Source organism: Ovis canadensis, chromosome 10 (genome assembly GCF_042477335.2).
Source record: "Ovis canadensis isolate MfBH-ARS-UI-01 breed Bighorn chromosome 10, ARS-UI_OviCan_v2, whole genome shotgun sequence".
Lineage (NCBI taxonomy): Eukaryota > Metazoa > Chordata > Mammalia > Artiodactyla > Bovidae > Ovis > Ovis canadensis.
The window spans coordinates 16,430,954-17,584,386 of NC_091254.1; the positions used below are offsets into that span (position 1 = coordinate 16,430,954).

Here is a 1,153,433-nt window from a genome sequence, read left to right on the forward strand (position 1 = left end):
GTATACATTTTTACTGGAGAAGGCAATGGCACCCCACTCCAGTACTCTTGCCTGGAAAATTCCATGGACGGGGGAGCCTGGTAGGCTCCAGTCCATGGGGTCGCTAAGAGTCGGACATGACTGAAGTGACTTAGCAGCAGCAGCAGCATACATTTTTACATATAACACACATGTCATTTTTATTGATTTTGTAAAAAGATTTTGCTATATAAAATTTAAAATTTTTTATTCAAATATATCTCATTTTTCCATAAATTAAAATTTTCCTATCTATAAATTATACATAGAGTATGCTAGATTTTTTTTTGAAAGATAGTTGCTTTACAATATTGTGTTGGTTTCCGCCATACAGCAACATGAATCAGCCACAGGCGTACCTATGTCCCCTCCCTCCTGAACCCCACTCCCACCCTCTAGGTTGTTGCAGAGTACCGGGCTGAACTCCTTGTGTCACACAGCAAATTCCCCCTCTCTGTTTTGCATATGGTAATACATATGTTTCCGGGCTGTGCTCCCAATCTGTCCCACCCTTTGCTTCCCCCACTGTGTCCACATGTCTGTTATCTATGCCTGTTTTGTGTAAGGATGCTTTTTTTCAAATTTTACAGCTATAATTTTAATTCATGTGAAGTTTACTTTCTGGCTAGAAGAGGTTCCAATTAGACTTTTACTGTATGCCTAGTCAGTTTTACCAAAAAATTTATTAAATAATCCATCATTTTCCTGCTTTTGTAAACAAATTAAAGAAATTTAATGAATTGTCATATGTAAGTGGATTTGTCTCTGAAGGCTATTCTGTTCTACAGACCCACTTGCCTCTTCCTATACCAACAGCTTATGGATGTGCTGATGCATGCTCTAGCTGCTTAGTAACAAAAGCTGTGACCCCATCCGAATAGCTTTTCATTTCTACTTTTATTGGCTATTTAAACTACAATGTACAAAGAGATCAAGATGAATAAGAAAAAGACACATCAATTTTTTAATTGACCAAAAAATGTTATTTACCAAAAGAAAAAAGCAAATTCAAATGACCAACAAACATAAAACTCTCCACTATTCAGTAACAATCTATTAAATTAACAGTGGCTTCCCTGGTGGCTCAGACAGTAAAGAATCCGCCTGCAGTGCCAGAGACATGGGTTTGACCCCTGGGTTGAGAAGATTCCCTGGAGAAGAGAATGGCTACCCACTCCAGTACTCTGGCCTAGAGAATCCCATGAACAGTGGAGCCTAGTGGGCTACAGTCCATGGGGTTGCAAAGAGTCAAGCACGACTGAAGTGGCTTAGCACACACAAATTAACAATAAGATATATAACATTACCCTATCTAACTGGCAAACATTTGAGAGTTCGAATTTCTATTTCCAGTGAGAATGCAAGTAAAAGAATACTTACCTTAATGACAAGGGAGTGAAATTTGCATTGTTGCTGTATAGACCTAACAGAAGAAGAAGATATTGAGAAGAAGTGGCAAGAATACACAAAAGAACTATACAAAAAAGATTTTAATGACCCAAATAACCATGATGGTGTCATCACTTACCTAGAGCCAGACATCCTGGAGTGTGAAGTCAAGTAGGACTTAGGAAGCATCACTACAAACAAAGCTAATGTAGGTGATGGAATTCCAGCTGAACTAGTTCAAATTCTAAAAGATGATGCTTTGAAAGTGCTGCACTCGATATGCCAGCAAATTTGGAAAACTCAGCAGTGGTCTAAGGACTGGAAAATATCAGTTTTCACTCCAATCCCAAAGAAAGGCAAGGCCAAAGAATGCTCAAACTACCACAAGATTGCACTTATCTCACATGCTAGTTAATAATGTTCAATATTCTCCAAGCTAGGCTTTGACAGTACATGAACTGAGAACTTCCAGATGTTCAAGCTGGATTTAGAAAAGGCAGAGGAACCAGAGATCAAATTGCCAACATCTAATGGATCATAGAAAAAGCAAGAGAATTCCAGGAAGACATCTACTTCTGCTTCATTGATTATTCTAAAGCCTTGACTGTGTGGATCACAAGAAACTGTGGAAAATTCTTTAAGAGATGTGAATACCAGACCACCTTACCTGCTTCCTGAGAAATCTGTATCCAGATCAAGAAGCAACAGTTAGACCTGGACATGGAACAACAGACTGGTTCCAAATTGGGAATCAGTATATTGTCACCCTGCTTATTCAACTTATATGCAAAGTATATCATGCGAAATGCCAGGCTGGATGAAGCACAAGCTGGAATCAAGATGTTGGGAGAAATATCAATAACCTCAGATATGCAGATGACACCACCCTCAAGGCAGAAAGTGAAGAAGAACTGAAGAGCCTCTTAATGAAAGCGAAAGAAGAGAGTGAAAAAACTGCCTTAAAACAACATTTAAAAAATGATGATCATGGCATCTGGTCTCATAACTTCGTGGCAAATAGATAGAGAAACAATGAAAACAGTGACAGGCTTTATTTTCTTGGGCTCCAAAATCACTGAAGATGGTGACTGCAGCCACGACATTAAAAGATGCTTGCTCCTTGGAAGAAAAGCGATGACCAACCTATACAGCATGTTAAAAGACAGAGATATTACTTTGCCAACAAAGGTCCGTATAGCCAAAGCAATGGCTTTTCCAGTAGTCGTGTATGGATGTGAGAGTTGGACCATAAAGAAAGCTAAGCACCGAAGAATTGATGCTTTTGAACTGTGGTGTTGGAGAAGACTCTTGAGAAGTCCCTTGGACTACAAGGAGATCAAACCAGTCCAACCTAAAGGAAATCAGCCCTGAATATTCATTGGAAGGACTGATGCTGGCGCTGAAGCTCCAATACTTTGGCCACCTGATTCAAAGAACTGACTCATTGGAAAAATGAGTCATAGATCACACCTAGGTGTTCCACTCCTGGGAATTTGTACCATAGAAATAAACAACACTTAAGAATATTCATTTGTCTCAGCCACTGAGACATACCTGACTCTTTGCAATCCTAGGGACTGCAGCCCACCAGGCTCCTCTGTCCATGGGTATTCCTGACACGAATATTGGAGTGGGTTGCCATTTCCTCCTCTGGGGGATCTTCCCAATCCAGATATCAAATTCACGTTTTCCATGTCTACTGCATTGCAGGTGAATTGTGTATTGCTGAGCCACTGGGGATAAACAGTACCTAAGAATATTGCTATAGAATGTTTATTGCAGCAACGATCATTGTGGCACAAAGCTAAAAACATTTTTCATGCCCATTAGTAAAAGTATATTCAAGCAATCATAGTACATGTATATTATGAAATCTTCAACTGTTTAAAAGGTGTCTCATAACTATACTAAATGAGCAAGAAGAGGAAAATGCAGTAAAGTGTTGGTAACATGATCTCAATTTTGTAAAATAACTAACGAGCGAAAAAACTATGAGTATCATCTCTTTGCATGTAGAGGAAGATCATAAAAAATGACTGAGTCAACTGAACCCTTGCACACTGATTTAATAATCAGTAGAGAAAACTATGATTGTTCTGAAACCCTTCACACATTTAGTCAATACTTTAGTTCTCTTAGTGTCAATTACACATATACATGCTACATATATGTGTTAAGTTGCTTCAGTAGTGTCCAGCTCTGTGTGACACTACAGACTATAGCCCATCAGGCTCCTCTGTCCATGAGATTCTCCAGGCAAGAATACTGGTGTGGATTGCCATGCCCTCCTCCAGGGGATCTTTCCAGCCCAGGGACTGAACGCGTGTCTCTTAAGTCTCTTATACTGGCAGGCGGGTTCTTTACCACTAGGGCCACCTGGAAAGCCCCAATCACATAGAATTAGGTATAAAAGTATAGAGAAATTATCAAATGTAAAATGATATATTTAGTACACTTTAAGTTCAAATGTTAGGATCATTAAGAATTAAATGATTTTATTTCACTATAAAAAACCTGTTAAACTTACCAAGGATGATTGGAAGAGTACTACCTTCTCCACTGGGTAACTCACTATAATGGACTAAGTCTCTTTTCTATGCCTTGGCAAACATTGCTCTCCTTCTCTGTGTTTGGCCAAGCCATGCTTCTGGGCCAGTCTCAGCTCCCAGCCAGGGTGTGATCGCTGGCCGTGGCAGTGAAAGCCCAGGATCCTAACGGCTAGGCCACCAGGGACTCCTGTCATTCTTCTTTTAAAGACTGATTCAGCTTCTGATGTTTTATCCTTTTAATATTGCAAAATATCTCTAGAAATGCCTTAATGTGAAGTTTTCTTCTATTTGCGTCACTTCCTCGGGGACTCCATTCTCCCATCACAATCACTTTCTTTACTGATGTGGGTAAGTTCACCGTCACTCGGTCCCTCTGGCTGAGTAGCTGGAGTCTCTGAAAGGGCAGTAGTGTCAGCATCCCCATGGCCAGTATTTTTACGTTCAGTTGGAGTTTCACTTCAGCATTATGACTTTCCATTTTTTCTTGCACTTTCATCTCTGTTGTTTATTTTCCTTTTTGATTATTCATTTTGCAAAATGTTACATAGTTTTACCACTGGGAGACAAGGAAACAATATACTACACGCTTTGCTGTCAACACACTGAATAAAAAATAGGCAGTGATCAGTCACTAACAGATTTCGAAAACAGTGTCATGATTGGTCACGATCATAATGTATATTTGTTACTCACAAGGTGACTTGTAGACTAACAAGTTGGCAGTGAAGTTTATACTTTATACGTGCATTCACAGTTAATATATTGCGGCAACTGAAATTCAAACCACGTTCTTTTTTTTTTTCTTTTTTCTTTTTTTTTAATTTTAATTTTTTTTTAGTTTTTTAGTTTTTAAATTTTAAAATCTTTAATTCTTACATGCATTCCCAAACATGAACCCCCCTCCCACCTCCCTCCCCATAACATCTTTCTGGGTCATCCCCATGCACCATGACCCAGAAACCACGTTCTTAGAAGACTGGTGTTACTTAACTGAGCTGCAGTCAGAAAAATCTGTTTACGAAGTAATTGCACAAAGTGAAGATTTGCTATAGATTTACTCATTTTAACCATTTTAAGTATGTGGTTCAGTAATGTTAAGTATGTCCACATTGTTGTACAATAGATCTCCATAAATTTTTCATCTTGCAAAACTGAAACTCTTCATCCATTGAGCAATGTGTATGTTTCACATTATTATAAAATCATGTCATTGTTCTTATTCAGTCGCTCGGTCGTGTCTGACTCTTTGCAACCTCATGGACTGCAGCACGCCAGGCTTCCCTGTCTTTAACTATCTCCCAGCGTTTACTCAAGCTCATGTTCACTGAATCGATGATGCCATCCAACCATCTCATCCTCTGTCACACCCTTCTCCTCTTGCCTTCAACCTTTCCTAGCATGAGGATCTTTTCCAATGAGTTGGCTCTTTGGATCAGGTGGCCAAACTATTGGAGCTTGAGTTTCAGCATCAGTCTTTCCAATGCAGATTCAGGGTTGATTTCCTTTAGGATAGACTGGTTTGGTATCCTTGTTGTCCAAGGAACTCTCAAGAGTCTTCTCTAGCACCACATGAAAAACATCAAAAGGTTTAATTGGCTGTTTAATAGGCAGGAAAGCTATGACAAACCTAGACAGTGTGTCAAAAAGTAAAGATATCTCTTTGCCAACAAAGGTCTGCATAGTCAAGTCTATGGTCTTTCCAGTAGTCATGTATGGATGTGACAGTTGGACCATAAAGATGGCAGAGCACTGAAGAGTTGATGTTTTCAAACTGTGGTGCTGGAGAAGACTCCTGAGAGTCCCTTGGACAGAAAGGAGATCAAACCAGTCAAACCCAAAGGGAATCAGCCCTGAATATTCATTGCAAGGACTGATCCTGAAGCTGAAGCTACAATACTTTGGCCAACTGATGTGAAGAGGCAACTCATAGGAAAAGACCCTGATGCTAGGAAAGCTTGAAGGCAGAAGGAGAAGAGAGCGACAAAGGGTGAGATAGATGGAGGGCATCACCAATTTAGTGGACACGAACTTGGGCAAACTCCAGGAGATGGTGAGGAACAGGGAAGCCTGGCATGCTGCAGCAGTCCATAGGGTTGTGAAGAGTCTGACACAACTTGGTGACTGAACAACAGCAACAAACATTTTTGAAATGGGAAATAAATGTGTTTCTGAATTAAGAGAGGGAAAATTAGACAAAGAAAGAAAGAAAAAGCTGCACTAAGATAAAACATATACTGTATTATCACATTTATGTATTTATGATAAATGTGTGCAAATATTTGTGTACATATGTAAATAAAAATAAAGGTAACATTAAACAGAAATAAAAGTTCAATTAGCAAACTTTGAGAGGAAAAGATAGCAGAAGAGGTAGGGGTAAGCTAATTTTCTCATCTTTCATAATATAGTCAGTTGATACTGTTGAGTACTAATAAACTGAGAAAACAGGACATAAGCATAATATTCAGTATTACACAAGTAATAACCAAAATAACTTGAAATAAAAACAGCTAAATGTAGTTATCTCTGCTAAATAGTACTAGGAGTAAAGAATGGGAGGTTTTTGCTTTGTGTTTTATAATCTTGCATAAATTGGATTTTTTATTACCATATTTATTTTATTTTTATAACTTGAAAAATGGTAAACTTAGTACATATTCTCTGGGTGCTTACAATCAAGTTTCACACCACATAAGAATTAAAGTACTACATAGGGCAGTAATCATTCTACAGCATAATTATCTGTTTTGAAATATGCATATAATATAATCATTTTTCCTTAAGAAGTGAAGTTTAGTAGTAGCATTAATGAGGAGAGAGGAGGCCTGCACTAAAACTCCTGTGATCATTATGCAGACGGTAATGTCTAACACCGTAAAATACTAAGATGAATGAAGGTAAGTAACAGGACAGCAGTAAGACCATTAACCTAAAATTTGAAACCAATTTAAATATTCTATGGTCAGCTCTACTATATAATGAAAAACCATGTCAGTTTCCTTCTTCAGTGAATCAAGGCACTGTAGCATTCCTATTAGGCAGGCACAATAGAAAAATGGATCTGGATCTAGAACGTTTTCTAAAGCGTGTTTGATGTGGAGTAATTTTAGAGGTCATTCATTTCCTTTAAAACTAGTAACATCTAAATTATGGCTTTAAAACTGATTGTGGGCAAATTTCTGACTTCCAGAGAATGTGTGAATATGCATAATTATGGCAGGGCAGAGTGACTGAATTGCCAGAATTTATAAGTAAAAATGATAACCTTTTATAGATGTTAAATACCTTGGAGAGCATGATAGTGTGATAGCTGTGTTTGCTCTTCTGCTGCTTTTCTTAGAAGAGTGTGTTGGTATTTTTGGATAAAACTAAAGGAAGGTGTGGACTTTCTATTTGCACATAATGTAAAGCTGTGGTTGGTAACAGGCATTCTTCTCTCTAAGTTTTGGTATTGAAAGATAGCATATTAATGGGAGAAATTAGATTTTGTTTTTCAGGAGGAGCAGAAGATTCAATTACACTTTCTCAACACAAATTTTCAGAATGGATCATGTAAAGAGACAGAAAGAATGAAATAAATTAGCAAGCCACATGTAAGAAAATATCTGTTGTTCAGTCTTACACATGGCATTTAAGGCAAGTAGACTATTTGCTTGATCCCAGCTATCTCCAAATCCATATGAAAATTCCTCTTGCAGCTATCTCCAGGACTTTTACAAAAGCATTGACTCCTCAGAGTTTAAGAGAGAGAGACAAAGAGAGGGTAAAATAGATTAGTCATTTATTTAACATTAGCATGATTTCTTCATGAAAACGTACAGAGGAGATTCCATGAATCAGTGTATACAAAATCTCTGTATTTTCAATTTATGTGCTTTATTTTGTAACCACCCACTCAAACCTACTAATCACCTACCATGATTAAAATTTCTTTTTACTTCTCAATTTAGTCCTCAAGATATAGTCCATATTAACGAAACTAAAGCTATGAAAAGAACTGAGTAATTGAACAGATAACTTTCAAAATGTTTAGCGTTTAAGATGACTGGCAATTCACATTAGTGATTGGGCAATTCTCCTTGTTGCTCTGCGTAACAAAAGCAAAATGTTGATTCTATCTTTGTGCTTTTTTTAAAAAATAAATTCTGTCTGCAATAAATTCCCAATTCAGCTCTCCATAAAAATTAAACTTAATTCCTTTCTCTCTGAGAGTATGAAGAGCCTCTTTCTACTCTTCAATAAACTTTCAATAATGCATGGGCCAAGGCACAGTCAGTAAACCCACATATAGAAGAAAGGAAACTCTAGAATATAGTTCAAAAGTTGAATGAGAAAAGCAAAGAAATGAAATAGTCTGGATACCTGAATAGGTAATGGCAGGTAGGGAATGTATAAAAAGGATTCTTAGGATTGTTAGGGAAGTTACACTTGGTAAATGTTTAAAATTCCCTCTTGTTATCTCTGAATCTTCAGAAGAGCCTTGTCTATCATGGCAGACTGCCCATCGACACAGGGGAATTGAGAGAGGTCAAATCCTTACAGATAATGTGCATTGGCTCTGCTTATGAAAACCTGCCCTGGAGAAGAGCCCTGGTCTTCACACTGTAAACACGTTTCCTGTCATTGTCTGTCCATTGGTCCTCTCAGTCATTTCATGTGTGAGTTTTGCAGAAAAGGGTTAGGGACCGCAAGACTCACTGTGCTGTGTATCTTTTATATAAAAATCCAAAAACTGTACCATAATCCCAACTTAATGATGACATTTTTTATACCCTTGAATGCACACTAGCATTAGAGAATGTAAAGGAAACTAATCCTTATTGAATGTTCATATTGTAATATTATTCATCTCATTTAATCTTTATACTGTGGATCAGAAAGTTTAAAAAAAAAAAAAGAAAGAAAGTTTAAAAAACTGCAAACAATAAAGATGACAAGCCAAGTCCCATGGGTTTTGTGTGGATATCTCAATTTTGCCTGGTAAGGACACTGTTCCACCTCACCTTGTTTGGTACAAGCGTCCCAGTCTCCTTTCAGGAATCCCACAGCAATTCCTCGTGATTTGAATGCACCTGCCCCCTCATTCTCTCACTTGTGTGACTTTTCCTCTGCCCCATTGCATCCCCTCAACAAACCTAGGCATTTCACTCAGGTGTGCTCAGTCAGAGCCCTCCCTAAACTTTATTCGCTTGAATTAGTGAAGACCAGCTAAACCATTTCAGCAGGAGAGAAAAGTGGGCGTGAGAGATGTCAGGGAGAAAGAGAGGAAGGGCCCAGCCGACTTGACCTAGCACGCTGTTCTCACGGCCGGGCAACGTGCACGCCACACAGGACTGTGAGCTCGGACGGGCCTCACACAGAAAGCTCAATGCTCTGCTGTAGCCATCTTGAATGTCTTATTAAATTTTAAACAAGGCATCTTGTTTTTTCATGATGCAAATTATATAACCAATCCCAAACTCTGGGTCCAGCTTCTGAGATCTAGTTCTTTTTATTGTTACATTTTTCTGTTATTTAAAAAGACATGCCCTTTTCTGCTTAAGCTCTTTCGAGTTGAGAATTTGTGACTTGCAATGGAAACACTTGTGACAAGCATATCTTCAAACCTGCACTTTCTATCAGTCTTCAGTCTTCAGGTGAAAACACCAACCCTTGATCATATGGAAGGATAAGTTATTCACTTATGAATGATTTATGCCACAGTTTTAACACTAAATGCTGTTTTCCTGCCATCTGTCATGCTTTCAGCCAACTTCACAACATTAGTTAGATCGTCCATGGAATGAAAACTAATGTTAACAACTCCGAAAAATATGTATGTTGCATTTAAATAAAATGTAAATACTTAAAATAAAATATAAATTAAAAAAAGCATATATGATACCTATATAGCAGGCAGCAAATGCATGCCAGGGAAAATTAAAATATATACACACTTTAGAGTGATTTTCAGTTTATAAAATGTTTATATATACAACATATTGCTATAAGCAGCACTAAAATCTGTTTAGAAAGTTCAGTTCAGTTCAGTCGTTCACTCGTGTCCGACTCTTTGTGACCCCATGAACTGCAGCATGCCAGGCCTCCCTGTCCATCACCAACTCCCGGAGTTTACTCAAACTCATGTCCATTGAGTCAGTGATGCCATCCAACCACCTCATCCTCTGTCGTCCCCTTCTCCTGCCTTCAGTTTTTCCCAGCATCAGGGTCTTTTCCAATGAGTCAGTTCTTCACATCAGGTGGCCAAAGTATCGGAGTTTCAGCTTCAGCATCAGTCCTTCCAATGAATATTCAGGACCGATTTCCATTAGAATGGACTGGTTGGATCTCCTTGCAGTCGAAGGGACTCTCAAGAGTCTTCTCCAATACCACAGTTCAAAAGCATCAGTTCTTTGGCACTCAGCTTTCTTTAGAAAGTTAGGTTAAACTAAATGTAGTACTGAATTTCAAAAAGCATTTGAGCAAATTTATTAAGGACAGAGGTTACTAAAAGTATCAATAAATAGATTAAGACTGAACACCAAGGTTTAACAAAGGTTTGGTGGAGGGCTAACATGTGTTTTCATAGCCCTGTGGTTTTAGCTGTCAAAAATACAAGAATTAGGAAAGAAAATCTGGGCCTGTGTGTCCTGGGTGTCCATCCCCCTGAAGACTTTAACAGGGCCTCATGTATCCGGCTGTCTGTTCAGCCTCCTCCTGAATGCTCATTTCTTCCTTGGCCAGACTAGTTTGTCCTTGGTCAGCACCACTTTTCAGGAAACGGGTGAAGTGCAGCTCTTCCTTGTCATGGTGTAAATGAAGAGAGGATGTTTTATTTTGTTTACAACAGCTCACTGCCTCCTGGTAGTAAGAAATGAAAATTAGGTTTAGGGAATCACATAACTGAGAGAGGTGAAAATAGAGTTAGACCGATGGCAGGACCTTAAAATGAATTCAGGATTTAGTAACCATCTGAAAGACAACAACAGATGGTAAGTTTAGAGGTGTACAAATATAATGGGAAGAGGTCAGATGAATTTCGATAGCAATCGCAGGAGAATTGCGTGATTGTTTTCAGGAATAAAGAAGAGAAGAGAAACCATATGGTGAGATAGTAATTAGGCTCCAGCATTTGCCTTTAAGAAAAGAAAACTCTTGGAAACTTATTTATGAAGATGTAACCTGAGGTCAAGGAAAGGATTTATTGGAAAATAGAAGAAAGAGAGATGACATTAGGGTCTAAATTGCAGATTCTTGAAAAGATTTTACAGTAAAATTGAAACTAGAAAGATGAAAAAAGGAAAAATAGTCATTTAAACAACACAGAACTATGAATCAGGCTTCCTAATGATAGAAAGAGTAGAATAGTACTGAGAAATTGAAGAGAGATCCCAAGGAAATTATTTATAAAACTAACCCAAACCATTTGACACTGAAGATTCAGTTCAGTCGCTCAGTCGTGTCCGACTCTTTGCGACCCCATGAATCGCAGCACGCCAGGCCTCCCTGTTCATCACCATCTCCCGGAGTTCACTCAGACTCATGTCCATCGAGTCCTTGATGCCATCCAGCCATCTCATCCTTGGTCGTCCCTTTCTCCTACTGCCCCCAATCCCTCCCAGCATCAGAGTCTTTTCCAATGAGTCAACACTTCGCATGAGGTGGCCAAAGTACTGGAGTTTCAGCTTTAGCATCATTCCCTCCAAAGAAATCCCAGGGCTGATCTCCTTCAGAATGGACTGGTTGTATCTCCTTGCAGTCCAAGGGACTCTCAAGAGTCTTCTCCAACACCACAGGTCAAAAGCATCAATTCTTCAGCGCTCAGCCTTCTTCACAGTCCAACTCTCACATCCATACATGACCACAGGAAAAACCATGGCCTTAACTAGACGGATCTTAGTTGGCAAAGTAATGTCCCTGCTTTTGAATATGCTATCTAGGTTCTTCCAAGGAGTAAGCGTCTTTTAATTTCATGGCTGCAGTCATCATCTGCAGTGATTTTGGAGCCCCCAAAATAAAGTCTGACACAGTTTCCACTGTTTCCCCATCTATTTCCCAGGAAGTGATGGGACCAGATGCCATGATCTTCGTTTTCTTAGTGTTGAGCTTTAAGCCAACTTTTTCACTCTCCTCTTTCACTTTCATCAAGAGGCTTTTTAGTTCCTCTTCACTTTCTGCCATAAGGGTGGTATCATCTGCATATCTGAGGTTATTGATATATCTCCCGGCAATCTTGATTCCAGCTTGTGTTTCTTCCAGTCCAGTGTTTCTCATGATGACACTGAAGATAAACTTAGTGAATTCTCTGCTTATTAAAATGCAGATCTCTTCTTCATGTCCAGGAGGAAAAGCAAAGACAATGCAGAGAGAAGTCTCCACGAGTGTGGTGACCACCTAAACATATTAAGAGCTTGCTAAACTCCTTGCTAAAATCATTCCATTCTCCAGGTTAAGTCAAGCTTTCTCTTAAGTCAACAAAAGGTATATATTCCATGACTTCAGGGAGATAGTCTGAATGCTTTTTGGCTGCCTATTCTCCAGTCAAGGCAACCTGCAGGCCACATTGGTTTATGGCAGTTTCTGCTTGGCAGGTTTCCCCTCTTCTTCTTGAGAGAGATCAGAGAGTTGAGATAGCTGGAGGAGCTGCATTTTAAACCCGATTTTAAAGTAGGCAATCGATAACCTTTCAGAGCGCTCGATGGCCCCAGTCTGTAGGGTGCACTGGGTGGGAGGTCTGTTCAGCCTTGCAGGGGAACAGGGCCTGAGGCAGGGCAGTGGTGTGGAGAGAATGGATTTGAGGTGTACTGAGGATTGACAGGATTCAGAGGCTGAATGTGAAAGGGTGCAGGTTTCTGCTTAGGTAACTGGGTCGGCCATGTTGCTGTGTGCTGAGGTGACTGAGCGAGAGGCAGATAGAAAGATGTTGATCTCACCTTTGTGTGTGTTCGATTTAGGTATCTGCGGGATGATCTATTTTTTTTCTCCTCTCCAGTTCTGACTGCCAGCCTTCTGATGAATATTTTTCTTGACAAAGATTAATGTACTCTTGATGTCAAAGTTATCAGTCCTTTAACCTAGGAAAAAACCCAATAGCTTTAACTAGTCTGATTCTCAGAGGGGCAAACATTCTTCCTTTTCATACTTTGGGCTGGCGCTCGCTGTTCACCTTGTACCACCTTGACGTGGGTATAAGTTGTCAAAGGCAAGAAATGTCAAAAATAACTCTCAGGATTTCTGCCTGGACTGCTGAAGAACTATGGTGGTACTGGCAAACATAAGCAATTGGGATGGAGATTGTGAGAGGTTCAGTTTTGTTAAATGTTTAAATTGGGAAAATACTAGACTTGTGATATCATAAAATGTCAGCCTGAATGGGACTTTTAAGGAGAAGGAAAAATAACACTGAATATCTGCTGTGTACCTAGCACTTTGCTGGAACACTTTTGTATGTGTGCATGTGTGCTAAGTCAGTTCAGTAATGTCTGACCCTTTGCGACCCTATGGACTGGAGACATCCAGGCTCCTCTGTCCATGGAGACTACAGGCAAGAATCCTGGAATGGATTGCCATGCCTTCCTCCAGGGAATCTGGAGGGATCACCGTCTCTTATGTTTTCTGCATTGGCAGGCTGGACTTACCACTAACACCACCAGGGAAGCCCAGAACTCTTTCATATGTGTTACTTCAATTAATCTTGAAAATATGCCTGTAAATTATTTCTCCTGTTTTGTAAATGGAAATAGAGATTCTCAGAGGATGAGTAAGTAGCTCAAGTCACCCAGTTAGTTATACAATGAATTTTGTACAGCATTTAGAGGATGACAAGTGAGCTGATATCACTGCTGGTATCTCATGCCTGGTGGCTCAGATGGTAAAGATTTGCCTGCAATACAGGATACCCAAGTTCCATCCCTGGGTTGGGAAGATCCCCTGGAGAAGGAAACAATTATACATTCCAGTATTCTGGCCTGGAGAATTCCATGGATAGAGGAGCCTGTTTGTTGCAAAGAGTCAGACAGGACTGAGCAACTTTCACCTTTTTAAAATCTCATGCCAAAAGTATGAAAGCTGGTTCTTAGGTGGCAAAAAAAGTTCTTTTTTTTATGTATAAAGCAGTGATAAATAAATGCAATAGATAGTGTATCCAAACTATTAAAAATTTACAAGGGGGCAATTAGGAGAAACATCTACAAAGACTCTTTAAGGGTGTGATAGTATAAAAAACAAAATTGAGAAAAGCTGATTTAGATCGCATGTTATTTAATAATTTTTTTTTACTCTATTTTTCCAAATCCTTTTTGGTTTCACATGAAACCTAGTGTTGAAGAATTTCATGTGCTATAAGTAAAAGCAGTGTTAAATATCCCTTGGAAGAGGGCCCAGAATCATTCCATTTCCTTTTCCCTCCCTGTCTGTAGTGGCCTTGGAAGGACTGATATGAAAGATTAGAGCTCTGAGCATCTTAGCTGGAATATCTGAAGAACAATTTAACCTCTTAATTTTGCAGATAAGAAAACTGATACATTCTTGTATCATAGAATCATGAACTCCTCTAGTCATTTTGTTACTTGAAAGCCATGTAAAAAGTGGAACTGAACCAGATTTTCTACCTTGAGGCATACTACAGGATGAGATGTTATACCCAGCAAAGGTCAGGGAAATACTGTTTAGAGAGACATCGCGAGAAATAAGCAAGTAGAGATGTTTGAGAGGATACTCATCACAAGAAAAAGAATTTTTTCGTAACTATATAAGGTGACATGTGTTAAGTAGAATTATTGTGGAATCATTTCAAAATATGTACAAGTTATTCCCTGGCAGCCAGTGGTTAGGACTCTATATTCTCATTGCCAGGGGCCCAGGCTCAATCCTTGTTTGGAGAATTATGATCCCACAAGCCGAGAGGCACAACCGAGAAAAAAAAATTTTTTTTTAAAATATATATATATACACGCACACATATGAATATCAGTTCAGTTGCTCAGCCATGTCCAGCTCTTTGTGACTCCATGGACTGCAGCATGCCAGGCCTCCCTGCCCATCATCAACTCCCAGAGTTTACTCAAACTCTTGTCCATTGAGTCAATGATGCCATCCAACCAACTCATCTTCTGTCATCCCCTTCTCCTTCTGCCTTCAATCTTTCCCAGCATCAAGGTCTTTTCTAAGGAGTCAGTTATTTGCATCAGGTGGCCAAAGTATTGGAGCTTCAGATTCAGCATCAGTTCTTTCAATGAATATTCAGGATTGATTTCCTTTAGGGTTGACTGATTTGATCTCCTTGCAGTCTAAGGGACTCTCAAGAGCTTTCTCCAACACCACAGTTCAAAGACATTATTTCTTCAGCACTCAGCTTTCTTTATGGTCCAACGCTCATATCCATATGTGACTACTGGAAAAACCATAGCTTTGACTATACCGACCTTTGTTGGCAAAGTAACGTCACTGCTTTTCAATATGCTGTCTAGGTTGGTCATAGCTTTCCTCCAAGGAGTAAGCGTCTTTTAATTTCATGGCTGCAGTTACCATCTGCAGTGATTTTAGAGCCCCCCAAAATAAAATCAGCCACTGTTTCCATTGTTTCCCCATCTATTTGCCATGAAGTGATGGGACCAAATGCCATGGTCTTCATTATTTGAATGTTGAGTTTTGATCAGCTTTTTCACTCTCCTCTTTCACCTACATCAAGAGGCTCTTCAGTTCCTCTTCATTTTCTGCCATAAGGTTGGTGTCATCCCCATATATGAAGTTATTGATATTTCTCCCGGCAATCTTGATTCCAACTTGTGCTTCATCCAGTCTGGCACTTCACATAGTGTACTCTGCATAGAAGTTAAATAAGCATGGTGACAATATACAGCCCTGACCTACTACTTTCCTAATTTGGAACCACGTTTTGTTCTAACTGTTGCTTCTTGACCTGCATACAGATTGCTCAGGAGGCAGGTAAGATGGTCTGGTATTCCCATCTCTTTCAGAATTTTCCACAGTTTCTTGTGATCCACACAGTCAAAGGCTTTGACGTAGTCAATGAAGCAGAAGTAGCTGTTTTTCTGGAACTCTCTTGCGTTTTCTATGTCCACTGGATGTTGTCAATTTGATCTCTGGTTCCTCTGCCTTTTCTAAAACCAGCTTGAACATCTGGAAGTTCTCAGTTTGCATACTGTGGAAGCCTAGCTTGGAGAATTCTGAGCATTACCTTTGTAGCATGTGAGATGAGTGTAATTGTGCCATAGTTTAAACATTTTTTGGCATTGCCTTTCTTTGAGATGGGAATAAAAACTGACCTTTTCCAGTCCTGTGGCCACTGCTGAGTTTTCCTAATTTGCTAACATACTGAGTGCAGCACTTTCACAGCATCATCTTTTAGGATTTGAAATAGTTTAACTGGAATTCTATCACCTACACTAGCCTTGTTCGTAGTGATGCTTCCTAAGGCCCACTTGACTTCGCATCCCAGGATGTCTGGCTCTAGGTGAGTGATCACACCATGGTGGTTATCTGGGTCATTAAGATATTTTTTCAATAGTTCTTCTGTGTATTCTTGCCATCTCTTCTTAATATCTCCTGCTTCTGTTAGATCCATACCATTTCTATCCTGTTTTGTGCCCATCTTTGCATGAAATGTTCCCTTGATATCTAATTCTCTTGAAGAGATCTCTAGTCTTTCCCATTCTATTGTTATTCTCTATTTCTTGGCATCCATCACTTAGGAAGGCTTTCTTATCTCTCCTTGCTATTCTTTGGAGCTCTGCATCCAGATGGATGTATCTTTTCTTTCTCCTTTGCTTTTTGCTTCTCTTCTTTTCTCAGCTATTTGTAAGGCCTCTCCAGACAACCACTTTGCCCTTTTCCATTTCTTTTTCTTGGGGATGGATTTGATCATCAACTCCTGTACAATGTTATGAACCTCTGTCCATAGTTCTTCAAGCACACTCTCTATCAGATCTAATCCCTTGAATCTATTTGTCACTTCCACTGTATAATCATAAGAGATTTGATTTAGGTCATGCCTGAATGGCCTAGTGGTTTTTCCTACTTTCTTCAATTTAAGTCTGAATTTTGCGATTAGGGGTTCATGGTCTGAGCCACAGTCAGCCCTAGTTCTTGTTTTTGCTGACTGTATAGAGCTTCTCCATCTTCGACTGCAAAGAATATAATCAATCTGATTTCAGTATTGACCATCTGGTCATGTCCATGAGGGTCTTCTCTCGTGTTGTTGGAAGAGGTTGTTTGCTATGACACGTATGTTCTCTTGGCAAAACTCTGTTAGCCTTGGCCTGCTTCATTTTGTACTCCTAGGCCAAACTTGCCTGTTACTCCAGGTATCTCTTGACTTCCTAGGGAATTCCAGTTCCCTATGATGAAAAGGACATCTTTTTCGGTGTTAGTTTAAGAAGGTTTTGTAGGTCATCATAGAACCATTCAACTTCGGCTTCTTCAGCATTACTGGTTGGGGCATAGACTGGGATTGTTGTGATATTGAGTGGTTTGCCTTGGAAATGAACAGAGATCATTCTGTCAATTTTGAGATTGAACCCAAGAACTGCATTTCAGACTCTTCTGTTGGCTACGATGGCTACTCCATTTCTTCTAAGGGATTCTTGCCCACAGAAGTAGATATAATGGTCATCTGAACTAAATTCGCCCATTCTGATCTCTTTTGTTTCACTGATTCCTAAAATATTGACATTCACTCTTGCCATCTCCTGTTTGACCACTTCCAATTTGCCTTGATTCATGGACCTAACATTCTAGGTTCCTGTGCAATATTGTTCTTTACAGCATCGGACTTTACTTCCCTCAAAGGTCACATCAACAACTGGGCATTGTTTTTGCTTTGACTCCATCTCTTCATTCTTTCTGGAGTTATTTCTCCACTTATCTCTAATAGCATATTGGGCATCTACCAACCTGAGGAGTTCATCTTTCAGTGTCCTATCTTTTTGTCTTTTCATACTGTTCATGGTTGGCCCTACATGGCATGGCTCTTAGTTTTATTGAGTTAGACAAAGCTGTGATACAAGTGATCAGTTTGGCTAGTTTTCTGTAATTTTGATTTCCATTCTGTCTGCCCTCTGGTAGATAAGGTCATATATACCTATATGTGTACAAATATAAAATCATTTTGTTGTATACCTAAAAGTAATACAATGTTACATGTCAACTAAAAAAAAGAATGATACTTTATTAATGGCAGCAAATGGAGAGGCGATCAAGGACTGAGATCTGACATAAAATTATGATCACATGTGGCTGCAGGTTCAGAGTAATGTGCAGCCAGAGCCTGATTTCATTGGAAATTGTAAATATTTCAGACATGCAGGCAAAAAACCTAAGGATGCTAACTTTGCTAAGCATCGCAACTAATTATACAATATGCTTTCATGACAAGATAGAGACATCAATAGGTTAGTCACAGCAAATTAACAAAATCATTTTCAGTCTATTGTATTAGGATGAGCTCAGCTAAAGAATTAGAGGCAATGCAAATAATACATACAAAAGAATGCCTTTAGAAGAGACCCCAGTAAAGAAAGGCTTTATTAGATTTACATTAATTTTATAGAATGCCCAGGATACAACAATTCATCTAAGATTTAAAATAAGAGAAACATATATGGTGATGAGAAAGAGACATTAATGAAAGTAAAAGAATATATGAAAATCTCTGTAGGGTACCATGGAATTCTAGCTAATTTTGCATGTATTTTTAGCTTTGAGTGATATAGTTACTATTTGTTATTATTAGACTAATTATTATCCAAGTGACTCAACAAATTATATCTATGTGTTAGTAATATGAAGGTAAACTGCAATCTTATCATAGTCTTAATGATTTCTTAATTTCTTTTTGCTATTTATTTCAAATCTTGAGAGTGTGATCTGGTAGTAACATTTAACACTTTCAACTGAACCTTGAAAGTGTTAGTCCCTCAGTCGTGTCCAGCTCTTCGCGAACTTGTGGACTGTGGCCCGCCAGGCTCCTCTGTTCATAGAATTCTCCAGACAAGAATACTGGAGTGGGTTGCCATTCCTTTCTCCAAGGCATCTTCCCAACCCACGGATTGAACACGGGTGTCCTGCATTGAAGGCAGAGTCTTTACTGTCTGAGCCACCAGGGAAACTCCAACTGAAACTTAGCTAAGTGTTAATATTAGTATTAATGTAAGTTAGTTAATATTTAAGGAATGCTCCTGTTTCCTTTTAAACAGCTCTATCATCTACAAACTTGGGCAGATTATTTTCCTAATAACAACATCACAGGAAACTATTAAGCATGACATTAAACTATGCTAATTACATTCCCTATGAAAAATTTCTATTTGAACTTACAGCATAAGACCCTGGAGAAAACTTAGCAGAGCACAAATTACTCAAATATGTTTTAAGAAGAATAGCATACCTTATAATAATTTTGCTTTTCATACCTTAAATCAACTGTGCTTCACAATGATTCATTATGGTAGCACGATCTTCTTGACCTTGTTAAATAGATTATTTTTTTAATGTTAAAGCCTCTGTGATTGTATAATATAGCAAAGGGAAGAGCTTGGTTCTATCACGAACATTTGTTCAAAGTTAATATTTTCTTCTTACTAGAATATTGCTCTCATTGAGGAAAAAGAAATAACCTGATAAAACTAATTGTGATACACCAAGGGGGAAAAGAATTTATCAGGAGTCAGAAAACAGTTTTCTATAAAGGGCCAGACAGCAAGCATTTTAGGTTTTTCAGGCCAGTGTATCTGTCCCAAGTATGCTACAGCTACAGAGCAAAAGCAGCTATAGACAATACATAAAAGAACAGGCAAAGCTCTATTGCAATTACATTTTCTTTACAAAAAATAAGCAGCATATAAAAATTACAGTGAGGTGCCTCTTGACACACACTAGCATGGCTAAATTTAAAAAGTCAGGGAAAAAATTTTTTTTTGGCAAGGATGTGCAGAAATTGGAACCATCTCTGCTAATGGGAATGGATGATGGTGCAGCCACTTTGGAAAGGTCTGACATTTCCTTTAAACAGTTAGCATATGAGCCAGCAATACCCCTCCTGTGCATGTATCCAAGAGAAAGAGACACTTAAAGCCACACAAAAACTCGTGCATGAATATTTATAGTAGCATTATTCATAATAGTGAAAAGAAAGAAAAAAATCCAAATGACCATTAATTGATGAGTGGATAAACAAAATATGTTATGTGCTATATCCATACAATGAAATATTGTGTTGGCCAAAACCTTCCCTTGGTTTTCTAAGTAAAAAGACATTTTACACTTTCACCAAAAATTTTATTGAACAATATACTCATCATTTTGTTCCACTATCTTCTGCCATTTTTCAGGCAATTTCATAATTCCATCTTCCCCAAACTTTTTTTTCCCCAAAATTTTTTATCTTTTTGAGCAAAGAATTCTTCCAGGTGCCTTTTATAGTCTTCCAGGGAATTAAAATTTTTTCCATTAAAAGAATTTTGTGAAGACCAAAATAAATGGAAATCTGAAGTTCCACTGTCTGGTGAATATGGCAGATGAACCAGAAATTCCCAGGAAAGCTGTCACAGTTTTTGGCTGGTCATCAAAGAAACATGTGGGCTTGTTTTACCCTGATGGAAGATTATGAGTTTTCAGTCAATGAGATAGTTTTCGTCGAGTGATACTTTCAGCTGGTCTAACTGGGAGCAATACTTGTTAGAATTAATCGTCTGGTTTTCTCAAAGGAGCTCATAAGAGAGGACTCCCTTCCAATCCCACCATATATACAAAAGTCACCTTCTTTGGATGAAGACCAGCCTTTGGTATGGTTGGTGGCGGTTCATTTCACTTTTCATTGCTTGTCACTATGTGTTATAAAAATGGAATATTTTCATTATGTTTTAATAGAGAATCACATGAGGAATTGTGATCAAGAATGTGTTTTTTGCTTAACTTATGTGGAACCCAAATACTAAAGTGATTATAAATAACATAATCAAGCTGGTGTAAATGATTTTCAACACTTGATTTGGATATCTTGAGTATGTTGGTTATCTCCTGTGTGGTATAGCATTGATTGTTCTCAATTAATGTCTCGATTTGATTGTTATCAATTTTAATTGGTCTACCCAACTGTGGAGCATCATCCAGTGAGAAATCTCCAGCATGAAACTTTGCAAACCACTTTTGACATGTTGGATCAGTAATAGCACTTTCTCGATACATTGCACAATTTTTGTGTGTGTGTTTTGGCTATGTTTCTACCTTTCTTGAAATAATAAAGCACAATACGCTGACAATGTTGATTGCTTTCCTCCATTTTCACTGTTAAAATGGCTATACAAAAATTCACCAATTTTAATGTTTGTTTGATATTTTTAAATGCACACTGAGAAGACAGCTGTCACAACATAATCTAAAAAATTGTTTCTAATGAAGTTAAAGACAACTAAGCGCTGCTACAGCCATTTTATGGAATAAACCGAATGAACATTTCGGCCAACCCATTGTTACTCAGTCCTTCAGGGATTCTTGGCAATGTTTGGGGAAAACTAGTAGTAAAAGTCAGGAATGCTACTATGCATCCTACATTGTATAGGATGGTCCCTCCCATAACATCCAGCTCCAGAAGTTAATAGTGCTGAGCTGAGAAACCCTGTATAGACTCATGCATGATATATCAGTGATAATTCTGTGAATGTGATTTGACTTTTCTAACCTAACATTCTATTGTAAAACAGCAGCGATTTTAACCAAGACAGACAAATGTGGAAAGCGTGGTAGAAGCCATGCCTCATATCCAGTCCTGGAGGCAGTGCTGCTTTATCTTGCCATCAAGGATTTGGAAGGAAAGTGCAAAGTCATTGTTAATGGCCAGACAATTATTTGAATACCCTGTCATTAAGCACAAAATGCTACAGAATTTATGGATAGTTGAGGCATTCCTCCACTGGAGTCAGGTGTTAAAGCAATGGTGAAAATGGTAATATTAAATTTCACTAGGTTTGAGTTAGTGACTGTGGTTTAAGTGTTAGCTGCTCACTCATATCTGTGATCCCATGGATCTCGCCAGGGTCCTCTGTCCATGGAATTCTCCAGGCAAGAATACTGGAGTGGTTGCCATTTCTTAATGGTTTGTGTTTTAATACACTGACCACTTGGAAAGAATTCCTGGCAAAGAGTAGAATTTGTAATTTAACTGAAAGAGGAAAATGTAATGATTTTCCTTGTTTGCTCTGTACTAATTTAAGGGAGAGAATGCATGTGAGAGGAGAGAATAGAAAAAAGTGGGAAGGCAGGTGGAGAAGGATATATGTTTGATTACTCAAAAAAAAATTAACATCATCCTAAAAGGGAATTAATTACTTCACTTTTCCTTACATGAACTTAAGGAAAAATGAAATAATTACTTTAATTATTTTAATTAATAATTACTTTAATTAAAATGAACTTACTTCCTTACATGTTAGCTCAATGCCAACAAATTAAAATTTTCTGAAGAAATTGAGAGTTAAGGGAGCTATCTAAACTTCCTTTATTTCTGTCAGTTTATATAGTTTGTTAAAGATTTGATATTAAAAAAACACTTATTTTCACACCAAAAAACCCCTTAATATGAAACATTTCCAATAAACAGAAAATTACCAAAAAATAGACACAAATATTCCCACTTACTGAGATTAAATATGTGTTACCATTCTGCTAGATTTGCTGTGGATCTTTCCCTTTTTTTAAAGCTGTAATTCTCATAATATTTTAATTCTGTTCTGAAATTGGTCTACAAACATCTCTACATAACACCAAAGTCAGTGATTCAATAAATAAGAGGAATGTGCTGATTGCTTTGCCAGAAAAATAAGCCTTATACATTTATATCTATTTATGATATTTGTGGAATCAATTTCCCAAGGCTCATGAAACTAAAGTGTGTGCACGGCACATACACACACACCACCATATTAAAATCAAATGGATTTATAGTATCAAACTAAATATTATGTAAAATTTATAGCCAGATACACAAAATATGAATTTGACTCATGACTACACTGTGGATCATGGGTACCATACCTCATAAGTATGAGTTCCAGTTAAGAAGAGGGAAATAAGTGCTTGGGTGGATTTTAAGTGAGCACTAGTCACCACCACCATCACAAGAAATTAATTTAATTACAGTATGCAAAGATTTAACATACATGTGGATATTAAATTGACCCTACAATAAAACTTTAATATCTGCAAAAAGACATTTGAATGTATGGTTTATAAAACCACTAGCTGCCACAGATTTTCAATAGATGGTGTGAAGGACAATCAGGTTTTTATACCACCATCAGGGAAATGGTCTTGGTGTGCCTCCTATGTATCAAGGAATAGCAGAGCGCAGAGTTCAATATGCTGGACAAGGTTTGTTTATTCCAGGGTCTTTTCCTTTTAATAGATAAAAACATTTACAGAAACTTTAGCAATAACATTTCAGCTTAGTTCCTTCCATATTCTTCCTTTCTTCTTTGGAACTAGATGACATCATTGTGTTTATTTCCCTCATGTTTTTGCAGTGTTATCACACATACACATTACATTTATATATATTATGCCATATATAAATATACAGAGACACTTAATTTCTCTATTTCTACTGCATAACAAGCCTCTCTGTATTTTATTCTCTCCCTGACTGCAGGATATTTAAATGCTTTACCCTTTTTAGTTCTTACAAATGTTCAGGAAATATATTTGCACAACATCTTTGAGCTTCTCCAGGGAGACATGAGACATGGAATTGCTGGGTCATAAGTACATGCACCTTTACCATTTCCAAGTTGCTGTCTAAACTGGCTTAACCAGTTTTGCACTCTTATCATCTATGCAGAAATCCCTACACATAGGTGAAAACTTGGTGACATGTAACTTTGTCATTTTGCCAGTCTGATGAGGGTAAAATGGTATCTCATAGAATTGTCATTAAAAAAAATATCAACTGGAAATGATCCATCCCTTCCCTCAGCTTTTCACGACTTGCTTATATAATCATTAAGAGTGAACCCTCATAAGGATTGCATTACTAATTGTTTGGACGTTTAGACTGAACAGAAATGATAAAGCCAAGAAACACATTCCTAGATTCCAGTCTTCTCCAGTCTTCTCTTTTTGCTTCATTCAACTTTGTTCCAGTCTTGGGCATGGAGGCTGGCACAAGGTAGCACTTCCAAAACTGCTGACTCGGGAGTTTATCATATACTTCTTGTTGGGGCATCAGAATGACGGGCAGTGCATGCTGTTGTGGTGTTTAAGTAATAAACATATATAAAATGTACTTTAAAAATGTGAAGTTTATTAACAGACAAAGATATTTTCATAGGTGCATTGTAATCACAAAGAATTTCCATGAGAAAAATGTAAAGGTGCTTTATATAAAGCTTGAAAATTAATTATAATAATAGTTCCTGCTTATTTATATTCAGTACCTTCTCTATGTCCAGGACCTGAGGTGGGCCTTGGTGTTTTTGGAAGCTGGCCTGACATTCACAGATAGGCCTTATTGTTCTTCTCATTGACATAACCAGTCTTACAGAATAAGGTTGGTGGGAAGTCACTACTAAACTTTCTGAGACTATCAGTGACTGTCCTCCTTTGTCAGTTATGGCTTTAGCCTCATTCTTTAGCCTGCCATCCAACCAGATAAGATTTACTAAGTTATCCAATCTTCAAACAGTCCCCAATCCCTGACAGCACTGAAATTCAGAGTAACCCTTCTCCTTCTGCTTCTGAAGAGTCTTCCAAAATCACCTAACCAAAGTTGAAATCCTATCAGGCCTTTCTAGCACCTCTTACTGAGAAACTCCATCCCAAAGTGCATGTTCTCATTCTTTATGAGTAATAAAACTCCACTGGTTCAACTACATGCGTTCCTCCTTCCTGGTAGTCTTTGGCGGGAGGGGCTTTCACAGACATTTCTAAGAACTTTACATATGCTATCTCATTTAAGCCTGACAATTCTGATTGTTAGGTATTGTTATTACCCCCTTCTGCATTTGAAAAAGCAAAAGAAAGAAATTTTAACATCACCTTCAACATCACATAGCTAGTAAACAACAGGAGTAAAATGCGCATATGGGTCCAATGATCACCCATAGGTAGGAACTGCTGCTGCTAAGTCCCCTCAGTCGTGTCCAACTCTGTGCGACCCCATAGACGGCAGCCCACCAGGCTCCCTCATCCCTGGGATTCTCCAGGCAAGAACACTGGAGTGGGTTGCCATTTCCTTCTCCAGTGCATGAAAGTGAAAAGTGAAAGTGAAGTCATATCATGTGTAGGTAGACCAAAAATAAGATCTAAAGATGGGGGTGGAAATGCAATATTACAAATGCTGCATTTCTATAGAAAGACTTGCCCAACAGAATCATATACAGCTTACATAACAAGGTGTGGTTCTAGCTACAGTAGGTTTTGCCTTTCCAGATCATGCCTGGGTAGTTTTTCACCACTGCTTCTGCCATGGAGAGAGGTTAAATGCTTTTTGAGGGCAGATTTGTGCTTGAAATCCATGTCACAACAGTGGCATTTGTATGGCCGATCCCCACTGTGTATATTCAAATGGTCCTGAAGTGTGCTTTTCGCAGTAAATGTCTTCAGGCACACAGTACACTGAAAGGCCCGTATGCCCATGTGCCCTCGAATGTGCCTGTTGAGATTTTTCTTTTGTGTAAATGTTTTCCCACACTGTAAGCACAAGAACAGTTTATGCATCTTAAGGCGGCACAGATAGTTCTCAACATGAAGAAACCCTCGAGGGCACCGGGGGCACTGGTGCCTCAGGGGAAAAGCATCCTCTAGATTCTGAATCTCATTCACTGGACTATGACTTCATACTTGCAGTTCTCCTGACCTTTCTGTTCTCCTGAACTTTCCCCTAAAGATTAGGTACTTTCTGAGTATAGAGACTGGGACAGAAGCTTTGTACAAATAAATAAGCATAATAACAAATACAAATAAAACAAATAAACTTAAACAATCCTCCCTCCCCTGCCCAACTGTAGTATGAAGACTTTACTTGAACAAGGCCCATTTTCTCAACCTCTGTGCTAGCCCACATCCCATCCAGCTAGGACATCACAGAGCAACCGTGTGCTAATCAGCAGGTTCCCATTGGCTATCTATTTTACACAAGGTAGTGTATATATGTCAGTCCTCACCTCCCAGTTTGTCCCACCCTTCTCTTCCCCACAGTCTCCACGTGTCTGTTCTCTCGCTCTATGTCTCTATTCCCGTTATGGAAATAGTTTCATCTGTACCACTTCTCTGGATGAGGCACAAGCTGGACTCAAGATTGCAGGGAAGAAATATCAATAACCTCAGAAATGCAGATGACGGGCTTCCCTGGTAGCTCAGATGGTAAAGTGTCTGCCTCCAATGCGGGAGACCTAGGTTCGATCCTGGGTTGGGAAGATACCCTGGAGAAGGAAATGGCAACCCACTCCAGTACTCTCGCCTGGAAAATTCCATGGATGGTGGAGCCTGGTAGGCGACAGTCCATGGGATCGCAAAGAGTTGGAGATGACTGAGCAATTTCACTCATGCAGGTGACACCACCCTTATGGCAGAAAGTGAAGAAGAACTAAAGAATCTTTTGATGAAAGTAAAAGAAGAGAGTGAAAAATTTGGCTTAAAGCTCAACATTCAGAAAACTAAGATCTATGGCATCCGGTCCATCACTTCATGGCAAATAGATGGGGAAACAGTGGTAACAGGGGTTGACTTTACTTTTGGGGGCTACAAAATCCGTGCAGATGGTGACTGCAGCCATGAAATTAAAAGACGCATACTCCTTGGAAGGAAAGTTATGTCCAACCTAGACGGCATATTAAAAAACAGAGACATTACTTTGCCAACAAAGGTCCGTCTAGTCAAGGCTATGGTTTTTCCAGTAGTCACGTATGGATGGGAGAGTTGGACTGTAAAGCTGAGCACCAAAGAATTGATGCTTTTGAACTGTGGTGCTGGAGAAGACCCTTGAGAGCCCCTTGGACAGCAAGGAGATCCAACCAGTCCATCCTAAAGGAGAGCAGTCCTGAGTGTTCATTGGAAGGACTGATGTTGAAGCTGAAACTCCAATATTTTGGCCACCTAATGCGAAGAGCTGACTCATTTGAAAAGACCCTGATGCTGGGAAAGATTGAAGGCAGGAGAAGGGGATGAGAGAGGATGAGATGGTTGGATGGCATCAAAGACTCAACGGACATGAGTTTGGGTAAACTCTGGGAGTTGCTGATGGACAGGGAGGCCTGGTGTGCTGCGGTCTATGGATCACGAAGAGTTGGACATGACTGAGTGACTGTAGTGATGGACAGGGAGGCCTGGCTTGCTGCAATTCATGGGGTCGCAAAGAATCGGACACGACTGAGCGACTGAATTGAATTGGAGTGACTGAAGTGAATTGAACTGTACCATTTTTCTAGATTCCACTTATATGTATTAATATTCAATGTTTGTTTTTCTCTTCCTGACTTACATCATTCTGTTTAAGAGAAGAGAGAAGCCGCTCAGTCATGTCCGACTCTTTGCGACCCCATGGACTGTAGCCCACCAGGCTTCTCAGTCCACGGGATTTTCCAGGCATGAATACTGAAGTGGGTTGCCATTTCCTTCTCCAGGGGATCTTCCCCACCCAGGGATCGAACCCGGGTCTCCCGCATTGTAGGCAGACGCTTTACCGTCCAAGCTACCAGGGAAGCCTGGTACATCACTCTGTTTGACAGACTAAATCCATCCACATTCCTACGAATAACCCAATTTCATTCCTTTTTAAGGCTAATATCCCATTGTACATATATACTACATTTTCTTCATTCATTCATCAGTAGATGGACATCTAGGTTGTTCCGATGTTCTGACTATGACTCCTCTAAGCCTTGCCCCTGCCTGGAACGTCTTTTTGCTGAAAGTCACGCCACTCTTTTCTGTCCTAAGAAAGTCTCTGCATCCTTCCTTTCTTCTTTCCAAATCCTCTCCTTCAGATTTAATATTTTTTTTATTCTCAAGAAGTTTTAAATTAACTGCTCTAACATTTATGTTATTTCATCTGTGTAAGGATTTGTGAAGCACATTATTAGACTGTGAGCTCCTCCAGGAAGCGCTGTTTGGTTTTTGGTGGCTGCCTCTGCCACCCTTGAGCGGCCTCCCAGCTCTCAGCAGGTGCTCAGTCTGTGGAGAAAGCGTCCTCCGGGGCGTCCTGGCGCTGCGGTCCTCTCCTGCTTAGCGGCACTTCAAGTACAGATCCCAGAGGAACTACTTTTCCCAGTGGTCGTCACACCGGGGCCTCCCGAGACGTGCGGAAACGCCGAGCAGATGATTTCGCATCCAAGTTCTGCTTAAGTGGCTGAGCTGGGCGGGTCCCGCCTGCCTCCCAGGTCAGCCGGAACCCATTCTCCAAATTCCGAACACACCCAGACTAGTCACTTCCCGGTACGCTTCCCACATTTCCAAAGCCGGCCGCACCCAGTGCCCTTCAACTTGGGCCGCCTGGGCCCCCAGTGGCTCAAGCGGCGCAGAGAACCGCGGAGTCGCCAATCACGCTTCTTCTTGCCCGGATGGGGCGGTGCCCAGGGCGCGTCACTCCGAGCGCAGCTCCGGATTGGCTGGGCCCGAACTCGACGGCGGCCCCGGATTGGCTGGGCCCGGGTGCTCGTCGGCGGCGGGACTTTTCGGATGTGTCGCCGGCGGCCGGGAGGTAGCGGTTGAACTGATCCGGGCAGGCGCTGTCGGCGGGACTGGGGACGCGCGCGCCGCGGACTCCGGGCTCCCGCCCGTGGCTTGCAGAGCTGCGGCCTTCTCCTCCCTCGCCTTCCCGGGGCCGCGGAAGCATGGACCAGCACCGGCCGCGGCTGCGTGCCCTGGCGCAGCGCTCGGCCGTCGGGGCCGCCTACCCCGCCTCCTCCCCGGGCCACAGCCGCCGGGACAGCGAGGCGTCGCGCAGGAAGGGCCTGCAGCGCCCTCCGCCGACCCGCGGCCCCGCGGCGCCTGCGGAGAAGCGCCCCAAGTTTGTAAGTTGGGCCTTGGTCCGGGCGGGCTGCGACCCGGTCATGGGTCCCTCGGTTTTCCTCAGCTCCGGCCTGGCCGACAGCGTGGGCGGGTTCCCTGGGCGGAGCGGTGAGCTACGCTTTGTTCTAGATCGTCAGAGTTGCCGTCTCCTCACGGGTTATGACGGCAGGCCCAGTTCTATTTGGATCCTTTGACAAACACCTGATCACTGCCCCAACTTCCTAAGGCTGTCGTGAGAAGCAGCTTCAAACGTATAAGTCGTGATGTCTCTCGTGCACTTTGCATTTTTAAGTTAAACGTTTCCTTTTTCCCATAGCATCTGAGAGTATGAGATATATCGAAGTGATCTCTAGGTGATAGGATTGCTTTTTCTGCTTCATATTTTAATTCCCAAGAAGTTTTTAAAAGTAGATTCAGTTCAGTTCAGTCGCTCAGTCGTGTCCGACTCTTTGCGACCCCGTAAATTGCAGCACGCCAGGCCTCCCTGTCCATCACCAACTCCCGGAGTTCACTCAGACTCAGGTCCATCGAGTCGGTGATGCCATCCAACCATCTCATCCTCTGTCTTCCCCTTTTCCTCCTGCCCCCAGTCCCTCCCAGCATCAGAGTCTTTTCCAATGAGTCAACTCTTTGTAACTTTACAAATTGAAACGGCTTGTTTTAAAACTTGGCGGGTCATGAAGTCACCGCTAAAGAATGTTTTGTTTAGTTTGGAAAGAAGTCTGAGTATTTGAAACCTGCTATTCCAGTTGCTTCTCTTATTCACGTTAGCGCCTTGTAAATCTTTGTATTGGCACTAACTAGTGAAAGAACAGACACAGAAGATTTTGTTGTCTGTAAGTAAATCACAAGCAAATTACATAGAGGGTTGATACATTTGGAGTGAGACAGAACTGAAAATTTAATACCCCTCCATTTTACTTAGGAATACGGAAAGACATTTTAGTCATAGGCGAAATTTTAGAGTACAGGTTGTTCCTTCTGTAAACAAATGAAAGTTGTTAGAAATATGAGTCAAGATACACAAATTAAGGGATGAAGGCTTGTGGAAGAGGAGTGAGTAGCTACATATAACAGTCAAAATTGATCCATGAAGAAAAGAGCAGAGCCTGAGATGTATCAGAATACTGAAAATGAAGGACAACATGGATTAATGATGCAAAATTAAGTATCAAGATGACCATTAGTTCAGTTCAGTTCAGTTGCTCAGTTGTGTCCGACTCTTTGCGACCCCATGAATCGCAGCAAGCCAGGCCTCCTTGTCCATCACCAACTCCCGGAGTTCACTCAGACTCACGTCCATCGAGTCAGTGATGCCATCCAGCCATCTCATCCTCTGTCGTCCCCTTCTCCTCCTGCCCCCAATCCCTCCCAGCATCAGAGTCTTTTCCAATGAGTCAGCTCTTCGCATGAGGTGGCCAAAGTATAGCCATAGGAATGGTGAAATTTTACAAAGGGGATCAACTATGTTGTTGATTGTTATCTTGACAGGGCTGAGGAATAAATAAGATAGAGTTAGATTGGCAGTAAAAGATTCTACCCCATATGGGAAGAATCCACTGGGCAATGACTTTTCTTCTTTTCACTTTCTGAGTTAATGTCATCATTCCAGTTTGTCTCTGACTCCTGTGCTCCAGAATATATAAGGTGTAATTTTCTGTGACTCCTTCCAGCAAGGATATCATGAAAATAGAACCTAAAATAATACTTATTAATAGATTTAGTTTCCTTGAAGGATATATCAGGTGATGTGAATTCTAGGTTCTGTGCTGTTTCTCACTTCTTAGATATGTTGTAAAGATGAAAAAATGTCTAAAAGACACACTTTTAAGCCCTCAGTCTAATAAATACATTTAAAATACTATGTGTGTTTTTAGATTGGTTGAAGTCTGATTTAAATCATGACTTTAATTTAGAAGTAATTTGGATTCTTTATAGTCTCATAAATTAATTTAGATTCTTGCTTACATGATAATTTCTTGGTATTTTCCATTTCACTAATTCTGTCATCAGCTGTGTCTAATCTATTTAACTTATTCTGAATATTTGAGTTATCAATTATCTTTTATTTCTATAAGGTCCATTTGCTTTCTTTTTCAAATCTGCCTCGTTACTGTATTCTTTATATTGCTGTTTCTTATTCCTTTGTTCCTTTAGACACTGCTTACTTTACTCTTTTTCTTCTATATTTGGCATTTATGGTATGTGCACCTTTGGACTGTGTACACTGACTTGCACCCGTGGTAGAGTGGTCTCTCCCTCTGTGCTTGTTAAATTTTGTATTGAAAATTTCAGTGCTTAATCTTAACCTGTCTTCTAGGAGGCCTGACTTGGAAGAGTTTTCTTTGGGCGTGATCTGAGTCTATTTCTACCAGGAGCCTGAAAGTGCTATCTCTCTGTTGGATTGGACTCTTAGAGGGCCTGGAGTTCCAGGGTCAACTCTAACTCTCTAGCCTAGGCTCAGTATCCCAGTATCAAGGTTACCTTCTGAACAGGCGTTCCCAGCCCCGCCTGCTTCTCCTGTTCTCAGTCCCACTTCAGTGACACTTGCTAATCAGTTGGAGGGTGATTTTGGACACCACCCCTTCCTCATGAGATCTCAGCAGTGCCCCAAATAGTGATTGTTCTGTCGTTCAGTCTGCTGTACTGCTGGATCTCAAGTCCATTTTTGGCTTTCTCTTGATTTGGAATGAAATGATGCTAGCTAGTCTGAAGCTCTCCAGGTCACATAGTCATTAGGTCACCTGGTTGCTTTTGACTGTAACAAGTCATGCAGGTTGGTGATAATGTGCGTGACTGGTGTTTGCAAGCCACAGAGCTGCAGGCTTGTGTGGAACTGCGGGTAAACTGGCCACTAGCTCCTTAGTGTAAGAAGGTGGGAGCTCTGTTCCCCACTGAATTTCTGTTGTACTTTGAACCTAGATAAAGCAGACGAATCCTTGTTTTTTGCTACTTGTATAGTTGTGGGCCTCTAGTTAGTTTTGAATTGTGTATAAACGTCTGTAGCATAGACTTTCTCCCCATAGATATGTGTAAATAGTAGAGATTTGTCTGTTGTAAATGTAGGATAGTTTGGCTGCACAATAAATCACTTCCTTTGGGCTGCTTGTGAACTCACCCACTTGGTTTCAGCAGGGGATGTGGCAAGCAGCTTGTGTGTGTGTGTGTGTGTGTGTGTGTGTGTGTGTGTGAGAAGGTCCTGGGGATAGTTACCAGGGACAGGGTGCCACCAGTGGAGGCTGGAAGGACAAGGCAGGAGCCTGGGTGAAGACTTCATGAAGGTGAAGAGAATCCAGTAGGATCATTAAACTGGTACTTGCCCTACCTCACACTATTCGTACCTGAACCCAAGTTCTATTACCGTTCTAGAACAAGACAAAACGGTTTCCTACCCTTATGGCAGAAAGTAAAGAGGAACTAAAAAGCCTCTTGATGAAAGTGAAAGAGGAGAGTGAAAAAGTTGGCTTAAAGCTCAACATTCAGAAAACGACGATCATGGCGTCCAGTCCCATTACCTCATGGGAAATAGATGGGGAAACGGTGGAAACAGTGTCAGACTTTATTTTTTTGGGCTCCAGAATCACTGCAGATGGTGACTGCAGCCATGAAATTAAAAGACGCTTACTCCTTGGAAGAAAAGTTATGACCAACCTAGATAGCATATTCAAAAGCAGAGACATTACTTTGCCAACAAAGGTCCGTTTAGTCAAGGCTATGGTTTTTCCAGTGGTCATGTATGGATGTGAGAGTTGGACTGTGAAGAAAACTGAGCGCTGAAGAATTGATGCTTTTGAACTGTGGTGTTGGAGAAGACTCCTGAGAGTCCCTTGGACTGCAAGGAGATCCAACCAGTCCATTCTGAAGGAGATCAGCCCTGGGATTTCTTTGGAAGGAATGATGCTGAAGCTGAAACTCCAGTACTTTGGCCACCTCATGTGAAGAGTTGACTCATTGGAAAAGAGTCTGATGCTGGGAGGGATTGGAGGCAGGAGAAGGGGACGACAGAGGATGAGATGGCTGGATGGCATCACGGACTTGATGGACGTGAGTCTGAGTGAACTCCGGGAGTTGGCGATGGACAGGGAGGCCTGGTGTGCTGTGATTCATGGGGTCGCAAAGAGCTGGACACGACTGAGCGACTGAGCTGAACTGAACTCATTGTGAAAATTCTTCAGTGACACTGGGCGTTTAATTCTTACCTCCCACTACTAGAAATGCACAGTAGAGACGGGGACGCCCCCAGATCCAGATGGCTTCAGGCAGTCTCCATCTCTAGTATGTGGGTCCGTCCTTTGAAAGGGAGCCTGTAAATTCTGTGATCCAAGCTGGCAAAGTAGCTCAGTTTTTTCAGTTAGGATATCCTCTAAGAGTTCTCACAGACTTCAGTGTAAATTTCACATCTCATCTTACGGTTTCCATTTATAGATTGTTATTATATTATCTAGTTCTGTCATTACAGTATCCTCAGTTTTGATATGAGAGGTTTTTCACCAGATCCATTAACATCTGTATGTCTACTGTGGTTGATCATTGTTAGTAATAACAGTTAACTTTAATGAGCCAAGCACTGTTTTAGGTGTGTCATGGATTTCAGCTCCTGTAATCTGTTTAACAACCCAATGAGGTAGGTACTATGAATTAGCCTTGTTTGCTAGAGGGGGAAACTGAGGTACAGAGGTTAGACTGCCTCTGGTAGCATTGTTGCCTGGGGGTGAGGCTGGCTCCAGAGGACACATCCTGAGTCCCTGTCCTGTGTTATTCTCCCATGCTAGTGGGAGTTTTACTCATTTACTGCTGCGTTTTTCAGAGAAGGCAATGGCAGCCCACTCCAGTACTCTTGCCTGGCAAATCCCATGGATGGAGGAGCCTGGTGGGCTGCAGTCCATGGGGTTGCTAGGAGTCGGACACGACTGAGCGACTTCACTTTCACTTTTCACTTTCATGCATTGGAGAAGGAAATGGCAAGCCACTCCAGTGTTCTTGCCTGGAGAATCCCAGGGACGGAGGAGCCTGATGGGCTGCCATCTGTGGGGTCGCACAGAGTCGGACACGACTGAAGCGACTTAGCAGCAGCAGTAGCAGCTGAGTTTTTCATTCAGGAACCATTAACACTAGTTAGTAATGTCTTTAAGCAATATAGATTTAGTGATTTCCTGATTGTAAGCATGTTGTGAGGTGGGAAGAGGTGTTAGGTTGGAGGACTTTTGCTATTGTACTGGGAACTTGAGAACTGAAATTGGGGTGGGCTTGGTGAGAATCCTGTCTGCTCACCTCATTTCCTTGGGCTTCTTTGGAGGTAGCAGTGGTTGGCTGAATAATGACCCCCCCACCCCCCGCCCCCGCAAAGATTCAGCTCAATTCTGTCCTTCAGTTGTATTCAACTCTTTGTGACCCCATCGACTGCAGCACGCCAGGCCTCCCTGTCCATCACCAACTCCCAGAGCTTACTCAAACTCATGTGCATCGAGTCAGTGATGCCATCCAACTGTCTCATCCTCTGTCGTCCCCTTCTCTTCCTGCCTTGAGTCCCAGCATGGTCCTTTCCAGTGAGTCAGCTCTTCACATCAGGTGGCCAAAGTATTGGAGCTTCAGCTTTAGCATCAGTCCTTCCAATGAATATTCAGGACTGATTTCCTTTAGGATGGACTGGTTTGAGCTCCTCTGTCCAAGGGACTCTCAAGGGTCTTTTCCAACACCACAGTTCAAAAGCATCACATCTTAATTTCTGGAGCCTGGTTACCTTATGACAAAAAAGGACATTGCAGGCATAATTAAGTTGAAAAAATGGAGATATTATTCTGGGTCATCTGGGTGGACCCTACATGCAAGCACACTTACTTAGGAGAGGAGGTAGAGGGAGATTTGACTACAGAGAGGAAGAAGTGAGGTGACTGCAAGGGAGATGCAGTGGCACACTACAGAATGCTGCAGCGTCAGAGGCTGGGAGAGGCGGGGCTGTTCCCACAGAGCTTCGGGGATCAGCCCTCCTGACACCTTGATTTTAGCCCGGTTGAAAACATTTCTGTTGTTTTAAGCCATCAGGTTGTGGTATTAATAACTTGTTACTGCCGCCACAGGAAACTATCAGCAGGTATAGTTATGAGGATGACCACGCTGAAAGTTTTGGTTTCACAACTTGTAAGTGTATGTTTCATGAGAACCATCAGATCATTTAAATCTCTTCCTGTGGTATTGTTTAGTTTAGATTTGTGGTCTGAGTGAAAAGAAGATAACCACAGTTTGGTTTCCTAGAAAGACTAGAACCTTCATTCATCTAGCTGTGCTGTATCTTTCTCATAAAGCGACTCTGATAATGATACAGGCGATTTCTGTGTGCTTGTTTTGAATTAATTTCTTCATTGAGTCCTCAGAAAAGTGATGGTTTCAGTTGTCCTAGATTTGCACTATCAAGAATTGGAGATTGTGTTCTTAGCTGAAGGCTTTACGTATCTGAATTTTATTCATATCAAAACTCCACCTAACCCAGCAGGCACAGAAACCTATTTAAAGTAAAATCAGTTTATTCAGCTCAGTCTTCTAAGTAGAGTTGTCTTTCGGTATCCATGGGGGATTGGCTCCAGGACCCTCCTTGGATGCTAAAATCCATGGATGCTCAAGTCCCCTACATAACCTATGCACAGTGTGTTAGTCACTTAGTTGTGTCTGACTCTTTGAGACCCCATGGATTATCCTGTGGCAAATTCAAGTTTTGGTTTTTGGAACTTTCTGAAGCTTTTTTTTCCCAAATATTTTTGATCTGTGGTTGGTTGACTGCTTGGATTCAGAACCTGCAGATAACAGAAGTTGAATGTAAATTGCTCTGAATCATCTCAGACTTTCTTTTCTTTCTATCCTTCTAATAGAAAAAAATAAGTTTACTTTCGTTTGTCAATATGACTAATTAAAAGAAACAAAATATATCCAGTGGTTTTGGGGGAGTATATTAGCTGCTGAAAACATATGATAGATGGTACATACACTTCTGGATCATGTGGCTCTTTGTGAGTAAGGAGGGGTGGGAGCAGGGATGATTGTTTTAGATTTAGAGAAAGGCTTAATTGCTTTTTTCAAAGACTCATGTCTTTAATTATGAAGCAGGCAAACTGACATACATTTATTGCACCGTGAAACCTTGCATCTCATCTAGTCTGTCTTGCAGCAATTGCTTCTGAACAGATGTTACCTGAAACACCTTTGTGCAGTTGGTAGAATGCTAAAATTTGTCATGCTTTTATTATTGTTGTCTTAAATTAACTCTGCTTTATAGCATAACTTTATTGCTGTGTCCTAGAATCTTTATATATTTATTGCCTTATAAATTGGATTTAAAATTGGCTTTTTATATGGAATGTAAATTAACATGTGTATAACTTGTTTATGCTTACGGAATAATACAAGGCAAAACTGCTTTGTGTAACACTAATGCAGTTGTCTTTAACTCAGCACATAGTATACTGTCTCTAAACTTGGAATGAAATGAATGCTACAGAATATGCTTACCATCACACTCTGCTTGTTTATCCCAGAAACTAATTTGACTTTTAGATCTATAAAATATAGATTAAGCATAACCTTTTACTTCATGGCATATTAAGGATCAAAGCATGAGCTTTCTTTGAACAGGATCTACAAAGGTAACTCTCTCTCACCCTGTGGTAGCAGCAGGGTGGCATTGAAACACCTTAGCGCTGAGAGTAATTTTCGCAAATAGCAAATCACATAATGATTATTAACTTAGGGGAGAATTTAAGAGTTTCAGTGAGTTAAGTTTTGATGCTGGAATATTCAGAGTACTGTCTAATGAAAACTACTTGGAAATGCTTGCCGTAGATTTTGTTCCTCAAATGATCCACTGCCATCCTTTCTCACAAATTTTCTGTAGAAGAGACATTATGAATACTATTTCAGGGCAGTGACTTGGATCCCTTTTAGGGCTTGGGTTCCAGCTGAGTCACTTATTAGCTGTGTGAACTCAGGTGAGTTGTTTCACCTCACCCTGTGCCCGTTTCCTCATGTGTAAAAGGAAGCTGTTGGGAAGATTAGAAATTAAATGTGATGGGTTGATAACGGTCCCTGTAACAGCGTTTAGCCTCTATCTAAATATTTACCATTTATAGTTTTGTTGTTGTCATCATTGGTAGTAATAGTAGTAGTGATAGTACACTTTTTATGTAGGCTTTAGGGCATTGGGAACATTACAGTGCATATTTGAATAACTTTCTTATATTGGGAAATCTTAATTGGGCCATACTTTTTCTCATGATGAGATGGAAGCATTCTTTTCCCTAGTTTTACCCTGACATGTCAGCTGACATGCACAGTGGTGGAGGCTTCTGATTCTTATGACTAAAAGGTCAGAGCAAGTTTCTGAATCCTTGGGAGGGGAATGTTTTTATTTGTAAAATGAGTTTCATGCAACTATGAAACTTGAGTACCAATGAAACTTACAAAAAGGAACTTGCAAAGGAAACAACCTCAAATTTAGGAAAAAAATTCTTGTGACACTCCATTGTGAATTGAATGGTAGTAAAAATAAATGTTACTTATATATGTATACATAAAAAGTTAAGTATAAATCTTTATGCTTTTGGCTCTTTTACAAAACAGATTTACGTATAAAATCCAAAACAAAACTATAAAAAACCAATAAAGTTTAAATTGGTAAGACTGATTTAATGTAATTGATGATTTTTGTTGAAATTGCATCCTCATTATTAGATTTAATAGTGGAAAGATATGTGTGTGGTTTGCCGCGTTCCTTTTGTCACCTTGGCTCTTGGGGCAGAAGTGGGATTCCAGAGCTGAGGAGGCTCAGCACAGACCAGTACATCCAAGGGTCCAGCCCTGCGTGCTGGGTGGAGTCCTGTCACCGAACACCTCCGTCCTTCTCATGAGGCCTGGACTTGAGGCTCTGAAGTGAACAGCCTCACTGGCTCTTCTGGCTGAAGTAGTGAACTCTTGTAATGTGTTTATGATAAAAAAAGAGCCGTATGTAATTTTTTTTAAGTAAATTATATGAAACTGTTGAAAAAGAGCAGAAAGAATTGGAGCCAAGGCCACCAGTCCCTGTATTCATTTTCTCTTGAAATGTAACTTTCTGTAGCTGTAGGTTTATTGCTCCTTGAATAGTGTCATTTTCAAATTGTACCAGCCTCTTGGAGCTGAATCTTTGCTAAGTGCAGGAGTTGGTGAAGCCTGTGCGATATGCGGCCTGTGTTGCTTGGCCTGCTGACACCATGGTGGTGGTGCGCATAAACGCAGGCGTGTTCACCAAAAGTGCCTGAGGGAATGTGGTGTAGAGAGGGCCTCCCTGATGGCTCAGCTGGCAAAGAATCCGCCTGCAATGCGGGAGACTTGGGTTCAGCCCTGGGCTGGGAAGATCCCCTGGAGAAGGGAACAGCTACCCATTCCAGTATTCTGGCCTGGAGAATCCCATGGACTGTAGCAGCTTTCACTTTCCGATTGTCCAGGACGTGCTTGGTGGTGATGGTTTAGTCACTAAGTTGTGTCCGACTCTTGTGACCCCGTGGACTGTAGCCCGCCAGACTCCTCTGTCCCTGGGATCTCCTAGATGAGAATATTGGAGTGGGTTGCCATTTCCTTCTCCACCAGAATGTGCTTGCTTTATTTCTAATGTTTAATATAATCTTGAAAAAATAGAAAGTTTTAAAATTCTGATAGAATTGGAGAGTCTGTAGAAGGGCCCTGCAGACCTCAGTTTGAGGAACTTGGAGATGACTTAAGAAGTTAGGAGAGGTCCCCAAACAAGCAAAGGATTTGTCCCTTTCTTTAGTGTTTCATTTTGTGATGAACTAAAACTTCATGGGAAATAGATGGGGAAAGAGTAGAAACAGTGTCAGACTTTATTTTTTTGGGCTCCAAAATCACTGCAGATGGTGACGGCAGCCATGAAATTAAAAGACACTTACTCGTTGGAAGAAAAGTTATGACCAACCTAGATAGTATATTCAAAAGCAGAGACATTACTTTGCCGACTAAGGTCCGTCTAGTCAAGGCTATGTGGTCATGTATGGATGTGAGAGTTGGACTGTGAAGAAGGCTGAGCGGATATGACTGAGTGACTGAACTGAACTGAACTGAAATGTGATTAGTAAGTATTTACCAGTAGCAGACTAGAAGTGATTAGTATTTATCAGTTCAGTTCAGTTCAGTCGCTCAGTCGTGTCCCACTCTTTGCGACCCCATGAATTGCAGCACGCCAGGCCTCCGTGTCCATCACCAACTCCCGGAGTTCACTCAGACTCACGTCCATTGAGTCCGTGATGCCATCCAGCCATCTCATCCTCGGTCGTCCCCTTCTCCTCCTGCCTCCAATCCCTCCCAGCATCAGATTTTTTTCCAATGAGTCAACTCTTCACATGAGGTGGCCAAAGTACTGGAGTTTCAGCTTCAGCATCATTCCTTCCAAAGAAATCTCAGGGTTGATCTCCTTCAGAATGGACTGGTTGGATCTCCTTGCAGTCCGAGGGACTCTCAAGAGTCTTCTCCAACACCACAGTTCAAAAGCATCAATTCTTCAGCGCTCAGCCTTCTTCACAGTCCTACTCTCACATCCATACCTGACCACAGGAAAAACCATAGCCTTGACTAGACGGACCTTAGTCGGCAAAGTAATGTCTCTGCTTTTGAATATGCTGTCTAGGTTGGTCATAACTTTTCTTCCAAGGAGTAAGCGTCTTTTAATTTCATGGCTGCAGTCACCACCTGCAGTGATTCTGGAGCCCCCCAAAATAAAGTCTGATACTGTTTCCCCATCTATTTGCCATGAAGTGATGGGACCAGATGCCATGATCTTTGTTTTCTGAATGTTGAGCTTTAGGCCAACTTTTCCGCTCTCCTCTTTCACTTTCGTCAAGATTGCAACCCCATGGACTGTAGCCTATCAGGCTCTTCAGTTCATGGAATTTTCCAGGCAAGAGTACTGGAGTGGGTTGCCATTTCCTTCTCCAAGGATTGTATATAATGTGCTTCAAAACAGTCTACCTGTAAATGGTTTTCTGAGGGTCAGCATTTCCCTTGCAGTCTTTAAAAAATACACTTTATCTTACAAAAGTGGTACAGAACACCATGTACTGCTCACCAGTAAGCTTCAGAAGTGAAACATCATAAATCCTACTGAAATGTTCATTTCTTCCCCTTCTGTCTGTATCTCCTTATTATCTTTGCTTTTCATTTCTTTGAAATAAGGGCTTATGTGATTTAAACTTTTTTTCCATTTTAATTTTTTTTGGTGAGGGGGTTTCCAATTTATATATATCTCTTTTTCCCTAAAAATAGACCCATGAATGGAATTAGTACCCAATAACTTTCTAATCTCTCCACCATTGAGCATCATAGCCCATCTTAAATACCTGAAAAGGAAGAGGCGCTATGATTTAATGTATGAAACATCTCCTCAGGGCATCCTGTGTGCTAAGGGCCTTGGGATATTCCCAGGTAGCTGTGGTCTGTGTCAGACCTTCAAGGAAAAGATAGTAAGTAACCTGTCCAAAATTCATCAAAGAAATTATTGCTAATTCTAAGCCATTATAGATGTTGAAAAGTATATGCTTTTTTTGGAGATGAGGTGTAGAATTTCTTAAAACTCGCAGGAAGATATTGATATGTGGATTGATCTAATTGTAAGATACATAATGTTACCTTTATTTTTCCAATTTATTGTGAGGTATCTTTCCAGGATGTGGGGGACTTTTTCGTGTGGTCACTGCATTTTGCTGAGGCAGGCTGTTTATTTGGGTGTCATAAAAATGAAACTTTGTTAACATTCAGTTTTTAACCAGGATTTGCAAATTGGTGACATTAATTATGGATTGTACTCTGGTATTAAACTGTTGCTGTTTACCAAAACTTTGGATGGAATGCAATTCAAGTGACAATTATAATTTATTTCTAATGAAAAATTTGACAGCCTGAGAAATGAACATGAAAAATAGAATGCACATAATCTGTATTCAGAAATCCAATGTGACGGTTTCATTTCTTTATAAAGAGTGAGAGTTTCCATTAAAAGTATGTTTTCACTGCACTCACCTCTCTTCTGAGGGTATTGTTTTGCTCTTACTGATATCTCGAGCTTGTTTTCAGTTGCTATGTGCATATGTTTGTAAGCTTTTGGAAGTCATTTTCTCTCTTAGTGCTGCCTGATACAGGCTTAAGCTTACAATGTGAACACTTGGTTAATTGAAAATCTATGCAAAACTGTTCTTGTAATCTTATACCGCCTGATTCACTAATCTATTCATGATTAATTTACATTTAAGTGTTATCGATATACCTTTAATGTCTATTTTCTTTTCTCTAAAAGATTGCAGTGGGGGTGGGTGAGGGCATGTAAGTGTGTGCTTAGTTGCTCGATTGTGTCTGACAATCCTGGTGGGATTATAGCCCACCAGGCCCCTCTGTCCATGGGATTTTCCGGGCAAGAGTTCTAGAGCGGATTGCCATTTCCTACATGAGAGGATCTTCTTGACCAGGGATCGAATCCATGTCCCCTTTGCAGGTGGATTCTTTACAACTGACACCACCTGGGAGGGCATGCAGAGACTACTTGAAACAGATCTGGGTCATTGGAGGACCGAGCCTGCTGACTCAGGTTCTCCAGGGGCCTGTGTTAGAGAGGCTTGGGTTAGAGAGACTTGGGTGAATTAGCTTCTGTGCCTCGGTTAACTTGTCTGTAAAATGGAGTAGATAGTCATAGTATTGTGAGGATTAGTCGAGGTGATGCATGTTATTATGATAGCTTGAGCACAAAACTAGCAGTTAATACATGACAGCTGTTATTACAGCTCTTTCTGGAATTGCCATGGGATTAGGGCCCAATAAACTAGTTGAAAGTTAAAAATATCCTAAGTCAAAAGTGCATGGACTATGCTTAACCTGCTGAGCATCATAGCTTAGCTTAGGCTACTTCGTGCTTGGAACATTACGTTGGCTTATAGTCAAGCAAACTCATCTAGCAGAAAGCCTGTTCTGTGATGAAGTGTTGAATGTATCTTGTCACAGATTGAACACTGTTCTGAAGGTGGTAGACAGGCTGGTCGTCTGGTCCGGAGTGGTTGCGCCCCCCGTGACCATGTGGGTGACGGGGCTGCAGCCGTCTGCCTGCCCAGCATTGGGAGAGGACCCTGCACCTGTCGCTAGCCTAGGAAGGGCCAGAATTTAACATCTGGAGTACAGTGTGTAGTGAGTAAGTATAGGTTTTGCATCATTGTAAAGTCACCCCTTTCTAGGTGGGAGACTGTAGTTGTATTATTTTGAGTCTTTCCCAGACCCCAGAGTGGGGGAGATTTCCGCCTCTGCAGTGTCGGACATCCTGAAGGGCAGGTGACCAGATCTCAGTTACTGACGGCGTCTTGACCTTTCTCCGCTGCTCACCTCCCTCCACCCTTCTTCTCCCGTTCCTGGTGTCCAGGGACCCGACCTCAATTCCAGTGGGGACACGTAAAGAGCTTGGTCCCTGGATGCATTCCGCTCCTTTCTGTTCTATCAAGACCTTCATCTTCTGCCCTTGCCGCTCTTTCTTTCTCTGTCAGCCTCCTGCTTGACGGCATTTGCTCCACACCCTACAGAAGTAACCCAGGACTCTTTTTGAACTAGGATGCCTTCACATTCCTTGCCTCTTCAAACCTGATATAACATGGAGTATCAATAAATAAAAGAGCACTGGCCTCCATGTCCACTTGCTTCCTGTCTCCAGGCCTGGAGCGACCTGACAGGCTTCTCAGTGACGGACCCATGCTCTGTGGCCTGGGGGAGACCCCGCCAGCCCTGCAGACTGCAGCCTTAGACATCGGGACTCTGTGGAACTACTGATTGGCAGGGCCTTCAGCCTGTCGGTCACAGTCATCATCACTGGCACCGCTCTCTGGTGGACTGCACTCCTTTAATTGCTTACTACAGTGCTTTGAAGCAGGACTCTCACGACTCTGGTGTTACGCTTGATGGGACGGAGGCCAGGAGAGTGGTGTGGGCCATCCCGAGGCGTGGCCGGGGGCGGAGCCTGTGGGGGGCGCGCAGCCAGGCGGGCCAGGGCCCGGGCTTTGAGCCAGCTTTCTGGCTGCTGCTGTTGCTTAGTTGCCCAGTTGTGTCTGATTCTTTTTCGACCCCATGGATTGAGGTTTTTCCAGGCAAGAATACTGGTGTGGGTTGCCATTTCCTTTCTCCAGGGGATCTTCCTGACCCAGGGATTGAACCCACATCTCCTGCCTATGTCTCCTGCATTGCAAGCCTGTATCAGCGGGATTTGACTGCTGAGCCACTGGAAGGCCCCACTTTCTGGTTATATCCTTTTTTACTTCTCTCAGTGTTTATGCTGAGACTATATTCACTCTTTTTACCTTCTCTATGGGTCTGATTCCTTTTTGTTGTTAACAGTTTTTTAAATTGAAAAAGTAATATATGAACCTCTTAAAAAGCCCAACAGTGTAAGAGTTCAGAGTGAAATTCACTGACTCCGTTACATCCCAGTTGAAATTTTCCCCACACGGAAACAGTGATGACTTTCATCATTTTCACTTGGATGCTTTACTGATACTCTGTGTGTGTGCGTAGCTCCCACTTGGAGCTGCCCTGGCACAGCATTCGCTGAAACTGCCTTAGAGAATGTTTCTCCTGCCTCTCCACACTCAGCCTTGACACCTTCTTCAGAGAGAAGATAAAGGCCATATTGCTTGAACCGGCTTAATTTCCTGCTGTTGCACCAACAATCTGTATCTGCAACTCTTTCTCCTTTCTCTTCCAGTATCTGTAGAAGTGTCAGGTTAACCCTTTTGCCCCTGATCTTGATCCAGTTCCATTGCAAGAGGTTGTTGCACTCTTCACAGGTCCCGTCTGATTGAAATGCTCAGGTATCTTCTACCCTGAAAGAAAAAGCAGGAGCAAAACCAAACACCCTCCCTCTCCCAACTTTCCCGTGACCAGACACCTCTCTATACCGTGCTCTGTTTCCTTCCCTTATAGCCAGATTCTGTGAATTCGTTGTTTTCATTTATTCTGTAAATGTTTGAAGGGCACAGTTGGGTACAGTTTGGTCCCTGACTTCAGGAGGCTTGCGCTCAGTCTGGCATGGAGATGGTGGGCAGTATTACCAGGGAGCCCATGTTGTGTCGTGTTTAAGAACTCATACTCTGAAGTTAACCTGGGTTTAAGTCCTGGCTCTGAAGTTGGTAGTTCTGTGACCTTGGGAAATTACTTTTGTTACTGTTGTTTATTTATTCATCTATGAGGTGGGAACAGTAGGACCTGTATTATAGTTAGACATGATGTTTCAAGTTATATTGAGGGTTAACACATAAGTATTAAACAGCTCTCAGTTCATTGGTCCTGTCATGATGGCATTAGCCAAGGGTAGAGAGCGCTCGTAAAGGGGGCATTCAGACACCTCCCACAGGCTTCTCAACTTGTGCTTCTGTCTTTCCACTAAAATTTGGCAGGTCAGCAACTGCCAACCCAGTGGCTGGTCTTCATCTTCAGTTCAGTTCAGTTCAGTTGCTCAGTAGTGTTTGACCCTTTGCGACCCCATGGACTCCAGCACGTTAGGCCTCCCTGTCCTTCACCAACTCGCAGAGTCTACCCCAACTCATGTCCATGGAGTCAGTGATGCCATCCAACCATCTCATCCTCTGTCGTCCCCTTCTCCTGCCTTCAATCTTTCCCAGCATCAGGGTCTTTACAAATGAGTCAGTTCCTTGCATCAGGTGGCCAAAGTATTGGAGCTTCATCTTATTAGACTTCAGAGTATGAGCACTGACCCATCATTTCTTCAAATCTTTGCTCTAGCATGTTCTTCTCTTCTAATGTTTGCTTATCTATCTTCCTACCCTCTTGGTGTTCCAAGTACTCTCTCTCTGATCTTTTACTCTTTTTGACTTGAGATTTCCTTCCAGCATGGATTCATTCATTTCACTAGCTACCTAGTGATACGGGAGGCTACCTGTGTCAGTGCTGTTCAGTACAGCTTTTGGTGATGGTGGAGCTTTCTGTTCTGCTGTGTCCAGTTTAATATTCACTAGTCATATGTGGCTAATGCTATTAGAGGGCTGATTTTTAATTTGATTTAGTTGGAATTAACTTTTGAAATAGCCATATGTGACTAATGGCTAATGCCATACTTTGACCCACATTCAGGGACTGCCTGTGGCCTCAGAGTCTTTATTTGTAGGTCAGACTGCCTTCCAGTGATGTGACAGTTTGTTCCTACTGGATAACTTGCACATCTTGTTCAGGCAGAGATGATACACTTTCACAGCCTCTGAAGCTGCTCTCAGCGATGGGTTTTTGAGTGAAATGCCATCAATGATAACTGAAACAGGCTTGGGATCACATCTGTTAGAATGGCTGTCATCAAGGAAAGAGAGAGCAAGTGTTGGTGAGGATGGGGAAGAAAGGGAACCCTTGCGCACTGTTGCAGGGAATGTAAGCTGGTTCAGCCTCTAAGGAAAACAGTATGGAGGTTTTTCAGAAGTTAAAAATAGGACTATTATATGACTCATCAATCCCAGCTGTGGGTATATATCTAAAATACATGAAAACTGAACCTCCAAAAGGTACCTGTGATGCTTGCCTGGTGGTCTAGATTGGTCAAGAATCTGCTTGCCAATGCAGGGGACATGGAGTCAGTCCCTGACCTGGGAAGGTTCTACATGCTGCGGAACAGCTGAGCCCGGGGCCACAACTACTGCACCCTTGCTCTCAAGCTTGCGAACTACAGCTAATAAACCTGTGTGCCTAGAACCCAGGCTCCCCAAGAGAAGCCCATTGGAGTGAGAAATCCATGCGCTGCAACTAGAGAGTAGCCCCCACTTGCCTCAATTAGTGAAAAACCCGCATGGAGCAACAAAACCTAGCGCAGCCAAAAAAAAACCTATCTGGATTCCTATGCTTATTGCAGCATTATTTACAGGAGCCAAGATCTGGAAGCAACCTCAGTGCCCATCCACGGGTGAACGGATAAAGAAGATATGGTACGCACTGAATATATACAGTGGAATTAAATTCATCCGGTAGAAAGACATGCTGCTGTTTGTGACAACATGGTTGGACCTTGAGGGCATTATGCTAAGTGAGAAAAGCCTGAGGGAGAAAGACAAATGCTGTATGATATTACCTATATGTAGAATCTGAAAAACAGAGTAGGGGAATGTGTTAAAGGAGATCAACTTTGGAGAGATGAATTAAAGGATATAAACTTATAATTAGAAGATAGGTTCTGGAAATCTAATGTACAGCACGGTGATTATAGTCAACAATGGTGTATCATAAAATCAGAGTTGCTCAGAGATTAGATCTTAATGTTCTCAGCATTAAAAAGATGATAATTATGTGATGTGATAAAAGTGTTAGCTAAAGCTACTGTGGCAGTCATATTGCAAAATATAAATGTATCAGTCAACAGGTTGTATACCTTAAAGTTACACAATATTATATGTAATGGTCCCATCACTTCATGGGAAATAGATGGGGAAACAGTGGAAATAGTGTCAGACTTTATTTTTGGGGGCTCCAGAATCACTGCAGATGGTGACTGCAGCCATGAAATTAAAAGACGCTTACTCCTTGGAAGCAAAGTTATGACCAACCTAGATAGCATATTCAAAAGCAGAGACATTACTTTGCCAACAAAGGTCTGTCTAGTCAAGGCTATGGTTTTTCCTGTGGTCATGGATGGATGTGAGAGTTGGACTGTGAAGAAAGCTGAGCATCAAAGAATTGATGCTTTTGAACTGTGGTGTTGGAGAAGACTTGAGAGTCCCTTGGACTGCAAGGAGATCCAACCAATCCATTCTGAAGGCGATCAGCCCTGGGATTTCTTTGGAGGGAATGATGCTGAAGCTGAAACTCCAGTACTTTGGCTACCTCATGCAAAGAGTTGACTCATTGGAAAAGACTCTGATGCTGGGAGGGATTGGGGGCTGGAGGAGAAGGGGACGACAGAAGATGAGATGGCTGGACGGCATCACGGACTCGATGGACGTGAGTCTGAGTGAACTCCGGGAGTTGGTGATGGACAGGGAGGCCTGGCGTGCTGAGATTCATGGGATCGCAGAGTCAGACACAACTGAGCGACTGAACTGAACTGGATATAAAAAAAAGCAGGTACAGTAGATTTATCTTCATATCCTCACAGGAGCGACAGTAATCAGTCATTTGCTCTAGGTTATTATGATCACTGGGGGACTTCCGTGCCTGTGGCTGTCAGCTGGTGACTCCCCCATAACCCTTGCTGACTTGTTAGTGTGCTTGAATGGTGCGGTAATCAATATAAAACTATGTGCTTTCAGAAGTCCTTTACAAATATACTTGGGTTATTACTAGAGAGTCGTTACTAAAGTCTCCTTGGCTTTGTTGGAGGATTGCCAATGCAGTTTAGGCTGCAATTGCTTGATCTTACAGCTTGACTATAGAAGTTGTGTTCAAAACCCAAATTGTGACATAGAATGTTATGTGTTGGAATGTGGCTGTGTCATAATGTAACACAGTGTACATTTGATACAGTATTGGAGTGCTCTGTATCTAATCTCATTCATGAATTTCTGTCTCCAAATATCCCAAATTTCTTTGGATAAGAAGTGCAATGAAGAATATTAAGGTGAGGAACCCATGTGTTTGAGCACGTGTAGCACTGGAAGGATAGTTACTTATATTATTTTTTGAATAGTGGAAAAGGGAAATAAGTGACCTAGGTTATTTATTTTTTCCTCTGAAACCTATTGAATTGTAAACTCCTTTGAGGGCAGATGCTATGTTTTATAGGTATTTATATACCAGACCGGACATGATGTCTTTCTAGCTTGCGTTCATGCTGAGTCACTTCAGTCATGTCCGACTGTTTGCGACCCTGTGGACCATGGCCCGCCAGGCTCCTCTGTCCACGGGATTCTCCAGGCAAGAGTACTGGAGAGGCCGCCGCGTCCTCCTTCAGGAGGTCTTCTGAGCCTGCATCTCTTAGATCTCCAGCTTTGGCAGGCAGGTTCTTCACCACTAGCACTATGTGGGAAGCCCCTTGCTATCTTAGATGCTCAGTGGTGACATCTTGCTTGGCTAGCATTTCTAAAAGAAGTGTCAAGTGTAACCACATTTTATATATAGTACTGGACTGTATGTAAGAGCTGGAATTGTGCTCTTTTTCTCCCTTCTTGAGACGTCAAATTTGTAAATAGGCAATAATCTTTTTGACTCATTTTAAGTAACAAACCAATTTAGAAGTAGTAATAAAAAGTAGTAATCAAATTATGCAAGAAAACTTAGTGGTGATTTAAAATGTTATTTTAAAAAGTTGAAACTTATCAATAATTTAAAAGAAATTTTCTTTACTTAGACTTGTGTGTGTATGTATTTTAATGATATTTTGAAATGTGGATATTTTTGTGGCTTACGTTTAGTCTTATTTGGAAGCACATGGTACATAAGACATGTACTAAACTGTAAATTCTATGAATAACAAAAATATTTATTACATTTCTATTTTCACTTAAGCAGCTTTAAAAAATAAAAGGGAAACTCCCTAGCAAAACATATATTTTTGCATATATATGTTATAAACATAAAATTGAGTCAATTTTCAGAAATTACAATCCTCCCAGCTTCTTATATTCACTCACCTCAACTTTCAAGATAAAACTTTTTAGTCAGTATTATGACACTTAATAACTGTCCAGTTGGAATTATGCTTGTCTTTCTTGCTAAGATTTTATCTTCAATTTCTTTGCCTCATAAACAACTCAGAAACTGCTTTATTTCTGTGGGTCTTCCTCCCTAGTTTTGGGACGGCGAAGACTGAGGGAAGGGAAAGGGAGAGCTCTGAGCCTGGGTTTGGGTCTCATTGACCAAGACTCCGTTCTCAGACTGGCCACTCTGGTAGATCACTCTTGTGACAGTTTCCTGATCAGTGAGATGGGGATTCGCTGGTGGCTCAGTGGTGAAAGAATCTGCCTGCAATGCAGCAGACACAGGTTCGATCCCTTGATTGGGAAGATCCTATGGGGTAGGAAATGGCAACCCACTCCAATTTTCTTGCCTGGGAAATCCCATGGACAGAGGAGCCTGGCGGGCTACAGTCCATGGGGTCGCAAAGAATCAGACACCTTAAACCAAGGTGAGATAATGGCTAATTTGTAAGATTGTTGGGTGTGTTAGTAGTTACAGTAAGGCTCAGTAAGTGTTGCTAGGAATGGTGATGTGCGGTAGGCTTTATCATATGGCCTTCATTTTGCAGTCTTGGTTTCTGTCTCAGTGAAGGCCTCTTTTCGGCTTAAAGGCACATACACGATCTAGTTTAGGCTTAGAAAGAGCAATTGTAAAGAGGCACGGGCCTGTCCCTGGGATCAAGAACAGCTAGTTTAGCTGTTCCTCTCTTGGACTGGAGCTGAGAGCTGAAAGCTGGCAGCTTCCCTTTGCTGGGATCACGCTGTCCCCTGTTGCCTCCTAAGAGGCATCTGCTCCACTCTTGTGTGTCTGCATTGTGTTGCTTCTACTGCTTTGGTTTTCACACAGCTAATCCCAGAGGCTCACAGTCCTAGGTGTATGTGACGCTCTCAGTCCTGATTTTCATATCTGAATCCCAAGTCTGGATTTCTGGGAGAGTGAGGGTTTGATTGGCTTTGCTTGAGCTCTGCTTACTCAGCTGTGGCAGGGCTGGCTTTCAAAGAACAGGAGGACTGCCAGTCCCCCCTCTGATACAGAGAAAGGGTTGCGTGCTTGAGACATATAAACCACCAGATGCCTGCTTTAGCTGCACCTGTGGGACTTTGCAGATTCCTTGATGCTAGGCACCGAAAGACAGTTCGTAATAGTTTGCCCACTTTAGTGGTTTCTAGCAATGGTTATTTACTAGAGTCACCAGGAGGAGCTCAAGTACTTATGACAGGCCCTATCTTTGGGTATTTTGATTCAGTTACTTTGGGGTATTACTCAGGCATTTGTATTAGGCAAAGAAAACAAAAACTCTAAACCATTAGCTTAATATCGTCCCCGCACTGTGATATAAAGATAAGGGAAACAAGTTTCCTGACATATTTAAGAAAAGAGAAAAAAGATATACACATGATCTGCCAGATAGTGATTGTAAATGAAAGAGCCATGGACGACAAGGTGGAGCCACCAGTTCTTGACGATACTGACGGTTCACCGCCCCCCCTCCCCCCCCCCCCGTAAATGTGCATGTGCATTACCCACTCAGTCTGTTTGCTTCCCTCACATCTTATTCTCCCCTGAAGCTGTCAGTGTCCTGAGGCCCAGGCAGCAGGCTGCCTTTAGGGATGGTGCTGAGAAACTGCTGCTGATTGGAATTCTCAGCCCCAAAGAAAAATGACAGCATGTGAGAGACGCTGGCAGCTGAAAGGAGGGTGGTTTAATACCATTAACACTCAGCTAAACCTAAGAAACCTGTATGCAGGTCAAGAAGCAACAGTTAGAACCAGACATGGAACAGTGGACTGGTGCCACATTGGGAAAGGAGTGTGTCAAGGCTGTGTATTGTCACCCTGCTTATTTAACTTCTATGCAGAGGACATCATGAGAAATGCTGGACTGGAAGAAACACAAGCTGGAATCAAGATTGCCGGGAGAAATATCAATAACCTCAGATATGCAGATGACACCACCCTTATGGCAGAAAGCAAAGAGGAACTGAAGAGCCTCTTGAGGAGGGTGAAAAAACTGGCTTAAAACTCAACATTCAGAAGATGAAGATCATGGCATCCGGTCCCATCACTTCATGGCAAATAGATGGGGAAACAATGGAAGCAGTGACAGATTTTATTTTCCTGGGCTCCAAAATCACTGCGATGGTGACTGCACTCATGAAATTAAAAGACACTTGCTCCTTGGAAGAAAAGCTATGACCAACCTAGACAGCATGTTAAAAAGCAGAGACATCACTTTGCCAACAGACGTCCATCTAGTCAAAGCTATGGTTTTTCCATAGTCATGTATGGATGTGAGAGTTGGACTATAAAGAAAGCTGAGCATCAAAGAATTGATGCTTTTGAACTGTGGTGTTGGAGAAGACTCCTGAGAGTTCCTTGGACTGCAAGGAGATCCAACTAGTCCGTCCTAAAGGAAATCAGTCCTGAATATTCATTGGAAGGACTGATGCTGATGTTGAAGGTCCAGTCCTTGCCCACCTGATGTGAAGAGCTGATTCGTTGGAAAGGAGGAGAAAGGGACGACAGAGGATGAGGTGGTTGGATGTCTTCATCGACTCAGTGGACGTGAGTCTGAGCTAGCTGCAGGAAGTGGTGAAGGCCAGGGAAGCCTGGCATGCTGCAGTCCATGGGTCACAAGTAGGTGGATACACCTGAGGCACTGAACAACAACAGAAGCAGAGTTGCTGATAAAGTGGAGTCAACTGTCACTTACTGTTTATGTTGATACTTTTAGCATGTTGTGATACTTACGCATTTGTAACTGTTGCATTAGGAGAATGAAGGCCCTTATCCTCTAGATGACCTGGTTGGGATCTGCCACTCTTCCTCTTCTCCGATTTGATTCCTGTCACTGCAGCTGCGCTGGCTCTCTCCTTTGAACTCTAGATGGGCTGTCTCCTAATCGCCTTTGTTCCAGCTGCTCTTTTATCTGAAGTACTTTCCCCGCTTGTCTACATAGCTACCTCCTTAGTCCACTTCCAGTCTGCTCAGATGCTGCTTTCTCAGTCAGTCTTATGCTCACTCCAGTTCTTCCTTTTAAGACTGCATCCTACAAACCTTCCCACTCTACTTTCCGGGCCTGCCTTCCTTTGAAGAACTTTTCATTTTTAGCAGAGCTCTCATCACCTTTTAACATCTTCTGTAGCTTACTGTGTTTGTTGTCTGTTTCCCCAGTGGAAGGTGAGCTTCTCTAGGACAGAAATCTTTGTTTTACTGATGGATTTCTTGCCAGTAACGTAGTAATATTTAATAAATATTTGTTGATTGAATGAATGTTTTAGGAATCTCATTCTGTGAGGGTAAATTTTGCCCTACCACTTTTCCCTAAATCATGGCTAAAACTTATTTCTGCTTTAGTTTTAGATCATTATTAAATATTTGCATGTTAATTAGCAAGTATTTACGCAAATTTAATTAGTATATAATTAGCAAATATAATTAGCATACAGTAGAGACACTGCCTTTTCTCCCTGTCAGCGTTAAGCACTTCTGTTATGGTGCTTGTCCCACTGTCTTGCATTTGGTTATTCACTCACTGATCCTTTGGTTGTAAACTTGTAAGGGCAGGGATTGGGTCCTCTTTATATTTACTGTAGTGTCTTGGACATGTTGGGAGCCTAATTGTATTGTGTAGTAGCAAAAAAAAAAGGATTACGGGACTAGATTGAAAAATCATGTCTTATTTCTTATACTTTGTTATCTTGTCTTTATTTGCATTAAGAAGTTATCAAGTGAGTGGTATTTACCTTAGCTTTCTCAAGATGGCATGGGATCATTTACATTTACAATAAGGAACAAAGATAGATTTCTTTTATTTCTGACATTAATAAGTGTCATAAAGTAGAAAAATAAAGCTAAGTCAATATATTATTGTTGCCACAGAAATTGAATTTATGTCAAAAGGATTTGTGCTTGTGATGTAGTGATTCGTATATTTTTCTTGAAATTAAGTCTCTAGCAGGTGACAGCATCAATAATTCACAAAACCAAGGAGCCTTTTGAGATAGGTTAATTTATATACGTGGATTAGAAAACAAATGAATAATGTGCTTAATGTATTCTGACATATTTGAAAATATGCACCAAGAAACTCAGCCTATTAAAAAGGCTGTTCACAGTATTTATTAGATTTTTATCCTTCTTTTGCTGTCTCATACATAACGTTTTTATTCAAAAAGGAACTAATCTATATTTTCTGCTTGGTGTGAGAAGTATTATCCATAGTATTTAAAAACCTTTTCTCATTAAAAAATAAATATGCTCATTCTAGACAACTGAGGAAATACAGAAAAAAATATAAAAATAAAAAAGTGCCAAATCCCACAATTCAGATAGATAAAATTAACAGTGGTTCCTGTCTGATTTTTTCCCATAAGTGTATATATTAACAAAGTTAGAATTATATTGCAAATGCAATTTTACTTCAACTTTGTTTCATGTAACATTACATTATAAGCATTTTCCCTATGGCAGAACTGTAATCTATTTACTCTTTCCCATATTCTGAGTTTTAGGTTGATTGCAATTCTGGTTATCTAAATAACACTGTAGTGATATATATATATATGTTTGTATGTAAGAATACTTGATTGTATTTCTTATTCTCTCTGTAGATTCTAGAAATAGAATTACTAGGTTAAAGAATAACTACTAGTAGAATTCTTAGTTTGAACATTGGATTTATTTGACCAAAATTGTTCTCTAAGGTTTAACCAAATTTATTTTCTTTATGGTGATGCTAGAAGTAAACAAATAAAATCCTTCTCAAATAATAGATGCACTGATGCTTGGTACATATGAGCCTCAGGAATATCCAGTCTAAGTTTGTGTCTTGTGCGTGACATCTAAGAGATGAGGCAGGCTCAGAAATAACCTAGTAGTTGGATAAGCTTCAGGCTGATCTTGGAATCTCTGGGACCATTTAAAATCTTCCTACAGCCAATACCCAGCCTTCTTCAGGTGATGTAAAAGGTTTTTGGTTCTCATGACCTGGAACACGACCTACTTGTAAAGGGGCTCAGGGGTTTGAATTGTCTTTTCCTGGACCCATTAGAGAAGAGTTTCTGATCGGGTAGTTTAGGTGAAAGAAATTGGAACAGCTGAAGAGAATATCTTAAAATAGATATGAAACCTGTGTTCCTAGGATTAGTCATTAGGTTTTCCCTTTGAAGGAAGAGGAACACTAGAATTCTGCTAGAATAAAACATAACTTGTAAGGTGTTCAGCCCCTGTGATGTGTAGTCCAGGTGAGAGTGCCAAGCAGCGATTTGAGAATTGCTTTTTCTGGAGAGGTAGTTGTTTTCTCGCAGTTATGTGGCAGACTTTTGATCCTTTTGAAAACCTTGTGCCCTCTTAGAAATGAATCTTTTCTTTTCACATGTGTAAATGGTTGAATGATGCCTCCTCCTGAAAGATGGTCTTTTACAAAGAAGAAGTTATGGAGAAGGCAGGTCTGGCTTCCTAGAGGGTAGGAGTGCTGAAGCCATAGATAATGGACAGTAGACAGGTGTTTATTGTCCTGAAATAGGCAGAATTACAGTTTGGAGTAAAGGAACAGATGCAGGTGTGGGTGAGCTTTTTCTGCTTCTCACCTGTTCTAACATCGCCTCGCTCACTTTCTTCTACCTCGAACTACAAAAGTGGCCACATGAACAGTGAGGTGACTGAAAAATGCTTCACTTTGTAGTACCATAGCGCCAGCTCTGCTCTTGTCCTCAGGGCTGGGGAAGTTTCAGTGTTATTTTTGAACCCTGCTGAGATATTGGAGCCCTTGAAGAACGATATTTTCTAGGTGTATCTTGTGGTTCCTGGGAGATGACCCTTAGGTTTATCCACAGGTGTCTAGTGTCACAGTTGCTAGTGGTAGCGTTTTGCATTTTTATACTCTATAATTAGCATTGATATCAAAATAAAGACAGGTGTGTGTGTGGACCAGAAATGTTACTAGGTTAAAATACATATTCATTACTGCTTTAGTGGAAGGGAATGATCTGGACTTTAAAAAAAAATTTTGAGCAGATTGTGATTAAGAGAGGGTTGAGTCGGGCCCTTTGCCCTCAAGGTGTAACTTTGTTGGGTTGGTCAGAACCTGTCACCCATTTTATCAAGCAAATAGTGTCATGTTGTGGTTTGATGTAATAAACAATCTTTGATTCTTAGGTACTAAATATATGCTTATGAGACTGAATTCTTACCTTAGAAAGAGATTAAGCATTTGAATAAACAATGCAATTGGCAATTAATCCTGCACCCAGAGATTGTTCAGTTTTCTTAAATCAGTGCTAATGGGTGCCTTCAGGGACTGTCCCCAACTACTGACTCCCTGTCTCTCACTTCTCTGAAATCATTTGCTGCTTCTCTGCACCCTTCTGTTCATTTGTTTTAAATGGGCCATGGGACAGGTGTTGGTCTGCATGCCGCCCTGGGGATGTTTAATGCAGATGGTGGTGGAGTGGGGTCCTGGGCTCACTGCAGCAGTGTTCTCTTGGGTCCCAAAGTGTGCAGGATCCCAGGCCCCACCCTAGACCTGTGGTACCAGGACCTTCACCTGCGAGGCCTGTCACCTGCTTTTACAAAGCAAGTCTTGGTGTGTTTCTTGTGCACACTAACAAGCTGAAAACCAGCTGGTCTTGGATGGTCAAGTTTATCAGAATTGGGTCTGAGTCACTTGTGTTTGAAGACTTCAGTCTTACAGTTTTCCTCTTGTTGGTAATTTCTCGTAAGGAGCCAAGTAAGCTGTATAAACTTAATAGAACTGATTGCGACAGCTTGTTTCCACGCTCTGACTCTGCTGACAGTGATCCGAGCCTGCTAGCTTGATGCCTGGTGGGCCTTCATGTGTCTGAGGACATCAGTAGACAGATCCCTTGCTCCCTGCTAACCCACAAGTGCCAACCAATGAAAGAAAATGTAAAATTTGCTAAGAGGCTTGAGCTGCAGTTTAGAATCTTTTTCTTATTGCGTACGAACCTCAGAGGTTTGTATGTTGCTTTGTATCATATCATGTATTTGGTCTTTGTTACTTGTTAACTAAGTTGGTAGAAGGACTGTTCTTCATACCTCTTGATATTGACAGCGTTTTGCACAGTACTCTGAAAGCTGTGGATCTGGTTTTTGACAGCATGTGCTGTCTTCAATAAGGTTTTGATGCCTTGCTTAAATGGGAATATAGAAGCCTGTGTTCTGTGTTTCTGTGTCCGCCCCCCACCCCCCCACCGCTCCAGCTTTTTGATTCTTACGTTCTTTTGAAGAAAAATATTTAAAGACTTGTTCTCTCTTTCAATTTCAGAGTGATCCTGTTGACTATTCATCCTAGGAGCTGTCGTTAGTAGAAGGCCTGTCTATATGCAGAGCTGCTTGCTTTTTAGGGAGAAATAGAATTAGCAATTTGAGATGCATCAGCCCGCAGGAAGGTGGGTGAGGTTTGGCTGGGGAAGAGACCCCCAGTGTGCAAGTACTGCACCTTAACCAGTTACCGGTGGTCCTGGTTTCAGAGTTATTTGTATTTTGACATTATCACCACTTTTGTTTTTATCCCATGGTTATAAAGCATTGACACTTATAGAATCATAGGCCAGATAATAGAACTAAAGGTCATAAAGCCACATCTAGGTGTAAATGCTTTAATAGGTCTAACATTCTGTACTTTTAACTTTATTCCCCCACTCCCGCAGACACAACCCTAATGTTGCTATCAGGTTGTTATTTTTAAAAGTGTTCCTATTCGGTTTCATTTACTAGTGGTTTTATGTTTCTGTTTCCTTTCTGATGTGGATGTCAGCAAATTCTGCTCGTAAACTGAATTGATGGGGCCATTCCTGTTTTTGCCATCAGACAACGTAGTCAGGGCATGCTGATAGCTATGAAACAGAAATACTTCTTCATTTCTAAAAGTGTCTTGGTTAACCAGACATTTAAACAGTATTTTATGTACTAGTATAAGAGCAATAATATAATAAAGTTTATTTTTTTAAATTAAGGATGTCACCCTTGTAGTTTTGTATCTACAGAAGCAAGGCCAGAACTCCGCAGTTATCTGAGGCTTTTATGTCATTCTGTCCCCCTTCTCTCTCAACTTTTTTAGAAGTCTGTAATCTAAACAGGTAGGACTTTGACATAACCTAAATTTTATAATAAACTTGAATTAATAATTGATTTTCAGAGATCCTACAAAAGATGCCACTTGATCTAACCTATACATTTTTTCACTAAATATTTAGTATTTCTCCTCCTCCACCCCTTATCATGTTTGAAATGGACTGTGATTAGACAATTAAGTTTTTAGGAGAAATTACTCAGAGTTTTTAGAGCTAGCTTGTCTTTGGTGGTTTGTTTCAGATTGCATGTTGGCTGAACAAATAGCTATATAATCTCTGTTTGCTGTAAGCTGAATCTTGAAGTAGAGCTTATTCTGTCTTTACTGTTTTGATGTAGCAACCAACACTTTCAGATGCGTTTTCTTTAAGTCAGCATCTCTCGTCCTGTCATGGGCCCTGGAACTTGCTGCCGTCATGCCTACTGGCTTCTCCTGCTGGAGGGAGAACGGATAGATCAGTGTGTTCCAGGAGAGACGGAATCGTGAACCTGACCTGAACTTCTTGCTCGTCTCTCAGGCTGTTAAACTTCCCCTTCCCATGCTTTGACTTTTCTTACTTTTCTATGTAAACCTTATAATTCTGTTGTAATACATCACATGTTCTTTTTTGTGAAAGATTGTCTGTAATAGTTTGTAATTGGACTTATAGGCATGCTTGTATAGTTTTTGAAGAACAGGCCAAGCATTTTACAAATTAATTGAGTTGCTAGACCCTCAATGAAATAGTTTAACGACATTAAAAAAACTATTACCAAAAAATGAATCCTTACGTGTCTTGTTTCTATTCAAGAGTGACTGTTTTTCTGAAAGTTAGGAGTCCAACTCTAGTTTAAAAGGCTGTCCTATTTTTAGGTCTTTGAAGGTAGATGAAAATATTCCTCTTGTTTATTTACATGTTCTGAATTTTACATCGTGTAACCTATATTCTTTACATTTTCTGTATAATACTTTATCTTCTGTGCAGTTCTTAGTTCATAAATCTTGCATAGGTCATAGTCTCGTTTCTCTTAAAATTGTTAGTGTGCTTCCGTTGGTTTTTCTCTCTGCTTCCACGTCACTTTTCGGCATTTTCCTCAGACAGCTTGCACTGGCATTGGGGGTTGATAGTTTGTGTCAGTGACAGTCTTTCACTGTCTTGAGACATACTCCCCCAGATAGGGCTTCAGCGTGATGCTTTTCATTAGCTTCCTTTTCAAGCCTTAGGCCGCTTAGAATGCTGTTGTATCAGAAGTTGGCGCTATTCTTTTTTTCTTCTCAGATGAACTTGAAATGATCCATTTCAGGTGTGATGTGAGTTGCGATTGGGCTGATACTTCTAGTTGGAGAATGAGAGAGCTGTATGTTTAGCCAAGGGCTTCCCAGGTGGCGCTAGTTGTAAAGAACTCTGCTGCCAATGCAGGAGACATAAAAGACATGGGTTGGATTCCTCCTGCGGGAAGATCCCCTGCAGGAGATCATAGCAGCCCACTCCAGCGTCCTTGCCTGGAGAATCTAATGCACAGAGGAGCCCGCCGGGCTGTGGTCCATAGCATCACAAAGAGTCGGACATGACTGAAGCTACTGATGACACACACACGTGGTTAACCAAGTGCTGTTGGCTGGAAGCCTCTGATGGCGGGAGGGCACACATACAGCTGGCAGTTAGAGGAGGGGACCCCACACAAGCTTGCCTCTGCTCCTTTCTATGCAAACTCAGGAGCCGGGTGGACCTAAGTTTAATTCTAGTCCTGGTCTCTGGGCCAAGACTGTGGCCTCTTTGCGCCTCAGGGCTACTCCCGCTTGCACGGGCCCCTGTGCGTGCTTGTTAATTTCAATGCTGAAGTTGTAGTGACTGACTAAATTCTGCAGCCCAGGCTTCAACATTACTCTTTCATTAATCCAGTATTACTGCTAGTTTGCTCCTAGTTGAGAATATGTGGTCTGCTGATCCGGCAGTTCAGTCTGGAGCCTAGTGGTGTGCTCACCTGTCCGGCTGTGTTCTTGCTGGTGTACACTCAGCTCATGCTGGGCCCCTTCCATCCCCGTTTCTCCTGCTCTATGAGAAAGAGCATCTCTGAAAGGGAGAAGAGTCTAGGGTAGTGATTTATGCTGTACAGATTTTCAGTCTGAATTGTCATTGAGAATAGATTCATGAGCATAACAGTGAATTCTGCTATGTACAAGTGTGAATGATAAATTTCATTCTGTCAATAAATGTTGAATTTACCTACGTGCCACTTATACCATTAGATGATGAAGTGTTAGTTGCTCAGTCGTGTCCGACTCTTTGCTACCCCATGGACTGTAACTGACAGGGCTCCTCTGTCCATGGGATTTTCCAGGCGAGAATGCTAGAGTGGGTTGCCATTTCCAGCTCCAGGATTAGTTGTTCACTGCTAACCTGTGTCCTTTGATACTAATCATAGACCTCACCTCATTTCCTCTCTAGGAAATGTGCTCGGTCCTTTCTCTACCATTTTAAAGGTCTAACAATACAATGAATGATAAGGAGAAGTGGAAACTGACTTCAGCTACTTGAGTACAAATCTTCCCCAACTCCAGAATTTATAAAAACTTAGATTGTTTTTCCCCTAAATGCTTAATTTTACTCTTGAACTCTACTTTGCAGGAAACCAATTTATTCACTTTCTAAAGTGGCCCAGTGTTTGTCTAGCAAGGAAATCAGCAAAAGGGTTCTCAAAGAAGTAGCAATGAAATTGAAAAGTGTCTGCTGTCACCACTGGTGATAAATCAAACTGATGTTAAAGATGCAAATAGTCATTCCAGTACTCTTGTCTCTGTTATTGGAATTGTTTAAGTTAATTAAGCCAGCAGAGCACTTCATTATCTATTATACTGCATGCTAATGGCAGATTTAAAGTTTCACTTTTATCATTTGAAAAATTTTCTGAAAATCTTATCTAAATTCCTATATCCATTGCCATCTAAGTCTGTATACTTAATGGTAACTAATACTGTTATTTGGGAGAATATATTTATTGTACCACAGTGAGGTTTCTTTCTAGTTGGTGAGGTTTACAAAGCCAAGAAATTTTACGAGACTATCACATTCAAGGTAACTTTTGTCCATCTTTTTGAGAAAGTGATTAAAACAATATATAATACATTTTTATTAGACTGTCAGGAATTTAATTATATTCAACTTAACATTGTAGAATTTTAAATGTACTCTATTAACTAAAATTAAAAAAAGCTATTATAAATTACTGATATGATTGATTTCTTTCATTTGCAGCATTTAAATATCAGGACACTGACGGATGATATGGTAAGATGATCCTTGAGGTTTCCTTTGTTATAAATCTTAACTAACCCTCTTATGTTGATGGTGTGCTGCACTAACACCTTTAAGATTACTACAAACTGCATGTTTTGGAAAGGAACTCTTTATGGTGCTAAAGTAAAGGTTGAACTGGTGAAATATATTATATTGTTGCTTTTGAAAAGTAAAAGGGACTAGTCAATTTGTTCATTTAAAATTTTTGTTTAATCACAAGTTGTTAGTCAACTTGGAATCATTCAAATCAGTTCTCCTTCTTTGGGGATGAATTGCACACTTCAGAAAGAGGTACAAACAATAGCTAAAGACATGTCAGCTTTTCAAAAATACGTAGTTACTAATTAAAGTAAACCAGACTAAACTATCACTGATATATTCTTAAAGTTTTGTTTAAAAACGAGAGAACTAGATATGCCTTACCCTATATTCTGTATGCTGAAAATAATAAGCGTTCTTATAAGTACTTAAAACTTTATAGCACCATTATAGATTTTTATATACTCAAATTTTTATATATTCAAATAAATTTTACATTCAAAAAATAAATATATGTACCTAGAATACAGTGAGCACTCAAAAACTGTTCAGCATCTCTATATCCAAAGTACCATCTTAGGCATGTGGTTCAGGGGGCATACAAAGATGAATGAGACATAGATCTGGACATGCACAATTTAAAAAACTGAATTAGAATTCTACATTTTACTTCTCTGGGTAGAATCTAAGGAAAGGATATTTATATAAGCTTCTCTGGATAACATTGTTTTTATAGGATAATATTCAGAAATGGTGGTAATATTGAGCAGTAATGCAGATCTTGGGTATAACTTCCCACCCTGCAAGGTGGGTGATGTCTGTATTTAGTGCTGAGCGCAGTGGGGCTCAGGCAACTGAAGTAGGTGGCTTGCCCACATGTGCACGGCTGGCAGTGGAGTAGCTGTGGCTGAAGTCCTGTTCCTGCTTGCTCCAAACCCACACACTTGCTGTGCTGACTTAGCTTTCAGATGATTTCTTAAAGGCCAACAGTAAAACCATGTGCGATTATTATGTTTGATCTTGTATGAGAATTTACAGTGGTATTTTTGTAAAGCCTCCTTGAGATATAATTCATATAGCATGTAGTTCACCTATTTAAAATGGACAGTTGGTGGTTTTTTAGTATTAATATATTTGCAGAACTGTAAAACCATCACCACAATCAATTTTAGAACATTTTCATCACCTAAAAAGAAACCTCATACCTATAAACAGTCACTCCCAATTTATTGCCAACTCACCAGGCCCCAGGCAATGGCCAGTCTATTTTCTGTCTGTAGATTTGCCTTTTCGGGACATTGCATATGAATGGAATCGGTTGCTCTTTCGTGACTGAGTTCTTTCACTTGACATCACGTTTTCAAGGTGCGTCCATGTCGTGGCCTGTGTCATTGCTTCCTTCTGTTGCTGAGTGCCTTCTGTGTGATGATATTCTTGTGGCTTATTCATATTTTGTGGGCACTCTATGTTTGTTTCCCTCTTTTCATTCAGATCCCGCCCTTATCTTTGTTTTGTTACTCTTTTTTTTTCGCTTTGCCACCCCTCAGTCTCTACCCCACGTTCTAGAATCAGGGTCATGCTATAGAGTGGCTGCAGCCTACTGCGCTGGAAGCCTGTGTGCTTTGATTTTCTGTTAGTTAATGGGCACCTCCTCAGGGAAGACTTTGTCCCTCCTGCCTCTTTTCCTCACCTTTCTCCTTCTTGTCCCTTGGCTTTGTAAGGTCAGAACTTTTGGGCTCTACCATACCCTGTGCATATTTTTGTCAAAGCAGTCTATGATTTGTGATCCATCTTTCTCACTAGTTTAAATCTTTTGAAGACTGAGACAGTATGATGTTATTAATACTTCCAGACAAGTTGTCTGGCACATGTTAAGCATTTTCATCAGTTTGTTGAACAAACGAAAGAGTGAGTCTCGGTTTTGCTAACCTGATATTGAGTTTGTCTTGCATCTGGTCCTGGCTTAGTCCTGGCAGGCTTTCCAGAGATGGATCTTGGCTTTCCACAGGGTGGAGCAGCTTTGACAAGGACCTGCTCTCAGCCTTTCCGACCACCTGCCTGGGTCACTGACTGTGCCTGCCTTTACCTTAGATGGTTCCATGGTCCCCTTCTCTCCCAGGGGAGGCTCGAGCAGGCAGGCTAGTCCAGGCAGCTGGCCCAGGGTTGTGGAGGCCAGAGAATAAGCGTGGCTGTCTTGAGCAGGAGAGCCCCGAGTCAGCCCCTTCTCGGGCACTGCTGACTGCCGCCCTGTGGAAAGAGCAGTGGACGCGGAATCAGAAGTCTCCCGTTGGAAGACAGAACTTCACCGCTTCTCCACTCTGTGACCGCGGCAGGTCACTTAGCTGGTTCACTTGCACATAAAGCAGGACTAATTTTATGCCTTTCCTGCTCTCCTCTTAGGATTTTGGTGAGTCTCATCGAAGCTCAAGTGTGTTGAGCTGCTGCATTCTGTTCTGTCCCTATTCACGCGCTTTAGAAGATACTGCCCGGTGTGGACAGAGGGGTGGTGTGACTGACTCATTTGCAGTTGAGTCTTACAGGGGGTGTATGTGTCAGATCGTGTAGAGATTTGAGGAGAGAAAGGAAAGCTGGATACTCTGAGGGCTCTTTAAACTATTTCTGATGAGTTGCAGCACATGGAAGCATTTGCCACTGATGTTTGATGTGTGCTAGCAATGTGTTTTCTAATCAAGCTTTCCCACCACTGCAACTTGTGCTGCCTGTATGCCTTTAATACAGAACTTCCTGACGTGAATAGACTTTTTTGGGGCAGGGCTTGGGAGAAGGCATATAGGAATGATGTCTGCTGTAGTCATGTGTTTGAATAACAATATTTTAAAACCATTAATCGAGAAATCCTGGGAAACATTAATGTTAGAAACTCATCTTAGGTTGCTTTTTGTTAAAGGCCTGCAAAAGTACTTCACATTTCAAAGTAATTTCTTAAATTACTGTCAGAATTAAATTTCATAGGACACTGTTGGATTAAGAGAACGGAGTGTTACTGTAGCCTTGAGGTCCATAGGCACAATTGACATACTTTAAACAGTGTTTGTTCTATGAATATCTGGGCATCTACTGTGTGTAAAATGCTGTTCAAGGTGCTAGGGTAATATAAAGGTGAAAAAAGTAATTTAGCTTACAACACTCTTTTGTTTATACCTGGGTTGAAAAGAAAGGTCTCCTTGTAGAGACTAAAAGGTTGGGAGGACAGTGAGGGGCCAAGTGTGAAAGGTAAGCTGGATGAAATTGAATGTGCATGTCACCATGCTAACTTTTCCATCAAAGTGTCCCTTGGGTGTTTTTGTGGGGTAGGGGTTATTTTTGACCTGCTTTTTTCTCCCTTGTCCTTCAGAACCATTTGTCTAAAGTGCAGTCCTCCTGCTGATCTTCCTCTCTCCTTTTATCTCGCTATAGCCAGCATTACTATTGTAATCCCTTGTGTGGCCTGCAGCAATGGTTTTCAAGCTTCTTTGACTAGGATCCACAGTAAGAAATACACTTTAGTTTGTAGCCCAGCACACAAACACAGATTCTCTCTGTTGAAACAAAAGTTTCTAAGAACCTATATTTAATGTTTCTAAGCATAATGGTTAAAACAGATCAAACCAGCCCATCCTAAAGGAAATCAACCCCAAACATTCATTGGAAGGACTGACGCTGAAGCTGAAGCTTCAGTACTTTAGCCACCTGATGTGAAGAGCCGACTCTTTGTAAAAGACCCTGATGCTGGGAAAGATTGAAGGCAAGAGGAGAAGGGGACAACAGGGGATGAGAAGGTTAGACAGTATCACTGGCTCAATAGACATGAATTTGAGCAAACTCCAGGAGATGGTGAAGGACAGGGAAGCCTGCATGCTGCAGTCCATGGGGTTGCAAAAAGTCAGACATGACTTAGCGACGGAACAACAACAACAAAGCCTAATGAACTCTGATCTTTTTCTTTCCCTTCCTTTCTACTCCTTTTACTCCTGTCCATCCCATGAAAAAAAAGAAAGGTGATCCAGTCCACTAAGTGGACTTCATAACACCAAATAGTCTACAGTTATGACTAGCAAAACAGACATGTCCAGTACTGCAGCCAGAGGAAGTCCCGAGCTCTCTGTGAGCGTCTGCTCAGTCCACATGGGCACATGTTGGCGAGCAGGGTGAGTGTGCCCGCCCTCCACGTACCAGCTGTGCGACTTTGAGTGCGTCGCAGGGCTTTTGAGCCTTGGTATCCTTGTGGGATTTTTTAAGAGCTAAATTAGGTAATATATATTCAGTCAGTCCAGTTCAGTCGGTCAGTCGTGTCTGACTCTCTGCGACCCCATGAATCGCAGCACGCCAGGCCTCCCTGTCCATCACCAACTTCCGGAGTTCACTCAGACTCACGTCCATCGAGTCGGTGATGCCATCCAGCCATCTCATCCTCTGTCATCCCCTTCTCCTCCTGCCCCCAATCCCTCCCAGCATCAGAGTCTTTTCCAGTGAGTCAACTCTTCGCATGAGGTGGCATGGAGTTTCAGCTTTAGCATCATTCCTTCCAAAGAAATCCCAGGGTTGATCTCCTTCAGAATGGATTGGTTGGATCTCCTTGCAGTCCAAGGGACTCTCAAGAGTCTTCTCCAACATCACAGTTCAAACGCATCAATTCTTCGGCACTCAGCCTTCTTCACAGTCCGACTCTCACATCCACACATGACCATAGGAAAAACCATAGCCTTGACTAGACGGACCTTAGTCGGCAAAGTAATGTCTCTGCTTTTGAATATGCTGTCTAGGTTGGTCACAACTTTTCTTCCAAGGAGTAAGCATATATGAGTAATTAGTAATAAGTACTTAAAAAAAATGAGATATGATTCCATATAATATAATGCATTAATTTTAAAAGTGCAGTATGCATTTTGGCAAACTGTACGATCATGCATTTACTATAGTTATGACAAAAAAACATTGCCATCACGTCTGTGTTCCCTCTGAGTCCCTCTGTGTCCCTTGCAGTCAGTTCTCTTCACCCTTCCTGGCTCTTGGAAAAAACTAATCAGTATTTTGAGCTATCCAGTAGTTCAGTCTTGAAATTCATTTAAATGACATCACATTGCATCGTGCCATTGTGTCTGGCTTCTTTTACTTAACATAATGCTTTTGAGATTCACCTAACGTTTGTCAGAAATTTGGGTTTATCAGAAATTTGCTCTTTTTATTACTGAATGGTGTTCCCTTGTTCCGTAATACTAAAGTTGGCTTATATATTCAACAGTGTGGGTTGTTAGCAGTTTTTGGCTATTATGAAAAACTGCTATGAACATTTGAATTCAGTTTTTTTTTTTTGAGACATATGCTTTCTTTTTGGAGGGTGAATTATGTGGTTTAACTCTGTAAGATACTGACACATTATTTCCTCTAGTGACTAATGATGATGGACATTTTTCATGTGGTTATTTGCCATTCCTTTCTTGTTTATGATGAAATGTCTGTTACTAAATACAGGACTATTGAAATTTTCTATTTCTTCTTGAGTTAGACCTGATAGTTTATCTTTCAGGGAATTTTTTTCATGTTATTTATGTTGTTGAATTATGAATTATTTGTGATATTTCCTTGTCTTTTTAATGTAGGATCTATATTTATTTCCTCTTTTTCCAATTCTGATATTGGTGATTTGTCTTCTGTTTTTTACCTGATTAGTGTGCCTAGAAGTTTATCAATTTTATTGATTATTTCAGAGAACTGGCTTTTGGTCTCACTAATTTTCTTTATTGTTCTTTTATTTTCATTTATTTTATCTTTATATTTCTATACTTTTGCTTTATTCTCTTAACGGCTTCTTTGGGTGGAAGCTTAAATAATTTATTTGAGAACTTTTGTTTTCTAATGAGAATTTTATGCTGTAAATTTGCTTCTGAGAACTACTTTCGCTGGTAATCTTGTGAATATTTAAAGTAGTTTTAAGTTTCGTGTTGATTTCTTTTCCCCATTGATTATTTAGATGTATCTTGTTTAATTTTCGAATATTTGAGGATTTCCCTGGTATCTTTATGTTGCTGATTTGTAATTTAAGTCCCTGGTAACCAGTGATTTCATGCTTTGTGTGATTTCAGTCTTTTTCGATTCGAGCCTTGCTTTCTCCCCCAGAATGTGGGCTGTCTTGGTGGACAGTCCATGTGTATTCTGTTTTTGTTAGGATCGGTCTGTAAGTAGTAAATACGTCAAGGTGGTTGATAGTTTTGTTCACATCTTCTATATTCTGAGTTTCTGTTGCTTTTTTCTAACAATTATTGAAGAGTGTTGAAGTCTCCAACTATAATTTTGGATTCTTAAATTTTTCTTCTTAGTTCTTTCAAGTTTTGCTTCCTGTTTTATGAAGCTCTGCAATTAAGTGCGTATACATTTTGTATTGTTTTAATTTATCATTATGAAATGATCCTTTTTATCCTCAGTAATATTTATTACTTTTTAGTCTTTGGGCATTTAATGGATTTCTCTGCTCTGCCTGATACAGTTATCTCCTTCTCTTTTGAAGAACAGAGACTGTTGGCTTCTGTGGCCCGCACTTTATGGGTTTCTTACCCCTCGGACTTTTCCTCCTCTGTCTGCTGTGTGTGCGTCTCCTCTGCCTTTAACCTTACACATCTTGTAGACTGTTGTCATCTCTCAGCCTGCTCTCCTGCAGCCACTCTTCTTTTCTTTGTCTCTGGTGCTTGGCTTGGGTGGTCACCTCTGTGTGTACGTATCTGTCTGTGAGTTTTCCTCAAGCTGAGGCATCCATGCGTTGGCCTATTGATTACCTTCAGATGGATGTCTCATTTTTATGTGAAACTCTTTGTGTCCCAAAATAAATTTGTCGCTTCCCTCTTAAGCATATTTCTGTTCCTGTATTTTCATAGAAGGTAACTTCACCCTTCTAATGTTTTGTTGGGACTCTCACAACTTTCTGTTGCTTCCTAAACAGCCAGCTTTTTGGGGTATTTCCCTGGTGGTACAGTGGTTAAGACTCTGCACTTTACCTGCAGAGCGCATGGGTTTGATCCCTGATTCAGGGAACTAAGATCCATCATGTGGGGAAAAAAAAAAATCTGACTTAAAAAAAAAAGGCAGCTTCTTGCACAGCAACCAGAATGACCTATCTAAATTGCATGCCTGGCAATGCTTTGCCCTGTTCGTCGCTGCGTAGTTGCACCTTTACCTATAGGTCAAGCCTAAAGCTTTTTGCCCTGGCACGTAGGCCTCCATGGTAGGACCCTGCTTCTCTAACTTGATACACATCTTTCAGTCAGCAAGCAGGAGCCAAGTAAGTTGCTGGAGAATTTACTCAGAGAATGTGGAAACACAGCTGCTGCTTGGAGAAAGGTGTGTTAAGTGATAATGAGGACTGTTTATTAGCTGTGTGCCAAGTAGCATTCCAAATATTAGCTTTATAAACAAATTTAGTTTCCACAACAAGCCTCTGAGTAGGCCTTGTTACTATTCCATTTTTCAAAGATGAAGAAACTGAGGCAAGAGAGAGTACTAGTTACTTGTGTAAAGTCATGTGAAGCAGCCAGGAAAACTGATAGACTGGCCCCAGGGAGCATGATCTTTGCCACGTGACTTACACTGCCACTTAAGCTCTGTCCCTGTCTCGGCTGAGAGTACCAGTGTAAAAACCAGTGTAAAACCTGGAAGTGTTTCCTTATTTTCTGCTTTTCTCCTACAGTCATTGGAATGAGTCTTCTGACCTTGAAACTGACCAGGAAAAGTTGTATCCTAGCCATTGATCTTAATCCTGAGAAATTATACTTGTAAAGACATATTGTATTTAAGGAGTTTTCTGTGATAAGAAATGAACTGTTTTGAGTATTTCTAGTAAGTAAACAAAACTGGAAAAGTTGTCTCAAAGGAGTAGTGATGTGTGTGACTTAGAGTTAGCAACAGGTAAAGGATATGTTTTCTTAATTGCAAAGAACATAGAAAAGCTTCTGTCTGGAAACCACAAATCTCGCAGCAGTGGCAGCTTGCCCCCAGGTGTAGGTGTAGGCTTTCTAGGTGCCCCTCCCAGGTCCTCCTGGAAGGGACTCCAGATTGCCTGGAGTTTCATGGCATGGGCGTGCATGCTGAGGGATCTGTGAGAAGCACCCTCTGGGCTCCGTGGGCCTGCAGACCCGCTCGGTGTACCTGACTCCGCTGCGTTCCCGGGTGTTCTTCCCTCTGCTGCTGGGGCACTGCAGGCGAATGTGCCTGCCCGGCCTCTGATTTGTCTACCTGCATGCTGTGCCTGTACCTACCTGGATTTGCGGTGTCTTGTGGAATATATATAAATTAGACATCACACTTATGAAAGAAAATAAAATGATTTGATTATCTGAATTTGTGCCTAACTCCCAAGTCTGGTCATGGAACGTAAATCATTAACTTTTTTTTTAAGTTCAATGGAAAAGAATAATTTAAAATAATTTTATCATATGGGCCTAGTAAGATTTAAAGCTTTCTGTACTGTAATTTAAGTTTATTCTCCATTTTTATTAATTTATTTTTCCTTTTAAAGTTAAAACCAATGATAAAGCAAAACGTATCATAATATATTCCACAGCTTTCCTGCAAAACCATATATTCAAAATACTCTGTGGAAAGTTAGTATACCAGGAACTTACCCAGAGGTGCAGTGGTTAAGAATCCTCCTGCCAGTGCAGTGGAGTGGGTTTGAGCCCTCGTCTGGGAGGATTCCAGGTGCCAGGGGCAGCCGGCCGTGGGCCCCGAGCGCTGCAGCCTGCGGACCTCGAGCCTGCGCTCTGCAGGAAGGGAAGTCCCCGCACTGAGAGGCCTGCACGCAGCAGCGAAGGCCCAGCGCAGCCAAGAATCAACCAGTAAGGGAATAAAGGAGGTATACCAGCGGGACAACTGAATCTACCTGAAAATAAGTCGTAAAAAACTTCAGCTGTTCACTCAGTTTGGTGGGACTTTCAGAGCACATTAATATGAGTTAATTAGCACTTCCTGTACTTAGATTTTCAGTAGTAACACTTCAGTGCTATCTTGGATTTTTAAATATTTATGGGCTGGTTTAGAGAGCTCCTCCTCAAATCAGTGGGAATTTGGAAATAAGATCAAGAGTTCTCAAGAGTTGAGTATGCTAAGATGCAGTAGAGTATGCAGACCTGTTTATTCATCCTTTTATCCGTTCATTCATGGAGCCTTTATTGAGGCCGTGGTACTGTTACAGACATGGCAGAGATGAATAATCTGTCTCTGCCCTCTGGGAACACTGAGGAAAAAAACTTGGGCACAAAACCAGTATACAGTTGAAGTGGGCTGGAATGGTGAATGGTAAGGAAGTGGGCTGGAATGGTGAATGGTAAGGTCAACTTTGGTCTTGGAGAAAACTTCATAGAAAGGTGACTTTTCAGCTGAGTTTCAAAGGACAGGTTGGAATATAGACTGGCAGGAGTGGTAGTAATTTTTTTCTTCTTTCTAATGATTTTACTCCTGGATATCAGTGGAATGGATTACAGTGCCTGTCTCAGATTGGCAAGTAGAAAGCAATTGTTGATAATTTCAGGTAATTTTTGGGTACTATTCGTCTAGGTCTTGAAAATAATGTGACATTTATAGAACTAATTTATATTTCCTTTCAAGCATATAGTAGTATAATATTGGAGTATATGTAATTAGAAACTGTACTTTAAGTGAAGTGAAGTGAAGTCGCTCAGTCATGTCCGACTCTTTGTGACCCCATAGACTGTAGCCTACCAGGCTCCTCTGTCCATGAGATTTTCCAGGCAATAGTACTGGAGTGGATTACCATTTCCTTCTTCAGGGGATCTTCCCAACACAGGGCTCAAACCCGGGTCTCCCACATTGTAGACAGACGCTTTACCATCTGAGCCACCAGGGAAGTCCGATATAGTCTTAAGTGCCAGACTAAAATAACCTGTACTGTATCTTGATAGTGGCGATGAGAGTTAATTCTGAAACCCCAGAGGTTTAATTAGTAGGAGAGTACTTTAAGTAGATGTGGACAAATATAACTTTGAGATATTTTGAATATTCAGTTCAACTCAGATCAGTCGCTCACTCGTGTCCAACTCTTTGCGACCCCATGGACTGCAGCACACCAGGCCTCTCTGTCCATCACCAACTCCAGGAATTTACTCAAAACTCATGTCCATTGAGTCAATAATGCCATCCAACCATCTCATCCTCTGTTGTCCCCTTCTCCTCTTGCCTTCAGTCTTTCTCATCATCAGGGTCTTTTAAAATGAGTCAATTCTTCACATCAGGTGGCCAAAATGTTCGAGCTTCAGGTTCAGCATAAGTATTTCCAATGAATATTCAGGACTGATTCCCTTTAGAATGGACTGGTTGGATCTCCTTGCTCTCCAACGGACTCTCAAGAGTCTTATCCAACACCAAAGTTCAAAAGCATGAATTCTTCGGCAGAAAGCTTTCTTTATAGTCCAACTCTCACATCCATACATGACTACTGGAGAAACCATAGCTTTGACTAGACAGACCTTTGTTGGCAAAGTAATGTCTCTGCTTTGTAATATGCTGTCTAGGTTGTTATAACTTTTCTTGCAAGAAGCAAGTGTCTTTGAATGTCATGGCTGCAGTCACCATCTGCAGTGACTTTGGAGCCCAAGAAAATAAGGTCTGTCACTGTTCCATTGTTTCCTTATCTATTTGCCATGAAGGGATGGGACCAGATGCCATGCTGTTTCTTTTTTGAATGTTGAGTTTTAAGCCAGTTTTTTCACTCTCCTCTTTCCCCTTCATAAAAAGGCTCTTTAGTTCCTCTTTGCTTTCTGCAATAAGGGTGGTGTCATCTGTATATCCGGAGAAGGCGGTGGCACCCCACTCCAGTACTCTTGCCTGGAAAATCCCATGAACGGAGGAGCCTGGTGGGCTGCAGTCCATGGGGTCGCTAAGAGTCGGACACGACTGAGTGACTTCACTTTCACTTTTCACCTTCATGCATTGGAGAAGGAAATGGCAACCCACTCCAGTGTTCTTGCCTGGAGAATCCCAGGGACGGGGGAGCCTGGTGGGCTGCTGTCTCTGGGGTCGCACAGAGTCGGACATGACTGAAGCGACTTAGCAGCAGCATCTGTATATCTGAGGTTATTAATATTTCTCCCGACAGTCTTGATTCCAGCTTGTGCTTCCTCCAGTCCAGCATTTCTTATGATGTACTCTGCATATAAGTTAAATAAGCAGGGTGACAATATATAGCCTTGATGTACTCCTTTCCCAATTTGGAACAAGTTTGTTGTTCCATGTCCAGTTCTAACTTGCTTCTTGACCTGCATGCACATTTCTCAGCAGGCAGGCAGGTGCTCTGGTATTCCCATCTCTTTCAGAATTTTCCACAGTTTATTATGATCCACACAGTCAAAGGCTTTGGCATAGTCAATAAAGCAGAAATAGATGTTTTTCTGGAACTCTCTTGGTTTTTTGATAATGCAGCAGATGTTGGCAATTTGATCTCTGGTTCGTCTGCCTTTTCTAAATCCAGCTTGAATATCTGGAAGTTCATGGTCACGTACTGTTGAAGCCTGGCTTGGATAATTTTGAGCATTGCTTTGTTGGTGTGTGAGATGAATGCAGTTGTGCGGTAGTTTGAGCATTCTTTGGCATTGCCTTTCTTTGAGATTGGAATGAAAACTGATGTTTTCCAGCCCTGTGGCCACTGCTGAGTTTTCCAAATTTGCTGGCATATTGAGTGCAGCACTTTCACAGCATCATCTTTTAGGATTTGAAATAGCTCAACTGAAATTCCATCACCTCCACTAGCTTTATTCGTAGTGATGCTTCCTAAGGCCCACCTGACTTCGTATTCCAGGATGTGTGGCTCTAGGTGAGTGATCACACGATCGTAGTTATCTGGGTCATGACGGCCTTTTTTGTATAATTCTGTGTATTCTTGTCACCTCTTCTTAATATCTTCTGCTTCTGTTAGGTTCATACCATTTCTGTCCTGTATTGTGCCGATCTTTGCATGAAATTTTCCCTTGGTATCTCTGATTTTCTTGAAGAGATCTCTAGTCTTTCCCATTCTGTTGTTTTCCTCTGTTTCTTTGCATTGATCTCTGAGGAAGGCTTTCTTATCTTTCCTTGCTATTGTTGGAACTCTGCATTCAGATGAATATATTTTTCCTTTTCTCCCTTGCCTTACTCTACTCTTTTCCCAGCTATTTGTAAGGCCTCATCAGACAACCATTTTGCCTTTTTCCATTTCTTTCTCTTTGGGATGGTCTTGATCACTGCCTCCTGTACAGTGTCACAAATCTCTGTCCATAGTTCTTCAGGCACTCTATCGGATCTAATCTTTTGAATCTATTTGTCACTTCCACTGTATAATCATAAGTGATTTGGTTTAGATCATACCTGAATGGTCTAGTGGTTTTCCCTACTTTCTTCAGTTTGAACCTGAATTTGGCAATAAGCAGTTCATGATCTGAGCCATAGTCAGCTCCTGATCTTATTTCTGCTGACTGTATTGAGGTTCTTTATCTTTGGCTGCAGATAATTTAATCAATCTGATTCCTGATCTTATTTCTGCTGACTGTATTGAGGTTCTTTATCTTTGGCTGCAGAGAATATAATCAATCTGATTTCGGCATTGACCATCTGGTGATGTCCATGTGTAGAGTCTTCTCTTGTGTTGTTGGAGGAGGGTGTTTGCTATGACCAGTGCGTTCTCTTGGCAGATCTCTTATTAGCCTTTGCCCTGTTTCATTCTGTCTCCAAGGCCAAATTTGCCTGTTACTCCAGGTATTTCCTGACTTCCTACTTTTGCATTCCAGACCCCTATAATGAAAGGACATCTTCTTTGTGTGTTAGTTCTAGAAGGTCTTGTAGGTCTTCATAGAACCATTCAACTTCAGCTTCTTCAGCATTATTGGTCAGGGCATAGACTTGGATTACCATCATATTGAATGGTTTCCCTTGGAAACGAACAGAGATCATTCTGTCATTTTTGAGATTGCATCCAATTATTGCATTTTGGACTCTTTTGTTGACTATGATGGCTCCTCCATTTCTTCTAAGGGATTCTGCCCACAGTAGTAGGTATAATGGTTATCTGAGTTAAATTCACCCTTTCCAGTCGATTTTAGTCTGTTGATTCCTAAAATGTTGATGTTGTCTTGTTTGACCACTTCTAATTTGCCTTGATTCATGGACCTAACATTGCAGGTTCCTATGCAGTATTGCTTTTTACAGCATCAGACTTTACTTCCATCACTGGTCACATCCACAACTGGGTGTTGCTTATGCTTTGACTTCATTCTTTTTGGAGTTATTTCTCCACTGATCTCCAGTAGCATATTGGGCAGCTACCGACCTGGGGAGTTCCTCTTTCAGTGTCCTATCTTTTTGCCTTAGAGTGGGACACAGACTGTATAATGGGGAAGCACTAGGTGTATGGGCAGCTAATCCAGTCTTGAGGTGTCAGAATGGCTACTACATGAGACGTTGTGCAAATTGAAGCCTGAATTGAAATTATCCAGATAAATGGTTAGGTTCTAGGCACAAGAAACAGCTTGCGCATGTGTAGAAGTTTCTAGGTTATTCATTACGTCTAGATTATATAGTCTAATGGTGGTGGAGTCGTGAAGAGATTTTCTCAGGAGGAAGTAAGATTAAGGTTAAAGTGGACCTTTGAGCCATAGTAAGATATTTGAGTGTCATCCTCTGAGCAGTGGCATTACAGATGCTGAGAGGCGTGAAGTACAGGAGTGAGGGAGATGATTTGGTCTTGATTTCAGTAAGATCTGTGCAGAGATTAGTTTGGGGAGTGGTAGGGACAGGGGCCAGTGAAGACACTGGAGCAAGTTAGGAGGCTGTACCAATTGTCCAGGTGGCCTGAAGTAGGGCAGTAGTGGTAGGGGCAGAGGGCAGAGGCAAGATGAATTAGGTCTGTTTGGTTTGATTTATGTTTTCTAGTTAATTTTCATTAAAGTTGTTATAGTTCAAATCACTTGTCTGCTGACTGGAGACAACCTCAGAAGTCCACATCTTCAGTATGCATGTGTATGCTTCTCTCCCAATCCAGGTCCATGTATTTTTCTAATCTGACAGTATCTCCCAACTTCTAAAGCCTTCAAAAACCCTCCTACTTTGCCCTTTGGAACTCAAAGTCTGTCATCTTTGAATGTTTGCTTTCCTTGTTGCAGTACTTGAAACCTAGGGGTTATTTGAAGACTTTATTTTCCTGGTAGCTTTTTCCTTCAAAGGCTTCCAGCTCTTCTTGAGCATTTCTATTGCATTTCTCCATGTTAGTCTCAACTGTGGGTCATCTCGTCCCTCCCATTGATTCATTGCAGGCATTAGAACTTAAGTTCCTTTCTTTTACACCACTATTTCTGTTATTATTCCATTCGTACCTACCAGGGACACTTACTCTGGGGTCTGTGGTCCCCCAAGGGGTCTGTGGTAGAATTCATGGTATAATTGAACTTAATGGGAAAAGGATTAAATCTTTTAAATTAAGCTTTAAGTAAAATTTAGTATTTAAAAAAATCATACACATAAACAAAACAAAAAAACAAATGACCAGCTAAACAAAAGAACAGTAGGTTTGGGCCTGTGACTTTGTCACAGATAAGGAAAGCCTCTTTGCTATGTGGGCATCTCCACTGGATACTCTGCATATGGCACTTGGCTGTGGAATACATATTGCATTTTCAGTTCAGTTCAGTTGCTCAGTCTTGTCTGACTCTTTGAACCCCATGGACTGCAGCACGCCAGGCTTCCCTGTCCATCACCAACTCCCTGAGTTTGTTCAAACTCATCGTTGAGTCGGTGATGCCGTCCAACCATCTCATCCTCTGTTGTCCCCCTCTGCTCCTGCCTTCAGTCTTTCCCAGCATCAGGGTCCTTTACAGTGAGTTGACTCTTTGCATCAGGTGGTCAAAGTATTGGAGCTTCAGCTTCAGCATCAGTCCTTCCAATGAATATTCAGGACTGATTTCCTTTAGGATGGACTGTTTGTATCTCCTTGCAGTCCAAGGGACTCTCAAGAGTCTTCTCCAACACCACAGTTCAAAAGCATCAATTCTTCAGTGCTCAGCCTTCCTTATGGTCCAACTCTCAAATCTGTACATGACTACTGGGAAAACTATAGCTTTGACTAGACGGACTTTTGTTGGCCAAGTAACGTCTCTGCTTTTGAATATGCTACCTAGTTTTGTCATGGCTTTTCTTCCAAGAAGCAAGTTTCTTTTAATTTCATGGCATAACTTATTTTCAAGCAATTTAAAGGAATTTCAAGATTATAACTGTTAAGTGTATTTCTCTCTTAATGATATTAAAATACTGTATAAAATCTAAATGTGAACAAATCATTGTAAGTAAGTAATTTTGGGGAGGCGGTGATACATTTTCATCTTTTCAAAGGATCCTCTGGTTAAAAAACTTTTCATAAATTTCAGTAATACAATTTAAGAGTGGGAAATGACCATTTGTAGTATTTAGGAGTATTGAAGGTAGGGTATAGTAGTTGGTAGGTTGGTGGGAATTGTTACCACGTGATAAGATTGTTCCTATGACTGAGATGCTTAGCTTATCCATTTGAAACAGTGAATGGCCAGTTTTCCTCCCCAGGAAGATGTCTCTTTGTGACAGAGATGTCATAGCATTTTAGTAAAGATCATGGGACTCTTCAGCTGTTCACATGCACTATCTCCTGTAATTCTGATTTAGCCTCACCTGGTTTCCTTTGCATCCCTTTCCAAAGACTCTTTTGAGGTTCTTTCTCCACCCCAGAATTAATCACTTGTCTCTATCTGTTGCTAATTTACTTGAGGGCATTTACTGTATTTTTTACCTTTATTTGTAATTTGTTACTGTATTTTCTTTTCCCCCAAGTGGTAATCTGTGGGTTGGCACTATATTTTCTATGTTTTATCATCCAATAATTGCTTAGTCATACCTTCAGGTACTAATTGACTGCCAGCTACTGTTTTGTAGGCTAAACACACAAAGATGCCCGTCCGTTACCTGCTGCTGTGTAAGAAATTGAGCCAGATCAGCAAACATTTACGATGCCACACTGTTTCTGTTTCCTGACCTCCCACTCTTGCACTCCAGCCCCTGTAATGGAAAGGACATCTTTTTGGGTGTTAGTTCTGAAAGGTCTTGTAGGTCTTCATAGAACTGTTCAACTTCAGCTTCTTCAGTGTTACTGGTTGGGGCATAGACTTGGATTATTACCATTGATATTGAATGATTTGCCTTGGAAACGAACAGAGATCATCCTGTCGTTTTTGAGACTGCATCCAAGTACTGCATTTTGGACTCTCTTGTTGACCATGATGGCTACTCCATTTCTTCTGAGGGATTCCTGCCCGCAGTAGTAGATATAATGGTCATCTGAGTGAAATTCACCCATTCCAGTCCATTTTAGTTCACTGATTCCTAGAATGTCGATGTTCACTCTTGCCATCTCTTGTTTGACCACTTCCAATTTGCCTTGATTCATGGACCTGACATTCCAGGTTCCTTTGCAATATTGCTCTTTACAGCATCGGACCTTGCTTCTATCACCAGTCACATCCACAGCTGGGTATTGTTTTTGCTTTGGTTCCGTCCCTTCATTCTTTTTGGAGTTATTTCTCCACTCCAGTAGCATATTGGGCACCTACTGACCTAGGGAGTTCCTCTTTCAGTTGAAGTATTTCAAATCCTGAAAGATGATGTTGTGAAAGTGCTGCACTCAATATGCCAGCAAATTTGGAAAACTCAGCAGTGGCCACAGGACTGGAAAAGGTCAGTTTTCATTCCAATCCCAAAGAAAGGCAATGCCAAAGAATACTCAAACTACCACACAATTGCACTCATCTCACATGCTAGTAAAGTAATGCTCAAAATTCTCCAAGCCAGGCTTCAGCAATACGTGAACTGTGAACTTCCTGATGTTCAAGCTGGTTTTAGAAAAGGCAGAGGAACCAGAGATCAAATTGCCAACATGCGCTGGATCATGGGAAAAGCAAGAGGGTTCCAGAAAAACATCTATTTCTGCTTTATTGACTATGCCAAAGCCTTTGACTGTGTGGATCACCAGAAACTGTGGAAGATTCTGAAAGAGATGGGAATACCAGACCAGCAGACCTGCCTCTTGAGAAACCCATATGCAGGTCAGGAAGCAACAGTTAGAACTGGACATGGAACAACAGACTGGTTTCAAATAGGAAAAGGAGTGCGTCAAGGCTGTATATTGTCACCCTGCTTATTTAACTTCTCTGCAGAGTACATCATGAGAAATGCTGGGCTGAAGAAGCACAAGCTGGAATCAAGATTGCCAGGAGAAATATCAATAACCTCAGATATGCAGATGACACCACCCTTATGGCAGAAAGTGAAGAGGAACTAAGAAGCCTTTTGATGAAAGTGAAAGAGGAGAGTGAAAAAGTTGGCTTAAAGCTCAACATTCAGAAAACGAAGATCATGGCATCCGGTCCCATTACTTCATGGAAAATGGACGGGGAAACAGTGGAAACAGTGTCAGACTTTATTTTTGGGGGCTCCAAAATCACTGCAGATGGTGACTGCAGCCATGAAATTAAAAGACACTTACTCCTTGGAAGAAAAGTTGCGACCAACCTGGATAGCATATTCAAAAGCAGAGACATTACTTTGCCGACTAAGGTCCGTCTGTGGTTTTTCCAGCAGTCATGTATGGATGTGAGAGTCGGACTGTGAAGAAGGCTGAGTGCCGAAGAATTGATGCTTTTGAACTGTGATGTTGGAGAAGACTCTTGAGAGTCCCTTGGACTGCAAGGAGGTCCAATCAGTCCATTCTGAAGGAGATCAGCCCTGGGATTTCTTTGGAAGGAATGATGCTAAAGCTGAAAATCCAGTACTTTGGCCACCTCATGTGAAGAGTTGACAAATTGGAAAAGAGTCTGATGCTGGGAGGGATTGGGGGCAGGAGGAGAAGGGGACGACAGAGGATGAGATGGCTGGATGGCATCACTGACTCGATGGACGTGAGTCTGAGTGAACTCCGGGAGATGGTGATGGACAGGGAGGCCTGGTGTGCTCCGATTCATGGGGTTGCAAAGAGTGGGACACGACTGAGTGACTGAACTGAACTGAACTGTTTCTGTGGGTCAGGCGTTTGAAAGTTGCTTGGCTGGGTGGTTGTGGCTTGTTGTCTCATGAGGTTGCAGTGAAGACGTTGGCCAAAGGTCTCATCAGCTGATCATTTGACTGGGGCTTCTGGGATGGCTCACAGACGTGGCTGTTGGCAGGATGCCTCCCTGCTTCTTTAGCTTTGTTAGCTCAGTTCTTTGCCCCGTGGGCCTTCCCCTAGGTCTTCTTGAGTGTCCTTGTGATCTGGCAGCAGGCATATCATAGAGTGAGTCATCCAAGAAAGAGCAAGACAGAAGCTGGAATGTCTTTTGTGAGTTAGTCTTGGAAATGACACTCCAGTATTTTCATAGTGTGCTGTTGCTTACACAAGTCAGGGGATCCCTGAGGGCTGTCCTTGAGAATGGCCAGCACAACTAAGACAGCTGAAGATTTGTCTAGGGTGGCACTTACATTTTAGTGGGAGAGAGGCAGAGTTAACAATTACAGAAGAAAATGACAGGCTTTCTTAAGTCATACTCAGCACAGATGAAGGAAATTAACCATGTGCTGTGACAGACGGGAACGTGAGTGGGCTCATATTCTACTTAAGATGGAGTGGTCCACCTTTTAACCTGACGCTGAGAGGTGAGAGGTACTTTTATTTCTATTAACAGCTCACTGCCATATTAATTAAGCATGGCGTCCCTCCTTCAGATAGCTTTATCATGGCATTCTCTTCAGTCTTCTATGAGTTTAACCAGTTCTTCAACAAAGATGCTGTTGTGGAAATTTGAGGGATTTGCTTAGGGTAACCCAGCAAGTGAGGGGCTGGGCAGGATTCAGAAGTCAGACTCTGGAGTTCTATTTTTAGAACTAAAAATTATTTTTAGTAATAAAGCTAATTAAAAAGCCAGGTTATTTTAGCTGTTAGGTTTTTTCCTCATCTTAAAGGTAGTGCAAGATTGCAATTGATAATTTTGAGTGGTTTTTTTTTTTTTTTGATTTCAGGTATGTGTTCAAATAGAATTAATTCAATAATTAAAATGAACCTTTATTTGTTTAATGATTCTCCTGGATTGCATGAAAATATCTTCTCCCTTCTGGATTCTAAGAGTGTGTGTTTATGATCACACATAGTTTTTCTATCTTTTCATGTTTTAAAATGACTAATAATTACACATCTTCCTTTTGTTTAAAATGTAAAAATATCACTCCTCTGTTAGTATTGAAAAACATTGTAACAGTAAAAAGTGTGTTTTCACTCTTCAGTTCAGTCAGTCGTGTCCAACTCTTTGCGACCCCATGAATTGCACCCCGGCCTCCCTGTCCATCACCAACTCCCGGAGTTTACTCAAACTCACATCCATTGCGTCAGTGATGCCATCCGGCCATCTCATCCTCTGTCGTCCCCTTCTCCTCCTGCCCCCAATCCCTCCCAGCATGAGAGCCTTTTCCAGTGAGTCAACTCTTTGCATGAGGTGGCCATAGTACTGGAGTTTCAGCTTTAGCATCATTCAGTCCAAAAAAATCCCCGGGTTGATCTCCTTCAGAATGGACTGGTTGTATCTCCTTGCAGTCCAAGGGACTCTCAAGAGTCTTCTGCAACACACAGTTCAAAAGCATCAATTCTTCGGCACTCAGCCTTCTTCACAGTCCGACTCTCACATCCATACATGACCACAGGAAAAGCATAGCCTTGACTAGATGGACCTTAGTCGGCAAAGTAATGTCCCTGCTTTTGAATATGCTATCCAGGTTGGTCGCAACTTTTCTTCCAAGGAGTAAGTGTCTTTTAATTTCATGGCTGCAGTCACCATCTGCAGTGATTTTGGAGCCCCCCAAAATAAAGTCTGACACTGTTTCCACTGTTTCCCCGTCCATTTTCCATGAAGTAATGGGACCGGATGCCATGATCTTCGTTTTCTGAATGTTGAGCTTTAAGCCAACTTTTTCACTCTCCTCTTTCACTTTCATCAAGAGTCTTTTTAGTTCCTCTTCACTTTCTGCCATAAGGGTGGTGTCATCTGCATATCTGAGGTTATTGATTTATCTCCCGGCAATCTTGATTCCAGCTTGTTCTTCCTCCATGCCAGCATTTCTCATGATGTCCTCTGCACATAAGTTAAATAAGCAGGGTGACAATATACAGACTTGACGTCCTCCTTTTCCTGTTTCGAACCAGTCTGTTGTTCCATGTCCAGTTCTAACTGTTGCTTCCTGACCTGCATATGGGTTTCTCAAGAGGCAGGGCAGATGTTTTGGTATTCCCACCTCTTTCAGAATTTTCCACAGTTTATTGTGATCCACACAGTCAAAGGCTTTGGCATAGTCAATAAAGCAGAAATAGATGTTTTTCTGGAACTGTCTTGCTTTTTCCATGTCTTATAAAATAGCTAAATATCCAATAGTTTTTAGAGCCTGTTTCTAGTTAATTTTTTAAACTGTCATTACTGATTATCACTGTTAGATAATACTCAGTATGGTGCTCATTTAACTTCCCCTGAAGATAAGTGATACTAATTTATGAAATCCTGTACACCCCAGACACAGCTGAAGTCATATTAATGAAATGTGTGTACAACCTCCAAATAGCTTTATAATGGGATTCCCTCTGTCTCCTGTATATTTAACCAGCTGTTCAACAAAGGCAAACTGTATACTTTGCATACTTGGGTTGTGTTTCTATCTCAACTTTAAGAGAATTTCACATGAAATTAAGAGTACCCATCCAAGTGCACCTTGTAAAATACATACAGTTGCAGTCAAATTGCCAAAGGTAAACAACAAGCGATGAACACAGCATGATGGTGATTTCTGTCATGTTTTTATATACAAAACTGTTTTAAAAGTTTGCTTTTATGTTCTCTTGTGCCTTGCTTTAAGCAAATTGTGTGTGTAACTCTGTGAAAGATGAATTAGGAGTGATTTCCCCCCCCTATTTATGAGTAAAGTCATAGAATCATCTCTTTAAAGAAAGATAAAACTTCCTTAGAACATTTACACTGATTTGGTAATAATGTTCACTCTGTATCTGGCTTTGTATGTGTGCTCAAAATGTTTGGAATCTACTTGTAGTGCTTGATAGAGCATTATATACCTGAAAATGTTTTCAGTTTAACCCTGAGGTCTTCAACAAATTCAGTTTACTCTTTGTTCTAGTATAGGAGGAAGGGTTGCATTTATTTTTGTCCTATGGTTCCTTCCTTATTTTGTCTTTCAATCCTCTCTGATCTAGGAAAATAAAAGCATTGAAACTACGAAACACTGTTTTGTTTTTTTTTTTGCATTTTTATAGATTTAGCAGTTAGAAGAGGGATGTGCTAATTTTCCCTATCTTGTCATTAGCTCGGTAGGCTAGAGAAGAGATCTGGTGCACATTTGTTTCAATAGTTGGATAAAAGCCAACCCTCGCCTAGAATTTAGGTGCTAAGCATATGGTGGAGATGTGATAATTCTGTATTATTATTTTACAAATTGTAGTATTATTTATTGATACAAATGCAGTTCTGTGTCTAAAATCATAATGCATTGAGTTTTAAAATTTTCTTTGTGCTATTTTGTAGTCTAAATTTGTTGTTCATTCGTGTCTGACTCTTTGTGACCCCATGGACTGCAGCATGCCAGTCCTCGCCGTCTGTCACCAACTCCCAGAGCTTGCTCAAACTCATGTCCATTGAGTCGATGATGCCATCCAACCATTTCATCCTCTGTTGTCCCCTTCTCCTCCTGCCTTCAATCTTTCCCAGCATCAGGGTCTTTTTCAATGAATTGGCTCTTCACCTCAGTGGCCAAAGTAATGGAGCCTCAGCTTCAGTCCTTCCAATGAATATTCATGGTTGATTTCCTTTCGTATTGACTAGTTTGATCTCCTTGCTATTAAAGGGAATCTCAAGAGTCTTCTCCAGCACCACAATTTGAAAGCATCAGTTCTTCTGATGCTTCTTTAGGGTCAGCCTTCCTTAGGGTCCAACTCTCACATCCATACATGACTACTGCAAAAACCATAGTTTTGTCTATATGGACCTTTGTTGGCAAAGTGACATCTCTGCTTTTTAATATGCTGTCTAGGTTTGTAATAGCTTTTCTTCCAAGGAGCAAGTGTCTTTTCATTTCATGGCTGCAGTCACTGTCCACAGTGATTTTGGAGCACAAGAAGATAAAGTCTGTCACTGTAGTCTAAATAGCATGACATTTTTATGTATGAAAGTGTTTTGGAGCTTGTTTTTTGTTATTTAAACAAGTAGTTTCCTCATTGAAGAATTAAACAAATGCATTCAACCTGATGCTTCATTTCAGTCTCTTAGTACAGTGTATGGATTGAAGGGGCTCAATTAATAATTAGTTATTGTTATTTTTACGACTTTTAGAGATTTTTATTTTAAAGCATTTTGATTTTTGGTGAAAAATAAGATTTTGATTTCTTCTACCACTGTTGCGTCTGCCTACAATGTGGGAGACCTGGGTTCGATCTATGGGTTGGGAAGATCTCCTGGAGAAGGAAATGGCAACCCACTCCAGTACTCTTGCCTGGAAAATCCTATGGAAAGAGGAGCCTGGTAGGCTACCGTCCATGGGGTCACAAAGAGTCGGACACGACTGAGTGACTTCACTCACTCACTCACTCACTCACTCACCACTGTTAGAAGCTAAGTATTCACAAATTAGCTTGTGAATTGCTTAAGCTTACTCTTCCCATTTATTGACATGTTTACATTTATAATATTGATGTTGCATTAATAGTGTTTTGCTTAATTTTGCTTCCTTGTAAGTATAGCATATTAATGAACTTTGTGTGTCTGTGTGTGTGTGTGTGTGTGTGGTGTGAAGAGGAGTCAGTATAGTTTCTACACCCAAGGGTTGATGTTACATGTATAGACTCAATGGCAATGAAGTAGTGATTCAAAAGACTGAGGAACCAGCCCAATTTCTTAACTGTTCGATGTCCCTAGTTTTTTAAAACAAGTATCAAGAATTGAAGTAATGATATCCATAGAAATATAACTTGTGGACGTATATTCATGTGAAATAATTTCATGTTTCTGAGGTGTTTCACAGCAGGGAGGTTTTATGTTGGTGACTTAGCTGCCCTTTTTCTTTTGCTATATTGTATATACTTATTACATTTTCTACATAGCCGTATAATTACCTGTTTATATGCTTGTCTCCTCCACTTGATTGTTATTTAAGTTATTTACATTCACATAGCTGATTTATTTTTGTATCACTGACTTGCTCTTTATTTCTTTTTGTGTATTTGGTATTCCATTTCCATCAATTCTGCTTGAAAAACCTCTTTTGACACTTTTTGTAGTCGAGGTCTGCTGTAAACAGATTCTCTCAGCTTTTGCTTGTCTGGAAATGTCTTTATTTTGCTTCTGTTTATGAAAAGTGGTTTTACTTGACATTGAATTCTAGGATGAGGGTATTTTCCTTTCAGTTCCTCAAGGATACCATTCGGTTGTCTTTTGTTGGCATTGTTTCTGGTGAAAAATTTGTATCATTTTTGTTTAGTATTTAATGTCTTCTTTTCTTTGGGTGTATTTTTATGGTTTGCCCTTTAATTTTAATTTTCAGTAGTTTGACTGTGAGGGTCCTACCTATGGGTGGTGTTTGCTTGTTTTGTATTTTTTCTGGGGATTGCTGAGCTTCTTAGATCTGTGAATGGATAGATGTATATGTCTGTATCTGTATTTATAATACTCTTTTCTCTTCTGCTGGGGACCCAAGCTACACTTGTGTTACAACATTTCATATTGTATCATGAATATTGGTTACTCTATTTTGTTTGTTTGTTTCAGTTTGAAAATTTTCTATTGATCTGTGTTTAGGTTCACCAGTTCTTTTCTCAGCAGTGTTCAGGTTCTTTTTAAGCCCGTCTAATGAATTCATTTCTGATACACTTTTCATTCTAATAGATTAAGAAAATAGTGTCCATGATTTGCTACTGAAATTCCCCATTGCATGGTCATAATTCCATTATACCCTTTAGCATTATTTTTATGAATCTTCTTTTAAATAGTCTGTTTAGTAATTCTGCCCTCTAGGCTGTCTCTCAGTCACTTGTTTTGACTGTGGGCCACATTTCTTGCTTCTTTGTGTCTTGTAACATTTGATTGTATAGGACATTTTATTTAATTACAGTAGAAATTAAATAATATTTGCTCCCAAGAGTGGGCATGCTCTTCTTTCAGACTCTTGAAATGGGGGCTGTGTCTCTGATCACTAGTTGAGCTGGGTTTGGTCTTCTGCTACTAGAGTTTTATTCAGCTTGTCTGTGGCCTCAAATCCTTTGCGGACTTGGGATCTGAGTGCTAATGAGATTCTGGCAATTTGCTTTTTGGTGTTAACACTTGAACTTTGGCTTTGGAAACCATGGAATATCTCTTTCTGCTTTGAAGTCTTGATGCCCATTTTTAGGATTTCTATAGTGTTCTTTTTTTGTTTTCAGTTCCGTTGCTGGCTCTCTTTCTTCAGAGACTTGGTATCCTGCCCCCAGCCTTCAGATAGCAGCTGGCGTGTGTGCTCTGAAGGTCTAGGTTTCTCTCAGGTCTCCTGGCTGGTCCAGAGGCTTTGGCAGGCAGCTGCTTTGCACTGGGAGAGGCCTCTCCTGCCTCGGAGCATCCCCATGTTTGGCTTTCCTGCTCTAACCCTGGCCACAGGCGTCTACCCCATGCAGTGTGTGAAGACTTGAGGGAAAGAGTTGGTTGGAGGGTGCAGACTCACTCTGTGGCTGGGACTTCATGACCCAGGACCTGGAAGTCTAATCTCTCATGCCAGCGCTCATGTGGCTGTCAATAGTTTGTTAAAAAACTTGGGCTGATTTTTCTTTACCTTTACTGAACTTATTCTTCTTCTTCAGCTCCTGTCAAGGATAAGAGCAGTCTGTTTCCTCCCAGTATTTAGTCAGTACCCGTGCATTGGAGAAGGAAATGGCAACCCACTCCAGTGTTCTTGCCTGGAGAATCCCAGGGACGGCGGAGCCTGGTGGGCTGCTGTCTATGGGGTCGCACAGAGTCGGACACGACTGAAGCGACGCAGCAGCAGCAGCAGCAGGTTTCCTTGTGTCCTCAGCTTCCTGAGATCAGCTTCCTGATGGGTTGAAAACAACAGCGAGAAGAATTCTGTCGGGTGTCTGGCTTCTTTTGGTTGTTAGGATGAGAGCAGTGGTGGTGTGGACTACTCTGTAATCCAACAGCCAGAAGCTGTTGTGTTGTTAGTACTTTAACATTTAGTCTGTGTTAGATGGGCCATGTGTGAGTATATATATCACATGGTATTTTTCCTTAGGATTATCTTCAAAGTGAATTTAAAGGCCTGTTTTGAAAGACAAATCTTGTTATCTTTGCATAATATTTTTTGAAGGCTTCCCTTGTGGCTCAGCTGGCAAAGAATCTTCCTACAATGTGTGAGATCTGGGTTCAGTCCCTTGGTTGGGAAGATCTGCTGGAGGAGGGCATGGCAACCCACTTGGACATTCTTGCTTGGAGAATCTCCACGGATAGAGGAGCCTGGCTTGCTGCAGTCCCTGGGGGTTGCAAAGAGTTGGACATGACTTAGCAACTAAGCAAAGAACATTATTATTTGCAAAAAATCCTATTTCTTTAGTGAAGTGAATAATCAATACCGTGACTTACTGTCTTTTTAAATAGAGAAGTTAAGTGTTATATTTCTTCAATGGGCCCTAGTAGCTCTATTCAGTAGAACCTCTGTCATGATAGATGTGTTCTTTATATGTTTTGACCAATATGGGAGCCACTAGACTCTTGTGGTTCGTGAACACTTGGTATGTGACTAGGGCAGCAAAGGAACTGAGTTTTAAAATTTAATTTACATTTAGATAACCGCACGTAGTTAATGGCTACCACAGTGAGTAGTACAGGTTTATGTACTACACATATATATGGTGAAAACAGTAGCTTAATGTGTGCACAGTTATGCTGAACAGTTCCAGAATCATAGTGTTTGTAAAGTACCCTTCTTTCCCTTTTTGATGACTACCACTTGAAACGCTGTGTGTGTCTGGATTCTCTGTGAGGAATAGAACTTGATAAATTCACGCTATTTTCAATGAATGAACAATTAGCTTTGTAAACTAATCTATGCATTTTCAAATATCCATGAACTATCTGTTGATACAATTGTAGAAGAAATCTCATTGCAATAAAAATCCAGTTTTATTTCTTGAGGCTTCAGTCTACTCTGTGGTGGTGGTGGTGGTGTAGTTGCTACCAGGCTCCTCTTTCCATGGGATTCTCCAAGCAAGGATACTAGAGTGGGTTGCCATTTCCTTCTCCAAGTCTACTCTGTAGTTATTCATAAAGTTCAAATACAGGCTAATCTGAATCAAGAGAAATGTGATGTCTCTCAGGCCAAGCTATGGAGATGTAAGTAAAATTCAGTTCTCTAAGTGCCTAAATCACATCTTTCCATCCCCTCCCAGTCCGAGTGTTGTATGTGCTATGAGAAGGACTCAGGAGGAGGGGCTCGAGGGTGAACTCTGAGTACCACTGTGATTGCCAGCCACCAAGTTAGCTGGGCTTCCCTCGTGGCTCAGGCGGTAAAGAGTTCATTTGCAGTGCAGGAGACCAGGGTTCGACTCCTGGGTTGGGAGGATCCCCTGGAGCAGGGCATGGCAACCCACTCCAGTGTTCTTGCCTGGAGAACCCCATGGACAGGGGGGCCTGGCGGGCTACAGTCCATGGGGTTGTAAGAGTCAGACATGACTTAGTGACTAAACCACCAAATTAGCTAAATTACCTTTGTAAAAATGCTTAATTTGTTAATCTGTAGCAAGGTCATTTATCATTACAATCTTCATTCTATAATCTTAAGATTGGAAGGAATCTTTTGAGTTTTTCTCTCTCTTCTGCCTTCAGACAGGATAGTTATGAAGACTCTTCACTTATTTTTATATTTATTATTTCTTTTAATCATAAAATTCACGTGCTAAATTGAATGCCTCTTGATGAAATCACAATGATGATATAACGGACCCTGTTTTTTCATTTTGGGAATTAAGTAAGTGTTGTTGAGAAGGGAATACTTACATGTGTGCTTTTTATTTTATCTTTCTTCATAGATGGATAGATTTGCCAGCATAAGAATTCCAGGGAGCAAAAAAGAGAGGCCTCCACTTTCCAACCTGAGGACTGCATTTTCAAACAATGATTGTTCTTCAGAAATGAATGAAAACATTCCAAAACCACTGTCAGAGAAGGAAATCTTAGAGCTTTTTGAAAAGATGATGGTAAGAATTTTGATTCATTATGAAGTGTTTGATGTAAAAGCCTTAGCTTTGGCTTATGTTCATGGAACTAAACATGTATGAAACTTAGGTTCCATAGGTGATTTCTGATGTCATTAAGATAGCTAGCACAAGGCATAGAGAGTTTTAGGATTACAAAAATAAGAATCTGAAGAAAAGTGTCATACCAGTTGTTTTACACAGAAGTACATAAAAACATAAACCCTCTAAATTATCAAGTGGTATACTTTTATCTTAAATAGATTATCTAAGTGATATGTCTGGTTCGGTTGCATTTGAGAATGACAGTCACAGTGCTTTGCTGTGTGTGTTGTTAAGTGTGCTGATTTTTGGACCTTGTTTGAGCTCTTAGTTCCCACAGTAACCATGTTTGCATAGTCCTGCAACAGTTAAGTCTGCAGACACTTGAACTCACTTGCTTTGGGGTGTGCCTTTGTAACTCTTCTATAACCACGAGTTAATATAATTTCAGTCTAGAACAAAGAGAATGTAACCTTTTTTTTTTTTTTTGCTAGCCTTTGCATCTGTTTATGAGACTTGTGTAAGGCAGATTTCTTCAAGACTGCCTTTGAGGACTCAAGATAGTAAACTGCCCTCTTATCCATGCATCGTGTGTTTGAATCAGGACCTAAATTGTCTGAGATTCTGGAATGGTACTGTTTCGGTTCACCTTGTTAAGACAGTTTTCTCCCTTGTATTATAGTTGCTGGTGTCATCTGAGTAAGTAGAGCAAGTAGGCCAGCGATAGACATTTGCGAAGGCATACCACAAGCTGTTAAAGTATAACATCGGAAGTACAGAACATAGTTGATGATTTTCTGTTCTGAATATGATGACTTTAGAAGTATTTTCCTGTTAGTCTTACCCTTCTCCTAGCTGAGAGTATTCAGTTCAGTTCAGTCGCTCAGTCGTGTCCGACTCTTTGCGACCCCATGAATCGCAGCACGCCAGGCCTCCGTGTCCATCACCAACTCCCGGAGTTCACTCAGACTCAGGTCCATCGAGTCAGTGATGCCATCCAGCAATCTCATCCTCTGTCGTCCCCTTCTCCTCCTGCCCCCAATCCCTCCCAGCATCAGAGTCTTTTCCAGTGAGTCAGCTCTTCTCATGAGGTGGCCAAAGTACTGTAGTTTCAGCTTTAGCATCATTCCTTCCAAAGAAATCCCAGGGTTGATCTCCTTCAGAATGGACTGGTTGTATCTCCTTGCAGTCCAAGGGACTCTCAAGAGTCTTCTCCAACACCACAGTTCAGAAGCATCAATTCTTCAGTGCTCAGCCTTCTTCACAGTCCAACTCTCACATCCATACATGACCACAGGAAAAACCATAGCCTTGGCTAGATGGTTTTATTTATATGAACAGAGCAGATGGATATTGGCATCTTTGAAGTGTTTACATGTTTAATAACTGGACCAGATCACTTTTTAAATCTTACACAGGTCTCCTTGTTGGCAGAAGATCTTTTGCAGTCAAACTCACTTTATTCAGCAGAAGTAAAGTGAATTTTTGCTTTCTAAGGACTGCCAATTTGCTAATGAGTGAGTTTGTCACAACTAAAGGCTGTAAAAGAAATAAGCACTGGGTTCTTCTTTTCCTTTCTGATACCTTGACCATATGACAATACATTGCAGGGAGAACTTGAAGATTCTGAAGCTGAGAAGGGCCTTTCTCCTCCTTTAAACGTGGACTCAACTGGTGTTTCTCAGGCTTGTCAAGCGGAGTACCGCATCTCTGACACATTTAAAGCTATTTCTAGGTCTGGGGAGAAGGCTAGATTTAGGTTGGGATTTATTTTTGGCTTTGCCTATCTGTACCATTTTTATTAATAAAAATCCTTCAGAAGAAGCAACGTTGAATACTCTCCCATTTTTGTTTTTTTGGCATTTGTCAAAATGAGGTTTCATTTAAAACTTGTGTCTAGATTCTTTGTCTTGGCATCGTACAGTTTAAAAAACTTATGTTCTCAGAGGTACTTAGATGATTTTTTTTTGCATGAAGTAAAAACTTTGTTTTGAAGAACACCTCTTTTTCCTCCTCACGATGGTCCTTTGAGAGACAGTGTGCTGACTTGATTGCTTAATGAGTGCGAAGTACAGTGTCATCCTTCAACATTCGTACTTATTTCACCTTTATTTAGAAAATGATTTAGTTGGTCTCTAGGTAACAGTTTTAGTGCACTTTTAAAAAGTAATGATGAGTTTTTAGTTCTGCTACTTCTTAAGGGCTCCCCCCCCGCCCCCCCCCACCGTTTTCATCCAGTGAAAGGAGAATTTTGACCTGAAAGCTCATTTTGGTTTCTCTGTGGATCTTAGATACATGGAATAGTTGCATGAGCATCGCTATATACACAACTTTGATTTCTGGATGTCAGATTTCAGTGGTTGCTCTTGAACTCACAGTGGGTCTGTGTAGCTGGCTTTTTGACCAAGATGAACGTGGCAGGTATAGATTGAAAGTGACCTGTTGTTCCAGCCAGTGCCTCTTTCAACCAGCCCTTTCAACTTATTCCTGCCTGCTGCCAGATAGCTTTCACCACAGGCCCCAGAGGTTTCCATTTGCTTTCAAGATAACGAAACCCTAGTTTAATTTAAATAAGTTAACTTTTACCCGGAGAAAGCCTCTCCCTTGCCCGTTCAGGGCTGCTCTGCTCAGAGCCTGCCGTGCTCTTGGTGGGGCTGTGGGGGGCCCTGCTCCGTTCCTGTCCTGTGTTTCTCCTCCCCCTGCTCTTCCAGTCTGTCTCCTGCAGGGTGAGCTTGGAGGTGAAGGGGGGAGAGCAAGGATACTCTGCCGGCCGGGGGTGTTTATGGTCTGGCCCTGGTGTCATGGAGTGTCGTGTTGGTGTTTTACTCCTGCTTGTAGCTTATTGCCCCAGGTTTGATGGCTTGAAACCACATCAGTGTATCAGCGCCTTGTAGTTCTGTAGGCTGAAGCCCAGGATGACTCAGCTGATTCCTCTAGGGTGACAAAGCTTAAGTCAGTGTTGGATGGGTGGACTCTTCTTCAGAGGCTTTGGGGGAATACTCCTCCTTCCAAGTTCATGTTGCTGACAAAATGCAGTGCCCAGGTGTTGTAGGTCTGAGATCCCAGCTTCCTCGCCGACTGCCATCTGGGGTTGCCTTAGCCTTGAGAGGCCCCTTTCCTCTCCTTCACATGGGCCCTCACGTCTCAGACACGTCAAATCCATCTCATGCTTAGAATTTCTCTGAATTCCCCTTCTGTGGCATCTCTTGCCTTCATGGGGAGAAAGTTCTCTGCTTTTAAGGGTTTGTGAATTAGATTGGGCTCACCCAGAAAATCTGAAATACTTCCACTGATTTAAAGTTTGTAACCTTAAGTACATTGAAAAAGCCCCTTTGTCGTGTGATTTAACATATTTACAGAAGCCAGGGTTTAGGGCATGGATACCTTTGGGGGGTCATTTTGCCTGTCACAGGTATTGTTGTCGTTTAGTGACTAAGTCGTGTCTGACTTTTGCAACCCCAAGGACTGTAGCCCACCAGGCTGCTGTCTCCATGGGATTTCTCAGGCACGGATACTGGAGTGGGTCGCCATTTCCTTCTCCAGGGGATCTTCCTGACCCAGGGATCGAACCTATGTGTCCTGCCTTGACAGGCAGATTCTTTCCCACTGAGCCACCTGGGAAGCCCCTGCTAGCAGCATGAGAGATTACAGACGCGATTACAGATGCCTTTCTCCTGGCGATCTGCGTGGCTCTCCGGCTCGCAGTGTTGCCTGTCATTCCCTCGCCACTGGTGGTGTCTCATTTGAACGTCAGAGGAGCCTTCTCCCCCGGCCTCCCACAAGCCTGTTCCTCTTGTGGGTCCCCTTGGGGTGCAGTGCCTCTGAGCCGGCCAGGCCCGCTCCTCTCCAGGATCCATATCCTCCGTGGGAAGCTAGAGTGTGCTGTGCCCCAGCCCCTGTCTTGTTCCATTCAGAGCCTGGCCTCCACAAAGCATAGCTGACGCTGGCGCTTTCTGCCCACAGCTTTTCCTTTGGGGATTGTTTTGTTGCAGATGTGTGCCCCCCTAGCTGCAGGTGGCTGCCCAGCCGTCAGGCCCTGCTTGCACCATGTCACACTGCATCGCTGGCCTCTTGTGTTTCTCGTTTCCTTTGGGTGTCAGGACACTTTCTTCTTCTCCTGAGTTTCCTCCTCTAGCCAGTTCATACTGGTTTGCTTTCCATGTTTCTTCCTCTGTCTCCTTTTATCTCCTCTGAGTGTTGCCTCTGTCCCTTTTGTTTCGTCTTTCTCTACCTTGGTTCACTGTACACTTCTTCTGGGGAATTGGAGCCTTTTCATATTGTAGAATATATTCTGACACTCTGCTGTGTCTTTTACAAGGAGCAGCTATAATTGAGCTCATTAAAAGATGTTAAACCTCAATTCATTTTCTTATTTTTTCCCAGTGTTATTGAGTTACAGTTGACATTTAATATTGTGTAAACTTAAAGTACACAATGTGATGATTTGATAGATGTATATTTTTTAAAATGATTGCCACAATAAGGTCAGTTAACACATCCATCACCTCACATAATTGTCATTTTTTTCCCCTGTGGTGAGAGCGTTAAGATTTACTCTCTTCAGATCTTTCAAGTGTGATTTTTTTTTTAAAATTAGAGTTACCTTACTGTTCACTACATCCTAAGATTTGATTCATTTTATAACTGTAAATTTGTACCCACTGACCATCTCTCCACCCTTCAGCCCCTGGCAGCCACCAGTCAATGCTGTTTCTATGAGTTTGGTATTTTTAGATAATACATTTCAGTGATAGCATACACATTTGTCTTTCTCTGCCTGATTTATTTCACTTGGCATAGTGTTCACAGGGCCCATCTGTGTTGCCACAGGTGGCAAGATTTCCTTTTCAATGGCTGAATAGTACTCCATTACACTCCGTCCACCGCCCCCCCACCCACACCCACACCAGTTTCTTTATCCATTTATTTCTCAACAGATATTTGTTTCTTTATATTGGTTATTGTAAGTAATGCTGCATTGAATAGGGGCATGAAGATGTCTTTTCAAGTAAGTGTTTTTACTTTCTTCAGATAAATACCCAGAAGTGGAATTGTTGGATCATATACTTCTATTTTTAATTTTTTGAGGAACATCCATACTACTTTCCATAGTGATTGTAACAATTTTCATTCCACCAGGAGTGCATTTTTTTTTCACATTCTCCCTAGCACTTCATACTTCTTTTTGACACCGTTCTATGTGAAGTGATATATCATTGTGATTCTGATTTGCATTTCCCTAATAATTAGTGATGTTGTGACTCTTTTCATGTACCTGTTGGCCATTTGTTTAACTTTTTTTGAAAAAATTGTTTTAGTTCTTTGCAATTTTAATCAGATAATATTTCTTTGCTTTTGAGTTGTATGAGTTCTTTATGTACTTTGGATAGTAACCTCTTATCAGATATGTAGCTTGCAAATATTTTCTCCATTTCACAAGTTGCTTTTTAATTTTGTTGAGTTTTAAAATTTTGTTTTGCTGTGCAGAAGTATTTAATTCGATAAAATCCTTCATGTTTATTTTTGTTTTTGTAGCTTGTGCTTTTGGTATCATGTTCAAAAAGCTCATTGCCAAAACCAACATGGAAAAGCTTTTCCTTTATGTTTTCTTCCAGGAGTTTTAGAGTTTTAGGTCTTACATTTAAGTCTTTAATACATTTTGAGTTAATTTTTGTGAGTGGTATAAGGTGGGGTCCAGTTTTTTCTTTTCTTTCTTTTTTATTTGCATGTGATTATCCAGTTTTTCCTGCTTTATTAAGGAGACTATTTCTCCCCATTGAGTATAGTTGGCTCCCATTTCAAATATTAGTCAATCATATAGCATAGGTTTATTTCTGTACTCTTGATTCTGTTCTGTTGTTCTCTGGGTTTGTGCTATATTGTTGTAATTACTGTAACTTTGTAATATAGTTCAAAATTGAGATGTGTAATGTCTCCAACTTGTTCTTTTTCAAGATTGTTTTGGTTATTCATAGTCTTTGGTGGTTCTTTTTTTCTATAAAGAATGCCATTGGAATCTTGACAGCATTGCATTGAATATATAGATGGCTGTGAACAAGATGGACATTTTAATTATGCTAATTCTTCCAACCCATGAACACAGGATATTTTTCCACTTATTTGTGTTTTTTGTAGTTTTCTTCATCAATTAGTTTGCTTCATCAATGACTAAAAATGATCAGTGTCCAGATCTTTTGCTCCTGAGAACTTGTGTGTAAGTCCCTTGTGTAATTTTATCCTTTATTTATTATTTTGATATGTCTCTATGCTAGATTAAATCCATGCAACATTATTCAGCTGGTTTATCATCTCAAATAACTACCTGTTGAATTAAATATATCTTTCTAACTTTTAAGATGTCTAAGATTTGATATTTCTTTTCACCTTCAATTCTATGTTTTGGTGGTGGTTAACTTTATCAAATTTTGGTTTGCTGGATAACTTAAAAATGTTAAAATAATGAATAGGAAGAGAAGTTTCCTCTATTCATACCTTTCTTGTCTTTTCACTTCCACTGCATGTTGAGAGAACGAAAGCTGCAAGGTTGTCTGTCAAGCTGCGATCATCAGCAGGCGCTGAACGAGTGCCAGTGATGACAGAGTTACTTTGAAAAAAATTATTTAAATTCTGGACTTCCTGTCATCACTTGTAAGCATGGAAGAAATGGTCTAATAAAATTGCACAGAGTACTTAAGTATGAATAATAATGCTCTAATCTTTTCTTGGGAATATGTTTACCAGGCTCTGTTGTAATGTAGGAGAGAGTGCATTTATCGATTGCCATTAGCATTGCCTCTTCAGCGTGTGTTTGAAGTGTCCATTGTCATTAAGAGCTTAGATGACCTGCTATTTAATACATATTTTAGCTTTAGTGTGAGGAAACAGATAATACTAAAGTACAGATAATACTAAAGCCATTCAAAATTTAATTTTGAAACAATTTTCAGATGTATTATAGAGTTGAATCTATTTTTGTTCAGTGGCGTTTTTAAATAGGGTATTTGAGGTACACAGAAAACAGTAGAACCTACATAATTAATTGAAATACTTTGTGTGCTTTTTTAATCCCAGCGTCCTTTTTGAGGTATACAAAAAAGAACAGAACGCATGTAATTAATTGAAATCCTGGTGTACTCCTTTCAGTTCCATCTTTTTGTGTTGTTAACCAAAATTTTAGAGAAACAGAGACCTGACTGAATAAAGATTGGGGTTTGTTAGGACTGTAGCCCAGGAGATATAGATTCAAGGAGCACTTGAGTTGTGTTCCTTTGGACTACAAATTGGGAGAGGCTTAGTAAGGCAAAAAGCCCTGCAAGGTTAGTAGAACTGGAATTGGAAAGAAGTAAGGGTGCTTGTTGAGTAGGGATCGGCTGGGGTCTGAAATGATTCCACAGTTGTGAAGGGGACAGACTTTGAACCTGTTAACCCAGTCCAAGCTGGTACTTGCTTCTTGCTTCTCAGTAAGTGGAGAGACAAGCTGTTGGGGCAGGGAATAATGACCTTCTTCAGAAAGCCAGCAGGTCTAGAAGATGGTGGACTAGGGCCCCAGAGAACCGTCCTGTTTGCGTTAGAGTTCAGGTTGCTTTTATACTGAAAGAGGTGGAGGTTGTTGCAGACTTCCTGGTGCAGAGATTCTTTGTTCTTGCTGTTGTCCACATGGTTCCTGTAAATCTTCAACAAGACAAATGTTATTTCTGCTCCTCACCATTTTTTCTCTATATGAATGAAAATGTTATACATTTAAGGATTAAATATTTAATCCCTCTGTCCATGGAACTCTCCAGGCAAGAATACTGGAGTGAGAAGCAATTCCCTTCTTCAGGGAATCTTCCCAACACAGGGACTGGACCCAGGTCTCCTGCATTGCAGGCAGACTGTTTACCAGCTGAGCCACAAGGAAAGCCCAATAAGTAAAGTGTTACACATTTAAGGGTTAAACCTGGGATGCAGAGCCTTAAGAATAGGCTACCAGGTATATTTCAGGCCATAGGCAACATCTTTTTTTACAAAGGTACAGAGCCAGCATGACTAAGCAAGGCAACAGAGCACAAAGGTTAGAGCTAAAGGAATCGATCCAGGATGCAGTCAGGTTTGTTCTTTGTTAGAAAACTACAAGGGTGCAGCTAGCAGATACTGTTTTGAAGTGGTTTGTTGTGTTCTTGAGTTTGTTAAAGTTGAGAGAAAATTCACATTCTCAGTGATACAGGAATGTGTCTAAAACCACATCTATAATAGTCTAGCTCCATTTGGATGCCTGAACCATAGTTACTCCATTTTGATTTTTAAATAGTCTTAAATATATCATCAGTATATTTTTCAAGAAATCCTTCTCTATACTGACATCATAGGTCTGTTCTTACTATATTCCTAAAATCTGATATGAGAAAGTATTTTTCCTACATAGTAACTAGTTTTTCTATTATATTAATAGCATTATTAATATAATAAATATTATATTGAATAGGCATTCTTGTCCATCATTTGTAATATTTCCACTGTTTGTTTCTGAGGTCTGATTTTGTTCATTGTTCTATTTGTGTAGCTCTGCAGTTATATCCATTGTCTTAATTACTTTATGTAATAAGCCTTGATATCTAGGACTTCCTTCCTCTCTTTAAAATTATCCTGACTGTTCTTGGCCGCTTTGTGATTTTGTATTAATTTTAAAATCAGTTAGATTTTATTATAAATCCTGTTGGGATCTTGATTGGAATTGTAATAAATTATTGATTTAGATAGAATAAATACCTTTGTGATATTAAATTTTCCTGTGAACATTGGATATATTATAGCTATCTATTTATTTAGATATTTTTCTGTTCCTAAACTGTAACATTTATAATTTTCCCTTAGAGGTTGTGTGTATCTTTTATATGATTTATACCTTGGTTTGTTTCTAAAATATAACTAATATTTTTAAAAACTTAAAATTTTTAGTAAGATTATTAATTTGCATGTTGCCTTTTACATTCAGTAATCTTACTGAATTCTCAGTTTTTATTATTTCTAGAGTTCCTCATATTTTTCTATGTATATAATCAGGATATCTGTGGCTAACTTTTACATCTTTTTCTGTTCTTATTCCTTTTCTGTTCTTTTTCCTTTCGTTGCAGTGAGTAAAAAACTGCAGAAAAGAGTTAATATGTTTTTTTTTCCCCCTGTTCCTAAAGTATTTAGTAAAGAATTTTGTTTTTCTTCATTTTCCATTTCAGGTAGTTGAATAAAGTTGGCCAGCCCTTCACTAGAATCTTCTTCCAATAGGGTAGACACATGGCTCTGCTAATTTTTATCCTTTAAATTGAGTATATCATCCATTGCTGATCAAATGAATGACTGTTTTTATTCATTATTTCATTAGATCAGTTTTCCAATATTTTCATAAGAACTGTATTTTAATGGGCTTTTGTTCCCTTTATGCTTTCAGAGTATACTGCATGAATTGTTGCATGAGCTGCTTTGTTTCTTCTGCTCTGGTGACTACTATGTCTAAGCAAGAAAAGATAAGTACATATAGAGTTAAATAGTGAAGTATCTTTGTGTTCTTAGCTTTGTAGTCAGTTCAGATATCTTTGAAATGTAAGGTCCAGAGGAAGAAAGAAGAGCTCAGGTGAACTAATGAAATTGAATTGATACTTTTCGGTACGGTTGCTGGGAGCAGAGTTCATCTCACTGTCCGTATTCATTGTTGTCACTCTTTGGGCACATGCTAAAGATAATTTTTTCTTTTTTAATCTTTTCTTTTCCTTTTTCATAGTTGGTGTTAAGGATTTATGCTTAGCTGTTTCTTCAGTCAGACGAATGAATGAATCCCTGTTGTGTTTGATGTGTAAGTGGTGTCGAAAGGGCCACCAGGAGTCTGAAGGAACAGAAGCCAAGGAGGGCTCCTTTGTGTTAGTTCCCTAAGTGCTTATTGGCTGCTGTAGATTCCTACTAGCACTTTGTTGATTTCAAGCATTAGCAGTTTTTACAAATCTACTTTTTCTGTATTGTGGGTTTTTTAAAATTTCTTAAAAAATATAAAAGTATATTTTGGGTTGGCGAGATAAACTGAGAGAGGTTCTATGGTAATGCTTTGTTCTGATCTATTAGTTGTCACCTTTCTCCCTCTCCTTTAGGTAGAAATTGAAAAATTCGGGTAAAGGTTGTTTAAAAGCAATCCAAATAATAATCCAGATAGGAGGAGGAGGAGAAAGAGAGGGTGGAAGTGTAAGGCGATTGTCAAGTTGATTCATGGGCTGTGTTTGTCAGGGGGGTGATGTCAGTGCCACGTTGTTTCTTCTAGATCCAGATAAATGAGAAAATAAATGATTTAGGGGCATTGGATTTTGCCTGGTGGGAGTTTGTTGACCCAGTCAAATGATTCGAAAGGGAGTTTTGAAAGGATGAAGGTTATGCTAATGTTGAAGATTCTGCTTTCGATAATTAGGAACTGTGCAAGTAGAGCCTTTTCCAATGGTGAAGGTCTTTTTTTTTTTTTTTTAGTCTGATTTTCTTCTCTAGGGAAGTCGGCCTTTGTGTTTTGTCAGATGACCATTTTATTATCCTTTATGTAATTTATGAAGAATTGGCCATTTGTGGAGAGCAAATAAGTGAGTTAAACCCCTTTTATAAGTAGCACTGTTCTTTTCTGCTGGACTGTGTAACAGCTGTGATTGTAGGTGCTTACGCATAAGCTTAAACAGTTCCAACCAGTTTATTCCAAAATAAATTAGAGGTGAGCAGCTTGCTGTGTGTTACTCTCATTTCTTGTCTGTTCTGCTGAAATTTATAGTATGTGAAAAAATGATACTTAAGTTTCTTGTGTGTTTGTTTAGTCTCTGATACTGGCTTTAGGTTAAATGGAAATTCGGTTTCGAGTGGAGATAGTGTGAACTCTTTGTGCAAGCTCCTGTTAGAATATTTGGTTGAGTAAGAATTTTATGTGTTCACTGTCAACCTCTGGATAAGTGCTGTTTTCTGGCTGCAGTCTTGTTACTGAGCTAGCCATCTGATTTCCTGTTAATTTTAATTGGATTGAGTAAGGACATTGAGAATAGAATAGTGAATCTAACCCCACTATTGGTGAAACCAAAAAACTGACTCTTCATAATCATAGTTTTGTATAAAAATGAGAGGATTATTATAAAGGTTTATATAAGAACATGAGCTTCCCTGGTGGCTCAGATGGTAAAGAGTCTGCCTACAATGCTGGAGACCCGGGTTTGATCCCTGAGTTGGGAAGATCTCCCGGAGAAGGAAATGTAACCCACTCCAATATTCTTGCCTGAAGAATCCCATGGACAGAGGAGCCTGGAAGGCTGTGGTCCATGGGGTTGCAAAGAGTTGGACATGACTGAGCAACTAACACTTATATAAGAACATAGTAAACATGATGGACAAAGAAAGAAAAGCTGTTTTATAGCTTTAGCACATTTATGGGCATCTTGAATATAAAGTAGTAATATGAAGTTAATTCCAAGTTCCAGGGTTTTGGTTGTACCTATCTTTTACAGGTTTCTGGATTTTACTTAGGCTTAATCTAAGAATGTAGTTTATTAAATTGCAGAGCTATGTGAGATTCAGTTAGTACACAGTAACTGAATTGTACTGTTTGAGAATATGTGATTACCTGGAATGAGATCGTGAAGCCTTCGATTTTGCATTTGGCACTACACCATTCCTGGTGGTAAGAACACAGCTCAGTAGGGCTAAGCATCAGTAAGACCTTTGACACTGTGTGATGGGGAAGCTGAATTCCAGTGAGGGGAAGCATAGAATCACACTTTTAGAAGAAATATGGGTAAAATTGTGCTTATAGTATGTTTGTTGAGCTCTGAGGTCTCAGGAGAAGTAATTAGGGGATCATTGTGGACTTCTTAAAATGCTTAACCAATTTGTGGCTGTACTGGAAAAAAATTTAGCAAAACTGCTACCAAGAACAATTATTTTGTCTTTAACCCATGGAACAAAGATTGAACACTATTGAAATCAGATGATAACTGTTGACTTAGTAAGAATGCTTGATTTTGGTACTGCTCTGCTTTCAGGTTTTACATTTTAATATTTTGCTTATTCATCCATATGGACGTTTTGATCCACTGGTGTACTGTTCTTCTAGCACCTGTTTTATAACTCCAGTCATGCTTCTGCTTGTCTGTAGTGTTTTTCCACTCTGGGTGAATTTCCTTGCACCTGACCATCTTCAACTTGCTGCTTGTATATTCGCTTAATTCTCCAAATAGTCAATCATTTTAAATTTAGTTTGACTCTCCATGGCATTAACTATCCCACTCAACTTGATGTATGTAAATTTAATGAGCATGCTGTCCTGTAAAATCTACATTCATGAATGAAAATCGTCTGATGTTTGTAGTTCAGTTGAAAAAGTGTCCACACTCTGTGTGCAATTCTCTGCTTGATTACTCCTCGGTGCTCACTAGTTGCACGTATGGGCGTGAGTACTAAGATTACATCTTTCTCTCTTTCTCAGTTTTGCCGGAGAAAATGTGGAAGGTGTATATTTTGTGTCAGTGTCTCATCAGCCTAGGATGGAGTCAAGGCATGTGAAGATAGTAGCAGACTTGGATTATCCTGGTTTGTGGGAACTTCCAGCCCCATCTACATAGGAAGAGATTTCTGAAGCATCTTAAAAGCTGCTGGCTTGACTCCATGTCTTTGACCTGGCTTCCAGGTGAGGGCCGCAGCTTCCCATTTGGTGTTCTTGCACAGGGTAGGAAAATGTGTGCCCCGTCTTTCCTCTAAGAGGGTGCAGCACCGCACAGTCACCCCGTTTGGTCTCGGCGGTGTCTCAGCCTCATTCCATCTCAAGCAGGGGCTGCTCTGCAGGGCTCAGCCACACGCAGGCTGATCTAGGTCAGTGGCTGCGTGTGGTTCTGCTCGTGCTCCCTGAAGACATGACGTACTTTTAGCTTGGCCAGTGCCGGCACCACCGCCTGGAGACCCTGCCTCTGGAGCTGGACCTGGTTTCCATCACTGTTTTAGTCTCGGACTCTGATTATTGTCTCTGGCTGCAGCTCCATCTCCCAGAAAACTACCTGTGTTTCATGTTTGTCCCAAAAGAAGTTTAGCAAATTCTATTTGGGAGTTTTTCTGATATCTCATTTGATGGATATCTAAAGAGTATATGCATTGTGAATGACATAGCAAGTGTAGAAAAAAAATCTTTTAAAAATTATCTGTGATGGAGGAAAAAGAAAGGCATATATAAAGGAGAACTAGGGTCGAGGGGAAGCTTCTTTGTTTAATTTTTAATCCGTTAAGGATTATCATCTTTATATAATGAGACCCAACAAGCTAGAAGAATTTAGTGAAATGGGGTGGAAGCAAGGTAATTGATGTGCAGTGCCCTTTGAGGAGGGGAGAGGAAAGAAGATCCAGAGCATACATGAGTGGGATTATCTTTGGATCGGTACAGGAGTTGGTACAGGAGAATGAGTGTGCAAATAAATTGGTAATAGAACAAACAGGAAATTGATGGTGTGTTCTTTTTCCTGGAGAAGATTAAATGTGTTTACTGAAAATGATAGGTAGACATGATGGTTTCATAGCTCCTGGCGAATGGCCAGTTTGAAATAAGTACTTTAGAGAATGTGAGGAAAGATTTCATGTGACTTCTCATCAATGTTAGAGGAACAGGTGGATCACAGAGTTAGCCTGGTTGGGAGATAATGGAGTGGGTATTAACACTGAGGTTTCGCTGAGGTCGAGAAATAGGTGGCTTGGAAATGGGAGAAGTGAAAAGATGGAAGATTGTGATCAGAGAGGAGGATCTTGGAGATGATGGTGATACTCGAGGTAGGACCATTTTTAGATAAAAGGCCCCGGTGTGGTCGTGAAGACCACGGGTGAGGAAAGTGGAAATGAGCGTTGCTGGTTGTGGGGAAGCCAGGAGGGGTGTCACAGCATGGGCAGTAGGGGGAATCCGCTCCCAAGGGTGTGAGATGGCCTTAGGCCCAAAGGAAGGGGGCTGCAGATAGTAGAGATACATAATATGGAGATAGGAATGGAGGCACAAAGCTGTGCTGCAAGGCTTACGGTCACCTTACAGAACTTCCTTCCGTCTCACTTCTCTAATCAGTAAAGAAGAGACAGTACATACCCCAAAGGCTTATTCCTGAGCATTAACAAATAGTGCTTCTGAGTGTTGTAGCACAGTGCCTGGCTTGAATTTAACCATTGTTTAAGATTAGAAACGTGGTCCTTGTGAAAAGATGTAGCAAGGGATGCTAGGAGAGTGAGTTAGAAGGGTGGTTCATAGAACACCTTTGGAATGGGTATGGGAGGACATGTGAACAACTTGAACTTTGTGTTTTGGAAAGTTCCAAAAGATACCTGACCTTTAGGTTTCTAATGGACTTCTGTTAACGTGTGTCTGATTCAGATTTGTCAATAGTTGTTTCTTTACTTCCCTCTCCTCTATCAAGTTTGTGTGTATTTACTGTAACCAAATACACTACAAATATACTCCTTTTATTTAATGGACTTAAAAAAAATTGCTATATATATTTTTTGTTTGTTTTTAGCCTTACTGTGCAGCTTGTGGGATCTTAGTTCCCTGACCAGGTGTTGAACCCCAGCCCTTGGCAGTGAGAGTGCACAGTCCTAACCCCTGGATTGCCAGGGAATTCCCCCCAAATTACTGTATTTAAAAAAAAAGTGGGATGTTCCATTTTTCTTGTTCTTTTCAAATTATTTTATATAGCAGAATTTTTATGAGTATTTTAATTTAGTTTTTAAGAAATTTATTTTGAAATAATCTTAAAAGAGTTGCAAAAATGGTATGGAGGATTCTTTTATACCCTTCACCCAACTTCCTCGAATGCCAACGTCTTATATAACTTTAGTGCAATTATTAATACTAAGAAGTTAATTAGTTTCTAATTAATTAGTTTCTAACCAACCATCATTGGTTAGTTTCTAACCAACCATCATTGGTTCTTACTAAACCACAGACTTGATTCAGATGTTGGCAGTTTTCCCACTGAAGTGCTTTTCCTTTTCTGAGAGCCAGCCCAGCATCCCATCTTGTGTTTGGTTTGCCGTGTGTTTTTCATCTCCTCGTCAGTGGTACTTCTTCATCTCTGATGATCTTGACACTTTCCAGCAATCCTGCTTATTTTGTATCATGCCCCTCAATATTTTTTCCTTCAGTATTTTTTCCCTGTATTTTTGAAATCTGTCCCTGGTGCTAGTCAGACTCACATAGTGAAATAGCACAGTGATTCAATTTAGGTGTAGTTTTTAATTAGAAAGTAATTAACTAGAGGAAAATTACTTTTTGATGCTGCAACTCCCCATTTCCCCAGGCAAAAGATTGTATTTAAACATGTATATGAAGGTAGTGCTAATTTATAATGTATGTTACTAAGGCATTAATAGAACTTTAGCAACAAAACTGATAATTACTCTTTAGACTGATCAAAACTGAAGTTTTGATGATGACTACTCAAAAAATATTTTTGAATGAGATATATTCTGTTAAATAGCCAACTGATAAGGTTTTTCCAATTAAGGAAATAGATATTTATCTTATATCCATTTGAATACTCATTCAAAGTATTCCCCAGACCTTGTACATCATTTGTTCATTATTTTATTTATTATAGGTATTTAATGAATTATATATCAATGTTTGCATATATGGAAATAAACTGGTTTTTAGGGCTTTTATAAAATCCATAACTACGGTGTCCTTCTGTGTCCATACAATATATAGACGTATTGACCTATGTTTGAATGGAAGAATTGGTAAACATGCAGAAGTTTATGTTGCTTGTGTCAGCCATACATGAAGGCCTCAGTATTATTCAGTTCTGCTTAGAAAGTAACCTTGTTATAACATTAAGTACGTTGTACTCAAATGGTGTCCTGGACGCGGTTGCTGCCCCTCTAAGACCCCCTTAGCATGGCTGGTACAGGCACATGCGAGTGTGCATGTTGACTCCTGGTGGCTCACAGCTGCCATCTTAATCCAGAGCTGTGGCTTCAGGGAGCTGTGTTCCTGCAGACTGTGGCTGACTGACTTGGGTGGTGTCAAGATTGTCTCTCCATCTAGGGGCTACTACTATCCACTGCATTGCAGGCTCAAGTGAGAATCCAGATGCAGCTGCTTTTTAATGTATATATAATTTAATTTATTTATGGCACTTCTGGGTTTCTTCCTTTAAGTCCGTATATACAACTTTTGTGTATAAGCTCATGTCATCTTGAAAAGGCATTTTACGAAAGAAAGCAGTAGCCTTTTCTTTCTTACAAGTCTCTGTCTTACAGTTTTGTTTTGATTTCAGTCACAGTAATGGGCTTTCTGTTTTTTAATTTTCTATATCTATTAAGTATTTTAATTTGCAGGTTAAAGAGGCTGGATCATGTTTGGCCATTAGATGGAAACTAAAAAACATAGTGAATCATTTAAAGCACATGTTCCTATGTACCCACTCCCACCTTTTATAACAATTGTTCCTTTACTTCCTCGCTACTTTTCCTTAAATTTTTTAAATAGATCATATAAGCTGTCTTCATTCATAATTAAAAAATCAATTTATTACCTTACTGTACTATGTAATAAAACAGTATGTGTGTGTGTGTTCAGTTGTGTCCAACTCTGTGATCCCCATGAACTGTAGCCTACCAGGCTCCTCTGGCCATGGAATTTTCCATGGAGTATTGGAATGGCGGGTTGCCGTTTCCTTCTCCAGGGGATCTTCCTGACCAGGGTATCAAACCTGCGTCTCCTGTGTATCCTGCATGAGTAGGAGGGTTCTTTAGTAGCTGAGCTACCGAGGAATAATATAAACAATTGGCCATAGACTACTCAAAAAGATACAATAAAGTCACATCCTGGAATCTTTGCCTTATGCCACTGTGAATACAACAGCTACCATGTAGGTTGATATAGGTATTGTTCTGTTCTGTTGATTCAGATACCACAAGCAGTATTGTTCTGGGATATCTGAATTTCAGAAATGAAGCACAAATGATGGTGCAGCTTAAAACGAAAACTGGAACTATAATTTACACAGTAGTTGGATTTTTGGAAAATGTAATATATATTAAAGATACATAATATAAAGTATTAAATATATAACAACTTACCTATTAATTCCATTGTATGTCTATTCCAGGCAAGAGTACTGGAGTGGGTTGCCATTTCCTTCTCCAGAGGATCTTCCCGACCCAGGGATCAAACCCGGGTCTCCTGCATTGTAGGCAGATGGTTTACCGTCTGAGCCACCAGGGAAGCCTGAATTAGAGTCTAGGCTTAGATAATTGTGATTTTCCCTGTCTCTTTGTGCATCTCTCAGTGGGATGCAGGATAATTCCTTGTGCAGGACTAGTCCGTATGTTGCAGAATGTCTAGCATACCTTTCCCTTGTAAATGCTGGTAGCATCACCTCAGTCACCATGACAACTGAAATGCCCTGAGACATTTCCAAAATGCTTCCTAAGTAGTGTTAAGGCCTGTTGAAAAATCACTGGCTTAGAGAGGAAAAAAGAAAATAAATAATTATTCACGTAATAGGATGTTTCTAACCTGAACAGCCAAGAGTGACATTACTAATTACTGCCTTTTATTGGAATTTCAAATGCAACAACTTCTAAGATCTTAAATTTTATATCAAGGTGAAATGAAGGGAATTTTGACTTTTAAGTGCTTCAAAGGTTTGGTAGCCAAAACCTGAGTCAGCTAAAGGCATAAACTGTAGCGTCTGAATTGTAGCACCCTTATAAAGCTTAGAAAAAAATTTAGCTTTCAGCCTCCGTAGGTGATCCAAAGCCCTGATTTTTTATGGGCCCAGTTCTGAGTGGATATGGAGTTTATATACATTTAGATGTCTTAGCATTGCACACAAATGACCCAAGGCTAAGATCAGAAGGAAGTCCATTTGAACTGCTCTCTCCTTCAGCCACTTTTCTCTTTACCTCAGCCTCCCTTCCTTTTGTCAGAATAACCTTTTTCTTAAGCAGCTTAATTGATAGATTCTGATTGCATTACATATCTTTATCTGGATATTCTTGACTTGTATTTTTTAGTCACAGTTAGACCTATAGCTGGATCTAGGTTATATAAACCCTTATTTTGAATGGTGCTGTTAAGAAATGTAAGGTTTTTAGGTGGTACCTCTTTTCATGAGAGCAACTTTTATGTGATTTAGAATATTCAAAATTAATTAATGTATGTTTTTGATAGGGATAGGTTTCCTGGATAGCTCAAATAGTAAATAAATAATCTGCCAGCAATGTGGGAGACCTGGGTTTGATCCCTGAGTCGGGAAGATCCTTTGGAGAAGGGAATGGCAACCCACTGCAGTATTCTTTCTTGGAGAATTCCATGGACAGAGGAGCCTGGTAGGCTACAGTCCATAGGGTTGCAGAGCTAGACACAACTGAGCACTTAACACTTCATTTCTTTGCTGGGTAAAGAAGTGACAATTTAAACTGTAGAATACTTTGCCTTTTGTTGGGATCAGTATTAGGTATTTGGTATATGCTTGCAGCTTATCAGAATCTGAAAAGGGATTGGCTTATTTACTTTTTACTTTTTATGACATGTGAAATAGTGCTTTCAGAATGGTGCAAGATGGCTTTCGGTGCAACTGTTGTAAAAAAAGCTTATATATTTTTATATAATATTTCACAAATATATATAAATTGTGACTCCTAATATATTTATGGAAGGCAGAAATCTTCAGCTATCTAATTATCTATGATGATGTCAGTGTAATTTTACTAACCTGTTGTGAAATTTAAAAGTTTTTCTGGTAAGTATTTTACCTGCTCAAATGATCTAAAATACTCTTCTCTGTATTGCTAAATTTCTTTCTTTCTTTTTTCCTCCAGGCAGAGCTACATGGAAATCATTCCAAAACAGTTACTGCTGCTTTAGTCACAAATTATTGATTTTCTGTTCATTGTGTATGTAGAATTGCTGCTCTACTTAGAGTCTAAAACAAGGCTTTTTAATTGTGTTTTCCAGGAAGATATGAATTTAAACGAAGATAAAAAGGCACCATTGCGGGAAAAGGACTTAAGTATCAAAAAAGAAATGGTGATGCAGTACATTAATGCTGCTTCCAAGACAGTAAGTAAAGCTGTCGAGTTGAGAAATACTGCTGAAACATGTCGTAGTGCAGCGAACAGTACGTGTGTCTAACGGAGCACCTAAGTTTGCGGGCAACTAATCAGAGAGCTTTTGAATGTATAATTAAAGGTGCAAGTATTAAAGTGAGTTTGTTTAATTCATAAGTATTTCTTACCTTACAGCTTTTAAACTTTTATTTTTTAGCCATTCACAGTGTTAAGAAACAGTGTGGTTGCTTGGTCTGCTCACTTTAGGTCATCTCTCCTTGTTAGTGAATTAAGATGGGTATTGATTTCTCATGTCACTTATAAATTAGGATAATATTTGTATTTTAGAAGAGTGAGACTGATTTGACTCTACCTACCTAACTCAGAATGCATAATCGTGGCTTAGAGGCATATGTTTAATGTGAGTTTCCCTGTGGATAAAATTAGCATGTAACAAATTGTAAATGTAGACACTGAGAGGAGCATTACATCTCCACATGGCTGCTGCTTTTCTAGGGAAGCATGAAGTATGTGGGTGGAAGTAATGACTAAATGTCTGAGAAACACGACTGGCACATAGAATTTATTTCATGGAATAACAAATGAGCTTGACCAGTCATAGAACTGTGACTGAATGGATTGGATGAAAAATAAACAGTGGAAGCTAACGAGGAAGCAAGGCTCAGTAAAAAGACAATAGAGAATGCTTTTGGCTGAACATAAAATAGAACTGGGCTGGAGAAAAATAACTAAACACACTGTTGTTTTCACGGGATACTTTAACCTAAGGCCAGTTTACAAGAATGTGAGTTATTTATACTGTGGCTCCATTTATCTACTTAGGCCAGTCAGTGACTCAGGTATTTCTTTTGGAAGAAAGACTCAAGTGATGTTTAATTTTTAAGCATGTCTCGTTTTTTGGCAGACTGATGTTCAGATGTGGAATTCACTGAGTACTGTGTTGTTCCCAGCTCTCTTTCTGTAGATGGGCCCTTCATCCTGCCACTGAGATGTGCATTGCTTTTGTTCCGTGATGATACTCAGCCGTCACAAATTAGCAGTGGGGCTTTAGACTGACTGTGTTTTAGACTGACTATTTATCTTCTGTTTGATCTTGGACATCTAATTTTGTTTTTCTGATCCTCAGTCTCCTTCTACATAAGATGGAGATAATACTAACTTCACCATAGGCTTGTTGTTAGAATTAACTGTGATTAGAACATAACAGATTTTTAACTGGTGGTTGCCTCTTGTGGCAGCAGAGGTTGTAGTAGCAGTTGTTTACTTTTTATTTTTCTTTGTGATTTATTATTCTTACTGTTGAAATCATTATACTACAAAACACAATTAAAAATACAAGTAAATGTACCTTAGTGAGATACAAGTTTCCTATTAGTCTGCATTTATAAGACATTCACTAATCATGTTTATGAAGTGTCTGTATGGAAGGCACTACTTAAAGCCCTAGTGATTGAGCACCAGAATAGTGTGTCATTGTGTTGCGTGAAGCAACATGGGACACACGTGACAAACACAAGCGCGTCATGGGAGGTGAAATGTGACGTGGGGGGAAGGCAGGGGAAGTGGGGATGGTGTAACGGGCCTCTATAGAGTCATCGGGGCAGAGTCTCCTGTTAGAGAATTTTAAATCCAACAAGCATGAATCCACTTAATATAATTACAGGAGATAATACATTAGTTAGAACTGGTTTAGACAACCTTGGCATAGTAGTGCAGTTTAATTCTGGAATTTCAGATAAACTTTTTAATAGAACAGAATATTTTGAACTTCTACACAGTGGATCTGTTTCAGTTCACATTCACTGATTTTAAACTTTAATCCCCTAATTATTTTGGACTCCGGTTGGAATTTATTTACCAGAATTAGATAATTAGATTATCAGAATTGAAATAGATTAACTGTCTGAAGCATAATTAAAGCTTTTAGTTGGTGTGTGAAGGGTCATGACTCTCCTAGAAGGGTTCTGAATAATTTGGCAAATGGTTAACATTGTAGAGAGTTCAAGCTGACCAGTCATCTACTTTTGCTATGGAAGTAAAAACACATTCATTAACTCTAGGATGTGGACTTTGTTATGCCAGTATATTTAGGTTAATGAGTACTGAAAAAATTTCTCTGAGAAAGGCAATGAGTTCATAGATAGGTTGTTCTAGGGAGAATGTGGGAAGTTTGTGTCAGATGTTACCATTTTAGCCTTAGAATTTGCTTTGAGATTCCCTTTTGTGGGTAAGCATTAATATTCTCTTTTGGAAGATAGTATATTGATGCCTACTGTTGATGATTTGATAATGCTTTAGCAATTTTAACCCTTAAATTAGCCCTGAAGTAGATCAGCTTGACTTTAAAATAGGGGGGGAAAAACACTAAAAAAGCCATCAATCAAACTAGATTGTTTTCAAGATCTTACAAGTTTCAGTTTAAGTGGCTGAATACTACAACTGAATTTCTTCAGTTAGGAAATATTATTAAAATGTACCAAGCAAATATCATATTTAGAAGCTAAAAATACAATACGCTCATGTTTCTAACTTCCTAGGGCCTTTTGGCCCGTGCAGTCTCATGGCTGGGTCTGGCGGGGCTTCTAAGAACGTTCTCCCTAGACCAGAGCGGGCAGGCTGCCTTCCCTGCTGCTGGTCATGGTTGGGCGGGAGCTGCTGCTCTGGCTCGGTGCCGGCCTGTGCCAGACTCTGCTGTGATGTGAGGTGGTGTCTGTTCTTATTTAAGCTGCCTGGAGCTGGGTTTTGCTTTGCTGCTGTAAACATCCTATAGGCCATCCAGGTGTCCTTTTGTGTATGTGGGCTATCTCTTTAATTTCCTCTGGAAATTTCTCTTTCTATCCAAGTCAGTTCAGTTCAGTTCATTTGCTTAGTCGTGTCCGACTCTGCAACCCCATGAATCGCAGCACGCCAGGCCTCCCTGTCCATCACCGTCTCCTGGAGTTGACTCAAACTCACATCCGTCAAGTTGGTGATGCCATCCAGCCATCTCATCCTCTGTCGTCCCCTTCTCCTCCTGCCCCCAATCCCTCCCAGCATCAGAGTCTTTTCCAATGAGTCAGCTCTTTGCATGAGGTGGCCAAAGTACTGTAGTTTCAGCTGTAGCATCATTCCTTCCAAAGAACACCCAGGACTGATCTCCTTTCTATCCAAAGAAGAATCTAAAAGATCTTTGGAGTCACTGCAAGGCTTGGTGGCCATTTCTTGGTAAATGACTTGCCTTAGATGCTTGGTAGCAAGTTTATTGGAGAATGCATGCATGCCTTGCCTGGAAAATTCCATGGACAGAGGAGCCTGATGGGCTACAGTCCATCAGTCTCAAAGAGTAATTAAAATAAATAAATTTATATTAAAAAAACGTGTTGGACACGACTGAGCTCACATCACTTGCCATTTCCTATTCCATGGAGTCTTCCTGACCTGGGGATCAAACTGGCATCTCCTGTTTGTTTGTCTTCTGTGTTGCAGATGGATTTCTTAGTGCTGAGCCGCTGGGGAAGCCCAGCCTGTTGCAGCGGATTAGTAAAAATCTCTTTCCCATCTGTTGAGAAGAAAGAACTTGCTGTTCCACTTTTAGGCTTTTTCAGGGTAATTTGCGGAGAAGGCAGTGGCACCCCACTCCAGTACTCTTGCCTGGAAAATCCCATGGGTGGAGGAGCCTGGTGGGCTGCAGTCCATGCGGTCCCTAAGAGTTGGACACGACTGAGCGACTTCACTTTCACTTTTCACGAAACTTCATGCACTGGAGAAGGAAATGGCAACCCACTCCAGTGTTTTTGTCTGGAGGATCCCAGGGACGGAGGAGCCTGGTGGGCTGCCGTCTATGGGGTTGCACAGAGTCAGACACGACTGAAGTGACTTAGTAGCAGCAGCAGCAGGAGAAAAGGGCTGGGGCAGAGGGGTGTCTGGTGTGGGGATGAGGCAGGAATTGAGGGGATCCGGAGAGAAGGGACAGGGCAGAGGGGCGTCTGGTGCCCTGGGGACATGGGGTTTCGGGGGAGAGAGGGAGAGACATTTCAAGAGTTTGGAAAGACATTGTGTTTTACCCTATATAGTGAAACACCTTTATTATGTCTTTAAGAACCACTGTGTCTCTAAGAAGGACCATTCATCTTCTTTTTCTTTTTCCCTAATTTATTTTTATATACTGAGATGACGACACTGTCTAGGCAAGTTCGCTTCTATACAGACTACAACCAGACAGCTGTCAGCATATAGTCTTTTTTGGTTGTAGATATAATGCTTTAAAAATCTTTCTTCAAAATGTATACTTCTAGTCCCTGAGGATTGTGCTAGCTTGGAATCAAAAGTTTTTATAGGCTCCCCAGCCCGGGCCTCCCTCTCCTGCCCTCCCATCTGTGTGTCTTTGGAATCTGTCCCTGCTACAGGGAACAAGCTCATTGTAGGTGGGCTTCATGAAATGAAAAGACCCAACCTCACATTCCTAAGGTGCCTAAAGAAAGCGTCCATTCTTCATTCCCTGTTTGTGTCTTGATTTTTCCTATTTGATTTCTTTATCCAAGGAATGAAGCATAAACCCTCTTTTATAAATGTGCCTGGAAGTTTACTAGCTTCCTTTGACTTTGTTTTTAGTTTTTTTCTTTCCTAGGTTATCAGGTCGAGTGGAATCAAGTGGCTTCAAGTGTTCCTCTGTTAGAGAAGTTTGGATGGCATTTAACTTTACTCTTTGAATTCTTTCTTAAATATTATTTCTTCTTTAGTCTTCTTTAATAAGAAATATAAATGGCAACTATTAAGAACATGATTTTAAAAGGTACATAGACGACTCTTAAAATTTTTTCAAAAAGTGTGATGAAATGACTGAGTGTACATTGAGTTCTTAAATGTAGGGTTATAGACTTTCATATATGTGTGTGTATGTATATAGGTGAGTATATGTAGTGTTCAAAAGTCTCTTTGAAAGGTATTATCACTTGTTATAGCTCAGTAGGATGTGATATTCTCAAACTCGGAGGACGTGGTTTTCTGCATTATCAGCGTTCTAGGCATATTTTGATCAGATCAGGAAAGAACTGCCTTGAGGAAATATTAGTTGTATGCTCATTTGTATGTGTGCTTTTTCTCTTAGACTTGATTTGTTAATATTTAATATCAGTGAGGGTATTTTCATACCTTTTAGTATGCATTTTATTTTTTAGAGCTCAGTTTCATATGTTAATTTTGGAAACATTGTCAGATATAGATCAATCAACTTGTTGTCTCTTTTATTTCCTCACTTTTTGTCATTGTTGTTGTTTAAATGTAGAAACTTAGATGAATCATAATTAGTTACACATTCTTGGTAGAGTTAGCATGGACTTTTCTGGCTTACATTTCAGGTTTGGAGTTTGATCAAAGCACCCCTGCAACATAAAAGCTTGGTTAAGTGTGTGCTGGTACTTGGTGTTGGACACTTATCATCACTGCTCTTGGGATACTCTGCCTGTTTGTCTCCAGATCTTGGTTGCTGAAGAGAGCAAATTTCAGAGCCTCAGAGCAATGGACCAATTTCTTGTTGAGAGTATTTCCTAATCTATCTGGCATTTTCATTTTCATTTGTGCCTTTATAGGGCAGGTTTTATTTATGTACAACTAGAATTATCTTCCAACAGCTCAGATTCATCCAGCTTTCTTATGAGTTGTTCTGAGCAGCACCAGTGGTATATTGTATTCTCTGTTGTTACTGTATTGTGTTTTTGTTTAGGCAGGAGATGAATATGAAGGTGACGGTGATCTTTTCTTTTTTAATAGGAAGAAATTATATTGGATTCAAACTAGAATTGTATATTTTTGGTTTTTTAAAAATCGTACTGTTAGTTAAGACATTTTTTTCTTTTATTATAGGACTTTTAAAAAGATTCAGCGGATACAGAAGCACTGTCATTTATTAGTAAAATTGACTAGAATTTTAGAGCCGGACAGGGTCAGTGGTGCTTTTACCAGTTGTGCCATTAGAGGTCATCTGAGATTGTTTTCATCTTGCTTATTGAGTTGTTGTTCGATCTATGATATTTTGCTGTGTTTGTGATTACTTTTTAGATTTTATGAATATAATTAATCTTATGTCCGATAACTGCAAAAGGAGTGAAAACTTTGCAAGTGCCAGAAAGAAGAGGCCTGTGATAATGATGTAGATGAAAGGGAAGAGCAGGTATCTGTATGGAATGGACTTTCTGAAAGCAGGAACGGTTCTAAAGAATAAGTGAAAAATTGAGAAAAATGCTGTGTATGTACGATTGTTTTTCAGTGAATGAGAGGGAAAAGTATGTCAGTGGAAATAACAAACAATCTATAATAAAGAATAGAACAGAATTTTATTTGAGGAGCTGCTACTGCTGCTGCTGCTAAGTCACTTCAGTCATGTCCGACTCTGTGTGACCCCATAGACGGCAGCCCACCAGGCTCCCCCATCCCTGGGATTCTCCAGGCAACACTGGAGTGGGTCGCCATTTCCTTCTCCAGTGCATGAAAGTGAAAAGTGGAAGTGAAGTCGCTCAGTCATGTCTGACTTTTAGTGACCCCATGGACTGCAGCCCACCAGGCTCCTCCATCCATGGGATTTTCCAGGCAAGAGTACTGGAGTGGGGTGTCATTGCCTTCTCTGATTTGAGGAGTAGTGGTGCTCAACCTTGATATCCATTAGAGTCATTTGGGGAGCTTTAAAAATCTTGATGTCTGGGTTCTGTCATTTTCAATCAAGTCAGGTGGGACCTAGGGACCAGTGTTTAGTAATGCTCTCCTGGTGATTCCAGAGTACAGTCGAGGGTGAGAACTACTGGACTGGACAGGGTGAACCTTGTCACTAGGTGTCTTCATGTAACCTTAGTTCAGCCAAAGACTAGAGGTTAATAGGATTGAAAGGCTGAGCATGGTGAACATTTACTCATGAAGCTGTTATTAAGCAGCTGTGGGTTGTGGGCTATTTTGCCTGTGTATAAGTGAAAATGAATGTTCAAAGGCATGCTGTAACTACAAAGAAATTCTCTGACACTTGGGCTATTGTGAAAAATCATCAAAGTAGGGGAAGGTTATCTACTATAACAGATGGAAAAACTTGGTCTTTTTTTGGAAAAAGATGCCCAGCAAGGAGGGAGAGGGTGTACCTGGTTTTCAAGTTTCAGTGGTGGCAATAAATTTAAACTCCTCTTAATTTTGGTTTGTATTATTACTTAATAGACATACTTTCAGTTCTTACTTACTCCCAAAGAGAGTAAATCCTATCCGTGCTTAAAACTCCATAGTGGGTTGGCCATCTTGTGTACAGAAGGCATTCCTTCCCAATTTTGTGCTTCCCTGATACACTACCATTTCCTCACTGGTACAGTATTCTGTCCTTGGGATTCTGTGAGGTATGAAATTGTCCAAAAGTAAATTTAGACAAACTTTTTGTCTGCATGCATGTGTGCTAAGTTGCTTCAGTTGTGTCTGACTCTTTGCGACCCCCTGGTCTATAGACTGCCAGGCTCCTCTGTCCATGGGATTCTCCAGGCAGGAATACTGGAGTGGGTTGCCATTTCCTCTTCCAGGGGATCTTCCTCACCCAGGGGTCGAATCCACATCTCTTATGCCTCCTGTATTGGCAGGCAGGTTCCTTACCACTAGAGCTGCCAGGGAAGGTTTTGCCTACTGCTAGTATATAATTACTGTGAAACTAGTCTTTTTGTTTTTTTTGGTAGCCTTTGGGAAAGCTGTTATTGCATTGATCAGTGAGTTAAAAATCATTTTGCTGTTTTTGTTAAGGATGGTTTTGTTATTCTCTTTCATATGGTAGAGATTTTTTAATTTACTCAGGTGGTCTTTTACTTATATTAGGTCTGAAATTATCTTAGAGCATTTCAACATTTTGCGAATGAAGTATGTGAGAACCTCCAAATAGTAACTAGGACTAGAAACTAGGGTTTCTGATTTTCTAAACCTTATTATTGTAAAGTAAAACAGTTATAGAAAACACTGATAAATATGTAGCTTAATGATTTATAAGAATATCGCAATATCAATAAACAGAACCTTGGCAACCATCTTAGAAACTCCATCATATACCCTGTCAAACTTTGCTTTTTTATCCTTAAATCACTACCTTGACTTTTATGAGAATTACTTCCTTGATTTTCTTTAATTTTATCACTGAAAATTGTATTACCAGACACCATTTGTTGTTGCTTATGTTTTGATATTTGAAATATCTTTAACAGTGTTTTAATATTCAAGTTCCTTTCCATCCCTTTATTTTATCTAAGGCAGTCTGGATTTTACTGATTGCATCCTCGTGGTGACATTAATGTTTCTCTTTCTCTTTCCTTTTTATTTCTTGCAAAATGGCAGCTAGTTCAGAGGCTAGATCAGGCTCAGGTTTGATCCCTTTGGTAGGATCATAGAAGTATGTTCTGTATCAGAGGTTACTTCATATACAGTTTATGGTTCTGTAATTTTGATTTCATTTATTAGTTGGAATATATTTATAAAGAGGCATTTTCTCTCAAATACTGATTACTGTGTGATATAGGAAACTTAGGATAAATCCTTGATTCTTTTTGCCAGCTTTCAAGAAACTGAATTGGTTCCCTATCATCCTATAAAAAAGGTGATCCTTTGTTTTTAGTATCATTATTAATGAAGCTCAAATTGTCCTGTCTTCAACCAGTGGGATCTTGTCCAGCTGGCCTCTAGTCATTTTGGAGTGACCCTCCTGTTTTACATAGTTTTATTTCTATCTGGTAAGATAAGATGACCTGCACTCCCCTCTTTTCCCACACCAGACCTGGAATCGGTCATTTCTTTTGGTGGGAAATAATTCTTCAAGAACAGTCTGGTTGTCAAGGATACTTATTGCTAGTGGGTTAATTACGGTTTGTAGGCCTTTTCAGTGGAGAGACAGTAGAGGAAAAAAATATATGTGAATGTGTTTAAAAGTTTTTTCTTTTACATTTGCTGTCCACATCTCCAGCTGTTTTTGTTGTTATATTATATTTACATGGATCATATAGCCATTACATTTTATAATCTTTTAGCATTTACTATTAGATTGGTACAAAAGTAATAGCAGTTTTGGATCCTGAATTTTAAATCATTATAACTAGGCTCAAACACATCTCTATTAATCAAAATAGGAACCATTACAATCAACACATTTTTTGCCAAAAAAGAATAAGTGTCTAGTCCTAGCAAAAAATATCCATGCTTTGGAATTCAGTGACCTCCTGGAAAGCATTTTCTGCTTCTGCTGCTTGTGGAAGCATTTTCCCTGCAAACAGTTGTTGCGATGCTTGGCGAAGAGGTGGCCGATGGGCGAGAGGGGTCAGGGGAGCGCAGTGGACGAGCAGAGCCTCAGGAGCCGGTGCGCCGGTTGGCTGTGCCACGTGCTGTCGCACGCTGTCGCGGGAGAGAGCTGGGCCCTCTCTGGTGGCCAGTGTTGGCTGCGGGCGTTGCGGTTTTCAGTGCGTCTTTTTGATTTGCTGAGCATACTGCTCAGGTGTGATCATTTCACTGGGATTCAGAAAGCTGTAGTGGATCAGACGGGCAGCGGACCACCAAACAGTGACCATGACCTTTTCTTGGTCAAATGTGGCTTTGGGAAGTGCTTTGGAGCTCCTTCTCAGTCCAGCCACTGAGCTGGTTGTCTCTGGTTATCGTATAAAATCCACCTTTTGTTGCATGTCACAATCTGCTTGAGAAATGTTTTGTTGTTATTGCATAGAATAAGAGAACATGACACTTCAGAACGACAGTTTTATTTTTTTATGTTTTGATATTTGGTCAGCTCATGAGAAATCCACTTACAAGCTTTTTCACCTCTCAGTTGGCTTCAAAGGCCGAATGACCATTGGTCAGCACTGAGTTCTTTGACAACTTCTTCTGTGACTGTAGAGGATCAACCTCAGTGATTGCTCTCGGTTGTTGTCAAACTCCAGTGGCGGACTACTCTGCCCCTCATCGTCAAGGCTATCGTCTCCTTCGCAAAGCTTCTTGAACGCCCCCTGCAATGTACATGCATTAGTAATTTCTAGGCCAGATGTGTTGTTGATGTTGTGAGTTGTCTCTGCTGTTTTATGACCCATTTTGAAATCGAATAAGAAAATTGCTGAATTTACTTTTCCTGACCCAGGGATCGAACTTGGATCTCCCACATTGTAGATAGATGCTTTACCGTCTGAGCCACCAGGGAAGTCATATAATATCCATAGTCTAAAATAAATATGTGAAGAAGAACTAAAGAGCCTCTTGATGAAAGTGAAAGAGGAGAGTGAAAAAGTTGGCTTAAAGCTCAGCATTCAGAAAACTAAGATCATGACATCTGGTCTCATCATTCCATGGCAAATAGATGGGGAAACAGTGGAAACAGTGGCTGACTTTATTTTTCTAGGCTCCAAAATCACTGCAGATGGTGATTTAAAATTTAATTTTAAAATTAAAAGTTATGACCAACCTAGACAGCATATTAAAAAGCAGAGACATTACTTTGCCAACAAAGCTCCATCTACTCAAACCTATGGTTTTTTCAGTAGTCATGTATGGATGTGAGAGTTGGACTGTGAAGAAGACTGAGCGCCGAAGAATTGATGTTTTTGAACTATGGTGTTGGAGAAGACTCTTGAGAGTCCCTTGGACTGCAAGGAGATCCAACCAGTCCATCCTGAAGGAAATCAGTCCTGAATATTCCTTGGAAGGACTGATGCTGAAGCTGAAACTCCAATACTGTGGCCACCTGACGTGAAGAGCTGACTCATTTGAAAAGACCCTGGTGCTGGGAAAGATTGAAGGCAGGAGGAGAAGGGGACAACAGAGATGAGATGGTTAGATGCATCACCAACTTGATGGACATGAGTTTGAGCAAGCTCCAGCATCTGGTGATGGTCAGGGAAGCGCCTGGCATGCTGCAGTCCATGGAATTGCAAAGAGTTGGACACGACTGAGTGACTGAACTGAACTGAAAATAAATATAACCTATGTAGCAAATAATATTAGTCATTAGCAAAAAACATAGAGTGAGAAATGTACATTAAAATGATGTATACCTACATTTATTTAAGAATGTATTCTAATATCAAATGACAAAGTTCAGCAATGCAAAACCACACTTACTTTTGCATCAGCCTAATAATTCTGCTTTAGGTGTTTGTCTCATTATTTTTGACATATATATACATTAATCTCTCTCAGTTCATTTTGAAACGGTGAGTCGCAGTTTGCCGTGTTTCCGGTTGTGTTTTGTTGTCAGTAGGGTTGCTCAGCCCTGTGCTGGTCTCCCTCTCAGCACTCTCTGCACAGCGGGGATCCTGGAGGGAACCCTGACCGCAGTGCTGGGACAGTGTCCTCATGGGACACCGGCGGCTCCAGGGTCTGCAGGTCTTCCTGCCTCTGACCTGCACCCAGAGCTGGGGTGGGCCACACCCCTCCTGGTTCCAGCTGCTGTTCTCACACTGTTTAAGAATAGCTCTGGGCTGTTTCTGTTATGTTTTCACATCTTCAGATGTCTTGTTGCTTTCTCTGCTTCTTTACATCAGACCTCGATGCTGTGCAGATTTTGTGACTGTTAAGTGGTTTCTTTCCAAATGATTGGATTTTGAGGGTCATGGAGATACCTTATTGATCAGTGTTGTTAGGTTTTGCTATTTAGTTGTTTTGTTTGTTTTTCTGTGGAGATCCAAAAACTGTACTGTTGCTGTCACCTGCCCAGATCCTCTAGTCTTCTGATTTTGAGTCTTGTGTTCTTTTCCTTATTTTAGGTCAGTTTATGTCTTTGGTTAAAAGCCGTTTCTGAATTGTTAGTATTCTTCCTCTTGCTTGCCCCACCCAGTCTTGACTTTCAGGGGAGAAAATGATATATTAATGCATGACATTTTCCTCTCACTAGGTTTTGCTGCTTATTTCATTCATAAACTGTCATCAAACCTTTTAATGGTCCATGACCTTCAAGTATAATTAAATAAAGCGCTAGCTTAATTTCTATATTATTCTTAATTTCTGTATTATGTTTGTGCAGTGCTATATTGGCTCAGAGGTTAAAGCATCTGCCTGCAATGCGGGAGACCTGGGTTTGATCCCTGGGTTGGGAAGATCCCCTGGAGGATGAAATGGTAACCCACTCCAGTATTCTTGCCTGGAGAATCCCATGGACGGAGGAGCCTGGTGGGCTACAGTCCACGGGGTCACAAAGAGTTGGACACGACTGACCAAGCGACTTAACTATCATGTAATATAATTTAAATAAGTTATGCAGAATGCATTGTGATTTATATCCCATTGATCATTGGGAAATTCAGACTGCCCTTCAATACTCTACCCCACCCTGGAAAAACAGGTCTCATCTGCTTGTGTGTGTCTATAAATTAGTGAGTGTGTTAAATCTATCTCAGCATGAAATCGCTTCAAGTGCTGAAAGACTATCTTAAAGAATTTAAATTGATTGCAGATGTTGGTGCAATTAAGCAGGCCTGATGAGCTCAGAATCATGTTTCTCAGACTTGAATATGAATACATTTTAAAAATTATAGGGATGTACTCCATGTAAATGGAGTTCATAGGCATCTGAGAGTTTCTGTCACCTTGTGCTTTAAGATGGTTCAGCACTGTAAAAAGTGATGTGTGACCCCTTATACGTATACCTGTATTACTTAAATGAAACTGTGTTACTCATCTTAAGTATGTGGTTCTGTGTATCTCTAACCAACTAGAATTGACTTTGAATGAATATTTTCCCTCGTTATTTAATTTGCCTACTAATTAGTCTCCTTTTTTGCCTATAATTTATTTGAAAATTAGTCTGTAGATAGAGCCCAGTGTCTTGTGGGATCTTAGTTGCTGAACCAAACCAGGGATTGAACTCGCACCCTTGAGTCCTAACCACTGAACTGCCAGGGAATTCCCTCTCCATTAATTGCTTTGGCTTTAAACTGCTGAGATGTAAAAGAAAATTTTCTATTTATTATTTTAAAATATGACATACTGACTTGCAAATTAGAAAGTGAGTTCTGAATGACTGAATGACTGTCTTAACAAGATCAGAGTGTACAGTGTGCTCATTTTCAATGTATTTCAGATTGATTTGTGCACATTAAGTAATTAAACTCATCAGTTTTTGCAACACATTGTAAAATGTTACGGACATTAGGACTTTATTATGTATACTGTACTAAAATAAATTACAAAAATGGTGAGTAATTATATTTAGAAAATTTTTAAATACTAAGAAAGTTACTGAAATAGTATAGTAATACTGGTGTTTTGAGATAGGACCGAAGAATACATTATACTTTTTCTGGATGGTGTGGATTAAAGCTATGTTCTATAATATTTTATAAAAGCTTATTTTACTCATCACAGAGTGTACTTTGTCTTCAGAGGTTGAGAATTACTTTGTTACGTCTAGCTTTGTGATTCCAGAATGTTCATTATACCTCTTAAAGACTTAGTTTACTGAGCAATAAAATTTAGGAGTGTTTGTATGAGAATGATGGGATGAGACATAGGGCAATGATTAAAGTCTCATGTTATCTTTATTTTAAGTCTCTTGCTAAGTCATCTTACTGAAGTTTACAGTAAAGTATAAAATGGGACTGGGTGAATGCTGTAGATGAAGCATTCTTAAATCTGATTATACTGGAATAAAGAATACAAATTATTAAAACTGGTCATCGTTAAAAATACATAGTCTTTTTTCTACTTAGAAGATAAAATTATATATTCACCTGCTCGTACTGAATCTAGAGCCAGGCCCTTTGCTTTGAGTAGGAGTTGCTCCTGCTTTTTTCCACATAAAGCGTGAAGCATCATCCATGATCACCACTTGCGTATTTTAATTCAACCAAGAATTTATACTTGTAAAAACAGTCTATGGTCAGCTTTACAAGATTTGTATGATTTTTATGGTGAGATCTTTTCAGTTATCTTGATCATACCTAATTTAAAATTAAGTTTTTTCAAAAGCAGGTCACCCTAATCTTGATTTTTCTAAGCATTAATCTGTCACAGAAGCAACCATTTTCATTTTCATATATTATTACATTAACAAGAACAAGATTATCATACTTCATAAACAGTCTGGGGTTTATTTTAAAAAATCAGCTCTTGGTATTTACAGATTTCGATTCCTAGGAGTATGGCCTCCAGCACACTTTGGGCTTTGATCACTCTGTTACATAGTTTAGTGGAGAGCCGGGTGCTGGATGTCTGTCTGTAGCACGTTAAAGAAGTCACACTCTGGTGAACTTTATTTCTTTCTTTCCTTTCTCCAATGGGGTCAGAAAAGCCAGAAGATGCTGGCTCTTGCATCTGAGAAGCCCTGAGGTATGCTGGCTTCAGGGAGGCCTGGATCTGGGTTCCCAAGTGACATAAGGACTCTGTCTTTGGTATCTCTTAGTACTGTTTTGCCGTGTCTTGTCTTTATTCGTGTAGGTTCTTTCCATGCTGCATCTAGATGGTTTACAGAAGCTTCTGCCTTAGTTTCTGTATTTTAGGTTAGCAGACTCAAAGTTTTTGATCGTGTACCCTATCAAATAAAAGAAAAACAACTGGTCATGTGTGCTTTGCTGTGCACTGTGCTCAGTCTCTCAGTTGTGTCTGACTCTTTGTGGTCCTGTGGACTGTAGCCTTTAGGCTCCTCTGTCAATGGGACTCTCCAGGCGAGAGTACTGGGAAGAAGAAAAGCGTTAGCTGCTCAATCGTGTCTGACTCTTTGTGACCCCCCGGACTGCAGCCTGCCTCTGTCCATGGGATTTCTTAGGCATGAAGCGTGAGTTGGTTGCCATTTCCTTTTCCCATGCATGCATGCTAAGTCACTTCAGTCATGCCCAACCCTGTGTGACCCTATGGACAGCAGTCCACCAGGCTGCTCTGTCCATGGGATTCTCTAGGCAAGAATACTGGAGTGGGTTGCCATTCCCTTCTCCAGGGAATCTTCCCAACCCAGGGACTGAACCCGTGTCTCTTGCATCTCTGTATACCACTGAGCCACATGGGAAGCTCTTACGCTAATAAGCCAATGAGTGAATGAGTGAAAGTTGCTCAGTCGTGTCCGACTCTTGGTGACCCCATGGACGATACAGTCCATGGAATTCTCCAGGCCAGAATACTGGAGTGGATAGCCTTTCCCTTCTCCAGGGGATCTTCCCAACCCAGGGATTGAACTCAAGTCACTTTGCAGGCGAATTCTTTACCAGCTGAGCCACCAGGGAAGCCCAGTAAGCCAATAAATGCTTATTATAAACATATCCATTAGATTAATACTTCATATATAAATTAATATATTAATGTTTTATCTGTAATATATAAATGAATTGAGGATATTAAGATATAAAGCAAAGTACTAATAATTCATTAGACAATTTTTTTTGTCTTATTCACAAATCCTTTTTTTTTTTTGTAGTTTTTAATCACACTTTAGGTATGCTAGATTCATGACAAACAGATAAATATCCCTTTTTCCTCTACTCATATATTTTTATACAACCTACAAATTACTGATGACTTGTTATTTTCAAGAACTATACAGTTTTCTGGGCTTGATACCTTTTTAAAAGTAAATTTTTAACTTATTTTTTATTAGTTTTCTTCTAAAAATTGTACTTTAACCCTCAATTTTAAATCCGCTTTTAACATTAATTGCCCATTATTTTTATCTTCTTAGGACAGAATCTATCATACCTATTCAGGAATGTTCTGGGAGCACACACAAGCATGCTGTGCGTGCTTTGTCCATGGGGGAAAATTTTGTTCCTTGAAATTGCTGTTGACTTCCATCTTGTCCACCTCAGCCCTTTCTGGTTCCTCTGTTTTTGTACCAGTAATTAGCTCCCATCCTCCACTTCAGTTCAGTCCAGTCGCTCAGTTGTGTCCGACTCTTTGATCTAATTTGTGCTGTTTTGACCTCAGCACTGCTACTCTCCTTGCCAGTTTAGTTAGTGCTTGAGCTTCCCAGGTGGCTTGGTGGTAGTCTTTCTGCCAATGCAGGCGATGCAGGAGAAATGAGTTTGATCCCTGGATTGGGAAGACCTCCTCGAGGAGGAAATGGCCACCCACTCCAGTATTCTTGCCTGGGAAGTCCCATGGCAGAGGAGCCTGGTGGGCTTTAGTCCATGCGGCCCCAGAGCGTTGGACATGACTGAGCACAGGATTGAATGAGCTGTCTCTTTGCCCATTTGGTTAGTGCTTGAGGGTCCTGAGGAGATACATGTACCCAGGCTCTGCCTTTGTGTGTAGTGCCTGGAGGAAAAAGAAAGACATGCATCAAGGTCATGCGTCATCTGGACAACATAGATTCCTTTGTGCCAGTATTATCTTTGTGAACTTACGACTGTCTACATGTGACAGATTTTGAAGCCTCACAAACTTGGATGGTCAACATTCTAAGATGTATGTATGTATTTTGTGGGCAGGTATACAATCTAAGCTAATGTATTAAAATCCAAATATCATTTTAACACTACATAATCAAAAATACTATTATTGAGGAGAAAATTCTTGTATTGTCTTCTCTGTTTGTCGGCTGGTGTATATCAAATGCCACATGACAGGAACTTGCTTACATGGTTTGTTGATGATTCACTATGAAGATACTGGGGTGTGTGCCCATAGCATCATGTGCTTTCCCTATCTTAACTGTCGTCATACTTCATGTATGAATTACATTAATTGAGTTAATGAGAAGTTAATGAGTTAATTCCTTGAGTTAATTGAGAAGCTCCATGTGGACAGAAAATACCTGATGCAGCAGAAACTAGATTGTTGGCGCCCCTTTTATAGGGGAGTCTCCGTGGAACTCTGAAGAAGTTTGGGTCTCTGGATATGTGTGCAAGTAGCCCCACAGACTGCCTCCGCATATAGCATATACTCCCTACTGTTAGAGTACCCCCGAATTCCTGAGGTCATACTTTATACTGTAATTAAAATCAATTCATTTTATCTTGAGGTTATACTTGATCTTGGTGCACATGTGTAAACTCTTGGGTCATTTTAATAGGAGCCTTATTATGTTATATTTTGATTTTTACTAATTCATTATCTGAAGTCAATTGTAATTTAAGTGATGAGGGCATTGTAACAGTTGGCAAAATGCACCTCCCTTGAGGTTCACTTCTTAACTCCTTCTAGAGGAGGATGTGAGAGGAGCTGTTGTCCTCAGTTACTCTTTCACTAAGTAGTTTTATTTTTATAGCTTGTGATCTTTATGCATTTCTCCCTGTCATTTAAAATAAATTTTCTTAGGACGTGAAGGCTGTTTAAATAATCAAAATGATTAGAAATTCTAAGATCAACTTATTTTGTAATCAAGTAATATTCTAGTGTCATTCATTTATTCAGATACTCAAATTTTAAATTATTAAAACCAAAGATACATCCTACAAAGATAAGAGTATTACTTAATGAGGTGGTCTTCAACCAGTGTGGAATAATTTCTTAACTATTCTATTGCTTTTGTCAGTTCTTCCTTACTGAGAAAGGAATATGATTTTTCGATAACTTTTCGCATTAAAAGTTCTGTAGAGGTATGTTTTCTTATGAGATATCCGAATTCAAATATCATCTTAATATAAAATTAAAAATAAATAAATGGCTGTAATTATTTAATTTTGTATAAAGCTTTAATGTGACTAATGGGGAAGGCACTGAATAGAGGTACTAAAACTGTAACAATTTTAACAATTTTTTTCTTATTTCAAAAATACTTCCATTGTTACAGAAAGTTTAGAAAATATGACATCATAAAGAAGGAAAGAAAATCTATCAACCCAAGATACAGTCTAAAAAAAGAAGAAAAGAATCTAAAGAGGAATTATTATAACAATAAAACTAAGGTTTCGATAGCAGAAATATTAAATATGACATTTCCTTCTCTGTCAGCAATTAGGTAGAAGTCCAACGGCTAAGGATAGCAAATGGGCTAAAGATTCAGTTCAGTTCAGTTCAGTCCCTCAGTTGTGTCTGACTCTTTGCCACCCCATGAACGGCAGTAAGCCAGGCCTCCCTGCCCATCACCAACTCCTGGAGTCCACCCAAACTCATGTCCATTGAGTCCTTCCGGACTGTAATGCTGAAGCTGAAACTCCAATACTGTGGCCACCTCATGCGAAGAACTAACTCATTGGAAAATATCCTGATGCTGGGAAAGATTGAAGGTGAGAGGAGAAGGGGATGACAGAGGATGAGATGGTTGGATGGCATCACTGACTCAACGGACATGAGTCTGAGTAAACTCCGGGAGTTGGTGATGGTCAGGGAGGCCTAGCGTGCTGCTGTTCATGGGGTTGCAAAGAGTCGGACACGGCTGACAGAGCGACTGAACTGAACTGAATCCTTAGCCCACTTGCTATCCTTAGCCTTTGGACTTCTGCCTTAGAAGATACCGGAACAGTGTGGCCTTGAAAAGAGACTGTGAAATGGGTTGTGAATGAGCTAACATTAGCTCAATATTTTAAGGTAACAATAGCTTACAAATATGTAAAAAATAGAAAATTGAAAGGCTTTCTCTGGAGGTACAGGTGTCAGCTATGGCATTATCTCTAGCACCTTTTGAGGGAATGAGAACCAGATGAATAGACGCTCGAGAGAACCACTCAGGAGCTGACTGTATTCTTTTCAATTTAAGGACATAGGGATTGGAAACTGACTCTGTCTGTGAATGATAGTTCTGAGGAAAGCGGCTCTGTGAGCTGCTTTGGTGTCAGAGCAAGGAGACATGATCAGACCTGGTGTTGGAACAACTTGGACTTGTATCAGAACAGTGACTGGATATGGCCTCTCAGAAGGGAGCTGACTTTGAGTTGTCCTGGAAGAATTTTGTCCAAGGGGCCCACCTGCACATGCAGTGACCCCACAGAAAAGGCCTGTGTGGGCTGGACTGCCAGGTCTCAGTGAGGGAGTCTCTGAGTCACCCACATTTGCAGCATCTGCCTGTCAGCCACGGCAGAGGACGGTGTGCTAGTGACACCTGATTATAGTAGTTTCCATGCCTTAACTTTCTTTCCTCCCTGCTCTCTTTAGTCCCAAAGGTGTTGGAGGGAACCCGGTGAGTAGGGATGATGGAATTGAAAGACAAGGTGGGAAAACAGTGAAGCTTCACAGCCGTGTTCAACATTATAGATTTCCTAGTCTGAGTGAGGCCACGCTGAAGAGTGGGAGGAACTAAGTTAGCGAAGCTTGAGGTTTCAATATTAGGCCTATCTGTTCAGTAAGGAAAATGCAGCCTTGCTAGGCTGGATACGTTACATGAAGTATAGAGTATTATTCATGGGTGATATGACTAAAAATAATCTTGGAGTGAGAGTGTTCTTAAGCAAGTTTAAATCCAGAAAATGTAAAGGAAAAGGTGGGTACATTTGAAAAAAATACTTTTATTTGGCTGCTTTGGGTCTCAGTTGCAGCTCTTGAGATCTTCGTTGCATCATGTGGGATCTTTGGTTCGGATGCGCGAACTCTCCAGTTGTGGTGCATGGGCTCAGGAGATACCACGTGCAGGCTAACCTGTTTTGTGGCATGTGGGATCTTAGTTCCCCTGCTGCTGCTAAGTCGCTTCAGTCGTGTCCGACTCTGTGCGACCCCATAGACGGCAGCCCACCAGGCTCCCCGTCCCTGGGATCCTCCAGGCAAGAACACTGGAGGGGGTTGCCATTTCCTTCTCCATTAGTTCCCCTACCAGGGATCAAACTCAAGCCTACTGCATTTCAAGGTGGATTCTTAACCACTGGGCCACCAGGGAAGTCTGTATATTTGTTAATGTAACAACTTAAGGTTTCTGTATGGGCAGTGACAGGGAGGGGGAGGGAGTAAACCAAGTTAGAAGAAATTTAAAAAATGGAAGAAATAGTTGCTGCATGTTACTAATGTGTAAAGAACACCAACAAATCATTAGGAAAAAGATGAATAACCCAATAGGAAATTCTTTACTTAATATGAGTAAGCAATTTACCTATGAAAAATACAAATGGCAAACAGCCACTTGAAAAGATGTTCAATCTCAATATGTAAATTAAAATAGATATAGAGAGCATTTTTCATCTGTCAAAATAGAAAAGCTAAAAGGGTGCCGACAGTACGTGTTTGGTGAGGGTGTAGGAATATAAAGTAGTGCAGCCTTTTTGGAGTCCAATTTGGCAGTATTTATCAAAATAAAAAACTTGCATAGCTTGCTTATCTAACAATCCCACTACTTTAAATCTATTTTTATCACAATACCTTGAAGATAAAAGATTTATGTATGAGATTGTTCCTTGTAGTACTGGTAAAATAGCAAAGGAATTTAAAATAACTAAAGTATCCATCAGTGGAGAAATGGTTAAGTAGTTTACAGCACATTCATGCTGTGATCAATAATACAGCTATTAAAATGAATGAATTTATGATTTAGAAAGTTAGCTGATACAGAAAATGATAGGAAGCCTGTGTATAGCATAAACCAAATTTTGTTTAAAGAAAGTTGTTTTGTGAAGACATACGTATATATGTGAATGAGTTGGTGCTTATATATATTTATCCATTTTAAGGAAAACTATTGATGTATTCTAATCAAACTAGTTAAAAGCACTTGCAGATGTCTGTCATTTGGAGCTAGAATTGGAGAAATTGAGGCAAGAATTTAAATTTTTGTCTCATCTTTAAATAAAAAGTCCTGGGATTATGTATGACCTACTTTTTGATATTTTTGTGTATTTCTCAAGATGTAAAGGGTTTTTTTTTTTTTTTTTTTTTTTTTAAATTTGACAAAGTGCAAAGAGGATGATGTGGGGCAAAGAGCAGGATGGTCACCAACCAGATTACATCAGACTTTTGCGTGCGGCTAGGTGCCTGCTTCTTTATTTCAGGCTTACTGCAACCAGTCTTGCTTCTACCACATGCAAGAAACTCTGGGAAGCGAATGTAGACAAGGTCTCAGGTATGTCCAGGAGTTCAGTTTGGTAGAGACAGCATGTGTCAGCAGATGGAATCGGTACAGTGGGATCTGTGGGCCCTAAGTGGGTAGTAAGGTGCTGGATTGTTGCCTGCAGCTATGTTGAAGATGCCTCGTGTTCTTTCTTGGGGGGTGTCATGGGGAGACCCTGGACTCTCCCCAGTCTCCTGGCTGGTGCCCTAAGCAGGTCAGTGGGTCACTCCTACTGCAGCTTCCTTTATCCAAGTTTTCAGTGTTGGTACCAGAAACTGTCTTTTTAGAATAATGTTTTCTTAGCAGAATCAAAATCTGATGTTGTTGCTAATATAAAATACCATTTTTGTCTTGTTTACCAAGTCATTTTGCCATAGTGCAGATGGCCTGATAACACGGACCACATTTCAATTAGGAAAATAAAAACAAATCAGCAGAGTTAATAGTATGCTGTTTGCAAAGCTTTTAAATACAACTTGGAATAGCACGCAAATTCATTTACATTTTTGTAGTAAATTGGCATTCATTTAATAATCACTTTTATTTACTAGAACTTAAGTTTTGGAAACATCTGGATAAATCTATGGCTAATTTAAATGTTTAGTTTGTGATCCTTGCCAAATAGTGTTTATTAAGCGTTTACCTATGCATGACAATGCTGGATGATGTAAAAACCATAATAAATGAAAAATATAGGAAACCTTGGAGACTTGACTCATAAGAGTTGTATTACCACATTAAAAATGTATGAAAAGAATTATTTATATTTGAAGTATTTCATGTGATTATTTTTCTGTTTGCCTTAGAATTTATTTAGTAATACCGTAATTGATTTTTTTTCAATATGGAAAATTAGGGCACTAGATCTGATAACATCTAAATTACTTTTCATTTTTGAAAATTCTTTGTTTCCTTCCTTTACCAGGAAATGCTTCTCATGTATTATTCCCTGCTTTCAAAAACTTGATGTTTTTATCTTAATATATTTTCAAAAAGTAATGTATATCATTGCAGACAACATATTGCAGATAACATAGAAACCGAAAAGAAAAAAAAAATAGCCGTCCACAATTTCTTCACCAGAGATAACTGTTTTTAAACATTTTTGGTTACTTTTATTCAGTATGGAAAATGAGGCTGAAACTATCAGCTCAAGAGGTAGTATCAAATACTGTGTGTTATTATTGCGTGTATGGTGTCTGGCATATATGTTAGGTAAAGCATCTAGTAATACTAATGAAAGGAACATTATTTTTACAGTTTCAGCCTTATTTCTGGTGTGGTTTTTTTTTTCTTTTAGTAGTGTCCTCATTATGTTCTAACTCTTCTTATTCTGATACTTATTAGAGACCGTTAGTAACTGTAACCTTATAGTAAGTAGTATAAGATACTCTTTGTAAAAAGTACATTTGTCATGTAAATGTATTTTGATATTATCCAAGCTAAGATGGTAAAGAATCTGCCTGCTATGCGGAGACCTGAGTTTGATCCGTGGGTTGGGAAGATCCCCTGGAGAAGGGAACAGCTAGCTACCCACTCCAGTATTCTGGCCTGGAGGATTCCATGGATTGTATAGTCTATGGGGTCGCAAAGATTCGGACACGACTGAGTGACTTTCACAATGCTCCATTTCAAACAAAACTTTAGTGTTTGTATATATAAAAATTCAGTCTGATCAAATACTTGTCTTTGGAGAGTAGCAAGGAGTATATTTTTTTTCCGTGAAATTCATGAAGTCGGTCACAGTATGTCAGAAATTGGTCATGGCATGCTGGAGCTTAGTTTTCATGTTCACTGGTATAAGGACATGATTGAAAACTTTTTTTTTTTTTAACATGTCTATCATTTTTTTTTAGTGTGAAATAATAAATTTATTATTTTTTCTTTTTTCTTTTTTTTTTTACTTTACTTTACAATACTGTATTGGTTTTGCCATACATCAACATGAATCCATCACGGGTGTACACGTGTTTCCAATCCTGAACCCCTTCTCTCACCTCCCTCCCCATACCATCTCTCTGGGTCATCCCAGTGCACCAGCCCCAAGCATCCTGTATCCTGCATCGAACCTAGACTGGCAATTCGTTTCTTATATGATATTATGCATGTTTCAATGCCATTCTCACAAATCATCCCACCTTCTCTCTCTCCCACAGAGTCCAAAAGACTGTTCTATACATCTGAAAACTTCTTAATGAAGTTAACTTAGCAAGAACAGGGAAATGATGGAGCCATTTTGGAAAACCTCTGTTAAAGGAATAGAGGGGGAGAACACCAATAAAAAATTCTGAGGTGGTACTGCAGCTTTCTCTTCAACTGAAGATACGATACAGAGAGCTTGAGAAGAATTAAATGGTATAGTCTAGGGAGAGGAGGGCTCAGGTGGGAAAAAAAAAAAGTGTTTTGCCTCAGAAGATTGGCAGAGGGGCGCTGAGAAGAGACATGGATTAGGAGTTTCCTGTTGGTCATTTGTAAGATAAACTCTGGGAGAGGGCTGGTGAGGGCACAGGTAGTCACATCTGTGAGGGCTTAAGAAGTGAGTATATTGAGGCAGGAGGGACAGTGAATACACAGCGTGCTTGTCAGTCTTTAGTGGTGATAGAAAGAAAGAGATGAATTGGTAACCTGAGGGGAAGCGAATAATCGAGAGGGGTTTGAGTGAGGGTGTGTCTGGTTGAAAGGTTTGTAGAAATGGAATCACTGTACAGAGAAAGGGAAGTAGGGGCTAGGATTAGACTGACTGTTTAATGGTAAAAGGCATAAAAATAAAGGAGCACCCATGTTTCTCTCTGTAGGGAGTCTTGTAAAGATGGAAGAAACTGGTCTCCTTGATGGAAGATGAAAGATAACTGTTCACTGTTCTGAATGTTTGTTCTAACAGTCGGGCAAAGGTAGGGATAGAACTGAGCTGATGGGTGTTAATAAACCGGTGGTGAAGGAATGGAATATGAGTAAAAACATATGAAAATTCTCTGGAAAGCCCATTTGAGGTTGGAAGATACGAACAAATATTAATGAAAATTCTCTTTAGGGTGATAAGAAGCGTTTTGTGAAAATACAGTCTTATGTAGCTCCCTCCCCACTCCCCCATCATGTCTCGGGAGAGCCTGTGGTTAACGCCCCTGTGGTCAACTCTAGCCGTGTCGACCGAAGCCTGGAAGGGTATACAGTAGAGACTCGCGTGGCCTGTCCTGATGGGGACAAGTAGGAAGCACAGAAAAAGACGGGGATAAATTGGAACTGTGATGTCATCTTCTGTTTAACTGCGAACAGACCAGGGCAGTCTAGATCGGACAAACAGCACCAGTTTAAGTGACTCGGGGATTAAGGCCAGGCTGAGGAGCAGGTGAATAGCAGGTCAGGTAAGGAGCTAGAATATATTCTAGCAGTAGTGGTAGTTTGTCGCTCAGTCGTGTCCGACTCTTTGCGACACCGTGGACTGTAGCCTACCAGGCTTCTTCCTCCATGGGATTCTCCAGGCAAGAGTATTGGAGTGGGTTGCCATTTCCTCCTCCAGGGGATCTTCCCGATCCAGGAATTGAACCCAGGTCTCCTGCGTTGCAGGCAGACGCTTTAACCTCTGAGCCACTAGGAAATCATCCAAAGAAAGAAGCAACATGTGGATTTGAGAACTTCATGTTAAGCCTGTGCTTCCTTGGAGTCAGGAAGTCAAGAGATGCACAGAAGCAGTGTAACAGATGAGGTTGGTATCACGTGACTGGCCCTCTGGGTGTGGTTAGATGATGCGGTGTGTGTGTGGGGAATGAGGTGTGGGACTAAAGAGGAGTGTTGCTCCTGGACCGACTCATGGGCGTTGTTGGGAGTGAGTGTTGGGAACCTTCTTCGGGATCGCTTCGTGTGAGTGCTGCACACAGCGTGCAGTGCTTCCCTGAGCCCGCTGCCACCTTCATACAGACTTCTAAAGCTCCGGGAAGGCATTGTGGCAGCCTGTCGGGTTGGGTAAATCCAGGATGAGCTTTAGTAAAACTTCCTAGAGAGGCGTTCTGGGGGCTGTTTTTGCCCGATTCAGAGCTCCTGTCCCTCCCGAGTCAGAGCTCCTTTTGCTCCCCTGGATGCTGAGCCTGTGGGTCTGAATCCGCATTCCTTTCCTGTCAGCATGAGAGGAGCTCAGCACCAGGTTTTGGGGCAGAAAATGTTGCCAGAAATTTTGCCTTCTGTGGTTGTTATCAAATGGTTATTATGTAGATGAACTCGTCTTCTCTAATTGTTAAGAAAAAGAATGGTAGAATTATATATACAGAAACAAAGCCTTCAGGAATCTGGGTTTTAAAATGTAAAATTGTAAGTACTTTCTAAAATTAAGGATTAGCTATCATATCCATAACTTTCTAGCCCAGTATCTGGAAGTGAAGCTTACCTCACTTATGGTATAAAAAGATAGAAAATTCAAAGCATAAAAATTCTGTGAAATTGTATGCTGAGAAAAAGACACATTTGTCAAATGGAAACTCTTAAGTGTATTATTACCATCATTCTTAGGGGTAATTTAAATAATACTGTCAATTATATTTAAATTTCAAAAGCTTTAGCTATTGTGCATTAAGAAATAATTAGATTCATTTTTCTGAAACCATGTAGTGATATTTTCTCTGTATAAACACGTGGAGACTTAGAAACATTGACATGGGTAGTGAGAATAGGAAATGACTTGTACAGTACCGGTTTTCTAGTACTAGCATCAAAGCCGTAGTGTATCAGACTTAGCATTCATGTGGGAAAGAGGATTGCATACTAACCAAATCTCTTCTAGTTGTCAGTTATAGAAGCCCAACTTAAACTAACTTGAGCAATAAAGGCAGTTTATTGATTCTTCCCTGGAAGAGAAGGGTGTGGCTAGGATGAAGAGCTTATACAAAGACCGTTTCTCCCCTCGTCCCTTGGCCTCTGAACACTGATGTCTTCTGACTACAGATCAGCTTCTTCCAGAACGGGAAACCTTGAAACTGTAGGAGCAAACATCAGGACTTCCTGGAGGTACAGTGGACAAGAAGCCACCTGCCGACGCAGGGACACGGGTGCTGTGTGCCTTTTGTGCAGCACGTGGGCGTCTCCAGTGGCGGCACGCTGGAGCTCCAGTGGTGGTGCACGGGCTCCTGAGTACTTGGGCTCACTAGTATGGTGTCTGGGTTCAGTTGCTCCGCAGCATGTTGGGGTCTTAGCTCTCCGACCAGGGATCGAACATGTGTCCCTTACTTTGGAAGGTGGAATCTTAGCAACTGCACTGCCAGGGAAGTCCCTTACAATCTAATTTAAAAGAAGGGAATATATGCTTATTATAACAAATCAGATAAGGTATGTTTCAAGCATATTTCAGTTTTTACAGCTTCATCCACTCCATTAACACTGTAAATATTTTACACTGAGGAAACCAGAGATCAGAGTGGGATTTAATTCTGATGCAAAGATCTTGTTTCTTCCTCTCTGCTATTTATTTTGTCCCATGTTTAGCTGTGAATATGCTAGCTGTCCCATATTTAGCTCCCCCTCCCACTCAGTCGTGTCTGACTCTTTGCGACGTGGAATTCTCCAGGCCAGAATACTGGAGTGGGTAGCCTTTCCCTTCTCTAAGGGATCGAACCCAGGTCTCTCACATTGCAGGCAGATTTTTTACCAGCTGAGCCACAAGGGAAGCCCAAGAATACTGGAGTGGGTAGCCTATCCCTTCTCCAGGGGATCTTCCCGACCCAGGAATCGAACCGGGGGTCTGCTGCATTGCAGGCAGATTCTTTACCAACTGAGCTATCAGGGAAGCCCTGTAGTGTCATAAGAAGAATAATCTGAGAAATAGATTAGCTTTTATGCTATTGTATGTTTTTGAGCTTTTTACTAATGTAAACAGATTAGATCTGTAGGGTACCTTGTATATGTGAAGAGGCAGGGTGGTTTTCTTCTATAAATCAAGGAAAAGAAAGAAACAAAGGAAGACGGGCTTTCAGTATAAATGTTAACAGTGACACTTGAAAGTACTACTCAGAATTGTGGAGGCAAATAATTGTGCAATTAGCTGGAGGGATAGAAAAACAAATTGCCTCTTTTTAAAGGCTGGAACAGCTGGTGGTTTTGACACCCCCCCCCCCCCCATCATTTTTTGGTAAATTCCCAATGAAGTTTTGTTGTGTTTTTCTTTCTACATAAACATAATCAACACAATAAAGAAGAAAATGAACCAATGACTAAGAGCATCAGCACATTTTTTTCTTCAGATGTGCCAAATAGATCTTTATCCTTCACTGAACCATCAAATAGAGTCTGGCAAATTAGAATATCCATGTTTATTTAATCAACTCTCTCCACCCTGACTTTGGACGCCCCCTCCCCAATTCCAAAAAATATACTGAGGGTGCTGAATAAAAAGAAGTGTGCTTATTTGACAGTGTAACTTTTTAGCAAGAAAATATACAAAATTTTATATAAAATACTTTACATGCCATGTTTTAAAATGTAAATTAAACATTTAAAAGGAATTCAATTTGCATGTACCTATCTAACCTTAGAAATAACAGAGAGCGTCAAAACTAGTAACTGGAGAAGGAAACGCAGCCCACTCCAGGGTTCTTGCCTGGAGAGTCCCAGGGACGGGGGAGCCTGGCGGGCTGCCGTCTGTGGGGTCGCACAGAGTCGGACACGACTGAAGCGACGTAGTAGTGGTGGTGGTGGTGGTGGTGGTGGTGGTGGTGGTGGTGGTGGTGGCGGTGGTGGTGGTGGTGGTGGTGGTGAATTTGGAAATGGCGTTTTAGCACTTTACATGCATTGAGTCCGCCTATCTTTAGTGTGTGTTGGGCAAACTAAGTCAGAATAAACACACCCACATGACCACGGCTTCGCTGGGGACTCGGCAACACCGGCAGCCCCAGTGTCCCGGTCCCTGCCCACCCTCCTCCTCAGAGAATTCCTCCCCTGACATCTCACACTGCAGGTTTTTTTTCTGTTTTATAAGTGTTTTTAAAAAGCTCATTGTGGTGGTATGCAGTTCATCGTGTTAGCCATCTTCAAGCATCCAGCTCACTGGCGTTTAGTGTCTTTGCAGTGTTGCGCACCCATCGCCAGCATCTAGCTCTAGGGCATTTCCATTAACACCAGGAGAGGCTGCGTGCCCTGTCAGCAGCCACTCCCCGCCCGCTGCTTCCTGTGTGTTTGACCAGGAGAAGCCTCTTCAAAACTGGTTCCTCCGTCCTTCAGCACACCCCCTTCCTTCTTTGAGCACTTCGTCACTCTCCAGCATGAAGTCTTGCAGGGTCATCTTGTGCTGTCCTAGCCTGTCCTTTTTGTGGAGAATGCAATTTAAAAATCATGAGTGCTAGGTCTTCTAATAGGAGGTCTTAAACTTCTATGCCCTGTAGACAGTTAGGACGTAAATATGTATATGTACGTGTGTGTTCACAGACATATATATATGCTGTGCATGAAGGTATATGACACATTTATATACATGTGTGCATATTTGGATATTACACATGTATATGTATAATGAATACATATAAAATATATGTATATCCATATGTGAAAATCACATGTATACAGACACCCATCTTAAATAAACTTTTTACCCACCTTACCATCTTTGCATGTATTTCTTTTCCTATCTTTGTCTATTTATCCATTCTGATGCACCCCTCTCTCTCCCAAAACCACACCTTCAAATTTTATATTCTAGCTTATTTTTCTGACGTTATTGATCACTTAAAATGCAATTAGGTTTATTTGATTTGAGTTAATCTTAAGATTGTCTTTCCATTGTTCTTAATTATTTTTTCTTTCTGAGTAGATGAAACATCAACATAGTTCTAAAAATCTGAATTATACAAAAAGGTATATGCAGAGAATTGTCACTTGCTGTCCTTTCTCTTAGGTGTCCTATTCTCTCATCTTCTCTACTAGGATCCTTGTGTGTGTGGTGCTGTAGTTCATGCAGTGTGTTCGTGGGTTGTGGCTCACCGTGGTTTATTCAGTAACTATCCTCTGGCCTTTGGAAGAAGCAACTGACTGTTAACTGCTATCGTAGTCCCCTTTTGAGGCTTAAAAGCTAAAGAACACCTCAATTCTAATCATGGTAAGCAGGTGGAAATGTTATTATGCATTCAACGGTTGGAGCAACACTTCTTAAGTAAAAATAGTCTAAATATTCAAATGGACCAGCAAAGGAAAGCTTTCTTCTGAATGGAAGGGTAATTGATGCTAGTTAGGTATAGGTGGATAATACAAGAAACATAGCATGTTGAATGTCTTTTATAATTTGTTCAAGGTAATATCCTAGTGACTAAAATTAATGTGGGATCAATCTTTTTTTTTCCTTTGTAAAGATACTTTACAAACAATGGGAGACGAACAGCAGATTTTCTGTATTTTATCATGTTTCTTTGTAAAATGTACTTGGTGGTAATTCTAAACTTTTAACATATGCTATTTTTACTGTACGCTAAGGCAGCTTCTAAAGTTATAGGAAGAATTCTTGGCACATAATGGTGTTCTTCAAATGCTTATAAAAAAAAAATAACCTTAACTCTTTATGAGAGCTCTGTGCTAAACTTAGTTTTGTTAGTGAATGCTCCTTTCTGTAGTGCTTTTCATCACTCATTGTTTCTACTGCGAGTTTGCATAATATCGTCTCTGAATAGCAGATTTTATTGGCAATGGAGATCTATTGGGGTTGTAAATGTTCTGAAACAAGTAATTCATACTGCAGTGACAGCTTAGTATTTCTTTTGATAAGTAACATAAGAGATGCTAGAAATCATTTGAAAAATGGCAGGAAATTGTCCCAGTGCGTTTTAATAGCAATATCCATGATAGTAATTTAGGTTATAATTACCCCCTTGGCACCAACTGTGCTTACCCCTTTTTGTACAGTGCTGACTCTGCTGTTTTTTAAAAATGTTGTCATTATCAATGCAAACTATTTCTTTAAATAGTCTTCACATTTTTTATCATTTTATTTATCTTCTCAAGTCCCATCACCTGAATAAGTATCAAGAATTTGGAAATTGGCAATGCTAGTGAAATGAGACAGTTAATTTAATAGTTACTGACATACATAGACAAGCATAGAGACATACACACTCTTGCAAGAGTACACACCCTCTCTTTACTCTGCGAGCTTAGGTGTTTTGACTATTTTGGCTTTATATTGATGCAATTTTTCTATTTTCTGCATTTAACCTGCTGAAAATTACAAAGTGAATGTCATGGAGAATGGTCCTGCGTCGAGTAACTTTTTATACAAAAAGCACTTAAAATTCCAATCTATTTTTGCAGTCCCCCAATATTTTAAGTTTGTAATCTCTAGAGGCTGTACTTTGGATCTTCATGTTAAAAAATGCTGATTTTTCTTGATGGATTTATGTGTAATTACAAAACGAACAAATTGCCTGCAGTTGGGGGTGCTGCATGGTGAATTTTGGTATAGAGTACCTACTTTCTGAGAGGAATTAGTTCCGATTTAAGCAGAGTGATATTTTACAGTGACTGGAGTAATGTGTTAAGAATGTAGTTTCTGACCTCTGTGATATCTCAGATAATGTGGGCAGAGTTTTGCTTAAAGCAACTACCATGTTTCAGACACTTTGTGTGTATGTGTATGCTCAGTTGTGATCCACTCTTTGTGACCCCATGGACTGTGGCCCACCAGGCTCCTCTGTGCATGGAATTTTCCAGGCAAGAATCCTGGAGAGGGTTGCCATTTTCTACTGCAATTAGACACTCTACTAGGGACTAAAAGGCCATTTTCTCACCTACATGGGCATTATGCTGTGTTGGCTTCCTGTAGAGCATGAGGATTTTCTAGATTTAGCTTTTTACTTTTATTATTTTAAAAGTCAGATCATCATTTTGTGGTGGATTCTCCCTGGTTGTACAGAAATAATTCAGTTAATTGAAAAAGGAAAGTCAGTTCTTGGTACTTTTCACTAGTACCTTGGAAATATAACATTTTTAATTTGTCATAGAAATGGTATTCCAAATGACTGCTAATAAACAAATGAGACAGAATAGTGAAAAAACATATGCTGATAAATCTTACAGCTGAACTGAGATGAAATGCAGGCATTGAGGCAGGTACAAATGAACCTGTTCTAAGACAGGTCAAAGGGAATAGTTGCTGTTTTCTTTAAAATTAAATAGCAAAAGAAAGAATGTTAATTTTAGAAAAATAGAAATGGTAAGGGAAATAAGTATTGAAAATATATTTCTTTTTGTGCCTTAGAATACTTTTAGTAAAAAAATATGACAAGAATAATGTATGTACTTTTCTGTCTATCCTGCATATGGTATTTCAGAATAAAATTTACTAAGGGATTAAAAAAGATTTTAAAACTCTGTTGGATAAATATCCTTCTAATTTTTGTGATGTCAGGCAGACATCCTTATCTCACTAATGTGTTTCGATACCACAGGGGATAAAGCTTTCTAAGTATTTTCATCTTCATGGCTAATGGACTTAGAAATATGCAGGCATGAGTTATCCTTCTCCCTCCCTGGCTGCCTGCTTCCTTTGAAGTTATGTGAAATGAAAGAAACACAAGATGGGCCATGTGTAAAAGGCACAGTTCTGATTATTCATGTAACATAGTATTTTCTCCCTTTAATTCCTTTTTTTTGTACGTGTATTCTGATAGTAATATAATAAAAGGGGAGAAGTAGTGCTGAAAACTAATCTTTTGTTTATCTTTATTTCCTCTGTATTTATTTTTAAAGTTTTCTATTTTTTAAATTATTAAAGTATGATAACACATTTATAGAAGACTTGGGAAATACAGAGCAAAGTTAAATATAGTTCCACTCTATATTGATATTATTTTTTAAGTAGATAAATTAAGATTTATCTTAATTGGATAAATTTAGATTTATCTTACTTGGATAAATTAAGATAATTGGAGTTGGAGTTGGAGTTTCAATATCAAGCTCTCAAAAATTACTAGAATGAATAGACAGAAAGGTAGATGGGTATAGTAGATCCAAAAAACACTATGGACCAATTTGACATAATTAAGATTTATACAATTTTCACACAACAGCATGATACAGATTCTGTTCAACTTCCCAGAGACCATAAACCGGGAGATACTGGAGCATATCCAGGGACATAAAACAAGGTGAAAAATTTTATGATCTGAAGGTATTGAAATCGTACAGAGTCCTCTTATCACTGTGGAATTATATAAGAAATAAATATCACAAGATAAAATAACCCACATATTTTCAAGTGCAATGTGACATTTACCAAGAGAGACGTTTGACTTAGTGATTGAAGGCCTCAATAAAGTTAAAAGACTGATAAAGCATGGAGGGTACTTGCAGAGCAGAAAGCATTCCATGAGAAATTAATATCAAGATGAGGAATTAATATCAAAGATACTAAAAAAACCCATGTATTGGAAATTAAGTGTTTACTTTTAAATGATGGATGTATCTAAGAAGCCATAAGAAGGAAAATTACAAAATATTTGTAACAGAATAAAAATGAAAAGGGAATTTATCAGAATATGTTGCATGCAGCTGAAGCTACTCAATGCAACTAAATACAATGTGGAATCGTGAATAAGGTATGAAAACAAAAATAATGGACACTAGCATAAATTTTGTGAAATTTGAACAAAATATTTGCTTTAGTTGGTAATACTACATCACATATTAATTTTCTAGTTTTTATTTTGTTTGAATACATGGTGTTTCTTAATAGTCTCAGAATTGGATTCAAAGTTTCAAGCCTCATTCAAAATAAAAAAATAACTAATAAGCTTTCTAGACTTTTAGCAGTAATACTGGTTGCCAGGGTAAATGGAACTGAATCAAAGTTTTGATTAAATATAAATTAGAAATCTAGCATTCTCTTCATACTTAGTCAAACAACTGGGACCAAAATGTCATAGATTTTTCATAAAATTTGTAAGTTTCTAAACTATATTTTATTATACATGCTGTATATATGTATGTATGTATATATATACATAGGCTTCCCAGGTGTCTCAGTGGTAAAGAATCTGCCTGTCAAGCAGGAGACATAAGAGTCATGGGTTTGATCCCTAGGTTGGAAAGATCCCCTGGAGTAAGAAATGGCAACCTGTTCCAGTATTCCTGCCTCAAAAACTCCATGGACAGAGGAGACTGGCAGGCCACGTTTCCATGGGGTTGCAAAGTGTTGGACACAACTGAGCACACAGGTTCACTAGTGTCATATGTAGAGCTTTGGAGGAAAAAACAATACCTGGGCACTTATATTTTTCAGAAATTTCCGAGATAATTCTAATGTACATCTGAATTCTAATGTGCATCTGATTATAGGTTTTTCTATTAAAAGGTAATTTTAGTGATAGAGAGTTCTGTTATTTTCTGTTGATCAATCATGATACAGTGATAATAAAAGAAATAGTAGTTATATAATCACTTTGTAAAGATATTTCAGTTTTCACAATCAACAGCCAGACAAAAAATAAAAGATAATTACAATTGCAAGCCATAATGGAAACATGATTAACCTAATATAAAATAGTTGCATACTATTTGAGGGATTAAACAGAGTGATGTGGTAAATGAAAGTGCATACATCATATGTTTTCATCCACCCAGCCAGTCTATGTCCTTTGTTTGGTTCATTTAATCCATTCACATTGAAGGTAATTATTGATATGTATGATCCTATTACCATTTTCTTGTTTTGGATTTATTTTTTCTAGGTCTTTTTCTTCTCTTGCATTTCCTCCCTAAAAAAGTTCCTTTAGCATTTGTTGCAAAGTTGGTTTGGGGGTGCTTAATTCTCTTTAATTTTGCTTGTCTGGAAAGCTTTTGCTTTGTCAAATTTGAATGAGAATCTGGCTGGTTGTAGGTTGTTTCCTTTCATTACTTTAAATATATCATGCCATTGCCTTCTGACTCTTAGAGTTTCTGTTTAGAAGTTAATTGATAACCTTAGGAAAGATCCCTTGTATGTTATTTTTCATTTTTCTCTTTTTGCTTTAAATATTCTATCTTTGATTAATTTTTGTGAGTTTGATTACTGTGTATCTTGGTGTGTTTCTTCTTTGGTTTATCCTGCCTGGGACTCTCTGTGATTCCTGGACTTGGTTGAGTGTTTCTTTTTCCATATTTGAGAAGTTTAAAGCTACTAGCTCTTCAGATATTTTCTTGGGTCCTTTGCTTCTTCTCCTTTTGGTACCCCTATAATCAAACATTGGTGCATTTAATGTCCTAGAGGTCTCCTAGGCTGTCTTCTCCTTTTTTATTCAATTATTTTTTTCTTTATTTGGTTTTGCAGCAGTGATTTCCGCCATTCTTTCTTCCAGGTCATTTGTCTTTTATTTTGCCTCAGTTATTCTGGTTTTGATTCCTTATAGTGTATGGTTCATTTCTGTTTGTTTGTTTTTTAGTTCTGGGTCTTTAGTAAGCATTTCTTGGATCTTTTTCCATTCTTTTTCTGACATCTTGGATCAGCTTCACTATCGTTATTCTGAATTCTTTTTCTGAAAGTTGCCCTATCTCCACCTTATTTAGTTGTTTTCTTGGGGTTTTATTTTATCCCTTCATCTGGGATATAATCCTCTGCATTTTCATTTTAATTAACTTTCTGTGATGTGGATTTTCCTTCTGGTTGAAGAAAGATTGTCGTTCTAGTTTCTTCTGTCTGCCCTCTAGTGGATGAGGCTAAGTGGATGGAAGGGACTAGCAGTGGAAAAAATTGAGTCTTGCTCTGGTGGGCAGGGCCATTAGTTAGTTAGCTCAGTTGCTCAGTTGTGTCCGACTCTTTGCGACCCCATGAATCACAGCACTCCATGTCTCCCTGTCCATCACCAGCTCCTGGAGTTTACCCAAACTCATGTATATAGAGTTGGTGATGCCATCCTGCCATCTCATCCTCGTCGTCCCCTTCTTCTCCAGCCCCCAATCCCTCCCAGCATCAGGGTCTTTTCCAGGGAGTCAACTCTTCGCATTAGGTAGCCAAAGTATTGGAGTTTCAGCTTCAGAATCAGTCCTACCAATGAACACCCAGGACTGATATCCTTTAGGATGGACTGGTTAGATCTCCTTGCAGTCCAAGGGAATTTTAAGAGTCTTCTCCAACACCACAGTTCAAAAGCATCAATTCTTCGGCGCTCAGCTTTCTTCACAGTCCAACTCTCACATCCATACATGACCACTGGAAAAACCATAGCCTTGACTGGATGGACCTTAGTTGGCAAAGTAATGTCTCTGCTTTTCAGTATGGAATCTAGGTTGGTCATAGCTTTCTTTCCAAGGAGTAAGTGTCTTTTAATTTCATGGCTGCAATCACCATCTGCAGTGATTTTGGAGCCCCGAAAAATAAAGTTAGCCACTGTTTCCCCATCTATTTCCCATGAAGTGATGGAACCAGATGCCATGATCTTAGTTCTCTGACTGTTGAGCTTTAAGCCAACTCTTTCACTCTCCTCTTTCACTTTCATCAGAAGGCTTTTTAGTTCCTCTTCACTTTCTGCCATAAGGGTAGTGTCATCTGCATATCTGAGGTTATTGATATTTCTCCTGGCAATCTTGATTCGAGCTTGTGCTTCTTCCAGCCCAGCCTTTCTTATGATGTACTCTGCATATAAGACTCTACACATGGACATCACCAGATGGTCAACACCAAAATCAGATTGATTATATTCTTTGCAGCCAAAGATGGAAAAGCTCTATACAGTCAGCAAAAACAAGACCAGGAGCTGACTGTGGCTCAGATCATGAACTCCTTATTGCCAAATCAGACTTAAATTGAAGAAAGTAGGGAAAACTACTAGACCATTCAGGTATGACCTAAATCAGATTCCTTATGATTATACAGTGGAAGTGAGAAATAGATTTAAGGGACTAGATCTGATAGACAGAGTGCCTGATGAACTATTGACAGAGATTCGTGACATTGTACAGGAGACAGGGATCAAGAGCATCCCCATGGAAAAGAAATGCAAAAAAGCAAAATGGCTGTCTGAGGAGGCCTTACAAATAGTTGTGAAAAGAAGAGAAATGAAAAGCAAAGGAGAAAAGGAAAGATATAAGCATCTGAATGCAGAGTTCCAAAAAATAGTGAGGAGAGATAAGAAAGACTTCCTCAGAGATCGAGGCAAAGAGATAGAGGAAAATAACAGAAGGGGAAAGATTAGAGATCTCTTCAAGAAAATTAGAGATACCAAGGGAACATTTCATGCAAAGATGGGCTCAATAAAGGACAGAAATGGTATGGACCTAACAGAAGCAGAACATATTAAGAAGAGGTGGCAAGAAAATACAGAAGAACTGTACAAAAAAGATCTTCACCACCCAGATAATCACGATGGTGTAATCTCTCACCTAGAGCCAGACATCCTGGAATGTGAAGTCAAGTGGGCCTTAGAAAGCATCACTACGAACAAAGCTAGTGGAGGTGATGGAATTCCAGTTGAGCTATTTCAAATCCTGAAAGATGATGCTGTGAAAGTGCTGCACTCAATATGTCAGCCAACTTGGAAAACAGAGCAGTGGCCACAGGACTGGAAAAGGTCAGTTTTCATTCCAATCCCAGAGAAAGGCAACAGCAAAGAATGCTCAAACTACTGCACAATTGCACTGATCTCACATGCTAGTAAAGTAATGCTCAAAATTCTCCAAGCCAGGCTTCAGCAATACTTGAACTGTGAACTTCCAGATGTTCAAGCTGGTTTTAGAAAAGGCAGAGGAACCAGAGATCAAATTGCCAACATTCGCTGGATCTTTGAAAAATCATGAGAGTTTAAGGAAAACATCTATTTCTGCTTTATTGACCATGCCAAAGCCTTTGACTGTGTGGATCACAATAAACTGTGGAAAATTCTGAAAGAGATGGGAATACCAGACCACGTGACCTGCCTCTTGAGAAATCTGTATGCAGGTCAGGAAGCAACAGTTAGAACTGGACATGGAACAACAGACTGGTTCCAAATAGGAAAAGGAGTATGTCAGGGCTGTATATTGTCACCCTGCTTATTTAACTTCTATGCAGAGTACACCATGAGAAACGCTGGGCAGGGCCATGGCTTATGCCAATTGTCTGCTGATGGGTGGGGCTGCATCTGTTCCAGACAGTTGTTTGACCTGAGGATTACCAGCCTTGGCGTCTACAGGCTCTATTGTAGATGCATGCCAAGGGGCATCTCCCAGGATTGCTGCTGCCAGTGCCCTGTCTGCGCTGTGAAGCCACTGCCTACCCATGCCTCCACAGGTGACCTCCAACACTGGCATGTAGTTTTGGTTCAGTCTCCTGTGGGCTCACTGCTGCATTCCCCTGGGTCCTGGTATACACACGATTTTCTTTGTGCCCTCCAAGAATGGAGTCTCTCTTCCTCAGATCCCCTGGGGCCTCCTAGTCTCTTTCCTGGACCCCAGGCTGGAATGTCTGACGTGGGCCTCAGAACCTTGACATCAGTGCGACTGCTTCGTTGATACTGTTGTTCCCCAGTCTGTGGGTTGCCCACTTGGCAAGTATGGGATATCGTTTTATTGCGCTTGCGCCCCTCCTCCTGTCTTAATTGCGGCTTCTCCTTTTGGATGTGGCCTCTTTTTTGGATGGGTTCCAGAGTCCTCTTTCTGATGGTTGTTGAACAGCTAGTTGTGATTTTGGTGCTGTCAAAGGAGGAGGTGCGCAGGTTCTTCTACTCTGCCATCTTGAACCAATCTCCTATTTCCTATTTAAATTGAAATATTCCTGTCAAACTAAGCATTCATTCGTAAGAGTGTTTTTTTGTGTGTGATTTACCTGCTTGTCTATTCTTTTTATCCTTAGTCTCTGTATGGCTTCCATTTAACAACCTCATTCATTCACTGAACACTAGGTACTTTTCAAGGCACTGGTGACGCAGTATTGAATTCAGTTCCATGAGGCAGATGCTGCCCTAATACCTGTGTTCTAGTGGGGGAGATGGCAGCACACAGAGGTTGTGATGTTGCTAGAAGTCTTGCCCCCCGAGCTCATTGCTTTTCCTCCTTCTCCACCGCTGTCATCATCCTTCCTGCGCTGATCGTTCTGAAGATGGTCAGTTTTACATCCCATGGTGTCCGTTCCTTGACTTTATCACTTCCCAAAATCTTTGTTTTTCCACCCAATGTCAACCTCCCATTACCTTGGATAGTAAAATACCACCTCTAAATATGGTTCCAAACTTCCTTTCCTGAGCATTATCTACCCTCATACTTACTTAATAGTCCCACTTTAAGAATTCTGTCACCCTTTAAGAACTGGACTTCCTTGGTTGCTCAGTGGAAAAGAACCTGCTTGCCAATGCAGGAGATATGGGTTCAATCCCTGGGTCAGGAAGATTCACTGGCAAAAGAAATGGCAACCCGCTTCAATATTCTTGCCAGGGAAATCCTTAGGACACGACTTAGCAACTAAACAATAACAACAATAATCTACGGACTCTATAGTCTTTTCATGTCGATCACCTTCTCATTTTCTTCGTGTTCTTATCTTTTTGACCTTAGATGCACAGTCCTTTGTTCTCTTCCATACATATTCAGTGCATTTGCCTCTCTGTTCACATACACTCTGCCGTTGGTTAATGGAAGTACCTGCTTGCGCTGTGCTTTCATATCAGCCTAGCATACATCTCAGTTCAGTTCAGTCGCTCAGTCGTGTCCAGCTCTTTGCCACCCCACAGACGGCAGCACGCCAGGCCTCCCTGTCCATTGCCAACTCCCAGAGTTTACTTAAACTCATGTCCATTGAGTCGGTGATACCATCCAACCATCTTATTCTCTGTTGACCCCTTCTCCTCCTGCCTTCAATCTTTCCCAGCATCAGGGTCTTTTCAAATGAGTCAGTTCTTCACATCATGTGGCCAAATTATTGGAGTTTCAGCTTCAACATCAGCCCTTCCAGTGAACACCCAGGACTGATCTCCTTTAGGATGGACTGGTTGGATCTACTTGCAGTCCACGGGACTCTCAAGGGTCTTCTCCAATACCGCAGTTCAAAAGCATCAATTCTTTGGTGCAAAGATGTCTTTTTAGTCCAACTCTCACATCCATATATGACTGCTGGAAAAACCATAGCTTTGACTAGATGGACCTTTGTTGGCAAAGTAACGTATCTGCTTTTTAATATGCTGTCTAAATTGGTCATGACTTTTCTTCCAATGAACAAGCGTCTTTAAATCTCATGGCTGCAGTCAGCATCTGCAGTGATTTTGGAGCCCTCCAAAATAAAGTCTGTCACTGTTTCCACTGTTTCCTCATCTATTTGCCATGAAGTGATGGGACCAGATGCCATGATCTTAGTTTTCTGAAGGTTGAGTTTTAGGCCAACTTTTTCACTCTCCTCTTTCACTGTCATCAAGAGGCTCTTTAGTTCTTCACTTTCTGCCATAAGGATGGTGTCATCTGCATATCTGAAGTTATTGATATTTCTCCCGGCAGTCTTGATTCCAGCTTGTGAACTTCACCCAGTCCAGCGTTTCTCATGATGTACTTACTCTGCACAGGAGTTAAATAAGCAGAGTGACAATATACAGCCTTGACGTACTCCTTTCCAGATTTGGAGCCTGTTTGTTGATCCATGTCCAGCTCTAACTGTTGCTTCTTGATGTGCATACAGATTTCTCAAGAGGCAGGTCAGATGGTCTGGTATTCCCATCTCTTTAAGAATTTTCCAGAATTTGTTGTGGTCCACAGAGTTAAAGACTTTGGCATAGTCGGTAAAGGAGAAGTAGATGTTTTTCTGGAATGCTCTTGCTTTTTCAGTGATCCAGCGGATGTTGGCAATTTGATGTCTAGTTCCTCTGCCTTTTCTAAAACCAGCTTGTACATCTGGAAGTTCACAGTTCACATACTGTTGAATCCTGGATTGGAGAATTTTGAGCATTACTTTACTAGTGTGGGATGAGTGCAATTGTGCAGTAGTTTGAGCATTCTTTGCTGTTGCCTTTCTCTGGGATTGGAATGAAAACTGACCTTTTCCAGTCCTGTAGCCACTGCTGAGTTTTCCAAATTTGCTAGCATATTGAGTGCAGCACTTTCACAGCATCGTCTTTTAGGATTTGAAATAGCTCCACTGGAATTCCATCACCGCCACTAGCTTTGTTCGTAGTGATGCTTTCTAAGGTCCACTTGACTTTACATTCCAGGATGTCTGGCTCTAGGTGAGAGATTACACCATCATGATTATCTGGGTCATAAAGATCTTTTTTTGTATAGTTATTCTGTGTATTCTTCTCTCCCTTTCTTAATATGTTCTGCTTCTGTTAGGTCCATACCATTTCAGTCCTTTACTGTGCCTATCTTTGCATGAAATATTCCCTTGGTACCTCTAATTTTCTTGAAGAGATCTCTAGTCTTTCCCCTTCTGTTGTTTTCCTCTATTTCTTTGCATTGATTGCTGAGGAGGGCTTTCTTGTCTCTCTCTGCTGTTCTTTGCAACTGGGCGTTCAAATGTGATCACATGGACCACAACCTTGTCTAACTCAATGAAACTATGAGCCATGCCATATAGAACCACCCCAGATGGATGGGTCGTGGTGGAGAGTTCTGACAAAATGTGGTCCAGTGGAGAAGGGAGTGGCAAACCACTTCAGTACTCTTGCCTTGAGAACCGCATGAACAGTATGAAAAGGCAAAAAGATAGGACAGTGAAAGATGAGCTTCCCAGGTCGGCAGGTGCTCAATATGCTACTTGAGAAGAGTGGAGAAATAACTCCAGAAAGAATGAAGGGATGGAGCCAAAGCAAAAAAAACACCCAGTTGCGGATGTGACCAGTGACAGAAGTAAAGTCTGATGCTACAAAGAGCAATATTACATAGAAACCTGAAATTTTAGGTTCATGAATCCAGGAAAATTCGAAGTGCTCAAACAGGAGATGGCAAGACTGAACATTGACATTTTAGGGATCAGTGAACTAACATGGAGTGGAATGGGTGAATTTATCTCAGATGACCATTATATCTACTGCTGTGGGCAAGAATATCTTAGAACAAATGGAGTAGTCATCATAGTCACCAAAAGAGTCCGAAATGCAGTACTTGGATGCAATCTCAAAAACCTCAGAATGATCTCTGTGTGTTTCCAAGGCAAGCCATTCAGTATCTCAGTAATCCAAGTCTATGTCCCGACCAGTGATGCTGAAGAAGCTGAAGTTGAATGGTACTATGAAGACTTCAAGACCTTTTAGAAATAACACCCCAAAAAGATGCCCTTTTCATTATAGGGGACTGGAATGCAAAAGTAGGAAGTCAGGAGATACCTGGGGTAACAGATAAATTTGGCCTTGGAGTTTAGAATGAAGCAGGGCAAAGGCTAATGGAGTTTTGCCAAGGGAACACACTGGTCATAGGAAACACCTTCTTCCAACAACACGAGAGAAGAGTCTGCACATGGATATCACCAGATGGTCAATACCAAAATCAGACTGAGTATGTTCTTTGCAGCCAAAGATGGAGAAGTTCTATATAGTTATCAAAAGCAAGACCCAGAGCCTACAGTGGCTCAGATCATAAACTCCTTATTGCCAAATTCAGACTTAAATTGAAGAAAGTATGGAAAACCATTAGACCATTCTGATATGACCTAAACCACATCCCTTTTGGAGAAGGCAATGGCACCCCACTCCAGTACTCTTGCCTGGAAAGTCCCATGGACAGAGGAGCCTGGTAGGCTGCAGTCCATGGGGTCGCTAGGAGTCGGACATGACTGAGCAACCTCACTTTCACTTTTCACTTTCATGCACTGGAGAAGGAAATGGCAACCCACTCCAGTGTTCTTGCCTGGAGAATCCCAGGGACGGGGGAGCCTGGTGGGCTGCCGTCTATGGTGTCGCACAGAGTTAGACAGGACTGAAGCGATCTAGCAGCAGTAGCAAATCCCTTAGGATTATACAGTGGAAGTGACAAATAGATTCAAAGGATTAGATAGACTGAGTGCCTAAAGAGCTTTGGACAGAGGTTTGTGATATTGTACAGGAAGCAGTGATCAAGACAATCTCAAAGAAAAAGAAATACAAAAAGGCAAAATGGTTGTCTGAGTAGGCCTTACAAATAGCTGGGAATAGAAGAGAACCAAAAAGCAAAGGAGAAAAGGAACGATGTACCCATTTGAAGCATGCGTCTGGAAGGAAGCATGCACCCACACTGGCTGGTATCTTCTGAATGACCACAGATGACAGAGGGAGCCTTTAACAGGTGTTCTACCACATGGCCCTTGTCAGTGTCCTGTTTCTGAAAATGGTCTCTTATCTTCTCTCATACCTGCAGCTCTGCACCCTGACTTTTAGCTGATTGTATTGCTGCTTCTGTCACTGAGACCGTCGATGTAATCAGAATAGAACTGCCCTACCTTCCTTCCTAATCACCAGATCTGACAATCTACCTGAATTTGTTCCCTTTGGCTCTGCTTTTGCTCTTTTTAGAGTGCAGTTTCCTTGCTACTGCGTAAGGTCAATCCTTCCCCTTGTAGGTAGGTCACATCTCGAAAAACCTTCTTAAGGATTTTTGGTTGTTATTATTTACTTTTTTGTCTTCCTGTATCTGTATTTATCCTTTGCATCTATCAGTTTCTTCCTGTCTCCTTGCGTTATTCCCATCAGTATGCAGACGGGATGTGGTTTTCCCCTCATCCCCAATATCATGCCACAGGGGTTCCTTTCTAGCTACTTTTCCTGCTTCTTTGCTCTCGTTTACAGAATCTTCTCAGAAAAGTTGCCCATTCTTCTTGCTTTCTCCCTTGAACTTCTGATCTGGCTTATCTCGAGTCCACCACTGAACCTGCTCTTATCAAGGTCATATTAATCAGTAGTTGGTGACACCATTCACTTAGTTGTTGACATCTATAGCTTTCTCATCATCTGTGTGTTTTCATTCTTTCACACCTCCCCCCTCCCATTCAGCCTGTCTGTAATTCTAATCTGATCCTCCTTCATACTGAGCAAATCTATGCCTTCCATAATTGGCACTGTATACTAGGCTGCTTCCAACTCTTGACCAGAGGATGTAAAAAACAGATTCTAATTCATTTCCTTGTTTCATGTTTTGCCTCTGTGTTGCCACACAGTAGCTAGAATAATCTTCTAAAAATGTTTATTACGTCTCACAATTTCTATTCTTGGTCCTCTCAAATGTTATTCAGAATAAAACCTAAAGTCTCTACCATGGTTTATACGACTGTCTGGGACCAGGAATCTTTCTTAAAGGGCCAGATCGGAGACAGTTCAGGCTTGTGTGTTAGGTATGGTCTCAGTTGCTTCTGCTGCTGCTCTTCTTCTTCTGTCTGATCTTCCTCTTCTGTATTACAAGCTTTTAGAAATGTGAAAACCATTCTTCATTGAAATATGAAAACATGTGGCTGTGGGCTGTGGTTTGTCAATCCTGTGCCTGTTTTATCTGTCCCTGTCATCTATAACTCTTTGTGTAACTCTTTGCCACCATGGCTGGGGTTCAGATGGGTTTCCTTGCTGTCCTTCGGATATGCCAGGTTCCCTCCTGCCTTAGTGCTTTATATTTGCTCTTCTGTTTGCTTGAAAGACCCTTCTCCCAGAATGCCCATGCTCCTTTTCTTTCTTCATTTTGCTCTCTTCTCAGATTTTCTTTTCTTCCTCTTTAAAAAAAATTTTTATTTATTTATTTGGCTGCACTGAATCTCAGCTGTGGCACTTTGGATTTTTGTTGCACCGTAAGGTTTCTCTTGTTGCGGCATACAGGTTTCGTTGCTCTGTGGCTCGTGGAATCTTAGTTCCCTGACCAGGGATTGAATCTGCGTCCCCTGAGTTGCAAGGTAGACTCTCAAGCACCGGACCACCAGGGGAGTCCCTAGCTATTATTTTCTTAGACAGAAAAAAATGTCATTTGCTCAGACCTATGATTCTTAAATGGGGCTTCCCTAGTGGCTAAGACGGTAAAGCGTCTGTCTGCAACGCAGGAGACCCGGGTGCGATCCCTGGCTTGGGAAGATCCTCTGGAGAAGGAAATGGCAGCCCACTCCAGTATTCATGCCTGGAAAATGCCATGGACCGTGGAGCCTGGTAGGTTACGGTCCATGGGGTCGCATAGAGTCGGATACGACTGAGCGATTTCACTTTTTCTTTTCACTTTCATGATTCTTAAATAGCTGCTTCCTCTATTAGTGATTCTTTTTCTTCTGTCTTCCTCATTTAGGTAGGTAGCACTACATTTTGGCTCATGCCTAATGTCTAGGAGTCACTGTTGACTTTTATTTCACCACTGTATCCACATGATACAAACAATGTCTGATACGTAGTAGGTACTCAGTATATCGTTTAAGTAATGGTAGTTAAGGTAGTTTTTAAAAAGATTTATTTGGCTTTATTCATTGATTCAGCATCCCATCTAATAAATAGAAAAGCACTCCGAGAAACTGTACAAAATGGAAGGTGTTAGAGAAGGAAGGAGTGATGTGTAGGGAAGTTTTCAGCAAAAGAAAGAACTTTTCCAGTCCCAGTCATCTCTTCTTTTCAGGGGAAAGGGGACAGAAAGGGGTCTTCTGTGCAGATTGCCTCTCTAGTGCTTATCAGGAAATTTCATATTTGCCTGTTTATAGGTCGCATCCCTGGAAAGATTGAAACTGCAATCAAGTCTCGGTTTGCTGTTCTGGGGGCAAAGACTCCATTTTGGGTCTGTCTCTTCTCCTGTTTTTTTTTTTTTTTTAAAACTAGCAATGGTTTATATTCTGGGGGTATCAACGCTTCTGAGTATCAGAAGGGCCATCTTACACTTTCTTGATAGTCCTAAAACTTCACATTGATGTCCATTAGAAAAAAAAAGCACCTTTTCTTCAAAGATACTAAAATATAGGGGAAAGTGCTCATGCTAGATTTGATGAAATAGGATCCATGCTATATTACCTTAGACGTAAGGCTCAATTCCTGCTCTTTAAAATGGAAACAATGCAGTCTACCACAAGACTTATGAGGTGTAAGAAATAATGTCTACAAACTGCCTGGTATTGAGAGGGTAACAGGCAGGAAGGCCAGGGGTCTCCAAGGGGAGGAAATAGCCTGCAAGTGTCAGATATTTTTCTCTCTCTTAAGTGGCAGGAGGAAACAAACTAGCGATATTTTTTCCTTCTCTGTACAAATTTAAAAGGAGGTTTCTCTTAAAATTGTGTGTTGTCATAATGATACCTGGTTTCACCTGAAGTTAACCAATGCCTTTTTCTTATGGAAATGTTTATCTTAGGCTATGCTAATATATTATGCATTTACCCCAAACTCTGTCTTCAAGTCGGTTCTGCCTTTTGGCTCAGAACCTACTTGATAAACCAGTATGCTATACTCTGATATTGTTCCTCTAATCTATGTAAATAACACTATTTGTATGGTGCTCTGCCCTTCTTCAAGAGTCAAATTAATCCTTTTATGGCCCAAGATGAACCATTTGGAGCCAAGATTATCCCAAAATACATCCTATGGGTGATGGGCCTGGTGCCATTCTAAGTTTTGAGACATTCCTTTCTTTCATTAACAGACTGCTGGTGACTATATAACACCCAGCTAAAGACTAGCAGGGGGGGTACTCTTTCTGCCCCCTTCTGATGCCTATGTCAGAAGCTTTCTCGATCTCCTTTATACTTTAATAAAACTTTGTTACACAAAAGCTCTGAGTGATCAAGTGTCGTCTCTGGCCCCGGATTGAATTCTTCTCCTCCGGGGGCCAAGAATCCCAGTGTCGTAATTCAACAACAACCTTTCAGTATAATACTGGTGTATTATATATAATACTGGTGTATCACTCGGGGTCCAGCCAGGCAAAGAAGAACCTAAGTATGTAAAGCACAGAATTTAATGCTGGGCATTGGCAACACCGTGACAGGGGTGATGAAAGGACTGGGAAACCCAAGAGAGGACAGTGAGACAACCTAGAGGTTAGCAGAAACAAGGAGCTGCCCACACTCCTAATCTGGAGGGACAGATGGAAGAGGTGACATTAAGGGAGCCTGGGGGAGCACCATCCTCTGGGAGCTGGAACCATGCAGCATATCCTGTAGGAGCTGGGGCCGCAGGGGAGCCTGTGTGCTTCTGGAGACATGCCAGAGCCCACACAGGACAGGGAAAGAGAAAGCACCCGGCTTTTCCCTCCCTCCTACCTCCAGTCACCTGCCTTTGACTCCCGTTGGCCAAACCCACACCTGAAGGCAGATGCTCTGGAAGCCTGGGAAGCTGCGTCGTGCAGGGACAGGACAGAGCACAGCAGAGGGCAGGGACGGGATCTACAAAGGGGAGAGCAGCCGTTCCACAGAGTTAGGGTGAACGGGCGTGTGTGTGCGTCCTAGTTGCAGTCGTGTCCGAGTCTTTGCAACCCCTTGGACTGCAGCCCACCAGGCTCCTCTGTCCGTTGGCTTCTCCAGGCAGGAATACTGCAGTGGGCTGCTGTTTCCTTCTTGGTAAAACAGGTTTGGTAAAACGTTTATTCTGATCTGATACAGTGGCATTCTGAGATAGATTTCCAACCTCAGGCATGTTCTCCTCTGAAATCTCATGAGGGCTTCTACGCAGACAGATGCCTTTCTGCGTCACTGAGCTCACAGCTTGGCCAGAGTGGAGTTGCAGCGTGGCAGAGTCAGGACGACCAGATTCTGCTCTGGGGCTCTCCAGGGCTTCTGAGTGAGCTTTGTGGAGGGCTACAGTCTCTGGACTCACGCTTGAAAAATGGAAATTGCGGCTCTCAGGCGGTTTTTCTCTCGCCCACAACACACTCCACTTGGCTCTTCATCTTTGCAACCCCTTGTCTAGAAGTCTCTACAGTGTTTTTGAAAGAAAGGAGGGAATAGTCTAAGAAAATAGATGACGTATCTAAGGTCACAGAATTGGCAAATCGTAAGGAATTAAGTCTCCACTCTTCCCACGCCAAGACCGCTGGTTCTTTTTGTGCCTGGGGCATCTTCTGGTCGAGGAAGGCTTGTGCAGAGAAAGGCAGGAGTGACACCCACTGAAACCCTGTGGCACCTGGTGGTGTGCTGCGGGCAGTGTCACGCAGTGTGCTGACTGGCGTGTCAGCGGAAGGTGGCCTGCCGGGCTCGGCTGGCGTCGGACGCACCCGCCCCGGGGAGCTCAGGGTCGTCTCCTGCTGGCTGGTGACTGGCGCCTTGGTGCCTGGGGGCAGTTGGAAGCCCCTAAAGTTAGTGTAGTACAGAGTGGTGAGTGTTTTGAAAAAGAAATCCATAGATAGAGGCAAGGACTCAGTTTGCGTGGCTTAGAGAAGCCCGGCCCTGGTAGGGTGGTTTCGGCGAGGTCCGACTGATGCCGGGGGAGCCCGAGCAGGCGCGCAGTGTGCTGTCGAGGTGAGCACACTGAGGCAGGGAGTGCCTGACGCGGCGTGGAGGCCGGCGGGCAGCGCAGGGTTCCGACTGGGCAGACCGGATGTGCTTCAAATAGAGCATTCTCTTTTGCCAGGAAGTTTATTCTCTCTTGCCCGGCGTCTGTTGGAAAAGCCTGTTACTGCTGCGCCTCAGACGCTGTGAGCCCTCGTTCTCTACGCATGCGCACTGGCGATGGTGAACAGCTCTGCTTTCTTGCCTTCAGTCACAGCGGCCCCAGAGGAAACACTGACAGGTTGCTCTTGGTCCTTCCTATAAACGGAACCATACGCTGTGCTCTGTTTTTTGTTTGTTTGACTTCTTTAACTCAGCATAGCTTTTGGATTCATCTATCCTGTTGCATTATGTAGTGAACTTTTTTTTTTACTGTTTTATAGTGTTCCAGTGTATGGGCTTCCCAGGTGGCTCTGTGGGTAGAAAATCTGCCTCAGTGCAGGAGACGCAGGAGATGCGGGTTCAGTCCCGGAGTCAAGCAGATTCCCTGGAGGAGGGCATACCCACTCCAGTATTCTTGCCTGGAGAATCTCATGCACAGAGGACCCGGGTGGGATACAGTCCATGGGGCCGCAGAGTCCGGCACGACTGGGCATGCATGCACACACTCCACTTGTGTGGCTGTACAACACCTTGCTGATGAATATTTGCATTGTTCCCAGTCTTTGGCTTTTATGAATAAAGCTGTTCTGAATGTCATAGCGATTGTTTTCCCCTCCTGCTTAACACCTCAACGTCCACTTGCTGAGTCAGTATGTATTTAACTTTAAAAGAAATCCCTGTTTTGTAAAGTGCCGGTGCCATTTCATGTGCCCACTAGTTGTGTGGAAGGATTCCGGGTGCTTCACACCCTCACCGTTCTAGGATGGCTGTAGGATTATTTTGTTTCTGGTTTTGTTTTGCAGTTCCCTGATTACAAATGATCCTGAATACCATTTCCTGTGCTTATTGTCTATTCATATATCTTCTCTTGTGAAGTCTTTTATTCATGTCTTTAATTGGACTGTTTTTCTTATTACTATTGAGTTGTAGGAGTTTATTAAACGGTCTGAATAGAAATCTTTTATGAGATATATTTATATTAGGAGATGGAGTCTCCTGTGGACCCTAGGTATTCCTGTATATTCTTTCTGGTTATGCCAGCAGTGCAAGGCTTGAGGATTGTTTATCCAGATCATTTTTCAGGATTGTGTTTACAGTGAATCAACCTTAGAGATCACCTTAGAGAGGACTTCCCTTGTGGTTCATCTGGTAAAGAATCCGCCTGCAATGTGGGAGACCTGGGTGTGATCTCTGGGTTGGGAAGATCCCCTGGAGAAGGGAAAGTCTACCCACTTCAGTATTCTGGCCTGGAGAATTCCATGAACTGTATAATCCATGGGGTCTCAAAGAGTCATGAGCAACTTTCACTTTCACAACCTTAGAGATGAAGTTTTATCTCTGTGGATAATTAATGGGCTTATTACTGTTCACTATAAAAGTGGTGATTACCCTAAGCTCAGGGTTCTTCTCTTGTGATATCCCTTGCATGTGTAGACATCCATCATTAAGAATCGCTGCATCATCCGTTTGGGACTTTCGTTTGGGTTGGGGAACCAACATGTGTAATAGACTCCTTTTGTCTCTAACTCAGGAGTCTTATGGAGAAGGCAGTGGCACCCCACTCCAGTATTCTTGCCTGGAAAATCCCATGGATGGAGGGGCCTGGTAGGCTGCAGTCCATGGGGTCTCTAAGACTTGTACACGACTGACCAACTTCACTTTCGCTTTTGACTTTCATGCACTGGAGAAGGAAATGGCAACCCACTCCAGTGTTCTTGCCTGGAGAATCCCAGGGACGGCGGAGCCTGGTGGGCTGCTGTCTGTGGGGCCACACAGAGTCGGACACGACTAAAGTGACGTAGCAGCAGCAACAGCAGGTATTAAGTTTTCTCTCAGTACTCATGAAGCAGTAACAGGCTAATTTAGCTTGTATATAGAGTAGCATATTAGACTCTGCATAGTTCTTGACACGTATTGCAGTGTTTTCTCAATCTGTGGCTTATCTTTAATTTTAATGAAACTGTGTTAATAAAAGAGTCTTTTGAGAAGTGGAAGATTTACATTTTGATGAAATCCAATTTTAGAGTTAGTGCCTTTTGTATGCTAAGGAATCTTTGCTTTCCCCAAGATAGTGAAGGTTTTCAATATGTTTTCTTGTAGACATTTTATAATTTTAGCTTTTTAAGGCTCACATTCTTTCATATGGATGTTCGGTTATTCTAGCACCAATTATTGAAAAGATTGTTAATACCCGATTGAATTACATTGAGATCTTTGTTGAGAATCATTCATTACGTAGATTCAAGTATATTTCTATACTTCATTCTGTTCCATTAATGTTCTGTTAATTCTGCTTTGATTACTGTAGCATTTCAGTAAATCTTGAAATCAGATGAAATAAGTCCCCAACTTTATTTTTTTTGGAAATTATTCTGTTGTAGGTTCCCTGCATTTCCATATTAATTTTAGAAATTGCTTCTCAATTTCTTCAAAAAAGCTTGCTGGGATGTTGATGGTTATTATATTGACTTTGTAGATTATTTTTCAAAAGGTGTTTTTCTTAATGGATTTCTGGAGATTGAGTCATCTGATCCATGAACATGGTATAACATTTTCATTTATTTAGGTCATCTTGTCTCCACAGTGTTATAGTTTTTAATGTACAGATAGTTCCCTTCTTCTGTTAAACTTTTTCTTAATGATTTTGTATTTTTTGATGCTATTAGAAATGGTTTATTTAAAAGTTTGTTTTCCAATTGCTGATAGTATTTAGAAATAAGAATTATTTTTCTATGTTGAATTTTGTTCTGTGACCATGGTAAATTCCTGTAGGTAATCATCTTGTTTGCTTATAGACAGATTTACTTCTTCTTTCTAATCTGCGTGTGTGCTGCTGTTATTATTGACCTTGCTATATTCCTGAATAGAATGATGAGAGCCAACATTCCTTATCATATTCCCAATTTTAGGGGCAGCCAGCATGTTGATTTGGCTAACAGGAAATTATAGTAGCTGGAAGACTTTATGAATGGAGACATTCTCTTCATTGAGTGCCCTATTCTGTGTCTCTAAAGCAAATTAAAGCATTGTTACGGTTTTTGGATTCCTGCACTCATCTCTCTAGGAACTTTGTTGTGAGGATCCCATAGAATGTGAGTTCAGCTAGCTCTCATTTCATGGATTGGCATCATTTGGTTCAATTTAATTTACTTATAACTGTAGCCAGAGGGAGGGAGAGTAGAAATTCTAATGTTTTTATAAGTCTTTATATTTTATATATTTTATAGCAGAAGTCTAATATAATATTGAAAGGTTACACGTTTAAATATATCAGAATAAGCACATAATTTACATATATTAAGTAGCTCTCAGAAGAAACTGTTTTAAAATACCTTTATATCACTTTTAATCCAAAGTACTTATTGCTTGTTATTTTTATATTTTAGAAGTATTTTCTTCAAATACTGGGGTTTACCCAAATATTGTTGAAGGAAACAATTCATCTATTCAGTCTTGGTTTATTTTGATTCTACCAAAGTTGTAATTCTTTTCAATAATAAATTCAGAAATGACTACAAACCTCTATTGATATATATTTGGATAAAATTATTGGCCTGGCAGCCTACATCAGAAACTTGAAAAAATTTACGATACAATCAAACTAAATGCTCATTAATAATGGTGTAAATTAGGTAAGTAGTAGTATGTTAATCATGGAAGAAGGCATGGCAATCCACTCCAGTATTCTTGCCTGGAGAATTCCCATGGACAGAGGAGCCTGGCAGATGACAGTCCATGGGGTCACAGAGTCGGATGCAACTGAGCAACTAAGCATAGCACACAGCACAGTGTGTTAATAATAGTCTGTATTCAGAAAGAAAATAATTTTCTTTGGGAATTAAGTATTAATACTGGAATATGTTCTTTAAATATTAGTAATTGATAAAATATCATATATTTTTATAAGTAAAATATGTATGTTTAAGTATAAAAGTTTATATGTTATATATAATATAGGAGAAAAAATACTTAAGACATAGAAATATCAAACTAATAGTTGTTTTTAGACACTTTTTCTTTGTTTTTCTGTTTCCAAATTTTCTGTGTTGAACAAGAAGCAGATTCGTAATTTAAAGCAAAGAGATGGATAAATGATATACTGGTCCAAGTTGAATATATTCTCTTTTTAATGAGAGATAGCATAGTCACTAATTCAAAAATCTGACATTTTCAGTTTTCTCACCATTTCATTTTTCCTTTCATTTTTATTTTATCATTTTGTTCTTTGAGATTTTGCCCTGAAATTTTCTTTAGTAAATTAGGACTTGCTGACTATGAAAATCAACCCACTCCAGTGTTCTTGCCTGGAGAATCCCAGGGACGGGGGAGCCTGGTGGGCTGCCGTCTATGGGGTCACACAGAGTCGGACATGACTGACGCGACCTAGCAGCAGCAGCAGCAGCAGCAGCAAGCTCCAGACAATGGCACCCCACTCCAGTACTCTTGCCTGGAAACTCCCATGGACGGAGGAGCCTGGTAGGCTGCAGTCCGTGGGGTTGCTAAGAGTTGGACTCGACTGAGTGACTTCACTTTCACTCTTCACTTTCATGCATTGGAGAAGGAAATGGCAACCCACTCCAGTGTTCTTGCCTGGAGAATCCCAGGGACGGTGGAGCCCAATGGGCTGCTGACTGTGGGGTCGCACAGAGTCGAACACGACTGAAGCGACCTAGCAGCAGCAGACTATGAAAATCACCTGTTTCCCAGGGCTAATTTGTTTTGCTTTATGGGAATGTTTCCTTGTGTAACAGTGTAGCAAAAAAATGAAAAAGAAATGGGAAAAATACATCTAATTTCCCACCATCCCAACGAATCTACTTTTGGACATGTATAGATCCTTTCCTTCCCCTTGGATTTATAATCTGTAATTTAAATAGAATTCTGAAGTTTATTGTTAGTTGGACATCCTCATCTTTAGACGTCCATATGTTTGATGGACATTCTCATGTGGTCCATCTGGACCATACACGTACGTGTTCAACAGGTCTTTCTACTTCTGATGCTTCTGATCTCAGAGTGGAAGTCCAAGTTCTTTGGTGGCCTGTAAGGCCTACAGTCCTCTCCATCACAGCTCTCTTTCCAGACTTCTACAAGGTTCAAGCTCGCACATCTTCAGACTTTGATTCTAATGTTCAAGTTTGAGTCCTTCAGAGTCTTCTCTGGGAGACTTCGTTGACCATCTTGTTTGAAATTCACCCCACTTCCTGTGCTGCGTATTCCTCCTATTGCTTTTTTTTTCCTCTATAGCACTTAACACTATCTACTGTTGGATGTATTTTAATTACTTTTCAGTTATTGTCTGTCTTTCTTTACCCTTCCCTGTGGAGAGTAAAGTTCTGTGCAGGTAGCGATTTTTGTCTCTTGTTCACTGGTGTTTTTTCAGCACTTAGGACATTGACTGGCACTTACTAGGGAATTAGCGTGTGTTGAATAATGAGTGAACACCAGCTCTTCTCATCGGTGTTTCATACTGCTGCTAGTGTGATAAGCTGTTTGTGTAGTGGTACTCCACTGCTCTAGGACCTGGCCTGTCATTTTCAACTGTATGTGCTTTCGTATATTTTTTGGGGGTATGCTCATGTGTTATATTTTTGTCTGAAAGGTATTCTTGACTAAGTTTTTGCCTCCTTAACTCTTCTTTACCTTTCCCTTGGCTTCTTCCCTTTTCTCTCTGCCAAGTTGGCTCTTCTTCTTTGAGCCTTTGGTGTCACGTTAGAGAAATTAGGAGCTTCTCTTGTGGCTCAGATGCTTGCAATGCGGGAGATCCAGGTTTGATTCCTGGGTCAGGAAGATTCCCCTGGAGAAGGGAATGGCTACTCACTCCAGTGTTCTTGCCTGGAGAGTTCCATGGACAGAGGAGACTGGTGGGAGGAGTCCATGGGGTTGCACAGAGTTAGACATGAATTAGTGCTGGAGGAATTAGACTGCACTGAAAAGTACTGTTTTTTTTTTCGCTTGGGATTCTCCTTCCAGACTTAGGTATTGATAATCTCTGTGTCTGTAATGCCTTGAGCTAGGTGCTTAATGATTTACAACTTTTTCTGTATTGCTTAGAATATTTATTTTAATGGAATTATTCTTATATTGAGGTTTCGTTTTATTTTGCATGTTCCTAAAACCTAATCCATGGATACCATAGATTATGAATTTATAGATTAATGGGCAGAAGTAAGGAAATCATTCTCTCAAAATAATAATACTGTGAGTAACTGTGTATTGCTGTTAATGTGAAAGGTGCAGTTAATGCAGTTGTAACTATTTTAATAATCTTCACACAGCATGAATTCAGTTTTTTTTACTTATTTTTCAGGGAAGTCTTAAGAGTAATCGACAGATCTCACCTCAGGAATTTATCTATGAACTGAAGATGGGGTCTGCGGATGAGAGACTCTTCACGTACCTGGAGTCCCTCCGCGTGTCTTTGACAAGTAATCCTGTGAGGTAATTCGTCTATCTGAACATGAGGGCATGTACTGAATTAAACAGATGCCATGATTTGTCACTTTTATACTTCATGGTGCCTGTGAATAAATAGCTGATCTGCCTCAACAACTTCTCAGGGTAACAATTGAATACATAATATTTATATTCATGTGGAAATACAGTCTCTATACTTTTTGTGTTTATTACTGAGAAATATATAGCTTGTGGACTTTTAAAAAAATTATGCCTTTTTTCCCTTAGAATTTTAAAAAACTTAAGCTATTTTTCAAAAGAGAATTAATCATGATCAGAAACTATTGATTTAACGTGGTTGAGTTTCACACTGAATTTTGGCATTGTATATATACTGGCTCATTTCTGTTTGACATAGCAAGAAATGCCAATAATTTTTTTTTGTTTATTGAAAGGGGTATCTTTATAGGAGTCCATAGGTTAGTGTTGTCAGGTTTAGCAAATAGAAATATAGGATGCCTAGCAAAATCTGGATTTTAGACATAGTTACAGTAAGAAATTATTTGTTATATTTTTCAGAAATCCAGATTTCACTAGGTGCCCTGTATCTAGCCATACTACAGTAGGTGCCTTGATAAACCAATTTTTAGACTTTTTAGCCCAGCATAGTCTTGAAAAATTTTAAATAGGGGTTGTTATAAAATGAGCAGTCATAGAATTTCTAAGCTGTAAGAGTCTAAGGTAGGTTAGTTTTGATTTCTTACTTGTATAATAAATGAATGCTTATTTCTATGTAAATATATATGTAAAATGTATTCTAGCTTTCTCTCTATATGCACATACATGCATACATGTACGTGTGTATAAAATGTAGATAAAGGGTCAGAGGGCCTGAATGACAAACTATGGCCGGAGGTTAATGATACGTAAAAGAATTCTTTTGATATTCTGATATTCTGGATATTTCTTAATTTTGGCTACAGTAAGATAAAAATCCTCGACAGTATAATTTTTAAGATAAAAAGACCCTACCTGCTGAGAGACATGAGAGTGAGGTTTAACTAAGGAGTATGAAGAGTGAGCAAAGAATCTCTGTTATTTCAACTTTATTTTTATTTTTCCATATTTTACCATGTTAGTCTGTTCTCTAGGGTGTAAGGAGAAGGAAATGGCAACCCACTCCAGTACTCCTGCCTGGAGAATCCTGTGGACAGAGGAGCCTGGTGGGCTACTGTCCATGGGGTCGCACAGGGTTGGACATGATTGAAGTGACTTAGCGTGCATGCATGCATTGGAGAAGGAAATGGCGACCCTCTCCAGTGTTCCTGCCTGGAGAATCCTGTGGACAGAGGAGCCTGGTGGGCTACTGTCCATGGGGTCGCACAGGGTTGGACATGATTGAAGTGACTTAGCGTGCATGCATACATTGGAGAGGGAAATGGCGACCCTCTCCAGTGTTCCTGCCTGGAGAATCCTGTGGACAGAGGAGCCTGGTGGGCTACTGTCCATGGGGTCGCACAGGGTTGGACATGATTGAAGTGACTTAGCGTGCATGCATGCATTGGAGAAGGAAATGGCGACCCTCTCCAGTGTTCCTGCCTGGAGAATCCCAGGGACGGGGGAGCCTGGTGGGCTACTGTCCATGGGGTCGCACAGGGTTGGACATGATTGAAGTGACTTAGCGTGCATGCATACATTGGAGAGGGAAATGGCGACCCTCTCCAGTGTTCCTGCCTGGAGAATCCTGTGGACAGAGGAGCCTGGTGGGCTACTGTCCATGGGGTCGCACAGGGTTGGACATGATTGAAGTGACTTAGCGTGCATGCATGCATTGGAGAAGGAAATGGCGACCCTCTCCAGTGTTCCTGCCTGGAGAATCCTGTGGACAGAGGAGCCTGGTGGGCTACTGTCCATGGGGTCGCACAGGGTTGGACATGATTGAAGTGACTTAGCGTGCATGCATGCATTGGAGAGGGAAATGGCGACCCTCTCCAGTGTTCCTGCCTGGAGAATCCCAGGGACGGGGGAGCCTGGTGGGCTACTGTCCATGGGGTCGCACAGGGTTGGACATGATTGAAGTGACTTAGCGTGCATGCATGCATTGGAGAGGGAAATGGCGACCCTCTCCAGTGTTCCTGCCTGGAGAATCGTGTGGACAGAGGAGCCTGGTGGGCTACTGTCCATGGGGTCGCACAGGGTTGGACATGATTGAAGTGACTTAGCGTGCATGCATGCATTGGAGAAGGAAATGGCGACCCTCTCCAGTGTTCCTGCCTGGAGAATCCTGTGGACAGAGGAGCCTGGTGGGCTACTGTCCATGGGGTCGCACAGGGTTGGACATGATTGAAGTGACTTAGCGTGCATGCATGCATTGGAGAGGGAAATGGCGACCCTCTCCAGTGTTCCTGCCTGGAGAATCCCAGGGACGGGGGAGCCTGGTGGGCTACTGTCCATGGGGTCGCACAGGGTTGGACATGATTGAAGTGACTTAGCGTGCATGCATACATTGGAGAGGGAAATGGCGACCCTCTCCAGTGTTCCTGCCTGGAGAATCCTGTGGACAGAGGAGCCTGGTGGGCTACTGTCCATGGGGTCGCACAGGGTTGGACATGATTGAAGTGACTTAGCGTGCATGCATGCATTGGAGAGGGAAATGGCGACCCTCTCCAGTGTTCCTGCCTGGAGAATCCTGTGGACAGAGGAGCCTGGTGGGCTACTGTCCATGGGGTCGCACAGGGTTGGACATGATTGAAGTGACTTAGCGTGCATGCATGCATTGGAGAGGGAAATGGCGACCCTCTCCAGTGTTCCTGCCTGGAGAATCCCAGGGACGGGGGAGCCTGAGGGTCTGCCCTCTATGGGTTCAGAGAGGGTCGGACACGACTGAAGCAGCTTAGCAACAGCAGCAGCTAGGGTGTAAATTAGTGGTGGGCGTGAGACCAGGGACTTCATATGTCTTAACATTTATTTGACAAGTGTAGTCATATATGAAGAGTTCTGGTTTCCAGTTTAATCTGTACTGTTAAATGTTTTCATTTAGAAAATGTTGATGAGCACCTGCTGTTTTCCAAGTACCATCTTAGATGTGTGGCTTGAATAAACAGCAGAGTAGGTCCAGGCCCTGTTCTTGTGGAGTTTAAATGTAGGAAGAGGGTATGTTGGGGTCAACTGAGGAGCTGTACTCATTTTCAGTTTACCTGGCAGCCTCCTGACACTGGAGATAATCATGGAATTTCGATGTGATTAGAAGTAGACTCTGCCATTACCTCATCTTCTTATTTTGAGTATTTGAACATGTTAGTGAAAAAAGCTGTGAGAGGACTGTCTGTGAATTCAAGCATATTACAATGGATTTAGTACTTCCTGTGATTCTTGAATCTTGTTTCAAAAATAAAAGTTTGTGGGATTATTTCCTCAAGAGTGGCGAGTTCTAGAATATATTATCAGGAAGTCACAAATATTTGTTTCCTATGAAATAGTATTTTTGACTGGAAGGAATAGAAAACCATATTATTAGGGAAATGTTTCTGAAATCATCGTGCCTCATGTAGAAGGAATCTGAGCTCCTCAGGAACATTTCTGTGCCCAGTGCTCCAATGACAGGAGAAACTGAGCTGAACATGTGACTGTGAATCTATTTCTCTGATCACATCTTTGGACTTCACAGTTAGTTATGATGCCGTTAGCCGATAAAGTCAATTTTTCATATTTTCTTTTTAATATATTATGTGATTAAATTTCAAGAGAGAAGGAATTCTAACTTTTTGTAAGCTTTTGAGATTATTATTAGATCTGTAGTATTACTGAGAAAATCAGAGTTAAATTTTTTAATGTTTGGGAATACAGTTGAAAAGTAAAGTAAGCAAGTGAACTGATAAATGATGGTTTTGGAGCAAGATTTATTTAAATCAAAAATCAAGGAAAAATTAGGGGCAAACCCCCCACCCCACTCTGGCGCCCCATCCCTGATATATGCAGTATTTTAGAGCCATTCATCAACCTCTGAAACTCTGCCTCCTGATTATGAAACATGGTTATCCTTTGACTATCTGGATAGGGAATTATGTGTAAACTAGTATTTTAAATACCAAATTATTTGCTTTGTTTTATGAAGAGTTGATTTGAAGATCACATAGTTCTCTTCTGTTTGAAGTTTTATTCATTATTCAATATTCTTAAGGACAATTTTGTGCTTAAAGACATAGTTCCTTTGTAACGTTTTAGTGGATGTCCACTAAAAGATGAGTCAACAACTACACTTTCAAATATATGGATGTAAAAAGTAGATACTAGTATTATGAGTGATATGCGTTTTAGTCTTTACTCATCTTTGCAAGTAGCAAATTATAGAATGCATCTTCATGTGTGCAGTTTGTTCTGGCTATCAAGAAAAAGATTTCTGTCTCAGGAACAGTAGTCTTCTTTGATCTTTTTGTTTTGTGATTTTTAGGCATTAGTTTCTTTTATTCACAGTTAACATGTACATTTTGAAGTTTACTGTTACTATTCTACAAGATACCATTTGGTTAGAAGATTTGTAACAAGATTTTGGAACTAGATTTGATTAAGTTAATAACTGAAACTTTGAGAAAATCACTTTAGGAAATTTTTTCATAAGATTTAAATTGGTAGCTCAGCTGGTAAAGAATCTGCCGGCAATGCTGGAGACCTGGGTTTGATCCCTGGGTTGGGAAGATCCCCTGGAGGAGGGCATGGCAACCCACTCCAGTGTTCTTGCCTGGAGAATCCCATGGACAGAGGAGCCTGGCAGGCTGCAGTCCATGGGGTTGCAGAGTCAGATGACTAAGTGAGTAAGTGCGTGTTCACTGGAAAGCAGGTAAGCAGTCTGTGTGTGTCATTATTCCATTTAATCAGTGTGTTTGGAATGTAGGTTTTCTGCATTTCTGGGCTTGAAAACACAAAACTGGTGGGAGAACTTTTGGAATTGCTGAATGTTTTGTGCCGTGCACTGCGTGTGTGAGAACAGAGATGGAAGAGCTTGTGGCGAGTGATGAGATTACTGTATTCCTTCTTGTCAGCCTGATCTGAAGAAAAGAAGTCAGGACCCAAATTTGAAGTTACTGATAGCTTGACTTATTATAAAAATTATTTGTATAAAATGTTTGACATTAGAAAGGCTACAGTGACACAAATACCCATGTTTACTGCTGAGGCTACTGATGAGGCTAATTTACAGAATGTTGCCTATGGCTTTGAAGCTTCGATGCCCCCCTCCTCAATTCAGATCTCTTGAATTTTGGATTTATCATTTCTTTCTTTGCATTATAGATAAACATATATGTATCTGTGATATTCTTCTTGGTTTTTATATCTTTTGAGTATTACTTAAATGGCATCATCTTCTGTATTCTCCTTGAGGACTTTCATTTTCCTCTCAGTTTTTATGTATTTATAGATGTTGTGTACAGCTACTCACATTTCATAACAAGCATTTTTCTTACCATTTTCTTATATTTTAAATGCTATCAGTTCAGTTCAGTTGCTCTGTCGTGTCTGACTCTTTGTGATCCCATGGACCGCAGCACAACAGGCCTCCCTGTCCATTGACAACTCCCAGAGTCTACCCAAACCCACGTTCATTGAGTTGGTGATGCCATCCAATCATCTCATCCTCGGTCGTCCCCTTCTCCTCCCACCTTCATCTTTTCCACCTTCAGGGCCTTTTCCAATGACTCAATTCTTCCCATCAGGTGGCCAAAGTATTGGAGTTTCAGTCCTTCCTATGAACACCAGGACTGATCTCCTTTAGGATGAACTGGTTGGATCTCCTTGCAGTCCAAAGGACTCTCAAGAGTCTTCCCAACACCGCAGTTCAAAAGCATCAGTTCTTTGGCACTCAGCTTTCTTTATAGTACAACTCTCACATCCATACATGACTACTGGAAAAATCATAGCTTTGATTAGATGGACCTTTGTTGGCAAAGTAATATCTCTACTTTTTAATACGCTGTCTAGGTTGGTCATAAGTTTTCTTCCAAGGAGCAAGCATCTTTTATTTCATGGCTGCAGTCAGCATCTGCATTGATTTTGGAGCCTCCCCAAATAAAGTCTGTTACAGTTTCCAGTATTTCCCCATTTATTTGCCATGAAGTGACTGGACCAGATGCCATGACCTTCATTTTCTGAGTGTTGAGCTTTAAGGCAACTTTTTCACTCTCCTCTTTCACTTTCACCAAGAGGCTCTCTAGTTCTTCTTCACTTTCTGCCATAAGGGTGGTGTCGTCTGCATATCTGAGGTTATTGATGCTTTTCTCCCGGCAGTCTTGATTCCAGCTTGTGCTTCATCCAGCCCGGTTTTTCTCATGATATACTCTGCATATAAATTAAATACGCAGGATGACAATATGCAGCCTTGACAATACTTTCCGGGTTTGGAACCAGTCTGTTGTTCCATGTCCAGTTCTAACTGTTGGTTCTTTACCTGCATGCAGATTTCTGAGGAGGCAGATCAGGTGGTCTGGTATTCCCATCTCTTGAAGAATTTTCTACAGTTTGTTGTGATCCACGCAATCAAAGGCATTGGTATAGTCAGTAAAGCAGAAGTAGATGTTTTTCTGGAACTGTCTTGCTTTTTTGATGATCCAGTGGATGTTGGCAATTTCATCTTTGATTCGTCTGCCTTTTCTAAATCCAGCTTGAACATCTGGAAGTTCATGGTTCACGTATTGTTGAAGCCTGGCTTGGAGAATTTTGAACATTACTTTACGAGTGTGAGATGAGTGCAATTGTGCAGTAGTCTGAACATTCTTTGCCATGCCTTTCTTTGAGATTGGAATGAATACTGACCTTTCCCAGTCCTGTGGCCATTGCTGAATTTTCCTAATTTGCTGGCATATTGAGTGCAGCACTTTCACAGCATCATCTTTTAGGATTTGAAATAGCTCAACTGGAATTTCATATCCACTAGCTTTGTTTGTAGTGATGCTTCCTAAGGCCCCCTTGACTTCTCATTCCAGGCTTTCCGGCTCTAGGTGAGTGTTCACAACATCGTGATTATCTGGGTTGTAAAGATCTTTTTTGCATAGTTCTTCTGTGTATTCTTGCCACCTCTTTTTAATATCTTTTGCTTCTGTTAGGTCCATACCATTTCTGTCCTTTATTGAGCCCATCTTTGCATGAAAAGTTTCCTTGGTATCTCTAATTTCCTTGAAGAGATCTCTAGTCTTCCCCATTCCATTGTTTTCCTCTGTTTCTTTCACTGATAGCTGAGGAAGGCTTTCTTATCTCTCCTTGCTGTTCTTTGGAACTCTGATTTCAAATGGGTATAATCTTTCCTTTACTATTCCTATTTAAAGCATTCCTTTAAATAGTAGAAGAATGCTTCTTTTAAAAAAAATCTTGTCTGATAATCCTGTGTTTACTTTGTAATCCATACCCGTTTAGAAATGTATTGGAATTTATGTGCCGTTCCCCTTCAGAATTTCAGCTTGTGCTGCTTTTTCCATGGTCCTCTTCTTCCTCCTTCCGTTCATTCTTCCTTTATTCTTTTCTGTGTTTTTTTCCTTGTTCTTGCTCAGATTCTTTTGATAGATTTAAAATTTCTCCTTTTATTTTTCCTCTTTTACTAATTTGGAAGACATTCTCTTTGATCTTAAATAGAAGAGAAATTTAACATCCACATACTTAGAAAGGAAACTGCTTGCATGTAATTATAAGGAACAGAAGAAAACAATATCTTTTCTTCTAAACCAAAAGTACATTAACACCAATCATCTTCTCTTGATTTGTTTGCTAGTTCTGTGTGATGTTTTAATTTTTTCTTTTTTTGGTATTGTAAATTAGCTGTCTTTACTACTGAGATGCTTCCCAGGTGACACTCCTGCCTGTCAATGCGGGAGACACGGGTTCGATCCCTGCTTCTGGAACATCCCCTGGATGAGGGCATGGCAGCCCACTCCAGTATTCTTGCCTGGAGAATCCTACAGGCAGAGGAGCCTAGTGGGCTACAGTCCCAGGGGTCCCACAGAGTTGTGCACAACTGAAGAGACGTAGCATGCACACATGCACCACTAATATATGCTGCAGATATTTATATGTGTTTATATACACATACTTATAATTTGTTTTTGGTTCATCATTCATTTTTTTCTAACTTTATTTTTGTTTCAAATATATCATTGTACTTCCCTAGTGAGAGTACTTCAGTAGTAAAGCTTTCTTTTGTTTGAAAGTGAATTTGTTTGCCTTTACCTTTTTGAACTTTATTGCCTTTTTCCTAAGGGCATGAAATTATTTGATCTTTTCTTAGTCAATTGAAGATATTGATACCATTTTTCTTCTTCATTACATTGCTTTTTCGAGAGGCAGGTTCTTTCTCTAAAACTTGTTCTGTTCTAGGTAATCTGCCTTTTCTCTCTGGTTTTATTATGTCCTTTTTTGGATGTTCTCCAGTTTGTTCTGTGTCAAGGTGCATTTTTTTCTTCTTTATTTTTACTAGGGATTTATTTGGGTTTCCTGAGTATGAATGGTGTTTTTAATAAATTCTTTGAAAATATCAGCCCTTGACTCTTTGAATATTGACTCCCTCCCCATTTTGTATGTTTTCTACGTTCTTACTCCATAGTGTTATTTCCTCGCCTCTTTGAAGTTTTGTTTGTTTGTTTCTCTGTACTGTTAATATATTCTAGTTTCCTAATTATTTTCTTTTCCATTGTCTAATCTGCTGTTTAATTTGTATGTTGTATATTAAATTTCCACTGCGTTATAATTTCATCCCTAGATGCTTGCTCCTTGGAAGAAAAGCTATGACCAACCTAGACAGTGTATTAAAAAGCAGAGACATTACTTTGCCAACAAAGGTCCATCTAGTCAAAGCTATGGTTTTTCCAGTAGTCATCTATGAATGTGAGAGTTAGACTGTAAAGAAAGCTGAGCACCAAAGAATTGATGCTTTTGAACTGTGGTGTTGGAGAAGACTCTTGAGAGTCCCTTGGACTGCCAGGAGATCCAACCAGTCCATCTAAAGGAAGTTAGTACTGAATATTCATTGGAAGGACTGATACTAAAGCTAAAATGCCCAATACTTTGGCCACCTGGTGCGAATAACTGACTCATTGGAAAAGACCCTGATGCTGGGAAAGATTGAAGGAGGGTGGAGAAAGCGATGACAGAGGATGAGATAGATGGTTGGATGGCCTCTCCGACTCAATGGACATGAGTTTGAGTAAGCTCCAGGCATTGGTGATGGACAGGGAGGCCTGGCATACTGTAGTCCACGGGGTCACAAAGAATCGAACATGACTGAGCAGCTGAACTGAACTGAAAACTGTATCTTTATTCATAATTTTTGCTTTGTTACGTTTGTCCCATTTATTATTTTTCTAAATATATTACATATTTTATATTCTTTGACTGTAATTTCAGCAAATAAAGGTTTCCTAGGCCTACTCCTGGAGGGTTTTTTTTTTTTTTTTCCTGCTTTACTTGTTTCTTGTTTGTGTGTTTTTAATTTTAGAATGTGTCCTCCTATTCCTTGGAGCTTTTTCTTTGAGATTTATTTTGAAGGTATTTTGAATTAATCTAAATGATTAGTCTAATTAAATTTTTGTTTTTCTAATACTGAGTGCATAGGGACTGAGGGCTGCCTTAAAATAAGTTGATTTCTTTTTCCCTGCACATGCATATGCAAGGTTGGGTTACGAATTATCGGAAGACATTTGCCTTGATGTCCCCCTTTACTGGATTGTTTATTGCTCGTCTCCTTCCTACTGAAGGTGTGGCCTTCTGAGAGCCTTGTCTCAGGCTTGATGGTGGCTCGAGGCTGTAATTCTTGTCTCATTTGCTCTGCTCAGCTCCCACAAAGGAGATGTTGCATTTCCAGGGCTTTATGTTGGCCTCAGAGCAAATGAAGTCTGAGGCAGGCTTTCCTATCAAAATTTTTTTCATTCTCTCAGGTCCTGCATTTATTTCACCCCTTTTTTAGTATTTTTCTTTTGTTTGGCCTTTCAAGATCTTTCTTTATGACTCATCCCTAAATCCCACAAAATAGAGACCTTTTACCATTTATTCAATTTCCTATAATGCAGCTGCTGTCCTCTTTGACGCATGCAAAATACTGGGTTCTACGGCGATACGAATTACACCTTGTTTTTACTTTTGTGTTCTGAACTACATAAAAAAAATAGATACAGAAATAGAGCAAAGAACAAAATCAGCTGTACTGCTGGAAAATAGAGTGAAAAACAAAACTGGGACTTGAAGTGAAATGTATTTCTTAACTTCTTTCCACTGAGTCACTTACCATGTTGCTGTAGCTAGAAGGACCAGAAAGCTGCCGGCCAGAGTCCTATGCGTGTGTGCTCTGTCTACTTCATCAGTTTGATAAATCAGTTCTTCTTGGGGAATATTCTAATAAGGAGATGGAAGGAGTGGCCAGAAGTAACCTTTGATGTTGTTTTCTGGGAGATATAGAGGAAGACCTTTCCCTTTGTAGAAGTGAGGGAGGGCGGATAATATTCTTATGAATAACATGTTTTCATTGTCATGATGTTTCAGAATTTTAAGTAAGGCAGGAAATATAAAGTTTCTTAAGAGAAAACGAGACTTAGAAAAATCAGCAATATGTACAGATTTACAGTGATAGTCGCAGTGATAATTTCTGAAATGGGCAAGAGAACTAAATGTTTTCTTTGGAGATGTACATTCTTGTAGTCTCCCTGTCTTCCCTTTTCCTGCTGTTTCTCTCTTTCTCCTCCATAGTGATGTCAGGAAGATATGCAATGCAGATGACTCTGTTTTCTTTCCTATGCTGTTCACTACAGTAGCTATCTTATGACTATTTAATTAATTAAAATTTAATGGAAAAAGGCAACATTTCAAGTGCTCAAGAGGCACATGTGGCTAATGATTCCCATGTTGGACAACACATATGTACTGCTTCTGTTGTATTTTCGTAAATAGTGCTGCTTAAATGCTTTGGTTTTTCTGAGTAGCTATATATATACATAAACATATCAAACATTTCTTTGATATGTTTATTACATGGTTGCTATGTTCTCAAAGTTATGTTCAGGACTGTGAGAATACGTAAGGAATTAAAGTCTGAAAGATTAAAGGGTATTTTTTAAAACCTCCAAGGATGAATGAATATTCATGTTAAGAGAATCAAAGAGTGATATAAGGCAGCGGTCTTCAACGTTTTCGGCACCAGGGACTAGTCATGGAGGACAGTTTTTCCACGGATGGAGGGAAGGCAGTGGTTTGGGGATGATTCAGGTGCATTACATGTGTTGTGCAGTTTATTTCTGTTATTGTTATATTGTGATATGTGGTGAGAAGATTAAACAGCTCACTGTAATACAGAGTCAGTGGGAGCTCTGAGCTCAGGGCGAGCCCTGGGGACTGGCTGTAAAGACAGGCGAAGCTTTGCTGGCTCTCCCACTGCTTACCTTCTGCTGGTTCTGGCCTGACCTAAGGGGCTGCCTACGCAGGGACTGCTGCCTTAGCAGTATATATGGCTAAGGGAGTGGGCTTCATAGCAATGTCCAGAACCAGAAAGGAAGGGAGAGGCTGGGGTGACAGGCTGTGCAGTAGCTGTGGTCCATGGTAGCTTTACTGGGGCTGCCTGTAGTCAGGATGAGGGAGTCACCAGTACGGCACATCCTAGAAGTCATGGAAACATCCTCTTTGGTAGGTTGAACATATTAGTGGGGTGTATGTTTCTTTTAAACAGAATTTTCCACATAGATGGGCCTACTTTTACCTCTTAGAAGCAATTTTTCCAGGTTGCTTTCCAATAAGAAGTCAAAGTGAAAGGTAGGGTGTTACTATTCTTCTTTACCTCTTTGGGTACTGCCATATATGTTAGGATATGCCTTTTATTATTTATGTGTAAATTATCATTCAGGATTCATAACTTTTATGATAATAGTGCTTATTAAAGAAATATTTGTTGAAAATGACCTCTAATTTTAGGCCATTTTGCTGTTCTTTCTGAAGTGCTTGAAATGAATGAAATATTAATGAAAAATGCCTGGAAGAAATAGCTATTAATGTTTTCAGGTGCATACTAACTTGATATATTTGAAGGGCAAGCTATTTCTTCGCAGTGCATTCACAGCCCCTCCAAAGCTTGTGTCATTTTTCTGAGAGCATCTGTGGAAGACTGAGTGTTCCCCCGTGGTTGGGAGACTTTCTCCTTTGTATATTGTCATTCATACTGTAGCTTGATTTTGCCTTATTGATATATTAAAATGTATTATAATTATTTGGCTGTGAAGTTAACTTTGCCTGTACTTAAAGCTTTGACTTTGAAGGCAAGGTTAACAATAAAAGTAGAATACGTTGAAAATAAGTAATTGCTTTTAACAGAGAAATACATATTTTCTGCACAAGGTGAATAGAGCATATATAGCTCAATTTATACATGAGCTGAAAAGTCCTAGAATTATAAAGTGCTGTCAATGTATTTTAAAATATGTCTCCCAGTCTTTTTAAAATAAAATATAAATTGCTATTTGAATTGCCAAGATTAATTTTAAAAATCCTATTCAAATATAAAGTCAGTTACAGTATAACGTAGGGTCTCAAATTTTGCTTTTAATATAGAGTAGTTTGATATTTAGGCATAAAAGGAATAATATATGAATGAAAACTAATTATTTGTAAAAATCAGGTTACTGTTTAAAAGACTACAAAAAATAGTTTTATGCCATAACAATTTGGGAAAAATACTACTCTTAATCTGAAACAATTTCTCATATATCTAGAGACAAAATATAAGAAAATTATTTCTTTCCAATGATAACTGTCTGTATTTTCAGAGAATGTAAACCTTCTGTGCTCAAATCTGTAACAGCTATCAGTATGATGTTATTTAGTGAATACTTTGACTTCCCTGGTGGCTCGGACAGTAAAGCGTCTGTCTGTAATGCGGGAGACCTGTGTTCGATCCCTGGGTCGGAAAGATTCACTGGAGGAGGAAATGGCAATCCACTCCAGTACTATTGCCTAGAAAATCCCATGGACAGATGAGCCTGATAAGTTACAGTCCATGGGGTCGCAAAGAGTTGGACACGGCTGAGCGACTTTGCTTTCACTTTCACTTTGGTTTCTTTGGTAAAGATAAATATTTTCAGTGGAAAATTATTGTACTGCAGGCACTAAAGCTTCTAGTTACTTAGTATCCTACATACAAGAAAATTAAATAGTTTAGTTCTGAGACTAATTTTTTGGCCTTGTTACTATGTGTTAAAATATATTGCTGTGTGCATTAGGTAAAGGATTTAAAATATGATGATCCTTGTGTTGGTATTCCCTGACATATCTGTACATAAAGAAATAGGTAATTGTACATAAAGAAAGGCAAGAGAAAGAAGTTTCAATTTTCATGATTCAGGAAACCATATAGAGTAAACTCAGTTTTATATTGCTACAGATTTCTAGTTCTTTTATTACAAGGGGTAATGTACATCAGAAAGAAAGGTATACTTTTCATATGTTAAACATCTTTTTTGTGTTAAAATTTATAAAAGAAAATTATAAAATCATAAAAATTTATAATTACAAAAGAAAAATATTTTGTATATTAAAATTTAGAAAAGAAACATTGAATTTTGATTAATTTAAATTTAAATATTCACTTGTTACTTGTGGCTACCCTGTTGGACAGCACTCTTGTAGAGATCAGAAGCTCATATAATTTTACTGTTGCACTTATTTTGAGCCTTTGCACTCTTACGTGTAGATATGGCTGCTCCCTTTATCATGCTGTGAAATTCTGAGGTGGGGGGTAAACTGTTCCACTGTTGTAGAGCCTTAATATAGGGCTCAGAAGAGAAGATCAGAGGCAGGTTAAATAAACTTGCATAGGAACAAGAGACTAGGGAAATTCAAGCGTGAAATGAAGTGACATGCTCAGCCTGGCTTGCTTATTCTTCAGTATCGAGGGCAGGTATTTGCGTATTTCTGTGGACCTTCCTGTTACAAAGCTAGAAAAGATGCAGGCGCTTCTCCTGGTTCTCACACTGTTGAGAGTCCGTCTGGAGAGAAATGTCTTAACAAACATTAAAGAGTAAATGGTACCATCAGGTATGATCTCAGTAAGTTCTTAAGTATGTGGTATGGATAACATGCCCCTAGAGCACAGCAGAGGGTGTATTAATCTACCTGGGTGAGGTCCCACAGTACCAAGAGGCGTACTGGGGAGGGACGTAGAGAATAGAAGTTAATGAAACAAAAGATGTCATCAGTCCAGAAAAAGTAAGGGACCCAACAGTGAAGCTTTTAGGTAGAAGCTGGTCAGACTGTAGTCTTTCTGAGATGGTGAAGTTTGAGAGACCAGAAGGACAAGGAACTGGGTGAGAGGACTTAGGCTTTGCCGCTGGGTCTGGGGGGTGTCTGGGCGGCAGAGACCCTGCGGTGGAAAAACAGAGACCGGTGGTGGGGCTGCTGGAGGGGTGGGCATGGGCAGGTCCGGAAGGCCTTCATGTCACAGGAGGGAAGGTGGGTTTTTACTGTCAGTTAGCCGGAGGCTCTTAAGGAGTTTTAAACAGGAAATGGAGATTCCTGTTTAGAAACCTCGCTCCTGATGCTGTGGCGAGAACAGATCCTAGATGGGAGGGTGGACAGGGAGAGCAGAGGGAGGGTGTTGTGTCCCCGCGGGGACTGAGGAGGCTGGGTGAGGACTGCAGTCGTGGGCCCGGATTGGGGGCATTCTGCAGGTAAGTGAAGGAGAGACCGCAGGACACGTTGGTGGATTGGATGCAGGCTGGAAATGAAAAGGAGGACTCCGGAAGGACGCTGCGAGTTTTGAACCTGAGCAAAGAGGTTGATAGTAGTTCTGTTAACAAATGTTGACTGAAAAAAATGATAAAACCTCAAAGTTGAGAATTACATTTTATTCAGCAGACTTACTGAGGTCTTAAGTCCAGGAGACAGCCTGACAAACTGAGGGAGTGTTCTGAAGAGGTAAGCGAGCTGCCAGGATATATAAGTGTTTGCGAATAAACTCTAGGTAGTTGGCATGTTAAAAAAGTTACTGCTTGTTAAAGGAAAACCAGATATCTCTTGTTAATGAATTTGAGATAGCAGGTGAAGAGTTGAATACATGAATCTGCAGCTCACTGGAGAAATGTGGAGTGAAGATAGATACTATGGTTTATATGTGGATTGTACATAAAACTTTGAAAATGGCAGAAATCCAGGGTTGGGGTGTGTGTGTGTGCATGCGTGTTCATCCATTGTGTATCCAACTCTTGCATACAAGAGTTTCTGGAAGAAGCTCTGAGGAACTCAGCAGTTCCGTGTGGCCCGGAAGGGGAGGGGATGCCCGGAAAGAAACTGAGCTCTGGCTGGTAGGGAGGAGGAGGACCCAGGAGATTGGTTTCTTGAACCTAAGAGAGGAGAGTGTTTCAAAAAGAAGGAAGTGGCAGACTACACTGGACACCGCTGAGATGGGGTGAGGCAGTACTGTGGTGATTGCCAATGGGAAGGCTGTTGGTTACCTTTGAGAAAAGCAATTTTGTAGAGTCTGCATGGCAGACGTCAAATTGAAGTGAGATGGAGCGAATGGATGAAAATGTACATGCTACACTTGTATGCAGGTCAGGAAGCAACAGTTAGAATTGGACATTGAACAACAGACTGGTTCCAGATAGGAAGAGGAGTACATCAAGACTGTATATTGTCACCCTGCTTATTTAACTTATATGCATCATGAGGAATGCTGGGCTGGAGGAAGCACAAGCTGGAATCAAGATTGTCGGGAGAAATATCAATAATCTCAGGTTATTGGGTAAACTCTGGGAGTTGGTGATGGACAGGGAGGCCTGGCGTGCTGCAGCTTATGGGCTCGCAAAGAGTCAGACACGACTGAGTGACTGAACTGAACTGAACACTTGTGATGCAATCATTTGAAACCTCTGCTATAAAAGAAAGGGGAAAAATGGACAGTAATAGGAAGTGTCTAAGGTCATGGGAATGAAACCCTTTGAGCCAGTGCCATGCTATTCTACCGTGTTTCAGTCGTGCCTGACTCTGTGACCCTATTGATTGTAGCCTGCCAGGAGCCTCTGTCTCTGGGATTCTTGAGGCAAAAATACTGGAGTATGTTGCAACGCCCTCCTCTAAGGGATCTTCCCGACCCAGGGATCCAACCTGTGTCTCATTATGTCTCCTGCATTGGCAGGTGGGCTCTTTACTACTGGTGCCACCTGGGAAGCCCTTTAAGCCAATTGCTGTTCAGTCCCCAGGTTGTGTCCAACTCTTTGCAACCCTGTGGACTGCAGCACGACAGGCCTCCCTGTCCATCATCATCTCCTGGAATTTGCTCAACCTCATGGCCATTGAGTCGGTGATGCCATCCAACCATCTCATCTGTCATTCCCTTCGCCTCCTGCCTTCAACCTTTCTCAGCATCAGGGTCTTTTCCAATGAGTTGACTCTTCATATTAGGTGGCCAGAATATTGGAGCTTCAGCCTTAGCATCGGTCCTTCCAATCAATATTCAGGACTGATCTCCTTAAGGATTGACTGGTTTGATCTCCTTGCAGTCCAAGGGACTCTCAGGAGTCTTCTCCAACACCACAGTTCAAAAGCATCAGTTCTTCAGTGCTCAGATTTCTTTATGGTCCAACTGTCACATCTGAACATGACTACTGAAAAAACCATAGCTTTGACTGTACGGACCTTTGTTAGCAAAGTGATGTCTCTCCTTTTTAATATGCTGTCTAGGTTTGTCATACCAGTCTTTAAGGAACAAGCATATTTTAATTTCATGGCTGCAGGCACTGTGTGCAGTGATTTTGCAGCCCAAGAAAATAAAGTCTGTCACCGTTTCCATTTTTTCCTCCTCTATTTGCCATGAAGTAATGGGACTAGATGCCATGATCTCCATGATCATGAAGATGCCATGATCTCCTCTTTCACCTTTATCAAGAAGCTCTTTAGCTCTTCGCTTTCTGCCATTAGGGTGATATCATCTGCATGTCTGAGATTGTTGATACTTCTGACAATCTTGATTCCAGCTTATGGTTCATCTAGCCCAGCCTTTTGCATGATGTACTCTGCATATTAGTTAAATAAGCAGCATAACAATATACAGCCTTGTCATATTCCTTTTCCGGTTTTGAACCAGTATGTTGTTCCTTGTCTGGTTCTAACTGTTGCTTCTTTGAGCCAATGGAGAGACTTAAATTAGCCAAACAAGAAGGATGCTGCTGGGAGGGATTGGGGGCAGGAGAATAAGGGGATGACAGAAGAAGAGATGGCTGGATGGCATCACCGACTCGATGCGCATGAGTTTGGGTGAACTCCGGGAGCTGGCGATGGACAGGGAGGCCTGCCTGGCGTGCTGTGATTCATGGGGTCGCAAACAGTTGGACACGACTGAGCGACTGAACTGAACTGAAACAAGAAGGAAACTTGAATTGATCCTTGAAAGATGAGATCATTCCATTTGTTACAGAAGAGGCAATTTTGTAGAGGGGCGCCTTGTGAGTGAAGCTAGGAATGACCTTGATAGAATCAAGGGCAGATTATGAACTTAAGTTTATGAATTGATCTGATCTACTTTCAGTTTTCACTTTCATGCCTTGAAGAAGGAAATGGCAACCCACTCCAGTGTTCTTGCCTGGAGAATCCCAGGGACGGGGGAGCCTGGTGGGCTGCTGTCTCTGGGGTTGCACAGAGTTGGACACAGCTAAAGCGACTTAGCAGCAGCAGCAGTGGAGGAGTATTGAGCAGTAGTGGCAAGTATTTAGAATGGGAGCAAATAATGGAAGGTCTGAAATGTGCTAACAGTTTTTCTTTCCGTGTATGTTGGCTGTCAAATTAGTTTGTACCTAAAATGAGTAATTTAGTTAATGCTTTCCTAAAGAAAAATACATTTGATACTAAGAAATTTATTTACTAATACTTAAACTATCTGATAGTTTTAAACTATTTCATTTTCTGCAGTCTGTTTCTTTTAATGGTTGACAAGTTTTAAATGGAGCACATAGTGGTATGTGTGTATATGTTCAGTCGCTCAGTCATGTCCAACTCTTTGTGACCCCCTGAGCTGTAGCCCACCAGGTTATTCTGTCCATAGAATTTTCCAGGGAAGAATATTAGAGTGGGTTGTCATTTCCTACTCCAAGGCATCTTCCTGATCCAGGGATGGAAGTGTCATTTGACACTGAGTCTTTTGTGTCTCCTGCATTAGCAGGCGAATTCTTTACCACTGCACCACCTGGGAAGCTCACCCAATGGTATGCTAAGTCGCTTCACTCTGTGCAACCCCATAGACAGCAGCCCACCAGGCTCCCCCTTCCCTGGGATTCTCCAGGCAAGAACACTGGAGTGGGTTGCCATTTCCTTCTCCAAGGCATGAAAGTGAAAAGTGAAAGTGAAGACACCCAATGGTATATATTATTTTAAATCCATAGTTTTCTTACTGTGGTTTCATCTAAAGATAAAGAACTCACGTTTCTTGTATAAGGTGGTTCATTTTTTCATCATTGCAGTTCATCTGCTTTTCTTTTATTTGTAATACTTTCTTTCAGCATTTTATCCCTTTTAGTATATTGTAGCTAAAAAGTAACTATGAGAATGGGTTATTCACTTTGTTTCTTCATTATCTCATCTAATACTAGAGGGGCGTGAATAGTTTTAAGTTCATAATTTCTTTAAAAGTTAATTCCTAGAAAATATACATGTTAATCATATGTATTTTGAAGTTTGGTATTTTTACAGTCAGAGCATTATTTACTTCGTGAATTCCCTGTCTGCCTGTATAATTTAGTGTAAATTTTGCGGATAGACTATTGAATGGGATGTGGGTGTGTTTGTTTTGCCCTACTGGGCATGTTAATTGCCTTGTACTCTCCCCTAGAGCTCTTCATCTTAAGTGTTAATATTTAGTCACCTTGCTAAGAGTAGGTGAGAATGAAAGCTTAAAATAAGCTATAATTATATTCAGCATTGGTGATATAGTGCTCTGACAGGAATATAAATTGGATCTGGATATTATACGTATTAAAACTGACCTTCTAAGTTTAAGATCTGAAATTTGTTAGTTTGTCACATGTGGCCAGTAATATATTTTTTCCTCTTTCAACAACTTCTCATATTGATTTTTAGCAAAATAATTTTGTATTTCCCTAGGCGTTAGTGGAAAATTATTATTTTCGGTAAGTAAGACATAGTGTCTTACAGCAAAAACTATACATTCTTGCCTGGAAAATAAACAATACACGAAAGCAAAACGAAAGAGAAATGAACAGCACCAGCTGCGTGCAGAGACACTGTACCTGCTGGGTGGGAGTGGGGTGTGTGAGGAAGCGCCGTCATCTACTGCCGTGGGGCTCACTTAAAAGTGTTGGTAAAGCAGGGAACCCTAAACTGAATGATTCATGTATACCCTTAGTGGGTTTTTTTGATTCACAACATCAGCCTTCATTTTGCTCCTGGACACGAGGCATGGAGCCCAGAGCTCTTCTCGGGGGACACGGGCTGTCTGCCCGAGCCACAGCTGTGTCATCGTCCTCGTGGCGGTGTTCTCTGTGGAGCAGAAGTGTGCGGGCTCTGCAGAGCAACCTGAGTATACAGTCCTTACTCTCAAAGAAAACGTCTGTTTGATCTCTCCCAGTAAGTTCACACTTGTTTCTACACCTACTTCTATGGCACTTTTTAAATGTCATCTTTTAAGAAGTGTATCCAAAGCATTAGACTTAGTTTTCATAGAAACGGCAACTCTTCCCAATGATTTGTTGTCTGTGCAATTTAGATTATATACGAAGTGCAACTTGCAAAAATGGGTTTGGAAACAAATCCAGCTGATTCTTAGTGGGAGCAGAAGTGTGTGGATGTATGAGACAGTAAAACACTTGCCTGGAATGTTCATTTTGCCATGGATCTTAGCCTGTATGTCAGGCATAAAAAGGAAGCCAGTAGGTAAACAAGTGAGCTGATTAGGTAGGAGATAATTAAGAATGTATTTGTGTGGCTCTATATACATGACACATTTCCAATATGTGAATAAGAACGTGTACTTTTGAAAAAAAAAGGTAGAAAATATATTACCATATGGTAAAATACCATATTACCATATCTACTTTTTAAACTTCACCTATGTTAGCATATTTCCATCGCAAGTTTGTAGGCATAAAAGTTTCTTTGATTAAGGATTTTTTCCTGGCCCCTGCCATGTTAAGTAGTTATCTTACCTGCTTCTTTATCCTTTTTTTTTTACGTTTGTCCTAATGCTTATTTTAATTGTTTTGTTTGCATCTTCTTATTTTTCCTTCAAATTTCTGCCATCAAATCTTTATACCCTATTATGTTTATTTTGTCTACTCTTATCACCCTTTTTCTTTTTTAATTCTTCTCTTTTCTGTTACATTTATTTATAAACTGGTCTTAAATTGAGCTTTTCAGTGGTTCTTTTCCGTTTTTATTTGAGCTCACTTCAGCAGTTGATCCCTGCCTCTCATCTATTTTCTCTTTCCACATGATTTATATTTTTTAAAAATATATTTTTTTGAAGTATAGTTGATTTACAATGTTGTGTTAGTTTCTGGTGTGTTCCTTAGGATTTGTTAGGTCATCTTCACTGCCTTTTCTCAGGTGCCTTGGTTGAGAGTTTCTTTGTATTCTCACATGTTAACTGTAGATGCTTCAGACTTGTGTTTCTAAGAAGACAGAGTAGATACACTTTTACCTATTCCTCCCACTCGGCACAACTAAAAGAATAAGGCACTGTATGTGAAATAAATCCCTAGTGACATATAGGCTAGGAATCTTGGGATCTAAGAGATAACATGGAGGTGAGCTCTCTGGATTTTCTTTTTCCTCTTCTACCCCAACTTTGAACCTAACGAAGTCAGCAAGCTAGAAACACCAATAAGCACAGACAGAATTCCGATAAAAGGCTGCTGTTCACTCTTAAGCCAAAGGGCCATGAAAAGGCAGCCGGCAAGATAGAAAGCTATGACAGTAACTGGTGCAGGCCTGCTGAGGACTGCAGAGGACAGCCCTTGCCCCACCCACCCCTACGTCAGAGCCTGCTAGAGCCCTGGACTCAGAGCCCCAGGCCGCAGGAACGTGGAGCTCGTCTATCCCCACTGTGCGGGTGCCATAGGATGTCACAGAGAGTCAGAACTTGCTCCACAGTCCAGTGGTCACAAGCTCGCTCTCCTTTCCACCTCCCGTGTTGGTGCCAGTGGAAGTTCTGTGCAGAGCGTGAAGAGGCAGTCCTGTCTTTCCCTGCCTGAGAGGTGCCATAGAAGGCAGGTGGGGAACCCATGCTCCCACCTGGTCAAGCACCTCTCCCCTGAGTGGAGGCTGGGCGCGGAGCCTGGTCTCAGTTCCCACCTGACAGTTCGTGTGCCACCTCTCCGTCCTCTACTGGAGCAGGGTCACAGGGAGCCAGCCTGGAAACAAGAGGATTAAATAGGTCAAAGTCTCCTAGCTTGGTACCCAAGATTCTCAGATTCAGTATAAAATCGTCATCCCAAGAAGTAAGATCTCAGAATGAATGAAAAAACACAGTCGGTAGATACCAGCACTGAGATGACATAAATACTAGAATTATCTGACAAGGATTTTTAAAGTAGCCATCATAAAACTATTCTAGTGAGCAATTATACACATGCTGAAACAGACGAAAAAATCGGAAGTCTCAGCAAAGAAATAGAAACTTTATTCTTCTTTGAAGATCCAAATGGAAATTGTGTTAGTGAAAAATACATGATTGAAATTAAAGAAAAAATAGTTTACTGGAGGGGGCTCAATAGCAAAATTTAGGGTTGAGAGGAAAGAATTGGCGAACTGCAGTGTAGAATATTTAAAAATTACCTAATCTGAATAATAAAGAGAAAAATAAATAAATAAATGAAAAGAACAGAGCCTTAGGGGCCTATGGTACTATTACCAAAGGTCTAACTTTTCTGTCTTCACAGTCCTGGAAGGATTTGAGAAAGAGAGCAGGATAAAAAAATTGCTTGAAGAAACAGTGACTGTTTACTTCTCAAATTTGGCAAAAGACATCAACTTAAAGATTAAAGAAATTGAATGAGCCAGAAGTGGGATAAACCCAGAGAAATTCACACTAAGACACATCATAGTGAAATTTCTGAAAACTAAGGGCAGAGAAAAAAGTCTTGAAAGCAGCAAGACATTACACTTTAGTTATGGGAAAAAACAATTTCAGTGACTTTGGATTTCTCATTAAACTGTGAAGGCCAAAAACAAGTGGTGAAAGTTTTCATGTGAAGAAAGGAAATAACAATCAGCTCAGAATCTTACATGCTGTGAAAATATCCTTCAGTAGTGAATACTGGAATATGTTCTTTAAATATTACTAACTGATAAATATCATATATTTTTATAAGTAAAGTATGTATGTTTAAGTATGAAAGTTTATATGTTATATATAATGTAGGAAAAAAATACTTAAGACATAGAAATATCGAACTAATAGTTGTTTTTAGACACTTTTTCTTTGTTTTTCTGTTTTCCAAATTTTCTGTGTTGAACAAGAAGCAGATTTGTAATTTAAAGCAAAGAGATGGATAAATGATATACTGGTCCAAGTTGAATATATTCTTTTAATGAGAGATAGCATAGTCACTAATTCAAAAATCTGACATTTTCAGTTTTCTCACCATTTCATTTTTCCTTTCATTTTTATTTTATCATTTTTTTCTTTGAGATTTTGCCCTGAAATTTTCTTTAGTAAATTAGGACTTGCTGACTATGAAAATCAACCCACTCCAGTGTTCTTGCCTGGAGAATCCCAGGGACGGGGGAGCCTGGTGGGCTGCCATCTATGGGGTCGCACAGAGTCGGACACGATTGACGCGACTTAGCAGCAGCAGCAGCAGCAGTAAGCTCCAGGCAGTGGCATCCCACTCCAGTACTCTTGCCTGGAAACTCCCATGGACGGAGGAGCCTGATAGGCTGCAGTCCATGGGGTCACTAAGAGTCGACTCGACTGAGCGACTTCACTTTTGCTCTTCACTTTCATGCATTGGAGAAGGAAATGGCAACCCACTCCAGTGTTCTTGCCTGGAGAATCCCAGGGACGATGGAGCCCAATGGGCTGCGTCTGTGGGGTCACACAGATTCGGACACGACTGAAGCGACCTAGCAGCAGCAGCAGCAGTGAAGGGAAAATCAAGACATACTCAAAGGGAAGAAAACCAAGAGAATCTTTAGCCAGCAAACTTACCCTAAGAAAATGAGCAAAGGATGTTTTCTACCTAGAAAGGAAAAACTAGAAGAAGGAACCTTGGGATATTAGGTAGAAAAAAAAGAAAACTGTAAGTAAACGGAACAGTCAATACAATGTACTTTCCTTCCCTTGATGTTTATAAACTTGATGGTAGAAGCCAAATTTATAACACTGTCTGATGCCATTCTAAATCTGTGAGGAAGAAATACTTAAAAACAATGATTCTATAATGGGAAAAGTAAAGGGAGGTTTGCTAGGGCTGTCAGAACAAAGTGCTGCAGATGGGGTGGCTTAAACAACAAATTTATTTTCTCACAGTTCTGGAGGCTGAAAGCCAACAGGGTTGGTTTCCCCTAAGGCCCCTTTCCTTGTCCTGTGGATGTCTGCTGTCTTACCGTGTCTGCACTTGGCCTTTCCTCTGCATCCTTGGTGTCTCCTCCTCTTAGAAGGACACTAGGCATTCTGGATTAGGGCCCTCCCCTTATGACCTTGTTTAATTACTCCTTAAAAGGCTGTATCTCCAAATGGAATCACATTGTGGTTTTGGGCTTCAGTGTATGAGTTTTAAGGGACACTTTTCCATCTGTGGTGGGCTTCCCTGGTGGCTTAGAGGTTAAAGCATCTGCCTGCAATGTGGGCCTGCAATCTCCCCTGGGTCGGGAAGATCCCCTGGAGAAGGAAATGGCAACCCACTCCAGTATTCCTGCCTGGAGAATCCCATGGAGGGTGGAGTCTGGTAGGCTACAGTCCATGGGGTCGCAAAGAGTCAGACACGACTGAGCGACTTCACTTTCACTTTTCCATCCGTAACAGGAGGTAAGATTTCTATAATTCATTCAAACTTGTGAAATGATGACACCAAGAAAAAATGTGATTACATTATGACATAACATCTAGAGCAATCACATAAAAGGACAATACAAAGAGATATACATAAAGACACAGTAGGTAAATCAAAATGGAATGTAAAACACATGCAAATAAACTGTGGGAAAGCAGGAAAAGGAAGATAAAATGAACAAACAAAAGCCAAAAACTGGTAGAATGAAGCACTAACATATCAACAATTATAGTATATGTAAATGGTTATATGCTAATTAAAGGAGACTTGCAGAATTGATTAAAAATATCACTAGTTATATATTTTCTATCAGAAATTTACTTTGAATATATTTATATAGGCAAATGGAAAGTAAAAGTATATTATACACATATGTAAATATTAATGAAAAAACACTTGTGGCTATTTTAATATAATTTAGACCTCAGGGTGAAGAAATAAAAGAGATTGATTGTGTATAATGAGTCATACCACCACAAGCACAATCCTAAACATGTATGTGTCAAATCACAGATGTGTAAAACACAAGAAGCAAGAAATAAAAGGAAGAACTGAAAGGAAAAATGGATAAGTCCACAATTAGATTTGGAGACTTCACAACTCAGTTAGCAATTGATACAACGCATGAACAGAAAATCACTAAGGGTATATAAGAAACTCAACACCACCATCAAGCCAAAGTATATATTTATAGGAGACTCCATCCAATGGTAGCAGAATTTCTTTTTATAATCACGGGACATATACCAAGACAGACCATGTCTTCTACAGAGCAAACCTCATCACATTTAAAAAAAGTGAAATCATATCAAATGTGTTTTCTCACCAAAATGGACTCAAATAAGGAAGATAACAGGAAGATCTCTGAACATCTGGAAAGTAAACAACAATAGCAAGTAACACACTTCCATATAGTTCTTGGGTCAAAGAAGATGTCTTAAAGGAAATTAAAAATATATACCAAACTTAATGAAAAAGAGAATTGTCGTTGTTGTTTGGTTGCTAAGTTGTGTCCAACTCTTTGTGACCCAGTGGACTGTAGCTTGCCAGGCTCCTCTGTCCTTCACTATCTCCCAGAGTTTGCTCCAATTTGTGCCCATTCAGTCAGCGATGTCATCTAGCCATCTCATCCTCTGTTGCCCCTTTCTCCTTTTGCGTTCAGTCCCAGCATCAGGGTCTTTTCCAGTGAGTTGGCTGTTGGCATCAGGTGGCCAAAATATTGGAACTTCAGCTTCAGCAGGAGTCTTTCCAATGAACATTCAGGGTTGATTTCCTTTAGAATGGACTGGTTTGATCTTGTAGTCCAGGGGACTCTCAAGGATCTTCTCCAGAACTATAATTTGAAATCATTGGATTCTTTGTCACTTTAGCCTTCTTTGTGATCCAGTTTTTATATCTGTACATGACTTCTGGAAAAACCATAGCTTTGACTAAACAGACCTTTGTCAGCAAGGTGATATCTCTGCTTTTTAATACACTATGTTTGTCATGTGGGCTTTCAAGGTGCCTCAGTGGTAAAGAATCTGCCTGCCAGTGCAGGAGATGCAGGAGACGTGAATTTGATCTCTGGGTTGGAAAGATCCCCTGGAGAGGGAAATAGCAACCCACTCTAGTATTCTTGCCTAAAAAACCCCATGGACTGGAGCCTGACGGGCTACGGTCCATTGCGTCACAGAGTCGGACATGACTGAGCGACTGAGTATGCATAGAGCTAGGTTTGTTATATCTTCCCTTCTGAGGAGCAAGCATCTTTTAAATTTTGCATCCTCAGTGATTCTGGAGCCCAAGAAGATAAAATCTGACACTATTTCCACTTTTACCCTTCTCTTCACCAGGAAGTGATGAGGGCAGGTGCCATAATCTTAGTTTTTTGAATGTTGAGTTTTAAACCAGCTTTTTCATTCTCTTCTTTTACCTTCATCAAGAGGCTCTTTAATTCCTCTTCAATTTCTGCTATTAGAGTGGTGTTATCTGCATACAACGTGAAAATGCAACATTAAAAATTTTGTGGGACACATCTGAAGTAGTACTGAGACAGAAATTTATAGCACTGAACACATACATTAGAAACAAGGAGAAGCCTCAAATTGGTAATTTTAGTTAACACCTTAAGAATAAAAAAAAACCAACAAAGTGAAAATTCCCTGGTGGTGCAGTGGTTAGGAAGCTGCTGAGAGTGCGAGTTCAATGCCTAGTTGGGGAAGTAAAATCCCACAAACTTTGCCGCAAGGCCAAATAAATAAAGGAGCACATAAGCTCAAAGTAAGCAGAAGGAGGGAAATAATAAATAGTAGAAATCAATTAAATTGAAAACAGAAAAGCAATAGAGTAAGTCAGTGAAACAAGGAGCTAGGTTTTTTGGAGAGATTGATAAAATTGACAAACCTTTATTACTATTAATGAGGGAAGAAAGAGAAGACACAAATTATTGATATCAGCAGTGAAGCAGAGTATCACTACAGACCCTACATCAAGAGGGTAATAGGGGAATGCTGCAAACAACTGTAAACACACAAATTTGACTAGCTAAGATGAAAAAGATGGATTCTTTGAAAAGCACGAAGTACTACAGCATACCCAAGATGAGACAGAAAATCTGAATAGTCTTCTATTAAGGAAATTGAATTACTAATTTAAAATTCCTTGAAAGAGCAAGTACAGATGATTTCACTAGAGAATTCTACCAAACATTTGAAGAAAATAGTATTATTTCTAGTCTCTTGCAGAAAATACAAGAGCAGGAAACAGTTTGTAATTTGTTTTATAAAATTTGCACAGATAGCAAAAAGAAAAACACAATAAGACAAAACAAAAAGAAACCCCCTACTTTTACATAGCAGTGTCCATCATGAGTAGAGACACACAAATCCTTTTTGTAATATACTATATAAAGTTAGAGAAAAAGAGTCACATGATCATATCAATCAGTGCTGACAAAAGCATTTGACAAAACTCAACACCTATTTCATGATAAAAACTCTCAGGAAAATAAGAACAGATGTTATAGATTGGATTGTGTTTCCCAGAAAGATGTGTTTAAATGCTAATTGACACCTTAGAATGTGACTTTATTGCAGATGTAGTCCTTTATTAGCTTCCCTGGTAGCTAAGTCAGTAAAGAATCTGCCTGCAATGCAGGAGATGTGGGTTTGATCCCTGAGTTGGGAGGATCTCCTGGAGAAGGAAATGGCCACCCATTTCAGTGTTCTTTCCTGTGAAATCCCACAGACAGAGGAGTCTGGTCGGCTCCAGTCCATGGGGTCACAAAGAGTTAGACATGACTGAGCGACTAGCACTTTGACTTTTTAATCCCATATAAGTGGTGTCCTTATAAGAAAGAAAGAGACACAGAGAACACAAGTGTGATGACAGAAGTATGGACCTAGATTAACAGTCACACCAGAAGCTAAGAGGACCAGGAAGAATTCTCTCCATAGCCTCATGGGGAGTCTGATTCTGCTCTGACAGTTTAATTTTGAGCATCCATCCTCCAGAACTATGAGAATAATTTGTTATTTTAAGTCACCCACCGTGTGACACTTTGTTATAGCAATCCTAGGAAACTAGTGCACAGGGGTACTTTAACTTGATAACATGAGTCTACAAAAAAGTCTTAGAGCTATCAATACTATTGTATTTAATGGTGAAAAATTGAATGATTTTCCCTTCTGATTTCATGCAAAGTAGGGACATTCCCTCTTATACTCTTAATCAACTAGAAGTTCTAGCCAGAGCAGTGAGGCCACAGATGAAATAGAATACATATGGATCAGAAAGGAAGAAATAAAATTGTCCATTTTTGGAGATAACATTATTTACACAAAGTTCAAGAAATATCTTGAACTGAGTTCAGCAAGATTACAGTATTCAAGATAAAAATCAGTGTTTTTTGCAAGAGGAAAAGTTTTAGAGCTCGGCTGTACAACTGTGGGTATACAGTTGATAGTAGTGTACTATACACTTAAATATTCTGAGAGTTGTTCAGTCACTCAGTTGTGTCCACCTCTTTTCGACCCCATGGACTTCAGGCCTCCAGGCTTCCCTGTCCTTCACCATCTTCTGAAGTTTGCTCAAACTCATGTCCATTGAGTCAGTGATGCTATCAAACTATCTCATCCTCTGTTGCCCCCTTCTCCTCCTGCCTTCAATCTTTCCCCAAATCAGGGATCTTTTCCAATGAGTCAGCTCTTCATGTCAGGTGACCAAATTATTGGAGCTTTAGCTTCAGCATCAGTCCTTCCAATGAATATTCAGGACTGATTCCCTTTACGATTGACTGCTTTGATCTCCGTGCAGTCCAAGGGACTCTCAAGAGTCTTCTCCAACACCACATTTCAAAAGCATCAATCTTTAGTGCTCAGCTTCCTTTATGGTTCAACTCTCTGATCCATATGTGACTACTGGAAAGACCTTCGCTGTGACTGTGTGAAGCTTTGTAAGCAAAGTAATGTGTCTGCTTTTTAATACAATGTCTACGTATGACATAGCTTTTTTTTCAAGGAGTAATTTTTTTTTTATAATTTCATGACTGTAGTTACCATACGTGGTGATTTTGGAGCCCAAGAAAAGAAAAAGTCTTTCACTGTTTCCCCATCTATTTGCCATGAAGTGATGGGATCAGATAGATGCCTTGATCTTATTTTTTGAATGTTGAGTATTAAGCTAGCTTTTTCACTCTCCTCTTTTCCTCTCCTCCTTTTTCACTCCACCTCAAAAAAAAAAAAAAACCCACAAAAAACTCTATTGTAAATTTAACAAATTATGTATAGGATTTATATGCTGAAAACTACAAATTTATGATGAAGAAAATCGAAGAAGGTCTAAATAAATGAAGAGATATCCTGTGTTCAAGAATGAGAAGACCCAGCCCTATTTGCTTGATTTTTGGGTTATTAGCAGAATTCAGTTCCCACAGTCCTGGGACTGGCATCCATGTTTCCTTGCTAGCTGTCAGTTTATACTTATCTCAATCTTTTAGATTCCACCAGCATTCCTTGGTGCATAGCCCCTTCCTCCATCTTTATAGCCTCTGAAGGCAGGTTGAGTCCATCTCAAGCTGTGAATCTCTTTTTCCGTATCATCTCTCTAACCCAGCTGGGGAAGGGTCTCAGCTTCTGGATAATCTAGTTTCTCTATTTTAAAGTCATACGATAGTAATCATAACTGTAATTAACTTTCCATTTCCTGTGCAAGGCAGTGCCTTCCTAGCTTCTGGTGTTAGGACGTGACCGTCTTAGTGGGACGGGAGTGAGGTTACTCCGCCTGCCACGTGTGCACCCTGTGGTGGCTGCCTCCCTTGTAGCGGTCTGTCAGTGCCCGTGGCATTGCTCAGTCATTCCTTCATGTGCCTGGTCAGCACCAAAATCTGGTGATGTGCAAGTCTCTTACATAAAGTAGTGTTTGCATATAATCTATATGCGTTCTCCTGTATACCTTAAATCATCTCTAGATTACTTACAATACACAATACAATGTAAATTAGGCTAGGCAAATTGGTGTTAATACAACAGAAAGGCTATGTAAATAGTTGCTGGTATGTGGCAGGTTCATCCTTTGCCTTTTGGAACTTTTTGGAATTTTTGTTTTTTCAAATGTTCTCGTTCTGCAATATGTTGAACTGGTGGATATCAAGTGCTGACTGTATATGGGTTTTACACAAGGTCCTTCTTACGTGTTTCTTACAAGGTCCTGATCCAGCCACTTGTGCTCGGCATAGGCCTTGCCTTTCGTATTTAATGGTTTTGGATGTGTTCCCTCTGGCTTAGTGACTTCTGTTTCTTTCTGTCACTGATTCTGTTAAGACTCAAGGCAGACATCAGCCTGTTTGGCCCCTGGAGAGGTCGATGCTGCTGCACCTTCAGTTCCTTTGTTGCCATGATTATAGTGCTACTTATATTATGGGAATAATTTTGCTTGACATTTGTTTTAGCCAGTAGTCTGTGAATTTTCTCAAGGGCAGAGAGCATGTTTTTTTCAGCTTTGTATTTCTCATTCATCTAGTCCCATCACTTCATGGCAAATAGATGTGGAAACAGTGGAAACAGTGTCAGACTTTAGGTTTTTGGGCTCCAAAATCACTGCAGACGGTGATTGCATTAAAAGACCCTTACTCTTTGGAAGGAAGTTTATGACCAATATGACCAACCTAGACAGCATATTAAAAAGCAGAGACTTCAGTTTGTCCACAGAGATCTGTCTAGTCAAGGCTATGGTTTTTACAGTGGTCAAGTACAGATGTGAGAGTTGGACTTCAAAGAAAGCTAAGCGCTGAAGAATTGATGCTTTTGAACTGTGGTATTGGAGAAGACCTTTTGAGTCCCTTGGACTGCAAGGAGGTCCAACCAGTCCATCCTAGGGGAGATCAGTCCTGGGTGTTCATTGGAAGGACTGATGTTGAAGCTGAAACTCTGGCCACCTGATGCGAAGAGTTGACTCATTGGAAAAGACCCTGATGCTAGGAAAGATTGAGGGCAGGAGGAGAAGGAGACGATACAGGACGAGATGGTTGGATGGCATCATGGACTCAATGGATGTGGGTTTGGGTGGACTCTGGGAGTTGGTGATGGACAGGGAGGTGCTGGGATCCAGCCCCGGTGGATCCAGGGTAATTTGAAGCGGGCCTGGCATGGCGAAGAAAAACTTATTTATTTAGAAATATAAAAGAAAGATTAGGAAAGAATAGTGTAGTAGGAAAATTTAGTGGGGAAAAGAGGCTGAATAACTTGGTTTATGTGGAGAACTAATAAAATCTCAGGACAAGAGATTTGCACCATCTATGTTAGGCCACCGGCGTCCATTTGAATAGCGGAGATTGCCCCGCCTTGGGCTCCCTCTCTCATGGATCTTAGAAGCCGGGGCAAGTAAGTAAACATGGTGAGCCTCTACGCCCCAGATGGGAATTCAGCCAGAAAATAGAGTAAGAAAAGAATACACGGGGGAAACCAGTCTTTCCAATGACTGGCCCATCCTCTTTTGTCTGGAAAGGCCTTATATACTTTTGATTGTACATAGGGATCAATGGATAATACAAAATTATGCAGCATCAGAAGCCCTGACTCTTATCGAGACCAGGCTTTCTCTCTGTATACCTAGTTGTATATACAAGTTTTAGGTGATTTACATCATCTTCTGGCCTGAAGGCCAATTAACATTTTACGGCCCTTTTCTGATAAGGGTTTGTCAACCAGAAGACTTATTTGCCTTAAAAGTGTTGTTCTTCCCAAAATCTGGGAAAGCACTAAATAAAGAAAAAAAGCACTAAATAAAGTTACATTCTTACATAGCAAGGATACAACATTTTATAACGAGTAAAAGGAGTACAGTGATTTATAACAAAGAGAAAAGTAATTAACTCAAAAGTCTAGTGTTGCTAACATCAGAACTACTATATTCCTATTTCTGCATCCCAATTACATTGATTAATATCCTCCCAGGTGCCTAAAAGATAAAGGATATGGAGGCCTGGTGGCAAACATTAACTCAACAAACTCTTCACCAAACTAATTCTTAACTCTAAAAGGCTGTATATCTTTAAGATGTTTTGAGCTTCGTGCCTCTCACAGTTGGGGGCTGTAAACAATGAGCTGTAAAGCAAACGGGTCAGATCAGATAAGTTAGAAAGCATTCAAAGGGGTTTCAAGCCAATACTTTTTTTTTTATATGCAGGAGACTGTTAACTGGAGCTCTGAATTAACTCTTTCGGGGATAGCCCCCGTTATGTCAGAAGAGTATAGTGTAGCAGACAGTAAACAGACAGATTTTGGTTTTGGGGTAGATGCTCAGACAGAGGACCCCTTGAGACCTGACTCGCCTTGCCCGTCAGGCCTCTCCGCATGACCTTGTCATGGGTGGGATCTCCTGTGCTGGCTCCCGGCAGGGAGGCCTGGTGTGCTGGAGTCCATGGGGTCGCAAAGAGTCGGACACGACTGAGCGACTGAACTGAACTGAGTGCAGTGTCAAGCACGCAGTGAGCCCCTACTAACAGCTGACTGACTTGATTAACGAACAGTTGTTTTAGTAGTGGCGAAACATCAACCTTCGAGCAGCAGTCAAGTCCTAAAGTGTGATGTAGGACAGGGACTCAGGTTCCTCATCCTTGGTTCAGGATGGACAACAACTAGTTCTGGGGTCCGGATTGATGTTTCTGTCACGAAGGCTGAGACAGGTTCAGTGATGCTGCATGGAGTGTGTCATCACTTGGTGCCTTTTTCTACATGTGTGAAGTTAAGGACAGGAGCCTGGGCATTGGCAGACCTAGATGCTGTTTCAAGCGACCTTAGCTTCTCTTACAGTGTCCTGTTACTTATACAGTTGCCCCTTGAACAGGATAGATTTGAACCACACGAGTCCACTTACAAGTGGATTTTTTTCCATTGTGAATACTATTATACTGCACAATCTGAGGTTGCTTGAATTTGCAGATATGGAGGAACCCCAGATATGGATATAGAGAGCTGACTGTAGTCATACACTGATTTTTGACTAAGTGGGGGGTCAATGACCTTAAGCTGTGTTGTTCAAGGATCAACTCTGTATAAAAGTGGGAGGTTCTTCAGCTTCGTTCTAAAACCATTTGAGTGCTTAGTCTGTGCCAGATGATTTAAACACAGATAAGAAAATGGTCCCTGTCTGGTAGGTTTATTCCACCTCTGACAATCCGTGATATGTTTGTCTTTTTCTTCTTTAGAGCACGCTTGGAAAGAGAGGTAATAACTTTTGTCTGTAGGAAACAGATAGTGCTTTCCTTTGGCCAGGAAGTAAATTTGAGACCCGATTACCATTTTTGCTTTTTGAGGTGACTGTATTTGTTTCATAAAGCCAAAAATACACCAGAAAGCACTTTGCACTTTTGATGTCATCCTCTCTCTGGAAGCAGTAACAGTTTCAAAGCCTAAGCTTCTTTGAACATTTAAAGGTGGTTTGAACATTTAATCCAAGACCAGCTGCTCCTCTCCCTCCTCTTTTTTTTTTTCTTCTTGTTAGTATTTCACCTCTTTTTTTTCTTCTGCATTGAGACCCTTTTAGGAAGTGCTAAATGGTAATACACTTAGAATTCTTGAAGCAATTAAAAGAGAAGAGTTTGGTATTTCCTGTCATATAATTTTAAGAAGTAGCTTTTGTGTTAAATTAGTGCTTAGCATGTTGCTTTTTGCTGTTTTAAAGCAATTTTTTTTTCCATTACAAATGTCATACTAATCTCTGTCATTTCTATTCATGAATAAAAGACACTTGCACAGAGCTTCTTCGTCCATGAGTGCAAGTTTTAGTTAAACCACATGGTGCCCTATGACACTGTGCTGACAGGCACAGAATATAGAGCACAGATTTTGTTTCCTGAAGATTGATCGTTTATAGATCAGTTGATAATTTTTTTCCCAGGTTGCTTCTTACATTGATGATGAGAAATTTTTCACTTCTGTAGAAAGCTATGGATTTTAATAAACCTCTGTCAGGACTGCAGACCTACCTACTCGATATCACTTTCTTATCTTGAACATCTTTTCCAGGATAGATAGGAAGTGATATTTGGCCCTATTCTTAAAAATAACATCGCTGAAAATTGTAGGGGTGAGGGCAAAGCTTTTGGGACGATGAGTTTGTGAATGATAACTTCTTAATACAATAAGAAGTTCTTATTGTAAGAACTTGCAAATTTTTAAGAAAAACAAGAAACCTTTTTATGCATTTATTTTGTTTTAAACCATTACATATTCAGTAATTGCATTCACCGGCTTTCATTTTATGTTTAAATATTAGTGCTTCTTTTGTTATCAAGAATCTTTGCTTGCACTCCCTGCATCCTGTCTGACTTGCCTTGTTTTTGATATGTTTTACAAAATGTAAAGTGTAGTCTGGCTTTCAGAAGGCTGTTGCCAGCCTCCCTGATTTTATTGTCATTGATAAATTAATTCCCACCATGAGTTAAAGGCTTATCATGTAAAGTAACAGGGTATAGTGCTTCTTTATATTCAGCTTTTATAGAGAATTAGTTCATGCATAATACTTTGGCCACCTGATTCGAGGAACCAACACATTTGAAAAGACCCTGATGGTGGGAAAGATTGAAGGTGGGAGGAGAAGGGGATGACAGAGGATGAGATGGTTGGATGGCATCACTGATGCAGTGGGCATGAGTTTGAGCAAACTCCGGGAGCTGCAGTCCATGGGGTCGCAAAGAGCTGGACACGACTGAGTGACTGAACTGAACTGAATATGCATGAGTGGGTGTAATTTTTACTGTAATGACTCATATTCTGCTTTGTAGAAGACAGTTATTTAGTTTGTCCAGAAATAGTTGATTTGAGAACTTCTGTGGATCCCAGTATTCTATAATGATATAGTTGTTATATTAGTAATGATACATTTTTGAAATAGCTCTGTTCTATTAATATTATTTATTAGTCAGACTTGATTTACCTGGATTGATATGCTTCCTAAATTTTATAGTGGGCTCCAACATGAACATACTGTGTGCATGCGTGTTTGTGTGCTAAGTCGCTTCATTTGTGTCCGACTCTGTGTGACCTTACGGACTATAGCCCTCAGGCTTCTCTGTCCATGGGATTTTCTAGGCAAGCATGCTGGAGTGGGTTGCCATACCCTCCTCCAGAGGATCTTCCTGACTCAGGGATCAAACCCGTGTCTCTTACATCTCCTGCATTGGCAGCTGGGTTCTTTACCGCTGGCAGCACGTGGGAATTATGTACAATAGTATCTTATTTTTCCATTAGTATAATTTTAAAGTATTTGTATATTTTGCTATAAGGCATATTAGGAATAGTAAGTTTATTTTCCATGATGATTGAAAGTGATAGCAGTATGAATGATCTTAAAAAATTTATATTAGCTTTAGAATATTTTTTATGGGTATACTTTTGAAAACGGAGATTGTTGAAACTTCACCAAGTTTTACTGTGAAGTACTAAGTCAGGAGGGCCTGATGAGCGGAGTCTGTCCACATATCTTAGTGCCAGCTCTCAAAAAACCCTCTAATTACTTCTTGTGTGTTTGATTTCAAGCTTCCCTGCTACAAGTGAAATTAGAAAAGTACAGAATAGGATGTCATCAAGGAGTTAAGTGGGATGTTATAGGTGTTTGCATGAAATGTGAAAGTAGATTTGAAAGGACTATAGGTAATTTGTTAAGTGCATTCTTGAATTATTCTTATGGATAAGAGATGAGTAAAATAGTTTGAGAAGAGTCTGTCAATCTAAATGGCAGATCTTTTTTGGGTGGTGATTAAAATCAAACTGGTTTTAGAAAAGGCAGAGGAACCAGAGATCAAATTGCCAACATCTGCTGGATCATTGAAAAAGCAAGAGAGTTCCAGAAAAACATCTTATTTCTGCATTATTGACCATGCCAAAGCCTTTGACTATGTCGATCACAACAAACTGTGGAAAATTCTGAAAGAGATGGGAATACCAGACTACCTTACCTGCCTCCTGTGAAAACTGTATGCAGGTCAAGAAGCAGCAGTTAGAACCAGGCATGGAACAGTAGACTGGGTCCACATAGGGAAAGGAATACATCAAGGCTGTATATTGTCACCTTGATTATTTAATTTCTATGCAGAGTACATCATGAGAAACGCTGGGCTGGATGAAGCACAAGATGGAACCGGGATTGCCGGGAGAAATATCAGTAACCTCAGGTATGCAGATGACACCACCCTTATGGTAGAAAGTGAAGATCTAAAGAGCCTCTTGGTGAAAGTGAAAGAGGAGAGTGAAAAAGTTGACTTAAAGCTCAACATTCAGAAAACTAAGATTATGGCATGCGGTTCCATCACTTCATGGCAAATAGATGTGGAAACAGTGTCAGACTTTATTTTTTGGGCTCCAAAATCTCTGCAGATGGTGACTGCAGCCATGAAATAAAAATATGCTTACTCCTTGGAAGGAAAGTTCTGACCAACCAAGATAGCATATTAAAAAGCAGAGACATTACTTTGCCAACAAAGGTCCGTCTAGTCAAGGCTATGGTTTTTCCAGTGGTCATGTATGGATGTGAGAGTTGGACTATAAAGAAATCTGAGCACCGAAGAATTGATGCTTTTGAACTGTGGTGTTGGAGAAGACTCTTGAGAGTCCCTTGGACTGCAAGGAGATCCAACCAGTCCATCTGAAAGGAGATCAGTTCTGAGTGTTCTTTGGAAGGACTGATGCTGAAGCTGAACTTCCAATACTTTGGCCACCTAATGCGAAGAGCTGACTCATTGGAAACACCCTGATGCTGGGAAATATTGAGGGCAGGAGGAGAAGGGGATGGCAGAGGATGAGATGGTTCGATGGCATCACCGACTCAATGGACATGAGCTGGGGTAAACTCTGGGAGATGGTGATGGACAGGGAGGCCTGGCATGCTGCAGTCCATGGGGTCACAAAGAGTTGGACCCCACTGAGTAACTGAACTGAACTAATATCAGAAACTAAATATTTGTAGGTGATTAAGTTATGTTCACCTTAATGTTGTATATGCAAATGAAGAAAATGGAATTTTTAAAGTAATATTTTTATTTTTCATGCAAATATGTTGGTGTTTATTCTTACTTTCTAAGGAATGTACTATTTTGTGTTAAGTAAGATATAATGGCATTATATCTTGGTATGTGACTTAAATTTTTTTATTCTTAATAACATCCTGCTTCTGATTATGATTATTAACATTCCATTTTTCGAAGACTACTGCCCCACACATGCATAAAATCAGACATACGAACATTTATGCAAGCACATATATTCAAAGAAATATAAATATATTTCATATTATATCTTTTTCTTTCCCCTACTGTTTAGAAGATAAATTGTTACCATTATTTTATTTATTGTGCTAGGTTTTCCAGATCACTGCTGATTTTCCTATGGTACTTTTACTATAGTAGGTGTGAGCTGTTGTCTGTTGGCAGAGTTATCCTAGTTACATACATGTTGTTCTTTAGTTGCTAAGAGAAGGTGAAAGTGAAGTCGCTCATTCCTGTCAGACTCTTTGCAACCCCATGGACCATAGGCTCCTCTGTCCAAGGGATTTTCTAGACCAGAATACTGTAGTAGGTGGCCATTTCGTTCTCCAGGGAATCCTCCTGACCCAGGGATCAAACCCACATCTCCTGCATTACCAAGTGGATTCTTTACCACTGAGCCACCAGTGGAAATCCCAATTACATACATACTTATTATATTAATGGGTTTACAGAATGGAGGTGGTTGTGTCAAGATGGAAATACTTATTTGAAAATAACGATAAAGCTTTTAAAAAAAATGCAGTTGAAGTTGGAAATTTTGAGAAATTGTTAACATGTATAAGGATGTATTTTAGTGATTTGGAAAATTCTCATAGAACATGCTTTTTACAGTATTTTGACTACTTTTTTCAGTAGTCTTTATCTTTATGTAGACCAGAGTTCTCTCTCTTCAAATATTGCTACCTTGCCCAGTGTCTGCTTTTCAGAAAAGTCCAGACTGGGGCTTGCCCAGTGGTGAGCTAGTGAATGTTTAACCGCCAGCTCTCTGGTTGAGGTGGTGCTCTGACCAGCAGCGTCAGCTGCTTCTGTCGTGTCAGTACTTCCAACATGGCAGGTTTAAACTGCTCATGTGATGTCAATGGACATGGGGCATGGACGTGCTGGGCATACGAAGCTCTCACAAAGCCAGATGCAGGCTGGGCTCCGCCTCCCACTGGCTGTCCCACCATTGCTGCTGCTTTCACAACTGAGGTTGTGAATCATGAATACCTTTATATACAGTGTTATTCTTTTGTTGTATTTATGACTAGATTATCACAAGTGCAGAATATTTGTGAGTATATATCATTATCATGATAAAACTCAAATACTGACTTAATATATGACTGTTGGTTTTTCTGTTTTTCAGTTGGGTGGAAAGCTTTGGACGTGAGGGGCTTGGATTATTACTGGACATCTTGGAAAAGCTGATTAGTGGCAAAATGTAAGTATTGCTAATCATTATTTCCAGTTAAGCTACATTTGCATGTCCAATGATGACTCCAACACTGATATCTTTCATGCAGACAAGAAACAATTGTGAAGAAGAATCAGCACAAAGTCATACAGTGTCTGAAGGCCTTGATGAATACCCAGGTATGCACATAGGTAGCTGTATTGTTCTTTATTAGTTCTTACAGAAATTCTTATGAAGTAGTTATGTAATACAGAATTTACACCAAAGTGATGTACTGCTTTGGTAAGGTGTTCAGTATATAATGGAAAACTATTGAATTGTGTTGTTCTGGTTTTGTGTCAAATGAACTGTGTATCAACAGGAGATACTTGGGGATGAATAGACCCTCTTCTGCTGCTTCATTCTTCGTACACAGATTAATTCTCTTTTCCCCCTGTCCTTCCCCCCTACCTCAGTACCTCGCTCTCTGTCTGCGTTTTGGTTCTCCTTTCTTCTTCCCTTCCTTCTTTTGTAATTTTCAAAAGTTTAGCATGAATCAGCTTGGAAGTCATACATGATTATTAAATATGATCTTCAGTAATACTTATTACCAAAGAATTAAGTTGGAAAAACTTAGTTTTTATAGTCTAGGAATTTAAATCTTTAATGAAATTAATGTGAACCGATATGAACAGATCCCAGAGGTGGAGCAATGATAATGCAAATGCAGCAAATGCTTGAACAGTGCATGTTTGAACTTCGCTGATCCACATACATGAGGATTTTTAAAATAAATACATATTTGTACTGTAAGAGTATTTTCTCCTCCTTATGGTTTTTTTCAGTAACATTTTCTTTTCTCTGCCTTATTTTAAAAATATAGTATATAATGCATTTGACATATAAAATATGTTAATTGACTGTTTATGTTATTGGTAAGGAGTCAAGAGTAAGCTAAGTAAATAAGCTTTTGGGGAATCAAATATTATACTCAGATTTTTGACTGCCTGAGGAGTTGGTGCCCGTAGTCCCTGTGATGTGCAAGAGTCAGCTGTAATATTGAAACCAAATATAATATGGCGAATCTGCAGTTTGAATATTTAAGGAGCATACATTAGAAGAGAGAAATGGTTTTGCCCTGTACTGAAGTTCGGTTTCTCTAACAGTGTTTCCATTCTTTCGTACTGTTAATTGCAGAAGTTAGCTCTGTTCCAGGATGTGTCTCTAGCTCTAACATATAAATACATCTACCTCCTGATCATGTGCAAAAATGATAGGTGTTTTCATTCATTAGACAGTGGGAGAGGAAATTTTACCTATGGTAGATGATGATGTGTGTTTTATAGCAAAACTGTATACTTCTGATAATTTTTAAAAATTCATTTAAAAAATAAATCCTTAGAGAACTTCATACTTAACTACTTGTTTTTTTTTTTTTAAATTTTAGTTTTTTATTTTTTAAATTTTAAAATCTTTAATTCTTACATGCATTCTCAAACATGAACCCCCCTCCCACCTCCCTCCCCATAACAACTTTCTGGGTCATCCCCATGCACCAGCCCCAAGCATGCTGCATCCTGCGTCAGACATAGACTGGCGATTCAATTCACATGATAGTATACATGTTAGAACTACTTGTTAAATTATTAACATTTACTTTTCTATTGATTAAATGCAGCAAATAGTTATATTTTCTAATTATTTATCTTACTGGACTATTTATGAATTTTTCATCATTTTCTGAAGCCTAAATTTCTGTTTTTAGCCAATGAAATATTTTTAACCTCCATGCTTTCTCTTATCAGATATAATTTCAGGGAAAATTTCTGTTATATAAATCACAACCCGTTTCTATATGGGACTTATTGTTCTGTGAGAGTTTGATTTTAGATATATTATGTAGCTTTTGTAGAATATGTGTTAAGAGTGAATGAGTAAAGGAATCAAACTATTAATAAGGAGTTTCCCAACTGAGTTTGTAATACTTGCTGTGGTGGCAGTGGGGGTGGGGAGTGGGACCTCCTAAAGTAGAAGTATGAATTGGGAATTTCAGTGGTGAAGGCTGAGTAGAAAAAACTCAGGAATGTTTTTTAAAAACCAAAGGAGTATTTGAATCATAATTTGAATTTGAGAAGAATGTCATGGTTAAAGTGAGGGGTTGTATAGGAGATAATATTCTTACTTGGTTTGAACTTGAATTTGAAACATAAAGTTTACTCTCAAAATCATCCCATTTATATTAATATCATGTGTTGTCTTGCTGATGACAAAATATCATTCTGATCAGAATACATATATTCCTGCAGTAGTTTCTACATGGTATCAGCCCAAATCACCCTTCAGCTTCTGCCCATTTATGAACCAAGTGTTACTGTCTAGGCCTGCACTGTGGAATGCCGTTATCACGTGTGGCTCCTGAGCCCTTGAGATGTGACCACTCTGAACTGATATGTGCTCTGAGTGTGGAATACACTTTGGAGTTTGAATACTTAAGAGAAAAGAAAAAGTGAAAATAGCTCATCAGTAAATGTTTTGTCCTGATTACGTGTTGAAATGATGACCTTTTGGATGTATTGAAACGCTTCTATGAAAATGAGGGTTACTTTTCGCTGGGCATTTTACGTAGTGCCTGGGGTTCACACTGTAATCCTCTGGGACAGTGCACTGTGGTCCTGTACCGGGTCCTGTACCAGGACCACAGAGCAGATTTAACTTTGGTCAACACATGATATTAATATAAACGGGATGATTTTGAATGTAAACAATGTTTGTTTGCTACTGCTAGGCTGTCACATCCTACTGGAAGATATGGAGTTATGTTAATGACTCAGTATTTTGATTTAAAGATGTATGCCTCTCTTAGGGCCCACTTACAATCTGTGGGAGATAAGTGTCACATAACAGAGGATGAATGAAAGCAATACAACAGTACTGTTAATTCACCATACATCCCAGAGGATCCTTTTAAAGAGTGAGGAATTAGTTGAATAGAATTACTCTAAAAAGGACCTTAATCCCAGTTAAACTCAAGATTAGCATTAGATATCAATATCAAAGTTAAATCTGCTCCTGGTTAAATCTGCTCCAGGAGCACTAGAGCTGCTCCTCCCAGCCTTCCTTCCCCCAGGAGAGTTCCTCCTGTGCATTTTGTGTGTGCCTGTTGGGGAATCTCAGTATTCCTCACTGCTTTTCCCTTTCTCTAGTTGCTGAAAATTACCTGTGAGCAGTCATCTGTATTTGATTGATTTTCTTAGTTTTTAATGTAAAGGGATTTTTTAATGTAAAGTTTTTAATGTAAAGTTTACATTAAAATGTAAACTTTAATGTAAAGTTTTTAATGTAATGTAATGTAGTTGTATGAATTTTTTTAGAATGTTATACATTATTTATGTTTTCTCACTTTACTACATGTACAAGTATAGTTTCTTATAAACATTCTTTTAATAACTGCATTTTCTTCAAGGCAGTATTATTTTTTAACTAACCACTAAAATTTAACCCTTTTTTCCCATAATGTTGTAGTATGGCTTGGAAAGAATTATGAGTGAAGAGAGGAGTCTTTCTTTGCTCGCCAGAGCCATTGATCCTGAGCAGCCTGGCATGATGATGGATGTGGTTAAGCTCCTTTCTGCAGTGTGCATTGTAGGGGAGGAAAGCATGTAAGTCTCAACTTGTTTCTCTCATTACACAGTAATTTAATACAGTTTGATTCAATAATGTTTTCATTATTCTATTTTAGTCTAGAATTTATTTTAAATAAATGAAGTATACTTAAGTAGCTTATTCAGATTCATATTGGCTGAACAGAAATGAAAATTTTTCTTCTCTTAATTGATATAGTAGTTATGGACTGACATGTTTCTATGAAAAATGGATTTCTTTATTATTTTTAAACAGTTTTGAACTCAGACCTTCAGTAAACAGTCTAAATGAAGACTTTGAAAAATATACAGATTGGTTCTGTTTCTTATGATGTTTTTCAGATAGAAGTATAAGTGAATAATTGATACTATAATGGTCGAGGGTAGAATGTGTTGACCATAAAGTGTATCGTAAAGTTTGAACTTTAAAGACATTATCTACAATTTCTAAAGCTGTAGCTAAAAAGCCATTACATGTATTGAAAGATAAACCTTTTGTCTTTTTAAGAAAGATTAGTGTTCTTATTACAAGAGAGCATTTAAAAATTACTTAAAATGCCTTTTATATATGGTAAAGATATTCAAACTGAACAATTAACAGAGCAAACAGAAACAGCTTTCCCATCTCTAAGTGTGGGCAGTGCCCTGTGAGTGAAACCCCCAGCACGCATTGGAGACTTGTCCATGTGGGTCCTGTGGGTCCGCTGACTGAAGCCCCGCTCAGCTGGACTTCCCTGGGGAGGCAGCAGGCACCACTTGGCCGGCGCCCCTCCCTGGATGAGGCCGAGTCTGCTGCAGTCCCAGCTGCAAAGCCACGAGTGCAGCTTTAGCACTTTCCCATTTTAAGAAGGCCACCCAAGGATGAATTTAATGTAGAAGCATGGCATGCCTCCTCTGCCCCCCTCGCCTCTCTTTCCCTCTGCCCCCTACGTCTTCTTCTTCTTCCCCCTCCTCCCCGGTGTCCTGTGCCTTCTCTTTTCCCTTTCTCCTTCCCTTCTTGTCCTTCTCTTCCTTTATCCTCTTTCTCCTTTTCCTCCTTCCTCTTCTACTATTTTTCCTTCACTTCCATATTACTTATATTATTTCTTGATTTCAGATAGATTATTTAAATGATGTTAAGAACTGTTAGGACTAAACTGTCTATGTCCACAAACTGAGATTTTACAGTATACCGGGTACTGTTAGCATAAGTATTCTTTAAAGAAATAGCAAGTATATTTCTTACATAACCATCATTCTTTATATTTGACTGTAGTTACTTACTACTGTATGTGTTTGGCCACCAGAACTTCATTTACGTACGCTCAAGGCACAGTACGGTTGTAGTGGTTAAAAGCAGTCTGGACCCACATCCTTGCTCTAGCACTGTACCATTTAGTAGATATGAGACCTTAGACAAATTGTTTAACCCTTCTCTGCTTCAGTTTCCTAACTTACAGTATAGATTAGCAATAATACCTACTTTGGGGAAAGTACCTGATATGTAGTAAGCACTATATAAATGTTTGATAAATAAATATAGGGTTATTATGAGGAATAAATGAATATGTAACATGGTTTGGGCTTGAAATGTGCTATGTAATCACTAAGACACTTTTAAATGTTACCGCTTGTCTAGAAGTAGTGACTGGAGCGTAGTAGGTTAAGCTACTAATTTTGAGTTACTTGGGTTATTTGCTATTTGCAGTTTAATTTGTAATTTTCCAATAGCCTTGAAGAAGTCTTAGAAGCTTTAACATCAGCTGGAGAAGAAAGAAGAATTGACAGATTTTCTTCTATTGTGGAAGGTCTTCGGCAAAATTCAGTTCAGTTGCAAGTAGGTTTCATGTTTATCATTCATATGTTTTGTAAATGTTTACTGACTGATATTTAATAATAACATGTGAAGCTGTTCAGATCAGTTCAGTTCAGTCACTCAGTCGTGTCCGACTCTTTGTGATCCCATGAATCACAGCACTCCAGACCTCCCTGTCCATCACCAACTCTCAGAGTTCACTCAGACTCATGTCCATCAAGTTGGTGATGCCATCCAGCCATCTCATCCTCTCTTGTCCCCTTCTCCTCCTGCCCTCAATCCCTCCCAGCATCAGGGTCTTTTCCAGTGAGTCGACTCTTCGTATGAGGTGGCCAAAGTATTAGAGATTCAGCTTCAGCATCAGTCCTCCTATCTGAAAAATTGAGAGTTTTCATGAGTAAAGAGACCGAAGTATACATAGAGATTTTCAAATATTTTATTTTAAGTGCTCCCAAAACATCATGTTAGATTGAAACATTATAGTATCCAAGTTACCTACTTAATATTCATTTAATTTCTCTCTTTCTTGACACAATAATTTTATTGCTATAATTTTTGTTTTAGCCATTGCTAACCAAACATGGGTATCTTTAAGGAATTATTGTAGCCTGATTTCTATCTTCAAATTTTTAAAAATCTAATTGGTGTGGTTGGGACCTGGCTATAGAGAACTTTTAAAGATCCTCAGATGATTCTAATGTATAGTAAAATTTGGAAACTGAGGTTGCCAGTAGATATGAAGTAAGTCTGTTTTACACTTAGTAGACATTATAGTTTCAAATTTTATTTTAAAACTGTATACCTTAGCCATTTAATTTTTCTCAACTTGGTAGGAATAGAAGAGCCAGATCTTAGTGTTAAATTAATAAAAATGGGCATGGTATTTGATGACAAATCAGAAAATGTTCAGTTAGTTCAATCGCATGGTTGTGTCTGACTCTTGCCAGCACGCCAGGTTTCCCTGTCCATCACCAACTCACTGAGCTTGCTCAAACTCATGTCCGTCGAGTTGGTGATGCCATCCAACGATCTCATCCTCTGTTGCCTCCTTTTCTTCCAATATTCAACCTTTCCCAGCATCAGGGTTTTTTCAAATGAGTCAGCTCTTCATATCAGGTGGCCAAAGGATTGGAGCTTCAGCTTCAGCATCAGTCCTTCCAATGAATATTCAGGACTGATTTCCTTTTGGATGGACTGGTTGGATCTCTTTGCAGTCCAAGGGACTCTCAAGAGTCTTCTCCAACACCACAGTTCAAAAGCATCAATTCTCTTGTTCTCAGCTTTCTTTATGGTCCAACTCTTGCATCCATACATGACTACTGGAAAAACCTTAGCTTTGACTAGATAAACCTTTGTTGGCAAAGTAATGTCTCTGCTTTTTAATATGCTAACTAGGTTGGTCATAGCTTTTCTTCCAGGGAGCAAACGTCTTTTGATTTCATGACTACAGTCACCATTGGCAGTCACTTTGGAGCTCAGGAAAGTAAAGTCTGTCATTATTTCCATTGTTCCCCATGTATTTACAATGAAGTGATGCAGTCAGATGCCATGATCTTCCTTTTTTGAATGTTGAGTCTTAAGCCAGCCTTTTCACTCTCCTCTTTCACTTTCATCAAGAGGTTCTTTAGTTCTCTTCACTTTGTGCCATAAATATGGTGTCATCTGTGTATCTGAGGTTATTGATATTTCTCCCAGCAGTCTTGATTCTAGCTTGTGCTTCATCCAGCCCAGCATTTCGCATGATATGCTCTGTATAGAAGTTAAATAAGTGGGGTGACAGTACACAGCCTTAATGTACTCCTTTCCCAATTTGAAACCACTTTGTTGTTCCATGTCTGGTTCTAACTGTTGCTTCTTGACCTGCATACAGATTTCTCAGGAGGCAGGTCAGGTGGTCTGCTGTTCCCATCTCATTAAGAATTTTCTGCGGTTTTTAGTGATCCACACAGTCAAAAGCTTGGTGGAGTTAATAAAGCAGAATTAGATGTTTTTCTGTAACTGTTGCTTTTTCTGTGATCCAATGGATGTTTTTCAATTTGGTCTCTGGTTTCTCTGCCTTTTCTAAATCCAGCTTGAACATCTGGAAGTTCTCAGTTCATGTACTGTTGACGCCTTGCTTGGAGAATTTTGAGCATTACTTTGCTAGTGTGTGAGATGAGTGCAATCATGTGGTAGTTTGAACATATTTTGGCATTTCCTTTCTTTGGAATTTGAACAAAAACTGACCTTTTCCAGTCCTATGGTCACTGCTGAATTTTCTAAATTTGCTGACATACTGAATGCAGCACTTTCACAGCATCATCGTTTAGGATTTGAACTGACTCGACTGGAGTTCATCACCTCCATGAGCTTTGTTTGTAGTGATGCTTCCTAAGGCCCACTTGACTTCACATTCTAGGATGTCTGGCTCTAGGTGAGTAATCACACCATCGTGGTTTTTTTTTTTTGTATAGTTCCTCAGGGTATTCTTGCCATCTCTTTTTAATATCTTCTGCTTCTATTGATTGCTGCTGCAGCTGCTGCTGCTATGTCGCTTCAGTCGTGTCCAACTCTATGCGACCCCATAGATGCCAGCCCACCAGGCTCCCTTGTCCCTGGGATTCTCCAAGCAAGATCACTGGAGTAGGTTGCCATTTCCTTCTCCAATACATGAAAATGAAAAGTGAAATTGAAGTCTCTCAGTCGTGTCTGACTCTTAGCGACCCCATGGACTGCAGCCCACCAGGCTCCTCCATCCATGGGATTTTCCAGGCGAGAGTACTAAGTCCATACTATTTCTGTCCTTTATTGAGCCCATCTTTCCGTGAAATATTCCCCTGGTGTCTCTAATTTTTTTGAGGAGATCTCGTCTTTCCCATTCTGCTGTTTCCTCTGTTTTGCCGAACTGGCCACTGAGGAAGACTTTCTTCTCTCTCCTTGCTGTTCTCTGGAACTCTGCATTCAGACGGGCATACCTTCCCTTTCTCCTTTGCCTTCCTCTTCTCTTCTTTTCTCAGCTATCTGTAAGACCTCCTCAGACAACCATTTCTCCTCTTTGTATTTCTTTTTCATGGGGATGGTCTTAATCACTGCCTCCTAGATAATGTCATGAACCTCCGTCTATAGTTTTTCACTGTCTATTAGATCTAATCCCTTGAATCTATTTGTCACTTCCACTGTATAATTTAAGGGCTTTCATTTAGGTCACTCCTGAATGGTCTCATGCTTTTCCCTACTTTCTTCAATTTCAGTCTGAATTTGGTAATAAGGAATTCATGATCTGAGCCACAGGCAGCTCCTAGTCTTATTTTTGTTGACTGTGTAGAGCTTCTCCATCTTTGGCTGCAAAGAATATAATCAGTCTGACTTAGGTATTGACCATCTGGTGATGTTCATGTGTAGAGTCTTCTCTTGTGTGTTGTTGCAAGGTGTTTGGTATGACCAGTGCCTTCTCTTGGCAAAACTGGTATTCTTTGTTCTGTTTCATTTTGTACTCCAAGGCCAGAAAATGTTAGGTATTGCCTAATTAATGACTTTTTATAACCTTTCTGAGGATGGTGTTTGTGAATCTCCTTCTGATGGCAGCATTTGGTATTGGCAGTGATGAGCCCTCTGTGATTGGTGTCTCGGGCAGTAGGCAGCTTTGAAGGTCTGAATCCTGTGTTGGCACTCTTGCATGAGTCCAGTCCCTGGAGCTTCTTGAAATGAGCCCATCCTTCCTCAGGTGGGAGTGAAGGCTGGGCTGTATGTCTGCTGCTGACTTCAGCCCTGATCCTTCAGTTGCCTGTGGGCTGGCGCCTGTTCATTCGTACATCTTTACCCTTTTTCCCCCTTCCCTTCTTTCTTATTGGCCCCGGATTTCTTGTTCACCGCAGTTCTAATGAGGAGTGAACCTGAAGGAACCTGTGTAGAGAAAAGCTGAGTGATCACTTTATCTGAATTTTCCTCTAAGACTCTTGTACCTTTAACCTGTATAGTATTTGTGCAGATCCCAGTGGGTTATAAGATTAATTTTGGCAATTTCTGTAGCGTATTAGAAATTATTTCTAATTTAAAAAAAATCTCAGTATAAAATATGATAGTTATATGTAAAGTTTAAGTAAACATTTTTTTGTTCTAATACATGCTTTTCATATTTAATGACACATATGTACAGGAATGATGAAATGAATAGAATTTTGAATCAGCCAGACTTGAATCTGAATCCAGCTTTTCACATCCTAGCTATGTGAGATTCTAGAACACTTCCTCAATCTTTTCTATACCTCAGTTTTCTCAGTTTCATGATGGTAATAATCTCAGTACCTAGCTCATTGTTGATGCAAGGATTACATAGGATATGAACTCAAATGCTTAGTACACTGCTTGGTTCATTAACAGAAGCATTCCCTAAATGCTGGCTTTAAAATGTATTTCAGTAAATTGGAAAGACAAAGTCAGTGGAGACTAAATGTGATCTTCATTTTTTCAGGAAACATTACGAGTGCTGATATTAAAATTGGTACTTACTATGCAACATTTAATGAAAACTTATTAACAAAAATTTATATTCACACATGAACGCATGCACCAATTTTTATAGTGATTTTATTTATAATAGCCCCACACAGTGAACAACCCCGATGTCCCTCAACAGGTGGATGGCTACACTGTGGTACACCTGTACTTAGAATACCCTTCGACATTAGAAAGGATACAGCTTGCACGGATCTTCAGAGAATTATCCAGATGGAAAAATGCTAGTCCTAAAAGGTTAGACACTGTGTGATTCCATTCTTGGAATCAAATGGAATGTGATTCCATTCTTGGAATCAGACTAAATTATGGAGAACAGTTCTCTAAGAACAATTTACTGCTTTACTGGTTTTCAAAAGTTTGTCATGGGGTCTGGAAAAGTGTTGGACATGTCTATAAATTATAGCAGGAAGGAATGTTGTGTGATTAAAGCTGTTGAGTATCTTAATTCTGCACATGGTTACAGAAATCTGTACATGTGATGAAATCGTGTAGAACTGTACATGCATCCACAGTTGAGCATAAAGCTGGTAAAATCTGAAAAATCACTGTGGATAGTAGCAATTTCAGCTTCTTGGTTTCAGTACTATACTGATGCAAGTTGTTACCAATGAAAGGAATTGGGTGAGGAGTACTGAGGACTAATCTGTATTTTTTCCCCCAAACTTCCCAAGAACCTGTAATTCAGTTCAGTTCAGTCTCTCAGTCGTGTCCGACTCTTTGCGATCCCATGAATCGCAGCACACCAGGGCTCCCTGTCCATCACCAACTCCCAGAGTTCGCTCAGACTCAACGTCCATCGAGTCCGTAATGCTATCCAGCCATCTCATCCTCTGTCGTCCCCTTCTCCTCCTGCCCCCAATCCCTCCCAGCATCAGAGTCTTTTCCAGTGAGTCAACTCTTCGCATGAGGTGGCCATAGTACTGGAGTTTCAGCTTTAGCATCATTCCTTCCAAAGAAATCCCAGGGCTGATCTCCTTCAGAATGGACTGGTTGGATCTCTTGCAGTCCAAGGGACTCTCAAGAGTCTTCTCCAACATCACAGTTCAAAAGCATCAATTCTACAGCGCTCAGCCTTCTTCACAGTCCAACTCTCACATCCATACATGACCACAGGAAAAACCATAGCCTTGACCAGACGGACCTTAGTCGGCAAGGTTATGTCTCTGCTTTTGAATATGCTATCTAGGTTGGTCATAACTTTTCTTCCAAGGAGTAAGCGTCTTTTAATGTCATGGCTGCAGTCACCATCTGCGGTGAGTTTGGAGCCCCAAAAAACAAAGTCTGATGCTGTTTCCACTGTTTCCCCATGTATTTCCCATGAAGTGATGGGACCGGATGCCATGATCTTCGTTTCCTGAATGTTGAGCTTTAAGCCGGCTGTTTCACTCTCCTCTTTCACTTTCATCAAGAGGCTTTTGCATTTCTCTTCACTTTCTACCATAAGGGTGGTGGTCATCTGCATATCTGAGGTTATTGATATTTCTCCTGGCAATCTTGATTCCAGCTTGTGTTTCTTTCAGTCCAGCGTTTCGCATGATGTACTCTGAATATAAGTTAAATAAGCAGGGTGACAATATACAGCCTTGACGTCCTGGTTTTCCTATTTGGAACCAGTCTGTCGTTCCATGTCCAGATCTAACTGTTGCTTCCTGACCTGCTTACAGATTTCTCAAGAAGCAGGTCAGGTGGTGTGGTATTCCCATCTCTTTCAGAATTTTCCACAGTTTATTATGATCCACACAGTCAAAGGCTTAGGCATGGTCAAGAAAGCAGAAATAGATGTTTTTCTGGAACTCTCTTGCTTTTTTCCAAGATCCAGCGGATGTTGCTAATTTGATCTCTGGTTCCTCTGCCTTTTCTAAAACCAGCTTCACCATCAGGAAGTTCACGCTTCACATATTGCTGAAGCCTGACTTGGAGAATTTTGAGCATTACTTTACTAGCGTGTGAGATGAGTGCAATTGTGCAGTAGTTTGAGCATTCTTTGGCATTGCCTTTCTTTGAGATTGGAATGAAAACTGACCTTTTCCAGTCCTGTGGCCACTGCTCAGTTTTCCATATTTGCTAGCATGTTGAGTGCAGCACTTTCACAGCATCGTATTTCAGGATTTGAAACAGCTCAGCTGGAATTCCATCACCTCCACTAGCTTTGTTCGTAGTGATGCTTTCTACGGCCCTCTTGTACTTCACATTCCAGGATGTCTGGCTCTAGGTGAGTGATCACACCATCGTGATTATCTTGTTCATGAAGATCTTTTTTGTACAGTTCTTCTGTGTATTCTTGCCACCTCTTCCTAATATCTTCTGCTTCTGTTAGGTGCATACCATTTCTGTCTTTTATCGAGCCCATCTTTGCATGAAATGTTCTCTTGGCATCTCTAACTTTCTTGAAAGATCTCTAGTCTTTACCATTCTATTTTTTTCATCGATTTCTTTGCATTGATCGCAGAAGAAGGTTTTCTTATATCTTGCTCTTCTTTGGAACTCTGCATTCAGATGCTTATATCTTTCCCTTTCTCCTTTGCCTTTCACTTCTCTTCTTTTCTCGGCTATTTGTAAGACCTGCCTAGAGAGCTGTTTTGCTTTTTTGCATTTCTTTTCCATGGGGATGGTCTTGATCCCTGTCTCCTGTACAGTGTCATGAACCTCAGTCCATAGTTCATCAGGCACTCTACCTATCAGATCTAGTCGCTTAAATCTATTTCTCACTTCCGCTGTATAATCATAAGGGATTTGATTTAGGTTATACCTGAATGGTCTAGTGGTTTTCCCTACTTTTTTCAATTTAAGTCTGAATTTGGCAATAAGGAGTTGATGATCTGGGCACAGTCAGCTATCGGTCTTATTTTTGCTGACTGTGTAGAGCTTCTCCACCTTTGGCTGCAGAGAATATAATCAATCTGATTTTGGTGTTGACCATCTGGTGATGTCCATGTGTAGAGTCTTCTCTTGTGGTGTTGGAAGAGGGTGTTTGCTATGACCAGTGCATTCTCTTGGCAAAACTCTATTCGCCTTTGCCCTGCTTCATTCTGTACTCGAAGGCTAAATTTGCATGTTACTCCAGGTTTTTCTTCAGAGGAGGCAATGGCACCCCACTCTAGTACTCTTGTCTGGAAAATCCCATGGACAGAGGATCCTGGTAGGCTGCGGTCCATGGGGTCGCGAAGAGTCGGATACGACTAAGTGACTTCCCTTTCACTTTTCACTTTCATGCATTGGCGAAGGAAATGGCAACCCACTCCAGTGTTTTTGCCTGGAGAATCCCAGGGACGGGGGAGCCTGGTGGGCTGCCGTCTATGGGGTCACACAGAGTCGGACATGACTGAAGCGACTTAGCAGCAGCAGCAGCAGCCAGGTGTTTGTTGACTTCCTACTTTTGCGTTTCACACCTTATATTCTTATATCAGAAAAGAAAGTATAAGTGTAAATATGCAGTTAAATGTACATTACTTTCTTTTCTCAAGTGTGACATACAGAGGTTTTCATCTTCCAAGATAGTAATTCTCTCTGGTTAATTTAAGCTTGAAACGGAGCTGAGTTCCTTACAGAATTTCTAGTAGGGTGGGGCCCGTGTGTGGATATATGTAGCAGTAGTAATGCAGAAGAGGAAAGAGCAAACTACATCCAGGAATGTCCCAAGAGAAACAGCACTCATAATCCCTGCTTTGGGCAGCACTAGAGGGCTCTGCCACCTTGCTGGGAGAGCTTTAGCCAGACCCCACACCTTCCGTCACAGAGTCCAGCCTTCCTTTGTGTGATTAGCCTCTTGTGGTCCCTGGGTCTTCCAGAGAGGTGGGTTGGAATAAGGTGGATGGGCCAATCTCTAGTGTCTGTCGTAGTTTGATATTCATTTCTCTCCTCTAGTTAATTTTTCTATGTGTGTTTTCTCTCTTCTCTTGTTGTTCAGACTTGTGTCTTTGGGCACAAGCCTGATGGAATTGCCGTATATTTATGGAATGGAATGGAATGGAATCAAAGTTGGGAATCCTGGAGTGTTTTTGGGTGGCTGTTTCACTTTTCCTCTGCACTTGTGTCCTCAGTGACCGCATGCTGCACCTTCCCTTCCTACGGTGTCTTCCTGATCCAGCCTTCTTGGTCTTGTGGCTGGGAGGGTCAAGAGCACAAAGGATCTGTGATTTCTTGCCACTCCTAGCCTACTGTGTTTGTCTGCCACCCTTGTAGGGGTGCTGCTGTCCAAAGACACGGACTCCTAGGTCTAAAACAAAGGACTCCCTTTACCCACAGCCATAGCAGTAGCTCGAGTTTCAGCTTTGTTAGCCCCAGATTCCAAGTAGAGGGGTCACGTTAGAGCAAAGACACTCTGGGCAGCAGTTACTCTGACCAATACAGGCTGTGATGAGATTTGTTTAGTTTGTCTTCTTGAGTATTCATTGAAGGCTGCTGGTCAGCAGTGCTTCAAGCAGCAGGTTGAGGCTGCTCTGCACTTCTGACCTCAGCCCTGCCTCTCAGATCACGGATCTTGCCAGCCAGACACATCCAGTAAACCACCAGAGTCCATGTTAGGACTCCAGGAAGCTTTCTTTGTTTCTTCTGTTGCAGTTTCACTGCACCTTAGGTTTGAATGATTGCACAAACTTTGTTCAGCAAGGTGGACATCGGGGCAACTCTTTCATCTATGACAGCCCTGATGGTGAGTGGAAGCTGATGAGTACCTTCTGGGGCTGACACCGTGTCACTAACTACTCCAGGCAAAGCCAGGGACATGTTTCTCAGGGCCTGTTCCTTTAGTGTCTCATCGTAGGGGTCAGTCTGCTGGTGCACGTATGTCCTTTCTCTCCAGGAAACTTTGCTGAGGAACCAGAGTTGCCTCAGGGTAGAGAGATGACCACAGCTATCTAAGGCTGTATGTGTACAGGTCCTGATTCCTCAAACAGCTAAACACCTCTTATGTGTGCCTCTGAGGTGCATGTCAGTGTTTTGGACAGAGAGGCAAATTAATGCCTCGTTTCCCCGTTAGATGCATAGTCTTGAAGGTGCACTGGGTGCTCCTGGGTGGAACATATTGCCTGTAGTTCTCGGGATCCCCCAGTTGGGATCTCTGTCAGTTGGGAAGCTGCTGGGTGATAGTGCTCTCAGTGAGGCCTCCCAGCTGGCTGGTCAGGAGCATTGAGTGCAGTCTTTGTTTTTGAAGGGGCTGTGTGATGGCTTGGCAGAGACGGCAGGTGAGTCACAGGAGAGGAATTTTCAGCTTGGGGAGCACAGATCTTTCAGAATGGGCTTGGGTCTGCATGCCCTTTGGCTCTGGAGGGTGGACAGTCTCTGCTTTCCAAGGTGGTTTGTTGTAAAGACAACCTGGTAAAGGTCTTGCAGAAGAAAGGCGGTCTCCACCTCTACCTGCAGTGCTTTCCAGACCCCTGAGAGCCCCACGCAGCGTTTCCTGGTGGCAGCGAGCAGAGCGCTGCCCCTCCGCCCGTCTCCTGCGTGGCTTCTTTTCCCTTAATCTGATGCTCTTGGTGGTGTTTCTGTACACTCGCTGTGCCTTGATGTCACGTGAATGGAACAAAGCCTTCACTAATTTTGGTTCGTGTGACAGTACACTAACTGCTGTTTAAAGGGAAGCATGTTTTCTAAAGTTTCTCATCAGAGAGGAGGAGAACGAGCCCCATCGGAGAGCAGACGTGAGCGAGGGCATGTGGGGCCGCATGGCTCAGAGCGGCAAAGTTCTGGTTCTCTGGCCTTCGGTGTGCTGATGCCAACCTGTAGCAGCTTTAGTTTTTGAGTTTGATCAGAGTATATTTGAATATAAACATACTTTAAATATGGGCTTCCCTGGTAGCTCAGATGGTGAAGAATCCGCCTGCAGTGCAAGGGATCGGATTCGATCCCTGGGTCAGGATGATCCCCTGGAGAAGGGAATGGCGACTCACTCTACTCTGCTTGCTTGGAGAATTCCATGGACAGAGGAGCCTGGCGGGCTCAAAGAGTCAGATACAACTGAGCAACTAACACACGCACTGGTGCATACATACTTTAAATAAATTTAAATCCTTAATTGCCTCCAGGTTTCTCAAAATTTGACTTAGTATTCTTAGATACTCACAGTTAGCTGGATCTTTGCTGTATTTCTTTGGACCACTCTTATTTTTGACTGTTTGTTTATTCATTTGGCTGTTTTGGGTGTTGGTTGTGGCTCGTGGATCTGTGCTCTGTTGTGGGGTCCTTTGACACAGCACAGGGACTCTCTAGTCTGGCGCTTGGGCTCTGGAGTGTGCAGGCTCCGTACTCGTGGCACATGGCATCCTAGTTCCCTGGCCAGGATTTGAACCCATGTCCTCTGCATTGCAAGGCTGGTTCTTAACCATTAGGCCACCAGGGAAGTCTGGACCACATATTTTTTACTAATAACCCAAATCTTATAATTTCTCTTCACCCATTATTGAAGCACATAGCCATTATTCTACTTCTTTCTCTGTTTTTAATTGTGGTAAAATATACATAACATTAAATAAGATAATTTGAAAATAATACTCTTGATGCAACTTGCCTTGTGGAACCAAGACTGTTCATCTGGGTTCCTTGAGTAGCAAGGGGTTTGATGTGCAAGGGACTAGAGGAAATGCCTCCAAGGGGAATCTGGAGAGGGAGCTGAGAGAAGCTGGAGGGTGTCAAACTCAGTGTTGACCTGAGAGCAGGTGAAGGAGAGACAGCAGGAAGAAGGTTGGGGGGAAGTGTCTGAGGGCACTGTGCTGTCCCAGGAGGACTTAGCAAGGTGGTTGGGGGAATCCTCCAGCCAACGTCCTGGGGATCCCAGGATCGGGCGCATTTCAGCGTTCTTGCTGTGATCAGATGTTGGCTGGTGGAGCCCATGGGAAGTGCGGCTCCGTCATACCTGTTGTGATGGGTGTCGCAGGGCTGCAGCCGGAGCTGTTGGTCGTTTATACTCACTGCAGTCAGAGATTAAAAGTGCATGTTCATGGCTGCTATAAAGACAGAGGTTTCTTAACTTAAAAAAAAAGGGGGGGGGAAGCTTCTTCAGTCTCTATGGATTTCATTGAGTTCAATTACAGAATAGGTCTTTGCAAATTTGATTGGATCACATTTTTCCATTATACTAAAAAAAAAAAAGATTTTCTTTTTTTTAATGTAAAAAGTTGAGGGGCTTCCCTGGTGATCCAGTGTTGGAGACGCCATGCTTCCAGTGCAGGGAGCGCAGGTTCAGTCCGCAGTCAGGAGACTAAGACCCCACAGGCTGCACAGTATAGCCAGCCCCCGGAAACATGCTTACCTGTTGGATAACTGGTTTCGGTTCACTAAAGTTTTAGAACTAAAGCAGGAAAACTGACCTTCAGTTCAGCTATCACTGTGCTTTGAAATATGTTCAGTTCAGTTCAGTTGTATCCGACTCTTTGCGACCCCATGAATCGCAGCACGCCAGGCCTCCCTGTCCATCACCAACTCCCGGAGTTCACTCAAACTCATGTCCATCGAGTCGGTGATGCCATCCAGCCATCTCATCTTCTGTCGTCCCCTTCTCCTCCTGCCCCCAATCCCTCCCAGCATCAGAGTCTTTTCCAATGAGTCAACTCTTTGCATGAGGTGGCCATAGTACTGGAGTTTCAGCTTTAGCATCAGTCCTTCCAATGAACACCCAGGAGTGATCCTTAGAATGGACTGGTTGGATCTCCTTGCAATCCAAGGGACTCTCAAGAGTCTTCTCCAGCACCACAGTTCAAAAGCATCAATTCTTCGGCGCTCAGCTTTCTTCACGGTCCAACTCTCACATCCATACATGACCACTGGAAAAACCATAGCGTTGACTAGACGCACCTTTGTTGGCAAAGTAATGCCTCTACTTTTCAATATGCTCTCTAGGTTGGTCATAACTTTGCTTCCAAGGAGTAAGCGTCTTTTAATTTCCTGGCTGCAGTCACCATCTGCAGTGATTTTGGAGCCAAAAAAATAAAAGTCTGACACTGTTTCCAGTTTCCCCATGTATTTCCCATCAAGTGATGGGACTAGATGCCATGATCTTAGTTTTCTGAATGTTGAACTTTAAGCCAACCTTTTCACTCTCTTCTTTCACTTTCATCAAGAGGCTTTTTAGTTCCTGTTTGCTTTCTGCCATAAGGGTGGTTCATCTGCATATCTGAGGTTATTAATATTTCTTCTGGTGCTGGGCAATAATAGAAAAATATGACATTGAAGAAAATGTTACAATGCCTGTTTGAATTTAGCCAAATTTATTAGCGTCTGTTTATTTCCCTTATGGTTAAGACTCTTAAGGCTGTTAGGCTCAAAATGTACCCGAGTTTAATTTTGCCCATGACCAAACAAAGGTTATTCTTTTTATAATGAATGTCATATAACTTCCTATAACTTGATTGACTGTTTCTTTTGCTTCAAGTATCTCCTACCTCCTCAAAAAAGTAAATGTTAAGTAAAGTTACTTAACATCAAGTAAGTCATTCTCACGTTTATTGAAGGCCCAAATGAAGACTACAGGGTATAATTGGATATTTTATTTTTTAAGACCACTGTTGGGGCCTTCCAAAAGGATGCAGAGATCAAATTATTTTAATTCCTCTCTGTTTTCGATTACTACATTTATTGAGGCTTGCAACAGTATGGTTACTGTATCTGTATGAATCAAAAGATTAATATATTAAATGAACAAGTAAATAATATGCCATTAAGCTAATAAACATTAAAGAAGCAAGAGTAAAATAATATTCTAATGTAAACTCATATTATCATTTGGAGTACACACCTCAGTATAGTAAACTAGTGGTTAACATTTTTATCCTAGAGTACTTTGCCAATTTTCTGAATCTATGTAATGCATTTTTTTACTTATGCTTTAAGAGACCACCAGAAAGATAAAGGTAACTCATGACTCAAGGTAACTGCAAAGTTTCATAATTAACCAGTCAGTTAATTATTCAGTTAAGATTGCTGTGCACGGTTCTGCTAGATATTAGAGCAATAAAGATGCATGAAATGCACTCCTTAGGATCTTAAGAAACTTATACTCAGGAATTCAGAGCTTGCTAATATTTCATATGAATATTGTGATACTAGAATCTCAGCAAAATGGAAGAACACAGAAAGAATTCATGGATATCTCAGGACAGTGTCACAATAAATCTTTAAAAATCCTGGTTCTATCTTGAATTCAACTGTTCATAATGATATAAATTAGAGCCTGTCTATCCTGTAATTTATTTGCCTGAATTTGTGTGAGATATTTGCAGTTACTGCAAGCTCTGACTTGTTGTCTTACTGTGTCTATCATTTATAGAAATTTTATTAGAAATATAAGTAAAGTATAGGACTTTACATTTGCTGACATAATTCACCCTTTTCTGTGTTTGTCTTCATAATGTAGTAGTCAGGTTTAGTTTGTATTCTGGATTAACACGTGAGATTTAAAAATTCCTGGGTATTTCTTTTGTTGCACTGGAGGCAAGATATTTGTCTATAAGCATCATTTACTCATTTTAACCTGATAAATGTGGAATTTGATTGTGCAAAGAGAGCAGATGATTTCTGCTGTGGAGCTAAGAAGATGAATAGCTGTATAACCTGTTTCTTCCAGGCCCAGATAGCAGGTATTCACAGATTCTGATAGAATTTTTACTTAACGTACTTTACGGTTGCTGGTTTGCAGTCTGCATTCAGCTTGTGAAGCTGATAGGTGTTCAGTGTAGTATAGCCATCATTTTAACATATGAAAACATCTCCTCATATTCAGGATGAACCTATTGCCCAATTGTGAGCTTTCTAAAGAATACTTTCTTTTGCTGTTTGTTGGATGCCTTTTCAGTTCTTTTGGCATAATCTTGGAGAAAGCATCTGTGTTGTTGGCCTTGGCAAAACTTGGACAAGCCTGTGGTTGGTCTTAATCATCACAGCTCTTAGTGTGCCTGGAATTTTGTGCTCAAACTTGTTAGTCGAAAAAGGGTTGGAAACTGAAAGTTGAAGATACATAAAATATTGATGTTTTTCTCCTTTTGTTTTGTACATAGTGATAAATAGCATTATATTAAATTATGTGGTAGGGGAAATTTAGGTAATATGTATTTACATATGAAGAAACCATTTTCAAGGGTGGAAAACTACTTTGCTGATTAAGTGATGTTAATTCCTGCGTGTGTCTTTGTCTTGCTGTTTAACTTCTTTCTACTTCTAATGATTTTCCTTTGATCATTTGCCTTGTTGTAAGATTGCCTTTGACAAGCTCTATCCCTCTTATTGAATATCTTTGCGATTTTTGCTTACAGTTTATTTGTCCCCCTTTCTAGTTTATGTCATTGCTGACACTTTTCCCACTATTTGTGATTACGGTTGTGGCTACTTATTTTCCTCATCCTTGGCTGTGTGGGGTTTGCTGGTCTCAGTTTTTGTAGTGCATTTTCAGTTTGTTGCTGCTCTTGAGGAAATCCTCAGCCATCCTGAATTCTAGCTGGCAGGCCTGTGCACATGTATGCAGACATGTCTTTATAGCTAGAAGTTGTGTTAAAAGTAGCTTTTCTCATGTAAGGTTCCTTTTTGATAATTGGAGCAAGAGTAACAAGTTTATAGCATTTACTTTTTAAATCATTAAAATGGAGTCCATGATCTAACACCTAAAGATGTCTTACTTAGAAGCCTCGTTTGAACCGAAGGTCAATAAGCAGTGTTTCTAAAATGTTATAAAGTGTTTTTAAACATGCGTTTGTAGTAAGGAGGAGAGTATTTTAGGGTCAGTTTAATTGTATGCTTTCATGTACTGGTTGTTGATGGAACATGAGAGAGTTTTCCATGTGGAAGAGCAGTTCTGTCCTTCTGTAGAAACTGCTCTTTAAGTCACCAGTTTGCCAAATGCAGTGGTAATGATCTTATTAGACAGTTGATCACTCTCTCTGTTGACACACTTTCCTCCCATACTTTTCAGACTTCTCTTTGTTTGTTTTCTACCATATTATAGCTTTCTACTTTTCTTTAACTCATTTCCCCAACCTGCAAATCAAAACCTAAAGTTGAAATTGATGAAACTGAAATGTTCCAGTCAGTTCTTGGACCTCTTCTCTCTCTCTTCTCTTCTCTTCTCTTGATGATCATCTGAGATTTGGTTTTTACCTGCAATTGCTATGGTAATCTCTTTCTTGAACTAGGGTCGCCTATATCCAATTTCCTTTTCTACTTCTTTGGATGAGGATCAATAATAGATATTTTCAACTTAACATCTCTAAAACTGAACTCCTGATCTTTCTTCCCAAACCTGTTTCCTCTGTTTATCCTTATTTATTTTCCATCTTAATAAATGACTGTCAGCTTTTAAATTGCCCTGGTCGGAAATCATGGAGTCAGTCTTGCCTCCTCCCTTTCTTTAGTAGTGATTTCTGTCTTCTTCTTTTTGTAGTTGTGTCCCCAGTACCAGCAAGTCCTTAGTAGACATCACTAACAGGCTTGGAAGTAATGAAATGCATAACCTAATTAACAGAGTGGGTCTGATGCCCAAAGATAGAGCCTTTATTTAACTTAGGATGCTCCCAGGGGGAAGGCAGAAACTCCTGTTTTCTTACCCTCTTCAGTTATCAGTTCTGGGGTGAGGTAGCTTTTGTCTGCCTTTGAAACTGTTAGCATAGCATACTTAATGCAAATTAATGGAGACCATATATGCTATGTTATTGGAACATCAAGCAGAGCATGATGATTAATTCCTTATGATGAATATCACAATTTCATTATTTCCTGGAGTTTCTGTTAATATCCTAGCATTCAGTAACTAATTTTTTAAATGAATGTATGATTCTTAATGTACATTTCATTTTTAAAAGCAGAATTTTTTCTAGTCTCCTGTGCAATTTGTTTCTCTCCTTGCATTTCATGTGTCTGTTAATACTCCCACCTCCTATCTTGTTGAGAAACAAAGGTGGGAGAACTTGTAAATTCTTCTCTTTGGTCTCAACCACATGTTCACCCAGCCATCACATGTTTTAGAAAGGTGGTTCAAGACCTCCTCATTGCTCACTGAGGTTGCCACTATGATAGCTTTATTTCCCTGCCATGCTGTGTGGCATGTGGGATCTTAGTTCCATGACCAGGGATTAAACCTGTGGCCCTTGTATTGGAAGCTCTATGTCTTAACCATTGGACCACTAGGGGAAACCTAAGATCACTTCTTTACTTAATGTGTTACCTCTGTTATTTCCTCTCCTCTGCATGAAATCCTTTATGATTCTCCCTATTTCCAGCTGAACCAGCACTCTCTGATTTGGCCTGGGAGGCTGTGCTTCATCTGTCTGGCCTCGTCTTTAATGAGTCCTTCCCCTGCACTCCCACTTCCTACCTTTACAGACTGCTCAGAAAATCTGAATTCCTTGTGATTCAACAGAAGGGCCCAGGGCTTTGAATATGTTAACTCTTAATATTTGAACACCTTGGTCTCTTCATCTGGCTGCCTGTCTTCCGATTAATCCTTGAGAGTCAGTTCTGTTCCTCAGCTGTCCTTGTTTTTATTAGTCTCCATATGCTTATATAGTATATTCTCATATATCTGTTAGAGTGAATTTTTGTTATTGTACCTACTTATCTTCACTAGGGTAGACAACATGTGCCGTTTTACCTTTGAGTTCCTGAGCCTTTTCTGCTGTCTATAGAAATTGATTTATATGCTGGTATGCTGTATCAGTGTGAAATCATGTGGTAAAACAGGTCCAAATATCTCAATATATGTGTTAAAAACCTAGAAGGAACTCTTTGATCTTTACCTTGATTATAGAGTTTTTCATCTGTAAGAAAATAAATCAATACATTTCACTGCATGTAGACATATATTTACAGGATATAAATTAATCAAAAAGTGGGTATGGGTCGTGATAATGGTAAGTTACCATTAGAATTGGGAAGGGATCTTAATGAATTAAATTCATTACTTCAGTTTGTCAGTTTCCTATTTTTCGTTTTATGGGAAATTGCCTTTAAAATGCTTCCTGGAAGCAATTTGGATGATCCTTTCCCTTTCTTTCTCCTCAATTTTGTGCTAATATTGTTCTGTACATATTGACTTTCCATTTAGGTGATATTTGCTGCTAATTTTTAGGTTGTTTATTTTTGCTGCTTTCTTTGAGTTGTCTATAATTTGCATCTTTTCTGGAAACCTGGTGACTAATGCTAATTTAATTTCTCTGTACGTAGAGAAACATGATTCGTATGCCGTTTGAGATCTTTTATAATGCTGAAAAAAAATTTGTGGGTACTGGGTAATGACTGGCAAGGAAGTGCAAAGAAAGCCTTTTAAACTTGACTTTTTGACGTGAACTGTTTACAGCTGAGTGAACATGTACTGAAAGGTAGACTCTGTTTTAAGTTTTTCTTTTCTTTTTTTTCTAAATATGTTTTGCTTTTCCCTCTCTTTCAGGTTTTGACAGTAGAGGCATGCTCGCCAGATTTTAGTGTTTAGATATCAAATAGAACAATTACAATATATTTCAACCAGCTGGAACTCAGACCCCTGTTGGTGTTTTAATCCCAAAATGGCATCTTAAATTCATATAAACCTTGCCTTAAGGGATGGAGAAAGGACAATTTAGAGAACAGCATGAGGTTAAACATATTGATCAGTAGGCTAGTCTTTCTTGTTGGCTTTTGGTAGAATGCAGGCTTAGAAAAATAACCATCAACAACAACGAAGAATTCTTTGCTTCCCTAGAAACAACCTCTTTTGTTTTCATTATATAGATTTTTGATAATGAAAGATACAATTCAGCCAGTGATTTAAAACAAAACAAAACAAAACAAAACAAAAACGATATCCAAGTTGAAAGTTGGAGTTCCAGGGTAAAAGTTGAGAAAATATGATTTTTTAATTTTTAGCTCAGTTGGCCATGTTAATTCTTTATGTCTTCTTAATAAACATAACATACAGTAGGTCTGAAATTTTGTCAAAGTGCAGAGACCAGTGCCTGGTCAGTTAAGTAAGTAAGTAAGTGTTAGTCACTCAGTCGTGCCTGACTCTTTGCGACCCCATGGACTGCAGCCCACCAGGCTCCTCTGTCCATAAGATTTTCCAGGCAAGGATATTGGAGTGGGTTGCCATTTCCTTCTCCAGGGGATCTTCCCAACCCAGGGATCAAACCAGTAATTAGCCTTGCAATGTTCATAATACAGTTTTTGGTTATAGCAACCCCATTAACTAAATTTATGCCTTAGTTAATTCTTATTGACTTAAAGTCTTTGGGTTTCTCTTGATGAATCGGAAGTTATTTTGTTATCCTAGTTTAGGTAAGTGTTATCTAAGGATATTTATAGTTTTTCAACTAATGTGTGTTCAGTTTATGTCTTGTGTGCATGGAATGATATTTTTGGACAAGAACTTAACTTTTGGTTGGAGTGAATTAAAAACTCCTCTGAAGATATATTTCTTGTATAATTTATAATTGACTAAAGTATTTTACATTCAAATTATCGTTTTAATAGACTCACCTGTGAAGGAAGATATTTGATAATACTTGGAACACAGCCTTGATGTCTCAGTGCTATTACTCCTTTTTAAATGTCTGATCCAAGTCTAAGTCTTGCTGTGTAATTTATTATAGGTAGCGTGTATGCAGCTCATCAATGCCCTTGTTACATCTCCTGATGACTTGGACTTCAGGCTTCACATCAGAAATGAATTTATGCGTTGTGGATTGAAAGAGATATTGCCAGTAAGTGCCCTGCAGTCTCCTTATTAATATTTAAATTAGAGAAGTACTTGAGTAGGGGGAAATTTAGATAAATTACTTTCAAGAATAATTTATCTATGGGAAAAAGGCTTGAGTATAAAATCTATTTTTAAAATACAGATGATAAGTTTTGACTATTAGTTAACACTTTAAGTCTTTGAATGCTATAAATCAAGTTGAGTGGTTCATTTATTGTTTATATTTTTCATTAATTTTTTGCATTATTAAAACCAAACATTTCCTCATAATTTCTATTTAATATCTGTAGAATTTAAAACATATTAAGAATGATGGCTTGGATATCCAACTTAAAGTCTTTGATGAGCATAAGGAAGAAGATTTGATGGAGTTCTCCCATCGCCTCAAAGATATTAGAGCTGAATTTGAATATCCTTTTGTGTGATGTCCAATCAAATATGTATTAATTACTAATAATTACTGCTAAATCTTAAACAGTCAGCCCCTAACCCTAAAATATTAAACTTCTGAAGCCGTTTCTAGGTAAACACTATAAAATCAAAACTTTATTGAATCAGAGGGATGTTTGTGTAAACCTCCTTATTAGTTTATATGTGTTTTCATGAAAACATGCTTATATAAATGAATGTGGCACCTTAAATCTGGATACTGTAGGCCTCTTAATGTGTACCTGTGCAGTCTGTTCTTTCTGTTTGGAGTCCCCCGCCCAGTGCTTTCCTGCCTTGGGAGGAGGCCCCTTAGCCTGCTGGTTATTTCTGCCCTGTACCTTGCGTGTATTTTCTTATGGGCCTTTGCTGGCTCTGTGCATCTGCAGATGTTTGTTTTTGTCCAGAAATGAGCCACATCTCTGTCTTCCACGGGGGAGCGCCATGGTAGGTAATGCCTGGCACCAGCGCTCTTGGTCACGGCTGCCCCAGAACCCAGTGCAGCCTTCATGACCAGCTCTCCGCCACTTTCTGCCAGAGCGTCTTGGCTCAAGAGAGTAAGATTGGTTAGAGTCGACTGTGGAGGAGAAGCCAGAAAGTATCAGGTGAAGTTGTCATTTGCACAGTTTCCCTCTACTCTCATACCTAACTACATGCATTTTATGCTTAGTCTGTACGATACCTATTTCAGAGTAAGACAGTAATCTTTGGAGGCCTTACAGAGCAGATTCTGTGTCACATTACTGCAGTTATTTGGTGTAGAGGATAAATAAATCCACATATTCCTTAATCAATTTACTGAAGCGAATGATCTTTACAACATGGTGTGGAACACAGTTAAGGAAACCAGAGCAGAGGGATATTTCATTTCAATTCTGCAGCATCTTTTGCTGATTCGAAATGATTATTTTATAAGGTAAGAGGAAACTATACTCTAATATTTTCTTTCACTAATAAAATTATATTGTGAAATTCACCAGCTGTTTGATTTGAGCATGAACATATTTTTAAGATTTCTTTCTTTAATAGTATTAATTCATAGTATACAGTGTTTCCTTTGGGTATATATTTAGATAGATGATGGTATAAAATGATACTACTATTACTTTTTAAGCTCTAGCAGATTCTTGGTTACAACTTTTCATCTGAATAAAAATAAGAACTAGCAACAAATTTACTTATCACTAATTTATTGCATGATGTATAATATTTTCTGGTTAGTCCTTAGGCAGTAGGAATGGTGTTGATAAGTTTCTTTTCATAAGTTATAAAAAAGATACTAAAACATCAATTTTATTAGTGTTTAAGTAGCTAGAAAGTTCCTTAATAGTACAGTTATGTTTAATGTTGCTAATGTATCAGAAAGCTAGACCAATAACTTTGAAGTCATTTTATTATACCTTAGACATCTTGAGCTCAACAGATTTTTAAAGAAATTAACTGTTATCCATATCTGCATGTAGTTATATGGGTTTCCCAGGTGGTTCAGTGGTAAAGAATCCACCTGTCAATGCAGGAGACTCAAGAGATGTAGGTTTGATCCATGGTTTGATCCTGGCATAGAAAATGGCAACCCACTCCAGTATCTTGCTTGAAAAACTCCATGGTCAGAGGAGCTTAGCAGGCTACATACATGCCCATGGGGTCACAAACAGTCAGACACGACTGAGTGACTGAGCACCACCATCTGTGGTTATATACGGATAGTAGCACTGAAGCTGCTCTATTGTTAAGAAGATTGAAATGGTAACATGAGTGAAACTCCTAGCCAGATATGGTGTATGCTCAATAAATATTCTCTATGCCCTCTTTCCTTTTTTATTACTGTTTTAAGAAGGAAGCTAAGATCTTTTGAGTATGAAGCCATTTTGGCCACCTTTAACTTTGCTGAAATTTTTTTCTCAAATACTGTGGATAGTATGTCTTTTCTTACTCTGACTTCAAGTAGGAGTTGTTAGTTTCATTCAGGCTGTGTCGTCTGGGTGATGTCAGAGGGAGTAATTTAGGTTTTTGATGTACCTAACAAGTGAACAGAAATCTAAACATGGTAAAACTTTAGGTTGAGATGAGTATGACCACCTGCCCCACCTCATTCCTTTGTGAAACTGGCAAATCCAAAGATCTTCTAAAATATGAGTCAGGAACCTGTTTGAGGCTTCATTTGCTTCTTTCTCATATTTTATTAAAATAAGACAGTTTATTGAACCACTTTATAAATGCTAGATAAAAAATACTAATACTTGATTAAATAAAATTTTTGAGAATCATGCTGCTGCTAAGTCGCTTCAGTCGTGTCCGACTCTGTGCGACCCCATAGATGGCAGCCTACCAGGCTCCCCTGTCCCTGGGATTCTCCAGGCAAGAATACTGGAGTGGGTTGCCATTTCCTTCTCCAAAGCATGCATACATGCTAAGTCGCTTCAGTTATGTCTGATACTGGAGTGGGTTGCCATTTCCTTCTCCAATGCATGCTATGTTGCTTCAGTTGTGTCCAACTCTGTGCGACCCCATGGACAGCATGGAATTCTCTAGGCAAGAGTACTGGAGTGGGTTGCCATTTCTTAGGTACCCTAATTGTAGCATTGTACTCTTCTGAGAATTTAAAAGTAAACTTGAAACTTTTACTCATTCTAAAGTAATCCCATCCTTTTCTTGATCTCTGTATTTTCCAAGAATTTAAGACTGTTCGTTGCTTTTGAAGGTTTGAATGTGTCTAATAGTGTAGAAATGGTGGCTTAGTGGTAAAGAATCTGCCAGCAATGCAGGAGCCTCAGAAATCGTGGGTTTGATCCCTGGGTTGGGAAGATCCCTTGGAGGAGGGTTTGGCAACCCACCTCAATGTTCTTGGCTGGAGAATTCCATGGATGGGAGCCTGGCAGGCTACAGTCCACAGGGTCACAAAGAGTTGGACAACCCCTGAAGCGGCTTAGTGCACGTGCATAGTGCTGCAAAGGAGGTTATTTCTTACTTTGGATCCTAGTCCCTTACATCTGTGCTCCAGGGGACATGTGGTTTTTAAACCTCAGAACAGATTATAAAGCACAGCTCTTGTTGGGCATGCTCAGGCAAGCCTATCACTTTAGTAGAATCAACTTTCTAGAGAAATAGTACATTATAGTGTTACTGAAAATACAAGTCTGTGTGCCTGACTCACAGTGAGACCAAACAACACTAGGACATTGGCGTTTGGAACAGAGAAAAGTTTACTGCAGAGCCAGGCAAGAAGATGGGTAGCTCATGCTTTAAAAATCCCAAATTCCCCCAAAGCTTTCAACAAAGCCCTTTTACAGGAAAGGTGGAGAGGGGAGTGGTTAGTTGGTACAGACTTCCTGGTGTGAAATCCTTGTTCTTGAAGTCAGGTCACACTCAGGTGACGATGTTCCTGTAAATCTCTACCAAACAAATGTTATTCTCTGTCCTGACAACAAACACCAAGTCCCAGGGCATAGCTCTCATCCTCCAAAGCCCAGGTCCTGGCCAAGAGGAGGCCCACCTCGGTTGGCGGCTCCCTCAGGGCCAGGTACCCAGACTCTGTTTAGCCGTCATCACTGAGGAGCCCGGCGCCCAGGACCCAACTGGCCCACTGTTCCTCAGGCCCCCAAAAGGGGGCAGGAGGCAGGGCCCACAGCCTGCGGCCCAGCCGGACGGCCACCGCTCTCCGCTCACGGAGACCGAGGTTGCAGAGTGGTTCGCCAGTGCCTCAAGGCCCCGGCTCATGGGTGGCCATGGGGGAGGCTCCGGAGCCTCCGTGACGCACCTCCGGCCTCCTCCCTGGGTGCCCAGCTCACCCGCTGGTCCCAGGCCAGGGAACGCGCCGGAGGGCCCCTGGTGGAGGGCAGGGTCTGCTCTTCCCTGACTCCCCTCATGGCCGTGCCCCACTCTTGGTTGACCACCCCACCCCCCACCCACCGTGGCTTCCTGACAGGTGGTCGCCTGTGGGTGGGCCCACTGTAGCACCGACCAATGACTGAGTGGTATCTGTTGCCAGGTAACGGGCCCAGTAGTGTTGCCCAGCAACGGCTCCATGCTAAGGGCTGCCCTCGCTGTGCTCTGTTACAGTAGCATTATCAAAGTGATATTAGTGAGCCATAGAAGTTCCCCTCCTTTGCTCAGTTTTTCAGTATCACCTTTGAAGTTTGATAATCATCTGTGTTCCCTTCTTCCTTAGCTCTTTCAGCCTAAGGCCCTTGGTATTCATTCCAGATGTGGTTGCTATGAAGGCAGAGTTCTTCCTGTGACTGTTTAGTAAAGATAGCATTGGTTCTTTCCCATGGACCAAAATTCTCACTTATTTATTACTGTTTGCTGTTGTTTATTCTTCTTTTAAAAATTATTTTATAATTAAAGGATAATTGCTTTACAGAATTTTGTTTTCCATTAAACCTCAACAAGAATCAGCCATAGATGTACATATACCCCCTCCCTTTTGAATCTCCCTCCCCATCCCACCCCCTAGGTTGTTTATTCTTATAGTGGGAATATATTTATTACAGGATAGAGTCAGCATTATGGTCATTTACATAATAGTTTTGCTATATATTCTTTAAAATATTTTTTGTTATTTACCTTTTCGTTCACATACAGTAAATTTTACTTTGTGTTGTGCAGTCCTATGTACCTTGTTGTTTTGGGTTTACCTCTTCAGTATTTTTGGTTTTGCTATCTCAAATGGACCTGGATTTTACCTTTCAGAGGTCTTCAGTTTTCTGGACATTTTCATGTGAACATTTACAATTAACATTGATAATTAATAAAATTTTTAAAGCTTTTTATAAGTTATTTTTCATTGTAGACCGTAAAATATTCTCACTTAAAAGAATTCAATCTATGAATTTAAATTTTTGCTCACTTTTGCTTTTGGGACAAAAAGAAATTTTACAGAAATGGAACTCGGTTGGAAAATATACAGCAAAGGCCCCATGAAAAATCAAATGCAGCAAGATAATTGGAAGGTGAATAGAAGATCAAATTCAATTCTGTAGCAAATTATTGATGGCTTATTGTGTGCAAAATAGCGTGTGAGTTGAATGTGCATGGAGATAATTTCTGATTTTGGTAAAAAAACTGCAGAGAAAGTGAAGGTGACTTCAAAATATTCTCCAACAAAAATGACATTTTTTTTAGTGAAGTAATGACATTTATATTTATTCCTTAATTAGGTTGTTTACATATTCCTCTGACATATTCACTACCTTACTGATATCTCACATGGAGATTATTTTCTAGATTTACGTTTATGGAATCCATAAGTATATTGTTCTTTACTTGTGTTGCCTTGCTGTAAGAGTTTCTGCATTAGTTTTCATCTGCATTATAAATGAGTTCATAATTTAGAATGCTGGAACTGAGAAAGCATTTAATGAAATTATGGTTTTAAAAAAATGACACAAAATAACTTGTGTTAAGAAATGTTTTATTTAAACAACATCAAGATGACATTAAATAAGAGTAAAAAGGGGACAGAATGTGTCATCTCAATTTTTAACTGTAATAGAAATATGTGCAATTTATAGATTAATACCTCAAGTGTAAATGTGGTTATTATAGCTAAGTTATTATAGCTAAGCTAAGAGATTATTTCTTTGAAAGAAGTTGAGAAAATTGAGGAAAGCAATGATAATGCCTTCTTGCCTTGATCTGTACCTAAGAATACTCTATTGAATACTGTTAAACACTATGACAGTTAATGAACATTTTCTTCTTTGCTAATGTTGAACTGTAGTTTATTTTATTCAGTGTGCTGCTGCTAAGTCGCTTTAGTCGTGTCTGACTCTGTGCGACCCCATAGACGGCAGCCCACCAGGCTCCTCTGTCCCTGGGATTCTCCAGGCAAGAATACTGGAATGGGTTGCCATTTCCTTCTCCAATACATGAAAGTGAAAGTGAAGTCGCTCAGTTGTGTCCGACTGCTAGGGACCCCATGGACTGCAGCCTACCAGGCTCCTCCATCCATGGGATCTTCCAGGCAAGAGTACTGGAGTGGGTTGCAGTTGCCTTCTCCTTATTCAGTGTAATGAATGGTTTATTGGGTGTAAGTAAGTAGGTCCAGAGTAGCAGGTCATAGCTTATAGGGATGGAAAGCTGATAGTGAGAAGGAAGTGGAGAGGAAAAGCTGTGCAAAATATCATTGAGAAGAAGTAAGTCTTCCTGGGCGGTTGGGATGGAGGCCTGTGCCCCCTGCCCCTGCCCATAACTGTAGGTTGGTTTTATTTGTAGAATCTTCTGGATACTTTTTTGCATTTGTTGGCTTGAGTTGTTTCAAAGGATGTTCTTTAATTTGTTACTCATACAGGTGGACTGAACTTATTGTATTGTCATTACAAATGAAGCCTGCTTGAGGATTTTAATTAAATTTAAACTTTGGAGAAAAATTGTTAAACTGAATTTTTTTAGCTTTCTTTTAAGTAAAAAATATTCTTTTGATACTGTTTATAATTCACAGTATCCCCCAAATTGTAAAAACAGTGAACTTTATGGTTTTAAGAACCTTCCAGATAATTTTTTATAAAATATGTCTTCTGATTTGTAAAATAAAATGAGTTAATGGTAATCCTTTTAGTACAGTATAGTGATAGGCTGATGGTCTCTGCAGAGGACTGTGTTTAAGCATGTATCAGTATCACTTCATTTGAATATTCTCTTTTTCACTGCCTACTAATTAAGTCAAGGTTCTGACTTGCATAAGAAAATGATGTCTAATGCACACTGTATTTATAACTAAAAGATTATTAAAACATTAATGTGGTAAAATAATCAGAAGGAAAGTGACGTTTGTATTTACTCTCACCCCCGTGCTAAGTCTGTCATATCAACTGTTAAAACTGTGCAGTAGTGTATTATTGAACTGGAAATCAAGCTACTGAATGAAATAGCTTTGTTTTGATGTGAAGTTACACTGATAAATTGAGTGTACCTTTATTCTTTTCCTTGGTTCTAGGCAACAGTACTTCAAATTAATTGATGAGTGTGTATCTCAGATTGTACTGCATAGAGATGGGATGGATCCAGACTTCACATATCGAAAAAGACTAGATTTAGATTTAAGTCAGTTTGTTGGTGAGTGTGTCTCTGTTATTTAAATGGAAATATTTTCTGTCCCTTACCCATGGCTTAGTGCTAGAGTGTTGTTTCTTGCAGTGTGGACTCTGGAGGGTCCTGGATACCCTTTCAGAAGGTCCTCCTAGTCAAATCTATTTTCACAATAGTACTGAAACATTATTTGCCTTTTTCACTGTCTTGATATTTGCAGAACAATATTGAGAAAACTGCTGGCACGCTGTTGTGAATCAAGGCAGTGGCACCAACCTCCAGCAGCCCTGGGGTTCTTTGGTAAAACAAAAGAAATGAAATGGAACTGCTATGATTTACTCAAGAATGTCCTTGATAAAGAAGTAAAAAATAATAATTTTATTAGACATTTACCTTTGTGTATACTGTGTGAATATATTCTGTGTGAAAATATTCAAAATTCAATATATTGTATGTGTGAGTCACTTGTGCTGCAAACCAGAGTCCACAAGGAAGTACTTGAGTAATTGTCTGAGTTGCCAGCTGAGATGCCTGCCTTTTTTTTTATCCTTGAAAAAAGTGATTGTTATACAAGTTATGGCTATTTAGATGTGAGTGTTTGGCACACACTTTCCTAAAAATGAGATGAAGATGATAGACTGTGTTACCAATGATAAATTCCAAGCATTTACGTAAAAATTTGAGTTTGGAAAACTTGTATTTGCTACTGTCAGCTTGACAGCTTTGCAGTGCTAAATTTTTTTCTGATGAGATTAGTGGTGATATTACCCTATATGATTATTTTGACATTGTATGATGAGATGTATCACCATTTGAAGGATCTGTATGACTCTGTAAACCACTCTTTCCCAGATGATCAGGGCTTGATGTGTCTAAATGATTTAAAAGTAACAGAGTGCAAAACAGTCTTTGAAATGATATGTGATTCCACATGGTAACTAATGTTTAAGAAGTTGCCATATGTCAAATCTTGATTTAATATTCAGAGGATTATTTGCGTGAAGTTGTTTTTCCTCATAAAATATTTGAGTTCAGGAAGAAGTGTGGGATGTATAGAGTGAGAGAGTGGTAGATGATACTAATGGCACCGATAAAGCAAATGTTTGTCTCTCTCCCTAAGAGAGAGGAAATTAGAAGTTCCTGGGGGTAGGAGGGACATAGAAATAAAGGAAAATATTCTCCAAATAGGTAGCAGACTAAAGTATGGAATGATTTTGAATAGTGTCTGAAGAGAAAGTTTTTTCTACCTGGACATTAGGAATATTTTTCTTGAGTAGGTGAGAGGTTTTGACATTGAATTCTTGAGAAGGAAATAAAATCTTTGAATACTTCTTGGCTATATAAGTGAAATTAGTTATATAGTTAAACAAATTTATTGTTTATTGATTATAAATGTTTCAAATAAACTTCCAGACACAATACCGAAGACTTAAATATAGAAGAGAGTGTCACTGTGTTAACATGCTTAGATGGGAGACAGATGTTGGAAAGTGCAGGGCACAGATAACATATTAAGGTGGGATTCAAGACATGCTGTCTGTGCAACAGGAATCAGAGGATTAAGTATTAATTTAGTGCTACAGAGCCAGCCAAACGAACAAAAAGTTATAGAGAATTGGGATTATACAGGAAAGGGTTTTCTTAGGAAGTTGTCCATAATGCCCTACATAGTTAAATCAAGAAGTAATTGTGTACACACTGTATTTAGAGTTAAGAAGCTAATCACCAAAGTAATCTAATATAGAAAGAGCTGAGTGGTCCCACTTAGGTAGCGGGACTAGTTTTGGATGTAGTGATTTGGTTGATTTTTGCTTCTCGTAAGTTGTTTTGTGGTATGTTTTATTAAACAATGTTCATTATTACTTTCATTAAAAAAGAAGGGATATAGTACATCATGAGGCATCCATATGAATTACTTCTCCTGTGACGTATTCTGTCAGGTGGATTCCTGTCAGAGCTTTTTAATCTATTATTAGTGGATATATAAGTTATTTGCAGTTTTTTGCTAACAGTATTTTAATGAATATTAAAAGCAAAGTCCTAGAAATAGAATTACTGGGTGAAAGAAAGTATTTAAGTTTTTGTACATATTGCATAGTTTCTTATTAGCAAAGTTCCTTAATTATACTTCCAACTGCTTTTAGGAGAGTTGGCTTCCCCATGCTATCTCCAGTACTTGGCATTGCTTATTTCTAATTAAATATTTTAATATTTTTCATATTATTAGGAAAATTCAATTATCTGTTCTTATGACTTATCAATTTTTAGATTTTTATTCCTAATTTTATGCTTATTGCTATTGTACATTTTCCCCATTTGTATTGGCTATCATCTTCTCCTTTTCCTTCAAAATGTGAACTGAGGATAGCAACCTTTGGGTATTATATGTACAGTTGAACTCTCTTCCTTTTGCTGAACAAAAGGTTAAAATTGTAGTTGGGTTTATCTTTCCTCTTATATTTTATGACCTTGGTATCATGCTTAGAAAATCATTCTCCATTCCAACATTATATATTGCTCCATTTTGTTTATTACTGACATTATTTCTAATTTTTCTCTGTGATTTTTTTTCTTTGTTAACTTTTAAAGTAACAGTGAATTTAAGAAAAATGTTGTCATTGCAATTTTAGATATTTGCATAGATGAAGCAAAACTAGAAGGGTTTGAAGAGAAAGCATCAGAACTTAACAAGAAAGTAAGTAGTTTGACTAACTTTGCAAGACTACAGGGGGCCTCCTGCAGCTATATTTCTGCCTCAGGGACTCTGTGTTCTTCCAATATCCTTATTTCCTTTGGGTGTTTGCACAAATGCCATCCTCTGAGGACTTCCTGTTTAAACATTTAAACTCCTTACTCCCAACTCTGACCCTCCCTATGCTTCTGTCCTTGTTTTTCTACTGTTTTTATCACCATTTGACATGCTACATCATTTATGTATCTGTGTGAGTATATGCAAATGTCTTGTCTGTTTCTCCCTCTGTAATAAAATTTATGAAGGATTTTTGTTAGCTTTATTCACTATCGTGGCACCTAAAACAATTCCTAGACTGAAAACTAAACATATTTTTGAATGAGTGAATAAATAAATGATTGACAGTATGTAGAATCAGAATTTTAAGGCTGGAGTATTTCTCAAGGCCTCAGATAATTTAGGGCCATAAGATTGAAATTATATCTAAAAAGTCTAAGGGAAAGTTTAACTTGGTTTTGGTTTCGATTAAAGTTGCTTCATAAGACTGAGCGGAACCATGTAAAGTTGTCTTCTTCGTAGGTCATCAGTATTGAATGTCAGCAGTTGCATGTCCAGCCATGCCTCACTTTTCTTTAAGTTACTGTATTATGCTTTTGTCTCTACTTAGTGGGTACTTATTACACTTGTTCTCTGATCTTAAAATTTTATTATCTTTCATTGTTGGATTCTTCACATTTTAAGTAGTTTACTCTGATTTGAATTCTTAGGGCTGATTCCTTTCGTTGGAGGAATCATGGTAGTAACTGCTACCACTACCTCAATGAACATTTCACTCAAGAAACATTTAGACTGAGTTAGGTACCATGCCAGTGAGTCTACATTTTTGATGTGTCAAGCCCTAAATGTACCTTAAGAGAACTGTACATTTTTAATAGACTTTTTAGAAGCTCTTAGGGCTTCTCTAATAGCTCAGTTGGTAAAGAATCCGCCTGCAATGCAGGAGAGGCCAGTTCAGTTCCTGGGTCAGGAAGATCCACTGAAGAAGGGATAAGCTACCCACTCCAGTATTCTTGGGCTTCCCTTGTGGCTCAGCTGGTAAAGAATCTGCCTACATTGTGTGAAACCTGAGTTCCATCCCTGGGTTGGGAAGATCTCCTGGAGAAGCAAAAGGCTACCCACTCCAGTATTCTGGCCTAGAGAATTCCATGGACTGTATAGTCCACGGGATTGCAAAGAGTTGTACATGACTAACCGACTTCAACTTTCACATGGAGAACTTTGTAAGTGCCCTGTCTAAAAAGTCCTATGTTTCGCCAAATACTTAGAGAATATTATCTCCCAGGCCTTTGGCTGCAGGCTCAGATTGCAGCTGAGGATATTAACATTGTCATTTTTGCAAAGTGACTTAGTTAATAGAGGAAACAAAGTAATAGATACTTTAAATTACGTGTCATAAGTGTTCTAGTTGATAGATGTTTGTGTTGTATGGTGACCTCTCACCCACTGGCTCTGTATTCCAAGCTCAGTAAATAATACTTCCACTCACTGTAGGAAAGGAGTAGCACGCTTCCAAGTTACTTGGTTTGAATGAATCTCAGATAGTTTAAATTGGCTTTTATAATCTTTTTTTTGTTGTTTTGTTTACAGTATTTGAATATGATAACTTTCTCAAAACACTGTTTTAAAATTGTAAGCTTTCAATGTAAATAGAAGAAAGACCTTGTTCAAGGTTAGTTGTCTCCTTTTAGTCAGCAGTTATGTGTCTTAGGTATATTCAGAAAATATTGTTCACGCCATAAAAGATTTCTATTGCCATACCATTTTGTATGTGTCAGCAAGAATTTTTTTCTGATAGCTTTATAAGGACACATGTAAATACTTTGCTTTAGGCAGGAAGCTATCATGATTGCTAGATACATTCTTTATTTTAATGCATAAATTTGAAAAATGAAGACTAGAAATGTCAGAAAGTACATAGAGAGTATTGAGTTATCAACCTTCCTGTATAGATTCACTTACTTGAGGAATGAAATTAAGTAGAGCCTCAACCTTAACTGTGTTTCTTGACATTTTTGCATGTAATTTTGTAAGCGTAAGATTGCTCTACTGACTCCTTTTGGAGAGGAAGCCTATCATTTCAGTTTTTGTAAAGTGCGTCTTTAATGGAGATTCATTTTATCCTCAAGGCTACTGTGATTTGACTATGGATATTAAAAAATGCTAAAGCAAAGTTTATATTTCATCTGATCCTTTTATAGGGGAGGATGTAGAAATTTATCTCTCTTGTAAGTAATACAGATACTCTCAGTATGGTAAAGTTAATTTAGTAAGCTTTCTTTGAGTGTAGTAACTATGATACTGGTTGTTTTGATAGTTTTATTTTTGTTCCTATAAATAATTCTTTTTCCTTCTGTATCTTATTCTAAGACAGGACAGTGTACATAATGATGTTATGAGAAAGGTTTCTTCATTCTTAGTCTTAAGAATTTAGTTTCCTATTTCTTGCTAAGCAGCAGTAAACATTGACCGAGCAGTCATAAAGAGGAGAATAGAGAAAATGACCTCATAGAGATTTTTGAGACTGGGAGATTGAGGACCTTTGTGATATTGACATGGTTATTCAACATAAAAAGGAAAGTTTGACAGGAATTGGCTGATGATTTCACTCAACAAATGAGTTTAATTTCTAAATATAAAGCTTTTGGAAAGGTGATGAATAAAGCAGAAAGAGCCTCATTATTAGTGAGCTTCCAGGTTGGTGATCATTACTGAGGTGTATGATAGTACATTTTGGTAGTTTTATAATACAAGATGATAACTGTTTTAGGAAAACCCTGTATGGTGTGTAAGTCTGTGGGAAGGATCTCAGGTGGCCAGGGACCACTTGCCCTGGGAAGTGATGGCTAATGTGAGCCCTGATGGACAGTGGGAGGCAGCAAGGCGACTGTCCGAGGAGGAGGCACAAGTACATTTATTTTCAGTTTCTTATATCAAGCTTAGCATCTTCAAAAACAAATTCTTCATTCTTGTCTCTAAAAATGTCATTCCCTCAAATTATAATCCTTTTTTTGCCAGCTTGCAAAGCAACAGAACAGCATAGTTATCCTGGTTATAGTCCCTTCGCTCATTTCCTCTGTTCAGTCAGATGCTAATTTTTGATTCTGTTTATATATATATATATATATATATTCTGCCCCCTCTTTTCTTTCCCTGTTTTCTTGTCCTGTTTTCTGACGTGCTCCAGCAGGGCTTGCATCCTTGCTTGGATAGTGCCTTGTTTCTGTGACTCTAGTCTATCTTCAGTTCATTGTCCGTGCTGCTGCTGGTTGGGTTTTCCAAAGTGCAAATCTGATTACTTTGCTTTTCTGTGATAAATACTCTAAAAATTGTCTGTAGTTATTAGGGAAAAGAAAAAAGCTTTTTGGTTTATGGTAAACTTCCTTTCCATAGTTTCGCTCTGGTGTATCTCTAGCTTCATCCTCTGCAGTTTGTTCTCAGACCACATTTTGTGGCCCTTACAAGGGATGGCTTGTCATTCATGTATGCACTGTACTAGTCACTCTATCTGAAATGCAAGCTACGCTTCTCAGCTAATGACTCAAGTTCTTCAAACCTTAGATCAAGCATCATTGCTCCAAGAATGACACACGTGCCTCCTGTCCTTTCTCTATTGTGAGTAATTTTCATAGATTTTGGATGGTTAGTTTGTTTTGATTTTGCCACCGGACACTATGCTTACTAAACACAATGATCATATTCTTTTAAACTCTGTACCCCTAGTCCCTGCCACTCTGAGAAACACATCATAGTCATGCTGTTAGATATTTGTTGAATAAAGGAAAGAGGTAGAATGGGACCAGATATCAGGTGGTTCTGGTATTAGGTTAGGTATTAGGTTAATAATAGGGTTTTAAAATGACGCCACTAAAGATTTAAGACAAAAGGAGTCACGATATATGAGCTATCTTTTGGATGGAACAGCAGTATTAAAAACACAAAGTTTGTAGAGAGAAAGACAATATTGGTTTTGAAAATACTGGAATGTTTCCTTCCTCTTGAAAAACCTCCCTTAAATTTGAAATACATTTATAGACTGGTCTGCAGTCTGGGATGCAGTTGTGAATCCAGAGCTGGTGATGGGGACTTGGAAGCCACCAGTGTATGGAGACCCTACTCCTAAGCCAAAGCCTAACCCTCATTTGACTGTGTTTTAAAGTCTCAAGGCTACATTTGTGAGCTGTTTGTATTTTTTAGTGATTACTTTTTTCTTTTTTAAAAGGCAGTTAAATACATGTTCTTGATCATGAGACAGAACTTATGTTCATCTCTGCTAGTAGAGGGATTTTAGTGAAGATGATGGCCAGGTGAAACTATTTTGAGTTCAGGATGGTGACTTGTGATAAGTGGCTGTATCAATTAGAAGACTCATTGGATTTACCAAATTTTATCATTTGCCTTCTTCCTTCAAAGTGTTACACTAAGGTCTTTGAAAGATTAATTTATCATTAACTTTCCAAAGATTAATGATGAAGAAGATGGAGTTTATTCTCTTAAACTTTTGTTGAAGGTTAGAACCTATATTGGATCCTTAAGTTTCTGATGTTATTTTACAAAAAAAGGAAATAATTGATGCATTTACAAAGTGGAGTTATTTATTAGTAAAAATATTGAAATGGAATTCTTCTAAATCATGTTGATAAACTTGGGACATTTCAAGTATAAGTTTTCACAGGTAAGGGTCAGGGAATTCAGGTACAGTGCCTTGCTCTCCATTATTTTACACAAAGTTGCAATGATATTTTGGGACTCTTGAGAAAAATGCCAGCGTTCTGGATAACTGTAAGCCCAATTTGTTCTGATGAGAGGAGAAGGTCACAGATTTCATTTTTGGCTTTGTCTGCTCCTTTGCAAATGAATGATTTTGGTGGGACCTTGAGGGACCTAGAGAAAAGCTGTGGTGACTTAGCAGAAACCTACCACCACTCCTTTCAGAAAAGTTACGTGCCACTAACAGAGCATTAGAGTCAATTTTTTTTTAATTAATTAATTAATTTTTTTATTTTTTAAATTTTAAAATCTTTAATTCTTACATGCGTTCCCAAACATGACCCCCCCTCCCACCTCCCTCCCCACAAATTTCTTTATGAAGAATAGTGCTTTTTATTTTCAGGTTTCTCTGTGTCTTGTATGTTTTTCTTTTTTTTTCCCAGTTTGAAAAGGAGTTTACCGACCACCAAGAAACTCAGGCTCAATTGCAGAAAAAAGAGGCAGAGATTAATGAGCTTCAAGCAGAGTTACAAGCTTTTAAATCACAGGTAAAATACTATCTACCTGGAGTGAATTTGGGTATTGAAAACTCACAGGGTAACAAAGGTTGTATCACGTCTTCACAGCATCAAAATGTTGAAACTTTAATTTTTCTCATATGTTTTCATATTTTTGTTTATATATATTTCTATTCTGCTGTGTTTAAATTTTTAAAATTATTTTGCCTCCGTTTTTTAAATTTGCATTTTTCAAAATGTCTAATCTCTTCCTTGTGTTTCATTTGGGTTTTGTTCCTGATGTCATGTGTTTGCTGGGTAATTAAGCACTAAGGGTAAGAAAGTCTTTTATTATTAGATTTGTCATTCATCACTGATCTTTATCCCACTACAGAAAATTATTGCTCAAGCTATTTATTTTTCAAAACCTTCAGCCTATGGGTACCTTGCAGTGAAAGATAAACTCTAGCTGAATGAGAACATTTTCTGATAATTTTTCAATTTCCAAAAGTAAACAGATTTAAAACACAACAAAAAAGGGAGCAAATCTGGATTATGAAGTAGATAGCTCACATATACTGTCTGCACACAAAACAGTTAGGTAGAAAGAAATACATTATCTACATGTTTTACATGGCTGAAAGTAAGGAAGTAGAATATTCAGAGCTAAATTCCTTCATGTAGATTTACATGCAAGATGATGAGCAGTAAGTATAGTTTTGCTATCTTCCTTTCATCCTAATTTATGGTTATGTTGAAATAATGTTAGGCATACTTTTTCCTATGTTATTTGCAATTTTCTTCTCTTTTTTACTTAGTGTATAGTTTTGTTGCAGAGTCTGTCTGAAGATACTCTAGGAATTATATGTTAGTGTTCAATTTTGGGGGAAAAAATAGAATCTATCTATAAGAAAATTCTCAGTGATCATCTTTCTCTAGTGCTGCAAGAGAAGGTACCACAATTTGTTGAAAGTTTTCATCTTTCTTATGTGGTTCCCTCTCCCTCATATTAAATAAACATTTGGTTGTGTTTTCTATATTTCAGATTGAGCTTTAGACACTGAAATATTCATGACAATTTTTTCCTGGTCCAGGCTAGTATAAATTTAGACTTTTCTTTCTTTTAATTTTTCCCAATTGAAGCATTTCTTGTAAATCTATGCTAGAAAATTTTAGTTTATAGAAAACATATTCACTGCGTTTGGATATGTTATTGCTGCATATGATTTTATATAAAACGGGAATATATTTACATTTTGAAACATTAAATCAAGCAGTCTCCTGTGTTGTTTTAGATTGTGTACAGTGATAACCTCTGTTTATGTCTTATCAAAAGAAAGCCTGTTATTAGAGACTTGACATTGACCACATACTCAGTTTTGAAGAACAGTTGACAAATCCTTTCTTTGGATTAGTTTATATTTCTCATGGAATATTTGCATTTGTCTTAATATACTTCTCTTTGATCAAAGCTGTGCTGATTATAAAGGTTATGAATAAAATGTGTTCTGTTATCCATGATTTCATTCCTTGTGTCACTTAACAGACAAGCACTGTTAGACGCTGAGGACAGACTGGGGGCAAGGTGATCATAGTGTCTGGCCTCATCAGTGACATACTCAAGTTAATCACACTCATCAAAGTCTAGAGCAGAAATTCAACTATACCTTTAAGACATTAATTGTTAACTATAAATGTCTATTGAATGTGAGTACGATGTACATACATCCTTGACGTTCAAAGGGCTGTGGTATCCATTATCACAGCAACCCAGCCCAACACTAAAGTGATTCTTTCTTTATACATAATGTTTTTGATAAGGCATGTTTTTTGATTGTGGTCTCAATTTCTCTTAAATACTTTTTCTTTTTGCTGATTTTGGATGTTGATTTCAAGTCTTTGTACATAATCTATTTTCCATAATTTTACCATAAAACTTTTAAATGATTTATTAATACTTATATAGCTATATGGCTTAGAGTTGAAGTTAGTTTCAGGAAATCATCATCACAAAAGTTATTTATCAACTCCTGTCACCTTCATGGTAGTAAAAATGCATCTCTTTTTATGAAGCAACAGAAGCATAAGGATAGAAGTGCCTCGTAACCAGGTCGTGTCTTGCTTTTGCAGGTCTTACTAAGAATCTTAGTTAATTTTTCCTCAAGGTCAAAGGTGTGATGTGGCAATATTATTTCGCTCTCTTTTTCTGGATCTTATTTATTTTATTTTATTTTATTTTTACTAACTTAAAAGATGGTGTCCCAGAGAATTCTGTATATAAACCTTCATGCTCCGTCCTCTGGGTGAACTTACCTGCACAAATGGCTTCTTCAGCTGTCCTGTTGAGACTGCTAACTTGCAGATCTTTTAGACCGGGGTCACTATTCGCCTCCTGGACATCTCCACCCACATGACCATAATTACCTTAAAATGGGGAGTAATATTTCTGACAGTTACATTTTTATGAAAACAAAAGCTATAATAATACTCTTAAACTGGGGAAAATTTTTTGTGGAAATTTTGTTTGTAGGTTAAACCACATGGCATTACTGAAATTCAGTTGTTTTTGGTATAAAACAAAATTTTGAGAAACGTATGCTTGAACCTGCCTTGTAGAGAGCTCTTTGTCATGGTTCTTATTATTTTTCCCCTGTAGTTTGGTGCCTTGCCGTCTGGTTTGCCTCCTTCAGATGGAAACGGAACTGGCCCTCCAGCCCTGCCTCCGCCGCCGCCGCCCCCGCCGCCACCGCCCCCGCCGCTCCCGGGGCTGCCCTTACCCCTTGGTGGCGGGCCTCTGCCCCCGCCCCCTCCGCTGGGACTTCTCAGTGGACAGACCGCTCCACCTGCACAGATGCTGCCTTTTGGGTTAAAACCAAAGAAAGAATTTAAACTGGAAACCAGCATGAGAAGATTAAATTGGTTAAAGGTATAACAGAAACAAGTAGAGAAATAATACTATTTCTTAGATTAAAGCTTAAATTTGTATTTACTGGTATATAGTTTCCAATGGGAACCGTATTCAAAATGGTATTAAATAAACGGGAATTCTTTTAAGGAAAGTGTTGAGTTTAAAGCCCTTTAATGGCAGCCCACTCCAGTATTCTTGCCTGGAGAATCCCATGAACTGAGGAGCCTGGTGGGCTATAGTCGATGGGGTCTCGAAGAGTTGGACACGACTGAGAGACTTCACTTTCACTTTCACTTTCACTTTCAAGCCCTTTACTGTTGCCTAAAGCTTTCTAGTTTATAAATTGGGTAGGAGTCTATGATAATTATACTGGGATTTGGTTTATAATCAAATGCATACATAACATTTAAATTAAATACATACATAATTTTATATTATGATTATACTGTGTATTTTTAAATGTTTTAAAAAAGTACAGAAAAGTTAGTATTCTTAGGAACTTTTTTATGTTGGTAGTTATTGCAAAAATTATTGCTTGCTGTCGGAGGTGGATATTTAGTTGAGACACAGGAATTCTGAATCCTGCAGAAAGATGGTTTCACAAGTCACATAAACTGAGCATTGCTAAAGATTAGGAGAAGTATAACTGAGGAAGAACTAACTTCATTGCATTCAGCTTCAGTCCCCAACTATTTGAGAGTGGAACCTTTTTTTTTTTTCCTTTTCCCTAATAACACCTTAACTTTCTGCAGAACTTATATTGCATTGAACAGACTTTGTAAAAAATCTTACGGCAGTTACTCCATAAATATCTGCTGGAAGCTCTGGGGTACTGGGTGTGTAGATGGTGACTGGGTGGGGGACAGATGATACACTCAACCATTTGTGAATCTGTCTTCTCTCTGACTGCAGATCAGACCTCAGGAAATGACTGAAGACTGTTTCTGGGTAAAAGCAAATGAAAATAAGTATGAAAGTGTGGATTTGCTTTGTAAACTTGAGAATATATTTTGTTGCCAGCCAAAACGTAAGTTTAATATCTTAGTTATTTGTTACTTTTAGTATTTTAATATTGCAAATCTTTAGATGCTTTCAATAGTATTATTTGTATCCCAGAAATGATGTTTTTACAGTACTAATGAATAAATGAAGTTAGTTTTTTTTATGTAGAGTATCACCTGAGCAGTTTTTTAAATGCAAATGATTAATACCAGAGTTAAAAAATTTCTACACGATACATTCTTTGAAGATGTTCTAAGTTAGACTTTCATAAAGGAGGATATTTTCACAGAAAGTTTTGATATGAAAATTCCCTCTAGTCAATGAGAAATAGAAAAACAAAATCAAAATGTGAGTCTTCCTCTAGTCATAATTTTCTCACTCTTTAATGTTGCAGTGACTACCATGTAATTAATTAGTATGACTCACATGGGTTAGAAATGATCAGATTTATAGATTATTTTGAAAGGTAGCTTGAAATAGAGTCTGTGAGTAGATTATATCATCTTTTCATTATGAACAATGAAATCCATTTTTAAGACCTACCCAAAGATAGCTTTTACCTATGCACTGTGAATTTTCTCTTTTTAACAATTATATTTAGGAATTACTCTTGTCTGAAATTTGATTTTGACATGGGCCTACCGTTTATGTTTCAGGGTTGATACTCACATACACTGTTTATTTCATTTTCAGTAACACATTTTAGATTTGTCGTACAAACCACTTACATCAGGCATTGTCTTTTAATTTTCAGAAAGGAGCCTTTTAGCAGACTTATGCCACTTATATCCCTGGGCCCATCAAACAGAGAGGTGGTAGGGAGAGATTGCATTGGACAGAGCTGGGAATGCTCAGTGTAGACTAAAGAGCTGGCTTCTTAAACTGCCTACTGCATGCTGGGTACCATGCCAGAGGCTTTATGTACCTGATTTAACTTGATCGTCACAGCAACCAAGGGATGCTGGCAGATACCAAAAACATCATTTGCATTCCTTTTAAATGTGTTCTAAAATATAAATTAGAAACTGTTTCTAAAAAATAATAGAAGTTAGAAACTCTAACAGGTAATTGTGAATTAGATTTCTAGAATTTGTTTTAATTCCAAAGTCTTTATCATATATTTTGGAACACCATTTTTCCTGACTAAAATAGTAAAAATAATATATTTTCATCTTTGAAAACCAGGGGAATTTCTTAGTAAGCTAACCCTAGTAAAACTTGTGAAGTAAGCAGATCTTAATTTTACCTTTTGATTATGGAGAATCAAAATTTTCTTTGGAAAAGATTAGTGCACTCTTCAGGCAATCAAGGAAAATATATGGCAGTTAAAATGTGTATTTGCATGTAAAACACTTCAGAATTTCAGATTTCATAATCTGGAATTGATTAGTTTTCCCTTTGCTTTTCTTGTAGGTGGAAAGGGTGATATCTAAAAGCTGTTTAAGTAATACTGCCATCCAGCTACTTTTTTTTTTCCTCTCTGTACTCTGATTACTTTCTTAATTAATGAGGCTCAAAAGGGAAACTTGTTAGCATGCCTTCAATTTAGCTGTAGTGTTAGCCTGAAATGAAATAATTGGACCTTTAAAAAATTCTTAAGTCATCTAACTTTAGCCTTATGATTTAAGGTTGAAAAAAAATAGACATTAGCTCAATCTAATACCAGTTGTAAAGGTTAAGGTGAGGAAATGATGATCCTTTTCTGAATATTCCATATTTCACTATCTTTCTGACTCTGTGTGTATCCCCAGTGCCCCAAATCTCTCTTCAGTTTGACTTAGAGGCTGGCAGAGGTCTATGACATCTTTTCTTTCAACTCAAATGCAGCTTCCTCTTTTCTGTGACACTATATAATATTTCCACAATCATTGGAAAAATGAGGAAGCCTACGGTCATAACGCTGGGGAATGCCAACATCTTACAATGCCAACAGGCGGCAAGCTGTGAGGGCAACTGTTTTTTTGGTCGGGATTTTAAACAATAACTCCTAGAAAGCATTAGTTGAGGAGCCTTAAATGTGCTTTTTGGCCTGATTAGTATTTTATTAGAAAAGGTCATTTGTTATTGCTTTCAGAAGGACAGGACTTTGTGTAAATATAGGAAAAATCAGAAAGGAAGGCAAGACGAAAGTGCCTGTAAAACTTAGACAAGACACAGGGGTGTTGGATAGGTTGCTCCTTGTTCCTTTATTCATGGCCTGGCTGCAACTTTTGCCTATTTCCCATGATGCCAAAGTTTTCTTTGAATCAGTTTTGTCATTTCTGCAGAATTCAGAATGGAAATGAAGTTGCTCTCCCCTCTCTAGCAGGCAGGGGGAGATAGAGGCATGGACATGGGTTGATTGTCGTTGTTGGCTTGCATCACAGTTTGGCAGGAAGGACACAGGATTTAGATTACTGAAAAATTACAGGTTTTTAGAGAAAAGGTGTATTTTTTTTTTTAATTGTAATACCTCCATAGACTAAGAACCAAGGCTCTTTCTCTGATTACAAAGGTGAATGTTCTGTTCCAGGCATTTTAAATGGTAGGCACCAATCTTTGTGCATTTGAAATTAGCAGAAAGGAAAAAGAAAAAAAAAACAAAAACAGAACTGAAGCCATTAATTTAAAAAGAACCTCGGAATTCTCTTTCATATTCTTTATTTTTTTTGTTACCAAGTATGGTTCTTTGTCTTATAATGCTTTCGGTTTATGAGGGATTTAGGTTAAGATAATTGGGTTTCAGAGGTCTCATACCCAGAAAAGGAAGAGGAACTAATCTTTCCTATTGAGCACCTGTGGTATACCAGCCCTGAACTGGGTCATCTTCATGTGATTTTGTTTAATTTTTACTGCATCTCTTCTGGGAGAAGGCAATGGCACCCACTCCAGTATTCTTGCCTGGCAAATCCTATGGATGAAGGAGCCTGGTAGGCTGCAGTCCATGGGGTCGCTAAGAGTCGGACACGACTGAGCAACTTCACTTTGACTTTTCACTTTCATGCATTGGAGAAGGAAATGGCAACCCACTCCAGTGTTCTTGCCTGGAGAGTCCCACGGACGGGGGAGCCTGGTGGGCTGCTGTCTGTGGGGTCGCACAGAGTGGGACACTACTGAAGTGACTAGCAGCAGCAGCAGCAGCATCTCTTGTTAGGTTTTTCTCTTGGTCTGCTGATTGAAACAATTGTAACTCCACACAGTACCACCCTGCCCCATCAACTCACAGATGGAGCAAGATGTTCTTGAGAGAGTTGAGCCTTTCCTCTTAACTCATGTTGCTCTTTATTATTTTTCTTACCTTTTTTTCCAGTTAGATTTTACTTATTTTGCTTTTTAAACTAATCTCCTTTTTATGACTTTTATAACACTGCTTCAATGGGAACATGTCTTGTATCATAAGGAGTACAGAAACTCCTTAGTCATTTCCTATGAAATCAACATTTTTTTCTGATTGTTATATCATTTTCTTTTTTATACTTCATTTCCCTAATAAGTATCTCACTTTGGTTTCCTTGCTTCTCTCCATCCTAAACTTTTGAGATGAATCTTAGTTTTCCATTGTTTAGATTCTTTTGAAAATAACATGTTGGCATTTTTCCTAATCATATATTTTTTCCCTCATCTGCCTCATTAATTTCTCCTGCTTTTTCTCTGTCCTGTTTATCTACAGTTGTTCACGTCAAGTATTTACAGGGGGCATATTGTATGTGAAGACTTGTGTTTGGCACTGGGGACACTGTGGTGAGGAGGTGGACATGGCCCTAGAATCACATTACCTTATGGCCTTGATGATGTGCAGTCAGGTTCGCAGGTGAAGTCTAATAACCAGGAGTGAGATAAGCAGTGCTCATCTTGATTATAGAAAAGCCTGCCATGTTTTACTGTTTCAGGCTTCTGTTAAGACTTAACAAGGTTATAAAGCAGCATTGTTTATATATCTCTCAGAAATTTAATCACAATATTCATATACTGAACATTTGGTATCATCAAAATAATGCTAATGACCTGTGTATTTTTTACCAGATTGGAAGCATCTGTTGGTTAATTTTTACAGGCTGTTGGCAAATGGATTAACGTATACTAACAGGTTATTGGTGTTGGATTTATCAAGTAAAATTAATATTAATTACGTTCATCATTCACAAACTGTTAATAGGGATTAAAGGGCTTTCTGAAAGTATATGAATAGTCTAATTCGCTTAGACTGATTAATTATGAAAATGTGATTCCACAATTGTTAGATTTCTGAAGTAATCACGTTTTATAACAGGTGTATCATATTTGCCAGGTAGAGTCAATAAACTGGTTTATAAATAATTTCTCAACTGAACAGTTATGGCATATGGAAACAGTTAATGGATTATGTACTTAAAAACAAATCAAGCTTAGATTTCTGACATCATAGTTCAGTGGACAAACCATGGATTTTCCCAGTGACTTGGCTGTGTTCAGGATGTGTCTTTGTGTTTGAAACACAATTTATTACTCTGTACAGACCAAAGTGTATAAAAATCCTGAACTACCTCCGAAGCCTACATTAAGATGAACAATATAATTTGTAACAGAGAAATATGGCTCTTGACGGCATGTTAATATAGAAATGATGCCAAAATGAACGTATCTTCAACATCTTGCAGATTTCTGAGAAGACATTTGACAAATACTAATTTAGGAAAATTGGGGAGGAAGTTTGTGGAGAATTAAATATTTTTCTAGGGATCTATTTTGGTTTTTATCTGTGACTGAATATGAAAAAACTTTAAGGAAATTATGAGGTAGGTCAGAAATGTCATGCTTGTTTCACCATTAGGGAGTATCTCATTGTTACCAATTGTATTCTCTGTTGTATTGCAAAAGAGACCAGAATTTATTCTGAAAGCTTTAGTGAGGTAAAACCTAGAGAGAGAGGGTAAAGAAAGGGGTTGTTTAGGTCAGAGCCACAGGCAACGTTCAGGTCCACAGAATGCGTCAGTCCCATGCTTAGTTACCCAGCATACCTTTGGCATGTCGTGATAGAAGCTTTGAAAGTTCCTGTAAGTAGTCGTGTTTCTTATATACTGTGGTGACGCTGTAAACAGAAAGGAAGGAGGCTTGGATTTGCTTATATCGTATTGGGGAGTGTGTGCCCATAAACGCGGACTTTCCCCCTTTCCTTTTTTGTCTTTTTTGTTTCTTCTTCCATCAGAGAAAGGAATGGTATCAGGGCATTGGATTCCACTAGAGTCATTTGACTAGTAGCAGATTGGGCAATGCCGTCTCCTGTTTTACAAGTAATTCAACTTGGTATTTTATTTCTGGTAGCAGTTTTCCGTGGTGCACCTGTAGCTATCAAACCTTAACAAAATTGTAAATTTGTTACATTCTGTCCTCATCTGTTAGATTTTTTCTCTTAGGATTTCTCTTCCATTTCCTGCATCCTCTGCCTTCTTCCTCATTTACGCTGGCGTCTCTTCTTACCCTCTGATTGCTCAATGTACACTTTGCAGTTGCCATGTCTGCAGTATGTTCTATTACTCAGGATTCCCACATAATTAGTGCCCAGCGTTATTCTCCAGAAAATAAAAATGAGGCTCTTCCTTCTGAGTGTGTTATTTTAATCTAAAGCAATATTTTGTAAATCTGGCCATTCACCACTTCCCCTCTTCTCTGCTCTTTCCTGCCCCTCCTCACCCCCGGGTCCGCCTTCACACACACCACTTGCCAGGCTTGGAAGACCGAGAATCATGTGGAGTTAGCGCTGTACCCGATCCATCTCTGGAGCACAGGCAGGGAGTGGTCTCATGGTAGGAGTCATAGGAGATGGGTGCTCCTTGCTGAATTCCACGCTATAGGAATTTGATAAGAAACTAGTAAGTTTATTTGTAAGAGGAAACAAAGAAAACTTCTCATGAAGATAACTTTATTATATTTGTATAACCTTGAATTTCCTGAGTTAGATTTGGGTTATATATTCGTGTGTTTAGTTAAGCTGGGTGTTCCCGCTGCCCCCCTTCAAGGTTAGGTCATTTGGGCATATACTTTCAAACTTTGATCATATTCTATGTATAGAAGAAGCTTTCATGAATGTCATGGCATTTGAGGAGAATGCCAGTTTAGAGACCTTTGTTTATCACAGGTCTGACTTGTCCAAGTGCGTGTCTGTGCCTTAAAAGAGTGGATATTTCAAAGTTAGACACGCTATATCCCAGGAGTTTTTAACTTGGAGTCTAAGAACTTTGATGAGAAAACTGAAAGTGACATCGTTACTTTCACTAACCTCTAATCGATATTTAGTTTTCCCTTCAGTTATGAATATACACAATAAACAGAGCAGTAGCTATGCCATTTCTATCTGTAAGGTTCATGTGTACTTTGCATCTTGCGTGGGTGCATTCACTCTGTCACGTCTGACTCTTTGTGACCCCATGGATTGTAGCCCGCGAGACTCCACTGTCCATGGGATTCTCCTGAGAAGAATACTGCAGTGGGTAGCCATTTCCTCCTCCAGGGCATATTCCTAATCCAGATATCGAACCTATGTTTCCTGCACCTCCTGCATTGCAGGCAAATTCTCTGCTGCCAAGCCATCAGGGGAAGCCCGTGTACTTTTATATCACATGAGAATTGTTTCAGGCATGTTGAAATATTGAAACTCATCACTACTTCAACATTAACGTATAAATTTTTATACTTTCAGCTAGACTTTGTTACTTAAGACGTGAATAAAAAAACTTATTTTGTCAGTTGGGTCCTCCTGGAAACAAATGCTGAGATGTTGAAGTGCAGGAGGGATTTTTAAGAGTTAAGCCTTGGGTAATGGGTGTGAAGGGTAAAAGATGGTGCGAGCAGGACTGGGCAGGAGGAACCAGGAGTGTCCTGCAAATCTGAGAAGTTCTCAGCCCTGGAGACCAGGATGCATGTTGGCGGAGGTTCCAGGTTGGAGCCTGCTGGCTGGCCTGGGCACTCCTGCCACACTCGGGCTGTGGCCGGGGCTCCAGCTGTGGAGGGGCCGAGAGGGCTCGTGGCTCGTGGCTCGTAGCCTGTCAGCTCAGGGTGCTCTTTCTGTAGCCGACTGGAAAGTTCTTTTCTGAAGGGAGATCTGAGCCTCCCGTCTCCATGGTTGTCAGATGTGTATGTGACTGGTACACAAACTGACCCTCAGTGTGTTTCAATAACAGAATGTGAGAACAGCTTACTCCCTTTGAACTGGTATGTACTTTTTATGCATTTAAAATCAAGGGAAGGGGTCTGCCTCTCTGGTCGCAGTACGGGTCCAGGCCCACAGACGTTGCAGGCCCTGCTGTATAGGTGAGACTGAGGTCAGGGGCCTGCCCTCACCTGCCGCCTCTTCACATGTACGTGGCTTTTGGGCTTGCTTGTTTCATAATTGAAGGGCCCAGTGTGTTATTTGTAATGAGATATTTCGTCCAACTTAGAATAATTTTTTATGATGGTTCCAAAATCTGGACATCCATTTGTTAAGTAATGCATTTGTTAATAAAAACATATATCAAATGTGGAACACATATAAAACTTACTCCCTAATTAGACAGTAAGAAAGCAACAATATTAATAATGTGTCCTTTTTAAAAGTAATATTTACTTCATTATGCCATTTTATTTGCTCCCCAAAGCAATCCTGTGAAGCACCCCAGGCAAATGTTCTATACATTTTATCTTTAAGAAAAAGTTGTGCTCTACAAGTGAAGTTCAGCTGAAAGGAGCTGCCACTCTGAATGGAATACAGATCTGAGTGTAAAGTCATTGCTCCTTCCTCTATGCCATGCTGCTTCTCTGATTAAAAGAAATCCTATTATGTTTTATTTAAAGTGCTCTTCTTTGATTTAAAATAATTTTCCTCTCATCTCCTGCCACCTTACCACTGCCCCACAGCAGTTCATCCTCATCCCACGATTTATATTAAAGGCTTTAAAAACCTGCCGTTTTTTATTAAGACCATCTTTCATCATTCGGTACCTCTTTTCACTTCTATAAGTATTTGAGCTGTAAATACTAACATCACGCTGTGGAGTGTGTGCAGGAAGTTCAGCTACAAGTGTGTGACCCCAGCCATTACAGCTGTAGGTCTTTTCCTCTCTAAAATACAGGAGATACGATCCAGCTCACAAGGTTATTGTGAGGATTGTATAATGAATATTTTAGGACATCTTTTGCAATGCCCAGTTCATTGTAGTTGCTCAAGAAATATTAGCTGAACTTAAATTCTGAGAACGCAGGCTCATCTTTACTTGCCTTGTTTTGTGTATCATCTCTGAATCTTCCACAATAGTAGCAAGTTAAATGATCTCCCTCCATCTTGACCTCACTTTCAAATGAAGCTTTCTAAACTGCTCTGTTAATGGATCTCTGGTAGTAGTCACTTACGAAGACTTCTAGAATACTGGTCGGTGTATCTTGTTTCTTTCATTTCTGTGTACATCTTCACTGCCAAATACTTTATTAAGATTCTGTGGAGAAGGAGCTGTTGAATCAATGTAAAGACCTATATTTCCCTATTTTTAAAAAATTTTTCTGTGTTTTTTTCTTTCAGTTTTTGAGTGATTAATGGAGCTGGTGCCCAACAATGTATAATTTTAATAACTGAAAATTTTAACTTTGGTTTTCTTGGTGTGATTCTGTTTTAGATTATTGAGCTGATGAGAATGATCTTGGAAAGCTCATTCAGTTCTTTATAAAACCTTACTGGATCTTGTTAATAATTCAGTGTGCTTGATGGTTATTTATAGTTTCAGCCTAATGAGGGTGATATGAATGGCTTAATGTCTCTGTGGAACTGGGATGCATTAAGGTCCCAGTCCCCAGCCTTGTTGGCATCAGGGACCAATTTTGTGGAAAACAGTTTTTCTGTGGACCAGGGGCTGGGGGGGTGGTTTTGGGATGATCCAAGCGCATTAGATTTATTGTGCACTTTATTTCTGATCTAATGCCACCACTGATCTGACAGGAGGTACTCGTCTAGAGCCCGGAAGTTGGAGACCCCTCTTTAAGGCAAAAGGAGCCTTTAGTTGATAGGCAAATCAGAGTGCCAAGTAGAGCTTATGGCCTAAATCCCCGCTGGGTTTTCAGGAAAGATGAGAACTGTTCATTTTCTTAATTTCATAGAGCACTAGCAGAAGATTCAGAGAAGTGATAATTTCTCAAGAACTGGCTCCTCTTTTTCTTCTCCAGCTCTGTGATGTAAGCTAAAGAAATTATTTAGGCCAATTGTATAGCACTGTCTTTTATACATGTCATTTAGCCTAACTCTTATTTCCTAAACAGGTGACGAATTGAAGAAATACATAAAGAAATGTTTTTAGAGTGTAATTGAAAATGGCTACTGTATTTCTTCTCCAATAGCCTGTCTAGTAATAATAGGGGAGGCAAAACTCTTAAAAGTGTTTCTCTCAGAATGATTTACAGCCTGGAAACGTGAGATTGGCAGATGAACTTGGAAATTTACATGCTGCATTAGTGTGTGTAGATTAGTCTTTTCTGATAAATCCAGAAAAGAAAGTTTGCCTGCAGGAAATAGTACTCAGTTAAAAGTGATTTAAAAAAGAAGCGTGGTGGTTTGTCCCAGGGTTGGTGAATTCAGTGACATTAGATTAACTTCTCCTCTGTCTCCTGTCTTTCACGCCAGTTTCAGCATAGCCCAGCTGGCAAAGGGGGAGGGAATCATTATGCTCGTGCTCACAGATCGGGCTCTGTATTAGTTTTTTATTGATGCTCTAACAAATTTCTCCAAATTTAGTAGGTTAAGCCATGTAAATTTACTGTCTTATGGTTCTGTAGGTTAGAGTCCTGTGTGGGTCTCATTGGGCTAAAATCAAGGGCTGCATTCTGGAGGCTCTTCAGAGGCTTCCCACATTCTTCAGTTTGTGGCTTCCTCTTCAGTTCCTCAAAGCCAGTAGCAGTGAGCTGAGCCTCCCTCACCTGATATCCTTTAGTACATATTTCTCAGACTCTGACCTAAATCAGGAAAGTTTCTTTAAAGACTTGTGATTAAATTGGGCCCATCTGGATAATCAGGGAGACTCTCCTAATCTTAAGGTTTTTAACCTTAACCACATCATCAAAGCTCTCTTTTCTTTGTAAGATGACGTATAAAACAGGCTCCAAGAATTATGATTTGGAAATCTTTGACAGAGAAGAACAGGGCTTAGGATACCATAAAATTACAACATTTCACAAGATACTTGACCCTGTTAATTCTGCTCATTAAAATTATATGTCTCTTTTTAGCCCTGCATTCCCTTAATAGGAATGCTATTTTTGGGTCCAGGGGCATTTTGACTTGTTTAAATCATTTGTTCTGTTCACTAAATATTTATTGAGCTGTGGATCTTTACTAATCACACCAACATGTTTTTGTTACCATAGCTAAGTGCCTTTCCAAAGCCTTAGGCAAAATCGTCATATCATGTCTAAGAGCCAGGCATTATTTTTCCTCTTCTTTATTTAAATATAATATATTTAATTAATGTGCAACAGGTACTATAGCCTACTGTGTATTTTCCAGTTTGTAATATATACAATTTCATTTTTTTCTAAGATATTAATAAATTCTGCATATATATATTTACTTACTTTTTTCCCAAGTCAGAAATACCCTTCAGAAAGCTGCGGTAAAGAGCCACTGGTATCTACAAACAAATTGGTTCTCGACTTTCAGTTGCTATCATTTAATTATTATTATTTAATTATTTTCTAATTTAGAAAAAGAAATGTTATATTGTTTAACTTATAAACTTTTGTTGGGAGATAACTATTTCTGTATGCCTTGTTGAAAAACTTAATTCTCTCACCTTGAAGTTTAGTTATATTTTAAAGTACAGTTTGTTTTATGACATTTCACAACATATTTTTATCTGTAGAATATTTATACAATGCTCAAACCTAATATGCATCTACAAATGATATGAACATATAAATGATTATAATTGCATATTTCACTGGATAATTTAAAATATAATATATTAAAAAAGTTTGTTTTAATTGGGAAAATTTCATCACTGAGGGAAATCACATTTATCAAAAGATCTAATACAGCTACATTTCACACAGAATAAGCAATTTATTTTAATTTAATTGTTGTCTCTTAGTTACTTGCCAGTGTCGTCTTCTGTCATCATATTGCCTGAGACTCATTCCTCCTGAAGTAGGGCTCTTCTCCCTTCTTTAATCTTCTTTTCTTTTTCAGTTAGAGAGCCAGTTATTTTTCAGGGTTTCACAGGTCTCAGTGGGAGAGTTTGCATCCTTGGTCCCGTTACTGTTAAGATTCAGTCCAGAAGAGTTGAAATAGCCAGTGGGATCATTGTGTTTGTTTTTCAATAAAGGACATTTGTTTTTAGGGCTTTTGTGTTTTTCTATTTAAAAATCATTCATTTTTTGAATGCTTTTTAACTTTTCCTGAGTTTTATTTAGCTTCGCTTAAAACCTTATCTAGCCATAAAAAAGTGAATGTGAACTTTTAAAACTGGCCACTCATTTGTATTTCCATTAAGCTTGAGCAGATTTAGCAGTGCTTTCAATACCAATAGGAAGGAAAATAGCAGTTTGTGTCAGCTTCAGTGTGGTAACAGTACTTTTGCAATAGATTTACCATATATGCCTGTATATGTATATATACATACGTGTGTATATATCTGAAAGTATATTGTTTCATAGACTGGTCAGTCCAAAAATGACTAATCAGTGGATTACTGTTTTTGTTTTTTTGAACCGTCTTTTTTCCTCAGCTAGATCGTTGAGTGCAGATTAGGCAGTGGATATGATGGTCCCAAGCCCACTTTGGTACCTCTGAGGTGTGCTTTTACCAGAAGAGCTATTTTCGTGCATGTGTTCATGATGAATAGGCATAACCTACAACCTCAATAAATCACAATTTCTCATTATTCTTCATTATACTAGGATTGTAAGAAGGGCACACAGCTGCTAGAATCCAAAAGGAGTGAGAGAAAGCAGCTGACTTACAAGGAAAGGGGAAATAGGTGCTCGCTCAGCTCCTGAGTGGGCCCAGGCCTTCCATCGTAAGAGTCAGGCCTTTGTCTGTTCATGTGAGAGGCTTAGGTCCTGAGCAGTTAGAAATCTAAGTCTCCAGGTTGCATCATTAGAAAGGCGTTGAAAGTCAGGGGTTCATTTCTTCTTGACTTCATGCCTGGAGCTCGTGCCTCTCTCTCCTGGTGAGACTCTGAAGGCAAGGCGAGGGAGGAAGGCTAGGGAGCACGCTGGGGGCCTGGCTGGCAGTCCCTGCACACAGTGACCCGAGACATGCTCCCTAACCGCAGTGCGGCATAAGGGCACCTCTGATTCAGACCTGTCAGCCTTAGAAGCCGTGATAGCCATTTCATTCATTAGTCACCTTCTTACAGTGTTTTTCTTTCTTTCTTTTTTTTTTTCTTAATATTGTTTTCTCATAGTCTTTCTATTCTCAAGACAGTAATGTAATCTATCTTCAGATTTATCATCTCTAGAGATATCACCGGAGAAGGCAATGGCAGCCCACTCCAGTACTCTTGCCTGGCAAATCCCATGGACGGAGGAGCCTGGTAGGCTGCGGTCCATGGGGTCACTAGGAGTCAGACACGACTGAGCGACTTTACTTTCACTTTTCATGCACTGGAGAAGGAAATGGCAACCCACTCCAGTGTTCTTGCCTGGAGAATCCCAGGGATGGGGGAGCCTGGTGGGCTGCCGTCTGTGGGGTCGCACAGAGTCAGACATGACTGAAGAGACTTAGCAGCAGCAGAGATATCACATTAATCATCTCCCATGTGTGTACACATTCTAGGGGATTCAAAGAAAACGGCCTTCCCTGTCTCACATTTGTAGCTTTCTGCATTCAGGTTCAAACTATGTTTCTAGCTGTATACTTCTCGCTTTTTTTCTGCTCAGCACACCACACTCCAGTACGTTTGATCTACTTTTCCGTTAAATTTGGCTGTGCGTTTCATTGCCCCTCTCTGGGTCCTCATCACTTACTCTGAACTTTTTAATTTGCAGTCCCTATCCATTCTTTGCCTTCTAGGAAAATTCCCCATGGGAGCTGCTGCCACCTTCTTGCCAGCATTTCATTGACAGGTTGGCACTGGAGAGCCCTCCTGGCCTCCTCCGTGCAGCTGCTGCGCCTGCCATCACGAGGGCTAGCCAGTCCTCTCTACTCAGAGGGCACCAGAGCTCTGGAGGCCTCACTCCTGCCCCCCCGCTTTCTCACTCCCTCTGCTCCCACCTTCGTCTCAGTTCTTCCACTTCAGCCACTGCACAGCCTCTGGGGCACACCTCAGACATGCCAGGGGCACTCCTCAGACATGCCAGGGGCACTCCTGCATGGGCTCTTTCCTACTTGGAACACTCTTATTTCAGGTGACTGCTTGGGTCAGCCCCCACCGCCTCCATGTCTTGACTCAAGTGTCACCTTCTCAGTGAGTTTCTTATGCTTACCTCTCAGTTTAGTAATGTCAGCCTGTGTGTTCCTCTGTGACCTCCTCAATCCAATTCTCCCCACCTTATTTTTCAGTTTTTTTTTCACTCATCACCTTTTAACATCTTATTTATTACTTATTTATGAGGTATATATTTATCATTTTCTCTCTCTGCCCTCACTGGAAGTTAAAATCCTTTAGGAGAGCGATCTTTGTTTCATTTACTAATGTGTCCTGAGCACCTAGGAGACGTGCCTGGCACCTGTTCAGTTGCTAAGTTGTGTCTGACTCTGTGACCCCAAGAACTACAGCATGCCAGGCTCTCCTGTCCTTCACTGTCTCCTGAAACTCTCTCAAGTTCATGTCCACTGAGTCGGTGGTGCTATCTAATCATCTCATCCTCTGCCACTTGGCACCTAGTGGGCACCAAATTAATTTTGGCTGAAATGAATGGCTTTTCATTCCTTTAAAGAAAACGTATAATAATTTCAACTTCCTCAAGTTCAAATTGTCTCTTTAAATTTTAAACAAATAGGAATTTTGGGTCAGTAGATTTCTAAGTTATGTCTGACTCTTGCAACCCTGTGGACTATAGCCTGCCAGGCTCCTCTGTTCATGGGATTCTCCAGGCAGGAACATTGGAGTGTGTTGCCATTTCCTTCTCCAGGGGATCTTCCCGACCCAGGTCGAATCGAACCCAGGGATCGATCCAGGTCTTCTGCATTGCAGGCAGATTCTTTACTGAGTGAACCATGGGGAATTTTGCAAAGAGTAGAGTTGGTTAAATGATCTAGATTCTAATTAACTCTACCACTGATGACTTTAGCTCTGCTGAGTGATAGACTATTTTGTAAATCACGTAAAAAATTAAGAGACTAGAAGGTGGTTGAAAGAGTGGTATAAGTTCAGGATCTAAATGCTAAAATGCTTCACATTTTTTCCTGTTTTACCTGCAAGAATGTATATGAGAAGAAGGAAAGAGTTTAGGTAGATTCTGTTATTGTTGGATGAACCTTGATTCGAATCAACAGCCCCAAGAAGAACTGTTAGCAAACAGATTGTAACAATTCATTTATTTTTTCATTTATTTTTCCTGAAAATTGCTCCTTTGTTGCATGTTGATTTTTTAGTTGTTGTTAATTGGGGTACAATTCACATCATGTGAAATAAATCATTTTAAAGTATGCATTTCAGCGGCATTTAGTACTTTTACAGTGTTGTGCAACCACTGCCTCTGTCTAGTTACAAATGATTTCCGTCGGGTCAACGTAAAACCCTGTCTCATTCAGCAGTTTCTCCCCATTGTCTCTTCCCCTTCATCCTGGCAACCATCCTGGCAAACTCCAGGAGATAAGGGAAGGACAGGGAAGGAAGTCTGTTTTCTGTGTCTAAATTGATCTTAGTTGGATGTTTCATTTAAATGGGGTTATGCAGTGTGTGACTTTTTTTAATCTGCCGTCCTCCAGCATGATAGTTTTGAGGATCATCCACATTGTAGGGTGTATCAATATTACATTCCTTTTGTTGTTGTTTACTTGCTAAGTTGTATCTTTCTCTTTTGTGACCCCTGGAGCTGTAGCCCACCAGGCTCCTCTGTCGGTGGGATTTCCCTGGCAGGAATACTGGAGTGGATTGCTATTTCCTTCTCCAGGGGATCTTCCCAACTCAGGATCGAACTAGTGTCTCCTGAATTGGCAGGTGGATTCTTTACCACTGAGCCATCAAGGAAGCCCAAAACGTTGGGTTTCCACCCCTGGGTGGGCTCAAACCAGCAGCCTTTTTTTTTTTCCCAGATTTTATTTTATTTATTTATTTTTTTACTTTACAGTGTTGTATTGGTTTTGTTTAACGGCCAGATGCACTAACCGACTGCACCGCTGAGACAAATAGATTTCTTTTAGTGGCTTAATAATATCCTCCTGTGTGGGTTACGCCTGCATTGCAGTTCCTTCCTTGGAAGGAAAGCTGTGGCAAACCTAGACAGCCTGTTAAAAAGCAGAGACATCACTTTGCCAACTAAAGTCCATATAGTTAAAGCTATGGTTTTTCCAGTAGTTATTTATGGATAAAGAAGGTGGAGCGCTGAAGAATTGATGGCTTTGAATTGTGTGTTGGAGAAGACTCTTGAGAGCGCCCTGGTCCTCAAAGAGATCTAACCAGACAATCTTAAAGGAAATCAGCCCTGAATGTGCATTGGAAGGACTCATGCTGAAGCTGAAGCTCCAATACTTTGGCCACTCTATGTGAAGAGCTAACTCATTGGAAAAGAGCCTGATGCTGGGAAAGATTGAGTGTAGGAGGAGAAGGGGCTGAGAGTGAGAGGATGGGATGGTTGAATAGCATCACTGACTCCACAAATGTGAGTTTGAGCAAACTCCAGGAGATAAGTGAAGGACAGGGAAGGAAGCCTGATGCGCTGCAGGCCATGGGGTTGTGAAGAGTCAGACACGATTTAGCAACTAAACGGCAAAAACGTGTTATGATTTGTTTACCTGTTCTTTGCTTGGTTTGTGCTATTTCCTCCTTTTGGCTATTGTGAATAGTACTACTATGAACATTTGTGTACATATATTTGAGCATAGGTTTTTGGCTCATTTTGGCATTTTTGAGGAACATCCAACTGCTTTCCAAAGCAGCTGAATTGCTTTACATTCACACCAATAATGTACATGGGTTCCAGTTTATCCATATCCTTCCAATATTTATTTTCATTTTTTATTGATAAGTATTGATTTTGAGCTGTAAAAATATTAAAAGTTTACTGAAAACTGTCCTTTTATAAAGATTCAGGCACAGAAAAGAAAATCAAGTATGTTAACTTCTTTTCTTATAGAGGCTAATGAAAGCTTTAATTACATAGAGAAACCTCAGGATACAAATAAAATTTAGTTATAACAAATTTATTGAGTGAAATATAGTATAAGATTCGAATGGTTATAAGCTTGAGATTTTACATGAAAGATAAATGTTTTGTGGATTATTTTGTATTATAACAATGAAGTAGTACATGTGTGTTAATACATAGCAAAATATTACTTATGTTTTTATTAAAACTGTACAATTACTCTTGACTATTTAAACTACTAATGTTTATTCATTATAAAACAACTTAGTTAGGGAAAATTAGAAGTGAATGGAAGAAAAGTATACCATCCTAAATACCACTACCCTTGAATTAATAAGACGACTTGAGTATATATCCTTTTATCCTTTTAATATTTGTATATGTAGTATAATTTTTTGTTACTTTCACACATGGTTTCTCTGCTAAGTAGCTTTTATCATATCTTGATTGACCATATTACCTCAAATCATTATATCACAACTATTGGACATTTTAAAATCTATTGATTTACACTGGGGTAATTAGAAAAAACTTTATAAAGGAGGTAGCTTCACCTTACTGGCCCTGTATGTAATTCATTTTTTGGCTTTAGTGTCCTTTTCTTAGAGAAATGCTTTCTATGACTTTCCAAATTAGATTTGTAATTCAATCCCATATTGCTCATCATTTTTCATTCATAACACTAGCTTATGATTCAAACAAAATCTGTATCTTTTTTTTCTAATATTCACTTTTTGTATTTGATTTTAATCTTTACATGTAGGGCAGAATTATGTCCTCTCCCCTCTGTTTTCCCTTTACTCAAGCCAGTGTCTTATATTAATTGAGCTTAATAAGCCAGTTGGATGGGTGAGCAAATGAATACAGGGGCAGTGGAGCTGAGACTGTGAACATGTTTGCTGGGTATATTTGGCAAATATGTGGGCTTGGCGGTTCGTGTGGTGATGGAGTGAACTTTAGTCTCTGGAGATGGGGAGATGGATGGGACAGTGTCACCGGAAGATGAATGTAGAGAAAGTTGTGTTTGTATTAGAGAGGTCTTTATGTGCAAATTTAAGGATTTAAATTTTGGTCTGCTTCTTGTTTATATATGTTAATAATTTAAAATATTAAATATATTAAATTCTGTCACAAAGGTTGGAATGTTTTGAATAGAAGTATAGCATGATATAATCTATGCTTTAGCATGAAAATTTAGTCTCGTGCTGGTCTGTGTCATAGTAGAAAGTCCATAGGCTGGGATATTAGTTAAGACACTAATATAATTAGTGGGGGATTAGTGATGAAGTTCTGAATCTATAATACTTCCATGGGAATGCACAGACATGGGAGAGATTTGTGGATTATAGTAAACCATGTTTAGGTAAATTATTAGCTGATGGACTCTTGAAAGAATTGCAGAGCCATGAGGTGATTTAGGTTTATACCATGAAGTAGGTTGATGTTCATAGATTTATAGGCTGAAGACAAACACGTTTTTATCCAGTTGGCTTGGGATGCTATTCTGGATCTCCAGCAAAGTATGGGAAAGCTTTTCTGTAAAAGGCAAGAATAATTGTTTTAGTCTTTATGGGCTGTATAGCAACTGTCATGGTTATGCAGCTGTGCTATTATAGTACAAAAGTAGCCACAGACTCTGTGTTTACTAGTAGTCATGGGTCTCTTCCAGTTAGTTCTTTGTGTACAAAACAGGTGGCAGATAGGCCTTAGCCCATGGGGCTGTAGTTTGCTGACCCCTGGGTTACGTTACTGAGGTTTTATTTCAGATTGTATCATTAATGCTTGCTGCTGCCGCTGCTGCTAAGTCGCTTCAGTCGTGTCCGACTCTCTGCGAACCCATAGACGGCAGCCTACCAGGCTCCCCCGTCCCTGGGATTCTCCAGGCAAGAGCACTGGAGTGGGTTGCCATTTCCTTCTCCCATGCATGAAAGTGAAAAGTGAAACTGAAGTCGCTCAGTTGTGTCCTACTCTTAGCGACCCCATGGTCTGCAGCCCACCAGGCTCCTCCGTCCATGGGATTCTCCAGGCAAGAGTACTGGAGTGGGGTGCCATTGCCTTCCCTGCATTAATGCATAGTGGATCCTAGTGGAGGTTATATGATATACTTCAGCGGTGATCACTAACTGGAAATAGGGGTAGCGAAATGGACATTGTATTTAAATGTCAATTAAATCCACCTCCCAGATATTTGTAATTAAATGTCAAATAAGTAAGACAGAGAAACAATATGATAGGAACTACCTTAAGTAGTTTGATCAGAAAATCTGAGCTGGGTGGTGAGAGAAATAAAGATTGATTGGGTGTCAGCAGGAAACTGCGTAGAAGTACAGGTGTAGAGATTTTATAGTGTTTTTTCTTTTTTGTTTGTGTCATGCATCTTGCAGGATCTTAGTTCCCTGATCACAGATCAAACGTGTGCCCCCTGCAGTGCACGCATGGAGTCCTAACCACTGGACTGCCAGGGGTGTCCTGAGAGTATGAATGTTAAGAGCAAGTTTCCTAAACATGAGAAGAGTAGAAAACTGTGGAATTTTAAGTACTGCATCTTGGAATAATAACCTTACAGAGATAGTTCTTATTCTAACAATTGTGCGACCAGAATGTTAGAATGAAATAAAGGGAACAGAAGCAAGATTCTAAGGTAGAAGTTAACAGTGAAAAGCTTCAGTTTTGGAATCAGATTGCCCGGTTGGAAGGAATTCCGTCTCCCAGATTTTTCTTGACTTTGGATAAATTTTCACAATATTTTTCAGATTAACTTCAATTTTCTTGTTTGAAAAAGAGTTAATAGCTACTGAAAGGATTATTATGAGATTGTGTCTATTGAATGCCTAGCATGAAACCTGATTCACATTACTTCAAAAATGGCAACATTTTTATCATTATCATATTAATTTCATTTTATTTGTATTGCATCATAGCAAAGAAGTAGAATAGCTGTCGAAGCTTTAATGACTGGGAATTGGACTGGATATTCCAATGGCATTCTCTTCTATGTCAAAGAGTCCTTTTTTATTAATATTGTTCCAAGTTTCTTCAGTGATAACCAGTTTATTTCTCTGACTTTCCATTTTTAAAGCATAGGATTTAGTCCCACTCTTTTGAATAATTACAATCTTATGAGATTTATTATAAAAAATGTTATTAGAATGATATGAAACTGTCACTTTCTCTTGGTAGTCTTTAAATTAGCTCATAGGTTTAAATTATATCTGATGTTGCTGCTAAGTTGCTTCAGTCGTGTCCGACTCTGTGCAACCCCATAGACGGCAGCCCACCAGGCTCCCCCGTCCCTGGGATTCTCCAGGCAAGAACACTGGAGTGGGTTGCCATTTCCTTCTCCAGTGTCTGATGTTACTGCATCAGAATTATTGCTTCTATTGATGAAGTGGCGCAGTAACTGGGGTCGATGCTTGCCATCAGTTTATTTCAAAACCGTAAAGTGTTAAAGGAATCAGGGAGTGAACTATGCAGAGTTAAAGCTAGAGTTGCTGTTTTTGCTAATGACATTTTCTTAACTTTTTTTGAAAACTGTTGAACATGAGCATATGAGTCTTTATACTAATTGTAATGCATTACTGAACCCCATAATCTATGAGAGTGTTCACCTCTGCACTCTGCCTGTCCAGCTGTTGTCTTGAACAGTTATCAGCAAGTTATTATTCCGGTATGAGCTGTGTCATGCTCGAAAGTGGGATAAAAAAAATGTTAATGAGTGTGTATGAATGTTGGTTGATGAAGGTTAAGTGGTTGCAGATACGCTCTCTGCATTCTTTCCTGTGAATGATCAGACTGCGGCAGTGGGTTCTGATGAGGGATTACAAACAAATGGTGCTGATTGACAGTTTTTGATTGAACATTAAAATGGTATCTAAAGGCAGATTCTGTGTTTCAGCTGAACAATAGACACAATGTTGTTGACCCCCAGTGCAGCACCACACTTGAGCATCAGTTTTGTTTTACAGTTTTCATTTGTTTCTATTGTATGAGATTTTCACATTCTCTCATTTTATATTACACATTATTTGGAAGATGTGCCTGGTAGTAGTGGTGTTATTTAAAAATTTTTTTAAAATATGTCTATTCGGAGAAGGTGATGGCACCCCACTCTAGCACTCTTGCCTGGAAAATCCCATGGACTGAGGATGCTGGTAGGCTGCAGTCCATGGGGTCGCAAAGAGTCAGACACGACTGAGCAACTTCACTTTCACTTTTCACTTTCATGCATTGGAGAAGGACATGGCAACCCACTCCAGTGTTCTTGCCTGGAGAATCCCAGGGACAGGGGAGCCTGGTGGGCTGCCGTCTTCGGGGTCGTACGGAGTCGGAGACGACTGAAGCGACTTAGCAGCAGCAGCATTAGGTACTTAAGTTTTTTAGACTGACAGCTGCAATTTTAAGTATGATCAAATTATTGTTTCCAGTAGCTGTTCATGTTGATAAGCATGGGCCAGTATTCATCAGCAACATTTTCTTTCTCTTGGTGTCAGTTTGCACGTATTTTGAAATGATGACTGAAATCATTTTTAGCATTTGTTATTTGTATGCTACTTGAAATTAGCTGTGTATATATTCCCTAGGAATCTTTTGAGTTGATTTTTGTGAACATTGCATTTCACATGCTGTATATTGACCAAAAACTTTAAATACAGCCTTTTTTTTTTTTTTTAAAGAAATGACTGCATGGAACAGTATTAAGTAGTGTTGATAAGGCTTTCTTATTTTCTTCATAATTAATAAACCAGAACTTGGTTTTCAGCTTTTATGTTTTGTAAAGTGTAAAACGTTACACAGATATTTGTTTTTAGCCTTTTTAGTTGAAAGGACAATCCATAAGGATCACAGTGCTTTGCATCTTATAACAGAAATAGAAAAAGTGGGAATGTTTGTTAAATGAACATTAAATTATAAAGTTAGTAGGGTCTATCATTTTATCATTTGATAGGTGAAAATTTGATAGCTAAGCAGAGTTGACTTATACTGTTTGCCAGTTGAACCATCGTTGGATGCATTTGGGTCATTTGTTGACCATTGAGAAATGTTTTCTTTCCTTTTTATGTGCTTTATAGAGACAATACCCTGTAATTCATTGTCTATTTAATATAAGAGTTTTTAATAATAACCCATAGTGTTAGTCTTAATTTTCATATAGACATATTTTAATGTGTGAAGCTGGCTTTTAAAAATTTATAGTTTAAATTTTTTTCAGTAAAATTAATTCATGATTATTATAGAAAATACTTAGGCATGCACCCTGAGTTCTGAAGGAAATAGGACTGGAACACCCACCCACACCTTTGGCAGTGGTTCCCACATCTATTCTGTAGATCGATCCTCCTCTGAAGAAGAGGGCCTTATCTCCTAGCCCAGCAGCTTTGTGCTTAAGGACTATTTCTCCTCAGAGCTCTGTAATCCCTATTGTATTAAGTGCTTAAGTTTTCATGCTCCTGTGGCTTTTTTTCTGTCAGTGAGTGAAATTGGATATACAAATCATACTCCCTCAAGGCTAGCTACTTCTTAATACTATGCCTAGGATTGCAGTTATCTGCCATCAGCAAGCAGAGGCTCTGGTTTTGGTTATTGAATAAATCACGGCAAATCATGGAACTTAGCTGACCAGCCAGTCAGCCAAACAACAAATAATATCGGATGCCTACCCTATGAAAGGTAGTGTCCTATGTCCTGGGATGTGGTGCTGAGCAAGACAGATATAAATTCTGCTTTGACGTAATATATTTTCAAATGGAGAAGATAGAAAATGAATAGGTAGATAAGGAAAAATAACCGTGGTGTTGGAATGTGCTCTGAAAGTAATGAGCAAGTTGTGATGGTGCTGGGTTGGAGAGGATGGTCATGGAAAGGCTCTGAGATCGTGACGTTTAAAGGGAGACTTAAAGAAGCAGAAATGTGCCTGCCAAGGGATCGAGGTGCAGGGTCTCCAGGCAAAGGAAGCTGCATGTTCAAAACGGCTCAGGTTGGAAAGAGTCTGGTACCCAGGATCTGTCAAGTTCAGTATGGCTTGAGTGTATTATATGACGGGGAGAATGGCAGAAGATGAAGTTTGAAGCCTTCTCTGGAAAATCTGAGCCGTTCTGAAGGATGGCTGTGCTTTTGAAAGCAGGGCAGAAGCATGAGACTAACCCTGGAGAAGGAATGGCGGGGGCAGAGGAAGAGCTGATGCTGTTGAGCTGCCGGCTCCCTTCTGCTCCCTTAGGGCGTCGGAAGACAGGTGACGGCGATGATGCTGGTGATGCTGGCACTGATGGCCAGGTGAGGGGGTGGGTGGTTACAGAGCCAGGCTGTGGCTGGCTTCCAGCCTGGAAAGATTGATGCCAAGGGAAAATTCTTTTTAAAGAACTTGCTTCTCTAAAAAAAGAGGTAAAATAGTCTATAGCCCCTTTAGTTCTAACACGCAGAAAAGCTTTTTTGAAATAAATTAGTTCTTTTACTCAACTATGCATTAAGAAATGAATATATTTGAATAAATAAATAATCAAAAATCCCACTCAATCCAAATCATGGGTGTCCATCATTTAATTCAGCTTCCCTTTAAGGGTTGGTTTCTCTCCTGTCTGAGATTCACAGTGAATTCATGGGTGATGATTATTCGTAAGTTAAACCCTCTTGTTCTCAGCTGTCTTAAGTGGAATAAGATGAAATGATTGAAGCTCTTGCCCTTTGGATTTGGTTTTTACTCAGCTTTCCTTCTACATTCTATAGAAAACTTAGTGAGAACTATTATTTTACTATAATGTGTGTATATACAAATATATATATATTTATACATATACAGGAAGTGACTTTTCATGGAGATGAGAGAAACAGAATGCATTCGAGTCTTGTCTTGTCTGTCCATCTTTTAAGGCCCACGACTGTGATACCCTTTACTCTGTGAAGATTTCCCTTAACAGTCTAGCCATATGTTATTTTTGTTTGTTTGTTTTGCTCCTGTGAAGCTTCGTGCATCTTTTTTCTTGATAGACCTCATTTCCTTTAGTCATTCACAATCTTACTCATTTTTTAATAAACTCTTATACCAGGCTTTTTATTGGACATGTATCAAATGGTGCTTACTTCTTTAAAACTTTTCACTTGATATAAATGATTATATCATTCTATATTTTATCTCTGTGCATCTTACTGCTATAACTCTAAAATTCTTTAAGGAGAAGGACTGTTTTACTTTCTGTGTCCTGTGGATAGCCTCAGTGCCTTCTGAGTGAGTGAGTGAGTCAGATTTTCTTTATAGTGACAAAGGTGTCCTTGGGAAGCTGCACACTGACGTCTGTCACAGGTCTCATTGTTGGCACTGCTCTAACCAGGCTCTCTTCCCTGGGTGTCCTCCTGCAGGAAGTGGAGGGTGGTAACGGTGAGAATGGCCTGGGATCAAGCTGGATTCCAGTCCTGAATCTGCCATTAGTAGTTGTTGGCCTTGAAGAGGTCAGTCCTCCTAACCATAGTTATATATCAAAAAACCAGAGTTCATTTTAGTTTAACATTTATAAATTACCAAAATAAATTTTTAAAATAATCTGTTTTTAAATAAAATAAAATCAGATTATAATTTTATCTAGAACTAGAACTGTGCTAATAGTGGTAAACGGGTTTTAATAGATCAAACGGGTTTTAATAGATCAAACGGGTTTTTTTTTCCCCTCGTAAGGGAATAGATGATCACTTGGCACAATTAAAAGTAGGCACAACAGATCTTACATATGTATAAGGATGTTCATCGTAATGAGAGTTTCGATAGCAGAAGTCTACAAACAACTTAGATACTCACCAATAAGGAAAACAGTTAAAGTAGGATATTGCTGAATTACCATACCTAGGAGTATACTGTGAAGCTGTTAAAAAGAATGTGGTCAATCCATAAATATCAATATGAAAAAATATTAAGGGTTTATTGCTTTGTGATATAAGTGAAATATAAAATATGTGGTAAAATCTAATTCAGTTAAAAAGGAAAAAAGAATTCTAAAGTATAATTTGTATGTATGTGTGTATATCTGTCTGTGTTTATACTTAGACACATTGTATATGTAGCCTGTTTAGAAGACAACCAGTGGCAGTTTTTTGTTACTAGTTATTATCATCACCAGTACTAGTTTTCTTTGGGGAATATTTGTAGTAACATGCAGTAAGGTAAAGCAACCTTCACTTTTTGTACTTCTATACTGTTTGAATTGCCCTATAGTGAATTTTTAAAATTTGTTTTTCCTAGAGAATAATTCCAGAATAAATGGGCAGTTAGCTGGAATAGTATGTTTAGTTTTTCTTTCTTTCTTTCTTTCTTCTTTTTATTTTTAGTTCTTATATATTTTATATGTGTGTTGTTTAACTGGAAAGTAAAAAAGTGACTTATCTACTCAACATAAATAAATCTCCCCAAGTGTAACAAGATATATAGGTCATTTGTTTTATTTTTAAACAGGAATCACCTTAGCTTTCTGAAGTGAAAGAAATTTTTGTCAAGTGTATAACATAAGCAAGGTTCCATTAATTCAGTAAAATGCATTCAGAAAGCAATATATTTGATAGTTTATTATTCCAAATGGTGCCAGTGATCAAAAGGGACACCCCTTGGTAATAGAGGGGATCTGCGTAATGGTTGTTCCTGAAGAATGTTTGCTCGAGTGTGAGGACAGCCGTAACTGATGAAGTGAAGAGTTGCATGTGTCTTTCTCAGGCTGGGCTTCCCTGATGGCTCAGAGGGTAAAGCCTCTGCCTGCAATGCGGGAGACCTGGGTTTGATCCCTGGGTCAGGAAGATGCCCTGGAGAAGGAAATGGCACTCCACTCCAGTACTCTTGCCTGAAAAATTGCATGGACTGAGGAGCCTGGTAGGCTACAGTCCACAGGGTCACAAAGAGTCGGACACGACTGAGCGAATTCACTTCACTTCATTTCACTTCTCAGGCTTGGAAGGAGCAGCTTGTGAAAAGCTGTGAAAGAATTCTGTATATTCAAGTAAACTAGGAGGACCATGTATTGGGATAAGATTTTAAATTTGATAATTTTGAAGCCCAGTATTGTATTTCCCTGGTGATGGTACTTCCCTGGTGGCTCAGATGGTAAAGCATCTGCCTACAATGCAAAAGACCTGGGTTCAGTCCCTGGATCGGGAAGATCTCCTGGAGAAGGCAATGGCACCCCACTCCAGTGTTCTTGCCTGGAAAATCCCATGGATGGAGGAGCCTGGTAGGCTGCAGTGCATGGGGTCACAAAGAGTCAGACACAACTGAGCAACTTCACTTTCTTTCGCTTTCACATTGTATTGTCGCTCAGTGGTAAAGAATCTGCCTGCAGAGCAGGAAACCCAGGTTCGATCCCGGCAGGAAAATCCCCTGGAAAAGGATAGCAACCCAGTCCAGTATTCTTGCCTGGGAAATCCTATGGATAGAGGAGCCTGATGGGTCACAGAGAGCTGGACACAGCTGAGTGACTGAAGAACCACAACACAATACGACTTTGTGCTTCCCTTATATTCTGCATCTTTCTTTTCAACTGCTGATAGTAGGATCTTGTCCTTAGTTTTACGCAGTTAAAGGAAAATTCTATAAATGCATTAAATTTTTTTCTGAGTACTCAGTTCTTGCAATTGAACCACATAGCTTTTAAGACTTTTGTCTCACTGTCAGTATTAACAGTAATCTAATTTTATACTTAGAGTTGAGGGATGGCCTCCTATTCTAAGTGTTATCTTTCCCCCCAGAGGAAATAAATGCTATTGATCCTGAAACGACAAGTCTCTGGGAAAAATCTCAGGAAAGAAAGAAATTAATCTTCAGTAATCATCTCCAATTATTATCGGACTGTACTTTCTCTGCAGAGTAGAATGACTCTCTGCCTTTAATTCTGTTTAATTACCATAACATTTGCAGTTTCTACTGATGGGCAGACTAGATAGGCTTGAAGTGGCCAGGACACTAAAATTTCCCGAGTGGAATAAGCACAAGATCAGGAGTCCAGAAGCCTGATGTGCACTCACCAGATTCTTGACCTCCTCTGCCTTAGTTTTTGTTATAAATTGAGATTTTTTATTATATGCTTTTTTACTATCCATTTTAATTGGGAGAAAAAGGGTTTGAAACCTTCAGAAATTCAAGTAATCATTTGATATATGGATTTGATGTTTTGAGCATGAAGTTAAGTTGTCTTAAGAATAGAAATACGATTTATTTAAACATTTTAAAGATTAGGAATTTTGACATGCACCAGAGAGTCACAATTAATTGGTGTTCCTAGGTGTCAAAAGTGTTGTTCTGTTTAGTATTTCATTTCCTGTTCTTCATTGGCTTGCTGGTATATGTCTTTTGATCAGTAACTTTTACTGTCTGACATTTTCATGAAGCATTTAAACTGGAAATAGTTTTTAATTAGTAAGGTTAGATAGTTTATAGTAAGTGATATTTCAGTTCCTGTAAAGATTCTTCTCAACTAAGATGTTAATGCTTCTCTTCTGAAGTGTTAGGTGGCCCAACATAATTGTGAAGTAATTGAGTTTATAGTGAGATTCTCTAATAGATTTAAGCCACTGCATTCCCATTAATGAAAGGTTTCTTCCCTTCCCCTTCACAGAATGGTTCTGTTAAATACTTTCTTCTTTTTTTTCGTTTTAATAACGCATTTGGTTAGTCTGCTAAAGGTAAGATGTTTTTTGGGAGGCAGGCTGGAAGACAAATTCTAAGAAATTTTTGTTGGACATTGGCGATTATAAAGCATAAGGGATTCCGAATTCAGTTTTGACTCAGCTCTCCTTTTTCCTTGATATGATATACCTTGATATGATAGGGACGCACAGCACAGAAGGATGAGACCATTTTTTATAGTGACTTCTGTCTGAGTGCATGAACAGGACTGTGAGTCTCAGGTAGTGACCTGAGGCTGAGGACCCACGCAGCAGCTGTCTAGATGGAGCAGTGACCAGGCAAATGAGAGGGTCAACGCCAGCGCCAGGAAGTGCCTGACCCTCCTACCTGCTGTCGACTCTTTAGCAAGGGAGGGGTTTAAAAGTGAAAAGATTGCAGTCTAGGCCTCCTCTCTTAGAGCGGAAGGATAGAAGATAGGAAGGAGAGCCTTTAGATGTCCTCTTGTATAAAAAGCTACCCTTGCTTTTTTACCTATTATTTCTGATTACAAAGTAATTGATAACAGGCTACTGTATTTTTAGATATCTGAGAGCTAGGTTGGGACATTGAAGAAAATAGAAATGTATTAGGTACTTAAAACACCCAAGAATTAAGTTCCTTGCCCAATTAGGAGAGAGAATCCAGGGTGGGGCTGAGAGGGGAAGGACTGTTTGGTAGCAGTGTTTCTGTGTCAACTGGGAGGAGTTAAGCCATTGTGCCTGAGGGGCACCGTGCAGGCAGCAGAGGGGTTACACCATCACACCTGTGGGGCACTGTGCAGGCAGGAGAGGGGTTACACCTCACACCTGTGGGGCACTGTGCAGGCAGGAGAGGGGTTACACCATCACACCTGTGGGGCACTGTGCAGGCAGGAGAGGGGTTACACCTCACACCTGTGGGGCACTGTGCAGGCAGGAGAGGGGTTACACCGTCACACCTGTGGGGCACTGTGCAGGCAGGAGAGGGGTTACACCGTCACACCTGTGGGGCACTGTGCAGGCAGGAGAGGGGTACACCTCACACCTGTGGGACACTGTGCAGGCAGGAGAGGGGTACACCTCACACCTGTGGGACACTGTGCAGGCAGGAGACGGGTACACCTCACACCTGTGGGACACTGTGCAGGCAGGAGAGGGGTACACCTCACACCTGTGGGACACTGTGCAGGCAGGAGAGGGGTACACCTCACACCTGTGGGACACTGTGCAGGCAGGAGAGGAGTTACACCGTCACACCTGTGGGGCACTGTGCAGGCAGGAGAGGAGTTACACCGTCACACCTGTGGGGCACTGTGCAGGCAGGAGAGGGGTACACCTCACACGTGGGACACTCTGCAGGCAGGAGAGGGGTACACCTCACACATGTGGGACACTCTGCAGGCAGGAGAGGGGTTATACCATCACACCTGTGGGGCACTGTGCAGGCAGGAGAGGGGTTACACCATCACACCTGTGGGGCACTGTGCAGGGAGGAGAGGGGTTACACCGTCACACCTGTGGGGCACTGTGCCGGCAGGAGAGGGGTTACACCATCACACCTGTGGGACACTCTGCAGGCAGGAGAGGGGTTATACCGTCACACCTGTGGGACACTGTGCAGGCAGGAGAGGTATTACACCTCACACCTGTGGGACACTGTGCAGGGAGGAGAGGGGTTACACCGTCACACCTGTGGGGCACTGTGCAGGCAGGAGAGGGGTTACACCGTCGCACCTGTTTGGCACTGTGCAGGCTGGAGCGCCGTCGTGACCTCACCAGTTCTTAGGAAACAGGGAGGAATAATCTGTGTTATAAGTAGTCTCATCCTGGTCCGGTTCAAGAGTTTTGAAATCACTTAGATTTCTGTCTCTTCATTCAAATAGCAAAAAAAATGTTTTGACTGTAATCATTCTTACATACATCTTCAAATCAAGAAGTGGTCAAATTAACATCATTTTAATAAAAAACAAACAATGATTTGAAATCCAGCCTAACTATTTTTTCCTATTTTAAAGAATTGTGTTTAATTTACATAACAGAATTTTAGAATGAAAATATTTCAGAGTGTATAGTCTGTGGCATTAAACACATCACATTGTTTCATGGCCGTTACTGCCATCCAGCTTATAGAGCTTTTTCATCTTCTCCATCTGACACTCTGTACCCTTTAAGCGCTAACCCCCCCGCCCCCACCCTCCCATTTTCTTGTCTCTCTCAAGTAGAAATCTTGTTTTGAAACATTTCTGCATCCACAGTATAGTGTGTCCCTTCCTAGTGCTCTGTTAAGAACTTCCCTCTAGTGGGACGGCGTGTGTGGGATGGCGTGTGTGGGACGTTCGAGCCGCATCTAGGGCAGTGACGTGTATGTACGTGCACTAGACTTTTACATGGCTGTGTTGGATCTACACAGTATGTGATCAAGCTTGAAGGGGCAATATCATAGATATACAACTATCTAAAGCCCAGATTAAAAAAAGTCCAAAGCTCAGGTAGTTACGGGAAAGCAATTGGCACATAATAGTTGATTCTAGAAAACAGAGAGGACAAATAATGGAGCTCCGTTTAGGTAGGGCAACTGGATCCCAGTATGATCTAGAACCTTGGCAGCACCCTGGAACATAGGGGAATAAAGATGCAGTAACTGAGAAATCAAGGAAATAACTTGAATTTTCAACTGAGCTATCAGAGATGAGTACATACGATCAGGACAGCATAATTACTTATCAGAGAGGCTTTGTGCAATTAAGGTTGCATTGAACTGAATCAACATCCAGGCATTGTCTCCTTCTCTTCTTCCCCATAACAGGCTCCCGTGTATGCACACGTACACAGACACACACGCATGCACATTTTTTTCATCAGGGATGACACCTATACCCCTTTCCTAGGGCAATGCCAAGTCCATAGTTGGAGACAAGTCCAAGGTTTTTATGATAGCGTACCAGAGCTTCATTTTTCTAACACTGAAATGTGAAATTCATGTTGATGCTCTATACTCTGATTAGTTTTTTGCAAAAATGCAAGATTCTAAAGAGTGTAAGCATGCTGTTACTGAATAGAATTATGTTCATTGTAAAATTCTGCTTCTTAAACCTGAAATTCTGTCTCAGTATTTTGTAGTAATCACTTTTATGTTTGATCACATTTCTACTGAGTTTTGTAGTCTTGCAGGCCATTTTGATGAAACTCTGTGTCATGTTTTTTTCTGCACACTGATAGATCAGGGATGACCTGCTCCCTATTTAATATGGCATTGCTTGTTATCTTTAGTTAATATAATTTATTGTTACTTTTTCTATTCCCAGGTTGCTTAGCATTGTGTATACAAATAGTAATAAGTTGGCTGATTAAGTCTCTACATTCTACACCATGCTAGATATCCAGAATTATCTCTGTCCTCATTTGGATTTAATCCTTCTTTTAAATTAGGAATGCACACTAAGTTCTCATTCTTTTCATAATAGGTTTTTTTTTTCCCTTCAGTAGATTGTCTTCTTATACATTAGCATGTCAAGCATTAATTTTTAGTCTTTGCTAAAAGTCTTTGTAATTTTTTTAGCAGAGGTATATTTTTACTTTCTAATATCATCAGAGGATATATGGGGGTATCTTGTACTGGCAAAAACAATAGTTAGAAAAAATAGTTTTTTATGAATACATGTAATGATCCATGACTGGGGAATAACAAAATTCAGAAGGAATTCAGAGGGGTAAGGACTGGAAAGATTCCTTGTAGGGGGAGGTTTTGAGGGTACAATTTAGGGATGTTTTTATGAGAAGTCGTGATGGAGCCAAGAAAAATTGTGTGAGGATAAACTTCAGTTGTCTTGTAGCTGAGCATTTAACTTTTTCATGATTCCTTTTATTTTTTTTCCCTCATAACGTATGGTTTATTCAGTAAGAAGCCATCTCAATTTGTAATTAATTTAATTAAAACAGTTAGCATTAAGACATAACCTGATACATAGGCTTACTGTCTTGAAAGTGAAAGTTGCTCAATTGTGTCCGACTCTTCGCTACCCCATGGACTATACAGTCCATGGAATTCTCCAGGCCAGAATACTAGAGTGGGTAACCTTTCCCTTCTCCAAGGGGTCTTCCCAACCCAGGGGTCGAACCCAGGTCTCCCACATTGCAGGCAGATTCTTTACCAGTTGAGCTACAAAGGAAGCCCAAGAATATTGGAGTGGGTAGCCTATCCCTTCTTCAGCGGATCTTCCTGACCCAGGAATCAAACCAGGGTCTCCTGCATTGCAGATGGATTCTTTTACCAACTGAGCTATGAGGGAGGAGGGTTATTTTTCTCCCTAGCACAGCTTATTTCATTTAAAAAAGCTGTTGAATGTGTGATTTAGAAGGGCTTGATATGTTATTTGGTTTGAACTCTTGTTTTTCTGCTAAATTTTTGGTCATGAAGGGGTGTTGACAACAAGGGAACCTGCAGGAGGTGGTTCTTTTAGTTTGCAATGGCAATACTTTTCAGATGAGCAAAATAGCTCATTTCTGTGATTGCAGAGGTCCTCAGGATCAAGCACTTCTGTAACAGTTATTTTGAAAAGTTTGTATTTTCATATAGGAAAAAGAGATGGGGAAGACAAGTGCTTTTAGTTAAGTGGGTAGAAATCATTATTATTTTGGAGTATAGGCGTTAAATTCCTTACAAAGTGTATTCCCAATGCCTTAATAATCCTTTTGTACATAGTTTTAAAAAAAGTCTAGCTATGACTCTAGTTAAAGGCTTGATAAATAGTGAAATCTTTCTCCGTATCCATATAGGACTTGAGTTGCAAAGAGAAGTCCTTCAAGAAAATTTGTTTTATGCCCTTGTCTTCTAATCATATAAAGAGAAATGCATTTACTTGTTATACTTTTCATGGTTGCTGTTGTTGAATCATTCATTCTATAAGGTTTTATTTAGTGCTTTAGCTACTCTCTTATATATTATATAGTTCTTAAGCCTTGAATTACCAGATAGACAGCTTTTTGCTAGTAAAATGCTCTTATTAGTTATGGCAGTCATATATTAATATTTGAACAGAAAAATAACCTGTTTCTCCCCTATTTATTTTCTTTGTATTTAGGTACATAGCCATATATCTTTGTGTCTAGAAATATTAAAACTGAGTTTGACAGATCAGGTGTGACTGAAGCTATTTATACAGTTATAGTTTTCAGTACCAAAAGTGTTTACTTTGATATTTTGCCAAGGGGATATTGCCAATGAAAAAAATAACTAATTTATTCCAGGTTTTCACTTTTTTCTATGTATTCTGTATCTTCTGCCTCTGAGCTGCCTAAGTCTTCTTTGAAACCATATCGTCTTCTCACAGTCGCCAATGTTAGTAACTTTTAGAAATCTGCTTTCTTTTCTCAGCCTTTCATCTGTTGTCAGTTTATACCCCTGAGTCTCGCTGATCCATTCCGTTCACCCCTTTTGGCTAAATAACTGCGCCCACCCCAAAGGGAGCCGCCATGTGAGAGCAGTGTTGAGTGAACTCTTGATTCTCCCTTTGGAACTATATAGTTTTTCCCATAGCCCTAAATCCTGCTCGTTGTTTCAAGAGACCAAGCATTTCTCCTCCTTCCCTGGTCCACTTCCACTGCATGTCTCCATCGCCTGAAACCGTGAAGCCTGGGGTCCCCTTCCCGGGCTCGGCCGGTTGCAGACTGTTCTCCTGCTGCAGGTCCCCTGCCCCAGAGCTGATCTGGGCCTGTGGTGTGGGACCAGGGTTCTTGTCTGGGGTCTGGTGACAACTGAGGCCTTTCTGTGACCTCAGGCAAGTAACTCATATTTTCTGTACATGACACAGAAAAACCTGGGCTTGATACATGTTTCCTCATTGATAGAGTGAGATGGTTAAACTTCATATTCAAGAGCCTATAAATGTGGACGCTGTAAATTTTTGATAGTTTATTGGACTCTTAGAACGCCAGTAGTTAGAGAAGCTGGAAAGATAAGCAACCACAGTTATGCAGATGATGTCTAGTTTATAGCTGTCTGCCCCCACCTTCCACCCCTCCCTAAGGCTGTGGTCGGCTTCAGTGGTTATATACTTTATGTTCACTTTATTTCTGTAGTTGAGATGATTCTTGGCTTCTCTCAGTGTCACCGAGAATGGTTATTCAATCGGGTGCACTTCCTTTTATCCTCTGACGGCTAGTGTTATGATAATCTAATGAACAAAAAAATGGTAATTTAGACATAAAATGTAAACTTTAATAGCAATTGTACTAAATGAAAACTAGAAAAAAATTAAAATGCTTGGTTAAGATACAATAACCAGAAAGCACTAACGAACAAAAATTTCTATATATATAGAGAGAGAGAATAAAAAATTATTAGTAGCATTTAGTGTTTAAAATATTCAATTATGGAAGTAGAAAACTGTTACATTTTGTGCCTCTACTAGCTACTTACACATTTATAGCTGCATCTTCTAGAATTTTTTGCAGTCCTTAAATTATACCTTAAATAAATGAACCTTAAAATTTATGTGGAATCTTACTCCACATAAAGAAAAAGGTCACATTTTTAATCAATCTGATTAGAACGTAATGTAAAATGAACTAGAATAAATTGTATAACCATGTACTGTGGAACTGTGATTTTTAACGGAAAATGTAGTATGAAAGAAGAGATTTTGAAAGGAGATTCTTCATATAATTTTGCAGCTATTTTTGAAACTTTGAAAATAGAAAAAGAATAAAGAGAAAATGTAATTAAAAAAGACTTTTTCAGTTCATGGCTCTCGGCAATAAAGAAAGCTTTGTCGTCTTTGACTTAATTCTGACGTAAACCCTTATGAAAGGTGGAGTAGGTCGTGTTAGTGTTAGTGATCAGAACCATTCGTCAACAGGATTAATATTCTTGGAAAAATTCAGCCTTACTCCACATCTCTAGGAAGTGAGATCAAACACAGACTTTGAATGGCAAAAAAGCGACATCACAAGTAGAGATGGCACTAATAATCTGACGTCCTGACTCATACTTGAGGAAAGCCAGTCTTTTAGTGAAAGGGTGTTGGTCCTGGCTTCAGAAGGCGCGCTGGCAGTGGGTAGGGAGCGTCTAAAGGGGTTCTCCTCTGGGCTCCTGAGCTGTGGTCAGGCACTCTGTTTCTTGCCCCTCTTTTCTCTGTCACTGCAGGGGTTAAGGGATGGTTTCGGGAAGGTAACGATTATTTCCCTTCATTCTCACAAGTCCTTAGAGGGACGGTGCCCATAGGGCAGGGATGTAAGCCACAGTGGGCTTCTTGTCTGGCCCTTGGGGGCCAGGTTTCAGAGTGTGGCACTGGGATCCCAAGCTCGAGTTCCCTGCAGAGCCCTGCACTCTCCTGGCTGGTATTCCACAGAGGTGCCATCAGCATGGGTAACTGGATTTTGTGAAAAATTTCATTCTTGCTAAGAGCCTCCATTATTATTTGTCTTTGTGTGTTAGTCGCTCAGTCGTGCCTGACTCTTTATGATCCCATGTTTCTCTTTATTGCATCCTTATTGTTGGCAACATGTATATCCTGCTTTATCAGTGACATTAGCATAAACATTTTCACTGGTTTTACTCTCATTTGTGGCAGTTCATGATATGGCGGTGTGTTTTTGTCCCCCCCCCCACCCCCCCCCGCCCCCGACAGCAGTACTAATCATTATTTCTCAGCATGAAAGGCTTTAACCAAATCAGTCTGTTTGGATAATAGACTTGATTATCTGGTTCCATAACTATGTAACCGTGTTTCTATCTTTTTTTTTTAATCCTGTTTTTTTTTCTTCTGAATTTCTTTTTAGTTTAGAAACTCTTTCTTCCTGTCTCTTTACTCTATTTCCATTCCATCTTTCCCCAGCCGTTCTTTGACTATCTGGTAGCAGAGAAGAGAGGAGAAAGCCATTGTGTCCCTTGCATGGCATATGCTGATACATTAAACTCCACAAGAGTCTAATTTATCATTTTTATTGAAAAAAAAAAAACCCAACAATTGAAGTTACTTCGGTTTCTGATTTGCAGGTTGAATTAGTGCAGATTGCTAGATAAACTTTTTTTAATGTGACATCTAACATATTTTGCAACTAGTAGAAAGGTTGAGTCAAAGTGTAGTGACCTTCATTCTTTCGTTAGATCTGTTGCTTAAAGATACTTAGCTCAAGCATTATTTTTCTCATAATGATGATGATGGTGATGACAGTAGTCACAGAGGTAGTATTACTCTTATGTAAGTTATATAAGCAAGTGCATCAGGAAGTGTTCAGTGTGATGCCTAGCAGATATTCAGTGAATATTATTTAAAATTTAAGATTATTTGACTTTTTTCTTCATGTAGACCAGAAGATATTTCAGAACGTGATAGGTTACTGCTGTTGAGAAATAAATTGATTTTTCAAAATGTAGAGACAAGCCTTTTAGTTGAGGATCAAGGTAGGAAGATAAAATGTATACGTTTTCTAAAATGTAAAGGATTATCATGGGTTCAGGTTAAGGAAAGGCACTCCACTAATAAAATTTTTGCCATCCTTCATCTGAAAATTTTAACCAATACAGAAAGACAAGGAAAAGACTTCTATACTAGGAATAAGGAGATGAATGTGCTGTTTATTTGCTGATAACCTGGATAACCTTTGACAACCAGTGAAATAATTACTAGGACTGATGCATTTTATCTGTTGACATTGGGAAGTACTCCTCAGACTGCATGTTTACAACTGGACTGGGTCAAAAGTGTTCCTCATTTGTTGCTCAGTTAAGTAAACAACAGCATCATCTGCCTGATTGCTTAAACCTGAGGGTCCCCTCCTTTTCCATTAGTCTGCAGATACACAGGTACATGTGCATATACATACAACAGAGCTATACTGACGCCCTGCTCTGTTCCAGGCTTGGGGCTAAGTATACACTGGTGAGCAAAGTAACTGCCTCTAACAGCTTACTTTCTCACGTGGGGAGAGAGACAATATCAAATTCACGGTATGTGGGAGTAAGGGCTTCAGAGGCGAAACCGGGCAGAGCGCTGGTGATGGGGCGCACAGGGTGGGAATGGCGTGCTGGCCTGTGCTGCTGGGGTTTAACAGGAGTCTTCTGCTCTGTGTGCTGAAGAGACTGCAGCTGGTCAGACTTGGAAGTGGGGAGTCTAGTCAGAAAGCAGTTGTGATACAGGTGAGAAACGATAGTAGCCGCAAGCAGTGGCGGGTGTGTAATAGCCAGGGATCCAGTAAGGGGTGCTTATTTTAGTCAATATTTTGAGTTAGAATTGACTGGATTCACTCCTGGCCTAGATGTAGTTAGGGATTAGTGAAAAGAAGGGTGACTTTAAGCTTTGTGACTTGAGCAGTCGCAATAAGAGCATTCCCATTTCTCACGGATTGCTGCCACTCCCCTCTGTCCGGCCTGTCTGCTGTTACTCTGTGCAACTCTTTCAGTTCACCTTCGGTGGGCTGTTTTTTCTAAACTGCAGTTCTTTTGATGTCTCTTTCGTACTTAAGACTTCAGTGGCTTCACATTGCTCTAAGAAGAAAAGCCAGAATTCTTCAGTCAGTCAGTTCAGTTGCTCAGTTGTGTCCGACACTTTGTGACCCCACGGACTGCAGCACTCCAGGCCTCCCTGTCCATTGCCAACTCCTGGAGTCCACCCAAACTCATGTCCATTGAGTCAGTGATGCCTTCCAACCATCTCATGCTCTGTCGTCCCCTTCTCCTCTTGAATTCAATATTTCCCAGCATCAGAGTCTTTTCAAATGAGTCAGCTCTTTGCATCAGGTGGCCAAAGTATTGGAGTTTCAACATCAGTCCTTCCAGTGAACAACCACGACTGATCTCTTTTAAGATTGACTGGTTGAATCTCCTTGCAGTCCAAGGGATTCTCAAGAGTCTTCTCCAACACCACAGTTCAAAAGCATCAATTCTTCTGTGCTTAGCTTTCTTTATAGTCCAACTCTCACATCCATATATGACTACTGGAAAAATAGTAGCTTTGACTATACGGACCTGTGTTGACAAAGTAATGCTTAAAAGGCCTCACATATTCTGGTGCCATTTATTTCCACCCAATATTCTTTGTTCTTATTATCTTACTTGTTTCTGTGCCCTCACAGAACCTGAAACACTATCCTTCCGTAATCTGTGTCCTTCCTTCTCCCACTCCAAACATTTCTCACTTGCCTAACTCCTTTTCTCTTTCTAGCTTTTGCTTAGAGAGCATTCATTCCATAGAGACTACCCCTTACAAGTATGAGTTAATCTTTAGTCTCCTGTGTTGCCTGCCCAAACACTGTAGATATATCTATGTATGTACTTTAATTGGATTGGTTCTTAAATTTTTTGAGGCCAAGACATGTCCATTTTGTCTAGCATGTTCTTTTTTAGTTGGTGTTTAATAGATACTTATTTGAATGAAAGAATAAGTAACTAAAGTGAATGACTATACAACATCCATGCAAAATTCAACAAAATTTCTATATTCTACCAGTAACTAGTAACAAAGTATAGTGGGGAAAGGTTGAGTTAATCAGTATGTCCAGAGACCTAGGAGTGTAATACTTAGGGCACCTAACATTAACAAGAAATATGCAGGATGCCTATGCAGAATGCTGTGTTAAGTTAAAAAATTATAGACAGATGTCATGTTCATGATTAGGAAGTTTGGAAATTGTCAACATATCAAATTTACCTGAATCTGTTCACGAATGCCTTACAGTTCAAGTATAATTCAAATGGATTTTATTTTTAGAACTTTGGACTTGCTCTTAGGTTCATGTGAAAAAAGTGAAGAATGTTTAACGAAAAAGAAAAATAATTTGAACAGCCAATTAGTAAGATATATCATAAATCCTACAGTGCTGAAGGTGGAATGATAGTAGCTCAAGAGTAGTATATGGAACTGTGGAGCAGAATTAAATGTCCAGGAAAGCAAATATAGAATAAAAGTGCAACGTAAAATCAGTTGAGAAAGATGGTTGATTATTCATAAAATGATAGAGATAATTAGTTAATAAAAATTTTGAAAAATATAAAATTTGATCCCTTTTTTACACTATGTACTCAAACATGTAATTATAATGCTTTTCTGATATACAAAAAATTTAATTATAATGTGCTATCTTATATATGAAGATTGTTTAATCTTCAACATTAGTGATTTATTTATACATATCTAGCTAAACGATTTGCTCCGTTCTTTGTTTTCGATATCCTGATTTTGTCTAGATGAATGACTTTCGTCAGAAATGCTGTCCATGTGTACAAAGGAGAGGAACCAGGACAGGATCACTTTACTGGTTACAGCTGTTAACCTTAACTGTCATGTACTGTGCTGTAATCACAATCCATATATTGTTCATTAGGATGTATTTATTCTCTTATTTTTTAGCAAGGACAGAGAACTTAAATGCATTTGCTGATTTTTAAAAGCTCAGATAAAGTAGGCTGAATATTAAAATTTGAGTATTTTTCAAGTATTTGGAAAACAAATTATAAACATTCTACTGTCCAGTTTTATATGTCTTTTTAAACAAATAAGGTATATCAAAAATAAAACTGCGGGGTGTTTGTTTAGCACTTTAGAGCTAACTCCTTAACCTATGCCAAGTGTCAGCACATTTATTTTTATGATCGTGTCCTGTACATTGTTGAGATGAACTCACCGTGCTTATTCTTCACCTGATGGCTTTGGTTTCCATAGTGAACAACAACTTTGTTTTTGTTTTTTCTGTTAGACTTTTAAATATTTACTCTTAGTTGTTTTTTAGGGAAAGAGCTGCCAGACTCTATATGAAATAGTTTGGGTCTTGGGATATCTACTATTCTATCGTTTTTGTAACTGATTTAAACTATTTATGTCTTTTTAAAGATTATTTTATGGCAAAGTTTATATCTTCTCTTTTGACAGTTCAGTGCCTAACATGGATCTATCCTTGGTTTTACAGAGAAAAGAGAAGAGGAAGATTTTGAAGAGAAGAAAGCTATTAAGAAACGAATTAAGGAACTTAAATTTCTAGATTCTAAAACTGCCCAGAACCTTTGTAAGTATATTTCAATATAATTAAATTAGCAAAACACACCACTGAACACACTGGTTCCTTTAAATTATGTCATTTTCTTTTTGACTCTTTTTTCATTTTACGTTAATTTTATTATCATCACTTATAATAGATTCAGAGATAACTTTGCTTTCCTTTAACTCATAATTCCTGAAGGAATTATAAGTTAAATTCTTCAAAAGATTAATGCATATTAGAAAATAAAGCATGGAAAGGGATTTAAAATAAAAATATATTTCCCATTACTGAAAATAGACCTACCCTTTAAAGTCTTCCTTTAAGTATAACAATAAAGAATTATGGAATTTAGGTGATGAGATCATATTTTGAAAAAAAAATTGGTAGTGGATTATTTCTTTTATACCTCAGAATTTCTGTTATTTGTGATACTTGATCAGACACAAAGGAGTTTGGAATATTAATGGGAATAAGGATGTTGATTAAAATGAATTCTGTTATCCCATCTGAGCAGTTCAAAGCCTTTCCTCAAAAGTACTTCCTGGAAATGTTTTAGATTTAATTACTGTTACAGGAGCTAAATACTTAGTATTGAATTGTCTTCCTGGCTGAATTCCTGTGGGAGAAGAGGGCAAATGGGTTTGCTTCTGACTCATTTCAGCTGCATCTTAAATGTGTCAAAGAGTTCTGTTTGGAACTGAGATAATGTGATCTGGATATATTGCTTTCTGATGCTACAAGATGGATAAAATGTGGATAATCTAGAGGCATAAAGAGCTAACGTAGTCTGCCGTTCAGTTATTAAATGCCTCAGGTGAGCTTTTCACAATCACTTGGAGAAAACAGTCCTTGGTGAGAGGATGAGCCTCCATGCTGTTGATGCAGGAGGGAGTTAGTTAGAGCAGTATCCAGAGAAGGCAGGGTTGACACTCCTTTGTGAAAGCTCTGGAAGCCTCTTCTTATCCTGCTGACTTTTGGCAGAGAGCTGTCTCTTTTCTGCAGTGTACACCTAACAGGATGTAAGCTTGATAAGACCCTATGGATAATGTGAAGAAACTAGTGTTCTGGCCAAAGCAGTGTTTTCGTTTCTGGGCACCCGCGGATTGCGCATAGCTGCCGCTTTGCAGTGGAGCCCTGTGGCTCGGTTGGGCCCAGGAAGGTGCCAGCAGGGATGCAGTGTGGAGGCCTTACCTGCTGTGGGAGCAGCTCCAGGGCACTCTGCCTGCACTCAGAGCATTGTCCTCCCAACGTGAAAACTGTAAGGCAGGGAGCCTGTCTTCCTGGTGTCTGCTGAACATGTAGTCTGAAGTGGAAAGGTGTTGGGGCCAGGAGGTTAGACCAGTGAAATTTTGGTATTTGTTATTTCAGGAAACTTCCCTCTTAAAGGAAGGGGAAAGCATTAGTAACTTGAATAATGTCAAAAAGTTCTGTACTCTGATTTGAAGAGTGAAAATGTCTTGAAAAATGTTAATGGCTTCCATTACAAGTTGTCTTGTTTGGGGTCCTAAAGAAATATTATCTTGAGTATGATTCTTTTTAGGTGGATTAGCTATGGTAAGATAGCCTAAATAGCCATCTCAAAGTTGAATGATTGGTCTTTTGAGCTGTGTTCTTTAGTATTAGTTATGTATTACACAAATGTACTAAACAGGATTTCAGGTTTTAGTGTAGTAATTGATGTGCTGGTTCAGGATGTGCCTGTTTAGCCTTTACTGCAGTCTCTCCTCGGAGAAGGCAGTGGCACCCCACTCCAGTACTCTTGCCTGGCAAATCCCATGGACGGAGGAGCCTGGTAGTCTGCAGTCCATGGGGTCGCTAGGAGTCGGACATGACTGAGCAACTTCACTTTCACTTTTCACTTTTATGCACTGGAGAAGGAAATGGCAGCCCACTCCAGTGTTCTTGCCTGGAGAATCCCAGCGATGGGGGAGCCTGGTGGGCTGCCATCTATGGGGTCGCACAGAGTCAGACACAACTGAAGCAACTTAGCAGCAGCAGTAGTCTCTCCTTGTCGGTAGTTGTGTTGACAGTGTATGTAGGTTGTTGGTAGCATGGCATTTGAGTGACTTGAAAAAGATTGCTGATTTTGAAAATGGCTGTTTAGAGAAAACAAAGATGGATACTGTTTGTCTGGGTTGCTGTAGCTGAGCATATGAATCCATTCATTTAATTATTAGATACATTTTAAAGTATAAGATCAAAAGGTCAGAATTTATACCAGGTCATCATATTATGATGAAATCCATCTCGGATCATTCTTACCCTCTCTGAGTGTAGCAAGTGTTATGATTTAAGCTTTAAGAGGCTTTAGCAGCCTATAATCTTGACTATAATTACAGTCTGATTCACAGCTGGTTTTTGCCTATGAAATTCAGTCTTCTGAGATACTGAATTCTGAGAAGAGTCATATGATGGTGACAAGACTCTGTCTTATCACTTAGAAGCCTAAGGTACTTCCTCTTAAATTCCTCTTAACTGAAACATTTCACAGAGTTTTGAGGAAGGATCTAAAATCTATTGATTTATTTACCTATGTATTTAAAAATGGGTTGTGTGTATTAGTTGCTCAGTTACGTCCGACTCTTTGGGACCCCATGGACTTCAGTCTGCCAGGCTCCTCTGTCAATGAATTGTCCAGGCAAGAATACTGGAGTAAGTATATTTTGAGTTTCTGAAGTTTGTTTGAGTCTGGGTTCAGGGTAAAAGAATTCTAGCCATTCTAGGATGAAGAGATGGCTTGGGAGTTTTACAAGGTTCTTATGCTTTACTAGATTTTTTTTTGGAGTGGATATTAGACCTATAAAGAGGGGAAACCTGGAACCTAGAAATTACTATAAAGGTTTAAATATTTATAAGTTCCCTTGCAGAAAACCTGTGTGACTGGTCTAGTATCTGCACATTCTACACTCCTTTCAGTTCAGTTCCGTTCAGTTGCTCAGTCGTGTCCATCCAACTCTTTGCGACCCCATGAATTGCAGCACTCCAGGCCTCCCTGTCCATCACCAACTCCTGGAGTTCACTCAGACTCGCATCCATCGAGTCAGTGATGCCATCCAGCCATCTCATCTTCGGTTGTCCCCTTCTCCTACCTCCAATCCCTCCCAGCATCAGAGTCTTTTCCAATGAGTCAGCTCTTTGCATGAGGTGGCCAAAGTACTGGAGTTTCAGCTTCAGCATCATTCCTTCCAAAGAAATCCCAGGGCTGATCTCCTTCAGAATGGACTGGTTGGATCTCCTTGCAGTCCAAGGGACTCTCAAGAGTCTTCTCCAACGCCACAGTTGAAAAGCATTAATTCTTCAGCGCTCAGCCTTCATCACAGTCCAACTCTCACATCCATACATGACCACTGGAAAAACCACAGCCTTGACTAGACTACACTCCTTTACTGCACTCAAAACTTCCAACTGGGATCAATATAATCACATTTTAAGGGATAAGATGCATGTTAGTAAAAATATTCAGTTTAATGTGTCTTTTGGAGGCTTTAAATAAGCATCTTATGTTATTCTCAATAACTTTTAAATACAGTGTTTTAAAGATCTGTGCTTCTCTTTTGATTTGTGTGTTATGCATTAGTCTACTTTCAACTCTTCTGTAATTTACTTACCCTTCAGTTCACTTCAGTTCAGTCGCTCAGTTGTGTCCGACTCTTTGCGACCCCATGAACTGCAACAGGGCAGGCCTCCCTGTTCATCACCGACTACTGCAGTTTACCCAAACTCATGTCCATTCTACCATACTTGCCCTTAGTTATGGCAGATGTTTTCCCAAAAGGTTATTCATAAGCAAAACACCCTCCACATTTCAGTCTTTATAAATATATGTTATTTTAATCATGGAATAATACCTGAAAGTAGTGGATGGGTTACAAATATAGAAGAAAGTTGAATAAGTTATATCTATCTGCAAAGTTGATTTTTCTGTTCAAATTTAATTTTATATCATATATTATTTTTAAACATGTATTATTAGTTATAAATAGCATAGGTAACTAATGTTGCTTATATTTATATGATTAGATAACTGTGTAAGTGAGATCATAGAGGTGTTTCATCTGCAAAGTTAGGGCATTTCCAGGGCTGCTGTCACTACTGAAACCAGTGGCAAGTTTAGGGGTCCCCAGGAAAGCTGGTTTTAGAAAAGGCAGAGGAACCAGAGATCAAATTGCCAACATCCTCTGGATCATGGAAAAAGCAAGAGAGTTCCAGAAAGACATCTATTTCTGCTTTTTGACTATGCCAAAGCCTTTGACTGTGTGGATCACAATAAACTGTGGAAAATTCTTCAAGAGGTGGGAATACCAAACCACCTGACCTGCCTCTTGTGAAATCTGTATGCAGGTGAGGAAGCAACAGTTAGAACTGGACATGGAACAACAGACTGGTTCCAAATAGGAAAAGGAGTGCATCAAGGCTGTATATTGTCACCCTTCTTATTTAACTTCTATGCAGAGTACATCATGAGAAACGCTGGGCTGGACGAAACAGAAGCTGGAATCAAGATTGCCGGGAGAAATCTCAATAACCTCAGATATGCAGATGACACCACCCTTATGGCAGAAACTGAAGAGGAGCTAAAAAGCCTCTTGAAAGTGGAAGAGGGGAGTGAAAAAGTTGACTTAAAGCTCAACATTCAGAAAACGAAGATCATGGCATCTGGTCCTATCACTTCATGGGAAATAGATGGGGAAACAGTGGAAACAGTGTCAGACTTTATTTTGGGGGGCTCTAAAATCACTGCAAATGGTGACTGCAGCCATGAAATTAAAAGACGCTTACTCCTTGGAAGGAAAGCTATGATCAACCTAGATAGCATATTCAAAAGCAGAGACATTACTTTGCCAACAAAGGTCCGTCTAGTCAAGGCTATGGTTTTTCCAGTAGTCATGTATGGATGTGAGAGTTGGACTGTGAAGAAGACTGAGTGCTGAAGAGCTGATGCTTTTGAACTGTGGTGTTGGAGAAGACTCTTGAGAGTCCCTTGGACTGCAAGGAGATCCAACCAGTCCATTTTGAAGGAGATCAGCCCTGGGATTTCTTTGGAAGGAATGATGTTAAAGCTGAAACTCCAGTACTTTGGCCACCTCATGCGAAGAGTTGACTCATTGGAAAAGACTGTGATGCTGGGAGGGATTGGGGGCAGGAGGAGAAAGGGACAACCGAGGATGAGATGGCTGGATGGCATCACTGACTCGATGGACATGAATCTGAGTGAACTCTGGGAGTTGGTGATGGACAGGGAGGCCTGGCGTGCTGCGATTCATGGGGTCGCAAAGAGTTGGACACAACTGAGCGACTGAACTGAGCTGAAGGACCACTCTTAAGGTTGATGATTTGTTTGAAGGACTCATAGAATTGACTGACAGCTGTTTCATGGTTATTACAACAAAATGATACAGGTTGTAATTGGCAAAGGGAAAAGGCCCGTGGGGCAGAGTCCAGGAGAGTTGTAAGCATGGCATTGCAGTTGTCCTCTCCCAGTGGTGACAAGGACAGCAGTGCCTTCTCCCAGCAGTGATGGGGGACACTTCTGACAGGTTATTGCCATCAGAGACCCAAGCCTTGGTATTTAGTTTACACTGGGTCTTGATATAGCTGGTCACCCGTATGTTTGACCTTAATTTCCAAACTCTCCACAGTTCAGGCTAATACATTGTGGCCCAATTCTCCTAGTAAACAAAGACAGTCTTATTATGTAGGACATTCCAAGGGCTTACAGAGTACCTCATAGAAACCAGTCCTCACTTGGGGAATCTTAATCGTTTACCACACAGTAAGAATCTGCCTGCAGGAGACTTGGGTTCGATCCCTGGTTTGGGAAGATCCCCTGGAGAAGGGAATGGCAACCCACTCCAGTATTCTGGCCTGGAGAATTCCATGGACAGAGGGGCAGGGTAGGCTACAGTTCATGAGGTTGCAAAGCGTTGGACATGACTGAGTTACTAACACTGTCATTACTACTATGGCTGCTTTGTAGATGCAATAGTAGAGTTGAGTAGTTTTAACAGATTGTATAGGCTCATAAAACCTAAAACATTTACCAGTGTGGCCATTTATAGAAAAAGTTTGGTAACCTCTGCTTTGAGTATAGCACTTCCTGGAGTGGTAAAAAATTTGCTTGCGAATACGGAAGACATGGGTTTGATCCCTGGGTTGGGAAGATCCCCTGGAGAAGGAAATGGCCAACCAGTCTTGCCTGGGAAATCTCATGGGCACAGGAGCCTGGCAGGTTGTAGTCTGCTGGAGTTCAGCTCCAGCAGCCAGGGATTCAACCTGAAGGGATGGGCGGTGTGGGCGAGAGAATCTGAGGCAGCCTCTCAGTTTCCTTGGACTGCCTGTTTATTTTCAGGCTTATGATCTCTTTTATAGTTTTACAGAGGCATTAGATCGCAGGTCTGATATTTTTCCCCATTGACCCAGGTTTATTTTTCTCCAAGAATCACTGTTGCCCCTCAAAAGGAGCTCCTTCCTCAGCAGTTCTCTTATCTACTTTTTCTCATGGGTCCTTGTGAATACACTGTAACTTATGTTAATGTCTGGGCTGCATACCACGTTCCTCAGTTTATTTCTTGTCTTTCTAAGTCCTGTTTGCCCCTCGTATCCTAAGTTCACTATTTCTTAGAAAGGGCTTCTAGCTAATAATATCTCTAACGTCCCTAATTTTTATAAGCTATAGTATAATATTGTAACATTACAGCAATCCTTAAATCTTTAGCTTCTAGCTATTTTAATTATTCCTAAGCCCCGGGTTCAATCCCTGGGTCGGGAAGATCCTCTGGAGAAGGAAATGGCATCCCACTCCAGTACTCTTGCCTGGATAATTCCATCGATGGAGGAGCGTGGTGGGCTACAGTCCATGGGGTCGCAAAGAGTTGGACACGACTGAACGACTTCACTTTCACTTTCAAGTCTTAAATTCAGCAAACTCCTTTGCCATAAACACTTTTCTCACAAATAGACTTCAGATAGGAATCCCTCCCATGGTCTTAAGCTGTGGCCTCTGTGCTCACCCTGGAACACTCTTTTGTAAAAGTTAAATGTCAGTGATTAACTTTATGGATTATTCTTTGAGCACAGCTGCAGAAGGCTTTATGCCTTCTCCTGCTCCTCTGAAAAACAATAAGCACCTTAATACTCTCTTCCGTCAACTCAGCTGAGGAAAGGAAAACAAAAGTCAGAATCACAAAGCCTAACTCCTTCATTCCGGATCTGTGCCTATGGAACAAAGGGAGGGGGTTTAGGGCCATGCCTCTATTTTGTCAGTAAGGCCTAACGCGGCTCCAGACAATAGTCTGTGGGATATGACCTAGCAACTGAACTATATAAGTATACTATAAGTATATAGCGGTTCTGCATTTGTACCAGTTTTTTCTTCCAGTATCAGAGCTTTTGAGTGTTCCTACTCTACCACCTCTCTAATACTTAGAGTACAAGAAGCTAGTGTAGCTTTAAAGAAAAAAAATACTGTGATTAGGACTTGTTTAGCTTCCTTGTTCTGATTATTTGTCTCTCTAAAATTTTGGAAAGTGACATTTTCTCTTTAAATATGCTTCTTTCCTGGGGTGTGTGTGTGTGTGTGTGTGTGTGTGTGTGTGTGTGTGTGTGTTCCTTTCAGAACTCCAAGACAACATTTTTAGGTGTCCTTAATCATATTCCGTGTCTCTTAACTTAGTATTTTTCCATCTCTTGTCTTTGTGGTTTGGAGAGCATCTCTGCTTCAGTTCAGTCGCTCAGTTGTGTCCGCCTCTTTGCGACCCCATGAATCGCAGCACGCCAGGCCTCCCTGTCCATCACCAACTCCCAGAGTTCTCTCAGACTCAAGTCCATCGAGTATTATATTTTTGTGCTATCTAGTGTCTACTGATGGATTATCCTTTAGTAATTCCAGAAATCTCTTTTGCAGTATCATTTAGCCCATTTGTTCCTTCTTGTTCTTGCATTATTGAAGATTATACATATTATTATTTCTAGCAGCATATCCCACATTTACAGTTGAGTTCAATATGTGTGAATAAAGCTAATGATAAGAACACAAATGATGTTCTTATTATTCATCTCTAGTTGATCCATGGTATCCTCAGGAATATAGTCTTACTCCAAGAAAGAAGGATCATGTTTTCTCAATCTCATGAAAAATAGTGTTTTTGTATGAAAATACCTACAAATAAAATGTTACAAGTTTGGTATATAAAAGTAGCGGGTAGTGGTAATGAGGTCTGAGTGTGTTCAAGAAGTAACATCTGTCACTGGAGAGAAGAAACAATAGTAGCAGAATAAGGCTGAACCAGTAAAACATTAAATCTAATGCTCTGAAGATATTCTTATACACTTCAGTAACTTTTGAGAAGATCGTTGGGTTTGAACATTAGATTTATGAAGTATGAGTGTGTTAGTTGATCAGTTGTGTCCAGTTCTTTCTGACCCCATGGACTGTAACCCACCAGGCTCCTCTGTCCATGGAATTAGTGGATGTATATGGATGTGGATAGTGGAAGAATACTGGAGTGGTTAGCTGCTGGTATTCTTGCCTGGAGAATTCTATGGACAGAGGAGCCAGATCCCTTCTCCAGAAGATCTTTCCCACCCAGAGATCAAACCCAGGTCTCCTGCATTGCAATCAGATTATCATCTGAGCCACAGGGAAGCCCATGTAAGGTATAAAAAATGTAAATAATGTTGAATTCTCAGTAATAGCATTTTATCCCTTCTAGTCCATTTGGATATTTTCCATTAAAATTTGTGTTTTAATATTGCATATTTAAGCTTTAGTTGCATGCAGAATGTAATTCTCTGGCATATTGTCTGAACATGAGGGTGCTCTTATGACTTATAAAAGTGTTGTGCACTGCTTAGCAGTTTTTTTTTTGTTTAAATTTTGTTTTTAATTAGAGGATGATTGCTTTACAATATCATGATTGTTTCTGCCCTACGTCAGCATGAATCAGCCATAGGTGTACATCTGTCCCCTCCCTCCTGAACCTCCCTCTGCCTCCCTCCCACCCTACCCCTCTAGGTTCTCATGGAGCACTGACTTTGGGCTCCCTGAGTCATATAGGAGATTCCCGCTAGCTATTTATTATATCTGAAAATGTGTGTTTCAGTGTGACTCTCTCAAATCGTCTCACCCTCTCCTTCCCCCGCTGTGTGCAAAAGTCTGTCCTTTATGTCTGCATCTCCTTTGTTTCCCTGAAAATAGGATCATCAGTACCAGCTTTCTAGATTCCATAGATATGCATTAACGTATGATATTTGTCATTCTCTGTCTGACTTACTTCACTCTGTAAAATAGGCTATAGGTTCAGCCACCTAATTAGAACTGACTCAAGTGCATTTCTTTTTATAGCTGAGGAATATTTCATTGTGCATATGTACCACAGCTTCTTCATACATTCATCTGTCAGTGGACGTGCAAGTTGCTTCCATGTCCTGCTATTGTAAATAGTGCTGTGGTGAACATTGGGCTACATGTGTCTTTTTCCATTATGGTTTCCTGAGGGTATATGCCCAGTAGTGGGGTTGCTGGGTCATATGTTAAGCAATTTTCTGGAAAAAAAAATTTTTTTTAACTATTTACTAAGGGCAGAAGATACTATGTAGACTAATAACACACACGTCTAGATAAATATTATATATACATATTGGGGTTTTATGGTTCTTTTCATTACAATATGATACCTCTATAGTGTACTAAGCCATTTCAGTTTTTAAAAAATCATATCAAAATTGGCACCATTCCTATATTAGGCTAATAACTAAGCATTAAAAATCATCCTCAGAACCAACATAATAATATAGAATTGTTGTTTAAATGTAGTTCTAAAACTGAGGAAGAGTAATAAATGTGTTACTGAAAGATTACTCCACAGTAATTATATTGAGTATTTAAAATTTCTCTTTTTATGAATCATTTTTTATTTTATATATAAAAGTACATCTCAGATTCTTTTCTTACATCTGTAAAGCAGTTATCCTTCAATTAAAAATAAATAAATTTATACATCTGTGTCTCTTTTGCTGTCTTGCATACAGGGGAAATTTATATTAAAAAAAGAAAAATGAATAAATTTATAAAATATTCTTTTCTTACCTTCTTTACTATGGCTCTTTTTTTTCCCTCCTCTTAGCAATCTTCCTGAGCTCTTTCCGGGTGCCATACGAGGAAATCAAAATGATGATATTGGAAGTGGATGAAACACAGTTGGCAGAGTCTATGATTCAGGTAAACAAACAGAGAGCTTAAATTCCTATATTTCATTGCAGGCTTCTCATTAAGCAGAAATCTGTAAGTGAAGCAAAATTATTAAACCAAATCATTCAACTGGAAAATCTTCGCTGCATAATTACTTTTAGCATAACTTCTGCGTTGCCAGGAGATAGAGCTTTGCATGTTCTCTTAACTGCAAACTAAATATAATGCTATCAAATGATTACATTTCAGTTATTTTAAATGACTGTTTCTGAAAGGCAGATTGTTTACTTTTACATGTATGTTTATTTTTTTTTACAGTTAAGTCTAATAATATGCTAATTTAAATTTATTTGTATGATCCTTGTAGAATATGATTTTCTTGGGCTTGTATGTCTTATAAAGTTGTATTTTTGTTTGGTAAAGAAGATTGAGAGAGTTTTCTCTTTATTTAGAGTTACCGTTACTAACAACCCTTACTTGAGTCATTTGTGTTTCCATGAATACTAGAAATTGTTTGCGTAGTATTCTGAGTCATTCAGAAGGCTGGAACTTCTTGGTTTTTTCTGTCCTGTCTTCTAAATGTGGTGTGAATATATAATCCCATCAGTGACTTGTGCTAAGTCTCAGACTCTTTAAACTACCTAACTCAACAACCTTTCTTCAAGCGTGTTTTTCCTCCAGCAGCTTCTCATAGTTTTGTCTTTATTCCTTTTGATTGTGAATGTGCTTTGTTCCTGGGAGTAGATTTCCAAGTTCTTTCACTAAAATGTTTCTGCTTAATGCATATGTAGTTTTTATAATGCATTTGTAAATATTATAAATATATAAATATTTATATTTAGACAGTAACTTTTAACTTGATTATATGAATATTTTGCATGATCATGTCTTTTGTTGTTTGAGTGGAAAAAAGTTTGGATTTTAAAATTCATATCTGAAGAACATTCAGTTCCACATAATTTATTAACATATTACTTCTCTATTACTGTTTTAACAATTTACCACAAATTTAGTGGCTTACTATAAAACAAATACATTGCCTTTTTGTAGAGCAGAAGTCTGGTGTGGCCTTATTGTGCCGGAGTCCAGGTGTTAGCCACCTTGCATCCCTCTCTGGAGGCTTCCAGCTGTTTCCGTTTTCCAGCCCCTTGTGACTGCCCGCATTCCTTGGCTGGTGGACACGCTCCTTCAGTTTCTCAGCCAGTGGCTTTGAAGCTCTGTTCCTCTGTTCACAGAAACCTTGTAGAGGTGTCCTCTGTTCACATCTTCCTCCTACTATTGTGTTCTCCCTCTTCCACGTTTTAAGACCTTTGTGATTCCATTGGGCACATCCAGATAATCCAGGATAATCTCTCAGGTTTAGGGTCAGCGATAGCAACTTAATTCCATTTTAAACTCTGATTCCCTTTGTTGTGTAAGTTAATATTTAATAAGTTCTGGGAATTAAATGTAGAGCTCTTATTGGGGTTGGATCATCATTCTGCTTACCACACTTGCTAAATATAAAACAAATCTTAAGAATTGAAAATCTGAAAATTTACTTTGGACATATGCATTCATTAAAAAATAAGAATTTCATGCTGTTTGAAGTCTTATTTTTAATTTTAAAAATACCTTCTAATTGTAAAGTGAAGAACTTGCCTATTTTGAACAGAGCATAGAAAAAGCAGTACTTTGTTAATAATCATTAATTACTTGAGCACGTATTTTATAGTGCTTACCATATGACGGAATGGTGTTAGGCTCACTCAGGTATAGGCTTGATCAGACACAAACTTTACCTTTGTGGAGTTTATAGTGTGGCAAGGGAGATGGCATGTGTGTGTGTGTGTGTGTGTGTAATTTATATATATGATTATAATACAAGGTAAACCTGGCTGTATTGAGATTGTTAGCCCTAGATAGTGTATGAGTGTGTGTGTGTGTGTGTGTGTGAGTCTCTCAGTCATGTCCAGCTCTGTGACCCCATGAACTGTAGCCTGCCAGGCTCTCCAGGCAAGAATACGGAGTGGGTTGCCGTTTTCTTCTCCAGGGGATTTTCCCGACCCAGGGATCGAACTCAGGTCTCCTGCATTGCAGGCAGATTCTTTATTGTCTGAGCCAACAGGGAAGCCTAAATGTGTGCGTAAAGATCCTTAAAGGTTGAATTAGTTCAGTTCAGTTCAGTCACTCAGTCATGTCTGACTCTTTGTGACCCCAGGGACTGCAGCATGCCAGGCCTCCCTGTCCATCACCAACTCATGTCCATTGAGTCGGTGATGTCATCCAACTATCTCATTCTCTCTCCTCCCCTTCTCTTCCTGCCCTCAGTCTTTCCCAGCATCAGGGTCTTTTCAAATGCGTCAGCTCTTCACATCAGGTGGCCAAAGTATTGGAGTCTCAGCTTCAGCATCAGTCCTTCCAGTGAATATGGCATGTATATAGGCAAAGGGATCCTGTGAGAGAAAAGCTGTGTGGGGCAACTTTGAAGACTTTATTTTGAGAGGAACTTGGGATGGGAAATAACAAAGGAATGTTGGGCCTGTAATTTTACAAATCTAATAGTTTTATTACTTTAGAAGACAAAAATAATGAAGTGAAAAAGTAATGAATTTGTGATGAAAGATTAAAATTTAAGTATATATTAACTAAAAATATTCAAGGTGATTTTATGGTTATCTAAATAGATGCTGAAGAAATTCAGTGTAATAAATGGGTCAGCTGATTAAAAGATACTGAGTCTTTTATTAATAATCAAGTCTTCTGGTCTTAGGCAGTTTTACTGAGAAAACTTCTATTTATAAGGGAAAATCATATTCCTTTATTGTTTTTATTCAGTTTGGTAGTATTAATGTCTAATTTTTTTTTTAGAGATAATCTTAAATTGCCACTTTTTTGTTTGTTTTTGGCCAGTCAATCAAGTTTTTGTCCAAAGGTACACAGTGAGTGAGAAACTTGTTCTTTGATCTAACTCTTTGATATATAACATTCTCTAACATCATTTTTTAACTAATAACACCATTGGGGATTTTTTCCCTTAAATATATATATTTTCATTAAATATACTTCCTAAAATATATATATTTAAGCCTCGCATGATATAGGCTTAATTATAATTTGAATTTGACTTTGGGCTTGTACAGAGTTTACTTATGCTGTAATTTGGAATTGTGAGCATCAACCACTCTTTTTGTTAATTTTAATGTCAGTATACTAATTTGCTATAATACTATTATTATCAATCATATTTTGATACAGAGGATCTACATAGACTTTGTCAAAGGGATGGTTTAATCATACAAGTTCTAACAAGGAAGCATAATTGTGTGTATTCCCTTTCTGAGCTGCAGATGATTGAGGCAAAGGCCATGGCAGCCATGGCACCTGTGTTCTCTCTGTATTCGTTTATCTGCAAGGTTCATCGTTCTGTGTCTTCAGTGCCTTTTCAAGTTTTCTTTCACATCAGAAAACTTACGTTGTCTTGTTTTAGAGATATCTTTATTATTAAAACTGTAATCATACTGGTTAAATCTTGCAAGTGCTATCATTAAAATTCCCTTGATTTCTTTTCTATTCTTTCTCTTGCCTGTTAGAAGAATATGATCTCTTTTATCCCCCTGAGTGAAGTGCTAAAATATGTTTGGCTTTGCCTGAAAACTTCTGACATTTAATTCCCAGTAGCTAAAACGTAATTGATCACATTTATCCAGGTGAGAAAGCTTTCTTTGGTATAGGTTGAATTCTCCTTTCTCAATTATATAGCTAATCAAATAAACATTGAGTAGTGCTTGATTTGAATATGTAATAATCCTGGATAGAGAAGAGGAAAATTAGTTGCTTTCAAGATACAGAGACTAAAGCTTAAGGCTTAGTATTTGGGAAGTTAACTAGAAATAAAACAGAAGATTAACTCAATCAGTGATTTCCTTGTCACAGTTTATTAATAAATTTTCCTAGAATTTAAGAAGGACATTAATGAAGATATTTTCCTTTGGTTTTAATTCTAGAACTTAATAAAGCATCTTCCCGATCAAGAACAGTTGACTTCACTATCTCAGTACCAGAGTGAATACAGCAACTTGTGTGAGCCCGAGCAGTTCGCTGTTGTGGTGAGTGCCCTGCCAGCTCTCTTTGGAGGGGATGTCTGTACTGTGCACGGAGAAAAGAGAATGCAAGGCTTTCACATCGTTAATAGTCATGAACATTTGATGTCCACCTTGCTTTTTTTTCTTAATCTGAGGATATTTGTGAAAAATTATCTTGATTTTAAAATATATGTTGAAATTCTAACCATAAATGAAGTCCAGGGAGTTCTTTCAAAAGCACAAACATGATTTTTTATCTTCTCTATTTAATGTGAAAATGTAAAATGAAACCTGCACTCGTGTGACCAGAGGGGATTGTGTTTTATTCTGGACCTGTGTGTTCCAACATATCGCAAGAGTAGCTTCACTTTCTCATTCTACTCAATCACTTCAGTTCCTCTCATGTTTTAGACTCTAAAATTAGAAATACAGTTTCTTTTTGGCAATGAGGATGAAAAAATGAATGCATTTTAGAAAATCTTCAAGACACCTTGATAATCATCTTTTTCTAGCCTCCTATTTTAGAGACGTTGGGATCTAAAGAGATGAAAAAAGACTTTTCAATGTTATATGTTAGCTCTGTTGCAACTTGAATTTAAGATTTTTATCAAGTTTTCTCTTCTGCTGCTCTTACCTTCTACCATTAAATTATCATGTTGACGTTGGATACCTCAGCCATCATGATGATGTTTAAAGTACTATTTCATTTTTTTTAATATATAAGATTTTTTCCCCTAGAGTCTTCAGCTATATTACTACCAACCTCCAGGGACGTTGTAATATTATATTTCTATAATTCTGAAAGCTTGGGTTGGATTACTAAAGGACTATGTTTGCATACTATTATTTGGCATGTTATTGGCACTTGGTTTTAAACTTCTTGTCTCTTCATAAATCCAATCTACTCAGCCCTCTGTGCAGTGACTTTCCTGCCCCCAAAGTTCACATACTCAGAAAGAAAAAAAGACAAGTTTTTCCTCTTAATAGCCCTGTAATTTTTATTATAAAACTTTTAAACATTATTTTTAGAAAAATGCTATTTTTTTTTTAACGTGAGTCTCTCCAGAGAGCTCTTTAATCCTCTTGTCTCCCTCTCTCTTTTTCTTTATTTTCTTGTTTATTTTCTGTCACCTGATCAGTCTTTGTCTTGATCCCTGTGTGACACAGTATCTTCCATATGAGATAAGGAAGAATTTGCGTTACATTTTTAACCACAAGCTGCTTAGATTTTTGATGTTTGTCCATCTTTTTTGACTCCTGAATGAAAATCATAGCATGTAAAATTACAATTTTGAAATACTCCTATCCATGTTAAGTATGAAACACAAACTTATCTGAAAATATCTACTTACCACGAAACTCTTTATGTTGCATATCATCACAGAGATTTAAAACTATTTTCATGTTTTTCCTGCTGATTGTCACAGAAGAGTGACTCTTAACTTGCAGATGTTTTAGGTTTATTTAAAGAGCCAGAGTATGCCTGCCTTTGAAAAATGAGGGTTCACATCAAAGAGGCATGATTTACAAGTACTGTACTCAGAGGGGTCAGAAAGTTAAAATAAGTATATTCCCAGATACCAGGGCTTTAGACATGGTAAGTTTGATTTTAAGACACATGTCAATGTGAACTTGACCTTGACTCTACACATTCCATGCTGATCGTACCTGACTACAAATGGAATATAAAGAGAACAAGAGTGATACTGTTGAAAACCATCTGCTATTATCTGTTGATTATGAACATTTCTGAAAATATTGTTTCAAGTTCTGGTTTGTGTTACACTAACACCTTAGAATATATTTGTTTTAATGAAGAAAGTTGAAAGACAGTTGAAGAAAAATGTGAAGTTTTATATGAAGTTTTTTGGGGAAGGGGGTAGCAAATAGTAATATTCTTCACTTCATCTTTTTTTCCATTCCAGTTTTTCACCATTTTCAATCTGGCTCTCTACTTCTAAAACTCCCACGCATTGCCCAAAAGACAGGAAAACTTGCCTAAAGTTCTAAACAGTTGAGAGTTACCCCCAAAATGATGAACCATATGTGATGCCTGACGTTTTCTATTCTTTCTAATTTAAAAACTCAGTGAGTTCACATATTCTTTAAAGAGTGATGCCCTATCAGTTTATCAACATTATGTAAATGATACCATAATTTGTTGGTTTAAAGAAATTGATTATAATTACCATGTGTATACTTGTGTATATATTGAAGATAGGCTGTTAACTAGAGGTAAACTAAACTGCAGATTCCTACAAGTCTTTGCTCTTGTAGAAAAACCTTTACTTATTGACTAAACCTATGTTTAAAGTGCTAATCATTTTTGGCTGAAAAATCTTCAGAGTCACAAACAAGGAAGAGTCAGAGGTGGTCATTCCACCCCAAATAGAATCGAAACTTGCCTTTTTACTTGTTTTCACCGTAGATAGACTGGTGTTAACTGTTTCATCTTCAGGTTCTGTGTACTGATACTGTCATTTCTAGCATTGTTTTCATTTTTATATAAATCAGTTAAAACCCTCCAGTTATTTTCGTTGCCAGTTTACATTTTTCTTTTATCCAATTATATAAATTCATTAATTTCATTCATGTGAATTACAGATGTATTCTATTTAAATAAAACTCAAATTTGATACAGTGGACAAAGTCACTAAGGTTGTTTGCATTATATAATCTGCTTTAAGTCCACACAAGAATTACGTAAAACAGCAAACAAACAAAATCCAGCTTACCTGGACATCAGTATTTGTCTCCATTATTTCTGTTTCATAGAAAGGTGGTTTGTGAAAGTAACACGTCCAAACTCCTCATAATCAATGTCAATAAGGCCACATAGAGAGACTTCTTGGCTGTCCAGTTGTTAAGACTCCAGCCGTCCAATGCAGGGGGCGTGGATTTGATCCCTTGGGGCTTCCCTGGTGGCTCAGAGGTTAGAGCGTCTGCCTCCAATGCAGGAGACCCGGGTTTGATCCCTGTGTTGGGAAGATCCTCTGGAGACAGAAATGGTAACCCACTCCAATATTCTTGTCTGGAGAATCCCATGGACGGAGAAGCCTGGTAGGCTACAGTCCACGGGGTCGCAAAGAGCTGGACACGACTGAGTGACTTCACCTTCAGGTAACTAAGGTCCTACATGTTATGTGTTGTGTCACAAAATACCAAATAGAATATGTAAAACACAACATCTAAATTAGAAGTATGTTCTACTTTTGTCATATATTACTTACATACAAGTATCTGGATCATGGAAAAAGCAAGAAAGTTCTAGAAAAACATCTATTTCTGCTTTGTTGACTATGCCAAAGCCTTTGACCATGTGGATCACAATAAACTGTGGAAAATTCTGAAAGAGATGGGAATACCAGACCACCTGACCTGCCTCTTGAGAAACCTGTATGCAGGTCAGGAAGCAACAGTTAGAACTCGACATGGAGCAACAGACTGATTGCAAATAGGAAAAGGAGGACGTCAAAGCTGTATATTGTCACCCTGCTGATTTAACTTATATGCAGAGTACATCATGAGAAACGCTGGACTGGAAGAAGCACAAGCTGGAATCAAGATTGCCAGGAGAAATATTAATCACCTCAGATATGCAGATGATACCACCCTTATGGCAAAAAGTGAAGAAGAACTAAAAAGCCTCTCGATGAAAATAAAAGAGGAGTGTGAAAAAGTTGGCTTAAAGCTCAACATTCAGAAAACGAAGATCATGGCATCTACTCATCAAAGGCTGGTTTCTGTTGAAAGAACCTGATTTTAGTTGTATGACTATTTTTTTATATTTGCAGTCATCTTTTGATCAATAAGCCATTAGGTAAAATCACTGTGCTCACAGTGGTACAGTTGGTTAACTGTGTGAGAAGTAAGATATGTAAATATTCAATGGGATCACAAGATTTAGCTGAAGCTTAGAAAGAGGCCTAAAATTTGCATTTGAAAGTTGGTATACTAGAATTTCTTTGATTAAAAATTCTAAGCTTTTGAATATTTGTCTCTACATTATTTAGTTCTGTTAAGCTGCCACTTCTTCAAAGGAATTGCAGTGTTTACAGGAAGTTGAGTTGAACAAATGTTTTGTTTGTGTGCTGTATTTTGATCTGCCACCATTTGGTGTCACTGCAGGGCAGGGCTTTTAAACTTTGTGCAGTAGAGACTCTTTTATTTTTAACCAAAACATGTTGTAAGAAGTTCATGCAAATTTCCTTCCATTAAAAATGCCTCATTTTAAAATACACCTAAATATTCTTGTTATAAAACATTTAAATAATGTATAAAAATATTGAATACAATGTAGAAGTTTCCTTGTATCTCACTACCCTCTGCATTCCATATAAATGATCTTTTTAAATGTTTTGCTGGCTTTCCAGTCCTGTTTCTTTGTATTTACAAATGTATGCATATTCATTTGCACATTGTTCTAAAACTTCACTGTGAAATATGTTTTAGAGATTTTGTTTTTATGATGTGATATTTTGAAATTCCTATATGGTATTTCATGCTGTGCTCAGTCATGTCTGACTCTTTGTAGCCTCATGGACTATAGCCTGCCAGCCTGTTCTTTCCATGAAATTTTCCAGGCAGGAATACTGGAGCAGGTTGCCATTTCCTACTTCAGGGGGCCTTCCTGACCCAAGGATTGAACCCTTGTCTCCTAAGTCTCCTGCATTGGTTGGCGGATTCTTTACCACTGTGCCACCTACTGATATTTTGACTTTTTCCATAACTATTTCCTCAATGAAGGATGGTTAGTTTTTGTTTTCCCCCAGGTTTAAAAAAAAAAATTCGGCATACCTGATTTGCGTATGTGTTTGGAGGGAGTGTTTTATAGAGGTTATGTGCATGAACTCTGGGTTAAAATCCTACATTAACCTTACAAGCTTTGTGATCTTGGGTAGTTGTTCATTTTCCTGTACCTCACTTTCCTTATTTGTGAAACTTACATTAGTTTCCTGTTGCTGCTGTAACAAAGTACCCCAGACTTAGTGGCTTGAAACGAAATAAATTTATTGTCTTAGAATCCTGGAGGTCAGGAGTCTGGAATGGGTCGTTAATATTGTGTTCTTCTGAGAGCTCTGGGAAGGGTTTCCTCCTGGCCCTCCCCGCGTTGGCGGCTGCCAACACGCCTGGCTTACGGTCTGCCATCACGCTCACTTCTCCTTTTGTCATCGGGTCATGCCGCCTTCCCTGGCGCTCTCCTCCACCCTCAGAAGGACCTTCGGTTTCTACTCGCTAATCTAGAATAATCAAGCATCTAAACTGAATCAAATCCACAATCTCCCTTCTGCCCTGTAAGTTAACATATTCAGAAGTTTTGGGGATTAGTCTGTGACCCTATTTGGGGAAATCACGATTCTGCCAGCCACAGGTGAGTGGTCCTGTCTGCCTCCACTGCATTCTTTTGAGTATTAAATAGATGCAGTGACTCATTGGAAAAGACTCTGATGCTGGGAGAGATTGGGGGCAGGAGGAGAAGGGGACAACAGAGGATGAGATGGCTGGATGACATCACCGACTCGATGGCCGTGAGTCTGAGTGAACTCCAGGAGTTGGTGATGGACAGGGAGGCCTGGCGTGCTGCAGTTCATGGGGTTGCAAGGAGTCGGACACGACTGAGCGACTGAACTGAACTGATAACGTGTAAATCAGCTTGTAATCCAAACTCTTCTAAGGCTTAGCTTTTGTGATTAATATTATTGTTTCTTTGTAAAAGTCGCAGAATTTGAATTCCTAGGTGAAAACTTCTGTTATTCTTGGTCATTCCTGTCAAGTTAACCTTCTAGAAATTATCTCAATTTATATTTTTATGAACAATATACATGAGGATTTTTTTTCTTGCACCATCACTAGTACTTAATATGACCTTTTTTATTCCACTTGTGATTTTTTTTCACTTTATATTTCTAGGCTACTGAATGAGATTGATGCAATTTATTATTTATTCATTGGTTATTTATATTTCTTCCTGGGTTTACTTTCTTACTATATTATCTTTCTTTCCTTATAGCTTGTAGACGCTCCCTATATAACCTATGTGTTATTCCTTTGTAAATATTTACAGATTTTCTTATTGCCTCTCACTTGTCTTTCCATGTTTATTTATGATGTCTTCTGTATCCTACATTTTTGAAGTTTGATTATGAAAATGAAGAGTTGTGTTCCTCACTCAAGGAGTGTTCTGTGTTTTAGGACAAGCTCAGTCCTTTGTACATAATTCAGTTCAGTCGCTCAGTTGTGTTTGACTCTTTGCTACCCCAGGAATCCCAGCACGCCAGGCCTCCCTATCCATCACCAACTCCTGTCATTACCCCAGACTCGTGTGCATCGAGTTGGTGATGCCATCCAGCCATCTCTTCCTCTGTCGTCCCCTTCTCTTCCTGCCCCCAATCCCTCCCAGCATCAGAGTCTTTTCCAATGAGTCAACTCTTCGCATGAGGTGGCCAAAGTATTGGAGTTTCAGCCTTAGCATCATTCCCTCCAAAGAAATCCCAGGGCTGATCTCCTTTAGAATGGACTGGTTGGATCTCCTTGCAGTCCAAGGGACTCTCAAGAGTCTTTTCCAACACCACAGTTCAAAACCATCAATTTTTCAGCTCTCAGCTATCTTTACAGTCCAACTCTCACATCCATACATGACCACTGGAAAAACCATAGCCTTGACTAGACGGACCTTTGTTGGCAAAGTAATATCTCTGCTTTTTAATATGCTGTCTAGGTTGGTCATAACTTTCCTTCCAAGGAGTAAGCGTCTTTTAATTTCATGGCTGCAATCACCATCTGCAGTGATTTTGGAGCCCCCCAAAATAAAGTCTGACACTGTTTCCCCATCTATTTGCCATGAAGTGATGGGAACAGACGCCATGATCTTAGTTTTCTGAATGTTGAGCTTTAAGCCAACTTTTCACTCTCCGCTTTCACTTTCATCAAGAGGCTTTCTAGTTCCTCTTCACTTTCTGCCATAAGGACGATGTCATCTGCATATCTGAGGTGATTGATAATTCTCCCAGCAATCTTGATTCCAGCTTGTGCTTCTTCCAGCCCAGTGTTTCTCATAATGTACTCTGCATATAAGTTAAATAAGCCAAGTGACAATATACAGCCTTGATGTATTCCTTTTCCTATTTGGAACCAGTGTGGTGTTCTACCTCCAGTTCTAACTGTTGCTTCCTCACCTGCATACAGGTTTCTGAAGAGGCAGGTCAGGTGATCTGGTACTTCCATCTCTTTCAGAATTTTCCACAGCTTATTGTGATCCACACGGTCAAAGGCTTTGGCATAGTCAAGAAAGCAGAAATAGATGCTTTTCTGAAACTCTCTTGCTTTTTCGATGATTCAGTGGATGTTGGCAATTTGATCTTGGTTCGTCTGCCTTTTCTAAAACGAGCTCGAACATCTGGAGTTTCACAGTTCACATATTGCCGAAGCGTAGCTTGGAGAATTTTGATCGTCACTTTACTAGTGTGTGAGATGAGTACAATTGTGTGGTAGTTTGAGCATTCTTTGGCATTGCCTTTCTTTGAGATTGGAATGAAAACTGATGTTTTCCAGCCCTGTGGCCACTGCTCAGTTTTCCAAATTTGCTGGCATATTGAGTGCAGCACTGTCACAGCATCATCTTCCAGGATTTGAAATAGCTCAATTGGAATCCTATCGCATTAGCTTTGTTCGTAGTGATTCTTTCTAAGGCCCACTTGACTTCACATTCCAGGATGTCTGGCTCTAGATGAGTGATCACACCATCGTGATTATCTGGGTCGTGAAGAACGTCTTCTGTCTGTTCTTGCCACCTCTTCTTAATATCTTCTGCTTCTGTTAGGTCCATACCATTGCTGTCCTTTATCGAGCCCATCTTTGCGTGAAATGTTCCCTTGGTATCTCTGATTTTATTAACAAGATCTCTAGTCTTTCCCATTCTGTTGTTTTCTTCTATTTCTTTGCATTGATTGCTGAGAAAGGCTTTCTTATCTCTTCTTGCTATTCTTTAGAACCCTCCATTCAAATGAAAATATCTTTCCTTTTCTCTTTTGCTTTTCGCTTGTCTTCTTTTCACAGCTATTGTTAAGGCCTCCTCAGATAGCCATTTTGCTTTTTTGCATTTCTTTTTTTGGGGGATGGTCTTGATTCGTGTCTCCTGTACAGTGTCATGAACCTCCATCCATAGTTCATCAGGCACTCTGATTATCAGATCTAGTCCCTTAAATCTATTTCTCACTTCCACTGCTTAATCATAAGGGATTTTTTTAGGTCATACCTCAGTGGTCTAGTGGTTGTATAGGTACGTGGAAATAGCAGTTGATTAAGTCTTTCCTTGGATGATGTGGAACATCCTGTAAAGTTGTAGAATGAGTGAAATGCCACTTCCTATCCCTCACTGACTCCCTAAGCTACTTCACTTGCTTTCTATAACTTTTACAGGGATGTCTAAAATTCTTAAAATAGTATCCCTTAAAAACAAACTAACAAAAAATCTTCATTGACGTATAATTAGTACACAGTAAAATGCATATATTTAAAACTTGTAGAATTCGATTCATTTTGATAAGTACACTTATGAAACCATCGCCATAATCAAGATAATGAACATGCTCATCAGCCCTGAGTGCTTCCTCAGACATCTCCATGAGCCTCGCCTTCCTGCCCGCTCAGGCGCCAGCCTTAGGTCTTTGAGGAGCAGCCACAGCCGCTCCTCCTGCTTCTTGTCTCGCCTGTTCTGTGCTTCATCTCCCAGACCACTTGCCGTGTTCTCAGGGCCCATGCCCAGACCTGTCCACAGCCTGCTGCCCCTCTTCTCTGCTTTGGGAAATGCTCTCTGGAATTTTTTCTCTAGCACTCTGTTATTCCTTGCATAATTCAGGATTCTTCCTCTTTGTTTTCATAATGCCGGGTACTTATCTCTAGATGGTTGTTATTTCCCTGAAGTATAAGTATGTCACAGATTTCATTTATGCTTGGGGATTTTTGACAGGCAGAAATACACCATGCTCATCTTTATATTCCTGATCCATGGTCTATCTTGCACTACGTGGTGGCTACACCATTCAGGCTAAGTGAATATGTGAAAAACGAAAGAGATAAACAGAAAGCAGGGAAAATATATATAGCAAGAATAGTAAAATAAAAATGAAGTTAAGAATTGTTTTTGATATTTTACATTTTAATTTATTTTCTGACTATAAAAATTTGTAATACTTTGAAATTATCAATAATTATTAGAAAACAGGTTCACAGAAAAACTGGGGGCAAGTTATAGAGATTTTCTGTATGCACATGCATTGCCTCCCTCTTTATCAATATCTTTCACTAGAGTGATACATTTATGATACTTCATGAACCTACACAAACACATCATAATTGCTCAATGTCCATCGATCACCTTAGGGTTCATTCTTGGTGTTGTACGTTCAGTGGATTAGGACAAATATATATCAGTCCTGGGTGTTCATTGGAAGGACTGATGCTGAGGCTGAAACTCCAATACTTTGGCCACCTCATGTGAAAGGTTGACTCATTGGAAAAGACACTGATGCTGGGAGGGATTGGGGGCAGGAGGAGACGTGGATGACAGAGAATGAGATGGCTGAATGGCATGACTGACTCAGTGCACATGAGTTTGGGTGAACTCCAGGAGTTGGTGATGGGCAGGGAGGCCTGGTGTGCTGCCATTCATGGGTTCGCAAAGAGTCGAACTCGAGTGAGTGACTGAACTGAACTGAACTGATAATGACATATATCCATCATTATGGTACTATACAGATAGTTGTTTTGAAAAATCACATTTTGCAATGAAAATGTTGTGTACTTTTGAGATGGTGATTTTAATTTTTGTTAAAATGAGTCTCTGGCCAATTATTTCTTTGGTAAGAATGGGTTAATTTAAAAGTATGCCAAGTAGCCAACAATTTTGAGCATAAAAGTCTCAATCTGTACTTGTATTCAAAACAGAATATAACCACCCTGTTTGACTCTGCCGCCTACTTTGTACACTTGTCACTTTGTGGACTCAGTCACTCTGTAGACTTATTCTGCTTTTCTCCTGGCGCCGCACCTATGTTGGACTTTTCTTGATCCTTCTTTAACTCATGAGGCCGTGCTGTTTAAGTCTGTGAACACTCGGGTACCTGCCCTATACAGTGCTGCCCTTGGTACTCAAAAGAAATTGAATGTTTTAAAAGGTATGAGGAAATTCTGATTTGGTGTAAGAATCATGGCTTATTGAAACGACTTAAGAAGAGACTGACCAGAATTGGTGTGGAACCTGAAAGAATATGTCCACTGATTCATCGCTTTCCCAGACTTAAAATATCCACCTCTCTTTCATTCAAGTGTTGATTATTTGGAGTGCTTTGCAAATGTCCAAATTCAAAATTGTTCATGTTTCACAGATTTATCAGTTTGTTCTTTTAATTATCCGTTTGGCTTCTTGTAATTACTATTTCCTTTTCTCCTTAGTAATTCTTCTTCAGTCTTGTCTGCCAGTGATAGATCTCTCCAGTCTCTCCTCCTGGATAACAGGAACTCTGTTTGTCTTCAGTTGCTGTCTTTGTCCCGGGCCCTTCACATTTCAGTGTGCTCTAGACAGCACTTTGGCAACCTCATGTGCAAATCTTTCACCATCCAGGAGGATATTTGTTTAGAATAATAAAACTGTCATAACTCTGTGCATCGCTATTTAGGTCTTAACGTTCTGCTTCTCTTAAGATCGTAAACATTCAGCTGTTGTTCACTTGTTCTTGTCCCTTTGCTTTTCAACCTTCTTGACATGTTTCTGCCAGGACCCAGTACTTAATATAGGCTCCCTAGCACAGATGGCTCTTCTTCCACCTAGTTTAAGGCTTATTAATTTAGCTTGCTTTCAGTTGTCATTGGTCTGTAGCCTGAAATTCTTCAGACATGTCATACTGCTGTCATTTTCCTTATAATCTGATTTCTGCTTTTCATCTCAGTCAGTGGTCCAACTCAAAATGATCACGACACCGTTTGACTTTTTATTGAAACTTATAGAAATTTTGCAGGTTTAAGTAGTTAAACATCATTTGTCAGGTAAGAGAAAAAATTTCTGTTTCACCCATCCTAGTATTGTCTCTGAAGATTTTTTTCTCTCACAGGTTTCTTTTTAATTCTGCCTACATATGACATGGTAGAGGTATATGTTGACAAAACTCTTAAAAGGCCATTTACACCTTTTCTTTACATGTTTCTTTACATGGTTTTTGGTAGTATAAAATAATATATAACAGATTTATTGATTTAGGCAAATATACTGAAATTCACAGAAAATTAGAGACTTTTTCTATGTTTCAACTTAACATGGCTTCACTGTTGGTAGGTTGAGTATATTTAAGAACATTTCTGATATTACTTTGAGTTCTCATTTATGTGATTCTGAGAAAGTGGCTCCATGTCCACTAGCCTTTTGGTTTACATGTGTCTGAATTACCAGACTTGTATGGATGAATTTAGACCTTGAGATTATATTGGTAATGAAACCACTATCTCATGTGTTTCATTTCAGTACCTGTCCTCTTGGTTCAGCAGTGATTCACTCATTTGTACACTTATTTGCAAATATTTATTGGACGCCTCCTGTGTGCTTGGCCTTGTTCTGGATTCTGAGTTTGCTGCAGGGAACACATCTCTTACTCCTCGTTGGTCTTACATTTGTAGTCGCATGTAGTGACAATAGATACAGAAATGAAAGCGCAGACTCAGGTGACCCTCAGTACTCTGCAGCACGTGGTGGTAAGAGGTGGGTACGTGTGTGTGATCAAATGCCTGGGGACAGCCTCTCCCCTCTGAGCAAGCACCGGAGTGACTGGCTTGGGGGACCGCTCACAGACAGAGGCCACAGAGTGCTGGGCTTTGGGGACAGTGGGGTTTGGCGCAGGGAAGCCTGGCTGGTGCAGAGCGAGTGGAGGGGCGAGCAGCAGGAGTGGGGGAGAGGGAGGCCCCAGGACCGCGCCGGCAGGGTGTGGGGCCTGCGGCCGTCATGCTAGGAAGTCACTGGAGATCTTTACACGGAGAAGTGAAGTTGTCTGGTCTGTGCTTTAGGTTTAGGTCAGGTTGATTATTCTGGCAGCTGTGTGAGGAACAGGTGGTGGGGTAGGAGCATAAATCGAAGCCAGTGGCCAGTTAACATGCTATAACAATGATGAAGGTGAGAAAGTGTTGTGGCTTGAGGGCAGTGTCCATGGTACGAAGGGCCATATAACATTTCAAAATTAGGGAAGCTAGGGTATCTGATAGGTTGTATTTAGGGAATGAGAAGAGTCCAGGATGACCCCAAGGTGCTTGCCCTGTACAATTAGATAGATAGGAGATCCTATTTCCAGAGAATAGGAAAAGACTCGAGAGAGAAGCAGACTCAGGGAGGGAAGATCACTCAAAACATCTGTGGACGTGTGAGTGGACCTGTGCAGAAAGCAGTTGGGATGTAAGCTGGAAGTCAGGGCTGAAGGCATAAATTTGGGGGCTGGTCACATACTTGTGGGATTTAAAGCTCTGGCACTAGATGAGATCACCCAAGGCGTGAATCAGAAATGTAACACAGGAGGCCATGAGGGCACAGCAAAATATGCAAACCTGACTGTTTATCTCAGTCTTCTCCCTGGGGAGGGACTCACCATTTGCAAGGGTTTATTTGCTTTTGCTGCTGGTTACCACCTCTCTGAGGAAAATTGCAATCCCTGGTCTAGGGAATTGTATAAGGTGATTTTTTGATATGACACTATTGCAGTTTGTTTCAGAAGCAAAGCATGAGACAGGGCGAGAGAGCTGTTTGGCATTTGTGGGATATAATTCATCAGGGACTTTTGGAAAGAAGGTGGTGGTCATGAGGACAGTGGTCATGGAATATGTATCTGTGAAAAGAAAGAAAAAACTACTTTTGCCTGCAGATCTTGCTCTCATGAAGGAAAATGGAATGATTTCTAATATATCATAGTGAAAAATGTGTAGTGCCTATATTATGAACTAAGATAATGTTAAAATGCCAGAAGTGTGCAGACATATTCTGTGATACAGTAACTCTCGTTTATTCAAGGGATTGAATTCATTTAGTTCAAATCTACATCAAAATAGTAATATCAAATCCTGCCATTAATGGGAAAAATCACTCATGTACTACCAATTGTGTTCTCTGTAGAGTGGGAGGATAAGTGGAATTGAACTCTGAGTGAATTCTCTTATGAGCATTCGTTACCCATATTTCCCTGAAATTAGTAGAATGCCAGCTATGTTAAATAACTCTCCAATTCTTTAATTTATGAAAGCTAATAAAAACACAGCATGATCAGAACAATATGCTATTTCATTGAGTTGCTAACTCTCGTGAGTTTCTCAAAAAGTTTGAATTTTCAACTGTGATGTATGTTGGTCTAACCACTTTTTCATGTGTTAGCAAAAGGTACATTGTATTGTTTATGTTCTATCTTACAGGCATGTCAAAATGTAAAATGTTGTGAAATAATTTGATAATACTAAGAAGTGATATCTATGGCAACTCATCTTCACTGCAGTCTGTTCTTAACATAACAGCTATTGACATAAGGAAATCGCAACCCACTCTAGTGTTCTTGTCTGGGAAATGCCGTGGACAGAGGAGCTGGTGGGCCACAGGCCGCGGGGTCGCAGAGAGTCAGGCACGACTGAGCACACCTCTGCAGGCAGTGACATAAGGTGGAGAACGCTTTGTCTCTCCCTGTAACCTGACACTGGCTTCCACCTTGGAGGAGGAACCTAAGTCTTTGCTATAGGTGACAAGTTTCTGCATATGTGACAGGGCCCTGATGTTTTGTGCCTCATTTTCTATCACTCTCCTCTGGCTAACTCAGCTTTAACCACGTGGCCTCCATACTGTCCTGTTGACTGTATGGTCTCCTTGGACTTATTTTCTATATATGTCCAAATGGCTTGCTGCCTCATATCCTTTTGATATTTCTTCCTCAGTCAACTTTTGGAGGTCTTCTCTGAGCACCGTGTTTGAAATTGTAGGCCCAGTTGCTCATATCACTTCTGTTTCTTTTCTCTGCTTTGTGTTTCTCCCAAGCACTCATTACCTTCTCATTTACTATATGGTATTCCTTCCATTAACCTGTCTATTAGTTTATCATAAGAATGGTCGTGGTCACAACATGAGTCCTTCTCTTAGACATATGTTAGTGAATTTCTAGTGTCTTGAACAATATCTGGCATGTAATAAGCATAATAGATACCTGATAGATGCATAAATAACTTTCCCTAATGGCAACCCACTCCAGTGTTCTTGCCTTGAGAATCCCAGGGACAGGGGAGCCTGGTGGGCTTCTGTCTATGGGGTAACACAGAGTTGGACACGACTGAGGCGACTTAGCAGTAGCATGATGCTTGATAGTTAATTTAAATACTGAAAAACTACAACCATTTAATGCTTATCTTACTGAGGCTTGAATGCAGCATGTTCCTAACACTGAAACATAAATCTGAGCTAAAACAACTTCATCTTGGTATTTGAGATTCCTGCAAATATCCTTCATTGCATTTCTAGTCTAATTAGACAGACCTGGGTTCGAATTCTTAGTTTACCATTTACTAGCTTTGAAATATTGGGTAAGTTTATTAATACCCCTCGGTTTAATTCTCTTTATAAAATGTGCGTGAATTTAGGGCCTATCTCTCTAGATTGTAGTGATTAAAGGAGAGCATGAGTGTTTGGAGTCAATAATGAATGGTGAGTGCTCAATTCTGTTAGCTGCTGTTATCCTCATTATAAGTTTATTTTGAATGTTTTTCTTTTCATCTGTAATGATCCAGTTCAGGACCTACTTTCTTTAAAGCTGGTTTCTACTTTACATTTAGAATTTTCTCTCTCACCCTGTTATTTTCTAGCATGTTTTATGTTTGTGCTTTTGCCGCATCACTGTCTTAAGAGTACTCTGTTAGGGTATGCACAGCGACATAGTTTCAGGTCCAGCACGCGCCCTTCGTCTCTCGTCTTGTGTGCGCTTGGCCTGTGATCAGCACCTCACCCTAATCGGCTGAGTGTGCTCTCTCGCTCTCTCCTCTCCCTCCCTGGTGCTGCCTTTCTGATGCCACCTTGGCTCTTTTCTACCTCTTCTTACACTGCAGTGAGTATCTTGCTCAGAGTCTTCCCTCTGCTCTCTTCTCATACCTTACTCTTTCTCAAGGGTTTTATTCACTTCACAATTGTTTTCTAACAACTCTTGACTATTCTTTTTAGAGCTCCCAGTCTTTTTGTACTTTAACTTTTAAACATGCACAATTTAATGTCACAAAGTGGCCAAGGGCATTGGTTAGGAGTATAGCATGAAGGCCAGTACTGACTCATGAGCCGTCTCAGCTCTGATCAGCTGTCATGACTTCCGTGTCTCATGGTAAGTTATGGTGCTGGAGCATTTATATTCTGTTCATGGGAACAGTTTTCAAGGGAACAATTGAGATTACTGAGAAACTGATTAGGGTGAGCATCTCATATTAGTTGCATGTGTTGGAGCCAGAAATATGAGCTAAAAGCTTTCTATCTCTAGCTCTCTGACTAGGTATATCCAACTGAGGATCTTAACCTTAGGAATCTCCTGAAATTAAAGTCATCCAGTTGCATACAATAATAGCTTCATAGTTATTATAGAGAGTGTGCTCAAGAACAAATAATACTCCAAATTCATTTTGACCGCCTCAGATATTATAAAGCAGCAGGTTAGCCTCTGCTGTAAATCGTGTCATGCAGTAGGAAAGCTGGAGGAGATTAAAACTGTACTCTACATTAGTTTAGTTTGATAGCTTTTTTTATATAGCATCTGAGACTTGTTAACACTTAGAAGATGAGAGTGTGGATAATAGGAACAAAGATGGAGATTAATTTTGGAGTTTCAGGTCAATGACATATGTATTGTATCGAATCAGCAACTATGGGACACTCAGGTAAGTGCATGACAGTTACAGTACTTGAATTTGAAAGTGCAGGTTATAGTTGCTCACTCGTGTCTGACTCCTTGCAACCCATGGATTATAGCCCACCAGGCTTTTCTGTCCATGGAATTCTCCAGGCAAGAATACTGGAGTGGGTAGCCATTCCCTTCTCCAGGAGATCTTCCCAATCTACAGACAGAACGCAGGTCTCCCACATTGTAGGCAGATTCTTGACCATCTGAGCCACCAGGCAAGTGAGGTACAGTTCACAAGGTATATTTATATACGTGTATCTGATGCATCTATCCTTCTGAGACAACAGTCCGTTAGGCTTCTAAGAACTGAAACTCATTTAGAATATGTGATTTAACCAAGAAATCCCACACCTCACAAACAGAAGAGAAGGATTCAAACTCAAGATATCTGACTCCACATTTCTATATCGTATATTGTTTCTACTTCTTTGCTTCTAGATACAAGACTCTTGATCTATTGGCACAGTCTTATATGTATACAAGAGGTAGGAAAAGGCAAATGAATGCAAAGGGAAAGTTTTTCAAGGTAGTCTTTAGCCTGCATTGCAGTTTTGCTTGAACTAGTCCCGCTTCTGCTTTTCTTTGCAGAAACTAAAAGCTAACCATTTTTTTCTTTAGAAACTCAGAGTCCATATGGGAAGGAAATATATGTTCTTCTTCCTTAAGGAGCTGGCATGTCAACTACCTTGTCTGGCTTATTACTCTCTGACTATTCTCTTTGCGTGAGAAGACTTCCCCTCATTTTCTGTCCCCGGGTTGACAGGGAACTGGTGCTTTGAGGCCCAGAGTAAGAGCCTTTGGAAACTCCTTTAGATGCTCAGAATCTAAATTGCTTACATTTTACTCAACCTAGTTTGCGCTGTGGCTCCTAGCATGGAGTGTTTGTGGTGAAGTTTCAGTCCTTTGGTTCTTTATAGTACTTGTCTGGTTAAAAAATTTTTTTGTTGCTGTTTATTTGTTCTTTTCCTTCTTTGCTTATATTTTTATTTTGTTATTGAATTGTATGTTTCATTAGACATCCTTATCTTCCACACCAGGCTTGGCTTTTTTGAAAGGATAAATGCAATTGTTTTCTTTTCTCTAACATTGGGTCAAGTTTCCTGTCCTGCAACTCAGCTACTATCCATTATTAGTGCTATTTTTCATTCTTTACCAAGAATGCCAATTTTATATCCAAGGTGACATATTTATTTAAGGACTGATAGGGAACAAAGTAGTTTTTCTTCTCTTTAGTGAAAAGCTAACATTAACTTTCTTACACCAGTATCACTAGTGCCAAATCATTTCACTTTTATATTTGTCCTAATTCCCATCTGCTAGAAAAATCTAATTCTCTGTGTGTATGACTTCCATTATTGATCACCATTGGCTGACATTAAAGTTACTATTCAATTTAGTCTCAATTTTAGTGTGTTTGCATTCTCATGGTTTGTGGTTTCATTTGAAACTGACTGGACTAGGATTCTGTTGCTGTTTTGTTCATTGGGGTCACATTGTTTGTTTCTTCCCGTAGAAAGCTGTGTGGCAGCACTGAAATTTTGTGCTGTGGGCAAGTAGAGTCTTCAGCCCTGTTCTCTCAGTGTTTCTTTTGTAAGTAGCTCCCCACGGAACTGCTAGCCACAATGCAGCACCCGGTCGTTCTGATCAGTTGAATGCCAGTGTACTCTGAGAGCATTCAAGGTTCTACTGGCTTTGTATTATGAGTTTCCGTGACACTGTCTTTATTTATGCTTTTCCTAATTTCTGAGCCAGAATTTTTTGAGGCATTCTATATTTTGAACGTAATTAAGAGGAAGCTAGTTTGGCTAGCTTCATGACAGGCCTTTCCTTTATTGCTTAGTTGTCTGTTTGCTATTCTGTTCTCATTCTATTAGTCTACACTTTTTTTTTTTTTTTGGCCTCGTTTTACTTTTCTTCTTAGCCTTTAATTTCTTGGTGGATTTTTATAACCTCCTCTGGAACTATCTGTATTCCTATCTACTGTTGATTTTAGTAATTACCTCTCTTGCCAGTTGAAGACTACTCCCCCAACCAACTTTAACCACCCTAAAGTTCAGGTTTCTACCTACTTTTTCCTAATCATGGGTCTTAACTATAGCCTAATCTTTAATTAGATATGCCCCTTGTCTAAACCCTGCCTTTAGCCTTCCCTGTGTCTTGGTGCACCTTAGTGAGAACCATGCAGTTCTCCCGTGCTGCCGGAAAGCACATCACAGACTTGGCCCTCTGGGATCTGCAGACAAAGCGATAGACATACTTTATTACTGAAGGGCGGAGGAGTTGCCTGAAAAAGGTATCACAGCGGTTTAATTTGAATGCTCCCAAAACACACCCACCAAATCAATGGCTTGAGCTGAAACATGATCCCAAACCCTGAATGAATTTAAGAAACGCCATTGATTTATTTTTAGAAGCCCTTGAATGAATTTTATTTGTCCTAATGTAAAAACAGAATAAAAACTGCAAACAATCAATACTAAGAAACGCAGCAAGGTGTTATTTTTAATGGGTTTCTGTTTGGAATAAATGCAGAAACACCTTTGCCATTAATATTCTGGCATTAGAAAAAGAGCAAAAGTTTGTAAAATGGCATAGGAAAAATAGTTAAAGAAATCAGCCATTTAAGAGTATTTTAGGGAGAGTTATTAGTTTAAAATATGACTTAGCAAATGTTATAGGAAAAGGCCCTCAATATTACTCTTTTCAAAAAACAAAATCTGGCCAGTTTTTTTAAAGAAAAATTGTGCATGGTTTACTTTTCACCCGTCTGTTCTGGCATGTGTCTGATGATAGCAGAATCACTTGGATCTGAGGTAGCCGGTGTGCATACTCAGTAGTGTTTTCCACATGCTGTCCTAGTTCAGTACTATTGCCACTGTAGTGATGGACACCAGTTTCGGCCAACATGGCATAGTACTCTGTTTCAGATTTCCTCAAGGCTGGCCTTTGTCTGGTCATTTTCAGAGGCTACTTGTACCCCAGCATGTACTTTCCACTTTTCATAACCAGTTGGAGCCTAGATTTGATTGACTCCAGTGACTTTTTCATCTTTTTTGTGGCTACCATCTTCCTGCCTTAGGTGTGGGATGCCCCAAACTAAGAACAGCCATCAAGATAGCCGGGGAGTGAGAAACTTCTTTTATTACTTCTGAATAAACTAATCTATAGCACAGTTTCTTCTGTGTCACTTTCTCTTACCCCGACTACCCTGACCCTGCCTCCCTGAAGTGCACGCCAAACTTTAGTGTCTCTCAGTGAGGTCAGCTTCTGGAGGTAGCAATGAAAGGGTCAGCTGGCTACCATTACATCCAAGAGTCTGAGTTCTGTTTATTGATATCCAGCTCCAATTTGCCATTTTACTCTATGACCTTTACCTGGACCTCTGATTAATCTTGAATGTGTAATAAGTTAACCAATTGTGAATTTATAGGATTTAGATAAAGTGGCTCTTGAATGTTAGCATCTTGAGTATGATGTTTCAAAGACTTCTCAGAATCCCTCTTTTGTTAAGTGAAATTCTGAAAGTCAGGCTTACCTAAGATTGCCATACCTAAGGTGCTTTATGCACTGGTCATAGCAACCCTCTTCCAACAACAGAAGAGAAGACTCTACACATGGACATCACCACTGAAATCAGATTGATTATATTCTTTGCAGCCAAAGATGGAGAAGCTCTTTACCGTCAACAAAAACAAGACCGGGAGCTGACTGTGGCTCAGATCATGAACTCCTTATTGCCAAATTCAGACTTAAATTGAGAAAGTAGGGAAAAGCACTAGACCGTTCAGGTATGACCTAAATCAAATCCCTTATGATTATACAGTGGAAGTGACAAAGAGATTCAAATGATTAGATCTGAGAGAGTGCCTAAAGAACTACAGATGGAGTTTCTTGACATTCTACAGGAGGCAGTGATCAAGGCTATCCCCAAGGAAAAGAAATGCAAAACTGCAGAAAAGAAAAAGAAAGTGAAGTCATGTCCAACTCTTTGCAACCCCATGGACTGTAGCCTAGCTGGCTCCTCCATCCATTCACAGGATTTCCCAGGCAAGAGTACTGGAGTGGATTGCCAATTCCTTCTCCAGGGTATCTTTCCGGCCCAGAAATCGAACCTGGGTCTCCCACATTGTAGGCAGACACTTTTACATCTGCACTACCAGGGAAGTCCAAGAAGGCAAAATGGTTGTCAAATGAGGCTTTAGAAATAGCTGTGAATAGAAGAGACGTGAAAGGCAAAAGAGAAAAGGAAAGATATACCCATTTGAATGCAGAGTTCCAAAGAACAGCAAAGAGACATAAGAAAGCCTTCCTCAGCAATCAATGCAAAGAAATAGAGGAAAATAACAGAATGGAAAAGACTAGAGAACGCTTCAAGAAAATTAGAGATACAAAGGGAACATTTCATGCAAAGATGGGCACAATCAAGGCCAGAAATGGTATGGACCTAACAGAAGCAGAAGATATTAAGAGGTGGCAAGAATACACAGAAGAACTGCACAAAAAAGATCTTCACAACCCAGATATTCACAGTGGTGTGATCACTTGCATAGAACCAGACATCCTGGAATGTGAAGTCAAGTGGGCCTTAGGAAGCATCACTATGAACAAAGCTAGTGGAGGTGATGGAACTCCAGTTGAGCTATTTCAGATCCTGAAAGATGATGCCTTGAAAGTGCTGCACTCAATATGCCAGCAAATTTCGAAAACTCAGCAGTGGCCACAGGCCTGGAAAAGGTCAGTTTTCATTCCAATCCCAAAGAAAGGCAAGGCCAAAGAATACTCAAAGTACCGCACAATTGCACTCACCTCACACACTAGTAAAATAATGCTCAAAATACTCCAAGCCAGGCTTCAACAGCACGTGAACTGTGAGCTTCCGATGTTTAAGCAGGATTTAGAAAAGGCGGACAAACCAGAGATCAAATTGCCAACATCAGTTGGACCATCAAAAAAGCAAGAGAGTTTCAGATAAACATCTACAACTGCTTTTGACTATGCCAAAGCCTCTGACTGTGTCAGTTCAGTTCAGTATTCAGTCGTGTCCGACTCTTTGTAACCCCATGAATTGCAGCACACCATGCCTCCCTGTCCATCACCAACTCCCGGAGTTCACTGAAACTCAGGTCCATCAAATCGGTGATGCCATCCAGCCATCTCATCCTCTGTCATCCCCGTCTCCACTTGCCCCCAATCCCTCCTAGCATCAGAGTATTTTCCAATGAGTCATCTCTTCGCATGAGGTGGCCAAAGTACCAGAGTTTCAGCTTTAGCAACAGTCCTTCCAAAGAACACCCAGGACTGATCTCCTTTAGAATGGACTGGTTGGATCTCCTTATAGTCCAAAGGACTTTCAAGAGTCTTCTCCATCACCACAGTTCAAAAGCATCAATTCTTTGGCGCTCAGCTTTCTTCACAGTCCAACTCTCACATTCATACCTGATCACTGGAAAAACCATAGCCTTGACAGACCTTTGTTGGCAAAGTAATGTCTCTGCTTTTGAATATGCTGTGTAAGTTGTTCATAACTTTCCTCCCAAGGAGTAAGCATCTTTTCATTTCATGGCTGCAACCACCATCTGTGGACCACAACTAACTCTGGAAAATTCTTCAAGAGATGGGTATACCAGATCTTCTGACCTGCCTCCTGAGAAATCTGTATGCAGGTCAGAAATCAACAGTTAGAACCGAACATGGAACAGCAGACTGGCTCCAGATTGGGAAAGGTGTACGTCAAGGCTGTCTGTTGTCACCCTGTTTATTTAACTTACATGTAGATTACATCTTGAGAAATGGCTGTGCTGGATGAAACACAAGCTGGCATCAAGATTGCCGGGAGAAATATCAATAACCTCAGATATGCAGATGACATCACCCTTATGGCAGAAAGTGGAGAAGAACTAAAGAGCCTCTTGATGAAAGTAAAAGAGGAGAGTGATTCAGTTCAGTTCAGTGGCTCACTTGTGTCCTCCTCTTTGCGACCCCATGAATTTCAGCATGCCAGGCCTCCCTGTCCATTACCAACTCCCAGAGTTCACTCAAACTCATGTCCATCGAGTTGGTGATGCCATCCAGCCATCTCATCCTTTGTGGTCCCCTTCTCCTCCTGCCCCCAATCCCTCCCAGCGTCAAATTCTTTTCCAATGGGTCATCTCTTTGCATGAGGTGGCCAAAGTACTGGAATTTCAGCTTTAGCATCAGTCCTTCCAAAGAACACCCAGGATTGATCTCCTTTAGGATGGACTGGTTGGATCTCCTTGCAGTCTAAGCGACTCTCAAGAGTCTTCTCCAACAGCTCAGTTTGAAAGCATCAATTCTTCGGTGCTCAGCTGTCTTCACAGTCCAACTCTTTCCATACATGACCACTGGAAAAGCCATAGCCTTGACTAGATGGACATTTGTTGGCAAAGTAATGTCTCTGCTTTTCAATATGCTCTCTAGGTTGGTCGTAACTTTCATTCCAATGAGTATGCATCTTTTAATTTCATGGCTGCAGTCACCATCTGCAGTGATTTTGGAGCCCCCAAAAATAAAGTCTGACACTGTTTCCACTGAATGTTTTTTCTGAATGTTGAGCTTTAAGCCAACTTTTTCACTTTCCTCTTTTACTTTCATCAAGAGGCTTTTTAGTTCTTCTTCACTTTTCTGCCATAAGGGTGGTGTCACCTGCATATCTGAGGTTTTTGATATTTCTCCCGGCAATCTTGATTCCAGCTTGTGCTTCTTCCAGTCCAGCGTTTCTCATGATGTACTTGGTTTAAAACTCAATGTTAAGAAAAGTAAGATCATGGCATCTGGCCCCATCACTTCACAGCAAATAAATGGGGAAACAGTGGAAACAGTGGCTGACTTTATTTTGGGGGGCTCCAAAATTAGTGCAGATGGTGACTGTGGCCATGAAATTAAAAGACGCTTACTCCTTGGAAGAAGAGTTATGACCAACCTAGGCAGCATATTAGAAAGCAAAGGTATTACTTCACCAACAAAGGTCCATCTAGTCAAGGCTGTGGTTTTTCCAGTGGTCATGTATGGATGTGAGAGTTGGACTATAAAGAAAGCTGAGTGCCGAAGAGTGATGCTTTTGCACTGTGGTTTTGTAGGAGACTCTTGAGAGTCCCTTGGACTACAAGGAGATCCAGCCAGTCCATTCTAAAGGAGATCAGTCCTGGGTGTTCATTGGAAGGACTGATGTTGAAGCTGAAACTCCATTAATTTGGCCACCTGATGCGAAGAACTGACTCATTTGAAAAGACCCTGATGCTGAGAAAGATTGAGGACAGGAAGAAAAGTGGACGGCAGAGGATGAGGTGGTTGAATGACATCACCGACTCAATGGACATGAGTTTGAGTAAACTCCAGGAGTTGGTGATGGACAGGGAGGCCTGGCATGCTACAGTCCATGGGGTCACAAAGAGTCAGACACAACTGAGTGACTCAACTCGACTGTGAATGAATGACAATAGCAAGACAAATGTAAAGAGGAATAAATTGTGGGTATTCATTTTCAAATAATGTGCTTGAGATACAAGAAACTCTCAATGGTGATAATGCTGGGTCAGCCTGTCACAACTGTATATATTCTTGTATTTTCCGTTTGTTGATAACCTGTTGTGTTTAAGGTCCTATATCACATGTGGAACATTCTGTCCTTCTGCACATAGCAGCTAGAGATCTTTTAGTACAAAAATAAATGTGATTATGTCACTTCTGAGCTTAAAGTACTCTGTCTGAAATTTACCTTGTTACTCAATGAAGTCATTTTTTGTCCTTTTCCTTTTAACCTGTTGTTGTTATAGGCAGCATATTGGTTGAATATTGCATTTTTGTTTCAAGTCTAGTGTAATGATTTTGCCTTTTTAAGTGGAGTGGTCATTTTCTTTTAATGTGGTTGTTAATCTAGTGGGATTTGAATCTCACATCTTGTTATTTATTTTCTATTTTCCTCATCTATTCTTTGGTATTATTTTAGTGTTGAATTGAGTATTTTAATGACTTTATCTTTCTGTTGGTTGGTTTGTTACTATGTTTTATTTGTGGTTGCATTAGGGTTGCAGAATATATTTTTAAATTCCTTCAAATGGTACGATATCAGTCAGTGTGTGTTCTGAGGCCTCACTCTAATTTACTCCCGCTGGCGGCTTTGTGCATTGGTTGTCGCACATCTTGCCTTGGGTTATGTTTAAAACTCTTAACATGTTGTGACTTTTGCTTTCAACAAAGTGGTTGTCTTTTTTATCTACACACTCCAGTATTACTCTCTCTTGTGTAAATGTTGACTTCCATCTGGAGTCTTCTTTCTTCCACATGAAAACTGCCATAACATTTATTCTAGCGCTAATGAATTCTTTCAGTTTTTCTATGTATGTGGAAGTCTTTTCTACCTCATTTTGAAGTATTTCCATCAGTATGGAATTCCAAGTTGATTATTTTTCCTTTCATAGTTTTAAACATGTTACTACACTGTCTTCTTGTTTGTATTATTGGGGCAGGAAATTTGCCATCACTCATAACTGTTTCTCTGTACATGTTTCTCTTTTTCTCTGGTTGTTTTGAAGATTTCTCCTTCGCTTGATTAATTTGATTGCGATGTAGTTTCGGTATATAGTTTTCTTCACGTTTTTGTCCTTGGGTTTCACTGAATTGGATCTGTGGATACTGGGTTTGTAGTTCCCTTTAAAGTTGACATATTTTTAGCCATTGTGTTTGTCAGATATCTTTTCTATATCTCCTCTCCTCTATTTCTGAAACTTACGTTGCATATATATTATATTATTACATGCATGTCAGGCTTCTCAAAGTTGTTCACAGCTCACTGATGCCCTTTTTATTTTCTTCCATCTTTTTTCATTTTGGACATGCATTTCAGTTCACTAATCTTTTCTTTTATGCTATTTGATGTTTTTCCTTTTCAGTCAGCTCAGATAGCAATGCTTTCTATTGTCGAAATTCAGTGCAAGTAGTTTTAAAAAAACATCTTTCATGTCTCTGCTTAAAATCCTTAATCTTTTCTCAGCCTTGTTAAGCATTTGAATTATGGTAACTTTAAACTTTCCTGTCTCATTCAGTATTCCATGAATTGTGAGTTTTTCCCTTTGCCTCCTGAGAGCAGGTACTATCCTCATCTTTATCTGAGAGCTGGGTGCGGTTCCCAACAGTGCTTCTGACTGATTCTTTCCTCGGTCTTCAGTAGTTTCCCACATGATGTGTCTACTACAGTTAAAGACGTAAGTGGAACCTCTTGAGAACACTGGAGCTTTCTGTCTGCGTTACCGTTTCCTGTCTGGTACTCTGTCCTGAGAACTCAGCTGCGTTGGCGTCCCCAGCTCTTACCTCTGTCTCGGTCATGACACCTCCTGGCTCCCCCCGGGCTCCTTTTCAGACAGTAATCTGGAGCAGTCGTGGAATGCACCTGTTTCCCCTTTCTCGGTCATTGTCAGTGTCTGAAAGCTGTTGCCTCTCGGTGTGGGGGCAAAGGGAGATAAATGTAGTCCGTGTTTTTCCACTTTTGGCCAGAAAGGGAATTTCTCTCTGATTGTTCTAATGATTTCTAAATCCATTTCAATTTGTAAAATAGTCTAGTATATGTTTTTTAGCCAATGCAGGAGACCTGGGTTCCATCACTGGGTTGGGAAGATCCTCTGGAGAAAGGACTGGTACCCACTCCAGTGTTCTTGCCTGGATCCCACCGTCAGAGGATCCTTGCAGGCTCGAGGTTCATGGGGTTGTGAAGAGTCAGACACAACTGAGTGACTTTCAGATATCACCACTCCCTTCTTTGTCCACTGGTTTCAGCTGCTTTCATTTTCTGTTCCCTGCTCAGGTTTGCTGTACGCCTGCCGCTCGCTCTGCCTCGGCCCAGATACCCCTTCCCTGTGGCAGGACTCATCATCCTGATGCCTCCCACCATTCTCTGTGTTATCTTGCATATTCATGAGCAATCATCCTTACCTAAAATGATCTTACCGATTTATATTATTGTTTCTCCTTTTCTCTCCCTTTCTTTATCTGTTTACTTTAGTACATCCATTTGGACCGGGTCCCTGTCATCTTATATTCAATGTGATTCTTTGGCACATGATGTATATGCAGTAAATAATTCGATATATAAATGAATGAGTAGTTTTATCTGTCTCTCATATAACTCCAGAAGTAGTCATTAACATTTCATTGCTGAGGCAGCTTGTACATCCATCTAGTAACTAGTGCAGCTCAGCTGTGAACCATACTTTTATGATGCTGAAGGACAGCCTCCCTTTTTTTATGATAGCAGTCACTCTTGTGTGTTTTGCTGTGGGTTCCCCCTGTACTTGAAGTTGCTTTTAGTCCTGGTTTCTGTATGCTTCATCACTGGAGCAAATTTATTTTTAATATTTAAAGATTGACTTGAGTTAATGATAAATACAAATTACTTAGTATGTTTATGGAGGAGCTTAAATTATTGAGCTGTTGAATTTAAAATTAATTTTGGGAAATTTTGTCAAGTTGCTACTTTTTCTACTTTGGTATTTTAAATCTTCTAAATAGACAACTAAAAAGTGGGGCATTTGAGTCCATAATAAGAATTATGGTTGTTGTTTTGGTATAGAAACACGATTGTTTCATGTTAGACCATCTATATAGTATTGAAATTTTATGGCACAATCCACTTAATGTGTTTTGTTTGCAAAAACAAAAGAAAACATCATTATAGTCACATACTAATTACTAGCCATGAATCATTCATTTGAAAGAAAGTCTAAAGGATTTTGTAGTTATAAGCAAAAAGGTCTTTTATGAGTGCTCACTTTGCAGACAGCGTTGTTTTAAGGTTGATTTTTAGATTTGAGTATTATCTAGTGCCTGAGAATCATTTCCTGTATTCTGCAAATCTCATTATATAGGTCTGGATACAGTCTTCTAAGACGGTTTTGGAAACATAGTAGAAAATGGGAGACTGAACTTATTTAACTAAGTTAGTATAGAGTTAGGCAATTTTATTGTGCTGGTGGCTTAAGGTGTAATTACTATAGATATTGACTTGTTTATTTTTTATCTTATTCTTGAAGCCATCTGGAAAGTTTTATAAACATACATTTTTAGAAAAGTTGAGTGAATACTATAACCAATATTCTGTATTTAATGGCTGTCCCCTTTAACACATAGGTGAACATTTGATGAAAATAGATTGTATCCATACTATTTATATAGTCTTAAATCACCTTCATATAAATAACATTATATAAGAAAGTATTGTAACTTTACATTTGAAAAGCTGATGGACATCACCTTAGCTAAATGTTATGTGTTATATTATTATAGGTACATATATTTTTTCCTTTAATATACATATATATGAAGAGGAAGAGAGAAAATATGATGAAGCAAATGATACAAAATGGAAACATTTGGTTACTTTAGATAAAGAGTTTTTTGTATTTTTGAAACTAAACTTGTAATAAAAGCATTTTAAAATTCCATTTGCAGTAATAAAACCATAAAATACTTAGGAACAAATTTTTAAAAATTTGTGGGGGTCTCCCTGGAGCCTGGGCTGTGCATATGCGGAGCTAGATTTGCCATATGGCACCTGCTGCACAGCGAGAGTAGAACAGACGTACTAGGGGTCCATCATTCCTGGGAGTCATTGGAGTTCTGGCCCTGCCAGAGTAGAGATAACTCTCACTAAAATACTTGGCATTCACTCAAACAACCAGTAAGGTTGTAACTCAGGAAACATGACCAACATCCTAAAGGAGTACCTACACTTCAGTTCAGTTCAGTTCAGCTCAGTCCCGTCCCTCAGTCGTGTCCGACTCTTTGCAATCCCAAGATCCCAGCACGCCAGGCCTCCCTGTCCATCACCAACCTCTGGAGTTCACTCAGATTCACGTTCATCGAGTCAGTGATGCCATCCAGCCATCTCATCCTCTGTGGTCCCCTTCTCCTCCTGCCCCCAAACCCTCCCAGCATCAAAGTCTTTTCCAATGAGTCTACTCTTCACATGAGGTGGCCAAATTATTGGAGTTTCAGCTTTAGCATCAGTCCTTCCAAAGAAATCCCAGGGTTGATCTCCTTCAGAATGGACTGGTTGGATCTCCTTGAAGTCCAAGGGACTCTCAAGACTCTTCTCCAACACCACAGTTCAAAAGCATCAATTCTTCGGCGCTCTGCTTTCTTCACAGTCCAACTCTCACATCCATACATGACTACTGGAAAAACCATAGCCTTGACTAGACAGACCTTAGTCGGCAAAGTAATATCTCTGCTTTTGAATATACTATCTAGGTTGGTCATAACTTTTCTTCCAAGGAGTAAGCGTCTTTTAATTTCATGGCTGCAGTCACCATCTGCAGTGATTTTGGAGCTCCCAAAAATAAAGTCTGACACTCTTTCCCCATCTATAGCCCATGAAGTGATGAGACTGGATGCCATGATCTTAGTTTTCTGAATGTTGAGCTTGAAGCCAACTTTTTCACTCTCCTCTTTCACTTTCATCAAAAGGCTTCTTAGTTCCTCTTCACTTTCTGCCATAAGGGTGGTGTCATCTGCATATCTGAGGTTATTGATATTTCTCCTGGCAGTCTTGATTCCAGCTCGTGTTTCTTCTAGTCCAGCGTTTCTCGTGATGTACTCTGCATATTAGTTAAATAAGCAGGATGACAATATATAGCCTTGACGTCCTCCTTTTCCTATTTGGAGCCAGTCTGTTGTTCCATGTCCAGTTCTAACTGTTGCTTCATGACCTGCATATAGGTTTCTCAAGAGGCAGGTCAGGTGGTCTGGTATTCCCATCTCAGAATTTTCCACAGTTTATTGTGATCCACACAGTCAAAGCAGAAATAGATGTTTTTGTGGAACCCTCTTGCTTTTTCTGTGATCCAGCGGATGTTGGCAATTTGGTCTCTGGTTCCTCTGCCTTTTCTAAAACCAGCTTGAACATCAGGGAGTTCACAGTTCACGTATTGCTGAAGCCTGGCTTGGGGAATTTTGAGCATTAGTTTACTAGCATGTGAGATGAGCGCAATTGTGGGGTAGTTTGAGCATTCTTTGACATTGCCTTTCTTTGAGATTGGAATGAAAACTGACCTTTTCCAGTCCTGTGGCCACTGCTGAGTTTTCCAAATTTGCTGGCACTGACCCTAAAAAAATTAAGTCTACAGTCTTTTCTGGGAAGAATAAGTCCTAACATGTTAGAGGGGCCAGGGAAACGGCTCCTGCTTTCCACAGAATGTGAGACTAAGCTTGTAAAGACTATAAATAAGCCTATGGAGAAACTTAAAGGTGATTACCCAATGATTAATTTGCCTGCTACATCAAGAAGGAACATTCTTCAAAGTAGTAGTATACCACAGGAGTTATTATGGCATTTTATAATTTAATTAAGAAGTTGTGGCTCAGCTAGTAAAGAATCTGCCTGCAATGCAGGAGACCCAGTTTGATTCCTGGGTCAGGAAGATCCGCTGGAGAAGGGAAAGACTACCCACTCGAGTATTCTTGGGCTTCCCTTGTGGCTCGGCTGGTAAAGAATCTGCCTGCAATGCAGGAGACTTGGGTTCGATTCCTCAGTTGGGAAGATCCCCTGGAGAAGGGAAAGGCTACCCACTCCAGTATTCTAGCCTAGAGAATTCCATGGACTGTATAGTCCATGAGGTTGCAAAGAGTGGGCTAGTACTCAGCGACTTTCACTTTCAGTTTCAAAGTTAATAAAGTAGAATGTATAGTCAAAGGAAAAAGCAGTCAAATCAACAAGAGGGGCCAGATTTTAGATTTCAAATGTAAAGACTTTAATGTGGATATCATAAATATGTTTAACAAACTAAAGGAATTTATCTTTGAGAATTAAAGGAAAGCAAAACTGAAAAGTTCAGTAACTGAATTAAAATATTCAATATGTAGGTTAAGTATAACCTACAATCTAAACACCTGTAATTGTAATCCCATCCGGACAAAAGAGTGAAATTCTGGCTGGCAAAACATTTGAAGAAATAAAGGCAAAGAAATGTCAAATTGAGTGGAAAAAATAAACTTATGGTTCAAGAATGTTAGTAAACCACATTCAGGATAAATATAAAGAAAAAGACACTTTGGCACATTTTAGTCAAACTGCTTAAAGACAAAGGTGAGAAAGTAATTTGAGGCTGAAGGAAACATATGAGAAAATAAGGAGATGGATATAGCTGATTTTCTAGAAATAATCTAAAGCAGAAGTCAACAAACAGAATGGTATATTTAAAATGCTGAAATAAACTCTATAAACTCAAAATTCTCTATTTAGTAGATACCCCTCCAAAATAGGGTAAAGTGAATACACTTTTAATTATATGAAAGCAGAGAGTTTGTGCCCGTCACAGCTGTCCTACCAGAAAAGCTAAACTTGTCTTGCAGGCCAAGTGAAAGTGATACTAGATGAAAACTGGTACCCACAAAAAGGAATCAATACCATGTGAAATAATAAAGGAACTGTGCTTTTTTTATTCTCATAATTTATTGAACAGAAACCTAATAATTAAAAAATGACATTGCGAGGTAGTGTTTATATGTATATAGAAGCAAAAGATGTGATGGTAGTTGCACAGATGATTGGGTAGGATGAATGGAATTGCACTATTGTAACGTTATGACACACATGAAATGAATCAGAGTGTGCGGTGTGACTGAAATGCTAGAGGGGGGAGTCAGGAAATGAAAACCATAAAAAAGCATAATATTGAGTTACCAGTCACTCTGAATAGACTACATAAAGATGCATAGTGCTCGTCGTAGAGGAACCAGGAAAAATCAGAAGGAAAAAAATGGAGTACTAAAAATTGCTTGATAAACACAAAAGCAGGAAAGGAGAACAGAGATGTAAAGGGCAGAAAGGACAAACACAAAACACATAATAAGCAGTAAGAAAAGTAGCATAGCTATGTATATTTCAGAGAATGCATATTTCAAGACAAATCATCTTTTAAGAGATAGTGGCATTACACAAGGATACAGGAGTAATTTACAAGAAACAATCATCTTAAATATGTATGTACCTAATAAAGAGCATTAAAATTCATGAAACAAAACCTGTAGAATTAAATGGAGAAATAGATAGCTTCCCAGTCATAATGAGATTTTAATGCCCCTCTTTCATTTAATTCTTGTAAAAGTATATCAAAAAAGAAGACAGTAAATATTTGAAAAAGCAAGACTGTTCTATCAACCAGATTGTTCCATCAACCAGATTGTTCCAATTGGTATTTATAGAAAATTTCCCATATAACTGCAAAATATACATTCTTTTCAAATACACATGGAACATTCACCAAGGTAGAGCATATGGAAACATAAAATAAATCTCAGTAATTTCCCAAAGATTGAAATCTTGTAAGAGTATGCTTTCTGCCTAAATTGAAATTAAATTGGATAAAAACAGTAATAGAACATCTCTCACTGTTTGAAAATTGGATAACATAATATTAAATTGTTTGTGGGTCAAAGAGAAATTATTTTGAAATTCATGAAAATGAAAGCACTGAAAAAATTAAACTAAATTCTCTAATTTCAATCAGTAATCAAAGAAGGGAAACCATTACAGAAAGTAATCTACTACAGACCCATATCATATATAAACATACATGAAAAAATTGCCAGTAAGATATTTCTGTATCAAGTAGTGCATAAAAAGAGTGTATTTTTACCAATTTGTACAAGGTTGGTTTAACATTTGAAAATTAATTATTGCAGTTGACCATGTTACAAAACAATAAGAAAAATCATACAAATATCTAGATACAAAATAAAAGCATTTGATAGAATTCTATCTTGTTTATGATATATAAGAACTCCTAGCAAGGAAAAATAGAAAACTTTTTCAACCTGATAAAAGGACATCTGTGGAAAACATGGGACTGTCCTCATGCTTAGTTGTGAAAGATTAAATTCTTTGTCATTTATAATTTGGAAACCAGACAAGGAAATCTATTCATATCACTTTTCTTCATTATAATATATATTCTAACTTGTGTAATAAGAAAATGAGATAAAAGGCCTGTATGTTGGAAATGATGTAAGTGAACTTATTATCTATGTGAATATATAAGGAATCTATAGGAAACTTAGAAGGTCACAAAATAGTAACTATATGAAAATCAGTTGTATTTTTTTATTTAAGCAATGATATATTGGAAAACAAATTAAAAATAGTACTATTTACAGTAGCATCAAAAATGTAAAGTACGTAAGGATGCATTTCACTGAACATGTGCAAATTTTCTATACTACAGCTACCAAGTTATTGCTGAGAGAGAGTTATTGCTGAGAGAACTTACAGAAGTTGTAAATAAATGGTGATATATATACCATGCTAGAGTGGAAGACTAAATTTGTTAAGATTACATTTTCCCCTCATGATCTATAGATTTCGTAATACATACAGTCTCAGTCAGTCCCAGCAGGTCTTACAATAGTAACTGATAAGATTTTACAAAAATTCATGTCATGTAAAGGACTTGGAATGGACAAAATCAATTTTGAAAAAGGCAAATTTTTCTGACCTAGAGTACTGATTTTTCATCGAGACAATAATGTTTTCGCTTAAGACTATATAGACTTTCTTCTTAAAAGTTTAGAGTTTAAAGACTCGCAAAGATACCATCAGTTGATTTTCAACAAAGACTTGAAGGCTAGTGAGTAGAGAAAGGAGCTTCCTTGTACCAAATGATGCTGCGAACAGCCCTTCATCATACCATGTGTGCGTGCTGAGTCTCCTCAGTCGTGACCGACTCTGCAACCCTGTGGACTGTAGCCACCAGGCTCCTCTTTCCATGGCATTCCCCAGGCATGAAGACTGGAGTGGGTTGCCATGCCCTCCTCCAGGGGATCTTGGTGGCCCAGAGCTTGAACCTGCGTCTCTTAACATTTCCTGCGTTAGAAGGAAATGGCAGCCTACTCCAGTATTCTTGCCTGGAGAATCCCATGGACAGAGGAGCCTGGCGGGGCTACGGTCCATGGGGTTGCAAGAGTCGGACGTGACTTAGCGACTAAACCACCACCGGTGCCACCTGGGAAGCCCTCATCATACCATACAGACTAGTTAATGAAGGGTCGGGTACAGACCTATACATGAAAAGATAAAAGCTTCCAGAATAAAGCCTAACATTGGCAAACGAGGCATAAGTGGTATAAACCACTTTGTAAAAAGGTTGATAATTTTTGTTCCGTTAAGTATACATTTACACTCTCCCTTTTAGATATTTAATAGAATTGAGGACTCAGACAAGAGTTTTCATAGTATCCTGTGTGAGTGTCCCTGGGCTGCCACAGCAGAGGTCCACAGTCTCAGTGGCTTGAAACAACAGTGATTTTTTCTGTCACACTCCTGGAGACCTTTGGTCCCGCATGACCCTCTTGGCAGGGTTGGTGCCTTTTGGAGACCTGAGGAAGCATCTGTATTCTGCCTCTCTCCTAGCACCTGGTAGCCTTTGGTATTTCTTGACTTGGAACAACATGTCATTTGCTCCTTCTTCCCATTCTTCACGTTTCCTTCTCCTGTGTGTGTCTTTCTCTCTCCTTTCCCTTAAAATGGCACGGCATTAGATTCAGGGGTCACCCTAAATCCTGCATGATCTCACCTGGAGGTCTTTAATACTCAATCATACTATGTGCATGCAAATCTCGAAGTCATTTTATTGCGTGAAAGAAATCAGATACAAAAAGTGTTTACTGAAAGTTTCATTTATATAAATTTCAAGAACAGCCAAAACTTAGTTCTAGTGATAGCAATGAAAACATTGGTTTTCTGTGTTAGCATGCGGATTGTCTGGAAGCAGACGTGAATGAATTTAAGACACCAGAATGGTTCCGGGTGTTATGCCAGCTTTTTAATTCATCAGATATGAAACTTATGTGTGAAGAGGGTTTTGCTAAGACTGCCAAATTAAATAAGAAGCCTCTCGCTCTCTAACTTCACAACTTGCAGATCCTGAGTTCTGCAGAACTCGTTTGGACCTGCTGTGAAATCCTTAGTGGTCCAGAATTGATAAGCATTTGTACAAAAAGAGAAAGTATATCTGATGTCTGTAGCAATTTTCTATTTCTTGACAAGCTGAAGGAATATACATTCTATCCTTTTAATATTTTTTGTATAATTCTTGGCTTTATCTTGCTCCTATGGCAAAATGTAAAAAAATAATGCCATGTGTACTTTGCTGTTGTATAGTTTAAAAAATAACTTTAGCTTATGAGTTTTATTATCATAAGGGCACATTTATTTAAAAGAACAATCTTGATAGTCTGAGCACTATCCAGGAATAAGACACTTGAATAGCTATGTTTTTGATGCCTTTCCTGAAGTGCAATGAACTTTTTTTTTTTTTTTAATTCTAAGGATTCTGGAGATCATGAAAATATTGGCCAGCTAAAACAGTGAAAGGAAGATATTTTTTCGTACAGTTTGCTTGGGAAAATCAAGTTCCAAACCCTTTCTGAAGGGCCTTAGTCCGTTAGACCTCCTCCTCAGATGGCACTTCCTCCCATCCCTGTGTCGCTTTTTATAATCTTCACAAAGATCCACTTGTTTTCTTCACCTTCTCCTTCTCACACGTCTTACAGGGAGTGGAGGAATGAGCTAGTATGAAACTGTGAGTGGCAAGTGCAGTGCTAGGGGACAATAAAAGTGGACCTGGAAACATTTAGGGCAATTGGGTACACCCAGAAGGAAAGAACGGAATGTGAAGAGCAGAAGGCGGGGTGCACAACAGGGCCACTCGTCTCCACAGTGCTTTATCTAATAACTGCTATGGGGAAATTAAAGTCTGTTCTTGTCCGTAGGAAAATATGAGAGAAGTAGTTTGAGTATCAGATGGCTTTTAAGTTGCAGTTGTTAATTTTCATGTTATGATGCTTTGAGTGTCTTGCACACTTAGTTGGCAGCAAGTTAGCTCTAGACTCATGCCCTCTGGCCCTGTGAACTTGCAGGAGTCATTTAACTTTCCAGAAACACTGTCCCATTATTCCTTATAATTATGTATTTAGAAAGTATCTAAAGTAAAGGTTTAAAGCAGTATTGATAAGTTAATTCAGACTCAAGCTAGTAGCTTTTCAGTCAGCAGGTTACTTATGTTAGAAAGTTAAATGAATGATTAATTAGTCTTACAGCAACTTTAGGGTTAGGTTAATTAGTCTTACAACAACTTTAGGGAAGAATAATAAAGATACGGAGTGTGTTCTCAAACTTCTTTTGAGATGCGCCTGCACAAGGCTGCAGGCAAGAAGTGGGGGAAAACCCAACAAGTTTTGAAAAAGTTTGCTCCTGAAATACCATGTTTGTAAAAGAAACTGAGTAAAGAGGACCAGATATGGTGTTAAATGTAGTTGGTGTAAAAATGTCAAATAGATTCTATTTTCCTCCCTCGTGAAATAATAGATAAAATTATACGTGAAAAACATAACCATAATGAGATTATGGGAGATTATATTTCCTGGAAGGCTTTTCCTCCTTTTTGCCCTTTAAGACAGATGGCAAGAATTCGATGACACAAGGGCAGCAACCACGACTTCTGTGCCGCTCGCAGCACTGAGTGGGCACCCAGTCAATGCTTGTTGGTTCATTGATTTTCTAAAGGTCTTTTCGTCTTACTTTGTACCTGCTCCAACCATGCAAATGTTGCCAGTGAACAAAATCTTGAAATAAAAATCACCCTTTGTGTTCTGGATATTGCTTTCGATTTTGTCCAGTCTCTGTTCTTAGGTGTTTTCATTCTGGCATGTGACATCTATGGTCATGTGATGGTTGCCAGAGGACTACTCCCTGCCTTCAAAAAATAGTAGTAAAATCAAAATATTTTTACTTTCTCTTTTATGCCTTTAGTTTGATATCCAGAGTATAACTCAGTGTTATCAGATTTTGGTGCTGTGAGTTTACATTGCTAAGACCCTGTAGTAATATATGTAAACGATACCTCTGGAAAAAATGAATTCTAATTTGTTCTAACCTTCTAATTATTTGCTATCTTATAGTTAAGTTTTGTAATAGTCTTTCCTTTTTTTCTTTTTTAATGACTTTCTGTTAGCTTTGAGAATATTTTTTGAGCATCATAGCTCTCCATTTCTTCATCCAGTCTAGTCTTTGGCAGATAAGTCAGAGTTCTAAATGTTTTGAGCAAGAAAACCAGAGTGCAGATGTCCAGTTTGAAGGGCTGGAGAAACCTTCAGGATTTAAAAAAAAAATTTTTTTTTTTTTAATTTTTAAGCTTTTTCCTTTGATCCCATCTGAAGAAATAGACTTTGATTTGACCAATAAGAAAAATAACTGCTGTTATCTTTATAGATCACAAGATTTAGGTCTTAGAACATGAGGTTTCACTGAGGTCTTTTCTTTCTTTTAAATAAAAGGGAAAGCCATTTGGTCTGGGGCATCAGTATAGGCTGAATGGTAGACTATAAACAGGCTCGAGTTCTGGTGATTTCTCAAGTTCCTTTCCAATATGGTAATTTTGTTCACTAAAATGCATTTGTTTATTTTCAGTCAAAATACTAACTTTTCAAATTTGGGAGAAAAAAACAATATGAAAAAGACATCTAATTATAAAAAGTGTTAAAAGATCTGTTTACATTATCCTTCCTGACTTTGCTTTGTCAGGACTTTCCATAAACTCATAGCACTTTTTCCTGCATTACATCACAGATTTTATTTTTTCGAGGAACCTGTCCCTAGTGCCAGGTAGACTCATTACTCATATAAATCTAGGTTATATTATTCTAGGAAAATTAATTACTTTATACTGGATTCATATGGTGAGCTTGTCAGCAGGAAAGCTTTAACATACTTTGGGTTGGTTTAATATAGGCTTTTAGGTAGTCTTTTTTCTATTTGCACATGAGGTAGTGTATTAATACATGTTAAAATTAATATATTTTGCAATAATAATGTTTTACATCAGGTACTAGAGAATTCATTCCTTGTTTATTGTTGTTTTGTTCAGTCTCTAAGTCATGTCCAACTCTTTGCAACCCTATAAACAGCAGCTCAGTAATTGCATCTAACCATCTCTCATCCTCTGTCATCCTCTTTTTCTCACGCCCTCAATCTTTCCCACCTCAGGGTCTTTTGCAGTGAGTCAGTTCTTCATATAAGGTGGCCAAAGTATTGGAGCTTCAGCATCAAGAGTCTTCTGCAACACCACAGTTCAAAAGCATCAATTCTTCAGACCTCAGCTTTCTTTATAGTCCAGCTCTTACATCCGTACATGAATACTGGAGAAACCATAGCTTTGACTGGATGGACCTTTGTTGACAAAGTGATGTCTCTGCTTTTTAATACGTTTTCTAGGTTGATCATAGCTTTTCCTCCAAGGAGCAAGTGTTTTTAATTCCATGGTTCTTGTTTATGGCAAAGTACCAAATACCTGACTTCATAATCATTAATGAGGGCATGGGCTGAAAGCAGAGATGGCTGTGGGTCCATAATACACCTTCTGAATGGCTATAACCATATTTGTGCATGTGACTGCTCCCTTGTATGACTTACTGATCTGAAGACTAAATTAAAAGTAATAGAGTATCATACAGAATGGTCCAGTACAATATAGTTATGTACAAATAGTAAATTTGTAATATTTAAATAAGGATACAAATTCCAGGTAAGTCAGTCCATTTGGAAACATTGTATAACAAATGAAATGACTTTATGAGAAGTAATCACAGCTAATATCTACTTTCTGTGCTAAGGCATACAACGTCCAAACAATGATTTGTGCCCACTAAGAATGAGTATCCCAAGAAGGCCTCACTTTGTCTTTCTAAAATTTATTTTTATAACTAGAGTCATTCTATAAAATAATTAGTAATGTTTCCTGTACTTTAAAAAATTGTCCCTTTTGAGCTTACAGTTTCTATGCTTTCTTCTAGGAGAGAATATTTTCTCTAGATGGGAACTTGAAGACATTGCTTGGATTCAAGGAATTTTAAGACATTCCTTACAGTACTTTGTAGAGGGACTTCTTAATAACTGTATTAGTTTAGGTTTAAGAATCTTGATTGTATACGCGTAAGCATTTAACAGGTCAAGTGGTTGGGAGAATACTATATGTACATTAGATATTTAAATTATTTGCTGAGAAAGTATTTAGTAACTCTGAGAGTTCAGTTCATCTGAAGATACTCTCTCAGAGGTATCTCCTGAGAACTCTGTTGCTCCGGTTTTATTAGATGACTTAGCTGGGTTGTCTTTCTGTGTTATTAAGGTGGTATCTGTAGTGTCCTGTTGGAGTCTAATAAGTTCAGGCTTTTGTATGGCATATTTTATTTTAAATAACAGTCATTATATTATGAACAGATAGCTTTCTGTCTCCTTAATGAAATCCTATAAGCTTCAATAACAGTCATTATATTATGAGCAGATAGCTTTCTGCCTCCTTAATGAAGGCCTATAAGCTTCACGTGACATTGTTTTTTGTGTTTTTTTTTAGCTTTTCCTTTAGGGTCTGTGACAGACATAACTCTTTCCTATTTTAATCTTATCATATTCTGTCACTGCTTTTTCCCTGACCTTGCCTCACAATACTGATGTTTATGATTGTTATTGAAGTTCTCTGGTTTTGGTAGTGCTGCCCCATCGATCTGCTTTGTCTCAAATTTCTAATGTTTGGTCAAAGAATTCACATGTAACTTAAACAATGTACATCCCAAGTCCTCTGGCTCCTCCCGTCGTGTGTTGCTTGGATATGGTTTGGGGGTAGATTGAAGGCCGGAGCTTGCTGGTCCTCTAGCCACTTGTTCTTTGTGATGCTCTCAGCCCCTCTCAAACCCAGGACAGGATCCCTCTCTGCGCGCTTCCCAGCTCTAACTGCCCCGAGCCCGGCGCGGTGTCACTCTGCAGCCCTGTGTTTCTGAAGGAAGTCAGTTTAGCACAAATTGGGACCTATTTCCTCTCCCTTGCTCTAACTCACACTGTTAGTCAGCAGGGTTCTTGCGGACAACAGTTGCTCTTTGAAGAAAACAAACCCTCTTTAGACCTGTCTGAATCTGTTAAATATGACCCAGCATTTTCAGTATTGAACAAAAGTTAAAGCAGTGCTATGTACGAATGCTCTGTAGTTTGTTGTATCTGTATCCTGTTACCTTTTACAAATTGTTTTTTTTAAAAATTCTATTTACTTTATTACTCAGTTAAATTTTGTCACTTAACTGAAGATTTCTTTTCAACGAGTATTTAAATTGTTAATTTTTTCTTTGAGGGATGACTGGATTCTTCACAAAAACATGCAGGGTTTTTCTCTCTTCCTGCTATCAGTTTTAGGGGACATATTGCTTCTTCCGTACTGTCATACCAATAAATCATCCCAGATTACTTGCAGCCACACAGTACTAAAGTATATCATGCATTTTAAAGGAAATCTGCTATTTTCTCTTCAATCAGATGAGCAATGTGAAGAGACTGCGGCCACGGCTCAGTGCCATTCTCTTTAAGCTTCAGTTTGAAGAGCAGGTGAACAACATCAGACCTGACATCATGGCTGTCAGTGCCGCCTGCGACGAGATCAGGAAGAGCAGGGGCTTCGGCAAGTTGCTGGAACTGGTGTTGCTAATGGGAAACTACATGAATGCCGGCTCCCGGAATGCACAAACCTTCGGATTTAACCTTAGCTCTCTCTGTAAAGTGAGTTTGTTATTTGTTTTTCCAATTTATTTCTTAATTGGAGGAAAATTGCTTTACAGTGTGGTATTGGTTTCTGCCATACAACAGCGCAAATCAGCCATAATTATACATATATCACCTCCCTCCGAACACTTATTCTTAAATGTCAGCCCCGACTGCATTCTTTATTCTTTAATTTGATGTGCTCATTGTCAATAACTTAAACTGAACCATCAACCCAAACCCACGGTGAACTGAGCTAGTTTACTCAACCTCTGAACTAAATCCAAATATTAATTGTCTCTGATCTGCAAATTCAAATGAAAGATTTTTGTTTAATAGCAAAATTGTGTTGTAAATCTGTGGTTTCTCAAACTGATGAAATGGAACATCAAAATATTATTTAAGCCTAATATTCATTCAATATAAATACCTGCATATGACAGTATATATATTGAGAATTGCTTGTGATTCCCACTAAAATTTTTACCTTTGGCTATTTAAATGTTTCTTTGCATTTTTCTTTTTTGAAAACTGACTAAAGGGAAATAAAATTGAGACTGCTTTATATAAAAGGAAAGTCATATTAGGAATAAGCATAACTCAGAAGTCATTAATGATTTTGAAATATCTCTATTTAAATATAATGTTGGAGGAGATGAAAATTTAGTACGTTTAGAGGGGTTTTTTTCCCCTTCAGTTTTTTCTGTAGGTTAAATTTTCTTACAGCAAATCCATTCAGAGTTTTATATAGCAGAGCTCTAAGAAGCGGGCCATAGTAATAGTGCTTTATTGATCTGCTTACAACAAATTCTTCTCAGTTACACAGCACAAGAAAAGCTTTCTCTTGTTCTTGACCTGGTCACATCTACACTCCCTGATTAAGGAATTTGGTTGTTGTTATTGCCAGTTTGATGGGGAGGCGGGAAACACGCTCGGCTTTAGCTGTGGGTTACCGAATGGTTAGTCTCCTGGTGCTTTCCTGGCTTTTCTTGCACAGTTCCCCTGGCTTATGCCTTTTAGTAGCAGTGCCTTGCGAACTTTTCTCCTTTCCCATATGCATCTTTTCACTCTTCTCTCCTTGTTTTCTTAGCCTGCTATGTTCAGTGAAGATCCCTAGCAAGTATTAAGATGGGATTCATAAGACATGTATTAAAGACTGCACATTTATAGAGTGCTTACTTACTCTTGTGTAAAACGCTTGTCCTCATCATCTCACTTTATTTATATGATTAATATTTACCTGGGATACATGGGATTCCTATTTTTCATATGTAAGCCATTAAGCATGCTTAAATATTTCAGTGGACCTCTATACTAAAGTTATGGCAGCAGAGTTGAGAGAGAACGGCTAGCTGGACTAAGGGAGGGCAGTTACTCAGAGAGGAGCAGGAATTTGAGCTGGATCTAGAAGGATGAGTGGATGTTCTCTGAGAGGAAAAAGCATTCTAAAAAAGCATCGACAGTTCGTGTAAAAGGTTATATCATGGCATGTGTGAGTATACCAAGCGATCAGTTATTGTTGAAGGGGCTTCACTGGTAGCTCAGATGGTAAAGAATCTGCCTGCAATGCGGGAGATTTGGGGTCGATCCCTGGATCAGGAAGATCCCCTGAAGGGCGAAATGGCAACCCACTCCAGTATACTTGCCTGGAGAATTCCATGAACAGAGGACCTTGGTGGACTACAATCCATGGGGTTGCTAAGACTCAGACATGACTGAGTGACTCACACTTTCCCTTTTGGATGGAGGAAGAGTGGAGAAAATAGAAATGAAATAGTAAGTTGGTCTCGATGGTGAAGAGCTTAGGTGTCATGCCTTATGGTAAAGGCGTTATGAAGGCGTGTTAGTTCTGTAGAACTAGTGATGTTATCGTCTGTTTTTCAGGAAGATAAATAGCAACAGTATGGAAGAAAGGCAAGCTGCACCTTCTAGTACTGTCACCATTAGCCGTATATGACTTTTCAGATTTCAATCAATTACTATTTAAGTAAACTTAAAAATTTTTAATTCCTCAATCACACTTAGCATGTTTCGAGTGAGTCAGTGTCCATACATGCAGACAGCGTTAAGTATAGCATGTTTCCATTACTGTTCTATTGGACAGCCTTGGGTTAGGGGGTTATAGTGGGGAGAGACACAGTGATTGGCTGACCTGTGTCACATAACCTAGGAGGGCACCAGGGGAAATGGGAGCTGAGAGGATAGCTGGGGATGGAAGAGGAAGAAGGGAGGGGTCAAAGATAATTCCCTGCTACTGACATGTTTGAAGCTGTTGCTCAAAGGAGAAATGAGTTCAGGCTGATTTTGGTGTTTCCTATCTCTAGTTTCTAGAGTAGGCAGTGGTGACCCACTCCTGTATTCCTGGCTGGGAGATCCCATGGAGAGAGGAGCCTGGTGGGCTACAGTCCTTGGGGTTGCGAAAGTCAGATACGAGTCAGTGACTAAATCACAAACAACAGTGTCTGTTACCTCAGTGTCTTAAAAGGCATCTGCTTGAAGCTGCCTTCTTTGTATCTTTTGCATATCTTTGAGGGTCCACTATGAAATGGTCACTGTGCTCTGAGATGATGGAGGTCTGACTAAGGAAGTTGCAAAGGCGTAGAGGGGTGGAGGGCAGTGTCCACGTTCAAGGAACATCTAGGAATTGGGAGGCCGTGGTGACTATGAGTTTGGAGGCTGAAGGGCAAGGAGGCAAGCAAGACTGCCAGTTCAAGCTTCCCCTGAGAAGAAAGGAAGAAAAATAGGGCCGGGGGTGAGATGGCAGAGAAGTTTAAGTCCACATGTGGAAACTACTGGAGTTTGCTTCAAACTGCGGAGCATCTGTTCTGGCTTCAGATTGTATCTCAGAACAATGACCAGCTCACAAGAAGCTGACCACATGCCTTCCCTCATGCCTTCCTTCAAAGAGACGTGGAGACAAGAGGTTAGGTCTGATTAATGAAGAGGAAGTGCCTCATTTGGTACTTGGTCCGTAGGAAATGCTGAATAAATAGCTGTTGAATGGGTAGCAGTGCACGAAGCAGTGCACTCAGTGTTGTGTAAAGACAGTGTTATTATGTAGTTGAAAACAGATATCCTCTCATATTGATACACAGTTGCTGATGCATAATGATTTAAAACCCTTTGCAAATACAGTGCCTGCTGCTAATATTTTACTATAGTCAAGCTATAAACCTGTTAATCTGTCTCCAGATAATAGGGTTGACTGTATTTTCAGTCAGCGTTACTGGATATTTTGATCTTCCCTGTTAGGAGCCTTCTGTTGTACAAGAAACAAAATAAATACTACAGCTTCATATTTTTTATTAGCCTACATGTCAAGTTGAAAGCATATATTGAACAAGATGATATCTCATCATGTTTGTTATCAGAAGTAGCAGCTTGATCTTTGACAATTGTGATTGAATTTTCACACTGAGCATGAAGCATTTGCTTTGATGATAAGCCCCATACAAGGAATTCCATATTTATTTGACAGTAGAAAGACAGGGTAATATTTTAATCTGTTCAAACATGCTGGGTAATTATATGCCATTTAATATTCTATATCCAAAATCTTTACTTTTAAGTGTGCTTTATAAATTTAGCTTAAGTGTGTGGAAAGTTAAATTGTTAACTTTGCATTGTTTAGAGATAAATACATGAATAGTGAATTCTATATGCATTGTAATTTGGTTTTAGGGACTATATTATCTTTGTTTATATCTGTGATTGAGATGGCTATAGTAAACTATATTATGATTTATATTATGATAAACTGTTATAATAAAACTATAACATCACTGACTCAATGGACGTGAGTTTGAGCAATCTCTAGGAGATGGTAATGGACAGGGAAGCCTGCAGTGCTGCAGTTCATGGGTCACAAAGAGTTGGACACAACTGAGCAACTGAACTGAGCTATAATAAAGGAGTTCAGAACGAAAAGATTTTACTTTATTTTACCCAAAGATTTGATAAGGTCTGTGATAAATATAAAAGTAAAATTTGAGACATTAAGTAACCATAGACTAGAATGTATTAAGATGTCAGCATAAATTAAAGTAGATGGTAGGCTTGAGGCTTTCTAATGGAAAAAGTGAAGTGCAGAACACAGTCATGAGGCTTTGTGAACTAAATATTTTAATTTCTCTTATTAGCCAAGGCTGCACATCATGCGAAATTTTGCCTGCATGTCATTATAAATGGAAAATAGGATGCTGAGCAGTGTTCTTTTAAATAGCAAATAAAAAAGAATCAGTGTCATGAAGATCTTTCTTTTAGAACCATCTTCCTCCCCATCAGCCACCCCCTTCTCTTGCAGATATGCACTCAGAGTCTGTTAGGGGGTAACACGCTGAGAGAACCCTCATAGTAAGATGTTGCTGCTGCTATTTAGTTACAAAGTCCTGTTCAACTCTTTGAGACCCCATGGACTATAGCCTGGCATGCTCCTCTGTCCATGGAATTTCCGAAGCAAGAGTACCGCAGGTCCCAAATAAAATATAATAATCTCAAACTGCTTATTATCCAAATTTATCTAAAGTTTAGTAATATCTTTGGAGGATTTTACAAATGACAAGCACTCTCTCCATTCTTCTAGGTAGTCTGTTGTTTATCCTTTTAAAAAGCCAAGCCATCAGAAAGCAAAGCACTTACACCATTTTCCTTAAACTAGGGATGGCATTACTATAACTGAAAAGTACAGGTGTATCATTTGATAATAAGTAGTTTGAGATTACATTCTTTTATCTGGACGTGCTCTTGACTAAATGCAAATTTGTATCCTTAGAAATCTAATCAGCAATCAGTTAGGTGCTTGTCTGACCAAAAGGCCCACCTAGAAAAATGTATATGTTGTTGGTGCTAAAATTAGTAATTTTAGAGAACCTGTGTGGAGCCAGGTTAAGTCAGTATTCTAGAAAAAGGGGGTTGACTCAACCATCAAACTCTACACCATATTAAATATATGAGATGATTTTAACTTGTTTTTGGAAAGATATTGTCAATTCAGAAACAATGATTATAACATGTTTGTATATATTACTGGTGTCTGCTAAAATGTGTGATTTCTAAATAACGAATCATCCCAATCAGTACAATTGAATGGTGGAGCTATTGTTCTTGGTAGCTAAAATGACTGCCTGTACTGGGATAGTAAATATAAGTTTTGGAAGAGTTTACCAATTATAATAAGTTATATCAGCTTATGCAGTGTTAGTTGGAGGGGAGGGATTGCAGAAAAACGTCACTGTTGATTTGTCTATAAATTTATCCATATTATCACTTATAGGAAATTTCCTATTGTCAGTGGCAGTAGAATGTTCAGTTAATTCATTTCAAAGGTGAAGTTATCAAAGCATATGTAGTAATGGGACTGTTGGTACTGGGTGTTAGATAGTAAATGTAATGGTGGCAGGCCAGTTTGAATTTTGTCTGTTATCTTTTCAAGTGCATGAAATTATTTGGTCTGTTTGTTTCTTTTATAAGCATAGGCTAACCAAAAGTCAGATAAATTCACCAAAGCTGTGATGGGGAGAATTTTTAAAGAAATGTGTTTAGTCTCCTCATTCTTTGGTGCCTTTGCCAGCTGTCCTGCGTGATCTCTTGAAGCTGTATGCAGCTCTCCTTCAGGGCTTCAGTTCTCACCCCACAGTGCCCTTTACAAGTAGCAATGTTTCAGCCTCACATCGGATCAGGTACTTCAGCAGGTGTGGATGCAAACCCTGATGAGTGGCATCTTCAAAAAGATCCCACAGGTGATCTTTAATGTTCAGACTGAACTGAGAATCATTTTATCTGTCTTCTGTCCGACTTACTTACCCCAGAATGAACAATCCCTTCTAGGTAGCCTGGAACCAACCAACCAACACGCAAAAGCTAAACCTAACCAATATGAGAGCAAAACAAAAATGTAACAACTCTACTTCCTCACTTAAGGATAAGTGGTGAAAATATTCCCCCAAACTGCTGCTTTTCTTGGTTGCCGTGCTGAACACTGTTCTGAAAGTGAAGAAAATGAGTGAAAGGAGTATGAAGCTCAGTGACACGGTGGAACTGAAATAAGTTGATGGTCAGTGTCCGGAGTTATTTTTTAGGACTTGATCTTAGAAAGCAGAGTTTCAATTATTATGAAGAGCAGGAAGCAGATCCCTCTACCTGTCACATGTGGTTTATATTCTGCAAGCTTGTCACAGTCACACAGGTTACCACTTGTGATCTTTCTTTGTGAAATCTTGATTCTTGTATATATCACCTTTTCCTTTACTATCTGAAATTATTTTTAAGAAAGACCTTTGTCAAACAAATCCATTGTTCCAGTGGCATTTGGTTTTTCAGAAGGATTTTAGAAGAATTTTTATTTGCTATCAGATTGGAAAGCCACCCCAGTAAGTTCTGGCACCCTTTGAAAATAAAGCAGTTTCTGGCCAAAGACTTGAAGATAACAAATGCCACACGTCCAACCAATTAAGTCTGTGAAAAATCTGACTTCCAGAGCAGTGTGAAATTCCTTAGACTGCTTAACTCTATCGGACTCACTCATTAACATATTTAATCTATAGCATTTTCTAAGAAATAATTAATTTTAGCCTTACTAAATAGTGTTTCTGATAAATTATTCATATTACCTTTGTTTTCTCAGTTGCCTTTAAAATTAGAATTAACCCTTTATTAGAATTATAAAACCCAGGTGGTTTTGTCCATGGAGAGTCAATGTGCTGCTCCTGTGCTGTCCTCTCACCGCTCTCAAAACCAGAATTCCTGTTCTGTCAAACTCCCTGTCCCTGAAGCTGACAGCCTCAGATTCCTCCACTGTGCTTAGAGATAAAAAAAAAAAAAAAGACAAAAGAAAAGATCTTAATGGCCCAGATAATCACCATGGTGTGATCACTCAGCTAGAGCCAAACATTCTGGAATGCGAAGTCAAGTGGGCCTTGGGAAGCATCACTGTGAACAAAGCTAGTGGAGGTGATGGAATTCCAGTTGAGCTATTTCAGATCCTAAAAGATGATGCTGTGAAAGTGCTGCACTCAGTATGCCAGCAAATTTGGAAAACTCAGCAGTGGCCACAGGACTGGAAAATGGCAGTTTTCATTCATATGCCAAAGAAAGGCAATGCCAAAGAATGCTCAAAGTACCACACAATTGCACTCACCTCACACGCGAGTAAAATAATGCTCAAAATACTCCAAGCCAGGTTTCAACAGCACGTGAACCGTGAACTTCCAGATGTTCAACCTGGTTAGAAAAGGCAGAGAAACCAGAGATCAAATTGCCAGCATCTGTTGGATCATTGAAAAAGTTCCAAAAAAAATATCTGCTTCTGTTTTATTGACTATTCCAAAGCCTTTGACTGTGTGGATCACAGTAAACTGTGGAAAATTCTTCAAGAGGTGGAAACACCAGACCACCTGACCTGCCACTTGTGAAATCTGTATGCAAGTCAGGAAGCAATAGTTAGAACTGGACATGGGACAACAGACTGGTTCCAGATAGGAAAAGGAGTACGTCAAGACTGTATATTGTCACCCTGCTTATTTAACTTATATGCAGAGTACATCATGAGAAACACTGGGCTGGAGGAAGCACAACTGGAGTCAAGATTGCCAGGAGAAATATGAATAACCTCAGATATGCAGATGACACTAATGACAGAAAGTGAAGGACTAAAGAGCCTCTTGATGAGGGTAAAAGAGAAAAGTGAAAATGCTGGCATTCAGAAAACTTAAGATCATGGCATCCAGTCCCATCACTTCATGGTAAAAAGATACGGAAAAAGTGGAAACAGTGATAGGCTTTATTTCCAAAAAATGAAAATTAAAGAAATAAATCTGAAAGAAAGTATTCTCTTAACCCAGGAGAAGACATGGATAAATGTATAATATTAATAAAGGAACTAAATCCAAAAAGCCTACTACTCTTATCCCCAACTCTGACATTCTGGAAAAGACAAAATTATGGAGATAGTAAAAAGGTCAGCAGTTCGTAGGGGCTTTGTGGGAGGGGAAAGAAGGAAGGGATGAATAGGTGGGGACAGGAAATTTTTTAGGCTGATGAAGCTATTCCCTGTGACTCTGTAATGGTAGATATATGACATTATGCATTTGGCAAAACCCATACAACTTTAACAGACAGTGAACTCCAAAATAAAGTTTCGTTCATTCTTAATAATAATGTATCAATAATACCAGTATTGGTACGTGCAATTTAACAAATGTATCACACTATTGGAAAATGTTATTGATAAAGGAATTTGTATGTGTGGAGGAGAGAGTATATGGAAAATCTGTATGTTTTGCTCAATTTGTCTTAAAGCTGAAACTGCTATAAAATATAAAGTCTGTTAATTAAATTAATCATGATAAAACCCATTTAAAATTAATGTATTTAATCTATTTATGTTAACTAAAGTACACAAATCTGTTTAGAATCACTTGGGGAATAGGGGATAGTGTAAATAGAATATCGAACAATATGATAGTCCAACAAGATAAAATTTTACTAAAATGCAAAAATGGTTTTCATGCTCACTAAAATCCAATAGAAATATGTTTAAAACAGAATTAAGAGATAGTGTGTCTGTGAGAGTATGGCAAAAATTTAGTTTAATTATAGAAGTTGACATTATTGAAAGCATTCTCTTCCTTATTTAAAGTTTTCATTCTTGTCATTTAAAAATGAAAACCAACCATTGGGGTAAGTTATTTTTATATGTGAATGCCCATAAATTTATCTAATAACTATTTAACCTAATATAGTTTATCACTACCTATCTTTAAAACCATTATGAAAGTTTTGTTACATGTGTTAATGGTTGTGGCAGTGGCATAGATGATGCAAAGCATCTTGTTTATGTTAAGATTTTAAATTTCCATTTATTTTAGAGAGATACACAGTATTTTTGAAAAGTGTAATGAACACAGTGATTGTTTTTTAAATATGTATTTAAACATATTAGGGAATAGTTCATTCTATAATTGTAGTTGGTTTCCCTACTAATTTAGTACCTGGACATTAACTTTTTGAACTTCATATCTGAGCAATTATGATATACTCATTTCTTTGCAAAAAAGCAAAATGGCTGTCTGGGGAGGCCTTACAAATAGCTGTGAAAAGAAGAGAAGTGGAAAGCAAAGCAGAAAAGGAAAGATGCAAGCATCTGAATGCAGAGTTCCAAAGAATAGCAAGAAGAGATAAGAAAGCCTTTCTCAGCAATCAGTGCAAAGAAATAGAGGGAAACAATAGAATGGGAAAGACTAGAGATCTCTTAAAGAAAATTAAAGATACCAAGGGAATATTTCATTGAAAGATGGGATCGGTAAAGGCCAGAAATGGTATGGACCTAACAGAAGCAGAAAATCTTAAGAAGAGGTGGCAAGAATACACAGAAGAACTGTACCAAAAAAATCTTCAAGACCAAGATAATCACAATGGTGTGATCACTCACCTAGAGCCAAATATCCTGGAATGTGAAGTCAAGTGGGCCTTGGAAAGCATCACTACGAACAAAGCTAGTGGAGGTGATGGAATTCCAGTTGAGCTAGTTCAAATCTTGAAAGATGATGCTGTGAAAGTGCTGCACTCAATATGCCAGCAAATTTGGAAAGCTCAGCAGTGGCCACAGGACTGGAAAAGGTCAGTTTTCATTCCAATCCCAAAGAAAGGCAATGCCAAAGAATGCTCAAACTACCACAGAATTGCACTCATCTCACATGCTAGTAAAGTAATGCTCAAAATTCTTCAAGCCAGGCAGTAACGTGGACCGTGAACTTCCAGATGTTGAAGCTGGTTTTAGAAAAGGCAGAGGAACCAGAGATCAAATTGCCAACATGCGCTGGATCATCAAAAAGGCAAGAGAGTTCCAGAAAAACATCTATTTCTGCTTTATTGACTATGCCAAAGCCTTTGACTGTGTGGATCACAAGACACTGGGGAAAATTCTTCAAGAGGTGGGAATACCAGACCACCTGACCTGCCTCTTGAGAAATCTGTATGCAGGTCAGGAAGCAACAGTTAGAACTGGACATGGAACAACAGACTGGTTCCAAATAGGAAAAAGAGGACGTCAAAGCTGTATATTGTCACCCTGCTTATTTAACTTATATGCAGAGTACATCATGAGAAACGTTGGGCTGGAAGAAGCACAAGCTGAAATCAAGATTGCCGGGAGAAATATCAATAACCTCAGATGTGCAGATGACAACACCCTTATGGAAGAAAGTGAAGAGGAGCTAAAAAGCCTCTTGATGAAAGTGAAAGAGGAGAGTGAACAAGTCGGCTTAAAGCTCAACATTCAGAAAACGAAGATCATGGCATCCGGTCCCAGCACTTCATGGTAAATAGATGGGAAAACAGTAGAAACAGTGTCGGACTTTATTTTTTTGGGCTCCAAAATCACTGCAGATGGTGACTGCAGCCATGAAATTAAAAGACACTTACTCCTTGGAAGAAAAGTTATGACCAACCTAGATAACATATTCAAAAGCAGAGAGATTACTTTGCCAACAAAGGTCCGTCTAGTCAAGGCTATGGTTTTTCCAGTCGTCATGTATGGATGTGAGAGTTGGACTGTGAAGAAGGCTGAGCCAAAGAACTGTGGTGTTGGAGAAGAGTCTTGAGAGTCCCTTGGACTTCAAGGAGATCCAACCAGTCCATTCTGATGGAGATCAGCCTTGGGATTTCTTTCGAAGGAATGATGCTGAAGCTGAAACTCCAGTACTTTGGCCACCTCATGCGAAGAGTTGACTCATTGGAAAAGACTCTGATGCTGGGAGGGATTGGGGGCAGGAGAAGGGGACGACCGAGGATGAGATGGCTGGATGGCATCACTGACTCCATGGATGTGAGTCTGAGTGAACTCTGGGAGTTGGTGATGGACAGGGAGGCCTAGTGTGCTGCGATTCATGGTGTTGCAAAGAGTCGGACACGACTGAGCAACTGAACTGAACTGATATATTCATTGGCAGTTCATATTCAGATATCCATTTACATGTGTGTACATGTAAATTACGTATAGAGGTGTTGTTTCAAAGATATACTAAGGACTTCGTTCTCCAGGTGATTTAATATGGAATATGATGTTAGTAAATATACTTGGCTAGATCTCTCAAAGGTGAAACTTCATAGATTCATTCAAACATTTTTGTATCATATTTTGTCAGCACTGATCCTATTAGCAATATGGAAAGGCTTTGAGCTTTCCTGGCTGCTCAGATGGTAAAGAATCTGCCTGCAATGCAGGATGCACTAGTTGAAACCCTGAGTTGGAAAGATCCCATGGAGACGGGAATGGCACCCACTCCAGTAATTTTGCCTGGTGAGTTCCATGGACAGAGGAGCCTGGTAGGGTAAAATCCATATGGTCTTAAAAAGTTAGACATGTCTGAGTGACTAACAGTTTCACTTTTTTCACTTTTGCATTTGAGGTAAAGTTCAGGTACCATTTTTTTAAATTTTATAGATAAATCAGTAGAAAGAATGCCATGTTTTCAGAACTAGAAGAGATTACAAGGTAGAGGTATAGATGCTTTCCAGGCTAGAATTAACATGTTATAGAGTTTCAGTATTTTAAGTTGCATTCATTAGCGTTCTTTTATTGTCTTACTATTTTTAACCACTGTGTTTTTGAGAATCTTGATTCTTTTTGATACATTGTGTGTGTGTGTGTGTGTGTGTGTGTGTGCGCGCGTGCGCGTGCGTGCTTAGTCGCTGATTTGTGTTCAACTCTTCGCAACCCTGTGGACTGTAATCTAGATTAAATATTTTGTAGAGGAGCTGTAGTTTATAGTGGCTAAAAGCTTTGGATTCACATAGAAGTGGGTTCAAATAAATCTTGGCTCTATCGCATATTAGCTGTGTGTTCTGGGATGTGCTGTGTGATCTTTCCCGTCTCTCTTGCTCTCTTTACAATGAGTATAACACCCGCTGCTTCCTCATAGGGATGTTGTGTGTTGTAAGCACTTAACTCGTGTTACAGCATTTGGCTAGTCCTGTCTCCTAGTAAGTGCCACACAAACAAGAGTGGCTGCTGTTGTCCTCGGTGTTCATATTATTCACAAGGTAGGGTCTTCTAGAATGTTTGCGGAGTGATTACAGACCCTCATAATTTTTTCATTTTCTTGGTGTTCAGCATTGTCTACAACATCTAAAGGGTAAGTGCCATCTTGATAATGTAATTAGAGTACAGGAACACATATAATGAGAAACAGTTCCAAATCTGACACTATTCTTAAGATAAAAGTTTCATTATTTGGAGTATAAGGGGTTGTAGTTCTTTGTATTCTGAAAATTACCAAGAAGATGCTTAGTTTTAATTTTGGGTATTTTCTTCCTTGTGACTAAAACAATGAAATGTTCTTTAAATGTCATCCAAATATGTGCTAATACCTTAAAAATATTCCAAAACCTTGCATTGTAGCTACAAAGGCGTTCTATCGCAGCTGACAACCAGGCCATGATTTATTACAGGATCTCCTTTTAACATTATTTTGTTTGGAATGAACAGAGCAGTTGAAGAAACTCCATCCATCTTTTTGTTTATTTGACATCTACAGCACATTAAATGTACCTTTAGGAAGCAATATATAAACAAGAAATTCTCCTTAAAGTAATGATTACTCATCAGTAAGATAATTTCTTGACAGTGATACCAAAGGAATCCTGTCAAGCAATGTTAGTGACAGTTTAAATAAAGCATATTTCTTAAACTTAAGAATAACATTTTAAAGCAAATATTTTAGCTTTATTTTCCTTCCGAGGGAAAGACTATGTTCAAGTTGTATTTTTCTCTTTAACAAAATTAGCATCATCTCTCAAGCTTTCCTTGTTCTAGCTCAATTGCTGATTATGTATGATGGATAATTAGTAGAAATAGAGTGTGCCCTTTTTGTTTTTAATGTTTATCAAAAGGTAAAAGAAAATTGATTACGTAAGTGAAGACTGTGATAAATGTATTCTGTGGTGCTTTCATACGTTTTCACGTGCTCTCTTGAAGGATATTTTTGCTTTTTGATTTCTTTTTTTTTTCTTTAAGTGATTTGGGGGAAGGAAGGAAGGGAATAGAGTAATTGAGACAGTAAGAATACCTTCTCAGCATTGTGGAGCTTTTCCTGAGAATGTTAGGACCTGAATGAAGAATCTCTGTCCTGGAATTTAGAGCAACTAGTAGTTTAAGTTCATGCATTAGTTACAAAGTGTCACTCTCTGTGTTTCTTAACTTCTTACCTTTTATTAGATATATTTTCAAATCTATTTTGGAATTTGAGCTTTTTTTAAAAAGTCTCTTAATTGTTAAATATAGATTTTGGAGTAATGGGAGACTCATTTATTATTCAGTGAGTATATTTTCAAATGATTCATGGTGACCTGTATGTGAGTTGCTAACCTGCTGATGTCAACAATACAACCAGGATAGAACCCTCCTCCCTCAGTTAGTGTGTTGTCTTTATGATTGTCTCTAAATATTTGAATCTCTGTTTAACATTTATTATCATCATTAACATTTATTAAATTTGTAGATGCCATAACCTATAGTATGTACCAGAATTCTAATTCTGAAATCTTATCATTCTGTGGAAAGATGAAAATAATCCGGTTGCTTATTGTTGGATCATAGACATTTCTTGATATATTTCAGCCCTCAAAATAGCTGGCCATTTAGTCGTATCACAGATAGAGCTAGAAAGCTCTTTGCAGGTGCTTGTTTTAATCAGCATTCCACACAGACCATGTGTCTGGATTCACATGAATGGAGCATGAGGCAGGCAGTACACTGGTGATAGTCAGGAGCTGGCAGTTCATAGAAAGGAGTGCTCTCCTGCCATTGCTGTAAAGAGGGGCGTAGGGAAATAGAAGAATTCAGTACTGTTGTTGTTGTTCAGTTGCTAAGTTGTGTTCGACTCTTTGTGACCCCATCACATGCCAGGCTTCTCTGTCCATCGCTATCTCCCTGAGTATGCTCAAACTCTTGTCCATCAAGTTGGTGGTGCCATCCAACCACCTCATCCTCTGTTTTCCCCTTCTCCTCCTGCCTTCAATCTTTCCCAGCATCATGGTCTTTTCCAACGAGTTAGCTCTTCACACCAGGTGGCCAGAGTATTGGAGCTTCAGCTTCAGCATCAGTCCTTCCGATGAATATTCAGGACGGATTTCCTATAGGACTGACTATTTTAATCTCCTTGCTGTCCAAGGGATCTCAAGAGTCTTCTCCAACACACAGTTTAAAAGCATCAATTTTTTGGCACTCAGCTTTGTTTATGGTCTAACTCTCACATCTGTACATGACTACTGGAAAAACCATAGCTTTGACTATACGGACCTTTGTTAGCAAAGGTATTAAAAATGTCTTTGCTTTTTAATACTCTGTCTAGGATTGTCATAGCTATTCTTCCAAGGAGCAGGCATCTTTTAATTTCATGGCTGCAATCACTGTCCGCATTTAATTTCAATTCCAAGAAAATGAAATCTGACACCGTTTCCACATTTTTCCCGTCTGTTTGCCATGAAGTAATAGAACCAGATGCCATAATCTTATTTTTTTGAATATTCAGTTTTAAGTAAGCATTTTCACCTTCATTCTCCTGGCAAACATGATTCCAACATGTGATTCATCCAGCCCAGCCATTCACATGATGTAGTCTCTGTAGAAGTTAAACAAGCAGGGTGACATACAGCCTTGACTTAATCCTTTTCCAATTTTAAACCAGTCCATTGTTCCATGTCTGGTTCTAACAGTTGCTTCTTGTTCTGCATACAGGATCCTCAGGAGGCAGGTAAGGTGGTCTAGTATTCCCATTTCTTAAGCATATTCTACGGTTGTGATCCACACAGTCAAAGGCTTTAGCATAGTCGATGAAGCAGTAGTAGATTTTTTTTGTATTTCCTTCCTTTTTCGATGATCCAGCATATGTTGGTACTCTGATCTCTGATTCCTCTGCCTTTTTTAAATCCAGCTTGTACATCGGGAAGTTGTCCGTTCATGTCTTCTGAAGCCTAGCTTGAAGTATTTTGAACATAATCTTGCTGGCATGAAATGAGTGCAATTGCATGGTAGTTTGAGCATTCTTTGGCATTGCCTTTCTTTGGGATTGGAATGAAAACTGACCTTTTCCTGTCTTGTGGCCACTGCTGAGTTTTCAAAATTTGCTGGCATAACAAGTGCATCACTTTCACAGCATCATCTTTTAGGGTTTGCAATAGCTCAACTGAAATCCCATCACCTCCACTAGCTTTTGTTTGTAATAACTTTTCCTAAGGCCCACTTGAGTTCACACTCCAGGATGTCTGATCCAGGTGAGTGACCACATCACTGTGGTTAACTGGGTCATTAAGAGCTGTTTCGTACAGTTCTTCTCTGTTTTCTTGCCACCTTTTCTAATCTCCCCTGCTTCTGTTAGGTCCTTGCCATTTTTGTCCTTTATTGTGCCTGTCTTTGTATAAAATGTTCCCTTAGTATCTCTCATTTCCTTAAAGAGATCTCTAGTTTTTCCCATTCTTTTGTTTCTGTCTATTTCTTTGCACTCTTCACTTAAGAAGGTTTTCTTATCTGTCCTTGCTGTTCTCTGGAAATCTGCATTCAGATGGTTATATCTTTTTCTTTCTTTCTTTCCTTTTCACTTCTCTTCTTTTCTCAGTCATTTGTAAGGCCTCTTTGCCTTCTTCTATTTCTTTTTCTTGGGGATGGTTTTGGTCATCACCTCCTGTACAATGCTAGGAACCTCCATCCGTAGTTCTTTAGGCACTCTCTAATAGATCTAATCCCTTGAATCTATTTGTCACTTCCACTGTGTAGTCATAAGGGATTTGATTTAGGTCATACCTAAATGGTTCAGTGGTTTTCCCCACTTTCTTCAATTTAAGTGTGAATTTGGCAATAAGGAGTTCATGATCTGAGCCACAGTCAGCTCCCAGTCTTGTTTCTGCTGACTGTATAGAGGTTCTCCATCTTTGACTGCAAAGAATATAATCAGTCTGATTTCGGTGTTGACCATCTGGTGATGTTCATGTGTAGACATCTTGTGTTGTTGGAAGAGGGTGTTTGCTATGACCAGTGCATTCTCTTGGCAAAACTGTTAGCTTTTGCCCTGCTTCATTCTGCATTCCAAGGCCAAATTTGCCTGTTACTCCAGGTGTTTCTTGACTTCCTACGTTTGCATTCCCATCCCCTAGAGTCCCTTGGACTGCAAGGAGATCCAACCAGTCCATTCTGAAGGAGATCAGCCCTGGGATTTCTTTGGAAGGAATGATGCTAAAGCTGAAACTCCAGTACTTTGGCCACCTCATGCGAAGAGTTGACTCATTGGAGAAGACTTTGATGCTGGGAGGGATTGGGGGCAGGAGGAGAAGGGGACAACCGAGGATGAGATGGCTGGATGGCATCACTGACTCGATGGACGTGACTCTGAGTGAACTCCGGGAGTTGGTGATGGACAGGGAGGCCTGGCGTGCTGTGATTCATGGGGTCGCAAAGAGTCGGACACAGCTGAGCGACTGAACTGAACTGAATGAGGATAAAGACACTTGTTTTTCTGTGTTAATTCTAGGAGGTCTTTAGGTCATCATAGAATCATTCAGCTTTAGCTTCTTCAGCTTTAAAGGTTGGGAAGAAACTTGATTTACTGTGATACTTAATGGTTTGTCTTGGAACCAAACTGAGGTCATCTAGTCATTTTTGAGATTGCACCCAAGTACTGCATTTTGGACTTGTTTTTTTGGCTGTGAGGGCTGCTCCATTTCTTCTAAGGGATTATTGCCCACAGTTGTTGATGTAATGATCATCTGATTTAAATTCTTCCATTCCTGTCCATTTTAGTTCACTGATTCCTAAAATATCAGTGTTCACTGTTGCCATCTGTTTCACGACATCCAATTTACCTTGTTTCATGGACCTAACTTTCCAGGGTCCTGTGCACTGTTGTTCTTAACAGCATCAGACTTTAGTTTTACCACCAGATACAACCCCAGTAGGGCGTCATTTCCACTTGGGCTCAATCTCCTCATTCTTTCTATAGGTATTTATCCACTCCAAAGAATACTGGGCACCTATCGACCTCGGGAGTTCATCTGTCAGTGTCCTATGTTTTTGCCTTTTCATACTGTTAATGGGGTTCTCCATTTTCCATGGTTTTCCATTCTCTTCTCCAGTGGACCACGTTTTATCAGAACTCTCCATCAGAACTCTCCACTTCTCCAGTGAACCAAAAACAAAAAGAAATGATAGTTGTTTATGCTGACTCTTTGTTGTGCTGGGGAAAACTGTTGTTATTTGTGAGAGTTTGATACTTTTACTCTAGCCTTATCCATTAAAACTAATATTATGTATGAAATTGTAGAGGTGAAAGGTAACTTTTATAAATTATATTAATATTCTCAGTTTATAAGAAAGTTGAGACTGAAAGATTCTGACTCAAGCATGTAAAAATAACTTCTGAACTGAGATTGCAAATAGGTTTCTTTGTATTTTTTAAGACAGATTTTACAATATCTATTAACTCTTATATCCACTATAATGTATATTTAATATTTTTGAAGTGGAAGATAAATTTAGAATTTCCTTTTCCTTTCCAGTTCGATATTCTCATTTTGAGGTCTAATATCTTGTGTGCATCTGATTTCTAATATCTTGCCCAAGGCAACGTAACTAGTTAAAGGCCAGTTTTAGTGTTATCTTTTAGCAGGTCATTCACACATGTTAGTGGCCATCGGTCTGGTTAGTGATCAGAGTCAGTTTTTGAGGAACAGTATTTCAAAACAGGTGGATGTTGTCTTTTATATGCCTTTTAAAAGGCATCATGTAGTAGACTCTGTTCGTATCCGTTAGTTTTTTAAATGCCAGGAACCATTCTTTTGGTTTGCACGTTTGGTTTGCAGAGGCCTGTGTAGCGTTTGAACCTATCGTAGGAGTAATCATGCGAAAACCGTGTGAAGATCACATCTGTGTTTGAGTAGCTCTGTATTTCCAGGGACACGATAGTTTTTGCATCAGTATATTGTGCATGTTTGTGTTTGTGATGTCCCAGAATATCTGTTTCTGCCACAATTGGATAGTAACGTTCATTTGATATTTTTCTGATAGTGATATAATATTTATTGACATAGAGTTTGAAAAAATACATATGGATATATGTATATATCTGTGTGTGTATGTATACTTATATACGTATATTATTGTTGTTCAGTCACTCCATTGTGTTCAGCTCTTTGAGACCCTGTGGACTACAGCACACCTGCCTTCCCTGTCCTTCACTCTCTCCTGGAATTTGCTCAAACTCATGTCCATCGGGGGCTTCCCTGGGCACTCAGATTGTAACGAATCCTCCTCCAGTGCAGGAGACTCGGGTTCAATCCTGGATTGGGAAGATCCCCTGGAGAAGGGAATGGCAAGCTGTTTCAGTGTTCTTGCCTGGAGAATTCCATGGACAGAGGAGCCTGGTGGGCTATAGTCCATGGGGTCACAAAGAATTTCACACAACTAAGTGACTAACACTTTCACTTTCATGTCCGTTGAGACAATGATGCCACCCAATGCCAGGCTTCCCTGCCCATCACCAACTCCCAGAGTTTGCTCAAGCTCATGTTATCGAGTCAGTGATGCCATCCATCCATCTTATCCTCTGTTGTCCCCTTCTCCTCCCGCCTTCAACCTTTACCAGCATCAGGGTCTTTTCTAGTGAGTCAGCTCTTCGCATCAGGTGGCCAAAGTACTGGAGTTTCAGCTTCAGCATCAGTCCTTCCAGTGAATATTGAGGACTGATTTCCTTTAGGGCTGACTGGTTTGGTCTCCTTGCAGTCCAAGGGACTCTCAAGACAATACCACAGTTCAAAAGCATCAATTCTTCGGTGCTCAGCTTTCTTTATAGTCCAACTCTCACATCCATACATGACTACTGGAAAAACCATAGATTTAATATATATTAAAGTAGGAAATTATTGAAAGGGAAGCAAGTAAGTAGGACTGTGCAGTTACATATAGCAGGAATCTCACCAGCTCTAAATTAAATCCTGATTTTTTTCCTGCCATGTATTTATCTGATTTCGTTCATTACTCATTCGTAGGGAACACTACCAGGTTGTGTATTTGCTTCTTTACTCTCGGTACCCCGTGCCCTCACCACTGACAAAACCCAAGCTGACCGCTGTTTATACCTGGTTTGTAGCCTGGTCCCTTTGGTGTAGGGTCAATCCATCCTGGTCGTCTCTTCGAGTCCCTGTTCTCCTTTCTTTTATTTTTATACTTATTTGTGTTTCTTTAGCTTTGGAGACCAAGAGCTCACAAACTGGTACTCCTAGAATAGTTCAGTCCTGTAAATTCTAACTAAGTATTCTCTACAGTTTATCTCCCTCAAGGGATAAAAAGTTGGTTCTTAGGGAGCAAAATTGTCTTTCCTGTCTTACATTCTTTTTGTGTAAAGCCTAGATGTCCATGGAGTACAGAAGCAGATATACAGTGTATGTATAATTTTTAAATTTCATATTTACAAATGATTAGGAAAAACATGCCCGAAAATCTTAGTCAGCTATAATGAAAAATAGGTTAAGAAATGAAATATAATGAAAGATTGTGCTACACTTACATACATCTCCATCATTTCCCAACGTCTGCACTTAGATGTTACTCAGAAGCTTCAAGCTCCCTTGTCCCAAACCGAAGCAGTCCTTTCCCTCTGCCCTGCCCAGGCCTTTCTCCTCGCCCTCCCTGTTCAGCTTCGGTGAATGGCCTCACGTGCGGGTCCGTGCCCACCTTGTCCCCTTATCTCATGCCAAAGGCGTTACCGCAGTGCAGTCTGTTTTCTTTCACTGCCTGGATTATTACTGCAGCTTTAAAAATCATTCTTCGTGCTCTGTGCTTACCCTTGCTCTAATCTTTTATCCACATTGTGCTAGAAGGATCTTTCTAAAATGTACGCCTGATTATCTCTCATCTACTTAAAAACCTCCCAGGTCTTAGGGATCAGAATTCTTTATCCACAGAATGGTGCCTTTCTTAATTTTCTGGCTTTTTCCTTCTCAGACTTCTTTCTACTCTCTCTACTTCCGTCTCCTCCCAACATACACTTTAATTCTGGAGTCACTTAGACTCCTCTCAAGTGCCGCTTTCTTCCTCATCTTCCATCTTATTCAAATGCTCTGATTCTGTGCCTTTGAGGTTTTGGCTTTGCTTCTGTGCCTCATGCCACTAACTGTCTGCTGCTGTTCAGTTTAGGTACCCTGTCGTCCTAGGCGCACTGTGTGATTATTTTTACCATACTCTTCATCACATTGGAAGAAATACATATTTTCCTTTTTTTTACACTAAACGGCTTCCTGAGGAATGACTTGTTTGTTGTTCCATCTCCAACTCCTGTAGTATCTAGCAGGCATTCTATAAATATGTGCCAAATGAAAAGATGAACAAGTGTGTGAGGCTGCTCTAAGTGCTAATATTATATAGATTGTTAGGTTGTCCTGTTTTCCTGAGCATTTTACCATATATTTTCCCCCGATGAAATATTGCATACTAGATTGAATTAAGCTTGTTCCTTCTTTACGGGAGATATTAATGATTTAGACCAAAGAACAATATATGATAAGTAGCTTTTCAAGTGTTTAAACATTGGCTTTCAAAAACAGCATTAACTAGTTTTAGAACTGATTTATTTCTTATCTATAAAAAAACAGGATTAACATTATTTAAATAAAAAGACTATCAAAATATTTTTGATTCTCTATATTTTTTTCTCCCTCTCATTCTGTTTAGCTAAAGGACACAAAATCAGCAGATCAGAAAACAACACTTCTTCATTTTCTTGTGGAAATATGTGAAGAAAAGCATCCTGATATCCTGAATTTTGTGGATGATTTGGGACATTTGGACAAAGCTAGCAAAGGTTTGTGCTTTTATAGAAAATATTTTCATATTCTGGGTCTTAAGTTGGTATAGAAAATAATGCCTTTGATTTGAACATACTTGCCTCTGTCACAATGTTTTCATACTGAATGCATCATTTTAAAATTAGAAAGTTACAGGACATTTACTTTATAAATTGTCATTTCTGCAGCTGTGAGTTTAGTTTGCTTGGGTAATGAGACCCTCTGTTCAGAAGCTGGGAGCTCGTGAACACTTGCAGCCCAGCTCTCCTGCGCCCTGCCCTGTGGCCTGCATGGGTGTCACTCCTAGACACCTGGGATGAGTGTGAATCTGAGCCAAGCACCTGTAGGCAGCGTCCCCTTGGCCTGAATTCTGAATCTCCATCTGAGTATGCTTCCTTTGCTCCTGCAGGTACCAAGCTGCCAGAGATTCCAGTCACTCCTCCCTAAAGCCCCAGGTTCTAACCTCCTTATCCCCACTGTGGATTTATGTCTGGTTATAGAAAGGTTCAGAGAAAGAATAGGCCTTATTGATATTTCTATTTGCCTTGAATATGACTTAGGCAATTTTTTGATCATCTGAAGAATCTAGGTTGTATATCAAATCGGTTCTGTGGGAAAAAACTTGACTCCAAAACTGAATTTATGAGTGCACATGTGTATGAATATATACAAATGTATGGATATATAGTTTGGATGGTACTTCATTTGGACTGGGAGAATATCTGTATTCTTTATGTGTAGGCCACTGGTTATTTATCAACTTAAAGAAGAATACTTTTTTCCTGCATTATAGTGAATATTTCTTTTAAAAATCACTTGTTTCACTTTATACTCCTATGAAACTATTTCTTCTATAAAGTGGGGTTTGTAGCACTTATTTTGCAGAGAGGCATGTGACTGCATGAGAAATTCTTTCACATGTTTTCCTGAGATATATATTTCTTTCAAGTATATATCTTGTACAGCTGTTGCAGAAAAAAACAGTTGGAAACAATTAATCTGTTTTTTTAAGACATAAAGTAAATTTTTAAACTTTTCTCTCTTGTAGTCTAATGTTCTAATGACATTGGATTATTCCTTAGTTTGCACTTGTGCTTCCATAAAATGTTCTTGGCATAAGAAGATAATGTCTGTATGTCTAAGTGTAAATGTTTTAAGGGAATTTAAGAAGGGAAAATACTCCAAATAATTTTCTCATAATAATCAATGTGAGATTGAGCAAAAGGGCACAAAGAAGAAAAGAAAAAACATTAAAATTGACTCACTGATACTCAAAATAGCTTTTCAGTGATTAAGTTCATTAATTCAAGGATGATAATATTCTTAAAAAGAATTTTCTGAAATTTTGGAATAAAATTTGAGTATACAGGATGAAAAAGAATTGAAAGTGGGTTTTCTTGATGAACGTTAAGCTTGATAAGTAACAGAGGAAAAAGTGTTACCAAGTGCCTTGAAGTATGGAGGAATTTCTTTTTCTGTGGAAAAGATGGTTGAGTAGTTATTATAACAGCTTATACCAGCATTAGGTCTTTAAAAAGAATTAAATCAGTGTGGGCCTTTTCTGATAATAACAGCTTGGATTTCTGATCACTTCACCATCTTTTCTACTAGTTCTAAAACTGAACAGTCAGCTGAAATATGCTTCTCTTTCAGATCTCCTTTTTTGAAAATAAAGTTTTTACTTACATCTTTATTGGGGTTGTGCTGGGTCTCCTTCGCTGCGCCTAGGCTTTCTCTAGTTGTGGCAGGCTGGGACTGCTCCTGGTCTCAGTGTGCGGGCCTCTCCCTGAGGTGCCTTCTCGTGATGTGGAACACAGGCTCTAGGTGTGCAGGCTGCATTGCCCCTGAGGCACGTGGAACTTTCCCAGAACAGATTCGAGCCTGTGTCCCCTGCATTGACAGGCTGATGCTTATCCGCTGTGCCACTGTGTGAGTTCTCAGATGTATTTTTTACAGTAAACTTATTTTCTAACAGTTTTTGCCATGAATTAAGCTTTCAAAATATCATTTATCTATTTTGACTTATTTGACTGTGGTAAAAATCCAGTATAAATATTATATTTTGCTTTTGAAAAATGTTTAACTTTCATAAGGGCTTGCTTGCAGAGTTGTAACTTGGTAATGAGATTCTTCTGCTTTCTCTTTCGGTGTTTCTGTGGGGGCATTTTGGCCCTTGGAGGATTTAGTTTCCATCTGTTAAAGTAGAGGCATGCATATGTGTATGGGTCAGCAGATACCGTGAACGAGTTTCATGGGGAGCAGCCGACTTCATATTTGAAATAGAAAAGCCATCACTGAGAAAATTTTTTTATAGTGTAGGTGATTGTTGCGCCTAATTTCTTTTTGTGATTGTATTACCTTATTAATGGATGATATTTTAGAGGAACAAATATAATGTTTTAGATGAAATGAGTCTATGTTTTTTTTTGAAAGTTTTCATGCTCTTGTATTTTATATCATCATTTGAAAGTTTCCAGATTTGAAGTCTCCTCAATGAGCTATCACATGAATTAAAAAGTATCTTTGTTTTTGAGACACAACAAATCCTGGCCATTAGGTACTCCTGGATCAGCAGGGAGAACTTTCATTACAACTAATGAGCTTACCCGTATGACAATTTTCAAGAATCTACTTCATTAGGGCTGCTTCTCTGCTAAAAGATAATGGCTTACAGCTTTTCTGTTGTATTTCAGTGAAAATATTTTGGGTCATTATTGTATTTCTGTATACCATTGTAATATTTCTTTCCTTTATGGATTTCTAAGGGTTGGATACATTTTCCCCTGGTCTAAACAGTTGAAATTAATGAACTCTAATCCATGATGGTGTTACTGATTATTTCACAATAATTTCATCATTAAATTGGAATGATATTTTACTAATGATTAGAAAATATGACCAAACTTTGGGGATTTTGAAATGTATTAAAATAATACCAAGGTAAATTTACAATTTCACCTTGTTGAACCCATGTCCTTTTAGGGTATTATAGCTCTTCCCTGGTGGCTCAGGTGGTAAAGAATCTGCCTGCAATGCAGGAGACCTGGGTTTGATCCCTGGGTAGGAAGATCCTCTGGAGAAGGGAATGACAACCCACTCTAATACCAACTGGAGCATTCCATGGACAGAGGAGCCTGGCGGGCTACAGTCCCTGGGGTCATAGAGTCAGACATGACTGAGCAGCTAACACTACTGTTATTACTAGTATTGCTAATACAGGTCTTCCAGATATTTCCATTCTTCCCTAGATAGTTAACCTGGAATTCTCGAGATGCCACGCTAATGTGTTTTGGAACTCACTTATTCATTCGACAAGCACGTGCTGTGTGACTACTGTGTCAGGAACTGTGGACTATCTTGCTTCTGGTCCAAGGTGTGGTTCTGTCTTGGTGTAGCTCCAGTTACCTTACTCTCATCTGACTTCTGTCCCAACTGACTCCTCCCTTTTCTCCTCACATATTTGACTTCTTCTATACACCTTTTCAGCAGTGCTGTTATTACTGGTCTGATATTGAGTCCTTCCCTTTTTTTCTCCCTGTAGCTTCTCCTTAGGTGATCTCTTTAGTCCCCAAGGGCTTAAATAGAATCATTAAATTAATGACTTACACATTTTTTTCTAGACTTCCTTCTAAGCTCCACACTTGTATATCCAGCAGCTTACTTTTCAGTCTCCAGCTATGTTGCAGTGTATAGATCACCCTTTACTATAAATGTGGCTCTTGATTACGCCTCCCTTACTGTCTCCTCTCCAAATTTGATTTACTTGAAAAAATCCTTCTTGGCCCACTTTCTTCTGATTTCCTTTTTCTCATTTCCGTGACTCTTTGCAGCCCTTAGCACCTCAGCTGAGAATGCGTGGTAGTTTCCGTGGGGAGTGGCTGCTGTGCTGGAAAGGCCTCTCACTCTCTCCTGTGTTAGGAACCTTACAGGAAATGTCCTTTCCCTTTGTTGCTTCTTCCTGGTGCTTGCTGAGAGCCTCACCTAAGTGTCTGTGTATTCCAGTCTGTGTTTACGGGTAAATTTTTAGATTTTCCAGAAAGTCTTAGACCACTGTTTAAGGACTACTACTCTGTGTTCAACACTATTCCTGGAACTGCTGAGAAAGGAAGTAGCTTCCAGAGAGAGGGTAATACTCAGTGTGTTTTCAAAGTGGGTTTAATGATTGCCCATTTCTTTTTTTTTTTTTTTAACTTTTTCCATTTCTACATTTTCAGCTTTCACGAGCATTATTTGATGCTTTATATTTGAGTTTTTGTTTGCTCCATTTTATAGACCTCTCTGCTTTTAAGGCTGTTTGTTTGCTTTTAGCTAGTAATTCCTTGGTCTGACCCAAATATATGTCAGTCAAATACATCTCCTGGTTTTCAATTCCTCATGACTTTCCAACATTTTATGATAAATGCCTTACTAAATACCGAATGTTTGTCTTTTATTCACCTACTGTGAGCATTTAGAGCGCTTAATTTCCAGGTGGCTGCCACCTGGAAATGCACAGTATATGAAAATTTCCAATTCATCTGCTATAACAAGCAGAAAGCATTTTCAAAGTCTTCCATTAACCTCTTTATGCTATAGACTTCCAAAAATGACAATTAAAAATGTATTAGCAAGTTGGATATATATTTTAGATATTCAGTATTTGTTATTATTTCAGCTTCATTTTATATTTTAAGTATATATTGTAAATATATAAAAATATTTATTGTGCAACAAAAGTAACAACACAGCTAACATAATTTTTGGAACCATTGTGTCATGAAGACTAATGTTGGTGTCTCATAGTTTTGCAGGATAATTATTTTGGTATTTCAGATCAACTGTAAAATACTAGAGTTTTATGAATATGCACATTAGTGTGTATGCCCACCAATACAATGAAATAATGTGACAGGACACATTAGTGGGGGTGGGGTGGCATTTATAATATGATTTAGTTAAAAGAAAAAACCATATAGGATATTGCTTTAACTGAATTGTCGATGAAGAGCACAAAATACATTGTTATGGGCTGAATTCTGTCACCATATGTTGAAGCCCTTCATATGTTGAACCTCTTCATATGTTGAACCTAGTACCTCAGAATGTGACTGTATATGGAGATAGGGCCCTTAAACTGGTGATTAAGTTAAAATGGGACCCTCAGGGTGGGTGCTAATACAGTCTGACTTGTGTCCTTATAAGAAAAGGCAATTTGAATACACAGAGGAGACATCATGGCTGAGCATACAAAGACCAGCCCTGTGAGTGCACGAGAGAGAGTACGAGCCAAGGAGAGGTGCTTCAGGAGAAATCAAGCTTACAAATTAATATAATAACTTGCTTAGTTTCTTGGCATTAAAATGGCCTGTTTTGTGTTCTTGTTTAGTTGCTAAGTTGTGTCCGACTCTTTTGTGACCCCATGGACTGTAGCCCGCCAGGCTTCTCTGTACATGGGATTTCCCAAACAAGAATACTGGAATGGGTTGCCATTTCCTTCTCCAAGGGATCTTTCTGATCCAAGGACTGAACCTGCGTCCCCTGCTTGGTAGGTGGATTCTTTACCACTAAGTCCCTAGGAAACCCAGAGTGGCCTATGCTGCATGATCTTTGACTTTATCAGATAACTTGAAGAAACAATTATAGGCCTACAGTGTTGGGTGTTCACTAGTAATCAGTTCAGGAATAGCAGAGCATCTTATACAGACGGTGAATTATCACGTGATTTTAAATAATTATTATAAATATGCATCAATTCTTTCTTGAATAGGCATGACACATAAATTAGTATATGTATGAGGAAATATTGAGGCATTCTAAATAAATATATTCCTGAGTGTTTACATTTAATTTTCAGAGTGTGTTCTTACATATCCTGGATTTTATTTTAGAATGCATTCCTTTACATTGAGCTAAATTTACAAGTTTCAGTTTTGTTTCATCATGTCTTGTGTTCACTACATCTGCATATATGTCTTTACCACTCTCTCTGTTTTGCTACTATATAATAGTTGAATTTTTCTTGTAAGCAAGTAGCCAACAAAGACTAGTTGAACCCTGAATTATCTATTGACACTTTTCCAAAATTGAGATATGAAAGATGGCTTTACCCTTTTTTTTATTAGCATGTGGAAATAGTGAAAATATTATTCTGCATATAGATGGAGAGTAAGAGGCTATGTCAAAAAGCTAGTCTGTGACTCCTGTTTAGTTATGTCTCAATGATCTATTTTGACCATCTCTAGCCATCTAATATGTATAGTCAGGAATTGTAAAATAATTTTAATATTACTACAAACTAAAAATGATGAAAAATAAATTTATTTTAAAGAGGCACTTCACATGTAGGTTTGCATATACTTACTAAAAGAACCATTTATGTAAAATTTTACATTCAACAAGTTAATACTTTTTTTTTTAGTTTTTTATTTTTTAAATTTTAAAATCTTTAATTCTTACAGGCGTTCCCAAACATGAACCCCCCTCCCACCTCCCTCCCCATAACATCTCTCTGGGTCATCACCGTGCACCAGCCCCAAGCATGCTGTATCCTGCGACAGACATAGACTGGCGATTCAATTCTTACATGATAGTATACATGTTAGAATGCCATTCTCCCAAATCATCCCACCCTCTCCCTCTCCCTCTGAGTCCAAAAGTCCGTTATACACATCTGTGTCTTTTTTCCTGTCTTGCATACAGGGTCGTCATTGCCATCTTCCTAAATTCCATATATATGTGTTAGTATACTGTATTGGTGTTTTTCTTTCTGGCTTAAGTTAATACTTTTAACATAAAAGGGTATGATGAAATACAACTGAACCATTCACAAGGTAATTGCAACATTTATGAAAAATATTTATAGTGCACTGGGAATATGGTGTACTGCTTAAACCAATAGGTTTAAGTTGTTTGGTGAGCAGCATTTTACTTAAATCTTGCCTGTTTATTTCCACGGACTATCTATGTAAATCTGGCATCAAAAGTTGAAATTGGCAACTTGCAGGTGAGGTTGTAAATATTACACTCTTTTATAGTACAAATGTAAACCGTTTTGGAAGGCAGCAGAAAGGAATATAGAAAGACTATGGCTAAAATCTCTACAAGGATTAAGGACTCTGTAGACTGACATTGAAATACACTGGCATGAAGGAACTACTTGCAGTTAAAGATTGCTTTCTGAGATATGGAGCCGGGAACATTTCCTGAATTGGCTGCTGCTTGGGCTGATAGATGATGATGAAGGAGAAAACTGCATCAGGAAGACCTCTATATCTTTTTGGAGGTTAGTGGACTGAAAGTGGCATCAATACAGTGTTAATCTTTTTGAGAAACTAACAGTTTACAGTGTTTGCAGACTTTTGTCCTCCTGCAGATTTGCAATAGCTACTTGAACAGTTCTGTCAGCATCACCTAAGAGCCAGAGCTAGCATCAAGTAACAGGACAGGGGCAACAGGGACAAGCCAAGGTCTTGGAGCTTTCTTAGGCTTCTGGGTGGAAAGCAGTATTTACTGCACTTCTGTTTTGCAACATGAAGTGGGAAATTACAAACTAGGTAGATAAAACTCCAGGGTGTTCTGAAGGATAGATTAAATATGACAAATCTATGTACTATAAAGACACCTATGCAGTGGATGGAGCAAATACAGTTATGGCTGGCTGCTGAATTTCATTACTCACAAGGTTGACATGTAACCAACTGGGTGAAGAGTCGTGGAGCTGAAAAGATGCTGAAGGTAGAGCTGCTAACTGCTTCCCAGAACCAGACTGTTAATACAGCTTGCAGAGTCTTGAATTAGTAGTTGTATTAGTTTCCTAGGGCTGCCATGAGCTATCACTACACTCCAGGTTGCTTTAAACAGCATAAATTTAGTACCTAGCTGTTTAGGAATACAGAAATACAGGTGTTGGAAGGATTGGGTTCTTCTGGAGCCTCTGGGGAGGAGCCATCCAGTGCCTCTCTCTCAGCTGCTGGTGGCTGCTGGCAAGTCTTGCGTTGCTCTGCCCTCCGTTTTCATGGTGCTTTCTTCTCTGTGCCCCTGTATTCTCACTTCTCACTACAAAGACACCAGTCATTTGATTTAGGTCCTACCCAAGATCCAAGATGATTTCATCTTGAGATCTTTAATTCTTTACAAAGATCCTGTTGGAAAATAAGTCACATTCTGTTCTGGGCAGATGTGGAGTTTGGGAGACACTACTCAACCGAATCCTGCCGTCCTTGCCATCACTCCCACAAGGGCATGGAGGTAGCACCATCATCTCTGAGTATTATAAAATGACACTAAAATTAATTATAAAAACTAATTATAAAATAAGGGTAACTACACTGTTAGGTTTATATATGGTACACATTTATATTAAGTTGTGAAATGTTTGGGCATTTAAGGGTTATTGTTGATGAGCTTGTGAAGCAATTAAAACTGAAATTTATTAACATGCCTCTGAGTTTAAAGAGGTTTTATTGACAGGTAGTGATGATTGCAATAGTTCTAATAAATGACTTCAGTGAGTGAAATAAAACCATGATCAGTTCAGTTCAGTCACTCAGTTGTGTCCGACTTTTTGCGACCCCATGAATCACAGCACTCCAGGCCTCCCTGTCTATCACCAACTCCTGAAGTTCACTCAAACTCATGTCTATCAAGTTGGAGATGCCATTCAGCCATCTCACCCTCTGTCGTCCCCTTCTCCTCCTGCCCCCAATCCCTCCCAGCATCAGAGTGTTTTCCAATGAGTCAACTCTTCGCATGAGGTGGCCAAATTACTGGAGTTTCAGCTTTAGTATCATTCCTTCCAAAGAAATCCCAGGGCTGATCTCCTTCAGAATGGACTGGTTGGATCTCCTTGCAGTCCAAGGGACTCTCAAGAGTCTTCTCCAACACCATAGTTCTTCAGTTCTTCAGCACTCAGCTTTCTCCACAATCCAACTCTCACATCCATACATGACCACAGGAAAAACCATAGCCTTGACTAGATGGACCTTTGTTGGCAAAATAATGTCTCTGCTTTTTAATATGCTGTCTAAGTTGATCATAACTTTCCTTCCAAGGAGTAAGCATCTTTTAACTTCATGGCTGCAGTCACCATCTGCAGTGATTTTGGAACCCCAAAAAATAAAGTCTGACACTCTTTCCCCATCTGTTTCCTATGAAGTGATGGAACCAGATGCCATGATCTTCATTTTCTGAATGTTGAGCTTTAAGCCAACTTTTTCACTCTCCTCTTTCACTTTCATCAAGAGGCTTTTGAGTTCCTCTTCACTTTCTGCCATAAGGGTGGTTGTCATCTGCATATCTGAGGCTATTGATATTTCTCCTGGCAATCTTGATTCCAGCTTGTGCTTCTTCCACCCCAGCGTTTCTCATGATGTACTCTGCATGTAAGTTAAATAAGCAGGGTGACAATATACAGCCTTGACATACTCCTTTTCCTATGTGGAACCAGTCTGTTGATCCATATCTAGTTCTAACTGTTGCTTCCTGACCTGCATACAGATTTCTCAAGAGGCAGGTCAGGTGGTCTGGTATTCCCATCTCTTTCAGAATAGTTCTGCCTTATATTAAGGGAGAGGCTGTTGTTACCATCATAGACTCTGAGACTAGACAGCTGGGGTGTAAACTCCCAACTGCCCATTTCTCATCCTCTCTGGGCCCTGTTTTCTTACGTCTGAACGGGGATGATACTAGTATTTAATTTAGAGCTTTGATGTGAGGACTCCATAGGTTTCTGTGTGTAAATATTTATAAAATTATATATAGCACCTAGTAAGCAGTGTGTAAATATTCTCTGCATTTGTAGTAGTAGTTGTTGCTGTTGCTTTTCAGTGATTATTTCTTATTTACACACATCTTCCGATGCTGTTATTAATGATGCAGGTAAACATGGATCTCTGTGACTAATGTATTATTAATTTTAATATATATTCTCAAAAATTGTTTGAACGGATTCCAGCTGCATCTTGCCTGAAATGTATGCAAGTGTTAGCATACAGGACCAAGAATTTTGTAGATTTATGTTGTTGAAAGACTTTTGTCCTTTTCTAAAAATTATGGAATAACATACATAAAAGAATTTGCACAAATCATAAATGTATAGCCCAGTGCATTTTCACCAGTTGGATACATCAGCATAGGGAGTGGAATTTGGAAAATGGATTCTCTTTACCCTCTGTGCTGCAGCCTGACACTAGAGTTTTGTTTCGTATTTCGAAGTTTGATAGAAGGTTTCTTTTGAAAAAAAAAAAAAAAGGTTTCTACCACTAAATAGCCTTTGAAACCAGGTAGTCTCCAGCAGGTCTTCAACGATTTATAGTTCTTTTTTTCTGCAGGTATTTGCATGTTATGTGAAATCAAGTTTATTAGCCCAGGATTATTCAGAAATGCCATATGGAAATATGAACTAATACTGATCATAAATGATAGAAATAATAGAAACATTCAAAAATATTTTATTCCGCTTTATAGGAAAACCTGAAGAAAATGTCTTCTTAGATAACCTTCCGCTCTCTTCTCAGAAGCAGAGATTTAGAATTGATCAGTTGTAGACCCTTGTGGCATGTAAATGTCTGTCACCATGATGGCAGCTTCTCAGCAGCTGTCTATCAAACTACATATTCTCCGGAAAAAAGAAATAGTGTTCATTAATAGTTTTTGATGTGTTTTGAAAGGATTCTTTTCAAAATGTTTATTAAATTCTCACTGCCTAGGAAACACTGTCCTAGGCACTTGTACTAATAAGGATTAGACTAACAGAAAACAATCAACCAAACAGAAAAGAATAAGTCTTAGACTGACTTTGAGTGACAGAAAAAATGGTGACAGCGGCTCATATATGATGCATTCATTCAGTCCGTATTTGATGAGTTGCTTTTTGAATATATCTTCTGTCTCCGGTGCCATTTGGGGTACTGGATAGAGTTGTGGTGGTGGTGGTTTAGCTGCTAAGTCATGTTCCCCTCCTCTGTGACCCCATGGACTATAGCCCACCAGGCTCCGCTGTCCATGGGATCTTGCAGACAGGAACACTGAGTGCACTGCCGTCTCCTTCTCCAGGGGATCTTCCCGACCCAGGGACTGAACCCACGGCTCCTGCATTGGCTGGCGAATTCTTTACCGTAAGCCAGCAGGGAAGCCCACTGGATAGAGTACATGAACACAAAAGAAGTCTCTGGTCTCTTGAAATTTATATGTTCCAGAGAAAAGTCAGTGTATATCATGTTGGGTGGTTAGCTGTGGAATTCTAGGCCAGGTACTTTTTTTTTTTGCAATTTAAGTTAAGAGATCAGAGAAGACCTTTGCATGAAAACGTGACAAAGTGTGAGGAGGTAACACAAGGTCTGTGAGAGAAGCAAGTAACAAGAGGGGCGCACAGGCACCTGAGCCGTAGGTACAGATGTGACCTGGGATTGAGGGTGGAGAAGTGTGTAACAGGAGATATGATCAGAGAGGTGACATCCCATGGGACTCGCTGGTCGTTGTAAGGACTTTGATTTTGCTCTGAGATGGGGAGCCATCGGAAGGGTTCTGAGCAAAAGAGTGACAGCTGACTTGCATTTTTAAAGGATTGCTTTGGCTGCTCTGTTGGGGAAAATGGAGAGCAGTGCCAGAAGCAGTGAAACCACTTGATGCTGTAATAAGAATCCCAGGGAGAAAGAATGTTGGCTGGGACCAGGAAGAGGTAGCTTGGAGGTGAGAGGGTTTAAGCAAAGCATCTACATTGAAGGTAGAACCAACTGAATTTATTCTGGGACTGGATGTGTGGGGTATGCGGGAAAGAGGGGAGTCATAACACCAATCATTTACTGAGATGCAGGAGCATCGTCCAGGAGGAAGATAAGTTCCAGTTTGAAAATGTGAGTTTAAGATGCCTATTAAACATTAAGGAAAGATATTCAACCCTCAGTTGGAGTTCAAGGCAAAGATCTAAGCAGCACAAAAATAATTGTCATGTTTCAAGTTCAGAGATACACAGTCCAGGACTTGTCAGCCTGCATGGTCTCCTGTAGCCATACATGAAAACTCATTGCACAATTTGCGAATCAGTCTATTCTTAATATTTACCATGTGTGTGTGTGTTTAGTCAGTCATGTCCAACTCTGCGACCCCATAAAGTAGCCTGCCAGGCTCCTCTGTCCATGGAATTCTCCACGCAAGAATACTGAAGTGGGTTGCATTCCCTTCTCCATGAGATCTTCTGGAACCAGGGATGGAACCCAGGTCTCCTGCACTGCACATGGGTTCTTTACCATCTGAACCTCCCTCCCACACACACGTGCACAAAATCATTATCTTGAGGGAACGTTTTGAATAGTGTTACAAACCTCTCTATTATTGGTCTGTTTTGTATAGTACTTACCATAGTCTTGAACATCTTATTAGTAGAAAGGAGTTGTCAGCTTCTTTTAGGTAATATGGTTTTCCATTAGATAGACTTCTCCCATCAGTACTGCTTTCTCTTCTAACAGTCTTGTGTTAGAGGAGGGCAGTCTGGTTGTGGAGGGCAGGGCTGCTGCTCTTGCCCTGACGTGGGTGACGTGGCTCTGCAGGGCCGACCAGAGCCCGCCACTGCTGTGCCCCTCCTCTCCTCTGCCTGCCTTCTCTTTCTCTGCCTTTCCTTCCTCTAGACTCCACCGCAGAGAGAGGTGATTCCCTTGCAGTGTGATGTGTAGAAAAATGTAACCAAAAAAACCCCTCATTGTCTGAACAGATCTTCCTTGACTTTTGATGATGTTACACTCAGATAAACCCTCACAAGTTGAAGCTAAGTTGAAAACTCATTGAATACATATGCCTAACCAAAGATTACAGCTTACCTTAGCCTAACTTAAACATGTTCAGAACACTCGTATTCACCTCTAGTTGGGCAAAATCATCTAACACTAAGCCTAATTTATAAGAAGGTGTTGAATATCTCATACTGTGTATGGATTACTGTCCTGCAAGTGAAAACCAGAGTAGTTCTGTGGGTACAGATCGTAAGTATATTAATTCTTCACCCACATGGGCTGACTGGGAGCTGCTGCAGCTTGCTCTCCATCATCATGAGAGCATGTCCCACGCATTGCTAGCCCAGAGAAAGAGCAACATTCAAGGTCTAAAGTATGGTTTCTGTTGAAAGCATATAGCTTTCCCCACCATCATAAAGTTGAAAAATCCTAAGTGGAACATAAGCAAATTAATACCTAATGCAAATTATAATGTATTATTATATGGGATCCCCTCAAGAATCAGACAGAGTGATAGACAGGGAAGCCTGGCGTGCTGCAGTCCATGGGGTCACAAGGACTCAGACAGGACTGAGCAACTGAACAAGAACAACAATAAGAATCAGAACAGGGCTTCGCAGGTGGCCCAATGGTAAAGAATCCACTTGCCAAGGCAGGAGACGCCAGAGATGCACATTTGCTCCCTGGCACAAGAAGATCTCCTGGGAGAGGAAATGACAGCCCACTCCAGTATTCTTGCCTGGAAAATCCCATGGACAGAGCAGCCTGGCAGACAACAATCCATGGGGTCCCACAGAGTTGGACAGGACTGAGTGACTGAGCATGCTCCCGTGCATGCAGTAATCAAGACAATGAAGGAAAAACTGAGCAGGAGGCAAGCTGAGGATCATCTGCCAGTCGTGTAGCATGGCTTCTTTTAATTTACACGCTTGCCTGTTATGAACCAGTCTGCAATTTATTTTGAGTTTGTGCTGTTTTACCATCTTATCTTAGTTTTATGCTTTTCTGTCAACATAATGCATTTTATAATGATACTCTAGAACTTAGATTTTGTCTTCAGCCTACTTAATATTAAAGATTTTGTTAATGCTACTGAGGTTTTTGTCCATCATGTCCATCCAGTGTATTATTTTTGATGTGTGTTTTGTGAAATACTCTTAAAGCTTTATTATTACAGTTGTCTAGGAAAAATCATTATGTTTGGAGCTTTAAATGCTATAGGCTTTAGTTTCTCTGATAGAACAATTGTGTCTCGAATAGGAAGGGTAATTTAGTTTGCATGTTTACGTTGTTTTTTGGTAATATGTTGCTTTTAAAGCATTCTTCAAAGACATCAACTCCTCTGTAATGTATCATGGTATGTAAGAATGACTGACATTTCTTAGTAAACTTGTTATGAAATAAGGACCAATACCTCCAGGAGATATTCATAGATGATTATTATTTAATTACAGAGATTACATAAATGTATGCAATTTCTCCATTTTTATTTGAAATCTTAATGTGGTAAATCATAGAGGATGCATATTACAGAGAACCTATATACATGATTTTTGTATCATTTCTGAATCTAAATATTTATAGTTGTGATTTTAACTTTTATTCAGAGCTTTTCTAACACCTCTAGTGTATAATTATCATAATGACTAGCCACTTGGAGAAAAGTCTGTGTCTTAGCTTTTAAAGTTTTAGATATTTAACCTGTTATATTTTCCCTTTTTAATGTTTTAACCTTTTGAGAGGTTAAACCCAAAATCCATTCTTTCAACAAATATTTGAGTATCTGCCCTGTGTTATGTAAACCAATGTACAAAGATGCATAAAATATAGGTCTCTGCTCGGGAATCCCTGGGCAGTTAGGAGAGGAAGACACATGCTAAAAGTAATGGCTGTCATCCTTGCAAAGATAGAGATGCTAGGCAGGACAGGTGGGAGGGCGCGTCACCAGGACCAGATTGCCGTTTTGGCCTCTTACTGTGAAAGAATGAACAGGAGTGACTTGGGTGGAGTGGGCAAAGCAGATAGACACACTGTTTCCGGGATCAGGTAGGAATAGATGAAAGGGATTGGGTGGAATCAAACTAAGAGTTGACTGCGGAGTGAAGTGAGGCAGGTTAGGAAATAGGACCGCGCTGTCAATGGAACTCTGATGTTGTTGTGTAAGGAGTTTCTTGTCTGGTTTTTAAGCAGAGGTAAGGTATCTTTCAGAGAGGGCAATGGCACCCCACTCTAGTACTCTTGCCTGGGAAATCCTGTGGACGGAGGAGCCTGGTAGGCTGCGGTCCATGGAGTCGCTAAGAGTCGGAAACGACTGAGCAACTTCCCTCTCACTTTTCACTTTCATGCGTTGGAGAAGGAAATGGCAACCCACTCCAGTGTTTTTGCCTGGAGAATCCCAGGGACGGGGGAGCCTGGTGGGCTGCCATCTATGGGGTCACACTGAGTCGGACACGACTGAAGTGACTTAGCAGCAGCAACAGAGTATCTTTAAATTAATGTTTGTCTGAAAACGTCCATGTACAGTTTTGATATGGCTCTGAGAGAAACAGTAGGAGACCAGAGGTCAAAAAAGAGATTAGTGTTCCAGATCCCTTGAGTGGTGTTCAACTTAGCAAGGAAGGAGGTTTCATTTGTCAGGTACCATGTGAGGGATGTCACGATCCTTTGGATCTGAGGGTTCAAGAGAGGAAGGGTCAAGACTTAGCAGGTTTCCAGCACAGGAGACAGCATTATGGTTTTACTGCCCACAGTCATTTGGAGATTGAAGATGGGTGGTTGGCTGGGGGGAGAAGCACACAGTGTCTGAGGTGACTGAGGGATATCCCATCTGATTGAAAACTAAGTATAATGTAGAAGTTGAAAGTGCCTTAAAAATATCTAGTCAACTGTGTTTTATGTTGACTGTATTTTGTTACTTCTAAATAATGAAAAGGAAGAAAAAGATAAGACTAACTCATTGGTCAAGAAATGTGACATAGTTGAAAGATAAAATTCATACACGTCACATACAGAGATACCAGTAAATTAACACTTTCAAGGAGTGCAATTTAAAATTCTCTGTTCCAGCTGGGACTTCTAATAGCAAAAATTATCGTCACTGACCTCAAAGAACTTGAGACATGTTCAAGTTAATCTATGTGGTTACTCACATAGATCTTTGGACATAGTTTACTGTCTTTGTATATATAATTACTGAAGAGCACCGAGGACATTCTTAGATGCTCTTTAGTTTATACATCAGACGGCCCCGTGCATTCAATTGTATTTTATTCACATAGAACTTGAATGCACCTTTCTTTCTTCTGACTGTGGTTTCGTCTTTATTTAAAAACCAGCAGAGAAAAGTTGATCAAATACGGTTAAATTGTCTTAACTATAATGCACAAATAATGTAATCAGGTAGAGCTGATGAAGCTTAGGTAATGGCTTAATGGGGTTTCTATCTGTTCAGTAGTCACAGAACCATTTTGTGAGACACCTTTTTTTTCCTTATGATGCCAACCTTAGATGTTTGAATATGCCCCAGAGTTTCCTAACATTCCAAACATTTTACTCTTATAATTAGCAACTTTTCTTTCTACAGCACTTTTCCTGGCAATGATGATAGTTGTGGTGATTTTTTGTTTGTTTGTTTCCTTTGATTTTAGTATTGATTCAGTCTTTAAGGCATTCACTGAGTCTTACTGAGTTCTCCGAATAAGATTAACATCTCATAATCCATTTTATTTTTTAAAAAATTCTTCATCCTATATTATAGTAGTTGATCTTTATGAAATATCAGTAAGATAAAAGTATGAGGTGAGATTCTTCGTATTTTACTCATGCGGCGATAGAACATTGTCCTTGACCCAGCTGGCTGCCGATGAGTTGGGAAGGGCTCCCAGGATTCCCTGAGAAGCCTTTGCCTGAAGCCCTTCTCCCACCCACTGAGGAACACACGCTCCCTGGGACGGCTCTGTCTCCGTCATGAGCCGCCAGCCCCTGCTGAGTGCAGGCACGGCTGCCACGCAGCTCTGAGGACAGCTTGTGGATCAGAAGCGCGCCCCTCTCAGCCTCCCTGCAGGCACTGGGGTCCTGCCTGCTGACCAGACACACACTGCCATGTCCATGGGACAGAGGAAAAACTATGCATTTGACTTTTGTCCTGGTTCCTAACATCCTTGTTACATGATGAGTGTCTTTGTATGCCAACGAGATGACTCAGGGCAAATGGGAGCAGGGCCACGTTGCGGAACTTCAGGATGGGGGCACTGGCTGACAGAAGTACCAACCAGGAGGTTAGAGGGACACACGTTTCAGCCCTCCCTCTCGCCTCCGGGTCAGTCAGGAGAGCCCACGATTGGGTTGATCGCAGCTGTGTCGTGAGGCTTTGCGGAAATGAAGAGGCACAGAGGCCTTGTGTTACAGTGAACACGTGGGTGCTCTGGGAGGCCGTGCGTGCACTGTGCCTAGAGAACGTGGGGCCTCGTGCAGCCCTCCTTCCGTGTTCTTGCCCTGGGCATGTCTTCCATTTGGCTGTTCCTGAGTTCGATCCTTCACAATAAAACCTGTAGTAGCAAGTACAGTACTTCCGCAAGTCCTATGAGGCATCCCAGTAAATTACAGAAAATAAATGGGGTGGGGGGAGTGCATGAGAACCCTTGAATTAATCGTTGGTTAGAAGTACAGGTGATCCCCGTAACTTGCCCTCTCAAGTGAGGGCAGTCTTCATGGGACCGAGTCCTTAAACATGTGGGTTCTGGGCTAACTCCAGGAAATGAGTGTCAGTGAACTGGGAGACACCGGTGGTTATTGGAGAAGTGGATGGTGTTGGAATGCTGTATTAGATATCAGAAAAAATTAAATAATCCACTTATGTTCCTTCCCAGTGTTTGCCTTGTGCTGTTTGTTACATGGGAGTTCCTCAGACTTACTTGTCTTTTCTCTAGATATCTATCTGCCAGATTTGATGTGTGTCTGTGTGTAGTAAAATCTGATCAGTGATTTAATCATAATATTTTAAGTATGTGATTTTGTTCAATAGTGTATTAATACATTTAATTTAAATGTTAATTAAAAATATAGTTTATTTGTCTTCCAACCATCCATCTATCCACAGAATACTTAAGTGTACTCCCCTGGGTCTAGCTGTATGTGGATTACTTGTGACTTTGACTAGGCACGAGTGTATACAAAAGACCACTTTATTATTTAATAAACAGCGTTTACTTGTTCTCAGAGCACCAGTAAAGAAAGTTTGAAATTTGTTTCCCATGGTACTCAAAGAACCCCTGATATCTTTTCATTCCTGATATAGGTGACCTTGGACAAGAGAGCAGAGTTTTCCCATCTTTTCTTTGTACATTTTTCCCCTCTCAAAAGACCATCATTTTGAAAAGTGCTCAAATTATGTTGAAATAGATTTAATTTTAAAAACTTCCTCTTTCTTTGCCATCTTTTTCTTAATTGACTGATTATTTTATATTGTTTATGGAGGTCAAGGACTTTGATTTTCAACAAAAGACACTTCTTATATGTGTTTTGTGTATGTGAGCTTTACCAAAATTTTCCTGTTTTAAAAAAATCTTTTATTTTCTTCATTTCTGGATTTAAAAATTAAAAGGTTTTTAAAACTTTAAGTGAAATTCACCTTTCCTTTATTTTCGTGGATTTTTCATTATTATTGTAAGGTTTTTCATGTGTTTTGTTTCTAGAATATTTTACTGTTTTGTATTATAATTTCGTCCTTTTAAGGCATGTAATATTCTCTCTTTTAGTTTCTGTAGAAACCCTGGAAAAGAACTTGAAGCAGATGGGAAGGCAACTTCAACAGCTTGAGAAAGATTTGAAAATCTTTCCCCCTTCTGAAGACTTGCATGATAAGTTTGTGACAAAGATGTCCATATCCTTTGATGTCTAAATAACTTTAAATTACTAGTCAATTAGGAATACAATTTACTTAACCTTTTAAGTGTACTTGCATAACCAGAAATCACTCTATAATGCCCAACTATAGAACATTTATCCTTTACCTTCTTGCAAGAAAATTTACCAAGGGTTTTGCCTATAGTGAATAATACAGAGATTTATTCTGTTAATTTCATTCCTTTCTTTCCTTTTTATTAATCTAATACATTCTCATTTTCCTTCCATATGCCCTATTTCCTTCTGATGTTCATGTAAATTGAAAGGATAGGAAGATTCAATTTGAGGAAGTTTGAATTTAATATCATGTTGTGATATAGATACTTTTGAAATGGACCAATACTTTTGAAGCAGATGAAGACTTTATAAACTGGTATGACTGTCAGCTTAATTTCAAAAATGAATTTTTGCATATCAAAACTTAACTCATATTTGAGACACTTTAAAATTTCTTTTAGAAATACTACACTGTTCCAAAAAGCAAAACTGAATTATCACAGTCTTACTGGTATAGGTATTTCCCTGACCCAAATTAAATTGACTAATACATGTGTGTATGTATGTATGTAGATATGCATATATATTTATATATATAAACTAATAGCATTAGGATTGTCCTGCTTAATTTAAGATCCTTTGAATTTCATTATTTTGGTTTCACTAACTTTGTCAGTGGGAAGTGAAAGTCGCTCAGTCATGTCCAACTCTTTGCTACCCACCCCACGGATTATACACTGGAGTATGCAGCCTTTCCCTTCTCCAGGGGATCTTCCCAACCCAGGAATCGAACCTAGGTCTCCCACATTGCAGGCAGATTCTTTACCACTTGAGCCACAAGTGAAGCCCAAGAATACTGGAGTGGGTAGCCTATCCATTCTCCAGGGCATCTTCCCGACCCAGGAATCAAACCAGGGTCTCCTGCATTGCAGGTGGATTCTTTACCAACTGAGCTATCGGAAGCCTCACTTTGTCAGTGATCTCATCTTTAATGAGTAATTGAAGTAATAAATTTTTTTTTAAATTTACAGAAACTAATGTTGAGTTGCTCTCCAAACCATTCTGTGAAATTAGAGATTTATATCTTTTGCCTTATAATAAAATATTACAACTGTACATCTTTAAAATCCCATATGAGCTTCAGAATTCCATATGAAAGGATAACCCACTTCTAAACAAGCACTTATAAGTAGATATTCCTAATATTTTATTTTAAACTGAGATACTTAAAATAACTACTTTTCCTCTTTTCATTTCTTCTTCCCTGAGATTATCACAAAATTATTACTTGGCTTGTCATAGACTTTATTGTACTATATACTTTCAGCTTACTTGTGAATTAGTTCAGTTTTAGCTTTCTGCACCATCTCTTTTGGGAAATATCATAAAAAGTCACTCCAGCAATAATCAATTCAGGGTAATGCGTTTGTTTCCTTTCATATGTTTCCTATCCACACAGTTTTCTTCTTTCATTAGGCAGGATGTCTTTATCACTACATTTGAGAAGGTTGTGTTTTGAAAACTGAAGATGAAGTCTGTGTTCATCCAAGGTGTTTGCCACACCTTCTCCTTTGGCAAAGTACGGTTAAGCCTAAACATGTTATTGTAGAATTACATGTGGCATCATTCTTAACTCCCCCACCCACCATTTTATCATGTCACAATATTCATATATGACAATATTGTGATCATTAAGAACTGTTCATTGAGGCACTTTTTATTGTTCCGTATAGATAGAAAGCATTTTTGAAAAGGTTTTATTTGCATATAATTTATATAGAAAGCATTTTTGAAAAGGTTTTACTTGCATACAGTTTCCAGTAATACATTGTGCATGTACTAATTATGAATCTCAGTTATCTGGAACATAGGACCTGAAATAAATTCTTGAGATTAGAATAAGGTTAGTAGAATCCTGCTCAGCAGACAATTCAGGACGTATCCATATTTGTGTTCATATGACACAGAAGCTGAATGATGTTGGCTTATTGAAAGGTATGCAGCTCATAAAAAGCAGCCAGCAGGAAATCAGAAACAGGAAGGATGAAGCTTTGTTGGAAACAATTTTTCATCCTGAGTACAATTATACTCCATGGACAAGAAAGCTCCTATATCCTGTCGCAAAATATCACAACCTAGATGCCTCTAATGAACTGATTAGCATTCATGTATCTCTTGGAAGTCAGATATATGAACAGTTGGTGCACTTTGCTATTGACAAAGTTTATAATCATAAATATTCTTTGCTGAGATTAGATTGTACTCGGTTGCTTTTCATCTTAGACATACCAGTTTCTAAGTAATTAAATTCATTCATTGCAAAGCTTTGTTTACTTTAATTAGAACTGACAACAAGTCAGATTTTGAATATTAAATACATTTATACACATTTTATTAAAATGGCAAATTGTGAGCTTCTTACATCTAAGAAAATGGAAGAATTTGAGGACTAAATGCACAGTAAATAAACCTATGTTTAACTAAAGTTGAGGTTATTAACACTGGCAGTTTGTTTATTTTTAAGTATTAGTGCTTATTAGTTGAAAGACATATCAAATGTTTGGTTCATCGGTCAATTCTGAAAGAATATGTGTGTTATCAAAGTTATTAATGGTTCATTTATGCAAATAGATATTTAGATTAAACAATCATGATTTGCTGAACTATTAAATAATTTGTTAATTGTTTTATATTATAGTGATACAATTTTGTTGTAATTTCATGAAATTTCTTGAGTAGCACTCAATTATAGTATATTGTATTTTTATTCTAGCAGTACTTGTTTTCTTTACATGCACATCTTAATATCAAAAAATACAAAATTATATTCTTTAAAAGGCATACACAGTTATTTCATTATCACATTGACTTTTTAGTAATAATTACCCTACTTTTCGATTGCTAAGTCTGGTGAGAAGTGTAATTAGAGTAATTTCACTGTAAGTATTTGCCTGAAAAATTTGTTCCGTGATTTGTGGTAGGATCAACCAATATTGTTATATAATCAATATGAAGTATTATATGTAAGGTGTACATACTTCTTAAATTCTTTGTCCATGAGAAACTGGGAAAATGCCAGGATTAGTGTCATGCGATGCTTGTTCCTTTCTTTTGACCTTTACATTCTGGAATTTATCTTATTTTAAGGAAAAATAACAAATAGATCCTAGCACATCACCCTCAGAATTCTCCTTACACAGACCTTTGCATTTCTCTTTTCTCTGTGTCCCACTGTCTCCCAAGCCTCGTAGAAATATCATTTTGCTTAATATTTTTGTATTTGCCATAGAACTTACATGACAAGTTATTTGTCACTTTTTCATTTTTTTATTTAAATTTCTTCTTTGTAATCACACTTTGTTTTCACATTTTCTTTTTTGCTGTCCCACTGTATAACAATAGTTTGGACACTCCAGAAATTACTAGGTAGATGCTAAACTGTCCCAATAAATTCCTTGAGAGGAAAACTTGCATATTACTTATATCTATATTTCACAGTGCATAAAGCACAGAATTTTTCTGGTAAAGCAACTTAGTACATTTTAATTTAATTGAAGTGTGATTAGGAAGTAAAATGGAAGAGTGGAATGAGTGAAATGTAAACTTGCATAATACATGGTCCATTTGCAAGAGTGGGAAGTTAGGTAATTGAGTGATTTGTAAGAGCAGATTTTTCTCTTAAATTAGTCTTCTTTCCTCCTTTTTTCCCCCCTGCTTTCTCTCACTTGTTTTCCATTTAACACATTCTCAACAAACTTTAAAGACTTGGGTTAAAATATCCTTCTCTTCATCCTCTGTACAGCCTCATATCTACAGTGATCTCTTCCTTCGCAGAGGTCTTGCTACATTCACCATGTTGGGCTTGACAGGCATGCCTCGGTCACTATCACTTTCTAAGCCAGGAGTTCCCTCACTGCCTTGCATAAGTTAGGCTCTGTCACTCTGTTCAACATCATGCACAAGTGTTTGTTTTTATCACCCTTATTACTGTCTGAATATCTCATTCATCTATTTACTATCTGTCACCACTCTCTAGAATGCATGTTTCATGGAAATGGGGACTTTGCCTACCTTTTTAGCCAGGGTTTTCCATTGTGTCTAGAAGAGACGTTCTCAGTGGGGCTCGATGAGTACTTGTAGATCAGCTGACTGCCTGGCCGTCTGGGTCCCGGGTCATTGAGAAGATCTGTTGGGTGTTAGATGTTTAGCACCAGTTGAAGCTGATCCTTGTGAGGTGATTAATGGAAGTAAAAGGTATCTTAGGTGGGGAGGTACAATAATATGCTAATAAAGGTAGAGTCTATTTGTGCCGTATTGCTTGGCAATGAACAGAACTTGTTTAAATCCCAAATCTCAGTCTGACTACTCAGTTGGCCAAAACTAAACATATGTTGTTCAATGTGTATGAACACAGATCTGGTTCTCTTGTACCTTTCAAATGGGAAAATTCCACTGGGTCAAGTAGAAGTTCATCAGAATATTGCCTTAGTCTTGATAAAGGAAAAGAAAATAGATTTCACAAAAGTATCATATAGTTGGATATATATTAATATTTCTGTAATGAATTTTATCAAACTTTTGTTGAATAACTTGCCTTTCTCTAAAGCTCTTTATAAATATAGGACTTGTGCTGGGGAAAAAATAAAGCCTTGTTACTGCTACAGTTATGGGCATTAATTTCTAACTGGAGTTCAACAATTGGCATGAGAACACCTGTTGTTTGCTTTTTCTTTCGGATGATGATGATTTTTTTTTTTTAATCTGAAGGTTCTGCTATCTCTTAATGAGGTAGTACCTATCACTAGCCTCATTAAAGTAGCCCTTTATTCCATTCTATCAGATAGTCATTTATACTTCTGAGAATTTATTTGGCTATTTCCAATATCATTGCAATTCAGTCACAATCTTAGCATTTTTTTGTCAGTAATTCCACTATTTAAAGTTGCACTTCATTTCCTTTGGGAGCAAATTGTCATATAGATAACAATGATAAGAATATTTAAAACTCTAGCTGTTGGAACAAGACCATGTAATTTCCATGGTTTTGGCTCTTGATCCTCTTTCATATCACATCATTTAATGGAATTTTGCTATTTTTATTAAGTATGTCCAGGCATATTTCTGATATTTTATTAACTCTTGATTCTTACCTAAAAATCTAAGAAGTGTTATTGAATAATAGGGCTTTATTTTAACTTATTCACCAAGCTGATTCCTGTAAATGGGCATATTCCTAGGTATTAGAAAAAAATTCTTAGTGTTTGTGGAGTACCTGTTATTACCTATGGCTGATTCATGTTGGTGTATGGCTGAAACCAACTCAATATTATAAAGCAGTTATACTACAATTAAAAATAAATAAAAAAAACAAAAACCTGAAAGCCTTGTAAGTCATGATGAGGCAAAATAGGAGTACCTGTAGAACATACAATTAGGAATACCCACCATGTAGCACAACCTGTTGTCCAGGGTAACTACTTTTTAGGAACTCTGTTAGCTCATAACATTGCATCCAAACTGTATGTGTCTGTGTGTGAATGCATGTATGCACAATTTTATGAAGAGAGTTCCATGATTTAGATCAGGCTTTTAAAAAAATTTATTTTGTAATTGGAGGAAAATTGCTTTACAATGTTGCATTGATTTCTTCCATACAACTTCGAATTAGTCATATGTATATATATATATATATATATATATATCCTCTCACATCAGACTTTTGAGACTTCTTATCTTTCCTACGACAATTTAAGAGTGATGACAGTAGAGTGAAATTAGTCATTGGCACCAATACAGTTGCAAGTGATTTTACTTAATACAACATCTAGAGAAAGGGCAGACAGTCACAGGTGATTAGCCCCCCAAATGTGGCAAGTTGCTCAGTCGTGTCTGACTCTTTGCGACCCCATGGACTGTAGCCCACCAGCCTCCTCCGTCCATTGGATTTTCCAGGCAAGAATACTGGAATGGGTTGCCATTTCCTTCTTCAGAGGATCTTCCTGACCCAGGGATTGAACCAGGTCTCCTGCATTGCAGGCAGACGCTTTACTATCTGAGCCACCAGGGAAGCAAGAACAAAGCACTACTAGGGGACTGAACTAGAAGGACAAACGAAGAACTTCGTTGCACAGAGTACAGTGGACTGCAAGTGCTGTGTATTCGGTGGAAAGTGGAACAAATAATCACTCTTAGTTGCAGAGATTAGACAAGGGAGCTTCATGGAAGAGGAAGAATTGAACTAAGCTTGGAATGATAGGTTTGGACAAGCAAAGGCAGAAAATGATTTCTCTTTTAGACAAGAGTTAAGGTGGCTCAGATGGTAAAGCATCTGCCTACAATGTGGGAGACTCGGGTTCAGTCCCTGGGTCAGGGAAGATCTCCTGGAGAAGGAAATGGCAACCCACTCCAGTATTCTTACCTGGAAAATCCCATGGATGGAAGAGCCTGGCAGGCTACAGTCCATGCGGTCACAAAGAGTCGGAGACGACTGAGTGACTTCACTTCACTAAGGCTATATAAATGATCCATGTGGATATAGTCTCTATTTTGGACATAAATTTTAGTTCATAGATTGAATAAATGAACCAACATTGATTTCTGAACTTGGTAGGTAAATAAAGGGATGCTTACTGCACATTAAAAATGAATCAGCAAAAGTTCCATGTAATGATAATTTCTGAATGCATTTGAAATGTGATTTCTATTTACATAAATTCACTTCACCTATTAGCATTTCACAAATGTGGTTGTTTCACAAGATGGTATATGAAGATACATGTATGTATTATTATAATTGCTTATGATTTTGTGATTTTAATATACAAAATCTTTTGTTCACCCAAGGATTAAAAATGATACTAGATATAAATGCATTGACTGCTAGTCCTGTTTTGATCTAGATTTTTAGAAAGTATAAGGAGACATTTGAATATTATTGAAACTACTGAACTATAATTTTAAATCATATTATGAGATCTGATAAGATAGGCAAATTAGAAGAAAAATATCCTTGAACCCAATCGTAGAAGCAAAATGTTAAATATTTAAATATTTAACTTTTCTGATTGTTTTACCACTGATAATTATGAATCACAGTGAATATTTCATCACTGTACAGTATGGATTGAATTGTAAGAATGGTTAACTATTAGAGCTAGTTTTGGCATTTTGGAGATGTGTAATAATGGCTAACAATTAAAACATATTACTTAAGGATTTTTTTTCCCTAAACCATTTCTTTGTAAGTTTCAGAGTACCTTAACTATAATATACAGCTTTGTTATCAGTGCAAAAGAACAATATGAGAAACTTTCAAAATTACATGAAAACATGGACAAGTTATACCAGAATATAATGGTGTACTATGCCGTCGACGTCAAGAAGGTGTCCGTAGAAGACTTCTTGACTGATTTGAATAACTTCAGAACCATGTTTATGGTATGTTAAAAATCTTAATTTGTTTTTTAAAAGTATATCTATATTACTTCATTTACTGTTTAGTAATTTATTCTACTCCTGTCGTCTGTAATAAAACTTACACGTTTTCAGATATAGAAAGTTAGCTTTAAAATTTTTAGATTTTTAAATCTATTGAAAAATGTGTGTTTTGTTCTTTTTTGGGCCTTCCCAACATTAAGTTGTAATCAGAAATTTTGATTGAAAAAGTGACAAATTCTGAAGTTTTTCATAAAGACTCCCCTCCTGGCTGATTACAAAGCACTTTTGTAATAAGTTTTTGGCTTTGAATTTGTTTCTTTATGCTTAAGATCAATTTTTATTTTTGTGGTATAATTTCACCAAATTCTGTAGAGTTTTTATGAAGCTTTTTTTCCCTTTTCTTTCATAATGCATTGTACAATAAGCTACCTGTGATTTGCCTTTGAATGGATTTTACGTTCCTAGGGTTTCCTTTAGATGCTTTAATAGGGAGGTCAGGTCTCTGATGTGGAATCCTTTCATTTAGGCATTAAAAAGATCTTTTGAAAAGTATTAGCTGATCAAATGGGGGAAAAAACCCACACACATATTAAAGTGAGGAAGCATTGTTGTCTCCCTAGGGAAACCGGTGATACATTTTCATTTCTACAATGAAAAATTACATTGTTCGTAATAGATGGGTGAGTCACTTTTGTGTTTCAGCAAATGTTTATGGGGATTAAAAACTTTTGAAGTATAAAGAAAAAAAAGGTTGAATTTAAAGAAAGTTGAATTTATTTTTAATTTCAGGAAAGCTTTATTGCTGAATTTATTGGACTTAGTTTTAATCATCTGGTTATGACTAGATAGCCTTTCAATAAAAAGTCAATATTTTAAATGAAAATTGGTTCACAAGTCTAGTTTACTTCCTCCATAAATTCACAGTGTTTTTCAAAATTATTTTTTCACTAGCAGGAAAAACTTTGACTATTGGATATACTTATGTGCCTATATGTGTGATATACTGCATAATATGCTACTTTAATTTTTATGTTTTATGAGTCAACATGGTTTAGTAGAAATAGTGAAGGCTTTGCAGTTTGAGAGAACAGCATTTGGATTCCACACCAGTTAGATGACTATAAATACTTTTAACATTTTTGAGCCTCAGTTTCCATATTTGTAAAAGAAAATGTTCATTCTTTTCTCATGGTAGTATTTAAGTACTAAATGAGATAAGTATTAAGTATCACAGCTTTTGGTACATGGTAGTTGCTTAATAAATTATTATGCCATGACGGGTTAACTCAGTAAACTTGAGGTAGTCAAACCCTGCACATTTCAAAGAAATTGCTGGTCCTTGACTGCCTCTGGGGAACAACTGTAAACTCTTGGAATATCCTGCCCAATAAAGCAGTTTTTGTATACCCAGGACCTTGGGCCAAGCTAGATAGTTATGCAAAAAATGTGATTTATTGTGAACACTTGTTTTTGTTCACCTGGGGCCTTGGGCCACACTGTGTTGGCTCATCCTCTGTGTGGTGTTGAAGACTGAGGGGCCAAGGTCGTTCATGCTGGAGGTCTACGTTCTGGTCTGCATGACTGACCTCCTCAATAACTCTTGGTATCAAGGCTTGGTTGAACTTCCTTTCTTGCCAGTACATCATATCACATGTGTTGTGACATGTCCTTGCTGGAATAATGAAACTCTACTGGGAGAAGACAACTGTGATTTCAGTCTGTCTTTTCCCTGTAAGAAGCTGTGACAGCGAGTATAACAAAGTTTCTGAGTTCTGTGGCTCCCTCCAACAAATTATCAAACGTGAGGGTGGTCTTGAGGATCCATGACACAATTATGCATAAAATTATAAAATAATAATACCCATCAGATACTGAATATTTTCTGTGAACAAGATAGTTTTCCAAATGCCTTACATGTATCAGCCAGTCTTCATGATAACTCTGCATCCTTTTGCTGTCTCTATTCCCCACTTGAGCAAATGAAGAAAGAGACCAAGTCTGTATTGTATGGTTTTGAATCACATCTAATTCCACATCTGCCTTAGATCTGGTAGGATTTCTGTGAGTTACTTAGCATCCTTACTTAGTAGGTGGTAGGCAGAGGGAAAAGAGTTTGAGTGGAGAAAGGTTCAAGGTGGAGGGTGATAAGGTGAGAGCTATACTTTGTTTCAGAGTTCACATGGCTCCTGGAAGTAGCTGCTACCATTCACTTCCTACATACACAGACATGCACACACGCACTCATATTCACATTGTACTAAATTGAAATCGTTAGAGCTAAGTATAAAACACTTTATTTGAATAAATAATCTGGAGAGGGAATTTTCTTTAGAGTAACCATAAGCATAAAGAAGACTATAAGGGAAGTACAATTTTGCAGGCAAATTTTTTCTTCCTTTTTTTATGATTAGAGTCCTTGAATTTTAGACATTGTGTCATTTTTTTTTTTAATTGGGAGAAAAGTGCTGTACAGTAGACATTTAGAAAGACCACAGTGTCAAGACTGATAGAAACTACTATTAGGCATTACTGATAGATAAATGTCTGCTTGTCAGTGTCTTCTGATCTCTTAGGTTGCTGTTAAATTCCATATGATTCAACTTCAGAAACTATGCTAATTTCAGGAGTTAGTATGAAATACTAGGGATAGATGTAGAACTTTCATATGTTGAAGGTTGTTCTGGAAAATCACATTAATACAATAGACATCTAAGCTGCTTCCATTTCCTAGCTGTTGTAAAAAGTGCTGCAGCGAACACTGGGGTATTGAAGTGCACGTGTCTCCTGCAGGTGTGGTTTTCTCAGAGTATATGCCCAGTAGTGGAATTGCTGGGTCATACGGTAGTGGGGTTGCTGGGTCATAGTCCTTGTTTTTTTAAGGAATATACATACTGTTCTCCACAGTGGCTGTATAAATTTACATTCTCACCAACAGTGCAAGAGGGTTCCCTTTTCTCCATATCCTCTCCAGCATTTATTCATAGATTTTTTAAATGATGGTGATTCTGACTAGTGTGAGGTGATACCTCATTGTAACTTTAATTTGCATTTCTCTAATAATAAGCAATGTTTAGCATCATTTCTTGTGTTTTTTGGCAATATGTCTTTGGAGAGATGTCTGTTTAGGTCTTCTGCCCATTTTTTATCGGGTTGTTTGTTTTTCTGGTATTGAGCTCCTTGTGTATTAACGGATGTGTGTAGACTCTAGAAAGATGGCTCTGATGAGTTCAGGGCGGCAGTGGAGACACAGACACAGAGAACAGCCTTGTGGACCCAGTGGGAGAAGGAGCGGGCTGGCCGAATTCAGAGAGGGGCATGGAGACACGCACACTGCCATATGTAAAATAAAGGCCCAGTGGGAATTTGCTGTGTGGCACGGAGAGCTCAGCCCAGTGCTTGGTGGCGACCAGAGCGGTGGGCTGGCGTGGGAGGTGGGAGGGGGGTTCGGGAGGGAAGGGACATATGTATACCCGTGGCTGATTCATGTTGATATATGGCAGAAACGAGTACAATATTAGGAAGGAAATATCTTGCAATATAAAATTTTTTTAAAATACACTAGGCAAAGATACATATTTTCTCTTTAAGTTACTATTAAGATATGTTTGCACTGTTAAAATGCTTAATATGTTAAAATATGTTCACATTGTTACATCATTCACAGGCATTCATGACCCCGGTCATGAATGAGCAGGAAATTCTCCTAAAGTGGAGATCTGTCTTGAATTGCGCATAAGAAGTTGGAGCAGTAATTCTACACCTGCCCTCCTCTACAGCAGCTTTCCGTGGAGTGTTTGCTCTGGAGTTCAGGCCACTCTGCTTATTTTTCCCAGTGCCTGGTGCACTCCCTCCATATTTTGCCTGGCTGATTTATTGTCCTCACCCTTCTGATCTCTGCTTAGACTTTTCTTCATCTAGTATCAGATGCCCCCAACTACAGTGGGTAACATTCTCTCATAGCTAACATATCTACTGTCAGTCAAGTGCCAGGTACTATTCTATCATTTAATCCTTATAACAACAAACTGATGTGGTATGTGTACTGTGATTATTCCCATTTTACAGATGAGGAAACTGAGGCTTAAGAGAGATAATGACTTACCCATTGTTACACAGCTAACAAGTGACTGAATGGAGAAGCTAGTCCAGGGAGTCTCCCTGCTGTTACTAGGATCTCCCATCTAATGTGTATAGGAAGAGCTGTTCAGCTTCTTTTCTTTCGCCTTCCCTCTGTCCTTCCCTTCTTCTCGCCCTTGCCTCTTCTTTCCTACCTTCCTCTCTGAGGCCCTTTTTGCATTAGTTAACAAAGGAACGTCTGTTCTCCTCTGCTCCCCAAGCCCCGTTGAATAACAGGGAAGCTTTCATGATCTTGTGGCTTCCTCTGAGAAATAGCTGTTAACTGTGACAGCAGTTTTGCCCCAATCTTTTCTAGTTGGAGATTCTCAACTAGGAATCAATTTATTATTGTTATTTTAGCAATTTGTTGTGGGTGGTGTGCTCATTGGGAATAGTATCTGTTTAGAACTATTGATCAGCTACCAAGAAGTAGGGAGTAAGCTTCCATTGTAATGTTTTAGCTTTATTTTTCTTAATATCTTCAGCCAGATACAATTGCCACTGATGGAGTTCCTAGGACCCTGTACTAGGTGCTCTTCATGTGTCACCACACTTATCTTCACAGCATTTTAGTGAGGTACAGAATGTTACCTGGAGGAAACTGTGGGCTGGAGGATAACAGTCCATGCCTTAGCAGAGCTGCTTCAGAATTGCCATGCACAGGATTAGATGGAGGGCTGCCTTATTCCACAGCATGTATTTTTCTCATTTTTAATACCATTTCTAAGTACTTGCTCGTCAGAGTTTGTAAGAAAAGTCAAAATGTAATTTTTAAGGGTGTTTTTGATAACTTACTAGAGGGAATCATCACAAAGCATTCTTCATTTCCTCACCCCTTCATAGAATAACTTCCTGTTTACATTGACGAGTGCATGATAGAAAAATGTGTGCAGATCTGGTACTGTTTCAAAGCATGAAATGTTCACTTTTAAAATTAAAGGCCTATTAATGCAAACCCTTGTGGTGAGGTGAGGGTTAAGGGGAGGGGTAGAGAGTCAGTACCTCTCTGTAATGGATTTTTATTTCCTGTAGGACTGATGTGGGGAATAAAGTTCAAATTGGAGGCACTCACTGCAGGCTGAGGGAATTGGTGGCCCACCAGGCATGAGACTTCACCAAAATTTGTGCCTTCATTCACGTACTGTTTCATAACAATGATTGCTTTCCACTTCAGTCTGGTTTCAAACTCATTGTTATATGCGATTACCAGTGGACCTGTTATGAATAGGGTAAAACGCTTCTCCAGGAAGAACTGATGAATTTTAGTCAGATCTGAAAAGAACCCTCTTGTCCGTCTTTATTTTATCCAACAGCTGTAGGATGCTTGTGTTTGTTGTTAGAAGTTAAGACTAATCTTAGTTTCTCTCATTGGTCACTGTGACTTTGAAGAATATGTTTGTCTTGGTCCCACTTCCCACTCATCTTCACATTACAGAATTTTGTTCAAACTGCTTTTATATCCTTAGGCTCAAATTACATGGTTTGTTCTTCAACACTCTCATCTCTTATCCTGATAATGCTTAGGTTCTTTATCATTGAAAGGTCTTTTGCTACTTTCTTTCTTTAACCAGAATTAGTAGCACATTGAAACAACACTCTTAACTCCTTGAGCAAATTTCACCTAACACCTCATTTATATTGCTAAACATTGCATCTTTGAGAGATAACATCTAAGTGCTTTTACTTCTTAGAATTCCTATATTTGTCTTCTTATAAGTAACATGTTTCTAAAAATTTTATTTTGAAGAATATATCATTTTTCTGTTTTGATTAGACATAGCTAACTATGTAGATATTCCCCAACAAACATTCCCTTCCATCAGGAAACTTCCACAAGCCTCTTATCCTTGTCCATCAGACAACAGACAGAAAGAAACCCACACTTAAGGAAAACTAACCAAACTGATCACATGAACCACAGCCTTGTCTAACTCAGTGATATGAGCCATGCCGTGTAGGGCCACCCAAGATGGATGGGTCATGGTGGAGAGTTCTGACAAAATGTGGTCCTCTAGAGAAGGGAATGCAAACCACTTCAGCATTCTTGCCTTGAGAACCCCATGAACATTATGAAAAGGCAAAAAGATAGGCCCCTGAAAGATGAACCCCCCAGGTCGGTAGGTGCCCAATATGCTATTGCAGAAGAGGGGAGAAATAGGTACAGAAAGAATGAAGAGATGGAGCCAAACCGAAAACAATGCGCAGTTGTGGTGATGGAAGTAAAATCCAATGCTGTAAGAACAATATTGCACAGGAACCTGGAGTGTTAGGTCCACGAATCAGGGCAAATTGGAAGTGGTCAAACAGGATATGGCAAGAGTGAACATCGACATTTTAGGAATCAGAACTATAATGGACCAGAATGGTGAATAGAATTCAGGCGACCATTATATCTACTATTGTAGGTGATGAATCCCTTAGAAGAAATGGAGTAGCCCTCATAGTGGACAAAAGAGTCTGAAATGCAGTACTTGGGTACAATCTCAAAAATGACAGAATCTTCTCTATATCTGAGGCAAACCATTCAATACACAGTAATCCAAGTTTATGCACCAACCACTAATGCCAAAGAAGCTGAAGTCGAAAGGTTTTATGATGACCTCCAGAAATAACACCAAAAAAGATGTCCTTTTCATCATAGGGGACAGGAATGCAAACTTAGAAGTCAAGAGACACCTGGAGTAACAGGCAATTTTGGCCTTGGAGTACAGAATGAAGTACTAACAGAAATTTGCAAAGACAACACACTGGTCATAGTGAACACACTCTTCCAACAACCCAAGAGACGACTCTACATGTGGACATCATCAGATGGGCAATACTGAATTCAGATTGATTATATTTTTCTCATCAGAAAATGGAGAAGCTCTATATAATCAGCATAAACAAGAACAGGAGCTGACTGTGGCTCAGATCATGAACTCCTTATTGAAAAATTCAGACTTAAATTGAGAAAGTAGGGAAAAACACTAGTCCATTCAGATATGACCTAATCAAATCCCTTATGATTATACAGTGGAAATGACAAATAGATTCAAGGGATTAGATCTGATAGACAGAGCGCCTGAAGAACTACAGACGGTGGTTTGTGACATTGTATAGGAGGTGATGATTAAAACCATCCCCAAGAATAAAGAAATGCAAAAAGGCAAAATGGTTGTCTGAGGAGGCCTAACAAATAAATACCTGAGAAAGGAAGAGGAGCTGATGGCAAAGGAGAAAACGAAAGATATACCCATCTGAATGCAGAATTCCAAAGAATAGCAAAGTGGAGATATGAAAGTCTTCCTCAGTGATCAGTGCAAAAAATTAGAGGACAACAGTGGAATGGGAAGGTCTAGAGATCTATTCAAGAAAATTAGAGATACTGAGGGAACATTTCATGCAAAGATGAGCACCGTAAAGGACAGAAATGGTATGGACCTAACAGAAGCAAAAGATAGTAAGAGGAGGTGGCAAGAATACACAGAAGAACTATACAAAAAAGATCTTCATGACCCAGATAACCACGATGGTGTGATCACTCAGCTAGAGCCAGACATCTGAGTGTTAAGTTAAGTGGGCCTTAGGAAGCATCGCTACAAACAAAACTAGTGGAGGTGATGGAATTCCAGCTGAGCTATTTCAAATCCTAAAAGATGATGGCAAGAAAGTGCTGCACTGAATATGCCAACAAATTTGGAAACGTCAGCAGTGGCCACACTGGAAAAGGAAAGTTTTCATCCCAATCTCAAGGAAAGGCAATGCCAAAGAATGTTCAAACTACCTTACAATTGTGCTCATCTAACATACTACTGGAAGAAACACAAGCTGGAATCAAGATTGCCAGAAGAAATATCAATAACCTCAGATATGGAGATGACACCACCCTTATGGCAGAAAGTGAAGAGGAACTCAAAAGCCTCTTGATGAAAGTGAAAGAGGAAAGCGAAAAAGTTGGCTTAAAGCTCAACATTCAGAAAACAAAGATCACGGCAAGTGGAAACAGTGTCAGACTTTATTTTTTGGGGCTCCAAAATCAGATGGTGATTGCAGCCATGAAATTAAAAGACGCTTACTCCTTGGAAGAAAAGTTATGACCAACCTAGATAGCATATTCAAAAGTAGAGGCATTACTTTGCCAACTAAGGTCCGTTTAGTCAAGGCTATGGTTTTTCCTGTGGTCACGTATGGATGTGAGTGTTGGACTGTGAAGAAAGCTGAGCACCGAAGAACTGATGCTTTTGAACTGCTGTGTTGGAGAAGACTCTTGAGAGTCCCTTGGACTGCAAGGAGATCCAACCAGTCCATTCTGAAGGAGATCAGCCCTGAGATTTCTTTGGAAGGAATGAGGCTAAAGCTGTAACTCCAGTACTTTGGCCACCTCATGCGAAGAGTTGACTCATTGGAAAAAACTCTGATGCTGGGAGGGATTGCGGGCAGGAGGAGAAGGGGACGACCGAGGATGAGATGGCTGGATGGCATCACGGACTCAATGGACGTGAGTGCAAGCGAACTCCGGGAGATGGTGACGGACAGGGAGGCCTGGCATGCTGCAATTCATGGGGTCGCAAAGAGTTGGACACGACTGAGCGGCTGAACTGAACTGAACTGAACTGAACTGAACGTACTAACAAAGTAATGCTGAAAATTTTCCAAGTTAGGCTTCAACAGTACATGAACTGAGAACTTCTAGATATTCAAGCTCAATTTAGGAAAGGCAGAGGAAGCAGAGATCAAATTGCCAACATGCGTGTATTATAGAAAAAGCAAGAGAATTCCAGGAAGACATCTTCTTTATAGACTGTGCTAAAGCCTTTGACTGTGTGGATCACAACAAGCTGTGGAAAATTCTTCACGTGATGGGACTACTAGACCACCTTACCTGCTTCCTGAGAAATCTGTATGGTTGAGAACAAACAGTTAGAACCAGATATGAACATACTGCTTCCAAATTGGAAAAGGATTATGCCGAGAATGTATATGGTCACCCTGCTTATTTAACTTATGTGCAGAGTACATCATGAGAAATGCTGGGCTGGAAGAAGCACAAGCTGGAATCAAGATTGCTAGGAGAAATATCAATAACCTCAGATATGGAGATGACACCACCCTTATGGCAGAAAGTGAAGAGAAACTAGAGAGCCTCTTGATGAAATTGAAAGAGGAGAATGAAAAGCTGGCTTAAAACTCAGCATTCAGAAAACTAAGATCATGGCATCAAGTCCCATCCCTTCTTGGCTAATAGATGGGGAAACAATGGAAACAGTGACAGACTTTATTTTCTTGGTCTCCAAAATCACTGCAGATCCTGACTGCAACCATTAAATTAAAGGACACTTGCTCCTTGGAAGAAAAGCTATGACAAACCTAGGCAGCCTGTTAAATAGCAGAGACATTACGTTGCCAACAAAGGTAAGTCAAGTCAAAGCTATGGTTTTTCCAGTAGTCATGTACGGATGTGAGAATTGGACCATAAAGAAAGCTGAGCACCAAAGAATTGACAGTTTTGAACTCTGGTGTTGCAGAAGACACTTGAGATCCTTTGGACTGCAAGGAGATCCATCCAGTCCATCCTAAAGGAAATCAGTCCTGAATATTCATTGGAAGGACTGATGCTGAAGTTGAATCTCTAATACTTTGACCACCTGATGCAAAGAACTGACTCATTTGAAAAGACCCTGATCCTGGGAAAGATTGAGGACAGGAGGAGAAGGGGACAGAGGATGAGATGGTTGTATAGCATTATTGATATGCTGGACATGTGTCTTAGTAAGCTCTGGGATTTGGTGATGGACAGGGAGGCCTGGCGTGCAGCGTCCATGGGGTCACAAAGAGTTGGACATGACTGAGTGACTGAACTCAGCTGAACTATGTAGACCTTTTATGTTTACCATATTATATATTCATGTATAGAACTGATGTGCTTACACTTAAAGAAGCCAGACTTTTTGGTTCATGTAACTTTTATCCTGGTCACATGCACATTGTCTTTTGGGATGTTGATGTACTGGGAGAAATCACTAGGCATCCTGCTTTATAAATAAGTTCAAAGACCATATATATCTGGACACCTCAGTTTAGGGTTAGGGTTTTGAGGTCAACAGAAAGCAATCCCTGCCTTTTTAAAGGGATTACTTTTGGATACACAAAAGTTGGAGGAGCATTGTCGTTTTCTTGTGTGTGTGTGCTTTGGGTTTCGATATATGTGCTGAACATTGCAATTATTATTTTCTAGCCCATAAAGTCCAGTTTGTTACTCCCTAAAGTTTGTTTCTCACATATATACCTCCCATCTGAATTATGTGTGATTACAATCAAGGAAAAGAATTCCCTTTGGTTTCTTCCCATTTTAACTGATTGCTGAATTCTCCCTGTGATAAGCCTCAGCTTTTGTTTGTTTTCAATAGTGATGTTTTGCTCTCCTTGTCACTACTGGGGAGACAGCAGGGAGACACTCCTGGCTGAGAGTGCAGGCTCTGTCTTTGAAGTGCCTTGGGTGATGTGTCTTTGGCAGGTTACTTAACTTACTGAGCCCCAGCTCCCTGTTAATAACAGCTTGCGTTTCTTAGAGATTTTACAGTTTGAAGATCAGATGACATAATATTCGTTTACCCTCAAAATAAGTGAGTTCTCTGTGGAGAATACAAGTAATTTTCAACTTTTCCATTTCATTATAGTAAGATTTATAGTTTAAATAGTTTTATCTCTTTTATGCTTCCTTATACAATACTTTGAAATAAATAGCTACCTATTTTCAATCAATAGCTCTGTCTTTAAATTATGTCTACAATTTTATAAAAGTTATGTTTCATCTAGTTAAAAGTTTTATCTTTTATGTTGTTTGCAGACTTTAAGTTGAACTTTGTTTCATGTGATTGAAAGATGACTGTGTAGTAAGCAAATATAAAATCAGTTGTAATTCATTTTGTCCTGCTGCTTTTGTTGATTAAATACAACCTATCTTTCCAGTAAATACTAAAACTAGTGATTTGCTGAACAAAAATGAAATTATCCAGTGAGAAGATATTTAGTAAAATTTTTGTATATAGGACAGCTAGCACAAATCTCGTTTGCCAAGTCATTTAAATTACCCAGAATTGATTTTTGTCAACTCTGAATATCATTTCTGATGATTACTGTATAGACCAATTAGGTGACCAGCAGGAACTCCAAGGGCACTAAGCATCTTCTATGTGTTCCTGAAATCTTGAAGATGGGCTTACTGTAGTTTATCAGAGAGAAGAAAATCATGTAAAGTTCCTGGGATTGGTTGTTGAGCCAGCTTATATATTTCTAATAGGGAGTGTCTTCTATCCTGATTTTGGTGGGGATACAATTTGAAAATTACCTTCACTGGAACTATTGTTATTCCGAGATCATACTTAGAAGTATAAAGCTCCAAACCTAGAACAAAATAAATATTCTATTGGATCTTCTTTTATTCTTATCCTTTAGTATCTGTTTATTTAAAGAATTACATCGGTTCCAGGTGCTGAATATTTGGGTTTGCAACTTGAAAATGAATTCTCTTAGGTTCTTCTAATCTTTTTTCTCGATTACACCTAGATGAATTAGCTTAACTTTTCTCTTTACCTAAAAGATTTCTCCTTACTTTGCATTGCTCAGTGGGATAATAAATGCATTTGACTGACAGATTCTGTATGAATAAATTACTGGTGATTTGTATTAATGTATCTCTTACATTTTAAATATTTGTTTACTGAAATAATATCTCACAAAGTAAAGACTAGATAGTTTTTTAAAATAATGTAACCACATTTATTTAAGAATGTATTCTAATATCAAACAGCAAAGTACAAGAATGTAAAAGTGAAATTGCTTTTGCACCAACCTAATATTTCATATTGGGGTATAGCCGATTAAGAATGTTATTGTAGTTTCAGGTGAAGAGTGAAGGATCTCAGTCATGCATGTACGTGAATCCATTTTCCCACCAGTCCCCCTCCCATCCAGGCTGGCAATAACACTGAATAGAGTTCCATGTGCTATATAATAGGTCCTTGTTGTTTATCCATTATGAATGTAGCAATGTGTACATGACCTTCCCAGACCTCTTAACTCTCCCTTTCCCCTGACAACCATAAGTTCGTATTCTACATCTGTGTGTCTCTGTTTTGTAAGTAAGTTGATTTATATCATTCCTGATTCTACATATAAGGGATGTCATATGATATTTCTCCTCCTTCTGACTTACTTTGTGCCACAGTCTAGGTCCATCCATGTTTCTGTAAATGGCATTATTTCCTTCTTTTTAAGGGCTGAGTAATATTCCTTTTTATATATGTACTGCATCTTCTTTATCTAGAAAGACTAGATTATTTTAAAACATTAATAAACATGGCAATTGATAATGGAGAAAAAAGAACTCAACTAAATAGCTGATACATCATAATAAGTATATTAACTCACATAATTGAAAAGATAGCACTTAACTAGCATACCACAAATGAAAGTGAATAAAATGGCATATTCTTTGTACATTAAGTATACTGGTCTTCCATGTTCTGAGCAAAGAGACAGAAAGAGGGGAAAAAAAAAAAAAACACCTGACTTAAGGCTACTTTTTATGTTAGGTTTAAACATTACCAGGTTTACATGAAAGTTGCTGGGTTTTGACTGGATGATTTCCCTGAAGAACTGATTAGCAATAGTTAAAAAAAAGGGGGGGGGGCTGTCCTGTCAACAGGCCTGTCTCTAAGCACTCTTCCTCATGGTTGCTGTCTTGTATCTAGTCATGCCTTTATTTAGCCTTATGATTGGGATATAAAAAGAATGTATTTACTGTATATCACTTCCAAATACAAGGGAAGAAAACATATTTAATGGAAAAATCAAGTTCTACTTTGGGAAAATCTTAATTATGAACATTTCATACTTTATTTATTAAATACATTGTTGAATAGCTTGAAAAATCTTATTTATTTGAAAATTTTAGAAAGTGCTTGAAGGAATTGCAAACAAACTCATAGCACTATTATGAAAGGTTAGTAACATTAAGTCCCTAATGAGTTAATATGTAATTTGGTAAAGAGCAACTTGAAGCTAAAACTGTTTAATCATAAGTACCTGTGCATCCTTTGGGACATTCTCAAAGGATAGTTTTCTGTTTTCATAAGTTTCACAGGTCTTGGAGAGTTCAGCTAATAACACCTTGTCGTGAATGATAAGGTGATGAAATTTTGGTGCCAGGATATCATGCTTCACAGTTCTCATTAATAGCATTTTTAAATTGGATTTGGTAATACCAGAGGACATAACTTGATTAATTTTTACTGTCATTCTAGATCCCTTTCTAAAGCATGTACCTTGTAATTATTGCAAATAGAGGTTTCTAAGAATAAACTTGTTTTTCATGAAGTAGTTACAATCTATTTAGTTAAAAAATAATTTTGATGGAAAGCTGATACATAGATCACATACCTTTTATATCCTTAGAGGCTTTTTTGACTGGTATTAATTATCTAATTTTTTTTCTTTCATGTTCCATATAATTAGGAGTACAAGAATGCATTTCTAAGGTAGTCGTGAAGAATTTCTAGGAAGCAGTCATGCCATAAAGCTGAGCATTGCCTCTTTTTAAGGTTAAGTAAGTCCTAACAAGCATTTAGTGGGAATGTGCTGGACTCTTCTATGATTTACTTTGAGAAAATTAGCCTATGTCTTCATAGTCCTAATACCCATCTCTCTGAAAAGCATGTAGATTTAAATTCACTTTGTCTTAACTCATTTCAGGGATTTGATACAAAATTGACCACTTAGGCAAGAAGAAAAGATTTTTGTGTTTAGTAAAAACTGTACCAAGAAATTCCTGGCTTACATAGCTTAACTATCCATTAATGTTAAATACAACTCTAGACAAGGAGATATTTATAACTTTTTTATATAATAAAATTGCCATGAATTTTCTGTTATAGAAATATATAAGAAATTATCTTGTGTTGAGGTGGGCAGATTAAACTATTTAAATAGGAAACAACCAAATAGAGAAGTAAAATCAGAAAGTCAGGATCTGTGCAAGTCTTCTTGTGTACTCCAAAGTTCATATTTTAGTACAGTTGTATCTTGTAAGTAAGACAGATGTTTCTCAACTAAAGGCCTATTTGGAATATACACTATTCCCTAGGCTTTTTGAGGAGAGGCTGACAGGCACATTGATTTTTAAAAATTTGCACAGGAAACTCAAACCGGAGCTCTGTGACAACCTAGAGGGGTGGACTGAGGTGAGAAGTGGGAGGGAGGTTCAAAACGGAGGGCATATATGTATACCTATGGCTGATTATGTTGATGTAAGGTAGAAACCAACACAATATTGTAAAGCAATTACTCTCCAACTAAAAATAAATTTCAAAAATTTTACTTTGAGGAGAAAATAAAGCAATTATTAATTGTATCATTGGGCAATGTTTTAAGTTAATTTATCAAAAATACCAAATTTCAAGTGAGGACTTTTTTGGGAAAGCACAGAAAACAACTCTTCCAGGAAAAAAAAAACCATAAAGTATATTAAAAACAATATTAGTGTCTGTATGTGTGTATGCTGGGCACTTCTATAAGCCATTTATCTGTATTAATTCATTTAATTATTATAGTATCCCCATAAAGTATACTTGTAAGTACAATTCATATATATAAGAATTAAATCTTTAGCGGTAAATAGTTAGACTTGAGGTCAGGAATACATCTAACTTCCATGTTTAATTCAACTCTTTATTTTCCCTGCCAAGTAATCCTGTGTTGTATGAATGCTTTAATGGTGCTTCCTATCAACTCCATGTCCAATCATATTCCAACATCTCTGGATGGAAGGAATTTATAATTCTCATAAGATCTGTGAAAACTGGCATTAGCCCACTTTCTTGATAGAGACATATAAATGATATAAGCTTGAAAGTGGCTCTTCCTTGATTTGTTGCTGGATAAATAATTGTGTATTTGAGGTATTTGGTTAATGATATAGTAATAATGAAAAATTTATAAGTTTGTAATAATATAATATTATTAATAATAGTAGGAATAGGCACTAATATTTATATAAGGGCTACTGTGTCAGGCACTTCTGTGAGCCATTTTCTTGTATTAATTTATGTAATTCTTACAATATCCCCATAAAGTAAGTATTATTTTGCCCATTTTACCAAAGAGGAAACTGAGATACAAGTCACACAGCTATTTAGTGCCAGGCGGAGTTTAAAACAAAGACAGTATGACTGAAGATTTCTTCCTTCTAACCAGTATGCTCTCTATAGTATACAGTAATAAGCTCAGATTTTTAAAAATAATTTCTGAAAGCAGTGAAATGTCATACTTACTGTATTTTTAAAGACATTGATTCCATTCAGCAAACTCCTCTGAGTGCCTGCCTAGGACTCATTTTATATGGGTATGCAGTGTTAAGCTTTTCAAAGTATGCTAATAGGGATTCTTAAAGGTTCATCTCACCACAGTTCAACAAAGCATTCTAAACCATGGCTGTATTGTGTGAAAGTAAGGGAAGTCTCTGAGAGTAAAAATAATTAAGGAGAAAAGAGTGGTGCTGAAACTTAATATGTTGAGCATAGATACACAAAAGGGAAAAGCCAAGATTAAGACCAGGGCTAAATGCAGGGTAAGTACACCAAATAAGAAATATACACAAAGACCAGGACAAAAGGAAATTAAACTTATACATGTTACAAATGATACCTGATTATTTATAGAAGTAAATTAAAAGGTCTGTGCAGGAGGCAGTTATAATTTAGATCCTCAAGATTCTCACAAATTAAATTCAATCAAATAAGAACACTTAATCACAATCAACAAACACACAGAGAAACAAGGGGCTGTATGGTGAAATGATCCTGTAAGAACCCTGAGACTCTACATATTGAATTGTAATTTGTGAAATGTTAAAGGAAATAGCAGATGAAATTAAAGAGAGAAACTGAAGATTAACAAAGATGACCAAGTAGGTTTGCAAAAGAACCAAATATAATTTAAGAAAATGTAAGCATGATGGTTGAAATTAAACATGCATTAAACAGCAGACACACGTTTCACACACTATCAAGTTTATGCTCAAAATCCTTCAACCTAGGCTTCAGTAGTACATGAGATGAGAAGTTCAACATGTACAAGCTGGATTTAGAAAAGGCAGAGGAACCAAAGATCAAATTGCAAACATAAGGTGGATCCTAGAAAAAGCAAGAGAGTTCCAGAAAAACATCTACTTCTGCTTCACTGACTACACTGAAGCCTTTGACTGTGTGGATCACCACAAACTGGAAAATTCTTAAAGTGATGGGAACACCAGACCACCTTAGCTGCCTTTTGAGAAATCTGTATGCCGAATTCTCAAGAAATGACAGTTAGAACCAGACATGGTGTTCCTAATCGGGAAAGGAGTACGTCAAAGCTATATATTGTCACCCTGCTTATTTAACTTATATGCAGAGTACATCATGAGAAATGCCGGGCTGGAAGAAGCACAGGCTGAAATCAAGATTGCAGGGAGAAATATCAATAACCTCAGATATGCAGATGACACCACCCTTATGGCAGAAAGTAAATAGGAACTGAAGAGCCTCTTGATGAAGGTGAAATAGGAGAGTGAAAAAGTTGGCTTAAAACTCAACGTTCACAAAACGAAGATCAAGGCATCCGGTCCCATCACTTCATGGCAAATAGATGGGGAAACAATGAAAACTGTGGCAAACGTTCTTTCTTGGGCTCCAAAATCACTGTGGATGATGACTACAGTCACTGTCCACCTGAATATTCATTGGAAGTCAACCTGAATATTCATTAGCAATCAACCCTTAAAATTCTCTGGAAGAACTGATGCTGAAGCTGAAGCTCCAATAGTTTGGCCACCTGATACCAAGAGCTGGCTCAATGGAAAAGACCCTGGTGGTGGGAAAGATTGAGGGAAAGAGGAGGGGTCAACAGAGGATGAGATGATTGGATGGCATCACCGACTCAATGGACATGAGTTTGAGCAATGTCCAAGAAATAGTGAAGGTCAGAGAAGCCTGGTGGGCTGAAGTCCATGGGGTTGCAGAGTCCGACACGACTGAGTGACTGAACTACAACGCCAAAACCGCAAACTATACTCTGCTGAAGAAAGATGCTGAGTTAGACACTAGCTCTAAGGAAATTGTCCAGAATGCAGTCCGGGGAGAGACTAAGACTAGAAATGTAAAGAAACATGGAAGACAGGGTGTAGAAGGCCTTCATCCTGTGCTATGAAGCGTCTCAAATAGATGCTCAAAGTAACGAACGAAAGACAGCGTTCAAAATGATGGCTGTGGGTTTTCCAGATCAAATAGCTGCAGAATAGGAAGCATAACCTATACCAAGCCAGATTAATAAAATGAAATTCACTTCAAGAAAATATTGTAGTGAAGCTTTAGAATAGTAAAATACAAGATCTTAAATGCAGACAGAAAGAAAAGACATGATCGGTGTGCATCAACAATTAAATGCAAATAACTTTCTGTTAGCAAAAATGGAAACAAATAGACACTGAGGTATTTTCAAATGTTAAGAAAAAAAAGTTCTTTTAAAATGGGATATTCAGCATAAGCTCTTTATAGAATAAGGACAAAATTAAACCAATTACAGACTAACTAATAATAAAGGTGTTTCCTGTGAGTAGCCCTTTGTTAAAAGACTTTCTAGAGGAGAGTTTGGCAGACTTCTTGATGATCAGACAGTAAATACATGCAAGTCATAGAGTCTCTGTTGCAACTACTCAGCTCTGCTGTAGCTTGCAAAAACAGCCATGGGCAGTAGATAAACAAATGCGTGCAACTATGTTCCAAGAAGACTGTATTCATAAAAATATGTAACTGATCCAAGCATTGTAGTTTGCTCACCCCTGCTCTGAAGGAGACATTTCAAGAAACAGAGTTTTCTTTTTAAGGAAAAAATTGAGAGACAAGAGGGCATACCTACTATGAAACTAAATGTTTAGCAGTAAAGTATACAGTAAGACAATGTGTAGTTCCTTTGCAGAGAATCGGATAGAGCTTAACTACTGGACAATTTGTTAAGTAAATTGAAAGAGATGTTGTTTGGAGTTCAGATATTTATATTCTCTGTATTGTTCAAAGAGGAAAAGGGGAGGTCAGAATATCAATTAACTTGAAACTTTGTTAATTTGTGTAATAAAATTACAAGTATAGCCAGTAAAAAATAGTGTAAGCCCCAAACTGGAAGAGGAGAAATGGATTAAGAAAGATATATGAAGTAAAACAAACACAGAAAAATGTCTAAAAGGAGCATAGATGAAGGAGGACAAATAGAAGGAATAGTGTAAGATCTGAAAAACATGAAATAGACCTAAGGGAATATTACTTCATGACGATAAAAAGCTTACTTCACCAGAATGATACAGTTCAAAAACTTGCATGTGCATTATAACATAATACCAAGGCAGATATGTAAAATATGATACACTATAGGAATAAGTTGACAGATATAGCATTATGTTGGACAGCAACAAAATTCTCTGACTTACAGTTGCTGCTGGTGGTGCTTAGTTGCTTCAGTCGTGTCTGACTCTGTGTGACCCCATAGACTTACAGATGAGTCAAGCATAAACATTACTAAAGACATAGGAGCTTCAAACAATTCAATTGTACATGTATATGGAACCCCACCCAGCAGTTAAAGAACACATATTCTTCTCAATCACAGGTGGATCTTCTATCAAGTTGGTCATATACTAGAGATCTGAAATGTGTGCATGCTGAGTCATTTTAATTGGATCTGACTGTCTCTGACCCTATGGACTGCAGACAGTCAGGCTCCTCTGTACATGGTATTCTCCAGCAAGAATACTGGAGTGGGTTACCATTTCCTTATCAAAGAGATTTGAAATAAATTTTAATAAATTTCTAAATTTCAGCTTTATTCATTGACCACAATAATATGAAATGTGAAATAAAATTTAAAAGGGTGATGTTTTAAAGCCACTTAGAAAAAAATCTAAAAACATACTAAGTAGCTCATGTATCAAGGAAGAAATCATAGGAAAAAATAGACCAGAACAGTACTTAAATCAGAATTTGTAGAGCATGTTGTGCCCAAGTCTCGAAATCTCCCAATGACCACCAGGGAGCTAATATCCGATGCAAAAGCAAGAGAGTTTTTATTACCAAGCTCGAGCTGGGGCTCCCACGGATATCGACTAGGGAAGAGCCCTGAGCTCTAGGGTTACATTGCTTATATAGGGTATTGTCGCACAAAAAATTTGAAAAACGGGAGTCTCCGGGTCTGATTGGTCACCTTCTGGTGAAGGGTTGGGTGTTGAGTTCTGATTGGTTCTCCTTTCCCGGGCTTGATTAGAATTTCCCAGGGCTGGCCAAAGGTTCTGATTGGTTCGCAGGTGGTGGGGTGAAGTCAGGAGATTTCTGAAGGCTCTTTTCCCGGAACCTTACAAAATAGAGTAGCTTTGATTCTTCTGAGCACAGAAATATTGATGTAAAGAAATTTATATGCTAGTCTGTGTATTAAATGGAGAGAGTCACGTGAAAACTTACATTCAGTTCAGTTCAGTTGCTCAGTCATGTCCAACTCTTTGCAACACCATGAATCGCAGCACGCCAGGCCTCCCTGTCCATCACCAGCTCCCGGAGTTCACCCAAACTCATGTGCATCGAGTCAGTGATGCCATCCAGCCATCTAGTCCTCTGTCGTCCCCTTATCCTCTGCTCCCAATCCCTCCTAGCATCAGGGTCTTTTCCAGTGAGTCAGCTCTTCACATCAGGTGGCCAAAGTATTGGAGTTTCAGACTCAGCAAAACTTACATTAGCATATGTAAAATAGATAGCCAATGGGAATTTGCTGTGTGTCTCAGGAAACTCAAACAGGGGCTCTGTGTCAACCTAGAGGAGAGGGGTGGGGAGGGAAATGGGAGGGAGATTCAGAAGGGAGAGAATATATGTATACCTATGGCTGATTCATGTTGAGGTTTGACAGAAAACAACATTATTCTGTAAACAATTATCCTTCAGTTAAAAAATAAGTAAATCAAAAAAAAATCAGAAAGGCAAAGTTAATAAACTAAGCATCTGACTTGAGAAATTTATAAACAATTATACAACCCAGAAAATAAAAGAAGGAAATAAAGGGAGAAAAATGACTTTAGAGAATTTTTAAAAACCAAAATATGGTTATTTTGGAAAGACAAGTTAAACTTCTGAAGAGATTGATTGAAGAAAAAAAAAAGTATTGAGAATATAAGAAAGAATATAATTCTAAATGTAAAAGATACTAAAAAGAGAAAGCATAATTTAAGAAATTTGCTGGCCAGAATGGGAAAGATTGATGAGATAAGTTCGTAAGGAAAAGATTTCGTATTGAAACTGACTTTAGAGGAAATAGAAAGCTTGAATAGGTCTGTCAGTTCAGTTCAGTCGCTCAGTTGTGTCCGACTCTTTGCAACCCCATGAACCGCACCATGCCAGGCCTCCCTGTCCATCACCAACTCCCAGTGTCCACCCAAACCCGTGTCCATCGAGTTGGTGATGCCATCCAACCATCTCATCCTCTGTCATCCCCTTCTCCTCCTGCCCTCAGTCTTTCCCAGCATTCAGGTCTTTTCCAATGAGTCAGATCTTCATACCAGGTGGCCAACGTATAGGAGTTTCAGCTTCAGCATCAGTCCTTCCAGTGAACACCTAGGACTGGTCTCCTTTAGGATGGACTGGTTGGATCTCCTGGCAGTCCAAGGGACTCTCAAGAGTCTTCTCTTAAATAATTTTAATTTAATGACTTTTCAAATCTGCCAAAAAATTAAATACTTGGCCTGGAAAATTTTATAGATGAGGTTTCTCAATTTTTAAATGATTATTCTAAACTAATAGAGTGTTAAAAAAATTATGACAAAATGTTCAAAAGAATACATTCTCCATGTCCAAGTTGAGTTTATCTCAGAAATGGAAGTGTGTGTTGTTAGAATATTCACATCACTACATTAATAGTTTCAATACATCAAGAAAACACTTAATAAAATCCAGCCCTGATTTTTCAGTTTTTAAAACAAAGGAAATAATCTAGTTGAAACCTCTATCCCACAATGTGAAATGAAGGATTCTCTTCACCTAATAATGGAAATTTTAACTCTTAGCTAATACAGTACAGTACTCAAGAATGAAAAATATAAAAACTGGAAAAGAAGAAGCTAATTACTTCTTATGTTATCTATGAATAGTTCAAAAACGAACCTACAGGAAAATTGTTAAAAATAAGAGACTTATCAATGAAATATATGGAATGAACTACATTTTATACATTGGTTACAAAATATTAGAAATTATGTTTTTTTAGAAAGACATCACTTATATTGGATAATGGAATAAAGATGGCAACAAAGAGAAGACACAGATAACAAAAGATGCCCAAGACCTGAATGGTGTAAATTCTAAGTTTTTGTCAGTAGACTTTAAAGAGACAGTAGCTCAGTTGGTAAAGGGAAACCGTGGTTTGATTCCTGTACTGGGAAGATCTGCTGGGGAAGGGATAGGCTACCCACTCCAGTATTCTTGGGCTTCCTTTGTAGCTCAGCTGGTAAAGAATCTGCCTGCATTGCGGGAGACCTGGGTTTGATTCCTGGTTGAGAAGCTCCTGTGGAGAAGCGAAAGGCTACCCACTCCAGTATTCTGGCCTGGAGAATTCCATGGGCTGTATAGTCCGTGGGGTCACAAAGAATCAGACATGACTCAGTGACTTTCACCTTCACTTTCTTAAAAGACAAAAGTGAATGGAGAGCCATATCATGTTCATAAGTAGAGAGATTAAATACTAATATAAAGATACCAATTCTATATTAACTATAGAATCAGTAGTTCTGTTCAGAATCGTAATAGGCATTTTAATAAGTCTGTTTTGAACTATAGATGACAAAGCAAAGGCCTGAGAATAGTGAAGTCATTTCTAAAGAAGAAGAAGAAGAAATCTTTTTTTATCTGTATCTTCTCTTTGTTATCATTTATTGTTCCATTGTAAATGCTTTCTTTATGAAAAATTACAATTTCCAATATTTTGTAACTAGTGTACAAAATGCAGTTCATTCTACATATTCCATTGATAAAGTCTCTTATTTTTAATAATTTTCCTGTAGATTCCTTTTTTAATTATTCATAGATAACATAAGAAGTAATTGGCTTCTTCTTTTCCAGTTTTTATATTTTTCATTCTTGAGTACTGTACTATATTAGCTAAGAGTTAAATTTCCATTATTTGGTGAAGAGGGCTCACCTTAAGACACTATAATAATTAAAACAAAATGGTTGGCACTACTGGTAAAGAACCCTCCAGCCTTTGTAGGAGACATAAGAGACGTGGGTTTGATTCTGGGTCAGCAAGATCCCATGGGGGAGGGCTTGGAAACCCACTCTAGTATTTATGCCTGGAGAATCCCATGCTCAGGGGAGCCTGGTAGGCTACAGTCCTCAGGGTCGCAAAAAGTTGGACATACTGAAGCAACTTAGCACGCACACATGCATGGTATTGGTGCAGACATGGATACAGTGATCAAATGGACTGAAACAGCTCCAAAACATCAACACTTAAAATCCAGATGAGTCGCTTTGTAAGTCAGTGATGGAAAGGATAGGCTATTTGTGAAATTGTTATGGGTCAACTCATTTTACTATCATGTGAATTGAATCGCCAGTCTATGTCTGACGCAGGATGCAGCATGCTTGGGGCTGGTGCATGGGGATGACCCAGAAAGATGTTCTGGGGAGGGAGGTGGGAGGGGGGTTCATGTTTGGGAATGCATGTAAGAATTAAAGATTTTAAAATTTAAAAAATAAAAAACTAAAAATTAAAAAAAAAAAAAAGAAAAAGTTAAATTGGAATCATACCTCATTTTACTCACAAATGTATTCACAAATGTTGATCCCAGTTAAATAACATAGGTGCTGAAATATGAACAACATCATTTAAGAATTTGAGGAGAAAGCATGGAAGAATATTGTTGACTTTCATGTACGGAAGGATTTCCTAAATAATGTATTAAAGGTATGAACAATGAAGGAAAAGAGGTTTTTGGCTACTGTGTAAATTTGAGAACTTCTGTTTACAAAAAGGCAATGTAAATAATGCACAATGATATGTAAAAACCAGGATATTACATGCTGGATATTTATGCTTTAAAAAGCATAAAGTTAACAAAAAATAGCATCCAGAATATTTAAAGAGCTGTAAATCATTAAGAAAATGATAATGTAATGAAACAGTGGATAAGAGATATGAAGAGGCATTTCATTAGAATAGGAAATGCAAATATTTTGTAAATGGGTGAGAAAATGCTTGAATTAGTAACCATAGGTACACAGGTTAAAAACATGATGTAATACTATTGTATACCTGCTGTATAGACAAAACACTGATAACAGTATTAGTGAGTATGTTAGCTATGTTGATGTGTTGATGGCGGAAGTGTACATTGGCTCAGTCACTGGGAAAGCATTTTGACCTCATTTAGTAGAAAAACGAAAGATGAACCTCTTGTTTTGTTCATCAGTTGTGCTCCTAGCCTAGAAAGCAGTGAATTTCAAACTATTTTGTCCTCACACACAGTGGAACCTAAAACTTTATATTTATGTGTTTTTAGAACTGAGACAAACAATACTTAACCTCAGTCCTTCTGTTCTAAAATGTTATGTTCTATGATGGAGTGTGCTCTTTCACTTAAAGAGTATCTGTCAGCAGTTTCTAAACAAATCTAAGACTCAATGAGACCTGCCATTTACAACAAAAAAAGAAAGCTCATATGTATATACACAGGGAAATGTACAAGAATGTTTGTAACTGCATGATTCAGCATAGCTCAAGAATTGGAAACAACCCAAATCCCACTGACAGGAGAGTAAACAATAATACCCAATTTAATTTTATAAACAGTGACAAGGAAGCATAATTTATATATAAACATATGGATGAATCTTAAAAATACAATGTTGAGTGAAGAAAACAAATCATTGTAGTTTACAATAAAGGATACGGCAAATATCAAAAAAACTAAAAAAAAAAAAAAATTATAGTAGGCACATAGTATAGAGGATTACAGTGCCAGACTTCTAAGTTTTACGTTCCTACACATCCGGTTAATTTTACTGGCTTTGGGTTATTTTGGTTTCTCTGCGGGAAAGTATGTTGTATATTGCTGTAATGTATGTTTAAACTAGTTGTGACAAAGTTCATTTTATTGCATTTAGTTATGTAGAAAGCATATATTATAGGAAAACAACTGTGAACTGGTGTGTTTTATTTTCTTCCAGAGCACACACACATGCACCTGTATGTGTGCGTACATGCACGTGTGTGTGTATAGTCTCCTCAGTCATGTCCAGCTCTTTGTGACCCCATGGGCTGTAGCTCGCCAGGCTCCTTTGTCCATGGGATTCTCCAGGCGAGAATACTAGAGTGGATTGCCATGCCCTCCTCCAAGAGATCTGTTTGTTAACATATATGTATATATGCATGCATCATTAGTATACCTGTATATTTTATTACTGTATTTTTATAGATACTTTAGAGTCTTTTGTTATTATTAAAAGCACAATGGCCTTAGGAACGGAGGTAGGTTATTGGTTATGCCTTTGCCATGAATAGTCCAGATGTGTCTGAAGGTTGAAAGCCCTCTGTGTGATCTTTCAGACAAAAGCACGCACCAGGTTGTGTCTGCAAGTTCTGCAGGCACGCAGGATTTCTTTTGGTATTACATAGATGACAGTTGGGGGCAGTGCACTTTACTTGCCAACTGACTATGTAGTAAACCAGGTAAAGCATAGGATGATTTAAAGAAATTGATAGCTAACTATCTTCATGTATTTGCATGTGTGTGCTCAATCCCTCACTCATGTCCAACTGTGCGACCCCATTGACTGGGTCACTTCCCATTGGAGTGGGTTGACATTTCCTACTCTAGGGATCTTCCCGACCCAGGGATCAAACCCACCTTTCTTGTGTCTCCTGCATTGCCAGGCAGATTCTTTACCTCTGTACCACCTGAGAAGCTCTTACCTTCATATATGACTCACCCTCAACTTCCTTTCTGGCTTCAAATTTTGGAATTGAAGAAACTAATAGGCAATTATATCTAGAATAATGTGGGTTTAGAACTAACTTTTCTGTTTTAGGCTACTTTTACTTCTCAAAATTTAGCGTGAAAAAACCCCCTAAATTACCACTTGAACTGTGATAGTATTTTCAGACTAGATACCTATTTCTGTGCTGTCTGTTGGTATTTTTCCAGCTAAAATTCTTCTAATGTCAGAATAAGATATTTTTAAATGAAATAGTCTTTTAAATGGAAATTGATAGTGCATTTTCCATAGAAGAATATAGCTTTAAGAACTCCTTCAGACCTTATTTCTCAAGGTAAACATTAATTCTATAGATCTGAGAAGTAATTTTGACTTTTTATTACCCAAAGGAGTACTAAAAAGGCGTGACAGTTATATCTAGTAATAGGTTACCTATTTGATATTCTTATTGAAATGCATCTAGTCATTAAAGTAGAAAATTCACATCTGGAAATTGTATACTTTAATAAGTTTCAAAAATAAAAGCTACATGATATTTTTACCTATTATCTGTTCCTCTTACTCCTCGCTCAAACAAGAAACAAGTTTGATCCCCATGTATTTGCCTGTCCTTTTCTCTACCACTGTTCAGTGTTCCTTCCCCATCTTCCATATACCTGCATGGGTGCACACACACACACAGGCATACACACTTGCCTTTAAGAGCCCACTTATTTTCTACTTTGGGGTTGCCTTCTCCTTTCCTAGTCTACGCTGGTCTTTATAGCAGCTGTCGTCCTCTACCTGGGGCTTAACGTATGCTACATCAACATGAAGGCGCATAGCAGAGAAAACATAAACTGTAACCAGCTTTCAGGTATTGCATCTGCCTCTTAGTGCTTTCATTGTAGTGGACAAGAACAGAATTATTCAGAGCTAGAATAGAGGATGCAGATTCCATTTTGAGGAAACAATTAACTGCATATTAAAATATTTATTTTTGGAGCTAGAATTTCATAGCTTACCAATATCATTTAATGTTAATATATGTCATGATCTGTGAAGTTTCTGAGAATTTACCAAAGTTTCTTGATTTCCATAATTTCATGAATGTTGGTAGAAGGCAAAAAGACCATGGGTCAGAAACAAAGAATAGTTTATTATAGCAAAAATAGTAGCCAAAGTAACCAGATTTGTGGATTTCTGAGCTCAGAATTCCCACAAGGCAATGTGAAAAAGGCTGGGTTTAATACCTGCACTCACAGTGCTTTGTATTACTGGAGGGAAATCCTGAATTTAGAAAACCCAATCTTCTTTCAGAATTAAGACTATTTGACCGTTGCCCCAGTTTATCATTCTGGACAGGAAACAAATCCATTTGCTTCAGAGGGAAACACTGCCTCTATTTTCTAAGACTGTTCATATCTTTGAAAAGGTAGTTTGGAACAAAAATGCTTCATTAAGCTTGCATTTTACTTAGTTTTACTCTCTTACTTGAAAATCTTTTGTTGTTTCCTAGTTCACTTGAAGGAAACTCTAACTCCTCATCTTGTTCTTGAATATCCTAAATGATCGGGTCCCTGCATACCTCCTGACTTCATTTAACACCACCGTACTGGCCTCTTCTCTTGCCAGCCCACCAAAAGCCTTTGCATTTGGCTCTCCCTAGATCATTACCTAGATAGCTCCTTGACTTTGAGCTTGAATTAAGACCAAGTGGGAAACCTTATCTGACCAAATAAGATGAAATAACTCTCCAGGAATTCTATCACATCCCTCCTTTTCTTGTAGTACTATACTTGTTAGAGATTTTAATTGTTTATAATCTGTCTTTGCCTCCAGACCCAACCTATCACACAGAATGTAAACTTGTTTTAGATCTTTTAATATGTATCTCAAGTCTTTAACACAGTACCACTTACTGTTAGGGCTTCCCAGGTAAACGGTGGTCAAGAATCTGCTCAACCTCTGGGTCAGGAAGATCCCCTGGAGGAGGACACGACAACCCACTCCAGTATTCTTGCCTAGAAAATCCCATAGACAGAGGAGCCTAGAGGGCTACCGTCTAGGGGCTTGGAAAGAGTTGGACACACCAGGAGACTAAGCATGCTCGCGTGTATGCATCTACAGCTCAGTCTCTCAGTAAACGTTCTTCGCATGGATGAGTTAATACTCCCTCTATTCTATTCTTTTTGTTTCTCCTTTTTTCCCTTGCAGTTTCCCTTTTAGTTGTTTTGATCAATAGTACCAAACTTTATTATCTGACTTCTAATGAAGGACTTGCCCCATCTATTGGGTTTAAAAAAATATATAGTCAAGAAGATTAAACCCTCGCCAAAAATAACATGGCACATACTTGTTTAATTATACACTTTTCTGCTTAATTCTATTAGTGATAAACTAGCAGTTCAGTTCAGTTCAGTTCAGTCACTCATTCGTGTCCGACTCTTTGCAACTCCACGAATCGCAGCACACCAGGCCTCCCTGTCCATCACCAACTCCCGGAGTTCACTCAGACTCACGTCCATCGAGTCCGTGATGCCATCCAGCCATCTCATCCTCTGTCGTCCCCTTCTCCTCCTGCCCCCAATCCCTCCCAGCATCAAAGTCATTTCCAATGGGTCTACTCTTCCCATGAGGTGGCCAAAGTACTGGAGTTTCAGCTTTAGCCTCATTCCTTCCAAAGAAATCCCAGGGCTGATCTCCTTCAGAATGGACTGGTTGGATCTCCTTGCAGTCCAAGGGGCTCTCAAGAGTCTTCTCCAACACCACAGTTCAAACTAGCAATTATATAACCTCTTTGGCTTCATCGGTGCTGAGAATAGTCTCCACAGGAGATTGTAATGTGATGACATGCTGTTTGTTGGCACTTTGAAAACTTCATGTTTACCTGCTGATTCCTACAAATGCCACAGGAATGGCATTTCTTGATTTGCATAAAGCTTATAAAAAGTACAAAAATAACTAGTCTCATATCTATTGAGATCTTGTGTTTCACTTATCATTATTGGTTTTGATGAACAGTCAGAGGCCCTGACTTTGAAATGCCATGTATTTCTTTAGTCATCCTTCTGATACTTCTATCTGTATGAAAGAAATTGTGAAACATAGATTATCATATAAAGTAGCCATTACAGTATTTCTGCTTTTTATCATTGTTTCATAAGTTATTTTTCTTGTACTCAGTGGTTTATTTACTAAAGGAGGTATGGGAGAGTAATACATTTGCTAGGCACTCTTTTGGAAGTACATATAGGAAAACAGTTTTGATTTGTAAATTAAGTCCTTTTTTTATTTTTAGTTTCTGTCTTCCTTCTCTTAGTTGATTTCACTAAGATGCAGGTGCTTTAAACGTAACAGTTGTATTTTTAGATACATAATACTTTTAAGGAGGATTCATGTGCAAATCTTTTAAAAGACTGTGTTACTAATTAAAGAAGTAACCATTACCTAAAAAGATATTTAACTGCAGTTTTACAGGTGAATAATTTTACATTTTCTTTGTTTAATCATTGTGGTTAAAATTGATCATTTTCCAAAATTTGGTTATAACAGCAAGCAATGAAGGAGAATGTCAAAAAAAGAGAAGAAGAGGAAAAAGAAAAACGTGCCAAGATAGCCAAAGAATTGGCAGAGAAGGAAAGATTTGAACGCCAACAAAAGAAAAAGCGCTTATTAGAGATGAAGACTGGTGAGTACTATCAAATTTGCTATTTATATTGTATACCAAGATTAATCGGCAGTTTAATATCCTTCTGTGAAAAAGGAAGACGTCTTCACTTATTTCTGTTTTTAAACAGTAGAGCAATTCTTTCTTTTACGGGTTTTCCCCACTTCAGATTAATAACAAGTAGTGTTTTCATTCTGACATTGGTCATGGGTGGTTTTGCTGTAGTTCTATTATATGAGCATTTCTTTGGCTACTACTTAAATAACCAGTCTGCAATAATTTATTTCAGTGAATAAATTAACAGCTATAGGAAACTGAGAAATTCTACAGGACAGGTAACCTATTTTCTTTAACAAAATACTCTTAAAGAAGGGGGGAAAAATGATGGAGAGGACACTTATTGATTAAGAGACGTATCAACCAGCTGTTATAAATGGAACTCATGTATACTGCAGTCCAAACAAATGTAGAAAAACGTAGTCTGAAAAATCTGAATGCTTTAGTTTTTTCTTGTAGACATTATTACAACATTGTTGTGAATATGTTTTAAAGTGTCTTTTAGAGACTCATGGTGAAGTTTTATAGAGGAAAAGATGTAATGTCTTGGATTTCAGTCAAAATAGCCTTGCATGACGAATAGGCATGTGTACAGATGACACAAGAATGACTACAAATAGTACTTAGTGAAGTTGAGCGATGGGTACTTGGAGGGTAGGCTATGTTCACGATACCATTTTCTCTACTTTGAAATTTTTAAATTCTCTATTTTGAAATTTTCTTTAATAAAAAGTTCTTAGAAAAAATTGAAAAGAAAAAGTACAAAAATTATTGTTTTGCAGAAACATATATGTGTATTTTCTAAATTTAAAACGTACCACTAACTTAGAAGCAAAAGAGGTAAAATATAGTTATATTTTTGCCCCCTCTAAATCCTGGTTCTTCCACCTCCAAGCCACCAAAGACTGTAGAAGACTAATTAAAATCTATCAGCCTCTCTGCTAAATTACCATAGTTTACAGCTTAGGGCTGCAAACTCACCTGAAGTTTCTCTGAGGGTAAAAACCAAGATGCTTTTTTTGCCTTCTTCACTTCTATTTTTACAGACATATTTTATCTTTAATAAAGCAAGCTGAGTACCTTGATGTATTGCACAAGTTTTACCCAGGGGTTAAAAAATCATCCAGGCACAATTTCTTATTTATAAGAGTACACTTGAAATCCATAAAGTGTTCACAGAAATATCTTAAAGTGTTAACACAATGTAGATCAGGACAATTAAGCATTGATTTTTAAAAGATGCTTCTGGAAACCTTTTAAAATAATATATTACTGTCTAGTTTACCAGACATTCAGGTGTTTGAACATTATTAGTTCATTGAGTTTTGGTAAACAAGTCATCTGGATGGATTGCTTGATGGCAGATTGACTGTGTATTGTTGGGGATTTTACCTAAGGGTCTGTCATACAAAGCCTCTTAGCAATCAACCTGGAAGGTTGAAACCTGACAGGAAGCAAAAGTTTTAATGAACCTTCGTATCCAATGTAACCTTAATAATATTTTCATTTAATTTTCTTTTTCTTCTGGAGGAAGCTTCCATTTTTAAAGATAACTATGTTTATTTTATTTTTCAATTTGAAAGTAATATTTTCCTGTTGTAGAAGACAAATGGCTGGCCATTCCCTTCTCCAGGGGATCTTCCTGACCCAGGGATTGAACCTGGGTCTCCTGAATTGCAGGTGGACTCTTTACTTTATGAGCCACCAGAGAAGCCCTAAGTTTATTTTATTTTCCAATTTGAAAATAGTAATTTCATGTTATAGAAGACACCTAAAAAGTATTTTAATCAAAAGACCATAATCCAAGGAATCGCTGTTAATATCTTGACCCATTTTTCTTTAAATTTTTAAAGCTTCTGTCTTTTAACAGTAGTTACATGACTCTAGCCAACAGACAGTTTAGTGTCTCACATTACTTCCTGAATTTCCAGAATGTTTCATTTTATGTAAATTATGATTTTTAATTTGTAATTTTTAATATCTGTTATTGCATCCATTGAAAGTATCATGTCTAATTTAACTTGCAGTTAATTTTGCATTCATTAGTATGAGGTCATAGAGAAATATTTATTTTCAACTTTTCTGTGTGATAGTTATTTGGGCATACCTAATGCATAAGTGGACTTTCCTGGTGGCTGACGGTAAAGCGTCTGCCTACAATGCGGGAGACCTGGGTTCAATCCCTGGGTCGTGAAGATCTCCTGGAGAAGGAAATGGCAACCCACTCCAATATTCTTGCGTGGAAAATCCCATGGATGGAGGAGCCTGATAGGCTGCAGTCCATGGGGTCGCAAAGAGGCTGACACGACTGAGCGACTTCACTCACTCACTCAATGCATAAGTAATTGAAAAGTGTTTGTAATTATTAGAATATGAAAGAAAAAAGGTTAAATAGTTTTAAGATTCTTGGTGCATGCTACCAAACTGATTTCCAGAAATATTTTTCTACTTTCACCAACTTTTACTATTTAGTTTATGAATGTGCCTTGGTTTGATATTTCTCATTTTGTAAGGTTTTTGTTAACTTAATAGGTTAAAAAGTTGTATTTTATTATCTTAACTTGCATTTCTGTGAGTACTACTGAAACTGGACTTTTTTCCAAATGTCTGCGGAGCATTTGCATTTCTTCCTTTGTGTGTGGCATTGTCTTATTTTTCTCATAGATTTATGTATTCATTATGTATCAATATTTACATTAAAATTTTTTTTACTTTTTTAAAATAACATAACCATGTATTACTGTATCAAGTGGCAAAGCTCAACAATGCAAAATCAAAATTACTTTTGCACCAACCTGATAATTTTACATACGGTAATGCATATGTTTCAGTGCTACTCTTCTCAATTCTTCCAAACCTCTCTTTTCCCCTCTGTGTCCAGAAGTCTCTGTCTTCGTCTCCACATGCCTTGCACATAGGTTCATCAGTACCATCTTTCTAGATTCCATATATAAATTGCTTCCTTTTTGTGTAATATTTTATTGTAATCTTTGCTTTTGTGACTTTTTTACTATCGTATCTAAGTTTAGAAAATCATTCCTTTGATAATTTCTTATTCCGCTTCAATTTTTTTTTAGTTTAAGTTATTTGTAATACTATTTTCTCCATTTATTTGTAATTCTGTCTTAGTTATTCATATATTTGACACGTAGTTTTTAATATGCTAGAATCTGTTTCTGAGTTCCGTCAAAACTGTGCTATTTTAACCATCATTTATGTCCAATAGTTTGTTTATATTGTGTTAAGGTTGTTACTTTTCTGTTGTTAATTATTAAGATAAAATTGAATATTTTTGATTTTAAAATAAATTTAAGAAAAGTTTTCTGTTGCATCCTTTGACCTACTAGATTATTTTATAGAACATTTTCCATACTATCCTTTCCCCAACATGGTCTGAAAAGTTTTATCATGGATGAGTCTCAAATAAATGTAAGGCTCTCACTTGATAGAGATTTCCAAAACCGTTAGATGCTGAGGTCCCTTTGTGCCATACACTCCGTCATTTTCCAGGAGAGTATTCTTCAAAGAATATTCTGGCTGACATTGACTTATATAAACTATTAAATAAATACTTTAGTGCATCTTAAAAAATATTATATTATGTGTGACTATTTTAAAAGGTTTAATCAAAGCCTTTTGATAAAAGACGATACAACTTTTGGTACAGCAGAAAGCTTTGATGTTCTTTTGAAAACATTTGAAAATTTTGTAACTCAAGTTTTAATTTTTTTCTTATAGGCTATAGCATTTTAAAGAATCTAGAATTGAGGGCTATATCCCAAATTTTATGGTACATAAACATATAATTTTCTCACCAAAGTAAAAGACCTCTTCTGAAATCCCAGTAAATAGTGATTATTCTGAATGGTCTTTAATTTTCCTTTAAACATACCATGATTATTAGCATAGAAAAACTAGGTATTCAGTCTCAATATTATTGTAGCTATTATAACCAAGTAAGTCATATAAGTATCAAATATATTATTACTGATATGTTGATACCTTTCTTTATATTCAAAAATAGTATAAATATGAAGTAACCTTTTTCTTTCCATATTAGGTACAGAACATACTTTTTGTCACTGGGTATTATATTGTTATGAAAAATGTAAGTGCTGAGGTCTTCCATTATTATTTTATTGTTATAGAAAAAATTAATAGCTATGCCACTTTTGTTTCTTTTATTCAGCCACAGTTTTTTACCCCCCTCAGCGTGCTAGAATTGCAGTGATAAATAAGGACAAATAAGATTACTGTTGTAATGAAGTTTAAAATTCTAATATGAGGGTCATTATCTTATCTTATTATCTTATATTTGTAATTATTTTATACATCTTATACATAACCATCTGTATAATATAATTTCAGATTATAGAAAGTTATGTGAAGTAAAGTAAGACGAGATAATGAGATGGAAATGGAGACTGGCTGGGTTGGTTAGTGCACGTGATGAATTTTGGTCCTCAGAACTCAGAAAGGAGAATATTAAGATAGCAGACTTACTAATTTAAAGTATTGGTTACAAAACTCCTTATAAACTGTTAGGATAACTAGGCTCGTGTGATTTACTATCCTATATATGCTAATATTGTGAACTTTTTAAACATCTTATTGTGAAGATAGCTAAATTTTCATGTATTTCTTTCTGGGTGTTATTATTTTCATGTAGAACATACTGTTACTGTAATCTTTATAGAAGTTATCAGCCTGACTTTCCTTTTCTCTAAAGAAAATAGAAGGGCACATTGTCTAATTCACAGTTGTGCTTTGTCACCTCTGGATCGGGGACTGTTTGTTTTGTCTGTTTTTGTGTGTAGAACACATACTCCTGAATGAAACAGGGGAGAAAAGTCTTCAACCCTGCCCTGCCCTAAACACACAGGGAGCTTCCTTCCATCTATTTTTATGACTGTAGTATTTTCATCATGCAAATAAGAACTATATTTTCACAGATGTACAAATGCTTGCATCACCACCTGAGGTAGTGGAGTAAATTTAATTCCTGCTCTTTCTTATCCATTGTAAATCACTACTTGCCCATGGCAAGAGAGCAAACAACTATTTGAAAGTCTACTATTTATTATCACTATCATTTCCGAATGTTATTTTTGTTAGTAGAATGAAAATAAACACTGAATAGTGGGCTAAGTTTTACTGAGAAGAAAAGTGCAGCATTAAAAACCCGTTAGAGCAGCAAGACTAAGCAGCACCCCATCTCGTGTTATCATGTGATGGGATTAAAAGGCCATTTGTCTCATTTTCGTTCTGTTTGGAAATGATGAGCCTGGAGGTCTCTTAAATAATCACATGTGCAGTTGTTATTTCTGTTGAATGGTTTGATATTACATAAAACAAACAACTGCATTTTCAAGATGTCTTTAATTGGCTGAATTTTGAATACATTTTCTAAGGTTGATGTTTAAATTTGAGTTATTTTAATTTGCAAGATAGTGAAAGTATTAAATATCTGATGTAGAAATTTGTAAGTATAGACACTAAAATTTATTTAAAGTGCATAGCTATCCTTATATGTGATCATTTCTAGTGAGACGAATAGTGAATTTGTGTGATTATGTATGACTTTTTCAAAACTGCACTTCAGTTTCTTAATCATGGAAAAGAATAGGGTGTTTGATAATAGAATTCAAGTATTATGCTTTAAGACTTCCCAAGTATGTAAGTTGATTCACTTAATTTTTAAATTGCACATCAAAAGGGTCTTGAAATGGACCCAGTGTTATATAATTATGTTTTGTGGAGGAAGTAAATAAGAGCTTATTTAATGGAGCAATAAAAACTATATGAGCAGCTTCTATATTTTAGTCTTTAGGTTTGCAGTTTGTTTATTATTTATTAGACTTAAATGTCTCATTTGGTACAACTTCAGTCTATTAAATAAAGAGATAATTAGCTTTTAGAAATCTGTTGTTTACCCACATGGCCAAAACTGCTCCTTTGTTTTCTATTTTGCAATTTAGAATAACTAAGCAATTAGGCCTCCATTTTAGAGGAAATGCATATTACAGAAATACTGCTTGAGAATGTCTCTGCCAGTCTCAACAGAGATGCAGTTAATGTGTGTACTTGCTTTTACGAAGGATTGACGTTTACCCTTTCCTTTACATATATACAAAACTTAGATTATTTTCCATAATTGCATATAGCCTAGTTTTATAGACTTTCTCTTCTCTAGAGCTTTCAGTTTTGTAGCATCTTCTGACTGTTGATGATGCTTAAGAGACTAATTTATTTCTCTGTTTAGAAGAATATAATAAATTTGCATTGCTTTTTTTCTTACCTTCAGATTTTATGAAATAATAATAATGATACTAGTAATAAAAGCAATAACACCCAATATTACTGGTATTATTACTACTACCACCACCATTTTATAGATCACATATTGTTTTCCAGGCTCTGAGTATGTTTATTACTGCATGTAATAGTTGCAATGATCTTAGGAGACTATTTTTATCAGAGTCAATTAATTCCTTTTGTACATAGTCACAGATTTAGCAAGCCAATACTCATGTTTTCTGACCACGGTTCATATTTCTATTTTTATTTCTTAAAATTTTTTAAATTGGCATATAGTTGATTTACAGTACTGTATTATTTCAAGTTTATAGCTTTAGATTATTTTCTATTATAGGTTATTACCTTTTAAGAGATGCAGATTCGATCCTGGGGTCAGGAAGATTCCCTGGAGGAGAAAATGGCAACCCTCTCCAGTATTTGGCTGGAGAATCCCACAAAGAGTCAGACAAAGAGTCTGACTCTCACAAAGAGTCAGACATGACTGACGTGACTCAGCATGCACACATAGGTTATTACAGGATATTGAATATAGTTCCTTGTGCTATACAGTAAATCCTTATTGTTTATTTTATATATAGTGGTAATTTATCCCTCCCCTCCTCCTGTCCTCTTTGGTAATGATGTTTGCTTTCTATGTGTGTGAGTCTGTTTCTGTTTTGTAAATCAGGAGATTTGTATTATTTCTTTAGATTTCACATATAAGGAATATCATATAGTACTTGTCTCTCTCTGTCTGACTTACTTCATTTAGTATGATGTAAGGTTGATAACCCGAAGGTTGTGTTTTTTTTTATTCCTTTACTGGTGACGACTTAACCATTATAGAGAAAAATGGGACCAAAACAACCTTAGTAACTGGTGACAGGCACTGGACTATACCTATGTGGAGAATTGTCCTCTCTGAAAACCTTTGAGAGGCACTACTATCTCTTCAGTAGTACCATGCCGGTGGTTTTCCCTTTGTCCTCAGAAGTTCTGAGAGGACTGCCAAATTAGGAGTGCTTCCCTGATGCTTCTTTGATTCTTCTGCTCGTTCAAAGATTTGGAGGAGGGATTTTTCAGTGGTCTGGATAGGTCTGAGCCCATAGCTCAGTAGCTCTGAAGGGAGCAAAAATGTCACCAGGATTTTCACTGCTTGACCCAGGTTGGAGGTTAGGAACCCAGGGACTCACTGTGTAGTGTTTTTGAAAGGGCACAGACACCTTAGTGTGCTTTACTAGAGCTCAAGTGCCCTGAAACACCCACCCCCAGCTCTACCATGTGACCTTTTTTTTCCGGAGTGTATTGAGACTGAGACCCCATGAAATAGAATCAGGGGTTGTCTGGTGGGAGACTTTTCCTAGAGTCTCACCAGTACAATACAGGTTTTCATTTGTGTGCAGGAGTCTCTCACTGGAAAGCACAGCTTCAATTGTGGAAACTCACTCAGAGAGCGGCTTTTGTGTGCCTGACAGATGTCTTCTCTATGTGGCTGTGCAGTGCTCACGCACCATTTTGTCTCCTTGAAAAAGGCCTAGAAAAGAGAAATTAGGAGAGGAGGCTTGCAAACTCTCTAGCACAATCTACCTTGAAACCTTGATTCTTTTTTTTTGTTTTTAACTTTAAATGTGTCCTTCTTTGTTAAACATCATTATGGTACATCTTCACACTAATTGGTTTATGGCTCATCTAATATTAAAAATCATTTGCATTGCCCTTCTGAGAATTATATAATATTCAGTTCAGTTCAATCACTCAGTCAATAATTTTGATCTTATTACAGTGTGAAGATAATATAACTTTAATAACATCAGCTACGTTTATTGTATGTAGTTGAGGACTCAACACAGTAGCATCATCCTTATATATAATCTTGAGTACTCCTTAGATAACTGTCTCCCTAATCAGTAGTTATTAATACAGTGTGCACTTTCCAAACAGTGCATTATTGTCACCATGAGCCCTTCCATGTCAGGTGGCCAGTTCTGAGTTGAATTATTATTTGTATTTGATGGAACGTTGTTACCCTTAATTTCAGAGATAGATGTTGAATATTGTCTTGTTTTCAGGCATGATCACAAATCTCTCTGTTTTTTAAAAAACTTATCTCATTTCTGTAGTCTAATGATTCTCTTTAAACGTTACATAAATCTTTTTTAGCATTTACCCTGAGAAACAGAGGCCTCCATAAACCTTCAGTTGTTTTAGATCCAGAGGATATAGACTTTTGAACCCGGCTGTTACTTTATCCAATCTATTATACTATACTCTTTATACATACATATACACACATATCAGGGATGATATGAATTTCACCTTTTTTCAACTATTATATATATATAGATAGATAGATATATAAATGTGTATGAAAGTGAAAGGGAAGTTGCTCAGTAGTGTCCGACTCTTTGTGACCCATGGACTGTAGCCCACCAAGCTCCTCTGTCCATGGGATTCTCCAGGCAAGAATACTGGAGTGAGTTGCCATTTCCTTCTCCAGGGGATCGTCCCAACCCAGGGATCGAACCCAGGTCTCCCACATTGCAGGCAGACGCTTTAACCTCTGCACCACCAGGGAAGCCCTTATAAATGTGTATATATACATATATACACATAAATACATATATATAAATGTGTGTGTGTATATATATATTTGTGCAAGGCAGCCAATCAGAGAAAATTGCAACCAACACAGAACTGTTTAGGTCATTTGAACAGTTAAATATATCTACAACCCCTTTTACAACTCAAAAATGTATGGTGCTCTGAAAATCAGAAATTTTTGTGTCCAAACTGATTTGATGCCAAACCTGACTTGAATTGATAGGCGGCTCCATCAAATGTGAATACTCGCGTTGCAGAAATAAAAAGATTTTTAATTAGAGGATGCAGCTCTAAGTTGCTCCGGGTTTGTTGTGATTTTACAGTGTGTACACCTTTTGACCTTTCCACAATCTGCAAAACTTCAGTTCTGAAAAAGCTGACTGCAGAGCTTACAGATGAGAGACTGTCGCCTTGAACTTCTCAGTGACTGTCCTCCTCTGTGTTGAACTGGTTATACCATCCACTCCACCTCTGGCCTAGTCATGACTACTTCTCTGAGTTTATGTAGATGTTCTCTCTGCCATCAGTACTTTCTTCCTAATTCTTAACTGACTGAATCTTACAAAATGTGATTTAACAATTCTTGCATTCTCCGAAAAGTCTTCTCTGAATATTTGCCCTTGATTGTAGACAGTCTCTTTTTTATAAACTGTTATAGTCTTACCATATTAATTATGTATGGAATGTTTGGTTATGGTCATTTTATTTGCTTTAGTCTTATGCTTCTAGTAAGTTGTGCATTTTTCAAGAACATGGCCTTACACATTCTTTTTTTTATAGGACCTGTGTGCACATAGTAAATACCCAGAAAGACACTTAGAAGATTTGCCAAAAAATTGATACATAGCTGGTTGAAAGACATTTGTTTCCTTTTGTGTTCAGTTGAGCATATTGTTATTTACATGGAAAGTAAAAATGTGGATCAAGCTACAGCTCTTGAGCCAAGTCATCCTGCACTTATTTTTATAAATAATATTTGTTGGAAGATAGCCACACTCTTACCTTTACATATCATCTATGGCTGCCTCTGTAGTACAAGTATGGTACTAAGTAAGTAAGTGAGACACGGACTGTTTGTCTCGTATTTGCTATCTGGTTTTTTGAGAAAAAGTCTCCCAACTCCTGATATATGTCAGTAATCTATAGATATTATTCTTTCAGTTTGGTAACACAGAGTTTAAAAGAAAACTGTTCTATTAACTGTTTTAAAAAATCTTCCTGTGGCCAAAGCGTACATTTGCAGAGTGGCTGATCTGCGTTGCAAACAGAGGATCTGGTGGTTAAATCAGTGAAGAATATTGATACACATCTCCAGCAGCAGCTTACCTGACTTTTAGATTCTGTTCATCTGGAATGGAGAGCTGTGCAGTTGAACTTTTGACATGCCAGCGAGAGCCGGGACCGACAGTTGGTCCCAGTCCAGCCAGCACGGCCATTGTCCTCCTACCCTTTCATCCGCGCTTTGTCCGCAGCGTTGCTGTGCTGTTGTTAGTATGTTAGTATTTTGAGATGAAAATATCAGTGTGTCAGAAGGGCGTGGGGGAGCCAGGCGTTTATTTCTTTATTAATAGGCCGTCTCTCTTCTTTTCCGATTTTTGGTCATTTTGACATTAAATCCCTAAAGTCGAAGGAAATTCATTCAGTGGTGTTGAACTTGGTCAAGAAAGTTGCTCCAAGTCTGAAGTGAATATCTTGCTGAGTAAAAAGAAACTAAGTAGTGCTTGGCTTTGGATGATGGCTAAGTATACCCTTAGGCAGACTGGGAAAATTAACCAGAGAAATTGAATATTTATGTGTTACTTGAAAAAGGTATAAATAGGCATTAGTGCTTAGATGAAATTAGACATTATTTTATAATAGGATTTTAAAATATTGTTTCCTGGATAGCTTCCTTCCTGAGATAGCCAATGTTCTTCAAGAAAATTAGAAGCAGCGTAATATTAATGAAGTTAACACTGAGGACAGCCTTTACACAGGCGAGGATGCCCTAAGGCAGGAAGAATTTGACAGACTGCTGTAATACAGAAAATAGATGACTGATTGTTTTTGGAACAAGCAATTCTTGAGAGACATTGCCAGCTAGAGTGAATTATGTCACCATCGAACTTTCACCAGTAATTATCATTAATGGGTGAAAGTGACAGTAATTTTAGTTTAATAGAATCCTTTGAATGTTCATTTTTAAACTATTAGTGGTATTCGTGAAGGAACTCTTGCAAAGCAGAAACATTTCTGTCAAAATTAGTGTTGAGTTAGAGGCTCCATCACCAGCCTTCAGGAGACTTGTGTAAAGTATCATTGCAGGAGGAGCCTGCAGTGCCCTCCAAAACCATTCCCTCTCCACTGCTTTGACTTCCCATTAGTTCCAAGCTTCCCAATATGCAGCATTTCCTCCTTTTAGCTCAACTGCAGAATATTCTTCAAATGTCATAAAGTCAAGAAGATTGGTGAACAAAAGGGATTCTTTATTTAAAAGTCAAGAATTAAGAAAAAGTCAGGTTTTCTATTGCACTTAAGATGTATAATTATTGATTGAATTGAAATTATGATCACTTGTTTCCAATAGATATTCTTCATCCTAATTAGATTATGTTTTCACAGGTAAATAAAAGTACTTACTTTTCTTTTTCTTTGCCCTCCATTATTTATTTTAATATGGAACAATGTTGAGCTCTCAAAAAAGCATAGTAATTTTTCATAGTACTCAGTCACTATTTCTTCACTGCATGGAGTATTTTTATTAGATTGAGGTTAAATCAGTAAGTAAATAAATCTCTTACGTGTTTTCATAGTTGCTCCTGCTACCACTCTGCTGTGTCTGTATCTGTTATCCTCTGATTTCAGCTTTGGTAGATGAAAGTGTGTCACTTGTGATCATGGGGAGCACCTTTGATCCTTGCAGAAAGGCCCTACTGTTTGCTCACCTTCCCCACAGATTGCAGCCTTTGGAGAACTTTTCCATGGGATGCTCAAGGAACTTGGTCCAAGGAAACCTGAGGTCTGGGTTTACTGTGTTCTAACTGATTCTTCTATTTCAGCACTTTGCTGTGCCCAATGTTGCAATCTGAGACAGTGATGTTTCCTAAATCATGGGGGTATCTGCTGAGATTCAACATAGAATGGCCTCATGGTACATTTAGAGTCACAGTGGAGAATTTATGAACTGTCTGTTCTGTGCCTGGAAAGTTAGAAGAGCTCAAATGATAGAAAGCTTTGTTCAGAACTGCTGCACTCACATCATGGGAGAAAACTTGGGAAGGAGGGTTGGTTTTCCAGTTTTCCTCCTCCCCAAGAGGAAATTTCCATTTTATGTTTTACACCGTCCTCTTCCTAAAGCAGTGCACCTTGATGGGCTAGAAATAGAATACAAACTCATTGCCATCTACCGACTCTAAAAAGGGAACACCAAGAAGAGAAGGGAGATGTGTCCGCAACAGTGTTTAGCATTGTTAGAATCAGAGCAGTTCTTCCATAGAGGCCTGGGGTGGGGGGTCAATGTGCCTCAGTTTCCTCCCTAACAATAGAATTTTTATAATATCTGAAAACTGAGGGGACTTCCCTGGTGGCTCAGACAGTAAAGAATCCACCTGCAATGCAGGAAACGTGGGTTCGATCCCTGGGTCAGGAAGATCCCCTGGAGAAGGAAATGGCAGTACTCTTGCCTGGAGAATCCCTTGGACAGAGGAGCCTGGTGGGCTACAGTCCATGGGGTCGCAAGAGTCGGATACGACTGAGTGACTGACACACACAGCTTAGCTAAGGGAGGCTTGTGTGTATTTGTGTGTGATTGCTCTTACCCTGCTTCAATTAGAGGGTGGCTAACTATGAAAATAAAAATCATAAGTTTCAAGAATTTGGTGTACTCTCCCTAAAAACTTATCAGAGCCCTCTTTGGAGTAAAAAGTTTCTCTCATTTCATTAGTTAGATGATATGTATCTTCTATAGAATATGAAAAAAGAAGAAAATGACACAAAACATTTACTATAATTATTTTGAATGACACTTCAATTAATGTTCTGATTTAGCTGCTTTATACGTGAAAATTAAACATACTTAAATTTCTTGAGAAATTTACAAACTAAAATTCTCTCATACAAAAATAGTCACATTTAAAAAAAAAACAAACCTTTCAAAATGAGTTTCTGTTTTAATACAGTATCTTTCCATAGCAGGTGTTCAGTAAGCACTTTTAAAATATTAATGTAATTCATGTCTGTGGGACAAAAATCCCTCAATTGTACACATTCTATTTAAGTAGACTCACTTCAAAATCACTGCAGATGGTGACTGCAGCCATGAAATTAAAGGATGCTTGCTCCTTGGAAGGAAAGCTATGACCAACACAGACAGCATATGAAAAAGCAGAGACATTACTTTGCCAACAAAGGTTTGTCTAGTCAAAGCTATGATTTTTCCAGTAGTCATGTATGGATGTAAGAGTTGGACTATAAAGAGAGCTGAGCACCAAAGAATTGATGCTTTTGAACTATGGTGTTGGAGAAGACTCTTGAAAGTCCCTTGGACTGCAAGGAGATCCAGCCAGTCCATCCTAAAGGAGATCAGTCCTGAATATTCATTGGAAGGACTGATGTTGAAGCTGAAGCTCCAGTCCTTTGCCCACCTGATGCGAAGAGCTGACTCACTGGGAAAGACCCTGATGCTGGGAAAGATTGAGGGCAGGAGGAGAAGGGGACGACAGAGGATGAGAAGATTGGATGGCATCACCGGCTCAATGGAGCTGAGTTTGGGTAAACTCTGGGAGGACAGGTAAACTCCCTGGATGGACAGGGAGGCCTGGCGTGCTGCAGTCCATGGGGTCTCAAAGAGTCAGACACGACTGAGTGACTGAACTGACTGACTGACTTAAAGGTAAACTGACCTAATCCCATTACAAGATGTGACATCTGTCAAGTTTGTTGCTCCTGTAGCACTGACATCAAATAGGTATTTCAGTCAAAAGAACAAATTCAAGTCTGCAAAGATACAATATTTCTATAAATACAGTTTAATTTCTAACCTTGAACCACCAGCCTGCCTGTTGGTAAAGAACTTAGGTAATTCTCTGTGTGTTTTAACTCAGTAATTCTAGTGTAGAATCCAGTTATTGATGTTTGAAATTCCCTGCCAAGCTCTCTCCCCAAAGGAACTCCAAGCTTGAAAGTCAGCTTGGGGTATACTCCTAAGGTTGTGTATTCTTCTTGACTGAGTTCTGTCTGGACACCAAACACCCTCCCTGCTTAGATATAATTTCTTCTGCCTGCTTTTGGTAAAAATGATGTCTGTTTTGCTCTTAAATCATGACCCATGAGATCTGATGGGTTGCTCTTAGATACCTCCTTTGCTCCCTGACGTTTGTTCTTGTTCAGTTGCTAAGTCGTGGCTGACTCTTTGTGACCCCATGAATTGCAACACACCAGGTTTCTCTGTCCTTCAGTATCTCCCGGAGTTTGCTCAAACTAATGTCTGTTGATTTGATGGTGTCATTCAACCATCTCATTCTCTGTCAATCCCTTCTCCTCCTGCCCTCAGTCTTTCCCAACATCAGTTTGCTCAAACTAATGTCTGTTGATTTGATGGTGTCATTCAACCATCTCATTCTCTGTCAATCCCTTCTCCTCCTGCCCTCAGTCTTTCCCAACATCAGTGTCTTTTCCAGTGCGCTGACTCTTCTCATCAGGTGGCGCGAGTATGGGAGCTTCAGCTTCAACATCAGTCCTTCCAGTGGATATTTAGGGTTGATTTCCTTTAAGATTGAATGGTTTGTTCTCCTTGCAGTCCAAGAGACTCTCAAGAGTCTTCTCCAACACCACGGTTCAAAAGCATCAGTTCTCCAGCACTCAGCCTTCTTTATGGTCCAACTCTCACATCCTTAAGTAACTAGTGGAAAAACCATAGCTTTGACTAGACGGACCTTTGTTTGTTAAGTGATGTTTCTGATTTTTATCTTGCTGTCTAGGTTTGTGATGTTCAGACGTGTATCTGAATTCTTTGATGGGGCTTTCCAGCCTGCTTGTCTCCCCAGCCAGGGCCCAGGGGGGTTCATTGCTCCTCCCGCAGCTCTCAGGTCCTGGGGTGTTCTGCAGCCCGCTTGCTCCCGGGCTAGCTCTCGGCACCCAGTGCACGTGCCCGATGCTTCCTGGATCTGCTTGTTGCACACAGGCGCTCCCACTCTTTATTCCACTCTCCATGACTCCATGGGAGATTCTGCATGTGGTCCCACTTCCTCTGGAAAGAGGGGCAGTGTGCCGGGGTCCCACCCTGTGTGGACTCTCTGTGTTCTCTAGTCTCCCAGCAGATGGGGGTTTTTCTGTCAGTAGCCCAGGTATGTCGTGTGTGTTCTCTCCTATGTGGGGAGCTCCTGTATCTGAATGGTCCTTTACACTTCCACTTTATGGAAGAAGGGAGGGCTGGCATCTGAGCAGCTGTGCTGACGCCTCTGCTATTCCGTAGAATTCTAGAATCCTGAAGTAGGTGGATAACTGAATGAACACATACTGATGTAAGTCAGGGCTTCCATGCCTGGGAATCTACTGGCCTGAGTGAGTTAAGACACAGAGGCATGAAATCCATATTTTCATAGCAAAAACCAAAGTAGCAGGTCTAGTGTGAGTGTTTAGTAGAGCTGTAATAAAAGAGGAAGCTAAATTGCAAGATGGAAGAGTGTGCTGCTGTGTTTTTGGATTTTTCCTTCATCCTGTAGGCACACTTCAAGGGCGTTGTGCAGATCAGTGGTAGCGCCTTCTTTTTAGAGAGATGGTTCTGATAGCAAAAAGGCAGATCAATTAGAAAATGAGGGGCGGTAGGGGTCAGACAAGACTGAGCAACTTCCCTTTCACTTTTCACTTTCATGCGTTGGAGAAGGAAATGGCAACCCACTCCAGTGTTCTTGCCTGGAGAATCCGAGGGACGGGGGAGCCTAGTGGGCTGCCTTCTATGGGGTCACACAGAGTTGGACATGACTGAAGCGACTTAGCAGCAGCAGCAGAAAGACTGAGAGAAATTAGACTTGCAATTTTGCAATAGTTAAATTGCAAACGCCTGAACTAGGATGCACCCAAAACAGGAAGACTGGATGGATTGGAAAGGCAGTTAGAGGTAGTAGCAATAGGCTTTCGTTCCTGATTGGGTTTTCAAAACCTGGAGAAACTTTCATGACAGGGTGGGTGGTGTCTATATAGCTTTAGGACACATTGAGTTTGCATCTCTAATTTCAAGCCTTTTTATTTGGATGGGAATTGAGCTTCCCAGGTGGTGCTAGTGGTCAAGGGTCAAGATATACAAGAGACAAGTTCCCATCCTTGGGTCAGGAAGAACCCTGGAGGAGGAGATGGCAACCCAACTCATTATTCTTTCCTGGAGAATCTCGTGGACAGAGGAGCCTGGTGGGCCACACCCGATGGTGTTGCAAAGAGTCGGATATGACTGACTGAGCAGGCACGCTGAGGCCTGAACGGACCTGGCATAAGGTTATGGCACAACAACTGCACATAAATGTTAGCTTCTTTCTTAGAGAAAGGAAATAAATTTCTTGGTTAACACAGACAGTTTAGTTGTGTTAGGCATTTTAGTAAGTACAGTAACCAAGACCACTTAAGAGCAAATCCTGTTAGCTCATGAGAATATCAGTTCAGGGCAACTCCCCACTGGAGTCTGACCGAGGCTTGGGACATGGGTCAAGTAACACAGACTACGTGTCCCGTCATCCTCTTTGAAGGGAACTGGGTCACTCCTCCTCCTTCCACCTTAGCTGATATCAGCTCAGATATTCAGTGCCAAGGCTCTGGGATTCTCAGTGCAGAAATTTGTTTTCATATTTATTTATCTGGCATATATGATGTGATTTAGCATTTTGTGATTTTTTTAAGCATTAATCACAGCTTATCTAGCAGAGCAAAAGACAGCCCTAAGGTTTCTGTGTGATTTACTCTTGTGTTTTTAAATTTCTGACCAAAAAATACACAAATTGGCATTGGAGTGCCTTCCTTCTTTAATAGAATTATTAGATTATTACTGTCATGGTGAAAATGTTGCCTTCATTTAACAGATACTCACGGAATGTCATGGCACTGTAAAATGAGCAAACATCCCTGCCCTTGTGGGCTTATATCCTGGCAGAGAAGACAGTGTTTAAGATGAATTTACTGTAGTGTTAGAAGTCAGTAAGTTCTGAAGAGAATAAAATAAAGCAGGGTCATGGGGATAGGAAGTATGGAAAGGAGTGATATGTTTTTAACTTGCCCAGGTTCACCCTGTTGCCAACTGTGAGCATCATGCTGTAGTGCTGAGAGCCCCAGCCTAGGGGTCCGCATGACCAGGTTTCCAACCCCAGCTCTACCGGCATGACAGTGAGCAGATCAGTTAGCTTCCCAGAACAAAGTCATCTCATCCATAAAGCAAGGTTTCCTTTGACTCTGAAATCTGATTGATATTCTATAAATTAATTTTTAAGTAAAATATGTGCTGTGTTAGAGCACAAACAATCAAATGTGTTTAGCTCTCCAGCTCATTTTGTAACATTGTCCTTTATTAAAATACAAAGTCTATTATGATAAAACTCTCTTTGCATTTGGCAGTGACTAGCAGTGTCTCCCCATGTGCAGTGTGTTGTTTTGTTTTTCTTTCCATTTGGCTGTAGGACAAATGTGAAAGTTAACTTGTTTAAAATGTTTTCCCGATGCTTTGATTGGTGAAAGAAAGATACAAGTTTAGAAAAAGTTACTGATAAGAGGAACTTGGGGAAATATGTATGTATGCAGATGTGTATGTGTGTGTATGAACAGATCTTTTCAGTAATGAATTGTCTCATGCCAATTACTAGTCTGCTTCTATATTAACTTAATTTTCTGAATGGAACATGTTTAGTTTGTATATAGAACAGAAATATAAATGCCATTGATTATAGAATTGGTTGACCCTTTCACAGATTGACAACTTCTTATTTTCCCTGACAAATACTCAGTCAGCACTTCAGTCTGTTAAGAGTAGAGCTCATTAACATGCAAAAACTAGCAGCCTGATCTAGTTATAATGTATCTTTAATGTCTGACTTATGCAGGGTAGTGTGGGTCCTTAGTCTTGTAATAATATGTAGAGTGGCCTCCCATGAGCAACAAGGTTCTGAGATCAATATAACCTGGATAAAACCTTTATCCATAACAACTGTCATTAGGAATGACTAGCATTTCGCTAATTAGCCCACCATTTACAACCCATAAGCTTCTCACAGATGGTGGATGTTTATAAACACCCACAGATGTGTGCACAGCTGACTCCCAGTTATCCGCAGGAGTAGGGGACATAGATAATTTAGATTTGCTTACAATACAAACCCCTCATTTTAGCTACTTTCAAGCTCCTTTCTCTTTGGACTTTTTACCACAGCTGTTAATGAAGTAGCAAATTAACTAATCTAATTTCAACTTCTCCTCTTATTGATGCATATACCCCCTGGTGAAAGCACTAATATGTACAAATATGGTCATGAGATGGCTGGCAAGAGGATGAAAACGGGGAGCTCAGGCTTAGACGAGTACGTGCAGTCATGGCAAATCATTTCTACATGTTGGTAGCTGTGTGTCTAGGAAGAGGTTTCAGTTTGTGAAAGCACAGCAGGCCTCCCATGTCAACAGTGTTATACCTAGCTCCCAGGAATAGAAGAGAATATCTTTTTAAATTTGAGAAAAAGGAAAGGACATCATTTTCCTCTCCCATCAGGCAGTCTGATGCTGTGTTAATTGTTTCTTTTCCGATAACTCTTTCTGTAATTTGATCTCAAGTTTTCATTGTAACATTAGCCTGTTTACTGTCTGATGCTGAATGAAGATGAAGAGGTGTCAGTGTGATAACCTGAGCACATGAAGTTATTTACTTCCTTTATTTTGTTCAGCCTGTAGAGTCTTCCTTTAGGCTGACCTTCCTTTGCCTCATCTTCCTTGGTGGCTCAGACAACAAAGTGTCTGCCTACAATTCAGGAGACCTGAGTTCAATCCCTGGGTTGGGAAGATCTCCTGGAGAAGGAAATGGCAACCCACTCCAGTGTTCTTGCCTGGAAAATCCCATGGACGGAAGAGCCTGGTAGCCTGCAGTCCATGGGGTCGCAAAGAGTCGGACACCGCTGAGCAACTTCACTTTGACTTTCGAAGAGTCTTAGATTTGGCTCTTCTCTTCTAGGTTTTTAATCTGAAACTTCCATCCTCCTCTGTGCCTGCCGTGCTGTGCCACGCCAAGGCACTTCAGTCATGTCCGACTCTGTGACTCTGTAACCCTGTGGAGTGTAGCCTGCCAGGCTCCTCTGTCCATGGGATTTTCAGGCAAAAATACTGGAGTGGGTTGCCTTGCCCTCCTCCAGGGATTCTTCCAGATGCAGAGATCGACAGGAGTCTCTTAAGTCTCCTGCATTGGCAGGCGGGTTCTTTACTACTAGCACCACCTGAGAAATCCTCTCCTTTGTGCACTGGGCTGTATTTCACTTGTCCCAGAAAGTTTAAAGGCATTGTTTAAGTGTGCCCAGAGCCAGGAGTCGTGTGGAGATAGTTGATATCCACAGATCATTTATTTACAGAATAAGATATGAAGGGCAAACATTTTGCTTCTTAATGACCTGCAGAATGTGTACCATTTCTTTAGGCTGAGGCATTCATAAGTTAGTATCAGTTGTTTCCCAGAGTTTCCTTACTTGAGAAACAGTGCTTTATCTTACTGAAGAGTAAAATTAATCATTCCATAACAGCATGTTATAAATATCCAAAAATGTTTAAAGAAGAAATTTTATAATAGATTAAATGGTGGTCAAAATTATAAATGATAGCATATGAATTGTGGAAGAATATAGAAGAGTAAAGAACTGTTGCACCACTAGCTGTATCCAACAGATCTGTAACTCTTCACATAAAGGATGCTGGAGTGCCGGGGTCCAGCCCCGGTGGATCCAGGGTGATTCGAAGCGGGGACGGCGTGGCGAGGAAAAACTTATTTATTTAGAAATATAAAGAGAGATTAGGAAGAAATAGTGTAGTAGGAAAATTTAGTGGAGGAAAGATGCTGAATAACTTGGTTTACGTGGAAAACTAATAAAACCTCAAGACAAGAGGTTTGCACCATCTACGTTAGGCCACCAGCGCCCGTTTGAATAGTGGAGGGTGCCCCACCTTGGGCTCCCTCTCTTGTGGGTCTTAGAAGCCAGGACAAGTAAGTAGACATGGCGAACCTCCACGCCCCAGATGGGAATTCAGCCAGAAAATAGAGTAAAGAAGACACGGAGGAACCAGTCTTTCCAATGACTGGACCATCCTTTATTGTTCGTAAAGGCTTTTTATACCTTTTTTTGTACATAGAGATTAATGGATAGTATAAAATTATGCCGTGTCAGCAGCCCTAACTCTTATCGAAACCAGGCTTTCTCTCTGCATACCTAGTTGTATACACAAGTCTTAGGTGATTTACATCATCTTCTGGCCAGAAGGCCAATTAACATTTTACGGCCCTTTTCTGATAAGGGTTTGTCAACCAGAAGACTTATTTGCCTTAATAGTGTTGTTCTTCCCGAAGTCTGGTGCCACTCTCAGAAAGCACTAAATAAAGTTACATTCTTACATAGCAAGGACACAGCAATTTATAACAAAGAAAAGGAGTACAGTGATTTATAACAAAGAGAAAAGTAGTTAACTCAAAAGTCTAGTGTTGCTAACATCAAAACTATTACATTCCTTTTTCTATATCCCAATTACATTGATTAATATCCTTCAGGTGTCTAAAAGATAAAGAATATCTGGCAGCAACAGAGGCCTGGCAGCAGTCATTGACTCAACAGTGAAACCCGTCACCAATATAATTTTTAGCTTTTTAGAAAAGGCTCTGTGTCTTTAAGATGTTTTAAGCTTCGTGCCTCTCGTGGCTGGGGGGCTGTAAACAATTCACAAGTTGTAAAAGTCCGGCCAGACAGGTCAGGTAAGTTAGAAAGCTATCAGAAGGGTTTAAACTGAGACATTCTTTTTAAATGCGGGAGACTGTTAACTGGAACCCTAAGTTAATTCCTTTTAGAGGCAGAAGAGTAGAAAGCACAGTGCAGTAAGGCAGGCAGACTCTGGTTTTGGAGGGTAGATGTTCAGGAAAACCCAGGGGGAACCCCTGAAGCCAGATCACGCCTTTGCGTATGTCTGGCTTCCTTCCTTATGACCTTTGCCACGGGCGGGATTCCTCACGCTGGCTCCCGGCACTGTAGTTTTGTTGTTCTTTCATTGAAAGAGTTTGTAAGTGCTGATTGGGCTTCCCTGGTGCCTCAGATGGTAAAGAATCTGCCTGCAATGCGGGAGACCTGGGTTTGATCCCTGGGTAGGGAAGATCCCCTGGAGGAGTGCATGGCAAGCATTCCAGGAGAATCCCATGGACAGAGGAGCCTGTAGGGCTATGGTCTGTGGGGTCTCAAAGAGTCAGATACAGCTGAGTGACTAAGCACAACACACAACAACAACAGGTCCTATAAGACTCTTACTGGATATTTCCCCAGTATGAACAGTGACTGGGAACTGTGTGCTTTGTGACAGATCCTTTTATGTATCCTTCAATAGTTGCCATCTGACTTTAACAGGTAGTGCTGTTCTCTGAGGTAAGGAATACCAGGAGGAGATGAAATATGGAGGAAATCAGGATGAAGTATCTTTGGGACACCTGAGTTTCCATGTCTGAATGATTGCCTGTGGTCTGCGGTAGCCAGCTCCTCCCAGTTTGCCTTAGGCTTTCCCATCCCTGTATTCCAGGAAACCCCTTCATCTTCGGTCAGTGTAGTCAGAGCTCAGGAGTAGAAGTTGTGCTGGTGGTGGAAACTTTAGAGTTCTTAGTTTGCAGAACTATAGCAGTTAATAAAATGCTGATGGCGCACGTGAAGGATGGTGTAAATGTGGACAGAGGAGGAGGAGGCGGGAAGAGTTTTGGAAGCAGTCGCCATGGAGGAGGGAAGGGAATGAAGAAATCCTCGTATCATGAAGCCCAAGGGGAGAGACTGTTTCAGAAAACGGTTAGTCAGTATTGTCAAATGCTGCCCAGATACCATAGAGTAAACTGACTGACAGTGTCCTATTGACATCAGCTCGAGGGACAGGGAAGAGGGCTGATGAATGAGTATGGGCGACTGAGATCTAAGTAGGGTAGTCACCAGGGGGTTCAGGATCAACAGCACGAAGGATGTGCTGCATTTGTTTAAATGTAGATCGGGGGGAATGAGAAGGGAAAGGAGGCGGGGAAAGACTGATCCTCAAACAGAGCAAGATCCTGAGGGCAGTGGGACAGAGTGAAGAGAATGTGATGTTGGTATAGGCAGAGGAAATTGTCTTAGGCGCGACGACCTCTGCTAATGTGATGGGTGAGAAGGCGGAAGAGCTGGACCCAGTGCAGATACATTTGTAGATTTGATGGTAGGAGATTAAGGGTTTTTTAGTCAAGTTATTGCATTTTATATCTGATATAGAGCAAGCCCTGTGCTGAGGAAGGGTAGCTGGATGAAGGGCTTGAAAGAAGCATTGAAACAACCCGTATAGGGAGTGGGGGTGAGAGCCTCCGGGTGAACGTAGATGGAGTGCTGGATGGCACGAAGAATGCAGTTGAGATTGGCACCTGTGATTAGGCACCAGCCCTGATTTTGCAGTACTGTTTCTCACCACAGTTACTCAGCAGCTAGTGTGTAGTGCCAAGGAGATAGAATTTTCAGTTCATTTAAGTTTTACTAGGAGTCTGCAAAAACACCTTCCAGGAGGAGGAAAGTAAAATAATGGCTTGTGAACCATGGTCAAAGTGATGAACCTCAGATAGGCAAGGAGATGACAGTGGGTCCAGGGCAGTGAACATATTCCTGGAGAGATGACAGGATGCGGAGAGGAGCGGGAGGGAGATGAACAAAGGGAGGGAAAAGAAGGACAGATGGCTTATATGAATTCAGATTAATAAAAGTAAAAGAGTTGTGGGTGGTAGCAAGGCTCAGATTATGGCTATGAGAGTGGGTAACGCAGGATTGATAACCTGAAGATGCAGAAGGTCAAGGAACTGATTTGCTGTTGGACTGGTAGCTCATACGGAGCTGAATTCATACAGGATGATGGCAAGACCTGGCTAGAAGAAGGCTGAGTCACATGACAAAGTCGATGGTAAAGACTTATGAGAGGATGAGCAACATCTCCTAGAACGGGGCAGGGAGACCATCTCTCCAGTTTAATAGTAGTGGTCAATGGAGTCTTCATTGAAGACATCAAGGTAGTAGAGAGTTGCTTATGTTAATAAATATTGGAAGAAGGAGGGGACAGAAAGGACTTGCCTCTTAGATGTGGTGACTGTGAATGATAGTGATAGTGGTGTGACTGGCCTCAACATTTTAATCTAACTGTAGCCATTGTCCAATAGGTGGCTTGTAGGAGGGATCAGGAGGCCACTGCAGACTGGCCTGATTCTGGTATTTCTGGATACTCCTGGTCCTCGGAGAAGGAAGATGTCTCTGCTCTTTTCCTATGAGGAAGTAGTCATCAGTGGCTTGTATCTCATTCATCACCTGGTTCTGGAGAAAGGCATCTGGCTTCCAGTGAATTTGGGGAAACCGAATCTGTGATTGATTGATGAGTTCCCAGCTAGAAAAGCCAGTTTCTTTCTGCCTTGAGGCATTTCCTGAAACAACTCCAAGTACAGCTCAGCAAAGCTGAGAATCTGAGTACTTTTCAGTTATCACACAACACAGAGACAGAGTATCAAGAGGCTCACAGTGTCGGAGGGTTGGAGGGTTACAATGCAGGGGGGCAGGAAAAGTCAGTGTAATGGAAAGCATGTCAGCTTTAGGGTCAAAAGACAGTGGTTCAGACCTCTCCTTTGCTGCCTGCCTGTTACAGTGCTTTTGGTGCATTGCTCATCTCCTAGAGCTTCAGGTTCCCTGGCTTTAAAATGCATCTGGTAATAGCTGCCCTACAGGGCTGGAGTGAGACTTAAAGCAGAGAATCTAGGTAAAATGCTCCACACAGATCCTAGTACATGGGGACTCAGTGATGGCTCCTCATATACCTAGCTCACAGTTTATGTTCATTTTGATATGCATTCTTTCTTTTCTAAGTAAAGTTGTTCTCAAACTTATGTAATACCAGTTTTTATCTGGGGGCTTCTGTATTCCTTTGTCAGCTTTTTGTAGTCAGGGCAGAGTCTTCCTTTGTTCTCTTGAGAGTTGAGCACAGTTTTGCCTCCAGTCTCTTTGCAGTTGTTAATGAGTTCATCAAAAGTTCATCGTCTCCCATTTTCATTTCTTCTCTGTGCTACTTGCTTTCTCAAAGCGTATGTCAGTTCCTTTTCCTCCTCACTTTCCACTCATTCAGACTGGCCTTATTGTCTTTGCTAGCTTCTTTTCTTTCAAAAATATGTTGCTGTCACCCTGATTAAGATTTTAAAATATCTTTAGTTTGTAATATTAATGCCACAATTCCCACATCTGGTTGAAGAAGAAATACTCATGCAGAATAAATCTGTATTTGTCATTTGAAATGTACTGAAAAAATAAAGAATACTTAGTACTTTGAAACACAAATTCATACTTGAAATGAACCTAGAACTTAAATCTAGTAAAAAATTACTTTATGTTGGCAAGATTCGCAGAAGTGAGGTGGCATTTAACTAGGAGTTTTCTTGGCACACAAAAGATTAATACACAAATTTTCACTGTTTACGTGCTATCTATAGAGATGTGTGTTTTAAAGTACAAGTAAAACCATCTTCAGAAATGTAAGTGCAAATACAAGTACAGATTGTTTTTGTTGTTTAGTCGCTATGTCTTGCCCAACTCTCTGCAGCCCCATAGACTGTAGCCCACTCGGCTCCTCTCTCCATGGATTTCCTGGGGAAGAATGCTACAGTGGGTTGCCATATCCTTCTCCAGGGAATCGTCCCAACCCATGGATCGAACCCACATCACCTGCATTGGAAGGCGGACTGTTCACCATTTAGCTACTCGGGAAGTACAGATACCAAAGAAGAGTCGCTGAAGTGACCGCTGAGCCGCAGTGGCTATATCTCTGACCTACTGCCTCTGTAGTAAACAGTTTCATACCACTTGGCTTTCTTTCTTGGAGCGTTCTTCATTTAGATAGTCAGGATTATGTGTAGAAATTGCCCTTAGACTGGAAGTCCCGTGACAACAGGGCAGAGGCTGGTTGCAGTGCCTGCCCCATATTCCTTAGTGCATATTTGTACGATTCAGTTGAACTACAGACTTTATAGTTTTATATTTCCAACTCTTTCTTGGACAAACCAGTTTGACTCAAAATCAGTTCATCGAAAATCTATCGTATCACGTTCCACATAAAACCTGGTTTTTATGTTCTCACTGTGGGTTAATGATACCACCGTTTGCCTCATCACCCAGGCTTGACATATTCACACTGTGCCAGCTTTAATCATAGTGAAGTCCAACTTTGATTCTTTCACACCTGTCAGCAGCCCTCCGTGGCAGCTCTCCAGCTTGAGTCCGGCTCCCCTCAACCCCTCTCGGCACCATATGCTGCTGTCGGAGCCTGCTGACTGCTGGGTCCCTCTGGGCCCTGGTCACTGGCTCAGCCACTGCTGGTGAAGAGGGGCCCCCACAGCCTCGAGCCCATTTGTCCCAGCTTCTTCTGAAGGAAAATTCCTGTGAAATCACTTCTGTTCCCTAGCTTAGTCTCCCCTGGATTCTTGGTATTGAATTAAGCATTTTTATTTCCTCTATCTGAAGTCATTTCATTCTTTGTTCCAAAACTGTGGGAGGAACAAAACCATTGAAAAGTCTTCTTCCAAATTTTCTAATATACAAAAATATTTTAAAAAAACAAGTTTAAAACATATGCTAATATGTTTTCAATAGGAAGTAAGCAATTGCACGGCCGGACTTATTTCCCAGAGTACAATGAAGCTCTTGTGGGTGAGCTTCTACTTAGAATATTGATGTTCTGCCATGTAATTAACCTTTTTCTCTCTGGGTTACTTTGTGATTATAGGGTCATGGGTGTTCATTGTGTGTGAGAGTCTCATCTTGTTAAATGTCATCATCATTTCACATCGACATATGTATTTCAATAGACACATTATTTTCCCGTGACTTTCTGTGCTTTTTGCATCTGAAGGCCTCTATTCAGCACCCTTAACCCTATATAACAGACAAGGACATCTTTGTCAACGTTATTTTGTCAGGGAGTCAATACTGATTTTAAATCTTGTTTTCTTTAGTAACTGTTAGAATAGGTCACCATGAACAAGCTAATCAGAGTGGGTCACTTGTGGAGTAATTGCTAAGCAGAAAGTCAGGAAACACAAAGTCTGCTTTGTAAGTAATAGTTGTGAGTGATCATGGAAAGGTCTACTCAGTGTCTTCACTGATTAATAAGTGATTGGCTTTTTCCAGTTACTATGTTTTGGATTTTGTCTATATCAACAATTTAAATATGCTTCATTATTTTTTCTTGTCTCAGCATGCTTTGGTGTAGGAATGTCATAGTTTACTAAGTTTGTCTCCTGTAAATTGACATTTGTTTTCAGTCTCTTTTTATTATTTATAAACAACATTGTAGTGAACATCCGTGTGTACATATGAGTTAAGATAATTTTCTTAGGAAGAAATTATTTCATCAAGTGGTATGTGCAATTTATTTCTGCTACGGATTGCCAAATTGCATTGCAGAGAGCTTGCATTAGTTCTGTATTTCCCCTAACAATGTGTGGAATGATCTGTTTTCGAATCTTCACCATTATCCTCAGTTGTTGTTATTGCCATGCCCATAGGTGAGCAATGGTCTCATACTGACATACCTGCTGCTGCTGCTAAGTCGCTTCAGTCGTGTCCGACTCTGTGCGACCCCATAGACGGCAGCCCACCAGGCTCCCCGGTCCCTGGGACTCTCCAGGCAAGAACACTGGATTGGGTTGCCATTTCCTTCTCCAGTGAATGAAAGTGAAAAGTGAAAGTGAAGTTGCTCAGTCGTGCCCGACTCCTAGCGACCCCATGGACTGCAGCCCACCAGGCTTCTCCATCCATGGGATTTTCCAGGCAAGAGTACTGGAGTGGGGTGCCATTGCCTTCACTATCAAATTACCAATGGCATTTTTTCACAGAACTAGAACAAAAAATTTCCTTCTAACTTGTAATAGGAAATACATTTAATTTAACATATGCAAATAATGAAGAATAGTGAATAAAACCAGAAATACTAAAGTATTGGGTTTTAAAATATAAAATTCCACTTCTCATCGTTGAGCCATTCATATAATTACAGTATAAGAGAAAACTGTTCTAGTTATTGTATTCCTTAAATTCCAATGAAAATTGACCTTTTAATTCTTCTGAGTGAAATAAATTTTCAGTTTCACATCTAGATTAAGACACATTTGGGAGATACGTAGTTTTCAGGGCATTAGCATACTGTGTCCCCCTTTGTTTGGCAAAATAATAATACTGATAATTGTGATAATAGTTAATATTTTATACACTGAACAACAGCAAAATACATATAATAATAGCAAAGCTATTTTTTCCTACTGTGCTGTTGTCTTGGGGTCGTTAAGTCATGTCTTTGTGACCGCATGAACTGCAGCATGCCAGGCTTCCCTGTCCATCACTATCTCCTGCAGTTTGCTTAAACACATGTCCATTGAGTCGGTGATGCCATCCAACCATCATCCTCAGTCGCCCTCTTCTCCTGCCCCCAAGCCTTACCAGTATGAGTGTCTTTTCCAATAAGTTGGTGTTTAACATAAGGTGACCAGAGTATTGGAGCTTCAGCTTCAGCATTAATCCTTCCAATGAATATTCAGGGTTGATTTCCTTTAAGATAACTGGTTTGATCTCCTTGCTGACCATGGAACTCTTTTGAGTCTTGTACAGTAAAACTATTCCATACCCCACCCTCCCAAAAAGACACATTTAAAGACATCATTTTGAGTTATTCCTGTCTTTTTGCTATCTGGATTAAGTCATATTTTGAGCTTTGTTCTAGAAGCCTAAAGACTGAATTTGGTGACCAAGTAAAGCAAGTACAACCTGATTCCCAGACAGTCTTAACTAGCAGCATGACAATAAATTCATGTAATTTTGTTGGATCCACTGTCTTGTGTTTCTTTTAAAAAGAGTTAAGTGTAACTCTGAGCCTCTGAATTTTGGACTTTAGTTCCACACTTTGAACACTTCTTTGCAGAAACTGATCTTTTCTACCCTATCCTATGCCAAACTCTAGGCGGTTAATATATTTCTTATTATTCAGTTCAGTTCAGTTCCGTCGCTCAGTCGTGTCTGACTCTTAGCGACCCATGAATCGCAGCACACCTGGCCTCCCTGTCCATCACCAACTCCCGGAGCTCACTCAGACTCACGTCCATCGAGTCCGTGATGCCATCCAGCCATCTCATCCTCTGTCGTCCCCTTCTCCTCCTGCCCCCAATCCCTCCCAGCATCACAGTCTTTTCCAATGAGTCAACTATTCGCATGAGGTGGCCAAAGTACTGGAGTTTCAGCATTAGCATCATTCCTTCCAAAGAAATCTCAGGGCTGATCTTCAGAATGGACTGGTTGGATCTCCTTGCAGTCCAAGGGACTCTCAAGAGTCTTCTCCAACACCACAGTTCAAAAGCAGCAATTCTTCGACTCTCAGTTTTCTTCACAGTCCAACTCTCACATCCATACATGACCAATGGAAAAACCATAGCCTTGACTAGATGGACCTAAGTCGGCAAAGTAATGTCTCTGCTTTTGAATATGCTATCTAGGTTGGTCATAACTTTTCTTCCGAGAAGTAAGTGTCTTTTAATTTCATGGCTGCAGTCACCATCTGCAGTGATTTTGGAGCCCCCCAAAATAAAGTCTGACACTGTTTCCACTGTTTCCCCATCTATTTCCCATGAAGTGATGGGACCGGATGCCTTGATCTTTGTTTTCTGAATGTTGAGCTTTAAGCCAACTTTTTCACTGTCCACTTTAACTTTCATCAAGAGGCTTTTTAGTTCCTCTTCACTTTCTGCCATAAGGGTGGTGTCATCTGCATATCTGAGGTTATTGATATTTCTCCTGGCAATCTTGATTCCAGCTTGTGCTTCTTCCAGTCCAGCGTTTCTCATGATGTACTCTGCATGTAAGTTAAATAAGCAGGGTGACAATATACAGCCTTGACGTCCTCCTTTTCCTATTTGGAACCAGTCTGTTGTTCCATGTCCAGTTCTAACTGTTGCTTCTGGACCTGCATATAGGTTTCTCAAGAGGCAGGTCAGCTGGTCTGGTGTTCCCATCTCTTTCAGAATTTTCCACAGTTCATTGTGATCCACACAGTCAAAGGCCTAGGCATAGTCAATAAAGCAGAAATAGATGTTTTTCTGTAACTTTCTTGCTTTTTCCATGATCCAGCAGATGTTGGCAATTTGATCTCTGGTTTCTCTGCCTTTTCTAAAACCAGCTTGAACAACCATGGTTCACGTATTGCTGAAGCCTGGCTTGGAGAATTTTGAGCATTACTTTACTAGCATGTGAGATAAGTGCAATTGTGCAGTAGTTTGAGCATTCTTTAGCATTGCCTTTCTTTGGGATTGGAATGAAAACTGACCTTTTCCAGGCCTGTGGCCACTGCTGAGTTTTCCAAATTTGGTGGCATATTGAGTGCAGCACTTTGACAGCATCATCTTTCAGGATTTGAAAGAGCTCCACTGGAATTCCATCACCTCCACAAGCTTTGTTCGTAGTGATGCTTTCTAAGGCCCACTTGACTTCACATTCCAGGATGTTGACTCTAGACAGGTGATCACACCATCGTGATTATCTTGGTCATGAAGATCTTTTTTGTATAGTTCTTCTGTGTATTCTTGCCACCTCTTCTTAATATCTTCTGTTTCTATTAGGTCCAGACCATTTCTGTCCTTTATCGAGCCCATCTTTGCATGTAATGTTCCTTTGGTATCTCTAATTTCTTCAAGAGATCTCTAGTCTTTCCCATTCTGTTCTTTTCCTCTATTTCTTTGCATTGATCGCTGAGGAAGGCTTTCTTATCTCTTCTTTCTGTTATTTGGAACTCTGCATTCAGATGCTTGTATCTTTCCTTTTCTCCTTTGCTTTTGGCTTCTCTTTTCACAGCTATTTGTAAGGCCTCCTCAGACAGCCATTTTGCTTTTTTGCATTTCTTTTACATGGGGATGGTCTTGATCTCTGTCTCCTGTTCAGTGTCACGAACCTCTGTCCATAGTTCATCAGGCACTCTGTCTATCAGATCTAGTCCCTCAAATCTATTTCTCACTTCTACTGTATAATCATAAGGGATTTGATTTAGGTCATACTTGAGTGATCTAGTGGTTTTCCCTACTTTTTTCAATTTAAGTCTGAATTTGGTAATAAGGAGTTCATGATCTGAGCCACAGTCAGCTCCTAGTCTTGTTTTTGTTGACTGTATAGAGCTTTTCCATCTTTGGCTGCAAAGAATAGAATCAGTCTGATTTCGGTGTTGACCGTCTGGTGATGTCCATATGTAGCATCCTCTCTTGTGTTGTTGGAAGAGGGTGTTTGCTATGACCAGTGCATTTTCTTGGCAAAACTCTACTAGTCTTTGCCCTGCTTCCTTCCGCATTCCAAGGCCAAGTTTGCCTGTTACTCCAGGTGTTCCTTGACTTCCTACCATTCCAGTATCCCTATAATGAAAAGGGCATCTTTTTTATGTGTTAGTTCTAAAAGATCTTGTAGGTCTTCATAGAACCATTCAACTTCAGCTTCTGCAGCATTACTGGTTGGGGGCATAGACTTGGATTGCCATGATATTGAATGGTTTGCCTTGGAAACGAACAGAGATCATTCTGTCGTTTTTGAGATTGCATCCAGGTACTGCATTTCAGAGTCTTGTTGACCATGATGGCTACTCCATTTCTTCTAAGGGATTCCTGCCTGCAGTAGTAGATATAATGGTCATCTGAGTTAAATTATTACTGAAGTCATATCATATGTGGTGAGACTTAAAGAACGTTTCCTAGATATGGTGGGAGCACTGGAAGCGCATTCAAAGTGAACACAATGGAAAATGTTCACAAGTTGCAAACAGTTGTGAAGTGTTCACGTTACGTACTAGTTGCATATTAGCTTGCCTTCTGGCTTCACCCTCAGCTCTCTCTTCTCATATCTACACCCCCTTCCTGATAGAGCTCATGCTCTGTCGTCATACCAGTGATGACCGCGGCAAAGATTACCTGTTACATTCTTACGATGTGCCAGGACCTCTGTGGAGTGTTGCACATGATTTAGCCTCTTTAATCCTCGCAATAATCTTATGGAATAGGTGCTATTATTAGTCACACATTAAAGTTGAGGAAAAAAAGAATAGGGGTCAGTAGGGTGAAGTACTTTGCCCAGTCACACCAGTTTTCTAATTGGAAAGCCAGAATTTAAATTCAAGTTGTCTAAATTCAAAACTTGTATTCACTACCATTTCGCTATGCTTATGTATTGTTCTATATCTTTGAGTATGACCGGTATGTTTCTACAGTCCAAGCTATTATTAATAGTGTAACCAATTCTTCTGCCCCGACTTTTAAACCTGTAAGCTTTCTAGATACTATTAATCACCTGTAGTTGGATATCTCATGATCATCTCAACATATACAAACTGAATTCTTCTCTTGGCTCAGGCGCATTGTACCATGAAGCAAAAATAATTCAGTACTTCGTGAATAATACCAACTCATATCCAATTGGCTGAATCAGAAACTTGCATATTAGCCTCAACTTCACTTTGTAATACACACATCCACAAAAACCAGGGTTTTTCTGTTCTTTGTCCTTTTTCTTTTCCTTTTTGAACACTTTTGCTCTTTATCTGGTTCCTGCAATCACTTTTTGCCTGGATTTAAGTCACGAAAGGCAGGGGAACCAGAGATCAATTTGCCAGTGTCCGTTGGATCATCAAAAAAGCAAGAGAGTTCCAGAAAACCATCTATTTCTGCTTTATTGACTACGCCAAAGCCTTTGACTGTGGATCATAGCAAACTGTGGAAAATTCTTAAAGAGATGGGAATACCAGACCGCTTTACCTGCTTCCTGGGGAAACTGTATGCAGGTCAGGAAGCAACAGTTATAACTGGACATGGAACAACAGACTGGTTCCAAATAGGGAAAGGAGTACATCAAGGCTGTATACTGTCACCCTGCTTATTTAACTTATATGCAGAGTATATCATGCGAAATGCCAGGCTGGATGAAGCACAAGCTGGAATCAAGTTTGCCGGGAGAAATATAAAAATACCTCAGATATGCAGATGACACCACCCTTATGGCAGAAAGTGAAGAACTAAAGAGCCTCTTAATGAAAGTGAAAGAGGAAAGGTTAAAAGCTGGCTTAAACTCAGTATTCAGGAAACCAAGATCATGGCATTCAGTCCCATTACTTCAGGGAAAACAGATAGGGAAAAATGGAAACTGTGACAGACTTTATTTTGGGGGGCTCCAAAATCACTGCAGATGGTAACTGCAGCCATGAAAATAAAGATGCTTGCTCCTTTGAAGAAAAGCTATGTCCAACCTAGACAGCATATTAAAAAGAGAGACATTACTTTGCCATCAAATGTCCGTCTAGTCAAAGCTACGGTTTTTCTAGTAGTCATGTATGGATATGAGAGTTAGACCATAAAGAGAGCTGAGCACAGAATTGATGCTTTTGAACTGTGGTGTTGGAGAAGACTCTTGAGAGTCCCTTGGATTGCAAGATCCAACCAGTCCATCCTAAAGGAGATCAGTCCTGAATATTCATTGGAAGGACTAATGCTAAAGCTGAAACTCCAATACTTTGACCACCTAATGCAAATAACTGACTCATTGGAAAAGACCCTGATGCTGGGCAAGATTGGAGGCAGGAGAAGGGGATGACAGAGATGAGATGGTTCGATGGCATCACCGACTATTGGACATGGGTTTGAGCAGCTCCGGGAGTTGGTGATGGAGAGGGATGCCTGGTGTACTGCAGTCCATGGGTTCACAAAGAGTCAGACATGACTGAACTAAAGTTACGAAAGCTACCTTCTCTTTATTTTCCTTGCTCTTTGTCTTATCTCTTCTCAGAGTGATCTTTTTAAAATAAAATTTTGACCTTGTTAGTTCTTCATTTAGAACAAGTTAATGGCTCCCTTAAAGACAAACCTCAAACTCCACAGTCTGGCGTGTTCAGTGCTTCGTGAATTGGCCCCTACCTCAGCATCACCTCTCAGCATCCTTACTGGTACCCTGCCCTCCATTCCTGCAGACATGGGAGCTCTCCCCTGTGTTTCACGTCTCCTGTACACCTGTCCTGGGCCTTCTGCAGGGCCTGCCCTCTGGTAAATGACTTCCTTAAGTCTTAGGTCTCCAGGATGCCTTCTATCAACATTGTTTCTTCTCTCTTTGCCCTCTGCCAGAGGTCCTTCCTTGGTGAGATCTCCATTGCCTTACTCTCCATTGTGTATTAGACCTTTTGTTAGCTGTCTTCTTTCCCTTGTTATAGGAAACCACATTTAGATCAAGAAGCAGCCTCTTTGTCTTCTCTTTCTCCTTTTTGGTTTTCTCGTCCTGTTGGGAATTTTTTAGATTTGTCATACTTATCACTGTGGACTTGTAGTCTGCCTGGCTCCTCTATCCATGGGAAATTCCTAGGCAAGAAAACTGGAGTGGGTTGCTATTTCCTTCTCCAGATCTTCCTGGCCCAGGGATCAAACTTGAGTCTCCTGCATTGCAGGCAGACTTTACCGTCTGAGCCACAAGGGGATCCACGATGTGATTTCTACAGATTTTTAAATGGAATACAGTATGCTTAGAGCACGGTAAATGATCCTCCCCTTCACCCTCTCAACTCCCACTTCCCAGAGGTAACCGCTTTTAATTCTTAGGTCCCTCTTTTTTTTCTGATATTTGCCTCTTCTTTCTTTCTAGTAATATACTTAGGCTGTCATTTGTCAGCTTTTCGTTTTAGACGATGAGTTCGTAAGTGGCAAAAAGTTAGTTCCTTTGTGCCCTCTCCGCACTTCCACTGTCCTCATCACACCCTTTCTCCTTTACCTCCGCTGTCGTCACGTTGTAACTGTTTCATACTTGATGGTCAGGGAAGAGCCAGTGAATGCAGGGAACACAGAAGACCTGGGTTTGATCCCTGAGATTGGAAAGATCCCCTGGAGAAGGGGATACTCCAGTATTCTTGCCTGAAGGATGCCATGGACAGAGGACCCTGGCAGGCTACAGTCCAAAGGATCGTGAAGAGTCGGACACAACTGAGCTTGCAGACATACATACATAATAGTGCAATCATGTCAATACTCCTCACCCCTCTAGTTAGTATTCCATGATTGCTTCCTGTAGGACAGCAGTATTATTTCTGGGTTTATACTAGTAATTAACAAAAATTGCTTGGTATTTGTGTATACCTATCACTGTTCTCTTCAACTTTCTGACAGGTCTGTGAAATAAGAAAGAATATTTTTGAAAATGGCCCACCCCAGCAGACTTGCTTTCGGTTTCTTGGCCCCCTTTCTCTCCTGTGGCCTAGTTCTCTACTTTGTGATCTCCTGAACGAATCTCCTCTCTGCCTGTCCCCACACCCTCTTGAGTCTTCTTTAGAAGCATCTCATCCCTAACTCTCCCTTCTGTTTCCCTTGAAGCCAAGTAACTTTTAAAAACACAATTTTCAAATTAAGCAAGGTGATATGTTATTCAGACAAAGCACAGCCCTGACTATTGCAGTTAGTCTATTTATTTAAAAGTGTTTTCACAGCAGGAGAGAGGCTATAAATATTTTGAATATCAATTGACTTGTAGTTAAAGAAATTGAATTCTAGTCTATAATAAAAATGGCTAATTTTAATTTCTCTGGTTTGTATTACAATAATGTAAACATGAGTCTTTTAAATACTTCTTCTGAGTCTGGAAGATCCCTTAAGAAGGAAATGGCAATCCACCTCAGTATTCTTGCCTGAGATATCCCAGGGACAGAGGAGCCTGGCAGGCTATAGTCAGTGGGGTCACAAAGAGTTGGACACCACTGAACAGCTAAACAACAGCGACAAAATCCTTTATTATACCTGACTTCTGTTTTTATTTTTAACTCTTGCCTTTGTATCTGCCTTTCTTCTATCAGATGTGTTGTTCCCTCCCCAGTCCCTGCCATGGCCCACTCATGTTGTTCAACAGGTTCTAATTCACTGGGAAAACTTATGTATCCATTATAACCATCCATACTGAGCTCACTTTTCTGCTTCTGGAGACCTGAAAACACCTCTTGTTAATTCTTGGGACCTAGATGTCTTGACTGCCTAGTAATATTCTGACACATCATAGCCCTCAGTAAACGTGTGAAGTGAAAATCTCAAATGCATTTTTAGCATTTGGAAAAACATCTTTATTTTGTGTCTCCATCTTCAGTTCAGTTCAGTTCAGTCGCTCAGTCGTGTCTGACTCTGCGACCCCATGAATTGCAGCACGCCAGGCCTCCGTGTCCATCACCAACTCCCGGAGTTCACTCAAACTCACGTCCATTGAATCAGTGATGCCATCCAGCCATCTCATCCCCTGTCGTCCCCTTCTCCTCCTGCCCCCAGTCCCTCTGCCAGCATCACAGTCTTTTCCAATGAGTCAACTCTTCGCATGAGGTGGCCAAAGTACTGGAGTTTCAGCATTAGCATCATTCCTTCCAAAGGACACCCGAGGCTGATCTCCTTCAGAATGGACAAGTAGATTCTTAAAATAATCCAATGGGTAAGTCTCCATCTTACCCAATGGATTATTTTAAGAATCTACTTTTATATCTGATCTGAACTTCCCTTAGAAATGATGTTATTCAAAGGCATAATCAAATATGCTATAAAAGTTATTTAATTTATAATGTATCTGAAACAATGCTGAGAACATAATTGAATATTATATAGACTTCCTATAGTGTACCATGGAGTTCATTTATGAGTTTATTTCCATACATTTTTGTATCACTTAGCAATTTACCAAGTGCTTTCATTTATATGATCTCATTTGATCGTCTCCTGAACCATGGACATGTATTTTCACTATTATGCATGTCAGGAATGATTACGTAGCCAGTTGACAGCTCAGACTAGAATGCAAGTCTTCTTACTCTGATGCTATGTAATTTGCACTATAGGAGTGCGGAAAGGAAGCCAAGCAAAACTGTTAACACTGCGGAATAACTCCAGGGACAGAAGTTCCAGGTAGAGACTGATGGATGAGAGAGAATGTTTGTGGAGAATCACAGGTAGTTGCCTTTAGTGGAGGTATAGGTTGTGATGTTGGAAATCAGAGATATGATTTAAAGAGCAATTGGTGTCAGTGTCAGGACCAAGTGAACGAGTTGGGACTTTATCTTGTGGGAAGTGAGTGGTTTTGAAAATTTGTGACTAGGGGATCATAATTCTGCTTCAGTGCTGTATGGAATGAATTGAATTAGGGAGAAACTAGAAGCAGTATCATTTCAGGCAACACATACAGTATTTCAGGTGAAAAATAATTCAGTTCTGAACCACCGACATTAAGTTTAGTCAGAAAAGGAAACAGTGGATCTCTTCCTGGGATACTGGCATGTGCTGAACGGACATGTGAGGCCAGGGGAAGGAGGGAGCCAGTCAGCACTGCTGACACTGATGATGGGGGTGTGCTCCCACTCACCACCCCCATCACAACTTCTGTTCTTCTGTGTGGGGACTCCTTCTGGCTGACCACACCACTGCTTCATTTGCTGATTGAGTCAACATACGCTGATAAACACCTTCTTTGCTAAATGTTAAATGAAAGCCATAATCCTTGCCCGCAGTGAACTCATAGTCTCGTGGTATAAACGATCACATAAATAATATTATAGAGGATTTATTGATATATGTACCTCAAGCCATTATGACACAGAAAGGCACCCAGTTCAGCATATATAGGTCAGGAAAGGATATTTAGTTGTCTGTCTGGAAGGAGAAGAAGATAGCTTGGAGAAGAAAGCGGGAAGGATGTTCTGTGTAGATAGAACAGCATGATCAAAGGCATGAAATTGAGGACGTGAAACTGTAGGTAGGTGTTTAGTGAGCCTGACCATGTCAGCATCTGTCTCCTAAGAACAATGGCATTATCCTACCTGACCATAATATAATTATCACACTCAAATGACTAACACTGGTATAATAATTTAATACCCAACACATTATATTTTATTTTTTTAATTTAAATTGATTTTAATTAGAGGCTAATTAATTTATAGTATTGTATTGGTTTTGCCATACATCAACATGCATCCGCCACGGGTGTACATGTGTTCCCCATCCTGAACCGCCCTCCCTCCTCCCTTCCCATACCACCCCTCTGGGTCATCCCAGTGCAACAGCCCCAAGCATCCTGTGTCCTGCATCGAACCTAGACTGGCGATTCATTTCTTATATGCTATTATACACGTTTCAATGCCATTCTCCCAACTCATCCCACCCTCTCCCTCTCCCACAGAGTCCAAAAGACTGTTCTATACAACTGTGTCTCTTTTGCTGTCTCGCTTACAGGGTTATCGTTAGCATCTTTCTAAATGCCATATATATGCATTAGTATACTGTATTGGTGTTTTTCTCTCTGGCTTACTTCGCTCTGTATAATAGGCTCCAGTTTCATCCACCTCATTAGAACTGATTCAAATGTATTCTTTTTCATGGGTTATCCCAATAATGTCATCTGTGGTTTTTTTGCAGCATAAGAGCTAATCAGAAATTGTGTGTTGCATTTAGTTGTCATGTCTCTTTAATCTCCTCTAACATAAAATGCTGTTTTCCTAACCTTTTCTTCTCTTTTTTTCTTTCTTGGTCAATATTGGTGACTTGTTAAGAACCTAGACTAGTTGTTTCACAAAATATTGTTTCCTTACATTTAGATTCAGATTAAAATATTTCTGCACAGGTTATATTGTGTCCATTTCAGTGCATGTCCTCAGGAGACAGTTGTTGTCCATGTTCCCCACTACTGATGACGTCAAATTTGATTATTTGGATAAGGTGTTATGTGAGATTTCTCCATGCCGTGTTGCTGCAAACCTCACATACAATATTTTTTGTAGCCATTGATGATTTCTGCCTAATTAATTCTTACTGTGTGAGTTGTAATATGATGAATTTTCTTTTTTCAATACAGCTTTTTCTTCCCCTTTTTAAATAAAATTTAAAATGTTTAGTGTCAGTCTGGATTCATGATTCTTTTTTTCCAGTGTATAATAATGCATTCTCATCATGACCTATGCAGTGTTCAGACTGTCCTAAATTTGGCTAAGGCTAGTCTTCCTTCCCTATTAGCGAAGGCTTCCCTGTGAGCTCAGATGGTAAAGAATCTGCCTGCGGTACAGAAGACCTGGGTTTGATCCCTGGGTTGGGAAGATCTACTGGAGAAGGGAATGGCAGCCCACTCCAGTATTCTTGCCTGGAGAATTCCATGGACAGACCATGAAGTCGTGAAGAGCTGGACACAACTGAGCGACTCACGTTTTCACATTCACTTCCATTCTTCAGTCTGACCCCCCCCCCCACCCCCATCTGTCTTTGAGCGCTTTCTTATTTTCTGGCACAAACATTTTCCGTATGCTTTCCTGACTCATTTCTTTCTTCCTTCTACTCAGCCCTAGAATCAGCTGTTTTTCTAAGTATTCCAGTTCCTACTAGTAAGTAATAGTATTTAGAAGCTAAGATTTGAGGGCCAGGTGTTCTCATTGCTCCTATGGTGCCATTACTTCTCGGCTCTTGGGGACCACAAAGCTAGAAAAAGTACTTTTCTCAAAGCTTGAGCTTCTCTGCTACCAGCATTTCTCTAATCCAGCACTTCGTGGTGGTTCTTCTCCTCCCACTCACTATCTGCATTTCCCAGCAAGCGTTCCATGTTCTGCATCAACATGGCTACCTATCTGCTCAGGCTCATAGTGCTCGTGTGATCGCTTCACAGTCACTTCATCAATACTGCTGTCAACAGCAAACTTACTATGGAAAGTTCAAGGTTTCCTTTTACTAATGAGATATATTCACAACTAATATCACACTGATGATAATATCACACTAATGAGATATATATTTAGCTTTACCTGCAGTTCTTTTTAGGAAAAATGTACTTGAGTTTGAGTGTAAATTTCCAAGATTGCTAGATACTAATTAAAATATCTGAAATATTTAATGTATTTTAATTAAAATAGCCATCAAGCCACTTTAGAACTAAATTTACATGTAAGTTAACAACCTCCAAACACTGTATCGCTCACCCACCTTTTTTCACGTTACACCTATGAGGTTCAGTACTTTTCTAAAAATGAAACAGAACCAGATTGCAAATGGCCGATACATATTTATATATCTGTTCATAAACCATAAATGAGTATGTTATTTGTACTGTACTGCATTCACTTGTCATATGTTCCCTAGAATAGGATTGCATTTCCAAAAAGGAAAAAATCCAGAGGAAAATAGTTATGTAGTATTTTAGACATGACTGTATACCAGTCACACAACTTCATAGAGAAGGCCTGAAAATAACTACTCTCTCAGGGACCAAGAAAAAAATCTTTGGCATTTCCATAGATTTAGTTTGAAGCAGTAGTTTCTTTGAACCTTTTTTTTTTTTTTTAACAGCTTCCTTTAAAAAACATTTAGCATGGGCATATAACTATAGATTATTACAAAATAACTGAATACAGAGAGCTCGCTCTATATCCAGAATCTCATCAATTATATGTAGAATGTCAGTTTAAACTAATCATAATGTGTTTCTATCCTTCAGATTTCCGAGCCTCTTTTGGTTTATCTTTCATTAAAAAGGCAAACTTTTTATACTTTCTGTAAAAGTTGGCGTTGATTGTTCTGTGTCACTGAAAGTTTGGGGACAATTATCCTCTGATATGAAGAATCAGCTGTTGGGAGCATGTTCACAGAAGTTGGCCTGGAAATACAATTTTGTACAATAAATTTAGACAGCAGAATCTCTATAACAACAGAAACATTGTCCCACAGCTGGTCGATTTTAGAATAGGAGCTCTGATGCCTTGAAAATAACCCATTTCTACAAGGGAAATGTGATTTATGATAACCCGAGACACAGTTATGACTAGACCCACATTCCATTTAAAGTTATTGTGCCACCAGACTATAAAATCAGTGCTCTAAAGTGAATCAGTGGAATTTGGTTCTCTTTAGTGGACAGTGGCAGAGGCACTAATGAGACAGATTACATTAAAAGACATTTGATTTCTGGGGGAGTTAAAGTCCTTTCACATTTTGAAATTGCTGTCTTAGTCCTGGCATCTGATCTTCTTCCCCCTACCATACCATCACCAGTTCCTGCGCATGCTTTGACATTGCTATGGTAACCCAGAGGGATGATGGAATTCCCGGCTTCTCTTTTCACAGAGGGTGATGAGACAGGAGTGATGGATAGTCTGCTGGAGGCCTTGCAGTCGGGGGCTGCCTTCCGCGACCGAAGGAAAAGGACACCGAAGCCAAAAGGTGAACATTATGCTTCTTTCATGTTGCTTTCTAGGGAACTGTAACAAAGAACAACACTCTCCTTTTTTATAATTCTTTTAAAGTCGTGTGTCAAGAATGTAGTGCTGTGGGCAACAACTCTTCAGGAGTTTTATAAGTTCGCTTAATCCTTCCTTTGCAATGACAAGTGTCAGAGAGAGAGGCGTTCCAGTTGGCCAGTGTCACTAGCATATTAACAAATCAATGTGCTGAACCTGGGAAAGCCTGATTAGTGTGACAGGTCTCATCTAAGGGGCCATATGTACCTTATCCCAGTGGAGTTCACAGTAGCATAATTAAATGAGAAGTAAAAGTCATAACATTATTGCTTCAAGTATATCAGGGTATTGAAGCACTGCTTCACTTCCAGAAATGCTTAACCTTGGAAAAATGTCTAATATTGTTATACTTCCTGAAGTAAACAGAGCTCTATATTAAGTTTCTTTTATATATATGTATTTTTAACAGATATTCGGCAGAGTCTCAGTCCAGCATCTCAGAGGCCTATTCTGAAAGTTTGTAACCATGGTAATAAACCATATTCATAAATTGCACATTCTTCTTATCTACTTTTATGCTGTTGATCTGTGATTTTAGTAGGCTGCTGTTATGTTCTTGAGTTTCAGTGTGACTAAAATAGTAAAAATGTGTGGATGTACATATTTGCAATGAGATTGTACACTCGTGTTTTTCCATCCCTCCATTAATGCCTTGAGGTAGTGTCAAAGATTCTCCTTTCAGGTCTCAGGTACATATTTTGCTTTTATTATTATTATTTGAGGTTACCTCAGACATTTATAATCATTGTTGTCCAATGTCTCCTTTCAAAAACATTGTTTCCTCCTAATCCTATTTTGAGCAGTGTATTTGCTGTACATTAAGATACAGTTTGAAATATTGAATTGTTACCTTTTTTACTCTACAACATTTGCCAGTACACTGTGAAACGCTGTGACTAACTCTGTGGCCAAATCTTTAACACAGATGAGCTTCATGTGGTATTACTGTGGAAGGATGTGCTAAGAAAGGTGAGCTGCCTTCGTCTCCGATGTTTATCTGAGACTGGCTCCTTTCATACTTCCCCAGCTGGCTCCTGAACCCCCGGCTCATGGAGCCCTCTTTCTGTCTTCAAGACGCAATTTTGTGTGTATTGGGCTTTGTTTACTTTGGTTTCCTTTCTCTCACTGTTGTGTATTATGGTTTCTGCTTCCCTTTCCTAGTCAAAATCAAGTTCATCCATCCTGATTGACATTTATCCAGTGAGGTGTTAACAGAGTCTACTAGATTTATAAATGAAAAGATACTTGACAGACTTTATTTGAGTTGTTTTGCATACAGATGAGTTAACATTCTAGAAGTATTAATGTGTGACTGAATAGAGAAACTTATGTCAGATTTCTAGAATAACCTAAACAGAATATGAGGTAAATAGAAAGGGCATGAATGTAATGATCTTTTAAGAGCTGTGTAGATGCTTACTGATCAAGATGAAGTGTGCGTAACAGATGTTCAGTAAATGAAAGAAAAGGTAGAAAAATGCACACCAAAATTTCAAATAGACCTTTTGACTTTTTTCAACAGTTTGTTTTTATTGTTTTGCTTTCATCTATTCTAGAAATAGGAAGAAAAAATTGTACTAAGAAAAATTCACTGTGGATAATTAATTCCTAGCTTTGGGTAATTATTTACTAAATATTGGCAAAAAGTGTAGAGGGTAGAGAAACTCAGAGAGGCTGAGAACTTTAAGAGTACAGAGCTAGTTAGTAACACAACTGTAACATTAGTGTTGATTCCCACCTTGTTTCTTACTTAATTGCATATGTGTACTTAGATTTTTAAATTACTATTATTAATGCAGTATGTCAAGTAACTAAGCCCCCATTGTAAGTCATACCCAGTCATGGTATGATATGATTATAATGGCATACAGATACCCTTGCTGTGATTAAGTATTCTGGCTGCTATGAAGGGGAAAACTTTTTAAGATAAATTTGTATACTGGCCTTGAGAAGAACAGTTCTTTTGTGACTATAATGTTAGTAATGTGTCCAGGCTGCAACGGTTCGTCTATAATTATGAATTGTGATATTTTTGGTCCAGAAGAAAAAAGCAGGTAAGCATTGCACTTCTATTTCTATCAAGGCTGATATACTATCCTAAGTCTAAGGTTTTGTGATAATTAAGCAAGTAAATTATATAGCAATTCAAAGGAGATATATCTTAAAGATCAAATTCTCTGTTCCAATATAAATGTGATGGTTTAAGGTATTTTAAAAGCTTGTTTTCATTGATATTTATGTTTTCCCTTTATGTTTCTCACCAAGTAAAAAAAAATTCAAATGACCAGACTGACTTTTAAAGAGACATGTGTAATGGCAGATTTATTAGACTAGACCTTGAAAAATGCAGAATTTGGTTAAGAACATTGCAACAAGGATCATAAGTGTTTTTTGAAAAGATAACATTTTAGAATTCATTTTTAAGTCTGTGTTGAAAAATTACTTTATTTTCACTAAAAATATTAACCTTACAACTGAACTATGTGATTGAAATGTAATGTAAACCCCTTTTGATTTTTGATTTACTTTCATGTACTTGGAGAAGGAAATGGCAACCCACTCAGTATTCTTGCCTCGAAAATCCCATGGACAGAGGAGCTTGGCAGGCTATAGTCCACAGGGGTTGCAAAGAGTTGGACAAGACTAAAGCAACTTCACTTCATGCACTTAAAACTAACAACTGACATTTGTATTTTCTAAAAATATACAGTAGTTGATATCTTATTTTTCAGAGATCTATGAGATTTTCTATAATATTTTAAATTTGTTTGCATCGTAATAGTAATAATAGTATTAATAGGCTAATTTTTACTACATTACTTTGCTTATTGAGTTATTTGAGTTAGAAGCCAGGCAGTATGTAGAAATGCTTTATATATATCCTTTTTAACATTCTTAATAATCCTATCAGATAGTCATTGTTTTTATCTCTGTTTTCTAGTAAAACATAACCAAAGATTGAACAGGTCTCATAGTTTGCCTCTGGTCCTGTGGCCAAGTTTCAGACACAGGTCTGCCTGACTTCCAAGTCCAGCTTCTTCATCTCTGTGCTATGTCGCATCTGAACACAGCAGCTTGAATCGCTTTTTTTTCCTCTTCTCATCATCCTGATGAGCCACGTGTGTCCCTGTTCTTTCTCTTGTGACATAAGTTCATGCTGTTGAGATACACTCTCACACGCACTCAGGCGTTTGCTGGCCTGTGGTCTGTCTCCTCCCTCGTTCCCAGGTAGAACCACTAGATAGCACTCTTTTATCTGAGTCTTGGATCTCAAGAATAAACCACCTTCTGGAATTAGGACCATCGTTTATTTCTTTTAATAAACTCTGTATTAAAATATCTATATTAATTTAATAAACTTATACTGTTAGATCATGAAAATTTTAGATTATAAATATAGACTTTGTGTGTGTGTGTGTGTAGACTAGAAAGAGGGGGATTCATCTTTTTATTTCAGAATGAGAAAATCCTGATAATGTATCCTTTGAGACCTTGGAGCTAAAGTTTCATAGGATCTATTTTGGCAAAAGATGACCTGAAGCACTCTAACTCCTATAAACCTCACAAACAGAGAAATGGTACACACTGAATAATCCAGCCCTTGTGCTGTGCTAAACCTCTACTCAGAATATTTTGGTTAAAACCTGTAACTGTTTTATCTTTTGCTTTGTCTGTTAAGACCTAGTAAGAAACTGTGTGTGGTGTTTTTGTTTGTTAAGCCTTCACTTACTCAGTTGTTTGGCAAAATGTATTAAGCATTGCTGGACAGTTTAGATGCAGAGATGCCATCTAAGAATCCACCATCCAGTCAGGAGACAGCTGAGTCACAGTTCTCGTGTGTCTGGTTAATGCCAAGACAGCAGTAATGCACAGAGCGTTTGGAATACCGTAAAGACCAATCCAGACTTTGAGACAGTTCAGATTTGGCCTCTAGAGGGACCTGAAATCAAAGTTGAGTTTTGAAGGATAAACAGAAATGAGGCGAAACCCTGATGGCAAGAGTGAGGGAAAAAGCAGAAGCAGCACGTGTGCTCCCTCCCAGCCCGCGCCCTGAAAGGCTGTGCGCCCTGCAGTGCTCCTGCCTCCCTTCGCCGACTCTCCTCCCCTCGCTGTGGCCACCAGTCTGCGCTCCCGCCCCACAGGTAGGCTCACTGGCCCCATTCTTCTAGATTCCATATACATGTGCTAATAGACAGCATTTGTTCTCTCTTTCTGACTGTCTTCACTCTATGTAACAGGCTCCAGGTTCAACCCATGGACAGAGCAGTCTGGCAGTCTACAGTCCATGGGGTCGCAAAGAGTCAGACCTAGCTGAGCACACACAGGTCCATCCACCTCACTGGAGCAGACTCAAATTCATTCCTTTTTATGGCTGACTAATATTCCATTACCATATGTAGAATAGATAGCTAACTGGAAGTCACTGCATAACACAGCAGGCTCAAGCTAGCAGGGTGGAATGGGTGGGGGATAGAAGGAGTTGGAAGAGGGAGTGGACATGTGTGCTTAGGGCCAGTTCACATTGTTACATGGTAGAAACCAATACAACACTATAAAGCAAGTATCCTCCAATTAAAAATAAACTGAAAAAAAAAAACCCAAAAACTATTTGCTCTTATTAGTACCTGTATGCTCTTGCTAGCACCCCGCTTTTTCCTGTTTTGCACCATGCATTTCCCTTAAAGAGTTTCTTATTCAGTGTCTGCCTCGTCACTCCTCAGTCCCTCTGTGCAGAAAAGGAGGGTCTCTGCCTTGTTAACTGAACTTGTTAACCCCAGTTCTTCTCTGGGTTCATGCCTGACACATGGATGTTTTTAGTAAGAATGTGTTGAATGAATATAGACATGTCTATGCTTAGACTTGAATAGAACAATTAATGTACATTGAGCAAAATCACATCTGTGGTTGTTACCCAAATATGTAGGCCTTAGTATGTCATTTGCTAAAGCACCAGCTGTGACCAGGTAACTCCTTCTCATCTTCTCCCTAGAATATTATCTGTCATCAGAAGGAGATATTTGATCATCATAGGTTTGAAGATTATTTCATCAGATGTGAAGGGTGAGGTTCAATCTTGATTAGATTATTCACTCCTTAGCAGTGTGGAGTAACTTATTAAATTGATTTCTTTCCCTTGCTTAATCAAGCAAAGTTTAACAACAGTAAATAAATGAAAGCATCTACTAATAAGTACAGGGCATTGTCTCATTTCTTTACTCAACACAGTGCATTTGAAACCTAAAGATTTTCTATAGTTGATAGAAAATAGTAACTCAAAATAATCAAAATATTTATTAATGCATTTTAATAAAATCATACCATATTTAGGTATTAGTGAATAAACTGACCTGGTTGGAAATAAAGGTTTAGATAGGGAAGAAGTGTATTGAGAGTCTGATGCCAGGCCAAGAACTTGGACTCTTGAGGCTTCTGAGCAGGAAAATGACAAGTCTGAGCAATTTGTATGACGCATGTTAGAAGAAAGAATGGAAAGGACCTAGTAGCCACTTTGAAATTTCCATAGATTGGCTTCAAGAAATGGGGAGAGTCAGAGAGGTTATCAGGGTGTGAGGAGAGAAGCCAGGTCTAGAGCTCTGTGTTGAGATCATCACAGAGGAGCGCATAAGCAGATGAGTTATCTGCGGGAAATCCTCTAGCCTAGAGAAGACAAGGACTGAGCCTTAGGGATGGACACAGGCAGTGATGGAAGCAGATAACGAATGAAAAGGAAGGTCGCGTGATAGAGGAACCTTCATTGTAGGTTGAAAGAAGACTTTCAAGGATGCGGTTTACCCCATTTTTTTTCTTTAGTCGTTTCTGTGGTATTACAACTGAGGGACCAGTGTTTTTCAGGGTACAGTAATTTCTAACTCTCTTCAGGGACTTCTTTTCCTCTGTAGACTCTAAAACGTTTGTGACAAAGGTTTCACAAACAGGAATTGTTCAACCACGTCTTATGGAGCATCTGCTAGCAGTTTGATTGCATCTCATTAGATGGTTCTCTTTTCATTAAGTGGTACTGTGGAATTTTTTTTTTTCAGTTAAATGGATATAGAGTAATCAGAAAGAATTCTATAAACTATATGCAATTAAAATCCCTAATGATAAAACTATTTAACTGTGACAAAATAAGATAAAACATAATCAAAATTTTAGGCAAACAAGTATTACACATTTTTAGTGAACATCCATAACCTAAACAAAATCTTGCTATATTATCTTTACACTAAATCAATTCTTAATAGCCTTAATTTGGATTTGATTATCTATTTTACTCTTCCACTTATATATGGAGCTTTGAGAGATTTTTATAGAAATAAGATTGTATTGCCTCCAGGCACAGCTGCTCTGCCACTCTAAGATTGGAAGTCAGAATTAAATGTGAAGCTAGTCAGATATCTTTGAATTAGCATATTTCTCACAAAATAACTCTACAGGTTTGTTGTCAATGTATTAAATCTTCACACACAACCATCCCCCCTCCCTACTGCACTCAGCCTTCAGTCCCTTTATTTCTTGACCTACCTTTTCCATGAGCAGCAAGAATTTGTCTTAAGGCAGAATTATGAAATTTGTAAGATTTTCAGTGGTGTCTACTGAGCACAAGCTGCCTTCAGGCTTTTCTGAAAACAGGGAGGACAATACCCAACCAGTCTCTGTCTAGAAAACCTTATCTATCAAAGTAGAATATAGGCTACCATTTTCATTAAACAAAATAATAATAATATCCTATTTTAAAGTAGAAAAGCATAATGAATAATATGGCTTATTTTCTTGAGATTATTTTTTGTTCTCTTTCTGATGAATGTGTGCCTGTCTAAGGATGGGAACTATTAAAATACTAATTGTTTTTGACACCCTTACACTTGGGCTTTCAAGCGGAATTAAATACTACCTGTAACTGTCAAAAGACTTAAATATTTTTAAGGAGACTTTTCTAGGCCAGGAATGTAAAACAGTTTGGGTGATTTTACATTTTAAAAGGACATTTAAGTAAGAAATAACAAATGCCTTTCATTTAATGAGCATTCACAGTTCTTTGCTGAAGGCTGAGACTAAATTGAGTGAAAAGGAGATAAAGAACCATTATATGAAGAAAGGGCTATCCTTGACTTCCCTGAAATAGTTGTTATGATTAATATGTCTCTGTTTGTGTTACTCAATGCACTGTAATTGTTACTTTTAAATGTTTTTGGTCCATTCTAAATCTATCCTTTTCTTAAAGCATAGGGTCAGAATCTGGATTTATAAGGAAGGAGTCAGTAGATGGACTTTAGAAACTCCTTGAACTCTATTTTTGTTCTAGATTTTGTGCTGGGGCTTTTTTCCGCCCCACCCCCTGCTAAAAGGATCTGTTGGTTTTATCAAATTCCCCAAAGAATAAAAAATAATTTTTTTCTTGTTTGATTATTGGTTTGTTACAAATTTTCTGTTTCTACACATTATATTTTTATCCATATATGCAAGATGCATTTTCCACATTTGTGACTGCATCGGTAAGAGTCTCGTGACGTTTACTGTAATTTTTTTGTCATTTGAAAACTAATCTTTAATAGACAGTCACAAATGTGGGGAACATATCAAATGGTTGATGAGTCTGTAATTCTAGTGACAAATAAGCTGTTTAGGATAAGCAGTTAAGGTCCACTGAACCAGTGCCACTGTGGAGGTTTACTCAGGATGCAGGGAGCGGACAACATCACATGTATCCAGGACGGTCATTAGTCGTGCTGGACCTCCCGGGCAGGAAGATATGCAAGACTCGCTAGACTCTGCAGCTGAGACGGAACATTCTCTGAAGGGCCAAGAGACAGAGCGGTAAGCAAAGCCACAGGCCTGAGAACGGCCAGGTCCGTCAAGGACGGAGGCCCACTGGGCACAGAGCGGACCCAAGGGCGCAGACAACACCGTTCACCTCTGACAGAATGTTTGTGGTAGAACAGTAGAAACTGGAGCAGACAGTGCTGAGTGCAGGCGTCATGGGGGCTGTCCCTTCTAAAAGCCTGGGTAGGAAAGAATGAAACAGAAGGGAAATAGCTGGAACTAAAACAGGTTGTAGTTCAATGAGAGGGTCGTGACTCTTTGTCTTTTGTGTGGCATTGGCTTCAGCGTCCATTCTGAAGGGAAGGCATTCTGGTGGGGAAAGATGCGTGTTTGCTGGGGCGGTAGTGAGCGTGAGGTTCCTGGGGTGGGATGCAAGCAGAGGGTTGAGCACCTGGATGGTGAAAAGGAAGGGTATGTGGAGAGAAGTAGACACGAATATTGATTCAGGAGCTTGGGGGTCCCACCTAATGACATCCTTTTTCTCTGAGAACTAGAATGCAAGGGCTTCTCCTGCAAGTGGCAGGCTGTGTGGGGAAGGGGGGACAAGGGCAGCAGAGAACGGCACGTCTCCTAGATGGATTGTGAAACGTTACTGCTTGGGGAGATGCAGGAAAATGTTTGCATCATTGGTCCAGCTGAAAAGAGAGAATATTACTTGTGTATAAGTAACTGTCTGTAAAACCTGAGGGAAAGAAAAGTAGCCCAGGTGCTCCCCAGGTCCCATGACAAAGGGCAGTTGGTTCTCCAGTTTCCTGAAAACTCTAAAGTTGATCTCCAAGTGTAACCATAGGGATCAGTTTGGCAGTGGGCCAGCTGAGTGAGCTTCAGAGCACTAGCCAGGGAGAGTCATCCTGGTTTTGAGAGGATAAGGTGTTCCATGTAGTAGTTACAACAGTGTAGCAGTTAACTGATTAAGTTGAGGAAACTCTGTACCACATATGTTTCAGCATGGTTTGGGTGTCCTGTTACCGTGTGAGGAAGGCATTCTGTCAGGGATGGCAGTGACCTCATGCTGCTGGTTTTCCTCCAGGCAGGTGCCAGCTACATCATGTGTCTGAGGTCTTTTCCTACTAAACAGCACTTGGTGCTTAACTTCACTGTTTCTAAGGGACTACTAGATTTGTTTTTTTATTTTATTTTACTTGCACTCATTAAAAATAAAGGTCAGTTTGGAGTAGTCACAGATAGAAACCACTTTCCAAGTGTTGTCAGTATCAGAAATAAACGTTTTGCCAAATGCCTGTCAGGCATAGTAGTTACTTAAAGCAATAGCTGTTTGTACTCACTGACTGTCTGTAAAAGTAGTCATATTTTTAAATCCCGTTTCTAAAAGCCTTGGGTGATCTGGCCGAACAGTCTGACCTTGAAAACAGCGTGGAATCAGGCATGGCTTCAGGGGCAGTTAGGCCTTGCTGTGACTTCTTGATCTAACGAAAGGAGACCCTGGAAGCTTATTTAGCCTTTGGATTTACTTTTCCTCAGCTGTAAAAAAAAAAAAAGAAATTACACTATGTGCTTCTTAGACTGTTTAGAACATTAAGTGAAAACATGTGAAAGGACTCTACTAAAATACCTGTGTGGCATGCTAAGTTGCTTCAGTCATGTCCAACTTTTTCCAACCCCATGGACTGTAGCCCACCAGGCTCCTCCGTCCATGGGATTCTCTAGGCAAGAATGCTGGAGTGGGTTGCCATGCCCTTCTCCAGGGAATCTTCCTGACTGGGATCGAAACCTCACCTCTTTCATCTCCTGCGTTGGCAGGCAAGTTTCTTTCTTTACCACTATTGCCACCTGGGAAGCCAAAGTACCTATAATTGAATAGATATTCCATAAGTTCAGTATTTGTTAGTTCCTCTGCAAGTTTTCTCCTTTTCTGCCTACCCTGAAGGATGCATTTGTCCGTAGAAAGTTACTATAAATTCCTGTGCAAAGTGGTAGTAGTATGCAAAATGGGTGTACTAATTAGAGAGACTGAAATTAATTCTTTCACATATGATAGTTCCTGTACTGTACTTAAGATGTTATTAATTGGTATGAACTAGTTTCGAAGAGAAAAAGAAAAAAGAAAGTCTATAGAGACTTTGGTTTTAAAATAATAAAGGTGTTTTTACCTCCTTTTCCCCTTGTGTGTTAACCGCAAAGCCACAAGGAGGAAAAGCAGCAAAAACCAGCATCAAATTGTGTGAAGTCAAGACATGGTCAGCCTGGAACAGCAAGATGTGAAGACAGGAAAGAGGCTGCTGTGGGAGGAGGGAGCTGGGATCCAGGGGCTTGGCGGTTTCCAAGCAGATTCTCCAAACTGAGGGCCTGGGAGTGCTCTATGGGGATCCTGGAGGTGGGTGTCCAAACTCAAGGTGTGGGCAGGGCGGGTTCCTCCTGCAGGCTCTGAGGGAGGCCCCGTCCCCCCATCTCGCTTCTGGAGGTGGCTGTCCTCCAGGTTCCTCGGCTTGCACCGCATCACGCTCGTCCCAAACTCTGTCTGCACGTAGCCCCACAGTGTGCCTCTGTGTCTTCACGTGCCCTTGTTTTTGGCCGTACCACATGGCATACAGAATCTTAGTTCCCCAACCAGGGATCAGACCCATGCCCCTTGCAGTGGAAGCTCAGAGTCTTAACCGCTGGACCACCAGGGAAGGGCCTTATGTGACCCTCTTATATGGACTTGAATCTTTTGGTTAGGGCTCTCCACCTTAACCTGGAGAAGGGCATGGCAACCTGCTCCAGTGTTCTCGCCTGGAGACTCCCGTGGACAGAGGAGACTGGTGGGCTACAGTCCATGGAGTCACAAAGAGCTGGACACGGCTGAAGTGACTGCGAGCACACACCCCCCACCTTAACTTGATTACATCTACAAAAGCCCTATTTCCAAATCAGGTGCCATTCATAGACACCAGGTGTTAGGGCTTCGACATGAGTCTCAGGTGGTACAGTTCAGCCCGCAACAGGGACCCCAGTGAGAAGCACTGACATGCCCTCACAGGAGCACCCAACGGCTCAGCAGCTGCGGGTGCCTGGAGGTGCCAACAGGAGGGGCGGGGCGTCCAGCAGGAAGCGGGGTGCTGGGGGGTGGGGCAGCCCCACGCAGGCAGCACATGCCACGGCCAGACCTGCGACCCCCTGGCTGCACTGCATCTCTTCCTCCCCGAGCAGGTAAGAGTACAGATGGCGTCCGGAAAACTCGGGCGGAGACTCTAGAGCTGGGGTGCCTCTGCCTGGGGTCAGAGGCAAGATAGTGCACTGAAGACAGGAGTTACCTGAACACAGAGGCGAGGACGTCAGTGGGACAGTCCTATTCGGACCCAGCCACCACTCAATGTGAGCCAGCTCATGCTCCAGGCACAGGACAGAGCGTTCTCCTGGGGACAGCGACAGTCTAGAGAGAAGGCTTTCAGATACTGGTATTTTGGGCCCTCTTCCCTCAAAAACTGTTAGCTTATTACAGGAGTACTCCACAGAGAAGCCCACTGGTTAACAAACCTACTCACACAAGTTTTTTCTCTGAACTATTCATTGGGGTCAAGGATTCATTAGCTGACACTTGAGGAAAACATTCAACCTAAAACAACAAGGGAAAACAAACCAGAGGAGCTCTTAGTGAACAGAGAAAATGTGGAGGAAAGCACCATAATTAAAAGTTGCAAAGATGTCAGATATTTCAGTGATATGTCATATTTATAATATATGCAGTATATATATAAAAGGATTAGAAACGAATCTGTTGGATGAAAAATATGGTAGCAGAAAAAAATAGTACGATATTTGGAAAAGCATAAACAGAGTTAGTTATAGGGAAGATAAAGGGGGAAATGTAGAATTTACAGATAAGGGACAGAATTTACAAATAATATGGTATATCTGACTTTATAATTTTTGTTATATTAATATTTGTGTAATTGCATATAACTGTGTACAGTTGTATAATTGTATTGCAAAGCTTTGAGGACAAGTATGGAAAGTGATAGGCACTTGGAAAATGAGTCAGTTATTCTAGAAAAAAATGATATACAGTTGACCCTTAAACACCATGGGTTTGAACTACATGGATTCACATCTATGTGCAATTTTTAAATAGTAAACATTATAATACTACACCATCTGTTGGTTGAGTCCATGGATGTGGAACCACAGTTGGCAGGAACCTCATGTATGGAGGAACCTCACATATGACTATAAATCATATGTAGATTTTCAAATGCTCAGAGGTCTTATCCCCTAACCCCATATTGTACAAGGGTCAAGTGTATAATCATGATACTCTACTTGAATTTAACATGGCCTAATATGCTATTTTATACTCATAATAGTAATAAACACTCTGGTAGACAGTCCCTTGGACTGCAAGGAGATCCAACCAGTCCATTCTGAAGGAGATCAGCCCTGGGATTTGTTTGGAAGGAATGATGCTAAAGCTGAAGCTCCAGTACTTTGGCCACCTCATGAGAAGGGTTGACTCATTGGAAAAAAGTCTGATGCTGGGAGGGATTGGGGGCAGGAGGAGAAGGGGACGACCGAGGATGGGATGGCTGGATGGCATCACTGACTCGATGGACCTGAGTCTGAGTGAACTCCGGGAGATGGTGATGGACAGGGAGGCCTGGCGTCCTGCGATACATGGGGTCGCAGAGAGTCGGACACGACTGAGCGACTGAACTGGACTGAAGAATAACCAGAAGCGCAAAGTTCTCCTTACATTCATTGGTTATCCGTCTCTCTTACTAAAATACACTGATTTTTTTATTTTTCATTTTCATTTTCTCTCTTCTAATACTATGTGTAAAAGGGCTTCTCTCCCTTCTACTTCTCAGCTTTTCATTTTTATGTGATCCAGAGACTGAAGTGCTCTTCGCTGTGTGTTCTTTCAGAGTGATGAGTCAGTGATGGTGGTACTTCTAGCTCGGGGTAGTGACTGTGCTTCTCCATGTAAGTCAGGCCATCTTCCTGCTCCTTTTGTGTCCTGTAGACAACATTGGCCAGTGATTTTGCAGCATGCATCTGACTATTTTTGTCCTTTGCAATTCTTGATGTGAGAGAAAATGATCAAAATGCATAAGAGAAAATCAGGTACCACTGTACTTTGTGTGTGTGTCGGGGCGGAGTCGGGGGGAGGGGTGGGGGTTGGCTTTTAGAACAAAGTAGCCTTCCAGTGCTACATAATCTTTAGTCACTGAATCCTCAGAAAGCAAGGGAATGGGATGAGATTTGCATTTGGAATTCATACTAGTTACTATTATTGACTGTAAATAAGTTGTCTTAATACATTATACTGGCTTCATGAAAGCCAAGGATGCATTAGTGTAGCTAGAAGAACTGTTTGTGTTTTGGAGGGGAATGGTGGTATGACTACTTGTTATGTAGTCTAGGTAAGGAGATAAATATTTTTCTACTTGAAAAGCATCTATAAATTTATTTAAGAAAGCATTGGCATGCATTAAGAAAGCTACAGGTCCCATCGATTCCCAAGTAAATTAGAAATTATTAGTGTTAGCCATGATGTAAGTTATTGTAATATGACAGCATTTGGCTTAAGCAGTTTCACCATTTATTAGCTCTGATACTAGAATAAATGATAATGATCATTAAGTGCTATGTACATTATCATTTAACTAATCATGCTTGCAGTCTCCTTCTATTAGTCAAACCTCTTTGGGTTAATTAGTCAGAGGAGCTGCCTAATCCCGATTTCTAGAGGAATAATGAAATAAAGGAACACTGAAGTATGCTAAAGAAAGTTAGTGCATCACCATTTACCTTATCTATTGGCTTCATTTACCCCCAGTCAATCCATTATAGTAGCGTCAAGGTTAAAAGATTCTGGCAATTTTTTTTATTTTGAAATATGATTGGGCCTATTAAATTATATGCATATATTTTTTCCATTAAAGCACATATGCAGCAGAAAAGTGCTAATATTGTATGCAAATAAAAACAAAATTCTTATTTACCGATATATCCATATTGAAAGATAAACCAGTAGACACTGTTTAGATTGAGCATTTAAAATGTTAGTAACATTTTATACTTTGATTCTGACAAGTTAATAACTCAAGATGTGTAGAATATCAAGGCTACAAATATAAGATACAACCAGGAGACTTTTATTATTAGTCCTTTTATTCTTCTTATTAATATAGTTAGGCTAAGGGGTCCTTAAGCTGATGTTTGATAAACTATGAGCAGAGTTTTATTTAATCCAAAGTGTATTTTATCATTGGATGGAAAGTGTAATTTCATCCCATTTTCTTAGTCTTTCTCGTGTCTCAGAGGAGGAGAAAAAAGAGAAAAGGGTCTTTTAAAATTCATGGTGACCTGTCATGAGGCAACTTCTCAAATGATGATGATCATCTATTTTTGAACGTGCAGGCAGTCAGTGAAGGGCATGGTGCGTGAAGAGGTAACCAGTAGAGTCTCCAGGCAGAGAAAACACCTCCTCCTGAGAGCGCCCCTGGGTCCACACCGCACTTGCACCATTGGCAGTATTGTCCTTTCTAATACGTCTCAGGCTTCTCATCATGTCCTAAATACTGCTCTCCCTGTTTGCTACTCACTTGCTGGAAACTGGACAAAGCCTGTTACTCTCCACTCTACTGATATTAACCTCTTACCTCTTTGTTCACTGATCCACATTTCCTTTGCTCACCTAAATACAAAAAGACATGATCTGCTCAGGGTGAGAGAGACATACATGCAGTAACAGAATGAAGCAGACAGAGTCAGTAACTGGGTACTATGTTGTAGAAACTTGGGATTTTCCTAGAAAGTAACACTGTCTTCCACATATTCTTTTATTTTAAAGCCAGAATAGGAGAAGGTTTGGAAGGTGCTGCTTTTCAGCATTTGTGGTGAGTTCTCCTGCCCTGCTGCTAAGCCCTTGCTGTGGTGGTCTCTGTACTCCTGCGTCCGGCCTGTCTCTTTTGAGAAGTGTGATTTGTTTGTTTCCATGTTGTAGACCCACAGGGTCATTCATGTGTTCCTCTTCTAGACAGATCTGTAGTCCTATCTAGAATCTCTTTGTAGAGATCTTCTTTAACTCTGTCAATGTCCTCTTTCAAGAAATACCATCTACTATTTCTACATTCTTTTTTTAAATAAAATTATTTTTATTATTTAAAACTTTTTTAACAATTTTATTGGAGTAGTGTTGGTTTACCATGTTGTGTTGGTTTCAGATGTACAGTAAAGTGATTCAGTTATTATTTCTGGGTCTTTTGGCTAAGATCAAGTGTAGTATCTGATCTTACATCAAAATCAGGCGTTAAAGACTGTAAATATACAGATTGTTGCTTCAGCAAAACCTCTCTCAGTGTCACTGAGGTACTTGGCACTGTGCATTGCACTGCACTGGAAAGTATTATTTTGTTTTATTTAAACCTTTCTTATTCTCTTACACTTCTAGATGGTGGTAGGCTTCCCTGCTGGCTTACAATGGTAAAGAATCTGCCTGCAATGCAGGAGACCTGCCTGGGTCAGGAAGATCCCCTGGAGGGCATGGCAACCCACTCCAGTATTCTTGCCTGGAGAATCCCATGGACAGAGGAGCCTGGTTTTACAGGCCATGGGGTTGCAAAGAGCTGGATATGACTGAGCGACTAACACTTGCAGCTTTCTTGGTGATGGTGTGGTTGGTAGTGGTGGTGGTGGTTTAGTTGTGTCTGACTCTTGCAACCCCATGGACTGTAGCCCTGAAGGGGCTTTGTATCAGGGATACTTTGTATCCATATTGTTGTATGTGGTTATAATTTGTTTACTCTAATGATTATTTAGTATTCCACCCTGAATATATGAATGTTAGTTCTTTTGTTGGTAGATATTTATATTGTTTCTAGAATTGGGGTATTATACATAGTACTGCTAAGAACATCCTTGTAGATGTCTTCTGCTTCTGGATCTGTCAGAAATATATGAAGGCGTGTAGTTCACTGAATAAGCCTATGTTCAGCTTTGGTGAATACTGCCCAACAAATTTCCAAAATGATTGTACCAGTTTATACTTTCATCAACAGTGTATGAGAATTCATTTCAATAATTCTGGTTGAATTGAGATATCTCATTGTGGTTTCATATTGCATTTCCCTCATGAGTAACATAAATACTATTCCATGTTCCTTTGGCTTTTTACATAATATTTTTCACATAATATCTCATTGTGTGAAGCGCCTGAGTCTTTTGCATATTTTTCTATTGGCTTGTAGGTGTTTTTCATATTGAGAATAAATAGATTTTGATACAGCTTAGAACTCCATCATAACACTTACGTCAAACTGCCCATTAAAGGCAAGACTATGTTACTTTACAGTAATATAATATTCCACGTCATTCAAATCTTTGAGTGAGAGACCTTATATGACAGGTCTGATCAGTGTATGTTAAAAAAGCAGCATCTTGCCAAGTGTATAAACTGTTGCTATAAAACATTGTCCTCAACTTGTAACTCACAAACCTGTATCAGAGGTGAACTCTCAAAGTAACAAACTTACAATGCACTTAGATTTAATTTTATAAAATTTGAGTAACTTTTTTTATAAAATACTTTTAATAGTCTATTACCAAAGAAAAAACTCAGTGCAATGCACATGATTCTATTATTGATGAGTTAGAACCAGATTAACAGAAAAAATGTATAGATTTCTTCTAGAACAGTATTTTCATTTATTTGTCACAAAAAGGTATATCTTGCAAGGTCAAATTTCAGCATATTAATTAAGATCATTTTAAGTTAATAAACTTAATATTAACTAAAAGCTACTTTTTTTTCACATTGTTTATTTTCAATTGAAAGATAATTGCTTTTCAGTATTGTGTTGGTTTCTGCCAAGCATCGGTATGAATCAGCCGTAGGTGTACCTATGTATACTCTTACTTTTTAAATGATGATTCTAACCTTTCAGTTCAGTCGCTCAGTTGTGTCCAGCTCTTTGCGACCCCATGAACTGCAGCATGCCAGGCCTCCCTGTCCATCACCAACTCCCGGAGTTTACTCAAACCCATGTCCATTGAGTCAGTGATGCCATCCAACCATCTCATCCTCTATCTTCCCCTTCTCTTCCCACCCTCAATCTTTCCCAGCATCAGGGTCTTTTCCAGTGAGTCAGTTCTTCACATCAGGTGGTCAAAGTATTGGAATTTCAGCTTCAGCATCAGTCCTTCCAGTGAACACCCAGGACTGATTTCCTGTAGGATGGACTGATTGGAACTCCTAGCACTCCAAAGGACTCTCAAGAATCTTTTCCAGCATCACAGTTCAAAAGCATCAGTTCCTCAGTGCTCGGCTTTCTTTATAGTCCAACTCTCACATCCATACATGACTACTGGACAAACCACAGCTTTGACTAGACGGACTTTTGTTGGCAAAAATCTCTCTGCTTTTTAATATGCTCTCTAGGTTGGTGATAACTTTCCTTCCAAGGAGCAAGCGTCTTTTAATTTCATGGCTGCAGTCACCATCTGCAGTGATTTTGGAGCCCAGAAAAATAAAGCCAGCCACTGTTCTACTGTTTCCCTATCTTTTGCCATGAAGTGATGGGACCAGATGTCATGATCTTAGTTTTCTGAATGTTGAGCTTTAAGCCAACCTTTTCACTCTCCTCTTTCACTTTCATCAAGAGGCTCTTCAGTTCTTCCTTGCTTTCTGCCATAAGTGTGGTGTCATCTGCATATCTGAGGTTATTGATATTTCTCCTGGCAATCTTGACTCCAGCTTGTGCTTCATCCAGCCTAGTATTTCTCATGAGGTACTCTGCATATAAGTTAAATAAGCAGGGTGACAATATACAACTTTGACATACTCCTTTTCCAATTTGGAACCAGTCTGTTGTTCCATGTCCAGTTCTAACTGTTGCTTCTTGATTTGCATACAGATTTCTCAGGAGGCAGGTCAGGTGATCTGGTATTCCCATCTCTTTCCGAATTTTCCACAGTTTGTTGTGATCCACACAGTCAAAGGCTTTGGCATAGTCAGTAAAGCAGAAATAGATGGTTTTCTCTTGCTTTTTCGATGATCCAGCGGATGTTAACAACTTGATCTCTGGTTCCTCTGCCTTTTCTAAATTCACGGAAGGGGAAAAAACTATGTAGTTCACTAAATATGCATTGCTAAATTCATCATTTACCCTGCCTCCTTATTTATGAAATGTCATATTGGACTACCCCCAGAGTTGAGCAGCTTCTTTAGAGCTTCGCCTTTAACAAAATTCTGATCATTATAGTAAACATCAGTTTATTCAGGATAAGTTAATAGACATTAACAACTTTAAGACTTTGTTATACATATTGCCACAGTGATATGGGATGGATGAAGGGATTATATGAATATATACTCCTACCAGCATCTAGTGACTTGTCCACTCTTCAAACCCTCACCAGCACTAGATGCATTTAAAATTTTTTCAACAGTTAGATAAAATGCTGTCTCATTATTTTGCGTATTTAATTAGCAGTGAAATTGTTTCTTCCTTTTTCTTATTATTTGAGAAAATATGAGGGACAGGGAGATCAGAAACAGTGGGAAGGAGAGAAACCTTCTCAGTATTTCTTATCAAACCATGTTATCCATTAAGGAAAAACTATAAAATTTAATGCTATCTCTCCTGTCTTATTTTCTCAACTAGGAGCAGTTATTATTACTGTTTATTTGTGATGATTTTTCAATGCTGCTAGTGCTAGAGTAGGTTTTATTTTTACATTTTGGTTATTAATAACAATACATATAACCAACTCCTGTTTTATTGGAGCAATGAGGTAGAGATAGACAGATGGAAATCACAGACAGACCTAAACCCCAGTGGCAATGACTGGTGAAGGGAAAGCTAGGATCTCAGGTAGACTCATACATCCTTCCCTCGGGGATTTGGGTTATTAGGCAGCAGCTAATAGATCTGTGTAGATTCTTGTGACTAATCTGGGTCTACTTGATATCAGCAGAGCCTGCTGAAAGGTAAAGAAACTGAGCCAACCAGCAAACTTTTCCTCTGGACAACTTTGGCCACAATTTTAACAGAGTATTTTTCACTGAGTTTATCACATGAATCCATTTAATAAAAGATATTTCAATAATGAAGGCAATTCTGAATATGATTACTTTGCTAAAACATTAATTTTTTAATTTATAATTTATATACTTTACTTCTAGGAAGACTTTGAGATGACTTAGAAAAGAAAGCACAGAGCAATCCTGTAATTATAACAGAAAACAGATGCTGTAAGAAAAGAGATGCAAGTTGGCCTCTTAGCTTAGAGCTATAATTCTTAACTTCAGAATCCATCAGAAACCCTCGAGGGGCTTATCCAAACCCAGGTTGCTAGCTCCACCACAGAGTTATGAATTCAGGTTTGTGGTAGGCATGAGAATTTGCATTTCTCATAAATCTCCAGAGGCTGCTCATCCAAGGAACCATACTTGGAGAAACACAGATCTTAAGCTGTTTTTTGTTTCTTGAATCTTTGGAACCATCACTGATTAATATTTGATTTTTTAATTAAATAGTTTCTCTTTATAGGTCATTATCTGATCACACATAGTAGCTGTGTTATTATTTTCATCAATTTCTTCATATAAATATAAAAGATATGATTGGTTATAATTTCTGGTTATTCTGAACCTTGGCCACATTAAACACACCTAGAGAGTTTTTAAATGAAACCAATATGGAAGCTTATCTCCACAGATTCTGATTTAATTAGTCCCTGATGGAGCCTGGAACAATAGTTTTGAAACCTTTCCTAGTGGTTCCAGTGCTCATCCAGGGTTGTGATACATAGATGGAAGAATAGTCTGTATTGCCCACAGATAGTCAGGTGGTTTCCTCTGTGCCTTGCCCCCTGCCCCCCATCAATGTGCCCAGCTACTCACTCTCATTTTTATCTGTGTGGTATGCTTTTGGTTCTTAAATATGCTGTTTTGTTCTTCTCTTCATTGAAGTTCATCTGTTTTTGATGAACTATTACTCTAATCTATCAAGGTCATTTTAAATTGTTTCTTTCTTCTAAAGTGTTTAACTCCTGCCCAAATAAGTATCATCTGCAAGTTTAATGAGCAGATTTTCTGTTTCCTAATTGAGACTGTGCTCATTAAGTTTTAATGTTTTAAAATTTCATTGCAAACTATTCCTAGCATGCATGTGAGGCTACCTTGCCTTTGCCGTGGCCATGCACATTTTCTTCATTAGCAGTGAACATTTATCTAGTGCTGAAATGTTGTGTGTTATCGAATCAAGTTCATGGCTTGTAAATAGTTGAAAGTAAGTGCTGAGTCTGCCTCTTGCGTGGTTTTAAGTCTGCGGGGAATATGTATGTAGCATGAGCTGCGTGAACAGCACAGGACGCACAAGCATATTAGCGCAAAAGTTGTGCACTGTCTCTAATCCATTGGTCAGTGGATGTCGGACACTCACTGTGGCTGCACAGAACAGAGATTAAGAGTGCCAGCTGCCTTTAACTGGCTGTGTAACCTTGAGCAAGTTACTTGCTCCTTGTTCCTCAGTTTTCTCATCTATGAAATGTGATTTTGATAGTTCTTACCTTGATTTGTTGTAAAAATTTGTATCAGATGGTGCATGAAGGATTCTCAACAAAGCCTAATAGAGAGCAACAGTTCAAATAAATAGTAATCATTAAGTCAATTAATTGGGCAATTGAAAGTAGAAGATATTTAAGATTTGGTTTGACAAGACTGATCATTAATAATTGACACTAAGATGCCTGGGACCCTCCCTACTCTGGAACTTCTCATTTGTTCAAGTTTAAGCATGTTTTTCTATAAGCAGATAGTTTAGATTTTCATTCGCAGTATGCCATGTTTAATATGAAAAGTGTTCTACGCAGTTAATTGTAACTACTGAGTGGCAGAGCCAGGATTCAAACTCAGGACTTCTGTCTGCAAGATGCTAATTGCTGAATGGTAGCGACAGAGAGAAGAGATCGCCCCAGACATGAGGGGTAAGGTGAGTGAGAATCTTTTTAGAAAGAATAATATTCCATAAAGAATAAAGAAGCCAATATTTGACCATGTACTATGTGTTAAACATTCTTGAGTGCATTGTTTACACTGTCCCATTCAAAGTCTCAAAAATGTTAAGTAATCCTTGCCCCAAATCATAAAGCTGATAAATGGCAGAGCTAGGAATTCAACCCAGATCTGTTGGCAGCAAACTCCATTCTCTAAGTGACTTCAATAAACTGCCTGTCCTTGAATGGAGTCAGATTGCTTTTTCTGGAGTAGAAGATGCACTCAGAAATGATTTAGAGTGCAGACAGATAAGGTGCAGACAGAGGTGCTGTCTACTTCCTGTTTTGTGACAGAGTAAATTGGAAAAAGCAACTGACGGATTTTCTCTTGAGGTTCAGTTCAGTTCAGTTCAGTCGCTCAGTCGTGTCCAACTCTTTGCAACCCCATGGACTGCAGCACACCAGACCTCCCTGTCCATCACTAACTCCCGGAGTCTACCCAAACTCATGTCCATTGAGTCAATGAGACCATCCAGCCATCTCATCCTCTGTCGTCCACTTCTCCTCCCGCCTTCAACTTTTACCAGCATCAGGGTCTTTTCAAATGAGTCAGCTGTTCGCATCTGGTGGCCAACGTATTGGAGTTTCAGCTTCAGCATCAGTCCTTCCAGTGAATATTCAGGACTGATTTCCTTTAGGATGGACTGGTTGGATCTCCTTGCAGTCTAAGGAATTTCAAGAGACTTCTCCAACAACACAGTTCAAAAGCATCAGTTCTTTGGCGCTCAGCTTTGTTTATTGTCCACCTCTCACATCCATACATGACTACTGGAAAAAAACCATAGCCTTAACTAGATGGACCTTTGTTGTCTAAAAAGTAATGTCTCTGCTTTTTAATATCCTTTCTAGGTTGGTCATAACTTTTCTACCAAGGAGTAAGCGTCTTTTAATTTCATGGCTGCAGTCACCATCTGCAATGATTTTGGAGCCCCCAAAAATAAAGTCTGACACTGTTTCCACTGTTTTCCCATCTATGTCCCATGAAGTGATGGGACTAGATACCATGATCTTCGTTTTCTGAACGTTTTCTGAATGTAAGCCAGCTTTTTCACTCTCCTCTTTTACTTTCATCAAGAGGCTCTTTAGTTCTTCTTTGCTTTCTGCCTTAAGTGTGGTGTCATTTGCACGTCTGAGGTTATTGATATTTCTCCCAGCAATCTTGATTCCAGCTTGTGCTTCTTCCAGCCCAGCGTTTCTCATGATGTACTCTGCATACAAGTTAAATAAGCAGGGTGACAATATACAGCCTTGATGCACTCATTTTCCTATTTGGAACCAGTCTGTTGTTCCATGTCCAGTTCTAACTGTTGGTTCCTGACCTGCATGCAGATTTCTCAAGAGGCAGGTCAGGTGGTCTGGTATTCCCATCTCTTTCAGAATTTTCCACAGTTGATTGTGATCCACGCAGCGGTTTAGGCATAGTCAGTGAAGTAGCAGTAGATGTTTTTCTGGATCTCTCTTGCTTTTTCAGTGATCCAGTGGATGTTGGCAATTTGATCTCTGGTTCCTCTGCCTTTTCTAAAACCAGCTTGAACATCTGGAAGTTCACGGTTTACGTATTGCTGAAGCCTGGCTTGGAGAATTTTGAACATTATTTTACTAGCCTGTGCAATAAGTGCAATTGTGGGGTAGTTTGAGCATTCTTTGGCATTGCCTTTCTTGGGGTTGGAATGAAAACTGACCTTTTCCAATCCTGTGGCCACTGTTGAGTTTTCCAAATTTGCTGGCATATTGAGTGCAACACTTTCACAGCATCATCCTTTAGGACTGAAATAGCTCAACTGGAATTCCGTCACTTCCACTAGCTTTGTTCATAGTGATTCTTCCTAAGGCCCACTTGACTTCACATTCCAGGATATCTAGCTCTAGGTGAGTGATCACACCATCGTGGTTATCTGGGTCATGAAGATCTTTTTTTTATATTTCTCCTGTGTATTCTTGCCACCTTTTCTTAATATCTTCTGGTTCTGTTTGGTCCATACTGTTTTTGTCCTTTACTGTGCCCATCTTTGCATGAAATGTTCACTTGGTATCACTAGTTTTCTTGAAGCAATCTCTAGTCTTTCCTATTGTAATGTTAGTTTCTATTTCTTTGCATTGATCACTGAGGAAGGCTTTTGTATCTCTCCTTGCTATTCTTTGGACCTCTGCATTCAGATGGGTGTATCTTTTCTCCTTTGCTTTAGCTTCTTTTCCTTTCTTAGCTATTTGTAATGCCTCCTCAGAAAACCATTTTTCTTTTTCGCATTTCTTTTTCTTAGGGATGGTCTTGATCAATGCCTCCAGTACAGTGTCATGAACCTCCATCCATAGTTTTCAGGCACTCTGTCTATCAGATCTCATCCCTTGAATCTTATTTGTCACTTCCACTGTATAATTGTAAGGGATTTAATTTAGGTCATTCCTGAATGGTCTATCTTTTTGCCTTTTCATACTGTTCATGGGGTTCTTAAGTCAAGAATACTGAAGTGGTTTGCCATTCCCTTCTCCAGTGGACCACATTTTGTCAGAACTCTGCACATGGAGTCACAAAGAGTTACTAAACTGAACTCAGCTGAAGTGAATGGAACTGAGTGGTCTATTGGTTTTCTCCACTTTCTTCAATTTCAGTCTGAATTTGGCAATAAGGAGTTCATGATCGAAGCCACAGTCAGCTCCCGATCTTGTTTTTACTGACTATTTACAGCTTCTCCATCTTTGGCTGCAAAGAATACAATCAGTCTGATTTGATATTGACCATCTGGTGCTGTCTGTGTATAGAGTCATCTCTTGTGTTGTTGGAAGAGGGTGTTTTCTATGACCAGTGCGTTCTCTTCACAGAACTCTTTATTAGCCTTTCCTGTTTCGTTCTGTACTCCAAGGCCAGATTTGCCTGTTACTCCAGGTGTTTCTTGACTTCCTACTTTTGCATTCTAGTCCATTGTGAAGATAAGGACATCTTTTGGGGGACTTAGTTCTAGAAGGTCTTGTCGGTCTTCATAGAACCGTTCAACTTAAGCTTCTTTGTCCTTAGTGTTTGGGGCATAGACTTGGGTTACCGTGATATTGAATGATTTGCTTTGAAAAGTAACGCAGATCATTCTGTGGTTTTTGAGACTGCACCCAGGTACTGCATTTTGGCCTCTTTTGTTGACTATGAGGGCTGCTCCATTTCTTCTAAGGGATTCTTGCCCACAGTAGTAGATATAATGGTCATCTGAGTTAAATTCACCCATTCCAGTCCATTTTAGTTCACTGATTCGTAATATGTCAATGGTCACTCTTGCCATCTCCTGTTTGATCACTTCCAATTTGCCTTGATTCATGGACCTAAAGTAGAAGGCAATGGCACCCCACTCTACTCTTGCCTGGAAAATCCCATGGACGGAGGAGCCTGATAGGCTGCAGTCCATGGGGTAGGGAAGAGTCAGACACGACTGAGTGACTTCACTTTCACTTTTCACTTTCGTGCATTGGAGAAGGAAATGGCAACCCACTCCAGTGTTCTTGCCTGGAGAATCCCAGGGACAGGGGAGCCTGGTGGGCTGCCGTCAATGGGGTCACACAGAGTCAGACATGACTGAAGCAACTTAACAGCAGCAGCAGCACGGCCCTAACATTCCAGGTTCCTATGCAATTTGTTCTTACAGCATCGGACTTTACTTCCACCACCTTTTATATCCACAACTGCACGTTGTTTCTGCTTTGGCTCTGTCTCTTCATTCTTTCTGGAGTTATTTCTCTACTCTTCTCCAGCAGCATATTGGGCACCTGTCCACCTTGGGAGTTCATCTTTCAGTGTCATATCATTTTGCATTTTTATACTGTTCATAGGGTTCTCAAGGCAAGAGTACTGAAGTGTTTTGCCATTCCTTTCTCCAGGGGACCACATTTTGTCAGAACTCGCCACCATATCCAGTCCATTTTGGGTGGCCGTGGCTTATAGTTTCATTGAGTTAGATAAGGCTGTGATCGGTTGGTCAGTTTGATTAGTTTTCTGTGATTGTGGTTTTCTTTTTCTTTGCCCTTGATGGAGAAGGATATGGAAGCTTCCTGATGGGAGTGACTGACTAAGAGAGAAACTGGGTCTTGTTCTGGTGGGCGGGGCCATGCTCAGTAAATTTTTAATCCAATTTCCTGTTGGCAGAGAAGGCTGTGGTCTCTCCCTGTTCTTTGACCTGAGACCAAACTATGGTGGGTGTAAGGAAGATAATGGGGACCTCCTTCAAAAGGTCTTGTGTGTGCGCTGTTGTATTTAGTGCCCCGACCGTGCAGCAGGCCACTGTCAACCCATACCTCCTCTGAAGACTCCTGGACACTCACAGGAAATCTGGATCAGTCTTCTGTGCGGTCTTTGCACAGAAGTGCAGTCTCCTGGTCCTGGCGCGTAAATCATGGTCCTTTACAGTTAGGTTGGACTAAATTAGAGTGAAATTAGATCCACATTCAAGGTCAGGAGGGGTGGCCATGAGGAGATAACCCTCGTCCAAGATAAGGAGCAGTGGCTACCGTTTGCTGGAACAGCTGTGAAGAGACACCCCACGTCCAAGGTAAGAGAAACCCAAGTAAGACAGTAGGTGTTGCGAGAGGGAATCAGATGGCAGACACACTGAAACAATAATCACAGAAAGTTAGGCAATCTGATCACACGGACCACAGCCTTGTCTAACTTGGTGAAACTAAGCCATGCCATATGGGACCACCCAAAACAGTTGGGTCATGGTGGAGAGGTCTGATAGAATGTGGTCCAGGAGAGAAGGGAATGGCAAACCACGTCAGTATTCTTGCCTTGAGAACCCCATGAACAGTATGAAAAGGCAAAATGATAGGATACTGAGAGAAGAACTCCCCAGGTCGATAGATGCCCAATATGCTACTGGGGATCAGTGGAGAAATAACTCTAGAAAGAATGAGGGGATGGAGCCAAAGCAGAAACAGTGCTCAATTATGGATGTGGCTGGTGATAGAAGCAAGGTCCAATGCTGTAAAGAGCAATATTGCATAGGAACCTGGAATGTCAGGTCCATGAATCAAGGCGAATTAGAAGTGAACAAACAGGAAATGGCAAGAGTGAACGTCAACATTCTAGGAATCAGTGAACTAAAATGGACTGGAATGGGGGAATTTAACTCAGATGACCATTATATCTACTACTGCGGGCGGGAATCCCTTAGAAGAAATGGAGTAGCCATCATGGTCAACAAAATGCAGTATTTGGATTCAATCTCAAAAACAGCAGAATGATCTCTGTTTGTTTCCAAGGCAAACGATTCAGTATCACGGTAATTCAAGCCTCTGCCCCAACCAGTAATGCTGAAGAACCTGAAGTTGAACGTTTCTGTGAAGACATACAAGACCTTTTAGAACTAACACCCAAAAAAAATGTCCTTTTCATTATAGGGGACTGGAATGAAAAAGTAGGAAGTCAAGAATCACCTGGGGTAACAGGCAAATTTGGCCTTGGAATACGGAATGAAGTAGTGCAAAGGCTAATAGAGTTTTGCCAAGAGAACGCACTGGTCATAGCAAACACCCTCTTCCAACAACACAAGACTCTATACATGGACATCACCAGATGGTCAACACCAAAATCAGATTGATTATATTCTTTGCAGCCAAACATGGAGAAGCTCTATACAGTCAGCAAAAACAAGACCAAGAGCTGATTGTGGCTCAGATCATGAACTCCTTATTGCCAAATTTAGACTTAAATTGAAGAGAGTAAGAGAAACCAATAGACGATTCTGATATGATCTAAATCAAATCCCTTATGATTATACAGTGGAAGTAAGAAACAGATTTAAGGGACTAGATCTGATAGACCGAGTGCCTGATGAACTATGGGTGGAGGTTCGTGACACTGTAGAGGAGACAGGGATCAAGACCATCCCCATGGAAAAGAAATGCAAGAAAGCAAAATGACTGTCTGGGGAGGCCTTACAAATAGCTGTGAAAAGAAGAGAAGCAAAAAGCAAAGGACAAAAGGAAAGATATAAGCATCTGAATGCAGAGTTCCAAAGAATGGCAAGAAGAGATAAGAAAGCCTTCTTCAGTGATCAATGCAAAGAAGCAGAGGAAAAGAACAGAATGGGAAAGACTAGAGATCGCTTCAAGAAAATTAGAGATACCAAGGGAACATTTCATGCAACGATGGGCTTGATAAAAATGGTATGGACCTAACAGAAGCAGAAGATATTAAGAAGAGGTGGCAAAAATACACAGGAGAACTGTACAAAAAAGAGCTTCATGACCCAGATAATCAGGATGGTGTGATCACTCACCTAGAGCCAGACATCCTAGAATGTGAATGCAAGTGGGCCTTAAGAAGCATCACTACGATCAAGCTAGTGGAGGTGATGGAATTCCAGTTGAGCTAATTCAGAATCTGAAAGATGATACTGCAAAAGTGCTGCACTCAATATGCCAGCAAATTTGGAAAACTCAGCAGTGGCCACAGGACTGGAAAAGTTGTTTGATTCCAATCCCAAAGAAAGGCAATGCCAAAGAATGCTCAAACTACCGCACAATTGCACTCATTGCACACAGTAGTAAAGTAATGCTCAAAATTCTCCAAGCCAGGCAATAACGTGAACTGTGAACTTCCAGATGTTCAAGCTGGTTTTAGAAAAGGCAGAGGAACCAGAGATCAAATTGCCAACATCCGCTGGATCATCGAAAAAGCAAGACAATTCCAGAAAACCATCTATTTCTGCTTTATTGACTATGCCAAAGCCTTTGATTGTGTGGATCACAATAAACTGTGGAAAATTCTGAAAGAGATGGGCATACCAGACGACCTGACCTGCCTCTCTGAGAAACCTGTATGCATGTCAGGAGGAAACAGTTAGAACCGGACATGGAACAACAGACCGGTTCCAAATAGGATAAGGAGTACTTCAAGGCTGTATATTGTCACCCTGCTTATTTACCTTATGTGCAGAGTACATCACGAGAAACGCTGGACTGGAAGAAACACAAGCTGAAATCATTTCACCGCGAGAAATACCAATAACCTCAGATATGCAGATGACACCACCCTTATGGCAGAAAGTGAAGAGGAACTAAAAAGCCTCTTGATGAAAGTGAAAGAGGAGAGTGAAAAAGTTGGCTTAAAGCTCAACATTCAGAAAACGAAGATCATGGCATCCGGTCCCATCATTTCATGGGAAATAGATGGGGAAACAGTGGAAACAGTGTCGGACTTTATATTTTTGGGCTCCAAAACCACTGCCGATGGTGACTGCAGCCATGAAATTAAAAGACGCATACTCCTTGGAAGAAAAGTTATGACCAGCCTAGATAGCGTTTTCAAAAGTAGAGACATTACTTTGCCGACTAAGGTCCATTTAGTCAAGGCTGTGATTTTTCCTGTGGTTATGTATGGATGTGAGAGTTGGACTGTGAAGAAGGCCGAGCGCCGAAGAATTGATGCTTTTGAACTGTGATGTTGGAGAAGACTCTTGAGAGTCCCTTGGACTGCAAGGAGATCCATCCAGTACATTCTGAAGGAGATCAGCCCTGGGATTTCTTTGAAAGGAATGATGCTAAAGCTGAAACTTCAGTACTTTGGCCACCTCATGCAAAGAGTTGACTCATTGGAAAAGAGTCTAATGCTGGGAGGGATTGGGGGCACGAGGAGAAGGGGATGACAGAGGATGAGATGGCTGGATGGCATCACTGACTTGATGGACGTGAGTCTGAGTGAAGTCCGGGAGTTAGTGATGGACAGGGAGGCCTGGCATGCTGCAATTCATGGGGTCGCAAAGAGTCGGACACAACTGAGCGACTGAACTGAACTGAACTGAAGTTAGAGTGAGTCAGATTTATTTATCTGTATATATAAACAATTTTTTTAACTCTAAGATTATTTGTTTTTGTTCTTGACCTGGTTTGGTTGTCCTTAACTGAAAATATACGTAATACAATAGTAATACAATACAATCTGAATTAGCATTTGATGCTAATACAATTATTTTTTCCAGACAATAAAATATTCTTACTTTTCATACTTACTGCTAACGCGAATAACAGCTTCTTACTACTAATAATGGCTTCCGTGTTGGTTCAGACAGGAAAGAATCGGTTCACAGTGTGGGAGATCTAGGTTCAATCCCTGGATTTTCAAGATCCCCTGGAGTAGGGAATTGTGATCCACTCTAGTATTCTTGCCTGGAGAATCCCAGGGACAGAAGCTACAGTCCATAGTGTCACCAACACTTTCACTTTCACTACTAATAAAGTCTTTACTTTTAAAATGCTTTATAAAATGAAAATAAATGTGTGCTTTAGTAAAAGGATATAATTTCTAATCAGATTGTTTATTATGTAAGTGTTCAGACATCTTATACCAAAACCCATAACCAGTGTGCTCAGTGAGAGTTCATTTCTCTCTCTTTACACCAACTTCACCACATCCCCAGATAGTAATTCAAGCACTCTGACTAAGTTGGACATCATTATGCTTGTTGTACATACCGCTGACTTTGTTTTCAGTCAGACCTCTTCCGCTTTAGAATCTGTGCTTACCGTTGTTGTGTGGGGAAAACCCTGAAGTTTTAGAGCTGCTGAATTGCTGTGGACAGTCGCATAGCACGACACGCTTGCGGTGAAGAGAATGCTATAGGATAGACTTGGTTTTGAATTTCAGCTTTACTGCTTGTATGCTGGCAGTTACTGAGTCTCTTTGCTCCTTGGTTTCATCTAATGCCAGTGAGCCGAACTTATACCCACCTTATAGGATGACTGTGAAAACTGAATTTAGCAAGCCATGCACAACACTGTGTAGTCATTAAAAGTTAACTGTTATTATTGATGATAATAGTTGGTTCCATGCTGACAAAAGTGTTGGTTGAGAAGGGGAAGTATTTGAGTTTTGAAAATTTTAGCAAAGATGAAAAGAAGATCATCCTCTGCCAAATTCTAGCAACTGGGCCTCGCTGTCCCATGCTGCCTGCACATCCTGCCCTTCCTGGCTCGTTAAGTGCTCTTGGATCAGATCTGCAGAGTGGTTTACGTGACTGTGAGTGGCGCTGATCCAATTATGTAGCTCGCCTGTAGAGCAATTTAGTGGTAGCCAAGGTAGCTTATTTCTGTGTCATTTAGATTAATTTTTCCATTTAACTTGTGTTACTACGAAACCCATTGTGAGATATTTCCAGTTTTCTGCTTTCAAAATTTACTTTTAAAAGCAGTGATAAATAGGCTCCTGTTTGATTTTAAATGGTTTTCTATAACTACACAGTTTTAGCTCCACATAAAAATTGCTTAGATGTTGTTGCTCCTTCCTCCATAAAATTGCAAACACCTAGGGCTTGGTTGAATATCCGGTTGTAAGCAAGCTCAATGTTAATTTTTCAAAGGTTGTATATATTTCTGACATAGCAATTTATTGAGGAAAAAATGGGTTTGTATATTGTTGGAGCAATATAAGTAACAGCTGCCCCTTAAAATAAGAAATAGAAAAACCAAGTTAAGAGAAATCTAATGTGATCACTAATTATTTTACCAGAGTTTTAAAAGAATGTATCAATAATGGGTTTTTGTTTCAGGCTATTTGCATCCAGAACCTTGGCTTCCAAAATTAAGAAATCAGCTCTTATTAATTAAACTTACATATGACGGCAGAGATCTTTGTGCTGTGAAGCAAGAGCCTGATCTCTGGCTGTTTGGATCTGTACTTGGTGTAATGTGGTGCACTGTTCTCAGCCAAAGCCCTGTGTTGTCTGGGCAACTCCCGTTGCCATGGCAATGAAATTCTTTTGCGGGAGCAGGGCGAATGCTAATTGTAGCCATTTGTTGTTCCTTCTGTCGATCCCTTAACTAGCACAGTTGTAGAGCAGCCAGAGATTCTGGGTGAACAGCATGGAGTGCCCCCAAAAGCATTACTGCTGAAGGCAACCGGCTGCTCTGCTTAAGAAATCACTGGAGCAGCCGCGGTTCAGGAAGTGCCGCTGTGTGGGCAGAAGCACAGTGTGGCTCCGGCCTGACAACTGTTGAGCTAGGCCTGGGAGGGAAAGAGAAGGCTGCTTGAAACCTGTTGAGAAGGTGCTGATGACATGGAGATTAATTTGACACCAATCCCTCCGAGGTAGGTAGGCATATCATAACAACTGTTTATCCAGGCTAAAGGCAGTACTGGAATGCCCAGAGGCTGTGGGAGACAGATCAGTGGTTCTTCCTTTCATTTCCATCCAAAACTGCATTACTGTGGCCTAAGGTAAAATAATTCATTTGGTTGGAACCAACCAATTGTAATTCACATAGGTATTAGATTCAGTTAATGTTGGTAACTCCCCACTCTCTTTATAATCCCTTATTTTTAGAGACTCATGATTTAGCTGCCAGAAATGAGTTGAAACTGAAAATCATCTCAACATAAATGAGAACAGACTGCTTTTGAAAAATAAATGACCAAGTAATATCTACCAATTATGTGGTCTATCATGCTACTTTAATTCAAGAAAATACTATTAACCTAGCTCATAATTCATTGGAAAGTCTAATTGCTATAGGTACTTGGGTAAGAAAAAAAATATTATAATGGTAAGAGAAAACATGTGAGGCACAATTACACTTAGTTCAGTTCAGTTCAGTCACTCAGTTGTGGCCGACTCTTTGTGACCCCATGAATTGCAGCACGTCAGGCCTCCCTGTCCATCACCAACTCCCAGAGTTCACTCAGACTCACGTCCATCGAGTCTGTGATGCCATCCAGCCATCTCATCCTCGGTCGTCCCCTTCTCCTCCTGCCCCCAATCCCTCCCAGCGTCAGAATCTTTTCCAAACAATTATACTATTATAGTACATTTTCCCTCTAGAAGTGTACTGACCCATAAAGATTGGTCAAGTTCATGAGACTTTAAAAACTAGCTTCTGTGTAAGCATAGTAATAAATTTCAAGGTAGTTTTTATAAGGTATAAATTTAATGTATCTGCCTCTTAATATATGTGCCTCTATATTAATAGACTGAAGGTACATCCTGGCTGAAATGTCCTTAAAATGTAGAGGAACTGATATCATAGACTTGTTATACAAAACTATACCTCATCATAGTTTTTTTGTTTGTATTGAGATGGTGAGATTAGCTATAAGGATAGTGCATCATAACCACAGATTCTTGTTTTTACTGGGGAGTAGGGAAAGAAGTCTTTCAAGTCAACATGGTTTTTTTTTTCCTGAAAGAACTGCATGTATATTTAATATTTTTATTGCTTGTCTTGCTCTTTACAGGGAGGCAACTGCCAGAATATCATTCAGTGTACTGAAAGAAATAGGTTTCTGATGATAGTGATCATAAGTCATTTGTGTGCTTCAACACTAAACAAATTAGTCCCATTCCATTGTTTAAAATAGATATTCAGCCCATAAATTCCAAGGAGAGAAGATTTGAAATTTGTTGATATTTTCTAAGATACACAGTTTTCTTTTCATAATTTTTAACTAAGAGAAGAAAATATCTGTAAACTATATAATAAACACTATTTTGGGGTATTATCTATATCTTACATGTGAATTTCATATGCAAGATATTATAGATATTCCTTAATAAACTTTTTTGGAGTTAAAGATTATTTTTACTCAATCTTCAACATTAAAATATTTGGTTGTACTTCTAAAACACTACGTTCTCAGTATAATAAATGAAAATAAGAGCTTATTTATTTATTAATGCCTTTAATTCCTCAGCCTACAAAAATCAAATTATTGTTAAATTTACCACCAAGCATGGCTTCTGCTGCTGCTGCTGCTGCTGCTAAGTCGCTTCAGTCGTGCCTGACTCTGTGCGACCCCATAGACGGCAGCCTACCAGGCTCCCCGTCCCTGGGATTCTCCAGGCAAGAACACTGAAGTGGGTTGCCATTGCCTTCTCCAACGTGTGAAAGTGAAGTCGCTCACGCATGTCCGACTCTTCGTGACCCCATGGACTGCAACCTATCAGGCTCCTCCATCCATAGGATTTTCCAGGGAAGAGTACTGGAGTGGGTTGCCATTGCCTTCTCCGAGCATGGCTTCTGCCACCCTTAAATGATTAGGTCTCCCATAGAGTTCCAAGAATGATTGAAGTCTAACCTTATCACCAGCCTGCACAGAGAGAATTTTTGTCAACACACCACTTAGCAGTGGACTGGATGATAACTGGCCGGATAGATTTCCATCATGGTCAGTCCTCAGTAGCCCTCTGGAGAAATCAGAGTAGACCATCCATCCTCAGTCAGCCAAGGTTCTTTTCCTTCATAGCTAGAGATGAAAAGACTAAAATCTGATTATGGGATGAGGAATGCTCTCATATCAAGAAATGTTCTGAAAGCACATCATAGAAATTAAGCCTCATCCAAAAAGCCAGCTCTTTGAGGTACCTACAACTTTCTTCCAGGGGCAGAAATAGACTATTGCTGCTTGTGTCCAGAGCCGGCCACTGTGGAAACCCACAGCCCAGCATGTCCTGTTGGTGATCTGTAGGACTTTGCTCTGAATGATGTAACATGCCAGCACCTGGCTCACTTGGGCCAAACAAACTGAAACATCCCCAAACAACTTCCAGGGAAGGTGACAGCCTACAGGCATTTAGAATCAGGTTGCTTGGTAGGAGTGAGTCTTACAACAAGCTCCGTCTGGGAAGCAGGAGTTGACTGGGGAAGAAGGAGTCTGGGGCCCAAGCTGCTTCTCCTGCCTCAGTGTGGTGTGGGTGATGGGATACTCTCTTCCTGACATGATGGATCATTCACCTCCGAGACAGTTGTCCTCTCAAGAAGAGAGCGCCTCCTGGGGCATGTGTCAGGAAACCTAAGAGATGCATATGAGCATGCCACATTAGGTGCCATCAGCAATGAAGGCGGGGCCTGATGGCTTAGAAGAACCACTCTGGTGGGAAAATGAGGGAGTAAGCGACCTAAATTTTAAAATTCTTTTTTAGCCCCCGTTCAAACACTCTCTCCTTGCCCTCCTTTTAAGTCAAGGAAGCTTGAAGAAGCTTATGTCCCACTGTGATTCTCCGTAAAAGATTGATGAGCCATTCTCGCAATGCATAGATGGAGGAAGCCTCCCTTAAAAATCTGACTGTAAAATCTGTACCTCATATGGCTGTTTATTAGAAGATTCAGGCCTCATGATCTGTGCCACAGTCAAGCCCTTCCTAAGTGCATACACCTCACTGATAGTCCTGAATAACAGTGGTGATTTTTTTTTCATGTAATGGTAGTTGGTAACATGGGTCACCTTGGCAACCTGTTGGATATTTTCTAGTAGTTTTGTGGTTTGCAGTTTAGTTCATTTTTACAGTTATTTCTCAGTTATTTTTAGTCAACCATGTCTTATTCATAGTTTAGCCTTCTTTTTCATTGTGCCCAGCATTAAACAATTTGCTCCTAAGAAAACTAGTTAAGAATTAATGTTTATAACTGGATGATAGTTCAGGTTTTTAATTTTTAAAACTTCGATTCATTTTTCTCCTTGTCATTACATGAAAATGATTAGTCAAAGGCCAGAAACTATCAATCTCTAAATTATAAATTATACATAATCTGAAACTCTATTGGTAATTCCAAACCTTCTTGCTGTGTGTCAGAAACACTGGGAAGCCTCATTCCAGAACTAGTGAAGTAGAGCTTCTGGGGGTAGGTTCTCAGGAACTGTTTTTAAACAGAGTTCTAAGGTGATTAGTGTGTCCCTAAGATATCCCTAGTTGGAGAAAGAACATTTTGGAAACAGTGATCTGAGGGTGATATTCCTCACTTTTTGATGTCTGGTTTCAATGTGAAAACAAGGTTCTAGGAATACAACTAACTGGCTCATATTTTTATTTTTTGTTCTTTTTTGATGTTTCTTTTTCTCTAAAATGAAAGTATTTCAAATATTTGACTATGAAAGATATGTACAATAAAAATGATGTTAAATATATAGTGGTTAAAAAAAAAACAATAAGTAGTGGTGGTGGTGGTTTAGCCATTAAGTTCTGTCCAACTCTTTGCGACCCCATCGACTGTAGCCCACCAGACTCCTCTGTCTATGGGATTTCCCAGGTAAGAATACTGGAGTGGGTTGCCGTTTCCTTCTCAAGCAGATCTTCCCCACCTAGAGACTGAACCTGGGTCTCCTGCATTGCAGGAGGATTCTTAATGTAAGTCTTATTAACTAGAAATAAAATTTAAGCAATATATAGAACATGGACACAATTGCTGGTTTTAAGGTGTAAAATGTTGTTATAAAAGAACACCCCAGAGTGCAAAAAAAATAATTGGGACTGCATGAACCAGTAGATTGGAAAGATTCATTTTTAATCCATATCCTTCCAGACTATTTACTTAGACTAGCTTAAAACATACTTTCAGCATTAGCGAAATTGCCAAACAAACAGAGCAGACATAATTGGCTGAAATTTAATCAGAAAATTTCTTTGTTAAAAAAATAATTTTTAGGAAGCCCTGAAGTGTGCATTGGCTGTATGCATTCATTTTCCGTCAGTTTGCTGGTGACAGTTCACCTAGAGCCGAGAAGGACAACTCTAGGTCTAGCCTCCGGTTCTCCGGCTTATAAGTCACTGTCTCAACAAAGTCTGGGCTGCTGGGACATGGAATTACAATGAGTGACAACCTAACCTATGTTTATGTGTAGGTGCAACCTCAGTTTGCCTTATAATGTTACACACGCTTAGGAACTGGTAGCCACTGGCTTGCAGGTATTTCTCAGTTGAGCAAGAACTGTCTGTTGCACACACTAGTGTCATCGAAAAAAGAAAAGGAAACAGGCAGCAAATAAGAGAAGAGTTTATTTGGAGTCTTAAAAATTATTATTTGGGAGATAACAGATTCGGGGAAGAGAAAGAGTGGAATTTATAAAACAAAACCATGAGGCTGTATTCTGACACAAGAAACGAAGTGTTTATCCTTGAAGAATGTCTGTCCCAAGTTGATTTTGGTAAGAGTTTGGTAAGTATTTTCACTTTCTGGCTGATGTTCTGAGTGCCTTAGTTGGGACGATACACCGTCAAAAGGTCAGGTTCCATCCAGGCTGGGACATGTGTGAGTTGCACTTCCTCAGTGGCCCTGGCCTCTGTCTTAGAGAGCTCATTTAGCAGCACCAGCCCCATGCTGAGTTTCCTGCCACGCCAGCCATTAGTGAGTCTGTTTCTTCTCTTTTCCCACTCAAATTTTAAGAGAACCTTAAATTTAAGAGAACACCCTTGAGCCGCTTATCTGAAATACCTTTTCCAAGTTCTCCCCTAGTATTGGAAGGATCACTCTTCAGATATAGCAGAAAAATTCCTAAAACCTTTGGCATTCTGTTTTTAAAAATAGCTAATCCTTGGGTTAAACAGTAATCACACTTGAGATGGCACTGGCCCTGCCATGTTGGGTTTTGGTCCTGTCTGCCTTCTGTTTCACTTGCTTTTTTGATTCTCTTGCTTCGTTCTTGTTAAACATACTGACAAACCTCAGGCTGTGTGTTAAAACCAGAGGAAAAGGAAAGACAAAAAAGTACCTTAAGTTTTAAAATACTTCCTTCCAGGCAGGCTAAAGTTGTCAGGTCTTATGAAAGCAACTACAGCAAGAACGCTTTCTGGAATAAAAAGGCCCAAGTTTTATAAGTTGTCCTTAGACTGACTCTCCGTCCCGAAGTAAAGTGCTTTAGTGGCTCCACATCTCGTCCCCGAGTCTTCTCCCTCGTCAGGCAGGTTTCAAAGCTCCCTTTGATGTCAGCTTCCAGGCCCACATTCCATCCCGCTCCTGGTCAAAGGAAAAGTCCCTGCGGCTCTGGGCTGCTGTAGTGCATTCTGCCCCTCTCCCACCTGGCAAGCTTACTGTCATTCCTCCTGGAATGTGAACTCCTGGATGGCGGAGGTCATTGTCTCCATCTCCCACTCCCTGATACCGAGTAGAGTGCCCAGCAGATGTGTGTATTAAGTGGTCCTGGTGGTGGTGGTCCGTTGCTAGTTTATGTATGACTGTTCGCGACCCCATGGGCTGCAGCATGCAGGCCTTCCCTGACCTGCACTCTCCCAGAGTTTGCTTAGATTCATATCCACTGAGTTGGTGATCTGTCTAACCTTAGTGGTGGTTATTATTTCTGCCTATAATGTTGCTACTGGATCCAAGCTTGCTCTACATGCTGCACAAGGAGTTGAGGCAAGGAGGAGACTTTCACTGGGGAGCCAGCTGACTGAGAAGTTGGCAGTCTAGTGCCTCAAAATAACCATCTTATCAGGGTCTGGATGCCAGGTTCCTTTATAGATCAGAGAGAAAGAAGCAATGAGGAACTAAAATTTAAAGGCAGAATAGAGAGGGAGAGGCAGTGGGGAAGTTAAGTAAAAGGATCTTCAGTCTTGCAAAACATCTCCAAGGGAATGTCCAGCCTTTGGAAGTGGTGTGTTAATCTATTCTCTTCAGAGGTGGGGCGATGACACCCCACTCCAGTACTCTTGCCTGGAAAATCCCATGGACGGAGGAGCCTGGTAGGCTGCAGTCCATGGGGTTGCGAAGAGTTGAACACAACTGAGCGACTTTACTTTCGCTTTTCACTTCCATGCATTGGAGAAGGAAATGGCAACTCACTCCAGTGTTCTTGCCTGGAGAATCCCAGGGACAGGGAGCCTGGTGGGCTGCCGTCTCTGGGATTACACAGAGTCAGACATGACTGAAGCAACTTAGCAGCAGCAGGGACATATTATCTTTCTATGAGCTTATTGAAGGCACTTTAGTTTATAGTCAAGCAGAGGGCAGGGTCCTCAAGGCAAGCCAGTAAGTATGATTATAATAACAAGAGCAAGGAAAAGCAAGTTAAACAAAAATTCCAACATGGAGTCAGAATTGACTTCTTCCCTGCAACAGTCTCATTTGTCTCTAGATCATATTTTTTCAGGTAACTGACTGGTATCACAATCCAAATATTGGATATTACATCTTCATGTGGTATCACACTTTTAATCATCTTTAAAACTTAGGTTTTATTTTTACTTGCTACAGTCTTTTTTAATTTTACATACTGCAGAAGACTCTTGAGTTTTTGTGCATGACTGATGCACACATCATGAGTTCAGTGTTCTCGAAATGAACTTGCCATATAACCAACATCTATATGGTTTTTCAATGATTAGAAGCTTTCCAGGAATAATAAAGAATTTATCTTTGTATGTGGGATTCCCTTGTGGCTCAAAGGGTAAAGAGTCTGCCCACAATGCAGGAGACCTCACCTCGATCCCTGGGTTGGGAAGTTCCCATGGAGAAGAAAATGCAACCCACTCCAGTATTCTTGCCTGGAAAATCCCATGGACTGAGGAGCCTGGTGGACTACAGTCCATGGGGTCGCAAAGAGTTGGACACGACTGATCTTAATATGAAGTTAGTGTTGGAAATGATTTGCCACCAGTTTACTTGATTCTGTGTGTATGTATGTGTGTGTGTGTGTTTAGACAAGGAAGTGACAGTGATGCCTGTGGCAAGTAGACTTTTTCCCTCTATTAAAAGTGCTTTTTAAATTCTCCTTTTTGCATTCCCTTGGCAATTTCAAAGGAAATTGAATTTAAATATGCTTTTCTAGCAGCATTTAAATGTATGTAAATGGATTGTAAATAAAAACTTTAAAGGAAATGAAGATGATATACAAATATCCTATTAATTCCCCAAGCATCCCTATATGCCTCTGAAAAGGGCAGTTGTCTTAGAATCATAAGGCTGGAAGAGACCCTTCAGTGGATCTATGAGTAGCCTTACAGAGAGATAACTGGCCGCTTTCTCTTTAAAATGCTCAGCATAGGAAACTCCACACTCTCTCTGGAGAGCCCTCAGTGCGGGCTCTCGCAGGGACCTGTGAGGGATGAGATGAAGACAGAGCATGCCCTCCCTGGAGGCCTCGCTCAGCACCCCAGCCCCAGCCAGACGCAGGCCTCGGGAGCCACTCCCTGCCCCCCCCCCAACCCTCTCACCCCCCACCCCCCACCCCCGCCCTTATCACCGTCCCCACGACGGAAGCCCCTGCCGTGCCCTGAGCACCACCACAGGCCATGGTCCTGAGTAGAGTTCTCCCCGCTCCGAGAGGCTGCCACAGCTGGCCTTCCCTCTCAGTGCCACTGCCTTCCCTTCCCTTCCCTTCCTGCTCCTAGACAGTTGGTTTTATTACATCAGCGGGGTTCCCTTCACTCTTCCTTCCAGGTTTCCTCCCATCCACTTCACTCCTATGTGCTGCTGCTGCTGCTGCTGCTGCTGCTGCTGAGTCGCACCAGTCATGTCCGACTCTGTGCGACCCCATAGACAGCAGCCCACCAGGCTCCCCGTCCCTGGGATCCTCCAGGCAAGAACACTGGAGGGGGTTGCCATTTCCTTCTCCATTAGTTCCCCTACCAGGGATCAAACTCAAGCCTACTGCATTTCAAGGTGGATTGTTAACCACTGGGCCACCAGGGAAGTCCGTACATTTGTTACTGTAACAGCTTAAGGTTTCTGTGCCCTGTCCGCAGACTCTACCATTGGCTATGCTTAAACCATTTGCCGTTCCCAGTATGGCCCAAACTTTTCAACTTGTTTAATTCCTTCGTCTTCTAGGAATGGTGTTTCTCTGGTGTTCTCTGGTATTTCACATTCAAATTTTTATTAAGATTAAAAATGTGAACTCCCACTCTGAGAACTCTTACCCTTAAGGTCTATCATCTCCAGTTCTGAGGAGTCTTGTCATCATGTGTGAATGGTGAACTATCACAGCTGCTTCAATTAAACATAAAATGTGATGAAGTAGAGTATAAAACATGACCTAGTATAGAGTAGGCATGTCTTGATCTGTTCTTTTTCCCTTTTTTTCCTCTCCTTTTAGTAGCACCTGTATTCAGATCACATGCTGGTTGTAAGAAATAGAAACTTGAAGTGGTCCATTTTCAAGAGAAAAACTGAGTGGAAAATTACTAACAGCTAAACATGCAAACAGGCCCTGGGATTTCTTTGGAAGGAATGATGCTGAAGCTGAAACTCCAGTACTTTGGCCACCTCATGCAAAGAGTTGACTCATTGGAAAAGACTCTGATGCTGGGAGGGATTGGGGGCAGGAGGAGAAGGGGACGACAGAGGATGAGATGGCTGGATGGCATCACTGACTTGATGGACGTGAGTCTGAGTGAACTCCGGGAGTTGGTGATGGACAGGGAGGCCTGGCGTGCTGCGATTCATGGGGTTGCAAAGAGTCGGACACAACTGAGCGACTGAACTGAACTGAAAACATGCAAACATGATAAAGTTGAGAACTAAACTCTTTAAATAAAGTTAGGGATGGGGGAGGGATATCAGACTGGATCCTAAAGAAGATAGGGCCCCACCCATTGCCTGGGCCCTGGCTCTAAAGTTGTCTAAAGGCTTGCAGACTTGACAGTTAATGCACCTGGAGGCTTTCTAAGCAAGCATAATGTTAGCAGATGGGATAAACAGCAAGAAAATCTTTGTTAAGAAATGTAGATATAAGTTGGGAAGGGAGAAAGAAGGATACCCTGTAAGGAAATAATGAAACTTAGGTGACGTCCGGGAAGATTGTACACCCCATCAGTTCAGCTCAGTCGCTCAGTCATGTCCGACTCTTTGCCACCCCATGGACTGCAGCACACCAGGCCTCCCTGTCCTTCACCAACTCCCGGAGTGTACTCAAACTCATGTGCATAAAGTCAGTGATGCCATCCAGCCATCTCCTCCTTTGTTGTCCCCTTCTCCCCCTGACATCAGTCTTTCCCAGCGTCAGGGTCTTTTCAAAGAAGTCAGCTCGTCACATCAGGTGGCCAAAGTATTGGAGCTTCAGCTTCAGCATCAGTCCTTTCAATGAATATTCAGGACTGATTTCCTTTAGGATTGACTGATTGGATCTCGTTGCAGTCCAAAGAACTTCTCCAAAGAGAAGTTCTCCAACTCTTCTCCAAACTCTTCTCCAAAGAGTCTTCTCCAACACCACAATTCAAAAGCATCGATTCTTTGGCGCTCAGATTCCTTTATAATCCAACTCTCACATCCATACACGATTACTGGAAAAACCATAGCTTTGACTAGACGAACCTTTGTTGGGAAAGTAATGTCTCTGCTTTTCAATATGCTGTCTAGGTTGGTCATAACTTTACTTCCAAAGAGCAAATGTCTTTTAAATTTCATGGCTGCAGTCACCATCTGCAGTTATTTTGGAGCCCAGGAAAATAGTGTCAGCCACTGTTTCCACTGTTTCCCCATCTATTTCCCATGAAATGGTGGGACCAGATGCCATGATCTGAGTTTTCTGAATGTTGAGCTTTAAGCCAGTGTTTTCACTCTCCTCTTTCACTGTCATCAAGAGGCTCCTCTTCGCTTTCTGCCATAAGGGTGGTGTCATCTGCATATCTGAGGTTATTGATATTTCTCCCAGCAATCTTGATTCCATCTTGTGCTTCATCCAACCCAACATTTTGCATGATGTACTCTGCATATAATAAGCAAGGTGACAATATACAGCCTTGATGTACTCCCTTCCCGATTTGGAACTAGTCTGTTGTTCCATGTCCAGTTCTAACTTGCTTCCTGACCTGCATACAGATTTCCCAATAGGCAGGTCAGGTATTCCCATCTCTTTCAGAATTTTCCACAGTTTGTTGTGATCCACACAATCAGAGGCTTTGGCGTAGTCAATAAAACAAAAGTAGATGTTTTTATGGTATTTTCTTTCTTTTTTGATGATCCAACGGCTATTGGCAGTTTGATCTCTTGTTCTTCTGCCTTTTCTGAATCCAGCTCGTACATCTGGAAGTTTCCAGTTCACGTACAGTTGAAGCCTGGCTTGGAGAATTTTGAGCATTACTTTGCTAGCATGCGAGATGAGTGCAGTTGTGCGGTAGTTTGAGCATTCTTTGGCACTGCTTTTCTTTGAGAGTGGAATGAAAACTGACCTTTTCCAGACATGTGTCCACTGCTCAGTTTCCCAGTACAGCCCGTAGTACTCAGCCAATTAGGAACTGGTGAGAAGGGACCTGCGTGTTAGGGAATAATTTGCTTGTTGTAACTGCTGTGGGTGTGCCTGCCCACCAACACCTGATCTTCAAGACTGACATTAAATGTCTCGCTTTCGCTATGCTTCATGTCTCCAAATCCATTCCATGGCTTTGAACATGTGATTGGGTTCTCCCACTGGTCTTTTTAGATTACTACTCATTTGTGGATTGCTGGAAATACTGTGGGAATGGATTGCAATGTGTAGGTGGTGACAGTGAGTTCTTGTAATTTCAAGCTGAGATGCAAATTTCTTCAAATATTCTCTTATTGCCTTAGGTCATCTTTTGTTTGTCAGTGTCCAGGTCGTTGTGGCTCGTAGAGATGCTTCTTATGTCCCAGGCTCTTTGTATCAGAGCCTAGTGTTGTCACTGCCTTGCCTGGAGCCGACCAGCTTGGCTGGGAGAGTGCTATGTGTTACCGTTGTTTCTCCTTCACGCCCACACTCTGTACTATGCTGTAGTTTCTGACTTGTCTCTACCTTGCCCCAGCCATTTCTTCATTTGGCTATTAAATCAAATGCTGTTCAGGACTCTGAAACCTAAACCTAGAGAATTTGTGTTTGGTGAAAATCCGCAGGGTTGTGTGTCAGCAGTAACCATCCTCCAATTTGTTGTTTCACAGACAAGCCTTTTAGCGCATTATGATTCTTCCCGTTTTGTCATTGAAAATTGAGGAGTTTTTTACATTGTCATTTAACCTTGTTCTGCTTTAAGTTTAAATACATATGTGTTGTTTCATTTTTGAACTTTTTACTGAAATGTTACATACGTGCAGAAAAAGGTGCAAATCGTACGAGTAAATAGCTCAATATATTTTCTCAAGACAAACATACCCTGTAACTCCACTTGCTCCAAGGAACAGAGCAACACCAGTACCCCCAGGATCGCCATTGCTAGTCCCCCAGTCCTTGCCTCCGCTGCCCTACCGCCGCTTCTCAAGGATAACCATTCTGTGCTTCTAAGACCGCTGGGTACTGCTTCTTGTTTTTGAACATCACGTAAATAGAGTATCACAGTCAGTTCTCTTCGGAATTTGCCTTCTTTCCCTCAACATGTGTGTTAGAGTCAATTGTGATATTACACGGAGCAACTGTTTCCTAATTCTTATTGCTAATATTCCATTATTTGATTAGCCTATAATTTGTCCATTCTGCTGTTGAAGTACCTTTGCTTGGCTTCCAGCTTGGAGCTGTTCTGAATAGTGCTACTATGAACATCCTCAAACATACATTTTGATGCACAGATGTGGGCATTCCTATCAAGTAAGCACCTAGGAGTAGAGTTGCTAGATGACAGTGTATGCTAATGTTTACCTTTTGCAAATACTACCAGTAGATTTTTCAAAGAAAATTTACCAATTTATCCTCAGTCAGCAGTGATTAAATTACAATTGCTTCACATGCTCAACAATGTTTGGTATTGCCAGTTTTTTAAGTTCTTTTTAATTTTAACCATTCTGTTGGTGTGCACTGGTATTACATTGGGGCTTTAACTTATATTTCCTTTAATTTGTAACCTCTTTTATGAAGTGCTTGATTAAGTCCTTATCCAATATTCTGCTAAGTTGTCTCTTTCCTGTTAGTTTGAGGACTTCTGTATATACTCTGGACCCAGGTCCTCTGGTGGATATATGTAAAGCAGCTGTCTTCTTCCACTCTGTAGCTTGCCTTTTCACTTTTTCAGTGATTTTTTTTATTTATAAAACAAAAAGATCTTTTAATGTAGTCCAGTTAATTGAGCTTTTCTTTATGGTTAACACCTTTAGTGTCTTGGTTAAGAAATCTTTGCTTTCCTCAACATCATAAATATGTTCTTATTTTCTTCTAAAAGCTTTTTTAAAAATAAAGGACTCTATATGTAATGCTACTGTTCAGAATATGAATTCTTTAATTTTTCTTTTATTCTTTTTATTTATATCTCTTTTATATCTTTATCTTGTATTTTTCATTCTTTATCATATGTATATTCATATACTTTACTGTGATAAAATATATGTGATGCAAAATTTATCATTTAACCATTTTTAAGTGTACAGTTCTGTGGCATTAAATACACTCATATTATTATGCAACTATCCCCACTCTAAATCTTCAGAACTATTCAGTCTTCCCTAACTCAAATGTGTACTCAGGAAACACTAGCTCCATGTCTTATTTATATATTTTATACAATAATATTTTTAATACTTTCCACTTTTCTTTAACAATGTTAGTACCAGACCTCTGTACAAAAAGATATTGTAAGTTCTTAATCCCAAATTTTTCCAAATCCTAATTCATAACTTTAAAGTGCACTGTCAAAAAAGAGCAAAGCTTAAATATTTTGAAAATTTTTTTGTTGTTCATTTTTTTAAAATTTGTGTTACATGATTTTGATTTAGCATTATTGAAATTACATTAAGGAGGCTGAAAAGTATTCTTATGTCAATTTAAGGCAATGCTCCTGACAAAAAATCAATTAAGAAACTGTGAATAATTTCCACAGACTTCTTTTTGTATTTATAGATCATGTTACATTGAATAATATTCAAATAGGTCAACGTTTGAAATGTAAAAGATTTTATTTTCTAGGCTTTTACTTTAGGCATATTAACTATATTTGAACTGAGCTATAGATTTTATTCTTACATGATATCTTTATCAGTCTACCTAATTATTTTTAACCCATTTAAGATTATGTAAATAATGTAGTAATACAGAGTAGAATATATTGCTACACTCTTTTTGCAACCCTTTCTCTTGTGGCCAGCAGTCTTTACAGTTCTCTTATACTAACAGTGCCTTCCATTGGTATTCTTTCTAAACTACACTCACATCTCAAATATTAAATTTATAGTATTATGTAAAATGAGAAACTCAAATAACTAGTACAACAGCATAAGGAGTATTGGAACTTTTTTCTATTCCTTTATATTTACTGACATTTTCTCTTTGTGTTTTTGTCTTCCATGCATGAACTCCTAAAATATCCCTGTAATGGGAAGAAATTCAAAGGAAAAATAACCTTCCCTGTGTCTTCTATCCATCCCTTTCTTTTAAATAGCACCTGCTTGATCTTAAGTTTTTCTTCAAGATAATCATATGTGTCTTACCAGGGATGGCGGCTGGTTAAACTAAAAATGACCTGTTAATGACAAGAGTGGGCCACAGGAAATACCTGCCCCCTGGTTTCCCTGTAATTCCCTGTCACCACTTCACCTCACCCCAGTGTGCTTACCATCCCCATTGGCCTTGGGTGTGGATACTTAGCACTCTCCCTCTGCTCACCAGCGCTGAGAAAATGCCCTCCACGCTTCCAGGCTGTACCTTCTCAATTCATCTTCCTGCTCTGCCACCCCCTGCTCCTCACCCCCTTACTGTAGTGTAGAGTATGAGGGAGGAATAAGTATAGTGTTTCCCTAATATAGATCAGATGGATCTAAGTTACCTAAAAAAGGCAGACAAGTTATCTAATTCAAAGTTGTTAAAAGTTTCTTGAACCTTTACATACAACTTGATGAAGTTTTTCTCAAGATACCAAAGCTAGAATTTAACTTGCTCTTACTTTCTTCCATGGTATTTTTATTTCCTTCTTAGATGTTCATTGTTTGCTAATTTTGTAGTTTCTAGAAGGCCTCAGTCCATGGTGTTAGACGTAGCATGTGGGAAATCCCAGTACACAGGCTAATTAAATGTCATTAGTACTATCTTTGTAATTAATATTAGAAGATAGCATTTACTGAGAGTTCTCTGTGTGGCAGGTACTGTGTACTTAGCTTAACTCTTATAATGATGCTCTGAAGCAAGTCAGACTTTTCTATTTCCACAGTAGAGAGAGGTGAAGTCATTAACATATGATCTCAAATGTAGAGTATGGTAAGGAGTGATTGGAACTTGGATATTTCTGACTCCGAAATAGTTATGTCTTGAGATCTGTCTTTAATTGTTCTTAGACAAGAGGGTATTTTCCCAAGATACAAGGGAAGAATCTTAAGAAATGATTCTGCAACCTACCCTTGAAGAGGTAGGTGAGAAGGGTGCAGACACAGTATCCCCGTGAATGGTGCATGTCTGTTAAACCTTCCTGATTGACATGCAAGTATGTACACCTTCTGTATTTTCCAGTGCCTTCAGTTGCATTTTCGTAGTGCTTAAATTAACAGTAGTCAGTGTAGCACTGTGGTAAGAGGATATGCATCGTGATAAGCAGACCAGGGTTCAAATAGCTGGTTTGATATCTACTTAATGTTTACTCTTTATATACCTCTTCTTTACAGTCCATAAAGTAAATGTATTTTGTAGATTGCTGTAGGTATCTTAATTAATTGCTTTAGAACTTAATTGTTTTGTGTCAAGAGTTTTCACAGACTGCCTGATGTGGAATAATACTTAGCAGACATGACGAATCATAGATTGTGTTATATTTCTAATGTTACTCGTACTGGTGGTATTGTCATCAGTTCTCTGAACAACACTGTGAGCCACACGTGTTCATATTAGTATTCCCAGTTAACAGATGAGAAAATGCATACTCAGAGTAGTTAACTGACTATCTCACATGGCTACATACAGAATAAAGAATTTCTGATTCTTGCATCTAATGTGGGGCTTCCCAGGTGGCACTACTGGTAAAGAACCCGCCTGCCAATCTAGTTTAGACATAAAAGACACTGGTTTAATCCCTGGGTCGGGAAGATTCCCTGGAGAAGGGAATGGCAGTCCATTCCAGTATTCTTGCCTGGAGAATCCCATGGACAGAGGAGCCTGGTGGACTATAGCCCATAGGGTTGCACAGGGTCAGACACGACTGAGGCGACGTCTAATGTGGGTTTTCTGCTACACCTTGTAGCTTCCAGTAGTGCAATATTAGGATGTCAGATGCATTCAAGATTCAAATTATAGATCAGTAGATAGAATGTCAGGTTTCCCTGGTAGCACAGCTGGTAAAGCATCCACCTGCAGTACAAGAGACCCCAGTGCTGTTCCTCTGTCGGGAAGATCCCCTGAAGAAGGGATAGGCTACCCACTCCAGTATTCTTGGGCTTCCGTGGGGGCTCAGACGGTAAAGAATCCACCTGCAGTGCGGGAGACCTGGGTCCAGTCCTCGGGTTGGGAAGATGCCCTGGAGGAGGGCATGCAACCCACTCCAGTATTCTTGCCTGGAGAATCCCATGGAGAGAAGCCTGGCAGGCTGTAGTCCATAGGGTTGCAAAGAGTTGAACACAACTGAGTGACTAAGCACAGTACAGATGAAATGTCATTAGTTTAGTTTCATGCAGCACATTATTCTAGAGGATCACCTTAATAAAATGGAGATTCAAAACTTCAGGTCCCTTTGCTAATCCCTCTACTAACTGTTGTCAGTTTTGATACTTTGGACATAAACATGAGGGATAAATCCTTACAGCATAGTCAAAAGAAACATAAAGTAAGGAGAGAATTTAAACTTCATCCCTGAAATGTTCTTAATATGTGAAACTGAAATACTTCATTGCTGTTTAACCAACACACACACACACACATAGACACACACAAAAACAGCTTCCAAAACTGGGAAAGCCGTTGGTTGTAATCCCAGTCAAGTTTCTGTGAACAGATGATATATTTGTGAAAATATTTCAGAATAAAGGAGAGAAAAGTAATAATGTTTCAGGGGTCAATGACTGCCTTAAATTTAGGAAGAGACATTCAGGTCAATCTGTCACTGTTTTTGGAAAAGAGGCAGAACTGATTCGATTTATAGAATTCCCTTATGGGCGCTACAATATGCTGTTATATGAAGGAGTACGTTTTTCAGAGTGGTGCCACTTACAACTATCCTCATGGATTAGTGGAATTACAGGTTTTAATTGTATAATGTTGAGGAATATAGTCTCTTGTGCATATTTTCTCCTTGGTAGTCTTAGTATCTGACAGTCCAGCGAATGTCTTCCAGTTGGAGGCTTCCTAACAGGGCGTTCCCTTTCCAGCGGAAGGAGAGGAAGCGCTTCGGCGGAAGCCTGACCGGTGTTCAGCCGTAGGTACTGCTCAGCACGCCGGCGTCTTCGGGTCTGGCCAGCGCTTGGAGCACAGTCACTCTGGGAGAGTTCTGCTGAGCCCTCCCAACTTCAGCAGCCACTTCAGGTGCTGAGATAGTGTTCATCAGCCCCTACTGGTGTGGTCCGCACCCATTCTCAGGCCGTCTTCTTACCGAAGGTCTTTATTGGCCAACAACCATTGTTATCAGGGATACCAGCTGTGGTCAGGGAATTCTATAAAGCAGGTAATCTCACATTTTAAATAAAGAAGATAGGTATCATACATTTCTGAGGCTTGGCAACTAAATGTCAGGTGCTTGAAGGTGACGATTTGTGTATAAGGGAGGGGAGTGAAAATAATATTTAATGAGTAACTACGAAATGTCCACTGAAAATTCAGCCTTTTCTTGAATAGGTTAATTAATTGCAAACTCTAATCAACCTTTTTGAGGTAAGTCCATTTTTATAGGTGAGAAAAAGGCAAACTAAGAGAGTAACTTGCATCGTACATGGAGTTATTAGTAGCTGAACTGAGATTTAAATCAGGCTGTGTGCATACACGTATGCTGGGGCTTAGAGCTGGTGGAACTTACTGCCTTCCTCACTGCAGCGCTCTCTACATCCACAGCTTCCTCAGCCTCCTTGGTTGGTTTCTGTCTTGTTTACCTGACGGTGTTTTATTCGTTTTTCTATATCTAATGCTTTGTTTAGCATAAAACACATAACAGGTTTTTACTAAGTGGTAAGGAAATGATAAATGAACACAGAAAAAATATAGGCATTGAAATCAAGTTGAACTAACTTCGAGTTCAATTTGACATGCCCCCTGTGTCCTTGTTTATAAAGTGAAATCAACATGTCTACCCTTGGTGTTTGAGGAGGCAGTGATATCACACATGTAAAGGCCCTGTCTTTGCTGCATGTGAAATAGGTCCTTAATATTTCTTCCCTTTCTCCTCTCCCCTTAAAGAAATGCTTTGTGTTATTATGAATGATCTTTGTTTTATTTTTATTGTGTAAGAGTCCTGTAAGAATTATTCATTCTCACTTAGTTTTCTACCTAATGTGATCCCAAATGTATCCAGATTTTATATTAAGTATTTTTTGATGTTGAAAATTGCATAGTGAGGTGCTACCAATTCTCAAAGTGTTCTCCAAATTCTGCAAATTTAATCAGATCTGTTTTCTTTTCCTTTAAATGATTCAGTGTTATTTAATTCCACAAAATATTTAAAGTGTACTGGCCTTAGTTCATAAGTAATAACTTGTACAGAAAAAATTATATTTTCATATCTGTGAAATATAATCTTTATATTTAGTTAATATTCAATGCTTGTTGACTAATGCTTGCTTATTATATTTAAATGTTTAATTCATTTTGTAATGATAGTGCAAAATAGTAAAAAAAAATGTCTCAGGGAAATTTTGTTAAACTATTTCTTAAATAATCAATTAAAAACATGATATCAGATCTGAAGTAATCTAAAAGGAAATGTCATTTTTCTCTATTATGTCTAAAATCATAGAATTTGAATATAAAATTTCCGCTTTCAAAGTTTTAGCGGTATTTTAGTCATTCACTTTAAAAATCAAAGAATAGGAACATTGTGTGGTATTAAATTATGAGGTTGCTAGCATGTACTATTAGACATTTTAAGAAATAAATTTTGGCATTAATCTACCTTAATAGTTATATTTTTTTTAATTTGAAAAGAAAATGAGGCCAGGTGGACTAAAGAGAGTCTCCAGCACCTTTCTATGTGGTGGAATTGCTATTGATTTATGACAAATGCCAGTACGAGCAGGCCGGGACTGGTTTGTTGCTGTCAGATGAGAACTGAAAGCAGACAGGTTTGGTTATCAATCGCTGGTCGTCAGTGTCAGACAGCAATGGCTGTTATAATTGATTTGATTGCTCCGAATGACTTGAGCTTTAGTGGCCAGAGCCGATTGTGGCAACTGAGCCATGCAAGACATTGACATAAAGAGGAGGTGACGTGAGCCCTCAGAGGCAAAGTCAGATGATTTAGAGGGGCAAATTTACCTACCGATTCAATAACTCATAAGCTCTAACTTTTGATATTAAATGATGTTGATGAGCAAAAAAGACTAGTTTTTAAGTTAGACTTTATGGTGCTTTTTGTTGGATTATAATCGCCTTTTATGTTTTCCTTTTTACCCCCCATGACTCTGTTATCTATAAATTATACTTATTATATTTGCTTTAATGCAGAACATCATGTATTGTATGTCATTCCCATACTAAGCCATTTGATGGGAATGTGAGTTTTACTGGGGAGCAAAGAAAAGGAAACCTATGGACCAGATATCTACCTTAGTATATGACCTTGATTCCTGATTTTGGAGAATATGAATACATTGAGTTTCCTAGAATGAAGCACCTTCAAACTAAACACAGTAGAAGGCTTGAATTACTGACTATATCTGCCTCATCATCTAAATAAAAGCATTTCATTAGGTGTATAAGTATTAGTCAGTTGAGCAAACACACAGGCGTGTGTATATGTGTGTGTTTTATGTGTGTGTGTGTTGACAACCTGCTTTCTCTGCCATAGTTTTCTCACATGCATGGATTCTGATTTGGACCAGATGTGGAAAATGTTTCCTCTCAACAGCCTGTTGACTGGTAGTCGCTTCCCGAAGCATTGCATAGGGAAAGGCTCAATTGGAAAAAACATCGTGCTCATCTAGTGATGTCTGTGTTCAATGCTGATTATGACACCTGATGAAAATGATACCTTTTGCACTCCTATTTGCTGACTTTAAGTAGGTGTGTGTGCATGTATGTGCAGTGTGCATGCGGGCATACTCAGTCACGTCAGTCGTGTCCGACTCTCTCTGACCTTATGAACTGTAGCCCACCAGGCTCCTCCGTCCTTGGCATTCTCAAGGGGAAAATGCACATTTGTTTGGGGTTTTCTCTTCCTAAGCAAATATTAATATATATCAGAAATTTAAGACATCACAGATATTGCAGTCACAGAAGACTTGAATATACCTAAACCCTGGTATCTTGGATATCATTCTTCAAATTATATCTGTAATGAATTCATCAATGGTGATAGTTCATCCAGAAATCTTTTAGGGTATTTTATTTTTTAACTTAGAATAAGATGATAGAACACACTAGTTAGAGGCTTCCCAGGTGGCTCCGTGGTAAAGAGGCTGCCTGCCAGTGCAGGAGATGCAGGACATACAGATTCAATCCCTGGGTCGGGAAGATTCCCTGGAGGCGGAAATGGCAACCTACTCCAGTATTCTTCCCTTGAGAATTCCATGGACAGAGGAGCCTGGTGGGCTACAGTGCACAGGGTCACAGAGTGTCGGACACGACTGAAGTGACTGAATATGCCCGCATACACATTGCACATACATGCACACACATTGCACATACATGCACACACACCTACTTAAAGTCAGAAAATAGTAAGTTCAGTTTTTACCTTTACTTCATTGTGATGTAGTCTATTTTCTTTTCTAATCTACTGTATTTCATTAAAAATAAAATAATATAATAACAGGCCTGATGGGTAGAGACCTGATATTTTAGAAAATACTGTTCTGAACTTATTCTCTCAGTTTATTTATTAAGACACTAAAGCCAAAACTGAGAGGTACCCTTTGTGAAAACAGAAAAAAAAATATTAATAATAAATTAATGCAAACCTCACAGTCTCCTATTAAGATGTGAGCGAAACTGAGCTCCTGGCTGTCGCAGAACTTATAGACTGAAATGTAAATACAACTGTATATATTAATATCATTAACAACCAAACTTTTAACCTTATAACAAATAGAATTACAAATAAATATTTGGATTATACTAATGGGAAGAATATGAATAGACTAAAAAAACCTTATAAACAAAATGGTATTTGAGCTAAATTTTGAAGGAGTAGACAAAGATAAATTTGTTTTTCTCCAGAAAAGGACTGTTTAGGGAACGTATTTTAATAGCATTCTATACAGATAAAGAAAACATGACAGGTCAAATTTTACAGAACAGTGAGGCTCAAGGTTGGAGATTGTTAATTCACTGTTTGGTTCTGAATTACTCTAATATCCTACAAAAATTCAGTATAGTTTAGCACAATGATCAGGTCTCACAATAATAAGCTTTAAATATTTTCAGGGACGTAGACACCAGGGTTCTGGCAGATGATCAGTAAAGACACTCTAGATGTTAAAAGTCTTCAAATTCAAATAAAACCAGCAGAAAATAAGCTAGAAATCTTTCTAAATTTGAGTACAGGCATTTTCACTTCAGCTGTGAAAATCCAAGCAACCTGACTTTTTGGTTCTTCTGGCTGTTTTCCTGTTTTAAGAAAAAATAATTATACTGAACTATAGATAACAAGCAGCCTTATATGATCTTCAAATATGGCAATTATGTCTTTTACGGTGATTTACTAGCTCATTCTGTTTCTAAGCTTTTTAACTGTGGTGATCAGTATAATTACAGAGCTGCCTATATCGTGTGAAGTTGCAATTTGCAGGTCAGAAATGTTATGCAGAAGTAGGTATGGTGGCTGTCTAATTAGATTGCTTAATATTTATCAAAATGGCACTCATTTTTGTTATTGTGCTTTGCTTGTCTCAGCATTCCAAGTGTTCCTTTTTAATATAATTACATGATTGCATTTTCTTTTGAATTTTATGAAACATTAATCATAGTTAAAAACTTTAGCTTGAAATGTGATTCGCTGTTGGACAGAATCTAGAGTTTCTTCATCAGTGTTTTGGAGTTGAAGCTGAGAATTCACTCAATAGAAAGATGTTCATTGTGCAGCTCCTGTAACACCTGTCAGAGATTCTGGGACTCTAGCTGGTTTTACTATTGACGGACCTTACGAAGTTTACCTTCTCTTCCAACAGCATTCTGCATTCATGGGACTTTTAGAGTCAACACCTTGTCAGGAAATCTGGTGCTTGTTTTCTTTACCTCGAGAATGTTTTGGTCACAAGTGGTTCCAACTTATTCCACCAAGTGCTTTAGTTTGCCTTCTGAATATCATGATTAGTGAGGTCATCCAGAGTGACCCCATGGACTATCGCACACCAGGCTCCCTGTCCATAGAATTCTCCAGGCAGGAATACTGGAGTGGGTAGCTGTTCCCTTCTCCAGGGGATCTTTCCCACCCAGGGTTGGAACCTAGATCTCCATTGCAGGCAGATTCTTTACTATCTGAGCCACCAGCAAAGTCCTATATCTCTTTATACAGATAGAGAAAAATTCATCTACATAAGTGTATTGACTTTTTTTCCTAAGTAGCACCGCTTCTCTATGGAACAAGGATCAAATCCAGTTTCTAAATCATTCATACAGGAAATTAAAGATGACCCCAACACCCCACCTCAGACACATGGGCTTTTGTTGTCAGTGCAGTTGTGGCTGGTCCTCGCTTTGACAGCAATGTTCTGAAGAGAGTGTGTTGTATTATTCTTGATCAGGGGCAGAATTTAGAATCTCTGGTGATGACCACCAAAAGTCAGGCCACTCGACTGTGTAGGTGATTCTGACTGAGTCTTGTCCCTTCTATAACAATTGATGTTTTCTAATTAAGAGCATTAAATTTATCATTTCAACAAAGTGTGTACAACCTACTAATGATGATCTCAAATGAAAAAACTGTGCATCCATACAAATTGAGATCATACTCCATCCTTGGGATATAGTTGCGATGATATTGAAGACACAAGTCAACGATAACCATCACCACAACAGACTTCCTTTTCTTTTAAATTAGTAAAAAATTAAATATCTTATGATATTCACCTGTTTTTATATTACTGCATGTCCTATAATATATTAAGGTTAAGTCATTTACAATAAAATTATGGATTTTTTTAGAAATAGATAAGCTAATTATAAAATTCAAATGGAAAAACAAAGAAGCAAAAACTAGAAAAACCATTTTAAAAAGAAAGAGAACCTGGCTAGTGGGGTTCTAGCCTTACCAGATGTGTTATAGCACAAAGCAACAAACAGAAAACTTGGACAATGTATTTCAACTCACGAAAAACTAATTTCTCTATTTTCTTTTTAATGCTGAAATTGTCAGACTTGTTGTCCAGTAAGAACCCTCTTCAAGTTTCTTACCCCAGACTTTCCTTAATGTGTCCCTACATTTTGGCAACAAGATGCTCCAGGCTCATTTTGACTATTCACTTTCCCTGCTGCAGAATTTGGAATCAGTTACTCTCCACAGCACTCAATTTCTTTAACAGAAAAGGCTGTTAGAAACCAAAATGTGGGCATTATGGCTGCATATCAGTTTATGCACAGTTGGCCCTCCATATTCACAGATTCAACCAAATTTCAGAAAGAAAATATTTTAAAAATTCCAGAAACTTGAATTTGCAGCACACTGGCATTTATTTATATAGTGTTTACATTGTATTTACAACTGCTTACATAGCATTTACATTGGTTAGGCGTTTTAAGCAATCTAGAGATGAATTAAAATAAATATAAGGAGGGTGTTGGAGGGTGTTCTCGGATTACATAAATGTTATGCAAATACTATGCCATTTTATTAGGTTGGTACAAAAGTAATTGTGGTTTCAGACCGTGAATTTTAAATCATTACAACTAGGCGCAAATACATCTTTATTAATCAAAATAGGAACCAAATGTTTGATTGATTCCAATAGGAATCAGTATATTTTTGCCAATGAGAAATGTTTGTTTATTCCTATGGTGTAAAAGTCTGTGCTTTAGGATTCCATGAACTCTTGGAAAGCATTTTCTGCCTCCTAGTTATGGAAACATTTTCCATATAAAAAGTTGTTGAGATGTTTGAAGAAACAGTAGTCAGTTGGCAAGAGGTCAGATGAGGCAAAACTTCACGTCCAATCTTGTTGCCAAAATGTAGGGACACACCAACAAAAGTCCAGGGTAGTGCTAAAAGGACATAGGCACAGACTTTATGAGGCAAAACTTCATATCCCAATTCATTCAGCTTTTGAAGTGTTGGTTGTACAATCTGCAGTCGGGTTTTGTAGTGAAGAATTGGGCCCTTTCTGTTGACCAGTGCCAGCCGCAGGCATTGCAGTTTTCGATCCATCTCATCAATTTGCTGAGCATACTTCTCAGATGTAATGATTTCACTGGGATTCCGAATGGTATAGTGGCTCAGACAGGGAGCAGACCACCAAACAGTGATCATGACCTTCTTTTGGTAGAGTTTGGCTTGAGAAGTGCTCTGGAGCTTCTTCTCAGTCCAGCGACTGAGCTGGTCATTACTGGTTGTCATGTAAAATCCACTTTTCATCGCATTTCGAGAAATGGTTCCTTGTTATTGAGTAGAATAAGAGAAAACAACACTTCAAAAAGAATGTTTTTGACTTTGAGTCAGCTCCAGAGGCACCCACTTATCAAGCTTTTTCACTTTTCCAATTTGATTTGAATGCTGGATGACCATAGAATCATCGACATTGAGTTCTTTGGCACCTTCTCGTGTAGTTCAGTGACTCTCTCAGTTGGTCATTGTCAGCTTCTGATGGCCAGCCACTGTCCTTCTCATCTTCAAGACTCTCAGTCTCATTTGCAAAACTTGAATCACCACTGTGCAGTAAGTTCATTCGCAGTTCCTGGGCCAAATGCATTGTTGATGTTGCAAATTGTCTCTGTTGTTTTACGACCCATTTTGAACTCAAATAAGAAAATTTCTCAAATTTGCTTTTTGTCTAACCTCATTTCCATAGTCTAAATATAAAATAAACAGCAATTAGTAAGTAATTAGCAAAGACATAAATCAAGAAATGCTCATTAAATTATGAACAACATAACATTTATTCAAAAATGCATTCCAATATCAAATGGCAAAGTTCAACAATGCAAGACTGCAATTACTTTTGCAGCAACCTAATATATGAGATGGGTATCCATGGATTTTGGTATCCTTATGATTCCTGGAGCCAATCCCCCATGGATACTAAGGGATGATTGTATATGTTGGTAGGCTGGCTGTATAAGGCCGTAACTAGGCCACTTTAATAATAGACCAGACAAGAAATTCCTTTTTTAAGTTCCAAAATTCATGATGGTATATTTCCTCTACATCACATCTTCCTAATAATAAAAATAGCAGCCAAGATTTATGTAGCTCCTACTATAGCTTAGAACTGCATGATGTTGTTGCCTCCACTGCCTCCTTCTGTGTAGCTAGGCAGTGTTTTGCCCTTACATGTAAGTAACTCATTCCATCATCACAAAAGTCCCGTAAAACATAGGTATTTATGTGTGAATGTGTGTGTGCGTGTCTAAAAGAGGAACTTCACAGAAAGTTGCTAAATAACTTGCTCAAGGTTAAACAACTAGTAAATGTCCCCTGTGGGATTCAGACCCATGCATTTGTGCATATCCTTTGTTTGAGAGAAATGGATGAGTGAGGATAAATACACCTATGGGACAGGATTTCCAAATTCCAGTTTATTTCAGGCAGACATTTGGGAAAGAGGTGACTGTGTATCAGCCCAGACAAGTTAGAATAGTCCTCTTCTCCGAATATCAAATAATAGTTTACTCTGTTTTATGTGACCTAAAGGATATAAGGCCTAAGTATTATCCCAGTCTCCTAAACAACACCCAGTGCTCCTAAGGATCTGATCACCTAGCTGTTGCCAGAGGGAAAGTAACACCCCTTTGTTCCTTCAGGTCACACTGACCTTGCAGGACGTCCACGGAGACTGGCTTTGTTTTTGGAGAGGCTTCTCAGAATTAATTCACTGCCTCCACTGAGAAGCATAGTAAGCAGTAAAACACTTCCTGTGAAAAAGAGACCCTCTTTGAAAATTTTCAGTCTTTTTATAGAAAAGATAGTTTGTATGAGATACCTTTATCAACTAAGTACATTTTATTATCATCATTGATTTCTAGCCTCTAATCTTTAATACATTCACTGAGAGCTGTTAGCCAGCAGTCATACATTATCATTTTTAATGTGTTTATATTTACTTATTTGTGCCTAAGGCTAATTTTTAAAATTATATTATCATCATTATTATCAAATATCTAGTGAGGATAGTTAACTATCAGTTAGAAACTGAAATCCTAAGACAGGAAGAGTCCAAAAGATCAACCCTCTCACGAGTGCGGGGCTGTAAGATCAGCCATCTGTAGAGTGTGCCTCTGGATCTGTCAGTGGAACAGGAAGAAATGCTGAAGGGGTTGAGGATTCCTTGGCTGGTTAACTGGACCAGGAGGCTCAGTTATCTCATGAGGCCTACAGGTACCTCATGATACCAGGATCTGTGCCCAGCAAGGGAAAGGTCCGAGAAATGAGAGCCCTTCACTTCCTAGGGCTGATGGCTACCCTCTCCTGAGGTGTTAATGTTTAGGTTAGCTAGTTGTATCTGTGAACAGCATATTCAAACAAATTCAGAATTGATTCATTGATTCCTGTCTTACTGTCCGTGCTTGCTGGAGAAAACATCAGTTACATATAAAGAATTACATATGTAAATACATATGGAGGTTGACACACATACACACATATAAAATATTATCCATATTGGGGTAGAAATAACTGGTTTTGTACAAAGCTCTTTCTGTCAATTTGGTTATATGAAATAACATATGCAAACCTATGTATTTAATTCTTGCACTTCTAAACTGAAGTTCTCAAATACGTGATAGAACGGACCTTACAGTCTGTCAAATATGGCAGCTATGTTTTCAAAACAAGTACTTCCTCCCCAAGTTAATAGTCAGGTTTGAGTTTTAATAAGTGATTGTAAATTTTTAGCAGAGAAAAGGCATTGGTCAACAAAGTGTATGGTGATACTTTCTTTTCCATCTCTTACCTTTGTAATGAGGCGTTTTCTTAAGTCATTTTCTGCCGTTTAAAATGATAGTGTTCGTGCTCTAACAATAATTGTAGAGGTTTGAATTATTATAAACCTTGAATATCAATTCCTCCCCTTCCGTGACAGTTCTACCGCTAGGGAAGTCAGGCTTGCAAGGTCTAATTACTGCAGCGTTTTGATATCCCCAGCCACAATATTGGCAGGAATTTAAGCCATGGTAGAATTCATCGGTGACACCGTTGTAACTAAAAAGCACAGAATCTGTTTTCAAGCTTGTTCAGGATGGAAAAAAAGTATCAGATGATGTCAAATAGTCTTGCTGTAAGTTCAGAAGTGCCTTGGACGATTCTAATATGAAATGCTAATTATTTGCAATAGGATGTAAATAAGATGGCACCAAGTCTTATTTGCAGTGACTAATGAAAGCTGTTGTACTGTAATCAGTGACAGACAGAGCAACAGGGCACTTCATTAGGAAAACCGTAGTTGACAAGCAGTTAATGCATGCCAGTCTGAACCTTTCCTCTTGCTTCTATTTGCTTCTATTATTTCTTCTCGTTTATAATAATAAGTCCCATATGGAAAGCGTATAACAAGGATGAGATAAACTAGCAGCTAGATTTTGCCAAGCTAGACCAAATATCTGCAGGCTGGGAGTCCCCTTTAGCTTTTCTTTGCCTGTGAGAAACAGCCGCCGTATTAGGCTGATGGAACCTACAGCGGTTTTCTAGTCAGCAAATTGCTAGTGTGAGGATTTTCCATGTTAGCTCTCCAGACTTGAGCAGACCTTGACTATGCTACGGATTGTTTTGTTTTCTAGATATGTATTACATTTCAAAGTTTAACCACATTTTCACTTCTCATACTTTGGCAGCAGGACACTTAACAAATAAAAATGAAAATTGCTTGATATACTGCTCTCTTCTCTGTGCTATCCAGTACACCCCTTAGTATATAAAGAAAAGTTGAAACTCTGGAATAGTTTTTCTGCCCTGGGTTGTATTTTCATCACAGCAACAGTAGTATAGAATACTCTTTCAATACTTGTATAGCCAAGTTTCTAACATATAACTATTTAGAAAAAAAGTTATGTTTTATTCCCCACACTTGGAAAAATTAGGAAGGTGACTACTTTTCTGTGTCATTTTTGGACCTAATTCTTTCACTGATTCTCCATGACTACCATAAAGGAAAGCCAGCTCATTGGTCAGCATTTTATGGTCCCTCTCTTTTTTTAAAAGATTTTAAGGTCCATGGGGTCACGAAGAGTCAGACACGACTGAGCGACTTCACTTTCACTTTTCACTTTCATGCATTGGAGAAGGAAATGGCAACCCTGTCCAGTGTTGTTGCCTGGAGAATCCCAGGGACAGGGGAGCCTGGTGGGCTGCCGTCTATGGGGTCACACAGAGTCGGACACGACTGAAGCGACTTAGCAGTAGCAGTAGCAAGGTACCTTTTCTATTTAAAGTGTGAAGAAGTAACTGAAAAGTCAGTACTGTGATTTATTTCTGAGCTTCCTGACAGCCACATGTAAGAAAGGAAGCAGAGTCAGCTCTAGACTACCAAAACTTGAGCTGAATTCTCTGGGCAAGAGCATGTTTGAATCTAAGTTCAAGGAAACAAAACCCGGGAAATTCCAAGAGTCCAAGGCAAGTTGAGAGTTTAATTTACTCTGTATTCCCCTTTAGTTAAAATGCCATGAATTAGCCATACTGAGCTCTTTCCTTCCATCTGAAAGTGTCTTAAATCCTTTAAACAATCTTGAGCTCCTAAGCTGGTATAAAATAAGAAGTGCTAGTGCATGCGAGGGGTTTTCCCCCTGTTTTGTCCAGGATTGACAGATAAAACACAGATGGTCAGTTAAATTTAAATTCTAGTAAACAATGAATCCTTTTTTTAATATCAGTAGGTCCTATAAATACTTTAAAAATATAAATATACCCCTTATATTGTATGAGACATACTAACAATAAAAATATTATTCATGGTTTATCTGAAACAATTGTTAATCTGAAATTCAAATTCTTGCTTTGGTAAGTTTGGCAACCCTACCCACAACCTGCAAGTAAGCCTCACAAACCATAATAAGGGATTGTTCCTTCATCACCAGAACTTTCTTTTTTTCATTTTTATTGATGTACAGTTGATTTACAGTGTTGTATTACCTTCCAGTACACAGCAAAGTGACTCAGTTATACATGTACATGTATCTACTCCTTTTAGATTCTTTTGTCATATAGGCCATTACAGACTACTGAGTAGAATTCCTTGTGCTATATAGTAAACATCCTTGTTTTCCTTTTTTTTTTAACTTTGGTTGAGACATTGATGGCCATTAATAGAAAGACCATTGTTTTCTAACAAAGAGAGGCTTAAAAAGGATCTTTAGATCCTACATGGTAACCAAACCAAAAAGGAAACATTTATCAAGAGACCTAGTTATCTCAAGTGAGCTATGACAGAACACAGACTTACGTACATACCTACAGTATGGTTAAATTAAGTTTCCAGGTATTAATAAAATTGCCAGAGAGATTGTGTCTTCTGGGAAGTCGGATGGCTGCATGGCAGGACTGGATGTGGCATTATCTTAGCACTCCTTTACATCCAGGAACTAGTGGAAATCTGCAGTTTCCAGAACACACTCCTGGAAAGAAGGGTCTCACTGTATATACTGTTCTGTTTTCCTTGGGGTTTTACATTCTGGATGTTATTCTGGAAGTTCTTACACTAACAATCTGAACACTTCGCATCAAGGGACTGTTTAAGCATTGGCCTCTCCTTATCCTTGAACACATGTCATTGTCACTAAGAACGCACCTTCATTCTGAGTGCGAAGAACAGAGTAGCATCCATTAGTCCCTGAATATTATGTTGGAGTGGCCCTTTCACCATAGACTTTAAACTCTGCCTTGCTCTTTCTCTGCACACAAACTGGAAGTCCATTTCTTGGAAGGGGTATTTATGTGCTGGCATGTGTTTAGAAGGTTCAGCTGCAGAAACCAGAATCCAGTATAAGCAGAAAAGTATTTATAATGGCATATTAAATGCATTGCAGTATCATTGGGAGAAATGAAGAGACCATCTAGATTGAGATTTCTGAATAACATCAAAACCAGACCACAGGCCACCAATGCAGTCACTCCCTCCTCTGTGAGACGAAACTGCCTGCAGAGCTGGGGAGCTGCTGCTCTGGAACCTCACTGCCATTCCTGACAGGAAGTCCCCATGATCTGGAAGCCCTCATAGTCTCTCAGCTTCAGAACTGTCCAGTGCCCCTGTGGTCTATGCCAGCATAGCAGACACCTGATTTCATGCCTTTCAGCACCCACCAAGCTAGTGACCAGATCCTTGGAACTCACCAATGTGTCCAAAGTCACATTTGTGAGCAAAATTAGCAAAACTGTGGCCTCTACTTTACTTCCACCTTCCTAACCTTGAGCAGTTCAGAGACTGGCCAGACCAAATCACATCCAAGCTGGATGTGATTTTTGAAATGGTTCTTAGTTTTCCAGCCAGGAAGGCAATGTAGTAGGTGGTTAAAATGGATGTTGAGTGTCAGTTCTCCATAACCAGGATACACAGCCTTGTTTACAAGTAATCGTCATATCTTAGTAATTAATCTGCCTCCTACAGAAGGGAAAAATCAATAAAGGCCATGTTACAAGGCTCTCAGATGCTTTTTAGAAAATGTTTCTGAGGACCTTCTGTAACTTACATCATTAGTATTTTCACCTCTGAGGTAATATACAATTCTTGAACAGTGACAGTTTTTTTTTCCTCCCTCTGGCCTTAAATTCCTAAGGGCTTTGAACACTAAGGGCTTTGAACACTGACTCTCCAACAGGGATAATGAGATGTCTTACAGACAATGTTTTGACCACAGTTCTATATCAAATGTAAAACCTTCTTTATGTGATTGTATCTTTATTCAGAAACATTTGCCTTGCTTTTGTTGTCAAGTGAAATCTGACTCCTGGAAGGACAGCAGCTGCCAGTGCCTTTCTAGCGGTTACTTTGATGGTGCTCAGAAACTGTTTTTCAGAACTAATCTGCCTTGACTGATGTTGCTTTGGTTCCTCCAGACACAAGCAGGTAGCCTGATGGGGCTGGCATTCCTTCCCTTTTCACCTACCGTTACGGCCGGGTTGATGGCAGTGGGCATACTCAGACCCTCCCAGAGGTTCTTCTGTTTATAGCACAGTCTTCTTTTCTCTGTCTTTGCCATTATTTTTCAAATGGACCCAAAGTGAAAAGGCAGTGGTGAGAGGCAAATAGGATAGAATTAGTGATGGTCTAGAAACACTTAGGGCTGTTTTTCCCTCAGGATTTTTATTTTGTAGGAAATAGACAAACCCACATCATTGATTTACTTCATTCTTACACAGTCATGGATATGTTGACAAATAACTTTAAAGAACCATGAGTTTACAGTTTGAGTACTAAAGTATGGTTCCTCCTTTTATATAACTTGAGGAACCATTGTTGTATGAAAATCACAGAACAGCAAATACAATAAAGTCATCTTTATCAAAATAATATTTATTACCAAGACATGAAAAATGAAACTGACAAAGTAAGTTATACATTCCTATCAATCTTTTGCAAATTTCGTGTATTTATTCAGTAAAAAGGCCTTACTTACAAATTCTATTTGAGCTTTTCTAATTGGTTGTAATTGTTATCCATCCTTTTGGGAAAAAGGTGATTTTTAAAAAGTAGAACCAAAAAAGAGGTATCATAGTATAAATGTAAAATAGAAATCAAAATTCTCAACTTATATAGATGGTTAAAGAGTTACTTATGGAATTTTTCAGTATGAAAATTCAGCCAAGTATACAGTTAGTAAGTTGCATTCTTTTCGATTGCTTTAATAGGATAAAAATTATGGGAATTAAAGCTAAGTTCCTACAATACTTCTTTAATAGCAACCCTATTCCCCACCCCACGTAAATTCTTCTTAAATTTTCACTTGGGTTTGTTACATATGCTAGTCTGTCAATGAAGATGAATTATTGGGGCAGATAAATAAATGGCCTTACAATATTTGCTTACTAGCTTAAATAACTGTCTATAACTGTATTCTGCTAAGCTTTGAAAATTCTAGTCATTTTCCTCTCTGTTTGCCTAAAGTCTTCCTCATACATTCAGTTTTATAGCTAACAGGCACATACAGAGAAGAGTACTTGCAGTGGTGATGTGTTTCATGGTGTTTCGTTCATCCAGCCAGCATTTTTGAGCAACCACATGTAGAACGTTTGGTCCAAAAGTGGCACAGTGTTACCTGACCTGATTGTACTTCCATGTTTCACAGAAGAAACTACTGACGTTTATATCACATTTTCCACTTTTATTAAATAAGTTATTTCCAGGGTTTTATGAAAAAAATATTTTTTCAAATAATAAGCCAAAATGGTTTCATTAAATGTTAATAGTGTCTAATATTTCAGACATAATATTTTATTAATTTTTAGACTCTATGTTTTAACTTAATTTTGACTAAGTAAATCATTCCCATGGTTCGAATTGAGAATCTCTAAAGAAAATACAGTGAGCAGTCCCTCTCCTGCTTGTCCCTTCAACCAGGCAGTTTCCCCCTTCCCAGCAAAAATGCATATTGGTTAAGATTAGATTCAAGTGCATGTAAGAAAAGACTCAAATATCATTGACTTAAATACTTCACTTAGAGATGTTTAAAGGTCTGACGCTTATACTGAAGTTCCACAGTGTCATCAGGGACTTGGACTCCTGTCTTTATTGTTTGCAGTTGTATAACTTTAACCGTCAGTGGTTAGCTCTCATCCACATTGACTGTAGATTTTTGAAGGTGGTGACAAGACCATTGGTAACCAACGTATAGAGTTTGTTTGGTGAGCCTTCATCTTCTTTCCGTCTTCTGGAGGACCGCACGGGGTCCAGGACGGGACATCACTGCCCCTTTGGCTCAGCTTTGTTGAGCCCGGTGTCTCTGCTTGTCTGGAGTGCCCGCCTCCTTCACAGGCACGTGCGTCTGGAATCCCAGTCCATGCATGTGCTTGTGAATGTTGATGCTGTGCTCTCCGGCCACCCTTCATTCATGGCAGGCCTTCTCACCGTTCTGCTTTGCAGGGGCCATTCTTCCAGGTCCAGGTTGGAAGAAATGTGGGTGAGGAATTGGCTCCAGCGGTCTTTGTGCTTACCGTCTTTATCCTTTAGCTTCTAGTCTCAAGGCTGCTTCTTCGTCCAGTCTGGCTCCTGGAGTGCTAGCTGTCATTTCTGTTACTCCAGGGAGGAGAGAGAGCTCAGTAAGAGCGGAAGTTCCTAGCTCTTTATAGAGCTTTCCCCAACATCAAGAATAGGAGATGCAGAGAAAAGTGCGGATTACAGGGGACTCCTGTGAAAGAAATGCCTGTCGTGGATAGGGCATGAGCAGCTGGTGAGAAAGTGTGCCCTGGGTGGACATCAGCAGGGGCAGCAGCAGCCAGAGGCAGGCTTCGCTGACAGTATTTCACCTTTTTGTTCAGGAGCAACCTCTGTTTTTTTCTTTTTTTTTGGCAAGAACATTTAAGGTTTGCTTTCTTAGCAGATTGTAGTTATACAGTATAGTTTTGTCAACTGTAGTCACCCTATTATACATTAGATCCTCTGACCTTACTCATTTTATTACTGAAAGTTTGCCCCCTTTTACCTTTCCCTGTTTCCCCTACCATACCTCCCACTACTGGAATCACTTTTCTAATCTCTGTTTCTGAGTTTCATTTTTGTTTTTTTCTTTTTTGGATCCACAGAGAAGTGACTCCATGCAGTACCTTCTGTCTAGTTTATTCTGCTTAGCATAATGCCCTCCAGATTCGTCCATGATGTCAGGATGAAATGGAAGGACTTGCTTATTTTTAAGACTGAATAATACTACATTAGATATTGTATACACATATATGTATGTGTGTGTGTATATACACACACACACGCCACATTTTCTTTATCCATTCATTCACTGATGGACACTTAGGGTATTTCCATACCTTGGCTCTTATGAATAACCCTGTAATGAACATAAGAGTACAAATATCTCCTTGAGATAATAGTTTCATTTCCTTTCTAATCTTTCTGAAAATTAAAAACCAGCTCAAAGGGTTACTGTCGTGGCTTATAGCCTACCAAAAGTATTTCACAAATAATTACTTTTTTTAAGAAAGATACTACTTTTTCCCACCTTTTTCAACATTTCACTATCAAAAATTCTCAGTTACACATACTGTATAGTACATGCATTAGTGGAAGAGTTTGTTTTAAAGAGATATTATTAGCAGATAGTACCATCTGACTTTTGGAAACTTGCTTATGGTGATCTCCTTCCTTCCTGGTATCATTTTAACAGGCTTGTCACATTAAGCTAATCCCATTCAGTAGCTATGAATAGGATTAGATGGTGTGTTTTATTTAGGCGAGGAACACTCTGGTGTTTATAATTTATAGTGTTTTTTCCTTGAATAAAACACTAATGTTTTTGAAAATTTGGATGATTTGTCAAGTGCTAGACAGATTTGATTTTGAGCTGTTCAAAGGTAGGCTTTAGAACAAGAGGAATTTAGCTGTGTAATTACAAGACTTACCACAGTACCTTCTCTAAAGGTTTAGGATCTTATTAGAGTGGTTTATGTTCAGTGTTATTCTTTTTAAAGGGAGGAAAGTTGAGTGTGAGTTTTTCCTCACCACAGGTGACATAGTGTCAGGAAGGCAGCCAGCAGCATAACCTTGACCTTGAAGCCTGTTTCCTCACTGTAACACTGAAATAGTAACTCCAACCATAAAACATTGTTTTGAGTCTAAAAATGAATATATAAAGGGCCTGGGGCTGGCATTTTTCTTTCTTTCTGCTGGTAAATTTCCCTGTTGTGGTTTAGTGATCTCTGTAGCGATGATTAGAGATAAAAAGTTCAGTATGATTAGTGACATATAGGATTGCCCATTTTAATAATTGTCTTTTTTTTAAACATTTGGAATTCAGAGGCTAGCACTTTGGAAGATATATCCTCCTATACGTGATTCTCTTGGTTGCTGTAAACTCAGTGATAGTAATTTTGAGGTGGGTTATGGCTGTAGAGAAAAGTCACCAATGTTTCTGTTGCATGGGTAACTGGAAGCGTAATGTAGTCGTTACAGGTCTTCCTTGTTTATCTTGGCCATTCTGGATGTTCTGTGATGCGTGTGGGCTTTCTCTGGTTGGGGGGCGCTGTGAGCACATGGGCTTAGTGGCTGTGACGCACAGGCTCACGGGCTTAGTTGCCCCGTGGCATATGGGATCTTCCCTGACCAGGGACTAGATCCATGGCCTCTGCGTTTGCAGGAATCCATAAACCTGAACCACCAGGGACATCCCTCGTTATGGGCTTTGTAGGGATTCTTCTATAAATACCGTCTTTTCAGTATATAATGGTCATTCATTACCTAATAGTAAATACATAGCCAAAAAGTAAGACTTCTCCCGAAGCCTTGGCTGGATCAGAAACATTGGGCTCTTAGATGACAGATTAATGCAGAACTTGGAACTAGACGAAGCAACAGAGACCACAAGTTCTATCCCAGTGGAACACTGGATGGCACTGAAGGTGGCTGGCCGACAGACGGCTCCCTCTGGACAGACTGTCAAGTAAGCCCCTGAGAAGCACTTACAGATGCTCTAAGTGCTTACAGCTTATATCAATGCATATAGATTAAAAACTGACATTTTAAAAATTGTACCATATTTTATGCATTTTTAACATTTTAATGATCGTAAGAGTTTTTAATTGTTTCACAAACTCAGAATAGTTCTAAGTATTTTTTTTCTTAAATTATCCCAGCCCTTGTTGGTGTTTTGAATATATTTGATCTGTGTTTCTGGGTGCATTTTGTGAGAGTACTCCAGTGTGCAAATTTTTAAATTTAATTAGAATTTTTTTTTTTATTTTACCTTATTTTACTTTACAATACTGTATTGGTTTTGCCATACATCAGCATGAATCCGCCACGGGTATACATGAGTTCCCAATCCTGACTCCCACCTCCCTCCCCATACCATCTCTCTGGGTCATCCCAGTGCACCAAGCCCCAAGGATCCTGTATATCCTGCATCGAACCTAGACTGGTGATTCGTTTCTTACATGATATTATACATGTTTCAATGCCATTCTCCCAAATCATCCCACCCTCGCCCTCTCCCACAGAGTCCAAAAGTCTGTTCTATACATCTGTGTCTCTTTCAGGGTTATCGTTACCATCTTTCTAAATTCCATATATATATGTGTTAGTATACTGTATTAGTGTTTTTCTTTCTGGCTTACTTCACTCTGTATAATTGGCTCCAGTTTCATCATCTCATTAGAACTGATTCAAATGTATTCTTTTTAATGGCTGAGTAATACTCCATTGTGTATGTGTACCACAGCTTTCTTATCCATTCCTCTGCTGATGGACATCTAGGTTGCTTCCATGTCCTGGGTATTATAAACAGGGCTGCGATGAACATTGGGGTACACTTGTCTCTTTCAATTCTGGTTTCCTTGGTGTGTATGCCCAGCAGTGGGATTGCTGGGTCATAAGGCAGTTCTATTTCCAGTTTTTTAAGGAATCTCCACACTGTTCTCCATAGTGGCTGTAATAGTTTGCATTCCCACCATCAGTGTAAGAGGGTTCCCTTTTCTCCACACCCTCTCCAGCATTTATTGCTTGTAGACTTCTGGATCGCAGCCATTCTGACTAGTGTGAAATGGTACCTCATTGTGGTCTTGATTTGCATTTCTCTGATCATGAGTGATGTTGAGCATCTTTTCATGTGTTTGTTAGCCATCCGTATGTCTTCTTTGGAGAAATGTCTATTTAGTTCTTTGGCCCATTTTTTCATTGGGTCATTTATTTTTCTGGAATTGAGCTGCAGAAGTTGCTTGTATATTTTTGAGATTAGTTGTTTGTCAGTTGCTTCATTTGCTATTATTTTCTCCCATTCAGAAGGCTGTCTTTTCACCTTACTTACAGTTTCCTTTGTAATAGACACCCATGTCACTGTAGTTACAATCATCACAAAGGAGAGATGAGATAATAATTTGAGTCAAGTATCCCCCGTTGGGCTTCCCTGGTAGCTCAGCTGGTAAAAAATCTGCCTGCAATGCAGGAGACCCCAGTTTGATTCCTGGGGCGGGAAGATGCCCTGGAGAAGGGATAGGCTACGCACTCCAGTATTCTTGGTCTTTCCTAGTGGCTCAGATGATAAAGAATCTGCTTGCAATGTGGGATACCTGGGTTCGATCCCTGGGTTCGGAAGATCCTCTGGAGGAGGGCATGGCAGCCCACTCCAGTATTCTGCCCTGGAGAATCTCCATGGACAGAGGAGCCTGGTGGGCTACAGTCCAAGGGGTTCCAAAGAGTTGGACACGACTGAGCGACTAAGCACAGCACAGTACATCCCACTGGTGGTTAGATCGTTCATTTCTTTAAAACAAAGTTCAATGAGTGAATGTATTTTATGATGATTCTGTTTTTTTATGTGTTTAGGAACGAATAGAGGGAATGTAACTTCCAAGATCAGGCTTCAAATTTCGCATCAGCCACTTATAGTGAAACCTTCTTTGAGTTGTTTAAGCTGTCTTATGTTCAGTATCATATTTATAAAATGGAGATAATAATATCTGCTTCAAAAGGTCTCTATGAGTACTTGAAGCTATTCAGATATCAAGAGTTTGGTATGCATGTTGCCAGGGAAAGAGCACTTGCCCTTGAGAGGAACCTGTATTTTTGTTGTTGACATCATTTTCATTATCATCAGTTTTAAATTAACGTTTCTTGGATGTCCAAGTCCAGCATTATTCCCTTGAATTTAAGAAAAGTGGAATCATGAATATTCATGCATTTCAATATAAAAATTTTCATCAAGAGAATAATATGGCTCTAGCCATTGTAACCCACTGCTTGTGGGTTATCTGTTGAATTACATATCTGTGCATTGAGATTTTAAAACTAATTGATATTAATATGGCTGGTCTACTTTACAGTATAGGTTTTAAACACTCTCATCTTTTTGCAAAGGGTAATCTTTAGAGGTGCTCAGTGGTGTCATTATCTTCATGCACACTTTAAAAAATGCTTACATGGAAGCAAGCACTATATATGCTCACTTATGGTATCTTATTTACTTTTTACAGTAAGTGTGCAGGTGAAGATTATCATTCTCATATTAGATAAAGAAAACATCAGTCTTAGAGAGTCTATAGGATTTGTTCAAAGTAATACCTGGTCTTGTATCACCAGGTCACTCTTAATTCCATTAAACTGCCACTATTTTTCTCAAAGTGCTGTGCTGTGCTGTGCTGTGCTGTGTTTAGTCACTCAGTCATGTCCAACTCCTTGAGACCCCATGGACTGTAGCTCACCAGGCTCCTCTGTCCATGGGATTCTCCAGACAAGAATTCTAGAGTAGGTTGCCATGCCCTTCTCCAGGGGATCTTCCCAACCAAAGGGATCGAACCCAGGTCTCCTGCATTGCTTTGCCATCTCAGCCACCAAGGAAGCCCAAAAGTGCTATAATTGGGACAATCTATGGGAACTTCCTCTCCTCTGTTAACTAGGGACAGATTTTGTCTCAATCTAAAGAACATTCTCACAGATGGGACGGTACAATGAAAGGCTGACTCCCTTAGGATGGGCCGACCTCTTTCCCAGTTTTAAGATTCAAGCGCAGGCAGAAATGTTGTTTGCCAGGAATGCTATGAAAAGTTCAGGTCTCTGTGAGCAACTGGGTTTGTATCTAGTGAAGGTCTCCCCGAGTCGCAAGACCATGCCCTCTGGTGACCCATGTCCTCACCCCTCTAATCAGACACCGCGTCACAGAGGCTTTATCAGTGCTGTCACAGAGCTTCAGACCCTCACAAAGGTACTGCTAGAGGACAGGTGCGTTAAACCAATATTTGATTGCCTGCCTTGTGTTGGGAACTTTGCTAAGCAGATAATTTGTGACGTCTTCTGGAGGTGAATTCTGAATAATATTTTGAGGACAGATAAGTTGATGTGTGCTCATTAACATCTTGGAGAAGGGCATGGCAACCCACTCCAGTATTCTTGCCTGGAGAATCCCATGGACAGAGGAGCTTGCAGGTTACAGTCCATGGGGTCGCAAGAGTCAGACACGACTTAGCGACTAAACCACCACCACCATTAACATCTAGATAATAGTTGGTTATATGATAAGCAGTAACAACTAATGGATGCATGAAAGGAAAGAAGACAACCATACGCCTCGTATAGATAGATAAGTGGGGAAATAGGACCTGCTTCTGGCACATAAACATCTCAAGTTATAAGAAGTTTTGGTTAAAAGAAAATTATTTCATGCTGCCCCTCCTCATTTGTCTCCCTGATTTCTTACTGTACTTAAAATGGGGAGGTTCTTTTTTATTTTTGGATGGGTAGAATACCAGAAACACTTTTAGTATAGAATTAAACTGTATATTGTATGCTAGAAAATGGGATTACATGCTCTGCATACACCAGCCAGCTCCCTGAGAGCCCTCGTCAGCCATCCCATGAAGCTAAGAAAGCTTAGATTTTTTGATACTTAAGGTAATAAATACACCTTCTGTTTAAGTCACTTTAATAAGTAATGTGTCTCTTGAAGTTGGAGCATCCTGATTTGGATGGGCTGAGAGAAGGAGCCCTGTGAAGGTGAAGTTGGGGATATGACATCTTATTAAAGAAAGGGACAGGAGAAAAGGTAAAGATATAAATACAGAGGTTTAAGATTTTGACATCTTTCTTTTAAGTAAAACTTATTTTTAGTTTAACTTTTGTAAAGGCTTCAACAGTGTCATCAAGGATTTGGACTTCTTTGCTCTCCATGGCTATTTTCTCTTGGGCTCATCAATTCACGCTTGCAAGGTACTGACATCATAGCCGCACACACCCACATCCAATGACAGATGGGTCTAGGGAACAGCTCTCTTCTTTTGAGTCTCTGCTTTCAGGAAGGAAGGCTCTTTGCCAGCAGTTTCGCTGCCTTCTCTGCCAGGACTAAACGATGGCCAGTGGGGAGGCTGTCTCTGCCACTGAAGAGCCCTCACCCATAGCCTTCTAGCCACTGCCCGGTGCCCTCCCTTCTTCACGTCTTTACGCTCTTTATTCCATCCCCTGCGGCAGAATGTTTCAACGGAGATTTGATCAGGTCATTCTACACTTAGTGATTGTTGGTGGCTCCCCTTTAGACACTGAAAGGAGTCACTTACTCCCTGCCCTCCCCATCCCAGATCAGCCTGAACAGCACGTACATGACGCCAGTCCTGCATGGAGTCGGGCTGGGTCTTGGTCCTACTGGTGAACACTTTAAGATCATACACTGAGTGTGTTTTTAGATTTCTGAAAGCAGGGACCTTCAGGATACAGCAGATGATGTATTGTGTGAAGATAGTCATCAGTATTTGTTAAGCAAATGTTTATGGTATGCTTCTTATGGGTCAGACACTGTACTTGGAGTATAGAATTGAACAAAACAAACACTGTAATGTTGTCGAGGAGCCTGTGATCTAGGAATAAGGGCATTAAATTGACCAAGTATTTGTAAGTCAGTGTGACAAACGTTAGAAAGGTAGACAGTGGCAGAAGACTTACTAACAGAAGGACAAACCCTACTCTGAACGTGAGCTTCCCCGAAGAAGGTGTTCAAATGAGAGCTGGGCGGGTCCTTGCCAGGTGCAGACGGTGAGGACGGAGGCCAGGCATGTGGAGAAGAGATGGAGGCTGACCGACATGTCGGGACCCAGACAGGAGATGGTAGAGGGGTGAACCAGAATTGAAGCAGAGAGGACAGAAAGAGAGCGTGGCACACGGGAACCGTATGTGGGGAAGGAACCTGTGACGTGAGCACATGGATTCAACTGTTGTTCCCTGAGCAACGGAGCAGGGCTTGGTTAGAGAAGAAAGAAAGACTGAGAGAGCGTGGTGCCAGCGACCGCCTCAGTCAGCCCCTTGCTGTTGCCGGACAGAATGCTGTTCCCACGGCACAGCCCGAGGTGCCAGGCCCTCCAGGCGCTGTGTCCAGGCCTCTCCCTCCAGGTGTTCCGTGGGCAGTACGCGCAGACAGAACACCTCTGACCTGTGCGGCTTATGTTCGCACTGGCTGTCTCCACTACGCCTGTGCCGTCTCCCTTTGCGCTGGCCCTCGAGTTCAGTGTTCTGTACTCTGTGTGTCTCATTGTCCCACAGAGAAGTTTACAGGATGAGCCAGATACTCAGCAAGTCTACAGTATCCTATAGGTCAGAGTCTCCTGCCAGTCGTCCAGGAACCCACCACCACTGCTTTATGACCCAAAATGTGGTGACTTGTGTTTATCTCCTTATGCAACAGTTATTTTTTTAGCATTAGATTCATGCCAGTGATACCGTGGGCCATGGAAAGAACTTGTGTTTTGCAGTTATTAAAATGTAAAATATTCACCACATATACAAACATAGGCCAAAAACTATTCTAACGATCTCTGTGCTTTGACTTCCCTATTTCTAATACATTTCATGAGTTGTCCTGAGGATTCCATGGCATAAGTCAAGGGCTTAGTAATCATGAGAAGTAATATATGGGTAAGGGCGATGTCGTGAGCACAGGAAAGGAAGTCTTTGCGGCTGTGGGCAGTGTGGTGCGGAGAGAGGGAAGAGCGGACTGTGGGTCATGAGGTGAGGCGTGTTGGTGGTTGACCATGGCAACAAAGCTGCCCTTGGCTGCTTTCCTCAGAAGGGCTGTGGGTAAGAAGACACTCGAAGCTTCAAGGACTGTCCAGTACAAAGGAGTTCTCAAATTTAGTTGGGCTCTATTGTTAAGAAGCAAATCACTGTGCTCACTTAAACTTGGACCTTGGAGAGTGTATTTTATGAGTTCAACCCTGAATTACTTTCACAGTTCAAGAACACTGACAAAGTGACTTAAAAGTGTACAATTATCTAACTATTGCAGAAAGTCAGTTTGGGGGTGGAAAGTCTATATTAAAATGGAAAGAACAGTGCTCACTTGCATGTACTTTAAAGAGCATGTTAAAGCCCCGCTTCTTGGCTAGGGTACCTTATAGTTGTTCAATTACATCCTCTGAGCGTTTTGTCTTTTTGACAGAGCAAACTGATTTCAAAGTAGAGCTTTGTTCTCTGTAACTGTGTTGCTTAAAAACTTTCAGGCAAAATTCAGAGCTCAGTGTGAATACTCTCTTTAATTATTTTTGTTAATTTGTTCTTTTGAGTAGTTTTTGTGGAGGAAAAATTTCTCCAAAAAAAAAAAGATGTAGTAAACAAGTTTAAGAAATTAAATATAGTGATAATAATAACTAACATTTATTAAGTTCTTAGTTTATAGATCAGGCACTCTGCTAAGATGCATTATCTCATTTAGTAATCACTATTGCAAGATGAGAGCCAGCCTTCTCTTCATTTTTCAGATAAAGAAACTAAAACTTAGACTGTCCCACACTCACACAACTCAGAAGAGAAAGAGCCAGCATTCATGTCCCGTGTTTCTGGCCATGTTGTTAGTTGAACAGGTTCTTTATTATTCCTTTATCCTTGTTTCTTTAGCAATATTTGGATAAGGATTGAGTTCAAATTCAGTGAAAGTTGAATCCCATACTTTTTTGAGCATAGAATCATCATCTTATTAATATATCCCTAATCTACTTCCTTGTAAATTCCATGCCTTTTTCCAGTTGCAGTTTTGATTACCATGTATTATGTCATTTTTTAACTAACTTTAAATGTAGCGAGTACATTTGAAATATAACAATAATGAGTTTTTTGAAATCTATAAAAATGTTTGAAGATACTGTAATTTTCTAAGCCCAAATTTTCTACCTTAACTGTCATCCATCTGCTATTTTTCAAAAAGACCAACTTAATAAGAGTAAATATGTTAAAACCAACGTTTCTATAAAATTACAGGCTCACTCTGAAATAAAAGTTATTCGTTAAAAATATGAAAAACACAGAAGGGATGTTCTCATTCAGATGCCTTGGGTTTGACAGAGGAGGCAAAAATACACAGTAGAGAAAAGACAGTCTCTTCAACAAGTGGTGCTGGCAGAACTGCTCAGCTATGTGTATAAGAATGAAACTAGAACACTCTCTGACACTGTTCACAAAAATAAACTCAGAAGGGATTAAAGACCTAAATGTAAGACCAGAAACTATAAAACTCTTAGAGGAAAACATAGGCAGAACACTCTCTGACATAAATCACAGCAAGATCCTCTACGACCCACATTTAGAGAAATAAAAATAAAAACAAAAATAATTGGGACCTAATTAAACTTAAAATCTTTTTCACAGTGAAGGAAACGATAAGCAAGGTGAAAAGACAAGCCTCAGAATGGGAGAAAACAATAGCAAATGAAACAACTAACAAAGAATTAATCTCCAAAATATACAAGCAGCTAACACAGCTCAATACCTGAAAAATAAAAACCCAGTCAAAAAGTGGGCAGAAGAACTAAACAGAGACTTCTTCTCTGTCCAGAGAAGACAGAGAGATGGCTAATAAACACATGAAAAGATGCTCAACATCAGTCATTATTAGAGAAATGCAAATCAGAACCACAATGAGGTATCATCTCACACTGGTCAGAATGACCATCATCAAAAAGTCTGCAAACAATAAATGCTGGAGAGAGTGTGAAGGAAAGGAAACCCTCTTACACTGTTGGTGGGAATGCAAACTGATGAAACCACTATGGAGAACAGTGTGGCGATTGCTTAAAAAAGCTAGGAATAAAACTACAATCCCACTACTGGGCATATGCCCTGAGGAACCCAAAATTGAAAAAGACACATGTAACGCAGTGTTCACTGCAGCACTGTTCACGATAGCTAGAACATGGAAACAACCTAGATGTCAGATGAATGGATAAGGAAGCTGTGGTACGTGTGCACAACGGAATATTACTCAGCCATAAAAAGGAATGCGTTTGAGTCAGTTCTAATGAGGTGGGTGAACCTAGAGACTATTATACAGTGAAGTAACTCAGAAAGAGAAAGACAAATATCATATAATAACGCATATATATGGAATCTAGAAAGATGGTATTGACAATCCTACATGCAGGGCAGCAAACGAGACACAGATATAAAGAACAGACTTAGACTCAGTGGGAAAAGAAAAGGGTGAGAGAGCAGCACTGAAACATACACATCACTGTATGTAAAATAGATAGCCAGTGTGAGTTTGATGTATGACTCAGCACCCAAAGCCCGTTCTCTGTGACACCCTGGAGGAATGGGGTGGGGAGGCTGGTGAGGGGGGGGGATGGAGGGGACACATGTATGCCTGGCAAACACCATCACAGTCAGTTCAGCCCCTCACTCGTGTCGGGCTCTTTGTGACCCCATGGACTGCAGCACGCCAGGCTTCCCTGTCCATCACCAACTCCTGGAGTTTACTCAAACTCATGTCCATCGAGTCAGTGATGCCATCCAACCATCTCGTCCTCTGTCGTCCCCTTCTCCTCCAACCTGCTGTCTCTCCCAGCATCAGGGTCTTTTCCAGTGAGTCAGTTCTTCATATCAGGTGGCCAAAGTATTGGAGTTTCAGCTTCAGCATCAGTCCTTCCAATGAATATTCAGGACTTATATATGTCTCAACATAGTTATCTGTAGTTTATGGAAAGAGGTGATTTATTCATTTTTGTAGCCATCATACTTACTAGTTAAGAAAATCATACATGTCAAAATAGATTTTTCAAAACAATGAACTTAGTTTTTGACTGTCCAAAATAAATAGAGTCCACCCTTTTTTTTTAAGTTCAGAAGACAGACAGTATATGGGGTGGGGGATATTATAAAAGCAATACAGCTTTAAAATATTCAGAAAATGCATTCCAGATATAGGTTAGGCTTGTGGGGTACAAACTCAGGAATTCTCAATATGCACATGGCACTTAAATAGACTGAGTGGCTGACCTCGAAAATAAGTGTGGGCAGAAAGGTAATGCTCAGGGCCTGAGCCCTGGGACTTGCTGTGATAACACTTAAGGGCTCAGGACAGTGAGGAGACACACAGAACACTGAGAGGAAGACCAAGCAGTCTGATATCCTGGAAGCCAAGGAAGGCGATCCCAGGTCGAGTGAATAACACCAAGGCTCACTACCACGGAGGGAGTCAAGTTTGGTGAGAACCGAGACAGGACCGTTGGTTTTTTTCATTGTGGAGGAGGCTCTGCAAATGGTAGGACAAATACCTGATTGGAACAGGTTCAAAAGGGAATAAGAGGAATTAGAAACTGAGATTATAGATAATTCTTTCAAGGAAATTTGATATAAAAGGAAGGAGAAAAATGAATTGGTAGTTTGAGGAAAAATTGAGGTCCAGGAAAGGGTATTTGTTTGTTTTAAGATGAAAAAGCATTTGTTTGCTAAAGAGAAGAACCCAGGGACATGGGGAGAAGTTGACGCTGTAAGAAGACGGTGAGTGGGCCCCTGGAATCTTGTCCTTGAATGAGAGGCTGTGTGGTCTGGGTCAGAAGACGGGGAGGCCCCCTTCTCGCTGGACTGGGTCATGGTGGAGACGGGAGGGAAGGCAGGGTGTGGCGGGGAGGGAAGCAGGGGAAGGATGGCACAGTGAAGGGAGTTTGTAGTTCTTGCCTCACCAGTTTGTAAGTCATCTTCATTTCTTCTCTTCTAGTATAAGAATTTTATGGGAAGCTTTTTCTGTATTGTGCAGTTTATTTAAACTACTTTCACAGAAATATTCAACCTTGGTATGAAATATATCTTCTGCTCTTGTAACTTATAAACTGTGAGAGATTTAAACTTTCTATAAATACCAGATTTTCTCCTTCAGTCCCTTTGATTCCAATTACCTTTAATATGTTCACCCAATTTTAACCTTCTCAAACCTTATTCAGCAGTTTTCTTCCTGATATGTTGTAACTGTGAGAAAGTCCATTTTATTTCTCTTGAGTTTTCACAGTTAACTTGAGAAAGCCCTGTTTTCCAGATATTTGACTGGTTTCTAAATTACTTAATGAGGTGCCAACGTACTACATTTAATGTACCAAGTAATGATTACTGATTGCTGGTCAATCCATATTCTAATTGCGTTTCTCCTCAAGGTATTGCTCTCTTGGGGGAAATTGTCAGCTGTTCAATGTTTTGAGACCAGAAACATTTTAAAATGCATTAAAACCTACACTCAAAGCTTGGTAGAAACACATTCAGCTGGCTCTACTGCTGCTGCTGCTGCTGCTAAGTCGCTTCAGTCATGTCCAACTCTGTGCGACCCCATAGACGGAAGCCCACCAGAATCCCCCGTCCCTGGGATTCTCCAGGCAAGAACGCTGGAGTGGGTTGCCATTTCCTTCTCCAATGCATGAAAGTGAAAAGTGAAAGTGAATTCACTCAGTCGTGTCTGACTCTTCGCGACCCCATGGACTGCAGCCCACCAGGCTCCTCCATCCATGGGATTTTCCAGGCAACAGTACTGGGGTGGGGTGCCATTGCAGTGGGTTCTAATCACTTTTTTCATGTAATGAATATGATTTCACTTTGTGTTACAGTCTGTTTTCTCAGACAGATGGATATAACCATTTTCTGAAATTATTTCCACAATAACTGCTAATAATAAATTCATAATTACTTCCTTCATTTATATGTATGTGTCAATTCTACTCAGTCAAAATATTCCCATAGAAAATATGTTATTAATATAAAATATTAACATTTTTGTTGGTAGTTTCAGTTTGAGGAAAGCAATATAATTCTCTTACTGTCCAAAAGTGCTCATATAACTAAATTATCCATAACATCTAAGAAAGACTAATAGAAGACGGAGAAGGAAGAGAGGTTATCTCTCGGGGGCCACTCTGTTTACTGGTGTTAGTTAACAGAGATCTTTCACAGCTAAAGCTTGTTTTAAGAATTCTTGTTTAAGAATCTAGATAACAAAAGAAATAACCTCTTAAAGTGATAATGTGTGGCTTTGGCCAGCTTTGAGTGTCTCTTCACTTGAGGTCTTCTCTTACTTTACAGATTAAAATATCAGAACATTCTTCAGAGTATATTAAGAAAATATATTGATGTAACTTAGGCACCATTATTTGCAGCCAGCTTTCAGTTCCACAGTTTGTATTCTACTCATGTTCTTAATGACTCTCATTTCTTCTTCTCTGATCTAGTAACTCCTCAACTGAAGCCAAGAAGAGGTGGCTTCATTTCTTTACTGTTGTTTTTTTCATTTTATGTATGATTAAGTTTAAGTTTTAAGGTGACTAAGAATTATAATATATAAGAACTGCATACATACATGTGTCTTAAGTGATAACAGCAATATCAACAGTGAGGACGCTATAAACAGTGTGGACACTGTTGAGTTCCGTGAAACACAGACTAGAATTGCTGGAGACCTGCCTAGTGACATCAGCACAGAAAGTGTCACATTCTAAGCCTAGAAATAGGGGCCTTGTTTGGGTTTTTTGTGGGATGTTTTGTTTGTTTTTCTCAATTCCTTTTTTAGTTGAAATAAAGTTGATATACAATATCATGTTAGTTTCAGGTGTACTATGTAGTGATTTGACATTTGCATACATTGCGAAATGATCACCATGATAAATCTAGTAAAGACTTCGTGAAATCTGAGTAATTTCATCTGCCATAACATTCCATGTACTTCCATGTACTCTTCTTCCATGTATTCTTAATTCTCACCTTCCAGTGCACATTGTATAATTTGAAAATTATATGGTTAACTATAGGACTAAAATAATGAAATTCTGAAATACTTACTTCAGCCATATTTCACTCTTAGTAATTTTCCAGTTTCTTGAAATTGTCTTCAGAGCCAATTTACAAACCCCACAAGAAATCCCTTTTACCTTATAGTCTTCCCTCATTTATCAGAAATTTTATGAGTTGCCTTTTTTATCAAACCTCCCTCCAAAGGGATTCTGTTGTGTTGTTTTTTTTTTCTAAAGCCATATCTACTTTCCAGGGGAAACTTTTCCAGCCACCATTGAAAACAAAGATGCTGCAGGCCCTGAAAGAAATTATAGAAAAATGACAGATTGTTCTGACCAGAATCTGAGGGCCATCAGGGATTGAGAATATGAGTTTTCACAGAAACTTTTGAAGGGCTGGTTGTTAATTAGGGTCCTTATAGTTTTAAAAATTCATTGTTGCTCTCTTGTCATGCCAAGAAAGGACTTTTTTTATTTTATAATAAAAATTTTTTGCCAGTCTCTGTCTTTGGTGTACAAAATGTGCTGTTTTATTTTTTTTAATTGAAGTATAATTGATGTACAATATTATATTAGTTCCAGATGTACATACAGCATAATGACTCAGCATTTGTACATACATTGTGAAATGGTCGCCACAATAAGTCTAGTTGCTCTCTGTGCTGTGTTCATTTTTGAATGCACAACCCTGTTTGGCACATAATAAGGACCCACTAAGTGGTGGCAGAATTTTTAAGTATTTCTTGGAAGGACAAATTGTTTTTATTTAAGAATAATTATTATTCAGAATAATAACTATTATTATTATCTTACCAATACACTGATCACACATTCATCCTTGTATTCTTCCCACCTTTTTTGAGAACTGAAGGTGCAGGTGTAAAACAATAGACAAAACTCAACTTCTCTTGGAGGATACATTCTATAGAAGAGAGAAGATGATAAGCTAAATGAATAAAATACCTAGTGTGTTAGATGGTGAAGTGTGCTACGAAAAAAACAATATAGCAAACTTTTGCTTCCGGGTGAGGGTGGAGCTGGCGGCCGGTCATCATCTCTGCCGGAGAAAATAGAATGCCGCAAAAACATACAGATCATCCAAGAGACAGAGAAGCAGTGAGTTCAGAGGAACAAGCCCTGGGGAGGAGCTGGCTTCTCACTAATGCCTGCTCCTGTGCCATGAGACCTGTGCTGCTGAGGCTCAGGGCTGGGCCTCACAGGGGCCCCAGGAAGAGGGTGGCTGCTTCAGAGGAGCAGAACCAGCCACACTCCGACAGTCGTGTACGGCTGGGCTGGCAGAAACGAGCCTGGTGGGGCCTCAACACAGAGTCAGTTTCCCTCTGTGACGCTTACTACTATATCCCGAAGGTGTGGGAAGTCAGGAATGGCAGTAGACTCAAAGTCTAAGCAGAAAATGTCTTTTTGAGGAAATCACAGCCTGTCAGGCAAGCATTTAGAAACTCTTGAGGGCAATGCCCTAGGAATTGGGGCAAATTAGAGTAGACTGAGTCTTACTAAAACAATAGCTTGGACTGGGGTCAGCTCAGTCCCTGATTGAGTGAATCCTAAGATAGTCACTCACTCCCCCTTTCTAGGAGATGGGAGTATGAACCCTCAGGGAGAACCATTACCCGGGCACAAGTATATACAGGAGTTTGAGCAAACTCCAGGAGACAAAGGACAGGGAAGCCTGGTGTGCTGCAGTCCATGGGGTAGCAAAGACTGAGTCCTTGAACAACAAATAAGTATATACTTAATGTCTAGATTGCAATAAAACATTTCCATGTATGTCAAGAGATAGGACATATGAACACACATACACAAGAGATATATACACAGATGATCCAGACATCAAACTTGATAGATGTTAGACAAGGATTTAAATGAGATTGAAATATTCAATCTTAATAAATATTCAATAAAAAATAAAATAGATAAGAAGTAAGAGTGTTTTACTAGAGAATGCAGTTCAGTTCAGTTGCTCAGTCATGTCTGACTGTTTGCAACCCCATGGACTGCAGCACACCAGGCCTCCCTGTCCATCACCAACTCGTGGAGTTTACTCAAACTCATGTCCATCGAGTCGGTGATGCTATCCAACCATCTCGTCCTCTGTCGTCCCCTTCTCCTGCTTTCAGTCTTTCCCAACATCAGGGTCTTTTCAAATGATTAAGTTATGCGCATCAGGTCGCCAAAATATTCGAATTTCAGCTTCAGCATCAGTCCTTCCAATGAATATTCAGGATTGCTTTCCTTTAGGATAGACTGCTTGGCTTTCTTTGCTGTCCAAGGGACTCTCAAGAGTCTTCTCCAGCACCACAGTTCAAAAGCATCAATTCTTCGGTGCTCAGCTTTCTTCACAGTCCAACTCTCACATCCATACATGACCACTGGAAAAACCATAGCCTTGACTAGATGGACCTTTGTTGACAAAGTAATGTCTCTGCTTTTGAATATGCTATCTAGTTTGGTCATAACTTTTCTTCCAAGGAGTAAGCATCTTTTAATTTTCATGGCTGCAGTCACCGTCTACAGTGATTTTGGAGCCCACAAAAATTAAGTCTGACACTGTTTCCACTGTTTCCCCATCTGTTTCCCATGAAGTGATGGGACCAGATGCCATGATCTTCGTTTTCTCAGTGTTGAGCTTTAAGCCAACTTTTTCACTCTACTCTTTCACTTTCATCAAGAGGCTTTTTAGTTCCTCCTCACTTTCTGCCATCAGTTCAGTTCGGTCGCTCAGTCGTGTCCGACTCTTTGCAACTCCGTGAATTGAAGCACGCCAGGCCTCCCTGTCCATCACCGTCTCAGACTCACGTCCAGCAAGTCAGTGATGCCGTCCAGCCATCTCATCCTCTATCATCCCCTTCTCCTCCTGCCCTCAATCCCTCCCAGCATCAGAGTCTTTTCCAATGAGTCAGCTCTTCGCATGAGGTGGCCAAAGTACTAGAGTTTCAGTTTTAGCATCATTCCTTCCAAAGAAATCCCAGGGCTGATCTCCTTCAGGATGGACTGGTTGGATCTCCTTGTAGTCCAAGGGACTCTCAATAGTCTTCTCCAACACCACAGTTCAAAAGCATCAATTCTTCGGCTCTCAGCCTTCTTCACAGTCCAACTCTCACATCCATACATGACCACTGGAAAACCTTGACTAGATGGACTTTTTTGGCAAAGTAATATCTCTGCTTTTTAGTATGCTGTCTAGATTGATCATAACTTTTCTTCCAAGGAGCAAGCATCTTTTAATTTCATGGCTGCAGTCACCATCTGTAGTGAAAAGTAAATAGAAATTCTAGAGTTGAAAAATACAAAATATGAAAACAAATTGATGGGTAAAATGATGGTTAAAATGTCAGTATAGGTAAAACCCAATTGGTGAACTTCCTAGTGACCTGAAAGACAGGTCATTGGGAAATATCCAATCAGAAACACAGAGGGGGGAAAGAGAAAAAAATGTAATGAACATGAGACACCCAAATATGTTCACTAGCACTGACCAAAAGACGTAGATGGTAGGATACATATGTAACTGAAAGAGTTGAAATTAATTTAACTATATATTTTATTTGACCCATTATTAAATAAAATATTATTTCAACATGTAATAACATGAAAATGTTCTTATGGATACTTTGCTTTCCTTTACTCATGCAAAGTATGTTTTACACTTGGCCGCATCTCAGCCTAGACTCTCCATGTGGCTGTGGCTGCCATCTTGGCAGGTCAGGTCTACGTGTATGTGGTTGGGACCCCAGAAGGAAGAGAGAAAGTAGTTAGAAGGAATATTTTTTAGAAGATTAGGTAGGAAAGGGAATGAATACAGCTAAGTATTGGTAGCTGGAACATGAGGAAGTGTATGACGTTAAAGGAAGAAATGAGAGAAGCCCTCTCTAAGGGCAATATTGAGGGATAGACATGGAGATGAAGGTATAGGTGGCTTTGGCTTTGGAGGAGACAAGAAGATTGAAGGCATTGTCCGGAGGTAGTAATATGCTGGCATTTTAAAAAAACATCAAGGGAGGGTAGTATGTGATGGAGGGATTAACATAGAAATGAGATTAGGTCAGAGAAGCAAAGGGGAGCCAGATCACATAAAGCCTTGATAGACTTCTTAAAGTTTATTTAGAGATAAAGAATACCTAGGCATACCTCATTTTATTAGGCTCCAAATACTCTTCGGTGGCTTTAACCCGATTGAAAGTTTGTGGCAACCGTGCATAGAACAAATCTCTGGGCACCGTTTTTTCAGTAGTATTTGCTCATGTCGTGTCTCTGTGTCACATTTTGCTAATTTTCTCAGTATTTCATACTCTTCATTATTATTATATTTGTTATGGTGATCTGTGATCTTTGATGTTACTGCCACTCGCTGAAGGCTCAGATGATGGTTTCTTAGCAATGAAGTATTTTTAATTTAAAGTGTGTACATTTTTAAGACATAATGCTGCAGAAACTTAATAGACTACAGGATAGTATAAACATAATTTTTATATGCACTGAGAAACCAAAAAATTTGTGTGACAGCCTTTATTGCTTCACTGCAGTAGTCTGGAAGTAAACCCATACTATTTCCGACACATGCCTTTATCTCTGCCTTTTCATGTTCTGTTTATTCTCTTCATATTATTGAACTACAACAAACAATGCCAGTTATTTCTCCACCAAAAATGAGTTTGTTCAGAATCAATAAGAATTGTAATTCAGGGTTTGCAACTATGGCAAGCTAGGTGCAAGTTCCCACACAGGAGGGAGAGAAGACTCTTCCAAAGTGGGGAAGGGAAGCCGAGAGGGCTGTAGTAAGTGAAGATTTTACAGGAGGAACTGGGAGTTTGAAGTAACAGTGGCTTTTCATTGGCTCATTTATTATCTGAGTCCTTGCCAGGCAGGAAACGTGGTCTTCTCTCTCTGGCTGTGCTGGGTCTCTGCTGTGACATGCAGATTCTTCACTGCTGCGCTGGCATTCTCTGGTTCTGGCCAGCAAGCACAGCTCTGATTGCAGAGCACCAGCTCTGGGTACTCAGGCTCAGTACTTGTGGTTCACAGGCTCAGTTGCACTATGGCCTTTGGGAGCTTAGTTCCTGGACCAGGGATCAAATCCATGTGCCCTGCGCTGTCAAGCAGATTCTTAACCACTGGCTGCAGCGTGCGCATGTGCTCTCCTATCCAGCTCTTGGCAACCCTTTGGGCTGTAGCCCACTCTGCTGTCCATGGGACTTTTCAGGCAAGAATACTGGAATGGGTTGCCATATCCTCCTCTCGGGGATCTTCCCAACCCAGGGATCGAAGCTGCATCCCCTGTGTCTCCTGCTTTGCAGCAGGTTCTTTACCTGCTGAGCTATCAGGGAAACCCTGTTAACGTCTGGACTACCAGGGACGTTCCAGGAAAGGTAGTCTGTCTTCTTCCTATTGAGCGCTGATATTGTTATGGTGTGAGAGCTCCCCCTTTGGCCTCCCAACTCTAGTTTTATTGAGGCTTCTCTTTATTCATTTTTACTGTATTAAGAGTGGGGATCTTAAAGCTTAAAAATTGGCTTTGGTTTTTCTTCTGTTGTTAATTGAAAGAATACTTCCTAAGACTGACTGATTAGAAAGTTCATGCAGTGCCATCAGAAGTGCGCCCCTAAGCATGCAGTATGAAGAGTCTGGGCAGCTGTGTGTTTGTTTGGAGACTGACTTTCAGAAGTCCCTTTCCCCTAGTCTCTGGGATACGATCACATGTTGTTATCTAGTCACTAATTCGTGTCTGACTCTTTGTGACCCCATGAACTGCAGCCCATCAGACTTCTCTGTTCATGGAATTTCCCTGGCAAGAATACTGGAGTGGGCTGCCATTCTCCAGGAGATTTTCCTGACCTAAGGATTGAATTAATGTCTCCTGCTTGATTGGCAAATCCCTTACCACTGAGCCACCTGGGAAGCCCTCTATTAGCATACTTTTTTTCTTTTTTTAAAAAAATGACAACTTTTCCACACTGTGAATGTAATACATTACCAAGAAAATCAATAGTTATTCACTTTCAAATTTCTTATTTTTTTTCTATTTTAAAGATTTAAAATAGCCACATTCAATTAGTTAAGCATGCATTTTTAAAATTGTAAATAGCTTATTTTTCAGTATATTGTGTATTAGGGGACAGGAAGATCATCTGGTTAAAAAGATAAGGCATTTCTTCACCTGAGAAATGAAGATATTAAAGAATGCATGAGTATTGCATATTGTCTTACTACTCAAAAATGTTTAAAAATGTAATTCCTATAGTCAAGATAGAAAAATAAATACGGAAATTCACTTGCTGAAGTTGAAAGAGAGGACTAATTATGGTGAAGGAACAGACAAAAGAGACAAAAGGCTAGGGCTCTTCAGGGATTGGTATTAGCTCTAGGCTTACTTAACACTTTTACAAATAATCTGGAGAAAGGCAATACTTGGCCAAATATCAGAGGTTTTAGAGAACGCAGAACTTTGCAGTAGGAAAGAGTCAGTATGCTGGTGAGGGTCCTTAGGGAGACTCAGGCAGCTCTGTGCATGGGTATGGAGGTCAGTGTGGTTGAGTGTTGAGATGGGCAAATGCAGCAACCCAGGGCTGGTCAGAGGTGTGTGTGTGTGTGTGTGTGTGTGTGTGTGTGTGTGTGTGTGTGTGTGTGTGTGTGTGTGTCTTTAAAGCAGTGACTGTTTTCCTTTTTGAAGAGTACTCTGAAAATCTGATTAAAGTTACAAACTGTTTCCTAAGGAAAAAGTTCATAATCCTCATAACAAGAAGTTATATTTCAAGATGGTGGTCTTGAACTAGCTTAAAAGTCCAAAATAATTTTCCTTAATCTATTTATTCAATTAGGGAACAAATATTTACTGAACTTCAGTTATAATCTTGGCCCTACATAAAATACTGGAAAGACAAACTTGGTATCTAACCTTGAGTAAGTTACAATTTGGGCAGGAGATAGATCACCAAGCATTTGTGCTATAATGTGATAACTGTTCCCACCCCCTTGCTAAAGTGCTGTGAGAGTGCCTCAAGAGGCATCTAATTCATATTTGAGGGGTGAAATGGGGATTTCAGAGATGGCTATGAGGGGCATGTAATTGACATCCAGTGGTTCAGTTCAGTCGCTCAGTCATTTCTGACTCTGTGACCCCGTGAATCACAGCACGCCAGGCCTCCCTGGCATTTGAGTTCACTCAAACTCACGTCCATCGAGTTGGTGATGCCATCCAGCCATCTCATCCTCTGTCATCCCCTTCTCCTCCTGCCCCCAATCCCTCCCAGCATCACAGTCTTTCCCAATGAGTCAACTCTTTGCATGAGGTGGCCAAAGTACTGGAGTTTCAGCTTTAACATCATTCCTTCCAAAGAACACCGAGGGCTGATCTCCTTTAGAATGTACTGGATGGATCTCCTTGCAGTCCAAGGGACTCTCAAGAATCTTCTCCAACACTACAGTTCAAAAGCATCAATTCTTTGGCGCTCAGCTTTCTTCACAGTCCAACTCTCACATCCATACATGACTACTGGAAAAACCATAGCCTTGACTAGACGGACCTTTGTTGGCAAAGTAATGTCTCTGCTTTTCAATGTGCTATCTAGGTTGGTCATAACTTTTTTTCCAAGGAGTAAGCGTCTTTTAATTTCATGGCTGCAGTCACCATCTGAAGTGATTTTGGAGCCCCCCAAAAATAAAATCTGACACTGTTTCCACTGTTTCCCCATCTATTTGCCTGGAAGTGATGGGACCAGATGCCATGATCTTCGTTTTCTGAATGTTGAGTTATAAGCCAACTTTCTCACTCTCTTCTTTCACTTTCATCAAGAGGCTTTCTAGTTCCTCTTCACTTTCTGCCATAAGGGTGGTGTCATCTGCATATCTAAGGTTATTGATATTTCTCCCGGCAATCTTGATTCCAGCTTGTGCTTCTTCCAGCCCGGTGTTTCTCATGATATCTTCTGCATATAAGTTAAATAAGCAGGGTGACGTACTCCTTTTCCTATTTGGAACCAGTCTGTGGTTCCACGTCCAGTTCTAACTGTTGCTTCCTGACCTGCATACAGATTTCTCAAGAGGCAGGTCAGGTGGTCTGGTATTCCCATCTCTTTTAGAATTTTCCACAATTTATTGTGATCCACACAGTCAAAGGCTTAGGCACAGTCAATAAAGCAGAAATAGATGTTTTTCTGGAACTCTCTTGCTTTTTCCATGATCTAGTGGATGTTGGCAATTTGATCTCTGGTTCCTCTGCCTTTTCTAAAACCATCTTGAACATCTGGAAGTTCACGGTTCACATACTGCTGAAGCCTGGCTCAGAGAATTTTGAGCATTACTTTACTAGCGTTGGAGATGGGTGCAATTATGCGGTAGTTTGAGAATTCTTTGGCATTGCCTTTCTTTGGGATTGGAATGAAAACTGACCTTTTCCAGTCCTGTGGCCACTGCTGAGTTTTCCAAATTTGCTGGCATGTTGAGTGCAGCACTTTCACAGCATCATCTTTCAAGACTTGAAATAGCGCCACTGGAATTCCATCATCTCCACTAGCTTTGTTCATAGTGATGCTTTCTAAGGCCCACTTGACTTCACATTCCAGGATGCCTGGCTCTAGATGAGTGATCACACCATTGTGATTATCTGGTTCGTGAAGATCTTTTTTGTACAGTTACCTTCAAAATTTCACCCGAAAAAGTCTAGAAAGATATATTTATTATAGCTATATTGCAAACATATATATCTGTAGGTCTGATATACCTCATAATAGGTACAGTGGAATAAAGCAAGTAATATGAACAGAAGAACAAGAGCACTTTTTAAGTGTGTGATATTTTGGACTAGAAGGTAGAACTAACTGATAGTCAATGTAATGTTGACAAAGATTTACTCACCAAATCCCTCAATACTAGAATAAAAGAGATTGTCCTTGAAACTTGACCTGGGTAACTTCATTTACTAAGTCAATAAACTTCAGAACTCATTATCCTAAAGATGATGCTAGAAGCAAATATTAATGGAAATTAAGATTTTAGAAAGAGTACCAAAATAATCTATTTCACGTTTAAGGCTCCCAGGTGGCACTAGTGGTAAAGAATCCACCTGGACTGCAAGAGATACGCATTCCATCCCTGGGTCAGGAGGATCCCTGGAGGAGGAAATGGCAACCCACTCTAGTATTCTTGCTTGAAAAATTCCATGGACAGAGGAGTCTGGTGGGCTACAATTCATGGGTTTGCAAAGAGTCAGGCACAACTCAGTGACTGAGCATAGCACTGCCAAGGGTAGCCAGTCTTTATTAGCTGGGGCTTCCCAGGTGGCACTAGTGGTAAAGAACCCACTTGCCGATGCAGGAGACATAAGAGACTTGGGTTTGATCCCTGGGTCGGGAAGATTCCCTGGAGGCAGGCATGGCAACCCACTCCAGTGTTCTTGTCTAGAGAATCCCATGGACAGGGGAGTCTGACAGGCTACAGTCCATAGGGTCTCAAAGAATAGGACATGACTGAAGCGACTTAGCACACACGCACAATGATGACTTAACTGTCATAGCAAACAAATCCTGGAATTTCACTGACTTAATGCAGTACAGGTTAATTTCTCTCCCACATGAGGTCCAGGGTAGGTTAGAAGACCCCTTTCCGTCACGTATCTACACCCTCTAGAAGACTACAGTCTCTGCTGAAGGGAAGGAGACACTTTGGCTAACTGCCTTATCCTTAATGTGACACACATCACTTCAGCTCAGTCAGAGACCATAACTGGTCACATGGCCCCAACGTAATCGCAGAGCAGCCCAGGGAGTACAGGAAGGTACCTGAAATACTTGGTGAGCGCTGTCTCTGCTGCACCTTTCAGTACTACATTCTTTGCGGACAAGTGTCAGCAAAACCATCTGGTGGCCTAAAAAAGGAACTTGTGTGTGCACCCCTGCACGCATGCACATGCCTCCCTGTTTTCCAGGGTTTGCCAAGACAAGAAACTCCCACCAGAGAAATCAAGCTCTATCTGAGCGATTGCTGGATAAAAGGGGAGCAGACGGTTTGTTGTACAGAAATGTGCTGTTAGAATTCCTGTTCCCGGCTCTCTGTCCTTCCCCAGGATAGAACTAGGGTGATGGGCTGAGTAGCACACTGTTGGTACTGCTAACAAAATGGGAAGGTAAGGAGGAAGAAGAGCAGGTGTTTCTCCCAGAGAGAAGTCTGCATTTAGACATGAGGGATTTGAAGAAAGAAAAGATGGCATCCTACACACATAGAAACTGGGGTCTGCAGATCAGAGAAGTGCTTAGCATAGAAGTGTCAAGTTTGGAGCCAGAAGCCTACAGTTGAAGCCGTGGACACAGAAGAAAGTGCCAGCAATTAAGGATGACATGGAGAGGGAGTGAGGCTGGAGCTCAAGATCACAGGGTAGAAGTGAAGGAGCTATATGGCTGTAGGGGCAGCAAGGATATCCAGAGAGCTTTGGAAGGAAAAGGAAGACAGAGAATAGGTCTTTCCACGCAGTTTGGAGATGAGAAAACCCAGGTGTGGGTCAGACTGGGCACTCCTTATCTGAAAACCTTCCGGTGGGATAAGGGACCCACAAGGCCGAGTCGTCTACCTGCTTGTGTTTCTGACCTTGTTTCTGCTGCTTTTGCCTTGGCTGGCTTGTCAGCTGCCCCAGCCTCTCTGCTACTCCTAGAACACCCTCGTCTGCGCCTGTTGTTGCTTTTGCCTGAAACTTTGTTCCTTCCAAAATATATGCTTGTTGGCCCTGTTTTCCTGCCAATCACTGCTCCGTTTTCTCCTGACCCAAGAGGCTCACTCTGACCATCCTTTGTAAAGTGGTGACTCCAGCCCTCAGTGTGTTTACTCTGCCCTTTTTCTCCGCTACGCTGACCACCCTCTGACGTATGATGTCTTTACTTGTTTTATTTGTCTCTTGTGACTCTCCCCTGCCTCACCCCCAGACCACAGGCTCATGAGGGCAGGAACGTTTTCAGTTTTTCTGTTTGCTCTTTCTAGAAAAAAGCCTGATTGATAATGGGGGTTCAGTAACTGTTGAATAAATGAATGGATAGAAAAATGGCCGTTTGTGGTCACCTATATTCTACTTTTTCCTTTTTTTATTAAAATACAGTTGAGTTCTCTAGTATTGTTAGTTGCATGTGTACAACACAGTCATTCAGTTGTATGTGTGTGTATATATGTATATATAATTTTTCAGATTATTTTCCTTTATAGGTTATGTAAGATATTAAATATAGTTCCATGTGCCATACAGTGAATCTTTGTTGCTTATCCATTTTGTGTATAGTAGTTTGGATCTGTTAATCCCAAATTCCTAATTTAGCCTTCTCCCCTACCTTCCCCTCTGGTAACCATAAACTTATTTTCTATGTCTGTGTCTGTTTCTATATTATATAGATTTGTTTGTATTATTTTTTAGATTTCACATATAAGTGATATCATGTAATATTTGTCTTTATTACATGTATATTTCATTTTTAATGAGAATATTTTAACACCCCCAAGAAAAGGACATATGGTAATTCTCAATTTATATAAATTTAGCTTCAGGAGGCATTATTTTTGTCATTCTGTGTCAGTGAACACTTGGGAGCACTGTTGGGGACCGCTTCACCACGCCATCTGAATTCTCTTAGATCTGGTAGTCCTTGCTGGGTATTATTTTGTGTTGTTCATAGGAAATAAATTGCTTCAAGCTGATTTAAGGAAATAAGAATATTTGCTTACTTCCTATTTTTAAAGGAAACAGAAACATAGCTTATTGTGCTTCTTTTTATCAAAATATACAATTACAGTACTTTTTATGCACCATTTTGACATCACTTGTTTTTCACATATTCATTCCATAATGTTTTTAAAGCAGATTTTTAAGATGAATATTTGCTGGTGCTTTGTTATCTTTAGTATCATTAAATTTAATTTCACAGTCAAGTTGCTTCAATAACTGCTAAGTTCTAAATTTCTGATTTCCAGATGTAGCACGTTTTCATAGAAGGTTCATTGTTAGTATTTTTGGTTTTTTCTCCTTTTTTTTATTAGTTGTTTTGAGGAAGTAAAACAGTTTTGTATTCCTTCATTAGAAAGACATCATTTTAAGTTATTTTAAGTCTTTGAAAAGACCACTTTACCACAGGGAATTGGAGCAGTGGACGGGAAAAGGCTTTAAAACCCGTATTAAGCTCAGAATGAAATTGTAATCAGACAACCAATTATTCAATTTTCTTAACGATGCACTTTCTAAATGTCAATGCAGTAACTTGTAGAGAGAAAAATAGTAAGAGTTTAAAATGTATTAATACCTATTAAAAGGAAGACAGGCCCCTGTTTCAGTACTCATAAAATAAGCATGCTTCAGTTTATGCATGTTTGGGCAAAGGTATTTTATTGAACTTTCCTAAGTGTTTAATTCTTACCAACACATAACAGAATTTTTCTTTCTTTGACCACCAGTACTTAAAATATTAGTTAAAAAAAAGCCAGGAGCATTATTTATTTCTAAATAAAATTTTATATAGAAGCAACCATTTTACAAGCACAATTAACATCTGACAGTGAAAGCCTAATCATTCATTATTCCTAACCCCTTTCTTTAAATATCAAAAGATTAGTGTAATCAACAAATGGCTAGGTGATTTAAAGTTGTTTTTAAATACCGTGAACACTTGTCGTTGCTTTTATCAAAAGGTAATCTTTCTTCATAGCTTGTATGGAAGTGGAACTTCAGATCCCAGATAGTTCCAGTGGTGAGCCTGAAACAGGAGTCTCAGTCACTGACGGGAGGAGTGATTCTTAGGTCTGTCACGTGATACAGTACGTGTCTGTCTCAGCCAAAGGGGCAATACAGCTCCTGGTAGCTGTAATGATTAATGCGCATTCACACATTGCCTGTTTGTGGTGATATTTAAATAAACACTGTAATGCATATATAAACACACACATAATTATAGATATTGGTACATGAATCTCAATTCCTTCTTTGAAAAGCATTTCTGCCCTCTTGCTTGTTACTGTCAAAATGTAGATTACTTTGAGGATATATTACTAATAATATTTCATATTGATGTGTCTAAATTTTTACAGCTATCACTGGGTTATGTAACCCTCAATATACCACATACTAGTCAAAGTAAATGATTCAGAAATTTAGACTTAAGATAATCCAGATCTCTTGGGATGTAATTCCTTAATGTATTTGAAATACAGTTCAAGTTTTATTTTACAAGTAACTAGGATAGAATTACAAGCCCATACATCTTAATGAATACATCTCAACTAATAAAATGAGAAGATTGTTTGGTTTCTTCATTAAGGGTTTGCATAAAATCAGGAGCCTGCTCATCACATACAAATAGAGAAAACATAAAGCACTGTAGAAAATTCAGTTTAGCATTACAGAGATTGCTGCGGCCCAACAGCTCTTTATCTGTGCTAGTGTATGGAGGCACCCCTAGCAGGGCGTCAATTTTCACAGCCATTTGGTAGATTAGAAAGCAATTGTAAACAGTGTAAAACCCACATTAACTCTTGTCAACATCTTGCTTTTTTTTACTCAGTTATGGATTTGTTTGAAATAACAGTGAGATCTAAAGTGACTGCATCTACATCACAGATTGTATTATAAATATGAATGAACCCATTGTAGCAGGATGTGTAGCACAGCATGGCAGGCGTTTGTCCTTCCTGACATGGGAACAGGTTTATGACATCAGGGAACATGGCGCTGTCTCTAAGAAATGACTCCACATGCTCTCAAATGGTAATCATGTCAACTGACAGGTTTTCAGAGCACCCCAAACTTTATATTCTAATATTACACCATTGATAACCGTCTGTTGTTTAATGTTTAAAAATCAGTCCATCTGATATGAAATCCAATGAGCTATTTCTGAAAAGTGACTATTAATTAAATAATGTGCCATTTTGATTTTAGTAGATTATCTTGATTGATCTCTGGCTAAAAGCCTAAGGTCAAGTAACTATTTCATCTAAACAAGCACTGGTGAATGGGACTGGGTACAGCTAACACAGAATTTCTTTTGAATGAAAGAGAAAAGTTGCCACACCCTTACCTTTCAAGCTTCAGTAAGGAGGATTTATTTAGTTAGCTGCTGCTTTCTTCCATTTGAAAGATGTGATAGTGTACCTCAGTCTCTGAATTTTATTTTGGTTCTAAAGATAACCACTCTGAGAGGTTTTGGTGGTGGAACAAGGAATTGTTTCAAGTCATTTTTTTTCTTACTGTTAGATTAGAAGAAAGTGTACCAGTGCATATCTTTTTAATTGCTTGATTCAGCTTGAATTGCCATTCTCTTTTTAGATAAGGGTCATTTTATCCTACTACTTAATGTCCTTTTGTTAGCATACTCTTACTTTTGTAAAAGTTTAGTGCTAACTTCTTAGTAAGTACATCTTTTAGTCTTCAGAAAGAGTAAATGCACGTTTTAGTATCAGAACCTTGAATCCAACTGGGTTTTGACAGTTCACTTAATAGAAGATCCTGTTCACCTGATTGCTGACCTCTCTTTGTTAGGAGCTTTGCTGTCCACTTTTCTGACGCTTAGGAGGACGGGCAGTGGGCACTGATAGAGCTACTTGTTTCATGACTTTCACATGAGAAGTACCATATTTAATGCTTTACATACCTTCTGTTATCTCATTTAACAATTCTCCTTTTAACTGGTAAATATTTGAAGTGCAAATTATTTGAACATATTGAACAGTGGTTATTTCCAAATACATAGTTTATTTGCAAATACAAGTCCCAAGAGATAATAAAAGGTTAATATTACTCCCCCTGACCTTTTTCATCCTAACTCTAGCCATCACCTGAGTTCTAGAGCCAAGAAAGATGAGGAAAGTCCCACTGTGCTCAACTCTAAGGGAGAGACATCCATGCTCGCGTCAAGTAAATATCAGCACCCAGCAGTATTTACTGCCAACCCCCTTTTCCTGGCTACATTATGTGTGTGTGCATACTCAGACATGTCCAACTCTCGTGACCCCATGGATTGTACCCCACCAGGCTCATCTGTCCATGGGATTTTCCAGGCAAGCATATTGGAGTGGGTTGTCCTTTCCTACTCCAGGGGATCTTCCCAACCCAGGGATAGAACCCATGGCTCTTGCATCTCCTGCATTGGCAGCCAGGTTCTTTACCACTGTGCCACCTGGGAGGCTACGTTATAGCTACAGCAATCCTGTTCTTCAAGTTGAGACATAAGGCACGATGAAGCCTAACTAGAAACCTACAAAATATATTCATTAGAAGCTGTGGCAGTGATTCAACGTTAGAAAGATGATCAGTATGTTCATTTTTACCAACTGTAGCACTTTATGATGCTTATGGAAATATTCTTGGTAAATTATTCAATCAAATAAATTTTACATGAAGGTTTTACTAACAAGTCTAAAAAATTATTTTCAACGAAATTCAGTCAGACAGATGGATTTTGTTCTCCAGGTGGTTGCGTATTTTTTTGCTTGATAACCTATTTGGCAGCACTCTTTTGAACCTGTGAATATTTATATTTCAGGGCCCTCTCAATAATTAAGAAATCCTCATTCAGTACCAGATGTTTCAGATGACTAAACAACTTTGTTTTATTCTATAACTGTATTTTTTTATTCTCTTTTTTTGTTTTTGTTTTTAATAACATTTCCCTAAGAATTGGGAACAAAGCAAGTATATACTAAAGTCTTCTGTTCACCTAGAAGCTATGTTAAGGCTAATTTCCTTTATTAAGTAGAAATGTGGCATCCCAAGAGCATTATTTATTGTAACAATCTGGTATTTTAGAAGCTATCAAAATTAGTTGGTTTATAATGTTTTCAGGTCTTAGGTTGTTAAAGTACCCAACTAAGAAACAAATTTAACCTTAGAAACTATGAAAATATGCTTTCTTCCAATGAATTATATAACTTGTTGATTTAGCGCTCTACATTTTTCAGTTAGGAATTGTGCTACAAATGAAAAATGACATGTCTTCCTTTCTAGTAAGCTAGACCAAAATAAAAATGTACTGACCTCATAATCTTATTCCTGGAGTAAAAACTCTGACCCAAGAAGAGATTCTTAATTCTTACAGCAAATAAATCTTCAGTGTCCTCTAGAGGTGGGTAGTCATGCACAATTCTCTGAGCATTTTTCCAGTCTCTGATTTTGTTTTACTTTGATTAGATCTAGTCAAAGACTTATTTTTCTTAGTATTATTGAGGTTGATTATTGGTTATTAATTTCAAGGCCAGGAAATTTAGCAATGTCTCAGCTCATATCATGGTAGGCAAATAGAAGGTGGAGTATTTCGCAACTGTGGTTTATAGATAGCACCACGAGAATAATTCAGAATCACTAAAATAAAACTTATTTGAACAATCACATTTTTCAGGATATTGCTAAAAGGATTTTTCTTTGTGGTGAATTTAGAATGTTGTATGCTGAAAAGATTATCATTTCATGTTCTATTTCAGAAAGTATTTCATTGAAAATTTACTTTTGGCCTTTTAAAAACGAGGATTATAAATATCCTTTAAATCAGATAAAAGAAGTCTGTGAGTCTGTTTTGTAAATAAGTTCATTTGTATCATTTTTTAGGTCCCACATATAAGCGATACCATACATTTGTCCGTCTCTGACTTACCTCACTCAGCATGATGATCTCTAGGTCTGTGCGTATTGCTGCAAATGGCACTGTGTCCTTCTTTTTTATGACTGAGTGGCATTCCACTGTACATATGTACCACGTCGTCTTTATCCGTTCCTCCCAAAGTGGGTCTTTAGGTAGCTTCCATGTCTTGGCTATTGTAAATAGTGCTGCAGTGAACATAGGGGTGCACATATCTTTGCAAATTATGGTTTTCTCTAGATATATGCCCAGGAGTGGGATTCTTGAGTCTCAGATTTCAAAAACAAACTTTGGTTACCAAAGGGTAAGAGTTTGGGGCAGGGATAAATTAAGTATGGGAATTAACATATACACACTATTAATATATATAAAATAGATAATCAATAAGGACCTACTGTATAGCACAGGGAATTGTACTCAATAGTCTATAATAACTTATGGGGGGGGGATCTGAAAAAGAATGGATGTATGTATAACTGAATCGCTTTGCTGCACACGTGAAACTGACACAGCATTGTAAATCAGCTATAGTCCACTCAGTTCAGTTCAGTCACTGAGTCGTGTCCGACTCTTTGCAGCCCTGTGAACGGTGGCACACCAGGCCTCCCTGTCCATCACCAACTCCCAGAGTTCACCCAAACCCATGTCCCTTGAGTCAGTGACCAACCATCTCATCCTCTGTCGTCCCCTTCTCCTCCTGCCCTCAATCTTTCCCAGCATCAAAATCTTTTCCAGTGAGTCAGCCCTTCACATCAGGTGGCCAAAGTGTTGGAGGTTCAGCTTCAACAGCAGTCCTTCCAATGAACACCCAGGACTGATCTCCTTTAGGATGGACTGGGTGGATCTCCTTGCAGTCCAAGGGACTCTCAAGAGTCTTCTCCAACACCACAGTTCAAAAGCATCAGTTCTACGCTCAGCTTTCTTTATAGTCCAACTCTCACATCTGTACATGACCACTGGGAAAATCATAGCCTTGACTAGACGGACCTTTGTTGACAAAGTGATGTCTGTGCTTTTGAATATGCTGTCTAGGTTGGTCATAACTTTCCTTCCAAGGAGTAAGCATCTTTTAATTTTGTGCATGAGGTACTCAAATTTGTCATATAATTTTGTAACAATTTCCTTTGTCTTTTTATTTAAGAAACACTATATAGTTTTCACTATTTTGTAGGTATCACATACTTTTTGAATTTTGCATGAACTTTGTTACTTTTCTCTAAAATTGGGAAGTATGCTATTTTTGCTCTGCAATTTGTTTTCATGTTAGATTGCAGTACTAAGATACTAAATATTATATGATGCTACTTAAAGATTATCAAAAGAGCTCTTGCTTTCAATTGTTGTTACAACTGGGAGAGAAGCCTTTGCGCTGATAACTCTCTTCATTCTTTGAACTCAGGGCATATACTATAAAAGCTGGGTTCAGGTAGGTTATCCATTTTAAATATAGTAGTATAGACTAACAAGGACCTACAGTATAGCACAGGGAATTTTGCTCTATATTAAGTAACAAATTGGGAAAAGAACTTGAAAAAGAAGAGATATATGTATATATATTACTAAATCACTTTACTGTACACCTAAAATTTATGCAACATTTTTAATCATCTATACTCCAATATAAAATAAAAAGTTAAAACTGAGTTTTATGACAAGGACCATCAGAGAGATGCACATCTCGGCAGGTCACACTCCCGCTTAATATCTGTCAGTGGCCCCCAGTGGCTCTTAGATCCCAGGCCTCTCCAGGTCTCAGCTGAGTGACTGAATCACTTGCCTTAGGTCACGCACTCTCACCACAGGAGTCTTCCACACGCAGGCTTTATGCAGAGTTTTCTGCCTGGAATGATGTTCTCCCATTAAACCTGCATCACTAAGTCTTTAATTATCTTTCTGGTCTCAAATACTATTTTCTCACTGAAGCATTCCTATAACTGCCTTGTCTCTGAAACTTAAGTCAGGTCCCCTGTTACCCTTCATAATTGCATCCTTTACTTTTCCTTCATTGCATTTACAAGTTATAATTACATATTTGTTGGATTATTTGTTTAATGCCTGCCTCTCCCAACAGAACATAAGCTCTATGATTAAAGAAAGAGTTGGAGTCAGAGGAAAGACTTTATTATATTCAGTATTTCACACTTTTGACAGGTAAATTCGAACAAAATAATTCCCAAGGAGCAACACAGAGCCCACCAACCATAAAATCCAGGAGAGGCTCTTTGTGTCACAGAGGAGGTGCATAGACTGATTTTCAGCGGCCTCATAGAAGAGGGGCGCTGGTGGTGGGTGGTTTTTATGTGGAAAGTGTGTGCACTAACTATTCATTTGGGACATGTCTCTTGACCACTCTGAGCTTGTTTCCTGTGAAAGAAGACCTGAAGTTCTGTGGTTATAATATTGTCAGCCTCAAACAGAAAAGAGTGAGACTTGGGCTCTAACTTCTTTGTTTTCCAGAAAGTGCGTTATAGTTGGGAACCATGTTGAGGATTCCAGACAGTCAAGAGAATAGTGCTTCTTGTTTTGGAGGGATGGGGTGCAATATAGAAGGGCTGGAGAAGGGACACAATTAGAAACTGATAATCTCTTTGGCTCCAAATTTACCATGTTATCAATATTTGTTATTTACACCCCTTTTTAGCATCCCACTCCTAAACCTCAGCCCTCCTTTTGCTCACCAAAATTTTATTGATAAATTCTCAGAATTCAGGAAAATAGCTATGAAAACTGACATTCTTTTCTTGGGGGAGGGGAACCACTTTTCTCAAAGCTGTAAGGAATCTGAACCAAGTAAGATAGGAAAAACATAAAATTTAATTCCATTTTTATTTAACAAAAGCATAGAACAGAATACTAACAACTACAGCTGGGGTATCCTATATTCTGAATTTTATGTGTGGATTTTTAAAACCCTTTTTGACTTGCCTTAGGCTGAATGAAGTCCTAATGAGTGCACTGCATAAGCTTCACGCTGAAGGGTCAGGATTATTTTTAACTAGTGCTTATAATGGATCAGTGGACTGTGTCCTTTTGTTTATATTACACATGAAAGAAGCATAGTTTACTTAGTCCTAAACACTCTCCTTCAGCCATCTGCAAATGGATATGTACTTGAATATTAAAAAATTCCTGGTAAACGTAAAATGTGCTTGAGCAGAAACACTTTCCTTTTTGTCTCCTTTCCATTTCTCTAGCTTTGCTTCCTCTCTTTTAGGTTATTAGTTCTACGTGCATTAACTAAAATTGATCTGTGTGTACACTGAAGTATCAGATGAACTTTTATTTTTAATTTCCTGAAGCATGTATTTACAGTGAAATGGTTTCTTATAGTGAAAAAAGTCATAATTTTGCTAATGTAAAAGCACATTAGTTTAACAGAAGTAAGCATAAGAAAATTATTAAGATATGCCAACTTTTATTTTACATGCTGATCCTTTATCATATTTCCTAAAACACTATATATCATTAGGCAAGCTCTTATCATCTTTGATTTCATATAATTTAGCAAAATATTGGTGAAGGTTAACAATGCAACACACAGAGTTAAAAACAATACTAATGAAATGAGATAAGGAGGCAGAAATCTCCATTCTCTGTGCAGGGCAGGAATCTTTGTAACCTTTTGGATCTAGTCATCCTCTTTCCTTTGGAAAAGTCAAGAAGATAAGATAGTCCAAGAGGCCCCAAGATGGACCAACTTTGCTTATATGCTAATTCTGATCCTTTTTGGGGTTGGGGTGGGGTAGAGTTCACTTTTGCTGAAGAAGTTTTTTCTCTTTTGCTGTTGAAGTATATTGAAGTATAGTTGATGGACATGAACGTGGGCAAACTTCGGGAGATGGTGAGGGACAGGGAGGCCTGGCGTGCTGCAGTCCATGGGGTCGCAAAGTGTCAGACATGACTGAGTGACTGAGCAACAACAGCAGCAACACAGTTGATTTACAATGTTGTGTTAACTTCTGTGTACAACAAAGTGATTCATTATGCAGATACATAATCTTCTTTTTCAGATTATTTTCCCTTACAGGTTATTATAAAATATCAAGTATAGTTCCCTGAGCTTCTTTCTTATTCCCTGCATGCCTTAAGTACATATTATAGTCTGCATTTCACAGGTTATCATATTTTTTTTTCCTCTTGGTATCAAGAAAAAGATCTTGTTGGTCATCTATTTTATATATAATATGCATATTTTAATCCTGAACTCCTAATTTATCCCTTTCACCCCTCCCCACTTTGGTAACCATGAATTTGTTTTCTATGTCTGTGGGTCTGTTTCAGTTTTGTATATAAGTTCATTTGTATCATTTTTCTTAGAATCCATATTATAAGTGATATCATATGTCTGTCTTTCTGTCTGGCTTACTTCACTCAGTATGATCATCTCTAGGTTCATCTATGTTGCCTCAAATGGCATTGTTTCATTCTTTATTATGCTGAGTAATGTTCCATTCTATAAATGTACAATCTTCAAAATAGGAAAAATTTCCAAGCAATGCAGCCGACAAGGGACTGATCTCCAGAATATGCAAACAGCTCGCACAATACAATATCGAGAAAAAAAAAACCTCTCTCCCTTTTTTTCTTGATGAGTTTTGACAATGTTGATTATCTTTTCGAAGAACTAGTTTTTACTTTCATTGATCTTTTCTATTGATTTCTTCATTTTTTTTTTCATGTATTTCTGCTCTGATCTTTCTGATCTCTTTCCTTCTTTGGGATTGTTTGTTTGGTTGTTTATTTGTGATTTTTCTTGGTTTCCTGAGGTAAGATTCTATTACTGTCAACTTCCCTCTTAGAACTGCTTTTGCTGCATTGCACCAGTGTAGGAGACATAAGAGACTTGGGTTCAATCCCTGAGTTGGGAAGATTCCCTGGAGAAGGAAATGGCAACCCACTTCGATATTCTTGGCCTGGAGAATCACATGGAGAGAGGAGTTCATAGGGTTGCAAAGATTCAGACACAACTGAAGCTACTTAGCACACATGGGTTTCGGATCCTTACGCTTTCATTGTCATTTGTCTCTAATATTTTTTTATTTCCTCTTTGATTTCTTTGATGATCCATTAGCTGTTTAATAGCATATTGTCTAGGCTGCATGTGTTTGTGTTGTTGACAGCTTTTGTGGTTTTTTTCCTTGTAGTTGATTTCTAGTCTCAGAGCTTTGTGGTGGGAAAAGATGTTTGATATGATTTCAGTTTTCTTAAATTTACCAAGGTTCACCTTGTGGTACAGCGTGTGATCAGTCCTGGAGAATGTCCCATGTGCACTTGAGAAGAATGTGTATTCTGCTGCCTTTGGATGGAGTGTTCTGTAAATATCAATTAATTTCATCTGGTCTAATGGTTCATTTAAAGCCTTAGTTGCCTTATGGACTTTCTATCTGGACGATCTGTCCATTGGTATAAGTGGGGTTTAAAGTCGCCCAACATTATTTTGTTACTGTCAAGTTCTCCTTTTATGGCTCTTAGTATTTGCCTTGTATATTAAAGTGTTCCTATGTGTGCATATATATTTACAACTGTTATATCTTCTTCTTAGATTGATCCCTTATTTATTATATGCTATCTTTATTTGTCTCTTATAAGAGTCTCTGCTTTAAACTCTATATTTTGTCTTCTATGTTATTGCTACTCCATATTTCTTTTGATTTCCATTTGCTTAGAATACATTTTTCCATCCCCTCACTTTCTGTCTGTATGTATCCCTAGATCTGAAGTAGATCTCTTATAGACAACATATATATGAGTCTTGTTTTTGTATCCATTCAGCCAGTCTGTGTCTTTTGGTTGGAACCTTAATCTACTTATATTTAAGTAATGACCGAAATATTTGTTCTTAGTGCCATTTTTTAAATTGTTTTGGATTTGTTTTCATAGGTCTTTTTCCCTCTCTTCCACTTTTGTTCTCTTCTCTTGTGATTTGATAACTAACTTTAGTGTTGTGTTTTTCCTTTTCCTTTTTTATGTGCATACCTGTTTTAGATTTTTGGTTTACAGTTACCATAAGATTTTGATATAGCAGTCTATATATAAACAAGATTGGTTAAGTTGCTGTCTTTTAATTTCAAATACACTTCCAATATCCTGCATTTGTGTTCTCCTCTTCTTATAATTGCTGTTTTGATATCATGTTTGCGTGGAGATGATTTCCTACCTTTACTGTATGTTTGGGCCTCCCCAGTGGTTCAGTGGTTAAAAAAAAAAAAAAAAAGAAAATCTGCCTGCAACGCAAGAGACACAGGAGACACGGGCTTAATCCCTGGGTTGGGAAGATCCTGTGAAGAGGGCATGGCAACCCACTGCAGTGTTCTTGCCCAGGGAATCCCATGGACAGAGGAGCCTGGTGTGCTACAGTCCATGGTTTTGCAGAGAACTGGACAAGACTGAAGCAACTGAGCTCACACTGTGTATTTACCTTTATCGCTGAGCTTTTCCATTTATAATTTTCTTGTTTCTAGTTGTGGCCTTTTCTTTACTGCTTAGAGAAGTTCCTTTAGCTTTTGTTGCAAAGATTTTTCAACATCTGCAAATCAATCAACCACATCAACAAACTAAAGAATAAAACTATATCGTCATCTCAATAGATGCAGAAAAAGCTTTTGACAAAATTCAACCTCCATTTATGATTAAAAAAAGAAAAACTTTCCAGAAAGTAGGCAGAGAGGGAACATACCTCCATGTAGTAATGCCAGATATGACAGACCTACAGCTAGTATCAGACTCAGTGGTGAAAAGATGAAAGTGTTTCCTCTGAGGTCAGGAACAAGGCAAGGATTCCAATCTCGTCACTTTTATTCAGCATAAGTTTGAAAGTCCTAGCTACAGCAATCATAGAAGAAAAAGAAGTAAAAGGAATGCAGTTGGAAGAGAAGAAGTAAAACTGTCACTGTGGGACTTCTCTGGTGGTCCAGTGGTTAAGAATCTGCCTTCCAATGCAGGAGACATGGGTTTGATTCCTGGTCCTGGAAGATCCCATATGTCGCGGGACAGCTAAGCCGATGTGCCACAACGACTGAGCCTGAGTGCCATAGCTATTGAAACCCACATGCCTAAAGCCCACACACCATGCTCTGCAACAAGAGAAACCACCACAGTGAGAATCCTGCTGCCACAGCAGAGAGTCACCCCCAGTCTCTGCAGCTGGAGAAAGCCTGCACACAGCAATGAAGTCCCAGTGCAGCCAAAACTAAGTAAATAAGATGTAGATGACATGATGCTGTACATAGAAACTCCTAACCATGCTATCAGAAAGCTACTAGAACTTAACAATGAATTTGGTAAAGTTGTGGGATACAAAATTAATACCCATAAATCTGTTGCATTTCTATACACTAACAATGAAAAATCAGAAAGAGAAATTAAGGAGACAATCCCCTTTACCATCACATCATAAAGAGTAAAATACATCAGAGTAAACCTACCTAAGAAGACAAAAAACCTGTATTGTAAGATGCTAAAAGAACTCAAAGGTGATGCAAAGAGGTGAAAAGATACACCATGTTCTCGGATTAGAAGAATCACTATTTTCAAAATGGCTATACTAGCAAGGCAATCTACAGATTCAATACAATCCCTTTTGAATTACCAATGACATTTTTCACAGGACCAGAAGAAGATATCCTAAAATGTGTATGGAACACAAAAGACCGACCACAAATAACCAAAGAAATCTTGAGAAAGAAAAATGGAGCTGGAGGAATTAGATTCCTTGACTTCAAACTATACTACAAAGCTACAGTCATCCAAACAGTGTGGTACTGGCACAAAAACAAATATAATTCAATGGAACAGGAGAGAAAGCCCATAAATACATCCATGTACCTCTACTCAATCTACAACAAAGAAGGCAAGACTAAACAATGAAGGTAAGACAGTCTATTCAATAACTGGTGCTGGAAAAACTGGACAGCTACCTGTAAGGAAAAATGAAATTAGAACATTCTTCAATACCATACACAAAAATAAACTCAGAATAGATTAAATATCTAAATGTAAGCCCGAATACTGTAAAACTCTTAGAAGAAAAGATGGGCAGAACACTCTCTGACATAAATCACAGCAATATGTTTTTCAAGCCATCTACTAGAGTAATGGGAATAAAAACAAAAATAGACAGGACCTAGTCAAACTTACAAGCTTTTCCACAGCAAAGAAAACCATAAACAAAAAGACAGCTCACAGACTTGGAGAAAATATTTGCAAATGATGCAGAATTAGTCTCCCAAATTTACAAATAACTCATGCAACTCAATATAAAAGACACACACACACACAATCAGAAAATAGAATACCTAAATAGACATTTCTCCAGAGAAGACATACAGATGGTCAAGAGGCACATGAAAAGAATGCCACTCAATATTGCTAATTATTAGAGAAATGCAAATCAAAATTGCAATGAGATATTGCTTCGCACCAGTCAGAATGGCCATCATCAGAAAATCTACAAACAATAAATGCTGGAGAGGAAGTGGAGAAAAGGGAATCCTCCTACACTGTAATGTAAATTGGTACAGCCACTATGGAGAACAGCGGTATGGAAGTTCCTTACAAAACTAAAACTAGAGCTACTATAGGATCCAGCAGTCCTCCTCCTCGGAGAAGGTGCTGGCACCCCACTCCAGTACTCTTGCCTGGAAAATCCCATGGACAGAGGAGCCTGGTAGGCTACAGTCCATGGGGTCGCTAGGAGTCGGACACGACTGAGCAACTTCACTTTCATTTTTCACTTTCATGCATTGGAGAAGGCAATGGCAACCCACTCCAGTCTTCTTGCCTGAAGAATCCCAGGGACAAGGGAGCCTGGTGGGCTGCCGTCTATGGGGTCGCACAGAGTCAGACACGACTGAAGCGACTTACCAGTCCTCCTCCTGAGTGCCTTGAGAGCCTCAAGGTTTAGGACCTTCTTTTTTGCCTTTGCACTCCCAGCCCCCGCACCATGACTGGTAAGTGTATAGTAGGCAATCTGTTACCTTTCTTCAATGCATGAATTAAGTAACCAATTGTATGAAATGTTGAGGTACAGTCTTCTACTTTGAAACCAGTTGTATTCCCAAAGTTAATTTTTAAATCAGCTGTTTTGAAACTGGCAAAGCAATTCCCCCAGAAACAATGTTACAAATGTTACAAATGATGGGTACCTTCCCAGGCTAGCCCTCAAGAGTCTGTTTAACCCATAATATAGCTGAAACACCATGCAGTTGTAATGAAAAATAGCAGAAAGCAACACTGGTACAAATGTGCCATATTTTCATTACAGTAAGTAAATAAATTCCTCTTCTACGTAGAATTGCAATACAGGGGAAATTGTATCAATGGGCAAATGTAATGTGTCCCAGCAACAAGAACTGCATGTAGGCCAAGCTTCTTTCACTAACTTGCTTAATAAGTCGTTTGGCCCAAGTTTCTACATCTGTGTCCTCCAAACTTGGTATTTCTTGCCTGCTCCCTGAAGAAAGAGCAGAGTATAAGTACACATTGAAACATACAGGGAGAACACTGCAATGTGTATCATGGAATAAAGTACCTACAGACAAATGAAATTAAACTGAATTATAAACATTTAATGGAGTAAGATCTAGGGTTTAAACCTCATTTGGCCTGCCCCCAAAGCTGGGAGCTGTTTAACCATCATGTTACCCTCCTTTCATAATGGGTTCTAGGACCCGTGAGTCAATCTTCCTGGGCCTTAGTTTTCTCTTGGGCAAAATGCCATTGGAGTTGATGACGTTCCAGTTCTCAATGTCCATACTTAATACTGTCTGGAAAGAGTGGTTACTTTGGTGGGATTAAAAATGTCCTGGAGGCTAATAAATATGGTCTGAGTTTCTTCAGTTTTCTCTTCTGTGACAAGTTTGCTCCAAGCCTCACTTGCAGAAGAAAATTGCAACCCTCTCCACTACTCTTGCCTGGAGAATCCCATGGACAGAGGAGCCTGGTGGGCTACAGTCTGTGGGGCCACAAAGCATTGGACGTGACTAAGCAACTCACACAAGCCCCACTTGCGTACTTTATATCCTCACTGCTTTATACAGTTGTCTCCTTAGTCTGCTGAGCATGCCTACCTTAAAATCAACACGTTCCGCAACTTCGGCTATCAAAATCCACATAGGAGTGAACGTCTGTCACATGGCCGTCTCCACCCAAACTTACAGAAGAGCTCTCTTCTCGTTCCTTCCCCGGGATTCTGTTCCTTCCTAGGAAGAGGGAAGTTTCTCCATTGATTCTGGAGCACCAGATAGTGTGCTGCTAGCTGTCTGATCTGCCTTCTCCTCTATCAGCAGCCATCTGTGATGACTGCTCCATTGTTTTTTATTTTAGTGCAACCCCTTTTAGCGCCTTCGTCTGTTTTTACCATGCCACCTGTGCTTCCTGCTTCCCCAGCTCATTCATTCCCTCCTTGTGTGGGTGCCAGAGGGGACAGAGTGCGATGGGTCAGCGGGGTCTGCTGTCCTCCAGACAAGATGCTGGAGGCTCACCCGCTTCTCTCCGACCGGCTGAATGCCTCTTTCCTCCGTCTAGTCAAACCCTCTTAATTGGCTGCCCTGTATTTAAACTTCCTAGAATATTTGTGTCCTTTGAAGAGACTTTGCTGGAACAAAAGAAATAACTTGTTAAATTCTTGAAATCTTTAACTTTACGGAACAAGAGATTCAAGTTTGTCTCTCACACAATCATTGCTTTCCTTCGGTGCCTGAGAGTCAACTAATCTGTAACCTCTTCTAGGGAGACAGCTGTTATTGGGTTAGGCACATTAGAAGAATGTTTTCTGTGTGTCTTCCCTGACACAATTTTATGTTAAAAAAGTTAGTATTCGATGACCCATGTTATGCTGTCTTGATTGTCTTCATATGTTCATCTACATGAGTGTCACTTGTCCTGAACCTTAAGATCTACTAGATGGGACCTTTGTAATAATTTTTAGTAGATTTCCCCTTAAGAGGGATACCCTGCAAATTGTTTCTGAAGTGTCTTAGTCCCGTTATTACTGCAAAGCTCAACTGAGTCCCTGCCAGTGTGAAGCCTGCCTTCACTTAAACTGTCTTCAGGAAGACCTCACTCCTCTGAAATCCTAGAGCATTTGTTGTGTGCACAACTCATCTGGTACTTCCCTAAGACTAAAAAGTGAGCCAGATAAGCACTTCTTTTGTCCATGATCCCTTTCAGACCAGCAACAGTACCTCCAACTTCTTGGTGGTATATAACTCTATAGCTCATACACATAGGTGCACAAAAAAGATTCATTAATTCATTATTCAATTACATATTGGCTTATTTGTGAAGCCGAAATTTTCAGACCAGCAACAGTACCTCCAACTTCTTGGTGGTCTATAACTCTATAGCTCATACACATAGGTGCACAAAAAAGATTCATTAACTCATTATTCAATTACATATTGGCTTATTTGTGAAGCCGAAATTTTCAGTGGATCCATATTTTGACCTTTTCAGTTATTAGTGCTTTTTTGGTCTGTTTTCAACTACTCAGTTGCATTTTTACCGTCAATAGGTTATGTCTATAAATAGAGGTCTAGAGACATTTCTAATGTATTTAGGAAGAAGTTCAGCTTTTGAAAATGCAGATGAATGTTGTAGTAGTGATTAACTGAAGCAAACTTATTTTTAAGCAGTTTATCTGGCTGAGGGAAAAAACAACAATAGAGGCATCCCTTGTGACTAGAGTTGCAATGACTTCCTTCAAAAATAGTCATTTTAAAGTATTTTGTTTCCTTTTCCCTTAATCTCTCATATTATGAATAATATTTAGATGAACTCCCAAAGCAACTGGGGAAAGAAAATCTTTGCTGTTGATTTTGGATAAAATATGAGACATTTACTTTTGTGAATTTTAATCTCAGAAGATTTGAACACAGTGTTTTGTCCTCTGGGCTTCTGGGTCATTCAAAGATTTAAATTTAAATCTTTGGTTTTAACCACTAGAAAGACCACTGAAACACCTAAATATGACAGTTTTAGTTAATCATATCTATAGAAGCTCATTAGCCTTTTAATTATCACTTTAGTAACGCCCAGATGGGTAATGTCTATCTTTCTATAGGCATTTTATAGAAGAATCATCCTAATGTTACACTGCATTGTAGTTCATTATTTCTGTGAGGTTTTAGTTTTACTTGTATTTGCTTAGCAACCAAGTTAATTGTTCAAAAATTATTATTCTAATTAATTATGCTGAATCCCTTAGATACATCATTTCAAAGCACTGAGATGTCAGATTTTGTCCTTTTCATAAAAAGAGTTAAAACTCTACTTATATTTTTGACCTTATAAAATTCTTTCTCCAAATTTCAAAACCTTATTATCTCAAAGTACATTAACAGATCTGAAAATTCATGTGTTCTTTTAAAATATATACTTGTTGACATATATTAGATGAAAAGTTTCATCAGCTGTAATTTCCTTTTAAATTTTTTTTTTTAATCCAAACTAAGTTACTTCTCTCTGGTTTAAATATGTTGGCTGGTTTTTAGACTTGGATGAATTTCACTATAAAATTTCTGTTCGATGTGACTTGAGTACCCAGGAGCTGTCAGGATGGCTCAGTGATTTAACGTTGGTGTCCTGCAGCTTTGACTGTAATCAGCAGATGCTGTGGTATTACCATAAATGTTTCCCCAACTGCTTCTGTCAAAAAGAGAAAATTCTTCCTGCCCTGAGTCTGCTGCTTCTGATTAAATTCAGTTTGCCTTCTTTTGCATAATTAATGTCCCATGATGATCTCTAACCTTTTGTTTTTAATATTGCCTTTTGGTCTAGACTCTCTTTATGCAGAGGCTCCACTAAGAGCAGACAAAGAGAAAGGGATGCTGCTTTTACATGAACCCCCAGCGCCCGCATGGCTCTGAAGTTGCTTCCGTTTTATAGACCATCACTTGTCAAAGATCATGAAAGGTTCTGGTCTTTGCTGTGTTTTCCATTGTTGTGCCATGCTCTGTTCTACTTCTGAAAGCTGTTTCTGCAATGCTTTGGTGCACATGGTTTTGCCTGAGGGTGTGTGATGGGATCTGCTTTAGAATGTGCTCACCTGGGTGTATTAATTGTGATAAACCTCTGGCACCAACCAGGCAAAAGCCTTCCTGGTCTACAAAACTTTCTGTACCTCTAGCCCAAAGTTTATCAGACACTGTATTTGGCGCAACAAAGGAAATGTCTACAAAATATGTTAAAAGTGAACACCCTGTTTTGTCAATGAAAGCATTCTTTACATTATTTCAATGGGAAAAAAAGATCCTTGAATTTATTAAATATCAGCAACTTTTCTCTGAAGAGCCCAAAGTCCTTCATCATTTTCCTGTTTATTCTGTTAGAACCTGTGAGGACGCCTACTGGCAACCACCTGTGACTCTTTCTTTTTCAAGTAGAACATCGGTGTAACTAGACAGTGTTAGGTAAAGACCAGGACACCAAAAAAGTGTCTAACAGGCTTTTTAATGGCGAAGCGCTACCGGGCGGGGTTCCCGGACCTGAACAAGGCAGGTCAAGGATGTCCACGCGGGGACCGTGTTGGGGGTGGCTTTTATACGTTCGTTGCGAGGGATAGTCAGGCTAGATGGACCGGGGTTCCGATAGGTCACCAGGCCGAGGCATCGCGGGCTGACAGGTCCTTCTACGTGGCTGGGGTGGGGCGGCTTCAGCTGGTTTGTGCTGTCTTTGGTCCCCGGGATCTGGGAGGCGCCTTCTGTTAGGGACTTCCCCCGCCGGCCGGGGAGAGGAGGGGCGGCCCATCAAGGCCCCCGGTCCGGCCTTACCGACAGCCTTTGTGATGTTGTTCTTACCGTACAAGATAAGCAGCATACACAGCATCTCCAAGGCGCTAAATCCAACCAGCAGCAACGGGCAGATTTACAGCTTAGAAATGCTCTGTCGTCGTAGCATCTGAAGTGAGGCTCCTGCCTGTTCCTTCGTTTCAGAAGAAAGGGTGAAAGGCTGAGCATCACATTTTCTGTGGTTTATCTACTACTTTCTCCTATAGGAGATTCTACTAACAAATATCTATCAAATTATTTTTTGTGTAATTTTATTTTCTTCATTGTATTGAAGGACTTTAGAATGGAAAAGGATCTTAGAAAAGTGTTCCTCTTGTGAATGACAAAGCTGTCTAGGTGACAGAAAGCCACAGGTAGTGGCACATTTTATTTGGGGATTTTCAGTTCTAAGTTACTGAAATGTTAACTTTGAATAGAGATTTTCATTCATCTCAGATTAAAGCAAATAAAAGAGAAACAAGGTAATTTCAGAATAAATGTATCAGACCCCACATATATTCCCCATAAAAGCCAAAGTTATGATCAGCAAAACTTTGCCTTTTTCTCCCTCAGACTCTTTTTCTACAAAGGCTTTAAGCTCATAGCTGCTTTGCTGTCCTGCAGCTCCACTGTTCTTTTTCCTACACAAACACGAGCAGCACCGCTTTGCCATCTCTCTTCATAGTAGCCAGCCACATCTACAGTACAGGGCACCCCCTTCAGCAGATCGGCTCGTCTGTAACCCCGAAGACAGTGGCAGGGCGCCGCGTGACGCCTGGGGACTTGCGTGTTCATGCTGCCTCTGCCTTTCCTCGCTGGGCCACGGAGCAACCCACTCACCGTCTGGGCTCAATCTCCTTGTTGATAAATGGAAATAAACAGTAACCACCTCACAGGGGGATTAAATGAATGCCATGTGTGCTAATGTGTCCACACACCTGCTTCTTTGAGACCTGTGTTCGATAGCCAAGGAGAATCAGGAAGACACTTGGAAAAGGCAAGAATACAAGAACAAGAGTGCTTGTATTTAATTAGTGGTTTCAATGGTTCTTCTTAGCCTATTTCCTCATTCTTAGTTTATTCATGAACATAATGTATTAGTTACTACTCAAAAAAAAAAAAGCCATAGATATGTCTCTTTCAGGACAGTTGAAGGAAGTCACTAAGAAAAACACCAACATTTTACAAAAATGTGAAATATTTCTCTGGCTCTAAGGAAGAAAAATCTCCTTTCTATCCCAAGCGTGTCTCCCCCACACCACTTTAAAAAAAAAAGCTTTTCATAATTTCTTAATGACTAGAAGCCCTGAGATCCTTAAATTTGATTCTTAAATGTATTGCTGTTATCATGCTTTAAGAAGATTATTTTAAATGACAAAGAGCTATAATTCATAAGTAGTATTGCTGCCATTCTCATCAGATATAGTCAAAATTTGGATATCCACCCACCTATTCCCAGAGTTAACACATAAATATGCATGACTGGATTTATCACTTTAACCATGAATTTAATGATACTACATGTAAGCATAAGCCAGTTCACTGATGAAATAGGTTATACTGAAAATATTAGAAGTGAGTTTGTGTTTTTTACATTGATACGGCTCAGCTTTTACTCAGAGTTGCATGACCTCAGGAGTACATGTTACCAATCTTCCTGCTGTAACCGTCAGAGAAGAGGGTGAGTCGCATCAAGATTTGTGGTGAGTGGACCCCAAGAATGTCATACAATGTGGTGGTCTCGCCTCATCTGAGAGCTTTCGTACCGGTTTTTGTCATAAACATCCTGTGTAGGTTTGGCTTATTTAATCTTTACAAGTAAAAAAAGAAAGGTGCTGAAATAGAGATGTAGAGAATCATTCTCGGGCATAAAAAGTGAATGAGAGTGCGAAGAAGAATCCCTTACAGGTTTTCTTTTTGCTGTGCTGTGCTCAGTGCGACCCCGTGGACTGTAGCCTGTCAGGCTCCTCTGTCCGTGGAATTCTCCAGGCAAGAATACTGGACTGGGTTGCCATGCCCTCCTCCAGGATATTTTCCTGAACCGGGGATTGAACGTGTGTCTCTTGCATCTCCTGTGTTGGCAGGTGGATTCTTTAACCACTAACGCCACCTGGGAGGCCCTTTTAGATGTAAACTAACCCCAGACGTGTAATTCCCTGGTGGCTCAGTCAGTAAAGGATCCCCTGCAATGCAAGAGACTGCCTGCAGCACAGGAGAGATCAAGCAAGATATGTCTTTCCTGGGTTTGAAGACCCCCTGCAGGAGGACGTGGTAACCCATTCCAGTACTCTTGCGTGGAGAACCCCATGGACAGAGGAGCCTATAGGGTGCAGTCCACGGGGTCTCAGTAGTCGGGCACAACTGAGCGACTTCACCACCACCACCCACAGCCCCGTAAGAGAGCGCCCTCTGACCCAGCTCACCACAGGCATGGAGTTTGCAGCTAACCAAATGAGCCAGGGAAATTGCTGATGGTTCTCTTTCATGTAACTCTAAAGAAACAAATCAGTGAGCCTACAGCTTGCTAAATGGAAAGGTTGTTCTGTGGCAGTAAGCTCAGCTAAAACCAAATCTGTAGAGGTGGCAGCAGAGGGAGTAAAGCTAACCTTGCCCCCAACGCAAGGGGCTTTAATCCGCCTGGGGCAATCGTCACAGCCTCTCTAGGGGGGAGACACAGTTGCAGAGCCAGGAGCATTGTCCTGGTCTAACAGGGAGTGGCCGACCTCAGGGCCTTGGTTTTCTTGTGTAACGGGGCTATCGGCAGCAGCTTCCCAGAGAATGGCGTGGGGCAGTCACTGAAGCCGCCCCCTCGTCGTGTCCAGCACACAGAGGCACAGTGCATGGTAGCAGCAGCAGCGTCACCATTTGACTGAGACCCAGTGAGAGATGTCTGGTAGAACGCAGTGGAGAACGCATACACTAATAGTCAGTTACCCAAATCCATCATACACGAGGAAAAGAGGATGGCCGGGGTGCTTCCTGGGGAGTGGCCTCCGTGCTGGAACACTGTGACCTGATTCCACACTGACCGCACAGTGGAGACCAGAACCAGTCTCTCAAGAGAGGCCTGGCTGGGGCAGTGGATCCAGGTCGCTCTGCTCCCTGTTAACACAGCCTTGCCCACAAGGAGACTAACAGGGCTTTAACTGCAGGGAAGAACAGTGGAGGCAGCGCCATTCTCATCTGCATCTGGAGCCAGAGTGCCTGGGACTCAGAAATTCTGACCAAATCCATCTCCTTTTTCTTCATGTGTTGCTCCTCAGATCCTGCCCAGTTCACCCACTAGGAGCTCTCCCCAAATTGATCGGCTCCTTTCCTGCATTCCCATGTAGCCTCTTTTTTCTCTCCCATCTCCTGCCCTTCCATCCATCCCCCAAATGGCCTCATTCATTGGCTCTCCTTAGAAGAGGTTCCCTAACCAGGGTCTGTTACCTTCTGCTCGTGTTCCCTTCATTTGTCATCTGCCAAGAGGGACATCCCCTCCCCTCCACTCTAAGCTTTCTCTTCTGAAGTCTAACACATCCACAGGACTTAGGTGTTTGTGTGTATTATTTAAGAGGCACAGATCCTAATTTTTCTGAAAGACATCATAACAGATACCAAATTCAATAATGTATTTAAAAAATGAGAGGCATAATTGACAGCTCAGAACACTTTTTAAGCAGTTCTTGCTATTTCTCCTTGTTATATATATATATATATATATATATATATATATATATATGCACACATATATAGATGATAGGGAAATATAGATATATATAGGTAAATATAGATATATCAAGGTGGTTAGGTTGTAGGCTTCCTGAAGGCAGGAGATGTGTCTGCTCATTGCTGCTGTGCTCCTGACACCTAGCATAATGCGCCCACTGTTCATACTTTTGGACTCAATGAATGAACACGTATTGTCCCTCTTGGATCCTACAGCATGCCAGAAATTGATGGAACATAGCCTCTGCCCCCTTGAGCGTAATGCTCACGCAGTACAACGTGCTGCACGCAGAGCACTGCTCTCAACACCACGAGGGGTGAGAAAAGCACAGGTCCTGCTCCCAGTAGTGTATGGCTTCGCCACTCGATTCTCGTTTAGTTGTCAAAATTGCTAGCTTTACAGGCTTCCCTGGTGGCTCAGAGGTTAAAGTCTCTGCCTGCAATGCGAGAGACCTGGGTTCGATCCCTGGGTCGGGAACATCCCCTGGAGAAGGAAATGGCAACCCACTCCAGTATTCTTGCCTGGAGAATCCCATGGACAGAGGAGCCTGGTGGGCTACAGTCCACGGAGTTGCAAAGAGTCGGACACGACTGAGCGACTTCACTTTCACTTTCTTTCACTTTCACATACTTCCTAACATATTAGTGAATCGGGGCCATAAATTTTTCTTCTATGAATAACTAGTTTTATTGCAATTTTAAATATAGGCAGTACTTCATACTACACAAGCAAAAATCCTGGAAAAATATATTCCTGATTCTAACTAGAGAGCCCAATATATTTTTAAATTATTTGTCAGAGATAATATCTGTAAAAGTGAAGTGTCTCATAGTTCCTTTTGGTTCCTTCTGCTAATACAGGAATACTATCTGCTTCTCCTTCAGCATTTATAGCTTTTTTTTTTTCCCCAGTTAGATAACAGTGCTATAGTTTGAAGCCTGGAGCTGAATCAGGTTCCAATTGTGCATGAATTTGAGCTCTACCCTCAGGTTTCTTAACCCTCAGATTTCTTAATCTCTCAACTCATCCCTTCCTCCTCTGTGAAATGGAGAGAATCATCTCACTCCATTAGACTGTATGATGACTCATGTAAAACACCTCATGCAGACGGGCACTTAATAAATGCTCAAACACATTCAGTTCAGTCAGTTTAGTTCAGTTGCTCAGTCGTGTCCGACTCTTTGCAACCCCATGCACTGCAGCACACCAGACCTCCCTGTCCATCACCAGCTCCCAGAGTTTACCCAAATTCATGTCCATTGAGTCAGTGACACCATCCAGCCGTCTCCTTCTCCTCCTGCCCTCAATCTTTCCCAGCATCAGGGTCTTTTCCAAAGAGTCAGCTCTTCGTATGAGGTGGCCAAAGTATCGGACTTTCAGCTTCACCATCAGTCCTTCCAATGAACACCCAGGACTGATCTCCTTTAGGATGGACTGGTTGGATCTCCTTGCAGTCCAAGGGACTCTCAAGAGCCTTCTCCAACACCACAGTTCAAAAGCATCAATTCTTCAGTGCTGACTTTCTTTATAGTATCAACTCTCACATCCATACATGACCACTGGAAAAACCATAGCCTTGACCAGACCAACTTTTGTTGGCAAAGTAATGTCTCTGCTTTTTAATATGCTATCTAAGTTGGTCATAACTTTCCTTCCAAGGACCAAGCATCTTTTAATTTCATGGCTGCAGTCACCATCTGCAGTGATTTTTGGAGCCCCCCAAAATAAAGTCAGCCACTGTTTCCACTGTTTCCCCATCTATTTGCCATGAAGTAATGGGACTGGATGCCATGATCTTAGTTTTCTGAATGTTCATCTTTAAGCCAACTTTTTCACTCTCCTCTTTCACTTTCATCAAGAGACTTTTGAGTTCTTCTTAGCTTTCTGCTATAAGGATGGTGTCATCTGCATATCTGAGGTTATTGATATTTCTCCCGGCAATCTTGATTCCAGCTTGTCCTTCCTCCAGTCCAGCATTTCTCATGATGTACTCTGCATATAAGTTAAATAAGCAGGGTGACAATATATAGCCTTGACGTACTCCTTTTCCAATTTGGAACCAGTCTGTTGTTCCATGTCCAGTTCTAACTGTTGCTTCTTGATCTGCATACAGATTTCTCAAAACTGCAGGTCAGGTGGTCTGGTATTCCCATCTCTTTCAGAATTTTCCACAGTTCATTGTGATTCATACAATCAAAGGCTTTGGCATAGTTAATAAAACAGAACTAGATGTTTTTCTGGAAGTCTCTCGATTTTTGGATGATCCAGCGGATGTTGGCAATTTGATCTCTGGTTCCTCTGCCTTTTCTAAAACCAGCTTGAACATGAGGAAGTTCACGGTTCATGTATTGCTGAAGCCTGGCTTGGAGAATTTTGAGCATTACTTTACTAGTGTGTGAGATGAGTGCAATTGTGCGGTAGTTTGAGCATTCTTTGGCATTGCCTTTCTTTGGGATTGGAATGAAAACTGACCTTTTCCAGTCTTGTGGCCACTGCTGAGTTTTCCAAATTTGCTGGCCTTTGAGTGCAGCACTTTCTCAGCATCATCTTCCGGGATATGAAATAGCTCGACCGGAATTCCATCACCTCCACTTTCGTTCATAGTAATGCTTCCTAAGGCCCACTTGACTTCACATTCCAAGATCTCTGGCTCTAGGTGAGTGATCACACCATCGTGATTATCTGGGTTGTGAAGACCTTTTCTGGACAGTTCTTCTGTATTCTTGCCACCTCTTCTTAATATCTTCAGCTTCTGTTAGGTCCCTACCATTTCTGCTTCCCTGGTAGCTCAGTCAGTAAAGAATTTGCCTGCAGTGCAGGAGACCCGGGTTCGATCCCTGGGTTGGGAAGATCCCCTGGAGAAGGAAATGGCAACCCACTCCAGTATCCTTGCCTGGAAAATCTCACGGACAGAGGAACCTGGTGGATTGCAGTCCATGGGGTCGCAAAGAGTCGGACACGACTGAGTGACTAACACACACACCATTTCTGTCCTTTATTGAGCCCATCTTTGCATGAACTGTTTCCTTGGTATCAAACACATTAGTATTGTTTTTATTAGTAGTCTTTTATTCAACAAAAGCTGAAGTTGGGAGGAAAACATACAGTTGCACTAAGTCCCCTACCTACGAACGTTTCCCATGAGGAAAGTGCATCTGTAAGTCCAATTTGTTAGTCCAACAAAGCTAACCTAGGTGTACTCCTAGCACAATTGGCTATGTACTATTGTATTATAATAATTTACACAAATAATACAGAAAAAACAAATGCAAAAAGTAAAATAATTAAAATCTAACAGTATAGTACCTTGAAAAGTATAGTAGTACAGCAAATGCAGCAGCTGGCATATGGGACTGGCATCCAGTGGACAGGAAAGGAGTTACTGATGCAGGAGGGAGGGGCTGGGGACGGGAGAGCTAAGGACTGAGAGATGAGGGGCAGGGGCCGGGCTGCCGTGGCAGTCACGCCTGACGCTGACGGCACATGCGTTCACCGCTTTGCAAGTTTGCAACTTGTTCACGTTTAGGGGACTTACTGTATTCTATTAATTGTAATTTTATTCATTATAATCAGATGATGATAAAGTGACTGTATTTTGTTAGAACTAAATCTGAATTTCATGTTTGCAATTTGTGTTGTAGTTGAAATTTTTGTTGTTTTTTAACCAAGTATTCTTGGTTTGATGGATAGTAAATAAAGCTCATTGGACAAATGAGGAATGACGTACCTCCTCATTATAATTAGACATTCTGAAGGTTACAGCAAGCTTCCAGCACTGATTACTTCTTTCCTCGGATAAGATGTAAGATGATATGGCTTGCCTATTCCAGAAGAAAACAGACACAAGATATTACATTAGAGAAATAAAATCATTGGTTTTGGAAAGGCCCTGAATATTAGGATCACCAAATGGATTTGGTAGAACTGCAGAACACAGAACTTCTTTGATCTACTGCAGAAAAGGCTTTTTTATGTTACACAAGTCCATTACTTGAAATGATCTTTTCCCTCTTCCAATCAAGTGAGAGCCTGCATGGAAAGCTGCTACCATTACCAAATCTAAGGTCATCAGAAATAGAATAGTTAATTAGTAAACATATTACTACTGTATTGTAACAGTTATAAAAGAATGTATTACATTCCATATTTTTTAAGTCACTAAAAATAAATTATTTGAGGTGCTCTCAGTTCAGTTCAGTTCAGTCGCTCAGTCGTGTCTGACTCTTTGCAACACCATGAATTGCAGCACGCCAGGCCTCCCTGTCTATCACCAATTCCCGGAGTTCACTCACACTCACGTCCATTGAGTCAGTGATGGCATCCAGCCATCTATTCCTCTGTCGTCCCCTTCTCCTCCTGTTCCCAGTCCCTCCCAGCATCAGAGTCTTTTCCAATGAGTCAATTCTTCGCATGAGGTGGCCAAAGTACTGGAGTTTCAGCTTTAGCATCATTCCCTCCAAAGAAATCCCAGGGCTGATCTCCTTCAGAATGGACTGGTTGGATCTCCTTGCAGTCCAAGGGACTCTCAAGAATCTTCTCCAACACCACAGTTCAAAAGCATCAATTCTTCGGCACTCAGCCTTCTTCACAGTCCAACTCTCACATCCATACATGACTACTGGAAAAACCATAGCCTTGACTAGACGGACCTTAGTCGGCAAAGTAATGTCTCTGCTTTTGAATTGTGCCCATTTAATAATTAGTGACAGATGTGACTGTCTGACCTCTAGTGGCAATAGCTCATTGCTGCATATTAGTTGATGTGTTAAAACAAAAAACTGACTGTGAGTGAAATCTCAGCTCTTACGAGTTCTCCAAGTGTAAGATTAGCTTCCCTGAACTTCTGCTGTCTGATTTGAGTGTGCTGCCTCACAGAACAGAGTCCAGAACCAGCTTTGTGGACCTCTCAGTTCAGGCGCCTGAAATGTGTCCACAGATGCTACACTAAGGCTAGTAGCCAGCGCTTTTAACAGACGTTCTGAAGTTCATAGCAAGCTTCTCGCATTGATGTTTAGCAGTATTTTATAGGCTTGCATGAAATAGTTTTAAAGTCGGTATCTATTAAATATCTACATGAATGTGTGTTTCATAACGTGTAGATGTTGCATGTTTGTGTGAATGTCTTCTGCTTCAAATTGAACAGCATTACCATTCCTCATATACTGCATCATGAGTTAAGGATGCTGCTTGTAAACTGGAAACCGATTGGAATTGACCAACAGTTTGAAAATACTAAACCACTATACTGAATAGACTTATATACTCCATTTAGTTTGGTTCCCCAAACTGAAAAAGACTAGGAAAATTTACATTATCTTCCCTGGTGGCTCAGATGGTAAAGAATCTTCCTGTAATGCAGACCTGGGTTCGATCCCTGATTCAGGAAGATCCCCTGGAGGAGGGCATGACAGCCCACTCCAGTATTCTTGCCTGGAAAATTCCATGTACAGAGGAGCCTGGCAGACTACAGTCCATGGGGTTGCAAAGAGTCAGACACAGCTGAGCCACTAATACTAAGGCTGAATAATTCAAAAAAGAACATTCTGCCATGTGATATTAACATGCTTTCCTTTGTCTTTAACATAAACCATTCTGGAATATTTATTTAACTTTTTCTTTTCATACTTGGTATCTCAACTAACTCAGTCCTTTCATCTCAATAGCTTAATGAACTATAAATTGCTGGGTATATGGCTAATGTGGGTCTCCAGTAATTTTTTAAAAATTTCAGGTACCATGTGGATTATAAAGTTCTGCATATTTTAAGATTTCTTCTGTGATAACACTTGTAGCTCTTTTAGGAGAATATACAAGAAATGGGACAGCCAACAATTGCCCCGTCTTGTCCTGTGACCACTTTCCTGCAGTCAGCACCTTCTTTAGCTTACCAAGAGTACTGCACCATAATATCTTATTTTTTTTTTTCTGCCTGCTCTGTGATACATTTCTCCTGCCTTGTGTTTTGTGTTACCATGGAGACAAGAGATGCTCCAAAGCCCTGGGAAGATGGGTAGACGCAGGTCTTTGAGGAAGCTGTCCCTGCTGGCTAGAGAAGCCTGAGGCAGGAATCTAGCAGTAAATGGAAAGAGGGAATTACGTGGTCAGACCTGACTGTGTGTCCAGAGCATCTTAGAAAGCACAGGCCCAGCTGATGCTGCATTCAGAATGAGTTGTTTACATAAACCAATTTTTCCGAGATCTCGATGCAGCCTGGGCTTTCATAGGAACCAAGCTTAGATTTTTATTGCGAGAAAATAACTGAAGTGACATTGACTTATGTTTCCTCATTAAAAGGGAGCAGCTTCTAAGAAAGATCCTCTTTGCCTGACTTATTTTGCCGATCAAAAATTTCACCTTTAAAATGAAGATCGATATTCTTTGACTCAGCTAAAGCTATCAGAAGTCAGATTGCAGGCTGAGCACAAGGGACTCTACAACCAGCACCCAAATCATTGATCCAAATATGCTAGTTCTAAAAATAAGTAGTTTTTACCCTAAATTGTCCTGTACGCCTTCCATATTTTAGAAACAGAATTTAAAGCCTTTAAACATTTCTGTTTCCTACCATATTATTTTAACTCATACTTGTTAATATTTTTCTTTAGAAGAAATCTGCTAAAAGATTTCAAAATAACATATTTTTTCATGCCTTTTCCTTCAGATATGTGCATGGGAATTACTGCTGAAAGCAGCCTCTTTTTCAATAGATAAGATCCATACTAGGGGTGTTTCCTGGATTTTTGTCAGGTATTTCGTAGCCTAAGCAGGGAAGGAATTCAAAGGACTTGAGACACCATCAACATATCTTCCTAGATTACTGGTCCAAGGGCATAGTATGCAGAATTGTACTTTGGAGGAAGAAGGCCAGTGAGCTATAAATCTGTAAAAAGAATATGGTTGAATAAGATCCTCCTACTTAGCTCAGACAACAGCAGGAGGCAGTCATATAATAGTCTGAGCTGCTCTCTAAGGTAATGGCTGTGACTCATGCCAAAATCTTTTTTACTCATGTTCTAGAAATACAGGAAACCAAAATCTTAGTTGTTTCCGATTTTGTAATGAAACTTGGTACCATCAATCGAGTACAAGGTAATGCTGCTGGGCTATGAATATAACAATCAAAAAAGGCAGGTCTATCAGCTTTAACAGGTGCCTCTGCACCTTGGCCCAGTGTAACTCTTGTTCCAATTTGAAGAGGAGAATGGCAAGAAATAAAGGTCAATCTCATTTTGGAAAGGAGGAGAGTCACATTTAATATGTTAGATCCTTCTAATTTTCACTGATTTACTAAAACGTCTACAGAACTGCAAAGTAAAAGTAAAAGAATCTGAATGGTAACTTGTTCTCCCTATGCCTTGGTGGCTGGATAAACATATGTCAAAACAGAGACAGTGGAAACAATAGGTATGTTATTATAGCATTCAGGTTCACAATTACACTTTGAATCTTTAGTCAGTGCCTATTTTACCGTTCACAGAAGTTACATAAATTCAAATTACCTGGGAATGTACAACTGTGGCTTCCTTTCCTTATAAAACAAAATCACAAAGAAATGCTAAATTTTGGGACATTACATTCTTTCACTTGGATGTTTTAATGTAGCTAAAAAAAATAATAATGTTTGAAAAGCATTTTCCTTCTGTAGTAACTGATTCCTTTAATACTTTATCTTTCACTTATGGACCTAATCTCAATAAGGTATGTATTTGGGGATTTTTTTTCCCTCAGTTTTAGGGTTCTATTTTTATCTGCAATTTATTTCCCTATATAATTCAGACAGCACATATTTACCTGATATCTAATTATTATTGTCATACAATCTGTGATAATAGAACAAAACTAAGATTTCCAATCTGAGTTACATAGGGAAATAACTTGCTGATTTAAATGCATCCCTGATACTGAGGAGGAAAATTCCAAACTGCATATCCATACAAAGCTGGGGCTTGTGATCTTGATTTTATAACTTTTACTTTAGCCCTTTGAACTGTACATCCCCCTATATGGTGACATAATAAATTTAGAAGTATTTTTAGCAAATATGGGGAAATGGACAACATTAATTTCTACTAGGATATCAATTAGAACTTTTAACTAAAGCTTAAAAATTATTTTGGTATAATCCCTAAATTTTATTAATACTAATTATTAGCTTTCTAATAGTATATATTTTTCTGGGCTCCAAAATCACTGCAGATGGTGATTGCAGCCATGAAATTAAAAGACACTTACTCCTTGGAAGGAAAGTTATGACCAACCTAGATAGCATATTGAAAAGCAGAGATGTTACTTTGCCAACAAAGGTCCATCTAGTCAAGGCTATGGTTTTTCCAGTGGTCATGTATGGATGTGAGAGTTGGACTATGAAGAAAGCTGAGCGCCGAAGAATTGATGCTTTTGAACTGTGGTGTTAGAGAAGACTCTTGAGAGTCCCTTGGACTGCAAGGAGATCCAACCAGTCCATCCTAAAGGAGATCAGCCTTGGGTATTCATTGGAAGGACTGATGTTGGATCTGAAACTCCAATATTTTGGCCACCTGATGCGAAGAGCTGACTCATTGGAAAGACCCTGATGCTGGGAAAGATTGAGGGCAGGAGGAAAAGGGGACAACAGAGGATGAAATGGCTGGATGGCATCACCGACTCCATGGACATGAATTTGGGTAAACTCCGGGAGCTGGTGATGGACAGGGAGGCCTGATGTGCTGTGGTTCATGGGCTCACAAAGAGACATGACTGAGTGACTGAACTGAACTGAATAGTACAAAATCCATCTGAGATGGTTACTCATCACTGGAGTTTCTTTTCTTTTTTTTAATATATATTTGTTTTTTGGTTTTTTTTTTTTTTGAGATTATTGTTGGTAGCCTTTTATTTTTTTTTTAAGATAAAATATTTTAGTTTTTTATTTTTTAAAATTTTAAAATCTTTAATTCTTACATGCATTCCCAAACATGAACCCCCCTCCCACCTCCCTCCGCATAACATCTTCCTGGGTCATCCCCATGCACCAGCCCCAAGCATGCTGCATCCTGCGTCAGACATAGACTGGCGATTCAATTCACATGATAGTATACATGTTAGAATGTCATTCTCCCAAATCATCCCACCCTCTCCCTCTCCCTCTGAGTCCAAAAGTCCGTTATACACATCTGTGTCTCTTTCCCTGTCTTGCATACAGGGTCGTCATTGCCATCTTCCTAAATTCCATATATATGTGTTAGTATACTGTATTGGTGTTTTTCTTTCTGGCTTACTTCACTCTGTATAATCGGCTCCAGTTTCATCCATCTCATCAGAACTGATTCAAATGAATTCTTTTTAACGGCTGAGTAATACTCCATTGTGTATATGTACCACAGCTTTCTTATCCATTCATCTGCTGATGGACATCTAGGTTGTTTCCATGTCCTGGCTATTATAAACAGTGCTGCGATGAACATTGGGGTACATGTGTCTCTTTCAATTCTGGTTTCCTCGGTGTGTATGCCCAGAAGTGGGATTGCTGGGTCATAAGGTAGTTCTATTTGCAATTTTTTAAGGAATCTCCACACTGTTCTCCATAGTGGCTGTACTAGTTTGCATTCCCACCAACAGTGTAGGAGGGTTCCCTTTTCTCCACACCCTCTCCAGCATTTATTGCTTGCAGATTTTTGGATGGCAGCCATTCTGACTGGTGTGAAGTGGTACCTCATTGTGGTTTTGATTTGCATTTCTCTAATAATGAGTGATGTTGAGCATCTTTTCATGTGTTTGTTAGCCATCCGTATGTCTTCTTTGGAGAAATGTCTATTTAGTTCTTTGGCTCATTTTTTGATTGGGTCGTTTATTTTTCTGGAGTTGAGCTGCATAAGTTGCTTGTATATTTTTGAGATTAGTTGTTTGTCAGTTGCTTCATTTGCTATTATTTTCTCCCATTCAGAAGGCTGTCTTTTCACCTTGCTTATATTTTCCTTTGTTGTGCAGAAGCTTTTAATTTTAATTAGATCCCATTTGTTTATATTTGCTTTTATTTCCAGAATTCTGGGAGGTGGATCATAGAGGATCCTGCTGTGATTTATGTCTGAGAGTGTTTTGCCTATGTTCTCCTCTAGGAGTTTTATAGTTTCTTGTCTTACATTTAGATCTTTAATCCATTTTGAGTTTATTTTTGTGTGTGGTGTTAGAAAGTGATCTAGTTTCATTCTTTTACAAGTGGTTGACCAGTTTTCCCATGACCAAGTGGGCTTTATCCCAGGGATGCAAGGATTCTTCAATATCCGCAAATCAATCAATATAATTCACCACATTAACAAATTGAAAAATAAAAACCATATGATTATCTCAATAGATGCAGAGAAGGCCTTTGACAAAATTCAACATCCATTTATGATAAAAACTCTCCAGAAAGCAGGAATAGAAGGAACATATCTCAACATAATAAAAGCTATCTATGACAAACCCACAGCAAACATTATCCTCAATGGTGAAAAATTGAAAGCATTTCCCCTAAAGTCAGGAACAAGACAAGGGTGTCCACTTTCACCGCTACTATTCAACATAGTTCTGGAAGTTTTGGCCACAGCAATCAGAGCAGAAAAAGAAATAAAAGGAATCCAAATTGGAAAAGAAGAAGTAAAACTCTCACTGTTTGCAGATGACATGATCCTCTACATGGAAAACCCTAAAGACTCCACCAGAAAATTACTAGAGCTAATCAATGAATATAGTAAAGTTGCAGGATATAAAATCAACACACAGAAATCCCTTGCATTCCTATACACGAATAATGAGAAAGTAGAAAAAGAAATTAAGGAAACAATTCCATTCACCATTGCAACGAAAAGAATAAAATACTTAGGAATATATCTACCTAAAGAAACTAAAGACCTATATATAGAAAACTATAAAACACTGATGAAAGAAATCAAAGAGGACACTAATAGATGGAGAAATATACCATGTTCATGGATTGGAAGAATCAATATAGTGAAAATGAGTATACTACCCAAAGCAATTTACAAATTCAATGCAATCCCTATCAAGCTACCAGCCACATTTTTCACAGAACTAGAACAAATAATTTCAAGATTTGTATGGAAATACAAAAAACCTCGAATAGCCAAAGCAATCTTGAGAAAGAAGAATGGAACTGGAGGAATCAACTTGCCTGACTTCAGGCTCTACTACAAAGCCACAGTCATCAAGACAGTATGGTACTGGCACAAAGACAGACATATAGATCAATGGAACAAAATAGAAAGCCCAGAGATAAATCCACACACATATGGACACCTTATCTTTGACAAAGGAGGCAAGAATATACAATGGAGTAAAGACAATCTCTTTAACAAGTGGTGCTGGGAAAACTGGTCAACCACTTGTAAAAGAATGAAACTAGATCACTTTCTATATATTTGTTTTAATTGGAGGCTGATTACTTTACAGTGTTGTATTGGTTTTGCCATACGTCGACATGAATCTGCCACGAGTGTACTCGTGTTGCCCATCCTGAGCCCGCTTCCCACCTCCCTCCCCATCCCATCCCTCTGGGTCATGCCAGTGCACCAGCCCTGAGCATCGTGTATCATGCATCGAACCTGGACCAGGGATTCGTTTCACATATGATAACATACATGTTTCAATGCCATTCTCCCAAATCATCCCACCTCGCCCTCTCCCACAGAGTCCAAACGACTGTTCTATGCATCTGTGTCTCTTTTGCTGTCTCGCATACAGGGTTATCGTTGCCATCTTTCTAAATTCCATATATATGCGTTAGTATACTGTATTGGTGTTTTTCTTTCTGGCTTACTTCACTCTGTATAATCGGCTCCAGTTTAATCGGCTCCAGTTTCATCACCTCATTAGAACTGATTCAAATGTATTCTTTCTAATGGCTGAGTAATACTCCATTGTGTATATGTACCACAGCTTTCTTATCCATTCATCTCTGATGGACATCTAGGTTGTTTCCATGTCCTGGCTATTACAAACAGTGCTGCAGTGAACATTGAAGTACATGTGTCTCTTTCAATTCTGGTTTCCTTGGTGTGTATGCCCAGCAGTGGGATTGCTGGGTCATATAGCAGTTCTATTTCCAGTTGTTTAAAGAATCTCCACACTGAGGAATCTCCACACTGTTCTCCATGGTGGCTGTACTAGTTTCCATTCCCACCAACATCACTAGAGTTTTCTATAAAGATACCTGATTGAAAAATCTTACAGGTATTAGCACTGGTAGCAACCCCAGGTTCTAGACCTGTGCTGTCAGGACAGTAGCCAGTAGCTGTGTGTGGCTCTTGAGCTCTAAGACTGTGACTAGTCTGAATTAAGATGTACTTCCATTAGGGTCTGTGAATTTTGAGTGAAGGAAGGAAGTTTTGGCTGTGCATATGTATTTGAGACATGTATAAATAGATAGAAAATAAAAGTGAGAATAGCTACTGAATAGAAGAACTATGAGCATAGAACCACTGGTCATTTCAACATTTAATAATTAGAAAAAGACAACAGCTAATTCCAATTCAATAGCAAACTAAGACATGTTTTATTTAACTTAAATTAATTTGAGCTTTGCCAGTCTTCCATGTAACTAGTTTTGGCTCAAGAGCTATGGTACATTTAGCCTTCTCCAAATTGAGAGACTATTTCCCTTTTTCTCAAATGCTACAAAGAAGCCTGGAAACATTCACACTGGTAGCAAAAAAAGATACCCTTTCTCTATTGAATAGAACACTATTTTCAGTTATTTATTCATTAAATTATCTATCTGAAAATATGTATTTATTTTTACAAAAAATATATATTTAATTTGTATTTGTACTTATACAGTACAAATTTATAACATATAGAACAGAATTCTGAATTAACTCTATCTTTGAATTATTACATGTATGTGTGTATATCATGTCCAACTCTGTGACCCCATGGACTGTAGCCCGCCAGGCTCCTCTGTCCATGGGATTCTCCAGGCAAGAATACTGGAGTGGGTTGCCATGCCCTTCTCCAGGGGATCTTCCCAACCCAGGGATCAAACCCAGGTCTCATGCATTGCAGGCAGATTCTTTACCATCCGAGCCACCAGGAAAGCCCTAAAATATGTATATTATAATTTAAATTGTGGACTTAGAATGTGGAGGTGATGGAATTCCAGCTGAGCTATTTCAAATCCTGAAAGATGATGCTGTGAAAGTGCTGCACTCAGTATGCCAGCAAATTTGGAAAACTCAGCAATGGCCACAGGACTGGAAATGGTCAGTTTTCGTTCCAGTCCCAAAGAAAGGCAATGCAGAGAATGCTCAAACTACTGCATAATTGTACTCCTCTCACATGCTAGTAAAGTAATGCTCAAAATTCTCCAAGCCAGGCTTCAGCAGTACATGAACCATGAACTTCCAGGTGTTCAAGATGGTTTTAGAAAATGCAGAGGAACCAGAGATCAAATTTCCAACATCTGCTGGATCATGGAAAAGGCAAGAGAGTTCCAGAAGAACATCTATTTCTGCTTTATTGACTATGCCAAAGCCTTTGACTGTGTGGATCACAATAAACTGTGGAAAATTCTGAAAGAGATGGAAATACCAGACCACCTGACCTGCCTCCTGAGAAATTTGTATGCAGGACAGGAAGCAACAGTTAGAACTGGACATGGAACAACAGACTGGTTCCAAATAGGAAAAGGAGAACGTCAAGGCTGTATATTGTCACCCTGCTTATTTAACTTATATGCAGAGGACATCATGAGAAACACTGGACTGGAAGAAGCACAAGCTGGAATCAAGATTGCTGGGAGAAATATCAATAACCTCAGATATGCAGATGACACCACCCTTATGGCAGAAAGTGAAGAAGAACTAAAAAGCCTCTTGATGAAAGTGAAAGAGGAGAGTGAAAAAGTTGGCTTAAAGCTCAACATTCAGAAAATGAAGATCATGGCATCCGGTCCCATCACTTCATGGCAAATAGATGGGGAAACAGTGGCTGACTTTATTTTTGGGGGCTCCAAAATCACTGCAGATGGTGATTGCAGCCATGAAATTAAAAGACGCTTACTCCTTGAAAGAAAAGTTATGACCAACCTAGATAGCATATTCAAAAGCAGAGACATTACTTTGCCAACAAAGGTCTGTCTAGTCAAGGCTATGGTTTTTCCAGTGGTCATGTATGAACGTGAGAGTTGGACTGTGAAGAAGGCTGAGCGCCGAAGAATTGATGCTTTTCAACTGTGGTGTTGAAGAAGACTCTTGAGAGTCCCTTGGACTGTAAGGAGATCCAACTAGTCCATTCTGAAGGAGATCAGCCCTGGGATTTCTTTGGAAGGAATGATGCTAAAGCTGAAACTCCAGTACTTTGGCCATCTCATGAGAAGAATTGACTCATTGGAAAAAACTCTGATGCTGGGAGGGATTGGGGGCAGAAGGAGACGCGGATGACAGAGGATGAGATGGCTGGATGGCATCATTGACTCGATGGATGTGAGTCTGAATGAACTCCAGGAGTTGGTGATGGACACAGAGGCTGCGTGCTGCAATTCATGGGGTCGCAAAAAGTGGGACACGACTGAGCGACTGAACTGAACTGAAATGTAACATTGATTATAAAATACAGAAATTATTTTGCAGTGTGAAAATATACATACAAAAGGCTTCCCGAAGGCTCATGTGTTACTAATCCATTGTGTGCTTGTGTACTGCCATCCTTAACATGGAACCTCCTCCTCTGGTTCTAAAACAGCTACTGTGCCTCTCACACTAAGTCTTTGTGGAGGAGAAATGAAGAAGATTTTTTTCTTTTAAGGAGATGGATGGGAATTCAACCTGTTGCTTTCTTTTACTTTCACTGGCCCCGTCTAGTCTCTGGTCATATGGGGCTTCAAAGAATAACAGGAAATATAATCTGCACCTGTAGTAATGAATGTAAGGGGAATTACCAGTTTTCTGTATCAGCCTGCAAAACATTAGATATAAATATAAGAAAGCCTTGTTGTCCTTATATGTGAATAAAATATATGGAAAAAAGATGTACTATAACTATAAAATACATATTGGATTTTGAAGACTTAGTACAAAGGAAAAATTAAGGATTTCGCTAGTATGTTTTTTATTTTGCTTACATGTTGAAATGATAATAGTTGACTGGTTAAGTGAACTGCCTTGTTCAGACTACTTACACCTGGTCTCCTTTCCCAGTTTTTAGGGTGACCACTGGAGTGTTAAGTAGCATATGTAGCTCGCTTTCATGATGCTTGTTGTATCTCCATTGGACAGTGCCATTCTAGACTCTAAGCTAGGTCCTCAGGAGGCCAGAAAGCACAAACGTGTACATTAAATAAAATTTGACATGTCGTCAGTTTCTCAGAGTGTTATTCTGAAGTGTTTTCTTTGGGAAGGATTAATATGAAGTAAGGTGATGAAATTATGGCATGCTTAGGTTTTGTCACTCAAGAAATAATGTTTTAAACACCTGTTATAAAGCAGGCACTATTCTAAGAACTATTTTATTTATTCTTTGTGAATGAAACAAAGATTGTTGCCTTTGTGGAGCTTACATTCTAGCAGTTAGATCAGAATTAGATGATATGAGTTTGTTTTTCTTGCTCCTTGAACATACTGCTTTTGTTTCAATATGGCTAGTGAATGTGACTCTGTGTGGTAACAGGCTGGGGAAACCTAAAGAAACATTTTCATATATATAAAGTCATACCTAAAATTATTTCATTTAAAATCATCTTCATTACAAATGTATTGCAGGACTGAATTCTCCAATGAATAAATACAGAGAGTTTTAAGCAGATTTTTATTAGGCTGAAAATCAACTTCAAGTTTATAAGGTTATATTTAAAAAGATTCTCTGAGCATCAATTTTAGTGTGTTTTGGTACTGTTGCACTAGTTGGATTTGTTTTTTCTGCAGAATTTTGGACTACTAACTGAATATGGTTTTACATGTTCATAATAGAAATGACAGGACCCTGAATGTCTCAAGGCCTGAGCACCAAGCATGGTGGATAAGTACTTAGCAGGTTAACTGAGTTAACTTAACAATTACTTTAGCTCATGATCTCTGGAAGAATAGTTGAATAAATTGTGGATGTTTGGCTTGGCAAAGATTTGGGGATTGTGATATCTGCCTTTAAATAGTGGAAGAACTAGTGAATGGAAGAGGAATTAGACTCTCTTTTTTAAAAATATAAATTTATTTATTTTAATAGGAGGCTAATTACTTCATAATATTGTATTGGTTTTGCCATACATCGACATGAATCTGCCGCAGGTGTACATGTATTCCCCATCCTGAACCCCCCTCCAACATCCCTCCCCATCCCATCCCTCTGGGTCATCCTAGTGGACCAGTCCTGAGCACCCTGTCTCATGCATCGAACCTGGACTGGTGATTAGTTTCACATATGATAACATACATGTTTCAATGCCATTCTCCCAAATCATCCCACCCTCACCCTCTCCCACAGAGTCCAAAAGACTGTTCTATACACCTGTGTCTCTTTTGCTATCTCGCATACAGGATCCATGGGGTTGCAAAGAGTCGGACATGACTGAGTGACTGAACTGAACTGAACTGATACAGGGTTATTGTTACCATCTTTCTAAATTCCATATATATGCATTAGTATACTGTATTGGTATTTTTCTTTCTGACTTACTTCACTCTGTATAATAGGCTCCAGTTTCATCCACCTCATTAGAACTGATTCAAATGCATTCTTTTTAATGGCTGAGTAATACTCCATTGTGTATATGTACCACAGCTTTCTTATCCATTCTTCTGCTGATGGACATCTAGGTTGCTTCCATGTCCTGGCTATTACAAACAGTGCTGCGATGAACATTGGAGTACACATGTCTCTTTCAATTCTGGTTTCCGCGGTATGTATGCCCAGCGTGGGATTGCTGGGTCATATGGCAGTTTTATTTCCAGTTTTTTAAGGAATCTCCCCACTGTTCTCCATAGTGGCTGTACTAGTTTGCATTCCCACCAACAGTGTAGGAGGGTTCCCTTTTCTCCACACCCTCTCCAGCATTTATTGCTTGTAGACTTTTAGATCGCAGCCATTCTGACTGGCGTGAAATGGTACCTCGTGGTTTTGATTTGCATTTCTCTGATAATGAGTGATGTTGAGCATCTTTTCATCTGTTTGTTAGCCATCTGTATGTCTTCTTCGAGAAACATCTGTTTAGTTCTTTGGCCCACTTTTTGATTGGGTCGTTTATTTTTCTGGAATTGAGCTGTAAGAGTTGCTTGTATATTTTTGAGACTCTCTTAATATGACCCTAGTGGGAAAAATCAGTAGGGCTAGTGACTAAGATCTTAGGGGAACAAACACTAGATAAATATGTTAAAATATTTAATTATTAGAGGAATATATTGCCTTGTGAGATGGTGAGACTATGACTAGAGGTCTTCAGATTTAGACTGTACAACCATTGGATGGGATTCTGAGTAAAGGGAATTCAGGCTTTGGATAGATGGTTCTGGCAACTCACTAAGGGTCTTTCCAAACCTGAGGTTACATGCCTCGATATTATATGATTCTATGAAAGTGAAATGGAGTTGAAATAGCATACCTTACTCATTTAGGAAAAAAAAATCTGTGCGTTTGCAGTATCTAGTAAATGTTGACTTAGGAAATATACAAAATAAAAATACATAAGCACACTATAAGATACCACTTAGAAATGGCCTAAGGAAAATATTTAGTTCCTATATTATTCATCTGGTTATTTTCCAGTACCACTTCCTGGTCATTAGCACGGAGTTTGGGCTTCTCCTCAAATCTTAAGTGTAAAGTCCTCTTTCCCTTTCACAATATGTCTTTTGCCATAGCCTCATCCTCTGCTCCCAGAGCTGTGGGGGAGTAAGATGTGAATTATGTTTGCTGGAGGCAAGTATAGAAGTCTCTGTGACCTTGAGGTTCATGGCCTTATCTAAACCTAATTTCCTCATTTATTAAATGTTAGTGAAAGTGTTAGTCGCTCAGTCATGTCTGATTCTTTCCAACCCCGTGGACTGTAGCCCACCAGGCTCCTCGGTCCATAGTATTTTTCCAGGCAAGAACACTGGCGTGGGTAACCAATCCCTACTCCAGGGGATCATCCCAATCCAGGGATCAAACCCAGGTCTCCCACATTGCAGGCAGATTCTTTACCATCTGAGTGACCAGAGAAGTTGTTAATACTTTTATCTTAGAGTTGTTGAAAACATTTTTAAATAACACGTAAAGAGTTTAACATATATTATGTATCCACTAACTGTAATATCAAGCTATATATCTGTGTAATTTGTCTGCCTTCTTCCTCATAAACTGCCAGACCAACCCATGAATTTATATACTATCTGGTATCCATCTGGCAATTGCATACTTTAAAAACCATTTACTTAATGGCTGCTAAGCCACACACTGGTGACCACTAGTGCCTGGTAGCTTGAGACAGCTGTCAGTGACAGATAGCAATACTAGTAAACAGACGCTTTGGTTGGTTTTGGTATATAAAAGTTATGAGGAAGTTGCTTTGCACGTGAAAGTTTGAATTGAAAATGTGTTTTGTGATTGTGCAGAATAGCAGTGCTGTCTTTAAATTTTTATTCAAAGGACAGTGAAATAGACCAAGACTGAATTATTGTTATTATTGTTCAGTTGATCAGTCATGTCAGATTCCTTGAGACCCCAAGGACTGCAGCCCACCAGGCTTCCCTGTTCTTCAGCATCTCTCAGGGCTTGCCCAAACTCATGTCCATTGATGAGTTGATGATGCTATCCAACCATCTTATCCTCTGTCATCCCCTTCTCCTCCTGCCTTCAGTCTTGCCCAGCATCAGGGTCTTTTCCAGTGAGTCCGTTCTTCCCATCAGGTGGACACAGTACTGGAGCTTCAGCTTGAGTATCAGTCCTTCCAATGAATAGTCAGGACAGATTTCCTTGAGGATTGACTGGCTGGATCTCCTTGCTGTCCAAGGGACTCTCAAGAGTCTACTCCAACACCACAGCTCAAAAGCATCAATTCTTTGGCATTGAGCCGCCTTTGTGGTCCAGCTCTCAATCCATACATGACTACTGGAAAAAAAACATAGCTTTAACTAGATGGACCTTCATCGGCAAAGTAACATCTCTGCTTTTTAATATGCTGTCTAGGTTGGTCATCACTTTTCTTCCAAGGAGCAAGCATCTTTTAATTTCATGGCTGCAGTCACCATCTGCAGTGATTTTGGAGCCCCCCAAAATTAAGTCTGTCACTGTTTCCACTATTTCCCCATCTATTTGCCATGACGTGATGGGACCAGATGCCATGACCTTCATATTTTGAATGTTGAGCTTTAAGCCTCTTTCACCTTCATCAAAAGGCTGTTAGTTCTTCTTCACTTTCTGCCATAAAGGTGGTGTCATTTGCATATCTGAGGTTATTGATATTTCTCCCAGCAATCTTGATTCCAGCCTTGTGCTTTATCCACCCTGGCATTTCTCATGATGTGCTCTGCATATCAATTAAATAAGCAGGGTGACAGTATACAGCCTTGATGTACTCCTTTCCCAATTCGGAACCAGTCAGTTGTTCTGTGTCCAGTCCTAGCTGTTACTTTTTGCCCCACATACAGGTTTCTTAGGAAGCAGGGAAGGTGGTATGTTATTCCCATCTCTTGAAGAATTTTGCACAGTTTCTTGTGGTCCACATAGTCAAAGGCTTTAGCTTAGTCAATGAAGCAGATGTTTTTCTGGAACTCTCTTGCTTTTTCAATGATTTAGCCGATGTTGATAATTCGATCTTGGGTTCCTCTGCCTTTTCTAAATCCAACTAGAACATCTGGAAGTTCTCGGTTCATGTACTGTTGAAGCCTCACGTGGAAAATTTTGAACATTACTTTCCTAGCATGTGAACTGAGCGCAATTGTATGATAGTTTGAACGTTCTTCGGCATTGCCCTTCTTTGGAATTGGAATGAAAACTGACCTTTTCCAGTCCTGTGGCCACTGCTGAGTTTTCCAAATTTGCTGACATGTTAAGTGCAGCACTTTCACGGCATCATCTTTCAGGATTGGAAATAGCTCAACTGGAATCCCATCACCTCCACTAGCTTTGTTTATAGATATGCTTCCTAAGGCCCAGGATGTCTGGCTCTAGGTGACTGACTGATTACACCATCATGGTTATCTGGGTCATTAAGATCTTTTTTGTAGAGTTCTTCTGTGTATTCTTGCCACCTCTTCTTAATATCTTCTGCTTCTGTTAGGTCGATACAGTTTCTGTCCTTTATTGTGCCCATCTTTGCATGAAATGTTCCTTTGGTAGCTCTATCTGGAAGAGATCTCTAGTCTTTCCCATTCTACTGTTTTCTTCTATTTCTTTGCATTGATCACTTAGGAAGGCTTTCTTTTCTCTCTGTGCTATTCTTTGGAATTCTACATTCAGATGGATGTATCTTGCCTTTTCTCCTTTGCCTTTAGCTTCTTTTCTTTTCTCAGCCTTTTGTAAGGCCTCCTCAGATAACCATTTTGCCTTTTTGCATCTCTCTTTTCTTGAGGATGGTTTTTATCACAACTTCTTGTACAATGTTACTAACCTCCATCCATATTTCTTCAGGAACTCTGTCTGTCAAATCTAATCCCTTGAATCTATTTGTCACTTCCAGTATATAATCATAAGGAATTTGATTTAGGTCATACCTGAATGGTCTAGAGGTTTTCCCTACTTTCTTCAATTTCAGTCTGAATTTTGCACCAAGGAGTTCATGATCTGAGCCACAGTCAGCTCCCGGTCTTGTTTTTGCTGACTGTATAGAGCTTCTCCATCTTCGACTGCAAAGAACATAAACGGTTTGATTTTGGCATTGTCCATCTGCTGATGTCCATGTGTAGAGTCGTCTCTTCTGTTATTGAAAGAGAATGTTTGCTATGACCAGTGAATAGAAGTGTATATATCTAGTTAATGGAAAAATCCTAATTTAATTTTGTTATCTCCTTTATTCAGAAATGGCTTTTATCTGTCACCTCTGCTTTCTTTTGTTTAAATTGGGGGAGTAATCTTTTTTGTCATTTTTGTTTCTACTTAATTGGTTTCTATAAGAATTTCTTGACACTCCTAAAAGATTTTTAGGTATATACAGAATGCCCTTTTGATCTTTTCTTTTATCATTTTTTATATGTTTTCAATACAAAAAGTAAAATAAACAGCAAAATGAAGCAAAGAAAAGACAATTATTTATAGCACCAGTAAATCAATAGTAAGGAAAACCACAGGGGTAAAGGCTGCGGGTGGCCAGCAGTAACTTCAGTTATTGCATAGATTAAAAACATATATTTGTCACACACTTTACTATCATGTAGGCCCAGTAGTGCTTTAAAATTATATTTATGGGCCATTTTTTCTCCTGCCAAAGAAATGGTATTACTGGGTAAACCAAACAGCTACTTAGTAGGTCAAAGTAATAGTTAAGAGCAAAAGGTAAACAACTGTAAGGAGAGATCAAATTTCAGGAAGACTGAAGAGATGCAGTCAATTTAGGACACCAGAGTTCTATATTCTTCCTCCTGTCAAACTGCCACAGGCTCACCATTGACCAGAAAAGGCAGGAGCTCAATTTCATATTTCATCTGAGAGTTGGCACTTCTAAGAACCCAGTGCCCATTAGAACCACAATGTGATGGAGGATCAATACTGACTTAAAGGAAATAATGCCTCTTTCTGAACCATAACTGATATTTCCTGTAGCAGAGAGGGTTTTCCCCAAGGGCTGGCAGCCAGAGCCTCACTCTTGCCTTCTTACCTCAGGAAGCATAACAGCTGTTGGCTGAAAGGCTTTCTCATTTAGATGCCAGGTTGCATACGTTTATATTTTCTTTTTTCTCAGCGACTTTCCCAGTTCTTGTGTCTTTTCTGTTCCTCAAGAAATGATGCAAAAGTTAACTCAGGATGGTGGGTTGGGCATGGTTTTTTGTTTCTAGCTTTCTTTGTCATCCAAATCTGTATTCTGCCAAGGTCATGTTGGATCCAGCCCAGTTTGTGATTTAAGGCTTTTATTCTCTCTCTCTCTCTCTCTCTCTCTCTCTCTCTCTCTCTCTCTCTCTCTCTCAGGTCTAGCAGATTCTCTGTATTTGAGACCCATTCAACTTTTCAGCAATTTCCAACTTTTCATTTAGTTTCAGGAAAAAAAAAAAAAAAACTGTGTGGGACCGCAGAACCAATTCTATAGTAAGAATCACATAAGGAATTAAATTGAAATAAGTGAGTTTCCCTATCTTAAAGGATAATGACATGTATTCTCACCCTATTTATTTCCACAGAAACATAAATAGTAGATGTGTAGATTGGATTTCCTTACTGGCCTAGGACTAAAAATAGCAGCTGGCCCTGGCCCATCTGTACTCCAATCACCAATGGCCTGGATATTGGCAGTAGTCCTAGAAAGATCATACTTCTTTTCACAGACGTCAATTACAATATCTTAAAGGTGAAAAAAAATAAAAACCTTGGATTTGATTCATAAAATAATAGCACAAATTTCCTGTGTCTGCAGAACTAAGGAAGCATTCTACTTCACCTTAATGTTTTCATCTCCATTTAAAGAGTCCATGTGTCCAAGTGTGTCACCTTGTATTTGGAACTAATTTCACATAAAAAAAGATACAAGTTACTGGCCTCAAATTGCAATTTATTTCGTAGCTCTGAGCACCTGTGTAGAGTTTTCGCCAACTTGCAGAGCTGAGGTATCGCCCTGATGTTTGAAGTGAACCATTTAAAAATTAAGTGCATGTTTTTTGTGTGGAATTTGGGTCTCCAGTTCAGCCCACAGGAAACCACCAATAGCAGACTTTTCCCTGGTGACTCAGATGGTAAAGCGTCTGTCTACAATGCGGGAGACCTGGGTTCAATCCTGGGTTGGGAAGATTCCCTGGAGAAGGAAATGGCAATCCACTCCAGTACTCTTGCCTGGAAAATCCCATGGACAGAGGAGCCTGGTAGGTTATAGTCCATGGGGTCGCAAAGAGTTGGACACGACTGAGTGACTTCACTTCACTGGGTCCAGCCCACAGGAAACCACCAATAGCAGACTTTTAAAATAGTATCAATAGTAATGGCCAAAGATACCTGAACCAACATTGCAATAAAATGTATAAAAGAGAACTTCCAACTTGGGAGCTTTCTCTACTCTAGTTTGCAGTGGGACAGGGGAAAATTAGCCTACCTAATTTCATTTGTACTTTGCAGTTTGGGATGTGACTTCCTCAGTGCTACAGCTTGGGCCTCCCAAGGCTGAGAACCAGGATGGAGACTGTTGGGATGCTGAGAGATAAAGGTGCAGGCTGGAGGGAGGTGTTACCAAGGAATTTCTAACAGCTATACGCTCATTCTGAAAGGAGCTCTCGACTTTCTTTCTTATTTCTTCAGTGGTCTCAGGAATGACCTCTTTTTATGTTATACTCTCTTGTCTATTGCTTCTCAAGAAAGATTCTCTGTCTAAAACCACAGAAGAGTTACATGCCAGCTTGGTTTTTCTTCTTATCACTTTGTGCCTAAAGCTAGCCCAAAACTATCTAAAGTTTTCCCAATAGGGTGGAAACGCTTTAGCCTGTATTGGCTGCCCAGTGTTATCCACGTAATTCTCTGCAGAAGCAGATGGTGAAAGAAAAGCCCATCCTCTGCTGGGCATTTCATCCTTGGATCTGATATAGGTCAAGTAAAGGAAAACAAAAGCATCCAAGGGGTGTGCCAGTCTTGTTTTAGCAACGCTGGTTTACTAGTGGCCTTGACGAGAGCTGTCTCAGAAGAGTAAAGGGCCAGAAGGGAAGACCCCCGGAGAAGAGAATGGCAGCCCACTCCAGCATTCTTGCCTGGAGAATTGCATGGACAGAGAGCTTGGTGGGCTACAGTCCACGGGGTCCCAAATGGTCAGACAGGACTGAGCGTCTGAGCATAAAGGGTCAAAAGCATGATTAGAGCGGGTTCAAGGAAAAAAAGGGAAGAAAGGAAATGAGGCAGCAGTATTGGCAGTTCTTCTGAGATGTTTTGTTACCAAGGCAGCCAACAATGGAAGAGAGAATGGAGCAGGATGTGGAGACAGAGACATTTCTTCTTTAAAGATTGGGGTCGTTACTGCAGAGTACCTGTACGCTGAGGGAAATGGTTGCTTGAAGAAGGAAACCTTGAAAGTGCAGGAGAGAAGGCACAGCTGCCACAGGATGGAAGGCGGGTGCCCACCCTAAGGCAGGGAGCACGGGGGAAAGGAGTGTGGATGCTGCAGTGAGCAGCTGATGGAGGGTCTCTTCTGATCCCTCTGTGGGTGAGTGAGGTGAAGGTGAAGGGGAGCAGGCTGGGTGTTTGCTGGGAGAGCAGAGGGAAGAGGTTGGGCTAGAATGGACAAGGAGTGCCAGGGCCCTGTGGGGGTAAAGGTTGTGCCTGAAGTTCAGAGTCAGGCGTTTAGGTAATACCAGGAGAGAAAAGGAGTCTACGTGTGACCTTGGAGATGCTGAGGTAGCTGACATAGGTACACCATTCACAGAGTTATGCAGGCAGGAAGTCTGTCAGAAAGCATTTTGAAGCATGAGTATAGGACATTGCTATTATGAAACTTAGCTTTGAATTACTTAGCACTTTTTCTTGGCAAAAAGCTTTTTAAATTTCTTTAAGACAGCCTTAGTATCTCCAGAGACAGCATTTGGCTCCTGCCACTGATTTACTCAGTAACTAAGTCTAAGCAAATGATTTAACCTCTTTTTGCTTTTACCTCTCAATCTATAAAATGACAGTGGCAATGTTTCGAGTGCAACAAATGCTTTAAAAATAAAAGTGCTACATAAATACAAGCTATTAATAAAATGGTATTTCAACCTTCATGGGTACGGTCACCAGAAAGTCAGAAAGGTCAGAGCATCTGAACAAGCCTTGGGTGGCAGAAGCCTCACTTGCAAGGCTTGGGCAGAGGAAGGCACAGCCAGATACCTCAAAGGCACTGTCACCCTCATCCTTGCCTTTAGTTCTCACACCTGCTCTTGGAGTTTGACTATTGAAACCTGAGACTCACAGAGGTGAGCTAACCTGTAAAGCCAAGGGGTGGGACTTGGACTTCAACCCCGATGTGCCTTAAAATCCCATGCTGTTTTCATTTTGCGGAACTGGGCTTGATACATTATAGCCAGGAAAGGTGTGGAATACTTTATTTATGTACAATGTAGACCTATATTTTAGCCAGTCAAATCTCTTCTGTCATCAAAAATGTAATGAGAGTTGCCCAGCAGCAAAATAAATTATAGTTTGTTGGAGATATCATCATGATGGAGTTGTTTACAAGAACTCAAATGACAAGAAAAGATAGGAACATTTGGGAAGGAGCAGTAAGCAGACTAAAAATCTGCACTTGGCTACAGTGCAGTTTTCAAACACTTTGGGGCAGGAGAGTTGATGCTAGGAAAAGAAAACCTTTGTGTGTGGTCTTGGGAACTGTAGGAATACAGTGTAAGCTGTGCTTTTTACTGCAAACATGATACGCACGTTATAAACTATAAACATTCCTAAGAGAAAGTCACTGCTCTGTAGATTTTTACTTTTGAGTAACAATTGCCCAGCTGATAAAGAAGGTGACAGGAAGAGTGTATTTATTTTCTTCCAACAGCTAAAAGGTGATCAGACTTCTAAAATTTGTTGAGATTGTCCAGAGAAGTGAGTAAAATACTCATCCATCACCGGGAACCCCAGACAGGAAATGACAGTGCAGTAAATACCTTCAGCAGCCGCCTTTTAATGTACAAGCTGTTTTCAGTTGGAATTTTCAGCACTCACATAAAACACACTGTCATGAGTGACTGCTTCTGCTCCAAAGTCATCACTGTTGGGATAATGGAACATCTCTCAGCGAATAACCAAAAAACTTTAAATGTCATGTCAAGTTTGTTGAAGCCATTTTCAGGCCACTTTCAAGGTTATGAGAATATTGAGGGTTCTGTGTTTGTTTTTTTTGAATTTGAGATCTACATGAGATTACTCATGAAGTTGTACAATGTAAGAGTTAATTAGGAGAAAATCTGTTGCTCTTTGGGAAAGTCAGTTGGCTAGAGTCATTTAGCTGTTAGCTGTTATACCTCTTGCCTCACAGCCTGGAGAAGCTGAGATTGCTGTCACTTACCAATGAAAGAATATACATGTGTGTATGGTTTACAGGTCTGTATTGATATATGTGTATGTATTTGGCAAATTATGACATTATTTTGATTTGCTAAGAAATTTTGACAATTTGATTTTTAATTTCCTGTTAGTTTTCCCTTCTTTTTATTTTCAGAAGGAAATTAATCTCATTATTATTCAAACTAATGCCTGTCTTAGGTGTAGAAATAAATTATTTGCCCAATGCATATTTATTGAGCACCTACTTTGCTCCAGCCATCCTAGGCACCAGTGTTACAGCAGTGTTTAGAACAATGTCCTTGCTGTCAGCAGAGCTTATGTTCTAGTGAAGACATAGACAGCAGACAAGTAAGCAAGTATATGATGTGTCCAGTGGTCATAGGTTCTGTGAAGGGAAAGACGAGGTTAAGACAGAGTGATGAAAAGGTAGAGTGCTGTTTTAGATGGATGATCAGAGATGGCCTCTCTCAATAGCACTTGAGCAGAGACCTGAATGAAATGCAGGACCAACCTTGCTAATAACTGAGTGATGGGCGTTTCAGGCACAAAGGAAGCAGGAAGTAACCATTAATACTAATGAAATAGTTGCCTATTTGTATTTTTTAGCTTATTCTTAACCTCTTTGTGTTTATTTTAAGTCTACCTTACTCTTGAATATTTTTAGTTTAGTCTGTCAAAAAGGACTTGTTTGTTGAGAATACTTATTTCAGTGTTTCATAATGTGCACAATCCTTGCTTATCACAGTAATAAGTTTAATGTTTCTTTCTTCCTTACTGTAGGAAATCAGAAGTTGCAGTTGACAGAAGGGTCACGTTCACACTACAATATCAACTGCAGCGCAACAAGGACTGCAGTCGCCAAGGAGCTTAATTATAATCTAGACACTCACACTTCTACACGGAGGACCAAGGCAGTTGAGAAGGAGGCCTGTGATGCAGAAAGCAACAGAGAAAAGGAAATGGGACTTCTTGGCTCTGTTTCTAAAAATGAACCCATTCCTGAAGTTGAAGCCCTGCTGGCAAGATTACGAGCTTTATAAATTGAACTGGTAAAAAAATGATTAAGCCAAATATAAAGGCATGCTCTAAGCTATAACACTTGAAAAAATTGCATTTTATATCAATGACTTTATATAGTTTTAAATTAGGATATATATTAGAAAAATAAAGTTAAATACTTGATTGCAGTGCTTTTCCTATGTACTTGAGGTTTTGGCATATTCAGGATTGTAATGGGCTTTAAATGCTTTTCTTGTCTCCTGGTGTTCGTGTGTTCTATATTTGGTGGTTGAATTATACATAATGCTTCAGAGAGCAGGTAGGTGGCCAGGTGTTCAACAGTGTGTCCTTAAGAAAATACCATCTTTTCAAGTCACTGTGATTTTTACTTTACTATTTTCAACATTAGTGAACATCAAATCATCAGCCTCCAGTCTTGCTACATATCCATGTATATTCCGTGTATGTTATTTATAAAGGGCCAGGTTTCTCCTTAATTGGGATCTGTATGCTATCAGCATAGCACGGAAAACATAAGACTGGATCTAATAAAGCTGTGAGGAGATGATTGGTAAGCTCATTATGATCATTGTTGAATTCATGTTAATTAGACCCTGTTGGAGACTGTATGGCAACTGAACACATTTCCAAAACTGAGGTAATAGGAATATATGTCCTCTCTTTGCAGAACGCACATACCTTTATGTAAATGGATGCAATGTTACAGTGCTGCCAAAACTCTTAGGGGAGAGAGCATTTTTCCCCCCTGATAATGATGATTCTGGGATCGAATTGCCATTTTGAAACTTTCCACATTAAGAATTTTTAATTTCTGTTAACAAACTTGAATTGCAGTTCCTTTGATCTGACAATCAATAACTTTAACAAAAATCTGAAGTATTTCAAGGAAAGTCTTCCTGTGTAAAGGCTGAGATTTTATCCCATTAGAGGCATCATTAATTCTATTAATTCTATATCAAAGAAAATAAACTTTGTTATTTGCACTAAATAAAAAATGTTGCACCTTTTTGTTTTGTAATTTAGCATATTCTGTGGATTAGGGGAAAGAGACTATGCTTTATGGTCTATCTAAGCATCTCTTTTGCTTTATGACATGCAGTAAGCAAGTGACTGCTCTTTTACCTTCAGTTAAAAAGCAGTTATATGCAACTAGTCTGGCAAGGTCCACTGCTTTTTATTTCCTTGTTTAAGTTGCCACCTCCTTTCAGCTCCAAGTTAATAAAGTTAATTAATTAGAACAATGAACCAGGCCCTGTTTATAGACACTGGGGAACAGAGTGTGATCCATAGTCAAGGTGGGAATAAATTGTTCTCATCTGTGTTGCTGAAATGTGCATTTTACCCTCCAGTTGCAATTCCTATTTTCCTGAGAGCACATCTTAAAAATCAGGAAAGGTGAAGGATATCTACTCATTCAAGCAGACAGGAGCCCTTCACAGCAAGGAAGGAAGCTAAATGAAGGAATCCTGACTATCCGGTCTTCACATGATTTTGCAAAGGCTTGAGATTTTCAGAAACAAAACTAAAATTCAACCTAAAAGTTTGGACACACCAGATGGCAGGTAAGTGTCAATTTAGGACTGGGGAGCAGACACAGGGGAGAGGCCGCCTGGCCAGTAAAGGAGAGTGAATTTTGACAGTCTCCCAGGGGTGGAGGAAGGCAGAGAAGCCCCGAAACTGAGCAGTCTGCCCCAGGGCATCTGTGTGCAGAGGCTGAAGGACATGCTCAGGCCTGGACAGGAGGCTGCAGCTATGAGGGGAAGCACAGGACAGTCAACAGAGGTAAGAAGCAACCAAGAAACACTGGTTTCTGATGCAAGTGTTTCTTCCAACAATAAGCCAAGAGGTATAATTAGGATTTTTAAAGTCATAAGATTCCTTTAGTCAACTGTGGATGAAAACTATAGCGAGGCAGACCTTGAGATACAGTTGTGTTTCTGAGCAAGGAGACTTTGCTTATTTGAATTAGTGGATAAAAAGTCAGAACCTTGACAAAGATGCTCCACCCAAGCTAGTGACACACCCCAAAATAGATTCCCTTCCCCTTTCTCTCAAGTCAAAGGAGAGAATTTGGCAAGAACATAGACAACTAAGTGATCATCAGGGGGTCCAAAAGCAAAGACCTGCTTGTGGGAAGCCACAAGTTTCCCAATAAATTATTTTAAATAATTTAAAAATAAGAAAAACAATCTAATCATATACATATATATATCCTTTTCTTAACATGTATTTGAATAGTTAAAATATGCCAAACATCTAATGTTTATGTTAGGAAGTAAACATTTCAGTAATTTATCTGAAAAAATTCTGCTAAAGCAAAAAAAATGCAATTATTTATACTAAGTAAATCTAAAACCCTTAGTTGTTACAATAGTGATTATTGAAAAATGAGAGTTATTAATGATTTGAAAATGTTAGTTTAGCCACAAATGATTGTTTCTTAGGTGATTCATTCTCATTTTAAAATATCATGCTTAGCCACTTCAGTTGAGCCCACCAGGCTCCTCTGTCAATGGGATTCTCCAGGCAAGAACACTGGAGAGAGTTGCCATTTCTTTCTCCAGGGGATCTTCCCCACCCAGGGATCAAACCCAAGTCTTCTGCATCTCCTGCATTGCAGGCGGATTCTTTACTACTGCGCCACCAGGGAAGCCCGTAAAATATAACTCTGTAGATCTGAGTTTACTAGTTAGAAACTAAATCTATAATGTACAAATCTTTCATCTTATTAAACTCTCCTTTATAGGTCAGCATCAGTGGATTTTGGTGGTAAGTTTTGTGGCAACCTTTTGTACAGAGTGTAACTTTTGGAAGGTTGTAGGTCTTAATATATAAACGGCTAATGTGAATGAAAATTTCTAAAACTGGCATTCATTGTCTTTTTCTTCATGTTAATTATTAAAATTTTTGAGATCCAGGAATTGTAGCTATCAGTGACCCACTCTTTATTTTTGTCTGGTGAATTGGTCAGTGGTAGCGGTTACACACACTTGCCAGGCATGACTATTCTTAAAATAGGTTCTAGGGCCAAACTGTTCAATCATTATGCTCAAGAGCTACTGTTTAGCAAAACACGTGGAGCTGCCAAAGAGTCACAGTGACTGGATGACATTTCAGAATTAAATCCAAATCTCCCCATAAAAAGAAAATAATGGAACCTTAAACCATAAAACTTCATTATTCCTAAGTAGGCCATTGCCTTTTAAAGTGGATGTAAGGGAAGAGGTTACAGCTAAGGTGGGAATGGAGTTTGAGGTAGAATGAAAGTGAGCCATGCCCCTAATTAGAGTTTGACTGTGAGGGTCTCTTTGCCTGCTACTCACCTTGTTAGATTTTGAGCGTCACATTTGGCTTCATACTCTCCTTTCAGCATCTCCATGATGACAGGAGCTTAAAAGGAATCTTAATTTATTTCAGGAAACCATAAAATGATATTTTTTTCCCCTTTACTGTCCATTTTGAAATTCTAGCCATTGTATAAAAATGCTTTGAAAATTCCAGAAATTGTCTTCCTCCAGTGAATATCATTAACATAAATCCAGGTTCCTACAGATCTATGTTGTTATACATGTTATGCTATTTGATATCTAAATTTTTTAAAGGGATTCTGATGATGAAATTGGAAGTCAGATTATTAGATTATCACTTCAGGACTGCCTAATCATTTTCCTTTACAACAGCCTTGTAATATATTATGTGTTATTTAAGTTTCAAAGTGAAAGTGTTAGTCGCTCACTCGTATCCGACTCTTTTTGACCCCATGACAATAGCTTGCCAGGCTCCTCTATCGGTTCAGTTCAGTTCACTTGCTAAGTCATGTCCAACTCTTTGCAGTCCCATGGACTGCACACCAGGCCTCCCTGTCCATCACCAACTCCTTGAGTTTACTCACACTCATGTCTGTTGAGTCGGTGATGCCATCCAGCCATCTCATCCTCTGTCGTCCCCTTCTCCTACTCTCAATCCTTCCCAGCATCAGGATCATTTCCATTGAGTCAGCTCTTCACATCAGGTAGCCAAAGTATTGGAGTTTCAACTTCAGCATCAGTCCTTCCAATGAACATTCAGGACTGATTTCCTTTAGGATGAACTGGCTTGATCTCCTTGCAGTCCAAGGGACTCTCAAGAGTCTTCTCCAACACCACAGCTCAAAAGCATCAATTCTTCAGCACTCAGCTTTCCTTATAGTCCAACTCTCACATCCACACACGACTACTGGAAAAAACATAGCTTTGACTAGATGGACCTTTGTTGGCAAAGTAATGCCTTTCTTTTTAATATGCTATCAAGGTTGGTCATAACTTTTCTTCCAAGGAGCAAGCGTCTTCTAATTTCATGGCTATAATCACCATCTGCAGTGATCTTGGAGCCCAAAGAAAATAAAGTCAGCCACTGTTTCTACTCTTTCTCCATCTATTTGCCATGAAGTGATGGGACCAGATGGGTCTGACAGAATGTGGTCCACTGTAGAAGGGAATGGCAAACCACTTCAGTATTCTTGCCTTGAGAACCCCATGAACAGTATGAAAAGGCAAAATGGTAGGACACTGAAAGATGAACTCTCCAGGTCGGTAGGTGCCCCGTATGCTACTGGTGATCCGTGGAAAAATAACTCCAGAAAGAATGAAGGGATGCAGCCAAAGCAAAAACAACACCCAGTTGTGGATGGGACTGGTGAGAGAAGCAAGGTTCGATGCTGTAAAGAGCAATATTGCATAGGAACCTGGAACGTTAGGTCCATGAATCAAGGCAAATTGGAAGTGGTCAAACAAGAGATGGCAAGAGTGAATGTCGACATTCTAGAAATCAGTGAACTAAAGTGGACTGGAATGGGCGAATTTAACTCAGATGACCATCATATCTACTACTGTGGGCAGGAATCCCTTAGAAGAAATGGAGGAGCCATCATAGTCAACAAAAGAGTCTGAAATGCAGTACTTGGATGCAATCTCAAAAATGACAGAATGATCTCTGTTCGTTTCCAAGGCAAACCATTCAATATCACGGTAATCCAAGCCTATGCCCCAACCAGTAACACTGAAAAAGCTGAAGTCAAACATTTCTATGAAAACCTACAAGACCTTCTAGAACTAACACCCAAAGAAGATGTCCTTTTCATTATAGCGGACTGGAATGCAAAAGTAGGAAATCAAGAAACACCTGGAATAACAGGCAAATTTGGCCTTGGAATGCAGAATGAAGCAGGGCAAAGGCTAATAGAGTTCTTCCAAGAGAACATACTGGTCATAGCAAATATTCTGTTCCAACAACACAAGGGAAGACTCTACACATGGACATCACCAGATGGTCAACACTGAAATCAGATTGATTATATTCTCTTCAGCCAAAGATGGAGAAGCTCTGTACAGTCAGCAAAAACAAGACCGGGAGCTGACTGTGGCTCAGATCATGAACTCCTTATTGCCAAATTCAGACTGAAATTGAATAAAGTGGAGAAAACCAATAGACCATTCAGGTATGACTGAATCAAATCCCTTATGATTATACAGTGGAAGTGAGAAATAGATTTAAGGAACTAGATCTGATAGACAGAGTACCTGAGGAACTATGAACGGAGGTTTGTGACATTGTACAGAAGACAGGAATCAAGACCATCCCCAAGAAAAAAAAATGCAAAAAAAGCAAAATCGCTGTCTAAGGAGACCTTACAAATAGCTGCGAAAAGAAGGGAAGCAAAAAGGAAAGTTATACCTATTTGAATGCAAAGTTCCAAAGAATAGCAAGAAAAGATAAGAAAGCCTTCCTCGGTGATCAGTGCAAAGAAATAGCGGAAAACAATACAATGGGAAAGATTAGAGATCTCTTCAAGAAAATTAGAGGTACCAAGGGACCATTTCATGCAAAGATTGGCTCTATAAAGGACAAAAATGGTAGGGACCTAACAGAAGCAGAAGATATTAAGAAGAGGTGGCAAGAATACACTGAAGAACTGTACCAACAAAAGGTCTTCACGACCCAGATAATCATGATGGTGTGATCACTCAGCTAGAGCCAGACATCCTGGAATGTGAAGTCAAGTGGGCCTTAGGAAGCATCACTATGAACAAAGCTAGTGGAGGTGATGGAATTCCAGTTGAGCTATTTCAAATCCTGGAAGATGATGCTCAGAAAGTGCTGCACTCAAAAGGCCAGCAAATTTGGAAAACTCAGCAGTGGCCACAGGACTGGAAAAGGTCAGTTTTCATTCCAATCCCAAAGAAAGGCAATGCCAAAGACTGCTCAAACTACCACACAATTGCACTGATCTCACACACTAGTAAAGTAATGTTCAAAATTCTCCAAGCCAGGCTTCAGCAATACATGAACTGTGAACTTCAAGATGTTCAAGCTGGTTTTAGAAAAGGCAGAGGAACAAGAGATCAAATTGCCAACATCTACTGGATCACCGAACAAGCATCAAGGCTGTATGTTGTCACCCTGCTTATTTAACTTATATGCAGAGGACATCATGAGAAATGCTGGGCTAGAGGAAGCGCAAGCTGGAATCAAGATTGCCGAGAGAAATGTCAATAACCTCAAATATGCAGATGACACCATCCTTATGGCAGAAAGCAAAGAAAAACCAAAGAGCCTCTTGATGAAAGTAAAAGAAGAGAGTGAAAAAGTTGGCTTAAAGCTCAACATTCAGAAAACTAAGATCATGGCTCTCATCCCATCACTTCATGGCAAATAGATGGGGAAATAGTGGAAACAGTGGCTGACTTTATTTTGGGGGGCTCCAAAATACTGCAGATGGTGATTGCAGCCATGAAATTAAAAGATGCTTGCTCCTTGGAAGGAAAGTTAGGACCAACCTAGATAGCATATTGAAAAGCAGAGAGATTACTTTGTCAACAAAGGTCCATTTAGTAAAGGCTATGGTTTTTCCAGTGGTCATGTATGGATGTGAAGAGTTGGACTATAAAGAAAGCTGAGCGCCGAAGAATTGACTCTCTTGAGTTGTTGGAGAAGACTCTTGAGAGTCCCTTGGACTGCAAGGAGATCCAACCAGTCCATCCTAAAGGAGATCAGTCCTGGGAGTTCATTGGTAGGACTGATGTTGAAACTACAACTCCAATACTCTGGCCACCTGATGCAAAGAGCTGATTCATTGGAAAAGACCCTGATGCTGGGAGGGATTGAGGGCAGGAGGAGAAGGGGACAACAGAGGATGAGATGGTTGGATGGCATCACTGACTCAATGGACAAGGGTTTGGGTGGACTCTGGAAGTTGGTATGGACAAGAATGCCTGGTGTGCTGCCTTTCAAAGGGTCACAAAGAGTCGAACACGACTGAGCAAATGAACTGAAGTGAACTGATGGGACCAGATGCCATGATCTTAGTTTCCTGTCCATAGGGATTCTCTAATCAAGAATGCTGGAGTTGGTTGCCATTCCCTCTCTGGAGAATCTTCCTAGGGATTGAACCCATGTCTCCTACATTGCAGGCAGGTTCTTTACCATCTAAACCACTGGGGAAGCCTCATTATGTAAGTCTATTATGTACTTAGTTTTTTTTTAAATTATATATAAAGTTTGAGACTTTTCATTTTCTCTTGGTATTTTTTATTCCATGTTATGTTTGGATTAAAAACCTATTTATAAAAATTTCTTTTCCCTTGTTTTCTAACTATGTGTTACTAAAAATTTATTTTAAAGTACATCTCCAATGACAATCTAATCTTAATATTTTATATATAATTTGGGTGTGATTGGTGGTCAAATATAAAGAAGCTATAACAAAATAAACAGATTGAATCAAGCATCATGGTGAATTACTTCTTGAGAAGGGGACCAAGTTCTCAGGTGAGTGTGTCCAGTTAATTTTCCCTGAAGTGTCTGTTTTCAGGAGCATGGCTGATCCTGATAGAACAGGTCTATCTTTATGTAAAAAAAAAAAAAAAGTATATTAACCAGAAATGTTTAGTAGCACACATATTTAACTTAATATATTTAATAATACATATAAAGGCAAGTTATAGATGGTGTAGATATATTAATATGGAAATTATTATTTACATGCTTTGTCATAATTTCAAAGTTTGGTATGTGTAAAGCATTCTCTGTTAAAATATATCAAAATCTGGCAACAAAATTTAGAAATCATAATTAAAGTACCTGACTTCTGAGGGAAGCTCAATTTTAAAATGAGGCATTTCTTCCCCTTCCCTTCTGTCAGGCACAAATACTTGACCTTTTCCATACAAAACCAAGCAGGTGCCTAATAAAAGCAAACAGGTGCCTCTCCAGCCTGAAAATAACGGCGTTTTTGGAGGGCCGCATCCTGACTCCCTTCCTTTGCTTCATGACCTAACAAGGGCCATCCTGATGCCTGCAAGAGCGCTGACTGACGTCCCACGCCTGCAGCCTAGTCTGAGCGTGCGAGTCCAATCTGACTGACGATAAATAAAATCTTGTCGTACTCTTATAGGATGTTTGGCAAGGACAAGAATTAAGGCGCTTTTATAAGTCCCCAAGGAATCTGGTGATATTTCTAACGTGATCTCACACATCATTCTGTCCCGCCTGACCTTCCTTGTATCACCCTCCTGAATTATAGCTTGTATCCATTACCCTCCCCTCCTTCCGCAGCCTCTCCTCCAGATAAAGGAGTGCTGACCTGAAGAAAACAAATCTGGGTTTTTTTCAAGTTTATAAGAAAGTCAGTTAAAGTGTCCTGGAACTCGCTCCATATGTTTTCTGCCGAACATTTACTGCCTCCATTAGATTAAATGTATGTCTCACATTATGAAATTCATCCTGAAGATCTCTTAGAGGTTAAAGGACCTCACAGAGAGGGTCCAGCTTCATACCTTAATCATTTCTTGGGTCTCAGGATGTTATAAGAAACATTATGGATTCACCCAGTTCTCCGATCTTCCACCCACTTCTTCAATGATTAGTTCCTTTATCCTGACAGTCACTCGGGAGAGGTGCCTTTCAGGTACTTTCCCCTGATTCCACTTAGAAAGGGGGTTTTTTGATAATGTTCTAATGGCTTTCCTCACACTCTCCAGAGAAGCTTAACAACTTCTGTCTGATGTGCCGGAGAGCACACTTAAGTAAGAAGAGGCACACTTCAAGGACACTGTTAAGCATAAGGATGTTAGTGGCTCATGGGAACAGCATCCAAGCCTATAGAGACCACAGACCCAGTTCAGGAGGGCAACTGTAGTTAGGATGAGTGTTCCCTGGGCCTGCCCCAGGTAGAGCATGGGGAAGGTAATGTTTGATGCTAAGTGCTCCTGATAAGTGGAGCTTCTCCATCCTTATGGCTTCTCCTCCTCTATACTTGAACCTCCTTTGAGTTCTTTATGTGGATGATAACAGCATTTGCTCCTTAGAAGGAAAGCTATGCCCAACCTAATCAGCGAATTAAAAAGGAGAGACATCACTTTGCCAACAAAGGTCTGTCTAGTCAAGGCTGTGGTTTTTCCAGTAGTTATGTATGGGTGTGAGAGCTGGACCATAAAGAAAGCTAAGCACTGAAGAACTGATGCTTTTGAACTGTGGTGTTGGAGAACACTTTTGAGAGTCCCTTGGACTGCAAGGAGATCCAACCAGTCCATTCTAAAGATCAGTCCTGAGTCAGCTCCAATACTTTGGCCACCTCATGCAAAAAGTTGACTCATTGGAAAAGACCCTGATGCTGGGAAAGATTGAGGGCAAGAGAAGGGGAGGACAGAGGATGAGATGGTCGGATGGCATCACTGACTCAATGGACATGAATTTGAGCAAGCTCCAGGGGATAGTGAAGGACAGGGAGGCCTGGTGTGCTGCATTTTGTGGGGTCACAGAGTGGTGGATATGACTTAGCGACTGAACAACAAAGAACAACAGCAGTGTTACTGCTGAGGGCACGTGCATTTTACATATGACCTGTAAGAGTTGAAGACCTACTAAAGGAGAACTGAGAAGAGACACAGTGAGGGAGTCTACACCCACACGCTGAACAAACCCTGCGTCCCACCCTACCCTTAATTCTTTCTGTCGGACGCTGCTGCCATCTTGTCTTCAGGGAGCCAGTTCCCCTTCACTGCTGAGGTCAAAGCATGGACAGAAGTCCCTTTCCTCCATCTTCCTGCAGAGCTGAGAAAAGATGGGATTTTGAAAACATTTAACAAAGCTCTGAGTAGAAAAGCAGAGGGACAGAGGTAGAAGGAAGTATCAGGACATCCGAGCTAGTGAGTTACCCTCCACAGCAAGCAGTCCCCTCTTATTCTGAGACGAAGCTGGGGCCTGCAGTGCTCTGGTAGGAGGGGTCTAGTGACCCATTCCGGAGGCACCACCCGCCCTGTGGCAGCTTCAGTTGTCCTCCAGAATGGCAGCCGCTGATTCAGTTCCAGGGTCCTGGCCCACACACTCATCAAGGTTGTCTGGGCACTATATATGGGGGGGTGTTGTTCGCTCGGTCATGTGTGACTGTTTGCAACCCTGTGAACTATAGCCTGCCAGGCTTCTCTGCCCATGGAATTCCCAAGGCAAGAACACTGGTGTGGATTGCCATTTCCTTCTCCAGATCTTCCCAACACAGGGATCAAATCCGTCTCCTGTGTTGCAGGCAGAATCTTTACTGCCTGAGCCCCTAGGGAAGCCCGTGGGTATTTTAGCCTTGCCTAAAGCTCAGAAACAAGACGCCAGGCCTTCCTTGAACTGTACGGTGTTGACCCTGTGCAGACCCCGGGTTTGACGTCTGTTGATCTGTGTGTGGGGCGGTGCACTGACTGCAGGATGTGGGTGGGTCAGAAGCGTGCACACGTGTGGGTGTTAGGAGGAGGGCCAAACAGGCCACCAGGGTCAGAGGAGGTTCGCTGAGGGTGCAAGCGGGGCGTTCTCCATGCCGAGGGCTGGAAACAGTGCAGACGCAGGAGCAGTGCGCCTGTGTTCAGAGCACAGGAGGACTCGGGACAGGCTAGCAGCCTGCCGGTCTCTCCACGACTAGTGTGAAAAAGATAGCAAACTTACCCTGTGTGTCTCCAGAGGACAGCGCTGGTGCCAACAGCCTAGCTGGAAAAGTATTTCAACCACAGAGCTCCCCAGAGATGAGAGGCTGCCCGCCACAGTTAGGAAGTCATCGAGCCTTAGAATTCAGGCACGTCATTGTGAGGGACTTTGAGTCATCTTCAAACCTCTGTTCCGCACCTGAGGTGAATGGACTTGCCCGCCCCCAGCCCCCAGCCCAGGAGCCCGTCCCCTGATCTGTGAGCTCCTGCCCTCCTCACACAGCCGCCCTCACCAAGCCACCAGAGCGAGCGAAGGCTGGCCTCTGACCGGGAGAGTGGAGGAAGCTGTGACTCAGGTAGAGGGTGGGCATGTACAAGCCCTGCAGGACGTCATCGCTCTCAGAATCTGGGTTCAGTAATTGTATGGAGTCATAAGTGGGCCCCCAGCCTGGGGCTTATCACCTCCGCGCCGTCACATACTCTGCTTATCTCTTTGAGGAACATAGTAATTGTCTTGGTTTATTCATGTACTTGAACCAAGTCTTGCAACTGAAATAAATCAGCCCACGCCTAGAAAGAGTCAGACACGACTGAGCCACTGAACTGAACCCTGGAAAGAAGCAGTCTGGAAAGGCAGAGAGTTTAGTGGGAAAGAGCTTCTGAGGACCTGGGCCATGAGACGGCCTTGGTCTGAGCCACACAGCAGCTCACCCCCGGCACGTGGAAAACACTGATTGTGGGCTCCACATTGTCCAGGGGTGTCATGTGTCTTACCTCACTTATGTGTGTAACAGCCTCACGAAGAAGAGTTCTCAGAGCTCGTTTTACCAGTGAACAAGTAGAGAAGTTAAGGAATTTATCCATGGTCACCAGTCAATACAGACTGAATTCAGAATTACAATCTAAGCATTCCAAAACTTCAGACCCTGCAGTCTTAAGCTATCCTGTCTCCCTTTGCGATTGTAAAATATCTTCCAGAAAAACACCAGAGCTAAGACTCAAAACACCCTGCCTGCTCCGTGTTTTGCAGTTAGTTGCCATTAGAGATGACTCACCACTCAGCTTCATTATTTTGTTTGGAAATGCTACGATTTCCCAGGATCTGCTATACTTATATACCAAAGATGAAAAGAGATAATTTTATAAAATATTTTCTCATTTGAATTCCTGTCATCAGTGCTTCTCTTTGAGTACAGTATTGTCAAATAATCACACACATAAATATAAGGCAACTAAGTTTAAACATGAATATCTGTTGCCATTGCTGGTCAAAATGGCAGGAACGTCGGGTCCTCTGAGGTTGATCAACTTTGCAGACACTGCTCCCACAAGGAATGCTTCTGCACAGATAAACAGCTTGTCAAGCCCTCTGTGTTTTGAAGACTTGTGAGATTTCTGTTAGTATGGTACGTACAAAAAATGAGTTCTTCCCAAACCGTTAGCCTCTCAGCAAAATAACTGTACATCATTTTTGTTTTTCCCTTGGCTTCCTTTTTTCTTTCTGAAGATGGGGGGAGATGGAAGTACAATACATAAGTCATAATTTTGACAAGACATTTTTTTGCCAAAATAATCACTTTGCTTAAAATAGCCCTTTTAATAACATCTAGAAAATTGAGTACATTTGAGTTTGAGGTTGTTTTAAAAATAAATGCATAATGTGTAGTTTTTAGACGGTGGGCCACTCATCAAGATATTTCTTGTATCTTTGATTAGTATGGAGCAGTGCACTTTGGAATAACATATTTTGAGAGATGTCTGAATTCCATTATTTGAATGAGCAGCAATTTATGTTCCACTCATATGGAAGATAAGAGATTTATTGTAGATGAACTGAACCATTATTGTCTTCCCTATATATGCTTTTTCTATTCTGTATCTAGCAATACTAACAAATAAATAATTGAAATTTTAAAAGACAATTTAAATGAAAATCAAATTTGCCTGTTATTACTAAAACATATAAGGTTTCTATTTGTCTATCTTTTTTGTCCTCAAATGTAATTCTTCTGAAATTAAAAGTTACTGACATCATTCTTACACACAAATCTCATGGCTTACATATCCATTATCTGACTTGCTTATATTTTTTTGTCTTTTTTTTTTACTTGCTTATAGAAAACAAGCTCTATACTTTGTTAACTACCATATCTTCGTGTCCTGCATGATACCATAAAGCTCATTAAAATTTACTTCTACTGTGTTGAAAATAATAAATGATTTATATGTTTATAAAATATCAATTAGATGCAAGGGCCCATCATAAGCTATTCAGATATGAATCCTTCTGGAAGCCCACTCAGTCAATAATGCCCGGTACTCTGCTGAGAACTGGGGACATAAGGAGGAGAAACCCTGCCATTAAGAGGTGTATAATTCACCAAGGAAGACAAACAGGATAGATGTGCTTGGGCTAAAAAACAGGCTTTAGGAAAATATGATGGGAGTCTAACTGGGCTAATGGGGGGCAGGTTGGGGAAGCTCTCCTGGGTGGTGACTTCAAGTGGAGAGGATGGTAAACCTCTCCAGAGAGAGAGAGAGCTCCAGATAGAAGGAACAACATCCACAGAGGTTTTGCAGATGCAAACTGCAAGAAATTTTCATTTAGGGGCACAAAATAGGTATGAGGTTGAGTGGAAGCTAATCAAGCCAGCATCCTGCTTCCTCTGTAACACACAGACATATGTTTTTCTTGAACCATTGGAATTTTTTTTTAACTTGACAGGAGGTTGAATAAATTTCATTGAGCCACCTCCACAAGGAAAACAACTATTACTCATGGTATCAAACATCCTTAAGTTTTGTTTCATCTTTATAAAAGCAAAATGTAACCAAATTAGGAAGCTTCAAATTTTTTATTAATTTTACATGCATCGAGATTTATATTTAAGGCATTCGAAGGTGAACATCTGTTACTATATTAATTCTGGTAAAAAGTTAGTCTGCACCAAATTATCTCGGTATTTAAGGCAAGCATATCACCTTCCTACTGATACATTTTCAGTATATGCTTTCATGTGTTTATTTTAGAAAACAGCCATAGGGTTTAAGATTCAGTATGTCTCTAACTTTTAACACTACTGGTACATGCCATTAGATCACACCACTGTAGGACATACGTTCTTTAGAAATGATAGGGAGGAAAAAATAAAGAGTATGTAGAAATAAGCGTTTTGCTTGATTTTTCAGAGAACTCTATTTTTTTTCCTCCATAGATGCGTACTTTTCTAACAAATGCTAACAGTGATATTTTCTCTAGGACCCATGCAGGCAAGGTTGTATGCACTAGTGAAGTGAAATCGCTCAGTCATGTCCGACTCTGCAACCCCATGGACTGTAACCTAGCAGGCTCCTCTGTCCATGGGATTTTCCAGGCAATAGTACTGGAGTAGATTGCCATTTCCTTTTCCAGCGGATTTTCCCTACCCAGGGTTCGAACCTGGGTCGCCTGCATTGTAGACAGACACTTCACTGTCTGAGCCACTAGGGAAGTCCTAAAAAGTGAAAGTGAAGTCCCTCAGTCATGAAAGTGAAGTCGCTCAGTTGTGTCCAACTCTTTGCAACCGCGTGGACTATAGCCTACTAGGCTCCTGTCTCCATGGGATTCTCCAGGCAAGAATACTGGAATGGGTTGCCATTTCCTTCTCCAGGGGAGCTTCTCAACCCAGGGATTGAACCTGGGTCTCCCACATTGCAGGCAGACACTTTAACCTCTGAGCCACCAGTGAAGCCCAAAGCCAAAGATGTTGAAGAAGAGTAACAAATAGGTCAATTTGTCTGATTCACCAAGTCATAGCATAAAGCAAGATAAGTGAAAGTGAAAGTCACTCAGTGCTGTCTGACTCTTTGTGACCCCATGGACTATATTGTCCATGGAATTCTCCAGGCCAGAATACTGGAGTGGGTAGCCTTTCCCTGCTTTCTTCAATTTCAGTCTGAATTTGGTAATAAGGAGTTCGTGCTCTGAGCCACAGTCAGCTCCTGGTCTTGTTTTTGTTGACTGTATAGAGCTTCTCCATCTTTGGCTGCAAAGAATATAATCAATCTGATTTCGGTGTTGACCATCTGGTGATGTCCATGTGTAGAGTCTTCTCTTGTGTTGTTGGAAGAGGGTGTTTGCTATGACCAGTGCATTTTCTTGGCAAAACTCTATTAGTCTTTGCCCTGCTTCATTCCACATTCCAAGGCCAAATTTGCCTGTTACTCCAGGTGTTTCTTGACTTTGTACTTTTGCATTCCAGTCCCCTATAATGAAAATGTCATCTTTTGGGGGTGTTAGTTCTAAAAGGTCTTTTAGGTCTCCATAGAACCGTTCAACTTCAGTTTCTTCAGCGTTACTGGTTGGGGCATAGACTTGGATTGCTGTGATATTGAATGGTTTGCCTTGGAAACGAACAGAGATCATTCTGTCATTTTTGAGATTGCATCCAAGTACTGCATTTCAGACTCTTTTGTTGACCATGATGACTACTCCATTTCTTCTGAGAGATTCCTGCCCACAGTAATAGACATAATGTTCATCTGAGTTAAATTCACCCATTCCAGTCCATTTTGGTTTGCTGATTCCTAGAATGTCGATGTTCACTCTTGCCATCTCTTGTTTGACCACTTCCAATTTGCCTTGATTCATGGATCTGACATTCCAGGGTCCTATACAATATTGCTCTTTACAGCATCGGACATTGCTTCTCTCACCAGTCACATCCACAGCTGGATATTGTTTTTGCTTTGGCTCCATGCCTTCATTCTTTCTGGAGTTATTTCTCCACTGACCTCCAGTAGCATATTGGGCACCTACTGACCTGGGGAATACTTCTTTCAGTGTCCTACCACTTTGCCTTTTCATACTGTTCATGGGGTTCTCAAGGCAAGAATACTGAAGTGGTTTGCCATTCCCTTCTCCAGTGGACCACATTCTGTCAGACCTCTCCACCATGACCCGCCCGTCTTGGGTTGCCCCACGGTCATGGCTTAGTTTCATTGAGTTAGACAAGGCTGTGGTCCTAGTGTGATTAGAATGACTAGTTTTCTGTGAGTATGGTTTCAGTGTGTCTGCCCTCTGATGCTCTCTTGCAACACCTACCATCTTACATGGGTCTCTCTTACCTTAGGCATGGGGTATCTCTTCACAGCTGCTCCAGCAAAGCACAGCCTCTGCTCCTTACCTTGGATGAGGGGTATCTCCTCCTGCTGCACTTCTTGACCTTCAACGTGGGATGGCTCCTCTAGGCCCTCCTGCGCCCGCACAGCCACCACTCCTTGGGCATGGGGTTGCTCCTCCTGGCCGCCGCCCCAGGCCTCAGACACGAGATCATGACTCCTTATTACCAAATTCAGACTGAAATTGAAGAAAGCAGGGAAAACCGCTACACCATTCAGGTATGACCTAAATCAAAACCCTTATGATTATACGGTGGAAGTGAGAAATAGATTTAAGGGTCTAGATCTGATAGGTAGAGTGCCTGATGAACTATCGAATGAGGTTTGTGACATTGTACAGGAGACAGGGATCCAGACCATCCCCATGGAAAAGAAATGCAAAAAAGCAAAATGGCTGTCTGGGGAAGCCTTACAAATAGCTGTGAGAAGAAGAGAAGCGAAAAGCCAAGGAAAAAAGGAAAGATATAAGCATCTGAATGCAGAGTTCCAAAGAATAGCAAGAAGAGAAAAGAAAGCCTTCTTCAGCGATCAATGCAAAGAAATAGAGGAAAACAACAGAATGGGAAAGACTAGAGATCTCTTCAAGAAAATTAGAGATACCAAGGGAACATTTCATGCAAAGATAGACTCGATAAAGGACAGAAATGGTATGGACCTAACAGAAGCAGAAGATATTAAGAAGAGATGGCAAGAATACACAGAAGAACTGTACAAAAAAGATCTTCACGACCCAGATAATCACGATGGTGTGATCTCTAATCTAGAGCCAGACATCCTGGAATGTGAAGTCAAGTGGGCCTTAGAAAGCATCACTACAAACAAAGCTAGTGGAGATGATAGAATTCCAGTAGAGCTATTTCAAATCCTGAAAGATGATGCTGTGAAAGTGTTGCACTCAATTTGCCAGCAAATTTGGAAAACTCAGCAGTGGCCACAGGACTGGAAAAGGTCAGTTTTCATTCCAATCCCAAGAAAGGCAATGCCAAAGAATGCTCAAACTACCGCACAATTGCACTCATCTCACATGCTAGTAAAGTAATGCTCAAAATTCTCCAAGCTAGGCTTCAGCAATACTTGAACCATGAACTTCCTGATGTTCAAGCTGGTTTTAGAAAAGGCAGAGAGGAACCAGAGATCAAATTGCCAACATTTGTTGGATCATGGAAAAAGCAAGAAAGTTCCAGAAAAACATCTATTTCTGCTTTATTGACTATGCCAAAGCCTTTGACTGTGTGGATCACAATAAACTGTGGAAAATTCTGAAAGAGATGGGAATACCGGACCACCTGACCTGCCTCTTGAGAAATCTGTATGCAGGTCAGGAAGCAACAGTTAGAACTGGACATGGAACAACAGACTGGTTCCAAATAGGAAAAGGAGAACGTCAAGGCTGTATATTGTCACCCTTCTTATTTAACTTATATGCAGAGTACATCATGAGAAATGCTGGACTGGAAGAAACACAAGCTGGAATCAAGATTGCCAGGAGAAATATCAATAACCTCAGATATGCAGATGACACCACCCTTATGGCAGAAACTGAAGAGGAACTAAAAAGCCTCTTGATGAAAGTAAAAGAGGAGAGTGAAAAAGTTGGCTTAAAGCTCAACATTCAGAAAACGAAGATCATGGCATCACTTCATGGGAAATAGTTGGGGAAACAGTTGAAACAGTGTCAGACTTTATTTTGGAGGGCTCCAAAATCACTGCAGATGGTGATTGCAGCCATGAAATTAAAAGACGCTTACTCCTTGGAAGAAAAGTTATGACCAACCTAGATAGTATATTCAAAAGCAGAGACATTACTTTGCCGACTAAGGTCCGTCTACTCAAGGCTCTGGTTTTTCCTGTGGTCATGTATGGATGTGAGAGTTGGACTGTGAGGAAGGCTGAGCGCCGAAGAATTGATGCTTTTGAACTGTGGTGTTGGAGAAGACTCTTGAGAGTCCCTTGGACTGCAAGGAGATCCAACCAGTCCATTCTAAAGGAGATCAGCCCTGGGATTTCTTTGAAAGGAATGATGCTAAAGCTGAAACTCCAGTACTTTGGCCACCTCATGCGAAGAGTTGACTCATTGGAAAAGACTTTGATGCTGGGGGGATTGGGGGCTGGAGGAGAAGTGGACGACCGAGGATGAGATGGCTGGATGGCATCACTGACTCGATGGACGTGAGTCTGAGTGAACTCCGGGATTTGGTATGGACAGGGAGGGCTGGCGTGCTGCGATTCATGGGGTCGCAAAGAGTTGGACACAACTGAGCGACTGAACTGAACTGAACTGAACTGAGCCTTTCCCTTCTCCAGGGGATCTTCCCAACCCAGGGATCAAAGTCAGGTCTCCTGCATGGCAGGTGGATTCTTTACTAGCTGAGCCACAAGGGAAGCCCAAATGCACTAGGGAGCTTCCCAAAGACAGTCGTTTTCACACAATAGAGCAAAAAAGTCCATAATCAGCCAACAAATTTATGCTTCATTAATGTCACATACCCAAAAAGCATGAAATTTCCATGTGATCTCAGAGAAGTCAAATAAGCCAAACAGAAGCGACCAAAACAGGCCTGACGTTTTCATCTGAAGAAGCTTCTGTCACGCTGCCTCAGAGAACATAGTGTATGCTGAAAGGGCAGAGCGACCTCGCTGCTACAGGCATGTTCCCCTGGACAGCAGACAGCTACAGAGGACACTCAAAGCAAAGTGTCTGGGGGCCCAAGTTGATAAATGTGTAGCTTTATTTCACTTCGGGGTGAAGCACCAGAGGGAAAAAAGACCATAAGCTCGTTTGACAACTGTAAAGGTCACAAAAGCAATGATGGCGGGAAACGTGAAGCTGTCAGGGAGGCGGGGACCCTGCGCTCAGAGCTTGAGGCAGAAGCTGCAGGAGTGAGGTGCCGGCTGATCACCAGCCATGGAGGGTTTGAGACAAATGAAACCTGAACCTCCTAGGACCCCGGGTTCTAGTGCAGGGCCGTCTTAAGCCCGTCAGTAAAATGAAGAGTCGTCTGGCACCAGGATTCCCAGCTCCAAGGGCTTCACCGGGGTCGGCGTCGTCTGAGGGCCTGACGGGAAGCTTTTGCTCGCTGGGGTGTGCGTGTCCACTCACCTCAGGTTAGCACACTGCCAACTACACGAGCAGGTAAGGGGCCAGGCTGCCCCTCCCATGACGTTCCTCTTCGAGAAAGCCCCATGTAACTGGATGACTGACCACTTAGGGGACCCTGTCTCTCTCTTCCAGTGCCTCTAAGTTTTCAGTTTTCCAATAGAGTAAAGCCTTTGCAACCCACCTTTGGACTCTAGTAAAGGCTGGTCCCAGGTTCACGCTCCCTCCCTGTCTGGCGACCTCACCCACACTGTGTGCCCTGCACCTGTGTGCCAGCGCCTGTGAGCAATGACGCTTCCTCCTCAGGTCCCCAGATGACCGTTCACCAGAGGGCGTCGTGTGAGCCTGAGACCCACGGGGGCCGCGGGCCACCCCCTGCCCCTGCGACGGGAGGGCGCATCCCCGCGGGCTCCCCTCAGTCCTACAGACCAGGCAAGTGCCCCGGGCACTCCTCGCTGAGAACACGACTGTCATTAGACTGGGACCAGAGAAAAGGCAGGTATCTCCTGTTCGTCTGGGCTCACCAGCTCATGGAAATCAGCCTGTCACAACCCTCGGGGTCTGTGAGAGCCTGAAGTGGTGGTGTTGGTAACCCCACCATTCCCTGTTGCAGAACAAGAATCTGAATGGAACCATGCCCATCAGAGGGCTAGGACAGGCGCGCCCACCAGATTGCTCTGTTTTCAGACAAGGAAGCACCCTGTTCCTCAGTTTCTCCAAGTCTTCAGGTAAAAGTCTTCAGGTGTTCTTGAAGATTGTATGAAGAAGGACAAGCAACACAACTGTGACTTTAGGACCTCCCTAGACTGAAAGTTCTGGGGGAAATGGGAATAAACGGAATAGTTTCCAACCACTTGTCGGTGACCTGGAGCACTGGCCTCCTCAACTGGTGAACGGAGCCCTCCAGCATACACCGGGCCTTGCACTTCCATAAAGCCCTCCCATTTCATTCAGCTAAGGGCTGTGGGGCTGGGAGTGCCAAGAGCTTCTTCCTCCAAAGTGGGAAGAGCACAGAAAAGAATCATCCGATCAATATAATCCCATAAAACTCGCATGTCATTATGATAGAGACAAAAATCAACATGGAGGAATTCACACCCTTTTTCCTGCCAACCCACATGCCCTTGCTTGGATCTCTCTGTAGAAGTCAGAGTGATGAGTGAGGGGTGGAATATTTGGGGAATTTGTAGAAAAGGGTAGCAGGATTTACACTGAAAAGAACAGAGCAGACAGCGGGAGAGGGTAGAAGACAGTAGAGATGCCCCCGGTGAGACATTCACAGCCACTGTGCGGACCTGGCTGTGCGGACCTGGAGGAGGTGGCGGGTACTGAGGCCCCGGAGGCGGTTTCCTGTGTGGACCACACAGCCCTGCAGCTCTCCTTCCTGATTCCTTTTCTAAACACCCAGATGATTTCTAAGGCAACCGGAGTCAAATTTGTGGGATGTATATAAACGGCTCGGCTGTACTTGGACACACCTTGCTATCCAAACAGGCGACAACTCATGTGAATGCCTGCAGCCTATTCCAGAACTGCCCGTGTCATTTGGTTTTTGTTATAGCTGTCATTTTAAACCTTTGTTTCCTCTAAACATACGACTTGTTGCTGCTATTTTTGTACTTCCAGAAGTGCAGTTTCAGCTTCCAGCTCACATTTCCATCTGTAATTGTAACAAACCAAATGGTTCTAGTGAAAAACACTGCTCTGCTCCACTTTTGGCATCTGAGATGTACCCCACAGAGTAAGCCTCTGTGTCACACTGAGTGAAGGGAGAACAGTTACGCACCCAGGAGATCAAATTAACTAATGAGGTAAATTTGACATTCATGGGTGAAACCACACAGTGTTTAAGGATTCGTCCGAAAAGGACTTTACGGAAAGTCATTAGAAGAAAAAATGTTATTTTCAGGGTATTATGAACAACTCTTGAGAATTTGCCACTATTTGAGCTAGGGCAAGCAAGAGACTGGAAATAAAGAGACCCAGACTTGGGGCTCAAGCCTGTGGCAGTTAATTTCTTGCTCAGCTGACCATCCAAAGAGGGGGCAGAATACCCCACAAACCATTCAGAGCCAGGCTGGGGATGACTGTGCTTCTTAGCACTGGATTTGGGGTGGCTCTCGGTGGGGAGGAGGGAAAAGGGGGGATCAGGCACCTTAAAGAAAAAGACCACAGAGGAGGGGGCGGGGGGGGATCCTAGCCACACTTGGGGGAAGCAGGCACCAGTTGTCTCTAGTTCCTGGGACAGGAGGTGAATCACCTCACTGTGAGGAAGCTGAGGACTGAACTGCAGCTGCGAACCTGAAGGAGGGGAGGACAGAGGGGAAGTGAACGCTGTCTGCCGCAGCCACCTCCTTAATCTTATTTTCTGCCTTTAGGAATATTATTTACTGGAGAAATGTACTTGTATTTAATATTGATCAGCTAGGGCTTCCCTAATTTCAGTGAGCCCAGATTCCTGCATCTTCCCATACATAGAAAAATGCTAAATTCCTTAGCTTGAGATATCTGCTGCTGCTGCTAAGTCGCTTCAGTCGTGTCCGACTCTGTGCGACCCCATAGACGGCAGCCCACCAGGCTCTCCCATCCCTGGGATTCTCCAGGCAAGAGTACTGGAGTGGGTTGCCATTGCCTTCTCCGTGAGATGTCTAGTTCTCTTTAATTAACAGTAATCTTGGGCTTCCCAAGTGGCTCAGTGGTAAAGAATCTGCCTGCCAATGTAGGAGATGCAGGCTCAATCCCTGAGTCAGGAAAACCCCCTGGAGAAAGAAATGGCAATCCATTCCAGTATTTTTGCCTGGGAAAAAAACCCATGGACAGAGGGGCCTGGTGGACTACAGTCCATGGGGTCACAAAGAGTCAGATATGACTAAGCACACACACACACACACACACAAGTTATATGTATAAAGAAAGGGGCAAAATCATTGCTCTTGGTCCAAGAAATTGAAACAATGTTGGTGCAATTGATAAAAAGTGAAAGAACTGGGAAGTGTGTGAGTGCGGGTGTGCGTCTGTGCTGGGGGGTAGGAATGAGAAGGGTGGAGGGTGGAGGAGTTCTGGTAATGAGGGGAAAATAATAAACAGAACAGAGCAGTAGAGGGAAAATAATAGAAAAGTTATTTACACGTATTTTTAAAGTTCATGTATTATTATTTTCATGTTGGCTGTACCAAGTCTTAGTTGCTGCACGGGCTTTTCTCCTGTTGCAGCAAGAGGGGCTGCTCCCCAGTCGCAGTGAGGCCTTCTCACTGCCATGGCTTCTCTCGTTGCCGAGTACGGGCTTTGGGCCCACAGGTTTCAGCAGCTGCGGCCTGCTGGCTCTGGTGCTCGGGCTCAGTAGCTGCGGTGCACAAGCTCACTTGTTCCATGGCATGTGGGATCTTCTGGACCAGGGATTGAACAGGTGGCCCCTGCATTAACAGGTGGATTATTTACACACTGAGCCACCAGGGAAGCCCCATTTCCATGTATTAATCATTAGAGAAGGGCCCACAATATGAGAGTCCTTTGTTGAAAGATGACAGTTGTAAAACATCATAAGATGACACATTTGTGATCTGAAAATGATCTCCTGAGGGAAGAGGGATTGCTAAATACTCACCATGGAGGAAAGACAGGGACAACAGCAACACAGATGGGGCTTAATTGTTCATAAACACAGTCCACCTTAGGAAATTCAGTTAAAACATTAGAAACTGCAAAAAAAAAAATGGTCTCAGGACAAACCTCTAGGGAATTACAAACACTGGCCTTTGCAAAACACAGACAATTTCCTTTTAAATGTCCTATAGTCAGAACAGTTTAGTTTTATACATACCTTGGCTTTATGTAAATATTACAAAAGCAATTAAGAAGAAACTAGCAAATACCTTAAGTTTCACTGAAAATCATCACCACTAACATTTTGGGATGAAATGATTTTCCTTACATATTGTTTTCAGACAAAACAACAACAACAACAACAAAACCTGTTCTTTGACTTTTCTGTCAGACGTTGTGAGTAGAGCCAGTGGAGCCTCTCTCACAGACGCTCTGAGAGCTCCCTCTCACTTCTCTGTGAGGTCACACAGGTCCCCAGGCTGAAACATGCAGGGCGAACTGGGAGGGGCTCTGGGCTCTTAATCCGCATTTTTTTCATCTGCACCACTGTTCCTTCAGCTCCTGAAGGTGCTGCTGAGAAGCAGTCTGCACACGCCTCCCCCCAGGCCTGCTCTAGACAGTCGAGGAGTCCTTGCAAGTCCATCCTGTAGTGGCCACGCTTGGAGTCCAATCTCCATGAGTTTTCTGAATTTTGTGTGCACCAGCTGGAGATCAGAGTCTCCATGATCAATGACAATGTACCTAAGGCAAGGTCTGGGAGGGTCCCAAGCACAGGACCTTCTCTCGCCCTGGAGCTGGGGTATCTTCCCAAGGTGGATGAGTTCAGCAACCTGGAAAACTCCCCAGACTCCCAACTACTGGGATTTTATGGAGGCTTTCTCATGTAGGCATGATCAATTACCGACACCATCTCCAGCCTCTCTCCTTTCTCTGAAGAAAATGGGGTAAGGCTGCAAATTCCACACTTCTCTTCACGGCTCAGTCTTTCTGGTGAGCAGCCTCCATCCAGGAATACACATGGAGTCACCTCATTAGAACAAAACATACCAAGTCCTCTTGTCACTTAAGAATTTACAAGGGTTTCCAAGCCTTGTATCCGGGATGGGGTCAAAGACTACACATTAGAACAAGGGATGTTCTTTGTGGTCTTATCACCCAGAAAGTCACAAGGCTCTGTGCCAGGCACCACGTGCAGATAACGTGCTCGTGCTAAGTCACTTCAGTCGTGTCCAACTCTGTGCGACCCTATGGACTGTAGCCTGCTAGGCTCCTCTGTCCATGGGATTCTCAGGCAAGAATACTGGAGGGGGTTGCCATTTCCTCCTCTAGGGGATCTTCCCAACCCAGGGATCAAACCAGTGTCTCTTACATATCCTGCAGTGGCAGGCTGGTTCTTTACCACTAGTGCCACATAGGAGTATATATATATATATATATATACACACTGAGTTTACTATATATTTACATATTATATTGTTTCACTCTTCTTCCAAATAATACAACTCCTTAAGTACATTAACATCTGCTAAACTCTTCAAAAGTACATGTAATCTTTCTTTAATTTCATAAATTAACGTTTCACGCAATTTTTAAATTTATCTTCTATTTACCAGTGTCATTTCTGGTTTTTTGCACATGCCTTCAGAATTTCATTTAGTGAGAAGTAAGTAGTAAAGTAAGTAGTTTCATCAGTAGTAAACTCAGCTTTTGAGAAGTTCTCTTTATACTGTTCTCATTCCTGATAGATTTTACATTTGCATATTTTCTCTTAGTACAATGATGATATTATTCCACAAATTGCATTGTTGCTATTGAGACACTGGTTGTCAGTCTAACTGCTGTTCTTTAGAGCTAATCTTTTAGAGCTAAATTTTTTAGCTCTAATGCTTTTCTTGCTGAATATTTTTTAGATTTGTCTTTGAGGTTCTGCAATTTCACTATGACTTATATCAGTGTGGCTTTGTTTTTATTTAGTCTCCCCAAGATTCATTTAATTTCCTGAATTTGAGTTTTGCTGTCACTCCACAATTCTAAAAACTTATGGCTGTTTTCTCATTGAGTATTATTTCTCTTCTATCTATCATCTTTGGGAACTCTTATTAGATATACCCCATAGACAGCAGCCTGCCAGGCTCCTCTCTCTATGGGATTCTCCAGGCAAGAGTACTGGAGTGAGTTGCCATTTCCTTCTTCAGGGGATTTTCCTGACCCAGGAAAAAACCCAGGTCTCCTGCATTGCAGGCAGACTCTTTACTGAGCTACAAGGGAAGCCCAGATATGTCCCAGATGTTGTCAGTTTTCTTTGTCTCTTAACTGTGCTTTGTATAATTTCTTCCAATCTGTCTTCCAGAACAGTAGTTTCTCTCCAGCTGCATCTAATCTGTTTAATCCATGCACTGTTTTAACATGGACTGTTACATGGTTCATTGTAGAAAGCTGTTCACTTCTTTTTCAGGTCTGCTTTGTTGCATCTAGTCACCTCATTCCTTCCTCATATTTTCAGGCTTCTCCTTTATTTATCTACACATATTAAACACAGTATTTTAGAGTTAGCATCTGATAATGCTTATGTCTAAACATCTTGCCAGTTTGTATCTGCTGGCTCTTCCTTTTGGTGTTTTATTTCCTTTATTTTTGAATGTGAGCTTATTTTCTTTGGAATCTTCTCTCTAGAGTTCTTTGAGGTTTAGGCTGAATTTTTATGCCTACAGAAAGGATCTGTACTTGCTTCTGCCAGTTGCCTGAGGCTACTGCCAGCTGGAAGTGTTTTCAGACTAACTGCACCAGATAATGAGAATTCTGACTGCAGAACCCTAGGAGGGCTGTCCAGTCCTCGGGGTAGGATTTTTCCATTCATTGGAAATAGATTTGTTCATGCAGTGCCAAGGCAGTGACAGGCAAGTTTCTTTGCTTTCTCTTGGCACACAACAGGCCTTGGTTCTCATTCACTTTTACAATAAAGGTATAGTGGTCCCAGGCAGGGCCTTGCTTTACCTTGTCCCCTTCTCCTGTACAAGTGACAAAAAAAGAGATCTGGATCCCTAGGGTTGGCAGACATCTTCAGAGTGAAAACTGTTTCAGCCCTCACATATCCCACAGGGTTCTACAATTCCACTTTTGACCTCTGCAAACTACTATGCTTTTCCCAGCTCAGTAATACATTTTAAAGAGCTTAAAAACGGTTAATCCAGCATTTCTAATTTTTTTTCAGGGGAAAACAATTTCAGGCTTTGTATTCTGCAATATTGCCACTAAGTTTTGTCAATATTTTTTCTTTGTATATGTCCTATTAGTTTTTTTTAAGTGTACAGAATTTCGTATTTTACATAACAATTAAGACTGAAAACTACTATTTCATATTTTCTTGACATAATTAGAAACACCTATTCACATTTGCTTCAAGATTATAAACATGTGTTCTTCTAGTATTTTTATTGGTTGTTTTTTCTCATTAAAATGATTGATTCCTCTTCAATTAGATGTGATATAAGAAATGAAGTTGGGAATCCAGCTTTTTATTTTTTAAAAATGGTGGCCAGTTGCCCTAACATCTTTTATTAAGGAATCATTATTTTCCTTAAGGATTGGAAATACTTCCATTTTCATAAAATATAGTCCTGAATATTAATGGTATTCCTGTATTTTCTTGTGTGGATTTCTAGGCTCTATTTTCTTTAACTCATCTGTCTTCTTGCACAAGAGTTAATTTGTTTCAATTAATGAAGTTTTAAAATCAGTTGAAGTGTCAGCTAAATTGAGACATCACTCATCACTTTTGCTTTTTAAATATTTTTTCAGAAAAATTTTTAACCATGTTCTTGAATATTTTCTTCCAGATGAAATTAAGAATTCATCTATCAAGTTTCTATTAAGTTACTCTATCAAGTTTCCCGATAGTCTTTTTAAAGTTGTGACTAGGAAATATGCAGTTATTTCCATACTCCCCTTTACATATTTTATAATGAGTATCATTAAAATATTGCTGTGGTTTCCTTCAGGGAGCAATCACGAAAGTAATGGCATCTTTAAAGGATTTCGCAGAAGAGAAGTTAGTGAAGGGACTGCTTCCAGAGGTGTGGGCAGGTACAAAGAAGCCAGCAAGGGATGGGGCAGGAGCCCCAGCCCCCTCAAGGAAGGGGCCTGTACCCTGCTCCCTCTTCCCTCCTCTGTTTCCTGTTGTGCCTTCTATTGGACGAGTCCAATCAGAACCCAGAGCAAGAGGAGCTTTGGGGAAAGCTTCTCCTGCAGCACAGAGGTGGTGGGAAAATGGATGCATAGGGGCAAAGGTGAAAGACAGCATAGCTCAGTTTATGGCCTGGTAGCTTTTACATGTGCAGCACTATAGTGCTGTTAAAATTTGAAAGATATTCACAGAGAGACTCCATGGAAAGTCATTCTAGAGAAATGCCTGACTCATTACTCTGTAGCCAGGTGACACTGTGAAAATCCCATGCGCTGTTACCTGAATTGGTAACAGTTGTTTTTCACTTGCAGCACGGCTTGTTCCCAGATGCAAGCCTTTCTTGTCAGGTGGTGGAGTGAGAATTTTCTGGTGATGGAGGGCAGCAGAGAGCAGAGAGCGCTGTCTCCATCTCTTCCCTCTGCAGACACGGAACCTCACATCTCATCTACTGCAGGACAAGCTCTCATCAGCTTCGACTTCGAAAAACAATTTCTACTTCTTGATTGTAAAAGCCCCGGAAATGCCACCGAAGATTTTTATCTTTCTCCCCCCAAAAATGCAGACTGGTACATTTTTCACAAAGAGAATCCAGAGAAACTAATAAACAGTAGTGTACATCCAAGAGTACCTGGAAAGTGTGCAGGGATCAGCAGGTGAGGATAAATTGGGGACTTTCCAGGAAAGGTTATTTGAGATCATTGCTCTCCTACCACTAATTTCTCTGCCATCCTAACCACACGAATCTGCGGTCAAATGCCTTTCACTTAGTGGGAAGTGAAAAACCCAGTGAAATCAGCCTTTGTCAGCCCTCTGCTAGCGGATATTGTCCCTCCTGATTTTACCTTCAGCCAAGTCTTTGTTGTAAGAACAGACACGGCGCGCTACTCCTGGGAATGCACGGCAGCCAGAGCGTGCGGAGCTGACAGGTGTCCACTGAAGGACAGACGGGAGCGGCGGTGAACGCTCAGCTCTCGCATTAGCGCCAGTCATCTCCCCCGTTATGCGCCAACAGGGTGGTGTTAGCCATGAGCCATTGTTTCCCGTGGAAACACTGCCTTCAGTCCTGATGATGTGCTTTGGCATTGGAGCAAACGCAGTGAAAGCCCCTGTGCTGCCCCCGCGGCCCTGATAAATCACCCATCAATGCAGTCCCAGAGAGAGACTCTAGCAAATGAACAGATTATCGGATGTTTTCAGGTCATTTGCAGTATGCGATGCTGCCTAGGATAAAGAAAGCAAATAGGTCTGTCGCTTTTCTGTGTCACGTTTTTCGCCATGCACTTTCTAGAATGGATTAGGGTAGGGCCAACCTTAAGGCCAGGCTCAAGCCGCTAATTTTTGTGCATGGTTTAATGCACCATGTTGTGAATATAGTTTTAGAAATAATTCCAGAGACAGGTTTGCTTTTTGTTCGCTTCTGGAGGCAGATTTGTTGGGGCCTGATTTTGCCTTTCCTGTGAACCTTCCCCGTCCGCCTCCTGGGCCTCTGCGGCAGGATCACCTCCCAAAGCCTTCCTCCTCCTCAGGGGAGGGCGTGGCCAGCGTGTCCTGGGACATCACGCCCTCCCTCCCTGCACGGACTCAGCCACAGCTCTGACCCCTCGCGTGAACGCTAAACTTTCTCTGTCTGCTGGATCCCCCACTGATGTGCTCTCACACCTTAGACTGCACACGTGGGGACTCAGCTGGCCACTTCCTTGCACCATTTTCTAACCCAGGATATCAGACTCAATGTCTCAGTTTCCCTTATCACCTCATGTTCAATCTTTTTAGGTAAGACTCTTACCTTCTTTTACCTAGATTGTTATTATTACAATAGACACCCAACTACCCCTCTCTGTGTCTCTAATCTCTCTGGTTCAGTTCATTGGAGGATGCTGCCAGATTAATCATATTGAAAAACCACTCTAGTCACACGTACCTTTGTTTTAATCCAAAAGCTTGCTATGGTTTGTGGGCCGTATGTGGCCCTATTACCTGTCTAGTAACTCACTGAATCACAGTTTAGGATTTGGGGTGCTGCACCACTTCAAGAGAAAGTTAACCCTCTTATTATTCCCTGGACCAGCAGGCTACATCCCATTAGCCAAATTGGGTCCATCACCTGTTTCGTAAACGAAGCTGTATTAGAACACAGGCATACCCACCTGTTCACGTGTCATCCAGGCCACTCTTCACACTGTGGTGGTGGAGTTGAATTGTTGCCGCAGAGACACCTTGGCTCACAAAGCTTAACATCTTTGCCATTTGGCCACTTAGGAAATTTGGCTGATTCCTGTCCTAGACGTATCCTTATATTAAAACCAAACTTTGTAATTTGACACTTTCCAAACACTAAGCCCTGAACTTCCCACTTATATATTCCTCACTCTCCTGGAAGGTTTTTCCTGCCCCAATCCTACCATCTCTTCAAAATTTTCCTCAAATGTCACCAATGGAATAAACCTTTTATCCAGTTGCTCTTGAATCACTTGACCATTGAATCACTTGTTTGGCAAATGTCTTTACTGAGCATCTATCATCCAGGCTCTGTGATAGGCCATGTGGGCATTGTGGAAATAATGGCCCTGATAAACTCACCACCGAATAGAAGAATCACATCGAACAACCACACATCTAGGCATGTGATGGCATATTCATAAGTGATATAAAGAAACATCAAGGTGCTAGAAGAGACTATGACAGGAAACCCAACTTCAATGAAAGAATCAAGAGAGGCTGAGAACTAAATGGTGAAAAAACGGGGGTTAAAAGTGTTCCAGGCTCCGGGAGTCCTGGGGAGGTGACCCTGGGGCAGAACAGAGCTTGACAAGATTGAGGGACTGATGTGGACTCAAGTGACTGGTGCCTTCTCAGAGAGCAAGGGAGAATGTGCAGACTGCAAGGCTGAGACATAGGCAGAGCCCCGTCTGCCTGGGAGGAGCTTTGGAGACCATACTAGGAGTTTGATGTTTTTTTTTTCATGAAAAATCACTTGTATAGTATTGAGCCTGAGAGAATATGCTCCGATTAAAACAGAACAAAACAACAACAACAAAAACTTGTTTTGGCTTCTGTGTGGAGAATAGTTTGGAGAGGATGGAAATGTACCCTCTCTGTCCTTTAACTCCTAGCACACTTTGTTAACCCTCGTTTATGACCTCCGTCACCCTTCCCCTTGTCTAGTCATTACTTCTGTAAGATTGTGTGTGCATGTCCTGTGGCCCCTAGATGCTCACGTTCTGCAGATCCTGGATTCTTTCATCCATCTTTGAATCTTCTGTACCATCCACCACTGTGCGATGCATAAACACGTAATAACTGACAAATAAAGTTGAATTAGTTATCCAGATTGCCCTGAAGTTACAAACTTCCATACTTCTCTGACCCCAAATTTTTAGGCTCAGCTTTATTCATTCACTCTTCCCTGGTGGCTCAGAGGTTAAAGCGTCTGCCTCCAATGTGGGAGACCCAGGTTCGATCCCTGGGTTGGGAAGGTCCCCTAGAGAAGGAAATGGCAACCCACTCCAGTATTCTTGCCTGGAGAATCCCATGGGCGGAGGAGCCTGGTCGGCTACGGTCCACAGGGTCCCAAAGAGTCAGACACAACTGAGCGACTTCACTTTCACTTTCACTTTATTCATTAATCTCATTGGAAAGGAACTGAATTTCCCTTGGGTATCTCCAGCAGCAGGACAATAGGGGGGTAGGTATAGAGAGCAGATTTGGGCACAGTGTTGGCATGTTACAAGGGCTGTCTTATAATAGGTAGCCCAGAAAGGGCTATCTTCATGAGTTTAGCAAGGATGGCATCAGCTCCCTTGTGATGGAAGGAATTGCTAGTCATTCCTGGTTTGTGCCATGATGGCCAAAGACACTGTGGATGATGCCATCGGATGAATGGGGGCTCCCAGGAGATCTGTCCACATCCTAGTCTCCAGAACCTATGGGGAACGACATCTTACTTGGAAAAGGGTCTCTGCAGATATGAACAAATGAGGTCATCCTGGATTATCTAGGTGTGCCTTAAATCCAATGAGAGCTGTCCTTGTATAATACAAAAAGTTCAGTTCAGGTCAGTTCAGTTGCTCAGTTGCAACCCCATGGACTGCAGCAGGCCAGGCTTCCCTGTCCAACACCAACTCCCAGAGTTTACTCAAACTCAAGTCCACTGAGTCAGTGGTGCCATCCAACCATCTCATTCTCTGTCGTCCCCTTCTCCCCCTACCTTCAATCTTTCCCAGCATCAGGGTCTTTTCCTGTGAGTCAGTTCTTCGCATCAGGTGGCCAAAATATTGGAGTTTCAGCTTCAACATCAAAAAGTAAGAAGATGCAAACCCAGCAGACAAGGCCGTATGGAGATGGAGGCCAAGACTGGAGTGACGCTGTCACAAAGCAAGGAGTGTCTGAAGCCACCAGACACTGGAGGAGGCAGAACAGATCCTCCCACAGAGCCTTTGGAGGCAGTGTAGCCCAGCTGACATCTTTATTTCAAACTTCTGTCTCCAGAACTGAAAGAATGAATTTCTGTGGTCTGAAGTTCCTGGAAATTTGTTACAGCAGCAATAGGAAACTAATACTGATGGGGTTCCCCTATGGTGAAATCTATTTCCCTAGATCCATGGTTTTCAAGCAACTTTTTCAAGGTTTAGATCCTTCAGTTCAGCTAGGAAAGTGAGTGGTAAACACACAGAAATTCCCCTGCTGTAACTGAAGAAAATAGCCAGAGTCCTGCCTACTTGCCATTCCTCCATCTCCAGAGGTCTGTCAGCAGCTAGACGATCTGCAAGGCCTCATACAACTCAATAGGCTGATATTTTAGATGACAGAGGAAGACAGAAGTCTAGGAAACATGGGTGAGTTAGGTTGGGGATGCCCAGAAGCCAACCTTGAGGTTACTGGGGAGGTTATTCTGGGGGTCCCTCAACAAGGAGTGGGGAAAGGAGATGGGAAACTGAAGCGTACGTTAGAGGGCAGGTCACTTCTGTGGGCAGCTGGGTTGCATCCTGTAAGGGCCTCTGGAAGGTGGTACATTCTCCCTGAGAGGTTCCAAAAGTGGAACTCTGATCCACTCCACTCAGTTCGCAGCTGGTTAGGGCTGTGCCAGGGATGGTCACTCCCCAGCACCTCTGACCCATGCCCTTCTCCCCCTGAGCATGCATGTGCCCAGCAGGAACTCTTGGACAGAGCACCAGTGCTGACGTCATGGAGCCACTGGCACAGACTGGGATGGTGCAAACGAGAGGAGATGGCAGGCTCAGCCTGCAGGTCTGGGAGACAGTCCACTCCAGGAGAGAACCAGCAAACAAGCCGCTCCCTGTGGGTAATCCTAATCCCGGGATGGAAACTGTGCTCCAAAATTAGCTTCTGAAAAGAACCTAAGAGTGGATATACATAGATGTATAACTCATTCACTTTGCTGTGCGCTTGAAACTAACACATCGTAAATCAACTATACTCCAATAAAAATTTAAAAAATAAAATAAAATGTGCTCCTGTGCAGCTAGTCAATCAACTATTTATATAAATAACTCGCAGAACAATTGAGCATTTGCAACATAGTTAGTGGCACATAGAGCATATGGGCAAAGGAAGAAAAGGAATAGAAAATGTTAATTGTCCAAATAAATTGACTATCTTTGTCTTAAATAAGTTCTCAGGAAGAAGAACTAGGAACAATGTCCTGATATTTTTATTAAAGGGTGTTGAGGATTAAATGTCCTTAAACTAAACAAGATATGGCAGGTATACCAGGTTTGTTGGTGGAACACCAAAGAAAGACAAATAGCAAATGACGCTGAGTACATCACTATTTGTTGTTGCCAGAGTCACAGGATATCAGAGGGAGCAATTGTTGTTGCTATTGTTTGCTCACCAAGTCGTGTCCAACTATTCACGACCCCATGGACTACAGCACTCCAGGCTTCCCTGTCCCTCACCATCTCCCAGAGTTTGCTCAAACTCATGTCCATTGTGGGGAAGGCAGTGGCAACACACTCCAGTACTCTTGCCTGGCAAATCCCATGGATGGAGGAGCCTGGTAGGCTGCAGTCCATGGGGTCATGAAGAGTCAGAGACGACTAGCGACTTCACTTTCACTTTTCACTTTCATGCACTGGAGAAGGAAATAGCAACCCACTCCGGTGTTCTTGCCTGGAGAATCCCAGGGATGAGGGAGCCTGGTGGCCGGCCATCTATGGGGTCGCACAGAGTCAGACACGACTGAAGTGGCTTAGCAGCAACTGCAGTAGCAGCAGCATGTCCATTGTGTTGTTGATGCCATCCAACCATCTCATCCGCTGTTGTCCCCTTCTCCTCCTGACCTCAATCTTTCCCAGCATCAGGGTCATTTACAATGAGTCAGCTCTTCGCATCAGGTGGCCAAAGTATTAGAGCTTCAGCTTCAGCATCAGTCCTTCTAATGAATATTCAGAGTTGATTTCTTTTAAGATTGACTGGTTGGATCTCCTTGCTGTCCAAGGGACTCTCAAGAGTCTTCAACACCACAGTTCACAAGCATCAATTCTTTGGTGCTCGGCCTTTTTTATGGTCCAACTCTCACATCCATACATGACTACTAGAAAGACCGTATCTTTGACTATACAGACCTTTGTTGGCAGTGAAGGAGCTATGTGGTGGTTCAAAGCAGGTAGGAAAGTCCTGTCAGCCCTGAATGGAATCCAAGCCCCACCACTCGCTAGTGGTTTGACCTAAGTGGACAACTTTTCCTCTTGTGTAACAACAGGGTCAGTCTAATTCTAGTGAGGCTGAAGTAGCGACATGCTGATTCATGCCTGCACATAGCTTAAGGGCTTCTCTCATAACTCAGCTGGTAAGGAATCTGCCTGCAATTCAAGAGACCTGGGTTCGATCCCTGGGTTAGGGAGATCCCCTGGAGGAGGGCATGGCAACCCACTCCAATATTCTTGCCTGGAGAATCCCATGGACAGAGGAGCTCCTCCAATAGGGTCACAAAGAGTTGGACACAACTGAGAGACTAAGTCCAGCATCACAGGGCTTAAAACGTCACTCAGTCTGTTGTTTGTAAGATGCTCAAGCCTTTGTTGCTGTCTCTCAGGGACACATGGCCATGCGGATGAGCAGAGACAAAGGGATTTGGGCCCTCCCACTTGTTCAAGGGCACAGAGCAGAGCTAGAGATTTTAAGTCACTGTAGTGTTCTCTCAAGATGCTCAAGACTGGGGATCTTGAGAGTTACTTGATAGCATGCCAAGCAGTGGCTTATGAGCCACTGAAATCTAAGTGGTGAAATCTAAGGCTGAAATCTAAGTCTGCAGAAAAAGAGGAGTGACCTCTGTGCCCGGAGCTTCCTGAACGCCCATGACTCCCTGAAAGTGCTGCCTCCTGGTCTGCAGGAGACCAGTGTTCCCGGCTGGAAGGCCGCCGTGGGAGCGTCCAGCCCCGCCGGTCCTGCTTCAGCTCTCCAGACCCTGTCCTCATCAGCTTTTCCTTAAGCATCCATGTTCCCACTCACTTTGCAAAATGCCCCTGCTCTGAACCCTCCCACCCCAAGCTACTGACTGTTCATGAATATTGTAAGCAGATAGAGTGGAATTAACAAAAATATCTATCTCTAGGACTTTTCTCTTGAGGAACTTGAAGATAAAATTTGAGTGATGCCGAAATCCTCCTGGAGCTGTGTCTGTACCTGCAGAAAGGTAGATTAGCGAGAGGACTGTCTTCTGATGAATGGCGTGAGTCATCTTCGGGCTAAGATCCTGGAGTTTCGATGCCAGCTGTGCTGCCAACCCACCGGCAGGCCGAGGCAAATTGCCGACACTTGCTGTGCCTCAGTTTTCCCATATGCAAAGAGGAGATAAAAATATACCTCCCCAGTGGGGATGTTCTGAGGATTAACGGAACAGTATCAGGAAAGCACTTTGTGGTGTTTTATACGCCAAAAGGTATTACCATTATAAAAATGCACAATGTGAGACTCTATTTTTTACTTTGTGACTTTGATGGCATGAACAAACTTCACCCTCCAGCTTTTTAATATGATTATAAGCCCTTTACAAGAATACAGCTTTCACACTGCACAGCAGGATACATAATATTTCTTATAAATTTAATTTAGAAAACGGCAGGAAAATAGTGTTGAGGATTTTCCCTAAACCTACTAAAGCAAGGCAATTCTATTAATACTGCCACTCCATCTCTAACTCCACACATGGCGCTTTAAGATGACAGTCTTCTAAGATCCCTGCCATTCTTTGGAACAATAAAGGTAAACTTGAGATATAGGACACATTTTGTCTCTGAATTTGTTTTCCTAAAGGTGCGCAGTTGGATCGCTAACAACGCCCTTCGAGTTTAGCTCTTCTTTTGAAGTAGCGGGCTGAAAAGTTCTAAGGTAAGTTTCACATTGACTTCCAATAATGGATGCTCTTCCCTTAGCTGCCCACGCAGGGCTTCTGAATGCCTGCAGCCACGGAGGAGCTGGTTTACACAGCACATGCCAAAAGAGAGAGTGGAATTGGGAAGCTTCTAGCTTTTGGTTAAAGATGAGCAGGTGCTTGCCTCAGAGACTGAAAAATGATTCACTACTTTGGACAAATTATCCCTGGTGAGAGGGCATCTGGATCTCCCTCTTGGGTGATCTGTGTCTTCTGTGGCTGCTGTAACAGGTGGTCATGAACTGAGCGGCTGAAAACAACACACGTGTGCTATTTTACATTTTCTATGGGTTTTGAGTTCAGTGTGGGTCTCATGCGGTCACAGTCAAGGCATCCACAGGACTGTGTTCCTTCTCGCGGCTGCAGGGGAGAATCCAGTGCAGACTCTTCCTGCCTCTGTGGTCTCCTCCTTCCATCTACAAAAGCAGCCGTAGGAGTGAGGTCAGTCTTTGTTGTTGCTGTTGACCGTGCTGGGTTTTTGTTGGTGTGGGGGCTTTTCTCTGCGGTGCATGGGCTTCTCACCGAGGGGGCTTCTCTTGCCACTGAGCACAGTCTCTAGGCGTCCAGGCTTCAGAGGTTGTGGCTTGTGGCTCGTGGCTCAGTAGCTGTGGTTCCCAGGCTCTAGAGCACAGGCTCAATTGTTGTGGCCCACTGGCTTACTTGCTCCTTGGAATGGGGGATCTTCCTGATCCAGGGATTGAACCTGTGTCTCCTGCATTGGTGGGCAGATTCTTTACCCCTGAGCCACCAGGGAAGTCCATGTCCTTCTGCAGTCCTCACTCTGACCTCCTCTTCTGCGTCCCTCTTCTAATTTTGAAGACATTTATGACTGCGTTTGGCTACCCAGATACTCCAGAAAAATCTTGCCGGTCTCCCAGTCAGCTGATTGGGACCCTAACTTTCCACCTGTAACTTTAATTCTCCTTTACCATGTGATTTAACATATTCAAAGTTTCCGGGGAATAGGACATGGATGCGTTGAGTGGTGGGAGCCTTCTTGGAGCTCTCACTCTTGGAGCCACAGGATCCAAGTATCTTCCCAGCTGTTGTTACAATGGGTGGGCCTCACAGACTCCAGGCATGGTGCCCTGGGATGCTGTTCCTGGGGTCAGAAGGGATATGGGACCACTGAGCCTCCTCCTTGCTCTAGTCTCTTCTTCCGTGAGCAAGGCCATCTTTCTTTCCAGGCCTTATTCCCCAAGTCCGAGTTTCACTCTGCTCATCGGTGAGCAGTTCATCAAGTCCAGGTCAGGGCCGACACAGGCCTCTCATGGAGACAATTGTTATCATCTTACGAGTGATCTGCATACATTTTGAACATTCTCAACACTGACGGCGAAACTCAGTCCTCATTATATTACTATACCTCTGTCCTCCATTTGTTGAAACACCAACTGGTTTATGTTTTCGTGTCCCCGACTGAAGCCAAATCCGCCCATGGGTGAACTCGCCGGGACATCCACTATGCACAGGCACCCAGCACCCTCATGCCTCTGGAGCCACGCAGAATGCCTTCTTGGTGCCCATTATCATCCATGCCCCCTTATTTTTGTGCGGAATTTGTCCTAGAGCAGACTCCTGGGTTAGAAGCAATTGGTTAATTACCCAGGAATTTCTTATCCTTGGAAAGCAACCCTGCGGAGAAAAGGAAAGGAGTTGGGGAGGTTCCCACACCCTAACCCTCCACAAGAAGAGGCCTTTGGTCTCCAGGGCCCTCAAATCCTTCCGTAGACAGCATCTCTGTTTCATCCACAGCTCGTCCCATGTGGAGGCAAAGGCAGCCCCAGCATTGCTTCTGTGAGATTCTACACTATTCAAGGAGGGGAGTGAGGCAGACTGACCGGCAACCAGAGATGAATTGGGTCTGTGTGGGTAAGTGGTTGTTGGAACAAGGTCAACTTCTGCTCTGCGTTGGCTTGAAAGAGGATGTGGGGATTGGAGTCAGGAGGCTTTGAAGGGCGGCCTCAGGGTCAGAATGACAGCAGCTCAGGGAAGGCCCTGGGCGGTGAAGTAAGACAATCACAAGTGTAAATAACCTGGGGCGCTGACGATGTGTGGCAGAGACCTTCGTGCTTTTAGGCTGACATTCAAATGACTCAAGTATCACTGCCTGGGCAGCCTGATCTGCACTAAGGGAGAGTGAACTCAGATCATCAGCCATCATCAGCCAAGTTTATCGTTTACTAAACAGAGTGTTAAAAGGTTTCTGGGCCCCTGAGGTTTGAAGCCTCTGTGATAATGCTGCAATAAGGTATAGTTAAAGCAACTCATGGGTGGTCCCGTTTAAAATATTTATCCCTAAATGAGCCTATTAAATTTCTAGAAATGTTAAATCTATAACATACAGACCTTTCCCCCAAAGACAGATGAAAAGAAAAACACATCAAATGCCTCGGCAGGCATCACTCCTGACCCATTTGAAGCGCGGAACTGTGAAACAGCCCTGGTGATTTCTTATTCTATGTGGATATCCATCTTCAAGGGGAGGGAGGGAGGGGGAAGATAAATAAGACATTTGCAGCAATGGAAGAGTTACCCTGTGGAAGAGTGGCTGATCACAGCGGGGAGTCCACGTGCACAGCGGGGGCACCCGAGGCCACTCCCCTGGGGCCAGCCCAGCTCAGACTTAGAGGCCTTGCCCCTTTGAGTCTGGTGTTTCTGAGAGGACTCCAGCTAACCAAATTCAAGAGTCTAAATGTAGACAGAGTATTATCTTATTAATATTCATCAAGAAATATGTTTTACTGGCATCCAAGATACTAATGAGTCAGGTATGTAGAAAGTCGAGCTAGTGATGAACAAGCTGCTGACTTGCAGAGAAATCACATCAAAAGAGGTCCAGACTACGGGGTGTAGGTAGTGCATCCCAGTCATGGGGTAACTTGCTAGAAGTGTTCACGGCTATAACATGGCACACCTAATTATGTCACGTTAAAACTAACACTTACTTAGCATCCAGACCTAATAGGCAGAGACCTAAACAGTTCACATACTCACAGGTTTATTCCTACTTTACAGGAAAGGAAATTGTGGCTTAGAATTGATAAGTTGTACTAGATCTCATGAGCTACAGAGTGATGGATCTGAGGGTAAAGCCAGGTCTGTCTGCCTGCAGACCCAGGCCCGTAGCCACCATTATGTACTTCCTCGGCACTTGCCGCAGTGTTCCAACCACAGATTGACTGCTCCTTCCCTGACAGTGCTAGAAAAACACTGCCAAACCCTTGCTTTCTGACTCCCCTTTGTTCAAACTGCCACATTGACCATTCCTTGCTGTTAACATAATTTTTCTTCTGTCTCTTCTCTCCTAATTCATGCATTCTGTTGGCAGCCACAGTGATCTTTCTAAAGCACAAATCTGATCCTGTCACTTCCCCTGCTCCAGCCTTAATTGGGTTCCATAGACTCAAACACAAATGCCTCTGCCCGGATTTCAGGCGTCTTGATGATCTGCCCACGGCTCATTGCCCCTTCTTCACCTTCCCCACCCTCTTCCGCAGCCCACTTTATTCTCCTGCTGCATTTAAGCTGCTTTCTGTCCTTGGAGTCTCAGTTACTTTCTCTCACTCTCTCTAGCTCTCACTCTTCTTCCTGCTTTCTCGGCCTCTCTCTGAATCTTTCCATCTCTCGGTCTCTCCTCCCTGCCCCTCTTCCTCCAATTCCTCATTCTTGCCTCCTTTTCCAGCTGACATCATTTATCCTTTTATTCCGCAAACATTTATTGCACTGGATACATTTTCAAGCACTGTTTAAGGCACAACAGTGAAACATGATAGACAAACAGGAGCTTCCATTTTAATGGTGGAAGACAAACAAGATCATGTAAGCCAATAATAAGGGGACCCCCCCCCAAATATGATAAGTGCTATGTGAAGAATTAAACTGGAGGTGGTATGGTGGTCAAGGAAGAGCTCAAGGAAGACAGCTGGGGCTGTGACTCTGCAGTGTGATCTGGGTGATAAGGGGACCAAGCAGCCGTGTCACATTTAGGAGGACCAGCCTACACACAGGCTCAAAGTTGGGAAGGAAGTGGTGACTCTGGGGCACAGAAAGTCCACAATGGCTTGGAGTGGGCCACAACAGTAGGAGCTGAGCTTGGAGAGAAAAACAGGGGCTAGAGTGTATGTGATTTTATCACCCCCCAAAAGGAGTTTAAATTCTGTTCCTTTATGGGAAGCGACTTTACACTGATAAGTAGCATAATCTGGTTTCCTTTCTTAAAAAAAAATCAATTATATTTAATTGATATATAATCAATTTCCATTTTAAGAAATTTGGCTGCTGAGCTACAACTGGAAGGTGTGTGTGTTGGGTTTGGGAGGGAAGCATACAGGTCAGCCAGGACTCCAGCAAAGTCCAGACAAGAGACGATGGAGCTGGGCAAGAGCAGGGACCATGGTGATTGTGAGGCAGAGGTCCATTCAGAGTATTTTGGAGCTGGCCAAGTTTGTTTTTGAATTGCGTTGGGAGTGAGAGGTCAGGGGAGGTTTGTGGTTGAAGGAAAGAGATGAATCGAGAATGACCTCTACAATTCGGTGAAGGCAAATGAATGGATGTGATGATGTATCTACAGCTGGGAAAGCTGAGAGACACTGGTAAATAAGTGCTGTAATCTCTATGAGGGCACAGAAAGGTACGTGAACAATAAATATATGCTATATGAGGAAGTGAACTCAGCGAACTACTCCAACTTCTTCCATTTTCTGTATTTGGATTAGATAATATCTCTGACTCGACACAAGTATGATTGTGTATTGGTTAGGTGTTGTACCATCTCGGCCATGTACAGGTTATTTCTTGAGATCGGTCGTTTCTTCATCTAACTCATCTCCTAGATTTTGTTTCTGGTTTTACTTTAGCAGTCCTGAGGGTCCCGGGGAGGGCAGGGGCCAAGCTTTTTTTGTTTTACTACCAGCCCCTAGTGCAGTATCTATTAAATGAATCAGTTGACTGAATAACACAGAGTTCAGCTTTATCAAACATTTTACAGCACTTTGGGCCTTGGGTTGCTGATCGGTCATCTCCCAAGTCTGAGATTTTTATGATAGAGACGGTTGGGTGACATGACAAAAGAGCTTACGGGGGACATTGTTTAAAGGAGTGCAACACAAAATGAAGCTTCAGACATGCCTGTGACTCTGTCGTCTCTTTTCCTGTGGGAAAATCACTTGGAAACTCTTCATACTGAGGAGGCTCCTGGGAACAAGGTGATATTCTGAATGTCCCAAGCTTAGATTTCCAAACTGATTTCAAGTAGCTCAACTCCTGTGATACGAAACAGAGCATCAGATTATTTCCTACTTTCCACCTGCCTTCTTTAGGGAGACCTTGATGTGAGGATTAACTGAGAGATGAGTGTGAACAGCTTTGCCTTAGTAAGTACTGGGTGTTACATTATACCACCCATTTGAGCAATATCTATACTTATCCAATGAAAGCTGCCTTCTAATAATAAGTATTCAATTATCCTGTAACACCAGGGCTCAGGTCATTTTGGTTACAAGTTCAAAGGTTGAATAAATACACAAAACAGCCCAATACTAAGTCAAAGGTTTGGAGTCTAGACTAGCTTTCAATAATAAGGTTCAAGAGAGGCTTGTTTATTAAACCATCACATATTGAGATCCATTGCGGTGATGAAGTACACGGCAAAACCCCAATAAACACTAGGATGCCGAGTAAGCACTCTAAGGGGAGTAACAAAAGTTTAAGTTCCTTCCAAGTGTAATTAAAAGTTTTTAACAGGAAGGAGTGATGAGTAAAGATTCTGGTCTTAACAAAAATTTTCCCAGGAGCAGTGACAGCTAAAAGATCACGTGGGTAAAGCCATCAGATTACAGCTAGTACTTTAGATTCATCTATGATTTCTGAAGTTGTTGTTTTTCCTGGCAAAAGGACAGGAAGCTCTGAGTTATAGGATGTATATGAAAACAGACTAACCGAGTGACTGGGACCTTTTTCTTTTCTTTTCTTTCAGCAGAGGGGGTGAAAAACAAAAAGAAGCAGGAGTTAACTTGTTTTCCCATACAGGAAAACAAACAAACTCCTTCACTGGGTATGTCTTGATGATTTTGTCTTCCAACAAACCCCCAAACACAGATAAAGCGCTTCAAGTGCCAGTTTGAATTTGGCAGGCAAGTTGAGCTGCAAATGATCTAATTTATCTCAATTCAAATCAGCTTAGCAGATTTGGAAGATACTACATGAAAATAGGTAACATGGGAGTCACAAACACATGAATTTTAAGGTCTTTAAGCAGAAGTGACTTCCTAGGACTAACTGCTTCCTGTTATCCTTCCAGTAATCAGTACACACTGAATCCTGGGAGACAGGACAGGCTACTGGGTGGCTTGCCTATTTAAATGCTTGGCTCAAAAATAAGAATTACAAGCCACCTGCCTCCTTTTCAGAAGGAAAGAAACTTTCAAAAGGCAACAATCTAGCTAAAACCCTAGGAAGACTTGGGAGTACAAAGAGAGGCCACAGTGGGAGAACACAGTAATTATTCAATAATTATTGGCAGTGAATAAAATGCATGAAATGCAGGTGTAAATTATAAGGCGAGAATGCCGTCATATTCTAACGGCAGTGCCTCCTCCGCCCAGAAAAGAGCACCCCTGTGGATGCCTTTTCCAAACCCTTTCTTTGCTAAGGGAGCTTTGGAAAGGGCGGCAGACTGGGGGTTTATAGAAGGCACAGCACGTTTAGTAAGAGGACTGGGGCTCAGATCAGCGAAAAGTTCTGGAACTTCACCTTTCCTTTTTCTGAGTTTGGTGGTTTTAGTATAAAACATAAGCAGTAAATGGGATGTTTCCTTAACCTGAGAACAATGAGGGAAAACAGCAACACCAAAGAAAACTGAACCAAAAAATGAGGCTTTCAGGCATGGGCAAATTGATCGTTATTTTTATGGCAATTAAGGCCACTGAGAACAAGCAATGAGTGTTACAGAACGCCTTACACTGGTATACTGCTTTGTGTGTGTGTGTCTATGTTAGTCACTCAGTTGTGTCCGACTCTTTGCAATCCTCTTTGCAGCCCTCCAGGCTCCTCTGTCCATGGAATTCTCCAGGCCAGAATACTGGAGTGGGTTGCCATTGCCTTCTCCAGGGGATCTTCCCAACCCAGGGATTACACTCAGGTCTCCTGCATTGCAGGACGATTCTTTACCATCTGAGCCACCAGGGAAGCCCGGTATGTTGCTTTATGGTTTACAAAGTGCTTTTGTATCCATTTTCCATGGCTCTCACAGAAACCTTGCTTTAGGTAGGAATTATTAACTGAAGCAAGGGGTATGCAAAGTGTCTGGCATATGCTTAGCATGCAGTTGGCACTTGCAAGTGAGAATACTAGGGGGCAGAGAGGTTAAGTGAGGATCCCAAGGTCACATCTTCTGTTTGTACCTAAACCATCTCAAATTCAGGTCTTCAGATTCTCTGCACAAACCACATTTCCACTACCTCATACTGATTTTGTGGGTTCTCAGGGCCCAAAAAGAAACAACCTTAAAGTGTCCACTTATGCAAGAGTTTCCATTAGCTTCTCCACAGAAGATGTTAATTGGTAGTAACGTTAAACGATTTCATTTCTTTGTCGTCTTCTAGAGGTGATGATGATGGGCAGAAAAATGAGCCATCAAAACGAAAGAGGGAATTTCAACCCTTAACTCATTAATCAGTGCTGCTCTATGAACAACTGCAGGAGATTCAAGACTTTTTTCTGCACTCATCCCTTGGTTATACAACCTCAAGCAAGTAGTGCATTTATCTGACCGGTGGACCCTTCCCGTCTTATATTCTTCAGAATCTTGGTGTCCATCCAGCACAAAATGAGGATGGGATTTAGAAAACATGGGATTGATTTTATCAGTATATGAAACTGCAGACCTCAGGACTCAGAGGCGATTTCTGAATCTGATTATCTCTGCCTGCCCTAAATGTTCCCAAGGAGATGGCCTTCAGCTGGAGCCTGGGTGAGACTTCAATTTATCGTTTACCCAAGGAGGATGCCTTCATTTGTACATCCCATGCAGACATCTTGTGAGCTCCAGATCCTAGTCTGATAAGTCATTTCAACTTTGATGTTTCACAGACACTTCAGAGTCAATATCGCAAGTGGTACTCAGCATTCCCTCAAAAACGGCTATCCCTCATTTCTTGTGCCCTGTAGGAAGAGCGCACCATTTATCTGCTGCTAGTCTAGCTGAGACCCAGGAGACCGCAGAGGGTCTGGGTGGGCCACACAGAGGTCAGGTTCCCCAGAGAACTCCAGCCCTCACCCCACTGGTGGGGTGCAGGGCCCTAGAATAACATGGGCTGATCTTGACAATACTATTTCCAGCACCCCTCTCTGACCTCCACCTGCTTTATCCCTGAAGCCACCTGGATAACAGTCCCCAGTACTCAGCCAATGCCACTTTAGGCAGGGGTCGGCTGAATGCCTGCTTTTTCTAATGAAGTTTTACTGGGACGGCCACCCCCATTTGTTTGTGAATCTAAGGCTGCAAGGCCAGAGCTGAGTGGTCATCCTGACAGAGAGCTTATTCCACAAAGCCTATCTGGATCTTTATAGAAAGATGCTGGCCTCTACCTGCACAGAACATCAGACGGATGCCATGGATGCCCCGAGCATCGTCCCCTGCCCGGGTCTATGAAGCTCTCTCCAAGCCCAGCTCCTACGCTCTGAGCCTCCACACTTGGCATCTGTGTTCTCTAGAACTCAGTGTCATCAGCAAAATCCCCTAAATCCTAAGCCTCAAAGTGCCTTACCTTTTCTTGTTCCTGTGGATACCTAGCTATCCCTTGAGGCCAGTCTTTTCCCTTCTGACTGCGCAGTCACTTAGTCACGTCTGACTCTTTGCGACCCTGTAGACTGTAGCCTGCCAGGCTCCTCCATCCATGGGATTCTCCAGCAAGAGTGCTGGAGTGGGTTGCCATGCCCTCCTCCAGGGGATCTTCCCAATCCAAGGAGTGAACCCAGGTCTCTTGCATCTCTTGCACTGGCAGGTGATTCTTTGCTACTAGTGGCACCTGGGAAACCCCAACTTTCGCTGAAGCCCTCTCAAATAATGGCTGTCTTCCTTCCCACCCACCCCATGGACCACTGGACTGAGAGTAGTGATACTTTTCATTACCACTTCCAGCCCATCATTCTTCCTGCCTCCCTGATCCCTCACAATGTCTTCAATTATACTATTTGATACCCTCTTTTTAATAATGACTTAACATCTTTCTAATCTTTTGCCTAATTACTTGAAGGATTTAGGCCCAGCATTACTGGAAGCATCCCTATCACTATTATATTATCCTTTGTGTTTTTATGTATATAGCCATCTAGGGATAATTTGCCCAACAGTTTGTCTTTACCTCTAATGAGCTTATCTTCCATTGCACCTTAGTTATCCAAACCCATGGTGTGCTTTGTTACTCGTTACATATATCTCTTTCAAAATTTCAATTTGAGGCATCACTCTCTGATCATTGCCTCCTATTTTTTCATCTCACTCTAATACCTCCATATCAATAATTTTTTTTACCTCATTAGACCTTCTATCTGGGGCTTCTCTGGTGGCTCAGTGGTAAAGAGTCCACCTGTAATGTAGTAGCCACAGGAGACAGGTTCGATCCCTGGGTCAGGAAGATCCCCTGGAGGAGGGTATGGCAACTCACTCCAGTATTCTTGCCTGGAGAATCCCATGGACAAAGGAGCCTAGTGGGCTCTTGTCCATTCAGTCGCAAAGAGCTGGACATGACTGAAGTGACTCAGCACAGAGACCTTCATCCTTGGACTCTACCTCTTTCTGCTGCCCATCACTGTCCTACGTCCTCACTTCTCTCCGTTATACAACTTAGATGCCAGACTCCGTATTTATAGTTGTTCCCTTACATCACCCTCAAATCCCTTCTTACCTTCTCTCTCCATTGTGATCACATTCAAAACTCTAATCTTGATCAAATCCAACTTTTCACATTCTTCTTTACTGTTCCCAAGCAGCTGATAATGGCTGGGAAAAAAAAAAAAAAAAAAGCATGCACAGAATGCTGCTGGCTTTAAATGAATGACGACTGTCCTCAAGGGGCTCTCAGCATCACACAGGGGACCCACAACAGTTCCATAGTCAGTGCACCCTCTAACTCTCAACTATTTCACATTTAATTTTCTCCTATAACACCCCCTTCCAACCTTCACCCACCCCCGCCCCCTGCCACACACACACACTCAGCGATGCCCTTGATTCTTGTCACAGCAGGGAGGGAGTCGCGGGGCACTGGTCTCCCTACCTCTGTCTCTTCCCTCTGGCTTCACCTTCCCCACTTGAAGAATGGTCTGTGCCCCTATAGTGCGTTAACCCTCCAGCTGTGCACTGGATCCCTGGCCTTCTTGCCCAGCCAAGGACGTTGCCTCTACTTTTTACTCCTTCTCTTTCCCATTATCCACTTCTCTTTTCTAGACTATTCCCACAGGCACATAGACTTGCCAGTGTATCTCCAATGTGAAAACTGAATCAAAACAAAAGCAACAAACACCTCCCTTTCCCGCACATTGCCCTTCAGCCCCTTTCTTCTGTTCCTCTTTGGAAGAAAATTCCTTAAGAATTTCTTCACATAGATTCAACGAAAACCTTCAAAACTGAAAATCAAATCATGCCACACTCAGCCTTCAGAGTTTTCCCCACACAGTGGAAATAAATTTCCAAGTGCTAACCACACTTTAAGAACCTTATCTAATCAGACCACCAACCTGACCTCTCCTTTTATTCCTTTTCTCCACAATCGTACTCTCTATCTGCTTACCCTGCTTTATCGTTTTCATAGAAGTCACAACTTGACTGTGGCTGGATGAATGTGCCTGTGTACTAAGCCGGGAGAAATATCAATAACCTCAGATACGCAGATGACACCACCCTTATGGCAGAAACTGAAGAGGAACTCAAAAGCCTCTTGATGAAAGTGAAAGAGGAGAGTGAAAAAGTTGGCTTAAAGCTCAACATTCAGAAAACAAAGATCATGGCATCCGGTCCTTTCACTTCATGGGAAATAGATGGGGAAACAGTGGAAACAGTGTCAGACTTTATTTTTTGGGCTCCAAAATCACTTCAGATGGTGACTGCAGCCATGAAATTAAAAGGCGCTTACTCCTTGGAAGAAAAGTTATGACCAACCTAGATAACATATTCAAACGCAGAGACATTACTTTGCTGACTAAGGTCCATCTAGTCAAGGCTATGGTTTTTCCTGTGGTCATGTGTGGATGTGAGAATTGGACTGTGAAGAAAGCTGAGCATGGAAGAATTGATGCTTTTGAACTGTGGTGTTGGAGAAGACTCTTGAGAGTCCCTTGGACTGCAAGGAGATCCAACCAGTCCATTCTGAAGGAGATCAGCCCTGGGATTTCTTTGGAAGGAATGATGTTAAAGCTGAAACTCCAGTACTTTGGCCACCTCATGCGAGGTGTTGACTCATTGGAAAAGACTCTGATGCTGAGAGGGATTGGGGGCAGGAGAAGGGGACGATAGAGGATGAGATGGCTGATGGCATCACTGATCCGATGGACGTGAGTCTGAGTGAACTCTGGGAGTTGGTGGTGGACAGGGAGGCCTGACGTGCTGTGATTCATGGGGTCACAAACAGTCGGACATGACTGAGCGACTGAACTGAACTAAGTCACTGCAGTCATGTCTGACTCTTTGTGACCCCATGAACTGTGACTCACCAGGCAAGAGTACTGGAGTGGGTTGCAATTTCTTCCTCCAGGGGATCTTTCCCCACCCATGTCATTTACACCTCCTACATTGGCAGGCAGGCTTTTTTTTTTTTTTTTTTTAAGACTAGCGCCACCTGGGAAGCCCTAGTTGGATGAATAATGGTCCCCAAAGATATCCCGTTCTATCCTCAGATCCTGTCAATATGTTTGTCCCTTGGCATAGCAGAAGGGACTTTGCAAATGTGGTCAAGTCAAGCATGAGTTGAGGAGATGATGCTGGATTATCTGGGTGGGGCAGGAGCCCTTACATGAGGGAGGCAGGGGGATCAGGGTCAGGGAGGACCACAGGACAAGGAAGGCGGAGGTCAGAGTGAGGCTAGGGCAGGACGGGGGCCGTGAGCCTGCCGTGCAGGGGTCTTGAGAGTTAGAGACACTGAGAAAATGGAGTCTCAGAATGTAGTCTTGTTGGCACCTTGATTTCAGCTGGTAAGATCCATTTTCAGACTTCTGAACTCCAAAATCGTAAGGTAATGAATCTGTGGCATTTCAAGCCACCGTGTTTATGATATTTTATTATAGCAAGAATAGGTAGCTACTACTCAAATTGAAGAAAGTAAGGAAAACTGCTAGACCATTCAGGTATGACCTAAATCAGGTCCCTTATGATTATACAGTGGAAGTGAGAAATAGATTTAAGGGCCTAGATCCGATGGATAGAGTGCCTGATGAACTATGGAATGAGGTTCATGACATTGTACAGGAAACAGGGATCAAGACCATCCCCATGGAATAGAAATGCAAAAAAGCAAAATGGCTGTCTGGGGAAGGCTTACAAATAGCTGTGAAAAGAAGAGAGGTAAAAAGCAAAGGATAAAAGGAAATATATAAGCATTTGAATGCAGAGTTCCAGAGAATAGCAAGAAGAGATAAGAAAGCCTTCTTCAGCGATCAGTGCAAAGAAATACAGGAAAACAACAGAATGGGAAAGACTAGAGATCTCTTCAAGAAAATTAGAGATACCAAAGCAACATTTCATGCAAAGATGGGCTCAATAAAGGACAGAAATGGTATGAACCTAACAGAAGCAGAAGATATTAAGAAGAGGTGGCAAGAATACACTGAAGAACTGTACAAAAAAGATCTTCATGATCCAGATAATCATGATGGTGTGATTTCTAATCTAGAGCCGGACATCCTGGAATGTGAAGTCAAGTGGGCCTTGGAAAGCATCGCTATGAACAAAGCTAGTGGAGGTGATGGAATTCCAGTTGAGCTGTTTCAAATCCTGAAAGATGATGCTGTGAAAGTGCTGCACTCAATATACCAGCAAATTTGGAAAACTCAGCAGTGGCCACAGGACTGGTAAATGTCAGTTTTCATTCCAATCCCAAAGAAAGGCAATGCCAAAGAATGCTCAAACTACCACACAATTGCACTCATCTCACAAGCTAGCAAAGTAACGCTCAAAATTCTCCAAGCCAGGCTTCAGCAATACGTGAACCATGAACTTCCTGATGTTCAAGCTGGTTTTAGAAAAGGCAGAGGAACCAGAGATCAAATTGCCATCATATGGTGGATCATGGAAAAAGCAAGAGAGTTCCAGAAAAACATCTCTTTCTGCTTTATTGACTATGCCTAAGCCTTTGACTGTGTGGATCACAAGAAACTGTGGAAAATTCTGAAAGAGATGGGAATACAAGACCACCTGACCTGCCCCTTGAGAAACTTATATCAAGGTCAAGAAGCAACAGTTAGAACTGGACATGGAACAACAGACTGGTTCTAAATAGGAAAAGGAGTACATCAAGGCTGTATATTGTCACCCTGCTTATTTAACTTATATGCAGAGTACATCATGAGAAACGCTGGACTGGAAGAAACACAAGCTGGAATCAAGATTGCCGGGAGAAATACCAATAACCTCAGATATGCAGATGACACCACCCTTATGGCAGAAAGTAAAGAGGAACTCAAAAGCCTCTTGATGAAAGTGAAAGAGGAGAGTGAAAAAGTTGGCCTAAAGCTCAACATTCAGAAAACGAAGATCATGGCATCTGGTCCCATCACTTCGTGGGAAATAGATGGGGAAACAGTTGAAACAGTGTCAGACTTTATTATTTTGGGCTCCAAAATCACTTCAGATGGTGACTGCAGCCATGAAATTAAAAGACGCTTACTCCTTGGAAGAAAAGTTATGACCAACCTAGATAGTATATTCAAAAGCAGAGACATTACTTTGCCGACTAAGGTCCGTCTAGTCAAGGGTATGGTCTTTCCTGTGGTCATGTATGGATGTGAGAGTTGGACTGTGAAAAAGGCTGAGCACCGAAGAATTGATGCTTTTGAACTGTGGTGTTGGAGAATACTCTTGAGAGTCCCTTGGACTGTAAGGAGATCCAACCAGTCCATTCTGAAGGAGATCAGCCCTGGGATTTCTTTGGAAGGAATGATGTTAAAGCTGAAACTCCAGTACTTTGGCCACCTCATGCAAAGAGTTGACTCATTGGAAAAGACTCTGATGCTGGGAGGGATTGAGGGCAGGGGGAGAAGGGGATGACCGAGGATGAGATGGCTGGATGGCATCACTGACTTGATGGACGTGAGTCTGAGTGAACTCCGGGAGTTGATGATGGACAGGGAGGCCTGACGTGGTGCGATTCATGGGGTCGCAAAGAGTGCGACAGGACTGAGTGACTGAACTGAACTGATACTGATCTTATGTAGTTTCTTTACCTGTTTAATATCTGTCTTCCCTAAGGCAATGCAAGTCCCATGAATTGAGGGGTCTGCCTTCTCTTTTTCAGTGTGATATGCCCAGCAGTCAGATGATGGACATTTGTTGAACTAGCAAATGTGTACCTGACTGTAGAACAATGAACGAGTCACTGCAAGTCTGGCTCAAGCATGTCCTTTGTGCTTCCTGCTGGCCATGTGGCACAAAGATCATGAGAGACAGCCCTGGTTACTCCTTTGACCCCCATATGACTGATTTCCATACAGGGTCCAACTGCATCAAAGAACAAGTCCTGAATTCTCTCCAGCACCCAGATACTCTGTCTATGGATCACCATCAGAATGTTAAATTAAGGAGCTCATTTACTTTCTGGAAATTTGTCCATTTCTCCTGTATGCTGCCTGATATATGAGAAGATGGATTTAATAGAAAGGGCATTAACTACAAATTGAATCCTAAATTCATTTAAACCCATTTGCTTTTCTTCCTCATTAGAATGTAAGTTCATGAGGGCCCAAATGTCTAATTCACTGCTTTATCCTCAGGGCTCAGAAGTCCTCAGCTTGGTGCTTAGTAGGCTGTAAATCAGAACTGAATGAATGAACAAGTTTTCTTTAATGTCTCCGCCCCTCAACCTCAAATCCAAACAGGCTCCAAATCCTGTAGATTCCCTTCCCTAGCACATTTGAATCTGCTCTCCATCCTGTCTGGCCTCGGTTCGGGGCTCCCACCCTCCCTACTGGGTTGAACGGAACAGTCCCAGAACTTCTGCGCACCACTGCTAGAAGGTCTGGCTCAGATCCAGTCACACTCACCTCCCAGCTTCAGTGGCTTCCCTGTTGCCTACAGAACAGAGTGCCCCTCTGGGCATGGCGTCAGCGACCACCCATATCCTGAACCTGGCCCTGCACACTAGGATCAGCACGTATTCAAGGTCTGGGAATTTAGATCCAAGACTGGCCCGTCTTCAAGACTAAGCCTGATTTCCCCTCCTCTCACTGGCCATCTACGCACACTGTTTAAATTACACACTGGCACATCCACCTCTCCTAAGCACTTCTAAAGTTCTGAACTTCCCTTTGGTTTTCAGGGAGGAGCTTTATGGGCAAAATGTTGGGAGTGTGTGACTTTCTTCCGATTGGTTGGTGCTGAGGTAACGGTGGGATTCCAGGAATCTCAACCATCAGCCTTCTGATTCCAGCGGTCTGGGGCTCACCGTGCTTAGCCTGAGGTAGTCACCCTTGGCCTGGGCGGGGAGGGCCTCGCTCCTGAGGAAGGACTCACAGCTCCACATCGACTGTTTCTTTCCTTGAGGAGGTCCCAGGACATGTTTCCGGTGGCTGCACTGTATTTTCCTGCTCACTCCTCCCCTGTTTCTGCACCCCCTCTCGTCCCTGCATAGCAACTGTCTGTCTGAACCTTCCCTTTGGAGCTCAGGGAAAATCAAGGAGCTGGATGGAAGCCTATTTCTTACAAATAAGAAACAGGGACATGGAAAGGATTTGTCCTTGGGAGGGCCCTACAGGGTCCCACTCACTTTCAGTAGTCTAATTTGTCCAACAGAAAAAAACCTGTTTGTTCTTAAGGATTAAATTAACCAGAAAGATGCTCCACATGACTGGTATTTAAGGAAGGAAAGTTCAAATGGAGATGCTGACTGGGGAAGCTCATCGCTGAGGCATGCATGCCTGGGTCTCCCTGCATGCTGGGATTTCATAGGATCCTGGCCTTACTTAAGAAAGAAAGCAATACTTTAGATTCATTGGAGGAGGTCAAAGGTCCTAGCTGTAAACGGACATTTTGCTGAAGGAAAGGGGAATTTTGAATGTCGCTGAGCATTTCAAGTGCTCACGGGCTAGAAACACCTTTGGAGGTAAAAAAAAAGAGCTTTAGTGCTGCTTTCTTCCCTCAGTGGACTCCAGCTGTTTGTGGTGAGTGCCCACGGGGCACCAGGGCGCCCACAGAGATAATGGGCAGGCTCTGCAGCTCCAGCTGACACCACGGCCAGGAATTCTCCCCAGAGTTTACCGACTGATCAAGTGCATAATAAATGAAGGAAACCTTTAGCAGGGGTGATAAAAAGTCTAAAATACTTCTCTGTTCAGATTTAATTTTCCAAGTAATAAAAGCTTCTAACATTAACAAAAGTGGTGGAGCTCCTAAATTATTTTTAAAAATCTTGTAAGATTTTCTTGAATATCTCATTCCAGTGACTAATCAGGAGATGACACCAAAATAGCAGGTGACTTAAACTGTTCCCTCAGTATTACAAAGCAAGCATTTTATGGATTCAGTCCTTTTGGATTTGATTTCCTAATTAGCTTTTAAAAGAGAAGTACAAAGAATTAAAAGCTGCTGCCTTTCTAGAATTGAAGTATTTAAAACTCCACTGCCAACCAGGAAACTTAATTTCAAAGTGAAAGCAATCTGCCCAGAGTATCTGAATAAATATCTAACAAAATCTGTTTATAGGTGAAACAAACTAAGACTTATGACAAATCTTGTTATAGACTGTTTCTTTTTAAATTCAATGCTTTGTGGGGATAAATAGTGTCTTTATAAACCCTATTCTAAAGGCTTATTTCATGCTGTTGCAAGGTATGAAACAAATTTTATGTATATGTCTGATATTCTTCTAGATCAGATTAACAAGAGGAGTTGATTTTTTTTTTTTCTTTTTTCTAGCAACTGAGAGAGGCAGAGAAGAGTTACAAATGGAAAAGGACAAGTTTGGTGACATAATGACTCAAATTCTTTCAGAATCCCAGTCGTGTCTAACTGTTTGCAACCCCATGGACTACACAGTCTATGGAATTCTCCAGGCCAGAATACTGGAGTGGGTAGCCTTTCCCTTCTCCAGGGCATCTTCCCAACCCAGGGATTGAACCCAGGTCTCCTGCAGTACAGGTGGATTCTTTACCAGCTGAGCCACAAGGGAAGCCCAAGAGTACTGGAGTGGGTAGCCTATCCCTTCTCCAGGGTATCTTCCCAATCCTGGAATCGAACTGGGGTCTCCTCCATTGCAGGCAGATTCTTTCCAAACTGAGCTATACACCCGTATTTTTTTCTGTAATTTTGTGTACTTACATTTTTATTGAGGTGAAATTTATAAAACTATTTACACATATATTTTATTATATATTTTAATGTATCAGATATATTTATATATATAACTAACCATTTAATTTATAAAATATATGACTTAGTATAAGATGTACAGAGCAAAACTTGCCACTCCGAAATGTGTTCTTTAAGCATGAGGATTAATTTAGGCTGATTATCTTTAAGATCCAAAAGAAGAACTTTTGACCTTCCTTGTCTGTGTACATGTGCTCAGTTGAGTCCAACTCTTTGTGACCCCACAGGCTGTAGCCCACCAGACTCCTCTGTCCATGGGATTTTCCAGGCAAGAATACTGGAGTGGGTTGCCATATCTTATTCCAGGCTTCCCTATAACTGCCCAAAAGAATGTAGATTGAGGACTTGCTCCAGGAAGGGAGCTGTCAGAGTAGATAAGTATTTTATGAACTCGCCAGGTGTGGTAGGCAGCGAGGAACCGAGCAAGGCTTCTTTGTTAAATTTCCTCTCTATGCCCTACCATCTCTGCATGGAACAGCAGACATTTGTTTACAAAACATTTGGTTTTCCTTCACCGCATGAATTGTTTTCCTCCTCTTAGAAGTCCCAGATCCCTACCCCACAACACCCACTTTTGCTTTTAGTTAAAGGCTGCAATTTCCTACTCCAGGGGATCTTTCCAACCCAGGGATTGAACCCACATCTCTTGTATCACCTGCATTGGCAGGTGAAATTTTTTACCAGCTGTGCCACCTGGGAAGTCCTAGACACTTTAAGATAGCATTTAAGATGAAGATTTTAGCCATTTGGGAGAGTTATTCATTTTGGATCTCTACCATGTATTGTTGTTGTTCAGTCAGTCGTGTCCATCTCTTTGTGACCCCATGGACTGCAGAACACCAGGCTTCCCTGTCCTTCACCATCTCCTGGAGCTTGCTCAGTCTCATGTCCATTGACTCAATGATGCCATCCAACCATCTCTTTCTCTGTCGCCTCCTTCTGCTGCCTTCAATCTTTCCCAGCATCAGGGTCTTTTCCAGTGAGTTGGATCTTCACATCAGGTGGCCAAAGGATTGGAGTTTCAGCTTCAGCATCAGTCCTTCCAATGACTATTCAGGGTTGTTTTCCATTAGGATTGACTGGTTTGATCTCCTTGCTGTTCAAGGGACTCTCATGAGTTTTCTCCAGCACCACAGTTTGAAAGCATCAATTCTTTGGCACTCAGCCTTCTTATGGTCCAACTCTCACATCCATATATGACTGCTGGAGAAACAGCTTTGACTATATGGATCTTTGTTGGCAAAGTGATGTCTCTGTTTTTTAATATTCTGTGTAGGTTTGTCATAGCTTTTCTTCCAAGCAGCAAATGTCTTATACTTTCATGGATACAGTCATTGTTTGCAATGATTTTGGAGTACTCTTCACATTCGTTCTGGTGTCTCCATATTCCTTGGTAAGGTACCTAGTTATTTTATCTTATTACTTTGTGCATAACATTTCCTCCTAATATTAATTTGGGGGCATTTATGTTGTTAATTTCACTTATTAATTCTAGTTCATTTTCAGTTTATTATTTTCTACATAAACTGCTGTACATAAACTTACATAATTTGTAAGTAACAATAATTTTCTTTCTCTTTTCCAATAAAGTGAAAGTGTAGCTTTTCCAATAGCTATAGCTTTATATCTTTTTGTTGGGTGAGAACTTTCAAGACAGCAGACTTCTTTTTGTTCATTCTTATACTCCCAATGCCTAGAAAAAATGTACTTAATATATATTCTTGAATAAAGAAGAAGGATTTTTGTGTAGTAATTATTATAGTGGGCTTCCCAGGTGGGCTTAATCCACCTGCCAATGCAGGAGATGTAAGAGACATGGGTTCAATCCCTGGCTTGGGAAGATCCCCTGAAGGAGGGCTTGGCAACCCACTCCAGTATTCTTGCCCGGAGAATCTCATGGACAGAGGAGCCTGGTGAGCTACAGTCCATAGGGTTGCAGACATGACTGAAGTGACTTAGCATACATGGGTAAAATTATCATAGTAGGCATTCTTGCTTCACTCAATTTTCAGTAGAAAGGCTTACAATATTTTATTTGGTTTAAAAAGGTATTTCTTGCAGGAAAATAGTTTTCTATTCCTAATTTTTAGAAGTCTTAAAATTAAGAATGGGAGTAAATTTTTATCAAATGTGTCTTCAGAATGTACTATTATAACATTTCCTAATGATTTTGACTTTTGAAAAGATATATTAACACATTTACTCTTAACAAATTATGCTTGGTGACCGTGAAAACATTATTTTAAGGTAATCTTGAACTTAATTCACTAGTACTGTATTTGGAATTTTCATATAAAGTTTCAAAATTCGTTTGAAGGGTGTGACGTTGAGAGGCTTGCCTCTGGGCTCACTTCCTGCCTCCCTTCCCCTCAGGGTGTGGTCCATGTGTTCCTGGAAGGAATGGAACTGACATCAGAAAGGAAAGGATCAGCATAGCCCCTAAGGAAACGGGCCTGGTATTTCACATTGGAAGTCAGTCCTCATTTTATTCAGATTCTCGGAAGCCACAGACTGGCATCAGCTGCGATGATGTCTGACAGCTGTTGTTAGGTCAGAGCATTTGCACCAATCCCTCATTGCCTACAGATTTTTCTTTCCTTTTCCATGTTCTTTTCCTTAAAGGAGACTCAAGCTACCATAAAACTTGCATTTTTTTCCATTTCATGGGATGGTTTTATTGTTGTTGTTTCCTTGGGATAGGTTCAGAACCCTAATTTTCATACACTTTGTTGGGCATTAGGAGTCAAAACCCATTTATCAGAAGCCAGAATAACTAGTAGTAAGAGGATCAAACAATTCATATTCAGAGCACTCCGCACAGGGTAAGGTGGGAAGAACACTCCTTAGCTAACTGGTACACATCCCCCTCCTGTGTCCCAGCACTGCAAGCGTGATGCAAGAACGCATAGCGTGAAGGCGCAATGCAGTTCACCACGCACACTTTCGCCGTCCCAAAGTACAGGGCAGGGGAAAATCACTTAGTAACTTTTAAAAAATGCTTCTGCCATCAACAGAGCACTTGTGTCTCCCAAACCCCCAGTTCATATGCTGAGATCCTAATGCCCAGTTGGATGGTATTAGGGTGTGGGACTTGTTTGAAGTGCTTAAGTTGAAGAAGGAATTCATAGGGCCTGGACTCCATCTTAGGCCTGTTCATGCTGATCATGCTTGGCCACCTTTCCAATGGACTCTGAACTCTGTGTCTAGTGCCTATGAAAACAACAACAGAAGGATAAGACCCCCTCCAGACAGGGGAACCTTGAAGATCGTATCTAGGTTACTCATCGCCTAAGAGAAAACATACACTAATCACCCCTTCCTCTGGACAGGCCATAAATTTTTCTGTATCAGTCTGAGTGTAACCTCGGGTGTATTGATTATTGGCTAACTGTTTGACTGTTTGAGCACATGAGCACATAGCACGTGAATGATGGGGTTATTGGGATTGTATTTTCCTCGGTTTATGTCAGTCTCAAGGAATTTGGAGTGGTGGGTTCAGACACATACACATAGGGTATAAAAGATTTTCACAAATGTTGGTCGGGGTCCTTGGCTAAGAGGAGACTCTGCATTGGGCCCACTGGTGTAATAAACTGCACTCCACTATCTACATTGTCCTTCTGAGTGAGTTTGTTTCCCAGAATGCATGGCTACAATAAAGTTATGAGGTGGAGCCCTCATGAATGGGATTCATGCTTTTATGAAAGAGCCACACAGACTCGTCACTCTGCTTCCACCGTCTGAGGACTAAGATGGTTTCAGACACAATCTGTGACTGACATAGTCAATGCTCCCTGTGACGTGCACGTTTCAGAACACACATCAAAGACAAACAGAGTGATTATTTTGGATAACGTTCCAGCTTGAATAATAGAAAATATTACCTCCTTGCAGATACTGGAAAGTTGATTATAATCTAGGTTAATTTCTATATGAATATAGTAGACATTGTCGTTTACTTGCTAAGTCATGTCTGACTCTTTTGCAACCCCATGGACTATAGCCTGCCAGGCTCCTCTGTCCACAGAATTTTCCAAGCAAGAACACTGGGGTGGGTTGCCATTTCCTTTTCCAGGGGATCTTTCCAATCCAAGGATTGAACCCACGTGGAACCCTGCTTCAGCAGGTGCATTCTTTACACTGAGCCACCAGAGAAACCACACGTCAATGGCTAAATTTCATCTTTTCAGCCATACCGTGGTGGAGTTGTGGAAACATTTTCCACATTCTCAGGTGATTCAGTTCAGTTCAGTTCAGTTGCTCAGTCGTGTCCGACTCTTTGCGACCCCGTAAATCGCAGCACACCAGGCCTCCCTGTCCATCACCAACTCCCGGAGTTCACTCAGACTCACATCCATCGAGTCAGTGATGCCATCCAGCCATCTCATCCTGGGTTGTCCCCTTCTCCTCCTGCCCCCAATCCCTGCCAGCATCAGAGTCTTTTCCAATGAGTCAATTCTTCACATGAGGTGGCCAAAGTACTGGTGTTTTAGCTTTAGCATCATTCCTTCCAAAGAAATCCCAGGGCTGATCTCCTTCAGAATGGACTGTTTGGATCTCCTTGCAGTTGGATCTCTCAAGTCTAGTGATTAGGACCTGCCTAAATAAAATGACCTGAACAAAAGGGAATTCCACATCCTCCAGATACAGTCTTCACAGTGCCTGGCACTTTCTAGGTGTTCAATCAGTATTTTAGGACTAAATTAATGAATGAATATTTTTGGACCAAAGGATGCAGTTGACTATGTTTGAATAAATATGAAGAAATATGAAGAAAGTGACCAATACTTTCGACCCTTTCCTATAACACTATAATTTTTAAAATAAAAACTGAGAAAAAAAGTTACGAGTTCCTGTGAAGTTACATAAAAGACCTAAGGGAGTAGCCCTCAAAGTTATGCATTCAAAAAGTTTCTGTGGGCACATCTCCTTCCCCTCACATCCTCTTAGGAACAGAGGTGGGGACAGGAGTGGGAAGGGGCAGAAATTGAAAATGGGCTTCAGGGAAGAGCAATAAAAATGATGAGCAGGTGGATATATGATTATGAGGAAAGGCCAAGAGAATCAGGACTTTAGATAGATGAAAGGAGAATGAGAAAACTTAATATTCTCCTTCAAGGATATGAAAGGTTATAATGAGGAAGGCACTGGCCAGCTTCTCTTAACTGTCACAGAGGACAGAACTAAGAAAAAGAAGATACCTAATAGAGACTCAATAGGACGTCATAGTAAGGCCTATTTAATACTTGGCTCAGTTATCAAAATGGGATGGGGGAAGGTAGGAGACATAAGTGGTTCTCAAGTGATGCTAATGAACCAGCATTATTAGCATCACCTGAAAACTTTTTAGACATGCCAATTCTGGAACCTGGTCCCAGCCCTACTGAATCAGAAGCTCTGTGATTGGGACTAACAGCCCATTTAACAAGCTCTCTGGGTGATTCTGATAGACTTTAGGCTTGAGAATCATTTGTTGTTGTTGTTGTTCAGTCGCCCGGTCATGTCCAACTCTTTGTGACCCCATAGACTGAAGCATCGGAGAAGGCAATGGCACCCCACTCCAGTACTCTTGCCTGGAAAATCTCATGGACGGAGGAGCCTGGTGGGCTGCAGTCCATGGGGTCGCTAAGAGTCAGACATGACTGAGCGACTTCACTTTCACTTTTCACTTTCATGCATTGGAGAAGGAAATGTCATCCACTCCAGTGTTCTTGCCTAGAGAATCCCAGGGACCGGGGAGTCTGGTGGGCTGCCGTCTGTGGGGTCACACAGAGTCGGACACGACTGAAGTGGCTTAGCAGCAGCAGCAGCAGCAGACTGAAGCATGTTAGGCTTCCCTGTCCTTCACTGTCTCCCAGAGTTTGCTCAAACTCATGTCCACTGAGTCAGTGATGCCGTCAAACTATCTCATCCTCTGTCACCCCCTTCTCCTTCTGCCTTAAATCTTTGCATCAGGTCAAATCTTTGCATCAGGTGGCCAAATTATTGGAGCTTCAGCATCAGTGCTTCCAGTGAATATTCAGAGTTGATTGATTTAATCTCCTTGCTATTCAAGGGACTCTCAAGAGTCTTCTCCAGCGCCACAGTTCAGAAGCATCAATTCTTCAGTGCTCAACCTTCCTTATGGACTTCCCTGGTGGCTCAGATGGTAAAGAATCTGCCCGCAATGCAGGAGACCTGGGTTTGATCCCTGGGTGGGGATGATCCCCTGGAGAAAGGAATGGCAACCCACTCCTGTATTCTTGCCTGGAGAATCCCATGGACAGAGGAGCCTGGAGGGCTACAGTCTGTGGGGTCGCAAAGAGTCAGATATGACTGAGCCGAATAGCACTTTCACTTTGAGAATCACTGGGATAAATAAATTCTCATGGATACTTTGTTTCTAGATATTCTTGAGAAACAAAAGTCTTGAAGAAACAAAGACAGCAAGTCTTTCTCAGCATAATAGTATCTGTATTTTGTCAAGAAGACAACCCCCATCATGGTAGTTTATATCCATCACAGCTGTAACACTCAAGGGATAAAGTTGATCTACTTTGGAAGATAAAATTATTGGCTGTTTGGGGATATAAACTAGATTGTAATCAGCGATAGTGAAAACTGCTCCAGAAGAAAATGAATTCCTTTTGCTCTGGAAGTTACTAAAAGTACTTACAGAGAATGCCACATTAAAAAAATAAATTCAACATTCAGCACTAGCTGAATGTTAAAATGTCAGTATCTGGCGAAAGAGGAGAACACACAAAGTGATATTGTGATTGGGGTTGCTCTTATGAGATAACATTAGTGAAGAAGTGAAGACGGGTTTGTACTAGGGACGGCGATGTGAGATAGGCACACTGACAAGTTGCTAGAAAGATCGAAAAGGCTACCACCACAGTCTTTCTGGAGAAAAACTTGGCACTGTACATTAAGAATCGTAAAAATATTCCACCTCACTAATCTACTAATTTAACTTTTAGTAACTTAAGAAACAATCAGCTATGTAATCTAGAATGTTTGTTGTAGTCTTATTGATTAGTAGTAAGATTTTTTAAAGCAATCCCTAATGGCTTGCGTATTTTCCTGATACAGGCAGGGAAATAAAAGTGACAGTATATAAAGGATACATGTAAAAGAGGTATTCATTTACTATTTGTAGTGCCCCTGCCCCCTAAAAAAAGCCAAAGAAACAGAATCTGGAAACAAATGAATACCTTTCATCAAGGGAATGGTTAAACACTAATAATTGATGTCATGAAATATTACATGGACATAAAAAAAGAAATTTAAACCATTGTCTTGGAGGATTTTTCATAATGCAGTGTTAAGTGATAAAAGCAAGATGAAAGGAAGAATTCATAACATGTTTTCATTAAAAACAAAGACAACTTGCCCCATGTGCGTATATTTGTTTGATTATATTAAAATGTATGAATGTGGAAGCAAGCCAAAATATGTGTTTAGAAAATACAGCTATGATAAAATTAACATGCATAATATGTTCCTATATATGGAAAATTATACAAATTTATGTGTATTTATTTGTAGCAAGATATTTGAAAGTTTACTGACACTTCTTTGGGTGGTAGGACTTAAGGTGATTATTGCTTTATTCCTTATTCTTTTGCATATTGCTTGATTTCTTTGTATAATGAGCATATGAAACATAACTTTTTTGTTGTGGAAAAAAAATAAGTTCTACTAGTGGAGGTATAAAAATGAACAGAATCTGCTCACTGTTGTGATTTAGGGAGTAGGAAGCAGAGGAAAAACTGCTGCAAACGTACAAATGACCAGAGATGGCTTCTGTAGAGAAGTGTTAGGTGAGGTTGGACAGAGGAGGGAGTTAAGGAGGAATGGTGGAGGCAGCTGCAGTGACTACATGGTTAGAGGCAGTCTGTGGGAGACACGGGCTCTGAGAGCCTAGAACTGTTTGCATTCTGAGAAGGAATCTGGGCACTTAAGGACCACTGAAAGGACAGCTCCAGCTCTGCTGGGTGCTGGGGAAGGTGTGAGTTGGGATGTTTTCAGGAAGCTTTCCTGTTGATTCCAGGCATGCAAGTTACCAGTGCCTGATGGCTAACTCTCATGGGTCCTACCGCCTATGCTTTCTCAAACAGCCTCTGCTCTGCCCTGCTTGTACTTCGGGACAATTGAGGCAGTAAGACAGGGAGAAAAAAAGCAGGAAGATGATTCCTGACTCTTGAGTCTCCCCACCTCTTCCATCTTGGGGCCCTGGGGAGAGGAAATGAATTCCCTTCTTACAGTCGAACACTTTGTATTTGGGTTCCTTTATAGCACTTGCCTGGAAAATCCCATGGACGGAGGAGCCTGGTAGGCTGCAGTCCATGGGGTCACTAAGAGTCAGACATGACTGAGCGACTTCACTTTCACTTTTCACTTTCATGCATTGGAGAAGGAAATGGCAACCCACTCCAGTGTTCTTGCCTGGAGAATCCCAGGGATGGGGGAGCCTCGTGGGCTGCCGTCTATGGGGTCGCACAGAGTCAGACACGACTGAAGTGACTTAGCAGCAGCAACATAGCACTTACTATAGTTTCTATAATATAATATAGTTTCTATGATATAGTTTCTTTTTTGTTGTTAGTATCTGCAATTATCTTCAAAGTTCTTTAACATTATGATCTGATATTGTAAGATGTAAAACTTAGGTTAAGCCCATTGTTGTTGGTTAGTTGCTAAGTCATATCTGACATGACTGACTGACTAACACAAATATCTGACACTTTTGCAACCCCTTGCACTTTTGCCCACCAGGATCCTCTGTCCATGGGATTTCCCAGATAAGAATATGGGAGTGGGTTGCCATCTCCTTCTCCAGGGGCTCTTCTGGACCCAGGAAGAGCATTGGCAGGTGGGTTCTTTACCACTGAGCCACCAGGGAAGCTCTTACACAGGGATTACTTTTGAAAGCTTGGTCATGACATGGTCAGCTAAGATGCTAATTACATACAGCTGAAGGGTCAGATAAGAGTATGAGAAAGGAACACACTCCAGATGTAACTGTCATAGGCCCTCCAGTTATCCGCATCTCCATCAACAACAGATTGTTTCTAATTAGCATATTGATATTCAGAAATAGATTTCAATTTGCATAAAATGTAGTCTATTGCTTAACGTGAGGGACATTAGAAAATGAACAGTCAGTTGTGAAATTAAGGTATTTAATATACAATGAATGTCTAGTAAATAGCATAAATAGGGTATACGAATCCAGCAATTTTGTGACTGCACCCTCAGGGACTGCACTTTAAAGTTCTGGTTTGTAGCCATGAACTCTAGACTCTGTCAGGGTATCCAGGTAACAGAATCTTGCCTCTTGAAACTGGGCATTGTCCTAAAATGAGCCTTTCATATAGTTAGTGGTTAAAGCATTTGAAAGGGAGGCGAGTGGAGGCCTTTTTTCAGTCTACGGAAGTCATATGGATTTTATCCTAATACTTGCTTTTCTAACAACATTTTAGTTAATAAACATCTATTGGTCTGACTTGGGTTTCGCATAACCTACTGTCAGGAAACAGCTGACTCTCTCTACCTGAAACTTCTTTGGTGGCCACCGTTTTCTATAAAAGACCCTAAGAATTGTGCATATGGTCAGTAGGTCAGTTTGTAGTAGTTGGCATCTTGTTTATGGTCTTCTGATTTCCTTAGAATGGGAACTCCTCACCTGGCTTATACACAGGCACTTAGTGCAGGGGCTGCTATGGTACGTGTGTGGAAATAACCAACTTGTGAATCAGCTGGCTGTGCTTTCCAGGGCGCCTTCCTACTCTTCTCCAACTTTCTTGCTGAAAGTAATCAAAGAAGTGGGACCTTTAGACGCTATTCAGGGCACAACCCACAGCTTCAGTGGGATCAGACAAGGAAAAGGGACTCTTTCTAGGCTGAGTTATGAATTTTATTCTTGGGCCCTTGGGAAACGTGTATTGTGGCCACATATTTACCTAGACTTCTTTTTAGGAGTGGTTGTGACAGATTGGATAAGTGAAAATGAAATAGTGCAGTAATAAAAAGACTGGTCTTAGAATCAGTCTACTTTTTTTTCTTTTAATTAATTTTTTTATTGAAGGATAATTGCTTTTACAGAATTTTGTTGTTTTCTGTCAAACCTCACCATGAATCAGCCATATTTATACAAATATACCCTCCCTTTTGAAGGGAGGGTGAGATGTATGGAAAGAGTAACATGGAGACTTACATTACCATATGTGAAATAGATAGCCAATGGGAATTTGTTGTCTGGCTCAGGAAACTCAAACAGGGGCTCTGTATCAACCTAGAGGGGTGGGGTGGGGAGGGTGATGGGAGGGAGGTTCAAACAGTCTACTTTAACCCTGCTCCTCTACTTACTGGTATGATTGTGGGAAAATTTCCTCATAAAATTGGTAGTGACTTACAGGTTTGTTGGGAGAATTCTCAACAAAGGATTCTTTGTTGAGAAGAATAGGAGATAAATCATGTAAAATATTTAGAAAAGTGCCTGCCACGCCGGAGATAAGCTCTGGGTGATAATTAGCGTTTCCTCCCATCGGCATTATTTACAGGAAGCACAGTTGTGGATACAGTGTTTGGGTACCAGGCAGATGCTCATTCCTCTAAGTGAGGGCTTTCAAACTGGGAAGAACACTGACTCATCTGGGGAACCTGTTAAATATTTGGATTTTCAACCCTTGCCCCTGGAGACTGATTCAAAATCTCTGATCTGTAGCTAGAGATTCCCTTCTGGTGATCCTTCTGTTAAGCAAAGTTGGGGAACACTGGTTTAAGTGAATAAGGAAATGAATTTCTAAGCACTTGCAATCATTTGGTTTAAAGCTGGCTTCTGATTAAGAAACCTGCCTGGGGCAGTCTTTGGTGCCTCAGGGCACTTTTGGTTGGGAGAACTACTTTTCTGCCTTAAAGAAATAAGAGTTTGGGCTTTGGACTCCAAAACAGTTGGGTTTGAATCTGTTATTGGAGTGTGACCTTCAGCCTTTCTTAACTTCCATTTACTTATCTGTAAAATATAAACAACAACAGTTCCTCTCTTCCAGGATTCTTGTATGATTAAATGAAATTACTTTTCTAACATCTATCTACCTATCACAGTTCCTGTCCAGAGCAAAGCCTCAGTTGTTGTTTAGTCACTAAATTGTGTCTTCCTCTTTGTGACTGTTATGCACTGAGCCCGAATCTCCGAACCGACCGAGAGAGCGAACAAGTCCACCACAGTAATGCAAAGGCAAGAAGGGAATTTTTTATTTCTAGCGCTCTAGGGCTCAAGCCTCATCCAACGCAGCGGAATCAGACGAGAGCCCCGAACAAAGCAATATGGTGGTTTATATACAGTCAGCTCTTTGTCTCAGTTACAGGGTACTTGGCGATACCTGATTGGACAGGCAGAATGAGCTCATGCAACGCCTTCCTTATGCTACCGCATATAGAAATGTTTCCTTATTTGGTTAAGGAATGTTCTTCAAGAAAACAGAAAACATGACTCAGGTCCCTGGCGCTGTTATGCACCTCATTGAGCCGACCACCCTGCCTAACATTCCCCCCTGTTCTTAGATCATACAGAGGAGTCCTCCTCTGGGTCCTGAGATACTGTTTGATATTGCTGCCGAAGCACAAACAGCTGTACTGTATTAATGTGCTCTTTTACAAAGGCTACAAGTCTATTGATAATACAAGGGCCAAACGTAAGCATTATTAGAAGGATTATCAGGGGCCCTAGCAGGGTAGAGATTAAAGTAGTCAGCCAGGGGGATTGTTGAAACCAGGACTCAAACCATCCCTGTTGAGCCTCACGCTCTCATTTACGCTGGGCTAGCCCCTCACTTTGGCCATGGATTCCCTAACTATTCCAGTATGGTCTGCATAAAAACATTCTTCTCCTAGGGCGGCACAAAGTCCCCCCTGTTGCAGAAATAGCAGATCTAGCCCTCTTCTATTTTGCAAAACTACTTCAGACAGGGAAGTTAAAGATGACTCTAAATGACTAATAGACTGTTCTATACGAGTGATGTCTTCATCTATGGCTGCTCTTAAAGAGTTAAATCCTTGACTTTGCATGGACAAAGCTGTTATTCCAGTTCTGGCCCTGGCTATTCCCAGACCAAACATAGTTGCTATGGTTATGGCAGTAATGGGCTCTCTCTTAACTTTATAAGCTCTTTCTTGTTGATTAAGAGTCAATTTGTGGGCCCAATAATCATATACAGCTTCTTCTGGTCAATACAGTATCTTTGGTATCACAGCCACCATAACACAAAACTCTTTTTTAGGATCAAAAATGGAGCTATGTACACAGGGAGTCAATCCAGTGTGAGAGCACACCCACCATCCTCCCATCTGTGGAACTGACCACCTGGCTACCGGCAAACTCATGAGTTCAACAGTCAGGGCACACAATGAGGATCTGTCTGGTGGCACTTTGCCCATACATAGTCCCTTTCCCCACACTTCTCTCATTGTAAGGCCTACTTTTCATTCTCCCCATCGACACTGGGGAGGATCGGTGCCGTTGGCCAGGTCGTAAGAGGCGTTGAGGCCTACTGCCTCGTAATAAGGGGGAATTAAGTTGTAACATAACCAACAGGATTTAGTTGCCTCAGGATGGGTTTGATTTAAGGTAGCCTAAGCTGCCTTTACTAATTTCCACAGTGGATCTGTTTGTCCAAGTTTAGCAAGGGGGCCTGCCTCTGAGTCTTTTGTTGGTCCCTGGGATGTAGGTAGGGAGGTTGTCGGGTAGAGAGTTGCATGGACCTGTTCAACGGGATTTGGACCGATACTATACATTTGTACCGGTTCTAAAACTTGACTCACAACAATGATCCCATTATAAGTATTCAGGTCATTTCTGGTCTGAAGTCCCCATGATATCCCGTTGACCCAGGCCTTCTCTTTTTTTTGCTTTGTCAATGTTAAACCTTCATTTTTACCTGGGCAGAGTTATGATCCTTTTCCCAATCGGAGTACGGAGGTACAGGTCCTACAAATGAGAAGTTAGGCAAGTCCCGATTTCCTACATCCCACCGTCTATACCCTGGAGTCTCCGACCCATCATTAGAAGTTATGCAGTCCCAAGATTTACAAATGTCCAGAATGCATGATTCTGGAGGTAGCCCCTTTTCCAAGGTACATTTACCACTGGCTTAAGGTCAAAGTATAAGTCTGGCCACCAAGTATTTGGTGGATGTATTGCGGTGGTGGAGTTAAGCATCTCACGTGTTAGTCCATTTTGCAGTTTCCAGGTGATTTTGATGGGTCGGTGCGGGTTCACGCTGGCAGCTTCGGAGCAGAGTAACATGGTCATCCATAAGATGGTCCAGACGAGTTGCCTTGGTCCTGTCGATGACGCTGGAGCTTCAGCCTCAGGGGGTTGGACGGGTGCAGAGACGCTTCCCATTCTTTTTTAGCGTCTTCCTGCTCTGCTGAAGTAGCTGGGCGTACGTGGTTGCAATGCACCCAAGGCCCGATACCATCGACCTTTAAGGCAGTTGGGGTGGTAAGAAGAACAGCATAAGGACCCTTCCATTTAGGTTCTAGTGCCTTGGTGTGGTGCCTTTTGACCCACACCCAATCTCCGGGGCTGATGTTATGTGAGGGGATAGTCCCCTTGTTTTGACACTCATGTATTTCCGGAGCAGTTTCCAGACGCGAGAATGCACTTTGTCCAAAGCCATCAAAACATCCTGGAATTGTCCCAAAGTAGGAGGTGGAAGTTTCTTTCCTTCAAATATTGGACATACAGGGGGAGGTCGCCCACACAGAATTTCAAATGGGGTCAGATTAAGCTGATAAGGAGTATTACGTGCGCGAAAGAGGGCGAAGGGAAGGAGAGTCACCCAGTCCCCGCCAGTCTCCATAGCCAATTTAGTTAACGTTTCTTTTAGGGTCTGATTCATTCTTTCAACTTGCCCCGAGCCCTGTGGGCTGTATTCACAATGTAATTTCCATTTGGTCCCTAGAGCCCAGGCAAGGTTCTGAACTATTTGGCTCATGAAAGCAGGTCCATTATCAGAGCCAATAGTCACCGGCAGGCCAAACCTGGGAACTATTTCTTCTAAAATCTTTTTAGCCACTACCATTGCAGTTTCTCCCTTAGTAGGAAAAGCTTCTACCCACCCTGAGAAGGTATCTACCAACACTAACAAGTACCAGTAACCATACTTTCCTGGCCTTACCTCGGTGAAATCTATTTCCCAGTGCTGCCCTGGCCCTTCTCCCCGATACCTCAGTCCTGCGTGTTGCCTCTTTCCTGGCCTCATCTGTTGACATGCCTTACAAGCATGTACTATGTTCTTCAGAGTTGTTTGGTGCCGGGGGAATTGCAGGCACGCAGTTTGAAAAAGCATCAGAGTCTTTTTCTTTCCCAGATGAGTAGACGAGTGTAGATGCTCACACAGTTGCCGTCCCAACTGAGCAGGGAGTATCAAGTAACCATCGGAGTCTCGGTACTATCCATCCTCTCCTTGTTGGAGGTTGGGACGTTCCTGGATCCAGGCAAGGTCTGTGGATGAATACTCAGAGGTTGGGGGCAAAGTTCCCATACCTGGGGGTGGAAGTCCGATCGCCAACACCAGATCGATAAAATCTTCATTAGCCGCTTTTCGAGCTGCCAGATCTGTGGCACGATTTCCTTGTGCCGTGGGGCTGTCCCCTTTTTGATGTCCAGGTACATGTACTATTGACATAGCCCGAGGCAACTGCACAGCCTCCAGAAGTTGACGGATTTCTGGCAAGTTTTTATCTTTTTTCCTTTGGCTGTCAAAAACCCCCGTTCCCGATATATCGGGCCCTGGATGTGTACCGTGCCAAAAGCATAGTGACTGTCAGTAAAAATAGTTATTCTTTTTCCTTTAGCTCTCTCTAATGCTTGAATCAGGGCAATTAACTCTCTTTTTGTGCTGAGGTGTCTGGGGAAAGAGTCTCTGCCCATTTCGTCCATCCAGAATCATCTACCACCGCGGCCCCCACCCGTCTCTGTCCATCTTTTACATAACTGCTTCCCTCTGTAAACCATATTAGCTCACTGTTATCCAGTGGCGTATCTGTTAAGTCCTTCCGTATTGCCATTACCCCGGCCAATATCTCATCACAATCGTGGAGGGGGCTATCCCCCTCCGGATTAGGCAAAAGAGTAGCCGGGTTTAGAGTGCAGAGCATTTGAAAATGAATCTGTGAGGTGTCAAGCGGGCGTTGGAAATCCATTTACCCGGGGGTTGTTTCAGAACTCTCTCTATAGCATGAGGAGTGTAGACCAAGAGTCTCTGTCCATAAGTCAGTTTATCAGCATCATGGACTAGGAGCATGGTGGCCGCGATGATTCGGAGGCAAGGTGGCCATCCGGCTGCCACTGGATCCAATTTCTTGGAAAGGTAAGCTATGGGACGCTTCCAAGGTCCCCACTTCTGTGTTAGTACCCCTTTTCCTATCCCTCGCCTTTCATCTATAAATAATTGGAAAGGCTTAGATGGGTCAGGAAGGGCAAGGGCAGGAGCTTTCAGCAAGGCACGCCTGAGCTCCTGAAAGGCCGTTTTCATTGACTCAGTCCATTTCCAGTCTTTGTTTTCTTTGGTCCCTTCATACAGGGGCCTGGCCTTTTCTGCAAACCCCAAGATCCATAATCGGCAATATCCCACAGTTCCCAGAAATTTTCTCACTTGTCTAGGGTTGGCCGGCTCAGGGATCTGGAGGATGGTTTCTTTCATAGCCTGTGTTAGCCACCTCTGGCCCTGTTTTATCTTATAACCGAGGTATGTAACCTCTTGCTTGGCAATCTGGGCCTTTTTGGCACCGGCCCTGTAACCTAAAGTCCCCAAGGTTTGGAGGTCACCTGTTGCCTCTTGGCACTCTTTTTCCGTAGTCGCTGCCAGCATAAGGTCATCAACATATTGTAATAAAACAATGGTAGGGTGTTCAACCCGATACTCACAGAGGTCTTCATCCAAGGCCTCGTTGAACAACGTGGGTGAGTTTTTGAAACCCTGTGGTAAGCGAGTCCACGTCAGCTGCACAGGAGTCTGACCACCGTCTTCCTGCCATTCGAAGGTGAAGATCTCTCGGCTTGCGGGGGCAAGAGGCAAACTGAAAAAGCAACTTTTAAATCTAAAACAGTATACCAAACGTAGCTTGGTGGCAAGCTGCTTAGCAATGTATAAGGGTTAGGAACCGTAGGATGAATGTCACTCACCCGTTTGTTGACTTCTCGCAGGTCTTGAACTGGTCTAAAATCAGTCCCCCCAGGCTTCTTTACGGGAAGCAGGGGAGTGTTCCATGGGGACCGGCACTTTCTCAAGACCCCAGCGTCTATGAGGCATTGTATGTGAGGAGTAATTCCTTGCCGAGCCTCTTGACTCATGGGATACTGCCGAACTCTCACCAGTGTGGCACTGGCTTTCAGTTCCACAATAATAGGGGGCCTCTGTTTGGCCAGTCCCATTCCTGCTGTTTCAGCCCAGGCCTGAGGGTATTGCCGAACCCATGGCTGTACTTCGGGACTTATTGTCGCTGGGGCCTCTGGCAAGTACAGTCTGTATTCATCCTTTAATGCCAGAGACAAGACCTGAAGAGGATGCCCGGTTCCATCTAAAACTGACACTTGTCCGTGGTCGAAATGAATTTGGGCATTTACTTTAGACGGTAAATCTCTTCCAAGGGCCCTGGACACTCAGGTATCACCAGAAAGGAATGGGTCACTTGGTGGGTCCCCAAGTTCACATGCCGTTTTGTAGTCCATCCATATCGCTTAGTCCCGGTTGTTCCCTGCACCCAGCTACTTTTCTTAGACATGGGTCCATCTCTTTGGTTTAAGACTGAGTATTGAGCTCCTGTATCCACCATGAAGCCAACCGGTTTCCCCTCCACATTTATAGTTACCCAGGACTTGGGGAGGGGCGTCAAGCCCTGACCCCCCTAGTCACTATCCTCACCTGTGTAGAGGATATGACTGTCAGGAGAGGGAGTCTTGTTCTTGGGATTTTTGGGCCCCTCTTTCAGGTTTTTCTTGGGGCATTTATCTTTCCAATGTCCAATCTCCTTACAAAATGCACATTGGTTTTTTCCAAGCTTGCGCCTTGCAGGTTTTTCCTCAGTCTTTGAGTCTAGCTTTTTCCCTTTTTGGAACCTATTTTTGTGTTGAATTCTGGCAAAAAATATCTGAGCCAGCTCTTTTTGGTTCTTATGGTTTTCTTCAGCTCTAAATTCTCTTTCTTCTCTTCTAATGCGGTCCTCTCTCTCCTCTGGGGTCTCTCTATGATTGAAAACTCTCTCTGCTGCCCTCACTAGATCTTGCAGGGACTGTTCACCCAGCCTCTCTATCTTTTGTAACTTTCTCCTAATATCGGGGGCTGCCTGATTCACAAATGCTAGCATAACTGCTGCTTGAGACTCATCTGCCTGTCATCATCCTTTCCAGGAAGGCTGCCGGGCTCTCATTTGGCTCTTGCCTCACTGAATTTACCTTGGCCAAATTAGTTGGCTTTCTGGCGGCCACTCTAAGGCCAGCCATGAGAGTCTGACGGTACACTCGGAGACGCTCCCTACCTTCAGTGCATTCGAAGTCCCAGTTGGGTCGCACCAAGGGGAAACCCTCTTCAATGAGGTGAGGCTGTATTGTGGGCCTCCCATCCACACCTGGCACATTTTTCCGGGCTTCTGACAGGATCCATTCGCGCTCTTCTGTAGTAAAAAGTACCTGTAACAGTTGCTGACAATCATCCCAAGTGGGATTGTGAGCAAAGAGGATAGATTCTAAAAGATCAATAAGACCCTGCGGTTTCTCAGAGAAAGAGGGAGTTTGAGTCTTCCAATTGTACAAATCACTAGTGGAAAAGGGCCAGTACTGATATGTCCGTTCCCTGCCCTCTCTGGCTGGCCCCGCCTGGACCGGAAATGCGTGAACAGTGGAGAAGGGAATTTCCGGGCCTTCTTCTTCCACTGTGCTGGTCATTTCCCTTGCTTTTCCCCAAGTTCCCTGGGTGGGTCCCCCTTCCCTAGGAGGAGCCGAGGGCTCGGCCCTCCTCTGGGCTTCTCCCGATGAAACTTGTGGAACCTGTGGAAGCAAGGGCGGATGTGGATCCGCGTACGGGGGTGGGAACAACTCGGTTTCCAGGTCAATCAGATTAGGATACAGAGAAGAAGATTCCTGGAACACCAGCTTAGGTCGTTTTTCGTCCTGTTTTTCTTCTTTTTCTTCAGAAGCTTTCATGACTAGCACCTGTGGGTTTAGCGAGGTTGGAGTCAGGGAAGAGGGGCGGGGAGGTTTAGGAGGTTTAGAAGGAGCGAGAACAAAGGGTTTAAGCCATTCCGGCGGGTTTCTCACTAGATCCTGCCAGACCAGAATGTAGGGAGTCTGGTCTGGGTGCCCGGCAGGACTAGGGGTAAGCACCCTCTCTTTAACTGCCTGGATGATTTGGGGACTGAAGGTTCCCTCTTGTGGCCATCCGACGTCAAAGGTGGGCCACTCGGCGCAACAGAAAGTCACCACTTTGCTCTTCTTCACCAGTAACGAAAGATTCTGAGCTCTAGACTTAAAATCAGAAAAATGGTCAGTCATCAGAGACAGCGGAGTAGAAGTAGATTGCCCCATGGGTACAGAGAACACGGACAATGACAAGACTCACACAGACAGTGCCATCACACAGAGTCACAAAAACGACACAACAAACAGATTCCAACTCTCAATATTACTTTCAGTCTCCTTTATAGCACTAGAGACCCCTTCTCTACTTGCAAGTGTCTTACCGTCAGGACGTCCTCAGTGCCAGCTGCCCTCCCGGTTCGCTACCGGGGACCCGGCCTTACCCTGGGCTTGCCTCTTCACTTTACACCTAGATGCCTCCCCAGTACAATACTGGGCCCCGGACTTAATCTAGGCCTCTGCACTGCTAGCACCGGTGCTCAGAGCTCTCAATTCCTAACGAGGTTATTCCCTTCTACCAGGAGAGTTGTCCTCCCTGGTAGGCCGGAGATCCCGGACGAGCCCCCAAATGTTATGCACCGAGCCCGTATCTCCGAACCGACCAAGAGAGCGAACAAGTCCACCACAGTAATGCAAAGGCAAGAAGGGAATTTTTTATTTCTAGTGCACTAGGGCTCAAGCCTCATCCGATGCAGCGGAATCAGATGAGAGCCCCGAACAAAGCAATATGGCAGTTTATATACAGTCAGCTCTTTGTCTCAGTTACAGGGTACTTGGCGATACCTGATTGGACAGGCAGAATGAGCTCATGCAACGCCTTCCTTATGCTATCACATATAGAAATGTTTCCTTATTTGGTTAAGGAATGTTCTTCAAGAAAACAGAAAACATGACTCAGGTCCCCGGCGCTGTTATGCACCTCATTGAGCCAACCAGCCTGCCTAACAGTGACCCCATGGACTACAGCATACCATGCTCCTCTGTCCTCCACTGTCTCCCAGGATTTGCTCAGATTCATGCATACAAGTTAAATAAGTAGGGTGCCAATATACAGCCTTGATGCCCTCTTTTCCCAATTTTGAATCAGTCAGTTGTCCCCTGTTTGGTTCTATGTTACGCCCAAGTCCCAAAATCTCCCAATGACCACTAGGGAGCCGATATCCAATGCAAAAGCAAGAGAGTTTTTATTACCAAGCTCGAGCTGGGGCTCCCACCGTTACCGACTCAGCGGCTATAGGGAGGAGCCCCAGGTTTTGGATTACATTGCTTATATAGGGAGTGTTCATGAGAAAAAAAAGAATTTCTAGGTAGGGGGACGTCTGATTGGTCACTTTCTTTCGAAGGGTTGTGTGTTTGTTTTTGATTGGTCCCTATTACCTAGGTAGACCACAAGTTCCTGAACGTTAAGTCAGGAGATTCTGGTCTGGGGTCTGATTGGCTTGTGCGTGGTGGGGGTGAGGTCAGGGGATTTCCAAAGGCTCTTTTCCCAGAACCTTACAAAATGGAGTTTTTCTGTTAACAAAGTGGAGTAGCTTAGCTTCTTCAACTGTTGCTTCTTGACCTGCATACAGGTTTCTCAGGGGAGGGTAAGGTGGTCCGGTACTCCCATCTCTTTAAGATTTTCCAGTTTGTTGTGATTCTAAATCCTAAGTAGGATTAGTCATAATCTGTCTTCCCCTTCCAGTGTGGCTTGAGAAATTCCTCACCCTCCTGTTGATAATAACTGAAAGTTCTGGACAAAACTGAAAAACCAATGACCTAAAGGCATGAGAGAGTGAACAAAAGCAGGCAGGTTCTGGACAGGAGAAGATACCTTAAAAAAGGGAACTGCATGGACAAATTACTTATTTCAATAGTATTTAGTCTGAGGGCAGGCCAAAGTAGGCATTGAGATGTAACTAAAACTCTGGCCTAAAGAAATAGGACAAATTCATGCAACAACAGCTATTGACAGAAAAGGAAATCCTGGAGAGTTTGTGAGGTTAAACCCCAAGTTTTTTTTTTTTTTTTAAATAAAATCTGCCCAAGTCTGACTAACTGTCAAACCATGCATGGGACAGATTCTAGCCAAGATATTAAAAAACTGAACTGAATTTTAAGGTATTGTCCAAGAGGCAGTATTTTCAGTTTGACTCTGAGGTAGAAATTGCTAGGCAGTCAGTGTAGAACTCTGAAACCTTGTCTCACTTCAGTAAACATCCTGCTCCATTAACCTAAAACTACACCCTTTGTCCGGTTCTCCCCTGGTGGCTCAGATGGTAAAGCGTCTGCTTGCAATGTGGGAGACCCAGGTTCGATCCCTGGGCTGGGAAGATCCCCTGGAAAAGGAAATGGCAACCCACTCTAGTATTCTTGCCTGGAAAATCGCATGGACAGAGGAGCTAGTAGGTTACAGTACATGGGGGTGCAAAGAGTCGGACACGACTGAGCGACTTCACACACACATATACCCTTTGTCCCAAATTCCTGGAATGTGTCCTTGGTCTGATAAATTATCAGTACTCAGCTCCAGGAATTAACACAATTAACTTGTGTTCCATATGCCTGAGGGAAAAACAACTGCTGATCATCAATCTTAAGCCCATACAACTGGTCCATTGTAAAATGGCCAGGGGGCATGGAAAAGGGTGGTGACTTAATTTGAGGCTCAAGATAAGTCATAAAGACTTTAAATTAAGTATCCTGACCTTTAAACTTATTGGTTAAAAATGATGCATTTTAAGGACAGGAGCAACAAAAAATGTACAGATTAATACTGATAAAGATAGAAAACTACTGTAATGCCTGCCTTTTTGGTGACTCTTTACCCCTTCTCAGTGTCTGTGCTGAGGGCTTTGTACTTCCCTTCTCTTTAATAAATCCCATTTGCTTGCTACCTTAAGTGTTAGCATGTTTGTGAAGTTCATTCTTCAGCTTCATGAACAAGAACTCAGATTCTTGTTTCAACTTCAACCAAATAATTGCTTGCTAAAATAGAAAATTTTGCATTCTTCAAAGGAATATGAAAAAATTCAGTTTCTAAAACATACTTACAATGTCAAGGATACAATCCTAAATATTTTGACTTTTAAAGAATTGGAAACTTGTAACCCTTTCTAAGAGAAAGGCAAACTCTGAGATGAACTAGATGTTAGAATTAGCAAAGATTTTAAAGTAAATATTTAACTATGCTTAAGGATATAAAGAAAAATGTTTTCAATGAATGAAAATATAGAAAAATCTCAGCAGAAGTAAGGAAAAATCATTTGGATGTTGTAGAAATGAAAATACAATGCCTGAAAATTTTAAAATGCTACTGAATGCATTTAGCAATAGAATGTAAATGACGGAGGAAAGTCAGTTAACTTGAGGTAGATTAATAAAAATGATCAAATCTGAATCATAGAAACAAAAAGACTGAAAAAATTGAATGGAGTCTCAGGGTCCTATGGAATGATGCAAAAAGTTTAACATAAGTAAAACTGAAGGCTCAGAAACAGAGGAGAAATGAAATAAATCCTAATTCTGATTCTCATGTGAGTAAATATAGATGGGGTAAAGTAGTGGGCATGAGGAAATTTACCAGAATCTCACCCTATAGGAAAAAATCCTTTATAGATGTCTTCCTCTACTATCTATTAAAACTCTTCTAAGCTTTCAAAGTGAAAATAGCATCTGCTATTTGAAATACTGACTTTTTTTAAGGTTCTTTCTCCCTCCTCTTCCTCTTGCTTCTTCTTCTTCCCCTCTTCCTTCCTCTCTCTCCCCCTTGCTCTCCTCCTCTCGCTTCTTGTCAGCAAATGTTTGTTGAGTTGTTAATATATTTTCTGGAAGACAAGAACTTTATCTAGTTTTTATTGCTGGCCTCCTACTGGAGAGTACATATAAAACTCCTTTCTTAGTTGTAAAGATTTAATGCATCTTGGGTTGAATTGGGGAGGGGTTGGCATGAGTAGCATTTTTCTCTTGCCTACTAGACTTAATTGAGATCTTAAAGGGCAAAAGCAAAGGATCACCACTGGAGATTCACCCCAGCACTATATTCTCTTTACCAGTTTGTCTACTCAGAAAGTGTGGACCTGGGTGTCATGGATCATGGGTGTAGATATTGTAGGTGCTGCTTTGCTTCTTTATAGGATTGATGGGAGGTTGCAGTTGTCTTAACACCCACTCACCTCTGGTCTATTGCTTTCAAAAGATTTCTTTACTCTCTGGCAATCCATCCATTTACTGGGCAACAGGAATGTTGTTTTAAAACTTCAGTGGCCCATACTAGCTGGCCTAACAAAGTCTAAGCTTCTTATTTTGAGATCTAGGCTCCTTCTAGCCTTTAGACCATCTGGAATGCAAAAGTAGGAAGTCAAGAAACACCTACAGGCAAATTTGGAGTAACAGGCAAATTTGGCCTTGGAATGCGGAATGAAGCAGGGCAAAGACTAATAGACTTTTGCCAAGAAAATGCACTGGTCATAGCAAACACCCTCTTCAAACAACACAAGAGAAGACTCTACACATGGACATCACCAGATGGTCAACACCAAAATCAGATTGATTATATTCTTTGCAGCCAAAGATGGAGAAGCTCTATACAGTCAACAAAAACAAGACCAGGAGCTGACTGTCGCTCAGATCATGAACTCCTTATACCAAATTCAGACTCAAATTGAAGAAAGTAGGGAAAACCACTAGATCACTCAAGTATGACCTAAATCAAATCCCTTATGATTATACAGTGGAAGTGAGAAATAGATTTAAGGGCCTAGATCCGATAGATAGAGTGCCTGATGAACTATGGAATGAAGTTCGTGACATTGTACAGGAAACAGGGATCAAGACCATCCTAATGGAAAAGAAATGCAAAAAAGCAAAATGGCTGTCTGAGGAGGCCTTACAAATAGCTGAGAAAAGAAGAGAGGTGAAAAGCAAAGGAGAAAAGGAAAGATATAAGCATCTGAATGCAGAGTTCCAAAGAATAGCAAGGAGAGATAAGAAAGCCTTCCTGAGGGATCAATGCAAAGAAGTAGAGGAAAACAACAGAATGGGAAAGACTAGAGATCTCTTCAAGAAAATTAGATACCAAAGCAACATTTCATGCAAAGATGGGCTTGATAAAGGACAGAAATGGTATGGACCTAACAGAAGCAGAAGATATTAAGAAGAGATGGCAAGAATACACAGAAGAACTGTACAAAAAACATCTTCACGACCCAGATAATCATGATGATGTGATCACTAATCTAGTGCCAGACATCCTGGAATGCGAAGTCAAGTGGGCCTTAGAAAGCTTCACTACAAACAAAGCTAGTGGAGGTGATGGAATTCCAGTTGAGCTACTTCAAATCCTGAAAGATGATGCTCAGAAAGTGCTGCACTCAAAAGGCCAGCAAATTTGGAATACTCAGCAGTGACCACAGGACTGGAAAATGTCAGTTTTCATTCCAATCCCAAAGAAGGGCAATGCCAAAGAATGCTCAAACTACTGAACAATTACACTCATCTCACACGCTAGTAAAGTAACACTCAAAATTCTCCAAGCCAGGCTTCAGCAATATGTGAACCGTGAACTCCCTGATGTCAAGCTGGTTTTAGAAAAGGCAGAGGAACCAGAGATCAAATTGCCAACATCTGCTGGATCATGGAAAAAGCAAGAGAGTTCCAGAAAAACATCGATTTCTGCTTTATTGACTATGCTAAAGCCTTTGACTGTGTGGATCACAATAAACTGCGGAAAATTCTGAAAGAGATGGGAATACCAGACCACCTAACCTGCCTCTTGAGAAATCTGTATGCAGGTCAGGAAGCAACAGTTAGAACTGGACATGGAACAACAGACTGGTTTCAAATAGGAAAAGGAGTAAGTCAAGGCTGTATATTGTCACCCTTCTTATTTAACTTACATGCAGAGTACATCATGAGAAATGCTGGGTTGGAAGAAGCACAAGCTGGAATCAAGATTGCTGGGAGAAGTATCAATAACCTCAGATATGCAGATGACACCACCCTTATGGCAGAAACTGAAGAGGAACTAAAAAGCCTCTTGATGAAAGTGAAAGAGGAGAGTGAAAAAGTTGGCTTAAAGCTCAACATTCAGAAAACGAAGATCATGGCATCTGGTCCCATCACTTCATGGGAAATAGATGGGGAAACAGTAGAAACAGTGTCAGACTTTATTTTGGGGGGCTCCAAAATCATGGCAGATGGTGATTGCAGCCATGAAATTAAAAGATGCTTACTTACTCCTTGGAAGAAAAGTTATGACCAACCTAGATAGTATATTCAAAAACAGAGACATTACTTTGCCGACTAAGATCTGTCTAGTCAGGCTCTGGTTTTTCCTGTGGTCATGTATGGATGTGAGAGTTGGACTGTGAAGAAGGCTGAGCACCAAAGAATTGATGCTTTTGAACTGTGGTGTTGGAGAAGACTCTTAAGAGTCCCTTGGACTGCAAGGAGATCCTTTCAGTCCATTCTGAAGGAGGTCAGCCCTGGGATTTCTTTGGAAGGAATGATGCTAAAGCTGAAGCTCCAGTACTTTGGCCACCTCATGCGAAGAGCTGACTGATTGGAAAAGACTCTGATGCTGAGAGGGATTGTGGGCAGGAGGAGAAGAGGGTGACAGAGGATGAGATGGCTGGACGGCATCACTGACTCGATGGACGTGAGTCTGAGTGAACCCCGAGAGATGGTGATGGACAGGGAGGCCTGGCGTGCTGCAATTCATGGGGTTGCAGAGTCAGACACGACTGAGCGACTGAACTGAACTGAAGCTCTCAGCAACTCATTAATACCCTAGTTGCTTCATGTCTCCACATTTTCCTCCCCTTCTCTTATCTGTCTGATGGAGGTTTATCCAGCAATAAAGTAACAAATGAATCAGAATCATGTTCAGGTGTGGTCTATGAGAATCAACCCAGACAATCCCAGAGAAAATTAATGATTCTTTCCTTCATGCTACCATATTAAATCAATCTAAACAATTTCCCCCCTACATCCTATCTTTTCTGAAATCAGGAGAACTTTATCACTGCTGGTATCTTATGTCACTGGTAGGCAGGTAGGCAGCAGTCATAACATAGTTATTTTTTATGCACATGCTTAAAGTTGGTTATTATATATGGAAACATGACTGACAACTGTAAACCCTCATTGTCAAGACACTATTTAAAGAAGACTTTCAAAGAATCTTATTTGTTTGAAATCTTTTGTTGACAACTTCTCCATAAAGTCAAGAAAAAAGCATGCAGATACTCGCAGAAAGAGTATCAACTTGAAATAAAATCCTATTTTGCATTGAAAGATGTAAACTTGAAAAGCTCTGACACTTGATCTTCTTTGTTTTTTTAAGTTTTTCTTTATTTTTAATATAAATTTATTTATTTTAATTAGAGGTTAATTACTTTACAATATTGTATTGGTTTTGCCATACATCAACATGAATCTGCCACAGGTATACTTGTATTCCCCATCCTGAACCTCCTTCCCTCCTCCCTCCCCATACCATCCCTCTGGGTCATCCCAGTGCACCAGTGCCAAGCATCCAGTATCATGCATCAAACCTGGACTGGCGATTCGTTTCGCATATGGTAACATACATGTTTCAATGCCATTCTCCCAAATCATCCCACCCTCTCCCTCTCCCACAGAGTCCAAACTACTGTTCTATACATCTGTGTCTTTTTTGCTGTTTCACATACAGGGTTATCTTTACCATCTTTCTAAATTCCATATATGTGCATTAGTATACTGTATTGGTGTTTTTCTTTCTGGCTTACTTCACTGTGTATAATAGGCTCCAGTTTCATCCACCTCATTAGAACTGATTCAAATGTATTCTTTTTAATGGCTGAGTAATACTCCATTGTGTATATGTACCACAGCTTTCTTATCCATTCATCTGCTGATGGACATGTAGGTTGCTTCCATGTCCTGGCTATTATAAACAGTGCTGTGATGAACATTGGAGTACACGTGTCTCTTTCAATTCTGGTTTCCTCAGTGTGTATGCCCAGCAGTGGGATTGTTGTGTCATAAGGCAGTTCTATTTTCAGTCATCATAGACCCACAGAAATTTCCAAAACCAGTAGAGAGAGATCTCAGGCACACTTCATCCAGTTTCTCCCAGTGGTTACATTTACAAATCAAAACCAGAAATGTTAGATTGTTTGTTATAGTTATAAATCTTTAAGGCTGTGCTGTTTTTAGTTTATTTTTTGTTTAGATTGGGTAATTTCTACTGTCTTGTGTTTTAGTCAACTGATTTTTCCCTCTGTCCTCTCCAAGTCATTCGCTGCTGATTCCAACACTGAGCTCTTAAAATCTTAGCTACTGGTTTTTTCAGTTCTAAAGTTTCCATTTGGTTCTCTTTTATATCTTCTATTTCTTTGCTGAAACTTGCTATTTCTTAAAATTTGTTTAAATCATGTTGTAATTGCTAATTGAAATATTTTTATCATGGCTGCTTTAGAATCTCTATCAGACAATTCCACCACCTGTATCATCTTCGTGTTGGGGTATATTGATTTTCTTAACTCATTTGAGTTAAGATTTTCCTAGTTTGTGGTATGATGAGTTTTACTGTATTCTGTACACTTTGAGTATTATGTCTTGAGATGATGGCTTTTATTGAAATCTTTTGTTTCAGCAGACCTCTTCTGACACCATGCTGGTGGGCAAAGGTGGATCCCACTGTGAGATGCAGTAGACGTCTAGGTTCCATGAGCACTCTGGGATAGGGTGCCTCATCACTGTTGGGCAGAAGTGAACATTTAAGCTTCCCATGTTGCCTCCAGTGGGAGCTCTTTTTACCACTGGGTGATGGTAAACGCCATGGGTTCCTGCTTAGCTTTGTCTGACACCACCCTGACAGTAGAGAGGTGCATCTTGGGAGTGAGGATCTAGCTCAACTTTTTTCATAGTATCTGCCTGGAGTAGAAAGAAGGTTTGGGGGATTTTTTTGTACTTGTATGTTTCTGGTTTCTCTGGTGCTCAGTCTAGAATATGTAGAAGGCAAACAGAAAAACTAGGGAAATATCATTGTGTAATTCCATAGACTGCTAGGTCCCTCACTGGTCTGCCTTCTCTCTTCCTTTCAGAGTCTACTTATTTGCTTTTTATATAATGTCTTGAAGTTTTAATCGTACTTAGTTGGAGAAATATAGAGGTGTGTCTACTCCATCTTTTCCTAGAATTGTATATCCCTTAACTTTATTTTTAAATTAAATAAATGTATCAATAAGCAGATTTTTCAAGTATATAATAGACACTCTGAAGAAAAGTATGAAATTCATCTTATAAAAATGATTACTAAATTTATTAAATTTATATTTAACATTTTTTGATTTAACATGTCTAATTTATCTATTTTGTACTAAGATATACAAACAAATTAATTCAATATATAGTTTCTCATTACTTAATTTGTAACAATGTAGTGTAGTGTATAGGTAAAATTATTTCACACAAATTACAGAGTTTGTAATAGTCATGGCGTTACTTAGGTAAATGTGTGGGCATGTGCATTATGTTGTATGTGTGTGTATGTGTTATATTTTGGTGTCTGGGTTTCAGCTGTGATTAAATTATATTCAGTTCGGTTCAGTCACTCAGTCGCATTCGACTCTTTGTGACCCCATGAATCGCAGCACGCCAGGCCTCCCTGTTGATCACCAACTCCCGGAGTTCACTCAGACTCACGTCCATCGAGTCAGTGATGCCATCCAGCCATCTCATCCTCTGTCACCCTCTTCTCCTCCTGTCCCCAATCCCTTCCAGCATCACAGTCTTTTCCAATGAGTCAACTCTTTGCATGAGGTGGCCAAAGTACTGGAGTTTCAGCTTTAACATCATTCCTTCCAAAGAAATCCCAGGGCTGACCTTCAGAATGGACTGGTTGGATCTCCTTGCAGTCCAAGATACTCTCAGGAGTCTTTTCCAACACCACAATTCAAAAGCATCAATTCTTTGATGCTCAGCTTTCTTCACAGTCCAACTCTCATATCCATACATGACCACAGGAAAAACCATAGCCTTGACTAGATGGACCTTTGTTGGCAAAGTAATGTCTCTGCTTTTGAATATGCTATCTAGGTTGGTTATAACTTTCTTCCAAGGAGTAAGCGTCTTTTAATTTCATGGCTGCAATCACCATCTGCAGTGATTTTGGAGCCCAAGAAAACAAAGTCTGACACTGTTTCCACTGTTTCCCCATCTATTTCCCATGAAGTGATGGGACCAGATGCCATGATCTTCGTTTTCTGAATGTTGAGTTTTAAGCCAACCTTTTCACTCTTCACTTTCACTTTCATCAAGAGGCTTTCTAGTTCCTCTTCAGTTTCTGCCATAAGGGTGGTGTCATCTGCATATCTGAGGTTCTTGATACTTCTCCCGGCAATCTTGATTCCAGCTTGTGCTTCTTCCAACCCAGCATTTCTCATGATGTCCTCTGCATAGAAGTTAAATAAGCAGGGTGACAATATACAGTCTTGACGTACTCCTTTTCCTGTTTGGAACCAGTCTGTTGTTCCATGTCCAGTTCTAACTGTTGCTTCCTGACCTGCATACAGGTTTCTCAAGAGGCAGGTCAGGTGGTCTGGTATTCCCATCTCTTTCAGAATTTTCCACAGTTTCTTGTGATCCACACAGTCAAAGGCTTAGGCACAGTCAATAAAGCAGAAATCAATGTTTTTCTGGAACTCTCTTGCCTTTTCGATGATCCAGCGGATGTTGGCAATTTGATCTCTGGTTCCTCTGCCTTTTCTAAAACCAGCTTGAACATCTTGAAGTTCATGGTTCACATATTGCTGAAGCCTGACTTGGAGAATTTTGAGCATTACTTTACTAGTGTGAGATGAGTGCAATTGTGTGGTAGTTTGAGCATTCTTTGGCATTGCCTTTCTTTGGGATTGGAATGAAAACTGACCTTTTCCAGTCCTGTGGTCACTGCTGAGTTTTCCAAATTTGCTGGCCTTTTGAGTGCAGCACTTTCTGAGCATCATCTTTCAGGATTTGAAGTAGCTCAACTAGAATTCCATCACGTCCACTAGCTTTGTTTGTAGTGAAGTTTTCTAAGGCCCACTTGACTTCACATTCCAAGATGTCTGGCTCTAGGTGAGTGATCACATCATTGTGATTATCTGTGTCATGAAGATCTTTTTTGTACAGTTCTTCTGTGTATTCTTGCCATCTCTTCTTAATATCTTCTGCTTCTGTTAGGTCCATACCGTTTCTGTCCTTTATCAAGCCCATCTTTGCATGAAGTGTTTCCTTGGTATCTTTAATTTTCTTGAAGAGGTCTCTAGACTTTCCCATTCTGTTGTTTTCCTCTATTTCTTTGCATTGATCCCTCAGGAAGGGTTTCTTATCTGCTTGCTATTCTTTGGAACTCTGCATTCAGATGCTTATATCTTTCCTTTTCTCCTTTGCTTTTCACATCTCTTCTTTTCATAGCTACTTGTAAGGCTTCCCCAGACAGCCATTTTGCTTTTTTAAATTTCTTTTCCATGGGGATGGTCTTGATCCCTGTTTCCTGTACAATGTCACAAACCTCATTCCATAGTTCATCAGGCACTCTATCAGATCTAGTCCCTTAAATCTATTTCTCACTTCCACTGTATAATCATAAGGGATTTGATTTAGGTCATACCTGAATGGTCTAGCGGTTTTCCCTCTTTTCTTCAATTTAAGTCTGAATTTAGCAATAAGGAGTTCATGATCTGAGCCGCAGTCAGCTCCTGGTCTTGTTTTTGTTGACTGTATAGAGCCTCTCCATCTTTGGCTGCAAAGAATATGATCAATCTGATTTTGGTGTTGACCATCTGGTGATGTCCATGTGTAGAGTCTTCTCTTGTGTTGTTGGAAGAGGGTGTTTGCTATGACCAGTGCATTTTCTTGGCAAAAGTCTATTAGCCTTTGCCCTGCTTCATTCCATGTTCCAAGGCCAAATTTGCCTGTTACTCCAGGTGTTTCTTGACATCATACTTTTGCATTCCAGTCCCCTATAATGAAAAGGACATCTTTTTTGGGTGTTAATTCTAAAAGGTCTTGTAGGTCTTCATAGAACCATTCAACTTCAGCTTCTTCAATGTTACTGGTTGGGGTATAGACTTGGATTACTGTGATATTGAATGGTTTGATTTGGAAACAAACAGAGATCATTCTGTCGTTTTTGAGATTGCATCCAAGTACTGCATTTCGGACTCTTTTGTTGACCATGATGGCTACTCCATTTCTTTTGAGGGATTCCTGCCTGCAGTAGTAGATATAATGGTCATCTGAGTTAAATTCACCCATTCCAGTCCATTTTAGTTCGCTGATTCCTAGAATGTCGATGTTCACTCTTGCCATCTCCTGTTTGACCACTTCCAATTTGCCTTGATTCATGGACCTGACATTCTAAGTTCCTATGCAATATTGCTCTTTACAGCATCAGACCTTGCTTCTATCACCAGTCACATCCACAACTGGCTACTGTTTTTGTTTTGGCTCCATCCCTTCATTCTTTCTGGAGTTATTTCTCCACTGATCTCCAGTAGTATATTGGGCACCTAATGACCCGGGTAGTTCCTCTTTCAGTATCCTATCATTTTGCCTTTTGATACTATTCATGGGGTTCTCAGGGCAAGAATACTGAAGTGGTTTGCCATTCCCTTCTCCAGTGGACCACATTCTGTCAGACCTCTCCACCATGACCCTCCCATCTTGGGTGGCCCCACACGGCATGGCTTAGTTTCATTGAGTTAGACAAGGCTGTGGTCCTAGTGTGATTAGATTGACTAGTTTTCTGTGATTATGGCTTCTGTGTGTCTGCCCTCTGATGCCCACTTGCAACACCTACCATCTTAACTTGGACGTGGGGTATCTCTTCACGGCTGTTCCAGCAAAGCACAGCCGCTGCTCCTTACCTTGGATGAGGGGTATTTCCTCACAGCTGCCCCTCCCGACCTTGAATGTGGAATAGCTCCTCTAGGCCCTTCTGTGCCCACGCAGCCACTGCTCCTTGGACATGGGATTGTTCGTACACACATAATTAAGTAATAACTCCATCAGTTTAGTTTAACACTATGATCAAAGTTTCTACATATGAAAAAAAGAGAAAGGTATATAAACTTATGAAAATGAATCAGTCTGGCAGCAGCATAGTTTTTTTATTACTAACAGGTAGAAAGATTAAACTTTTCATAAGGAAGATAGAATAAATCTTTTAAAATATGACTAGATAAAATAGTTTTAAACTTCCCTGGTGGCTCATCTGGTAAGAATCTGCCTGCAATATGGGAGACCTGGGTTTGGTCCTTGGTTTGGAAAGATCCCCTGGAGAAGTGAAAGGCTAACCACTCCAGTGTTCTGGCCTGAAGAATTCCATGGACTGTATAGTCCATGGGGTCGCAGAGAGTGGGACATGACTGAGTGACATTCACTTTCACTATTTAATAATACACACCAATTTCTGAAAGAAATCTTGTAGAGGTTTATGTGAGGGTTTTATCTAATCCGCCTTGCAAAATATGGAATCCCAAGAAACATTCTACTTAACGTTTAAGAGATCTGTGTCACAAACCCATTCTGTTTTGGCTGATAGTGCATTTTATTGTCTGATGCAAGCTGCGTTTTCCCCAGCTTATAACATGTCTTAGGAATGAGCCTTGAGAATAGCTGAAAAAAGTGCTTATAGTTAAATATATAAAAAGAAGGGACCACTTTTTTGTTTTCAGTATTTCCTACAGATATTCTTTTTACCTTGCTGTCAACAGATTCTCCTTCATGAATTCCCTCATGAATCCCCCCTCCCTCGTGAATCCTTTGATAACAGTCAGGAAATAAAAGAAGTAAAGTCATTAAGCAAAGATTATCAATTTACTCCCCTGTTATTTCATTTTACTTTTACCATCATTAGCCCCCACCTTATTGTATATGTGCATTTAGAATCTGGTGCACACAAGATTTTGTTTGTGCCCTCCAAGTGTCTCTGGAGGGTATGAGCTTTGATTTTAAATGTGATTGCTCCTGTTCTTCCACATTGTTGTAGCTTCTCCCTGTCCTTGGGCATGGGGTATCTTTCTTTCGGTGGGTTCCTATGTCCTCCTCTTGATGGTTGCTCAGCATCTAGCTCCTCTCAGGAGAAGATGAACAAATGTCCTTCTACTCTGCCATCTTGTGAAACACTCACTTTCAGTGACACCCTTGTGCTGTGAACTGGGGCAACCACCACATCGCTTAGGGTTTTAGTTTTCTCCCAGAATTCTTCATGACACTGGGAAAGGCAAATTTTTCTTAGGCAGGACATCAGAACACTACATCTCAGAGCTCACTGTCTTCCTTTTAAAATGAAACTAATACTGAATGCTCTGCAGGTCGTGGAGGTAGGTTAAAGCGCTCTTCATTTTTAATTCCCACCTTCATTCTTATCAGAGAAGCACAGAAAAAGAAGAAAGGACTGGAAGTCATAAGAACTTAGAGTGTCTTGCAGAGTCATGGACGAAGGTCCTCTCCCCTGATAATCTTTACAATGAGGCTGGGGAGTGAGGCCTTGGCTCACTTTCCATAAAGTGAGAAAGGGGCCATTGGTGAGTCCAGGTACATTCTCAGGCAAATCCTTCTCAGGAAAAGGTATGAATGCAGTCTGAGAACCTGGAACTTATTTTCTTGAAACTATAGGGGGGTACTTCCCTGATGGTACAGTGGATGAGAATCTGCCTGCCAATGCAGGGGACACAGGCCTGATCCCTGGTGCAGGGATTCTACTTGATGCAGAGCATCTAAGCCCAGACCCCACAGCTACTGAGTCTGTGCTCTAGGGCCCATGACCCGCAACTGCTAGAGCCCATGCTCCCCAAGATGAGAGGCCAGCACAGTGAGAAGTCTGTGCACCGCAACCAAGAGTGGCCTGGCTAGCCGCAGCCAGAGAAAGTCCTTGGGGAGCCACGAAGACCCAGAGCAACCAAAAAGAAAGAAAAGGAGAAAGAGAAACTGTCGGGGGGATTCTGGTTCAGGATGGTGAAATAGAGGAACTCCAGATCTATAGCTTCGTGTAGAACAAATTCTCCTGGACAAAACCTAAAAGCTGGTGACACATCAGGTGAAGGAGAGAAGGCCCAAGTGGAAGCAGGGAGGAGAGGATGGGACACAGTCCAGTCCTGACGTCTCGCCCCTGCCATGCTGTGATGGTTAATAACATTGCAGCACATCTTTGAAAGGAACTTGGAGAGTGGATCTTGAAATATCTCATCAGAGAAAAGGAAATTCTGTACCTATATGTGGCGATGGGTGTGAATTGATTGTGATGACCATCTAGCAGTATATACACATATTGAATCATTTACATTGTACACCTGAAGCTAATGTAATGTTACGTCAATTTTACCTCATTAAAAAAAAGAAAAAAAGAATGCCCAAACATCTATAGGAATTCCCACAGTCCTTGGAAAGCCCTCCCAGGGCTATGAGTGTCTGCTTTGACTCTGTCTGCTCAGATCAATGCTCTGGTGTAAGGACCTTGGGATGCGAGAGGGAAAAAGAGAGCTGATGTGATATCAGAGCCCTCGGAAGAGTGCCTTTTTAAAGCACTGTTAAATTATCAGTGTGCTCAGTGATAACCCTGACACAGAAGTTGTGAGAGGACACATGCTGAGTTTGAAAACTTAGAATTGCTTTTCTTCATGTTGGTTAGAATAATCATACATTCCGTTTTCGTGCACTCTTGCTTATTCCTGAAAATTTGACTCTTTTCATTAAAATTATATGGGGTAATCACCTATTGATAGAGGTTTAAAATTAGCTGGAAGGGTACAAGGGTCACTAATTGGATTAATTTATTCAAACAATGAAGCTCTCTCAGGGCTAAAATACTGCCCTATGCTCCCTTTTTCCTGAGACAAGCCTGATTTTTGTTGATAACATTAGCATTTGTGCATAAAGGAGACAAACAAAACAAAACAAAACAAAACACAAAACAACTCACAAATTGCTTGTCCAGCAGTTAGAGAAATCCTTAGAATTTTTATACTTAGAATGAAGATTTATTGGTTGCTGCTTCTCCTGCTAAGTCACTTTAGTCATGTCCAACTCTGTGCGACCCCAGGCAGCCCACCAGGCTCCCCGGTCCCTGGGATTCTCCAGGCAAGAACACTGGAGTGGGTTGCCATTTCCTTCTCCAATGCATGAAGGTGAAAAGTGAAAGTGAAGTCTCTCAGTCGTGTCATCTGGGATTATTAAAATTGTAAAACTCAGAGACTGGGAACTGATGATGCATAACATCCCGGAGTAGAAAAGAGTGAACTGATATTATCATTGCATCTAAAGGATAGGGTAGAAATTTTATGTCAGGACCTACAGCAATTTTATCAGCTTCCAAGTCCTCCTTGACTCCTTTCATTCAGGCTCAGTGTGGTTAGTTTGGAACTTGTCACTTCCCATCTTTGCAAAGTCTGATGAGAAGCTAATCAAAACATTTTAAGGAGATGCAAGAAGGAAATTATACGGAGTGAAGTCTGTGCAGTGAAGAGTTAGGGTGGTCCTCACTGAAGTTACCCATCACCCATTCACCCACTTGGCTCTGTATCCAGTCGAGGAGAACCACCTGGGGAGCCGTATTTCTTTCTGCCTTGGAGGACCCCTTCTGAGTCAGGAAGTGGAGTGATGGAGTGGAAGTCAGGAAGTGGTGGAGTACCTGCTTCTTTTATTTAGAGTATTCCCAGTCTTCCATTTACAATTTTGTTTGGTTCTTCATGAAAAATTCCTTTGGATAACTACAATTTATGCCAGAAAAAGAAACTGTGCTTGTTTTCATATGTTATGGTTAATTAAATTGATTCTAATCAGTAAGTTTGCACATTTGAACTTAATTTTGGAGATTTTTTTCAGTAAGCCCATAGTAATGATGGGCTTTAAATGGAGGGGTTATGGAGATATCTTTAAATGGCTTTGATGTAAAGCACCAAGAAAGTTTATAATATTTTTAATGGAGAATGAATAAGCAGGGGAGCAGAACATAAGATAGTTTTGAAGTGTTTAGAAACCTTGAATTTTTGTTTGCTTTGCAAAGTCTCTCAGTCGCCCCTGACAAGAAGCCTACAGATTCAAGTGTCTGCAGTTGCCTGTCCCTTCAAAGCTGCTCTCTGTGGGGCTCCTGATCTGGCCTGTTGCAGGCAGGGGAAAGGATTATGTTTTATCCCCATTGTTTCCTAGAGCCTATGGGATAGACTCACTATATATTAATTGAATGGATGGATTTTTAGTCTTTAGTTCTCAATATATACTGTCTCAAGACAACAAAATATGATTCACCATTTTGATCATGTGGCCTTTGGCAGGAAAGAGTCTACAGGTGACTCTGGGACAAAGTAAAAATGCTCTATAGTGGCCTTCGTTTGAAGATGTTTGGTTAGGCTTGGTGGGCAAAGACTGAGTCCCACTAAGCCACAGAAACTTAGGCCTCTAGTGACGTTCAATATTCTATCAAAATTTCATAGTTGTGATTTCCTTGCAACTGAAGTGATTTTTTTCAAGGTTGCATAGGCAGGGAGTGGCAGAGATGGAACTCAGTGCCAGGCTTTCTGACCCCAAGTCTAATGCATTTTTAACCCCTGTGTTGTTTATAATAAATCGATTATTTTGACTCATCAAGACTAGCATCCTGAATATGCATGTCATTGATTGCACACAAAAATGATAAAATGCAAACCAATCACCACATCTTGAAGCAATGCAGATACATACCTTGCCCCGTAAAGGCCCCATTAAACAATGATGTTGAGAGGGGAACATGCTCCCTGGGGCTCACAGCCCCTAAATGCCTTTCTTTGATGCTAATTCCCACTGGGAACCAGGAATTTCCTGCTACTTTTCACCTCCTTCAAGAGGAACACTAAACTAGGATGTTCTATTTTCTCTCTGGGCTAGCAGATTCTTAAAGACAGTGACTATGAGTAGTCCCTTTGAAAATTTCTGTCCATCATAATAACTATCATGTTGATAGCTCAGTTGGTAAAGAATCTGCCCGCAATGCAGGAGACCCCAGTTTGATTCCTGGGTTGGAGAGATTCACTGGAGAAGGGATAGGCTACCCACTCCAGTATTCTTGGGCTTCCGTAGTTGCTCAGCTAGTAAAGAATCTGCCCTGCAATGTGGGAGACCTCGGTTCGACCCCTGGGTTGGGAAGATCCCCTGGAGAAGGGAAAGGCTACCCACTCCAGTATTCTGGCCTGGAGAATTCTATAGACTGTGTAGTCCATGGGGTTGCAAACAGTCAGACATGACTGAGTGACTTTCACTTCACTGACATACTCAACCTGTAGATGCTGAATGAATGAAAGGACCTAGATAACTGGAGTGACTTGTCTAGATGGAATTAGCATTGAGAAGGTTAAGTAAATGTAGCATTATTGAAGCAAAATAAAAACTTAAATAACTCTGCTTTCTTTTTTTTGAAATTCTAGCTTCCTTCATTGTTAGTGGCCTCTTCCAGGCTTGCTGAATTTGACTCTCTGACTCTATGGTCTCATCTGCTGTAATTCTGTGGATCTGGCCTTTCCTGCTCCATCAGTTGTCAAGCTGCTTCTCTTTTAATGCAGCATAACAAACTGTTTTAATAATGCATTTGTTGTACAATGAAGTTCTCTTAAATCTAGTTCTGATAGCGATTTGGAAGCACAATATACTTATATTTTCAAATTTTGCTGTTGAAGAAAACTGAAATCTGAATATTTCTCTATCATTCTGATAAATTTCCATCATGGACCCTCATGTGAATAGCACAATTTAGCCAATGGCCTCTTATGGATAATAGGCCAATGCATCAGAATTAAACAGAGCTGAGTCCATGCATCTTTTAAAATCATCAAATACAAAGTCCTCCTGGCCACATAAATATAAATGAAAGGTTGATTGTATCACAGCCTGCAGGCATACAGTGTGTGTTAAGATAGCTGCATGCCAGCCTACACTATTGATTATTAAACTCAGATGTGAATTTGTCCATCAGGGTCTTCAGAGTTTGGTTTCTTTATTTTTCTCTTGGTTAAGTGAAGTCACTCAGTCATGTCCAACTCTTTGAGACCCCATGGACTGTAGCCTACCAGGCTCCTCTGTCCATGGGGTTTTCCAGGCAATAGTACTGGAGTGGATTGCCGTTTCGTTCTCCAGTGGATCTTCCCAACCCGGGGATCAAACCCAGGTCTCCCGCATTGTAGACAGACACTTCTCTTGGTAGCCACATCTTAAAAAAACCTATATTTTTTCTTTTTACATGCAGGAGGGCAGGATCTTTCTTAGAGGCCACGGCAAATGCTTTGGGTCTAGTGGAAGGGAATGGATTCTTGTACTGTGGCATTCTAGGCACCATGTCCTCAGCACAAGACTGCTGTAGCCCTTGCTGGGTTATCTGGGAAGCTGCAGGACAGTTCTGCACTATTGCACTGACTCTGTCACAAGTTAGGCTGCAGAGGGCTTTTCTTTGGTCTTTTCCAAGCAAACTCTAAGTTTTTCAGATTAACCATCATTACTCCTTCAACTCCAGACAAATTTTCAAAAGGGAAGAGCCTCAAGTGGCATAGGAGGATCAAGGGATTCACAGAGGTGTTGCAACAGGTACATTCATAGAAAGAGTGTCTCAGAATGTTTTTCTTCCTTACAATCTCAGGAAGGAACACACTGTGGACATCAGTGGCTCCAGAACTTCTACAACATTAAGTTCAACCACATGAAATTGCTGACATGCAATCATTCTTGATGTGAAAAAAGGTTATTTAGTGTGGTTCAACCTAATGGAAAAGAGCTTAGGAACAGCAAGTTGGTTGGAGGTGGGAACTTTGGAGGCTTGTAATTGGATTTGCAAATAAAAACAAAATCATTGTTTTAACTATATATATTTCTATATATGGATTGCTTAAGGGAAGCACTAATTGATATTATTAGGGGCCAAAATCCACTCAGTAGCCACCTTCTGTGCTGTGCTTGATGGAGAGAAGGCAGCTGGGTGAAGGGCTCTGTTATAACCATCAAGAGTTAATACAGGTTCAGATTACTCTTATACAGACATTCTTTGCTTTTACTTTCTGGTTCGTCTATTTTTCAATTGGCCAATGACTTAAGAGAAAAAGAGGGAATTTACCAGAAATTAGAGAATATACCCCAAATATATCAGCTATAAATAGAGTCAAAATTCAGTGAAACAGAAGCAGGCATATGAATCATAACTGTGATTTTACTAGGGTAAGCACTTATGGGAGCAATTTGTCAATATGAAAGAACATATTTTGAAAATCAAAGAAAACATACTTTAGGCACTCAATGACAGTGCATTTTATGTAGCACAGAAATCCTGGCCAAACAAACTGTAAGCATATGACATTGATGGGGACGCTCTGCATTTGTGGGGCTCAGTGTGTGTGTCTGTGTGTGAGTGTAACATGGAAGACTACAAGGACATTTATAGATGCATCAACCTCTTTGTGAGCCTCCTTTCTTTATTTCATCCCCCTTAATTTTTCTGCTTCTTAACTTCAGTCTTGGCTGTCACATCGTAGAAGGAGAATGTCATGCGATGAGGCTGTGAACTCAGTATGAGACCACCTGAAGCCCTCAATGGAGTGGTTCTGGGATGCTAAAGCTGTTTATTCTACAATTTAAATCCTCTGTGAAACACCAGTGCCCCTAAGAAGGAAGGCACACTGACTTTTCCATCACTTCCAATCTCTACTTCATTACCAAGTTCTGTGTCTTTTTTATTCACTGTATGTTTAAAAAATTTGTTTTCGCCTCTTCTTGCTATATCTGCCATCACTGCCTTAGCTCAGTCTCTCATCTTCTTTGTCTTGGACTTCAGCAACCATCTCCCAGTGGTGTCTCTCCCTCCAATATCTGGTCTTATCCTCCTCAAATGCACTCTCCACAGTCTGGCATTCAAAACTGAGCAGTTAATCTACTGTGTAAAGCCCTTTCTCCACAGGGCAAAGTCTAGACGGCAATCATTACATGCTTTAATTCCGTCCCTGTCACCTGGAGTGACCCCATCTCCTCCACCGCCCCTCACACTGGTGACTGCCACAAACAGTGTGGTGCTTCATGCTGCCTCCTCTTCCTCTGCCCAGAAGGATCTCTTCTGCTTACAGTTTTGTTCTTCAGTCACTCAATCATGTCCGACTATTTGTGACCCCATGGACTGCAGCATGCCAGGCTTCCCTGTCTTTCATCATCTCTCAGAGCTTGCTCAAACTCATGTCCATCGAGTCTGTGATGCCATCCAACCATCTCATCCTCTGTTGTCCCCTTCTCCTGCCCTCAATCTTTCCCAGCATCAGGGGCTTTTCCAATGAGTTGGCTCTTCACATCAGGTGGTCAAAGTATTGAAGCTTCAGCTTCAGCATCAGTCTTTCCAATAAATATTCAGGACTTATTTCCTTTAGATTGACTGGTTTGACCTCGCAGTCCAAGGGACTCTCAAGAGTCTTCTCCAACACCACAGTTCAAAAGCACCAGTTCTTCAGTGCTCAGTCTTCTTTATGGTCCAACTCTCACATCCATACATGACTACTGGAAACACCATAACTTTGACTAGATGGACCTTTGTCTGCTTAGAATGATTTTCTCCAACCTGAGCCCACAGTACTTTCACATGGTCACACCCATACTGAGTTGTGCTTGTTTCATTCACTCATTTACTCATTCTTTCTTTATTTGTTCTGCTCAGTTGTCATGGATAGAAGGTTAAGCCACAGGTTTTAGCGACCTTACTTTTATGTCAGGATGAATACAGTTGGCCCTATGTATCTACAGATTTTGCATCCATAGATTCAACCAACCATGGATTGAAATATTTGGGAAAAAACACCAGAAATTTCTAAGAAGCAAAACTTGAATTTTCTGCACACCAGCAACTATTTACATAGCATTTACATTGTAGCTAAAACTATATATAGCATTTACATTGTATGAGGTAGTCTAGAAATGATTTAAACTCTATAGAGGAAGGATATACATACCGCTATGCTCATTGCAGTATTACTTACAACAGCCAAGTTGTGGAAGCAGCCCAAGTCCTCACCAAGAGAGGGATGGGTAAAGAATATGTGGTATATACTTACATACATGTATATATTTATTCTAGTGTGTATATATATATAGATTACGAGTCATAACAAAGAACAAAATCTTGCCATTTGTGACAAGAGGGACATAAAGGGTGTTATGCTAAGTGAAATAAGCCAGAGAGAGAAAGAAAAACACCATAATTTCTTTTCTTTGTGGATTCAAAAAAATGAACAGCAAAAAACATAACTAACCAGAAACAGAGTCACAGGTACAGAGAACAAACAGGTGGTTGTTGGGGTGGGGGTGGGACATGAGAGAAACAGGTGAGGGAATTTAAGCAGTACTATTTTCCAGTTACAAAATAAATGAGTCATGAATATGAAATGTACAATGTCAGGAATATAGTCAATAATTATGTCATATCTTTGTACAGTGACAAATGATAACTAGATGTATTATTGTGATTATTTTGAAATGTATAGAAATTTCAAATTATTATATTGTGCACCAAGAACTAAAATAATATTCTAGGTCAGTTGTACTTCAAAACTAAGCAAACTATTGAAAAACAGGTCAGATTTGTATTAGGGGATTAGGGGAAGGGATATTAGATGAAATTAGTCAAAAGGTATAACCTTCTAGTTATAAGATAAATAAATACTAGAGGTGTAATGTACAACATGATTAATATAATTAACACTGCTGTATGTTATATATGAAAGTTGTTAAGAGAGTAAATCCTAAGAGTTCTCATCAAAGGGGAGAATTTTTTTCTGCTTCTTTTGTTTTGTATCTATATGGGATGATGATGGATGTTCACTAAATTTATTGTGGTGATCATTTCATGATGTATGTTATTTAAATCATTATACTGTACTGTACCCCTTAAAATTATACAGTGTTGTATGTCAATTCCAAACACAAACAAAATGAATAAATAAATTATATGGGAGGCTGTGCTTAGATTATATACAAATACTATAGAAGTTCATACAAATGACTTACTATTCACAAATTTTGTATCCACGAAGGTCTTGGAACCAAACCCCATGGGTACCAAGGAACTGTTGTGCTAAATTTCAACAGTGGGGCTTTGGGGCAGAAGGGGAGCAAGAGAGTATTATGACTTAGACTAATTATCTAATATTACTCCTTAGAGATGGTTTGATGGGTTCTTAAGTTAGGGTCCATAGATATCATGTATCAGTGTATTTCTTTCTGAGGATGAAGTCCATAGCTTTATTTATAGCCTCAAAGGAATTCAAAACCCAGAAGGATTAAGAGGAGAGTGTATATATATATCTTTGTGTGTGTGTGTGTGTGTGTGTGTGTGTGTGCACGTGTGCACATTCCAGCTACCTTTTCGTATTCTTAGAAAATTTCCTTCCATTTTAGACCATTTCTACTCATATGCTATTTGTAATAAATTGCCTTTTCTTTCAAACATTCACATTTATGCCTCAATTGAAAAATCTCTGCTGAAATTTTAAGCAATTCTTTATCTTTTCCCATAAAACCATATTATTAGTACAAACAGATGTCTGACAATCAACAGAGAGTGTTTAAACTTGGGCTTCAAAGCTTTTGAAAGATGTCAGATTACAGAAATAATGATTACTTTTATCATAGATCTATTACTAAAGATCAAAGTCACAAAGTAAAAATTTTGGCACAAGTTAGAAAAGGATAAAACAACAATAACAATAGCAACATAGATATAAGAAAATATCTGAACAGGTTGAAAGTATTGTTCTTGAAATTGTGTACTTAAGTCAGACACAGTAAACAAACACAGAAATATGTAGACAGATTAAAAGCCTATCAAATTGTAACAATAACCCTATATGCAAGATAGCAAAAGAGACACAGATGTAAAGAACAGTCTTTTGGACTCTGGGAGAAGGCAAGGGTGGGATGATTTGAGAGAATAGCACTGAAACATGTATATTATCATATGTGAAATGGATCACCAGTCCAGGTTTGATGCATGAGACAGGGTGCTCAGGGCTGGTGCACTGGGATGACCCTGAGAGATGGGATGGGGAGGGAGGTGGGAGGGGGGTTCAGGATGGGGAACACATGTACACTCATAGCTGATTCATGTCAATGTATGGCAAAACCAACACAATATTGTAAAGTACTTAGCCTCCAATTAAAATAAAGAAATTAATTAAAAAATAAATAAATAAAAAGAGGTTAAAAAAATACTGACCCCCCCCCAAAGCCTATCAAATAATGTTCAATTTAAAACACAGTTATCTAATGAGACCATGGATGTGAAAGAAGGTTTTATTTGAAAGAAAGATTATCTTGGATAGAAACTGAGAAAATTTGTGAAGACTGTATTAAGGAATTTGAAAACACTTTCTCTGATATCTGAATAACTACTTTTTTAAGAGAAAGAATTAAAGCTTGAACTTTTAAAATAAAGACAAATGAGAAACATTTCTATGCTAGAGAGAATAATTTAGTGTAATAGTCTCAAAGGTTTTTTTTTTTCCCCCCCTCCCCTGTATGTTCTAAGTTATAGTATGCTTGGGAATTGAGTGTAATAAATATTGCCCTGGGATATTTAGGTAGGAATTGGGCTTCTCCTTGTTTGAAAAAGAGTGTAAGTGATAGAAACTCCAAAAATGATAAAGAGCGTGTAAAGTGAAGAAGGAGAAGAAAGAATTAGGAAAAAGGGGGGGGGGAATAAGAAAAGGTAGAGGGAGAATGAAAAAGAATAACAACAAAGAGGCTAAAAGAAAGAGGAGGGGGGAAACGGGAAGGAAAAAGAGAGGAGGGAGGAGGAAGAAGGAGAAGATAGGGAGATAGGAGATACAAGACTGCTGGGCTGGAATACCTTACTTGTGATTGCTGTGTGTGATTCTGAAGAATCTTGAGAATTGTGTTCCCTGACCCTCTACACTGCCTGGTAAAGGATCAGGAGAGAACTTCTTGGAGGCAAGGTCCCAGTAGTTATGCATTTGTGCAGTGTAAGAAGATTGCCTTTTCAAAAGGTCTTAGCTGGGACCAGAATTACAGAAGAGAGAATTTATTTCAAATCAAAAGCCTTGAGCCAACGTGCCCATGCCATGGGATTCACTGGCCCTATTGTGTACCCTGACATCCAGAAACAGTTGGCTTGGTAGCTCAGTGGGATGGTCCATGAAGACTCAGTTACCACTCTGATTGGGTTGCAGCCTGAATGTTATTCTACAAGATGTGGATTCAACCTGAGCCAGTGACCAATATCTGGTGCTGTTTATTCCACAGCCAGAACACAGGAGTCCTGACACCAAAGAAGTGTGGCATATCTCATTATTATCACCAAATAGCCTTAACAGTTTTTATTTATCCTTGTGTTACTGAACTCGAGTTCTGGTGCTTGCCACTCCAAAGACAATATTTGAGAGATAAGTGTTGGTAGGAATGGAATTGCTTTATTCAGGAGGTCAGCAACTTGAGGAGAAGGTGGACTAATGTCCAAAAGTCAGCTCCCCACTGCCGACTTGGGGCAAGACCTTTTAAAGGGGAGTTTTACGGATGTATAAGCAGAGCAAGGGAGCTATGTGCAAAACAGCACAGTCAGCTCTGACAGTTACCTTGATATTAGTCCTGCAGTGGTCTGGTCAGTGTCATCTTGATTGTTATAAGTAGAGCTAATCTTCAGTTCCAGGATCAGTTCGTTCTCATTTCTTTGAGGCCAGTTCTTGCAATTGTATAAGATGGAGCAATTAATGTCAAAGCTATAGGCTAGTCATCATGTCGATAACTTCTTCCACCTGGGTGGGGGTTTCAGTATCTGCAGAACAGCTCAGAGGATATAACACAGAATATTTATCTATAGCTCTTGAGGAGGAACTAAAGGTCTTTGACTTTGTTTAATAAGTTAGCTGTTATTATTTCATCCTGTTTGACTGCCTTTCTTCGTTTCTGCATTTTTTCATTTCTTTCATTAAATTTATTTAAAAGAATCATTGCCAGGACTCACGCAGAAGAACTTTTGCCTGTGTTTTCTTCTAAGAATTTTATGGTGTCAGGCCTTACATTTAAGTCTGAAATCTGTTTTGAGTTAGTCTTTTTGTGAGCAGTATAAGTGTTTAGGCTTATTCTTTTGCAGGTGAATATCCAATTTTCCCATAGCATCTTTGTCCTTGTTAAATATCCCTTTTGAAAACTCCTCTGTTTCATCACCAACAGAGTTGGACTTGATGTATGTGATCAAGAGCTCTGTCTGATATTATCCATTGCCCACTTCCTACCTTACAAAATGAATACTTATAAAACTAATAGTTTATGAGGGGCTTCCCTGGGGGCTCGGATGGTACAAAATCAGCCTGCAATGCAGGAGACCCTGGTTTGATCCCTGGGTTGGGTAGATCCCCTGGAGAAGAATATGGCAACCACTCCAGTATTCTTGCCTAGAGAATCCCATGGACAGAAGAGCCTGGCAGGCTATAGTCCATGGGGTCATAAAGAATTGGGCATGATTGGGTGACTAACACACACACAATAGTTTATGAAACATTCATCTAGGTGATTAGGAAGATTCTTGGATTTTGTAGGCAAATGGCAGTTTCTAGATATTATTATGATATCCATTTTTATAGATGGGAAAGCTGAGGCTCACAAGAGTCAAGTAACTTAATACGTGGCCGGTCTGAGGTCTACCAGTAGTGTGTTGCTCTATACTGTGATTCTTTTAACTATCTGGAAGAGATGGGAGGAGAAATTGTCAGACCTGAGAGTTTGTAATGACTGCATTCTGAGTTCGTTGTTGTCAGAGCGTATCAATATTCTCTTGAAAACTTTGTCTATTTTCAGTACACCTGCTGCTCTGATGAGTAAGCCACCTGCCATCACAGGAGAGATCGTAGAGGACACCAGGAATGTGGTTCATAAATCTCTTCTAAGCATTTCCCATAATATGTGAATGGAGGCTTTTCTGCTCATCCTTTCTGGGACTGGAAGGAGGAGTTCTGGAAATCAGGAGTCTTCCTCATTGTGTTGTAATGCATTCCCTTAGCTGTGTAATCTGGCCCAGAGCTCCCCACCTCAAAGCCCTTAGGGGCCTTTGTTGGTGCTACTGAGCTCTTAGGCCTTGATTTCCCTGCTCTTTGCTCTCTTAATTTCCCTCTCTGCTCTTTTCTCTTAAACTACCTTGCTATTCTTTCCACTACTTCTCCTCTTCCCCACAGAATGAAAGTTCTGGAAAAATGTTCTTTGCACCTATTGCTTAGATATAATAGCTTTTGTGGATTAGAAAAAAATTTCCTGATATTAAATAATATGACACTTAACTTCATTATTTCTAAGACTTTCTCCAGGCTAAATGAATGCTCTTTGTAGTGTTTGGGCCTTCCAAATAATTGCAGACATTTCTTTAGTCTTGCAATTATAAGTATTTATCCCCATTAAGCTTTTTATTTGCACCATACTTGGTGATTCTCAGTTCAGCTTTGTTTTCTATTCTCTGATTTTTTTTTTCAAATAGAATGTTGTTATTGTACAGTCGCTAAATCATGTTCAACTCTTTGTGACCCCATGCTCTGCAGCATGCCAAGCTTCCCTGTCCTTCACCTGGAGTTTGCTCATGTCCACTGAGTCAGTGATGCTGTTTAACCTTCTCAAGTTGAATACAGGGCTCCAAATTAGACATGCTATTCCAAGTTCAGATCCATTAGAGCTGGAAGGAAAGGACATGAAATTTCCTCTCTGCATGAGGCAATATTTTGTATTTAATCCAAGATAGGTCTCCTTTTGGGGTGGGGAATGGCAGCTTTCATGAAACACCACAAGATGTGCATATTCTGTGATTGCTATCATATATGTATTACATATTCTGTATCTCTTCCTTTTTTCCTTCCCTGTATTTTTAACCACTGCAGGTTTATTTATTACTGTGTTGTCTTCACTGGTATTAGCAACAGCTCTTAATTTAGTGTCATCTGCAAACTTCATTTAAGTACCATTTGCTGTCTCTGCTAGATCATTAATAAAGATGTCAGCCATATGCATCTTGGAAAGTTGCTACAACTTCACTTTTAGGAAAAGGAGAGGATGTAGAGGAAGTGTTTCCTGACACAAAATATTGAGCTCCTCTCCTTGTTTGATTATGTCTGAGGCCCTCCCAAGTGTCTGCTGAGATGGTGGCCCCTCCGCTAACAGGGACTTGGCTGCATGCTGCTTCTTGTCATGTTTTCACTGTGTTAAAATGAGTTTTCTTATAAAAAAAATCACTGATTTGTGTTAAGTCAACAGGAAAAAATGTCAAGTATTTCTAAAAATTTGAAATGTTGATATTTGGGAAGTCAGATAGGCAAAGAACTGAGGAATAATATTTGAGCCAAAGAATTCTATTATCTTGGGAGGTGGATATAGATAAAAAAAAGCAGCCTAAAGAAAGAAAGGAACCCATTTACCTGCCCCCAGGTGTGTTTTGGGTGAAATTTATGTATTTCCATCTTTCCCTTTTCTCTGATCTGCTCAGGGCTCCTTACACTGTCTGCATCTGTCTGCCAGCCCATGTTTGGGTAATGAATACATGCCCTCCAAGCTGTATGACAGTCTCTTCATCTTAGACTGGGGCAAACTTTTAGGTGCAGCCACTGAAAAGCACCTTTCCTCTTTCACATGTCCTGTCATCACTCTTCTTTTCTTCTCCCAAAACTCAGACATGGATCATCACTTAGGTGCAGGTTGGCTGACCTCCCCAACTCTCCAAAATCTGACAAAATCTGACTTAGGACCCAAGCAGAAAAGAAATTGCCAAATCAAAACAGATAGTCCACATACTGCAATTCATTGGTTCTGATTTTACACACAATTCCAGCAACCTGGTGGCCAGATCAGTGATTCTTTGTGTGTGTTTGCTGTGTTTCCTCCTCTTCCTTTCTAAGCAGGTAGAAATTTTGCAGAGTGGGAAGCAGAGCCTGCTGAGGGCTAGAGATTTCTCTGTCATTTTTGATGTTAGTCTGGACTTCAGGCTTTCACAATATTTTTGCAAATGTTACCGCAAGAGAGAAGAAAGGTTTACACAAGACTGGGAAAGTCAAAGCAGAACTGGAGGCCTTGCCTGCAGCAGTCCTGGGACCTGATCCCTGTAGGGCTGGAGGAGAGGGTGGGAACTGATGCTGAAAGATCCCAGAGGCTTATGCACATGTGGCCGCAGAAATACTCCTGGGCTCTGTGAGCAGCGGGAAAGAGGCACTTGAAGGAAACTTACACCTGGTGTGCATTGACAACTGATGACCACTTGAACTCAGGGGAACCTTGATGCAACCTAGGGAGAAGAGACCAGAGACACCAAAGAGTGCTATTTCTTGCCAGCCAGATGGCATGGATCTTGGAGTTAAAGAGATCTAAATAAAACAGTTAAAATGCTTTTCCCCACCTAAGCTGTGGTCTTAGGGTTCTCTTTGCTCTATTTGATTACCTACTTCCCTGGTGAATAGTAAATTAAAGTGGATAACTGGTTTACTGACAGTCACAGAGGGTTCGCACTACTGACATAAAGAAAATAAAATCCTTTGATTTGGAGGGAACAGTTCATCAAGGATCCCTGGGGAAGTGGCAGGTGTGGAAGAGTTTATTGTCCCCAAGCGTCCGTCCTTCCTTCAAGTCACAAGGTGCACCACCTTCCGCTGTATTTCCCAGACTCCCTTACAGTTAGCTGTGTTCATGTGACCACATTTTGGCTGCTGAGAAACGAGCAGAAGCCACTTTGCTGCACATCCTTAAAAATAAAGTTGCTTGGACCTGTTCCCTTTGCTCTGTCCTTTAGGCTAGAACAGAGACGTGGCATTGACCCAGCTTTGATCATGCAAGAAAAAAAGATAATCCAGAAGAAGTTGAAGAACCAAGACAGAAGAAATATGGTTTCCTGAGTGACTTTTCAAAGAGAAGCTACTCAACAAGCCTACACTATCCAGACGATTACACGAGAGAAATAAACCTCTGTCTTATGGAAGCCTTTCTATCTTTGGTGACTTTTTGTTACAGGAACTTAACATCTGCTTCAACACATAGAGCAGATACCAATATTTGCTTGCTGTATCTGTTATCAAACATGTAAACAATAATGTTAACATCCTCTGTTTGAGAAGCAGAGAGTGAATTATAAAAATTATGAAGATTGGATGTTTAAGTTTTAAACATACCATATGCATAAACATTATTTTTGTCCTTGAATTTTACGTTTAATATGTAACAAGCAGCTCTACCTCCCCTCCCCCTACATCACCAAATATTCTTCAGAAACATTCTTTTAATGACATGACATCTGGACATGCATAATTTATTAATGAACCTCATGTTGTTAGGTATTTAAATCATTTCTAGGCTTTTAGGTTATTTGTAGTGGTGCCATGAATATTTTGGCACACAAATCTTAGTCTTTCTCTTTTATATTTCCTAAGATTGGTGTCTTAGAAGTAGAATATGTGATGTAGACATCACTTTTTCTCTTTTTTCCAGTCCTGGACCATCCAAGACAATCTTCAAACAGTCCTAATACCAAACCTTCTCCCTATGTATCCCCCAAAGGAAATATTTTAAAATATGTTTCATCCAAATATGCTTCTAAAATGAAATTCATTTTCTATAATATGAAGTTCTGGAATCTCCTTAATTACAATTTACCTTTTATAAATTTTGTTATTTATTTTGATCGCATATTAAGTTTTTTATTTTTTCTCTCAAGTGTGACATTCTAGATAATTTCCAGATAACCTTTTTTTAGCTTTTAAAGAAATATTTATCATTGATTATTATTTACAGTATTGGTTTGATTTCTGTCACACATCAATCTGAATTAACCATAGGTGTAGGTGTACATATGCCCCTTCCCTCTTGAATTCCTCCCATTTCCTGCTCATTCCCACCCCTCTAGGTTATTACAGAGCCCCCATTTGAGTTCCCTGAATCATACAGCAAATCCCCATTGGCTACCTATTTACATATGTTAGTATAAATGCATCCGTGCTACTCTCTCCGTTTATCTCTCCCACTCCCTCTTCTCCCCTACCCTTGTGCATGAGTCTGTTCTCTATGTCTGCGTCTCCATTGCTGCTCTGTGAACGGGTTTATCAGTGCCATCCTTCTAGATTCCATATATATGCATCAATACATGGTATTAGTTTTTCTCATTCTTTCTTTTTAAAAAAATTTTTTTTCTTATTTAATTATTTATTTATGTTTACAATATTGTATTGGTTTTGCCATACACTAACATGAATCCGCCATGGGTGTACTTGTGTTCCTCATCCTGAACCCCCCTCCCTCCTCCCTCCCTATACCATCCCTTTGGGTCATCCCAGTGCACCAGCCCCGAGAATCCTGTATCATGCATGGAACCTGGACTGGCGATTCGTTTCATGTATGGTAACATACATGTTTCAATGCCATTCTCCCAAATCATCCCACCTTCACTCTCTCCCACAGAGTCCAAAAGACTGTTCTATACATCTGTGTCTCTTTTGCTGTCTCGCATACAAGGTTATTGTTACCATCTTTATAAATTCCATATATATACGTAGTGGCCACAGGACTGGAAAAGGTCAGTTTTCATTCCAATTCCAAAGAAAGGCAATGCCAAAGAATGCTCAAACTACCGCATAATTACACTCATCTCACATGCTAGTAAAGTAATGCTCAAAATTCTCCAAGCCAGGCTTCAGCAACACGTGAACCGTGAACTCTCTGATGTTCAATCTGGTTTTAGAAAAGGCAGAGGAACCAGAGATCAAATTGCCAACATCTGCTGGATCATGGAAAAAACAAGATAGTTCCAGAAAAACATCTATTTCTGCTTTATTGACTATGCCAAAGCCTTTGACTGTGTGGACCACAATAAACTGTGGAAAATTCTGAAAGAGATGAGAATGCCAGACCACCTAACCTGCCTCTTGAGAAATCTGTATGCAGGTCAAGAAGCAACAGTTAGAACTGGACATGGAACAACCGACTGGTTCCAAATAGGAAAAGGAGTACGTCAAGGCTGTATATTATCACCCTGCTTATTTAACTTATATGCAGAGGACATCATGGGAAATGCTGGACTGGAAGAAACACAAGCTGGAATCAAGATTGCTGGGAGAAATATCAATAACCTCAGATATGCAGATGACACCACCCTTATGGTAGAAAGTGAAGAGGAGCTAAAAAGCCTCTTGATGAAAGTGAAAGAGGAGAGCGAAAAAGTTGGCTTAAAGCTCAACATTCAGAAAACGAAGATCATGGCATCCGGTCCCATCACTTCATGGCAAATAGATGGGGAGACAGTGGAAACAGTGGGTGACTTTATTTTTTTTGGCTCCAAAAATCACTGCAGATGGTGATTGCAGCCATGAAATTAAAAGACGCTTACTCCTTGGAAGAAAAGTTATGACCAACCTAGATAGTATATTCAAAAGCAGAGACATTACTTTGCCGACTAATGTCCATCTAGTTAAGGCTATGGTTTTTCCAGTAGTCATGTATGATGTGAGAGTTGGACTATGAAGAAGTCTGAGTGCCAAAGAATTGATGCTTTTGAACTGTGGTGTTGGAGAAGACTCTTGAGAGTCCCTTGGACTGTAAGGAGATCCAATCAGTCCATTCTGAAGGAGATCAACCCTGGGATTTCTTTGGAAGGAATGATGCTAAAGCTGAAGCTCCAGTACTTTAGCCACCTCATGCAAAGAGTTGACTCATTGGAAAAGACTCTGATGCTGGGAGGGATTGGAGGCAGGAGGAGAAGGGGACGATCGAGGATGAGATGGCTGGATGGCATCACTGACTCAGTGGACGTGAGTCTGAGTGAACTCCGGGAGGTGGTGATGGATAGGGAGACCTGATGTGCTGTGATTCTTGGGGTCGCAAAAAGTCGGACACGACTGAGTGACTGAACTGAACTGAACTGAACTGATACTGTATTGGTGTTTTTCTTTCTGGCTTACTTCACTCTGTATAATAGGCTCCAGTATTATTCATCTCATTAGAACTGATTCAAATGTATTATTTTTAATGGCTAAGTAATACTCCATTGTGCATATGTACCACAGCTTTCTTATCCATTCATCTGCTGATGGTTGTCTAGGTTGCTTCCATGTCCTGGCTATTATAAACAGTGCTGCGATGAACATTGGGGTACATGTGTCTCTTTCAACTCTGGTTTCCTCGGTGTGTATGCCCAGAAGTGGGATTGCTGGGTCGTCTGGCAGCTCTATTCAATTTCCATACTTGTGATAGGTCTGTTAAATTTTTCTATTTCTTCCATGTTCAGTTTTTGAAAGTGTACTTTTCTAAGAATTTGTCCATTTCTTCCAAGTTGTCCATTTTATTGGCATATAATTGCTGATAGTAGTCTCTTATGATCCTTTGTATTCCTGTGTTGTCTGTTGTGATCTTTCCATTTCCATTTCAGTTTTATTGATTTGATTTTCTCCCTTTGTTTCTTGATTAGTCTGGCTAATGGTTTGTCAATTTTATTTATCCTCTCAAAGAACCAGCTTTTGGCTTTGTTGATTTTTGCTATGGTCTCTTTTGTTTCTTTTGTATTTATTTCTGCCCTAATTTTTAAGATTTCTTTCCTTCTACTAACCCTGGGGTTCTTCATTTCTTCCTTTTCTAGTTGCTTTAGGTGTAGAGTTAGGTTATTTATTTGACTTTTTTCTTGTTTCTTGAGGTATGCCTGTATTGCTATGAACCTTCCCCTTAGCACTGCTTTTACAGTGTCCCACAGGTTTTGGGTTGTTGTGTTTTCATTTTCATTCCTTTCTACACATATTTTGATTTCTTCTGTGATTTGTTGGTTATTCAGCAGCGTGCTGTTCAGCTTCCATATGTTGGAATTTTTAATAGTTTTTCTCCTGTAATTGAGACCTATCATACTGCATTGTGGTCAGAAAAGATGCTTGGAATGATTTCAATTTTTTTTGAATCTACCAAGGCTAGATTTATGGCCCAGGATATGATCTATCCTGGAGAAGGTTCTGTGTGTGCTTGAGAAAAAGGTGAAATTCATTGTTTGGGGGTGAAATGTCCTATAGCTATCAATTAGGTCTAACTGGTCTAATGTATCATTTAAAATTTGTGTTTCCTTGTTAATTTTCTGTTTAGTTGATCTATCCATAGGTGCAAGGGTGTATTAAAGTCTCCCATTATTATTATGTTATTGTTAACTTCCCCTTTCATACTTGTTAGCATTTGCCTTACATATTGCAGTACTCCTATGTTTGGTGCATATATATTTATAATTGTTATATCTTCTTCTTGGATTGATCCTTTGATCATTATGTAGTGTCCTTCTTTGTTTCTTTTCTCAGCCTTTATTTTAAAGTCTATTTTATTTGATATGAGTATTGCTACTCCTGCTTTCTTTTGGTCTCTATTTGGATGGAATATCTTTCTCCAGCCCTTCACTTTCAGTCCGTATGTGTCCCTTGTTTTGAGGTGGGTCTCTTGTAGACAACATATATAAGGGTCTTGTTTTTGTATCCATTCAGCCAGTCTTTGTCTTTTGGTTGGGGCATTCAAACCATTTACGTTTAAGGTAATTATTGATAAGTGTGATTCCATCGCCATTTACTTTATTGTTTTGGGTTCGAGTTTATACACCCTTTTTGTGTTTCCTGTCTAGAGAAGATCCTTTAGCATTTGTTGGAGAGCTGGTTTGGTGGTGCTGAATTCTCTCAGCTTTTGCTTGTCTGTAAAGCTTTTGATTTCTCCTTCATATTTGAATGAGATCCTTGCTGGGTACAGTAATCTGGGCTGTAGGTTACTTTCTTTCATCACTTTAAGTATGTCCTGCCATTCCCTCCTGGCCTGAAGAGTTTCTATTGAAAGATCAGCTGTTATCCTTATGGGAATCCCCTCGTGTGTTATTTGTTGTTTTTCCCTTGCTGGTTTTAATATTTGTTCTTTGTGTTTGATCTTTGTTAATTTGATTAATATTTGTCTTCGGGTGTTTTGCCTTGGGTTTATCCTTTTTGGGACTCTCTGGGTTTCTTGGACTTGGGTGATTATTTCCTTCCCCATTTTAGGGAAGTTTTCAAGTATTACCTCCTTAAGTATTTTCTCAAGGTCTTTCTTTTTGTCTTCTTCTTCTGGGACTCCTATGATTCAAATGTTGGGGCATTTAACATTGTCCCAGAGTTCTCTGAGATTGTCCTCATTTCTTTTAATTAGTTTTTCTTTTTTTTCTCTCTGATTCATTTATTTCTACCATTCTATCTTCTACCTCACTTATCCTATCTTCTGCCTCCATTATTCTACTATTGGTTCCCTCCAGAGTGTTTTTGAAATCATTTATTGCATTATTCATTATATGTTGACTCTTTTGTATTTCTTCTAGGTCCTTGTTAAACCTTTCTTGCATCTTCTTAATCCTTGTCTCCAGGCTACTTATCTGTGATTCCATTTTTATTTCAAGATTTTGGATCATTTTCACTATCATTATTCAGAATTCTTTATCAGGTAGTTTCCCTATCTCTTTCTCTTTTATTTTGTTTGGTGGGCACTTATCCTGTTCCTTTACCTGCTGGGGATTTCTCTGTCTCTTCATCGTGTTTATATTGCTGTGTTTGGGGTGACCTTTCTGTATTCTGGGAGTTTGTGGAGTTCTCTTTATTGCGGAGTTTCCTTGCTGTGGATGGGGTTGTACAGGTGGCTTGTCAAGGTTTCTTGGTTAGGGAAGCTTGTGTCGGAGATCTGGTGGGTGGAGCTGGATTTCTTCTCTCTGGAGTGCAATGAAGTGTCCAGTAATGAGTTATAAGATGTCAATGGGTTTGGAGTGTCTTTGGGTAGCCTGTATATTGAAGCTCAGTGCTGTGTTCCTGTGTTGCTGGAGAATTTGTGTGGTATGTCTTGCTCTGGAGCTTGTTAGCCCCTGGGTAGTGCTTGGTTTCAGTGTAAGTATGGAGATATTTGATGAGCTCCCGTCGATAAGTGTTCCCTGGATTCAGGAGTTCTCTGGTGTTCTCAGGATTTGGACTTAAGCCTCCTGCTTCTGATTTTGTCTTATTTTTACAGTAGGCTCAAGACTTCTCCATCTATACAGCACCATTGATAAAACATCTAGGCTAAAGATGAAAAGTTTCTCCACAGTGAGGGACATCCAGAGAGGTTCACAGAGTTACATGGAGAAGAGAAAAGGGAGGAGGGAGATAGAGGTGACCAGGATGAGATGAGGTGGAATCAAAAGAGGAGAGAACAGGCTAGCCAGTAATCACTTCCTTATGTGCACTCCACAGTCTGGACCGCTCAGAGATATTCATGGGGTTATACAGAGATGAGAAAAGGGAGGAAGGAGACAGAGGTAGCCAGGAGGAGAAAAGGAGGAATCAAAAGGAGAGAGACAGATCCAGCCAGCGATCAGTTCCCTAAGTGTTCTCCACTGTCCGGAACACACAAAGAGATTCGTAGAATTGGGTAGAGAAGAGAAGGGGGTGGGAGGAGATAGAGGCGACCTGGTGGAGAAAAAGGAGAGCAGCCAAGCCAGTAATCTCACTCCCAAGTAAAAATGAGTATTGAAGATTGGGTTCTTTTAAAAAAAATTTTTTTTTTAATTTTTGAAGATTGGGTTCTTAAAAGTACAAAATTGATAACAAATACCAAAAAGCAAAGGTTAAAAATCTAGAGTAGAGGTTGGATTCTCAAAAATACAATATTTAAAAAAAAGTCACAAAAATTATAATATATATATATATGAAGTTTGCTTTAAAAAATAGGGTCTCTCTTTTTTTTTGCAAAGTAATAGTAGTATAAAAATGAAAATTAAAAGAGTAATAGAGGACTTAAAAATAAAAAAATAAAAAAAATTAAAGAATGATAGTAAAAATAGTAAAAATATTTCAAGGACTTTCTCTGGTGTTGTTGTAGGCAGTGTGGGGTCAGTTCATTTTTGTACAGTTCCTCGATCAGGCTTATATTTCTCAAGATCTATAGGCCCCTTCCTATGTAGTCGGTACTAACTATAGGGTTTTAATCTATTGCACATGTCACTTCTGAGGCGGTTCCCTCTGTTTTAGCTTCTTCTGTTTGCGGGTCTCTTCAGTGTTTAATTTCCGCCCTGACACAAGGGGGCGGTGGTGGACACTTTTTTAGGCTCACTTGCTCAGCCATGCAAACAAGTAACAGTGGCATGTGCTCACAGTGTCTGGGTCACGCTGGGTTTGCCCTGCTCACAGTGTGTGTGGTTTCCCTGTCTACTCTGCTTAGGCTCTAGGTTGCCCTGCTGGGAACTGTCTGAGGCCGGTCCTGGGTTGTATGCACTTCCCAGGTCTAAGCTGCTCAGGTTCAGGTACTCAGGTACTCCTCAGCAGTGCAGACTCAGTTGGGCCTGCGTTTTGTGCCCTTCCCAGGTCCGAGCAGCTCAGGTGACCAGGTGTCTGGCGAGCGCGGTCGCTGTGACTTATCACCTCCCCCATCCCTGCCATTCGGTTTTCTGGGTGTACAACTGGCACACCTTCTCAGGCGGATGTTGACTGTCCAGAATCCCAAGAAGTCTTGGTTAGCAATGAAACCTGATTGCAGTTTGATAGATAAGGCCTCTTTGGGGCCACGATTACCCCTTTCCAGCTCTGGCTGCCCTTGCCTGCACTGGAGGGGGATGGGCTGGCCTGCAGCCAGTTGGCTCTGCTCAGTCCTTTGTTCTGTGAGTGGGCCTGGCGGTGTCTTAGGTTAGGGCTCTTCACGTGGTAGCTATCCCACAGTCTGGTTTGCTAACCCAAGTTAGTTCTCTCAGATTGCCCTTGGGGCATTCAGGCCCGGTCCTTACTCTAAGCAATGTAGCCCAGCGCCTCCCTGCCCAGCCCCCGCTTGCTAGTGGCGGATGCAAGCCTCTGTGCTGCTTCTCCGCTAGAAGCTACCGTTGGGCATGTAATCTGTGGGTTTTAATTATTTATTTATTTTTCCTCCCGGTTATGTTGCCTTCTGTGGTTCCAAGGCTCACCACAGACTAGGCAGTGAGAGTGTTTCCTGGTGTTTGGAAACTTCTCTCTTTTTAAAGACTCCCTTCCTGGGATGGATCTCCATCCCTACCTCTTTTGTCTCTCTTTTTTTATCTTTTATATTTTTCCCTACCTCCTTTTGAAGACAATGGACTGCTTTTCTGGGTGCCTGATGTCCTCTGCCGGCATTCAGAAGTTGTTTTGTGGAATTTACTCAGCGTTCAAATGTTCTTTTGATGAATTTGTGGGGGAGAAAGTGGTCTCCCCGTCCTATTCCTCTGCCATCTTAGGACTGCCCACATTTATTTTTTGATTAAATTTGTATATGAATACTCTGCTCCAGTTCAAATACTCTGTTACTTGAATGAGACTTAATATTTTATGCATTCATGCCCTTTTACTTGAATGGAACACCCCTTTTACCATCTTTCCATGTCACTATATGTTCATTCTTCAAGATACCCCTTACTATTCGCCTCCTCTACATAGGCTTTCCAGAGCTTCCACCCACATGGATATCTATTACCATGGGAATGTTGGAGCATGTCCCTTTTCATTACATATTTGTTGTATACCTTATATGGCACCACTGGGATAACCCTAAATGACTGCCCTCAAGTGGTTCTTGAACAATTGTGTGTGTATGTGTATGTATAAAGGATGTATTTGGAGATGCTTGCTTTTCACAGGCCCATAAAGCTCTAGGTGCTCACAAATCTCCAGCCAAACTGATAAACAGATGAGCTTCTGAGCTAAGGGCAGGCAATGCAGAGTGACTATAACGGTGAGGAGAATGCTGCCCAGCAGAAATGACAACCATAGTGCTGTTCAATGAGGTGATGGACCCTAGAGTTCAGAGTCAGGCTGCATTAGGCCATGTTCAGATATGTCAGCAGTGGAAACCAGGAAAGACAGCAAATAACTCAGAGCAAAGGATTTATGAAAGGTAGGGTTTAGAGAACTCATCAAGAGAGGGGACGCCTCTTAATTAAACACCTGCCTAATTCCTAGAACCATTTTGATTTCCAACATATTTTACATGAGGCTCAGCTGTATTTCCTTTTCTTCTTTGAGATACTCTTACAATGAATCACAGTTTTATTTTAGTTCTCTTTCACGTGATTTAAAGAAGCTTGAACAGGACAAGTCCAATCAGGGGTCTGAGTTCTTTAACAGTAGAAACAATATCCTATACTTTGTTTTCTCACCTGCAATTTTGTTCTATAAGTTGGTTCAGGCAATTTCCTAAAATATTTTTTATCTCTTCACAATCTCTTATTTCTGTCATTAATGATATCCTCTCCCAAAATGTATCTTTTCATGTATATATTCTGATAACTTCAGCATTATATGGGCCTGATTGGATTTGAGTCCCAGTTCTATCATTTATTAGCTGTGAGATCTCACTATAAAGTGAGAAGATTACACCAGCAGATTTCTAAAAAGCCATTTATGCCACTGGGATTAGAAATCATGATTAACCACCAGGGGAAGAAATTTGTGTTAGTGGCCTAACAATTACATTCATAATTTTCCCACTGAGCAAGCGTCATGCATGGAATAAAAATATAGCTTTTTAATAAAAACTAAGCTCATCAACAGAGCATATGCAAATATGATGATATTTGGGATTGGATGATGTAGCACTCTACTCAGATACAGTATGTGTTTGTGTAAAATATGTAAAAGAAAACAAAACAGATGTATGGTAATTGAAACAATGCTACTGGATTAAAAAAAAAAAAAAGGGCCCAAGACAGACAATAAGATCTTTAAGGAGATGCATTACTCTGTTTATTATGAATGTTAATTATTAAGAGATTTCTTTATTTGAGAGAGAAATAGCAAAAGCTCACATTTCTGGAGTTTTTACTTTATGCTCAGCATTTTACTTACTACACGTCTTATACAAATCAATCTTCAAACAGTTCTATGATATGAATTCTGTAAATTTCCATCTTACAGAAAGGAAAATTGAGGTATAGGGAGTAAAATGATCTTTCCGAGAATTTGAACATAAACAATCTCTGATTACTCATGTCAAACTACATTACTTCATTGATGACTCCCTTTTGACATGTAAAAGTGAAGAAAACAGCAAAATCTTTATATAACATGGCGTTTCTTATTCACACCTGGTAGAGTGTGAGCTCCAGAGCCTTGTAAAGTTCAGTCTAGTTATTTCTAGCAGTGTCCGGAGGATGTTTTATATGTGTTAATGACCAAATTTGATTGGCAACCATGGGTTGCACCAATTACTTGGCAGCAGATAATTGAAAGGACTTGAAGGACTCTAATAAGGTATGCTCATGAACGATTTATGACAAGCAAAGGCTGCATGGTACCAAGATCCCAAAAACACAAATCAACAGTATGGGAGCCTGGAACACCTGGGCACAGCTTTCAGAGTCCTTTTCTCAGTTGTAAAGAACATGTTCTGTCTCAGGATCATGGGCCATCTAGGTCACCATGAGGTAATCTGTTCCAGGAAGACAAGGCACAAGTCTTCTTGGAGGTCTTTTGTGCCTCACTGATGACACAGCCAACATCAGTCTGAGTGACCAGGTAAACCAGGTGGAGAACCATCAATCTATACATTGTCATTAAACAAGGCAGACAAGCTGGCACTGGGCATCTCCAGGAGAATTTTGGGCTTTAAACAGCATATCATAAATCATTAGCTAGAACATTTCTTTGCTATCTCAGCCAAGGGTCTGTACCATAGCTCCCGGAATCCCTGGAGATGCCTGCAGATGAGCTACAAATACATCTCATTGAAACAAAATGTGGATTTATCACTTAAGAAGTTCTTCCTTGGTCTATCTGAGTGCTCAAACAATAAACTTTCTATAAAGATGGAAATAGCCTTGATTTGTGATAACTAATACAGTAGCAACTAGTGGCTAGTGCACACTTAAAATATGACTAGTGTGATCAAGGAACTGAATTTTATTTTTAATTTTAATTTATTTTTTATTGAAGGATAATTGCTTTAAGAATTTTGCTGTTTTCTGTCAAGCATCAACATGAATCAGCCATGAAAAGAAAGGGAAACAGAAGTCACTCAGTCAGGTCCAGCTCTTTGCAACCCCATGGACTGTAGACTACCAGGCTCCTCTGTCCATGGGATTTTCCAGGCAATAGTCCTGGAGTGGATTGCCATTTCCTTCTCCAAGGGATCTTCCCAACCCAGGGATTGAACCTGGGTCTCCTGCATTGTAGACAGATGCTTTACCATCTGAGCCACCAGGGAAGTCATAGGTCTACATATACCCCCTCCCTTCTGAACCTCCCTCCAATCTCCCTCCCCACCCCACCCTCTAGGTTGATACAGACCCCTTGTTTGAGTTTCCTGAGCCATACAGCAAATTCCTGTTGGCTATCTATTTCACATATGGTAATGTAAGTTTCCATGTTACTCTCTCCACACATCTCAGCCTCTCCTGCCCTCTCCCCATGTCCATAGGTCTGTTCTCTATGTCTGTTTCTCCATTGTTGCCCTGTAAGGAAATTCTTCAGAACCATTTTTATAGATTCCATATATGTGTGTTAGAATACAATATTTATCTTTCTCTCTGACTTTCTTCACTCTGTATAATAGGTTCTAGGTTCACCCACCTCATCAGAACTGACTCAAATGCATTCCTTTTTATGGTTGAGTAATATTTCATTGTGTATATATACCACAACTTCTTTATCCATTCATCTGTCGGTGGACATCTAGATTGCTTCTGTGTTCTAGCTATGTAAATAGCGCTGCAGTGAACAATGGGATACATGTGTCTTTCTCAATTTTGGTTTGCTGGGTCATATGGTGGTTTTATTCCTAGTTTTTAAAGGAATTTCCATATTGTCTTCCATAGTGGCTGTATCAATTTACTTTCCCACAAACAGTGCAAGAGGGTTCCATTTTCTCCACGCCCTCTCCAGCATTTATTGTTTGTATGGCAACCCACTCCAGTACTCTTGCCTGCCAAATCCCATGGATGGAGGAGCCTGGTAGGCTGCAGTCCATGGGGTCACTAGGAGTTGGACACGACTGAGAGACTTAACTTTCACTTTTCACCCTCATGCATTGGAGAAGGAAATGGCAACCCTCTCCAGTGTTCTTGCCTGGAGAATCCTGGAGATGGTGGAACCTGCCGGTCTCTGGGGTTGCACAGAGTCGGACACGACTGAAGTAACTTGGCGGCAGCAGCAGTAGCAGCAGCAGACTTTTTGAGGACGGCCGTTCTGACAGGTGTGAGGTGATATCTTGTAGTTTTGATTTGCATTTCTCTAATAATGAGTGATGTTGAGCATCTTTTCATGTATTTGTTAGCCATCTGTATGTCTTCTTTGGAGAAATGTTTTTTTTATGTCCTTTCCCACTTTTTGATTGGGTTATTTGTTTTTCTGGTATTGAGTTGTATGAGCTGCTTGTATATTTTGGAAATTAATTCTTCGTCAGTTCTTTCATTTACTATTATTTTCTTCCAGTCCAAGGGTTGTCTCTTCATCTTGCTTATAGTTTCTTTTGCTGTGCCAAAGCTTTTAAGTTTAATCAGGTCCCACTTATTTATTTTTGTTTTTATTTCTGTTACTCTTAGGAGGTGGGTCATGGAGGATCTTGCTGTGATTTATGTCATCGAGTGTTCTGCCTGTTTTCCTCTAAGAGATTCCTAGTTTCTGATCTTACATTTAGATCTTTAATCCATTTTGAGTTTATCCTTGTGTATGGTGTTAGGAAGTGTCCTAATTTCATTCTTTTATGTGTAGCTGTCCAGTTTTCCCAGCACCATTTATTGAAGAGGCTGTCTTTGGCCCATTGTATATTCTTGCCTTCTTTGTCAAAAATAAGGCACCCATAGGTGCATGGGTTTATTTCTTGGCTTTGTATCTTGTTCCATTGGTTTATATTTCTGTTTTTGTGCCAGTACCATACTGTCTTGATGGCTGTAGATTTGTAGTATAATCTGTAGTATAATCCAAGAACGGAACTGGATTCCATTCTTCTTTCTCAAGACTGCTTTGGCTATTTGGGGTCTTTTGTATTTACATATAAATTTTGAAATTTTTAGTTCTAATTCTGTGAAAAATGCCGTTGGCAATTTGATAGGGATTGCTTTGAATCTATGGATTACATTTGGTAGTAGAGTAATTTTCACAATATTGATTCTTCTTACCCAGGGACATGGAATATTTCTCCATCTGTTTTTGTCATCTTTGATTTCTTTCATTAGTGTCTTATAATTTTCTGTGTACAGTTCGTCTCCTTCAGTTCAGTTCAGTTCAGTTCAGTCGCTCAGTCGTATCCAACTCTTTGCGACCCCATGAATCTCAGCATGCCAGGCCTCCCTGTCCATCACCAACTCCCGGAGTTCACTCAGACTCACGTCCATTGAGTCAGTGATGCCATCTAGCCATCTCATCCTCTGTTGTCCCCTTCTCCTCCTGCCCCCAATCCCTCCCAGCATCAGAGTCTTTTCCAATGAGTCAGCTCTTCGCATCAGGTGGCCAAAGTACTGGGGTTTCAGCTTTAGCATCATTCTTTCCAAAGAAATCCCAGGGCTGATCTCCTTCAGAATGGACCGGTTGGATCTCCTTGCAGTCCAAGGGACTCTCAAGAGTCTTCTCCAACACCACAGTTCAAAAGCATCAATTCTTCGGCACTCAGCCTTCTTCACAGTCCAACTCTCACATCCATACATGACCACAGGAAAAACCATAGCCTTTATTAGATGGACCTTAGGCAAGTTTATTCCCAGATATTTAATTCTCTTTGTTGCAATGGTGAATGGGATTGTTTCCTTAATTTCTCTTTCTGATTTTTCATTGTTAGTATATAGAAAAGCAAGTGATTTCTGTGTATTGATTTTGAATCTTGCAACTTTGCTAACTTCATTGATTAGCTCTAGTAATGTTCTGATACTATCTTTATGGTTTTCTATCTACAGTATCATGTCATCTGCAAACAGTGAGAGTTCACGTTTTCTTTTCTGATCTGGATTCCTTTTATTTCTTTTTCTTCTCTGATTGCTGTAGCTAGGACTTCCAGAACTATGAATAACAGTGGTGAAAGTGGATACCTTTGTGTTGTTCCTGATCTTAGGGGGGATGATTTCAGTTTTTCACCATTGAGAATAATGTTTGCTGTAGGCTTACCATATATGGCTTTTACTATGTTAAGCTAGTTTCCTTCTAAGCCCATTTTTTGAAGAGCTTTAATCATAAATGAGTGCTGAATTTTTTCAAAGTCTTTTCCTGCATCTATTGAGATGATCATATGGTTTTTATCTTTGAATTTGTTAATATAGTGTATCACATTGATGATTTGCATACATTGAAGAATTCTTGCATTCCTAGAATAAACCCAACTTGATCATGGTGTATGAGATTTTTGATGTATTGTTGAATTCTGTTTGCTAAATTTGATTGAGGATTTTTGCATCTATGTTCATCAGTGATATTGGCCTGTAGTTTTCTTTTTTTGCGTGTTGTCTTTGTCTGGTTTTGGTATCAGGGTGATGGTGGCCTTGTAGAATGAGTTTGGAAGTATTCCTTCCTCTGTAATTTTTTGAAAGAGTTTTAGAGGGAAGAGCATTAGCTCTTCTCTAAATGTTTGATAGAATTCTCCTGTGAACCCATCTGGTCCTGGGCTTTTGTTTTTTGGGGGATTTTTGATCACAGCTTCAATTTCAGTGCTTATAATTGGGTTGTTCATAATTTCTAATTCTTCCTGGTTCAGTCTTGGGAGATTGACCTTTTCTAAGAATCTGTCCATTTCTTCCATGTTATCCATTTTATTGCCATATAGTTGTTCATAATAGTCTCTTATAATCCTTTGTATTTCTGCATTGTTTGTTATAACTTCTCCTTTTTCATTTTACTTTTGTTGATTTGATTCTTCTCTCTTTTTTTTTTTCTTGATGAGGCTGGCTAAAGGCTTGTCAATGTTATCTTCTCAAAGAACCAGCTTTTATTTTTATTAATCTTTACTATTGTTTCTTTCATTTCTTTTTCATTTATTTCTGCTTGGATCTTTATGATTTATTTCCTTCTACTAATTTTGGGTTTTTTTTTTCTTCTTTTTCCAGTTGTTTTAGGAGTAAAGTTAGGTTGTCTATTCAATGTTTTTCTTGCTTCTTGAGATGGCACTTTATTGCTATAAACTTCCCTATTAGAACTGCTTTTGGTGCATCCCATAGGTTTTGAGATGTGTTTTCATTGTCATTTGCTTCTAGAAGATATTTGACTTCCCTTTTGATTTCTTCAGTAACCTGTTTGTTATTTAGAAACGTGTTGTTTAATCTCCATGTATTTGTGTTTCTTACAGTTTTTTTTCTTCTTGTAATTGGTATCTAGTCTCATAGTATTGTGGTTGGAGAAGATGCTTGATACGATTTTAATTTTCTTAAATTTACTGAGGTTTGATTTGTGACCCAAGATGTGGTCTATCCTGGAGAACGTTTTAGGTACACTTGAGAAGAAGTTGTATTCTTCTGCATTTGGATGGAATGTCCTGAAGATATCAATGAGATCCATCTCATCAAATGCGTCACTTAAGACTTGTGTTTCTTTATTAATTTTCTGTTTTGGTGATCTGTTCATTGGTGTGAGTGGGTGTTAAAGTCTACTACTCTTATTGTGTTACTGTCAATTTCTCCTTTTATGTCTGTTAGTGATTTTCTTAAATATTGAGGTCCTCCTATGTTGGGTGCCTAGATGTTTACAATTGTTATATCTTCCTCTTGGGTGATTGCTTGATCCTATGTAGTGTCCTTCCTTATCTCTTGTAATATTCTTTATGACTGATATGAGGATTGTTACTCCAGCTTTCTTTTTCTTCCTGTTTACATGGAATATATTTTTCCATCTTTTCACTTTCAGTCTATAGATGTCTTTAGGTCTGAAGTGGGTTTCTTGTAGACAGCATAGGTATGGGTCTTCTTTTTGTATCCATTCAGCCAGTCTGTGTCTTTTGGTTGGAGCATTTAATCCATTTACATTTAAAGTAATTATTGATATATATGTTCCTATTGCCATTTTCTTAATTGTTTGGGGTTGATTTTGTAGATCTTTTTTCTTCTCTTGTATTTCTTGACTATATAAGTCCCTTTAACATTTGTTGTAAAACTGGTTTCGTGGTACTGAATTCTCTTAACTTTTGCTTGTCTGAAAAGCTTTTGATTTCTCCATCAGTTTTGCATGAGATCCTTGCTGGGTACAGTAATCTTGGTTGTAAATTTTTCCCTTTCAATACTCCAAATATATCTGCCATTCCCTTCTGGCCTGCGAAGTTTCTGCTGAAAGATCAGCTGTTATGATCTTTGTATATGGGATTTCCTTTGTATGTTGATTGTTGCTTCTCCCTTGCTGCTTTTAATATTCTTTCTTTGTGTTTAGTCTTTGTTAGTTTGATTAGTATGTGTCTTGGCATGTTTCTCCTTGGGTTTATCCTATGGGACTCTTTGTGCCTCTTGGACTTGATTGACTATTTCCTTTTCCATGTTGGGGAAATTTTCAACTCTAATCTCTTCAAAATTTTTCTCATACTTTTTCTTTTTATCTTCTTCTTCTGGGACCCCTATAATTTGAATGTTGGTGTGTTTGATATTGTCCCAGAGGTCTCTAAGACTATCCTCAGTTCTTTTCATTCTTTTTACTTTATTCTTCTCTTCAAAAGTTATTTCCACCATTTTCTCTTCCAGCTTACTGATTCGTTCTTCTGCTTCAGATATTCTGCTATTGATTCCTTCTAGAGTATTTTTAATTTCAGTAATTGTGTTGTTTGTCTCTGTATGTTTATTCTTTAATTCTTCTAGGTATTTGTTAATTGATTCTTGCATTTTCTCCATTTTTTTTAAAGGTTTTTTATTATCTTTACTATCATTATTCTGAATTCTTTTTCAGGTAGGTTGCCTATTTCCTCTTCAATTATTTGGACTTCTGTGTTTTTAGTTTGTTCCTTCATTTGTGTAATATTTTCCTGCCTTTTCATCTTTTTTTAACTTCTTGTGTTTGAGGTCTCCTTCTCCCAGGCTTCAAGGTTAGATTCTTTCTTCCTTTGGTTTCTGCCCTCCTAAGGTTGGTCCAGTGGTTTGTGTAAGTTTTGTATAGAGTGAGATTTGTGCTGAGTTTTTGATTGTTTGTTTGCTTTTCCTCTGATGGGCAAGGCTGAGTGAGGTGGTAATCCTGTCTGTTGATGACTGGGTATGTATTTTTGTTTTGCTTGTTGCTTAGATGAGGCATCCAGCACAGGGTGCTATTGGTGGTTGGGTGATGCTGGGTCTTGTATTTAAGTGGTTTCTTTTGTGTGAGTTCTCACTATTTGATACTTCCTAGGGTTAGTTCTCTGGCAGTCTAGGGTCTTGGAATCAGTGCTCCCACTCCAAAGACTCTGGGTTTGATCTCAATAAGGGTATTGTGACCCATCATCACTGCTGTGCCTTTTCTAATTGGTGTTGCCAGATCTATGATATAAGTCACCCCAGGTCACAGCTTAGGGGCCAGAACTTTTGGTTTAGATATTTCCATGGCAAGAGGAGAAACTCAGGAGCTGAAATCGTCCAGAGGCACCACTGCTTATCTGTAACTGACAAATCACTGGATAAATTTTAAATTTTAATTAATTTTTGTTTAAGATCCATTTGTGGATCCTGGTGACCATATCAAATAGTGCAACTGTAGACTGTCTCTGTGCCGGGCTCAGCTATCTCTGTTGGACACTATTGTGTCTGCAGGCACCATTGAGGCTTCCACTTGGCACCACCTTTGATATGAGTACTGCTGCCAGAAATGCTGGACTGGATGAAGCACAAGCTGGAATCAAGATTGCAGGGAGAAATATCAATAACCTCAGATAGGCAGATGACACCACCCTTATGACAGAAAGCAAAGAATAACTAAAGAGCCTCTTGATGAAAGTGAAGGAGGAGAGTTAAAAAGTTGGCTTAAAGCTCAACATTCAGAAAACGAAGATCATGGCATCTGGTCTCATTACTTCATGGCAAATAGATTGGGGAACAGTGGAAACAGTGGCTGACTTTATTTTTGGGGGCTCCAAAATCACTGCAGATGGTCATTGTAGTCATGAAATTAAAAGATGCTTGCTCCTAGGAAGAAAAGTAATGATCAACCTAGACAGCTTATTAAAAAGCAGAGACATTGCTTTGCCAAAAAACTCCATCTAGTCAAGGATATGGTTTTCCAGTAGTCATATATGGATGTGAAAGTTGGACTATAAAGAAGGCTGAGCACCGAAGAATTGATGCTTTTGAACTGTGGTGTTGGAGAAGACTTGTGAGAGTTCCTTGGACTGCAAGGAGATCCAACCAGTCCATCCTAAAGGAAATCAGTCCTGAATATTGATTGGAGGAACTGATGCTGAAGCTGAAACTCTAATACTTTGGCCACCTGATGCCAGGAACTGACTCATTTGAAAAGACCCTGATGCTGGGAAAGATTGAAGATGGGAGGAGAAGGGGTCAACAGAGGATGAGATGGTTGGGTGGCATCACTGACTCAATGGACATGAGTTTGAGTAAGCTCCAGGAGCTGGTGAAGGACAGGGAGGCCTGGCGTGCTGTGGTCCATGGGGTCACAAAGAGTCAGATGTGACTGAGTGACTGAACTGAACTGAACTGAATCTTTGGTAGGCATTGCTCCTACTTCTGCTAGTATGGCTATGTCCAGTGGCACTGCTGTGCCCTCTATGGGGTATGGTGGTAGATGTACTGAGCCACTCAAAGTGAGTGAGACTTGCTGCTGATCGCCTATGCAGACTCCCACTTGCTCAGCGTCACAACTTGCCTCCCACTCTAGACATCAAAGATTCTAGATTCTCATTTCCTTCGCCATTTTTACTTACGTCATGAGCACGTGACCACACCTTGGTGAATGCAACCTGAAGAAATCCCTACTTCAGTTGTAAAGATAGATTTCCTTTGTGGTAAACGAGATGCATTTGAGAAAGCAACTCTTTACTTCGAGCAGATATTGGGACTGTGGCATCCCCGCTGCAAGGTGCTGACCCACTTCTCAGACTGATCCAGCGAATGCTGAGGATGAATGAAAAATAGCCATTATTCTTAAAAATTAAATTGAAAGAAGTAGCGAAAGTGTTAGTTGTATTCTTTGCAACCCCATGGACTGTAGCTCACCAGGCTTCTTTTTCCATGCAATTCTCCAGGCAAGAATACTGGAGTCTGTTCCCGTTCTCATCTGCAGAAGGTCTTCCTGACCCAGTGATTGAACCTGGGTCTCCTGCACTGCAGGTGCATTCTTTACCATCTGAGCCACCAATGAAGCCCCAAAATTAACTTAGAAAACCAAAATTTTATACACACTCAGAGTTTTAAAGGGTCACACTGTGCCATCAGTTCAGTTCAGTTGCTGAATTGTGTCCAGAACTTTGCCAACCCCATGGACCGAAGCATGCCAGGCTTCCTGGTCCACCAACTCCCAGAGCTTGCTCAAACTCATGTCCATTGCATCGGTGATGCCATCCAACCATCTCATCCTCTGTCTTCCCCTTTTCCTCCTGCCTTCAATCTTTCCCATCATCAGGGTCTTTTCAAATGAGTCAGTTCTTCACATCAGGTGGCCAAAGTTTTGGAGTTTCAGCTTCAGCATCAGTCCTTCCAATCAATATTCAGGGCTGATTTCCTTTAGGATGGACTGGTTGGATCTCCTTATAGTCCAAGAGACTCTCAGGAGTCTTCTCTAACACCACAGCTCAAAGCATCAATTATTTGACACTCAGCTTTCTTTATAGTCCAACTCTCACATCCATACATGACTACTGGAAAAACCATAGCTTTGACTAGACAGACCTTTGTTGGTAAAGTAATGTCTCTACTTTTTAATATGCTGTCTAGATTGGTCATAGCTTTTTTTCCAAGGAGCAAGCAAGTTTTAATTTCATGGATGCAGGCACCATCTGCAGTGATTTTGGAGCTCAAGAAAATAAAGTTTCTCACTGTTTCCATCGTTTCACCATCTACTTGCCATGAAGTGATGGGATTGAATGCCATGATCTTAGTTTTCTGAATGTCGAGTTTTAAGCGAGCTTTTTCACTCTCCTCTTTCATTTTCATCAAGAGGCTCTTTAGTTCTTCTTCACTTTCTGCCATAAAGGTGGTGTCATCTGCATATCTGAGGTTATTGATTGCAGCTTGTGCTTCATCCAGCCTGGCATTTTGTATGATATACTCTGTATATAAGTTAAATAAGCAGCGTGACAATATACAACCTTAATGTACTCCTTTCCCAACTATGAACCAGTCCATTGTTCTATGTCTGGTTCTAACTGTTGCTTCTTGACCTGCATACAGATTTCTCAGGAGGCAGGTCAGGTGGTCTGGTATTCCCAGCTCTTTAAGAATTTTCCAAAGTTTGCTCTGATCCACAGTGTCAAAGGCTTTGGCATAGTCAATAAAGCGGAGGTAGACGTTTTTGTGGAACTCTCTTCCTTTTTCAGTGATCCAATGGATGTTGGCCAATTTAATTTCTGGTTCCTCTGCCTTTCCTAAATCCAACTTGAACATCTGGAAGTTCTCGGTTCACGTACTGTTGAAACCTCACTTGGAGAATTTTGAACATTACTTTGCTAGCGTGTGAGATGAATGCAATTGTGCGGTAGTTTGAATGTTCTTTGGCATTGGAATGAAAACTGACCTTTTCCAGTCCTGCGGCCACTGCTGAGTTTTCCAAATTTCCTTACAAAAGAATTGTTAAATGACTCTTGCTACCCTTAATGCAGAATACTGTGACACAACTTTTGCAGCTTTACATATTATTGTTTGATTTTACAGTGTGGGAGACAACTTTAGTTCTCTTTTGCACAAATACCCACCTCTCCCACACACTGTGGTCTCTTCCCTTTATCTCTTCTATACATATATATAAAAAAATATACTATTTTAAAGGTTACTTTCCACTTACAGCCATTGCAAAATATTGGCTAGACCCCTTGTGTTGTGCAATACATCCTTGAACCTATCTTAGACCCAATAGTTTGTACGTCCCACTCCCCCATCCTTATATTGCCTCTCTCTCCCACTGTTTTGTCCTCTGTACCTATGAGTCTGCTTTTTTGTTGTTGTTGTTATATTCACATTTGTTGTGTTTTTTTTTTCAGATTCTCCATATGTGATGTCATACAGTATTCTCTTGCTTTATTTCCCTTAGAGTAATGAACTATAAGTCCATCCATGTGATGCTGCAAATGGCAAAATTTCCTTCTTTTTATGGATGAAATAGTACAAATATACTTCATCTTCTTTATCCCTTCATGATGGTGGTGTCTACTTAGGCTGCTTCCACATCTTGGCAATTGTGAATAATTCTGCTATGAACATTGGGGTACATTTATTTTTTCAAATTAGTGTCTTTTTTCAGATATATACCCAGAACTGGAATTGGTGGATTATATGATAGTTCTCTTATGTCAAGGAAGTGATGCTTTGTTCTCTTTCTCCAGTGAACCCCTGGACAAACAAATCATGGTTTGTCCATTTATCTGTTGACATTGAGTTGTTTCCCCTTTGGGGCTATTGTGAGCAAGGCTGCTTGGTATATTTGAGTAAAGTCTTTGCAGAACTTATGCTGATAAAGTTCTGATATTCTCCTGATAAACACTTAAGGGTGGAATTGCTGGGTCACAGGGTATGTGCATGTGTGTGCTCACACACTCAGTCAACTCTGACTTTTTGAGACCTCATGGACTGTAGCCTGTGAGTTTCCTCTGTTTATGGAGCTTTCCAGGCAAGAATACTGGAGCAGGTTGCCATTTCCTTCTCCAGAGGATCTTCCAGACTCAGGGAATTGAACCCCTGTCTCTTGCATCTCATGCTTTGACAGGTGGATTCTTTATCACAGTGCCACCTGGGGTGAAAAAAAAGTCCAATGCTGTAAAGAACAATAATGCATAGGAACCTGGAATGTTAGGTTCATGAATCAGGGTAAATTTGACGTGGTCAAGCAGGAGATGGCAAGATTGAACATCAAAGTCTTAGGAGTCAGTGAGCTAAAATGGATGGGAATGGGTGAATTTAATTTGGATGACCATCATATCTACTACTGTGGGCAAGAATCTCTTAGAAGAAATGGAATAGCCTTCATAGTCACCAAAAGAGTCTGACAGGTAGTACATGGTTGCAACTTCAAAAATGAAAGAAAATAGTTCTTTTCCAAGGCAAACTATTCTTATCACAGTAATCCAAGTCTATGTCCCAACTACTGATGCCAAAGAAACTGAAGTTGACTGGTTCTATGAAGACCTATAAGACCCTCTATTGGAATGCAAAAGTAGAAGTCAAGTGATACCTGGAGTAACAGGCAAGTTTGGCCTTGGAGTACAAAATGAAGCAGGGCAAAGGCTAACAGAATTTTGTCAAGAGAATACAATCGTCATAGAAAATACCCTCTTCCAACAACACGAGAGACAACTCTATACATGGACATCACCAAATGGTCAATACTGAAATCTGATTATGCTCTTTGCAGCCAAAGATGGAGACACTCTATACAGTCAGTAAAAGCAAGACCTAGAGCTGGCTGACTCAGATCATGATCCTCACATTGCAAGGTTCAGGCTTAAACTAAAGAAAGCAGGGAAAACCACTAGGCCAGTCAGATGTGACCTAAATCAAATCCCTTATGATTATACAGTGAAGGTAAAGAATAGATTCAAGGGATTAGATCAGGTAGGCAGAGTGCCTGAGTAATTATGGACAGAGGTCTGTAAAATTGTACAGAATGCAGTGACCAAAACCATCACAAAGAAAAAGAAATGTAAGAAGGCAAAGTGATTGTCTTAGGAGGCTTTACAAATAGCTGAGAAGAGAAGAGAAACAAAAATCAAGAGAGAAAGGCAAACATATACCTCACTGTATATAGAATTTTAGAGCATAGCAAGGAGAGATAAGAAGGTCTTCTTAAATGAACAATGCAAAGAAATAGAGGAAGACAATAGAGTTGGAAAGACTATAGATATCTCCAACAAAACTGAAGACATCAAGGGACTATTTCATGCAAGGATGGGCACATAAAGGACAGAAATGGTAAGGATCTTACAGAAGCAGAAGAGAGAAAGAAGAGATGGCAAGAATACATAGAAGAGTTATACAAAAAAGGTCTTAATGACCTCAATAACCACGATGGTGTGGTCATGCACCTAGGGCCAGAGATCCTGGAGTGTGAAGTCAGGTGGGCCTTAGGAACCATTACTATGAAATAACCTAGTGGAGGTGATGGAATTTAAGTTGAGCTATTTCAAATCCTAAAAGATGATGGTGTTAAAGTGCTGCACTTGATATATCAGCAAATTTGGAAAATTTAGCAGTGGCCACACGACTGTAAAGATCAGTTTTCATTCCAATGCCAAAGAAGGACAATGCCAAGGAATGTTCAAATTACTGTGCACTTTCGCTCATTTCATATGCTAGCAAGGTTATGCTCAAATTCCTTCAAGCTAGGCTTCAGCAGTACATGAACCAAGAACTTTCAGAGGTATAAACTGGGTATAGAAATGACAGAGGAACCAGAGATCAAATTGCCAACATTCACTGGATCTTGAAGAAAGCAAGGGAATTCCATAAAAATATCCCCTTCTGCATCACTGACTATGCTAAAACCTTTGACTGTGTGGATTACAACAAAATTCTTAAAGACATAATAGTACCAGACAACCTTATCTGTCTCCCGAGAAACCTGTATGTGAGTCAAGAAGCAACAATTAGAACCAGACTACTGACAGGTTCAAAATTAGGAAAGGAGCGCATTGTTGTATATTGTCACCCTGCTTATTTAACTTATATGCACAGTACATCATGGGAAATGCCAGGCTGGATGAAGCACAAGCTGGAATCAAGATTGCCAGGAGAAATATCAACAGCTTCAGATATGCAGATGATACCACCCTAATAGCAGAAAGCAAAGGGCCTCTTGATGAAGGTGGAAGAAGAGAGTGAAAAAGCTGCTTTGAAACTCAGCATTAAAAAAACTAAGATCATGGCATTTGGTCTCATCACTTCATGGCAAATAAAAAGGGGAAAAGTGGAAGCAGTGACAGATTTTCTTTTCTTGGGCTCCAAAATCACTGCAGACAGTGATTGTAGCCATGAAATTAAAAGACACTTGCTACTTACAAGGAAAGCTATGACTAACTTAGATAACATATTAAAAAGCAGAGACAGCACTTTGCCAACAAAGGTCTGAATAGTCAAAGCTATGATTTTTCTGGTAGTTATGTATGGATGTGAGAGCTGAACCATAAAGAAAGCGGAGTGTCAAAAAACTGATGCTTTAGAACTATGGTGCTAGAGGACTCTTGAGAGTCTCTGGGACAGCAAGGAGATTAAACCAATCAATCCTAAAGGAAATCAATTCTGAATAATCATTGTCAGGATTGGTGCTAAAGCTGAAGCTCCAATACTTTTGTCACCGGATTCAAAGAGCTGACTCATTGGAAAAGACCCTGATGCTGGCAAAGACTGAAGAAAAAAAGGAGAAGGGGATAGCAGAGGATGAGATGGCTAGATAGCATTTCTGATTCAATGGACATGAGTTTGAACAAACTCCAGGAGACAGATGAGGACAGAGGAGACTGGCATGCTGCAGTCAATGGGGTTGCAAAGAGTTGGACAGGATTTAGCAAATGGACAATGGTGGTTCTATTTTTAGCTTCATGAGACACCACCATGCCATTTTCCACAGTGGCTACACCAATTTACCTTCCCAGCAACAGGGTACAACAGTTCCTTTTTCTCCAGCTCCTCAACAACATTTGTTATTTGTGTTCTTGGATGATGGCCATTCTCACAGGTGTGAGGTGATATCTCATTGTGCTTTTGACTTGCATTTCCCTGATGATTAGCAATGTGGAGCATCTTTTCATGTGCCTGTTGGCCATCTGCATTCTCTCTTTGTAAAAATGCCTATTCAGTTCTGTGCATTTTTTAATTGGGTTTTATATATTTTTTTGATGTTGAGTTGCATCCACTGTTTATGTATGTTGATATTAATCTCTTATCAGTCACATAATTTACAAATATTTTCTCCCATTCAGTAGATTGTCTTTTTGTTTTGTCTATGGTTTCCTTTGCTATTTAAAGCTTTTACATTTAATTAGGCTTTATTTTAATTTTTGCCTTTATTTCCTCTATCATAATTGGATAGGATCAATGCTTATTATGAGTCTGAGACTCTGAGAATCAGATCTGAGCATACAGTGATCAATGATTACATTTATTCCTGCACAACTTTCTGTTCCTTTTGGAGTTAATAAATCATTTTCTTTATTTGGATAGTTTATGGTCAGGTGTTTCCTTATAACCATAATTGATATTCTCTCAGTCACATCTTTGTGAAGCTTCTTCTACCAAAGCCTGTGATCTGCTCCAGTCTGGAATGGGTTCCCTTTGTGCTGTATGACTTGCAGGCTTGGTATTTTGCCTTACCATAATTTGAGATCTAAGAAATTAATTCCTGGATTCAGGAACCTATGTCCTTTTCTTTATTGACTTTCTTTCTCATTTTGATGAAGTTCACTGTTGGTTAGCTTCTGGTTAAGTGGTCAGTGGGAAATAACATTTTTGAGATCATATTCTCCTCTCACTTTATTCGATAATTTGTCTGCAAATAGAATTCTACATGAAAAATACTTTTCCTTCAAAATTTTACCAACATTGAAAAATTGTTATCCAGTCTTCAGATGCAGAGGAAACCATCCTTATGGCAAAAACCCAAGAGGGACTACAGAGGCTCTTGATGAGCTTTAAAGAAGAGAGTGAGAAAGCTGGCTTAAAACTCAACATTCAAAAAACTAAGATCATGGCATCCAGTCCCATCACTTCATGGCATATAGATGGGGAAACAATGGAAATAGTGAACGACTTTATTTCCTTGGGCTCCAAAATCACTGTGGATGGTGGACTGCAGCCATGAAATTACAAGACACTTGCTCCTTGGAAGAAAAGCTATGACAAACCTAGTCAGTGTATTAAAAAGCAGAAACACATTTCTTTGGCAACAAAGGTCCATCTAGTCAAACTTACTAAAGAAAGCTGAGTGCCAAAGGATTGATGCTTTTGAACTGTGGTGTTGGAGAAGACTCTTGAGAGTCCCTTGGACTGCAAGGAGATCCAACCAGTCCATCATAAAGGAAATCAGTCCTGAACATTCATTGGAAGGACTGATGCTGAAGCTGAAACTCCAATACTTTGCTCACCTGATGTGAAGAGGTGATTCATTGGAAAAGACTTTGAGGCTGAGAAAGATTGAAAGCAGGAGGAGAAGGAGATGACAGAGGATGAGATGGCTGGATGGCATCACCAACTCGATGGACATGAGTTTGAGTAAGTTGCAGGAGATGGTGAAGGACAGGGGAGCCTAGTGTGCTGCAGTCCATGGGATTGCAAAGAGTCAGACATAGCTAAGTGAATGAACAAAGTCTTTCATCTATTGTTTGCAGAGTCTGATGCCATTTTGTTTTTTGATTCATTATTGCTTCTTTTTTTTTGGGCAGCATTCAGGATCCTGCTTCCCTGACCAGGGATAGAACCAGTGCCTCTTGCAGTAGAAACATGGATTTTTAATAGCTGGGCCCCCAGGAATGTCCCCATACTGCTTGTTTTTAGTTTTATTGGAACACAGCCAAGCATATTTACTTGCATATTGTCTATATCTGCTGTTACACTGTAGCTGCAAAGTTGCATAGTTTTCACAGAGATTGTATGGCCTGCAGTGTCTTAAAACATTTTTTTACCTGACTTTTTATAGAGGAAGCTTACCAATCCAAGTCCTGTGTTGGTTTCCTCTTTAAAGATTTGTAAGATTTTGTCCCCAGTGTTCTGATGTATCCCGGCCCATATTCACTCATTGTGTTAAGTACAGGGTCTTTCATTTCTGGTACATTATCTTGAACTATCCCCACTCTAATTTCTTCTCTCTCTTTTTAAACAATTTCTTCAGTTCTCTATTATGTGAATCATCCTCTATATTTTCTCTCCTTTTAGTTTTTAAACCTCTTTGCCTTTTTACTGTAACTTCTGAGATATTTCTTTAACTGTTTTCTAAAGTTTCTACCAAGAAACTTCTAAAAGCAGAACTTTTTTGAATCTGCTAACATATTTTCAGTAAAAAACTATATCCTCTTTACTCTCTGAGGCTAATTGATGCTACATTTTGTCTTTGACACTTTTCTCTTCCCTTTGTAACTTCTGTCTTACACGGTTTTGTTTGCTTATGTGGGGCATTTTTTCTGGAGAAATTCTTAATATAAGCTTTCTGTGGCCTTACCTTTTGGGCTTGTCAGGTTTTCTAGGGAAGGCTTTTACAAAATCTGGCCTGGGGGCTTAAACATAGGGTTAAATGGGAGAAAAGTTCTAGCGATTGGGTCTCAACATTTAATATGTTCAGTTTTTCTAACACTCCAGGCTTAAGAATGGTCTCCCAGCCATCAGCTGAGTCTAGTACTCCAGTCAAGAGACCACCAGCTTCCCTGGTGCACAGCAGCAAAGGATACCCTGCAATGTAAGAGATATGTGTTCAATTCCTGGGTCAGGAATATCCTCTGGTGGAGGAAATGGCAACCCACTTCGGTATTCTTGACTGGGAGATCCCATGGTCAGAGGAGCCTGGTGGGCTACAGTCTGTGGGGTTGCACAGAGTTGGATGTGACTGAACAGCAGCTGCAAAAGACCATTTGTCCTAGCCCTCATTTCTGCCTGCAGGAGAGAAGGGTGGTTGCTCAGTTGCACACATAGGGAATGGGGTCTGGGAGGGGCTCCATGTTGAAGAGATGGAGCAACTCAGCTTTGGTACTCTTTTGTTCCCCCTGCCATCATGACCGTTTTGAAATCTTGCTTGTATTGCAGGAGCTAGAAGCCCAGGAACTACATTCCTAGATTATTTGCTGGTAACTTCTGAATTCAAGTCTTCCAATAAGAGACATGCCTGCAAGACTGGGAGGTATAAGAAAGGTAGAAAACACATCATTGACCTCTAGCAGTTGTAGGCAATTTTGTGGACTTCAGCAAACATGAGATTTTTACAGTTGCCTTGGAGTATTTTCCTGAAAACCACCTGCTTTGGTGATTCAGACAGCTGTGATCATCCTTGGTAGTTTTCTGAAGTTTCTGCAGCTTCTTGGTTTTCTAAAGGACTGACTGCAAGTCTGAAAAGTAGCCATGGCTTTCTCTGAACTGTGCTGTTCTAATTTTCTGAACAGTTTTGAGGCATCTAATTCTCTGCATTGAATCACTTCCTGACTGGTACAGAATCTCAGTAATTCTTGATGGACTTTCAACCAATCCTTCTGTTTTTAGCCTCATCTTTGCTCCATGCCTAGAGGTAACTTGGTAAATCAGGTAATTTCTCGGCTTCCCCCACTGCAGACTTTCTCAGAGTTGATAAATCAAATACAACTTGCTCACATGCTTTCAGACTTTAAAATTTTTTCATCTTTCTTTGTTCTTGGGGGTTTATGCCTTTGATAAAAGAGTCATTCTCTGTTTGTCATTTTACAATGGATTTCAGGAGGAAGTGGAGAAATTCAATCCTGCGTTCAATTCACTATCTCAGCTTCTCTACCTGAGTCTACCTCAGCTTCTCTTTGGACTCTTCAGTCATCCCAGTCTGGACACCGGCCTTCTCTCCAGCCTCATCTTGTACCATTTTTTCATTTACTCCATTTGCACTGACCTTCGTGATATTCCTTGCACCCACCAAGGTTTTTCTTGCTTCAGGATCTTTTACATACTTTATTACTTTGTCTGGCCCCTCTTCCTCTCCTTGATGAGTCTAACCTTGCACCTGTTTTTTTACATCTCTCAGAGAGTCCATCCTTGACACACTCACATATAAATAAGGTTATCCCCTTTTTTCTCTCATGGAACACAATTCTTTTCCTTTATTGCATTTATATTTCACAGTCATATTCATTTGCTTATTTTTAATGTCTATCTCCCTCACAAGAATATAAACTTTATACCTAAAATGGGGGCTTCCCTGGTGGCTCAGAGGTTAAAGCGTCTGCCTCCAATGTGGGAGACCCGGGTTTGATCCCTGGGTTGGGAAGATCCCCTGGAGAAGGAAATGGCAATCCACTCCAGTATTCTTGCCTGGAGAATCCCATGGACCGAGAAGCCTAGTAGGTTACAGTCCACGGGGTCCCAAAGAGTCGGACACGACTGAGCGACTTCACCTTATACATAATAGGACTTGTAGCGATAACTCAATGAAGTGAAGTGAAAATTGCTCAGTTGTGTTTGACCCTTTGTGACTCCCATGGACTGTAGCACATCAGGCTCCTCTGTTCTTGGGGATTCTCCAGCCAAGAATACTGGAGTGGGTAGCTTTTCCCTTCTTCAGGGGATCTTCCCAACCCAGGGATCAAACCTGGGTCTCCGGCATTGCAGGCAGATTCTTTACCATCTAGGCCACCAGATAAATCCAATAATTTGAATAAAGAAAATTTATTTTTAAGAAGAATTACAGAAAAGGAACATTATATATTACTTGGCCTGATGGCGAAAATATCATTCAAATAAAAAGAACATTCAGTTCAGTCACTCAGTTGTGTCCGACTCCTTGAGACCCCATGGACTGCTGCATGCCAGGCTTCCCTGTCCATCAACAACTCCCGGAGCTTGCTCAAACTTATGTGCATCGAGTTGGTGATGCCATCCAACCATCTGATCCTCTGCCTTCCCCTTCTCCTCCTGCTTTTAATCTTTCCCAGCATCAGGGTCTTTTCAAATGAGTCAGTTCTTCACATCAGGTGGCCAAAGTATTGGAGCTTTTCAAAACATTTGGAGTATTTCAGCTTCAGCATAAGTCCTCCCAATGAATATTCAAGACTGATTTCCTTTAGGATGGACTGGTTGGACCTCCTTGCAGTCCAAGGGACTCTCAAGAGTCTTCTCCAACACCACAGCTCAAAAGCATCAATTCTTTGGTGTTCATCTTTCTTCATAGTCCAACTCTTACATCCATACATACTAGAAAAACCATAGCTTTGACTAGACAGATCTTTGTTGGTGGGGTAATGTCTCTGCTTTTTAAATATGCTGTCTAGATTGGTCATAACTTTCCAAAGAGCAAGTGTCCTTTAATTTCATGGCTGCAGTCACCATCTGCAGTGATTTTGGAGCCCAAGAAAATAAAGTTCCTCACTGTTTCCATTGTTTCCCCATCTATTTGCCATGAAGTGATGGGAGTGGATGCCATGATCTTAGTTTTCTGAATGTTGAGTTTTAAGCAAGTTTTTTAGTTCCTCTTCACTTTCTGCCATAAGGGTGGTGCCATCTGCATATCTGAGGTGATTGATATTTCTCCCAGCACTTTTGATTCCAGCTTGTGCTTCATCCAGCCCAGCATTTCTCATGATGTCCTCTGCATATAAGTTAAATAAGCAGGGTGACAATATACAGCCTTGAGGTACTCCTTTCCCAATTTAGAACCAGTTTGTTGTTCCACGTCCAGTTCTAACTGTTGCTTCCTGACCTATGTACAGATTTCTCAGGAGGTAGGTCAGGTGGTCTGGTATTCCCACCTCTTGAAGAATTTTCCACAGTTTATTGTGATCCATGCTGTCAAAGGCTTTGGCATAGTCAATAAAGCAGAAGTATATGTTTTGCTGGAACTCTCTTGCTTTTTTGATGATCCAATGGATATTGCCAATTTGATCTCTGGGTCCTCTGCCTTTTCTGAATCCAGCTTGAACATCTGGAAGTTCATGGTTCATGTACTACTGAAGCCTGGCTTGGAGAATTTTGAGCATTACTTTGCTAGTGTGTGAGGTGAGTGCAATTGTAATGAAAGGACATTATAGAAGATTAATTTCTTAAAAGATTCACCCTCAAAGTTTAAATTTTCCCATTCTGTTTTAATTCTACAAACTATTATCAAGGAAAAAAGGTAGCAGGACCAGTTTACAGGCTATATGGCTTAATATCCCTATAAAGCCTTTCTTTCTGCCTTTCCTCTTTTTTTTTTTTTTTAAACTGAAGAAATCCCTTCATTTTCTTTTTTCATCCCCTTAGGCTTGAGCCTCTTGGGGAAAAAAAAAAAAAAGAAACTTACTTAATAGTGTTCAAATGAAAACAAAAAAGGAAAAGTGATGAGAAAATTAATATAATGAAATAATCAGTGCAAATGACATTCCATTGTCCAGAAAAGAACCCTCAATCAACTCTCTTAGAATTACTGAATCTGATGAGTAATTGTGGCTTAATCTCTAATTGTAAGATCAAGGCACATTGTCAGGAGTATTGCCAACATTAAATAGACATTTTTCAGTCCTTATTTTAAGGTGGAACTTTAAAGAAATTGAAAACCATTACTCAAAAGCATAAATCACCTACACCAGGTATTAACTGAAAATCCCTAAATCCTGTAAAACTAAAATTTACATTCATCATCAAATAACATTAATCAGTGCTCTTCAAGAATAGGAAAAGTTTGGAGAAAATTTTTTATAATAATTTCAAACTATATCCTTATCAGATGACTGAGTCTGAAGTGTATACACAGCTAAAGAAACAAGTTTTTAGAGGTTGGGGATGTAAAGGGAAGACATTTATTTACAGTATTTCTTTAATGAAAATATGTAACAATGTAACCATTGTTTAAGTTCTTTAATGTTTGGGAAAACAATTCAATGATATTTTGTATAAGCATACACATAGCAGTCTACAGTTTTGAAAATGCTTTCCCATGTATTACTCATTTTGTAATAAGTTGATTTCTTAACCTCATTAAAATTAAATTGACATGACTAGACTAAGCAATCATTATGACTTTTCCCAGCTTTGATTCTATTATGTTTTTAAACTAAGGCTTTGCCTAATCACAAGCACAGTTCAGTAAATCCCTTTCCTTTCTGTGTTTGTCTCCGTCACTTTGGTGTTCTCCCAGTAGACATATCGAAGGGCATGCTGATTAAATTAGTCAAATTAACTCTTTGCCTGACTCCATCCTCATTAGGCTAATGAGCAGACTCAGGAGTATGTCTGTGTGTCTCAGTTGTCTTAGGTCAGGGGTACCATCACTAGGAGCACCAGTGAAAATTTGAAATCATGACACTCTTTAGGAGTTTTTAGCTGGTAGCTCATTTTCCATCGTTTCTCAAGAGAGAGCATGTGGCTTTGCTGAATAGAAGCTGCAATGTGTTGGGTGATCTCATTTTCTCTGCTGACACATTGTAAAAGAAGGTATAATTTTGTCTCCTCTCCCAGGAAAGAATTTCTTGGGTCGGCAAGTGTGAGAGATGTTGAACAAGTATTCATCAAAGGGAGGGGGAATCCTATTACAACCATAAGGTGCTGGAAAGTGATAGATCTTAATGATGGAGTAGCCGCACGAATAGCTGCTCCACAGGTTTGTTTTGATGAAGTGTGTGCTCGTATGTAGAGGATGAGAGGAGGTGACTTGGAGATGGATGTGGATGTGGGGGAAAGATGAATGAGGGAGGGAGTTGTAACAACCACTTTGGAGGGTTGAGTGCCCTCTGACTCCAAAAGGCATGGTTCCCGGTCCAAATGACACAACGGGGCAATTTATTTGACTAAGTGACATTTCATATACATATGAAGCTTGGATCTAACATTTTCAGACTGGCTAAATGATTTTCAGCATTTGGGTACTTTTATAAAACTTAAAACACTGAAGGTTGATGGCAAAGTGGTTTGTACATGGTGGGTGCAAATTCATGGGTCTGAGTGGTCAGAAGGCCTCGGTGAGTTGTGCTTGGATATCACTGCCGGCCGAGTCCCCGCAGGGGCTGGCATTGGCCTGCACAACGGCTTCCTCTGGATGAGCAAATAGTGTGACTGAAGATGCAGCTGTACACCCAGGGATTCTGAGCCCTTTATGATGGAAGTCCTTACTGGTTTTCTGGGAGGGAAATACATTGCTATCTCTAACCCTATGAGTGAACTGTGAACTTCCAGATGTTCAAGCTGGATTTAGAAAAGGCAGAGGAACCAGAGATCAAAATGCCAATATCCATTGGATCATTGAAAAAGCAAGAAAATACCAGAAAAACATCTATTTCTGCTTTATTGACTATGCCAAAACCTTAGACTGTGTGGATCACAATAAACTGGAAAATTCTTCAAGAGGTGGGAATACTGGATCACCTGACCCGCCTCCTGAGAAATCTGTGGCAGGTCAAGAAGAAACAGTTAGAATGGGACATGGAACAACAGACTGGTTCCATATAGGGAAAGGAGTACCTCAAGGCTGTATATCGTCACCCTGCGTATTTAACTTATATGCAGAGGACATCATGAGAAATGCTGGGCTGGATGAAGCACAAGCTGGAATCAAGACTTCTGGGAGAAATATCAACCACCTCAGATATGCAGATGATACCACCCTTATGGCAGAAAGTGAAGAAGAACTAAAGAGCCTCCTGATGAAAGTGAAAGAGGAAAGTGAAAAAGTTGGCTTAAAACTCAACATTCAGAAAACAAAGATCATGGCATTTGGTCCCATCACTTCATGGCAAATAGATGGGGAAGCAATGGAAACAGTGAGAAACTTTATTTTGGGGGGGCTCCAAAATCACTGCAGATGGTGATTGCAACCATGAAATTAAAGGATGCTTACTCCTTGGAAGAAAAGTTATGACCAACCTAGACAGTATATTAAAAAGCAGAGACATTACTTTGCCAATAAAGATCCGTCTAGTCAAAGCTATGTTTTTTCCAGTGGTCTTATGTAGATGTGAGTTGGACTATAAAGAAAACTGAGCGCCAAAGAATTAATGCTTTTGAACTGTTGTGTTGGAGAGGACTCTTGAGAGTCCCTTGGACTGCAAGGAGATCCAGCCAATCCATTCTGAAGGAGATAAGCCCTGAATATTCATTGGAAGGACTGATGCTGAAGCTGAAACTCCAATACTTTGGCCACGTGATGCAAAGAACTGACTCATTTGAAAACACCCTGATGCTGGGAGAGATTGAATGCTAGAGGAGAAGAGGATGTCAGAGGATGAGATGGTTGGATGGCATCACTGACTTGATGGACTTGAGTTTGAGTAAACTCTGGGAGTTGGTGATGGACGGGGAAGCCTGGCATGCTGCAGTCCATGGGGTTGCAAAGAGTCGGACACGACTGAGCAAATGAACTGAATTGAACCCTATGAGTATTGGGTGAAGCATAAGTTTCTCTCCAAGGGGCTCTCAGGAGAAAACTGTGTCCCCAAGAAACGTAGGTCTGGAAGTAGAAAATGTGCATATACACAACCAGCAAATATCTAATGTTCTGGAAAGTGTGTGAAAACTATGAGCCTTCAAAAACACTGGACAATTTTTTTGAGTTATGGTTTTGTAGTGCATAAACCCCCCTTTTTTCGTTCAAGTCTGTTGCGTGTGCGGGGGGCATTTTAAAAGTAATTTTATTTGTTACAATACTGTGTCTGTTTTATGTTTTGATTTTTTGGCTACCAGGCATGTGGAATCTTAGTTCCCTGACCAAGGATCAAACCAGCACCCCCCTGCTTTGGAAGGTGTAGTCTCAACCACTGGACCATTAGGGAAGCCTCTCAGTTCAAATCTTAATTCAGTACTTCTCAGTTGCATGACATTCTCCTGAACAGCTCAGAATACTGATTGGTAGATCCCAGATCTATGTTCATGGCTCTGTGGCAGCTGAGAAATTTGTCTGCTGGGAACCATAGCTGATCCAAGCAGGGCCTGACACAACTCCTGTAACAACAAAACCCAAGTTTCTACACTTCTTCACTTTTCATTCACCCAGCTCTTGCCAAGATGATTAGCACTTGCAAATATCTAGATCTATCTTTCCATTGGAATCAGGCATAACTCAGGACAAGTACTATGGGGAAAACAAAGGCTTTTGGAAATGAACACTCTTGTCACCACACCACTTCCGATTTCATCAGCAGATTTATGTCCTGGCTTCTTCTACCATCTGTCTGTTTTTACTTTCCATTTCACCATCCATAAAATGGGATAATTTAACTACCTACAGGGCTTCCCAGGTGGCACTAGTTGTAAAGAATCCACCTGCCAATGCAGAAGACGTGGGTTTGATCCCTGGGTCAGGAAGATCAGGAGGAGGGCATGGTAAACCATTGTGGTATTTTTGCCTGGTGAATTCCATGGACAGACGAGTCTGGTGGGCTACAGTCCATAGGGTAGCAAAGAGTTGGACAGGACTGAATCGACTTAATATGCAAACACACAACTGTTTATACCATAAGGTCATTGTAAGAACTGAATGAAGTAATCCATGGAAAATGCTTTAATACTCAGCCTAGCACAGAGTAAGTACTCAAGAAATATTAGCTGAAATTACACATGTAGTCCATTGAATCTAGGGGGCTGGAGTAGTTGCTTATTTTTTCTAAATTTAAATATAGTTGGCTTTTACCATGTTGTGGTATTTTAAGGTATACAACAAAGTGATTCAGTTATAGAGCAGTTGCTTAATTCTTAAATATTATAGTGATTAGAGACACACTATTTTTCTTTGATAACTTTTTTAAAAATTTGATAAAATCTTGCTAGTCAAGAGGAAGGCTTACAGCTACTAGGAGCACATGAAATAGAATGATTCCTTGAAGACTGATTTCAACACTGTCACTCTTGCAAATTCACTTTCTCTATTTTTGTCCATTGGAGGGAAGGGCTATGCAAGCATAATGACTTAAGCCCTACAGTCTAACTGAGTTGGGTGATGTAGCTCTCTTAGCAAACACTAGCCTACTCAGTGGGCACAAAGGAATGGACTTGTAAAGTGGTACTGAAATTTCAGAGGCTATAGTGAATATTCCGTATTGAACTGAACTCAAAGATCCAGAGCAAGCTTGGAGAAATGCGAGAAGTTACCTGGAGTGTTTACCTGTGGCCACAGTGAGGTGCAGCCCAGGAACCTGGAAAGAGCACCTTCCAAGTATTTCTATGAAACAAACAATATATTAGAGCAAAGATATATGATTACCTCACAGAGGCAGAATGCCTTCTAGAGTAAAATAGAAGAGAAAGTACTCATATGGCAAAGGGGAAAAAATAAATATCTTAAACTGAAAGCTTAAGTCAACAAAAATGTCAATAATAGGGTAGTCAAAGAGGGCAAAAATGTACTATCCATCTCCAGTGCTGTCCAGAAGACTGGTGTCCTGAACCATGAGCCCAAGGCCCTGGCCTATGCATGCAGGCACCTCATAGCAGATATTCAGGTTAGGCACAAACTTTTGATTTCATGCCCATCAGATAATCTTCTGGTGAGCATCACCCTGCCTAGATTTACCCATGGAGAGAGACAGTTTTGCTGTAAGTGAATAGATTGGTGGTCTGGATTCTTAACGTCAGACTCAGGAGTTGTGTTGGTTTTAGTATGCCCCTGAGTCCAGTTACTCAGGAACATATTGAATTTTCAACCTGCATCCATGATCCAGACCCTTGGTGACTGTACTAAGGATCTTCCGCTCTGTGCAAACCTGTTGGAGGCTAGCTGGCTTTTCCCAGAAAGTATTGCTCTGTCTTTTTCAAACTACTGTATGCATTTGACATAACTATAGGGGAAGTCAAGGCCTTTGTCAATGCAGTTAATACTGTCATCACCACCACAGAAATACTTGTGAAAGGGATTTAAAACTTGTCTCTGAGTTTGAACTTCTTTTTAAAGTCTTCCAAGTACTAAAAAATGAGTCTCTACAATAGAACTTTTAGAGTTACAGCAAAATAAGAGTAAAAGACAAGTCCCCTTTGCAAAATTCGCCTCATCTATTTTTAAGTAGGAATATGTTAAGAGACAAAGTTTAGAAAATGATAAAATTAATATCCATGTTATAAATTGCTATGAAATCTGAGCTTTGAGGAGATGCAAGAATGACCTCTGGTAGCATTGATCAATAAATCTATCAATGGTTTAAATCTTTTCTAAGGTTTTTTTCCTTCTTTCGTATAATTTGATACCCATAACAACCCAGCAGAATACAGATAAGTGAATACTAGCAAGTATTGTTATTATTATCTGACAGTTGAAGAAACTAAGAGATAGGGGATGTAAAGGGCTTCCCCACACAGGGCATTAAATGGTTGGGTAGTAGAAGAGAAAAGAGGCTCACGCTTCACCTTGAGTCCTTGGGTCCCCCACCGCACCACACTATTTGCTCATGTCACCTGGGCTATTTACAATAATCAAGGCAGAATTGTTTGCAGAACAATCTCCACAGTTAGTAACAGTGAAGACTGCATCCTAATCCACTCATTTCATAATCTATAGGTAGTCATTGCCTAAGAAGTCTCCAGTTTTAAAAATCATTCAGATTAGTTTGCGGGACTGTTCTCAATTATCATCATCACCCTGACCCTTTATGATGTGTTGTTTCCATCACAGATTGTGCTGGATGGAAACAACTCTATATAATCAGGCCCATGTTTCTAAGTCTTTTCAAGATTTTCAGCCAGGGAAAAAAGTCTGTTTTCTTGGAAAAGTTTGATTCCCATAGAGGCATCAAATCTGTAATTCTGGTCTTTTCATTATAGCCTCATATAAAAAAATATCACCTTATCCCTCTCAACACAACTCTGGAAGTGGCTATTTATTCTTTTATAAACCCTTTTTACTTTGTTGCAGTTTCCTTCTGAGACTTCCTGCTTTTCACTGATTCCACTCTGGTTGGTTGAAAATGCTAAACCATTTTTCTTTTTCATCAGATCTGTTCTCTTCAAATTCCTCTGCTGCCTTTCGTAACCACATTTATACTTTGTGGGATTTTTTTCCTCCTTCTTTAAGATTCCTATCAAACTGAATTTTTAAAATAATCAAAATAAATAATAACTCTAATACAACACCTCAGTTTTCAGCAACAAATAATTTTGGCAATGAGAAGGACAAGAAAATTAACCCAATGAATATATTTCCATACCATGCTGAGAAGGATAAATGTAGGAAATTATTAGAACCTTTTCTGTGAATGTCTTATACAACCCGGCATTCTGCTATGTTCTTCCCCTCAAAGGATGTGAATTATCTAGTCAGAAATTTCTATAAAGGTAAATGTGAACCAGGTAGTTTTAAATGGAATAAGAAAGGGAGCCAGGGAGGAGAGACAGAGATATTGGGACGGCTGGAGCAAGAACAAGTGCTCAGCACAAGTTGGCATTATGCAGTTTCTCTGACCAGGCAGGACTTTTCTACATCATAGCAGCAAGGCGCTGTGATACTTTCCAGCTTCTGTAGAACAGCATGTTATGGCTCTGGCTCCTATAGTTCCTATCTTTGTCCCAAGGAATAGGAACTGGTGTGTAAGGAACAACCACAGAACAGTCCACTGGAGACTTGTAATCAAAATAAAAAAATTGAATTTTTATTCTCCTATTTTAGAAATGCACCTCTTATTGAACAAAATGACCGAGGCACTCCACAGTGCATTATAAGTATTTCTATAGGCCTTTGTGAGGGATATTGCCTCTGGAGACAAACCAGTGCTTTCTATAAATACGGCTCAGGTCAAGACCTGTCAGTCATGATTCACTGGTATTTTGAGCTGTGTTACTGGAAGTCTAGGGTGGGTAGAGGTTGACAGAGCAAACACCAGTCCACTCTGAACCCACAAGGAATATCAAACCTGATATTCAAATACTCAAAATAGAAGATACTTATATCATGTCAGTCTCCCATCAGCAGGAACTGAATGCAATAAGCTTAGCTTTTCAGAATTACTTTATGTAAAATGACATAAATCAGAAGTTAAGTTTGAGAATAACCACAGTTTTTGACAACAGTACATTACAATTAGCATTAAATGTATTGACTTGTCTATGATACCGCGCTATTTACCAAAGCAATCTTGTGTCTGCTCTTCTGTAACTGCTTATTTAGGTGGAAGTTTATGACACTTTCTATGCTAAGTGTCTTGCCTTATATCTCTTTTTCTTTCTTGTTGGCAAATAGAAATATGTTTTCTTCTTCATAGATACAGAACAGAAAGGGATCACTAGAAGCCAGTAATATGTCTTTCAAGATTAACAGATGTTAATAAAATGAAGTTAATAAAATTGCTAATTAGATTTCAAAGGTAGAACTGTGGTAAGGAATATTTTTTAGAGGGTTTAAAATAATTACTTTTCTTATTCAAAGGAGGTAGATTAGAATACAACCCTGATGTTTGGATCTGGAATGGCCTATTTTCTTTGGAAGGCCTCTATTTGCTGATTTATTGAATCCTGTTTTCATTGCTTGGGACAGAATACTCAGTTTTCTTAGGTTTTATTCTCTGTTGCAAATGACAGGGCTTTAAATTATTTGATTTCAATTGATGCCTTTTTCCTCTGGAAAGCTGCAAAAAAGGCAGCAGGCAGCAATTATTTATGCATTTATTTCATTGTTAGTGCCCATACACCTTCCAACTCTTACCTGCTGCAAATAAGCATTTCATATTTGCCAGCCTTCACAATGATACATTGGTCACTATTAACTACTACTGCCTTTTCACAGGTGTGTGTATCTGTTTTTGCAGAAAAGAATATTCTATGTATGCTATTGGAAGAATTTTGAATAAAAGTGGCTGTAACTTTGATTTTTCAGATAGAATGCAAGGAAATATATTTTTAGTTTTGGCCTATTGTCAGCATAATTTGAGGCCTAGAAAATTATAAGCCTTTCATTAATAAACCGGAGAAGGCAATGGCAACCCACTCCAGTACTCTTGCCTGGAAAATCCCATGGACAGAGGAGCCTGGTGGGCTGCAGTCCATGGCGTCGCTGAGAGTCAGACACAACACAGAGACTTCACTTTCACTTTTCACTTTCATGCACTGGAGAAGGAAATGGCAACCCACTCCAGTGTTCTTGCCTGGAGAATCCCAGGGACAGGGGAGCCTGGTGGGCTGCCGTCTATGGGGTTGCACAGAGTCGGACACGACTGAAGTGATTTAGCAGCAGCAGCAGCATTAATAAACTTATTGGAAGAGAAATTCCTTTCTGAATATTTAGTAGGTTGAAGATCCCTGGACAGTGAATGAGTCTTACATGCTTTTTTTTTTTTTTTTTTGGCCACAACATCTAGTAAGAGTTCTGTAATTTGTAATTTTGCTTCAAAAGACTATTGAAGGTAGATTACCACTGAAAACACATGGAGAGTAGAATTGTTAAAGATAAAGGGAAAGAATTAAAATGTGATAGGCAGGAAGAGAATTATACTCTAAGCCTGGGCTAATATTGAATTCTGCAATTTCAGCTCTAAGCTTCTTGAGACAAGAAATAAAACATGATGGATAAATATTTTTCATTATTGAATGCAAGAAAGTAAATCATTTTGACAAGAGCAACAAGCTTTTATTGGTTAAAAAATAGCCTGAAATAGATTCATCATATGGATCTATAGAGGGAGACTACTGAGCTGCATGAAGTCTATCTTAAAGGGAATTTTTTAAAAGCAGAAATGTTCTTGGTATGATTATTTCTTATACAGATACATGAACAAAAATAAATCTGCTTGCCTACTATGAAAATGTAGCTCAGCAGTCACCTTGGACAAAAACGTTGCACGGAAAGATTCTCATATCCTCAAAATTAGATGGCTGCTTGGAGCTACATAAACAAAGAAAAGTTGGAAAGAGTTCAGCATCATAACAGCAGCAACAAAAATATGCTCAGGAAAAAGCTGAACTAAACAAAAGCCTCATCTCGGCAAGCAGCTGAGCGAAGTTGCTCAGACAGGGCAGAACCCTTCCTGAGAAATCCCTGCTTCCTGGCTGGGAAGCCCCCCCACCGCCCCAAACCTAAGCGTTTCTGGTGGTTTTATGTAAGAATTCTGCCCAGGGTGACATTTGTTAGCTTCCACATACATCCCTGACTGCACCGTGATCCAGACACCAAGTGGAGGCCCTCTTCCCTCCGTGCCTCCCGCATACAACCCCCTCTACTAAACGCCTCCCCTCCACGGCCACCTCCTCCGCCACTCTGGTCAAACCTAACTATTGGCAGGTCTGCGGTGCCAACGAGCATGCGCAGAAAGTGCCTGAGCATGCGCGTGCGCAGTCACCTCCCTCGTGTCCCATTTTTGGTGATCCTACGGACTGTAGCCAGCCAGGCTCCTGTTCATGGAATGTTCCACTGAAGTGGGTGACCGTGCCCTCCTCCAGGGGATTTTCCCAACCCAGAGCTCAAACCCAGGTCTCTCACGTTGGTCTCCTGCGTTGGCTGGTGGGTTCTTTACCACTAGCTCTACCCGGGAAGCCCCGTCAGTCTTAGTCTCTGTTTAAATATACTTCCTTCACAGACTCGTCCTTGACAGCCCAAATCCAAGATAGCTGCTCCCAGATCAGTGATTCTTATCCCTGGCTACATGTTAGAATCACCTGGGATGCATCTGAAACATTCTGGGTTCACAGATTAAAACCAGAACGTTCTGCTTTGCTGAATGAGGCACAGATAGAGTTTTTAAAGTTCCTCAGGTGATACTACTAAGCAGGCAACACTATGATACCACATGATACGGTATACCGTATGTTCCATATGATCTCAGTCTCTGAACTTCCCTAGAATGACACTCACCACCAGTTCAATTCAAATACTAATTTACTGAGCCTTTTCTTTGTGTATAGGATGATTTAGTGACTAGTTACTAAAACAGGCCAGATCTCTATCTTTACGGAGCTTACAGATAAAAAGGGAGACAATACTGAGCAAATTGTTTAAAGTGTGATGAATGGAGGTAGGATGGTTCGGTGTAACAAAATAGTAATCTAGTAGGTTAGATTGAACGACCATTTGCAATTCTTGACATCCACCGCATAATGACCAGACTATGGAACTTGGCAGTGCCCTTTCACAGAGGTCACATTCTGTTGCACTGGCACTGAGGTTGTGTTGACATTGTCCATTGCTTTGGTCAACGGAAAGTTAATGGATGTCAAGGAGCAGAGGATGTTAATGCGTTTGACATTTTGTGCTTCAGTGATCCACCTCCAGGAGAGCATGCTCTGAGAAGTCTGTGCCGCAGAATGAACACAAATGACTTAGACCTGAACCTAACTCACAAAAACGAGCCAGTTCCAGCCAACCTTTGGCCTGAAGCAGAACGTATGCTGAGGCCTGGCCCACATTAAGCAAATTACAGAGAACTAGGAGACCTGTGAGCAGAACACATACTTGTGGTTATAAGCCTCCATGTTTTGGGGTGGTTTGTGATATAGCATCACACTGGAAATCGCTAATTAACATACCAGTCTCGGGTTCAGTTGCATTTGGCTAAGTAAAGCATGTTTACTGATTCTTCCTTGTATCTCCTATCCCTAACACACAGTGATACATAACAGATGCTCAAAAAATATGTGTTGAAGGAATGGAAATATGGTTTCTGGCCTCACTGATCTCCTAGGCTAGTGTGTGAGACAGGTCTTTGACTAAATAGTTACAATGTGACCTGATAAATGCAGTAATGGAAGAGCTATGATCACATCGAGGTGGAAAATCTTCAAGTGTGGTGTTACCAACATCAAGGGCAACTGTCAAAAACCAAGCACTCAGATTTGAACATAATAAGAACCCACTTATTTTACCATCAGTAGCTTATGTTAAGTTTCCTGGTGCAAGCTGGTCTACTTTCAAAATCACATAAATAGATTTATAGTTTCTGCCATGACTCAGTAAATTGTGTATGTTTAAAGATTTTCAACATATACAGTGAATAAAATTATATATATGTATATCTATATCTATATAGATATAAAATCTACATTGCATGCAAGGAAAAGCTTAGAGGTGGGGTCTACTGAAATGAAATGTTTGAGTTGTAGACTGCTTAAATATTCTGAAAAAGCAAGTTGTTACCTTATAAAGGTATATTATATTTATTTATCTTACAAATGAGAACTTAGGAGAAACTGAACAGAGGGATAGGGGGCCGGAGTTGGGGGCAGAGGGGAAGATCAAAATACAGGGTGTGTCTACTCCCTATTTCTTACTTCACATTAAAAGTAAAAGTTCTCCCTGGATATCCAGTGATCAAAAATTGTCTTCTGACCTTGCCCTTTGAGAGTTCATTGACCTTTAACTTGGTCAAGGTTAAAAATGACTGTCATTCTTGACTGGGTATTGCGGAAAGACAGATGTTTAAAAAAGGGTATCCATAGGGAAGAAATATTAATAGCAATATATTCCCAAGAGCAGAACTTCTCAGCATTTGCTGGGTCAACTGGCTGGCTTCTTTCTGCTACCTCTTCTGCAGGGTTTTGGCTCCTCTTTGTCTTCTTCCCTAAGCCAGTTACTCTCGTTTATACACTTTCTAGCTTCCAAGAGCTGTCCTGAAATCTCTAATCTCCTGAGGTCTCTTCTTGCACGCTCTTTTTTGCTTGTGGATTAATGTCCTTTTACTAATATTCTAGCCAGGTTTGAGAAAGCAGAGGGCTAAAATGCATGGAGTCTATCTGCCACTTTTCAAATCAGAAATTTAAAATATTATTCATTATAACTAGAAATCAGAAACAACCTAAATTTCCTGAGACAAGGAAGTTGTTGAATATATTAGGTGTTACATGCATGCCAAAATAACATGTACGCACTCAAAATCATGTATTGAGGATTATTTAATAAGAAGAAATACTCTGAAAATGATTATGAAAGTCAGAATATAAAATTCTCTTTAGAGTATGACCTCAATTCTTTGACTGACATATCAAAATAATAATAGTTAGTATATCTGGATGAGGAGAGTGTAGCAAACTTATTTCATTTATTTCAAGACATTCTCCTTTTTGAATGTTACTTTTATAATCAGAAAAAATAATTTTAAAAAACATATACCAATGTTTCTTCATATCTATTTTTAAGCTAATCTCTCCAATCTTGACTATGAATAATTTTACCTGTTGGTGAGTAAAGCAATCACAATCTGATTATTTTGCCATCCAATTATCAGATTGATTGATTACATATTTTTTCAAAGTCTAAATTTCTAAAAGTCTAGATATTTAAGCTTCCAGGATTCCATTTCTTCAGGGACATTTTACTGCTTTCTACTACTTTCCAGATAAATAAAAAAAGTGAGTGGGGTTTTAGAGAGAAAGGTGTTCAAAATGAAGCATCACTAACACAAACACACCTTTTCAGTCATTTACCTTTTGGGGTGTGCTCTCCTCCCACAGTGGAACCCCTGCAGGAAACTTCCTTGCTGGCTGAAAACAGCCTTAGACTCAGTTACTTCTTACTGACTCATAGAATCACCCTGCTCCTGATTTAGAAAAGAGAGAAATTTTGAGATAACCAGAAAATAACTTAAGAAAGTAACTTTACTCAGTCAGATGATACGCAATCCGACCTGTGAGAAATTCATGTACTTTACCACACAGGGATAGGATGAAGCATGTTGGTCTCATCTCGCTAACTTCATCTGTGAAGCCCAGAAGAATGCTTGGTACATGCAGGTACTACAGTAATGTTTGTGATACGCATAAATAAATGGCTGATTCTAGGGCTGGGATAGGAAGATACAAGATGAGCCTGGACCATCTTGTTATGCCAGAAGTAAAGAAATGACCCAGAAAAACATGGACATAATAAAAGCACACATAAGCCAGCTTGAAGAGGCTTTTGCTGGCCAAATCTGAGACAATTTTAAGCATCACAATAATCAAGAGTAGTAACCCACTGAATAAAATAGGAATATATGAACCTATGCTGATAATAAATAGATGGTAAAAAATTGAGAAAAGAGAGAGTTACTTCCTTAAAGAATAATTCAGACAGATAAATGTGGATGGAAGAGTAAAGTTAGAAATTCACTAGTTTTCAATTACCATAAAAAGATTGGTTTGGAGCAAGAATCATTACTGGATACTAAATCTAGAGGGAAGAATGTGATGAAGAGCAGGATTTTTATATATTCTTAATATGACTACCTCCAGATTACTTATTAGTTGTAATGATAAATTCAAAGCAGTGACATGATTTTGATTAAATACAATCTAAATGGAATATGTGATCTTAAGCTGGATCCTGTGTTGGAGGTTCCAAAAAATGATAAAAGACTTTATTAGAACAATTGACAATATCAGAATATGGACTGCTTTAGATGAAAAGCATATCTATGTTAAATTTTCTGAAGTTGTACCAATGATGCATAAAATGATAGCTTTATTCTTACCAAATCTATACTGAAATGTTAAAGGATAAAGGGACATGATAGATGCTATCTATTTGAAAGAAGTCAGACAGGAAATATTAGACAGAACACACACATAGAAAGGAAGGAGAAGATGCAACAAATATTGCAGATGTTAAAATTTGTTTCTCTGTGTAAAAGGTATTACACTTTGTATTATTTTGGCATCTTTTCTATGAGTTTGAAATTATTTTCAAATAAAAAGCTAAAGATATAGTATAGCAAATACACAAAACAAAATAAGGTCAGAGAGGGTATAAGACGAATGCTACTGCTCGTCAAATAATGGGAGGAATTTTGACCAGAGGAAATGAGAGGGCAAGGAGGTCTTTAAGTCAGGAAACAAACAAACAAGAACAATAATAGAAAAAAAAAACTTTACAGGAGCAGAGATATGGAGGAGGAAAGTAAAGGCAAAGGGAGAAGGGTTCTGAGGTATACAAAATTATAGAGATAAATTAGTAATACTAATTTGGATATGCCTTTGTGAGTCTATCTTGAATGTCCAAGTACAGATTATCAACTCAAATCCAAACAATTATAAGTTGTTGAGGTCCTTTAATGGACCGGAACCTGGTGGTCCGGAGTCGACGGATAAGAAAGTAAAGGGGAGAGAAAGAGGCTGATATTCCTTGGTTTACGCAGAAAGCCAATAAAGTCCCTGACACGGGGCTTGCTCTGTTCACGGAGGCCTCAGGCGCCCTCTTGATGGGGTGAGGGTGCAGAGCGCCTTCTTGAGAGGGTCTTAGAAGCCTGGGCAGGAAAGTGAACTCAGAGAGCCTCTGCACTCCAGGGGATCAGCTGAAAAAGAGAGAGAGGGAGAGAGGGAGAGAGAGAAAGAAGGACACTGGACCAGAGATCTGATGGAGCAAAGGTGTTTTAATCAACATTGTGTGGGCATATATACTGTAGTTATTCTCAGCAAAGATAAAGATTAATATTCCAGACTTACAAAACATAGGCGATCCATATTAAAGAGAGAGAGATTTGTAAACAATCACTTTTACCATATGGTTCACAAGGAGGAAGAGGGTACTTATCACCATATAGAAAAACTAATGAAGGAAATGCCTGGATTCCTCAGTCCCAGAGAGGCTTGCCTCTCCTCTTAATTCTTGAATATTCAGGAGTTAATAAGGAACAGAGAATTCCTGACAGATCCAAAACAGCACACAGGAAGCCTCCTGTTAAATGCTTCTTGACAATAAGTAACACATCCTGTCTTCATATGTGATGAATTACTGTAAGGACCATAAAGGAAGATTTAAAAAATTTTTTAAAATTTTGTTTTAAGGGTATAGCTGGTTAACAATGTGATAGTTTCAGGTGAACAGTGAAGAGACTCAGCCATGCATCTACGTGTATTCATTCTCCCCCAAATTCCCCTCCCATCCAGGCTGCCACATAACATTGAGTAGAGTTCCCTGTGCTATACAGTAGGTCCTTGTTGGTTATCCATTTTAAATATGGCAGTGTGTGCATGTCCCTCCCAAACTCCCTAACTCTCCCTTCCCCCTATCTTTCCCTTCCCTGCAGCCATCAATCCATTCTCTAAGTGTGAAGACTGTTTCTGTTCTATAAGTTCATTTGTATATTTTCTTTTTAGAGTCCACATATAAGGACTGTCACAGGATATTTTTTCTTCTCCATCTGACTTACTCTGTTTAGTCTGACAATCTCTAAGTCCATCTATGTTGGGAAGATTTTTCAAAGTATGCTTTCAGAGAAGAAAAGATTATTTCTAGCTCTTTCTAAATCTAAACAAACACTAAGCAAACAAATAATTGCCTATGTGCTGCTCACATATTTAGTTATAAAATAAAATCCCAAATAATACTGCTTAGAAAATGGTAAAAAAGTGAGAGAGAAGACAAGTTATTACAGTGAACATTGGCCCCAATTCAAATTCCCTCAGAATTTTCAGTTTATTCAACCATTTATAAATTGATGAAAAATTGTTTGAAAGATATGCATTTCTGATCATCAGCAGCTCTTTTCTTTCCTCAAGTTTCTTCAGGCTGCACAATCAACCCTTTCAGATGAAATAGGATTCTTCTGTCCGGGCTCCCCTCCCTGAGCTGGGGACTACTGTGGAGCAAGCAAAATGCCCTGAACCAGCTGCTCGCTGCTCTTCTGCTTTCTGGGCAAAGAACACATTCTGCCTGGTCCTTGTGGCAGTTATCAATGGACTCAGGGAGAGTGATTCACAAGATCAAAGGCAGCTGTGAGGTCAAGGGGGCCCAGCTGGCCCAGAGGCTCAGCCCCCAGGAGGAGGTAATTGGTAGTTCTGTGCTTCAGTGGAGTGGAGTGGGTAAAAGCTGGATTAGAGAAGGCCAAAGAGAGAATTGAAGGAAAGAAATTTACAGGAACAGGTGTGGACTTTTGGCTAAGAGAAATTATTTAAGCAAAAGAACAAGGTCAAAGGAGAGAGAACCAAAGCCCAAGGAATCAGCAGGAGACATTGCACTCTCCTGGGACGTGGCTCAGAGCCTGGGCCCTGTGAGCATGAGGGAGCTGGCAGTGCCACCAGAGGAAGGAGCTGGAAATCAAGGTTAATGGAAAGCTACTGATTATGAAACAGAGTTGGAGAAGTCAGACCCAGAGAAATGGAATCCAGCAGAGTGTAATAAGAAGGGCATTTAAATCCATATGTCAGAGTGGTTAATGGATTAGAAGCTGTGAAAAGTATAAGTGGGACAAGGATAAAAGAGGAAAGAGTTTTACTAAAGAAAAAGGAACAGAGAGAGGCTTCCAGGAAGAAATATTTTATGTTAAAACAGTGGCTAAGCCAACGAAAAGAACTCAGCACAATGTTCTTTTACATAGGTGCCTAGAAAACACATTATTTAAAAAGTTTTAACCATAAAATATTTGCTTCATAAAACTCTACCTTTAAAATACATACAAAATATAAGACAAAAATAATAGAAAGAATACTTGCAACCCTGCTGCTCTATGTAGGAAACAGCACATCATTAACACCCTGCAGAATGGAAGCCTGGGCCCCCTCCCCGACCCCCTGCACAGAGCATGTGTGGAGTCATGCATGTGGGGCTTATCTTTTCTTTGTAAAAATATATTTTTTTCCACATATGTGTACATCCCAAAGCATTACATTGATTGGTCTTCTGTCTTTTTGAGCTTTATAAATATGGTAACATGGTCCCACTGGATGTAGTTTTAAATACTTTTATCACTGATGTTTATTTCTTGTATTAGTCAAGGTTCTCCACAGAGGCAGATCCTGTGGGAGATATATATTTATTTATTTTGAGGCATTGACTCATATGATAATAGGGACTGGCAAATATGAAATTTGTATACCAAGCTGGCAGGCTGGAGATGGAAACTCAGGCAGGATTTCTACGTCACAGACTTGAGGCAGAATTCTTCTTCAGGAAAACATCAATCTTTGCTCTTAAGTCCTTCAACTGATTATATGTGGCCTACCCACGTCATAGACCACTCATGGACTCACATCATGGGCCCATTACTTTGTCAACAAAGGTCTGTCTAGTCAAAGCTATGGTTTTTCCAGTAGTCATGTATGGATATAAGAGTTGGACCATAAATAGGGCTGAGTGCTGAAGGATTGATGCTTTCAAACTATGGTGTTGGAGAAGACTCCTGAGAGTCCCCTGGACTGCAAGGAGATCAAACCAGCCAATCCTAAAGGAAATCAGTCCTGAATATTCATTGGAAGGATTGATGCTGAAGCTGAAACTCCAATACTTTGGCCACCTGATGTGAAGAGCCAACTCATTGGAAAAGACCCTGATGCTGGGAAAGATTGAGGGCAAGAGGAGAAGAGGATGACAGAGCAAGAGATGATTCAATGGCATCACCAACTCAACAGACATGAGTTTGAGCAAACTCCAGGAGATGGTGAAGGACAAGGAAGGCTGGCATGCTGCAGTCTATGGGGTCACAAAGAGGCAGACACGACTGAGCGGCTGAACAACAACCCACATCATGGTGGATAATCTGCTTTACTTAAAGTCTACTGATTATACATCTTAAATCACATCTGAAAAGCATCTCCACAGCAAATCTAGGCTAGTGTTTGATGAAACCACCAGGCACCATAGCTTGACCAAGTTGACATATAAAATCAACCATCACATGTTTCTAAGATTCCCCCTTGTTTTGTGTAGTTTTAGTTCATTTCAGCTCACTCACCATTCTTCCACATTCTCTTATCAACTAACACTTAAGTGTTTCCATTTCTCTGGTGTGAACAAAGCTGCAGTAAATATTCAGGTGCACGTCCCCTTGTGCACTTATTCAACAGATCTTAAAGAGGGTAGGAATGGGATTGCTGGGTTGTAGGCTACACTAATTCAACTTTAAAAGCTAGTGCTAAATTGTTTGCTAGGGATTGCATCAACTTACATTCTTTCAAAACATTTAAATACTTGGAGTTTTAAAAAATATTTAAGTTCCAAAAGCAGGTGTAGATATGTGAAGAGCTGAATTCATTTGATGATTTGATCCTTATCCATGCTTTCTTCCCTTGTACCTTCACACTTATCTCTCAATTATTTAGAAGCCGAAATGAGAAGTGAGGCAACGTTTATGAAGAGCTTTAAATAAAGACATAATAAGCTACTCTTTCATGCAGCAGGTATTTTCTGAGCATCTGCTATGTTCCCCGCACTGTGCTACGCATTGGGCAGGATATATAATGATGGATGATGCTCTATCCATTGGAGAAGGAAATGGCAACCCATTCCAGTATTCTTGCCTGGAGAATCCCGTGGACAGAGGAGCCTGGTGGGCTGTTGTCCATGGGGTCACACAGAGTCAGACACAACTGAAGTGACTTAGCAGCAGCAGCAGCTCTATCCATGCCTTCACAACTAAAGGTCTAGAAGGGACTAGAAATACCAATAGACAATTGTAACAGTGCTAGGATTGAGTAAGTATATGTGTCAGCATACAGTAGGGGTACTTATTTATAGTCTAGAGAATTGGAGGACATTTCATAGGACATTTCATATTTAATCACTTATGGTGATTAATAATATATAGGCATTGGTAGTCATGGGTAGATATGTGGTTTTATGGTTATTAAATGTTTGAGTTGCTATACAGTGTCTATTGCAGATTGTACTAAGCCTACCTCCCTGGAGTAATATAAGACTTTTTACATATACAGAGAATTTCAGTGAAGCAAAATTTCAGGTTTCCATAGCAAGAAATCACTACCCTCAAGGTGGAAGAGACCAGTATTATGGAACCCAAATTTGCACTGGTCATGCCAAAACCATCTCTGAACACTTCTTTTGGAAGCTTCTCCTTATCTCTTTGAGCAAGGTAGAATGGAAGCTGTGGAAGTGATTTTTTTCCTTGATCCTAACATGAGCATGGCTTGAACTAAAAGTTCAGGAAGAGAGCAAAGAGATTTTTCATCCTCTCCAGTGATGGCACAAGGGCTATTGGTTTTCATCTTCTTGAGTTATAAGATGTCATTTACCTAAGTCTGCCAAATGATACAGTTTATTTCTAAATGATACTCTTCTTAGAATAATGAGCATTTATTTCTAGGGTAGTGGCTCTTAGCCTGTTGTTTCTCTGCTACATATTTGTTAACAAGTGTGTTTATTAAGAATGCAAGCTCTTTTCTTTGCATAATTCATTTTCTGTAGCTACTCTTCCCAATCAGGTCGTTGCATTCTGTAATAAGCGTCTTTATAGGAATGCATGACTATAAAAATAGGCTGAAATTCAATATACAGAAACAGTGAGCTTCAGACCAGCTAGCAGAAAGATTTATTTTAGCAATATAGCTCTGTGGAGGCTGCTGCCTGGTACTTTTTATCCAGCTTACAACATTTTATCTCCTTATGTTGGTCAGAGTTAGTCCTAAGAGTAGGATTCATCTTTAGGAAATCTTAAGTGTCAATAAACTATACTGGCCTTACTGAAGGCTCCAGTCCCATACATTCTGAGGAGTAAGGCACACCATCCCAGTAACATCCGTTCCTTCCGACTCTACACTCAACCTGCCTCTTCGGTCAATTTGTCCGTCCTTCTCCTAGTAACTGTAGAGTCATAGCATTCGCAGTGGGTGGGGCACAGAGCTGTAAGCAGGGCCATTAAAACACACTAATCTTTGGGAATCATGCACATTCACAGTACCACCCCCCCTGCTTTTTTGAAGGTAAATACAGCTAAATAGAACCCTATGGGGCCCAAGTTCCCTTCCCCATATCCTCTGCTTTGGCTCCTCTCTGAAGTACCTAGATAGTAGTATCTGATGCGCAAATCCTGAACTGTTTCCAGTTCAGTTCAGTTCAGTCACTCAGTTGTGTCCGACTCTTTGCGACCCCATGAACTGCAGCACACCAGGCCTCCTTGTCCAACACCAACTCCTGGAGTCCACCCAAACCCATGTCCATTGAGTCGGTGATGCCATCCAACCATCTCATCCTCTGTCGTCCCCTTCTCCTCCTGCCCTCAAGCTTTCCCAGCATCAGGGTCTTTTCAAATGAGTCAGCTCTTCGCATCAGGTGGCCAAAGTATTGGAGTTTCAGCTTCAACATCAGTCCTGCCAATGAACTGTTTTACAAATGCTAAAATCCCCACCAAATGGAAGAAATTAACTACTCTACTGATGACCATGAGCACATGGCCCCAGGTCTTCTGGCACCTGAGGATTGATAATGATAATCCCTGTGACATCATCATCAAACAGTCAGAGAATTGTGTATGACCTGATCACATAGCCTGGGATGTCCCTCCCTCATCTTGCCTTTAAAAATACTTTGCTGAAACCCATCCTGGAGTCTGGGCTTTTTGAGCACTAGTTGTCCTTAAACACTGCACTTTCCTTTACCATAGACCGGGATCAACAGATGGATTATACTGTACACCAGTGAGTGACCCTCATTTGGTTGGGTAACGCTAATAGTCAGTTTTATGATGTCTTTTCACAAAATTCCCTTGCCCTCAGTGAGAGATTAGAGACTTTTTTGAGAAATAGCTCTTCCAGATGAAGAGATCTCCAGATACTGACATTTCTCTTTTACCAAAAGCCTTGTTTTCTTCAGAACTAAACATCACCCATGTTAGCTCATGGGTGGAGAAGTCATGCCAGTGTGCACCATGCTCCACTGATGGACAAGTCATACTCAGGAACACTGAACTTCTAACCAGCAACTTTGGAATTGCCAGCCTTAAATGTGAATGTTCAGCCAAGGATCTCTATATATTTGAGGAATACATCCACCATTAAAGAGAAAAACAAACAAACAAGTAAAAAAGTTCCCATAAAACACAATGCAGAAGAAAACAAACAAAAATCTATATTTAATATCTTCAAAGCAATAAAAGATACTATATCTATAAAACAAACACAAGAGGCTATATAAAAAAACAGCAGATTAGAAAGAGCCCTTAAGGTGTCCATATGTGTGTGGATTTATCTCTGGGCTTTCTATTTTGTTCCACTGATCTATATGTCTGTCTTTGTGCCAGTACCATACTGTCTTGATGACTGTGGCTTTGTAGTAGAGCCTGAAGTCAGGCAAGTTGATTCCTCCAGTTCCATTCTTCTTTCTCAAGATTGCTTTGGCTATTCGAGGTTTTTTGTATTTCCATACAAATCTTGAAATTATTTGTTCTAGTTCTGTGAAAAATGTGGCTGGTAGCTTGATAGGGATTGCATTGAATTTGTAAATTGCTTTGGGTAGTATACTCATTTTCACTATATTGATTCTTCCAATCCATGAACATGGTATATTTCTCCATCTATTAGTGTCCTCTTTGATTTCTTTCATCAGTGTTTTATAGTTTTCTATATATAGGATAAATCCACACACATATGGACACCTTATCTTTGACAAAGGAGGCAAGAATATACAATGGAGTAAAGACAATCTCTTTAACAAGTGGTGCTGGGAAAACTGGTCAACCACTTGTAAAAGAATGAAACTAGATCACTTTCTAACACCGCACACAAAAATAAACTCAAAATGGATTAAAGATCTAAATGTAAGATCAGAAACTATAAAACTCCTAGAGGAGAACATAGGCAAAACACTCTCAGACATAAATCACAGCAGGATCCTCTATGATCCACCTCCCAGAATGCTGGAAATAAAAGCAAAAATAAACAAATGGGATCTAATTAAAATTAAAAGCTTCTGCACAACAAAGGAAAATATAAGCAAGGTGAAAAGACAGCCATCTGAATGGGAGAAAATAATAGCAAATGAAGCAACTGACAAACAACTAATCTCAAAAATATACAAGCAACTCCTGCAGCTCAACTCCAGAAAAATAAACGACCCAATCAAAAAATGGGCCAAAGAACTAAATAGACATTTCTCCAAAGAAGACATACGGATGGCTAACAAACACATGAAAAGATGCTCAACATCACTCATTATTAGAGAAATGCAAATCAAAACCACAATGAGGTACCACTTCACACCAGTCAGAATGGCTGCGATCCAAAAATCTGCAAGCAATAAATGCTGGAGAGGGTGTGGAGAAAAGGGAACCCTCCTACACTGTTGGTGGGAATGCAAACTAGTACAGCCACTATGGAGAACAGTGTGGAGATTCCTTAAAAAATTGCAAATAGAACTACCTTATGACCCAGCAATCCCACTTCTGGGCATACACACCGAGGAAACCAGAATTGAAAGAGACACATGTACCCCAATGTTCATCGCAGCACTGTTTATAATAGCCAGGACATGGAAACAACCTAGATGTCCATCAGCAGATGAATGGATAAGAAAGCTGTGGTACATATACACAATGGAGTATTACTCAGCCGTTAAAAAGAATTCATTTGAATCAGTTCTGATGAGATGGATGAAACTGGAGCCGATTATACAGAGTGAAGTAAGCCAGAAAGAAAAACACCAATACAGTATACTAACACATATATATGGAATTTAGGAAGATGGCAATGACGACCCTGTATGCAAGACAGGGAAAGAGACACAGATGTGTATAACGGACTTTTGGACTCAGAGGGAGAGGGAGAGGGTGGGATGATTTGGGAGAATGACATTCTAACATGTATACTATCATGTGAATTGAATCGCCAGTCTATGTCTGACGCAGGATGCAGCATGCTTGGGGCTGGTGCATGGGGATGACCCAGAAAGATGTTCTGGGGAGGGAGGTGGGAGGGGGGTTCATGTTTGGGAATGCATGTAAGAATTAAAGATTTTAAAATTTAAAAAAATAAAAATAAAAATAAAAATAAAAAATGGAAAAAAAAAAAAAAAGAAAGAGCCCTTAAAATTAGAAATATGGTAGCAGAATACACAATTCAATAAAAGGACTAGAGGATGAAATTGAGGAACTCAGAAAATAGAACCAAAGGGGACAGAAAAGAGAAGAAAGAAAAGAAAATTAGAAAATCAATCCAGAAAGTCTAATATCAAACTAGTAAGAGAGACATAAAAACAAAGATGAGGAAATTATAAGAGAAATAATAACGCATCACGTGGCCAAAGTATTGGAGTTTCAGCTTCAGCATCAGTCCTTCCAATGAATATTTAGGGCTTATCTCCTTCAGAATGGATTGGCTGGATCTCCTTGAAGTCCAAGGGACTCTCAAGAGTCCTCTCCAACACAACAGTTCAAAAGCATTAATTCTTTGGTGCTCAGTTTTCATTATAGTCCAACTCACATCTATATATGACCACTGGAAAAAACATAGCTTTGACTAGATGGATCTTTGTTGGCAAAGTAATGTCTCTGCTTTTTAATATACTGTCTAGGTTGGTCATAACTTTTCTTCCAAGGAGTAAGCATCCTTTAATTTCATGAGAATACTTAAAAAAAAAGGATCTTCCCTGTTTTCCTTCTTGGGAGGCAGTTGGAAGATGAGCTTAGGCAAATAGACAGTAAACAGAGGATGACCCTGAAAAGTGGGTATCCATGTAAAACAGCAAGGAGATCAAATCAGTCCATCCTAAAGGAAATCAACCTTGAATATTCATTGGTAGGACTGATGCTGAAGCTCCCATCCTTTGGCCACCTGATTTGAAGAGCTGACCCACTGGAAAAGATCCTGTGGGAAAGACTGAAGACAGGAGAAGGGGACGACAGAGGATGAGATGGTTGGATGGCATCACTGACTCTATGGACGTGAGTTTGAGCAAGCTCCAGGAGATTGGGAAGGACAGGGAAGCCTGGTGTGCCGAAGTACATGGGGTCCCAAAGAGTTGGACATGACTAAGTGACTGAAAAATAACAACATCAACAATCTACAACAAGAAGGAAGAAAAGAAAGCCTTAGATGTGCTTGGGAGGAGGAGCTGACAACTTGATCTAGATCGACGTCTAGTTAAAAACTGGAAGAATATTAGGGACAATTACAGAGAAAAGGAGAAACAATTAACTTTAGGAAAAAATAATGTACAAGAAAGGAAATGTAACTGTAGCACACTTGTTGACTCAGTACAGTATTTGTGCAGCTATAATAACAGAAAATAACAATTATGAGATAATATTGAGAGGAAGAAGGGATGGGAAGCAAGGATAAATGGGGCTGAGGATGAGGCAGCAGCATTGAAGTCTCAGCCACCGTGTGTGTGTGTGTGTGTGTGTGTGTGTGGGGTGTATGTGTGCGTGCGCGCGCGAGCGAGCGTGTGTGTGCACTTGGCCGCTCAGTCATGCCCAGCTCTTTGGGAGCCCATGGACTGTAGCCCACCAGGCTCCTGGGTCCATGGGATTCTCCAGGGAAGAATACTGGAGTGGGTTGCAATTTCCTTCTCCAGGGGATCTTCCTGGGTCTCCTGCATTGCAGGTGGATTCTTTACTTTCTGAGCCCCGAGGGAAACCCCTCAGACACCATAATAAGATTATATGTTATGTCTCAGTTCAGTTCAGTTCAGTTGCTCATTCATGTCCGACTCTTTGCAACCTCATGAACTGCAGCACGCCAGGCCTCCCTGTCCATCACCAACTCCCAGAGTTCACTCAGACTCACCTCCATCGAGTCAGTGATGCCATCCAGCCATCTCATCCTCTGTCGTCCCCTTCTCCTCTGCCCCCAATCCCTCTCAGCATCACAGTCTTTCCCAATGAGTCAACTCTTCACATGAGGTGGCCAAAGTACTGGAGTTTCAGCTTTAGCATCATTCCTTCCAAAGAAATCCCAGGGCTGATCTCCTTCAGAATGGACTGGTTGGATCTCCTTGCCGTCCAAGGGACTCTCAAGAGTCCTCTCCAACACCACAGTTCAGAAGCATCAATTCTTCAGCGCTCAGCTTTCTTCACAGTCCAACTCTCACATCCATACATAACCACAGGAAAAACCATAGCCTTGACTAGACGGACCTTAGTTGGCAAAGTAATGTCTCTGTTTTCGAATATGCTATCTAGGTTGGTCATAACTTTTCTTCCAAGGAGTAAGCGTCTTTTAATTTCATGGCTGCAGTCACTATCTGCAGTGATTTTGGAGCCCCCCAAAATAAAGTCTGACACTGCTTCCACTGTTTCCCCATCTATTTCCCATGAAGTGATGGGACCAGATGCCATGATCTTCGTTTTCTGAATGTTGAGCTTTAAGTCAACTTTTTCACTCTCCACTTTCACTTTCATCAAGAGGCTTTTTAGTTCCTCTTCACTTTCTGCCATAAGGGTGGTGTCATCTGCATATCTGAGGTTATTGATATTTCTCCTGGCAATCTTGATTCCAGCTTGTGCTTCTTCCAGTCCAGTGTTTCTCATGATATATACTGCATATAAGTTAAATAAGCAGGGTGACAATATACAGCCTTGATGTACTCCTTTTCCTATTTGGAACCAGTCTGTTGTTCCATGTTCAGTTCTAACTGCTGCTTCCTGACATGCATACAGATTTCTCAAGAGGCAGGTCAGGTGGTCTGGTATTCCCATCTCTTTCAGAATTTTCCACAGTTTATTGTGATCCACACAGTCAAAGGCTTAGGCATAGTCAATAAAGCAGAAATAGATGTTTTTCTGGAACTCTCTTGCTTTTTCGATGATCCAGTGGATGTTGGCAATTTGATCTCTGGTTCCTCTGCTTTTTCTAAAACCAGCTTGAACACTAGGGAGTTCATGGTTCATGTATTGCTGAAGCCTGGCTTGGAGAATTTTGAGCATTACTTTACTAGCATGTGAGATGAGTGCAATTGTGCGGTAGTTTGAGCATTCTTTGGCATTGCCTTTCTTTGACCTTTTCCAGTCCTGTGGCCACTGCTGAGTTTTCCAAATTTGCTGGCATATTGAGTGCAGCACTTTCACAGCATCATCTTTCAGGATTTGAAATAGCTCCACCGGAATTCCATCACCTCCACTAGCTTTGTTCGTAGTGAAGCTTTCTAAGGCCCACTTGACTTCACATTCCAGGATACAATGAATAAATCAAAAGGTAGCAGGATCAACACATTATTTTAAAATATGGAGTTACACATACAGAAGAAAACTATTAAAAGTGTGGAAAGAGATGGAATCTATGGAATGGGCTCTGAGATGGGAAATATGAGGGCAGAAGCTGCTACGTTCAGCTTAAGTCTTATAATCTGCTTCATGTTTGAACTGTGTGCATGCATTCCATTGATGGAACCAAAAATTAACTTTCAAAGTAATGCAATAGGGGTTCTTTTATATAAGTTACTATGCATAGCTCTAATTTTTTCCTTAGGACCAAGCACTAGAAATGAAATGCCTGGAACAAAGGATTTGATCATTTTGAGACCACATTGATATATCTGTATGTTTATATCTAGATATATTATTTATATATATATATATATATAGATAGATAAAATATATATAGCTTATCTAGATATACATACTTCAGTTTTCTCCCTGACTCCCTGGCAATTCAGATCTTGCCTGTTTCCTCACATCTCCATCACTGTGGAGTGTCCCCTTCATTGTGGGGGGTCTCCATTAAAAAGCTTTTGCCTGTCTGATAAATGAAACTATTTAAAAATTTGTTTAAAAATTATTTTAGGCTCAACATTTTAATTTATTTTAATTTTCAGTAGGGCCTTATATATAAATCACATTATAACATCTATGGTAAATGATCCAAACCTATGTAAGCACAGATTAAACGAATAAGATAAACTTTCAATCCCTTTCTGGTCTCCACTTCCCTGCTCAAGAGTGACCAACCTTAACAGGTTTTAGTTTATAGATAAAACATATATACAAATACTTATTTTTGTATAAAAGGAGTCACACAACTCTTGTTTTACAAATTGCTTTCTACGCTTAAGAATACAAATTGAGAATTTCCCCAAGTCAAGGTTTTAAATATTTGCTTGTATGCATTTTGAACAATGCGTTGTGATCCACCCACCAAGGCAGGGTGGACCTCTACCTCAACTGTGGTCTTGATGACATTACACAGCACCAAGAGGGTGTGAAAATGCTTATTACTCACATAATGAGGCTTTCTGAGAAGACTAAAGCAGGTTCCCAAGCTGGTCTGGAGGAAGTTTCAGAAAGCAGCGAAGAGAGGTTTTAGGCTGGTTACGGAGCTGTAGGGGGCAGGGGTGGGGCGAGGCCTCCCACCGCGGCTCGAGTCTGGCATGGTTTTAACTGAGCGCCGACAAAGGGGGCCTGCCAGGGTGGGGTCGGCTCAGGCGATGGGGCATGGAGCGCGCCTTATCTTTACAGTTTTGACTGTTCCTCAGAACTTGGTGTACACAGGTCACTCTGGGAAAATAATCCTCTGACTTCTCAGGGGTGGATGGAGCTGAGAGACAGACTGAGCGATGACTGCATTTCCTGTTAGGTTAGTAACTGCCTAGGCGCCAGCCCAGCATCCATGGCGGTGATGGCCATTGATGAGGCAGGCTGAGCTGACAGCTTTGGGCTCCCCCTCGAGTCTCTGTCTGGGGGGGGTCCCTCAGCCCGGGCCTCGTTTTACCACCGGACAGGACACTGCACCAGGACCAATCCACCTCTCTGAAGGTCCGTGTTCCCAGTCTGGTTGTGCCCAGCTGTCTCCAGTGGCCGGATGTTGTTTCGGGCTCGTTTTCTCTTTGCCTCCGGAGGCCTTTCTCTGTCTCTTTCAGGGAAGTGAGCTATCCTGCACTTTGGTCCTCCTCTCTCAGAGCTCTGTTGGCAAAGAGATAAAGGGTGGAAGGAGGCCTAACATTTTCTCAATCTCAGAACCACAGGACTGACAATTGTCTACGCAGCAAGTGTGAAGGGCCAACTGAGAATAACCAGAAAGTGTGCTGACTGAGGTCTAATCACTAAATTTGGGGTAAAAGCTTGAAAACGGCCTGTTGATAGTACATAACAACCAGAACGATTATTCTCTCCCTTGCCGAGAATTCTGATTAATGGGGAAATGCAAAAGAAAAGGGTGAGCTGAGAACAGAAGGTCTCAGCCATCAAGAGCTTGACTCTCCCAGCAGCACTTAGAGCCCTAGGAAGTGTTTAAGCCCAATTTGACATTTCAGATGGAGCAGATTAAAGTCCAGGGTTTTCTCCACCTGGCATAATCCTAGCCTGTGGAAGGCGCAGTTAATAATTATTCGCCTAAGCCTAGAGAGCACTCCACAATAGAATCTCTGATCTTGGCAAGCCCAGGGTGGGTCGTGGCCAGCGTTTTCAAAGCTGGTACACAAAGGTCTGGCCGACTCTGGGTGAGAAAGTCTTCAGCGTGAAGTGTTCTTGCTCCCTTGTTCCCGGCCACTTTCCCACCACCTCTGCGTCACTAATCTCTCAATTCCACTGCGCTCTTGGCGCTTGAGAGTGACTTTTTGCTCAGAGGAACAGGTAGGCATGTGGAGGAAAAGGAGGGAGGCTTGTAATGGCTGAGCGTATTGGGAGAGGTGGGCCAAAGGTCCACGGTGGCCTGTCCCACCGGCACCCTGGAAACTTGAATTGCTGACAAGCTGAAGGGTGAGGATTTGGTCACTCACTAATGACAACAATGCGGGGTCGCTCAGGAGGGAAGAAGTTACAGTCCAAGGCAAACCCACATACAGATATTGGGCAACTGTGCTGTCCAGATATGAGGGGACTCTGACAGCCAAGCTGACAGAATGGCAGATAATATTCCCAGAGGAAGGTGCTGTAAGGCAGCGTTTCTGCCACTGAGTCACTGCTGTCATACCACAGGCCTGGGACTCCCTGACGGTCCATTGGCTAAGAATCTGCCTTCCAGCGCAGGGGAGGTAGGTAGGTTTTATCAGGGGAGCATAATCTCCTTGGTTCTGTCTCATCTCAACAAAAATTTGAAGCGACGGACATTAAAGCCCTTAGTGCGCCACTGCTCTCTGACAGTGTTACGGCTCCCTCAGTTTTATTTAGAAAATAAAGGAAAATACATCCTCAAGGCATGAGGACATGCTGTCGCACGAAGAGAAGAGAGAGCGCGCGCACGCACGGGAGAGAGAGACGCCCTGGCCCTTCGGTTCCTCTTTTTCTATCTTTTTTCCTCCCCTTGGGCCTGCCCTATGTAAATTGGGCCAGCCAGGAGTGCTGTTTCTTCTACCTGAGGTCCTCACTCCAGTCCTCAGAGCTTCCTTTGTTCTGTTTTCACGGGCTTTTTCCCTTCCTTGTTTTTTAACCGCTGCCATTCTGGACTCCTTTTCCCTATTCTAACTACCTAACCACTTGATCCCTGATTGGGGAACTAAGATCCCACACGCCACAGGACAGCTGAGCCCTCAAGCCACAGTGAAGACCCAGCACAGCCAAAGAAAAAAAAAAAACAAAACCCACAGACCCCAGCTTTGCTTTGTCGTCTGTAATTGGTACACCTTTGCTCACTTCCTTTTCCTAGAGATAAAGTGAAGTGAAGTCGCTCAGTCGTGTCCGACTCTTCGCGACCCCATGGACTGTAGCCTACCAGGCTTCTCTGTCCATGGGATTTTCCAGGCAAGCGTACTGGAGTGGGTTGCCATTTCCTTCTCCAGGGGATCTTCCCGACCCAGGGATCGAACCCAGGTATCCTGCATTGCAAGCAGACGCTTTACCCTTTGAGCAAGACTTACCTCTAATTTCCCAGAGGTAAGACTGAGGAGATGACTAACTATTCCAGTTTCTTTCTGGAGATTTCATATTTAAATCACAAACACCATCAGATAAGATAATATACATAATCACAGCACTGTGCTGGGAACACAGTGCTCACCTAACTGGTGCCACCCTCTACCTAGAGACGCGTGCCCCAGCCCTTCTCCTTCACCCATTTTCATTTTCCTTTCCCCTCACGCCTCTCATGCACCCCCTTTCCCTCTCCTTTCCTCTCACCTTCTTGGTATTTTGTGGGCTATCTCTCTGCACAGATGCTGTCTCTCTTGTGTTGGTTCAGAAGCTCTGGAGAATAGGACCTGTGTTCCTGGGTTTTTCTATCCACTCTTATTGATTGGCACAGGGCCTCCTCAGTGGATTCACTTATGCACACCAGAAAGTGACCCGTAATACAGCATCTCACCCCCAGTGGAGGTTACCCCTCTATGGGGATTGCCTGACTCACTCCATCTTCAACCATTTTAAAGCAGGGCAGGGCTGGTCCCAGGGCCCCTAAGTGTCACTGTAACCACTGTGTGTGGCCCCCATGGATAAGGTATGAAGGCAGAGAAAAGGGGCAGGAGGCAGAGGCGCTGCTAGGCAGTTACAGCGCGTTTCCTGTATTTGATGGACTTCAACACTGACCAAAGCTGTCTTGAGGAAGCTTTTGACCAAAAGGATGAGAGGAGGACAATTTGCTTGGGAACTTAACTCAGAAGACTTTCTTAAACCATGGCCTTTCTAGCTAAGGGATGAGCACCTGCATTTAATACATGCTTAGAGAAAACCTTGGGCCAAAGTAGCTAAGGGAGAAGGCAGACATTTTCTTCCCTTTTCTGAGAAAGGAATGAAAAAGTAAAATGCTGCTAGGAGGTATGGTACTTCTCTTGAGAAGGAACTGCTGGTCACTGGTCATGGGCCCTAATAGGTGGGTATGGGTCATCTGCCTGCTTCAATGCTCTTCATGAAAGTCTCTGTCCCTTCATCCCCCATCTATCATAAGCACCCACTCTGCCCCTCCAGAGGTGTGTTTACTACCCAGACCTTCAGACTTCAGGCCCCTGCCAGGGCTGTGCACCAGGCCCAGGTTATCCTCCCTGGCCTTAGCTGTTACCTCTGAATATCATCTATCTTCTGTGCCATTCATTCAGGTCCTGACTGCTGACTTGAAGTCCATGCTTTCTTGGGCCATTTCAGGGGCCAGGCTCTGCAGCCTAATGCACTCTTTCTATTTAGGAAGATTCTCCTAGGAACCCAATGGTTTAAATCCAAAAAAGAACTTCTAATGGTGAGGATTTCAGGCATAAAAATGGACTAGGGGGGTGGGTCCATCTGAGTGGCGAAGGAGACAAAGCTTGAGCCTTGGTGTTCCATTGGTCAGGTTGGAACAAAGCTTCAGACTTCATTTGTAACATCCAGCTACCGTTTTGGAGATGTGCCCTAGTACATGCTGAAAATCATTTCCTGGCTTGAACGTCAGGAAATCTGAGTCCCAGGTCCAGGTTACTGCTCGGCAGCTGTGATATTAGGAGACTCTGGGTCTGTGTTTCTCATCTGTGAAGTGAACGTCAAGGATGAGGTCATCTGCGGAGTTCCTTTCAGCTGTGATTCCATGACTTTCTGAAAAGGAACTTTGTAGGACTTGATTCAAACATGGCAGTAGGAGACTATTAAATGATACTTAGAGAGGGAGACAGAGTGACTATGAAAGGCCAGGGTAAATTTGGTCATTTTGTTGTCTCAGTGTGAAAAGCAACTCTGGAGGCAGCCCTTCCCTAAGCAGCTCCAATTTGTGTGAAATTTCCATTGCTGAACTAGAAACACTCAGTGTGAACACTTTCAATTAAGTTTAATGACTTCATGTTCTGTTAAGTTCAGGCTGGCTAGGAATTTCATGACTTTTCCCTGACTTCATTACAATAATACTTAGCACTAGGTTCACATGTGTGATGTCTACTTGATAGTATTTTCATAATTGTGCAGCTATCTGGAGAAGGCAATGGCACCCCACTCCCATACTCTTGCCTGGGAAATCCCATGGACAGAGGAGCCTGGTAGGCTGCTGTCCATGGGGTCGCTAAGAGTTGAACACGACTGAGCGACTTCACTTTCCCTTTTCACTTTCATGCATTGGAGAAGGAAATGGCAGGCCCAGTCCAGTGTTCTTGCTTGGAGGATCCCAGGGACAGGGGAGCCTGGTGGGCTGCTGTCTACGGGGTTGCACAGAGTCGGACACGACGGAAGTGACTTAGCAGCAGCAGCAGCAGCAGCATCAAATTATGTTGATTCCTGGCTGGATGAGAAATGATAGTGAATAGCATAATTGTGAGACTTCATAAGGTACTGACATTTGTGCTTAAGCACAGAAGAATTCAGCAAGTAAGACTTCTATAGTGGGAGTGTGATTGTGAAGGCTTCATGGGAAAGTTCATGAATTCAAATGTAATTAAGCATGAATTAAACATGATGAGCTGCAGGGCTGATTCTAGCAGTGCCGAAGATACATTATGGAAATCCTTTTTGGAAATATGACCAGCTCCTTTTTAAACATATGTCAGATGCCTAACATATGGTCTCCTAAGGCCTCCAGCATACCTTGGGTGATCCAGGGCAGTCAGCGTATGCTTGGCGCTGTGGAAGGTCTAGCTGATCAAGCCAGGAAGCCAAGAACATGATGGGCAATTGACCCATCCTTGTCAGAATCTCGCTTCTCCTTTAGAACAAGTATTATAAATTCAAAGAGAAGTTTGAGCCTTTGTAGGATATAGTGCTGTGTCCTGACTTTTCATGCTGGCTCAAGAAGCAACAAATCATGAATGTAGGCTAACGTCTATTTTCAAACAGTTTACAGGGATGATAAAGTAAAGAGATAAATTTCATAAGCCACACTCACTAATAAATCGACAACTCGATACCTTGTACAGTTTGAGGGACAGAGGAAACCTGGAAAACAACACCCTTATAACTCTCTCTCATCCTCTGATGTCTTTTGCGTCCAGGTCCCCCAGTTTCCTTTGCACCCTTCTCTCAGTCTCAAAGAGAAGAAATAAGCGAGGAATCTGAAAGGCAGAACTGCATGTTCAAACCTCACAACTGATTGCTGCGGGGGCACTGATCTGCTTTTGGGGTCACCTTCTCTATATGTAAAATTAGGATTATTAACATTACCTTTCCACCTCGCAAGGCTCCTAAGTGAATGTGATGTGATAACTACAAAAACTCTTCATCTATATCTGTCTATGTTTCTGTCACCTAAATAGAAGATAGACTTCTGATTGGCTCTATTTTCTGATCATATCCATAGTGGATTATGGTAGATAATTATCGAATTGATGTGAATAACAACATCAGTGACCATGTATTATATGTACTCTGTGCGAAGCACCTTACTAAACATCTTATATTTGCTTCATATAATTATGGAGAGACTTTAATTGTATGACATGATCCTCTCTGAATCCTAGAACTGTAAAGTGTGAGAAGGCTAAACATGTCTAAAATGTAATAGCTAGTTTCTCTTTTAACTTCTCTGGCTGTAATTACTGAAGTGAAATATTTTTCCCCAATTTTGGACCATGGTTTGTGGTCTTCATATCACGAGTTGTGGCTGCGTCTTGCCCCAGTGAAAGGTTTGGGAACATTAAGTATTTTTTTGTTTGTTTTTAATCCTATCCAATAGTTGTGCAAAGGCAGGTTCCTTTATCCGGCCCTTTATTTTTTTCCCCCAAACCCAGATACCCAGAATGACCTTTGTTCAATTGGAAAGAGAGAAATTTGGAACTTGAGAATCTCACTGTTCACAAACAGTGGAGGGCGCTGATCACAAAACAGCTTGCAGGCCTGGTTTACCCAAGTAACACTAGTAGGGTAGTAATTGTGTTCTTCAGGTTGGACAGAGGAGTCTGGAACTAAGGAGGTTGGGATTGTTATTTGAAATTCCTCTGTGTATAGTGTTGGGTGATGGCCGGTGGATGAGATCTTAGAAGTAATATGCAACGCTGAGAAGAGAAAAGGAGCAGAAGAGACGTCAGCAGGAGAGACCACAAAGGAATGGAGAGATAGGGGGCTGGAGTCACAGGAACCGAGAGAAGAGAGGTTGGCCCATGGTGTCAGATGCAGGGAGTGAAACACAGGCAGGAAAGTGTTCATGCTGCTACTACTGCTAAGTGGATTCAGTCGTGTCCGACTCTGTGCCACCGCATAGACAGCAGCCCATCAGGCTCCCTGTCCCTGGGATTCTCCAGGCAAGAACACTGGAGTGGGTTGCCATTTCCTTCTCCAATGCATGAAAGTGAAAAGTGAAAGTGAAGTTGCTCAGTCGTGTCCGACTGTTCCTGACCCCATAGACTGCAGCCTACCAGGCTCCTCTGTCCATGGGGTTTTCCAGGCAAGAGTACTGGAGTGGGGTGCCATTGCCTTCTCTGAAAGTGTTCATGGGGTTGTTGATTTGATGAGAGCTGTTTCAGTTGTGCCAGGTGAATGCCTGCATGTTGCTTCAGTAGTGTGTAACCCTATGGCCTGCAGCCCACCAGACTCCTCTGCCTATGGGATTCTCCAGGCAAGAGTAATGAGGAGGGTTGCCATGCTCTCCTCCAGGGGATCTTCCCAATCCAGGGATTGAACCCTCATCTCTTATGTCTCCTGCATTGGCAGGCAGGTTCTTCATCACTAGTGCTACCTCAGAAACCTACCAGGTGAATAGGAGGTGACAAAGTAGAGATCATTAGGTTATAAAAAAGACTTTGAAGCCACCTGTGAAAGTAGGGAAGGAAAGAGTTAAAAGGATAACAATTATTTTAAACAGGGAGAGACTTATCTGTTGAGTTGAGTGAGTCGCACAGAAGCTGAAGACACAGGAGATGAAAGGAGGATGCATTTGATGGAGTAGGTTCTCTGAGGACTTGGATAAAATGTGATCCTGAGTGCACAGGTGGGGTTTGGCTCCAGCAGCTGAAGAACCATCTCTTCTGCGGTGGAAAGGAAGAGATCAAAGACCCAGACAGCTTTTCAGGTCAACAAGTAGGGGCAGGAGGTTGAGGTATTTCTTACTCTATGACTTTCAGTTTCCCCAGTAGAATAGAAGGTGCAGTTGGCTGAGAGTCAAGCTAGAAATAGAATTTGACGGCAGAGGAGAGTGTGCAAAAGAGCCTGCTCACGTGTTAACATTTTTGGATGGATCTGGTGAAAAGTGACTAGGCGTGCGGGGGCTCAGATGAGGGAGGGGGTCATTCATGAGGAACTGTGCCATTCTACACAAGAGAATTCTCTCCTGAATTCTGTGATCATCTGATTAGGTATGTGAATGCAAGGGTAGGTAGGCGAATTGATCCAGGGTTGGAGGTTTTCCTGGCAGGTTCATTCAAGAGACAAAGATGAGAAAGTGACTCATTAAGAGCCTGCAAATAGAGTCTCGGTAAGATTCAAGGACAAGTGAGTGTGCTGAGGGAGGGAGTCAGCCTGGTCAGCTTTACCCTCTTTGTTTCTCAGTTCTCTCTCTTCCCCTATTCACAGACCATCTGCTCGGCTATGGACCTTGATTCCGCTTGCCTGGTTCCTAGTGTCCCTTTTTTTTGCATTGCATCTTTCACAGTCTACCTCAGGCACCATCTGATGCCCAGAAATCCTGCCACCTGGAGATGCCTTGTTGTGCCAGCCGGGCCCCTGGGACCAGATCCCTGCATACCGCTCCATCCCATAGCAGGTGAGCCTTCAGTGCACACCTTGGGCCTAGTATTTGGCTCCTGGCTCCTTCTAGGAGATGCTGTGTCTCCTCTCCAGATGGATTACTCTCCTGCCTCCATGTTCCAAGGTCAGGATGTTTTCTGGGAGCTAGAAGAGAGAGCCTCGGAAAGCACTACCCTCATTTCTATCTTATTGAAATATGTCACCTGGACATGGCAGAAAGAAGAAAATCTACCATTGAAACAGTTAGTTTCCTGCTTTTTGAGACTGAAAAGATGATTGCACATGATTAGGTCATAGAAGAGTGACTGATAAATGGTCATATATTCAAATATTGGTCATATATTCAGCTTTTCTGGAATAATTCCAAGAAATTAGCCTGTTCCTGCTCTCCATCTTGACCATGTTTTTACTGGATGTGAGAGGGTCAAAGCCAGAGCTGGCCTTGGATTTTATGGGTGTCAACAGGCTGCCGGCTCTCCACCCTGGAGCATTCTTCTGCTCTCTGCTTGGTATGCAGGTCAAACCTGAGAGCCCTTCTGTGAGCCGGCTGCAGGCCTTCCATCTGTCTGGAGCTCAGCGGAACTTCAGGTATCACAACAGGAGATTCACATGCACTGACAGGATTTTCATTTCACCTGCTGCTGATGGTTGATAAAGTAGACAAAAGTGAAAGTGCCATATACTCAGGCTATTCCTTTTCTATTCAGTATTAATTGAATAAATATTTATTGACCACCTACTAAGTGCCAGATGCATCCTCTCCTTGCTGCTAAGGATGCTGTATGGAATGCAAATGGACACAATTCTGACTAGTACGGTTGGGGAGGGATAGAAGGACAGCAATTAAATAATTTTTGAAGTAAATGTAGAATTTCAGCTATAATCGGTGTTAAGAAGAAAAAGTGTATTATGTTTTGAGAACAGATGAGATGTTCTTGTCTCACTTGGTGAGGTTAGGGAGGACTCTTAGAGGAAGTGACATGGGTAGAAACTCACTAGGTGTAGAGTGGGAGGAATGGGTTAAGGCCCTGAGAAGAAAGGAACCAAAGGATGGTTGTGGGCTTGCATTCAGAGAATGTGGTGAAGTGTGGGTCAAGATGAGCCCTCAGAAGGAAAAAAAAAAAACCCAACACTTGACCATTCTTTTAGAGAGGAGTTATAAGTTAATATTTATGAAAGATCACTCACTTCAGTGTAGAGAATAGATTCAAGGTGGGAAAAATGATTATTGGGTAACAGTTAAAGGGATAATTTCAGTGGCCCAGCTAATCAATAAAAATAGGCAGGATTAGGACTGTGGCAGTAGAGAATTCACACTGTGTTTTGGAGACGGAACTAGTAGGATGTGCTGCTGGATTAACGTGCCTCGGGCAGAGGGAAAATGAGGAGCGACAGATAATTTCCAGAACACTGCTTCACAACTGTGGTGATGGTGGTGACCGTGTTCAATCAGAAGGCTAAATAAAGGAGAAGCCATTTTGGTCTGTTAGGGCCCAAAATTAATACAATAAGGTGGGTTTTTTTTTTTTTCCATTTCATATGAAGTTCAGAACTCCTAAATCATTATTTTTAGTTTTTTAAAATTTGTAAACAAGGTATTCGTGAAAAGTGTGTTTGTGGATCTTTTGAAATCGTCCTGTGAAATTATCATTGACTACATCCTTAACACGTAGTCAAAGACGAACAACTGCATTAATAGCAAGAGGCATAAGGTATGTTTAGAAATGTGGAGGACAAAAACTCAAAAGGAAGTGGGAATTTAAGGCTCCTGATGGAAGGGAGAGAGAGAAAGTGTGTGTGTGTGTATGTGTGTGCATGTTTATGTAGGAGTATATGTGGGCAGATTACAGTCTATAGATGAGCTTATTTCCTTAGCGACCACATCTATAAATTTGCGACACTCTTCCCCCACCTTGCTGTGTCATGAGTATAGCAGATCCTATCCTCCTATGTAATGATAAATTGAGACAAATTTTCTAATTCTTGGTTTTATGGCTATTTCTTCTAAAATCTGGAATAATGTTTTTTGTGTAAGTTACTGTAAATAATTATTCAACTTCAATGCTGAATATTCCAGCTCTCCCTCCCTGTGCCTTCCCAGTTCATTGCTATTTCGTGTTAGATGGGACACTGGGTCCAATTATAGCTTTGCATTTAATTACAAACTTTGCATATGTGTGCATTAATTAGAAGATTTTATTGCTTTGTATTTTATGGCTGGAGGTTGTGAACTGTAGCAATGCAATATACCACTTAAGGGGATAATACAAATTTAGAATAATAAAAAGAAATTTATAGTGGTCATCTCAGGCATCCAAAGTATTGTATGGAAAAATAATAAAGCATAAACGCAATCTACACAAGACTCAGGCCCATTCTCCTTCTTTAATTAAGAGGTTTAATATTGTGAAGAAGACACTTAAAGATCTAGAACAACATACATCTGACACTTGTTTAGGCTGAGGATCTAAAAGTAGGACCTTAGGCGTGTGTCTAAATGTGCCTGCCCATTAGAAGAAGGGGGTCATGATGTTAAAACCCAATGTTCTAAGGTCATTTGTATATGAAAAAGTAGTCCTATGCCTATGAGAAGGGACACATATTGCCTGAATAAGCCTTCAGTCAAGAGGCCTACTGCTAGAAAAGAGTGAACCTCAGTAAATTTGCAAAACAGTATTTTGACTGAATATTGTAAGACCAAAGACAAAATAATACTATACAAATGCTATAATCTAGTTAGTGAATATGCTTCTCACAGGGTCTATTTTAGAAATCCTGAAAAAGTTGATTATGTACTAGAGTTGCACAAATGAGACTGCGTATCCACTTACATGGTAAAAAATAAAGTAGACAATCCACTTCACAGAACACAGCCTTGCTGTGGTGAAGGTATTTACATAACTCTATGAGCTATTTCAAATCCTGAAAGATGATGCTGTGAAAGTGCTGCACTCAATATGCCAGCAAATTTGGAAGACTCAGCAGTGGCCACAGGACTGGAAAAGGTCAGTTTTCATTCCAATCCCAAAGAAAGGCAATGCCAAAGAATGTTCAGATTACCACACAATTGCACTCATCTCACACACTAGTAAAGTAATGCTCAAAATTCTCCAAGCCAGGCTTCAGCAATACATGAACCGTGAACTTCCAGATGTTCAAGCTGGTTTTAGAAAAGGCAGAGGAACCAGAGATCAAATTGCCAACATCCACTGAATCATGGAAAAAGCAAGAGAGTTCCAGAAAAACATGTATTTCTGCTTTATCGAATATGCCAAAGCCTTTGACTGTGTGGAAAATTCTGAAAGAGATGGGAATACTAGACCACCTGACCTGCCTCTTGAGAAACCTGAATGCAGGTCAAGAAGCAACATTTAGAACTGGACATGGAACAACAGACTGGTTCCAAATAGGGAAAGGAGTACGTCAAGGCTGTCTACTGTCACCCTGCTTTACTTAACTTATATGCAGACTACAACATGAGAAACGCTGGGCTGGAAGAAGCACAAGCTGGAATCAAGATTGCTGGGAGAAATAACAATAACCTCAGATATGTAGATAACACCACCCTTGTGGCAGAAAGTGAGGAGGAACTAAAAAGCCTCTTGATGAAAGTGAAAGAGGAGAGCGAAAAAGTTGGCTTAAAGCTCAACATTCAGAGAAAGAAGATCATGGTATCTGGTCCCATCACTTCATGGCAAATAGGTGAGGAAACAGTGGAAACAGTGTTCGACTTTATTTTTGGGGGCTCTAAAATCACTGCAGATGGTGATTGCAGCCATGAAATTAAAAGACGCTTACTCCTTGGAAGGAAAGCTACAACCAACCTAGACAGCATATTGAAAAGCAGAGACATTACTTTGCCAACAAAGGTCCGTCTAGTTAAGGCTATGGTTTTTCCGGTGGTCATGTATGGATGTGAGAGTTGGACTGTGAAGAAAGCTGAGCACCGAAGAATTGATGTTTTTGAACTGTGGTGTTGGAGAAGACTCCTGAGAGTCCCTTGCACTGCAAGGAGATCCAACCAGTCCATTCTGAAGGAGATCAGCCCTGGGATCTCTTTGGAAGGAATTCAGCTAAAGCTGAAACTCCAGTACTTTGGCCACCTCATGCGAAGAGTTGACTCATTGGAAAAGACTCTGATGCTGGGAGGGATTGGGGGCAGGAGGAGAAGGGGATGACTGAGGATGAGATGGCTGGATGGCATCACTGACTCGATGGACATGAATTTAAGTGAACTCTGGGAATTGGTGATGGACAAAGAGGCCTGGTGCGCTGTGATTCATGGGGTCATAAAGAGTCCAATACAACTGAGCGACTGAACTGAACTGATGAAACCAAGAGCCATGCCCTAGGCTGGTGAGTCATAGCAGAGTTCTGACAAAACACGGCCCACTGGAGGAGGGAATGGCACCAACTCCAGTGTTCTTGCCATGAGAACCCCATAAGCAGTGTGAAAGGCAAAAAGATGACACCAGAAGATGAGCCCCCCAAGTCTGAAGGTGTCCACTGTGCTCCTGAGGAAGAGTAGGGGGCAATTATGAATAGCTGCAGAAAGAATGAAACAGCTGAGCCAAAACAAAATGACACTCAGTTGTGGATGTATCTGGTGATGAAAGTAAAGTCCAGTGCTGTAAAGAACAATATTGCATAGGAACCTGGAATGTTAGGTCCTTGAATCAAGGTAAATTGTAAATTGGTCAAGCAGGAGATGCAAGAGTGAACATCGGCATCTTAGGAATCAGTGAACTAAAATGGATGGGAATGGGCAAATTTAATTCAAATGACCATTATATTTACTACTGTGGGCAAGAATCCCTTAATAGAAATGGAGTAGTCCTCATAGTCAATAAAAGAGTCCAAAATGCAGTACTTGGATGCAATCTCAAAAATGAAAGAATGATCTTGATTTGTTTCCAAAGCAAACCAGTCAACATCACAGTAATCTAAGTCTATCCCTCAATCACTGATGCCAAAAAAGCTGAAGTTGAACGGTTCTATGAAGACCTACAAGACCTTCAAGAACTAACACCAAAAAAAGATGTCCGTTTCATCACAGGGAATTGGAATGCAAAAGTAGGAAGTCAAGCAATAACTGGAGTAACAGGCATTTTTGGCCTTGGAATACAGAATGAAGCAGGGCAAATGCTAACAGAATTTTGTCAAGAGAATACACTTGTCATAGCAAACACCCTCTTCCAACAACATGAGAGACCATTCTACACATGGACATCACCAAATGGTCAATACTGAAATCAAGCTGATTATATTCTTTGCAACTGAAGATGGAGAAGCTTTATACAGTCAACAAAAACAAGACCTAGAGCTGACTGTGACTCAGATCATCAGCTCCTTGTTGCAAAATTCAGACTTAAATTGAAGAAAGTAAGGAAACCACTAGGCTATTCAGGAATGACCTAAGTCAAATCCATTAGGCTTATGCAGTGAAGGTGAATAGATTCAAGGGATTAGATCTGATAGACAGAATGCCTGAAGAAATATCGACAGAGGTTTATAACATTGTACAGGAAGCAGTGATCAAAATCACCTCAAAGAAAAAGAAAGACAAAAAGACAAAGTGGTTGTCTGAGGAGTACAAACAGCTGAGAAAGGAGAATGGAAAGGCAAGCAAGCAAGGGAAAGACATACTTAACTGAATGCAGAGTTCCAGAGAATAGTAAGGAGAGATAAAAAGGACTTCTTAAATAAACAATACAAAGAAATAGAGGAAAACAACAGAATAGGAAAGACCAAAGATCTCTTCAAGGAAACTGGAGCTATCAAGGGAATATTTCATGCAAGAGTGGTATGATAGAAGACAGAAATGGTAAGGGTCTAACAACAACAGAAGGGATTAAACAAAAAAGTCTTAATGACCCAGATAACCAAGACGGGGTGGTCATTTCCCTACAGCCAGTCATCCTGGAATGTGAATCAAATGGGCCTTAGGAAGCATTACTATGAACAAGGCTAGTGGAGGTTGATGGAATTCCAGCTGAGCTATTTAAAATTCTAAAAACTGATGCTGTTCAAGTGCTGTACTCAGTGTGCCAGCAAACTTGGAAAACTCAGTAGTGGCCAAGGACTGGAAAAGGTCAGTTTTCTTTCCAATCCTAAAGAAAGACAATGCCAAAAGATGTTTAAATTACCATACAATTGCTCTCATTTCACATGCTAGTAAGGTTATCCTCAAAATTCTTCATGCTAGGCTCCAGAGTACATGAACTGAGAACTTCCAGATGTACAATCTGGATTTAGAAAAGGCAGAGAAACCAGAGATAATATTTGCCAATATGCATTGGATCATAGAGTAAGTGAGGAAATTCCAGAAAAATATCTGCTTCATTGACTACACTAAATACTGGGCTGGATGAATCCCAAGCTGTAATCAAGATTGCTAGGAGAAGCAGCAACAGCTTCAGATATGCAGATGACACTACTGTAATGGCAGAAATTGAAGAGGACTAAAGAACCTCTTGATGAGTATGAAAGAAGAGAGTGAAAATGCTGGCTTAAACTCAACATTCAAAAAACTAAGGTCAGGGCATCTGGTCCTATCATTTCATGGCAGATAGAAGGGGGAAAAGTGGAAGCAGTGACAGATTTTATTTTCTTGGGCTCCAGAATCACTGCAGACAGTGACTGCAACCATGAAATCAAAAGATGCTTGTTCCTTGGAAAGAAAGCTATGACAAACCTAGACAACATATTATAAAGCAGAGACATCACTATGCTGCTACAGGTTTGTAAAGTCAAAGCTATGATTTTTTCAGTATGGATGTAAGGGTGTGACAGTTGGTCTGTAAAGAAAGCTGAACACTGAAGATTGATGCTTTTGAATCATCATGCTGGAGAAGACTCTTGAGAGTCCCTAGGACAGCAAGGAGATCAAACCAGTCAATCATAAAGGGAAGCAAGCCTGAATATTCATTGGAAGGACTGATGCTGAGGCTGAAGCTCTAATACTTTGGCCACTTGGTGTGAAGTGTCAGCTCACTGGAAAAGACCCTGATGCTGGGAAAGATTGAGGTCAAGAGGAGAAGGCAGCGACAGAGGAAGAGATGGTTGGATGGCATCACTGACTCAATGGACATGAGTGTGAGCAAATTTCAGGAAACAGTGGATGGTAAAGAAGCCCTGTGTATTGCAGTCCATGGGTTTGCAGAATCAGAAACAACTTAGAGACTGAACAACAACAAAAGTAGGCAATAAACCAGGTTTCTCATTATTGGAGGAGGAGAGAAGGCTAAACCAAAATCCATGGTGTTGGCCTGAAATCAGCATCAGTATAAATTCCTTGACTTTGATATACACAAGCAGAGAGATGGGTACCAAAATACACATGTACCTTTGGGGTAGAATACACACAGGTACCCTAGCTCTGTCTGCTGAGAGGGCCCAAGAAGCAATGATACTACAATAGTGCTGAATATACTGGGTGCCCAGATACTTGCTTCCAAACACCATTCTTCAATAAAAGAAACCAGGGTTTCATACAGAAGAGGTTGATTCCAGAAGTTGGGCAGGGAAAACACAAGATTAACCAGGATTATCTTGTGGTATAAGGAAGTGCTAGAAAAAAGGAGGAATGCTTGCTGTAAGAGTGCAGCAGTCAACCTGAAGTACCACTTAACGTCTAAAGCTGGAATGATTTGAGCAAGAAAATAAATAATAAAGACACTGGTTATAATTAAGACTTTCTCAGAAGAGCTGGCTCTAGAGACCATAAGGAATTTCAAGAAGGAGCTTGAGGACCCAGGGGAGGAAGTTGGGTGCAGTTGTCTTTGGTTTGGTTGGAAAGTGAGAAGGGAAGTTAATTCCTTGAAGGAGCAGAAAACCGGGGAGATAGCAGCAGCTAAGTCGGGTAAGAGCTTCCCCAGTGGCTTGGAGGTAAATGATCTGCTTGCCGTAGACACAGGAGATTGGAATTTGAGCCCTGGGTTGGGAAGATCACATGGAGGAGGGCATAGAAACCCATCCCAGTATTCTTGCCTGGAGAATCCCATGGACAGAGGATACTGGTGGCTACAGTCGATAGGGTCACAAAGAGTCAGAACCAACTGAAGCGACTGAGCATGCACACACACAGCAGGGGTAGAAGGCTTTGCACTCTGAGGGAAGTCAGTATGATTTAGGTCCAAGTGGGAAGAAAGCTCTGGAGTCTGGGCTAGGTTGGGTCATAGTGGCTGTTGCAGGATTGTCCCATTCCATGATTCTGGATGAACAAACAGACCATGTAGTCCTCTTCTTTCCTTTGCAAGGATAGAGAAATCTTTTGGGAAAGAGAGTGGGAAAGCATTTCCAGTACTGTTATCCATGTCTCTCCACGGTGAATATACCAACTCCTCTCTGAGAGAGGGGCCTCTGGGAGAGAGACCTGGTGTCCCCCTACCTTGGGATTCTCAAGAACTCCAAGGAAAGGTGTGATGAGGAATATTATGAACTATTCCTCATGTGAGGAACACCTGCTGCCTTGCTCCACACTTTGCTAAGGCTTCCCTCAGTGGAGTAGTGTGAATGGCCAGACTTCAGCCTAATGGCTTTCCTTCAGTTCAGTTCAGTTCAGTCACTCAGTCGTGTCTGACTCTTTGCGACCCCATGAATCACAGCACGCCAGGCCTCCCTGTCCATCACCATCTCCCGGAGTTCACTCAGATTCATGTCCATCAAGTCCATGATGCCATTCAGCCATCTCATCCTCTGTCGTCCCCTTCTCCTCCTGCCCCCAATCCCTCCCAGCATCAGAGTCTTTTCCAATGAGTCAACTCTTCACATGAGGTGGCCAAAGTACTGCAGTTTCAGCTTTAGCATCATTCCTTCCAAAGAAATCCCAGGGTTGATCTCCTTCAGAATGGACTGGTTGGATCTCCTTGCAGTCCGAGGGACTCTCAAGAGTCTTCTCCAACACCACAGTTCAAAAGCGTCAATTCTCTGGCGCTCAGCCTTCTTCACAGTCCAACTCTCATATCCATACATGACCACAGGAAAAACCATAGCCTTGACTAGATGGACCCTTGTTTGCAAAGTAATGTCTCTGCTTTTGAATGTACTATCTAGGTTGGTCATAACTTTTATTCCAAGGAGTAAGCGTCTTTTAATTTCATGGCTGCAGTCACCATCTGCAGTGATTTTGGAGCCAAAAAAAATAAAGTCTGACACTGTTTCTACTGTTTCCCCATCTATTTCCCAGGAAGTGATGGGACCAGAGGCCATGATCTTCGTTTTCTGAATGTTGAGCTTTAAGTCAACTTTTTCACTCTCTTCTTTCACTTTCATCAAGAGGCTTTTTAGCTCCTCTTCACTTTCTGCCATAAGGGTGGTGTCATCTGCATATCTGAGGTGATTGATATTTCTCCCGGCAATCTTGATTCCAGCTTGTGTTTCTTCCAGCCCAGCGTTTCTCATGATGTCCTCTGCATATAAGTTAAATAAGCAGGGTGACAATATACAGCCTTGATGTACTCCTTTTCCTATTTGGAACCAGTCTGTTGTTCCATGTCCAGTTCTAACTGTTGCTTCCTGACATGCATACAGATTTCTCAAGAGGCAGGTCAGGTGGTCTGGTATTCCCATGTCTTTCAGAATTTTCCACAGTTTATTGTGATCCACACAGTCAAAGGCTTTGGCATAGTCAATAAAGCAGAAATAGATGTTTTTCTGGAACTCTCTTGCTTTTTCGATGATCCAGTGGATGTTGGCAATTTGATCTCTGGTTCCTTTGCCCTTTCTAAAACCAGCTTGAACATCAGGGAGTTCAGGGTTCATGTATTGCTGAAGCCTGGCTTGGAGAATTTTGAGCATTACTTTATTAGCATGTGAGATGAATGCTTTCCTTAGTTCCTTTTATTGTCTCGACTAACTGCTTTAGAATATTCTAATTATTTCTAGGATAAGCCCCCTTCTTATTACTATGTAAACTTTAGGTGGCCGGCTTCCTCAGAGTTACATGGGTAAATTATATAAAGTGTTAGAAATATTAAAGTAGCAAAGGGTTAAATAAAGGTCAGTGGACTTGACAACCTCAGTAACCTTCCCTTCTACTCTGAATGATGCTAGGATGAATGGATCTGTGAAGAGAAGCCCTTGTGAGTCGGGTTCATCTTGGAAGAGTACCTGAAACCAGAGAATCCTTCTGAGAGCTGCAGTGACCAAAGTCTCTTTTCATGGTTCTCCAGGCAACTAGGGAGCAGTGATGGTGAGAAACCCAATGGGGTTTAGAGTGAGGTTGTCTGTTGCTTATCTAACGTTCAATCTCCCCATCTACCCTTAACATAAGCCCACCTCTGTTCAGAATCCAGTCCTCCTCACTGCAGCCCAAGGAGGTAGCAGATCGTACCTCCAGTTCCAAGGGCCTGATTGGTACCAGGGGTATCATGTTTATTTAACAAATATCGAGGCCAAGCCTCGATTATGGGCCAAGCCTTATTTTAGTTGAGTAAGAAAGTTCCAGATTCCTTACACAATGAAGTTGATGTCATAGTATATGTGGAAAGAAATGCACAAACAACAGAACAAAACACATGGTGATGAAAACTGAGGAGAATGGGGCCTCGGTAGGGCCAAAGGGGAATGCAGGGGACGGTGTTGGGAGTAGTTGTTATTTGAAAGGGTGTTTGTGGAAGGGCTTGATGTGATACGTTCTCCTTCCCTTGTCTTGCTTTAAAATGATGTCAGTTCTGCTAATGAAACCAGGGGGAAGTCTACAGGGGAAACTGCAGAAAAATGTTCCCACACAACAAAGATGCAGAGACAAGAAGAGGCACTCTCTCCTTCCTCTGGATGTTGTAATTGGCTGTGATGCCAGGAAGTGCAGCAGAAACCTTATTCCAGCTTGATGACACCAAGAATGGCAGGGTGAAGAAAGAGAGAACAAAATTTGAACCTTGATTATTCTTCTGAGCCACAGAATTAACTAACCCTGAAGTCTTATCTGTATCTGTGCTTTTTGTAATGTGAAGTAGTAATTTTTCATATTGTGTATGTCAGTTTAAATCAGGGTTTCTTTTACTTGCAGTTGAAGTCATCCTAACTGATATAGAATGGATTCTCCTAGCTCTAATTAACTGAAATAAAGCAGTCTGCAAAATTTTAAGTAGAGAGGGGTAGGAAATTGTGACATTGCTTATAACATGGGCATTTTTTCTTGCACACAATCTCAGATGTAAGTTTAGTAGAATTTGAAACAGTTGGCTAGAAAAAAGACTTCCTGTCAGAGCTCTCTTGCCCAAGACAATGACATAAGGGAATCCAGACACCATTCTTGGAAACCTCATATTCAGAGAATCGTGGCCCACCTAGCCTAATTTCCAATAAAGTATGGATAAGAGCTGCAGACATGGAGGAGTACACAGATGTGGGCGAAGACTAGTCCAGAATAAATAACCAATGTAGGGGCACTGGAGTGGCAGTGATGGTGGTTAAGTGGGAAACTGACCACACAGGGTTTGGAGTGAGCCTTTCAAAAATTCCCATTGTGACTGAGAGCTGGTAAGAACTACTGTCTCTGATTACATTGCCACAAGTTGCTGCCCATGGTGGGCAGACTAACAGACTCTACTTTTGTCCAAGATGTCTACCCCTGGAACCTGTAAGAATCTATGCTATGTAAACAAAAAAAACATTTCTGCCAATGTGATTGTCAGTTCAATCGCTCAGTCGTGTCTGACTCTGACCCCATGGACTGCAGCAAGCCAGGCCTCCTTGTCCATACCAACTCACGGAGCTTGCTCAAACTCGTGTCTATCAAGTCGGTGATGCCATCCAACCATCTCATCCTCTGTTGCCACCTTCTCTGCCTGCCTTCGATCTTTCCCAGCATCAGGGTCTTTTCCAATGAGTCTGTTTTTTGCATCAGGTGGCCAAAGTATTGGAGTTTCGGCTTCGGCATCCGTCCTGCTGATGAATATTCAGGACTGATTTCCTTTAGGATTGACAGGTTGGATCTCCTTGCAGTCCAAGAGACTCTCAAGAGTCTTCTCTATTAGTGTCAATAATGGAAAAAAAAAAGCGTCTTCTCCAACATCACAGTTCAAAAGCATCAATTCTTTGGCTCTCAGCTTTGTTTATAGTCCAACTCTCACATCCATACATGACTATGGAAAAACCATAGCTTTGACTAGACAGACCTTTTTCAGCAAAGTAATGTCTCTGCTTTTGAATATGCTGTCTAGGTTGGTTGTAACTTTTCTTCCAAGGAGCAAGCGTCTTTTAATTTCATGCCTGAGATCACCATCTGCAGTGATTTTGGAGCCCAAGAAAATAAAGTTTCTCACTGTTTCCATTGTTTCCCCATCTATTTGCCATGAAGTAATGAGACTGGATGCCATGATCTTAGTTTTCTGAATATTGAGTTTTAAGCCAACTTTTTCACTCTCCTCTTTCACTTTCATCAAGAGGCTCTTTAGTTCTTCTTCACTTTCTGCCGTAAGGGTGGTGTCATCTGCATATTTGAGGTTATTGATATTTCTCCCAGCAGTCTTGATTCCAGCTTGTGCTTCATCCAGCCTGGCATTTCGCATGATGTACTCTGCATGTAAGTTAAATAAACAGGGTGATAATATACAGCCTTGACGTCCTCCTTTTTCTATTTGGAAGCAGTCTGTTGTTCCATGTCCAGCTTGAACTTTTGCTTCCTGACCTGCATACAGATTTATCAGGAGGCAGATCAGGTGGTCTGGGATTCCCATCTCTTTCAGAATTTTCCACAGTTTATTGTGATCCACACAGTCAAAGGCTTTGGCATAGTCAATAAAGCAGAAATAGATGTTTTTCTGGAACTCTCTTGCTTTTTTGATGATCCAACAGAAGTTGGCAATTTGATCTCTGGTTCCTCTGCCTCTTCTAAATCCAGCTTGAACATCTAGAAGTTCACAGTTCTTGTGGAAACCTGGCTTGGAGACGTTTGAGCATTACTTTGTTAGTGTGTGAGATGAGTGCAACTGAGCATTCTTTGGCATTGCCTTTCTTCAGGATTGGAATGAAAACTGTCTTTTTCCAGTCCTGTGGTCACTGCTGAGTTTTCCAAATTTTCTGCCATGTAGAGTGCAGCACTTTAACAGCATGTACTTTCAGGGTTTGAAATGGCTTAATTGGGATTCCATCACCTCCATTAGCTTTATTTGTAGTAATGTTTGCTAAGGCCCACTTGACTTCACATTCCAGCATGGCTTATAGGTGAGTGAAACTATCTGGGTCACTAAGATCTTTTTTGTACAGTTCTTCTGTGCATTGTGCCACCTCTTCTTAATATCTTCTGCTTCTATGGGGTCCATACCATTTCTGTCTTTATTGTGCCCATCTTTGCATGAAATGTTTCCTTGGTATCTCTAATTTTCTTGAAGAGATCTCTAGACTTTCCTAGTCAATTGTTTTCCTCTATTTCTTTGCATTGATTACTGAGGAAAGCTTTCTTATCTCTCCTTGCTAGTCTTTGGAACTCTGCCTTCAAATGGGTATATCTTTTCTTTTCTCCTTTTCTTTAGCCTCTTTTCTTTTCTCAGCTATTTGTAAGGCCTCCTCAGACAACCATATTGCCTTTTTTCATTTCCTTTTCTAGGGGTTGGTCTTGATAACCACCTCCTCTACAATGTCACAAACCTCCATCTATAGTTCTCTGGCACTCTGTCTATCAGATCTAATCCCTTGAATCTACTTGTCATTTCCACTGTATAATCATAAGGAATTTAATTTACATCGTACTGGAATGGTCTAGTGGTCTTCCCTACTTTCTTCAATTTAGGTCTGAATTTTGCATTAAGGAGTCTATGATCTGAGCCACAGTCAGCTCTAGATCTTGTTTTTGTTAACTGTATAGAGCTTCTCCATCTTCAATTGCAAAGAATATAATCAATTTGATTTCAGTATTGACCATCTGGTGATGTCCATGTGTAGAGTCTTCTCTTGTGTTGTCGGAAGAGGGTATTTGCTATGACCAGTTTTCCTCTTGGCAAAACTCTGTTAACACCTTCCCTGCTTCATTTTCTATTCCAAGGCCAAATTTGCCTGTTACACCAGGTATTTCTTGACTTCTGATTTTTGCATTCCAGTCCCCTATAATGAAAATGACTTCTTCTACTTCTTCTTCTTCTTCTTCTTCTTCTTCTTCTTCTTTTTGGTGTTAGTTCTAGAAGGTCTTGTAGGTCTTCAGGGAACCATTCAACTTCAGCTTCTTCAGCATTAGTGGTTGGGGCATAGACTTGGATTACTGTGATATTGAATGGTTTGCCCTGGGAACAAACAGAGATCATTCTGTCATTTTTGAGACCATACTCAAGTACTGCATTTTGGACTCTTTTGTTGACTATGAGGGCTATTCCATTTGTTCTAAGGGATTCTTGCCTGTGGTAGTAAAAGTAATGGTCATCTGAGTTAAATTAATCCATTCCAATTCATTTTAGTTCACTGATTCATAAAATGTTGATGTTCACTCTTGCCATCTCCTGCTTGACCACTTCCAGCTTACCTTGATTCATGGACCTAACATTCCAGGTTCCTATGCAATATTGTTCTTTACAGCATCGGACTTTACTTCCATCACCAGTCGCATCCACAACTGGGAGTTGTTTTTGCTTTGGCTCTGTCTCTACATTCTTTCTGGAGTTATTTCTCCACTGATGTCCAGTAGCAAACCGGGCACCTACCAACCAGGGGAGTTCATCTTTCAGTGTCATCCAGGGGAGTTCCTCTTTCAGTGTCATATCTTTTTGCCTTTTCATACTGTTCATGGGGTTCTCAAGGCAAGAACGCTAAAGTGGTTTGCCATTCCCATCTTCAGAGGACCACATTTTGTCAGAACTCTCCACCATGACCCATTCGTCTTGGTTGGCCCTACCTGGTATGGCTCATAGTTTCATTAAGTTAGACAAGCTGTGGTCCATGGGATCAGTTTGACTAGTTTTCTGTGATTGTGGTTTTCATTCTGTCTGCACACTGAGAGATAAGTATAAGAGGCTTATGGCAGCTTCCTGATGGGAGAGGCTGACTGTGGGGGAAACTGGGTCTTGTTCTGATGGGCGGGGGCATGCTCAGTAAAACTTTAATTTTCTGTTAATGGGCCGGGCTGTGTTCCCTCCCTATTGTTTGACCTGAGACCAGACTATGGTGGAGGTAATGAAGATGATCGAGTTCTTCTTCTAAAGTCCTGAGGCTTTCCTGGTGGTTCAGATGGTAAAGCATCTGCCTGCAGTGCAGGAGACCAGGTTCGATCCCTGGGTTGGGAAGATCCCCTGGAGAAGGAAATGGCAACCCACTCCAGTACTCTTGCCTAGAAAATTCCAAGGATGGAGGAGCCTGGTAGGCTACGTCCATGGGGTTACAAAGAGTCGGACACGACTGAGTGACGTCACTTTCACTTTCTAAAGTCCTGTGCATGCACTGCTGTGCTCAATGCCCCCAACCCTGCAGCAGGCCACTGCTGACCCACACTTCCACTGAAGACTCCTGGACACTCACGGGCAAGTCTGGGTCAGTCTCTTGTGGGGTCACTGCTCCTTTCTCCTGGGTCCTGGTGCACACAAGGTTCTATTTGTGCCCTCCAAGAGTCTGTTTCCCCCAGCCTGTGTAAGTTCCTGCAGCTCTATGGTGAGCTAATGGTGACCTCACCCACTGTCCCTGCCTCTGTGGCAGGTCACTGCTGACCCGTACCTCCACAGGAGGCACTTAAACACTCAAAGGCAGGTCTGGCTCAGTCTCTGTGGGGTCTCCTGGTGTGCACAAGGTTTTGTTCAAGCCTTCTGAGCATCTCTGGCAGGTATAGGGTTTGATTCTAAATGTGATTTCACCCTTCCTACCATCTTGCTGGGGATTCTCCTTTGCCCTTGTATGTGGGGTATCTTTTTTTGGTGGGATCCAACATTCTCCTGTCGATGGTTCAGCAGCGAGCTGTAATTTTGGAGTTCTCACAGGAGAAGATGAGTGCATGTCTTTCTACTCCTCCATCTTGATTAGGACAATCAGATGTGATTGATTGCAGATGTAATAAAAATGTGATTGCAGATGCAATAAAAATTGTGGCGATGGGAGATTATCCTGGATGATCTGGGTGCACATGTGCTAAATCACTTCAGTCATGTCTGACTGCCTCTCTATGGACTGCAGCCCACCAGGCTCCTCTGTCCATGGGATTCTCCAGGCAAGAATACTGAAATGGGTTGCCATGTCCTTCTCGAATTATCAGGGTGGATCCAATCTCATCCCATGGACATTAAAGAGTGGAAATTTTCCAGCTGGGGAAATTTCAGCTGGGAAAAAATTTCCAGTGGGAAATTTTCCAGAGAAATGTGATGGAAATGCAGGGTGGAGTCTAACTCTGAGAGGGATTCAACCCATCTTGCTGGCTTTGATGATGGAGGAAGGGAGCCAGGAGCTAAGACATGTGGATGGCCTCTAGAAGCTGGGAATGGCCCTTAGCTGACAGTCAGCAAGGCCACAAGGATGTTATTCCTATAGCAGTGAGGAACTGAATTCTGCCAACAGTCTGAATGAGATGGAAAACAGTCTCCCCTGGAGGCACCAATAAATGAGCACAGCTCTGCCGACACCTCAATTGAATCTGGAGCCCCATGTCAAGCTTCTGACCCACAGAACTGTGAGATAATAAAAGTGTGTGGCTATGAGCTTCTAAGTGTGTGGTCATTTGTTTTTGTCATCACAGCAATAGGAAATGAATACAGCCAGAGAGTAGAGAGCTGGGTCCTGGCTGGATGAGCATGGATTGAACCACTGGGGCTTGTGGAGGGAGAGGGAAGTGCAACTTTGCAGCAGCCCAGGTGAGCCAGAAGCAAGGGGGTCAGTCTGAGTGATGGGATAGAGCAGATATGGAAGGTGCTAATGACAGAGCAGGTATCTGGTCTGTGTAACAAACTACCCCCAAACCTAGTGGCTGCAAACACCATCAGTTGCCTGTGGGTCAGTGGTTAGCAGGGTCAGCTCCTTGATCCTCCTGCTCAGGTCAGCTGCATCCTCCTGCACTGCTGGGCAGCTGCTGGTCAACGAGGTGGCTGCCTCTGGGGTTGACTTGCTTGCTGGGGTGATGACGGGACTGGCCATGTGTTTCTGACCATCCAGCAGATTAATGCAGACTTGCTCACAGGGTCACTGGCAGAGGTCTCGAGAGCAGCAAGAGCCACTTTTTCAGCCTCTGCTTATGTCGTATTTTTCCTGTCTCACTGGCCTGAGGGAGTCACACGCTTGGCCCAGAGTCAGCATATTAGTCTGCTCAGGCTGCATCCACCCACAGACTGGGTGCTTTCAAGACAGAAATGTGTGTTCTCATAGTTTGGGAGCCTGCACCTTCAAGGTCAAGGTGCTGGCAGGCTTGGTCTCTTCTGAGGCCTCTCTCCTTGGCTTGCAGGTGGCCTCTTCACTTGGTCTTTTCTCTGCCTGTGCTCCCCTGGGGTCCTTTCTTCAGAAAAGGAAACCAATCAGCATGGATCAGGGCACCACCTTAACATAATCATTTTAACTCAGTCACCTCTAGAGGCCTGATCTCCCAATATGATTACATTCTAGGTACTGAGGTTTGGAAAAGAGACAATTCAACTTGCAACAGTCAATACGACAGCAGACTGCTCAGAAACAAGGCTAGTGGGAGGCTTGAACAGATGGGGTCACGGGGAATTAACTCTTAACAATGTATCACAGGATACCGAAATGTGGGTGAGAAATGGAAAATTCACGATACTTCCCAGGGTCAGTTTTGTTTATGATAACAGTGTCTTAGAGAAGGTGGTCTGCACACTATGGCTGGGGGCTAAATCTGGCCCCCTCAATCGTTTTTTTATTGGAGTGTAATTGCTTACAACGCTGTGCTGGTCTCTGCTCTAGAGCAGTGTGAGTCAGCTACATGCATACACATATCTCCTCCTCCTTAAACCTCCCATTCCAAATTATTTTTGTAAATAAAGTTTTATTGTAAACCGGCCACACTCACTCATTTGTGTCTAGTCTGTGTTGTAACTGGCTTCTTGCTACAATGGCTGAATGAGTAGTTGTGATAGAGACTGTGGGTGCTCAGTTGCCAAGTCGTGTCTGACTCTTTGCAACCCCATGAACTGTAGCCCACCAGGCTGTTTTTGCCCATGGAATTTTCCAGGTAAGAATACTGGAGTGGGTTGCCATTTCCTTCTCCAGGATAGACACTGTACAGCCTGCTAACTTTTAATCTATTTGCCACCTGCCCTTTCACAGAACACATTGGCTGACTTGATTGTTGGAAAATTCTAAGAAAACCATGAGCTGAGTAGAAGGGTGAAGGAACCAGACAACCAACCGGCAGTCCCAGGAAGATGAAGGCACAATTTCCATTGCTGACTTCTGATGAACAAATTACCAGAGAAGCAACAGGTCTGGAACTGTTACAAGGAGAGGTCTTAATGCGCTGCTTGTGAGGTTGGCAGGAAGGCTTTCTTGGAGCTGTTTCACACAGCCTCGGCCACCCACCCATCTGCTGCCCGCACGCTGTCGTCCTTTCAAGTGTCATCTAGAGATATCTACTTGTCAAACGCAGAGAACAAAGCAGGAGTCTTGGCCTTGTCAGGGATTTCCCCTCCTGTGATATTTCACACTAAGCCTCATTCACACCCAATGAGAAGGCAGGGCTGCTTTTAAAACCCATTTCACATTTTAAAACCGATTCTGTTAAGCATGACTTCAGCTGTCACTTCTTGTTATTTTTGGAGAAGTTTGATGCTCATAGGTTTGAAACATCCCATCCATTTGTTCAATGGACTTCTGATAACTGTCCCTGCCCACTGGCTATGAAGTCAACACCAATTATGCAGCTGACTGCCTTCACGATAGAACATTTGAGAACAGGCCACGATGCCTGGTTGCGCCTTACTACATCGAGCCACGTCGTGCTGAAAGGCCTTGAAAACTGGTGCCATTTTACAGAGGAAACTGGGGAACGCATGAAAGCTGAGAGTAGGTGGAGGGCTGTCTGCACTGCAGACATGGTCTGCAACCCCGTTGGGATCAAGAGAAGTAGGCTTTTCAAATCCTTGCTACATGAGCCTTGTTATTGCCAAAATAGACCACTTGAGATGGAAGTACAGATGAATTTGCTGCTGATGACAGCTCACCAGGACCCTGCTCTCCATTCAGGTACATTGATATGCATATTTGCTCTACTGGAAAAGAAAAAAAATCATCTCCTCTTCTACCCTGGGACGCTGCTTCTGTAGGATCGGAATCTGCTATTTTATACCCACCTGCTGCTCCAATATAAGCAGCCGCAATAGGCATCACGCTATGAAAAGCTCTGAGGAGCACCGTTGCCGTGAGAATTGCTGCCTTGCTCGGCTCTGCTTGGTGATTGCAAGATGGATTGCCAGATTAGCACAGGCACAAGGAGTTTGTATAAGGAACAGGGAGGGTGATTTTTCCCTGCTTCTCCCAGCAGCTATTTCTTACCAGTCCCTTTGCTTGCTATAAAAAGCGAGGTATTTGTTAATGCCATCTCTTGGTGGAAATTCACAGGGCAGAATCACTGACTCAAGCCCAGAGTGACACTACTGTGTTTCTTCCTGCTCTTGGACTGCCAGACAAGGACTCTTGGGCTACTGGAAAAAGAGGCCACTTGCCTATGCCCCTGCCGGCTCGTGGAAGCTTCCAGCACAGTGGTTTGCTGTCCTCTGCTGTTTTATGTCATTTGCTAGCTAACTCAACATAGCTCCCATTCTCTAATGTAGAAGGTTGTTTTCAAACACGAAAAGCAAGTCGATGGAACAGGTAGAGGCACAGGCAGCCTGGAGGCACGGAAGCAGCCTGATTCTTCTCCTGGAGACTTGTGCAGCCTGTGTGCGTGATCTGTGTTAACATCTTGTCTTCAAGACGTTGACCTCACTTTGATTCAGCTGTTCTAGAAAAGAATTCATTTCTTCTCCATTTCAAAGCTGTTTATCTAGCTTAGAAAATAGCTGCTTTAAGCAGAAGCCTTTACACTTGTCTGGGTAAATTCAGTTCCAGTTTTTGCTTTGGCCACAAGTCAAAGATAACAGCTGTGCACGTGCGGGTTCATTGCGCTCTACGTGCCTGCTGGCTGCATCACCAACCAGGGGGAATAACCAATAATTAGAACATTTTGGGTCATCTGGGAAAGAACAAAGTTTTCTCATGTCTGGAAAGGTGATGTGACCTTCCTCTGATTTTCCCGAATGAGGATCTGTCTGTGACTACAGGGGGAGCAGAATATACAAGCCTGGGCTCATGGCCGGCCACCATGTTCTCCTCTTCCCAAAATATCACCTGATAAATGGAGGCTCAAAACTATATTTAATGTTTGTCAGCTCAGCTTTAGCTCTGCAACAGGCCTGAGCCATGGCAACAAGCAAAAGTCCTTGCGTATTCCTAACACATCAGCGTTTCTGATCATAATGATTTGTGACTCAGACCTTGAAAGCTGTGGGGTCTCTTCCTAGTTGAATCAATGGAAGTTTACATAAATACATGTTTCTGTTTTCCTTTTCTTCTTGCTTCAGCATTCATGTTTCCTCGTGGGCAATAACAGACTCTGGGAAGGTAGGGAAAGGAGAAAAGGAGCAGATAGAGAGATGATTCAGAATAAATTATTTGGGTGGGTTCTCACTTCTTTCTTGATTACGACTTTTTTTTTTATTTCATTTATGAGAGGTAACATGTTAGAATTCTTATTTGGAAAGGCAAAATGCATCCCATGTATTTACAGAACACGATCACTCAATTCTTACATCTGATTACAAGCTAAAGCCATTCCTACATGAGCTGCTTGCGTTTTGGGCTGTTTAGTGCGCTAGTACTTCTTATGGCAGCACTAGGTATCCCAAAGCATGAATCCAACAGGGGAGAAGAAACTGCTTTGCTCCAGATACAAAGAGCCAGGCGATCATTCCCTCTGCCTTCAAAATCTTATCCCATCCAGGAGATGATGTTGGCAAGAGATATGGTGGTAATTTTTTCCTTGATTTTATGCCACATATGGGAGAAACTTTCACTTCCATTCACATAATCAGAAGGACAGGGAAGAGGCCACCTTTTTGAAGACACTTGTGGGATGGTTCCTGTTACCAGCGCAGGTTCACTCTGCTGCAGGATGTGCCCTGGGCACACGGAGGCTGCAGCTCTCCTGACTGTGCTGTTTTTGGAACATACAATGCTAACTGACATCGCTGTGTGATCTGAAATTCACAGGACTGCCTCTGCTCAGGGTTGGGCAGGCGTGGGATGTGTCCACATTTATCGTATTGGTTAGAGGCAGCTCCGGGCACATTTGTGCTCTTGGTATCACTTTGAACCCCAAATTCTCTACGTCAATCGTCCCTGACTTCCCTAGCCTGCAATCCTATTTCAATAAGAGAGGAAGAGTGGTTGTTCTTATTAGTTAAGGCAGATACATTTTCTGTGTCTGGGTTCATTTGGGTGAAACCCAGCTACCTAAAGATATTTGTGTGGACTACACACATATCTCCCATTTATTTCTTTAAGGATACTTTCAGTGATATTTTATACTCAAGAGGAAAAAAGGGAACTAATTAGAAAGTGATATGCGTATATTGTATCCACTCTATTTAACCAGCACGTGACCGCTGAGATAGATTCTTGAGATGTAACCAAGATCGGGATTGATATTACTGGTCGGGAACAAGGAATCCTGCCTGAAAAACCACGATATGAAAATACCAATAGCTAGCCCTGATTGCTGAGATTCTTGAGATGTAACCAAGATCGGGATTGATATTACTGGTCGGGAACAAGGAATCCTGCCTGAAAAACCACGATATGAAAATACCAATAGCTAGCCCTGATTGCTGAAATTATATACTCAGAGCACAGAGGATACCACCAAGTCATTTACAGGCTCTGTGTCCGGAGGGCTGTGCTGAGAGCAGCGAACTCCAAAGAAGCCAGGACTCTAAATTTTTGCCCCACAATAGAACATGTAAGTTCAATGGGAGGAGACTGAGAACCACTCATCCTCCTGAAACGGGACCCACATAGGCTGCCATGCTTCTGGGCCCTGTTTCCCATCTACCTGGAGCTTCCCCCCAGGATTGAAGGAACAAAGGGAGGTGGGAGAGAGAATTCACTGAATCTCAGAGATGAATGTGCTTGCAAATGATTTCTGTGTGAAAATTTAGAATCTGGGGAAAGACAGGAAAGTGTGCAGCAGGGGTTCTTTCCTCCTCAGCCCTTCTAGCAGTGGACTGATTGGTGTGAGAAATTACCTGTCCTGCTGAGGAGTGAGGTGTTGCAATGTAACTGGTCCTTCATGAGCCTCTGTTTCTGATGCACTGATCTTTACATCAGGAGGCCCTTCTGGCAGTTTTCCTCGTGACCTTCCTCGGGTTGGCACACAGTGGGTGTGGTAAACAGATGGCTGGTCTCTATCCACTAATATGTAAAATCTGATTATTTTTTATGCTGGTGCTTTTTCTCTTTTATTCCTCAGTGATTTTATCTCCTTCACTTCTGTCAATGCAACATGTATGCTCATTTCATGATGAAAGAATGAAATGTCTCCTTCTGCTGTGTGGACTTACACGAGTTTAGTGACTTACATGAGTTTAGTGACTTCAGCTGCAATACAGGAGACACAGGTTCAACCCCTGGGTCAGGAAGATCCCTTGGTGAAGGAAATGGCAATCTATGTCAGCATTCTTACCTGGAAAAGCCATAGACAGTGGCCTGGTGGTGTCTTTGGTCATTTTGGAGAGTTGCTCAGTTTCCCTGAATATCTCCCAAGTGTACAAGAAGTATACATGATATTAAATATGTGTTTGCATTTCTCCTGCTAATCTTCTGTCATGCGAGTTCTCAGCCAAGAAGCTGGAAGAGTAGAGGGAAAATGTCCTCCTTCTTCAGAAATGAGCTATCTCTGAGCCCCAACAGGAGAACATGCTGGTGCAAGCATAGGGTGTGCGTGTCGCCTGTTTTGGTCTCATAGTGACATAGCTCTGCCCACTCCAAAGCTGGCAAATATTGTATAAATAATAGCCCACACTTACTAAACATATACTCTGGGCCAGACACTCTTTAATGGCTTAACAGTTCATCCTCAGAACCCTATAAGGTAGATGCTAATATTACCTCCATGTTACAGAAGGGAAAACTGAGGCAGCTGTTGAGTAGCATAGAGGCTAAGGCCCCTATCAAAGGTCACCAGGCTTGTCAGCAGTGGAAGTGGGGTTTGCTCCGAGGCAGGCTGGCTTCTAAGTGATGCTCTTCATCACTTCTGCTTCTGCCTTTCAACCAGGCCCTCAGCCTGTCATTGGTGAGGCTGATTTTTGGGCTTGAGGCTGCTGTTTCTGTGCCTCTTCCCTTTCTTGGAAGGCAGGGAAGTCTCAGTTGTCACATTTTCTAGGAAGTGAGTAAAAATGCTTGCATTCCGTCTTTTTCACGTAGCGAAGGAAAAATAGATCAGGCACATTTAGACAGGTGGCTACATATCCTGCTATGGAGATAATCAAAGGGTGGTTCACAGAATTATAGCACAAGCCTGGGTTTATACTCCACTCCTCCATATAACTAGCTGGCAGTATACAGAACCACTCCAAGTCCTTGGCTTGTCAGCTATAAAACAGGTTTAATTTCTAGCTCATTGCATGATTGTGAGAATCAATGAAGACGTTGTGTAGAAAGTGCTCATCAAGGTGCCTGGCTGTAGTAAGCTTTTAATGAAAGATGCTTTTATTAATTAAGATTATTAAAGCCCTGGTTGACTAAAAATCTAGCTGAGACTATCGCATCTTAACTCTACAGATGTTCTGAAGGCAGTATGATGTGGAGTATCTTAAATTAGCTTGGGACTTGCCGTGCTCTGATAGCCCTTTTCTTACAGAACACTGCTACACAGAAAGCACTGTGCTAAGTGCTTTTTTACATACTCTCTAATATTTACAACGAAATGTCTTTTGGGCCTTGTCCATCTCTAGCCTTACTTCACTTTTCCAAACTGGGAAGGGGAGGAGGTGGGATTTGAATACAAGCTTCAAACCCTCACCATTATATTTTGCTTGTGGTCTGAAGCAGCAACAAGGTAACTCCTTATGGAATCCAAGTCTTGGGGGCAGACCAATTAGACGCAAATTATTTTTTCCCAAATTGAAGTATGGTTGATTTACAATGTTGTGTTAACTACGGCTGTATAGTAAAGTGATTCAGTTATACATATATATGCGCGTGCGCATGCTACGTTGCTTCAGTCGTGTCTGACTCTTTGCGACCCTAGGGACTATAGCCTGCCAGGCTCCTCTGTCTATGGGATTCTCCAGGCAAGAATGCTGGAGTGGGTTGTCATGCCCTCCTCTAGGGGATCTTCCCAACCCAGGGATTGAACCTGGGTCTCTTATGTCTCCTGCTTTGGCAGGTGGGTTCTTTACCACTAGTGCCACCTGGGAAGCTGCATACATATATTATATATGTGTGTGTGTGTGTAAAAAAATATATAATACATATATACATATATATGTGTAAAATATATATATATATATATATATATTCTTTTTGAAATATTCTTTTCCATTTTGGTTTATCATATGATATTCTTCTCTCAGTGTCATCAGTGTGTCTTGCTGTTTTTGTTCAGTCACTGAGTCATGTCCAAATCCTTGTGACCCCTGGACTGCAGCACACCAGGCTTCCCTGTCCTTCACTGTCTCCCAGAGTTTGCTCAAACTCATGTCCATTGAGTTGATGATGCTATTTAACCAAATCATCCTCTGCTACCCCTTCTCCTTTTGCCTTCAATCTTTCCCAGCATCAGGGTATTTTCTAAGGGATCAGCTCATCACATCAGATGGACAAAATATTCGAGATTCAGCTTCAGCATCCATCCTTCCAATGAATATTCAGGATTTCTTTCCTTTAGGATGGACTGGTTTGATCTCCTTGCAGTCTAAGGGACTTTCAAGAGTCTTCTGCAACACTATAGCTCAAAAGCATCAATTCATCAGTGCTCATCCTTCTTTACGGTCCAACTCTCAAGTCTGTACACGACTACTGCAAAAACTAGAGCTCTGACTATACAAATAGGATCTTTGTCTGCAAAGTAATATCTTTGCTTTTTAATATGCTGCCTAGGTTTGTCAAAGCTTTCTTTCCAAGAGCAAGTGTCTTTTAATTTAATTGGTTATCTGTATTTCTTCTTTGGAGGAATATCTGTTTAGGTCTTCTTCCCATTTTTGGGTTGGGTTTTGTTGTTGTTGTTGAGTTGTATGAGCTATTTGCATATTTGGGGAATTAAACCATTGCCAATCACATTGCAAATATTTTCTCCTATTCCTTAGGTTATTTAATTAATTAATTTATTTGCTTCATTTATGGTTTCTTTTGCTGTGCAAAAACTTGTAAGTTTGATTAGGTCTCATTTGTTTATTTTTGTTTTTATTTCTATTGCCTTGGGCGACTGACCTGAGAAAACATTGATATGATTATGTTAGACAATGTCTTGCCTATGTTCTCTTCTAGAAGCTTTATGGCGTCATGTCTTAAGTCTTTAAGCCATTTTGAGTTTATTTTTGTATATGGTGAGAGAGAGTGTATTTATTCTAACTTCACTGATTTACATGTGTTTTACAACTTAGACACAAATTCTTGATAGCTAAGGGAACCTAACTCTTCTGACCTTTCTGAGTCTGTTTTTTCAACTAGAAAATGCAGTAAGATGCCGAATCCTGCACATTCCTTTTTAAGAAACAAATGAAAGAATTATCTGGGTCTGGCATGGGTGTTAGATAGGCCTGATTTGAATAAGACCTTCATTCCCCAGAGTATGACATCCTTGAAGCCGGATGGCTGGGAGGTCTGTTGTTGCCCCACATCAGGGAAGCTGAAAAACGGGTTTACTCAGGAAAATGAAGGTGCTTTAGGAAAAGGTGCTCGATGGGCAAAACAGCAGGGTTCTCCTCAAATCATTTTTCACATTGCAAGATATGACTAAGAATATTCTAAATACAGAAGGCAATACCAGCAATGATCAGCTGCCTCTTTCAAGAGGTAGACATGGTGCTTTTGTGATGTGTGTGCACGTGTGTTCTGTTGCTTCGGTTGTGTCTGACTCTTTATGACCCTATAGACAGTAGCCCGCCAGGTTCCTCTGTCCATGGGGTTTTCCAGCCAAGAATACTGGAGTGGGTTTCTATGCCCCTCTCCAGGGATCTTCCTGACCCAGGGATCGAACCTGTGTCTCCTGCATCTCCTGCAATACAGGCAGATTCTTTACCCACTGAGCTGCGTGAGACTCTAAATTAGCTTCTTCTAGTTCAGCAGTTAGAATCACGTGGTCATGAAACTAAGGATGGGCTAGATCCAGAAAGAATAAGTTCAAGGTTAAAAAAAAGTGACTTTAGGGCAAGTGAAAACTTGGATACATTTGTAAAATATCACCCAAAGAGCCTGAGTTTTCTACTTGTTCAGCCTTTTTGATGCCATTACATGTATCATTTTGACAATAAGCATAAAAGGGTGATTTGAGAAGGCGAGAATTTTGCTTCCTTGCAAGGAATTTTGCAGGTTGGATTTCAAATATGTAGGAAATGATTATTCATGTAATATTTAAAATAAAAATTGTAAGAGTGACTAAGGCAGTAATGAAAAATGTCGCAATTCTCTAAATGTCACTTCATTCAGTGGTGTACATTGTCTGCTTTTCTTCTCAGTGAGTGGGAAAATGAAAAATGTCATGTACACACAAGGTTGACAAATTGATTTTTCTTTGTGAGTACACATCTCTACTTTAAGGATCAGAAAGAAATATTTGTACTTTACAGGTTTAATGGTGAATTTATACCATTTGGCCCATTTAAAAATTGCTAAGAAGAGCACAGAATAAGACATCAATATTTCTGTGATGTTTCAATATTTACTGGCAATGCTTTCTTAAGTATTACCTGCTCCAGTGAAGCCAAATTCAGAAGGTAAATTGTAATTTTCAGGCATTATTATTTACTTTCAGCATTTCTGGACAGAAAAATGTTAAAATACTTCAAAATGACTTGATATATAATTTTTGCTCTTTCAGAAATGGCTTGATGTGTAATTTTTGTTCTTTCTTCACTCAGAATTCCAAAATCCACAAAAGATTTTTGCTCTAAACTCTGCTCCTGTGAGAACCCACAGCCCTCAGAATAAATATCCAATATATAATTTTCCTCCTGAGGCCATCTGTAAGATGATTTCCCAAAGGAACAAGAAAAAAAATTGCTTTTAAACAAAGGATAAACATGGAGTTTTGAAAACTCTGATTAAACTTCTTTGAAAGTTTTAAGCTGAGGCGAAAGGGGATGAGTGAGGCTGAAATAGAACTCGTCTTGCCAGCAGCATCAAGGAGCATTTGGTCTCTCGCCCACAGTGATCTATTAGGGGACCAAGTTCATGTCATTGTGCCTGATCTTCAGAAACCTGGCTTCAAATCCTGATTTTACTCACAATTGAAGATGAGGTTGGTGGTCAGCCTCGTTTGACAGGATTGTCAGCCTGCACTCAGGAGAATGGCTGTCTGGACACACAGGGAGTGTGAACTTGCAGGTCAGGGACTCCAGTGTGTGTCAGTTGAGTTTTTATCTGCAATGGGCCTGGGATGTGTGTGGCTGTGGCTCCTGACCCTCTCAGTGGGAAGCTTATTAAGCCGCCTGACAAAGGAGGATAATACAATCCTAAAAAACGTCCTCCAAAGGGAGCTTTTGTTCTTTCTTCTTTTTCTTTTTTTCTGGGGTCGAAGCTTAAGAGAATGACTAATTACTAAAATTTTGGAAAAGAAATAGCTCTGGGACTTGGAATATCTGTGTAAAATCTTAAAGGCAGCCAATTTTGCTTCTTGGCATTTACTTGCCTCATACAGCTTATAAACAGTTTCCATGTGGTTGCTGTTTCAGTACAGACCTCTGATAAGACCACGGGGAAATTAGTTTTGTAGAAGTCTGTCAGTCTGGGGATAATGGGGATGCCTAAGTGAAATTTTTAAGAAAGATTTTTTACAAGAATTTCCTTCTAGAGAAGGAAGGTTATTTGCTAACTTTTGTGGAGACCAATAGGAAAAACAGATTTAAAATGATAAATTTTATAATTTGAGATTAGACAAAAAAACCAATTAATGTCATTAATTTCAGTGTTGAATTTAAGAGAAGAGTGATAAAAAAAAATAGGACTATAGTTTAAGGATTTGTTATCCTGGAATCTCTATTCCCATACAATGAGGCCACCTCTTACCTTTGGATGATTATATATTTCCTACGAGAGGGAGATGATGGACTTCACCATGGCCAGTATCTTAGGAAAATGCATGCCATTCGCTCAGTGGTGGGAAGGGAACATGGAGCTGTTTGATTGGAATACAATCCTAGTGGACCTTTTTTGGTAGAGAGCAAGGCTACTTCAGACAGATGGTCTCTTTCCCCCAGAGAAAGGTCACGTCATTCATAGAAAAGAAGGTATTATCTGGAATAAATTATGGTTTACCACCTATCTTGATACATATTGAATGAAGAAGGAACTCATGATATTGACTTTTATTTACCATAACCTTTTAAACATTTACTAAGGGCCAAGCACTATTCTAAAGACCATACAAATATTAACTCACTTACTCCTCATGACAATCCTAGGATGTAGATGCTATCAGTTCAATTCAGTTGCTCAGTCATGTCTGCCTCTGTGATCCCATGATCTGCAGCATGCCAGGCCACCCTGTCCATCACCAACTCCCAGAGTCCACCCAAACCATGTCCATTGAGTCGGTGATGCCATCCAACCATCTCATCCTCTGTCGTCCCCTTCTCCTCCTGCCCTCAATTTTTCCCAGCACCAGGGTCTTTTCAAGTGAGTCAGCTCTTTGAATCAGGTGGCCAAAGTACTGGAGTTTCAGCTTCAACATCCATCCTTCCAATGAACAACCAGGACTGATCTCCTTTAGGTTGGACTGGTTGGATCTCCTTGCAGTCCAAGGGACTCTCAAGAGTCTTCTCCAACACCACAGTTCAAAAGCATCAATTCTTCTGCACTCAGCTTTCTTCACAGTCCAACTCTCACATCCATACATGACCACTGGAAAGACCATAGCCTTGACTAGACTTTATTGGCAAAGTAATGTCTCTGCTTTTGAATATGCTATCTAGGTTGGTCATAACTTTCCTTCCAAGGAGTAAGTGTCTTTTACTTTCATGGCTGCAGTCACCATCTGCAGTGATTTTGAAGCCCCCCAAAATAAAGTCAGCCAATGTTTCCCCATCTATTTCCCATGAAGTGATGGGACCGGATGCCATGATCTTAGTTTTCTGAATGTTGAGATTTAAGCCAACTTTTTCACTCTCCTCTTTCACTTTCATCAAGAGGCTCTTTAGTTCGTCTTCACTTTCTGCCATAAGGGTGGTGTCATCTGCATATTTGAGGTTATTGATATTTCTCCTGACAGTCTTGATTTCAGCTTGTGCTTCTTCCAGCCCAGCGTTTCTCATGATGTACTCTGCATAGAAGTTAAATAAGCAGGGTGACAATATACAGCCTTGATGTACTCCTTTTCCTATTTGGACCCAGTCTGTTGTTCCATGTCCAGTTTTAACTGTTGCTTCCTGACCTGCATACAGGTTTCTCAGGAGGCAGGTAGATGTTATGATTATCCCCATTTCCCAAACAAGGAAACTGTGGCACAGAAAGGTTGAGTCGAAGGTCCAGCATGTGGTAGATGGGGAGCCAGGTTCAGATCCAGACAGTCCATCCAGCTCTGTGGGCCTTGCTCATTCTAAACTACTTGACAGTGATGTGTCCTGACTAACTAGTGAAAGTGTTAATTGCCCAGCTGCGTCTATTTGTGACCTCATGGACTGTAGCCCACCAGGCGACTCTGTCCATGGGCTTCTCCAGGCAAGAATACTGGAGTGGGTTGCTATTCTCTTCTCCAGGGGATCTTCCTGACCCAGGGATTGAACCTGGGTCTCCAGCATTGCAGGTAGATTCTTTATCATCTGAATCACCAGAGAAGCCCATTTTATATATAGTAGGGTGTATGTTTTAACCCCAAACTCCTAATTCATCCTCCACCCCCACCCCTCCATCCCTGCTATCCCGTTTGGTAACCATGTTTGTTTTATTTGTCTGTTTCTGTTTTGTAAATAAGTTCCTTTGTATCATTCTTTTTTTTAGATTCCACATGCAACTAATACTATATGATATTTGTCTTTTGGTCTCAGAGCTGATTAACCCTGCTTGGTTATCTTCAGCTCTATTGAAATTCTCCATCAGAATGAACTCCTAAGAACTGACTTTTGGACAGATTTCTCCCTAACAGGTCAAGAAGCTTTTTCTGACCCTTCATGAGTAGCCATCCCTATATTGATTTGTAGAATAAACCTGGATTAAAATGACCCTTTCTTCGATTGGCTCCCTCACATTATGTAAGCTTGTGAGACAGGCCTTATTTGTCTTCTTGCAGCCTCTCCCTAGCAAAGCCCCTGCTCTGCAGGAGGTGCTCACAGGGATTCAGAGAGGTTTTGACTACATCAGACCAGCCGATGTTTGCAGTCTCATTTCTGAGGACTTCCAGGCTGTGCCAGTGAACAAAGACTGTCTCCTCTTACCACAAAGAACAGAGTTTGTGACTGATTTTAAGAAGTTAAGAAGTGGCTTTACTTGTGGCATTACTTGTCAAACAAAATTTAATGACTATTAGAGATCTTGAAATAGAAATGAGGAAAAATGGAATTTTTCTTGGGGAGAAACTCCTCAAATAGCTGTTAAACATCAATTTCACAGAAGAAATTAGAGGGATCTAATTGCTTCTGGACCCATTTTGCCGACACTAAGGTGCCTTAAAAAATGAAAATGGTGCCAAACAAGAGGTTATTATGAACATAGAAAAAGTGGTTTTAGAGAATAAACGTTTCCCTCCTACTTGTCCTGCTTGTCACCTGATATATCTAGATCACAGACCATGGCATAGTAATGAACGTCCCTTGACCGAAAGTCCAACATTTCCCAAATAATCTAAGTACAGAGTCTAACCTCTTAGCCCTCTCCCAACATGCCTACTCACGCTAATCATCTCTGGGCCCCAGAGTCTCCCAAGTCCCGCCTCCTCGTCATCATCTGAGGTGATTTTCGGTCTTTGTGTGGTTGTCCCTTGTTCCCCTCCCACGTGAGTGTGTGCACGTGCACACACGCGGAGTGGAGAGATTTTATCTTCTGGCAGCTTTTTCTCTCGTCTCGTCTCTGCAGTTTCATAGTAAAGATCAGAAGATAGCAGGGCTGTTTTGTGGAGGGAGGAGATAGTTGGGGATTAAAATTGGCTACCCCTCGCCTTCTAGCTGCGTGGCATTTTCTTATCTGCTTGTAGGGGAAGGTTAAAGTTTGCTTAGCTAGTAAGGAGTTATTTTCAGGATTTGCCAACAGGCGTCGTTTAGACTGTTTGCTGAAGCAGAGGAGATTATAAGTAACCTAGGGAGGGTGTTTGTAGTACTGACCTCTAAGCAGGGATGCACAGGTTAGCTGTGGCCTGCCCTTGAGGTTTCTAGGGCTAGGCTATTTCAACATCTGGTGGGTATATCACTGTTTAAGAAATAAACTAAAACTTTGAGAATGACTGCATCCTTGACAAGAAGTATTCTTTTCCAAGGAGGAAGGCTGCAGCTGTCTAACAATGAATTACAACACTCCACAACTGTATGGGCAGAAAATGAGGAAGATTATTCTGGGTATCACAAAACGAGTGTTTGGGGAATGTGGGAGGGTGTGAGTTGCTACAGACTATTCTGGAATTAGGGCATTGGGCCTGCCTGATTAATTTTTATCTCATATTACAGGGTTCTTGGCTATCAGATTTCAGATAACATTAGAAGGGTTTGAACCATCTAAAATCACACAGCATGGTTACATAGATTCCAGATCTATTCATTAGAGTGAAAAATATGTCTACTTTTGGCAGCAAGCAGATTTCCCTTCATCTTCCCATTTGATGAATAAATGGCATTTAAAAAATTAATGTCCGAGTTACATCAAAGTGAAATGTGATAGAGCTATGACCACTGGGGTATCATTTAATAATTATTATTCCAGAAGACCAACTGGTCATATTTTTGTGAAGAATGTGTTCACTGAATAACTGCTTCTCAAATGGCCACGTTATGTGTCCTCCACATTGCTTCACAAAGTTGTATTCACCAAGCACAGCTAAGGTCAGACTACTCCCCTTCTTTAGAAACTTTCAATGGATCCCCACAATTCTCGGCAATGTTTCTCAAATCTTCATGTGCAAAAATTCACCTGGGGTTCTTAAAAAATTGTAGATCCTGGTGTGATTTGTCTAGGGTGGGGCCTGAGCTTTTGAACATCTAACAAATTTCTCCTGGTCTCTCAAATGCACCTTTTTTTTTTTTTTCCTCATCACATGACTTGCAGGATCTTAGCTTCCTGCCCATGGGTTGAACCCAGACCCTGGGCAGTGAGAGCGCCAAGTCCTACCCGCTGGACTGCCAGGGAATCCCCTCAACTGCGCTCTGAGCAGCGAGGGTCTGTAGGAGAAGTCTGACGATGATGACGGTGCACTAGGCTTCCAGTATCTTCCCAGGCTGATTGCCCTTCCTGTTCCAACTTCCCACAGTCACGCTACAGTTCAACCTTCCCGGGCTATCCCTGTTTCTCGGATGCATGCGTGCTCTCTTTGGTGCTTTTGGGATGTCAGCCCCCGTCCATGTCTTACTTGCCTTTCTTTATCCGAAGAACTCCCATTCTCTACAACCCCTTCTCAGCTTGTCTCTACCCTTCCCACTCATTAGCATCATTCTTTCCCTGACCTGCTCTCCTCTTGCATTTTGTTCGGAGATCAATTTTGCGGCTTACTACTGTCTGCCAGCCCATATATATTAGGTGTGTGTCTGTCCTTCCCTATGAACTGTGAACCTCTGGTGGACAGCTATCTCATGCTACACATCTCTGCTTCTTCTGCAGTATTCTGAACAGTTCCTACATAGAGCAGGTACCAATAAAAGTTTGCTGGAATTGAATAAAGCTCAGAAATTGTGTGAAATCACCCCTCTAGATGGGTTCCTCTTGAAAAGTTGAAACTCACTGGCTTTCAGAGAAACCGCTTCAATGTTCTTTCCTGAGAAGATATGTCTTACTCCTCGGTAATTAGGAATCTCTCCTGGGTGGTTTTTGAAAAAGGTTTTGATTTGGAGGATCTGTGAGTGTGACTATGTGGGCTAAGCTTCTTAAAGGGGCAACCCAGCTGAGAATCACAAAAGAAAGCTGAGGCTGCTTCCTTTGCCTATCATACAAACTGGCTTTTCCTTGTGCTAATGAGAGCTGCTTGTGTTGACTGTCTAACAGGAAGTACCTTAATCCTTTTTCAATCGACTTCTAAAATTAGCTTTATTTTGTCCTTCCCAAAGAATGATGAGGTGTGTCACGTTTTCACTTTCAGGGGGCTTGATTGGAGAATTGGTGGTCCTTGCCTAGAGTATGGGAGGACATTCCTAGCTGGGCAATATTAATGAACAAGCTTTTTGAATCAGAGTGAGCTGGGCTCTAATTTTGATACTGTAACATGTTAACTTTGTTATCTTGAACACAAACAATATTTAGCCAGTTTGAGCCTCATTTTTCTCATCTCCTGATAGGGTAAATCATACCCACCGGCAGGATTATTTATATCAAATGGAAGAATGTGTGTAAATTGGCCCCACAACAAATAGTGGTAGGTGTTATTGCAATCAATTTTCAGACATCACTGGCCATTTTTTACCACTTAGAGTCCATCATCCATGTTTATTAATCACATCTCAACTATTAAAAGTTGGGAATGAGAGAGGGTCTTTGTTTGTTGCTGTTTGTTTGGTTTTGGCAGTGCTGCCCAGCTTGTGGAATCTTGCTTCCCGGACCAGGGATTGAACCTGAGTCCTGAGCAGTGAGAGCACCAAGTCCTGACCACTGGACAAAAAGGGAATTCCCAGAGAGGGGTTCTTGACTTCAGCATCCAAAGTCCTGCTTCTTTTTCTAGAGCTCTGGTTGAGGCCAGCCACTGGCCTCTGCTAGTGGCAGAAGGAATAACTTCGTTGGTGATGTGATTTCATTCCAAGTCTATAGACACTGCGACTTGGGACTTATTAAAATAATGGTCTCAGTGAAGCTTGCAGTCATAGTGAATAATATTCCAAGTTAGGAAACTTCTGTTTTGGATGTAGAAGGAAAGTTGCCCAAGCAGCAAAGTCTGCTTTCCCCGTTTATCTTGGCCCAGGTGGTAGATTTTTGTACAGGGCTGACTTGCATTAATAAGCATCAGCACAGTGGTGGTGGAAACATGTCCAGGCCTTGCCCATCAGTTTCCATTTTCATATTTCTTGCATAGGTTGGAGATGTGGAAGGACAGCATGAATTCAATTTAACAGTCCACTAAGTTTCAAAGAAATAATCACATCTCTGAATCTAAGTGTTTTAAATAAGATTTTTCAGATGGTAAGAAAAGACAAATCCCTTGTTTAGCAAACAGAAGCATTTAAACATTAATCATCCACCAGACATTAAGTGTAATCAAAGGTTCCATTTTAGTTCAAGTATAACTTATGTTCCCCAATTAATTACTTACAGGACTATGTAGTTTGCATTTTTAAATGAATGTTCTGCTTCCCAGATGCCTTCTTGTAGGAATGCTGTGACCCTTCATGGAGAGGCTGGTTCTCTTATCACAGTGTTTTCCAGGCCTCTTGGGGTGTGAAAAGATATAGTTTAAGTACCACCTGCCATATTGGACCCAATAAGGAATCTGTGAAGTTGGAAGACAGTTTTGACACTTAAGTAGGTTACATTCTTGGCAAAGAGACTGTGAGTTGAGATGATGTAATTCAAATATGATTTTTTTCCAGAGAAGCATTATTATAATGGAGCTATTTTCTTGACAAAGGGTCAAGTCTTGGTGGATTTGCAGGAATGAGGCTATCACACTAGTAAGGAAACTCAAAGTAATCTGGGTCAGCTCTCTTTCTTGAGTCAGAGGAATGCTTTTCTCACTTTTCAGATGAAACAAGTGAAATTTATTTAAAGGCTCAGTGTTCTGCTAATATGCCAATTAGGGGTGGGGTTTTGGAGGGTGGAAAAAGGATCTAGAACAGCACTGTCCAACAGAACTTTCTGCAGTGATAAAAATGTCCTGTGTATATCTGCATTGCTTAACACAGCGATGGTTAGCCACATGTGGCTACTGAGCACTTGAAACATGGCTAGTACGACTAGAAAACAGAATTTTCAATTTTATATAATTTTACATAATTTAAATTTAAATACAACTAGCCATATGTGGCTAGCACAGGTAAACCCATGCTAATTTTATGCATTTTGAAAGGCAAGAGCTAGGTAACAAAATGAAAGCACAGCCAAGAGAATAAAATCTGATGATATATCCACCTTGCTGACTGAATTGGTTATTTCATAATGAAGTTTAAGGATCATCAATCTGCTGGTCAATACCAAGGAATGTTAGTGGTTTATAACATGGTAAAGTCTCAGAGCCATTTAAACGTTTTTATTGTATAAGAAAGAAAAAGCATAAAGAGAATGCTAAGGGCATGGGTGAGTATGGAATAAAACTTTTAGACTTAGGACAAGAAACAAATGGCATATCTCAGAACAGAGTTCTGAGATTTTAAAGATGGATTTCCTAAGGACAGTGGAGAGAGTTTCTGTGAAAAATTATGGAATTTGTTTTTAAAAAACTATACGTGGTTTGATTGTGGCTGACCATAGGTTGGAGGCAAAAATTACACTTCTTATAATTCCTGTCACTAATTGATTTTACTTTCAATTTTAACATATATCTACCTTTAAAAAAATTGTAATAAAAATGACATGAGATCTAATGTCTTAAATTTTTGATTGTACACTACAGTATTGCAGTAACTATAAGCACAATGTTGTACAGAAGATCACTAGAGTTTTTCTATCTTGCCTGACTGAAATATTACACTTACTGAACAGCAGCTTCCAGTTTCCCTCTTCTCCCAGCCCTGAAACCACCATTCTACTTTCTGCATGGAATCATGCAGTATTCACCCTTCTGGAATCTGCTTATTTCCATCAGCATCAGGTCAGGTCAGTTCAGTTCAGTCGCTCAGTCGTGTCCGACTCCTTGCGACCCCATGAATCGCAGCACGCCAGGCCTCCCTGTCCATCACCATCTCCCGGAGTTCACTCAGACTCACGTCCATCAGCATAATGTCTTCAAATTTCATTCATGTTGTAGTGTATGACAGGATTTCCTTGCTTTTTAAGGCTGAATAATATCCTATTGTATTCACAAAATCTTCATTCATTCATCAGTCAGTGGACATCTAGCTTGTTTCTACTTCTTGGTCATTATAAGCAATGCTGTAATAAATGTGGGTGTGAATACATCTCTTGAAGATTCTGATTTCAGCTTTTTTTGTGTGTGTGTGGGGGGATAAAATACCCAGAAGTGGTTACTGGATCATATAGTAGTTCTCTTTTTCACTCTTTGAAGAACACCCAAACTGTTCTCCACCATGGCTGCACCATTTTACATTCCTATTAGCAACAGGAATTGCTGATAGAAATTCTCCACATACTGACCCACACTTGTTATTTTATGTCTTATTTATTTATTTTTATAATGGCCATCTTAACAGGTATGAAATGATATCTCATTGTGGTATTGATTTGCATTTCTCTGATTAGTGATGTTGAATATCTTTTCATACACTTGTTGGTTATATGTATGCCTTTTTATGGATAAATGTCTATTTAAACCTTTTGCCCATTTTTAAATCCAATTATTTGTTTTCTCTTTTCTAATGAATTATAGGAGTTCTTCAAATATTTTGGTCATTAATCCTTTCAGAGACTTAGAGTTTGCAAAAATTTTCTCCAATTACACAGATTGTCTTTCTACTCTTTTTTTTTTTTATTATTTTCTTTACTTTGCAGAGTTTTGTGTTTGATACAGTCCTGCTTATTTAATTTTATTTTGTTTTCTGTGCTTTTTGGTGTTATATCCATTGCCAAGACCAACATCAGGAAGCTTTGCCTTTATGTTTTCTTCTAGGAATTTTACAATTTTAGATCTTACATTTAAGTCTTTAATCCATTTGAGTTGGTTTTTGTGTATGGTATGAAATAAAGATCCATTTTCATCCTTTTGTGTGTAAATATCCATTTTTCTCAATACCTTTTGAAAAAAATAATGCATCATATATTATTGTCTAAAATAATTGTATATTGTATATTCTTGGCACCAGTGTTGAAGATCAGTTGATCATATATGTATAGGTTTATTTCTAGATTCTCTATTCTGTTCCATTCATCTATGTCTGTCTATAGGCTAGTACCATACAGTTTCAATCACTGTAGTTTTGTGACATATTTTAAAATAAAAAATTGTGAGGCCTTCAGCTTTACTGTTTTTTAATATTGTTTTGGCTATTTAGAATCTTCTGTGGTTCCATATGCATTTTAGGATTCCCCCCACCCCCACCACCCCATTTCCATGGAAAAACCCTTGGGTTTTGATAGAAATTGAATTGAATCTGTAGATCAAATACTACTTAGGTTAGTATGGACATTTTAATAATGTTAAATCTTCCAATCATTGGATACGGGAGGCCTTTCAATTTATTTGTGTCTTCTTTAATTTCTTTCAGCAATGTTTTGTGGCTTTCAGTGTACAGGTTTTACACATCCTTGGTTAAGTTTAGTCCTAATTATTTTATTCATTTTGATATTATTGTTAATAGAATAGTTTTGCTAATTTCATTTTGGATTATTTATTGCTAGTGTATAGAAGCATAATTGACTGTTGATTTTGTAGCTTACCAGTTTGCTGTATTAATTTATTTGTCCTAATTTGTGTGTGTGTGGAATCTTTAGGATTTTCTATGTGTAATATTATTTCATCTATGAAAAAAAGTCAAGACAAGACGTAGTGACTGAACAACAACATCTGTGAACTGAGATGATTTTACATCTTCTTTTCTGATATGGCTGCCTTTTATTTGTTTTTCTTCACTAATATCTGGCTAGGACTTCTAGTACTATGTTGGATAGAAACAGCGAGAGTGGGCATCCTTGTTTTGTTCCTGATCTTAGAAGAAAAGCTTTGAGCTTTTCTTTTTTATATATAATGCTAGTTACGGATTTTTCATGTATGGCTTTTATAATGTTGAAGCATAATCCTTCTATTCTTAGTTTGTTGAGTCTTTTTAGGATGAAAGAGTGTCAGATTTTGTCAAATGCTTTTTCCGTATCTATTAAGCTAATTATGTGATTTTTAGTCTCCATTCTGTTAATATGATGTATCTTTCACATTGATTCATTTCCATATGTTGAAACATACTTATATCCCAAGGATAAATCCTACTTGGTCATAATGTATGATTCTTTTAAGGTGTGTTGAATTTGATATGGTAGTATTTTGTTGAGGGTTAAAAAAATATATATTCATCCAGAATATTGGCTTCAAAGTGTCTTTTCTTTGGCATTAGTGGTTGGGGCATAGATTTGGATGACTGTGAAGTTAAATGGTTTTCCTTGGAAACCAATCAAGATTGTTCTGTCATTTTTGAGACTGCAACCAAAGTACTGCATTTTGGACTCTTGATGACCATGAGAGCTACTCCATTTCTCCTAAGGGGTTGTTGCCCACACTAGTAGATATAATGGTCATCTGAAATAAATTTGCCCATTCTCATCCATTTTAGTTCACTGATTCCTAAAATGTTGATGTTCACTCTTACCATCTCTTGCTTGACCACATCCAATTTACCTTGACTCATGGACCTAACGTTCCAGGTTCCTATGCAGTATTTTTCTATACAGTATCAGATTTTTACTTTCACCACCAGTCACATCCACAACTGAGCATTGCTCCCACTTTGGCCCAGGCTCTTCATTCTTTCTGAAATTATTTCTCTCCTCTTCCCCAGTAGTATTTTGGACACCTCCTACCTGGGGGGCTCATCTTCTGGTGTCATGTCTTTTTGACTTTTCGTATTGTTCATGGGGTTATTGAGGCAAGAATACTGAAGTAGTTTGCCATTCCCTTCTACAGTGAACCATGTTTTGTCAGAACTCTCCACCATGACCCATCCATCTTGGGTGGCCCTGCACCACATGGCTCATAGCTTCCTTGTGTTACACAGCTGTCATCCATGTGTTCATTTTGGTTAGTTTTCTGTGATTGTTGTTTTCATGCTTGAGGCTGTGGTTCTTGCTTCTATATAAAAATAGATGCTTTCAACTTGTAGTGCTAGAGAATACTCTTGAGAGTCCTCTGGACAGCAAGAAGATCAAACCAGTCAATCCTAAAGGAAATCAACCTTGACTATTCATTGGTAGGTCTGATGCTGAAGCTGAAGCTCCAATACTTTGGCCACCTGATGTGAAGAGCTGACTTATTGGAAAAATCCTGATGCTGGGAAAAATTAAGAGCAGAATGAAAAAGGGAAGACAGAGGACTAGATTCTCAGATGGCATCACCAACTCAATGGACATAAGTTTGAGCAAACTTTGGGACACAGTGAAGGACAGGGTAGCCTGGAATGCTGTAGTCCATAGGGCTGCAAAGATTTGGTTATTGGGTGGCAAAGATTTGGACTTGACTTAGTGACTGAATAACAACAAAAAGTGTCTTTTCTGGCTTAATAGCAGCATTAGCTGCACTTGTTAAATGAGTTTAGGTGTGCTCTGTTCAATATTTTGAAGAATTTGAAAAAAAATTGGTGTTAATTCGTCTTTAATTATTTGGTAGACTTTACCAGTGAAGTCATCTGGTGTTGGACTTTTCTTTGACTACTGATTCAGTCTTCTTACTAGTTATGAGTGAATTTGGATTCTCTATTTCTTCATGAGTCAGTCTTGGTAGATTGCATGTTTCTAGAAGTTTACCCATTTCTTCAAGGTCATCCAATTTGTTGGCGTATAATTGTTAATAGTTGTCTCACCATCATTTTTATTTCTGTGGCATCAGTTTATATCTTTTCTTTCACTTCTGATTTTGTTTATTGGTCAATTTTTTTTTTAAACAGCTCTTAGCTGTGTTGACTTCTTCTGTTGTTTTTCTATTTTCCATTTCTGCTCTAATCTTTGATATTTCTTTCCTTCTGCCAACTTTAAGCTTAGTTTGTTCTTATAATTATCTGAGTTGTAAAATTGGGTTATATATTTGAGATTGTTGTTTCTTTTTTACTGCATACCTTTATCCCCATAAACTTCCTTCTTAGTACTGCTTTTGCCATATCCCATACATTTTATTATGCTGCATTTTTTTCTTGAGAGATTTTAAAATTTCCCTTTTGATTTCTTCTTTATCCCAATGTACAAGAGTGTGTTGCTTAATTTCCTCATACTATAGATTTTCCAGTTTCCTATCTGTTACTGATTTTCATTGTAGTTGGAAAGATATTTGCTATGATTTCAATCTTCTTAAATTTGTTAAGACTTGTTTTGTGACCTAACATGTGATCTCTTCTAGAAGCACTCCATGTGTGGTTGAGAAGAATATATATTTTGTTGCTGTTTGTTGGAGTATTGTATATATGCCTTTAGGCCCATTTGACCTTTAGTGTTACTCAAGTCTGTTTCCTCATTAATCTTCTGTTTGGATATTTTATCCCTTATTGAAAGTGGGCTATGGTCAGCTCCTAATATTATTGAGCTGCTGTCTATTTCTCTCTTCAGTTCTGTCAATGTTTGTTTTATGTATTTAGGTATACCCACCTTTGATGTTGAGTTATCTCTGATGTTGCATTAATATATTGTTATGTATTCTTGTGAAGAAGATATATCATTGTATAATGATATAATAATATATCTTTTACCATTGTATGATGTTTTATCTTTGTCTCTTTAGACAATTTTCAACTTAAAGTTTATTTTGTCTGATATAGTTATGTCCACTCTTGCTTTTTTTGGTTACCATTCGCACATAATATGTTTTCCATCCTTTCATTTTCAGCCCATGAGTGTCCTTAAATGTAGAATTGTAAACAGCACAGAATTAGATTTTGTTTGTTGCTTTTAAATTAATTAAGCCATTCTATGTCTTTTGATTGGAGAGTTTAATCCATTTACAGTTAAAGCAATTATTGATAGAAAAAGACTTACTATTGTCATTTTGTTAGTTTTTTTCTGTCTTGTAGTTCTTTAGTCTTTTCTCTTAGTCTTCTCAGGCTGTTATCAAAATATATCACAGACTGTGTAGCTTATATACAACAGGAATTTATTTGCAATTCTGAAGCCTGAGAAGTTCAAAATCAATCTCCTGGCAGGTCAATTCTTCCATATTAATGATGTCACTCTTCTGTATACCTGCTTTTGATTGTGTTTAGAACTCTCATTTAGGCCAAATGATTGAAAAATACTGTTTAAAATTTACAAATGATTTCCCATGACTTATATTAGTTAAGGTTCTTCAGAGAATTAAAACCCTCAGAAAAATATAATTATAATAAAAATTATGTATATAATTTTTTTCTTTTAAGAAAATGTCTTACAGGATTGTAGGGGGGAAGTTTTAAATCTGTTTGGCAGGTTATTGTACTGAAAACTCAGGTAAGAGTTGCAGTCTTGAGTCTAAAATCAGTAAGGTAGGTTAGACGACTAGAAGCTCAGGCAGAGTTTCTATGTTGCAGTCTTGGGGCATAATCACTTTTTCTCTGTGAAAAGTCTCAGTTTTTCTCTTAAGGCCTTTAAATGACTGAATAAGTCCCGTTTACCTTATTGAGGATAATCTCTTTTACTTAAAGGCAACTGGTTAGGTTAATCACATCTAAAAAATACCTTCTTTACATTATCTGAACTAGTTTTGATCAACCAGCTGGATATCATAGACTAGCCAAGTTGAGACATAAAAATTAACCATCAGAATGTCTTGCATTATGTAAACTGACTAACCTAGCCTCACAGAGAACCAAAGATGTCAGGGTAGAAAAGGACATGGGATACTGCTAGTCTTCATTTTATAGGTAAGGAAAGTGAGGCACAGGTGAAATGACTTAGTGGAGACAATATGAATTAGTGGATAGAAGTTGGGAGCCAGAAAGATATAAATATAATGAGCAGGTTCATCTTTTGTTAGCTGTATATATTGTTGGACAAGATATTAACCTCTCTCTATCTCAGTTTTAACATCTGAAGTGAAGGGAAGTGTTAGTTGCTCAGTCATGTCTGACTCTTTGTGAACCCATGGACTAGAGCTCACCAGTCTCCCCGTCCATGGAATTCTCCAGGCAAGAATACTGGAGAGGGTGGCCATTCTTTTCTCCAGGGAATCTTCCTGACCCGGGGATTGAACCTAGATCTCCTGCATTGTAGGTGAATTCTTTACTGTCTGAGTCACCAAGGAAGTCCCTTTAACATCTATATAGTGGAAATTATCTACTACTTTTACAGTAACATTTTGTAAGAACAGTCCATTGCTTAATAAATGGAAATTAACATTATCAATATTGACAACCACACAAACACTTAAAGGTATCTCTCAACTTAAGAACTCAGTTATGTAGCCAGGAGTATCACATTCCTAGTTCTTCATTCTCTATCATAATTGTGCTGTCACTAATGATATGAAATTATGTTAAATGTGATAGACTACCCACTCAACTGCATATACTTTGTATTCCATGCTGTCCTCACTTATTAAGACTGAAATAAAATCAGGGGATGTTGTATTGGTTGCAAATTCTCATCAGGATTAGAAGATTCCAGAAGTTTTTCCCATTACTACTGAAAAGTATTTGGAGGACTGTTCTGGTGAAGAGTCCTGGATCCATGTTGGTGAATTTCTGAGGTGTTGATTCAGGGCTCTTTGTTTTGTGGCTTTTGTGTTCTCATCATGAACACAGTTTTGCAAGCCTGAGGCCTGGAGATCATGGTGCTGTTGTCTGCTTCATGTCAGAGTGTCTGTTTTTGCTGCCTTGAGCCTCTGGCTCACCAGCTTAGCAGTTTCCCCATGCTTGCAGATGTTATGCAGAGAGTACTTACATTGCTAGAGCCTCAACTAACCCTCAGTTGTGAAGAAATCTCTGTCCTTTGATCCTTTACTATGTTGTTGTTTCACAATGTCAAAAGCCTAAAAGCTTTGGTTTGAATGGTAGCCAAATGCACAGGCGTTCAGGACTAAGCTTGATCCTTAATCCACAAAATCAAAGGTTCTCCTCTATCAACCACAGGTCCTGCTTGTTACCTTATAAAATTGGATTACTGCTGTCACTGGAGCACTGTCTTTTCCTTTTATCAGCCAATCTAAAAATTTCGCTGCAGGTGTGCCAATAAAATAGCAAGACGGTTCCCACTTCCTACAAACACAGCAGAAAAACTGTCAACTAAATCTGTCTTTAAAAGTCGTTTTTCTTCAAGCATTTTTGAAACTTACTTCTCAGAAATGTTTTAAAATGCCTTCTAGTGACAGTTTTAACAAAAGAGAAAAATTAGTGCTGTAACATTAGAGTCAGAGGACATTCTTCGAGGCTCTACAGTATTTTTTCCCTTCATTTCTCCATTTCTTCTTGGAGGATGGGAGGCAGAGGAAAGAAGCAGGGAGTCAAAGCTAAAGAGTCAGAGAAAAGCTGGGGAACATGGATTGGGAGCATAGGGTAATTCTTCTCAGACTTTACTGTGAATGGAAATCTTTTTGGATCATGTCAAAAGGCAGATTTATGAGGGTCTACATTTTGTAATTCAAATATAGTTGATTTAGTTTATGCTGTACAGCAAAGTGACACAGCTATACATACACATACATTCTTTTAAAATAATTAACCTATTTTAGTTGGAGAATAATTACTTTACAATATTGTGGTGGGTTTTGCCATACATCAGCATGAATCGGCCACAGGTATACATGTGTCCCCCCCATAATGAACCCTGATCCCGCCTCCCTCCCCACTCATCCCTCTGAGTTGTCCCAGAGCACCAGCTTTGGGTGCCCTGCTTCATGCATCAAACTTGCACTGGTCATCTACTTTATATACGGTAATGGACATGTTTAAAAGCTATTCCCTCAAATCATCCCACCCTCATCTTCTCTTGCAGAGTCCAAAAGTCTATTCTTTACATCTGTGTCTCCTTTGCTGCCCTGCATGTAGGATCATTGGTACCACCTTTCTAAATTCCATAAATATGCATTAATATACAGTATTTGTCTTTCTCTTTCTGATTTCACTCTGTATAATGGGTTCCAGGTTCATCCACCTCATTAGAACTGATTCAAATGTGTTCCTTTTTATAACTGAGAAATACTCCACTGTGAAGATGTACCACAGCTTTCTTATCCATTCACCTGCTGTTGGACATTTAGGTTGCTCCCACATCCTGGCTATTGTAAACAGTGCTGCGATGAACATTGGGGTACGTGTTTCTTTCAGTTCTGGTTTCCTCAGTGTGTATGCACAGCAGTGGGATTACTGGGTCATATGGCAGTTCTATTCCCAGTTTTTTAGGGAATCTCCACACTGTTGTCCATAGTGGCTGTATTAGTTTGCATTCCCAGTATATAATAGTGTAAAAAGGTTCCCTTTTCTCTACACCCTCGCCAGCATTTATTGTTTGTAGACTTTTTGATGATGGCCATTTGGACCAGTATGAGATGATACCTCATTGTGGTTTTGATTTGCATTTTTCTAATAATGAGTGAATTTGAGCATCTATTCATGTGTTTATTAGTCATCTATATGTCTTCTTTGGACAAATGTCTGTTTAGGTCTTTTCCCCACTTTTTGATTGGGTTGTTCTTTTTTTAATATTCTCTTCTATTATGGTTTATCATAGGATATTGAATATAGTTCCTTGTGCTATACAGTAAGACCTTGTTTATCTACCCTATATAAAATAGCTTACATCTGCTAACCCCAAACTCCCACTCCATCCTCCCCCAACATGCCTTGTGTTTTAAGTAAAAAGAATGGGGAGAGGAGGAAGACATGGTATCAAGAGCACTCAGAATGAGACATTTCACAAGTTTGCTCCGTCCCTCCTCTCACAGCTCTGTACAGTTAATTTTTCCCCATTACAAATAAGCTTTCAAACTCAAAGAGGTATGGTAGCTGAGTGAGTTGGGATACAAATGCCATCCAGCTGATGTCAAGGGTCACAGGTGGCCTCTGCTCAGTGCTGTCTGCCTTCCTGGTGACACGCAGTACCCGGTGAGGTACACACATTCTGTTTCTCCTATCAGCTGCGCTATCTACTCTCACCCACTCAGGGGCTTTGGTTTGGCTACAGGCCCCTTCCTAGGGGCTTCCCTGGTGGCTCAGACTGTAAAGAATCTGCCCTTAATCCGGGAGACCTGGGTTCAATCCCTGGGTTTGGAAGATCCCCTGGAGAAGGGAATTACTACCCACTCCAGTATTTCTTGCCTGGAGAATCCCATGGACAGAGGAGCTTGCTGGGTTACAGTCCATGGGGTTGCAAAGAGTCGGACACAACTGAGTTAGTAACACTTTCACAGCCCCCTTTTTTAGTTCTGTCTTTCTTTCTCCTCCAGGCACCCTACACAGAGCTGGCAGAGTGATTTTTAAAGCATAGCTTTTGTCAAATGCTCTGCTGCTCCAAAACCTCCTGAATAAATGACACACTCTTTGGCTTGACATTCAAGGCTTTCCACAATATATCCTGCCTTCCCAGGTCTCCCCTGCATATCTGCTATGCTGCCACCAAATGGGGGCCCTCCTGTTTGCTTGACTAGACCTTGACCTGCCCTGCTGTCTGTCTTGCGCTTATCTGATCTTTCTCCTCTGATGCTCATCTATCCACCTCAGCAGGCTAAGATCCTTCCTGTGCTTGTCTGTCCCCCTCAGCCAGTTACCAGTGGAAGTTTCCAGAGTCCGTCTCCGAGTACATGTTCCTTACTCGTATGGTCTCAACTCATTTGTTTGTACCAACCCCATCTTAGAGCAGGATGTGAGGCAGTCTTCCTAGGTGTTATCATCATTTGGTATTAACCCTCCCTCACCCTGCCTATCAAGGCCCAGAGAGCAGACCCAGCACTAAACAGTATTTTGTGAATTAAGTTGCATGATGCTGTGAGATTGAAAACTAGAAATGGGATTAGATGGTGAATGAATTGTCAGTTAAGCACTGTTGGACTATTGGTTCTTAGGTTTTTCTAATGAGCTGACTGGGGCTTCCCAGGTGGCTCAGTGGTAGAGAATCTGCCTGCCAATGCAGGAGATGCAGGTTCAATCCCTGGGTCAGGAAGATCCCCTGCAGTAGAAAATGGCAACCCACTTCAGCATTCTCACCTAGTAAAATTCCATGGAGCCTGGCAGGCTACTACATTCCATGTGGTTGCAAAGAGCCAGACAGGAGTGACTGAGCATGCGTGAATGAGCTAATAAAGCTCAGAATCAAACGTATGCCTGAAAATAAAGTATAATGTGTCCAATGCCCATTTTCATCATTATCTGTAAAATGCAATAAATAAACCCCTGGCTCCTAAGGTTATACTTTTGCTTTTCTTTTCTGTATCTGCAACCATAGGATAACTAGTACTGGATAGTGCCTGGCATATAGGAGAGGCTCACCAACTGTTGATTTCCATCCTTTTGCTCTCTAACTTCTTAATTGCATAGGACTGCTGGAAGGATTGCTTTGATCCAGAAAGCCTGCACAGCAGTGAGAAGGGAGTGCTTGGTTTTCGGCATCTTGTTTAACTGCCAGGTGTAGAAACATCTTGCGAAGGAGAAAGTAGGGAGCTACATCTCCCTGGAAACCTTTTTGGTATTCTTAGACAAATCAGAAGAGCAGTGAATAGCCACTGATAATAATAACTCTCTAGGCACCACATGCCTTTGTCTTGCCAGAATGTTTTCAAATGATCGTCAGTCTTTGAGTTCTTCCATAAAGCTGTCCTCCTGTGATGAGTCAGTTTGTGGAAACACTACCACTTCTGGTATGATGGAGACTAAAGAAAGAAGATGAAACACAGTCTGGACACCAATTTAGTCAGAGAATTATTCAAATCACTGTCCTCTGCATTACTAGAACTGGCCCGCATGTCATCAGCATTGATGTCAAGATTGAAAAGATAGTTCTCTGCATGCACTGGTAACAGCGACCCTCTGAAATTAACATGTGATTAGAGTCACCTCGAAACTTGTTAAAAGTGTAAATCTCTGAGAAATTCTGATTTAGTAGTTATAGAGTAGGACTTACGACTCTGATGTAAGTGGCTCTTGGATTACTTTACAGTGTTTATATACAGTTGAGAAAATTGGGGCTCAGAAATGCTGTGTGATTTTCCAAAGATCACATAGGTAGAAATGCAGAAGAACCAGGGTTTCAGAGATTCCAGAATGGTTTTTTTTTTTTTTTTTGAATGCCATCTACATTTATTACCTCTAACTCACAGTCACCTCCAATTATCTAGGGATATAGGTCTCAAAAATTAATACAAATTTTTGCATATGAATCAACTGGGGAGCTTGTCAAAGTGTCGATTCTGACACAGTAGATCTGAGGAGGGGCCAGACATGCTGCATTTCTGACGAGTTCCTGGGAGATGCTGGCCTGTGGTATACACGTTGATTGCTAGGATCTAGGACATGGCCAGGTGTGGACTGAAATATTTAATGAAATGAGAGTTGGTCATGAGCTACAATAAATGGACCTGACTTGTAGCCTCTACTGTGGATAACAAAGGGCAAATTGAAGGCTCCTAGGTAAATAAAAATAAAATTGAGTTGCTAAAAGACCCAGTGAGTCTAAAATTAGGTGCTGGTCCTGAGTAAATCTCACCTTGCCTTTTTCCCCTACTTTGGTGCAGTTTTCATGGTGATGTGTTTCCCTGGGAAGTGAGTGAGTCTGATGAAGGATTGCTTTGATCTAGAAAGCTTGCACAGATGCTTTTTCCTAGAGATATGAACAAAATAGCAAGAAGTAGAGAAGATACATGAGAGAAATAGAACCAAAGCATGGCTGGGATTAATGTGGATTTTTAAAGGTTCTGAAATGACCTAAAAACAAAAGTGAAATGAAAAGCATTTATGTGTGTTCATAAGTACAGGTAACAGGTTTTCAAAAAATATCATAAAATTAGGTTATGGAAGTGAGATTATTAACCAGAGAAAGAAAAATGGACACATAAAATTACTTGCTACTTTTCCTGAAGTTTTCAAGACTAGTGATTTTATATCTTTTCAGAAAAAGGAAGAGAAATAAAAATTTGCATTGCAGTAGAAGTATTTTATTTGGCATAAGAGAGAAGTTCAGAGTCTCTAAAAGTCTGAAAATAGTGTATCGGGGGAGGATATAGACACAACATTCCCAGAAATTTTTAGAAAGTGATGCTTCTTCTCTGAAAAACTTCTATCAATTAGGGTTGGAACTCGTATTATATGCCAGGCACTGGGCTGGGTGCAGCAATGTTGCAATGATAAAAATGGTACTTGCACAGGAGACAGGAAACAGGTATGAAAACAGGTAAATTCAGAACAATGGAATCAGTGCAGTCTTGGAACTGTGATCAAAATGTGGGAGTCGGTGGAAGAACTCTGCCTAGGACAGTCAGGGGAGTCTGCAGAAAGGATGTAATATCTAACATAAACATTGAAGAATCAGTAAGAGATGGTCTGGAAAAGTTTGTTAATATTCACTCAGTAGTATTTATTGTTATAAAATGTGCATAATAGAAGATATCCTAAGGAAGCTGGCAGTTCTAAGTTCAAATTCTACCCTACTGCTTTCTGATTGTATAGACTTGGTCATATTATCTAACCTCTCTGAGCCTAGATTTTCTAATTTGAATAAGACTAAGGTATATACTATGAGGAAATAAATAACAATGAATGCATGCCTCCCAGTCTTCTAGATATGTCTGAATTCCAAGGTCCACAGATTTAAGGTCCCACTGGGATCCTGACACATTTCTGAACACATGATCCTTTGGAATGAGGCTGCTCCTCTTGGGTTGAATTCTCTGTTCTAAAATTTCCATTTATTTCCTGGTCTAGATTTTCCCTTACAATACCTGTACTATGTTAGATAGTGTCCCCCACATAATTCATGTCGATGCAGAAACTTAGAATATGACCTTATTTGAAAGTTTAGAAAGGTCTCTACATATGTAATTGGTTACACTACAATCAGGTTCCCAGGGTGAGGCTGATAGTAGAGAATCTGTCTGCCAGTGCAGGAGATGCCAAGAGATGTGGCTTCACTCCCCAGGTCAGGAACATCCCCTGGAGTATGGCAACCCACTCCAGTATTCTTGCCTGGAAAATTCCATGGGCAGAGGACCTTGGCAAGCATCACTCCACAGGGTCTTAGAGAGTCAGACACGACTGAGCAGGCGTGCACCACAGACTGAATTATGGTGGGCCCTCTGCTCATAAAATTCTCCAAGAAGAGTACTGGAGTGGGTAGCCATCCCTTTCTCCAGGGGATCTTCCTGACCTGGGATTGAACCGAGGTTTCCGACACTGCAGGCAGATTCTTTACCATATGAGCCACCAGGGAAGTGCAACTGCAGGTGTGATTAGCTACCTTACGATTGATCGGATCAGACTGAATTAGGGTAGGCCCTGAACCCAGCGTGACTGGTGTCCCTGAAAGAAGAGGAGAAGCCACACAGAGAACCTGGGAAGACCTCAGTGAAGACAGAGGCTTAAATAGAGTTATGCTCCACAAGCCAAGGAACATGGAGGATTGCTGACAACCGCAGAAACTGGAAGCAAGAAAGGGTTCTTCTCTGGGCTGTGGGAAAGCCTCTGGAGGAGACATGGCACTGCTGACACTGCAATTCTGGATTTCTAGCCTCCAGAACTGCGAAAAAATATATTTCTGTCGTTTCAAGCTGCCCAGGTTGTGACCCTTTATTATAAGCACCAAGAAAATAACACAACACCTATACGTCATCCACCTTCACTTCGAGTCCCAAAGTCAGTTCTAAAGGTATGTGCTTGCTGTGCAGCATTTTGCTTGACCGGGTTGCCTACCATGTTCCAGAATCCTCCTCCTTGTGTGCATCTAATCAAGGTGGCGCAAGAGACACTTTTGTGCAAGCTTTAGGGGGCACAACTGTAATCGCAACGACCGCATAGTTTTTGTGCTCAGAAGGCTGAGCAGGGTCACTGGTCTTCTGTCACTCTGCACAGAGGCTCACGCCTGCTTGTTCACCCCTTGGTCTATGACTGCTCCATCTTCCCCTGGTCCTTTTTCAGTTTCTCCGACTTCTAGCCAAGAGTGTGTCTGACCTTGTAAGAAGGATTCATTTTTCTCCTGCGGGGGACAGTGAGGTGCCATCCAGTGCCTCCACCCGGTGTCAGCTCATCTTCTCTGCCCACTTTATATCCACCTTCCCTTCTGGGCCGCCTGCCCTCTGGACATCGAGCTCCAGCATTAGATGCATAGACAATGGCTTTTCAGAGACTATTTACCAGCTCCCTCAATTTTGTAAGTCAAATCCCAGCAATGCATTGCTTTTCTGATTGGACCCTCACAGGTACAGGTAGTCAGAGCTCCATAGCTCCATCCCAAGGTTTCAGGCAGTCTGTGCCTGTCTGCAGATGAGATGGCTGTATTTTCAAAATCCTTGCTCCCAAGATTCTTGAACACACCAGGTGAAATGCCAAGCGGTGTTGGGTGTGAAGTTACCTATTGTGGTTTTCAGCTTCTGTGAATTCAGCAGCTCAGGATTAAGATCTCCCATTTCCCCTGCCCCATTTTTGTGATATTTCTCCATGCTCTGGTACCACAGAAAAAGAAAAAGACAGTCAGTTACACTGCTTCCTTCCTCTCCTCTTAGTGGGAGGAGGAGGCCTCAGGTTCTGTTTTATGGAAGCTTTCTTAGCCTTGTGCAGGCCGACTTTGGCTTGCCTGAGCTTGGAGCACGGCTTCCGAAGCAGGGGCCTCAGAGGAGCCCTGACTGTCAGCGACAGCCCTGTCCCTCCAGCTTAACCCTAGAGCTTTTCCCCGAAAGCCAGACAGCATCACTGGGAAGTCCTTGTGCTGATGGAGGAAGATGAATCGCGATGATAATGGACATTGAGTTTTTTTTAAACTCCCATTCACTTTGTGCATCAAAGCTGGACATGTCGTTAGCAGCTGGCTCTACTGGTCGCTGCCTCATGCCAGCCCTGAGCTGGCTGTCCTAAGGCAGCCCACAGTGAGAACATCACACAATTATAATGAAGATCCTGGAACGGGATGAATGACTCCATTCACTGCAAATACAGAACTTGCTGTGGATGTTCAATGATGCACATGGGAGGCCTCCAGGACCATGTAGAAGGGGAGGTGAAGGGGTGATATCAGCTTGGGAGAAGAAGGTTAGTATTAATATAAGCAAAAGGGGCCTTGCTGTTCTCAATTCACGCCGGCGTGTCAGTAGAGTGTGGTCTGCAACCTGGCACTCCGCTCCGAACAGGCTGCTGATAACAGTTACTACTCATTGTCTCTAGAGGGTCCTTCTCCTCGGTGCTCGGGGCTAGCTGACTAGCAGACAGCCACCTTGACAGCCCAGCTCTCACGTAGCAGCTCTGATTCCTTGATCATTCCTTCAGAATACCTGCGGTCTGTATATTTTTATGCCTTTATTTACCCTGTGCTTTCTTCCAGGACATTTCTTGCATCTTCTACTTTTGGAACTCTTGTATTTTAAGAACTAGTTCAAATATTACTACATTTGACATCTTCAGACAAATAGTTTTTTTTTTCTATTGTGTTCTTCCAGCATCTACTTTAAACTTCTATTATTATCTACAGTAAAAGATTATGTAATTATTGACTGACCTGTCTAACCTAAAAATATTGAGTTTCTGTGGACTTGACTGATTCATCAGAATTTAGAAGAGTTTCTGGAATTAAAATGTGGAATTGATAGATTTGTTTGAAGAGAATTAAATAGCATTGGAAAGACAGCAATTGACTTGGCTGAAGGGCTTTCAATAAAGGGTTTGGGCACCTGGGTTCTAATCTTAATTTTGTTTATCACCATATGACCTTTGAATTACTAGCCAGAGTTAAGTGACACGAATAACTATGAAAAGCCTGAATTTCTTCTTGCCTTGATTTCTTCTTTAGTGCATTGACCGATGTGATTTTTACTTTCATAACTTTCAGTTGTGTCTGGAAAGTCAAATGAAATAAAAAATATACACCTCTACCCACCTCTAGACAGCACTGAGAAATGATGGTTGTTACAAGTAACTTTCCTCATTTCTTCAGAGGCCACTAGCTGTCTGACATGGGGCTGTCACAGCAGGCTGACCTGGGCTGGGGCTGTGTTTCTATGGCAGCTGTGATTGGTGGGGAGGAGGTCCAGTGAGGGTCAGTGGCTTCCAAGAGTTAAGAACATGACTGTCCTATTTGTTGAGGGCTTTGGGCTTTCTTGGGGCTTCCTTTAAAGCTCAGTTGGTGAAGAATCGATGTGCAATGCGGGAGACCCTGGTTTGATTCCTGGGTTGGGAGGACCTGCTGGAGAAGGGATAGGCTACCCACTCCAATATTCTTGGGCTTCCCGTGTGGCTCAGCTGGTAAAGAATCTGCCTGCAATGTGGGAGACCTGGGTTTGATCCCTGGGTTGGGAAGATCCCTTGAAGAAGGGAAAGGCTACCCACTCCAGTATTCTGGCCTGGAGAATTCCATGGGGTCAGAAAGAGCTGGACATGACTGAGTGACTGTCACTTTCGCTTTGGGCTTTCTTGCTCCTTCCCCTGTGCCAGAAACTTGGTAAAAATGGTAGTGATCAAGAGAAAGACATGAGCTTGAAATTATTTAAATGGACTGAACTCCCCGAGAATAATCTCTTGAAGAATGTTTCTTGAGAGGCTCTGAAGGGTTACTGAGGGACACTGTAGCTCTTCAGCATAAAGGTCTTTATGAGGGAGAGGGTCTGATTGCACTGGGATGACCCAGGGCCCCTCTTATGTCAGTCTGCCCAGATATGAGCTGACATGACGATTTTCTTTGGCAATTGGCTTCATTCGGTTCAGTTCAGTTCAGTCATGTCTGACTTTTCATGACCCCATGGACCACAGCACACCAGGCCTCCCTGTCCATCACCACTCTCAGAGTTTACCCAAACCCATGTCCATTGAGTCGGTAATGCCATCCAACCATCTTATCCTCGGTCATCCCCTTCTCCTTCTGCCTTCAACCTTTCCTAGCATCAGGGTCTTTTCAAATGAGTCAGCTCTTCACATCAGGTGGTGAAAGTATTGGAGTTTCAGCTTCAGCATAGTCCTTCCAATGAATATTCAGGACTGATTTCCTTTAGGATGGACTGGTTGAATCTCCTTGCAGTCCAAGGGACTTTCAAGAGTCTTCTCCAACATCACAATTAAAAAGCATCAATTCTTCAGTGCTCAGCTTTCTTTATAGTCCAAATCTCATATCCATACATGACTATGGAAAAACCATAGCCTTGATTAGACGGAACTTTGTTGGTAAAGTAATATCTCTGCCCTTTAATACGCTGTCTAGGTTGGTCATAACTTTCCTTCCAAGGAATAAGCGTTTTTTAATTTCATGGCTGCAGTCACCATCTGCAGTGATTTTGAGACCCCCAAAATGAAGTCAGCCACTGTTTCCACTGTTTCTCCATCTATTTGCCATGAAGTGATGGAACCAGATGCCATGATCTTCGTTTTCTGAATGTTGAGCTTTAAGGCAACTCTTTCACTCTCCTCTTTCACTTTCATCAAGAGGATCTTTAGTTCTTCTTCACTTTCTGCCATAAGCGTGGTGTCATCTGCATATCTGAGGTTATTGATATTTCTCCCAGCAATTATGATTCTAGCTTGCGCTTCATCCAGTCCAGCATTTCTCATGATGTACTCTGCATATAAGTTAAATAAGCAGGGTGACAATATATAGCCTTGACATACTCTTTTTCCTAATCAGAACCAGTCTGTTGTTCCATGTCCAGTTCTAACTGTTGCTTCCTGACCTGTATACAGGTTTCTCAGGAGGCAGGTCAGGTGGTTTGGTATTCCCATGTCTTTCAGAATTTTCCACAGTTTATTGTGATCCACACAGTCAAAGGCTTTGGCTGCTGCTGCTGCTGCTAAGTCACTTCAGTCGTGTCCAGCTCTGTGCAACCCCATAGACAGCAGCCCACGAGGCTCCCCTGTCCCTGGGATTCTCCCGGCAAGAATACTGGAGTGGGTTGCCATTTCCTTCTCCAATGCATGAGAGTGAAAAGGGAAAGTGAAATTGCTCAGTCCTGTCTGACTCTTAGTGACCCCATGGACTACAGCCTACCAGGCTCCTCCGTCCATGGGATTTTCCAGGCAAGAATACTGGAGTGGGGTGTCATTGCCTTCTCCAAAAGGCTTTGGCATAGTCAATAAAGCAGAAATAAATGTTTTTTATGAAACTCTCTTGCTTTTTTGATGATCCAGCAGATGTTGGCAATTTGATCTCTGATCAAATCTCTGATTTGATGTTGGCAGTTTGAACATCAGGAAGTTCAGGGTTCATGTATTGCTGAAGCCTGACTTGGCGAATTTTGAGCATTACTTTACTAGTGTGAGATGAGTGCAATTGTGTGGTAGTTTGAGCATTCTTTGGCATTGCCTTTCTTTGGAATTGGAATGAAAACTGACCTTTTCCAGTCCTGTGGCCACTGCTGAGTTTTCCAAATTTGCTGGCATATTGAGTGCAGCACTTTCACAGCATCATCTTTTAGGATTTGAAATATCTCAAATGGAATTCCATCACTTCCACTAGCTTTGTTCATAGTGATGCTTCCTAAGGCCCACTTGACTTCACATTCCAGGATGTCTGGCTTTAGGTGAGTGATCACACCATCATGATTAATGGGTCATGAAGATCTTTTTTGTACAGTTCTTCTGTGTATTCTTGCCACTTCTTCTTAATATCTTCTGCTTCTGTTAGGTCTATACCATTTCTGCACTTTATTGAGCCCATCTTTGCATGAAATGTTCCCTTGGTATCTCTAATTTTCTTGAAGAGATCTCCAGTCTTTCCCATTCTTTTGTTCTCCTCTATTTCTTTGCATTGATTGCTGAGGAAGACTTTCTTGTCTCTTCTCGCTATTCTTTGGAACTCTGCATTCAAACGGGAATATCTTTCCTTTTTTCCTTTGCTTTTTGCTTCTCTTCTTTTCACAGCTATTTGTAAGGCCTCCTCAGACACCATATTGCTTTTTTGCATTTCTTTTTCTTGGGGATGGTCTTGATTCCTGTCTCCTGTACAATGTCATGAATGTCCATAGATCATCAGACAGTCTGTCTATGAGACCTAGTCCCTTAAATCTATTTGCAACTTCCACTGTACAGTCATAAGGGATTTGATTTAGGTCATACCTGAAAGGTCTAGTGTTTTTCCCTACTTTCTTCAATTTGAGTCTGAATTTGGCAATAAGGACTTCATGATCTGAGCCACAGTCAGCTCCTGGTCTTGTTTTTGCTGACTGTATAGAGCTTCTCCATCTTTGGCTGCAAAGAATAGAATCAGTCTGCCCTCAGTGTTGACCATCTGGTGATGTACACATGTAGAGTCTTCTCCTGTGTTGTTGGTGTTTGCTATGACCAGTGCATTCTCTTGGCAAAACTCTATTAGTCTTTGCCCTGTTTCATTCTGTACTCCAAGGCCAAATTTGCCTGTTATTCCAGGTGTTTCTTGACTTCCTACTTTTGCATTCTAGTCCCCTATACTGAAAAGGACATCTTTTTTGGGTGTTAGCTGTAAGAGGTCTTGTAGGTCTTCACAGAACTGTTCAACTTCAGCTTCTTCAGCATTTCTGTTAGGGGGATAGACTTGGATTACCATGATATTGAATAATTTACTTTGGAAATGAACAGAGATCATTCTGTCGTTTTTGTGATTGCACCCAAGTACTGCATTTTGGCTCTTTTCTTGACTATGATGGCTACCCCATTTCTTCTGAGGGATTCCTGCCCACAGTAGTAGATATAATGGTCATCTGAGTTAAATTCACCCATTCCGGTCCATTTTAGTTCGCTGATTCCTAAAATGTTGAAGTTCACTCTTGCCATCTCCTGTTTGACCACTTCTAATTTGCCTTGATTCATGAACCTAACATTCCAGGTTCCTGTGCAATAATGCTGTTTACAGCATCAGACCTTGCTTCCATCACCAGTCACATCCACAACTGGTTGTTGTTTTCGCTTTGGCTCCATCTCTTCATTCTTTCTGGAGTTATTTCTCCACTGATCTCCAGTAGTGTATTGGAGATACCCTACATCCCAGGTCAGTAGCCATGGCTGCGGGCACTGGAGTGGTGAGTGGCCTGGAGGAGCTACCCCATATCCAAGGTAAGAGAAATCCCAGTAAGACAGTAGGCACTGAGAGAGGGCATCAGAGGGCAGCCAGACTGAAACCACAGTTACAGAAACTAACCAGTCTAATCACACGGCCCACAGCCTTGTCTAACTCAATGAAACTATGAGCCATGCCATGTAGGGCCACCCAAGACAAACCAGTCATGGTGGAGAGTTCTGACAGAATGTGGTCCACTGGAGAAGGGAATGGCAAACCACTTCAGTATTCTTACCTTGAGAACCTCATGAACAGTATGAAAAGGCAAAATGATAGGACACTGAAAGATGAACTCTCCAGGTTGGTAGGTGCCCAATAAGCTGCTGGCCTCATTATAACCCAGGATGAACTAAAAACGGCCTCTAGTGTCTTCACATCCCCTTATGTCCTTTCTGCAACATTGTGGTAGGTACTTTTCCCTTACTTGGTAACATGCAGGGCCCTTATTTTATTACTTAGCTGTCCAAAAATCACTACTTCCTTTTTTCCTTTTCTCAAAAAGAATTAGTGGTTTATTCTTTTAATTATTAAAAATTCTCACTTTTTAATGAATTGATATCTCTCTCTTTGACTCCAGGATTTTATTGGGGGTAATATAGCACAATTTCAAAATAGACTATAGTGATACAAAACTGCAGAAGAATGTTATTTTCTGATGATTCCAATATCTGTGCTAATTAATAGTTGCAGACATCTGCACATTTGACTGTGATGTGGATGTGTTTTGTCAGAGTTTTAGTGATTTCTCCTGTGTCTATAAAGAAGTGGTGAACTTCAAACACTCTCCAAATGGAAGCTTTTAAAATCAGGAAACAATTCATGCCTCTAGGGTGAGTCAAAACAACGTGATCATTAGATTTGGGGGTGGGGGCAGTGGTAGCTATAAGATAAAAGGAGCAGATTTTGTTTTGCTTTCATATTAATAACACAGATGGTGACACTACTGAATACAGTCATATCTTAATAAATTATAGTTACACTGGCAGCAACAAAGAAACTTAGAATGAATGCAGAGCAAATAGACACTTCTTCATAAAGTAATGAGAGTTGCCCTTAACATGATGAGTTTTCAACCAGTCAAGTAAAAATAAAGTTTGCTAATGAGATATGACAACCTTAAATATGGCACGTGGAGTGAATTCACACATTAGGTACAGAAAAAAAATGAGTTTTCTAGTTATAAACACAAGATACATTTGTATCTCATTAGTGAAAAATAAAACTTACTAATAGGTGATAACCTTGCTGTATCAGTGACATCAAGAGTGCCTTAATTATCGTAATGCTGTAGAAGTGCCTTCCATGTAGGTTAGTGAAATAGACTAAAAACACTCCTCTGTGAAAATGAATGATTTCCTGCTCTTCCCTTCATTTAAAGCAATAATAAACACCTGGCATGTGCTCATCCCTGCTCTCTTTTTGTCCAGCTCCTCCCTCCATTTCACAGACTCTTGGCTGGAAAGGGTCACCTTGTTCAGTCACTCATCTGATGCTTGGATGCTTTCCAAAGGAGAACAAGCAGAAGCGCTTGGGCAGCTCTGGTGATTGACCCCCCCTGAAGGGCCTGCTCTTTGCTCGAATGCCCCTGATCACTCAGAGCCCTCCTGCTCTGCATCTCCTTTGCACCGGCCCTGACTCCGCTTGCTGGGGCTGCACGGAATAGTGCCAACACCTCTTTGAAACGACAGCCCTTCACATAGTCATCAAGCCATGTAGAACCTTTTTTTCCTCAGACTAAACATCCTGCATCTTTCTATCATTCCTCACAAAACAAAGTCCAGACTCTCTGCACCATTCTGGCCACTTTCTCCTGTCCACATCTTAGATGCAGCATCAAAATGAAATGCAACTCTAGAAGTGGCGTAACCATGCAGAATAAGACTGCAAGTTTTCTTAATTTTTATAAAAATAAACATGTTCATTCTGCTTGGACTCAAATTAACCCTTTCTAAGTCATATGAGATTGATTGAAATCAGTGATTTTTTGAATGCATGTAAGAATTAAAGATTTTAAAATTTAAAAAATAAAAAACTAAAAAAAAAAAGACAAAAAAAAAGAGAGAGAGAGAAAAAAGAAAAAATCATAGTGCTTCTACACAATGGCTGCACTTCATCCTGTCCTTGTACAGCTGTTTATACGGATCCACACGTCAGATGGTGACCACAGCCAGGAAATTAAAAGAACACCTGTTCCTTGGAAGAAAAGCTATGACAAGCCTAAATAGCATATTAAAAAGCGGAGACATTATTTTGCTGACAACAGTCTGATTAGTCACAGCCATGGTTTTTCCAGTAGTGATCTATGGATGTAAGAGTTGGACCGACCATAAAGAAGACTGAGCACCAAAGAATTGATGCTTTCAAACTGTGGTGCTGGAGAAGACTCTTGAGAGTCCCTTAGACTGCAAGGAGATCCAACCAGTCAATCTTAAAGGAAATCAACCCTAATGTTTATTGGAAGGACTGATGCTGAAGCTGAAACGTCAATACTCTGGCCACTTGATATGAAGAACTGACTTATTGGAAAAGACCCTGATGCTGGGAAAGATTGAAGGCAGGAGGAGAGGGGGATGACAGAGGATGAGATGGTTGGATGGCATCACTGACTCAATGGACTTGAGTCTGAGCAAACTCTGGGGGATGGTGAATGACAGGGAAGCCCAGTGTGCTGTAGTTCAAGGGGCTGAAAAGAGTCGGACATGACTGAGCAGCTGAACAACAACAGCATGTCAGACCATTTATTTATTCCTACTAATCTTCATTTTGGGCTTCCCTGGTGGCTTAGACAGTAAAGAGCCTGCCTGCAATGCTGGAGACCTGGGTTCCATCCCTGGGTTGGGAAGATCCCCTGGAGAAGGAAATGGCAACCCACTATGGTATTCTTGCCAGGAAAATTTCACAGATGGAGGAGCCTGGTGGGCTACAGTCCATGGGGTCACAAAGAGTCGGACACAACTGAGCAACTAACTTTAATAACATTCATTTTGGGGTTGATTCATTATTTCTACCTATTACACTCTTTTCAAAGAACTTTCAGAGTTTGACAGAAATGTCGAGATCATCTAATCCAACATCAAACAAAGATGCAAACTCATTGACTCCAATGAATGATAGTTGGAGTCCCTGAGCTTTCACTGTCTCCTCTTCTCTGTCTTGGTCTCTTGTGATAATCTCTGTACTTCCAGCAACATTGCCTTTTCCCTCTGGTATTGAGGTCCTTTAATGGACCTGAACCTGGTGGTCCAGAGTAGACAGATAAGAAAGTAAAGGAGAGAGAAAGAGGCTGATATTCCTTGGTTTATGCAGAAAGCCAATAAAGCCCCTACATGGGGCTTGCTCTGTTCATGAAGGCCTCAGGCGCCTTCTCGATGGGGTGAAGGTGCAGAGTGCCTTCTCGAGAGGGTCTTAGAAGCCCAGGCAGGAAAGTGAACTCAGAGAGCCTCTGTGCTCCAGGGGATCAGCCTGAAAAAGAAAGAGAGGGAGAGAGAGAGAGAGAGAGAGAGGGAGAGAGAGAAAGAAAGACATGGGGACCAGAGCTCTGATGGAGCAAAGGTGTTTTAGTCAACATGGTGTGGGTATATATACTGTCTTACAAGGTAGTTATTCTCAGCAAAGATAAAGATTAAAATTCCAGACTTACAAAACATAGGTGATCCATATGAAAGAGAGAGAGAGTTGTAAACAATCTCTTTTACCGTATGGTTCACAAGAAGGAAGAGGGTACTTATCACTGTATAGAAAAACTAATGAAGGAAATGCCTGGATTCCTCACTCCTGGGAGAGGCCTGCCTCTCCTCTTAATTCCTGAGTATTCAGGAATTAATAAGGAACAGAGAATTCCTGACAGATCCAAAACAGCCCACAGGAAGCTTTCTGTTAAATGCTTCCTGACACTCTGGGTTATAGGATGACTGATTTTAAGAGCCCACTAGCTTTCCTTTGAGCTTCCCAGGTGGTGCTAGTGGTATAGAACCTGACTGCCAATGCAGGACACATAAGAGATGTGGGTTCAACCCCTGGATTGACAAGATACCCTGGAGAAGGGAATGACTACCCACTCCAGTATTCTTGCTTGGAGAATCCCATGGACAGAGGAGCCTGGTCAGACACGACCAAAGTGACTGAGCATGCATGAATGCAGCTTTCATTTGGATCACTACTGTAAAGCATTATTGTGAAAAGATACTTCCTTGTTTCCTTTACAGATGAAGTCCTAAAATGACATCCTTTTCCTGCCTGAGATCTGGTGTTCCACTGACATTTGGGGAGACAAATTTAGTGATCTCAGAGTAAGTGCTGATACCTCAAATTGCAGATGCTTTAATAACAGTAACAATAAAACAGATGAACCTTCCCACTGTGTTGGGATTCAGGAAATGTTCATTCTATCCTAGCATTATCTCCTTGGGCAAGTGAACTCATCTCTCAGAGCCTTAGCTGCTGGAACGAAAAGAGCCAGATTGTGTTTTGTGACCTCGTGCCTAATGCTTGGCTATGTGTAGAAACGCCTCAGTTTCTTTATCAAGGGAGCAAGTTTAAAATTTCATCATTAGAAACTGAGTTCTCTGTGCTAAGGCAGAAGGTCTCCTTTCAAGTCCAGATACTCCATGGGAAAATTCACGCGTTTAAATTAGCTGCTAGAACTGCAGAGCACTGCTTCCTGGAAGGTACCCAGTGGAACAGTTAGTGAAGGAAGCTCTGAACAGGGCGAAATTAATAGCAGGAAAGTGTAGGTGGGAGAGAGCTGAGAAACCACACTGGGAAATGGAAGGCCTCATGTGCTCCATAGGGAGTCCGGAGGGAGACTTAGAAGCTGTGAGCCCAAGTATGGAAGGATGAAGACAAATTACTGTAGGAGCTGGAAGGGAATTAAGGAGACCACCCTGTCCCATCCTCTCATTTTCTAGATGAGGAGACTGAACCCAAGGTTGCCAGCTGTAAGTGGTGGGTCAGGTGTCTGGTTCCTGTGCAGTGCTTTTCCGCTCGATCATGAAGACAAACTGCACCATTTCACCTGAAACGGCTTGCTCTCAGGGTCCAGGACCATGCAGAGTGAGCAAGATTGATGAGGTGGTTGCAGCAGTCTCTCTGGGAGTGGAAAAGCCTCTTCCTGAGGCTGCGTGACCACGCTCTCAGCACCACCCAGGTCAAGATGTCAGTGCGGCCGCCCGCCTCTGTGGAGATGGCAGAGACCTCAAAGTAGGGCACTCTTAGGTGCCTGTCTGGGGAGGCCGATGGCACTGATTAGGTTCCAAGTCCTGCTTGAGGACATTCACGGAACGATTCTGCAGCTGAACATGTAGTCCCAGATGAAGACAGATGTCACCAATCAAATGGCTCCTAGACGAGGGCAGGACGCTCATGAAGTGAAGGGTGAAAGCTTTTAGGGAGGGGTAGGGGCTCCACGGCCTTTGCTCCCTCCCAGGGCATGGGCTGACAACTCTCAGTATTACCATTTGCAGGTTTTGTTCCTGAAAGGTTGCCACTTTTGGACTTTTCTTGAAGCTGCAAGCTTGCTCATGGTGGCTGAATAATCACTGGTCACCTCCTTCTACCATCCTGGATCTCATTTGAAAGGAAGGCCTCTTAGGATGACACTCTACCGCTCCCCACTCCCCAACCTAACTCTGTAAAATGAGAGTCAAAGGCAGCCTTGTTTCCTGAGCAGCCCTCTATGGTGGTGCTTCTTAAACACACAGGGCATATGAATCACCTGGGCATCGTAAAATAATGCAGATTCTAACTCAGCAGGTCTGGGGTGGAGCCTGAGGTTCTGTCTCCCAAACAAGCTCCCAGAAGACGCTGATGGTGCAGCTCCGTGGACCATTCTTTTGAGTGGCGAGTTAGAGTTCCAGCTTAGCGTCAGCCTAACATGGGGAGACGCTGGTGAGGTCTGCTTGGTCTTTCCCCGCTCCGTTCCTAGGAGTGTTTAACCAGGACCTTCCTGGGCCCAGGGGGAAAATGACTGAGCCTATTAGGCACTAGCAGTGAGGATAGTTCTTTGCCCCTAAGCCTCCTTAATCAAATCTGCAATATTTGTGGGTGGGACTGTTTGCTTTCACAGACACCCTGCACTTGCCCACAGTAATTAGGTAATTGAATTGCAAACAGTAATTAGCTGCCTAACTGCCTGCTTGTTCATGCAGGTATCCAATTTGCTTTTGAAATGTGGTTTATACTGGTGAAAGTGGAAGCTGCCTAGAAAGACTCCAGGCACGATTGGGAAGATCCACTGAAAATCCCATCCTGAGTGAGTGGCTGCTGCCTCCTTCTCACTTATATATATATTTAAAAAATTTCTCCCTATTCTAGTTACTCTGATTACATTTTTCTCTTCAGATTCGGAGAATCTTAGTTCCATTGTGTTACTTAGGAGAAAGGAGAGGTGGTATTGGATGCTCGCTTTCGTGTCTTCGGGATAAAATTAAAAACTAAGTGTTGTGCAATGGAGTGACAGCTGGTCTGCTGCTTTCTTAGTGAACTGACAAGCTTGTTTACTTCCCGAGAGCTTGTCTCTCTGCTCAGCCCATCAGAAAACAGGTGAGGGCTTCTGCTGCTTTACCTGCGGGATGCAGGTTCCACGTCGTGGCCCCACAAACATGGCTCTCTTTAAACCTGTGCTTATTTTCATAACAAGAAAAAAGCTTAGAAATCAGAAACATCTGCTTCTCTGATGAAATGAGTTTCTGTCCAGGCTTCCCAAGAAGCGTCAGTGAGGACATGAGGCGATTCCCCTCATCCCTTTTGAAATTGTTATTTGTTTTAAAATATGTCTTTCAATTCTGTCTTCCCACCCACTCTAATGTCTAAGACTATACTCTCCTGTATCCTGGGCATGTGTCCCTGGGCATCTGGGCGTGAGGTTGGTATGGTTATCTAGTTCACATCACACTTTAGAGTGCTTGGGAAGCTGCTTCTAAGGGATGACCTTGAACCTGCTGACCTACAAAGCAGTGTTCAGCTAAGCCAGCCTATCCTTTCTAAACTGGTCTATCCTTTCTAAAGGGAAAATCTTTGAAACCCACAATCATTCCAAGTGTAGAACAACAGAGAGTTTGGTTAGAACAGTGTTATCTTTGTAAATTAGGTTATGATAGTATTCATTTACCCAAGCTGGATTGTTGGTCTTTTCATTTTTTTCATGTAACAATTTGACTGTGTGGATCACAATAAACTGTGGAAAATTCTGAGAGAGATGGGAATATGGGAATACCAAACCATGTGACCTGCCTCTTGAGAAATCTGTATGCAGGTCAGGAAGCAACAGTTAGAACTGGACATGGAACAACAGACTGGTTCCAAATAGGAAAAGGAGTACATCAAGGCTATATATTGTCACCCTGCTTATTTAACTTATATGCAGAGTACATCATGAGACACGCTGGGCTGGAAGAAATGCAAGCTGGAATCAAGATTGCCGGGAGAAATATCAATAACCTCAGATATGCAGATGACACCACCCTTATGGCAGAAAGTGAAGAGGAACTCAAAAGCCTCTTGATGAAAGTGAAAGAGGAGAGTGAAAAAGTTGACTTAAAGCTCAACATTCAGAAAACGAAGATCATGGCATCCCGTCCCATCACTTCATGGGAAATAGATGGGGAAACAGTAGAAACAGTGGGTGACTTTATTTTTCTGGTCTCCAAAATCCTTGCAGATGGTGACTGCAGTCATGAAATTAAAAGACGCTTAGTCCTTGGAAGAAAAGTTATGACCAACCTAGATAGCATATTCAAAAGCAGAGACATTACTTTGCCGACTAAGGTCCGTCTAGTCAAGGCTATGGTTTTTCCTGTGGTCATGTATGGATGTGAGAGTTGGACTGTGAAGAAGGCTGAGCACCGAAGAATTGATGCTTTTGAACTGGGTGTTGAAGACTCTTGAGAGTCCCTTGGACTGCAAGGAGATCCCACCAGTGCATTCTGAAGGAGATCAGCCCTGGGATTTCTTTGGAAGGAATGAGGCTAAAGCTGAAACTCCAGTACTTTGGCCACCTCATGCGAAGAGTTGACTCATTGGAAAAGACTCTGATGCTGAGAGGGATTGGGGGCAGGAGGAGAAGGGGACGACAGAGGATGAGATGGCTGGATGGCATCACTGACTCGATGGACGTGAGTCTGAGTGAACTCTGGGAGTTGGTGATGGACAGGGAGGCCTGGTGTGCTGTGATTCATGGGGTTGCAAAGAGTCAGACACGACTGAGTGACTGAACTGAACTGAACTGAACAATAGTTTTGACTAGATTTTTGCATGAAGTGGCTCAGATGCTAAAGTGCCTGTCTGCAATGCAGGAGACCTGGGTTCAATCCTTGGGTTGGGAAGATCCCCTGGGGAAGGAAATGGTAACCCACTCCAGTAGTCTTGCCTGGAAAATCCCATGGATGGAGGAGCCTGGTAGGCTATAGTCCATGGGGTCACAAAGAGGCGGACACAACTGAGCGACTTCACTTTCTTTGCATGAGGGTTAAATTTTTAGGAGGAAAAGTATCTTTCAAAAATCTCCTCTTTTTTAAAAGAATAATTGACACAAAACCCACTGTGTAGAGTCCAACTTTAAAGGATGTATATAAAACCTGGAGAAGAAAATGGCAACCCACTCCAGTATTCTTGCCTGGAAAATCCCATGGATGTAACAGCCTGGTAGGCTACAGCCCATGGGGTCACAAAAGGATGTATATAAAAGAGGACATAAAAACATTTAAACTAGATTGTTGAAGTCCATTTCGTTTTAATTTTATTATGAAGTATATTGAAGGCTGTTACTGAGCTTTTGGAGGTAGGTAGAAATCTGAGGTGTCATCAGCACAAAATGAAAAGGAACGAAAACCAAGGGCAATTTTATATTCAGCGTAACAGGGTAAAATTTACAAAAAATATGATTTTTTTGAAACAATAATGAAGTAATTTTTAGGTTAAGATGAGAAATTAGAACATTAATGACTGTTGCTCATATAATATAAAGAGGTAAGTTTTATATTTTTAAGGTTCTCCCTGCTTTTTTTCTTCTCAGATATTTCAACAGACACTAAAAGATTCCCTGATATTGTTCTTTCTATAACAGGGGGCTGCAAAGATTCCTGAAGGATTAGGGGTTTAACTTTTGCTCTCTTTCTTTGACAAGAAGGGAGTGTGCTTTCTCAAGGTATTACTGTGAGAACAACACTGAATTTGGTTTTTCCCTTCCATGCCTCCTGGAGTTGCCTTCATTTAGGCTTCCTAATTTCTCTGCTGGACCATGGCAATCCCATTGGATGAGTTGTCCCTTCATCTTTTTTCTCTTTTTGCGCACACTGTCCACACTGGCACCAAGATTATTTCTTTAAAAAAAATCATCACATACTCTGAAGGGTTCCTGCTGCTCAGAGTTAAAATCCATACACAGCCTGGCTCCTATCTTGTTAGGGAAATCTTGTCAGCAGCTCTCTGCCTGGCCATGTGCCCAGCACCCTTATCATGATCAACTCTCAACCTTCCCTGAATTTATGTCTCTCCTTACACCCTGTCACCTGGTTCAGTGGGCAAGGACTCAGGCCAGGATGAAAACAGGGACCAGTCATAGCGTATGGTCCAAGCTCAGGTAGAAGGGAGGAACTTATGGGTAGATAATTGGGACTGATTATACTTTAATCCTTTCAAAGGTTTATTGAGTAGAAAGAACACTTGTCTAAATAAGCTCTGTGCATAGCAGTTATCCATAGCACATTGCTTTATAACCAACATTCAAGGAATTATATTAGCCTCCTGGCTACAGAGCATATGGAAGTCCAGATGGGTGTAGGTTTTTTTCCCTTTTCATTTTGTTCCACTTGTGCTGACAGTATCAGATTTTCCATCTCCAGAGTCATAGCTTGTACTTGTAAATAGTGGGTTCAGTGGAAAAGAAGAAGGGAAGGCACAAAATGTGTTTTATGAGGAAAGAACAGAGTTCACCTTCCTTCTTAATGTCTGGCAATAACATGGGTATCCATGACGATCAGCTCCTCTCTGGCAGGAAAAATTCAAGGTTTGGTGATCTTTAGGAAATAGTCCTTTTAGAACATCTGCAGCTTCACAGAGCTGAACAAATCTACCAGTTGAGTGAAATTTTCCCTTCAGATAATTTATAGTCTGAGAATGCCTTTCTGAAAACTGCATCTAACCTGGATTTTGCTTATTCTCTCTTCTCTCCCTTGTAACCCACAGGGCAGGGCTGGGACAGGACAGTAGATCTTTCAACAAAGTGGAATAACCTTCATTTCCAGGAAGCTGGAGAGAGAAGGGGCAGGGGAGCTGAGCTCGTACTGAGATTCCTCTTGCTGTTGGGAGAGGTCTCTAATAATTCTTCCCTGGGAATCTCAGCAAATGAAGGGAGCTCAGAAGTCCTAAGAGCAGGAAGAAGGACCTAGAAGGCACACAGACTTTACGTCTGCATGTGTTCGTGTGCTGTGCTCAGTCATGTCCGGCTCTTTTGCAACACTATGGACTGTAGCCCTGCAGGCTCCTCTGTCCATGGGATTTCTCAGACGATACTACTGGAGTCTGTCGCCATTTCCCCTTCCAGGGTATCTTCCCCCAGGGACTGAACCCACACCTCCTGTGTTTGCTGCATTGCAGGTGGATACTTGCCTCTGAACCATGGCAATGGTGGCAATAAAAATACATGTGGACACAGCTGGCTTTCTGTAACTTACATTGTAAGTGAGCACATGTTCACCTACCAATTAGGACATTTTGTGAGAAATATAATAAATGTCAGATATTTTGTTAGAAGAAAAAAGATTTACCCTGTACTGTAGAAAGTGAAAAAGCATGTAAGCCCTTACTGCCAGCTGGCTGCACTCCTGTGAAGGCCCTTCCTTGATTGGTATTCAGATGAATCAAACCAGAAGCAAAGCTGATCAATGGAAAGTCCATCCTGTTTAGAGTTGTCTCCTTCAACTAGTTAATGAGACAACACAGAGCAGTGGGGAGAAAAGTGAAAACCTGTGAGTGATAAGCTCAAACTGCCTTTCTCCTGGCAAGAATGGGCAGGCAATTTGAATCAGATCACTTGGAAAAGCCAAAGGTGGTGATTCAGGAAGCATGCAACTTGCTTGACTTGTGACTGGGGTAGCTCTGGAGCTGCCTCTAAAGGAGGAGGTATATTCACTCATCAGCAGGCTCTGATGAAAGCTGATACTTGGACAGCACAGTTTGAAGTGCACGAGTCCACTTAGTCATGGACTTTTTCAGTAGCAAACATTGCAGAGCTACATGATGCGTAGCTGGTTGAGGCCACGGGTGTGGAACTGTGGATATGGGGAAAGGCGTATACAGAGGGGCCAACTGCAAGTTATGTACAGATTTTCTAGTGTGTGGAAAGTCAATGGCCCTAATGCCTGTGTTGCTCCAGGGTCAACAGTATGATGGATGCCTAAAACTGGGGAAATCTAGTGAATGTGGGTTATTTCTGTTTTGATAGGGGTCACTGCTGAAAGATATAAGCAAGGGGAATGATAGAGGACAACCTATTAGAGATATATAATTCAGGGAGCTCTTGATTATACCAAACACTGCTAGGCAGGGTTTTGAAATCTCCCAATGGACACTGTATTCTAGTTTGAGGTTTCTAAAGCTTGGCATTCATTATCCACACTGCATTTCCTCTTCATTTCTAGAGTAGGAGGGAGAGACTGGCAGCCTCACGCGCTGCAGGGGGGATGCCACATTAACAGTCCATATTGTGCTCAGTCTTCTTTTGCCAGGCAAATCACACAGCTGTAGCTTGTGCCGTTGAATAAGATGTTGCTGGCATCCATCCTTCAAGTGGGAAGAATATGCAAAGCTTTATGACCTGTGGAGTCATGATCGCTGAGCTCAATAGATGATGCCCATCTTCTGCTGTTATGGGCAGAGTGGTTTCACTTCACAGTTCATTCATTGAGGTCCTACTACCCAATATCTCACAAGATGACTTTATATGAAGATGAGACCTTTAAAGAGGTAGCTAAATTAAAGTTAGGGTGTTAGGATGGGCCTTTGAAATCTGGCTCATGTCCTTAGAAGACTCGGATGCAGAGAAAGAGACACTAGGGGTGTGCATGCAAGGAGGGACCACGTGAGGACACGAGAAGGGCGCCATCAGCAAATCAGGGGAGAGGCTTAGAACAGACTCTTCTTTCATGGTCTTCTGAGGAAGCCAATCCTGCCAGAACCTTGACCTTGAACTTTCAGCCTCCAGAACTGTGAGAAAATAAACTTCTGTTGTTTCAGCCACCCACTCTGTGATTTGTTATGGAAGTCCTTGCAAAGTAACATACTTGACTTTGTATCATTTGAATATTCTGTGGTCCAGTAACTTGATGGGTTAAACTTTCAAAGGAGATGAACTTTACTTTTCCCTGGTTTCCACTCAGACAGTAGCTATTTCTCCATTGCTGCTCATGGTCACCAACCTGAACACTATGTGTACTACTTGGTAATCTTCCAAGCCCAAGGAGGCACTGTTAACTTGTCTCACATGGACTGAGTTCTTTAAGACTAGAATCTGAAACATGTGCTAATATTTGATATTTTAATATTGACGTGCTTGAAGAGAGGGCTAGGAAATAAATGACCACTTCAGAGCTGTTCTGGCTCAGTGATCCACAAGCATACTTTGAAAGGACTTTGATCTTCTCCAAGACTCTATGTAAATTCAAAGTACATAGTATTTCTAAAATATCATCTGTGATTAAAATTTTTTTCTATTGGATATGGATGGAAATCACATAGATAATATTTAATAATCAGGAGATTGACATGTAAATCACCATTGTTTGAAAAAGCTCACTGATGCAAAGATGTAATTTTCTCTCTCCTCCCTAAACCAGTAAGAAAGCAAATAACAACCTTCTTGTAGTCCTGTGGTTAACAGATTGAAGATTTGTGTTGGGGGATATTAGAAATGCTTTTTTTTTCTGGAGCTTTCTGGTTGATAAAGTGTTAGATAATGCAAGCATTTTACCGAAATTCATTTCCTCTGCTTAATGACTAATTGCAGCGAAATACACATGGCTTCAAAAATAATGTCTTTTCTATTTGATTTTTCCTTCTGATTCTTATATTTAAAATTCCAGTTGTGCTAGAAATCATGATATGTCTAACACTTTTTGAAAATTATACAGATCAAAAGAGAAAGCATGTTCACGAAAGCTTTGATAGTTTCCTTCTAATAAACCCCCTTTTAGACATTTTAAATTTATACAGAAAAGTAATGTTCAGTTGGGAAATGCTCAGATATTGTGCTTTAAAGCTTAATTTATATGATCAGCTTGATTCACATGGTGCACATTATCCCTAACTTGTTGGCAGAGGGAAAAATTTAGCTTGATAATATTTTATACACTTTATGAAAAGAAAATATGCTTATTAGGGAACCCAGGAGGCAATGCTGAGCTGCTGCTAGCACAGGTACTTGCCCAGTGTGTGCTCAGTTGCTATGATTGGGCTGGGAAGACCTCTGTCTGTCCAATTTTCTGCTGCTCTGGTCCCTAAGAGATCACTAATTCGTTTCTTATTCTATAGCCAAATCCAATAGCAACATAGGACAACATCTGTGTTCAATGGGTATATTTTTGCCAGCTTACATTAAATAATTCATTACAAATGTTTGTAGGCTGAAATTAGCCTTTATTAAATATAGAAGCAGGCATTATTACCATTCCCTGATGAGTACAGTCAACCCTTTATATGGTTCCTCTCTCCAAGTGCTATTGTCAGGACGTTACTTTTTTTTTTTTAAGCATTTCATACTCACCAAGTTTTCTGGGTGGAACTGTGTCCCTCTAAGAAGACGTTACACTTTTAAGCCCCAGGACCTGTGCACGTGTGCTCAGTCACTCCGGTCGTGTCCAGCTCTGCACCCCAGGATCCAACCCACATCCCTCAGGTCTCCTGCATCGGCAGGAGATTCTTTACCACTAGCACCCCTGGGAAGCCCAGGATCTTCAGATCATCAAGTTAAGGTGAAATCATCAGGGTGGGCTTGAATCCAGTATAACTGGTGTCCTCAGAAAAAGGGTAAATTTGGACACAGAGATAGACACACACACAGAGACGCTGACAGGGAGGACAGTGTGGAGCCACAGGAAGGATACCATTGATGAGCTCAGGAGGCCAGGAGAGAGGTCCAGAACAATTCTCTCTCACAGTCTTCAGAAGGATGCAACCCTGCTGATACTTGGATCCCAGACGCATGAAGCGGTACATTTCTGTTTTTAATAGACTCAGTTTGTGATTCTTTGTTAAAGCAGCCTTAGGAAACTCATGCACTAACTGATATTAACTCTACTATACCAGATTACTGATATTAAGTCTACTATACTTCACATCCTGGAATGTGAAGTCAAGTGGGCCTTACAAAGCATCACTAAGAACAAAGCTAGTGGAGGTGATGGAATTCCAGTGGAGCTATTTCAAATCCTGAAAGATGATGCTGTGAAAGTGCTGCACTCAATATGCCAGCAAATTTGGAAAACTCAGCAGTGGCCACAGGACTGGAAAAGGTCAGTTTTCATTCCAGTCCCAAAGAAAGGCAATGCCAAAGAATGCTCAAACTACCACACAATTGCACTCATCTCACATGCTAGTAAAGTAATGCTCAAAATTCTCCAAGCCAGGCTTCAGCAACACATGAACCATGAATTTGCAGATGTTCAAGCTGGTTTTAGAAAAGGCAGAGGAACCAGAGATCAAATTGCCAACATCCGCTAGATCATGGAAAAAGCAAGAGAGTTCCAGTAAAATATCTATTTCTGCTTTATTGACTGTGCCAAAGCCTTTGACTGTGTGGATCACAATAAACTGAGGAAAATTCTGAAAGAGATGGGAATACCAGACCACCTGACCTGCCTCTTGAGAAACTTATATTAAGGTCAAGAAACAACAGGTAGAACTGGACATGGAATAACAGACTGGTTTCAAATAGGAAAAGGAGTACATCAAGGCTGTATATTGTCACCCTGCTTTTTTAACTTATATGCCGAGTGCATCATGAAAAATGCTGGGCTGGAAGAAGCACAAGCTGGAATCAAGATTGTTGGGAGAAATATCAATAACCTCAGATATGCAGATGACACCACCCTTATGGCAGAAAGTGAAGAGGAACTAAAAAGCCTCTTGATGAAAGTGAAAGAGGAGAGTGAAAAATTTGGCTTAAAGCTCAACATTCAGAAAACGAAGATCATGGCATCCCCTCCCATCACTTCATGGCAAATAGATGGGAAAACAGTGAAAATAGTGTCAGACTTTATTTTTTTTGGCTCCAAAATCATGGCAGATGGTGATTGCAGCCATGAAATTAAAAGATGCTTACTCCTTGGAAGAAAAGTTATAACCAACCTAGATAGCATATTCAAAAGCAGAGACATTACTTTGTCAACAAAGGTCCGTCTAGTCAAGGCTGTGGTTTTTCCAGTGGTCATGTATGGATGTGAGAGGTGGACTGTGAAGAAAGCTGAGTGCCAAAAATTGACGCTTTTGAACTGCGCTGTTGAAGACTCTTGAGAGTCCCTTGGACTGCAAGGAGATCCAACCAGTCCATTCTGAAGGAGATCAACCCTGGGATTTCTTTGGAAGGAATTCAGCTAAAGCTGAAACTCCAGTACTTTGGCCACCTCATGTGAAGAGTTGACTCATTGGAAAAGTCTGTGATGCTGGGAGGGATTGGCGGCAGGAGGAGAAGGGGACGACAGAGGATGAGATGGCTGAATGGCATCACTGACTCGATGGACGTGAGTCTGAGTGAACTCTGGGAGTTGGTGATGGACAGGGAGGCCTGGCATGCTGCGATTCATGGGGTCGCAAAGAGTCGGACACAACTGAGCAACTGAACTGAACTGAACTGAAGTGATATCAGGTTAGGATAGTTCCACCAATTGGGAGTCCTTATGTGGGTTACATGGGATCCCATGTTAGCTTGTCACTTCATGTAAAATGCACCACCAGACACTTTTTATGACCCTCTATTTGTTTTTCCTCCTTACGCTTACTGTCTAACTTGCTGCATATTTATTTGTTCTTTTTGTTATCTTTCCCTTCACTAGAATGTGATCTCCAGAAGCGCAGGGAGTGTTGACTGTTTTGCTTAACAATATCCCCAGCTTGTACTTGTGCGGTTCTCAGATACTTGTGAAATGAATGATTGAAAGGATTAATCGCCTCCTCTTCTTTGCCATCTCCCTGCATTCCACATACACCCCAACACCCATCTTACTCAGAACACAAGTGCCTCACAGACACCACTGAAAGTTAAGAAAAAAGGAGGTAACGCGAGAGTACGTTACCTATGAGGTGCTGGGAAATTTGCCTAATCTAGAATCTAGTCCATTCCAAATCACAGGTGGTCAGAGAATAAGATGATTGTTCTTTAGGGCAGATTCTTTCATCTTTCATTTCTATTCATCCCCATGTCTTGGGGTCAGCCCATTTCAAGTCTATGAGATTTCAGTAATTCTGGAGTAAAGAGCATTTATTTCGTAAAGGATGGCACAGCAATTTTGAATGTCCATATTTCACTCGAAATCTGTTTTTAGACTAACTGCTCATAAGGAAAAGTCAACAAGTTGTAACCTGCCTGGGTTCAGATTTCCACCCAGTACATTTTGGTAGGCACTGTGTGTGAATGAGACAGTCAGCAAGCCCAAATGTGAGGTTATGAGAAGGGTTCATGCTTGTGAAAGGAGAAGCAAGACTCCATTACCCTGACCCCACAGGCAGGGAATTCGTGAATCTTGTTAAGGTTACGATGTCCCAGGCTGAGCTGCTTCCTCAGCTTCTTCTAACCTAGAATAATGTGGTCTGGGCTCCCCAGGGATTTTGTTCAATTTCTCTCAGGGTTGGTGCAATGCAGTGATATTTACGGGATCACCATGGTTTTACATTGCTTAAACTGGGATTTGTATCAGATGATCTTTTGAATGTGTGGATCACAACAACCTGCAGAAAATTCTGAAAGAGATGGGAATACCAGACCACCTGACCTGCCTCTTGAGAAACCTGTATGCAGGTCAGGAAGCAACAGTTAGAACTGGACATGGAACAGGCTGGTTTCAAATTGGGAAAGAAGTATGTCAAAGTTGTTTATTGGCACCCTGCTTATTTAACTTACATGCAGAGAACCTCATGAGAAATGCCAGGACGGATGAAGCACAAGCTGGAATCAAGATTGCCAGGAGAAATATCAATAACCTGAGATATGCAGATGACACCACTCTTATGCAGAAAGTGAAGAAGAGCCTTTTGATGAAAGTGAAAGAGGAGGGTGAAAAAGTTGGTTTAAAGTTCAACATTCAGAAAACTAAGATCATGGTGTCCAGTTCTATCACTTTATGGAAAATATATGGGGAAACAATGGAAACAGTGAGAGACTTTATTTTCTTGGGCTCCAAAATCATTGCAAATGGTAATTGCAGCCATGAAATTAAGACACGTGTTCCTTGGAAGAAAAGCTGTGACCAACCTTTTGGTCAGCATTTTAAAAAGAAAAGACATTACTTTGCCAACAAAGGTCCCATCTAGTCAAAGCTATGGTTTTTCCAATAGTTACGTATGGATGTGAGAGTTGGACTATAAAGAAAGCTGAGCACCAAAGAATTGTTGCTTTTGAATGGTGGGGTGGAGAAGACTCTTGAGAGTCCCTTGGATTGCAAGGAGATCAAACCAGTCAATGCTAAAGGAAATCAGTCCTGAATATTCATTGGAAGGACTGATGTTGAAGCTGGAACTCCAATACTTTGGCCACCTGATGCAAAGAATGGACTCATTGGAAAAGACCCTGATGCTGGGAAAGATCGAGAGCAGGAAGAGAAGGGGACAACAGAGGATGGGATGGTTGGATGGCATCACCGACTCTGGGAGTTGGTGATGGACAGGGAAGCCTGGCATGCATTAGTCCATGGGGTCACAAAGAGTTGGACATGACTGAGTGACTGCTAGCGAGAAGGCAATGGCACCCCACTCCAGTACTCTTGCCTGGAAAATCCCATGGATGGAGGAGCCTGGTGGGCTGCAGTCCATGAGGTCACTAAGAGTCGGACACAACTAAGTGGCTTCACTTTCACTTTTCACTTTCATGCATTGGAGAAGGAAATGGCAACCCACTCCAGTGTTCTTGCCTGGATAATCCCAGGGACGGGGGAGCTTGGTGGGCTGTCGTCTATGGGGTCGTACAGAGTCAGACATGACTGAATTGACTTAGCAGCAGCAGCAGAGTGACTGAACTGAACTGAACTGAAAACTGAAATTTATAATTCACCTGTGGATTTTCCTTCCATTCCCAGAAAAGAGAGGAGCAATGGTCTGGGGTCAGAAAGTCTCACCGCTCACTCTACATGTTGTCTTGGGCAGATTACTTTGCCTTTGAGGCCTATGAAAAAGGAGTAACAGTAGTTAACCCTACAGAATTATTGTTCAGAGAAAAAAAATGTATGTAAGTCTTTGGAACGTGATAGGTGTTTTGTAAATATCAGGGTGCTATTTCCCCTGCAGGCTGGCAATTCTGATAATGTGTTTACTTAACCTACGGACTCTGGGCTGCTCAGACTTCGGCAGAAATATTGATGGTGGAGCTTTTCTCATTGGTGGGGGAGAGAGGGATGCCTCTGATCAAATTTGGCTCTTCTCTGTTATAGCTCTGGATGTGATTCTGTGCAGGAAAATCGGGTTGCGGATGCCAAGGGGAGCAGGAGGGATGTTTGTGAACTTGGAAAGAGCCTCAAGGGCTCTGATAGAGTGTTCCATAAACTCCCACTTGGAAAACTCCCCAAGAACCAAAACCCTCTTGCTTTGATAGTTGTTGCTGTTATCCCAGACCCAGAGGAGGTTTCTTAGTCCACTGCTGTGCCCCTCAGGCAGAAACACTTAGCTGCCCTTGAGCAACAATCTCACTTGCTTTTCTGAAAAGCACTAACTCCCAACTCCACTAAAATAGTGTGGATGTTCATTAAAGCACTTCACCAACATACAGAAAAAAGAAAATCAGCTTGAAAGATAATTGATGAGCAACCTTTTTCAGTGTTTGAAAATATGCCAGCCCATCTAGCAGAAGCCGCTCTGATTGTTTTGGATTTTTTTTTTTTGTTATTGCTGTTTGTCATTTCAGTAGGATAACCACCGGTAGTCATTAACGGTCCCTGTTTCTAGCACAGGGTCTCAAACATCTGTTGCTGCTGCCAAAACGTCCCTCAACAGACTTAAACTTTATGTCCCTGAAATGGGAATTTCATCTGCCATCGTTGGAATTAGGCGTATGTCTTCTTTAGTCCGTAGTCTGGCAATTCTCGACTTCAGCTCTGCTAAAGCAGTTTGTACCGCCCTGCTCATCCTTGTAGGTGGGCTTTTGTTTTTAGGTATTCCCGTAGGTGTCTTAACTCTCCTGCTGGACTTCAGGCTCACTGAGGGCAAATATCAAGTTTCCTGCAGCTCTATGTTTCATTCACACCTAGCAGATTGGGGGCTCCAGGAAATGCTTCTTGAATATATTTTTGTTGCAGTGCTGCAGACACTGGATACTGGACGGTTGACAGACAAGGAGGAAAAAGGGAGGTGAGAGAAGAAAAAAAAGAAATCACTTTGGTTGTTCCAAATGATTTCCTAGGGTCATATATTGGTCATAAATCCTAAATTACTGCAGTAACTCAATTATCCATACTTATAATAAAGGGTGAAGACTCTGCACTGATATATATTGGAGGTTTTTTCCTTTCACCCTAAACGTAGATTCTCAAAATAAAGGATGCTAGATTGAATTTTCCCTGCAAACGGTTTATTCTGGAAATCCTTTTCTCCTAAGCACAACTCTGGGTATTTACAGTTGCTGCAGCCCACTTCAGTAAATTATCCTGAGATATCACAATACTGTGTCTCAGAGGTTTTAAATATATTAACATTGCATTATTATCCGTTTTTTTTTTTTACTGGAAAGAAACTGATGTAATTTGACCTCAAACTATGGAAATGTGATCTTCCATTCAGACTAAACAGAGGCTTCATATCTCATGAACCACATTTACTGTAAATGCCTTATGTGTGTTCTAAAGGATGTGTTTTTCATGGCTCCTAAGTGAAACCAAAATTGTGTGCACTGAAAAATATTTTGCTTTCCAGAATTTCCTGAAGGCTTAAAGAAGTGTACAAGCATGAATCACAATAAGAATATAGTTTGCTATCTAGGTGGCAGTTATTTTGAGTAAAAAAAATGCTTTTATTTTGTTTAATATGGATATATTATTATTTCAAATGATGAATATTATACTTGTGGATTAATTATACAAGAAATGTAGAAAATTAGACATTAAGAAAATTGCAAAAATTAGTCCACATATCTTCATGGCGTGGGGGTCCCTTGGCAGGCTAGAGTCACTGTCCTGTTCTATACACTGATTTTGTCCAGCCTTAACACAAGACAATTTTTAAATAGAAAAGCAGACAAAGTTCAGGAAACCAAATGTACTGTTTTTCTTTTCCTTTTTTAAAATTTATATATATTTTTAATTGAAGGATAATTGCTTTACAGAATTTTGTTGTTTTCTGTCAAACATCAACAAGAATCAGCCATAGATATACTCATGTCCCCTCCCTCTGTTTTATATTTTTTTCTTAATTTAAGACATAAGCAATAGCTGAGGACAGTGCTGCATGAGGTCCATTTTGGGGTCCTTCAGGGTAGCCCCTGCTGGCATGCTTACTGAGCTCAGAAAGTATCCACGTTAATCTGGAGAACACCAATGGCAGGTCATTAGAAATAGAAGGAAAAGGAGGTTTGCAACCTTTCTTTGCTGCGGGCTCAGGATTGCTGACAATGTCCAGTCTGTGTTCAGAGTAGAGAAAATAAATGATGTAAAGAAATCTTAGTGAGCATTGCCCTTTTGAACTTATTTGCTTCATACTAGAAGCCAGGGGATGAATGCAAGCATGTTATCAGTGTGTTTGTGTTGTGAATGTGTGTGTATATGGTGTGGTTTATGTGTGGCATGTGCGTGTGGTACGAGTGGATGTGTCCCATGATGTGTGTGTATGTATTTGCTCTTTATGTGCACATGTGGGACATGTGCGAATGTTGTTTATGTGGTACATATATGTGTGCCTGTCATGTGTGTTTGTGTGTGTATGTGTGTATTTGGTGTGTGTGTTTCATGTATGTGGAATATGTATGTGTATGTGCAATAGATTCTGTGAGTTTTGTGTGTGGCGTGTACGTGTGAGAAGGATTATTTATAAATATGTTTTTATGGAGAGAAAAGTCCCTCCAAATTTTATGCCCTTCAATCCAAACTCCTCTTTGTTTAAGGGTTATCTTTCTGAGGCACAAAGTTGAGTTTAGCTTATCCCTGCTCAAGAGAAAAAAGGAAAGGAAAATGTCACTTCCCGGGGCCTCGAGAGGGCGGTGGGGGTGGCCCCCTCGGCCTGGCCGGCGCTCCCCTTCCCGTGCTCCCGGCCCTCTCGCCAGGTCCCCTGAGCAGTCTCTGGGCGGCAGGGCACGCCCTGGGGCGTGGGCCTGGCTCTGGATGGGACTCTTCGGTCCTCTCCGCCTCGGATGAGCTTTGACTGTGGACAGGACTTTGGTCTCTCTCAGCCTAGCTTTCTCATTTAGACACAGGGAATGAGAATAGTACTTACTCTCCTTGAAGAATGAGGGTGTCACTGTGAAGATGGAACGCGTTAACCTATAGAATGGACTCAGAACAGTGTTGGGCCAGCAAATGAGTGCCTTGGAAGACTTAGTTATTATCTGCCTCAATGCATCCTGGCCTCCCTATGTACATGCTTTTTTCCTTTGGAATAACTTTTCCTCTCCTACACATGTGTAATACCTTCCTAGCCCCTCAAATGCCATCACTGAAGTCAAGTATAAAACTTTCACTAAGGAAGCATATAGGTCAATGGTTTGGTGCTTGCATTAGCGATCAGAAAGATCTGGAGCAGCATATCCAGCCTCTGTCCTTTATCAGCTCCTTTTTAAAGGATGGCTTTGTCATGAGTAAATCACATGTAGTACCAGGTCCTCCCTTTTCAGAGAATCAGCAGCCTTATATGAGTCTACGTACGGGAACACTGTAGGGGAGCAGTCCCCTCCACTTTGGGTGCCGATGACAATTTTTCTTCTGGACGTGTACACTCAATTATCCTCCTTGTGTTATTCTTAGCGAGTGCATGCCTAGATTGTGTCCATTGTTTTTCTTTCCCTCCTTTGCCTAGCATAGTGCTATGTTCATGATACTTCCTCAGAAAACATTTGTGGAATAAGCCAATAATAAGAATGAAAGAGGAATCAGAAAGTGAATCACGAGTTTCTAGGGTCAGCCTAAAAGCTATTACTGTAAGAATATATAACGATATTGATAAACATTCAAAGAGCTGCCTTTAAAAGTTTCATAGCTCAAAGAGACCCTGAAACCTTTGGAAGGCAAAAAAGACTTTTAAGAACCTACTTTAATTTATTTTCATCCCCATTTCTTTTGTTGTCATGTGGTGAAGAAGGCTGATTCTCAGGGTCATAGCAAATTGATTTTGTGCTGTGCACTTAAAAGAACTGAAGTGGGTTCTTAGAGTTTTGTTCACTATTACTGCTCCTAAGGATTCTCATCCTGATCATTGATTTAATTTTTTTCTTACAGTAATAGCATTTTGATCTACAACAAAAAATTATTTTAGCAAAAATATTAGCCCTGTGGATAATTGTTAAGGCACTTTTTTGGGTGTTGTAAATATATGTGTAGAAATACCATAACTCATATGATTTTCAAACATCATTTTTGTGGAGTGCAACAAATATGGTATGTTTCTAGTATTTATGTTTTTAAATGCCTTTGAAGATCTTTTTATAATTTGTTATGCAAATGTTCATGATCTGTAGTAGTTAAAATGTGGATGGTAAGAGGGAATATGTGTAAAATGTTATATTTTATCATTTATTGTTTACCTTAAAGAGAGTGTTTTAAAGCTATTTCTTAATTTTTCTCATAGTAGTTGAAAAGGGCTTTCAGGCTGCCTGTTCTAACAGTTTACAGGAGAATCCAACAATTGCCTTTGTAAATATCAGAGCTAGTACATAAACTCTAGAGGGACCCAATCTTCAGCAGCCTGAGTTGGTCACTGGGAGATTGATTTTATGAATTGGTATTCAAAGTGTTTCTTGCCTTAATAAAATGTAGCCTGAATGGGGTTCTATAATCCACCATTTTCTCAGATTTTTCAGCTGTTTTTTCAGATAATATTCTGCTGGGAGGCTATGTCCAACCATCTTACACAACAGTGATAAATGGACTGTTTGCCCTTTGCTGTGGTTTTAGTCAGCACCTTGGAGAGTAGAGGTTAAACCTTAAAAAAGGAAGTGACGGAAAATAAAAAAGGAAATTTCATAAGGTGATAAAAAATTATTCCAATTATAAGTGGGTGATGTATAAAAATACTCCATTGATGAAATGGCTTTCCTCACTGTGTGGAAATTAAAGAATCCTTGGACCCGAACCCCTTTGATACCCCCAAACAAGACTTCTGCCACAGCAGGAAGTCAATTATCTCCATGGCAACCAAAACAAATAGTGAATATTGCCTTAGCAGACAAGGTGGATAAAAGGTGCATCTAAAATTAATTTATGTCTTGGGATCAGACACTTGAGATGAGAGAACTGGTCCATAAAGTACCCAAGAGGAGCTATTAAAAGAGAAACAAAATAAGTCCCTTGTTGAGTTCCCCAGAGAGCTGTGGTTGAAGCGTGTAAATCCTTTTTGCTTTGCCTTTATGGGGGAAAGTTGTCAATATGTCCCCATTTACATGGCTGCTTTGATGATGGCCCCTGTAAATCTCAGGCCTGCCAAAGAATGTTTATTAAGAAGTGCCTTCAAGAGTGATCTCTTAATCTATCCTCTAGTACAGCAGGGATATTTTTTATTATTATTATATACATCAATTCTGAGATGCAGAGATGCCCCTAAAGATTAAAGTTCAGAGGATTTTGAGTCTATAAAAATCTTGCACTATAAAAACAGGAAGAAAGAAAAAAGCTCTCCCACAAATACATAGAATTCTCAGAAGCAACCATGGAGCTGTAAATTTTTCATTACGTGCAGAAATTAAAATCACTAATTAAAGCACTGTTTGGAAAATAACTCCAAATATTAAAAGGAGCTTTTCAAGGGGAAAAGTCTCTCTGATTTCCTGCACCTGGAGATGTGGCTTTTGAGGTCAGGGGGACTCAAGCGGGCATTTCTTAACCTGCAGGAAGACGGCAGGACCGGAAGGCTGGACAGGATGCTGACCCCAAGCCCTCCCTGTGAGGGCAGAGTGTTCTCCCCAGCCTGGAACCCCACTCAGTGCTTAGCTGCACTCAGTTTCCTCTTTGTAGTAGGTTTCCCCGACCCCTCATCATTTTCCTGAGATCACAGTTTCCTCTTACATGCAACTTTCAGTCAATCTGAGAGTCCAGCTCTTTCTTCTTTTGGAGATTTCTTGCCAAGTTCCCTTCCTTTCTATCTACCCTTGAGTGTGCGGTTACCAAGTTGCTTCAGTTGTGTTGAACTCTTTGTGACCCTATGGACTGTAGCCTGCCAGGCTCCTTGTCCACGGGATTCTCCAGCAAGAATACTAGAGTGGGTTGCCATGTCCTCCTCCAGGGGATCTTCCCGTCCCAGGGATCCAACCCACATCTGCATTGGCAGGCAGGGTCTTTATCACTAGCACCACCTAGGAAGCCCATCCCCCCTTATTATAGCACAGTTGGGTGACTTTCATAGTCCCCTAATGTACTCTGGTGTCTTCTTGCCCTTCTCAGTCCTGTCTTTGCTATACACTGGTGGCATTTTTTTTCCAGAAGATCATTTAATTTTCACTTCTCTCTAAAAAATGTAATGACTTCCTGTTGCCTATAGCATAAAATACAAATTCCTCTATGTGGCATTAATGGTTTCCCACCACCTAAATTTAGCCTGCATTCTAAAATATCTTCCCACTAATTGCTTCCACAAGCCCATCCTTCTCCTCATTGTCATTTACCATAAATGCCTATGCTTCTTCGTGGGTCTTTACTTGTGCAATTCTTGTTACTAACTGGAATAGCCTCCCCCATGAACACTTACTTCCTCCTCCCCAACAAAAAGAGCACCTCTCCTGCATCACCTAAGAGCCAGCTTCTGTTTCACGTCTCTGAACACTTGCTAGCCCTAACCCTCATGGGTCTCACTTTCCTCGGACCTCTGTACCTGTGGTAGGCAGAATAGCCTACAAAGATATCTATCTTCTAATTCCTGGAATCTGTGTTGTGTTAAACTATGGGGCAATAAAAATTTGGCAAGTGTAATTAAAGTGTTGCTTAGTCACATAGTCGTGTCTGACTCTACTGCAACCCCATGGACTGTAGCCTGCCAGGCTCCTCTGTCCATGGAATTCTCCAGGCAAGGATGCTGGAGTGGGTTGCCATTTCCTTTTCCAAGGGATCTTTGTGACCCAGAGGTTGAACTCGTGTCTCCTGCATTGACAGATGAATTCTTTGCCACTGAACCACCAAGGAAGCCATAATTAAAGTTACAGACCTTTAAAATAAGGAAGGAATTCTGTATTACCCAGGTGGTCTCAATCTTATCACACGAACCTTCTCTGGCTGTAGTCAGAGAGATGGGGCAGGAGAGAAGGCACTGAGATGCAGCAGAAGGAGAAGGCAGAGGGTCTAAGTGTGATGAGGACTTCATGCACGGTGCTGACTTTGAGATATAGGGTCCCACCAGGAAGGACTAGAGAGAAGCTCCTAGGAGCTGAGTGGCCCTCAGTTGACAGCCAGCGAGAGAATGAAGGTTCAATTCTTCAAGTGCTAGAAACTGAATTCCTCCAAAATTCCAGGTGAAATAGGAAGCAGATTCTTTCCAGATATTAATAAGAGTTCAGCCTTCCAAGTACTTCCAGTTTTCATTCCAATCCCAAAGAAAGGGAATGCCAAAGAATGTTCAAACTACCGCACAATTGTACTCATCTCACACATTAGCTCAAAATTCTCCATTCCAGGCTTCAACAGTATGTGAACCGTGAACTTTTAGATGTTCGAGCTGGATTTAGAAAAGGCAGAGGAACCAGAGATCAAATTGCCAACATCCACTGGATCATAGAAAAAGCAAGAGAGTTCCAGAAAAACATCTATTTCTGCTTTATTGACTGCACCTAAGCCTTTGACTGTGCGGATCACAATAAACTGTGGAAAACTCTTCAAGAGATGGGAATACCAGACCACCTTACCTGCCTTCTGGGAAATCTGTATGCAGGTCAAGAAATGACAGTTAGAACCAGACATGGGCCAACAGACTGGTTCCAAGTTGGGAACGGAGTACGTCAAAATTGTTTACTGTCACCCTGCTTATTTAACGTATATGCAGGGTACATCGTGTGAAATGACAGGATGGGTGAAGCATAAGCTGGAAACAAGACTGCCGGGAGAAATATCAATAATCTCAGACATGCAGACGACACCACCCTTACAGCAGAAAGTGAGGAAGAACTAAAGAGCTTCTTGATGAAAGTGAAAGAGGAGAGTGAAAAAGTTGACTTAAAACTCAACATTCAAAAAACTAAGATCATGGCATCCAGTCCCATCACTTCATGTCAAATAGATGGGGAAACAATGGAAACAGTGAGAGACTTTATTTTCTTGGGCCCAAAATCACTGCGGACAGTGACTACAGCCATGAAATTAAAATACACTTGCTCCTTGGAAGAAATGTTATAACCAACCTGGACAGAATATTAAAAAGCAGTGACATTACTTTGCCAGTGAAGGTCCATCTAGTTAAAGCTATGGTTTTTCCAGTAGTCATGTATTAGTGAGAATTGGACCATAAAGAAAGCTGAGTGCTGAAGAATTGATGCTTTTGAACTGTAGTATTGGAGAAGACTCTTCAGAGTCCCCTGGACAGTAAGGAGATCCAACCAGTCCATCCTCAAGGAAATCACTCCTGAATATTCATTGCAAAGGCTGATGCTGAAACTGAAACTCCGATACTTTGGCCACCTGATGCGAAGAACTGACTCATCTGAAAAGACCCTGATGCTGGGAAAGACTGAAGGCAGGAGGAGAAGGGGATGACAGAGGGTGAGATGGTTGGGTGACATCATTGACTCGATGGGCATGAGTTTAAGCAAGCTCAGGGAGTTAGTGATGGACAGGGAAGCCTGGCATGCTGCAGTCCATAAAGTTGCAAAGAGTCGGACATGACTAAGCGACTGAACTGAACTTCCAGGTACTAACCAAGCCTGACCCACCTTAGCTTCTGAGATGAGATGATATTGGACACATTCAAGGTTATATTACTGTAGATAGCCTATATAATGGGAGAAAATATTTGCAAATGATGCCACCAACAAGAGGTTAATCTCCACAATATACAAATAGTTCACACAGTACAGTATAAAAAAAAAAAAGCAACCCAATCAAAAAATGGGCAGAAGATCTAAATAGATATTTCTCCAAAGAAGACATACAGATGGCCATTAGGCACATGAAAGGATGCTCAACATCTCTAATTATTAGAGAAATGTAAATCAAAACTACAAACAGCAAATGCTGAGAGGGTGTGGAGAGCAGGGTACCCTCCTAGACTATTGTTTGGAATGTGAATTAGTACAGCCCCTATGGAGAATGGTATGGAGCTTCCTCGACAAACTAAACATCAGTTTAGTTCAGTCAGTTCAGTTGCTGAGTAATGTCTGACTCTTTGTGACCCCATGGACTGCAGCATGCCAGGCCTCCCTATTCATCACCAACTCCCTGAGCTTGCTCAAACTCATGTTCGTTGAGTTGGTGATGCCATCCCACCATCTCATCCTCTGTCGTCCCCTTCTCCTCCTGCCTTCAATCTTCCTGAGTATCAGGACCTTTTCAAATGAGTCACTTCTTTGCATAAGGTGGCCAAAGTATTGGAGTTTCAGCTACAGCATCAGCCCTTCCAATGAATATTCAGGACTGATTTCCTTTAGGATAGACTGGATGGATCTCCTTGCAGTCCAAGGGACTCTCAAGAGTCTTCTCCAACACCACAATTCAAAAGTATCAATTCTTCGGTGCTCAGCTTTCTTTATAGTCCAACTCTCACATCCATACATGACTACTGCAAAAACCATAGCCTTGACTAGACAGACTTTTGTTGGCAAAGTAATGTCTCTGCTTTTTAATATCCTCTTTAGGTTGGTCATAACTTTTTTTTCCAAGGAGCAGGTGTCTTTTAACTTCATGGCTGCAATCACCATCTGCTGTGATTTTGGAGCCAAAAAAAGTAAAGTCTGTCAGTGTTTCCACTGTTTCTCCATTTATTTGCCATGAAGTAATGGGGACCAGATGCCATGATCTTCATTTTCTGAATGTTGAGCTTTAAGCCAACTTTTTCCACTCACCTTTTTCACTTTCATCAAGAGGCTTTTTAGTTCTTCTTCACTTTCTGCCATAAGGGTGGTGTCATCTGCATATCTGAGGTTATTGATATTTCTCTCAGCAATCTTGATTCCAGCTTGTGCTTCTTCCAGTCCAGCATTTCCCATGATGTACTCTGCATATAGGTTAAATAAGCAGGGTGATAATATACAGCCTTAACATACTTCTTTCCTTATTTGAAACCAGTCTGTTGTTCCATGTCCAGTTCTAACTGTTACTTCCTGACCTGCATACAGATTTCTCAAGAGGCAGGTCAGGCGATCTGGTATTCCCATGTCTTTCAGAATTTTCCACAGTTTCTTGTGATCCACACAGTCAAAGGCTTTGGCATAGTCAATAAAACAGAAATATATATTTTTCTGGCACTCTCTTGCTTTTTTGATGATCCAAGAGATGTTGGCAATTTGATCTCTGGTTCCTCTCCCTTTTCTAACTCCAGTTTGAACATCTGGAAGGTCACCGTTCACGTACTGCTGAAGCCTGGATTGCAGCTATCATATGATCTTGCTGCTGCTGCTGCTGCTGCTAAGTCGCTTAAGTCATGTCCGACTCTGTGCGACCCCACAGACGGCAGCCCACCAGGCTCCCCCGTCCCTGGGATGATCCTGCTATCCTACTCTAAGTATACATCTAGAGAAAACCATAATTTGAAAAGATACATGCATCCCAGTGTTCACTGAAATGCTATTTACAATAGCCAAGACATGGAAGCACCCTAAATATCCGTTGATGAATGGATAAAGAGGATGTAGTATACATACAACTGAATATTACTCAGCCATAATAATGAATGAAATAGTGCAGTTTGCAGTAACCTGAATGGACCCAGAGCTTATCATATTTTAAGTGAAGTGAGCCTACCTGGAGAAGGAAATGGCAACCCACTCCAGTATTCTTGCTGGAAAATCCCATGGGCAGAGCCTGGCGGGCTGCAGTGAATGGGGTCACAGTCAGACATGATTGAGTGACTAACACACACACACACAGACACACACACACAAGCCAAACAGAGGAAGACAAATATCATATGATATCATTTATGTGTGGAACCTTCAGAAAATATGAGTGAACTTACATACAAAACAGAAATAAACCCATAGACAAAACAAACTTATGGTTACCTAAAGGGAAGGGAGGATAGATGCATTAGGGATGTGGGATTAACACTTACACACTACTGTATATAAAATAGATAACCAACTAGAACGTATACTCATCACTTACATCTGAGCTGGACTTTTTCTCCTCCTGTTGTCCCACAGAGTGTAATAGAATCAGTGCTGTGGGGGTTTCAAGAAGACTGCAGCTTTTGCTTCTTTGCAGTGCTCGGCCACAGTGAAGAAGCCCAGGATGAAAGAGCAAGTGGAGAGAGGCCCAGCCATGTGTCACTTCAGACTTTGCTACTTAGGCCCCAGGTCATCAGGGTACCCTGTTCCAGTCAAGCCACCAACCTGCTGCAGATACAGGGTCCAACTGAGATCGGAAGAACTGTGTGATCAGCCCAAAAAATCCTGAAATATGATGAATTGTTCTTAACATGCTCAGCTTCATTTGTTGTCTTGTTTTGTTTTGGCAGCAATACATAGCTGATGCTAAAGGTTATCTTAAATTTCTTTCATATCCCCCCTTAGCCTCCTTACAACCTAGCCAGCTCACCCTGTTCATTATAAACCCTCAAGTGTTTTTCAGTGGAATTAGTATCTGCTTTTTCCTTGATCTTTTTACAAATTCAATTTATTTAATTTTATGTTTACTAAATTAGATTTTTTAGTTGGCTCTCTTAGAAGCCTGATCACATATTTGCAAGCTAGTTTCATAATTTGGATAAAAATATACTTATCTTTGGGGCTTCCCAGGTGGCTGAGTGGTAAAGAATCTGCCTGCAAATGCAGGAGACACAGGTTTGATCCCTGGTCCAGGAAGATCCACTGGAGGAGGAAATAGTGACCCACTCCAGCATTCTTCCCAAGGAAAACCCATGGACAGAGGAACCTGGTGGGCTACAGTCCATGGGCTGCAAAGAGTTGGACACAACTTAGCGACTTAACAGCAACAGACTTACCTTTAAGCTGTGTATACAGGATAAGGCAAGTAAGAAAGGTACCCCTGACTCTCATAATTGGGTAAATGTGGGAGTTGTATGTCTTTGATTTATGCTGATTTTGTGCTAGTCATATAGTTTCCTGGGCATTGATTAGCTTGTCTAAGTTGAGAGGTCTGGATTAGGGGCACTGTATAGTCTTTTCCAAGCATTCTGTTTACAGACCTGGCTTAGACAGTTGTGGCCATAGAGGCAAGAACTGCTGAGTTCATTCCAAGTTTAAAGCAGTTGTCAGAGAGGAGAAACTGTTTTCTCTGGGGTCGAAGACAAGATCCAGTGGTCACTGCTTTCATGGTATGTTTTGTCGTTTGTTGGGAAGGAAGTTAATTTGTGATCCTTGTCCAGCTCCCTTGGTCTATATCATAAAATACATCACAACTGGCAGGTGGCTGGCAGCCTCAGCAGGGAGAACATGGAATCATTTTAAGAATGAATGGGCCTCTTTAATTCAACAATCACGTGTTTTCAGAAGACCATCAGAACATGTTTAGTGTCACCAATTTCCTCACTGGAAATACTTTCAAATCGGTTAGCACAGTGATCCATGATTTAGCAAATTTTTTACTTGTTAAATTAATTTTTATTGGAGTATAGTTGTTTTACAATGTGGTCTTAGTTTTTTCTGTAGAGCAAAGAGAATCAACAGACTCAAACCATATGTCAGGGCCTCTATAAAATGTGTAAATTCTGCATAAAAATACTTAGATTTTGCATTTTTCAGTAAATAAAAAGAAAATTACAATTGAGATTATGCTCCAAGTACATTTAGTTAGATTTAATTAATGATCATCTATCAATGTGAAATTAGGAACTTTCTGTTACATTAACAACTTTATTTTTCCAAGCAAAAATACTATGTGACTTGATGCAAACCAATATTATCTAAAGAAATCAATTTACTAAAAAAAAAGAAAAAAGAAAGAATGAATGGGTCTTTTACACCTTGCAGAGTGGCCGTTTCTTATTTGTGTTACAATAAGTATATGTTGCTGCAGTGCTTGAAGATGCTGAAGCGTGCTCTATGGTTGGTCAGTAAGAGGAAGTAAAAAACTAGCTTTCTTAATCTAAACTAAATTGAATGATGTCTTATTCCTTCAGTTCGGTTCAGTCACTCAGTTGTGTCTGACTCTTTGCGACCTTGCATCTTATTCCTTAGGGAGATAATTTATGAGTACAAATTTCTTTGTTGTTGTTATATGGTTTCAGCTCTCTATAGTAAGTGCATGCTGTTGATCACAATAGAGTGAAATGACCTCTCCCTCTGGATGAAATATCTAAGGCCCACTAACTGGGGGGCGGGCAGTAGCTGCTGGGTCACAAGCTATTCTTTGCACTCTCAGGTCTGAGGATTATACAAGCTGATGCCTCTAACCTCCTGCTCTCCCTGATCTTCATTTCATAGGCAGGAACCTGAAGCTTCCTTGTCCTCCTGGCAGTTCCCACCTCCATCTCCTGATTCTAGACCAGAGACCAGCAGTTTGAGAGCAAGCAATATTTCCCTCCAAGTCTAGTCCACCTTCTTGGAATTTATGTTTTATTCCTGAACTGGTAAGTAAAGATAAGACATCTTTCAAAGTTTCATAGCAATAGAGGCAAGAATACATATTTTCTCTGTCTCTAGCCTGCTTCGTGCAGATGGACTACATCTTCACATGTGAGACAGAAACAACTTCATTCTCATTCAGTTCAGTTCAGTTCAGTTGCTCAGTCGTGTCCGACTCTTTGCAACCCCAAAAATCACAGTACGCCAGGCCTCCCTGTCAATCACCAACTCCCAGACTTCACTCAAACTCACGTCCATCGAGTCAGTGATGCCATCCAGCCATCTCATCTTCTGTCATCCCCTTTTCATCCTGCCCGCAATCTCTCTGAGCATCAGAGTCTTTTCCAATGAGTCAACTCTTTGTATGAGGTGGCCTAAGTACTGGAGTTTCAGCTTTAGCCTTGTTCTTTCCAAAGAAATCCCAGGGCTTTTCTCCTTCAGAATGGACTGGTTGGATCTCCTTGCAGTCCAAGGGACTCTCAAGAGTCTTCTCCAACACCACAGTTCAAAAGCATCAATTCTTCGGCACTCAGCCTTCTTCACAGTCCAACTCTCATATCCATACATGACCACAGGAAAAACCATAGCCTTGACTAGATGGACCTTTGTTGGCAAAGTAATGTCTCTGCTTTTGAATATGCTATCTAGGTTGGTCATAACTTTTCTTCCAAGCAGTAAGCGTCTTTTAATTTCATGGCTGCAGTCACCATCTGCAGTGATATTGGAGCCCCCAAAAATAAAGTCTGACACTGTTTCTTCATCTATTTGCCAGGAAGTGATGGGACCAGATGCCATGATATTAGTTTTCTGAATGTTGAACTTTAAGCCAACTTTTTCACTCTCCTCTTTCACTTTCATCAAGAGGCTTTTTAGTCCCTCTTCACTTTCTGCCATAAGGGTGGTGTCATCTGCATATCTGAGGTTCTTGATATATCTCCTGGCAATCTTGATTCCAGCTTGTGTTTCTTCCAGCCCAGCGTTTCTCATGATGTACTCTGCATATAAGTTAAATAAGCAGGGTGACAATATACAGCCTTGATGTACTCCTTTTCCTATTTAGAACCAGTCTGTTGTTCCATGTCCAGTTCTAACTGTTGCTTCCTGACATGCATACAGATTTCTCAAGAGGCAGTTCAGGTGGTCTGGTATTCCCGTCTCTTTCAGAATTTTCCACGGTTTATTGTGATCCACACAGTCAAAGGCTTTGGCATAGTCAATAAAGCAGAAATAGATGTTTTTTTTCTGGAACTCTCTTGCTTTTTCGATGATCCAGCAGATGTTGGCAATTTGATCTCTGGTTCCTCTGTCTTTTCTAAAACCAGCTTGAACATCAGGAAGTTCATGGTTCACGTGTTGCTGAAGCCTGACTTGGAGAATTTTGAGCATTACTTTACTAGCATGTGAGATGAGTGCAATTGTGTGGTAGTTTGAGCATTCTTTGGCATTGCCTTTCTTTGGGATTGGAATGAAAACTGACCTTTTCCAGTCCTGTGGCCACCGCTGAATGAGTTTTCCAAATTTGCTGGCATATTGAGTGCAGCACTTTCACAGCATCATCTTGCAGGATTTGAAATAGCTCCACTGGAATTCCATCACCTCCACTAGCTTTGTTCGTAGTGATGCTTTCTAAGGCTCACTTGACTTCACATTCCAGGATGTCTGGCTCTAGGTGGGTGATCACACAATGATGATTATCTTGGTCATGAAGATCTTTTTGTGCAGTTTTTCTGTGTATTCTTGCCACCTCTTCTTAATATCTTCTGCTTCTGTTAGGTCCATACCATTTCTATCCTTTATCAAGCCCATCTTTGCATGAAATGTTCCCTTGGTATCTGTAATTTTCTTTAAGAGATCTCTAGTCTTCCCCATTCTGTTGTTTTCCTCTATTTCTTTCCATTGGTCACTGAAGAAGGCTTTCTTATCTCTTCTTGCCATTCTTTGGAACTCTGCATTCAGATGCTTATATCTTTCCTTTTGTCCTTTGCTTTTTGCTTCTCTTCTTTTCAAAGCTGTTTGTAAGGCCTCTCCAGACAGCCATTTTGCTTTCCTGCATTTCTTTTCCATGGGGATGGTCTTGATCCCTGTCTCCTGTAGAATGTCATGAACCTCCGTCCATAGTTCCTCAGGCACTCTCTCTATCAGATCTAGTCCCTTAAATCTATTTGCAACTTCCACTGTATAATCATAAAGGATTTGATTTAGGTCATACCTGAATGGTCCAGTGGTTTCCCCTACTGTCTTCAATTTAAGTCTGAATTTGGCAATAAGGAGCTCATGATCTGAGCCACAGTCAGCTCTGGTCTTGTTTTTGCTGACTGTACAGAGCTTCTCCATCTTTGGCTGAAAGAATATAATCAATCTGATTTCGGTGTTGACCATCTGGTGATGTCCATGTGTAGAGTCTTGTGTTGTTGGAAGAGGGTGTTTGCTATGACCAGTGCGTTCTCTTGGCAAAACTCTATTAGCCTTTGCCCTGCTTCATTCTGTATTCCAAGGCCAAATTTGCCTGTTACTCCAGGTGTTTCTTGACTTCCTACTTTTGCATTCCAGTCCCCTATAATGAAAAGGACATCTTTTTGGGTGTTAGTTCTAAAAGGTCTTGTAGGTCTTCATAGAACCGTTCAACTTCAGCTTCTTTAGCATTACTGGTTGGGGCATAGACTTGGATTACTGTGATATTGAATGGTTTGCCTTGGAAAAGAACAGAGATCTTTCTGTCAATTTTGAGACTGCATCCAAGTCCTGCATTTTGGACTCTTTTTTGACCATGATGGCTACTCCATTTCTTCTAAGCAATTCCTGCCCACAGTAGTAGATATAATGGTCATCTGAGTTAAATTCACCCATTCCAGTCCATTTTAGTTTGCTGATTCCTAGAATGTCAACATTCAGTCTTGCCATCTCTTGTTTGACCACTTCCAATTTGCCTTGATTAATGGATCTAACATTCCAGGTCCCTATGCAATATTGCTCTTTACAGCATCGGACCTTGCTTCTATCACCAGTCACACCCACAGTTGGGTATTGTTTTTGCTTTGGCTCCATCCCTTCATTCTTTCTGGAGTTATTTGTCCACTGATCTCCAGTAGCATATTTGGCTACTACCTACTGACCTGGGGAGTTGCTCTTTCAGTATCCTATCATTTTGCCTTTTCGTACTGTACATGGGGTTCTCAAGGCAAGAATACTGAAGTGGTTTGGCATTCCCTTCTCCAGTGGACCACATTCTGTCAGGCCTCTCCACCACGACCCGCCCATCTTGGGGGCCCCACAGAGCATGGCTTAGTTTCATTGAGTTAGAAAATGCTATGGTCCTAGTGTGATTAGATTGACTAGTTTTCTGTGATTATGGTTTCAGTTTGTCTGCCCTCTGATGCACTCTTGTGACACCTACCGTCTTGCTTGGTTTCTCTTACCTTGGACCTGGGGTATCTCTTCACGGCTGCTCCAGCAAAGCGCAGCCGCTGCTCCTTACCTTGGATGAGGGGTATCTCTTCACTGCCGCCCCTCCTGACCTTGAACGTGGAGAAGCTCCTCCAGGCCCTCCTGCGCCCCTGCAGCCACTGCTCCTTGGACATTGGGTTGCTACTCTCGGCCGCCACCCCTGACCTTGGACACGATGTAGCTCCTATTGGCTGCAGCTCCTTGTGCATGGGGTCCTCCCGGCTTCTGCCCCTGACCTCAGACATGGGGTAGCACCTCTCGGCCGTTCCTGCGCAGTGGCAACCTGGCACTCTGGACGGCTGCCCCTGACCTTGGACGTGGGGTAGTTCCTCTCGGTCCCGCTTTTGCGCTGTCGCAGACGCCTGCGCTTGCGCTCATTGTCATTCAAGGAACCCGGAAACTTCTGGTTCTGTCGTCACGGATCCTGTTACAAACAGTCGTATATCACACACTCCAACGTTTCTATAACTTAAGTTTAGTGTACCTTCCACAGCCTTCTTGCAAGTAATTACCAAATATTTTTAGGCTTAATAAAAGGCAACATTATAAAAATTAATGGTCACTAGGCCACCTGCAAAATGTTAATATAAATGAAAGATTAGCAATACTCAACATTTTTTTGGATAACCCTCTCTTCTAAACCAGTATAAACTGAAGTATTTTGAGAAGCTTGCCATATTCACTTAAACGTACAAACACTAGGTATAAAAATACATTTCAAAACTCTTGTAAGTACTTCTGCTTCATGTATAATGGAACTCAGGACCAGAATTACCTTTCCTTCTTAAGCTAGTAGAAAACTATTCAAAACATATAGAAAATGCTTCTCACCCATTGGAAGATGAGAAATGGAGAGTGATTCCAGGAGAAGAAAAGCAGCTGAGGTGCTTTCTATAACTGCCCCAGGTCATGAACTGGAAAGGCTGTTCTGACTACATAACAGGGAGGGAAAACCAAAGGCCAGCCTGTGGGTCCCAGTGACTTGAGGATACAGAGTTCAGAATGTAGGAAGGACGGGATCAGGGCCTGGACAAGGATGAGGAGAACAAGCCATTTGTCTCAGGCACAGAAGTTAAAGGGATGCTGGAAACTAAGTACTCAAGATAAAAAAAAAATTAATCCAATATTTAAAAAATTAAACTTAATATAGAAAGCTCATGATGAGCAAAATATCAAACTTTTAAAAAAGACAGAAACTGACTCTGAACATGCATGATTTGGCTGCCCTTGCCTTACTCTGATCCACCTCTGTCAGAATTTTTAATTTTGGTGAAGTCCAGCGTGTCAATCATTACTTGTATTTGGTTTACTAAATCTTTGCCTATATCAACTTTACAAAGATTTTCTCCTAAATTTTCCTCTATGAATTTTATTGTTTTTACTTTTAAATTTAAGTATGAATTTTGTCAAATTAATTTTATTTATGTTGTGAGTGAGGGGTCATGGAAAAGGCAATGGCACCCTACTCCAGTACTCTTACCTGGAAAATCCCATGGATGGAGGAACCTGTTGGGCTGCAATCCATGAGGTCACTAGAGTTGGACACGACTGAGCAACTTCACTTTCCCTTTTCACTTTCATGCATTGGAGAAGGAAATGGCAACCCACTCCAGTGTTCTTGCCTGAAGAATCCCAGGGACGGGGGAGCCTGGTGGGCTGCCATCTATGGGGTCGCACAGAGTCGGACACGACTGAAGCGACTTAGCAGCCGCAGCAGCAGAGTTAGGGGTTAAGATTCTTTTTTTTTTTTTTTCCATACAGATATCTAGTGGTTTCAGCATCTCTTGATGAAGTGAATATGTTTCTCTGTTTGATGACATTTTGGCTTTTGTGAAAAATCAGTTGGCCACACATATATATATATAGGTTTTGGACTCTATTTTATTATCATGATATGTTTGTCTACCATTATATCATTACCACATTGTCTTGACTATTGTGACTTTTAGTAAGTCTTAAAATGAGATGGTGTGATTATTCTACTTTGTTCTTTGATTTTGAAATTGTTTTCATTATTCTAGGCCCTTTTATTTGTATATCAATTTTAGAATGAGCTTACTAATGTCTACTACTATGACTTTTAAGTAAAATTGCTTGACTCTGTAATTCAAATTTGAGGAGAATGTGCACCATATCAAGCCTTCTAGTTTATGAACTTGAACTTGTAATAATGTATATTTCTCTCCAATTAGTCTGCTGCAACAGCTCTCCATAATGCTGTGCAGTTTTTAGTATAAAGATTGTGTGCTTTTCAAATTAAATTTATTCAATTAATTCAATTTTCCAATTTTTAAACTGGGGTATAGACATGTAATTGATTTTTATACGTTAAACTTTTGCTAGCTATTAGTAAATTCATTAATCAATTTCAAAAAATTTGTAGATTCCTTTGAAATTTTATGTAGAGAAACTCCTATGGTCTGTAAATAGAGATAAATCTGTTTCTCCATTTCTCTTTTCAAATCATGCCCTTCCTCACTCCCTCCCCTGCATCCTTTCTTTCTTCTGTCTGTATCTCTCATCTAGCTATCATTTTCCAATTGCAATAATTAAGACCTCTTGAGGCTCTGTACATTTTTCTTCAATATTTTCTCTCTGCTATTCAGGTTGAATTATTGCTTTTTTGTATATCTTTACTATCACTAATTCTTTCTCATGCCAGCTCTAAGATACTGTTAACTTCCATTTTCTCGTTTAAGTCATTTTACTTGAAGTTGTACAATTTATATTTACAATTTTTATTTCTCTTCTGAGATTTCCTATCTACTTACTTATGGCTAACCGTACTTTCTTTTACTTTTAAAACAACTTTTCTTTAGCTCTTTGAACATATCTACAGTTGCTGCTTTAAAGTCTTTGTTAAATCCAACACATGAGTAATCTGCGGGATGAATTTTTTTGGGCAGCCTTTTTTTTTTTTTCTTGCTGAATATGACTCATGCTTTCTTGTTTCTTTATGGATTTGGTTATTCAGTAGTCATCTTTGATAGCACATTGTAGAGATTCTGGAAAATGTTGATTTTATTTTAGTGGGCAGTTCAATTACTGGCTGGTCACCTTGCACTTTATAATCTTGGCCTTAGTAATCTGCTTTGTTAGGATAGATGTTTGGAAAGATATTTGGAGGGGTTTTCCAGCCTCTCACTTGATGGGACTCAATTTCTGCACTTTGTCTTCCAGATCTTGTCAGGGTTTGGTTTTAGGTTTTATTTGGGTAGGTATGGAAAAAGGCATAGGTTTTACTTCTAAAAGGCAGTGTTTTGTTGTCCTGGAGGATATCCAAAGTGCTAGTGAAATTTTAACAAGCACTGCTTGACCACTATTATCTCTTTTCCAGGTTTGCAGCTGCTTTCTGGAAGCCTTCTGTGTTATCAGTTTGACTGTGCACAACACAGCCTTTGGTCATGCAGTATATGAGGAATCTTTTGTCCAACATTTAAAGTCCCTACTGTGTATATCTTCTGCTTCTGGGGTCCTGGCCCTATAGATTCCAGCTTTCCAACTCTGATCTCTGCCTTCTTAGCACAGATGGATCGCCACTTGGACTCCAGCTCACCATACTGCAGTCAAGAAGTTGTCCCAAGATTTCCCTGGTGGTCCGGTGGTTAATACACCATGCTCCCAGTGCAGGGGGCACAAGTTTGATCCCTGGTTGGGGAACAAAGACCCCTGCATGCTTCTGGGTGAGGGCAAAATAAAATAAACAAAACCCCTAACTTCTCCCCAGTCAGACAGCTGGGTTATCATGAATGAGACTCACATTGTGAGTTCCTTTTTTCAGGGAGCACAGCCTTGAACTGCTTGTGATCCAGTGCTGAAACCTGGATGCCTCTTATATTTGACCCATTACTACACTTCCTTATGATAGGAATGCTACTCTGGTACTAGTTATTGCACTACAGTCAGGATCATTTTAATCTTTATATCATATCAATGACAATTCTTTATATTTGTTCAACATATAGGCTCTGACGGTAAAGAATCTTCCTGCAATGCAGGAGACCTGGGTTCAGTCCCTGGGTCTGGAAGATCCCCTGGAGAGGGGAATGGCAACCCACTCCAGTATCCTTGCCTGGAGAATCCCATGGACAGAGGAGCCTGGCGGGCCACAGTCTGTGGGGTTGCACAGAGTTGGACATGATTGGTGCTTGTATGCTTTACACTGTAGTTTTGACCACACAACCTTCTTGTGAATATGCAAAACACAAAAATATAAGTGAAAGGAATTGAGTATTATTCCTAAAACTTCAAATTCTTTTGAATTACTTCAAGTCAGAGTTGTTGGTGCTTGTAATTTTCCATACCGTTGTATGGTGCTCTGGGCTACTGAGATCACTCGTGATTCCTCAACTGACTGATCTATTGATTCTGTGATTCTCTTCGAGTTGCTGTCACTTCTGAATTTTGATGTTGATACGTTTAAGGAGTGTAAATGTGCAGCAGCATTGTATGTTATGACTGCCACCTGGTCCGCAGTAATTATGAGATATCATGGGCAGTAAGAGAGCATCCAGATCTTCAAGATATTAAAATGTGGGTAAGTGTGCAGATTAGAATCAGTGGCATACAGTATCTGACTCAAACTATATGTATCTTAGTTATGAGAAAATTATAGACTAACTTAAAAAATAAAAACGTTTTTATTATATTACAGGGATTGTATTTAGCATGATTCTAGAATAAATCACCAGTCTTTACTCTTATAACTAACACTGGATATATAATGTAACCCAGTAGTAATTTTTATTAATATAACTTAACAGAGAATTAAAGTTAATTTTGTTTTTTTCTTTCAAAGCTAATTTTGAATATCAATGTGGAAAGAAAATGTAGAGAAGAAAGAATGATATCTACATACAAGGATTAATCAGTTTCCTGTGTTAGGGCCAAGGGCAGGCTGCCCCAACACATACCTCAATGGCATAGAGATTATTTAGAATTAAAGTTACTTGAGAAGCAGTTGGTAAAAAAAGATATAGGGAAAACACTCTTATCCCCCACATTTCCCCTGAAAGCAGGAAATAAATCTTCCATGTGAAAGTGTCCTTTCTATACCAGGGGGATAGAGAGATTTCTTATCAACAAAGTTAGGGAATTCAAAGCTAAGAAAGCTATATAAACAGGCTTTATTACTTCTTCATTAGTCTGCTTCCCCAAGCACAATCCTCTTTCACGAGTACTTTTTTCTTTGTATAAAAATAATATACAAACAGCCTAATTTGGTCACTTCAGGGGTCCTATTTCAATGAGAGCTCTGTGTCTATGAATTAAATTAGTCTTTTTCTCTTGTTAATCTGCCTTGGTCAATTAATTATTAGCCCAGTCAAAATAACTCAAAAGACCTTGACCCTACATGAAAGGTGGGTAAATAAATATGCTTTAGATTAAAAATAAACAATTTAGTGTGTATTTCTTAACATGTCACGTTAACATGATACGTTTGTCTTTGTAATGCTAAATAAGAGGGCTTCCATTCTACTGTTATTATGTCTGTTTGACAAAGGAAGAAGTTGAAATAAAACCCAAGAAAGATTAATGAAGGGAAAAACTATGATTACACAGTCACCAAGTGGTGGATGTGGGATGCTCATCAGCAGTACAGTTTCAGAGACCCCCACCCTCAAGTTTAACAGTCTCCCACTGATTCCCCATGTGTACTTAGAAAAAGCATTTAGCTTCTCCAGATTTGAATATTTTATCTGTTAAATACAGGGAATTATATCAGATATCTTAGTTCCATTGATTCTAATAATTAACTTCTGTGACATAATTCTCTACCACTTAAGCATGGCTCTGGTACTTAAGTTCTTCATGAATACTTTTACCAGACAGAAACAAGTGAGGAAAAATACTTTCAATATTTATTTGAATTTTTACAATACCATAGTGGTAACAGGGCTTCCCATGTGGTGATAGTGGTAAAGAACCTGCCTGTCAATGAAGGTAGAGGTAAGAGATGAGGGTTCAATTGCTGGGTTGGGAAGATCCCCTAGAAAAGGGCACAGCAACCCACCCCAGTATTCTTGCCTGGAGAATCCCATGGACAGAGGAGCCTGTGGGCCGTTTTGCAAAGAGTCAGACACGACTGAAGGGACTTAGCACACATGCACACATAGAGATAACAGTATGGCTAAACTGAGACAGCTCCCCAGGTCCGTAGGTGCCCAATATGCTACTGGTGATCAGTGGACAAATAACTCCAGAAAGAATGAAGGGATGGAACCAAAGCAAAAACAATATCCAGCTGTGGATGTGACTGGTGATAGAAGCAAGGTCCGATGCTGTAAAGAGCAATATTGCATAGGGACCTGGAATGTTAGGTCCATGAATCAAGGCAAATTGGAAGTGGTCAAATAGGAGATGGCAAGAGTGAACGTTGACATTCTAGGAATCAGAGAACTAAAATGGACTGGAATGGGTGAATTTAACTCAGATGACCATTATATCTACTACTGTGGGCAGGAATCGCTTAGAAGAAATGGAGTAGCCATCATAGTCAACAAAAGAGTCCAAAATGCACTACTTGGATACAATCTCAAAAACAACAGAATGATCTCTGTTCATTTCCAAGGACATCTGACTGTGGCTCAGATCATAAAGTCCTTATTGCCAAATTCAGACTTAAATTGAAGAAAGCAGGGGAAACCACTAGACCACTCAGGTATGGCCTAAATCAAATCCCTTATGATTATACAGTGGAAGCTGCAAATAGATTTAAGGGACTAGATCTGATAGACAGAGTGCCTGAGGAGCTATGGACGGAGGTTCATGACATTCTACAGGAGACAGGGATCAAGACCATCCCCATGGAAAAGAAATGCAAAAAGGCAAAATGGCTGTTTGAGGAGGCCTTACAAATAGCTGTGAAAAGAAGAGAGGCAAAAAACAAAGGAGAAAAGGAAAAATATAAGCATCTGAATGCAGGGTTCAAAAGAATAGCAAGGAGAGAGAAGAAAGCCTTCTTCAGCAATCAATGCAAAGAAATAGAGGAAAACAACAGAATGGGAAAGACCAGAGATCTCTTGAAGAAACTTAGAGATACAAAGGGAACATTTCATGCAAAGATGGGCTCAATAAAGGAAAGAAATGGTATGGACCTAACAGAAGCAGAAGATATTAAGAAGAGGTGGCAAGAATACACAGAACTGTACAAAAAAGATCTTCATGACCCAGATAATCATGATGGTGTGATCACTAACCTAGAGCCAGACATCCTGGAATGTGAAGTCAAGTGGGCCTAGAAAGCATCCCTATGAACAAAGCTAGTGGAGGTGATGGAATTCCAGTGGAGCTATTTCAAACCCTGAAAGATGATGCTGTGAAAGAGCTGCACTCAATATGCCAGCAAATTTAGAAAACTCAGCAGTGGCCACAGGACTGGAAAAGGTCAGTTTTCATTCCAATCCCAAAGAAAGGCATGCCAAAGAATGCTCAGACTACCACACAATTGCACTCATCTCACATGCTAGTAAAGTAATGCTCAAAATTCTGCAAACCGGGCTTCAGCAGAACCATGAACTTCCAGATGTTGAAACTGGTTTTAGAAAAGGCAGAGGAACAAGAGATCAAATTGCCAACATCCACTGGATTTTGGAAAAAGCAAGAGAGTTCCAGAAAAACATCTATTTCTGCTTTATTGACTATGCCAAAGCCTTTGACTGTGTGAATCACAATAAACTGGAAAATTCTGAAAGAGATGGGAATACCAGACCACCTGACCTGCCTCTTGAGAAACCTATAGGCAGGTCAGGAAGCAACAGTTAGAACCGGACATGGAACAACAGACTGGTTCCAAATAGGAAAAGGAGTACATCAAGGCTGTATATTGTCACCCTGCTTATTTAACTTATATGCAGAGTACATCATGAGAAACGCTGGGCTGGAAGAAACACAAGCTGGAATCAAGATTGCTGGGAGAAATATCAATAACCTCTGATATGCAGATGACACCACCCTTATGGCAGAAAGTGAAGAGGAACTAAAAAGCCTCTTGATGAATGTGAAATGGGAGAGTGAAAAAGTTGGCTTAAAGCTCAACATTCAGAAAACTAAGATCATGGCATCTGGTCCCATCACTTCCTGTCAAATAGATGGGGAAACAATGGAAACAGTGTCAGACTTTATTTTTCTGGTCTCCAAAATCACTGCAGATGGTGATTGCAGCCATGAAATTAAAAGACGCTTACTCCTTGGAAGAAAAGTTATGACCAACCTAGATAGCATATTCAAAAGCAGAGACATTACTTTGCCGACTAAGGTCCATCTAGTCAAGGCTACGGTTTTTCCAGAGCCACGTATGGATGTGAGAGTTGGATTGTGAAGAAAGCCGAGTGCCAAAGAATTGATGCTTTTGAACTGTGGTGTTGGAGAAGAGTCTTGAGAGTCCCTTGGACTGCAAGGAGATCCAACCAGTCTATTCAAAAGGAGATCAGCCCCGGGCGTCCTTTGGATCGAATGATGCTAAAGCTGAAACTCCAGTACTTTGGCCACCTCATGTGAAGAGTTGATTCATTGGAAAAGACTGTGATGCTGGGAGGGATTGGGGGCAGGAGTAAAAGGGGATGACAGAGGATGAGATGGCTGGATGGCATCACTGACTCGATGGACGTGAGTCTGAGTGAACTCCGGGATTTGGTGATGGACAGGGAGGCCTGGCGTGCTGTGATTCTTGGGGTCGCAAAGAGCTGGACACGACTGAGCAACTGAACTGAACTGAACGGAAACTGAGACAGCCCAACTAAGAGTTGCTGAGGTCTTCTTTGATGATTTTATTCCTATCCAAAATTTCAAATTCCTTTTATATGGCTCAAATATCAAGATAGTTGACATTTCCCTTGTCAAATATTCAAAAATTTTGTAGCTGTTGTTCAGTCACCAAGTCATGTCCGATTCTTTAACATCCCATGGCATCATGCTAGGCTTCCCTGTCCTCCACTATCTCCTAGAGTTTGCTCAAATTCATGTCCATTGAGTCATTGATGCTATCTAACCACCTCATCCTCTGTTGCTCCCTTCTCCTTTTGCCTTCATTATTTCCAAGCATCAGGGTCTTTCCCAAAGAGTCTGCTCTTTGCATCAGATGCCAAAGTATTGGAGCTTCAGCATCAGTCCTTCCAATAAGTATTAAGGGCTGATTTATTTTAGGATTTTCTAGTTTGATCTCCTTGCAGTCCAAAGAATTCTCAAGAGTCTTCTCCAGTACCACAATTTGAAAGTATCAGTTCTTCAGTGCTCAGCTTTCTTTATGGTCCAACTCTCACATCCATACATGACTACTGGAAAAACCTTAGCTTTGACTAGACAGACCTTTGTCGTCAAAGTGATGCCTCTGCTTTTTAATACGCTGTCTGCTGCTGCTGCTGCTAAGTTGCTTCAGTCATGTCCGACTCCATGCAACCCCATAGACGGCAGCCCCGCAGGCTCCTCCATCCTTGGGATTCTCCAGGCAAGAACACTGCAGTGGGTTGCCATTTACTTCTCCGATGCATGCATGCATGGTAATTCGCCTCAGCTGTGTCTGACTCTGTGAACTCCTATGGACAGCAGCCCACCAGGCTCCTCCTTCCACAGGATTCTCCAGGCAAGAATACTGGAGTGGGCTGCCATTTCTTTCTCCATATGCTGTCTAGGTTTGTCATAGCTTTCCTTCTAAGGAGCAAGCATGGTTTAGTTTCATGGCTGCAGTCATCATCCACAGTGATTTTGTAACCCAAGAAAATAAAGTCTGTCATCGTTTCCATTGTTTCCCCATCTATTTGCCATGAAGTGATGGGACCAGATGCCATTATCTTTCTTTTTTGAATGTTGAGTTTTAAGCCAGCTTTTTCACTCTCCTCTTTCACCCTCATCAAGAGGCTCTTTAGTGCCTCTTCACTTTCTGCCATTAGAGTGGTATCATCTGCATGTCTGAATTAGTATTAAAAAAAGAACTAACACCAAAAACGATGTCCTTTTCAACATAGGGGATTGGAATGTAAAAATGGGACATCCTAAAACTAACGCCAATCAAATTTTTGATACCTGAGTTTAAGTATCCTTTTTGAATAATGGTCACGTTCTGTTTCTTTTGCAGCCTCAGAATTCTTTGCTGGCCTTGAGTAATGAACAGCCTTCGGTGAACATCTAACAGCACCCTCTAACAGCACCTCACTGTTCTGGAATCCTCTAACAATTTCTCTGGGTTGGTCAATATATATTAGGCATTCTGTTTCAAAACTTTAATCATGACTAAAAAATCTACCATTATTTGGTAAGCTTTTTAAAATATTTGACATTATTAGTGTCTACTGGGCAGTATATCAAAGATGGATTTTTCCTTAAAACTGTGCATGTTTGGAATCCTGTGTCATTATACGTAAAGCTGAACTAAAAATGTGTATAAAATAAATAATGTTGATGAGGATAGAGTGCCATTAAGAATGTATATAATACTATGTAATAAAACAGATATACCCAGGAAAGTATAGTTTTCAATATATGAAAATAATTATATTTTCACATTATTTATTATTTGATTTAGATCAGAGAATTTTATAATTAATTCCTAATCAATTCTTGGCAAAGATTGCTGCTTTTACCTCCAAAAGGTGAAGTGCATAGCAAGAATAAGCTATTTCAGAAATTTTCCATGCTTTTGCACTCTATTTCCTTAGCCCTGCATTTATCTCTCAGTTTTCACATACAATAATCTAAATGAAATTTTTGAGATGAATATTCGTTTTTCACAACATACAACATCTGGTCCCAATTGAGGTAATAGGGTTATAGTCAACAGGATACAAAGTACTCATGGAAACATTCATGTTGAGAAAGAACCTTCTGGGACAACTGAAAGATGGATCTTCTGTTTGCTAGGGGAATGCCTTTCACTGGAGGCTGAAGAAGCGTCAGGACTGGAAGACAACACAGATTAGTGTTGATAGAAAGATGAATCTCAGACCCAATCTGGATCAGCCCCCCACAGAACTTTTGTTTATTTCTAAAATGGATTGTTCAGATATGGCATTCCTTAAGTGGAAAAATGTAATGAATGAAGAGACAGAGGGAGAAGGGTGACTGTTCTCAGATAAACTGGAAACATTTATTAAACCTTGTTTTATCTTAAACATTTCACTAGGAGAGTGTGTGTAACATTGGCTTAATATCAGTGTAGGGAATGAGGAAACTGAACAAGTGTGTCTCAGAATGTATTTCTTTAAACAGACTCTTTTTCTTTCTTTACTCAAAGTCTTTTCTATTCATTTAAATAAATAAAGTTAAAAAGTAAAGTCATTTATTTAAAGTCTTTTTTAAAAATTGACTTTGTTTTGATCCATACAACAACTTCAGATTTGAGAAACAGAGGGAGCCATAAAGGGTAAGTTATTAGCAAAGGGAATAGAAATAATTAGGTATACCTTCTTGCCCTTTCATATTTATCAAGCTCACTTCATTCTATTTTAAAGCACTTCTGTGTCAGATGTATATTGGTAATTATTTTCAATGCAAAACCTAGGCGAGGGTGAGCTGGTGTGCTTTGATCTCAGGATGTTGCCTTACTGTTCTGAGGCAGGCACTGTAGGAATACTTGCTGCACCTCTTTCCCCAGAATCCCTCGCTCTCCAGCAGAGACCACGAACTGCACCTAAGGGTCTTATAGGTTCCTGCCTACCTGTTAGGTCTGGCCGAGCCTCCTTTGCCACTACTGCTCTAACGGCGTGACTGGCTCAATTTCCTCGTTACAGAAAGAAAAAAGTGTCTTTACTCTTTGAGGTGTGAGCCTCTGGAAGTATTTTTGAATAAACATCATTTTCACTAAGATGAGTTTCCTCCCTGTATCTCTTTGTTATTCTAGGTGATTGTTCTCCCAGAGGCTTGGTTCTGAGGCGCTTCTGTGCCATTTGTGCTAACAAAACCAGCCTGTGTAGGTGGCCCTACCAGGGATGGTACTGCTTTCTAAGATCCCCTAACCTAGGCATCCCCTGGAGAAGGGTATGGCAACCCACTCCAGGATTCTTGCCTGGAGAATCCCGTGTACAGAGGAGTCTGGTGGGCTACAGTCCATGGGGTCCCAAAGAATTGGACAGGACTGAGTAACTAACACATTCACTTCATTTTTTTCCCAACCTAGGCAGCACTGAGATGGCCTTCACTTTGAACATCTGCAGGTCTGTGGAGAGGAAACCTCCTTCCCTCCGCCTTCAGCCGCTCCCGTGTCTCGGTCTTGAATGAAAACAATCTGACTGTTCTGAGAGGCACCTCCTGAGCTCTTCTCTTGCTGCCTTAAACTAAAAGGCCGTTTTGAAGCTGAGGTTGTCTTTAACCAGAAACCTCAAAAGTGAGTTCTACAAAAAAATGTGTATGTGTGCATGCATGTTAGGAAATAGTAGAATAATGCTTTTTCGCAAAGTTTTTATAATCAACTGTTAATTAGAGAGTTTCAGAGTTCACCTAGGCCCTAGGGGAAGAACAGGGACAAAAGCAAGCCCCCAATAGTTGAATTCTTCTGGGACCTAACTTATAGAGTTTTATCAGGAGATTCTATCCTTTAATTATAAGAACAGTTTTTGAACATGGGGTAAATCTTGGGAGGTGCCACTTAGTTCATTGTAGAAGGAATTTTAAAAATGGCACCCCAGTGACTTGACAGGTTTTCATGCCATTTCAAAAGGGCCAAGTTTATACTCAGACACAAGGAAACTCTGGAGTGTTACCTGCATATACCTTAATCAGCCGCCTCCTCGCGAAGAGCCCACAGCGGCTGGTGCACTAGGGAACAGGGGCTTCCTAATGTGTGGCCAGTGCCTCCTCACCGAGCTCCCAGGAGCAGTGACCTCCATTTGCCTCAAAGCCATGAAGCTTCTGCTGTGTGTTTCATAAGGGCTTCACCTCCACTTCTTGATTTCACTGCCAGGCCCTTCATCTCAGTGGGCAGGGTCCATTCCAGGGCCCATGCAATTTCAAGAGGGAAAAGAAAGAACTCTCAGCTCCGCCAGAGTGTCAGGAGTCAGAGATCTTAACACCAGGCCGAAGGCCTCACATCTGGTCTGATCATGTCAAGTCAAGAGGGAATGGGTCAGCACTGCAACACCTTCATCCAGCAAGTCACTGTGATTATAAAAAAAAAAAAAAACCCAAAAAACCTTTTAGAGAGCATATTGGAGTAACATGGAACACAAAAATGTCAAGTTTAAGGAGGAGGTGTAGAGAGGGTAACTGTTGTATTTTCAGAATTGTTGGTATTAGCTTCAGTAACTTAAAAGTTGTGAGTTCTAATCCCATTTTTGAAGCTCTTTTATTCCTTACAATTTTTTTTTCCTGCATTTATGGTACAATCTTCCTTAAGTCATTATGGTGAGAAATAATTCAAATGTGTTTAAAGTTAATTTTTTTTTCCTTTGGGACAAAAACATTGCTATTTAAATGTGAAATAAAAGTTTCTGGTTTCAGAATTTATTTTTCTCCATCTGAGGTGTTGAACCAGTTGGAGACTAAAACTATCAACCCACTAAAGATCCAACAGAATCACGTTCACTGTTAAGCCTGGGTTGAAAGCAGTGTTTCCAGCACAAATGCTCAACAGACATTCAGTGGAACTACTCTCCCTTCAAATTCTTAACACCTGGCGAGTGACCAAACAGTTTTTTAAACAGTAACTGAAAAAAAATCAATTAAAGCAGATATTTTAAACCCTTACATTGTCTATCACAGCAGACCTTTAGATTGGCAGATTTCCAGAGAGAATGAGCGACTCGTTTGCACAGGATGGAATACATTCTGACTCAAAGAGTTCAGCCCACAGTCTAACTGATGCCTTGTACAATCTGCATACATTCTTTCTATAACTCCTGTTGCCAAATTACACGTAATAAATGTGTTTTAGAGATCTGACTTTCTTCCCCTGATCCCAGTAAAAAAGTACATTCTTTACAGAGTTATTTTCATGCTCATGATTTTTCTGCCCTTCCAAGTATGGTGTGTTTTGGTTATAAGACATCTTACAGCTAAGAGATTGGTGATGAAATCTCTCAGGGAAACTGCTTTTGGCTGGAGCACTGTCATGGCGCTTTTGGGATCTAAGTGTCGGTGGTCCACGCTCATTTAACAGTATCTCTGGCCGCTCTCCTGCAGATGCCAATAGACTCTGTCCTCTGTCCCTGGGTGTGACCAAAAAAAAAAAATTGTCTCCAGGACCCTCCAAATGTCTCCTGGGGGGTAAAATCACTCCCAACTCCACTCCCCTGAAAACCAATGGATTAAAGGGCTGCTTCACAACATCCTGCTGTTAGTACTTGGAATTTCAATTTCATCTGAGTTAACACATTAGTAACAGTGTATTGCATTTATAATTTGCAAAGTGCTTTTCACATAGAGGTACTATATTTAACTCTCCCAACAGCCCTAAGACACATTTGTTGACAGTCTTCTTTCAAAGGAGTAGAGACTGGCTCAGGGAGGGTAGGTGACACACTCTTACAGTGACAGGTGTCAGCATGCTTAAGGTGGAGTTTCTGGGACACTCCCCATGGTCTTCAGCTCTCACATGCCAGTGGCTGAGTCTGTCTGTTATGACCATGCACTGGGCTGTCTTACTTATTTCTTTCACGTTAGGGATGGAAGGAAGCCTAGAGGTTTTCTGGTCCATCTCTATTTTAGAGAGGAGAATACTGGGATGCAGAGGACACAAGTGACCTACCCAGAGAGCAAATGTGGCAAAATCAGGGCTAAACCCAAGACTCCCAGTTTCCTAACTGACCCTCTTCAGTATTCTTGCCTGGAGAATCCCCATGGACAGAGGAGCCTGGCGGGCTACCATCCACAGGGTCTCCAAGAGTGGGGCTCAACTGATTGACTAAACACAGCACAGCAGAATCAACATTCCATGAATCAATGATAAAACAGGATACAAATATATACGTGTGTGTGTATATGTGTGTGTGTGTGTGTGTCTGTGTGTACTGAAGAGGGTAGAGCTCCCACCTGTGTTCTCCAGTGTTTGAAATGGTGATGACTGCCTCTCTCAGTTTTATCAGGTGGAGTATTTCTGCCTTGGAATGAATGTCAGAAGAGAAAGAGGTGGTGGGAGAAGGGAGGGAAGACTAATTATTGTGCTTAAGAAGATAGACTTTCCACAAACCCCATTCCACCCCCCAACCCCCTACTCTCTCTCCTTACCGTAGATGAGAAATTGTCAAATTCTGTAAATTCAGTGCGCGTGGGGAGGGTGGGGGTTGTCTGCCTGGCCTGGGCTGTCTGGAAATCAGAATGCTCTATGCTAATACATTCTTGTCCTGCACAATGATCCTTTGTTTCCATGCCTCCAAAGACTTTGCTTATGCAAATTAAACCACTGGGGCACTTGAACATGTAAATCACATCATCTCCCTCACATGGGATGAATCGACAGGATCTGAAACTCCTTGACTGTTGGGAGGTGATGAATGGTACTTATTTAGCCTGCATCTTTGCTCTGGGAGCATCTCCCAATTCTGCTTTCCTCCATGGTGCTTCCCTGCCTGCTGAGCACCTGCAATTGTGAACACCGCTCAAAGGAATCAGAGGGCTTCCAACAGCAGAAATCTTGACCCTTTTTGAGGAGGACGGGCTTCCCAGGTGGCATTCGTGGTAAAGAACCCACCTGCCAATGCAGGAGACATAAGAGATGCAGGTTAAACCCCTGAGTCGGGAAGATCCCCTGGAGGAGGGCACGGCAACCCACTCCATGTTCTTACTTAGAGAATCCCTGAACAGGGGAGCCTGGTGGGCTACAGCCCCTAGGTTCGCAAAGAATCAGACACCACTGAAGTGACTTAGCAGGCACCCACACTTTGAGGAAGAAAGAAAGGCACTCCTCAGAGACTGTGCTGAGTTCTGTGTCTCCTTTGAGGGCTGGTTTTTCTCTGATTAGTGAATGAACATTGAGTTTTCCTGGAAAAGGCTGTTTGCAGTCTGTTTCACAGGTAAAAGAGCCAAGGAGAGTTAAGGGACATTTTGAGTGCCCAGCCCATAGGGAGGGAGTCGCAGGCAGAGGCTGCCGCCTTCCCCAGCGGCCTCTGCAGCCAGCATCCTGTCTCAGGCCAGCTCCCTTCGCAGCGGACTGGGAGAGTGCTAGAGACGAGGGAGCAGGGACCAGATCATGCTGGTAATGAGCTGCTTGGAAAAGATGTGGTTGTCCCAGCGATCAAGTGCGATTCCATGACAGTGAGCTAGCTCCTGAGTCAGCCTTCCTTGTCTTGGAATGTGTGTTACTGCGTTTATTTGTTGGGGAGAAATTGACGAGAATAATACTTTGGCCCTCCAGCCCAAATCTGAACAACTCTGGCTTTTAATGGACTGGTTGGTTTCCCTCTGTGTGTTTGAAGGGTTTGACAATTGCGGCATGCTCATTTCAGCCACTACCTGGGTGGCATTATCCACCCGGGCAATGTTCCAAGACTTCTTTTGAACTGAGTAGCTGGAACTCAATATACATTTTCCCATAGAAACAAGGGCTGTAAGGCTTCTTGGATGGTGGACAAAAATTGATTGGACCAGAATGTAGCTGAAATCCTGTGCATTTTGCAGTTAAAAGCTAGCAAGAGAAATTAGAAGCATTAGAACTTTGCTTTTGTAAAAAACATTACATAATGTATTTAAACCTATCTAAGCACTTAGATAGAGGTTCCCCTGGTGGATCAGATGGTAAAGTGTCTAGCTTCAATGTGGGAGACCCGGGTTTGATCCCTGGGTGGGGAAGATCCCCTGGAGAAGGAAATGGCAACCCACTTCAGTACTCTTGCCTGGAAAATTCCATGGACAGAGGAGCCTTGTAGACTACAGTCCATGGGGTCACAAAGAGTCGGACACAACTGAGTGACTTTACTTCACTAAGCACTGCAGAACTTAAAACCACAAGCCCCTTGGCCTAAGGTGCCTGTCTTAGTCTGCTACTTTGAAGAAGTCGAAACAAGACACCCTTGGGGCATTTCCCTAATGTACCACTGGAGTTTAGGAGGGAGGAAGAATGAACAAGGGATGCCCATCAAAATGCAGAGGGGAGAAAATGTGACTTCATCACCTTAAGCCAGACCCCCTCCACCCCTTGCTGCCCTTCAGATTGTCAGGTGAGAGAGTGTAGTGAATGCTGTGGGTCCCAACCCACGTGCCCCTTCCAGCTGAAGGCACCAGGGCCCCAGATTCTGGGGGTGCTGCTGCTGAAGGCTCACAGCTGAGTACCTCCCCAGGAATCACCTCTGTCTGCTGGAGCTACCCTGCCCGAGACCATGACCCCTTCCTGGATCACGCCTGCTCTAAGAACCTGCCAATTTAGAAATCCAAAGCCCTGGCCCCCTTGCCTCAATTGGGACAACTCTGAGGGACCATGCTAGCTTCAGTGGTCTCCATAGGACGGAGCCCTGTGTGACCATCTCCCAATGTGTCGCCTTCCTCTACCACACATCCTTTCCCATCACTTCCATCCTTAACTCCTGTGGATGCATCAGTCCTAACCGCATCCTCCCTGAGTGCGAATCTCGTCTCAGGGTGTGTTTCCAGAGAGGCTGACACACACAAGACAGACAAGCAGACAAGGATGAGTGAAAATGAAAAGGTGGTCAGTAGAGACTCTGTCCTTGACTGGTGGTGGCAAGGCTGGTAGCTGCTCCAAAAGAAAGAGCATCGTCAGGATTCCAGCAGAGAGAACCTTGGGCTGAGATGAGAGCCATTTACTGAGGGAGGGAAGGCAGGTAACACCATTTCTATGTGAAATGGACCCAGTGACTTGGCCAGAGCGATCTTCACAGAGAATGCTGAAGAATTCAGGAGAGCTGCACTCACCAATCTTTCTCTAGCATTTCATCAGGATTGAATGACAGCTGTTTCTGAAGCAATTTGGACATCTCCTTGCTTTCTCAGGAAGACTCTTGTTGAGGTGTAACCCTGGTATTTCTCAATAGCATGTTCAAAGATTATTGATCACGGAAACACCTTTCCTCCAAATGACTTCTTACTGCCAGTCTGGTCAGTAGTGGTGCCAGGCAGGGCTAGGGGTTTGCTCACTTTGTTGACTTGATGATTGGGTTGTGATTTTCCTCATCTCATAGCTCTGATTCTTAGTTTTATCATATTGAGCTTCTTCCTGTGGATCAGATACATATTAAAAAGATGGGCAATATGAAAAAAAATATTTTCAAGATTTCTGAGAGCTAGGCATCTTTCACAAATGCTGAGACTAAGGTGTATCTAGCAGGCAGTGGACTTCTAGCATTTGTGAGTTCACAGTGCTGTGGAAGGACTCTGGAGGAGGACCAAGGACCCCAAGATGAGACTGTACCTGTCTCCTATGCTAAATAACAGGTGGCCAGGGTCCATCAACACTTGTTTTCAAAGCCTGTTTTCCTGAAGACCAAATATGGTACAATATTATTAGGGGAGTTCAAAAAACAATTTGAAGGCCAATAAAGGAGAATTTGACCTGACATGCTTGGCAGACCCCAGAACAAAACATTATTTTATACTCTGATGTTTTAGCTATTGTTTTCCAGAAGGATGAGAAATGTACAACGGTAATGGTCACACTTATCCAAGGATCAGCAGCTTACAGAAGGAGCAAGAATACATAGAATTGTTCTGGAGGCCAGAGTGGATGGTTAAAACCTAACTTTTACAAATCCAATACTGTTTGACTGGTCTGATAATGCAAGGGCTGAACTTTAGGTGGCAACCTGACTAACTGTAAGGCTGAATTTTAGGGCAGAGTTTTAACATGAATCTCTTTAGAGAAAGACCCCCTTACCATGTTGATAAGAGGCCATTAAAAAACCTTTTGATTTGGAACCATGGGTACATTGCAATGGTAAGATGAGCATCATGATATCCTCAGAAAAGGCCTAAATCCATCATTTATTAAACTAATGTCACTGAAGGTCAACCATGTGGTACTGGGCAAATGTTTGAAAAACTGCAAAAGTGAAATTTCCTTCCAGATTGCGAATTGTTTTACATAGAACAAAAGATTCCAGTTATTGTTAATTTTTATGATATTAGGAATACAATAGCATTTTTATGATCTGTGGGTAAAATCCAACTTCTTACAAATGTTTATAAAAGACCTATGTGACTGTGTCCTGCTAATCATTTCACAACTGCACCCCTCCCACTTAGGATGGACTGTGAATATGTCTTGCTCTCTGCAGGTGCTTCTCTATTTGCCTGGGAAACATTTCCACACAATACCATCCCCCAGCCTCTCTACCATCTTTCCTTTTGACTTGCTAACTCATACTCATTCTGGGGATCTAATAGTAAATTTCACTTTCTCTTAGGAAGACTTTATGAACCCTTCGGTGCTCCTATAATGCTCTGTGATTTCCCCATTGAATTATTCTGCTAGAGCTGACATCACAAAATGCCACAAGCTAGGTGGCTAAAAATCAGAAATTTTCTGGAGGCTGGAAGTCCCAGACAAGTCTGGCAGGATTGGTTTCTGGTGGGATCTCTCTTCCTGGCTTGTAGATAGTCCCTTTCAAGATTATGAGCTTTCTCCACTCATGTGTCTTTCCCTAAGGACACTAATCCCATCAGATGAAAGCCCCACCCATGTGTGTGTGTGCTCAGTCATATCCGACTCTTTGGTGACCCCATGGGCTGTAGCCTGCTAGTCTCCTTTGTCTGTGGAATTCTCCAGGCAAGAATACTGGAGTGGGTTGCTATTTCTTTCTCCAGGAAATCTTCTTGACCCAAGGATGGAACACTTGTCTCCTTTGTCTCCTGCATTGGCAGGCAGATTCTTTATTACTGTGCCACTTGGGTTATAATAATGACCTCATTTTACCTTAATAACTTAATTACATTCATAAAAACTATGTCTCTAAATGTAGTCACCTTGGGGGTTGGGGTTTTACCTGAATTTCAGAGAGGCACAGTCAGTCCATTGTTGTTGTTCAGTCACTCAGTCGACTTGTTGTGACCCCATGGACTGTGCACACCACGTCTCCTACCCATCACCATCTCCTGGAGCTTGCTCAAACTCATGTCCATTGAGTCAGTGATTCCATCCAACTGAGGTAGAAATTGCTAAGCAGTCAGTAAGGAAGGGCAATAATTAACTTCTGTTCCATATACCTGAGGGAAAACAATTGGTGACTGCAGCCATGAAATTAAAAGACACTTACTCCTTGGAAGAAAAGTTATGACCAACCTAGATAGCATATTCAAAAGCAGAGACATTACTTTCCTGACTAAGGTCCATCTAGTCAAGGCTATGGTTTTTTCAGTAGTCATGTATGGATGTGAGAGTTGGACTGTGAAGAAGGCTGAGCACCAAAGAATTGATGCTTTTGAACTGTGGTTTTGGAGAAGAGTCTTGAGAGTCCCTTGGACTGCAAGGAGATCCAATCAGTCCATTCTGAAGGAGATCAGCTCCAGGATTTCTTTGGAAGGAATGATGCTAAAACTGAAACTCCAGTACTTTGGCCACCTCATTCAAAGAGTTGACTCACTGGAAAAGACTGTGATGCTGGGAGGGATTGGGGGCAGGAGGAGAAGTGGATGACAGAGGATGAGATGGCTGGATGGCATCACTGACTCGATGGATGTGAGTGTGAGTGAACTCCGGGAGTTGGCAATGGACAGGGAGGCCTGGCGTGCTGTGATTCATGGGTTGCAAAGAGTTGGACATGACTGAGCAACTGAACTGAACTGAATCTTAAGCCCATGCAATGATCCATTGTAAAACAGCCAGGGGGCAGGAAAAAGGGTGGCAGCTTATTTCAAGGATCAAGAGGATCCATAAGTGAAAGTGAAAGTGAAGTCGCTCAGTAGTGTCTGACTCTTTGCGACTTGTGGACTGTAGCCCACCAAGCTCCTTCTTTCTCCAGGCAAGAATACTGGAGTGGGTTGCCATTCCTTCTCCAGGGGATCTTCCTTACCCAGGGATCAAACCCAGGTCTCCCACATTGCAGGCAGATGCTTTAACTGCTGCACCAGCAGGGAAGCCCTTAAATACAAGGATACAGTCTCTCAGAAAACCTCCTGTAGAGACACAGAACTTCAGATCCAAGTACTAACATTAAAGATTTCAAGGGAGGGAAGGAAGCCAGGTTGAAAGAAGGGGGAGGAGGAGGGGGGGGGGTGAAAGGGGTGGCCTTACAGACGTCTCCTGCCACCTACAGATACCCAGGCATTATGGGACTTTTCCCTGGGCCTCCAGAGAAGGGAAGATTGGAACTCAGCCCTACCAGAAATCAGACAAGACCAGAACCAGAATTCGAGTTCTCTGCCAAGAGGAGGTGATCAGTCTCCAATCCTCAGCTCAGGCTGAGGGCCCTTCAACCAGATTCCTGCATCCGGGACTAGGGGACTAGAAAAACAGGGAAGGATAGGAAGGGTTAAGGAGAGGAAAGAGAGAGGGAAGGGGAGAGAGGTCAATAAAGTCTCTTGTTCCTTACCAGTTGGGGCACTCTGGCCAGTTGTCCACGTTAGGAGGAGACCAGGGACAAAGGGGTCCCAGGATCCATAAAGATGTTGTTAGAACATTTTGACCTTTAAACTGATGGGTTAAAAATAATGTACTTTGGGGGCGGTCCTAAGATGATGGAGGAATAGGATGGGGAGACCACTTTCTCCCCCACAAATTCATTGAAACAACATTTGAACACTGAGCAACCCACAAAACAACTACTGAATGCTGGCAGAGGACATTAGCCACCCAGGAAGGCAGCCCATTGTCTTTGAAAGGAGATGGAGAAGTCGTGAGGCTACTGTAAGAATAAGACTGAAAACCAGAGGCAGGAGGCTTAAGTCCAAAACTTGAGAACACCAGAGAACTCCTGACTCCAGGGAACATTCATTGATAAGACCTCATCAAAAGCCTCCATACCTACATTGAAACCAAGCACCACCCAAGGAGTGACAAGTTCCAGAGCAAGACATACCATGCAAATTCTCCAGCAACACAGGAACATAGCCCTGAGCTGCAATACACAGGCTGCTCAAAGTCACATCAAACCCACTGACATCTCAAAACTCACTACTGGACATTTCATTGCACTCCAGAGAGAAGAAATCCAGCTCCACCCACCAGAACACTGACACAAACTTCCCTAACCAGGAAACCTTGACAAGCCACCCATCCAACCCCACCCACAGGGAGTAACCTCCACAATAAAGGGGAACCACAAACTTCCAGAATATGGAAAGGCCACCCCAGACACAGCAATATAAACAAAATGAAAAGGCAGAGAAATACTCAGCAGGTAAAGGAACAGGCTAAATGCCCACCAAACCAAACAAAAGAAGAGATAGGGAATCTACCTGATAAAGAATTCTGAATAATGATAGTGAAAATGATCCCAAATCTTGAAATAAAAATGGGGTTACAGATAAATAGCCTGGAGACAAGGATTGACAAGATGCAAGAAATGTTTAACAAGGACCTAGAAGAACTAAAAAGAGTCAATATTCAATGAATAATGCAATAAGTGAGGTCAAAAACACTCTGGAGGGAACCAACAGTAGAATAACCAAGGCAGAAGATAGGATATGTGGGGTAGAAGATAGAATGGTAGAAATAAATGAAGCAGAGAGGAAAAAAGAAAAAAGAATTAAAAGAAATGGGGACAACCTCAGAGACCTCTGGGACAATGTTAAACACCCCAACATTTGAATCATAGGAGTCCCAGAAGAAGAAGACAAAAAGAAAGGTCATGAGAAAATACTTGAGGAGATAATACTTGAAAACTTCCCTAAAATGGGGAAGGAAATAGTCACCCAAGTCCAAGAAACCCAGAGAGTTCCAAATAGGATAAACTCAAGGCAAAACACCCAAGATACATATTAATCAAATTAACAAAGATCAACACAAAGAACAAATATTAAAACCAGCAAGGGAAAAACAACAAATAACACACAAGGGGATTTCCATAAGGACAACAGCTATCTTTCAATAGAAACTCTTCAGGCCAGAAGGGAATGGCAGTACATACCTAAAGTGATGAAAGAGAAAAACCTACAGCTCAGATTACTGTACCCAGCAAGGATCTCATTCAAATATGAAGGAGAAATCAAAAGCTTCACAGACAAGCAAAAGCTAAGAGAATTTAGCACTACCAAACCAGCTCTCCAATAAATGCTAAAGGATCTTCTCTAGACAGGAAACACAGAAAGGTGTATGAACTCAAACCCAAAACAACAATGTAAATGGCAATGGCAACTTATCAATAATTGCCTTAAATGTAAATGGGTTGAAAGCCCCAATCAAAAGACAGACTGGCTGAATGGATACAAAAACAAGACCCTTATATATGTTGTCTACAAGAGACCCACCTCAAAACAAGGGTCACATACAGACTGTAAGTGAAGGGCTGGAAAAAGATATTCTATGCAAATAGAGACCAAAAGAAAGCAGGAGTAGCAATACTCATATCAAATAAAATAGACTTTAAAATAAAGGCTGAGAAAAGAGACAAAGAAGGACACTACATAATGATCAAAGGATCAATCCAAGAAGAAGATATAACAATTATAAATATATATGCACCCAACATAGGAGCACTGCAATATGTAAGACAAATGCTAACAAGTATGAAAGAGGAAATTAACAATAACACAATAATAGTGGGAGACTTTAATACCCCACTCACACCTATGGGTAGATCAACTAAATGGAAAATTAACAAGGAAACACAAACTTTAAATGATACAGTAGACCAGTTAGAACTAACTGATATCTACAAGACATTTCACCCCAAAACAATGAATTTCAACTTTTTCTCAAGTGCACATGGAAACTTCTCCAGGATAGATCACATCCTGGGCCATAAATCTAGCCTTGGTAAATTCAAAAAAACTGAAATCATTCCAAGCGTATTTTCTGACCACAATGCAGTAAGATTAGATGTCAATTACAGGAGGAAATCTATTAAAAATTCCAACATGTGGAGGTTGAACAACACGCTGTGGAATAATGAACAAATCACCAAAGAAATAAAAAAAAATGCATAGAAACGAATGAAAATGAAAACACAACAACCCCAAACCTATGGGACACTGTAAAAGCAGTGCTAAGGGGAAGGTTCATAGCAATACAGGCATACCTCAAGAAACAAGTCAAATAAATAACCTAACTCTACACCTAAAGCTACTGGAAAAGGAAGAAATGAAGAAGCCCAGGGTTAGTAGGAGGAAAAAAAATCTTAAAAATTAGGGCAGAAATAAATGCAAAAGAAACAAAAGAGACCATAGCAAAAATCAACAAAGCTAAAAGCTGTTTTTTGAGAAGATAAATAAAACTGACAAACCATTAGCCAGACTCATCAAGAAACAAAGGGAGAAAAATCAAATCTAAAAATTTAGAAATGAAAATGGAGAAATCACAACAGACCACACAGAAATACAAAGAATCATAAGAGACTACTATTAGCAACTGTATGCCAATAAAATGGACAATTTGGAAGAAGTGGACAAGTTCTTAGAAAAGTACAACTTTCCGAAACTGAACCAGAAAGAAATAGAAAAGCTTAACAGACCTATCCCAAGCATGGAAATTGAAACTGTAATCAGAAATCTTCCAGCAAACAAATGCCCAGGACCAGATGGCTTCATAGCTGATTTCTACCAAAAATTTCGAGAAGAGCTAACACCTATCCTACTCAAACTCTTTCAGAAAATTGCAGAGGAGATAAACTTCCCTGGGACTTCTTTGGAAGGAATGATGCTAAAGCTGAAACTCCAGTACTTTGGCCACCTCATGCAAAGAGTTGACTCACTGGAAAAGACTCTGATGCTGGGAAGGATTGGGGGCAGGAGGAGAAGGGGGCGACAGAGGATGAAATGGCTGGATGGCATCACTGACTCGATGGACGTGAGTGTGAGTGAACTCTGGGAGATGGTGATGGACAGGGAGGCCTGGCATGCTGTGATTCATGGGGTTGCAAAGAGTCTGACACGACTGAGTGACTGAACTGAACTGAAACTTCCAAACTCATTCTATGAGGCCACCATCACCCTAATACCAAAACCTGACAAAGATGCCACCAAAAAAGAAAACTATAGGCCAATATCAGTGATGAACATAGATGTAAAAATCCTTAATAAAATTCTAGCAAACAGAATCCAACAACATATTAAAAAGATCATACATCATGACCAAGTGGGCTTTATCCCAGGGATGCAAGGATTCTTCAATATCTGCAAATCAATCAGTGTAATACACCACATTAACAAATTGAAAGATAAAAACCATATGATTATTTCAATAGATGCAGAGAAAGCCTTTGACAAAATTCAACATCCATTTATGGTAAAAACCCCTCCAGAAAGCAGGAATAGAAGGAACATACCTCAACATAATAAAAGCTATATATGACAAACCCACAGCAAACATTATCTTCAATGGTGAAAAATTGAAAGCATTTCCCCTAAAGTCAGGAACAAGACAAGGGTGCCCACTCTCACCACTACTATTCAACATAGTTTTGGAAGTTTTGGCCACAGCAATCGGAGCAGAAAAAGAAATAAAAGGAATCCAGATTGGAAAAGAAGAAGTAAAACTCTCACTGTTTGAAGATGACGTGATCCTCTACATAGAAAACCCTGAAGACTCCACCAGAAAATTACTAGAGCTAATCAATGAATACTGTAAAGTTGCAGGATATAAAATTAACACACAGAAATCCCTTGCATTCCTATATGCTAACAATGAGAAAACAGAACAAGAAATTAAGGAAACAATTCCACTCACCATTGCAACGAAAAGAATAAAAACTTAGGAATATATCTACCTAAAGAAACAAAAGACCTATATATAGAAGCCCATAAAACACTGGTGAAAGAAATCAAAGATGACACAAATAGATGGAGAAATATACCATGTTCATGGATCAGAAGAATCAATATAGTGAAAATAAGTATAGCATCCAAAGCAATCTATAGATTCAATGCAATCCCGATCAAGCTACCAACGATATTTTTCACAGAGCTAGAACAAATACTTTCACAATTTGTATAGAAATACAAAAAACCTCGAATAGCCAAAGCAATCTTGAGAAAGAAGAATGAAACTGGAGGAATCAACCTGCCTGACTTCAGGCTCTACTACAAAGCTACGGTCATCAAAACAGTATGATCCTGGCACAAAGACAGAAATATAGATCAATGGAACAAAATAGAGAGCCCAGAGGTAAACCCACGCACCTAAGGACAGCTTATCTTTGACAAAAGAGGCAAGAATATACAATGGAGAAAAGACAATCTCTTTATTTATTTATTTTTTCTTTTTTTAATATAAATTTATTTATTTATTTTTTTAAATTTATTTATTTTTTTTTTATCTCTTTAAAAAGTGGTGCTGGGAAAACTGGTCAACCACTTGCAAAAGAATGAAACTAGAACACTTTCTAACACCATACACAAAAATAAACTCAAAATCGATTAAAGATCTAAATGTAAGACCAGAAACTATAAAACTCCCAGAGGAGAACATAGGCAAAACACTCTCCAACATAAATCACAGCAGGATCCTCTATGACCCACCTCCCAGAGTATTGGAAATAAAAGCAAAAATAAACAAATGGGACCTAATTAAACTTAAAAGCATTTGCACAATGAAGGTAACTATAAGCAAGGTGAAAAGACAGCCTTCAGAATGGGAGAAAATAATAACAAACAAAACAACTGACAAAGAATTAATCTCAAAAATATACAAGCACTCCTACAGCTCAATTCTAGAAAAATAAATGACCCAATCAAAAACTGGGCCAAAGAACTAAACAGACATTTCTCCAAAGAGGACATACAGATGGCTAACAAACACATGAAAAGATGCTCAATATCATTCATTATCAGAGAAATGCAAATCAAAACCACAATGAGGTACCATTTCATGCCAGTCAGAATGCTGTCCATGCTGGACAGGGTGTGGAGAAAGGGAACCCTCTTACACTGTTGGTGGGAATGCAAACTAGCACAGCCACTATGGAGAACAGTGTGGAGATTCCTTAAAAAACTGGAAATAGAATGGCCATATGACCCAGCAATCCCACTGCTGGGCATAGACACCGAGGAAACCAGAATGGAAAGAGACACGTGTACCCCAATGTTTGTCGCAGCACTTTATAATAGCCAGGACATGGAAGCAACCTAGATGTCCATCAGCAGACGAATAGATAAGAAAGATTTGGTACATATACACAATGGAATATTACTCAGCCACTAAAAAGAATACATTTGAATCAGTTCTAATGAGGTGGATGAAACTGAAGCCTATTATACAGAGTGAACTAAGCCAGAAAGAAAAACACCAATACAGTATACTAACACATATATATGGAATTTAGAAAGATGGTAACCATAACCCTTTATGTGAGACAGCAAAAGAGACACAGATGTATAGAACAGTCTTTTGGACTCTGTGGGAGAGGGTGAGGGTGTGATAATTTGGGAGAATGGCATTGGAACATGTATGTTATCATATGTGAAATGAATCGCCAGTCCAGGTTTGATGCATGAGACAGGGTGCTTGGGGGTGGTGCACTGGGACGACTCAGAAGGATGGGATGGGGAGGGATGTCGGGGGCGGGGGGGGGGGGGCGGTTCAGGATGGGGAACACGTGTACACCTGTGGCAGATCCATGTCAATATATGGCAAAACCACTACAATATTGTAAAGTAATTCACCTCCAGTTAAAATAAATAAATTTATATTTAAAAAAAAGTACAAGTAAAATCCAGCAAAAAAAAAAAAAAAACACCAAAAAACAGAAAAACAAACAAACAAAACCCCCCAAAACAATGTACTTTAAGGACAAGAGTCAAACAAAAATGTACAGATTACTACTGGTAAAGATATAAAACTACTGTAATACCTACCTTTTTGGGGACTCTTTTCCCCCTCTCAGTGTCTATGCTGAAGGCTTTGTACTCTCCTTCTCTTTAATAAATCCTATTTGCTTGCTGATGTAAGTGTTTGAGTATTCATGAAGTTCATTCTTTGGCTCAGCTAACAAGAATTTGTATTCCAGTTTTACAATTATCTTGTCCTCTGTTGTCCCCTTCTCCTCCTGCCTTCTGTCTTTCTCAGCATCAGAGTCTTTTGCAATGAGTCAGCTCTTCTCATTAGGTGGCCAAAGTATTGGAGTTTCAGCTTCAGCATCAGTTCTTCCAAAGAATATGCAGTGTTGATTTCCTTTAGTATGGATTGGTTCAATCTCCTTTCAGGCCAAGGGACTCTCAAGAGTCTTCTCCAACACCACAGATTCAGTGCATAATGCCCATTATATTTCTTGTCCAAAGCACCTCCCATGGTGCAGTTCATGAAATGTCCTTCAGGGCAAAATGTAAGTGTCGAAGGAGACACACTACAATGTGAGTGTTGCCCTCCCAATATTGCACCTTCATATTGTATTGCGATTAATAGTTCACTTGTCTTTATCCTTCACTAGAACAAAAGCTTCATGAGGGCAAGATCATGCTTGTCTTATTTACTACTGTCTCAATACTGATCACAGTGCTTCATAGATATAGAAACTCAGTGAATATATTGAGTAAATGACCTTGACAACAAAACGCAACCAGATCAGATCTGTTTGTAATGTTTGTTCTAGTCATTTGAGGACAGTTTATTTACTTGGATTCCAGTTTCTGGTGCAAAGCCTCTAGTCATGTCCTCTGTCCTATAGCTTTTCTCAAATGGATGTCTTATCAATTCCACATTTTTGAGAATGAATGTTAACTATTTTCCTTCAGACATGTGTTGACTAAAAAGATGCACAATGTGAGAGTTGTGAGTTAAGTTTTATTTGGAGGCAAAATGAGGGCTGCAGCCCAGGAGACATCACCTTAGATAGGTCTGAGCTGCTGCTGCTGCTAAGTTTCTTCAGTTGTGTCCAACTCTGTGCAACCCCACAGACAGCAGCCCACCAGGCTCTGCCATCCCTGGGATTCTCCAGGCAAGAACACTGGAGTGGGTTGCCATTTCTTCCTCCAATGCATGAAAGTGAAAAGTGAATGTGAAGTCACTCAGTTGTGTCCGACTCTTCGCGACCCCATGGACTGCAGCCTACCAGGCTCCTTCATCCATGGGGTTTTCCAGGCAAGAGTACTGTAGTGGGGTGCCGTTGCCCTCTCCGAGATAGGTCTGAGAGACTTCTCCAAAGAAGTAGTAGGGGAAGGTCAATATATAAGATTTTGGTGAAGGGGAAGTTCAATGCCATCAATTGAAGGGGAAGGGGAATTCAATGTCTCCTTTACAAAATGTTTTCTGTTAGCCATGAACAGCTGATGTCACATGAAGAGATTTAGTGATTTTCTAGATATGAAAAGATGCAAGGATAGGGGTTATGAAGTCAGTTGCTGAAGCTCTCTCACTATCTTAAGACTTGTCCCACTTGGATCCCTGCTGCACAGAGTGCCTCACTCTCCACCCTGACTCCTCTCAGGTGGTGTTGAAGGTCAGCCGCTGCAGCAGTATGGTGTTCAGTTCCCACAGAGGAAGTTGGCAAGTCCCCTTGTTGTTTTTCAGTCACTGGTAACTGCTCTTGGCAAGTTCCACTTTGTAGTTGACTCACGTGTTTTCTTCCTGCACCAGCCTCCTTTTTCCATCTGTGCCTCACAGGTTCTTAGTTACCTTGATTCTTAATCTTGGCCTCTGCAGATAGAAAGAGACTCACAAAAGTGATAACAGAGGCAGTTCAAAAACTGTTGATAGAACCTGAGAGAGTTCTAACACTGCAGGACAGCATCTCCTAAAGCATTCTCAGGAGATTTCCAGGCTTGCTTCTCTGTTGGGTTGAGGAATGGTTGGGGTTTGATTGGGGAACAGGGAACAAGGTGGGCGGTATAGTGCACCGGAAAGAGCACTCAGCAAACCAGGAGATATGTGAATAATTACTATATACAAAGCGCAGAGCTAGGCATGGTGGAGCTGTTAATACGACAAAGCAGAAACTAAGATTCTTGTAGATGATATCCATTTGGAGATATACATTCATGAAAATGTAATCTTCAGTACAAGGCAGAATGTGGGAAAGACTGAATGAATATCCAAAGAAAGAATTAGGAGTTAAAGGAGAAAAATAACCCTGGACAGGGGTATTCCAGGGAAGAGTCATGTAGGAGGTGGGCTACAACTTTTCTTAAATGGATGGCTTTAGATAGACTGACTTCCAGATGTCTTTCCAATTCATCCTTTCCATTCAAGACCAAATTGTTGAGTCACTGGTCATTGCTTAAATTTTTTCTTTAAATTGTACAGCTAAGAATTCCCATTCAAAAATTCAGACAGAATATAATAGCAAAATGTGAAATGACACATAAGCATATAAATACTGAAGGTTTTAATAATTAAAACAAGATTATATTATACTATTTTGCAACTTGATTTTACCTTGAAAATATTACTTGATCATTTTTTAAATTAATTAATTTTATTGTTGGCTGCACTAGGTCTTCATTGCTGAGTGCAGGCCTTCTTTAGTTGCGGTGAGTGGCGGCTATTCTTCTTGGCCATGTTCAGGCTTGTCACTGAGGTGGCTTCTCTTGTTGCAAAGCAGAGGCTCTAGAGTACTCTGGATTTGGTAGTTGTGGTGCATGGGCTTAGTTGCCCCAAGGCACGTGGAGTCATCCCAGACTGGAGATCAAACCCATGCCCCCTGCATTGCAGGTGAATTCTTAACCACTAGACCACCAGGGAAACACAAATAATTTTTTTGTATAACAAGATGTACAGCTCATTCTTTGCCTTCCCTTTTTGCTTGTAATTTGATGAAAGGCTATTCTATTGACTTCTGGCCTCTTCCTGTACATTCTTTTCCCAGTTGCTATCAGTAATATTTTAATGAAACGTATATACAATTATGTTACTTCTTTGTTTTGAGTCTTTCACTAGCACTTGTGTTAGTTAAAATCTTTTGATGGAAAGAAACAGATGGCAAAACTCCAACTGGTTTAAGAAATAAATAGAATTTTATTGGTTCTATGTATTGGCTCATTACTGAAGATCCCAAGGTACAGGGGCTTCAGATAAGTCTCGACTTGCAGGTTCAGTACAGTCATCAGGAGCCTGGATTTTTTCTCTCACTCCAATCTGTGTGCCATGTGCCAGTTTTATTCCAAGTCTGTCTTCCCTCCTGGCCACAGTGTGTCCTTTACAAATGCCTCAGCATTATCAATAACACTTTTGGACTTCATTCTGTTTGGAAAATCTCTAGAACTATCTCCAAGTGGAGACTAGGGGCTGATGGGAAATGAAGGAGCTATGCTAATGAAGCAGTCACACATTTACACTAAAGTTTTTTGTTGTTTTGAAGTACAGATTACCATTGACCCTTGAGGACTCCCCTGGTGGCTCAGCTGGTGAAGAATCTGCCTGCCATGCAAGAGACCTGGGTTTGATCCCTGGTCGGGAAGATCCTCTGGAGAAGGGCATAGCAATCCTCTCCAGTATTTTTGCCTGGAGAGCTCCATGGACAGAGGAGCCTGGAGGGCTACAGTCCATGGGGTCACAAAGAGTTGGACCCAACTCAGCAACTAACACTTTCTTGAGTAACATGGTTTGAGCTGTGTGAGTTCACTTATATGTGGCATTATTTTTCCCCTCAGTTATAAATAGTACACTACTGTACAATCCTCAGTACTACACGATCCTCAGGAAAACACTAAAATAGTTATTGAATGAGTTAGTACATAAATAGGTATCATTTAAAAATATATATATATATTTATTTATTTGGTTGAGTGGGTTCTCAGTTGTGGTATATACAGGCTTAGTTGCTCCAGGACATGTGGGATCTCAGTTCCCTGACAAGGGATTGAACCCATGGCCCTTGCATAGCAATGCAGATTCTTAACCACTGGACCACCAGGGAAGTCCCAAATAGTTATCATTTGTGAGTGTAAGGTAAAAAAATGGATTTAACCGTCATAAAAATTTACCTACCTATTTTAAGTAGGTATCATTTCCCTTACTTTGCAGCTGAGGAAACTGAAGCTCAGAGAAGCTGGATCATTTCCTTTGGGTCACGCAGCTAGACAGTGGCAGAATCGGGTGCTTCTCTCTTCCGGTTGCTCTCTCTCTCAAGTCGGAGTTGTTCAGTTCTGACAAATGGTAGACATAAAGTTTCAGCATTGAGCATGATGTCTTGCTGCGTTGCTTTAACTGCCTAGTGGAAAGATGAACTGCTCAATCTACCTCACGAGTTTCGAGGATTAAGAGATCATGTCTGTGACTGTGCTCTCAAACACAGAGGTATGTAACACTATGTAAATATAACATTATTTTATAATTTGCTCTGTATTAATAGCTTCAGCTTCATAATTAGCTTAGGATGAATGCTTTAAGGAAGTTTAATATTTTTACGGGTGTGAAATGGAGTCTTGAAATGCATTTACGGAGCAGGGCTATAGCCCCAAAGGGAAGGGAGGCAGCCTAATTTTATGGCCAGCGTACAGGGCCAAGACCAAGGAGCCTTGCAAGGCATCTTCGTTTTACTTAGTTCTCATTAGCCGAATTCAAATTCCAGTGGTGAAAGTACACAGTTCTTCAGCTGCATAGAGAGTGCCTCTGTAAAAGGAAAAAACAAATCTATAAATGTAATCATCTCTCCCTTGTCAGCTAATGTAACACAATAGTAACTCTAAAACGGTTTTCTTTAGGTGCTTTTGTGGGATTTATTCCTCCTGGGATAGATCGGGATATGAGCAATATTTTGTTTCAATAGAGACCTTCTGGAGCTTTTAAACAGTTACAAAGTGTGTCTCTCTAAGCCTGGACCCAGTCCCGCAATAAAAATGACCCAGGCTTTTAGGTCTTGAAAGAAGGGAAAAGAGAAGACCAGCAGCAAATTGTCATTTCATCATCTTGTGGGGCAAATATTATATATCTGGGAAAAAGATTTTTAAAAAGTATGTAATTTAGGAGTGTCTAAAGGTGTTTTGTTAGGTCAACTGTGTACCAGGAATTTAAAAGGAAAGGCCTATAGACCTTTAAATGCTCCACAGATACGGTGAATTTAATCTATTGCAAATTATACTTCCCACTCCTTGATCTGGGAGAAAGGCTTTCTGTCTTGCTTTCAGTGTTTAAAATCTGAAATAATATAGACCCAGCTACCTAGGGGTCTGCTTCTTGGCTTGGTGCTTTGTCAGCCCAATTGAGATGGGCAGGCTGGAAGGCAGCAAGTTCCCCAGCGTAACTCATGGGAGTGAGAGGCAGCGTTTTCTGCGTTTTTTTCCAGAGGCTGGCTGGAGCTATACTTGCCTTGAGTTTCCGCCAAGGCGCATCACTAAATAAGAGGGAGGTAAAATAAGGATAAGATTTAACTGCTTCTTTCCAGGGAAGCTTGGAGACAGTCTTACTTCCCTTTTTAAAGTTGGAGGCAATTTTATTTGTTTGGGCAAATCTTATGGGAAATGAATAAGTATCAAATGACATGCTTCAGTAGGCTGAAAATAGATCCCAGTACACGATTTCTTTTTTATTTATCAGCCATATGTATTTATTGCAGGTTTCCTTTTCACAGCCTCCCAGATTGGGAGAATCAGAGATAGTAATAGCTGGCAGGCACAGATCTTTTTTAGTTTGTTTGTTTGGGAGGTTACCTCCAAAATTTTTATTTTGAAAAATTTCAAACCTACAGAATAGTTGAAAGCATAATGTGAACATTTTGCAGATTTGCTTTCCTTCTCTCTTTTTTTTCGGCCTAAAGTTGAAAAGTTAGGTTCATGCAGAATCATGAGAGTTCATCTCTAACTAGTTTAGCATATATTTTCTTAGAACAAAAACACCCTATCAAGGTCATATCCAAGAAATTTAGCATTGATATGATGGTGTATTGTAACATACAGTCCATAGGCAAATTTCCCCCAATTGTCCCAATAATGTCCTTTATGGCTATTTTTTGTTGTTGAATTCAAAGTCTAAAAAAGGATCACATATTATATTTCATTATCTTGTCTCTTTGGTCCCCGTTCACTTAGTACAGTTCCCCTTGCCTAATTTGTTAATTGTGATATCAATATTTTTTGAAGATTCCAAGACAGATGCCCTGTAGAATGTCCCACAATTTGGATGTACCTGATAAAGCCCCACCAACAGTATTGTGTATGTGTGTGTATATACACACACATATATATGTATGTATATATGTGTGCATACTCAGTCAAATTAAACATGTCTGACTTTTTGTGATCCCATGGACTGTAGCCCACCAGCCTTCTCCATGGGATTTCCCGGGAAAGAATACTAGAGTAGATTGCCATTTCATATATATATATATATACACGTACACATATAGTCAGACAATAAATTTCAAGACTCACTGCTTTTCTGTATGGTTATGTTATCAAGTTGATGTACAGTTAGGCTCATTTGTTTCTGCTAATATTTATTTTTAGAACTTGCTTTCTGTAAATCTTTTTTAATTTAAATTTAATTTTGAGTATGTAAAACATTTGCTTGCCTCAAAAGACAAAACTGTATCAAAAAATCTACTCAGAGAAGTCTTTATTTCTACCTTTTCCCCAATTTCTACTTACCATTTCTCAGTAGTTTTTTTCATTAATTTTTGGTTTATTCTTCCTACATTTCACTTTGCAAAAGTAAGCAAATAAATTATATATGAATATATATATGTATATATGAGTTTGTTATTGTGCAGTTGATAGGTCATGTCTAACTCTTTGCAATCCCATGAACTGTGGCATGCCAGGCTTTCTTGTCCTTCACCATATCCCAGAATTTGCTCAAACTCATGTCCATTGAGTCAGTGATGCCATCCAACCATCTCATCCTCTGTCATCCCCTTTTCCTCCTGCCTTCAATTTTTCCCAGCATCAAAGTCATTTCCAATGAGTCAGCTCTTCACATCAGGTGGCCAAAGTATTGGAGCTTTAGCATCAGTTCTTCCAGTGAATATTCAGGATTGATTTATTTTAGGATTGACTGGTTTGATCTCTCTGTTGTCCAAGGGACTCTCCAATCTTTTCCAGCACCACAGTTTGAAAATATCAGTTTTTCAGCACTCAGCTTTCTTTATGGTAAAACTCTCACATCTGCACGTTACTACTGAAACAACAACAACAACAACAAAAAACAAAACATAGATTGACTATATGGACCTTTGTCAGCAAAGTGATGTCTTTGGTTTTTAATACGTTGCCTAGGTCTGTCATAGCTTTTACTCCAAGGAGCAAACGTCTTTTAATTTCATATATATGCATAGATATGGGCTTCCCTGGTAGCTCAGCTGGTAAAGAATCTGCTTGCAATGCAGGAATCCCCGGTGCCGTTCCTGGTTGGGAAGATCCCCTGGAGAAGGGATAGACTACCCACTCCAGTTTTCTTGGGATTCCCTGGTGGCTTCGCTGGTAAAGAATATGCCTGCAATTCGGGAGACCTGGGTTTGATCCCTGAGTTGGGAAGATGTCCTGGAGGAGGGCATGGCAATCCACTCCAGTATTCTTGCCTGGAGATTCCCATGGACAGAGGAACCTTGTGGGCTATTGTCCATAGGGTTGCAAAGAGTTGGACATGACTGAGTGACTAAGCACACAGCACTCATAGCACATATGCATAAGCATATATGAGTGTCTCTCTATATGTGTGTATGCTGTACTATGCTGTGTTTAGTTGCTCAGTTGTGTCTAACTCTTTGTGACCCCATGGACTGTAGCTAGCCAGACTCCTCTGACCATGGGGATTCTCCAGGCAAGAATACTGGAGTGGGTTGCCATGCCCTCCTCTAGGGAATCTTCCCAACCCAGAGATTGAACCAAGGTCTTCCACATTGAAGGCAGATTCTTTACCATATGAGCCATCAGGGAAACCCATATGTGTGTATAGATACATATATTTCTGATTTTCTGTCTTATGATAAAAGTTTTATATATATAATATCCTTTTCCTCTGCTTTTTTCATTTAATATACCATAGAAATCCCTCCATATTAGTTCATAGACGTACTTCTCATTCTGTTCACAACTGCATTGTGTCTGTTGTGTTAGTCAGCCTTTTCTGGTGGCACATTTAAATTCTTTCAACACTTTGCTCTCAAAGCCTTGACAAGTAACCTAGTGCTTATGTGTACTCTACTTGTAGAGCTGTACTTATAGGTGTAACGGTGGACTAAAAGGTAAAAGACATGAGGTTTTGTTACATATTGTGAATTCCTCTCCATAGGATTGTATTATTCTGCACCTCTGTAGTGTGTGAGCATGCGTGACATAGATATTAACACTTGCTTTATCTTACGGAATCCTAACAACAATATTTTCAGGAAGATTATTTTATTCCTCTCATTTTATGCTTAGGAGTAAGGCTCAGAAATCATCACAAATGTCTCCAGGTTTACATGGCTAGCAAGTGGCACAGCCAGGATTTGAACCTAGACTCAAGCAACTGACCACTTCACTCTATGCTTTGCCTGCATTAAGCGGCATGAATCATGTTTTGGTATCCTGATAAAATTCAGGAAAAACCATTTATTTCTAGAAATGAAGTTCCTGAAAATATCAAGGAAAACTAGAGAGTCAAGGGAGTTTACCATCTCAAGGGATGTTGGAAAAGTAAGAGAACAGTCCTCATGCTCAGCCTGTTTCTTAAGGAGGTGAGTGTTCAGCTCCTAGGTTGAAGCCAAAAATTCTGATCTAATGAGTGTAGCTTAAAGAAAAGAAGCTTTAGAAAGGCCTTTTTGAGGAATCAAGGCAAGAGGGTACAGGGAGCTGCATGTAGTTCTGAGACAGGTGTTGATGGGAGGAAGACAAGCATTAAGGCCACAGATAAACATTTCAAGATTTTAGGCAGGTTCTCCCAGCAAAGAGTGGGAGAACAAATCAGGAATCTGGAAAGAATCCAAGGACCAGACTTGAATGGTCAGAAAGGTTGAAAAGGTGCAGGCTAATGATAATAGTGAGGTTAACCGGGGACTCAGCCTACAGAAGGCAGCAGCAAGGAAATCCCTGATGTCAGATGCAGATAACGTCATGACCCAAGGCAATGGAGCCAAGAGCAGCTAGAATTTTAGAGACAGCCTCTCCAAGGACGCAACACTTGAGGTAAGAGGTGACAAAAGAGAAGGAACTGGCCATACAAAGACTTGCAGGAGCAGCCTTATTGGCAGTGAAAGTGAGTCACTCAGTCGTGCCCAACTCTTTGTGACTCCATGGACTATACAGTCCATGGAATTCTCCAGGCCAGAACACTGGAGTGTGTAGCCTTTCCCTTCTCCATGAGTTATTCCCAACTCATGGATCGAACCCAGGTCTTCTGCATTGCAGGCAGATTCTTAACCAGCTGAGCCACAAGGGAAGCCCAAGAATACTGGAGTGGGTAGCCTATCCCTTCTCCAGCGGCTCTTCCTGACCTAAGAATTGAACTGGGGTCTCCTGCATGGCAGGTGGATTTCTTTACCAACTGAGCTATCAGGGAAGGAAAGCTATCAGGGAAGCTATATTCCCCTCTATTGGTAGAGGGAATAGCATGTAAAATGAAGACTGGTATGGCTGGGATATATTATTGATGAACAAGGGAGTAGTAATTGATGAGTAATTGACAGATCAGGCAGGGCCTTGACGATCAGGGTAAAAGAATTTGTATTTTATCTTAATTACATCTTGGTATTCACGGGGGAGGCATGTTCCAAAGGACTTCTGAAATGAGTGGCATTTTAGTCATCTGAGAATGTGTTTAAATTCAGTTATACAATATATGATATGTTCCAAGGAAATATAAATAGAAGTAGTTATTACTGATTGTCAAGAATTTATTTATTTTTTTTAAGTAAGAGTAATTTTTCTTTAAGCAGCATGTAAAATGAAGCTGAACCTGAAGTTTGGCCAGCATTGTGGGCTAAAGGACATTTACAAAAATAAATATATTGCTACTTACATTTGCCACCTCCAGATAAGTCATCAACAGGAGCATATTCTTCACATTCAGAATAAACTGCATTTCAGTAATACATGTGTAGTAAACATATTTTATTTCACAGAAAGAAGTAGAAATTTTAAACTATCTTGTGTGTGGCACATGTGAAGCTCACAATGTGGGCCACTGATTTAAATAGGCAGTACCGCCACCTCCACCCTGCTCATCAGATCTTCATTTTTTGGTGAAATCAGGTTAACAGAAGCTTTCCTTTGATTATAACCCTCATTTTGCACTCAGTATTTTTATAGATTTCCGAAATCAGAGGAGTTTGTAATATTAAGTAAGAAATCAAGCTAAGAACATAAATCCTTGAGAAATAAAGAGAGTGAAAAAGTTGAAGTATGCCATATCCTAATCATGAAACAGCTAAAATAGAGTAAATGGCAAGACTGTAACTGAGAAGAAATGCTTAAATGAAATGAATGATGGCTAATATATTTAAAGTCATGACAGACACATCAAAAATAAGGATAATTGAGTAACAAGTCAACTTCAAAGGAAAAACCCAAACATAATATTTAACATTAAAGCAAAATCATAATTAGCTAAGTAAAAATTCAGTAGGAACACTAAAAATGTGTGACTATGTTTTACATGTCCTTCCTTAGGCTGATCTCTAAGACATGTCAACTGTCTAGATATCTTTAAATATCTAGGTGTTTGATATCATGTAGATCAGAAATGCAGACAGTTGACTGAATTTTCTAGTTTTAGCTGGCTACTTAGCATCATATAGATATAGCTTGAACAACATCTTTAGACTTATGAATTAGTCACAGATAATATTTCTTGCAGGTAACATATAATGTAATAAAACCTAAAGAGTGACCATTCATCAGTTCAAGATTGTAGCTGATTATGTAAGATGACCGTCATATATACATTTAATAAGCATTTTTTAAAAAGTCATTTTGTACTAATTTATCTGATAGATATGTTTAGCTAATGAAAATGCCCACTGAGATAGGAAAAGTATTCAAGTTCTTTTAATGTAGGTAAAGAACTTCATTTACTGTACACAAATGGCCTTTTATAAAGGGGCATAACAACCTGCCCATTGTCAGGGAAAGAAGATTTTCTGGACCATCAATACTCCTGAAGATGTGCTTTGGCCCCTAAGAGCATGTGACTGAGATCAGAAGAACTTCAGGCTCTTCCAAGAGGCTTGCCCCATTTCTGGAGGGATTCCCTCTTGGACTTTATCACATTCTATGGAGACTTTCAGAGAAGACAATGGCAAGCCACTCCAGTACTCTTGCCTGGAAAATCCCATGGATGGAGGAGCCTGGTAGGCTGCAGTCCATGGGGTCTCTACCAATTGGACACGACTGAGAGACTTCACTTTTTGCTCTCACCCATTGGAGAAGGAAATGGCAACCCACTCCAGTGTTCTTGCCTGGAGAATCCCAGGGACAGGGGATCCTGGTGGGCTGCCATCTGTGGGGTCGCACAGAGTCGGACACGACTGAAGCGATTTAGCAATAAAAGTAGCATGGAGACTTCATCACATTCTGCGGAAGGACTGAGGTTGAAGCTGAAATTCCAATACTTTGACCACCTGATGCAAAGAGCTGACTCATTTGAAAAAACCCTGATGTTGGGAAAGATTGAAGGCAGGAGGAGAAGGGGATGACAGAGAATGAGATGGTTGGGAGGCATCACAAACTCAATGGACATGAGTCTGAGTAGGATCCGGGAGTTGGTGATGGACAGAGAGGACTGCCGTGCTACAGTCCATGGGGTCACAGAGTTGGACAAGGCTGAGTGACTGAACTGAACCGAACTGTGGAGACTTGGTATCCTGTCTGGCCTCTCCCCCATACACCACACTCCAGAGTCTTGGCTTTGAGACTGGCTGAACCTGTGCCCACTTCCTGGGCACCCTATTCCCCCAGTGGGAATACCTATAGACTGTGACTAGTTCTTTCTTTTAAAAATGATCAGACCTACAATATGGAAATGTCAGTTCAAGACTAGAAACTGTAGTCAGTCTAATTTGTTGAAGCATTCTAATGACACCCAGGGTCTAATTTAGGAGTTTATTCTTGATCTGGAAGGCAATAGGGAGTCATACATACCTGCCTGAGGAAGAGAGTGCCAAAATGAAAATGATGTTTGGGGAAAATACTGGTGACATCTTTGGAGTGACCTGGAGATAGAGAAATGGAAGAAAGGCAGAATAAAAACATGATACATATGAATGTGTCTATCTCTGTCTACTAATTTTGGTTTTAGCAGTCGGCTATGTTATAAGCTTGAGTCAAGAACCTTTTACAGGTGATCTCAGTGGCAGGTAAGAAGGGAAGTGACTGGCAGCCTGGTAAAGCACACACGCCTTGTCTAAGGGACCAGTGGACATGAATGGAAGATTAAAAGGGGTGGTAAGTGTTACCTTGACAGAGAGGTGTGGTTAGCCTGAACAGTCACTGAGGTCAAAGTTACTTGAGAAACGCTTCCACTAAACAGACTGGTGTGGAACTAAACTTATGGCTCAAGGTTACTCGCAGAAGGGACCTTGGGATGAAGTCTAAAGCGAACTCTAAGAAGGATGCACAACCCATGTTTACCACTCTGAGTCCACACAGGAGGTAAAAAAATACAACCACTACTTTAATGAAAAGAATTTAAAGAATTATTCAATGCCTATTGTTAATAGGTACTACCGAAATCCAAAGGCCCAGAGGGAGCAGTAGGTGCAACTCCAGACTGCAGGAGGAGGGAGGAGGTTGGGATTACTAACACTGAGTGGCTGGGAGAGGAGGTCTGTAGAGCCACCCCTGAGTCGTGTGTTGAGGCTGGCCCTTTGAGGGTTGCAGAGTGGAATCAACAGCTATACTGGAACCAACCATCAGGGTGAAGAAGGGCTGTTAGAGTGAGATGGCAGAGAAAAGCAACGTGACAACAGAAAATCAGAATGGACGCAGGATGCAAACAGGAAGGAACAACTTCCCTCTAGCATCCCCTTGTGGGAGAGCATAACATGGAGCTGCTGGCAAAGGAGGAGAAAAGGTCTTCAAGTCTCAGCCCTGGTGATGCCAAACAGAGTACACAAGGTTGGATTTGATGCTGAGAGACAACAGTGTAATAACTAGGAGATTGGGTCATCGATGCCGATTGGTGGAATGGGTGTCACAAATAGAGTGGTCAGTAGACACAGGTCATGGATGTTCTTTGACAGAACATGATTGAGACACATGATGAGCTTGAAGCCCCTTCCAAAAAGACCTACTTATCTTGAGATTATGAAAAGCTAATGGTGAATAATAAAAATCCCATCAATAGCATCATTGCCAGGGTACCTTTTATGTGTTAGGCTAATCTGTGGATATAATCTCATTTACTCTTCACAACCATATTATCCCCATTTTGCAGATGAGGAGAGAAGAGACAGGAAGGAAATCTAGCAGATTATGATTAGAACCCGAGTCTGTCTGATTCTGAATTACCTAGGTGTTCTAAATTACCTAGTAGGTACCTACGTGGTAATTACTGCTTGAGTAATCTTCAGCTTTATCAACTCTCTTAAAAATAGCAATCAGTGATAGCTTTAGTAAATTTCAGCTATCTGGGGAGAGTTATGTAAAAGAACATGGGGAAGTTGAAAACTTGTGTTGAAAATGGGGGAACTCATTCAAAAAACATCTCCTCTAGTGTGTGGAATTTGTGAGGGCTCCACAGGTATTATTTAAAAAAAAAAAAAGAACAAATGGTCTTTTCCTATGTGTTTTTTTGCCTGAATCACTTTTCCCTTGTTGGTTTGCTTGGGCATGTTGTAAGCTTTTCTAAAGAGTTTAGCAATCTGGTTGATCATTCATGCTTTGGTATGAGACACTAAAAACTGACAACACCTACATTTTGTTGGTAGAGCTTCTAGACTAGAGTCTTCTAGTGGTTAACTGATATTTTGGGGTGGAATCAGCTGGTGAAGAATCTGCCTGCAATGTGGGAGACCTGGGTTTGATCCCTCGGTTGGGAAGATCTTCTGGAGAAGGGAAAGGCTACCCACTCCAGTATTCTGGCCATGGGGTTGCAAAGAGCTGGACATGACTGAGAGACTTTCGCTTGCACTTGTTTCACTTTCTCTAAGTATTGGTAACTATAGATATTTTCTCTGTCTTCCAAAGTAGAAAAATTTTCCAATTTATAGAAAACATTTTAAGAATAGTGAATATATATAATTTTTTCTCTATCATTTATGAGTCAGTGGTCTACATGATACTTCTGCATGTGTTTCCCATATATAAGGATGTTTCCTTATAAAATCAAATCATAGCCACCAAAATCAGAAAATTAACATTGCTAGCACTTAACTTTCAGACCCCATTTAAGTTTTCCTGTAATGTCCATTGTGGAAAGAATCTAGGCTAGACTACTATGTTGATTTTGTATCTCTTAGTCTCCTTCAGTTTAGGAAAGTTCTTCAGTTCTTCCTCAACTTTTATGACCTTAACATTTGTGAATGTCAGACATTTGTGGGATGTTCTTCTATTTTGTGTTTTACTGATATTTCCTTCTGATTATTTTTGTGTTATGTGTCTTCAGCAGGAATATCACAGCAGTAAACTTCTTATGGAACCTATCACAGAGTGGTGCATAATTTTGACTTGTTCTGTTACTAGTGATATTAAATTTGAACACTTGAGTTAGGTAGTGTTTGCCAGGATTCTCCACAGTAATGTTACTTCTTTCCTTTTGTAATTAAGAAGTGTTTTGTGTGGGAGATGCTTCAAGATTTTGTAAATATCTTGTTTTTCATCAAATTTAATTCATTAGTTGAGATCAGCATGAACTCAGATTTGTATTTTCTTCAATGGTTATGATTTGTTGTGATATTACTTTCTATTGATGCTCAAAATGCCCTGGACTTGACTAGTAAGAGCTAAGATGACCACTGCATAGTTCTGATGCAGCCCCATCATTCCTGGAGGACTTCTTTTTCTCCAGCCACAAGATCACCGATAAGCCAGGATGATCTTTAGTAGTTCCTTTTAGTAGAAAATAGTTAGAAACCCCAATCTCTGTGGTATGCATGCAGCACTCAGGTTCTAACATGCACTCCAGCTCACCTCCATGACTGCTCAGCTCTCCTCGTCCTGCCTAGTTCTCATACCCCTGAGCTGCCTTTACATTTCCCCAGAAATATAAAGCTACGTACCTGGTTTGGCCCCAGCTACTAATTTGAGGTCACTCATCTCACATGCTAGTAAAGTAATGCTCACAATTCTCCAAGCCAGGTTTCAGCAATACATGAACTGTGAACTCCCTGATGTTCAAGCTGGTTTTAGAAAAGGCAGAGGAACCAGAGATCAAATTGCCAACATCCACTGGATCATCGAAAAAGCAAGAGAGTTCCAGAAAAACATCTATTTCTGCTTTATTGACTATGCCAAAGCCTTTGACTGTGTGGATCACAATAAACTGTGGAAAATTCTGCAACAGATGGGAATACCAGACCGCCTGACCTGCCTCTTGAGAAAGCTGTATGCAGGTCAGGAAGCAACAGTTAGAACTGGACATGGAATAACAGACTGATTCCAAATAGGAAAAGGAGTACTTCAAGGCTGTATATTGTCACCCTGCTTATTTAACTTCTATGCAGAGTACATCATGAGAAACACTGGACTGGAAGAAGCACAAGCTGGAATCAAAATTGCCGGGAGAAATATCAAGAACCTTAGAATATGCAGATGACACCACCCTTATGGCAGAAAGTGAAGAGGAACTCAGAAGCCTCTTGATGAAAGTGAAAGAGGAGAGTGAAAAAGTTGGCTTAAAGCTCAACATTCAGAAAATGAAGATCATAGCATCTGGTCCCATCACTTCATGGGAAATAGATGGGGAAACAGTGGAAACAGTGTCAGACTTTATTTTTTGGGGCTCCAAAATCACTGCAGATGGTGACTGCAGCCATGATATTAAAAGACGCTTACTCCTTGGAAGAAAAGTTATGATCAACCTAGATAGCATATTCAAAAGCAGAGACATTACTTTGCCGACTAAGGTCCATCTAGTCAAGGCTATGGTTTTTCCTGTGGTCATGTATGGCTGTCAGAGTTGGACTGTGAAGAAGGCTGAGCACTGAAGAATTGATGCTTTTGAACTGTGGTGTTGGAGAAGACTCTTGAGAGTCCCCTAGACTGCAAGGAGATCCAACCAGTCTATTCTGAAGGAGATCAGCCCTGGGATTTCTTTGGAGGGAATGATGCTAAAACTGAAACTCCAGTACTTTGGCCACCTCATGCCAAGACCTGACTCATTGGAAAAGACTCTGACGCTGGGAGGGATTGGGGGCAGGAGGAGAAGGGGACGACCGAGGATGAGATGGCTGGATGGCATCACTGACTGGATGGACGTGAGTCTGAGTGAACTCCTGGAGATGCTGATGGACAGGGAGGCCTGGTGTGCTATGATTCATGGGGTCGCAAAGAGTTGGACACGACTGAGCGACTGAACTGAACTGAACTGAACTAATTTGAGGTCAGTTTTTCAAGAAAGGAAGAGAAGAGGGAGAATTAAGATCCATATTCTAAATGACTCTCTCAGAAAAATGGAGCAACTTCTAGAATTTGGAGCAAGAAGGCAGAGCCACGTGATTGAGCCCTACTACAGTGTCAAGAATGCACACATACATGTGAGTAATATAAGTACATGCAAGCAGTGTACAGCCTCTAAACCAAGTCAGTTATAATACTTTGCTAGGTCCTCAACCAAGAAGCAGGGCTTCCCTTGTAGCTCAGTCGGTAAAGAATCAGCCTGTAACGCAGGGGACCTGGGTTTGATTCCTGGGTCAGGAAGATCCACTGAAGAAGGAAATGGCAGCCCACTCCAATATTCTTGCCTGGAGAATCCCATGGACAGAGTAGCCTGGTGGGCTACAGTCCATTGTGTTGCGAGAGTCAGACACAACTTAGTCCGACTAAGACTAAGTGACTAAACCACCAAACAAAAGACAACGTAGTATTTCCACAATCATTGAATGAGAACATGACTATAATGGTTTTATCCAGAGCTCTTCTTGGGTTCCTAGGAGCTGACATAGAGACAAGGATTTGGGTGTAAATGATGGGTTTGGAAGGTCATCCCAGGAAATACTGGGTTAGTAGAGAAGGAGATGAGGACAATTAAAGCTGTCTCCTGAGCAGTTTCATCCATCTCTGAGGATGCCTGGAGCTCAGTTCCTTAAGGGAAGTCTGGAGGTCAGTGTGAACATATTTCATTTATTCTAACTGATGGCCAAGGAAAAAGTGACATTAACCTATTACTTCCTTGGTTGTCAATTGATTGAAAATTCTGAGCAACATTAACTCTCCAGAGTGGCCAATCTGACATCAACTCTCCAGTGTGATCACAGACTGATGGAAACTCCTTGAGCAGAGAGTTCTAGGTGTTTGCATGCAGTAAGTGACTTTAAGACACACAAGAGAATATCAACAGGGCACTGACCACATTTGCTGTACATGCTGTCTTTTCAAAGCTCTGTACTCAAAAGTGCTCATACTACCTTAGGGAGATTTTCAAGGGTGTGTTAGGTTATGCTGTAATTTGTGTTACACCCCAGTGAGACTCCAGTGAACCAGAAAAACCTAATAATATATAATACACAGATATAATATATGTAATAATACAATAATAAAAGCTTATAATATCTCATATTTTGAGTTCTTACTATAGTATGTACTATATATTTTATAATATTTTATAAATATATTTATGCAGTTATTGATACAGTTATGTTTTATATATAACTTTAATATTTTATACAGTTGCTCTTATAAAATATTTTATACAGTTATAATATTTTATACAGTTAAATTTCAAAGGGACTCCTTAAGATCAGTGTTGTTAAGTATTTACATTTGATGTGTAAGGAAACTAAGACTTTGAGAAGGTTAGTAACTTGCTCAAGATGGCACTGCTGGCAAGTGGTTCTGTCAGATTACAAATGGAGGCAGGGAGGCTCCAGAACTACCAGCTTCTCTGTTTGCTAAAGCAAAGCCATTGGAGCTTCCCCAAAAGCAATAGAAAGAAGATCTCTGAGGAAGAATCACTAAAATGCTCCCACAATCAATCATCTAGTGAAGAAACATCGATTAAGTGATGAGGAAAGCTGGGATTTAGACAGGAGGTCTATAAATGTAAGTAATCAGCCTTAGGTTCTAATTGGAACCCTGGTGTAAAATTTTATCCTGCAGAAACCTACTGAGTTCAAAGCATCAGTCACATCTCTGGAACTCACTTCCAGCTTCTAGGAACTACTAACGAGGGAATCTCAAACAATGCAACTGGGATCTAGAGGCTGGAAACAGGCGTTTGCTGTTCCAGGACTCTGACCTGAGAGTTGATATGTGTAAGTCATACTCTTGAGGTCTTTCATTCACTTTTCAGTTAAAAGAAAGTTATTATGCTTGTTCCTTTTGATTCAGATTCTGACAGGTAGAAATTCTTTTGCTTTTAAATTTTTAAAAATTGAAGTACTCTTGTTTTATACTCTTAATTTCTGCAGCACGGCAAAGAGATTCAGTTATGCATGAATATGGAGACACACACACATATATATTCATTCTTCTTAACAATCTTTTTGTTATGCTATTTCCAGTATCATGGAATATTGAACATATCCCTGAGCTATACAGTAGGATCTTGTTTATCCATTCCATATATAAAAGCTAACATCTGCTAACCTCAACCTCCCAGCCCATCTTTCTCCCAACCTTCTGCCAGTTGGCAACTACAAGTTTGTTATCTATGTCTGTGAGTCTGTTTCTGTTTTGTTGATAGGTTCTTTTATGTCAGATTTTAGATTCCACATATATAGGTATTTGCCTCTTCAAAATAGAAATTCTTAATGCAACAAAACTCTTATTTTTAATGTAGAGAACTACTTCTTGTCTTCAAAAAATCTAGGAAAAAGATACTGAATATTGATTGTAAAGTCAATCTAAGTTTAATTCTGCATGACAGTGATTGAAAACCATGTTAAGATGCTACAGGAAATGTCCACTGCATTTTAAAATGTCTTTAAGAAGGTAAAAAGCTGTCCTTGGGACATAGGTACAGTATGGTTGAATGGCTGAATATATGTTTGGTTGAAACCAAGCCACTTACTTCCTATTTTAACTAGGAAGATTTTGTTTCAGCTTTAGTGTATTTTTAAATATGGTCTTGAAAAATGCAGTTGTTCATAGGCATTATTTATGTTTGAGCTGATGACCTCCTTAAGTGGGTGCCTTAGGAAAGCAAGTAGGCTATGAATCTAATTAACATGGATATGAATTGAAGAGTTTTAAGGGTTTACTAGTTCAAATGTATAGAAATCATGCAACAATGGGAACTAGACAGAAATTACCCAGGGATAAAAATGTAGCAGGGAGGACAATACTGGCTGAATTAAAAACTCTTTCTACCAGTCACACCACTTTTCACAAGACTTTTCAAACTTTGAAGATGCCAAGCAATTATCTAAGTTTTCAGGCCCTGGACTGAACTGGTGGACTGTCATTCAGCTTTGGGCATTGCTAGGGCCCTAATGGATGAGGGAGACATGTTTCGATTGTACTCAAGACCAGTCATATGTTTTGTACAAAAAAAAAAAAAAATTGTCTTTTTTTCTTTTCTCCTTTCTCATGAGAATACATTTGGGAAGAGCAGATCTTGACTTTACTGAGTCTTATACTCTAGTGATCTAAGTGAGTAAATGCTAAAGCTCCCTTACTTCCCTCCATACATTCTGAGTAATTGTTTTAACTTCTTTTTTAGCCCTATACAAGGAAACTTTCAAATACTAACCACTAAAATCCCAATAAAGTAAAGAGATAATAAAAACAAATGAAAATGTTTCCATCTGGAATCTCTTAGATTTCAAGGTGAATAAATTGGCACATACTTGGTGGAGCTCTGGGGCCAAATATGAGCTTATTCTGTTCTGTTTTCATTCCTTCCTCCCCCCCCCCCCTTGTCAGTTTGCTACCCTCTGCTGATTTTCTGGGGACTCGAGTCTTCCTGATGGCCATTTGTCACCTCCTCAGCTTCCGTGACTGTTGGCTATGGATACCCCAAAAGCATCAAGGTGAAGAAAAAAAAAAATCAGGAAAGAAGGATTAGCTGAATGTTGTCTTCCAGAATTTCAACTAAATTTGGAAACAGAAGCCAAGTGGCAAAGTAAAGATTTTCTTCCCATGGATCTTCTAATTGCCCCCCAGAGGCAGCCCTTGGGATCACTGAGGATGTTAAGCATTCAAGGTGTGTTGACTGCAGGCTTAGTCTTCAGGCAGATGGCAGGGAATCTGCAGGAAGGCTGAATTTTCTCTGAGGAGGGCTGACTGCACAGTAGTTAAGTGGGGGTAGCTGTCAAGGAAAGACGCTTTCCCTCCCCTACAGGGACAATTGAACCACACACTTCCCAGTTTCCAGTTGCCCTGGGCGTTTTTCTCTGTTACAGCATTTCACTCCTGAAATGAATGACACTTAGCAGGGAAGGTGTCTTTGGTAAGTATTTTACAACAGTGCAGGAGTTAACAGTTTCTTTTTTCATTAAAAGTGAGTTTTGGTGGCTTTGTGACTGGCAGCCTGGAAACTTCTTACTTCCTTTTGATGCAGTCATCTCATAAAGGGTCTCCTTTTCCCAGACATCTGCCAAAGGGAAGGTTATGCTTCTTTCTTTTCTTCCTTCTGCCTTTGTTCCCTGTTTCTCTTCCCTCCCAAGTGTCATAAGAGGGATTTTGGCAACAGTGATAGATACTAGATAATACCATCAACACAGCCAACAAATGATTTGTTTACTAAGATATGTGTGTGTGTGTAAGAGAGAGAGAAAGTTTCAAAAAGAGCTTGGGTGACATGTGAGGTAAAAATTATAGCTCATTGAAAAGATAACATAAAGGAGAGGAGAAGAAAAAGAATAGTAGTCAGTTTACAACATCAGTGAACATACCAGTTGTCATTTTAAAAAACGTAGATCTGCTGCTCTTACTATTCCACTCATTGAGAAGTCTCTCAGTTGTGTCTAACTCTGCGACCCCATGGACTGCAGCCTACCAGGCCCCTCCATCCATGGGATTTCCCAGGCAAGAGTACTGGAGTGGGGTGCCATTTCCTTCTCAAGGGGATGTTTCCAACTCAGGGATAGAACCTGGGTCTCCTACATTGCAGACAGAATTTTTACCGTCTGAGCCACCAGGGAAGCCTCAGAGTTAATTAAATTAAATATTGTCAAGGTAATTCTGTTGCAAGCGCCAAGGTAATTCTGTTGCAAGGAGGATAATACAGTGTTCCAAATTCAGAATGAGTCCTCCTTAAGAACCGACACTATATCACTCTTATGGCTGCCCAGAGCTTACCTTGGGACTTGGCACAAAGAAAGCACTAGATGAGGATTTGTTAACTGGTGTTGAATAAAAGTTAGTAGACTGCTACATCATGAACTCTGCAAAAGTATCTGTGAGAATTAGGGTAATGATTATGTGTAAGTGGAAGCTGATCTATATGTTATTCTTCTGACCTACACTTCATTAGCACAATCACTCTTCTGCTGGATGGTGCACCTGAGACGTTACCAGTACGTAGAGGATCATCTCAAGCATCCAAGAAAAATTTGATTATGTTCTGCATAATTTGAGTATTTTTAATCTTGAGGATATTTTACTGTACTTTAATTCTTTGAAAACTGGCAATCTATTAAGGATCCAGAGGATAAATTGCTAGAATCAGAATCTTTAATTAACCAAAGCACCGAATATGCATCAGTTAAAAAACTATTTTGAGGTGGACAGAGTGGGGCTGGAAGGCTGATTTCGCAGTTGCTAGATTTGTGATCTTGCGGAGGTCCTTGACTCTATCTAAACTTTGGATTCCTCATCTCTATAAAAAGAGAAGAGTAGCATTTCCTCCCTCCAGGAGCTGTGGGGAGGATGGAAGGAGGTAACGACTGTGCTCAGCACAGTGACAGGTACTCGATAACTACTTCAGTAAGTAGTAGGAGTAGGCGTCCGTAGCCGCACTGGTGTCTGTACCGGGTTCCACATTGGCTGTGCCCTGTGATTATTTTGTAGAAGATATACTCAGAGAGAGGAAAGCCTGGGTGTGTACCAGCAGGCTTTCTGTGATTCTGCTCTAGGGTTTGAAACTTCATACTAAGGAGGAAAGTGATAGGTAGGGGGAAAGATTTCCCAGTGTTTGGCAGCATGTTATTAGTATCAGGGGTGGAATTAGTCTGGATGTATATTTTTCCAAATATAATATGTTACTTTCGAAGGTGGATCTATACACATCCCTGTGTTTTCCCTCCAGTCCCACAAGCAGTTTGAGATCAGTTCACTGAAAATGCTATCTGCTCTTTGTAGTCAGAAATGAAAAGAAACTGAGTTTTCAGTCTCACTCAGAGATTTGCATTTGAATAATAGGTGTCAGGTTTATATTGGTACCCACTTCTTCGAAGTGTGTAGTTAAATGCCTGTGGCTTCACTCAGTATTGGAAGCAAGGCATTAATATCATAATTATCTTTTTCCTTTATGAGATGATACTGAGAAGCAGCTTTAGGAAAACTTATTGAAAAAGATGTTGAAAATGAAGAAAAGATGAGTTGACTGCCTTTTCTTTCTCTCTCTTTGTAGGCCTTAAGTTGGAAAGAGGAAGAAGAATCCACATGTTGTTGCTTGAAAGCTTAGGCTACTTTGCTCGGATGCCTAGATGCTTTTCTGTGAGCTAGATAAAGGCCGAAAGTCTGAGGGGCTCTGTCTTCTGCCGACAGTTGGCATTGTAGGGCTGGACCACTGAAAAAAGTCACTGCAGAATTGCTAAAGTATTGCAGATTCTCCCCATCCCCCCAGCCTGCTTCACCTACAATTTCAGGGGTCTGTAAGACTGTCCTTAGGTTCAATAATTCACTGGAAAGACTTGGAGAAGTCAGAATAGCTGTGATATTCGTGGTCTGCTTTTGTCACAAGGAAGGGTGCAGATGTGGTCAGCAGAGGGAAGAGCTGCAGACGGGGGGTCCAGGACTCAAGAGCTGGAGTGTCCAGTGGTCCTCTCCCGGCAGGGCTGTGTGGACAGGGCCTATTTCTCTCAACACTGTGTCTCGACACATGTGCGCCGCCAACAGTGACGCTTACCCGGTCTTGAACGTCCAGAGTGTTGCTGGGACTCAGTTATGTGACAGATGACCCTCCCTGTGGCTGACCTTCATCTCCAGCCCATCCAGAGGTTGAGCTGATGCCACATGGACAAGGTTCCCCACCACAAGGCATTTTGGTAGTGTAGACTATTTAGCATGGCCCTACACCCTGTCCTCACCCCCAACAAAGATACTCTCATCAGTGGACTTTCTTAAGGCTTAGAAATTACCTCCTGGTGCTGAGGTCAATGGCCAAACCTAAATCTGGGCAGAGTTAATCCTGTCCTGCATACCACACTCTGACTGCTTCCAAAACAGAAGCATACTTTTGATGCTGATACAGAATTAAATGAGGTGACTCCACAGGGTGAGCTGAGAAGCAGCATATCCAGGGTAGGTTCAACTTATTTCTGGCCCCTTGATTTTCTGAAGGAACTTGCAGTTGTCAGTGATGCTTTCTATGTAAGATTCTGCTGGAATTAAGGATATGGACAAATTGTAATCTCACTGCCCTATGTACTCAGGCATTACTTCACCGTACCATAAAAGTGCCTGATAACCTACACAATTTTACTTAAGGGACTTCTTATAAACATTATTTTCCTGATCCTGAAACCAAAGTTAGCGATGGAAAGCAATATCCCCATGTTTGGAAGAAAGTTCTTATTCCCGCCAGCTTCAACTGCATGAGAATTCTTTGCAGACCCACTCATCCCAAACACTGCATAAGGCTCTTTTGGGACTTATCAAGAAAATAGTAATTTTTCACTCATATGAAGAAGTTGTGGGAGAGTGAGCCCTAATCAAAGTTTACATTTTCCCACGACATTTCAGGCAAACCTGTTGTTAGGGTGTATTGAGCTATTAATTATCAAAAGTTCATGTCCCTCCATATCTCACCTCCCCTTTTATACTCAGTTATGAATTATAAATAAAAATGCCTACGGAACTAGGTGAGTTATGTGTGAAATAGGGCAGTAGATGACTGGATATTACTGGAGAGAATGGCAAAGTGGCAATTACCAGTCTGCTATAGAATTCATGTTCAGATTTTGCAAATATTTTACAGGCAAGTGAAACACATCTTTTGACAGACATGGCTCATGAACTACTAGTTTGGGACCCCTATAACAAAGGGATACAGGAGCAAACGCCCATATATTAGTAGGGCAGAAGATAGAGTTTACTTTTTGGCTTAGCAATTCAGATATTTTCAGATTACGCAATCTGACTTGATGTTGGCTGTAAAAAATCAATTTTCCAACTTTCCTGCAAAATGTAAAAATAAAAGCTCAACAAAGAATTGTACTACATGATGGATGGAGGCATCAAGCAAAAAGAATTATGATTTCATCCTATTCATTTTTCATTCTTTGTGGTAGGGACTTGACCAGGAAAGGAAGAAACTGAAACCAAGCAGGACCCTGTGGAACTCGTGGGTCAAATCCTTTCTGTGCCCCATATCTTGTTTGTAGGAAACAGGCTTTATTTAGCTTCCTTGACTTGATCTTCCTTGATCTTCCAAAGGGCAGGTTCAAATAGTTATTAATCGTGGAAGGGAGGGGATGCAGAGACAAGGGAGGAGCAGTCAAGAAAAGGTGCTGCTTTGGGCTGGGTTCTGATGCCACCCAGGGGAGTATGTAATATATACCCACCCAGGGGAGTATTATTATATACCTGAGGAAGTATATAATAACACTTCTGAGTTATTTTGTAGACCTAAGGTGGAGGTGGAGGATGACAACTTCAGGCTGAGCACAGGATTCCTGGGATACTTCTCTACTACCTCACCACCAGCCAATCAGAAGAAAGTCACACACTCTGCATCCCACACCCCACATTTTGCCTATAAAAGCTTCTCCCTCACAAAGCATCAGAGAGGTAGGTGTTTCTGAGCACTAACTACCTGTTCTCCTTGCTTTGTCCCACAATAAGCCTTTCTGTGCTCTAAATTCCTATGTTTCAGATAATTTGGAATATTGTATGTTAGGCACACAAACTGTGTTTGGTAACAGAATGAGGGAAAACTTTAGATTTAAAAGTACCTAAGCTGCTGTGTACTCTCTAACACCCTCAAAAGATGTCCTTTTCATTATAGGGGACTGGAATGCAAAAGTAGGAAGTCAAGAAACACCTGGAATAACAGGCAAATTTGGCCTTGTAATGTGGAATGAAGCAGGGCAAAGACTAATAGAGTTTTGCCAAGAAAATGCACTGGTCATAGCAAACACCCTCTTCCAACAACACAAGAGAAGACTCTACACATGGACATTACCAGATGGTCAACACCAAAATCAGATTGATTATATTCTTTGCAGCCAACGATGGAGAAGCTCTATACAGTCAACAAAAACAAGATTAGGGGCTGACTGTGGCTCAGATCATGAACTCCTTATTACCAAATTCAGACTCAAATTGAAGAAAGTAGGGAAAGCCGCTAGACCATTCAGGTATGACCTAAATCAAATCCCTTCTGATTATACAGTGGAAGTGAGAAATAGATTTAAGGGCCCAGATTGGATAGATAGAGTGCCTGATGAACTATGGAATGAGGTTCGTGACATTGTACAGGAGACAGGAATCAAGACCATCCTCATGGAAAAGAAAGGCAAAAAAGCTAAATGGCTGTCTGGGGAGGCCTTACAAATAGCTGTGAAAAGAAGAGAAGCAAAAAGCAAAGGACAAAAGGAAAGATATAAGCATCTGAATGCAGAGTTCCAAAGAATAGCAAGAAGAGATAAGAAAGCCTTCTTCAGTGATCAATGCAAAGAAATAGAGGAAAACAACAGAATGGGAAAGACTAAAGATCTCTTCCAGAAAATTAGAGATACCAAGGGAACGTTTCATGCAAAGATGGGCTCGATAAAGGACAGAAATGGTCTGGACCTAACAGAAGCAGAAGATATTAAGAAGAGGTGGCAAGAATACACGGAAGAACTGTATAAAAAAGATCTTCATGACCCAGATAATCACGATGGTGTGATCACTCATCTAGAGCCAGACATCCTGGAACGTGAAGTCAAGTGGGCCTTAGAAAGCATCACTACGAACAAAGCTAGTGGAGGTGAAGGAATTCCAGTTGAGCTGTTTCAAATCCTGAAAGATGATGCTGTGAAAGTGCTGCACTCAATATGCCAGCAAATTTGGAAATCTCAGCAGTGGCCACAGGACTGGAAAAGGTCAGTTTTCATTCCAATCCCAAAGAAAGGCAATGCCAAAGAATGCTCAAACTACCACACAATTGCACTCATCTCACATTCTAGTAAAGTAATGCTCAAAATTCTCCAAGTCAGGCTTCAGCAACACGTGAACCGTGAACTTCCTGATGTTCAAGCTGGTTTTAGAAAAGGCAGAGGAACCAGAGATCAAATTGCTAACATCCGCTGGATCATGGGAAAAGCAAGAGAGTTCCAGAAAAACATCTATTTCTGCTTTATTGACTATGCCAAAGCCTTCAACTGTGTGGATCACAATAAACTGTGGAAAATTCTGAAAGAGATGGGAATGCCAGACCACCTAACCTGCCTCTTGAGAAATCTGTATGCAGGTCAGGAAGCAACAGTTAGAACTGGACATGGAACAACAGACTGGTTCCAAATAGGAAAAGGAGTACATCAAGGCTGTATATTGTTACCCTGCTTATTTAACTTATATGCAGAGTACATCATGAGAAACGCTGGACTGGAAGAAACACAAGCTGGAATCAAGATTGCCAGGAGAAATATCAAGAACCTCAGATATGCAGATGGCACCACCCTTATGGCAGAAAGTGAAGAGGAACTCAGAAGCCTCTTGATGAAAGTGAAAGAGGAGAGTGAAAAAGTTGGCTTAAAGCTCACCATTCAGAAAACTAAGATCATGGCATCCGGTCCCATCACTTCATGGGAAATAGATGGGGAAATAGTAGAAACAGTGTCAGACTTTATTTTTTGGGGCTCCAAAATCACTGCAGATGGTGACTGCAGCCATGAAATTAAAAGACACTTACTCCTTGGAAGAAAAGTTATGACCAACCTAGATAGCATATTCAAAAGCAGAGACATTACTTTGCTGACTAATGTCCATCTAGCCAAGGCTATGGTTTTTCCTGTGGTCATGTATAGATGTGAGAGTTGGATTATGAAGAAAGCTGAGTGCTGGAAAATTGATGCATTTGAACTGTGGTGTTGGAGAAGAGTCTTGAGAGTCCCTTGGACTGCAAGGAGATCCAACCAGTCCATTCTGAAGGAGATCAGCCCTGGGATTTCTTTGGAGCGAATGATGCTAAAGCTGAAGCTCCAGTACTTTGGCCACCTCATGCAAAGAGTTGACTCATTGGAAAAGACTCTGATGCTGGAAGGGATTGGGGGCAGGAAGAGAAGGGGACGACAGAGGATGAGATGGCTGGATGGCATCACTGACTCAATGGACGTGAGTCTGAGTGAACTCCGGGAGTTAGTGATGGACAGGGAGGCCTGGTGTTCTGTGATTCATGGGGTTGCAAAGAGTCAGACACAACTGAACGACTCAACTGAACTGAACTGAACTGAAGCTGCTCTGTGATAAGGATAATGGAAATATGTATTTTAAGGTGACAGTGACCTGGGAATCCAAATTCCTGTTTGTGGAGCTGAGGAATGAACATCATGGACACACAAATGCTCATGGTAGCAAGTGATTAGGATTTACTAGAGAGCAGGAAAGTACAAAGGTCTCAGCATAGACACTGTGAGGGGGTAAAGAGTCCCCCAAAAGTCAGGGATTGCAGAAATTTCATATCTTTACCAGTATTAATCTGTACATTTTTGGTTGGCTTCTACCCTTAAAATATGTCATTTTTAACCCATCAGTTTAAAGGTCAAGATGCTTAATTTTACATCTTTATGGCTTCTTTTGACCCTCAGATTAAGTCACCACCCTTTTTCATTTTACAGTGAACCAGATGTATGGACTTAAGATTAATGATCACCAGTTGTTTTTCCCTCAGGCATATGGTACAGAAGTGAATTACTGCCCTTCCCTGGATCTGAGTGCTGATCATTTATCAGACCAAGGACACATTCCAGGAATTTGGGACAAAGGGTATAGTTTTAGGTTAATGGAGCTGGATGTTTACTGAAAACAAGACCGAGGTCTCAGAGTTCAACACTGACTACCTAGCAATTCCTACTTCAACAGAAAGTAAATAACAATGGTGGTGATAGTTGTGTCTGACTCCTGAGACCCCCATGGGCTGTACACTGCAGGGTTCCTCTGTCCATGGGATTTCCCTGGCAAGAATACTGGAGTAGGTTTCCTTCTCTAGGGCATCTTCCCAGCCCAGGTATCGAACCGGGTCTCCTGCATTAAGGTGTCTCCTGCATTGCAGGCAGATTCTTTACCACTGAGCCATCAGGGAAGCCCGTAAATAACAATATCTAATTTTTACATTCTGGACAGTGAAATAAGAGTGGAACGGAGAAATGGTGTAATATTTATTACATTTCCTATATAATTCATGGTTACAATATATACAGTTTATAAAATGTATTTATGGAAAGTCAATCTATGATTATTTCATTGAGATTGAAGTATAGCTTTGTGCACTTCTAGCATGTACGGTGGAGCCTGGTGGCTGCCATCTATGGAGTCACACAGAGTCGGACAAGACTGAAGCAACTTAGCAGCAGCAGCATGTAGTAGGCATTTAATAAACCTATATTGAATGAATTTTAAAAAGTGCTTGCTTGGGTTCCTTCTCAGCACCCTTCAAGGTTTTCTAATCTTGTATAGAGCCCATGTCTGAAGAAGGATGACACACCAGGCACAGTCAACAATGGGCACCTTCTTGTCTTTGTACCCAGAATTAGAAGCAGAAAGGCTAGTATTTGAGGGGAAACTATTCTCTTGATAAAATTCCGAGTACATGAACTTTTATAACGCTGAGCTTCCCAGTGAGATTTTTAGATCCAGAGTTTTAGTAAAGAATTGGCATAAGCACTCACAAGTTTGGGTGCTTATCCAAACTGAAATTAATCTCTGAACTTTTAAAGGTTTTCTGAGTTCTAAAGCAAGCAGAGAAAGCCAGAGAGGGCAAAGAAATCAGAGAAAAATCAAGGAAAACGATCACAGCAAAATCTTCTCGGGCCAGAAAGATCACAAGAGTGATTGGAGGGCAGGGGGAGAAAGGGAGCCCACCGAAAGGGTTACTGAAGTAGAAGAGGATAACGGAGGAGCAGGGTAGCTTAGAGGGAGCCACGGGGGGCAGAGTAATCAGAGCAGAGGTGCAGAGGGCAGGCAGAGCACCAGGAAGACAGAGCTGAGGGAAGCAATTACGGTGAGGAGAGCAGGGGTGAAACCGTGCACAGAGCAATCAGCATGGAGCAGGAGGGGCCAGAAACACGCTCTCAAGATAGGCTAGACTCTCAGCGCCCTGTATTTACAGGGAAGGACGTTTTGTAAGCCCTTTATTTTGATTGTGATAGTTCAAAATCTTGAAAAGCGTTGTTTCTACTTTCCTTGTTTCTCCTCCCCTCCCTTTGTTACATTTCCTCTAACAGAAGGGTAGAGGAGAATAGAGGGGTAATTTGATTTTTTCCTAGATACTTTGCAGTTTGATTATCAATACATCATGTGAGACTTAAAATGCCATGTATTGCAAGTCTTAAAAGATGAAACTGACTTGAAACAGAATATAAGCTATCTTTATTCCTTCTGAAAATTCAACGTGAAGAAACTACTATATTTGATGACTAGGAAAAAAACATTTTTAAAATATAAATAAAATGCAAGTAATGATACAGCAAAAATAAATGTGAGTTCAAGTATTAAACAATAGTATTGTTTTCTGGAGAGAATTTCTTTATCACACAATGAGAGAAGAGCAGGCTGAGGCATGCTCAGTTCAGTTCAGTCGCTCAGTCGTGTCTGACTCTTTGTGACCCCATGAATCGCAGCACGCCAGGCCTCCCTGTCCATCACCAACTCCCAGAGTTCACTCAGACTCACGTCCATCTAGTCACTGATGCCATCCAGCCATCTCATCCTCTGTCGTCCCCTTCTCCTCCTGCCCTAAATCCCTCCCAGCATCACAGTCTTTTCCAGTGAGTCAACTCTTCGCATGAGGTGGCCAAACTACTGGAGCTTCAGCTTAAGCATCATTCCCTCCAAACAAATCCCAGGGCTGATCTCCTTCAGATTGGACTGGTTGGATCTCCTTGCAGTCCAAGGGACTCTCAAGAGTCGTCTCCAATACCACAGTTCAAACGCATCAATTCTTCAGCACTCAGCCTTCTTCACAGTTCAACTCTCACAGCCATACATGACCACAGGAAAAACCATAGCCTTGGCTAGATGGACCTTAGTCGGCAAAGTAATGTCTCTGCTTTTGAATATGCTATCTAGGTTGGTCATAACTTTTCTTCCAAGGAGTAAGCGTCTTTTAATTTCATGGCTGCAATCAACATCTGCAGTGATTTTGGAGCCCAAAAAAATACAGTAGACACTGTTTCTACTGTTTCACCATCTATTTCCCATGAAGTGATGGGACCGGATACCATGATCTTCGTTTTCTGAATGTTGAGATTTAAGCCAACGTTTTACTCTCCTCTTTCACTTTCATCAAGAGGCTTCTGAGTTCCTCTTCACTTTCTGCCATAAGGGTGGTGCCATCTGCATATCTGAGGTTCTTGATATTTCTCCTGGCAATCTTGATTCCAGCTTTGTGTTTCTTCCAGTCCAGTGTGTCTCATGATGTACTCTGCATATAAGTTAAATAAGCCGGATGACAATATACAGGCTTGATGTACTCCTTTTCCTATTTGGAACCAGTCTGTGGTTCTATGTCCAGTTCTAACTGTTGCTTCCTGACCTGCATACAGATTTCTCAAGAGGCAGGTTAGGTGGTCTGGTATTCCCATCTCTTTCAGAATTTTCCACAGTTTATTGTGATCCACACAGTCAAAGGCTTTGGCATAGTCAATAAAGCAGAAATAGATGTTTTTCTGGAATTCTCTTACTTTTTCCATGATCCAGCGGATGTTGGCAATTTGATCTCTGGTTCCTCTGTCTTTTCTAAAACCAGCTTGAACATCAGGAAGTTCATGGTTCACGTGTTGCTGAAGCCTGACTTGGAGAATTTTGAGCATTACTTTACTAGTGTGTGAGATGAGGGCAATTGTGTGGTAGTTTGAGCATTCTTTGGCATTGCCTTTCTTTGGAATTGGAATGAAAACTGACCTCTTCCAGTCCTGTGGCCACTGCTGAGATTTCCAAATTTGCTGGCATATTGAGTGCAGCACTTTCACAGCATCATCTTTCAGGATTTGAAACAGCTCAACTGGAATTCCATCACCTCCACTAGCTTGGTTCGTAGTGATGCTTTCTAAGGCCCACTTGACTTCACATTCCAAGATGTCTGGCTCTAGATGAGTGATCACACCATTGTGATTATCTGGATCATGAAGAAATTTTTTGTACAGTTCTTCCATGTATTCGTGCCACCTCTTCTTAATATCTTCTGCTTCTGTTAGGTCCAGACCATTTCTGTCCTTTATCGAGCCCATCTTTGCATGAAATGTTCCCTTGGTATCTCTGATTTTCTTTAAGAGATCTTTAGTCTTTCCCATTCTGTTGTTTTCCTCTATTTCTTTGCATTGATCACTGAAGAAGGCTTTCTTATATCTTCTTGCTATTTTTTGGAACTCTGCATTCAGATGCTTATATCTTTCCTTTTGTCCTTTGCTTTTTGCTTCTCTTCTTTTCACAGCTATTTGTAAGGCCTCCTCAGACAATCGTTTTGCTTTTTTGCATTTCTTTTCCATGGGGATGGTCTTGATTCCTGTCTCCTGTACAATGTCATGAACCTCATTCCATAGTTCATCAGGCACTCTATCAGATCTAGGCCCTTAAATCTATTTTTCACTTCCACTGTATAATCATAAGGGATTTGATCTAGGTCATCCCTGAATGGTCTAGCAGTTTTCCCTACTTTCTTCAATTTAAGTCTGCATTTGGCAATAAGGAGTTCATGATCTGAGCCACAGTTGGTTCCTGGTCTTGTTTTTGTTGACTGTATAGAGCTTCTCCATCGTTGGCTGCAAAGAATATAATCAATCTGATTTTTGTGTTGACCATCTGGTAATGTCCGTGTGTAGAGTCTTCTCTTGTGTTGTTGGAAGAGGGTGTTTGCTATGACCAGTGCATTTTCTTGGCAAAACTCTATTAGTCTTTGCCCTGCTTCATTCCACATTCCAAGGCCAAATTTGCCTGTTATTCCAGGTGTTTCTTGAGTTCCTACTCTTGCATTCCAGTCCCCTGTAATGAAAAGGACATCTTTTTTGGGTGTTAGTTCTAAAAGGTCTTGTAGGTCTTCATAAAACTGTTCAACTTCAGCTTCTTCAGCGTTACTGGTTGGGGCATAGACTTGGATAACTGTGATATTGAATGGTTTGCCTTGGAGATGAACGGAGATCATTCTGTCGTTTTTGAGTTTGCATCCAAGTACTGCATTTCGGACTCTTTTGTTGACCATGATGGCTACTCCATTTCTTCTGAGGGATTCCTGCCTGCAGTAGTAGATATAATGGTCATCTGAGTTAAATTCTCCCATTCCAGTCCATTTTAGTTCGCTGATTCCTAGAATGTTGACGTTCACCCTAGCCATCTCTTGTTTAACCACTTCCACTTTGCCTTGATTCATGGACCTGACATTCCAGGTTGCTATGCAATATTGCTCTTTACAGCATCGGATCTTGCTTCTATCACCAGTCATATCCACAGCTGGGTATTGTTTTTGCTTTGGCTCCATCCCTTCATTCTTTCTGGAGTTATTTCTCCACTGATCTCCAGTAGTATATTGGGCACCTACTGACCTGGGGAGTTCCTCTTTGGTATCCTATCATTTTGCTTTTTCATACTGTTCATGGGGTTCTCAAGGCAAGAATACTGAAGTGGCTTGCCATTCCCTTCTCCAGTGGACCACATTCTGTCAGGCCTCACCATCATGACCCGCCCGTCTTGGGTTGCCCCGCAGGCATGGCTTGGTTTCATTGAGTTAGACAAGGCTGTGGTCCTAGTGTGATTAGATTGACTAGTTTTCTGTGAGTATGGTTTCAGTGTGTCTGCCCTCTGATGCCCTCTTGCAACACTTACCATCTTACTTGGATTTCTCTTACCTTGGTGTGGGGTATCTCTTCACAGCTGCTCCAGCAAAGCACAGCTGCTGCTCCTTACCTTGGACGAGGGGTATCTCCTTACCCACACTGTTCCTGACCTTCAATGTTGGATAGCTCCTCTAGGCCCTCCTGTGCTGAGCAGCCACTTGCTCCTCCCAGCCCCGGCCCTGGCCTCAGGCGTGAGTGGCTCCTCCCAGCTTCCACCCCTGGCCTCGGGCATGAGGTAGCTTCTCCTGGCCGCCCCTGATCTTGGACGCGGGGTGTTTCCTCCCAGCAGTCACTGGCCTTAGACACAGGGTAGCTCCTCTCGGCCGCCGCCCCTGACCTCGGATTCGGGTTGTCTCCTCCCGGCTGTTCCTGCACCGTCGCAGCCTGGCACTCTAGGCCTTTGCCCTTGACCTCGGACGTGGGGTAGGTCCTCTCGGCCGCGCTTAGGGAGCCGGCTCGCAGCCGCCTGCACTTGCTAAGGTAACACAATGTGTTGAAAGATCATTTCTGCATGTCATAGTGCCTAGAATTGCAGTTTTAGCTGATTTGGGAGTTTATATCTTTTCCCAGTTCAATCCCATCCTTACAGATAAAGAAATAGACATTCAGAGAAATTGGCATAGTGTTTTAAGGCCATACACTGCTTAACAGTAAGACTATAAGGCTTGTAGTAAACAAAATTCTGACAAGGTGTGTAACATTTTATACCTTCTCAGGTTCTAAATTTATCTGTAGGTTATGTTGAGGTAAACTGTCATATGCAATTGGAATTAAAAGCAGAAGTGCAGCTGTTTTGGTGTGACCTGGAAATAATCCCTGGGTCTAGCTCCTGGGTATGTGCGGTATGTCTACCCGGTTCTGTCGTAACACACTGATAAGAATTGGCTCTTTCTTTTCCCCAGTCAGCTCTCACATGTACACCTTGACCCAGTCCACTGGAATTTGTTTTACTTCATTATCATAAATGTGTGAAGTTTATTGCGAGTAGGAGGGTAGGAGGGAGGGGTTACATAAGAGAGATGAATAAGCTATGTCTTTCGAGGGCTTCCCTGGTAGCTCAGTTGGTAAAGAATCTTCTGCAAGCCTGCAATACAGGAGACCCTGCTTTGATTCCTGTGTTGGAAAGATCCCCTAGAGAAGAGATAGCTTACCCATCCCAGTATTCATGGGCTTCCCTGGTGTCTCAGAGGGTAAAGAATCCACCTGCAATTTGGGAGACCTGGATTCAATCCCTGAGTTGGGAAGATACCTTGGAGGAAAGCTTAGCAATACACTCCAGTATTCTGGCCTGGAGAATCCCCATGGACAGAGAAGCCTGGTGGGCTCTAGTCCATGGGGTCACAAAGAGTTGAAGCAATGAGCAACTCAGCACAGCACAACAACAGTCAGAAACATGCAACTAAGTTCACAACAGGTAAAGGCAGTAATCTTCAAGTTAGAAATAGAGTAGAGAATTTTCGTCATCATAAAACTCCTTTTCTGCAACACAACCTTACTGCCAAACAAGAAATCAAGAGTGCAGTGCTTACTCTTCCTACATGCTACCCTCAAGATCCATCATTACCTGCATTCCAGATCTCAGTCCTGAATTCACGCAATACAAACTTTTATTAAAGTGACTCCTGACTTCCAGCAGCAAGCAAGTTACAACAGCTCCTCTGGCTACAGCTTCATTCTACCCGTCAACGTTAAATCCTCTCCATCCTTTCGAGAATCTTACCCAGTGGTTTCACTGAGCTATTTTTTCTTCCCTCAATAATAGCTTTAACAATTATCCTGTAAATAATCTAGTGGATATTTGATGAGCAGACAGGCACTTTTTTCAAGTATTTTATCAGGAGATAAAATGGAGCAGTGTTGGGAATTCCCTGGAAGTCCAGTGGCTAGGACTCTGTGCTTCCAGGTCTGGGGACATGATTGAGGAACTAAGATCCCAAAAGCTGTGAAGTATTAAAAAAAGAAAGAGAGAGAGATGGAGCTGTGTTAAATAGTTTTCTTCTTTACACGGACTTAAGTGTGTATCTCTTCAAATTATAAGTCTTTGAAGATTAGAGTTTGGTTTCTCCTTATGTAACCACAGCCCATGGAATGGTATTCAGAACACAATAGTCTTAATGGGCTTACAGACCTCCCTAGTATCTTAAGCAGTTTATCTGACTTATTTAACAGTTTTTATGGGCAAACCAACTTCATTAATCACTACATCCATCATTTTCCTTCTTGTATTTCTTGGAACTAATCTGATTGATTATTGTCTTTGATCTTTGCTTTTCACTCTGAGAAAATAACACCTATGTTACTACATGAACTTGCTGTGAGGACGAAATGAAATGCTCTACACATTTGAACAGTAGGTATAGGATACATTACAGGCAGATGTTACTTTCAGAGAGTTCTTTCCTTTAGTGTGAAAGTATATAGGCAATTTACTTGTGAAACAGGGTATAAATATATTATCTATAAATCTGGCATGGGAAATGTTATAAATTCCATACTTTGCAACAATTAGAAACCCATTTTTATCAGGCCAACTATCAGCAGCAATAGTCATGAAAAACAACAAGTAATAGAAAAGCAATTTTGTTTCACTGTTCCACTGGCCAGAGATATACAATTTAATGTAAGCACTACTTACAGGGTCACATGCTGCCCACTCGGGCTCAGTGTGGACTCTGGAGCAAGATTGCCTAGGTCAGAATCCAGCTCTTTTACTAAGTAGAAGAGACTTTTTTCTGTCCCTTGTTCCCCATCTGTGAGAGGGGAGAGGTGGAAATGAGCCCCTAACGTTTGTGATGATGATTAGATGAGCTGTCTGTAAGGTGCGTAGGAAAGTGCCTCACATAGAGAAAACTTTATCTAGTTGTTAGCTGGTGGTGGTGGTGGAGGTTTAGTCTGTAAGTTGTGTCCAACTCTTGCAGCTCCATGGACTGTAGCCCACCAGGCTCCTCTATCCATGGGTTTTCCCAGGCAAGAATACTGGAGTGGGTTGCTGTTTCCTTCTCCGGGGGATCTTCCCAACTGAAAGACTGAACCAGCGTTTCCTGCATTGCAAGCCAATTCTTTACCATTGAGCCACCAGGGAAGCCCCTGTTAGCTGGTTTTACTCTGTTATATCAAAATGTATGATTGAAAGGTGAGAAGTATAGCCAACTGCTCTGGGCTTTGTTGTCCCCGAGATCTAACACCAGGCTTTGTTTGTGAACATGTATAGGGTGGGCAGTGCTTCTCGCTCACTTCCAACTCTGCCAAGTTTTTCTTGGTGAACACCTCAGCGTCTGCTCAATGAAGAGGGCAAAGAAGATAGCAGATAAGTCACAAGGAATCAGACACAACTGAGTGACTCAGCATAGCACAGCTCAGCAAGTGAATATAAGATGAAATCAAATTAGATCACCGGCCATCACCAGATGGCAAGAGCACAGTCATGGGAGTCACTCTGGGGTCCCTACCCCAGCTCTGCCTTCACCAGCTGGGTGGGTGATGAGTTCCAAGCTGGGAGGCTGTATCATGACACCGAGCTGAGTGCTGGGATGGCCGGTGACTCGCTCTGCACTGATGTTAGTTTCTGTTCAGTTTGACACATGGTTCTGTTTTATTTAGGCTCTCTGGCTTTGCTTTAATGACTTGTGAGAAACAGCAGATTTTCATTCCTTTTTGCAAATATTTTAACACTTCAAGATTGTCATTCGCACAGTTTTACATCAGTAACAAAGCAAGCCTGAGCTGGAGCAGGGTGGGTTCCTGGGAAATCGCCTGTTTCTTCTTTGCCTCATCTGCCATGTATATTTTAGTTGTTAACTGGAGATGGAAATGTTGCCAAGTTTTCTTCTTCCAGAAGTATTGATCTCTTGGGCAGAACATAAAGTCTTCATCCCTTAAGCTTTATCACCATGCTTTCTCTACCTTATCAATTCAAATGGATTTAGCATGCATTATCAGCAGTTAGATCTTGACTTTCTTTCTACTTCTTTCTCCTTTTAAGCAATCTGTCTAGTTGCAAATCTCTTGTTAGAAGAGATTATATGATTGTTTTTGGGTTTGTAATCTGTTTGAAGAACTGGTAGCATACTTGAGGATTTAAAATAATGTCTTAACAGGAAACAGCTTCTCTGCTGAAAACCTGATTTCTCACAGAACTGCTTTTACTTTCTTTACAAAAATTTTTCTACATTTGATCACCTTGCTACCAGGATATTTGGCTTTATTTAAATGTAGCAACACAAATATCACTAATCTGGTTTAGGCAAATTCATTTGTGCACTCCCTGTCAACAATGGCTTTATCAGCCATCAGAATCTAATTGAAATGGTAGTGCTGCTTGTAGTCATCCAATAATTAGAAAATAAACAGACTGAAAATTCAGAGGCATTTGAACCAAAGCCATCAAAGTAACATAAACAGGAGAAAAGGTAATTAAAGAGCTTCCTCTCTTCAGCGTTCAGCATTACAGGTTTATTTAAATGCAGCTGTAGCAGGAGACCTGAGCTGGATTGATTGGCCAAATTTGTTGGCTAATGCTGTTCTGAAATATGCCCCCATTGAAAATGTGGCAAAGAAATTTTAAAAAGCATGATAATCATGGCACCTCAAAGCACACTTTATTTGCCCTCTGAGAACCTCCATGGCAATGCACACATTTGACAGTTAATAGATGACCAAAGGCACTGCCCTTTATCATCTAAACACCAAATCTTCAGAGACTTGGGGAAAAAGAGCAGTCTGGTCCCTGACTATAAAATTGTGACGTCAGAAGGTTGCTCTACACAGGCTACAAACCTCCACTTGGGCTTTTCTCCTGCTGGAGAAAAGGAAGCTCTCTGACTATCAGAGGCGGTAATGCATGAATGCAAGCAGTTTAGCAATAAGCAATTCAAACTTTTGAAAGAGAGGTAACAAAGCCCGAAGAATAAGCCCTGGTCATGAATGTATATAGAGTCCCGGGGCTGGTTGGCATAGCAACTATTTCTGAGAACCCTGGTGCTGCTTAAGCAAACAGCTGAAGCACAGAGTATGCCTCAGCTAAGCTGGGTCCATCTGTAGTATTAGCATGCAAGGGGCAGAACAGGAACATTTTCTCCCATGAATCAATGATATTTTGGTATTTCCTCCTAATAACTCTACTATTCTCAGTGTCTCATGGCAAGGCTATAGTTCTCTTTGTTTTTTTCATACAGGCATTTTGTTGAACAATCTCAGTATAGGTGAATCTGACTGAATTGGTTTGGGAATAACTAAAAGAGTCTGGGGCGCCCCTGGTGGCTCAGATGGCAGAGAAACCACCTGCAATGCAGGAGACTCCAGGTTTGATCCTTGATTCAGGAGTATTCTCTGGAGAAGGGAATCTTCAGTATTCTTGCCTTGAGAATTTCGTGGACAGAGGAGCCTGGTGGGCTACAGTCCATTGGATCGCAAAGAGTTTGACACGACTGAGTGACTAACACACACTCACTCAAAAGTGTCCAAGATCAATATCTTTCACCTGCTATTTGCTAAGAACCCCAAAGAAATGGAATCAATGATCCAACAGCAACTCATTATGATGATCCAACAAAAACCACATCTGCTGAAGGTTTTACTGCAAAGTTCAGCACACAAGGTAATTGCAAAGGTTTTGGAATCAGAAAAACTTAGGTATAGTTTCTGGCTCCACTATGAAAAATGATGTGACATTGGGCATATCACTGATCTTTTAGGAATATTAATGATTTTTCCCACAACTGTCATATCATGGATAAAATGAGAATAGTAATAAACACCTCATGGGTATTTGATGATTAAATAAAACATTGTATTAACATGCTAAGTGCAGTACTCAGGAAATGACACTGCTAACAGACCCTGCTGGGTTCCTACCCAATGGCCGTTTTAGAACTTAAAATGTGTGCCCTGCCAACCCCTCCACACATGATTCAGCAAAAAGTCCCGACTTGTCTAAGCCAAGTGCGCTAGTCTAATGCCCCTCACCAGTGACTAGAAGTGTCACCAGAAGTGAATGTGTCACTATTACTCAGTTCAAGCTCATTCTGCTGGCTCCACGACAGGCCAGTAAATCAGGAAATGAGGTGTTGGGGCAAGGAGTAACGACTTTATTTAGAGAGCTGGAAGTCTGAGAAGATGGCCACCTAGTGTCCTAGAGAACTGTCTTACCCAAGACAGAACCCAGGCTTCTATGCTAAAGAGAGACGGTGTTTGTTTGTTTGGTTTGTTACTGCAAACTTCTTAGTGTCAGAATTCTTTGTTCTTACAGCTGTCCAAGTAGGTCAGGTCATGAGGTTCCTGTAAACCTGCAATAAGACAAAAATGATTCTCTATTTTGAAATTTTGTATCTCTATATGAATGCATAAGTGTTATATCCTTAAAGGTCAGAAGCTTGAGAATGGGCTATCCTGTATATTTGAGGATATAGGCAATATTCTTAAAGTAAAAGCAATATAGTACAAAGGTTAAAGTAAAAGAAATAGATGTAATATGGAGTCAGATTTGTTCTTTCCTATTATCTGGCCACTGATATAGGAGGAGTAAACAGCTGAGTGGTGAGAGAGTACATGCACTCGGACTAGGGTACTGGAAGGTTTCCAGGAGTTTTAAGGTTACAGAGTAGGCAAGTGAACACATGATGACAACTTTTACGCATTTGTAAGTGGATACTGTTAAACATTTGGGATTTGTAAGTAATGAGTGGACATTTATGTTTGGGATGGACTTCATTAGTATCAATTCTTTGGGAACTGTGCTATAGACTATTGCTTTATAAGCATTTAAAAAGTGTACACACTATGGTGCTTTGAAAAAATAGAGTAATTCACTGGTCTTGTTTCTGTGGAGAAAAGACACAAAAGAAAAGCTCTGTCTCTTGGAAACGTTTGAGGTCTTCGTGGAAAACCCTTTTCAGCATTTGAGAGCATGTGAACAAGGGTTTTAACTGACAGACATTTTTCTTCCTTGGGGGTCTGCTCTACCACCCTTTCTGAAGATGGAAGGGATTTTAATGAGAAAATCTCAGTTGTGGGGCCAATTTGAGTCTCTTTTATTGATATCAAAAGCAGGGTGCTTCCTGAAAAAAAGGAATTGAGAATCATTGAGAACTTCTGAAGTCTGGAAAAGAACTCTGAATGTTTTATAGTCAGACTCCCACTCCTTGATACCCCTTATAAATCTTTGCCCCCAAAGTAGTCCTTCTAAGTTCAAATTGATTTATTTTTATCTTGCTTTTACTCCTGATAACTTTAAAGTTTTGTGTTTCCAAGAACTTGGAGTGTTTTCATGAATCATGTCTTTTTCTGATTATTTTAAGTTTTTTTCTTACTCTGTGAAACTCAGGACTTTACAAAGAAGGATGAGTTAACAAAGGATGAAACCTAGCATCTGTCTGTGAGCTGAGAGTTCCTTTCCTTGGGAGTTTCACTGAATAATCTGCCAGTAATATGATGCATGAGATTGTCTTGGCAGTTTATTATTTTGAGGCAATAGAACACAACACATTGGAAGGAGTTATTCTGATCTATCATATCAAGAATCTACAATTTATAGCTCTGTCTATTTGGTAGTAAAAAGACACTCCCCGAGAGCTACAATGATTGTGTGTATATGTAGCGATAAGACTATGGTCCTTTAAAAATATTTTGATATCATTCCATTTATATAATATCTGTGACTAGGGTGAAAATTAATTTGTTAACAAGTATATATTTAATGTAAGCATGAAATATGTGTATTTGTTAAATATACATTATTATATTTAATCTCTACCGCAGTCCTATGAGGTGAATTATATGAATTCTCAATGCACAGTACAGAGGAAGTTAAATAAATTGCCTAAGGCCACATAACAAATGAAGGACAGAGACTCAACCCCAGGCTCTTTGATTCTTGATGGTGTTGTTGTTTTCATTTATTCACAGCTGCTTCTGTGTGTACCTGTGGTTTTGATGCAGGATAATGATTTTTTTCATTACCACTTGTAACAAATATTTCAGAGGTGGTTTGCTCACTCAACTTTAAGGCTATGGTTAAAGGCTGGTGAGTTTCCCTTCTCAGAACAATTGGCAAAGTCCACATCCTATTTCCCTCATAGAGCTCCCACACTCCAGGATTATTATTGTTGTTCAGTTGCTAAGTCATGTCCGATTCCTTGCAACTGCATAAACTGCAGCACCTAGCCTTCCCTGTCCTTCACTGTTTCCCTGAGCTTGTCAAACTCATGTCCATTGAGCCAATGATGCCATCCAACCATTTCATCCTCTGTTGTCCCCTTCTCCTCCTGCCCTCAATCTTTCCCTGCATTAGGATCTTTTCCAGTGAGTCAGCTCTTCATATCAGGTGGCCAAATTATTGGGGCTTCAGTTTCAGCCTCAGTCTTTCCAATGAATAATAAGGATTTATTCCCATTAGGATCGACTGGTTTGATCTCCTTGGAGTCCAAGGGACTCTCATGAGTCTTCTCCAGCATCACAACTTGAAAGCATCAGTTCTTTGGCACTCAGCCTTCTTTATGGTCCAGCTCTCACATCTGTACATGACCACTGGAAAAATGGTAGCTTTCCTTGGCTATTAGGCACCCACCTTAATTTCCCAAGAGCCAGATGGCACAAGGGCAGCCCCTATGTCCTGGAACCTGTTAATTCAAATTCACTGATCCACAGGAGGCTTGAGAAACCTAGCTCAGCCACCCCACTCGCTGTACTTTCTGCCTCCAGTCCAGCTGGTTGTGGTTCTTCTTCCGTCCAGCCCTGATCGGCCTTGACCATGGCATTCTGTCATTTGGAGCTGAAGTGATAGGATTTGTTTTTCCTCTCATCTGTGATGGTTGGTTGGCATCACCAACTCAATGGACATGAGTTTGGGTAAACTCCGAGGGTTGGTGATGGACAGGGAGGCCTGGCGTGCTGCAGTCCATGGGTCGCAGAGTTGGACACGACTGAGTGACTAAACTGGACTGAACTGATCCAAGTTTCATTGCCTTAAGCCTCACCTTCAAAAGATTCTTTACATCTTACACAGCACCACTTTGCAGTTTAAATTTGTCTATCACCTTCTTAGTTGAACTGTGGTGTACCTGGAAGAGATTTGGATGGAGACACAGGTGACTGCAGGCTTTGACTGGCCTTGAGCAGGCTTGTCTGACCTCTCTCAGTCTCAGCTCTCTCACCTGTAAAATAAGTAGCAACTCTCAATGCAGTCGTTCCTGTTTTGGGTAGGATCCTAATGTTTTGTGGTAAAAATCAGGGTTGCAAAAGTGCAAGGGTATCTGGGAACAAATTGAAAGAGAAATATTCAGCCAGAAAGCAGTGCCTACATCGTGTAAATACTTTCAGTATGGCTCATCCACACTTAAGTCATGATAAGAATTTCTTTTGTCAAAATGACAGGATGGCACACAAAACTGGACTGTAGCTAATAAAGCAATCATGGCCAGTATCTCCTCAGTATCTCCTCCTGGTTGGTAGCCCATCTTTAGAGCACCAGATGCTTGTTGTAGGGTTGTGAGAGTCTCCTTTCCACAATGCAACCTATGAATTTTAAGACAACTTGTTGTAGTTCCTTTGCATCTGTGTTTTTTTCATTCTCTCTGTTTTATTTTTTTCTGGTTAGGAGCTTTAGAAGCTGCTGAAGCTGCAGATTTTGGTATCATTGACCTGCCTTCCTCTTTGTTTGGCAGTTGATGAATCCTTGGGGAGAAGTGTCTGCAATCCTGCTGGAAAGCCAGAAAATAGAGCTTCTGTGAACAGCATCCCCTGGATGCCTGATTTTTCTGAAAGATAAGCTCTTGATCAGGCAAGCAGGGGCTTAATGATTTATGCCTTCATGCCCCACTCCAGATAAAGTTAGACTATATCCTAGAATGTATATAGAACGAAAAGCTATTGGAGCACTTTACTGGTTGGTGATACATTCTAAAAAAAAAAAAGAGAGAGAGAGAGAGAGAGAGAGAGAGAGAGAGAGAGACATATTATTAAACAGCTTGTATTTGAAATGGTTTCCAAATTTCAGCAGCCCAGGGATAATGATAATAATAGAAGAGGGAGTCTTAAAACACTTTAGGGAGTCTCATCCTCTTTCACAAGGCTTTCTTTTTATTTAAGATTTAGCTTAAAGCTTTGTTCTGTATTTGTATTTTAGAAACAGAATGGGTGAAAATATAGCATTGCTAAGGTTTAGAAGAAACATGAGATTTTTTTTTTTAAACCTCTCCCTACCTTTTTGCTAAAGAATATGATTGTATTTTAATAACCTAAATAAGAGATAGGCTTAAGATCCCACCTTGGAATTAAAAATAAGGTGAAAAATAAAGTCAAGAGTCTAAGTTATAATACCAAATCATTCTAGAATGCCTGAGAGGTTTTGCCTCTTTTGTCATTGATTAGTTGTCATACTTAGATCCAACTCTTTGCAACCCAATGAACTGTAGCCCACCAAACTCCTCTGTCTATGGAATTCTCAGGCAAGAATACTGGAGTGGATAGCTGTTCCCTTCTCCAGGAGATCTTCTTGACTCAGGGATAGAACTTTGATCACCCCCACCATGCATTGCAAGTGGATTCTTTATCATCTGAGTCGCCAAGCAAGTATTTTACCAGTAAGATTCTGTAATGCTTTCTCCTTCATGTCTGTCCCAATTCGATGTATTCCATGAGGTTCCTTACAAGTCATGAGCCACTCCTTGAATGGAATTTTCCCTAACAGAACAGACCTTGATCCTCTAAGGCAGTTGCCCTCAGATCACTTCAATGTTTCTGTGTCCTCGTTTGGTTTCAGCGTGCTCTTTCTTTGGACCACTGACAGCTTCTGGGTCTCTAGAGGACTTCCCTCAAGCTGCTGCAGCCCCTTTGCCTGCTTGTTCAAGGGGCCCTAAGAGTGGGCGTGTTGGGAGCGTCCCTGTCCTTCAGAGGCCCTGGGCCGGTGGGTGGCCGGTAGAGAAGCATGGGAGCTCGGGACTCTTTCTGAAGTGTTCTCACATTCCAGCCTTCTCATGCAGAACCTGGTTGGAGTCATCTTCCATGAGACTTTGAAATAGTTTCTTCCTCTTCCCTGTCCTACTTTCCTCATTTCCTTAGCAGTTTATTTTGAGAGCTTTTTCATAATGCACATCCTATCTCAAAGTCTGCTCCTGGGGAACTTGACTGAACATACAACTTTCCTGGTATCCCTTTTCTTTGAATTCTAACAGCAATCTTTGGTTGAACACTAGGTGTACTGTGCCACATTGCTTGATTACTTTTCACTCCAGTGAGATTGTGATCCCTCTGAGAGTGCTTGGAACCCTATCTTAATATCTACTGTTCTTTGCTGTTTTACCATGCATCTATATCCAAAAAGATTTTAGGAGCTTTACAATAATAAGTAAGAAGGATAAAGTAAAAATCAGTGGACAGAGGACAGAGGATAGGAAACAAAAAATGGAAGGAGGTGAAAAGAAGGTAAATCAACAAGTATTGACTGAGAAAAGCAACCACAATCAGAAATAACATTTAGCTTATATCTCTTAGCAGCTAGGACAAAAATGGAAACACGATTCCCTTGCTTAGTTTTCAATGTTTAGTAGTATAAAGTTGCTTTGTTATCTATTGCTGTGTAACAAATTACCCCCAAATTTAGCAGCTTGAAACAGCAAACATTTATTCTCTCTCACAGCTTCTCAGGGGCAGGAAGCAGGGAGCTGCTTAAGCGGCGAGGGGGTTCAGGCTCAGAGTCTCCGACTGCAGTCAGGCTGTTGGCAGCAGCGGCCGTACAGCAGGGCTTGACTGGAACCAGATAATCCAGTTCTAAGCTCACCGCGGGCCTCAGCTCCTCGCTGGCTGTTGTCCAAAGGCTTCCCTTCCACTCCAGGTACTTCTTCACAGGTGGCCTGAACGCACTCATGACAAGCAGCTGGTTTCTCCCAGAGTGAGTGATCTGAGGAAGGAGAGAAAGCCAAAACGGAAGACGCCGTTTTTTATGCGTCCTCTGGGAAATGCTAAGCCGCCAGTTCTGCCCTGGTCACTGGTTTCCCAGTCCATCCCCAGTGCGACAGGGAGGGGCCTACACAGTGCGTGAACTGGGCGGAGCTGGAGATCGTGGGGGTCGTCGTGGAGGATCATGACCGCAGATGTATATCACATGCATGCATTTCTCCTGAAAGCGAGGAGTAAAACTGATAGTGCGAGAGAGGATTACATATGTACGTTTTTTGTATGCTCCATGTACTTGTCATATGAAGGGTTTTCAATGAATATTTATGGATATGTAAAGCCTGCTAGTCTTCCAGGATGCCTTCTCTACAAAGAAGAGTAAGTCAAATGAAGCTATTCAGAATAAAACACTCTGTGCCTATACTACCTGGATGCTGATTTAGGCACCTGTAAATCGATCTTCTTTCATAAAATGTGGTAGGTATGTCACTTCCTCTTTATTTCTAATGCTGACACTCTAAAGCACGTGCTTAGATTTCTTCATCAGTTTCTCAATGAACCTGCCTTTGTCTAAATTCTCTTCATCCTGTGTCTCCTTTTCATCATGTCACTGTTGCTTAATGACTCATTACTAATAGAATAAAGTCCAATCTCCTTGACTTTTTCAAAAGCAGAATTCATCTATCCAAGTTTTTATTCCATTGCTTCCATCGTGAGCCCTTTATTTCAACCTGGAAGTATTATCACTGTATTCCAGATATTCATGCCTTTTTTTCACTCAACTAATTTTTGTAGCTGTTTAATCCCCTGGGAATTTCTTATTCTAATATATGTTACTGCCAAGTGCTTGTTGAGTTGACCTCCTCAGTATTTCTTTTCTCTATCCCTCTGTCTTAGTTTGAGATCTCAGTGTTTCTTAGCTAGATTATTAATTTTTTTTTTTTTTTTAGCTTTCTGGCTTCTTTTTTAACCAATCCATCCTCCCTATTGCTCTATTATTTTTATAACATGTCACACCAATCATACCATTTCCTTGCTTAAAATGAGCTCACTTAGATCTTTCGCTCTTTTGAAGCTCTGTGATCATCTGTATTGTCTGGGTTACTCATTTTGATGTTCTGTAACATGTTTCTTCCTATTATCACTTAACTTTTCTCTTTCAGTTATTTATTCATTTATTAATCTAACATATCCTTTGAATAGATATGATATGTCACATACCATGCTAAATCCTGGGGGATATAAAGATTAAGAAAAACAGACCCACTTTCTGCTTTCATGGTCTTTAGAGTCTTGTGACGAATAGGGACAAAATTAAGTAATCACATTAAAGAGAAAGTGTTATAAAGGGAGGACACATGGTTGTGAAAGATACATACACAGAAACCAGCCTGAGACCCAGACTTCAGAGAGGTTCCTCTGAGGAAGTGACTTCTGAACTGGGATCTGAACAGTGGACAGAAAGCGCATAGTGAAGAGGGCTGGGGGGAGAGTGAGGGTAAGAGAATGTTTTAAGTGATGCAGTGACATGGGTAAAGGCCATATGATGGGGCAAGCACATAGAAGAAGGGTGGGGTGATTGGACCCACGATCAGAAAAAGGACATTAGTAGAAAAACTAAATCTAAATCTAAATAACGTATGGAGTTTAGTTGATAGACAGGGAGGCCTGGCATGCTGGGATTCATGGGGTTGCAAAGAGTCGGACACGACTGAGCGACTGAACTGAACTGAACATACTAATGTCAGTTTCTAAGTTGTGAGAAACATATCACAGTAACAGAAGATGGTAACATTAGGGGGAAGTGAAACTGATGGGGCTGTGTATGGAAACTCTCCACTACCTATTCAACTTTTCTGCAAATCTAAGATTATTCCAAATTAAAAGATTATTTAAAGAAGAAAGAAAGATGGAAAGTCCCAGGGACCTTGTGCACCATCTTAAGAGTGTTGGTCTTTATCTTGCAGTGAGTGTAAAGCTGTGATGGTTTTAGACAGTGGATAACACAGCAGAGATGCATTTGAAAATATCACTGGTGTGGGGGCAGTGTGAATGGATTAGAAGGGTAATTGGGTGGGCGAAAGAGGCCAGGTGGGACACTGTTACAATCATTAGACAAGAACTAGATGAAAGTGGGACAGACTCTCTTTGGTGATGTGTATATTCATCAGACATATTTCACGGATGAATAAATGAATAGACAAATAGATGAACTAGTGAAAAGATCAGATCAGGTGAAGTCAGCCTTGCAGGAGCATGGGGACACTGTCCCAGGCTTGAGGACCGGGACCTGTGAATTCTGACAGAATCAACAGACTCTTCCTCAGGGTTTTTCCTCTTACTTGGCAGGACCTTACTCCAGAAATGGGTGGTTCCTTGTCTTATTTTCGGAATGCCCAGTGCTTGCCCAAAGGTTCTGGGAGGAGCACTGAAAGTAAAGGCAGAGCTTCAAGACACACTTGGAAAGATTTGAAAGTGATCAATACCAGAAAATATAAGTAAGTCAAGATGTGGTGAGACATCTGCACAGCGGCTCCTTTGGAGCAAGTTCATTCTGCAGATAATCTGTATTTTGCTCTTTTGGCAATAGAAGCGATCTTAGCTTTCTTACAGCACCTGTAATTACAGGATCTTCACCTCCTGAGGGAGTTTCTAATTTCCCTACCGAGAAAGGAAGCCAGGGGAAGGGCTGTGTATGGGGAAGGTGCCATACCAAGAGTTCTGTTTTCTCACTGTGGTGAGATCCAGCAGTTTGGGCAGGGGCAGGTCTGCCTTTTCTGCAAACTTTTCTCATTTGAAAAGACAGTTTATGGTGTTTAAAGAATTATCTCTTGAACTAATTAGCTTGAAGATCAGGAGGAGACTGCTGAGCTGCTTTCAATCTAGAGGAAGAAGGAACTAAGAATGATTAATATTCCAAGATTATTCCAGCCAGGCAACCCTGAAGATCCCAGTTTCTCTCCTAGAACCTTTCTTCTAACATCTGAGCTCAGGGTATAGAGAGAGTTATCGCTATCTGTGTTTGTTTTCTAACACATGACCAGTTTTAGCCAATGGAGTATATATCATGGATCTCAGAGGTTAATCTTTCCCCTTTCTTGTCTCCTCTCTGCCCCAGACATGCATTCATTTGACTGGCAGCCTGGAAAATTGAAAAATGCCACCGGGGTTATTAAGGTTGAAATCGTTTCTGCTCCTTGAAGCTCTGCAAGCTTGTTATTGCTGCACCTCTAATATTCAGGCATCAGAACAGCGCGTATTGTTCTTAGCTTGCTTGACACAGGCCCATCTCAGCTGTAACACCCAGATAGAATGAAGGGGTCTCAAGATGTCATTTCTCTACTCTGAAACAGATCCTTTTAGTCGATTAAAACAGAGTCCCCAAAGTTATTAGAATATATTCTGTGTCTTTGTGCATACACATTTGATTTACTTTTGTTCTTATTAAAAGGGTAAACCTGGAGAAAAGGAAAAAAAAGAATCATCCATAATCCGTATTTTAATAATTGCCTGTGCACACACTGAGTCTACAGAGACTTTTCCTGTTTCTGTAACTGTTTACTTGGCTCCTTTATGAAATGCATATTCCTTACCTGGCCTGGTGGACCATGACACAGCTTCATGCCTCTCCTGAATTTGAATTTGGCTCCCTGTGAGCCATTTCCATGTGTTGAGTCTGTCTGTAAGATGGAGATATTATTTTAGTGGCTCTTTTTTCCACAATAATGGCTCCAAGTTGTATAATTTCTTTTGAGTCATTATAATGTTAATATATAAATATTAAGAAAACCATTGGGAAAAAGTTACTTTGTAATTGAGAAAGCCTATTTTCCACTGTTAATAACTTTTTCATTCATTTTTTTCCTCATAAAAATATTGAAGGACCTTAATCCATTTAAAAAAAAAACCTACAAACATTTATTTAAAAAGAAGAAAGCACTTCTCACCCCACCTTAGTGACAGGAAACAACACCACCCCTCCACTGGAAACCTTCCATGTGTGGTTTAAACACAACAAAGAAACAAAATAAACACACTCCAAAGCCAGAGTACCCCATGGTAACAAGAAACTTCAGAGAGATTCTTCAGGAGAGAGAATTTGCTTCTATTTAGCTTTAGGGCAATAACATTTTTATCATGTTGCCCCAGGCAAACAATTCAATATTAACAGTAATGTCTGTTTATGACTAAGAATAGGATGGAAAATAATCTACAATAACAAAAAAACCCTGATCATAAAACTGAACTTAAATCTATGTCCTTTAAAAATTTCAGCATGTAGTTGGCTTACTACTATGTTGGTGTATCAATCAGGGTCCCTGCAGAATTCATTACTGATGGTTCAAATGAGAAAACTTTAATAAAAAGAATGCTTAAAGGAATGTGCAGGCTGGGATCAAATGAGAACGAATGAAGGGTGAGCAGGTGGTCCACTCAGGACTGAAGCAGGAAGTCATTACCTCACCCTGACTGGGAGGCTGAGGAAAGGAAATACGTAAACCAGACCCCAGTGAGCCCTGAAACTGTGAAAGGGGATGGTTGCTGTCAGAATGAATGGACACAGTTGCCACCATAGAAAACAGAATGAGTGTGGAAGAAACATGCCCAGCTTCTTCTCCCGCCAACCATCTCCTGCATCTCTCTGTTGGCCAGCCTTGCTCAGAAGGAAGCCAGCAAGACAGCCCAGGAGTGTGGTGGGCATGGACCACATTCTGAGCACAGAGGAAGAAAGGCAGGGGGGAAAAGGAAGCATATCCAGAACAGTTGATCTCTGGGTCACTAAAGGATTAGCATTACTGATGTCTAAAGAACTAAATTATTATACAACCCACTCCAGTATTCTTGCCTAGAATATTCCAAGGACATAGGTGCTGGGCAAGCTGCGACTCTATGAGGCCACAAAGAGTTGAATATGACTGAGCAACTAACACTTAACACTTATGCTTTTTACCCTTCATGAAAAAGAAGCTAAGCATTCCATATTTTGTTTCATATGAGATGAAGATTTCAAAATTATCATAGGCTGGTTTTCCTCTTGCTTTGCAAAAATTTCTCAAATTTTATCTAATAATCCAATATCTACATGTGAAAGTGAAAGTTGCTCAATTTTGTCCGACTCTTTGCAGCCCCATGGACTGTATAGTCCCTGGAATTCTCCAGGCCAGAATACTGGAGTCAAAATATCAGAATACTGGGGTGGGTAGCCTATCCCTTCTCCAGCGGATCTTCCCAACCCAGGAATCGAACCGGGGTCTCCTGCATTGCAGGTGGATTCTTTACCAACTGAACTATGAGGGAAGCCCTATATAGGAAATTATAATCTCGAAAGGACTTCTTACAGACGGTGTCTCATTTAACCCAAACTAATGTCCTAAGAGGTAGGCATTATTTGATTTAGTTTATAGATGAGGAGACAAGGTCAGAGCATTAAAATGACTTTCTCAATATTCTGAGTCAGAATTAGAAGCATCAAGATGCAAACCTAAGTCGCTTGACTCCAGCCCCCAGGTTGTTTGTCTTATATCACTCTGGCTTTTTCAGAATAATAATGTCATAAATTTGTTTTAGCAGCTATACTAAAGAACAGAACTGTCTGTACCTTGCAGAAAATTATGTTTTCAGGGGAACTAGAATCTTCAGATCAGGCAAGCTCAGTTTCAGGAAGTAAAGGACAGTCCAAACTATCAAGTCCAGCTGAAGGAAATGAGGCAGGGAGAGAGAGATTCAAGGAGATTCGAGAAGCAGAGACTGGAAAGACACCTCGAGGAAATGATAGGAAGTAAGCAGGAATCATTTAAGAGGAACGTGCATTCCTGAAAGTGTTTGGTAGAGAGTTGTTAAGGATGTGAGCAAGGCTTCTTGCTGAGAGTCAGGCAGAATGCTGCAACATTTCTTTCTCTTTTGGATCTTTGTCTCTTTTGGCAGTGCAGCCTGCAGCATCTTAATTCCCCAAACACGGATCCAACCCCTCCCTGCTGTAGCGGAAGCTCGGAGTCTTAACCACTAGATCACCAGGGAAGTCCAAACAGCATTTCTTCATGTAAGCGTCATTCATGGGCCACCTACAGCAGAATCACCTGGGTTACTCATTACACAGGTCTACACAAGATCCCCTCTGCCTTAGAGTCAGATCTGTTTGAGAGGAGCTATACAGTTGAGCCGGAGAAGGCAATGGCACCCCACTCGAATACTCTTACTTGGAAAATCCCATGGGAGGAGCCTGGTAGGCTGCAGTCCAAGGGGTCGCTAAGAGTCAGACACGACTGAGTGACTTTGCTTTCACTTTTCACTTTCATGCATAGGAGAAGCAAATTGCAACCCACTCCAGTGTTCTTGCCTGGAGAATCCCAGGATGGGGGAGCCTGGTGGGCTGCTGTCTATGGGGTCGCAGAGAGTCGGTCACGATTGAAGTGACTTAGCAGCAGCAGCAGCAGCACCATGCAGTTGGGCATTTGACATGTCCTGTTCATTAGTCCTTACCCTACCCCCACATCCTCTCTCCTCCTGCACACTGAGGTGGAGAATCATTGATGGAGAGCAAATTTAAGCAGCTTGACTAGAAAGAGCTCTGTCACAGAACCGTAAATATTTGGTCACTGTTCTGTTTTCTGGCATGGCTGAATACAAGCCATCTGATTACATCTCTATCTTCCCAACTTCTGTTTCTTTGCCGCAATCATACCTTCTGAATACGTTTTTGAAAATGTATTTTCTAATTTTATGCTTTAATAAACAAGGCATATTAAACACAAATTGACTTTTCAGACTCTTACAGGGCCTTGAGGTAAATATTTTAAACATTAATTATGGTGAACATTAAAGATGCGAATGCAGTAAGTTGGGAAAGTGGGTTGAAACTCTATGGATGATAAGATTGTTTTCAAAAAGGAATCCTTAATACCAGCATATGTTCTTGTTATTTAGTCTCATTTTCATAAAAGTAACGTGGCGAATGAACAACTTGCAAGACCTCTAAGGTGAAATAATATGGCTGGCTTTTTTTGTTTTTGCAAAATTACCAACAGATGAAGTCATTTCCAAGATACTTCCTAATCAACACCAAAAGCTTCTTTTCTGTTTTTATCATCATCTTTTTGCAGCATTCAAAACATTATGTATAGTCAGTTTGCTTTAAGATTCAAGTGTTTGGGTGCCAGATATCTGTGGTTATAGTATGTTTATTGTATAGACTGAAATATTGGTTTTCACTGTTTTTCAATAAAGGTTTTGTTGGTCACTTGGAACTTCGTTCTGTAGAATATGGATGCTCTACCTCCCTACACTGTTACAACTTTCTTTCCATTTGGATCTCTATAATCTGAGTCATCTCTCAACAAATGGGATTTCAAATCCTGTTTAATAATGGCTTTAAACAATTGACTGAGGCTGGCTATAACTTAACTGTGACTCTATAAGCCATGTGTGCTGATTGGCCTTGCTGATTTATAGGGAGGTAGAGATATTTTGTGGCTCAGTGATGAATCTGCCTGCAAAGCAGGAGATTCAGGAGACACAGGTTTGATCCCTGGGTGGGGAAGACCCCCTCAGGAGGGCATGGCAACCCACTTCAGTATTCTTGCCTGGAAAATTCCATGGACAGTGGATCCTGGTGGGCCTAGATCACAAAAGGGTTCACAGGACTGAACCAGAAAAGATGCTTTGTAACTAGTCATCTGAGGTTGAGTTAGAGCCACATGTAGAATTTTTCTTCCTTTATTGTAACTTAAAATGGCAACTATATTGCTTCCCCTACATGCAAACAAACAACAGTAGCATTATTGATTAATCATAAGACCTAGGCCTGTTGGTTGTTTTTTCCCCATTCCTGGGTCATGTTTTAGGGTAGGTATATTTTGAGTTGTTTTTCCAGTAACGGTCATGGGCTTGAATTAATTCATTAATCCAAGAGAGCAGTCTTGGATTAACATCTGTGGTTTTGATTTGGCTGGCTTGGGTGGAAGCTGCAATCTATAGTCATGGAACAAAACCAAAATAAACAGCTTATTTCAGAATTAACTCAAGAGTCTGACCTCATTTGCAACGTGCTCTACACCAGAGTTTATTGGTTTTAACCTATGGATATTTTTAAAATTAAAGTCCTTATCTTTGGGGACTTTTCCAGAAAGTCCAGCAGTTACTTTTTCAAATATCCATTATTTCTTCAGGGGCATATTTGATAAGAGAAAGAAGAAAATATAAGCATTATATATTTTGGTATAAAGATAACACAGCAATCGCTGTAGTAATTTCCTGTAAGTTCTTATCAAAGCAATTTAAAGCAAACAATTGGAAAGTGAAAATTAAATGTGATCACCTGTTTTGGAGAGTGTGCTCACAATGCCAAATAATCAATTGTCTTGATTTCCCTCCTTCTGAGCTGACCAGTCGTTTTGTTTCCATGTAGCGTCACTTCAGCATCTACTTCAGAGCACTGTCTAGACAGAGAGCTTAACAGGTGTTGTCACTGGGCTAGGCCATTATAGTTAAGATGGGGCTTTTATAAGACCTGACACTGACTTGAATGTTATTAATTCCTAGACTGATATTAAAAGAAAACAATCACTTAGCTATTCTTTTAAGGCTTAATTACATATATGCATGCATAGATGTCATTTCTCACACCGAATTTTCTTTGCCGTCTGTTACACTATTACTGGAAAGCAGATGTTTATTATAAATTATATTTTTTTAATATGTGACTATGTGAAGATATGGGGTTGAATTATTTAGTTTTTGAACTTATGTGTAAAACATTAAACTATACGAATATCAACTCTGCAGAAACTGTTTAAAAATAGGAGCAACTGGGGTGCAGTATTTCATGACTGAATTCTAAAACTTTCATACTGAAAGCAAACCAGGAGGTAAGAACAACTGAAAGACTCCAAATGCACCACACCCGAAGAAACAAAAGATAAGCTGAAGGTATCAGGGACTTCTTGTCGTATTCATTTCTTCTTGCTGTCCACACTACTGTAAGCCAACTGAGTTTTTTCAAAATTCTTGGTTGGAAATTTGCTTTCAAGCTAATATGAAGTTTTCTATTCTGTAAATATAGATTATTAATATTTATTATTAGTTTGGTCATATTCTGAAATTCAATAAAATTAAAGTACAGTTCAAGGTTCCCCCCCAGTTGTCTTTACTTGCACTACTACACAGAAAAATAGCAACAAAGAACTGCTGATTCCCATCCTTTCAAGTTGACAGTCATTGCTATTTTTCCTTTTCCTGTTTACCATTTGAAGTTTTGGCATTTGTCCTCCATATTGATATGAAAGAGAAAAGCTTGACATGACGAGAAATTGAAACTATTTATATATTTTGTTTCTTTGTGGTTTGAAACATACCCTGGTCTCTGCATTGGAAAGCAGTGTTTTTCAACTGAGTGATTTTTGCAGCCCCTTCCTTTCTCTGTTCCCCACACACCAAGGGCAGGTGGTGAAGTGTGGAGACATTTTTGATTGCCAAGACTTGGAGGTGGGAGGGCTACAGGCATCCAATGAGTAGAGGCCAGAGATACTGCCAAACATTCTGCAATGCTCAGAACAGCCCAACAACTAAGAATTAATTTAGCCCAAACATCAGTCATGACAAGGTTAAGAAACCCTGTTCCAAAATAACCCCCTCCAGGTGAGAGTGGGATGGTTTGAGAGAATAGCACTGAAAAGTGTATATTATCATATGTGAAACAGATCGCCAGTCCAGGTTCAATGCATGAGACAGGGTGCTTGGGGCTGGTGCACTGGGATGACCCTGAGGGATGGGATGGGGGGGAGGGGGGAGAGGGGTTCAGGATGGGGGAGAGGGGTTCAGGATGGGGAATACATGTACACCCATAGCTGACTCATGTCAATGTGTGGCAAAAACCACCACAATATTGTAAAGTAATTAGCCTCCAATCAAAATAAATAAATAAATTATACAAACAAACAAAAACCAAAATAACCCCCTCCAAAACCTGGCTTTACCACTAAATCCATCCTAATGCATCTCTTTGGAAGGAATGATGCTAAGGCTGAAGCTCTAGTACTTTGGCCACCTCATGCGAAGAGTTGACTCATTGGAAAAGACTCTGATGCTGGGAGGGATTAGGGGCAGGAGGAGAAGGGGACGACAGAGGATGAGATGGCTGGATGGCATCACGGACTCAATGGACGTGAGTCTGGATGAACTCTGGGAGGTGGTGATGGACAGGGAGGCCTGGCGTGCTGCGATTCATGGGGTCGCGAAAGTTCGGACACGACTGAGCGACTGAACTGAACTGAACTGAACTGAATGCATCTCTGGCTTTCAACTGCCAGGTTTCCACAGCTTGTTCACCCATTTCCTAGTTCACACTAACAATTCCACTCTACTCCACTCTGCTGTTGAGAGTAACATAACTTTGTATGATTCTAAGGCTTTAAAAAGATCTTAACACCTCATCTTCTTCGACTGGGGAGCATTTGATCTTCCTGGCTTATCTATTTTGTTCTTTTTTAGCATACTGTTCTAAGTGCTTCTTCACATTTACTAACTCACTTTATGCTCAAAACATCCCTATGAGGAAGATATTATTAACATTAACCCTGTGTTACAGACGAGGAAACCAAACCAAGGTAACTTGGTTGATGCAGTTAGCAAGACTTATGTTCCTGGAGAAGGCAATGGCAACCCACTACAGTACTGTTGCCTGGGAAATCCCATGGATGGAGGAGCCTGGTAGGCTGCAGACCATGAGGTTGATAAGGGTTTGACATGACTGAGAGACTTCACTTTCACTTTCATGCATTGGAGAAGGAAATGGCAAACTACTCCAGTGTTCTTGCCTGGAAAATCCCAGGGATGGGGGAGCCTGGTGGGCTGCCATCTGTGGGGTTGCACAGAGTCAGACACGACTGAAGTGACTTACCAGCAGCAGCATGTTCCCTTGAGTCTCCCTTTCACCTCTCCTCCTCTCAACAGCCTTAATCTTTTGCTCTTTCTACCACGTTCTGGGCTTAGACTCTCCTAACACCGTGGTAATGTGCTGTTCAGGTAGCACTGAGCCTTGGACTGTGCTGTCCTGGGCTGGCCAGGTGGAGAGAACTGTCCTGCTGACTCAGTTTCCCTCATTCCACTTTGGGGTCTCATCTTGAAAGGTCCTTAGCCTTAACCTTTTAGCCTTTCAACCTTTTAGCCTTTTAACCTTTTAACCTTTTAGCCTTTCAACCTCTTAGCCTTGAAATGTCCTAAACCATGTGGAGACCACAGTGCTACTGGAGGACTCAAGCATTCAAGCCTGCTCTCCTTCTAGAGTATTGGCTGTCTGCATCAAGCACTGTCGAGGTGCTTTGCACGTATTATCTCAACTGGGTAGACACTGGGAAACCTACTGCACACAAGAGGAGATGAAGACTGAGAACTCAGCTGCTAACTGAGTGGGTGTTGACTGGTGATGAACAGAGTGAGGCGCTGCATTCAGGGCCGTATGATTTAAAGCCCTCACTCTTTCCATGGATCCTGTTAACTCATGTCCTGCCAATAGTCAGGGATTTCACTAGCATGGCTAGGTTTGTCCGTGGTAGAGCCTGGTTACTTTCCATGAAACACACAATGGCTTTCAGTTGACCACAATGGCTTGATTCAAAGTGGCCTGGTGTTCTCAAAGTCGGAAAATATTTAATTTATTTTTACTCTCTCCTTTGAGGCCACAGTAGAATCGGTCTCGTCCATTTATTCAGCATCTAACATAATCCAGCAAGTTTGCTAGTTGCTGCAGTCCTGGGCTAGTCTCTTAGACTTCTGGAGTCGCGGGTACCCAGGAGAAACCGCAGCAGGTCTATGGTCTGACAGGCTTTGTTTGGTGCCAGGCCACTCCTCCATGATATTCCTTCTCAGTCAGCTAACTCCTCTAATCTTCAAGTTGCCCACCCTTCAAACTGTGATAGGAATACTTTAAATCACAGGTTGTAGGGAGTCTCAAAATTCCCAATGCACAAAGACTTCACTGACATGGAGCAAACAGAGAGCAAAACCCCCTACAATTCCCCCTCATTTTAGGTATAGGACATAGGTTCCCAGCAGGATGTGCCTGAAAGCAAATAAAACATCCCCAAACAAAGTGCTTGGGCATTACAAAAGACAGATGTCACCTGTCTGATAACAGATGGGAGGAGAGAGAAGGTGAAATGTGGAACTTCCGCGGGAGATTCTTTAAGTCTATATATTCTAGTATTACAACTCCTTTTGTAGTTTTGCTCTGGGGAAAGTGGTTTCCCTTTGCTTGCTTAACCTGTGTTGTAGAATTCCTGTGTGCAGCCTGGCAAATTACTGCCATATCCTGTTTCAGAGATGGCCGCTCTTCTGTCACGGGTCGAAATTTTCGAGTGCATTAAAGTGTGAAAGTGTATTATGAGGGTGTGAATGTTTTTGTAGGCCAGATATGCTAGATGTTATTTCTACCCACAATTTACTTTTGTGCTTTTTTGGAGGGCTTTGTAAAATCTCTCAAAATACCATCTAGAGGGTTTCAGTCCCTCAAGTGAATCTCCATCACCTGTGTGTTCTCTTATTTGTCTGTCCTGTCATGGCAGGCGTCAAGTTTTGGTAGCTCATTAGACATTCCTCAACTCTCTCTGCCAGCCATTCTGGAGACTGGAAAAACTCAAGACTCACCTTGTCAGAATCGCTTTGTTGTTCTGAGAAATAGTTCTACCCAATAAAATACACACAGAAGTCCAGAAGGGAGTCAGGGAAAACTTTTACTTCTTCCTAGTAAAAGTGACATATATTGCATACACCATACGTACTAATCAGTCCTTCTTTTCTCCCCTCCCATCCTCTGTTATCTTTTCATCCTTTCATTCTTGTTGTCATTGTTGTTGTTGCCTTGAATGAAGTTATGAAGACTGGAACTGCAGCAGCCGTCTTGTGATAGCCAGGGAAGATCCCCCAAATCACAGAAATCCCAGCTTTTATCTTCTGAAGTTGCAGAACTAATACCAGCAGCTGCCTACCTCTAGGCTTTTTGTTACATGAATCAAGAAAATCCCATTGCTTTGAATTGCTGTCCCTAACTTATTATTATTATTATTATTATTATTATTTGTTACTTGTGACTGATTTAATTCTGGGTATGGTAACTTTGACCAACATATTCCATTCACCTGTGAATTCTCATAGATTTCCATTTCTGGTCTGCTAAAACTCTGCTCTTTCAGGAAAACATAAATGTTTGAACCAACAACTGCATCAGGAGTATATTCTTTTCTTTTTATGATGATTATTAAACACTGTATTGGACATCCCTTTTACTTCCTGACTTTGCACTGTTAATGTGATATATTTTGCAATATGAATACCTTCCATTTGTTGCTATGCTATCCTGTAGAGAGATGTTCTTAGCGATATTCCTATGTTTTGCTTTGTGTCGTTGAGTCATAAAGTCTAGTTATTTTTTATTCCCTTAAGATGAGTAATACAGAGCTCTCTTCTCATTAGACACTTCAGCAGGTATTTCTGATGGATGGACGCATCGCATATTGAATTCTGCCAGCTGCTACTAGGCAACCAGAGAGGGTGTCAGTGTGTGGTGGTATTCACACACACAGAGCTGGGCTAGATGTGCTCTCATAGTGTCACTTACTTCAACTGAGAAAGAGCCAGACTTGCAACTGGATCGGCCCCCACCCCCACCTCTTCAGCTTAGAACTGCTTTTCTCAATAGCTTCCCACCACAGGATTCCTTTCAGAGCTCAAGCCCTGAACATTTATGTGGCATGTACATTAAGAGAGCTCTTTTTTTGAAAGTGCAGATCTTTTCTCCTTGATTTGGTATCTGACTGTGGTTATTTCTATTATTAAACATCAATGATTCATATTATATAACAGTAGTTATTCAGAATGAGAAGGTATAATATAAAGTAATAAGGTACCTTCAGCTGTGCATTGCTTTATGGCACTTGGGTGATTTAATTTTTTTTCATATTTTATTTCTAGCCATCCCTACCATTTTGTTGAATTGCACACATAGTATTTCCTTTACATAAAAGTTTACCTTCTTTTTCCTTAAAGGATAACATTTAAAAGGGCAATGATTTCAACCTTTTGAAAAGTCAACTTCTTTTTTATACACAAATGCTTGAAAACCATTATTAATTAGAAACAAAACAGCACCGCCCACATTCCTTTTGCTTCTCTGTGTCATCTCTGACAGTTACGAGAGACAAATGTGTTTTCTCTCATTACTACCACTGTTCAAGCAGTAAAACTCAGAGAGAAGAAGTGCAAACTAAACGCCAGAACACAGACATCAGCTCTACGTGGACATGGGCTGACATAAATATGATTCAACCCTAGAGACAGAAAACACCAGACATCATCTATTTCTCCATATTATCAGGAATCTGAAGTTTTAAATAGCTCTCCAATGTCATTTCTTCAGGCACTGATTTAATATCCTTATTTCTGATTTGAGAGCATTAAGGGGAAGACAGAGAAAGCCTACCTTTCCCTCTTTGAAATTCAGAAGGAATGGTAGCTGGGAAAGACTGGTTGATTGGAATGAGTTGTTTAAGAACAAGATGAAGACTGTAACGCGTCTTTAAAGACTCTGCAGTCGTCTTTGTGCCTGGTGCAGGGCTGGCCCACCTTGTCCCTCTGGCATGTATGCAGAATCTAACTTCTGGAAGGTTTCTGTTTTGCGGTCTTCCAGCTAGATTCCCGCCTGAAAGGCAGGGAAGCTGCTGGTAAATGCATCTGCTGCACCAGAGTCCTCTGAGATGAAAGTGTTGGGATGTAGAGCTGTTATCACACCCCTTGTAGTCTCATTTTCACTTGCACCTCAGCCATACACTCATGGCTTCCTGACAACCCACTTGATTACAGTGTGGAAATGTCTAGGTTCAAAGCCAGGCTGACGTCCTGATCGACTCATGGAGCTTGTTTTCCCTTCCTTTCTCTATACTGCTTTGTTTCAACCTCTTCTAATGAAAGAAGTAGACTCTTTTGACTTCTGGATTCTATATTCCACTCACTTTTGTTGTTGATAAATGGAAATGTCATAGCAAGGCTGCCTGGAGGTGTGGTTGCTGAAGAGAAAAGACCTCTGGCTGGAAGCCCCGCCTGGGCCTGTCTGCCTGACACCTGTCCAGAGACGTGAGTATCGCAACCCCCCACGGCTGAGCCAGATGCCCCCCATCCCCTTTTCCCTCCCAAGCAACAGTTATTTGAGCCACTCCTCTGCTGCTGCTTCTTCCTCTCTCCACTCAGCCATCCGCATCTCTGTAAACATCCAGGGGCGCACATTGTGGGCATTGAAACTCCCTACTGAGCTTACCTGACTGGCGGCTCTTGAAGGGCGATGTTCCCTGAGAGCATGTTTCCTTGGAGTGGAAGACGTTGGAAAAAGCACTAATAATAACATCTGTCACTAACACCTTTTACAATTGGAGTACCGTTTCCTACAGCATCTCAGTAGACTCTGTCACAGTCTCTCACAGGAAATGATGTCATTAAGGTGGGCTTATTATCTACACTTTAAAGATGAGACGATACCTTTAAAAAAGTCACCCAGCTGGTGAAGTCAGGATCACATTCAAGTCTGTGGTTGCTACCTAATTTTGACGTGCCATCCCACCTCATTCAGAATACTCATTAATGACCTTTCTGAGGCCATCAATGCCTGTGAAAATCTGGTAAAAGCTATGAATGTTTTCAAAGAAACATGCATAAGTATTTCTATACACAGTATTTTCACATAAGCTTAAGAAGGCCAGCTATGCCCTAGTTCTTGAGCCCTGACCAGGAGATGAATAGCTGCACTTGGCGGCGGAAAGGTAGAAGCAGTGGTGGGACAGCCCAGGCCACCCATCAGCCTGTCAGGACAGGGGAGCCATGCCAAAGTAAGCCAGCTGCCTACATATTTCAATAATGATTACATTTATGTAACTACATATTGTGTTCATTGGATGCTTATTTGTGCCAGACATCTTGCTAAGTGCTTTTCAGCAGTTGCTTCATCCATGCTCATTGCAACTCTCTGAGTTAGGTACCTGTATTGTCTCATTTTCCAAAAAAGAACTGAGATTTAAACAGTGTATCCAATGTCAAGAACACTGAGCTGGTCAGTGATTGAGATGGGATTTGACCATAGGCTGTTTACTTCCAGATCCTGACTCATATCCATTATACAAACGTTCATCTTCAGTTGTGATATGAAGCCAACAACATGGGTTTTCTGAGGCCTGTCTTCATTATGATTTAAAGGCAGGTAGAAGGCAATGGCAGCCCACTCCAGTACTCTTGCCTGGAAAATCTCATGGACGGAGTCTGGTAGGCTGCAGTCCATGGGGTCGCTAAGAGTTGGACACAACTGAGCGACTTCACTTTCACTCTTCACTTTCATGCATTGGAGAAGGAAATGGCAATCCACTCCAGTGTTCTTGCCTGGAGAATCCCAGGGATGTGGGAGCCTGATGGGCTGCCATCTATGGGGTCTCACAGAGTCGGACACGACTGAAGCGACTTAGCAGCAGCAGCAGCAGCAGCAGTAGCAGCAGTAGCAGCATGCCAGGCAGGGAGCTCACTACCAGTCTTTTAAGCACAGCACTTGTATGGAGGGCTCTGTGTCCTCTGCCTAAGAAGCCCTCCTTGAAATACTGCATTATGTTCCTCTCTATGATTTTTGGGCTTCCCTAGTGGCTCAGATGGTAAAGCATCTGCCCGCAATGTGGGAGACCTGGGTTCGATCCCTGGGTTGGGAAGATCCCCTGGAGAAGGAAATGGCAAGCCACTCCAGTATTCTTGCCTGGAAAATCCCATGGACAGAAGAGCCTGGTAGATTACAGTCCATGGGGTCACAAAGAGTCGGACACAACTGAGCGACCTCACTTCACTTATGATTTTTGATTTATAACAGTGCTGTTCTTCCTTTGCATTAATGTTTTTTCATGGAGCTATTCTACTATATTTTATGACTGGGAGAACTTTTCTCTATAACTTAAATTGCAGATTCCTTGGGTGGGATCCACCTCTCCATAAGCACTGTATATTCTAGAGTAGTGTTTCTGAAACTTTACCGCATACACTGGGCACTTGGGCATCTTGATAAAGTGCAAATTATGGTTTAGTAGGTCTGGGGTGGGGCCTGGGATTCTGTATTTCTGACACATTTCCTACTGATGCCAATCCTACTGGCCTATGAATCACAATATGAATAAAGCACACTTTATAGGTTGCTAACTGTCAACCTATGTGAGGAGTCAGCAGCTACCCATATGCCAGGACCAGGTTTATTTATTCAATAAACTTTTACTGTACTCCTACAGTGTGCCAGATTTAAGAAACAGTAGATTTTAATGCTGGATAAGACTTAATTTGAAATCTTATTTAAAATTTGAATTTTAAATTCAGACTTGAAGAAAGTAGGGAAAACCACTAGACAATTCAGGTATGACCTGAATCAAATCCCTTATGATTATACAGTGGAAGTGAGAAATAGATTCAAGGGATTAGATCTGTTAGAGTGCCTGAAGAACTATGGATGAAGGTTTGTGACATTGTACAGGAGGCAGTGAGCAACACCATCCCCAAGAAAAAGAAATGTAAAAAGGCAAAATGGTTGTCTGACAAAGCCTTACAAATAGCTGAGAAAAGAAGAGAAGCTAAAGGCAAAGGAGAAAAAGAAAGATATATCCATTTGAATGTAGAGTTCCAAAGGAAAGGAGAGATAAGAAAGCCTTCCTCAGTGATCAATGCAAAGGAATAGAGGAAAATAATAGAATTGGAAAGACTAGAGACCTCTTCCAGCAAATTAGAGATACCAAGGGAACATTTCATGCAAAGATGGGCTCAATAAATGACAGAAATGATATGGACCTAACAGAAGCAGAAGATATTAAGAAGAGGTGGCAAGAACATACAGAAGAAAAAGACCTTTATGGCCCAGATAACCATGATGGTGTGAACACTGGACTAGAGCCAGACATCCTGGAATCGGAAGTCAAGTGGGCCTTAGGAAGCATCACAATGAGAGCCAGACATCCTGGAATCAGAAGTCAAGTGGGCCTTAGGAAGCATCACAATGAACAAAGCTAGTGGAGCTGATGGAATTCCAGTTGAGGTATTCAAATCCTAAAAGATGATGCTGTGAAAGTGCTGCACTCAATATGCCAGCAAATACGGAAAACTCAACAGTGGCCACAGGACTGGAAAAGGTCAAGGAAAGGAAAGGAAAGGAAATGCCAAAGAATGTTCAAACTGCCGCACAATTGCACTCATCTCACATGCTAGCAAAGTAATGCTCAAAGTTCTCCAAGTGAGGCTTCAACAGTATGTGAATTGTGAACTTCCAGTTGTTCAACCTGGATTTAGGAAATGCAAAGGAATCAGAGATCAAATTGCCAATATCTTTTGGATCATCAAAAAAGCATGAGAGTTCTAGAAAAACATCTATTTCTGCTTTATTGACTATGCCAACAACTTTAACTGTGTGGATCACAACAAACTGTGGAAAATACTTAAAGAGATGGGAATACCATACCACCTTACCTGCCTTCTGAGAAATCTGTATGCAGGTCAAGAAGCAACAGTCATAAATGAACATGGAACTACAGACTGTTTCCAAATTGGGAAAGGAGTACACCAAGGCTGTATATTGTCATCCTGCTTATTTAACTTATATGCTGCATCATGAGAAATGCTGGGCCAGACAAGTGCAAGCTGGACTCAAGATTGCCGGGAGAAATATCAATAACCTCAGATATACAGGTGACACCACTGTTATGGCAGAAAGCAAAGAAGAACTAAAGGGCCTCTTGATGAAAGTGCAAGAGGAGAGTGAAAAAGCTGGCTTAAAACTCAACATTCAGAAAACTAAGATCACGGCATCCAGTCCCACCACTTCATGGAAAATAGATGGGGAAACAATGGAAACAGTGACAGACTTTATTTCTTGGGCTCCAAAATCACTGCAGATGGTGACTGCAGCCATGAAATTAAAAGATGCTTCCTCCTTGGAAGAAACACTATGACCAACCTAGACAGCATATTCAAAAGCAGAGACATTACTTTGCCAACAAAGGTCTATCTAGTCAAAGCTAGGTTTTTCCAGTGGTCATGTATGGATGTGAGAGCTGGACTATAAAGAAAGCTGAGCACCGAAGAATTGATGCTTTTGAACTGTGGTGTTGGAGAAGACACTTGAGAGTCACTTGGACAGCAAGACAATCAAACCAGTTAATGCTAAAGGAAATCAGTACTGAATATTCATTGGAAGGACTGATGCTGAAACTGAAAATCCAATACTTTGGTTACCTTATGTGAATAACGGACTCATTGGAAAAGACCCTGATGCTGGGAAAGATTGAAGGCAGCAGGGAAAAGGGATGACAGAGGGTGAGATGATTGGAAGGTGTCACTGACTCTATGGACATGAGTTTAAGTATGCTCTGGGAATTGATGATGGACAGGGAAGCCCGGGGTGCTGCAGTCCATGGGGTTGCAAAGAGTTGGACACGACTGAGCAACTGAATTGACTGACTCCCACTATTCTAACTCAAGGATGACAGAGTGGACAATTTTGTTTTCAATTTATCCACAATTAGCTGGGAGCCAGTATGTACACTTAAGGAAGAGTTATTTGGAAATTAGATGGATCAGTATTTCAATCTTTCCAGTTCTGGTGATTTCTTAACCATGTAACAATTATTTATTCCTGAATGAGTCAACAATTTTTATTGTTTACCTTCCAGATACCAGGCCTTGGGCTAAATTCTGCAAGTGTCAGGGACCCATGGGCTTTTTCTATACACTGGAGAAAATACAGTCAAGTAAGTGGAGCAATGAAGGTTAGTGTGACAAGTGTTGTGACAGACGAGTGATGAACTATTTCGAGGGTATAGAAAACATCCATGTATGCAAATCAATCAATGTGATACACCACATTAACAAATTGAAAGATAAAAACCATATGGTCATCTCAATAGATACAGAAAAAGCCTTTGACAAAATTCAGCACCCATTTATAATTAAAACTCTTCAAAAAATGGGCATAGAGGAATGGATCTCAACACAGTAAAAGCCATATATGATAAGCACACAGCAAACATTGTCCTCAATGGTGAAAAACTGAAAGCAGCCCCCCTAAGATCAGGAACAAGACAGGGGTGTCCACTTTCACCACTATTGTTCAACAAAGTTTTGGAAGTCCTAGCTATAGAAATCAGAGAAGAAAAAGAAATAAAAGGAATCTATATTAGAAAAGAAGAAGTAAAGCTCTCAATGCTTGTGGATAACATGATACTATACATAGAAAACTCTAAAGATACTATCAGAAAATTACTGGAGGTAATCAGTGAATCAATGAAACCAAGTCATGCCTCAGGGCAACCCAAGATGGGCTGGTCATGGTGGAGAGGTCTGACAGAATGTGGTCCACTGAAGAAGAGAATGGCAAGCCACTTCAGTATTCTTGCCTTGAGAACCCCATGAACAGTATGAAAAGCCAAAATGATAGGATACCAAAAGAGGAACTCCCCAGGTCAGTAGGTGCCCAATATGCTACTGGAGGTCAGTGGAGAAATAACTCCAGAAAGAATGAAGGGATGGAGCCAAAGCAAAAACAATACCCAGTTGTGGATGTGACTGGTGATAGAAGCAAGGTCCGATGCTGTAAAGAGCAATATTGCATAGCAACCTGGAATGTCAGGTCCATGAATCAAGGCAAAGTGGAAGTGGTCAAACAAGAGATGACAAAGGTGAACGTTGAAAATTCTAGGAATCAGCAAACTAAAATGGACTGGAATGGGTGAATTTAATGCAGATGACCATTATATCTACTACTGAGGGCAGTAATCCCTCAGAAGAAATGGAGTAGCCATCATGGTCAAGAAAAGAGTCCGAAATGCAGTACTTGGATGCAATCTCAAAAACGACAGAATGATCTCTGTTCGTCTCCAAGGCAAACCATTCAATATCACAGTTATCCAAGTCTATGCCCCAACCAGTAACGCTGAAGAAGCTGAAGTTGAATGGTTTTATGAAGACCTACAAGATCTTTTAGAACTAACATCCAAAAAAGATGTCCTTTTCATTATAGGGGACTGGAACGCAAAAGTAGGAAGTCAAGAAACACCTGGAATAACAGGCAAATTTGGCCTTGGAATGTGGAATGAAGCAGGGCAAAGATTAATAGAGTTTTTCCAAGAAAATGCACTGGTTATAGCAAACACCCTCTTCCAACAACACAAGAGAAGACTCTACACATGGACATTACCAGATGGTCAACACCGAAATCAGATTGATCATATCCTTTGCAGCCAAAGATGGAGAAGCTCTATACAGTCAACAAAAACAAGACCAGGAGCTGAGTGTGGCTGAGATCATGAACTCCTTATTACCAAATTCAGACTCAAAGGGAAGAAAGTAGGGAAAACCGCTAGACCATTCAGGTATGACCTAAATCAAATCCCTTCTGATTACACAGTGGAAGTGAGAAATAGATTTAAGGGCTTAGATCTGATAGATAGAGTGCCTGATGAACTATGGAATGAGGTTCATGACACTGTCCAAGAGACAGGGATCAAGACCATCCCCATGGAAAAGAAATGCAAAAAAGCACAATGGCTGTCTGAGGAGGCCTTACAAATAGCTGTGAAAAGAAGAGAGGCGAAAAGCAAAGCAGAAAAGGAAAGATATAAGCATCTGAATGCAGAGTTCCAAAGAATAGGAAGGAGAGACAAGAAAGCCTTCTTCAGTGATCAATGCAAAGAAATAGAGGAAAACAACAGAATGGGAAAGACTAGAGATCTCTTCAAGAAAATTAGAGATACCAAGGGAACATTTCATGCAAAGATGGGCTCGATAAAGGACAGAAACGGAATGGACCTAACAGAAGCAGAAGATATTAAGAAGAGGTGGCAAGAATACACAGAAGAACTATACAAAAAGGATCTTCACGACCCAGATAATCATGATGATGTGATCACTAATCTAGAGCCAGACATCCTGGAATGTGAAGTCAAGTGGGCCTCAGAAAGCACCACTGTGAACAAAGCTAATAGAGGTGATGGAATTCCAGTTGAGTTATTTCAAATCCTGAAAGATGATGCTGTGAAAGTGCTGCACTCAATATGCCAGCAAATTTAGAAAACTCAGCAGTGGCCACAGGACTGGAAGAGGTCAGTTTTCATTCCAATTCCAAAGAAAGGCAATGCAAAAGAATGCTCAGACTACCGCACAATTGTACTCATCTCACATGCTAGTAAAATAATGCTCAAAATTCTCCAAGTCAGGCTTCAGCAATACGTGAACCGTGAACTCCCTGATGTTCAAGCTGGTTTTAGAAAAGGCAGAGGAACCAGAGATCAAATTGCTGATATCCAATGGATCATGGAAAAAGCAAGAGAGTTCCAGAAAAACATGGATTTCTGCTTTATTGACTATGCCAAAGCCTTTGACTGTGTGGATCACAATAAACTGTGGAAAATTCTGAAAGAGATGGGAATACCAGACCACCTAACCTGCCTCTTGAGAAATCTGAATGCAAGTCAGGAAGCAACAGTTAGAACAGGACATGGAACAACAGACTGGTTCCAAATAGGAAAAGGAGTACGTCAAGGCTATATATTGTCACCCTGCTTATTTAACTTCTATGCAAAATACATCATGAGAAATGCTGGACTGGAAGAAACACAAGCTGGAATCAAGATTGCCGGGAGAAATATCAAGAACCTCAGATATGCAGATGACACCACCCTTATGGCAGAAAGTGAAGAGGAGCTAAGAAGCCTCCTGATGAAAGTGAAAGAGGAGAGTGAAAAAGCTGGCCTAAAGCTCAACATTCAGAAAACGAAGATCATGGCATCCGGTCCCATCACTTCATGGGAAATAGATGGGGAAACAGTAGAAACAGTGTCAGACTTTATTTTTTGGGGCTCCAAAATCACTGCAGATGGTGATTGCAGCCATGAAATTAAAAGACGCTTACTTCTTGGAAAAAAAGTTATGACCAACCTGGATAGTATATTCAGAAGCAGAGACATTTCTTTGCCAACTAATGTCCATCTAGTCAAGGCTATTGTTTTTCCAGTGGTCATGTATGGATGTGAGATTTGGACTGTGAAGAAGGCTGAGCACCGAAGAATTGATGCTTTTGAACTGTGGTGTTGGAGAAGAGTCTTAGAGTCCCTTAGACTTCAAGGAGATCCAACCAGTCCATTCTGAAGGAGATCAACCCTGGGATTTTTTGGAAGGAATGATGCTAAAGTTAAAGCTCCAGTACTTTGGCCACCTCATGCGAAGAGTTGACTCATTGGAAAAGACTGTGATTCTGGGAGGGATTGGGGGCAGGAGGAGAAGGGGACGACCAAAAATGTGATGGCTGGATGGCATCATGGAGTCGATGGATGTGAGTCTGGACAGGGAGGCCTGGCGTGCTGTGATTGATGGGGTCGCAAAGGGTCAGACATGACCGTGTGACTGAACTGAATCAGTGAGTTTAGCAAAGTGGCAAGATACAAAACCAGTACACCGAGATTACTTGCATTTCTATATACTAACAATGGAAATCAGAATTCACCATTGCAATGAAAACAATAAAATACTTGCGAATAACCTAGCTAAGGAGACAATAAAACTGTATATAGAAAATTATCAGACACTGGTGAAAGAAATTAGACGACAAAACAAATGGGGAGACATTCCAGGTTCCTGGGTAGGAAGAATCAATACTGTGAAAATGGATATACTACCAAATGCAATCTACAGATTCAATGCGATCCCTATCAAAATACCAATGACATTTTTCACAGAACTAGAACAAAAATTTCACAATTTATATGGAAACACAAAAGACCTCAAATAGCCAAAGTAGTCTTGAGAAAGAAGAATGGAGCTGGAGGAATCAACCTTCCCTATTTCAGATTATACTACAAAGTGACAGCCATCAAGACAGTATGGTACTGGCACAAAAACAGAAATATAGACCAATGGAGCAAGATAGAAAGCCCAGAAATAAACCCATGTACCTACGGGTACCTTATTTTGACAAAGGAGGCAAGAATATACAATGGAGCAAAGACATCCTCTTCAATAAGTGGTGCTGGGAAAACTGGAAAGATACATGTAACAGAATGAAATTTGAACACTTCCTAATACCATACACTAAGGTAAACTCAAAATAGATTAAAGACCTAAATGTAAGACCAGAAATTATAAAACTCTTATTGGAAAACATAGGCAGAACACTTGATGAAATAAATCAAAGCAAGATCCTCTATGATCCTCTTCCTAGAGTAAGGGAAATAAAAACAAAAGTAAACAAGTGGAACCTGATTTAACTTGAAAGCTTTTGCACAGCAAAGGAAACTATAAGCAAGGTGAAGAGACAACCGTCAGAATGGGAGATAATAAGAGCAAATGAAACAACTGACAAAGGATTAATTTCCAAAATATACAAGCCGCTCATACAACTCAATACCAGAAAAACAAACAACCCAATAAAAAATTGGGAAAAAGACCTAAACAAACATTTCTCCAAAGAAGACATACAGATGGCTACCAAACACATGAAAAGATGCTCAACAGTGTTCATTATTAGATAAATGCAAATCAAAACGACAATGAGACATCACCTCACACCAGTCAGAATGGCCATTACCAAAAGTCTACAAACAATAAGCGCTGGCAAGGGTGCAGAGAAAAGGGAACGCTTTTGCACTGTTGGTGGGAATGTAAAATTGATATAGCCACTATGGAAGATGGTATGGATATTCCCTAAAAAATTAGGAATAAAGCCACCTTGTGATCCAGAAATCCCACTTCTAGGCATATACACTAAGGGAACCAAAATTGAAAAAGACACATGTATCCCATTATTCATTATAGCACTATTTACAGTAGCTAGAACATGGAAGCAACCTAGATGTCAATGGACAAATGAATGGATAAAGAAGTTGTGGTACATATACACAACGGAATATTACTTAGCCATAAGGAGGAACACATTTGAGTCAGTTCTAATGAGGTGGATGAACCTAGAGCCTATTATATATAGTGAAATAAGTCAGGAAGAGAAAGATAAATATCGTATACTAACGTATATATACAGAATCTAGAAAGATGGTACTGAAGAATTTATTTGCAGGGCAGTAGTGGAGAAACAGACATAGAGAACAGATGTATGGACATGGGGAGGGGGAGGAGAGGCTGAGATGTGTGGAGAGAGTAACATGAAAACTTACATTACAATATGTAAAATTGCCAGGGTCCAGTCCCAGTGGATCCAGGAAATTTGAAGCAGGGACGGAGTCGATGTCCTAAGAAAGAACTATTTAATTAGAAGTATAAAGAGAGATTAGTAAAGAATAGTGTAGTAGGAAAATAAGTGGAGAAAAGAGACTGAATAACTTGGTTTATGTGGAAAACCAATAAAACTCCAAGACAAGGAGTTTGCACCACCTACGTAGGCCACCGGCGCCCGCTTGAATAGCGGAGGGTGCCCCGCCTTGGGCTCCCCTCTCCTGTGGGTCTTAGTAGCCAGAGCAAGTAAGTAGACATGGCGAGACTCCATGTTCCAGATGGGAATTCAGCCAGAAAAGAAGAGAATGAGAAAAGACCACACGGGAGAAACCAGTGTTTCCAGGAACTGGTCCGTTTCTTTATTTTCCAGGTCCACTTTTATATTTTTAGTTGTACATAGAGATAAATGTGTTCTCAGTATATTTTTGTTCTTACAAGGGTCTTACATTTGTTTTACAATATCTTCTGGTCTGGAGACCAATTAACATTTTATGGCCCCACCTTTTTTCTATTGATAAAGGTTAATTGATCAGAAAACTTGTTTCCCCTTAAGATCTACTTAGTCTTAAGATAGTGATAAAGTTACATTTTTACATAGCAAGGACACAATGATTTATAACAAAGAAAGAGGAGTACAGTGATCTATAACAAAAGAGAAAATTCATTAACTCAAAAAGTCTAGTATTGCTAACATCAAAACTACTATATTTCTTTTTCTACATTCCAGTTACCTTGATTAACATACTCCCTGGTGCCTAAGGATATGGAGGCCTGGCGGCAATCATTAACTCAGCAATGAAACTCCTCACCAACATAATTTCTAATTAACTCACTAATACTATACTAAATAATTTTCTAACTTCTCAAAAGAATCTGTTTTTAGAAAGTTTAAAGCATCTCGTGCCTCTCACGGTTGGGAGGCTGTAAACAATCACATGTGACCAGATAATCCTGTCAGGCAGGCTAGAGAGCCATCAGAGGAGTTTTTGGACTGAAACATGCCCAGGAGATTTATTAACTGGAGTCCTAAGTTAACTCCTTTACAGACAGAGGTGGTGGCGGCTAGCCCTCTGTAATGTCAGAAGTATAGGTGAAAGGCATAATGCAGCAAGGCAGGCAAACTCTGGTTTTTGGGGCAGATGCATGAGCAGATCCAGCGAGGCTCCCTTAAGGACCAACTCGCCTTTGCCTGTCGAGCCCCTTAACCTCATGACTTTTGCCATGGGTGGGACTCCTCATGCTGGCTCCCAGCATAAAATAGCCAACGGGAATTTTCTGTATAAGGAAAGTCAAACAAGGGCTCTGTATCAGCCTAGAGGGGTGACATGGGGAGGGAGATGGGAGGGGGGTTCAAAGGGAGGGGATATATGCATACATATGGCTGATTCATGTTGAGGTTTGACAGAAAACAGCAAAATTCTTCAAAGCAATTATCCTTCAATAAAAAATAAATTAATTAAAAAAATAGAAAACAACATCCAAGTCAAGTAATGGTGTGCAGGAGTTTGTCTGGGATAGGAATTAGTTGTTAAGGCAAAGGTGATCTGATTCATGATAATATTGATTTGGAGGCAAGTTTCAAGGCTTTGTACCTCAATTCAACTTATAGCTGTGAATTGTGTAAGTTAGTCAACTCTTCAGGTCCCAGTTTCCTTGTCTGGGAGAGAGTAATAAGTACTGTAGCTTCTTCCTGGGAATTATACAAGTAGTTCACATTGAGCACTTGGCATGATGCCTAGCATGTGTGAGCACTTGTCACATGGAGGCTCTGGTAGAAGCGTGTAAGTGTGAAAGAGAGTGTTGCACATGCAGATCTGAAATTGGTTTCCTCAACTGTGTGAAGAGGGTGTGTCTTTTTGAAAAAAGAGGTATTTTTGTATTAAAATGCAGGGGTTTGGGGACTTTCCTGGTGGTCCAGTGGTTAAGAATCTGCCTGCCAATGCAGGGGACACAGGTTCGATCCCTGCTCCCGAAACCCACATCCCCCATCCTACAGGGTAACTAAGCCCCCATGCCACAACTACTGAGCCCACACCGTAGAGCCCGTGCTCTGCAACGAGAGAACCCACTGCAAGGAGAAGCCTGCTCATCGCAACTAAAGAGTAGCTTCTGCTAGCTGCAGTGAAGAGTATGTGCACCACAAAAACCCCAGCACGACTGAAAATAAATAAATAAATTTAACACAATTAGAGGGTTTGAGCAGAAATGTACAAAGACAGAAGTGATGGTAAGGGTGAGAGTAGGTGCTGCAAGGACTGATGGGGAAAGAGAGAGGACTGTATAGGATTTGGGTCAGCTTTGGTTTCCCCATCTGTGGTATGAGAGCCCTCCTTAACTGAGACTCAGTACCTCTCTGCTAGGGCTTCCTGGGAGGCTCAGTGGTAAAGAATCTGCTTGCACTATAGGAGACGCAAGAGACTTAGGTTTGATCCTTGGGTTGGGAAGATCCCCTGGAGAAGGAAATGGCAACCCACTCCAGTATTCTTGCCTGGAGAATCCCATGGACAGAGGAGCCTGGTGGGCTACAGTCCATGAGGTCACAAGGAGTTGGACATTACTGAAGCAACTAAACACACACACACACACACACACACACACACACACACACACACACACACATCTGCTAAGCGAGATGGATCCACCAGGCTGGGGTTCCAGGTTCTCTTGGTTTCATTTGTCTGGTCGGGTATCTGATCCTTCTTTTTGTTGTCTATAGCCTGAATTTCTGATCCCTGTTGCCTGATTGCCAGAAGTGTCACCATTGGCCACATGGACAAGATTATCTGTGAACTCACTGAAAGCAAAGCTTAAATTTGGAAAGTTGTATGTGCTTAATAAATATTTATGAGTGGTGAATGGATGAAGAGTGGATATTTAATAAATTCTTGCTGAACTTGTCTGCACCTTGTCTTAACTGATGTTCCTAAATTTGACTAGTGCTTAATTTATTTGACCACCTCTAATTCAACTAGGCTCGTATAGAGTCTTATTCCGAAAGACTTTTCCCCAGTTCTAACCTGAAAAGGGAATATTTTAATCTAGATATTTCTAAGTACTTGGACATTGCAAAAGATGAGCAAAACACTTTTTTCATCTCCTTTACATTCTTTCTGGGTTTTGTTACAGTTCTGTCTCTCTGTTTCTCTCCCTCTGTTTGTCTCACTGTCTGTCTGTCTCTCTCTCACACACACATATGCATGCATGCATATGCACACGTGTTTATGTCAGAATTTGTTAATTTGTGTGTCTGAGTGTGTGTGTCTCTGTGTCTGAGTGTATGTGTCTCTGTGTGATGTCCAATATATTTCCAAAATGTACCGGCACAAATTCATAATTTATTTGATTTGGTTTCAGCGCACTCTGGAGTTTTGTCTTCTCCAGGTTTTCAGAGTGACTTGCTCCCAAGGCTTTAACTGTCTTGTAAAGATTGATTGTAAACTTTGCTCGCTTGAATTGTGATAACAGAGAGATGTCAGAGACGAAGTTAGAGTACGGATGTAGTGAGGAGTTTGTGGAAAATGAGAAGCCCTGGAGAAAGGAAATCATTCTGATTCTCAGTTTATCTTTCTGGCTGTTTGCCTGATGGCAGTTCCTGGGGACCAGTTTGCCTCCTACACTTCCCTTGCCTGACCTGTCTACATCTCCCCTCCAACTAGGAAAAAGAAACCTCTTGCTGTTTACATTTGATAGTCTCTGCTAACTCAACAGCCTGAGTTTTCTTTTCCATTTTCTCAATAAGAAAAGATCAGATAAAAGTTACTGTTCTAGCTGGCTGTTGAAATCTTGGGGAATTACGCCAGTCATAGAGCTTCAGACTGGGTTTATGAATGAAAAAAAGAAGAAGGCTGTAGGCAAGTCTAAGAAAGTTAGCATTAGACCCTAACACAGAAATGATTTCAGTGGTCAAGTAATCCAAAGTTGGCCATCAATTATGTGTTTCCTTTTTGGGTTCATCACAGAGAGTCCTGTCTGCTATGTAGTTGCTTCTTACTGATCATACAAATATTCAATGAGAAATTAGACTGTTAAGGTGACATATTTAGCTCTGGTTATTTATATTTTTAACTTTTCATATTATTTCTGAGTTCTTAGCAATTTCTAAAACATACATGTTGGATAACTTTATGGTGAATGGAGTTCTTAGTCTACTCCCTATTTTATTCCTTTCCATAAGTCATTCCTCAAATTTGAGAGTTTTTTACTTGAGAGTTTTTTACTAGATAGAAAAAAAGAATAATTGAAATTTATATTATTTTAAAATTCCATACAAAAACTATGTAAAAATAAATTGTTCATAAGGAAAATATAGATTCTTTTTTCTACATTAACTGTCAGCTCCGTTTGGGATATTTTTTTTCTAAACACAAGACCAACTCACATATCAGCACCTGAGTGTCCACTGAGAGTGCCCTGGTGTGTATATGTGTGTGTGTGTGTGTGTGTGTGTGTGTGTGTGTGTGTGAGAGAGAGAGAGAGAGAGAGAGTGAGAGTTGCAATGAGATAATACATTTTATTTCATTCAAAGAAAATAAAGATTTTCAACTTAAAATCAACCTAATTTCTATGTTTAAATTGTTTTTTTACAGTTAAACCAAACCATTTAGTTAGCATATGAAATTACTTAGTTTGATATTTTGTGTGGCAAAACTATAGGGGTCATGTTTATAACATGTCAGTTTAGAATATGCAGAGTCAAGGAACAAAGATAAAAGGGCTTGTTATATGATTGATCCCACCCTGCCTTGAAACCCACCCTGCCAAGTCAGATTTCTTCTGTGTCTTTGCTGTTTGAATGAGCAAATAAATATGTGTTGGTTGGTGAAGTTGGAGAGGAGGGGAGAATCATGTCTAATTTTAATGCTTTCCCTTCATTTACCAAAATGGGTTTCAAATTTTTCTAAAAATGCTTTTACTTTTCTAAATTGTAATTGCTAATGCTTATGCAAATATTGCATAAACCTTAATTTCTTTTTTGAATACTTTCCACATCTGGTCTTTGCCCTTCCTTTTATCATTTTACTTCACAAGGCTTAACCTCGCCACAGACAATATTTCCCCCCAAAATTGCTGTGCTGAGCTAGACTGATTATCATTGCATAAATATCATCTCCAGATAAGATTTATTGACTGCCCACCCGTGGAAGGCACTGAATGAGGCCTCTCGGTAAATGTTATTGAATAGCTTCCACCTCTGTTCATAAGATCTGCGCTGCTCAAAAAGGTAAGGCAAAAATTACCTCATATCCTATTTCCTTTGTCATACTCTGAATATAGATTTATAGTTGGATTTCTTCTTTCTACTTTGTGATCTGGAAACTCATTATGAAGTAGCTGTTCTTTCCATAAACTTTTTAGATCTGTGTGAGCTCTCTTTTATTACTTTTTCATGCTGATATGCTCTGGCATCAAAGAGTCCTTACAAAGGGATATCTCTAGACCTGTTCCTTGGTCATAACAGAAAACAAGACTTTTTTTTTCCCATAAAGTAAGAATTTGGTCCAAATGCAAATCATGTGCTAAAGTTCCACTCATTTAGTAGAACGTTAATCACTATCCATCTATTTGGTAAGGTTTCAGGTATTTCGATTTTAAAAATTAGTATTGTGCATTAGATACATGATTAGACTTTTAAACCAGTAACATAAATTGGGTTGAAAAGAACAAAAGTGGAAACATGGGTTTGATAACATTAAATGTTTGCTTGACTTTAGCATCATTTGTGTGTGAAAGTCACTCAGTTGTGTCCAACTCTTTGTGACCCAATGGACTGTACAGTCCATGGAATTCTCCAGGCCCAAACAGTGGAGTGGGTAGCCTGTCCCTTCTTCAGGGGATCTTCTTGACCCAGGAATTGAACTGGAGTCTCTTGGATTGCTGGCAGTTTCTTTACCAACTGAGCTATGAGGAAAGCCCTAGCATCAGGAAATATATTAAATAGTTTGCATGAGGGTGTTTTGGAGATGCATGTAGGGAGTAAAAATGGTCATAAGTTTGTACCTTTGAGGAGGACAAGGGGATATTGTCTCATTCGCTTGGTTGCTTTTGGAGATTGTTGCTTTATGTCACACTCAGGGTGTGGTACTGAACAGACTGGTTCAAATCACAGCTTTGTTTTGCTCTATTACCTGACTTTGGCCAACTCAACTCTTCTGACCCTCAATTTCCTTACGTGTAACACTGGAGCAGAGATATCTGTTTAGCTTGGTGGATGTTATGAGTATTATAGATAATTTAATGTAAAGTGCCTTACACCTAGTCAATATTAGATATATAGTCGCTATTAGTATAGCTTTTAGCAGGTCTTGCAAATGTATTTAAAAAATCATTTAGGTCCCCAAACTGTATTTGACTTGCAAATCTTATTAACCCTACCATGTTTAGAGTGGCGTTCTTCCTGCACCTTTCTCAGTTTTCTTATTACCTTATATTGCTTTCCTTAACCAATTAGTTTATGGAAAATATGCAATGGGTAATCACAAATGAATTTTTAAAAAGCCTACCTAGAAGGACTTAGATATCTAAATGAGTCCTTTAAAACGTTCCCATAGGGAAGCTCTCTATTACATCGGCATTACTGCCATTGCTTAAGATCATTTTAGAGCTTCCCTTTGAAAATTGCCTTCAAAGTCCATATGCAAGCCACCTAGGAAAATTGATCACATTGCTGAGGGTCACTCTTTATTTGTATTGAAAAGAAAAAGTGTCATCTAGCTTGGCTCTTAACTTTATTAAGAAAATATTTATCCTGAATTATGTTTCATTTTCCTTTCCTTTCCTTTTTCATTTCCCTCCCTCCGTCCCTTCCCTCTTCATTTCTTTTCATTTTTTCTTGCCTACCCAGTTCTATTGGATTCAGCAAGTATTTATTAAGCGCCTAGTATAAGTAGCATCTGGCTTCTCTGGTGGCTCAGATGTAAAGAATCCACCTGCAATGCAGGAGATGCAGGAGACATAGGTTCGAGCCCTGGGTCTGGAAGACCCCTTGAAGTAGGAAATGGCAACACCCTCCAGTGCTCTTGCCTGGGAAGTTCCATGGACAGAGGGATGGCAGAGAGTCAGGCATGACTGAGCACACACACACACGTGCAGCATCCTGAGGGATCTGTGCTCAGCCGTGTCCGACTCTGAGTGACCCCACAGACTACAGCCCGCCAGGCTCCTCCGTCCGTGGGGTTCTCCAGGCAAGAACACTGGAGTGGGCTGCCATCTCCTTCTCCATGTGTAGCATCAGCGGGCAATAACAAGATCCTTGAGTAGTATCGGGACTCCCGTCAAGGAATTCCTTCTCCTAAGGTTAGTTCACGTGCCGGCTCACTCAGGATCCTTCTCACCTCCAACACTGTCAAGGGCAGCTTGCTCAGTCGGACACACTCTCCAAGAAGAATTGAGCCTTGAATGTGATGATGTAAGAAGAAATAGATTTTTAAAATTCTAGTCACAGCGATCCCAAGGCAAAACTTCCAGTGTTTTCCAGTCATAGGGACCCGTGCAGCTGCCTTCTGTCTGTTCCTGTGCTGACTTCCTTCTTGTCCTGTGAAAGCCCTTGTGTTTCTGCAGCATGTTTTCCCCTTATTTTGGGGAGCTGAAGTTGATCGCTGCTGGTATATACAGATGAAATATCAGCTACCATTTTATTTTCGATGTTTGGTGCTGACAGGTTTGTATTAACAGCAATGTATGTATAATTATTCAAATATCTCATTGAACTGTCCTATTTCAAAAAAATATATTGGAAAACATAAAAAGGAAAGTGTTGATACAAGTGATCAGAAGTAAATCTCTCAAACGAATATAGCTGAGATAAAAATGAAAATTTAGCATGTCAAAAATTCAGAAACATTAGAACCACAGGATCAAGGTAATTGACTGCATATTCAATTATGAGCAAAAAGAAGAAAATCAAAATAGGTATTAAGTACTAAAGTTATACAATCAAATCTTTAAGGAGAAGGATGATAGAACAGATTTAAAAAAAATAAGAAATGATATTTTAACTCTTTAGGAATTTCTCTATAATACATATTTTAGTCAGCCACCCCACTCCAGTACTCTTGCCTGGAAAATCCCACGGACAGAGGAGCCTGGTAGGCTGCAGTCCATGGGGTCGCTAAGGATCAGACAAGACTGAGTGACTTCACTTTCACTTTTCACTTTCATGCATTGGAGAAAGAAATGGCAACCCACTCCAGTGTTCTTGCCTGGAGAATTCCAGGGATTGGGGAGCCTGGTGGGCTGCCGTCTCTGGGGTCGCATAGAGTCAGACATGACTGAAGCGACTTAGCAGCAGCAGCAGCAGCAGCAGCATTCTATTGATACACAAAGGTTTTCAAGTATTAATTAGGTTGATTATGTAGTAATAAACACTCAGAAAACTTAAATACTCAAGCATAGTATAAAGGTTAAATGTTAGAAATATTTATACGATGAAATATTATATAAACATTTAAAAACTTTTTTTCATGAGTCTTTATAGGTTTGAAAACATGTCCACAAAATGAAGTTACCTATGAAATAAAAGAATACTAAACTAGATGAAAAACATAATCGAAAATTAAAACAGTAAACTTCTTCAGTTTACTTCAGTTCAGTCGCTCAGTCATGTCCAACTCTTTGCTACCCCATGAATCACAGCATGCCAGGCTTTCCTGTCCATCATCAACGCCCGGAGTTCACTCAAACTCATGTCTGTCGAGTCGGTGATGCCATCCAGCCTTATATACATGCAAAAAAAAAAAAAAAGAAAGAAAAAAGAAAAAGAAAACCCTGGAAATGAATACAACAAAATATTGACTCTGAGTAGTAAATATATGGGAAGTTTTTATTTTCTTTTTGAAACACTTATTTTTTCCCCAATTTTGCAAAAAAGGAATTTGCAAATGTGCAAGAATTAAAAAAAATTAAATAAACATTTACATTAAAGTTGGAGATTTGTAAATAAGCTAATAAAATATTTAAATATAAGGCCAGGTGAATTGGACAAAAATGACAGGACTGCTATTCTTCAATAGGTTATCTTTGCTTTTCTCTTAAGTTTTACAAAATCCCAGGTTCCATTCTTCTGTGGTTAAGTCTTACCTGTTTTCTTTAAATTTTCTCTGCTAGTCTGTCCCCAAAAGATAAAATCTCGGAGAGGAATGAGGAATTACCTAATGAGTTAACCTAATACAGAAAGCTTGGCCAGAAGTTTCAGCTGCTTAAACTGATTTTCTACTTTCATATTACTACTCCACCTCCAGTCAGCCTCATAAATAATCAGTTATCAAAGCCAACTAAATTAATTCTACTATCAGAGCAATCCAAAATATCAGCTGCCTTCAGTCATTAAATCCATAAAGAATAAGCACAGTGAAACTCTTGTTTCACTGTGAAATAGAAAAAACTATTAATAAAAAATATAAACTATTAATAAAAAACTTAGAAATAGCAGTAATCCAATGAGCTCTGTATTATACACAATATTTTAAAATTAATCAGCACAGTTTCATATGTATCTCCAAATTATTCTTAATATTTTTAACTTCTGATGTGATCTCTATCTCGATATGTTCAGTTCAGTTCAGTTTAGTTGCTCAGTCATGTCCAACTCTTAGCAACCCTATGAATTGCAGCACGCCAGGCCTCCCTGTCCATCACCATCTCCCAGAGTTCACTCAAACTCACGTCCATCAAGTCGGTGATGCCATCCAGCTATCTCATCCTCTGTCGTCCCCTTCTCCTCCTGACCCCAATCCCTCCCAGCATCAGAATCTTTTCCAATGAGTCAACTCTTCGCATGAGGTGGCCAAAGTACTGGAGTTTCAGCTTTAGCAACATTCCTTCCAAAGAACACCCAGGGCTGACCTCCTTCAGAATGGACTGGTTGGATCTCCTTGCAGTCCAAGGGACTCTCAAGAGTCTTCTCCAAGACAGAGTTCAAAAGCAGTTAATGGGCTGGAAAACAAAGAATTCAGTACCTTTCACATGCCCATATGTAACTTCTTCCCTTTGTTTGCTGAGTACTTGCTGACCCCTTGGCTGTGACATATTGGGCAGCTTCATTCTCTCCTATGGCCAGGACTATTGTGTCACAAAGTGCATTGGATCGAAATTCTGGATATGTTGTGTTGAATGTTTAAATCAACAGCAGTAATAAAAGACAACATGTACGTTAACAAAATGAGCTTCCAAACATTTTCCTGAATAACATGATATGGAATATAGAATGCCAAAGCTTCCAAAATAACTCACAATTAAATCACAACTCCCGGCTGCGTGGGCGCAGGAGGGCCTAGAGGAGCTATCCCACATTGATTGTCAGGAAGAGTGGCGGTAAGAAGATACCCCTAGTCCAAGGTAAGGAGCAGAGTCTGCGATTAGCTGGAGCAGCCGTGAAGAGATACCCCACGCCCCAGGAAAGAGAAACCCAAGTAAGATGGTAGGTAATGCAAGAGGGCATCAGGAGGCAGACACACTGAAACCATACTCACAGAAAACTAGTCAATCTAATCACACTAGGACCACAGCCTTATCTAACTCAATGAAACCAAGCCATGCCTGCCGGGCAACCCAAGATGGGCGGGTCATGGTGGTGAGGCCTGACAAAATGTGGTCAACTGGAGAAGGGAATGGCAAGCCACTTCAGTATTCTTGCCTTGAGAACCCCATGAACAGTATGAAAAGCCAAAATGATAGGATACTGAAAGAGGAACTCCCCAGGTCAGTAGGTGCCCAATATGCTACTGGAGATCAGTGGACAAATAACTCCAGAAAGAATGAAGGGATGGAACCAAAGCAAAACCAATACCCAGTTGTGGATGTGACTGGTGATAGAAGCAAGATCTGATGCTATAAAGAGCAATATTGCATAGGAACCTGGAATGTCAGGTCCACGAATCAAGGCAAATTGGAAGTGGTCAAACAAGAGATGGCAAAGGTGAACGTTGAAAATTCTAGGAATCAGCAAACTAAAATGGACTGGAATGGGTGAATTTAACTCAGATGACCATTATATCTACTACTGCGGGCAGGAATCCCTCAGAAGAAATGGAGTAGCCATCATGGTCAAGAAAAGAGTCCGAAATGCAGTACTTGGATGCAATCTCAAAAACGACAGAATGATCTCTGTTCGTCTCCAAGGCAAACCATTCAATATCACAGTAATCCAAGTCTATGCCCCAATCAGTAATGCTGAAGAAGCTGAAGTTGAAAGGTTTTATGAAGACCTACAAGATCTTTTAGAACTAACATCCAAAAAAGATGTCCTTTTCATTATAGGGGACTGGAATGCAAAAGTAAGAAGTCAAGAAACACCTGGAATAACAGGCAAATTTGGCCTTGGAATGTGGAATGAAGCAGGACAAAGATTAATAGAGTTTTTCCAAGAAAATGCACTGGTCATAACAAACACCCTCTTCCAACAACACAAGAGAAGACTCTACACATGGACATTACCAGATGGTCAACACCAAAATCTGATTGATTATATTTTTTGCAGCCAAAGATGGAGACGCTCTATACAGTCAACAAAAACAAGACCAGGAACCAACTGTGGCTCAGATCATGAACTCCTTATTACCAAATTCAGACTCAAATTGAAGAAAGTAGGGAAAACCGCTAGACCATTCAGGTATGACCTAAATCAAATCCCTTCTGATTATACAGTGGAAGTGAGAAATAGATTTAAGGGCCTAGATCTGATAGATAGAGTGCCTGATGAACTATGGAATGAGGTTCATGACATTGTACAGCAGACAGGGATCAAGACCATCCCCATGGAAAAGAAATGCAAAAAAGCAAAACGGTTGTCTGGGGAGGCCTTACAAATAGCTGTGAAAAGAAGAGAGGCAAAAAGCAAAGGAGAAAAGGAAAGATATAAGCATCTGAATGCAGAGTTCCAAAGAATAGCAAGAAGAGATAAGAAAGCCTTCTTTAGTGATCAATGCAAAGAAATAGAGGAAAACAACAGAATGGGAAAGACTAGAGATCTCTTAAAGAAAATCAGAGATACCAAGGGAATATTTCATGCAAAGATGGGCTCGATAAAGGACAGAAATGGTATGGACCTCACAGAAGCAGAAGATATTAAGAAGAGGTGGCAAGAATACATGGAAGAACTGTACAAAAAGGATCTTCACGACCCAGATAATCATGATGGTGTGATCACTCACCTAGAGCCAGACATCCTGGAATGTGAAGTCAAGTGGGCCTTAGAAAGCATCACTATGAACAAAGCTAGTGGAGGTGATGGAATTCCAGTTGAGTTATTTCAAATCCTGAAAGATGATGCTGTGAAAGCTGCACTCAATATGCCAGCAAATGTGGAAAACTCAACAGTGGCCACGGACTGGAAGAGGTCAGTTGTCATTCCAATCCCAAAGAAAGGCAATGCCAAAGAATGCTCAAACTACCACACAATTGCACTCATCTCACATGCTAGTAAAGTAATGCTCAAAATTCTCCAAGCCAGGCTTCAGCAATATGTGAACCATGAACTTCCTGATGTTCAAGCTGGTTTTAGAAAAGGCAGAGGAACCAGAGATCAAATTGCCAACATCCTCTGCATCATGGAAAAAGCAAGAGAGTTCCAGAAAAACATCTATTTCTGTTTTATTTACTATGCCAAAGCCTTTGACTGTGTGGATCACAATACACTGTGGAAAATTCTGAAAGAGATGGGAATACCAGACCACCTAACCTGCCTCTTGAGAAATCTGTATGCAAGTCAGGAAGAACAGTTAGAACTGGACATGGAACAACAGACTGGTTCCAAATAGGAAAAGGAGTACGTCAAGGCTGTATATTGTCACCCTGCTTACTTAACTTCTATGCAGAGGACATCATGAGAAACACTGGACAGGAAGAAACACAAGCTGGAATCAAGATTACCGGGAGAAATATCAAGAACCTCAGATATGCAGATGGCACCACCCTTATGGCAGAAAGTGAAGAGGAACTAAAAAGCCTCTTGATGAAAGTGAAAGTGGAGAGTGAAAAAGTTGGCCTAAAGCTCAACATTCGGAAAATGAATATCACAGCATCTGTTCCCATCAGTTCATGGGAAATAGATGGGGAAACAGTGGAAACAGTGTCAGACTTTATTTTTTAGGGCTCTAAAATCACTGCAGATGTTGACTGCAGCCATGAAATTAAAAGACGCTTACTCCTTGGAAGAAAAGTTATGACCAACCTAGACAGCACATTCAAAAGCAGAGACATTACTTTGCTGACTAATGTCCGTCTAGTCAAGGCTATGGTTTTTCCTGTGGTCACGTATGGGTGTGAGAGTTGGACTGTGAAGAAGGCTGAGCGCCGAAGAATTGATGCTTTTGAACTGTGGTGTTGGAGAAGACTCTTGAGAGTCCCTTGGACTGCAAGGAGATCCAACCAGTCCATTCTGAAGGAGATCAGCCCTGGGTGTTCTTTGGAAGGAATGTTGCTAAAGCTGAAACTCCAGTACTTTGGCCACCTCATGTGAAGAGTTGACTCATTGGAAAAGACTCTGATGCTGGGAGGGATTGGGGTCAGGAGGGACGGGGACGACAGAGGATGAGATGGCTGGATGGCATCAGTGACTCGATGGATGTGAGTCTGAGTGAACTCTGGGAGTTGGTGATGGACAGGGAGGCCTGGCGTGCTGGGATTCATGGGGCCGCAAAGAGTCGGACACGACTGAGCGACTGAACTGAACTGAATATTAGGAATATCCAGAAATCTAGGCTTGGAAATTTTAAGCAGTACATTTAATTTCTTTAGTCCTCAGAAATTTGCTTGACTGGACAGTGGACACTCAACTTCTTTCTTTTTCATCAGAGCAAGCTATTACAAGTATATTTGTTGATGCCTTCAGGTACAGAAAAAAATGTTCAGTAGTTAACTTGCTTTTAAGGGATAATAGTCAATTTATTAAAATTAGAGATTGAAAAATTGAGTTGTTCCTTAAGCTTTTAGGTTTATTTTACAAAATTTGCTCTAAAAGTCTATAGTAACTCTTAAAGGCATTTGATTAACAGTTGGGTCTATTTGCAAGTGTGTTGTTGCTGTTGTTTACTGGCTAAGCCGTGTCTGCCTCTTTTGTGACCCAGTGGACTGCAGCCTGCCAGGCTCCTCTGTCCATAGGATTTCCCAGGCAAGAAAATTTTAGTGGGTTACCATTTCTTCTCCAGAGGATCTTCCCAACCCACGGATTGGATACTCTTCTCCTGCATTGTAGGGGGATTCTTTACCACCGAGCCACACCTTTAAATCATTTAAACTTCATTAGTAGATTTAATATTTAATATTTTCTTTTTAACTGTGATGATGATATGACTGGCAAGTCTCAAAATTTTATCATTTCGTATGCATCTAACAAATTAAAACTACAAATATGAAAAAGGCTTTTTTTTTTTAAATGATCTGATACATAAAATCCCAAATTTCCATTTAGAAACATCAATGTATTTAAATTCTGGTTATACATTTTAACTCAGAATTAGAAGCCTGATGTATTATTTCAATAATCTAAGTTTTCTTAAATGCAACACATACTTAAAATACCAAATGCTTCTGACTCATTGCTCAGTGAACATAATAATACAATGAATATGATTCTAGAGCTTTGCCATAATGCTAGAAATCTCAAACTTCACTTGACTATCTAAAATCTCTTAAACTTAACATATTCAAAACTGAACTGTTGATCTTCTACCCAATCCATGCTCCAGTGACAATCTTCCTATAAGTGCCAACTTTGTCTTTACAGTTGTTGAAACCCACAAATTTGGAGTCATCTCTGACTCTTCACACTGACATTTGGTCCTGAAATTGTCTAGACTCTACCTGCAAATTATGTCCAGAATCATACAGTTCTCACTAGCCTCACTAGACTAGACTAGGCTTCTGGTCCAAGCCATCATCATTTCTTACACATATTTCCCCCCTTTTACTTTTTAAAAATTGAGATAAAATTCACATAACATAAAATTAACCATTTAAAGGGAATAATTTGGCGGCATTTGGCATATTCACAATGTTGCTCACCACCACCTTTATCTAGTTTCAGAATAGCTTCATCATCTCAAAGTAAAATGGCATACCCATTAAGAAGTTACTTCCTAAGTCATCTTCCCCCCAACCCCTGGAAACTACTATGAATCTTTATGAAGTTTCCTAATCTAGATATTTCTTATAAATGGAATCATGCAGTACATAACCTTTTGTGTCTAGCATTTTTAAACTTAACATAATTGTTTTGAGGTACATGCTACTTCGTAGCATGTGTCATGCCATTTTATGGCCGAATAAAATTTCATTGCATGTGAATAGCACAGCTTATATATCCATCATCTTGTGTGTAATTTTGTAATAGATGTTCAACTGTTCTCTCTGCTTCTATCTTTGACCTCCTACAGTCTTTTCTCTACATAGTAACTAAAGAGAAGCTTTTAGAATGTGTCACTTTATGTCACTCCCCTCCTCAAATCTTCCGTATATATCACATTGTCACTTGGGCTAACATCCAAAGTCTTTACAAGACCTTGTAGAATCTGAAATCCCTCCCCACATCTGTTCCCTCACTCGTAGTCCACACTCGACTCCCCCCTCCACGTGCTGCACTGCAGTCACAGTGGTCTCCAAAGTCCTGAAGGCAGCACACATCCTCTTACTCCAGGGCCTCTGGACGGACCTTCCCTATATTCCCATGGTTTGCCTTTTCACTTCTCAAGTCTTTGTCCAAAAACCTTTCACCATCTTGCCCCTTGCCTTTTGGTTTAGATCCTTCTTACTATGTTCTGTCTTTTCTAGAGCATGTATCCTTTTTTAATGTACTATTAAGGTAATTGTTGCCTAGAATACATCCTGAGACAAAATTTGAGTGTAAGTAGTTTGTTTGGGATGTGACCCCCAAGAAAAACAGATAGGGGTGTATGGAAGCTGATCAAGCACAGGCAGGTAATTGAGCAGATTATCGTGGTGGACCGCTGAGGCTCAACTGCTTCTTGCCAAGACGTTAGGAGCCGGGGTGTGTATCCCCCAGCACCACTTCTGTCTTTGGATGAGGGCTCTTTTCAGGACTTCAAAGCTCGTTTCTGTTGTTCCTGGAGTGTGAGAAGACTGCGCCTGCTGCTCAGGCAGACTTGCAGTTATTTATTCACAATTAATAGCCTTCAACACATGAGTGTGGAGAAAAAGTAAGCAGGGCACTGGCATCATCAGTGCTGCTCATTTATTATATTTATTCCCTGATGAGAAGGCAAGATTTATACAGGGAGACTTTTTCTATTTTGCTCATTAATGTACCCACAGTTCTCAGAAGAGTGCCTGGCTCTAGCACACAGGCAGTAGATACTTTAGAATGAATGAATGGATAAATAAAGAGCATACATGATTATCTTGAAGACCCTATATTTAATTCTAAATATACATGGCTTGAACAACGTTTTCTTTGGGGGATGTAATATTATTGCCTCATTGTTTAGAGTGGTTCATGAGGGATGTTTTTGGTTGCCTTCTCAATTTGCTGCAGTAATTAACAATCAGAAGTTCTGATCAGGAAGCAACAGATTTTGTCTGTGATGTGGATAAAGTGGATTGATCCTTACATATTTTATTTGACAGAGACTTCATAACTTAAAGCTACAGCTAATCATACACCATAAGTCGGATTACTCTATAATCCTCTTTTAGATGGCTATACCTCTTGATTGAATTTTGCTTATCTTTGACTCTTAAAATATATCGAATGTTTTTCCTTCAAACACTGGAGACCCCGAATTTGGCAATATTGTTGATTTTTTCATATACTTAAAAATTGTTTAGTATTTCAACTCAAGAATTAAAAAAAGATTTTGAATTCTGAACATCTCACATAACGTCCCAGGTTATTTTACTAAAATAAAATTAAAAAAAAAATAAAACCTTATAGGAAGCCCAGTCCACAAAACAAATTCTGAGATTATCTGATGAAAGAAGAGTGGGATTTGGGGATCTGTCTTCTTAAAACCACTTGATCATTTTAGAAGTCTTGGAGGCACAAAGTAGGTCCACAGAAATGGAAGATTGTGAGAAACCCTTCTAATTCTAATTTTCAGATTTTCTGTACAAAAGCTGCTGCCTTTGGGAAAACTCTTTAGCTTTCTAATGCACTTTTACATGTAATTAGACTATAAACATAATATTAAAAGCTACCATTCATTATGTATCTGCCAATTGCAAGATATCGTGGTAATTTGATTTGGATTTCTAAGTAAAGTAGTAAAGTTATTCCCATTGAAAATGAAAGTGAAAGTTGTTTGGTGGTCTGTGACTCCTTGCAATCCCTTGGGCTATACAGTCCATGGAATTCTCCAGGCCAGAATACTGGAGTGGGTAGCCTTTCCCTTCTCCAGGGGATCTTCCCAACCCAGGGATGGAACCCAGGTCTCCCACACTGCAGGTGGATTCTTTACCAGCTGAGCCACAAGGGAAGCCCAAGAATACTGGAATTGTAGCCTATCCCTGCTCCAGCGGATCTTCCTGACCCAGGAATTGAACCTGGGTCTCCTGCATTGCAGGTGGATTCTTTACCAACTGAGCTATTAGGGAAGCCGAAAGTTATTACCATTATTAAACATACAGAAATTGGTGCAGAGTTGTTAACTGATACAACTGGTAAGTCATAGAACCAATATCTGAACCAATCCTATCTATCCTATATCTACATAGGTATAAACGATGTTTTGTCATTTAGTGAATATTCAGTGAAGAACAGTGGAGAAGCAGCATTTTATATGGAGAATGCTGCTGATTCCTCATATAATGCTTCATATAATGCTGAGATTCTTCAAGTCTCAGGGTTTAGGATTGAGAGAAAGCATGTTATTTTTGACTGTAGTGTTCAATTCATAAATTCACCACTACGATATGTGAGAATTAAAATTTATATTGGACAAAAAGTTTTAATCACCAACATAGGAATTTTAGTGAGAAAATTCCTTAAGCAGAAAGAGAATACTCAGTTGTGCAATTTTATCCACAATGGGCAGATGAATGAACCCATTACAAAAGAAAAAATGTTGTTCTAAATGCCTTTTAAAGACCCTTAGACAGTTGTGAAGAACAGAGTAATAGCACAGTGGGGAGCTCCTCAGAAGAACTGGTGCTACTGCGTACATGTTCAAGGTGGTAATGGAGATGTGAATTGGAGGAAGAAGTCTTGCTTCACCTGCAGACTCATTGTTTCGACCAAAATTGAAGTATGCTTTCAATGAGACCAGCTCAGGGGAGGGGATGAAAAAGAAAAAAAGCAAAATACCAATGCATATTGAAATACCTGGAAGATATGAATACAAGGCAAGAGGCAGCTAGTTATAATCATTGGATTTTTATAAAAAAACAACATTAATACAATGTCTGTTGTACATCTAGACTTTCTTTCTTATGTCATGAATACATTTTTGAAGAAAGCTTCTAAATTGGGTTTGCTTGTACTATAAGTGATGCAATTTAGGTAATTGTCATAATCATAAGTATGTTCTAGATAGCTTTTCTATTCCCATTTTTAACTGCCTGTTCTTTCAATGGGGCCCAAGAGATGTAAAATTTGGGAATATGATTATGTAGCCAGCTGCCTCTATTAATGAGATTAATCTATATTAGATTGAAATTAAATATTAAATTAATCTATATTAGACAGAAATTAAATATTCCTTTAGAAGTCCTCTTGCGTGATGTTTCTAAGCAATGTTATGATTTATGTAAATTGTATGCTATAAAAGAATTTGGGAGGACTTAATGTAATATTCTACACGCAAAAGAAATCTTACTAAATCATCACTAAAAGAAAATCTAAACTACTGAAAATTTTAGAGAGACTAGAGAGAATATTCCTTTTAAATGTGTGTTCTAATCTTAATGTCATCCGTTAAGTGTAAATTTTTTCTTATTCCTGATTTAAATGTATTCCTCTTGTTATTTCTTTAGTCTCTAACCATTATTACCTGTTGATACTATCATCCCAGTATTAACACAATCCCATCTATTAACACTTATTACTTTTGAGTCTGTGGTATGTTCTGAGTTAACTGAGGGGCAGATAGCCCTCTAGGCCCTGCAGCTACACTGCTGAAGATCAAAATTCTGACTGTGGGACTTTGTGGACAAAATCATCTAATTTCCTTATACCCCAGTTTCTCATTTGTAAATGGAGATAATAATAGTAAATAGCTCTTAGATTGTTTGTGACTATATGAGATTTTATAAAATAAAGGGCAGTGCTTGGTATATAGTAAGTTTTCAATAAAATTATCTAAATATTTTCTTTATCTTTTTATTCTGAGATTACTTTTGACAAAGTGGGGATTCAGTAATCCCTGGAGTGTGTACTTTAGGTTGAACTTCCTCAGCTGTTTCTTTCCATTTTGCTCTTTTAGTAAAGTAATCTGACTAGATGTCACTTTACATAGACCACAGAACAACTCTAAACGTTTAAAGGTGTTTTCAGTTATTAGTCAGATCACTTTGAATGGTTGAATATCTTGATTATTTCAAATACTTCTGGTGACTGGGACCCAGGCATACCATTGAGTCATCGCATGCCTGTCTATGTGTTAGGGATTTTTCTTTCTGTTTAATGTGAATCATTGTCTGAAACAACTGGAATTTTTTTGTTAGTGGTTGTATCACTGCCTAATAAAAGCAGCTACTACCTTTTTTTTTTTTTTTTTTAAATCTTGTTCCCTTTATTTATTTGGTTTCATGGTAATTATATCCTCCCTTAGCTGATTTTAGCTTTGCTTTCAATTGAACATTGACTTAATTCTCTTGTTCTTTGAAAGCAAGCCTGGTTTTCTAAACTTTGTGTTTGATAGCTTATCTATATATCTACCTACCAATCTGTATCAATTCATTTATTTTTGTGTGTGTGTGTCTTTTGTTCTCCTGTGAACTCTATACAATATTTCATGTGATGATTGTGCCCCAAAGAACAGATGCTCTTCTAATTTTGGCCTAACCAATAATATTGAGAGCTACTGCTGGTGAAAAATTACCTAGCTTGTTTTACATGATATGTCTATTAATGCAATCCGATATAGCATTTGCCTTTCAGTGACAATGTTACACTGCTGAATCATATTTAATTTTTCATCCATTATTTCTTCCCTGGTGGATCACAGAACATTTGTCTTTATTAGTTCCCACAGTATTGATTTTTGCCCTTTCCTTCTTCTATTGAGATCAAACCACATTTTAATCACATCTTCCAAACTAGATTTTTGTGTCTTAACATAAAAAAATATCCAAGTGGGAAAATGTTTTTAATGAATTAAAGCAAGCAGTGCTCTTTTGCATTGCATCATGGAGTATTAGGTATGCAGAATCTTGGGAGACAGTAGGAAGAACCCAATAAATGATTGACACTAATTTTCTTTTGCCCTGAAGATGGTTTTGTGGCTAAAAATCACCAAGGATGATTGGTGTTAGCTAATTTGCCATGGAAAACTGAATTAGAATTTTATGTTTACCAAGTCTATCGGATGGGCGGAATCTTGCTTATCAACAACCAGTGTTCATGTCTACTGTGTGTCGTGCTCCATTCTGGAAGTGATGCTGAGGAGCACAGTCTTCTTTCTACAATGACTGAAAACTGTACTCCCAGATTATATCTATGTAATGGGCATCAATCATGGTATTTATTTTAGCCAATTAAATGTTTACCCCAAGAATGTAATCCTTTTTCAAAATATAAACACACTCATGTTATATTGCATACTCCAAAGCATTTTTCTGCAGTCTCTCTATTTCAGAAAATAATTGTTTCCCACTATTTATGAAATAATCGGTTATTTATAACTTAGCCATTAAGAACTTTGAAAATTTTAGCCTTGTTTAGGAGAAACCTTCATTTTGAAAAATGAATATAATATTAAATAACTGAGTAGGCTGCAAATTACCAGCTAGCGGTTTACATCTCAATAGAAACAAAACATCAGAAAGTTTTGTGACAGAATTACTACAAAGAGTGATTAATTGGATTAGGTTTCTTTGACATATGACTATGCTTTCTTTATGGCCTCATTTATTTGTAGCTGCTAAAGGGGTGTTTCAGTCAGGCTGGCTATAGGCGATTCATTATTTCTTGTAAGGAAAAAAAATCAAAATGACAACCTTTTATTTTTAAACGATCAACTGTATTGTCCTTGTTATTTCTAATGATAGCTATTTGTTGAAAGTGACTGTAAAAGCTGGCATAACCTAAAAAGAATATTGGTTGTATCTATTCCAGCTGTGAAAATGTTTCAAATAGGAAAAGTCTAATTTAATTTGGTTCTCCATTTTTGATATTAAAATTCGCAGAAGAACTCTGCAGTCCTCTCAGGTAGGCTCAACCAAGGTGCAGTACGTGACATATTCATGTAAAAGTCTGATACCATCTCACAGGGCCACTGTGGTGCAGCTAGTTTGCTCTTCACAGACAGAAAGCAAGAGGCAAAATCTCTTGTCTGTTTCTTTTGAGTATAATTTACTGTGCAACTTAAACTCTGGACCAGTTTAATGGTCCTAAGAGCAGAGATTCTAGGCCCATGGCTAAATGAGCTACAGTGTTCTGCATTTGCAGACAAGGCTTATGATTTACAAAATTTAATAAGCTAGGTCCTCATGACATTTCCCCCCAAGTTCCTGCTTTTACAGTCACTGCCAAGAAGGTTCTCAAAGGAGCATATACCCACTGGCATAATGAAGCCTTACTTTTTTTTTCACAAAAGTATATATGCATATATATATCATCCTATTGATGATCCATTAACAATGAGTAAATTCTAGAGCATTCCTTTTACCTGATATGGTATTACGTTAGTGACTTTTTTACATCGCTTTACCAGAGAGATATTGCTTGGGGAACATTTTTGTGGGTGCCTGCCAAGTAGTAGACAAAGGTCTCATCCACACACTACTTTTTTTCTTAATAATCTTATTTATTGATTTTTGGCTGTGCTGGGTCTGTGCTGCTGTGTGTAGGCTTTCTCGAGTTGCAGTGAGCAGAGGCTGCTCTCCAGTTGTACACAGACTTCTCACATTGGGGCTTCTCTTGTTGCGGAGCATGGGCTTGAGGCCTCGCGGGCTTCAGTAGCTGTGGTTGGTGGGCTCATCAGCGTGGCTCCCGGCTCTGAGCATGGGCTCAGTAGCTGTGATACATGTGCTTAGGTGCTGCATGGCATGTGGGATCCTCTCAGACCAGGCATCAAACCTGTGTCTTCTGTATTGGCAGGTGGATTCTTTACCACTGAGCCAACACAGAAGACCCCACACACTGATTCTTTAAGTCAGGTTTGAAGTTAAGTAAAAGCCCTTTGTCACAACTTAAAGTTTACCTTTTGGGACTTCCCTGGTGGTCCAGTGGGTAAGACACCACACTCCCAGTGTAGGGGACCTGGGTTTGATCCCTGGTCAGGGGACTAGATTCCACATGCCCCAGCAAAGACTGGCAGAGCCAAATAAACACATAAAAATATTTTTTAAAAAGAAACTTCATCCTTTGCATTGAAGGAACACACTGTTTTGGTTTGATTTTTTTTTGAGGGTGGGATCTATTTACTTTAAAAGGTACAACTGTTTAGCAGCTTTGCCTAAGAGGTTCCTATTGTATCAGCCTAGGTTGTGTTGCTTAAGGCTGGCTGTTTGGGGTCAACTTTGGTTTTCAGATAGAAAAACAAAGCCCTGGGATGATTCTGTTACATTAAAGCAGATGCTACTCTCGCCCATCATGCTTTGCTGGCCTTGGATACTCTGTGTGAGAGTGTTTAGCAGAAGCCTGCAAATATTACAACCTGATCTGCTTGGGATGCCTGGCTGGGTTAACAGCGTCTTGGTAGCTGGCACACCTGATGGTATTATTTGCTATGAAATAAAATTACCCTACTCATCATATTTGAATTAAGAGTAGCCCCAAGATGACCCTTTGAAGGGATGTTTTTCCTGTTGATATTGCGGACAAAAATTATGCGTCTCCCACTGGTCTAGGCTTATTCATCCTTCCTTTTAAAGATAGGTTTCCTGATGCCAAAATAGCCACATATTCCAGATTCTCAAATCGGTTTGTCTTCTGTGTCCTGTTTCCTGTCCCTCATTGTTCTCTTCTATTTTTCCCAATCAACGCCTTGTTTGCTCTGTGACATGATTCACCTGCTTGTAGATTAGTTCCACAGCTTTTGCCGCAATCAAAGTCTTGGGGGAATTGTATCCATATTACAAATGTATACATTTTACCCTGTTTGGGAATATTGGCTTAAATATAGTGACAAATGTGAGGAAAAATAGATATATTCTATTATCATAACCCACTTGCTCTATTTTCTTTCCACTACAGGGACTTTTCATGGGTGCATGGCAAAGCAAATTGCAATCACCTGGGTGTTTTCCACTCTGGTTCTGTCATTCTGAATGATAAATGTATTTACTCTTTAGCTGAGAATTAATACATCTATACTTCTATCTACCCATCTATACATACATAGATCTTTATGAGTGGGCAGATGAAAAGCCACAACCAAAGAGAACAGATTGAGAATATTTTTTTTCTAGGATCAATGAAAAAGTGTTTTATATTGACATTTAAACATTTAAGGCCTGGAGTAAGACAGTTTTTAAGGTCAACCAGGAAGGAAGATTTTTCCCCTCCTAAGCATCTATCAACAGTCCTTGGAGAAGCAGTCAGCACTCGCATAATTTAATACGCCTTCTCTGTGAAAAGAATGCCTTTTTGACATCATGTCACAACTTGTGCTTCAGCCAAAGATTTTCTGGTAGTCTATGGTTTGCTGCATTGGTTTTCTTTCATCATTTTAGTCACAAACAGTTTCAAATCCCCTTTTTCCTTCTGTGCTCTAGAAACAAGGGAATTAAAGCCTCCTGAAAATTATGCGTTCGTCTGGTGCTCTTTCCACACCAGAAACAAGGTACAGTCACTCCCCTGCAGAGGGCTGGCAGCCCTGTTGAGGCCCCAGCGCGCCTGCAGGTTGCCCATGGCTAGACCGTGGCAGGGCCTGTTGAGGATTTAGCACCAGGCTTGACATACACAGCTGGGAAAGGACAGATAAACTGAAAGATGCTTTTTACCAGCAGGGGCTGCTGCAGAGTAATAATAGTTAGGGATGTTCAGCAGGATAAGACAAAATAAAATGTGCAAGAATGTTCTGTTGGGGCAAGAGATATGGGGGAGGGAAAAGGACAGAAGATAATGAACACAATTGTAATTAGCCAGGGAAATTGTGTGTGTGTGTGTGTGTGTGTGTGTGTGTGTGCGCGCGCGCGCGCACGCATGCACACACCTATATTATAAATTTCTGGGGGAAAGAAGAGTGAAGCAATATTGAGGGAGTTCAAGATTAATTAGTACATAGCAAAGCCAACTTTTTAAAACTCATGAGAATCATAAATACTTTTTCAAATATCGCTAGAGATACCACTTAAAACTGCAGAAAAATGATGCCTCCTTCACCCTCACCCTCTTCTCTCAAAAATAAACCACATGCTTTGAAGATGTTGTAGTATATTTTCTTCTGGAGAGGTCCCTATTCAGAGAAATAAATCAGATATTTATATATTTTTTCCATTGTTTGTTTCTCTAAGACAGTTTTCTGTGAACTGTGGGGCTTTAAAACTGTATGGCGGTTGCACAGATGGGTAACACAAAGTGTATATTTATCAGACAGAGTTATCTGAAATATATGGACGTAGGCTGGCATGTCATATGTGGAAGGGAAAGATTACACTGTATTTTCTTAGAGTGGGACTTTGTATGTGTTTGGCATACTGAGAGTTGTGAATATAAAGATGCATCCCTGGAACATCTCTCCCTGTTCCCCCTCCACCACCAGAATTTCAGTACTGAGCAAAGGAGTAGGTAAGAAAATGTCAGGACACTGTCAACTGACCACATGTCGTACAATGCTGGGGAACAGTTGGGTCCTTAAATTTTCATTTTGTATGTAATCCCACAGAGCCTTATTTGTAAAGATCAGCCTTTATAGCAATCACAGTAAATTCTTTAATACAGAATTCTAGTTTTAGTAATCAAGCAAGTAAAGGGAAAGCATACATAGAATGAAGAAGCTGGAGCACCTGTTGGCAAAATCTCATGAGACAAACTGGCTCTAATAAAAATGCATTTGCTTTACCCAGCAGTTCAGGAATATCAGCTGAAATGTCAGGCTAAATGAAGGAAAGGAAATGGACGAAACTGTTGAGTTTAGCTTTATATAAACACTGCAAACACTTACATATGCATTGCATTTTCTGTTATCTAATTTAAGCTAGTACTGATCAGAATTCCTTTAAAATGACATTTGGTAACTTGAAAGTGGTCCTGAAAGTCTTTATGAAATGATATGTTATCATTCCTTCCAGGTATGAACAGGGATTAGCTAAAAAACTGGCTGAAAGCTAATGCATGAGTGAATTAGGTTATAAAATTGATACCATCTGCGAAAGTCATCATGAATTCAGTTCACTCCAATGAAAACTTATTTAGCATCTACTACATGCCAGATACTATGTTAGGAAATAGCAGCCATTAGAAGAATAAGACAACCCAATTGACCTAAAGGGACTTAAAGACTGGTGGGATGACACCAGTACATTTCAAAACAACAGGAAAGGTGCTGTGAAAGAGATATTCTCACTGTCCTACAGAAGGTCTGGGTGTGGTGGGTCGGTGGTGGAGGTGTGGTAAGTATTTAGCCGAGACTGGGTAGTCAAGGCAGACTTTTTGGAGGAGATAATGCTTGACTTGATTTTCAAGTATTAATGGCAGTTAACTAGGGACATAGGTCTTGAAGTTATCTTTAAAGAAATGATTTGTGTATTCTACCATCTCAATTTTTAAACACCCTTTCATATGTGTGACTGTATATTATTTTCAGAACCTTTAAATTAAATTTCTCTAAGGATAGCCTGACATTTTAAAGAGTAGGAGTAAATCACTCCACAGAGTTTTCTATTGATTTAACTTATTTTATATATAAGGAATGACCATTCTTCAATTGATAAGCAATGAGCAAGCATCTGCTACATAATAGGTACTGTTCTACATACGGGGGTTAAAGCTGTGAATTAAAGACTTTCTCTGCCCTTATTAGTATTGTATTACATCACATAGGATTAAAATAAATTTATGAATAATGACTGTCATAGCTTAGAGGACACTTTCACATACATACTTTAATTTTTGTTACAGTTTTGTGAGATGGTAAACTGTCTGCCTTTCCTCTCCTCCTTTGAAGCAGATGGTCACATGTGTACATCTGTGAACTTGATGTCCAGAGCCCCAGGAACACCTCTCCTTTGGTCTGATCCCAACATGATCCCAAACTTAATTTTTGACCTTTAAACTGAATCTTGTTCTTAGTCTCTTCGTCAAATTTAATAGATCAAATTCAATAAACATTGGTCGTTACCATAGCCAAACCATGTTTAGTACTGGGGGTACTTTTTCTGGCTTTGGGTAAATTGTTTCATAAATTTAATGTTATGCATTTGCACTTACTCAACATTCTCCAAATACTCCAATGACAATAACAATTAGAACATCCTCCACTGAGCTTCGTGGTCCAGACGCTACTATTTTTCTTGCCTTCTTTCATAACCAGACTTCCCTGAGCCTGATATCTGCTTCTTTCCATTTCTCACTGAGTGCATCAACTCCCTATCATCTGCTTTCTATCCCAAATAATAATCTCAGGGTCTATCGGTAACTTTTCAATTACTAAATCCAGAATTTTCCTTAGTGCCCATTGCCTTTAATGAATTTAGGATTGGACTCCCCTATTTGACTCCTGAGGCAGTTTATCTTCCTGGTTCTCCTTCTGTTTAAAGAAGAATGTTTCAGATGTGTCTCTCTGTTCCTTCTTCTGCCCTTTCCATCTCTGTGGGTGTTTATTGGAGGTCTGCCCGCAGCATCTATCCCTCCCCCTTTATTTCTTCCCAAGAGACCTTTTGCAACATCAGTTACCGCCTCATGTAAATCAATCCTAAATGTATTCTTCTAGTCCTGATGACCAGCATAGATAGCATATTAAAAAGCAGAGACATTACTTTGCCAACAAAGGTCCGTCTAGTCAAGGGTATGGTTTTTCCAGTGGTCATGTATGGATGTGAGAGTTGGACTATAAAGAAAGCTGAGCACTGAAGAATTGATGCTTTTGAACTGTGGTGTTGAAGACTCTTGAGAGTCCCTTGGACTGCAAGGAGATCCAACCAGTCCATCCTAAAGGAGATCAGCCCTGGGTGTTCATTGGAAGGACTGATACTGGAGCTGAAACTCCAATACTTTTGCCACCTCATGGGAAGAGCTGACCCATTGGAAAAGACTCTGATGCTGGGAGGGATTGGGGGCGGGAGGAGAAGGGGACAACAGAGGATGAGATGGTTGGATGGCATCACTGACTCGATGGACATGAGTTTGAGTGAACTCCGGGAGTTGGTGATGGACAGGGAGGCCTGGCGTGCTGTGATTCATGGGGACGCAAAGAGTCGGACGCGGCTGAGCAACTAAACTGAGTCCTGATGCTTTCGGGCGGCCTCAGCATGCCATGGCTTGGAGCGGGGCTTGGGTTTCAACCTAGATCCTGGGCTGGGTCATGGGGGTGAAAGCCCCAGCCTCCAGCCACTCGACCAGAGGTCAGTGACGATGGCCCTGGCCCTTCAGCTTTGGAGAAAGGAATTTCCACAAAGACAGAAAGCAGTGAACCAAGGAAAGTATTTAGTGAGAGGAAAAATATACAGTATGCCTGGATAGATACAGGCAGACCCAGAAGGGAAGTCCCTGCGTTGCGCCCGCTTTGCAGTTTGAATTACTTTATGGGGTATTTTGTCCAAGTTTTCTTTGGCCAATCATTTTGATTTACCTGGTTCACAGTCCGTAGTTTGGTGAATCTCAGGATCCTCCCACATGTGCACACGCAACTCGGCCAATATGGACTCTACCGAAGAGGCCTGTGGGTAGCCTGGCTTTAGTCAGCATCAGTCTTCTTGCACCTCCAAGGAGCTTTTCCGCTCATATGTGGTCAGGGAGTTCTCTTGACTTTGAGAACTAGAAAAATGTGGTCTGGGCAGGGCCCGCCTCCTCTCTCAATTGTCCTGCTATTCTCCTCTTGGAGTTTCAGTCAGTAGGGAATAAATCTCCAATTGCTTTACCCTGGGCGGGGGGTGGGGGTGGGGTGGGGGGGCATCTGCCTCCTGCCTCCTGACATTTCTTCCCAGCTCTGGTTTCACGTCTCCAGCTAAATTACGCAAAGAGTCTACTGGGTCTTTGCCAGTATCCCAAATTTAACAAGTCTAATGCTAAATTTACCATCTCTTCAGCTAGTTTCTCTTTCAGTAAAATGACCAGAAGATCACAAGGATGACAACAGAGCTTCCCAAACCTGACTGAGAATCAGATCTTTCTGGTGTGGGATGCTGGGCTGGTATTCTAAAACGTTGTTCAAGTGATTCCAGTGCTCAGTCAAGTTGGAGGCTTTGCTTTAGGGAGAGAATCATCAAAGTAACTGATCCTAGGTCCTAGGAGGTTATACATTTACTCTATACTCTCTTTTTACTCAGATTGGCACTGATACTTAATAGCAATGTGATACTGCAAGAGCTGCTTTATTTCCTTGAACCTCAGTTCTCTCATCTGTAAAATAAATATCAAAATATCTATGGCAGGTTATTGTTGTGATGAGTGAGGCTAGGTGTGGAAAGTGTGCATTTTAGTGACTATACACACAGGAGCTTTCTAATCTGCTTGCCTCTACCTCGATCCTTTCCAGTCCACTCTCCACTAACAAATTGATTTTCTGTAAGTGTCACTTTTATTTTTGTCACTTTTCTTCATGACTTCAGTGGCTTCCCATTGCCTTCAGCAATGATACTCAGATCCTTGCTCCAAAGGCAAAAATGTCTCTTCAAGAATGCTCTGTGGTGGTTAACCACCTTTAATTTCTGAGATAGCATCCATGTAGTTCAAAATTTAGAAGCATATCCCTTTCTAATGTGAATGTTAGTAATTTTGAAATTTGGGTCACATCCTTCCCACTGAACAATATTAGAAAATTATCCTTATCTTGTCAGCCCAGTCCATAAAAACACAGCTGACTCTCTGTAGCATAAAACAATGCAATTGTAACAAAAATGTTAAACATGATGGAAATAGCAAAAAGCAATTCCACTGCACCATTATTTTAAATACTCTAGCCCAGGAACTTCTGGGAATAGGTACCTGACTGATTCAGCCAGGCCTGCATTGGCTCTGAAACACATTCCCACTAAGCTGTAAATGACTGATTTCAGATCAGCTTTTGAGCTGAAAGCAGGAAGAGAGAGAGAACATGAATACGTGGGATGCCTGGATGGAGCAGTAGCAAAATAGTCAAGGCAGTAGCAACAATAGTTTAAATCTCTCACTAGCAGTTTAATCGTGTTGACCTCCTTCAGTTCATGCGGGTCATTTGCTTCTTATATTGCCAAATGCTCTGCCACTTCACTTTTGTCAGTCCCCTGTAAGGATTCAGGTTGAAGAGCACTGTTATTAGCTATTTAGGCTAAAAAAGCTTTCTCCCCAACCTAAATTCCCTCTTAGACAGGAATCAGGACCCTAATGAGGAGGGGTGTTGTTGCTCTTTGTTTGTTCAGTTGCTCGGTTGTGTCCAACTCTTTGAAACCCCATTATCTGCAGCACGCCAGGCTTCCTTATCCTTCACCATCTCCTGGAGCTTGCTCAAACTCATGTCGATTGAGTCGGTGATGCCATCCAACCATCTCATCCTATGTCATCCCCTTCTCCTCCGCCTTCAATCTTGCCCAGCATTAGGGTCTTTTCTAAAGAGTCAGTTCTTCCCATCAGGTGGCCAAAGTATTGGAGTTTTAGCTTCAGCATCCGTCCTTCCAATTAATATTCAGGACTGATTTCCTTTAGGATGGACTGGTTGGATCTCCTTGCAGTCCAAGGGACTCTCAAGAGTCTTCTCCAACACCACAGTTCAGAAGCATCAATCTTTCAGTGCTCAGCTTTCTTTATAGTCCAGCTCTAACATCCATACATGACTACTGGAAAAACCCGTAGCCTTGACTAGATGGACCTTTGTTGACAAAGTAATGTCTCTGCTTTTTAATATGCTGTCTAGGTTGGTCATAGCTTTTCTTCTAAGAAGCAAGCGTCTTTTAATTTCTTGGCTGAAATTTAATTTCAGTCACCATCTGCAGTGATTTTGGAGCCCCAGAAAGTAAAAGTCTGTCACTGTTTCCATTGTTTCCCCATGAAGTGATGGGACTGCATGTCATGATCTTTGTTTTTTAAATGTTGAGTTTTAAGACAGCTTTTTCACTCTCTTTCACCTTCTTCAAGAGGCTCTTGAATTCCTCTTTGGTTTCTGCTGTTAGGCAGCTGTTTCTAAATGTTCCTGTTCAAAGTCCACTTTTAAATTTTTAATTATTATTTTTTGTTCCAGGGTATGGCTCTTTCATGATTTATTTATCACTCCTATTGATTGGCATCTTTTCCCTCACTTTTTTATGGTCATCAAAAGTGCTACAATGAACATCCATATATATGATGTAATTGTGTGTATTTAAAATAGAGCGGTCTTTAAAACTGACTGCTGAAAGTAAGGAAGGGAGGCTGTATTCTGGGCAGGAGTCTCAGCCATGTAGGAACAATGCTACTGTTCCCCAGAGTCACCAAAAGAGAAAAAAATGAAGGTGGTAGAGTGGGGAAAAATTTAGAGGTGAGAATTTCCTTTTCCTTATATTTATTATTTATTTTAGCATTGCTTCATGTTTTAAAAGTAGAAATTTACTATAAGTTGAATTTCTCAACTAAAAATGAGCAGTGTAGTGAGCTCCCCAAACTCTGGAAGGCAGAAGAAAACAGCACAGACACACTTGCTGATCCCTTGGTTTAGGCTGACTTGGTTCCAGGATGGTCCTTTCCTGGAACCAACAGAAGGGAAGGGATTCTTTCCTGTTTCCATAGAATGAATAAGCACACACACACACACACACACACACACACACGTTGTGCTAACCACTATATTTGTTTCCCAAAAGGGAGAGTTTCTTCAAACTTGCTTTTGTAAAGAAGTGATGAGGGGAACCACTCATACTACTCACTCCCTTGAAAATCTCCTTTTGTTGTTCTCTTCCTCACCCCTCTTCTCCTTCTTCCTTACACTTGCAGACCTGGCATTAAGACCTGAATGATTTCTGTGAATTTTCTTTTCAAAACATACGTTACTGTTGCTTTTCAATATATTTAGAAAGCAGAAAGTGTGATGCTTCCAGTTTGTTTTTTTTCTCAGCATAGATTTGGCAACTTGTGGTCTTTTGTGGTTTCATATGCATGGTAGAATTTTTTTTTTTTCCTATTTCTGTAAGAAGTCCCGTTGAAATTTTGATAGACACTACCTGTAGATTTCTTTGGGTAGAATTGGCATGATAACAATATTAAGTCTTCCAATTCATGAAAGTGGAATATCTTTTTATTTGTGTTTTCTTTAAATTATTTTGTCAATATTTTGTCATTTTCAATACACAAGTCTTTCACCTCTGGTAAGTACTCTGGGAAAAGTATTGAAGCTTCTCAAAAAGTTAAAAATAGAACTACCATCTGATCTAGAAGTCCTATTTCTGAGTATTTATCCAAAGAAAGGTATTAAAGAGGTATTAGCACTCCCATGTTCATTGTAGCATTATTCACAACAGCCAGGATGTGGGAACAGTTTAAATGTCCATTGACTGATGAATGGATAAAGGAAATATGATGGGTAAAGGAAATGTGGTATATTTCAGTCTTACAAAAGAAGGATATTTTCCAATATGTGACAACTTGTGTGAATCTTAAGGATAGTATGCTCAGTGTAATAAGTCAGTCACAGAAAGACAAATATGACATGATTCCACTTATATGAGGTATCCAAAATAGTCAAATTCACAGACTTGAAGAATGGAAAGTGAGTACCAAGGGCTAGAGGTGAGAAAAATGTGAAGTTACTAATCATTGAGCATAAAGTTTTAGGTAAGCAAAGTGAAATAAGCTCTAGAGCTCTGCTGTACAACACTGTACCCATGATCAACAATACATACTGTGCACTTAAAATTTATTGAGGGTAAAGGTTATCTACAGTGTTCATACCACAATAAAATAGGATTTAGAAAATTAAATGTTTCATGAAAAGAACTCAAGAGAATACTAAAGTCTGGCTAAGAAACCTTGATTGCTACTTATAAATTATGCTGACCTGAGCAAGATAACTTGATTTTCCCAGACCCTCAGTTTTCCTACCTATAAAGTGATGAGGCAGGAATTCCCATCACACAGGGTTATTGAAAGAGCCAGATAAGATACTCTAAGAGATTATAATGATATTTATCTATTACCTAAAGCTCCTCCCATGGCTTCTGGTGCATGCTAGAAAATGGAAACATGTTTTGATGATTTTTTTTTATCAGTGTGTGCATTAGTCAATACCAAATTGCTTTTCCTTTTGCTATGACACATTCTATTCATGCAAGAGACAAAGGAAGCCAAAGAAGATAGCAGAATTATTGATGATTTCTCCTAATTTCCTTAGGTCTGCTTTTATCTCTCTTCTTTGTTTAGGATTCTTTTACTTTTACTCAGCAGGCCAAGCAAATAAACACTTCATAAGATATTTGAATTGCTTCACATCTTTGCAATATATCCTTTCACCCTCTAGCCATTATAAAGTCCATAGCAATGACCAAAGTGGCTTACACAAAAGGAAATTGTTAATGGATAACACATGTCCATTAAGTCACCCAGAAAGAATCCTGACTTTTAAAGGCATTGTTCTCTAAGGAGGGTGGTGTATATGATTCTATTTTCTCTTGTAAACATAAAATTCTTTCCCCTACAGTGAAGCTCTCTTTATTAATTTTTTTCTGATAGACAAATACATGTTTTTTTGAAAAAAAAATTTGAGAAATAAGAATAAAGTATAAGAAATCACTGAGGGGAGATTAGCTCAAGATGGTGGAGTAAAAGGATATGAGCTCACCCCTTCTTATGAGAACACCAAAGTCATGACTAACCACTGAATAACCACTGGCCAAAAAAAAAAAAAAAAAAAAAAGCTGAAATCTACCAAAAAAGATACACTATATCTAAAGACAAAGTCACAACAAGAGGGGAGGCAAGACTGTGATAAAATCAAGTCCCACATCTACCAGGTGAATAAACCACAAACCAGAAAACAATTATACCACAGATGTTCTCCCAAAGGAGTGAGATTTCTGAGCCTTATATTGAGCTTTCCAGCCTGGGGATCCAGCAATAAGAGAGGTGACACCAGAGAACCTGCTTTTGAAAGCCAACAAGGTGTGATCAATGAATTTCACAAGACTGGGGGAAATGGAAACTATACTCTTGGAGGGCACACACAAGGTCTCATGTACACAAAAACCCAGGGGAAAAAGTGACCCCATAAGAGAATGTGCCAGACCTACTTGCTAATATTGGAGGGTCTCCTGCAGAGGTAGGGGCCTGCTCTGGCTCACAATGGGGTCAAAGACAGTGGCAGCAGCAGTTCTGGATAGCAGCCATTGGCATGAGCCCACCTGGAGTGCACCGTCATCCCTGCTCAGCAGCCTGCAGGCTCCAGTGCTGGGATGCCTCAGGTCAGACAACAGAAAGGATGGGAATGCTGCCCCACTCATCAGCAGGCAAGTGGTTTACAGTCTGCCTGAGCGCAGCTCTGCCCACCAGAAGGACAAGAACCGGCCTCAATAACCACTGGGCAGGAACCAGCCCTTCCCATAAGGAAGCTTGCACAAGCCTCTTAGATAGCTTTATCCACTAGAGGGCAAACAAGAAATATAGTCCAGCACCCTGTGGAACAAAAACAATCACAGAAATTTAGACAAAATGAGATGGCAGAAAAATATGTTCCAGATGAAAGAACAAGATAAAACCCCAGAGGAAAAACAGAGTGAAGTGGAGATAGGCAACTTTCTAGAAAAAAATAATTTAGGATAAAGAAAGTGAAGATAATCCAGGATCTCAGAAAAAGAATGGCAGAAAGGACCAAGAAGTTGCAAGAAATGTTGTAACAAAGACCTATAAGAACAAACAAACATAGGTGAACAATGCAATAACTGAAATAAAAGATATACTAGAAGGAATCAATTACAGAGCAACTGAAGCAGAAGAACAGAAAAGTGAGGTGTAAGATAGAATGATGGAAATCACTGCTATGGAACCAAAAAAAAAAAAAAAAAGGAAAAAAGAATGAAAAGAAATGAGACCTCTAGGAAAACATTAAAGCACCAAAATTCACATTATAAGAGACTCAGAAGGAGAAGAGAGAGCAAAAGTATCTGAGTAAATATTTGAAGAGATAATAGCTAAAAACTTTCCTCACATGGAAAAGGAAACAGTCACCCAAGTGTAGGAAGCACAGAGAGTCCCAAGGAGTATAAATCCAAGGAGGAACACACTGAGACACATTAGTAATCAAATTGAAAAGAATTAAAGACAAAGAAAAAAATATTAAAGGTAATAAGAGACAAACAACAAATACTGTACAAGGGAATGGCCATAAGGCTATCAGCTCATTTCTCAGCAGAAATTCTGCAGACCAGAAGGGGATGGCATAATATATTTAAAGTGATGAAAGGGAAGAACCTAATAAAGAATGCCCTACCAAGCAAGGCTCTCATTCAGATTTGGCGGAGAGAGTAAAAGTTTTATAGACACACAAAAACTAATAGAGTTTGTTTTTGCAACAAATGCTAAAGGAACTTCTCTAAATGGAAAAGAAAAGGTTATAACTAGAAACAATAAAATTGTAAATGGAAAAGTGCACCAGCAAAAGCAAAATATAATAAAGGTAGAAAATTATCTGCACACAAATATAATATCAAAGCCAGAAATTTGAATTATCAACAGAGACTACTACAAGCAACTATGTGCCAATAAAATGGACAACCTGAAAGAAACAGACAAATTCTTAGAAAGATACAATCTCCCAAGACTGAACAAGGAAGTAATAGAAAATACAAGCATATCAGTCTCAAATATTAAAATTGAAAATGTGACTTAAAAACTCCCAACAGACAGAAGTTCTGAACTAGATGACTTCACAGGCAAATTCTATCAGACATTTAAAGAAGAGTTAACTCCTATTTTTCTAAAGATACTTCAAAAAATTTCAGAGGAAAGAACACTCCCAAGTTCATCCTATGAGGCCACCATGACTCTGGTACCAAAACTAGAAAAAGATAACCCCAAAAGGAAAACTACATGCCAATATCAGTGACGAACATACGCTCAGAAATCCTCAACAATATACTAGCAATCCAATCCAATAACACATTAAAAGAATCATACACCATAATCAAGTGGGATTTATCCCAGGAATGCAAATATATTTCAATATCCACAAATCTATCGATGTGATACACCACATCAACAAACTGGAAAATAAAAGCCACATGATCATCTCAATAGATGCAGAAACAGTTTTTGACAAAATTCAACACCCATTTATAATAAAGCTCTCCAGAAAGTGAGCATAGAGGAAGCATACCTCAACATAGGAAAGGCCATATATGACAAACCTACAGCTAACATCATCTGGAGAAGAAAATTGCAACCCACTCCAATATTTTTGCCTGGAAAATTCTATAGACAGAGGAGTTTGATGAGCTGCAGTTCATGCAACTGCAAAGAGTTGGACACAACTTAGCACACACATACATACAGCTAACATTGTACTCAATGATGAAAAGCTGAAAATATTTCCTCTAAAATCAGGAACAAGACAATGTGTCCACGCTCACCACTTTTATTTAACATAGCTTTTGGAAGTCCTTACCATAGCAATCAGAGAAGAAGAAGAAGAAGAAGAAGGAGAAGAAGAAGAAGAAGAAAAAGAAGAAGAAGAAGAAGAAGAAGAAGAAAGGTATCCAAATTGGAAAGGAGGAAGCAAAATTGTCACTGTTTGAAGGTAACATGATACTATACACAGAAAATCTTAAAGTTGTTCAGTCAGTTCAGTTCAGTTCAGTTGCTCAGTCATGTCTGACTCTTTGCAACCCCATGAATCGCAGCACGCCAGGCCTCCCATCACCAACTCCCGGAGTTCACTCAGACTCACGCCCATTGAGTCAGTGATGCTATCTAACCATCTCATCCTCTGTCGTCCCCTTCTCCTCCTGCCCCCAATCCCTCCCAGCATCAGAGTCTTTTCCAATGAGTCAACTCTTCGCATGAGGTGGCCAAAGTATTGGAGTTTCAGCTTTAGCATCATTCCTTCCAAAGAACACTGAGGGCTGATCTCTTTTAGAATGGACTGGTTGGATTTCCTTGCAGTCCAAGGGACTCTCAAGAGTCTTCTCCAACACCACAGTTCAAAAGCATCAATTCTTTGGTGCTCAGCTTTCTCCACAGTCCAACTCTTTCCATACATGACCACTGGAAAAACTATAGCCTTGACTAGACAGAACTTTGTTGGCAAAATGATGTCTCTACTTTTCCATATGCTATCTAGGTTGGTCATAACTTTCCTTCCAAGGAGTAAGCGTCTTTTAATTTCATGACTGCAGTCACCATCTGCAGTGATTTTGGAGCCCCAAAAAATAAAGTCTGACACTGTTTCCACTGTTTCCCCATCTATCTCCCATGAAGCAATGGGACTAGATGCCATGAGCTTAGTTTTCTGAATGTTGAGCTTTAGGCCAACTTTTTTCACTCTCCTCTTTCACTTTCATCAAAAAGCTTTTTAGTTCCTCTTCACTTTCTGCCATAAGGATGGTGTCATCTGCACATCTGAGGTTCTTGATATTTCTCCCGGCAATCTTGACTCCAGCTTGTGTTTCTTTCAGTCCAACGTTTCTCATGGTGTACTCTGCATACAAGTTAAATAAGCAGGGTGACAATATACAGCCTTGATGTACTCCTTTTCCTATTTGGAACCAATCTGTTGTTCCATGTCCAGTTCTAACTGTTGCTTCCTGACCTGCATATAGGTTTCTCAAGAGGCAGATCAGGTGGTCTGGTATTCCCATCTCTTTCAGAATTGTCCACACTTTACTGTGATCCACACAATCAAAGGCTTGGCGTAGTCAATAAAGCAGAAATATATGTTTTTCTGGAACTCTCTTGCCTTTTCAATGATCCAGCAGATGTCAGCAATTTGATCACTGATTCTTCTACCAGAAAACTACTAGAGATTGTCAAAAAATTCAATAAATCTGCAGGAATCAAGATTAATACACAGAAATTGTTGCATTTCTATATACCATAACAAAATATCAGAAAGAGAAATTAAAGAAACAATTTCACTTACCATTAGATCAAAATAATTAGTTACAGTGGAATGTAACTACCTAAGGATATAAATGAACAGTATAAAAAGGAAAAAAGATATGACACTGAAAGATGAACTCTCCAGGTCAGTAGGGGCCCAATATGCTACTGGAGAAGAGCAGAGAAATAGCTCCAGAAATAATAAAGAGGCTGAGCCAAAGCAGAAACAAGGCCCAGCTGTGGATGTGTCTGGTTGTGAAAGCAAAGTCCAATGCTGTAAAGAACAGTATTCCACAGGAGCCTGGAATGTCAGGTCCATGAATCAAGGTAAATTGGATGTGGTCAAACAGGAGATGGCAGAATGAACGCTGACATTTTAGGAATTAGCGAACTAAAATGGACTGGAATGGGCAAATTTAATTCAGTTGACCATTATACCTACTATTACTGTGGGGAAGAATTTCTTAAAGAAATGCAGTAGCCCTCATAGTCAACAAAAGAGTCTGAAATGCATTACTTGGGTGCAATCTCAAAAATAACAGAATGGTCTCTGTTTGTTTCCAAGGCAAACATAATATTCAGTTCAGTTCAGTTCAGTAGTTCAGTTGTGTCTGACTCTTCGACACCCCATGAGTTGCAGTACGCCAGGCCTCCCTGTACATCACCAGCTCCCGGAGTTCACCCAAACTCTTGTCCATCGAGTCAGTGATGCCATCCAGCCATCTCATGCTCTGTCGTCCCCTTCTCCTCCTGCCCCCAATCCCTCCAGTAATCAAAGTCAATGCCCCAACAACTAATGTGGAAGAAGCTGATATTAAATGGTTCTATGAAGACCTACAAGACCTTCTAGAACTAACATGAAAAAAAATATATTCTTTTCATTGTAGGGGACTGAAATGCAAAAGCAGGAAGTCAAGAGAAACCTGGAGTAACAGGAAGGTTTGGCCTTGGGTACAAAATTAAGCAGGGCAAAGGCTAACAGAGTTTTGCCAAGAGAATGCACTGGTCATAGCAAACACCCTTGTCCAACAACACAAGAGACAACTCTATACATGGACATCACCAGATGGTCAATACAGAAATCAGACTGATTATATTTTTTGCACTGAAAGATAGAGAAGCTCTATACAGTCAGCAAAACCAAGATCGGAAGCTGACTGTGGCTCAGATCATGATTCCTTATTGCCAAATTCAGACTGAAATTGAAGAAAGTATGGAAAACCATTATGCCTTTCAGGTAAGACCTTAATCACATCGCTTATGATTATACAGTGGAAACGACAAATGGATTCAAGGGATTAGATCTGATAGAGTGCCTGAAGAACTATGGATGGAGGTTCGTGACATTGTACAGGAGGTGGTGATCAACACCATCCCAAAAGGAAAAAAAATGTAAGAAAGCAAAATGGTTGTCTGAGGAGGCCTTACAAACTACTGAGAAAAGGAGGGAAGCAAAAGGCAAAGGAGAAAAGGAAAGATATACCCATCTGAATGCAAAGTTCCAAAGAATAACAAAGATAGATAAGAAAGCCTTCCTCCGTGAGCAATGCAAAGAAATAGAGGAAAACAATAGAATGGGAAAGACTAGAGATCTCTTCAAGAAAATTAGAGATACCAAGGGAATATTTCATGCAAAGATGGGTTCAATAAAGAACAGAAATGGTATGGATCTAACAGAAACAGAAAACATTAAGAAGAGGTGACAAAAATACACAGAAAAACTGTTTAAAAAAGACTTTAATGACCCAGATAACGACAATGATGTGATCACTCACCTAGAGCGAGACATCCTGAAATGTGAAGTCAAGTGGGCCTCAGGAGATATCACTACCAATGAAACTAGTGGAGGTGATGGAACTTCAGCTGAGTTATAAGACTAAAAGATGATGCTGTGAAAGTGCTGCACTCAATATGGCAGCCAATTTGGAAAACTCAGCAGTGGCCACAAGACAGGAAAAGGTCAGTTTTCATTCCAATTCTAAAGAAAGGCAATGTCAAAGATTGATCAAATTATTGCACAATTGCACTCATTTCATATGCTAACAAAGTAACACTCAAAATTCTCCAAGCCAGGTTTCAACAGTACATGAGCTGAAAACTTTCAGATGTTCAAGCTGGATTTAGAAAAGGCAGAGGAACCAGAAATCAAATTGCCCAAACTGCTGAATCATAGGCAAAGCAATAGAATTCCAGTAAGATATCTATTTCTGCTTCATTGACTATGCTAAAGCCTTTGACTGTGTGGATCACAGTAAACTGGAAAATTCTTAAAGAGATGAGAATACAGGCCACCCTACCTGCCTCCTGAAAAATCTGTATGCAGGACAAGAAGCAACAGTTAGAACTGGACATGGAACAATGGACTGTTTTCAAATTGGGAAAGGAATGTTGTCACCTTGCTTTTTTAACTTAAATGCAGAGTACATCAAGTGAAATGCCAGGCTGGATGAAGCACAAGCTGGAATCAAGACTGCATGGAAAACTATCAGTAACCTCAGATATGCAGATGACACCATTCTTGTGACAGAAAGTGAAGAGGAACTAAAGAGCCTCTTGATGAAGGTTAAAGAGGAGAGTGAAAAAGCTGGTATAGTACTCAACATTCAAAAAACTAAGATCATGGCATCTGGTCCCATCACTTCATGGCAGATACTGGGGAAATAATGGAAACAGAGACAGACTTAATTTTCTTGGGCTCCAAAATCACTGCAGATGGTGACTGCAGCCATGTAATTAAAAGATGCTTGGTCCTTGGAAGAAAAGCTATGACAAACCTAGGAGGTCTGTCAAGAAGGAGAGACATTACTTTGCCAACAAACTTCTGTCTAGTCAGTGCTATGGTTTTTCCAGTAGTCATGTATGGATGTGAAAGTTGGACCATAAAGAAGGCTGAGTGCTGAAGAATTGATGATTTTGAACTGCGGTGTTGAAAGGGACTCTTGAGAGTCCCTTGAACTGCAAAGAGATCCAACCAGTCAATCCTAAAAGAAATCAGTCCTGAATATTCATTGGAAGGACTGATGCTGAAGCTGAAACTCCAATACTCTGGCCACCTGATGCAAAGAACTGACTCATTGGAAAAGATCCTGATGCTGGGAAAGATTGAAGGCAGGAGGAGAAGGGGATGACAGAGGATGAGATGGTTGGATGGCATCACCAACTCAATGGACATGAGTTTGAGCAAACTCTGGGAGATGACAGAGGCAGGAAAGCCTGGTGTGCTGCAGTCCATAGTGTCTCAAAGACTCAGACATGACTAAGCAGCTGAATCACAACACCAAAGGGTACAAAAGACCTTTAATCCAAAAACTGTAAGTAGGTGATGTGAGATATTGAAGACACAAAAGGTAGAAAGAGATACAATATATTTGATCAGAAGAATCAATATTATCAAAATGATTATACTACCCAAGGCAATCTACAGATTCACTGAAATCCTTACCAAATTAGCAATGGAATTTTTCAAGAACTAGAAAAAAATTTGCTATTTGTGTGGAAGACCTCAAATAGCCAAAGTAAATTTGAGAAAGAAAAGCAGATCTGGAGGAATCAGGCTTCCTGACTTTAGACTCTACTACAAAGCTATGGTAGTCAAAACAGGATGGCACTGGGACAAAAACAGAAAAATATATCCATGGAACAGAATAGAAAGTCCAAAGATAAATCTATGCATCTGTGGTCAACTAATCTATGACAAAGTAGGTAGGAATATACAATGGAGGAAAGACAATCTCTTCAATAAATGGTGTGGAGAAAATAGGATAGCTATAATACATCTAAAAAATGAAATTAGAACACTAACACCAAACATATTAAGGAGCTGAATGTAAGACTGGATACTGCAAAACTTTTAAAAGAAAACATAGGCTGAAAACGCTCTGACTTCAATTGCAATTTCCTTTTTGATTTGTCTCCCAGAGTAATGGAAATAAAAGCAAAAATAAACAAATAGAGCATAATTAACCTCAAAAGCTTTTGTATAAACAACCATAAGGAAAACAAAAGACAACCCACAGAGAGGGAGACAATATTTGCAAATGATGCAACCGATAAAGGATTATTCTCCAAAATTTGCAAACAACAAATGCAGCTCAATATCATCAAAACAAACAACTCAATCAAAAATTGGGCAGATGATCTAAATAGACATTTGTCCAAAGAAGATATATGGATAGTCAAGAGGCACATGAAAATATGTTGAACATCACTAATTGTGGTTGTTATTTAGTTGCTAAATCATGTCTTACTATTTGTGTCATTAATTATTAGAGAAATGTAAATGAAACTACAGTGAGATATCATTTCATGCCAGTCAGAATGGTCATCATCAAAAATCTACAAACAATGAATACTGGAGAGAGTTTGGCATAAAGGTTCCTATACTGTTGGTGGAACTGTAAATTGGTATAGCCACTATGGAGAACAATATCCCTTAAACTGAAAGCAGAGCTACCATATGATACAGCCATCAAACTGCTGGGCATATATACAAAGAAGCACTTGGTTTGAAAGAATACATGCACCCCAATATTCATTGTAACACTGTTTACAATAGCCAAAACATGATAAACTAAATGTTCACCAGTGGATGGATAAAGAAGACCTGATACAAATATATAATGGAATATTATTCAGCCATCAAAAAATGAAATAACACTATTTGCAGCAACATGGATGGACCTGGCGATTATCATATTAAGTGAATTAAGTTAGAGAAAGACAAATTTCATATAAAATCACTTATAGGCAGAATCTTTAAAAATGATACAAATGAACTTAATTACAAAATGGAGGCAGACTCACAGACTTGGAGAATGAACTTATGGTTAGCAGGCAGGAAGAGTGAGAGGGAGGGATAGATTGGGAATTTGGGATGGATATGTACACACTGCTGTATTTAAAATGTATAATCAACCAGGACCTAATGCATAGCACAGGGAACTCTGCTCAGTATTTTGTAACAACTTAAATGGGAAAAGAATTTGAAAAAGAATGCATATATGTATACGTAAAACTGAATCATTTTGCTGGACATCTAAAATTAACACAACATTGTTAATCAACTATGCATGCTAAGTTGCTTCAGTTGTGTCCAACACTTTGCAACACTATGGTCTGTAGCCCACCAGGCTCTTCTGTTCATGAGATGCTCCAGGCAAGAAAACTGGAATGGGTTGCCATTTCCTTCTCCAGGGGTTTTCCAGACCCAGGGATCAAACCCTGGTCTCTTGCATTGCAGGTAGATTCTTTATGTCTGAGCCAACAGGAAAGTTCCTCAATGAAGATATGCCTTTCTAAATTACTTTTAATACATATTTCTAATGGGCCTTTAAAAAAAGAGGATACCAGGTCACAAAAGACCTTGTAAGTTATCAAATTTAATGTAAGAACAGAGTGGACCAGTAAATTATTTAAATCATGAACGTGACATGGTCTGACTCGAATTTTAGGTAGTTGTATTGGGTATGGTTCAGTAGCAGACAACTGAACAATTCCTTTCCAGTTTCACCAGAAAGGGATTTATTACAGGGTACTAAGCAAATTGGGCTTTCCAGGTGGTGCTGGTGGCAAAAAATCCGCCTGCCAATGCAGGAGACGTAAGAGATGTGGGTTCAATCCCTAGGTTGGGAAGATCCCCTGGAGGAGGAAATGGCAACCTACTCCAGCATCTTTGCCTGGAAAATTCCATGGACAGATGAGCCTGGCAGGCTTTAGTCCATGGGATTATAAAGAGTTGGACAAGACTGAAATGAATTTATAGTTCAACTCTCACATGCATACATGACTACTGGGAAAACCATAGCCTTGACTAGATGGACCTTTGTTGGCAAAGTAACGTCTTCGCTTTTTAATATGTGTCTAGGTTGTTCATAACTTTTCTGAGTTGGACTATAAAGAAAGCTGAGCACTGAAGAACTGGTGCTTTTGAACTGTGGTTCAAACTTCTCTCTCAAGAGAAGACTCTTGAGAGTCCCTTGGACTGCAAGGAGGTCAAACCAGTCCATCCTAAAGCAAATCAATTCTGAACATTCATTGGAAGGACTGATGTTGAAGCTGAAACTCCAATACTTCGGCCACCTGATATGAAGAACTAACTCATTAGAAAAGATCCTGATGCTGGGAAATATTGAAGGTGGGAGGAGAAGGGGACAACAGAGGGTGAGATTGTTGGATGGCATCACCTACTCAATGGACATGATTTTGAGTAAGCTCTGGGAGTTGGTGATGGACAAGGGAGGCCTGGCATACTGCAGTCCATGGGGTTGCAAAGAGTCAGACATGACTGAGCGACTGAACTGAACTGAAGCGACTTAGCAAGCAACTTACAGACTTGGTGGAAGGACTGGCAAAGCTGACTCTAGTCTGAGCTTTCTAAAACAACAATTGCACAATTCACATTCGCAAGCTGGGTGGCCAAAGAATTGCTGTTTGCTGCTACCACTCCTATTCAATAATCACACTGCCTTGTCCACTCTCAGGAAAACTGCTGAATCAGGAGCTATGGCTGCTCTGTGGGTTGGACTTGGCAACCAGGAAGTTAGGGACCAGTTGTTCATCCAAGTAAGTTTTCCCTAAGTTGGCTGCACATCAGCATCACCTTTACAAAGCCACTGATGCTGGGTTTGCACCCCCAGAGACTGTATTTACTTGCCCTCGAGCAGGGCCCAGTCATGGTATTAAAAGTTAAACAAAAAAACCCCTCCAGATGATTTTGGCACAGAGCACAGGTTAAGAACCATGTAGAAGGATCTCAGGGTCTCTAGGAAAAGTGCTGCAGGATAAGCAATTTGCTTCCTTGCCAGTGCTTTCAGGAGAACTGAGTGACTGCCACCTCATCATACTTACTTCTCTCTTTCACCCTGGAAGATAATTTTGCTTGGTAATTCAGTATGGAAAACCCAAATTGAAGGTACCTTGGGAAATATAGTCCTTAAGGATACTAGTCTCTGTTCATGCTGGCAGGACAGGAGGGAGTGGTGTTAAGGGAGCCAGCCTGTAGTATTTTCCACTCTAATTTATGAGTTGATAGTTAATGAAGAGGTCTGGCCTAAGATTACAGGGACATGGTGGAGGATCCTATTCAGAGAATTGAAGAAATAGAACAACGTGGACTTGGATATTTCACTTGCGTGGGTTAGTGAAAGGGGAAGACGAAGATAGCTAGCATGTTGGCTTGGGTTGAATGACTGCGTCATGGGAAGGACAGATTTGGGTTGGTGGAGAGCAATGGGTTAAGTTTAATCATGCTCAGTTTGAGATGTTTTTAGATTACACAGATGAAGATGTCCAGAATATAGTTGGATAGCCAAATCTGGACCTCAGGAAAGAGCTGAACAAGAGGTAGAGATGTAGGCATATTTGATATTTAGATTTTAACGAATACTTGGGATGGATGAGGTCACCTCAGGATAAGATCTGGCACAAAATAATGAGATACCGATATTTAAAATGAAAAGGAACCTACATAAGAGGGTGAAAAACTAGCAAAGTATGATTTCATAGACACCAAGAGAAAATAGATATTTCTCCAAAGAAGATAAACAAATGGCTCAGAAGCAAATAAAATAGATGCCCAATGTCATTATTCATTAGGAAAATGCAAATCCAAGCTACAATGAGATACCATTTCACACCAACTAAAATGGCTATAATTAAAAATTATAGACAATACCAAACATTGTCAAGGATGTGGGGAAATTGGAACCCTTTTACGTTGCTGGTGTAGATACTCTGGCAAACTGCTTGACATTTCCTTAAAAAGTTACTGTCGGGATCCAGCTTAAGGAATTCCACCTGTGACAAGGTCATGTGGCAAGAGCTCTGATGGCAAGGCTAATCAGACCTCAGGTTTTCCTCCTGGAATTTCCTGAGCATCCACCCCCCTAAAAATAAGAATCTGCCTGCTTTTCCACTCTTCTAATATTCTCTGGAAAAAGTCAACTCAGGATTTTAGTCTTCTGCATTTGAAAGGGATGTTTCAGTTAAACCCCCTCTGCTTGCTCTCTAGCTTGCCTAACAGGTTCCCCAGACCTCTGACAGCTTGTGAATTGCTTACAGCCCCCCAACCGCGAGAGGCACAAAGCTTAAAAGCATCTTAAAGATACAGAGCCTTTTCTAAAGAGTTAAAAATCATATTGGTGATGAGTTTTCACTGTTGAGTCAATGACTGTTGCCAGGCCTCCATATTCTTTATCTTTTAACACCTGAAGGATATTAATCAATGTAATTGGGATATAGAAAAAGGAGTATAGTAGTTTTGATGTTAGCAGCACTAGACTTTTGAGTTAATTACTTTTCTTTTGTTATAAATCACTGTACTCCTTTCACTTGTTATAAACTGCTGTATCTTTGCTATGTAAGAATGTAACTTTATTTAGTGCTTTCTGAGAATGGCACCAGACTTTGGGAAGATCAACACAAATAAGTCTTCTGGTTGATAAACCCTTATCAGAAAAAAGGCTGTAAAATGTTAATTGGCCCTTGTTAGCCAGAAGATGATGTAAATCACCTAAGACTTGTGTATACAATTAGGTATGCAGAGAGAAAAGCCTGGTTTTGATAAGAGTCTGGACTGTAACGCTGCAAAACTTTGTGTTACCCACTGATCTCCATGTTTTATCAAAAGTATAAAAGGCCTTCTGAACAATAGGGGCTGGAGCCAGTCGCTGGACTGGTTTCCCCCGTGTCTCTCTCTCTCCTTTTCTCCCTTTCCCTCCTTCTGCTCTTCACTTTAATTTCAGGCTGAATTCCCATCTGGGGCATGGAGGCTCGTCAAGTCTACTTACTTGCCCTGGCTGTTAAGACCCGCGCGAAAGGGAGCCTAAAGCCAGGTACCCTTAGATATTTAAGCGAGCGCTGGTGGCCCAATGTAGATGGTGCAAATTCCTTGTCTGGAATTTTACTGGTCTTCTGCGTAATCCAAGTTATTCAGCCCTCCTCCTCCACTTAATTTTCCTACTACCCTGTTGTTTCTTAATCTAATCGTATATCAATCAATCAATAAATTTTTTTCACACCAACGCTGTCCACTTCGAATTCCCTGGATCCACTGGGGCTGCACCCCAGCAAGTTACATATCCAGTGACCATGTAACTCAACAATTTCACTTCTTGGTATATAACTCAAAAAATTTGCACATGAAAATTTATTGTAGCCAAAAAATGGAATCAATCTAAATGCACATTAATTAATTAATTAATCATGACACATATGCCACATCTTCATGTGATGTTATTCAACCACAAAAATTCATGACGCTCTGATACATCCTACAATATAGACGAACCTTCAAAATGTGCCAAGTGAAAGAAGCCAAATACAAAAAGCCATAGGTTATATGATTTCATTATATGAAATGAACAGAACAGGCAAATCTGGGAGTCAGAAAGTAGATTCATGTTTGCCGGAGCAGGAGAAAATATGGAGTGAACGTTACTGGGTACGAGGTCTCTTTTGGGAGGTGATAAAATACTCTGAAATTAGATCATGGTGATTAATGCACAACTTTGTAAATATACTAAAACCCATTGATTTATCTTCTTTAAAAGGGTAAACTTTATGGTATGTGAATTACATCTCAATAAAGCTACTATATATATGTATACATACATGTATACTTATGTATGCAAGGAGATCCAACCAATCCATTCTGAAGATCAGCCCTGGGATTTCCTTGGAAGGAATGATGCTAAAGCTGAAACTCCAGTATTCTGACCACCTCATGTGAAGGGTTGACTCATTGGAAAAGACTCTGATGCTGGGAGGGATTGGGGGCAGGAGGAGAAGGGGACGACCCAGGATGAGATGGTTGGATGGCATCACTGACTCGATGGACGTGAGTCAGTGAACTCCAGGAGTTGGTGATGGACAGGGAGGCCTGGCGTGCTGCAATTCATGGGGTCGCAAAGAGTCGGACACGACTGAGCGACTGAACTGAACTGAACTGATATATATAACCTCAGGGGAAGAAAGCATTCAAAGGAAAATATCTAGAGGTCAAAATGTCAATTGATGCCAAAATGTCAAGCTTCTATTGCAGCAAGTAACATTGGCAGGAACAGTTTCAATTGTCTCATGAGGGTGCAAATCATATTGAGGAGTACATGGGAGGTGAGAAAGTATAGACAATCTTAGACAACACTTTCAAGAAATTTGATCGGAAAAAAAGAGAAATGGGTTAACAACTGGAGAGGATATGAAGAAGAAGAATGGATTTGACTTTGAATATGGTTTTGTTTGCATCTGGGCAAGAGAGAGACTCATATGCAATTCAGGGCTTATGGAGAAGGTCCAAAAGAGTAGGACGCAGGAGAGAGAGGAAAATACATAGACTGCAATTCGTGAGAAATCAGGCAGTGTGATAGAGAAGGGTAGAGAATGTTTGAAAAAACTAGTTTGAAAAAAAGGAAAGAGATGACTAAGAAATAAGTCTACTGAGCAGCTCTAAGGGTCTTTGAAGGGCTTGAATTTATGGTAGTATTAATTCACTCACAGTTTATTGAACACTTATACTGGTCCCAGAACAGCATACCAAGTCATAGGATTTTTTATTTTTTGATGACAATCTAGGGCTGGGGTTTTGTTCAGTGAGGGCAGTGGAGGCAGAGAGGGGTAAAAGAATTGCACACATTGGCAGGAGAATGTCTAAAGGGAAAGACTACATTGTTTAGGGAGGGAAGTGAGTTTAGAAATGAGTTAACAAAGAAGATATTTCAGGAAGGAAGTCACTAGAGATCTTGCTAAGGTCAAATAATAACAAACAGGACTGTGATTTATTGCCTGCTTCCTCAGTATCATCATGTATCATGCTAAATGTTATGGTTTATATTATCTTCTCAACAACAACTGTTATTTCCAAAAGAAAAAACAAAGACTTAGAGAGCTTAAAAAACTTGCTCATGTTCATACATCTTATACATAGTAGAACTACTCTGAAGCCCAGAGTGTCTGTTCCAGAGCTCTTGCTGTAACCATTGGGCTGCTTTGCAGCTACAGGTGTTAGGTAAATAGCTGAGTGGAAGAATCACTGTCAACTACAAACTGGCACGTGCCATGGGCACTTACTATCTACTACAAGGATTAAATCTTGTGCTGCTGCAGCTACTGATTTTCAACAACTGCTGAAGGAGCAGAAATGAGGCACTCTGTGCTCAGGGAAAAACTGGCAGGACAGTTCTTCATATAGTTAGAAATTTTCAGGAGCCATTTTATGAGCCCAATTCTTGTATCTCCTCTGATCTAGAAAAGACCTAAAATCCTTCATGGTGACAACTGTTACTCATGACTAACAAAAACATCACGAGACTAGTAGAAGCCTTCTGGAAAAATATGTGTTTTATTGCTTGTATGCCTCCGGAGAAATCTGCATGCAGGTCAAGAAGCAACAGTTAGAACTGGACATGGAACAACAGACTGGTTCCAAATTGGGAAAGGCTGTATATTGTCACCCTGTTTATTTAACTTATATGCAGATTAAATCATACAAAATGCCGGCTTGGGTGAAGCACAAGTGGCAACCAAGATTGCCGGAAGAAATATCAATAACCTCAGATATGCAGATGATACCACCCTTATGGCAGAAGGCAAAGAACTAAAGAGCCTCTTGATGAAAATGAAAGAGGAGAGTTTAAAAGCTGGCTTAAGGCTCAACATTCAGAAAACTAAGATCATGACATCTGGTCCCATCACTTCATGGCAGATAGACAGGGAAACACTGGAAACAGTGAGAGAGTTTATTTTCTTGGGCTCCCAAATCACTGCAAATGGTGACTGCAGGCATGAAATTAAAAGATCATTGCTCCTTGGAAGAAAAGCTATGACCAACGTAGATAGCATATTAAAAAGCAGAGACATAACTTTGCTGACAAAGGTCCATCTAGTCAAGGCTATGGTTTTTCCAGTAGTCATGTATGGATGTGAGAGCTGGACTATAAAGAAAGCTGAGCGCTGAAGAACTGATGATTTTGAACTGTGGTGTTGGAGAAGACTGTTGAGAGTCCCTTGGACTACGAGGAGATCCAACCAGTCCATCCTAAAGGAAATCAGTCCTGAATATTCACTGGAAGGACTGATGCTGAAGGTGAAACTCTAACCCTTTGGCCACCTGATGTGAAGAACTGATTCATTGGAAAAGACCCTGATGCTGGGAAAGACTGAAGGCAGGAGGAGAACGGGACGACAGAGGATGAGATGGTTATATATAGTTTTATATATATATATATATATATATATATATATATACATAAAGATGGTTGTATATATTAGATGGTGTCACCAACCTGATGGACATGAATTTGAGCAAGCTCCGGGAGTCAGAGATGGGCAGGGAGGCCTGGCATGCTGCAGAGCTGGACATGACAGCGGCTAAACTGAACTGGACTGGTTTCTTGTATTCTCCCTTCATCGAAATCATATATATACTGACCTTCTCCCTTGCCTCTTTTGGAGCAATTTCTCAGAGTTATCTGAGGTGCTATCTCCTAGGCTGCAATCCTCATTTTGCCCCAAATGAAACTTAACTTGCAACTCTCATGTTGTGCGTTCTTTTAAGTTGATGGTTGGAAGATTAGAAGTTTTGGTTATTAGATTGTGATGTTTAAGTATAGGAAATCAGACATGAAAACTTCAAGTGATGACAGAATTAGAATGATGGGGAAGGTCACTGAAATTATGAAAATAAGGAGATGTTTGAGGATAGTTTTGGATATATTGTTCACCTATATGCTCAACTTTCTGTTAATGCTGGGAGAACTTGGAGTGGAGAGGAAGATCCAGTATTAGGTTATGAGGTTTATAAGTAGGTAAAGGACAAAGAAAAGGAAGTTGGTGGAAGACAGTGATGCTATGAGGATAAACAGGATACAAGATGGTTGGTGAGAAGTGGTTTGGAAATGGTAGTGGGAATCATATTCCGGTGCTGAGATTTGTGAAATGTGAGGAATTTAACAGATGCCACTGGAGGGAATAGAGGAACTGTTCCAAGAGTAGAGCTAGGGCTTGGTTTAAGGTGGTGGGCCCTGGCTTTTTAAATTTATGTTCCTTTGAAAGCCATTTGAGAATTTGATGAAAGCCACAGACTTGTTCCTAGGAAACTGCATGTAAACACACATATACATAAGAAGTGCATACAATGTAGTCTATTGAATGGAAAATTGATTTCTTTTCAGAGACAGAATGTAAAATCAATCTCTACAAATCATTGCATGTTTCAGTCATGCTTTCTCATAACAACAAAAAATGGTCATTTCCTAAAAAGTTAACATAATTGTAACTTGTGCAGATTTTAAAAGTAAATTTTAACATGCTTTTAGACTTAATGAGAAAGTGAAGATTTATTCACAAAAGAGAAAGAAAGGAAGAAAGAGAGAGGATAGGAGGAATTAAGCTAAGTGCAGATATTTGTAAACATAAAAAGAAGAAAGAAAAGGAAAAGAAATAAGGTAGGAAAAAAAAGAAAGAAAGAAACTAAGTTTTTTAAGGGTTACTTCTATTTAGGTGACCTTAAAAATCAGGCATGAATTTATTGTAATTTTCCTGCCACAGACAGCATCTGTGTCATAGTTCTTCTTAAAGGGAGCCTCTTTGATTTGAAAACAAAGGAAATGATGTTACATGAATTCAGCTGCTCAGCTTGGAAACCTGATCTCTGAAATTCCCCATACAAGTCCCCTCTTATCCGAGGGTGAACTGAGAGAGGGTTGGTTACACTTCCTACACTTGCCTTTGAAGTCAGGGTGTTCCATAATTCTTGGCATCAAAATAAAGATAAATGTTTAAGTAATCACTGGCTTTTTTTTACATCAAAAGCACACTACATTTCCCCCCTTTCTTTCTTCCTTTCATTTCTCCTTTCTTTTCTTTTTTCTTTCTTTGTTTCATTTCCAGGTATCTGCAGCTTTCTGCTTGCAGAGACATTAAATCTTGGTCACTCTTAATTCTAGACTGTGGAAATAGCTTATTAACATTACATTTATATAGTTCTTTACCTTCAATCTTCCCTTCAGAAGTGAGCAACTTGACCCAAACACACATATTCTTGCAGTAGCCTCACTGACAGTGGTGGAAGACCGCTGAGTAAAAAGATGAATAAAAAGATGTATCACAGTAATGTGGCCAAACATGGCTTCCAAATAAGGCAAATCACGAATGGACTCTGTTTTGAAAAACTATTAGAGTTGTCTAATCTTTTTGCTCTCTCTCAGAAACAAAACAAAAAACCTCCCAAACCCCTGATCCTCCAAAGTGACCCCCAAACAAAAAAGGACAAAACAAAGCCCCCAAAACAAATAGTGACATATCTTGCCGGAGGTTAATCAAATGCTTCCAGATTTGCCCTATGGAAGATCAGAAAACTCTGGTATAAAAGTTAAAATGTTCATGTTTTTCTTCCATTTCTTGACTAAATCCTCAGGAAAAAACGGTCAATCATGCTCAGTTTCTGATGAATTTAATGATTTTCTCAGTGGAAAATAAGATTTGATGCCAATATATACCAGTAGGGATAGCAGTGAGTCACATGGACATATGGAGCGTCTTTCTTTACTAAGCTATCAAAAATATCAAGCACACTGCAGGCTCGTCTTTTTCACTTGTTCCCTTTGCCTAGAACATTCTCTTGCAGACATCTGTATGGATCAATCACAACCTCCTTCAGCTCTCTGCTCAAATGTCATCTTCTTGTCTCCCCCAGTCTCCTTTTAAATGGCACAGAACCCTCCCCCAGCACCTACCATCCCATCACCACACTATTTTCTCCACAGCTCTTACCACCATAGGACATAATTTGTGTGTGTGTGTGTTCAGTGACTTAGTCGTGTCTGACTCTTGGTGACCCCATGGACTATAGCCCAGCAGGCTCCTCTCTCCATGGAATTTTCCACACAAGAATACTGAGTGGGCTGCCATTTCCTCCTCCAGGAAATCTTCCCATCTCAGAGATCGAGCTTGTGTCTCCTGTATTGGCAAGCAGATTCTTTGCTACTTGCCACCTGGAAAGCACGAGGGTGTTTTTTAACTGTCTTGCATGAGTACTCTTGCCCCACGAGGCGTAGGCTGTGGTGATTCTGTTCTCTCTCCTCCAGCACCTACAAGAGTGTTAGTGACTGACAATGTAAATTTGTGGGAAAAATACTCCGTCTGCTCCAAGTACAGATTTTTGTCTGAGGACCTCCAGAAAGGAGGGCTCTGTTTTTTCCGTTACTGCTGCTCGTTCCTCAGCACGGCTTGAGGCTCCTCACACACACTGCTGGCCTCTCCATCGTTGCCCTGTGAGCCGCGGGCTTCTCCCATGCTGCCTCACCACAGGAATAAATACAATCTATTTATTTCCTTCCCCGAGGCTATACTGGCATGCTTTGCTAAATATGTGAGGCTTTCATAAGAGGATTACTAAGGAGAAAAAAGAAAACCTGGAAGTCAGCTAATTTGTCATTAGCTGTCGTGGGGAAGGGGGCTTGCTGACTTCTTCCCTTGGTTGTTGCCACCCTTACAGACTGACATAATCTGCGCTCTGTTCTTAGGCCACAGCCTCTTTCCCCACTTCCTCCCTTTTCTGAGCCCCAGCTACCCTAAGAATCCCACCCAATGTAAACAGAGGAGTAACTCCTTTGTTTGGCTGGGCAGGTGGCAATCTAACACACCCTCACCTTAACAGAAACAAGTCACTGCCATGATCCACACTCTCCTTGAGGTTGAACACAAATCGCACAGCACGCCAGGATCATGAAGCAGGATACATCACCACACATGTGCACATTTGTGGATGAAACCGATTCTGGATGTGGGAGTCGCATCCGGTTTTTCATAGGTTCTCTCAATGGGAGGAAGCTTTTTTGTAAAGGCCACACAGACACCATTCTTTACCGCCTCTGCTTTCAGACCCCACAGGAGCTGTTCCTCTTTCATATCATCAGATACAAAGCGGCCCACTCAGGTTCAGCCCCAATGCAGCTCTAACCAGATCACTCCAGGGGCCAGGGAGCTGTCCTTGCTAGTCATCTGATAAAGTGACAGAAACTGGTCTTTACTGCTCAGAATGAGATCAAAAGGATCACATGTGACCTGGATAAGAAAAGAAATAGCCTGGCTCTGTGTTTAGTGTGCAATGGGGTTGTCTTCCTCAGTGGGTGGGTGGGAAAATTCTCTACACAGGAAAGAAAGTGACTGGGGTATAGAGTGAATAGACTGACTCTGTAGAGATTATCCAGTTCTCTGTTCTGGACACAGAGAAACTGTGTTTCCCAGGCCCATTGCTTTTAGGGAGGGACACCCAAGTAGTTCTGATCAATGAATCACTCCCAGACCAAAGCCAGACAAAAAATGTGTAAAGATTCCTTGTGCTATGGCATCTCCTTCACCGGGAATTGAAGAAGGTGTGAATTTCAGGTCATATATCACATTATGGTTGCGTTCCTATCAGACTTGCCCTCCACAACTAGAGAGCAGAACCCTCCTTCCCCAGGAATCAATTTTGGCTGAAAGCTTTGAGACAGAAATAAATCTTAACTGTACTAAAAATGAAGCAATCAAGTCAACAAATTCTTATTGCCAAAAAAAGCACTTCCTAATATCATTTTATTATTTACTTGTAATTATGGTACAAATTGGGGCTTTCCAGGTAGCACTAGTGGTAAAGAAACTGCCTGCCAATGCAGGAGACTTAAGAGACAGACATTCTATCCCTGGGTGGGAAAGATACCCTGGAGGAGGGTATGGCAACCCACTCCAGTATTCTTGCCTGGAGAACCCTATGGACAGAGGAGCCTGGTGGGCTACAGTCCATAGGGTGTTGAGGTCCTTTAATGGACCAGAACCGGGTAGTCTGGAGTCCATGATAAGAAAAGTAAAGGAGAGAAAGAGGCTGATGTTCCTTGGTTTACACAGAAAGCCAATAAAGCCCCTGCACAAGGCTTGCTCTGTTCACAAAGGCCTCAGGCACCCTCTCGATGCAGTGAAGGTGCAGAGCACCTTCTCGAGAGGGTCTTAGAAGCCTGGGCAGTAAAGTGAACTCAGAGAGCCTCTGCGCTCCAGGGGATCAGCCTGAAAAAGAGAGGGAGAGAGAGAGAGAGAGAGAGAGAGAGAGAGAGAGAGAGAGAGAGAGAGAGAGAGAGAGAGAGAGAAAGGGAGAGAGAGAGAGAGAGGGAGAGAGAAAGACATGGGGACCAGAGCTCTGATGGAGAAAAGGTGTTTTTATTCAACATTGTGTAGGTATTTATACTGTCTTACAAGATAGCTATTTTCAGCAGAGATAAAATCAAAACTTACAAGTTATCAAGAAAACATGAACAGCTATATGAAAGAGAGAGTTGTAAATAACCAATTTTACCATATGGTTCATAAAAAGGAAGAGGGTACTTATCACCTACAGAAATGCCTGGATTCCTCAGTCCTGGGAGAGGCTTGCCTCTCCTCTTAATTCCTGAATATTCAGGAATTAATAAGGAACAGAGAATTCCTGACTATTCAGGAATTAATAAGGAACAGAGAATTCCTGACAGATCCAAAACAGCACACAGGAGCCTCCTGTTAAGTGCTTCCTGACAATAGGGTTGCAAAAAGCTGGACACAACTGAAGTGACTTACACATGCATGTGCGCACACACACACACACACACACACACACACACACTCTCTCTCTCTCTCACCGTACAAATTAACCTCAAGGACTTTAGTATTCCATAAACAAAATGATTAAAATTTTTCTACCTCATTACAGTTTTCCCTTCATCATACATTTCCCCTGGAATTTACAAAAAGTCTCTGCATCAAAAACAGCCACAGTTATGTATCTGTTTTCTCTTTTGTCTTCCAGTACAAGAAGCACCTTGGCTTAGTGCAGAATTGAATGTAGTGAGAAATAATATCAAAGGCACAGACAAGATTGCAGTAACTGTAGGAATAGATGACCTTACTTGGACTGGAGTGATGGCTGTGAATATGGAGAGAAGTGGATGGGTAGGAGAGATTTTTAAGGATTTCAATACATAGGTATTGAAAAGTGAATATATATGGGGTGAAGAGTGAAAGATATTGAGGAGTCCAGGATGGACCTTGATTCCCGGCTTGACAAGGTTTTGGTAATGTTCCAGTGTTTCCAATCCAAGTATTCTTATATGTAATCTAAGGCCTATGAACTTAAGAGAAAACTTGCTAGCTTTGTGTTTTCATTCATACAAAATATCTTTATGTTCTTTCCCTTTGTACAATGGTTTAATTGGGTATAGAATTATAGATCAACAGAGATGTTCCTTTATAACTTTGAACATATTATTTATTGTTTTCTGGAATTTGTTTACTAGTAAAAAGTTTTCTGTTGGTTTAATAAGTGTTTCTTTCTTAAATTAGAAATACAGTTGATATATATATATGTTATTTTCATATATATATAACATATATATGTTAACATATATGGTAGATATATATATATATATTAGTTTCAGTGTACTCAGTAATGATTTAGCATTTGCATATGTTATAACATGATAACTGTGATAAGTCTGGTAACCATCTATACCCATACAAACTTATTACAATATTATTCACAACATTTCTTCCGCTGTAGATTATATACCTGTTATTTATTATATAACTAGAGCTTTGCCACTTGTAATCCCCTTCAACTAATTCACCCAACTTTCTATTTTCTTTTCTTCTAGCAACCGCTGTTTGTTCTTTGTATCTATGAATCTGTTTTCATTTTATATTGTTTATTAGACGACATATAAATGAGATCATTTGTCTTTGGGTAAAATATTTCTCTTAGAATAATAAATACTCTGTAGATCAGTCCATATTGTCACAAATGGCAAGATTTCATTCATTTTGTGACTATTTTCCCATTATATATATAAATATTTAACTCCATTATAAATACATATCTCTCTCTATATATCTTTATCTAGTACACCATCAATGGACACTTGTAACATTGTTGCTGTGGTTGTTCAGTCACTAAGTCATGTCTGACCCCCTGACACCCCATGGGCTGCAGCCTGTCAGGCTTCCCCGTCCTTTACTGTCTCCTGGAGTTTGCTCAGATTCATGTCCATTGATTTGGGGCTGCTATCTAACCATCTCATCCTCTTCTAAACCTTCTCCTTTTGCCTTCAATCTTTCCCAGCATCAAGGTCTTTTCCAGTGAGTCATATGTTCACATCAGGTGCCAAAGTATTTGAGTTTCAGCTTCACCTTCATCATCAGTCCTACCAATGAATACTCAGAGTATATTTATTCTAGGATTCATGGGTTTGGTCTCCTTGCAGTCCAAGTGACTCTCAAAAGTCTTCTCTAGCACTAAAGTTTGAAAGTATCAGTTCTTCAGCACTCAGCATTCTCTATGGTCCAGCTCTTGCATTCGTACTTGACTCCTGGAAAACCATAGCATTGACTATATGAATCTTTGTCAGCAAAGTGATGTCTCTGCTTTTTAATGCACTACCCAGGTTTATCATAACTTCCTTCCAAGGAGCGTGTGTATTTATTTCATGGCTGCATTCACCATCTGCCATGATTTTGGAGCCCAAGAAAATAAAATCTGTTACTGTTTCCACTTTTCTCCCTTCTATTTGCCAGGAAGTGATGGGACTGGATGCCATGATCTTAGTATTTTGAATGCTGAGTTTCAAGCCAAATTTTCACTCTCCTTTTTCACCTTCATCAAGAGGCTCTTTAGTTCCCCTTCACATTTTGCCTTTAGAGTGGTATCATCTGCATATCTGAGGTTATTGATATTTCTCCTGGCAATTTTGATTCCAGCTTGTGGAATCATCCAACCTAGTATTTCATATGATATACTCTGCACAGAAATAAAATAAACAGAGTGACAATACACAGCCTTGACATATTCCTTTCCCAATTTTGAACCAGTTCATTGTTCCATGTGTGGTTCTAAGTGTTGCTTCTTGATCTGCATACAGGTTTCTCAGGAAGCAGGTAAGGTGTTCTGATATTCCCAACTCTTTAAGAATTTTCAAGTTTGATCCACACAGTCAAAGGCTTTAGCATAGTCAATGAAGCAGTTTTCCTGGAATTCCCTTGCTTTTTCTATGTTCCAATGGATGTTGGCAATTTGATTTCTGGTTCCTCTGCCTTTTCTAAACCTAGGTTGTATATCTGGAAGTTCTTAGTTCACATACTTCCAGAACTTAGATTGAAGAATTTTAAGCATAACCTTACTAGCATGTGAAGTGGACTCAACTGTACAGAAGTTTGAACATTCTTTGGCATTGCCCTTATTTGGGATGGAAACAAAAACTGACATTTTCCAGTCCTGTGGCCACTGCTGAATTTTCCAGATTTGCTGATGCGTTGAGTGCAGCACTTGAACAGCATTATCTTTTAGGATTTTAAATAGCTCAGTTGGAGTTCCATCACCTCCACTAGATTTGTTCATACTAATGCTTCCTAAGGTGCACTTGACTTCACATTCCAGGATGTCTGGCTGTAGTTCAGTGACCACATCATCATGATTATCTAGGTCATTAAGACCTTTTTTATATAGTTCTTCTGTGTGTTCTTGCCACCACTTCCTAATTTCTTCTGCTTCTGTTATATTCTTGCCATTTCTGTCCTTCATTGTGCCCATGCTTGCATGAAATGTTCCCTTGATATCTCTGGTTTTCTTGAAGAGATCTTTAGTCTTTCCCATTCTATTGTTTTCCTCTATTTCTTTCATTGTTCATTTAAGGAGGCATTCTTGTCTCTCCTTGCTGTTCTCTGAAACTCTGCATTCAATTGAGTACGTCTTTCCCTTTCTCCCCTACCTTTTGCTTCTCTTCTTTCCTCAGCTATTTGTAAAGCCTCCTCAGACAACCACCTTGTCTTCTTGCCTTTCTTTTCCTTTGGGATGATTTTGGTCACTGCCTCCTGTATGGTGAGATGAAACTTTGTCCATAGTTCTTCGGGTACTCTGCATACCAGATCTAATTCTTTATGTCTATTCATCATGTCCACTGTATAATCATAAGGGATTTGATTTAGGTCATCTCTGAATGACCTAGTGGTTTTCCCTACTTTCTTCAATTTAAGACTGAATATGGAACTCATGATTAGAGCCACAATCATCTTCAGAGCTTGCTTTTGCTGACTGTTTAGAGCATTTCCATCTTCAGTTGCAAAAAATATAATCAAGCTAATTTGGGTATTGACCATCTGGTGATGTCCATGTCTAGAGTCATCACTTGTGTTGTTGGAAAAGGCTATTTGCTATGACCAGTGTGTTCTCTTGACAAAACTCTGTTAACCTTTGCCCTGCTTCATTTTGTACTCCAAGGTCAAACTTGCCTGTTGTTCTGGGTATCTCTTTACATCCTACTTTTACATTTCAACCCCCTATGATGAACAGGATATCTTTTTTGGTGTCAGTTCTAGAATGTCTTGTAGGTCTTCACAGAACCATTCAGCTTCAACTTTTTCAGCATCAGTGGTTGGGGCATAGACTTGAATTACTGTGATGTTGAATGGTTTGCCTTGGAAATAAACTGAAAATGTTCTGTTGTTTGAAATTGCACCCAAGTACTGCATTTTGGACTCCATTTCTTCTAAGGGATTCTTGCCCACAGTAGGAGATATAATGGTCATCTGAATTAAACTCATCCATTCCTGTCCATTTTAGTTTACTGAATGCTAAAACCTCAAAGCTCACTCTTGCTGTCTTCTCATTGACCATGTACCATTTACCTTGATTCATGGACCTAACATTCCAGGATCCTATGCAATATTGTTCTTACAGCATTGTACTTTACTTTCACCACTAGACGCATCCACGACAGAGTGTTGTTTCCTCTTTGGCCCAGCTGCTTCATTCTTTCTGGAGCTATTAGTAATTGCCCTCTACTCTTCCCCCACAGCATATTGTTCACCTTCTGACCTGGGAACTCATCTTCTGGAGTTATACCCTTTTTTGCCTCTTCATACTTTCTTTCATGGAGTTCTCAAGGCAAGAATCCTGGAGTGTTTTACGATTCCCTCCTCCAGTGGATCCATTTTATCAGAACTCTGCACTATGCCTCACCCATCTTGGGTAGTCCTACATGGCATGGCTCATAGCTTCATTGACTTATGCATGCCCCTTCATCACAACAAGGTTGTGATCCATGAAAGGAACACTTGTATTGGGTATCATAAAGAACACTGGAGTGAACACTAGAATGCATATTTCTTTTTGAATTAGTGTTTTTGTTTTCTTCAGAAAATACCTAAAAGCAAAATTTCTGGATCATACAGTAGTTCTATTTAAGTATTTTAGAAACCTCCCGACTTTTTTCCACAGTGGATGCATTGATTTAAAGAGGTGCACAAGGATTCCCTTTTCCACACCACCTCACCAACACTTTTTATTTGTTATCTTTTGATCTTAGCTATTCTGGCAGGTGTGAGGTTGTATCTCACTGTGCTTTTGATCTGCATATCTCTGGTGATTAGTGATTTTGAGCATCTTTTTACATGTCCCTGTTGACCATCTCTATATCTTTGGAAAAATGTCTATTCAGTTTTTCTGCCATTTTTTTAATCACCTTTTTTTTTTTTGAATTGAATGTGTTCTTTGTTTATTTTGGACATTAACCCCTTAACAGAGAGGTCCCCAGCCTCTGGTACCTGCCTGATGATCTGAGGTAGTGTTGGTGTGCTGCTACTGCTAAGTCGCTTCAGTTGTGTCCGACTCTGTGCGACCCTATAGAAGGCACCCCATGAGGCTCCCTCATCCCTGGGATTCTCCAGGCAAGAACACTGGAGTGGGTTGCCATTTCCCTCTCCAATACATGAAAGCGAAAAGTGAAAGTGAAGTCACTCAGTCGTGTCCGACTCTTAGTGACCCCACAGACTGCGGCCCACCAGACTCCTCTGTTCATGGGATTTTCCAGGCAAGAGTGCTGGAGTGGGGTACCATTGAAGTGCTAGTAAATGTAATGCTCTTGAATCGTCCTGAAACCATCTTCCCCCTGCCCCACCCAGTCCCTGGAAAAATTGTCTTCTACAAAACCAATCTCTGCTGCCAAAAAGACAGGGGACCACTCTTTCAACAGAAATACTGTTTGCCAATATCTTTTTTCCATTCAGCAGGTTGCCTTAGCATTTTGTTGATAGTTTCTTTCACTGTGCAGAAGCTTTTTAGTTTGATATAGTCCTGTTGTTTAATTTTGCCCTAGTTCCCTTACCTAAAGAGACAGATCTTCCAAAATATTGCCAAGACTGATGTCAAAGAGCATACTGCCTATATTTTCTTCTAGGATTTTTATGGATTTGGGGCTTACATTTAAGCCTTTAATGCATTTTGAGTTTCTTTTTGTGTATATTGTGAGAAAATAGCTGAGTTTCATTCTTTTTCATGGTTTGGTTTTCCCAACACCATATAATGAAGAGGCTGTCTTTTCTTTATTTTATATTCTTGCCTCCTTTGTTGTAGGACAATTGTCCATGTAAGTGTGGGTTCATATCTGGACTCTATCTGTTCCATTGATCTATTTGTCTGTTTTTGTTCCAGTACCATATTATTTTGATTACTTTGGCTTTGTAATATAGTTTGAAATCAGGGAGAATGATATTGCCAGCTTGTTTTTTCTCGATTGTTTTGGCTATTTTGGATCTCTTGTATTTTCATACACATTTTAGTTCTAGTTCTGTGAGAATTACCATTGGTATTTTGATAGGGATTGCATTGAATATGTAGGCTACCTTGGTAAGATAGTCATTTCAACAATATTAATTCTTCCAAATTCATGAGCACTATGTATCTTTTCATTTATTTTTGCTGCAATCAATTTCTTTTATCAATATCTTATAATTTTTTTGAGTACAGATCTTTTACTTCTTTGATTATATTTATTCCTAGGTATTTTATTCTTTTGAGGCAATTGTAAATAATACTATTTTGTTAATTTCTTTTATGTATAGGTTGTTTTTAGTGTATGCAAATGCAAAAGATTTCTAATATATTCATTTTGTATCCTACAACTTTGCTGAATTCATTCATTAGTTCCAATAGCTTTTTGGTGGCCTCTTTAGGACTTTCTATACATCTGCAAATAGTGACAGTTTTAGTCTTCCATTTCCATGTGTATTTCTCTAATTCTTTTTCTTGTGTGATTGCTTTGGCTAGCACTCCCAGAGCTATGTTGGGGAAAAGTGGTGATAGTGGGTATACTTTTTTTGTACTTGATCTATATTATTAAATTTGGTTTGCTATTTTGTTGAGGATTTTTGCCTTTGTTTTTTTTTGTATCCATGATATTGACTACCCTTTTTTTCATGTGAGTTGTCAATGTCTGGTTTGGTATCAGGGTGGTGCTGATCTTATAGACTGAGTTCAGAAGGCCACAGAATATATTTCTTCATTAGTTTTTTTTTGAATCACTTGAAGAAAGCTGCTAATTTGTCTTTGAATATTTGATAGAATTAACCTGTGATGGCTTCTGGTTCTGGACTTTAATTTGCTGGGAAATAAATTCTCTTATTTTTTATTATTAATACTGATTAAATTTCATTACTTCTAATCTGTATATTTTCTCTTACTTCCTGATTCAATCTTGGGTGATTGCACATTTCTAGAAATTTATTCAATTTGTTTATGCTGTTAATTTTATTGATGTAAAATTGCTCATAGCAATCTCTTAAAATCCTTTATATTTCTGTGATGTTGGTTGAAACTGTTCTTTTGCATCTGATTTTATTTCTTTGGGCACTCTTTTTATTGATGAGTCTGGCTAAAGTTTTATCAATTTTGTTTATTTTCAAAGAACAAACTTTTAGTTTCATTGACTTTTTTCTATTTTTTAAGTCTTGTTCACTTATTTTTTCTCTGACTTCTTTCATTCTACTAACTTTGAGTTTTGTTTGTTCTCATTTTTCTAGTTCCGTTAGATGTAAGGTTAGGTTGTTTATTTGAGATTTTTCTGTTTCCTGAAGTAAGGTAAACTTGTACCACTATAAACTTCCCTCCTAGAATTGTTTTCACTGTGTCCCATTAATTTGGGATTGTTGTGCTATCATTTTCATTTGTCTCCATATCAGTTCAGTTCAGTTCAGTCACACAGTTGTGTCCAACTCTTTGTGACCTCATGGACTGCAGTGCACCAGGCCTCCCTGTCCATCACCAACTTCTGGAGTTTGCTCAAACTCATGTCCATCGAGTCAGTGATGCCATCCAACCATCTCATCCTCTGTCATCCCTTTCTCCTCCTGCCTTCAATCTTTCCCAGCATCAGGATCTTTTCCAGTGAGTCAGTTCTTCACATCAGGTGGCTAAAGTATTGGAATTTCAGCTTCACTATCAGTCCTTCCAGTGAAAACTCAGGACTGATTTCCTTTAGGGTGGACTGGTTGAATCTCCTTGCAGTCCAGGGGACTTTCAAGTGTCTTCTCCAATCCCACAGTTCAAAAGCATCAATTCTTCGGTGCTCAGCTTTCTTTATAGTCCAACTCTCACATCCATACATGACTACCGGAAAAACCATCTACATCTACTTCTGGTTCCATTTATTAAAAAAAATCTTTTTCAAGTTTTTCAGTTAACAATTGGTTATTTAGTAGCATATTGTTTATCCTCCAAAGCGTATATGGTTTTTGCATTTTTTTTCACTTGTAGTTAATTCTAGTGACATTACATTGGAAAAAGATGCTTAATATTATTCCAATCTTCTTAAATTTACCAAGGCTTGTTTTGTGGCCTAGTATGTGATTTATATGCTTCTCTGATAGCTCAGTTGATAAAGAATCTGCCTGCAATGCAGGAGACCCCGATTCAATTCCTGGGTTGGGATGATACCCTGGAGAAGGGAAAGGCTACCCACTCCAGTATTCTGGCCTGCAGAAGTCCATGGACTGTATAGTCCCTGGGGTGGCAAAGAGTCGGACACAGTTGAATGACTTTCACTCACTCATGTGATTTGTCCTCAGAGTGTTCCATGTACACTTGAAAAGAACGTGTGTTTTGCTGCTTTTGAATGGAACATCTATCTATCAAGTACATCTGGCTTAATGTATTAATAAGTGTTTCCTTATTGATTTCTGTCTGGATTATCTGTCTGTTCATGTAAGTCAAGTGTTAAATCCCCTGCAATTACTGTGTTACTGTCAGTTTCTCTCTTTACATGTGATATTATTGTCCTTATATATTTAGGTGATCTTTGTTAGGTTCGTACATAGTTATAATCTTTATATTTTCTTGGATTGATTCCTTGATCAGTTTGTAATGTCCTTCTTTGTCCTTGCAACCGTCGGTTTGAAGTCTATTTTGCCTGATTTAATTATCGCTTCCTTGGCTTTCTTTTTCTTTCTGCCTGTCTGTTTTTGGTTACTTGGGATCTGTAATCTTAGTTTCCAGACCAGGATTCAAACCTGTGCTCCCTGCAGTGGAAGTGCAAAGTCTTAACCATGGGACCTCCAGGAAGTCCCTAGCTATGCTTTCTTTTTCTTTACATTTGCATGGAATACCATTTTTCATCCCCTCAATTTCAATTTTCGTGTTTTTTTTTTTTGTCTGAAAATAGTTTCTTATAAGCAAAACATATTTATGGTCTTAAAAAAAAATCCATTTAGCTATTCTATGCCTTTTGACTGGACCATATAGTTCATTTACATTTAAAGTAATTCTATTATTGATAGGTATGTACTTAATGCATTTTGTTGATTATTTCCTGGTTGCTTTGTTTTTTTTTTTTTTCCTCTTCCTTTGTAATTTGACAACTATTTTTGTGCTCTGTTTGGATTCTTCTTTTCTTCTGTTTGCATATATTATAGGTTGTTGGTTTGTGTTATCGTGTGGTTTGTATATAACATCATATATTATTGATATATTATTTTAAGTTGATGATCTCTTGAGTTTGAACACATAATAAAAATCCCATATTCTTGACATTTTTAATCCCCCCTCATGTTTAATGTTTTTGAAATCATGTTTCACATCTTTTTGTTTCATGTATCTCTTAATTGCTTGTTATAGATATAGTTAGTTTTGCTACTTTTGTCTTTTAACATTACTACTACTATTACAAGTGATTTATCTACCAACTTTATGTATATTTACCTTTGCTAATGAGATTTTTCCTTTCATAATTTTAATATTTATAGCTGTGATTTCTTCTTCTTAGATGTTAACTATTTGCAAAGCTGCCTTAGTGATACTGAATTCTTTTAGCTTTTGTTTGTATGTACAACTCATTATCTAGCCTTCAACTCTGAATCATAGCCTTGATAATATAACATTAGTTAATAGGGTTCTTTTTTCTTTCATCACTTTGAAAATATCATGCCACCCTAAGTCAGCTCATAGTCTTATGGGAATTCCCTTGTACATGACTAATTGCTTTTCTCTTTTTGCTTTTAAGGTTTTGTCCCATTTTTAAGTTTTGCCATTTTAATTATAATGTGTCTTGTTGTGTATCTCTTTGAATTGATCTTGTTTGGGACTCTTTGTGATTCTTGAACCTGAACATCTGTTTCTTTCCCTATGTTAGGGAAATTTTTAGCTATTATTTCTTCAAATAAGTTTTCTGTCCACTCCTTCTCTCTCTTCTCTTTCTAGAGTGTTTTTAAGGAAAATGTTTAGTATGCTTGATATTGTCCAAGAGTTCTCTTTAACTATCCTCATTTTTAAAACTTCTTTTTACTTATTAAGTTCAGTTTGGATGCTTTCCATCACTTTGTATTCTGGTTTGCCAATCTATTACCCTGCATCATCTAATCTAGTGTTTATTTCTTCTGGTGTGCTTTTTATTTTAGTAATTATATTCTTCAGCTTTGTTTGTAATTCTTCATTAAAATTGTATTGTATTCATCTACTCTTTTCCTGAGTTTATTGAGCATCTTTATGATCATTCCTTTGAACTCCTTATCAGATAGACTGCTTTTCCCACATTGTTTATTTCTTTTTCTGGGTGTCATCATTTCTTTCATTTGGAACATATTCCTCTGTCTCTTAATTTTGATTATTATTTATGTCACTAGACCATAGATATCAAGGGAGCAGGAATCATGCTTGCTCTAACTCTTTATGTATGCCCAATACCTAAATAACTACCCAGCATGGGTAATTACACTATATTTTTTGATTGATTAAATGTATACTTGGAGAAATGCTTTGCCCTTTATCTACCCTTCCCTTATGTAATTTTTATGAAGAAAACATTTTAATCTGTCATTATGGCAGAACATTTTCTCACTTTATGGAATAATCTGACCATATCTGCAAAGAACAAATTGTACAAGATGGTTAACAGAACATGTGTAGATGATTTATGAATTACAAATATCTTTTGGGTGTTCATCATTCAAGTCAGATACAGACTTACCTTTGAGATATTATGAGTTTGGTTCCAGACCACTGCAATAAAGTGAATATCAAAATGAAGAAAGTCATATGAAGTTTTTGGTTTTCCAGTGCATATAAAAGTTATGTTTATGATATATTGTAGTAAATTAATGTGTAATACCATTATGTTAAAAAAACTAATGTATATACCTTAAAAATGCTTTATTGCTAGAAAATGTTAACCATCTTCTGAGCCTTCAGTCAGCTGTAATCTTTTTATAATAGTAACATCAAAGATGACTGACCATGAATAACCATAACAAATATAATAATGGTGTAGGTTGAAATATTACAAGAATTACCAAAATGTGACACAGATACATGACATGAGTAAAATCTGTTTGAAAAATGATGTCAATAGACTTGTTTAATACAAGGTTGTCATAAATATTCAATTTTTAAACAACGCAATATTTGATAAGCATAATAAAGTAAAGCTCACTAAAGTGATATATGTTTGTATTTATGTTGTCTAATTCTCATTGATATTTTTGTTTTCCTATTCAGTGATAAAACTGAACTTTTATTCTTTATTGTTAAAAAGAGTCAAGCATCGTTAGTTCTTGGTTTTACTTCTAGTTTTATATGTGACTTTGGGTAACTCATAAACTAGAACCTAAGCTTTGTCAGCTGTGAAATGGAAAAACTCACATGACAATATAGATTTTTTTCTACAGAATGTTGTGAGAAAAAATATAATTATTCATATATATATATAAAACACCTTAACAAAAATATTAATGTATTAATGCACACATATATTTATCTTGGTCTGACTGTGTATATTGTTAATATTTAAGTAATAGGGAATGACTATATAAAAATTATACAAAGAGTGATGTGACTATTAAGTGGCACTTTGTAATGTACCAAGCCTTGAGCTAAATGCTTCACATATATTTTCTTATTTAATTTTTACAAACATGAGCTAATTATTTTTCCTTTCTCTATTTGTACCCTTCCCGACACCCCCCTCCACCCCCCCCCCAACACACATTCTTTCTTGACCTTAGTTCATGAAATAAGGCGTTATACCCATTACTCCACTGAATGCTTTCTTCCCAGAATCACTGATGGCCTCTATCATGACCATGGTCAATTCTTCCCTCATTTTATTCAGTACATTTGTAGCATATGACAGTAGGTCATTTTCTTTTTCTTTAAGCATTTCATTTCCTTGGATCTAAGAAATTCTCCTCCTATAATTTTCCTTCATTTGTCTCATTTTCTTGACCTCTAAATATTGGAGACCCATAGAGATTAGACCCGGAATCTCTTTTCTTTACAATTTCAGCATACTCCTATAGTGATTTTACTCAGTTCTCCTGGCTCAAATATATTTATACTCTAATAATGAGCAAATTTTGTGATCCATTCTTGACCTCTTTCCTGAATGTATACTTGTACATCCAATGGTCAACTGAATATTCCCACATGGATGCTGAATTAGTATCTCTAACTAAACTCTATATAATTCCTCTTTCTTTTTACCAGTTCATTATCCAGTCGCTTTTCATCCAGTTACTTAGACCCCAAACTTTGAAATCACTTTTAGTTTCTTTCTCACAATTCAAATTTGATCTATCAGAAGTTATGTTACATCTATTTCCAAATACATGATGATTCTAATCCCTTTGATTGCTTCCAAATATCATCTTCCTATTTGAAGTCACCACCATGTCTCACCTTCACTGTTACAATTGGTTTTTCTTGGTTTCCCGCATCTACCCCTGGTTCCTAGAGTCTATTCTTCACATAGGACCCACAGCAATCCTCTCAAAACATAAATTGCATCGTGATACTCCCCAACAAAAAACGTCCAATGATTTCTCATCATAGAATAAAATCCAAAATCCTAATATAGCATATCAGTTCCTACAAGAGATAATCCCTGTCTACTTTTCAAATTCAACTCATGAGTCACTGAGCATCAACCTCACAGATCTCCTTGATTTTTCTCAAATTCACTGGAGTATTCCAGACTGGAGATGCTTCCATTTGCTCTTGCCTTTGCTTAGGATGCTCCTTTCCAGGTATTCACGTGTATCACTGATTCACAGTGTCCAGATCTCTGCTCAAATGGCACCCCCTCAGAGGCCTTATTGGCCCCTACGCTTATCTGATCACAATCAGCTTATTCAGAATTGTTTCCTTTGGACAAATTTTTGCTGAGATGATATTCCATTTTAATTTTTTAATTATATGCTGCTTGAGGGTAGTTTATCATAGTACCCTTACTGTCTAAAACAGCGCTTGGAATATGATAGTTTTTATTTTTGGAGAACATTCTGCTATCAAACCTGTTTCCTTCTTCAGTAGGAAAGGTAACTGAGATTCAGAGTAGTCAAGTCATTTTTTAAGATCATATTATTATTAAAGGATGAGATTTGAATACTGATCTGAGAACAAACCTCACACTTTTAGCCACTATGCTGTACTATAATGTACTGTTATATTGTACTGTTTTCACTCCATTTGCAATTATCTTGAAAATTCAGGAGGCCAAAATTCTGTAACTATTTTGTTACAATTGTCAAAATATTTAGATGTGTGCTAACATTTCAGTATTTGTTGCCTTTCAGGGTTTTAGGTCCACACACATCTACACTCAACAGCTTACATTTCAGCTTCCCTAAAGGGAGGTTTAAAAAGGAGAGAAATACCTTCCAAAACACACTGATGCAAAGAATTGTTAAAAACAATCAATGATACATCACTGAAAATTGCATAAATGTACCATCCTAGGAATTTCAGGCTATAAAGTGAAGTGATAGAGTCAGGTGACTTTTATCTCTTTGATCTCACATTCCAGTTCTGCACAGGCCTGAAGCAGTGCTTAAACCATAACACCGCTACAAGAGGAGCTATTGACTTCAGCATTAGAGGAGCCCTAATGCCAGTTACTGAAGTCAGGTTTTACTGATTTTTAACACTAAGAAGATTTCTCTAAAAAGAAGTCTGGCAAGTGTCTTTTTAAGATGCTCTTAAGAAATGCTACATTTCCTCCTTTTTAACCATTACTCCATTTCATTTTGTCCTCATTTAAAGAAAAACTTGATTAAGGAAGCCAAAGCATGTAACATGTCAATTTTGCCTGGGTTTGTGTCAATGTTTGCATGGAAGCTGAAATACCAGTGTTTGCTATCTGATGCCAAAGGTTGAGTATTTGAAAATACCTGAAAGAATGTCACTTTTCTATGAAATACAATGATAGTTAACATTTATGAAACCCTAGTTCTATCACTACTAGTTATGTAATCCTGTTTACATTACTGAACTTCTTTTTTGTCTGTCAGTTTCCTAATCTGTAAAGAGGGGACGATACTAGTACTAATCTCATGGTGTTTGGATGAGGTTAGCTGAGATGATGTCAAACACTTAAGTAGTTTCTAGCACGGTGTAAGGACTATTATAATGTATGCATGATGGCTGGATCAGAGTTTCCTATTCTTGGCACGTTGGCCTTTTGGATCAGATAATTCTTCATTCTTGGATGCTGTCCTGTGTGTTATAGAATGTTCACAGCATCCACAAACTTTTACCTACTAGATGACAGTTAACACCCAATCCCTCCTGAGTCATGATAACCAAAAATGTCTCCAGACATTTGCAGATTTCCCCTGGGGGCAAAATCTCCCTGTGTTGTGAACTACTATACTAGACTAACGCTTTGCATGTGTGTTTTCAAACAAGATTCTAGGGTAGGAACAAATGAGGAAAGTAGACTTTAGGACTGTAAGTATTTACCTAAGACACAGAGCTGAAGGGCTGGGCTGTTACTAGAATCTGACAGTGCCTGACAACAAAGCTTTGATGGCATATTAGTTACTGTCTTTAATTGATGAGTTGTTCCTGTGCACAATGCCAAGATGTCAACAGTCCCCTGTGTTTCTGCTGTTCCCTACCCAGGAATCTGCAGTATGTTCATTCAGTTCAGTTCAGTCGCTTAGTTGTGTCCAACATTTTGCCCCATGAACCGCAGCATGCCAGGCCTCCCTGTCCATCACCAACTCCTGGAGCCTACCCAAATCAATGTCCATTGAGTTGGTGATGCCATCCAACCATCTCATCCTCTGTCGTCCCCTTCTCCTCCTGCCTTCAAACTTTCCCAGCATCAGGGTCTTTTCAAATGAGTCAGCTCTTCGCATCAGGTGGCCAAAGTATTGGAGTTTCAGCTTCAACATCAGTCTTTCCAATGAGAACCCAGAACTGATTTCCTTTAGGATGGACTGGTTGGATCTCCTTACAGTCTAAGGGACTCTCAAGCAAGAGTCGTCTCCAACACCACGGTTCAAAAGCATCAATTCTTCAGTGCTCAGCTTTCTTCACAGTCCAACTCTCACATCCATACATGACCACTGGAAAAACCATAGCCTTGACTAGACAGACCTTTGTTGGCAAAGTAATATCTCTGCTTTTTAATATGCTGTCTAGGTTGGTTATAACTTTCCTTCCAAGGAGTAAGCATCTTTTAATTTCATGACTGCAATCACCATCTTCAGTGATTTTGGAGTCCCCCAAAATAAAATCTGCCACTGTTTCCACTGTTTCACCATCTATTTCCCATGAAGTGATGGGACCAGATACCATGATCTTAGTTTTTTTGAATGTTGAGGTTTAAGCCAACTATTTCACTCTCCTCTTTCACTTTCATCAAAAGGCTCTTTAGTTCTTCTTCACTTTCTGCCATAAGGGTGGCGTCATCTGCATATCTGATATTATTGATATTTCTCCCGGAAATCTTGATTCCAGCTTGTGATTCCTCCAGCCCAGCATTTCTCATGATGTACTCTGTATATAAGCTAAATAAGCAGAGTGACAATACACAGCCTTGTCATACTCCTTTTCCTGTTTGGAAGTAGTCTGTTGTTCCATGCCCAGTTCTCACTGTTGTTTCCTGACCTGAATACAGGTTTCTCAAGAGGCAGGTCAGGTAGTCTGGTATTTTTATCTCTTTCAGAAGTTTCCACAGTTTATTGTGATTCACACAGTCAAAGGCTTTGGCATTCTGTGTTCATTCTGTGTGGCTTTACATCCTAGTTTCCTTCCACTGTGAAACTTGCTCTTCTTGTCTGCATTGAAGAATGTTATGCTTTTCTGTTAGGACTCAATTAATGCAGAGATTTCTCATCTTTCACAAAATATCCATTGTACTCTCAGCTTGACATTAAAGCCAAAGTTTCCACCCATAATTGGTAACAGATAAAATCTTCACTCCTGGTCCTTGTCAATGACAATAACATTGAACTGACTTATGCTTAACATTTATTACAAGTTCAATTGTGAAGAATGAATTCATGAATTTTATCTAAAGAATTTGTGGTACTCTGAGGATAAGATAGAAAAGGAATTTAAAAAAAAGCAACTTACCAAACTTCTAAATAATATGTGAGTATAGTGACCGTGGCCTTTCCTAGATGTTTCTTAATCTAAGTTCTATTTCCAATGATGTAGATTTGTAGTCAGATAGGGAGAGGCAGAACAGATTAATTTGTAGTTTCTCATCTTATCTTCCTGGAACCCTTTGCTGCATTTTTCACTTTTGTGGCTTCCATAATATTAATATGTTATGGATTCTCCTCCTCCTTTGGTCAACTCCTTTCTGTTTCCTTTCTTGGCTCATTTTCTTTTGGAAACTTCTTAAATAGTTATTCTGCCCCAGGTTTGGATCCTGAATTCATAACTTATTTCACTTTTTATTTTCTTTGAGCAGTCTCCTTCAGTCTCCTGATTTCAGCATACATTATTTACCAGTGGATCACAATTCTAGGTCTCTGTTCTTGGCTCCAGACTCATCTACCTGGTTCCTAGGTGGGTATCTTTGCAGGAATGTCCCACAGACACATTTGTTTCAACCCATTCCCCTGAAGCTGGCTCTTTTCCCTTGCTTGGTGGCGCTGACATCCACTCAGTTGTTCCAGGTAGAATTTGTTCATCATATAGCATTTTGCAGTCTCTCATCTCTTCATGAGATTCCCAAATAATCACCAAGGTTTGGCAATTCTACTTTCAAAACAAATCTCCAATTCATCTTGTTGAATGTTTTCTGTCATTGTCATTATTTTTCATCAGAACTGCCACCTTCATCTCCCAAAAGGTCATTGGGATAAAATAACATGTAAGGAGTTAATGACCATGGGACCTCCTGGATGTGGCCCCTGTGTATCTCCGTCACTCTTCGTTTCTACCACCTGCCTCATTACACTGGGTGTTCAGTCAACAGCGAGCTGTTTATGGTTGTCTAACTATAATAGATTGATTTTCACTTCTCTTCCTTTGTTAAACTGTTTCTTTGCATGCAACATCCTTTCCCTAATTATTACGTTGATAAACCTTACTGTGCTCTCCCCGATAACCCACGTCTATAATCCTCCAATGCGATTATTCTGGTTGCTTTTCTGTGGTTAGTCTTCCATGCTGCTCTATAATCTTTAGCTTCTTTAACTCTACCTCTGTTTATCTTTGGTGCACACCTTGTCTAGTATGGGAAGAAGAAATAAAGAATACTACTGAGTGAATGACTGTTAGCACACTAAATTGGTAGCAATCTACTTTACTGAAGGTCTTTTAAAAGTAATGATTTTTCAATGCAGGTGAAAATTTTGCATGATTTACTGGTGGGAGATAGCCTTGCTTATACAGTAAATAGAAGACTATGACTTTCATTTAACTAAAGATCCTTCAATAGATGTTTTCTTGTCTTGGGTCAGAGATCCTGAGCTGTCGACTACATGTATAGAATAAATCTCTTACACTCTGAAAACACCAAAGGGAGATTTGGCTGGCCACTGGGGTTAGATTCTGGGCATGCGGGATGTTGGATCCTGGGCCAGCAGTCTTGGTCAAATCTAATTTGCTTCAACATGATAACCTTGAAGCAATACCTCTCAGCATCACCTCTGGGGAAAGAGTGGAAAAAATGCCAACAATAAAAGTACATATGTGCTTTAAATGTTTACTATTAAGTATATTTTAAAGTCATAGGTATTAAAAAATAAAGCTGAAAAACAGATTTAAAAAAGTAGTCTTCATACTGCAAAATATATTTCTGGCTCTACTAACAAGTTCTCCATAAAATGTATTTAAGTAGTGACATCTCAGTGGATTAAAACACTTATGAGTAAAAAACTATTTCACATAATTTTTCAGGAATGGATTGAAAGTATTAGAAAACACCTGTTAGATTTATAAACATATATTTCCTTATTAACACTTATAATGCTATATGAATATACATTCAACATCTTTTTTCATTGTTTTTTAAATGTGACTACATTCATGAAAAACACTATGTATTTATATATGTATTATGTTCATAAACAGAGTAATAAGACTTTTAAAATGTCATTGTCCTGAATATTTATGTACTGTCCTGTCAGTGTTAAGAACAATTTTAAGTAATAGATATTCTGTAGCATAGGTGACATATGAAATAATTGTTGAGCACAACATTTAATGTGTATTGTGAAAAGAAATCATTGGAGTATCTAGTGTGTTTTGTTATTGACCAGTTTTATTTTTAAAATTTTTGTAGAAATTTAGCTGATGTGCAATGTTGTGTTAGTTTCAGGTGTATAGCAAAGTGATTCAGCTATCTATATATCTATATACATTATTTACATTCTTTGTTATCAACCAGTTTTAACCTAAAAGTCAGGAAATCTCATGATTATTTTCTTTGTCAACCTCTCTCCTCCTAATACCTGAAAGTTATCTATATAGTTGTGAATAGTGTCATAAGGATGTCAACTTGACGTGGGTGGATCAGCAAGTCATTATTCCTCTCATTTGTACTCATTTTTAATGAGCAGCAACTGAGCCTGACAGTATTTTTGTGACACTTTCAATCTACAGGACTGAGAGAGTGGCTGTTTATTCCTATGTCGCTGGAGATATTAGCGTTAACAAGCCGACTCCTGCACTGTTTGGTACCAGCTCTGGGTCATGTTGGTGTGGAGGCAGATGTCTCTTGGGTGGGTCATGCCATCTTTATTTCCCAGACAGCAGCTGGCTGAGGGATCTCACACTATTAACACCAATGTGAACTGAATGCCAGCTATTTGCTTTATGATCTTAGGTTTAGCAAAGGAAGCATGACGCTGCTAGCAAAACCGTGCACATTGCCCAGAAAGAGTGGAAGGACTTACAAATGGCAAGTGAACAAAAGAAGTCATTAGACTTCACCTTGTTCATATCCAGTCAACTGACACTGTTGCCCTCACTATTTTAAATCAAGAAAGACAAATTCAGGGCTGCCAACATGGATTTCAGAATGGCATGCCTTTCTTTCTAAATAGTTTATAGATATCTGCTGCAAAACAACTAGAGTTTATTCATTAAGACAATTACTTTGATTTTCAATCATGCACATTCTCTGAGACCCACTAATATTAATATTTTTGTGTGTATGTGTTAAAAAGGGAGGAAAAGAAAATTACCGTATTCTTTTCAATGTGAGAGCTCTTTCTGTTCTTGGTAGAGAAATTAAGCTCTCAGAGCAAATATGACCCTGAAGAACAGTTCCTCATGGAAAAATCTATTATTGCATTGACATTTATTGAAATTTTGAAAAAAATACTTTTGATTGGCAGAGGTTTGAATAATAAATGTTAAATAGTTAGTTTCTGTGAATCTCAAGGACCTTTGCCCATTTAGTCTCAGATGAAGATGAAATCTGATTACTTTGTTCATTGCTGGCAGTCTACAACATTTAGGAGTAACATTTCTTCCTGCTCTGAGCAAATGAATGAATTTGGAAAAGAAATAATTGTCCTTTTAAATCTGTGGCTACAAAATGGCAGAATAAACACTTGAAAATTGAAAACTGGTTAATTTTCTTTGTTCTAGTTGAAAAGGAAGGCAAGGGGAAAATCCTATTATTTGAACTTAGTTTTAAAAATGAGCTAGCTTAGTTATTTGTTGAGATACAAACTAAAGCTAAATTGAAAATGCATGGTTTCAGGGGATATTTTTCTTATTTCATACCTCAGAAAGAAATAGTTGCATATCTATTTTTTTTCCTGGTGCAAACATGAGTTCTTTTTGCCTTTTTCATCATTTAAAAACTAAAACCATTGGAATCAATTTTTCGTCTCTCCCCAAGGAAACAGTAGTGCTATCATTATGTTCAGGAAGTGGATAAGAGCTGAAATAACATAAACACATCCCACTATATGTAAATATGTAAGCCAATTTAAGGTAATTTAGTAAAGGAAAGGCTCTGTTGCTTTCTTAATTTTTCCTAAACACTTTGTTTCATTGTAGCATGTATTGGGTCTAAATATTTTAATGTTCCTTTTCTCTTTACATCCCCCTCTGGGTTTCAGTCCAATAAATTCAAAAATCATTGCCTTTTTGGGATTTATTGGCATTTAAAAGCAGATCCCACAACTTACAAATTGCAGTTGTAGTCTGTGTAAAGTAATAGTCAATAAATAAGAGAGAATAAGAACACTAAAGCTAGATTGTGAAAAAAGAAAGGAAAAAAGCTTATTACATTCTTTCTAAACAAACAAAAATACATAATTGAAAAAAAATCATTTTTATGTTTTCTTACATTAAATGGGACCACTGAGTGAAACATTCACTGATGAATTACTCCTGTAATCTGTGTAGGAAAAACAGCTACTGGCAAATTAAAGAGTCCTGGAACAGAGCCACGAGAACTAAACGGCTAAAAACAAAAACAGGCAAACACTTGAGAGTGTTCTACAGAATACAGATCTTTCTTCTCCTCCCCATTTTCACTGGTTCATTCATTGTCATGGAAACAGAATTTGTCACAATGTTCTTACTCACTTCTAGTGACCTAGTGAGTAGACTTACAGAGCTGGTGAAAGGTAACTCAGACTGAAGCAGTTTTTGCAAATGATATGCACAGGTCATCAACCGATGAATTTTCTTTTTTTTTTTTTTTTCAACCGATGAATTTTCAATGGTGCCATTGTGTCAGTTGAATAGGTTTCCAAGCCCCAAAGAGTTCACTTTTTTTTTTTTTAATATGCCAGACAGAGAAACCAGAAGTTTTTGCTAGTGATTGAGCGTAGATGACTAACCGCATGAAAAGCAGCTGATTTTAGGTTTTAACTCTTTTCCTTTCAAATGTGTTTTTCTGTCCCCAGTCTAAAGAAGGTTCAAGTCCAGTGCTTGAGAGCATTTTCTGGGTTCATTCATCCACCTCAGCAACTCTCTGAGATGCAAAAATTCCTCACTCATTGCAACCTTCTCCCATGTCTCTAGCAAGAGCTATGTGTTGACAGTTTCTGTCTGATGATCTGGACAGCTTTAAGCCCACACCTTTGCCACACTAGAGTTAACTCCACAATGAAGTGGCTTCTCCATTTCAGGAAACTGATTCGAAGAATTTCCTAAGGAAAAGTGCCATTTTACTACTTTAAAAAAAATTAGACATCATCCATGTCACTGCCAAATGCAGCGAAGGTTGATTTTTTATTTTACGTTCACAATTAGTGACTTGTTGTCATGGAAACCATGCTTCAGATGATTCTTGAACTTAAATGACTGAATGAGATCAGGCAGAAACCCTCCCCCTTTTCTAGGCTTAATAGTCAATGTCTTTCTCTTTAGTTATTCTGATAACAGAATCACGTAAAACATCCATAAACATGCAAAATAATAGCACAGGGCAACATCAATTAAAACGGAATATTCAATAATTCATTCTTTAATTAAAGCTCTTTCCTCTTCTCCTGAAGTTGTAACTTTTCAAGTGTTAAAAAAGACATAAAAGAGATAATCATTTAGTAAAAGAAATCTTTTCTAATTAGCAGTTTGTGATACACCAATGAAGAAACAAGATTTGAAATTCCTTTTTCATTTTCAATGTTTAATATAGAAAACAAAATGAAAGGGCTTCATTTTGAAAGTCTGTTCAAGGTGAAATAGCTATGGTTTGAGGCTCTGGCCTTTTCACGCCTGTGTTTCTTTTGTCTCTGAGGGAGGGCAGGTGGGGTTTATCACAGAAACAGCATAGCTCACTCATGGCTCCTGGCGGCCAGCAGTAATTAATCTGCACTGAGACCACAGGCATCATGTCCATACTTGCATATGCGACTGTTCTGTGTTGCGGTGGGCAACGACAGCTCCAAACCGTCAGACTAGCTTGTGTTTAAAAAGAAAAAATCAGGCTCTCAGGAACTCTGGATTTATTTGCCAACCTCTGTTTGAATATGGAGTTCACTACTCTTCAGATATACCATTATGTGTTGTGGACACTAGGCTCTCTGTACATGTCTGACTTTGTTTGCTGTCCAGGTACAGGGGGTTCACTTTTCTCACTCCCTTCATTAATGCTAATTCATGTACAAGAGGCCCTTAGGAGAGGGAACAAAGTAAACCTGTCCAATTGTCATCTTTTGCTTTTTTGCTAATGAAAAATAAAGTTGACTAGGAACATTTTTTCTTCTCTTTTTATTTAAAAATTTTAATTGGAGGGTAATGCTTTACAAGGTTGTATTAGTTTCTGCTGTACAACAACATGAATCAGCCATAGGTATACATATTATCTCCTCCTTCCTGAGCCTCCCTCCTCCTCCCCGCCCCACCCCTCTAGATGCTCACAGAGCACTGGGCTGAGCTCCCCTTGTGATATGGCGACTTCCTCCTAGCTAGCTATTTGCCCGTGGTAGCATATATATGTCAATGCTACTCTCTTAATTTGTCCCACACTCTGCCTTCCCCAGACTTCCCTGGTGGCTCAGACGGTAAAGCATCTCTCTGCAATTCTGGAGACCTGTTTTCAGTTCCTGGGTGGGGAAGATCTCCTGGAGAAGGCAATGGCAACCCCCTCCAGTGTTCTTGCCTGGAAAATCCCACTGATGAAGGAGCCTGGTAGGCTACAGTCTATGGGGTCGCAAAGAGTCAGACACGACTGAGTGACTTCACTTTCACTTTCTACTTTCCCCGCTGTGTCCACAAGTCTTTTCTTTATGTCTATGTCTCTATTCTCACCCTGAAAATAGGTTCATCAGTACCATTTTTCAAATATATGATATTTGTTTTTCTCTTTCTGACTTACTTCACTGTGAAACTGGTGCTAGGTTCATCCACTTCAGTTCAACTGACTCAAATGCATAAATGCATTCCTTTTTGTGCTTGAGTATGTTTATTTTATATATGTACAACTTCTATATCCAATCATCTGTCGATGGACAGCTAAGTTGTTTCCATGTCCTAGCTATTGTAAATAGTGCTTCAGTGAACATTGGGGTACATGTGTCCTTATTGTAGTTTTATTTCCAGTTTTTTAAAGAAATCTCCATACTGTTCTCCATAGTGGCTGCTTCAATTTACATTCCTACCAACAGTGCAAGAGGGTTCCTCTTTTTTCAAATCCTATCCAGCATTTATTGTTTGTAGATTTTTTGACAATGGCCATTTTTTTTCCTAATTAACATTGAGTATAAATTCACCATAAATTTTATGTGACAGGCAAAAACAAAAAAGTTGCATAATGCTACATGAGATATAATTCTTGTAATAGACATGTCGTGCATGTTACAGAAAGTATAGATCGTATATGGGTCCTGAGGTATGGTAACATTTGTAACAACTGTGTGAAAGTGAAATGATTTGGCTGAAAGTCATAAATCCAGACTTTAAAAGCAACCTTATTTTTGCAGTTATACTCCATTTTTTAGTTTAGATAAATCATCTAACCTCCCTGTGAGTTAGTTTCTTCATCTTTAAAATAGGGATAGTATCTGACCAGTTCAAGTTCCCACAGATGTTATAAAAGCTGTTTGAGTCTTGGGAGGCACTTAAAATACTTTGATGACTGAATAAATCACCTTGATATTTTATTTTGCAAATTGAATAGGAACAACAGTGAACATTTTTTTTCTTGATAAAGACAAAGGATTTATGAAGAAAAAATGTTTAAAAGTTATCTTTTCTCCCCTAAAAATCTACCATAAGAAACAGATTAGGATGAAATATGCTGTTTACAGTCATGCACCAGTCAGGTTTTAAGGTATGTTGAATCAAAGAAAACTGGTAAAATGAGAAGAGTGTACTTCTGCACATTTTATGTCAATTTCTTAAATATGAATCTGTACTAGGAAAGCATAAGATACTACTCTAGTTCTTTCTAAGAAGCAGCAAGCACAGAGGACAAAGATAATAAACAGGATGTCATGCAGGAGGACAATTCTTTTGATTCTGAGGCCAGAGTTAAGCAGGAATAGGGTTCTTATCTTCTTCTTTGTAGGCGTTACTCACTCACAACCCCTTACATGAAGGTAGAGCAAAACACTCTTTCCCTCCCTAAGAAAAGTGCCCTTAAAAGTCAAACCCACTCAAGTGGTGCCTCTCCCTCACTGCTGTGAGTCATGTGTATTCAGGGAAGTCAGCTAAATACAATCCCATGGAAACTAGTGAAGAGAAAGCACATTCATATTTAACTTGAATTTCAGTGAAAAGTGAACACTAATAGAATGCTGCTCTCTTCCTACATTGATTTCATCTGCTTCAGAAAATTAATAGCCTAAACTCACTTGAGGGGAAACTTTCACTCACACACCCCTCTGTTTTAGCACATACATTTTCCTCCATGTCTTTCAGCCATGTTTAGTAGAGGATGGTTGAAAATATAAGCGACAGGTGACACAGTGGAATAACTCAAAGAATGAGACCATCACGGATGTGCACTGCTGTTCCTGGGGACATCGGATTAGCCCGGGTACTGTCTGTGGAGCTGTCTGCCTTGGCCTGTCACCAGAGTGCTTTGGGTCTTAGAAGCAGCCTGTTCCAGGTTCTGAATCTCAGCATTTTCCTTGGAACTGTCAGCAGCAGGGATACTTTTAACACTCCCTGTCCCCCCATTGGTGGTGGTAGGGACTATGTAACATGGTATAAACCAGAACTCAAGGGAAAAAGGATATATTGAATCAAAGTTACCATTTTTTGGGGGGTGGTGCTTAAGTTTGCATTTTGCAACATGCTGCCAAAGTGCCAGGTAATTCAAATAAATTCATATTCTACTCAGAGACTAACTTGCTAATAGTCCTTTCCAAACACAAATTAAGAAGCAGTTTCTGGTTCTTAATTCCTCTTATCACATGACCCATTTGCTTAGCTCAGAGATGATTGGATTAGTAATCAGCCCCTGAACTGCATATAGTCATTTTATAGGTTGGCCAGAAGCCTGACTGTGGCTTCCCTGGTGGCTCAGTGGTAAAGAATCCACCTGCCAATGCAGGAGATGCAGGAGACAGAGGTTCAATCCCTGAGTCGGAAGGATCCCCTAGAGTAAGAAAATGGCAACCATCTCCAGTGTTCTTGCCTGGAAAATCCCATGGACAGAGGAGTCTGGTGGGTTACAGGCCATGGGGTCACAAGGACTTGGACATGATTGATTGACTGAGCACACACACAGCAGCCTAACAGGTGATTTGATAAAGGAATCCTGTCTCATAGAGATTTTAACACTGGAGGGTGATTAACCCAGTCAGATTCTCTCCTAGTGAGTGGAATAGAGACATCCAGAGAGGAACACAGACAATAAGTTAATCACCAAACTAAGAGATGCTCAGCAGGCATGCGGTGGTAGAAGCCATGTGAAAAAAACTGGAGGAAGGGAAGCAAGAAAGTAGTTAGAAAACAGACCAGACCCACTCACAGCAGAAAAGTCATCTGTGAGAAGTGACTGGGAGAGTGGGCATGATGAGGAAGAAGGCATTCAAGTTTTCTATGAAACTTGTTTCCTTGACAGCTGAAGATGGTTGCCTGCACTTCCTAATTTTCCCAATCCTCACCATTTCAGTAACACGTTAAACATGTCTTACATTCTTTTGTCTCTTTCGTGTCATTATGGAATCACTTTTAGGTAAATGTTATACCTTTTCATTTGTCCCACAGATCTTGCATTTTCCATTCCTCACTCCACACCCCCATAGTTTTAAAAAATTTCTTTGCTTTTCAATATGAGTCATTTCTATTGGCATATTTTCATGCTTACTGATTCTTTCTTGGCTTCAGTCAGTCTACTGAAGAGCAGATCAAAGATATTAATTTCTGTTGCCATATTTTTTTTTATTTCTAGCATTTCCTTTTAATTCTCTCTTCGAGTTTCCATCTCTCTACTTATTTTACCCATCTGTTCTTGCAAGTTGTTCCCTTTCCATTAGCACCCTAAGGATATAGGTAGTTCTATATCCTTTGAATGGTCTGACCATTCCAAAATATCTGCCAGATCTTAGTCTTCTTCTAAGGTTTGCTATCTGTTCAGACTGTGCTTTTTCTGTCTTTTATAGTGCTGTCTTTTCATAATTTTGAACTGAAAGCCAGACACGATATATTGGGTATTAGGAGCTGAGGTAATGAGCTCTCTAATATGAGGTTTTATATTTATCTGGTTAGACTTTAAGCTGTGCACTATCGTAGCAATAGATGTCAGAGGCTAAAATTATTTTTTGTTGTTGTTTGTTGTTTAGCCGCGAAGTCGTGTCCAACTCTTTTGTGACTCCATGGACTATAGCCTGCCAGGCTTCACTTCCATGGGATTCTCCAGGCAAGAATACTGGAGTGGGTTGCCATTTCTTGTAGTTCCTAGCTTTTATCTTCTCTGTTGTATTCAGATTTCCCTAAAGTCTCCTTTGTAAATAAGGTCTGAGCTATGCAGTAATCTTTAACTATTCAGTTCAGTTCAATTCAGTCGCACAGTTATGTCTGATTCTTTACAACCCCAAGGACTGCAGCATGCCAGGCCTCCCTGTCCATCGCCAACTCCTGGAGTTCACTCAAACTCATGTCCACTGAGTCGGTGATGCCATCCAGCGATCTCATCCTCTGTCGTCCCCTTCTCCTCCTGTCCTCAATCTTTCCCAGCATCAGGGTCTTTCAAATGAGTCAGTTCTTCCCATCAGGTGGCAAAAGTTTTGGAGTTTTAGCTTCAGCATCAGTTCTTCCAATGAATATTCAGGACTGATTTCCTTTAGGATGGACTGGCTGGATCTCCTTGCAGTCCAAGGGACTCTCAAGAGTCGTCTCCAACACCACAGTTCAAAAGCATCAATTCTTTGGCACTCAACTTTCTTTATAGTCCAACTCTCACATCCATACATGACTACTGGAAAAACTGTAGGCTGCCAGGCTCTGCTGCTCATGGGATTCTCCAGGCAAGAATACTGGTGTGGGTTGCCATTTCTTGTAGTTCCTAGCTTTTGTCTTCTCTGTTGTAATCAGGTTTCCCTAAAGTCTCCTTTGTAAATAAGGTCTGAGCTTTGCAGTAATCTTTTACTATAATTCCCTATTATTATTCAGGACTGCTATTGATGAGGTGCAAGTGGGAATTAGGGGATCATTCCATGGTCCTATGACCATGTGTATATCTCCATTTTATTTTGTTTACCTGCCTAGGAGGGTTTGGTTTGTTTCCCTTCCTCCAGATCTGTTAAACTCTGTCAAAACCCAAGTCAGTTAGGCTCTGGTAGAACCGTTTCCCTTAAGGGAAATATTTGTTAAGGAGAAAAAAATATGCTCTAGGAATATTTCAGAATGGTTACTCTCCTCCTCCTCTTCTAAAAACTCCTGAATTTTCTCTGATTTCTCTGGTAGGGCTGCTGGAGGCTGCTCAAGAAAATTTTGGGGGACACTGCCAAGGTTGGATCTCCAGCAGGTTTTACTTCTCAACCTTGTCCATACCCACTCTACAGAAATCAGTTAATTACACTTTAAGTATCTCTAAAGGATGCTGGCTCTAGCTGCAGTTCTCCTCATAGTACGCTGTATTTCTCTGTATCTGCCTGTTTCACCAGGCTCAGGTATTGTGGTTTACTCCATGATCTCATTTCTCTGCTGGATCTAAGAAGAGTTGCTGGTTTTCAGATTGTTCAGCTCTTTCCTTGCTGTGAGGAGGGGAGTGACAACTTCCAAGGTTTTTACATGCTGAACTGGAAGCTGGAAGCTATCCCTATTACTTGAAATAACTTGAAATTCCCTGTCTCTTCTTTGCAACCTATAAAGTATCAACAAACATCATGTTAGGCTTGATTAAGGGCCTTATTTTTTTCTCTATTTTTAATAAGTTGATCAGACATGATTCCTTTTACCATATTTGAAAATTCTCTTATTCGATGTCCAAAAGCTTGTCTTTATTCAGAATGAGCTGAGGCAAATTACTTGACTCAGATATACTTGACTCATTTATTTCTCAATTTCTTCATTAGAAGGATAGAGGGAGAGACAGAAAGAGAAAGAGAGAGAGTAATCTAGCATATAATCAGGTAACTCTGGCAAGATGGTGGAATAGAAGGACATACGCTCATATTCTCCTGTGAGAACTCCAAAATTACAAATTGCCGCTGAACAATTATTGACCAGAGAATGTTGGATCCCACCAAAAAAAGATAACCCATGTCCACGGGCAAAGGAGAAGCCCCAGAAAGATGGTAGAATGGGCAAAATCATGTTTAGAATCAAACCCCATACCTGCCAGAGAAGTCCAGAGGGCTCAGACAAAGATTTGTGAGCACTAGGACCCAGGAGAAAGGAGCAGTGACCCCACAAGAGACTGCCCCAGACTTGCCCATGAGTATCCAGAAGTCTCAGGTGGAGGTGTGGGTCAGCAGTGGCCTGCCACAGGGTCTGGGGCACTGAGTGCAGCAGTGTGTTCATGGGGCCTTTTAGAGGAGGTCGCCGTTATCTTCGTTACCTCCACCACAGTTTGGTTTCAGGTCAAACAACAGGGAGGGAACACAGCAGAAAATTAGATTAAAGGTTTACTGAGCACAGCCCTGCCCATCAGAACAAGACCCAGTTTCTCCCACAGTCAGTCTCTCCCATCAAGAAGCTTCCATAAGCCTCTTATCCTTCTCCATCAGAGAGAAGACAGACTGAAAACCATAGTCACAGAAAACTAACCAATCTGATCACATGGCCCACAACTTTGTTTAACTCAATGAAGCTATGACCCATGCTGTGTTAGGCCACCCAAGAAGGATCAGTCTTTGGTGGAGAGTTGTGACAGAATGTGGTCCACTGGACAGAATGTGGTCCATGTGGAATGGCAAACCACTTCAGTATTCTTGCCTTGAGACCTCCATGATCCATCAGACGGCAGACAGAATGAAAACCAAAATCACAGAAAACTATCCAAACTGATTACATGGACCACAGCCTTGTCTAACTCAGTGAAACTATGAGCCATGCTGTGTAGGGACACCCAAGATGAACAGGTCATGGTGGAGGGTTCTGACAAAACTGGAGAAGGCAATGGCAAACCACTTCAGTATTCTTGCCTTGAGAACCCCATGAGCAGCATGAAAAGGCAAAAAGACATGACACTGAAAGGGGAACTCAAAAGGTCAGTAGGTGCTCAATATGCTACTGGAGATCAATGGACAAATTACTCCAGAAAGAATGAAGAGATGGAGCCAAAGCAAAAACAGCACCCAGTTGTGGATGTAACTGGCGATGGAAGTAGAGTCTGATTCTATAAAGAGCAATATTGCACAGGAACCTGGAATGTTAGGTCCATGAATCAAGGTAAATTGGAAGTGGTCAAACAGGAGATGGCAAGAGTGAACATCAACATTTTAGGCATCAGTGAACTAAAATGGACTGGAATGGGTGAATTTAACTCAGATGACCATTATATCTACTCCTGTGGGCAAGAATCCCTTCGAAGAAATGGAGTAGCCCTCATAGAAAAGAGTCTGAAATGCAGTACTTGGGTGAAATCTCAAAAACGACAGAATGGTCTCTGTTCATTTCCCAGGCAAACCATTCAGTATCACAGTAATCCAAGTCTATGCCCTGATCAGTAATGCTGAAGAAACTAAAACTGAACAGTTCTATGACGACCTACAAGACCTTCTAGAACTAACACCCCCAAAAGATGTCCTTTTCATTATAAGGGACTGGAATGCAAAAGTAGGAAGTCAAGAGATACCTGCAGTAACAGGCAACTTTGGCCTTGGAATACAGAATGAAGCAGGGCAAAGGCTAACAGAGTTTTGCCAAGAGAACACACTGGTCATAGCAAACACTCTCTTCAAACAACATAAGAGAAGACTCTACACACGGACATCACCAGGTGGTCAACACCGAAATCAGATTGATTATATACTTTCCATGTGAAGATGGAGAAGCTCTATACAGTCAGATAAAAACAAGATTGGGAGCTGACTGTGGCTCAGATCATGAACTCCTTAGTGCAAAATCCAGAGTTAAATTTAAGAAAGTAGGGGAAAACACTAGACCATTCAGGTCTGACCTAGATCAAATCCCTTATACAGTGGAAGTGACAAACATATTCAAGGGATTAGATTTGATAGAGTGCCTGAAGAACTGTGACAGAGATTTGTGACATTGTACAGGAAGCAGTTATCAACACCATCCCCAAGGAAAAGAAGTGGAAAAAGGCAAAATAGTTGTCTGAGGAGACCTTACAAATAGCTGTGAAAAGAAGAGAAGTGAAAGGCAAAGGAAACATACCCCCATTTGAATGCAGAGGCCCAAGAATAGCAAGGAGATATAAGAAAGACTTCCTCAGTGACCAGTGCAAAGAAATAGAGAAAAACAATAGAATGTGAAAGACTAGAGATCTCTTCAAGAAAATTAGAGATACCAAGGGAAAATTTCATGCAAAGATCAGCAGAATAAAGGACAGAAATGGTATGGACCTAACAGAAGCAAAGATGTTAAGAAGAAGTGACAAGAATACACAAAAGAACTAAACAAAAATATCTTCATGACCCTGAAAATCATGATGGTGTGATTACTCATCTAGAGCCAGACATCCTGGAGTGAGAAGTCAAGTGGGCTTTAGGAAGCATCACTATGAACAAAGCTAGTGGAGGTGATGGAATTCCAGTTGAGATGTTTCAAATCCTGAAAGATGATGCTGTGAAAGTGCTGCACTCAATATACCAGCAAATCTGGAAAACTCAGCAGTGGCCACAGGACTGGAAAAGGTCAGTTTTCATTCCAATCCCAAAGGAGGGAAATGCCAAAGAATATTCAACCTCCTGCACAATTGTACTCATCTCACACACCAGCAAAGCAATGCTCAATATTCTCCAAGTCAGGCTTCAACATTACATGAATTGTGAACTTATTCTGAAGGAGATCAGCCCTGAGATTTCTTTGGAAGGAATGATGCTAAAGCTGAAACTCCAGTATTTTGGTCACCTTATGTGAAGAGTTGACTCATTGGAAAAGACTCTGATGCTGGGAGGGATTGGGGGCAGGAGGAGAAGGGGACGACCGAGGATGAGATAGCTGGATGGCATCACTGACTGGATGGATGCGAGTCTGAATGAACTCTGGGAGTTGGTGATGGACAGGGAGGCCTGGTGTGCTGTGATTCATGGGGTTGCAAAGAGTCGGACACGACTGAGCGACTGAACTGAACTGAGATGCTCAAGCTAGATTTAGAAAAGGCAGAGGAACAAGAGATCAACATCCGTTGGATCATAGGAAAAGCAAGAGAGTCCCAGAAAAACATCTACTTCTGCCGTATTGACTACACCAAAGCCTTTGACTGTGTGGATCACAACAAACTGTGGAAAATTCTGAAAGAGATGGGAATACCAGACCACCTGACATGCCTCTTGAAAAACCTGTATGCAGGTCAGAAAGCAACGGTTAGAACTGGAACAACAGATTGGTTCAAATTGGGAAAGTAATATATTAAGGCTGTATATGTCACCCTGCTTATTTAATTTATATGCGGAGTACATCATGAAAAACAGTGGGCTGGATGAAGCACAAGTTGCAATCAAGCTTGCCAGGAGAAATATTAATAACCTCAGATATGCAGATGACACTACCCTTATGACAGAAAGTAAAGAAGAACTAAAAAGCCTCTTGATGAAAGTGAAAGAAGAGAGTGAAAAAGCTACCTTAAAACTCAAGATTTAAGAAACTAAGATCATGGCATCCAGTCCCATCACTCCATGGAAACATGGAAAGATGGAGAACCAATGAAAAGAGTGAGAGACCATTTTCTTGGGCTCCAAAATCACTGCATATGGTGACTGGAGCTATGAAATTAAAAGATGCTTGCTCCTTGGAAGAAATGCTATGGCCAATCTAGACAGCATATTAAAAAGCAGAGACATTACTTTGCTGAAATGTTCCATCTAGTCAAAGCTGTGGTTTTTCCTGTAGTCATGTGTGGCTATGAGAGTTGGACCAGAAAGAAAACTTAGTGCCCAAGAATTGATGCCTTTGAACTGTGGCGTTCAAGAAGACTCTTGAGAGTCCCTTGGACTGCAAGGAGATCCATCCAGTCAATCCTAAAGGAAATCAGTCCTGAATATTCATTGGAAGAACTGATGCTGAAGCTGAAGCTCTTATACTTTGGCCACTTGATGTGAAAAACTCACTCATTGGAAAAGACTCTGATGCTGGGAAAGATTGAAGGCAGGAGGAGAAGGGGACAATAGAGGACGAGATAGTTGGATGGCATCACGGACTCAATGGACATGAGTTTGAGCAATCTCTGGGAGTTGGTGATGGATAAGGAGGCCTGGCGTGCTGTGATTCATAGGATCGCAAAGAGTCAGACACGACTGAGTTACTGAAGTGAACTGAACTAAATCAGATCACTATTGAAGAGTACTGAGAGAGAGACAAAAAGAAAGGGAGAGAGTTATCTAATATATAATCTGATAACTATAGAAGAACACTGCTAGGAATTCAAGCAGAATTCCAGAAAATATGTAACTGGAAAACATGGAGTCCTATATAGATTTAAATAATATAATCTTGCATGCCCTTTTTTGAATATTTTGCAGCACCTTTATGCAATATACTTTGTAAAGAAGCATTCTAAAGTGATATATTTTAGTGTCATTTTCTTCCTTTAAATTCATATCCTTACCTCTCATTTTCAGATGTGCCGTTATTTCAGATAACTCTCTCATGCCTACAATTTTTTAGGAATAATTTATGGGTAGGTATGCTCTTGAGAAAGTATTTTCTTGTTATCAGTCTCGACAATAGACTTGTTATATAAAGGGAGTCTTTGAAATAGGAAGTATAATATCAATCATCATTTTAACAGTGTATTTACATACTACAATAGGGACTCCATCACTTTCTTTGTATTTTAGTTTGTTTCATTCATTTTCACTGCCTGTACTCTGTTAACACCTCTTACTTGTGCTGATGTAATTTTTTTTCAAGAACTTGGCAAATGTTGTCTCTCTGTGCATTAATAAAATATTGGATGAAGAGGATCAACTTACTAATTCAAGTTTATACAGAATAAAACACTTGTCCTTGAATTTACATCATCATTATTGCTTTGCAAGATCTTCAAAGAGAGAAAAAAATCCTGGAATATCAATGTTGCTGTTTTTCTTTTTATTTACCTAGCCACAAAGTCACCTTGAAAGATCAGCTATCACACAGTCCTGAAGACCTTATTTTTCTGTTTATTTATTTTATGCTGGGGGTGGGGCAAGATGTGTGTAAAGAAAAATAATTAGATATGACAAGTTATTTGACAGTTTGCTAAGGCAAATTAACCTTTTTTTAAAACTGGCTGGATGCAAACGTCTCGTTTTACTCCAGGCTGACAATAAAGTCTCAGTTTGTGGGACTTCCCTAAAGACTGTAAAGTTTGGAAGACGGTAGTGGTGGGTAGTGATGACACTTCTGTTCTATTCTGAGCTCTGTGAAGCTTTCCATGAACAATGTGATGTTTTTGCTTGGTTTGGGATCTGTCTATTGATGTGTTCATCTCTGCGCTCTCTCCAGAGGGCATGAGTACTTTGGGCAAGAAAGCCGCTTTCCTTTCTCATTTAATGGCTGAAGAAACTAATGCACAGTGAAATGAAGTGGCTACGTCGGGGCAGTAAACTGAGATCAGCATGCACCGTGTGCACCTCTGAGTCCTGTCCTGCCGCTAGCTACTGTCTCAGCCTGCTTGGGCTGCTCTACCACAAGCTGAATGGCTTACAAATGACAAAAATTGATCTTTCAGTTTTGGGAACTGGAAAGTCCAAAATCAAGTTGCCCGCATGGTTGCCTTCTGGTGAAATTCTCACCCTGGCTCATAGACTACCTTCTCACTCTGTTCTCACATAGGAGAGGGGGCTAAGGATCTAATTGGAGCCTCTTTTGTAAAGCACTAGTGAGCCGACTCATTAGAAAAGACCCTGATGCTGGGAAGGATTGAAAACAGGAGGGGAAGGGGACGACAGATGACGAGATGGTTGGGTGGCATCACTGGCTCAATGGGCATGGTCTGAGTAAGCTCCAGGAGATGAAGGACAGGGAAGCCTGGCATGCTGCAGTCCATGGGGTTGTGAAGAGTTGGACATGACTGAGTGTCTGAACAACAACAATCCCCTTAAGTGAGGGCTCCACCCTCATGACCTAAGGAGCCTCTCCACACCCAGAGACCCCTTCTTCTAAAGCCATTCCACTAGGCATTAGGATTTCGACATACAAATTTAGTGGAGCATGAACATTCAAACCTCAGTAGCCTTTTTACTTGTGGTGTTCTTGAGCTCAGATTTAACCTTTTTTTCCCTAGAACTCTAGGACTCTTTAGCTTTCTCTTAAGGTACTCGCTACAGTATAGGTTATGTATTAGGTATTTATGTGTGTCTCACCTTATCTCCTAGGTTGCGGCATTTGTGAAGACGGAAGAAACCTATCCTTTCTCTCTTGTCTGAAAATGTCAATACCAGCTCAGAAAGCTAGTAATAAGTTGCCATTCACATAATAATTGCATAATTTAAACAATTATTTTTTAAATTTTTTAAAAATTTGTTTATTTTAATTGGAGGTTAATTACTTTACAATATTGTATTGGTTTTGCCATATATCAACATGAATCCGCCACAGGTGTACATGTGTTCCCCATCCTGAACCCCCCTCCCTCCTCCCTCCCCATACCATCCCTCTGGGTCATCCCAGTGCACCAGCCCCAAGCATCCAGTATCATGCATCGAACCTGGATTGGCGATTCATTTCATATATGATATTATACATGTTTTGATGTCATTCTCCCAAATCATCTCACCTTCTCCCTCTCCCACAGAGTCCAAAAGACTGTTCTATACATCTGTATCTCTTTTGCTGTTTCACATACTGGGTTATCTTTACCATCTTTCTAAATTCCATATATATGGGTTAGAATACTGTATTGGTGTTTTTCTTTCTGGCCTATTCCACTCTGCATAATAGGCTCCAGTTTCATCCACCTCATTAGAACTGATTCAAATGTATTCTTTTTTAATGGCTGAGTAATACTCCCTTGTGTATATGTACAACAGCTTTCTTATCCATTCATCTGCTGATGGACATCTAGGTTGCTTCCATGTCCTGGCTATTATAAACAGTGCTGCTAATATGCCATAAGAATGAAAATCTCAAGTGGTATCGCACTAACATATCTTAATGTCTTTATTTTTTAAGAGAAGGAAAAATAGATACATGTTGGAATGGAAGCCAATTAAGGAAATGAATAAGCTTGTAGACAGAGCTCATCTTTCCCTCCTGTGTTATGGGCAGGAAATTTCTGGGGCCAGAAGGAAATAATTTTTTGGATGCATATGATTCAAAAACAAATCTTTTCTACATTTTGTAGAGAATGGAATGATTCCTAGGGATTGGAGAGGTTTTATCTCCACTTTGAGCATGCATTGCTTCACCTGTTACTTAACCTAACTCTCTCTAGGCACATCTGTCTCTCAAGCCCACAGCATAAGCTTCAACTAACCCAGCTCTCCCCTTCTGCTGATCCCATCCCAGCTCACACCTATCTGGTGAAAAACTGATATCACCACTGTGGTCATCAGCAGTTCTTCTTTCTTCCAGCAGGTCAGCCTCTGACCTTCCCCCTCTCTGACAGCCAGCCTGGTTTGAGGGCTTTAAAGTTTTAACTATATTTTATCTCTGGGCCTTCCTGATATTGGTAATAGGATAGGTTGACTGGAAGACAGATTGTGAATGAGAAACTGTTTCTCCTAAACTGTGAACCTGGCTGTTTCACTCTTAAAAATCTAGCCTGAAAAATGAGTTCCGCTCCCCTGGTACAGGGTAACTGCAGTTCCTTGTTATTTTCATGTTGCCTCTTTGACATAACACCACTGGTAGAAACAGAGAAAAGCAGCAGACATTACTTATGGAACATCTGCCCTTAGGTGTCCCATAGATTAATCCCAGATTAAATTTACAATACCATTGCTAGTCGGTCAAATTTCAGTTTCATTTTTTAAAATGAACAGAAATAAATTTTAGGTTATACTTAATTTGCCTATTATTACATTTTGTGAGCACAATATATTTAATTTTAACAGGTAATCAATTGAATTTAACAGGTAACCAACTGAATTAAATATTACCACACAGATGGTAAAAACATCTTGGTATCACCAAAATTTGGCATGTGGGGTCTGTTTGATCCAATTGAGTAGAAATAGACTTTGTTTAGTGGAGAAACTCACAAAAGTATTCCACATCAATATCATTTATGCCTGCTGAGAAATCCAAAATCCACAGAGCAGAAATTTATTGGAGATCACTGGGGTGTGTATGAAAGGGTGAAAGCACAGGTGATATTATCATGAAGATGTATCAAATGTCATATGGCCCCATGTAAGAAAAAAGTGACTTATTTCTGATGTAAGTCAGATAAGTTGCATGCATACAATACACAGTAAGAAGGGAAATTTAAAAGTTGGGGAGATGTATAATAGGAGTCTCATTCAGCAAATAGTAAAACTTCTTTACTTGCTTTTGTCTCAAAATGTATCTCCCAGAGTTATTGAAAACAACTGGGAATAATGATTACTTTGTATCTGAGTAACAAAGAGACAGTATTTGGCAAAACTGAAATTGTTATATAACTACAAGGACGTGGCCATATCCTTTCAAGGTATATGATTCCAAGGAAAGGAAAGAATAGTCATTTCATATTCCCTGGATTCTGGGAAAGTAGATTTCAATATGTTCAGAAACATGGTCAGCACGATTTTGTGGCATGAAAATTCAGAGGGACAGCTGTCTCAAGAAAAGTGTGATAACTGAAGGCTTATCATTTAGAATAGGGATTGGTTATACTGAACATGGCTTTAAAGATGAATGCTGGAATGGGTGGATGAGAGCTAAAGGAAAACAGATTTTCAGCTCAGTGTAAGAATCAGGATTCTAACTTTCAGAACTGTCCAAAGATAAAAATGGGCTAGTGTGGGAAGCAGAGTTATTCATCACTTGATGTAGCCAAGCATAAGCTGGATGACTTCTTACCTAAATGTCTAGATAAGAGTTGAGCATCAGATAGGTATTAATAATTGGGCTAGGTGATTTATAATTCTTTTCAATACTACATGTGCCAATTATTGACAAAACGCTTGCTATGACACAGCTCAGCTATTTATCTCTACACTGGATACCAGTGCTCTCATAATAAGCATCCATTTAAATTGCGCACCATAGTTTCTTCCCATTCTGTTAATGATTACTCAAACTGTCAGTTAAAACTTCTAACTGCTTTCTTTCTCCAAAGTACACATATTTAGATTCTACCATCTCAGCTATACACACTTCATCTGATGGGGTACAACACTGAAATTGTATTGGCTACTGACCTCACTATAGTCACTTATGGTGGGTTAGTCGCTAAGTTGTGTCCAACTGTTTCAACCCCATGAACTGTAGCCCACCAGACTCCTCTGTCCATGGGATTTCCCCTGCAAGAATACTGGGGCATTTGCTTCTACAGGGGATCTTCCAGACCCAATAATCAAACCTGGGTCTCCTGCATTGCAGGTAGATTCTTTACTGAGTGAGCTATGAGGGAAGCCATATATATAGTCACTTAAACAGGATGGAAATTTGTTTTTCTCCTACACAAATCAAGTCTGGAGATAGACACTGTTATGAAAGCTCTAGAAAATCATCAGAGACCCTGTTTCCTTATATCTTTGTTCATCATCCTCAAAATCACAAGATAACTCTTGGAGCTCCAATCATCATATTTTTATTGCAGGGGTGAATACAAGAGCAAGGGGCAAGGCAGTTTCCCTGGAGATCCCTTATATCTCAATGACCACTTCTATTTATAGCTGTGATTGGGAAATAAAATTTTTCAGCTAGGCACATTTCCCAGGGCTCTCTTATTAAACATGAAAGGGAGAAAAGCAACTTCAAATCATTGCCAATGGCATCTTATTTCACATTTTCATAGTTGGGCAAGCAATGGCTTTTTCTTTGTACAAATACAATTTTCAGTGACGTATGTGCTAAGTTGCTTTAGCCGTGTCCGACTTTTTGTGACCCTCACGGACAGTAGGCCACCAGGTGCCTCTGTCCATGGGATTCTCCAGGCAAGAATACTGGAGCGGGTTGCCATGCCCTCCTCTGGGGATCTTTCCCACCTAGGGATCAAACCCAGGGTCTCTTGTGTATCCTGCATTGATTGGGAGTCAGGTTCATTACCACTAGCACCACCTGGGAAGTCCAGAGCCCTGTGCAAATGCAGAGGCCCAAATTCCTCAGTGGCAGGACACTGAAAGAGATGCATCAGCGTCTCCAGTGTGCATGGAGAGGTTATATACTAGGCAGTGTGTGTGATAAGGACCAAGGCAGTAACAATTTTACATTCTTCTTTCTTTAGTTCAGTTCAGTCACTCAGTTGTGTCCGACTCTTTGTGACCCCGTGGACTACAGCACACCAGGCTTCCCTGTCCATCTCCAACTCCTGGAGCTTGCTCAAAGTCGTGTCCATTGAGTCAATGATGCCATCCAACTATCTCATCCTCTGTCGTCCCCTTCTCCTCCTGCCTTCAATCCTTCCCAGCAGCAGTGTCTTTTCCAATGAGACAGTTCTTTGCATGAGGTGGTCAAAGTATTGGAGCTTCAGCCTCAGCATCAGGCCTTCCAATGACTACTCAGGACTGATTTCAGGGACTTGTAGCCAAGGTCTAAAAGATTTGTACATGTCCTGAGCAGGTTAATAACTGGGCATCCTTTTAAAATTTATTATTTTTTAATGTGTTTAACAAGTATTTAGAAAAGATGCTAAGCCCTTAGTGAGGAAGAGGAGACAAGAAGTGCAGCTTGTAGGTGAACCCAGGTTTTTGTTCTATAGACCTGAAAAATCAGCCCTGCTCCGTAATTCTTTTTTACTCTCTTATCAACAGAAAAGACCTGTAAGTAATGTGACATACCCTTCTTTAGTATCTAAGCTTCCTAATCAGTCTTTCGAATTTATCAAGTTATTCATTCATTTATCCAGTAATCTAATAGCTGGGGCTTCCCTGGTGACTCAGATGGTAAAGAATCTGCCTGCAATGTGGCCAAAGAGGAAACGACTCTCAGATGTGGATGTGTTTGGTGGTGAAAATGAAATCTGATGCTGCAAGGAACAATATTGCATAAGAATCTGGAATGTTAGGTCCATGAATCAAATAAATTGAATGTGGTAAGATTGAACATTGACATCTTAGGAATCAGTAAACTAAAGTGGCTGGGAAAGGGTGAATTTAATTCAGATGACCATTGTATCTACTAGTGTGGGCAACAATCCCTTAGAAGAAATGGAGTAGTCCTCATAGACAACAAAAGAGTCCAGAATGCAGTATTTGGGTACAACCTCTAAAACAACACAGTGATCTCGATTCATTTCCAAGGCAGACCATTCAACACCAGAGTAATCCAAGTCAATGGCCCAACCACTGATGCCAAAGATGCTGAAGCTGACCAGTTCTATGAAGACCTACAAGACTGGCTAGAGCAAATTTCCTTTTCATCATGGGGGATTGGGTTGCAAAAGTAGAATGTTGAGAGATACTTGGAGTAACAGGCAAGGTTGGCCCTGGAGTACAGAATGAAGCAGAGCCAAGGCTAACAGAGTTTTGTCAAAAGGACATGCTGATCACAGCAGACATACTTTTCCAAAAACCCAAGAGATTACTCTACACATAGACATCACCATATGATCAATACAAAACTCAGATTGATGATGTTATTTGCAGCCAAAGATGGAGACGCTCTAAACAGCAAAACAACACCTGGAGCGGACTGTGGTTAGATTATGAGTTCCTTATGCAAAATTCAAGCTTAAACTGAAGCAAGTGGGGAAAACCACTAGGCCATTCAGGGATGAACAAAATCAAATCCCTTATGATTATACAGTGGAGATGGCAAATACATTCAAGCAATTAGATATGATAAACAGAGTGCCTGGAGAACTATGGACGGAAGTTCAAAACACTGTACAGGAGGCAGTGACCAAAACCATCCCAAAGGAAAAGAAATGCAAGAAAGCTGAGGGGTTGTCTGAGGAGGCTTTACAAATAGCTGAGGAAAGAAGAGAAGTGAAAGACAACAGAATAAAGAAAAGATATAGTCAACTGAATGCAGAGTTCCAGAGAATAGCAAGGAGACATAAGAAAGACTTCTTAAATGAACAATGCAAAGAAATAGAGGAAAACAATAGAATGGGAAAGGCTAGAGATCTCTTCAAGAAAACTGGATATATCAAGGGAGCATTTCACGCAAGGATGGGCACAATAAAGGGCAGAAACAGTAAAGACCCAACAGAAACAAAAGAGATTAAGAAGAGATGGTAAGAACACACAGAAGAACTATACAAGGAAAATTTTAATGACTTGAATGAACATGATGATGTGGGCACTCACCTAGAGTTAGACATCATGGAATGTGAAGTGAAGTGGGCCTTAAAAAACATTACTACAAACAAAGCTAGTGGAGATGATGGAATTCCAGCTGAGTGATTTCAAAACCTAAAAGAATGCTATTAAATTGCTGCACTCAATATGTCAGCAAATATGGAAAACTCAGCAGTGGCCACAGGACTGGAAAAGGTTAGTTTTTATTCCAATCTAAAAGAAGGGCATTGCCAAAGAATGTTCAAATTGCTATACACTTGTACTCATTTCACACACTAGCAAGGTTATACTCAATCCTTCAGGCTAGGTTCTAGCAGTATGCAAACCTAGAACTTCTTGATGTATAAGCTGGATTTTGAAGGGGGAGAGGAGCCAGAGATCAAATTGCCAACATTTGTTGAATCATAGAGAAAGCAAGGGGATTCCAGAGATCATCTATTTCTGCTTCATTTACTACACCAAAGCTTTTGGCTGTGTGGATCACACAACAAACTGTGGAAAATTCTTAAAGAGATGGGGGCACCAGACCACCATACTTGTTTTCTGAGGAACTTGTATGTAAGTCAAGAATAAGCAGTTAGAACTGGACATGAAACTACTGACCACTTCCAAACTGGGAAAGGAGTACAAGGCTGTATATTGTTACCTTATTTATTCATCTTTTATGCAGAGTACATCATATGAAATGCTGGACTGGATGAATCAAAGTTGGATGGGAGAAATATCAGCAACCTCAGATATGCAGATGACACCACCCTTATGGCACAAAGTGAAGAGGAACTAAAGGGCCTCTTGATGAAGGTGAAAGAAGATAGCGAAAAAGCTGGCTTAAAACTCAACATTCAAAAAGAGATCATGTTTTGTGATCTCATCACTTCATGTCAAACAGATGGGGAAACAATGAAAACTGCGACAGACTTTCTTTGCTTGGGCTCCAAAATCATTGCAGATGGTGACTGCAGTCACCAAATTAAAAGACGGTTGCTCCTTGAAAGAAAAACTACAACCAATCTAGGCAGCATGGACATTACTTTGTCAACAAAGGTCTGTCTAGTCAAGGCTATGGTTTTTCCAGTAGTCATGCATGGATGTGAGAGTTGGATTATAAAGAAGGCTGAGGGCCAAAGGATTGACACTTTTGAACTGTGGGATTGGAGAGAACTCTTGAGAGTCTCTTGGACTGCAAGGAGATCAAACCCAGTCAATCCGAAAGGAAATCAGTCCTGAAATTCATTGGAAGGACTGCTGCTGAAGCTGAAGCTCCGATACTTTGGCCAGCTGATGTGAAGAACTAACTCACTGGAAAAGACCCTGAAGTTGGGAAAGATTGAAGGTAGGGGGAGAAGGGGATGACAGAGGATGAGATGGTTGGATGGCATCACCGACTCAATGGACATGAGTTATTTTGGGAGATGGTGAAGGACAGGGAAGCCTGGTGTGTTGCAGTCCATGGGGTTCCAAAGAGTTGGACACAACTGAGGGACTCAACAACAATAGCAACAAATGTCTTGGTTACTGTAAATAATACTGCTATGAACATAGAGGTGTGTGTAGCTTTTTGAATTATAGTTTTGTCTGGAGTTATGCCAAGGAATAGGATTGTTGGATTATAAGGCAACTTTATTTTTAGTTTTTTGTGGCACTTCCATACTGTTTTCCATAGTGCTTGCACAAATTTACATTCCCACCAACAGTGTAGGAGAAAACCTCATACTTAACCGTTACACACACAAATTTAAGTACTTGCTGAGTTGAATTCCTTCAGAGAATATTTGGATTATACTTATTTAAAATGCCTATTAGCCTAAAAACAGAAAGGCTTCCCTGGTGGCTCAGAGGTTAAAGCATCTGCCTGGAATGCAGGAGTCTTGGGTTCAATCCCTGGGTCGAGAAGATCCCCTGGAGAAGGAAATGGCAACCCACTTCAGTACTCTTGCCTGGAGAATCCCATGGAGGGAGGAGCCTGCTAGGCTACAGTCCATGGGATCGCAAAGAGTTGGACATGACTGAGTGACTTCATTTTTCAAAAACAGAAAAGATTTGATATATATATGATATATTCTTTTTTTACCCACATATTGTTGTGCAATGATCTATTATTGTCTAAATGAAAGCCAAAGATGTAGTTGGAAACTCTTCCTTACTCTTTAGGAAAGTCAATGTCAAAAGGTTCTTGGGAAAAAAAAAAAAAGAAGAGTCTAAACTTGGGCTGATCTAGGGAAAATTACAGATGATTAGAGTTAGTAGAGAGAGCAGGCTTTAAATGGGACAAATGTGGCCATTAGAAACACTGAGGTGAACTTGAAAGGGAAGAAGATGGGAAAGTGGAAAGAGCATGAATTTTGGTGACAGCAGATCAGAGTTACTTACCGGCTGGAAAAATATGTGTTGTCTTTACGAGTATCCACTTCTTCATATCCAACACAGATACTAACATTTGATTATAGCCACATTGTGAGGACCAGGAATAATATGCTTCATATATTTTCATTTAATTGACCTGTGGTGGGGGTTCAGTATCAGGTGGAATTCCAGTTAATAAATACAGAAGGAACTAGGAAAATAGAAACTTATTTTTAGATAAAGAGTACAATAATAATTGTTGTAGAAAAGATCTACTGATGGATGGTAAAATTCATGGATAAAAGTCAGAGGAGAAACAAGCTTTGTGAAGTTTCAAAGTATCAGTATATTTGTTAACTACTAAGGGAGACACCGGAGAAGGCAACGGCAACCCACTCCAGTACTCTTGCCTGGAAAATCCCATGGATGGAGGAGCCTGGTAGGCTGCAGTCCATGGGGTCTCGAAGTTGGACATGACTGAGTGACTTCACTTTCACTTTTCACTTTCATGCATTGGAGAAGGAAATGGCAACCCACTCCAGTGTTCTTGCCTAGAGAATCCCAGGGACGGGGGACCCTGGTGGGCTGCCATCTATGGGGTCGCACAGAGTCGGACACGACTGAAGCGACTTAGCAGCAGTAGCAGAAGGGAGACACAGTAACCTTACAGTGGAGAAAGACAACAGATACGGCTTTAACCAAGTTATCCAAGTTAACGTCACTAGGAAAAGACAAGGGATATCATGAGCTCTTTAGTACAACATGTTGAAAGGATCCATCACTTCTGGGTATTCTTATAAAAATCATCACTTATTCTGATCATGAGAAAACAGATCCAGGCAAAATCCAAGTTGAAAGAAAGTCTACAAAATAACTGATTAGTACTCTTCAGAAGGATCAAGGCTGTAAAAGAGAAGGGAAGACAGAAAAACACAAGTTGGATAGAATTAAGAAGAAATACAGGGAAAGGCAGTCCTGAATCAAAAAAAAAAAAAAAAAAAGAACATGAGTGGAATAACTCCCAAGATTCTAATAAGATCTGTAATTTAATTACTAGTATTGTGCCAGTGCTAATTTGGCTCTAATCATTGTCCTGAGTAAGGGGTTAATGTCACAGGGGGCAGGTGAGGAATATATGAGAACCCACTGTACTATTTTTGCAACTTTCCATAAGTTTAAAATTAGCTCAAAATAAAAAGTTTAAAAAATCTCCAGTGATTCTAAATGTGTAATCAAGATTGAGAATCTCTGGATTAGAATGCAATACATCCTCAACAAATGATAGCTATTACCAAAGTTTGTTAAATGTCATGCATGACCAATCGGTTCTGCAGTTCGCAAGCATGATTCATTGTATATGTTTGTCTGACCTGGATTTGTCTTTCCAGATACTGATGATAGAATATATTCAAATATGACATAGTCTTAAAAAATAGAAGTCATCAAAAAGAACGTTGTATTATTCAGCTTTAGAAATTATGTTTTTCCTAGATAATATGAGAACACTTCCTATTTCCCTGTCAAACTTTTCACATTAAAATGTGAGTGACTTTCACCCCTACACAGCACTTGTTTTAAAGCCTGACTCCTTTCATTTCTCTCTAATTTTGTGATTCTTGATGAATAGGATGGGGAGTCTCTTTAAGTATGACTTTGCATAGGAAAAAATAAGATAGTAGCTGTTACTCACTGAACATTATCTAGGACAGAACAATTATTTTGGTTTGATTAGCAAGGAAGGAAGGAAGAGGAATTAGGAGGGATAGTTCTGTTTATTTTCCAGACCAAATTTAGAAATTCAGATTGTTTCTGTTAAGTAGAAAATGTTAGGTAAAGCATAAATATTTTCTTCAGTTTGTATCACCCACAAGAGACTTTAGGAAGGAAGGAGACTAGAGTAGTTATTTACCTCTATGTAGAGTTTTAAAACAATTACTAGTGTGGCAAAGCCACTCAATTTTTAAAATCAGAAGATTTGGAATAATAATTTTACTCCAATTCATAACAGAGTTTAAAGTTCTTACTTATTCTAAAAGGATCTCTAAGTAAATGATCCATTCTTATGTATCAAAGTAAAAATGGAAAATTTAAAATATTTAATGAAAAGTGTTAATTTTTACCTTCCATGTTATGAGGACTTAACCTGTGCAAGCAAAGGGCCCTAAAGCCAGTATTTCAGAATGCAGGGTGGTTATCTGGAAAGGTTGCTTAATATATTCATATGCTTTTCCCTCATCTGTAAATGGGGCTAATAATAGTGATTTTCTGATAATATTGATATAAGGAGTGGTAAGATAATTTTTGAAGGTGCCTAGCAGAGTACCTTGGAGAAGGCAATGGCACCCCACTCCAGCACTCTTGCTTGGGAAATCCCATGGATGGAGGAACCTGGTGGGCTGCAGTCCATGGGGTCGCTAAGACTGGAACATGACTGAGCAACTTCACTTTCACTTTTCACTTTCACGCATTGGAGAAGGAAATGGCAACCCACTCCAGTGTTCTTGCCTGGAGAATCCCAGGGATGGGGGACCCTGGTGGGCTGCCGTCTATGGGGTCGCACAGAGTCAGAAATGAATGAAGCGACTTAGCAGCAGCAGCAGCAGAATACCTGAAGTATAGTATGCACTAAATTTTATGTTATCTTTTTCATTGTTGTTTTCTTTTCCTTCTTTTTTCCTAAGAAGCATTAAGAAAAGTAAAAGGGTAAAGAAGAAGACCACACCCGCTTCTGGGAGAGCCAGACAGTGGCCTGCACCTACACCTACCAGTCAGTCAGTTGGATATTTTTCACTAGTTCTTGACATGTATTAGGAGTTGAAGGATTATTGCCAAATAAATTAATATAATCACACTTTTGCAAATGTCCTCAGCTCCCTGACTCTCCCTTTCTCCTTGTCCTTGATTTGTGGTAACTCTGTTTACTTGAATTCACGTGCCCATCTTCTCCTTGGGGGGTCCCGAGCTGGGGAATATTGCTGGAGAAGGTTACCTGTCTGAGCTGACTGCTTCCCTTTGGACCATCACATGTCGTGAATGGACCTTCACCACCACTCAGAAATGTTTCTAGAGTAACTCTGCTCCCCAGCAAGATTTTAATTTCAAACCTTCTGTCTTTCACACTTCCCACCCTCTCATTCTTTGCTGAATACATCACTTTACTTTTCATTCAGAAAATAGAAAACATAGAATGAAAACTCCATCTGCCCACAGCTAAATCCAGAAACCTAAGCTCCTTTACCTCGTGTCTGTTGTGTTCCCGCCTGTTACTATGGAGGGCGGTCTCTCCACCATGGCTCTGAGCCTCCCCCACAGACTCTCAGGGACTCTCAGTCACCTTTCCTGCTATGCACACACTTTCCTGCATCCTTGGTCTTTCCCTCTTGCTTATTTCCATGTACGTGTAAACATGCCTCACTACTTTCCTTCTTAAAATGCAGTCTTTCAGGGATCTAACATTCCCATCAACTCTGCTCCATTTCTCCATTCCTCTCAGGAGCCCAACTTTGTGCAGCTTTATTTTCTATCTCTACTTCTTTACCTTCTATTCACTTTTCATCCAAATCTAATCTGATTTTCACCTTCACCATTTCATTGAAGGGGGTGAGTTTGTTGTATGGTGAATTAAGTTTAATTTAGGAAGACATATTAGGAAAGCCATTTAGCCTTAAATCCAAGCCACTGTCTCTAGCTTAGATTCATCAGTAAATGATAATGTGATTTTTAGTTGAGACTTCCACTCACATCTTGACAGATGAAAAAAGGTCATTTATAGACCCCTTAAAAAACCTATCAACTTTATGAACTGGCTAGGAACATTGAAAAATAGACAAGAACTGGAAATTGACAGTTAAAATAATATGGAAATAAGGTTTTCTGAATGACTGGTTATTCGGCTTTTGTGAATAGAGATCAGGTTGATTTTCACCTTGGTGGGTCACAACAGCTAACCATGACTGATGTCTCAGAAGCTAGGGTAATTTTGGTTAGATGAGGGCTTCTGTGAACAGAGGCTTTGTGGACAGACTGGGGCGGCAGGTGCTGACCTCAGCCAGGCAGGTGCAGTTTCTACTTAAATGGCATAGTCAGTGTGTGGATTAGATTAGCTAGAAAATCATCTTTTCATCCTAATTAAGACTTGCCTCAAAACAAGCAGAGTTTTAACATATGGAGTCTAAGTAATTGGAGTTGAGGAACTCAAGAAATTGACAGAGACTGTGTCAGATGGCAGACAAAAATGGAGACCAGGACCCGGAGTCAAAATAACAGTTTGTAAAATCAGTTGGGATTTCTATAGAATAAGACCAAGGAATGTTTTGTACAATTTTAAATTGTTTCCACGAAAGAAAACCAAGAATTTTTGTAAAAAATTTCAGTGGTTGAAGTGTGTTTTAGCACTTTGGAAAATTTACTCAAATGAATTGCATGAATCACCCCAATCTTAACGGGTACTATAGGCTCAACCTCTAACCCATATTTTGAAGACAGGCGCTTTTTCACAGTCTCCACTGCTTGCCCTACAGCCTGGGGAATCATTCTCATCTTTTCCCTGGGTACTGCCATAGTTTCCTGGTCTCCCTCACATGCTGACTCCTCTAGAGTCCCTTGCTCTTCACAGCAGCCAGAATGACCTTTTACAAATGTAAATCAAATCATACCACTTTCCTGCTTAAAATCCTGCAGTGGTTCCCACAGCAATTAAGTTAAAACCTGTACTACTTACCACGATTTATAGGGACCCTACCTAATCCAGTCACAACCGTCCCTTATCTTTCCTCCTGGCAGCTTTGCTTCAGCTACCATCCCAGATCATTCTTTTTTCAGAGATTATGCAGATTTTATTCCTTCAGCCTTGGAATGCTTCCTCTTTCATCTCCATCCCTCCATTAGTTCCAGTGTCATCCTCTCAGAGAGGCCTTTAGTGATCTCATTATCTGGAGCAGTACCCAACTCATTCTTTCATTTTGACACCTTCTAACCTATCACCATTTGTGATCCCATGGACTATAGCCCACCAGGCTCCCCTGTCCATTGGATACTCCAGGCAAGAATACTGGAGTGGGTTGCCATTTCCTTCTCCAGGGGGATCTTCCCAACCCAGGGACTGAACCTGGGTCTCCCTCATTGCAGGCAGATTCTTTACCATCTGAGTCATCAGGGAAGCCCAACCTATGACCCTGTTTTCTTCTTTCTGTAACACCTATCACTCTAAAACCATCTTGTTTAATGTATTTATTATTGTCTGCTAATCTCACTGGAATGGAAGCTGTATGAGGTCAGGGGCTTCAGTTCATGGTTACATCCCTAATACCATGCCTGCAAGGAATATCTGTCATGCCGGTTGTTAAGCCATTTACTTCTCCACACCAAACTCCTATTTCTATGCTGTGCTTTGTGCCTCTGAGGCTGGGAACCTGCAAGTCACATTTCTCTCCTAGAGTTGGGTTCCTTTTAGGCTCTGTCGACTGGGAGCAACAGAAGAAAATTACAAGGTTGGGAAGGGAAAGACCTCCTCTGCTCATGTTCCTACTGTTCCTGTGGGTGTCTACTGTTGGCACCAATTTGCAGATGTCTATGCTTGGAAGAAAAGTTATGACCAACCTAGATAGCATATTCAAAAGCAGAAACATTACTTTGCCGGCTAAGGTCCGTCTAGTCAAGGCTATGGTTTTCCTGTGGTCATGTATGGATGTGAGAGTTGGACTGTGAAGAAGGCTGAGTGCCAAAGAATTGATGCTTTTGAACTGTGGTGTTGGAGAAGACTCTTGAGAGTTGCTTGGACTGCAAGGAGATCCAACCCATCCATTCTGAAGGAGATCAGCCCTGGGATTTCTTTGGAAGGAATGATGCTAAAGCTGAAACTCCAGTACTTTGGCCACCTCATAAGAAGAGTTGACTCATTGGAAAAGACTCTGATGCTGGGAGGGATTGGGGGCAGGAGGAGAAGGGGACGACCGAGGATGAGATGGCTGGATGGCATCACTGACTCGATGGAGGTGAGTCTGAGTGAACTCCGGGAGTTGGTGATGGACAGGGAGGCCTGGCGTGCTCTGATTCATGGGGTCGCAAAGAGTCGGACACGACGGAGTGACTGAACTGAACTGAACTGATGCTGCCAGAACCAGCCCCATCTCTGTTCCTCAAACACACTGACAACAACCTGCAGAGCCCTTCTCAAAAGACTCCAGCTCCGGGGAGACTTCTAAGCCTGGAAGCTAGCACTGCCCAGTAGAAAGGAAAGGCAAGTCATTCGTAATATTTTGTTTCCTTATAGTCATGGCATAAAAGTAAATATAAATAGGTGATACAAGTATGCTATGTAACCCAAGATATTGAAAAAATTATCATTTCTGTCTATAATCAATGCAAGAATAATTAATGAAATACTTTACCTTCCTTTTTTTCATACTTTGTCTTTGAAATCTACTTTCAGTTCATCTCAGTTAAGATTAACAATATTTCATGCTCTCAAAAGCCAAATGTGGCCAGTGGCTGCCATGTTGGATGATACCACTCAAAGTTTAATATTTGCCACATCTTCCCTCATTTTCCAGGCCCAGGGGAGGTCTTTCTGCTGTTACTACTTGTGATAAAACTGTGTTTAACACCTACTTAATCATTCCCTGTACAAATCATTCCATGCACAAATCATCCCTTATTGAAATAATTAGCCTGCTAGTTATTCCTTAACTGAATTCTATTCAATACTTTTGTCCAATAAATGAATGATGCTGTTGAGGAACTAAGATCATTATACCTTAAAAAGCTACATAGATGATATGGTTTAATCTTTTGAAATAGAGTAGAAGACCTGAGCACTGTTGAAGAAAACAGAGCCTGAGGAACAGTCACATAATCTGAGATCTGCTCACTCCTGAGCTGGGGAAATGTTGACTTTGCTGTGGGCTGCAGCGCAGGCCAATTTTCCACCTGCCCTCCCTACTCCCCTTCACATCACAAAGAGAGATGTGACTATTTTCTGATGGAATTTGGCCAGGATTTTTATAAAACCATGAAATTGTTTTGGAATTATCCACTACAAAATCAAAATGCGGTGTCATACCTTTGCCTCTAACAATTTAGGTACATCTGAAAATGTTACTTTTTGCAAGCACTATTGTCAGCTATGTGTATGTAAAACTTAGGCAACTTTCATTAAAAACAAACAGATAAACAAAAAAACTAACCATTTGCTTGATTATAGGAGCCTGGAAACCAATTTCATTGTATTCAACTTCTTAAAAAATTCTGCCAAATTGCTTTTTCCTGTGGTGGTCAGAGTATTTATGTTAGGAATTCTAAATGTGAGTAAAACATTTCCTTTCGCCATATGCCAAGAGGCTGGACTATATCTCTGGTTGATTTGGTCACATTGTTTCTGAAGCCGGAAGTTGACAGTGTGGGCCAACTCTGCTTTCATAAGATCAGAGCAAATTTTGTGCTTAGAATGGATTGCAGACTGAAGGCTTCCTCTCCTAGATCCTGTTACAGAGCCCACGAATTCCATTCTCTTTGTTTTATCATGTCCCTTACCCTCTCTTAACCTTTCTGTTCTTTGTCTTCTGCTTCCTTTTCCCATTCCCTGGTACTCCACTGCTGCTTTCTATCTTTTCTCCACTTGGCATTGCTATTCTTTTGTTGCCTAAAGGATACACTTCACCTTAGGACTCGAGGAGCCTGCCCAAGCCAACATAGATGGAGGAAAAGTCTATTTTGGGGGACAATCTTTGCTGTGCTCTATCTTGATGCATCTGATCTCTCATCTTCCCCTTAGACCTACTTCAATTTATATATTTCATTATAACTTTCTTTAACTTTCCATTCTGTTTGTCATTGTCCAGTCTTTCCTCTCCCACTAATATAAATTTTCAGCACTTAAATAAAGACTTTTCTCTTCAAGGCAGTATGTGAACTTTAGTTAATCCTCCGTGCATGCTCTTTTATTACCACCACTATATAAGGCAGGAAGGAGACTGAGGCTTTCCCACATCCCAGAGGGGTCAATTTGGTGTCAGAACCACAAGTTTGATAGGCCCTGCACTTACTTCTTTATTAAGATTAGAAGATAAAAGCTCTGTCTCTCTCACATAATGGTTCCCTGGATTTATACAGTGCCCTTTTCCTGAGGATCTGAAAACATCTGAACATAATTTGCCAACGGCCTCACAGGGTTCAAGGAAATAAATGCTTGCCAATATACCTGTTTGTTAAACAGAATCAGAATCTGTCAAATAGGATTTCATCAGTAGGACCGAAACAAATGGAAGAGACTCCCTCTCCTTCCTTTTGCTTTTACGTGGATCTTGCAGAGAATCTGAGTTTGCAAGAGAACTCTGCATGGGTCCTTACTGCAGGCAGTTGCTTGTTGCCTTGGCAGAGCTGCATGGTATGCAAATGAGCAGCTCTGGGAGATAACAAATTTCACAGGTAGAATGGATTTTCTGTGGGCCAAAGGGCATTTCCAAATTCACTGTGAAGCTGCCCTATGACACTGTTGTGAAATAGGTTAGCAACTTGCCCAGAGTCACACTGCTTGTGAATGCTGTGCCAGAGACGGGCGCCTCCTTCTCCAGGAGTGTTCCCATCAGCCCACACTTGGCCTCTGATTTCTCCTTATCAGTGAATCTTACAAACTGACTTGTTACCAGAATGGTTCCAGGCACAACTGGCAGCAGGAAGTGTATTGAGAAGGATGGAGTACCCACTGCCTAACGCTGCTCCTGAGGGGGGCTTGGATGTTATGATGGCACAGAAGTTTCTACTTCCTTTGGTGTAAGGACACCCTGGGGACCATGTGCAGATATACGAGTCAAAGCTCTGCCTCTTTTATGAGGTAACACGCCCAGGCTGCAAGTGAAGTGTGTAGGAGAACTGATGAATGGAAAAGTGAGAGATGAGACGCATCTCACTCCCCCGCTATAGTCAAGGTGTCTGTTTCAACTTCCTATGGCTGCTGTAGTAAGTCACATTAAACCTGGTGGCTTAAAACAAGATACATTTATTCTCTTACAATTCTGTAAGCCAGAAGTCTGAAATCAGGATCACCCATGTCTGCACCCTTGAAATTAAAAGATGCTTGCCCCTCAGAGGAAAAGCTATGACAAACCTAGACAGCGTATTAAAATGCAGAGACATCAGTCTGCCAATGGCAATCTATATAGTCAAAGGTATGATTTTTCCAGTAGTCATCTATGGATGTGAGAGCTGGACCATAAGGAAGGCTGAGCACCAAAGAATTGATGCAGTGGCAAGAATACACAGAAGAACTGTACAAAAAAGATCTTCATGACCCAGATAATCGTGATGGTGTGATCACTAATCTAGAGCCAGACACCCTGGAATGTGAAGTCAAGTGGGCCTTAGAAAGCATCACTATGAACAAAGCTAGTGGAGGTGATGGAATTCCACTGGAGCTATTTCAAATCCTGAAAGATGATGCTGTGAAAGTGCTGCACTCAATATGCCAGCAAATTTGGAAAACCCAGCAGTGGCCACAGGACTAGAAAAGGTCAGTTTTCATTCCAATCCCAAAGAAAGGCAATGCCAACGAATGCTCAAACTAACGCACATGGTAGTAAAGTAATGCTCAAAATTCTCCAAGCCAGGCTTCAGCAATACATGAACCGGGAACTTCCTGATGTTGAAGCTGGTTTTAGAAAAGGCAGAGGAACCAGAGATCAAATTGCCAACATCCTCTGCATCATGGAAAAAGCAAGAGAGTTCCAGAAAAAACATCTATTTCTGCTTTATTGACTATGCCAAAGCCTTTGACTGTGTGGATCACAATAAACTGTGGAAAATTCTGAAAGAGATGGGGATACCAGACCACCTGACCTGCCTCTTGAGAAATCTGTATGCAGGTCAGGAAGCAACAATTAGAACTGGACATGGAACAACAGACTGATTCCAAATAGCAAAAGGAGTATGTCATGGCTGTCTATTGTCACCCTGCTTGTTTAACTTATATGCAGAGTACATCATGAGAAACGCTGGACTGGAAGAGACACAAGCTGGTATCAAGATTGCCAGGAGAAATATCAATAACCTCAGATATGCAGATGACACCACCCTTATGGCAGAAAGTGAAGAGGAACTGAAAAGCCTCTTGATGAAAGTGAAAGAGGAGAGTGAAAAAGTTGGCTTAAAGCTCAACATTCAGAAAACAAAGATCATGGCATCCGGTCCCATCACTTCATGGGAAATAGATGGGAAAACAGTGGAAACAGTGTCAGACTTTATTTTGGAGGGCTCCAAAATCACTGCAGATGGTGATTGCAGCCATGAAATTAAAAGACGCTTACTCCTTGGAAGAAAAGTTATGACCAACCTAGATAGCATTTTCAAAAACAGAGACATTACTTTGCCAACAAGGTCCGTCTAGTCAAGGCTATGGTTTTTCCTGTGGTCATGTATGGATGTGAGAGTTGGATTGTGAAGAAGGCTGAGCACCGAAGAATTGATGCTTTTGAACTGGGTGTTGAAGACTCTTGAGAGTCCCTTGGACTGCAAGGAAATCCAACCCATCCATTCTGAAGGAGATCAGCGCTGGGATTTCTTTGGAAGGAATGATGCTAAAGCTGAAACTCCAGTACTTTGGCCACTTCATGCAAAGAGTTGACTCATTGGAAAAGACCCTGATGCTGGGAGGGATTGGGGGCAGGAGGAGAAGGGGACAACAGAGGGTGAGATGGCTGGATGGCATCACTGACTCGATGGAGGTGAGTCTGAGTGAACTCCGGGAGTTGGTGATGGACAGGGAGGCCTGGCGTGCTGTGATTCATGGGGTCGCAAAGAGTCAGACACGACTGAGTGACTGAACTGAACTAAACTGAACTGTGGTGCTGGAGAAGACTCTTGAGAGTCCCTTCGACTGCAAGGAGATCAGACCAGTCAATTGAAAGGTAAATACTCTAAATACTAAATACTCTTTGGAAACACTGATGCTGAAGCTGAAGCTCCAATACTTTGGCCGCCTGATGGAAAGAGCCGATTCATTGGAAAAGACCCTGATGCTGGGAAAGATTGAAGGCAGGAGGAGAAGGGGATGACAGAGGACGAGATGGTTGGATGACATGACCGAATGAATGAACGTAAGTTTGAGCAAACTCTGGGAGATGCTGAAGAACAGGGGAGCCTGGCATGCTGCAGTCCATGGGGTTGCAAAGAGTCGGATATAACTGAGTGACTGAACAATAGCATGTAGGCGGAGTTTGGTCTGCACGCTCTGGGGTAGCCTTGTTCCTGGCCTCTTCTAGCTCCTGGTGACTCAGTGATTCCTTGGCTTCTGGCTGCATCATTGCATTCTCCACCTCTGTGATTACATCACCTTCTCTTCTGAGTTCAATCTTCCTCTGCCTCTGTCTGCAGAGACACCGTGATGGCATTTATGACATACCTAGATAACACCATAACCCAGGATTATCTTTCCATCTGAAACCTTTAATTTAATCACATCTGCCGAGATACTTATTCCACATAATCATCACAGAGGGCTTTATCCTTCCAAGGTGGGGCGCTAGATCAAGGTAGGAATTTGTCTAATTTCTTAAATCTCTAAAAATACTTTTTTTTTTTTTTAAAGTTTCATCTCAAAAACTTAACCCACTTTCTTTCGTTAGGGATGTGGTGGCAATAAATACTACTCAGCTACTACTGTTGCTGCAAAGTCACTTCAGTCGTGTCTGACTCTGTGTGACTCCAGAGACTGCAGCCCACCAGGCTCCCCCATCCCTGGGATTCTCCAGGCAAGAACACTGGAGTGGGTTGCCATTTCCTTCTCCAGTGCATGAAAGTGAAAATTGAAAGGGAAGTCGCTCAGTTGTGTCCAACTCTTAGTGATCCCACGGACTGCAGGCCACCAGGCTCCTCCATCCATGGGATTTTCCAGGCAAGAGTACTGGAGTGGGGTGCCATTGCCTTCTCCGAAATAGGAACTTAAAATATTTCTGATCTTTGCTGTGTGGTTCTGTTGTAATGGTTGGAGAAATTTCTGGTTTGGTTCTATATTCGCTGGGTTATTGCCAAGGGTTGTAATGCTGAGATACTGTTTTTCACAGACTCAAACCTATCAACATACATTTACTAGATTTGTACTTCTGACCATTCAGAATGGAGCAGTAAAAGAATAAAGTTCTCCTGAGTATTATGTTGGTTAGTTTGTTATGTGGGGCTTGGGGAAGATTTTTGCTTATGAACAGTTTCCTTCCCTCCTCTCCCTCCTTGTAATATATAACTGATCATTTTAGTGCCTCATGGCACTTCTAACTTTTCAGAAGTCTACTTTTATTTCCTTATAGGAGACTATCAGAGAGGTATGTTTAGATTTTCACTGTTATTCCTCTCTGTTTGGTCAAGGCACACAGTACTTTTTCTTTTCTCCTATTTGTCTCATGGCTAAAGTAGTAAAAAAAAAATAAGACTGGATGGTTCCTTGGAACATTTTGATATTTGCTTGTGTTTATCTTTGGTTGAGAAATCTCTTAATAGGGAACTATATTTCCTATATAGATTTCATGCAAATGTGAAAAGAATTTCAGTCTATTCTCAGATTTTGGAGGGAAAAAACCCTGAAGTTTCATGATTAGATTTGAGGTTTGTTTAAATTGTAGCTTCAAAAAAAAAAAAAAAAAGAAACATGAGATGTGAACTCATATGAAATAATAATCATATGAACAGAAACTTCTTTTGTTTTGAAACAGAACTAAATTCTGAAACACATCAGGTTCATGGAGACATTTATGACTGGTTTATAATTTTATGATCAGTTTAGTAATTTTATGGAGAATCATGATCACAAACCTCAGTCTTTGTTCTCCTTACCTTTTCAAATAATTTTCATTCATCTTCCTAAGTATAATGTTGAATATCCCATTTTCCTAGAGCAGTGAAAAAATTTCTGTTAATTGAGCAGGATGTTTCATTTCTTTTTATCGCTGTCCTTAACTCATCAGTGTCAACAACTGAATACATTCCACACAGCTGCCTTCCATGACTTCATAGGCATTTAACCACCAGTAGTGCAGTGCATAGATTTCATGTGCTGTGTTTAGTTGCTCAGTCATGCCCAATTCTTTGCGACCCCATGGGCTGTAGTCCACCAGGCTCCTCTGTCTTTGGGGATTCTCTAGGCAAGAATACTGAAGCGGATTGCCATGTCCGCCTCCAGGGGATCTTCCCAACCCAGGAACTGAACCCAGGTCTCCTATATAACAGGTGGATTCTTTACCATCTGAGCCACCAGGGAAGCCCAAGAATACTGGAGTGAGTAGCCTAACCCTTCTCCAGGGGTTTTGACCCAGGCAAAACTTTCATGGTTCATGTTAAAAAAAAAAAAAGACACGGTATAAAAAACCCAAAGAGCAATGTCTTCCTTTTTAACTTCCCAAGCCTACATATCAAGTTCTGCTACAGCTCCTTGCCCCTAAGACCATCCCAGTGTCTCCACATCTATCACACATCACTGCTCTCATGAGTTGGGCCATCATCACCTCTTACCTAGGTTATCAGTCTTTATCTTTAAACTATCTCCAAGCTTGTGTTTCTCCACACTAACAGCCTATGGTCTCTCTAAAACCCAGATGATGTGATTAAAATTCTCTAGTATAACTCAGAGAAGGCAATGGCACCCCACTCCAGTACTCTTGCCTGGAAAATCCCATGGATGGAGGAGCCTGGTGGGCTTCAGTCCATGGGGTTATGAAGAGTTGGACACGACTGAGCGACTTCCCTTTCACTTTTCACTTTCATGCATTGGAGAAGGAAATGGCAACCCACTCCAGTGTTCTTGCCTGGAGAACCCCAGGGATGGAGGAGCCTGGTGGGGTGCTGTCTGTGGGGTCACACAGTTGGACACAACTGAAGCGACTTAGCAGCAGCAGCAGTATAACTCACAGTCCTCAGGATAAGATCCCAATCCTTTACTTGTCCTTTCAGACTTCTCATGATTTTGCTGTTTTGGTCTTTTTTTAAAAATCTCATCTCCTGTCTTTTCTTCCATTACATATAAATTTACTGTATATACATTTACAGTATAAATTACAAAACATTAAAACATTGGTAAATCCCTTACAAGTATTTTTTTTTTTTTTGCAGATGTTACTTCCTCAAATGGAAACTTCCACTCTGTCCTCTGATTTCTTTGCCCTATTGCCAAGCCACTATTTTTTGCTTGATTATGCCAGTTTAGCAGTTATCTCCACCTGGAAGTCCTCACTCTAGCCCCTCCCAGACAAGATTATTTTCTCTTTCTACTTGCTTCCTCAGTTTAGCCCTTATCACACCTTGATTTTGTCTTTGGTTCTTTAACTTACCTTCAGGGCAATTAAACTGTGTTTATATAATAGGCATACATAAACATTTATGAGCCATGGGGCTTCCTTCATAGCTCATTTGGTAAAGAATCTGCCTGCAGTGCAGGAAACCCAGGTTTGATCCTTGGGTTGGGAAGATCCCCTGGAGAAGGAAATGGCAACCCACTTCAGTATTCTTGCATGGAGAATTCCATGGACAGAGGAACCTGGCTGGCTGCAGTCCATAGGGTCGAAAGAATTGGACACAATTTAGCGACTAAACCACCACCAAACATTTATGGGCTGAATGTAGAAGCCTAGTCAGATAAGTGTGCCATGAAAATGAGAATAGACAAGGAAAAGACAAAGCAAGTTGAATGCAAGTTTCAGCCCCATTATATATTTACAATCATTGAGAAGAATCTTAATTTTCTTTGTTTTACTTTCTTCTCCAAAGAAGCAGAAGTGCTGAAAGCAGAACTTTGCAGAATAAAGTTTCTTGCTTTCTTACAACTTACTTGCATAGTACTTTAAATGGATCTAGATATCTCTTGTTGTCCTAAGCTCTTCCTCCAGATTTAACTTATTAGACTATAATCATTTTATTTTTTTTAAAGTATTTCATGTGTTCTTGTTTATTCCTGTAAGAATTTTTTGAAGGACCCTTGTCTTTTGTCAGATAAAAAAATGGAGTATAGTTTAATTTTTGAAATGTTGTTTTTCATGATTCTGACCATGGCCATGAAATGCAACAGCCCAGAGAGAAGGCAGCAATCAAACAGCATTTGGAGGGATGTGCTACTCTTCCAGTAGGGGAATTGTCAAATAATTCATAAATATAGGCAAATTTGACCTTACTTACTTTTTATAGTTGCACCATTTAATTGAATAGCAGACCTTTTCTGACTTGCATAAGCCTTAGGAGAAAGTTAAATATTTAATAAAACTTGGCTTTTCCTAAAAGATTTGTTTTTACTGTCTCCTAACAACTTGAAATGCAATTTAGAATGAACTCTTCAGTAACTGAATTCTTTCTGAAGGTTTGGTAAAACAAAGTATTTATCAGGAAGACAGAGGAATAGATGTTCAGCCTTCTCTCCACTCCACCCTGCCGATCTGTTGGACGTTTCTTGATGAATGTTCTATTGCAAAACTGAATGCAAAATCCTGAACTTCTTTTTCCTTTCCTTGCTTTATCCTTTCATTTCCTCTCTCCATCTCTCCCTGCTTTCATTCTACAGTTACCAAATCTCCGTATGTACCATCCACATGAAGTCCTGTGCCTGCATCTCAGCTTCTCTACAGGAAACGGTGTCTGTCAACTAAAAAAATTTCACAGTTAAAAAGTTGAGAATTGTGTTTTATTCAGTGGACAAATCTGAGGTCTTAAGCCTGGGACACCCCCGGTGGCTCAGATGGTAAAGAATCTGCCTGTAATGCAGGAGACCTGGGTTCGATCCCTGGGTTGGGACGATCCCCTGGAGAATGGTTACCCACTCTACTATTGTTGCCTCAATAATTCCATGGACAAAGGAGCCTGATGGGCTATAATCCATGGGGTCACAAAGAGTCAGATGCAACTGAATGACTAACACTTTCGGCTTTTAAGCCTGGAACACAGCAGCTCAGATAACTCTGAGACTGCTCCAAAAAGACAAGGTTGGGGCATCCAGGATATGTAGGAGTTTTTGCAACAAAGACCAGAGAGTTGGAACATCCAAAGTTTAAGAGTAATGTTAATTACAGCAAAGTAATAACTCAAGTTAAGTAATTTAATGCTTTTCTATGTATCCTGGAAGATGGAAGTCTGGGCTCAGTGAAATCATTCCTTTGATATGCACCTCAGCTATCTGTGGCCAGTATCCAGTGTTTTCTCATCCTGAGTCCCCTCAGGGCTTACCATCTGGGCAGCTGTAATATGATGGCTTGATGGCTGCAACGTTCTTTGTTTACTGATATGGCCTGCAGTATTTTCTGTTTTCTCATCTATATAGGAAAAGAAGAAGATAAATAACCATTAAAAAGCAGTTTGAGAAATGAAGAGACAGAGACATGCATAGATAGCTATGAGAAGAGTTTTCTATTCACTCTGGGCCCAGTGGTGCAATGAGAAGAAAGGATTACCAAGAAAATCTATTTAGAGGAAAGAGGCATAAGCTGATATTTTGAAATATAGATAATCTGCAGGAATATATCTAGGAGAAAAAGAGAAACAGAAAGAAAGAGGCAAAGGCTACGTGCAAATGTGAGGAGAAACAGCCAAAAAAAAAAAAATGCTCAGTTACTAGCAAATAGTTTGATATACTTCGAATTAAAGCTTGTATGAAGGGTAGGTAGGAACTGATGAAGCTGTCACAGGTAGGACACATGGTTAGAGAAATAGGCAGGCTCAAATATTGAAGGATCTTGTACAGGTCAAAATACATTTTTGAACACTTCAACACATTGCTAGGCTTTGAAGCAATAAATTAGACAAGGTTCCTTCAATAAAAGAACCCAGAATTTAGTAAGATAGAAGAATTTGACAACAAATAATTGTAATAAATTTAATACTGTCAAGTATTTGGATATTATACAAATGACTTGCAGCACGTGGAGAGCTTTAAGTGAGAGGAGAGAGAATTACATTGCATTTATTTATTGTTTTTTTTTGTGGCTGTGCTGTGGGATCTTAGTTCCCCAACCAGGGATTGAACACATGCTTCCTGCATTTGAAACGAGGCGTCTTAACCATTGGATCATCAGGGAAGTCCCTATATTGCATCTTAGTATCTCTCAGTACTGTAAAGAATGAAATGGAAAGTTGTGAAGCCACAGATTATGACATTGTTAGGGAGATGCTACTGTGCCAATCTAAGGGAGACATGAAAGCAGTACCAGTGTGGATGGGCAAGTGAGGACAGAGTTGGGCTGTGTTCAGGAGACAGAACTGATTGGATTTCAGGATCAGTCAACTGTTTTGGGAGAAGGGAATGTTGTTGAAGGTGACTCTCAGGTTTCTGCCTTAGGACATAGAACAAGGAAGTTCTCTGTTCTTTTTACTCTGTTGGAAATCTGGCATTTGCAGAGGCATGCTGGCAGGAAGCTTCTGCTTCTCTCAGTTTGCTTTGAGAAGGAAGATGACTTATTCAGCTTGGTCAGAGCTTGATGCTCATTGGACAATCATTTCTTAGAGGATGACGCTACTGTCCTCAAAATAAGTAACCAGGCAGAAGACCTCCTTTTCCTTTGTCGACTCTCACGGGGAGAGAGTCTCATCTGCAGCCTATCTTCATGTAAGTGCTGAAGTATCCCTTAATATCGACATTCACTCTTGCCATCCTCTGTTTGACCACTTCCAACTTACCTTGATTCATGGACTTAACATTCCAGGTTCCTATGCAATACTGTTCTACAGCATTGGACTTTACTTCCATCACCAGTCACATCCACAACTGGACATTGTTTCCACTTTGGCTCAGCCTCTTCATTCTTTCTGGAATTATTTCCCCATTCTTCTCCAGTAACATAATGGGCACCTACTGACATGGGAGTTCATCTTTCAGTGTTCTATCTTTTCACCTTTTCATACGGTTCACGGGGTTCTCAAGGCAAGAATACTGAAGTGGTTTGCCATTTCCTTCTCCAGTGGACCATGTTTTGTCAGAACTCTCCACCATGACCAGTCCATCTTGGGTGGCCCTACATGGCTCATAGTTTCACTGAGTTAGACAAGGCTGTGGTCCACGTGATGAGTTTGACTAGTTTTCTGTGATTGTGGTTTTCATTCTGTCTGCTCTCCTCTTGTCAGGGGAGGCTGCACAGAGGAGCAACCCCACGTCCAAGGAGCGGTGGCTGCGCAGGCACAGGAGGGCTGAGAGGAGCTACTGCACGTTCAAGGTCATGAGGGGCAGTCATGAGGAGATACCCCTCTTCCAAGGTAAGAGAAATCCAAGTAAGACAGTAGGTGTTGCCAGAGGGCATCAGAAGTCAGACATACTGAAACCATAATCACATAATCTGATCACATGGACCACAGCATTGTCTAACTCAGTGAAACTAAGCCATGCCCTGTGGGGCCACCTGGGATGGGTGGATCATGGTGAAGAGGTCTGACAGAATGTGGTCCACTGGAGAAGGGAATGGCAAACCACTCAGTATTCTTGCCTTGAGAACCCCATGAACAGTATGAAAAGGCAAAATGATAGGATACTGAAAGAGGAACTCCCCAAGTCAGTAGGTACCCAACACGCTACTGGAGATCAGTGGACAAATAACTCCAGAAAGAATGAAGGGATGGAGCCAAAGCAAAAACAATACCCAGTTGTGGATGTGAAGGTGATAGAAGAAAGGTCTGATGTTGTAAAGAGCAATATTGCATAGGAACATGGAATGTCAGGTTCATGAATCAAGGCAAATAAGAAGTGGTCAAACAAGAGATGGCAAGTGTGAACATTCTAGGAATCAGTGACCTAAAATGGACTGGAATGGGTGAATTTAACTTAGATGACCATTATATCTACTACTGTGGGCAGGAATCCCTTAGAGGAAATGGAGTAACCATCATGGTCAGCAAGAGTCCGAAATGCAGTACTTGGATGTAGTCTCAAAAATGACAGAATGATCTCTGTTTATTTCCAAGGCAAACCATTCAATATCATGGTAATCCAAGCCTATGCCCCAACCAGTGATGCTGAAGTTGAATGGTTCTATGAAGACCTACAAGGCCTTTTAGAACTAACACCCGAAAAAGATGTCCTTTTCATTATAGGGGACTGGAATGCAAAAGTAGGAAGTCAAGAAACACCTGGAGTAACAGGCAAATTTGGCCTTGGAATATGGAATGAAGCAGGGCAAAGGCTAATAGAGTTTTGCCAAAAGAACACACTGGTCATAGCAAACACCCTCTTCCAACAACACAAGAGAAGACTCTACACATGGACATCACCAGATGGTCAACACCGAAATCAGATTGATTATATTCTTTGCAGCCAAAGATGGAGAAGCTCTATAGAGTCAGAAAAACAAGATTGGGAGCTGACTGTGCCTCAGATCATGAAGTCCTTATTGCCAAATTCAGCCTTAAATTAAAGAAAGTAGGGAAAACCGCCAGACCATTCGGGTATGACCTCAATCAAATCCCTTATGATTATACAGTGGAAGTGAGAAATAGATTTAAGGGCCTAGATCTGATAGATAGAGTGCCTGAGGAACAATGGACAGAGGTTCATGACATTGTACAGGAGACAGGGATCAAGACCATCCCCATGGAAAAGAAATGTGAAAAAGCAAAAAGGCTGTCTGAGGAGGCCTTACAAATAGCTGTGAAAAGAAGAGAAGCAAAAAGCAAAGGAGAAAAGGAAAGATATAAGCATTTGAATGCAGAGTTCCAAAGAATAGCAAGAAGAGATAAGAAAGCCTTCTTCAGGAACCAGTGCAAAGAAATAGAGGAAAAGAACAGAATGGGGAAGACTAGAGATTGGATGTGAGAGTTGGACTGTGAAGAAGGCTGAGTGCCGAAGAATTGATGCTTTTGAACTGTGGTGTTGGAGAAGACTCTTGAGAGTCCCTTGGACTGCAAGGAGATCCAACCAGTCCATTCTGAAGGAGATCAGCCCTGGGATTTCTTTGGAAGGAATGATGCTAAAGCTGAAGCTCCAGTACTTTGGCCACCTCATGCGAAGAGTTGACTCATTGGAAAAGACTCTGATGCTGGGAGGGATTGGGGGCAGGAGGAGAAGTGGATGACAGAGGATGAGATGGCTGGATGGCATCACTGACCTGATGGATGTGAGTCTAAGTGAACTCCGGAGATGGTGATGGACAAGGAGGCCTGGCGTGCTGTGATTCATGGGGTCGCAAAGAGTTGGACATGACTGAGCGACTGAACTGAACTGAACTGAACTGAAGAGATCTCTTCAAGAAAATTAGAGCTACCAATGGAACATTTCATGCAAAGACGGGCTCAATAAAGGACAGAAATTGCATGGACCTAACAGAAGTAGAAGATATTGAGAAGAGGTGGCAGGAATATACAGGAGAACTGTACAAAAGAGATCTTGATGACCCAGATAATCACGATGGTGTGATTACTGACCCAGAGCCAAACATCCTGGAATGTGAAGTCAAGTGGGCCTTAGGAAGCATCACTACGAACAGAGCTATGGAGGTGATGGACTTCCAGTTGAGTTATTTCAAATCCTGAAAGATGATGCTGAGAAAGTGCTGCACTCAATATGCCAGCAAATGTGGAAAACTCAGCAGTGGCCACAGGACTGGAAAAGGTCAGTTTTCATTCCAATCTCAAAGAAAGGCAATGCCAAAGAATGCTCAAATTACCATACAATTGCACTCATCTCACATGCTAGTAAAGTAATGCTCAAAATCCTCCAAGCCAGGCTTCAACAATACATGAACCGGGAACTTCCTTATGTTCAAGCTGGTTTTAGAAAAGGCAGAGGAACAAGAGATCAAATTGCCAACATCTGCTGGATCATGGAAGAAGCAAGAGAGTTCCAGAAAAACATCTATTTCTGCTTTATTGACTATGCCAAAGCCTTTGACTGTGTGGATCACAATAAAATATGGAAAATTCTGAAAGAGATTGGAATACTAGACCACCTGCCATGCCTCTTGAGAAAGCTGTATGCAGGTCAGGAAGCAACAGTTAGAACTGGACATGGAACAACAGACTGGTTCCAAACAGGAGAAGGAGTGTGTCAAGGCCATTGTCACCCTGCTTATTTAACTTATATGCAGAGTACATCAAGAGAAACGCTGGGCTGGAAGAAGCACTGCTGGAATCCAGCTCCAGCAGCTAGGGGATCAGCCTGAAGGGATGAGCAGTGTCAGCGGGAAACGATGTAGCCTCTGACTGGAGGTACGGGACTATATGTTTATTTCAAGCATCCTGTTCTCTTTTATACTTTTTCAAAGGCATTAGGTCAGAGGTTTCACATTTTCAGTTCCCCCTCATCCAGATTATTGTCTCATTGTTGCCCTTCAAACAGGGTTCCTGGTTCAGCGATTCTCTCAGAATCATATTTACTTGTGATTACATTGTAACTCATACTTATGTCTGGGCTGCATACCACATTCCTCAGTTTATTTCTTATTTTTCTAAATCCTGCTTGCCCCTAGTATCTTAAGCTCACTATCTGCTAAAAAGGTTTCTAACTGTTCTTAATTTTTCCTAATCCCTAAACTCAGCAAACTTCCTTTGCCATAAACATTTCCCTCACAAACACATCTCAGATAACAATCCTTCCCATGGCCTCAAGATGCAGCCTACGTGCTCATCCTGGGACATTCTTTGTAAAAATCCTTGAACAAATGTCAATGGTTACTTTATAGATTATTTTCTGGGCGCAACTGCAGAAGGCTTTGTGCTTTATCATGCTTCTCTCAAGAACAATTAGCACCGTAACATTCTTTCCAGCCAACTCAACCGAAGAAAGGAAGAAACAAGTCAGAATCACAAGAGCTAACTCCTTCATCCTGGGTCTGTGACTGTGGAATGAGGAGAAGAGGCTGGGGCCATGCCTCCATTTTGTCAGTAATGCCTAACATGGCTCCCAACAAAGCACAATCTGGAATCAGGATTGCCAGAAGAAATATCAATAACTTCAGATATGCAGATGACACCACCCTTATGGCAGAAAGTGAAGAGGAACTAAAAGCCACTTGATGAAAGTGAAAGAGGAGAGTGAAAAGGTTGGCTTAAAGCTCAACATTCAGAAAACGAAGATCATGGCATCCGGTCCCATCACTTCATGTCAAATAGATGGGGAAACAGTGGAAACAGAGGCTGACTTTATTTGGGGGGGGGGGGGGGGCTCCAAAATCACTGCAGATGGTGATTGCAGCCATGAAATTAAAAGATGCTTACTTCTTGGAAGGAAAGTTATGACCAACCTAGATAGCATATTCAAAAGCAGAGACATTACTTTGCCAACAATGGTCCATCTAGTCAAAGCTATGGTTTTTCCAGTGGTCATGTATGGATGTGAGAGTTGGACTGTGAAGAAAGCTGAGCACTGAAGAATTGATACTTTTGAACTGTGATGTTGGAGAAGACTCTTGAGAGTCCCTTGGACTGCAAGGAGATCCAACCAGTCCATTCTAAAGGAGATCAGTTCTGAGTGTTCATTGGAAGGACTGATGCTAAAGCTGAAACTCCAATACTTTGGCCACATCATGAGAAGAGTTGACTCATTGGAAAAGACCCTGATGCTGGGAGGGATTGGGGGCAGGAGGAGAAGGGGATGACAGAGGATGAGATGGCTGAATGATCACTGATTTGATGGACAGGAGTTTGAATGAACTCTGGGAGTTGGTGATGGACAGGGAGGCCTGGCGTGCTGCGATTCAAGGGGTTGCAAAGAGTCAGACGTGACTGAGTGACTGAACTGAACTGAACTACCCTCTGATGGAGAATGATTAAAGGCTTATGGAAGCTTCCTGATGGGAGAGACTGACTGTGGGGAAAGCTGGGTCTTATTCTGATGGGCAGGGCCATGCTCAGTAAATCTTTAATCCAATTTTCTGTTGATGGGCAAGGTTTGACCTGACCTATTCTTTGACCTGAGGCCAAACTATGGTGGAGGTAATGAAGACAATGGCTACCTCCTTCAAAAGGAGGCACTCGGTGCCCCCAACCTGGCAGCAGGCCACCTCCCACCCCACGCCTCTGCCAGAGACTCCTGGACACTCATGGGCAAGTCTGGGTCGTCTCTTGTGGGGTCACTGCTCCTTTCTCCTGGGTCCTGGTGCACACAAGGTTTTGTCTGTGCCTTCCAAGAGTCTGTTTCCCCAGTTCTGTGTAAGATCTGCTGGCTCTATGATGGGGTTAATGGCGACCTCCTGCAAGAGGCTTATACCACACCCAGGTCTGCTGCACCCAGAGCCCCTGCCCCTGCACCAGGCCACTGCTGACATGTACCTCCACAGGAGACACTCAAACACAGTTCTGTCTTGGTCTCTGTGGGATTTCTGGGTCCTGGTGTGCACAAGGTTTATTTGAGCCTTCTGAGCATCTCTGGCAGGTGTGGGGTTTGATTCTAAAAGCAATTTCACCCCTCCTACTGTCTTTCTGGGGCTTTTCCTTTGCCTTTGGATAGGTTATATCTCCTCAATGTCGCTCCAGTGCTGTACAGTCTAGTCAAAGCCATGGTTTTTCCGTAGTCATGTATGGGTGTGAGAGTTGCACTGTAAACAAAGCTGACCACTGCAGAATTGATGCTTTTGAACTGTGGTGTTGGAGAAGACTCTTGCAAGTCCTTTGGGCTGCAAGGAGATCCAACCAGTCCATCCTAAAGGAAATCAGTCCTGAATATTCATTGGAAGGACTGATGCTGAAGCTGAAACTCCAATACTTTGGCCACCTGATGTGAAGAGCTGACTCATTTGAATAAACACTGATGCTGGGAAAGATTGAAGACTGGAGGAGAAGGGGACGACAGAGGATGAGATGATTGGATGGCATCACTGACTCAATGGACATGAGTTTGAGTAAACTCTGGGAGTTGGTGACGGGCAGGGAAGCCTGGTGTGCTACAGTCCACAGGGCAGCAAAAATTTGGATACGACTGAGCAACTGAACTGAACCAAATTCCTTAATGCTGTCTGGGAATTTGATTCAGAGTTTGCCCTGTAGACAAATTACTCTTCATCCCAAACAATTGACTTGGGTAAAAAATAAAAGTTCTTTTTGTACATATCCAGTGTACAGTGTCCCCAAACTCAACATTTTGCTATTGTTCTTTACCAGTCATTAATAAAGCTGATGTTTTAACCTCTTCTGTCTTTGATCTTTGCATGCATTTTCTAGGGGCCAGAAACTTGGGCAGAGACTTGGATCTTAGTTTCTAATGAGCAATTGAATGTTTCACCAAGATTGGAGAACACAGAGTTAAATGTTTTATTCCTCTAAGTGTTCTCTTTTTTCTCATTTTCCTTTCTCAGGTGATAGGATATTATGCTTTACTCAAGTTCTAAAGCTTTCTCATCGTCTGTAATTCTTTTCTCTCTCTCATCACCAAGTTGCAGCAATTTTATTCTTGAAATGACACTTGAATCCCCTGCTTCCTTTCTATTTCGGTCATCACAGATCTGGTGCAGATTATTCTCCAACTTTGATGGCTATAGATTTTTCATCAGTATTTCTCTCTCCAGTCTCTTCTACTTGCTTTCAGAGTTTTCTATACTGTATACATATCTGATCACATAATTCTCCTGCTCAAATACTTCATACTTACTGTTGCTTTCAAGGACAGCCTTCCACAAGGTGATGCCAACCTACATGTGGAGCGGTGCAAAGGAAACTGTTTGGCAGATTTGGGTTGGCTTTGGCTGGGTCTAGTGATCCTTGGGAACTTACAGTTTAGACTAGATAGTTTTCGTTTCTTCATCTATGAAAGAAGAGAGCAGAATCATATATTCTCTCCGGTCCTATCCAGTGGTGCATTTTTTGATGACCGCTTTTCTACTTTTCGAGCCTCTTATTTTGCATGTAAGCCTTGACTTACAACAGGATAATTGTGGCATCATAAATGCACTCTAAACTTTCTTGCCTGTTGTGGCTTTCCTCTCATATTTGTTTCACTAGAACTTCCTTTCCGTCCATCACTAATTTCTTCTGTTACAGACTGACTCATCTCCCAAGGCCCGGATTAAATTCAACATTCTCAGCTAATCTTCTCATTAATAATTCCTTTTTAGGTGCTCTTAGATCACTCTGTAAATCCTTTGAGGTATTCTGCAATTGCCCAGGTATCTGCTTTGCATTCCCCAGTAGACTTTAAGCTCCTTAATGGGTAGGGTGGTTAGGTTACACATGTATTCTTATTTGTACCTTTCCATCTTGGCGTCTTATACAGGGCAATTTCTCAGTCCGAGTGAATGTGATAAACATATTGCTCACAAAGGAATATTGTTTTTCAATGTGGTCAGTTTAGGGGCTCTTATTCATCAGATGAGATGAGTTTCCATACAAAGTTTGAAAATTTGAAAAAATTAGATTTTGCTTTAAGGGACAAATATTTAGAGAGTTCAGTGAAAGAATACAGTGTAGTGAAAGGTCAAGTGTAGCCCCTTATAGTAACATTAACGGGCAATACCCTTTTGGTTGAATGTTCTTTGCACTTGTTTGATGAGATCACTAGCAATGTATTAATTTGTACTTTATACCCCTCCAAAGATGATTCAACAGCTTTCCTTTTTTTTTTTTAAATAATTTGTGCTGAAAAAATTCTTGTGGAGATAAAAAAATTGCTTGTTCATGACACTCTGCATAAGCTATGATTTTGATGCTGAAGGTGCTGACCACATTGCTATTTCTTTACCCTAAATACTCATCAAATAGAGTTAGAATACAAAGCTCTAATTTTGTCTTTGTAGGCAGAGGAGGGTGATTAATTCCTGCTTATTCAAAAAGCCAGTTAGTGGAAGAAAAAAGGAACCAACCCGATGTGGGACTCCATCCTCCCTTTCTCCACCAGAAATGCTCCTGCGGCACTAGGCTGATGTAGACTCTTCAGATGTGGAGATAAAAACTTGAGCTAATTGTGTCTTTAGAATGGGATAAACACTTAGGCCTTTTTCTGAGCTTTAGCAGAGAGATTCAGTATTGTGGATGGCACTTGCCTTCTCAAATTGTTCTGCCACAATCAGAGTAATTTTCCATTTGGGAGCCCCCTGCAGCAGCTGAGCACTGGCAGAGCACTCCAGTCCCTTGCGCTTGTTAACTTCATGGCCTTTGTAGCACTGGGGTGAGGAAGAGGGTAGGGACAATCTTCTATATCTTAGCAACTAATTGATTTAGTAGGATTCATGACGTTCAACAGACATCCTTATTACTTTCCTTGTCTTGTCCTAAATCCATCTCAGATCACTGAGACATGGAAATTCAATTTCTTTCTGGAGCTACTTAGTAATCCCACAGTGTCTAATGATGTCCAGGGTTCAGTCTGTCTTCCCAGCATGCTACTTCTTCAGTTCATGACCCAATTTGAGTGAATGACATCCACTTGTAGGGAGCAAGTTTGATGTGGATGATTCAAAACAAAGAAAAGAAAAAGAAACTTTTAAGAGGAGATTTCATTTTAAAATGGGACAAAAGATACAGCACCAAGAACTTCGATATGCCAATCAACCGAAACAAACTGTGCTGTAAGGGGGTGACAGGCACAGTGTCGTTTAATGAGGCCTAGTTATCCTAGTTATTTGAACTGCTTAAAAATCATTTTCTGCATCTGGTGAGAATCTGCCAAGTTTTACAGCTAATTTTCACACACACAAGATGGTATTCTTGGTTATAATACAGAATAAGTACACTTGCTTATTTTCTTGCTTGTAGTTCTTTCTATTTTTGGGGAGTTGTCACATTAATTAAAAAAATATAAATTTATCCAAGTAGCCTAATCTGTGCAAAAGTCTTGGTTTCTTTTCCTATATAAATGTTGTCAAAAAATTTCACCACATTACCAAACTGATCTCCTCTTCCCTGAAACACATAAAGGGTTTTCTAGATGTTCCTGCAAGTGGAGTTTGTTTTGAAACATCACTCTTTTGTCCTGTTGGCTGGCCTTGATTATTTTTTATTTTCCTCTGGGGGATCAGAAGATTTGGTGGTATTTTCTCCTTGAGGTTAAAACAGGGACTTCCAAATGCCCAGGAAAATAAATATGTTCCTGACTAGTTGCCCAGTGGAATACTGTAGCTGAAATTATTGTTTTTTAATGGTTATTAATACTGAATTATGCTGGTAAAATGGTCTAAGATCCTATGATGAAAGGAGCTGTATAAATATGAAATCACAGTATTAAACAACAGCTGCATCCTCAAAGGATATTGGAAATTCAGTTATCTAGATTTAAATATGAGAAAGATCATGAAATGTGTTAGCTTTTGAGATAGGGATGTGGATAAATTTGCAGGTTCATATAGAGTGATGATTTGAAGTCTGTTCTGATTTATCCATCTGGCGCCTGCCTCCTGGATTGATAGTAGATTTTAATATAATGTATTTCTTTCTGTTTCAGCCACCCATGTGGCTTTCATTTTTGGTTGTATAACACAGGGTATGCTCTGGTGACTTTTGACCTTCAGTAGTTAAGGAACATCATCTTTGCTCTAAGTAAGTAGAACACAAACGGCAAATAATGTAGTATTCTAAATTCTTTACATTTAAATTGGGAATTTTGCAATATTTCATTGGAAAATATTTTTTTCCATCTTCTATTTTTTTCTTTAAAATTTGTTAGGGTGAAAATATGTAGAATATTTATTTATCCAGGGTTATGCAGAGACCCCACAGGGAAGGCTAGTGCTGTGAAAGGCCTACGATAGGATGGGGGTGTTGTTTTGGGCACCATCCCTGAGAGTGTCTTCTTTTGTCCCATTACTGTGGAATCTTGTTGAAACCACCTTTTAATGGTTACTAGATCCAATATCTTGTACTGTTTTTGTCTTTATTCTCTAAGCCATCCCTTGAAATTGTGAGGCCATTGGAAATAATGGGGTGTATTGGGCAAACAGAGGCACCTAGCGTGCTGCATTCCATGGGGTCAGAGAGAGTCAGACACAACTCAGCGACTGAAGAGCAACAATAGTAATGAATTCGGAAAACAGTGAGAACACCTTAGGTGACTATTGGCTTATTTCAGCTTTAGCTGTATTCTTTCAAACTCAACTGATGACACAGGAAAGCTAGAAGGGGTAACCCGGGAGACTGACTGACTGACTGAAGTCGCTCAGTCGTGTCCGACTCTTTGCGACCCCGTAGACTGTAGCCTACCAGGCTCCTCTGTCCATGGGATTCTCCAGGCAATAGTACTGGAGTGGATTGCCATTTCCTTCTCTAGGGGATCTTCCCAACCCAGGGCTCGAAACCGGGTCTACCACATTGTAGACAGACGCTTTACCGTCTGAGCCACTGAGAAGGAGGCTTTAAAACCTTTTCAGTATTTCTGAAGCATATGCATTCAGGGCTTGTTACTCTAAGACAGACCACTATTAGCCATCTGAACATACCGATTAATTTTCTAAAATTCCCTTAGGGATAAGGTTGTCAAATATAGCAAGTATAAATATAATAAAGAGGAAAACTACATGGGGCACACTTATACTTTAGAAAGTTACTATTTAATTGTGTGTGTGAGCAAAGTTGCTTCAGTTGTGTCCAACTTGGTGTGAGGCTCTGTCCATGGGATTCTCCAGGCAAGAATACTGGAATGGGTCGCCATGCCCTCCTCCAGGGGATCTTCCCAACCCAGGGACTGAATCAGAGTCTCTATGTCTCCTGCACTGGCAGGGAGACATAGGGATTTTTAACCACTAGTGCCACCTGGGAAGCCCTATTACTTAATTGGCTATCCTGTATTTTCTTTAGTAATGCTATCTGGAAAACATATAGAATTTACTACCAACTCCGCATTTCTTCAGGCTGAACTTAATGTGTTAACACTCAGAAAGACCAGCTACTACTTTTCTTTTGAAGCCATAGGCTTCCAATATTTCCTCCTTTCAGTTTTTTTTTAATATTTCATATACTCTAATGAATTAAATATATGTATGTACTCTAATAAAATGCATATATGTGGAAGTATGGTTAGGGTTTTCTTTAAGGTTCTTCACAAGCCAACTGAGCCATTTCACTATCTGTAGAGGACTTAGGCTACCGCTGTACTGGGAGGGAGGCGCCAGGAGGAGGGCTGACTGCTGCCTTTCTAGTCTCCTCAGCCTTGGAGATTACTGACGGGAGTCAGGGAGAGCCAGAGTGCCAGGGACAGCCAACTCCTCTGCAGGCTGTGGCAGCAGGGCTCAGGAGGTGTGCCTTAGGAATAAGACTGCCCCTCTGCAACTGCCATGTTTCCAAAATTATGAGTCTAGAACTCTTGAAGTCCCTGAACAAGAGCTCACTCACTGAAAAGAGAGCTGTCTCATAAGGACTGGACTTTCCAGGTGGCATGGCGGTAAATAATCTGCCTGCCAATGCAGGAGATGCAGGCGATCTGGGTTCAATCCTTGGTCAGGAGGATCCCCTGGAGGGAGAAATGGCAACACACTCCAGTGTTCTTGCCTGGAAAAATCCACGGATAGTGGAGCCTGGCGCAAGACAGTCCATGGGATTGTTGCAAAGAATTGGACATGGCTGAGTGACTGAACACATGACAAGAGAGCTCACAGCCTTGGGGCCGTGAGGACTGACCTTACCATGCATTTCACTCCTGGGCAGGTAGTTACCAGCAGAAGCCCAGGAGCTCGTCCCAGACTCATTCTCATTTCCTTACTCCTGAACCATGTTCACTTTTCTGAAACAAAGGGTCAACTTGCAAAAACATCTCTCTGTTTTCAACCTGTTCTGTCAGAGTTCTTTTCACTTTTCTCATTTAACTAAAGCCTGCTTTACTTTCCTCGAAGACCCATCAAATATAACATTTGTCTCTTACATTCCTTGTGGGAAAGAATGAGATGGATTAGACCATTTACTTTTGACCGCTTCCAAATAATTCTTTCCATTCTCCTCTTCCTTGAAGAGACTGAACTGTTACTCTCCTATCATCAGACTAGAGTCATCTGTTATATCTTTTGTTGCCACCATCCACTGCCCCATCCATCCATTCCTTTGGCTAGTATGCTGTATCCTTTGAGGATTTATCTTACTGCTCCTCATTCCAGTACCACTTGTCACATACTTAGTGACTCAAAGTCCATGCATACATACCATCTTTCCAGTTAGTCCTCTGCCCTCTCAGTTTCTTAGCCTCCACTGGATATCAGCCAATGAGTCCTGTGGCTATAACCTTGATCTTTTCCTTATCCAAATGCATGTTACCAAAATTTCAAACATCCCATTAACTGATTATTTCCCCATCCCTTCTTCCAAGTTTGCTTCCTCAGTTACCTCAACTGCGAGTATTTTCACTGTCCCCACTCCTCAAGATCCTGCCACTGTCTCACTTTCTCTAGATACCTGACCTCCTCTCCTAACCTCTTATTTAGTTTAAAATCTATGGCAATAATTATACTCATTCACATGTCATTTTCAAATACAGTTTTCCCTAAGAACCCAGTAACCACAGGTGATTGGTTACAGGAACCCTTCCCTCTTTCCTCTCCCCCCAGAAATAGCAAAATCTGGAGATGCTCAAGTCTCATATATAAGAGGGTATTTCCATACAATCTGCACACATCCTCCCAGATACTTTAAATGATGTATAGTTTGCTTATAATATCAAATACAATGTAAATGCTATGTAAATAGTTGTTAGTGTGTAGTAAATTCAAATTTTGCTTTTTGGAACTTTCTGAAATTAAAAAAAAGAAAACAATTCAATCTCCAGTTGATTGAGTCCCCAGATGTGGTGCTCGTGCCTGTGGAGGACCTACTGTACTCTCAACTCCCTGGTCCCCTCTCACTTTGTTATCCTTGGCTAAATAGCAACCTTGGTGAGAAAAGCTTTCTGAGTGCCTCTGTGATTGAGTCCAGGCAGACAGTATAAGTGAGACAAAATGCACCCTTGCAATGACTGGTTTCACTTGTAACACACGACCATTACTTTCACGGCACAGCTTATCCTGCCAATCCATCCATTCTCTCAGTCTCCAAGGTTTGTGCTATGTACTTCCTTGGTTTCATTCCTCCTGCAAACCCCTGTCTCATTCTAACTCTTGACTAATAATACTGCTTCAGAGTACTCAGAAGAAATTTCCACATGCTCTAATCACCCACCTTTATCTCAAATCTACTTTGCCTTCTTTGCTGTAAGTGAGCTTGATATTCCTGGCTGAGGCAATACTCCATGAGGGACTCCACCCCAACCTGCCTTCCTTCCTTAGAGACAACACTTCTTCTATAGCTCACTAAACCCCGTTAAATTGGATTATTCCAAGTAGATTATAATTGTGTCCTTATTTTTCTAATATCAAAGATAATAATAACCTCTCATGTCCCTAATTCCTTCTTTAACTATGATCCCATTATCCCTTGAAAGAATTATCTATGTTTGCTGGCTTTCTGCTTCCGATTACTCTTCTCCTCTCTCCTTTGAACCCACTTAAATCATCCTTTACTCCTGACTATACCAGTGAAACCATTCTCATCAAGGTCACCAATGATTTCCTTATTGCCGAATCTAAAGATTATTTCTTCTATCTCACTTAACCTCTCATAAGCATTTGACAAAGATTATCACTCCGTCCTTGAAATACTTTCCTCACTTGACTTCTGAGATGCACGTGTACCTGTCTTTCCTTTTACTTTTCTAGTTGTGTCTTTACCATCTCCATCTGTCCAATTACTGCAGGTTGAAATGTGCAGGTCCCGCTCCTTAAATTTTTCCCTTTTTGATTCCTTCTCTCTCACTCCCCAGGGGATCTCATACTGTTTCATTTCTGGGTATATCCTCACCATCTATCTACATGCTTATCAATGCCTATGTTTAAGTCTCTCCATGTACCCCATCTCTGAAATTAAAAATCCAAATGCATCCAAATATTTCACACACACAGTGCTTACTTGAGGTTCCACAGGAATGTCTAATGGGTACCACAACTTAACATTTTCCAAGTAGATCTGCTCATATTCCCTACCTCAAAATCTGTCTTACGGTTGTCGTCCATATTTTCATAATACAAAATTCATCTATCTGTTGTTCTAGCCCAAATCTTCATGTTATCCTTGCCTCTTCATTCTCTGGCATTCTACATGTAATTTGTCATAAATCCAACTGATTCTACCTTCAAAATATATCCTGAATTTGTCTCATTATTACCATTCTCACTGTAACTCCTGAGTCAAGTGTCTGGATTAATGCAAAAGGTTCCTAACTAATCTTCCTGCTTCTGTTCTTGGCTCTTTTGGCCTATTTTCAATGAATCAGATAGACACTGTGTAAAGTATAACTTAGTTCATATAATTCTCTTCTCACATGGCCTCCACCTCCTACCAGGCCCTGTATTACTGTCACCCCTGGTGTCTCTCTGAACTCAGGTTCTACCTCTGTTGTCCTCTTTAATACCACTCTGATCACACAAGCTTCTTTGTTGATCCCTGAAGCGCATAGACAGAGCTGTCCCTCAGAGCGTTTGCATTTGCTGTTCTTTTATATGAAATGCCCTTCCTTCATATAGTCACTGTGAAAAATTCTTGAAGAGATAGGAATACCAGACCACCTGACCTGCCTCCTGAGAAACCTGTATGCAGGTCAGGAAGCAACAGTTAGAACTGGACATGGAACAACAGACTGGTTTCAAATTGGGAAAGGAGTACATTAAGGCTGTATATTGTCTCCCTGCTTATTTAACTTATATGCAGAGTACATCAAGAGAAATACTGGGCTGGATGATGTACAAGCTGGAATCAAGATTGCCAGGAGAAATATCAATAACCTTAGATATGCAGATAACATCACCCTTATGGCAGAAAGTGAAGAGGAACTCAAAAGCCTCTTGATGAAAGTGAAAGAGGAGAGTCAAAAAGCTGGCTTAAAACTCAACTCAACATTCAAAATACTAAGATCATGGCATCTGGTCCCATCACTTCATGGCAAATAGACAGAAACAGTGGAATCAGTGACAGACTTTCTTTTCTTGGGCTCCAAAATCACTGCAGATGGTGACTGCAGTCACAAAATTAAAAAATGGTTGCTTCTTGGAAGAAAAGCTATGACCAACCTAGACAGCATATTAAAAAGCAGAGACATAACTTTGCTTCCAAAGTCCATCTAGTCAAAGCTATGGTTTTTCCAGTACTCATGGATGTGATAGTTGGATCATAAAAAGGCTAAGCACCAAAGGATTGAATCTTTTGAACTGTGGTGTTGGAGAAGACTCTTGAGAGTCCCTTGGCCTGCAAGGAGATCAAACTAGTCAATGCTAAAGGAAATAAGTCCTGAATATTCTCTGAAAGGACTGATGTTGAAGCTGAAACTCCAATACTTTGGCCACCTGATGCGAAGAACTGATTCATTGGAAAAGACCCCGATGCTGGGAAAGATTGAGAGCAGGAGGAGAAGGGGACGACAGAGAACAAGATGATTGAATGGCATCACGGACTTGATGGACATGAGTTTCAGCAAGCATCCTGGAGATGGTGGAGGACAGGGAAGCCTGGTATGCTGCAGTTCATTGGGTCGCAAAGAGGTGGAAATGATTGAGCAACTGAACAACAACATGCAGTCACAAGGGTATCTCTTTTGCTTCACTCAAAAGTCATCTTTTCATTGAGGACTTATACCTTTTTTATCTCTTTGCCTCCATCCTGACACTTTTCTTCTTTACTAAATTTGTATTTTTTAGAATCTAACACTGTTATAAATTTCTTAGTTACTTTGTTTTCTGTCTCTCTCATTAGACTCTACACTCAGTAAAGACAGGAATGCTGTTCTGTTTTATTATCTGCTACATATCCTCAGTGTCTTGCATAAAGAAGATGCTCAAATATTTATTGAATAAATGAAAGAAAATATGAACACTCAAATGGAAGATGGTCTGAATTTGTGAGGCATATAAAATGACAAACATCATGGATTTTATTCACCTTACCTGTAATTTTTTTTTTTTTGGTACAGTTCTTCTGTGTATTCTTACCACCTCTTCTTAATATCTTCTGCTTCTGTTAGGTCCAGACCACTTCTGTCCTTTATCAAGCCCATCTTTGAATGAAACGTTCCCTTGGTATCTATAATTTTCTTGAACAGATCTCTAGTCTTTCCCATTCTGTTCTTTTCCTCTATTTCTTTGCACTGATCCCTGAAGAAGGCTTTCTTATCTCTTCTTGCTATTCTTTGGAACTCTGCATTAAGATGCTTATATCTTTCCTTTTCTCCTTTGCTATTCACCTCTCTTCTTTTCACAGCTATTTGTAAGGCCTCCTCAGACAGCCATTTTGCTTTTTTGCATTTCTTTTCCATGGGGATGGTCTTGATCCCTGTCTCCTATACAATTACATGAACCTCATTCCATAGTTCCTCAGGCACTCTATCTATCAGATCTAGTCCCTTAAATCTATTTCTCACTTCCACTGTATAATCATAAGGGATTTGATTGAGGTCATACCTGAATGGTCTAGCGGTTTTCCCTACTTTCTTCAATTAAAGTCTGAATTTGGTAATAAGGACTTCATGATCTGAGCCACAGTGAGCTCCTGGTCTTTTTGTTGACTGTATAGAGCTTCTCCATATTTGGCTGCAAAGAATATAATCAATCTGATTTTGGTGTTGACCATCTGGTGATGTCCATGTGTAGAGTCTTCTCTTATGTTGTTGGAAGAGGGTGTTTGCTATGACCAGTCTATTTTCTTGGCAAAGCTCTATTAGTCTTTGCCCTGCTTCATTCTGCATTCCAAGGCCAAATTTGCCTGTTACTCTAGAGCCAGACATCCTGGAATGTGAAGTCAAGTGGGCTTTAGAAAGCATCACTACGAACAAAACTAGTGGAGGTGATGGAATTCCAGTTGAGCTATTTCAAATCCTGAAAGATGATGCTGTGAAAGTGCCGCACTCAATATGCCAGCAAATTTGGAAAACTCAGCAGTGGCCACAGGACTGGAAAAGGTCAGTTTTCATTCCAATCCCAAAGAAAGGCAATGCCAAAGAATGCTCAAACTACTGCACAATTGCACTCATCTCACATGCTAGTAAAGTAATGTTCAAAATTCTCCAAGCCAGGCTTCAGCAATACATGAACCGTGAACTCCCTGATGTTCAAGCTGGTTTTAGAAAAGGCAGAGGAGCCAGAGATCAAATTGCCAACATCCACTGGATCATGGAAAAAGCAAGAGAGTTCCAGAAAAACATCTATTTCTGCTTTATTGACTATGACAAAGCCTGTGACTGTGTGGATCACAATAAACTGTGGAAAATTCTGAAAGAGATGGGAATACCAGGCCACCTGACCTGCCTCTTGAGAAAATCTGTATGAAGGTCAGGAAGCAACAGTTAGAACTGGACATGAAACAACAGACTGGTTCTAAATAGGAAAAGGAATATATCAAAGCTGTATATTGTCACTCTGCTTATTTAACTTATATGCAGAGTACATCATGAGGAATGCTGGACTGGAAGAAACACAAGCTGGAATCAAGATGGCCTGGAGAAATATCAATAACCTGAGATATGCAAATGACACCACCCTTATGACAGAAAGTGAAGAGGAGCTAAAAAGCCTCTTGATGAAAGTGAAAGAGGAGAGTGAAAAAGTTGACTTAAAGCTCAACATTCAGAAAACGACGATCATGGCATCTAGTCCCATCACTTCATGGGAGATAGGAAGGGAAACAGTGGAAACAGTGTCAGACTTTTTTGGACTTCAAAATCACTGTAGATGATGATTACCGCCATGAAATTAAAAGACGCTTACTCCTTGGAAGAAAAGTTATGACCAACCTAGATAGCATATTCAAAAGCAGAGACATTACTTCACCGATTAAGGTCCATCTAGTCAAGGCTATGGTTTTTCCTGTGGTCATATATGGATGTGAGAGTTGGACTGTGAAGAAGGCTGAGTGCCGAAGAATTGATGCTTTTGAACTGTGGTGTTGGAGAAGACTCTTGAGAGTCCCTTGGACTGCAAGGAGATCCAACCAGTCCATTCTGAAGGAGATCAGCCCTGGGATTTCTTTGGAAGGAACGATACTAAAGCTGGAACTCCAGGACTTTGGCCACCTAATGCGAAGAGTTGACTCATTGGAAAAGACTCTGATGGTGGGAGGGATTGGGGGCAGGAGGAGAAGGGGATGACAGAGGATGAGATGGCTGGATGGCATCACTGACTCGATGGAGGTGACTCTGAGTGAGCTCTGGGAGTTGGTGATAGACAGTGAGGCCTGGCATGCTGTGATTCATGGGATCACAAAGAGTCGGGCACGACTGAGCGACTGAACTGAAGTGAACTGAACTGAACTATCTGTATCTTGGTATTTTATGGATGCAAACATGATTTTTCAGCAGAATAGGGAAAGAACCTTGAGAAATGTGTGTATTAGGGATAACTGCTTGGACTATGAGATCATTCTAAGTGAATGAAGGTTGTTTTTATGGAATAAATAGCATTCTAGGAACTAAAACTATTAGAAAGAAACACTAGATTATTCTAGGTGTGGTAGAACATTTCAGTAAGTTGGCAGAGGGAGGAGGGAGATTTGTGATTAAAATGACCAACTACTTGGCTACAGTAAATTATCTTTTGTATTGAAAAGGACCAGGAATCAGAAAATAAAAGCTCTTGAGCAGAAATGAAACTTGATTCCTCATTTATCAAATGATCTATGCCAATATCTGCCCTACCGTGACTTTTACAGTGAGTTCCTATGATTATTAAGTAATGAAGATACAAAAATATGAAGTGCTACACCAATACAAGGGACCATTTCAGGGTGCCAACCTCCAAGAAATGACGCAAAAGACAGTCAACCGAATGAAAATCCTAATTTATCCAGAAGCCCATTGTTGGCTCCTGGGGAGTGGTAGGGGTTGGTTAAACTAGCATTTTCTGATAGATTATTGTGGTCTGTGGTGTGTAAGAGGTTAAGGCAACTGATCTGAAATCTAATAGAATTTCTGGGTGTAGTCTGGAGTCTGCTCCCAATATCTCCTCGGGGCTATAATTTGATTTGAAGTGGAGGAGAGACTGAGGGCATAAAGTAGGTTTCAGGAATCTGTGTGCAAAGTAAACAGCATCTGGCCGGTCACTTTGGTGGATGCGTTTCCGAGGAAGAATCACCGGGGAGTCTGTGATAAATGCCTTGGTGATGCTATAAGTGGGGAAGACAGAGGATGGTGGGCCACCCAGAAGAAAACAGAAGGGCACGGGTTTAGAGGCTGAACAGGTTCCTGTTGGTCTAACAGGAGTGATGAATTCTGGAAAAGCTAAAGAAAATGGGCAAATCAAAATACTTTGACTAAGCCCATACCCGGGTCTTACTACTTTTATAGTTATGAAGTTTTTCCTCATTTCTAACCTCCTGCAGCAATTTAAGCCTGTCTCCTCTTTTATAGTGGTCATAAAATTATTCAGCTTTCTTTTAAAATACAGCTACTGCATTTGACTCTCTGATCTCCTGCAGCACTGAATTCCACTGTATGCAGAAGTATTTCATTTTATTGGTTTTTAAATTTTCTTGCTGCGCCATTCATATGAGTACTTATTCTCATATTGTGCGATGGCATTTTAAGCTTGGAATTGATAACTTTGTTCCCCCCGTACCTTTCCTAATCTTAAATGGTGCAATTAAGTTCCTTTCTAACCATGCTCATTGTCAGACCGGAGAAACTGGGTTTTTTATAATCTTTCATTACATGTCAGTCCAGCCAGACGCCTTACCTCCCTCCCAAGTCTAATCTGGACCTTTCCAAGAAACACACAGCTCCCTACCCTAAAATCACTACCAGGCAGCAATTGTGAGATACTTTGAAAATCGTGAGGTCATTACCTGACAAAATCTTGCATTTAGGTAATGCTTTTATCCCTAAAGATTCCTGTTGTTCTTTGCCGACAATCTCAACATTGCAGATGGCACTCATCCTGGGAGGAGGAAAGTGCCTTTCAGTGTGTGTCTGTGTGTGGCCCCTTGGAAGGAGTTTGCCCCATCTTCGTCCCCCACCAGGCAGAGGGTGTGAGGACCGCTGGAGAAGTCTTGCGAGTCGGCTGGAAGGAACTGTATTTGCTGTTGCTGCAGGCCGGGCTTGTAGTGCAGCCAACCAAAAGCCAAATAAAATAAAACAGAACATTGAACAATTGCTAGAGGCAAAGAAGAATGTCAGTCCAGCTTTTGCTATGGCTGTGCTTTAAGCATCAGAGCGTGTAAGCAGCCCCAGTCTGGCACTAGGATGATGCTGTGTAATTGGAAGCAGGAAAACCACAGATGCTGGTTCTTATTAAATATCTGCAGGTTTTCATAGTTTTGTGCACTGTCCTTTTAAAAAAGAACAAAACTCCTCCAAAAGGGTTCACAGCTGATTATTTACCCTGTCTGGAGCTCTTTGACATGTCGAAGTGGCTCCCACCTCAGGGATGATGGGACCAGCTCTGTTATGAGCCTGCCCCATGCAGGTTGGGGCTTGCATTTTTGAGGACAACAGCAAGGCTGCTTTGGTGGTGTTTAATGCCAGCTCTTCAGGCATTGTACATGGCACTGGCTTTCTCAACTGTCAGATAATAGTGTGAAGTGAGGAAACATCATCTGGTGACACATCTCAGGTGCTCTAAGGTCCAGAAATGCAGATGAACTTGGCAGAATTCACGCAGATAGCCAGGGCTGGACTCTGAAATGCATGGCCAGGACTAGGGCGAGACCCCAAGACCCTTTTATGTATCCTCATACCCTTTTGTTTTGGGTGCCAAATGTAAGGAGGAACAATAGAAATAATATTTCAAGAAAATATTTAAACCGAAAGTAGTACTAAAAAATCCATGAGGAATAAAATATCAAAATTTAAAATAAAGATAGCCTCAGGACAACTGATTTTTTGCTTTTGCCTCAGGCTCCTATATAGCTTGGCATGATACTGGTGCAAAGTACAAACCTCCTTATCTGCCATCTACTGGGATAAGATGACATCTAACTGCTCTCAACTGTGTAAGACTTATTTCCTGACATGTTTCTTAGGAATATCTAGGATTCCACAAATTTATTCCATAAATAAACTTCGCTACACCTGGAGTTTACTCTTGTTTCTCTGGGCACTGCCTCCCTATTGCCTTTGCTGAAGACATGCTCAGTGGAGTGAAACTGGTACAATATTGTGATGCTATTTGTTTCAAGCTCAGATCACAAAAATATAGAGTGGTGATGCTTTTTGTGTGTTGTTTTATTGGATATATTTTTAAAAATAAAAGTAACATGATTTCTATGAAAATTTTATAATCACAGTTACTTAAAATGGACACACAGACAGAACTGGAGAATTAAGGACCACTTACATTCCTGATTTGACTTTGCACTGATAAACGCTGAGAAGAAGCACAGAATGTCATTGGTGGTGTGGTCTCATTAATATCCCTTTTCTCCTCAAGGCCTAAACTGACAACAGTCACAACAGGGTAGGATAGGAATTAAACTGATTGCCCTATTCATGCACAGTTTAGCTAAATTTTAGAAATGGGCTTGGCCCTGAGCCTAAAATGGTTCTTTCTGTTCCACCCACCCTGTCTTGAATTAGTCTCTCCACTAGCAGGAGCAGGATGAGGGAGCCTGACCTGTCTCATTCTTTCTTTGGAGCCTGAAGGTTGAGAATAAATGTCCATTGTTTGTGGATGAAAGGAGCCAAGAGATGGGGTCCTGAGTGAACAGAGACCCTCCGCTTGTTAACTTCACCCAATAGATAAACATGGCCAGAGCAAGTCAGGTTCTAACCAGAATGAGTCACTGGAAGAGGTTCAAGGCTGGCATTTTACCAGGATCCAGATATTTTTCTGACTTGTTCTATCATTTGTGTCTTTTATTCTTAAGGTCACTTTATGGTCCAGAAGGGGTAGTACAGGTTCTATTATCAAAATAGCATTCCAGAAAACATAAAAAGAAAGAAAGGAAAACAGGGCAAAAGGTGTGACCACATGGCTCTTTACAAGAGCATTTGGAAACTGCCATTTGACTTTTGTTTGTATACCATTGTATAAACTTTGGCCTGTGGTCACATCGAACTGTGAGGGAGGCCAGAGGGCTGAAGTATTCTGGGCAGGCAGGTATACAGAAAAAATTTGGAAGAAGGAAATGTTAATAAAGAAGAAGAGAAAAGCTACTAGAGTACAGCTAAGAGTCTTATATGGGATCTACTGTTGACCTCAGAATTTTGTGAATATTAAGCAGTTTCTAAAGGCTTCAGCTCTCATTTCTTGTTGAAGACTAAATCACCTTATTTGAAGAGCTGGATTCCCAACAACAGCAGCCCAGTTATTCAATCATTTGAAAGGTTGAAATTTTAAGGGCATTCATTTTTGGGTCCTACTCATTATCTTTTATCTTTGATAAATCTATTTTTAGTTTCTGATCACTTTGTTACCACATATTTTACTGAAATTCTTGCTTCCTTTATATATATATATATAAATATATTAATATATATATATTAAGATCATGACTTTATTTTCTCTTTGTATTCTTTAATTTCATATCAGTAGGTAAAATTAGATGTTACCTGATTAACTACTGCATTCTACTTCACTGTAACTTATAGTTGAAACTTATCCACTTCTTACTTTGCAGATTATTTTAAAAGCTCCCAAAGCATTATAGAAAAAGACAACATGGATTTACATGCATGCATATGTTAAAAAGTAAGGGTTGCACTTTAATATTCAATGGAAATCTGTAAAACTTTACTCAACATTTAATTAAGCATATCAGCTTTATTATTGCTTTAATATTAAAAATCTATTTACTGTTATCAAAAGCAAAAAACACTTAGTTTAAAACTTTTGAAACTGTTGGCATTAGTAAATTTAGATTTATCCTTTTGACATTCCTTGAAGGATCTAAGTGTCTATAGTTGAAATAAGGAAAAACATAACTACTTCCTAGAGACATTAAATGACATACCCTTTGAATACAACAAGGTGAATTTGAGTCACATGGCCATGGCTGCTAGTGTTGAAATTGGATAAATTCAATTTACTGGTTAGGAAACCTAACCAGTTTCCCAGCTGTACCTCAATAATTAATGCAGTTTGTAATTTTGAGGATCATAGAGTTCTGAGTATATATCCATTAAGAATGCCAGAGATGTATGGTACTATATCAATTTCACGGAGTTCAAATGCCTGTGTGAGAGAATATCTCCTAATTTAGAAACAGAAGAGTCAACTGTGTTGGAAGCAGTAGAATGCTGATTCTCCAATTCTTTGCTAGAAGGAATTCTTAACCATGCCAGGTGAGTAAGGACATGGTAACATATTCTTCCCTTTAATCCTTGGTTAGCTCATTATTTTGGTTACTACATGGCCAGAGTCGGTCTGTTCTATTCTGCTCAGTCTATTCCTGCATAATTTATGATAATTTGTAACTTGGCAGGAGGTAGGACAGTGAAATGGAACCAATTAAAACTGAGACCTTCTCAGCTTGTCACAAAGCCATCTTGTATGTTTTCCCTATGGTGGAGTTCCAGTTTCAGGAGTCCATACAATGCTGCTCCTTATAACTTTACCTGGGTGAGAGTCATGAATCTCTGTCAAGGCTTTGATCCTCAAACATAAGTGGCTATTATTTTTTAAAAAAAGATTCAAGTCAAGCTCTGGTAAAGGTAGGATCTGTGCTTATTAAGGTTATACCTCTAGACTGTAGATTGTGACATTACATTCAAGATTAACGAGGTGAGGCGGTGAGACTTTTGTCTTGCACAAATAAAAGATAGTCTCAAAGTCAGATTTTAAGGGTGGTCCAGGAGGCTTAAGCAAGCTCCTTATATCTTCTGGATCTTATTACTGTTCCCTCTGGATAATTGCTGCTACGTAAGCTGAATTTATCTGCCAATGAGAAAGAACTAAATCAATACAATTGGCCGAAAGAAAAAAAGCCTGTGATGCTCCTGACTGTATAATTCATTGCCTAAGTTGGTAACAAGTAAGTAAATAACACTGAAATACAGCCAGCCTCACACTAGGAAGTAAAAAGCAGCAGAGAGAGCCAAGTGATCTGAGCAAACTTTGGTCCTATGTTATCTGTTGCTTCGATTAGCACTAAGCTTGCAATGCCAATCAAAGCCCTTGGGATCTTAGATTAACAGCACACTAATAACCTCAGATATGCAGATAGCACGGGCGGATGCGAGGACACACAAAGCGCGGCCAAGAAGAGTTACCCCACGTCCGAGGTCAGGGGCAGCAGCTGAGAGTGCCAGGCTGTGACGGCGCAGGAGCAGCTGAGAGGAGTTATCCCCTGCTCGAAGCCAGGGGTGGTGGCCGGGAGGAGCGACCCCACATCCAAGGAGCCATGGCTGTGCGAGCACAGGAGGGCCTAGAGGAACTATTCCATGTTCAAGGTCAGGAGGGGCAGCAGTGAGGAGATACCCCTCTTCCAAAGTAAGGAACAGTGGCTGTGCTTTGCTGGAGCAGCTGTGAAGAGATACCCCATGCCCAAGGTAAGAGAAACCCAAGTAAGACGGTAGGTGTTGCAAGAGGGCATCAGAGGGCAAATACACTGAAACCATACTCACAGAAAACTAGTCACTCTAATCACACTAGGACCACAGCCTTGTCTAACTCAGTGAAACTAAGCCATGTCCATGGGGCCACCCAAGACGGGAGGGTCATGGTAAAGAAGTCTGACAGAATGTGGTCCACTGGAGAAGGGAACGGCAAGCCACTTCAGTATTCTTGCCTTGGGAACCCCATGAACAGTATGAAAAGGCAAAATGATAGGATATTGAAAGAGGAACTCCCCAGGTCAGTAGGTGCCCAATATGCTACTGGAGATCAGTGGAGAAATAACTCCAGAAAGAATGAAGGGATGGAGCAAAACCAATACCCAGCTGTGGATGTGACTGGTGATAGAAGCAAGATCCTATGCTATAAAGAGCAATATTGCATAGCAACCTGGAATGTCAGGTCCATGAATCAAGGCAAATTGGAAGTGGACAAACAGGAGATGGCAAGAGTGAACGTCGATATTCTAGGAATCATCAAACTGAAATGGACTGGAATGGGTTAATTTAACTCAGATGACCATTATATCTACTACTGCAGGCAGGAATCCCTCAGAAGAAATGGAGTAGCCATCATGGTCGACAAGAGTCCGAAATGCAGTACTTGATGCAATCTCAAAAACGACAGAATGATCTCTGTTCATCTCCAAGGCAAACCATTCAATACCACAGTAATCCAAGTCTATGTATGCCCCAACCAGTGACGCTGAAGAAGCTGAAGTTGAACGGTTCTGTGAAAACCTACAAGATCTTCTAGAAGTAACACCCCAAAAAAGATGTCCTTTCATTATAGAGGACTGGAATCCAAAAGTAGGAAGTCAAGAAACACCTGGAGTAACAGGCATATTTGGCGTTGGAATGCAGAATGAAGCAGGGCAAAGACTAATAGAGCTTTGCCAAGAAAATGCACTTGTCATAGCAAACACCCTCTTGCAACAACACAAGAGAAGACTCTACACATGGACATCACCAGATGGTCAACACCGAATTCAGATTGATTATATTCTTTGCAGCCAAATATAGAGAAGCTCTATACAGTCAACAAAAACAAGACCAGGAGCTGACTGTGGCTCAGATCATGAAGTCCTTATTACCAAATTCAGACTCAAATTGAAGAAAGTAGGGAAAACCACTAGACCATTCAGGTATGATAAAAATTAAATCCCTTATGATTACACAGTGGAAGTGAGAAATAGATTTAAGGGACTAGATCTGATAGATAGAGTGCCTGAGGACCTATGGACAGAGGTTCGTGACATTGTACAGGAGACATGGATCAAGACCATCCCCATGGAAAAGAAATGCAAAAAAGCAAAATGGCTGTCTGAGGAGGCCTTACAAATAGCTGTGAAAAGAAGAGAAGTGAAAAGCAAAGGAGAAAAGGAAAGATACAAGCATCTGAATGCAGAGTTCCAAAGAATAGCAAGAAGAGATAAGAAAGCCTTCCTCAGCGATCAATGCAAAGAAATAGAGGAAAACCACAGAATGGGAAAGACTAGAGATCTCTTCAAGAAAATTAGAGGTACCAAGGGAACATTTCATGCAAAGATGGGCTTGATAAAGAACAGAAATGGTATGGACCTAACAGAAGCAAAAGATATTAAGAAGAGGTGGCAAGAATACACAGAAGAACTGTACAAAAAAGATCTTCATGATCCAGATAATCATGATGGTGTGATCACTCACCCAGAGCCAGACATCCTGAAATGTGAAGTCAAGTGGGCCTTAGAAAGCATCACTACGAACAAAGCTAGTGGAGGGGATGGAATTCCAGTGGAGCTATTTCAAATCCTGAAAGATGATGCTGTGAAAGTGCTGCACTCAATATGCCAGCAAATGTGGAAAACTCAGCAGTGGCCACAAGACTGGAAAGGGTCAGTTTTCATTCCAATCTCAAAGAAAGGAAATGCCAAAGAATGCTCAAACTACTGCACAATTGCACTCATCTCACACACTAGTAAAGTAATGCTCAAAATTCTCCAAGCCAGGCTTCAGCAATACATGAACGATGAACTTCCAGATGTTCAAGCTGGTTTTAGAAAAGGCAGAGGAACCAGAGATCAAATTGCCAACATCTGCTGGATAATGGAAAAAGCAAGAGAGTTCCAGAAAAACATCTATTTCTGTTTGTTTGTTTGTTTTTTACTATGCCAAAGCCTTTGACTGTGTGGATCACAAGAAACTGTGGAAAATTCTGAAAGAGATGGGAATACCAGACCACCTGACCTGCCTCTTGAGAAACCTGTATGCAGGTCAGGAAGCAGCAGTTAGAACTAGACATTGAACAACAGACTGGAACAACAACTTTCCAAATAGGAAAAGGAGTACGTCAAGGCTGTATATTGTCACTCTGCTTATTTAACTTATATGCAGAGTACATCATGAGAAACGCTGGGCTGGAAGAAGCGCAAGCTGGAATCAAGATTGCCGGGAGAAATAGCAATAACCTCAGATATGCAGATGACACCACCCTTATGGCAGAAAGTGAAGAGGAACTAAAAAGCCTCCTGATGAATGTGAAAGTGGAGAGTGCAAAAGTTGGCTTAAAGCTCAACATTGAGAAAACGAAGATCATGGCATCCGGTCCCATTACTTCATGGGAAATAGATGGGGAAACAGTGGAAACAGTGTCAGACTTTATTTTTTGGGGCTCCAAAATCACTGCAGATGGTGATTGCAGCCATGAAATTAAAAGACGCTTAGTCCTTGGAAGGAAAGTTATGACCAATCTAGATAACATATTAAAAAGCAGAGACATTACTTTGCCAACAAAAGTCCATCTAGTCAAGGCTATGGTTTTTCCAGTGGTCATGTTTGGATGTGAGAGTTGGACTGTAAAGAAAGCTGAGCATCGAAGAATTGATGCTTTTGAACTGTGGTGTTGGAGAAGACTCTTGAGAGTCCGTTGGACTACTAGGAGATCCACCCAGTCCTTTCTAAAGGAGATCAGTCCTGTGTGTTCTCTGGAAAGACTGATGCTAAAACTCAAACTCCAATATTTTGGCCACCTCTTGCAAAGAGTTGACTCATTGGAAAAGTCTGATGCTGGGAGGGATTGGGGGCAGGAGGAGAAGTGTATGACAGAGGATGAGATGTCTGGATGGCATCACTGACTTGATGGACATGAGTTTGGATGAACTCCGGGAGTTGGTGGTGATGGACAGGGAGGCCTGGCGTGCTGCGATACATGGGGTCGCACTGAGTTGGACATGACTGAGCGACTGAACTGAATTGACTCAACATTTTTTAGCTGTTAGCTTTTGTCTAGTTTTCAACTTGCCAGTTTCAATGTGTTGCTTCTTTTTGTATTAAATGCTTGTAACCTTTTGAAATTATTTTAAAATTAGACTGATTTTGAATGCTGTTAAAAGTGTTGATTTATGGCCATCTTTTACATGTTTGCTCTGTCACCATTCTATGATTCATAAAGTAAACAAGGAATTGATAAAAATGCCAGTAGGGCAGCATGAACTTTTGTTTCCCTTGCATAATAAAGCCCTGATAATCCGAGACTGCCTTAAGCAGTGATTATGAGAAGTCCTTGATGAAAGAGATCTAATAACAATTGCAACCATTGGGTCTTTCTTAAGGTGCTGTAAATATGTGGGGGTCAAAAATTTTTAGTTTTTTTCCTTGTTTGGGAATTTCAAGAAGATCTTCTACTCTGGACACCTTTGTCTTGCTTGAAAAACTATACAGAAGCATTTCCATATTTTTAGGTTTCAGAGAGTTCCCTTGTCAAAAAGCATCTCTTCCTGAGGGAATGTTATGTCATAAAAAGAACTGCTGTTTAGCGAAAGCACCCTTGATGGTAACTTGTCATGTAGCAGTGCCCACAAATAATTCTGAAAAATGAACATTCCCTTTTTGTTTTACTTATTTTTTCTTTGACAGTGAACTGATGACTGGACACATGCATTCAAGTTGTATCATTAAGACTTTTGTAAAGTCACACACACATGCAGACACACTCATGCACACGCAGGCACACACAGATAGAGACTCACAGAGCCTGTATTCACACACAGAGCTAGCCGAGGATAGAATCATGGCCCCAAGTGTCATTTGCTGTCCCCTTGCCAGTGTCTGTGAGCGGCAGCTTTGCTGCCGGCTACCATTTTTATTGCTAGTAAGAGTCAATGATAGGCGTAGAATTATTGCCTGATAATGACACCATTACTGCGTGGCACTACTGTATTTGGACTTGGGGCTATTTGTAACTTGTTTGATTCCCAGCACAGAGCTGTAACCGGACAAAATATTCTAAATATGCACATTTGTTATCCAGATACCATAGATCAAGGTTAGCGGGGAAGCCCCCAGACAGTACACTCAGGGCTGCTGTGAACTCACGTTGAGTTATGTCTGCACACCCAACCCAGCACCATTCACTCTGGGCATTTTCAGGTGGCAGAGCCTCTGTACTGGTAATTGGTGAATATTGGTGATAAAAAGTCAGTCCAGTAAGGGAAGCCATATGGTTTGCTGTTCAAGTCTGGTGCATTTGTTAAGTTACAGATGCCAAACTGAGCGCACCTGGAATTCGGAGGCAGAATCTCTGACTGAGCAGTCTGGTATGTAACACCCTATGTGCTTGAGGACTTGTGAGAATGAAGTCCCTGCAGAAATAACCTGCCTTGATATAACTCACATCTTAATACATAAGCTACATTAGCTGTTGGGTATTTCTTTACTGTGTGTGCTCAGTTGTTCATTTTTGTCCAATTCTTCATGACCCCATGGACTGTAGCCCACCACGCCCCCTTGTGCATGAGATTTCCCAGGCAAGAATACTGAAGTGGGTTGCCATTTCCTTCTCCAGGGGATCTTCCCAGCCCTGGGATCAAATCTGTGTCTCCTGCGTCTCCTGGATTGGCAGGCAGATTCTTTACCACTGAGCCACCTGGGAAGCCCTATTTGTCATGGCTGGCTGCCTTTATACTTGCCTTAGTTTTCTGTGACGATTGAATAAATATGATAGCAAACACTTTATTTGAAGGAAAAAAAAAGAGTGGGATGGATCATTTCAAAATTTAGGCAGTGCCTTAGCTCTGTTGTTTTGCCATGTTGTATAGGATATTTTTGAACATAGACAATGCATTTGCATGTGGTAGGTGGGGTGTGTGGTCACTGCTCAATTTTGTATAGCTAAAAATGGTGGCTTCTTTTGCATTATTTCTGTGCCCTGCTGGTAGTGGGGACACCTCTGGTAGAGATGTTTTCAGTATTTCAGAATGCCACGTGGATTACACAGGTCAAATATTATGTATGAAGCTGGGCTCATGGGGGAGTTAATTGGACTGGGATACAATCTAGTTCTAGTGCATCTGGCAGTTAAAAATCCCTTTTATATCCCTACTGCATGTTAATGAAGTAACCCCAAATGGCTGACAGTCAAAGGGATAGTATAAGCACATAGAGACATAGAAGCTCCGTGACCTAGGGATGTGTACAGACAAGGCCCCTTTGGCTTGGTGCTATGGTCAACATTTGAGCTGCCACCTGAGAATACACTGGCCCATCTCAGGAGAAACTTCAGGATTTATTTTGCCTGTGGGAAAATCTGAAAACTGAATGAAGAAAAAGAACAAAGACATCCACAGTGGTCAAAAGATGTGCGTCTGTATTCAGGGATTGTTTTAGGTTAGGGGAATGTCACTGTTTAGATTAATAAGAAATTGTAAGTTTTGGCATTTTATATGGTTTTGTGTAAGAATTATAATAAAGAAGAGTGTTAATGTATACTATCATGTGAATTGAATCGCCAGTCTATGTCTGACGCAGGATGCAGCATGCTTGGGGCTGGTGCATGGGGATGACCCAGAAAGATGTTATGGGGAGGGAGGTGGGAGGGGGGTTCATGTTTGGGAATGCATGTAAGAATTAAAGATTTTAAAATGTAAAAAATAAAAAACTAAAAAAAAAAAAAAATAAAAAAAAAAAAAAAAAGAAAGTGAAAAAAAAAAAAAAAAAAAAAAAAAAAAAAGAAGAGTGTTATTATTCTTCAAGACTACCATATTCTAATAGCAATTATATAAAGTGAAAAAAAGGTGAACCAAGCAATTTTTTTTTGACAATAAAACTCAACAATGGGCTTCATTTTTTTTTAAGGAAGGAGATAAAATTTTAGAAATTTCTCTTAAAAGTGGAGCGATGTTGAAGCAGTGTGGATTAGAGGAATAAATTTGTGGAGGTCATCTAGGCTTGAGGAGTGAGAGATAAGACTAGCAGGGAATGGCTCCACTGCAGAAGGATTGCAGCTCTTTAAACTAAGTGTGAGGGCGTCAATACCAAGAAGAACTCGGACCAAATGGAGTTCAATTTCTTGATCAAAATTGTCCCACTGATGCAAGATATCCCATTCCTGGTTGCCTTGGCAATAGGACATTTGCCTTATGATACTGACATTATAATTAGGATCAAGATGTACACATTTTTAAAGAGGCGGATACCTCATTATGTTTACTATGGGTCAAGTCTGGCAGTAATTGGGAGGTTTGGTCCTACAAAACATGTAATTGATAGACAGAATACGACTGTTAGAGAAATAGATGAATGGTATTGCATGCATAAGAGGGTCTCCAGGGACTGCTGGTCCCGGGCTGTCAACTCACTCTTATCAAGTCAATATTCTACATCCAACTCACCTTTCTGGAACTCACTATTACCATGACTGCCTGGGAGAAAAGCCGAGAAATCAAAAATCCTGGACTAGGAGAAACAAGAAATTCACACTCCTGAGGTCCTGGAATCAGTTTGGAAACATGTAGGCGGTTGCTGCTTGAGTTTCTCCTGTGTGCTTTCTTCCCGTCACAGCTACAAAATCTCCCACAGCTTTGGGATGCTTCGATCGCTCAGTCGTGTCTGAATCTTTGCACCTAATGGACTGCTGCTTGCCAGGCTTCCCTGTCCATCACCAACTCCTGGAGTTCACTCAAACTCATGTCCATTGAGTCGGTGATGCCATCCAGCCATCTCATCCTCTGTCATACCTTTCTCTTCCTGCCTCAATCTTTCCCAGCATCAAAGTCTTTTCCAATGAGTCAACTCTTTGCATAAGGTGGTCAAAGTATTGGAGTTTCAGCTTTAGCCTCAGTCTTTCCAGTGAATATTTAGGTCTGATTTCCTTTAGGATGGATTGGTTGGATCTCCTTGCAGTCCAAGGGACTCTCAAGAGTCTTCTCCAACACCACAGTTCAAAAGCATCAATTCTTTGATGCTCAGCTTTCTTTATAGTCCAACTCTCACATTCATACATGACTGCTGGAAAAACCATAGTTTTGACTAGATGGACCTTTGTCAGCAAAGTAATGTCTCTGATTTTTAATATGCTGTCTAGGCTTGTCATAGCTTTTCCTTCAAGGAGCAAGTGTATTTTAATTTCATGGCTTCAGTCACCATATGCAGTGATTTTGGAGCCCAAGAAAATAAAAGTTTGTCACTATTTTAATTGTTTCCCCATCTATTTGCCATGAAGTGATGGGACCAGGTACCAGGATCTTAGTTTCCTGAATGTTGAGTTTTAAGCCAGCTTTTTCACTTTCCTCTTTCATTTTAATCAAGAGGCTCTTTAGTTCTTCACTTTCTGCCATAAGGATGGTCTCATCAACATTTCTGAGGTTATTGATATTAGTCCCAGCAAACTTGTTTCCAGCTTGTGCTTCATCTAGTCCAGTGTTTCTCATGATGTACTCTGCATATAAGTTAAACAAGCAGGGTGACAATATGCAAATTTGACATACTCTTTTTCCTATTTGGAATCAGTCTGCTGTTCCAAGTCCAGTTCTAAGTGTTGCTTCCTGACCTGCATACAGATTTCTCAGAGTCAGGTAAGGTGGCCTGGTATTCCCATCTCTTTAAGAATTTTCCACAGTTTGTTGTGATCCACACAGTCAAAGGCTTTGGTGTAGTCAATATGACAGAAGTAGATATTTTTCTGGAACTCTTGCTTTTCCTATGATCCAATGGATGTTGGCAATTTGGTTTCTGGTTCCTCGGCCTTTTCAAAATCCAGCTTGAACATCTGGAAGTTCTCAGTTCACTTACTGTTGAAGCCTCACTTGGAGAATTTTGAGCATTAATTTGCTAGTGTGTGAGATCAGTGCAATTGTGCAGTAGTTTGAGCATTCTTTGGCATTGCCTTTCTTTGGGATTGGAATGAAAACTAACCTTCTCTAGTCCTGTGGCCACTATTGAGTTTCCCAAATTTGATGGCATATTGGGTACAGTACTTTAACAGCATCATCTTTTAGTATTTGAAATAGCTCAACTGGAATTCCAACACTTCCACTAACTCTGTTTGCAGTGATGCTTCCTAAGGCCCACTTGACTTCACAGTCCAGGATGTCTGGCTCTAGGTGAGTGATCACACCATTGTGGTTATCTGAGTCATGAAGATCTTTTTTGTATAGTTCTGTGTATTCTTTTCTAGCAGTCATGTATAGATGTGAGAGTTGGACTCTAAAGAAAGCTGAGAGCCAAAGAATTGATGCTTTTAAACTGTGGTGTTGGAGAAGACTCTTGAGAGTCCCTTGGACTGCAAGAATGTCAAACCAGTTAATATTAAAAGGAAATCAGTCCTGAGTATTCATTGGAAGGACTAATGCTGAAGCTGAAACTCCAATACTTTGGCCACCTGATGGGAAGAACTGACTCACTGGAAAAAACCTTGATGGTGGGAAAGATTAAAGGCAGGAGGAGAAGGGGACAACAGAGGATTAGACAGTTGGATGGCATCACCGATTCAATGGAAACGAGATTGAGCAAGCTCTGGGAGGTGGCGATGGACCAGAAAGCCTGGCGTGCTGCAGTCCATGGGGTTGTAGAGTTGGACAGGACTGAGCAACTGAACTGAACTGAACTCTGTATTCTTGCCATCTCTTCTTAATATCTTCTGCTTCTGTTAGATCCATACCATTTCTGTCCTTTATTGTGTCCATCTGTGCATGAAATGTTCTCTTGGTGTCTCTAATTTTCTTGAAGTGACCTCTAGTCTTTCCTATTCTAATTTTTTCCTCTATTTCTTTGCCTTGCTCACTGAGGAAGTCTTTCTTCTCTTTCCTTGTACTTCTTTGGAACTCTGCATTCAGATTGGTATAGCTTTCCCACTTCCTTTGCTTTTAGCTTCTCTTCTTTTCTCAGCTATTTGTAAGACTTCTTCCAACCACCATTTTGCCCTTTTGCATTTCTTTCTCTTGGGGACAGGCTTGATCACTGCCTCCTATACAATGTCACGAACCTCCATCCATAGTTCAGCAGGCACTCTGTCTATCAGATCTAATCCCTTCTACTGTGTAATCATAAGGGATTTGATTTTGGTCATACCTGAATGGTCTAGTAGTTTTCCTTACTTTCTTCAATTTAAGCCTGAATTTTGCAACAGAGTTCATGATCTGGGCCACAGTCAGCTCCCAGTCTTGTTTTTGCTGACTGTATAGAGCTTCTCCATTTTCAGGTGCAAAGAATGTAATCAACCTGATTTTGGTGTTGATCATCTAGTGATGTCCATGTGTAGGGTTGTTTCTCATGTTGTTGGAAGAGGGTGTTTGCTATGATCAGTGTGTTCTCTTGGCAAAAGTCTGTTAGCCTTTGCCCTGGCTCATTTGTACTCCAAGAGCAAAGCTTTGGGTCAGCTTATGATAAAAAATGTTCATGCTCTTTTTATCACATTTGAAATATAATTTCCAAGACATGTAAATTTTGTTTCACTGTAATAATGCCATGCAACAGTAATATATTTTGAACAACTGAGGGAAATGGGAGTTGTTTCAAAACAATTTTTCTTGTCTTATATATTTATCAAACAATATAGTTCCCTGTATGTTCCAGGAAGTAATCTTAATACTTGTCAACATTAACATATTATCAATTAAATGGATGATACCTGATGGGGTGTGGCAGGATTTATTTTAGTTTGAGTAGTTCAGATTATTGAAAAATTTATTATGTGTATATTGATAAGTTCAAATGTTAATGTGGAGCAATCTGACATGAAATTAACATGCAGTCAGGGTTCCTTATGCGTAGTCTGTGGTTCTCAAAGGAGTCCATGAAGAGGTTTTCAGGGGACTGCATTTAATAGCCTGACTATAAAGGTCTGCCTGTTCCATCTTTTATATATTTTTATCAAACTCCCAAAGGCACCTGCAGCTCATGATGCCAGTAGTGGTTCCCATTATTTAGCTTCCATCATCATCTCTTCCTTTTAAACTTGGTCTCATACAAATGGATTTAAGAGGAAAATTAAAATATTTACAGTGTTTTGTTGTTGTTCAGTCACTAAGTCATGTTTGACTCTTTCTTACCCCATGGACTGCAACAAGGTGTTTGCAGAATGCAAACTGCTAATGTTGGTGTGGAAGGATTTTAGTTAAGTTTCCTCTCTTGGAATGATCAATACCTGGAATAGCAATAAAAATTAAAATAGTGTTTAATTCTTCAAAAACTGTCTTCAGTGCAATGAGGAGAAAGAAGCAACTTCCAAATCAATCCAATTCAATTCCAATCCAGCAACTTCTAAAGAAGCAAGTTCCAAGCAACTTCCAAACAATAACTGAAGCTAACTAAGCAAGGTCTGGGATATTATCCACTATTCAAACACATTAATAATTCCCAGTAAAATGTGTTAAGATTTATTTAGAGCAAGTGCAGTAAATGAAGTTTATACAGAGTCTCATGGCATTTCAGTTCAAATTTTGCTAAAAAATAAAAAAAAAAGTAAAAGAAACAACTTCCAACTGCAAAATATTAAACAAAGCTCTAAGATGCTTCATGCCTGGCTTGATATAAGAGAGTCTGCTGGGTTATGACCCAAGTCTTCTCCAATCTAGAGAGAACAGGTTTCCTCAAATGTGTCACAGTCCTGAATAGCAGTGGTAAACAGCATTTCTGTCATCATGGAGTTTACACAACTGTGGGGGAAGACAGAAAATAAAGTGCTGAACAAGGGAGTTTCTGATAGTGATAAATGCTCTAAAGAAAATTAAACACAGTGATATGTTGAATATTCGGAGGGTCAATGGTCAGAGAAGCCTTTCTGAGAGGGTGGCCTTTGAACTGTGTGTGACCTGACTGCAGAGAAGATGCCAGCCTGGCAAATGTTTGGAGAAAGAGTGTGGCAGGAAGTGGAAGAGATACATAATAATAGAAGGAACCCAAGGCAGGGATGATCAGAGCAGGGACAAGGAATAATAAGAGGGTCATTGTGGCTGTTTGAGCCAGTGGGTGGGATGGTAGGAAAATGTAAATGTTATAAACCTCAATGAAGCCATCAAATAAAATTTTTAAAAATGTAAATGTTATAAACCTCAATGAAGCCATCAAATAAGATTTTTAAAAAATCAGGAAGTGGAAAGGATTGGAAGTGGACAGATTTCTTCATCTTGGCGTTTGTCTGGGTACTTCTAAAGTGAATCAGTGTTGTTAAGTGACATAACGATCCCAACCTCTTAAGAATTTAGAACTAATTTTTTAATATTTAAAGCAGTAATATCTCTGAGGTAAAGAAAATGTTTAAGTGATTTTGTATATGTGTGTTTTTTTCCTACTTTATTTCTAGCATTTAACATTTTTACCCAAGATATTTGGCCATGTTTTATAAATTGTGGTTTTCTCATTTTCTCAGCAACACTGCAATATGAGCAACTTTATCAAGACATTTCTTGTTTCTACCCTCATGAATTTGAACACTTTCTCTGAGCCCATATATTAAATAGAATCTTGTTTTTGCATTGACTTTTATATCTTTATATTGGTGACATCTGTAAACTAACACCTTATGGTAAATTTTAGTAGCTAATGGCTACTGATTTGACAGGTTTAAAAACAACTCACTGTTAATTATTTTTTCTTTGGATATGGGAATTTTGGAACTGCCAGCTTCTACTTTTGACACATTCTATTTAATAATATTCTTAAAACAGTTGTTTATACTTATCTTTAAGTTTATATGTAAACTTACATCTCAAACTAAGCATTTTTGTCACTAAATTAATTTTAAAAGAATTACTCTATTTATTTTGTCTTTAAGCAACTAGATCCAAGATTGCTCCTTGAACTCAGAGACTAATTTTATGAATTCTGTAGTAGACTGTATCATGGTTCCCAATCCTTCACTTTGTATTAAGGGTTTATACATTCAAACCTTTTACTATTAATATGTAACTTTGTAGTACTTCACATTCAGTTCAGTTCAGTTCAGTTGCTCAATCATGTCTGACTCTTTGTGACTCCATGGACTGCAGCACACCAGGCTTCCCTGTCCATCACCAACTCCCGGAGTTTACTAAAACTCATGTCCCTTGAGTTGATGATGCCATCCAACCATCTCATCCTTTGTTGTCCCTTCTGCCTTCATTCTTTCCCAGCATCAGGGTCTTTTCCAATGAGTCAGTTCTTCACATTAGGTGGCCAGAGTATTCGAGCTTCAGCTTCAGCATCAGTCCTTCCAATGAATACTCAGGGCTGATTTCCTTTAGGATTGACTGGTTTGATCTCCTTGCAGTTCAAGGGACTCTCAAGAGTCTTCTCCAGCACCACAGTTCAAAAGCACTTCACATAGTCCATTGTTATTTATTATTATTTATGTAGTTGCTAAGTCAGCTATTAAGTAGCCTGACAGGCTCCTCTGTCCATGGGATTTTCCAGGCAAGAATACTGGAGTGGGCTGACATTTCCTTCTCCAGGGGATCTTCCCAACCTAGGGAATGAACCCAGGTCTCCTGCATTGCGGGCAGACACTTTAACCTCTGAGCCACCAGGGAAACCCTAATTTCAGTTCCTTTAACACACGAAACCCTTTCCCATGTCTGATCAGAACCCTTGCACACGCTGGCCTTTGCTCTTACCTCTGCCTGGAAGGCTCTTTCCTTTTCTCTTGGCAGGCACTTGCCTGCAGTTACCAACTGTGAATTGTTATAAAGCCATGGAAGGGAGTGTGGAGACAGACAGTCCACAGTCTTCCTGAAACTGGAGGGAGGAGCAGGGGGTGGGCACTTGAGGAGGAGAGGAAGTTGCCCACATCTGAGAGGAAGAGATGCTTCTCTTGGAAATGCGAGGAGATGCCTGGCCTGGCCAGGAGCAGAGGTGAGAGCGAGTGGCGGGGCATGAAGACTTGAGGGTAGTATGCACCACCTAAAGCTGACTTTTTAAAAATTTTTGGCTGTGCTGGATCTTTGTTGCTGGGCGCAGGCTTTTATTAATTGAGGTAAGCAGGGGATATCTGGGGCTCCCCAGGTGGCTCAGACAGTAAAGCGTCTGCCTGCAGTGTGGAAGACCTGGGTTTGATCCCTGGGTCAGGCAGATCCCCTGGAGAAGGAAATGGCAACCCCCTCCAGTACTCTTGCCTGGAATATCCCATGGACAGAGAAGCCTGGTAGGCTACAGTCCATGGGGTCACAAAGAGTCCGACATGACTGAGTGACTTCACTTTCACTTTCTTTCAGGGGATATTCTGCTGTGTTGTGTGGCCTTCTCAATGCAGTGACTTCTCTTGTGTAACACGAGGCTGTAACTTCGTGGGCTCAGTCATTGTGGTCCAGGGCTCTGGAGTACAGGCTCAGTAGTTAGGTACACTGGCTTAGTTGTCCTGTGAAATGTGGGATCTTTCCCACCAGGGATCGAACCCTGTGTCCCCTGCATTGGCAGGTAAATTCTTAACCACTGGACCACCAGGAAACCCACCAAATAACATCTGCAGCTTCACAGAGTGCAGTGAGAAGCTACACATGTTATCCGGTTGGTTGAGGGGAAGCACAGAATCTGTTGCTACTTTAAAAATCTTACTTTTCTATGAGGAGAAGAGATAGGTGTTGGAAAAGAGAGAAGCTGGGGAGATCGTTGGGAGCTATTGTAGACATTCAGATGAGAGGTGATAGGTGAGCTGGAGGAGAAGGATGGTTATGGGAATAACCAAAAGTGGGAAGGTTCAAGAGATAATTTGGATGTAGAAGCAAAGATCTTGGTGCTAGATTAAATCCAAGGACTGGCTGAGAGGGGAAACTTGAAGAAAACTTGTAGATTTCTTCAAAGGTGAATAACAGTAGTCAAAGAGGATTACAGGTAGATTTGCAGACCAAGGTGCTGTCTGGAAGCATGGCCAGATGACTGATCAGAAATAACATTGATTTAAAGAGGGCCTTTGATCATAAAAACTGAAGTGCAGACAGAGCACAGTGGTAGGTGGGATTCAGAGAGGAGAGCGGCATGGGCAGGCATGCGTCTAGACAGGTCACGTTCACAGTCTATTCTTAGTCTGAAGACCTGTTCCCATCGTCATATTTCAAAACCTCGCCAGGCCACTGAGGCAGGGTGGGAAGCAGCCTCAAGGGAGAGAAGTCATGCAGGGAAAGAGGCTGCAGAATCAAGTGTGTCTGAGAAGCAATTACTGGTTGCATGATCTTGTGGGAGTTGCTTGAATCACTTAACCTTTCAGAGCCTCAGATTCCTTATTTACAAAATAGGATGAAAATATTTACCTGGTATGTTTGTTAGGGAGATTAATTTGAGCAATGTTTACAAAATACCTTGCATATAGTAGATGCTAAAAGTGTAGTTCTCTCAGCCTCCCCACTGTGTAAATTAATTCATGTTGTTGTGAGCTCTCACTCATTTGGCTACAGGACTAATCAGATCCTGACACCAATGGGCTTGGTTCTTGTCCGGCTCCCCTCAAGCTGTGGAGTAAGTGGTGGAGATATTGTAATATTTAGGAATTGCAGTACATTCTAAATCATATATGTGTGTGCTCAGTTGTGTCTGACTGTTTGTGACCCTATAGATTGTAGCCCGCCATACTCCTCTGTCTGTGGGATTTTCCAAGCCAGAAAGCTGAGGTGAGTTGCCATTTCTTACTCCAGGGGATCTTCCTGACTCAGGGATTGAACTCAGGTCTCCTGTGTCTCTTACACTGGTAGGCAGGTTCTTTACCACTGAGCCTCCCAGGAGGCTCTGAATCAGATGGTGTAGTGCAAATCTATACTGTATTATGTGGTGTTCAATCCTTTATTTCTTACATCTTCATAGCCACTGTGTGAGAGTGGTGTTACTTGATTTCTTTTCTAGATGAGGACATTTGTGTGGCATTCTGAAGATCTGAGCAGCATTACCAGTTTCTGGCCAGAACATTCAGATGGAATGTGTTGGTGTTCCTTGTTTATTTCTCCGTCTTTATTTTGCAGCCTGTTCAAAAGGCAAGCCAGTCTGAATTTTAGCTCCTAAGTCTTCAAACAAGTCCTGAGTCCCAAAGCAGGAAATTGTCCTCATCTAAAAAAATGATCTGCCCCCCTCCACCCCCTGCCACCGCCCCAGGGGTGGACAGGAGGGTTCTGTTTGTGAGCAGTGGTTTGGGAGGATTTGTTTCTTCTTTGAATTTGGAAATGCTGAGTCATTCACTCGTGGAATTTAGTCACGTTTCCTTTTCTTAAAGATGAGAGACCTCCCAGTCTCTGAAAGATTATCTGATACCTTGAGCTCATTCAGCTAATGGCATGTTAGCTTTTTCTGTTCGAGAGTCTTTTGGTGTCTCTGGTATCTCCTCTTGATAATCTTCTTTTTAAATCCATGATTCAATCCTTACTAGTGACAATATTGATTATTCTCAGTAGAATGACTATGGAAAGACACACATCTCCTCTTCTCAGATATCTGTCATCTCAGTTTTGATATGATCAGAAGAGAGCTCAGTTTCAGTGTCTCGAATCAGTCCATGTTCTTCCTTTTCTCAATAAGTGGAAACTCCAGGACACAAACCTCTGCCATCCTCAACTCCTCTTTCCCTATGGAAACCAGCACCAGGATGTATTAGCACATCAACTGGTCCCTCCATAAACTGTCACACCATCCACCAGCATACTGAGTGCAGCACTGGAACAGCATCATCTTTTAGGATTTGAAATAGCTCAACTGGAATTCCATCACCTCCACGAGCTTTGTTCATAGTGACGCTTCCTAAAGCTCTCGATTTCTCACTCAGGATGTCTGGCTCTAGGTGAGTGATCACACTGTTGAGTTATCCAGGTCATTAAGATCTTTTTGCATAGTTCTTATCTGTATTCATGCTACCTCTTCTTAATATCTTCTGCTTCTCTTAGGTCCATATGATTTCTGTCCTTTATTGTGCCCATTTTGCATGAAATGCTCCCTTGGTATCTTCAGTTTTCTTGAAGAGATCTATAGTCTTTCCCATTCTATTGTTTTCCTCTATTTCTTCACACTGTTTACTGAGGAAGGCTTTCTTATCTCTCCTCGCTATTCTTTGGAACTCTTCTTTTAAATGGTTATATCTTTCCTTTTCTCCTTTGCCTTTTGCTTCTCTTTTCTCAGCTATTTGTAATGCCTCCTCAGACAATCTTTTTGCATTTCTTTTTCTTGGGAATAGTTTTGATCACTGACTCTTAGACAGTGTTACGAGCCTCTGTCCATAGTTCTTCAAGCACTCTGTCTACCATATCTAATCCCTTGAATCTATTTGTCACTTCCACTGTATAATCATAAGGGATTTGATTTAGGTCAGACCTGAATGGTCAAGTGGTTTTCCCTACTTTCTTCAATTTAAGTCTGAATTTGGCAATAAGGAATTCATGATCTGACCCACAGTCAGCTCCCAGTCTTGCTTTTGCTGACTGTAGAGAGCTTCTCTATCTTTGATTGCAAAAATATAATCAATCTGATTTCAGTATTAACCATCTGGTGATATCTGTGTGTAGAGTCATCTCTTGTGTTGCTGGAAGAAGGTGTTTGCTATGACCAGTGCATTCTCTTGGCAAGACTCTTTTAGCTTTTGCCCTGCTCCATTTTGTACTCCAAGGTGACATTTACCTGTTACTCCAGGTATTTCTTGACTTCCTACTTTTGCATTCCAGTCCCTTATGATGAAAAGAACATCTTTTTTTGGTGTTAGTTCTAGAAAGTCTTGTAGGTCATCATGGAGCTGTTTGTCTTCATCTTCAGCATTAGTTGTTGAGGCATAGACTTGGATTACTGTGATATTGAATGGTTTGCCTTGGAAACAAGCAGAGATCACTATGCCATTTTTGAGACTGCACCCAAGTCACTCAGCACCCAAGTACTGCATTTAGGACTCCTTTGTTGATTATGTGGAGGGCTCCGCTTCTTCTAAGGGATTCTTGCCCACAGCCATTCCTGTCCATTTTAGTTCGCTGATTCCTAAAATGTTGACGGTCACTCTTGCATCTCCTGTTTGACCACTTCCAATTTGCCTTGATTCATGGACCTATGAATCCAGGTTTCTATGCAACAGACTTTACTTTCACCACCAGATTCATCCCCAGTTGGGCATTGTTTCTGCTCTGTCTCTTCATTCTTTCTGGAGCTACTTCTCCACTGATCTCTAGTAACATATTGGGCACCTACCAACCTGGGGAGTTCGTCTTTCAGTGTCCTATCTTTTTGCCTTTTCATACTGTTCTTGGGGTTCTCAAGGAAAGAATGCTGAAGTGGTTTGCCATGCCCTTCTCCAGTGGACCACATTTTGTCAGAACTCTCCACCATGATCCATCCATCTTGGGTGGCCGTATATGGCATGGCTTATAATTTCGTTGAGTTAGACAAGACTGGGATCCATGTGATCAGTCTGGTTAGTTTTCTGTGACTGTGGGCTCCAGGTAACTGAGGATGGTGACTGCAGCCATAAAATTAAAAGACAACTGTTCATTGGAAGAAATGCTATGACCAACCTAGACAGCACCTTAAAAAGCAAGGAGATTACTTTGCAACAAAGGTCCATCTAGTCAAAGCTATGGTTTTTCCAGTAGTCATGTATGGTTGTGAGAGTTGGATCATAAAGAAAGCTGAGAACAAAAGAATTGATGCTCTTGAACTGTGGTGTTGAAGAAGACTCTTGAGAGTCCCTTGGACTGTGAGGAGATCAAACCAGTCCATCTTCAAGGAAATCAGTCCTGAATATTCATTGGAAGGACTGATGCTATAGTTGAAGCTCCAATACTTTGGCCACCTGATGTGAAGAGCTGACTCAATGGTAAGGACCCTGATGCTGGGAAAGATTGGAGGCAGGAGGAGAAGAGGTCAACAGAGCATGAGCTGGTTGGATGGCATCACTGACTCAATGGACATGAGTCTGAGTAAACTCTGGGAGATGGTGATGGACAGGGAGGCCTGGCATGAGGCAATCCATGGGGTCTTAAAGAGTCAGACACGACTGATGACTGGCCAACAACAGCAACGACACCCTCCACTGTGACTTCCCTTCAAATCTTTTGCCTGAAGTGCTTCAACCATGTCCTATGTGGCCCTTCTGCCTACGCTTCTCTGTCTGCCTGTGCTTACCATCTGCTGATGAGCCGCATTTGTCCATCGACAAGGTAGGATCCAAAGTCTGTACAGCAGCCTCCAATACCTGGCTTGATCTGAGTTCTGATATGATGGTCAGCATGGTGGGCCGTGATCTCCCAGGCCTCCTTTGTTCTAGCCTCCCTGGTCACATTTTATTTCCTCAAACCTGCAAGCACTTGCCTTCTTTCTGCATGAAACTCTCTTCTGCTGGATAGGCACATAGGTTATTTTGTTATTCCATGCTTTTTTTTTTTTTGACATTTCTGCAAAAATATCACCTTGTCAGAAAGTCTATCTTGACCACTCATAAAACAGCAACACTCTTTCCATCCTTCAGTTCTCTCTACAACATTCATCATCCATAACATTGTATATTTTTGCTCATTTTTTTCTCACAATACTCTCTATCCTGTGTTCCAAATATATTGTCTACGAGGACAGAGACTTCTCAGATTTGCTTAGAATAATGTTTGTTTTGAACTAAGAACTCAATTTGCATTTATTGAACAAATAAATTGATGCTAATATTTGTGATATAATGTGTCATTCTTGTAGATGGGTTCAAAATTCTTAAGTATAAGAATTTTAACTACTTTTTCTTTGATTGATTTTGTACCACTATCCTCTGGCTTTAGTATAATTAACTCTGGCTTTGATAAGAAATATTCTCAACTTTGGGGAATGCAATTTATCCATTAGAACCTTACAACTGAATGAATAATGTTAAAAACAAGTCATTTCTGGCAAAAATATTGTGAAATAAAATGCATCTCCTTAGAGCTCATTTCTTTGTGTAGAAATTTTCTCTGTGCCCATATAACACTAGATTCTGCTGCATTTATTTGCTTTAAAATTTAATGCTTATTATATTTGGGAAACTAGAACTGAGTGAAAAAGGAAAACCTTTTTTTATGCTTTCAACAGATATGGTATCAAGAGTTTTTACCTATGTTTAGTAAGTTTTAACATGTAGTGGAAGAAGTAAGGATTCTTGTTTCTTCTCCTGACTTAATTCCCACTGACCATCATTTGTGCTGCAAAGATGAAGCTCTGCACTTTAGCTTGACTTTCAGACAAACTCAGACTGTCGTATTGAATTCTGAAGTATGTACACTTAAAATTGGAAGTCCACTGTCATCTAGGAGAACCCGCTGTAGCCACATCCGCCTCCTCTTCTGTGATGTGATACAGCTAATCTCAGCTGAAATACCTGAGATGCCTGTTTCTGCTTCAATCTCAGTGAATTTAGAGTGGTGATCAATTAACAGTAAATAGGTTTCTTTGTCAATCTGGAAGCATCCCAATGAAGTTAAAGAGAGCAGAGTACGGTGATAAATAATTTATAACTGGAGAGAATCCCCAGTTCCTACTGCTCACTCAGAGGTTCTAAATTATTTTTTAGGGGAAACATGAGACCAGTAACAAGGAACTTGGGACACAAATTAGCTCTGTTTAAGAAAGAGATTTTTAAACCTAAGGATGTGCCAACTTTGCTGTTTACACCTGGATTTTATACAAATTCCATAATTGCAAAGGGCCACTTGTCTGTGACCCTCCTGAGGAACCCTTTGCCACATCTTTCCTGTTATTTTGCCATTTCCCTTGATTTCTCCTCCAGGATTGTTTTCTGACTTGCTTGCATCTCATTTTGTACCGATAAAGTGCACATGCCCCTGCGCACACAATTGCTGTTTTTATTCTCCTTTGGAAAGTATTTCTGTATGCCTCTGAGGGTCTCATCTTGGCCAGGATTTCCTTTTATTAGCTTTGTATCCTGACAGCCTGGCGATGGTGAGAAGGACATTTAGAGCTCTGAGGCTTGGATGCCTTCTAAAGAGTCTCGCGCAGCACGGATGTAATTCCCCGTTCATTGCCTGTCTCCTCACTCTACTCTGCTACATGCGGGTAATAAGGGCCTGTCTCCCCTTGCTCAGTCCCTGAGGTGACAGGGAAGCTGTGGCAAGGTTCCAGCAGCTGCCTCCTCGCCAGTGATTTGTGGGGCTAGTGGACTGATGGTCTAGCCACCCACCCTCACTGCACACCTGGTTAGTCTGTCCACCGGCCAGGAGGTCTGGTACTGGTGTTTCACTCAACCATCTACCTGGTCCCCTAACTCAAGAGGCCAGCCCTGACTGCTGATGAGGGCTCCGGGTCCCTCTTTAGATGCTGCCAGCTCCTTGACCTGGCTTGGATCCCACTTTTGGTCTGTTTTTGTTTTACATTGTCCTATATGTCTTCTCCTACTCGAACCTTTGCTGTACGTTGCAATGAGAGCTGCCCCCACCTTGAACGTCCTCACCCCAAGTGTTCCTGCCTTCCTCCCTTGAATATTGACTCCAGTAAATATTGACTCTGGCCTGAGTTGAAAAATGAGAGCTGCCTGACCCCGCTGGACTTGGTGAGTTTGTATTCCAGGAGGAAGCAGCTCTTTGGCTCTTCCAGACATACTCACTCCATGCTAGTTTAGCTTAGTTGAGAGCTCTGGGAAATTAGGAGTGGGACTGGGCCTTGATGCTTGTGTGAGTCCAGTATAAAGAATCATCACCACCTCTAGAAGCAGAGTGAATTTATGTGAGGCTAAAGAATCCTAAATTCTTGGGTCTTCATTTGCATGGGCTCCTTCTGATGCCCAGGTCGGGGCTTCAGCAATGAGTTTGCCTAGACAAATGATTTACAAAAGTAGTTAGTTTGACTTCAACCAGTGAACACCACTGTCTTTTCACTCTGATTTCTACTCTGTCGTAATTCCACTCATCACTGGTGGTACTAAGGTGGGCCTGGACAGTTTTTTTTTTTATTTTATTTGGCCAGGTAGAATGCATGATATATTTAGTTTGAGTATATTGGAATGGATTTATGTGTTTAGGAATTATTTCTAGAAGTAAGCCATGGCAAGTGGGGCAAGGTTGAAGGTGTGCAGCTCAGGCCTCCATAGCGAGAGAGTATCTCAGCATGCTTCCTGCAGCCCCCACACCCTCAGCTCCATCATGACCTCACACCAAGGCCATACTCACCCTAAGCTGCTCTCAGCCAATGCAGCCAGTGACTGAGCATGGCCACAGTTCCAGAGCCAGATCTTTCCTGCCTGGCACATAATGGGTGGTGTTTGCCCTGGAATCTGGATTTTCTTCAGATAGCACTGCAGTCTTAGGGTTCTCCCATCCAGTTCTCCTTCCTTCTCTCTTTCCTTTCACAGGTGTCAAATCTTCATCATGTTTGCAAGTTTCTCTTTATCTTTCAGTCACTCTGTCTCTTTTTTAAAAACTTTCTATTTTGTATTGGAGTACAACGAATTCACAATGTTGTGATAGTTTCTGATGAACAGCAAAGGGACTTAGCCCTACATATGCATGTATCCATTCTCCCCGAAACTCCCCTCCCATCCGGACTGCCACATAACACTGAGCAGAGCTCCTTGTGCTCTACAGCCCGGCCTTGTTGTGGTCACACTGTTCTTTATCTTCTGAGGACATTCCCCTCAGTCTCTTGCCTGATTCCAGCTCATCAGAAGACGTACTGATGCAATGAAAGATTTCCCAGGCTAGCTTGGGTCAGATCTTTGCTTAAATAGAGGTTTGGTAGACTCTGAAGCTAATGATTTTCACAGGATACTGTTTTTGTCCTTAGTGGTACATCAACCGATGTTTGATTCATTAACCCAAACTTCAAGCCGTGGTCATCTGTTCTCATCTGGCCAGTGTCTGACAATATTTCCGCCTCTCCTCCTGACTCTGGAGTATTTTCTCTAATGTTCTCATCCTAGGCTGCTGCCTTTCTGCTGCGCAGACTCTGTCATTGCTGGGAGAGACCTTTGTTTATGCTCCTTCCTTTCTCTGAAATACCTTTGCCCAACTAAACCTATGCATATTTCTTTTTAATTTCCTGCTAATGTGACATGAAACTCTAACACTGACAACATTATCATAAAATTCATAATATACCACTACCACTGCAATGAGGACATCTGTGAAAAACTGGCAAACGAGTGTCAGAAAACTTGAAATGTCCAGAATCTCATAGGCCATTTATGAGAGAAACTTGGTATGTTCTCAAATTTGACAGCAGTTATAAAAATGTACATATTACCAAGAAAGTTATAAAACTTATAGAAACGTATCCAAATGACTAAAACAGTTTTGACTAACCATACTGAAGACTTAATTATTTATCTGCTATGGATTGAATTGTGTTTCCCCCCAGTTCCATGTGCTAAGGCCCCAACCTTCAATGTAACTGTATTTGGAGAAGGGGTCTACAAGAAAATAATTAAGATAAAGTAAGGTGGCTCAGACAGTAAAGCATCTGTCTGCAATGCAGGAGGCCTGGGTTTGATCCCTGGGTTGGGAAGAGGAGAAGGAAATGGCAGCCCACTCCAGTGTTCTTGCCTGCAGAACCCCATGGACAGAGGAGCCTGGCAGGCTACAGTCCATGGGGTCGCAAAGAGTCTGGCATTACTGAGTGACTTCACTTTCACTTTCAAGGCAAAAACAATGAGTTGATGAGTTAGTGACATCATGAGAAGAGATCACTCTCTTTCTCCTGCCCTCTCTCACCCTCTGCCATGCGATGACCCAGTGAGAACATGGCTAGCTGTAGAGAGCCCTCACCAGACACGGAACCTGCCAGAACCTTGATCTTGGGCTTTCTAACCTCCAGGATTGGAAGAAAATAAATTTCTGTTGTTTAAGCCACTCAGTCTATAATATCTTGTTACGGCAGCCTGAGTCAACCATGACACTCTCATTCTCTTCTTTCTGCAGAACCGTGACTCTTATCTGGGTGTGATTGTTCCCCCCAGGGAATATTTGACAATGTCTGGAAAATATTTTTGATGGTCACAACTGGGGGATGCTACTGGCATCTAGTGGGTAGAGGCCAGAGATGCTGCAAAAATTCCTACAGTGCATAGGATATCGTCTCCCCTCTTTCCTCCACCTGCTCACAATGAAGAATTACCCAGCTCAGAATGTCAGCAGTGACAAGATGGTTGAATATGAGAAACCCCGCTATAGAAAATGATATAAAATCTTATCTGATTGAGACGATCAAAGAGGATATAGCCAACTATATGGGGCAAAGTATAGAGAAAGATGTTGAACAAGTAATTAACAAATACTTTATATTTTGGGGGCTTTGTTTGTGATGTTTTCATATTTTTAAAACTTGTAATTTGTATTTTTCCTAATCAAAATGTAAATTTATATCCAATTTTCTATTCTTTTTTTTAAGGCACCCCTCAAAATTTTATTTTTACTTCCCCCAATCCTGAGTTAATCCTGGTTTAGAATTATGATTAAACACTTCTAATACCAGTAAAATTTGACATCACTGTATGTGAGTGCTTAGTTGTGTCTGACTCTTTGAGACCCTGGACTGTAGCCCACCAGGCTCTTCTGTCCATGGGATTCTTCATGCAAGAATATTGCAATGGGTTGCCATTTCCTACTCCAAGGGATCTTCCTGATCAAGGGATCAAACCCACATCTCTTGTGTCTCCTGTATTGGCAGGTGAATTCTTTACTACTGTGCCACTTATGATTCTCTATCTCAGTGTTATAATTTTATTTGGGGGGTTTAGTTTGACAATCTAAAAATGCCTGGCAAAGTTTAATGAAATATAACATTTTTATAAGTGAAATTCAGTGTTGTTATTATTGTGTATGTTGGCAAAAGATTTGTTCTTTTTCATTGAATGATCTTCTTGCCCTTTGCAGATTTTCCTAAGAGGTTAAATAATGGAACATTCATAGGGTTTCTTCTTTAGTGGTTTATGTACACATGGGAATCCTTCATAACTTACCCACATCTTTCACTCCATTCTTGTAAAGTTCCTTGCCACATGTTAAGATTTCTTGACTATACAACACGGCCTGCAGTCCCTGACCAGGAATAGTGCTCAAGCCTTTCCTTTTCCAGCCTTGCTCTCTGTCCCTGGCCCCCTCTCCAAACTGAGCCCTCTCTGACCTGCCTGTAAGCCTCGCTGCCTTTATCCAGGGCTTTTCCTACCCCGGATGAGCTGCGTCATCTCATCTTGGTAGAACCAGCTCGTTTGTAAACCTCTCTCAATGGTCCCTCCTGTGTAAACCCTCCTGGGACCCCATTCCCGCAGAACTAGCTGTTCTGGGTTCTCTGTGCCGATCACGTCTTGCATGCATGACTTGTATGCACTTGTGGAGAATAATTTTTTAAATGGAACATGTAACACCAAGATTTATCTAAAATTTTCAAATGTGTGTGTATATGTGAAGTGGGCCTAAATTCTTAGGCCTATTTTCATACTTAGGTGTTAAGATTATGCAAAAAATTATAAAAGAAACCTAATTGCTTTTGCTTTCCAGAGGGATTTATATGGAATGATACCTTGTTTTAATTTGGCACATTTTTGTTGAGTGATTCAGTAACTTTTAAATTCCTTCCAGGATTACTACCTCTTCTGGGTCAATTTTGCTAATTAAATTTCCTAGGGGAAAAAAGTATATTTTATTGATGTTATCAAATTTTAGCATAAGCTAACACATAGCATTATTATATAATATATTATCTAAAATTATAGATTATTGATATTATATTTAACATCATGAAATACACAGCATTAGTTTTAACCACTTCTATACTGTACCTGTGTATTAGGATTTCTTTTTTGAGAATCATTATTTTTTGGAGAATAGTTACTTTGACTGCATCCTTTTATTTTCAAAGAGAGACTTAGAATAATCCTACTTTTAAACTTTCACATTAAAATGTTAATTTCTCTGCACTTATAATTTGTTTCTTCTGCTTTTCCTAAAGTTGTTTTGTTGTGCTTTCTTTCCAACTTAGAGACTTAAAAATTTAGTTAGCATTTTTCTCCTTTCTTCTTCTTTTTTTTTTTAAATAATAAAAGTATTTAAGAATGAGAAGAATAATCTTTTGCATAACTTTGGCTACTTCCCAGATATTTGTATGCAGTTTTATCATAATGTTACTTTAAAATTTTCTGTTATTTTTATTTTTAATACCAGTAATCTATGAAGTTAATAATTTTTTCAAACATTTGAATTTTTTGTTTAATATTTTGATGTTACTTTATAGGCTTTTTAATTTTGTATCAAAGACTGTATCATGGAATTTCTGGGGTTTTAAATTTATTTAGAACTGTTGAAATGAACTTATAGGAGAACAGTTTTTGCAAAAGTCCTATTTAGACTTGAGAAAAAAGTTTAGGTATTTATATTTTTCAAATGGAGTTCAATATAAATAAAAGTATTTAGATTTTTCATGTTATTTTTCATCTTATGTTTTACCAAAGACTATGAATATTGCACTCAAATCTCTACCTCATATTGTGTTTCTTTTTATTTCCTGTATTTTCAACAGTTTTTTTCATATATTTTAAATTAAATTATAAAATATACCTCCCTGGTGGCTCAAATGGTAAAAAATTCACCTGCAATTGGGAGACCCGGTTTCAATTCCCAGATCAGAAAGAGCCCCTGGAGAAGGGAATAGTTGCCCACTCCACTGTTCTTGGCTGGAGAATCCCAGGGACAGAGGAGCCTGGAGGACTATAGTCCATAGAGTCGCAAAGTGTCAGACATGAGTCAGTGGCTGATCTTAATACTATAAAGGATAATTTTTCCATGACTCCAGTATCATAATTATAAATACTTATAAACTGTATCTTTATAAAAAATAAGATTATACATATTTCAATTTTTGTTGAAGGCTCTTAATATACCTTGGTTATTTCTATTTCCTTGGATTTAACTGCTGCATTTTGCCACATAATTACTAAATTGTTATTTGGCTTTAGAGAGGACTGTTATTTCTAGCTTCTGTTTTAAAGATAAATCTAGCAGTTATCTTTTAGCAGAAGTGTTTGTTACCATAAATATTGTTTGATTTTATTCTGTCATTTTGTTTGGAGATTTCTGTATTTTGTATTATATTGTTTTGTATATTTTGCCTCTCAGAATTTTTCTGTTTGCTCTTTTTGTCTTGTGAAATGTGTTCATTTTAAATTTTGTTGCTTGACAATTGGGAAGAAAAATATCTTTGAAAACAACATTTTAGAGTGTAGCTGTAAAATTAAAAAATGGCTGATTATCAATGTCATGAATGTATCAGAAACTGTACCACCCACCTGTTCCACCAAGTGCCCCGTTTTATTCATTCCATTTCATATGTTTTTTTTATCATATGATATGGAATTTCTAAATGATATTATTCAGTCAGTCAGTTCAGCTACTCAGTTGTGTATGTCTCCTTGCGACCCCATGGACTGCAGCATGCCAGGCTTCCCTGTCCATCATCCACTCCCAGAGCTTGCTCAAACTCATGTCCATGGAATTGGTGGTTGGTCCATCCAGCCATCTCATCCTCTGTCGTCCCCTTCTCCTGCCTTCAATCTTTCCCAGCATCAGGGTCTTCTCAAATGAGTCAGTTCTTTGCATCAGGTGGCCAAAGTATTGGAGCTTCAGTTTCAACATCAGTCCTTCCAAAGAATACTCAAGACTGATTTCCTTTAGGATTGACTGGTTTGATCTCCTTGCAGTCCAAGGGATTCTCAAGAGTCCTTTCCAACACTACAGTTCAAAAGCATCAATTTTTCAGTGCTCAGCTTTCTTTATGGTCCAACTCTCACGTCCATACATGATTACTGGACAAACCATAGCTTTGACTAGATGGACCTTTGTTGGCAAAGTAATGTCTCTGCTTTTTAATGTGCTGTCTAGGTTTGTCATAGCATTTCTTCCAAGGAGCAAATGTATTTTAATTTTGAGGCTACAGTCACCATCTGCAGTGATTTTGGAGCCCCCAAAAGTAAAATCTGTCACTGTTTCCATTTTTTTCCCATCTATATGCCATAAAGGGATGGGATCAGATGCCATGATCTTAGCTTTTTGAGTGTTGAGCTTCGAGCCAGCATTTTTGCTCTTCTCTTTCAGTTTCATCAAGAGGCTCTTTAGTTCCTTTTCATTTTCTGTTTTCTGCCATAAGTTTCGTGTCATCTACGTGTCTGAGGTTATTGATATTTCTCCCAGCAATCTTGATTCGAGCTTGTGATTTCCCCATGATGTACTCTGCATATAATTTGAATAAGCAGGGTGACAATATACAGCCTTGATGTACTCGTTTTCAATTTGGAACCAGTCTGTTGTTCCACGTCTGATTATAACTGTTGTTTCTTGACGTGCATACAGACTTCTCAGGAGGCAGGTAATGTGGTCAGCTATTCCCATCTCTTGAAGAATTTTCCAGTTTGTTGTGATCTACACAGTCAAAGGTTTTGGTGTAGTCAATATGGCAGAAGTAAATATTTTTTTGGAATTCTCTTGCCTTTTCTATGATCTGATGAATGCTGGTAATTAGATCTCTGGTTTCTCTCCCTTTTCTAAATCCAGCTTGAACATCTGGAAGTTCTAGGTTCATGTACTGTTGGATCATCACTTGAAGAATTTTGAGCATTACTTTGCTAGCATGTGAGATGAGTACAATTGTGTGGTAGTTGGAACATTCTTTGGCATTGCCTTTCTTTGGGGTTGGAATGAAAACTGACCTATTCAGTCCTACGGCCACTGCTGAGTTTCCCAATTTGCTAGTACATTGAGTGCAGCACTTTAACAGCATCATCTTTTAGGATCTGAAATATCTCAGCTAGAATTTCATCATTTCCACTAGCTTTGTTCATAATGATGTTTCCTAAGGCCCACTTGACTTTGCAAGCCAGGATGTCTGTCTCTAGGTGAGTGATCACACCATTGTGGTTATCTGAGTCATAAAGATTTTTTTTTTGTATAGTTCTTCCATGTATTCTTGGGACCTCTTCTTAATATCTTCTGCTTTTGTTAGGCCCCTACCATCTCTGTCTTTTATTGAGCCCATCTTTGCATGAAATATTCCCTAGTATCTCTAATTTTCTTGAAAAGTTTTCCCATTCTATTGTTTTCCTTTATTTCTTTGCTGTGTTCACTAAGGAAGGTTTTCTTATCTCTTTTTGCTATTCTTTGGAACTCTACATTCTAATGGGTATATCTTTCCTTTTCTCCTTTGCCTTTCACTTCTTTTCTCAGCTATTTGTAAGACCTTCTCAGACAATCTTTTTGCATTTTTTTTTTTTTTTGGAAGGGGATGGTCTTGATCACTGCCTCCTATACAATGTTACAAGCTTCCATCCATAGTTCTTCAAGCACTCTATCAAACCTAATCCCTTGAATTTATTTGTCACTTCTATTGTATAATCATAAGGGATTTGATTTAGGTCAGACCTGAATTGTCTAGTGGTTTTCCCTACTTTCTTCAATTTAAGCCTGAATTTGGCAATAAGGAGTTCGTGATCTGAGCCACAGTCAGCTCTGGGTCTTGTTTTTGCTGACTGTATAGAGTTTCTCCATCTTTGGCTGCAAAGAATATAATCAATCTGAGCTTGGTATTGACCATCGGGTGATGTCTGTGTGTAGAGTCATCTCTTGTGTTGCTGCAAGAAGGTGTTTGCTATGACCAGCTTATTCTCTTGGCAAAATTCTGCTAGCCTTTGCCCTGCTTCATTTTGTACTTCAAGGCAAAATTTGCCTGTTACTCCAGGTATCTCTTGAGTTCTTTCGCATTCCAGTCCCTTATAATGAAATGGACATCTTTTTTGCTTGTTCTAGAAGGTCTTTTAGCTCTTCATAGAACCGTTCAACTTCAGCTTCTTTAGCATTACTGATCGGGACATAGACTTGGATTACTGTGATATTGTGTGGTTTGACTTGGAAATGAACAGAGATTGTTCTGTCATTTTTGAAATTGCACCCAAGTACTGCATTTTGGACTTTTGTTAACTATGAGGGCTCCTCTATTTCTTCTAAGGGATTCTTGACTACAGTAGTAGATATAATGGTCATCTGAACTAAATTCACCCATTCCAGTCCATTTCAGTTCACTGATTCCTAAAATGTCGATGTTCACTCTTGCCATCTCCTGTTTGACCACTTCCAATTTGCCTAGATTCATGGAACTAACATTCCAGGTTCCTGTCCAGTGTTGTTCTTACAGCATCAGACTTTACTTTTATCACCAGTCACATCCACAGCTGTGCATTGTTTTTGCTTTGGCTCCATCTCTTCATTCTTTCTGGAATATTCCTCCACTCTTTCCACTAGCATATTGGCCACCTGCTGACCTGGGATTTCATCTTTCGGTGTCATATCTTTTTGCCTTTTCATACTGCTTTTGGGGTTCTCAAGGCAAGAATATTTAAGTGGTTTACCATTCCCTTCTCCAGCAGACCATATTTTGTCAGACCTCTCCACCATGACTGTGATATTAATATCATTTATAACAAATTATTAATTTACTATATATTGACATTACATAGTTATTCTTTCTAAATAATTTTCTTTCTTGTTTGTTTCACAATTGTTATTACATCTAAGTGAGTTTAGTGCCTTCCTATGCCACAGGCTGAATTCTTAGCATTCTTTTTTTCTATTTTTAAATTGAAATATAATTGATTTTGGGCTCCCTGGTGGCTCAGACAGTAAAGAATTCACCTGCAATGCAGGAGATCTGAGTTTGATCACTACGTTGCTAGATCCCCTGGAGGAGGGCATGGCAACTCACTCCAGTATTCTTGCCTGGAGAATCCCCATGGACAGAGGAGCCTAGTGGGCTGTCAGTCCATAGGGTCACAAAGCATCAGACACGACTAAGAAACTAAGCACAGTACATAATTGTTTTAGAATGTTAAATTAGTTTCAGGTTTGCAGGACAGTGATTACATATTTTTATAGATTATATTCTATTTAAAGTTATTGTAATATATGTATATATATATACACCTATGTTTTCTATGCTGTACATTGTATCCTATATAGTAGTTTGTACCTCTTAATACCCTACTTTTACCTTGCCCCATATGCTCACTCCTCTCCCATTAGTTAGTTCTCTGTATCTATGAGTCTGTTTCTCTTTTGTGTTATTTTTTATATTCCACACCGAAGTGAAAACATATAGCATTTGTCTTTCTCTGTTTGACTTATCTAACTAAAGCATAACACCCTTTGATTCTATTCATGTTGTTGTAAATGGCAAAATATCATTCTTTTTTATGGCTAACATTCTACTGTATACACGTACACAATGAGGTATCACCTCATATCTGTCAAACTGGCTATCATCAAAAAGGCAACAAATAATAAATGTTGATAGCAACGGAGAGAAAAAGAACCTTAATATGCTATTTGGTGGGAATGTAAATTGGTATAGCCAATAATATGGAGTTTCCTCAAAAATTAAACATAGAACTACCAGACGATACAGCAATTTCACTCCTGGGCATATATTCAAAGAAAATGAAAGCATGAATTCAAAAAGATATATGAACCACAATGTTCATAGCAGCATTATTTACAATTGCCGAGATATAGAAGCAATCTAAGTGCCCATCAACAGATGCTCAGCATTCTTTTTGATTGATCTTTGGAACTATTAACATTTTGTGGGAGCACTCTGGCAGACAGCTTTTGTGAGCCTGTGTGTTACTAAGAATATTTTTCTCCTGTCATATTGGAATGATAACTTGGTTGAGTACAGGTTTGGTGGCAAATCTTTTCTTTCTCAAAACATCTTGTTTTGTGCCTTGTTAAAATTGGCTCTTGATGCTATAGAGAAGCCTAGGGACAGCTTCAGATATTTCCTTCCAAGAGAGGTTTCCTTCTGAGAGAGTTTTTCCCTGTGTGTCCTGCCCCCAGCTTCAAAGTTGCCTGATTTGCTCTTATTTTCCCTTGAAATTCACAGCTTCACCAGAGTATGGTGAGAAAAAGGTAAGTACTTTTAATCCAAGCCTTCAGGGCTTCCCTGGTGGCTAAGATGGTAAAGAATCCGCCTGCAATATGGAAGATTAAGGTTCAATCCCTGGGTCAGGAAGATACCCTGGAGAAGGAAGTGGCTACCCATTCCAGTATTCTTTTCTGGGAAAATCCCATGGACAGAGGAGCCTGGTGGGCTACAGTCCATGGTGTCGCAAAGAGTCAGACCTGACTGAGCAACTCACACACACCATATAAGTTAGGGAAACAATAGGAACACTTTAATCTATTGGGAGGAAGATAAGAATGTTTTACTTTATTAGGGAACCCTATTGTTTTGTATCATTTATTATTTATTACGCCATATTTGTTGGTTTCTTTTCAGGAAATCCATTATTCATTTCTTATATCTTTATTTTCTGTCTTCTGCCTTAATCACCTTTAATCATATGATTTTTCTTTTCTTGTCCTTCTGAGACAAGCACATGACTTGCCTTTTGACCCTTGAGCTGGCCCTGGCCAGTCAGAGATTCCTCCCTGCTTCCTGGTCCTTGGCATGCACATTCTACCCCCCATATCCACACTGGAAGCTGTTTCAAGGACCCAGCCTTGAAAGAGCAGTGTGGTGTTCAGCTCATCTGAACAGTGTGCCTCACTGAACCCAGTTAAAGCTTCTATGTAAACTTTTAAGATTTGGTGGGGGGCGTGGAGGTCTGCTTGCCCCGTGGCTGTCTGAACCTCATATGTGAGTGCCTTTGCTCATTAAACCTTCCAACTACCAATGGAACCAGTGGCTGCATCTTACTTTGGTCTCTGCTTACCTTTCCTGTATAGGAGCCAGAATACGAACCAACACCTTCTGCATTCTTGAAGTGCTTCTTAAGTTTGTTGCTTGTTCAATGGCTTTAATTTTCAATAACATTGATTCTAATATCTTGCGCATCTTTTTCCCTGAGATTGCCTTGCTCTTCATAAAGACATTTTAAATGGATGATTTAATTTTATTGCATTTTTTTTTATCATTGATGTGTGTCCTTTTTTAAAACTCTAACTCCTTGATATAGTCAGTTCCCTTTCTATCTAAACGTTAACATTATATTATTTCATAGTTCATGTTTTCTTCAATATCATTTGGAATGAAAATAAGATTTCTGCAAAAAATTCAACCATTTTTCTTTGACCATTTCCTATAATAGGTTTTTCTCAAAAGTTATGTTTTTCTTTTGTATTTTTAATATTTATGTTTTAATTTTTAAAGTGTAGACTTTTTTTGTAAGAATTATGCCTATTTTTTCTTTGGTTTTATTAGTTCCCCCCCTCCCCCAAATGAGCAGAGTATGTCCTACTATGATATTTGCCAGCAAACAGTTTTGATGGTTTCTCTGGGCTAACCTCACTAGCCATTTGACAGCTGTTGGAGCTGTCTCAGGCTTTAAACTGGAGAGGAGGGTTTTTGCTGTTAAGAGTCTCTGAAATTCCTGGTGTTTAGATGGTCTTTCTGTAATATGGATCAGCTGGCTGGGGACAGATCATTTCCTGGTCCAGCCACATTCTACTGCTGTGGGTTGTGGAATAAATTCTTGGATAATTGAAGCACTCTTTAGTTATTCCTTTGCCCAAGACACTGAATAAATAATCAAGAACCTTCCCACACTGCTCCCAGGTCTCTCAAGCTTAGACCTTCTGTATAGTTGCACTCATGGCCCTTGAGGTCAAGCATCACTGGTGGCTCAGATGGTTAAGTGTCTGTCTACAATGTGGGAGACCCGGGTTTGATCCCTGGGTTGGGACGATCCCCTGGAGAAGGAAATGGTAACCCACTCCATTACTATTGCCTGGAAAATCCCATGGACTGAGAAGCCTGGTAGGCTAAAGTCCATGGGGTCACAAAGAGTCAGAAACGACTGAGTGCCTTCACTTTCATCCCAACCACATTTTAAAAAATATATTTCTGGAAATTATTATTATCTTGTAGTGAGTAGAAAGAGTGATATTATTTTCACATGAGCATTAATCACAGGAACACAGGTTGGTAACATGACTCTGGTCACATGAGAAGGCAAACTGCAAACACATAGCTGGAGTTTTACCTTTACTCGTCAGGAGTGTCTCCAATGAGGTTAGGACAGAGGTCAAGGATCAGTAAGGCTGGTACTGGCCTTAGTACTGAAATATAAATCTCCTGCTGTTAATCCTTTACTTTCTGATTCATGGGGCGATCTTGAGGTTGCCAGGGGAGGGGCAAGACACTCAAGGGACTAGAGCAAATGGCAATTAATCAGTCAGTTGAGAAGTATTTCAAAATTTTACCAACTCATGTGACCATACCAGCACAGGCATCTCCTACATACTCCTGTCCCCAATCTAAAATTCTTCCTTGGAAAAATGCCTTGCTTAATTAAATTAACTGATGGAGTCATTAATTATTTCTAGTTTCTAATGGGAATAAAATTTTGCTTCTCTTATGGAGCTTTCAAGAGTATTTCATTATGGATACTATGAAGGGTGTAAGTCATGGAGTATTTTAACTATTTGATCTATTTCATGGACTTTCCAGGTGGCTCAGTGGTAAATAATCTGCCTGCAATGCAGGAGACGTGGCTCGATCTCTTGGGAAGATCCCCTGGAGAAGGAAATGGCAACCCACTCCACTATTCTTGCCTGGGAAATCCCATGGACAGAGGAGCCTGGCGGGCTGTATTCCATGGAGCTGCAAAAAAACAGAACATGACTTAGTGACTAAAAAGCAACAGTAATCTATTTCACAAAGAAAGAAATAGAAAGTCAAGAACTTTTTCTAAATTATCATGGTATGTGACTAGAATCCTTATTCATTTATTTGTCTACCTCCTGCTGTCCTGAAATCTTGTGTCATATTCTTTCCTGAGTGGAGCTGATCCTGTAAGAAATAGAACTATTGTCAAAGAAAATTTAGCTAGGAACTATGTTTTTTTGTTGTTGTTTTTTACTTTCTTACTTGCTTACTTGAATCACTTACTTAATATCTATGAATTTGGTTTAGTTCACCTGTAAAATATACTGTCCAGAAGATCAAATGAAATAAAGGGTGTGGAAAAGCCTTATACAACCTTGAAATGTTAATTGCTTACAAATGCGTGTATGTTTTATATTCTCTGCAAGGCTTAAATATCCCTGATATTATCTGTTTGAGCCCTGCTTAAAGAATTGTGCATGGTATTATGTTAATACATATTTGTACATTGAGTGAATATCTACTTTCATACAACTGTAATCACATTTTTTCTTGATTTTCAGATAAGTTCTTTAGAATCAAGAAATAAATAAATTGAGGCTTTTACAACCATATATAGAGTAGTGTTAATGCTCTGAAATTGCTCTTGATTATTTATCACTTTCTCTAATTGGCATTATTTAAATTAGTTATACTTTATTTCAGACTTATTACACATTGCTCATCTCACTAGTGTAAATGGCATTTATTGTGAATGTTTTGTTTTTCCTTCTTTTACTGCACTTTTAAACATCTAGGCATTCTTCAATATAATGGGGGAGCTTCCAGGGTGGCTCAGTGGTGAGTAACCCACCTGCAATGCAGGAGACACAGTATATATCCCTGGGTCTGGAAGATCCCCTGGAGAAGGCATTGGTTACCCACTCCTATATTCTTTCCTGGGAAATCTCATGGACAGAGGAGCCTGGAGGCTACAGTCCATAGGGTCTCAAAGAATTGGACCATGCTGAGTGACTGAACACATCACAAGACAAAATTTACTGATTGCTTTAATGAAACAAATGGCAGGTGTTCCAAGGCCAGCATCTCAGGAAGCGTGCTCCTGGCTGAAGAGCTACCGACCCTTGTGGATGGATCCTTTCCTCATGGGTGACTTCTCACAGATCTCTGTTGTCACAGTTCTGGGTTTGGGGTGTTTGCATCTCTTTACAGTCAGGCCCCAGAGTGGACACTGATCATTTGTTTAATTCTGCCTAATTCAGCTGAGAGTTCTCTGAGCATTTGACCAGACTAGACTTCATGTGAAGGGATGCACCATTCCTAGTGGGCACAGGCATCCAGCTGCAGCTGAGCTCAGGGTCAGCTCTCCCCCGTGGGCTGAGGTCCACGCCCCACCCTTGGGTCATTGTGCGGGCCACCCTTCAGTCTCCACACCCGATGGCCTCAACAGGTTACCTGAGAACATTGTCGTCCTAAGGAGACAATATAATTTATCATCCAAACCGAAACAGAATAAAAGGGGTGCTGTTAAAGATTTCACCTAGATAACAAGAAAAAGCCAGGACTGTACTGGGCAAACTGGGAGATATAGTTTTGAAAACAGTAAGAGAATCATATGCATTCATGAAGCTGAGTGAAGAAGTTGCAGAGGGTGTTATTTCCTTATAAAACAGATTTTTTTTAAAAATCACCTCTATAGAAGAGTCAACTTACCATTAGATTCAATTAACCATTAGCATTTTGATGTTCACATTTGGAAATAATTACTTTATCTTGCTATGAGAACAAATTGAAAATTTGAGATTTGGCTTACCGACCATTCTTTTTCACAGGACACACACTAATTCAAGCTATTTACTTGGGAGATGACATAGTCTGTTTGTAAAAGTAGTAGCTCAAAAACTTGGAACTATGTCTTCCTGTTCAGCGATCTAGTGTACTGATATTAAGCAATGTCTTTCCATCTACTTTGAGCTGTGTCTGCTCAACAGAGACAATATTGTCCCCCATAATGATCTTTGGAAATGCACACCTCCATTCTGCTTTATTCTTTAATTCCCAGACACTTCTCCTATTTAAGTTGCTCATGATACCTTTGAAGGAGACTTTACCTGACCCGTAAGCCAAGCACTGAATCACCCTCTCTATTTTTCATCAAATGCTTTGCCTCCCTTCTTTCTTTCCCTCTACCCCACACAGACCTTTATCTGGCAGCGGAAAGAAAAACACATCTTATGAAAAGTTTTGGAGAAGGATTCAATCCCCTACATCAGAGCTTCCCTCTCCTGGGGCCTCATTATTTCTTTGAGGTTCTTGCCCTGCAAATCAGCTCTGTCCTCCTGGCCCTCCCTCCCGTTTTTCTGAGCCCTTTGCTCTCCCATCAGATTCATCTAGATACGTGGAAAGGAGTGTTTTTCCAGCACTGACCATTTCCCCAACATGTAATTGTGTTTCTAATGTTTAAAACAACATATTAAAAATGCTAGATTTTGAAAATGTAAAAAACAAATACCTATGAAGACAAGAGAAGTTTGGAGTTAAAAAAATTTTTCTTAAGATGAGAAGATCAAGAAGACATACAAGTTTGAGAAAGTTTAATTTTCTGTTGAGTGCAAAACAAAAAAAGCAGGGAAAAAATGCCAGGTGGAGATGGGGGCTGGGTGTCCTGACAAATGGAGCCTGAAACCAAAGACCATACTTAAAAATCCCGTCTGCTCAGGTGAAAACTTGACAGGTGGCACCCTGAAGTCCTGGGACTTGTTCAGCCTGCCCTACCATGTGGTTTCTGATGTTCCCGAGCCTTCATTCAGCAGCTAGACAGCTCAGGTGGTGTCTGGACAAGGTAACACACACTCCTGTCCAGTGTTTCCTGGACATTAGTACCTGGAGGTGGTGAGGAGCCTTGCTGTTGGCAGAGGATGGCTTTTTTTTCATTTTCCTTTTTGTCCCTGGTGGTGCAGAACCTCTTCTGCTCATCATTCTCTTTTAATCTGGTCCAGTGACAAAAAAGACCTACTGGGGCCTGCCTGGCAGGTGAAGCATCCAGATGCTAAGCTCCAGGATTAATTTTGCTAGCACTCGCATCTGGGAGTCAGCTCCTCTCCCCCAGCTTGGCTAGCAGGCTGGGTTAACCCTCTGCAGTTCAAAAGGCTCATTTGATGTGTCAAATTAGCCATCTAGCTCTCTTGGCAAGAAGTGCCACCTTGATGCTTTTTGAATGCATGAATATGTATTTAAACTTCAGAGCCTTGAAATTTTTATCAGTCTCTGTCCCATGAAGGACAAAGAACAACAGATCCTGAAGATGATAAGGAAATAGTGACGTGCAGGCTTTTCTAATCAATACCCACAGACTGTCTTGGAACATGGGAGGCTGTTGTCACTTCACTTCAGTTCAGTTCACTCAGTCAAGTCCAATTCTTTACAACCCTGTGGACTGCAACATGCCAGGCTTCCTTGCCCATCACCAACTCCCAGAGCTTGCTCAAGCTCATGTCCATTGAGACAGTGATGCCATCCAACCATCTTATCCTCTGTCGTCCCCTTCTCCTCCTGCTTTCAATCTTGCCCAGCATTAGGGTATTTTCCAGTGAGTCAGTTCTTCCCATCAGGTGGTCAAAATATTGGACTTTCAGCATCAGTCCTTCCAATGAATATTCAGGGTGATTTCCTTTAGGATAGACTAGTTGAATCTCCTTGCTGTCCAAGGGACTCTCAAGAGTCCTCTCCAACACCACAGTTCAAAGCATCAGTTTTTTGGCACTCAGCTTTCTTTATAGTCCAACTCTCACATTCATACGTGACTACTGGAAAAACCATAGCTTTGACTAGACAGACAATTGTTGGCAAAGTAATGTCATTGCTTTTTAATATGCTGTCTAGTTTGGTCATAGCTTTTCTTCAAAGGAACAAGTGTCTTTTAATTTCATGGCTGCAGTCACAGTCTCCAGTGATTTTGGAGCACAAGAAAAGAAAGTCTGTCACTCTTTCCATGTTTTTCCCAATTATTTGTGATGATGTGATGCGACCAGATGCCATGATTTTAGTTTTTTGAATGTTGAGATTTAAGCCAGCTTTTTACTCTCCTATTTCACTTTCAAGTGGCTTTTTAGTTCCTCTTCTCTTTCTGCCTTAGGGTGGTGTCATCTGCTTATCTGAGGTTATTGGTATTTCTCCCAGCAATCTTGATTCTAGCTTGTGATTCATCCAGCCCTGAATTTCACATGATGTACCACTCTCCATATAAGTGAAATAAGCAGGGTGCTGATATACAGCTTCAGTGAACTCTTTTCCCAATTTTGAACCAGGCTGTTGTTTCATGTCTGGTTTTAACTGTTGCTCCTTGATCTGCATAGAAGGCAGGTAATATGGTCTGGCATTCCCATCTCTAGAAGAATTTTCCACAGTTTGTTGTGACCCACATGATCAAAGGCTTTAGCGAAGTCAATGAAGCAGATATTTTTCTGGAACTCTCTTGCTTTTTCTATGATCCAGTGGAAATTGGCAATTTTATCTCTGGTTCCTCTGCCTTTTCTAAATCCACCTTGAATATCTGGAAGTTCTAGGTTCACATATTGTTGAAGCTTAGCTTGGAGAATTTTGAACATTACTTTGCTAGCATGTAGCTTGAACATTCTTTGGCATTGCCTTTCTTTGAGACTAGAGTGAAAACTGACATTTTCCAGTCCTGTGGCCACTGCTGAATTTTCCAAATTTGCTGGCATCTTGAGTGCAACACTTTAACAGCATCATCTTTTAGGATTTAAAATAGCTCAGCTAGACTTCCATCACCTCCACTAGCTTTGTTCATAGTCATACTTTGTAAGCCCCACTTGACTTCACACTCTAGGATGTCTGGCTTCGGTGAGTGATCACACCATCATGGTTATCTGGGTCATTAAGATCTTTTTAGTATAGTTCTTCTGTGTATTCTTGCCACTGCTTCTTAATATCTTCTGCTTCTGTCAGGTCCATACCATTTCTGTCCTTTATTGAACCCATCTTTGCATGAAATATTCCCTTTGTATCTCTGAGTTTCCTAAAGAGATCTCTAGTCTTTGTCATTCTATTGTTTTCCTCTATTTCTTTGCATTGTTCATGTTGGAAACCTTTCTTATCTCTCCTTGCTTTTCTTTGGAACTCTGCATTCCACTGGGTATATCTTTCCTTTGCTTATTTGCCTTTCATTTCTCTTCTTTTCTCAGTCATTTTTAAGCCCTCCTCACACAACCTTTTTGCCCTTCTTTTTCTTTGGCGTGGTCTTGATCATTGCCTCCTGTACAATGTAATGAACCTCTGTCCAAAGTTCTTCAGGCACTCTGTCTATCGGATCTAATCCCGTGAATCTATTTGTCACTTCCACTGTATAATTGTAAGGGATTTGATTTAGGTCAGACCCAAATGCTCCTGTGGTTTTCCCTACTTTCTTCAATTTAAGTCTGAGTTTGGCAATAAGGAACTCATGATCTGAGCCACAGTCAGCGTCCAGTCTTGTTTTTGCTGACTGTATAGAACTTCGCCTTCTTTGGCTGCAAAGAATATGATCAATCTGAGTCTGATATTGACCATCTGGTGATGTCCATGTACAGAGTCTTCTCTTGTGTTGTTGGAAGAGGGTGTTTGTTATGACCAGTGTGTTCTTTTGATAAAACCCTATTAGCTTTTGCCCTGCTTCATTGTGTACTCCAAGGCCAAACTTGCCTGTTACTCCAACTATCTCTTGACTTCCTGCTTTTGCCTTCTATTCCTTTATGATGAAAAGGACATCTTTTTTGGGTGTTAGCTCTAGAAGGTCTTGATAGAACCATTCAACTTCAGCTTCTTCAGCATTAGTGGTTGGGGCATAGACTTGGATTACTGTGATGTTGAATGGTTTGCCTGTTGTCAGTGTTCATCTAATGAACCGAATGCCAGAGCCTCAGAAGAATGGTTCACTGAGTGGGAGCAATAGTGGACTAACAATTAGCTGCCCTCCCCACCCCCGCCAGGCACCACACACACACACACACACACACACACACACACTGTACACGCACAGCCCACTCACCTCTCAGGCTCTTTTATTTGAATTTTGCTTTTGTTTGGTGCAAGCATCTTCCTTGTCCTCAAACGTCAAGAAAAATTAAATATTACAACCTGACTTTGCCTTTGTGAAATCTTGCCTCTACCATGGTGTTGTCTGTTGTTGGAAAGTTTATGACAGAGTGTCTCCAAGCAACAGTACTTTTGAAAGGGGCTCTAAATATTAAACTCATTTCACATGTGACTTGAGACTTGGGCAGACTGCAGGAGCGGTGACAATTTATTACTCTTCAGAAGCCCTAAAGCAGAGTAAATATAGATTTAGCAATGATAATATGAGAACAACAGATCAATTTGATTTTAAGTAAATCTTTCCCCCCAAAAGCCAGAATTTGATTAATCCATCAAAGCTCACTGGAGTCACTGGGAACTAATTGAAACATAGATTAGTTCCCCTTCTCTCCACATAGTTAAATGTACCTGGTTGCAGAAGAAAACATTCTGAACTTTTTTTTGTTGTTGTTGGTGGTGCAGATTGTCATTTTTTCCTGAAATTGCTTACTTCAATTTGAAGTGACATATGTCTAGTTTCAAAAGAGTCTGGAAGCCTGAGATAATTTATTCATTATGTATGTAGGAAAAATAGCCTCATCCAACAGTTTCATTATGAAATTCTGAGGCTCTGTATTCAGCTTTGGCCACAGTCTGTGTGCGTACGTGGCTGCCTGGAGCTGCTCTCAAAGACCCAGTAACCCTCATCCAATTTATTCTACTTTGTCCTAAAGATAGAAAAGATCTACAAATTCCAGAGAGATGCGGTAATACTTTAGTGTCATGAAAATCTTATTAGAACTTTGAATTTTCAGTCTGTTTTGTTTTTTTCTCTGAGTCTCTCAGAGAACTTTTGAAACATTTATGTATTTCACAGATATTTGTGACTGACTAGAAGAGATCAACTCAGATTTACAGGTGGGAAGAACGAGAAAAGAGAGGGTAGGGACTGATCTAGCAGTACCAAGAAAGTCAAGGCCAAGAAGGTCTGGACATAAATATCCAAGGGATCAACTGATGAGCCCTGTGAACAGGAACTCAAGGTCACAGGGACTTGAAAAGTGGGGAAATAGTGATCTCTTACCTTTTATAGTTTACAGATCGCTTCTGCATGTGTTTTTGGAAATTGATGTTTGGAAAATTCTAGGATTCTACTTGCTGTTTTTAAACCTGATGTTGGAAAAAAATCCTAGGTTTGATTCTTATTTTCAGGTAAAGAAACTGAAGAATAGAAAGTCATCTCATGTCATCTAGTAAACTCAGTCTGGAGCTAAGATCCTCTGAATCATTGCCCAGTATTTTTTCCTCTAGTTTGGCCCACTGGTGAAATTCAGATGGGGAGTTTAAAGGCTGTTTTGTTTTCATTTTCTTTTTAGAAAGTGGCTGCTGATGACTACATTTTTAGCTAGGGAACTTTTTTTTTTAAAAAAAAACATTGAAACTTTAGTTTCATGGACTTGTCAGTGAATTTACTGTTTTCCCCCTTCCCCCCAGAAAGAGTCCATTATTCCATTTATTTTAAGTTATAATGACGACAGTGATATTAACTTCACTAAGTCATGGGTTGAAAAATGATTGTAAAATGGCAAAGTTTTCATATTTAGTCCTTCATATTTTTATTCTGGGGAATTTGATAAGCATTCTTTTATAGGGTTATTCTTGAGAGTTAAGTGGGTATTTTCTGCAAGTGCCATGAAGTTCCGATTCTATTCATCTGAAATAAAGAGGAAAGATTTATGCACAACTGCATATAAATGATATGTGCGCTATATTCTTGTGTGTCCTGGAGGTGCTATTGCTTTTTAATATTTTTTAATAAAATTGAATATGAGTTTTTAAAAACATCTTACTTTGCTTTGCAAAATAAATAACAGGCCCAGGTGGCTTTTGTTCTGCTATAAATTTTATCATGATTTCAGGAAATTTCCCCAAATCCTGTTGCTGCCCACTTTCATAGGTAAGATTTGGGGTGAAAGATTTACAGTTTTTAAACCCCTTTGTCCCAGAATTTCTCAGGTGAGAAAAGTAGTTGTAAGAAAGGACTACAGAACTATATTTTGACTATTAGTAGAAAGGGAGTGTCAGAAAAAATATTGACTAATGAAGTTTTCCCTGTAAATTATGAGGCCTATAATCAAGCCTTATCAGTCCTCTGCTCCATCAAATCTCATTAGCTAACAATTTTCACCACTATTAATCTTGGGCTGAGGTTCAGTGCTTCAGATTAAAGCTCTGACCCATACAGAAGAAATAAAATCTAGAAAAGTAGTCTACTCTGAGAAAGATTCTGACTCAAGGTATTGACAAGGCTGGGCCTTCATAGGCCAACAATTCAGAAAGATGCATAGACCCTGAATTAATTTCCAATGACCTGTATGCTTTGAAATCTCTGCTTCACTAAGATTTGTTAAAAGAAGTGTTGGGTTAAATTATGCTGCTTAAGTGAGTGGGGAAAATTCAAGAGTAGAGCCTAAAAAATAACCTCTCTCCCTCCTGCCAGATCTCAGAGGGTATGGATGGTACATACATATCAGGAAGGGGATGAGTCCTGATACTGGAAGAAGAGCTCTGTCCTGCTAGATCAGGGCAACACTGAAGAGAGGAGTGATTCTTTCTTGATTATATGGATTAGACCCAGGCTCATTTGTGTCTTTCTTACCTATATTTTCAGGCCCAGTTTAAATGCACCAGTTCTATAACCCTTCCCTGGTTTTCTTCAATTGTAGTTTCTCATCCTTTAGACCTTGCATATCATTTCATTTATATCTTTCTGATACCATTTATCAATCTGACATTATATTATGATTATACATTATATTTTCTCTTTTCTATTTCTAGACCTGAAGGTAAATTCTGTTTACTTTTAGATTTTGAACACCAACATCATTTAAATCTATACCTTACACTTAATATGTTCTCATCACATACTTGTTAAATGATTCACTGGGTTTCCATGATAACCACACTCTTATGGTTAACTGTCCTTCAAAATGAATTACATGAGCTACAATCAAATAATAAAATTTTTAAATTACATATCAAATAAGATACAAATATAGACATACTATTTCCCTTTGTAATATATATTCTAGTAAAGTTTAGCATGTTTTAAAGACAAATTTAATTTTTGTATTTGTTTTCATTTTAAAATTGAGTAAAGAATCCTGTAGGAGGAATTGCTTAATAATTCAATATTTATGGCTGGATAAAGTGTTATGAAATATAATATTTCTTTTGTTAAATTTTTTATTGTTTTATAATTTTTACTCATGTTGTTATTGTTTTGGCCAGGTCTTTTTGCACAATAGAAATCTTTTAAAATCATATATTTGACAGAAGAAATAACTTTCTAGTGAAATGATATAATGAAGCTTTTAGCATAACTATCATGGTTACATTAAATCCAGTTCCAAAGAGGAAAACTCATCTTTCACTGGAGGGGTGGATGTAAATTATGACTTTGTTTTATTTGTGTAATAATGTCTTATGGTCATAACTTAAATTTACAGACCATATAATTCAGCCTCTTGATGAATGTGAAAGAGCTGAGTGAAAAAGTTGGCTTAAAGCTCAACGTTGAGAAAACGAAGATCATGGCATCAGGTCCCATCACTTCATGGGAAATAGATGGGGAAACAGTGGAAACAGTGTCAGACTTTATTTTTGGGGGCTCCAAAATCACTGCAGATGGTGACTGCAGCCATGAAATTAAAAGATGCTTACTCCTTGGAAGAAAAGTTATGACCAAACTACATAGCATATTCAAAAGCAGAGACATTACTTTGCTGACTAAGGTCTGTCTAGTCAAGGCTATGATTTTTCCAGTAGTCATGTATGGATGTGAGAGTTGGACTGTGAAGAAGGCTGAGAGCCAAAGAATTGATGCTTTTGAACTGTGGTGTTGGAGAAGACTCTTGAGAGTCCCTTGGACTGCAAGGAAATCCAACCAGTCCATTCTGAAGGAGATTAGCCCTGGGATTTCTTTGGAAGGAATGATGCTAAAGCTGAAACTCCAGGACTTTGGCCACTTCATGCGAAGAGTTGACTCATTGGAAAAGACCCTGATGCTGGGAGGGATTGGGGGCAGGAGGAGAAGAGGATGACAGAGGATGAGATGTCTGGATGGTATCACTGACTCGATGGACGTGAATCTGAGTGAACTCCAGGAGCTGGTGATGGACAGGGAGGCCTGGCATGCTGCAATTCATGGGGTCGCAAAGAGTCAGACACGACTGAGCGACTGAATTTCAATTCAGTGTAAGCTAAGTTATTCTATATTTACAAACTATTTGAAAATCTCAGGGGTTTACACAGATAAGAGTTCTCATTAATGTTTTATGTGCTTTATGGGTTGACCATGGCTCTGCTCTTCATTGGAGGATGCAAACTGACAGATTATCCCATATCTAGTCATTTTTGTTTTTTTTCATGTGTCAAAGGATAAGTGCTTAGTTGCTCAGTCGTGTCTAACTCTGTAGCCCATCAGGCTTATCTGTCCATGGGAATTCTACAAGCAAGAATACTGGAGTGGGTTGCCATTCTCTCCTCCAGGTGATCTTCCCAACCCAGGGATTGAACCCAGGTCTCCCACATTGCCGGAGAAGGCAATGGCACCCCACTCCAGTACTCTTGCCAGGAAAATCCCACGGACGGAGGAGCCTGGTGGGCTGCAGTCCATGCGGTCTCTAAGGGTCAGATACAACTGAGTGACTTCACTTTCACTTTTTACTTTCATGCACTGGAGAAAGAAATGGCAACCCACTCCAGTGTTCTTGCCTGGAGAATCCCAGGGATGGGGGTGCCTGGTGGGCTGCCGTCTATGGGGTTGCACAGAGTCAGACACGACTGGAGTGACTTAGCAGCAGCAGCTCCCACATTGCAGGCTGATTCTTTACCATCTGAGCCACCAGGGAAACCATCAAAGGATAACATCATCATCTAACACAAAAATCTTAACATTAAATTTATTCCTTAAGTGAGGGAGCAATCAAGCATGTACTCTTCAAGCAAAGTGGAGAACTGATATTTTTCAGAACTTTTGCAAGAATGGAATTTGGGGATGGGATTGTGCCGGCATCTGTAGGAGCTGTAGGAGCATGGATACTACGGTGAAACTGTTGTTGACTAATTGACATTCAGAGAATGTTTCTTTTGTAAGTCCATTTCCCACTGGATGACTTATTTAGAAGCAAAATTCTGTCACTGTTTGCTGGTGTTCCTAAGCAGTTGTGATTGCTACTATGACTGTAGGACTGCCATTGATCAATTAAACAATTTTAAAGAATTCTAGTATTTACCTCATTCCATGGCTTAAGGACAGTCTTTTTCTTAAGAGTATAGAAAGTTTTGTTATTTCATTCTCCCTTGGTATTCAGAAATAAGAAAATGGTATGAAACCACGTGAAAGGTTTTATAGTTTCCACTTGGAAGTGAGGTGTCACCTCCACTCATATTTTATTGGTCAAAGAAAATCACAGAGATAAACTGAGCAACAAATCTTCAATCAAGTCACAGAGTTGGGAGAGGCAGCAAGTATTCTGAATGATAATATGGCCTACTATAGCGACTTCACTTTTACTTTCACTTTTCACTCGCATGCATTGGAGAAGGAAATGGAAACCCACTCCAGTGTTCTTGCCTGGAGAATTCCAGGGACGGGGGAGCCTGGTGGGCTGCCGTCTATGGGGTCACACAGAGTTGGACATGACTGAAGCGACTTAGCAGCAGCAGCAGCAGCAGCATACTGGCAGGAGTATGGTAGAAAGCAAATCCAGTGCAATTATATTAGAAGAAAACCTGTCATGTTTCTTTAAAAGCAGAACCAAACATGATTACATGAAACAAAAATCCATTTCTGATAGGTTTTTAGACTCTTCTTCCAAGTGTTTTCATTTGTGGCAATGTAAAGCCAGGTGATAGGGAATCATGTTTACAAATGTCACAAGTTGCTTTTTAATGCCTATTTGCTATAGTAAGTTCTAAGGAGCAAAAATATATTCTATAGAATATAGAATATATTGTGATTTCATCTAAGTTGCAAGAATAAAAACCTGACCTAATAAAAAAAAGGCATACATAGCTGCAAGGCAGGTATTGGCTTCCCTGGTGGCTCAGAGGTTAAAGCGTCTGCCTGCAATGTGGGAGACCTGGGTTCGATCCCTGGGTTGGGAAGATCCCCTGGAGAAGGAAATGGCAACCCATTCCAGTATTCTTGCCTGGAGAATCCCATGGACGGAGGAGCCTGGTGGGCTACAGTCCACGGGGTCACAAAGAGTCCGACATGACTGAGTGACTTTCACTTTCACTTTCACATAGCTGCAAGAGCAACCATTGAAACATTCTGATGATCTCATTTCTTAAAATTTCTTTGCTGGTTTTCCATGGGCTGGAGTGGAGAATCCAACTTCTCTGGACTGGCATTTCTACTTGTATGTATTTATTTTTTAAAGTAATTGCTTTAAGTATGGTGTTCTCTGCCATATGTTAACATGAATCAACCGTAGGTATATGGTACCCTTCCTCTTGAGCCTCTCCCCCATCTCCCACCCCTCCTACTCCTCTAAGCTGTCACAGAGCCCTGTTTGAGTTCCCCGAGTCACAGCACACTCCCGCTGGCAGTCTGTTCCATCCATGGTCGTGTATATGTTTCCATCCTACTCTCTCCATTCACCCCCCCTGTGTCCATCAGTCTGTTCCCCATGTGTGTGTCTCCAATGCTGCCCTGCAAACAAGTTCATCAGCACCGTCTTTCTAGATTCCATATAGATGCATTAATATACAATGCTTGTTTTTCTGTTTCTGACTTACTTCACTCTGCATAGTAGGCTCTAGTTTCATCCATTTCATTAGCACTGACTCGAGTGTGTTCCTTTTTATGGCTGAGTAAATTCCACTGTGTATATGAACCGCAGCTCCTTTATCCACTCACTTGTCAATAGACATCTAGGTTGCTTCCATGTCCTAGCTTCCCTGTTCACTTCCAAAGTCATTATATGAGGCAACCATCACGTTGATGCCCAAAACAGACAAATACATCACAAAAAAAGAAAATTACAGGCTAACATGAATGTAAAAATTCTCAACAAAATTCTAGCAAACAGAATACAACAACACATTAAAAAGATCATATACCATGATCAAGTTGGTTTATCCCAGGGATGCAAGGATTCTTCAATATACACAAATCAATCAATGTGGTTCATCATATTAACAAATTGAAAGATTAAAAACTGTATGGTAATTTCAATAGACATAGTAAAATCTTTTGACAAAATTCGGCACCCATTTATAATTAAAAACTCTTTAAAACATGGACATAGATGCATAGAAGGAACCTACCTCAATGTAATAAAGGCTATATGTGATAAATCCACAACAGATATTATTCTCAAATGGTGAAAAACTGAAAGCATTCCCTTCAAGACCAGCAATAAGGCAAAGTTGCCCACTTTTGCCACTGCTATGCAACATAGTTCTGGAAGTCCTGTCTACAGCGATCAGAGAAGAAAGAGAAATAAGTGGAATCCAGATTGAAAAAGAAGAAGTAAAACTCTGTTTGCAGATGACATGATACTATACATACAAAACCCTACAGATACTACCAGAAAACAACTAGCACTAATCAGTGAATTTAGTATAGTTGCAGGATACAAAATCATTGCACAGAAATTACTTCCATTCTTATAGACTAACAATGAAAAATCAGAAAGAGAAATTAAAGAATTAATCCCATTTACCATTGCAACAAAAAGAATAAAAATATCTAGGAATAAGCCTACTTAAGGAGACAACAGAACTGTATACAGAAAATTATAAGATAGTGATGGAATAAATCAATGACAATATAAACAAATGGAGAGATATTCCATGTTCTTGGGTTGAAAGAATCAATACTGTGAAAATGACTATATTACCCAAAGTAATCTACAGATTCAATGCAACCCTTGTCAAATTACCAATGTCAATTTTCACAGAACTTGAAAATTTCACAATTCATATGGAAACACAAAAGACCCTGAATAACTGAAATAATCTTGAGAAAGAAGAATGGAGCTGGAGGAATCAGCCTTCATGTCCTCAGAGTATACTACAAAGCCACAATTATTAAGACTGTATGGTACTGGCACAAAAACAGAAATATAGACCAATGGGATAAGATAGAAAGCCAGAGATAAACCTAGAGTTATGGGCACTTCATCTGACAAAGAAGGCAAAAACATACAATGGGGCAATGATAGTCTCTTCAATAAGTAGTGCTGGGAAAACTGAAAAGCTACATGTAAAAAGAAAAAAAAAAAGAAAGAAACTAGAAAACTTCCTAACAATATTTACAGTTATAAACTCACAGAAAAGCTACATGTAAAAAAAAAAAAAAGAAAGAAACTAGAAAACTTCCTAACACTATTCACAGATATAATCCATTATAAAATGGATTAAAGACCTAAATTTAAGACCACAAACTATAAAACTCTTAGAGGAAAACAGGCAGAACACTCTTGACATAAATCATAGCAAGATCATTTATGACCCACCTTGTAGAGTAAGAGAGATAGAAGCCAAAATAAACAAGTAGGAGCTATTTATTTACTTTTATTTATTTATTTTACTTTATTTTATTTTACAATACTGTATTGGTTTTGCCATACATCAACATGAATCTGCCATGGGTGTACATGAGTTCCCAATCCTGAACCCCCCTCCCTCTTCCCTCCCCATACCATCTGTCTGGGTCATCCCAGTGCACCAGCCCCAAGCATCCTGTATCCTGCATCGAACCTAGACTGGCAATTCATTTCTTACATGATATTATACATGTTTCAATGCCATTCTCCAAAATCATCCCACCCTCTCCCTCTCCCACAGAGTCCAAAGACTGTTCTATACATCTGTGTCTCTTTTGCTGTCTCGCATATAGGGTTATCATTACCATCTTTCTAAATTCCATATATATGTGTTAGTATACTGTATTGATGTTTTTCTTTCTGGCTTACTTCACTCTGTATAACTGGCTCCAGTTTCATCCGCCTCATTAGAACTGATTCAAATGTATTCTTTTTAATGGCTGAGTAGTACTCCATTGTATATATGTACCACAGCTGTCTTATCCATTCATCTGCTGATGGACATCTAGGTTGCTTCCATGTCCTGGCTATTATAAACAGTGCTGAGATGAACATTGGGGTACACATGTCTCTTTCAATTCTGGTTTCCTCTGTGTGTATGCCCAGAAGTGGGATTGCTTGGCCATAAGGCAGTTCTATTTCCAGTTTTTTAAGGAATCTCCACACTGTTCTCCATAGTGGCTGTACTAGTTTGCATTTCCACCAACAGTGTAAGAGGGTTCCCTTTTCTCCACACCTTCTCCAGCATCTATTGCTTGTAGATTTTTGGATCACAACCATTCTGACTGGTGTGAAATACTTTTATTTACTTTTAAACTGTATATTAAGATGATTTCTTATAATAGATTTAGTTAAAAAGTCTATTATTATTTACTAATTTAAAGAATCTTAGAAATCACTTTGACATACAGTTACTCACTTAAACATTTGCCTATAGGAGAAATGAATATTCAACCCAACACTGAAGCTCTGAGGAATCTGATGTCTGTACTGCAGGTCAGAGAGTGGAAGTTGAAATTTGTCTCAGGTCTATTATGCTTTGGGCTTCCCTTGTGGCTCAGCTGGTAAAGAATCCGCCTGCAATGTGGGAGACCTGGGTTTAATTCCTGGGTTGGGAAGATCCCCTGGAGAAGAGAATGGCTACCCACTCTAGTATCCTAGCCTGGAGAATTCCATGGACTGTATAGTCCATGGAGTCACAAAGAGTCAGACACGACTGAGTGACTTTCACTTTCACTTATTGTGCTTTATGCTATGACTTGGTGAGTCAGACAAATTGACCTATTTGTTACTCTTCCTCAACATCTTTGGCTTTAGTTACTTTTTGGCTTTAATCATGTTATCTCTTCCTTAGTAGAGTGATTCAGATAGTCCATAAATGCATGGATGAGACAAAGCTGTTGTAGGTTGACTAGCTGACAAAATCTATCAATATTGAGTAGACTTTATTTATTAAATTAATTGGGCATTTGATTGTTTGAGTCCTAGACTCCAATAAACCTTCCTGGACATACAGCATTTCATATGTGTTGCTATAGTTTGTAGCTGAAGAAATAGGCATGTCTTGTATTATACAATAGCATTGGGATAGAATTTCTGGAAGTTCACATCTGCTTTCCCCAGACTTGGCCCCATGTGCCCATTTTCTTTACTCATCCTGCTTCTTATTCATTCACTAATAAATCATGAAACGTAAAAGTGTTAGTCACTCAGTCATGTCTGGCTCTTTGCGACCCCATGGATTGTACTCTGCCAGGCTCCTCTGTCCATGGAATTCTCCAGGGAAAAATACTAGAGTGGGTAGTCATTCTCTTCTCCAGGGGATCTTCCTGACCCAGGGACTGAACCTAGGTCTCACGCATTGCAGGTGGATTCTTTACTGTCTGAGCCACAGTAAAGAAGATTCTGAGGGAAGCTGTGAGTAAAAACCAAACATTTTGAGCTTGAGTTTTGGGTCATTTTTTGGAGTTCTATTTCTTAATATATTTTTTAGGGTTTTATTTTTTTAGAGCAGTTTTAGGTTTGGAGCAAAATTGAATGGAAAGTGTAGAAATTTCCCATATACTCCCTGCCCCACACATGCAGGTTACTTTATTACTGACATCCCTCAACAGAATGCGTTATTTGCAATATATAATTGATTAACCTACAATGATACTTTATGATCAGCCAGAGTTTATAGCTTACCTTAGGGTTCATTTTGGAGCTGGACATTCTATGGGTTTGACAAATATACAATGACATGTATCCACCATTGTAGTACCATACAGAATAGTTTAATTGCTCTAAAAATTCTCTGCACTCTGCCTATTTATCCATCCCCTTCTCCCCCACCCTCCCACAATGAATATCTTTTTAGTGTTTCCATACAACATATATAGTTGTATGTAGCCTTTTCAGACTGGCTTCTTTCACTTGGTGATATGCATATGTGTCCTTCATGTCTTTTTATGCCTATAGCCAATTTCTTTTTAATGTTGAGTAATAGTCCATGGTCTGGATGGACCAGTTTATTTATCCATTTGCCTATTGAAGGGCAACTTGGTTGCTTCCAAGTTTCACCTTTATTTGTGAATAAAGGTGCTATAAACATTCAGGCACACGGTTTTGTGTGAACAGAAGTTTTCAGTTCTTTCAATAAATACCAAGCAGAGCAATTGCTGGATCATATGGTAAGAGTATGTTTAGTTTTATAAGAAATTGCCAAAGTGTCTTCCAAAATGGCTGTACCACTTTTCATTCTCACGAGCAATGAATGAAAGTCCTTATTGTTCCATGTTCTTGCCAGCATTTGATGTTATCTTCACAATATTTTAAAAGGAGAAATTAATGTAATTTTCTCAAACTCAAAACCTGTCTTAAGCACAGGCTTCTAAATTTATAAACAAACCTATAGGTGCTGTGGTTGTACGGATATACAACTGATAACCAAGAGTATGCATGTTTATAATAGTGATGATGATAGTGATGCTGCTGATGATAATGTCTGACATTTATCGACCACCTACTCTGTGCCTCAGGCTGCATTTGGTGTGTAGTATCCCTTTTGATGTTTGTCACAAGAGTTCACAATGAGATTTGAAGTATATAATCTCTTCAGCAGTAACAGTAAATGGTAAACCTAGGATACAAATCTAGGTTGTCTAACTACAGATACAACAGTTTAAACCGCAATTCAGCTTGTTTCTCATAGCAATAAATATGCATGTGAATGTTTGTCTGGGGTCATGTATGTGTGTGTATGTACCTTCACATGCTATCTGTGATAGGAGAGAGAGAGAAAGTAAGAAAAATGAATGCAAAGGATAAGGAGAGGACGTATCGGCTCTGCATGTGTGGTTCAGTCAGCATTTCCATATCACTGCCTGCAATTCTGCCATATAAACTAGTAGTTAGCAAATTGGGTGCTAGGCTGTTTATGTTTTATCCACTTGTGTTCGTCTGATAGAAAACAACTTCCCCAGGGGCTTTCCAGGTGGAGCTAGTGGGGAAGACCCTGCAGGAGATTTAAGAGATGAGATTCTAACCCTGGGTCAGGAAGACCCCCTGGAGGAGGGCATGGCAACCCACTCCAGTCTTCTTACCTGGAGAATCCCATGGACAGAGAATCCTGGGGGGCTACAGTCCATGGGGTCTCACAGAGTCGGACACGACTGAAGCGTTCCCACACTTTTTGCCCTTGCCTCTCTCCTGAATTATATTGGATTGTTTCTCTCTAGTACCCAAATTGCTGAACAATCTAGTCTTTGCATGGTATACTGCTAATAGACTCCAGACAGCACTGTGTGAGTTTAAATTATCCAATGCCAATAAAATACTCACTTGCCGTGTCAAACAATGTGTGGAAGAAACATGCTTCACTTCCCCTTACTGGTGGACATGATGTATTGGCTCCATAAACATAGTACTTAGCATGAAAAAACATGGTTTTCAGATAAACAAGCTATTTTATTTTCTTCATTTTTCTTCTCTGGATATTTTTTCCTCAACAGTGTATGAAATATGTTTTGCTATTGTATCCCTTGGCACTCTCAGTTTGGTTTCTTTTAGGATGAACAGGTTTTAGATTCCCAAGCAGAGCAGTGAAAGGAACACTGTGAAACCTGCCTTTCATAACAGCCCAAGGAGATGAAATAGTCCATTGCCTGGTAAGGTAAAGGTCAAATAAAATTATGCTGGGAACTCTGAGATTAGCTTCAGGTGGCTGTTTTGGTTAGAGGGCTGACCTTGAGAGAACTGGAGAGAAAAATACATATTTTAAAGCAAAAGTTCTCTGCTTTTTCTCACTCCTCCCTTCTTCATTCTAAGAAATATTAAATACTGACTTGCCAGTGATTCTTCTTCTCTTCATTAACTTATACAAGGTGTGCACTACGATATTTATCATGAAAGAAGTTTGTAAAAATTTGGAAGAAGTTGAAAAGTATATGGGGCTGCTATAACAAATTACAGCAAGCTGGGTAACTTCAAACAACAGGAATTTATTGTCTCATAGTTCTGGAAGCTAGAAGTATGAAGTCAAGGTATCATCTGGGCTATGCTTTCTCTGAAGATTCTAGGAGATCTTTTTTTTTTTCTTTTAACCTCTTTCTAGCTTCTGGTGGTTGCTATCAATCTTCTGCTTTCCTAGGCTTATAGATAGACCACACTAATCTCTGCCTTGGTTGTCAAATGATATTCTTCTCTGTGTGTCTCTTTGTGTCCAAAAATTCCCCATCTTTAAAAGACATGTTTTCGGATTAATGTCCACCTTTATCTTTAACTTGATTACATCTGTAAAGATCTTATTTCCAAATAAGGTCACATTCACAGGTACCATAGGTTAGGAATCAGTGCATCTTTTTAGAGGACACAGTACTACCCACTACAAAAGGCAGGGCTGTGTCATGGGAAAAGCATCAGATTCAGAGCAAAGGCATCACCAAGTATTGGCTTGTGGGAGAGGGCCATCATTAGCTCTCTTCATAATTCTCTTCAACTCCTTCACCCATTTTTTAAGTGGACAATTGAGTATTTTTCAGTCTATGTTAAGAGCTATGTACAGGTAACTTTCAAAAAAGATTTTTCTGGTTCATCCTCTCAACCTGATTGGCAATATCTAACCCCTCAAAATGGAAAATAAGAAGCCACTGACTTGGAATCAGAACACTTAGGTAAGGTTGGGACCTCAACCCCTTCCCAGCTGTGTGCCTTGGAGTTCTGGTCCTTAATCTTTCCAAAGGTCAATCTGATAAATAAAGTTGAATTATAAGTTTATCCACCCAATCAGATTAAATGCTATAATGATGCTGTAATAATAGGATGTGATGGAGAAAGCAATGGCACCCCGCTCCAGTACTCTTGCCTGGGAAATCCCATGGACGGAGGAGCCTGGTGGGCTTCAGTCTATGGGGTCACTAAGAGTCAGACATGACTGAGCGACTTCACTTTCACTTTTCACTTTCATGCATTGGAGAAGGAAATGGCAACCCACTCCAGTGTTCTTGCCTGGAGAATCCCAGGGTCAAGGGAGCCTGGTGGGCTGCCGTCTATGGGGTCGCATAGAGTCGGACACGACTGACACGACTTAGCAGCAGCAGCAGCAGCAGCAATAATAGGATGCGAAGTGACCTCAGAACTGGCAACTATATTTCACAGTTGGAGTTCAAAAAATATGAATGAAATACATTTTTCAAAACCAGACACCAAAATAGAAGCCACTTTCCACAAGCTCTGAATCTCCCAAGGATTGGCAATATAGTGTCTCATGAACTTTTACCTCTTTAAGCAGAGGACTGGGGAGCAATGTCTGTGTGCCCTGTTCCTCAGACAGGACTTTTCTCTCCTTTCTGGCCTGAGGTGATCCCCATCTAACCAAAAGCTTGCAAAATAGACTGAGTCCCTCAGTCCTTCCCACCTCTTGTATTCATATTCCTCTCAGTGTGACTTCAGTTTTCTCTAAAGCAAGTGGAACCCTCCCCCCATCTCTTTTATTTGCTTTTTAATTGTGTTAAAATACATAAGGTAATATTTGCCATCTTAACCATTTTAAGATACAGTTCAGCTGTATTACATACACTCACTTTGTTATGTAATGATCACTGCTATTCATCCCCAGAACTCTTTTCACCTTATGAAGCAGACTCATCTATTAAACAATTATTGCTCGTATTCTTTCTTCCCTTCAGTTCCTGGAAGTCATCACTGTACTCTTCTGATTCCTGTTACTCTAAACTACCTTATATGAGTGAAGTCAGACAATATGTGTCTTTGTGTGACTGGCTGATTTCACTTAGGATAAAGTCCTCAAGTTTTATCCATGTTGTAGCAAATTGCAGAATTTCCTTCCTTGTTAAGGCAGAATAATATTCTTTTGTATGTGTATACAACACTTTTTTGGTATACATTAATATGTTGATGGATATTTGGATTGCCTCCGTGTTCTACCTACAGTGAATAGTGCTGTTATGGACATGGACGCACAAATATCTCTTTAAGATCCTACTTTCAGTTCTTTGGATATATACCCAAAATTGAAATTTCTGGGTCGTATGATAGTTCTATTTTTAACTTTTTGAGGAAACTCCAGCCTGTTTTCACAACAGCTTGCATTATTTTGCATTCCCATCAATAGTACACAAGCCTTCCAATTTCTTCACATTACACGTTTTATTTATTTATTTATTTATTTTTGATAACAGCTATCCTGACAGTTATGAGATAGTATATATTGTAGTTTTAATTTGCATTTCTCTAATGTTTAGTGATGTAAAGCATCTTTTCATGTGCTTTTTGACCATCTGTATATATTCTTTGGGGAAATGTCTACTGAAGTCCTTTATCCATTTTTGAATTGAATTGTATCTAGTTTTTGGAGTTCTTTGTATATTCTGGATATTAATCTTGTATCAATATATGATTTGGAAGTGTTTTCTTTCATTCTGTGTGTTGACTTTTTACTTTGTGGATAGTGTCTTTTGATGTACAAAATTTTTAAACTTTCATAAAATCAGTTTGTCTACATTTTCTTTTGGTACCCTGTGCTTCTGGAGTCACATCCAAAAAACCGATGCTACATCTGCTGTTAATTAGCATGTATTCCGTCACAGGGATTCTAATTAGGCAGTGGATTTGCAAATTTGCCTACAGCTTTTATCCTAATCAAGAGAATTGATTGGTCATGAGGCTAGGGTTCTGCATGACTGCTTATGGTTTGAACCCCTGGTAGAAGTTGAGGGAGTTTAGAAAACTCTATGCTATAGCTTGCTCATATATTTCAAGAAAGTATTCAGTAGGTAAGTGGTGCTGGGAGAGTTAGCAGTGAATACTTCCACAGTGAAGGCCTTGGGACCAGTGTTGGCTGCAGGACAGTGACAGCTAAATAGGGTTACAGCCCCGTGAAGAAACTCTAGCCCTTTTTCCTTCCATCCTTCTTCTATAATATATCTTCTTCCTGAGAGAAGCTAAGACCAGAAAAAGCAGCAGAGGGCACAAAAAGCAGACCATTCTCACCCCCACTCAGAGGTTGATGGCTGGTTTGGAGGGAAGAGGGACATATGAGATTGGAGTTTTAAATGACTCCAGGTTATGCTTTTATGGCTGAATGTGACACCAAATCTTTGGGATCTGCATAAGATATCTTTAAATTTCACAATGATAGGAGAAAAATAGAGTTATTTCAAGGACATACATGAACAAGTTAAAATTGCTTAACAAAGTGACTATAACATAGCTATCAATATTTTACATTTGCATCTGTGCTTTACAGTTTATGAAAAAGTCTCATAAACATCTGTTAGTATATATCAATATATATACATAATATTCATTTCTGTTTTGTAAACTGTAAAGGTCTATGAAAAGGAAGACTTCTATTAATTAAAATTTCAAATATTTGTTTTCATATAAGCTATTATCTTAAAAGTAATGAGAGAGCTCCTAAATATCTAAAATTTACCTTGATTTACTCCAGAATTGGAATACCTTTCTTACTTCCTAAAATGTTCTATGACAGGTTATAAGGTACAGAAATAAAAGAATATCTGACTTTTGCTAGACTTTATACTGTAGAGTTTATACTGTTTATACAAAACATTTCAGAGCTTAGAACTAATCTCGACTCAGAATTTCAGTTTTGTTTACAGACAACATTATTGAGTATTTGCATAATATCCACCTTATGGAGTGCTCATGTATATCTCACCGCATATTCAATACTGGTGTGATGTTGCTCTTATATGTGCATCGCTATCTCTGTTAGTCAGAGTTCTCCAGAGAAAACATAATCAATTGGCTGGATATGTCTATATCTATCTATGAAAGAGATCTATTTTAAGGAACTGGCTTATGCAGTTATGGAGATTAGCAAGTTACAAGTCTGGAGATTAGCAAGTTACAAGTCTGAAGATTAGCTTGCCAGCCTGGAGATCCAGGAAAAAGCCAGTGTTGCAGTTCAAGTTCAAAGTTCCTCTTGCTTGGGGTAGGTCAGTCTTTTGTTCTCTTCAATCCTTCAACCAACTAGATGAGGCCTAGCCATATCACGGAGGGCAGTCTGCTTTAGTCAAAGTCCACTAATTGAAATGTTAATCTCATCCCAAAGCACTGTAACATAAACACCCTAAATAATGTTCTACCAAATATCTGTGCATCACGGCCCAGACAAGTTGACATATAAAGTTAACCACTACATTCTCTTTGTGTGTGTTTATTTCTCATTTAGGTGTTAGAATCCCAGTTAGTCAGTTTCCTTCAAAAGCTTTTGGGGGAATTCTTTGTTATCCTTTTCTTTTCTCCTTTTAATTAAGGATCTAGTAATTCTCTAATAATGATTTTAGAGGTAATAGTGCAAAATGTTGCTATCCTACTATTGGTCATTATTCTTATGTGGACCCCTTCACAGTCGTTATGGCATATTACTTTATAGGGATTAAACATTATATATTGGGTCTTATATTCAGATTTAATATTATGACGTTCATACTATTTAAATATAAATAAGACCTTGATTTTCCAAAGCTGCATTGCCAAATACTGTTTGAATTCCTCTTCTATAATGCTATACTCACCTTTACTTATTCATGCCAGACAAGGATTTGATAGGATGGGCCTCCTCCTGAGACCTAAACACCCCAGGGACTCATAGACATACCACCATGCATCCGGTCAATTAAGCATGTGTGTTCTAAGACCACGTTGTATCTGTCTGAAACTTCTACTAATTCCATGGTCCTACTTATGACATTGAATTCATCGCTTCTCCCCCTTTCCATCCTTAGGAGCTTCCTCCTTAAGCTCTTTTATTTATTTAATTTTTTGATCGTCATTTCTGAATATAGACCACAGTAACTTCCCTTCCTTCCTTCCTTCCATTGTTTACGCATGTTGCTGCTGCTGCTAAGTCGCTTCAGTAGTGTCTGACTCTGTACGACCCCATAGACGGCAGCCCGCCAGGCTCCCTGTCCCTGGGATTCTCCAGGCAAGAACACTGGAGTGAGTTGCCATTTCCTTCTCCAATGCATGAAAGTGAAAAGTGAAAGTGAAGTCGCTCAGTCGTGTCCGACTCTTAGCAACCCCATGGACTGCAGCCCACCAGGCTCCTCCGTCCATGGGATTTTCCAGGCAAGAGTGCTGGAGTCGGGTGCCATTGCCTTCTCCGACCAATTCTCCATCTCCAATCCAAAGGATATAATTGAGTTTGTTTTCCTAAAATACAACTCACTTCATGGTATATTACTGGTTATACAAATACTGTTTTTCCATACATGAAGTATTTCATTGTCTGCATGCAAAAGTTGAAAATTACTGTGACGTTCAAAATCCTCCACACCCCGACTTCTTTAGCTCTCCAAGTTCATCTGTTATTTCCTTATACCAGTACTCATTTCCAACAGGTACAAGCTTACAAACCCCAAGTAATCTGCTTGTGCTTTACGTCAAGCCTGTCTTCAAACGTTCTTTCCAGCCACATCCTCGCTTTCACTTGTTTCGCATCCAGGTTCTACCAGATTTCAAGGTTCAGATGCTTCATGACTTCTGACAGGCATTCTTATTTACCGCTCCCATTATTTCAATCTTACCTACATATTTCCCTGTACAAAATATGGCCTTTTGGTCTTCAGGGTTCTTTTTTTTAATTGTTATGTGAACAAGACAACTCATAACTTATAATTTATAACCTACCTTATAGGTAAGAATTTGTAGATACTTTGTACATGTATTGGGGCTTCCCTGGTGGCTCAGAATCTGCTGACAATGCAGAAGACCTGGGTTTGATCCCTGGGTTGGGAAGATGCCCTGGAGAAGGGAATGGCAACCCACACCAGTATTCTTGCCTGGAGAATTCTGTGGACAGAGGAGTCTGGCAGGTTGCAATCCATGAGGTCTCAAAGGCAGGACATGACTGAGTATGTAACACTTTCACTATTTCACTGACATGTAGATGTTTACAGTTCATATATATCTAGGTGTACAGTCTCTCATTTGATTCTAACTGTGATGGTGCAGGAGCGGCTGAGAGGAGCTACCCGACACCCACAGTCAGGGGTGGTGGCTGAGAGGAGCAGCCGTGAAGAGATAACCCACTTCCAAGGTAAGAGAAACCCAAGTAAGACAGTAGGTGTTGTGAGACGGCATCAGAGGGCAGACACACTGAAACCATAATCACAGAAAACTAGCCAATCTGATCACACGGACCACAGCCTTGTCTAACTCACTGAAACTAAGCTATGCTGTATGGGGCCACCCAAGACTTGCGGGTCATGGTGGAGAAGTCTGACAGAATGTGATCCACAGGAGAAGGGAATGGCAAACCACTTCAATATTCTTCCTTTGAGAACCCCATGAACAGTATGAAAAGGCAAAATGATAGTATACTGAAAGAGGAACGCCCCAGGTTGGTAGGTACCCAATATGCTACTGGAGATCAGTGGAGAAATAACTCCAGAAATAATGAAGGGAAGGAGCCAAAGCAAAAACAATACCCAGTTGCGGATGTGACTGGTGATAAGAAGCAAGGTTTGATGCTGTAAAGAGCAATATTGCATAGGAACCTGGAATGTCAGGTCCATGAATCAAGGCAAATTGGAAGCGGTTAAACAAGAGATGGAAAGAGTGAACGTTGACATTCAAGGAATCAGCAAACTAGAGTAGACTGGAATGGGTGAATTTAACTCAGATGACCATTATATCTACTACTGTGGGCAGGAATCCCTTAGAGGAAATGGAGTAGCCATCATAGTCAACAAAAGAGTCCGAAATGCAGTACTTGGATGCAATCTCAAAAATGACAGAATGATCTCTGATTCCAAGGCAAACCATTCAGTATCACAGTAATCCAAGTCTATGCCCCAACCAGTGATGTGGAAGAACTGAAGTTGAACGGTTCTGTGAAGACCTACAAGACCTTTTTTTATAGAACTAACACCCAAAAAGATGTCCTTTTCATTATAGGGGACTGGAATGCAAAAGTAGGAAGTCAAGAAACACCTAGAGTAACAGGCAAATTTGGCCTTGGAATACGGAATGAAGCAGGGTGAAGGCTAATAGAGTTTTGCCAAGAGAATGCACTGGTCATAGCAAACACCTACTTGCAACAACACAAGAGAAGACTCTACACATGGACATCACCAGATGGTCAACACTGAAATCAGACTGATTATATTCTTTGCAGCCAAAGATGGTGAAGCTCTATACAGTCAGCAAAAACAAGTCCAGGAGCTGACTGTGGCTCAGATCATGAACTCCTTATTGCCAAACTCTGACTTAAATTGAAGAAAGTAGGGAAAACCACTAGACCATTCAGGTATGACCTAAATCAAATCCCTTATGATTATACAGTGGAAGTGAGAAATAGATTTAAGGGCCTAGATCTGATAGATAGAGTGCCTGATGAACTATGGAATGAGGTTCATGACATTGTACAGGAGACAGTGATCAAGACCATCCCCATGGAAAAGTAATGCAAAAAAGCAAAATGGCCGTCTGGGGAGGCCTTACAAAAAGCTGTGAAAAGAAGACAAGTAAAAAGCAAAGGAGAAAAGGAAAGATATAAGCATCTGAATGCAGAGTTCCAAAGAATACCAAGGAGAGATAAGAAAGCCTTCTTGAGTGATCAGTGCAAAGAAATAGAGGAAAAGAATAGAATGGGAAAGACTAGAGATCTCTTCAAGAAAATTAGAGATACCAAGGGAACATTTCATGCAAAGATGGGCTCGATAAAGGACAGAAATGGTAGGGACCTAAAAGAAGTAAAAGATATTAAGAAGAGGTGACTTTTTTGGACTCTGAGGGAGAGGGAGAGGGCGGGATGATTTGGGAGAATGGCATTGAAACATGTATACTATCATGTAAGAAATGAATCACCAGTCTATGTTTGATGCAGGATACAGGATGCTTGGGACTGGTACACGGGGATGATCCAGAGAAATGATATGGGGTGAGAGGTGGGAGGGGAGTTCATGTTCGGGAACTCATGTGCACCCGTGGTGGATTCATATCAATGTATGGCAAAACCAATACAGTATTGTAAAAGTAAAATAAAGTAAAAATAAAAATTAAAAAAAAGAAGAGGTGGCAAGAATACATGGAAGAACTGCACAGAAAAGATCTTCATGACCGAGATAATCACGATGGTGTGATCTCTCACCTAGAACCAGACATCCTGGAATGTGAAGTCAAGTGGGCTTGAGGAAGCATCACTACGAACAAAGCTAGTGGAGGTGATGGAATTACAGTTGAGCTATTTCAAATCCTGAAAGATGATGCTGTCAAAGTGCTACACTCAATATGCCAGCAAATTTGGAAAACTCAACAGTGGCCACAGGATTGGAAAAGGTCAGTTTTCATTCTAATCCCAAAGAAAGGCAATGCCAAAGAATGCTCAAACTACTGCACAATTGAACTCATCTCACATGCTAGTAAAGTAATGCTCAAAATTATCCAAGCCAGGCTTCAGCAATATGTGAGCCGTGAACTTCCAGATATTCAAGCTGGTTTTAGAAAAAGCAGAGGAACGAGAGATCAAATTGCAACATCCGCTGATCATCGAAAAACCAAGAGAGTTCCATAAAAACATCCATCTCTGCTTTATTGACTGTGCCAAAGCCTTTGACTGTGTTGGTCATAACAAACTGTGGAAAATTCTGAAAGAGACAGGAATACCAGACCACCTGACTTGCCTCTTGAGAAACCTATTTGCATGTCAGGAAGCAACAGTTAGAACTGGACCTGGAACAGTAGACTAGTTCCAAATAGGGAAAGAAGTATGTCAAGGCTGTATATTGTCACCCTGCTTATTTAACTTCTACGCAGAGTACATCATGAGAAACGCTGGGCTGGAAGAAGGACAAGCTGGAATCAAGATTGCTGGGAGATATATCAATCACCTCAGATATGCAAATGACACCACCCTTATGGCAGAAAGTGAAGAGGAGCTAAAAGGCCTCTTGACGAAAGTGAAAGAGGAGAGTGAAAGGTGGGTTAAAACTCAACATTCAGAAAAATAAGATCATGGCACCTGGTCCCATCACTTCATGGCAGATAGATGGGGAAACAGTGGAAACAATGTCAGACTTTATTTTTTGGGCTCCTAAATCACTGCAGATGGTGATTGCAGCCATGAAATTAAAAGACGATTACTCCTTGGAAGGAAAGTTATTATCTATTAGATAGCATATTAAAAAGTAGAGACGTTACTTTGCCAACAAAGGTCCATCTGATCAAGGCTATGGTTTTTCCAGTAATCATGTGTGGATGTGATAGTTGGACTGTGAAGACAGCCAAGCACCAAAGAATTGATGCTTTTGAACTGTGGTACTGGAGAAGACTCTTTAGAGTCCCTTGGATTGCAAAGAGATCTAATCAATCCATTCTGAAGGAGATCAGCCCTAGGTGTTCTTTGGAAGGAATAATGCTAAAGCTGAAACTCCAGTACTTTGGCCACCTCATGCGAAGAGGTGACTCATTGGAAAAGACTCTGATGCTTGTAGGGATTGGGGGCAGGAGGAGAAGGGGACGACAGAGGATGAGATGGCTGGATGGCATCACCGAATCGAAGGACATGAGTTTGGATGAACTCCGGGCATTGGTGATGGACAGGGAGACCTGGCATGCTGCGATTCATGGGGTAGAAAAGAGTCGGACACGACTGAGCAACTGAACTGAACTGATGACCCTATCAGGTAGGCAGGTTGGATATTAATCTTGTTTGACGATAAGACAGTCTCAGAGTCACAGCCTTAGGTGAGGTGACTGGTAATGACAGGGTTTTGAGCACAAGACATTTTACTTTTTTGCCATGCTAACATATACCTCAACATTGTTGTATGGATTAAAAGAATGGAGTATGTACATGGATGCATTTTTTAATATGTACATAATTATGTAATCATATTTTTTGTATTCTGTATTTATGGACAGGGATCTCATTTAATATTCCCAATATTGATTTTTTTCCAGTAAATCTTATTGTTAGTTCACTGTCTTCTAAATGAACTAGGGTCAAAGCATGGGAACATGTAAATATATGCTCTTTCTCTTAGAGAGTTTATTGTCAAGTGGAAAAATTAGGCAAGTAAGGGCCAATACAACACAAATATTAGTGGTTATAAAAATACTTATTACAGATGGATGAAAGACAATGATATAATGAGACAAATGGAAGGTACTTAAATTTCTATAAATTTTCTTGCCCTCTGAAAGTCTAAAAATTATTGTCAGGAAGAAAGAGAGAAAATAAGGATTATGGGATGAAGAAAGAAAAGAAGGAAATGTTACTCAAAGCAGAAAAAAAAAACCCCAACATAATAAATACCTGCCTAAAAAATAAACAAATGGGATCTAATTAAAATTAAAAGCTTCTGCACAACAAAGGAAACTATAAGCAAGGTGAAAAGACAGCCTTTGGAATGGGAGAAAATAATAGCAAATGAATCAATGGACAAACAACTAATCTCAAAAATATACAAGCAACTTATGCAGCTCAATTCCAGAAAAATAAATAACCCAATCAAAAAATGGGCCAAAGAACTAAATAGACATTTCTTCAAAGAAGACATATGGATGGCTAACAAACACATGAAAAGATGCTCAGCATTACTCATTATCAGAGAAATGCCAATCAAGACCACAATGAGGTACCATTTCACACCAGTCAGAATGGTTGCAATCCAAAAGTCTACAAGCAATAAATGCTGAAGAGGGTGTGGAGAAAAGGGAACCTTCTTACACTGTGGGTGGGAATGCAAACTAGTACAGCCACTATGGAGAACAGTGTGGAGATTCCTTAAAAAACTGGAAATAGAACTGCCTTATGACCCAGCAATCCCCCTGCTGGGCATACACACCAAGGAAACCAGATGAAAGAGACACGTGTACCCACTGTTCATCTCAGCACTGTTTATAATAGCCAGGACATGGAAGCAACCTAGATGTCCATCAACAGATGAATGGATAAGAAAGTTGTGGTACATATACACAATGGAGTATTACTTAGCCATTAAAAAGAATACATTTGAATCAGTTGTAATGAGGGGGATAAAACTGGAGCCAATTATACAGAGTGAAGTAAGCCAGAAAGAAAAACACCAATACAGTATACTAACACATATATATGGAATTTAGAAAGATGTTAATGATAACCCTATGTGCAAGATAGCAAAAGAGACACAGATGTAAAGAACAGACTTTTGGACTCTGTGGGAGAGGGAGAGGGTGGGATGATTTGGGAGAATGGCATTAAAACACGTATACTATCATGTAAGAAATGAATTGCTAGTCTAGGTTCGATACAGGATACAGGATGCTTGGGGCTAGTGCACTGGGATGACCCAGGGAGATGATATGGGGAGGGTGATGGGAGGAGGGTTCAGGGTTGGGAACTCATGTACACCTGTGGTGGATTCATGTCAACGTATGGCAAAACCAATACAGTATTGTAAAGTAAAAAAATAAAATAAAACAAATTAAAAATTAAAAAAATAAAAATAAACTTTATATAAATAAATAAAAATTAAAAAAAATACCTGCCTAATCTCCACAACTATACTAGGTTATTGGCATATTTATTTAATAATTATACTATATTGTGAAATATTATTATCATTGTGACCACGTCTGAAGTTAGAAAAGTTAAAATTTTTCCAGTTATGCAGCCAATGTTAAATTCATAGTAATAATAGTAAACCACATCATTGTGTTAAGTAGTAGCTACTAGTGTATTGGTATATTTCTTTAATTAAAGGAAATAAATTCATTCTCCCCTCATCTTTTTTTTTCTTTTAAACACATGAGCACTCCTGAAATATCAACAACTCCTGAAGTTCACTTTGGTAACAATATGGTCTTAGTTATTTTGAATGAGACAGAAAGATACCTTAGAAATAATAATAATAAAAAAATCCTAAAAAGCTTTGTTTTGTGATATTACTATTTTAGAACATTTTGAAAACTTCTGCATATTTATCAAAGCCATACTTAGTCTACTTTGAGAGTTCAACCAGCCATTGATAATTGAATAATAAGCCAGATTTTTGCTAATAATACATCTTTGCTGTTCTTAAGTATTCAGCTGCCACAAAAAGCAATCTGCTTCGAGGAGAAAAAATACCACAGATCTGAAATATAAAGATATCCACAGTAAGATTAGCTGGGTGGTGATGTTCACCTGCAAAATTACATATTAGATCTCTGTACCCTGTCAAATATTTAAGTAACAAATCAAGCAAGAGAGCCTTTGTCAGGCTCTTATTTGGAACCAGATGTACCCTAGACTTTTTGTCACCATCTGTATATTTAATCTTAGATATGAAAGCATCATATTAATTATAACTGCCCCATTAATTACATCACATTGTTTAGGGCATGAGGTGGTGAGTATAT

The 1,153,433-nt window shown here is 40.2% G+C and overlaps 1 protein-coding gene, 1 long non-coding RNA gene, 1 other non-coding gene and 3 pseudogenes across 5 annotated transcripts; 3 read left to right on the top strand and 3 right to left on the bottom strand.

Annotated features, from left to right (window-relative positions):
* Positions 1-28,610: 28,610 nt before the first annotated feature.
* On the top strand, positions 28,611-591,164 carry DIAPH3 (diaphanous related formin 3). 3 transcript variants are annotated; one of them, XM_069602158.1, is made up of 28 exons: positions 28,611-28,957; positions 59,950-59,982; positions 87,143-87,310; positions 106,323-106,427; positions 159,983-160,113; positions 197,954-198,028; positions 198,111-198,180; positions 201,503-201,639; positions 203,332-203,437; positions 222,454-222,564; positions 222,851-222,969; positions 223,786-223,902; positions 229,924-230,042; positions 232,646-232,710; positions 237,918-238,022; positions 240,628-240,897; positions 241,792-241,906; positions 280,621-280,716; positions 290,817-290,911; positions 294,868-294,969; positions 334,252-334,491; positions 355,187-355,316; positions 373,760-373,883; positions 381,176-381,341; positions 410,033-410,168; positions 450,478-450,573; positions 451,060-451,119; positions 589,930-591,164. In XM_069602158.1, exons 1-28 carry the CDS (start codon positions 28,778-28,780, stop codon positions 590,187-590,189), a joined length of 3,531 nt encoding a protein of 1,176 aa, XP_069458259.1. In that variant the 5' UTR covers positions 28,611-28,777; the 3' UTR covers positions 590,190-591,164. The 3 variants fall into 3 exon arrangements, with proteins under 3 accessions (XP_069458259.1, XP_069458261.1, XP_069458260.1); XM_069602160.1 differs by lacking the exon at positions 451,060-451,119; XM_069602159.1 differs by lacking the exon at positions 59,950-59,982.
* Positions 313,639-313,952, bottom strand: LOC138446749 (large ribosomal subunit protein eL30 pseudogene; annotated as a pseudogene).
* Positions 465,664-465,828, top strand: LOC138447033 (U2 spliceosomal RNA; annotated as a pseudogene).
* Positions 514,041-514,371, bottom strand: LOC138446826 (large ribosomal subunit protein eL31 pseudogene; annotated as a pseudogene).
* Positions 591,165-702,628: 111,464 nt separating the features above from the next.
* Positions 702,629-702,700, bottom strand: TRNAC-ACA (transfer RNA cysteine (anticodon ACA)). The gene has a single exon. It is a non-coding gene; the product is annotated as a tRNA-Cys (tRNA).
* A 48,455-nt stretch (positions 702,701-751,155) lies between these two features.
* LOC138446837 (uncharacterized) lies at positions 751,156-778,700 on the top strand. The gene is made up of 3 exons (XR_011259570.1): positions 751,156-751,312; positions 768,293-768,431; positions 776,423-778,700. It is a non-coding gene; the product is annotated as an uncharacterized lncRNA (long non-coding RNA).
* Positions 778,701-1,153,433: the final 374,733 nt, after the last annotated feature.

Bases quoted from the DNA above. Each gene is read 5' to 3' on its own strand.
- DIAPH3 (XM_069602158.1), top strand. From the start codon at position 28,778: ATGGACCAGCACCGGCCGCGGCTGCGTGCCCTGGCGCAGCGCTCGGCC. The intron at 28,958-59,949 runs GTAAGTTGGGCC...TTTCATTTGCAG, and splicing joins CGGAGAAGCGCCCCAAGTTT to CATTTAAATATCAGGACACT. The intron at 222,970-223,785 runs ATATCCTTTTGT...TAATCAATTTAC, and splicing joins GATATTAGAGCTGAATTTGA to TGAAGCGAATGATCTTTACA.